A 982,369-nucleotide genomic window follows, 5' to 3' on the forward strand; every position below is an offset into this window, starting at 1 on the left:
ATAAATAATCTGCCTAATTTCACAGTTAAAAAGTGGTGGAATCAGAATTTAAGTCAGGCAGTCTAGCCCCAATTCCATAATATAAATGTTGGGGAAATATCGAATATTATGAGAATGAAAATAAAATTTATATGAAATACTGAGGCAGAAACAAAGTAAATTTCTCAAGCCCTTTGTGAATAAAATTGGCATTAAATTTCTACCTCAGTTTTTAAATGCCCAAAAGGGCTATTTAAGCACATAAAATAATAATCATTGATCTACCAATGCTTCAAGTGCAAGGGCACTTGAGCAACTTTGCTTGCAGAGTTTGATCAACCACAGACCATCTTAATCAGGACATTCAAATGACTTGTATTGTTTTGATGTTTGGCTCTGAGCAAAAAGGAAAAAAAATAGAAAAAAAAGGACAGAATTTATTAAAACACCATCTTTCTAGCAAATGCTCCTTCATTACTATGAAATAATCAGTAATTCTTAGTATAATATGAGAAGATCAACAATATTTGTTTATCCAAAAAAGTTTACTTAGGTTCACTTTTCTTTGCTGATACATTAAAGCAAGTGAGCAAATACAATCAAACACTTTTGTTTGAATTTTGAAGAAAATATCTAATGTGTATTTTATTTGGGGTTCTTTTTTATTACTTTGGTTGTGGTTGCTTAACTCTTAGTTACCCAGAAAATTCATTAGATAGGGCAACTTACTTATGGGGCATCTCAGTTAATTTAGGCTTTGCTGTGTTACTCAGTGACAGAGAACGGGATAGTAAGCTATCAATCTCAGAATAGAATTTTAAAGTATACTCTTTTCTGACAAGGGGCTGGTTAGGGGAGAGGTTTTGTTGAATGAATGAGTTTTTTGTTATTGTTGTGAAAGATTTTATTTATTTATTCATGAGAGACACAGAGAGGCCGAGACATAGGCAGAGGGAGAAGCAGGCTCCATGCAGGGAGCCTGATATGGGACAGGATTCTGGAACTCCAGGATCATGCCCTGAGCCGAAGGCAGACGCTCAACCGCTGAGCCACCCAGGCATCCCAATTAGGTTTCTTTTATCTTCTATGTTAAGTATGAAAAAACTTCTTATAAAGGTTTTCAATTATTCTAGAGTAGCTTTCCTATATTGTAAGGTACAAAATTTGGAGTACATCAGAATCACCAAAAGGTTTGTTAAAACAGATTGGTGGGCCCCATCCCCAGAATTTCTGATCACTACTTATAAAGTGAGATCAAGGATTTGTATGTCTGACATGTTCCTCGGTGGTGCTAATGCTTATGGTCTATAGACTATACTCTGTGAAATACTAACATACTATCCTTTGCCAGGCTCACACCTTTGAGATTAGTAGACACTTTTTTTTTTCCCTCCTTACTACCACTTCTCCCATTGTGCCACACTTTCCAGAAACTCCAACCATGCAGCCTCCACAGTATTGGTATGATACTATAGACCATCATCATAGGTGGCTTGTGTAAAAACTATACAACTGTTTTTTTTTTTAACTCTTTGTTTTTTGTTTTGTTTTGTTTTTGGTTTTTTGTTTTTTTGTTTTTAATTTTTTATTGGTGTTCAATTTACTAACATACAGAATAACCCCCAGTGCCCGTCACCCATTCACTCCCACCCCCCGCCCTCCTCCCCTTCTACCACCCCTAGTTCGTTTCCCAGAGTTAGCAGTCTTTACATTCTGTCTCCCTTTCTGATATTTCCCACACATTTCTTCTCCCTTCCCTTATATTCCCTTTCACTATTATTTATATTCCCCACATGAATGAGAACATATAATGTTTGTCCTTCTCCAACTGACTTACTTCACTCAGCATAATACCCTCCAGTTCCATCCATGTTGAAGCAAATGGTGGGTATTTGTCATTTCTAATGGCTGAGTAATATTCCATTGTATACATAAACCACATCTTCTTTATCCATTCATCTTTCGTTGGACACCGAGGCTCCTTCCACAGTTTGGCTATCGTGGCCATTGCTGCTATAAACATCGGGGTGCAGGTGTCCCGGCGTTTCACTGCATCTGTATCTTTGGGGTAAATCCCCAATAGTGCAATTGCTGGGTGGTAGGGCAGGTCTATTTTTAACTCTTTGAGGAACCTCCACACAGTTTTCCAGAGTGGCTACACCAGTTCACATTCCCACCAACAGTGTAAGAGGGTTCCCTTTTCTCCGCATCCCCTCCAACATTTGTTGTTTCCTGCCTTGTTAATTTGCCCCATTCTCACTGGTGTGAGGTGGTATCTCATTGTGGTTTTGATTTGTATTTCCCTGATGGCAAGTGATGCAGAGCATTTTCTCATATGCATGTTGGCCATATACAACTGTTTTAATGCTAAGCAAAGCATTTCCCTGGGATTTTTTTTTAACTTAAAACTGAACATTTCAGAATCTTTCTGCTGTATTAATCCCAAGATTTGAAATTTCTTTCATGTGGTGAAATGTAGACTGTAGGGCACAGGATGACATGGTGTGCATTGAACAGCAGACATGAGAGACCAAGGAAGAACCCTGGAAGGTTGAGTTCCAGCTGCTTGTGAAATATAATTGTACTTCTAGCTTTCCTGTTGTAGGGATAAACAAAATATCCTAGTGACCTGCCATATAAATTGTCTTTTTTCCTAGCCAGCCAGAATGGACTTTTTATCACTTACTATTGGAAAGGTAACAGCCCTTTCATCTGTACTTCTCATTGCATGCAAGTTTATTTCTCTTAAGGAGAAATAACGGAGTTATAAATCAAGTAGCAAATCACCTAGATTTTGTGTATAATTAAACTACTTATGGAAACACATCACAGATCATTTGACAAAGAAACCATGTTTCTATTTAAGGTCACCATTTCTATCTGAAAACTTATACCCAATGTCAGTCTCTAGCTGGCAGCCAGACCACCAGGAACCATAAGAACTATTTCAGAACAAGATGCCCATGTTCTTCAGCAGCCAAGTTCATATATATGGCTCCTAGAACTTAGCCTGTTTTTCACATTGAGGTTCTTCAGTGACCAATTCCTCCCAGCTTGACCAAGATTATCCTGGTTTTAAAAATGAAACTCCCATATCTCAGGAATCCTTTCACTCTTGAGCAAACCAAGACAGTTGGATAACACCGTTTACTGAAGCAGTGATTCTTTGTCCCTTTCTTTTGAGAAAACTGTGACTTTTCACAATGGAAGCTGAATAAGAAGACCTGATGGTTTGGTTTCAAGAAAACAGGATATGAATAATTATATCCTTCCATTGAAGAACCTCAGCAAATCTTTACCTACGTATCTACTCTCAGCACATTATTGATCACTGCTCATATTAAGTATTTTTTTCCATTGAAGACCAAACTTCACAAACTTAGTCTTTCCTTTTTCAACATTTATTTATCACAGTTGAAAAAGCATCTTCATCTAGACTGGTCAATGCTAAACTGTGTTGAAGCTGAGATGTTGATGTATTTCTTAGACTCTTACTCCTCTACTCCATTTTTATTAGCATATTCAACTTACCATATAAATGACTGATAATATGTTACTCTCTAAGGTCTTATTTGATTTTTAATAGAAGATTTTTCTGAATATATTACCTTAACCTCAGGAAACTTCTGTTACTGAAATGTATAAGTCATTAATCGACCCAAATTGAATTAGTGCTCATTTAGAACAATACTGTATTAGATTTGTTCCATTATATTCTAATCCATTTATCATTTAACCAGATGTATCAGGTCTTCTGAAAGATATCAAAGTACAGAGTTAGTTAGCATCCAACATATATATCTGCTGAAGAGATAAAAATATGCCAGTGTGACCACCTTGAATACAAAAGCTTTTGACAAATACATCAGGCTTGTATATTCCCAGTGACCTACAACCTTTGGGTTAATGTAAAGCAGGGACTTTATATTTCAACCAGAAACTCCTCTTTTTCTTCCTCTTTCTCCAATTTTTAATAGTGCCACTATTATTCTTCTACCTTCCTAGGCTTGAAAACTGGGAGTCTTTCACTCCCTATATCCACAAATCACCAGTCTTATAAGTGTCTTATGGTAATCTCTCTGGTGGTGCCATCATGGTTCAGGTCATATTCACTTCACACCAGAGTATTATAATACCTCCTCCCTTGAGATTCGCCTCTCTTTTTCTAGTCTTTAGTCTATTGTAACACTTCATAATAGTAATTTTCCTAAGGTGTCATTTGATCATACTAACAATGTGCTGAAAAACATTAGTGATTTGTAGCTAACAAGTTAATTTAAAAGATGTATATGAAACATTATTTGCAAGATATTTTCAAAAGTAATGAAAACTAAAACTATATTATTTGCAGAAATTTGAATCCAAATTGATCCTTAACGTTTGAATCTGAGGTATTCCAGTTTCCAGCATGGATTTTGTATCTCTGATGTAATATATTTGCTACTGAACTTCTGGGAATTACTAGAAGGAGTCAGTACCATGTGCTATTCTGATTTACAGAGAACAATAAACTGGTAGTAATGGAACCAAACTCCTAAGACCTTGTTCCTGTTTTTCATAAATACAAAACTCCACAGCTGCCAGTCTAATGAATTACCCCAGCATAGTCCTAGTTTTTTCATGTGTTTTCTTCTTTTGAAAAATGCTATTTATATTCATTTAAGAAATTACAAAGTAAAAAGGCAATGCCATATAAAATTAACTGTAATGAACCCTAACTATGAAAACAAATGTTTGTAAAAATTAATAAAGCTTCTGTATAATTTTAAACAAATGTGAATCTCAATAACAAAGAAAACCTGAGCTGTAGACCATAGCACTACGTTAGGCATTCCAAGGAATAGGAATAGTGAAGTTTCTCCATCAAAGGGAGCTTGCAATAGCCTGGCAAACAAAAATAAGAGGCAGAAAATAAAAGGCAATCCAAAGCCAAGTATACAAGTATATGGTGCAAATATAAGTGCCACAAGTCACCTGTGAAGGTGAGATAAGAGAGTCCATAGTAGGCTCAAAATTGGCTTTTTTGGAACAGCTATGCCTTGCTCTAAATCTTAATATATGGATAAAAAGAGGTTAGGTAGAGAATAGCAGAAGTGTTTTGGCTGAAGGAAGTAGAAGGAGGTAAGAAAGATGTGACTAGCCGATATTGTATAAAGGGAAGGGAGTATACCAAACTGAGATTTCAAAGATGGGTAGAGTCCATGCAAAAGGGTTTTACTTAGAGCATTGCCAAGTATATAGATGACTAAAGCCCATGAGGAAAAGAGAGATCTCACTTAAAAGTGAGATTTATTTGAAATGCACAACATGTATAATAGCCAGATTTATCAATAAAAATCATGACACCCAATTTATACCTTCATCTTGCTCAGTTACCATAGCTGTCCTAGGAAAGGCGTCACCAGGTAGTTTTCACCACTCGTAAAGTGCCAGACTGATGGAATAGCCCACTAAAGCACATCCAAAACATCAGCTCAGAGACACCACTCAGGAAGAATGGGGAGTCATTCTAGGAGGAAATATGTGCACTATATCAAAGACCTTTATATCATATGGTGTCCCCAGCAGGTAAACATAAATAGGTCCAAAACCCAAGGAGTGGCAGCAGGTATGTCCCACTTAAAGTTACTTACAATCACCCACTGAGGGACTTTATACTTTTCATCCTCATGCCTTAAAGGCTCTTGTTCTCAAATGGAGCATTGTTTTGCTTAATCACATATAGCAAACGTTCATAAAATGTTTGTCATTTTGTACCAAACAAGAAGTAATAATGCCTTTAACAAAAGAAATGGAATGGGAAAGGAATTGAGAGCTTGTTCTCTTCCCTTTTCCTTCTAGAGGTTACCTGGATCATGGCCCTTTCCTGCATTCCTTCAACCTCTACTTCCATAATCACCTCTTCTACTCTGTGCCTCTTGACTCTACAGCTTCCCTCTTATAAAGACCTTTGTGATTACATCAAGCACACCTGGATAAAGCCAGATACTCTCTCCATCTGAAGATCCTTAGCTTAAGTACATTTGCAAATTCCCTTTTGCTGTGTAAGGTAACATACTCATAGGTTTCAAAGACCAGGACACTGATAATTTTGGATTCTATCTACTACACTAAACCTCTGTTTTCTCATATGCAAAGCAGAAATAATGAGAGTAACTGCCCCCCAGAATTGTTACAGGGGGAGGAAGTGTACATAGAGCTCTTAGCAGAGCACCTGACACATCATAACTGTGGCTAACATTATTGTGTCCTTACAAATGTTATTTTTTTTATTTTTTAATTTTATTTATGATAGTCACACAGAGACAGAGAGAGAGAGGCAGAGACACAGGCAGAGGGAGAAGCAGGCTCCATGCAGGGAGCCTGACGTGGGACTCGACCCCGGGTCTCCAGGATCACGCCCCGGACTGCAGGCGGAGCTAAACCGCTGCGCCACCGGGGCTGCCCCTACAAATGTTATTTATCTAAGGAGATGATATAAAGTGGGCCCACTATATAGTCAGACAAACTATATAATAGCATTTTTAGCATGGACCTCCAGACTTTATCAATGGTGACATGACACAGAATGTGCTTCCATATTTCCAGGGTACTTCTAGCATGCCTCTGGTTTTGGCAGAGTGAAAGATTTCAACTGGTACATCTTATTACATGGGTGGTCGAGTTATTGAACTCTATTGACAAAGGGCTGGATTTTCCAGCAAGATGGAGCTTCATTAAAATTCTGCAGGGACTGAAAATTCAATAATCTTTCTCACAAAGCACTGCATGAGCAGGGCTGATTAGGCAATTTCTTTCCCATTCCATTTCTTTTGCTAAAAGCATTGTTACTTCTTGTTTGGTACAAAAAGACAATCATTAAATGAGCATTCGCTATAGGTGATTAAACGGAAAGTTTTAAAGGTGTGCTGACTCCTTTCTCAAGGCCTAATTGAGGGCTTGAAAGGGGAGAGAAGGAAAAAAAGAAAACAAAACATCATTACCATAGTCTGGCCTGAAATATAGAAAGCACCATGACGCTAATAAATTACTTTGCAGGTTTTTCTTTTAGACTCTAGATCATGTTTCTCAAACTTGTTTCTTTCCCACCAATTCCCTACCTTTCACTTTCCCTGCCCAACCCTTTTTCACTCCCCCTCCTTTTTCCGGAAGAATTAACTCATGATGGAAATAATACACAATTGTGCCCAATGAACCTCACATTTTCCTGATTAAAGCCACTGTAATTATTGGATTTGAGAGCAGATAACACACAAGTACCTATCTTTCTATCCCCACTTAATATCTAATATCTGATTGCATCAATGGAGTAGTGTTAGAAGCTGGGCTGCCACATGTAAGTAAGACTAAGGAATTGTCCCCTTTCATTTTTATATGATCTCTCTCTCTCTCTCTCTCTCTCTTTGGTTTTCTATCCTGGCAGAAACAGGCTTTGTCACACTATCCTTCTCTATAGAATATAACTAACCTGACTCTGCCATGAGGGCAGGGGTTTTTTAAAATACGTTTTGTTCACTGATACATATCAAATACTTAGAAAAGTTGTAACATGTAGTTGTTAAATATTTGCTGAATAAATGACTTAATTAATTAATTAACCTTGAGGGCAATAACAGGTGAGATCTTCCCTGTGCATGTCCTATCTATAATAATAACTTGATAGAGTTATTTAATCTGAATCTTTCTAAAGATAGGAAAAGTATTAATTAAAAATACCAATCTATGCTATGAGAAAACAAGGCTAAATCTCTGTAATTAGCTATTATTTTATGCTTAATTCTATTTAAGAAAAATATAAAATGGTATCCACTGGAGTTCTGATAGAAAATTTCCATTTCTCTTAGTTAGGGGGCCCTTGAACACTTCCTAGGTATTCCTAAGAATATCATTTCTAGTCTAGTCTAAATTTCTCATTGTGCACCACCCAAGTCCTGTTGATCCTTATAGTCCCTGTCTCACAACAACTTGTTCTAGGATGTCACTTTTTTACATCAGGACTTTTATCCTTAATATCCTTAATATGAACTAGTCTAAGATCAAATTTCAAGTAGCAGGGCTTTATCCACTCTTTTGAAAGGAATATTTTAATTCCAGCCAATACCTTTATAAAATAACTGCTATAAATTACTCATCTGACTAGTTTCCAGAAGGCCCCAGGTGTACTTGAGCACTGTTGATGTCCTGTGTCTTGCCTGTGCCGCCACAGTGGGAAGGGTATTTCATTCTGCTCCCTTTGGCAGAAAGAGAAACAGGTATGCTCCATATAATTTCCTTTATATCAAACTCCATGGGCCTCATAAAGTATTTTGTTGTATGGGAATCATAACATAAAAAATCAGGAGAAGCCTTATCTGTAGCCTCCAGAGCTTGGTCTCCCTGTGTCTTGGGTTTGCAAATGAAGAGGAGTATCCTGAAGGCAGCATGGGAGACTGAAGAGGGGAGGCAAAACCCCATCCCACTCCTTTCCTGCTCCAGAGCTGTTGGATGATTCTTTGTGAGTTGTTACTGGTCTCTGTGTGGTCTGAGGAGTTGGATGGGATGGAGAGCATGAAATGACAAGTAGAAAGGGCAGCGTCTTCCTTGTGGCAGGCTGGAGGGGAGCTCTTTGCAGGACAGCTGCGCTGTGAGCCAAGATATGGAAACTGCAGGCAGGGCAAACAGAGGCTACACTTGAGGATTCACAGAGACTACCTCCCTCGATGAGATGAAGTGGTGCCTGAGGCCACCAGGAAACTCCCACAGCCAGCAGACCCTGGCAGGCCAGACCAGTATGCTGGGGGCTGGACTCCTGTCTCTGTGTAAGGGCTTCTAGCCAATAACCACAGACAGCAATGAAGAAACAGTAACATACACTGTGGGCATCAGCAGAGCCAGGCACAAAAGATAACTAATATTTACATAGTTTTAGGTCAGCCAGCTAAAAAAGCAGCAGGATTAGGAAGTCTTACGACTCTAAAGAACCCACGTTCCATGCTCCTTGCTCGAGCCTGCTCTCCATTCCACAAAGCTGTGATCTCTACACAATATCATAAAATAGGCAATCATTATATTTAGCTCACAAGCTTGGCTCTTTTATTTTCTTGGCCCATCTTCCTTTCCCACCCTAATCCCATATCCTCATTAGAATTCCTTCCTCCTCTTCCCTTAAAGACCCTGCTCTCAGACTGCTTATGGGAAAGAACTAGTGTTCTGGGTGAGCATTTGAAACGGTAGACTGAGTAAAAGTAGATTGTCCTCGGTGTGGTTGGGCATCATCCAACCCACTGAAGGCCTGGATAGAATACAATTGCAGAAGGACAAATTTCCACTCTGCTTGACTGTTTAAGCTGAACATGTCTTCTCTTGCCCTCCAACTCAGACCCCATCAGCTCTCCTTGTTCTTGGGCTTGGAGGCTGAACTAGATCCCCAGCTTTCAGGCAGCTATCATGGGACTTGTCAGTTTCCATAATTAAGTGACCCAATTCCTCCCATTCCTCATATTAAATCTCTATTTCTATTTCTATTTCTGTATCTATACATACATATACATGTATGTATGTATCTTACCATGTTTCTCTGGACAACCCTGAAAAATACCAAATGTGATCACATATTTATTTCTGTTTCTTTCTTAAATATAAAATACTGATTTGAACACTTTTCCTTTACTACATAGAGATGCTATTGTGAGCATTCATTTTCAACACAGTGTTCTGTAGCTATTTCTGAGATTTTTCTGCCTTTCTGCTCAGGCTCATAGTCATCATCTCTTACTGATATCAGGATGCCTATCTCCAGTGGAAATAGAACTAACAAGACTACAAAGACATGAAGCAGTGCTTACAGATATACTTAAACTATCTGAAACCCAATTCCTCATTCATAAAATTAAAAAAAAATCATTTCTGGGGAATTAGGAAAAAATGCACATAATTGTAGCACATAGTAGGTGCTCAAATGGTAAATATTAGCATTATGATAAGCAGTGAATTGAAATGATAGTGCAAAAAAGAGGAAGTAGGGACATGCTGGATATTTGAAGGAGTGGAGCAATAATACTGGAGTTCAGAGTATAAGAATTTCCATGTCTTTCCACCCAGTAGCCTTGACTTACTTGTTATATCCCAATCATTGTTCAAGATATAGCTCAAAATCTCCACTGCCAAAAATCCAGAATTAACCCCTGTATCTCTCATGGTCCAAATAATAACAGATATATAGATATAGATATATAGATTATGAGATTTATTGCAAGGAATTGGCTTATTCAATTTTTGGTGATTTCTAGGCAAGTCAGAAGTTTAGGGATAAGCCATCAGGACCAGAAGACAGAAGCCCTCCAGTATGAACTGAAGCTGCAGTCCACAGGCAGTATTTCTCTTCCTGGAAACCACAGCTCTTCTCTTACAGTCTTCACTGACTGAATCAGGTTCACTTAGATTATCTAGAATAGGGACACCTGGGTAGCTCAGTGGTTTAGTGCCTGCCTTCTTCCCAGGGCATGATCCTGAAGTCCCAGAACTGAGTCCCACATCGGGCTCCCCGCATGGAGCCTGCTTCTACCTCTGCCTGTTTCTCTGCCTCTCTCTCTCTCATAAATAAATAAAATCTTTAAAAAAAAAAGATTATCTAGAATAGATAGGTAATAGACTCTACCTGACGTCAACTGATTGTGAACGTTAATTATATATACAAAATTAACTTCACCCCAACATGTGGATTAGTGTTTAATGAATAACAGGTTGATAGACCAGCCAGGTTGACACATAAGCTGACCATCGCAGTCTATCACTCCATAACCCTTATATCTCCACTCAAGTATTAACCATGGTGGGTCTCATTTTAGAATTAGGTACACAAGCATATGCTTTTCTCCCAATAAATTCTTGAGGGCAAAACCGTGAATTAAGCTTTTGCACAGCAAAGGTAACCATAAACAAAACAAAAGGAAAATCTACTAAATAAGAGTAGATACTTGGAAGTGATATATCCAATAAGTGGTTAATATCCAAAATATATAAAGAACTTACACTACTTAATACCAAAAAGCCCCAAACAATCTGATTAAAAGAATGGGAAGACGACCTGAATAGACATTTTTTCCAAAGAAGACATACAGATGGCTAACAGATACATGAAAAGATGCTTAACATCACTAATCATCAGAGAAATGCAAATCAAAACTATGATATGGTATCACCTAACACCTGTAAGAATGGCTAAAATCAAGAAGACAAGAAACAACAAGTGTTCGTGAGGATGTAGAAAAAAGCAATCCTCCTGCACTGTTGGTGGGAATGCAAACTGGTGCACCCACTTGAAGACAGTGTTGAGGTTCCTCAAAAAGTTAAAAACAATTACCATATGATTCAGTAATTCCTATACTGGGCATTTACCCAAAGAATATGAAAACACTAATTCAAAAAGATATATGCACCCCTATATTTATAGCATATAACAAATGGGATAAGGAAAACGTGTTTATATATATATGTAAATGAGATATAGATACAGATAGATAGATGATAGATAGATATAACAATGTGGATGGACCTAGAGGGTATTATGCTAAGTGAAATAAGTCAGACTGAGAAAGACAAATACCATATGATTCCACTCCTAAATGGAATCTAATAATAAATAAACAGGCAAACAAAGAGCAGAATCAGCACTATAAATACAGAGGACAAATTGATGGTTCCCAGAGGAGTGGGGCATGGGGGGGGGGTGTGTGAACAAAATGGGTGAGGAAGAAAAGGAGATACAGGCCTCCAGTTATGAATGAATAAGTCATGGGAATAAAAGGCACAGCATAAGGAATATAGTCAATGATATAATAGTACTGTAATGAGACAGATGATAGCTACATTTATGGTGAGCATAGCATAATGCGTAAACTTGTCAAATCACTAAATTGGACACCTGAAACTAATGTAATATTGGATGTCAACTCTAATCAAAACAAATATAAAAATTTAAAAATAAAAAAAGTCACATGAATTAGCATTATTGTCTCCCAAAGACACGAAATTGAGACCTTCTATATATTTGACTAATTAAGCTCCTCCACAATTCACTTTAATAAAGAATTCTATTTTCTGGTGACTGGATTTACTAGAAGTTTGATTTCTGCAATACAGTGGCTAAAGGAAATGGTTAGCATTCGTTCCTCCAGCCTGCTGGCAGAGGACAGGCAGGAGTAAGGAGAAGGGAGCCTTACAAGATCTGAGGCGCCTGTGGGTCCTGCTCATCCCTCAGATTCTCAGGGCAGAACTAGATGTGCGGCCCAGGCACAGCTGCTGAGGCTGAGCCTGGGTCTGTCAGCCATTTGGCTTTATTTCCCTGTCCCTCTGTCTGTTTGCTTGTCTGCCTTTGTCTATTCCTGGGAAGTTCATCACTATGGGCTCTGGTACCTTCCCAGTCTATCCCATACTGTTATTCAAAAACTGACCTCTTATTTTAAAAAATAAAATAAAATAATAAAATAAAGAGGCCAACAGACCCTATAGTATGAAAATAATGTATTTGTAAAATTAGGATCTTTAGAATAAATACAGAGTGTGCATGTATGCATGTCTGTGTGTATGTGTGTGTGAGAGAGACAGAGAGAGACAAAATAAATGAGAGACATCTTCATTTTATTTTAGTTTCCTCAGTGCATTATCTGTGGGCTTTGCTGTCTATGTAGATTGTATATTTTAGAAGTGCTTTTCATTATTTCTGAACTGATTAATCCCTCACAGAAGGAAAAAGGGATGTATATATGTATTTATTTTAGTACAGGTTAATGGTCACATCAAGGAGTCACCAGTCCTGGAACAACTTGAGTTAATCCTTCTATCTGGCTATTATCCCTGCACTCCACCAAATAAATGAATACAATACAAATAACAACGTGGAAATAATTTTATTCTTTGGAAAATGCAGAAATAATCACGTGGTTTCTTGCAATATGTTTAAGGACAGAAAGAGGGAATGGTGAGTGATATTCTAATAAAGGGAGCTAAATAAGCATATAATTGGGAGGTGACTGAAAAAAAAAAAGATACCTGTTTAGAAAGACAAGCAAGTAGATTCTATTGTTATCTATGAGTATGCCTCATCTCAGAGAGAGAGGTGGGAAGAGAGGTGGAGGGAGGAGGGAGAAAGGGGGAAGGAAGGAGCAAAAAAGCAGAACTGTTCTTCTGAATTTAATTCTGAACAAAGAGAGAAATCTAAAGAGATCAAGGTGGCTGAGAAACAGGCCTGCTGGTGGTCAGCTCAGTATCAAAGGATTGAAGGAATGTCACATAACCAAGTGGTAAAGTCCCTAATGGAATGCCTCAAGAGAGGGTGCTCTTAAAAGTGTCCAGCTGCTTACATGCCCACATGTGGACACAACAACTCACTTATAAGCATATTGATGATGACAATCACAGTGAAAGAAAATACTCAAGGGGGTCACACTAGGCTATCTATGTAAATGCAAGGCCAAGAGGTACCTACTGTCCTAAAGGAAAAGGATCACAAAGGATTTTTGTGGCTTGATAAAGATGAATTCAGTTTCCTCCTGGAAGGAAGAGCTCAGGATAGGGTGTAATAATATATATAAATAGACCAGGACTTTCTGGAAGGAAAGGTAGAGCCAAAACTTGTGTGTGTGTGTGTGTGTGTGTGTGTGTGTGTGTTTAGTGAAGGAGGATTGTAGACTAGCATGAACCTAAAGAATGACTCCAGGCAAGAAAGGATACCATGTGAGAGGGAGAGGAATTCTAGACTAAGCAGCTGAGTTTAGCAGTGACCCATAGGGTCATAAGGCTCGTTCCAGTAAAATCAAAGACCCTCTGTTCACAATTGCCCTGGGATGACAGTGACTTAGAGAACCATGGCTCTCTAAGGTACTCAAGCCAATGGTAATTTCCCTTACACTGTAAAAAAGCCTAAATCAGGACAGGAAATGTAAGAAATAACTAGCTTCACTCAATGAGTTTAAATCTCCTGACCAAAATAAATGATTTTTCCTGATGACTGAGAGTCCCTTATTTATGACTAGTGCTAAACCTTTCACACTAGTTTCTGAAGAACCATGATTAAAAGGATAGTGTGGGAGAGAAGAGGAGCAAATGTGGTGCTGTGAATGATTGTCTCGTGAGATTATTGTCAATTTGGGACAATTTATTCACTTAAAAGGTGGTTTATGAGCACTCTGCTCAGAGTGATCATTGCTCCATTTTTAAACATAAATTCACAGTGAAAAACTCATACCAGATTTACTTCATTTCATTTTTTGGATATTTTCTATCCTGGTAAACTAGTGCAGAGCCTTGTCTAGAAGTAATGTTTCTGTATTTTAGCACAGCATCGACAAGATACCTCCCATGAAATGCTTGTGGACAAGATGGAGAAAATATGACTGGATAAAAGTTCAATCAGGTGGCTCAGTAATCTATTTAATAAACGCACTTGCTAAATGACAACAGATTGATATAAATGCAGAAAGGGTCTCTTATGTAATGTAATTTTCAGATCCGTTTTGTTTAATGTCTTGTAATAAGTGATCACTCTAATAACAATAGTAACACCTAACTTTTACTGAGTTCTTACATTGGTCCAGATGACACCAGGTTATGTGTGCTTTCTTATTCAACCTCCTCAAAACTTTGAAGATAGACGTTAATATTACCCCCATTTTAATTAGCAATAATCGTGCCTCAGATAAACCTCATTGGCTACAATACTGCCACTGCACAAAGCTATTACCCCCATTGTAAATGAGGAAAAGAGACTTAGTGATTTTTGATTATAGTTAAACAGCAAAATAGCCATGATGGCTTACTCCAACTGCTCTTTTTTAAATGTTGGAGAAATCTTAGAAATAAAAGGAAGACATGGATTCCAGCAACTGACTACAATAATAGAGATATCAAAAACCTTTGGAAAACTCCAGGGCTATTTTTGGCTAGCAAATCTAGAAAATAAAGACTGGGACAGAGATGGATGTTTCATGCTGTTTGCTTGTGGTGCCTTAAGATGATCAGTGGTTGCCAACATAGTGGAAGAAACCTACAGAAGTGAATCAGATGCTGATTCAGAGGGCTAACAGTAGGATTATTCCAAAGCCCTGAATGAATAAGGAATTGATTAAAATAGGTACAGCTAACCACTTCTCAAGTATCCACTTCTCATTCTCTTCAAATCAAAACCTTCAAGGGTGTTAAACTATAAGGAAACTGCCTCCTTTTACTCGTTGTCCAAGATTTAGAAGATGAAACCATGACCAGAAGAATTGCATGGTAGAGTGACAGCAAATGAAAGCAGTAAACAAGGGATCTCTACTATAAGGCATTTTCAAGTCCTTACACTCATTAGGCTGTAACACAGATTATTTTTTATTTATTCATTCATGAGAGACACAGAGAGAGAGGCAGAGACACAGGAAGAGGGAGAAGCAGGATCCCCGCAAGGAGCCTGATGTGGAACTCCATCCTAGAACCCCAGGATCACGCCCTGAGCTGAAGGGAGACACTCAACCAGTGAGCCACCCAGGAGTCCCTAATACAGATGAAAGTTTGCCCTAAGTTCTTCTCCAACTCACACTAGCAATCAGAGTAGCTCATGCGCCAAAGGAACATAAATTCCCAGGATAAAATAAACACAGAGCAATACGACTACCTCCAAAAGCACGCAAGGAATTGGATTATGTGTATACCATCTCAAGTAAAAGTATTAGAAGAAAAATGAACCTGAATTTTATGATAGGAGATAAGGGAAAATATAATCATTATAAACCAAGAAAACAAAATCATTGAAGAAAAGCCTACTGGGAGTATTAGGCTAAAAAAATAATAAATTGATGTCTCTATCTGGGCATGATGTAATAAATGGAATTAATTTTTCCTTTTAATGGCGAACAATTAGAAAACTCAAATGAAAGTCATACTTACACTCTTATTAGACATTTGGCAACAGGCAGCGAAGAACTATGACATCTGAGAGAGGGGAAACAAATGATATGAGCTTGATGATTTCCTCAGATTTCTTCCATAAGGCAGTTTTCAGACCATGGCAGGAAGAGCAAAATTGAATTGAGTTGAAAAGCAGAGGACAGTTAGAATTTGTGTGCCAAATGGCTAGATATGAGGAATAGTTCCAGAAAATACAGAGGAGTCTACTTGACTCCTATTCTTTGCTGAATACTGAATTGAAGGTAAAACTCCATGAGTCCAGTCAAAGAACCACCATGATCAAAACAATTCCCAGAGCCCACATAAGGTATGAGACTTCTTAAATTTTGGCCCACTAAAGTGAAAAAAAACCTCACTGAAGATTCAGGTTATTTAGTATAGATTTCAAAATGGCATACTGTATTTGGAGGGCTAAACTAAACACGAGCAATAGCTCTCAAAGTATGATCTGTAGAACCCTGGGGAAACCTGAGACCCTTTCAAGGGGGCTGTGACATCAAAATCATTTTTATAATAATATTTATTTTGTAATAATATTTATTTTTAAATAAACATTTAAATTTTAAATATTAATATTTTACACAAATACATATTTATTATTATTTTATTGTAATAATAAGACATTAATTTTCACTATATTGACATTTACACTAAAAGTACAAAAGCAATTGTTGGTAAAGTTACTGATAATCATCAGCAGTAGCACAAAGTTGTATTAATTAGTAATTATATTCTTCACCTCAATGCATGTGTAGTTAAAAAAAGGCAAGTTTCAATTATGCATGTTCTTGATGAAGCTGTTGAAGTAATTAATTTTGTTTAACCTCAACTCTTGTTTACAGATATTTTTCTTATGCTAGGTGACAAAATAAGATGTGCTCACATAGCACTTCTGTCGTATACTCAAGTGTGGTGATTGCCTTAAGGAAGGCACTTGTGTAATTGTTTGAGTTACCAGGTGAACAAGCCACTTTTTTCATGGGACACAAAGTGGCAATGTGGAGTCTGAAGCCATATCAATGAACTTTTGTACTCTAAGAATAGCAGAGAACTTTTTCAAGCTATAGAGAGTACAAAAACCTACAGCCAAAATCAACATCACACTGAATGGTAAAACATTGAATGTTTCCCCTCGAGAGCAGAAACAAGGTAAGAGAGCTCACTTTCTTCAGTTCTGCTCAACATTATAATGGAGGGCCTAGCCACTGCAATAAGGTTAAAAAAAGAGGCAAAAATATAAAAAAAAAAAAAACGGAATTGTTTCTATTTACAAAATAAATGATTATTCACATAGAAAATCACAGGAAATGTCCTAAATCTTTGCTAGAATAAATGTAGCAATGTCATAGGATACAAGTTTAATGTACAAAAATCAATTATGTTTTTAAAAATAATAAAAATTAAATATGAAATATTAAAAATTATATTTTGTAGTGCCATAAAACATGACACAAATAAATTTGAAAACGGTACTTAAGACCTCTACACTGAATGCTATATAACACTATTGAAAAAAATAAAGATGACCTAAATAAATAAAGAGATATGTCATCTTCATGGATTATAAGACTCAATATCAAGGTTACAATTTGCCCCCAAATGACCTATTGATTTAATTCATTACCAATAAAAATTCCAACAGCCATTTTTATAGAAACAGCCAAACTGATTCTAAACCTTGGTGGAAATTTAAAGAACACAGAATAACCAAAGCGTTTGTTTGTTTTTTTTTTTTTAAAGAACACAGTTTGAGAACTTAAAGTATCTAATTCTAAGACTTAAATACATAATTACTAATCAACACCATTAAGCATTGGTTTAAAAAAAAAGGCAGAGAAATGCATAGATGTGTAAAACATAAAAAAAATAGAATGCTCACAAATGGGAACAATTGAGTTTCAACAAGAGTTTCAAGGCAATCTATGAGGAAAGGAAATTTCAACAAATAATTCTGGATAAACTATATATTTAAATAATAAAAAAAGGGGCACCTGGGAAGCTCACTGGGTTAAGCATATGATTCTTGGTTTCAGCTCAGGTCATGATTTCAGGGTCTTGAGATCGAGCGCCACACCTACTTCCTGCTCAGTAGTGAGTCTTCTTGAGATTCTCTTTCCCTCTCCCTCTGCCCTTCCTCTGCTCACACATGCTCTCTCTCTCTCTCAAATAAATAAATAATAAAAAGTAGATATTGACTCTTATTTTACATGATTCACAAAAATTAATTTGAAATTGATTATAGATCTAGCTGCAAAAATCTAAAACTACAAAATTTCTATAAAAAAGCATAAAAGATTTTTACAACCTTGTGGTATGCAAAATATTCTTAGATTAAAAATCAAAACCACAAACCATAAAAGAGTACTCTAAGCTTAATTCATCAAGATTTAAAACATTTGCAAAAATTTTTTAAAAATATTTGCTCTTCTAAAATACCAAGCCACAGAAAGAAAATACTTATAACACAAATATCAAAGTATTTGTAGTGGGATGCCTGGGTGGCTCAGCAGTTGAGCGGCTGCCTTTGGCTCAGGGTGTGATCCTGGGATCCGAGATTGAGTCCCACATCAGGCTCCCTACATGGACCCTGCTTCTCCCTCTGCATGCGTCTCTGCCTCTGTCTCTCTCTCTCTATCATAAATAAATAAATAAATAAATAAATAAATAAATAAATAAATAAATAAATAAAATCTTAAAAAAAAAGAATTCCCATAACTAAATAATTAGTCAAAAAATGTAATAGGAATATAAGCAAAATATATAAACATACTTCACAATATAAGATAGCTACATAGCCAAAAGTATGCATGGAAGAGACTTAACATCATTAGTAATCAGAGTAACCCAAGTTAAACCACAGTATAAACTAGAACCAAAACTGTTAGAGGATATGTAAAATGGTATAAAATATAAAATGGTATAACAGGTTGGTAGTTTCTTAAGAATTTAAACATAATTGTCATATGATCAAGGCATTCCACTCCCAAGAATTTACCCAACATAAATAAAAAATATATTCACCAAAGAACTATTACACAAATATTTATAGATCTTTAATAGTCCCAAATTGGAACTACCCATATGTCCATCAATGGGTGGATGAATTAACCAAATGTGGCAATGGAATATTACCCACCAATAGAACGAAACTATTGATATACACAAGAACATGGATAAATCTCAAAATAATTATGCTAAGTGAAAGACATTCGACAAAAGAGTATGTTAGATATTATTTCATTCATATAAAATTCTAGAAAATGCAGACTAATTAATAGTGATGGTAAGCAGGTCAGTGGTTGCTTGAAGAGTTAAGAGGAAGGAAGGATAGATTACAAACAGGCAGGAGGAAACCTATGGGAGTGATAAAAAATCTATTACACTTTTGCAGGTGTTTCCACATGTCAAAACTGATCAAAGTGTACTTCCTAAAGATTTGGAATTTATTGTCTTTTAATTGTAAATTAATAAAGTTGTAACAAAAATTCAAAACATATTTTTCTCTCTTTCTACTGTAGTAGCCTAAAAACAATGACAAGTGCAGTAGTGCTGAGCATCCCTAGCAGCCACAAAAGGAAATCAAAGTTTCTAGGGAAAATGATAGTTTCCAGGTCTGGAGCAGGAACGGCAAAAGTCAGGCATGGAACTGACTTCATCTTCATCATCTCAAAGACAGGATGTTATCCAAGCCTATGAGGCTTTCTTTTGAAAGGAATCATGAATTTTGAATTCATAATTACTCTAAAGAAAAACAAAAACCCTCAAGACTTTCTGTTTACTACCAATCTTTAGGAAATGAAGGGGGCTGCCACCACAGGGATACAATCAGCCAAACTCAGGCTCTTGGAAACAACCCAGTTTGCTCTACACAACAATAACACTTAAATAGTTAATTCATTCATTCATTTAATCAGGAGGAGGTGAAACAGCAATGATATATTCATTCCTATATTTTTATGTCATGAACATGGTTCTGCATTATTCTTTTTTTCACAAATGAAATTGTAATATATTTAAAATGTACACCATGGTGGTTTGATTTATGTATGTTCTGTGAAAAGATCCCAACCATTGAGTTAATTAACACATCCATTACTTCAGTATTTATTTATTTATTTATTTATTTATTTATTTATTTATTTATTTATTTAATTATTTTGGTGAGAACACTTAAGTTCTACTCTCTTAGCAAATTAATTTCAATTATATAACATAGTACTGTCAAATACAGCTATTGTGTTATATATCAGATCCTCAGGCCTTATTCATCTTATACTGGAAAGCTTATACCCTTTACCATCTTCTATTTTCCACATACTCACTTTTTTGTTCTGACAACCACTTTTTTGCTCTCTGTTTATTTGAGTTTGACTTTTTTTCTTTTTTAGATTTCACAGAAGTGATATCATGAAGTACCTATCTTTCTCCTTATGATTTATTTCACTTAGTATAATACTCTACAGATTTATCCATGTTGTTGCAAATGGCAGATTTCCTTCTGTTTTGAGTCTGAATAACATTCCATTGTGTACATGTATATATATGCAGAGAAACACCACATTTCCTTTATATATTCATCCACAAATGAGCATTTAAGTTGTTTCCAAGTCCTGGTTACTGTAAATAAAGCTACATAAAACTTGGGAGTACAGATAACCCTTCTTAGTAATGATTTTGTTTCCTTTGGATTTACACCCAGGAGCAGGATTGCTAGACCCCGTGGTAGTTCTATTTTCAATTTCTTGAGGAACCTTCATATTGTTTTCTATAGTGGCTATACCAGTTTACACTCCCATCAACAATCCACATGTGTTCCCTTTCCTCTACATCCTTGACAGCATTTACTTTTTTCATAATGGATATCCTAACAGGTGTGATGTGAAATCTTATTGTTTTGATTTGCATTTCCCTGATGATACTGAATATTTTTTCATGTGTCTGTTGGCCTTTTGTAATTTGTATGTTTTCTTTTGAAACATTTCTATTCAAGTCCTTTGCCTATTTTAAATTATTTTAATTAATCGATTCATTGATTGAGTTTTTGCTATTGAGTAGATGAGTTCCTTGTGTATTTCAGATATTAACCTTTTATTGGAGATGTGGTTTGCAGATATATTTTCCCATTCCATACATTGCCTTTTTGTTTTACTAATTTTAATATGAATATTTTCTCAGTTACCTGATGTGTAGAAATCACTCAACTAGGTTCCAGATTTCTTTCAGAGACAATTGTTTCATATGTAGCTGTATATTCATTGTGTCCATGGGAAGAGGGAAATTCAGGAGCCTCCTATGCCACCATCTTGGTTCTGTCTCTACCTCACAGTCTGTAACTATATATTTAAAGAAACTTATCAACTAATCACAATGTATAGGGTGAGCCTTATTGGGATTCTGATTCAATAACAAAGTGACCAAAAAAATTATATTTGGGGAAATGTAAACACTGGGTATTTGACAATATTGAGGAATTTCTGGGTTTTTTTGTTGTATGATAGTGCCAATTTAAATATGCAGAAAAAAAATTTGTACTCTGAAAAAAAAAGCAAAGTACAAATCATTTATTATATCAACCTACTAAAACATTTAAATATAAAATGCTATACTTATCAAGAATTTACCTTAGTAGTCCAGGAGAAGGATAAGTGTATGAAGGTATGTTTGAACAAAATTGATCACAAATTAGTCACAATTCTATCTTAATCATGGATACATAGGACTCGTTATTCAATTATCTCTACTTTTGCATAAGTTTGAAATTTTCCTTATTATTAAAAAAGAAAAAAAACTTTTCCAAGTGTTATATAAAAAAATAAAATCAACAAAAATGCTGTTACCAAATATGCTTAGGAAATACTGTGCTAAACAAATTTGATTTTTTTTTAACTGCAGAGTTTCTCAGTCTTTAAAATACTCTTGTACATGGGTAATCTCCAACAGTAGAAGGCCAGTGCAGTGTTTCCTAAGCCCATGTAAACACAGAATCCATTTCTCACACAATTCACAAGATGGGTATTGCACTGCAGTCCCTTTTTGGGAAACTCATGGAATCTTGGGTCATATCAGCTCCAGCCAAATGCAAATGATGACCAGTGTGAGTGTTCTGGTATTTGCATTGACTACATAATACCAAGAAGCTTATGTTCAGTTTGGGGCTCTGAACTTCAAGAGATCAATCGGAGTAATGAGGATAGCTGAGTCAAATCATCTTAGTAATCAGGAATAATTAAACTGGGGAGTAACATTAGGGACAATAGAATGAGTGTCTCTAAGGATTTGAGAGACATGGGAAAAGTTTAGATTGGTTTGGTAACCAATAAAATAAAATAAAAATAATGGTCAGAAGTTAAATGATTTAGTTAAGCAGAAAGATTTTACTAGTCAAGAAGAAGAGCTTTATGTAAGCAGAGTTGCCCAAAGATGGAATGAATTATCTTGACAGGTAATAAGCTTTTCATCACAGGTGGGATAATTTATCAGGAATTGGAGAACACTTTGCACAGAATATTAGTTAAGGTCTTCCGGAAGAAATTGCAGTGTTAAATAATCTCTAAGGTTCTTCTCCCTCCTCAAATTCTATGATTCTAAATGTATTTTGTTGGTGTACCAATAATCTTAAAACTAAGAATCATTCCTCGATGATTTGAGTTCCCAGGGCTCCAAATTACCTTTCCTATCTTTGACCTCTCTTATATGTTTCAGAGTACTTCATATAGTGAAGAAGTTATTCTCTAAAAAGTTCTTTCTCCCTTAGGATCTCCTCTTTCTCTGCAATGTCATTGTGATCGATCACTGTATCATGACAAAAGAAAAGAAGTTTGAAAACAAAAGTCTGGATCCTGTACTGTGGACCTAACTGAAATGAACTGTCTGCATGACTTTCAGTAGGCCATGATGTATCTGTTAGTCTCAATATTTTCATCTACAAAATAGGATAGCCAAGATTATTTCTAAAGTGTCTTTCTACAATTAACTGAAATGCTATACAGAAAAATCTCCAAATTTCATCTACTAAAAGCCAAGGCAGGTAAGTTTTAATGAAAAGATAAGGGAAGTAATATTTACAAAGGACCAGACCAATTTTAGATATTGTACTCACATTGTGTGCTCATTTGAACCTCAGGAAAATAGAGAATTCCATGGCCTGTCAAAAGGTACCAACACAAAGACATGGTGAGGTTAAGTAAATTGGTCAGGGTCACACAGCTAATAAAAAAAAAAATGCTCTTTACATTATATCATATTGTGAAATTCTTCCAGCCTTGTTTGACAACACTGGCCTCCTGGATTCTAATGTTGACTGATTATAGAACATGCAGGCCACTCGTGTTCTGTCTTATTTGATTTTCCTCATTTTTATTGTTATTATTCTATTTATCATTAATTTATTATTATTATTACCTTTACTGTCATTATTAAGTATCTCTTGACAGAACTGGCTAGAAAGGGAGCCATGGTTTAAACAAAAATAAATGATATTTTGTCCATTTTGTGTTTACTATTTGAACTATTTGAAAGAAGAATGTTCTTTCAGGACATAACACAACTTTCAGAAAGAGAGTTCTGTGGTATCTTTTTTTTAAAGGACATTTACTATCTTCACAGCTATATAGGCTTTTTTTTTTTTTCTTTTTTTAAAAGTAAGTGTGAGCTGTTTAGAAGTACTTTATATAAGCCAATTCCCTTAATAATCTTAGGTGCCTGTCTAGCTGATTTATAAATGTGCAAATTTTCCAAGTTCTGTATTCCCTCACCTGATTGTTGCCAATAGCTATTTGGCAAGGTTTTCATTATATCCTAATAGTCCAAATTTGTTTGCTTCATTTTTCCTGTTAAAACTAGATTCAAAGAATGAGTTTGCTCTCTCAGCCATTTTAGAATCATCATCAATTTCATACCCATCCTCTCTGATTAGCAGCCTTAATTTCCCTCATCTCTCTATTTCCCTGGGCATATTTATACAAGCCTTCTTTTGCACTCCACAACCCATTTTACCACTAGTCATTTCACTACCTTTATCTTTTTCTATCAGGTTTTAACTGACTGGGGAATAATTTTACTCCACGCTCTTGTTTTCAGTCATGTCAAGCAAGAATTTTGTTCTCTTGTCTCTCCTCTGTGATACAACATTGAATGTGTCATGCAATTAGCATTGCTGTTTTTCAGAACTGAAGCACTATCCTGATAATTTGGGCTCAAGCTCCACTTCTGCCTGAAATGTCTAGATAATTGCAGCCTATGTGGGTGTTGTGGACTTTCTTTCTGCTTGAATTATCCAAATAATTGCTTTAATTCTTCACTTGGCTTTACATTTAGAGATACAAACACAAAGAAAGCAGATCTAGAAAATGGAATAACCAAAGGGCTTTCTGTGAAGGACCCTTATTCTGCTCAGGGCTACAATCTTATTGCTACTCTTCTGAAAGTACTTGTCTTCAGGTCACCACTATGCACTTGCCTAGTATCCTTCTGTGCTGAGTATTCCTCCCTCTATGAACCACTGCTCAGCTGGCTGTGACTCCCATGGTTTCCCACAAAACCCAAGACACTTTCTTAGTTATCTTCAACAGATATCTTTGACTATTTATAATATTCAGAGAATATCAGAGATAAAAGGAGCCTAGAATATCAACCAACCTCCCTCCACTGCCACTACCATTTTACAGGATGTAGTAACTGAGACCTGAAGGAATTAAGTGAGCACAGAAATGTTCATAGAAAATCAGTGCAGGGGCAGAACCAGATGCAAGTTAGAAGTTAACCATGGACCAAACAAAGCAGAATAAAACAAAACCCCAAACCGGTTTACTTAATTGTATTTTCTCTAAGTGCTTATGAAACAAAATAGCAGTTTAGTTGTCTATAAAATTGGATAAAGGGGAAAATGGGTGAGTGGCACCAGAGGTCCACTACCTCCTGTCATATCTCCACTTTTGCTGGGTAATACAGAGTAGAACAAAGAATAGGAGTCTATGTATTTCCTCCTCAATGAGGGTAAAAACAGGTGGCAAGAGCTATGTTTTTCATTCTTTCCACCTTCTCTGGAGGGCTCTTCAAGAAGCCAGCTCTTAAGTATCAGCTAAAATTCTGGAGCCAACACATGCCAATTGGGGAAAATACCAGGATCTAAATTCGGATTGGACATCAGTGATGAAGCGGAGTCCTTTTATAGCTGCTTCCCATAGTTATGCAAAGAGGAAAGTGGGCACAGTGGTCATAAGTTTAAGACTGTGAACACAGAATTTGTTTCTCCTCCTCACATTTCTTTAGCTTCAGCAGAAGACTCCATCTTCTTGTCTCCTTTCTCATTTCCCACTCAGAGAAAGCTACCTTCATACCTTCTCCCCGAGGACTGTTAGACATTCACAGGCATATGCATGGGTGTGCATGGGTGTGTCTGCACACTGTAAGTGTCAGAGCAAATGCTTGGATCTTTCCATCTTGCCCTTCAACTTGGAATCCCTATAGAAAGAATTGCTGACAGTGTACACTGCCCACCACTAGAGAGCAGCCAAAGCCAACATTTTCCTGGGCAAAAAAAAACTCTTTTAACAAGTTCTTTTCAAAGGAGTTAGCCTCTGTTGGTCTTCTCTTCTTCCCTTTCACCTTCTATCTTTCTTTGAGCAAAGCACCTCACCTCTTTCACAAGAGAACACTTCTATGTGTCTATTCATGTATTGTGGGAACAGGGAAAACTAATTCGGCCAGAGAAGCCTTTGTCAAAAACATTTCTTCTTGAAATCTCATGCTTTTACCCCATCAGGTTAACCTAAGTGAATCATAAAATATTGAACGTGAGGTAATTTTGCAGTAAAAAATCAGCTATCCTCATAAATCCATGAGGAAACAAAATCTGTTCTTGGTTGATTCTTTCCTAAGCCTCTCTAGAAGGATGGATAACACACCATCCTAAGTAAGGTCCTAAGCACACCTTTAGATGTCATTTATTGCTATGGAGAACATGATTTTTCCAACATAAGTGAAAATAGCAATTGTGCCTCACGTAGTGTATCTTTCAAATTTCAGTAGGTCTGTGTCTACTGCATTTGGTTTACTTTAATGAACAATAAAAGAAAATAATTATTATTGGTTAGAAAATAATTATTGTCATTGCAGGAAGAATGCTCTAGTCCTCTACATTAGAAGGGAAAGAAGGTGAGAATGGACTTTTGGAACATAATATGGCTGAAGATTCAGGATCATGGATCCTCAATTGAGTTTTAGATTTACACTTGAAACCTATCTCTTCCACTTGCCAGAGACTGATCTCAAACAAGTTACCTAAGCTCTTTCTTACCCTCAGTTGCTTTCTCTGTAAGGTAGGAGTCATAGCTGTTTTTATCAAGTAGGACTGGATTAAAGGACACAATGTAAGTAATGCCTTTAATAAAAGATTAGCTATGATTGTTCAAAGTGCTTACCATGTGCCAGGTTCCCCGCTGATTTCTTTCTGCCTTCTTCTGCTACCACTTGATTTCAATATATCCTCTTTCAATTTTAATTTTGTTAAATATTCATTAAACATGTGTTACATTCCAGGTATAATTCTGATCCTCAAGAGGTTACAATGTAGTTTTAAAAAGAGATAAAGAAATATGAAGGAAGGAAATAACAAAGAAGACATGTCTTACAACATTTGATTCTAAAGGGAACACACAAGACAGAAGTTGTGTACTGTCAAAATTACCCTCAGGACTTTCAAGTGCCCATAAACTCTAGTTCTGTATATGTAAGATCTTTTTTAACCATTTATTATCTAGTGTTTCTTTATGGCCTAAATTAATTCTCAATATTGGTATCACCAACAACTTGCTGGACCACTTAAACAAGTGGAACACATCTCAGTTATGGCAGAGAACTCTTAGTTCTATTCGTACATTCTTTCCAGGGGATTCACTGACAGACATTGACTCTTTGGGGTTTGACTGCATTAATTACCTATTCATATAGATGATGCAATAGCATCACTGCCAAATGCCTTGAGTTGGATATTGTAACTGATGTCTTGAGCAATGTGACTTCACTATAAATGCTAAATGGAAGTTTTCAGTCCACAAGTTGCTGGAGCACAAAATACAGTTTAAATAATTGTCACTGATGGCATTTAAAAAGGGACATATAAAAAAAATAAAAAAATAAAAAAAATAAAAAGGGACATATAGAAGATACTATTGGTCTTGAATGATGAATTGGATTTTTGTAAATAGAGAAAGAGGTTAGGGAAGAATAGGAGGGCATACAAGACTGAGGGAAGAGCTTGACAAGGGCAGTGAGAGAAAGAACAGTGGCCCTTATGGGTTAAGTCCTATGTGAACTAGTTAAGATACATTGACTCCTTTAACCTGTTTCATTGTCTCCACAAACCTGAAAGGTTTACAGAAATAGCTCAATTTTTTGCAAATTGGGGAAATGTGACACTGAAGATACAGCTAGTATGCAGCAAACTAAGGATTTGTATCCAAATTAGCAGAATTCCAATGCACGTGTCCATTATGCTACATTGCCATAGCATACGGAGTGTAATTACAGAGGAGGAGATGCTGAAATAAACACAAACTATTGCATTGTCTCCTTGAGCGCAATAAACATTTTTAAAGGGTTTTCTTTTTTTTTTTTTATTATTAGAAAGGGCTAACTAAACATTTAAAATGATCACCAAAACTTGTTGTTTTTTTTACCTCTTGTGACTGAGATTTGCTTGTAGCAGATCCTTAACCCTTTAACAACCATGGCTATGCAAGGGGCTGGCAAAAGAAAATCTAATAGATTCTTAAAAACCACAAGCTAGTTAGAAGATAATAGATGATGAGGGGGGAAAAATGGGTGGAAAACTTAGCCATCATGAGCATGTGAAATGGTCAAAGATCACTATAATTCACCTGTCTGCAATAAAAATACTTCCTTCCTAATGCTGCCCTACCATTAAGGAAAACTGCCTGTCCCAAGCCTAAACTTTAACCTGTTCCATAAGTTACAAAAATCCTATTTTTTTAAGACATGGCCCAAAAGCCTTCTTGGTAGACTTTTTTTTAATCTCTTAGAGCTAGAATTCATTTCTTATTTCTTTGAACTCGTAAGAGCCTTTTCGTTTATGTCTATCTTGGTCATTTATTGATAGCTTATCTTTCTATCAGAATAAAAGGTCCTGGGAGCTATAGTAACTGTGATTTATTATTGCACATAGTAAGCACTCAAAATATTTGTTGGGTGAATCCTGCATGTGTGTTTCAAATGGGTTAGCATCAGATTTGAAAATCAAACATCATACGTGCACGAATTATTTTCAGCTTGTTTGGGTTTTTGTTAGTTGTTCATAGGCACTGCAGTCATCACAGACACTGTAACTTCCCAGTGGATTATACTGCTGAACCAATAAATTCACTGAATCTGGATTTTCAAAAAAAAGATGTATTCCAATGATCAGAATTCTGAATATCCTTAGTTATATGTAAAATATCTGTTGCTAATTGTCCAACAGTGATTGTAGCTTTTGTTAAAGCCACCTAATGAAACTTTTGGTCAAAACGGTTCCATAATTTCAAGCTTCAATACTTAGCAGTGACATTTAAAACATAAAAAGAGACAAGTAAACTCATAAGTGAGGGAGAACTCAAGACTCCTGGGGTTTATGGCCAAAAGCAGACTGAGCCAGAGATCTGGATCCTACAGATTACTACTGATGGAGAGTAGCCTATAAGAGTCAGGAGATGGGTCAAGATCAATGTTTGAAGCCAGGGGAGGGTGCCTTTCTTCATCTGGGAAAAGCATAGTTGTGCATGGAGTGGGAACAGGGAGGCAATGGCTGCGTTGCTGCATTGGCTTTTTTGTGAGGAGGCAGGTAACTTTATTTTGAGATAGTTTCAGTTTACAGGAAAATTACAAAAGAAGTAGAAAGAATGCTTATATACACCTCATTTAGATGCCTGAATTCTTAACATTTTTACTACATTTGATTTGTATATGTATTCATAATCTGTATGTAACTGTATGTAAAGGTATATATATAAATATAATATATATGTATAGATATATCTGTAATCATATGTATGTCAATAAATATATATGTATGTATGTAAATATGATCACTATTTTTAACCATTTCCGAGAAAGTTGCAGAATTTATCTTTCTACCCTTAAGTCCTTACATTTCCATAACCATGGTACAATGATAAAAATCAGAAAAATAGCATTGATTCAATGCTATTTTATATCTACAAAACTTATGCAAACTTTAATTATTGTCTCAGTACTATCCTTTATAGCAAATAAGAAAGAAATAAGCTTCAGGATCAACATTTTATTTAGTTTCCATGTCATTTTCATTCCTTGAATTAATCTTTCTTTTTTAATTTGAACTTAATGACATCAAGATTCCTGAAGAACACAGACCAGGTATTTTGCATATATCTCTCAGTTTATGAATGAATGATGTTTCCTCATAATTAGATTTGGATTATGCCCTCTGGCAGGAACATTACAGAAACTATACTCCATCATCTTCTGACTTTAGGTGTTTAGGGTTCTAGGTAGAGAGTATTAAAGAATGCCAAATCTGTATACATGGATAGGTGTAAGGAAGTGGTAAACATGAGAAAGCCAACAAAATTAGTAATCAATACACAAATTCTCTTCCCCTCACAAAAATAATTTCTGGGGTAGATTGAGAAAGGCTACCTGTTTTAGGGTGCTTAAAGTAATAAAAGGAAAAATAATTTACATTAAACTTGTAAGAAATATGAAACAAAAATAGGAAAAATGTAACAAGAGACCAAAAAAAGAATTAGAAATTTTGGAGATAAAAACATATCCATAGAAATCTACACTGGATGCTTTGAAACCTACCATCCAAAGACTATCAGCAAATCAGTAACATACCTATAGTCAAGTAATCAGAAACACACATATAGGCAAAGTTTGATTTATTTAGCTTGCTCTGTGCACTCCGTGCACTCTGTGGACAAAGGAGAATGCACCCTATAAGAATCTCAGTAAGGGGAATTGAAAATATGTTTGGGTATTCCCTGGATTATTCCAAAAAGGGTTAGGAAAGTGGGGAAGACCTCTGAGTTGAATACTGTTAAAAAGGAGGATGAGCTAGCAATTCAGCATTTGAGTCAATCAGTAATATATTTGTTCACAAGGTGGGAGAAACTAAGCACCACTGGGCTATCACTGGTAAGAAAAGAACAATAACAGAAGAAATAATTGTCACCCATTATTACAGCTATAGAGTGACTTTGTATAGAAAGGGCTTATTTGCTCTTGCTTACTTAGGAATGAAAATATTATCCATCTGTAATACATTGCTGACTTTCATTGTCTCTGAGAAAGGATAAATTAGAATATACTTTAAAGGAATTCACTGAGAACTTAACATGAAGAGTCAAAGGTATATACATAAAAGTAAAAGAAGGAGGCAAGAAAGCTTGATCAAGAATCTCTAAAGAAATGACTGGAAAGTGATATTTGTAGAGATCGGAACTTTTTCCAGAATTTTTTCTGAAATTGAGTAAAACATTATTCCTCAGATGAAAATTTACTCCAGTACTTAGTAGTAAATGACAACAACACTCTAGATATTAATAACAATATGAGAAAATGATAATCTATGTAATTTTAAAGAGTTTTAAGTTCCTTGTCAAGGAGTAGAATGGAAATATGTGGGTATCTTTAGATGTAAGACAAATTATATAAATATGTGTAAAAAATAAGACAACCATTAATAGAGTAGAAACATTACAACTCCTATGCAAAGAAAATATGCAGAGGAAATTAAGAGAATTTTTGTAAATTATTATTCCAAGAGAAACAAGGACAGAAAAAAGTAAAGGTAAAGAAAAGGATGAATAGGGATGCCTGGATGGCTCTGCGGCTGGGCACCTGCCTTCGGCTCAGGTCGTGATCCCAGGATCCAGGATCGAGTCTCACATCAGGCTCCCTGTGAGGAGCCTGCTTCTCCCTCTGCCTATGTCTTTGCCTCTCTCTCTCAGTCTGTGTCTCTCATGAATAAATAAATAAATCTTTAAAAAAAGGATGAATAAAGAGTAAGCTTGAGTTAAGGGAGTAGGTAACTGAAAACACATTAGTGATTATAATACATTAATCTGTAGGTCAGAAAACAGAATAATAAAATAAACTTTTATTTTTTTTATTTAAAAAAACACACAGACAAGTTAAAATCATAAGGATATTAAAAGTTATATCAGGCAAGTTCTAATCGAAATAAAGTTGATGTGGCTGTGATAATAGCAAAAAAACGTTGGAATTTAAGGTATAAATCAATAATAGTGATGGAAGAAAAATCCAAGAAGGTTTAATTATCACAGATTTTTATGCACTAATTTAAGATCAAAATATGTAAAGCAAAAATTGACATAATTACATAGAGAAATTGACAAACCCACAACCAAGTGGGGAGGAGGTTGGGATTATACTACTTCTCTCAGAAACCAGCACATTAAACCAACAAAAATTAGTATAGCAAATTAGAATAATAAAATTAATAGACTGATCTAAAAGATTTTTTTTTCTAAAAAGATTTTTAATAGAGCTTTAAATCTATAAACAAAATATACATTATTTTCAGGTACTTGTGTAATATTTACAAAAATTACTGCCAATGGGATTTAATAAATTCCAAGGAAAAACATAATAAATCATATTCTCTAGCTAAACTTGATTAAAGTAAATCAATAATAAAAATAACACCTGAATTAAAATAAACAAGCAAACATTCAAAATGTTTGGGAACTTTATAATGTATTCACATCAGTGACCTAGTTCAAAAATAACTGCAAACTAAGCTCAAGTCAGTCCCCACCCACTTCAATTCTATCAATACATGCAGTTAGTTGGACAGTCATGAGACCAGTTCTGCCATTTCATATTGCAACATGAGTTGCAGAAATCAAAGTGCTATTTTATAACATGAAGAAACAAGATACTTGTTAATTTGTAGAATCAAAGAATTTTTGAAAGAACTAAGATTACTTTTGAGAATGTGGTGAGAATTAAAAGACTCAACACTTCAGCAAATGAGTGCTTTAAAGTACATACTATGGTATCTTTTAATATTAAGTACTGAAATAATAGTGTATGATATTGAGTTATCTGGATCATTTCCATCTCTTCTCACTTCAATAACTGTATTTTCCCATTATACCTTTAACGTACAAGATACTATAATTTTCCTAACTCCTCATCAAACTGTTATTGCAACTTTGGATTTGCATTAATCATTTACTGTTTTATTAATAAATTATTATTTTATTAATAATTCCAATGACTATTGTCTTTGTTGAAGTTATTGTGTTCCTAAGTTTTTTATTTTTTAAGAAGCTCTTTCTTCATTTACCATGTTGAGATTTTAGGGGATTTCACTGGGATTTTTCACTGATTTTAGAAACAAGTTATCAATAAGGGCATGAATCAGTAGATAGAGGTCAAGACATCCCCTCTGTTGCTGATAAAACAATTGGAGAACATAGTTCCAATGTGGATCAATGAGAGGTTTCCTGATACATCTTCTCAGAATTATCCAAACTTTCTCAATCAAAGCCACTGGCAGCAGTGAGCAGAGATGGGCCTCTCTCATAATAAAAGAGTAAGACAGAACGCAGGCATCCTACAAGTAGACAGACTCCTGGGTGAGAGGGTAGGGAGATTAAGGAGCATGGTAATATTTTTATCTCATTCTAAACTGGTCAATCAGGAAAGAGTCTCTTTGTCTATGAGCAGAAATGAAGAAAGGAGGAGAAAATTAAGAGTTGTATCTATAGAAGATTTTCAGGTTAGAATCTGAAGCAAAACATCAAAGATGGAAAAAAAGAGACATTTTACTTTTTTATTTCCTTAGATAATCAAGAAATATGAACTAAGTAAGGTTCTTATTTAGGGGCTAAGGCACTGGGGCTACCTAGAGTTTCAGAAGGCAAAGCTAGGCGTGGTGTGGAGAGGGGCTGGATGGCATTAAGTGCAACATCCCAGCTGAGAGTGGACTCAGGAATCAAAGCAGTTGAAAACCCAATAGGTTAGCAAGAGACTCAGTGCAAAATATAAAGAGAAAATTTTATAGTAGACAAAATAGTTTCTAAAGCATGATTACATAAAGAGAGTGTCTTTTGTGCAACTTCACCTTAAATTGAGAATATTTATGGCACAAAGTCAATTGGGAAAATATGGAAGATAAACCAGATAAAGAGTTCAGAGTCTGGGATTCTAATTACAATTAGTTAAGGAGCTTTGGGAAACCGTTTCTTCTCAAGATAATTTCTCAAGGAAATTATTTCCTTTTCAGTTTCCTTATTTATTCATTAAAAAATTCATTATAGATTGGCTTCCAGTTATAGAATTTCCATGGACTAATCCATTATGCAAAGACCACAATGAAAACTAAAGACAGAATTTTGAACTTTTACCAGAAAGATTATTGAAATATGTTTGCAGAAAGGATTCTATTTTTAAAATATTATTTCATTTAGTGCTTTCTATAGCTATGTATTCCTCAAGGTCAACAATTTGCCAGAAAACATGAAAGTATTTTTCTTGTGCTCTGGGACAATGTTTTCAGAAAGGTATAAATTTGATCATATAGATTGCTAAACCTTAACCAGGGAGAAGACATTTTCTTGAAGAGAATATCAGCATTCCTAAGGTGCCTTTATAACTTGAAAAATCTTTTAGATACTATAATTTTCATAGTATAATTTGATTTACATTTTGAAAGCAAAAATAAACTCTTTGGTTTTCATAACACAAGATGTTGCCAGTTGAACATCAACAAAATTTTGGTAGGTAAAATAGACTGAATAGACTTTGACTCTTAAATAAGGTATTTATCTCAAGTGAGAGCACAAAACAGATTTTGGGAGGTGCAGACTGTGGTTTAAAAAAAAAAAAAGGTAAAATATATGTGTGCTTCTGTTTGGATTTCCCTGAAAGTAGAACCTGAGATAGTATACACTTAGTTTAATTAGGAATAATCCTAGAAATTATGAAATTATGACAAATCCTAGGAGTTATGAGAGTGTTTCAGAGAAAGAATGAGAAAAGGAAGGAAGAAAGGCCTATATGGGGATGCTTTCTACACCTGGGGACCAATTCTGTTGTACATCCTGATTATCTTATGAAATATCTTCTCAAGTATGGGAGGCTGAAACATTTATCCATGGACTCTTATCCCCATTGGTTGAGGATTGTCCCATCAGCAATAACTCCCCTTACTTCTGGGGTGTGTTCCCATGATGTTGTAAAAGGCTCTCAAAGAGAAACAGAAAGGCACGTGATATACACTTGAGGTAAGCTAAGTAAGCAGGGAACTGCACTACAGCAGCAACACGACGAGCCCTTACTGCAACTGATACTGGCCAATATTTAGAACTTATCCTTGTTAAATGAAATTATTTATTATAAAGTCTGATTAATTGGATAGATGCCTTAATTCTCTCCAGGGGCAAACATCCAATATGCTTTCTTTTACAACTAAGCCCTCATTCACTCTCCCAGTTGGTTTCCCAATCCCTTCCCAAGTCTAAATTGTATACTCTCCCAACAATTTAAAATACTCACTTGCATATTTCTAAGATTCTTTTCCATTTCATATCTCTTCACTCAATCAACAAATATTTTTGTACTTCCTATTCTATGCCAGGAGGTGTGAGGCTTCATCTGAGGCACAACACTAAGTGCTTCACCTGGATAATCACCTGGAAATCACATGGAAATCACCTGGATAATCACCTGAAAAACTTAGATATAAAGTTGAAAAGTAACTTGCCCAAGGGCACATGGCTACAAATGCCTAAGCCAACTCTATAACCTAGGCACAGAGCATGGTTTCTGTGCTCAGGCTGATTTGAGGGAAACTGGAAGTTTATGCTATTGTTCCTACTACTTTACCACTTCTGTATCTATACCCTCAGTCATGTAACTTTGCTAATCCTCAGAGATTAGCAAAAGATTGCTAAAGTAGAGAGTCTGGCCATGTTATTTGCTTTGGCCAGTGAAATAGTTGCAGATATGATATCAGCAAAAGTTTGGAATTGATTGGACAATTGAGCTAATGCTCTTATATTTTTTTCCAACACCATGAGAAGAACATACGCAAGTAGTCCACTGGCCCCAGATCTGAATGTAACTTAGGACCTGAAGTCAAGCCTTGTGAACCCAGTCTAAATTAACTGAACTCCAGTTAACCATCAGACACTTAGGTGAGAAATAAAGGCTTGATTTTGTATGTATGGTTTTGTTTGTGGTTGTTTGTTATGTAATAGCTTGCCAGCAAATAGCTAGCTGAGACAACTGGAAAGCAAGAAAAAAAATACTGATACAATTTGGTTAGTACTCTTGTAAAAGAATATTCTGGACTCTGAGTGATTAGCTCTTCCAATGTGTCTGGAACTGAGGGATTTCCTAAGAAGTAGAAATTTTAGCGTACTTTTATTTCTGTGCAAACCATTAAGATTGGTCACACTAGATTGAAAAAAGTATTTTAAAGGACAATGTTTTTTCACCTCTTTACTTACTTAATTTCTTTACCATTCTATATATATTTTGAAAATATAAAGGAGAAATTAGTAGAATCTAGGTGGTAAGGAGGGTATAGAAGAAAGTACATTCATGTGTGTATATTTGTGCTATCCAGATCCATGCAAGGATTTTCCCTCCTAAAAATGTCTCTTCTAAGGCTATAACTCCACACATATGATTACGTATTTTGCTCACTTGAACCAAATTTTAAGGATAAGGAACATCTCAGTCAGCAAGAATTGCTCATACTAGCAATGGTTCAAAATAGAGAAGAGAGGCATATAAAAATCTAGAGGCTAGACTCTGGTACAGGAGAATAAAATTCTCAGTAAATTTTATTCCAACCAAAAAAAATTATAAAACTGGAAAAAAATTTCGGGTTATGGAAATTGACCAAAATAATACACCAAACTGAGAAGTGGATATTCTTTTTAAAAAGAAAAAAGTGAACTTTGTATAATGACAGTGGGGATCTGTGACATTCTCCCTGGGACTACTTCCATCTCTTTTCCCAGCTCAATCTGCAGAGTGAGTCTACCAATGCAAAGCCATGTATAATATAAGCAACTTTGTTGCTGGAGAGGAATGCCTTCATTTGGATCAGAATACAGAAAGATCCCAAAGCCAATGGGTTTATAACAGTTGTGAATTGGGAAGCAAATAAATTTCAGTGGCAAACGAATTGGGAAGACTTGAGGCTCAGTTCACCTGAGGCTGCATTCCTCTCTGGGACAAACAGCAAACTAGCCAGAAATTTTACAGGGAGATACTGGAAATAAGGCATCCATAGTGTCTTGATAACCTCTCCACATATTTGCACAGGAGAGAGTAGAGAGCCTAAGTTACCCACACATCTTTGGGTGATCTTAATAGTACATCAAACTATACAGGATACATTAGAAAGCTCAGGGAAAAGTGAAATATGGGCAAATTTTAAAATTGCTTGAACTTTGAATGCACTTACTAACACAAACATATCCACTAACACAAGACGGAAACTGTCTTGAGATGTTTGAGCATGACCTCCTACCAATCATAGGCTGACTACTAAGATATGCAGAAATATAAACATGCCCCCTAATAAGTTAGACTTAAAATTAAAAAAAATAAGAATCAAAAAAGAAAACTGAGCAGAGATACCAATAGCCACACAACATGGAAAAACAAATCCCACAGTATAGTCCAGGCAAGTTACTAAACAAATAAGCAACAGCAGCAACAACTTTTGGGTGGAATTATAATCCAGAGATTCTACAATATGTTATGTAAAGTATTAGATTTTTTAAATGCTCAATTTTCAACAACAACAAAAAATACAAAACATGGAAAGAACCAAAAAGTATTTGTCATTTTCAGAAAAAAAAAAGAGAGAGAGAGAGAAAGAAAAGAAACTGTCTGAGGAGGCCCACATTTTGGACTCAGATAAAGACTTCCAAGGAGTTGTTTTATATATCTGTGTTCAAAGAACTAATGAAATTCTGTTTAAATAATTAAAAGAAGGGAGCCTGGGTGACTCAGTGAGTTAAGTGTCTGCCTTTGGCTCAGGTCATGATCTCAGGATCCTGAGGTAGAGACCTATGTTGGACTCCCTGCTCAGCAGGGAGTTTGCTTCTCTCCCTCTCTCTCTCCCTCTGCCCCCTCCCTGCTCTCTTTCTCTGTCTCTCTCATTCTCTCTCAAATAAATGATAAAATCTTTTAAACAAAAGTTTAAGTAATACATAGACAATCTAAAGCAAACAAAGAATGAAGGAAATTTTTGTTAGGAGCTTTGCCTTACAAGAAACACTAAAAAAATTTTTTTTCAGGCTGAATAAAAGGAAATATTTCCATGAGGTATCTACTCCAAGACATACAAAGCAGTGGAAAAGGTAATATAGGCATAAATATTAAAGACTATGTAAAGGCATAAATATTAAAGACTGTTTAACTGTGTGAAAAACAGTGTTAAAATTTCATAAAACAATAATTTTAACACTATACCTGTACTGTTGTCTTTATAACATTTATGTAACAATAATAGCTGAAAGAAGTAGGGATGAAGTGGGTTGTATCAGACAAAAATATCTGTATTTTACTAGGATTACATTCATATTAATCTGAAGTAGACTTTGATAAATTAACACGAACATTGTAATCTCTAAAGATATCATCAAAAAAAGAATTTAAAAATTTAGTGATAAAATCAATGAAATAATTATAATATACATGGGAAAAATGTCTATCTAACAAAAAAGAAAACATAAAGAAGGAGCAAAGAAATAGGAGACAAGGCATAAGGCATATTAAAGGCAAATGGCAAAATGCCATATGTAAATATGATTCTGTCAATAATTACATTAAATGTTAGTAGGTTAAACATACAAACTAAAAGGTAGAAGTCATCAGAACAGATTAACCAAAACAAACAAACAAACAAAACGAAAAAAACAAACTCCACAATTATTTGCTGCCTATAAGAGATACACTTTAGGTTCCAAGATACAAATAGTTTGAAAGTAAAAAGACAAAAAAATAAAAAAAAAAAAAGACCATGAAACAGTAATTATAAGAGAGCTGGAGTGGCTATATAACAAAATTTAACTCACTCAAAATGTCCCTACAATGACAGACATGTAATAATGATATAAATGATTTATCATCAGAAAAGTAAACAATTATAAATGTAAATACACCTAAAACACAGCTCTAAAATATATAGATGTACTTAGAGATATTGTGGGTTTGTTTTCAGACCACTGTAATAGAGTATACTGCAACATAGTAAATCAAATGAAGTTTTTGGTTTCCCAGTGCATATAAAAGTTACAATAGTAATATCAAAAAGCACTGTCACTGATCACCATATAAATATAACAACAACAGTAATAATAAAATTTAATAAAATAATAAAAGTATTGCAAGAATTAACCAGAATGTGAACCAAAACATGCAGTGAGAAAATACTGTTGGAAAAATGGCACAATTGACTTGTTTAATGCAGTGTTGCTACAAATCTTCCACTTATAAAAAATGTAATATCTGCAAAGCACAATAAAGCAAAGTGCAATTAAATGACCTATGTCTGTACATGAAATAACAATTGATAGAAATGAAAGAAGAAATAGACTACTCCACAAAAACTTTAGGGACAAATAGACCATTTTCCATATTTGATAGAATAATAAGTTGGAAAATTAGCAAGGACAGAGAAGACTTGAGCAATATTATCAAATAGATTAACAACTGAGATTTATAAAAAATTCCACCAAAAAACAGCAGAATAGATATTTTTTCGTGAACACATGGAACATTCTCTGAGATTTCTCAGATAAATCATATTGTTGGCTATACAAGTCTCAATAAATTTTAAAGAACTAGGGTCACTGGATAATGCAGACAGTTAAGTGTCCAACTCTTGGACAGGTCATGATCTCATGGGTCAGGAGATTGAGCCCTGCATCAGGCTCTGCACTCTATAAATGAAATAAGTCTTTAAAATTTTTTAAAAATTTTTTTAAAAAATTAAAATTACACAAAGTATGTTATCCAATGACAATAAAAAGTAAATTAGAAATAAATAATCCAAATGTTGGAAATCCCCAAACATATAGAAATTAAGCATAATATTCCTAAATAATACAAGGATCAAAGAAAAAAATTATTAAGGGAAAATAGAATTATTTTGAATAGCTAAAAATGAAAACACAGTATACTAATTTTTTTTGGATGAAGCTGAAGCACTTCTTAGAGGCTATTTGTAGTTTTAAACACCTATATTGGAAAGAATAAATGTATTAAGCCAATAACTTAAGATTGCATCTTAGAAAATTAGAAAAGGAAGAGTAAACTCTACCCAAAGCAAGAAGAAAGAAGCAAATAAGGGTAAAATCAGAAATCAAGGTAGATAAACAATACAGTTGTGGAGAAAATAAATGAAACCAAAGATGTTTTTAAAAAAATTAACAAAGTCTACAAACCTTCTTTTGACAAGAAAAAAAAAAAGAGAGAGAGAGAGAGAGAGAGAGAGAGAGAGAGACAGACCTTAACAAAATCAGGAAAGCCTCTTTTTTTTTTTTTTTTTTTTTTAGGAAAGCCTTTGGAGGAGGCATCACTACCAATCCTACAGATACTAAGATTAAAAGGAAATACTATGAACAACTTTATAATAACACATTTTCAACTTAGATGAAAAGGAAAGATTTATAAAAAGATACAAATAACCACAACTTAATTAGAATTATAAAATAAATGGGCATGTAACAATAACAAAGAAGAAACACAATTAATAATGAAAAATCTCAGAACAGCTGCCATCTGAAGTATTGCCAATTACTGAGGCAGAGAGAGACAACTATCCATGGAAATGGCAAAGCCACTTAGAAACAACAATGGAGCACAGGGAAGAGAGAGAGAAGCAACCAAGAAACAGACTCTTAACTATAGAGAACAAATTGATGGTTACTAGAGGTAACCATAGGTGATGGAGATTAAGAAGTGTTAGGATGATCACGGGGTGTTGTCTATAATCACTATTGAATTGAATCACTAAATTGTATACCTGAAACTAATATTACACTGTATGTTAACTGGAATTTAAATAAAAATTTAAACAAACTTCCCTAAAAGAAAAGCCCAAGCCCAGATGGCTTTCACTGGTGATTTCCAATGAATATTTTAAGAATAAATAATACTAAAAAAAAAAGAAGAAAGAAAGAAAATAATAAATAATACCAAACATTTACAAATGCCTTCTGAATGTAGGAGGAAGGTACAATTTCCAACTCATTCTGTGAAGCCAACATCCTTCTTACACAGAGATGCAAAAATTCTTTTAAAAAAATAGTAATGTATTGAAAAAGAATTATCCATTAAGACTAAATGGGATTTATGTCAGTACTGTAAATTTGGTTTAACTTTCTAAAAACCAGTTGTTGTAGTAAATAATAACTAATAAAATGAAGGAAAAAATGATCATCCCAATAGATATATAAAAATTCATTTGGCAAAATTAAACTGTCATCCATGATAAGACTTACAACAAAGTAGTAACAGAAAGGGAGCCTGATAAAGGGAGTGGCAGCAGGAATTGATTACATTCAGACAAGAGAGAACTTGTTTGGGTGATAGAAATGTTCTAAAACTATATTCTGGTGATGGCTGCATAATTTTAAATATTTACAAAAACTCATTGAGTTATACACTTAAAATGTATGCATTTATGTTATGTAAATTTTGCATCAGTAAAGCTATAAAAATTAATAAACAGCAAGAGTAGATAGTAGGGAGATATAGATGAATCAAGTTAACAATATACTGATAATTGATAAAGCTAAATTATAGGTAATGGGAAGTTATTACAGTATTACTTCTGCTTTTATATATATTTGAAATCTATCATAAAAGATTTTTAGGGACCCCTGAGTGGCTCAGTGGTTGAGCATCTGTCTTTGGCTCAGGTCATGAGGTCGTGGGATCGAGTCTTACATCAGGCTCCCCAAAGGGAGCCTGCTTCTCCCTCTGCCTATATCTCTGCCTCTCTCTGTGTGCTCTCATGAATAAATAAAATCTTAAATAAATACATAAATACTTTTAAAAATTAAAAATAGATAAAGAAACTTAAAAAAAAATCAAAGTGTTGGGGGGGGAAGATTTGGGTCTTGGTCATGTGAAAACACCCTTTGGGCAGCCCTGACATTTTTTCTTCCTCTCCTTTAGGAAGCACCTTCTTAAATTTCTAGATGTTTTACATAGTTTTTTCTTTGCTTAGTGCATTTGATCCTAACATTTGGAGAGGAAGATAGACATTATTATCTCTGTTATGTAGATGAAGAAACCATAATCCAAGGTGACAAAAACAGAAAGGGGTGAAGCTAAGGACAAAGTCTGAGTGCCCAGTGCTCTGTCCATTCCACTATGAAGCTCCTTGCACTCCAGGCCTAGGACAAGGCTGGAACCAAACTAATTTGTGAGTAGGTGAGAATTATCTTCAGTGTCACCACTATTTCCCACCCATTTGAGAACTCTTCTCCTCATTTGGACTCACTGACATCTCTTAGCCTAGCCCTGTATTCTCCCACTTCCCTCCCTCCCCCCAACATACACACACACACACACACACACACATACACATACACACTTTATTTTGATATTCCTTGAAATGTAGTCATTTTCAATTAGGACTCCTTACTCTACCTCTCTTCCATCTCATCTTCCTTACTCCACCAGTACCTTCTCTCTCAATTTGTGATTGAAAAGACTTAATAAAATATTCCCTCCAAAAAATTAGTAAATTCATACTACTCTTACCAGAGTATTTACATTTAAACAGAGGCCAAAAAAAAAAAAAAAAACTTGTTCTACTAATAATACTTTAAGGTTCTATATAATGTAGATAAGGAGAATATTGGAAAGTAAGGAAGCAAATTACTGGGTCCTATGTATTACCTTCCAGTCCATACATTAGGCCAGCTCTAACCTAAGTCATAACTAATATACACTGAGGATGATGAACAAATAATCATCAGTACAGTAAGCCAAATTTCTGTTTATTCCCAATGGAAAATAAGCCTCCATTGTTTAGAGAACATGAAAGAACTGTGGAGTTGGTGTGCACATAGAAGAACAGCAGGTAGTGAACAGTGTTGGAATTTGTCTAGTCTAAGGGGCCTTCTCCTCTCTTCGATGTGGGAATATTCAACAACCTTAAAGATCACTCTTACCTTCGGATGCATCTCAGTGAATCAGAGTATTGGATATTTGGTTTAACATGGGTATTTTTCTCAGAATTCTCTCCACAATTCTTTCCAGTTGAGTCTCTGTTCTTTGATCTATTCTCATGAACAGTTTGTTCCTTGACGTCACCATGTGGCATTGAAAATGTGCATATTTATTTATTCATCCAATCTGCTAAGTGTCAATACTCTTCTGGATGCTGAAAAATCAGCCGCAAACAAAACAGAGGAAGACCTTGACCTTGTGGAGGGATGCATAGGTGAGGGAGACAGACTATGTATTATAAAAAGTAAATTATGTAGGATGTTAGGAGTTGGTAGATGCTAGGAAACATTAGTAGTGCAAATGCCCTAAGATGAGAACATGCATGGGATGTTTGAGGGGTAATAAAGAGGTCCCTATGGCTGGAGCAGAGTGAATGGGATGGGTATGTGGGGGCAAAGCAGTAGGCGATAAGGCCCATGATTACATGGGGCCTGGTAGGCCTCTTTAAGGTCTACTTCTTTGTTTTTGTTTTTGTTTTTTTGCTGACTACTTCTTTGAATGTAATGGGTAGCCAATGCAAGTTTCGAACAGAGTAGTACATGATCTTACATTTTATGAGTCATCTTGGTTGCTATGTTGAGAATAGGGGAGAAATGTAAAAGCAGAAAGATTAATAGTAAGGCTACTAGGAGAAACCAAGTGAGAAGAGATGGTCAGAGTGGTAGTAAGTGGAGAGGGGGAGAAGTTTCTTATTGTAGGTACAGTGAATATAGATTCAAGAGAATTTCCTTCATCAGTGAATAGGTCTATTTCCCTCTTTACACCATGAGCTTAGCATTCCTGAACACACAGGGTGCTCAATGAATGTATGATTAGTGAATTAAGAAATGAATGAATAAATGTTGAGCAGTTGTAATCAGTCTGGAGCAGGGAATACAAAGCCCTTTCAAGACAGCAAGGATATAGTTAACATAATCTGTGGCCACAAGTTGATAATTGTTATAAAGAATAGCTATAATCATCTTTGGGTACAGAGGCTACTGGTAATTTTCATTTGAAAATATCTGAAATAGATGTTTCCAGAATAGAATTGGAGAGTTTTCTGCCTGAGTGTTGTCCTCAATAAATGCATAAAATGAACCTTCCTTCATCCAGCAGCTGTTATTAGGGAAATGTGTGCAAACAACATACAATTTTGAACTGCTATTAAGTTCCTAAAATATGGTGAGTGGTTGACAGGCCATGGCAATAGCCTTCTAACTCTTCTATCCCCAGTCTCCCTTGCTTTTGTTGACCTGCCCTACTACTCTCAGGGCATTCTTTCTAAGGCCCATTTCTGTTTAAAACTTTCAACAACTATCCATTGTCTTCTGACTTAAGAACAATTTTCTCAAACTGGTATCCAAGGCACTTCAGAACTTCTGTCTTTACACTATCTAACCATTACCTAAACTTGGGACAAGTATGCTTATTACTGACAGGAATTTAATGTTGTGTTCAGGAGAAAAATTCTGAAGATGAGCTACTTGGGTTCAAATCTCAGGTAAACACTGTAATTAATTTCTCTAACCCCAGTGTCAGCCTTGGGGAAAATGGAATTTATTAGTTTCTATGTTGTGTCTTTTGAGGACTTATTTAGATAAGCAGTGTAAATCCCACTAGAGTATAAGCTCCATGAGGGCAGAAACCAAATTTGTTTTATTCCACACTGAAACTCAAAACTATGTACATGGTAGACATGAAATTTATATCCACTAGATAATTATATTATTTAGTGTCTACTCTATGCCTGGTACTTTTCTAAACTCTGAGGATACTGTGATTGTTCTTCTCATGAAATTTACCTTCTGGTCAAGGAAGACAGATGATAAACAAAAGTACAATTAAATTAAACATTTGAATTTCATATATTATTAAATGCAATTTTAAAAATTAAAATGGGGTAATATACAGAAGCATCTGATTTTGTGGCCATGGAGAACTTTCTAAAGGAGTCACATATGAACTAAAATCTAAATATTGGAAAAAATAAAATAAAATAAAATCTAAATATTGGAAAATAAAAATCATATAAAACTAGGAATGTGGAAATATTACAGATTGAAGGATCTTATGTGAAGAGCCCCTGAGGCAAATGTGTTCTGTGAGCAGAGAAAAGGCCAGTGCAGCTAGGTCACCATGACAGTGATCATGGTGAAGATAATACAGATTGAGTTCAAACAGATAGCCAAGGACCTTTGGCTAAGATATAAAGATGAAGTTGTATTTTATGTGTAATATGAAGCCCTGGAACTTTTTAAGCAGAGGAATGACCACAGCTTCCCAGGAAGCTGTGTAGAAAGTAGGTTTTATAAGAGAAGAGTAAAAGCAAAGAACTGGTTAGGAGCTCATATTGTAATCCTTACAAGAGGTTTTATACGGGTTTGTCTTTGACTGAAACAATGGAAATGAAGAAAAAGGAAAGATTTGGAAGTAGTTTGGAAGTCTTAACAAATGAAAGGCATCTAGGATAGTTCCATTCAATACCACATTATGTCTGTTGTGGGCTCTTCCACCATGAAAATAATATTAAAAAATTATACTTTATGACTGCATTGGTATAAAGACAAATATAACCCAGGATGGATTATATTATTTTTCCTTCTAATTGTGAAAAAGAAATTAAAACATTTTCATGGGCCACTAAAAGTACTGTGGGCCCTACACACTGTACTTATTGGATAAATTGAACCTTGTTCCATTTTTAACATAAAAAATATAAAGTTTAGAAATTATACTTAAAAACTGTAAGATCTTAATGCATATTAACTATCACATTATTATTACTATTATTATATTATTATTATTACTATTATTATTTTATTATTACATGCTGGACATGTCCTATGCCTCCTAATCTTTATAGATTTGCTCATCATGCGTCTTGAATTTCTCTTTACCTATCAAAAACTCATCCATCCTTCAATGCCCAGATCAAAGGCCAGTTCTTTCTTTGTGTTTCCTAATTCCTCAACTGGTCTTGATCTTTCTCCTTCCTGTTCTCACAAGTCCATACTCATACCTCTAATTACAGTCTGCCTTTGATTCATACTAATTTATGTACTTCTCTCCCTTTCAAGCTTTTGAGTTCCATTTAACGCTTGGCGATATATCTTATACCATGGCCCTATCTCTTACTGTGCCTAGCCAAGTGCCTTACACAGAGTATAGCCTCAATAAATATTTATTGACTTGAATATCAAGGAAACAGACAGTCAGCCAAGTAGTCTCACCAAAGCCTGTTGGGGCAAGGCTGGTCTCCATTATTGCTGCTCAGACCCTGGCACATAATTAATTTGAGACCATCTATTAGGCAACAAAATGCTAAAAAGAGGAATGCCAACTGTGACTCCCCACTTTGCAAAGGATGCTGCCAGGCTACTAAATAACAACTTCATGGAGTATCCATCCAAAACCCCATCTGGAGTGCAGACAGAAACTTGTACCTTGTTGACTCCCAGAACCATAAATCTAGAGCCTTGGCTAATCTCCATCATGGTTAATGATGACTGTGATCTATGGCAGCTGAAAGATAAGGATTCTGATTAGACATACAAAGGAAACTAGATCCTGAGTGAATAGAAATATTATTCATTTAAATCACATTTGTTCTACCACTCATTTAAACATTTCATACTCATTCTCCAGTGCTTGGCACCATGGAAGATCCACGTGGATGTGGGATCCAGTCCTTGTTCTCAGTAGGACTTTTCTATGGCAGGAAATATAGCTGTGGGGAAAAGATACTGGTGAAACGATAAATGTGAAGATCTCTCTACCTGTGTCCTCACTGAGAAAGTTTTATTTAGTTCCAGCATGGAAGTTGTGTGATCATATTTTTGAACTTCAGCTTTTCTTTCTGGAAAAAACCCATTTATTTGTCTACCAGGAATGCTGGATGATTTCACCACTTACTAATTTCTGTGCTTTTCAATAATTTGAGGGTTTTTTTTATTGCTCAGTTTTCATCTAAATAGACAAATTGCATTTCAATTTGTAAGCTACTATTTTAGGGAAAAGGAAGGAACTAATATCTCAATGAAATCATAATTGAAGGACCCTTGTGTGGCTCAGTGATTGGGCGTCTGCCTTTGGCTCAGGGTGTGATCCTGGGGTCTGGGATCAGGTTCCACATTGGGCTCCTTGAGGAAAGCCTGCTTCTCCCTCTGCCTATGTCTCTGCCTCTCTCTCTGTGTCTCTCATGAATAAATAAATAATCTTTTTAAAAAATCATAATTGAAATAATTCATACATTTAGCAATAATTATTCAGTAAATGCCAACTAAGATCAAGGCATTTTGATCAATATAAACCAATAGTTCTTAGCTGGTAGCTATTTTATCCTTTAAGCACATTTGACAATGTCTGGAGATATGTTTAGTTGTTTATTATATATCTTATGCTTTCTGACAAACAGGCGTTTTTTGTTTTGTTTTGTTTTGTTTTGTTTTGTTTTGTTTTTTCATACAGCTCCCTTCTCTTGGAAAATCTTTCTTGGCATTTATTTTCAACCAGGCTTTTCCTGAAGTAATACTGAAATAATCAAGACAATTAATTTTAAACTGGAGGTATGAAGAAAGGAGTCATGACATTTTAGGCCAGATAATTCCTTGTTGTGGAGAGCACAACTGTAGGATATTTAGCCCCAGTAGCACTTTCCTTGTTGTGTAAAATAAAGTGTCTCCAAATTTGTCAAACGTCTCCTATGGGAAGGGGCAGTAATCATATCCACTTGAAAACTATTGGTTTGGGGAAATTAGAAAAAACTAAGAGGTATGGTGAGGTTTTGTAGAAACAGACACTTGTACACACTACTTTGGGGAGTGAAGCCACTTGACAATCTTTATCAAAAGCCTTAACAAATGTTCATAACTTTGAGCTATTAATCAAACTTCTAGGGAATCTATCATAAGGAAATAATCAGAAAAAGTTCTATTTTTTAACTACCTAAATGTCTAAATTTCCCTGAAGAAACAGGTAAGTAAATTTGAGCATAGTTACATTATGGAATATTATGCAAATATTATAAAAGATATTGTTAAGAAGAGATTTCTCTGATATTGAGTATAAAAAAAAAAAGCTGGTTGCTAAACCCAACAATGTATATTAAAAAAAAAAAAAAGCTGCTTGCTAAACCCAACAATGTATATTAAAAAAAAAAAAAAAGCTGCTTGCTAAACCCAACAATGTATATTAAAAAAAAAAAAAAAGCTGCTTGCTAAACCCAACAATGTAAACAATACTCAGTAAAAAATAAAATACAATAACAAAAAACCTAGAAGGAAATACATTAAAAAATTTAATAGTATTATTTTTAGATACAAGTTATTTTATCCTTTTTATTGTAGATTTTAATTTTTATAATATGTGAATATTGTGAATTTTTTATCCTTAATTGTGTAAGTTTGAATCACTGAGCAATACCAATAGGGGTATCATTGGTAATGTCTTTCTATAAAGGTAGATTAGGCATTACAAGGTTCTCTGCAAGTCTCCCTATAACATTGGTTTGAAAAAAGAGTATTAGTTCTGTTGTTGGCATCCTGTTGATTGGTAGAAAAGAGCAAATGATCAGTAGTTAGTTCTTTTGACCCAAAATTTGGCAACCAAAGCAAACCACTGATGAAATGCATTTGCATTTGAATTATGTCCACTCCAGAGCCAATCCCAGGTCTCTTCCAAAAGCTTTTTATGGTGATGTGAGTTCTTGTTCAGTTTGTTCCAATAGTGGGACTCTCTTCAGAAAAATGACTTCCAGTTCAGCTGAGTGGGGAAAAGGCCTGCCAGAAGAAAGTCATCCCTTTATGAATATGAAATGTTCATAAAAGAGACAGCTTCAGTAAGTCATTCCTCAAAAGAGATGTTGATACTGTGAGGTTCCAGAAATTAGAGTACAAAGTTTTAGCTTCTAATGCCCGTTGCAGACACTATTTTATGAAGCATGTAAATGTATGTATTTATTATGATCAGATATTCTGTTTTCTAGATGCTCATTTATGAACAACTTGGAATCAAGCAATAAGATATTTAAAAACATAGTATTAACATGTGGAAGTTGTTTTTGTAAACCATCAAACTACTTCAATATTAAATTGAGTGGTAGGCAAAAGTGCTTGAAAAAGACGTACAGAAACACACACATACATACACCCAGCAGATGTGACCTGTTTCACTTGAAAACATAATGTATTACTTTCTTTGTAGTCATACCTCACTTACTCAATGCAGTAGCACTTTGAAATCTGATCTTTTCCTTAGCTATGCTGAGTTTGCATGTAATGACACATCAAAACATCCATGTTTTTCTTACATGCCACGGGGAAGTGACAACATCCTTTCTTTGTGGTTTTGGTTAACATCTACACATCCTTCCCAAAACACCACCAGGGAATGTTATTTCACTGATGGGAATGAGATGATATGCTTCACATATGACATGGTCTACTAAGGATGCTGCCCAAGAAAATCACAAAGCCCACTGTGAGACCTAAGTAAGTCATTTTCAATATGAAATTTCAGCCACTGTCTGTATTTATCCCCCCTCTGACACAGTGTGCAATGATTCATCTTTTTCCACTTCTAGTGGGGCTCTGTCAGATGTGCAACTGGCTGAGCAGTAAGAAGGAATGATATGAAGATGCATAATTATCCAGTTAGTACATGTCTCCATCCTCCTTGCTTCCAAACATTTCAGATTCATGTAACTATCTCTTCTTTTTCACGTGTGCCTTCTTTTGAGTCCCATCCTTTTATCCAGAGACATTTGGAAGGAAGTGTGTGTCAGAGAACTTGGCACAAGAATGAAGTTCAGAGATTCATTATTTTGGAGTATTCACTATAAGCATTATACACTCACCATTCATAGAGCTCTTGCATATAAAATGTTAAGCATATAGCTAATCTGATGTTATGCTATTGAATCCTTGAAACAACCTTATAAAATTAACTCTATTATCCTCATTTCATATATTTAGAAACTGTGGCACAGAGACAAGTCAAATTCTCATAGCTATGATAAATGAGATAAGCTGGGATTTTTAAGAAGAGTTTGTTGAGTCTCTAAGGAAACTGAATAATTTTTTTGTGCTTCAGTAACAAAATTCTGGAATAATCTAGAGTTTATAGCTATTTTGTCTCTCCAAAGCTCGACTTCTTTCAGGTCAATTGAGCAAGGTCATTACTGCACTTGGTTTCATATTCAAATGCTCTGTAGCTTTCTGTAAGTGACCAACAATGAGCCTCCAAAGATGTGGCTATATATCAAAGTGGTAGTGTATATATAACATACTAAGGATGTGCCTTCAAGGGGTATTTCAGAAAAAAACGAGCCAGAGATGTAGCTGAGTTTATACTGAAAAAAACCCACATCATAAGATAAAAATACGCAAGTTTGAAATAGTGACTGAAATCCCAGACATTGTAGATTTCCATGAAAGGACCTTTGACTCTGAGGTGTAGTGCCAAGATTTATTCACAGAGCAAACTTTACCAAAATATGAAAAAGAGGTATAATTGCAGCCATCCACTCATGTCTCACTTTCTTTTATAGTATTTTCCTCCTTCCAAAACAATTTTTATTAAGACATGAGGGATTTCAAAGGTGTATCATTTATACAATTATTTGCATTTAAAAAATGGATCATATGAAAGACATTTTGAAACAAAGGAGTACATTTTTAGCAGTGAGACTTTAGGCATCTGGATTGTATATTGGTGGCAAAAAATATCAGAGGGCCCTACAAGTTACTACCTCCTCACACAATGCAGGAGAACAGAAATGACTAGAGACTTTCTATGTTCTTTCTTCCAAAACTGTCCTTAAGGAAGTTCTTGGCACATGAAAATTAATCATATCTTCTTCCCTAGCCTTCCAACTACCCTAAGATCCTGACTTACATAATTAACTAATCACTACAAATCTTCACTTCAGGGATCTCTGAGTGGTTTGGCAGTTTAGTGCCTGCTTTCGGCCCAGGGCATGATCCTGGAGTCCTGGGATCGAGTCCCACATCGGGCTCCCCACATGGAGTCTGCTTCTCCCTCTGCCTGTGTCTCTGCCCCTCTCTCTCTTTAAAATCTTAAAAAAACAAAAAAACAAATCTTCACTTCAGTATTTATTACAAAGGCACCTCAAATCCATGTACAAACTGAATCCAATGTTTCTGTCCCTACACCTGACCCTTTTCTTGTTTCTCATCTTCTGGCCATGCCATGATAAATAACTTCTACCCTACTGTTCCATCCTCATTGTCAAGGCTCTGATTTAAACCTTCATCATCACTTGCTTGGATTTCTATAAAACTTCTGTATGATGTGCTATAAACGTCATTCTTCTTCAATTCATACCTCATATTCCTACTGGAGAATATTTTTTTTTACTGTATCATTATTTTTAATGTCCAATGTTTATAATATGAGGGCTAGGGCTTTCTCCTCAACTCAAGTTTATAAATTTTCAATTGGATTGTGAGGCCAATAGGGATACTTCTTCATGTCTAATTTGGTTTCTGGGAAGACTTCATTCAGGTCCTCAATGGTCATCTGATCAAATGGAATTATGTTCTTCATCTTCTCCAGCTCTTTTTCATATTCTTCAATCCTGGCCTTTGAGAGGGACAAAAACTCAGCACAGCTTTTCACATCTTCTTTTTCCTCAGCATCCACCTGGACAGTGTATTTATCCTCTGGCACAGGAACCTTCAGGGCATTAAACTTCTTCTCAAAGTCATCTACCAAGCCAGCCTTTGCCACATTGGCCTTGTAGTAAGCCCAGTCGATAGCAGGTGGTTTCTCAGGAAGAGTAGCCAACCTGGAGGTAAGCATCTTATTCCAGGATTTCAGGGAGTTGGCAATGGCCTTTTGGTTTCGGGGTATGATCTCCCCAAAAGCTACCCAGTCAATGGTTTTTAGAGCAAGTTTTCGCCCAGCCATCTTGAGATCCTTCACCAACCCCGGCAGCCCACAGTCCACAGCTTACTGGAGAATATTTATAAAATAGAGCTGACCCTGTTACTCCTCTGCTTGAAAATATTTATTCTATAGATCACATCAAAATCCAAACTCCTTTCTGTGAGGCTAAGCTGTTTATTTTTTTAAGACTTTATTTATTTATTCATGAGATACGCATAGAGAGAGGCAGAGACACAGGCAGAGGGAGAAGCAAGCTCTATGCAGCGAGCCTGATGTGGGACTCGATCCCGGAGCCCTGGGATCATGCCCTAAGTCAAAACGCAGATGCTCAACCTCTGAGCAACCTAGGCATCCCAAGGCAAAGCTGTTGAAAAGCTGAGCTTGTTGACTTCTCTATCTCAAATGGGCACACTATTGACTGTCTCTACTGCCCACAAAACACAAGTATAGAAAACTTAAAGTTTTCTTTTTGTCCTGTAATTGAATTGAACTTAGTTCCTGAGTGACCACTTGCATTCTGTCTAAGCCTTGAAGTTTCAAAGTAAATTCAATCACCTCTGTGTTTTTCTCTATTCCAGTCCAGTAATTACTTAGTCATTCTCAGCTGAAACTGAATATAATTTAGGATTTTCTGCCTCCTCAGTCCCTTCAAAGTATTCTGTTTCCCTCCCCTCTTGGTCTTGGTTCTAAAACTCTGGGTGATTCAACAATTCCCTTTACACTATGGCACAGTAAGCAACATACTTTTTGGCCTCTGTGGTCATGCTGGCATCTGTAGTTAAAGTCCTCATCCTGTTTCCCAGCTTAGGTGATACCCAGTGCTTGTTTGGCAGGTGGCAACTGGTCCATCTGGAACTTCTCCATTGGCTCCTATGCAGCTTTTTGGCATCTAAATTCCAATAAATGCAAGTATATCCTCATCTACTCCATGTAGATGACACAGGCCCCAACTCTGCACTGTGATCTTCTGGATGAGATATTAGTTTTCCCTCTTATCTAATATTTAGGTTTTACTCATAGCTTCAGAAAACATAAAATATTCTCAAAGTCACTTGGGGACTACGGGAAATTGAGAAAGAGATCTACCAGGTAGATACTCATACCACTAAGGTTTGGATTCATCAGTGGAGCTGCTGTATTCAAAAACTTCCAGACAACATTGCAAATCTTCCCAAATCTTGGATTTCAACCTTATAGGCAAATTCACTCCCTGGAAGGACATTGAACACAAGGTGGCCCCTCCATGGTTTAATGATCTCTGCAAACTCTCTTCCCTTCAAAATAGAGTCCTTTTATCTAGTTGAATAAGAACATGAGAAAGACAAAAAAACCCACAAAACTATTTTCATCTTCTTACAAATCTATTGGTTGTATGCCACATTGAGGAAATAGAAGTAAGGAATCTAGCATCTTTATTTAAGGGATATATATTAAAATTAAAATGAACAAAAAAACTCCTAAATCAAAAATCCTATTAAAAGAAGATTTAAATAAATACTAGGAAATACCATGTTCTTGGTTGGAAAATATCTGGTAGTATAATTCAACTGTGTTCTACTTCGAGATTGTTTTTCTCTCTTAGCTGACTTTCTTACAAACATTATAATTAGTTGATTAATTTATAAAAAGGAATCCTATTATTTTGATTAGTATTGCATTAATTTTAAGTCAAAGTAGGGAAAATGGACATATTCATAATATTTCATCTTCCCTAATGTTTGGTGAAAAAAGCCAGATCAGAGAACATAATTTATGACCCATTAATATAAAGTAAAACAAGCAAAAAAAGCATTCTTGTTTATTCTTCATTTCCTAACACCATCAAGTGTTTTCATGTTTCTAAGGCTATCTCACTCCTCCACTGCATGACAGTCTACTTATTGTTCAAGGCTCATTATAAATGTCACTTCCTTTGTGGAGTAAAGAACCAGAAAGCTATAAAAACCTTTGGAATTGATTGGTTGCATCAATGGCCCTAAAACCTCATCCCTTCCTGGGTGCTCATTCTTTGCTATGTAACCTTATAGTGTGTTTCTGTTCTGACTGTAGAGCTTACCATGATATTTGCCTTAGTCAATGAAATGCTAGCATACTGATGTTAAGAGAGACTTGAAAAGCACTTGCTTAATTGGCTTTCTCCCCCCTTTATCCTTACTATTGTTATAAGAAGATGTCTGGTTAATCAGCTGAAAGGTAAAAGACATTTGGATCAGAGCCAAATAGCCTAGTTGTCCCAGACTAAGCCTGCTTAAATTGGCCGTCTGCCAGCAGCCTTCAGACGACATGAGTAAGCCCAACCAAGATCAGCAGAACCACCTAGAACACCTGCAGCTAACTGCAGATACATGAACCAGTCCAGTTAAGATTATCAGTTTACTAACATCAGCAGAACCCCACAAACTGATGAATTAAATGATTGTTTATTATTGTATATTAATAAACTTCTATGGCATTAGATCACTGATATAACTTAGAGCTCTTTCTCTTTAGCCAATACTAAAATTCCATAAATAAAGTTTGGTTTCCTGGGACTTCATATATTGCCCCTTTAAAGTCTACATGACACCATTGGTTCTATCACATGGAAAAATGAAAATATAGGAAAGAAAATATGGCACAATAGAATTAAAATAACTTCATTAGACTTTAGTAAAGGCATTAATTTGTAAGAGTGGACAGAGTACACACACACACACACACACACACACACACACAAGATAACACAGTACCCCAAGATGATTACTATTCCAAAGCCCAAAGGATTTAGGAGAGAGAGCAGTTATCAGACCCTAGAAGGTAAAAATTGTGGGAAAAGGACCACCTTGAAAGGAGACGTGACTTTCATTGAAAGGAGACAGCAAGCCTGAGGTGTCCTGCAGGGAACTATCATGGGATTAAATAACTCTGTTTCATTCTCTTCCCTTCCTCTAGTCTTTTGCCAGGAGCCTCCATTAGCCAAACCAAACCAAGATTCAGAGGAGTAAAGAGTTCTTTGGTATAATTCACACATGTGATTGTCTGGGGCAGAGTGAATGGTAAAAAAGGAATAAAGAGAGAATCTGAAGGAGCAAGCAGACTATCTAGCAAAAATGGCCATGGATTTATATGGCTATATGTATGAACCTGTCAAATTCTTTCTTGGGACCATATTTTCACATTGGGGTGGAGGGGATATAGCCAGAATTAGGCACCTTAAAATTGGAAAAGTAGAGAGAAGATGCAGAAATAGAAGCAAAGGAGAATATATTTAAAGTTTTTCTCATGTTAAAATTTGATTAATAAAGGCCCTTCCCAGAATATGCTAACCACTCAGTGAGGATCCAATAAGTAACTGCTAAATTTAGTTTATCTGAACTAACAAGGAAAACATAATATATGAATATACTATTGGTCTCTTGGCACTAATGCTATAGATAACCTTCCATGAGTCTACTTAGCTTTGCTAGGGAAAATGATATTAAGGATACAATGAAATATTATCCTGTGTTATATTTTTAGCTTCTTTCTGTAGTGTAATTTTCCTGTTTCCCTACCAACTTTGAGGCAAGGGTTATAAGAAGATTAATATTTCTTTCTTGATGCATAGTTCTGTTTATTAAATAGGGATGTTTGGATGGCAGAGTTGTGTTCTATAGAGTCAATAAGCAAGCAAGGGAAGAGGAAACTTTCATTAGTAGACCTTCTAGAGAGCAATCATTATGATTGAGATTGATCTCAACAAAGACTAACTGTTGCATATTGAGTTGCTTCTGGAATATATTTTTATTTTACCTTTAGTCCTCAGCTAAATTGAAAAAGACAATTGAGGCAAGTTAATTTAGCAGGAAAGGGTATGAAAGTATAGAAGTGGGTGATCTTAGAAAAGAAGACCTGGGTTCAAATCCTGCTACTGTAGACTGGTGGCTGAATGAAGATAAAATTAAGACAGTTCTACCAACATCACAAGGATATTGTCAGCATTAGGTGAGAGTCACAGATGTATCCAAGGAGCTTACATATCCCTGTGGTCACATATCCAAAACAGACTGCTTGACAGTCTGTCTATTGAAAGGCAATACAAAAAGAATAGAATCCAGCTACAAACCATCAGGCTGGACACTTTATGAACAGGTTATCCCTGGCCTGTCTCAGATACTAGCTCAAAACTTTGAATTACCAGTTAGCCTATCATAGTCTGTTTGGATTGCTACAGTAGCATTCCATAAACTGGGTGGTTTGTAAACAACAAACATTTCTTTCTCACAGTTCTGGAGGCTGAAAAGTCCACAATCTATATGCCAACAGGTTTGGCATCTGGTGAGAATCCACTTTCTGGTTCCAAGTTTATAGATGGCTGTCTTTTCACTACAACCTCACATGGCATAAAGTGGGGAGGGATCTCTCTTGTTTCTCTTTTAGAAGGCTCCCATTTATGGGAGGTCCTACCCTTATCACCTAATCACTTCCAGAAGTTTCCACCTCCAAATACCATCACAATGGGATTGATTTCAACACATGAATTTGAGAGGGGACACAAAAATTCAGTTTATAAGAGTACCTTTTATCAAGGTCCGGCCAAGAATCAGAAGTACGGCCCAGGCACCTCTGAGAGAATTTTTGCACAGGGTTGCAACAGAACAGCTAAGATTGATTCTCTACCTATGTAATTTAATATCTGAACCTTAGCTAAGCTCTCTTAATTACAAATCTCTCATCCTCATTCTTATTTCTGCATCCTTTACGGTGTTTATAAGCAAATATGTCAGACCCATAATTGTTGAATAATTATCATTTGAATGCCATTGAAAGACATGTTCAATGAGAAATTTAGCTAGTAGATTGGTTCATTTCTTTCTACAACTTGCTTTGAGTCACCCTTGGTTTACTGTCCCGTTTTTTTTGTGTGTTTTTTTTTTTTGGAGTGATCATTTATTTGATGATGATATAATGGCTAATGAAACAGAGGTGACAATTAAGAAGCTTGTCCATAATTTCTTCTTAATTTGAAGATCTAATTGGCTTTATTCAATAATTCCTGAATCATGTAGCATCCCAACTAGCAGATAAAAAGGAGCTCCCAAGAAGCTTGTCTACAAATTTTTTTATCCTCATTTGAGGTCAGAAACAGTAATAAGTGGCAGCCAGCATGTTTCCTGTCACATGCAAAGGCCTATGACTCATGGCAGTAAACCCCGAGGTGAACTTTTGAGTACACCGAGCCATTTGCGGAAAGAGTCTAGTACAACTAGGAAGTTTTTCTTCTGACATGATTCTGCAAAATTAAAAAATTCTTTATAATGGTGTATGTAAGTGTATGTGCGTGTGTGTATGTACATGTTGTGTCTTGACTCCTTCTAATAGAAAACAGGTCCTCATCACACAGATCCTGGCCTTCCCACACTCATCTATAGAATTTTTTCTATTAGAAATAATTCCAGAAATTTTCAATAAAAATAAAGCCAGAAATTAATTTGAACAAATGCTTCACTCAAGAAAAGATGCTATAGTTGGCAAATTGAACTCCAATTAAAAAATAAATAAAAATAAAGATACTATACAAATCTGTGGCTCTTCACAGTATCTATTCCACCATAAACAAATAACGTGGAGGGCAGGAGATGACAACCCATTTTGATGCTTCATACTTAATGTCAGATCTTTGTTCCTTGTAACTTGTCATCAGTTTTAAAGCATATGATTGATAAAATTGAAAGTTTGGGGGAGAAAGGGTAGATAATTTTAATTTTTATTAATGAAGATCTTAAAGTTAACCCTGTCTTGGAAACATAGAAATGTGGGGAAATATGGGTTCTAAATTTGTGCTAATGTATTGTCCTTCAGCAGTAGATTGCATTGTCATTAAGAACTAAGTCAATGGGACCTTGGTATCATGTGGCATTTTGTCCCAACACACATCTCAAATGTTCCAAGAGATGAGTCAGTGGTAAGAAATAATGGTATATGTTCATTGTAAAGTGCTAAAACAGACTCAGAATTCAATAATTGCTTTTCATTCCTGAGAATGCCCAAATACTTTAAAGTCATGAGTCAATGCCACCAAATGTCTATTTCTATTAGGTGATGAAGAGGCTCACCAGTGGAGCCTTTTGTGGAAGTACAGCATGGCAGAAATTGAGTAGCCCCAGGAAGGCTTCAAGCAATTGCTTTTATTTTTTTTTGGAATGGGTGCCTCATGGAATGCACATATTTTATCTTGAATGTGATAAATACCAGCAGCACTCAGCAGTAAACTAAGAAAACGACAGAAGCTTCTGAATTCATCTGTTTTTTTTCCCCCTTCTTTGCTTCACCTGGATACTTGAAGCATTGAAATGGTACAGGAGTTCTTGAAATTTTTCAACAAGTTTATAATGTTGATCTTAGAACAAACTTGGAATACAGTGTCACACCTGAAACCTAGGAATCAGAATTTTCATTAGTCCTGGAGAACCTCAGTAGCATCAGGAATGCTGAACAGAAACTGCTTAAATCAGTATTCTCTTTAATGGATGACATTTGTTTACTTGTCTATAGTAGGATCCACACTGATGATCAGACATTGGTAGTTTGGGCAAAATAAAATTCTGGTAAGATTTTCTATCCACTAAGGATAGTAAGGAGCTAGAGGAGGTGAGTGTGGAATGCAAGCTTTAGCCACAGTGCACGTCTAATTCAGCTCAGACCGCCATAACAAAGTACCATAGACTAGGTGGTTTATACAGCAGACATTTATTTTCTCACAGTTCTGGAGGCAAGAATTCCAAAATCAAGGTACCAGCATGGAAGGGATCTGGTGAGAGTCCTTTTTCTAGCATTCAGGTAGTCATCTTCTAGTATGTCCTTATATAGGAAGGAGAGAGAGAGAGAGAGAGAGACAGCAAGTGAAAGAAAGCAATGAGCCCAAACTCTGGTCTCTTCCTCTCCACTAATCCCATCATGGGAGCCCTACTCTCATGACCTCATTTAAACCCACTTACCATCACTTTGGGAGTTTGGGCTTCACACAGGAATGGGGAGGATCATATATATTCAGTTCATGACAGCATTGTATCTGAGGTGTCATCTGAATTACAGTTTATAAGATGAGTAGTAAAAGTACAGGGGATAAGAAAAAAAGAATATTCTAGGCAAGTGAGTCAACTGAAGAATAGCATGATCTGAGGGTACATATTGGTGGCTCAGAGAAAGAAGAGGAATTGGAAAGACAACTGTGGTGCTTGTTCACACATATACATCTCCACCTGCCCCTTGAGTCTTGCCTTTCTCAGTAAAGAGTTTGGGCCAGATATGTGGGTTGGAAATAGCACCTCTAAGAGGGCATTCGCTGGTATTTTTTTTCCTGCCAAGTATCTATTCTCCCTTCTGTAAAACAGCACCCTAACTTTCCTTTGAGAAACCACTATTCCTCCATTCTGGATTTATGTTGTTAGAGCTGCTCTATTCCTGTCTTGATGGAAGGCCCATGAACCAGGACTGCCCTAGCAGACATCACATTTCCTGGCACATGACCCAAACCAGACCAATAAAAACCAATCTTAGGATTTTGTCTGTAACCATTGAAAAGAAGAGGACCTGCTTTCATTGATACTGCTTAACTGGAAGATTATACTGCTGAGAGCTGCTACTGTCTATCTTTATATTACAAAGGGAGAGCTTGCCTAAGAATTAAACACACATAGGAGAAAAGAATGTCCAGTTCTTTACTCAAACCAGAATATTATGATATGACATAATATATTTCAGACAAGATATCTGAGGATTTGGATACAGCTATGTCAACCAGTCCCCTCAGACTCCTTAGTTATGTGAACAAAGGAATTCCTCCTCTTCCCTTTAAAGGACTTGAGCTGGGTTTTCTGTTATATGGAACCTGGAGAAGCCTGTGTAATACAGCTCCCTGAAGGACCTGGATATTTCCCCAACTTACATACTATTGCCCCTAAGAACTATAGGAAGTCATTGGACTAGGGATCAAGAAACCTGGAGTCTGGGTCTGACTCTGCTATTCCCCATCTGCAATATATTTGGCAAGTCAATTAACTTCCAGATATTTCAATCTCCTTCCCTAAAAAAAAAAAAAAAAAAATCTAATGAAATATTCAGTGTCTATTTCAAAAGGTTGTTATGAGGCTCAAAATAAGTGGCGAATAAGAAAGCCCTTAACAAATTGAAAACCTGTACTCACACAAGTTATTAATTATCATTGCCATTGTAGCAGGCATTGAGGTGCATGAAAATTCTCCAAGTGGTCAAGGGACATTAAGAGTCAGAACGTGACAGTGTGTGTATTTGTGGCTGGAGTGGATTAATGATTTACTTATGAGCACCTTTCTTGGGGTCACAGCCAAAATAAAGTCCACACTTCCCATGAATTGTGGCCAAGTTTTTCTTTTTTTTAAATCCAATTTTCAGGGGCAAAGAGCAGAAGAAAGCGAGGTGGTCGATAGCCTCTGATACACGTGATCCCCTTTGACCATTTTTGTCATCATCTTGTGATTCTGCTCTTGTTCAGGTCACAGATCTAGTTGCTCAAACATCCTAGGATGTTGAGTTCTATCAATTCCGCTTAGCATAAGACTGATCTCATTACCCAGAAGTTATTTGGGAAAGCCACAGATTAAACAAGCTTCTCTGTGTATTTCTCCGGATATTTTTGGACTTCTTATAAAGGTATTTATTTATTTCAATGTTATCTGTCATCTCCAGGATCTAAAATCATAAATCTATGGCCTTGACATAGATAGCTGAGAGAAAGAAGAGCTCTTTCCATTTTCAAAATCCTTTCCTTTATGAGGAATCCACTTGGACAGGGAAATACAGAAAATATTAAATCAAGAATAGCCAAATTGTCCTACACGAAGTTTTCAGGAAGGCCTTTCCCTAAGACACTATTCTCTTTTATGTACATAATATTGAGTATTGGGAGGCTTAGGTTTCCTTATTAAGTCAGGAGTCTGTCAAATTTAGCTCCCAGGGGACTAGAATAAACTTATTTTCTTTCTTTCTCCTCAACCAAATTCCATAGTTCTTCTCCTCCCATATTTCTCTGTTTGCCTGAGGAAGTGACTTTTCGCCCACAGTCCCCACTTCCCAAAGCAGTGACTTTTTTTTTTTTTTTTTTTTAATTAGCTGACACCCACTGCTGTAACAGAGACAGAAAGCAAGAATGTGGAGAGAGCAACTAGGCACTCCAAAGGCCACAATGAAGACAGTCAAAAATATGACCAGGGCTGGAACTGTGCAAATAGTGGGTCACCACTACTCTCAGGATGGGTAACATTAGAGTCCCAAGGGAGTGTTTGGTGATGCAAAAGCCAATTCTTGAGCTCATGATTCTTGGCCCAATTGCAGCATTCCCCTTCAAAGTCTTCTTATTTTTAGACTGCACCTCATCCAGTGGCCTGGAAACGTCCACCTTATTCCTTAACCAGAGACAGAGGACTAGATTTTACTATTCTATATGTGCTCTGAGCACAATAATATGCCCTCTTCTTACTTGGAGTTTGATTTTGCTTCCTATACACATATCCCAACAGATAATCACTGAGCCAGTCTCCTTGAAAACTAACTTTGTGTTTGTGGAAATAAGGGGAAATAAGCAATGAATAAGCTTTCTAAACATAGCACAGATACCTTTCCCACTGGTTTGCTAATATATCAAAGACATGTGAACTGTAAGTGAACATCACCAACAGAGACCTGCTCCACCCCCTCCCAGTGTGGCAAACTTACTTGATCTCTTTGAATTTCCAGTTTGGAGCTATGTGGGTTCCCCTACCCCCCAACTTTAATTCTCCACTAAGGAAGAGCAAACTTCTTAGGAAATAAGTCACCATGTCATTCACCCTTGATTTCAATGCCCGTTCCCAAATCAGGAACATAAAATGTAAAGTTCAAGGCAAACTAAACCTGAAGGTAAATGTCAAGTTCACTCAGCTACCTATTGGCAAAAGAGTAATTCTCAACCAATTGACCTGCCTTATGGAGCTTGCATCAATGTTAGTCAGGCTAAAAGTTCATTCCACAGCAGGAGGTAAAAACCATATGACTAAGTTACCCACTGAAAAGTGGGATTCAGGGTGTTGAAATTACATGCACAAACTGCCTATGAACAACAGCCAGAAAAAAAAAAAACAGTAAGTATCTGATGAATATAAATCCTTTTGCTGTGAACTTAAAACGTTATATAGGGATGCCTGGGTGGCTCAGTGGTTGAGCGTCTGCCTTCAGCTCAGGGTGTGATCCTGGGATCCTGGGATCCAGTCCCTCATCAGACTCCCCATAGGGAGCCTGCTTCTTCCTCTGCCAATGTCTCTGCCTCTCTCATAACTCATAACCCTAAATTATTTTTGTTTTGTTTTGTTTATAAAAGGAGTTTCACAGTTTCCAAAAAGAAAAGAGCCATACCCCAGTACATTAAAAAGCTCTGGAAACATCTGGCTGGTGTGGATGTTCCCTCTACAGGTGGCAATAAGAGTCCTTTTGCCTCCACTTTGCTTCTGCCTGGGAATATACAAGAGTGGAGATGGGTACCGTCCTTTCAGAAGGCCTTAGGAGTTGTACTTTACACAAACAACTAACTACTCAGGGAGCTGATGGGGAGATTTGGTCATACAATGCATATGACCAGTAATTGGAACAATTGTTTGAAATTTCATTTCCCCCCCTCAGGTTCAAGGATTGAGGCTCAGTGGTGAATCTTGGCTGGGATCACGCAGCTCTCATTCTAGTATCTCAGGGGTCACCTGAGAATGTGTACATAGCAAGGATATGGATTCTAGGACACACTCAAAGGAAATTTGTCCTGTTGCTATTTTAACCATGCCACAGCTGCACAGAAGAGAAAAATCTGAGACTATTATTAAGGAAGTTTTGCTAGTAGTTAATTAATCTATTAACGTGTACATTTTCCTCTCTTATTTGAGCAAATTACCAGTATAGGGACACAGAGAATACTATCTGCAGAAGACAGTGGATATTTTGAATTATGAAGAAATATGTTGGCTAACAATGAGAAATCCATGGGCTAGTGTGAGAGAACAGTTCCCTTGTCGCAGATGGGGCAGGCAGCAGCTGCTTGCACTGGGACTTATGTAAGGCACTGCTCTCAGCCCTGGGGCCCCGGTGCCCAGTTTCCAGCCAGGATCCAAGGGGTCAGCGTGCCAGGTGAATGAAATCCTGCCTTTGTTTGACTGCCCCAGAGTCTCTTGCTCTGGGACGTTCCGTGCAACAGAAACCCAGACACACTTATTATACAGAAACCCAGGAGGGGAAGAGGAAGGAGGCTTGTAGGTGCCAAAGGCAGTGGCAAAAACTGAATAGGCAAGAACTTTCTCCCGGCCAAGTCCGCAGAGTGTCCCAAAGTCTCAGAGATTCCAGTCTATGAGGATGGGAGAGAGTGTTCTATAAAAGCAATCCAACTACTATAACACAGCACACACATCAGAAAATAATGCTGTTTTCAAACAGGAAGTTACATACAGAGGATTTTTTAAGTGTTTTGAAAACATACTTTAATATAGATGTTTAGTTGTATGTGTTAACTGGATTGAAGCTTGTGGGTCTCTACTAAACAGACACAGACCATGTAACACAATAATGACCCTATGGATCCATCTAATGAAGACATAACTAAACTTGCAGGTGATGTCATATAAATGTGGTAATTATTTTTATTTCAAAAGTAGTAAAGAAATAGAAAATAAGGGAAAATATTATTTGCAATATCCCTAATGTAGCCCAGTCACCATTATATACAAAATATTTTAAGTTTTGATCATCTCTTTTCAATTAAATCATCTGTTTTCAGTCCTGACTTCAAGAAGGCAATGACAGAGAAGAAATGCTTTACTGGATATTTACAAACACTCACACGAATATAGATATATATGCGAGGAGGCACAGTAAAAATTTAAATCCATAAAAACATTATTTATTGGAACCCTACTGCAATACCTGACACTGTGTTACTATTGCATATCAAATAATCTGTAGCTCCCACCTTCAAATATAAACAACATGATAAGTTCATGTTTCTAAGACCTCCCCATTATAGTTGTTTCTTTGTTATATGGTGGAATGCCTGAAGATGTGCATCCTTGGATCAAGGTTGTAGTTTCACAGGATGTGGGAGAGCCTTAACCTGAGATGTAAAAGAATAATTAGCTTCAAAAGTCAGGCAGGCAGTCAATAATATTTACCCAGTACCTACCCCGTGCACAGCAGGGGCCTGTAAGAAAGCTGGTTAACAAGCAGTTTCTGACCATCCACTCAGTATGCAGTAGATGAAGTGCTACGAGAAATAAAAGAGGACATTGAAAGTCCATGCTCTTGAAGGAGTTTCTTCTAAACACAAAATCCACACGTGGGAATTGACTTGGGGGCACTGACAAAGAAACATGCGAAATTACTATACTTCAGACTGAGTATAGAAAATACATACAGAATATACAATATAAGAGTCAGGAAAGTTGGGCAGAGTCTGTCCCATATGTCAGAGAGAAAGGAGAGGTGTAGGGGCTTGCTCATTGCACTTGGGAGTCACATGCTTTACTCTGCACTTTATTTCTGTATTTCAAAGGTTTTATTTCTCTTTAATTGTGAAATTAAAAATTTAATCTGCGACCACTATTCTCTGACACACTGTTGGAGACCAAGCTATGCATAAACACCTGAAGAGAAATCTTAAATAACTTAGCACTGCCGTCAAGGGATAATCACTCCTCCTACAAAGTTCTAGTGACTCTTTAGGAGACTTGGCTAGCCATGATTGGCGGCACAGGAAAGGAATGATGGGGTTTGAAAGTGCTAAAAAGTCTTTTATTTTCTTCTGGAATAGCTACAGTAAAATACAAATTTGCCGGTGGTTTTGGATTTAATTTGATTCTGCAAATATATACTGAATTGGAACTGTGGCCCCTGGAGGAGATGGTTAGTGATCCATCTCCAAGAGATAGAAGAAGAATCTTTGGTAAGCAATATTGGTAGTATCACAGAGGTGGGTATTACCTAGGTCTTCCTGGAGCAGAGAAGCTCTACAGAGAAGCTGTCCCTTCCTTTGCAAAACAAGAGAGCTAGAACAAAATAAAGCCATTCCCAGATAGCTGAGAGGAGAGACCAGACAGAGGCAGGAGAGATTGCTGGAAGCCAAGGGTGAAAACAGACTGGCTGGGGTGAGAACTGGAAAGCAGTCCTAGAGTTTTGCAACCAAGTATCAAAGTCCTTACACTACAGATCCTCAGCAGGTTTTTCTTTTGTTTGCTTTGTATAAGACACATGCTAAAATAATATATTTCTATGAGTATATTCGTGGTATGCACATTTCATGTGTAACTCCATGTATTTCTCTGTCATTCAAAAGAATATTCTAGAAAATGAGTGAGAATCATTTTTATATGGCTATCTTTGAATCTACTTTGATTTAATATTTTCATTGAAATTAGTCTTCGGAGACATAAATCAAACTACATCATCACACATAAGTTTATTCACAATGATTATGTTCATAGAATGTAAAATATGATGCAGTTTTGAAGTTATTTTACACTTTTTAAGGAGGTAGACAATTATACAGAAAAAAATCACCGTTATATAACAAAATTCAGTTATGCAAAAATAAACTTGGAAAAAATTTAAGAATTCATTTATATTTATTAAAATATCAAGACTATTATCTTCATCACTTCTGAAAAGTATAATTTTTTTAAACAGTAAAGGCTAGTAATTGTTGAAGTCAAAAGAGAAAAACACTGAAAGATTATACACATTTTCTTCTTCCTAAACCTCTAAAACATCACATGTACATTGTTCCATCTTAACTTGGATAATTTTAAAATTCTGATTTCTCTTTACTGTTGTGAAATAATTCCATTAAGGATTGAATTGGTGAACTACAAATTCTATTTCTTCTTTGATAAGAAATTCAGTTCTCCTCTCCGTACCTAATTCCACATTCCATTTTAGACTTCTCTCATTAGTATTTTTTAAAGGGAATTATTTTCAATTCTTCGTACTTTATCCATTAGCAAGTACAGTTGCTAATAGCTCATAAATAACAGCAGTACACTGAGAACCACTGTTCAGGAGGACTGGGCTCTTCAGTCCTGTCGTGAAGGGCAGAAAGCCAAAGAGAGAGCAGCCTTGAGAAGCAGTGCTAGAGAGTTTAGGCGAGACTGTCTCAGAAGTTAGGAAAACATAGATCAGCCCAATGCCCTGAAAGGGCAGCAGGAAATACATGAAAATATCATAGGTTTTTACTATTAGAAAATTCATGCAATGCCTGGCATGTGTATGCACAGAGATAGAAACCAATGTAAAGCAACAGAGTAGTGACCATGATTAAGGCAGAAAGTTGTACATATGAAACTGAACATGAATTAGTGTTACCTAGTGACTTCCAAACCAATACTTAGAGATATGAGCCCAACAGAAGAAGACTACAAATACAGAGAGTGTCAGCATGTAACAAAAGTAACCAGATTGGTACTGAAAACCTGTTCCTGAGTGAAGAATCTGTGATTAAATTAAATCACACTTCTATTATTCCAATTACAATTAGTTACATAGGAGTTTGCATCAAATGTTGTTTTCAAAAATCCAATATATGACTTTTTAACTTCCTTAAACCATCTGAATTAAGTAACTGATCTCCAAAGTTTTAATATGTAAGGACTGTAAAAATGGAAATTCTTGAATTTAGGTGAGCCTTAACTAATAAATGAGTCATGATTTTGGCGCTCAAACAAAATCTCCATTGAGTTCTTTATAATGTGTATATATATATATTTATTTACTTACTAACTCATTTCACAGCTATTTGGGGGCACTTACAATGTTGTAAGACAGTATTCTAGGCTCTAGGAATATAGCCGTGAACAAGGCAGGCGAGTTGTGGCCTTATCTGAAACTTCAATAGAAACATCCATCCATATGGTTTTGCCAAGAGGGGTTGCACTTGCTGCATCTCACAACCCTCTGCAGTCTCCTCAAGTTGCAACTATCTTAGAAACATATCCCCATATGTTAAACCAGATTCTCAATACAGACTTTGAGCCAGGTGCAGTGATTTTCTTCATTCCATGGTTTGAGAAGAGAGCTATATGGATGTATGAACAAAGATTCTCTACCCTTCATGAATACAGAATTACCCAACACCCAAAAAATAATTAGGCTGATTGATTTCTTCTGCTCTGGTTGCATAATTTGTGTGTGTATGTGTGTGTGTGTGTGTGTGTGTGTGTGTGTACACAGAGTGAAAACTAGGAAGCCAGAAGAAAAGGAGAAATGCTTATTAGACATTCCCAAGCCAATCTCCCTAATGTCCTTGTTTTGTTTTGTTTTGTTTTGTTTCTACTGAGTTTTAAACTTAAATCAGCAAAGGCAAACACGCAAGCAAGTAATGTCCAAAAAAGAAAAAAAAATTGGCTGATAAAAAACTCCAGATTTTTATAATAAAATAGTTTTCCAGTTATTAACCCATCCACAGTTTCCTCAAATGAAATATTCCCATCATTGCACGATAGTCCAGATTCTGCTCTAAATTGTGGACAAATGACCTTTTAAGGAATAAATCTTAGTGACGCATAATTTGGGTGGCATTTGCTTCAACACACAATTGGGATGGGAATTGTCTTCATGCGTTTTGTTTTCTCTGGCAACTGGATTTCTTTGTTTTTTATAGGTCTCAAACTTAGGGCCACACAAAAGGTAATTGCATGTTTGCAATTTTTGTTCAAAAAATATGTGTGTTGAGTATGGCTTTGGAATGATATGAGGGTAAATTTCTAGAAAGGAAAGCACTGGGATAAAAATATGTATTTTAGAGTTGTTACTGAATCATAAGAAGTAATTCCTTACAGACATTGTATAAGAAACAGATTTCATGACACACATATAATCTAGAAACAAATAAGCAAATGTAAAGTGAAATGTTTTTCCTGGTATTGTTTTAATAAATAACTGAACATCAACAACTTCAGTTGCTCTAATCTTTGTACTACTTATCAAATATGTCCACAGCGTATATTAAAGTGTCCTTATGCTGAAATCTAACCGCCTTCCTCTTACAGAGATTATTTTCTCTTCCTATTACCACACTAAGGTCAGCAAATTCAGTACTGGCTTGCCTCTACATTCTCATACCACACCCGGAGAGCAAGAAAGAACTCTGTCATTGATTAGAGATGTGTAAGCCATAACACTTTGAAGACATAGCCCTCTAGGCAGCCACGACAAATCCATTGAAGTGGCCCAGAAATGAAATCCTTTGCCATCAAACAAACAACAAACCAAATTGAGATGAGTTTAATGAATGAGGTTAGCAAATGCTTCTGCCAGGAACATCAGATAATTATAAAGTTCAGTTAGTTATTTGCTGAACATTTAGAATATCCTTAGACTTTGTTAGAAAAGGCAAGAAGTTTTAAAAAAAAATTTCATGTCATAGTGTAAGTCAAGAGTATTGCAACCTAGGTCAGGAGGCAAGATCAACATATAAAGATGAAAAATGTGTTATCCATTGCATAGGTCCAGAGAAGGACTAAAAAATTTTAAAACAGACTGAAATTAGCAAGGTCTGGAGTTATGAGTAAAATTTTCATGGATGAAACTTGAAATGGAATTTAAGCTGAATAAGTTTTAACTAGAAAAAGGGAAGTTAGAAGAACATTCCAAGCTAGAGGGGAAAAAAATCAAATAAAAAGCAAGGATGTGGGACTAGGTATGGAATAGTCATCAGAAAACAAAAAGACTAGAATCATCAGGAAGGAAGGAGCATGTCAAGAAACCAAACAGTAAGTGGGCAATAAGATAAAGTGGGTCTTACGATGTAGGACCAGACACCCAGACAGGCATATTTCAAGTTGATACAGGAAGTAAGGAGCCCCTGAAAATGTTTTCAACTTCAAATCAATTCAATAAGTTTTTATAGATAAGCCTTGGTGTATATGAATTTGAACCTGCCCTCCCCTACAGCCCACTCAGTAGCTCCAACATTAACCTCTGTGCCTCAACTTCCTTATTTACAAAACAAGGATCAGCAATTCCATTATTTCTTGAATCAAGGGTCATATTACCACCAGAGAGTTGAGAAGAGGAACAAATGATTTAATATTTATAAACTTCTTAAAACAATGCCAGACACATTGTATGCACTCTATGAAGGTGTTAAAATACTAAGTAGAAAGTACAACTTAGTTTACAGAAATAAGAATAGATCTGAGATATATACATGGCAGAAACTTACCTATCCATCATTTTTTCCTTGATTTTTTTTTTTTTACTCCACTTAAAAGTAGTGTCTAGGAGTGTCCTCTGGTTGAGAGTGACTCCTGGTTTTTGATGGCACCACAAATCAGGCTTTCATAGGCAATTTGTGAGGGCTGAGGAACTGAACATAACCTTACAATATTTTCAAAAGACATTCTATTCCATGTTCCTAGAGCTGAAGAGGAGGCTTGAGCAAACAATCAAAATAACCTTGGGTTTCACTGAACATAGAAGTGAATCCTCACATGTTTTCTCAGTTTCACAATATGAGATATACCACCACACCAACAACAGAGGCTCAAAAGGTCAGAAATTCCCTATTTTAATATGGAATCTTACAGTTTAGATAGCAAGTTTGCATGAATCTACTTTCAGGATAATCCCTGCGTCCCTAGGAGGTGATTGAGAGGGGTCCTCTTATTCCATTTTACAGATAAAATACTGAAAGTCCAGTCATAGGTAAAGGGTCAAATCTGCCATTTCCTACTCCAAAATTCCTTTCTTAAAGATTTTATTTATTTATTTGAGAAAAAGAGAGAGAGAGTGAGCATGAGCAAACTAAAAAGTGAGAGAGCATGAGCAAGGTAGAGGGGTAGAAGCAGAGGGAGAAGCAGACTCCCCACTGAGCAGGAAGCCTGACATGGTGCTTTATCCCAGGACCCCAGAATCATGACCTGAGCTGAAGGCAGACACTTACTTGACTGAGCCACCCAGGTGCCCCTAAAGTTCTTATTCTTAGCCATTCTAACCCTTAGACCTTGTCCTTCCCAGTGTCTTAAATGTTTTCTATTCTCTGCCACTTCCAAAGAAATTGTGTTGAGAATATCACAGATGACCTCCAATTTTGTCATATACCTGAAGGGAGCAGTCTAACCTTGCAATAAGTATTTCCATTTTGGCAACATCCAGTTGGAAACTACTTTAGAACCGTTCACCAGACATCTGAATCAAATTGATATACCTAGTCATTAGGGTGGGTGAGCTTTGTGACTAGCTGTCATAAAACTTGTCTGGGCCAGGTATGGGCCTACCTTGGGAAGCTGAAGACAAGGTAATATAGAGGCAAAAGCATGGGCTTTGGCTTCAAATAGATGTGAGTTTGAATTCAGTCTGCAACCATATCATTTAGCTCTTTATTAGTTGTGCGACCTTGATATGTGTGTGTTTATTGTGTAAATATTTATATATATATTTACAGATATATGGTATGTGCTCAATACATCGCTATAACTATTTTTATTACTCTAAACCTCATTTTTTAAACAAACAAAATGAAAGCTATTAGCCTTCTGCAGAAGGTCCCTAGAATCTATTCCAACCTCATCTCTATGGCTCAGTCACTGGATCTGGGGCCAGAGTGACTCTGTGGTCAAAATTCAAGTTTCCTCTATTCTCCAGCTCACATTATATATATATGAACAGAAATCCTGAGCCTGAGACTCCTCTGACATTTGCTATGAGATTTTGGGGAAATCCTTAAGTGCCTCTAAAGTTTAAAAGCAAGTTTAAAGTTTAAAAAGCAAGCAAACAAGGCAGTCAGTGGGGAGTGGAGGAGAGGTATTGGAGTTGGAGACAGTGTATTCAGTGCCTTCCCAGTCTACTTCCAAGGTTCTGTGAAAGATGAAATGTGCTAATACACACAAAACTGCCAGACTAATTTCAAGGGGCCATGTGAATGCCTGAGACTATTATAGGGAGTCCTGAATGTCTTCTACTGGTTTCTTGTTGCATGCACTTTTTACAAGGTTGTGTTTCCCTTTAAAATGTGTAGCAAACATTTGATCAAATAAAATTTTACAAACACCTCTGCCAGTGACTTGCCTTCTTGCACATGCTCATTTTCCTCCCCATCAGCGTTCACCTGCCATTTGTGGAAGTGGCCAACTGACTTGCTTAAGAAACTGGTTCCTTTGTTCAACTCTCAAACTGACGTAAAGGAAACTCTTCCACTACTTAATATTTTGCTGACCATTAAAGCAATACTTCAAATGACATCAAAGTGATCTCATCTCCATATTCACTTCAAGCTGTTAAAGACTGGGGCAAAGTACCCAGAAGTGGATGAAGAACTCCATATCCATCTAGAACTTTGACAACTTGCTTAATCATGGAAGATCTCATGCAGAGAAAATAGACTCATTCTGTCCAGACTTGGTGAGATCAATTAGACTCAGAAAGGCAATTTAAAATTTTACCAGAAATGGCTCTTTCTGGTGGTGAAACCAACTTGAGAATCCCAAATTCAATAGATACTTATTGAGTACCTAATATGTACAAAGAACTATGAATACTACAAAGACTTCATCTCTACTTTTAAGAAAATTGCAACCACATATAGTGTAAAAAAAAAAAAACACATACATCATAAACTAGGTCTTGCTGAAATGTAGGACTCTTATGGAAAAGTAATGGGGAGGGGCACCTGGATGGCTCAGTTGGTTAAGCATCCAATTCCCCAGTTTCAGCTCAGGTCATGATCTTATGCATCTTGGGATCAAGCCCTGAGTCAGGCTCTGTGCTCAGCAGGGAATCTACTTGAAGATACTCTCCCTCTGCCCCTCCCCCCCAATCATGTGCTCATTTTCTCTCTCTCAATTAAATAAATAAGTCTTTAAATAAATAAATAAAAATAGAAAAGAAAAGTAATGAAGAATAAGTTCAGAGGCATACTGTATGTAGGAGGCTCAGCATACAGAGAGCTACTATTTTTTGCATACTCATTACCTAGTGTCCAGTACTTCATTCACTCTTCCCAAGAGTCCTAAGAAGTAATTCTTATCACCTCTGTGCCGTAGATGAGCTGGGTTTTAGAAATATGAGATAACTTTCCCAAAATCTTTCAACTAGAAATATGCTGAGCTGGGATTTGAACCCAAGGCCCTTTGATATCAATGCTCATGGAATTTCCATGATGCTTCACTTCCTCCCCAAATGTCTGCATAAGAAATTCTTATAAAAACCTAGGCAATTAGGAGTCATTGAAAATTATTGAGCAGGAGAGTAAAAGAATAGACTTGGGTTTTGAAAAATCAATTTGACATTAATTAGTAAAATGGATTAGAAACAGGGGAGAGATAATAAGGGAGACATTTAAAAAGCTATTTTAATTGTCTGGCTAAAGGAAATGAACATCTGATCCAGATCAGTGGCAACAAGATGGGGAAAAAAGGCAGAGACAAGAGACACTGCAAAGTTTAATTTATTAGATATGGTAAACGTCTAGCTGTGAGGAAACTAGCTGTGGAGGAAACTAAACAGAAATGAGAGAGATCCACAGCTGGATGAAGTGAATATCTCTGTGATAGATGTCTTTGAAGGGTACACTGACCTTGTGCTTGACCTATCAGGGAGATAAGTTCCTTTCTAACTGCAAAGTTCCATATTTTTAAGGAAGATCTAAATAGGGTCTATTTTCTGAAAAAGTGTAGATATGGGCACCAGAGTCATCTCACCCTTGGCCTGAATAATGGTTTAGCTCTTCAAAAAGTTATTCAAAAAATAACACTTAGTCCCAGGGCAGCCTGAGTGGCTCAGCGGTTTAGCGCCCACCTTCAGCCCAGGGCGTGATCCTGGAGACCCGGGATAGAGTCCCACATCCGGCTCCCTGCATGGAGCCTGCTTCTCCTTCTGCCTGTGTCTCTGCCTCTCTCTCTCTGTGTGTCTCATGAATAAATAAATTTTTAAAAATCTTTAAAAAAATAACACTTAGTCCCAAATGTCCATTGACCCCAAATTAAGATATGTAGTTAATGGTTGTCTTGTCACAAAAAGGTCTATCTGGTTGGGTGACAGGCATTCTGGTCTATTATCAATTGAAGTTCAGTCCCTACCTTGTAAGAAGACTTTCAAGCATTTTAAAATACTTAACTTTCATTAAAAACAAAACAAAACAGAAACAGAAAAAGGGAAAGGAGAGGCAAGAAAAGGAGCTGAGTTTCAAAAGATGTTTTTCAAGATGCTGTGCAATTGAAAAGCCTTATATAGACAGTCATTTTAGGTGGTACTTATCTTAAATTAATGGAACTTGCTAGCTCCAAGAATCTCTCTGGTCACCTAGGATTTATTCCACATGTTGTTAGCAAGTGGCAATGCATAAAACACAAGATCTAATATTCAGAATGCTTGTAATAGCAAAGTCCTTCCTGCCAATTTTAATAGCATTAAAATGTCTACACACATCTAGCAAATCTGCTGGCTTCCAATGGCTGGAATTAGACCAGATTCACCTTCTGTCTGCTACATGAAGCCAGAACTTGAAGACAGGAAAAAAAATTAGTGCTAGTATTAACTATGAGCTCCTGATCTTCTATTACCCACATTAGACTCAACTCATGAAGTCCACCTTTTCCATCATTCTAAGAAGCGACAGCTGGACAGCAGAACACAAGGATACCTTGGGCCTTGTAAAATCACTGAGATGAAATTGCAGGGAAGCCTAAATGAAAGAGATACTATCTTTTTATATATGTGGAGAAGAGATCAGACTTTATCGAAAGTAGTATGTACAAAACTGAGAAGAATGTAGGAAAGGCCTTCTAGAATGCTGGAATGGAAACCAAAATTATCTAGAATGGACCAGAATTGTGGTAAAGATAAAGGATTAGAATGAAAGTGGGTACCAAACAGAGAGAATGGGCAAAAAAGAGAGAACCATTTCTTCTTTTTTTTTTTTCTCCAAGGAACCATTTCTAGGAAGAGCATGGTCATGTCAGAGTAGGCTATTTAGTTACATATCCGTGTTAAGTATGCATTGGGGAAATCAAGGAAAACAGAGATCTCATTGGAACTACAGGAAACTGTGTGATGAGGCATATGGGTGCTCATCTTAACCAAGCTAGTAATTAATTTAAGCAGGTTATTAAAATTTTCCAGTCCTGGGGCACCTGGGTGGCTCAGTGGTTGTCTGCCTTTGTCTCAGGTTGTGATCCCGGAATCCTGGGATCAAGTTCCACTAAGGCTCTCTGCATGGACCCTGCTTCTCCCTCTGCCTATGTCTCTGCCTCTCTCTGTGTGTCTCTCATGAATAAATAAATAAAATCTTAAAAAAATAAAATTTTCTAGTCCTTGGTTTTCAGCTATAAAGATAGTCCCTTTCCACTCTAGGGCTCTATATGCTTAAGATTTAACATCTATGATTTTCTAATATAATCTCTAGAAGTTGAAAAATTGGAAGGGTCCTTGAAATTATTGAGTCCAACTCTTATTTCTGGGACCTGAAAAGGACAAAAAGGGGGCACGGAATTTTGAGATTCTGTGGTTCTCATTACTTAATCCTAAACTTAGAACATCTTGAAAATGTAAATTAACAAGAAATTTATCAACTTATATGTAAATTGCCTTTAGAGTTTCTTTGAACACTTCTTAAGACCTGAATAAGAGGTATATATGCAACTAACTTTAGGACAACTTGATGTGGAAAGTCCAAACTTATAAAACCAATGAGTTAAAGGGCAATTGCTTTACAGAGCAATTTACCTTAGCAATATTTTGTGTGGAAATTTTCTCTTCCTGGAGGATTTAAAACATTTAAAAACTGAATTTTGTGAAGCAAAAACAAATTCCAATAGGAAATTTTTGTATAAAGCTAAATGTCCCAGCAAAATATATTCAGAAAACCGTTCTAGAGTTTAAAATGTTTTGTATTGGGATCCCTGGGTGGTGCAGCGGTTTGGCGCCTGCCTTTGGCCCAGGGCGTGATCCTGGAGACCCGGGATCGAATCCCACGTTGGGCTCCCGGCATGGAGCCTGCTTCTCCCTCTGCCTGTGTCTCTGCCTCTCTCTCTCTGTGTGACTATCATAAATAAATAAAAATTAAAAAAAATAAAAATAAAAAAATAAATAAAATGTTTTGTATCAAGGTCGAGTTCTGAAATTACAAAAACATATCTGCATTTTGTTATAAATATTTTACTAAAGATCTAATCTCACTGAGAGTAAAAGTCAAATTCCATAAAATGGCTTAATGCCCCATGAGACGTCTTCTCCTCTTGCTCTATTAGGTAACATATACCTTCATGTCCTACTGGCTTCTCCCATCCACTGAACTATCCTGTGTTTCCCTCCAACCATGCTGATCTTTTCACTGTTTTGTAATGTGCTGGCATGCTCCCAATGCAGAGCCTTTATACTTGCTATTCCCTCTGATTAGAATGTTCTTCCCCCTTGATAGCCAAATGAGTTGTTCTTGCCCTCTTAGTGGAGTTGTCCCTGAAGAACCTATTTAAAATTGCAAAATGCTTTTACAGTTTTATTTTCTTCCCTTACAACATATCACTAACACACTAGAATTTTCCTTATATGTTGTTTATTGTTAGCTCCAGAAGGTTAGGTGTTTTATCTATGTTGCTCTATCCTTGGTGCCTTCAGCAGTAGTTGACACAGAGAAAGTAAGTGCCTAATAAATATTTGCTGAGTTGATGAATAGCCAAAAATTATGGCCTATGGATCATGGCTCTTCATTTCTAATTCTTAAAAAAGGATAAAATTTGGGTAAAATGACATTTCCCCATTTATTTTGCAAACTACCAACAATGAGAGATAGGTCAAGATATCCTTATTTGAGGGGACTGTGTGAACTACATGATTCGAAAAGCATATTTTTGAAGTCCTCTAATTTTTTTATGAATTATATATCTTTAGTCTTAATCCAAGAGAGTTCAAAACAGATTTTATCAATTTTATCCAGATGAATTATACTTTTATAGCCTAGTTGTAACTATGGATAAACTTTTATTAGTCAGTATGAATATTAGTATTTAATAAGTTGAGTTGTTCTCAAGAATTCTGGGGGTTGTTTCAAGTGGAGAAACATCTCAATTTGAGCCAGAAATTTCAAGAGTTTTGGGCTTTATATTTGGTCCTATAAAATTCCAGAACATTGTGGCTTAGTAAGCCTGGTTTGCTTTCTCTTCAATCATTTCCTCTGTTAAAATTTATCTACATAGTTACTACATCTTTCAATGATCAATGTACATCTAGAAATTTGCTCTTATCAATGGCAGCTGCAAAAACTTAATGTTTAACTCAAGTTCATCAAAGTTTGTGAATCTCTTCTGAAAGTGTGGCTTCGTTTCCACTACATAGAAGTGATTCTGTTGAACTCATTGCTTTAACAATGGAAAACAAGGGAGTAGGAAAACATCAACTTCCTTGACCTGGTTTGAAAATAGATACACATACTTCCTTGAATAAATCCATAATGCTCTAATCTCACTTTCCTCAGTGTTTTAAGTTGTTTTGTGTTCAGTTACCTCGAATGTCAATCACAATGTGTCCACTGGAGAACAACAATTCTAAAGACCTCTTTATTTTAATGTGCATCGTAGATAATAGAAATAGGTATTTGTCAAGCTTTTCTTCATATAAAGTAAAAGTTTTTATTTTATTTTGGCATCTTCCAACTATTCCACAACTTAGTGATTGTTAAGGATGTGGATATCAAGGAAACTCACCATTTTGATTTCTCCCTTCACCTCATGTTGTAATTAAACTAACTTAACAGTATTTGGGACACCCTTCTATAGAGTGATAGAGAATTAGTAAACCAACTTTCTTTTTAACATAAACACAGAACTTTCCTTTTTCATCTTTCATTGGTAAGCAGAATCAATTTTTCCATGCTTAGGCTGAACATCTCAAATTCCTTATTAGCAGGGGTTTAGACCACACTGGTTCATGTATACCAGCTAGTCTGATAAAATCTCTTTTGCTGAATTCTCAAGCATGAAGCACCCTGGGGAAAGGTAAGTTGGATTGGACCTGTGGAATGAATTTTGGAATACGCCCTGGACTATGAGTCAGATGACCTGAGTTCCTGTCTCATACTGCCAGCTACTAATTCTGAGAGTATGGGTAAGTCATTTAACCTCCCTGAGCCTCAATTTCTTCTTCTATATAGTAGAGGGGGAAAATATTGTGGCTTTTAATTTTACCATCAGAGGGATATATGGGGATTAAATAAAACAATGTTGTTGTAGTGCTTTATGAGCTGGATGATATTACATAAAAATGTGATAAATTTTTAAAATTGTTCCAACTATTGCCAGCTGATTTGGTTCATGCCTCATTTCTGGCTGGGCTAAGTTCTCTTTTGTATCCTTTGGCTATTACCTTACACAATCCAGAAACTGCACAAATTATTTTGCTGCCCTGGACATTTGTGATGTTTAATATTGTTGAAAATAAATAGCTTTGAGAATATTTTCTACTCTGAGACTTCCTTGGATTTCTTTTCCAATTAGATCAATCCTGAGCAAAATTATGCAACAGTATTTTCAGCACCCCCCATTATTGCTCTGGCAACACCATCTCAATCTTCTTAATGCTCTTCTTTTTTCCAGGAAGTCTAATGTTTCATCTGGCTCTGATGCCAAAAGAAAACCTTAATCCAGTAACTGTGGTGCTCCATCCTTGATTGTCTGTGTAGGTAGCACCCTCACTGGCCTTCCATGCTCTAATACAGACCTCCAAATTGATCTGGCTAGAGCTCTATTCTTAGTAAATGGAGCCAATCTGATTAACTAATTAGCACAGAGTTGATAATGGAAATAATGGCCTAATATATTTTCTGCATCCAAGTTTAAAATTTACATTTTAATATGTTTTTCAGGCCTTAGCTCAAAGGTCATAGGATGTTTCTAGGATTCTGTTCTCTAAGAGGAATCTTCCTTACCTCTTCCTTTCCTCTATCTACTCATGCTTAGTCTGCCTTCACTAAGGGAGACTATTTCTCTGATCTTCCTTATTAACTTAATTCCTTCTGATGTAATTTCTTACAGTATCATGTTTTTTTCTTCATATCATTTATGATAGTTGTAGTTTTACATTTATTCACAGATTTTTTAATGAATTTCTCCCCAACTCCATGCTAAGCTCCAAGAGAGTATAATCTTAATTTTACTTTTCATCTTCATGCCCCAGGTCTAGAAAATAGCAGGCACTCAATAAATATTAAATAAATGAACAGACTTATATATATGAAAAATTCATTTTTTTTTTATCAGGGAGATTTTACTTTTGAATCATCTCCTGAGGGTGATGAAAGAGGGTCAGTGGGAGTTCTTACCTGTAAGCAAAACTTAACCCTCAGTCTGGGCATTTCGAGTGAGGGTAGATTTATTTGAAGAACTTTGAGGGTAGATGGCAGGAAGCAGTCACCAACAAGTAGCTGTGTGCTGGGAGATCAGGTTTGGAAATAGTAGAAAATAAAAGAAGTCTAAATATCTGAACCCAGAAAAGCAAAACACAGCAATCTCATGAGCATGAAAAGTTGGTCCAAATGTCCTTTCTGTTGCCACCTGCACTATTGTTTTTCCTTACATTGTAACTACCACCCCCGTCCCTATGTTAAAATGAATCTGGCCTCTAAATACTACCATCTTTGGGCAGCCCTGGTGGCAGTGGTTTAGCGCCGCCTGCAGCCCGGGGTGTGATCCTGGAGACCGGGGTCGAGTCCCCCGTCGGGCTTCTTGCATGGAGCCTGCTTCTCTCTCTGCCTGTGTCTCTGCCCCTCTCTCTCTCTCTGAATAAATAAATAATTCTTTTTTAAATAAATACTACCATCTTCTTTTATCACCAAGAGTCAATGTGTGCCCAGCCTCTTTAGATTTCATAAAAGCTTAGAGGGAACAGAAGGAAATACTTCTGCCATATTCTATTTCACTCAGCTTATATGAGTGCCAAACATGGCTAGAAGTACCTTTAGTGGGAAGAGACCATTTATGGCAGGACCAGGAATTATAATCTAACCCAGATTGTTTCCATTTAAAAGAAAGAATTCCATGGGGAAACCAAGGGGATGGATGATGAACATCAGAAAATCTCATCAACATCAAGTAAGCAGTAATTAGTATAATTCCTGCTCTCTTTATTAAGAAGAAATTTGAAAAAATGGCAGAAAAAGTAAAACATTCAGAATCCTTTCCATTGGTCCAAAAAATAAGTATGAAAGACAGAGATGGGAAAGTCCCTACTGATTCAGATATTAAGCTTAATATGGACACTGCCAGTCTTTCCATAACAAAAGATTCACTTAGGAATTAGAAATCCAATGAGGCTTTCCATCTATTCAGTGACTAATCATCTACAGCAAGCCAAGATGGAACAATATCTTCCCCAAATAAACCTATGCCAAAAGTCAAAAGCAAAGTTAGAGCAACAAACAAAATCCCTAGCTTTCCTCATTTTATTCCTCTTAATGCATTCAGATTCTAGTAAATTACTAGGACAATAATTGGACGTTATATCTAATGCTCAATACATTGCTCAAGAGAAACATTTCTTTCTGTCAGATGCTGCTCTACAGAAACTTCCATAATTCCTGGATCCTTCCACTTAACTGCTCACCACACCCATATTCTGTGTGCTGATTTTTTTTATAAACATCTCTATTTTCTGTTTTCCTTTTATTACTCATCTCTTTTAGTCTACAATGTCCTTCCTATTCATTGATGTAGCGATCTGAAAGCTAAAACCTGTCAAAGAGCAAATTCAAATGTAGAGAACAATCCTTTGTCCTAACTCCTAACTTTTCTGTGGGAAGATTCAACTTACTGTAACACTTGACCCTCTACTGCTGGACTCTCTGGCCCCAGACGTGTGGATGTCTCTGAAGAATAAACCTGGCCAGTGTGACCCAGTCTCATACTCATCTTCTTCTGAGTTCTCATGCTACTACTCTTCACTCCCCCTCAGTATATGCCTTTTGCTGTTCTTGCGAGACAGGATCTTGCCTATGTTCAGTGTTGTAAGAGACTCAGGGATAAAGTCTGCCATATTCTAGGGATCTGAGCTTTCATACTAGGCTCCACTGTGAACACAGATTGATTTTATAAGGGGATGTGCTGTCCTACATTTGCCACTTTAATTATTTCTAATTGTTCAAAACCTCAGTGAGAAGATTGATGCTATTAGAGGGACCTTCAGAAACCAAAACACCAAACACTTTTCACCTAATTTTAACCCAACAATATTCTTATCTCCATATTTCCCTCTCTCTGTGAAGTGAGTAAAATCTAGGGGAAACTGAGGAGGGGAAACAAAGTATCCAGGGCTCCTGTCTAAGCTGGCAGATAAGGTACATTCCTCTGGTCTAGAAATTTTTCACATAGGATCAGTCCTGATAAAATCATAAGAGTTTAAAATGAGAACATCTGGCTGGTAAAATCCACAGAGGTTAAAGAACTTGTGCTCATCCCAAATGTGCCATCACCAATGTTATGAGGAATTTTTATTGTCTTGTATTCTCTAGCATGCATTGCAAACAGGCACCAGGTGCTCCAGTCCTCTTCTGTCGCACAATTAGTAGCAAACCATGCATAGAGTACAATTGCTTGGCCCCTTAGTGATTTGGCTCTCCAGACTGAAGAGGCCAAGAGCAAGCTGGCACTTCCCCCACCACTCAACTCACAGCTGGCTACTCTATTCACAGGACTCCATCCCAGTCTCATCAATGTGTGTCCAGTCTGTCGGGGCTTATAGAAGCTTGGAGGGGACAAAGAGGAACGTTTTAGATTGATTGTTTTCAGGCACAATTCACCACACTGATTGTTTGTGTATAAAGGGAAGTGACAATGGGTCCTAGATTTTATTTGCAGAGGGCTTTTGTACCAATAAAGTCAATTATTCAAGATAGTTCTGCAAAAGATGATTCATTTATTTCAGATTTTTTATGGCAAAAAATAAACAGGAAAAATTGCTTATGTTGAAAACATGAATCAGGTCATTGGGTTCAGAATGGCTTTGGTCATTCATCTGCATGATCTTTCAAAAAATATAAATCAGGTATGTCTTTTACCTACTTAAAATTCCCAGTGGCTTCCCTTGCACTTAGAATAATCCAGAGGCTACCTGCCATGTGCATTCCTGCCTTAGGACCATTGCACAGGGTCTTCCTTCTGCTTTAGACACTTGCTTTTCTCTCTCCCAACATCCTGGACCTGATTGGCTCATTCTTATTATTTGGTTCTCAACCCACATATGACCTCCTCAGAGAGATCTTTTCTAACTATTTTGTTTAAAAAGGTACACTCCTACAAATTAAAACCACAGTGAGATATCATCTCACACCTGTCAGATGACTAAAATAAAAAATACAAGAAACAACACAAGTGTTGGTGAGAAAGTGGAGAGAATGAAACCCTTGTGCACTATTGGTGGTAATGCAAACTGGTGAAGCCACTGTGGAAAACAGTATGGAGGTTCCTCAAAAATTAAAAAATAGAAATATATTATCCAGTGATTCCACTACTGCATATTTACTCAATGAATTTAAAAACATTAATTTAAAAAGATAATATGCACCCCTATGGTTTTTTTTTAAGATTTTTATGTTTTTATTCATGAGAGACACACAGAGAGAGGTAGACACAAACATAGGGAGAAGCAGGCTCCTCACAGGAAGCCTGATGTGGGACTCGATCCCAGGACCCTGGGATCATGCCCTAAGCTGAAGGCAGATGCTTGATTTAAGAAACAAAACAAAGAAAAAAAAGACAAATAAAAAAAAAAAAAAAAAAACAGGCTCTTAACCACAGAGAACAAATCTATGATTACCAGAGGGAAAGTAGGTGGGAATATGGGGGAAATATGTGAAGGAGATTAAGAGTACACTTATGATGAGCACTGAGTAATGTATAGAATTGTTGAATCACTATATTGTGTATCTGAAATTAATATAACACTGTATGTTAACTGTACTAGAATTAAAATTTTTAGAAGTTATAAAAAATAAAAAGGTACACTCAGCCCTAGTCATTCTGAAGCTTGTTTTATTTTTGTTTTTGTTTCCATTTATTGCCTATCTTCCTCACTGGGGTATAAACTGCATGTGGTCAAGTAGCTTGACTGTCATATTCATCACTGTAGCCACACATTCTGGAATAGTGCTGGCTGTAACATTATAGGCACTCAGATTAATTTGTTGAAACATAGAAACTTAAGCACTTTCAATGAAAATTTGAAATATATATACAATAACTAAAACAATATGTAGTGAGTGAATCTTTCTATATCTGGTAATTGTATCAGTTAACATCATTTTGTTGCATAGCTTAGTAAGCTCAAGATTAATCACCAGTTGCTTTCCATAAATCTCTACATATTACTACAGATCCAGTATCCCAAAGGAAGGAAATCTGAACAAAAATTTTATGTGTCCATTACATAGCCCTTTGAACAAAATATCCCAGTGTGCTTGCTAATATTATTCAATCACTCCCTGTTTTTAGTAACAAGGTGAAAGACAAAGGAGCCTAGATAGAAGAAAAAATGCAGATAAAATTTTGGTCATATCTAAATTTCCATAAATTATAAGCAGTAGATTTTATCAATGCAGAATGTAAGCTTTGAGGGATATCTGAATCCATACTAATACATAAACTTTACTATTTATTTTGTTATTTCCAACATCCTGTGTTACCACATCTTAAAATGATAACCATGACAAACATTGATAATGGCTACAAAATAAATAATGTTTTGATTTATTTTTGCAGTGTCATTGAAGTTTTGTGCAATCTACTTTTTAGAAAATATTCAGAAAAACAATTCTCATGATGTAGATTTTCAATGTTTAAATTTTCCATTTTTTAATTTAATGTTGGTTTCTTCAGATTCAATCTTAAGCTGTTCTGCATTAGAATTGATACAGGACACATATTAAACTTCAAGTAATTTTTAGCAACTAGATTACATCTGTGTGTGTATGTGTGTTCATTACATATGGTTATAGACCATTCTCATGGATCCTTGAAAAAGTTTCGGGAAAGTAAGGAAGTATTCTTATATCTGAAGCTCCCAAATAGAATTAAGGCTCTTTTAGCTACAAGTGACAGAAAACCAAGTAAAACTAGATTAAGTTCATACTTAATGAAATTTGTTGGTGCGTATCACCAACAAGTAAACCAAAATACTTCAGGGATCAGGGAAAGTGCTCCTGAAACAAGGGTTTTCGGTTCTGGAAGTAGAACCTGGGATCACAATACTGTCAGGTCTTTCTTACTTTCTATCCATCTTATCTCTGCCTCACTTTGTTTCTCTTTATATGTTGGTTGAATGATTTCCTACTATAGAAAAGCTTTCTCCATGTGACATTGAATGTATCACCTGTCAGCTGAAACTTAGCACAGAAAAAGAAATCTTTTCTTTTTTCCAGTATCCTTGTATCAATCTAAGGGAAAGATCCCAATTGCTCCTGCTTTAATTAAATGCTGACCGTTGTGACCAAGGTTGGCAGAGTCCATTGGCAAGATCTCATTGGGTAGGAAAAAAGAATGCTATAACAGTACATTTCAAAGGCTAGGAATCAAACTTTATTTCCTGCTATGATTTACTGAGTACCTCTTTTCTATTAGGCATTGGACTATGCACTGTCAACACAGATAAAATGCACAATTCCTAGCACATTAATTTACACACATGCCTAATATTATTTTTGTATTGAGCTAGGAACTCAAGATACAAAGATTAACTGGTTTTTCCCCCTCAGTGGACTCAAAATATAGTTTGGGAACTAGGCTATGGACATTAATAGAGTCATATATGACAACTTATAAATACTAAATGAGATATGATTAATGCCATAGAAGTTTTTAAGGGTGTCAACATTACTGGAGCTAAAATAATCTGGAATATGTTCATGAAAGAAAAAGAGCCTGAGTTACTGGAAGATCTCAAAAAACAGCACCTCAATAAGCAGAGTCACCAACTCTTCTGGAGCTAACATTTCCATGTTGTTTAAATATGCCAGCTATGTCTGAGGTACATGAAGGATGCAGAATTCTATAGCCCTTCTCCAGCATCTCCCTCCAGAAATGTAGAGGGAGCATTGAACCCCCAATCTACTCAAATCTCTGGCTTCAGCATCTTGGGTAGTAAGAGATGTACATAAAGACAAATAGCCAAATAAGGATCTGAGTATCAGCTTCATAATGGATATCAAGTCAGGGCTCTTTCATCACTGCTAAACTGAAACAGGACAGAGTTTTGTTTTTGTTTTTAATTATTTTCCATGTTTATAGTTTCCTGGATGGCTGTAACAAATTACTATGAAACTGGGGACTAAGATCACTTATAAATATATTCTTACACAGTCCTGAAAACCAGAGTCCAAAATCAAGGTGTTAAGACAGAAAGGCACTTCTTTAAAAATATATATATATATATATTTATTTATTTATTTATTTATTCATTCATTCATTTATTCCTTCAAGACATAGGGAAAGGCAGAGACATAGGCAGAGGGAGAAGTAGGCTTCTCACAGGGAGCCTGATGTGGGACTCAATCCCCGGACCCCAGGGTCATGATCTGAGCTGAAGGCAGATGCTCAACCACTGAGCCACCCAGGTGTTCCCAGAAAGACACTTCTATTCATGAGTAGTACCCTCACTTGTGAAATAAGACCTCCTGGAAGTAGTGTTTTCACCCTTCAGACTCATGAATAAATCATGATTCTTCATCCTTAAGGGATAGTCATAAACATATGGAAGGTGAGCCTGGATGTTCATTCCAAGCCATTTCCCACCCTCTGAGGAGGAAAGAAGCAGTCGCCTCCTCTCCAGAAATTTATGAAAGAATGTGGGCTTTTGAACATGTCTCCTACATGCCTTAAAAAAAAAAAAAAAAAAAAAAAAAAAGCATTTGCGTGAAGAGCTAATAATACAAGACATCTAGAACATTTGGAAAATTAGCTCCGGGCTGATACATAGATATATTTAGTTATTCATTTAGTCATTTATTCAGCAACGTGTGCTAGGCACCACCTACATTCTGCAAATACAGTGGTCATGGTCCCTGTCCAAATGGGATGTAAAGTGTAGGTAGTGGAACAACATACTATGCTATAATGACATCTTTCATTGTCTAAGTGTTGCAACATGGGAGCATCGACCAGGAGCATATAACTTAGCTTTGAAAGGGTTAGGAGAAGTGGTGACATTAAGACTTAAATCAAAGAGAAAGTGCCTGGTAAGGGAAGCAAGGTGGGGCAGATGGCAGGTGAGAGAGAACCTGCAACTGCAGCAGCTGGTGAGATAAACAGACATTAGAACAAAAGGGCCTTGTAAACATGTTAAGGTGTTTGGACTTGTCCTGCAAGCTTTAAGGAGTCACCTAAGAGTTAGTGACCTAATTAGATTTGCATATTGAAATGCTCACTCTGACTGTAGCATAAAGAATTGATTAGAGGATACCAGAGGTGCAGGGCCAATTAAGAAGCTCTTGTGATACAATGTGGGTGTTTATTGGCATGTTAGATGCCAAAATAAATCAAAATCCTCTGTGACCCTCCCATATATTTACCTGTATCTCAAATTTTTCAGTATGTGGGCCACAGTGGTCAGTTCAGTATATGAAAAAGTTAAGAGAGTGCTACTTGAACTTCACAGAGATGCATCTTGAGGTTTAAAATTGGTGGAAAAGGGGTCCTGGGTGGCTCAGCGGTTAAGCATCTGCCTTTCACTCAGGGCATGATCCCAGAGTTCGGGATCAAGTTCTGCATCAGACTCTCTGCAAGGAGCCTGCTTCTCCTTCTGCCTGTGTCTAGGTCTCTCTCTCTGTGTATCTCTCGTGAATAAATAAATAAATAAATATTTATTTATTTTTATATTTAAAACTAAATAAAATAAAATAAAATAGGTGAAAAAAACTCAAAGAAAGAAATTATTGGCCTTTGTAAATAAAAGCTAGCTTCAGACACATTTGAATTTGGGAACTCAAACAACGTCATCAGGAATAGGTCTTTCACCTTCCATTTCTTAATTCTTCTCTCCCTGGTATTAGCATGGCCCTTGGTCAGGTCTTCTCCAAGTGTTATTCCCCTATATTAGCCCAAGGGATGCATATTCCTAGTTCCATAATCAGCAGAAAGAGCACATTTTTTTCTTCAAAGAATTGTGACAAAAGTCATTAGTACAAATTAGATAATATGTACAACTCTGAACTAATTAGTATGTCAAGAAAAAAATATACTCATAAAGTTGGGTCTGGTTAAGGTACTCACTCCTAGAATGGGGCATGGATCCATCTTATATCACACAGTCTGAGTGAAAAACAACTAATTTCCAAAAGTAAATTTTAAGTGTTGTTATCAGAAGTAAAAGATGTGGATTCTGGATAAGCAAAACAAAAGATGTCCACAATACATTCTCATTCTTCCAACCCACCACATATGGATTTACATAACCAATATAGGAAAAGTAATATTCCTGTTAAATAATTTCAGACCATAGATAGGAATCCTGGACCTTGGGAAAAGAAGGTTACAAAGCTTGGGCCCTTTTCTAAGCAAACCCAACGTCTCAGCTCAACCAGGCTATGGCATTATTTGTTGTGTGGCAGCCAAACGGCCTGCATTCTAGGGCAAAGAAGACTGCCAACTGGGTATTCCATGCCCCATCCCAAGTTAGGTCTTAAAGAAAAGAGATAGCATCTTGAGTGAAGCCAGCTTGGAATCGGGAGGTGAGACCAAGAGAATTGGGATAGTACAAACCCCAAGGCTTTGTCTTTGTCACTGGACAACTGTTGCACACCACAAAGAGCAAGATTCCATTCAAATCCCAGCCCCAGAAAGTGCAACTTACTTATTCAAAGCATCTGTGGGGGACACATAAAACAAATGTGGCTAAACCAATGTCTCAGAGACAAGGACCCTGGCCAAAGAGGGAAGGCGGCCCTTTTGCTTGCAGAAGAAGTCACCTGGGAATCCAAAAGCAGCTTGATGGTTAACACCCCTGAATAGCATTACATGAGATTTCAATGTATCTTCCCTCTGACTACTCCTTTTCAGTCAAAGAATCATGAAGTTACAGTGCAAAGGATGATTTTCTTTAGGATATCCTTTCAGAGGAATTTTGGACAATGAACCACAACTTGGCATCTTGGGGTTTTTGTGTTGTTGTTTCATTGTCGTTGTCTTCTGCAGCAGACACACATCTTTTCCGCCTGCTTAATGTCCATTTCCTTTTTGTAGTATTACCCCCATCGCAGTGGTGAAAGTGTTGTTCCAGGGGTGAATATGTTACCTAGGCTGGAAAAACACGTTAGCCTCAGTGACTGGTTCACTGAGGAAAATGGGACCTAATTAAAGTCAATGAGAGTCTGACCTGGGAAGACCTGCTTGGGTACCCTTCAGAAAAAAGCAATTTCATGTACTTCTACAAAGGCCTAACATCATTTTAGAACTCTAAGAACAATGGCTTTATTTCAATTATCCACTCTTAACTGACAAACCATCCCCTAAAACTTAGTGGCTTAACAAAGGAATCATTTTATTTGCTCATGATTCTCTGCATCAGGAATTCTGTCAGACACAGTGGAGATGGGTAATCTCTGCTCACTAACGTCTAGAGCTCTCAACTAGAGGGCTCAAATATGAGCCATGTTTGAACAGAGGCCATGTGTTGGGAACCTTGGTTCCAGCTATTGCTGAATTTTCTCAGTTCACTTTCAAGTGGCCTGTGTATATAGCTAACTTGGGCTTCCTCACACTATGGTGTACACTCAAGGTAATACAATTTCTTTCATGGCAACTGGGTTGCCAAAGAGAATAGTCCAATAGAACAAGACATGGAACATTCAACATTGGTACAAATGGCTATTAACTCCCTGAATTATGTTTTCTGATATTCTTCTGACCAAAGCAATACACACAGTCAAGCCCAGAGTCAATATGGAAGGGGACAAAGCAAGAGCTTGAATACTGGGAAATGAGATTCAATTATGAGGAGGGGCACTAATATATCAAATCTACTACAGGCTTAAACATTGAATTTCTCAGAAAGATGATGAGCCTTCTTCAAGCTCCTTCTTAGAGACTATAAGTAAGTAGTAGTTACTAGACCAGGAAAGAAAAAGCATAGCAGCCACCAAAACTTTGCTGCAGCTAAAAGATTGCCTTGTAGACACAAGGAAAGCACTCCTTTGGGAACTCTGAGAAATAACTAGAAGATACCATGAAGGGTACTAATTTCTTACTTGAATCTGGTGTCATTATAATGTGGGTGTAAATAGTAATATGACTTTCTACTCTGGTTAAGTTCTGGCAAGGTCTGGACTTAGGAATTACAGAAAATAATGAAAACAATAAATACGTGGTATTTTAAAGCCCACACTATTTCCCTAGCTTTCATCCAGTTTCACCATATGACATTTGAATCATAGTCAACTAGTGGTTCTTATAATATTTTAGAGCAAACTAACCAAAAAGAATATAGATTCCTTCATGAGAGAGCATAAAATTTAAACTGTGACTTAAAAAAATTCTAATAACAACCTCCACCAGAGGGACTCAGTTATGCTAAAGCTTAGCAAATAAAATATCTTCTCTTTGCCACAAGTCCAATGCTGGTTGTCAAGATTCTCCAGAGAAACAGAACGAATAAGATATATATATACACACAAAGAAGTTTATTATAAGGCATTGGCCTACACAGTTATAGAGTCTGAGAAGTTCTACACACTGCCATTTGCTTGGTGGAGGCCCATGAAAGCTGGTGGTATAGTTCCAGTTAAAAGCTGAAGGCCTGGGATCCCTGGGTGGCGCAGCGGTTTGGCGCCTGCCTTTGGCCCAGGGCATGATCCTGGAGACCCGGGATCGAATCCCACATCAGGCTCCTGGTGCATGGAGCCTGCTTCTCCCTCTGCCTGTGTCTCTGCCTCTCTCTCTCTGTGACTATCATAAATAAATAAAAATTTAAAAAAAAAAAAAAAAAAAAAAAAAGCTGAAGGCCTGAGAACCAGGGGAACCAATGGTGTAAAGTCTCAGTCCAAGTCTAAAAGCCCAGGAAGCAGAAGCACAATAACTGGGGCCGGAGAAGATGAATATCCAGACTCAAGCAGACCGAATACATTCACTTTTCCCTGACTTTTTGTTCTATTTAGACCTTCAGTGGATTAGATAAAACCCATCTGCATTGGTGCAGATGATCTGCTTACTTAGTCTACTGATTCAAACATTCATCTCTTTCAGAAACACACCCAGACATGGACACACTCAGACACATCCAGAAACACTCAGAGACACACTCAGAAATAATGTTTTACCAGCTATCTGAGCATCTCCTAGCCCAGTCTAGTTGACAAATAAAATTAACTGTCTCATCAGTCAATGCTTCAAAACCACTTTTCTAAGAAGAATCTGTCCTTTGCCTTTAACTACACTCACCAATAAAACAAAACTCAAAATTAATTTCTTCTACTAGTTGCTGATGACAATGGTCAATCTCTTTAAGAAAACAAGACTCATTAATTAACAGCTCAGATGGGAAGGGAAGCTGAAAGTCATTTGATGTTACCACATGTTTCAAAGACATCCCTCAGAGAAAAGTTGTATGCTTGATACCAAGAATTTCTCATCAGGGGCAAATATCAAGAAATAAGTGTGCCCATCTCCACATGGGAAAAGAGAAGATTGGCATTTTCTGTAGAAGATAGGGTAATTCCTTTTTTTTTAATTTTTATTTATTTATGATAGTCATACAGAGAGAGAGAGGCAGAGACATAGGCAGAAGGAGAGGGAGAAGCAGGCTCCATGCACCGGGAGCCCGACGTGGGATTCGATCCCGGGTCTCCAGGATTGCGCCCTGGGCCAAAGGCAGGCGCTAAACCGCTGCGCCACCCAGGGTTCCCGCTAATTCCTATTCTAGCTTTGCTTTCTTAGTGTTTGCATCTGGAAAATTCTTCTACAACTTAACAAGGCTCACTTTTAACCACTTGATCTGTTTTAACTCAGGTTGGACCACAGTGAAGAAGTACAAGGCCACTCTAATAAAAGTGAATATCAAACTTCCTCCTATTATTATCTATCCTCTTTAGCATTAAAAAACGGCTTTGATTTTAGTCAACCCACAAATTTTTATTGTACATCTATCCCATACTAGGTGCTAGGATTATAAGTGTAAATAAGACAAAATCCTTGCTTAAGGATTTACATTTATGGATACAGGAATTGCAAGGAGGAAGGGGGAAAATGGTGAACACATGTGCAAATAATCATATTTCATGTACTAATTAGTGCTGTGAAGAAGATAAAGTGATAATATGATGGCAAGCAACTAAGGGAAGAAAGATGAAATGAAATAAGATAATGACCAGTTCTCAGATAAATGAAGGGGAGGCTGCTTCAGCTGAAATGATGGGACTTACCACTCTGAGATCAGAGAGTTGGTAAATAGCTAATCTGAGGTAACAGATGCGCAGGTTGGGACTACCATCTACGTCTTTGGCTCTACGAGATTTATAGTGACTGTATAATTTATTGTTGTTATGACTTTGTTGAACTAACATTTGTTAAGTGGAGCACAGTGTGTCAGGTCATGAGTCATGATTCAATGACAGACCCCAAGAGAAACTGAAATAAAGAAGTTTTATCACTCACAGGTCCTGGAGTAAGTACCTAGGTTGCCACAAGGAGCCACATGAGGAGGTAAAGGGAAAGTATAGACAGAGAGACAGGACCTGGAGCTCGTGCCTTTAATAGGATCTGTGGATGGGGTGCTTTGAGGTTTCTAGACTGGAATCAGACTTGTCAGTTCAAGCCAAAAGAGCAGGGTTTTGGGCAGCTCCAAGGTGATCTTATCTAAATGATGAAAAAGCCATAGAAGTGCTCTAGCAAGGGAGACTATGGATCATAAGATCTGTCAGGGAAGTCCTAGCAGGAACTCGTGTAGGCTTGGGACTCCGCAGCTACTATCAAAGTCGTTCGCTAACATGAGGGACTGGTGTCAATTTAAGTTCCCTGGAGGAAGGATGCCTGGCCAAACAAAATAGATGCCAAGTCAGCAATACCATGGAGTAGCTGAACTAAACTCTCAACAATTGTCCAAACTTGGACACTTCTGAGAGTGCAAGAGCGATCTATTAATAGTTACTTCAGAACAACAGGTATAGATGGGACCATCTTCGGTGAACCAAGACATGTAGTCAAACTACATGTAGTGAAGCAAAATACTATGTTATTCTTTATAAAATAATAAAGTGACAATAGCTTAAAGATGGCATTTATCTCTGGAGGTATTCAGATACTTTCACATATATTATTTAATTAGGTTTCTTGAGGAGAAGAGAATTCCTCACAAATAACAGACCTGTTCCAAGTAAAAAGGCAAAATAATTCACAAGGATTTCAGAAAACACTCATATATTTTAGACATCCAGTATGAAAACTTTAGAGGCCCTATTTATATGAAATACAAAGAATTTAAAAGAAAATAAATATAAACATAAAATTAGCAAATATTTACTGAATACATAATAAACACCAAGTACAGTATTGGGTTCTGGGAGACAAAGATGAATAGAAGCTCATTGCCCTAGAGAAGCCCGATGCAGCCAGCTAAAGAATACTGCCTAAAACACTAATTCTGAGGCAAAAATAAATAAAGAGCATGGGTTGTTTCTGCCTGTTGCATCCTCTGTTGCATAATCTCAAAGTGGGAAGATTCCGCTGATTGGCCACTTGTGCTACTATTCCCATAATGTCCATGTGTTACTGCAAAAGGAAAATGATTCCTATTACTTCCATTTTCACAGCAATGTTTTGAAGACAGAGAGCATGCAGGAGTGAACACTATTTTGAGAAAGCTCTCTGCAGGCAAACCTTGAGGATAAAACTTCTCTGGGTGCCTCCAGCCTCAGGCTTTATCCCTTTCTTCTCTGCTGGAGAGAATAACCAGTACCTACTTCTAGATTCCGTGTCTACTATGAAACCGTATCCTCCGGGACAAAGCTGATATATATCCAATTGAATCAATTGGCTTCCTGTCCCTGAGTATTTTCATTGTGAAACTTAACTGCTAATTTCTAAAGGAAGGCTTTGTCTTGGTTGGAGAATTTTCAGAAATCTTGGAGAGACAATGAATGAGGAGTTCTGAGAGGCAAGGTGCCTACTAGTCTGATGAAGTGTAAAGCCTAGCAGAAGGGAAGATTCAATTCAAGATATTTCAGGGAAAAGAGCAGTTTAATATCTTAAAAGCCCTCGAGAGACAGCCGAGTCTGCTGGGAGATTGGCATGGAGATGGTGGTGGAGAAAAAGTAAAGGAAAATCAAGGTTGACATTGTGAATAATTCCCCTTTTCCTGCTTATGACCACTAATGCAGCAGTTGGTTCTAGAAGTTTTATAAGTCACTCAATAAACTGGCTTGGCTGATAAATCAGAAGTTATAAAGAGTTGGTGTTTATTTTCCAAGAAAGCAATGAGAACCCAGACTTTGGAGACATGTTACCCCATTCATTCCTTATTGACAGGAGATAATGAACCGAGACCTTTAAGGCAACCAGAGAAACAGGAACCTGCCACAGCCTGTAAACCCAGAGGCTTCTAGTTCAAAAACAATCTGTGTCACCAGCCTGGCCTGACCTCCTGAACATTATATAACTCAATTCCCTCACGTGTAAGTTGGGGAAACAGTAGAAATCCAATCAGAGTGTGGTTGTAAAGATTTTTTTTTTTTTTTAACCAAGTGCAGCAGTGAACATGCACTGAGAAAAGTCAATATGCATTTGTCAATTGGCTTGAAATGAAAGAGAGTCACAGTGGGAAGACTGTGGTGAGTTGTAACCTGCCCATTCTTCCACTTCTGTGAAGTAACAGCCAGAGCAGTGGGAGAGGATGGTCCAATAAACACCCTGATGATCACATCTCTTCCTTGCAAATCACTCAAATGAAACCTCCCACGTGGATGCAGATGAGAGAAACCTCATTGCCAAAAGATGAAGGCAAATTTGGGGGATGGGAAAAGGAACTGAAAGCACAGCAAAACAATTGCATCCATGACACCCACCTTTTTTCATTCACTTTTTCAGACTTTATTCGTTAAAAACAGCAAATATTTATTGACTTTCCACTCTGATCAGGCATTGTGTTGGGAATGTGAACTTGGCCTGTCCTCAAGTTTACAATGCATCAGGAGGGGAAGACAAGCAACTCAGCAATCTAAGTGTCTTTACAAGAAAGATCATGGATGTTGTGGGAGTCCAGTAGAGAACACCCAGCCAAAACATTAGGAGGGAGGATCAGGTGAGGTTTCCAGAAGAGGTGATGACTAACCTAAGACTGAAAGATGAATATGAGTTATTCAACAAAAATTTCAGGAGTAAGTGAGCAGTGGTACTGAAAGGAGTTTTCAGGAAAGGGAACAGTTTGCCCAGAGGCCAGAGACCTTTTTTCCAACATTTGCAGATTGTTCCCCACAAGGTAAGCAATGTACTAGATGTAGTGTGATATGTTAAGATGAACAAGAAACGTTTCCAGGAAACAAAGAACTTAAAACCTAACAAATAAGATGGTTTCAACAATAGTTATAAAATAAAGCATGATTTATAAGCTAAAGACCTCTTAGTTTTGGTCAGTTGATTTGGATCATTCCTCCAGCCCATTTTCTCCAACTCCCATACCCAAGAAACTAGTTAATTCTTAGGATTTGTGTTACCCAAATAATCATTTAATAGATGGTTTTCTTCTTCCAGTTCTTATGATATCACAAGAAGGGGGAAGAATGTAAGTCATTCTGCATTTGTATACTCATTTGAAAAATGATCAGTTCAATGGTTAAAAGAAAGCCCTATTGCATCTCAAGAAATCAACATTGATTTACTTTAATCAGTCCAGTAAGCTGAGCTCCCATAACTATGACCACCCTATCCTCTTTTTTGGTCCTTATTCTCAACTACTTTATGTTGTAAAGGTTGGGGGCAACACAGTGACTAATACCAACCAGAACACATTGAAAAGATTTTTTGTGGAGAGAGCTTCTGCCGCCTAATTTCTTGGTTTCCTGCCCAGTATCTAACACAGTGACATACATTTCAGAAAACATTTGTTCACTCATTATTGGCTTGACCCAGGTCATGAGAGTATCTGAAAGTAAAAAGAGTAAATATTTGAAAGGTACAAATACCTAAAAGGAAGAGCAAGCCATTTGTCATGATTTAAGAACACAGAAGTAAAGAGGTACAACTGACCTTGGAAATTGGCTCCTGAATGTCAAGTAATGCTTTCAGTCTGGTGGGCTAGGACTATCCCCTCCAAGGATTACTGAAACTCCTTTCGGGCCCTCTAGAAGCCATCTGGCCTTGAGTAATGCTGGAAAGGAAATCTCAGGGAATACTGTAGCCTTTCTCTGGCCCCCGATAAATGAGCAGCTGACCTGGTTTTGTCTTTTCCATCTCAGATTTCAGTATGACTCAATTGGCCTGGAGCTCCAGTGAAATGCAGTCCGCCCTGAACTCTGGTGTCCTGCCTCATGGCCTGAGGTCTAGCTGCCAAGTCACCATGGCAGCTCAGATTCCTGGCCTTCCAACTTTTCCTTGTCAGAATCTGGTCATGTAATGAAGTACAGCCTCTGCTCTCCTGGCAGTTTCCAGTGTCTGCTCCATTTCACTTGCATTTACTCCACTGGCTTTTGACAGGTCACTCTCTACGTGAAACCACAGTCAAAACTCAAATCAGTTGAGGTTCCGAAGGGCTCTCTCTGGGAATGAAAGAGAAGCCAACAACAAACAAACAAACCATTGAAGTAGAGAAGTGAGGGGCATGTTCCTGGTTGGGATGTCCTCTCTATGCCATGACACTTCCCTTGCTCTGCTCATCTGGTCTTCTTCCCAAGAAGATGCTAACCAAGCACTAAAAAGCAACATAAGGAAGGGAGTACTAGAGACCTTGGAGAATTTGCAACCTGACTTATGGGTTTTGAATATATGAGAGGTAGCTTTATAGCTACATGTTGGTATTACCTTGTGGATCCAATATCTCCTTTAAAATGTTGTGGAAAGGCTATGGGCTTTTAGCTTTACTAACTAGTTGTTAGAAAGCCATATTGTGTCTCTACTTACAGTCAGAGTTTATAGTCTTTATTTCAGAACCAGAATGCCAGCACTGCATTTCAGACCACTCTTCAACCGGGGAAAGCCACTCCCTTCTCTATGCCCCAGTGTCCCATCCTTATTATGGTTCTTAGCATTAATCACCCTCTCTTGTCACCCCAGAAGTTAAAAAAAAAACAACTAAATAAAAGCATATCTTAGGAGAACAGAGAATATCCTAGGCTAGTCTCAGAGCATACTATTGAGATAAAGGATTCAGGCGTTGCAAGAACAAGTCATAAACAAAAAACAAAAAACTTTCCCTGTGATCATGAATTAGTTTTCCTAAGCCAAAATTATACTTTGAAATACGAATATCCAAAATATAAATGATTCTCTTGAGGCCAGGTTGTGGGGGGAAGGTAGTTAAGTTCAGCATTAGTACTCTCCTTGGGGTTATTGTTTTTTATCACTAGGGATGGCTGAGTTGCTAAGCTCACCCGAGATTAGAAGTGTTTTCAAACTGCCTCAGTGTGCACACAGGTCAGAATTTGTCCCCATGGGACAGCTGGCTCTTAACTGCAATTCTTAATCAGGCTCCTCTGGGGCACTGCCATGTCACAGTTTCATGTACATCATTATCAAGCCTGATTTTTGTCCTGTGGCTACAACAACTGACTTTTGACCTACTACATTTTAACTTTCAGAAACAAGTCATGTTTTTTTCCCAGGTAAGATTTTTGGGAATATGGGCACAGAATTTTGGTAAAATATTACCTTGACCTTTATCTTTCCTGAACCCTTAGAAAATATGCCCTTCTTCTCATGAGATGACCACCAGATTCCCTGGCAAAAAGAAACTTTGAGGGTAAACTAGAAGTTTAGGGGTTGGTGCTTACAAATTACAGGGCTATCCAAATTCAAATCTTAGGGAGAAGTGGGCAGAGTAAAGAGGCTTCTCTTCTCTGTCACCTTCTGTCTTAAACAGATTCTCACTTTTCAGCAGCACCACATCTGACTCAAAGTATGAATCCCATTTTTTCAAGGAGTATAGCCACAATATCCAGATCTTCTTCAGTGTCTCCTGCTAATAAAGGCTACCTCATATACTTTAGGCACCTTTTTAATTTCACTTTTTCAAAGAAAACAAGGAAGCTGGTCATCAGGGTGTCTGCAAGCAATAAGTGATTGAGCTGACATTCAAATGCTGACACCTCTACCATAAGGCACTGGAGTGAAGAGGGCTGGGGGCTGGAGTTTTCAGTGCTCTGAAGCTTCTGCTCCAGCCAAGCTTCTGCTTCTGCCTCTATACTTACCTGGAAAAATAATCCAATTCTAGTTTGAATGAAGCCTGGAGTGTTATATTGTTGGGATTTACCTGTTCAGGAGAGGGAGAGGGTAAGGAGGATGGCATGTGTGTTTTGGACCAGTCCCATTCTGGAAGTATTTAAGAAGACCTGATGATTCGTACTATCCTCTTCATCCCACCTTGGCTAAATAATTGCTGGCAAGACATGGGAATGAAACCAAAACTGATTTTAAGAAAATGTAACTTAATTCATAAAAGGAAGGCTGGACTTTTCAAGTAGAAAGAACAAAGTAATAAGGGAAAGTGGCTCTGCTAAGAAGTCAACAAGTGTGATAAAGTCTCCCAGACAGACATGGACAGTTAGTTGCTTAAAGAGCTCTCTCTTTCCCAGGAGAGGATTAGCACAAAGGTGAAATCAGAGAGGAGAAAAGCTGATGGGGATGCTGGAAATTTTCTCAAATACACAGTCACCATGGGACCAATTTAATTTTTTTTTTCACTGTATCACAAAATTTCTTCTTCTCTGTTGAATTACCCCTACTCAGAAAATACACAAACATACCCTAATAGGATCTCACTTCACAATAAAAATCTCTGTCTGGTTATTTCTCTATTTACTGCTCCCCCCGCCCCAACCCATAAGAGAAAACTCCAGAAAATTGTGTGCTATCCCTATTTCCTCACTTATAGTCACCCATCAGCTCTCCCCAGTAGCTCATCAGTGCAGCCCAGCTTCAGCCCCATCACTCCGCTGAAACTGCTCTTGTGAAAGTCATCAATGACCTCCACATTTCCAAATACAAAGAGCATATGCCGTCTTCTCTCTTTGAGGAAACTATCTTATTTCTTGACTTCTGTGACATTATCCTTTTCTGGATATTTCTCTCTGTTACTGGTCATTCATTCTAACACTTTTGCTTGCTTTTCTTCCATTATCTAAACTTAAGTACTAGCATTCCCTACAGTTTTGCCTTGGACTCTTTTCATCTTTCTTCATAAAGCAGCTTCTGAGTGATTTCATTCATTCTCACTGCTTTATTATCTCTATTCTAAACATTCCCTCTTTTATATTATTGGCCCACATCTCTTCTCTGAGCTCTAGACCTCTTCACGCAACTGCTTACAGCTTTGCAACCCCATGGGTATCTGAGGATTAAGGTTCTCAAAGCACAGCTCTTATTTCCTTCTGCATCTCACTTCCCCATGTCAGAAAATAACACCACCCCTATTTATTTTTTTTAAAGATTTTATTTATTCATGAGAGACACAGAGAGAAAGAGAGGCAGAGACACAGGCAGAGGGAGAAGCAGGCTCTATTCAGGGAGCCCGATGTGGGACTCGATCCCAGGCCCCCAGGATCATGCCCTGGGCTGAAGGCAGGTGCTAAACCACTGAGCCACCCAGGGATTCCCCACCACCCCTATTTAATTGCTAAAGTTAGAAATCTAAGTGCTATCTCTTTTTCCTCTTTGTCCCTCTTACCCTCCACATCTAATCTATCTCAATTCTGATTATTTTATCTCTAACATGAATCTTAGCTCTGTCCACGATGCTCTTTCTCCACTGAACCACTCTGTTCCAACCATCATTCTCTTTTGCCTCTTGGCATGTCACCCTGCTTCCATTGTCATCCATCTTCTACCAATTTTCTTTACAGCAGCCAAAATTATCTTTCTAAACGTGTAAGTCAAATCATATTACCTTTCTAATTCAATTCCTTGGATGAATTCCCAATGCATTTAGAATAAAATCTGGACACCTGCAAGGCCCTAAATGACAAGACCTCAGTTTATCTCTTTGTCATACCTCATTCCAGTTTTCCTCATCCTTACTTTCTAGCCATAATATAAATACTCATCATTATTCTTCATCATAGTCTCCTGTTTATTTCCTTCATAGGGTGTGTGGTAAGCTGAAAAGTAGCTCCCCCACCATCCACCAAGATATGCATGCTCTAACCATTGGAACCTGTGAATGTTGCCTGTATGTGTCAAAAGGGCCTTTGCAAATGAAATTAAATTAAAGATCTTGAGATAGGGAGATTATCCTGAGTTCTCTATCCTATATGGCATTACAAGTAACCTTATGAGAGGGAGGCTGAGGAAGATTTTGCAACAGAAAAGGAGGAGACAGTGTGACCATGGAAGCAGTAATCAGAGTGATTTGGCCACAAACCACATCGTGAATGTCTGCAGCCTTAGAAGCTGCAAGAAGCAAACACTGCATTCTCTCCTACAGATTTCAAAGGGAGTACAGCCCTGTTGATACCTTGATTCCAGCCCAGGTAAACTAATTTAACTTCAGAAGTGTGTGAGATAAATTATTGTTTTTTTAAGGCACCAAGTTTGTGGTAATCTGTTATGGTAGCCACAGGAAAATGATTCAGACATCACAATTTGTGATGATCTTATTCATTTATTTGTTTAGTTATGCCCTTCCCCTTTTTGGTCTGCAAGCACTATGAGAAGAGGGATTAAATCTGTCTATACTGTTTGCCATTATATGACCCATATTTGCCATTAGTAGCAGTTCAATAAATATGTCTTGAATGGATGGATTAATTTCTTTCAATAAGGTGTTACACTTTAAAAGATCATCCAAAGGCTTAAAATTCAGTCTTTTATATAAAGACTGAGATCTTTAATATCAGTCAATGAGGCAGGCAAATTTTCTTCCTATCTCATCTCCCCCCAACCCATATGCAATCAATCACCTATTCTTCAATCCTCTCCAACATCACCCCACCTCCACTCTATTCCAAACTAGGAAAATCTCTTCTTGGACTGATGAAAGCCATTCTTAAACTCCCTTCTTTCTCATTTCCAATATGATCACTACACAGCCTTTAGAATGACCTTGTACAACAGATTGGTCACATACATTTCTGCTTAAAATCGTTCAGTGACTTCATTGACCAAAATTCTTAATATGATCTACAAAGTCCTTTATTATCTCTCCACTTGTACATCTTCAACATTTCACACAACATCCACTTCCCACTTCCTTACTGTAGCATGGAGGCTTCTCTATGTCCTCATTATTCACCTTACCCTTTCCTATTATATAGCCTTGGCACATATTTTTTCTCTCTCTCTCTCTCCATTCTCTTTCATGCAATGAATGTATCTCCATAAAATTCATACATAAAGGCTTAACCTCCAAGTGTGATGGTATTTGGAGGTAGGGCTTTTGGGAGGTAATTAGATTAAGTCATAAGAATGGGGCCCTCATGATAGGATTAGAGCTTTTATATAAGAGACCAGATCTCTCTTTCTTTACACCATGTGAAGTGATAGCAAGAAACAATGATTTGCAAGCCAGGAGGAAGACTTTCACCAGGAACTGAATGTGCCAATGATCTTAGACTTCCCAGCCTCCTGAACTATGAAAAATACATGTGTATTGTTTTAGCTACCCAGTCTATGGTATTTTGTTATAGTAGCCGAAGCTGACTATAAAACCTGGTTTCTTTCACTAGACTGTACAAAAGAGCATGAGGCCGGAAAACATATATGTATCATATATGTTTATGATATATATGATATATATGATACATATATTTTATCGGCATATATAAAATATATATATATATTTTAAGATTTTATTTATTTATTCATGAGAGACACAGAGAGAGAGAGGCAGAGACATAGGCAGAGAGAGAAGCAGGCTCTATGCAGGGAGTTCGATGAGGGACTTGATCCTGGCACTCCAGGATCATACCCTGGGCAGAAGGTGGACGCTTAACCACTGAGCCACCAAAACGTCCTGAAAACATATTTTTAAAAATATATTTCTATATTCACAGAACCCAGCAAAGTGTCTAGTATAACAGATTTTTAATATTCTCAATTGTTGAATGAGTGAATGGTGACAAAAAGTGTTTTAATTTTTCTAGAAGGCTGACTTTATGATGACTTTAAATATTTCAGTGTTTTTACACATTATTGCATACTCCTAGAGATCATGTGATAAAGACAAGATAAGTAATCTAATTTTTTGCATTTTAGAAGTTGAGGAATTAGTCTCTCAGAAGGTTTAAGTGACTTGCCTATGATCGTATAGCTAATAAGTTTTAAAAGGCATAATTATACTATACACAAGTACACAAAATGACCTGCGCTTTATGTATAAGCATATAACTACTATGGGTTGAGTGCATCATGTCAGGCAGTGTGCTAAACATTGTAAATGCATTGATTCATTTAATCCAGAAAACAATCTTTTTAATCCAGAAAACAATCTTATAAAATGAGTATTATTTTATTCCCATTTCAAAGATGAATAAATTGATCTTTGGTTGAGTAACTTTCTCAAACAAATAAACAAACAAAAACAAACAGCTCTTACGTAGGAGAACCAAGACTTAAAAATAGGTCTGTGTGATTCCAAAGTCCCAAACTCTTAACCACTCACCTGGGAGATTCTTTTGTAATGCTAAGATGTTTCAAATGTACAAAAAAGTATAAAAATGATAGAATCCATTAAGTCATCACTTGCATAGGAAATAAAACATCACAAATAAAAGTGAGGTCTCTTAAGTCTTTTATCATATTCCCTTCTCTCACTAGTAGAGCTATTTACCTGAATTTGTTTTATCATTTTCATATGCGTGTTTTTACTTTTACTACATATGTACGCATTCCTAAATAATGTATTGCATTGCTAGCATATTACATAAATGTTATTGAGTATCTCCTTCTGCAACACCCTTTAATTGTTCATGACATACATCTTTGTGGATATATGTGGCTCTCCTTCACTTATGTTAAGAGTTAATTTCAGTATAAATTTAGGTTTATAACAAGAAAACCAATTAACTTTTTGAGAGAGGAGGATTTCTCTACAGTTCTAATCTATGCATTGGGGAAGAAATGTGAAGGGAAGAGTAGTTTATGTAGCTCCAATCTCTCAACTTCATCACACCAGTGTAACATATAGATTAAAAAATTGGTAATTGCTCTGTTCATCTTCAAGCCTGACCCATTGCTCTTGGTCAATGAGAAGATGCCTATAAGCAGCCCTTTGGAAAATGCCCTACTTATCTGGATTAGTATTATCACAAGCCTCCTCTGATGTAACACTAGATCACTCCTGGGAATAGGAAAAGTATTTCTGGCACATCTTAATCCCGTAGAGGGTTAACTCAAATTTGGTAATATTTTGGATGCAGTGTTTTTCAGAAACCAAATCTTTGAGGGAGTTTAGGCTTGTCAATTAACTGGTTGTTAGAGAATCAATTAGGTAGAAATATCACAATTTTTTTTTTTTTTTTTACCAACTAGTGGGATTTTGATGCAAAGACATGGTTATAGGATCCATGGAACACTCCTTGGGCATTGCCTTATTTAACTTGGAGAGAATCTGCTTGCAGGAAAAAAAAAAAAAAAGGTAGAGCAGATGATTGTTTTCCATGACACAAATGTATAAAACATTTGGTCTTAAATTCTCTTTCAACAGCTGGTATTTTGAATTTGAGCTGTGTCATTAATTCAAAAAGCTTGTGATATTGTTCAATGCATGTGTCCATTGGCTATAATACTTACCCTATTTGTGCCTATTGGTTAATGCAACTTCTTCACAATGTTTTCCATACCGTAAAAAATATATATACTGTCCCTATTAAGTGAAGCAAGAGCCTATTTAACTGAATGATTATTGCATGTCATCCTGTCAGTTAATTGAAATACGGAGTCACTCTCTAATCAGGATAGGTCTCTATATAGTTGCATATTTGTAAAAACATGAAGAAAATTGGATTGTGAAAGAAATAATTAGCAGTTACTTTTAACTACAGGCTTGAACTTAACCTTGTTTGGTTATTCTTCAAGTAAAATTTTCCTTTCCTTTGCATAACAGCATTAAGTTTAGGTTGAGGACTGGCTCAAAAGAAAAACAAACAAAGAAAAAGAGGGAAATTTCCACTGTCCTCAGTAAATTAATACCAGTAAAAGAAGAGTCCAGTATGGATACTCCTCTAAGGAAAACTGCAAAAATTTCTTTTTTAGTCCATGTCTCTGGAAAGGCCTTTTAAGAAGCTCAGAGACAGACTGACCATAGGAATGAACACAAGACAACCCATTCTGTACAAGTCAGTGAACCTTACTGAATATCTCCAATCAAATGATGAGAGTGCTTTGTTCCAGGCACCTGCAAGTGGAAATCTATCCTGACTTTGGCACTATTGTTTGCTCTGTCTGGGATGTTTCATACTTAATTCCGTACCTTCATCCTCCCTCCCCTCCTTCTATTCCTTGCAGTCAAAAAAAAAAAAAAAAAAAGATTCATAATGGAATGTTGACTTGGTGATCTCATCTCAAGGCCCTGTCTATTTAGACACAATAATTTGAAGAGGAAATAAAACTGGTCATATTGGGAAAGGAAAACTAATAAAAAGGTTTTAGTCAGTCGCTTAAAAGGAATAAACTAAATTCAATCTCTGTTTCATTTCCAAGCTGGTTTGTGCATATAGGCCAAGCCTGGGTAATAACACAAACCCAACAAATTAGGATTCTATTCCTGATTCAACATGTAGATGAAAGGCCCTCTTACTGGGGTCCTTTGCTGCAGTCATTTCTGGGGTGGAATGTGGCAGCTGTCTCACAGCTGGCTAACATCATGGATTGGTGGTGACACTGGGAAGTGACAAATAGCCTTTTAAATTTCAACTGTCAGGTTGATGAAGGAAGAAGAATGCAGTCCAAAAGAATTTCAGGTTGGAATCTGACTAAAATTTTGTATTCAACATTCCTAATATTAATCAAAAGGGGTCAAAGACACTAATTAACCTCAGAAATTCAAATTTATATATTTACCCCTTCAGGAAACTGAAATTGCTTGCCCAATACATAATGAGACAATATACCCAAAACTTAGGAATGATAACTTCTGACAAAGAACATATTTTTCAAGGAAAGTTAGTTTTTACATGTATTTCCTGGTGGTTAATTTAAAAAGAGAGAGAGAAAAGTAACAGTTGCTTAACATCTACCTTGTGTCAAACATTGTATTGGGAGACTGACATATATAATCCGATTAAATTACCACAACAGTTCCATGGGCTCCTGCAAAGAGAAATAAAAATCCTTAGCAAGGTTTCATTTTAGAGTTCTAAAAGACCTCTGTTACCTTCTAACACCAAATGAGATTAACCTTTCTGATAAAATGTAGTAAAGAACAGGCAATGCTACCATATAGGTACCCTAGACAGGGATGAGCTTTTGAACTAAAACAGGACTTGACAAGTCTCCTAGCTGCCAATTCTTCTAGAGAGGTAGATACCAGGTAGTCTTGGAGGGACAAAAGGATTCTCCATACACAATACTAAGGAAGAGATTGTTTTAGTGGGAAAACTGAATAAATTAAGCAGTCAACCCCCTTAACAGGATTCAAAAAGATTTGTTTTGAACTAAACTACTAGATCATTCTAAGACTCCCAAAGATAATTTTCCCTTTGATCCTCAATCTGGATAAAAGATAGCTCCATTCAATTAACACTTATTGAAAAGTCTTCACTATATGATACAGTGGAACCTATAATAATCACCAAAATGTGGTCTTTTCTTTCCGATAGCTTACTATGTAGCTATTATTTATGGTATGTGTGGCGAGAGGATAACACAGGAGGAACTTGAGGGAAGAACTAGAAGATCTTCTTGAGCACCATAGCTAATGTTAAAACCAGTTTAAAAAGCTTCAAATAAGTAACTTTTAGTCATCCCAGTAAGTTTTTCCAATGAACTTTTCTAATTAAACAAATCATCCAGTAACAATTTCAATAGATAAGAAACCTGAGACTCAGAACAGTGAAGTGACTTGCCCATTCACATGGCTTGTCAGAACCAGGCTCCTCTTTCTTGCATCCAACGTGGTTTCTCCTATGACACTTGGCCTCACTGTGCCAAATTATTTCTCAACCCACTCTGAACCATAATCATTACTTAAAACTATGGTTTATTGTATTTATTTACTTGTGATTTTAATGGGTTGGTCAATTGTTTCAGTGACTGTCCAATTCAGTCCAAATGGTCAATCCTATAGCCTCAGGTAGACTCAGCTTCCAAAACTTATCTCTTCCTGGTATTTGGAATGATGTCAGTGTGCAAAGCTGTTTGTCAAAGGACAACATGAACTCACAATCAACTGTTTGGAAAGATTCTAGTGACTAAATCTGATGATGGTGTCAGTGCTTTGGCAGCATGGTCATGAAAAGTTATCCAACGGCTTAAATCCAGTGCTTATTACTCCATCTGGAGCTCCCGGATGAGAGAGGGCATGTTGTGTTGCCATGCCTATATAAGATTAAGATAATCATTTTAACAGTAAAGACCAAAGACATTGGGAAATATTTGTTAGTAGCTATTAAGCAATCGCTACCTTGGATTGTGCCCTAAGCATTGCATTGTCATTACAGTATACCTAAAATGATATGGCTTGGATATTTTTATATAATCAAGAAAGTAATATGTCCTGCATATTGTGGTGGAATAACCACCCATGATCTACGTATGGTCAGCTCTCTAAACATAGGGAGTGATACGCATTTAAAGACAGAGAATTCTGATAGATTTAGAAGACAAAAACATTTGAAACTCCACTGAAACTCTGTCATATCCTTGAAACTTTTCACTGACTCATGGTTTTGGAATATAAACCAGGCAATCATGTTTAAGAAGTTAATGACTTCTGATTGAATTGGACAGTAATTGTTTATCTTGGTGGTTCTCCCAAATAAGTACCTTAGACAAAAAAAGAGCAACATCACAACAGTTAGCAGTCTTTGATACCACTGAAGCACAATGTCTAACTAAGATGACTATGATCTTTGGAAGAAATGAATAGATTTCATTGCAGTGGTTCCTTTCAAATTTCTTGGCAAATATATAAAATAAGGTGCTGGAAGATTGGTTATCTAGTTAAAAGATTAGTTATGTCTCTTCTAATCATCACAAGCATGAAGCTATTAGGAAAGAAAATGAATGTATACATTAGATGGTAATCTTACCATTGTCTCAATGGGGAGCAGCCACAAAACTAATATTGCTACATATGACTTCCTACCTTACATTCTTCCCTTCTACCAGTATACTGTTTTCTTTCAAAACTACTGTGTATACATACCATTTTCCAAGGATACTAGAAACTTCATGTTTTCCATAAATTGTAAGTAAAAGTGCAGTGTTCTGATTAGGTAATCTCCTTGGCTAGAGCATGAAAGTGAGCAAAGTCCTTTTGATTCTCTTGTAATAGACTTCTCAAAAAATATATTGTAAAAATATATAATTAAACATATCTTAGTTAAGTATATTTTACTAAATGTAAAAATGTATTAAAACGAAAAACAAAAAAAGTTCTAAAATATCTTTAAAAATATTAAGAAAACATGGTGATTCCCTACTTTAAAATCCATGGTTTCCCAAATTTTCCTGCAATGAGGTGAATAGAGCTCTTAAAATCATTTTTATAAATTTAGCTCTATAGCTAAATAAAATGGCAATGTGTTTATAATCCATACTGTCATTTAGGGAAACAAGGTGGCCTCTTGAGGTTTCTTTAAGACATTTGTGTCTATGGGCCAGTTAATCATGTTTATCATGGATCAATCAGATATTCAAGTCATAGTCTTAATACAACTGTGGTTTAGTGATTTAGCACTTGGCTTCTGGAACCATACTGCGAAGATTTGAAGTCTGTTTTCTTCACTTTGTAGGTAACAGGTCTTAGGCAAGCAAACTAACATCTCTGCCTAGTTTTCCTCATCTGCAAAATGAGAATAATAGCAATGTCTACCTCACTGAATTACTATAAAATATATCACTATAAATTATTATTATATACTATATAAATAGTAATATATATTATTACATCAATACAAGTGGACTGCTTTGAATAGTGCCTGGCACAAAGTAAAAACAAGAGCTGTTACTGTTTTCTTGGAACTAGTTCACTGTCCTTCTCACCTCAGATCAGGACTTTCCCTTCCCATCTACCTCAACTTGCTGCTAGATTCCTCTTCTGATTAATCCAGATCAACACCTCACCCTGACTCATAGTACCACAGAAACTCCTTAAAGACTACATCCTTTACCTCTTTGTGTTTCCCACATGACCTAGCATTATAGTTTGCATAGGGTGGGTAAAACTTAAGTATTTATCAAAACTAACTGCCCTGGTTACCCCCAGGCAAGAAATTGTCAGCCAGGCACACACTTTCCTCTCTGCTGTCTTTGTGAGATGTTACAGTGCCACTCTTGAGAATTATTAAAGAGTGTTATAAGCAACATGAGTATAATTGAGCCATTAAATCTTATAAGGTGTGATCTGCAATATCTTCACTCTTTTGTACTCAGTAAATTATTGGGCAAAAGGACAAAGATCAAGAACACATGTGAAGTTAGATGCCAGCTAATAGACTGTGATATTCAGATTATGAACGATGATGGTCAAATTATTTCTGAAAGAATAACTTCACTATTAATAAGAAATAGGCTGAAGAGATATCAAATTACAAATTGTACTTATATAACGCCAAAAATCCGGTCTACCAAAACACTCTCTACCTTACCTACTTACCTACCTACTTACCTACTGTAATCTGAGATGATAGACAAGACTAAACCAGACTAAAATATGTGGACAATTCTATCAATGCAGAAAAAATGAATTAGTAAAAAATGTTGTTTAACGAAAGTCATACCACTTTTCCACTCCTAACTTTTTCCCTTTCATCATCTATATAGAAGCAAAAGAAAGTTAGACTACTACATGATAGATAGGATGTTCCTTCCCATTTAAGCATTCTATGATTCTGACCTTGACCAGGCAACCAGAAGCACACTATGTATTATCCTTTGCAACGCTTGTGCTAACATAGTCCATAGACATAGGAAAATAAAATGGGACCAAGTAAGTAAAAATGACTATTGCAGGAGAACTCAAGGTCACTCATTTAATGTAGACCCAGCAAATGACTTTAACAATCTACAAAAACAAGAATAAAAGAGAAATCCTCTTACTGGTTAATCTTATTTCTCATAGGTTTAGCCAGGCATCTTTAGGTTTAGTGATGTCAACAGACAAATAAATGTGAGAAGCACAAGGTGTATATTTTTTTATTTAAAAATGATATACTTGAAAGCTTCTATCTAAATTGAGGTTTTATAAATCCAATCACAACTAAAATGTATTAGAAAAGTTTGGTATTGAAGTGCCTGGAGCTCAGTCAATTAAGCCTCTGTCTTCAACTAGGGTCGTGATCCCAGGGTCCTGGGATTGAGCCCCACTCAGTGGGGATCCTGCTTCTCCCTCTTCTTCTGCCTGCTGCTCCCCCTACTTGTGCTCTTGTTCTCTCTCTCTCTCTCTCTCTGTCATATAAATAAATAAAATCTTTTTTAAAAGCTTGATATTAAAAGTAACTCTGTAACAATTCTGCAAAATAAATGATTGACAACTCATGTATATGGTTGATATACTCAACCTTTTTCATTAAGTAGAGTTCATCTTTACCAGAAAAAAAAAAATAGTGCCATAATGCCAGGGTTTCTCATCAGGTTTATTCTGGCCTTTGTTTTGTGAAGATTAAGCAAGTTAACGTATACAAAGCCCTTCAAGCAGTGATATAGCATTCAAGAAATGCCAACTATTATTATTCTTGTTGCTTTTTCTTTCTATGATAAAGAGTATGTCCATACATTCCCAAATATTCAGTGCGGTGGGCTGGAGAAATCTCTTTCTTATCTACTCCATTTCTATGACCCTCCCCTCACTACCAAATTCTCCCTGAAGCAAGTAAAAGCTCTAACTGGAAAAACAGGATTCAAGTAAATTCTTTAGAGGATTTCACAATCAGATGTAGCTCAAGTAATGCATAATTCATCATACTGAGTTCATATTTTGGCTAAGACAGAAAGTTAGCTATTAGCCTTAATAATATTAACAAGTAGTAAAAATCACACTTTTATTTCTATTTACCCCTTTATTGTCACATCTGATTGCTTATTTAAGTTCAACTGCCTTATCACCTACAAAAATTATTTTATGATTTTTCCTTTGTTTTAAATTTCACAAATGTTTTTGAATTTTTTTGAACCTAAACCCATGAATATATTTTTTTATATGCTATCAATTCTGATAAAAAATGTAAAAAGAAGCAGTATAGAATTAAAAGATGTGTTTTGGAATCAGACAAAATTTAGTCTTTCCATTAATCATGAAAGTTTAAGCACATTACTACTTATTCTCTTCCAGCTTCATTTTTTTTTTTTTGTTTCTAATATAGAGACAATAGTTCAGAGTTCATAGAGTTATTGTAAGGAATTAAATAATTTAAAATAAATGCCAAGGACCTTGTATATGGTATGTACTCGATGCTTGTAATTCTACAAAAATTGCTGAGATGGGCAGAACCTCAGAGGTCATTAGAGTTGCCTTAAACAGGGAATTATTAGTCTCAGCAGCTACTCTTTTAATAAAAGAACAAATGAAAATATAATACATATACTATTCTTTAAGTACAGATATTTACTTGGCTCTTGTCCACTGATAATTAGATCTAAGTACATACACATACACACATTTAAGTAGCTACGTATATATTTATATGTGCATTTATATGTACAACAGATATATTTCTGGCCTGTAACTTCCTTTGAACACATTTAATGATATATTGAGTCTCTCCTGAACTTAAGAGTAGCCAAGTATGTTCTCAGTGAAATTCAAATTTTCTATGATCTGTTTTCCTACAGCTTTTGAAATATTTATCAATGTATGTTTTTAATCCATTACCTGTTTGAAATTTATAGTACTTTATATTTAAATTTGGACCTCCTATCAAAGCTTTTGAAAGAGCATTCCCTTCCCATAACCATCTCCAAGTCATCAATTTCTAAATGCATTAATCATGTTTCAAGGCACATCCAAGCCCTGCAGTGTTTGGATAGTACCAAAACCTCTCTTGGTAAAAGCATATGAAAATCACCTAAGAATAGGAAAGCATCCAATTACTTCCATATTGGTAAACATTGGTTTTTGATTTTACAGAGTATAAGATTGAGTGATCCACTTATGTTTAGCAAATAATAATATGTTGTCCTTTGTAATAAAGATGATGCTATTGATTCATCTACACAATTCAGGTGTTTGAATTGTTTATCTAGTATAGTAATGGATTACATAAACCATGGATATGTTTTTTTTTAAGTAAATTCTGCCTTGATGGCTCCCCTACCCCTGCCATCTCCCCTACCCTACACCTTTGCCATATATGCCCAAATAAATTTATGACAGGGGAAATTGGGGTTTAGAATACACCACATAGGGCAGCCTGGATAGCTCAGCGGTTTAGCGCCACCTTCAGCTCAGGTAGTGATCCTGGAGACCCAGGATGGAGTCCCACATCGGGCTCCTGCTTAGAGCCTGCTTCTCCTTCTGCCTGTGTCTCTGCCTCTCTCTCTCTCTCTCTCTCTCTGTCTCTCATGAATAAATAAATAAAATCTTTTAAAAAAATTGTTAAAAAAAAGAATACACCACATATTCTCTAATAGGTAAAATTAGAGCTCATGACCCTGGCCCATATTGAACTCATGACCTTGACTTCATTAGGAGTTATACTCATTAATGGAACTAACTGGCCTAACCTTAATTGATATTAATTAGGTTATTAAATAAATTGAATTATCCCTAGTACGGTTTCAGTGACCTGATGGTCTCAGGAAAAGTGCTGGCTATCAAGTGAAGTTGTACTACTCACATTCCATTCCTCTCTATTCTTAATAACTGAGTTCGGAGACTGAACCAAGACAGGCTTTGAGTCTTCAGGCTTCTATTTTGTCTTTAATTGGCGCTCTTTTACATTGCATGTGTGTGTTAGCTGTTACTGCAGTTTGAATTATTCTAAACTTAAATCTCATATTTTCAGGGGCACCTGGATAGATAGTTCAATCGGTTAAGCATCTGCTTCAGTTCAGGTCATGATCCTGGGATGGAGCCCAGTGGGGAGCCTGCTTCTCTCTCTCCTTCTGCCAGCTGCTCTGCCTGATTGTTTTTTTTCTCTCTCTCTCTGTCAAATAAATAAGTGAAATCTTAAAAGAAAAACTCATTGTTTCTTCTTTTCTATTTTTCTCATCACTCATACTGAATATTTTTTATATGAATTGCATTTCTGGGTTTTCCATGAAATTGGTTGTCTCTAACATTTTCTTGCCTCCTTTTGTTTTTTTAACTTACCATCTGTTTTCCCTTTAAACACACTCTCCACTTGTTTCTGAACTTTTGCTTAAGGCAAAAGCTATTAGAATGAAATAAACACAAAGGACAGGGAGATATGCACTTAGCCAACTCATCAGAAAAAAAAAAAAAAATTAATGCAGCCTAAGGTTTGTTTTGGGGATATCCTAATTTCAACCCAGAGATCCACAGATGAACTTGTTTTTTCAAGTCAGCATATAGTCTTCATATTAAATAATACCATAATTATAATAATAATGAATTTTTACTACTATAATATCAGAAAAACCATGTAATATAAATAGTTCAAATATTATAGTATGCATTCAAGTATATAATCATATACTTGTAATATATAATAATATAAACACTATGGTAATATTGATTTACATAATAGAATGGAAATCATTACTATGATAAAATAGTACAATAATAGTTTCATAGTATTTGTTATTAAATATATTATTTTAATACGATTAATTCCCTGATGTGATAAATCAATTCCAGTCACAATGCTTTTTTTATATTATTTTCAATTTAATTGTGATACCTGGCAAATCTGATTCAGGCAGTAGCTAGTATTCCATTAATTGATTAATTTATTTATTTATTCACCTGATTAATAGGCATTGGATAGTCTTCTGTATGCCCTATCCTTAGCCAAAAACTGAGAACACAACTTAGAAAAAGGCAGAAATGCACTTGCCCTTATATAACTTGCATTCTCATGTAGTAAGGGCATTGTTAGAGTAAAATTCCTTCTACTACCTGACTCTTTCCTCCCCTGAGGAAGTGGAGTAACTTATCTGATTGGTGAGTCTGGAAGCAGGTCCTCAGCATGCATATCTCAACCCTTCCATTCTTCCTTCTCCTGAGGCACCGGCTTCCCTCTGAAAGCCCCTCCCAAAAGGAGCCAGCCCAAAAGTGGCATTAGATATCTGGAAGTTCTCTGTTGCTACACATCTAAGCCATTTCCTCCCATTCAGTAATAAAGCTAACATTTCTATCTCCAGGATTATCTTTGAATTGTCTTATCTCTTAAGTGATTTGAAACTCAGCTGGTAAAGAGAATTGCTCTTCCTTGGGTTTCCTCAAACCCAACACTGACCTAGGGAAGAGAAAAGGGACTGATTCTACATAAGGTGAGTGGCAGACATGAGTGCTGCCTACCATGTTTCTGGATCTTTTCTCTTCCAAATATGAGGATCAGTCGCACATTTTAGTCCCTTAATATTAGGTCTGGCCATAGAGTAGAGGACATGTGTGTCACTTCCACATGGAAGTATTCAAGAGCTTGTGTTCCACGCCATTCTCTACTTTCCCTATTCTGTTCTACACAAATATTTCAGACACGCAGTAAAATGTGGCATCCTATGAGCAGAGAGCACCTATCACTCCCTAAATGTCTATAATGAGCAGCACTGTCCTCCTGACCTGCTTTGGATCTGAATTATGAATGAGAAATTGACCTTTGTTGTTTTTGTTTTGTTTTGTTACATTTTTATTCAGTAGAATGCATTCTTTTTTTTCTTTTTTCTTAGCATAGTTGTGTGTTCATTATCAGACAAGGATATCTAAAAATTACATCAGAAGTTTGGCTTAGGGGATCCCTGGGTGGCACAGCGGTTTGGTGCCTGCCTTTGGCCCAGGGCGCGATCCTGGAGACCCGGGATCGAATCCCACATCGGGCTCCCGGTGCATGGAGCCTGCTTCTCTCTCTGCCTGTGTCTCTGCCTCTCTCTCTCTCTCTCTGACTATCATAAATAAATAAAAATTTAAAAAAAAAAAAAAAAGAAGTTTGGCTTAGGATATATGATGTATACATGTAGAATATGACTTCTTAAAAAATTTTTAATTTGAGCACAGTTGATGCACAATGTTACATTAATTTCAAGTGTACAACATAGTGAATTAACATCTCTATGTGTCAGGCTCACAAGTGTCACTCTACAATACTACTACAATATCTTTAATATTCCCTATAGTCCCTATGCTGTAACTTTTATTCCTATAACATATTCATTTCATAACTGGAAGTCTGTATCTCCTCTCTCCTTCACCTATTTTACCTACACCCTTTCTTCTGTTACCTCTGGCAACCATCAATTCATTCTCTGTATTTGTGGCTCTCTTTCTGCTTTTTGTTTGTTTATTCATTTGTTTTGTTCATTTTAGATTCCACATGAGTGAAATCGTATAGTATTTAAGCTTTGTTGTTTCAAGCCATTGAGATTTTATAAGGTTATAAAAGGTTGTGTCATGGGTGCAAATGGTCAGATTAAGATATGTCTTTCTGAGGAACTGTAGTGACATTGAACCTGATGCTAAGGATAAGAAAGACCAGGCCCCACACAGATAAAGATTCTAAACATGAATTGTAATTTTAAACATAAACTAAAGAAACAGCTGGCACAAAGGAGCTGAGGAGGGTAAGAGTCTGGAATATTTAAGGAAATTATGGCTAGAACAGAGTCTGATAGTAGAAGACAGTGGCCCAGGTGTTGCCCATGCCACTCATTCTGTCTTCTGCCTACTGCAAAAGGCAAGGAAGAGAATTTCAGCCCCAGAAAGTCATATCTGTGATCATTATTGACCTGGGATATTACTCCTTGCTTTTGGTTTTCCTAGTCACTAAGATTGAAACCATGTTTAGGAGAAAGGCAGAGAAAGATAACAAATAATTTCCTCAATAAAGGATCACCGTTCTCTGAATCCATTATAAGCAGGATATCCTACAGAGAACAGATATGGTCAATAAGAGCATAATCAAGCTTTGTGGAGTCAGAAGCATATACAATATTCCAGAAGAGTCATTTTTTGGGCCCTGAAAGTGAAATGTCATTGCCTTCCCAATTAACTCATCTTTACGTGTTTTTCTGGTTTTAAATCAATGGTGGCTTCTCAGTGCCTCCTATATAGAATAGTAGAGTAGAATATGAGAATATAGTAGAATTTTTAATACAGATTGTTTAAAGGAAAAAAAAATCACCTGCAATCCCCTTAATATTGCTCATTCATAGTATCTCTTTGGTCTTTTGCCTTTCCTATACTTTGAGTATTCCTTCCTGTGTAAAATGTGAAAAAAAGTTTTTGTTATTTTTTTGGAGAGTTGTGTTTACTCAAAAAAGTAGAACAAAAAGTGCAAAATATATTCCACATCCTCTCATGATTTGACTTTAAATTGCGACTATACTTTCTGGCGGAAAAATATATAAAAATGATGAACATATTCTATGTTCACTCCAAAATTCCACAAACTTAGCTAGCTTAACTAGAGAATGAACTTATGATATATTGTAGTATTTTTAGTCATTGTTTTATAATTAATTATCTAATAATAGAATTATGCTTTATAATGAAATGGAAGACTTAGCAAAATAGGTTGGCAACCTTTTTTAAAAAGGAAAGGCAATTTTTATTTTCTAAAGTTAATTTTTAAAGTAATAAATATATTCATGATTAAAATTCAAACAGAGAGCTATAAAGTGGATTCCATTAGCTAAAATATAATGAATATAAAGTGTCTTGATATCCTTCCAGAATTTTGTATTCATATATAAGCCTTTTAAATCAGAAAGTTCCATGCTATTATAAATTTTCTGCAACTTTCCCTTTTCAGATTTTTCAGAGCATTTTAGCTATATATAAATTAGTGTATATATCTGTAGATCTATATATCTAAAATGGATAAATGGACAGATGGATGGGTTAATAAGTATCTCAGTCTTTCTTTTAATCTCTGTATTAAAAGGTATTACTGTGGTATTACTAGGCTAAAATATGTGTAACCATCCTCCAACTGACAATATGGGTTATTTATTTGTTTTATTGTAGTTTAAGTCCAACTTGAAAATCTTTTTTTCTTTTAAAAGATAAGTTAATAATAGCCATGATAGGTAAGTCAGGTCTTAAAACCATTTGTGTATCATATGTATTTTGTAAATTTCTTCGTTTTCTATCTATTGTCATATGGTGCTTTATCTATTTTGTTTTTGTTTTCATCCTTCCTTATGAGAGTTTTCTTCATAATTATACTTTTAATTTAATGTAGAACACTGAAGCTCTATTTCTGAATTTTTTTCAACCTTGGGCAGTATTTATGCTATGTAATATTTCCACTTATGAAATGTGACAATATTTCCTCATCTACATTTCTTTCTTCCACTCCTTTCCTACACTGCCAGATATTTATGCATCATATTTTAACTTCATCTTGCCAAGGTTTTTAATATTTACTCTGTCATTGTAATCCCAAATGTTGTTCAATCTGAGGCCCATATTTACATTGCTTCTATGTTTCTTAACAATTCTTATAAGACATCACTTTTCTTTTTCCGATTTTTTTTTTTTGATTCATTTCTCAGGAGGCTGACTTTTATCAAAAGTCTCTCATTTTTGTTTTCAATTTTTTTTTCTTAATCTAACAAGGGATATATTTCAGAATCCTTGCTTGCTTGAAAATATCATTGCTTGGCATTTATACAAAACCAACATCTTGGCTTAGGACTTTTTTCATTATATATGTATAGTTTCAGAATTCTGTGATGGCTGTAAGGAAGCTCTGACACCAGATCACACTTAAAGATAAATTGATCTTCCAGAAAATTCTTATCTTCCTTTATTTGTGGAGATTTTTCTTCTATTTCATCTTTGAATATTATTCCATTTTAGCATGTTCTATATATACCTCAGGCACACTAATTATATTATTGTTTGATCTCTTTTATCTTCCATATCTAGCAGCTCTCTAATTATTTTTTCCTTGCTGACATCCTCAAACCAGAATACCATGTCACTGACATGATACTTTCAACGTCTGAAATGTTTTGAGTAATAACCATTCTATTTTTTTACCACTTCTTCTATGTAGTTCCTATTTATGCAACAGTGTTTTTTCTTAATCTCTTTCTCGAGTTTTGCCAGTATCCCTTGTGTCTTCTAATATTGTCTTATCAATTTTCAATTAAAAATTTTTAACTAAGATTAATTAATTAAAAATTAAATGAAACATTTAATCAGATAAAAATGATTAAAAGAGCTTTGTCTTTTAAATGTCATTATTTCTTTTAAAATATCCCCTTTTCTTATAATTCTCTGAGGATATAAAGAAGTATTTGGCTGAAATTTTCTTTCATTTAGTAGAAAGTTCATGCTTTTCTAAAGTGTACTTTCAACTGCCCTTTAATGTAAATTATGTATCTTTTTGTTTTTGTAACATCTGTGCCAAAATCCTACTTCAGATCTCTTTGGCTTATCATTCATCTTTGAACCAGCAGTTCTAACTGGGTCTACTCTTTTTCTAAAGAACAATATGGGAATGGGCACGTATCTGATCTATATCACCTTGCTTATCTTTTCTGAGCTCCTTCTCACCAAGTCTGCTGTCTCCTCTTCTGGGGATATCTTTCTGCAGCAGATCAACGTAACTGCAGTCTACGTGACTTGCAGTGAAGCGTTCTATCAGCAAATGTCTTTTATTTGGAGATTTAATGTTTAGCTTTGGTCAACAGTACATGTCCAACCATCATTTTCATCACTTTTTTCACTCCTTATTGTTCTAAGTAAAAAAAGAAAAAAAAAATCATCAGATGGACCTATTAGGATCCTCGCTTACTTTGAGAGGAACCTATAGTCTGCCTAAGCTTGAGAGGTATATATTGGTTTTCAATATCTTCTTTCCATTTGATTCAAGTCCCACTATATTTGATGGATGGCTGCAATTCATAGACTGTGCTTGGAGATTTTAACCAAGTTTCAATTCAGGTAAGATTTTACATTTCCAAATGTAAATTGTTATGTTCATCAGGTTTCTGGCATGAAAAGTGGTAGGAATTAAAATAAATATGCCTTTATCCCATCGTGTTTTAGAGGAAATTCCCTTTCCCTTTTAAACTGAGTGACAACACAGTTTGTTTCAGGGAATTTATGTCAATCATATACATGTCAATCATAAAGCTGAATTCAATTTATTTATTTTTTTTTTTAAGATTTTATTTATTTATTCATGATAGTCACAGAGAGAGAGAGAGAGGCTCAGAGACACAGGCAGAGGGAGAAGCAGGCTCCGTGCACCGGGAGCCCGACGTGGGATTCGATCCCGGGTCTCCAGGATCGCGCCCTGGGCCAAAGGCAGGCGCCAAACCGCTGCGCCACCCAGGGATCCCATCAATTTAAAAACAGTAGTATAAGTTACTGATGTCAACTATCTGTATTCTATATATTTATTCCTAGTTATGGGGATGCTCTGAATTTTTCTAACATTTAAACAATCAACTTTTTAAGAATCAAAGTAATATATATCAATTGCTGAACATTTAGAAACATGTATGTATTATAAGAGAATTTAAACCATGTATAATTTCACTACTCTATAATCAGTATATTTAATTTATTATAAGATGGATGTTTTCTTACATTTTAACATCTCCAAAATGAGGTTATGCCTTACAGTTGGTAGCACAACCTAATTTAATCAATGGGTTTTTTTTTTTTCTTATTGGTATATGAAATAATTGTACATCATATAGCTGACACTGTCCTAGATTTGATCCAATCTGATATATTTTCTTCTGGATATATATACTATTTTAAACTGAAATTGGGATCATATTTATACACTTTAGGGCCAACTATTTTTTTTTTAAAGACTTTCTTCATTTTTTTAAACAGAGAAAGAGATAGAAAGGGTAGGGAGAGGCAGAGTGAGAGGGAGAGAGAGAATTCTGAGCAGACTCTACTGAGCACAAAGTCCAGCATAGGCTCAATCCCAGGACTCTGAGATTGATGTAACTTTTTAATATATAGAAGAGGTTTGTGGGCACTGGAGCCAGTCGCCAAAAATAGAGTTCTTGAGATGTCTTCAGTGTAAAATGGTGCTCTTATTAAAGCATGGGGACAGGGGATGCCTGGGTGGCTCAGCAGTTGAACATTTGCCTTCAGCTCGGGGCACGATCCCAGAGTCCTGGAATCGAGTCCCTGTGTGGAGCTTGCTTCTCCCTCTGCCTGTGTCTCTGCCCCTCCCTCTCTCTCTGTGTCTCTCATGAATAAATAAATAAAATCTTTCAAAAATAAACAATAAATCACAAGGACAAGATCCATCGGCAGAAGGAGCTACTGCTGCCTATTGCTCCCTGCTGATCCTGCTGCCTCAGGATTATTAGGAGCAAATGATTACATACTTTGGGGTTGGGGAAGTAAAGATAAATGAAGTTCCAAAAGGATCTTCTTGTGCTAAAGAAGACCCAGGATACCAGAGGCCTTACTATTATCAAACCAAGGTTGTTTTTCTCTCTAGCAAGGCATTAACATTAAGACAGTTAGGAGCTTTGTGGAAGAATATTATTTTTTTGCGTGTATAGGAATATTATATTCTGCCTGCCTCAAGTATTTGTCAATGGGCTGCAGGTATATGGACATTTAATTTTATCTACATTTCCTTATGCCTTAGTTTCCCACATAAAGATCACAATCCAAGCTGAAACCAAGAGTCAGAAGCTTAACTGAGGCACTCGGGTTTCCCCTCTTTTTTTTTTTTTTTTTAATAGAGAGAAAGAGAGAGAGACCACAGGATGGGGGGGAAGGGCAGAAGGGGCGGGAGGGAGAGAGAATCTTAAGCAGGCTCCACGCCCAGTGGAGAGCCTGATGCAGGGCTTGATCCCACAACCGAGATCACAATCTGAGCTGAAATCAAAAGTCAGAAGCTTAATCAACTAAGCACTCAGGTGCCACCCTCCTCACTTTTTTTTTATTTTCCAGAGAGAGAATCTTAAGTAAGCTCCTCACCTAGTGAGGAGCCTAATGCAAGACTTGATTTCAAGACCCTGAAATCATGGTCTGAGCTGAAATTGAGAGTTGGATGCTTAATGGACCACTTGACCAACTAAGCCACCCAGGCACCCTTTTGTGGCCAACTTTAAATGAAATGCAACAATTGAGCTTTTTGTAGAATAAAATAAAGCAGTATCACAATGTCATCATCCTTTAAACATGGTTTACAATTCTATAAATGGGTGATCTAAATGCTTACATAATGTAAAAGAAAGATAAGTACTTGTCTCAAAATCTGCAGGCCACTTAACTTCTCTAAGCCTCAGTTTTATTTATCTATAAAATGAATTTACTAACAATACCTTCCATCTAGGAAGCCAGGATAATTCAATGAAGTACTTACCTTAATGCAACACATGTTAAATACTCAATAAATGTGAGTCATCAGCATTATTGTTACTAGTTGCAGTGTCATTAGTAATGATCCTTCAGGGAATGGCCTCTTTGCACTTATTTCAAAAGACAGATGGCTGATTCCATTCTATTAAATTGACCTGCTTACCCCATGCCAAACACTAGCTGGACACTAAGAATACAAAGACAACCACAACTCTTACCAGAACCCTCTGTGAATCAGTTTCCTGTCAGTATCTTGTTCATGTATTTTGGGTAAATAGATTTATTTTTTCTGAATACTCACTGCTCTGACCACAGGCAAATCTCTTCCATGCACTCTACACTTACATACAATACTTGCCCTTCTCCTCGCATGCCCTTTGTCACCCTATTTCTGCAACTATATTATAGTTCCTTCTTCATCTGTAATGCTTTTTCTTTTTCCCATCTCCAGAGGTCCAAATCTCTCATAACCCAAAGAATATTTTAAAGTGAAGAAAGAAGTTCCTTATTATTTACATTCAGTTCAAACAAAAGAGCAGCCAGAATGAGAAAACAAACCAGTTCACACAGGGTAATGCCACTCACATGCAACTCTCCTTGCATCCTTCTCAAAGCCAACTGCTTTGATGCCATTGCCTCTTCCTCCATACTCCCAGAGCATTATTTGCAATATTCCTTATCACATTCTGCATCACGGGATGCAGAATGTGATAAGGCATGCATGTCTTATCTGGCCTAGATTATGAGGTCCTCAAGAGCAGAAATATTATGTTGTCTTTGTCTCCATAGCATCTGTCACGTAATGCATGCTTAATAAGGTTTTGAATTGAATTAATTTAGTCACCTGACTCTTACAACCATTACTAGGGTTATTTATCCCTTGAAGTAAGTCACTCCATCTACTTATTTGAAAAAACAACAGCAACGTCTATGTATATGTACTATATACATGAAAACATCAGTTAGTTTTCTAAGTCTTCCAACAAAATCAATGATCTCTTTGTGCTTCTTTCCCAGTCTTATCCTGAGGTAAACACTTGCACCTTCTTCAGCTATTCCTTCCCACGATTTGCTTCTCCATGTTTAAACAGCATGAGACATGTGCTGTCCTCTTTCTTAACCTTTCCCATGTTATGATGTGGAAGATGAGCTTTGATCTTTTTACATGACTTGCTGTCCCCCATACATATTTCACCTCCCTGCAAACTCCCAACATACTACAACTTAATTTCTTTTCAGGTTTTCGTGTTCCAACCCTCTTGTTCCAATCTGGAATTGTCATTCTTGAAGTCCTGGGATGTCCCTTTATCACATGTTGGCTGTTCCTTTTGGTCCTCTCCTGTGTTGGTTTCCACGTTTCTTAGGTTCCAGATATTTGTATTTCTGGTTTATTCCTTACTTTGGTGCATCACAGCTTCAGCAGTTTTTCAAGAAATGCTCTATCAGAAATAATATTTACCTTTTTGAGAAGAGTGATCGGAAGTTTCACTTAGAATAGAATTCCAGGTTAGATGTGACTATCCTTCAGAATCTGGAAGGTATTACCTGCCATAAGAGGTACTAATAAAGTACAGGTAAAGGGTTTCTTGGATTATGTGAAAGTGAAATACTGCTTATCTGTGGGTTGCAAGATACAAAGTCAGGTAGGGTAACTGGAGAAGCAACATTTTAGGGAAGGGGACAGGGCTGAAATGAAAGCCAGGCAGGTTTTCCAAATCAGCATTGAATCAAACATGATAGAACGTGGTAGGAAAGCCCACTGAGACCAAAAGGATTGAAGTGAAGACTGTTAATATGGAGCTAGAAAAAGAAATATCCTGGGACTAAATAAATAAATAAATAAATAAATAAATAAATAAATAAAATTATCTCCAGTCACTTTCAGCTTGGTGCCAACACCTGGCTCTGAGGGAGCCTCTCAGTGATTGACCACAATCTTAACACCTGTACACTCTCCCATCCAAATTTCATTTTCTTCGATGAGGTTAGCGCGGTCTCACAAAATGAGAGACCCAAAAACATAAAATGCAACTACACCACAAAGCAAAGCCATTCACGTTTTCTTAGAATTCAGGATCTCTTCAGTCCAGAAAATATGGCCAAGAGTAAAATGGCTCAAATGCTCTTTCAGATCATCCTGCTGAAGAAGGCCCTTTAGTTCTACATCATTAGGCAGCTGCTATCTCAGAAACGGGAAGATTAGGCATGTTGGCCAGGTCAGCAGCAACCTCACTGTCTATTGAGAGGCCTGAACATTTATCAATTGCAGAATTCTACAAGGATACAAAATTCCTTTGGAATCAACACCGGCAAATGAGTGAGCAGTGATACCACGTCTTCTATTATGCACTGCTCCATGCTGCTGAAAAATTTCTTGTCAGCCTTGATATTAATGCACTCCTTGGACTTTTGTAGTAGTTGTGAACCTTCAGGATCTTCCCTAAATGGTGCATTAAATGTGTAATGGTGTAATAAAGTTTTCTTCTCATGGATACCAGATGGTATTAATAGGCCAAGACTATTAACCATTGCTTGTTAAGTAAAATATCCCTACTACCTCTCTGGCCCTTTCCAAAACAAATGCGCTGCATATCTGCTCCGGGAAAGGAAAACTCCTGTCACATGCAAATTCCTCACTTAAAGCCTTTTGTCTAGAAATAATACTCATTTGAGCTTTGGGTGTTTTCATTTGATGAAAAAAAAAACAACAACAACAAACCACTGGGGAAAGAAGTACATCCCTTTGTATCTCAAGTAAGATAAAGGAAAGTCTGGAGGATGGTTACAAAGGATGAGAACACTCTCTTGCTACCTGACACCCCTGTTGCTGAAAAGGTTACAGGTTTTTTCTACAGGCCACGATTCACAAAGTGTGGTCTACTTACAGCATCAGATCACCAGGGATTCTACTAGAAATTCAGAATCTCAGGCCCCATCCCTCCTCAATTAGAATTTGCATGTTTAACAAGATCCTTCAGTGATTTGTATAAATATTAAAACTTGAGAAGTGCTACCTATAGATGCTGCATCATATTTGGAAGCACAGGATGTCAATACATTTCTTTACTGGTGTTACCTTTGATCATTTGAATGAGGTGGTATCCACCAGGTTTCTCCACTATAAACCATTATTTTCCCTTTGTAACTAGTAAGCATTTTATGCTGGGATACATTGAGACTACACAAACATCCTATTTCTCTTCACATTTGTGCTCAATAATTTTAAGATCCATTGATAATACGTGACTGCCACAATCATTACTATGGTAGTGACCAAGTGGTGATTTTTTTTTCAAATTCTCTGGGTTTTTTTAAAGATCTTATTTATTTATTCACGAGAGACACACACAGAGAGGCAGACACATAGACAGAGGGTGAAGCAGGCTTCCTTCCCTGTGGGGAGTTTGATGCAGGACTCGATCCCAGGACTCTGGGATCACGCAGTGAGCAGAAGGCAGACTTTCAACCACTGAGCCACCCAGGCATCCCTCAAATTCTAATAGACTATTTTTAAACAGTTTTAGAATACACATTTCCCCCACACCTAGTTTCCCCTATTACTAATATCTTGCATTACTCTACTTGTTAGGAGTGCCTGGCTAGCTAAGTCGGTTAAGTGCCTGACTTGTGATTTTGGCTCAGGTTTTGATCTCAGGGTTGTGAAATGGAGCCCTATGCCCAGTTCTGTGCTCACTGGGGGAGTCTGGAGTTTCTCCTCTCTCTGTCCCCCCCCCCCCCACTCGCTTATGCAGGCTCTCTCTCAAATAAATAAATATATCTTTTAAAAATATATACTTGTTATAATTAATGAGGCAACACTGATTCTATTTTTAACTAAAGCACAGTTCATTTAGATTTACTTAGCTTTAACACTTGTCCCTTTCTATTCAGAATCCCATCCAGGTTGCCACATTACAGTTAGTTATATCTCCTGTGATCCCTCTTGGTTTGACAGTTTTTAAGACATTTATTCCCACCACACATTTCCTTATTTATTAACTGGAATTCAACTTAAAGGAATTCACTTATTTAATTACTTAGGTCTATATGGACCCATGGACATTTATTTTATTCTACATATTTTAAGCTATTGCCATTATTATCTGTTGTATTAAACACACTGTCTCCAATGTGTCATTTGGAATACAAGGTCCAAGTTGACTCTTCAAGATGCTCCCATTAGTTTTTGAGCACTTCCATACTTTCCAACATCCAAAATATTCCAAGTCTTATCATGCATTTTCCTGATCCCAGACTTTAATTGGGTATTTCTTTGAGAAGTCTGGACCTTTAATTGTGAGTACTATTTAGAAACTAAGGACAGGGGGATAGTGTTCTTTTTTGCTGCTGGGATGTCATTACTTCTAGGTTTTCTCAGTGCCAGGGCCAGAAAATATGGATGCATTCTGACCCATACATACATGTCCTTTATCCATTCCATGTATATTAAGAACCATGATTTTATATTAACACCTCTAACTCCAATCCAATAGTATAGGGTTCCCTTTTATCTTTTCTCTGACAATGAGAGACCTAGCTTTCATTACCATATTATTATATTCACTTATTAATTCAATCTCAGAATATAAACAAATAAATTGCAGAATTGCTAATCCAGATCTCTGAGAACAACAAATTTACTAACTAGAGCACAAGATTTGTGTACAGTTCTATCTTTAGCCTTACAGTACCCAGTTGAAATATTTTTTCCAAGATCACTTAGCAATTTTCCTTCCCACCCTCTTTATTGTGATTATGTGATTCACTTGTAATATTGTTAGGTTTTTTTGTTACTGCTTATATTCCACCTTGGGTTCCAGGTAAGAAGAATGTTTTGACTATGGAAGGATCTCACCTTCAAAAAAGAGCTAAGATCAGCCGAGATAATATTCCAGTATTCCTTGATATTGTAAAGTATTTAATAAAGAACAAGGGATATTTAAACCTCTTTGATCAGCATATGATTGTCCATATTTTAAAATTCCCATCTCAGTACATTCCAAAGAGGCAAAGTAGGAGCTAGCCCAGAAAAGAGAAGCATTCTTAATTAAGGCTTCCTTCAAAACAATGGTATGACTTCTCTCAGTAACTTGTAATGGCATTTCTATTTTGAATTTATACATCCAAATAAAACTTAGGGCTAAAGGAAGGAGGAAGTGGCAAATCCATAAGCCATCAGTGAGAAAACATATTAGGCACTTAGTGAAATAAGACTGAGGAGTCAAAATAAGCATTATAGAAAATCCACATGGCATTTAATTTTCTCTATGACAGACAAGGCACAAATAAGTAAAAATAAATAAATAAATAAATAAATAAATAAATAAATAAATAAATAATTTATAAGAGTAAAACACACATCCCTTAGGTCTGGCTAAAAGACAATGCAACAGTTTGCATTTTTTGTAGACTCAAGTAAGAATTTCAGGGTCCTGAGCCCTATCGAAATATTAATAGAGAGTTATCTCCCTTTCCCCTCAAGAGAAGTTTCCTTAATCTGGGTCCCTACAGGTAGTACACCAATCCTCACTATGACCGCCATGAGTCTTACCAATGCCTCTAGAGTGCCTCTGCTTTGTTGTTTCTAAATTCCAATAAATCTCTCTCCTATTAATAAAAATTATGTAGTAGTTTAATCTCTCACTCTCCCTACCAAATGGGAGGAGTTGGTTTAATAGCTCTCTAGAAACAAATAAACACGGCTTTGTAAGTAGTTAAATGTTGGTTCTAGTTGCTTCTGAAGGAGCCAATTACATAGCAGTCCTTCTCACGATTTAGTAGCTTTTTTCCTTATTATGTGACATATCTCAGTATATTCAATAGTTAATACCATTCCAAAATTTGAGTAGCTTAACACAATATATATTTTTTATCTCACTCACACAGTCCATATTCGATGTATAGCTCCATTAAGTGGCTTCTCTCTGAGCAGTGACAGGGATTCAGATGTCTTCTATCTTATGTGCCACTTCTTTACACAGGGACCAGATAAGAAAAGCAAATGAAGTGCTGAAGAGGGGAGGGATTCATGGGTCAGGTCTGTAAGTGGTACCTATCACCTCTGCCCACATTCCACTGGCAGAACCCAGTTAAATGGGCATGCTAAACTGCAGGGAGGGTGGCAACTGAATGCCCACAGGAGATAAGCAATGGTTTGGTAATCTGCCAACTTTTCTCTATTGTAGGTAGTAAACTCCCATCTAAAAGATTCTTATTTTTGCTTAAACTCATTTGGTTTGGTATTTTTCAACCAAAGGTACAGACTAACATAGGTCTTAGGTATAGTAATAGTAATAAAGTTTGGATAAGGACAAGTCCTAAATCTCTCAGGTAAGCATTCAGGTAATTGCAGTATAGATTTCATTATTCATTTTTGTCATAAGAATATAAGAACAAAGACCCAGAACATAAAGTAAGAGATGAAAGACGTAGTAAACATATACCAAAAAGGTCATAATATCCAGTAAAATATTAGGGCGCTGTCATTTTGTTAAGAATTAAACTTTTTCTCTAACCACTGACATGTAGCACTGTCTTACAGAGTTTCTGATTTCCTTATCACTTTCTAGCAAGATCTAAACTTAAGCATTCAGATGTTTTATAAACTCTTCTGAGTTATTCTTCATAAGTCTTTTCATAGATCAAAAGTTCTTGGATTTGGCCATGTATCAAAATAACAAGGATATCCAGGCCAAAACTCATATATCATCAAACATTAATCTAGGTTAGGACCTGTATATCTGTATTTATTTAATGCCACAGGTAATTCTGATGCATAACTAATTTGGAGAACCTCTGTCATAGGGTGTAGGAATAGATGTGAATCTTATCTCAGGAACTACCATATATTTCCTATCATTCCCCAAGTTAAACTTGAAATGTAAATAATTACAATATTGAGTTATAAAGACCATGTGGAAGATATTAAAAAATACCTATTAAAATAATTTCTGTAGGATAGATGGTAGGCACCATGAAGTTAGAGATGTCCCTGGCTGACCTGGGTTGTGCAGCCTTCACAGGGCCAAGTTATTTGACCTGGACCCTGATAAAAAGATAGAATCTGATAAAAAGAGGGCAGGAGAGGCCATCCCAGATAAACTTAAGCAGCAAGAACAAAGTCACAGTTGGGAAAACACCAGAGAGAGTCAAAGGATACACAGGCCCACTGTGGTTGGAGCAGAAATAATGAAGGAAAAATACAAAGTAACATAACTAAATGTTAAACTATGCTCTGTGAGCTTAAAATGCTATGGAATTTCCAAAAAGAGAGTCATTTGGTTAGAACAGCCAAGAAGACTTCATGAAGAAAGCAGAACTTGAGCTAGGTCATGAAAGACAAGTAGGATTCTGTCAACAAAGAGAAAAGGGGGAAAAATTATTTTTATTGTGATATTTCTAAAACCTAGCAGGCAAAATGAAATACTATATGACTGGCTATTTTCTTTTTTTGTATAGATGTTCTAGGGTCTTATGTATACAGCTTAATACTATTATAAATGTTTACTAATCGTTTATTTGTTTAAATGTTGGTATGCCACAGAGGCCTTGAGTTGGCTTTTAAGAAATTCATGTTATAAAAAAGTATAATATGGAAGGATCTTGGAAGCCATTCGGGGCCTGAACTGGGCTACGTGGGATGGGAGACAGCTGGGAATCTATTTTCATAAACTAAAATCAGTAAAAAAAAATACAAATAAAAAGAGACATTAAAGAAAGGAGAGATTGAACACAAATGTATAAGCATGTAAGCATACATATATTTAACATAATTGATTTATGTCAGCCAAAATTTTGTCTCAAAACTTTCTGGAAATTAAAACAAAAATAGAAACACAATCATTTACACAATTCTCAGTATCCATGAAAACATTCAAAAAGTTATGCTAATTCTTCATGGGAAGGAAAATTTTCTCCTGCAAGAAGAACTATGTCAACTTCATATTAAATCATGAACAATGTACACACCAATGGAGTTTCAGTGGAACCACAAAAGATAAGTGAATCTTAGGAGTTGCCCAATGGGTAGAACCATTTTAGCCTCCTTGGTGAACTTCATGACACATCAATTGCTCACTCATACATAGCAAAAGCAAACTTGACTTTCATAAGATTTTCCCTACTGCAGGCCCTAAAACTCTGGAAGAACCAGCATCATCAGAAAGGAATGTTTCTGATGTGTCTATACAAAGTTGGTACAGCTGCTTTGATTTAATTAACAACCAGTCAACTCAATCAATTAATAATTTGATTCCATGAAAAACATTCCATCAAAATTCGGTAATATGAAAATGAAAGAGCCCACTAATATCCTAGATTTTCTCTATTCAGATGGCTATGTAGACCATGCAAAGACACAGTTTTTCTCTTTTCCTGTTTTTTTCAGATACAGTTCTGAGTATCCCTGGGCAGTGGCTGATTACCTGATGATAATGGTTAACATCTGTATTATGTCTTCAGAACTTCTTCACAAGTACAACCATCATGTGAGGTTGTGTTTTCACCTATGAAATAGGAGGTTCAATAACATGACCTAACATCTAGTTATTAATAGAAGAGGAGGAAGTATGGTGTAATACAAAGAACTTTGGAGTCATGGTAAACAAGGGCTTGTTGTCCAAATTCTGCATTTACTAGTTGGGTAGTTTGATGTCACCCATCTAGTTCCAAATTCTTGATGCTACACTTTCAACTTTGGTCTCTAACTTTGACCCCTCCAGAATTAATGTTTATTTTCATTCTCACTTGAAATTTAGTCCTTGGCTTTGTTCTTACTGTTTTTGAGTAAGCTAACTCCTGTGGTCTCAGCATCTTTTGTTGTCTTGGATCAGAACACTTTTCTAGCTCCAGCAATACAGAACACAGCCCTCAGGTTTGCCCTTGACTGGACCAGCCCTAACTATTCCCAAGGCACCCACACACAACTCCGGCAACTCTCACAGAAAATGAGGACTAGTACAGGACAGATATACAAATGGTAGGACACAGGGGGAAGGCTTGGTCAGCAAAGAGAATTAAGCTTCACATATATAATATACATTGATATATAACAAAGACAATATAGGTGTTTTACTCTGGACCAAAGTATGTTCAGGCAGATTCTGACTGAGATTCTGTGATTAACATATCAAAAGCAAATATAAACGCAAAATTCTCTGGATTTCCGTTTACTTCCTCAAATTATTAACAAACAAATCATTTTCCACCACAGGGAAGTACATATTTAAAATCATGCTATGAATTGCTCTATATAAATAAAACCATATGGGATTCAGCCTCTCATTCCAGCCTTGCAGTCCTACCCCCCACCATTGACAAGATCAGATTTAGAATATCTTTAATTAAAGTGCCATCAATAAATAAATAGACTGAGTGACACTGGATGGTAGCAGAGACAATTAAAACAAAGTTACTTGGTGTCCTATTTATCTGTCATATGGGCTGATTTATAAGCTTCCTACAAGAAGTAATTTAAAGGCTCTTTAATAGAAGGAGGCTTGATAAAATACCAGCAGATGGTATTGTGGGTAATGACCCAGGCTATAATGATTTTAGTAATGACTTGTCTTATCTATTTACCTGTACTCAAACAAAGGCTGAACTATATATACACACATGCACACACATTGTCTTCTGGTGGATTAGGCTCCCTAAAAGCCTTTTAGCAAAGAGAATGTAAATATAATTAAGTAATTAAAGTACATAAAACTCAAGAAAGGTATAAACCTAGAGAAAGTAATAGTAGTAGTAGTAGTGGTAGTAGTAATTAATAATAATAATAATAATAATAATAATAATAATAATTGATGTGATGATGATGATACAATCCAAACAAAAGCTATTTAGTACTTCTATTCTCACTTGCCTTGGCTTTCCATCAAAAGATATAAGGCATCTTCCTAGAGTATAAGCCTTTTAACCACTCCCAGCAAGTTTCACAGGGATCCTGAGTTATCTACTGCCGAAGGATGAATAGAAATGGCTTATTTATGCCAAATAGCCCTTTGGCATCCATATACAACACAGGCAACTCTCACAAGCAGTAAGGACTAGCACAGGACTCATACCAAATGATATCTCTTCTACTGATTAATTTCTCTTGGTCCCTTCTGTCTCAATTACAAACCCAGCAGCTACAGACACATTCTGAAGGGCTTCCCCTGACCTTGTAGGAGCAAATGTATAATTGGGAACTTTTCTTAGAGGAAACATCCAGGTCAAGTGCAATAGCATCCTATCTACTGTTTCATTTTAAGTATGGTAGTGTATGAGGCCCAGAAGTCTAGGTGTAAGCCATGGGATCAGTCAGGAGCAGGAGGCTGGGCATAAGAAAGAAAGTCTACAATGACCGGCTTCCTTGGCAGTCCTAGACAATGGGATTAAGGAGTTTCAAGGACCTGTTCTCTTTTATGCCTTGGCCAGAGCTAAGTCTTGGGCACCATCGATGTCTGGTCTCTATGGGTGGAAATAGCAGTGCATTATTTCAGGGAAGTTGAGCTCTCCTCTGACCTCTGCTCTGGGTGCCCCAGACAGTACTACTTGCCTCTGGCCATAATGAGAAGGTCTGTGAGCTCATTTCTGGGCAAGTTGTCTATGGAACAGAGACAGAGTCCACTGGGGCTAATATGTGAGGGAAATTTTAGGTCCCTGTTTCCTAAGTGAGCTGGAAAAGACATTACTAGGTACTGAGAAGAATAGTCTGTGGGCTTTTCAAATAAAATTAAAAAGGGAAGGCAAAATGAGAATTTTCCCAGGAAAACTTGACTTGGCATATTTTCTATGGGTGGAGCAGCAGACACCAGCACTGACCTTGCTCGCCCGCCTTTGGATAAAGTCAGCAAATAAGCAGAGCTAAACATCTGGGCTCTTGCTAAAGCACCCTCCATCTCTGCACTCCCCTGGCTTCCCCCAGGGCTCACTCTAGCTTTGCCCTCCCTGGAAGGTACACTATCCTGCAAAATTTACAAGCTGGTTTTTCTAAGCTGTCCAAACGGTAGCCATTAGCTACCCATGTCTATTGAGCATTTGAAATGTAGTTTGTTTGAGTTGAAATATTCTGTGAAATGTAAAATATGTAACAGATTTCAAAGACTCACTACAAAACAAGAATATAAAATACCACCTAAATGTTTTTATATTGATTACAAGTTGAAATGAAAATACTTTGGATATATTAGGTTAAATAAAATATATTATTAAAATTAAACTGTTTCTCTTTACTCTTTTTTTTTTTTTAATGTGGTTACTATAAATTTTAAAATTACATTTGTGGCTTGCATTTGCGGCTCACATTATATTTCCTTGTGACCACAGTGTTTTCTATCCTCAGGGCTTTTATGTTTAATATGGTAAATTGATCCTTGACAATGACAAAGGTGAGCTTTCTCAAATAATATGCTTGATTTTAAAAGAGTTAATGGAGATAGATATGTAGGGGAACAGGTAATTCCTTTGTCCTGGAATGTGCTGCCTTCTTTATTCTGGAAACTCTTATTCATCTATTATGATTCAGATCAAATGCCTCCTCCACCAGGAAGCTTTCCCTAACTCTCCCAGGCAGAGAGAGCTAGTCCCTTCTGTTCTGTCTCAACATTCCATGCAAATCTTTACCAGAGCACTCTAAATCATAGCATGATATACCTTAATTTATATGTCTCCTTTTCTAAGCTGTGAACTCCTGCAAAGTAAGGATTTTAATAATAATAATGCCATAGTCGTCATAGTGTGTTTTCTGATACCTTAATTAATTCATTTATAAATGTATTAATTCATGCTGAAATCAAGCTGTCCTGAGCCATTCAATCAGCAACAGGGATCTGCCCATACCCCTTATTCTTCAAATAACCTATAATTATAGACCTCAAAGTGAGTTTTCTCCTGAGTTGCCAACCCAGCTACTTCTAATGAATTCATCTAGAAATGACTATATTCATAACTGAACGCAGAGTTTTAGTCATGTCCCTTGATTCCCTATGTAGGTGTCCTGGGTTTATCTCTTTGTATGTGTTACACATAATCCCACATAAGCCAGAGGTGTCCCTTGTTCCTGCACTGTTTTCTGCTCTCTCTCTTTCTCTCTCTCTTTTTTTTTAGTGCTGTTCTCAAGGTTCTGTTGTAAACTATCTCCTTACCTCACCCCTGCGAAAACTCTCCTGCTTCCAAATGTATTACTTATTACATTGCTTGGGTGTTGACTCACCTCGAATCTAGTGAAATATGGGATTTATTAGGAAGATGATGAAACTACGTTCCAAAGACTCAATGATAAGTCAGCCTTCTAACACATCCCAACCAGGCTGTCCGTTTTGTCTTGCCCACAGCTTTATTAGTCCTTGTCATGTAGAGTTATCCTGTATGTTGTAAAAGGAGTCAAGACTTTGCTTAACTGGGGAGATGTTTCCCCTTCTGCGTAAACATGCCATGGAGTACCAAGGAACAAATCTTGCTTCTACAGCCAGCATCCATTTTCTTAAAGGTTGGCTTTGGAAAAATAAGTTTCAGTCTTTGTAAAGGGTTGCCTTAAAAAAAGGAAGCAGCCTCGGAGTTCTTGTGAAAGGTGCACAATCAAAACTCTATCTTCAATCACTATCGAGGTAGTAAAAAGAAATTCATTGCGAAACAATTGTCATTAAGTGAGTAAAAACAAACCAAAGGCCATTTTGAAGTGTTACACTCTCTTTGGTCTTGAGAAGGTAGTGACAAGACACTTAATTTGACTCTCAAAGGAAAAAGAAAATCTAATTGACGCATGTCTTCATGTTTTAAATATGAGATTGCACAACTGTGGAACTCTAGTTCCTAACTTCCTTGCCTAATTTCTATTTCTCAGGTCCACTGGGATAGTTTAGAGATAAAAAGATTTGGTCTGCCTGGAAGGCTCCCAGCCCTCCCACTTTGCCTGAAGAACATCTACCACTTCTTCCTTTCTCAGCTTGGACACCACTCCTACTGAAAAGCCTTCTCTGATCTCCCAAGATAGAGAAGTGGAGCCAGTTTTGAGCACAATGCCACATAGGCATTCAAGAAATATTTGTTGAGTGAAGGAATGAGTGGTAGCAGGATGTAGACAAAAAATACTTGACTTGGAGATAAGCATTAGCTCTGCAATTTATCAACATCATTAACTCTACTGCTGCTGTGTGCTCCTCTATAAAACAAAGGAGATAATAGTACCTATTTCATTTCATTTCTCTAGTTTCTGAGAGCAAGTAAGGTTATGCGTGTGAAAGCATTTTGTAAACAGAAATGTTTTATAAAATTTGAAGCTATAACTTCCTTTTCTTTTTTACCTACATATTTGCTGTAACAATTTAAATATAATGCAACATCTTGGCATATGAGCCGAAACTATCTGGGAAGTAGGTTGGAGAGAGCCTGCCAACCATATCATGTGCTAAATGCAGTTTCATAGTGGACTGCATGTAATCCGTAGCTAATATGTAAAGAATTCCTTCGGGATAATCCAAGGCAGCCCAGCCCAGGGGTCTTAGAAATCAGAGCAACAGTGGAGTAGGTATTGGATAAAGAAGATGGTTTTATCACCTGTGACTCTGTCCACAGTCAGTATTAGGTTTTAAGACCTGTGTTCAGTGGGGGGCCCCAAATACTGTTCAAATGTCCAGTGTTTTAATAGTTTTGCCACATGGTTGGGTAGAGTACGAAGTTCAGTGTATCATCTTGCCTGCCTAGGCAGGAGTTTCTAACAAAGTCAGAAGAATGAAAGATGCATATGGAAACTTTGCTCACTAGCCTCTTAATTCAGCATAGCATTTAGAAGAAGTTAAGAAAGAGGACAGACTGTTGAATAAAAAGAGAGGAAAAATGAGTTAACCAGGAAAAACTAGTTTGCACATTGCACCAAGGAGTTTATGGATACTTTTTAGATGTTGTTGACCATATTTCAATTATCAGTAGTTATAAAATAACTGAGTTGTAGAACAGAGCTTAGTAGGACAGCTATAGAAAGAAAGGAAAGCCAAGATTCCTCACCCAAATCTACTTAGTTATGTGAGTGACCCTGGCAAGCTTTTTAATCTCTGGTGCCACAGCATCCATATACAGGAGATGAAAAGTCAACTTAAACAAATCCAAGAGTCAACTATTGAATCTGAAGGATAAGGGATTAAGTTCTCCCAAGTTAATATAGTTGATTTAAGTGTCTTTGTGATTATCTGTTACAGGAATGGATACTTAGCTTAAACAAAAGATTTATACTATAAAGAGGCACAAGATACTTAACAGACAGCTGAGAAAAGAAAGAAAAGGAAAAGCAGAGCGACACAAGGATAAGAACTGGACTTGAGAAGGCCAGGAGTGGAGCAAGGGTTCTTTTGTTTCTCTTGGGCAGTAGGGGAATCTGTACTTTGGCTGTTCTTTAATCTTCTTTATCTTAATTGTTCCCTTTTGGTTGCACCTGATCCAACATGGCATTTTAGTTAATCCACCATCATTACTTTCTAACACCCAAGAACATTGGCCTAGATGCCTCCTCTTTGATCCAATCAGTTATGGCCATTAAATACTTGGCCACATGATAAAAGAAGGCACTAGGGTTTCATGTAGAGGCAGAGTTTTTAAAAAGAGGTTGGAAGCAGAAGTACAAGTCCTGTAAGTTGCCTAATCTTTAAGAGCAGTTTTGGGCTTATGAATGGTGCTGAGAATGTGGAAGGAGGTGTGGACTGAGGAAGAACATGAGGAAAATGGTTTTCTTTATTTAGGAACCAGTCCAATAAAGCAGAAAACCCGGGTTGACCAAAGTGTGATGTATCTCCTCCCTTTTCTTGTTTCCCCTCAGTAGGAAATGGTGATTCAGTCTTCTGTGGATCATAAAAGGAAAGGAAACTCTTCAAGTAGGCCTGTAATTGTGGTTTAGGAAAAACACCTTGTAAAAAATCTGTACCTGATTTTCACCTTACCTGCTGGTGTACTCAGCTGTACTCAGTACTTAGCACCAGTAACAAAAATATTCATCTACTTTTAGATTTTAAGTGCCCTTTAATCGTCCTATGCATTGCTTCTACTTGCCTTCTGCCAAGTTCAAATGGTCCTACCCCATACTGTACTCCATTCACCTTTTCTCACACCTACCTCCATCTTTCACCACAAAGAGCCTTAGCCACATGGAGTATACACCCACCTCAATCTATATTTCTTTCCAAAAAATTCACCCTTTGGCTACCGTGTGGATCAAGAGAAACAGAGCTACAGGGTAGCTCACTCTCTGGAGGATAGATTAGGAAAGAGGGCTGAGCAAGCATTGAGAACTGGCTTTAGCATCTCAGGTTCCAGAGGACTATAGAAATGAGGGAGGTCTGGTGTGAGGGAGCTGCCACCCTGGGCTCCACAGACTTTTCATGGGGCTCTAACCCAGGTGGGGTCTTTGGCTTTGGGGTTAGTATTATGCTTCAATTGGCCATACAGGGCTGGGAGTCTCTGGATTTCTACCCATGTGCTATCAAGAAAGAAAAGGATCATTCTGCGAGACCATTATAGCTCCAAGACAGTATTTTCTAGATGGATTGCAGCCATTATCCCGTAATACCCCAAAAGATGTAATGGCCCTTCAACACCAGAAATTTAACATATTTGAAATCAAATTCATCATCCTTTTTCTTAAACCTTTTCCTTTTCCTGTTTCCCTTCACTATCTTATCCCTGCTAAGAGTATTATTTTTCTCCCAATAACTTTGACTCCATATCACTTAGGTTTCTCTCTTTCCCCAACTTTCTGACATTGAATGCTGTCACCAAGTCCTCATGAGTGTTCCTCTCTGTTACATCAAATGCCTCTCCCTTTCCTATCCTTGCATCTGAGATGTAGTCCTGGCCCTTATTACTTCCTGTCTAGACCATTACAATAAATTCCAGTCAATTTTCCACTTGAATCCAACCTAAACAATAACAATAATTTTGTCTTAATCTCAGGATACAAATCTGTTCACATCACTTCCCTTCTTAAAAAGCTTCAGTGGCTTCCCATTGACCAAGAATGCATCTAAACCCCTTAACCTGTTATTCAAGTCCTCCACAACCCAGCCCCAGCCAAGCTCTAGATAACATTTGTTTTGGTTCTTTAAGTTTTTAAATTATTATTATAAAAATAACTCTAGGTAATTGTAAACATTTGTGCAAAATATATGGAAATGATATAAATCTTAATATTACCATTCAAAAATATTTTGGTCTATTTACTTATGTCCTTTTTGTTTTTACAAAAGTGGAAACATCCCTCTTTTTTTTTTCATTGCTAAATCTATCTTGGTAGCATTTTTTCATACTTGAAAATAATTTTTAATTGTTTTAATACCATTTGCTACACTGACTCAAATATAAGTGATCTGTTTTTATTATGTAATGAATCTGTGCTTATGTAAAAGTGTATAAAATTTAGATCAGCATAAATAATTAAACAAGTAAGTTTATTCCATATTAGGTAACATAGAACTAATAATCATTAGCATTTCAGCGTATACAGTTACTGCTTATTTTATTTACATAATGTGCCATGACATTTACTGGGATTATCGTTTCTTTCTTTTTCTCTAGTGCTCTGGAAGGTTTACATCATGTTTTCTTTCTAGCAGTGATAAAAATATTAAATTCTATTTTAAAAATACATTAGACTCTAGTTTCCCTAGTTATTAGTATCATGAATGAAAAATATACATTTATTTTCCAAGTAGAAGACATGATACTACTTTATCACTCTTTATTTTTTCTTATCAGTTTCCAGTTATTGATTTAATTTGAATTTTTAGACTGAACTATAATTAGGTTATTCTTTGCTTGTCTTGCATCTTTTGTTTTAAAGATTATTTTTGATGTTCAAAATATTTCATCACCCAAGAAATAATTATTGATATTCAAATGGTTTAATTGCTCAAAATTATTTTTTTAACTATGACTTTCTTATCCTTGAGTTTATTATTTTGTCTTAACAGTCAATTTCAATTCTCTTCCCAGGATGTGTGTTCAACTAATTTCTTCTTTTCAGGAAAGGTACGCTGATGACTTTCTTAGCCTCTAAAGATAGGAAATAACTCTCCTTTGCCCAAACACATTCCATTTGCCAAACATATTGTGAGTATAGAATTCTGTGTAACAATATTTTAAAATCCAAAACCCTTTTGTCATTCTCCATTCTTTTTCTCTTCAGTATTTGGTAAAAGTATGTATGGTGCCAACCCCATATTAGCTCTTTATTTATTTTTTTTTTTGAGCCAACTTGTTGCAATTAGCTTCTATGCTTTTATTTTTTTATTTGATTTTTAAGAATTGCAGCAACCTATTTCTAGGTGTTGGTATATTTCCATTAAATTTGCCTGATAATTGGTGAATTGTCTCAGTCAAAAATGGGTTTTTCTTTAGTTCAGAACAATTTCTTCTTTTATTTCTTTACTTATTCTTTTTTCTGTTCCTTACTAACTTTCATTCTACTATATTTAGATTTTTTTTTTCCTAATCTGTGTTCAATTTTCTATTGTTCTCTCTCTCAAAAATTCCATTTTTTTATCCTGTAGGTTCTTGGAGAAAGTTTCAAACATCATTATTCAGTTTTCAAAGTATTCAATCAACTTTTTCATGCTTCCTTTTAGTTAAGCATTTTTAAAAATTCCCATGAACTCTTTCATGAGTTCAGAATATTTCCTTTACACAACTGCTTGCTCAATTTTTTTTTTTGCTCAATTTTTATATCTGTGACAACTTCTTGAATTATGTTAGTAACAGGAATGAGAACATTGCTAAAATTTTCTTCATACACTTACGGAAAGGTGGTCTTATCCTTTTGAATAAAATATCATTTTGATGTATTCGGTGATACTCCCTATTTACCTGCCTTCATAGATGAATTAAAAAATTCAATTTTACCTGCCTTTGCTGGAAGAGAAGAAGCCCAAGGAGGTAGAACTTCCTTCATTTGTCCAGGATAAAACTTTTGGGTTTCTGGTTTTTGCTTCTTGTGACTTCTTACCCCATGCTTGCCATTCTGCTGAGTTAGCAGCCCATCAATATGCTCTACCAGTGTCTGCGAATCTCTACTTTTCCAAACAGAGAGCACTTGCTCTTTATAGGAGGGGAAGCTTTAGGTCATTCTTCCATGCTTTATTTAATCTGTCATTGTTAGACTTTATGTAGCTGAAATTTTTGACATTTTTAAAAGGCAAATTTTACAGTTTCTAGTTTTCACAGATTTTTGCATGACCTTGGCCATTTCTATTAGAATCTGGTGATGAAGAATTGAATACCTCTACTAATGCTACCATCTTTCTGAAACCTTTCTTTCTAATATTTTTTTCATTTCTCTTCCCATTATATTTTCCATCAACATCTTAATGATATTGCCTATGATTTCTGGAAAACATGCATTTTCTTATCCTGTAAGCTTCTCCTGGAAGCTCTTTCTTGGTGTCTTTTCTCAATTCATCTCTTCCTACTAAAATAACCAAAACTCAAGAACTTTTCAATGAGGAGCATAATGAAAGTCTACATAAAGTAGATAATACAGAACTCTCTCTTCTCTGTGCTCTTGTGCTATTTGTCAATATACATTAGAGTGCACCATGAAAGATAGCTATCTGTGGTTATACCTTAATCCTAATTACAGCACTCACTCAATCTTTAAGAGTAGGATTAATGCTGTGTTCATGTTATTTTCTCTGTAGGACACAAAGAGAAACTATCAGCTAGAAGAGGTTCCATAAAGTATGTTCAATTCAGTTTAAGCTCAGCTATTATTTATTATACATTCCATATCAGTGCATGTGTTATTTCTGTTCCCTACAATGAGTATCAGAGGTAAGTACCATTGTCCCTTTTTGTAGAAGAGGTATCTGAGGCACATGCAAGATTAACAACTTTCAGGTTATACAGTTAGTGACTGAAATTAGATTCACACCCAAGTCTGACTCCAGTGGCCATGTGATCTTCTGCCACACCATTCTGATTCAATTAAATCTTAATTAAGTTTAGATTACCTCACCAGGCATAAGACTTACAGGAGTATAATTGAGTTAGATATGTAACAACATTCTTCCCTTACTATCCTCATTCTTTGATCAAAAATGAGAAATACACATCAAAGTTTCTACTGAATTGCTGCCTATTGAATTTCTGAAACCCTTTGTAGATCTCTCTTTTCTTCTCCCAAATAATGTGGCAATTCTCAGATTAGGATCTATGTAAAGTAAGTAGCCATAGTATACCTTGGAAATCTGAAGTAAGATTTATAGAATATAGTTTTTCCTCATGTCATAATTACAATGTCATCTTGGAACACTAAACCTACACATATAATGATCTAACTCTACTCAGCTAGATCTATCCTCTGTGGAAGTAGTAGAAAAATAATATGTAGCAGCTGTTGTTCACTGACCAGAAAAGTAGTAATTGAAAATGGTAAGAGCAGAAAAAAAAAAAAATTCCTTAAAGCATAAACTGGCAGCCCATAGGCCAAACCCAATCCACTGTTATATTTTGTTTGGATTAAACAGTGTTTTAAAGCTATTTGACTTGGTGACTAATATTTAAAAGTTTGAAATTTTACATAAAAATCCAGATTTCTGGTTTCTTTTTTAAAAAATATGAAGATCTAATCACACCAGGCTTGCATTCCTGCATGAAAACCACACACTCAGTTGGGTAGCAGCAGAGACGGCTGGTGCAGTGCCTCCAACTGTGGATCAGTGAATTTGCAGTATGTAACACATGTGGAATAAATATAAAATATAGGAAGTTAGAGCTGGAAGGAATCTTCACAAAATTAAGAGTTTTTCATTTTAAATAAGGAAACTGGACCAGGATGGTGATACCACCCAGGGTCTCATAACTGACTACCAATAAGCTACAATTAGAATTGCATATTCTGACCACTCAGGCCACCGATCTGTTAATTGACAAGCTTCATAAGGAAATAAGGACCTCCCATTAAATTACATTATTTGATACTTTAAAAGTGAGATGTATTTTAAAACACCTATCCGTTATTCCTCTGTTCCCTTGATGCCTCTTCCTTCTCCTTTTGCATTAGCTAGCACATTGACTTTTACTGAATGACAAATAAATCCTTTGAGATAGGGATGCCAAATTATTTGAGTGACCATCTATCAACATAGTTCTGAAAATAGGATACTGAACAAGATTAAGATTGTATAAATAAAAGTGTAAGGTCCATATAAATCTTATTATAAATATACAATATTTTTCTCATTTATTTAACAAATATTTATCTACCAGGTGCAAGGAACTGTATTGGGCACTCACTAGGGACAAAAAGAGTGAATAATACAAATAAGATCTCTGCCTTTATAGTCATAAATTAGCAGTACCATCTGTAACAGAATCCCCAACAGTGAATTATCTAAATATGTGTTCCTGTAGATCCAAACGTCTTTATAGATCAGAGTATAGCAGATATAACAAACATAATTCATGACGAGTTTTTAAAAACTCATTATTATTAGTGGCAAATAGAATCAGAGTCTCAAAAAAGGCAGCAAATTAATGAATCAAGTGATAGGACAAATTCTCTGGAACTAGGTAAAAATACTAACATACAATAATCCACATTTTGAGCCAATAATTTGATTTTTAGAAGCTAAATTTTAAGGCATTCCTAAAATGCAAGAATATTTATATTGGAATAAAGGGTTCTTGGCCCCTCATCTAGTCACAGAATAATTACCTTCTAAATATGCATGTGGAATCAGAGACCTGACTATGGTTTCTGGCAGGTGTAAAAGGAATAAACATTTTTTCTTTCATATCTCATGGAACAGTCCTCTCTCCACAAGATAAAGACTAATAAACATGTATTGAGCACTAACTTTGAATCAGTTATTTTGTTTATCACCAGAAAGATAAAAGATGACTAAAATATTTACCTTCTTATATTAAACATATGTTAGAGAAAGAGATTAAGGAAGATAGAAAATAGTCAATGCTTAGTTACATGCTGTTTTATATTTTTTTCAAAAAAATTGAAAATAAATACAATAAATATCCCAAAATAGGAGAAAACAATGAGTTAGGGGATCCAGGGCATGCTTCAAGGGGGTAATGAGTCTTGAAGAATGAGCAGTAACTATAATGAAGGAAAAGGAGGGAATCTTGGGGAACTAAAAGATCAAAACCTCACTTAGGATGGATAACCAGGATTAAATTTATTAGAGATTTATTAGCAATTTATTAGAGAAATTTAGTCCCAACTAGATCCCTAAAGAGGAATGGAATATGGAAAAAAAAAAAAGATTGGTTTTTAAAGAATGAAAAAAAAGTTTAGTAAGAGGAAGCTAAAGAAAAATAAGGAAAAGAAGGATGGAGATTTATTGACTTATTTAGCTAATATTTGACTGGACGCAGGTACTGAAATGATGCCATCAGTCATTGGTAAAGCATCTCTTTCAGCTTTTCTTTCCTTCACATTGTCTTCAGTGTCATTCCTTAACTCCAGTGAACATTGGAATCTCTTCTTTCTTGTCCCCACCCATACATGTGTTACCTGAAACAGACATTCAGGCAGTTGATACTTAGTCAATATTTAATTGAAAAATTATATATATGAATTTAGTAAATAAACTTTCTTTTTAGCCATTTGAAACCAAAAATCTTGAGTAAAGAGACAAATACATGTCTTTTGTATCAACTGTAGCAGCTTGCATGTTATCTGTCACAAAGGTGATCAATATATACTAGATACACGGAAATTATATCAAATTATTCTTTAGGTGATTAGGATCTTGTATTCTGAGTAGGGATTAAGAATGACAATTTATAGGGGTGCCTGAGTGACATAGTCAGTTAAGCAGTTGACTAGTTTGGGGCTCAGGTGGTGATCTCAGGGTCTTGAGATGAGCCCCATATCCAGCTCTGTGCTCAGCATGGAGTCTGCTTAAGATTCTCTTCTCCTTCTGTCCCTCCCTTCTGTATGCACATGTTCTCTCTTTCTCTCTCTCTCTCTCTCTCTCTCTGTCAAAGAAATAAATAAATCTTTTAAAAAAGTGATAATATGCAATACAGATGTTGGGGTAAAGAGAGGAGACAGTGACAGATTGCATAAAGAATATAAAGGCACTATAATCATTTCTAGTAGTTTCAAGGCTTACAGGCTAAAAACTAGCAATAATGTAGATTTGTTAAATAACAAAATAGCAACAATGGATGAGAATCAATTCCTGGAAGAAGATAAATTCCACTTTGGACACCTTGAGCTTTAACAGCTGATGAAATATTCAAGTTGCTAGTTCATATTAACAAGTGCCTATGGGAGGGGCACCTGGGTGGCTCAGTCAGTTAAGATCCATTTTGGTTCAGGTCATGATCTCAGGATCATGAGATAGAGCCCCAAGTCAGGATCTGCACTGGGTTGTGGGGCCTGCTTAAGATTCTCTCTCTCCCTCTTCTACTGCCCCTCCCACCCTCTCTAAAATAAATTTAAAAATAAATCTTTAAAAACAAAAACAACAAAACACTTATGGGAAATAGAAAGCAGATGACCATTTAGATCTGAAAATCTAGATTTGGGATTCACTGTCATTAGCATAGAATTGATGATAATAATGACTAGAATGGATAACATTCCATAAGAATGAATAGCAGCAAGTTTTGCTTTCAGTAATAGGATTGGCTATATATTCCAGAATAAAACATCTACCACAAACCCTGAGAAATTCTGGATAAAATAAAATAAATAAATAAAACAGATAGACTTTAAAATATATAGATAAATAACAAAAAAGTAAGAAAATTTCACAGATTAAAATAAGAAAAGCCTAAAAGTACATGAAACTGAGTGTAAGCAAGTGCTAAAGTCACAAACTGCTCAGGGGCATCTCCTGACAGTAGGAATCTAGATGCTCAGGTTTTAACACTCAAGATCTGGAAGGGTGAGAAAGACCTCAGTCTGAATCACACTAATAAGTCAAATCTGAGACTCCTACAGAAAATTGGGTTACTTGAAGGGACATTCCCTCCATAAAAATGTGAGCCAGAAAAAATTTCATCCACTGGAAAAGGGAGCAACAGAGGAACCAGTTTGCCGTAGGTCGTTGTGGAAAGGAAAAATGAATCTCCCCTGGAAATTCATAATGACAAGCCTGCCCTCTCAAAGGTTAGGGATTTGAACATTTGGTATCTTTGCATTCTAGTAAACTGCAAGCAAAATTAATTTTTAAGAGCTTCCAGGTTATTAGTGGCCCAGGACACCTGGCAGAAGGAAACACGGATCTTGTCTAGAAAAACATTTCCCTTAAACTAGATTCCTCAGAATCTCCATAAATTAATATCAGCCAAGAGGAAAAATAAAATATAAAATGATCAAAAACACAAGTAAACAATACACTAATAAGAGTCAGAGCAAAACAGCCCAAGGTCTTCAGATGTTAGAATAATCAGATACAGATTATCTTAAAATATGCTTTAAAAGTTTGGGGGAATAAGAAAGAATTAAAAGTAAGAAATAGAACATGGTATTTTCAAGAAATAACAAAGAACATTTGAAAAAGAACTCAAAGGAATTTTCACAAATTAATCATATAAATTTTGAACTTCAAAAATCAGTGGATTGGTTAAACAGATTGGATACAGCTGAGGAGAAAAATCAGAGCACTCACAAGAGAGATATGAGAAAAACAAAAGCAATGCAGAACCTTTGAAATAAAAAAGTAGGAGAAAAAAATAAAAAAGTAGGAGATCTGGAGAATGGAATATTGACATATATACATCTACTTGGAAATAACATAGGAAAAACATAAAGAAATCGAGGAGAATTGACATTAAAAGAATTAATGGCTTTGGATTTTTCAGATCCCCAAAAGTCATATATCTTCAATTCCAGAAGCACAGCAATACCAATAAGAGTAAATAAAAGGATATCCTAATTTCATTACATGACAGTGAAGTTTAAAACACCAATGACAAAAGGAAAATCTAAAAATGCAGCCAGAGAGATAAAAAACAAATGGATAATAGGCTGCCAGCAGATTCTCACAGCAATATGGGAAACACCAACAAAATAACATCCCCAAAAGGTGATCTATAATTATTTTCCTGCCTAAACTTTAATTCAAAAGTAAGAGTGAGAAAGGATATCCATAGGGAAAAAAAATAAAACATTTACCACCAGCACACCTTCACTAAAAGAAGATCTAAAAAACGTACTTTAGGAAAAAGAAACTCATCTCATGAGGTAGTCCTTCAAGAAGGATTAATAAACAAATAAATTGATAAATATGTAAGTAAATATAAATGAACAATGTATATGAAATTATAGTAAGTTTTAAAAAACTAAATTAAAAATTTTTAATTAAAAAAAACTAAATTATTACACCAAAATAACATGTCAGAATGTGTGAGAAATTCATTGAGAAAATTACAAATCTGAGCTGCAAAATATTAAAGAATATCTAAATAAATGGAAAGATATATCATGTTCATAGAAAGGTGTGATACTATGCAGATGCCAACTATCTCATAAAATAATCTATAAAGTAAAAAAACTTCAGCTAAGGTGCTAAAAATGTTCTTTCTTGGAACTTGGAAAACTGATTCTAAAATGTATATGAAAGAATAAAGTGCCAAAAATAATCAAGATATTCCTTAGAAAGAAAAGTATATGTGGGAAAAGTAGGGAGAGGACCTTGTAATAACAAAGCTTATTATGAAACTTTAGGGTTAGTTTTAATTCATAAGAAACTGACATTTTTATAGGTCAAAACCAAATATTGGTAACTTCTCAGCCTAGAAAGAACGATGTAGCTTACCGAAAGACAAATAGACAAGGCCAATCCAGAACACAAAGCATAGGGACAGACCCATGCATGCATAGAAACTTGTCAGAACTGGCATCATAGATCATTGGGAGAAAAGGAATAAAAGATGCTGTAATAATTAGTTACCTGATAGGAAGGTAAGGTCAAATTATATTTCTTACCTAATGCCATAAACAAAATTAGCTTCAGGTGGATAAAACACATACTTGTGAAAGGCAAATATTAAAACTGCTAGAAGAAAATATAGTAGAATGACTTTACAAATATGTTTTCCCCCTTCTACAATCTAGAATTTTCAGATGGGCACATAGCTATCCAGAATAAAGACTGTATTTTCCAGCCTTCCTTGCAGGTCAGACTGTCTGGCCGAAGGGATATAAGTGGAAATGCCCATAAAGCAGTTTCTTAAGAATCTCCTTTTAAAAAGCAGGTAGATGCCTGCTTTGCCTTTGTTTCTCTTTTTTCTACTCTCCTGCCTGGGAGAGGGGTATATAATAAGGACTAAAAGGCATCACAAGAGTGGAGCAGAAAGTGAGAAAGAGCCTAGATCCCTAAGGACTTCATGGAACAGAGCTTCCTTACCTGTTGCAGATTGCCTACCTCAGAACTTTCACATAAGAGAGAAAGATAAACTTTCTGTCATAAGTAACTATTATTTTAGGTCTCTGCTCCTCACAGGCAGACCTAAGGCTAACTAGTGCAATTTGTGATGACATTTCCTCCCTCCTTATTACAGAAAGACTACAAGAGGGAGAAACAGAATGTATAGGAATAATTACATGGGAACATCCACTTTTAATGGACTAAATAAGACTATGAGACAGTAAAACAAACAAACAAACAAACAAAGACTATGTATGAGACAGTAAAAGAGAGAGAAGGTATAAAAGTTCCAAGTGCTAACTGCTGTGAAATACAGAAAGTGAGGACTGAAAAAAATTACCTCTGGACTTGTCTAGATTAGAAGGAGGTCACTGGTGACTTTAGAGGACTATTTCCAAAGAGTAAGAAGCCAGTGAAGCAACACAGCACTCAAAGGATTATTGCCACTCGCACGTTATTTGGAGGCCTTCCAACTCCAAACAAAACCAGCATACAAACACGTTTAGCGTTTCTGGGTGACTGGTGTAACTAGATGTACCTGAATCATCAAGAAACAGAAATAGCCTTTACCCTGAATAATGTTTTGACGTCCCTTCCACAACCATGGCACATCAATTAGGAATATGGTTGGTCCACACCATCTGGTCACTAGGACTGACATTTCAACTGGGATTCAACCTTTCTCCTTCAGTATGTGAGAGAATTCATTTTTATCGAGGGTTTAAAAAAATAACTGTTTTTTTTTTATCTTTTTGGCATAGAGTAAAACACGTTACTATTAATGATATATTTATAGATGTGCGCATGTGTTTACCTATAATATAAAATGACAAAGCTTCTAAAGATTAAACTAAAATATTGGCCCGATATCCTTCACCAATCTCTGTGTAGAAGCCCTGAGCACTAAAACAGGGGAAAGAGTGAATGTAGGCCAGAACTTTGAACTTTGCAAAATAGAAGTGGGCATTCCTTGATGTACCCAAAGGAGGTACTTTTTGAAAGTCTGTGCAAATTAAGAGCACATACATCAAAAGAAAATTTTCCATAAGAAATAATTGTAAAGAATGAATTCAGGGGATTTCAGTCATTACAACATATGAAGAGGGGATGTTTGTCTCCCCTGATGATGACTGTAGGAAATGAAGGACTAGATTTGTCTAGTACCAACAAACTATAAGAATTCCTAAAATTCCCCTTAGGGTGTTTTTTTTTTCAATTTGAAGAAACTTTTCTTGTCAAACATTTACCAGGCAGTCCTTCTCCCATTAGAACTGGTAAAGCACATAAACTTTAAACACTTAAGGTAACAAAGGTCACCAAGGTGTCAACGCATAGAAACACAAAAGGTGATAAAAATGTGGTGGCTGAAGTGGGGTCACCTGATGAGTAACTATCCTGCAACATTAAGTGCACCTGCCATGTCCCATGGGAGTGGCCTATGAGGATACAGGCCTGTGGTCTGTGCACATGTCAATAAATTGCTTCAGTTGCCTCCTATGTGCTACAGTTTACAACTCAAGATTTTTGCCTGAATTACAAGGGACTACACCAGTTATACAATCTACTCCATCCTAGCCCATCTCCATACTCACTGTAGTCAGGCTACACTGTAGTGAGGCTAAGGACTGTAGTCCTTATTGTTTTCTGAGGGAAAGGGAAAATATAAAAGAGGTAGCAAAGCCAGGGAGGAAACAGAAGTTAAACTCCCTTTTCTGAAGCAGGAGTGGGAATGGATGGGTTCCTGGATCCCTAGCATTCTCTCCCATCCAATCTCCCTGGTTTGGACCAGTTAAAATGTCCTCGGTTTATCATTAGATACCTGGAATCTTTGCCACTGCTCTAATAGATAGCTACAAGACCCAGAATTATCACCCCCTGGATACCTAATCTACAAGTATCAGTATCCTCATGTGTTCCATGAGGAGCAAAACTCCAACAGGGCTCTAGCCAATCTTGGCTCCTGTAGGTAGATCCCTTGAATGTGTGTGCAAACTCACCCAGGACATTGCATTAACTTAGCAACAATAAACCTTGCACTTCCCTAATTAAAAGTTGCCAAGTTTTTGCACTGGCATATGTTGGGCGTTTATTCTATGCATCTTTCTCCTATATACCTTTTGTCTCTTATACAAATCTAATCCATAGCAGTTGACTAACATGACTAAGCCACAGTGAATCCTCACCCATGTGAAAATTGGAAAAGAATTGTGAATACCTTTGCAGAATGCCCCAATAAAAGGCATTACACTAAGGAATTTTATTACAAATTTTCCTGGAATGTCTTTAAGAGCTCAATGCTGGGTAAAAGATTCCTTTATTTTTTAAGTGCCCTTTTTCTTCCCCCCTCCAATTACTTCTGAAGGTCCTTCTTGATGGAGTTAAATGGCAATACTTCAAAATTTTAAAGCTCGGTACATTTGGAGGCTGTATCTGGTACATTAGATTTCATGTTTAGATTTTTCATTTACTAACAAGACTGTAAACACTTAGTGTGGGAAACCATATTTCATACCATTTGTATATATACCCACCAAATGTAGTGTTTTGATGGATAGTGCTTTATTTACGACTTTTTAGGTGCTTAAAACATCCATTGGTGGTTGCATTTTAGATATTTAAATGTCTAATCATCCAAGAAAGGGAGAAATACAAATAAATAAATAACAAAGCTTCTATCCTCAGGTCTCTGAAGTGGATTGAATTTTTCCTTCTGAGGATGATGGTCATTTTAATGTCTTATTTTTTTGACTATTTGGCTTTCTTAGTCAATTTAATGGGCACTTTGTAAATACAGATTGACTTACTATTTTTTTTTAATTTTTTAAAGACTTTATTTATTTGACAGAGAGATATTGAGCACAATCAAGAGGAGCAGCAAGCAGAGGGAGAGGGAGAAACAGGCTCTCCCTGAGCAGAGAGCCCAATGTGGGGCTCAATCCTGGGATCATGACCTGAGCTGAAAGCACTTAACCAGCTGAGCTACCCAGGCAACCCCCAGACTGACTTACTAAATGAAAGATAATCTATCTTCCTCTTTCTAAATTTTACCCATTCTCTGAGGTCAACTCCTATTTAAACTCCACAAAGCCTCTGAGAGCTCTACCCAGAGTCCCATCCTTCCTTCCTCTGAACTTACTTATTCTTATTGATTGTATATATCCGATCATTTATGTAACCCTCATTATTAGGGAAATTAAAGAAATGGCCACTTCTGATACCTTCTGACAGAGTTAACTTCTGATACCTTTGGACATTCCCAGAACTTCTTGCTCTCCTTTTGGTAGTGACCCTGCTACCATTGCAACACAGCTGGCATGTAACACAAGCTCATCTAATTCAAGTCCTTCTCTGGGGATAGAGTCAAATTCTATCTGAAGCATCTTATAGTTAGAACATAAGTAATGTACAGCACAGTAACAGTAATACTGTGTTACATATTGGAAAGTTGCTAAGATAGTAAATCATAAAGTCCTCATAAAAGCTTTTTGTAACTATTTATCAACCTAAATAAAGTCAAAATTATCCAAAAGATGCCTTTATTCAGGAATAGCAGAGGAATTGTAATTAGGGACAAGCCAACTGCAGCAAGCTACAGGCAAGTCCTTTGAAGGTTTGGGGTAGCTGTGTTTATGGTAAGGAAGGGAGAGCTCAGTTCAGTCTGTTGAAATAAAAAACAAATGAAGACCAATTCTGAAAATTCCCTAAGCATACAAAACCAGTTCAGTCATACAAACAAAGCTCAATTCAGCTCATCTTGTGAGAATAACCTGATCTGGGTCATTTCTTGTTTATGCATCTAGAAACCATAATCAAAACTTCCCAACGTTGATTTGAGGCAACCTCTGACCAATTCCCTATCATTTAAGAAAATTCCAATATTATCAGTTTTCTGTAAATCACGCCTTTATGGGAAATTGTCTCTCATTCCTTGAGTTTTTGTTTTTCTGAAGGCACATGTCTGAATTTTCCCATTTTATATTTTCCAGTTCCATTTTAGGTTGAAGTTCTTTCATACTACACACAGTAACAGAGTGTTAACTAGACTTATTGTGGTGATCATTACACAATATATACAAAATCAAATTGCTATGCTGTACACCTGAAACTAATATGATATTACAGGTCAATTATATCTCAATAAAAGAAAAAAGAAGAATATAAGTAAGGAATTCCCCCCAACCAGATCACCCAACATGAGAAGCTGATCTAAGAGAAAAAGGTAACACCCAAAACGAGCAGAAACCAAAGACTTAGCAAGCACTGGAAGTTTCTAAAGCCCCTGGATCCATTCAAGTATCCCTGAGGTAAATTTCGTCCCAATCATTTCTAGGGTTTGTTATATTGGCCAATAAATTCCATAAATTCTAAATTTTTGTAGACTAGTTTGAATTTGTCATTTGCAGAGCCTTGCCAAATCCATGATGGAACCCTGGAGGGAGTCATATCTTTGTGAATTTCATTTCATGACTTTTACACATCCCATTGCACCCAGTACAGGTCATGCCCTGTAAAGAATAGAATCTCAATCAATAGTTGTCAAAGTCAGGGCACCTGGATGGCTCAGTGGTTGAGTATCTGCCTTCAGTTCAGGTTGTGATCCTGGGGTCCTGGGATCAAGTCCCACATCAGGGTCCCCACTGGGAGCCTGCTTCTCCCTCGGCCTATGTCTCTGCCTCTCTCTGTGTCTCTCAAGAATAAATAAAATCTTTAAAAAAATAGTTGTCAAAGTCATGAGTCCTCAACTTTCCAATAAGATTCTGGCATATTACATAAGACACTATAAATATTAATGAAATTATTGTATGCAGGAAATCATAAGCAATTTCAGAGTCTCAACATATATTAATACATTGGTTGAGTCACCTGTTTTGGGGAACACAAAGCACATATTTAACCATGTTGCAAATATATCTCGTCATTAACACACCACTGCCTACAGAAACCATTCATAGCCTTTACACCTTTTCACAAGGCAAAGTACCTGATATAAATGTGTTCAAAATTTTTTCATTCCACATTAACACTGTAAAGCATATTTTGTATAATATATGTATCTGTAAGTATATGTACACACAGATTTATAGATAGATGATAGATAGATAGATAGATAGATAGATAGATAGATAGATAGATAGATAGCTTTAACCAACTCCTGGAAAGTTTATTTATTGCACTTAAAAAACCTAGGGTGCAAATATAACAAAGTGAAACTATGCTCCACAGGCTCAATTAGGGCCCTTTCCATGAATTCTGTGTGTGACTTGTTCATGAATATGGAAAGTATCTGAAGATTTTCTTCTAACTTGTCTTGATTTCCTTGAAGACTCTGGCACACAGCATGAGATTAAAATAACCTGGCATTGCTGGCGTCTTTACCCACAAATACCAAGGAATAAATATTAGAATGATGGATTCTCTTTCCCTTGTCAACCATAAATGTGTTCCAGCCAGGGGCAAGGTCTAGAGAGTAATTTAAAAATAAACAAACAGAACCAAAGAGTAACTTTATTCTTTTATCCAAAGTTTATTAAAATACAAGAACAAATTTTAAAAGCACACGTACCACTCAGCACCAATATAATAACACTCTTTCTACTGATAATCTCCAAAGCATTTGTTTCTGCAACTGAGCAGCAGAGAAATACACACGTACATTCTCACCACATTTACCCAGTACCCATAGCATCGTGCCCCAAATATTCTCCTTGCCAGGGAGACAAAGATGGACAGAGGAAAACTAATGTGACTGTATCCAACCACTAACTGAGTCAGTGACTCTTTCATCAGTAGTTATCATTCGCACACTGGTCACCTCTGCACATCCCAGTCTCCCTCTCTGGGTGCCCGATTACTTGGGTTAGTGATAGAGTCTGGTGATAATGTGATGCAAAACTAAGTAAAACTGGCCAACATTCCCTACCCAAAATCTTTTAATTGCTTTGGTTATAAAGTACCGGATACTTATGTCTTCATACTCTTTCATCCTAATACACATAAAAAGTACATGGGCCAGTGATGTAGTCTGGAGAAGTCTTGAGAGAATTTTTATTTATTCCCCACCCCCTTCTTTCATTTATGTGTTTACCTGTTTGCTTTTGGGGAAAAGGGGGAGTTTTGAGCTCAAATAATGACTTCATTCAATATCTCTTGGGTCCTTGAGATCTCCTCAGTAAATATTAAATAAACTCCCTAGAGCTCTGGTGCTACTGCCCAAGATGGGCAGCAAGCCCTGACTTGCATGAGCAGTCTTATTTGGATATTTGTACATGTTTGCTTTCTATTGGTTCAGACTCACCTTAGAACACAGCTGGGTCTCTTAGGTCTGAGACATTGCCTCTGCTGCTATCCAGAATATAAGGCATTAAGAAGTGGCCCAATATTGGTCTCATCCTAAAGTCATTTATTGACACCTAGGAGCCCTCTTCCACTGGTGAGAAGTTTCTTTTCAAATTCTCCCTAATCGGTAGACCAAATTCCCAGGGCCTAGTTCTTCCCAGTTAGCAACTTTCTGACTCTCCCAGGCCCTACTCCCTTCTTTCATGGAGGACCTCAAGATACTACTAAAAGAATGCTGATCAACAAGCAGGGACTGATACTCATCATGCCCCATTCTGGATGTACATATGAAGACTAAATTTGGAATCTATTTTTAAGGTAAAGAAGAAAGTAAGGAGAAAACTGCAATATAAAAACATTTTTGTTCTGATTTTTGGCAATATCATTTTAAGTTTTTGGAATTGGAATTCTTAATGTTAATCTCCACTGCTGAGAGACATGGCATTGGACATGTCCTGAAAAGCTCTAAGTGCTGGAGAGGTTTTCATTAACCCTTCAATGGGACGGAAATTGGTGTCTACATTTTCCCCTTTGCAATGGCCATTGTGATTCTAATTAAGCTTATTTTGCAAACCATCAATCTGATTTACAGAATGGAAAGTCCTGTACATCAATGCGTTCCTTTTGCTGTGGATATAACCCACAGGGCATGCTAAGAGCACCTTGTATCCAGCTGGGAATTCTCCCAAAGGCACAGATATTGTCTTTAACATGCCCCTCTGGTATTTTATGCAGCAAGGCGTACCCACACATGACCTCACCATATTTCATATTTTTTATTCACGAGCCCAAATAGTGACATATACTTCAGGCAAAATAAAAGACAGCAGGCTTTTCTTCTTTCCTTGGTCATAGAATAGGCATTTTCTGCTTAATGGCAGGAGAATTTAAATCAATAAGCCATTTAGAATTTGATATTACCAAAAATCAAGGGTACATTCTAAAACAAGGTGAAGACATAGTACCAGAGATCCAAAATATGAATATAAAAACTCATATAAGTTAAATGAATGTCAATTTAGTTATACAATGAAGAGTTACTAGTCTGCCTCTAAGGAGGTCAGTTACATTTTAATATTTATATCATACATTTCTACATTATTGTTCAGGCATTTCATTCATGCCCATTCAAGAAAGTCATTGTTGATTCACTAATATTTCCTCTAAGCAATAAAATAACATAAGTTTGAATAGTTCCAAGACATAAGTCTTTCAAACACTAAATGTTTGAGTAAATCCAGATGCTATGATAAGATCTAAAATCCCTTGGAAACTATTTCAATAATAGACAAGCTAATTCAGTTTAAAAGGCTAAACTGATAGCTCCATGTAAACATAGCCTATGGAGGGGAGATATTTAGGTCTCAAAGTTTTATATATATATATATACATATATATATATATATATATATACACACACACACACACACACACACATACACACACACACACACACTACAATTGTTCAAAGGAACATATTTTACAAAGACAAAATAGGTGGGGTTGGTATTGACAATCTAATAATTTCTCTGAGAATACTAGCTAAGCATTGATTCTCCTCTACTTCAAATAATGAGTTCTTGTGATGTTCATAAAAGATACATCATAAGAAATCATAAAAAAATCATGTTGAGATAAATAGGTTACATAATTACAGGCCTATCATAACTCTGGTAACACCAAGACATTCTACATACTGTAGGATTCCTGAGCTTCGTCAATTCACTTTCTTCATTGGCCCCTAACTGCCTTTCTTCCAGAAAGTCTTCTATGTTCTATTGAACATATCTTTTTCCCTGATAGTCAGCCTATGCCTTTGTATATTTACTTCCACTGCTTCATTTTTCCATTGGAGTATCCTCGTGGAGAGGAATTGCACACACACGACCTTCTCTTTTCCTTAAACATATATCACAACTGGGTGCTTTTTCCATCATTCTTTTTCCCAGACAACTAGCACTGCCTTAGCCAAATCTCATCCCCCCACCAACTTCTCTAACATCCTGTTCCATTATTGTACATGTAGAACAAAGGGGAAGTTTAAGGTTAACCGGGGGAGTGAGCTGCAACAAAGTTTTCATTTGATTTTTCCAGGGTATCACATAATTTTGACACCACTTTAAAGGTAAAATTCAACAGGGACCACTGAACAATCTGGAATATAGAGTTTAACAAATGAGAACTCTGAAATAATCTATTTTCCATGGGGTTTTCCATAATGTTAGATGATGCCATATTTTCAAAATTTGCTTGGTTTCTTTGTGGATGTGTATTATAGAATTTAAGACACTGGGAAGCTTAAATGTTGCTGTAAAGAAAATTACCAGTTAAAATAGTGCATTAATGTCTAAATAATAAACTAGTAATATGACTGATATATTGCTCCAGTTTTGTTTTTTTTAATATACTTTTGGTTCTTACACAATCAGTTCCCACCTTTTTCTTATGTCAGGCAACTAGTTCCGGAAGATATTTTCAACTTGAGATATTTTTTTTCTATGACTTTTATTTTATAATTCAATTCTTAATGGAATGGTCATAAGAACCTTTGATTGTACATATCAATACAACCATATACTGTGATTTGACAGCATCCTCAAATTTACAATAAAGATTTATAATACAAAATTAACTGGTCTATTCCTTGGGGGTTATGCTATTTAGATATTATATTACAGGTAACACTATAGTACCTTTATTTTAAAGAGAAATATGGTGTGCTATATATATGTATATATATATATACATATATATAGCATTATAAAAATGTACTATAGAGGTCTTAGATTATTAGACCTCAGCTAATTGGAACAAAGGAAGACTCCAGTCCAAATTCAAATGTAAATGGGAATTCCATTTCACCAAATTCCATGCCACTGAGGGTTGCCTTATATTAAAGCCTCCAAAATTATTAATTAGAATTGTCTCTAACTTTTTCTTCCTCTGTTTTGTAACTCAAGAAAACTTGTTTATTTGCACCTATTATTCATTATAGTTCACCTACTTTGGGAGGAGAACAGTGCTATAGCTAAATGACCAGTTCACCTACCTCCCATAGCAGCTGAGAATATATTATATTAATTATATTATATATATTATATTATATTATATTATATTATATTATATTATATTATATTATATTATATATCTGAGCTGAAGAATGTACTTCCCAGCTCAGCATTCAAAGAACATGTTATGGAGACTGAGACCAAGAATGTCTGGAGCCACAGCATAATTGTAGGAATGGAGAGGGACAGATAAGCACCACTGGAACTACTGGTTTTTACATTAAATCAGTATCACAGGATATAATTCATCCATTGAAAATATACATACCACAAACCTGCCTCAAAAAGTAATTATTTCTACTAAAGAATCTTCATAATTACAGATAATGAAGTTTTTTTTTCTCCTTTCCATCCCCTTCCTCCCTCAATCTAGGAGTATATGATAAATATATTGATTTCATGTGTATATTCTCAATGCTAACTTTAGTTGAGCTGCTTCTTTTTCCAGCCCATGTATGTTTTTTGTTTCCATATTTCTGTGGCTAACAAATTAATTCCACTCTCTGTAGCTTCAAGGTGAAACTCTGTGAAGCCTCCTTGTCTTTCTGCCTCTTTTCCCTAGCTTGTCAGTTTGATTTTCTTCTAGGGCTTTCCCCACCTGCCTAGAAAGGATCCTTCAGATTTCAGATAATCATCCTAATCCTCCGGGTAGGGATCATTCTCAGTATCTACAAACATACCTGTGAGTTCTGGGATATTTAGACTGGCATAGAGCACCACATGGCTAGAAACTAGAACAGCAGAAACTACTTGAACATTGTTAAACACAAAGTCCTAACCAAAGAACCAGGCTCAAGGACTCTTTATAAGTTAATATTTGGGAATTTTCCAGTTGGGCTCTATCCGTGCTGAACAAAGCCTAGGCAATACCCCTTATATTAATAAGGACGATAATTCCCTAACATAGTAGTTATTCAGGTAAGTCCTTTCTTCAAGTCCCAAAGCATGCATCAGCTGTATTACTTCTTTCCCAAGGCAGAATGAACATATGTTGGAATAGGGTTTCATCCTCTCCATCTTGGGATCTTTTCACTAGGAAGAGATGTGCTGGGGCTACTATTTAGCCAAATGCCATTTGAGTGGTAAAAGGGGTATAGAGATGTTAGAGATGTTTATGTTCTTCTGACATGTAAATTCCTGTCTTTCAGCAAGGCAATGGGACTCAGTTGAAATAGTGGATTCAGTTCTTAGTTTCCTTTCCTTTACATAATTTAAAAAAAAAACAAAAAAACTCTTTTACAATCATACCTTTAACCAGCTAATCTAGATTTCATCTTTTGCTGAAATTCTTCTCCAGCCAACGCCGGACTTCTTGAAGGTTGTAGTAGAAGGGGCCCTTTCCTCCCAGATAAGCAATTTTCTGTCTCTGCACAATACACACACGTTCAAAGGCTACCCCATAAGCTACATTGGCATTATTGTCCATGCGGTCAGCCACAACTCGGCACTGGGGCGGCAAGGAGAAACGCTCCAGAAGCTGGTGGGCTGCTGCACATCGGTCTTCCTGGTTCCGGTGTTTCTTCACTTCAAAAGACAAAGAAGAATCACCAGGCACTGCCCAACCATCTGAAGGATGAGCCTCATCAATGTAAACCAACAGGAAGTCAGCCACTGATGAGAACTCTTCCACCAGTTTGCTGAAGGCTGGCAGCTGGCTAGTAAAAGGAGGTCAAGTGGCTGAGCCAAAGTTGACCACCAGTGGGCGCTCAGGGCTGGCAAAGTCAAGAAGGTGGCACTCGGCTCCATCAACTATCTTCACCTGGGCACCATTTCTACTGTTGTCACCTCCTTCAGAATTGGAGACATGCACCACACTGGAATTGGGGGCATCTTCACCCAGTTTCACCTGGTGGTGAGAAAAAGAAAAAGGGGAGAGAATACCATATGAAATGCATTGTCGCTCAATTTCACTCTATACAAAAACAACTGGCTCTAATCAAATGTGGTATTTCCTTCTTAGGATGTGCTAAACACATATTGATTTAAGGAAAGAGGCATCATGGCAGGTAATGTAAGAAATGGTCCTAAAAAGAGTAAAAATCTTTTTCATTCTATATATCACTGAGGATAATTGTTTTCATCACTAAAGTCATATTAGTTAGCTCTCTTCGTAATTATGTTGAGGCTGGTATTCTTTACTACCCTTACTATGCTGTTAATGGTTAGCACACATTACATAACAAATGATTAATTGACTTCATTTTAAAATGAACGACCATCTCAACCAATGGACAATGATCCCAATGAGATATTTCTGGCCAGAGCTAGAAAACCTGGGGTCTGCCATTTACCAGAAGGGCTACTCCCACTTCACCTCTTCACTGCCTCAGCTTTTCCATCTGTAAAATGGTGAGAATAGTACCTACCTTCCTTGGGCAGTTATAGGGCAATAACATCAGAAAATGAGCGCTTGTGTACTACAAATCATTGTGTGGGTATAGGTTCCATTATTAAATGCCACCCAAGCAGCATACCATTTCTCTAGGAAATTCTATGTTTTAAAAAAAAGATTATCCTTAGAAGTGATCTGAGCTCTTATCAATGATATCTTTCCTGGAGGTTTCTCGAGCTGCTGCTTTCTTTCCAGTTCCTATAACTAGGACCTCACCAATTTCATAAAACAAATGAAATAACAAAAACATACATTTATTCCAGAATTCTTTTAATTCCTCATTTATCAGGTAACTTTTGGTTTTGTTTTGTTTTTATTTAGGAAATCACAAACCATTAACCTGTCTATCATATATTCTGTTAACAAGCTCCTCTGAACTATAAAATATTCAGGTAGGTAGAGAAGAAGGTATGCAAGAAAATTGTTCCACGTGCCCCTTTGCAAATGGTTTAAATAGCTGAACACAGACTGTAGGAAAATTTGCTGGCCTTCGGATCTGTAAATTGATAATAAAAAGCTGGCAACATAAAAGAACCAATTACTTCAGTTTGAATTAACACAGTCGGATCTTCCCCTAGAATGGTTTAATCAAAGCCAATAACATCGGGGACAACTTACAACAGCCCAATTGATTTTTATACACTATACTTAATATTATAAAACACTTCCAACTGGATCGACTCATTCCCTTCATATAAATACAGCCACATATAACACCGCTAGTAATTGAAGTCACTTAGAAGTAAATTGTTAAAGACTCAACAATCCAAACTGATGTAAAATACTCAAGGGCTTTTATTCAGACGCTTCTACCTAATATGGATGCATAACTCATTTTAACCATAGAGAAAGAAGTTCTTTCTCTTCCTTCTGAAAAATCCTAGCAATGAAGATTTGTAACAATACTATTAGTTTTCTTTAAAAAAGAAAATCTTGGAATAATAACCTTCTTTCTTAGTAAAGGAAGCTATTGGTATGATTTAAATAAGTACATTTGTTTTCAGTTACTATCAGGGAGAAAGTCACTTTATTTATATTAATTTTCTTGATTAATTTGCAAGTTACACTAGATAGAAAAATATAATAATCCACTTTCAGCTGGGTTATTTTATAAGAGGTAAAATAATACCTCACTTGTCTCGGAGGTATTGAAATACACTTAAAATTTAAAGATACACATTTTGAAGGTACTATAAACTTTTTAATCTATAGGTACTTCTTGCATTTTTTTTTTTTTTAGATGGAGGTGGTGGGTAGCATTACCATTATCTTCTCGTTAGATTTTTCCCACTTAAAATATTGTAACAATCCTAAGAGGGCTGCTTTTAACGATATTGTGCTGTGTTGCTCAATTTACTGTGATATGAAGATCTGAATGCATTCAGACCAGTCTAAATCCATTAGCTGTTGTAGTGACTTCTTGTCAAGTGAGCAACCCATATACAGAAGAAAAATCATCTCTGGACTATAGACTTGTAGGTTCTTAGTAGGTGAAAACAACCATCTGCTTTTTGGAGTCAATTTAAAGACCTCTGATGCCCCTGACTCTCACCCAAGCAGAACTGCTGATACTTGCATTATTCTTGATTATTCAACTGAATAATCTAATCTGATCCTTCATTCTCTTATTACCTGTAGTTAATTTTCTTGGAAAGTTAAAGCACCTTCTCCTTCTTCTCAGTGACATAGTTCAGCCACATAATCCTTTTCAAAATACAGACTAGCCTACCTCAGAAAATTTCAAACAAGTATAATACATTCACTCTAGAATTAAAAATTAGAAAGGTTACCAAATACAAAATGCTTGTGTGTGTGTGGTGCTGGGGGCAGGGTTGGCATTTTGTTAAGCTGGGAATTTTGTTGAATGAATTACTGAATGAATGATAGCTGTTATAATACTGAGAGTAGGGGCCAATGAAGAATTTTATATTTAATAATAATCTTGATCTACAACGAACATAACTTTGTTTTGGCGATGGATATGCTCACTGAGTCAGATAATTTAGAAATGTGAATCCTGGAACCCGATTGTAGAGTTCTGCCATAACCAACACCAAATATCTGTTGGTGATTATCTGTTTTTGATTATCTCAGCTGGTCAGTGTATGAAATGAAAGTAGCCAATCCTTGTTATTTTGCTGAACAGCCATGGGGCCCTATTACAGATTGGAATGTCATAAACAGATATCCTGTTCATGAGGGTGACTATGTTAGAGAAGATGTGTAGGTTAAGACCAATGACATTAATAAACTTATGAAGGGAAAAAAAAATACAGCCATTATTGTTAAGTCCCAACGTGAGTAGACCAGTAGTCTGCTTTTGTAAACATCATCTACTAATTGTAAAATTTGTCCATTTTTGCTAAAACATGCTGATGATAATTTAGCAATGATAAAATAAAGCTTTAGAAATTTTTTAAAAATGAAAGTCCTCTTTTAAAAAAGAACCTTTTAAAAGGACATTATTGTCCTTTCTCAATTGATATTTGAGACCAGTGTCATTTCTCATCTTCACATTTGATCTCCATGACAATTAAATTCCTAGTATGACCAGAGTTTCAAATGGAGAATTTCTTGGTTTGCTCAGTTATATGCCCTGCTGAGACAGAATGGGAGAATCACCATTGTCTTCAATGATGGAAGAGTCTTTGCTTTCCCCAGGAGCAAAGCATTCCTTGACAAAGAGCCAAAATGATGAAGAAAATAAAGTTCGTCCCATAATAACATTTAGGCTGCAGGAAAGAAGCTCAACAAAAACAAGTTATCCCCTGGTACTCCCAAACTTTGTTTTAATTTCCCACAGTGGCACAGAAAGTCTCCTGGCCACAAGTTACCTATCATCTTAATTTCTCCTTCTTAGAGGGTTTGTGTTTGGTTTTTGTCCTTAATGAGACATATTTGCCAAAGAGGCATTCAAAAGGCATTTTTTACTCTTGCGGAAGAGTAATTAGGTCGGTACCTCTTTCCCTGCCAGCATTAGCTGCTCTAAAGAGAACCCTGCCCAGTATTTAATGCCCAAACACAAGAAGCATCATTTCCACTAATTGGTCTTGAAGTTCCGATGTTCCCAAAGGGTCCCTTTATTTTGCAAGGATCAGAAAGGACATACGTAAAATGTAATATCGTCATCACTGACTTTATCTCTCTCATCTGCGCTATTACAGTTGTCCTTTCTTATGTTTGTGTAATCAACATCAACACAACACCAACAAGGGAGGTAAATAAAGGGTTGCATTTTTACAACACAGGGCATTACTAGGCAGAGCAGAGCACAAATGTTGTGATAGCCATATTTATAAATATGAACAAGAGTGTAAATATATGGCATATAAATTTGAATCCCTCGATGATGGTATCCCTTTTTCTGACAGTGTTCAGTGCATGGGGAAAAAGGATAATACTGCTTTAGCATGTGGACTGTGAAATGCAGGGCAAGGGAAAAAAAGAACCATTCATCAAGCAGAAGCTGGAAATAGAGCATATACTACTAACCTTGTTTTTTCTTTTTTTTTTTTTTTCTTTTTTTTTTTTTTCTTTTTCTTTTCCACAGCCTGAGAAAGGCTTCTGGACAAAATATCACCTAATCTCATGATAAGAAGTAAGGCAAATGATAAAAATGGGGTGGTGGGTATGTCACAGAACAATATTTACACATCCTTCCTGCTCCCCAAAGCCCTGCAAGGCTTTATTAACCATCAAGAAATTTCAAATTCTTTGACTTAACGACCAGGCTACATCAGTGTCCTTACAATAGTGTCCAAACAATTATTAAGCAGCGATTTACCCATTTATATTCATATTGGCCAAATCCACCAGAGTTGAAGAATCAGCTACCTACTCTTTCCTCTGAGTTCGATTTCCTTTTGGCCATTCTCTTTTTGATTTGTACGTTGAAAATGTAGCTCTAAGATCTATCATTTTCTAGTGTTTTATCCAAGCGATGGACTAGCTCTCGCTATGGCCTCCTTTGTGTTCTTTTGGGACTATTTCTCTCTTAAAAAGGCTATTTTCTATTGTAGAAATTAGTGTCAAAAGGTTTGAGGTGAATGAAGAAGAGGAGGTGGATGTTAGAGACACTTTAAAAACCAAAATTATATGTTCAAATGAATATGTTTTCTGTGCTACTGCAACGTTAACCGTGCAGAAGCTAAACTGCTTGTCAGCATCTATACTGTGTGTTTACTTTTACACTTCATTTAGGTAGGAGCCAGGCTCCCAGACAGGGTAGTTTGCTTATTGGTTGCATTTTTGAGTCTTGGAGTGCCAGCACAAGGATGCAGTGTTAGATGCAATGACACAGATTAGGAAAACTTAAATAACAAACATCTGTTATTCACTTCTGTTACAAGTTTTCGTAGACTTCCTTTTTCATCAAAAACATGCATGGAACTCCATCTAACCAAGGGCAAGTTGTCTTTAAAGGTTTCCCTCTGAAGTTAATTTCAAATCCCATTCAATGTTTTAATATAGAAGCGTTGTTTTATTTTGTTCTGTTAATTTCCTTGTCACCTCCTATAGGAGCCAAATAGGGATAGCACTTTTACTGCACTTTCTCTAAATATCTTCCCAAATATCTGACCTTCAACAAGGGGAATTAGAAAGGACGTGCCTAATGTATCACAGGTGCATAAACCCCTTATCCTGGAAAACTCTGCTTCTGTGAGTGGCAGCCTCAAAATAATGCAAATCAGGATTGGGAAATACTGTGGTGCCGTCTCACACAGAACCTCCTCCAGTGTGGCTCTAGAACTGGCTACACCCAGAGACAGTGTCACAGATGACAACAGCCTTCAGGGAAGTGATTCAACCTGTTTCAGAGATTCTGAATGACCCTTAAATGTCACCCGAGCCACTACCACCCTTGTCATACTTGGGAGACAGAAGGAAACCTAAAATCAAAGCAAGCTATGTTCACAATTTTTTATTCATTATACACTCAGTTCAGTCTTGTCTCTAGATATATGGGCTCTTGGTGGCTTCTTCTCATGGTATCTATTACATAAATCATAAAAAACAAACATAATAACGTCAGTTGTGAACTTGGTCACTAATCAAATCTATAGGAACAGGAGAAGAATACGTAAGCCATATGCAAAAAGAAACAAACAAAAAAAAAAAAACAAAAAACAAAAAAAGAAAGAAAGAAAAGAAAAGAAAAATTACTTGTCCCTGTCAATTTTCTGGAATACAAGTCACAAAATATTGCAACAGAATGGAACACTATATATTACTGAAAAAAAAAATCACGAAGTTTATTGAAGAGGCATTTGTTTGCTTTCCCCTCTTTATTCCAATAAGATGCTTAAGAGGAGAAACACTCTCACTTAATATTTGTAGGTAACAGCACAGCCCCCATATTTTATGTGAAATATCTATGCAAGCATATATGCATATAAGTAAAATTCTCCCAAGTAGTGACTTTCTTTTTATAGCAGAAGTCAATTATCTTTCAAAAGAGTAAGAGTTCAATATGCTGAGTTCAAGCCACTGGCATTGCCATGTTATCTTCCTAACACCAACAAAATACAGATGTAGACAAGGGAACTTGCTAATTAATACTGTGCCTGACACACTTGTGCATTCTCCACCCTCTTCCAAATTCTTAAGTCCCAAATCAAAGCATAAAAATTTCACATTCAATGATAGATTTGATGGGAATGAAATGGTCATCTCAATATTTCCCTCCCTCAACTTCCCTTCACCCCACATATATAGTATAAAGGAAATTATATGGTTAGAACTTTAAGCATTGTTTCATATTATTATAAAGGAGCTTTCACTTTCTAACAAGAGCTCTTACTATTCTCTGGCCTTTAGGACAACACATGCAGACCTTCTGCAGGTTACTTTCAATAATAAAGACATGCGTTGTAATAAAACATCCCTAAGTCACAATGAATATTTCCTTCTTGGACACTTGTTTAATTTTCAGAGAAACAAGCCTCCTCTGGATTCTTTGTGACTAGAAGTTACTTGTTTTCCTAGTGCATAGATTTATTTTTCTAGAGTTTATGTATGGGGGACTCATTCCCTTTCCTCTCTTTGATTCTTAGTTTTCATCCTGTTTCTGAAGTACTGATTATCCATAACGTACCACTTCATTGGCTTCCATATTCTTCTCAAAGTCCTTTCCCTGGCATCTCAGACAAGGTCCCCCAATACAGTTAGGGAAAACCAAGACTGTCTACTTTGACCGCAACTTTTAGCCAAGTGAGTCCATTCTTCTCAAGCCCAGAGATCTTTAGGAGTCATGTGATTATGGGCAAAGGGGACAACCAACAAAGGACCAGTTCTCCTTTGCCCCTTGAGATCTGAGTTGGGAATGTCCTACCAACATCTCCAAGCAGCCAAAAGGCTGGAATGTCAGTAAGTCTTAGAGAAAAAAAAAGATCAACTCTGGTTTTGAGAAGCAGTCCTGAGTTCTACAGCTAAGCGAGGCCACTGATCCAGTGCTCAACACACGTGTTCTAACAATTCTGAGACTGTAAGGAACCATAGACTTCTCTGCTCTTTCTAGGACAACTCATTTTACTTTTGAGAAAGCAAATGTGGTTTCCTCTACAAAGTCTGGATTTCTGACAGCTAGTTCTCAGCTTTTTTTTTTTTTTTTTTTTTTTTTACAAATTGATATCTAGTAACCCAGGACTCAGTGACTGATAACCACTTCAAAAGGGTTCAAATCAAATAAGTCATGGGGATGAAAAGTGTAGCATAGGGAATATAGTCAATAATTCTGTAATAACTGTATGGTGACAGATGGTAACCACACATATCATGGTGAACATTTCTTAATGTATATAATTTTCAAATCCCCATGTTGTACACCTGTTCAATGTATGTCAACTATCCTTCAATTAAAAAAATATCCATGAGGACACTGCACACAGGGCTGCTTTCATTAACTCTTACCCCTACCAGAAATGAGGGGGCTATTATGCCAAAGCATACCGTATGTGATCATTTTGTTACACCTTGCCAGCTCTGAGGGTTCTGAGTAGCATTTTCTTTTTTTCCCTCGCTTCTCAGTGCCCACCATTGAACTACCTTTCCTAACGTACCTCTGCCTCTCATCAGGCAAATCATCAAAACCCCAGTTTGTGACAAGAGCAGGTTAAATAAATGCAGCAGTCTCCCCTCCCCCAATATTTTCTGACTTTTCCTAAAGTTATTCAACCAGCACAAATAGCCTCTACTCCAAAACTGCAGCAAGATATTAATGACCCTTATTAGAAAGCCTCCTTACTCGGTCACCCAGAGTCATTAGGGCTTAATACCTGTCACCCCCAAATCCAACCTGTGTGACAGGTGTGGAAGGTGCAGGAAGGAGCTCCCTTGATCCTCACCACCAGGGCCCCCCAAATAGAGCTCCGCGATCCCAGCCCAGGGCTCCCCACGGCCTGCTGTCCCTGCCTTGCCAGCCCCTGTCCCTGCTGACCACGGGAGAAAAACCCCTGTCAGGGCAGCTCACCTGCTTGTAGGCATCGAGGAGGAAGCTCTTCCAGATGCAGCGCATTCCCTCTGAGGTCAGCATGCGCCTCCACTCCCCGCGAGTGGACTTGGAGCGGCTCAGCAGCAGCACCACGTGCTTGAGGAGAATGACCGAGTCATAGAGTGCCAGGAAGAGGCAGTTGGAGAAAAAAACTGGCAGAATTTGCAGTGTGATCAGCAAGTCTACGCTGAGGATGCCCATCTTCTCTGCCTCCCAGTCAGTTCCCTTGTGCGCTCTGGTTCCCCTTCACCCTCTTATTTAAAAGGGGGGTGGTGATAGAGGGGGTGGGGGAGATAAAGGGGAAGGCCGGGGGTGGGGGGAGAAGGAGAAAAACTAAATTAAAAGGAAGCCCAAGTTGTCTCCTCTTTCAAAGAAGCAGAAATGGCAAGACCAAGTCCAGTCTCTCCAGCCCAGCAGTTGGAGTGTGCCCATCAATTCATTCAATTCGGAGCTGCTGCTTTTTTTTTTTTTTTTTTCAGGATTTAAGATGTTAAAAAAAAAAAAAAAAAAAAAAAAAACCCACACACACAAACTGGCGTACCCGTCCCTAATCCAGTTACCCCTCTCAGAGTCGGTTCAAGACAGGCAGTTCTACTTTCATTTCTAAGCACCTATGAGACTGTGGCAGAGATTGCAAAATTTCCTTTAGCTTTTCATTGTCTCTATGTTCAGAAACGTAGCCTGTTTCTTTCTTGAATTGCCAGAGTTTTAAAAATGTGCTTAAAGGGTAGTTTTCCCCCTTCTTTACTCCGTTTTACACACACTTTCTGTTCTCCTCCCAGGCTGTCTCTCTCTCTCCCTTCCCCAGGAGCGACTGACTCCTCTCTTCCTCACTGCCTCTGGCTTTCCCTTCGTGCTATCTGTCTGTGGTGCAAAGTGCCTCTCTCTCTGCAGCCCAGTGAGTCTCCCTGAAGCCTTTTATACATTCCCTGGCTAATTGCTGCAATAGAGAAATGAAAGCCTAATCTTGGTAAAGATCTTGACGTCATTGAGAAAGAGGGCTTTACTTTGGCCAGAACTGCAGTGAATAGAAAAGCAAAACTCGAACTTTTTTTTTTTTTTTAGAAGGGGGGGCGGGTAGAAGGACAGTGGAATTTTGCTTTGTGATTTAAAAAGAGGAAGAGAGCGAGAAAAAATTAATACCTTTGACAGTTTTCAGGAAATGCTTCCAGACTTTGGGAAAAGTAATTTAATGTAACGTCTAAATTGAATTGATAGGGAAACACTCTCTCTGATGATTATTATTGTTATCCTTCATTTATGAGGGGGTTTTGGAAAGAAAGGATTCTGGAAGGCAGGTAGAAAAGAGGAAGAGTACTCAGGGATGGCCTCTGTTTTATTTCTTGGAAGATGTGGATGCTTACATCTGGTCTTTATACCTTTATACTGTGACAGTCTCTCATCAGGTTTGTGACCTAGGTTCTTTAAATATTTTTGAGTCATGTTCTTATTTAAGAAAATTCAAAATGAGTTGTGAGGTGGAAAACTTTTAAACTCTTTGAATACCATTCACAGCATTTCTCTAAAGCTTCTTGCAGAAAATTAATACAAGTTTTCTTTTCAGTGTTATTGAAATTTCCAATGCAAAAAAGAAAAGAAAAAAAAAATCCTCCAAAATAGGAAAATAGCTAGGTGACCAGACCTTCTTTTAGTTCCATTTTGCTTATATATAGATTAAATTAAAACTTTCTATCAAATGGCATTAAGATGCCCTAAGACTGAGAAATAAATTCTTTATAAGTGAGCTCTCTAAATTCTGCACTTTCCCTGCTTCTGTTAACATAACCCTTAAGAGACTTGAAGCTTTAGGGAATCTTCCTTTTTCTTTGAAAAAAAAATTTAATTAAATTGGTAGGTGGTAAGGAGCAGACTTTGAATTGGTTCAAGAGCCACACTGAACTTTGCTCAATGGCTCCCCTCTGCCATTAGTCTCCAAGACCAATGGCTATTTAGGCAGACAATGCTCTGGCACAATGCCATAGCCCCCACCTCATTCTAGTTTTCCTTCCTCACTTACCTAACCGATCACTTCTAGGAATTATATTTTCTTGGAAGAAGGAGCAGTAAGTACAGACACTGAGGTAGGGACATAGAATTTAAATTGAAAATTAATTAGCCAACTTTCCTATATACACAGTACTCTCATTAAGCATGAGCTAAGCAGGAGATAGAAACTTGCAGCCAATACATTTCTGTGTTTTGTCCCTATGGCTATAACCTGCAAGATTACAGAAATAATTTAAAAGCCTAGAGCAGGGGTCATTAATTGATGGGCTAATGGGCCAAATTCTGCATATATATGCATTTTATTTGGTTGGCCTAGTGCTTTAAAAAATATTAATAATACAATGAGAATGCTTTTAGCTTTCATGAAATCAGGGATTCCTATCTGCTTTCTCTATTGCTATCTTCCACCAGTAAGAACCATCCCTGGCATACAGTAAATCAAGGATACATTGAATGGATCAATGGGCAGGGTATGCAGTGCTCCACACTAGGGGGCATCATTCACATACAATATGAAATGGCTAGAGTGCCCCAGAATTATACACCTGGCTGGTCTTGAATGAGGCCCTCCCCCATTGACACAACCCTGACCATTCCCTATTGTCTTAAAAACCTGATTCCTTCATCTTTCTCATGAGTTTAGCCCATTATGAATCTTGGATTTATATTCCATGGACTAAATTTTGAGAGATTTCAGAGCTTAGAAAAATGAATTTAAACTACATAGAAAAATATTTTTCCTATGACTATACATTGTTGGCTAAAGAACTATTCATATACATGATATACATTTACTCCATTCATTCAATATTCTCAATGTCCCTACTGAAGAAAAAAGACAAAGAGAGGGAAGTGACAACATGGCATTTTAACTAGTGTAGATGGAAAAGCTAAAGTGACAGATGAAGTCCCACTCCACAGTGACAGAAGGTCTAGAGTCAGGAAATGATGTTTCCCCTCACTCTTCAAGCCTTAAAATCTTGCCCCTTCTCAGACATTCATTTTGACCTGTTTGAATGAAAGCAGTGCTTATTTAAGGCAGAGACTTTAGCAGCTATAACCAATTCTTCCTCACTTGTCATTTGCTTTCAAGGAGAAAGATATGATTAGAAATGGCAAGCTAAGGAGGAGAATTGGTAGAAAATCAGAAAAAATGTTTTCTTCTTAAATGCAAAGTTCAAGGCATATCGAAACTACAAATGATTGTAAATCAGAATGGCTTTTTTTTTGGTCTTTTTATTTTCCTTTCTTTGGAAGTCAGATGTGTTTGAGGGTTTTTTTTTTTTTTAATAGAAAAACAAATAGACACATAACCAAACTGTTCCTATCATTTCTCAGATTTCTTCCACCATTTTTTAAATGAGTAAATAAATGAATCACAAAACTGAGAGCCATTCTTTTACCTGTTGGACAATCTGTCCCTTCTAGAAGTTACAGTTCTCCAAAGCTATTTCTTACACAGTTTGCTTGCTCTAATTATTAACAGTATTCAGCACTTTAACTTTCAAGTAACTTTGTACCCATGAAGTAAAAAAAATAATGTATACAGTGATAGAGAATGATTTGTCCCATCATATAGGTGAAAGAAAGTGGATCATGAAGGCTATAGAGTCAGAGCTCATGCTGATATTTTCTCTAAAACTGAACCTCACTTTTTTCTTACGTAACTGTTTTGTGGGTCCTGGTCATACTCTGAAAATTGATCCCCTTGCCAAAAGTGGTTGTGCTAAATTATTTTACCTTCTAAATTGCAAAGGATATCTGGGATTTCACATCTGTTTAATATTGTCCTAATTCAAGCTCCTGGTTTAGATTTCATATGGTCATTTCAAAGGCTTGGATATCTTCTTGGCCGTATTAGTGTTCTTAGCAATCAGCATTGTAATCAGCTCATTGCAAACCAATGTGTGGCGTGTTGGTTGAATTTCTCCATATAACACTGTACACAGGTTTTAAATTCTAAACAAAGGCAGCTTAGGGCAAAATGCTTTGAGTTTTTCAGTAAGTGCAGAACTGCTGTAAAATTGTTTAATTTTTTTTTCTCTTTCTACAGTAAGAGAGCATCATGTCCACCATTGCAGTCCCTCTGGTTGGAAAAATAAGAATATGAGTGATAAGTCTTCCCTTAATTTGCTCTTTGACTCAAATTGAGACTGAGAACATGAAGCTGGATAACCTGAAAGCAGATTTGGAAATTCCAAGGATAGAAGCTATCGCTGTTATCTCGTTATTGTTCTATGAAGGAGCCAAAGAGCATCCAAAGAATTCTGTGGATTTTTAAGAAGTCTTATTTCACATAATTTTATTCCTTGTAATTCAAGCAATTTGTTAAATATAGTTTAAAATGGAGATTAATTCTTCCTTTATTAAAAACTTGTCAAGTAAATAGATTATAAATCAAAAAATGTCTGGTCAGGACAGGTGTGTTGATTTGGCGTTTGGGAATATGATTGCCAAACACACCACCCCCCAAATAGCGCAGCTCTTATCAGAGAAGGGAATAAAACACTGCATGACCTTCTGTCTCTGCAAACTCCTACTTGTGCCCAGGAGGGAGTTATAATGAAGGGTTTGTACCACCACTACTGAGTCATTCAGAATTCCCTGTGGGCGCATCCATTTTACAAACACAGCCGTGTTCCCTTGTGATGAAAGAAGCTCAATGGATAAAATAGACAACCCCAGAGTAAACTCTGACACACCTTGAGCAAAGCAACTTCGGGCTGGGGCAGAGAAGGCAGACACTGTGGGAGGTAGGAGCATTCTATCCCAACAGCTGGTCTTAGGTTCCTTTGCAAGCCTTGGCAGAAAACACAGGCTGAGGTATTAATGCATTTTTCCCTCAGGAACTGCTGCTACTCTTTTGTTTCCAGGCCACCTACTGGTAAGACAGAGAAGGAAAGGAAAAGGGAAAAGACAAGGGGAAAAGGAACGCAGAAATGAAGAGAAAGAAGATGAGGGGGTAGAGAGAAGAGACGAAAGGAGAAAAGAGTAGTTTCAATAGCTGCCTGCAGGAGGCTGTGAGCAAGAGAGCCTTAATGCCAATTGTGGCAATGCTTTCTGTGAGGAAGACAGCTGTCCAGAAACTGGATGGAAGCCACCACCTCATTTCACAGAGGCCACTGAACAGCTGTTTCGAGACAACAGCCTTCATTTGCTATTGACCTGGTCTAGATCTCAATTGATGGCCAATACCCGCCCCCAGCTGCCCAAACCTCTCCGGTGCTATGAGGCTTTCTGAGTGTTATTTACTTTTGAGAATAGTTTATTAACCTCTAGAGACACCCAAGGTTGGTGGTGGGGAAGACAAGAGAATAGAAAAGAACACAGTAATGTTATACAAGATGAATTCCTTCAGGACAAGAAGCCCTCAGAATGGATACACTGAACTCATCCTCTTTTCCTAAAATTTGACTCAGTGTCTTCATTCTCTCTAAATCCTTGACACAATGCAACAGACAGAAAGAAACAGAGGAAAACAGTAAAAAAAATCATCATCTTTGGAACACCTTTTCTTCTACTTTGTTCTACTCTATAGCTCATAGGAAACCACCAGCTGACATTAAGTTTTAAAATAAAATAGGCCATTCTTTATAAACAGTTTTATAGTTGCCTTTTAAAAAATCATTTATACAGTTGCCTCACTCATATACTGAGTACATGAACAGAGCATAACAAAATATATTAAGATTCATGCTGGTTCATGCAATTCCAGAGGCAATAGTAACTTGTTCCCACTGAGAGCAAAGGATGCCACACCTCCTCTCTCAAGAACTGGTAGCCACTAATGCACAGAGAAAATAAGCTAGGTATTCTATTCTAATCTCACCATCTCAGTGGAGATGATAAAACTAATAGAATTACTATAGCATCAAAAAAATCCACACTTGACATGGGAATAAAATACCTGCAATGAGAATGACTATACAATGAGATATGTTACCAAGGGAGGTTATGAAAATGTTATCAGTGGACTTGTTTTCAAGATAGGGAGGGATGCTAATAAGACAATCTCTCAAAACCTTTTTAAACCCATGGTAATCTGAAAATAATAGTTTAGAATAGTTGAAAATGTAACAAATACATAAAACCATACAACTGGGTGAGTAGCAGAATACCATAATCATATTGTTCTGTTTCCATGTAAATTTTGAAAATAATTTTTTTCTAATTAAGTAAAACCTTTTGTTTTTCTAAGAGGTAGTAAACAGGAAAGCATTTGTTCATCGTCTAAGGACAAAATATAGGGCTTAAAATCAAATCTATTTTTAAAATCCAACCTTATTTATTAGATGGATGCTAGTGGTCTTTTATCAAGACACAACCACTTAGATAAATGATAACTTAAAAAAGAGATGTGTACTAATTCCTGAATACTCTTATTTTGTTTTCTCAGGAACATCTTCTATCACTCAGAATCTGCTTTCCCAAAATAAAACCAATACACTTTATGATTTTTGTATCAGGAATGAACTAAGTGATACACAAATCTAAGATGCTGAACTCCTCAGCCCCAGTATCTCTATTTCTTCTTGATAAATGTTAAATAATACCAGATCACTCAGCAAATTGGCATTCACCTCTTGTCAAGAAATGTCTCATTCTAGCAGACTTTAATCATCAGACACAGAATCTATTTTTGGGGCCATACAGGCCCATAGGATCAGAAACAAACCTCTGAATTGATTTCCCACCTATAAAATAGAGCTAAAAATGTCTTCCTGTACTGACCTCATGTTTGTGGCTAACGTATCCATGTTTTTAAGAAAGTCTCATTCTAAGAATATTCAAAATAAAAAGCAATCTTGGTTGGAAAGTTTATTTGGACCTATCTATATCAACAGATTTCTTCTAATAAAAACTCCTGGAAAAAATATTCCTAGCAGGCCAGATCTGATTTTAGTATGAATTACCAATCTGTTCTAAATGACTTTAAGGAAACTCTGGTTACTTAGTGGAAAACAGGAATGATTACCTGTATTGGTGGATATTAGGGATGCACAAACTTTGCCTAAAGGATAATAATAATCAACCTGAATCTTTAACCAAAATCAACCCCGAACTGAATGGTTTGAGAGCCCTCTAGAGAGGCATGTTCCTTAACTCTAAATTATTCATCATGTAACTACTCCTGCATCTTCCATAATTCTAGGGAGCCTAGAAAGAAAATCTACCCAAATGTCCCTGGTCCTAGAAAACAATTGTTCTCCTAAGCTTTCTTGGGCCAGAATGGACAAAGGAGGAAAACCACTGATATTTTAATGGATAATATTTATCAAACTGAAGCTTCAACAAAATCCATGTCTGCCACTATCTGTGGCATTACTTTGTATCTTTAAGAGACCATTTACTCATCCTACACAGAAATATTTCTCTTCTACCATGGGACCTCAGAACTACTGGTCTTAAAAGAGCTATCAAAGCTATTTGTTTTTGTTTTTGTTTTTGTTTTTTTTAACAAAATTACTCTTCTATAAGGGGCTAGCAGGCAATGGGAGAAGGGAGACAAGAGATAAGGCAGAAAAATAGAAGACAAGGCTGGATTTAGAAGGATGAATATAATAAGGGTTAGGGGGTCGTGCACATCCAGTAATATTTGATTCCTTGATCACAGATTTTGGATCTGCTAATATATTAAATATTGGATAAACAGAGAAACATAAAAATGTAGAGGTTAGTTCAGTGAAACGATAGGAAATTGGAAGTCAGAGTGTAAGATATTTTCCTCTTCTGTGTGTAGCCCCAGTAAAAGGATATGGGAAATGTGAAAAAAGGGATAGGAAAAAGTCAAAGGCATCTGCTTACATAGTAAAATAAGCTCAGATACACTCAAAAGATCATCCACCAGAAGACATTTATTCAATTTGCCAATTTATTTTCAACAAGCATTTATTAAAACCTACAAAGTGCTTGTCATTTTGCCGGTCATTGAAAAGGATTACTGGTCTCAAACAAATTTGGAGTCCAGTAGGGGGAGACAAACATGTAAACTAAAGAAGGCAACTCATGGTATAGGTGCTATAATAAATAAAACTGCAACATACAGTATGGTATTAAAGAAGAATTAGCCAATTCTATGTGGGATAAGAGTCAAGAAAGTATTTTTTAATGAAGAAAATACACCATCTCCACTAAATATAGTACTGCAAAATCAAATTTAGAAATGTGGTATTTGATAATAGAACAAGTTCAAAACAATGTTTATGTATTACTTTATCAATAATCAAAAGATTACTTTATCAATTATCTCAATTAGAGTTATAAATGCATAGTATTTTTTGACCTTGGAACTAAATTATATAAGTATATATAACCTTCTCTTGATAAACAGTGTGTAGCTTGTTATAGCTACACAAAATGAAAAAAAAGATTATTAAAGCTTTGTTCTGACAGATTCTACCAGTAATAGCAAGGAACAGGGACCTAAATATATTTTTTCTCTCATTTTATAATTGAAAGTTAGTATGTACAAGTTCAATCTGAATGTTATGGATGTATTATGGAAGATTAGAAGTACTTCTTGATAATGCTGTTCACATCCAGTTAAAGAATAATCAGTGATGGGAAGAACAGTGACCAGGTCAATTCTAGTCTTCCACTACCACACTTGTATGATTTCAAGCCATTCATTTCATTTTTAGCTTCTTCAGGTATGTCATAAAGGCAAGCTCAAAAAGCACACTGAGATTCCAAATTAGTGAGTATCTAATATTGTAGCTTTTGGAATCTTATGCTGCTACAGGGGAAAAAATGGGTTGAGTAACTCAGAATCCAAATTTTCATTCTTCTAATTCTGTTCAGTCCATAGCGTAGGGTATCCCTCTTGCTTCTTTATTTGTAATTTTTATTACTTTTGTCTTCTCATGACAAATCCCCCAGATAATGAATAGGATGCAGGGTCAGAAACATTGACGATGTTTACTTGTTGGAATCATCTAAGCTAGTGCAAGAAAGATGTGGAAATCAAGATTTTATGGAAGTAGGATATATTTATGAAATATAGAGCCTGTAGTATATATGCACGAATGAACATTCTTGTTTCCACATTTGGAGTATAAACTCCTGCTGGGAAATAGTTAAACCTTGGGATTTTAGAAAAACTTATTATGGAAAAACTCAAAGACATGGAAAAGTAGAGTGATGAGAATAAAGAATCCCATGTATCCATCAACCAGCTTCAAAAGATATAAACTCATGACCAATCTTGTTTGATCTCTACCACTCTCACCTAGTTCCTGGCTTTCAATGTAATTTTGAAGATAGTTCAGGTCAAGTTTTTTATTTTCCCAAAATATCTATGATGTTTCTTTGCCTACAGAAAGCATCATATAAATTAGCTAGCTAATTGATTTATTCTCTTATGTCTACCTTTTAACTCACTGTGACATTTATCTGTCGAGCTCCTAAGAAAGAAATGGAAAACAGATATTCCTCCCCATCATTTTTGAGCTTGAATCCAATTTTTCATCTGAGTGCCCTGGTGCTACAGTGATGGCTATTGTAAAAAAAAATGTATAAACAATAAAACTGTAACATTTTTCATAAATTATTGAATGAGTCATTTCCTTTTTTCCCCCATTTTTAATGGTAGGCAGTACACATGTTGACTCAGAGTAAGATTGCTTTTTAAATTATGAGGTGGTCTCAGTTTACTCATTTACATTCATCCCAAAATGCAATGTACTATAAGGTACAACATGAAATTGCCAACTATGTCATAAGAATCAGATTGTGATAGAACAAAAGCTGATAAGAACTCATGGAAGTGATCAATGACAATCTGATGTGCTTCTTAATGTGAAATTTCTCATGGGGAAACTTCATTAATACAAGAAAATCATGATATTTACTATAAAAAAAATCATATGAATGTAAAACTTAACTTCTTAGTGAAACCCATAATAATAGGTCTGTGTGCCTGTTCCCTAAAGTCATTCTCCTTTCCTGAGTCATCAAACACTCCCCCAGGGTAATGATCTTTTCCATTAGAGATTATTCCATCTTCCCAACTACTTACCATTCCAGAACAACTCTCAGCCTAGAAAGTGATGAAGAGATGTTTGGAGGGTTTTATGGAAAATATAATACTTTTCCCCATATCACTGATCACTAAGGGAGAGTGTAGAGGATGGGAGGGCAGCAGCATGTGCATTTATTTGGGTGTTTGCATCTTCTCCAACAGAAAGTATAAATTTTTAGCTGATACTATGCCAGAATAGTGTACTTGCATATGCATGTACATTAAATTTTGTAGGTGTGCTTTGCTATATTGGAAAACATATTCAAATAATAAATCTCAATAAATGAAAATGACTTTCTTTTCCTACAGTATATAAAAATGCCAGGGCAATCTGCTTTCCATGTTCAGACACCAAAGAGCTAAACATTGAGTGATACCCAAGTTTATGAGACACATAAAAATGAAATAAAAATGGGTAAGAAGATAAACATTTAAAGAGATAAACATTGTCAAACAGAAATGATTACAAAGTTTGTAACAATCTGCAGTTTTCATTGTTTTCTGTTTACCTAGCTTTCCCTACTATGAATTTCTTTTGCTCATTTCCCTTCTTTTAATAATGTATGTTCCCATAATCATTGACATTAAAGTAAAGGATGTGAAAAAGGACCCAGTTTATATTTATTGGGAGAAACATCAGTAACCTGAAAATGCAAAAATTTCCTTATATACTTGAATATTTCATCTAGCTACTTTCTTTTAATAGCTCTGGAAAATTGAGCTCCTTCTTCACAGGGGTACTGTCTGTTTACTTTGTACTATATGAAACCACCATATGCAACCTTTTTTGACCTACTAAAACAGCAATTTCATGTTATTTAACCTAATATATTTAAAATGTCAAAAGGTCTACAGATTGCTGTTACACGTGAGCTTACATACTGTTATTTCTTGGTGAAATGCACAGAGAAAAATGGAAGTATTTCCAGTGGTGCACCCTTGACATTATTTGAAATTTTATTTTTAAAAAATCATATAAACAATGGAAAATAAATTATTTTTTAGTCTGGCTTGTCATTGTCTCTCTCAGTGGCCTAATGTAGCCCCTGGAATAAGTTACATCCCCTATCCATTAGTGCAATATACCCAATGGTTCCTTCTTCAAAACGATGACATCTAATGTGTGTAAGAACACAGAATGTTTCTAGAAGATCCAGTAATACCTTTGGCTAGAAAACATGTTGTAGACAACATGTTGCTTTATTACTAACAAATTAGACGTTCTTATATTGCAATAATGATGTGGGGGCAGAGGAAGGACAATCTAATGTGTTAGAAGTAGAAAGGCCACCTTGAATGTGAGACTGATATTCAACAAGCCAAGTTCTATAAGGATGGGACTCAGATTTATAAAGGATTTTTATTATAATATAAAAATTTGAGATTTTACTTATGTGCATAAAAAGTTGAAAGAATGACTCAGACATTTTAAGATTATAGAATAATTTCATCTCTGAAAGAATCCTACATCTCTGCTATTCCTAAAGCTATCATTCTTAATGGGAACCTCAGTAAGACTTGGTTTTTAAGTCGCCTTCTCAATTTGGGGGTTAACTTAGTCTGTCCCTATTGTAGAAAAAGTTAAATGAACTCCATAAAGCAGTGTTCTGTAGACACTAAGTCACCACTTTACTTCTGTGACTCACCTTCATTAAATATGTCAAAGCAAAATAAAGTAACAGTAAAGAAATGTTGATTATATCATAGGCCACCAAGCAAGTACCCAATTATCTTCTCACATAGTCTTCTTTTTCTAATATTAATATCAACACAAACAGCACCAACAAGTAATGATAGCTGACACTTAGTGAGAACTTCTTAAATAACAGTAACTCTTCTAAGCATTTTAATTGCACTGAGTCATTTAATATTTGTAACAATCTTATTGGCCTAAATACCAGTATTAGGCTCATTTCATAAGTGAGAAAACCAAGGCTCAGGGAGGGATGAAATAAATTGCCAAAAGTCACAATCTTCGGGGCACAAAATCCTAATGCTGGAAGGTGTCCATGAAGCAGGCAACCAGTTTATCCCTCAATTTTGTGTGATTGTCTAAAAAAAAGAAAAAGAAAAAGAAAAAATCCTCCCCTTCTGAAAAAAGAATTTTAAATCCTAATCCCTAGAACCCATAATTGTTACCCTTATTTGGAAAAACGGTCTTTGCAGATGTGATTATGTCAAGGCTCTTGAGATGGGGAAATTATCCTGAATTATTCAGGTGGGCCCTAAATACCATCTTATATTCTTGTAAAAGAAAGGCCGAGGGAGATTTCATACAGGAGCTTGTACACATGCACACACACAAAAGGCAATGAGAAGACCACAAAGGAGATTTGAAGATGTTGGCCTTAAAGACTGAAGTGATGAGGTCACAAACCAAGGAATGTTGGCTGAAAGAGGCAAAGTAAAAATTCTTCCTCACCACCTCTGATCTGACCAACACCTTGATTTGTGGCCCAAAGATACTGATTCCAGACTTCTGGACTCCACTTCTGGACTCTGGAACTGTGAGAAAATTATTTCTATCAGCTAGAGCCAACCAATTGGCTCTATTGTGTTTATCTGTTACAGCAGCCATTGGAAACTGACATAGGCCACAATAAAAAGAATATCTAAACTGTTGAACATAACTTAAATGTTCTGGTTTTTAAGAACTTTAAAAGAGCATTATTCATCTTATGGAATGTAACAGTGATATGAAGTTACTTACAGTATGGAAGGATGTCATAAAGGACAGAAATAAACTAATATCTGTTCCTTTAGAAGGCAGAGGAATAGTAAGTGAATGATTTACAAATTATTTTTTTTTAAATTTTTTTAATTTTTATTTATTTGTGATAGTCACAGAGAGAGAAAGAGAATGAGGCAGAGACACAGGCAGAGGGAGAAGCAGGCTCCATGCACCGGGAGCCCGACGTGGGATTCGATCCCAGGTCTCCAGGATCGCGCCCTGGGCCAAAGGCAGGCGCCAAACCGCTGCGCCACCTAGGGATCCCCGATTTACAAATTAGAAGGGATTATTTCCTGAGAGTGGGATGATCAACTGTGTAACATGCTAACTGAAGGAAGAATTGTAAGTCTCTTTTTTTATTTAGTCTCTTTATTACAGGACTAATTTCTGGTGTTACAATTATCTGTCTAGTTTTCCTCTGATATCCCACTGCAGTTGTGAAATTCACAATGGTCCCAGAATTCAAATAAACTAGATTTTCTTCAAGGACTAAGCATAATGCAGAGACATGGAATGGGATGAGTATGGTTGTAAGATTTTCCAAATCAATCATGGATCTTTAACTCAAAAACACTTAGAATAATTCAGTCAAAATCCCTCCAACATTAACAGTGATTATTTATTCTATAAACATTCCTATCAATCCACAAAGTTGTTTTTAGTCATCCATATAAATTGAAAAAAACTGTTGAATATCTGTTATTTCTATATTAGGAGTTTAATCTGTAAGGTAGTATTACCAATTGAAACAACCAATATTTACTTAATCGTATTAGATAAGAATTTTTGTATAATAACAAATTCAGGGGACATGAGACCTCTAGTTTACTTATGGAAATTATAAAAATTACAGATACACTTACTTGCCCCAAGCTCTAGCAGATTTTACATCTATTTGACTCCTCTAAAACAGCAACTAGACTATGCCATCATAGAATAGCAAGCAGAGGTCAAGATGTCCACCCCAACCCATTTCTCTTTCCCCATGAAAATAAAAATTGGGTTCAGCAAACAGAACCTGTTTTACTTGAGCAAGCTGATGTAGCCATAATTAACAATGACACAAAAGACTTAGGAGCTCATGGTGGAAGGGATGCATTTTCGGGTTGCCTGTAAAACTTTTTCAACACATAGTCATCAAAAAGATTTCACATGGGACACCTAGGTGGCTCAGTGGTTGAGCATCTGCCTTTGGCTCAGGTCGTGATCCCCGGGCCTGGGATTGAGTCCCACATCAGACTCTCTGCAGGGAGCCTGCTTCTCTCCTCTGCCTATGTCTCTGCCTCTCTCTGTGTGTCTCTCATGAATAGATAAATAAAATCTTTTTTTAAAAAAAAGATTTCAGTTTTTTCTACTTTATGTGTACTGTTTTAGACAATTTGAGCCAGATAATTTGTTTTGGTGGCAGTCCTATGGATTGTAAGATACTCAGCAGCATCCCTGGTCTTTACACCTTACCTGATCCTCCCATCAAAAATGTCTCCAGATATTGTCAAATACCCCCAAGGAACAAAATTACCTTCAACTGAAAACAACTGTTGTAGAGCAAGCATAAACACTAATGAATATAACTAATTGGCTGAAATGAAATAGGAAACAAAGAATGGAACTACTATGCCTCTTTTACATTGGTCTTGCTTTAAAAGAAACCATAAAGCGATAATGCAGGCCAACAAGGAACAGTAAAGATAAATTTCTTTAAGAGAACAATTGAGAGTTTATTTTTAATCAGACAATTTTGTACCTGATCTTGAGTCCAAAGCACAGCTTGTTCATGTTTGATATCTCTTCAATACTTCTTAATTCGGATTTCTGGGAATGAGGATTTTAAAGCCAATCCTTGATTTACATGGATTATGCTGACATTCAGGGCAGGTGTGCATCTATTCATATATGTATCTAGAGCATATGGAGGTGATGTTCCTGCATCAGACATTAGCAGTTTCATTAATTTAAGTGGCCAGCAGGCATATTTTTAATTCTCTCAGATATTTTTAATTCTCTCAGTGATTTAGAAGTGGAAGTAAGGAGAAAAGGGCTTAGGAGAAGGTCAACTGAGATTCTTTTTCCTTGTTTCACCCCAAAACGGGATTTTTGATCTTTCTACAGCAAATAAAAATAAAACTAAGGCACATGGGTGATAGGGCTTCCAATAGTGATAATCTATCATGAACTTTAAGAGAAATAGAAACTTGTGAAACAGATTTTCAACTCTTTGTTTTTTAAAGATTTATTTCTTTATCAGAGAGAGAACAAGCAAGTGAGCACAGGGGAAAGGGCAGAGGGAGAAGGAGATAAATTCTCAAGCAGACTCCCCTCTGAGTATGGAGCCCAATGCAGGGCTCAATCTCACAACCCAGAGATCATGACCTGAGCCAAAATCAAAAGTTGACACTTAAGCAACTAAGCCACCCAGGAATCCCCAGCTTTTTATTTTCAAAATAATAAAATAAATGTATAAGCACCAAAATATTTTAAATCTACCAACAAAGTGAATTTTTGTGAATGTTTATGGAAATACCATCTGAGCTACCAGTTTCAACTTCCACTGTGATTTCTGTTCAAATCATGTAAATATGTGATATTTTTAATAATACCAGAGGTTATATGATACTCTCTAGACTTTTATTTATTAGGGTCAACAAATTAAAAATCTGACCTCAGATCTAAATAATCCTCACAACCCCAAAAGATAGTCCATTACAGTCATTACCAAGTGAGGGCAAAGCTTAAAGCTGGCTTTCATTTCTAATACCCTCAGCCAGCCATTCATTTCTGCTCATTCTGCAAAGATAATGCATGTATAAACAAATATGGGCAAGTGTTTATTGTTGTTATTTTTAATCAGACATCATTTGTGAGAGTATATGGGCAAAGTTGTTGTAACGCTCCCATTCCTGGCATCACAACCACTCCCTCCCAAGGCAGAGGACACAAGCCCTGCCCTAGCTCTTGTACCAGCAAGTCAAGGACTTCTGCTGAGGATCACTTTCACAGTCATGAAAAAATTAGTATAAGAAGCTCTGTAGACTGAAAGTGGATGGGGCCAGTTCTGTTGCCAGAGATATGTATTCCTGCCCCTCCTTCTTTTTTTTTTTTTTTTTTTAGTTTATGATAGTCACACAGAGAGAGAGAGAGAGAGAGAGAGAGAGAGAGTGCCCCTCCTTCTGATTAAGTGTTTGCTCTTTTGACTGAGGGAGTTTCAGCTGGTGAGGAAAGCTACCCTTGAACTGTCATCTCTTAAGAGGAAACTGACAGTGCTAATAGTTCAAGCACAGGTTGATTGATGAGACTGTCCCAGCCTGAGAGGCTAGCAATCTTTGTCAGTGTAAGGATCAGGTAAGCAGTTTCACCTGCCAAAATTCTGGTCTCTCTCTACCTTATCCTGCCTACCCTAAAATAGAGGGAAGCAGTTCTGTTACTGAAAATAGAAGTTTCATGTGATTTGAGCTTTGTTGACTTTACAAATCCAACGGCTTTGGGTTGCAGGTTCGAGAGTACTCTACTAGTTCTTTGTAGTGAACAAGATAGCATAAGAGAACACAGAATAAATGCAGATTTTATGAGGCCTGAAGTTTCTATAGTTTGGGAAGGCTCTCTTTAAGAAAAAGAACATGTAGTTATAAATATAAAAATTGGGTACAAAAGTGAATCACTATTCAGAATATTTTAAAAAATCACAAAAAATTACAATTTTAAAAGACTGAGAAAAACCACAAACATCACAAAATCCAGAAACATAGCAGAGGGTTTTTTTTTTATTAATTAGCTATAGGATACATTTCTTAAATTTTATGACTGTATATCATCTCTTCATAATACAATAAATAATTTTATATAGAATAAAAAGATAATAGTCTTTTACATAAAATTGCAAACAGGAATAAAATTTCTTCTTATTTATCATTTTCTTTCAACTTTATAATTCATTAAAGTCAATATAAAATTTTAGGAGGGATGTCCAATGTTCTTTCATATGAGAGTTGTAAGGCTGGGCATTCCAGCAATAAGCTTCTTTTTTGTATATTTCCAACCTTATTTTTTCTTCCACAATCATATCTTTAGTCCTTTGATCCTGTACTTTGCTGTCACAATGCCGTTGATTTGTTATGGAGAGTAACATTCCTAGAAACAATTCCACACCAGGACAGCTAGCAATAGCTTAATTATGCACAAGTGACTGAAAATAACATAAATACATCCCATTAAACCTGAACTAAATCCATTTCTACTAAACATATCTGCCTGCTCTCCAACACCACTGAACACAAAAGTATGAAAGAATAAAAGCCAGGTTGTAAAGAGACAGTTGATTTAACTAATTGTGATTAAAATACCTCACTTGTGTAAAACTTTGAAAAAAATACATGACTATCTGAACACATTGCAAGTGAAGGGCCTGAGGCTTAGCTTCATTTAACAAACCATAAAATTGCCTTGTGGGGAACTGTGAAGGTTGTACCCTCTGTCCACACATTCCTATCCCTCTCTTATTTTCCCCCAGATACTTCACAACTCTTCGTACTTCAAAGTGACTGGCAAAAAACTTAGGTATGTAGTTTTCATTAGGAAATTTTCTAATACTAGAATGACTATGTTAATTGTAAAAAAGAAGGTGTCATGAGGATTTAAAAACAAAGGATCTCAGGAACAGGGTAAAGACATAGAGATGGTGTAGTTGAAGAAATACATACACGAAGACAATTTCATTTGGTACACCTTCATTAAACTACAAATATGATGTACCTGTTGGTCCAAGTACTGTACTTCGTGTAAGAGACAAAAATAGAACTACAATCTGGACCTTACCTTCTGAGGGGTCCTCATTTTAAAAATAACATGTGTAATCAAATTCACATTGTGAAATTTGTCTCTATAAAAAATGTATAAAATCACCATAAAAACTATGAGAAAAGATAGGTAATATTTAATTCATCTCTTTTAGAGGATCAATAATTAAATCATATAATGGAAGAAATCACAAAGGAAAACCTGTAGATATTATATTGAAACACTGTTCTACTTACAAACTATTATCTACCAAGTTAAAAGGTAAAGGATAAGTTGGAAAAAGGGTCCAACATTTATTGCAAATGGAGGGTAAATATAATTTCTCTATAAAGAGTTATTTAAATTAGTTGAAAAAGATCAACCCAATAGAAAAATAAGAGACATAATAGGCAATATAAGAAAAAAATATAGCCAAAACAAATATTTGAATATATATTTAAACAAATAGTAATCAAAGAAATAGAAATTAAATCGATACTATTTTTTCACTTATAAAATTACAAATATTCTTTGTTTTAAAGACAAAATTAACCCTGATGAGGATATATTGAGGTGACAACTCTAATATATTATTAATAGGAGTGTCAATTAGTATAAATATTGTAGCAGAATGAATAATGGTCCCCAAAGATGATGAGGTAAAAAAATGAACAAAGACTTCTACTAAAGGTAGAAATAAGTATCCTAAGAATTAATCAAAGATGTTTTTTTAAAAACTGGAGAAATGCTGTTCATAACAGCATTACTTCCAATGGTAGAGAAAATAGTAGAGAAAAACTACATGCCCAGTAACAGGGTATAATACAGTAAATTATTATGTATGGATATAAACAAATATTTTGCAATCGTGGATTTTTTTGAGGATTATTCAATATTAAAACTATGCCAAAGGTATAATATGAAAATATTTTAAAGTAGGTCATAAGAATATGTATGTATGAAAAATTTTACAGTTCAGGTTCATCACAGCAGGCCTATCATAAGGGAAAAGGTGGGAAAAATATGAATGTGCAACAATAAATAAATTATAGCCCACCACATGATAGGATATTATGGAGCTATCCCAGGGACTGTAAGTTACTTGCCTAATTTTTATTTCTTAATATCATAACTCTATTCTATTTGAAACTACTTACTAGATAAAATTCTGCATTTACCATTTTATAGCCAGGTGATAATGACACGACAGCCTAGCCACTGAGATGAAAGCAAAATTTGTTAAGAACTTCTGAGAATATTCCCTTTAGGGTCAAATAACTGGTAGGTTTTCTTTTTCCCATTCTTCCATTTATGCTTCTAAAAAGGACATTGTGGCTAGAGTTCTGGCAGCCATCTCAGACTCTGTGACAAACTTGAGGATGGAAACTACATGCTAAGTCTAGTAGAACAGAAATATAAAAACATCCTGGGTCCCTAATGACCACAGAAATGCCAAACAAGCACTAGATGGATTTTTTCTGGTCTTCTTTAATATAAGAGAGATATAAACCTCTCTAGTGTTTAAGCCACTGGTGTTTGCTGTTACAAGCATCCAAACTTAACTAACACACTAATTTTTTTTTTAATTTTTATTTATTTATGATAGTCACACAGAGAGAGACAGAGAGGCAGAGACACAGGCAGAGGGAGAAGCAGGCAGGCTCCATGCACCGGGAGCCCGATGTGGGACCCGATCCCGGCTCTCCAGGATCGCGCCCTGGGCCAAAGGCAGGCGCTAAACCGCTGCGCCACCCAGGGATCCCAACTAACACACTAATTATTTTTAAATTGTGTTTGGCAATTACTGCCAAAATGGGTAATTCAAACAAAAGCTCCCACTGAAAACAAATAGAAAATTTAGACAAATTTTTTTAAAGATTTCTTGAAGCTATGAGACCTAAGGAGACAGTAAAAAATTATAAGTCAAAGATTTAAGAGAAAAGGTCCCAGAGAGGTGTGTCTGACATTTGGGGCCACTTTAATTATAAGAGTGTTTTGTAGATTCTAGAGAGATAGCACATGCTGGGGAGAGGGACAGATAGAGAAGGAGAAGTAGACTCCCCACTGATCAGGGAGCCCAATGTGGGGCTCAATCTCAGAACTCTGAGATTATGAACTGAACCGAAGACAGACACTTAGCCAACTGAGTCACCCAGGTGCCCTCAGTAGATAAACTTAAGAAGAGCTTAAATTGCAGGTGAAGAGAGGATTAGGGAATTCAAATACAGTTTAGTGGAAGGAAAGGGTTCAGAATAAAGCACTATAATAAGCATCTAAGGAGATTAAGGTCTAATGTACCTTCAGGACTTCTAAAAGAAGAGAAAAAAAAGAGCTGAGAGCATTCCAAAAATGATGAAAATGCCATAGTTTAAGTTCATAATTTTTCTCATATTATCTTGACTGGAGCATGCTGAACTTCTTAAATCTCTGGAGTGCTATCTTTTATCTGTTTTGGAAAATTCTTGCCAATTGTATCTTCAAATATTGCTTAAATCTCATTCTTTTATTTTTTTGAGACTCTCCTTCTATGTTTGATTGTGTCCTCCAAGTCTCCTAACTCTTTTTATTCATTCAATTTCTATTGACTTGCTTTTGAATCCACTAATTGTATCTAGCATGTACAATCTAATACTAAGCCATTCCCGTGAAATCTTAATTTCAGATATTGTTTTTGTTTTCAGATCCATAGTATCTGCTTGGAAAAATTTTTTTAATTATATTTCTCTCTCAAAATTCTCCATCTCTCTATCAAATTTGTCCATTTTTTTTGTATTTTTCATACAAATTGTAATAGTCATCTCAAAGTCCTTGTCTACTAATTCCAATATCTAGGTCATCTGGGGGTCTGAGACATGTATTTCTCTTTGATTATGGGCCACATTTTCCTCCTTCATGTGCTGCATAATTGTTTTGTGTATGCCGAAAAGGACAATAGAAACTGGAGTCAATATTATTTTCCCTCAGAGAGCGCATGCCTTTTATTTGTCATGCAGACAAGGAGTGTGACTGGCTCTTTTGAACTAATTAGGAATTGAGCTGGATAAACATTATGTTGCCACTTTAATTAGACTAAGTCACAAAGGTGTGAGCTGTTCTGTGTTTATTATAAACTTTAACAGCTCACAGAACTTTGGCTTCTAAGTATTGAAAATAGAAATAGTTTTTATTGAGTATTTCAGCCCAGTGTCCCTCCCCCGCCCTGCAGAACCCTAGACAAGAGTCTTGTGAAGAAATACAGTGGGGGAAAATAGCTATGCATTTAGGACTTATCTAGTTTCCAAGTGGCTATACCATCACTCCATTAAAAGTTCCTCTGATTTATCTTTCCCTCGGCAATTTCTGCCTCTCTGTATAGGAACCTCAACCTATGACTGGACTTGGTAAAAGTTCCCAAAGGAACATGGATGCCAAACTTTGTCCACGTTGAAGGTATCTTCAATCTCTGAAATTAATTCCTCTAGATCTCTACACAATTTTCTGATGACTTTGTAGACATAGATACAGAGATAGGGATAGAAGTAATAGGTATAAATAGTTTTTAAATCCATCCAGGTTTTTCTAGTTGTTACAGAAAAAATAATGTTCTGCCTCTATATCTTAAAGGAGTGTAGAAGTTCCTATAATTATAAAATAATCTAATTCAATTAAATTTTTTTTGATTCAGAAAACTCCATGCCTACATGACTTAGTAGATAAATTATACCAAATATTTAAGGAAGCACTACTACTGATCTTAAATAAATCTTCAAGAGAACAGAAAAATAGAAATACTCTCCAACTCATTTTTTTAAGCTGCACCACCTTGATATCAGACTTATAAGAAAAATTATAGCCAAATATCTCTCATGATTATAACTGCAAAAGCAAAAAAACAAAAATTGTAAAATTTAACTCTAATCTCAATTTGTTTGCAAACACCAAAATAATACATCACAACTAGTTGAGTTTACTTCAGTAATGTGAGGCTTATTATTTGAAAATGCCATGTAACTTCCCACGTTAACAGAGAAAGAAGTAAAATCATATTGAATATCTCCATATATGCAGAGAAAATAGTTAATAAAACTCAACAATTCATAATAGATGTTCAACGCAAACCAGGAGTAGAAGAAAACTTCTTTAATCTGATGAAAGTTATTTCAACAAAATTACAGCAAATGCCCTACAAAATAGTGATTGATATCTTGAAAGCTCTCCCTCTACTATCAGTAACAAAACAAGGATTCTCATTATTACCAATTTAATAAACATATATGAGTAGTAGCAAAGAAGAAATAAAAGCTGATAATATCTTATACATAGAAAAGTGAAAAGATTTGGTACAAAGTCAGTATATAAAATCAATAGTATTTTTTAAACATCAATGAACAGAAAATGAAAATTTAAACCATATCATGTATAACAACATCCAAATATATTACATATTGAGAAACTAAAGAAAAATGTAAGGAGTCCCACACAGAAAAATATAAAATATTATGAAAAGAAATAAGCAATATTCAAATAAGAGGAAAGCAAATATTTTCTGTAAAGGGTCAGATAATAAATATTTTCCCCTTTGCAGGCTAGATAGTTTCTGCCACAACCACCCAACTCTGCACTGTAATGCCAATGGAGAAATAGACAATATATAAACAAATGGGTGTGGCTGTCCTCCAGCAAAACTTTATTTTCAAAAACAGGCAGAGGATCATAATTAGCCAATGGGCTGTCATTTGCCAGCCCCTGGTTTAAATAATCAGAGGAATAAAATATATTAAGATATAATGAAGACATAAATAAACATATCTGTTCTCCCCAAATTGACCTTTCCATTCAAATTTCTTGCAGTCAAAAATCAGGAAGTGGGTTTTGGTTGCTGTTTGGTAGACATTGACAAGCTAATTATAAAATGAAGTAAATGTACAAAGGGCAAAATTTGTCAAACTTGAAGAACAAGAATTAAAGGACTTTGGGATGCCTGAGTGGCTCATCAGTTGAGCGTCTGCCTTCATGTTCAGGGTGTGACCCCAGAGTCTCAGGATCAAGTCCCACATCAGGCTCCCTGTTTGGAGCCTGCTTCTCCCTCTGCCTGTGTGTCTGCCTCCCTCCCTTTCTCTCTCTGTCTCTCTCTCTCTCTCTCTGTGTCTCTCATGAATAAATATATAAAATCTTAAAAAAAAAAAGAATCAAAGGACTTTAACAGATGCTGAGGCTTATTTTAAAGCTTCAGTAATTAAGAGAGCATGTTATTGCCAACAGAACGGATGCTTTGATCAGCAGAACATAACAAACAGTCCATTAATACCCTTACATACCCAACAGGTTCATGACAAAGGTCGTACTCTAAAGCAGCGGAGAAAGAATGGTCATCCCAAAAAATTATTCTAGGTCATCTAGATAGGTGTATTATAAAAGAAAATATTTCTTATATTATGCAGAGAGATCAACTAAAGGTATATGGTAGAGCTAAATGTGAAAAATAAAACAGTGAAGCCCCTCAGAAGAAACTATGGAAGAATATCCTCAGTACTTTGAGGTAAGCCAAAATGCCTTGATCAGAACACATAAAACACCAATGCTAAAGGAAAAGACATTAAAGTTAAAAACTTTTTGGGCAGCCCTGGTGGCTCAGTGGTTGAGCGCCGCCTATAGCCCAGGGCCTGATCCTGGAGACCCGGGATCGAATCCCATGTCAGGCTCCCTGCATGGAGCCTGCTTCTCCCTCTGCCTGTGTCTCTGCCTCTCTCTCTCTCCTCTCTGTGTATTCTCATGAATAAATAAATAAAATCTTTAAAAAAAAGTTTAAAACTTTTCTATTTATCAAAAGATATTTTAAGAGAGCAAAAAGGTAAGGCACTGATTGGGAGATTATTTATAGAGACTTGGCACACAAAAGAAGGCATCAAATGAAAAGACATTCAACATTATGACACTTTAGGAAAATGTAAACCAAAACCACAAGAACATATCAATACACACCACGTTGGAATGGCTAAAATAAAACTGGTAATCCTAAGTGTTGGTGAGAATATGGGACATCCAAAATTCTCAGAGAGCTGGTTCTACTAAGTAGAACCCCTGTGGAAACATACATTCTATGCTAATGTAGAATATATATAAATATATATATATTCAATTAACGATTCCATTTCAGATGTATTTCAAAGAGAAATACATGTATGCACACATAAGAATATTCATTGCAGTACTACTCATGATAACCTCACACTGGAAACCACCCAGATGTTAATCAATAGTAGAGTGAATATTTTGTGGTACAGTTATTCAATGGAATATTACACAATAATAAAGATGAATAAACTACTGTCCCACATACAAGGTAGATAGAGCTCACCAACATAATATAGGAAATAATTTGCTAGACACAAAAAGAATGTATATTACTTCACTTAAATAGATGTTTAAAAGACAAGTAAAATGAACCATTATATTAGTCACAATAGAAATGTTTGGAGAAAGGGAGAAAATAGTCATAGAGAAAGCATATGAGGATTATCTGTGTATTTGCCATACCTAGTTTTTTGACAGGGGTGATAATTACATAGATACATTCTTTTTATTATTATTTCAGTTATATACATTCATATTATACTAAAATTTTTGCTTATTCAGGTAAGTGAATAATGATTGTGTTTCTCTAATGCATGAAACAATGACCAGAAGGATAAGTAGCAATATAAAATTCTCATTTCTAGATGGAGGTTATGAGTATTTATTTTAATTTTTTTTTGTATCATTATACTACTCATTTTCTTCTTTTTAAAAATAATAGGATCCTACATTCTTCTACACTAAGAAAAAAATCAGTATGATTTTTTAAATTAAGAAACAACTACTTCAAGTTTGTCAGGATTGAGTGTCTGAGAGAATGTTAAAGTCATTAATCAGTATGGATAATAATAAAGGGAAAAGGACAGGTTTTGACAAAAAGCAAATCCTGCAAATAGCTTAGTTTTGTGGAGGGTGAAGTAGCAAAATGGAGGAGTCAATCACAGACAAAAATTCAGTCAAGGCTGAAGATATAGATTTTAGGTCTTGCCAACAAAGATGTGACAATTCACTGTGAGAATGGGGAAATTTTTTTAAGATTTTATTTATTTATAAGAGACACAGAGAGAGAAGCAGAGACCTAGGCAGAGGGAGAAGAAGTCTCCCTGTGGGGAAGCCCAATGCGGGACTCGATCCCAGGACCCCAGGATCACGACCTGACCCAAAGGCAGATGCACAACTATTGAGCCACCCAGGGGCCCTGAGAACGGGGAAGTTTTTAAAGGGAAATGTACATTGTAAATCTGTGTGCCAATTTTTATCAAATATCAAAAGTTTTTTATTATGAATGGATTATCTACTCAAAAGTCTTTACTCTGGAGTATCTCCACTTTAATGTTTTTATTTACTCCTGGGGTGAATATTGCATTATCTAGCACATTACCTTATACATGGTAGGTTTTTTTTTTTTTTAATTTTTTTTTTTCATTTATTTATGATAGTCACACAGAGAGAGAGAGAGGGGCAGAGACACAGGCAGAGGGAGAAGCAGGCTCCATGCACCGGGAGCCCGACGTGGGATTCGATCCCGGGTCTCCAGGATCGCGCCCTGGGCCAAAGGCAGGCGCTAAACCGCTGCGCCACCCAGGGATCCCACATGGTAGGTTTTAAATAAAGACTTGATTAATGAAATAAGTGATAATGCTGATAATGCAATAAAAAGAGAAAGTTTAAAGAAAGTAAACACACAGATGTCAGAATCGGGACTGAGAAGATCTCAGTAGGCTAGAACAATGTAAGCAAATTTCCAAGATAAAACAATAGAAATAAATGTGAAGTCCCAAATACAGTTTTAAAAAAAACTAACCTCACAGGTATAGGATGAGAAAGAAAATCTTATGACATAGACCTTTATGTGCAAAGACTTCAGGTTTGAAATGATGCAGAGTCCAAGATAAATTCATGAGGTGTACAAGGCTACAAAAACCTAGGTCAGTTTTAGGCTATATCAATAAATGTAGTGTCCCAAACAAGAAAGTTAATAGTCCCATCAGACATTTTGCTGGCCAGAACAAACTGGAATGTTGCACTCGGTTCTGGCTGCATGTCCAGAGGAAGGTAGCCAAAACGGTGAGGTATCTGGAAACCTGATTTAAGGACGGTTGATTTTTGGAAAAAAAAGAAGCGTAAAAGGGGACAAGGCAACTCTCTTTGAGTACTTAAAAATCTGTCATGCATAAGTGGGATTTGATTCTCTGTGAAACTTTATAGACCAAATAAAGAGTAAGTGCTGAATGCTCCAGCTTAATATAAGGAAAGAGATTATAAGGTAGACATGTCCAAAACCAGAATGGGTTATTCATGAGATTGATCTGTCACTGAAACTTTTTTTTTATTATGTTGAGACATTTCATAAAGTGGTACATTAAATAAATTTCGATAGTTTAAACAATAATAATATTTGAAAACCCATGTATTTAGCACCAAGATTAGAGAAAAAAATATCAGCAATATTTAGAAGCCCCTGTGGGATAGAAATATCTTGAATGCATATTTACCATATCTCTGTTTTTCTTAGTTTTACCACCTATGTAGGTTTCCTTAAATAATATATTATTAGTATTAAACTTTGTAGGAAATAATAATGCTGAGGAATTTACCTCAGGGTTTTTTTCCCCTTAACTTAAAGTTTTGAATCCATGCTGCTGCTGATTCATAGTGATGGTTTGTTTTTGCTACTGAATAGTACTCCATTTGTAGGAATATCTCACAATGTATTAATCTACTGATATGCATTTCAGTTGTTCCCAGCTGCTCTTAGACAAGACCCTACTGGAACGTGTTTATTTTGTATATGTTTCCTGGTGCACAATAAAGAGTTTCTTTGGATTACAGAGCAAGGAACAAACACACAAGTTCAAAGTTCAGCTTCACTTGGTAACCCCAGATAGTTTCTTTTTTTTTTTATTTTTTTTTTATTTTTTATTTTTTTCCCAGATAGTTTCAAAGCAGTTGTGCCAATTGACCATCCTGCAGTATCTGAGGAGTCTCCATTGTTTCAAGTTATCACTGGTCCCTTGGTATTTTCAGACTTTTAAAGTGGCCCATCTGGTGTGTGAAATGTATAATTGTGATTTTAATCTGTTATTCCCTTAATACAAATGAGGTAGAGCAGCTCTCATATGTTTACGAAGCATTTGTGTTTCATAGTCGGTGTAAGCCTCTTTACACTTTTTGGTTTGCTTGTTGGTTGGTTTCCTATTTCTCTACTGAGTTCTTATCTTTCTTTCTGATACTTAGCTACTAATCCCTTTTTGGTTGTTTGTTTAATCTTCTCCTAGAATGCGTCTTGCTGCTTTGCATTTGTTATGGAATTTTTAAATATTAATTTAACATTTAAATGTTAATTAGTACCATTTTACAGTCTTTTCCTTTATGGTTTACCTTTATTTAATTTTTAAAGAATTCTCTCTCTGCCCTGAATTAATAATATATTTTTCATTATGGAAGCCTAAAGTATGGCTTTTTTGGCTTTGCCACTTAAAAGTCTTTATTCAATCTAGAATTGATAGTTGATTATGGTATATGGTAGGGATTCAAATAATTATTTTTATATGATAACCACTGATATAAAAGGTCACTATTTGCCATGTTCCATTTGCCAATGAGTCTTTCCCTGCATATATATCACATATGTGGCAGGGGAAAATATACACATACATACACATATACACACACATGCTGGCTTTCCTCATGGGGAGCATGGGGCCTTAGTTTCTTGGACATCTGCTCTACAATACCTATTTTAAAACTAGCTTATCCAATACCATAAAAATAGAACAATACAATACAAGAAATCTTACTGAGGTTTTGTAGAGAATTCCTTTTAACCTATAAATCAACGTGGAGATATCTGACAGTTTATACCATTGAGTCTTCCTATTCGAGAACATTATTTAGGTTGGTTTATTTGCTTTACTGTTTTCCAATAACTTAAAAAAATTGTATCATAGAAATTTTAAACACCTTTTGTTAGATTTATTCACTTCCACACGTTTTGTTGTTAGGTTTCATAGAACATTTGTATCAAACACCTCTTGTGCATCATTTCATGACCCCATGACAATGTAATCTCTAATCAAAGTTGGCAGCTTAATTACATGCAACCTTATACATAGTACAGTACCTTTGTTGATATTTCACATGGGCTAACATCTGCCCTGAGTCTTTCTGACATACAGTGGAAGATACTCATGGAAACTCATCGCACTCATCTGTAGGCAATTTGAAAGTGCAAGGGACTTAGCCCTCATTGGCTCATCCTTGAGCACTGGTTGACAGGAGCATATGGATAAATGCTTCCCCCTTTCACACCAAAGGAGGCCATTTCTGAGATGTGTTGCATAAGATCTTCAGAAGTTCTTGTGGCCAGATCACTAACACAGACTTATCTTGGCTTTCTTTTCTTTCTTATTTATTCTCCCGTCTCTCACAACTGCTACATGGCATCACATTTTCCACTTCTCTAATTGCACAAAAACCTTTGTTTCAGACTCTACTTCTAAAGAAACCTAGGCTTAGACAGTAATTTCAAATTACATTATCTAGTTACCGATGTACAGGGAAGCAATTGACTTTCACAACAATAACAATTCTACCAATTCTACCATTGGAGTTTCACGTGATAAGTACTTCATGTACATTACCCACATTAATTCTCATGGACTCTATTATGCAGTTATGTTATCATACCCAACAATAAACTTTAGTATATGACTTTTGTATCTAACAATGTTGCTAAATTCATATTAACAATAAAATTCCCATAGAATTCTTATAATTTTCCATCTAAACAATTTTTTACTTCATTCTGAAATAAAAAGGGATGCTTTCAACATTTCATGGTTAAAAATTATGCTTACTACGGGATTTTTGAAGATCCTTAGATTAGATTGCGGAAAGTTTCTCTTATCAGTTTGCAAGGAGTTTTTATTTAAAACGGATAGTCAGCCCACCAAATGTTTTTCTTTTAACCTATTTAGTACCTTGACATTTGGTTTTCACTACTCTGTTAATGTGATAATTTATTTAATTGATCTTAGACTATCATTGAGATAAACCTATCTTAGTCATGATTATCTCTTTTACATACATCACTTGATTTTGTTATTATTATTGTGTCCATGCTTAATAATAAAATTGACCTCGTATTTTTTAATAGTCTTGCCTGATATTCCATATCAAGGTAATATTAGCCTTATTAGATACATTGGGGAGTAATCTTTTTTGTCTTCTTCAAGAGTTTGTGTGAGTTTAGAATTATCTTATCATTGACAAGTTAGTATAACTTGGCCATAAAGCCATCTGAGCATGGTGCTTTCTTTATGGAAATGTTTTTAAACTCTAATTCAACTTCCTTAATGATTATAAATTAGTCATATATTTCTTCTTGGGTCAGTTTCAAAAACTGTATTTTTCTACAATTTATTGACTTTACCTAGGTTTCCAGATATTTTGGCATAGGTTATTTATTATTTGCATAACATCTGTCCCTTTTTTCTTTTTTTTAAGATTTATTTATTCATGAGAGAGAGAGAAAGAGAGAGAGAGAGAGAGAGAGAGAGGCAGAGACACAGGCAGAGGGAGAAGCAGGCTCCATGCAGGGAGCCCAACGTGGGACTCCATCCAGGGTCTCCAGGATCACGCCCTGGGCTGAAGATGGTGCTAAACCACTGAGCCACCCAAGCTGCCCCCCTTTTTCATTTCTAATATTGCTTATTTGTGATTTCCACCAAATTTTTCTTGATTAATCTCATCAGTGTTTGATTTATTAGTATTTTTCAAAGAACTAACTTCTAGTTTTACAGATTTTCATTGTATTTCCTCATTTTCTATTTTATTACTTTCTGTTCTTATTTTCTTCCTTCTACTTTTTAAGGATTATTTTGCTATTCTAACTTTTTTAAGTTCAATGCTTAAGATACTTGACTTACTAACTTTGAGCCCTTCTTTCAAACTAATAATTGCTTTCTAATACCACCTCAAATACATAACAGGGTTTGAGAGTAGGAGTTTCATTATTATTAAATTCTAATTATATTCCAAATTTACGATTTGTTCTTTGACCCATGAGTATATTTAATAATATGTATTTTAAATTTCATTTTTTTTTCTATTTTGGGGGAATTACTGACCTCTGACTTAATAACATTGCAATTAGATGATGTGGTATTTATGTTATCAACCTTTGAAATTAACTGTGGTTAACTTTATGACAATAGCACATGATCAGTTTTCATAAATGTTTTATATGTGCTTAAAAAGAGTGATTGTTATCTAATTGTTGGATGCAATGCTCCATATAGGTGAATTAGACCAATTTTGTTGATTTTGCGGTTCAAATCTTCTATACACATAGATATAAAGTTATTTTAGTTGGCCTGTGCTATCAAAGACTCAGAGATATAGTGCCAATGCTGATGGTTTTGTGTGCATTTCTCCCTGCAATTCTCAGTTTTCAAATCAAATTTTTGAAGTAACTGTGTACATAAAATTTGAGAATGTTTTAACTTCTTTCTAAACTTATCCTTTCATCATTTTTTGTATTTCTCAAAATCACAAGTAATTATTTTGCTTCGTGTTTCCTTGGGATGACACTGATACTGATATTGATATTGATATGGCAACTTCTTTTGGTTAGTATTCAACTTGAAGTCTAGAGGAGTTGAATGACAGGTTCAAGTTGACACAAATAATTCACAGAAGTAGAACTAAGACCCACACTTCTTGACTTTCAGTCCAGTACTCTTGCTAAGTGTCCCAACAAAATGAACATGATGTGGTACAGAGAGCAGAAGAGAGTCAGAAGAGAATGAATGATATGTGCCAAGGAGCAATGGGAATAGCAGGCAAAGCTATAGAAAAACAATGGGGAACAACTAAAGCTGGCACAAAGTTTGAATTTTATGACAGGTGTTATGACAAAATAGGATTTAAAGATACCTGTAATTTTAGCAATATTCAGGAGAAAGAGAAGGAAATGAGATGGTTTAGGAAGGACCTTGCCCTCTAAATCCCATATAATGTAATAAGAGCTCTAATCAAGGCAGTAGGAATGAAGAGGAAAAGGTAGACTCAAGAGCCACCTGATGGAGAAAATGACACATCAAAATGACTTCGTGGATTTTAGAAACGTAGAAAATCGTAGAGTCAAAGATACTACCTCATTTATGTCAGTTGTACCTTGACAGCTTCATTATTTCTTAGGCTAGAAACCTGAGTTAGAAAACAGTAGTTGGCCTAGAGGAAGAGAGAAAATAATGAGTTTTCTCTCCATGCAATGAACCTGGTATTTCGACAAGTGAAAATATAGAACTAAGAACAGATCCAGATCCAGATCTGTAAGGTTTTTTGTTTTCTTTTGTTGCTAATGATGAAGGGGGCTATTTGCATGGAAAAGATAGTTTGTTGTTTGTATTAGGCTCTATATTTCTTAAACATTCCTGTTTTTTAAACACCAAGTATCATTTTTTGCCAAAATTTTTCAATTAAATGTATCTGTAATTTATTACTGCTATCTTTTAAAATGGCTGCATGAATAAACGTCTGGACAACCCAGAGAGCTTTCTTGGACAACCACTATACTCCAGGTTACTCTTGAGCACCACTGTATTAAAAAGTAAGGTTTATTGCTACAGACCTTTAAAATTCCTTGTAGACCTCCCCTTAAAGTACTGACAAGGCTCAACCCTATTTAATTCACAACCATTAAGATCAAAGCTTTACATGGTACATCTGCTTGTGTAATTATCACTAATGCCAGAACACAGCTTTGTGAATTTGGTCACAATGAACTCTGAGGGAATAAGCAGCTGGAAAGGCTCTAAGAGCTTTCTCCCCAGAAGTTTAAAAAACTGTACGCAACCCAGTGAATTTTTTTTTCAGTGAGTTTGGTTTTGTTTTTTGTTTTTCCAACTGGATATAATAAAAATGTCTGAGATTTTGCTACATAATATGATCTTTTTGGAAGGGTCAACACTAATGTTTTAGGCCAGTTAAGCAGGCTTGAGTTCAACTCTGGAAGTGTATAAGTTTCAACAGGATTCTAACAAATCAACCCAAAAGAGCCGGCATTTGTCCATGGATTATTTATGTTGACCTCCTCCACTGGTAGAGTAGGCAAGTCCTAGGGGAATCATTTAGTTGTCTGAGTATCAACTGTAAAATACTTAGAAGCTCTGAAATCACAAATTCAAATCCCCACAAGGCCCACTCAGCCCTCGCTACAAGGTATATTCATGGAGTATAATGCTCTCTGCTAAAGAAGGCTTCAGGACAAAACTTTTATGTTAATACAGAGCACATGGAACTCTGGTTTTAAAGATCCCAAGCCATTTTTGATATCAGGGGAGGCTTGTCTTAGTGCTCTCAGCCAAAATTTCTGGGACTCAGCCAAACTTTTGAAGCCATTGAAAACTTGGCACTATATATATGTAATCTCAGATTAATAATAAAAGACATATTTCCTTATTTAAATATCAAAATGTATTGGATATCTAAAGTAAATAAAATGCTTTGAGAATGTCTCCCTACAACAGAATTCTAAGGCTCTATATTGGCCAAGTTTTCACCTCTGAACTTTATATAGAACCATGAAGTGTTTCCAAAAATTTCAGCAAATAAAAAGTTCTTTAAAGTTTTTCCTAAAAAGAGATTTTCTTCTGTTCACTGAAAAATCTGCTAGCTGTCCATGTTTATCTTAATGCACCATCTCTTGCTACTCTCATCCCTCTTCCATGTAAGAATGAATGGGAGGGACATGAATGAGACTAACTGTAGTTCTTGTAAAGTCTGTCTGTCTGTCTGTCTCTCTCTCTCTCTCTCTGCATTTTCATATGTGATTCCTCCTGTTGCCTAGGTTGATCTATCCTACACTCTCTTTTAGTTAAGTCCTAAGGATCCTTTAGCACCCAGCTGAGCTTTCCCTTCTTCTAGAAATCTCTAGAAACCCTAATTGTCTTTCCTCTCCCTTGACCAGGTTAGGAACCTTCCCCCATCTTCCTCAGTCACTTTTCCTTATTTCTATCATTCATAACACTGTTTATGTCACCCTCCAGGGAGAATTCCTCAAATATAAACTGCCTTATTTGTACCTGTAGTCCCAGCATCTAGTTTAATAGATATTTGTTAATAAGTACATAATGAAGCTCTGATAAATTACTTTTCCACTTATTTAGCAGAAGTACAAAACAAATGTGGATCTTTTAAAGTGGCTAACAGATTGCCTTCATTCATTAATCCATTAGAGATATTTACTGAGAAACTGTTATGCGTCTGACACTTTAGACACAGAAGGCAGAGTGATGAACAAACCAAAAATGTCCCTCTTCTCATAAGTTTGTATTCTAGTGGGGGAGACATACATTCAAGCTAACCAAAGCAAAACAAACAAACAAACAAACAAAACAAGTAAATCCACAATATGGTATCAATCAGTGTTAAGTGCTATGAAGAAAAAGCATTCAGAGCCAGGGATAGAAAGTGAATGTGTGGGGTGGGGTAGGGTGTCATGGGGATGGGGAGCTTGGGGAAGCCCTTTCTGACCTGAACAATGTAAGTGAATAAGAGCTAGCCATGGAAAGAAGAGCATTCCAGTTAGGGGAACAGCAAGTGCAAGGATCCTGAAATGTAAGCACATTTGATGTGCTCTTGTAGAGAACAAGGAGACAGTATGGCTAGAGCAGAGAATGAGGGCAGAGCGGTAGGAGGTGGATATAAAGGTGATTATAAAGAGATAGATACAAAGAGCTCAGACCATTCCTCTTAGGCACTTTGCATGGGATGCCTATAATGCAAATGTGAAGGGACCCTTTGAAGGCTTTGATAGGGGACATGATATGGTCTGATATATACCTTAGAGGGAGCACACTGGCTGCTAGGTAGAATCAGAATGTAGGAGCACACAGAAAATTGTAAGAAAATTCTTAGTGTAATCTGAGCAAGTATTGATGGTCACTTTAGCTAAGGTGACCATGGTGGAGGTGGTGGGAATTAGATTTCAGATCAATTTTGAAGGCAAAGAGAATAGAATTTGGAACTTAGTGTTGTGAAGTTATGTTTTAAGTTTATTACAAAGTAAACTAGGATCAGGTTAATCCTATGATTAGCTGTAATACTTACAACACACACATACACAGACACACATGCATAAGTACAACACACATCAGATAGATACAGCTAATGACACAGAATACAGGAAGCCCTTGGTTTGGTCTGATCCAAGGCTTTAGGTACCATTTTCAGATGCTATGAGTAACTTAGGACAACTGCTGAACAATTGCTCCAAATGAGCCACCTCTGGACGCTCTTCCCACCTGATTTTCTACAACCATAGTTTGCCAGGATTCACTCCACACATGCATTGCCCTATGTGAGCCTGTATGTTTGTGTGCCTATGGGAGTTACTTCTACCCCTCCACTCTCACAAAAACCTGGTTTTGTATCAACCAGGGAGGCTGGGCTACCCCGAGCTCCACTTCAGAGATATAATGGAAGGAGGAGAGGCTTGAAATTTAAATCTTGACTCTGAGACTTAACTGTCTGAGTAACCTTGGATTACTTACTTAACCTCTCTAAACCTTAGTTTATTCATTTGTGAAAGGCAGATGTTTAACAAACTTGAGATGCAAAGATATTCTTCCCCATTCTGTCTCCTGCGCTTCTGGTCCTCATTCCAAGTTTTTCCCAGAAAAGTATGGCATCAAGGTAACACTGGTAAAACCATGAATAGGGACCGCGGTGGCATATTCAACAATCACAGCCATGTTCAAGATCAGAATCTGTCTCTGCTTTGAAGACCTTAGTTTGGAACAATTCCCGTCTACAGTGACATCACTGGGACCGCTTGCTGTCTCTGTAACAGAATCCAAAGACAGCTTCCAGTCTCAAGTTTCCATTAAAATCTTTGGTGCTCTTAAGGGTAATAATACTGTCAGCATGGCAATCCACACACACAGAGGAAAATGATGTCTCAGAAAGGAGCCATCAAACTGAGATATTTTCAAGATTTGGCAAGTCAGTCTCTTTATCCTGCCCTTTTGGTCACTGAAGGGCTAAGGCTACTTTAGTTTCATTAATTTTAAAGTAGCCTTTTAGGATAAAGGCTAAAATTGCTCCAGTGGGAGGGAGAGAGAGAGGGAGTAGACAAGAGCCAAGGGTTGAATGTTGAGCAATGTGTCAATACAAACAATGGAAATCATCAGCAGACACTGAGGGCAAATTGCTTTCACATATAGAAATTATACCACAATAAAAGACTGATAAATGGTTACACAGCTGTGGTTATTAGGGCGACATAATAGCGTTTGTTCAAAGCAAATAATGGAGTAGCAGCAGGCTCAATATGACAGGCTTTCAGACCTTACCAACAATAAAGAAGGGACAAGTACCAGATAAAGCAATAAAATAATCAGGGAAAAAGAATAAAGATTGAGCCCTTGGTTGATGTGATAGAGTGGGAGTGATTTGAGAAGGGTTTTTAACAAGGCTACTTTTCTAGTGTATGAGGTTAATTCTAAATATCTAACAAGTTAACAATTTTCAGACAATTTTACAACCTGTGCAATTGAAGTGGTGTTTGTGAGTTATTTGTTTTGTTTCTAATTGAAATTTGGGATTTGGACTGTGTAATGATTGGTGTCAGAAGAGAGATGGCACACATAAAGAGCTGACAACTTGTACTTTTTAGAAGGATATTCCTATAAGCCCAACAGATAATGTAACCTAAAAAAAATTAAAAACTCTCTCCTGGCAGTACCTTACAATGTAAAATTTGGATAAAATGTATTATTGGAAATGGTGGTAAAGAATGAACTAAAATAAGTTTGTGTCTCTTCTGTTGACATCATCTTTTAATACACCCCCTCAAGTAAAAGTAGGCTTTCTCTTCCCAAGAAATGATACGTGTTATTCCATTCCTTGGACAATTTTACCTGAGGAATAGCACTTGGTTTTTATAAATATACCCTCTGATGCCATAAGAAAGGCAATCACTACATTTACTACATGTCTCAACCTGATATGTGGCTCTGGAATGCTACTCACTCAAGGTGCCAAGAAGATGAACAACTTTACCTGTTATATAAAGTTGAATATTGTCATATAGTCATTATCACATAGTCATTTTAACAAATCTGTAGCAAAAAGGAGAATCCATAGTTATTGTTAAAAGTTATTTGCATTATCAACCAACTAACATTAATTCAACTAACCCTCTGACTATAATCCTCTGAATATATTTTCTGCAAGCCCTATTTCAGGCCCTATGACACACTTAAAAATGTCTTATTTCTTTGGAGCCTGAGGGTCCACTGGCAATGGAAGAGTTAATCATGAGTTTGTAAAGCTTAAAGGCTCACAGTTTCATTTCTTTTTGTTCAACAGAAAGAGGCCTTGAGAAAGTTTGACTGACATTTATGATAATTACATTTGAAGATTAAAATAATTTAGGGTTTCGAAAGGTTTAAAAATTATACACCATATTGGGCCTCACATGATTATGGCTTCCTCCATATCATTTTAGTCGGGTGTTGAAATCCATTTGATGTGAATGTAATAGTCATTTTAATGGATATTGTTAATTCCTTGTTTTCAGCATAATAGATAAAGGGGATTTTAATTAAATTCATTGTGTGAGCACTTATCGGGGGTAAGAAGGTTCACAGAATTATTATTTTTCTGGCATGACACGTAAAGAACATTGTAAAAGGGAAGAGAGAAATATCAAAGTGTGGCTGGCATGAGAAGTCAGGCTAGTTTCATCTCCTGTGTAGATGATGTGACGAGTCTTCAGACACTGAAAAGTAGAGCCTTGAAACTGTACTTTCCGTAAAGGACCAGCATGATGTAACAACATTGTTTTCTTTCTTCTTCAAACTTAATGGAAGTCTTCAGGTCAGAGTTCCAGTGTCCCCAAAAGTCTCAATAGAGGGCCAGATCCTAAATCCCTTAGCAGTCAGCTAGAAAAATGGTAAGAAATGGCAAGAACTTTTGTCCCAGTGGCTCTACTTCCTGTGCTAGTTTAGAAAACCAGAAGACAGCCTTTCCCCCTTTCCCCGCAGGGTTTTTAGGACACTCCTGGCTAGAATCACTAGATGACTGAAGGTCTCTAAAAGTCATTGGCCTGGTTACAAAGGAGCTATGACATCATGGAGGGTAGCATTCAGGGAGTCAAAGGCCCAACAAGAACTGCTGAGATGGTGACTTTATTTTGGTAGAAGAGGAAAGCCTGAATTATTTATTCCATAGAATTTTTACAACATATTAATCGACTGACCATATCTCTTTGGGTCATTAAGCTCAGAAACACTGCCCTTAGTTTGCTACTCACAAACCTCTGTCATAAATTCTTCAGTGTTGTTAGGCTATGTTCAAACAGTATAATTATTAAATGTAAAAATATACTAGGAGCTTCCACTGGAAAAAGATAATTATAAGGAACCCAACCAGCAACCATAGCAAATGAACTCTACAGTAAACAAACCCACTACTCTCCTAACCTTTAAAATTTTGAGCTAGGATACTAAAATTAGGTCACGAATAGGTGTACACAAACACACACACACACATAATACGGATATGCTAATAGTTTTCTGTAGAAAGAGGAATTCCATGTGATTTTCTTTTCTTTTCATATGACTATATTAAATAATAATGAATATATATTACTTTTTAAATCTGTACAAATGCCTTGACAAGTTGAAAAAGTAACTAACTTATATACAAAGGTCTCCCTCTCTCTCTCTCTCTCCAACACTTGGGTGTGTGTGTGTGTGTGTAAAACACTTGTATATATGTATATATACACATATGTATATGTATCGCTTTTCCCAAACCAAATCCAACTCCTTACACATTCGATTTATCCTAGCAATCTCTTCATGATTCAGAAGTAGCACAGAAAGACCTAAAACATAACTCCATCACATTTTTTAACTTTCTCAAATTAAGTGGAAGGTGTGGTTTTAATACATATTTTGAGGGGAGACTTTCAACTTCTAACATGAACTCCATGATATCACTCTTTCTTTCTTGATTAAAATTCTCAGGGGCACTTTTTGTTAGTCTCCTTGCCACCCATTTCTCAGTGTTTACCATAAGGCTTCTACCTCCCACTCACAAACCCCTTAAAACTCTTCTCCCAAACCTCACCAGTGACTTCCTAATTACACAATTATTATATCTTTGCTCACTCTCTCTTTTTCTTGATCCTTCTGCTATATTTGGTACTTTTGTACTTCCCCCTCCTCTTTAGAAACCAAAGGTAAACTTATTTTATTATTAAACACCTTGGTCATTCTTTTCTAATTCCAAGAACTATTCTTATCTTCTCTAATTTTGGTGGCTATTCTTTCCTTCTTTGTTTCACCCATTCTCACTCTTTTCCCGGCTCTGCTTTCTCATTCTACTCCCCATGTGAAAGCTGTTTCCAAGTCTGTTTCCAGTCTTCATGCCATTTTATTTCAGCAAACATCAATTTAAAGACTTGCTATATATTTACCACTGTGGCAGGCATTGGTTGTGGACTGAAAACAGAGTGATATGCATACAAAGGAGAAGGTGGCAGATTCTGCTTGCAGAGGTGTGTGGAATGACCTCTGCTAGGAAGGGACAAATCCCCTAGGTGATAATGAAGAGATTAAACTTCTTAGACTTCATCCCATGGATGAAGAGAAACTGAGGATTTTTAAGCCAGGAAGTAACACCAATTAGCATTTTAGAAAAATTGTTGAAAGGAGTGAAAGCAATGGAAGAAAATAGCTAGAGATGAGGAGACTTATTGGAACTGTTGGCTGGGTGAGAACTGATGCAGGCATTACCTAATATAGCATCACTGAGGACAGAAAAGGGGAGATGGACAGGCATGAAGGAAGTGGTGAAGAGTCAGGATCAAAGAGGTAAAATCCATAGGATTTGACCCTCGTTCCATATAAAAAGGAGGAAGAGAGAAAAAGGAAACAAAGATGACTCCCAGGATTCTGAATGGATGCCGCTGGTGCCTTATCTTACAGATAGGCAATATAGGAAGATGTCTGTGTTGATGGGAGAAATGGTGGGTTAAGTTTTAGAAACATGAGCTTGAGATATTTCAGGGAAATCTGGGGAGTGTTGGCTAAAGGGTCTGGATTTTGTGCTTTGAATTTGAATATAATTTGTTACTCATAAGTATAAGAGAGTCCAATCATGTTATCATAACAGGAAAATATATGAGAGAGTCAGGGATGAAGAACAGAATAAGGAGAAAACAATACCAAACCAGAATCCAGGAAGTATCAGCATTTAATTGGTAAGCAGAAGAAAAATCAGCAAAGGGAAAAGAAATGATTGCCAATTCTATAAACCTATCTACACTGGCAGTCATATTTCCTGTTTTCCTTCTTGCTAGAAGTATCCCACTAATATTTCCTACCCTCTCAAGCAACCTTTCAAATAACTCCAAAATCTATATCAACAAGTCAACCTCTCTTCTAAACTCCTTAATAAGACTCTCCAAATCTGAATCAAGTCTATTTTCTCCAGACTTTCCTACCATAACTCTCTCACATAAGCCCTTATTTTTAGCCAATCAAAATTACCCCTTTTCTTCACTATTCTGCCATTCTGCTTTTATTCAGGCTGTCCTCTCTTCTTAGAATTCCCACATACCCTACACCCAGCAACTCCACCAGCCATCACTCATCATCCTTACCGATGGCTTAAAAGAAGCTAAAAAGAGCCCAACTGTCACCAACATCAAAAGATAAAGGAGGAAGAGCACTAATATTTATTCAGGATTTACTCATATGCTAGAACTGTGCTAGGCTGTGGACGTTTGAGTGCTTGTGAATAAATATCATTTAATCTTCACAGAAACCCTAGAAAATTCCTTTTACATATGAAAATACTGAAGCTCCTTAATGACTTAATAAGCATTTATCAAACAAACACCTATGATATGTTAGGCACTGTGCTAGGTGCCAATAAGCAATCATGAACCAAAGAGAGCCTCCAGGTTGCCCCTACAAGGGCTAACAATTATGTAAGAGACAAATATTAAAAATATAATTTTGCAAATAATGTATAACAGAAACTTGGAGCAAGAGCCATTATGTAGGATTGGGAAGATAACTTGGGAAAGCAGGTCTCTTTTCTAAGATAGGAACACTTTAGCTAAGATTTCAACAATGAGTATCCAGGTGAAAGGAGAAACAATGATGTGTCAGGCTAAGGAAAGAATCTGTTGGAAATGTAAGGAACTAATGAAAGGACAATGAGGTTGGCGGGGTTGGTGCTCCTTGAGACTGGAAAAGTAGGCAAAGACAAGATTTTGCATGTCCTTGTAGGCTGTGTTCAGTAGTTTAGATTTCAGGGGCACCAGGGTAGCGCAGTCAGTTAAGCATCTGCCTTTGGCTAGGGTCATGATCACCAGGTCCTGGGATCCAGCCCCACATCAGGCTCCCTGCTCCGTGAGGAACCTGCTTCTCTCTCTCTCCCTCCGCCTGCTACTCCCCCTGCTTGTGCTCTCTCTTTTGTTCAAAGAAATAAAGAAAATCTTTTTAAAAAAGTTTAGATCTTACTCACCAGGCAATTAGAAGAGATTGGGGGATTTTAAGCAGCACAGTTATATAAGGCTAACATTTAAAACAACTCAGAAAAGCTAAATAAATAAAGTCATCCAGTTAACAAATGGTAGAGTCAAAGATTAAATGCTGGGTCTGGTGCCTACCATTTGCAGGAAGCTTGTAATCTCAGTCCAAACCTAATCTAAAAGGCATAGCCACCCCCTGTTTGGCATGGGTGGTCTCAATTCAGATTCTGATGCTTCTTGCTCAAACACAAAATTTTGGTGACAATCTGAATTACAGAAACTTTTTCTTTGCCATAGGGAACTAGAACCCTAAGGCTATCCTCAAGTGATGGGTGCCTTAAAAGGGCATTAGCCTTTAGTAAAGGCAAACCTGTGTGTCTTTCAACTCAGCATCATCCCCTAGAATGACATTTGTGGTTCAACAAGCTGTTTGGGATGGTGCTGCTGCTGTTACCATCAGGCTTGTCATTATCATGGCTTAGGAGAAATAGAGCTAGCTAACCAAAGGCAGCATAGGGTGATGGAGCCTGATTGCCTAGGCTCCAAATCTGGCTTCACAACTTATTAGCTGTGTAACCCTAGGTTAAGCACTAGAACTAAGAGAAAAAAGTGTAGCCTTTTTCTCATCTATAAAATGGGGATGGTGATAATAATTAATAATAATAATAATAATATTACTTAACTATTAGAATTGTGAGGATTAAATGAACACACATATATAAAGCACTTGCAGTAGTACCTAGCACAGAAAAAGTGCTGCCTAAGTGACAGCAGCTAAATCCCAAGACCTGAGCTTTACTATCCACCTACTAGTACTCACAAACCTTTGCCCCACATTTTTCCTGAAGCTCTTTTTATCCAGCTTATCTCTTAGCTCAGGCAAATGGAAACTGAAGCCACTCCTCAAGATATAGTTACTGCCCTGACAAGACCTCCAGCCAGCTCAGACTACCCAGACCAGTTAGAGTGTAGTCCCCTGCCTTGTGCATGCAGATGGACCACTGGAGTGATATCTAGAATGACTGATGACTATCTTTACCTCACTACAATAGAAAATCTCTACCCAGGGAGGAGTACAAGCCTCATTTACATAACATATATGTATGTAAAGGTATATTTCCTTAAGGCACATGCATGGCCTTATGCCCACCTCTACATAGATGACAAGGCTTTCCTATCTAAAAATTCATCCTAACCCTAAACAAAAGGAACCCATTCACTCTTGTTTGGGGAGTCATGGCTTTAAAACTTCTTCCCCATGATCTTATTTGCAGCAAATGATGTTTACCTTGTGAAACAACTCCACCTAGGTATATCTGTGACTCACCAAGGAATGAATGAACTCATCTTGGTTGGGTTATATTATTACCAATAGTTATGAAGGCATTCATACATTAAGATGTTTCTTAGGAAAAATGCATATATTCATTTGTAACCATTGTTTATAAATAGACTGGACTTTTAAGGTGGGGAATCTAAAACAAAGAGACATGTTCTTTCATTTCCCTACTATAATATGTAATGCTTGTGCTTGCCAGATGCTTCATGATCACTTTTGTGCTTCTGTCCCTACATGAGAAGTAAGAAAGCCCAAGTGAGTGAGCTCTGTTCCATCCAGAGTCTGGTGGAAGGTATACCCTCACAGCACCACTTCTGATAACCCAGTGGCTAACAGGATCTGAAAGCTACCCAGAAACCTTCTGAGATGGTTTCTGGTGCTTATCAAATCAACAGCCACCAAAAAGGAACAGAAATAAATCTTAGAGGCCATATCAAGTTGAATAATTCACTAAGGTGACAACTCCATAAAAGATTCTAACTAGACCCTAGACAAATTACAGGAATAATATTACAAGTGACTTCCATATCTAATCCCTGCAAGAGAGAATGCACAACTGAGGGAGGAGGGCTTCCCTGACCCTACTACCACACAGAAGAAATGCAAAGGCTTTGAATCCATTGGTTATTTAAATGGCATGAGTTATTCTGGTTTATGTTTTGCCAAATGTTGAATCTAACCCTAAATTGATGTAGGGAGAGAAAAGAAAGGGAGGCCTCCAGAATATTTCTAAAACTAAGAGAAAAAAAGTAGAGCAGAGGGGGGAAGGTAGATCAAATCAAGGTAATCTCAGTTGGGAGGGGTGAGGGGCTGTGGTAAGGAAGGAAGAGAAACTAAGCACAAACACAATTTTCACAATTCACATTTGAAAACTGATTTAAAGAACAACAAGGAGGGAAGGATGCTGGAGAAAAAGAGAGTGACAAAACCCTCTCCAGCCAGATACCATACATGAGGTGAGGGGGAGATCAGAGACTGACTGACGTGAAGGCAAGATTGAGACTTAAATGCATACTTTGGAAGTCTGACGTCCAATTCTACAAATTCAACTTCCTATTTGGAATGTTGACATTGCAGCCAGAATGACACCTTTGCTGGGATTCTATGTGTATATTTCTAGTTGATGGTATATGAATAGAGTAGGTGGTAGGTACATATTTTTGCATATTTAAATTTTTTTCTAATAAGAGAAGTGTTTTAGAAGGACTGAAATACTATCACATGAAGTGTACCCATCAATTAGAAGATCCTTCACAATTCCAAGAATAAAAATACATGGATTGGGACCAGCAGGAAGGGGATGGACTGATGTACTGTCAAGAAGCAAGTGTTTGCAGACTTCCTCAAACAGCATCAACCATGAACAGACCAGAACCTACAATTTTTCTTTTTTTAAAGCTTTTTCAAAATCTGACTTGGAATTTTCTTAAAGACAGGTACCCTTGGCTCATTTCTCCTGCTGCCTTTATGTCAAGCAGCTTCCTTCAAACATGTCTAAAAAATGAATGAGTTCCTTTCATGGTTTACTTGGAAATCTGATACAAGTTATGGACAAAACAATTGAGGCAAAAAAAATCATGAGAATATATATATATTACAATATCTAGTCCAAACTAAAATTAGGTTGGAAAAGATAAGCTGAAAAATGCCCAAGAATTCAATTCCTTGTGTGACTCATTTGTAGATTTTAAATTAGAAAACATTTCTTCAAAAATCTGCAATGTTAACATTTTATGTTACTTATTTAGACCAAAAAGGAACATGAATTTCTAAACTTTGGTAAACTTATATAAGTTTATAAGTTATATCATAAACTTAGGGACTACAGACAAAATTAAGGAAAAAATTTAAGTCTTCCATAATATGGCTACCTGGATAATTGTTAGCCTTTTGACATGTATCCTTATATTTTTCATAGATATATTTATATATACTTAAATAAAATTAGACTTATCTACATATTGTTTTATAAGCCTTCATTAATGCTTAAATTATTAAATTATCATTTTTAATAACTACAAAGAATCTCCTTATATGGCTATACTCTAAGTTATATAATCAATAACCCCTTTTTGGTCATCTTAATTGTTTACAATTGTCATAATATTGCAATAAGCATTCTTGACATAATTTTGGGAATATATCAGATTATTTCTTTATACTAAATACATGGAAGAATTGTTAGGTTGAAGAATATAAACATTTTTAAAACATGATATGTATTGTAACTTGTGCCATTAAAGTGTACCAATTTGCCTTTCCACTAACAGTATAATCTATATTGAATAAAAAACAAACTACAAACCCTGAAGTTAAAGCTACATAACAATTTCTGCTTCTAGCTAGAATCAAACAAGAAGATGGCAAAAACAAAAAGTTATAAGTAAAAGTAGTAAGCATAGCTTTTCTTAAATCAGTGAGTACAGAACATTGATACACTTATTTATGCACTCATCCTAATGCTCTCTAAACTTTTTAAAATCTCATTTAGTCTTTAAAAACATGGTAGAGAATGACTCGGAAAGGCTTTGGAGAAAGAAGTAGGTTCAAGTCCTAGTTCTCCATTTGAAAAGTGTAGGTTAAAGGAACTCTGTGAAGTTAAATTCTTTCCTATGTAAAATGAGTGAAAAACAAACTTCTCAGCGTTTTAGGGAAGACTGCAGGACAAGATGAATGGAAGTTGCCTAGCATGGTGCTTGCCTTAGTAGGTCTTCACTCCTAGAGAATCTTCCAACTCTTTTTAAACATATTCCATTCATGGTATTTTTAAATACTATGGGAATATGATGGGAAGTTGTTGAAAGGGATCTAAAAACTTTCGTGCCCAATTCGTTTGTTAATTGGCTTTCAGCAGGCAATATTAAGAAAAAGGCCATAAATCCTGACATAAATATTTAAGAGAAAGTTTTATTCATTTGATGTTTGAAAAATTAAAATTACCAATTCAAAGTGGAAAAATGCAGGCTCTATTCAGCAAAAATCAACTGTGTTATCTAAACTCTTTCTCCATTACATCTCTGTGGTTGTGAATGCCTTTTCCTTGGGGACTCTGCCTACCAAAACAGCCATTTTTGTCTCTTTGTCCTCATTGTTTTCATATATTTTTCACATCTTCTCTAATGATTAATCTTTCCCATAAAGCCTGTGCATTCTGATTTCTTCCTTTCTGCTCCATTTTGTGATTTAAATTCTATCAGGCAGGAGGGGTGGGGGGCCAAAAAGCTTATAATGAGAGACACTGAAGAATAAAGTGGTAGAGACTTGTCGAATACACTGATGAATAGCTAACATAATTGACTCAAACATATGAACAAAAGAAAGTCATGAGAACTAAAAATGTGTGGGCATTGAAATATGTCATAAACAGAAGATTAGCCCAATGAGTCACAGAACAATGCTGTCTGAAAATGAGAATATGGATCAAGAGAGGAAAATAGATGAATTTCCACCTTTTGCTACAGAAATTTTATTTTTTTCATTGTGAATAAATTGAGCTTTAACATTTTTAAAATTCTAATACTGAGTGTGAGTGTATGTGTTGACTTATGCCATCTTGACAGCATTTAATGTTCACTGCAAAGTTACCCATGGGAATCAGCATCTTACTCAAGAAAGCTACGACTGACCAAATGTCCAAATTGGCCTCTGTAATGGCATAACAATGAGTGTATTTCAAAGGAGGATGCTTGTCCTTTGGGTTTATATGAAATAAGGGATTTTTAAAAAGAAATTATTAAATTGTTGCTATAAACTGAATGTTTTTGCTCCTTCCTTTAATTTATACCTTGAAGCCTAATCCCTGATATGCTGGTATTGGGAATAGGGCCTTTAGGAAATAATTAGGTGTAGATAAGGTCATGAGGGTTCAACCCTCATGATGGGATTGGTGTCCTATGAGTACATAAAGAGTGCAGAGTAAGAAAACAACTGTCTATGCACCAGGAAATGGGTCCTCACCAGACATTGAATTGATTAGTGTCTTGATCTTAGACTTGCCAGCCTCCAGAACTGTGAGAAGCATCCATTGTTTAAGCCACCCAGTCTATGATATTTTTGTGGTAACAGACTCAACTAATCAAGGCATCTCTCAATATTGATGAAGTTTACCATTGTACCTCAATAAAGAAAAGAAAAAATAATAGGGTAAGGGATTTATTCTATGTGGTTATTAGAAAATGGAAATAGGTAACCTAACATTTTCTCAATGAAGTCTATTTTAGTCTATTATATAAGCCAGATCACACAATTGCCAAACCTCACAGAGGTTTTGAAGGTAAAAATGCAGACCACACTGTAGCCCTAGACCAAATACTGTATTTCTGTTACCAACATATCCAAATAGCCTACTAAAAAAAATCTATTGGCCCCATACTTGAGTGTCCACGTTTTTCAATTCTCAACTATAAGTTAGTGCCAGAAGTTACCCGAACATGCAATTTATATAAATGATTAAAATCAAGATGATCTTCACTGAGATGGTCACCCATCCCACATGTTTAATCTTGAATATAAAACACAAATCTTGCATCTATGCAGATAGACACTACTGGTGTTACCCTCTTTTTTGCTAAGAGAACCCTGATTTTATTTTTGTCTAGGAAAAGAAATATGTTCAGAGAACCTTCTCAGACATTATTGTTCTAAATTAAGCATAGCAATTCTACTTCTTACCAGTAATTATTTAGAAGTAGATATCTGAACTAGTTCTAGCTCACGAGATAAAAGGAGTGACCTAAAAAACAAAACCATCACACCAAGCAGGCAGGATGGATAAGTAAAGCTCTAGGCCAGTATGCACATCCTTCTAATACTGAAGGAATCCTAAAATTCACCACCTTAAGACTTCTTGTGTAATGATATAATGCATGTTTTTATTTTCTTCTTTAAGCTTCTTTTAATTATTTTGTTAATTGCAGCTGAAGTTATCATAAATTATAACTAGTTAGACATTAGACATTAATTTCAGAAATGGTCATAAACTGCACCCTTACTTAGCCTCTAGTCTAATCCTTTTCTGTATCATTGTGTCTTTGTCTATTATGTTCTTTCTATCTAGAGTGCCCTTCCTCTCTTTCTTCCCTGAGCAAATGGCCCCAAAGTCCCCTTTGTAATGTTGTCTACATCCCCCTGCAAGAATAAAATTACTCCATTACCTCTGTTTCTACATAATTTAGCCATTGTCATTATTATTGCTATTATCATACAATTACCAAACAATATATTTGTACTCTGTGCCAACTTGTGTTAAATGCTTTATATGTTACATCTTGTAGCACAATATTCTATTTGTTCACAAATATTTATCTGCTTCTCACCTGTGCCACGCTCCTAGAAGGCAAAGTACTCTTCCTTATCTATTGACTTTGGGCTTGGCCATGTGCCTTGATTTGTAATTGGATCCAGGTGGAGAAGGAAGGATTAAGGGGAACACATACAGTATATATTAGGATTATCCAGAGAAACAAACAGGATGAATGGGATGGGTGAATGGATGATGGATTGAGAGATATTGTAGGGAATTAAGTCATGCGATTATGGAGACTAAGAACTCCTGAGTTTTGCAATTGGCAAGCTAGAGGTCCTGGAAAGCCAATACATGACTCTAGCCTGAGTCCAAAGGCCTGAGAATTAAGAGAGCCAATGGTGTAAGCCCCAGTCCAAATGTTGGCAGGCTGGAACCCCAAGAAGAGCTGATATTTCAGGTCGGAAAAGAACCATGTCCAGCTCAAGCAGCCAGGAGGAGTTCCCTCTTACTCAGCCTTTTTGCTCTAGTCAAGTCTTCAAATGATTGGATTAGGTCCTCCCACATTAGGGATAGCAGTCTGCTTTACTCAGTCTACCAATTCAAATGTTAATCTTATCCAGAGAAACCCTCACAGACACACTCAGAATAATATCTGGCCAAATAGGCACTCTTTGGCCCAGTACAATTGACACATTAAAACTACCCAACACACAGTATTCCCTCATGTAATGAGTATACACTCAATGTGTTAAATGACTATTCTATGTACTTGAAATAAATCTTCACATCAACATCCTTGTAGTAACTGAACTTTCATCTTTCATCAAACAATTTTAAAAGTAAAGTCATCTTAGAAACTATGTCGTCCAGCTGAATCATTTATACAGGTAAGAAAAATAAGTTCAGAGATACTAAGTGACTTGCTCCAAGCAACATAATTTTACTGGTAAAGACAGAGGTAAGACTAGAGCCAAGATCAAGAGCAAATGTTCTTTCCATTATACTGTACAGTTCCACTTCTCCTTCTCAGTATTTGATTGTGAATCCCAATCCCAGAACAAAAAAGAAATTAACAGACATACACATAGAAGTCTTGTGAAGTGTTTATCTTGCTGCAGACTTATACACACAAGCATTTGTGACACAGGGAGAGATAAAAGCTTTATTATATCTTCCAAGCAATAGTAAAACACATTTTAGGTATAAAAGACAAGATTCTCATAGATAAAAATGCATCTTTTGTAGTTTTTCATCCATTAGAGAAAGATATAATAAAACATCCAATTTCTATTCCTGAATGGAATATTTCAGAAGTTTAATTTTTCTCAGTAACATGCAAGTAACCCAATGATGTTCATCTAAAAATGAGGGCAAAAGGTTTTAAATTCATCAGCATATAAATAACTTTTCTAGAATGTAAAGATGGATCACAGTGAAAGACATCCATGATTACAAATATTATTACTTACCAAGGAAAAATAAAATCGAGTTTTTCATGCTATCATATACAAATTATTTCACTGAACTGTTCTTATATTATCACTTTATGTTTTATTATTTTCCCTCAGAGAAATTAACTACAAAATAATATGTATGACTCAATATTCTTCAAATCTTAACACATTTCTTCTCCCATTGTTTCCCTAAATGATCCTGTTAGTAAAAAAATAATAGGTAATTGACCCACACCAACTGAATATAAGTGGCACCACTCAGAGTGAATTTCAAAATGGCTATTATCTTGTTTCCATGCCACAGAAAACATGATGTAACCATGAAGAAAAGATGAGAATAAATGCCAGTAAATGCTTAAATACTCTAGTGTAATTTTAGTACATAAATAGTTGAAGACTATTATTTTATGATCTCTTCTGAACTGTTTTTTTCTTTTTCTAGATTTTTATTTATGAGAGACAGAGAGAGAGAGAGAGAGGCAGAGACACAGGCAGAGGGAGAAGCAGGCTCTACACAGCCTGACATGGGACTCGAACCCGGGTCTCCAGGATCACGCCCTGGGCTGAAGGCGGCGCTAAACCCCTGAGCCACCCGGGCTGCCCTTTTCTGAACTGTTAATAAAAATATATGTCCAATCAAAAATCTCTCATAAACTGACTAAAGTTCAATTGTGTATTTATCCATTCATCCATTTACTCAACAAATATGTCTTGTTAGGCTAATAAAATTCATATGCTAAGTCTGGTACTATCAAATATTTTAGAGGCTGAATTCATAAATATAATAACTAATTGGATAGGAGTAGAAAAAGAAGAATTAGGGGATCCCTGGGTGGCTCGGCAGTTCAGCGCCTACCTTTGGCCCAACGCTTGATCCTGGAGTCCCGGGGTCAAGTCCCATGGCCGGCTCCCTGCATGGAGCCTGCTTCTCTCTCTGCCTGTGTCTCTGCCTCTCTCTCTATCTCTCTCTCTATCATGAATAAATAATAAAATAAATATCTTAAAAAAAAAGAAAAGAAAAAGAAGAATTATATGAATACAATATGGTTCCTACCTTTAAGGAGGGCAGAGTGTTTGGGGAATGCTAAGTCAATAATGGAGTCCAGGTATATTACAATATTCTATGGATGCAGAGTAAGAGGACAACTACCTCCTGATAAAGTTTTAGGTGGCTACTCAGAGATGATATCTGAGACCTATCTTTATCCAACAATGAAAAAGGATGAGATTATTACTGAGAGTGCGAAGAACATCAAAAGTCCTAGAAGTATAAAACAGCAATATATTTTTTGTTGAACACAAAATAGTTCAAAAAGAAAGTAGTATGTGCTGGTATGAAAGATGGAACTGGAGAAGCAGGTTGGGGCTAATCTACATGCTATGCTAATATATTTAAATATATCCCTTCATGATTGGGGTTAACACTGAAAGTTTTTACACTGAAATGTGACCAGATTAATGATGAGTTTTAAAAAAACAGTGGGCAGAGGAAATAGAGACCTGAGTCCATGATAATAGTTGGGCAAATATAAACCAGGAAAGAAAAGGTAAGCACCTGAAGCAAACAATGAAGGAGGTGTATTCAAATGTTCAAGTTGATCCTAAGGACCTGCAAGGTCTGTATTTACAAATATTCCTACTTGCTAAAATTTTTTGTAACCCTAAATCCCCTTTCATAGTCATTTGCAGGCACACACAGGTCAGAGAAAATTTTGAATTGCCCAATGTGCATATTCTCAGCTGAGATCAAACAAGGTGATGCTTTGCTTTCCTTTTTCAGTTTTGATATTGAAAACACACGTCCTTTTCAGAGTCTATGTAGTGCCATGTTTTCACATCTTTGTACTTTTTGTTGGTTATTTCACTGCTTAGAATGGTTCCCTAGCACAATGCTGTCTAGAGTACTTAAGTGCAAGATGACTGTGATGTGCCTTAAGGAGAAAATACATGTGTTAGATAATTTCATTCAGGCATGAGTTATAATGCTATTTGCTGGCCATGAGTTCAACGTCAACAAATCAACAATATATCATAGTAAAGTTGTCTGTAAATAAAAACTCATGAATAAGGTTATCCATTATTTAGTGGACAAAAATGTTGTTACCGGAGGCTCACAGAAAACTAACTTTGTGTTTCCTCTAGGAGCAATGGTTCAGTATTCACTAATTCATTGTTCAAAGTGACTTTACAGAACATAACTACTTTGAATAATAAAAATAAATTTTATTTTAGAATTTATAAGATTCAGCTGTTGGCTAGATATGGAGGAGAAAGGAGAAGTCAAAAATATTACTTATCTTGCTTGAGTATCTGAGAAGATGGTAATGCTGTAACCTGCAACAGGCAGACAGGAGATGGTACAAATTTTAAGAACTGGCGTTGGCTTAAATTTTGAATAGGCTGGATTTGAGTATGTTCAATATAAAGGACATATAGGCAGAGAAATTTAGAAAGGTTGGGTGTGTAAAAGTGTGAGACTTAGAGGTAGTGATATAGACTAGAAAGTCAACAGCATGGAGTTAAGGGAATAAACGGGGTCATAGTAGGAAAGATGTATAATAAGAGAAATGAGGCTGAAGAAGACCAATTTTCTTTGCAACAGTAAACAGAAAGAAGTCCAAAAAGGAGCTAATAAATATGCAATAACTTAGAAAGAGAGGCAGGGCATAGGGAAAAACAATAACCAAGGAAAAGGAGACAGGCTAAGAAGACTAATCCTCCAAGAGTCAAGTGAGAGAGAGACTAGAAGAGATGATTCAAACTTAAAATTGGGAGACTTTTGGTGACATTAGTAAGAGGAACTTTAGGAAAATGGTAGAAGAGAAGCCAGATTGAAATGGGAGGAGGAGGTAAAGAGGCTGACCTATCAGCAAAGGAGCAGAAACACTTGCTCCTGCAAAGACTTTGGCAGTAAAGGAGACATGAAAGGTAGGCACTCAGCTTGACGATAAGGCAACTTATTTGGGGGGGGGGGGGGGGGGGGGTGGGGGCAAGAGGAGTTCATGAAGTTTGCCTTCTGGAAATCTTAAATAAGATAAATATACTCCTTTACCAATGGTATCTGGAAAACTGGATTTAAATTACTCTTTCAAGTCCAATTTTTTAAATTGCAACAATTTACCTGAAGCCTAAATTGTCATTTATCATTCATTCACTCAATTAATGTTATGGGAACCTACCTTGTGCCCAGCATTATTCTAGACTGAGAATACAGTAGTGAATAAAATAGACAAAAGGCTTTGTCCCTACGAAGATTATATTCCAACATACCATGTCTTCTAGGAAGAGAAATGGCGTTCTCCAAGTATAACATAAGCCAATGGATCATATATGAAAATCAGAATATTACAGAGAATGAAATAAAAAATTAAGAGCATGTCTCCTAGAATCGTGTTAAGGATAGGAAGGAGTTTCCAAAAAATCATAGTAAAGAATGACAAGAGTGGCCTGACCAATAAATATAGCAACTGAAGATCACTTCTGGCAGTTTTGTGGTGAATGGAATGGCAGGGAACATTGGAACTCTACTTGCTTATTTAAAAACCATAAAGTATAATTTTTCAACTGGCACACAAGCTTTTTGAAGTACCAACTAAGTATTATATTCCTTTCGCAAACCCCCAATAACCCTAGCATAGGGATGAATCCATCTAATTCAATACCTCAAGGGCATCCTTAGATGCCCCTCAAGGATAGCTAAATAAGAAGATTCGTGATGGTTCTTGTTTCAAAATCAGAGAGATTCAGCCATCCTAGAGTGGTACGGCCCTGGGGTTGAATTCTAGTGTGAACATGAAAATGCATCTTCAACCTTTAAACTGCATGTCCTGTTAAGTGACAGCTGAAGATAAATAGATACAATAAAACTGACAGACCTGATGGATTTCATAACATGCTTGAGTATCTAGAAATATATTATTAATAGTATAATACTTTTTTGTAGTTATAGCAATGCATAATGATGGTTAACTGACTTTTAGAAACTTATATGCACATCTTATCAAATTATATAAATAATTTGATATATAAATAATTGTTTTATTTGAATATAATTTTAATCCCAGGAATCCCTGAAGATCAAAGTATTACAAAAACATTTTATTGATTAATTCTTAATTTACTCATTTTGAAGTTATGATAGATCAGAAAAAGGCTAAAAGAAAAATGGCGTATTATTGGAATAACAAATATATATGGTAATGCAGAGTTTATGTTTAACTCACTAGAAAAAATTTTGAATGCCTAATTTTTTATCAATTAAGTAATATGCAAAAAAATCAAGTAATATGTTATGAATTCTTTTTCTTCACTTTTTAGGAACTTAGCAAATTTCTCAATGGCCTCTGACAAACACTTCAGTTACCAATTGAGGGGATTAAGTAGTGAAAACTTCCAATTATAAAATAAGTAAGTCGGGGATCCCTGGGTGGCTCAGCGGTTTAGCACCTGCCTTTGGCCCAGGGCGCGATCCTGGAGTCCCGGGATCGAGACCCACGTCAGGCTCCCAGCATGGAGCCTGCTTCTCCCTCTGCCTGTGTCTCTGCATCTCTCTTTCTCTCTACGTCAATCATGAATAAATAAATAAATATAATCTTTTAAAATAAATAAAATAAGTAAGTCATGGAGATTAAAAGTACAGCTTAGGAGATATAATCAATGATACTGTAATATCTTTGGATGGTAACAGATTATGACTACAATTATGATGGTGAGCATTTCATAATGCTCATAATTGTTGAATCATTATGTTGCACACCTGAAATTAATATTTTATATCAATATACTTCAATTAAATATATATAATTCAAATTTAATATCTCTATGACTAGGTCTCAATTAATCTGAGTTAGTAAGATCTAATGCCATTCCTATTCAGCTGCTAGGTAAAAGGCCCAATTTTTCTATATCCTGGATGCTCATAAATAATTAACTTTTATTAGTTAATACCAGTAATTGTATGCATTTGAGATCTCAAACTATTTTGATTTCTCTTCTCCATAAAAGCAGGCTGCCCAAATTACCTACATCAGTAAAACAGTTGTCAAAATATTTCAAAAGCATTAAGCCAGATTTTTAACTCTGCAGAGACAACTATTAATTTATTCATACCAGGACATTGGAATTTTGATGCTACCAGTTGCCTTTTGAAGTGTTTGCCAAGAAAACAAAAGTGGAACCCAGACAAAAAAACCCACTGTTTTATTTATGAGTAGATGATGTGAAATAAGAATTTAGATGTAAGGTAAAAGAATAAAGGGAGTATGTTGTTTTTTTTAACCAGACATCAACTTAACATAAAGCAGAGACATCTAGGTATGTATAATAGAGGCAATTCAGAAGTCATTTTAAAAGTAATATGAATTTATATGGCTACCCTTCAGAAGTACTAAAATAAAAAGATAGAAAAAAACAAAATTGGCGAGGCAAGTAAGGATGCAGAGCAAATCAGAACTCACATGTACTGCTTGCGTTGTGTAAATGGATACAACCACTTTGGAAGATTGCTTGGCAATATCTATATACCCTATAGCTTATCAATTCTAGTCCCAGGTGTATACACTCAGCAGAAATGTACCATATGTGCACCAAAAATACACTACAATATTCATAGAAGCACACTTCATAATTGCCCAAAACAAGATACTCTTCAAATATCCATCAATTGTGAAGTGAATCAATAAATTACAGAATATTTTCACGATGAAATACTATGTGACAATGAATATAAACAATCTACAATTACAGGCCACAATATGGATGGACTTTTACAAACAAAACAGGTTAGTGAAAGAAATCAGATACAAGAGCATATACCATACTATTCCATCTGTATCCAGTACCAAAAAAGGTGGGGGGAGGGGATCTATATTGTTAGAAGTTGATAGTGGCTAGTCATGGCAGGTGGGGCAAGTGGGTAGTGGTTAGAGAGAGCTACGTGGGAGTTCCTAGTATGCAAATATTGTTCTATTTATTTATTTGATTGTTGGTTACAAAAGTTAGGTTCACGTTTATTAAAATCCACCAAGCTATATAATTATGCTCTGTGCAATTTTTTAAAATAGATATTTTTTAGAGCTTTAGTTTCACAGCAAAATTGAGAGGGGAGGTACAGAGATGTACCATACAATTCATGACCCCTCATGACCCCTCTGCATAGCCTCCCCTATTAACTTCCCTCACCACAGGGTAAATTTGTTATAATTGATGAACCTCCAGTGACATATCATTATTACTCAAGTCCACAGTTTACATCAGGGTTCATTTTGGGCACATTCTATGAGGTTTGACAAATATCTGATGACAGTATCCACCATTATAATATCATACAGAGTAGTTTCACTGCCTTAAAAATCCTCTGCTCCACCTGTTCATCTCTTTCTGTCCCCAACCCTCAGCAACCAAACCACTGATTCTTTTACTATATCCACAGTTTTGCTTTTTCTAAAATGTCATATAGTTATGATTCTTCTGAAAAGAAGGCTTTTCAGATTGGCTTCTTTCACTTAGTAATTTTTAGTTAAAGTTTCTCTGACTTTTCATGGCTTGACAGTTCATTTCTTTTCAGCACTGAATAATACTCTATTGTCTAGGTGTCGTAGTTTATCCATTCACCTACTGAAGGACATCTCGGTTTCTTCTAAGTCTTGGCAATTATGAATACAGATACCCCATGCATCCATCAATTGGCCTTTACGTGAATATAGGTTTTCCACAGCTTTAAGTAAATACCAAAAAGCATATTTCCTGGATCATATGGTAAGAGTATGAGTAGTTTTATAAGAAATGGTCAAATTGTCTTTCATAGTGGCTGTACCATTTTGCATAACCACCAGCAACGAATAAGAGCTCTATTGCTCCATATCCTTGCTAACATCTAATGTCAGAGTTCTGGATTTTGACCATTCTAATAGGTGTATGGTGATATCTCATTTTTGTTTTAATTTGCATGCCACTAATGACATATGATGTGGAGCATCTTTTCATATGCTATTTGTCATCTTTATATCTTCTTTGGTGAGATGTCTTTTAAAATCTCTGGCCCATTTTTTAATTGAGTTGTTCATTCTCTTATTGTTGACTTTTAAGAGTTCTTTGTAGGGGCACCTGGGTGGCTCAGTTGGTAAAGTGTCTGCCTTTGGCTCAGGTCGTGATCTCAGGGTCCTGGGATTGAGCCCCTTGTTAGGCTCCCTGTTTAGGAGGGAGCCTGCTTCTTCCTCTCCTTCTGCTCCCCCGCCCCCCGCTAATGCTCTTTCTCTCTCTAATAAATAAAACAAATTTTTTATTTTAAAAAAAGCTCTTTGAATATTGTGTTAACAGTCCTTTTCATGTCTTTTGCAAATATTTTTCCCAGTTTATAACTTGTTTTTGAATCTGTGTACTTTTCACCTTTACATTTTATCATTATTTTGTATTAAGCAGTTTACCTTTGTTATTGTATATGTACATAATGCAAAATTAACTGAATTTAATCATTTTTAAGTGTACAGTTCAGTGGCATTAAGTACATTTATGCTGTTAAGCAATCATCACCACTACCTATCTCCAGAACTTTTCCACTATCTCATACTTAAACTCTGTCCATTAAACAGTAACTCTCCATCACCCTTTTTCCCCAGACCCTTAAAACTACCATTCTTTCTTCTATGGATTTGACTGTTCTAGGTATCTCATATAATTGCAATCATACCAAATTTGTCCTTTTGTGTCTTATTCCACTTAGCATAGTGATTTCAAGGTTTATCCATTATGCAGCATGTGTTAGACTTTCATTCCTTTTTAAGTACTGAATAACATTTCACAGCATGTCATCATTTAAAATGTCATATAAATGGTCATTACATCAAAGTCATGAAGCCAAACGTCCTTAGCCAACTAGCTGATATTTGTATAATACCATGAGAAAGTTGGCCAGAATCATATGTAAATGATGTACGTGATCACTTCCATAGTATTATTTAAGGAAACTCAGAGTGCCCTTGTGCCCTCAAATGTTTCCCTTCCTCACCTCTGATACATTATTTAAAATTCTACACAGGGCATTTCTAAACTCAAATATTCCTGAAAAAGAGTAACTTATTAAACAATAACATCTTAGGATGGTTTAAATATACTGCTTTCTTTTATGACAGGAGAGATCTTAAGAGGGAAAGAAAGAAAACATTTCTTCTGTTTCAAGTACTCTGTGAAGTGCCATGTAATGCTCATATCAGCTCCATAAAGCAGGACTGATAATCCTCCTCTTGGAAACGAGGAAATAGAGACTCAGGTTCAACAACTGGGACCAGATGAACAACTGGCATATGGGAGACTAGATTTAATTTTCAGGTCCAATAATTTTCTACTATGCCAATGCTGCCTACCAGGAAGAGATAGGATTTATGAAAGAAAAAGAAGTAAAAGAAAGAAAATACCAAGAATAACTTTATCAGCTTCCTAATTTTGTCTAAAGCTAGCATAAATTGTTAATTCAACTGATCTATTTCACTAGAAGTTGCTTCTTATCATGAAATGATAAGAACTTAAATAATAAACTAACTTAAAATTTAGTCCATACCAAACTTTCTCAGTCCCCTCCCAAAAAAATGAGCAAGAGATGAAGAGGGAGAGAGAGGGAGGGAGATTGATTGATTGATTTACTGAGGGGAAAAAAGTGTCTGGTTCACTGGATTCCAGGGAAGTCCTCTGCCTCTAACCATTATGTCCACAGTGGCTCCCATTGATTGCTTTTTTTCCTATGGATAAGAGAAAAAAAAATGCCAGGCTTATGTTTGGCAAGTCATGTCAGTATTTGAAATCATTATTCTTAGGAATCTCTTCCTTAGACATTAACAAAAATCTTCTTGTTTTAAAACTATTTCTCAGGGTAGATGGAGACTAACTGGTCACTATTTTTTAAGATTCTATCCTAGAAGATTCTCAATGAGCTTCCTTTCCCTAGGTGAAATAATTTTAATGTTTTTCATCCTATCTCCTAAAATAATCAGAATTTTCTTAGACTTTAACAAGGGTGAAGACCGAGAAAGCAACAGTTCATCCATGGGTTTTCAGCATCAGCCATGGTCCATAAATGCCAAGTGCATCTGCTAACAGCAAGCATAAACATGAAAGTGGTTTTATTAGTTTAGGCATTTTAAACTGAAATAACCTAAACTGATATTTATTAAAACATGGGAAGATGTAGCTATATCACCCAGATTTTAAAATGTATCTTACTATAGTGTTGTAATTTTATAGACTGAGTTATATCAAGAGAGATACAAATATAGAGATAAAACGAGGTAGGGGTACAAGTAGAGATAGAAACAGAGATGAAGATTATGAAATTAGATTGCTTTAGATAAGACCTGAAAAAAAAAATCACAAAATCTTTTGTACTAAAAATCTTTATAAAGCCCTAAAATCAATGGTAGAGGAATCACAAACATTCTCAACTCTGCAGAATAAAATAAAGTCTTTAATGTGTTTCTTTGAAATGTAAACAAATCACATGGTATCTTTGTTATGATCTGTTACCCTACAGTATAGAAGTCAAGTAATATTAGATCATATAATAATCCAAGAAAAACCACTTCTCCCTTTGACCTAGTTCCAAAGCACTTTCCTCTGGCTTTGAAAATGAGTGAATATGCTTGTTAAAGTACTAGATCAGGCCATCCACTTTTAGTAATAGATTCTATTAATTATCAACTAGTCCCTATTAACGTGACTTTAAAATTGATTTGGAAACAAGTCTTTATTGTATAAGTCTTCTAATTTCTCTTTTATTTACTAAATGTCTGCATATTAGTTGCTCAAGAGATTTCTAGCTATGCTTAGCCTTTGATTATCCCTTTTAATAGAAACAAACTTGAATGATATTCCCAATGCCATATAAGTATCATGATTAAGAAACTTAAAAGTAACCTTTCCTCTTAACCCCCTTAGTTATTCCATAAGTGTTTAAATACTGGATCTACCATTTTCTTTAATAAAGACATTTCTACAAAAAAAAAAAAAAAACCAACTCATTACTATCATCATATTTCTTAAGCACCACTATGCTTGTTATATAAGCAAGATTTATAGAAGGTAAATTTTTGCCCAGAACAGCTAAAAGAAAAACATTAGCCCTAGCTTTTAGTTCTATTAAGATAGAAAATATTGGCAAAGAGATTGTGATTATTTCCCTTTCAAATTGGTTGACATTTCCTAGTTCCAGATGCACTGTAAATTTGAAACTGACTTTGGAAAATAAGTAATTTCATACTTTTTGTCTAACAAATGGTTTAGTAGTTGTCCCCTTTAGTATACGTTAAGTTCATGTGCTAATTGAATAATACAAATTTTAAGATAAGAATACATTTACAAATATTGCTATCCCCATTGGTATTTGGCAATATATATAATTGGTTTTGGAAATGTTTAATTTACCAGTATCTATAAGGTTTTGCCTAAAGAAATCATCAAGTTTTTTATCCTCTCAGTAGTTTAATAATGATAATTTTTAAAAATTAAGTTTACACTTAAGCAGTCAATACTTATTATTACTATGAATCTGAATGTTTGGAAACTTATCAGATTATTTACAATTAAAATAAAAATTAGAATACCTGAAGATTTGGTTGACTATTATAATTGGTTTCTTATGAAAGAGTAAACATTTATCACAGAGCATCTTTCTTTTGGTATATCATAGAACTAGTGTTCTACAAAATATCTAGCAAAAAGGAATATTAAAACCAAGAAAAAATTATCTTTCACTTTAATAAACAATGATGATTTCTACTAGACTCTTTCAACCTATTGCCATTCTCCTACTATTATGTGTCTTTGTGGGTCATAAATTTGCAACTCCATAAAGAAAGGGTTTATAGAATAGAAGACCTAAATTTTAGAGAAGTTACAGAGGAAGTTGATTGAGGTCACATTGCGAACAATGACAGAAGCTTGATTCAAGTTCAGGTGGATCTAACTCAAAAATTACATGGACCTTTTTTCATCCATTACATTACGCTTTTCTCTACAGTCAGCAGCAACCAATGCTATTCTCACCACCATTGCCATGATCCTGCCTCCTAATCCTTTGAACTGTATACATCTAAACCATCACAACAAAGTAGTATGCATGTTGTATGGCAATTTAAGGTAGAATTGGGGGTTTGAGGGAACAGAGTCTATCTTGAGGGTGACTTCAAATTTGGATATTAAAAAATGCTGCAAACAAAGAAGCCTGATCTGCATAATAGAAGCCTCCAAGAACAATAGATGTCAGGGTAAAAGGGACAGAGAAAAATACCGTAGTCCAGATATTCTCAAATGCACCAGCTTTGTGCTATCTCTGTGTCAGGTGTAGTTCTGTTATCTCACAGTTCTTCTAAAGAAGCCATCTACACCAAAGAACTTAGGAGCAGTGTAGATTTTACCGAAGATTTTATAGGGGAGATGGAGGAGGAGATTTATTTATTTATTTACTTACTTACTTACTTATTTATTTATTTTTATGGAGGAGAAGATTTAAATTGCACACCTCTCCAAAACCTTTAAAGTCTTCCATTAGATGTTACATTTCTTTTCGAAATCACTACCAAGACTTTTTTTTTTTTTTTTGCCTCTTCTCTTTCTCAACATACTGGCCAACTTGTTTACTCTTCTCTTTCCTTCCCCCAATTCTCAGGACCTTCAAACACATCTCCCCTCAGGATGCTGAAAATTTCAGCTCTGCAGAGGGACTACCTCCAAAGTACACTCAATTCCCTTGATATACACAAAAATAAAGGACTTCTGATTTACATCACTCATCCTCCATAAGAAGCAATGAGAAATTACAGCATTTCCTGAAGTAAACTTGGTTCTCTGAAATCAGTGTCCATAAAAATTTATCCAGAATAACTATCCATGAACATTATGTGGACTGATGCTATTCTCTACATAAACTCTGTCTCCGTGTTCATTCTAGATGTCCTCGCCTGAGTTTCATTCATCCTCACTTACTTCACATCCTGATCCTCAAGTCTGACTTTAGCCAAAAATCAGAATGGACCCTGCTTCCAAAAATGTTCACCAACAAAAATCATCAATACCCCATTTATTTAGCATTTCCTGTGCACTTGGAAGTGTGGTGAACACTTTAAAAATAAGCGAGTTAAACCTCCCAAGAAGTCTATGAAGTATATATCACTGTTCACATCTGTCCCTTGGCCTCTCCCTTGCATTGAAACAGGACTTTTATCTTGGTGCTCACAATTTAGTGACAGAGAGAGTTTGCGAAGTAAGCATCCAGGAACAGCACAGATAGTATAAAGTATTGATCTTGATCTCACATCTTAATGATTTAATGGTACAAAAAAGTTTGCCATTATTTAAATTTAATTCACTGAAGTTATGTAGTGCTTAATAATTTCTCAAATGGTGTTGCCTATATAATCTTCCCCAATCTTCACAGTAACATTGAAAAGCAAATATTGTTATGACCCCATTTTCACAGACCAGGGAAGGAGACTCATAGATGTTAAGCAACCTACACAAAAACCTATTAGCAAATGGCAGCTGTAAGAGGTGTCTTACAGGTGAAGGTGGTGTCCCTTCAGATCCATGCACTTTGAATAATATAGTGACTCTATATAACTATATATACTAACTGTATAGATAGTTACCTATGTAACTAGATTAACACACACACATGGTAGCATGTGTTGTAGTGGTCAAGGCCAAGACAAACCACTTTGGCATGAACACTATTTTTTGCTGAAGGCAATCAGGATCCTGCAGGCTCAAGAAAAACTTTTGCCCCTCCCTTAACTACTTAGAAGAATCTAAATTGAGCATCTTTCTCAGAATAAGAGTTATTAGCAAAGATAATTTTTATGTAAGTGACCCATTTGTATGGCAAGGTAACATCCAATTCCTGAACATATGCTTTTCTTATTGCCCTGTGAATTGCATTCGTTTCTTCTAAATTGCCTGACCCCACCCTCTTTTCCTTAATTCAGGATGATGTATATACCTCATTTTGCCTAACTAGCTTTGGAATTTTCATGTCTTTGTGGATTCCCCATGCATATGCTATTAAATTTGATTTTCTCCTATTAATTGATCCCATGTCAAATTGATTCTTAGTCCTGCTAAGAAGGACCTTTGAAAGGACAAGAATTCTTGCTCACTGACAGTGTGTGTACGTATGCAATTGTGTGTGCCAAAGAAATGGCAACTGGCTTAACACGGCTGACTTTTTAAATAGGGACTAATAGCTCAACATTTGCCCCTCTGAAAAAGTAAAAAGTTCAAGTACAGTGAATTGATTCAGAAATTTATAACCATAACATGAAAAATCTCCTTTAATCTCATTATTTAAATCTCATACTTTTCATCTGTAGACTAGAGATATTATTATAGGATTTTGTGTTATTTCAAAAAATACAACTTTAATTTATGTATGGATGGGTACTGGGGATGGGTGTACCACAGTGTTCTTAGAGCTGAGGTCTTCTAATATTCTGAACCCAGAGATGAGAATATAGAACATCCCTTCACACTATTCTACTGAGAGAAGAAAAAGAGGGTGGTAGCTAGAAGGAAAAATGTAGGTAAGGAGCAATCTGAATGAATAGGAAAACTGAAATCAAGACAACTTAACATATATTACATATATAACCAAGTGAATATGAACTGCAAAGCATAAATCAAGTTTTTTGTTTGTTTGTTTGTTTTGTTTTTTTTATAAATCAAGTTTTAAATACAAAACTTTGAGATAGGAGATAGGAACTTCTGAGATAGGAGATGATGACAATCATAAAAATTGTTAACATTTCTCTCACACATGACAATTTGCCAAGAATATTATATGCATCATTTGTTTAAACCTCACATTGTTTCCATGAGGTATTACTATTATCATCTGCATTCTGTAAACAAGAGAATAAGGCCTGAAAGGGTTCTGCAAGAGCTCTAAGTCACCCAGCTTGTGAATGGTATTAGCCACCATTTCCAAAGTGTGGCCACCTGCAGTGGCATTCTCTCAGGCAAAAGGGAAGGTGGTGTGGGAAATGTAAAAAGTGTAGCTGCCAATCCACAAAATTTACAAAACAAAGAAATTAGAGTAATTTCAAACTTAGAAGTTGAAAAAAAAAGTGGAGTAATTCATGGCAGCTTAAACATTAGAAACTGAGGAAGTTCTGTAGCAGCAGGGACCTAATAGAAAGAAAAAAAATAGACTATAATAGATAAAATGTATAAATTAACAAATGTATTCAAGCTGTCTCTTCCTGTGGAGCAGCTTTTAGGGGCAGAGAGGGAGGGCAGGGAAGAAGAGGGGAGATGGGGGGAAATCATGACTGAAAAAATACCAAAACATCAGAGACCCATCCTAAGAGTAATTCAAGGAATTCTCACTGAGAACAATGAAAAGAAAATAGAAAAAAAGTTTCAATATCATAAAACTCAAACATTTGGGCAAGTATTTGAGTTAATTGCTTGAAATAAGGTTTGGAAAATGATTCTCTAGCTAATGTCTTCTTAGAAAGAACAGAAGAACATTAAGTAATTTGATTACAATCATTACAAGGGAGGTTTATAGAAAATTCTCTGTTTCTCAGAGCCTTACCTTAACTCTTGCTATTCACATCACCATTTTGATTCCAGAATACTGGAAACCAAGACTATTACTTTCTATTCAATCATGAATAGAAAGTAAACATGCCCTGGTGGGTTTGTTTTCCCTTACTCGGGGGGTTTTCTGTGGGGTGTATATAGTAGGAGTTACATCATGCATAGCCAATTGTATTCAGTTCATCAGCTGATTATAGACATCCCTTCCAGGAAAGCTTCCATCCCTGATATGCTCAACTCTATTACCCGACTCTGAGGCACAATGAAAGATTCATGAGGACAATGACAGTACAGATGTGTGAAATGCAAGATACCCAGGAGAAGATGAAATTCATTGCTCAATCACAGTGTGTTTTATATAATACATTGTGGCAAGCCGCATACATGATCAAAAATGTATCTTTATAAACTATGGCACCTCATACTTTACTTATCATCTCTGCAGATATGCAAGTAATACCTCACACCTAGGCAGAATGCTAATGATGAGAAGATGGTCATACCTCGGAATAGCTAGTACACTTACTTCCAAAGCTCATACCTAAAACATCCATATTTCATTCAGTGAAAAGTTTATTGGACTCTCACTTAGAACCTTTTTACTTTTATTTTACACACAATTCTAAGAAATTTAGTATAGCATAGGATTAATCTAAATCAAAATCACAGGCTCTCCCATAAATTAGTTCCCATGTCTTAGTTGGTTAGGGACTTAAACTTTGCTAGCCCCCACTTACCTGGAAAATGAGTATTTCACAGAATAGGTATGAGATGTAATCATGCTGTGTACAAATCAGCACAAAAAGCAAGTGTCCTAGAATTTAAATGCAGATATTTTTTCATAGAACCTGGTTACCACATTGTGAACCAACTACTTTATCTGAGCTTCTATCAGGGTAAAAACAAGCCTTTCCAATGCCAAAGAAAAATGGGTTGTTCTGGAATTCTTGAGAGATTGATTATACATCCATCTCCACAGAGAAACTCCCTAGGAGATTTTCAAAGGTAACTATAATTTATAGGGTTGTCTTTTATTCCTAATGTTGATATTCCCCTAAGAATTCAAAATGCATAGCAATCTTAACTGGCACACAGGTAAACAGCTCTTCCTAACTTCATTGCACTGCCTTATATAGCACATTATAATAATCAATGCTCCTGATGATGAATAAAGTCATCAAGAAAGGGTTAAGTATATGTTTCCTAATGTTCTGACAAGGAAGACAAAGTGAAGAGAAATGTTAAGATCAACCATTTAAAAACTTCTAATTTAAACAACATTTTTTTCCCTAGGAAACTTAGAAATTTCAGTTGAGAAAACCCATTCATTCAAAACAAAGCTGATCACGATGCCAAAATATATAATCACTATCTTCCCACTCATGTATAAAGATGGTTTAATACTCTGTCTTCAGGACTTGGACTCAAGACTATCAAGGTAACTTTTTTTAGGTGGAAGAAAGCAGTTACCTAAACATATGCCCTTTCATGATCTTTGCTTACTGTACCAAGATGTTTATCTATTTTTATTGATTTGTAGGAGCTCTGTACAAAGGCCCTTCATGATATTAAGGATATGAGCCTCAGCTTCTAAATTGTAAATAAATTTCTACAGTTTATCCTTTGCTTTATGGTTACTTTTTTGACAGAGATCTTAAATTTTAGTGTAATGAAATGTGACATACTCTTCTCTTGGATCCCTGAATTGCTCTCATGGAAAGGGAAACTTTTTCCCACCCAAGATGGTTAAAATATCCTCCTATACTTTCTCCTATTCTCTATGTAGCTTTAGTTTCACATTCAAGTCATTAGTCCAATTGTAGCTTATGTTTGCATTAGGCAAGGCAAACAAATTCTCAATAAAACATCTTCTTTGAAAATATAATTCTTTGCCTCTTAATCCATGTAGATAAAAGCATGGATTTTTACATTATGCCTAAGAAAAATAAGTGGAATACATTTTTCATATTATTCTAAGTCATCAAACATTCATCTCTCTTAAGTAAATGTTTTGGTGTTATGATGAGAAGGAAAAGGGAACTAACACTTAGATAATGCCAAAAATGTGCCAAGCACTATCCTGGGTACACTATATCCACCATTTCATCTAATCCTAATGAAGCTGAGAATCAAAGGGGATAATAACTTACCTGCAGGTCATGTAGCTGGAAAACTGGAGAAATGGTTCAAAACCAGTTTGTTCTAACTTCAAAATGTATGTTCTTTCTGCACAACGACATAAAAATGTTACATACAACATGTCTAAGGGATGCATGATTATAATATTTAATGGTTAATGCTACTTTTCCCCAAATGCTATGCAGCCCATGTAATGCTTTGAATAACAGTTACTACCATCATGTTGCATCATAGTATATAAAGAGAAAAAATGATAATATAAATGGAACTCTATTCCTGGTCAGATGAGAGCTGGAAAATGGATTCTTACCTCTTTTTCTAATTCTGTGTGCTGAATTTCTAGCCTGGAACTTAGTACAGAGGTGACATGATATTCCACAAGAGTTCTAGGCAGTTGGGGAATTTTGTACTTCTAGGTATAGTCCCCAGCCTCTAACCACTCATCCAGAATGATTAAGGACCTAGGTATAAACTGTTTGTGAAGTGAAATCAAAATAAAGTAGATTCTGTTGTTTGTACACATAGCCCAAAAGAAATATTTATGTTAATGTTATGCACTCTAATTTTCCTATTAATATCATGTCAATACAAAAGTTTTATAGCACTTTATTACATGAAAAACATCACCATGTATTTTATCATAATTGATTTCCACCATTACCACATAAAAGGAAAGCAGAACAGGTGTTGTTTCCTCTGCTTTTATAAGGTGGTGTCTGGGCTACTTGCCTAGATCCCAAGGAAGGGAAAGGGATGAATGAAGGAGCAGGGGCTACACTCACTCCTGGGATGCCTAATTCAGTTCTTCCCACCTTGCAATACTCCTTTAAAAAGAAAAGAAAAGAAAAACCTAGCTTTAATTTTAAAAGTCCATGAAAGTCTAATAAAATAGTTTTTAAATGATTTATTTTATTAACATATATGCTCTGTAGCCCTATCCTTTTATAAAAAGAGATACTGTAATCTCTGTCCCTAGAGCTATTTGAGAAGTTAATAGAACAAGCATCTGTCCATGAGGATTAAAAAAAAAAAAAAAAAAAAAAAAAGGCAGGTAGACAAGAAAGTCCACTGGGTTTCATGCTGTGCCAATAATTAATATTCATAAGGGATTTACAACCACTTTCACATCTTTTTGGAAAAGTTCAATTCCTGACACACTGATAGACCTACTATGTACAGAGTTTCTGACGGGTACTAAGAAAATACAGTGGTAAATGAGATGCTTAAAACCAATATTTACTGTGGCTATCTCTGAGAGTGTGGGATTTCAGGGAATTCTTTGGCATAACTCCGTTTCCAAATTTTTACCTAATTTGTATGCATTTGTTTTGGAATAAGAAATAAATAGAAAATGTATGGAAAAGGGTATAGTGTAGTGAGATCTTATTTCTAATAGAATAGGCCTCCCATATTAAGCTCCTTTGAAAATGCTATCCTGCTGAGCTGAAAGAGAGAAAAGCCACACTGATTGCGAAATGACTATGTCCAGGCATTTTCTTGGATAGTTAGAAACATTAATCTTCCTTATTTCTCACCACAACTTCTCAAGGAAAATATTATCCTCGTTTCATAGATATATAAAATGGCTCTTACTGAGATTATATGACTTGCTTTTGGTCATGCAACAAGGTTTCTATATCCCCAGTACAGTACTCTTTTCACATTCCCATGATACCTTTCAATTGTGTAGACAATAGGTTTGTCTATTGCGGGGAATACAGGTCTGACTTATGACTAAAACAGAAAATCATGCGTGAGGTTCCTAGGAGCACCATATTCATTTTGGTTTGTAGTTCTTTAATACACCAAATATCAATTCTTAATGAATTATTCCTAGTTCCGATAAACTATTGCACTGAGTCTATTATATCCAACCAATGGGTCTGCTTGATCAAATTTTCCTGTTAGATAAAACGGAAAAAAAGTCAACTACTTCTTTTAAGCTAATATAGTTCAAACAATTACCTGAAGTGTTCCATAATTGATATTACCTACACGCTTATTACCACCTTGAAATTTTAATTTGTACATTCCAAGGTTAGAAACAAAACATGGAGCAAACAGAAATGTTTCAAGTTGAATGTAGGAATTGTCACTCTGTGAAAGAAAAATTCTAACATCATAAACTAGCAAAACAAGAGTTTTTTAAAAGTCAGCATGTAGTCAGGGATGTTCAGATTAGATTAGTAAGATGCTAAAGATCCCAATATGTACAGAAAGAGTAATATTTATTAAAAAAATAAATGATTAGATATTTTTGAGAAGTAAAATTACTTCTAGCCATCAGGAAAATGCTCTTTCTTGGAAAGTTTTAGTGACTGAAATTAGGGACAAACAGGATTTCTGGGGTATCAGTGAGGTTCTGTTGCTTATCTCAATACTGGTTAAATGTTACCCTCGGTTTGTATATTTTCTGGTTATATATCACACAGTTCAATAAACATTTCTAAGAAATGACTTCTAGGAGTGAGGACTAAAACCTTGACTGGTTTTTAATGATGCTTTTTGTATCTTCACACTATAGATTAAAAAAAAAAGTCATTAGAAGAGCTTAGGTACAGGGGATATCTATTCATTTGCAAAATAAAAAGACAAAAGAGGTGTGCTTGGATGGTTCAGTCAGTTGGGTGTCTGCCTTGGGGTCAGGTCATGATCCTGGGGGTCCTGGGATGGAGGACCCATGAATCAGAGACTGAAGCAGTTCCCTGCTTGGCAGGGAGTCTGCTTCTCCCTCTGCCTCTGCCCCTCCCTCTACTTGTATGCATGTTCACTCTCTCTCTCTCAAATAAATAAATGAAATCTTAAAAAAAAAAAAAGAAAAAGATAAGAGAAAATTTCTTAAAACCATTTCACAAAAGGAAAAAGATTAGTTCTTTTTAGTATTCCATAAGTATTTGATCTGGGATAAGACAGGGTAATCTAAAGTCCTCAGACACAACAGGCCCCGGTCCTACATATGCACATGTGCACAAGTACACTCATACACATACACACATATGCATGCATTCCAAACCATGTAAATCCATCCCTGAAAATAAGTCTTTGGTCTATAAAGAGTCACTATTGAGCAAGACTCAGACACTTATATTTCTAAGGATTAATTTTAGGACAATTTTTCCTTAGTATCAAATCTGACAAACCAGATTATTTCTAATCCTGACAAGTTCTGTGTTGTAGGACTATTGCTGATCCATGAACTCTTATTTTTAAAGTCAATTATTTGAACCCCCAATTCTACTGAAAGCCTTTTAGAAGATAATGGTAAAAGAGCACACTCAACTTCAACAGAAGCTTGTAGTTCTCTAACTTTAGAATTCATAAGAATCATCTGGAACATTTGTTGACAACATAGACTTTTAATCTGTATGTCAGAGACCTTGATTCAGTAGACCTGTAGGGGCAGTCCCAGAAATCTATGGTCTCCGGAAGCATGCCAGGTAATTCTGAAACAGACAACCAGCACACCACACCTTAAGAAACACTGCCACTATTAGATCCTCAAATATTTAGTTCCTACCAAACTCTGCATGGGATTTAGAGAGATCACAATACAAGCAGTGTGCATGGACCTGAATAACCAGATGGCTTTCATCCTGAAAATATAATAGTCCATGATTTAACACCATGCTAGAGTAAAACAAGGGAGAAGAGCACAACAGGACAGGTGACTTCACCATGTTCTCTTGGTGAGTTTGACAAGATGTACCCTGGCTGAAGTATTGTACATTTGTAAACTTTGTTCTAGTACTTTCACAAACCTTCATCCTATTAGACACAATAGCTTATGTGAGGGAAAAGGGTACAACTCAGTAAACTTTTATGACACCCTGACCCATGGTTGGCTAAGACCTAACAAAGATTTTGGCTAGCTAGCAGGCAAACTTTCCATTTGGAAACAAGTCCCATTCATGGAAGCTGTAACTCAACCTGTCACAGCAAGTATAAAAGCATTACATCTGGACTGTCCTGGGCTGTCAATCACAGGATGGCTCACTAATTTTCTCAACCCAGAACCTCATCATGCTAGAAGCAGCAGCTACCTTGTTTACCCTCATTCTTAGGCAATCTTTCTCTGCATTATCATTTTGATCATTAATGTGCTTATGTTGACAAGAGCCAAAGAAAATTCAAATGCAACCCAGAAACAACAGAAATGTGTCATCCTGGAATGGACATGTGGTCTGTCCAACCTAGGCACCTGCTTCTCATGATGAGTAATGCCAGATGTTTCAGGGAAAGATATAAGTCTCTATTACACATGTGCTTTATCCAATTGTGCAATGATACATCACAAGGGAGTTTTCTTTTTCTGACCCTGGGTTAACCATCAGTTGCAGCCTAATATTTCAAGACATCAGCCCTTGAACTCATTACCCCTACATCCTTTACAGTACTCTCCTAAGAAATAAAAAAAAAGAAAAAAGAATATTTGAATATTTGTTCAATATGTTTCCTCAAAAACTCTGGACCAAAGCAATTATACTTGTAGACAACATTTTCTGGTTTCCATTACAGAGATGGCTGGATATTTGATATAAGGATAATATTTATTCGATAGAGTAGATAAATGAGAACTAGCTCACATTTGCAAATAACTTGGAGACAAAAATTACTACTGATAATCTTTAAAGTTGGTATTAGGAAAACCTCCCAGAATCTGTATAACTAATAGCATAATTTAGGTAAAATGACAAAAAAAATTACTAGTAACAATTGCAAGAATTATAAACACTAACCATTTCTCTATGATTATATACTCTTGAAAAATTTCAGTAAGAAACATAACAATAGTATGATTTATTCATTTGAACAGATATTTATAGAGCACCTTCACTACTCACTGTGTTAAGGACTAGGGAAGTAGTCATGGGTTTTACCCTTATATGGTCCAAAAGGGGAAATGGACAGTTGTTAGAGAAATAAATAGATAATATAATGACAAACTGAGATATATGTTCTGAAGGAAACCAGCATGGTTATAATAGAGGAAAAACTGGAGGAACCACTATAGAATGGTCATATACATTTTCTTCAAGAGGTGACGTTTAAGCTGAAATGAAAGGTTAAGAAAATAAAGATCAAAAAAAAAATAAAATAAAATAAAAAAATAAAGATCATGCCAGAAGCAGAAGGGGAGCATTTAGAGTAAAGGAAGCAATGACGAAAGTCTTACAGGTAAAACCAAGCTTGGTGTGTTTTAAGAACTGAAAGGAAGGGGCAGTCAGTGTGCCTAGTAGTTGGTAAGAATCACATCTTTTGTAGGACGATGTAGGTTATTATAAAGAATTGGATCTTTACAATAAGTGAGATGGGAAGCCATTAAAGGACTTCAAGTAGTGAAATGGTGTGAATGTATTTACATTTTTTGAAGATCGCATTGGGTACAGGGGGAGAATTAATGGAGGAGGTTAAAGAGTGTGGTTTGTTTGTTAGAAAGTATATGGAAATACCTGTCAATCTGATTAAAATGCATATTCTGGTTCTCCAAATTCAGGGTGGGGCATGAGATTCTGCATTTCTAACAAGCTCCCAATTGATGCAGATGCTACTGGTCTATAGACCACACTCTGAATAGCAAAATATGAGAATACTTTTACCAAAGTCCAAACTTTTGTCTCTTTCAAGATGGTGGCTTGACTTAGGTTGGAAAATGTGGTAATGGAGGAAATTTGACAGATTTGAACTACCCGATTTGCTATAGCATGCTTCTTTACATTGTAGCAGTATAGTATTAAGAAAACCTCTGAAACCAAAATGTATGAAAGTAAAAGTTGATCCAGGAGTTTTTATCTCAACACTGGGTGTGGATGTAGATTACAGCTGAAGAATTAAAGGTAGAGGTGGAAACTTTCAATGAATAGGCCATAGCTTAGCTTTGGTGGGTAGCTTAGAGGGGGTTGAAGGAGGTGGTGAGTGGGATAGAGCTGTTGCTTGGGGCTCAGCCTGACAGCTAGGGAGTTATCATCAGTGCGTCAGTGAGAACAGAAGACTACAGACGGACAAGAAAGAACCTCAAATTCAGAAACTTTGTTCTGCCACATTTTAGCTCTGTGTCTCTGGAAAAAAATCACCTGTCTCATATCTATTTCTTCATTTAATAAAATATGATGCAATGAGATCATGCACATGGAAACATTTAGCATGGCACCTATCATAATAACAAGGTATTAATAAATATCAACCAAGTATGCTTATGCATTTCCATGGGGGACCACTTTTGGCTCTTCTGAACATATAAAAAAGAAAAGTGTTTACATAGCTATAGGAGGGTGTGATTTCATATCACGGAGTGTGTCCCTATGCAACCCATGTTGTTTCTGCTCTGGTAAAGATACTTTCTGACAACGAAGTTGGAAAGCCTTTTCTTAGTTAGAGGCAATAAATAAGTATCACCTTTAGATTAAAAAACAGTCCACACTTCTGCAAATGCTTCAAAGGTAATTTCCAATTAAATATAATGTTAATACAGAACGTAAAAACTTATCCAGTCCCTTCACCATACCTGAAAAGCATCCCTAAAAGGTAACGGACTCTTATGTTATCAATACTCTTAGGAAGATTGGCAAAATTGAGACTCTTTCAGGTCACCACCCTGCAGTGGCCATCAAGATTTTTTCTTGATTCGATCTCAGTCTTTTTTTTGTTATATTACCTGTACTAAGAACAAAGCTTGCTGACTTTATCTTTCCTAGTTCAATTTAAAGTCATTTGTCTTACCCACACTTGCAGAGGGAATAGAAAATAGCTGATCCCTTTTCTCTATTACTCAGGTCTGGTGTGAAGTTAGACTGACTTCAATTAAGCCTCTTTTGTAATTAACAGCAAATATTTGCCTACAAGCAAAGTGCCAGAAGTCCCCCCAAAGCTATTTGATCTCTAAGTGGGTAAAACATGACCCCTGTAAACATACTCTGCATCATTAATTCAGAGTGATTCTGGTTTTCCCGGTGATGCAAAGGCAAACTCACTCTTTTCAAATTATAAATACAAAACAATTAGCTTCTTTATAATCTTAAAAGTCATGGGCTTTATGGCTCTCTCAGGATAGGAAAGAATTTATAGAGTACAACTTGTATAGCCCTATGAGTTTATTTACCTGTTGAATACTAGGCCTGAAGTAAATGACCAGGGATCTTCTCCCCAGAACCACTCTATCTATCCCAGGCAACGCAGATGCAGCCTTGGTGCCCACACTCCTTTTATTTCCCTAGAATATTCTCAGACTCTGAAAAAGGGTCTCTGAAATTTCCATTGACAATCCACTCTGATAGAAAAGAAGTAAAAATTTTGGTCATTATCATTGTGCATGCTCCCTCAGGCAACAACTCTAGGCCTCTATAAGAACTTCTCACAAAACATTTCTAAATCAATTCCTCAATTGCACAGAACCTCTCCAACACGGGAAACAATCAGGCATTTCCCACATCTGTGAAACAATCACTGTCTATTTTCACTCACAGGCAGGGTAACATCAAGGAACTAAATATTCTAGCCACACAAACTACCTGAATCCTATAAACCAATCCTTCCCTTCACTTGGTCTCATAATAAATAATGCTAGGATGCCTGGGTGGTTCAGTGGTTGAGTGTCTGCCTTTGGCTCAGGTCATGATCCTGGGGTCCTGGGATTGAGTCCCACATTGGGCTCCCCATAGGGGCCCGGCTTCTCCCTCTACCTATGTCTCTGCCTCTCTCTGTGTCTCTCATTAATAAATAAATTAAAATATTATTTAATAAATAAATAAAGCCAAGTTTTTGGGTTTCAGAGATGAAAAAATCTTTCAAGAATTTATCTCACACCTATACCTCTGAAATGACCTTGATCGGGCTCTACTTCCAATTCACCTCATTTAAATCCATCCTACGCACTGACCCCAAAGAGAGAAATCTAAGAACAGATATGATCACGGTGCTCAGGCAATGGAAGAGCTTGTATTTAACACATCAAAACCATCAATATTCTTGTGACTCACTAAACTGTAAAACCTTTAAGGCAAGGAACAAATCACCTTCATCTCATTAATCCTACAAGCTAACACCAGGCATGGCACTCAATAGATACTTCATAAATGCTTACTGAATGAGTAAATGTTAGTTTTTAAAAATCACAGATTCCCAAAAATGGAGATCTCCAAAAAAGAAAGTGGGGGAATAAACATAGTAAATGACAAAGATGCCAAACTATAGACTTTCTGTCAATCTTTCTTTTGTTCCCCAGAGCAGTTAGAGTAATATCTGAAATAAATACTTTATATCACAACCTTCTGCTACATCCAAAGATTCTGAGATCACCATCACCTCCCAAGTGATATGCAGGGAAATCACATTTCACACCAACAAATTATTACTGAAACAAAGCAAAGCGGTTCTCTAGGTTTTAAGTAGAATGGAATGGAATGATGTTTTCTGAACCCAGTTTCACTAAAATGGATTTCAGTCCAAATCCTTCAATAATTGTAACTCAATACCATCTGCCTGTTTATGCCCACCACACACATACAGGTTTTTGATACAGTGAATCTTACTTAGATATATGGGGGGTGAAGTTTACTCACCCTTAACTACCATTCCTCCTCGGCTTCCCTAACTGCATTATAATCATAGTCATTACTGCCTTAATGATAGTAATAATGTTTTGTGCTTCTACAGCACTTTTCAGATGATCTCAAAGCATGACTGCATCGTGACTGTAAAAATTAAAAATGTGTGCCTCTTCTGGAATGGTGTTTATAATAAGGGCGGGAGCTCACAGACTTGTCTGACACCCACAAGTCAAAATTATGAGGAGGCTTGTACAGATTTGTTTCTTTTATTTAGCTAGGAAAGGGTGATTTTATGGACACAGGTCAAGACAAGTCTCCAGAGGAGCCCATCAAAGAAGAAAGACCTATTTCTTATCCAACACTCACTGACCTTATCAAACACATTTTATACTGACAAGGAGGAAGAAAAAATTTAATGCTTCCATAGTTTAAATCTGCAAAATGCCTTTCAAGTCATGACAACAAATTGACCAGATGCCCTGTGTAGTCTTGGTATCCAATCTCAAGTCAAACCTGTATGACTTAAACTTCTCATCCTCGTTTCATGTGATGCTTTCATAGCAACCCCCCCCCCAATCTATCACTGCAAGTTCTATATGGCCATTATTATAATTATCTTCCTATAATCTGAGGAAATCACTTAGAAAACACTAGAAAATATAGTGAATCCAATTTACCCTTCATGAGGACCAACCCATCGGTTAGAAGGGTCCTAAGTCATGAGAGGCTAAGACATTTCTGCCCCAGTCTAAGAAATTTCCCTCACCCACACTTACAGAATATACTTAGTAGTTACCAAGTACCCATGTAGTGCTGGGATAAGGCAAAGCAGTGGGAAGAATATGTAGAGATACAGTCTCTGCCTTTGAGGAGCTCATATTCTTTGTAGGCTAGATCCAATGAGAGGGGATAATTGGTCCTGCTTCCCCATGACTGCCCCAAGAAGTTTAGTCTCTACATGGCAACAGAAAGATGAATTTAAGATACAAATGAGATCATATTGCTCACCTGCTCAAAACCCTTTGTGTTGCTTAGCACAGTTAAAATGATATATAAATTCTAACCATGACCTACACAGAGATCCCTGGTTCTCTTGCTGCCTGCCTGTTTCTCCAGTCTCATTCTCTTCCCTGTGAACTTTCAAACTTAAGGCACCCTCACTTGCTTTCTGCTTCTCTAAAAATCTAAGCTTAATCACCTCCAGGATTCCACAGTTACTGCTCCATCCTCTTATAACACTAGTCTAGACCATCATATGACTTGTTCCCTCATTTCATTCAGCTCTCTCCACCAGCCTCAACTTCCCAGAGAAGCCTTCCTTAACCACTCCCTCTAACATGGCTATCCCAACTGTAATAGGTCCACTCTCTCTTTTTAGCCTACTTTATATTTCTTTATCATCCATATCCCTATATGGAATTATAATATATATGTTCATGTGATTGATGGTCACCATTGCTCCTTTCCACTAGAATGTAAATTTCACAGAGGCAGAGATTTTGTTGTGTTCATTACTGTAACCAAACCATCTAGAATAACACTCTTCACATAGTGCCTGCTCAATAAATATTGATAATAAATAAATTTGTCCATACCCACATTTCACCTAACAATACCACTGGATCATCTATTTTCTCCTAGTACCCTAGGGATTCTTTAAGGTCTTCAAGATGGGAAAAGAAAAGGAATGGATCTTTACCTTTTAAACCCAGACATACTCATGTGGGCTGCAAGTTATGTCTATGTTCCCGCAGTCATCCTTTACTGCCCATAATCCCAGTTCTCTCTTTCCTTTACACATTAGGCACTATAATTATGGTTTTATTATTGGGGACTGGCTGTCCAGTCATCAGGAAGCATCCTTCATTGGCATATATTGCCCCATTGACATAGATAGGCCTGATAATTGTGGCTTTTTGTCTATATCTACTCCTATTTATTTTGAGCAGGCTAAATTTTGATGCATTCACCTATCCCAAGGTTTCCCCATAAGAGCAATAACAGGAACTAGATTGTTTTCATAAAGCTTCATGTTTATCTTGTTAGCCCGAAGGGGTCAATTTTTTTAAAAAATCTTGCTTTCTTATAGGGTATTTCAAACTATCAAAGCAAGTTTGTTCTAAGAAAAAGCTACTTAGTTGGATTCACCAAGAGCCTAGCTGCCTACCTACAAACACATACAATTCTTTGTGCAAAATGTTAATGGACAAAATGCAAGGACACAAAAGCTCAAGTCTACCAAATGAACACACAAATCTTAAGATATACCGCATTGGTGCTTTTGAAATTCTGATGGGTTCAAATAAGTCTTGGAGCTTAGTGTAAATGTCTCATTCATAATTGCCCCAATTCTGTATAAAGCTGCCTCTCCAACAAAGAGTATTCCCTCCTTTCCACCCCAGTGCCCAATAAGGATATTGGTTTCCATTGCCAGCAGGCAGCACTCTGTGGCATGTGAGAAAACAGGCTGATAGCATTGTCTTTATACCTCTTTTCTGCTTTATTAATCACTTAGCAGTTGGCTTGATCTCATTGGCTGACAATAATACTAATTCAGAAAATGTTTCCTATCACAAAGAATAAGCCTTTTTTTCTCAGCAGTATTTCATGCCATCACCTGTCTTTCCAGAAAATGAGGTAAAACACTGCAGTATTACCAAAATATTAAGTAAAAGTCATGATGTTGATTTTCTTTTAAAACTGTATTGAGCTGAGCTAAAGAGAATATCAAAAACTGCTTTTCCATTTCTGAACCTAAAAGTGAACCAGAGCTATGTAGCCACCCACCCATCTGTTCATCCATTCACCCATCCCTTTTAACAAGCACTAAACATCTACTCCAGGGCAGACCCTGCTGGAACTGGAACTTTAAGTATTAACAAGATATAGTCCTTGCTCTAAATCAATTATCTACCTTCAACCAAAACTTTTGTCTTCAACAATAATAATAGCTTTTAGGTCCAAACATATGTAGTCTGTGTAGCTTTACACCTACTAATTTTCCTTTCATGACTCTCTACCAAAGCTTTAATTGAATCCACACTACATATCTGTGATGTTGGGATTCTCCTATCTCCTTGTTTAATTATTCATAGTACTTACAAAGTACTTGTTTCTTGGTTTGCCTATTTTTTCCCTTTGCTTTTCTGTTTTGTTTCTTAAATTCCACATATGTGAAATCATATGGTATTTGCCTTTCTCTGATTTATTTCACTTAGCATAATACTCTCTAGCTCCATCCATGTTGTTGCAAATGGTAAGATTTCATTTGATATGACTGAATAACTTTCCTTTATATAAATCATGAACCTCATTTAACAGAAGCAGCAGCAGAACCTCAGGAATGCTGTGTCAGTTGTCCAAGGTTACATATGGTCTTCAGGGTAGAAATGGACATTTCTGAATCCACATAATTGCACCATGGCTTTCAGTTACCAACTGTATTATCTCCTTTTAGTCTTCTTTGGTTGCATACTCTATTGGCAAATATTTGTTAAACATGATGAACTGACTACATGCAAAATATTTGTATTCAATCCTTGCCTGCTTGGTAAATTTCTTCAATTCTGAAGTTGACCAGGTTGTTTATCTCTGATCCCTGAATCTAGAACTAGTTTCCTCTACAGTTTCTAGATTAATACTATTAAATATCATGCAGAATCTGACTTAAATGTCTATTTCACCTCCATTTCAGAAAGGGTCAAAGCTTTTTTCCATTAGTCATATCATTTTTTAAGTTATTTTCTTATTTTGCATAGTAGTTTTTGGCTATAGCACGTTTTTTCCTTGTCCCACCTAGAGAAAAACATAAGTGGATTAGAGGAGAAAGGGCTAAGTCATGTTGCAATTCTTCGGCCGTACTTGAGAAACACAGGTGGATGAGCAGCTAGATGCACCAGGGCCCATGGCAAGTATAAATGGGAGCCATGAATATAGTCATCTATATTCAGGTTACATAGATAGTTTTGTAATTTCTGCCGCTTTTTAACCAGAACCACTTCCCTCATTACCTTCATCTCTCACTTGCTGCTTGTTGAGCTACTTTAAACCCTAGTTCAGAAAGATGGCCCTTGAGATAGAAATGAGATAGAGATGTGAAATCAAAAGCAGATGCTTTAATGTACTGGGGTCATGTCTGGGTCTGGAAATAGAAACAGGGACAGCAGGTTTTTATATTCTCTTGAGCAAATCCCAAGACATTCTTTAAAATGAAGCAGTCAAAAAATATAATTATTTCCATTAGTCAAAGGATACCAGGGCAAGATTTGTCAAATAAGGGACTGCAAGAATTTCTCCAAGTGGAAAGTACCGAGGCAATCATTGTTACCAAGGCATGAGTACCGAGGCAATCCTTGTTACCAAGAACTTTTGTGGGATGTATGCACCCTTCTCCCTCATTTCCAGATGTTATTGGATGAGATGTTAAAGAAAACAAGAATTAGGGACACCTGAGTGGCTCAGCGGTTGAGCGTCTGCCTTCGGCTCAGGGCATGATCCTGGGATCTGGGATCGAGTCCCACATCGGGTTCCTTGCAGGGAGCCTGCTTCTCCCTCTGTGTCTCTGCCTCTCTGTGTGTCTCTCATGTATAAATAAATAAAAGCTTTTAAAAAAGAAAGAAAACAAGAATTAAAAGACATAGACACTGAAAGGAAAAGGGTGGGATAGGTGAAAAGAGGGAGGATAGATGGCATAAAAAAGAACAAGTTTTTTTTAATAAAGATTTTATTTGTTTTTTTATTTATTTGTTTGTTTATTTATTAATTTATTTATTTATGTATGTATGTATGTATGTATGTATGTATGTATGTGAGAGAGAGAATGCACACATGTTTACACATGTTGGGGGGGAGAAGCAGGGGAGAGGGGAGGGAAGGGGAAAGCATCCCAAACAGACTTCATACTGAGCATGGAGCCTGACAAGGGGCTTTATCTCAGGGCCCTGAGATCATGACCTGAGCTAAAAACAAGAGTCAGATGCTTAATTAACTGAGCCACCAGGTGCCCCCAAAAGAAACGTCTTGAAATCAGATAGGCATTAATTTAAATTCTGGCTTTTGCTATGTGTCCTTGCCCAAACTGGCTCATCTCTATAGTGGACACAGTTATATACCATAGGCCAAATGTAAAGATTAAATGAGATGTTGAATGAAAAGAGCCAGCACGGTGTTTGACAGAGCAGACGCTCAATAAAGAGAGGTGGCAGTGACTGGTTTTGTTGTTGTTGTTTGTTTGTTTGTTTGTTTTTTAGAGGAAAAGATTGAAGAAAGTGAGAGAAGAAAAGATGTTCTCATTGAATAGCATGTCATTCTCAAACCAGATTTTTAAGAAATTTCTATTTCTAAAAGTCTACCTGGATAGGCTAGGATCTTTTAAATAAACTGTGATCTGAGCTATTCTGATAATTCTATAGTGTATAGATACAAAGGTAAAGCTACCCAAAATAAAAACTGAAAAAGTTTTTGAGTGTACTGTTCGTTTCAATCAGAATCACTTGTGGAGCTTCTGAAAGAAATCACATCCCCAGTTATGACCTCCATCTAATTTGTTTTCAGTAAGTCTTGGGCAGGGCCTAGGCGTTTGTACTTTTTAAAAAGTTCCACATGTATTCCACACCCAAACAATGTTGTTTTTTGCTGTATAAACACTACATAAAGTTGGGCATTTGAGCAATGTGAGGCTCCTCCTACCACTATCCTAAATCAATACAAAACATCAGCAATGAAATAGGCATTCAACATTGCAATTTTCCTTATCAGATTAAAACCTACAGTTACAAAATATTTTATTTCCTGCATCTATTGGCTCAAACTTCCTCTGTGTTTAAATCTATCTATAAAATCAAGATGTGACCTACAAGAAAGACTATGGAAACACAGTAAACTCTTCCTCTACAATGTACTCCAAGTTTTAACTACCTTCATGGGTCTATATAATGACATTAGTAACTTAATGACATCTACTTCAAATGTGTAGAGAAGCTCACCCTTGAAAATGGGGCAATGACTGTATGTAGCATGTCATGTTCTGAGGAGTAATCAGGATAACATTAAGTAATTTGATATTTTGCTTCAATTTTTTTGGATGCCTCCATCTGCACAAGTTATCGATTGGTGTATGGAAAATGAATTACTTCACTTCCGAATGGGTCACGAAGGAATTAAGGCTATCAAGACTAAATGGCTAATAATGTACCAAGTTTCAGTAGAAAACACTTCATTGTCCATTGATCTTGTGGAGTACACTTTTTATTCAAGATTACAGCTTTGATTGCTTAAAAAACCATTATTTCCACCATTCCAAAAGGAAAATAATTACAAGAACACAAAGTGTTTATTCTTATAAAGTTAACCATTTTGCAAAGCTTTGTTTGCAAAACCCAAATGAGCTTATAATGCATTTGTTTTTAAATAGGCAACAGAAAAATTGTTCCAAATAAATTTTAAAATGAAATGCCAGAAACTTGGGAAAATGTACTCAGTGGGCCAAGAAAACAAAAGAATGGATGGTGATGAGAATTTCCCTTCTCTTTCATCAGGTTCCACTTAGCTAAGGTCAGTCATGCAATTGCAGATAAACAAACAAAAGAATTTACATTTAAACATGGTACATTCCTAACAGGACTTCTCAGCACAGGGGAGAGAGGCCATCTTGTTGCTTTCCTACCTCATGTATGCACCAGCTGCTCCTCATCACTTGGGGAGCTAGTAGTGAAGAACACTAGTGACTTATAATTAAAGTGAAGAAATTCCATTCAGATGTAATCATAAAGGGAAATGACAGAGACACAAAAGAAATGCAGAAATTAAAAAAAAAATTTAAACCCACTAAAACCTTAAAGGCCTGAAGTGACCCCACATTATTAAAAAAGAAAAACAAAACAATATATTGGCCTTAAAAGAATTTTCCTTTTGATAGGAAAGCCACATCAATTGAGATGAATTCTGAGAAAAGGCAGCCTTGTTGGTATGAACGGATATCATTTTAATAGCTTAACAATGCAGATCAGATGGTGAAAAAGGAAGGGTGGCCACTCATCAATCCTCTAATTATTTACCTTTTTTTTTAGCATGCTGGAAGCTTTTACTGAACACTGAGTTTACTAGATATGCTTAGTCTTACCAAATAAGTTTAAGGAAAAATCACTTTGAGATACCCTGAATACCTTCTGTCTGTCATAAATGTTTAGACACAATGGAAATCTTTATTCAATAAGTTCATTTTATCCCATGGCTCATTTGTGCATTCTCTCTTTCTCTCCCCCAACATCTTCTGTCTTCTCTCTCTCTCCCTCTCTTCTTTGAATAAGGAGAAAAGGTCCAATGTCTTTTTCACTATGTTTCCAAGACACCTACGCAGAAACATACCTCTGTGGTGATGAAACAGATTAATCTTTCATTGAAATAGTCCCTCATATAATTTTTAATCTGAACAGAAATTACAGAAATAATCTAGCCTCATGGGCGTAGTAATGGAGGCAACAGCACCATTCAATATTTATGTGGGCCATCAGTTGAATTAGGACGGGATGGATATATGGCAAAAGAGTTGCCTAATATGGAAGAGTAGAAGAAAACAAAATGATGCATCAACAATATTTGCATGACTTGTTTGCCAAGTTACCAAAGTACTGATCTACTATAGGTATCAGAGCCAAATGCAACCCTTCAGCTCAATTTTTATATTCTCAGACCTGAGTCCCTGACCCTAAATTGACTTGTATCACTGAGGGTAACTTTACATTATAAACAGCTAGTTCTACTATTTGAATAATTTGGAACCTAAAACAATATATTCAATGCACAGAAGTTAATGAAAGTCTATTAAGACTTGCTTACCAGATTCCATCAGCTCTCTTTGTAACAGCACATTCAGAAGCTTTACTCTTCAGAAACAGTGTGAAATAGAGGAAATCACATGAACTGAAGAGCAATGGAGACCCCATTTTAGAAGCTCCACCACAGGCCATGTGATTTAGAAATAATAACATTTACGGAGAAATTAGTATTTGCCAGAAACTGTTTTTAACACTTGACATGTATTAAGTGTAGTCTATATAACAACTGTATGAATTAGATTATGTTATTTTACTGATGTTGAAACAAATACAGAGAGTTTCAAATAGCTGATTAGTGAGAAAGCCAATATTTGAACTCCTGGTGCTAGTTGGTTAAGAATCATGCTCTTATCTCCTCTATGTTATACCATTCTTTAGCATTATTTAATTTGTCTGACTCTAATTTAGGGGAAGGCAAGGATTGTGATGATTACATAATACATAAAATGTCCTTAATGTTTTATAGTTCTACCCTTAAGGAGACTTCTAATTCTAGTCATGAGGAGGTAACATAGACCCGATTTATTCTCCTGCCTTAACAAGAAAACTATCAGGGGGTGAAGGGATATGAAACAATGATATTCAAATATAAAACTGGTAGCATGGGCCCAGTGGTCCCTGAGAAAAATGAAACAAATAAAATGGCCTCTATGATTGCCCCCACCTCTATGATTGCCTTCAGAGTTTCCAGGCTGCAGTACAGAAAAGGAGATCCCAAATAGAACCAGAGGTCTTCCTGAATTGAGGGTACAAGATGTTGGAGTTCAAGGAGGCTAAAAGATCTAGAATTAGTGGGGCAGAGTATCAGAGAGAGTTATGCAGAGAGCAGCCCCCAGAAATCTGAAAAGGGATGCTCTTGAGTTTTTGGCTGAATACTCACATGCATGTGTATGAAAGGAAATTATCCAAAGGTAAGGAAGGAAGAGGTGAACAATTCCTGAAATTCATACAAGGCTGAGAATAGTTCTATTCCAACCACAGTGATTAGAAGGATCTCCTTGTACATGGGGAATTGAGTCCTCCATTGCCTTAGAAGTGGGGATGAATTAGTCTTAGACTACATTGTGTCTGTCCTAATGAAACTTAAAAAGCAAGGCTTAAAAGAATCAGACTGATTCCAAGAACTTTAACTGCAAACGAGAACAAAGCCAAACAAAAATCATCATTCAAGTACATATAGTTCACAATGTTGACATCCCATCAAAAATTACTAGGCATGTAAATAAGGGGAAAACTATGACCCATTTTTAGGAGAAAAATCAATCAATATAAATAGACTCAGAAATAAAAATATGACAAAATTAGTAGATAAGGGTATTAAAACAGCTATGATAAATAAGTTCAAGAAGGCAGAGGGAAAAAACATGAACATGATAAAGAAAAATGGAATATACAAAAAGAACCAAATCTGACATGAAAGAAATGCACTGAATGCAATTGAAAATAGATTAGACATTGCAGAAGAAAAGATCAGTAAACTTGGAAACAGAACAATAGAAAATCCCAAAATAAAGCAAAGACAGGGGAAAAGACTAAAATATGAACAGGCCATAAATGTGGAACAATATCAAATGATTTAACATGCAAATAGAGAGAAAATATTTGAAAAATATGACAAAAATTTTCTGAATTTAATAAAAACTATAAACTCACAGATCCTATAATCTCACCACACACCAAACTAGATAAACATTAAGAAAACCAATCTAATGCATATGATATTTAAATCGCTGAAACCAATAATCAAGAGAAAATCTTAAAAACCTTCAGTGAAAAATGCATTACATATAGAAAACTGGAGGTAATAATGACAGCAGACTTCTTTTGAGAAACTATGCAAGCAAGAAGACAATGTACTGACAGCTTTAAAATATTGAAACCAAAACTCTCAACCAAGAATTCTACAACCAGGAAAAATATATATCAAAAATGAAGGTGAATTTCAAACTTTGTCAAATAAAAGAATTTTATTTAAGAATTTATCACTAGAAATTCTTCAGAGGGAAAATAATACCAGATAAAAATTTGAATCTCCACAAAAACATGAAGAGCATTAGGAATAGTAATATATGAGTAAATTTAAAAAACATTTTTTGCATGTTAAATTTCTTTTTTTGAAAGATAATCACTGTTTAGAATAAAATTAATAATAATGTAGTATGGACTTTATAATATATATAAAAGTAAAATGTATGATACTAATGTAAATGATTTGGTTTGGCAGGAGTCACTTAATTTCAGTTTAATGATATGAAAATGAGAGTATTTGTATTAATTCAATCACTTCACTTAAAGCACTTAGCATAGGACCTAGCATATAGTCATTAAGGTTAACTATTGACGTTACATTTATTCCTGTATAATTTGGATTTTTACATGGAAGATAGGTGTATATTATTCAGTGCCATGAAAAGCCATATTGAGGTTGCAGGAAAAGGGAAAATCAGAAATGCTGATCCTTTTTTATTTAAAATTATGAAATTGTGTCCATCATGGTCTTTTTACGTTATTTTTTATTTTTTTAAATACTATATTAACATATTATTAATGGGAGAGGGGTTGATGCCTAAGTCTAGTGACTCAATCTTTCTCCTCCCAGCCTTGTACCACCATATAAATAAAAGAAGTGGGAGAGAGGCTTATTCCTTGACTACAGTGCCCACCAATCAAATATTGTAGAGTTATATAGGTATGGCCTCCTACTCTGAAAGAATGGGAGTTGTTAGTAACCCGAAGGTGAAGTGTTTTTTCACTATTAAGGCATTTCCTATGCCTTCTTTCAAACACCTAGTTCTCCTAAAAGTATTTTTACAAAGAATTCAGTTTACTGAAAAGTTGTTTGCACAACACTTCATAAAAATGTTTTGCTGGCAAAATGACCTCAAATAAGAAAAGTAATTTGGTAACACTCATGTTCAGTTTGTGTCAGGTATTGTCCTAAACATTTTACATACGTCAAATGATTTACTTCTCTCCATAGCCATATGAAATAGGGACCATTTTAATCTCTATAGATGAGGAAATTGAGATCCTTTAATGTTACATGACTTTCTCAATATCACACAACTGGTAGTGGCAGTCAGGATTTGAAACTAGGTTTCTTGATCTGGGGCCTCACTCTTAACCACCACACTACATGGCCTTTCACTCCCAAACTTAGGAGGCGGAGATCCAGAAAACCATAGGATTTCAGTAGGCAGCAAACACATCTAGGACCCTTTAATTCCTGCTTTTTATGTTCCCAGACACTGACAAGTATCATGGGTGGGTAATCATATCAACAGATGATTACACTGCCTAAATATTCAGGAATATAAAAGAATATTCTCTATGATTTATAGTTATATTGGCTGTTCATTGGCAGAAAGAAACACAGAACACACACACACACACGGGAATTCATTCCACTTGTCAAGTGTAGAAAGCAAGCACACTTGGATCACTTAGGCCTGTGCCCCCTTTTTCTCATTATGATATCTTTGCAGTCATGAATTCCTCTGACAGCATGTCAATTTGGAAAATGGTATCTCCGTTGAAAGCTTGATGAGTACATCTTATTTTTAATGCTAACTAATTCCTGCTTACAGATAATCCTCCTCGAGTGATGTTTACATAAGATACACAGAAATGACAGGATAAAAATAGTTACTATGAAATTCTCCACAGGCTATAAACAGTTTTAACTTTTGGCAAAAGGACTTTATTATTTACATACTCAGACAAATATAGGTCATACTCTTCTCAGATTATTAATGTTCTACTGCAAATAACTCAGTGTGTAAATATACCAATAGAACCCCTTACTGTGTCTTAATTAAATTCTAGCAATCTTGTTCAGAGTTTTGTATATTTGGTTTATCTTAGGATCATCATTAATATATATCAACAATATTGCAGTCGAGATCTTTTCTTGCCTTCTTTTTAAAAAAAAAAGAGTCAGAAGTAATTTATTTCCACTGATAGATAATGTCTAACTCCAAAATCTCAAGATTCCAATCCCCCACTGTCCAAATGTCCATAAACTTCAAATAACATCAACCCAAATGCCATGCTTCTAGTAGAGAATGAAGTGGCAGATTCTGTAACTGAAGTAAAGAGCACACTGGTTTACATTAAAACAGTTATTTCTCTGTCAAATCCTCACAGCAAGAACAGAATCTCAGTTCAACTTTTTTAGGCCAAATGAAGCATCATGTTTATAAATAAAGCTTTCAGTCCTTTTCCTCTCTAAGCAGTAAATTCTTTGCAACCTCTGGCATCTGCAGTATGAACATCTGTCTGATTTAATTGCAGGACAAAGTTACTCTGTTATGGAAAAAGCAAGCATTTCTCCACTCACCACCATACCCCAAAACATTCCTAAAATGTAGGTGTCCTATGGGGTCTGTGGTAGGTGGAATAATGATTCCCAAAGTATGTCCATATCCTCATCCCTGGAACCTGTGAATACTTAAATTATATGGCAAAAAGGGCTTTGCAGATATGATTAAAGTTAAGGACCTTAAGATGGTGCAATTATCCTAGATGATTCAGGTTAGCCCAATTGATTACATGGGCATTTAAGATAGAAAAACCTGAGGTGCTTGGGTGGCTCAGCCAATTAAGTGTCTGACTCTTGATATCAGCTCAAGTCATGATCTCAGGGTCAGGAGGTCAAGCCCCATGTCAGGCTCTGTGTTCAGCATGGTGTCTGCTTGGTATTCTCTCCCTCCCTCTTCCTCTGCCCCTCCCCCTGCTCCTGCAGGCAATCAATCAATCAAATCTTAAAATAAATAGGAAAATCTTTCTCAACTGGGTTTAGACTCAGAAAGAGAGATAGGAGAACAAATGGCCAGAGATGCAGTGTTGCTAGCTTTGAGATAAACAAGGGACTGGACTTGGGTCCCCTCAACTCTGACCATTAAATCCAGTATTCCTTGAGCTGAAACCCTATGACCATTGAGTGGCGTAACTTGCAGGAATGCAGAAGCAGGATGCTTACCAAAGGAGGGATTCAATTAGAAAGACTGGTGAAGATCCGACCTACCTAGTCTGCACCAAGGTGGACCCCCATGCTGATGTCTCACCCACTTTTTCTTTCATTTTAATGCTAAAAAAACCATGCCCAGGTGTGGGATTTAATATGCTAATGAGATAGGTACATGTTTATCCACTGTACCTATGGATCCAACTTACTGTATCTCTTCCTGCCTCTACATGCTTAGATGTCACTCCTTTCTTGGTATAGACTCTTTAAAAACGGCTTGAGGTCTTTGTTCTGAGAATTGGCCTGAAGGACTCTTTCCTTTGTGCTGCCTCCCTTGTGATCGAACCTAAGCCCCTATAAACATCTTGCCTGGAAGTTCTCATCAGGCCCTCGTTTGATTCCATTACTTGAGAGCCCAAGGACCTGAGTCAGTAATAGCTTTAAAGTTAGAGAAGGGACCACAAGCTAAGGAACATGGAACAGTCTCTAGAAGCTTAAATAGGCAAGAAAACAGACTGTCCCCTACAGCTTTCAGAAAGAAATACAGTCAACACCTTGATTTTAGCACAATCACAACTGTGTCACACTTCCAACCCGCAGAACAGAATGTGTGTGTTTTAAACCACTAAGTTTGTAGTAATTTGTTACAGCAGCGATAGGAGACTAATACAAAATATATTCAAGAGGCAACTCAACCAGCTCCACAAGGAATATCATTGCATCTTTAAAAAAGGTATTTTTAGAATCTACTCCTTAAAGGAAATACATTGTGAAAATTAATTTTATGTGTCAGATGGACTAGCCATGGGGTTCCCAGAATAAACATATTTCTGGGTGTGTCTGTGAGGGTGTTTCCTGATGAGATTAGCATTTGAATCATAGATTCAGTAAAGCAGATTACCCTCCCAAATGGGCATCATCCAAACCATTGAGAGCCTACAAGAACAAAAGGTGTAGGAAGAGGTAGTTTTCCCCTTTTGCTTCCTGTCTGCCTACATTGGGACATCTTGTCTCATCTTTTCTGGCTCTCAGACTGGAATTTATACCCTTAGCTTCCCCAGTTCTCAGGCCTCAGAATAAATTATACCAGAGACTGTCTTGTGTCACCAGCTTGTAGATGGTATATTATGGGACTTCTTTGCCTCCATAATCTTGTGAGCCAAGCCAGTTCCTCAAAACAAAAATATATATTAATTTATCTATATACATATAGATATCCATGTATCTTGCTGGCTGTTTCTCTAGAGAGCCCAAATACATGAACTTTCTCTTTTTTAAAAGATTTTATTATTTATTTATTTATTTGAGAGAAAGAGAGAGAGAGAGAGAGTATGAGCAGGGGGAGGAACAGAGGGACAACCAGACTCCCTGCTGAGCATGGGGCATAACTCAGGACTCAATCCAAGGACCTGAGGTCAGGACCTGAGCTTAACCAGCTGAGCCACTCAGCCACTCCTGAACTTTATTCTCTTCATGCAGAACCATGTATGCTATTAGGACATGAAAAATTTATTAATCTTCTATTCTTCAGGAAAAAAAAACTAATAGAATGTTCTTAGGTACTGAAACCAGAACTACAGAACTGTAAACCTCAAGCTTCAACAATTTCTCATCCTTCATTAAGATGCAACATCCCCAGAATTTCCTAACAGTTAGCAGCTCTTGATTATTCATATCTTGGGTTTGCCACCAGGTTGTAAGGATAAGAGGTGTGGTGGGGAAGGACAGATAAGTGACACAGCCCTGACTCCTAGGTGATTTCCTTAGAGAACCAGAGTTTCACACCCACCTGGGCTGTGATCAATTTATCATTTACTCATTCCTTAAGCAAATAGTGTTTATCAACAATTTCCAATCACTGTGGTAGGTGCTGGGGATACAGTGGTGAATGTGACAGGCAGTGCTTCAACCCAGAAGCTGGAATTTACTGAGTTTACAGAACAATGAGATCTAATAGAACAATAAGAACTTCTCCCCAGCTCATAAGCACCTGGTTGAGAATTTTGCTCTGCAAATAGGAATAGAAATGACTTAGTAACTGATGTAGTTTCACAACATAGGTGAGCTGATTATATACTTGGGAGTTGGGGGACGAAAGGAAAAAGTGAGGCTTTCAAAATAATTTTTATATGCTAAAGAGGACCTATAAGACACTGGAGACCTTGCCATTGTCAAGTGAAGGTTATTTTTTCCTTCTAGTAAAGCATTATTAACATTAAGACAGTTGGGAATTTCCTTCTGAAAGGTTATTGATACGGATGCTTTTTTTTTTTTTTTGAAATCACTAAGACAATTGTAAAATGTACAGTTTACACTTGTAAGCTGTAATCTCTGTAAATTAATCATTTGTTTTTCCTTCCTTTAGCTATAGGGAAGCCAAAAGTGACTGAGGAATGTCACACACATATTCCACCTGGAAGAGGAGGAAGGGGTGTTGCCCTGTGTCTGCGTGTGCTTTGTCCTTAGCTGGTCTTCTGCTCCTTCATCAGTAATTACTGAGACTTCACCCTCCAGGTGATTTCCAGCTTTACATCTAAACCCATTCCTGACCAGAAAGAACAGACTGCAGAGGTCCTACAACTTTATTCTATTCTCTGCTCTACAAATCACTTTTCCTGTGCACAAGCTGAGCAAGCCCTTTTAACCTGGTTGTTCTCAAATTCTAGTGTGCAAAGGAACCACCTAGAGTGCTTGTTTAAAATACGAGTTCCTGGGTGCTCATCAAACTAGCCTGATTAGGTGGGTGTAACATGAGAGTCAAGAGTCAGAATTTTAAACAAATATCCAGGTGAAATCTGTTCAGATAACTACAGATTGCACTATGACAAACATGGATTTAACTCCTACATTTTTTATATCCATAAGGCTATGATGTTATTACATTTATTAAAAAATAATTTTTGATTTATTCTGAATTTTAAAAGTTTATTCATGTTGAAGAAAAAAAATTATACAAACAAATCAGCCCACCTTCAATTATACAAAGATAATCACTTAACATTTGGTAGATTTTCTCCCATCTGTTTCCTAAGTGGATTAGAAAAATATTTGAAGTCAGGCTGTATATAAAGGTCTGGGTCTTGCCAATTTCAAGTAAATATTATAAACAATTACCTATATGATTAAATCCTTCAAAAATGAAATAGCTTTTGATTGGTCTTCTTTTAGGTTGCTTAGTAAAGCTTATAAACTTTCTGTCAATTTTACATACTTTGTGATAACCTTATTTAAATATTTTCAAATTTTGTGACTATTAAATTGTTTCTATTATACTTTCACATTTTAAAATAGTGTCAGATTCAAGAGTAAAATTATATAATTCCTGATTCCTAGTCCAAGTTTTGTCTTGGAATTTCTTCTTTGAGATGTCATTGTGGCTTGGTGTAAGGATGGAGTGGCTAGTCTGTGAGGAACACATTCAGGGAGCATTGTAACATGTAGGAAATCTACTAATTCTTATGTGTTTAAGTTTTAGAAGGAGACCATATTTCATTCTCTTGCTAGTTCTAATTAACACTAAAGTTGATAATAACTTTCTGTATGATTTGCAAATTAATAACTGTCTCCTTCCTAATATTTATATTCATCGATTTTTCTTATTCCATCCATTAAAAAGCAATGCTAAAAATTACTAATAACTCATATACTTACTTTATTCCTGGTTTTGACATTATTCTAGCCTTTCACCTTTAAATGTCATACTATCTATTTATTTCAGGCTGATCATTTTAGTATTTTAAGCAAGTTTTCCCCTGTCATAGTTTACTAAGACTCTTGATTTTAAGATCAAGAGATGTGGCATTTTGGGTGCTTGGATGTCTCTTTTGGTTAAGCCTCTGCCTTCAGCTCAGGTCATGATCCCAGTGTCCTGGAATAGAGCCCCCACATCAGGCTGTCTGCTCAGTGGGAAGTCTGCTTCTTCCTCTATCCCTCCTCCCTGCTCATGCCCTCTCTCTCTCTTATGCTCTAATAAATAAATAAAGTCTTCTTAAAAAAAAAAAAAAAGAGCTGTGGCATTTTGCCAAATAATTTTTAACATCTACTAAGAAAACAATATACATACATTTATTTTCTCTTCAGCTTAGTCTAGCTTAGTAAAACAAATTGAGAAGATGTCCATCTTATACTAAGCTTTGCTTCAGAGCATAGATTTATCTTTTCTTCAAAGATTTAAAAGAATTTGCATTTAAAAAACAAAATTGAATTTCTGAGAATTTCTTTTTGATGCCATGCATGTGAAAAATAGGTTGAGTATAAAATGCTTAAGTCATAGTTTTCCCTCAAAATCTAAAGACTATTGCATAGCATTTAATATTTTGAAAGAGATATAATTCATAAATAGCTTGTTTCTTCCCACCTGAATGTTTGCAGGAATTTTTCTCTTTTTCCACCTAAATTTAAAATATGTTAAGTGTAGGTGCAGTTTTTTTTTTTTATTTTGCTGAATTTGATAATTGCTTACAAGGTGAAAACTTAGATACTCGTGGCAAATTTTCTCCTCTTAATATTTTTTTATTATTTATCTGTCCTTTTTTTCCTCATATTCCTAGATTGAATAGCCTGGGACTACTCTTCATATTTCTTATATGTTATCTTATAATTATTGTTTAAATTTTTCCGCGAGTTTTGTGACAATTTCTCAAAACTGGTTGAAGATAGTCATAATAGATTCATCAATGTGTTTTCAAATTTGTCTTCCAGGTTTTTTACAGCAGCATGCCTATAAATTAACTAGGCATATGATATTGCTTCCTGAACTGAGTTACTGTCCTTATAAAGTACCAACTCCAGATAGGTCTCTACTTCATTCAATAAGCTGTTTCAATTAAGCACAAGCTATGAGCAGCACCATGGCAGTAACTCAAGGTCCACGAATCTCAGAGATTTTACTGAGATTGAGATGTGTGTGGCACTCCCTATATCTGCTAATTGCCTAATGATTAAACTGTCCCAAGTCTATGTCACTCTGAAGGAAGGACCAATCAGGCTGTGAGTCCCTACAAACAAAGAAAAGCCTGCTTGGCAAAATCCATTTAATATTTGCCACCTCAAACAAATAAAGTCTCTCCTTTATCAGATCCTAAAAAACAAAAATTAATTATTTAATAAGATTCTTGATGGTATTCAGACCTAGCTTTGAGTTATGATAAGGGGTTCCCTTCTTATTATGGCCCTTTGTCAAATGGGCATGTGGGAGGACAAAGTCTAAGGTGACAAACAGACTCAGACCATGTCATCATACAAGAACATCATCATTCTGATAAATACCTCAACATAAATACAAAAAAAAAAAAGAAAGAGTGGAGAGTTAAAATAAATCATTCAAAAACTATGTTGGACAATAGTAATGATCTAACATGAATATTACTAAACTCCAAGAAGAGAAAGAAAATAGAACATCAAAACATTTAGAGATAATGGCTAACAATTTTCTCAAACTGATGAAATACAGCACATCACAGATCTGATAAGCTCAGAGAATCCCATGCTGTATAACATGAAAAGACACACATAGACACATGACGGTCAAATTTATAAAAATCAAAGACAGAGAAAATCTTGAAGATAAATATAAGAAATATACATAAAGAGAAACAAAGATATGAAATACACTAGATATTTTGTCAGAGATTACACAAATCCAAAGATAATAGACTTAAGTATTTAAAGAATTGAAGGAATAAAACAGTAACAAAAGAAAAAACAAACAAAATCTGCTGGCTCAGAATTATATATTTAGCAAAAATATCTTTCAATAATGAAAGTCTTTTCATAAACCTAAAGCTGAAATAATTGATAGATGTGTACTCAAAAAAATGTAAAGGAAAATCTTCCAACAAAAGTATGGCACCATTTAAAAATATGGACCTTACACAGAAAAATTAAGAGCAAGAGAAATGACTTTTTAAAAGGATGCTCTATGAAAAAGATATTGTTCTTACTTTAACTCCTTTAACAATAATTAACTATCTATAGCAAAAACAATGTCTTTTTTTAAAGATTTTATTTATTTCCAAATAAATACACAGAGAGAGACACAGAGAGAGAAAGGCAGAGACCCAGGCAGAGGGAGAAGCAAGCTCCCTTCAGGGAGCCCCATGCAGGACTCGACCCTGGGACTGAGGATTCTGTCCTGAGCTGAAGACAGGCTCTCAATAGCTGAGCCACCCAGGTGCCCCTGCAAAAACAATGTCTTGCCAGATTTATAATATGTAAAAGTGAAAATATGAAGTAATATGAACTATGAGAGAAAGAAAATGAAAGAATATTGTTGAAAGCTTCTTACACTATGTGTGAAATAGTGTAATATAATTTCAATGTCAACTATTTTAAGTGATATATATTTCAACCTTAGAGCAATCTTGAAAAAATGTAAAAGAGGTATAGCTAATAATAAGCCCATAATGGAGAGAAAACAATCCAAAAAAGGGAAAAAGGAGGGGAAGGAGAAATCAGAACAGATAGGGCAAATAGAAGAGAAGCAACAATATGTTAAATGTAAACATGTCAGTTACATTAATATGAATAGTCTAATACCCCAATTAAAAGGCAAAGATTGTTAGATTGAATTTTTTTAAAAAGCAAGACACAACTATATTCTATCTTTAAGAATCCTCTTTACCTATAAAAGCATAGTAAATAGCATATAAATAGTAAAAGGTTGAGAAAAGCTATACCATGCAGACACAAATCAGAAGAAGGTTGGAGTGACTGTTATATCAGAAAGACCTCAGCACAAAGAATATTACCAGGAATATATAGGGACATTTCATAGTGAAATAACAACTGTAAATGTGATTGCACTCAAAAGCAGAACTTCAAAATACATGAAACAAAACTAAGAGAACTAAAAGAAAAAGTCAAATCCACAATTTTTGTTGGATATTTCCAACTATTCTTTTAGTAATTTGTAAAACAGCAGAAAATCAGTGAGGATCTAGAAGACCTGAACAACACTATCAACTAACTTCACCAAATTGCTATTTATTGGCTCTTCCATTCAATGACAGAATGGCATATTTTATTTTCTAGTGGTATGGAACATTCACCATGATAGGCTACACTCTGGGCCTGAAAATGAATCTCAACAAATTTTTAAAAAATTAAATAATGCAAAATACAAATACAACTTCTGACCACAATGAAATTAAACTATGTCAGTAACAGAAAGATACCTAGAAAATATGCCAATGTTTAGTAATTATTAAATTGGTTTCTCCTAAGTCTCTCAAATTTATCCTTTTTCTCCTTAAACCTAAGTCTGTTTGGGGGGTTTTGTCTCAGAGGGCATCCCCAGCTTCCCATGCTCTAAGACATTAAACATTCCTGCTTTTTTCTTTTTTAACACCCCAACCTCTCTAACACACACAGACTCATCTGTTGACAGAGTTGTGGTGCTACCTCTGAGAAGTCTCTATTTCACAATCCCCAGTTCAGGTTCTTATTACCTCCCCTGTGGCTATTCTATAGCTTTCCAAACAATCTTCTTTCATTTACTCCTTCAATCCAGTCTTACAACAAGTGTTATCTTCCTAAAACAGGATTTCCAATGAAGTGTGCACAATGATCTGTTAATCCTTTTAGATACACTATCACAAAAGTATTTCTGTGACCAAAAATATTAGGAAAACATAGCTTATTACATTTGTCTCTCTGAGCCTTACAACACCTCTTGGCACATTAATATTATTTGAAGTATTGCAGTAAAAAAAACTGTTTAACTTTGCTTAACCTAGCATGTCCCAAATTTGTTTGGAAATTAAGTTGTTGTTGGTTGGGTTTTCTTCATATAATACCTACCAATAATCTAAGGATAAATGTTTAAAAAGAACATCCTTCAGCAAATACTTTCCTAAATCACAACAAAACTTCACTTTTCCCTTCCTTTGAAAAGCTGATGTTTAGACCTGGTTATGAAATGACACCCAAGTTCTGTGGCCTAGCTGCAAGGTCTTTCATGGTCTGGCTTCAATGTTCCCTTTTGAGCCGGTCTTCCTTATGCTCCCCATGTTCAGTCCACCAAACCTGTTCATGACTCAGCTATTCTGGACTAGTGTCCATGACTCAAAAATACCTTGTACTTTCCTACTGCTCATCTTGTTCTTTCCCCGTGCTCACTATTTAAGTCTACCTGTACTTCCATACACAGCACAAATACAATGTCACCTGTGATGAGGTGTCATTTATTTATTCAGAAAACATTAATTAATATCTACTAAGTCGTAGGTACTGGGGTCTGTTCCAAGAGGGCTCCAGTTGGAAATAATCTCTTTCCACAATAATTTGACAGCGAGCTCTTCCTATGTTCTATCTCTGCTTATATTTTGTGTATATTAAAGCACTTATCAAAAGCTGATCCTCAAACACACTAGGCTCTCTTCTGCCAAAGGTTTACAATTGCTATTCCATCTCCTGGACTACTCTCCCAGGTATCTGTATGGCCACTTCCTTACTTCTTAAAGTCTTGATACAAATCGGATCTTCTCTATGAAACCTTCTCATTCTTTACAATTATAGTGTCCCTTCTCTCTTTTTTACCTTACTTTCCTCCGTAATATCTACCATGTGCTATAATTAACTTTTATATAGCTGTGTGTTGTAATCTCCACAATCACAGGGATCTTATCTATCTCATTCACTGCTCTATGCTTGTTACCAAGAACAATGCTCACTACTTAGTAGATGTGATGGCTTATTTTACATCTTGACTTGGCTAAACCACATAACTAGATATTCAGTCAAATACCAGTCTAAATGTCACTATAAAGGCATTTGTAGATGAGATTTTTATTTAAATCAATAGATTTTTGAGTAAAGTAGATGAGCCTTCATAATGTGGGTGAGCCTCATTCAATCAGCTGAAGGCCATAAGAGAAAAAAAACCTGAGCTCCCCCAAAAAAGAAGGAATTCTGCCTTTAGACTGCTTTCCAGTGGTAGTGTTCTGTTCACTCTTTTCTGGATCTCCAGCCTGCTATCCTATACTTCACTGACTTCAGGCTTGCCAGAACTCACAATCTTGTGAGCCAATTCCTTAAAATAAATCTATATATATATGGATATGGATATAGCTATGTATATCATCTGTGTCTCTATCATCTATCCTATCTATATATGGGTATAGATATTTATATCCGTGTATCTGTCTTTCTATCTCTCCATCTATCCATCTGTCTACTGAGACAGAAAAATTCTACTGATTCTCTTTTTCTGAGGAATTCTAATACAGTGGGCACTCAGTAAATATTTGAAGAATGAATAAATGACTTATCTGTAGTTATTAACAGCTTAGACTCTAAGCTTCTTGAAGGGAGTATAACTTACATACCCTTCTATTTGTTTGGTGCCTAACACCATTTTTCATTCATTCATTCATTCATTCATTCATTCAATATGTATTTTTTGATTACTGACCTAATACCAGGCATTAAACCCATGCCATGTACATTCCTATACTTCTCTACCTCTGGTTGTGTCCTCTCCCCGACCCCATTCATTTATTTAATTCAACCTATCTTTCAAAATCCAGTTCAAATACGTCTTCTATGAATAGGAAGCCATTCAACTATTCAGCAAACATTAATTAAATGTCTACTATGTACCAAGTACTGGGTTATGTTTGTTGAATAAACATATGAGCTTCTAAAAAGAAAGTGTTACATAAGGAGAAAGTGGGTATGATTAAGAAAAACAAAGTTGAACGTGTTAGAGAGTCTATACATTAATAAGATCACAAGCAGCAAAAATACATAGATCAATTGATTGGAATCACTTTAGTCGCCCATGAAATATAGTCACTGATTGGCCAAAGGACCACAGCCCTGAGCATTTAGTATAGGAAAGAAGCATATTCATATGAAATCAGAAAGTCAAGCAAATGTGAGAAGTAAGAAGTGGACAAGATTAAATAGTATAGCAGGTAGGGAGTAATAAAGAAGGAAAACAGTAAAGGGTTTTCAAAGGAACATCATTTTTGCACCTTATCCATATTTTTACCATCCATCAAAGGTGATCAGTCCAGGTTTAGCATCAGCACTAGCAAGCAAAAGCTTTATGTATGAGGTAAAGAGCAGTCTTCTTGGCTCCTGCCTTACACTGAAATGATATATTAGGATAACAGAGATTGACAGCTTGGAAAGGTCACTTCTCCAGTCAGCCCAGCACACCTTCTTATCTTGCCTCCATGTCATAATAAACTTCACTTGCAGACCCTGTCTGAAAGCACATCCATATGCCTTGGATGCTCTAGGAATGGAAAGGTCATGTTGGACCTGAGTGCCTCTTGGTCATGTGTGGGTGCTCGTGGTCTACCCTGACTTGCATATATTTGTATTTAAAGCCATAAGCAGGTAAGTTTCCATCTCCTGTTCAGCCTGTCAGCCTGAGTCTGAATCATAAATTATATATTTTTTTTTCTTTTTACAGTCAGAAAAATCTCCTCTTCAATGATAATAAAATCAGTGGACCAGCTTCTGCCCTTCGTTACTTATGTACTAATCCTGCTGAAGTCAGCAAAATTTAAGGGCATGCAACTTTGGGCAGAATGTATTCCAACTTTTTTTTTTCCCTTGCTGGATTTTTATTACCTGACATCTTTCTGATTCCTCTGGATTGCACAATAAGGGAAGGGTGGCCCAGTTTGGGTAAAATAAAAAATGACCCAAACCACTGACCTAAATCCTGTCTTTGAAATTTAAAATTACATTTACTAGGAAGGAAAATAGTTTTTTGAGTGTGGGTGGTTTTCTTTTTCAAAACCCATTTTCAAATGTTGACCTCCTGAATGTTATCATACCAGTTTGGATTGGAAAACAGAGGGGTAGGTAAACATTTTTTTAAGCTTGGTGGGGGGAGGTCATCCTTTCTGAATTCATTATCTGCAAAGAAGCAGGAAATACCAAGAACTTTTTTTTATTCCAAAAGATTTCCTGGTTGCCAGATTTGACTCCAAAAGTAAATTGTCCAATTTTGTGAAATATTGAGACTTTTTGTCTTTCCTTCTTTCAAAGGTGAATTCAGGTAGTGAAGAAGCAGAGGCAGGAAAGCTATGCTTGAGGAAAGTGATAAGGGATGGAGATGAGGAATTCTCCTTTGCACAAAAAAAGAGGCCACATGCATAGTTGCCACACAGATGACAGCCCGCATGATTTGATGTAATGACTCAAAGACTATACCACCATAAACTTCACAGCTTTTCCCTTGAGATGCTTACCGATGTTAGTCTTTTATAATAAGATCCCATCTCTAGAAGCACTCTGTAAGATATCTGGGCTATAGGACTCTTAACACATTATAACCGTATACTCAATTATTTACCAATTCCCTCTCTGAGATTAGAGCCCTGACTTAATGGAACATGACACAGGAAAATTTTGATAAGAAAGAAGAAGGTTAAATGTGATAATGGAGGAAGGAAAGATTGGAGCAAAGCTCTCTGTACATTACATTAACACTATGTTGTCATTCTTTGTATATAGAACTAGTCTCTGACCTAAATTGATCTCCTTAAAATTGGGGTCTCTGGCTCATTTATTTTTGTTTCACCAGGCACCTGGCATAGGGCCTGATAATATGGATGAAGTTTAACATAGAGCTTTGGTTTTACAGTCCTGGGCTTGAGTTCAAATTTTGACAATTACAAGTTATATGACTTCGGATAAGATATTGCACCTAGTTAAGCCTAAATCTATAAAACAGTCATAGTAATTCCTTCCTCATTCTTCTGAGGACAAAATAAGATATTCTTTTAATGCTTTTTACAATGCTTCACAGAGTTTTCACTTAATAAAAACTATAACTATTACCATACATTCAAAATGTTTCTTGAATGAATGAATGACTCAATCAATGGATCAGCCCCAAATTAAAATTAACAAGGGAGTAGTGGGAGTATATGAGTGCTTTGTCATAGGAAGACATTTAAAGGGTCAGAGTGGGGAGTACCTAAAGAATGCATGAAGCAATTAACTTCAATTTTTGTTCTCAGCACATTTTCAAAAACTTATCACATTTGGTGGGACATTTGAGTAGAATAAAAGTCCCTGAATAGCACTAAAGTAACAATAATTTAGAATACCAGTGTTTCACAATGTCAATACCATGTGCTGATAATCTTTCAGCCCTGGGCAGCTATTTAAGTAAACTATCTATGTGCTCTTTTAAATTCTTATACAGCAAAGTCACCATGTGTTTTGGAAAACATGTATTCTTTCTTTCCTGCTGACATGTTTATTGGGCCTCTGACCTCATTCCAGTCATGTTGTGCCTCCTGCTACATCATAAAAAGTTAACACAGAGAGCTTACTCTGCACTCAGCACTTTTCTAAGTACTTTACATGAATCAATGTCTTCAATTCTTACAACTTCATAATGTTAAGTACTACCTATGTGGAGGTTACCAGTATCAACTTTATTTTACAGATGAGGAAACTAAGGCCCATGGAATCAAATAATTTGGCAAAGGTCACAGAAGTAGCAAGAGCTGCAGTGTATATTTGAAGCCAGACAGGTAGACTCCAGAGTTCTTAACCACTGTGTCATATGCCCCACAAGACACACCAGCTCCAATCGCCTAATTCAGGCACCATCAGACCAGTGTTTATAAATTACATTGTAGCTAAATGAACTTTTTCCCATTGGTGGAAATACATCTGTATACCTGAGGAAGCTCTTTATACATGGTATAAGATCTGTTGGCAGAGGCACAGTGTCTTGGTGACAAATTCTGCTTAAATCACAAACATGCCAAGGGCCAACATGCCAAGCTGAGGAAGTGAGGCAAAAACTGACCATATTCTCAAGCATGTAATTCTTAGAGGAAACATGGCCCATCATGAGATCTCAGCAACAATCCCAGTTTCTACTGGAATGCTATTGAATGCCTGTTCAACCCACTTTCCAAATTTTCTGTCAATGGAGCAGACCTACAGATAGCAGCTGTGCAATTATGAGGCATAGCCAGAGCTGCTTAAGCCCTCCTAGCTTAACTTACAAATCATTAGCAATTCCTCGCTCATGATAATCTTGCTAAAAATAAACTTGAGCGTGACAATCACCAAAAGAAAGGACAACAATTACTGAAGACAGTAACCAGCATGGAAAATACAGAATCTTCCATTCAGTTTGTGTTTTAGGCCCAGGCCTGTGTGCCTGTATACTTGTAGGTCTTGGCAATGCTGCCATACACCAAATTACTGCCTTCAGAAACTCTGCTTGTGCATATTTTTATATCTGTGCATGAGCTGGTTAATAGAGCTCCCCACTTTGATTTGTTGCCCTTGGATTGATTGTATCTAGATACTAAGATTCAGCAATAGCATCCATTGTTAATTTTCTGTACAATAACAGGATTCAGTAACTTTGTCTAACTGAATATGTCAAAACCATCGCAATTGTACACTGTATTGCATCCAAATAAAATGTTAGTTCTGTCCTAGAACAGGCAGATTGGATTGCATATTTATTAAAATTGGGAAAACAGGCCAAGGACTTTAGGGAACTCAACTTTGTTACCCCTGGGATCTTTACCATTGCAAGCTACCTTTCTCCTCAGCTGGAACAGTCATGACCAGTAATGGAGAACTGGTAAACTCCTTTGAGAGTCTCAGTTGAAAGGTTCTTAAATAGCCCTTAGAACACTTTTAATTTTGCATATCGCCTTTCATCTCTAGAGCTGTCCCTGCTGACTTATCTTCTCTGTTTGTCTCTATCTCAAAAGAGAGATGGCCCTTGAAAACAAGGAGCATTCCCACTTGGCAGATGGAGAAAACAGACACCTGATTGGCTGTACTCTATTCACATAATCAATATTCCAGAAAATCACTCAGCACACATAGAATCCATGGAATGATAGGAGTGCCAATTCAAAAGTAATCTTCACCCTTAGATCCCACTGAGGTTACCAAATAAATTGAGAAGAGTATTTCCAATTAAGATCAACACTGTAGAACTCTTAATGTTTGTCGTTAAGCTTCAAATATCCTGCACCCAAAGAGTGGCAACTGGACAAGAGGAACATCCACAGTCTGCTTCCCCTATTTCGGCTATATGCCTGTAGCAGGAGCCAGCTAGGTAGTCGGCATTGGGTAAATAAAGCTAGGGGAGGATGACATTAAATTCAAGTTACCATCATACCTTACCTCAACAACTGTAATATCTTCTCTACCACCTTTCTTGCCCATCTCAACCTTTTCTTTTCATGTAGACTAGAATTATTTTCACAAATACTGTAGCAGGTCCTACCCTGCCCTAAAACTTTCAGTGGCTTCCCATTCCACAAAGATAAAGGGCAAATTTCTTAACATGGCCAACAAAGTGCTTTATAAGCCGGCCCCTGCCTACCTGTGCAACCTCATCTTAAACACTTTTTCCCTCATATCATTTATTTCATCAATACTCACCTCCTTTAACTTCCCAAACCATGCCAAACCCTTCCCCCAACCCACAGCATATACTTTTCCCTCTTTGTGTAGCACATCCCTCCCAATCTCTTCCCCTCTCACAGACAACCAACCTCCCTCTGACTTTTCTCATGATGGCTTCTTATTTTTCAGGTTTGCACTTTCCTGACTTTCCTGAGACCTTTCTTTATTAACCTAGATAGATCTCACTCACCTTCCCTATCATAATACCCTGTTCATTTTCTCATTCACCTAACAAATTTATTTGTGCACTTATTATGTGCCAATGACTGTTTTAAGTGCTATGGATTCAACAGTGAACAAAGCACACAAAAATTCATGCAGTCATGAAGACAACATTTTAGTCAGAAAACCATACAGTGAGCAAAATAAGTAAGTGAATGAGTATCAAAAACATTTAGATATTCAGTTATAGATACTGGAACTAGGGCATTTTTTTAAGATTTTATTTATTCATGAGAGACACAGAGAGAGAGAGAGACAGAGAGAGAGAGAGAGAGAGAGAGAGAGGCAGAGACACAGGCATAGAGAGAAGCAGGCTCCATGCAGGGAGCCTGATGTGGGACTCGATCCCAGGACCCCAGGATCAGGTCCTGGGCTGAAGGCAATGCTAAACCGCTGAGCCACCTGGGCTGCCCTAGGGCATGTTTCACTGAGAGGGTAACATGTGAGAAGATACTGCCAGAGGGGAGGGGCAAGTATCCTTATGACTCCCCAAAGAGAAGGTACTCCAGGCACAGGGAGTATCAAGTGCAAAAGCCCTGAGGCAGGAAAGTACCTGGAATGTTTGAGGAATGCAAGGAGTTACAATGGCTGAAATGGACTAAGATAGAAGTCAGTTGTAAGAGATGACGCTGGAGAAGAAATGGTAGGGTCAGATACAGCAGGACCTTGGACATCAGAACAGGCTCCTTGGCTTTTTCTCTGACTGAAATGGGAAGCCATTGAGTGAGGGCTGATATGACCTACCTTGCATTACAATAGGATCATCCCAGTTGCTCCTTGGGGGAATAATTCCAAGGTTTGTGTCCCTCCAAAACTCACGTGTTGAAGCCATACAACTCAGTGTATTTGTACTTGGAGACAAAGCCAGTGAGGAGGTGATAAAAGTTGAATGAGGTCATAAGAGTGAGACCCTAATCTGTTAAAGCTGGTATCCTTGTAAAATGAGGAAGAGTCACCAGAGCTTTCTCTCTTTGCATGCAGGCACCAAGGAAAGGCCATGTGAACACCTACTGAAAAGGAGGCCAGAACTGGACCAGGCTGGCACACTGATTTCAGACTTCTAGCTTCTAAAAATATAAGCAAATAGATTATTGCTTAAGCTAGAGCTGCAATATATTTTTATTATTTATTTTTACCAAAGACAATGAGCAAGAATGGAAGACTTTGTTTCCTTCCTATCATTTAAAAGAATTTGTAATTTTAAAAAATCTGCCAGTGTGAGGATGCCTGGGTGGCTCAGTCAGTTAAAGGTGCCTTTGGCTCAGATTATAATCTCGGAGGCCCAGGATTGAGCCCCACATCGGGCTCCTTGCTCAGTAGACAGTCTGCTTTGCCCTCTCCCTCTGTACCTGCCCCCACTCCTGCTCTCTCCTTGTCTCTTGCTCATTTTCTCTCAAATAAATTAATAAAATCTTTTTTAAAAAATCTGCCAATGTGTATTTGTTTCAAGCCTTCTTCAACTCAACTGCCAGCTTCAGGAGGCTTGGCTCTGAGTTTCTCTTATTCACCACTCTACCCTCACATCCCAGTACTGCACCTTGCAAGTCATGCAGCCAGAATAAATATTGGCAGAATGAGTGATTTGATGAACTTAGGACTTGTCCTAAGAAAGTCCCATGAATTTAAGATATTTGCTTTTGTATTACAAATCTTTTGTTTGTGTTTGTTTCTTTAGAGCCTTCTCTGATGTGATACTGTGATGTGATACATCACATCTCTGATGTGATGCTTTATTTTAATCAACTTTCCTTTTTTGCATTCTTTTATTCCACAACCATTTCTTGGGTACCTACTATAAACTGCCAGGGCTGGGGTACAAATATGAGCCCTAATTGCTTACTAGGCTTACTAAGCTGGAAACAGATTTTTATGTTTTTTGTATTCAATATTGTAGTATTAATAAGAGTTCAATATGTTAAAAAAAAAAGGATATATCTTTTTTTTTTTTTTTTTTTTTTTTTTTAACCAGAACCAGGTCTCTTTAATTTCTGAAATGTTTTTTACTGGACTGCTTAGCAATCATCTGTTAGAACTTAGAGGGCACCTATTCAAAGTGTAACATTTTTATACAATAAACTGTAAGTGGAAAATTTGGAGCACTTAAAAAAAAAAAACTCTTTTATTAGTTTCCTACGGCTTCCATAACTACATATCACGAACTGGGTGGCTTACATAACAGAAATTCATTGTCCCATAGTTGGGAGCTAGGAGTCCAAAATCAAGGTGTTAGCAAAGCTGGTTCCCTCTGAGTTCTGTGAGGGAGAATCTGTACCATGCCTCTCCCCTAGCTCCGAGAGGTTTGCTAATAACCTTTGTCATTCCTTGGCTTGTAAAGCATCACCCAAGTCTCTGCCTTCACCTTTACATGGCATTCTTCCTTTGTATGTCTGTGTCCTAATTTCCCCTATTTTATATATATAGGATAACCAGTCATGTTGGATTAGGAGTTTATCCCACTTCTGTAAGACCCCATTTTAACCATTACATCTACAATCTACATTTCTAAATAAAGTCACATTCTGCGTGGAATGTGGGGGTCACATTCTGAGTAGGGGAACACCATTCAGCTCATACCAACTCTTAACAAAGAAATAAATAAAATCTCTTCTCAAAGACTCCTCCGCCTTTCAGCCCTTAATAACTACTTGTCTTTGATCAGTGTGAGGGTTCAACGTTGAAAAAAAAAATGGAATTCAGCATTCTACAACTTTTGTCAGAAAAGCACCAAGGGATAACAAAGAAAACACTTTAGCAGAGGCCACAAAGCCCTATTCCAGTCTCACATATCTGATTCAACTAATCTTATTGAGGATATCAGTGAGGTTCCTCATATATAAAAGGCAGGGTCAACTTTCATCATTACTAATATTTCAATCTGTCCCAAGAAGAAGAAAGTAAATGTTATTATTAGTGATAAGCAAAATTCAAAAATGACCCCCGAAACCTGCACCTCCAGGCATTAGCCCTATGATTGCTACCTCAAGTGGTGAAAAGGATTTTGTGACTATAATTAAGGTTACCAATCAGTTAACTTATCTTGAGGAGATAAATCTATGTGGACCTACCCTAGACACAGGGGCCCTCTAAAAGCCATGTTTTCTCCAACTGATAGCAGGAGACAAAAAAGATTCAAAGTACAAGAAGGATTCTTCTAAGTGAGGTTCTTCATTGAAAAGATGGAGGGGTTGGAGACAAGGACCCAAGAGTGGCCTCTAAGAGCTGGAAGAGGTATTGGCTAGCAGCCAGTGCGAAAGTGGGGGCCTCAGAACCACAGGGCATAAAATTCTACCAACAACTTGAATGAGCTTAGAAGCAAATTCTTCTCTGGAAACTACATATTAACCAAACTTTTGAGACTCTAAGCAGAGGACCCAATCAAGTACAGCTGGACACTGACCTATAGAATTGGGAGCTGCAAATGGGTGTTGTTTTAAGACACTGACTTTGCAGTAATATGCTACACAGCAACAGAAAACAAATATATTACTACATTATAGCGAGACAAGGAAGAGAGAAACCAGGAGGAAAGAGAAGAAAGAATGGAATAGGGAAAGAAACCAAGTAAAAACTGAGTAGGATGGAACACCATCAAAGAAAAAAAGCGAGGGAAGACATAGAGATAGAAAGAGATAAGACAGATGAAGTTTGCCTTAAATATTTCTACTTAGAGCTAAAACACCCTTATATTTGTTTCTTTAACTGTTCCCCTGCTTGCATGAGTGGGGACAGTGGATCTAACACACACCACTTTGAACAATGAAACTGAAATCATCCATACTATCTAGGAAACAATAATCTAATAAGAAAAAAGACAAACTGTGCTCTTTGCACATGAGGAAAAGCATAGAGGAAAGGAAGAGACGAGAAGATGAAGAAAAGAGAAAGGATGGGGGAAGAAGAGAAAGAAACTGCAAAATAAATGGTTTTTAGAGGAATGTAAAATTCTGTATTGAAAATTGAATGAATGTGTATCAGAGACGAGCATGGTGGCATCAAACTTCTCTTGAAGTTCTCCAGGAGTAATAGAGAAATTGCCATTTCCATTCTGCCTTTCAGCCTTTTTGAGCTTCACTGAGTTGCCTGGCTGCTTAAACAGCCTTCAATGCCATCAAAGGAAGCAAAAACTCCACAGCCATGACATTAAAAAAAAAAAAAAAAAAAAAAATGCCTTTACCTCATGTAGGTATTTCTGAATCCAATAATTATGAAAACACAAAATCACATCTGTTTGAAAGAGACGAGTAAGCCAATAGCAATGTTAGACATTTCCAATAAAATTCAGTAATTGAAAATAAGTTTTATTAGGAAAACATCATTTCTGGACTTTTCCTCAGCAAGGCAGAGAAATTACTCTGACATGGTCAAATCCCAAGGAGAATTTTTTTTCCTGTGTCCTTAATGGTTCTATGGCTCCTTTACAGTATGTGGAGACATTTCATCCCATGTTCAATGCCCAGCGATACAGACCAACCTCAGCGCATTGAAACAAAAACACAAAGACCAAGTGGGTGTAGAATTTACAGTAAAGAGAATTACAGAGCCAAAGTGGCCAGGCAATTAAAACAACAAGCACCAAAAAGTGAGCAAACTCTGTGTAGAGACAGCTAGTTTCATGTAAGAATTCTTTTTTTTTTTTTTTAATCGATCTATTAAACACTAAAAAACAAGAGCTGAAAACACAGGACAAAATTCAGCTATACAAGCTGGCACCCAAATAAGGAATAAGAAAGCAGATATTCATCTAGCAACTTCTGTTCAGGGTTCTAAGGAAATACCAACTCTATTTTCTTTGTCTATGACTACCAATATTACTCGTAAAGCATTCTCAACAAGTTAGTTAAATCAGATCCTTTTTCCAGCAAGAACTAAAAGACCTCTAATGGAAGTATGCTTTCAATAGCTCCCCTTGCTGTGCTCAGGAAATTCTACATGATTATTGCCATTATTTCCTACATGGATGACTGTTATATAATTGTCTATTCTCTGTCTTGTGGCCTTGGGAGAACGATTAATGTGATGGTTGATGACCAGCCAAACCCCAAGATTGTCAAGTGACCCAAAGAGTTGTTTATGCCAATCTCAGGAAGGAAAAGTACTACATAATTACAAAATAACATATTTAGACCAAGGGTCAGCAAACTTCTTCTGTAAAGGCCCATAGAGTAAATATTTTAGAATTTGTGGACCATGTGATCTCTGTCACAACTACTCAACTCTGGCTGTAGTGTGAAAGCAGCCATAGATGATATATAAATGAATAAGTGTGGCTATGTTCCAATAAAACTTTATTTATGGACAAAAATTTTCTATTTCTTATGTCATAAAATACTATTCTTATTTAGATCTCCTTCAACCACTTAAAAATGTAAGAACTGTCTTAGTATACATTCATACAAAAACAGGTGAAAGACTAGAATTGTCAGGAGAGCCATTGTTGCCCACTCTATATTTATACTATTTTATGTGTTTCCAGAATCCACCACATGATTATACTTTTAGATTGAACACATTATTAAAACAATAAAAATTGGTTAAAGTTATATACAATGGGTACCAGGTGCACACTACTGAATTTTGTGAAATATTCATAGTTGTTCACCTTTTCTAATACATTGTAATTCCATTTACTTGGTGGTCTTAGAGCTTCTAGTCCATGAAGAAAACGCAATGCAGAAAATCTGAAAATCCCAACTAATTTGATTACCTAGCAACTGCAATTTTTTTTTTTGACACTGACATTCTATATAATGTCATAAAAACCCTGCGATTTGTTTTTCAGCAGACAGGAATTATCTCAGAATTATTTGATGTTATTTATTTGGTTGGGCGATTATCTCAGAATTATTTTGTGATTTACCATGTATGATAGCACAATTACAAATGACCTATGGTCAACATCTGCCCTGCCCTCAGTCCTCTGACATCAGCAATAGCATTAAACAGATACAATCAAAGAATCAAGTTAAGGTAGACTCTAATGGCAGATCTTGGGGCAGCTCTAGTGGGAGTTTCAATGTGGCTTTACTATTATCCACATGGAGTGATTCATAGTTCAAGGCAACACTAGCCGTTGCTGGTGTAGCACTGTTTGTTTGTATGTAAGTTGTCCAACACATATAGCAGAATATTCTTCATATTAATGCAAAATAAGGTGATGGCTAAAGAGTTCTCTAACTTAATTCTGTCAATAAATCAACCACCTTTTTACCAACTCTGTGACTTCTTCAAAGCTTCACAAAATTCCCTTTATGTCTGCTTCCCTTCCACATACCAATGCAAGTTACCTTTTACAGTTCAGTAGATCTGGCAATTACTTTTCCCAAATTGTCATTTTTTTCCCCTCACAATTGAATTTAAGTTTTAGGGATGTAGTTAGGCTCCACTACCAAGAGAAGATAAATCCTAGGTTTTTTTTTTTTTTTTTTTTTTTTTTAAGCCCTTCCATTCTCAATAGGAAAACATACTTTCTTCTTGGCCACACAGGAAAAAAATGCCACATCTTTTGTCTCTTCTTTAATTTAGCTCTGATTTATTCTCCCCTTCAAGTCTTCTTTGCTGTCATTTACTGCCTTCCTCTTTCTTTTCTTCCCTTTTCCTAGTCCCAGGTTTTTCTGGTTTCCTTTCCTTTTTCCCAACCTTCCTTCCCACAAACACTGATTAGCTATCAGGATCTGTACTCAGCACCACGTGCACAAAGATCAATAAGACACAGATGTGGGAGGTAGAAGGAGGCATAAGAGGTATAAAGACTAGATGTGGCATGGATCTCAGAGTCGACTCCTCTCTGAGCCTGAGACCCTATGTGCTTAATTTTCAAAAGGCTCATGTTTTATCCCCAATCTTTTCAGTGTCTTAAAATTCTCCTTCTTTCTTAGCACTAACTTCAAATAGAATTATGTCTCTCCAAACTGAAAAACAATCTTGACTTTCATGTTTTAATAAAATATTTCACAAATAAAGTAAAATAAGAAGACACCCACAACCTAAATGAATTCATTAGAGTTTTGTCTTATTTCATTCAGACTTAAAATAAAAATAAATAAAACATTTCAAGTGCATTTGAAATTTTCTTTGTTGGGATGCCTGGGTGGCTCAGTGGTTGAGCATCTGCCTTCCATTCAGCCTGGGATCCCGGGATCAAGTCCCACATAGGGCTCCCTACAGGGAGCCTGTTTCTTCCTCTAACTATGTGTCAGCCTCTCTCTGTGTGTCTCTCATGAATAAGTAAGTAAAATCTTTAAAGAAAAAAAAAAAAAGAAATTTTCTTTGTAGCTCTGGCTGGCCTCTTCCCAACTAACACCTCCACCAGCACTTTACCCCATTAAGTAACTACCATGATGAATCCTTCCCATTTAGTATTTTATACTTTTGCTACATGTGCATGGGTCTATTTAGTTCTGTTATATGTATATGTAGTTTCTAAAATAGTGTTCCTTTGAGTGTTTTAAGTACATGGTATCATACTTCATGTTCCATTCTGAAGTTTGTTCATTAAATATATTTTGTATATTACTTATATACTTGAGATTTACCCATATTGATACATATCACTTCAATTTACTCATTTTACCTGATGAATAATATTCGTCATATAAATAAGGCACAAGCTATTTATCTTTTCCTTATGACAGATATTTACATTGCTTCCAGTTGTTCACTATCAAATATAATGTTGACATTTTAGTACAGGTCTTTTTGTGGGCATGGGTAAAAGTTTCTTTAAAGTAATTAGCCAGATATAGATCATCTGGACCTCAAGCCATGTGCATTTTCATCTTCACTAGATACTGTAGATAGAACCAATTTCCTCTCCAAAATAGTTGTTTCAATGTGCTCTCCCACTGTTAATGTTTGAGGCTTCCCCCCAGCCCTGCAGCAATGGGTGTTGTCAGATTTTTACATTTTATGCTGTCTGATGGGTTCAAATGTATCTTATCATTGCTTTCCAATCTGGTTTCCATCCTCATTTAGCTATAAAACTGTTCTTTCCATGGACATCTAATAATCACCTTCTTGCCAAATCACAAAGACTTCACTAGTACTCGTCATTCTGCTTGACCTCAATTGCATTTGGCATACTGGTCAACACCAAGTCCAAATTCTCTTCTCCCTTTGCTTACATATAACAGCATTCTGGAGAAGAGAAGGCAGAGAACAAGATGTCCCCTTAGAAGTTCAGGTGTAAATCTGGTAGATAAATCAGGGAATATTTTCTTCAAAGAAATATATTTAATAATAGAACTACAAACTTGAAAAATATTTTTAAAAATACAGGTAGCTTTCATAATACAAAATCCATAAAATTAATATCAAAACAAAGACTCCTAACTTTGGGTGTATAAAAAAACAACCTGAGAACACATTTATAATAAGTACTATCCTTAATGCAACATAACATAATTTCTTAATTATATTTAATATAATTTGTGTGATTTTTGATAAGCTTACTTCTTAATGGAATAGAATGCTTTATGTTTTAAGAATTAACATATTTGAATCTATTGTAATATCAAAAAAGGGGTAATTGGTGTCATGAAAGCTATTTATGATGATGCATCTTCCTTTTCCATGAGCTATGGTTCATTTGGACTAAGGAAGTTAGAACACAGATTTAAAAATAAGATTGGGGTGCCTAGGTGGCTCAGTCAGTTATGCATCTGACTCTTGTTTTTGCTCAGATGATCATTTCAAGGTCATGAGATGAAGTCCATCCTCAGACTTCTTGCTCAGCACAGAGTCTGCTGGAAATTCTCTCCCTTTCTTCCTTTCCCTCCCCTTCTATTCTTTTCCTTCTCCAACCCCCCTACTCAGGCTCTCTCTTTCTCTAAAATAAAGAAAATCTTTTTAAAAAAATTAAAACACACATGCATACATTAAAGATCATTTGAATCTGGCTCCAGGAACCTTTCAATGGGTCTAAATGAGTAGCTATACATGGAAAAATTACCTAAAATACTGCTTACTGGAGCTCTTATATATCTGAAACAGCCAGCCCCACCATCCATTGCCCACCCTTGATGTCACTGATAACATTAAACAAATATTCATTAAGAAATTTACTCGACAAAAAAAAAGAAAGAAAAAAGAAAAGAAATTTACTCGACAGATATTTTCTGAGTAATGACTCATCAACTCTTCTGGCCAAAGGTACTGAATAATGAATAAGAAAGCGTCTTCCCTCACACAACTTAGATTCTAGACTTCTGTTAAAGTAATACCAGTCTCTGATTAGCAACCCTTGTTTTTATAAGTTCTTCAAGTGATAGGGGATGAGGTGTTTCTGCTTTCGGGGGATAGTAGGGTAATTGTCAATGTTAGCAAAAATAAAACTCCAAAAATATTCTAAGACTGATACCAAGAGTCACAAACATTTTAAAAGGATGATGTCCAGATTTCTCACTACAGTCCAAATCTCAATATATGGAGCAATGTACCAAATGACCTTTTTGAATGGCATTGGAATAAAAATGTTTTAATAAAAATCACACAAGTCCTAAAAAAACCCTCCAAACTATTATTTGGCAATTACTGAAACCTATAACCAAGAATCCTCAAAGACTGTGAAAATTTTATGTGAAATAGCCATTTTAATTGCAAAAAGTAATTCTGTGGTGACTTGTATTAAGCCTTGTATTCTGAATGTTTCCAAAACTCTTATTAAACAAACGCTATGGTGTTTCTATGGAAGAAATAGTATTCTTTATTAAAGAACATTATGATATTTCTTTGTATAGTTTCTGCAGTCAATCTTCAAAAAGATAACTCAGCAGAAAATACCATAACTCAAATTTGACCAAAAAAAATCAGTTCTTATCTTTTATTTTCTTTGGTTCGCTTGGTATGGTTCTATCACTGGGAAAGTCTATTCAAATATTAGTTTATTCTGAATGCTTAAAGATTCTATGGAATAAAAATGCCTTTTTTTTTCACACCTTGGCAACTACCACACAGATCTATTATCTTCATGATTCTATCAATTTTTTTCTAAACAAAGGAGCAGAATTAGGGAGGAGAAAGATTATAATATATACTTTTCCTAATCTAGAAATATTGGGTTTGGTAATCTAGATTGCTAGAAAAAAAAATTAAAGAGGAAGAAAAATCATCAGTTTAGATGTCCTGTGCCATTTGTCCCCAAGCAATGAATTTCCAAATGCTGCCAAATTCTCTTAGAGAAGAACTCATCTCACTATCAAGATAATGGATATGAGAATAACAGTATATGAAACCAGTTTTTTTCCTTTGCTTTGTGAAGATATGTATGTGGATCAAAAAATACTTGTGTTCCATGTTGAGGTCCTTTGATTCTCAAAAGGAAATATGCTTGGCTAAATTTATGAGCTGAAAGACCAAGTGACCTATTTTTGGAACACCAGAGAAAAGACCAACTGTGTCAAACCTGAAAAAATTATAACTGTCAGTGGATCTTGGCTGTTTGGCAGATATACTTTAAGTATAGAGTATACTGCATCTGAAATTTCAAGAGAAAATTTCCAACCTTTCTCATTATAACAAATTTTAAGCATTTATAGCCAAAACCCATTATGGATACTACATATTAAAGCTAAAAAAAATCTAATTATTGTCTCAAGTTGGTGAAGATTTCAAGGACAATGTCTTAAAAATGATTTTAGGGAGGAAAAATTGAGTCTCATCTACTCCTACTGTAAGAAAAATATGGATGGTATTTTCTTGATGCTGTGGCTAAAAATCCCTTCTGGGGACTCACAAGAAATATTTTCTAGGATTGGACTATACACAACTCACTTGATGGAGCTTTTATAAAGCATGCTTAATTCAGCTTCCAAAGTTAATTTTTCTACAGTCATAAGTGGAGTAAAATATCACCCCAGAGGAAGTAAACAGGCTTTCCTTGTCACTGTTCAATGTTCATCAAATTATACAATGTGACACCTATTTTCTTCACTTTCAGCAAACAAGAAAAATAATGGTACAACACATTTGATACTGAAGCACACCATTATGCCTTCGTTTTCCACATAGCTTACCAGAGAAAATTTTATAGCAGCCAAGAATATTCAATTCTCACATAATTGACTCTTAAAAAAAAAAAATCAATGTAGGATTAAGGGTAGTTTTTTCTTTTAAAACTACTGCTGAAGTGCTGGTTTTTGCCCATGTCTTTTAAATTATAGAAAATTTATACATTGAAGCTATTGTCTTTCTTATCTATACCATTTCTTTTGTGAGGTCCTTGTCTTGTTATATTTCCTCACTAGAAAACTGTCCCAAGACTTGGCTCCTGGTCATTTTCTTCTTCCCCTGTCCTCCCTCCTACCTTCCCTTCCGTCTTCCTCCTTCCTTCATTTCCTTTCTTCTTCCCTTCCTTCCTTTTCTTCCTTCCCCCCTTCCTTTTTTTCCTCCTTCCCTCCCTCCCTCCCTTACACTCATTCAAAAACCTTATCATTTCTCACAATTTGAACCAGGATCTCTGTGCAGATGACTTCCAAATCTTTGTTCTTGACACTTAATCAAATCACCATTATTATATATTTACTTCCTTCAGTCATTCCCCTAATATGTATAGGACACTTACTCTATACAGAGCTTGCCACAAGCATCTGGTATACAGCAAACAGTACAACATCGCAAAAAGCAGTCACTGTAGGTGCCTTTGGATAACCTCCTTACATATGTGCTCAACACGTTGCATTCAACATTCACCACCTAAAACTCATCATCCTTTCCATTAGCTCTCCTTCTTGATTAATGTTTCTATTTTAATCAAAGCTACAGTCACTCTCCTATTAATCCAGATGTGTAATTGTGGGGGTAACTTGAATATTAGAATGAAAGTGAAGAGAGGACATTTTTTAGTTTCCACTCCACACCTACCTACTTTCATTCCATGGTGTTTTTAAGTTCATTTTCCTAATGAACCCCTCAGTCTTTCTCTTCCAGTCCCTTCTCTATAAAGGTGGCACATTATTTTTGTAGTATCATCTGCATAATGTCACATCTCTGTTCAAAACCATCCTTGGTTCACTACTACTAAGTAATAATATCTAAACCTGTCATTCTAGCATTCAAGACAATCCACAAAGTACAAGACACTTTCCAACTTTATCTCCCATGACTCCCCAATATATATTTTCTGCTACAGACAGACCCTTCTCCTCATTGTTCACAAAGCATATTTTATCATTTGTACCTCCATATTTCATACCTCCCGGAATGCTTTCCCCAACCCCCACCCCCATTTTCCTCCTTAGATGACCAGGTTTTACCCTATTTAAGAGAGATCTGTAGGGGTGCCTGGGTGGGTCAGTCAGTTAAGCATCTGCCTTTGACTCAGGTCATGATCCCAGGGTCCTGGGATCAAGCCCCACATCGGGGCCCCTGCTCAGCAGGAAACCTACTTCTCTCTCTCTCTCTCTGACTGCTGCTCCCCCCTGCTTATACTCTCTCTCTCTGTCAGAAAAGGAAGAGAAGAAGGGAAGAGAAGAGAAAGGAGAGGAGAGGAGAGGAGAGGAGAGGAGAGGAGAGGAGAGGAGAGGAGAGGAGAGGAGAGAAAAGAAAAGAAAAAAATCTTTTTAAAAGGGGTGGGGGGGAGGGAGAGAGGGAGGGAGAGAGGGAGAGAGAGAGGGAGAGAGAGAGAGAGAGAGAGAGAGACCTGTAGTACTATCTCCTCCTGAATTTTTTCTTTAACTTCTCCACTCAACATTCAAGTTTCTCAAAAAGCATAAATTATTTTATCTTATCACTCATGTTTTGGTGATTTAGTTTTAAAAAGTGAACCTTTTTTCTCTCTGATACCAAATTCAATTTCCTTAAGTTGGGGACTTCATTTTTCACATCTATAACCCCTAATATTGTGATTCTATTTGTCTAAAGGTTTACTTTATAAAATGACTTGGCCTTTTACAGGTTTAGATGTACTGCAATCTAATCACATCCTATAAAAACAGCACACATGTGAAATATCATGTAAGATAACTATTTATAAAGAGCCCAGTGGCATCCCCTTATAGCAATGTTTTCATGGGATCTCCTGCATGACAGTGTTCTTTCTGTTTGTATTAGGTCTCAAGTCAAAGAATAGCCCAGTGCCTTCACATGTACCATTCACTATGATCCAACTGGCAGGACTTTTGTGTCATTGTAGGAAATGAAACATTTCCCATCTTTTACGTGACTGCAGAACAAGCGGCAAGAATCGGGTTTTGATGTTATGTTCTCCATGTGAACTAAACTTAGGCATTGGATTCTATTAACTGAATTAGTAAGTGGAAACGCTCGTGAAAGACTGGCTATCCAGACAAGTTTATAAACATCATTTGCTCTCTGCACAAAGGAGTAATGGTGAGAGATTACAGAGAGAATATCAGATGCATTTCCTGTGACTAACAGTACTAACACGGCCCCGTTCTTGCTCCATTACGGTTTATTACCTGCTTTTCAACAGTGCTCTGCTTTTTCTCCAAAGATTCTGATGCGGTGATGAGCAGAGCATTCCTCAAGCGAGAACATGCTCAATGTGCAGTACATCGATAGCAAAGTGCTGACGGATATTATTCACGAATTGCGATATGTCAGGAACTGTACCCCTGTGGCTCATAATGGGAATCAAGCGCAGCTATTAGATTTATTGGCCAAGGTCACACCACTTGGCTGACAGTGCCAGAAAAGACAGAGGTCCTCACCCAGTGCCTCCCAATTAATGTATTTATAATTCCTGTCATTCTACTAAACAGCTTGTGCCTCAAAGTCACAGATAATTCTGTGGTCAGAGTAGCCCCATCTACCTCACTTCTTTCCAAGATAAATAAGTATGCAATTGGCCAGTAATGCTTCTGAATGGACTCCAAAGGATCTGTGAAAAATCATGGTGTTAAGATCAGTATAATCTAAAAGAAGAGAAATGTAGGCTGGACCAAAGCCAAGACAATTCCCAAAGATCGGAGTTTTCAACAGTTTTACAGGAAGAATAGGAAGCTTTATTAGCAGCTTTTTTTTTTTCAACAGCTTTATTGAAGTATAATTGATATAGCATAATTTCAGCCTTTGTAGGTGTATAATTCAATGCTTTTTAGAAGATTTATAGAGTTGTGCACCATCACAATACAGTTTTAGAGCATTTCCATCACCTCCAAAAGTTCCCTTGTGCCCCTTATTTCTAGTCAATCTTTATTCCATCCCAGCCCCCTGCAACCACTGAACTGCTTTGTGTGTCTACAAATTTGTCTCTTCTCAGTGTTTTTATATACATGAAATTATAGAATACATAGTCCTATGCTTTGGGATTTTTTTCACTAAGTAAAATGTTTTTGAGGTAAAATTACATTGTAGCTTATATCAGAAATACACTCCTTCTATATTCCTTCTAGTATCCTACTATATGTTTGTCCATTCACCAACTGATGGTCATTTGGATTATTTCCAGTTCGGGGCTATGATGAATAACATTGCTATGAATATTCATGCACATGTCTTGTCTCTAAGTGGATGTAAGTTTCCACTAAAAATCGAAGTAATCCTGTATTCTTCAAAATTAGTTGTTTTTCCTCCCTGCCAAAATTCTAAACTCCATTGAAATGGTGAAACTCCACAGAAAATACCAATACCAGCAAGATTTTAAAAGAATGAAAAGCCAGACCTGATTCATTTCAGTGTACTGAATGACTGACCCTTTCTCAATTTTATTCTGTGTCCAGGTAAGTGTATAGGGAGAAATGACACAAGGTCAACTCAAAAGGCTAGAAAAGGTAGCCTTTATCAGGGGTTATAGACTTTTTCTTCCAGGTGTACAATAGTCTAAAGAATATGATAAAACTTATTGGCACCAACTTATTGCCACAGATTTCTTGAGACAAACAGAATAATAATCTATTAAGACATAATTCTCAGTTTAATTAATGTTAATCCTAATATATATTCAGCTATATACTCTATCTCAAAACAGAAAAATTTGCTACCAATTTAGATATGCACAGTACTTTCCTGGCAGGTAGACCATCCCTCTTACATTCTGAAATGTGTCCCTCTAAAATTCATATGCTGAAATCCTAGCCCCCAAGTGTGATGGTAGTAGGAGATGGAGCTCTAGGGAGGTAATCAGTTTTAGATGAGGTCATGAGGGTGGGATCCCCATGATGGGATTAGTGCCCATATAATAATAGTGCCATATGAGTCATACAGAAAAAGACAGACATCTACAAGCTTGGAAGAGGACCCTCACTAGAACTCAACCACGCTGACATCCTGATTTCAGACTTTCAAACCCCAAAACTGTAAGAAATAAATATCTTTTATTTAAGCCACCCAGTCTAAGATATTTTGTTATTACAGCCTGATCAGACTAAGACAATCCTTTTTTATGACCTTCATTCCACCCTAAGAAAACCTCTTCCTTTCTCAAAATTAAATACAAAAAAACCCTGTGGGAATTAAAATATTATTTTGTTGCTTATTTCTAGTGTAACATCTTATTTTAGAATTTTGTGAAATTAAGATCCAACAAGTCCATTTCACTTATTTCTGATATCTTGTGGATAATTTTTCAGAAGTTATTCTTTCTAAATAAATATGTTACAGCAGAGCTTTTTATATTAAAGAATGATTTTAATTTACCTTAGTACCAGTATTTTTAATGGGGGCACACATCCCTGAAGTTATAATGTAAATCACTACAAAATGTGCTTTTCTTTACAAAATGTGTTCAGAATAATTCTTGAGAAGCATAATCCTTGGTAAATTGAACTATGGCCAAAATATGCATAATCACTCCAGTGCATGTAGCTTTAACTGAGGTCTCTAACAAATGTCCTTGTTTAGCTGGCAGAGTGTATGAGGGAAGAATGTACCATCACCAAATGCTTTTTGGGACACTCTGCCTCATGAGCCCAGACTATATTAAGCATTGATAACACAGTAACCACAGCAATGACTTTGTGTGTAACAAAATAGATAAGCGTATACAAAATTCTGCACAATCAAAAAAGCATATAGAATATTATCAGAAGGATGTGTCTCTGGTACAATCAATAAATAAGTAGAGACTATGGGATTATAAAGGCACATGGCCAGACAAAAAAGATACTCTATAACTTCAGCCATAATCAGCATACTTACCTTTCAAAAACAAATCATTATATTTGTAGAAGGCTACTGTCTGCACTCAGGAAACATTTATCTGAGTAATAGGAGATTAAATAGGAGTTAAGGGGCACCTGGGGGGTTCAGTCAGTTGAGTGTCCAACTCTTGGTTTTAACTCAGGTCATGAAGTTAAATCCTGATCTCGTGGTCATGAGATTGAGCCCACATCAGGCTCTGCACTTAGCTCAGAGTCTGCTTGAAGATTCTCTTATCTTCTACCTCTGCCCATCCCAGTTGTGTTCTCTCTATCTCTCTAAAATGGACAAATCTTAAAAAAAAAAGAAAGAAAGAAAGAAAGAAAAAAGAAAAAGAAAGAAAGAAAAAAGCAAAGAATAAATCAGGAGTTAAATCTTGCTTCCTTTACCATCTTCTTTGTTGTCAGAAAAAAATAGAGGACATTCTTTTTATACTCTGCTGGTAGAGGAGCAACAGATGCTTAGGCCATACTGAAAGTAAAGTGGCCAAAGGATATCAACTCCAAGTATTCCATAGGTGGAAATACCAGCATGGGGCTCAGAAGAGAAATCTGGCTGGAGATTTATAATTGTACTTCATCAACATAAGGACTCCAATTGAAGCCATGGAAATGCATAAGTCAGTGAAAGGACAATTTGCAAACTGAGCAGAGAGCCGGGAAAAAATCCCGCTAAGTGTCCACATATAAAGAACATGCAGAGGAGGAGGAGTCTGCAAACACTGGTAGGCTGTCTGAAAGCCAAAGGAAACGAATGTATAGAGTGCTTACGTGAGGAGAGGTGCATCAGCCCTGCCAGAGCAGTTTGGGTAAGAAAGTCAGAGCTGTATCTTCTTCACCTTGCCTCAGAGGACTGCCTAGAGGTCAGCAACTCCTGGCACTCACAGTTGCTGACCCAACATGATGGCTTAAATAATAAAAACAATGAAATAAGGGCTTAGTTCATTTATGCAACCCTGCCCTGATCTGTTAACCCAAGTATATACTAAGTGCATATGGGAAAGAATGGTAGAAGTTCATGGTGTTTAGTCTGTAAAAAAAACCAAAAACACATTTTGCCCCAAGCATTTTTCCCCTTCATTTAAAAGTTAAATTGTGTATTTCAAAGATAAATCTAAGCCATGTGTCTCACTTCTTCCCTTTAACAGCAAACTGTTCTGAAAGAGCTCACTGTCATATCAAGGACTTCCAGAATGTCATTTTTATTCCAAATGAGAAAAATCACATTTTCCCTAAACATACAGCATTCAATCTCAAAAATACATATTGTCTTAACTCATGTCTCATAAAATACAATAATAATCTATTTTCACCTGATCAACCTATATCATTTCTGCCAATATTTGCCATCTGATCAATGCCATCAGCAGTTTAACATTAATTAAGAGCCTACTAGACACCAGACCACATACTTTGCAAATATTAGTTTAACCTCAATCACCCTGGTAGGAAGGTATTATTAATTAATTGAATAAAAATATTAAAGTTTCAAGAGGTTATATAACTTGTGAAGCAAATAAAAGGCTAACACAACTCCTGCCTAACACATAAGCCCACAGTCTTTCCATTTTTCCAGATGGCAATATGTTCCCTCACAGATAAGAAAAGCTAAATCATCCCTATTTTCTGTAAGTTGATAGTCTTAATAAAACACATAGACAAAAGCATATTGACACAGAGTTGACTAACCCATATTAGAGAACAATGCACTAAAATGGCACGTGCTTGGATCTAAAAAATCCATCTTTTATAAGAAATTAAGTTGCAGAATTCACCCCAAAAAAATCAGACTTCTTTTTAAGATGATGTATAATGTATCCTATCTCCAGTAGTCACAGCTTTTTTTGGAGGGTTGTTAATTATATAGAGATTGTATTTTTCTGTATTATGAGGGTGGAAGAAAAGAGAAAGAACATTTTCAAAGTGTATGCATTAGAGAGCCATTCTGGATTCTGATGCTCTTGGGTTCCAAACCAAGTTCTGCAGCTTACTTGCCAATTATATGATTAGAGGCTCTTTGCTTAACTACTCTGTACCAGATTGTCCTCATCTATAAAATGGACATAATAATACCAATCTTAATGGGGATGATATAATAAATAAATATTTGGACAATAGTTGTCCTAGTGCCTGGGACAAAATAAACATCCTGAGAATGGTGGTTGGGTTATAGCTAAACCATCAAGCAGAAAACTTTGGCAGTCACAGTAAAGTCATGGATGCCAGTGAGGCACTTTCAAACAATTATAGCCCATGCATAGAAAGGAGAAATCTAGCTATGTGATAGACAGCACTGGGAAGAAGAGAGGGGAAAGGTGACTGTCAGAACTGGCATATGCATGGATAAATCAGAAAAGATAAAGAAAGAAAAAGAAAAGGAAAAAGAAAAGGAAAAAGGAAAAGGAAAAGGAAAGAAAAGAAAAGAAAAGAAAAGAAAAGAAAAGAAAAGAAAAGAAAAGAAAAGAAAAGAAAAGAAAAGAAAAAAAGAAAAGAAAAGAAAAAAAGAAAAGAAAAGAAAAGAAAAGAAAAGAAAAGAAAAGAAAAGAAAAGAAGAAAACAGGAGTTAAATCTTGCTTCCTGTACCATCTTCTTTGTTGTCAAAGACACCAAAGGGTTTGGCAACAAGCATAGTAAATATAACAAAAACACGCTACTTATATTTTTAGCCATAAATTATCTCCCATTTGAATGTTTCACATGGCAAAAAAATAAGACATTAAGAGATTATTTTCATTGGATTAGGAGAAATAAAAAATGAAGGAAATTCAGAATTTCTATGGTTTAGCCTTAGAAGTAAGCATTAGCCCATGTGCTGCTTGCCTAAAAGTAACTCTACTATTACTAATGAGAATCATACATTGGGACTTGCAAAAGTGGAAGAGGCAATTTATTATCATCATTTTGTGTTTAATTAGTAATAGTGAAAATCTGCCTTTGAGAAAAAAACTGGATATATCTGTTTTGTTTTTTTGATGTTTTCATAGAGCAAGGGCCAGCAAACTACAGGCTGCGGCCAAACTGCCCCATTGCCTATTTTTATAAATAAGGTTTTATGAGACCACAGCCTCATTTGCTTTTTTACATATTGCTTATAGCTGCTTCTGTGCTACAATGGTAGAGTTGAGTAGTTGCAAAAGATTCTAGGACCTGAAAAGCCTAAAATATTTACTATATAGCCCCTTACAGCCACAGTGTGCTAACCTCTTTCTTAGAGCTAGAGGTATTTCATTTTAGTCATCTTGGACTGCCATAATAAAATACCCCACACCAGGCAGCTTAAACAATAGACATTTATCTTCTCACAGTTCTGAAGGTTGTAAGTCAGGGTGCCAGCAGGGTTTTAGTGAGAGCTTTCTTCCTGGCTCATAAGTGGCCACCATCTCACCATGACCACATGGTTGGAGGAGAGGAGGAAGAGCAAGCAGTAGCTCTCTGTTGACTCTTCTTAAGGACACTAATCCTATCCTATCAGGGCCTCTCCTCATTATTTCATTTAACCTTCATTACCTCCTTACAGGCCCTATCTTCAAGCACAGCCTCCTAAGTGAGGGTTAGGGCTTCAATACATATGAATTTCAGTGAAACACAATTCAGTCTATAACATGTTTCAAACCTATAAAAATCTGATTTTGCCTTACATATCCATCTTTCATTTCCAATATACCTTCCAATGTGTCTTTCTAAACACATCTGGAAAACAGGTTGAAAACAAAGTACAGTGGAAACTTCTCCTGCTGACTAAGAATAAAGAGCCCATCCTGAAACCTTATCCCAAGTGTTACCCTTAGCAAAGCATTTGAGCTTGGAGAAAAATGGAGATGAAATGACTTCTGGAGGGCAGAACAAATTCCTCCATTGAGAGACTGAAGGGCACCTGTTAATCCATCCCCCAAATGGTAGTTTCCATCATGTGGATGCTCTTTTTTATCTTATTGAGAAAAAGAGCAGCAAAAGAACTTGGGGATAATCTGTGACCAAGTGCGGTCAAAAGATTCAAATAAGCATTGATGGGTCAAAGTCAAGTTGTAGGCTTCATCATTCTTGCACTATTTGCAAAGAGGATATAACTTTATTTCTCTAACAACCACAGAGTATTTTAAGAGACACTACCTCATTCATCTCCTGAGTGCCCTTTGAAGTAAGTGTCCCATATTTTATTTCTATTTTATAAATGGAAAAACTAGGGCAGTGAGCAGTTGTGTGCTTCTCCCCAGAGTAAATCAATCACTAGAGATAGAAGAATTTTAAGTCTTTTGTTTTCTATGCATTCAACCACAGATTGATGTATTGAAGACCTCTCTATAAATAAAAAGTGTCTTATGCTTATTGAATACAGTATTACTCATACCACAATCATGGTGTGTATTTCCCGCCATGCCAATATGGTGGACGACTCTCTCATTTTGGAACTTTTAAGGACTTCATTATCAATTATAAGATAATTGAAACATGAACAACAATAGGAAAGAAATGTTAAACCAAAAATAGGTTACTGCCAAAGCACCAGAAGTAGTACTAGATTGAGATCCCCAGACCACATGCCTCATGGACATAGAAACAGGCTCTAGCACCATCTAGTGGGAGACCAAAATAACTCATGGATTATTAAGAGGGTTGTCATCCTGGGGGCTCCTTTTATCAAGAGGTTTGGATTTTTTCCAGTTTAAAGCTTCCTTGGGTTTACTCCTAAATAAGCAAGTATATCTTTTTTTGAAATAATTTTAGAAGTACACCAAGGGTTGGGCTTGGGTTACCTACTGTAGTTTATTTCCCAATGACACAAAGTAAAACGGGCAAAGACTAGAAGTAGATACACAAATTTAGGTATACTCCACCAGCAGCAATTTGGTTTTACACAAATTACCCTATCTCTCCCAGGGCCCATTTCTTCACCAATATAATGAAGTTGATGCCCATTTAAAGGGTAGTTGTGATGATTAAGAGAGACCTTTAGTTTATTCCTATTTGTTTATACAATGACTGTCAACAAATAATTAGTTTCCTCTTTCCCCAAAAAGATTTCTGTGATATTTCCACGTAGCATACATTGGTTTCTTAGGGATACTCTAACAAAGCATCAGACTGGCTTAAACGACTGAAATTTATTTTCTCACAGTTCTGGAGGCTGGCGAGTCTGACATTAAGGTGTAGCAGGGTTGGTTCCTTCTGAGGACATCAGAGAAAGATCTGTCCCAGGCCTCTCTCTGCTTATAGACAGCTATCTTCTCCCTGTGTATTTTCCCCACTATCTTCCCTCTGTACATGTCTATGTCCAAATTTCCTCTTCTTATAAGGACAGCAGTCACATTGGATTAGGGCCCATCCTAATGACATCATTTTAATTTAACTAGTTCTTTAAAGATTCTATCTCCAAATACAGTTGCATTCAGAGGCACTAGGAGCTAGGACATCAACATATGAATTTGTGGAAGGAGCACAACATAGCCCATAACAAGTACAATGAGCAGACAGCTACACAGCAAGTAAATAGTTGAGGCAGGATAAATCCCAGCCCTAGACCAATGTGACATAGGCATGCTGCCTCCCTAGAGAGGGAAGTAGGAAAATACAATTTTATAGACCAAATGAAAGATCCCATTTACTTTTGTTTAAGGCAAACCATAAGCTCTTCTTCCCCCAGGATCACAGATTTCTGAGATAAAAGGGACTCTATGAGTGCAACGATGTATTGTTAATTATAGCAGCCCCCTCAGGTACACTGGGCAAATAAGAAGGCAAAATCAAAACATTCGTTCTAGCCCCTAAATGGATTGAATCAATGGTTCCTGAGTTATTATGCTCCCCACCAGTGCTAAACCAACTTTGGAAAACTTCATTTCACTATTTAGCTGACTCAGGAAAGGCTTATTGTAACTTCTAGCTAATCTATAGTACAATTCAAAATCTTCAGCTGCTAAAAAAAACTGCACTTTCCAGTTTCTATTCTAAAAAAAAAAAAGTGTCTGCCAGCATTTTCAAAATGTATTTTGTGAGGTGCACATATGTTAATATAAGTATAGCAAAGATTGTCCACCTCGTTGCTCTCCTATTAAGCAGATTTCCTTTTACAATCTCCAACATAGCCAGCCTCTGCACTTCAGGTTTAGAGAGAACAGAATTGCAATGCTTTCCTTGCCTGCTGTACCGTGACTTTTACACTGTTTTTCCCTTCCAATCTCTCCACCACAGCTATTTGCATGTCTGGTATCCAGTCTTTCTCTGCCTGGGACAAAATAAAAAGTCATAATAATAAAACACAAACAGGAGCTTCAGAATCCCAAACAACTGTACTCTCTAGTTATCATTATCATACCATTTATATTTTAAGTGACTATTTGAGTTTACCTCATAAAAAGAGAGAAAACACAGTGCAAAGAGAGCAATATCAAGCAGTACTTGGTTTTGAGAACCCAAATGAAGCTGGGTTTGAGAGATCAGCTATGAATTTTTCTTCTACAATTGCATATTCTACTCAATTTCAAAGATGGCTTGTCATATATTTACTTCATAGTCCCATCATCAATTTAAAATGCCTGGGTAGAGGCGCCATGCATCTTAATGTACAGTGTTTCAGGTGAGTAACCAATGGGCACCATGATTTACCTCCAGCTTCAAAACATCATTCAATCCTCAGCTATCATCCAACCCACTCCCTTCATTCTTAGTTTTTTTCTCTTCTTTCTTCCCCTGGACAGATGATCCCTTCCTTTCCCTCAAGTTGACATTTTCCAGTATACAAACATACTGCCTTTACACCCAGCACCTAGATCTTGGTTTCTACTACATTCTCCAATAAAGAAAATGGAACTGGTTCTAGGTCTGCCATACCTAAGGGATATACAAAATGGGCCTGGAGTGTTTGTCAGAAAGTAAAGTGCTCAATGAAAAAAAAAAAAAAGGATTTTTAAAAAGGATGGAGCACGTCAAAGAAACAAAGGAACCTACTTGAAAGAGCTCTAATGGCCAAAGCTGGGACAATTTGAACAACAAAATAAATAACACAGAATTGGATTATAACACAAATATAAAATAAATTTACATGCATCCATATTGATATAAATGATTGAATAAATACATGGACAAGAAGAGACAAATCTTTGATACAGAAAAGTTACGAGTAATTTATGTAGATACTTCCCCACATTATGGACTGAGTATCTGTGTCCCTGCCAAAACTCATGCTGAAATCTCAGACCCCAGTGTGATGGTATCAGGAGATGGGCCATTAGCAGGTCATCAGATGGAACTCTCATGAATGGGATAGTGCTGTTATAAAAGAGATTGAGAGACCTCTCTCTGTTCTCCACCATGTGAGGATGCAACATGAAAATAGCTGCCTATGACATAGTCTATGAAAAAGGAAGTGAGCTCTCACTAGACACCCAATCTGCTGGCATCTTGAACTTGGATTTAGCAACCTCCAGAACTGTGAGAAATAAATTTCTGTTGTTTCTAAGTCAGTCATCCAGTCTATAGTATTCTGTTACAGTTGCCTGAACAGACTAAGACACCCTTCCAGAAGGTAGGGCTTAATCTCCCCACACCCTGCTCTGCATATGAGCTGGATTTATGGTTCACTTCCAAAAAATACAGTATGAAAAGGAAAAATCATAACTTATAGCTGATAAACCTAGTAAACATTAATTTAAGGAAGTAATTAAGCTTAATATCTCTAGTGCTAAGTCCTGTTGATACCATGTACTCACTCATATGATGTAATGAGAGGTATATTTGTAATATTTCTCCCCAAAAACCATAAGCCCAATCTAATCATGAGAAAAACATCACACATACCTAAACTGAGGAGCATTTTATAAAATACCTGAACAATTCTCTTCAACACTGTCAAGGTCAAAAAAAGAGAGGAGAAGAGAGGAGAGGGAGACGAGAGGGAGACGAGAGGGAGAGGAGAGGGAGAGGAGAGGGAGAGGAGAGGGAGAGGAGAGGGAGAGGAGAGGGAGAGGAGAGGGAGAGGAGAGGGGAGGAGGGGAGAGGAGAGGGGAGAGAAGAAAGAAAGAAAAAAAGAATGAGACAGTCACAGATCAGAGGAGGCTAAAGAGACGTGACAACTAAATGCAAAGTGGTGTCCTGGATGGGATCCTGGTACAGAAAAAGGACATTAGTGGAAAAACTGGTAAAATCTGAATAGAGTTGGAATTTATTTAACAGTAACGTATCAATGTTAACTTTCTTAGTTTTTAGTCTTGGTCCAGCAGTTGTATAAGCTGCTAACCTTAGGGGAAACTGAGTGAAGGACATAAAGGATTTCTCTGGGTAAAGGACATATAGGATATCTCTGTATCATCTTTACAACTTTTCCGTAAATCTAAATCACTCTAAACTGAAAATCGTTTTAAAAATTAAAAAGCAAAAATAATTCTTCTCTTTAACATGTTGTTCATCTACAAATTTAGTTTACCACTACAGATTCTTCCTTTAGGAAAAGGTAGTACAAAGTTAGACAAAGGAAGAAAATAACTAAAATGAAGATGGCAGTAAGTCTGGGGGATAGAAGCATGCTCACCTCTATCTATTTGAAACATAACTCATATGCCATAAAATTGACACTTTTAACATGGACAATGCATTGGTTTCTAGTGTATTAACAAAGTTGTACAACTATTACCACTATCCAATTCCAGAACATTCTTTATCACCTCAAAGGAAACTTTATATACTCATTAGTAGTCATTCCCATTCCCCTCTCTCCATAGCCCCTGGCAACCACTAACTAATCTGTTTTGTTTATATAGAGATTTGCCTATTCTGGACATTTCATATAACTGAAATCATATACTATTTGGTCTTTTGTGTCCACCTTCTTTCACTTAATATAATCTTTTCAAGATTCAGGTCGTAGTATAGTATAAATCACTACTTCATTCCTTTGTATGGCTGAATAATATTTCATTGTACTAATAGGTTACATTTTGTTTATCCATTCATCAGTTGATGACATTTGGCTTTCCATTTTTGGTTACTATGAATAGCCTTGCTATGAATATTCTTGTACAAATCTTTTTTGTGTGAACATATGCATTCTTTTCTCTCATATAGCTAGGGGTGGAGTTGAAGTGGGTTTTTTAAAAGATTTTATTTATTTATTTATTTATTTGACAGTGAGAGAACAAGCAGGGGGAGTGGCAGGCAGAGGGGAAGGGAGAAGCAAGCTTCCCACTGTGGAGGGAGCCTGATGCTGTACATGGGCCCAGGACCCTGATCATGACCTGAGCTGAAGGCAGATGTTCAACCAACTGAGCCACCCAGACACCCCAGGAATTGATATTTTATATGATAACTTTATACTGAACCTTATGAGGAACTGCAATTTTTTTTCAAAGTGGCTGCACCATTTACATTCACACACCAGCCAAGCATGAGAACTCCAATTTTTTTTTTTACAATCCTAACCAATACTTGTTATTATTTGTCTTTTATATTATAACTACCCTAATGAATATGAAGTATCTCACTGGGGCTTTGATTTGCATTTCTTTGATGGCTAATAATGTTCAATAACTTTTTATGTGTTTATTGATCATTTCGAGATTTTCTTTGGAGACATGTCTGTTCAAATCCTTTGCCCATTTTAATCAAGGTGTCTCTTTTCCTGCTAAGTTGTAATTATTGTTTATATATTCTGGACACTAGACCCTTATCAGATATATGATTTGCAAATATTTTTCCCATTCTGTGGGTCATCTTTTCATCTGCTTGATAGTGTCCTTTGATGCCCCAAAGTTTTTAATTTTGATGAAGTTCATTTTATTTATTTATTCTTTGATTGTTGGTACTTTAGGTGCTATATCTAGGAAATTATTGCCTATTCCAAGGTCATGAATATTTACACCCATGTTTTCTAAGACTTCTATAGTTGGAGCTCTTACATTTAGGTCTCTTTATGTATATGATGGGAAGTAGGAGCCCTCTATATTTTTCTTTATGTCACATCATGAATAATTGTTGATCTTAGAATCAACAAAACTGAAATATTAGTTCCACCAGTTACTAGTGTAAAGATGTTTACCTTTTCTGAGGTCCATTTTTTCACTAGAATTGGAGGGAATTAAATATCTTCTCTGGAACTTGTTTTGATTCTATTTGGGATTTTACTTACAATCACTAAAATTTCAGGGTACATTTAAGGAATTCATCCTTACTTTCTACAATTAAATGCTGAAATACTTATGTATCAAATATAAGATGGATTTCTTAAAAACAGAAAGAAGGAAGGAAAGAGACAAAAAGAAAAAAAGAAAAGAGGTGGATGAGCAGTGATATAGTCAGACAAAATAGAATGGACCATGACTTGTGCATTGTAGAATACACATGGGTTTGTTATACTTTTTATAAATGTGTGTGTGTGAATTTTAAATTTAATGAAAGAAACAGGACTGCTAATATTTTAGGTAGCCAAGCAAAAATATTTTTAAAAATCTGTTATAATTATAAAACTATTATCATCAGAGTCGTAATGAAAGAATGTTCTATGCCAAATAATAGGAGCAATACTATCTCTACATAAAGCGGATTTCTTTAATTTGGGGGTGGAGGAAGCTTCATGAAAATTAGTTGCCTTGCCCTTTTGTTTTTCATTTGGCCATAGACTAGGATTGATCCCTAGTTTGATGCTTGAGAAGCACTGAATCTGATTATAGTTCTGAGGAGTTAACCATAAAAGCTCAGGTTTATGATTCTGTCTACTTTTTGATAAACATAAAGAATAGCATGGTGGTAGGAACTAGACATTGTCAAGTAGAATCGTGTTGATACCAAGCTTTCAATAAACCAGAGAGTGTTGAACTATAGGACACCAAGTGAAGCTCCATCTTTATTTACAATACAGTATATTTTTCATGAAGTGCTCATGACTACAGACTAAATCAACATAACTGTGAGACAAGTGGAAAGTGAGAAGGGAAACTGTCGTATCCTTTCTTGGAGTTTGTTAATTTTTTTAATTATTGAAATTATGGATGAGTTCAAATACATTGCAGTAAGTTTTAAGTGTGTGGCTTTATTTAAAAATTAATAAAATTCTAAGTAACATACAAAGGCTAAAATCTCACAGTGGACATCACTCATTCATAAGATTCAATGTACTGGAAGTGTTTGTATTAGAAACCTCATTGATATGATAATGTTGCTTTCATAAATATTTTTAGGAAAAAACTATAATTTACAAATCAAAGAATAAAAAAGAAAAAATTGGACTTTCCTTCGGCCTCCAAATGCTCTCTAGACAAAAAGAAATTAGTGCATCCACTGACTCAATAAATTTTAGAGCCTTTATCCAAGCAAAGTCATGATAAGAGTTAACAATTCTGTAAAAATACAGGTGGGCATTTTCTGTTGTATATATCATTTGTACTCTGAAATGGCCATTAAAGCTTTGAATTTACCTTAAATTTCTTTACATTAAAAACAAAAAAAAGGTGGGGGAATGCCTGGGTGGCTCAGTGGTTAAGCATTTGCCTTTGGCTCAGGTCATGAGCCCAGGGTCCTGGGATCAAGTCCCGCATAGGGCTCCCCACAAGGAGTCTGCTTCTCCCTCTGCCTATGTCTCTGCCTTCCTTTGTGCCTCTCATGAATAAATAAATAAAACTGCTTTAAAATTTTATATATTTAGCATTTATTGTCAGCTATATATTTTTGGGTGATACTCTGAGCTTTGAAATTATCTCCTCCATCACCTTTTTGGATATCAGGTATTACAATCTTTACAAAGGAATTTTGAATTTACAAAGTACTTATTTTTGAATAAGTGATTCCTCAGTATAGGCTTGTAAAATGGATTAGTCCTAACATGTATTTTATAGTCAAGAATTCTAGAATGTTGAAAATTTCAATGAGCTGCTTTCCCCAACTTCCTTCCTTTTCCAATCCCCGTGCACCACTTCCAGACAATTCTCCTTTACTAGGATTTGGATCTCTTTCAATTAGTCATTTAGCATTTATTGGGTACCTACCAAGTGCTAGACATTGTTTGCGTTAAATGGATATAGCAGTGAACGGCAGCAACAAAACAAAAAATGAAAACGGCACCTGCACACATGGAGCTTCCCCTATCTTTAAGGAGGGGAATATAAGTTAATTAATTCTAATTAATTAAGAAATTAATTAAGAAAGAAAGAGAATATAAGGAATTTTATTTCAGCAACTCTGCTCTAATTTAGCCTTCTAGTTAGCCCAAATGTGGCCTTCTAGCTTATATTTGTTTCATGAGCTTCTCTCTTATACCCTAATACAGGCTCATATCTTGTATCCTGACAAACTAGTTTGTCTCTTCATGACTTGATATTCCAAAAGTGTGATGGAGGGGATAATAGGAAAGTTCAAAGACTCACTCAGAAAATATATAACTAATATTAAATGCCAATGGTATAAATAAATTTAAGATAAGTTCAAAGTTATACTGATTTAATGCCCATTCCATTCTTGAGTGCAAAGTGATATATATAGAGCAGAAAATGTTTAACCTTACTTTTGTAGAATTTATGAATCTTACCATTACCTTGCTTGGAAAAAGGGTCTAAAATTTATTGAGTCAGTGGAGATACTAATTTGCTATTTGTCTAGAAATCATTAGGCAGCCAAGGAAAGATATGATTCTCAGATCCTGCAGGCAATACTTTTAAATATTGCATCCTTCCTTAATTTTTCTAGCCCATTCAAGGCTGCAGTCATGCTAACTAAATCCTCATCATTCAACTGGTGCCTGACACCTGTTGCAAGATCATGCCTCACTGGACCACTTTGACACTGACTAGCAGCTGAATTGTTAAATTCTATAAATAGCATGTTCCCTGCTTGTTTGGACTTCTTCCTCAACTATTTAGAATAGTTTTTAAAATACCACCTCTCCACCTCTCCATCCATTCACCTGAGTGGATGGACTTTAGAGGGTGGGATTTCAGAGGTAAGCCCATTTTCCTGCTGCATAACCTTCCTGGTCTAGCTGCCAGACTATCTCCTAAGCACAAAACTTCCTTCTCAAATACAACCAACACCTACAGGCATAGGCAGAAAATAATAAGGAATTAGAAATTTAACTCAAGAATTCCCTATATAAGTTCAATTACTGATCCTTTTCCAAAGTTTATAACATTTTACCCTGCAAATTCAGCATTATCTAAGTAGATGGTTATTAAACAGAAGGAAGCTCCAGACATGGAGCTGGTATTGGGAGGTCACTGACCTTGGCAAGGAGAGAGGATTCAGGAAGAATTTGATGTTTGAACAGAGAGGAAATACTAAGTCTGTATATCATCTTCAGTCATGAAAAGGAGTTTTTCCTCACACATGCTTCAGAGCCTGAAAAAATAACGTGTAAATTGCTAAAGACATCACCCTTGACTCTGAGCAAGACTCCTTAAGGTCAAAGTATCTAGAGGAGGATTGGTTACGAGAGGGCATGATGAGGTAGAAGGAAAGAAGAAAGGGGAAAGGGGATAGTCTGATAAAAAGTAAGATGCATTGCCTTTGTGGCCAATAAGTGAATATATAAAGAGTAGGGTATTATTATGTTTATGTGACACCACTACAAAAGCCATACAGAAAGAATTCTGCAATAAAGAAGAGCAAGCATTTAAAAAAAAAAAAGATACTCTGCTCTTAGTGAGGCAAAAAACAGGTAAAATAATTTTGTTTAGAGTAGTCGTACTAACTAAAATTTAAAAATCTCCTCTTTGTTTTGAAAGCAGAAACTATAGCAGAGGAGCACATTTCTATATAACAATGATATCGCCTATCATACAGACAAGGTGAATGTATATGAGGATTTTAATTTTTCAGTGTTTATTAATAATTAACCTGATCATTAGGTTTATTAGATAGAATTAATCCCTAATTGGAACAGAATAACCTCAAGGCAAATTATTAAAATAACTGATGGAACTTTCTTTCTTGACTTTAAAAGATAAAGTTTGGCAGCTCCAGATATTTATATGTCCAATATGAGAAAAGACAGAGTTTTTATTCTTCAAGAACTGTAAAGAACAGTGATATATTTAAGTACAAACTGGATTCTTTGAGACTAAAGTAGGGTTTAATACAGAAACTGTGAAAAGAGAAAATTTTAAACCTAGATATGCTTCTCTGGAAGGAAGGATAATGACAATGAAGGAGGTTATGCGTGTGTGTGCGCGCACGGGGATATATGGGAAGTCTTTGTACTTTCTTCCCAGTTTTGCTATGAACCTAAAACTGATCTAAAAATAAATAAAGCCTTAAAAAATAAATATGTTTCCATGTGTTGACATAGTGAGTCTTCTGCTCAGCACATAAGGCTGGTCACTCACTGTTGATGCCATGTTTGGTAAGAAGACCACAGCAGTGTATGAGTGTAGGAAAACATATATGCAAAATGATTTCTTAAAATTATATCTGACATAGCTTTGATCTCATAAGGTTTTCCAGGATTTAATAAATAAAGTTCTCTTCAAAAAACTCTGTACTTGAAATTTTATACTAGGAAACTCAGGAAGAATAAGGTCTGCCAAATATAAAAATAAGTGATAATAAAGATGACTGTATCTAATACTTTATCTTAATTTTTCACTCCTATCCCAAATATTACCAAATACTTTTAAAGACTTATGAACTATGTCTTTTTAGATTCTGGGATATCTTTGCTGATTTATGCCCTAGAATATTACAGATAAAAAAAAAATCAAAATACTCTTTGAAAAATGCCTGGCTCCATTGATTTTGTGGAGAGGCTCTTGCTTGGCTGAATTTAATTTAAATGTAGTCCTTTGTTATTGCTTCAAGAGGACGACAGTCATTTCTAACAAGCACAAATTATTCAGAGCATGACCCTAAATGCTGTATTTCAAATAGCAAAAGAAAACAAGCTATCCTCTAACCTACTTCACTTTGCAGGAAGAGAAGCTGTGTGAAAGAGAGCTGCAAAAGGGCAACCTGACCCAGAGAGATTTGCCCTCACCGGGGCCCTCCTCCCAGCTTTCGTGGGTCTCTGGATGGGCCAGTTGCACAAATACAAGAAGATCAGGCCAGCATCCTGGAAGGGGGGAGGGGGCTTGGTATCACCCTCCTTGGGTAGCTCTTTGCCAAGTTCTAGTTAACCCAGTTACAGTAAAGCCATTGTGGACTCTTTAGTGGAGCAAGCCTCAAATCTACATGGCAAACACGATTTTTTGATGGCCATGGCCACAGCCAGTAACTGCAATTTAGTGGCTTACACATTGTCATGAAAGGGGGCGGGCAAAGGCTCAAGAGCAGTGGATTTTACGGCAATAGGAAATAGGACACATTTTGTGCAGTAGCCAACTCCTTTGCATTTCTGAGGATGAAATGCCCCCTAGATCAAAGTGACAAAGTAGTTAGGATATTCACGGGACAGAAGACAAAAGGAGTTCATTCACTGCCAAAAAACAGCCTTCTGTTAAGTATTTAGAAGTTTAATAACAGTACTTACATGAGAAGCAGAATGCAGAAGGGTAACTTGAAAGTGTGCATAACTTAACAGAAACTGGTCATTCTTCAGGAGAGTAGACAACCAGTAATTCACTTATTCACTCATCACACATATATCAAGTACCTTCTATGTGGGGCACTGACCTAGGTATTATAAGGAATATAAATATACACAACAAAAGTCTCTACCTTTAAGGAGCTTGTAGACCTATATAATAATATGCTATTACATATTATAATATATTATTATACATATAATCAAATTAATCACAATAATAAATGAAATTAAACCACTATATGTAATACATTGTATGTTATATATTACATATATACAAATACATATATATTACTTATGATATTATATAGTTGGCATTTATATTTATATATATATATATATATATATATATATATATACATGCCCAACTCAAGGCGTCAGGCTATCTATACCACACTTGCAAAACAGATGTACAAAAAATTACCTTGCAGTTTTACCCCAACACCCCCTTCAAAAGGAAAAAGAATTGTGGTTGAAGAGGCAAGAAGAGAAAGTCTAGAGCGATTTGCTGGAATACTGTGCATTTCTCTCTCCACATGTCCCCACCCTATTAATGGAGAAGTTGAAGAGAACTTCCTTACTTGATGCCAAACGAAAGCCATGTCAAGAGAACCACTTGGTGGGGGGCGGGGGTTGGCTGTCTCTTTAGAGTTTGGGGAGTACAGGGTCTAATGTAAGACATATACTTGAAAGAAATCTCCAGGCAAGAAGCTGCCTGAGGCTGCCTATAGTATGTGATTTAAAAGTTGTACTGAGAACAAATTGTGCTTCCCCTAATGGCAGAGGCAAGGATGCATAAATGTCTTCCAAGTACTATATGTGGTCCACAGCACGTGGGGAAACAACTGTCCTAGAGCAGTTAAGGTCCTTTACCTAAGAAGGTACCTAGAGGGACAATGGGTTTAAAGAAATGAAGGAAGAGTAAGGGAATGGAAAATGAAGTTGCCTTCTGCCTGCATCTGATGGAGATCAGCACACTTCATTCAGCAGCTATATTACATTAAGGTAGAACGTCTAAATCTCATTAAGATACTTGAAGATACAGTGCTATGGAGGAAAAAAAAATTTAAGTCACCTAAAACTTTTTATACTGTTATGTCACTGATAGAAGGCTGGATCTAAAAAGTTCATATTGATAAACCAAAGTAGTCAAAAGTGAAATTTTAAGTTATTATCCAGATATTTGGCTTGCATTACTCTAAATTTTTAGAAATGTATAGTTTTGAAGTTTGGAAACTACAATCTCCATCTACATGTCTAACATATCAGATAGGACACAAATAATAAATGCAGACTCAGTATAAATGTATTTGGTCCTTTGGCATAAAAAGCCCTTAGAGCAATGCCTCTTAAGAGTGAATCAAATAGGTAATTATGGAAGGTTTGCATCCTCTTTCCTGGAGGAGTTGAGATGGGATAGAAATAAGAGAGAGACAAAGCCAATTTCTTCAGGCTTATCCCTGCTCATTAGTATGGGGAGGTTAAGTCATTCAGAAAGCAAAGGACAATCCCTGCTTCCATACTCCAGTTTCCCTCCTTTTTTTATCCTATTAGAAAGTCCCTCTCCCCACTGCCTTGCTTCTCAACCCCCTTGACTGCTTAGTCAAACAGGCCATGCCTAGGAGTCCTTTCAAGGCTGAAGACTATGGTTTGCTGCAGTCCACAGACAGCTAAAATATAATCCAGAAGTCATATGGTCTACACCCCTCTGGGATTTAGAAAAGTGTCCCACTTATTATAGTGTACAGGCTGATAGCAGTGACAGGAGAATCTTGATCTGCTGCTTCTGTAATAAGGCTCTTTAGACTACACTATACTAAAGGAAGGAGTGTGGTATCACATGCACAGACACATACTATTGCCTTGCCTAGCAGTTTGGGGCCATGATATCAAGAAATTTCATTTGGTATTAGGCAGCAACCAAATGAGAAAAAAAGGCAGGAAGCAAGAAGGAAAAGGGAGGGAGGGAGGGAAGAAGGAAAAGTAGCAGCAGCAGTGGAAGTGGTAGTCATAGTAGTAATTTGGAAAACTGAAACTTACAGAATCACTTTACATAATATGAAATTGTACCATGTGTTGTGAGTCAAACAACCAATTAAATAAACTGGGAATGTCATGAAAATTCCATTAACACTCATGTCATCTTTGCCTAGAAAAATCATGAAATTAAGTAAATTCTGAAAAAAAAAATCTCTAATCTCCAATAACCTGCAATTCTCAGTATACAGACATTTACATTTTATGGGGTTGTTGTCCAGTCTACACAGATGTTTCGGGCAAAGGGCCATGGGGTTGTCTGCAGAGCCTGCAACAGAATTAATTTTGTTCCCTGCAGGGTTCCTGTTCCTGTGATGGTGCATGGGCCCACATCTTTCTAGGAACCATTCCTAGATAAGAGTCAATTTCAGCCAAGTCCTCACTCTACAGTGTTCCGGCCTCATATCGGTGACTGCAGGCCTTCACAGAGGGTCCTTGCTGTAAAAAGCAAAAGGCTGAACAGCACTGGCTGTTAAGAGTCTCCTACATTTGGAGGTAAATTCCTTGATTTTATCATGGAGATAAAACCAAACAGCTCGAACAAAACACCTCAGTCTCATACACCAACTGTTCTTTCAATGGCAAAAAAGCAATTTTTTCCATAACATGAATAATAAAAAAGTATGTACTAATGAGATTTACGCAATATTGGAAAGAAGGATTATGAACGGGTAATGATACTTTTAGAAGATTTACAGATTTCAACCAGTTCAGTCCCATGGTATGATTATCTCATAGTCCTATGCACTCAGAATGAATATAGAATAGGCTGGGTGTGACCTGCGAACAACACTTTTTGCCAGAAACTAAAGAAGAAACTGTGGATTCAGTAGGATATGTACCAAGCATTACCTAAGTGGATTTCATGCTTATGAAAGGTGAGAAGCACCTGGCAGAGCAAGACCTCCACGGTCAGAGCCATTCACACCATCTGCCACATGGCCAGGATCCCAAATAAACTACATTATCTCAAAAACGTCCTGGGCCTCCCCTTCTCAGAGTACTCCATGTTCTTTCTATACCATACTCACTTCTCACCCATCCCTCCCTCAGGCCTTCTCTGTGGCTTGTTCTCCCAGCCCCGTCCCTGGAAATGAATTTATTTTCATCCACTCTTATTCCTAGGAGGCACATGTGAGTGCCTCTGGAGGTATGAACCTACTGCTTTGGCTTCAGTTAGATCCTACTCTAGAAGATTTCTCCTGAAGAGAGCAAGCTGGGAAGGGCACAGGTGTTCTGCTTGTGAGGAATGCTCATTACACAAAAAGAGAAGAAAAAGAAGTAGCAAATGGTTAGAAGAACAGTTTCATCAATGATGGCTAACATCAAATGAAACCCTACTATGTGTCAGGCACTATTCAAAGAGCTTTATCTGTGTCAACTCATCTAATTCTTTCAATAATTTCATGGGATAGGTGTTCGTAGAATCCCTAATTACAGAGTAGGAAATAGAAGTGCAGAGACATAAAAATTGATGAAGTTTAGAATATTGGAACCAGACAGACCTGCTCAATCATTATACAATTAATTGGACACTCAGTTGGTTTCATTAGTGTTAGTCATGTGCCAAGCACTGTGCTCTAGTTCTATGGATTATTATCTCATTGAATCCCTACAACAATCTTATGAAGGAGGTACTAACATGATGCTCATTTATACATTGGCCTTATTTTACATCCAAAGCTCAGAAATTTTAAGCAACAGATGGAAACCAAGGTTTGAATAAAGAAAGATTTGGGGTTTTTTCTCCTCACTATTGCCACTACAAAGTTATATCCAACTAATCCCTAGAGAAAGTGAGTGGGATGCTTAAGAAGACATGGACTGCCCTACTATTGGACATAGTCAAGGAGGGGGTTGACATTTACTCAAATGGGGTAAGCTTTTAAAGTTATTTCTATATTCCCCTGTACCTAGGGATGTATGTTTATATTCATTCACATTGTTTTCATGCCTTTCTTGTATTCTTTTCCTCTATTGTTTCTATTTACTTATCTTGAGGTTGCAAACTACCTTTTCTTTTTCATTTTCTCACAACATCCGGGCCCCATCTTCAATAATTCTTGCTTCTGCTGCAGCTAAGAAGTTTGAGGTTATGGAAGGCCCTGAAAAACAAGTCTGAATTGTCTTCTTACAAAACAGACATTTCCTTGCACAGCATTTGTGCCAAGAACAAGGATCACATTGTTCAGACTTGTAATGGACTGGGTGCTCTGAAGACGGCAGCACCACCACACCCAAGCATTACCTCAGGGGTGTTTTGTTTCTCTTCAGATCTGGGTCTACGAGGTAATGTTAGGTTCTGATACACTTGGAACTTTGTGATTAGTGACAGATTAAAAATCAAGTGATCCACATTGATGAAAAGTCCATAAGTTCTGAATCCATTATTGTAGTGGAGTCAGTTTCTCCAAGAAGGAGGAGATCATGGTTTCACTCATACTTGGAATAGAAGAAATGGTGAAAGGGATTATAAGGGAAATGAGGGGAACTGAGCAGGAAAAATTAGAGAGGGAGACCAACCATGAGAGATTCCTAACTCTGGGAAACAAACAAAGCATTGCAGAAGGGGAGGTGGCGGTGGGCCGGGGGGTCGAGTAACTGGGTAATGAGCACTGAGGAGGGCACTTGACGTTAGACTTTAGATGTTAGGTGTTAGACTATATGTTGGCAAATCGAACTTAAATAAAAACAAATGTAAAAATAATTAATTAATTAATTAATTAATTAAGCCAGCCAGCCATCCAGCCAGCCCTGGCTTCAAAGCTGGAAAAAAAGAGGATATCAGAAGTATAATAATTATTACTTAATATTTATTAATCATTTACTCTATGCCACTCTGCTGACCACTTTACATTTATAATTTCATTTATATCCTCACACATAAAAGAAAATTAAGATAAGTATTAAGATTCATCATCCAGTAACGTAAGAAAACTGAGGCATTTGAAAATGAAACAGCTAACCAAGGGTCACACAGTTGTGAGAAGTGAAAATAGTATTTTAAAACAACCACAGAGCTCTGGAAAGCCTGCATCTTTGACCAGTACCCAACATGGTCTCCCACCTTCCCAATATAATCTATCAACACAGCATCACAAAGGCCAAAATGAGAGCATTTATGGATGCTGCTTACTAGAGCTTCTGTGAGGGCCTTCTGTGTGGAGGTGAGTTCTCATAAATTCCTGCCACCTTGACTATCAGTTCAAAATGGCCTTCACTCAACTAGATACTTACTGAGTATATCCATTTACTATGGATTTAAATTCATAGTAAAGGGCTTAAAGCCTTTCTTCAGTAGGAACTTTGGCTCTCCTTGTATGCTTATTGGTGTACAACCATCCTAAGAAATATAGTTTGAAGAACTGGAGGCAGGATCGTGTATGTACTACTTTAAGGGCACCTGGGTAGCTAGTCAGCTAAGCACCCAGCTCTTGATTCTAGCTCAGGTCATGATCTCAGGCTCCTAAGATGGAACCCCATGTGGGGCTCTGTGCTTAGCAGGGAGTCTGGTTCTGTTTCCATCCTTCTGCCCTTCCCCACTGATTGTGCGTTGGTGCTCTCTCTCTCATACTCTCTATAAAATAAACAAATAAATCTTAAAGAAAAAAACACACCAAGGATCCCACTTTAGAACACACAGTTTTTCTTTGTTTCAGTTACTATTTGGTAGAGGGGATTTGATTTCACTTTTTGCCATTGAGGTTTATCTTTTTGAGGTACTTAGCTTTGAAAATGGCAATTTTTTTAAATTTTGGCCACTTGCTTATAAAATAGTTTTAGAGTATATTTTTTGGCACAGACACCCTAAAACCATGGACATAAAGGAAAATTATAAATAGTGTATATAAAAGAACATGAACCAATCAGATGGAAGTTTAAACTAACTATATAAAACTTTAAGATTATGGAGACACAGCATCATAGAAATACAAATCAAAACTACAATGAAATACCACTTCACACCAGTCAGATGGCTAATATTAATAAGTTAGGAAACAACAAATATTGGTGAGGATGTGGAGAAAGGAGAACCTTCTTACAATGTTGGTAGAAGTACAAGTTGATGCAGCCACTCTGGAAAACGGTAAGGAGGTTCCTCAAAAAGTTGAGAATTCCTACAACCCAGCAATGCACTACTAAATACTTATCCAAAGGTACAAACATAGTGATGCACATGTGGGCACATGCACCTCAACGTTTATAGCAGCAATGTCCACAATAACCAAACTATGGAAAGAGTCCAGATGTCTATCAACAAACAAATGGATATAGAAGATGTGACATACACACACACACACACACACACACACACACATATACTGGAATATTACTCAGCCATCAGAAAAAAAATGAAATCTGACCATTTGCAAAGATGTGGATGGAACTAGAGGGTATTATGTTAAGTGAGATAAGTCAATAGACAAAGACAACATTATCATATGATTTTACTCATATGTGGAATTTAAGAAACAAAACAGAGGATCATAGGGGAAGGGAGAGAAAAATAAGACAAAATCAGAGAGGGAGACAAACCATAAGAGACTCTTAACTCTAGGAAATAAACTAAGGGTCACTGGAGGAGAGTGGGCAGGCAGATGGGATAACTGGGTGATGGACATTAAGGAGGGCATGTGTTGTAATGAGCACTGGGTTTTATATAGAGCTGATGAAAATCATTGAACTCTACCTCTGAAATAATAATACACTATATGTTAATAAATTAAATTTTAATTTTAAATTAAAAAAGACTATAGAGACAGATGTAGCTAACTAAAGGTATAGGGAATTCAGATTCTAGATTGACTTGAAACAATATTATAGAAAGTTTACAGTAAAACTTCCTTAGAAACGAGATTTCCCAGTACCCTCACATTCAGATAAGGAAAGATAAGGCCTGTTTCATTGGGGTGCCTCATCTGAGATGACGTTAGGAGCTGAAGCAGGGCCACAGTGTGTAATCCTCTCTCGGAGTTGTCATTCATCCTTACCACTGCATTTTTTTTGCGTCTTATTTAGTTTTATCCCTTATCTTCTTTCCTCACTCTCTTCACCAGACGATATTTTTTATAAAGGAGCACTCTGTCCTATTCAGCAAGAGATCCATATTCAACTTCCACCTCTGCTACTAACTCACTGTGGACAAACCATTTACCATGGTGCTAGCCCCTTGCTGTAACTTTGCATCTCTCTCTCTCTTTCTCATTCTTTCCCTCTCTCCCCCTTTATTCTTCCCCCCACTCTCTCTCCCTCTTTATTTCTCACTGATCCCAAAACAAAATCAATGACTGTACCCTAGAGCCCAGGCAGCATCAACAAGGACAATGGACTCTGAATTTTACAAATTGGGAAGCCCTTTATCTCAACCAGTTACTTTTTTAAGGACCTGGAAGCTACAAGCAAGTGATGTAACATGTTCTCTTGATAATAAGCCAAAGACAAGATTACATATTGGTCTTTCTCATGGACATTGAGCCAGAAGTCAAACATTACCTTCCCCCTTTACTATGGTGAAGTAAAATATTTGTGTTGGATGGTTCCAAGATATTTCATCACCCTAGTTTTCCCTTGATAGGAACTCTTCTGTCAGAACAGATCAATGATGTTCATCAACCAATGGTAGGGTTCTGAGTAGCCAACACCACATACTATTCTAGAAACTTCTCTTGCCTTCTTCACACACTGGGTGGAGCAGAGGGGACTGCTATGCAAATGGCAGCAAGGAGGAATGGAGTGTTTGCCCCTCTGCAGACATCAGAAATCTTCTCATATTGTCTCACACAGTGTCCCTAACTGCCACTGGAGATGGCACACAGAGAAGTGCCAGCTGGCAACTCACCTGCTGGCTGGCTTTCTGAGACAGGTTCAACTCATTAAATTCAAGTTAATAGCCAAGCCAACATTATCCTGACCTGCATCAGAAAAGGCTGAAACCCTGCCACTGAAAGGAGGTGGCAGGAAACATGGGGAGGCAGTTCTGGGTGCAGAGATTCTGGTTCAGCAGTTGTATCTTTTCTTCAATAGCTACATCTTGGATCATGTTATGGTTGAATTCTGTCCATCTGAAAATCATATGTTGAAATCCTAACCTCAAATACCTCAGAAAGTGACCTTATTTGGAAATAGGGTTGTTGCAGATGTTATTAGTTCAGATGAGGTCATCCTGGAGTGGGGCAGCCCCAAGCCAACATGACTGGTGTCCTTATAAGAAGACACAGCTTCACAGAGAGAACACCATGTGAACATGAAGGCAGAGCTCAAGGAGATGCTTCTACAAGCCAAGGGATGCCAAAGATGACCAAGAACCACAAGAAGCTAGGAGAGAATCATGGAACAGATTCCCCTTCACAGTCCTCTGAAGTATCCAACCCTGCTAACACCTTGATCTCAGACTTCAAGTCTCCAAAACTGTGATACAATAAATTTTATCACACCCAGTCTGTGATAATTGTTACAATAAGCCTAGAAAAACTACTAAAAATCATACTTCCAAAGTTGTGAGAAACTTAATCTATAAAGCTCTAACAATCTATATATTTCAGTAATGATTTACTAGAATAGAAGAAGGTGGGTATAATTCATCATAGTTAGTGTTTCTTCTTACTGGGTGATACATTGTTCATCTGTTTCCACCCAACAAATACCATCATTTCAATGTCCCTCAAAATAAACTGAAACAACAAACAAACAAAAAACCTCAATGAAACTTAGATATTTCCACATAATCCTTTCCAAAGCAGATTAGCATTCCCAAACTGTATTTAAGATCAGCTAAGGACATCCCATGATTCAACTGATACACTTGAGATGTATATTCTTTTCTTCCCTACAAGTATCCTTTGGCTGCTCTGAGCCAGGCACTCTGATAGGCACTTGAGACCAAATAGTCTCAACAGCAAAATAGGTAGATGTTGTCTTCACAGTGGCCCATGTTCAGTAAGGAAGATAGATTTTGCTCAAATAGCCACTCAAATATATAGAACGGTTAACTGTGACAGGTGCAACAGGTGCAATGAAAGGGAAGTATCACTGCATTCTGCAGGCAGCTACTTTCCCTATTGACCTGTGGATAGGCAGGACGAGGCTTACTCTATTCTATGTGAAGGCTGAAATTTCTCCCATCAAAAGAGAATGCTGAATTTTACATTCAGGGGACCAAACCACCTGCCAAAAATAATCATCTTAATAAAATATAGGCCCAAAAAGAAGGTGGGGTTAGGTGCTGAAACTAGTAAAGAGGGAAGTGAGATCTGGAGAGAGTTCAATAAATAGGAAACTCAGGACAAGATGCTGACATTGAGTACCCCTCCCCCACCCAGGATTCAAGAATCAGAGAGTGAAGACATATGCCCAGCGCTGTGAGCACGGCAATGGTGGTCGGCATGTGGTCGGGCATGAGATTTTGTGCAGTTGAAAGGATGCTACCCCAAATAAAAGCCTACCTTTGTTTGCAGCTCTGTCCTTTTAAACTGGAACATCACTGTACAGCATGCTCCTTGCTCTGTGCAATTGTGAGCACTTTAGCCTGCTGCCAAACGACGTAGCTGGTCACCAAAGCTGCTGAATGCTGAAAACAGGGAAGAAAATCCATTGAACTAGTCCTGAACATTGCAAAAGCAACTGCCTCTCTCAATTACTTTGTCAAGTCCCATTATAATTGTAGCTCTGATCACATGCGAAGGTTCTCCCACGGGTAAGGATGGAGCCAGGATCCTCAAAGTACTGACATGTACCACCACCACCACCACCCCCGCCCCCACCATCAGGCCACTTTGGACAGATCTGCAGCTGCTGCATTGCTTGCCCTTGGGGGAATTTGACAAGACACACTGCTTCCTTGGCATTTATATTACACTTAGCAAGGGTTATTGCCAATTGGTAGTGTCCAACTTGAATGATCCACTTTGAGATCTCCTGAACAACTTATGCATAATTGATTTAAAAATACTTTGAAAATAAATGCATCACTGAATGAAAACATAGACCCCTCTGTTTTCCAAAATATTTATTTAGGGAATACCTGTACTGATAGCTGGGGCCTGGGTTGATGAGCAAACAATATCATTGGGGCAAAGAACTCCATCATTAAACAGAAATAAGCTTGCATCACAGCACAGAATTCTACTGTGACCCTTGCTTTGTCCTTGTCTGCTTGACTTACATAATTCAGGAGGTGGTCTGTGATAGTTGATGATGTCATATCATCCTTAGGTAACCAGTTGCAACACTAGAATGCCCAGATGAACAATGTGAGATGAAAACTACATATTTTGAGTGCTATTATATCAGATGGTAAGACCTAAGCAAGTTCGGCATATTTAGCATCATATTTGAAAACCAGTGGGGGGAGAAATGGTCTCAAAAGAGGAAAAAGAAAAATATATGACTTTCACACAACAGAAAAGTGGAATGTTCTGAGAATGGGTATTGATGGCTAGTTAGCACAATGGTTCTCCATGTGTGGTCCTGGGACCAGCAGCATCAGCCACACCTGGGAACTGTTGAGTACCCCAAATTCTCCGGAGTCAGAAACTCCAGAGTGGATGGGGATGTTGTGCTCAGCAAGTTGCCCAGTGGTTCAAATGTTCACATTTGAGAACCACTGGGTTAAGGCATGAAGACCAAAGCACAAGGAAGAGAAAATCAACATGGGGCAAATCATCTTCCCCAAAGGAGGATTATCAGGGCTGAATGTCAATGTCTCCAGGGAAAGACACTCTAATCCTGGAATCCTGGAAACTCACAGGGTCTAGGAATCAGAATAATGATGATAAAGAGAGGAAGAAAGTCATTAAAGAAGACTGACGAGCCATTTTTCAACCGAATAGTGACAGACCTGATCTCTGCCCTTGTGACATTTGCAGAATTCCTACCAGTTCCCTACAAACAGTATTTTCATCCCCAGATTCTTAAGTGACTAAAATCAGTCTTAAACCCAGGCTGCTGAAGTTTTTGTGGTCTGGCAAGTATTTGGTATGACCGCCTTCACCTGAATCTGAGCATTTTCCTTCTGAATCGTTCACTGAGTGAGAAGAATTTGAAAGGAATTAGTAGAACACATTCTTTGAGGTTGGAAAAATACAATCTGCCCTAATCATAGAATGGCTAGGTTGGTACAAGCAAATGACATACAGATAAGAAACACTATTTTTATTCTACATGGTATAGTCTTTCTAGTTATTATATATACACACCTAGGGAAATTCCAGGCAGTGGTCACTGGTCAAAGGTAATGTAGAAAGGATTGAAAATTCAGGAAAGGAAAAATGTGCTACAATAAAAGTAGAGCTAATGTGGTTGGTTCCACCTAAAGCTGAATACCAGAGATATTTCTCCACTTTCCTCACCCTCCCAAATGTTACAAGCAACTCTTAGCTCTGGAATATTAACAAGAAAAAGATTTGTGTGAATGGAAGTTTCTTTTTCTTTTAAACGCCTTCATTTCATATATACCAAAAAGATATTCGTGTACTTAGAAGTGCCATCCATTTGCTAGTTTCATTCCCCGAAGCTAGCAAAGTAAATGTATATTTTGGCAAAAGTCCTAACTAGCGCTCAAATTTGGGTACACCAGTCATGCTTGAGAAACATTTTATTTATTCAGTGTTTTTCTAGAATAGCAGGTGGTGCAAGATTAATTTTGAAAATACTGGGAATATTTTAATGAAATCTCTTTTATGCTATGCCTAACTTTTTTTTTCCCCACATAGGATTGTGAGCCTCCTATCTCTACCACAAATTGACATTTCAAAAGATTCTTTAAAGAGGACACCCAAATGTGTAAGCTTCAGAGCCATCAAATCAATTTAATTTCAGTTTATAGAAATTTTTTCACTGAAAAACTAACATTTGCTCATTCAAGTCCAACTCTATGAGTACAGATCATGAATTCAATTTTCTCTACTAAATTCTTCTCTTTTTTTTTGTACAGCCAGGGCAGCAGCCTATAGTCATATCTCTGCCAAAACTTTTGAGGGCACTAGGAAGTACAAAAATAGTAATTTAATATTTCCCACCTGTAGCTATAACTCTCCTTTAGTACTTACTGGTCTCATGCTGGCAAGACTCACATAATGCTTTTGACACACCTGAATTTTATAACTTTTCCTACTGTCTTTTACTCACCAATAAGAATAGTCTTGTTTATCTCTTGTTTTAGGACAATGCATTTTAGTTTGGGGTGCCTTACTGATCCTACAGATCATTAGCCCAAACCCTGATTTGTTCACCAGTGATCTTCAAAACTGAGATGGAGAGGGAACTAGTTCAAACCTCATGGCGACTACTAATGGGAAGAACCACTCTTAGAAGCACCAGCCCAGAGGGTTGTTCAAAGGATTTTAAAAGTTTGGCTGAAGCTAAATTTCCGTTGGGACCAAAAAAGCTGACCAGTTTTTTGAGCCGATACATGCCAGCTTTACTGTGATCTGTTCCTTACACTCCCTAAGCAAGTAGCTTTGTGTGAGGTTAAGGAAGCCAAATACCTCAAAGGACTCAGATATCCAATGAATCAAAATTCTCTCTCTCTGTCACACACACACACACACACACACACACACACACACACACACACGAGTCTAGGAACCCAAATTCCTGTAGTGGGGTGTTTCACAACCTCAGAAGCACAGTGCTCTCTTGTTTTGTTCCCCTTCTTTCCATGATCAACTAAATGGGGGTTGACACTAATTGAAGCCATGTGGATTGATGTGCTTCAGGTTTTGTTGATAGTGTAAAACTTACTTCCTATTCTTCACAGCTCCTAAACTTTCACTTATACCATGTACATAATATATGTCACACCTCATTACAATAGAAACCTTTGAAAGACATATTTCCAAACACCTTGGCCAAGATCATGTCTTTTTTTTTTTTTCAGACAATATGCAATACTATAGTTTTCCCTTATAACAAAATCTCATGGACAGTCTTGGAGTTAATCTAAAAGAAATTGATAATTATAAGTAAATATAAATAATCTCAAAAAATAAAAATAAATTTAAAAAGTAATCTCAGAAGAAACCAAATCTCACCATTGACATAGCACTAGCTTTCTTAATATCATTCCATAAAATCTGATTATGATTTACTGATTTACATGGAGACAGAGTATACAATAGTGTTTTCATGTATACCTCATTTGCCCTCCATACCATATCCTGGCTTCATCCCTGGTTTATAGAAGTTATTCAGTCTCCCTGGGGTAAAATGAGGCAGTTGGCCTATATAGTAACTAAATACCTTTCTAAGCCCTCAAAGCCTCTGACTATCCTCGAAGAGGCTCAAAGATTCATATTTTTTTTCAGTATATTTCATGGACTTTCCTTACCAAGTCCAAACCACCCTACTTAATTAAATTCAAGTCAACTCATTCATTTACTCATTTAACACATATATATTGAGTTTTGACTATGTTCTAGGCATTCTGCTAGACGCTGCCCTTAAGAACCTCGTAGTCTAGACTTATATTTTTCATACTTAGTAGGTATTTATTTTTAAAAGGGCTACATATGAGCACTGGGTGTTATGCTATATGTTGGCAAATTGAACTCTAATAAAAATTTTTAAATAAATAAAATATAAAAGGGCTACATATACTCTTATGTCATACATTATCCATCTTATGTGTATCAGTGCAGTCTAGTGCCCTTGAGACTATAGACATCTCCAAATTCAGGTGAATATTTTATCAACTTTGGCCCTGTAGACAAAGTAGTTAAGAGACAATCTACACATTTAGTATAAAAACAAAATAATAACAAATAGTTTATTCAAACAAATTAAGGAAATACTATGGATATTTTCCTTTAAATTTCCAGATAAGGTAGAAATCAATAATTCAAATCCCTGGTTGTGAAGACAATTAGGAGGAGATTCAAGTGAGATTTGAGGATTACATTTGCTAGTAAGTTCTTTTTCTCTAAGTCTTAACTATTACCAATTATTACTTAAACTTGTACATAAATCCAGTGTAAGGTTGTATCAGGCAAATAAATTCAAATTTTATTCTGATAACATTTTTATTACATTCTAGTAATCAAAGGCCATAAGTTAGATCTAGAATTTAATGCAAAGGCTGTGAAATCCTGCAAGTGAGCCTATGAGATAACTTATCAGCATTTGTAAGTATGCCAGAATATTATCTTTTCATTGTTCTTAATCCTAATGTCTTAGGAAACATAGAGCTGTTCATAAGCATAGGAATTTTAACTACACCAGATTTGAGAAACACTAGATAAATCACCATGCCTCTGAATATTTCCCTAACTAACAAAAAATTATCTGAATTTCTCCATTAAAGGTGCCTTCTTTTGGGTTCAGATACTGCATTATCAAGAGTGGTCTGGTTACAATAATGCCCATTTATTAGTGCCCAGTCTATTCCAGACACTGTGATAAGTGCTTTACATACTCATTCCTAAAAACATCCCTGTAAAATAAGTATTATCTCTCATTGTTCCCTACCCCCACAACCTGCCCAGGAATAAGTGAAGTTAGGGTGGTCACCTAACCAATAAGTAATGTAACTAGCATTCAGCTCCTACACTCTTCTACTGTGCCACCTTAGGACATTGTGTTAAGCCACCATCACTTTTGGTGGCCCATCATAAAGAATTTTATTATATTATTCTTCCAGATGGCCAAAAATAATGAGAGAAATGTTTTCAATAGCAGAGAAGAAAAACAAATGACACTTCTGAGGAATGGAGCATTTCTCAGGGTGACAGTCGAATTAGTCCCTTTAGTGAGGAGTGGTAGAAAAAGATACACAAGGCTGCAAAATTTGGAGGAAATAAACACGACATTAATTATTATAGCTAGCATTCACTAAGGACTTACTATGCACATTCCCTGTCTTAAGTGCCACACATATCTTACCTGATTTAAACTCCCAAGATCAGAGAAAGATCTCAATTTTGGAAAAATCTCAGAGGAACGCGCAGACAGGAAAAATAAAATATACAAACAAATTTTGTCTGCATTAAGGATATTCCTTTGCATAGATAGCTATTTTGAAAGCAACCTCGTGGTGGCTATCTGGACACATCACACTTTCCTAATCTAATATCTACAATCTTTTAAGAAGTATTTATTATAATGAAGGAGACAGATCGAGGTTTGTTAGCTTTAAAGTTTATGAAATTTGGGGGTCCTTCTTTAAGAAAAAGGACACAAAATTGATTGTGAAAGTACACAGGTGGTTATAACTGATTTTTTGCTAGATTATTTTATATTTTCAAATTTTACACAAATCTGATTGCATTACAAGAGCTCTTGCTAGAGACTTGGAAGGGGATCATGCAAGCAAGGGGTCTTAAAGCCTGAGCTTCATTTGATTCACGGTAAACCTGTCTCTGACAATGAACAAGAGTGAAGTGTATACATTAAGCAGGAGGTTAAAAAAGAAGTCATCAGTGAAGTCACAAATTGAAGTTATCTTTCAAATTAACCACCAACAGCTCAAATATTTAACTGAAAGAACTTTATAACCAACTGCAAAATCTCAGTAACTGAGATAAATGTTGCAACTGATCATCAAACTGGAGACTGAGGCACATATAATCAGGCTCAAAAGCGAGGCTAAAGGTACCTGCCTGGCAGAATGATAACAGTGGCATACTGTTACACTCCTTAAACCTCTTCTGGGAAGCAGCAACTACCTCTCCTCCTGAATGTGTCAAAACACATCAGAGCACTAGAAAACAACTGAGACATTTACCACATTTCCATTCTTGTATATTGACCCAAGAGATAGGGAGGGGCAAGTGAGGCAGTAAGCATCCTGTTACATATAATCCACCCAAGAGAACAGAATTCATTTCTTGAATCGCTATCACACCCTGGGCCCCTTTGTTTCAAAGTCCAAATAGATGGACTCATTTTTCCTTCCACCTTGTAAAATCCACTTAGAAGGAATTTAATGCAGTCAGAGAGCATTAAAAAAATTCCTTAGTGGGACCACCCATTAATAACCTTACCCTAGAAGAGATAAAAAATAATGAAGTATAGACACAAGGATCAAAGGGGCCAGGTGAACAGGATCCTAATGGCTCTCACAGAAGATGATCTAATAAGATGAACTGGATTGGTTTTCCTTTCAAAAGCAATCTTGAAATGAAAGAAAAATATCTTATGCAGAGTGAAACATACAGTTGTAGTTAATGGACACAGACTGACTTCCTTATTTGCACCCTTAGATTTTTCAGAAGGCTGAAGAGATTGAACCCTTCCCTGCTGTTTGTTTGATTTGGTCTGAGTTGAAGCCAAGAGATGTGGTGATGGAAGTTTGGAAAAACAATTAAAAAGAAATGTATGCGGTGGTTTTTCTGGGATCCTAATTAACTGACCCATTTCTAGGTAACATTAGGGAAGTTGTGGGCAGTGATTATTATCTCTTTAAAGTCCTAATTAAAATGTCAAACTGTAAGGTAGAATGTCTTCAAAGCTGCATGTAATTTGATTGTGTTGGCTTATTGGAAAAATGGCCTTGGAAATACAAATAAACCAGCCACTAAAAAGATCCCAGAAGTCCAGGCTTTATTCCAGAAGTATAATCTGTTGAACCAATAGCATTTTATAACTAACCACTCACCAAGTGGTAGACATCCAAATGTCAAAGCCAGTTTCATAACATGGTAACACATAACATGCTGCAAGAATGCCTTGCCATGGAATACTTAGGTTTGAAAAGGGTTTTGGCATTAGTTCACCTACAAAGGCTTATCACTCAGCTTTAAATGTTCTCATTTCATGAGCTTCAGAAATGGCTGGCATCCGACCCACTCTCTAAATTAGTCTGCTAGAGCTTTGGATTTCTAAAAAAATTCCTGCATCCTATGGCAGACTTCTGCTACTTACAAGTATCAAAATCTCAGGCAGAAAGGATCCTTATTAAATTTATCCAGGACCATTAGTAAAGCTGTCCTTTGCTTAAGAAGATGACGCATTTATGACACTTTGGGATGCAAGTGACAAAAAAAGCCAGTCAAAAAATGGCTTAAACAATAAAGGCATCTATTATACCACAAGTACAACATTTGATTAATACAGCATCACAATGATAACAACAATGGTACACTTTCTTTCCACGTTTTTCACAGTGCTACTCTCACTGTGCCAGCTGCTCCCCTCATTGTCACCCTTTCTTTGCATAAGCCCTAGGCATCACCTCCTCATATAATCACTTCCAAGGGAAAAGAACAGAAATGTTGCCTCACATGCATCTCTTTTTGTCTTCTTCTATACACTCTCAGATTTGCCATCTCATTTCACTGCCCATAATTGTATCATATGCCAAGCCCTAAACCAAACACTGTCGAAGGGAATTACTATAACTAGATTAGTCTAAACAAGACACATCCCTCATCCCCACACCTAATAGGAGACCCAGTCTCCCCTGACATACATATCATACTGATACTATAAAAAACAAATCACGATTCTATTTGCAAGGAAAAAACGGAACAGTGGTTTCTGGATAGGGAACCAACAGTGCCTACCCTAGTAAATAATCTGTCTACCACACCGCTGTCAGCTAGGTCTGAACACACAATTGCTTTTCTAATGGTGGGCAGATTTGTATGGATGCATAAGTCACACTCTCTCTTCTATCTCCTCTCATGGCAACATTTATATAAAATACCTTGCTGAGAATTTTGGTCATGAGTAAGAGAAAAAACTACTTCCACTTCAGAGTTCATCAATTTATTCAGTTGTTTATTCACAAATATAGATTGAGCATCAACTATGGAGTAGGTCCTAAGTTAGAGATATAGCAAGCCAGTCATGGTCTCTAATAACAGAGATCTTCTAGTCTGTTGGGGAGAATACATAAAGGTAAATAGGCATTATAGTACCATAGTCCTTTAAAAGGGAAAGCACAGTACAGGAAAGTACTTAAGTAGCATATTTTTTTATATTTTGATAGCAAGAGTCCAGGATACTATATGGATGCATATAGAAGATGCACCTTACCCATTCTCCTAGAGATTCCTGGGATAAGAAATGAAGAATGATATGAGGATAGGTTGTAAGTAGAAAAAGTTCAAAGTTTGACTTATCCAGCTAACTTCTCAAGAATACCTACATGACTAAAACAGAGATTCTTAGTTTGAGATACATGGATGTGATTCAGATTACTGAACTAAGAGAAGAAAAAATACATCTTTACTTTTATTAACCACTAAGTGAAACTTAGCATTTCCTTCAATAATATATATGGGAAAAAAAAAACATAGTAGTATTATCATTACCAATTACTTTGACAACAATAGAAATAATGGATATTTCATATTAGATTACAATTGATGCAGGTATCTCAAGAAAGTGTTCAAAATTACGGCATATATAAGACCTACTGCTAGGTTTTGTTCTTTAAAGCATTCATTTCTTAAAAATATGTGTTTTAACATTTTGATTACTGTATTCCAATATTAGATTTCTTCTGATTCACTATATTTTATTTTATGTATTAGGAGCAATAGTCCAAAAGGGGCTCAATGATATAGATTTCACCAGACTAATAGGAATGCATTTCTTCCCAAATCAGACTCAGTGCCTATACATGAGAGACCTGAAAAATTATGTATTTGACTTTTATTGTAATTGTGCATCCTGCCCAGTTGAAATTTTGCATCTGATGTTTTTCAGCAATGTTAGCTCTATGGCTACAAAAAAATAAAATATTCTTTTAGCACTGAAATAGAGTCTCTTTGAGCATCTGAATTTGTTATATTCTTTCTGTATGAGCAATCAGGAAATCCATCCCACATGAAGTCCTTGTCATCACCATTACTGTCATAAAGGTCAAGTTCAGTAGCTTCTTAGTCACTCACTTTATCACAATCAATCACAGATGATCATTTGATTAAACAAGATGCTACTGCATGACATGGATTACTAGCACCTAATTTCAGCATTGTGTTCAAGCCCAAGAACATGACCAAACCCCAAATCCCAATTTTCGGGTGTCCATTTCCTGGGACATTTGTGGAAGCATTTTTTTTTAATCGGTCAGGGTCCAAGCAGGAAACAGAACCATTTGAGTTATTTGAACAGAGTAAATTTAATATGAAATTTTTAGATTCTAGTGTAAATGTGTTAAGTCTTGCTGGGTGGCAAGACTAGAACACTGAGGCAGAGTTAAGTAAACTTCTTGTATAAAGGACAAGATGGCCAATATTTTTTTTTTGATGGCCAATATTTTAATACAATAATATGGTCTCCATCACAAGAACTCAAGTCTTCTGTTATAGAACAGAAGGAGCAATAGTCAATATGTATGTGTATTTGCCTACCACTGTACTAAAATATCATGGAAGTATCAACTGCAAGAGGCAAACCACACTCCTTGGCCTGGCAAAAAAAAAGGGGGGGGGGAGAGGAAGGAGGGGGGAAGATTGGCATTTTTAAACTTAGAGGAAAGAGCCTGTGGAGCTGAAATACAGACTCCTGAGAAGGGAGTGCTAGCTGAGGCTGAGGTCTCTGAGGTGGTGCCATAACCCAACTCTATAAGTGTTTGAAAAGCTACAGAATGAATCCAGCTGTCATTATGCAAGTTCACTGTTAATGCTAAGGGGAACAAGTGTAGCAGTGATAGGAACCAGGCAGGAAACAAACAGGAAACCCATATAAAACAAACAGGAAAGAGAAAATCCTCCTCGCTCTCCCCCAGTCTTGTCATCTATCTATAGTGCCCCCATTGGCATAGCCTCGCAGGAAGCTGGGTGGCCATGCTGAAATGTGGTTTACAGAAGTCTTATCCTCAGCGTCACAAAGAATTTAGAGGCGTGGGCTTGCAGCTAAGAAACAGTAGCTTTATAACTGGTACAGAGATGGTTCATAAGTTTCACCAGACTAGTAAAGGATAGACAGCACAGGAAAACAAGTAAAGAATGAACTGGCTTGTATTTGATGAACTCTGATTACTGAATAAGCTCATTAAGTAGTCTGCATGAACTGTTTACTTCAGCAAACATTCATTTTCACTATGCCCTAAAAGAGTATTGAGAAGTATGATCCCCCTTGTTATCAGTGTGAAAGATAGAGAACTATAACTGATCAGTAAAGGCAATGACCCCATTCAGGTCTCTTTAAAAAAAAAGAAAATACTACCAGGGCTGAGGCAGGTTCTCCTGCTATTATGATGACTGCTTCTGGGCATATGCAGATGGTTCCATAATCTCTTCAAAATCTACTGGGAAATTAAAGGGAATAATAAATCAATCTAACATTTTTAATAACATAGTCATGTGTTTTAATGGAGTCTTTCATTGCTATGGGTGGCAGAAATGGACTGGAGACAGAAGAGATGATAATTAGTAAGCTATTTTATTTATGGAAACTAGTTCCTGGTCAAAAGGACCACACATTCTTTGCCCTTGGATAATTTCCACTATTAAAAATCACAGGGATTCTGAGTAATAAAAAAATAATAAAGCACATTCCAGGTTGACATGTCATAATTGGAGGGTCCATCAAATATTCCAGGTTCCATTTTTTCCTAGGATGTTTATACCAAACAACACAGAGGACCATAGAATATTTGGAATTTTTTTTCTTTTTTATCCCCCATTCTAGGTCTTTGAAAAGAAACAAAACCCTTGCAAAATTATACTACCTTCTTTGGAAACTTTCTGACTAGTGATGTTGGATTCTCAATCACTTCCTTATGCTGTGCAACCTTCTGACATTTTTCAGCATGGCTTCCCCAGGCAACAAGCACACACTGTTAACTGCCTAATGCCCAACACTGCCTGAGGTACTACAGGATTTTTAGAACAACTTCCATGGTCAAAATGTTTACTATATGGTACGAAGAGTAGAATGGGACTATAGGAAACTCTTGGATTCACCAGAATGTGAAATGAGGCAATTTCTTTCCCAGCATCCTAGCTAGTTCATAGACTCATCCCTGGCAAAAAGAAAAGAAAACAAACATTTACGAGCTGACGTATGTAGCCTACAGTTGCAAGTTAAAAATAGGATTTAGACTGGGCCTTGGAGGGTCAGTAGAATCTAAACCAAGAAGACTAGGGCCAAGGAAATAGCTGAGCAAAAGTACAGAAGCAAAAATAAAAATTCTGACTTAGGAGAGGCAAGAGCTAAATATCTGGAGGGGGAAAAAAAACCTGTGAAATAAGTTCATAACAGTTTATGGAAGTACTTGAAAAATGATCAGTAAAGTGTGAACTTGAAGCAGAAACTTCAAGTTGGCAGGATCAGACATGCTGAAAGTGGGGGTTTGCAAAGATTGATCATTCGTATAAAGAATGGTTAGGCAAGAGGAGGGCAGGTCTTGAAAGGGTTGCCAAACAGGCATCTAGCACAGAGGCCCAGGCAGAGGTTGGTTAATAGTCCTACTAGAGAGCAGTAGCCATGAGAGGAAAGAGGAAGGCTCCCAGACTATAGATATTGAGGTCACACCAGTTGATCACTTTGACAGTGTCTTTTTCAGCACCCTGAATCCCCTTCTAGTCCATCAACCTTTAGTGTGTCCCCTCCCAGCCTCTGTATAGATTGCTCAAGGATCTAAACAAAGACAACATCATGCCTCCTGAAGATGGTGATTATTGCTTTTGGGAGCCATGCTGACCACGCTGACCCACAGCTATCTGTGGGTTTTTGTTTTTTTTTTTACTGCATTCCTCTGGTAGTTTTTAAGACCTCCTCTCATCTCCTGAAATCTTCTATTCTGTCCCCCTACACTGAAAGGATGAATGTGCTTCCTGCTCTGCAATTTGACTTTGGAATTAAGAATCATCAGAGATCCTATCTGACCACTTCATGTTATGATCTCAAGGCCCCATCTCATCCAGAACACTTGGCTCTTTGCACAGAGGATACATTCTTGCTTTATCTGACTTCTCCAGCCTCTACCCCCATGTCTCCCCTAAAGTATCGCCATATGTTATATAGGTCCTCAGTGTGTTGGTTCCATCCTGGTCTTAAGCAGTTCAGATATATAGGTCTGCACAGTAGAATTTTATACTATATCATCATCAGCTTGTTTTATTATATTTTTATCTCTATACTTGGAATCTACAATTTTCAACCACAGGAACTTTGTCCTACCTAGGTTTAGAATAGCACTGTCATTCTGTATCTCAATAAGTACTAGTAAATGAACTAATATTTTATTTTTAAAGATATATTTATTTATTTGAGAGAGCGCGCACACATGAGGTGGGGGGGGGGGGTAGACAGGGAGAGAATTTCGAGCAGACTCGGCACTGAGCTCCAAGCCAAAGTGGGGCTCAATGTCACAATGCTGAGATCATGACCTGAGCTGAAATCAAGAGCCGGATGCTGAACTGACTGAGCTACCTAGGTGCCCCAAATAGGCTATTTTAAATGTTTATAATCCTTGCCAAGGAGCCAGGGATACAGATGTAGATATTCTGACAAGCAAACCTAGAATTTCTAAACTTTAAAGGCACTATGCTAACATTTGAGTGAAATTTCATAAAAGCATCTTTCCCTTTAATGTATGCTAAGAGACAAATTGTATATAGGCAAGAACCCTGGGTTTTGAAATGTCACTTTTAGAAAGGGCTATAAAGTGTTCCTTGGAAAACAACTTTAAAACAGAGCCCAATATGAGGGCTGTTTCCCCCTTTTTAAACAAAATATCATTTGTTCTTTGGCACAATGATCTCAAAATAGTAATTTATATTATAGTAAATTCTAATAGCATGAAAGCTCAGACTATTCACAGTTAATGACCATTATCTTTTCCTGTTAGATTCACCAGGTACAGATTTTCATGCATTTTGTTTGCTCCTCACATTATTTCAGAGGACTCCTCCCTTCCCATTCTGTAAATCAGTTTCCATAGTCTCCCACCTTTGCAAAGTGTCTACTAAACATATCTAATTTCTCAGTCACTTCCTACCTAGCTGCAAACCATTATTGTCACTACTCTGATGACTATTTCCACAACCTAGGGATATCCATGCAATCCAGCTATAAACTTAAAAGAAAGTAAACTTTTTACTAACTATTTATGTATCAAACCCTGCATTATTTAAACAATGTATTCTTCAGGGCCAAGTTTCTGATGCTCCCTTCTCTGCTTGGAATAGAAAGGAAAAGAAAGAAAAAAACACCTAGAAATATCTTCAATAATCAGATACCCCAAAAGGCAAAAATACACAATATAGTTGAATAAAGAGCATATACAAAATTTTTTAACATTACCAAAAGTATGTGTCATATTTTAGAAGTAAAATATATAAAAGGAAAATAATTGAAACATCCTAGATATAATAAGGAAATATAAGAATAAATAATTTGTTACAAAGAGATATCCAGTCATTTAAATATTTTGCCCAAGCACTTTCAGACAAATGATCTTGTTTTAGGTCTCATGGAGCCTATACCAAAGTAAACATCAAACTCTGTTCTAAAAAATGACAATTCAGTTGGAGAGAAAACACAAATAGAATAAGTATTACATTGAATTAGAAAAACCTATCACGGGTACATGCCTTTGAACCAGATATGCTATTTCTCATATTTTAGCCTAAATAAACAATCTACATGGGTTCATGCTGGTTTGTAGAATAACCTTAGAGAAATGACAAAATAATTGGTTTTAAAGTTGTAACATAAAATAGACTAGCATGTAGCCATTATAGTCATGTATAAAAAACTATTTAATGATAGAAATGCTTATGGTATATTAAGTGAAAAATCAGGCTGATAATTACCAAACTTGGTATGATCCCCTTGGTGTTAAAAATATACACAGAAGCTTGTCTACAAAAAAAAAAAAAAAAAACTACAACTAACATGATTAATGGTGAAAATTAGAAATAGATAAGGATGTCCACTCTTGCTGTCTCTATGCAACATAATAGTAGAGGTCCTAGCCAGAGAAATTATATGAGAAAATTAAATAAAATCTCTAGATTAGAAAGGAATAATTAAATTATAATTATCTCCATTTGCCAATGATATAACCTTATACATAGAAAATCCAGGAATCCACTAAAAAACTATTAGTGATAATGAGTTCAGCAAGGTTGCAAGATATATCAAAATATGAGTATTAACTGTATTTCTTTATAGTAGCAATAGCCAAATCAAAAATGAAATCAAGAAAATCGTTCCATTTAAAATCGTATCAAAAATACTTGCGAATAAATTAACTAAAGAAATGTAAAACTTTTACTCTGAGAACTACAAAACATCACGGAAAGAAATTAAAGGCCTAAACCAACAGAAAAACACCATTGTTCATGCATCAGTATATTTAATGCTGTTACAACAGTAGAATTTTCCAAATTGATCTACAAATTCAAAGCAACCCCTACCAAACACCAGCTGTCTTTTTGCAGAAAAAAAAAAGAAAAGAAAAAAGAAAGCAAATGGGATCCTAAAATTCATATGGAAATGCAAGGGATGAAAACAGCCAAAACAAGTTTGAAAAAGCAAAACAAAATTGGAAGACTCACATTTCCCAATTTCAAGAGCTACTATAAACTACAGTAATCAAGAAATGTAGTACTAATAGAAGCATAGACATTTAGACAAATGGAATGGAATTAAGAATGCTGAAATCAAAACCCAACTGATTCTCAATAAGGATGCCAAAGGTTACACCCCTACCTCACATCATATACAAAAATTAACTCAAAATGGATCAGAGATCAAAGTGTAAAAGACTGAGGTATAAAATTCTTAGAAGAAGATATGTGTAAATCTGCATGAATTTAGATTAGGCAATCAATATGATTATATAATAATATATATAATTATAATCATATAAATAATATATAATATATAATTATATATGTATTATATATAACTATATACATATATAATTATATAATTATATAATAATCAATATACCAAAAGCACAAGCAACAACAAAAAATAAATTGGACACATGTCATTTTTTGTTTTCTGTTTGTTCCCTCTGCTTTTTGTTTGTCTTCTTTTTCTTGTCTTCCTGTGAGGTTTTTCATAACAGAATTCCATTTTAATTTATAACATTTTTTAGTTTCTCTCTTCGTTTAGCTTTTTAAATGGTTGTTGTAGTTATTACATTATGTATACACAGGGCTGCTGGTGCTGTCATTCTACCAGTTCAAGTAATGCGTAGAAACTTTACCTAGTTTATGTCCCTTTACCCTCCTGCACTTGTAATAGATACTTCCTCTAAATGTATTTAAAGCCATTGTAATATTTTTTTTTTAACCATCAAACATAACTTCTGTGTAAAGAACTTCCTTTAGTCACTCATTTATAGTAGATTTCCTGGCAACAAATTCCCTCAGTTTCCATTTATTTTTAAATGTCTTGGGGCATCTGGGTGGCTCAGTGGTTGAGCATCTGCCTTTGGCTCAGGGGGTGATCCTGGGGTCCGGGGATTGAGTTCCCCATCGGGCTCCCTGCAGGGAGTCTGCTTCTCCTTCTGCCTATGTCTCTGCCTCCCTCTGTGTCTCTAATGAATAAATAAATAAAATCTTTAAATAAAATAAAATGTCTTGATTTCTCCCTTCATTCTTGAACTATGTTTTCTCCAGGTATATAATTTTGGGTTGACAGTTCAGATTCCTGTGCCCCAAGAGTTACATGGGAAAGAGCAACAGCACTTCTGGATTTCAAAGGATCATGGACATTTCAGAAGTAACCAGAAAGAAGTCCAGGTCTCTGGAAAACATACATGGCCCAAGATTTCTTCCTTGTGTTACACTTATAAATAGGGAAGGAGTCCCAATAATAACCCAGAGTGAATTTACCACTATCTCTGTAGTATAGAGGCTCTGGACCAAATTTAAGTTGATTTAAAAAAATAAAGTAACATGTCTTGCACACTTAGCTTTGTAAAATACAGTCTAAACCTCTTACATGGTTTTCATTTTTATCTAATTCTGGCAGGGGAATGGGAAATCTTGACCTTAGAATAATTTTACTTACCTCTCTTTTATTTTTTTCTAATTTGCTCCTTTCTAGACGTAGTCTTCTATGACGTTATGCTCTGTTATTTTTTTTTAAGATTTTATTTGTTTGAGGGGGGGGGGAGGGGGGAGAGAGTGGGGAGAAAGGGGGAGGGAAAGAAGGGGAGAGAAAAGGAAGGGAGGGGAAGAGGGAGGGAAGGGGTAAGGGAGGAGGGGGTGGGAGGAGGAGAGAGACAGAAAGAGAGAGCAAGTGCACACAAGCTAGGGCAGGGGCAGAGAAAAAGCAGACTCCAGCCCCTGAGCAGGGAACCCCATGTGGGGCTCAATCCCTGGATCCCTGGGATCATGACCCAAGCTGAAGGCAAATGTGTAACTAACTGAAACACCCAGGTACCTCCTCAGTTCTGTTTCTTGTTTTTGGTGGTCTTTTCTTTTAAAAAAAAAAAAAAATCTGAAACCAGTCAGCTTGTCTTACAGAGCTAGCTTTACACACTGTAGAATGACTTTAGCTTGGGCCTCAGCGTTAAAAGAAAATCCATCAACGAGCACATGTAACGTTTTACTCACCTTGCACTGGAATGTCACCTGTAACTTTAAAGATAAAAATGCCTTCTTTTATACTCTCTATTCCTTCTGTGGTCTGGGAATTGCAGACATTGCCTAGACAATGTGAGTCTACTTTTGTAGTTTTACAGACCTAGTGGACATTACTGGTTCTATTTAAGACTTCTGATGTACCATGTATTCTTCCTAAGGCTGCTTTTTTTCTATTACTGTTTTTGCTGTGTCCTCAAACCTCCATCCTCATCTTCTGCTTAAAATCTTTTTAAAGCTATTCCTTACTCTCATTTTTTTCTAATTATTTTCTCAATTAGTAACTTAAAAACTAAATAGATAGAATAGTTGTAAATATACTCCTGACCACCAAATAGTTATCTCAAGGTTAAGTCTGTCCGTGTCTCTGATGTCACACTTGTGTAACCTCCACTACTGCATATAGGAACTTCCCATGGAGCAGAAAATGCATTTCAAACACAAAATATACAAAACTAAACTACAACTTCCCCATTAAAATCAGCATCTCCTTGGGGCATGCCGGTGACTCAATGGTTGAGCACCTGCTCAGGTCGTGATCCCAGGGTCCCTGTCTCCCAACAGGCTCCCCACAAGGAGCCTGCTTCTCCTTCTGCCTCTGCCTCTCTCTCCATGTCTGTCATGACTAAATAAATAAAATCTAAAAAAAAAGTCAGCATCTCCTCCTGTGAGCTCTATCTCAGAAAATGGCATCACTGCATATCTAGCCAGGAGCCCAAGTTATATTCTCACCCACTTCGAAGTCCAAATGTTATCAAGACTTCACACCTAAATATCACACAAAATTATTTCCCTCTCCATCCCCAATGCTACTTTCCTTGTTTAGCTTCCAATCCTTTCTCACCTAAACAGACTACTGCCATTACCACTGCTTTCTCTGTGCTACTTCTGCTGCTACTACTACTAACAATAGTAATAATAAAACAGGAATAATAACAGCCAACATTAAGCACTTTCTATGAGCCAGGTACTGTTCTAAGTACATAACAGTATTTGATTAATGACTTCTCACAAACTTAAGGAGTAAATTCTACCTTTAATCCCAATGTAAAGATAAGGAAACTGAGGGCACTGAGAAATTATATATTTTAACCAAAGTATTAAAGCTTGTAAGAGGAAGATCAAGGATCCAGACCCAGCAAGTGTGACTCCAGAGCCAAGACTGTTAAGTACTAACCTGGTACCTCCAAACTGAATTCCCCTCTCCCCCAATCCCTCCTTCAGGCCACAGTGATGATTTTAAAATGGAAATCTGACCATGTTACTCACCCATTTAAAATCCTGAAGATAGCATGAAATGGCCACCTGTGTCACTGAAAAACTTTCATCATCCATACCATCCAGGCTCATCTCCCAGAGCACACACCCAGTTCCAGTCACATTAGCCACATATGGGGTCGTTTGCACAGATTCTTCTGACTTCATTTCTTCCCCTATCTTCTTCCCTTGCTGAAGCCTATTCTTACTCCAAGAAGTAAATAGGTAGGTGGTAACCTCTCGGCAATCTCCAGGGCAGGTGGTTTTCATTAGCTAGGGGCCATGAGCCAAAACAGGTGGCAGAAATAAGGCATTAGCTTAGCATTGGCAGCAGCTGAGGAAAAGGTGTACCAGCCAGGGAGTGGACATGTGGTAATAGCATCGTCTACAGCCTCTCTCACATTTACTGCTGTGGCTTGTAGATGTCTATTTGTTATCTTCCCTGCTACACAGGGAATTTCCCGAGGATGAGGACTATGGCTTTTACTTTGGATCTTTTATGCAAGCACACTGTCTGGTAAACTAATGAAAGAGTGACTGAATGACAATACAGTCCCTCCCACCATAAGTGAGGAGATAGACAAATACTTACAAAGCAAAGTGAGTGGAGCATTAGAAACACAAAGGAGCGACTCACTGAGTCTTGGGTTCCAAAAGAACAGAAGCTCCACGAGAGCAGGGTTTTTGCCCACCTTATTCCCTACTGTATCCCCTGAACTTAATAGAGGACCCAGATGTTACTATGCACTCAACAAATACTTAACTAAATAAAAGAATTTGTGTGGACTAAATTCCTGAACTCAGGAATTGATTAGAAGTAGTTATACTTAATTTCTACTAGCTTGTATACATCAGAGGGTCAGCAACTCCTAAAATAGTTCTCAAAGTAAGACCCTGACATAAGCATTACCTGGAGGCATGTTAGAAATGCTCCAATTATGGAGCCCCACACCAAACCCACAGAGTCAGAAACTCTGGGGGTGGTGCCCATCAATACATTTATTAACAAGTTCTCTAGGTGTCTTGTGGGTTTTTTTAAGACTTTATTTATTTATTCATGAGAGACACATAGAGACAAAGAGAGGCAGAGACATAAGCAGGCTCCATGCAGGGAGCCTGATGTGGGACTCGATCCTGGGACTCCAGTATCACACCCTGGGCTGAAGGCAGGCACTTAACCGCTGAGCCACCCAGCCATCCCTCTCCAGATGGTTTTAATGCACACTTGACAGGCACTGTTCTAAAGCAATGGTTCACAACCTTGAAGGCACATTAGAATCACCTGGTGTGTGTGTGTGTGCACATGTGTGTACACTATGGACTGATTGTGTTTCCCCACAATTCATATGTTGAAGCCCTAACCCCCGCCATGTGATGATATTTGGAAGTGGGGTCATTGGGAGATAATTTGGTCTGGATGAATTGGTTTTTTTTTAAAGATTTTATTTATTTATTCATGATAGTCACAGAGAGAGAGAGAGAGAGAGGCAGAGACATAGGCAGAGGGAGAAGCAGGCTCCATGCACCGGGAGCCCGACGTGGGATTCGATCCCGGGTCTCCAGGATCACGCCCTGGGCCAAAGGCAGGCGCCAAACCACTGCGCCACCCAGGGATCCCGGTCTGGATGAATTCATAAGGGTGGAGCCCAACCTTTTGATGAGATCAGTGTCCTTATGAGTTAGGGACAGATGGGGCTAGGCAAGGAAAGATAAGGTAAAGGCCCAGAGTTAGGCTGTTAGGCTCCCATAAATCTCTGGGCTCTCATAAATCCCAAACACATCGAAAGGCCCAGAGTCAGGCTCCTACCAATCCCAAGGAAACAGAGATAAGTCACCAAACACAGAGAAAAAATAAAAAATAAATCTGGCTCCCTAGCTCCAAAATGTTAGAAAGTATCTCCCTTTGATGGCTACGAAGTAATCACAGAAACTCACCAGACCACAAGAAATAAGTCATTAAGGGTATTATCAATAGTCCTTTCACAAACCAAGACTGCATGAGAATCTCAAGGCCACCAGCTTCCCAGTCACTTCTCAATAAAAGACTGCCACTAAAAGCCCTCAGTGGTAACCCTACTGGTAGCCTCTCTTACTTCTGAGAGCTTTCTCTGTATCTTTGCTTAAAAAACTCCTAGCGCTTCACTTACACTGTCTTCATGAGATTCATTCTACAACTCCATGAGACAAGAACTTCTTTCTAGGAGACAGAAAGACCAGAGCTCACTCTCTCTCCACTATGTGAGGACACGAAGAAAAGACAGGTGTTGCAAGCCAGGAAGAGGGTTCTCACCAGAACCTGACCATGCTGGCACACTTATCTTTGACTTTCAGCCTCCAGAACTGTGAAAAATAAATGTCTCTTGTTCAAGCCACCCTGTGGATGGTATTTTATTATAACATCCTAAGCCGACTAACATGGTGTTTATGAGCCCATACATGCACAGTTACGTACGCAGATACATACATATGTACTATACATCAATCCTTGGTCTGTCCTCAAGGAGCCTGATTTAATTGGCACTGTACGGACGCTGGTGTTTCTCCAAATGCTTGAGACCAGGTCTCAGAACCCCTAGGTTTTCTCACTCTAAGGAGCAGACCTGTGTTCTGAATCTCACAGATGTTTACTATCCTCCAGAAGAGTACATCATTCTTCTCTCTCCTCTCACCCCGCCCTTATCCTTTGCTTTATTTTTGGAGGCAGTGTATGCTGAGATAAAAAGAACATGACCTTCGAATCCCAAGACACAGATCCTGCTTTTATCCCAATTCTGCCAGTAATGGCTTTGTAAGCTTGAGCAAGTCAACCTTTCTTAGCCTCAGTTTTTCATATTAAAAAAAAAAAAAGTAAGATATGCCTACTCTCTGAATAGTGTCAAGATTAAGTGACATTAAAATAATGTATATAAAATTCTAGCATAGTTCATAAAGCTAGGCAAATGCCACTCATCTTTTAAAATAGCATTCTTCTCAAAGTCATATGATAAATTTAAAGGCTTCCCCAAACTTCATAATCATAACAAAATTAACAAGATGTATTTTCTTTATTTCTGACATATGCATATTGAAGCAATAGAATGGAGCATATATTTTTAGGAGAATTCCTCAATGACAATACACAGAAAATCTGCATATTCACTAATAAATGATGTTCCAGTTACAAAACATCAAGTGAAAAGAAACCCAACAATAATATTTTTAATAAGAGGTTTTGTTGTTGTTGTTTTTTAATAAGAGGTTTTGATAGTCTGAGACATGTTCCAAAAGCACACACAAAAAAATCATGCTTGAAGATAGCCTTACTTCCTTGGAGAATGAACACAAGAAATTACAATTTCATGGTTATATTCCCCTAAGCTAAGGGGAAATGTGAGTTTCCTTGTCTTTCACCTTGCCTCCTAAGAAAGTAAGGATTGGTATGAAGTTGTATTCTTTTTTTTTTTAATTTTTATTTATTTATGATAGTCACAGAGAGAGAGAGAGAGGCAGAGACACAGGCAGAGGGAGAAGCAGGCTCCATGCACCGGGAGCCCGATGTGGGATTCGATCCCAGGTCTCCAGGATTGCGCCCTGGGCCAAAGGCAGGCAGGCACCAAACCGCTGCGCCACCCAGGGATCCCCTGAAGCTGTATTCTTGTGAAAGTGTAAATTACTCTCACTTTCTTGAAAGACAACTTAGTTTTCTTTTGAGAATTTTTAAAAATCATCTTTTTGAGGTGCAATTTACATATGATAACATTCACCAATCTTAAATAAGCAATCAGATGAGAATGGATAAATGCACACAGTTGTAACAATGCCACACATAATCATGATACAGAATATTTCCATCACAACAAAAGGTTCTCCTCTTACAGTTAATCCTCTCCCCCAAACTTTAGACCCTAAAAGCTACAGGTCTGCTTTCTATAGTTTTGACTTGTGTAGAATTTCATTTAAATGCACTCATACAAGCATTTCATAAATGCTTGGCTTCTTTTATGTAGCCTAATGCTTTTGGGGGCATTTGATTTTTTTTTAGTTCTTGGCTATTATGGACAAACTTTTTATGAATATTTCCATACAACTAATCGTGTGGACATAGATTTTCATTTCTTTGGATACCTGGGAGTGGGATTGGTGGGTTATATGGTGGGTGTATGTTTCATTTTATAGGAAACTGCGAAATTGTTTGCCAGAGTGGCTGTACCACTTTTCATTCTCATGAGCAATGTGTGAGGGTTTCAGGTGTTCCTCAATTTTATCAACACTTGGTATTATCAGTATTTTTTATTTTAGCCATTATTTTGTAACTGTATAGTATTTATTTGTGGTTTTATTTTACATCCCTCTGATAACAACTTTTTCATGAGACACAATATTTCCTATTAAAGAATATAATTTGTTATATTAAATATTAACATTATATTAATGTAAGTCTGATTAATTTAATAATATAAATAATTTAAAATTAACATTATATTTAATACTCAGCAAATATTGTAGCTTATATTGCATCACAGTTTAAAGTGTGTGTCTTGCACATATTTTATAAATTTATTTCTACGTATTTCAGACTTCCATTGCTATTACAAATGATACTTTTCACATATCAATTTCCAGTTGCTTATTGCTTATAAATAGAAATACAACTGATTTTTGTGCAATGGCCAAGCATTCTATGACATTGCTAAATTCACATTAGTAAACAATTTTATAGGATTTTCCTTAAGATTTTCAAGATAAAATAATTTGTGGCCTGAAAATAAGGCAGCTTTACTTTTTTCTTTCCAGGAGCCACAACTTAAATCTCAAGTGAAAACTTACCTTATATAATAACCATTCATTTAGCCACTCTTCACCATTATAGCTCTTGAAATGTCAAGCCACATTTTGAACAACTTCTTTGTTTTCAGAATAACATCTTTTTCACCCAAAAATATACTAAATAAATACACATAAAAGATGATATTTTTGACACTACATACTCACTAATTTTCTTCACAGTTTCTTCTTAAGAAAGAAATTATGGAAACAAATTTAAATTGTGTGACCATAAGGATGAATCCAAATGTTTCGCTTGTATACATATGCATACATACAAATGTTTTGCTCTTACACATGCACACAAAGTGAGAGGGATGGAAAGGTAACATCTCCTACCACTCTTTTGTCTATATTGGATATGTACTATTTTCTCTTGCTTTTGAGAATTTAGTCTTTAGAGGCCCTAAGAGTGGTTTTCTATACTATCGGTTTTCTAGGTGTAGTTTTATTGCAAGTTAAGAATGAACCTTGAATTATCTCAAATTATAGGATTTGTGTTTGCTTCCTGTGTGTTCTTACTTCCATGAGCATCCCCCTATCAATGCTTTCACCTTGGTAGCACCAGACCCAACCCGTCAGTTATAGCAGCTGAATCTAATTTTAATTATTCCAAGATTGGTAGAAATATCCTTATCACTCCTCCTCCCATTAAATATATCAGCACCAGCTAAGCAGAGTCATTTAGTCAGAATGCTGATTTCTAGCACCATAGGCCCTTCCTCCCAGCTCCCAGAGGTTAAAATTTCCAACCTCTCCCTCTTGCTCTCTCCTATCCCTAAAGGAATGGCTGCTTCCAACAACTGCTACCTCTGAGACACCCTAGTTTTCTCTCTCCCCCTCATTTACTCTCCCTCGTTGTGTCTCTATCATTCTCTCTCTTTTTCTCTTTTTTTCTTTTTCTGGTATATAGATACTAATTTTAGTCATATTGAATAATTCATTCAATCAATTCATTTATGTTCAAAACACCGCTATGCTTTGTTTTTGATGGACCCTGACATAAAGATATTATTAGCACCAGGAACAGTCCTGTGAAACAGACTATCAAACATAGTATATTGGGGTTAATTTGGTCATTTTGTGGGCTTGCATGAGTGTCGAGCTCCTTGTTAACGGGAAATGGATTGTTGGTGATCCATGACATGCACTGGCATATGATTAATTAAAGCATTACTTGTGATTGATTGTGGTAAGATGCCCACTGAAGTAAGTCCTTGGGAAACCAAATGGCTATGGCCCTTCAGCTACTGTGACCATTACAAGTAACAAAGACTGTGGTGAGATGGATTCTCTGAGTGCACTGGAACAATTACAGAAAGAAGATAGGAAATACTCCAAATGGATTCTAAAGATGTTAGATCAAGGAGGATGGAATAAAATTCTGGAAAGCACCAAATTTACTGATTTTGATGTATGTATCAGGGTTTATGGACATAATGCGTTGATTGGAAGTGGTTCTAATAGTTTATTCTGGTTGAGTGACCCTTGACTTTTTGATAGCTTACATTTAGTGACATCAAGATTCCAGAACATCCCTGGCAAAATGCAGAACAGATCCAAAAGCCTTGAGGAGATAAGAATGTTAGAGCAGATTTATTAGATGTGACCTGAACTACATTCCTACCCCTCTACCACCCTCAACCTGTACTATGTTCACTGAGAGAGTTTAAAGGACACTCACTTTACATTGGTGAGGGGAGAACCAGAATCTTGGGAAAGCCCTCTGGTTGCTGTTTTCTATAGGAGAGGTATGAAAAGGAAGATGCTGCTTTCAAGATGTTCTGATTTTCAGTGGGATCCTACAGTTGCAGAGGCCAAGTGTCAGTGCCTAACTGACAGAAGCAGTGTGAATACATTTACCATAATGGGGGGAAGGAATAAACTGGTAATCAGTATTTTTGTCTTGCAGGTATCTTTGGCAGTGGCAACTTAATAACCATGTTTCTAGGAATGAAATACATACATAGCTCACTAAAATGTTACTTGATCTATAAAATAATAATTTTCAGGCTGTTAGAAACCAGCCATGAGTTGACATAATTCCTCTTTCCCATTTTCCATACATAAGTCTAGAACTCCTACCTTAAAGGGAGACTTAAAGGGAGAGGCTAGTTTCATTTGAGGGTATAGCCTGCTCTACTGCTATCTATCTATCTATCTATCTATCTATCTATCTATCTATCTATCTACTATAAATCTTTCTTGAGCCTTTTACACTGTAGGCACTTATTAGTATGACTATACTATAGAAAAAAGAAATACCCAGATACTTCAGGAGTTGTTAGGCATGGGCTTTGAACTGGTTTTGGCTTCTAAAAACCCTAAATCCCACTATGTCCATCAGCCATATTGAAAGTTTATGGTGATCACATAGAAAGTGGAGTTAACAATGGTGTGCTGACAAACGATATAAGATGGAGATATAATTTTGGAGTCATTAGAATATAGATGATATTTTGAACCAAGATACTAGATGATATCACCAAAAAGTGCTATAGCAAAGGAAAGTGTGAAGTCCAAAGATTAAGCCATTTTAATCCAAGGGTTAAAATTTTAAACAGTGATGATATGAGAAGGAACTAGCAAAAGCGATTGAGAGGCAATAGCCAGAACTACAGTAGTGGTACCAGCTGAATGTGGTGTACTGGAAGCCAAGGGAAGAAAAGTGTTTCAAAGAAGAGAATAAGCTAGCTACATCAGATGCTAGTAATCAGGCAAGTAAAAAAAGGACCATGAGATGGCAAAAAGGTTTCAATGGTGTGGTGACCAGAAGAAAGGAGTCTCAGAGCAGTTATTGGTGTAGAAGTCTGATTTGACTGGGTTGAAGAAAAAAAAAAAAAAAAAGAGAAGACACATAGGAAAAAGCAAGCACTGACAGCTTTTTAAGAGTTTTGCTGCAGAAGAACTGAAATAGGGCAGAAGCTGGAAAAAAACAGTGCAATCAAGAGTATGCTATTTGTTGTTATTGTAGTTGTAAGATGAAAAAATAATGGCATATTTCACATTGATATCAATGTTTCAATAACAAGGGGGGAATATTATGATTCAGGAAAAGAAAGAAGAATTGTCAGGTCTTTGTCTTTGAGTAGGAGAAAGGAATACAATTTAATGCACAAATGAAGAAGTTACACTTAACTTTGAGCACAGTTTATCCATAATAATAGGAGAGAAGGCAAAAAATATTAGTACAGATTCAGAACATATATAAAATAGAAATAATATGCAAATAAAAAGTTACTTCTACAATTATAAAATTCTTATAAACTTAATTTTATGAATTCTTAAAAATTTATAAGACCAAAATAAGTTAAAAGTTTTTATAAATTTTTAAAATTGGTAAAACACTGTCAAGGTTTGTCAAGAATAAATATTTTCATATGCAAAATTAGGAATAAAATAGACATAATTTAAAATGCTGGCAGATATTTCAAAGATAGTAAAAGATTTTCATGACCAACTTTATGCCAACAAATTTTAAAATAAATGCTAGGAAAATGTAACTTAGTAAAACTGCCTAGCAAAGAAACAGAAAATTAATAGTCCTATAACTTGTTAAAAATTGAATCTGTGATTTAAAATCTTCTTACAAAATAAACTCATACTTAGTGATAAAGTGCTGAAATCATTTCCTTTAAGATAGGAATAAGAGTAAGAAGAAATTATCACCATTTATATTCATCATTGTATTAAAGAACAGCCCAAAATGTAAGGAAAGAAATAAAAGTCATGAGCATCAGCAAAAAATGTATAAATACTCTTGATATTCGCAAATGCTATCATTGGTACATAGATAACCTGAAAGAATCAACAGAACCCAACGGGATTAAGAAAAGATTACTAGATTAAAAATCAGTGTATAAAAAACCAATTGCATTTTTATAAACTTTCAACAGAAAATTTAAAAAAATAATATCCTTTCAATAGTAATATAATTATAAATATTTAGAAACATACAAGACCTATGGAGAAAATTGTAAAACTGATGAAGGACAGTTCAAAGAGACCTAAATAAATAGAGATATACCATATTCATGGTTCATGATACTCAATATCATAAAAATGTCTTTTCTTCCAAAATAATGTATACTTTCAGAGCAGTTTATCAAAATGTTAACAGGTTTGTGTGTTTATGTGTGTGGGGGTTGGAGGGTACAAATATGTGTATAAGTGAATAAGTGAAATCTGATAGCTAATTCTAACATCCATGCAGAAGTTTAAGGTTACCAAAAACCACAAAATTCTCCCAAAAAATCAACAACAGATCTAAAGGAAAAATACTTAAGTTACAATTGTAAATAAGAATCTTTTAAGGTATCCTGTGAAATTTTTTAAGCAGCTTTATTGAGGTTTACTTGAAGTATAATAAATGCATATTTAAAGTGTACAATTTGATAAGTTTTGGTAAGTTTTGATACACTTGTGAAACCATCACCCTCCAAAAATTTCTTTGTGCTTCTTTATAATGCTCCCCTTCACCCCACTCCGTATCAAGGCAACTACTGATCTACTTTGTGTCACTATAGATGAATTTTCATTTTTCTAGATTATATATATAAATGGAATCATACAGAATTTCCTATTTTTGTCTGACTTCTTACACTAGGCATAATTATTTTTAAATTCATCCATACTGTAGCATGCATCAATAGTTCCTTCCTCTTTGCTGGTGAGCAGTATTTCTAAGTAAAATTTGAAACCATAACTTCCTAAACACATGGGAAAGCAAAGACAAGGCAGATGACCTCATATCCTAGAAATCCTCATAAGATGCACGTTCACAGGTTTTCATATGTTGGTCCTGATTTTGCTAACCCACTTTAGAAAGCTGTGGCCAGATACTTCTCCAAGAGCCTGTTGCTGAACCCCATTCTTCTTACAGGCTTTTTTTTTTTTTTTTTTTTTTGGCTGAAAACAGTATATTGTTATAAAACTGCAGCTCTGTATGTGGTTCTCTTATGGGCCATTTAGGTTTTACTTTATTCTATTTTTATAACTGTAGCCCCACCCACCGGCTAGTTGACGTGAGCTTTTGATCCCAAAAAAGAGTTTGTGGTTAGGTAAGCCCTCTTACTGCAAGAAAAGCAGTTCAAAGTGCAAATTGGTGGATTATCAGGACAGACAACACAGCAGCAAAACTTCTAATAGATACATTATTTACAGTGCAGTTGTGCAACTAACGTTTACTTGAGTATTTTCTACGTACTTGGCACTGTTATCAGAATTTTACATGTATTGTCTCGTTGGATCCTTAAATCCCAGTGAGATTAATGTTACTAATTATTCTTGTTTTATACAGAGGAAACTGAGGCACAGAAACTCTAAGGTCACAGAGGAAATGATAGAATGTAGCAGAGCATAGACTCTAGAGACAAATAAACCCCGGTATGAATTCTAGCCCGACCTTTAGTAGTGCCCAGTTTTCTTGCTAGTTAAACAAGACTTCTGTAAAGTCATTACCATAAAATAACAGTACCAGCGTATAAGGCTGTTGTGTGGCTTAGATGATACAGTGTAGGCAAAGTGCTTGCCACAGTGCCTTGCACAAAGTAAGTAATAAATGGTAGCTGTAATAATTATTATCATTACCATTTTATTATTACCATGACCAAGTAGTAATGCTTTCAACCATTATTACCTTGAGTCAATTACCTGAAAGTAAAATGTTTCCAAACCTCCTAATCAAAAATGAGCTTGTGTCACTTCTAAATACTGGGCATTTAAGAAGCACAGGAGATTAATATTAATTAAAATACATTCTGATTTTCCACCACATGTGTTGATTTATACCCTGTCACTAAGCAAGCCTCTTTACAACATTTTAAGACAACTAATTTTCTTTAAAATGCATAGAGAGAAAAATACACCTAATATTTTAATCCAGTGACAAACACGTTCACCACATGGGTATTATCTTAGAGTTAGCAATTTGACTCCTTGATCAACAATCCCTGCTTTACTTTGTTCAGTTCAGCCAACTCCCATTTCTTTTACTTTTCTCAGCACATAATGTGATAAATGTTCCCACTGCAACGTGTCACAGGGTAACTGAGGTTGCCAAGGTACACACACACACAGTCTCACCAGGCGATGAGGAGGAGGGTAATTCAGCAAGGCTGCCATGGCATTCTGGAATTCTTTATGGCTAGGGAAACTTGAAGGCTTGCTCTTGAAGACAGTTAACTTCATGGTGATTTTTAGTGTGAGTGCTTCCTTCCCCATACATCTGATCATAACTAAGGATTATAGGCTCTTAGCCAAAATAAGGTGGGGACCACTGGCTTGCCACATGCCCTTGCATGCCACATGACAAAATTAGCCTTGCCAGTTGCATCTCTCCCTACCCCCATTCCAGTTTAGGATTAGTGCAATGACCTTTTCTAATTGGTTGGCACAAATTCCTGTCTGGAGTCTTACTCTGAATTGTAGTTACCAATCATATGACTGAAAGAAAATACTCCAAGCTGTTAGCACCAGGCAGCTGGAGGAGGAAACCAAGGTAGGAATTCTTGCTCGACAAAACTGCCCTTGGCTCTTTCTTTATAAAAGAACAGAACTGGAAATACTGTCTAGTCTTCTGTGAAAATAACAATGAACATTTGGCAGTTGTCACTCATAACCATCAAGTCCTTCTCAAATACCTCTATGGAAGGTGATTTTTCTAATTATAGCCTCTTCTTGGAAACAAAAAAGAGTTGGAAGGGACCTTAGTCTAAACCCACCACTTCTTCATGTTAGGTTTATTGCCCTAGTCATCTGCATTCAGGATCCATCACATCACTTGCTTGTCTCTCCCTCAATAATCCCTTCCTGCACACACAAACAGCAAGCCCTCAATACCATCCAGCAATACTGTGATGTCTTTTGTTGACTTCCTCTTCCATTCATCATAAGTAGTATACCCAACTCACTACTCTACCTAAATCCCCAGCTCCCCCTCACCTAACAACGTCTTTTCAATGTCCTCATCCTCCTGCTTCACAGAGAAAACCCAAGCCTTCACAAGTGACAAACCTAAAAGAATACATCAACACATGTTTTATCCTTCCACAATGAATGATCTCTTTATTTAAGAAAATAATTCTTTTACCTGTCCAACAGATCTTTTAAAAGTCATGCCTTCTTTTTTCCTTCTTTTAATTAGGGGGAGAGAGAAAGCACATGCAAGAGACAGTATGGCAGTAGGGAAGGGGCAGAGGGAGAAGGAAAGAGAAAATCTTAAGTAGGCTCCATGTTCAGTGAGGAGCCCAGCATGGCACTCGACATGGAGCTCAATCTCACAACTCAGGGATCATAACCTAGGCTGAAACCAAGAGTGAGATGGTTAACATACTGAGCCACCCAAGCACCCCAACATTCCTGCCTTCTTGAGAACCTAATCCTATAGATTGCCCCACATCATTAATTAATCATCCTTTTTCTCCCTGTGGCCTCTTTGCTATCAACATTTAAACATTCTCAACTCTCTCTTCTTTTAAAAAGAAAATATATCTTCGAAATGTATTTCCCCCACTAGCTACCTCTCTCTGTTTTTATTCACACTACTTCTAATTTAGTCTGGGCAGCCCCGGTGGCCCAGCGGGTTAGCGCCACCTTCAGTCCAGGGTGTGATCCTGGAGACCAGGGATCGAGTCCCATGTCGGGCTCCCTACTGCTTGTGTCTCCGCCTCTCTCTCTCTCTGTGTGTCTATCATGAGTGAATACTTCTAATTTAGTCCCTTTCTCTGTTTTATTAGTTCTTCAGAATATTGTCCTCTACCCTACCATAAATCCCCTGAAATGGTTCTTCCCAAGGTCACCAAAGACCTCAATGTCATCAAATTTAATTGATCTTGGTATTCAGTACAGTCCTTCCTGCTGGAAACATTCGCTACTCCTGATTTCAGGAGACTATAATCTCCCGTTTCCTCCTACCATAGACATCTCTATCTCTTCTCAACTTTCCCAACTCATCCTGTTCTACCTCTCCAGGAAATGATGGAATTCCCCAAAACTTAGTCTAGCCTCTCTTCTCACATAAAACTATAAATTGTCCCTAGATGATTGAGACTGCTCTGCACATTTTTCATTTACCATTAATATGTTAATTAAGCTAAAATAACTTTGCCACTAACCTTCCATGAGGCCCATACCTATATATTTACCAACATATTCAGTTTGTGTACATATTTCAAAGGCATTTTAAAACTAGCTTGCCCATGGGATCCCTGGGTGGCACAGAGGTTTGGCGCCTGCCTTTGGCCCAGGGCGCGATCCTGGAGACCCGGGATCGAATCCCACATCAGGCTCCCAGTGCATGGAGCCTGCTTCTCCCTCTGCCTATGTCTCTGCCTCTCTCTCTCTCTGTGACTATCATAAATAAATTAAATAAATAAATAAATAAATAAATAAATAAATAAAAATAAATAAATAAAAAAAATAAAACTAGCTTGCCCAAAACTAATCTCAACTTTCCCAGAAGTAGTTCTTCTGAATATTCCCCATCTAATAGTACTACTGTATATTCAAGCTCACATAAGAAACTGGGGAGTTATTCTTGACATATATTCTCTTTTAACTGTCACATCCAATCAATCATCAGGTTCTGTCTAATAAAGAGAATTCCTGTGTCCCTCTGGTCATGTTGCTTAAAAGGAATTTCTGGTTCTAGAGAACAACAATTGTATTGAAATAACACTTCTATTTCTCTTTCCATCCCTTCTTTCCGCATCCTTTTTCCTCCTCAGAGGAGATGACATGAATTGCCTTATTGGTGAATTTAAGACCATTTTGTATTTCCCTTTCGGCTGTTCATACTGTAACGGTGGGTGCATTCTAAAACATGTAGAAACAAACAACCCAAAAAGTACAAAACTTTTGTAATTTGTACATTGCAAACTATAATACATTATTGAAAGAAATTAAAGAAGATCTAAATAAACAGAAATATATCCCAAGTTCATGGATTGGAAGATTTAATATTATTAATATTTGTCCAAAAATGATCTACAGATTATCTGCCAACCCTATCAATATCCTGACTGGCTTCTTTGCAGAAATTGACAATTTGATACTAAAATTCATATGAAAATTTAAAAGAGACAGTATAGTCAAAGCAATATTGAGAAAGAACAAAGGTGGAAGACTCACACTTCTCAATTTCAAAACTTACTAAAAAGCTACTGTAATCAAGACACGATATTGCTGGCATAAGATACACAAATCAATGGAATCTATCCATTCTAGTTAAGAATCCAGAAATAAAATCTTATTATTATGGTCATTTGATTTTCAACAAAGATGTCAAACTTTCAATATAGGGAAGAATAGTCTTTCTAACAAATTGTTCTGGGACAACTGGATATCTGCATGCAAAATAATGAAGTTGAATATCTGCCTCATATCATACATAAAAATTAGCTCAAAGTGGACCAGAGATCAAAGTGGATCACATTACCTAAATGTAATAGACAACATAAAAATAGGTTTTGAAAATGATAAAACTCTTAGGGAAAAAAAAGGAATAAATTTCTATGACCTTGGGTTTGTGATAAGTAGATAGTACTTCACAAGCACAAGCAGCAAAAGAAAAAATGAATAAGTTGGATTTCATCACAATCAAAAACTTTAATAATTTTCAAAGGATACCATCAAGGAAGTGAAAAAGACAACTCACATAATGGGAGAAAATATTTGCAAAACATATATATTAAAAGAGATTCTTATCTAGAAGATATAAAAATGATCACTTACAATGAAACAACAAAAAGGTAAATAACCCAACTAACAAATAGCTAGGAATCTGAATAGTTCTTCAAACAAAGTACACAAGTAGCCAATAAACACGTGAAAAGATGCTAAACATCATTAGTTATCAAAAAGATGCAAATCAAAATCACAAAGAGATACTACTTCACAACCAGTAGGATGAATGTAATTAAAAAAGACAGACAACAAGTCATGATGAGGATGTGGAGAAATTGGAGCCCTTATACATTGCTGGTAGAAATGTAAAATAGTACAGTGGCTTTGGAAAACCACTTTGGTAGCTCCTAAAATGTTAAACACAGAGTTATCATATAATCCAGAAATCCCATTCCTTGTTATGTCTAAAAGAAACAAAAACCAATTTCCACACAAAAACTTGTACACAAATATTCATAGTAGTAGTATTGATAATAGCCTCAAAGTGGAAACAATCCCAAATGCTATCAACTGATGAATGGATAAACAAAATGTGGTATGTCTATCCAGTGGAATACTATTCAGCAATAAAAAGGAATGAAGTACTAATACAGGCTACAATATGGATGACCTTCAAAAAATTAGATTAATTGAAAGAAGCCACTCACAAAAACTACGTATGTATGACTTTGTTTATATTAAATGTCCAAAATAGGAAACACAATTATAGTATATGTAATTATGCTAAAAAGCACTGAATATTGAACTTTATACAGGGGAATTTTATGATAAATGAATTACTTTCCTACCACAATTATAAAGTTAGTAAAGTAATATCTCTCTGACTCTTAATACACTGTCAAATATTTCTTTCTAACCTCACCAGAAAAGGTTTTCCATTTGGAAATACTCGTCATAGGATTGAGCCCACCTGGATAACCCAGAATACTATCCCCATTTCAAGGTCCCTAAAAATCTGCAAAACTAATTTTATCATGAAAGGTAACAAATTCACAGGTTCCAGTGTTATGATATCTTTGGGAGTCCATTATTTTGCTTTTTACAGTAGGTAAATTATCTCTCTCTCTCTCTCTCTCTCTCCTTTTTTTTTTAAAAGTGGGTACATTCTGTTCTTCTGCCGCCAGGAGAATATCTACTAGATCAGATCCTAGGTTTGGCTTCCAGGGGCAGTTTGGAAGCCCTTCGTATCTCTGTCCCTGTGATAGGGCCTGTACGTATATAAGATAGAGATCCTGGGAAAGTGGATCTACAGGGTAATACACTCCCTTAGTGGGCCATTCACATTCTAGACTTGGGCAGAGGCATTTGGAAAGAACTGGTCACATACCTAAGTTTCCTTTGAATGATGCAATTGTCTCATGTGTCAACTGTCTTCAATTTATTCCAAACTCAGAGGTTAGAGAAAAAGAATTACTGTCTCCAGAAGCTCAAGCATTGAGCTTTTTTTGTCTTCTAGATAATGTTCATAAACATCAATTTAACTCTATCTTTACTGTTACCACCTTACTTTAAGTCCCTATCATGGCTCAAGAAGATTATTAAAATAACTGCTTTGCATATTTTCTTTTTTGTCTTCTAATCCAGTCTCCTAGATACAGCCAAAGTGACCTTATTAAAATGCAAATCTTATCATGTGATTCTGCTGATTAAGCCTTCACTTTGTTTCCCATGACTGTTGGGATAAAAATTTTAAATGTCTCACATGCTCTACATTCCAACCACAGTGCCAGTCTCCACTTGAACCATGCTTCCCTGGATCATGCCATCTCAGAACCCTAGTATGCTACTTTTTTTCTAGGTGGCCCCCTTTCCCCTCAATCTTCACCTGGATAACTCCAGCATGGTTTATGATCCTAGATTAAACTTCTCTTTCCAGAGCTCTACTCAAAGTTAAAAATCTTGAATTATGCCACTTTACCTTTAGCACCTGTTCTTTTCCTTTGAGGCACTTACCACAACTTTTATTTAATATCAGTATCAATGAATATTATCCACCCTTTCCAATCTCAACTGATACATTAACACACTATATTCAGTACATGAGAGACAGTAACTATGGGGTTTCTGCTCTTCCCAGGCAGCCCTATTCCCACCAGAGTGATATATAACTGAAAGAGAAATTCATCTTGGAGAAAATGGTACAATCCAATGACTTCTTATTCTAACATAATTTTATGTCATTTGTTGATGGTAGAATTAATGTGTGTAATAGGATTATGAACCCACACATAAAAATAAGTCTTTAATAAGCTCATGAAAAAAAAATAGCTATATCAGTAGTATACGTATAAATGGAATATTGCTCAGCTATGAAAAAAGAATGAAATCTTTCAAGTTATGACAACATAGGCAGATCTCAAGGGTATTAGGCTAAATGAAATAGTCAGAGAAAGACAAACACCATATGATTTCACTTATATAGAGGAATCTAACAAAACAAGCCAAACAAAACAAAACAGAAATACTTATAAGCATAGAGAAAAATGTGATAGTTGCCAGAGGGAAGGGGACGGGGAGATGGGTGAAATAGGGGAAGGGAATTAAAACATACAAACTTTCAGTTATAAGATAAAAAAGACATGGGGATGCAATATACAGTATAGGGAATATGGTCAATAATATATAACAACTTTGTGTGGTGACAGATCGTGGCTAGATCTATCATGGTGATCACTCTGTTATGTATATAAATGTTGAATCACTATGTTGTATATCTAAAATTAATATAACATATGTTGACCATACTTCAATAAAAATAATAGGTACATCATAAAAGTGAATATTTTAATGACATATATTTGTTTCTTCTACCACTTTCATTATCTAGTGATAATCCTTTTTTTTTTAATGATTGGAATTATGAGGTTGGAAGGGACTTCAAAATATTGCTAATTTTGTAAAAGTAATTTGTATGGCAGTATTCAAAAAAGAGGTAGAAAAAGTCTTTAAATTTTGAGTCTTGACTATTCCACCTACTAGCTGTGTGATTTCAGGTAAATTATTTGACCTCTTAGCCTCTGTTTCTTCATCTGTAAAAGAAAAAAGATAATAATACCTAACTCAAATGGCTGTGAATAGTAAACATCAATTACAGTGTTTGTGAAGTAACTAGCACAGATTGTCAATATTAAACAGAAATTCTTGGACTTGTAGATTTCATGGAAATTTTATATATATCACGTACATGCATGTATATTCATATACACATATATTTGATTTAGGTAAGACTCACGGGATGTGATGTTGCTTTTATTTAGTCAAATATCATTAAGGAAAAAATCCATAGGGATCCCTGGGTGGCTCAGAGGTTTAACGCCTGCCTTTGGCCCAGGGCCCAATTCTGGAGTCCCAGGATCGAGTCCCACGTCGGGCTCCCGGCATGGAGCCTGCTTCTCCTCTCCCTGTGTCTCTGTCTCTCTCTCTCTGTCCCTCTCTGTCTCTCTCTCTCTATATATATATATATATGTCTATCATAAATAAATAAATACATACATACATAAATATTTAAAAAAGAAAAAATCTATAGAACATTATTTTACTAAAAGACATTTTAAAACAAAATTGGAAACATTAGGCTCTATGTTATGCATTTCTCTATAGAAGGATGAAAACCTGATCTCAGACTATTACTAGCTTATGGGCTGGATTTGGAGACCCACAGTTACAGCAGATATTTCATAAATAGGACTTAAACCTAAATCTGGTCTTGACTATCATTTCAGACAACTCAGTGTCTAAACCATTCAAGACCAATTCTTGCCTAGGCTCTTTTAAGTTCTCAGGAACAGACTCTCCTGTGACTCATGGCATGTCCAAATCTATATATGCCACATAAGACTAATCTTTAAGGTACTTTCAAATAAACTCATGCCTATTTTTTTGATGGCAGAAAAGTATGATCCTAGTAGGAGTTTTTTTAATTAAAAAGTGTTTATCCAATTTTAAGTTGTTTGGGAAAATTTCAGCTAGGATATTTCAGTCCACTTGTCTCTAAAATAGGTTTAACTTTTAAAATATGGGACTAAGATCCTAAATAATGAAGCTACCGAGCTATCTAAAGAAGGGTTAAACTTCAGGACATTTGAAAAAGCCCTACTACTTAGGGCTCTTGTGAAATATAACTTGTACAGCTTTCTGGAAAACAAAGTGGCAACAATGTAATAAAAGTCTGAATTTATCTACACCCTCCAATTTGCATATAATCCATAATACGAATCTTTATGAACAAAGATGTTCATCTTAATCTTAAGGACTAAAGTTTGGAAAAATCCTTAAATATTCAAAAATAAAGAAAACCAACATACATACATGACACACACACTCACATAATGGAATATAATTATTGAAATGCTCATAAAGAGTTTTTAATTACATTGTATCATAGACATTTTCTCACCCATTAGTTTTAGACCAGTGGCCAGCAAATTATGATAGCCCATGAACTAAACATATTCTGCTGCTTAACTTTGTATGGCCCATGAGCTAAAAAGTGATTTTTTACATTTTATATGATTAAAAAGACCAAAGGAAAAATAACAAGCTGTGATACAAGAAAAATATATAAAATTCAAATTCCAATAGCCATAAATAAAGTTTTATTGGAACATAGCCAAGCTCATATGATTATGTATTGTTTATGGTTTATTCGGCACTACAACTACAGATTGGATAGTTGTGAAAGAAATTATATGGCTCACAGAGCATAAAATATGATGTGACCCTGTATAATAAAAATTTTGCTGAACCCTGTTCTAAGCAACAGTGCTATTTTAGGTTGGTTTGATTCCAAAGCTCCTTCCTCATGCCATGCTGCCTTCCCCCCACACACACACTCTCCTTCATTGCAAGTGAGATAGGGTGAAAGGCAACACAACAAAATGTTAAAAGTGGAAAATTATCTTTGAGAAAACAGCATCTGGCCCCTGACAGACACTCAATGTTTTCTGAGCGAATAAATGTGTACATGAATACCAATGCATAAAGAGGGATTCACGTGGAATCAGAGTTCTTTCAAAGTCCTATGTCAGTCTGTCTCTTGCCATTATCTACAGAGAAGCTGCCACTCAATGAAAAAGCCAACAGTTGCTAAAAGGAGCTTTTGGGTTTCTTATTATGAAAGAATGTCCTGGCTTTTGAACTTCTAAAGTCATGAAATAATGGGGAAAGAGTCTTCTCCAATTCAAGTCTGATTTCTGAGAAGGCTCTTCTGATGCTACTGAGTGTGACAAGCTAGCAGGGTCATTGGAATTGAACATGCTTACAACTGAGGCCATGATATAGGAACTTCTGGTACACTAACTTGTCTCTATAGACCTGTGTCACTAGCCACATGTGGCTCTATTCATATTCAAATGATATAAAGTTAAATAAGATTAATATTTCAGTTCTTTGGTCATACTCGCCTCATTTCAAGTGTTCAATAACCACACACAGCTAGTGGCTTCTGTTTTGGACAGCTCAGAACAGATCATGTCCATCATCATTAAAAGTTCTATTGAACAACGGGACGATTCTTTTAAGGTAATTGGTGATACGGTGTGGGATTGAACATTTTCGTCCTGAGTCCTCTGTGGGAATTGTTATGCTAAGCTTCTCATCCCATTATTTTCCATAACAACACATCTCTAAATTAAGAAATCATTGGGAGACATTTGTCTCCCAAACTCCTGCTTTCCAAATTTTAGGAACTGATGTATATCTCTCTTTATGCTTGAGATCCAAAAATTAAGCATGCCTCCTTGTCTCACAGTAGAAACACAACGACTGGTTTTTCATAGCATATAATTCTTATTATGTAATTAAGATAGATCAAGCTCTGTGGATGCACATTGGTAATCATTTCTTTCCCTTCTCTACTTCTCTGTGATGTGTTTAAAGCCTTGTGGGCTATAAATCAAGTAATTATTGAATGTGTACTGGCTTGCAACCTTACTTACAACACTGTTCTCTACTCCCAGGGCCTTTTATCCAAGCCTCTGAGAGTATTTTACATCTCTGTACTCAATAGAACATCTCATTCTCCTGGATGGGTGACAGGGATTAAATCTGCTCACAGATGGAGAGACCAAGGAAAAGAGAATTACAAGGTCACTATGTGACATTGACCATTCTAAGAACTGAATCCACTAAACCAACAATAACTGACCCAGTGCTAATAGTGATGATTTGACCTTTGAAGAACATTCCTCATCCAAAACTTCTTTACAGGCATTTTTATTTCTGGAACCATTTTCTGCATGTGGAAAAGAGCAACTTTTTTCCTTCTTTTAGTAACTGTAAAAGTAGTGAATGTTCTTTTTTTTTTTTTTTTTTTTTTTTTTAGTTAGCAAGTATAAAGGAGAAAGAGAAATCCAGAAGCCAATTGCTAATCAACTTTTTTCATTCAAGAAATATTTAGTAAATGCTTAGTACATGCCACATACCATTTTACTTGAAGACAACTTTCCACTTCATCTCTTGGTGCTTTATATAAATAAATAGAAGTCTGGGAGATAGCAGGGCATAGTAGAAAGAGCATGATCATTAGCATCAAACCGTCTGTGTCCAAATCCTGGCTTTGACACTGACTATGTGAAGTTGGGCAAGTCATTTAAACTCTCTGAGTTCCATTTTCTCATATGTAAAATCAGTATATTAATAGCAGCTCTGCAGTTTTTCTAAGAATTCTAATAATCTCTGCTCTGTTGGAGAGTATCTAGGTTGTTTGGGACACAAGCCCATGAGTCTCAACCAGGTTTTTGCTCTGCACCAATCAGAAGCAACAAATGAGCAGGAATATATATATATTTTTGAATCATAAAAAGAATGTTGGAGCAGGGAATAAGGGGATATGGGCCACTGGGATAGTGGCCAAGTTTTTCCAAGATTCAGGGAGGGAAGACAGATTTTTTCCCTGGGCCAAGCTTGCAAATCCCCAAGTGTGTCACCAACTACAAAGCGCTCCATGTTAACACACCATTCAGAGTGAGAATTGTTAGGTTCTCAAGCAAAGTTGTAGACTCAACACAGAAGGGGATGTATGCAGGGCAAGTAGGGCTGTGTAATCTTAAATTATAGTGAGTTAAATGGGAGCCTTTGAGAAATGATTAGGTTTATCCATAGTATTTGCAGGTCTCTCTTGCCAGCTCACATACTTCTGCCACAATGGGAATGAAGGAATCATGGAACCTTCCATACAGCCTTGCCAATTCTTTTTTTTAGTAGGAAGCTGATTATTCAGTTTGGAAATTAACCCAGATTCCTTGTTTCTCTTTCTGCCTACTTTCCTCCACTGTTTTCTGATCTGTTCACTTATTAGAAGCTCTGCCAGAGGGTAGAAAGGAACATGTTCAGGAAGCATTGAGTCAATGTTTCATTGTTTTCTGGTTATACAGATAAAAGTTATTTGGAAGACTATACTCTTAAGACTGTCCTTTACTCCTGATTATGCAAATGACAGATCAATCAAAGCCTTGGTAGAATTATCTTGTTTTCTATACCAATACTCCATTCTTTAGAACTGGGCACTCAAGAGCTACCATCTCCTTTTCCCCTCATTACCATGGACAAATTAAAATCTGGGTGTACCAAAAATCTCCCAGAGGTTTTATATTTATTTTTGGCTCCACACATTGATCCAAAACTAGTTTAGAAAAAAAAAAAGTGAATTTCATCTTTGAACTGATGAGAGCAATTTACCACATATTGAATAAGTTAGTTTCCAGTGTATAATAGCGTCAACAATTGATAGAGTTTAGTTTCCTGCCTTATAATCTGATTTTACGAAAAGTATAGTTGTTCAGAAAAATTTTAAGAACATAATTTTCTAACCATCTTGCCATCATGCAATATTTACTGTTACTGCAGAGAATTTTTTCCCCCTTAGCCCCAGCTTGAGATCATTTTATGCCCTAAAGCACATCACAGTATGCCCTGGAGCATATCTTGGGAATCAGAAGTGAATCTTTAAATCACCTAATTTCACATCTCAGCAGCTATGGTTTGGTCAATATCTGTGCAAAGTACACACTGAGGCAGAGGTTAAAAACACAAAGACAAAACCTCAAACTGAGTGGAATAAAAAAGAACTTGTCTTCAGGTAGAAACAGTGTATTTCTGTTGATTTTTATCTTTCATAATACCCCTTTTGAAAAAGATTAGCACCTCAACATCCACAAAACAACATCCTCCCCCCACCAAAGTATTTTTAAAATAATTAGGCACTGTCTTTATTACATGTGAGTTGTCAAATAGGAGAGATATGCCTCTGGAGTCTGCTTCTAGGTGATATATCACTTCTGATCTTTATTTGTTCAATTTGAAGATTATTGCTTTTCATATTGCCTGTGAGCCCTTGGAAGCTAAAAATGAGATCCAGCTATCAAGACCTAGGCAAGCTATCTATTCAGAATGCTTTAGAAAGGCCCAGGTATCCAGATCCAACTATGGCCATAAATATACTTTTATTTTATTTTCAAAATTATAAAAGACTATACATAGACATTGGAGCTTGGCAAAAACTGCTGTATGACCTTCATCAATTTAATTAGGCCCAGCTTTTTGTTCTGGAAAATGGATTTAAAAATATCTACTTCATAGGATGGTTGTAAAGTCCAATGCAGTTCTCATTTGTAAGCTTCCCAGAGTATTACCTGTCACAGAAGAGACATTCAAATAATCACTCTTTATAAGCAAACTTGAAGTTACTTGGATATCTTCTTATTATATTACAGAAAGGAAAAACCTGTTTGGAAACAGAAATGCCTCCTGAGGAATATTGGTTTTTCTGAAGTGTCCAAAGAAGTTTCGGGGGGAACACAGTTGCTTTGTTTCGTTTTGGTTTAGTTTCGTTTGCAGTCTTGCTGTATACCACACACGAGGATAGGCATTTGGTATTTATTTCTCTCTGGGCTACAGTAGTAGGGACTAACGCCCTATTATTCATACTATCCCCAAATCAATGGCCCAAGTAAATACTGACAATTTCACACCTGTCAGTAATAGGTTCAGGAGTACCCAATTCTGGTCAAAGAGAGCGGCACAAGACATTGTGACAGGACACTTGCTAACAAATTGCCCCACCATGTGCTAATTTCTCTCCTCCCTCAGACTTGGTCATCCTGGGACATAATGCTCAGAGCTACAGCAGCTATCTTAACCAGCATGAGGGAGAAATGAAAGCCAGGGATGGTAGAGGGCATCTCCTGACAACATCATGGAGTTGCTGAAATAACCAACCTTAGAGTCTACCTTGCTCATGGGTATCTTATATATGAAATAATCATGTCCTTGTATAAGCCAGTTTGGAGCACTTAGATTCAACAAAATAAAACACCATTCTAACTAAAAGGAGGAGCCACAAACTGGTCCTCTTGATTCTACTCTTCCCCTCATGTCTGTTCTCACACAGCAATCAGTGACCTTTTAACTCGTATCTTACTATCCTCTGCCTCAGAATTACCTGATGGCCTCCTATAACCCATGGAATAAAATCCAAAATCAGTACCAAGGCTTACACCCTTCATCTGTAGGAGCCTCCAGGACAATGGACAACAGCATCCTGTATGACCTGACTTCTTTCCACTTCTCCACTTTTACTATCCTTCTTACCCTCTCTAGCTCTGCTACAGACACAGTGGCCTTTTTTCTGTTCCTTTAGCAGCTCTTTCTCACCTCCAGGTCCACAATCTTACAGTTCTCTCAGCCCGGAATGCTCTTCTCCCGACCCTTATTTCATCCCATCCTCAGATCAAAGTTACCTTCTCAGAGAGGCCTTCATCATCCTATCAAAAAAACTGCTTGCATTCTTAACTAAACCTAGCTCTTCACTCCATCATAATACATTGTTTTCTTCATAAATTCTGTCACTATCTGAAATTATATTATTATAATATTATAATATTATTATATTATTTGTCTTCCACAATACAATGAAAAGTCCATGGGAACAGAGAGCCCATCTGCCTTGCCTTCTCTTGCATCTCTAAGGCCATGTATATGGTATCATATAGCAGACATTCAGTAAGTATCTGTTGAATGAATGAAAAGCAGAATTATTATTGTAGGGATGGGAGTAACTAAGCCTAGGATGAACAGACAATACAGAACGAAGAATTAAAGGAAAGAGGGAAAAATATTCAAAGGAAATCTTTATAGGGTCATTAAAATGAAAAAATACAAAAAGCAACATGTAATACAAAACAAATGGCTCTAAATACCAACAGCCAGAGGTCTAGCTCTGAGGAAGAAAATAATACATGGATGCTGCCTTAGTATGACAATAAATCTGAAATGAAGAGGAAGGCATGGAACCCAGATCCCAAGAAGAAGTAAGCCCCACTGACCCAGAAAGTCAAAAAGACCTGAGATCTAAATTGGAAGACCCCCTCAGAAGTAAATTTAGTTGTAGTTGTTTAAAACAAAAAGTTTGGAATTGCATATTCCCTCCCTTCTTTCTGGGGAAAAAATATGAAAAATTGGAAAGAGATATGAGCTCTGTCTCTAGGAAACTGCTAAAAATTTAGAGAAGTATGAAAACATAGGAGGGGCCCAACCTTTTAAAAGTACCTCTTTAAATAGTATTAGGATGACATGCTCTTTGGAATACACAAAGAAAAAGTTGGTGAATCAGGAAAATGAATGGATATACAAGGAAAGAGGTGGAGTTATGTGAAATTTAAAAAGCTTTCTTTTCTATTCACACAACCATGAGGTTGAAATCATGTCTCCCAAAGCTTAGAAATTAGTTTATAATAGTGGGAAAAAAAAGTATCAGCTACAACAACAAATTAAAAGATGCTTAAAGGGAAGAACAAGACATGAACACTTTGTAACATATATTTAAATATGTATAAAGAAGGTGTCAATGAAGAGGTAAATTTAAAAGCTTTAAAACAGAGATTTCCATCCACTTAAGCAATCAGAAAGAGAAAGGAAAAGAAGTAGAATTCTCATGGATTTCAAATAATATGAAAAAAGTAAAGTTGGTTTAAAGAAATTCATAATGGGGGCACCTGGGTGGCTCAGTAAGCTAAATGTCTGCCTTTGGCTCAGGCCGTTATCCCAGGGTTCTAGGATTGAGCCCTGCCTTGTTGGGTTCCCTGCTTAGCGAGGATTCTATCTTCCTCTCTCTGCCCCTCCCCCCTGTTTCTTCTCTCTCTGTCTCTCTCTCAAATAACTAAATTAAAAATTCAAAAGAAAAAGAAAAGAAATTCATAATAGTCTTTTTGAACAGTTGGGCCCTAACCAGAGCTTATGAGCTATGACTTTATTTTTACATAAAAGTCTACCATTAAGTCAAGGACAGCAGTGTGATTATAAAAAGATGAAGGAAAAAATATATTAACAGTAGTCTTCAAAACCAAACAAACAAAAACTTAGAAAAATAATGTTTACCTGGCAGACATATGAAGAGTGGAAAATAATAAAACCATTTGTACTGACCAAAGACCCTTAACTCAATCACTTGGAGCAGGACTCCTGGTTACCCTGGTTATCCATCGGACTGAGACTGAGTTATAAAAGAAGGGTAAGGAAAGCATTGCCGCAGGTTGTACAGTCTCGAAAATTCTAATCTCTTTCTATTACATAAAACGCTTGAAGTTATTTTCACTAAAATAGTAGTTAATAGCTAACATTTTTTTAGTAGTTACTGACTACCAGATATTGTTCTAAGCATTTTATACATGGGATCTTATCTCTCATAACAATCCTGCAAACTAGGCTCTCCTCCATTTTATGAGCATGAAATGTACTCATCTCTGACTTCTCAGCGTCTGGAAAATGATAGCCCCCAAAATACCTATTGAAAAGATAAACCGGGGAATGTGTGAAAAGGATCAGAAGGCAAAAAAGAAAGGAGGGAGAGAGAGTGACAAAGCAAAAGAGGGAAGAAAAAAAGAAGGGAGGGGAGAAGGAGAGGAATAATGGGTAATAGCAAAAATCAAACAACCTTAAGACAAACCAAAATACGACAAACAGTAGAGGAAGACAAAGGCCTGAGAAGATCTTCAGAAAAATAACAAAATGACACCACGAATAATTGCATAAAATGCACAGGAAATCTCAAGTGGCCATAAAAACATCTAGCAAGCCATACAGGATGTAAAAACAAGTCTAACCACTTGGTGCCATGCTGCATGCATCTTGAGCACAGTTAAACAAGAGAAGTAATTCAGCCTACCAGAGAAAATGGAAATTCTTCCCTTCGAGGTAAATAAAATGCAAAAGAGAGAGGGAGAGAGAGAGAGAGAGAGAAGGGAGAAAGGGAGAATAGGAAGAAGAGAAGGATAAGAGGAAGAAAGACAAACATCCTCATTATAGTTATACTGACTCCTGGGACCTGGATTTTCCACAGTATGAAATTCTGCTTTGAAGGAAGTGCCAAAAATAAAGGCACAATTCAACATCCTGAAGCATGCTTTTCTCTACTATAGAAACTTGTATGAAAATTAACAAGAAATATAGTCTACCGCACGATGCTTGTTCTGGAAGAAAAGATCATCATTTTTATCAGGACTTTAGTCTAATGAAACAACTCTTTATTGCAAGAGCAGGAAGGCTGAATTTCAGGGTCTGCCCCAGTGGTAAGTAGAAAGTACAGAGTTACATAAGCTCCCGATTTGTGCAAAAAGGTACAGAAGAGTAGCCTGGGAGAGACTAGAGAATCATACCTCTGACAACTTGGTAATGTGTTGAAAAAGACCATTTAGGTTTTTTTTTTAAATTGTTGTTGTTGTAGTTTTTAAGATTCTACTGATTCATTTTAGAGAAAGAGAGAGAGTGCAATCATGGGGAGAAGCAGAGGAAGAGAGAATCAGAATCAGACTCCGTGCTGGACATGGAGCCTGACATGGGGCTCAATCCCACGACCGTGAGATCACAACCTGAGCTGAAATTGAGAGTCAGATGTTTAACCGACTGAGCCACCCAGGCACCCAAAAAGACAGTTTTTAAGACCACAAGGAAAGAAAATATTTAGAGTAGTACAGAGACTACAAAATACACTCAGAAGGTTGTTAGGGCATAATGATGCTGACCATTCCATGCACTGGCTTGCAGCTAAAATTGGCCTTAGTACCATACAGTAGGGAAAAATATCACCTTACCTTTGAGATGTCTGTTGTCTAGTACCATTTCTGCCACCAACAAGTTGGGCAACTTACATAAGCTCTCTAGTATTCAGTTTTCTTTGTATGAGGCAAAAATTATATTGGTTGATCAGAGAGATTGCTTCCAATTCAGTAAGCAATTCTATGGGGGCCTCCAGTAAGAACTGAAACAGGAACCACTGCAAGGAAGAACATGAAGCAGCAAATATGGCAAGTCTTCATTAAATTTTTTTAAAAAGTCAACCACTGTTGGAAGAAGATGGACAACTTCAATCTAAGAATCTCTGCATTACATAGTAGTCTTTTGCAAAAGTGACAAGTGGTGAATTTCCCATGGTCGTTATTTTGAGGCCTGTGAATTTTAAGGTTTTTTTTTTTAAGATTTATTTATTTATTTATTCGGAGAGAGCGAGAGAGAGGCAGAGACACAGGCAGAGGGAGAAGCAGGCTCCATGCAGGAAGCTCCACGTGGGACTCGATCCCGGGTCTCCAGGATCACAACCCGGGCTGTAGGTGGCGCTAAACCGCTGTGCCACTGGGGCTGCCCGAATTTTAAGTTTTTAATGATTTTAAGAATTATTCTCCGACCCCTGGGATCATTCTCCCTCAACCTGCCTCTGTCTCGAATTGTTCTGAATCTTTTTTTCAGTGCCCGTAGTTCCACTTCATCTTCAAAATTACCCATAAAAGGTATGCTATTTACTTTGCATTTTAAAAATTGTCACTCTATTTATTTTTGAAAACTATGTATTCATCTTTCAACAAATATCTTTTGAACCCCTACCATGTGATCAACGAAAGGAGCTAGGAATACAATGATGAAAACAGAAGGCATAATAATTTTGGACATAGGGACTTTATGGTCTGATAGGAACAACACACTAACGACTAACACTAACAAGAGGGGCAGGCATGAATGCTCTCATTTTTAAAATATCAGTCATCGATACATAATTAAATTTTAAGTTAGAGCAAAGAGTTAAGGGCAAGGATTATTTTGTTCGTCCTTGATCCCATTAGAGTACCAAGCTACAGAGATTTTCTAGAGTAAGTGTTCAATAAACACTTTATTATTTTGTTGTTAAAGGCCACTGTGTCATAACTGCCTTTGTGCTAGGCGTAGCAGCTGAGTCTTTCACCCACTGTTCCCAATTAAACATTTGTTGAATGGCTATTATGTGCCAAGCATTGTGCAAGGTCCAGGTGGTCCTGGCTGTCAAGGAGAGCGGTCTGGATGAGACAGGCATGTATACACATAATTATTATCGCATTTAAGATACACCAGAGTACTATGGGAGCAAAGAAGCATGACCAACTTCATTTGGGGAAGTAACTATAATTTTATATTATAATAGGATCTTTAAAGTGTGAAAGTTTTGCAGGCAGAGAAAAGTGGGAAAGGCCACTCTAGGTCACAAGAACATCATGTACCAAAGTACAGAGGCATGAAAAAGCAGATGGGTTTGGAGATTAGCAAAGCATTAAGTATGGATAGAATTGAGGTTGGGTGGGAATTGAGTGATGAGAGATGAGGCCGCAGCTGAACCGAGAAGAGCTTTGTATGCCAAAGTAATGAACCGAGATATTATTCTATGGAGATCAGAGAACAAATGGAACATTTTAAGAATGGAAGAATTGTGATTGGGTGCTTTTATTTACTTGGGAGTGACAATGTGGAGACTGGTATATGTAAGGATAACTTGTAGAAAGATTGTAGAAAGGCTGTTGAGGAAGGGCGCCTGTGTGGCTCAGTGAGTTAAACATCCAACTCTTGATTTTGGCTCAGGTCATGATCTCAGGGCCGTGATATCAAACCCCCTTCAGGCTCCATGCTGGGCATGTAGCCTGCTTAAGATTCTTTCACTCCCTCTACCTCTGTCCCACCCCTCCCGCTCTCTCCCTCTCTTAAAAGAAAAAAAAAAAAATCTGGCTAGGAAACAGTTCCTGACCAAAAATTATAAAGGCCCAGCGAGGCTGGAGGGTGGATTGGAGATGTGTCTCCAACAGGTTTGACAGGATATGCCGAGTCAGTGGATGGGAAATACAGAGAGGGAGGTAAACAAGTCTGTATTGTGTCTAAGTTGGGAGACCCATGGGAGCAGTGACTTCATAAAATAGGAGGAAAGGCAAATTCTGAGTAAAAAGGCTACTACTGTAGATTTAAATCCTGCCTGGTGTACTCATTGTTCTGTAATTTGGGTAAGGTACTTCACTTTCCTGAGCCACACTGGTGTCATCTACAAAATGGAAAAATACTATCTACTTCATGGGATTTGTCATGAGGTGAAATGGGAGTAAAACATATGAAAACATCTACCTTACTGCCTAGACAGAGAAGATGCTTGATAAATATTTGTCAAATGAGGAAAACTGACAGAAATAGAATAAATAGCAGAGACTAGGATCTAAAACTAGGCTTTGTTGTGTGACTTTAAGCATGTTACCTAACCTCCTTGACTCACATGGGAAATAGGGAAAACTTATCCTATCTCCCTGGCTTGTTGGAAAGATTGAATTGGAAACTTTATGCAGAGCCTGACCTAGTAGTCACTGGAACATAATTGGTATTGAATAAATGTGCATTGAATAAAAATACAAATTAGCTCAACTGTTGTAGGTACATCTTTTTTAAGGAGGTAGAAAACTACTTCAGGTTCCTAAATACTATGTTCAGACACATACCCACAAAAGAGAACATTGACTCTATTTCACATTAGAATTTAAAATTGTAAGATACCATTGTTTGAAAAGTTAACTTGCTTAGAAAAGGTTATTTTTCAATAATGTCAACAAAAGACATGCCTCTCTAATCTATTTGTATTATATAAAAATTAGAAACTACCTTCATATCTTATTAAAAACAAACAAAAAAAACCCCAGCTAAATCTTTGTGCAGCGTGTAGATGACCTGCATAAATTTGCTCCACAGAAGTGATACTGAGAAAAATTGAAAATCATTATTTTTTAATTTTTAATTTTAAATTACCCAAGTATGACCAGCATTACTTCATTTTTTATTTGTTTGGATGCCTTTGATGGTTTGTTTGGATTTTGTTCCTGCTTGGATAAATGCAGTTCACTTTGTATATTGTGGCTGTGACAGCTAGATGATCCCCAATATACCTTCTTCTCCACTTTCTTTTAATAGATGAACTCACCTCTCCAACCTCCAACCTTCTTCCTCCACCCCAGTTTTTAGAAACATGGCCTCCCAATTACAGACTACATTTCCCAGCATATCCAGAAGTTAAATAAGTTCATGTGCTAAACTTCCGGGTAATGGAAGAGGAGTGAAATCGATATGTTTCATTTCTGGGTCATCTCCTTAAACACTTGCCCTGTACTTTCCCCTGTGCCTTCTCTGTGGGCTGTAGCACAGGTTCAGTAACACCGAAGAGCATGACATCAGGGAATGGTAACGCAGAAGAAAGGAAGGAACTTGCGTCCTTTTATGACCTAGAGGAGTTAATCTACTTCACCACCTGGACCGGCGGGACTGTAATGTGAGAAATACATTTCTATCTACGTAAGCCACGACATTGGTTTTTTTTTTTAAATTGTTATTATTATAGCATCTCAATCACTACTCCAGGTATTGCAGGGTTTTACCTTATTTTTCAAGAAAAAAAATGATTTCAACTGTGAAAATTGCCTGTAGGACTTCTGGAACAAACAGATTTTTAAAGACGAAAGTCTGATGTGTCATCAGGCTGAACTCTGAATATTCATTACCACTCCAAGGTTATTACCAAGGGCTTTCCATTGCTCCTTATTTGATAATGGTATTCTGAGTTCTAATGGAGAATGCTTAATTGTCACCTTGGTCGGTTTTGATCTTATGCTGTTGTTTGCAATGAAGTAACATTTTTCCATTTCTTTTACCACTCCTGCCAGTGAGTAGTATTTGAATAAACTAAAGACCTTTCAATTAGTCTTAACCACAAATTAGATTAAAAACGGGGGGTCTCAAAAGAGAATGTCTAAAAAAAATGGCTCACTAAGTTTTAACCTTGAAATAACAGGGTCATTTTGTATACCATAGCCACTGACTTCCATTAAGACTTTTTTTTTTTTTTTTTTTACTAATGGGTAGTCAATATTGGAAATACAATTCTATTATATTGTTTTGCCACTATTGTAGCAAATGAGGTAAAATATGATTCAAAATTCTAGTTTTGCATAACTTTAGCATAAGGTATTTGCATCAGTATTTCTATTACTAGTGTAATGAATAGCTACAAGATGTCTTGTTTGTCAGAAAAAAAAGTCAATTAAAAAGATAGGTAAGAAAAGAATTTTAGCATCGGGTGATGGTGGAATATAGCATAATATAAACAGAACATAACAAAGTTATCGTATATGGCCACCTACACAACTTAATTCCATCCCACATAGAATTGTCTTGGATCAACTGATTTGGAATACAATTGCACGACTGATATTTCAGTCACTTTCAATAATTCTGAACTTCAGAAAAGCCAAATCAGTTTCTTCCCCTCACCTTCCAAGTAACCAGTGACAGCTGTTGTAGCGGAAAGAACTCTTGGCTAAGAATCAGGAAACTTCATTGCTAGGCTTGGCTTTCCCACTTGGGAAGTGTGAATTTGGGCAGGTCATTTAACCTTTGTGCAGGGTGACTATGAATTTCAGAATAGGATCATCTATAAGAAGTATTTTGGAAAATAAAAAGCTTTATACAAATATGCAGTAGTGTATTTATGTGTTTAACATCATCAGTAGTAGAAAGCCACCTATTAATGTATTTGTCCATATGTATATATGAACACACATATATGGGTATATGCATGTGTATATATAAAGATACTCATACACATACACACATATTAACTAAATTAAAAACTTCCACTATTTAGGATTTATGTCCTGGCTGGTTCTAAAATAAATCAAGGCAGTTACAGATTAACACACAATGCCAAGGTGCAATAAAGAGCTTTAAAAAAAGACAAAGTCCATGTAGATGACATTTAAGATGTATTTTTTTGTGTGGAGCCCCTTTGTTCTTCATTGATGGTTAAAAGCAAAGCAGATAAGGGGACTTCTGTTTTAGAACAACAGGTTACCAATAATTTATTGAACACCTGTGAATTCCCCCACCCCAAATTAAAGTTAGAATCTTAAAAATGACCCACATCTAATCATTAGGTTTCACCCATATCCTATTCTTCTGTCTCCCCTCTCTGGGTGATGAAGTTAATAGGTCACCTCTGCCAGAGTTTTCAGGAAGTAACATCTGAGAAGTATCAAGTTCCCATAGTGAATACAAGGCACACATTAGCCTTGTACCCTAAAGTCAGTAGGACTATTATTATAACAGTCTTTTGAACTTTTCTCCTTCTGATCATCTAAGATTAAGGAACAGAATGACAATCATGAGAATAACTAATCTTCCTCTTGCCTGGTGACATACCACCTGATAGTTGTTGAGGACCCAATAATCTCTTCTCTTAAAATAATTTTAAGTGAGCTATATTCCTTTTACATAAACATAGATGAATTAGGAATGAATTTCATTGTGAGGCAGAGGGTAATACAAACACCTTTGATTTGTGAGCTCAGACAATGTCATTCTATTTTGAAACCATCCATTAATTCCCTTTGATCTTTATTTCAAAATGACCAAGAATAAAGCATTGAGTTTTATGGTCTCAGTCTTCAGTGTGAACAACAAATATATTAGACTGTATTTTTATTGGACAGGTTAGCATTGATGGTCTTCTCTCTCAAATTGAAACTCACAGATTAATCACTGGGTTAATAGGACTAACCAAAAAAAAATGGCATTTGAGGTTTTTCCCCATATCCCCTACTCCTAGTAAAATGTAACATGTAAAATAGTTTAGAAATCTCTGCATAGGTGGCATGGAGACAGAGAGCAAGGGCTGATCCTTGACTACCATTCTGTACTTTATTCTACTGCTGTGGTTTGTTTGCCTCATCACTTCGCCAAAGCAATCACTCCAGGAGCATCTCTAGGCATTAAAAAATGCTCACAACTAGGACATAAGTCTTTCAGAAGTTGGAATTTCTTCTCCAGACTAGTATTTCTATTTTCCGATTCTCATGAAAAACAGTTCCTAAGAAAGAATTTTGCAGCAATAGACTGGAAGCTTGCCACCTTAGAACCTTAATGCACCTTTCTTGTAAAGGAAACCTCCAAAAGCAGTGTCTCATGAAGTCTCATAGCGTACTTGCCAAAGAGGTGGCAAAAAGCACTGGTCGCATTTTATAAATGGAGGCCTGAGTGCCAACCCAGCCTCTCTCCGTGCAGAGAGAACAAGAGGAAGCAGTGACAGTCCCATATTCTACTCATTTCTTGAATGTGCATTTGTGAGCTCACATGTCCATGGCAGACTCCTTAAGCTGATGCAGAATAAACAAGTAGAATACATTGGGAATGCTGGTCCTCGTGATTAGAATTTAATCTGTTTCATGAAGCAACTGCAAAGACACAAAATATATGCAAGTAAACATAGTCTAATTGATTCAGGACTCACCTGACCCCTCTTGTCCTCTTGGAGCTGTAAATACCTGCCCAGATTGGCAAAAGTCCCCTAGAACAGAGACAGTGGAGAGAGATATAAAGCCCCAAACCTTTAGTCTTTATATGCACCCCCCTCTCTGTTCAAACATTCTCTTCCCTCTGATTGGCTTCTGGTTTTCTCACTGCTCCTTGCCTTTGAAAAAATGTTCTCCACTCAGCAGCATGCAGAGTTAATGTCTCCAACTCCCCCAAAGCATCTACGCACGTCCTGGGCATGTATGTGTGTTTCCAGTGACCCAAAGTGACAGTCAGCGGGAAGGAGCTTCTTGTGACTCCTTTTCCTGGAGACTTGTTTCTTCCTTGCATGGCTTGTCTTGGCTCTTCTAAAAGGCTAAGGGAGGTTATCTACTCTCTTCACCCACAGGTTACAAACCATAATGTGGCTCCGTTTTAGAAGGATGGCCTGCATGACTAGTACATCACTGCCAGAAAGAAAACTCAGGTTCTATATTTGAACCCCTACTCTGTCTTCCAAATCAAGCAAACCTCTAAAAATTAGATGAGCCCATTATTGCCTTTCTATTTGACATCTTCCTACCTAGGTTAAAGATATTTCTTTTCTTAATCTGATCCCCCCCCCCTTTTTTTTTTCTTGTTAAAGTTTTCTTTATAAAGTTTCTTCTGACACAGGTGAAGCTATAGGTTGTTTTCTGAAAAGAAGAAAAGAAAAATTCTTTAATCCCTAGCTTCCCATACCATATTACAGTATGAATGTATGTGATTTTCAAGGAATTATAACTAGAATAATTTTGCTTGTCATTTCATCTTCATTTCTTGATTTACAAATGGACATTCAGGTCAAATTTTGCCATAATTACACAAGGGAGTTTCCAAGCCTTTTGGGCTTTCACTATTCTGGGGTGAAATATTATTATACCTGTTATTGAGTTAAAGTGAAAGAGAAGCTTAAGAATCATTCATCTCAGGGCACCTGGGTGGCTTAGTTGGTTAAGCATCTGATTCTCAATTTCAGCTCAAGTCATGATGTCAGGGTTTTGAGAACAAGCAACCTGGGTTTGATTGGGCTCCACATTGAGCATGGAGCCTGCTGCTTAAGACTCTCTCTCTGCTCCTCCATTCTCTCTCTTTCTCTTAAAAAAAAAAAAAAATCATTCCGTTATGCATAGACTTTGCTATTATAATGATATTTGCTGAAATGGCAGATATCCAATATACCATTTTTGAATTTCATCATGACCAGTTTTGATAACCAGAATGTGATAGCATGATTACCTACATGTAACTTGAATTTTACAGCCCTGGCCTACACAGACACTGGAAGAATATCTTTTGAAAATCATGTTCAATTGAATTTAACTGGTTTCTACCAAATAGATAAATGTCAGCTTTCACTACAGTCTTTTTATTCCAGTGAAATTCAATTAGTAATGAGATTTAACATTTTCAACAATAAGTTTAATCTAAGTTTAATCTTTTGAAGTCTTGAAACAGACTAATGTACTCCTTCTTCCAAATTTCTCTGGGATGGAGGTGTACTGAATGTCCTCTCAGAATTCTCAATCATTGAGTTATTTTTGATTCAGAACATTTGCACTGGTTGCCCTTGGGAAGACATGCCATATTATCACATTACCTTTGGAATCTCTTTAAACTGTGACCCACATTCTTAGTAAGGCAACTAGATATGAACACCTTCTTTTCCACTGATTTTTTTTTTAAGGACATTTCCCTTGAGTAACTGGTCACCTTGCATGGTCTCAATTCATTGAGCTGAGTACATGTGATACATATTCCTATGAACTGCAGGGACTTTTTGTTTTGCTTAACTTGGAAGCACCAAGAACTTTAATATTGCCCCACATACTTGAGTTGTAACGTTCACAATATTGTCCTAGGGAATTTCATTCCTCAGTATTTCTCATACTTTCTTCATACCCTGCACACCAATTGCACATATGTGTGTGCAGTCATATATCCAGTTAAAAATTTAAGTTTTAGGTGAAGTCCCACCAATGTAACTCACAATTCAGGTCTTTTGATAAAATATATTTTTCATTACACTCTTAAAATTTATTATTGCTCTCTGTGGATACAGATCAGGGTATGCTATCTTTCACAATAATCTTTTTCACATGCCATCTGAAAAAATCTTGTGAAGTCATTCATTGTCTCCTTATCTTCATCTCCTCTCCCCAGGTGCCCAAGCCAGTCTTCAGAAGTATGTTTAACTAACACAGACTTCTCTGTCTTCTCCCCAGATATCTTCATTTTAATTAAGAATGAATCTTAATGAATTTCTAAGTGGCATGTTTCCAGATACCTTTAAAAGGGGGTGGGGGAAATTGGGGTGGAAATACAGTCAGTGCTTTGAAAGGAGGATAGAGAAAAGTGGCAAAATGCATACCTTGCAATTTTAATGAGCAAACTTGTACCAACTAATCACTGTATTTCCATATATTATTTCTGATATTTACCCTGAAGAGTGGGTATTATTATTATTAATCCCATGTTTACAAATAAGGAAGCTGAAGCTCCCAGTTGTTTTGTGATTTGCCCAGGGTTACATAGCACTGAAATGGCTGAGCCAGGATTCAAACCAGCTCTTTGGATGCCCATGCCCACCAGCCTGTGGCTGCACATTTTACTAGACTATCAGAAAGCTTTGAGAAAGGGTAAGTGAGAGCTCAAAATCTTCAAATATCAGCTCCAAGTAATTTGGAATTTATACATGAAAAGATGTTCAGACCAGAAGACACATATGGAGAATCTAAAAATGCACCTCCTCCCATCTCTTTAAACTGAAGATAGGTACAAAACAGAAAACATGGGCTTAAAGGGCATAAAGCACTGGGTCAAATTCTGTTTCTGCCTGTTTTTATACTGGTTCTTATCTTGGGTAAAATTAGTTGCTTGGAGCCAGGTTCTTCCATATGACAATGAACATGACAGTATCTACTCCATTGGTCTATTGTAAGGATGAAATAAAAATAACTTAGATGAAAGTCTCAGGGTTGAGTGTCTTGCTCCTAGTAGGACCTCAATAAATGGTCCTTCCCAAGAACCATTCTCTCATCCTTCCTTGAAAGGAAAGTATGGTCCTCTTTTCATCCATTGTCACAATTTATTTATAACCTTTAAATAGTTACAAAGGAAAATGTTTTTCAGGTCTATGGCAACATATTCTTAAATGATCACTGGACAGTAGCTACACTTCCATGGCTAAAAGTATAAACTCTAAATCCTGTCGGTTTAAATCCTGGGTCTATTCTTACAGTTGTATATCTTAGCATATCTGTGCAATACTTCTGGGCCTCAGTTTCCTTATCTGTAAAATAGGAATAATAATAGCACCTGGTGAGATTTCATAAGATTTAAATTCATTAATATGAGTAAAGTGATTAGTACAGTGACTGACAAGTAAGTGCTTTATAAATGCTGGCTATTATTATTAACCAAGCAAATAACAGAGCTCAAAAAAATAAATATAACGTGCTCAAAGTATCTCTTACTTGGAGGCTGAGGGTCTCAGGTGAATTTACCAGAATCTCGAGATAGGAGGACTCCTTATCAATCCTAAGACTTTCTTTAGATGTCCTCTAGCTTAGGTTGAAGAGAGCATGTTGGCAATCTAACCAGAACTAAGTAAGCCTAGGGGTTGGCCTTTTCTTAGGAATAGCCTTCACACTCTGAGGAGGAACATAGGAAGCTCTCCATCAGGAGCACACTAGATCCTGACTCCCATTATTTGGGATCTGATGGTTGGTACTCAAAAAACTAGAAAGGTACAATGAGGTCTCTTCTTCTTCAATTCCCAGGCAGGGAGATACTGCTCAAAGGCAAAACATTGTTCCAAGGAACAGAAGATATGTGAAGAGGTAGGACTCCTTTCTAATGCTTGTATGTGAGATCTACCAGAGGGGTTCATATCAGTATTGTCCACCATATAAAAGGAAGACTCTGTATCATTCTGATTGTAGGGGGCTGAATAATAGTGCATAACTATGTAAGTCCTAATGCCCAGAACCTGTGAATGTTACCTTATTTGGAAAAAAGCTTCTTGCAGATATGACCAAATTGTGGCTCTTGAGATGGGGAGATAGATTATCTGGCTCTTCTGGCTGGGCCTTAAAAGTAATCAGGAGGATCCTTAAGAGATATGAGAAGGAGGCAGAGGAAGATCTGACACACAGAGAAGAGGAGACTATGTGACCGAGGAGGCAGAGACTGAAGGGACACAGCCACCAGAAGTTGGAAGGGGCAAGGGATGGACTTTCCCCGAAAACCTCTGAAGGGCAGCTCTGCCAATACCTTGGTTTCTGTTCAGCAAAAATAATTTTGGACTTTTGGCCTCCAGAACTGTGAGAAAATACACTTCTACTGTTTTAAGCCACCAGGTTGTGGTGATTTGTTTTCAGCAGCCACAGGACACTAATACAGCGGTTATGACTATGGCTTCTCTTCTCACAGGCCTGCATTAGCCAAACCTAAGTGGGAAAAAGGAAGTGAAGGAAGAGGAAGAAGAATGAAAAAACAGAGGTAAACAGGAGATAAAAGGTTGAACAGGAGAAGGAAAAGGAGAAGAAAGAAGAATCAGAAAAAAAAAAAGTGTAAGAGAAATAATTCATTGAATGGCATTTGTCACGTGTGAACACTATTGGGGAGAAGTCCCTAAACTCCACTCTTACCTACGCGGTGGACATTAAGACTATGCCTTAGGCTTGAGCCACAAGAATTTTGTCTTTAAAACATCTTCATGATTCATCCAGTGGTTATATGCAGCTCACTAAAGTTTTTCTCATCAAGGTTACCAATGACATCCCTTCAGGCAAAAGAGAGTAACCTCTTAGTCATCAAGCTCTTTAACCTGACTTGCCAACATTAAACATCCATCAAGATCTTGCTCATAACCCACTTCTTCCATAAAATTTCCCTTGATCTTTGTTTTTATTTTCTGATTTCCTATTACACTCACAGGAAATATGGCTTTTATTTCTGCCTCTCTGCAAAAAGGCCAGGGAGGCTGCTAAGCATCCTACAATGCATGGCACAACTCCCTACAACAAAGAATTAGGATATTTTTATACCTCCTCCAGCACTTTGCACAGGACTGGTGTGGACTGGAGTCCCATGGTGACTACCTAGTATTCTGTTCAATAATACAGATGGTCTTATCTCCTTCATCTTCTACCTATTTATCATATTGTACAATGATGATTGATACTGAGAATCATGTCCCTGAGGCATGCTAGATCTAAATCATAAAAAATTAATTGACAAAATTCATTCGTTGTCTTGCTGGTTAAAAAAATCGACTCATACATTTTAGAAAGATCTCCAACTGGAAGAGTTGAGGCCAGAAAGCATTACTCATTCAACCTAATTTAACTCCAAAATGCAATTAACAACAACTCCTCAAGTCCCAAATACTCACAGTATCTGAAGATTTACTTATTACCGGGAGAGTTACAGGTTTATCCTAAAATAGACCTGAGGGTACCAGCTTTCTGATATTTATTTCCCAATAGATGGCAACTCTTAGTATAAAAGTAAGTTTATTTTAAAATTGATTATATGTCCTGGCTTAAAATTTCCCAAAGGAGAGTCTGTATTTGGGAGACTGTTTATATTTTTCATATTGCTTGTTTGCATCCAGTGTAACTGAAATTCAAGTTCAGTTCAGCAAATCATCCCACAGTAAGTGATCAGATAACTGTCCACGTGCAAACTATTATGTACACACATGGCTGAAGAATCCAGTCAAGGACATACAACTGTTTGTGAGTATCCCTCATGATTTCACATTTTAATGTTTATTATTTTTGTTTTTTTAAGCATAAAAAGACCTAAGACAGTGTAGCATTCCCATCATGTAAGAGCAGTTTATAAAAAACACATTACACAATTAAGAATCACGAACACACAGAGAATGGAAATAAATAAAACAAGTGAACTAATTAACAGACTTCTAAAACAGAAAACCAAAACTTAAAATATTGTACATCTTAGTGAAATAACAGCTGCTCTTATTAAAGACCATATTCCATTAGTACGGTATTTTGTAATTTATTGCCTTTCCCACCTTGGAAAAATTATGTTACAGTTATATGGCCCTGTATTAACATTTTTTTGGCCTTTTATAAGTAACTGCTTTGAAACTGGACATTTAGCTATCCATTAAGTCAGTTGCATGAGAAGAGCTTTCATTTTTTTTCCTCTGGCTCTTTAGAATGCTTCAAAAGAATGATTCAGGGAAATCATAAAAGGATGAATTCAAAATGATAAAATGATGAAATTATAAAATGTAAATGTACCCTTCCACACAGGGCCACTCTGCTACCTGTGTATCAATAGCATCATACAGTCACATTACCTGTATATAACACAGATTTCTATTTTTATGACATTCATTAGTCCAGAATAATGACCAAGGTCAAAAATCCCACACACAAGAAGCCAGGAGGCTTTTATGTAGAGAGAAGGGTCCTTGATGAGGCTGGTATTACCGCGCTTCTTTTCTCCACTTGCCAAAGAGAAATCCTATGGGTTGTCCTGTTTATGAATGGTAAAATGCCTAGTATATTACCAGCACTTTCTGAAACTCTTAAACTTCACTGTCTTCCTGAGAGAACTCTGCCCTGAAGGGAAAAATAGTTTTCTTCACCCAGAGCCTTTTTCCTTGTATTAGTATTAATATCCCATGAGAATATTAGCTCTGGAGGAAAGAATTTGGTGGCAAAATTCCATATTTACTCATGAAATCCACCCCCAACTTCCACTCACACATTTTAACAGGACAGTCAGAAGAAAAGCTCCCATTCCTACCGTCCTTTCTTCATGCTTCCCTTCCCTTCAGCTGCTGACACCCACTCAGGGTTTCTTTTCTGTTGATTTTCTTTTTTTGTTGTTCTTCCTGCTGAACCAAAAGCCACTTTTACTAGCAGAGGCTCGTTTTTAGAGTATACCTTGTGTTTATTAGGGTAGAAAAATATTTAAGTTAAAAAAAAAATGACTTCCTCGGCCCTGGCTAGAGTTTGAAGGGAGAACATGGTGTGTGTCCCATCCTAGCCAGGCTCTAACCCCTCTTGCCTGCCTCTCGTAGGTTGCAGGAAGTGTGCATCAAAGCCTTATGCATCAAATCTCAGTCAGATTTAAGCATTATACTGAGGCTCACAGCAGTTGCCTATCCTTCCTCTCCCACAAATGCTATTTAAAAGAATTGCTGAGGGATCCCTGGGTGGCGCAGTGGTCTAGCACCTGCCTTTGGCCCAGGGCGCGATCCTGGAGACCCGGGATCGAATCCCACGTGGGGCTCCCGGTGCATGGAGCCTGCTTTTCCCTCTGCCTATGTCTCTGCCTCTCTCTCTCTCTCTCTCTGTGACTACCATAAATAAATAAAAATTTAAAAAAATATTGCTGAAAGAAACTTCTTGGTGCTACCAAATCTTTAAAATGATTTTTAAATAGCTATTTGCATATATGGCTGAGTGACAAAGTGCATGAACTCTGGAGCCCCTCTCTGCACTCAAATGTGGGCTCCATACTTGACCTTAAGTAAGTTACTCTATCTCTCTGTGCCACAATTTTCTCATTCGAAATAGTCTCAAATGAAAATGGTAATATCAACCTTATAATGTTGTTGTGAGGCTTAAATAAGTTAAAATATGCAAAGTACTTCAGAATAGTGTTGGCATTTGGTACACAGTATGTGTTAGGGATAAAGCATCTATCTTTTTCTCAGACACATATGAAGATTTGAAGACATGCTTGTAGCAATATAGTATTTTGACCTTTGAACAACAGTTGACCTTTGAACAACATGGGGATTTGAGGCTCTGACCTCTCACTTAGTTGAAAATCTGCATGTAACTATTGACTTCCCCCCAATTTAACTACTAATAGTCTACTGTTAACTGTAAGCCTGGTAATATAAACAGTTGATTACATATATATAATGTAGGTGTACATTATATACATAAATGAACTGGCACTCAGCAAATAGTTAGGTGAATTAATACCATCTAACAGAATAAGTGTATTATCTAAAGCATAATTAGCTTTGTCATTGTTCTATATTTGGCGTGACCCATTGCTGTTAATAAATGGAGACAAGCATGGCAGGGTTCAGGGTAGACTTGTATGGATGAAGGAGCTCAGGCCTACATAATAAAGAAACATGCACAAAGAACCACTATGTGCCATGTTCTGAGCTTGGCATTTTTCATGTGCCATTATTTGTAACAGTTCTATTGTGTAGATGTGGCAAATGAGCTCAGAAATGCTAAGTAAATTACCCCAAATCATACAGCTAGTAAGTTAGTGGTAGAAGTAGGACTCTAATCCTACACCACTTTTAAGCAAAAAACAAACAAACAAACAAACAAAAACCCCCAAAAAACAAAAAAAAAAACATAACATGGGAAGAGGACAAAGATGGGTAATGCAAGGAAAGTGATTTTTTTTTTAGAATATATACAGATATTTTTATTTTCTTTCTTTTTTTAATAATAAATTTCTTTTTTATTGGTGTTCAATTTGCCAACATACAGAATAACACCCAGTGCTCATCCCATCAAGTGCCCCCCTCAGTGCCTATTGCCATTCACCCCCACCCCCCGCCCTCCTCCCCTAGTTCGTTTCTCAGAGTTAGGAGTCTTTGTGTTCTGTCAAGGAAAGTGATTTTATGAAAGGGTCATTATTGAATAGATCACCGATAAACAAGGTTTATAATTTAAATTCAGTTTGGTATACCTTAGACTCAGCTTTGAGGTAGATATTCAGACTCCATAGTATCCACTTCTAATCCCATGAAGAAGGTCATTGTACATTTCAATTGTAGACTCAACATAATTGGAGATGGAAAGTCACTTAGAAGACCTTTTAGTCCAACTTTCTCATTTAACAGCTAAGATACTTCAGAGGTGAAATGACAGGCTCAGTGTCATACAGGCAATCAGCAGCATAAGTAATCAGGATTCTTCTGGACTCAACACTCCTCCCCTCACAGCATGCAGAATATCCAACAGAGACACCAGTTTTAAATCCATCCATTTAGATGCATGTAAATTCTAGTGCATTTTAAATATTCCAATTCTTACTTTAGCATCTAATCTAAAAAGAATATTAAGGTGATTCTTAAAATTCTTTGGGAAGATACAATAAATACAAATATTCTCTAGTGGAAAATAGAGTTTGTCTCTAGAAGCTTCTATTTTTATTATTTTTTAAAAGTATTTATTTATTTATTTATTTATTTATTTATTTATTTATTTATGAAGCAGAGGGAGAAGCAGGCTCCATGCAGGGAGCCCAATGTGGGACTTGATCCTGGGACTCCAGGATAATGCCCTGGGCCAAAGGCAGATGCTCAACCGCTGAGCCACCCAGGCGTCCCAGAGCTTCTATTTTTAAAACAAAATTCTGGTACTGCTCTGTGCTGTCAAATGAAAACAAAATTTAAGCATTGTCTGCAGGGGCGGGGCGGGGGGGGGACAGCCTTTTAAAAAGAAGGTGTTGTTTTTCTTCTTGCAGAGAGGAATTAAAGGGATTTTTTTTTTTTACTTTCGTTGCTGTTGTTGTGTTATGCTGCATTCATTCAACAAATATTTAGAGTACCAGATGACAATAATTGTAGGAATCCTACCTTCCTTGCAATATTTTGTAGCTCTCATTACAGTGCTGGGTTTTTGATAGTCATTGATTGGTGGTACCTTTTGCTACATTCAGCGTATTACTGAGGTTACATCAGCTACTATGGAGGTAGAAGGAGATGTTCTAGTGGAGTGCAGTTTCTTTGGTATAATATCATTTGGTATAAGATGTTCTAGGGGTGCAGTTTCTTTGGTATAATATCATCAGTAATGTGAAGTCCAAAGGCTTACCGTTTCTTTCATTGTGCATGTACCAGAAAGTTTATTAGTAGCATTTATTATCTCTTATCATGTTGCCAAGTATGAGGCAGCATGATGGTATGTATACTAAACAAACTGTACCATCTAGCGATATCATAGTACAAACCTATATCATAGAACCTAGCAAGCTTTGTTAATGTGAATTATAAATTATAATTATAATGTGAAAAGCACCTTATCCACTACTTCAGAAGTATTGCATTATTTTTTTTTAAGATTTTATTAGAGAGAGGGGGAGAGAAGGAAGGAAGGAGGGAGAAAGCATGAGCAGGAGCAGGGGCAGAGGAAGAGGGAGAAGCAGACCTCCTTTGAACAGGAAGTCTGACACAGGGCTCAATCCCAAGATCCTGAGATCATGACCTGAGCCAAAGGCAGACACTTAAGCAACCATCCAGGTGCCCTGGGAATACTTCATTATAGCAAAGAGAACAGAACAGCTGAAGATGCCAGATCTTGGGAATCTCAAACTCTTCTACCTAAACTGCAAAATGTACCAAACACCATTTTGGTAGAAAGGATTGCAATGGTGATGTGGAAAGGAAGGAAACACTAAAGTAATGATATGGACAAAGAAGGATGGAAGTACACTATTCCAAGTGATTTTTATGGCAGACTCATAGCCCAAGTCAGCAAATAAACTGCCAACTGACAAGAAACGGGCATACGAACTAAGCAAGTTTTTCAGGCCAAATGTCCAGAAATAAAGGAATGCTAGTGGAACTGAATAGACAAGGAAACCACAACAAGCCACAAATTAGCTGGATATCGTCAGACCTATAAGGCCAAGCAAAGGTTTACTTGCCATATTGTATAGAGGGTGAAGCCCCACTTCCTAAAGACGAGACTGAAAAGTCAACAATAGTGGAGCAACTGGTGTTAATTCATCATATGGGTCTATTTCTGTAAAATTCTATGTTGCAAAATCCATTTGGGATTTAAGGGACCAACATCACAATCTCAGGGATTTTGTTCCATATAAACCATCTGGTGGAAAAGTCCTGGTGAACTATGTGGTGATGACAGGAATCTCTATAAAAATCCACAAATATGATGGCCAGCACATACTCAGGCCTCAATAGCACACTTACACAAACACAAGGGAGATGGTGCACACAATGATAACACAGATACTTTACTGATATCCATTATGGGAAAATCAGCACATTTCATGCTCAGTAAATTAGTCACTAATATTGGTGACATACGGATGTTATCTGATCATTGTGGTTTTCATGCCCTTCAAAGCACTGAAGGCATGATTTAAACCCTAAGGCAGAAATTCAAGAACAACACTGTGATTTGAATTTTCATGAATACAATCAGGCAACTGGTCTGTTAAGTGCTGAAAGCCGTTGCAGATTTGGCTATCAAGATTTTAATAAACACCTTTTGCTTAGTGTAGAGAAAGATGATTGAGAGTATTAGGGTGGTTGGTTCAGTTAGTGGATACATTTTGAACACTTACATTATGCCAGCTCCTGTGCTAGGCAAAACAGAGTGACTTTTTTCAGAGTCTAGTAAAGCATCTTGCAATTTAGAAATATAATTATATTGCTAGCATCTAAACATACTACAACAAATAAGGATGCTTTCTGGTACCCCTGGTTGATATGACAATTTTCTATATAGCTTTCAAAGATTCTGATTCTGGATCCATATTGATTTAAAGAATTAAGAAGATGTTCAATCTATGATGATATCAAAATAGCAACAAAAAACTAAATCTTGGTTCCAATCCATTTTTTTTGGATGCTAGACAGACCTTTGACTAATAATTAGAAGAATGAACTGCCAATATTAAAGTGGTGATTTACTTTGGTCTGACCTTCCCAGATCCTACCTGGATTCCAAACATTTCCAAACGGCTCTTCCTGCAAGTTATGGGTAAGTTGGGAATTCACTTTTCTGATGCTACCAGCAAAAGGTAAGTAATTACTCTGAAGTAACTTATGAATGTTGCTTCTGTAAAATTGATCAAACATTTGTATAAAAATTGTGGTGTTGAGATCAGTATCAAAATAAGCTTGGATTTCACTCAGGTAGTTGCCACTTTGATGAGCTTCAGTTACCCTAACATTAGGAAAAGTTGGTAAGTTTCAAATTGTTGATTGCACATGTGGAAGGACAAAATAAGATTCCTTTTGTATCCATGCTTTCAACCTATTACACGGGGGTGGGGGAGGGTAAAGGTTACAGACCCTGGAAAATACTCTTCTTTATATGCCTATTTTGTTTCCAGTTCACTCGTAATCACTCTCTGAGAACAATAAACACTAAATATTTAAGGGTAATGAAAATTTAGGCTGAACATCTACTTGTATGAACAATGCATGGGAAAGTTTCTCTCTAGCTGCTCTGTGGTACCAGTGTCTGCGACTGTAAATCCCACTGAGATATAAAGAGTCCCAAAGGGTAAAATTAAGGGTAGAGAACATCTGACCTCAATCATGGACGTCAGGATAAGAAATGCATAACACATGGTCACAACTCAAAAGCAGCGATCTCAAGGTTACTGCAGACAGAAGATGGCAACTGTTCAGTTGGACATCTGGATCTCCGTGGCTCCAGAACTGGATTGTTCTCACATGAGATCTATGAAAAGCTCCGCCCATCTTCGCTAGTGGTTCTGAGACTCTGACCTAATCTTCATGTAGCGCCCAACAAACGGTAAATTTTCATACCTACACAAGATCCTCATTTCTGGAAAGTAAAAGTTGTCCAAAAGCAAAATATTAAAACAAGAAGGATCATTGTGGGGTCGTATGGCTCTGTCCAAAACTGATCCTTCAAAGACCTTTAGTGTTTGTACTCAAAATAGCTGAAGGATAATATAAGGGTCTTGGCTGCCTTGCTGTATTATTTGATATCACCTAAATACCTATAACTTTTTACCTACTTTTTAAAAGTTCAATTTCATTCCCTCTTCTGAGAAGAGCAATAAATAGCAAAATGTAGGTGGGTAATGAAAGTTCAACATATGCAAGTTTGGGTTAGTAATAAGGTTTAGCTGTATCATTTTCAAATGGTGTATCATAAACTATGATAATTGGTAACCAGGAATTATGAAGTATTTGTATATTGAAACATATATGTCCAACTAATTAAATTTATCACTGTACCAAATAAAGGGGTTATATTTAAATTCTTAAAAATTACAAGGTTAAGACTGGCAATATATAGAGAAGACTTTTGGATAGACATCTGAATTAATGGAAAGAATTTCTTGGGTGGAAGGCCACCAGTGTGAAGTAACTTATGAATTTAAGTATGTTGTTGGCATAGTCCCTGTTCAACAGTGGAAAATTTTTCTAAACCAGATCACAAAAGGTGTAGTAAACTGTATTTGTATACTAATGTAGGCATTTTTGCTTGCTTTTGTTTTTAAATTATTTATATAACTAGTTGGTACAAATCCCAAACCATAAAATAGTTATTTTAAACACAGTTTGAAGGGTTAAGCTGTTTGCTTAATTTACTTGATATTGTTATTTATGTAAGAATTTTACATTTCAATTGCTGCAATTGACTGGAATGGGGGCTTAGGCAAGGTTCAGAAAGGTTCACATTGTAGTTGCTCAATAAATAAGCACTCTTCCAGAAAAACACTCTTCCCTTAAAGTATGGCATAGTGTAATATTTAAGTCAATTATTTAGAAAATGAGAGAAGCTCTTGAAAAGAGGTAGTTAAGATACTTTAAAATTGGAGAATTCTGTGTAGATTACAATTTAGACCTGTTCCTAAGCAAATGGGAAGGGGAAGCAACTTAATTTCAAACAAACACGTCAAATGATCAGTCATATATAATGGGGGTAGAGGTACAACATGTGAGACAAAGGGCCAAGACAAATTATATATGGCCATTAATCATCAGTTTTCCAAGGACAAAGAGATGCAATGATACAATAAATCCCCGATTGCTGTTGTAGACAGTGAGGCTTCATTGTTCAGTGGTCCTCCAACCACAATCTTTTTTAAGCTGACAATGTTAGTCTGGAAACGTTACTCTGAAACACAGCATGGGATGGTGAGCTGCTGGTATAGACAGAACAAAACAAAACTGCACGTGAAATGATAACACAGAACCAATGCCCCAAATCAGGTTGCTTCTAAGCAGGTGGGAGCAAGGAAAAAATGGGATCAGAACTCAGCCCTAAAGAAGTTCACAACCTTTTGATAATCAAATCCCAGTCCTACACTTCAAACCAGAGAGGAGTTTGCATGCATCCATGCATCCTGATGAACGGGTGGAGTCCTGGTTAATAGTGGTCAGCCAGGCAGAGCCGATGTGGAATATCCTCGAGTGGCAAATCAAGCATCTTTGGAAGCTGCTTTAAGTCCTCCACCTGGATGACCCTGGGGACTCGAGTCACAGCTTGGACACCTGGGAAATCAAATTTTAAAAGGGTAGCTTTGCACATCCCGTGGAAAAGAAACCGTGTTCTCATTTTGTTTTCGGGGAGTAGAAACTGAAGCTCAAAGGCGGCTATAATCAGATGATCCTTGAAGGCACGGCTCTTGAACTTGAGCATCATCAGAATCTCGTAGAGGACTTGTTACAACACCTTGCTGGTCCCATCCCCAGAGTTTCTGAATCACTAGGTCTAGGGGGTGACCTGAGAGAATTTGTAGTTAACTGGCTCTCAGGTGCTACTGCTGCTGCTGGGTTGGGAACCATGTTCCCAACAGAAGGGTAAGTATCTTACAGAAAACTATGATTTGTTCTCAATGGAATCTAATCAGTAGGTTTACACGCAGTTAAAATTTTGAAAATGAGCAATGACCACCACAGTTAATTTGCAACAGTCAAACTAACCTCACAAAAGACTTCTCCAATGGAAAAAATGGGAAACTCTTTCCACGGTACACATTGGCTTTATTGGCTGTGGTCTTAGAGCACAGAATGAACCTTGGCCAGCAGCATGAGGTCTCTCAAGCTTGCAGCTGTTGGGAGGAGGCTGCTCTGCCAGTGACTCTGGGCAGGAAGTGCCTCGTTAGAACCGATGCATCTATTTTATTCAGCTCAGAATTAAAAAAAAAAAAAAAAGGCATAACTCCCTAGGTTTCTTCAAACTTCTTTTAAAGTGCCCAGCCTCCCCAAAGCCACCATGTTAGATGGCTTTACTACCACGGAGGCCTGACTTCTGGTAACTGACAGCTTGAGGTTCAGAATGATGGGAAGTTTTGAAAATGCTAAGCCATAAATCACGCCTGTATCTTCACTCATGGTGGGCTTAATGATGGCATAAATAAAATAGAAATCCAAAATGACAGACAGAGCACAGGGCACTCAGACTGAAAAATATCTGAAAGGAGGCCACTTTCCACCCAGATCCAAACTGCCAGAAAGCAGTCCACAAAGAACATTAAAGATGAATGCAACTTGCATCAGAAGTGGGACTTAACAGTGCACAAGCTCACAGCACTTCTCGCAATGCGCCAGGACCCTGCATCAGATAAAGGATGCAGTGCTACCGCAGTTTTTTCTTTCAAGTAAACAGTTTAAAATGTGTGCTGTTGAAGGCAACCCAGCTTCCTCTGTGCTCATATCATTTTACAGAACTCCTGCCACCCTTCATTCCCTTATCCAGCTAAGTGCTCAGCAATAATGGACAAACAAAATCTAAAGTAGCATTACCACTACCCTAGGGATAACACTGAATACGAGTTATGCAGGATGATCTGATAATAGCTGGCTTCAAGAGCTGGGGGAGGGGGGAAACCTTGTATAGGGGATATATTAGAAACTTAGAGTTTAAATCCTATGTGTAACGTGACACACATTTTGGGAACTGCTCTTTCGGCTTTCAGATAAAAAAGGTGACATAAATAGGTTCTCCTGATATATGAAGTACATATAAATATTCCTCTAAAAAATAGCTGTGCATCACACACAATGGTGAAGAGAAACAATCTTGTTTTACCAAAAGGACTGTTTCACCCCTCGTTATCAGAGCAGCCTACATCACTAGAAAAAAAAATCAATTAATTACTAATTTCACCGACTCTTTATGGTGGTCATTATTCTGAGGCCTTGAAATGCAGGCACAGGACAAGCAAGCATGACTCTACTCTATAGGCTGGCCCAAGTAAAGGACGTAAAGCTGCGTCCAAAGATCCTTGAAGAAATGACTATGAATTCCAAAGAAAGAAATGAGAGAGACAGAGACTTGGAGGAAATTTTTCTAGTTGAAATAGAATATTTCAAGAACAAAGAGAGATACATTATCTCGAAGTACAGATTTTCACCTTGTCGACCCAGTGTTTTAAAAGCCATTTGAATTCCTGGGGGCTTCAAAAATACACCTGACTTTAAAATGAAAAATTTGTAAGAAAAAAAAAAAGGAAACTGTAACTTGATAGAAATCCTGGTACTATAAAATTAGAATTGTTTTTTTAAAAAAGTTAAAATATTAAATCAGAATTAAAAGAAGCCTGTCAAAAAATAAATAAATAAAAGAAGCCTGTCCATTAGTGACTAAAGAGCATATACTATCATCCTCTTTTCCCTCAGAATAAGATATTTTCTTACTTTTATAACATCTGAACTGTTGGTAGTTTAATATCCACTCATTTTGTTTAAAAAAATATTGCTTCAAGCCGGTATTCCAATCTTTTATTTCCTGTTAAGTATATAGCTAAGATGACACAGAGCTCCAATATTTAAGAATAAATTGTAACTTAAAAAAATTTTTAAATAATGCCAGTCAAAATGCTTTACTAAAGAATAAAAATATGAGAGGATGTCAAGTCTTGGGGATCTATGGACAGATGATGGGATACAGTCTGGGCATGAATGTCCAGCATCTGCCAGTTTGAGAAAGACAGGGCATTCATTCTGGAACAGCAATTGTGTGACTTCAATGCCTTAAAACATGGCAAACTATTATTAGAATTACAGGTGACTAGTTTGGTATGGCTCTTTTTTTGGGTATGGTGGCATTTTTTTTTCATGTCCCCACCTCTATGCCCAATGGTACAAGATTCTACATTTTGAAAGGTGGAGGTCATCGGATTATATATTGTTTTGACTGTCTTCCTGAAAGGGAACTAACATGCTGCTATGTTTAGAAATCCAGTATTTTCCTGCAGAGAGCAAGGCAACAAGTTCTCATCCACAACTGTCACATGGCTTTGTACCATGTCAGAGTCAAGCTGTGTTACAGAAGATACCCAGCCACAGAAATATTCCTAGGCTGTCAGCCATGAGGAGTCAAAGACATTTGCCATTTAAATCCTTTTTCAGTTGGCTGGCCCTGAAAGACACGCAGGTGCTACAAACCTCTGACAGTCTGCCCCTTCATTGTAGGTTGTAGTTATTAGATTTCAAAGGTCAACAGTTGGGGCTGACCTGGTGAAACACTACGAGTGACCTGAGTTGGGTTTGGATTTCGGTAAGATGTGGCCTGAGGTGTGGATAAAGCAGCAGAGGCTAAGCTGGGGGCAGATGAGGTTAGAATTTAAAAGTCTGCCTGGTTTCACCAGAGCAGAAAAATTGGTTTACTTTGTTACTAATCAAAAGCAAGGGAGACTTCTCTGAAATTTGTTTGGGGGCTTGGAATCTAACATTCTGTTTCTAGATGTAAGCATTTCTCCTAGCCTTAAATTAGATGTGTCGTGTTTTGTACGGAAATGAAACTAAATGGAATCTTTCATGGTTTAAATTTCTTTTCTCAAATAGGGATAAGCTGATGTTTTTATTGCTAAACATTTGAGAACTTAAAAGTTGAAAGATGTAACTATTTTTATATCATACTTTGGTGCATGAAATGCTTTTATATACAAACTTTCCCAAATTTACTTTCCAGCTTACAGTTCATGGTTTAGTTTTGATCCAAGAAAACCAGATGCCTTCGTGAGGACAACTTCCTCATTTGAAGGCCATGAAAATCACAAATTTTCTTTCTTTTTCAAATTAAATGGAGACAAAACAGAGGGATAGTTTGAGGGGCGGGGGGGTGTGAGAATCTTGGGAAAGGAGTAATTTACTCAATGATCATTCCTATTCTTGGCTATTATATGATGTGCAGTTGGGTTTATAGTACAAATTCTGAGTAGGAACAATCTGAGATTCTTAAATCCTTCCTAAAGAAGGGTTTGCTAAGTAAATATACCATCTAATTATATGTAAGAATTTGGTTCCATTTTTTTAAAAAAGTTTGCTATTTAACTGTAAGATTCAATCGAGATTAAAGAAAATACAATTACTGTGACTCTAAGTACACTTTACATACCATTGATCAGAGCCTCAAAAGGAAAATGCCTTTACCTTAGTTGAAGGGATAGAAAAAAAAAAAAAAAAAGGACTTCTCTTTTAGCTAAGGGGGTAGGCACTTTTAACCCATGTAACCTTTAAAACTAAATGCTTTTTTGTACAGTTTTGGTAAGCTGTAGATTTTATCTTTTATGAGTAAAAATATGTAAACTATAACAATAAGAAAAGCTGGTGATTCTGGGAAACTGGATGCATAAGATGTTATATAACCAACTGGTTTCCAACCTTTAAATCAGACACTAGTCAAGGAAATAATAATAAGCTTCGCCAATGGGAAAAACATCCAGCCAGATTTCTCCCAGCTGTGTTTCTCTCCTCTGTGGCCTTCAGTAACTTCAGTGGAAGTTTAGTGTGTTTAGGGAGAAAGATGGCCAGAAGAATCAAAATTATTAAACCAAAAAGGTCAATCTTCAAATTAAGTCTTGGACCAGGCTCACTGCAAGAATAAGGTTAATCCTTTCCAGTGTCCCAGCACGATAAGCAATATGGCTGCTCAGCCACAACTCAAATGGGGCTGATATCACGAGTTATCCTGCCAAAGGGGTGAGTGAAGGAAAAACAGTTGCTGGCTTTGAAATCTACAAATCAAGCTATTAGTGTTTCCTTAGCATTCCTTTTGATTTCCAGCTTGAGCTTACGGTGACTGCAAGAGATAGGAAAAATCCTCGGAGAAGACAGGTCCTTGGATTTAATTCCATATAAACAGAGGGCCAAGGAATTTTACAAAATCGTTGCTCACAAAAAGTTGACTTTGCCTTTGAAGTTCTTGTGTGTTCCATATTTAAAGTCAGACACCTTCATTCATCCAACAGTAGCACAGGGCCTTCAATAATATGATATAATGGCTTTATTTTTTTCGGATTAAAAAAGGTCTTTCATAAGATCCTTCTCCATTCTGTTATAAAATCATCAGCTAATATGTTTTCAAGGATTTGCCAGGTAAATAATCTGTGTTACCTTCAACTTTCAGGTCTAACTGGCCTGATGTAATTTTTTTTTTTTTTTTTTTAATGGCCACAGATGTGTGAATAGTGGTTTAAATCAGTTCCTACTAAAAAGAATGGACAGCATGGAGTTCCTACTGACGCATTAAGGGAAAAGCTGTTTAACTTTTATCCGTAGGACTTAAATGAAACATGTAAATATCCTCCCTTATTTTCTCCTCAGTTAGTCATTTAGATCCAAGGAGATAAAATATTATAGTGTTGGTCAAAACATCAATGAAAATACTGACATAATTTTGCAATAACCTCAATATTACTATAGCATGCTATAGGTTCTGAGAAGCATCAGGACTGTGAGCCATTCCTTCAGAAAGGGCTACCCCACTGAACCTCCTAGTGCTCATTAGCACATTAACGGCTTCAAGTCCTGAGGTGAGACAAAACCAACCCAAACCTGTTTAATGTCGTCTAATGCAGAATTTCTCCAGCTAGCCTGAACACATCACTCCTTTTTTCATGGAATTCCTAATATCAAAAAAACTGGGTCACGCACAGCTGGTAATGTGTCTCCTTTGTCCTCCTTAGCACAATGACTGGCCCATAGTAGGAACTCAGTAAAATATTTCTGTAATGGATAAATGATAAAATGCATGGTTGTACTCTCAGAGGTTATGTAGATTATGTAATTTTTTGAGATAAAAGATCTCTGTGTTCTGTAGTAACAATCCCAATCAAGTTCATAGACAAAGAGTGCCATTTCTTCTGGATATTCAAATAAAAAGTAAATTACCAAAACATATGGTAGTGGAAAGAGAAGCATCTTTACAAAATATGAGAAATCTAACAAGCAAGTATACTTTAACAAACACAACATGTAGTTAGGAAGGTATTGCTTTATTGTTCTTGTCCCTCTGAAGAATATTCCAACATGGCCCAGTGGGATTCAGTTCCTGGATGTTTTACTATTAGCATTTAATAGAAATCTTTCTCCATTGGTAGATTAGCAATGTAAAGAGCAGAAGTTCTTAAAAACACTTTGATATTGAGAAAGGCTGAGATGCTGAAAGTATGTAGTGCCAGATTATATGAGAACTCTTGCAGAGCAGATCTTATAACACATGAGTTTGGTAACTGTGCATTTGGTCAGAGTAAACCCAAAGACAGTCCAGAATATGACTGAAGTGATTGCAGTGAGATACTTGGCCACAGAAAGATAAATAAATAAATTGTGCTATGAATTCTTTACAGTGTTCTACAATTCAGGTATCACTTGTAAATTCTTTATTGCTATTAAAAATGGATGATTGGAAATAAAATTTTAAGATACTGCATGTAGTAACAGACTGCTGAGATGATGGATGTAACAATCCTGAGCATTTATAGAGTGGACGGCCTAATATTATATATGCATAACTCCATGACATGTTATAACATGTGAAAATTAGGGAGAAAGCATTTTTAAAAAATCAGTTGTATATAAACACTCTCTGAAACTAAAGTGCTGGCAACTTCGGCCTCAAGGAGAACTCATTTCTCTCCTTCTTAGCCAGTCATTTGTAAAAGATCCCAATTATAAATACAAATTATGGTTGGAAAAATGTTACTGATCACGCCTGAAAAAGGAAAATGCAAAGTGAAAAGTATCTCTCTTTCTCTGCTGGTATAAATTGTCAATAAGTTAGCTGTATGTCATTCATGAGTTGATCTTACTTGGATTGATTTAACTTCTATCATTCCCAAAGACCAATATATTGTTCTGTCAGTCAGTGTTTGGCAATGCTAAAGAGCAGAAGTTGCAGATCCGTCTGCTAAATAATCTGGGCCAAACTGCAACAAGGACAGAGACTCTGTTACTTGTAAAACACTCATGTGAAACAATGGATTACATTTTGCTTTTTTCATTTTCATATTCCTCCTTTTTAGACTGTGGACTCGTTCCATCCATTGGTAAACCTGTGGCATCTTCCTTGATTGAAGGTGAATCTGGAGCAACTGTTCTTTTGGCAAATGCTGGCAAGGTGAGAGAAAAGACAAAAATAAACCTAGATGAATAGAATCCTTGGACTCAAAATTGTAAGTAATCACAGTGTCTGATCCAGTTTTCTATAAACTTTATATGAAATGACAGACCTTCAGTATAGGAATAAACATACTAAGTTTACTATTTTTTGGAAAACATCTATTTACAGGATCTAATTTGGGAGGGATCTGAAGAGTATATGAGAGTGGAAGATGCGTGTTTGGTCAATACACAATGATACAAAGCACATGGACAATTCTGGAGGGAGAAATCTTCAGGGCTTTCTTTTTACAGAATCTTCTTCATTACACAAACAGACTAGATCTGGAATCTAGGTTTACTGTTTTTCTACAACCGCCTACCTCTCAACTGTGCTCCAGATGGGCACGTCCAACTACTTCCATGAAATCCGCCTGCCTGATTTCTAATCTCTGATGCTTGCCCATTCCTTACTTTTTCCATCTTAGAAAGTGACACACTTATCTCCTTCAGCCCGGGTTTCTCAAACTTTGGTTTCCTCCTTCCTTTGTCCTATCTGCTCCACCCATCCCTCTTAAGAGTCAATTCTGAAGACTTTACTCACCCCAGGCCTCCGGCTCCACACCATCTTCATTCTATCAACTCAGCCTAAGCCATCATGTTCTCTCTTCCTATTTTCACTGTGTCGCCTTCTCCACACCACAACCAGAATTATCTTTCTAAGAGGTAGATCCAATTATGTCACTCACTCTCCTACACAACCTCTCCCCCCATGCCCCAGTGGCCCCCCCCCCTAGGAAACCCAGAATAAAATTCAAACATCTGACTGGCTGAAAAGGCTCCCTTGGAACTTCACCTCTCTCCCTTTCTCTCCTCCTCTCTCTCTCCTTTTATCCTCGCCTCCCCCCTCCCTCAGAGCTCCATCTTTCTAGAAGGCCATACCCGTTCTTCTCTGCAACCTTTGTACTTCCTGCTCCCTCTATCAAGGAAACTATTCCCAACCAGTTTTAACTCTGCTGATTCTTGCCATCCAGGCTTCGGCTCAGTTGTAACCTCCTCAGAAAGGAATCTCCTGATCACTAATCTAAAGCAGTCTGTTCCAGGTATTTTGTCATTTTACCTTCATAGCACCAATCATCATTTAAAATCATCTGTTTACTTGCTTACTGCCTGTTTCTTCTCTGGGATAAGGTGACGTCTTCCATCTGGTTCACTTGCTATGCCCCTTTCCCCCACCTGGGTCTAACAGAGAGCCTCCTGTATAACCTCTTAGTAAATATTGTTTGAAGAAGTGAATATACTTATGGGATTCTTAAGAGATAGTCAACTGGGGACTTTCTACCTGCCTTCTCGAAAGTATCTACAGCATACCTTGCAAATCGAAATAATCAGAACTCAGTTATTTAAAAATTTCTGACATGTAATTGGTCAGTGAAAAGACTATTGTGCACACAAAAATCACTATCACATGAAATGAGCCTATAAAATGTTGTGCTTCTACGAAATAAATATATCCCTAAGGGATGAGAAACAATTTTTTTTTACCTTTATCAGTATCCCTACATTTTGACTGCCACAAATCTTTGGCATTTTATTCTGTGAGTCTGAGCAGACTACATATGAGGCAGTTCAGTGAGTCAGTGGATCCTGACATACAACATAGAAAAAAGTGTGTTGTTCTTGCTGTGGATAAATTATTTTTCACAGGACGGACTTAAACCTTCACAAAAGGCACCTCAAAACACAAACAGAATAGTAACTTTTCTTTTCATAGCAATGTAAACTGATGTCAGAAAGCAAAAGAAAGTTCCTTTTAGTAACTTTCATTGATTTACTTTTTTTTTTTTTTAAAGATTTTATTTATTTATTCATGAGAGAGAGAGAAAGAGAGGCAGAGACACAGGCAGAAGGAGAAGCAGGCTCCTCGCAGGGAGCCCAACATGGGACTCGATCCCGGGTCTCCAGGATCAGGCCCTGGGCTGAAGGCGGCCCTAAACTGCTAAGCTACCAGGGGGCTGCTCAATTTACTTTTTTAATAATATCAAGTTAAATGAATATGTATGCTTCACATTCCAATCCTACAATAATCTGAAGAGAACATTTCCCCCCACCCCTTGAAAAATCACAGTCCTTTCTTTTTGGGTTTATTTTAATAAACATTATTGACAACAGTTTTAGAATTACAGAAAATTTGAAATCTGCATTCATTTCTAAAATTCAGTTTAGAGATACCAACTCCATAAACATTAGGGATTTTAATCTCAAAGGATTTGAGATTTCAAGAAGTCATGAGATTACTACAGCCCTCCCTCAAATCCAGTCTGTTTCTGGCCCCAAGGGTGAGGGCCCTGTCTTGGGGGTTGTGTTCCTTTGGCCTAAAAGGAGCTATACATGGAGACTAGTGGTCAGTCACTACTTATAAAAAGTAAAAATGACAGTTTCAAAAGCTGGCATTATAAGTCTCTCTTTCTAAGCCCCCACTGTCTAGAGGCTGAAGGTAATGGAATCCAAGCCTTCTAAAAGAGTGTCCTGAATCACGGCCATCACTTCTAGCCAGCCAGGATAAATTTGGTAGTAATCATGGCTCTAAATAATGGATTTCTGTGTTCCTATTTCCAATGGTAATATAAACTTACAATTTATACATTTCTTCCCTTCTTCCTGGCAGAAGGAATCTACCTTTTCTTGAATTGACCTGAACTACACAAAGCTGACATAAATTACTACTTAAAACAAACTTTCATTAATGCTGGATCATTTCAGAGACCACAAATTATGCAGTATTTTCCCATTTCCTTTGTTTTTTCCATGGTCAGTGATTCTACGCTTTAGTTTGGTCACAGTTTGACAGGGCACCTAAGTCAGCAGAATGAATGCCTTAGCATCTATAGCACAGACAAAAGGGCCAGTACAAATGCCAACTTGAGTGAGAAGAAGCCTGTTCTGTGGGCTCATAAACTCATGTCTGCCTCAGCACCTATAGTTATGTACTCTTCATGTCTCTGTACAGGTCTAAACTGCTCTAAACTCCAACTCCCAGCTTTCATGTTCCATTGAGAAGGCAACAAGAAAATCGAACACTTGCTAGTCAGACATAAAAGCTGGGGTGTTCTTAGCAGCATTTTATTTTTATAAGATGCCTTTTCAGCCAAAGTGTACATACACCTATCAAATAGTACCAAGGAGATATACAGAAAGGTAGCAGCTTCTACCCTATCCCTCCCAGTACCCCAATTCTGCACCCCAGAGTTAATTACAATTAACCCTTTTAGCCTTTTCTGTATTTATTTCAATTTTTGTAAGAAAAAGAAGCTGATATTGCTATTTTCTGACTTATCATTTTTAGACGTATTCACACCCATCCACTTCCCCGCACTTCATCCTCCTTATATAGTTACATTTCAACTTCTAGTTGTGTCAATAATGAGTATTTATAATATTATGTAAATATGACTCACACAAACCTAAGAAGCATACTATGACAACGCTTCTTTTCTTGCCCATTTTTCCCCTAGAGTTATTAACTGACTGGTGTTTTTATTTTTGTTTTTTTGTTTGCTCTTTCTCTGTGACTATCCTTAATGATTTTTAATGACTCAGTGAGATCTGCCATATTCTAAGTGCTCAACTGAGTCAAATAACCTAACATCTTTATTTTCTAAAGATTTTCCTGATGAAATCTTTCCTTTCTTCTATCAATTTGAGAGAACTAAATATGAGTGTCCAGATTAAAGTGTTTACTCATCAAATAGCTGTTTGAAAAGCAAATAAAGTAAGATCCACAAGGAGGCAAATCATCACAAAACCCACTGGGGCTAAAGAGAAGATCCTCAAAGGTCCCAGGGCTAGGGGTAGGGGTAGTAGCGGTGGTGGAGAAGATTACTTCAAGGGAGTGGAGGTCAAAACAAAAAGACATAAACTTTTTCAATATTAGATTTTGGAAGAGAATAGTGCAATGACTTCAGAAGGACAGTTACTTTCAATCTAGATTTTTATAGTCAGCTGAAGTCTCATCCAGTGTGAGTAGTGGAAGAAATCTATTTGCAGAAATGCAAAGACTGGAAGCATTTACCTCTCTTTCTTTGGTGTGCTTACACAGAAGAAAGAACTAAGACAAACAAAGGAAGGCATGTGTTCTGAGAAACTTGGGCATCAACATGGGGCGGGGGGTGAAGAAAAATCTAAGGATGACAGCCATGCAACAGGTATGGGCTGGGTTAGCCTTTCTGACCTGCCGACTCCTGGCCTTTGTTTTCTTCTTTCACTAATCAGATACTGTTTCTCTTGAATGGATTTCCTAAGTATCTTTTCTCTCCTATTGCTCCATTCTTTTTCTTCTATTTTCTTTGTGGTTTTCTCAACTTTGTCTCCCACCTTTCTAGTTTTTCATATTTTAAATTTCTGAGACCTTTTATATTATGTTCCTTTCTCATAGCATCTTGCTCTTATTTTTAATGGATGTAATATTTTCTCTTCAATTTCTGAGGACATTAATGATATTTTAAAAAGATATATTCTATTCCCCATATAATCAATGTACTGTAGGTTCATTTTTCTCTGTTGGTTTTGACATTTCTCCTTCTTAATTTTGGAGGTTTAAAAGAAGGTTAAAGAAACATGATAGGATAATTTCTGTAACTAAGCTGGAATTGTTTGTGCTACAAAAATGGAGACATATTCAGGGTGATCCTGATCCACTTTTAAAATACCAAATTATGAAAAAACATATAAAAAGTTCAAGGTTCATCAGATGAGTAAATAAAAATAGCTATGATCTCTAGAAATAAGTTTTAATTCAATCACTTAAAATGATTAATAATAAGGTACCTATGATTACATTTTTAAAAGTAGCCTTGAAAGCATGGGGTTAGATATGGAGGAAAATCATAAGGCAGACTTGTCAAAAAGAGGAATAGTAAAAAATAAGCTATGGATTAATAAATTAAATAATTTAACAATAAGTTAATGAAGAGGTTTCATTTTTAAGCTGAATCTTTCAGTTAGATCTTACAATACAGACTATACTAAGTATTTTCATATCCAAGTTATGTTCTCAATGATATTTTTTCCTATTCTTATTTAACTTTGTTTCCTTTTGAGCAAGTATTTATAAAGAAACTATGAGGAATAGATCTTAGAGAAATGACCACAGCTGGTCATGAAATGCTACTGAGTGGAAAGCTGGATATAGTTTCTTTCACTGCCTGTCATAATAATAATAAAAATTCTAAAAATCTTGATGTTTTCCCTCTAATGTCTCCTAACCACTATTTCCTAGGTGCCTTTTTTGGGAGCCTTATGAAAGTCATAATGGGAGAATGAAATAGCAGTAGAACCATGGCCTCTGTGCTCATATCATGGGACTGTTTACCTCGAGGTCCCTGAATGTCTTAATGGGTGGGATACTATGAGGTCTGATGGTGTTTTGTCCCTACTCCCCACCTACATGTTTACATATGACCAACAGACCTGAGGAAGATTTTCCATTTCTTCATATGAAACACAAAACTTTTGTGTATGCATGTATCAGATTTTGAGGTACCATAATCAGCTTGAGATACAATCTACATTGAAGGGCAGCTGCCAGATTAGAATAGCAAGGGTTTTATGCAGAAGTATAAAATCACTTGGCAAAATGGTTAGGACAGGAAAGAGAAAATGCTCAGCCTTTGGAATAAAATAATCATGATATAATGAAAACCAAACCATTTATCAGAAACTGATAAATATTTATTCAATGAATCCATGAATATAAATCAGCAAAAATGAGAGTTATCACTTTTGGATCTGACCTATTTCTTTGTGGCTTATTTTGGTATTTTATTTTATAGCAACCTACATTTTTTAAATGACAGAATTGTCAGATTTAATATACAAACTCTATGCCCATGGTAAATTGAGCATCTAAATGATTATTTAAATAAGAAATTATTAAATAACATTTGAGATCCAATGGTTTGGATAAAAGTGGACTTAAAAAATTCATATACTCATTCTATTAATTGAGAATTTACTATATGTTCTAAGTAGGACATTGAGGAAACACTAGTGAACAAAACAGACACTGCTTTCATCATGGAATTCACTCTTTGGTGAAGAGAATAATCATTAAACAAAAAGTCACTCAAATAAAAAATAACTCCATCGTTATTCTAAGAAGATATTTAAAGGAAAAATGCATGATGGGCATTCATAACGGACACCAAACTTAAATTTAAACCAAATTTAAAACTGTAGGTTCCAAAGGCTTCTTTAAGGATACTACATACAAGTTGAGACTTTAAGAATAAGCATTACAGGAAAGAAGAGAGGTAAATGGTGGGGGATGGTGTATCACTTGGTCAAAAAATTCATACCTTGTTCACACTGATAACATTTTATCAACATTTAAAGTATATTCACAGAATGAAATCTAGCTAATAACAGTATTAGTATCCTTATTCTTTGCATAAGATGATCTATACTGCCGAACAGTTCTATGAAAATATTTTCTACTTTTTGATGATTTAAATTTTATCATATCATCATCTAACTGACTTTACCCACTCATCCACAGTTACCAGGAACTTCTGTACAAAAAATTTGCTTAATTAAGATGATTACCTTGGGTGATTCATTTTAAGTTTTTCTGAGAAGTGTAAGGTCTAAAAAGGGATTCCATACACTTTTTAGTAAATCGGGTAATATAAATGTATCTGGGGGGTGCTATAATTATGATTCATAATAACAATTTCTTCAAATTCCTAACATGAGTATTACTATTATGTACTTGCCTTACATTTTAATCTTTCCATGAGTTGTATTTCCTTAAATCCAATTTAAAGACTGGTATAGGACTTCATTACTTACAATTCAAGTGTGAAAATCGTGGACTAGACAGGAAGTGACTGTGATCATGCCAAGAGGATGAGTGCTCGAAACCATGAGTATGGGAACTTTCAGCAAAGAGTCCATCCTAAAACAAAGAACACAGCACTTTAGTTCACTGATTACAAAACATAAGGATCAGGATTCATTTAAATGTGCTGAAAATGAAATAAGCTATGTTATATAGCAATTTAATTGTAAAAAAAAATGTACATGCTAAAGAAAAATATTTTTTAAAAAAGGGGAGAGAGAGAAGGAAATCACCCGTGGTCATGGCAGTATGACATATTTCTTTCTAGTCTTTTTTTCTTATGGATAGGTTTTACAAATTTTGTTATAAAACTGTGTTCTTCACTTATTTACACTAATACTCTGAACACTTTTGAAGTCACTATATTATCTTAACCTTTAGCTTATGTGTTACTCATATACTATCTAGTGGATAAACTATTACTTTATTGGGCATTTAGGTGGTTTCCAATGTTTTACTCCTATAAATAACACTGTGAAAATATCTCTAAATACATACCCTTTTCTATATTTAGGACTATTCCTTATGACAAATTCTCAGGTGGAAATACTGGGTCAAAAAAAAAAACCAATTTGATGTTTTTAAATACACTTAGCTACACTGCATTCCATAACGATTATACCAATCCTCTTACTCATTCAACAAATATTTAATACATAAACAAAAATGAATACAGAAAAAGGCCCTCTCCTCATGGACTGTATGAATGAATGTGTTCTTATACCCAAATCTCAGTTGAAAACGGGGAATTCATTTTAACTACAAATAATTTATTAATTAGATTAAAACAAATGCTTTAATATATTTTTCTGTAATAAACAGTGAAATTGCTTTTTTTTTTCTCTTGGACATGTCCTAATTACTTACAGTACCCTTTATTTTTTCTTTTTTTCCCCTAGTTATTTATTCATGCAACAATAATTTATTGGGCACTTAGTGTGTGCTGGTCAAAGAGCAAACAAAACATTGAGGTATACAGTTATGAAACTTTCAGGTTTGCAGAAGAGAAAGGCACCAAATAACTAACTCTGCAAAATATAATAAAGTGAAAAATTATGATGAGTGCTATAAGAAGAACAGGAAATAATTAAATTTAGATTCAATGTCAAGAGAAGTCCCCTCTGGGATGTGATATTTAAAGTGAAATTTGAATGCTGAGTGTGAATAGGCTGGCAAAAGTTTACCGGGTGGAGGATGAGAAAGAGGGAGCCAAGGCGGAGTAGGAGATGGTGGTCGGTGGATTTGTGTGAACGTGCTGAGGTGAGGATTTGGTGTCTGAAGAACTGAAGGAACTGAACTGGCTTTGGCCGCTATACTGGGGGGAAAGTGGTTACAGTGAGATCCAGAAGTGAGATTTGGATTTGGATTTTTTTTTAAGTTACAATCAGAAGGCAATCAAAGGTTTTATGGAGATTTCTATTTAAATTTTAAGTAGATTTAGATTTAAATTTCTCAAAGATACTTTGGGTCACTATGTGGAAAAGAGACTGAAGTGGCTCAAGTGTTGAAGGAGGGGGGAACCAGTTTAAAAACTGTAATTGAGGGCACTTGGGTGGCTCAGTGCTTGACTGCCCAAATTTGGCTCAGGTCGTGATCCTGGGTCCTAGGTCGAGTCTTGCATCAGGCTCCTCATAGGGAGCTTGCTTCTCCCTCTGCCTGTGTCTCTGCCTCTCTCTCTGTGTGTCTCTCATGAATAAATAAGTAAAATCTTTAAAAAAAAAAAAAAAGAACTGTAATTGAGGATGACTAAGGAGTCAAGCGAGAGGAGGAGCTTGAGAATGCTATCAGAGTCCAGATAAGATATCTGTAGGTCAGGTGGCCCCCATGGATTCCTCCAAACATGGCTCCACAGTATAGGGCCTCGTGCCACAAGACCATTGGATGAATCAGCTGTCATTCTCTGTATCAAGTACCAAGTTTATATTTTATTTTTTGGTCACATATATATGCATGCAAGTATAAAAGAAAGGCCAAAGAGAACAAGTTTATGTATAATGATAAAAGGCCCATTTATTCTGAGGTAAAAGCATGAACATAATCCTCAGATTGTTCAAGATCATTAACCTTCATGTACCAAAAGGGAGTTTAGGTCTATTTAATATGAAGGCCCTGAGGTTTTTAACCAAGCAATTTATGGTTTTTACTAATTATGGGGATTTCATAAGAAATTAGAAGTCATTCACTGTAGGATCTCTGGAAAGAAAATGATATACTTTGTATCCCCAGTGCATTTCAATAACTACTTTAAACAAGCTGACTAGGAGCAACGAAAGACAGGGACAATAAAGCTAGCTTATCACAGTTCACACATGACATACTTTAGGCCTGGGTGGAGGTGGAAGATACACAAATGAAAAGATTTATGTTCTCACCAGTGCTAGAAATCTCCATTTAAGCACGGTTTCTATATAAAGCATGAAAGAGAAAAGCGTAATAAATGGCTTCCCACTAACAGATGCTTTGATCATTGTGGGTCAATAAGAAAAAGAAAAAATAAGGGAAGCAAACACACATTTTTTGCCCACCGACACCTGGACTGAAAAAGACGGTGAGAGTGGAGCTGTAGGACTGGGTGTCTTGCTCAATGAAACACAAGGCAAAGATGGCCTCAAAATGGGCCTCCCAGAGGAAAGATAAAGCACCCAAAAACATTCAGATCCCAATCATCCTTCCCAAAAGACATGGTTTTAAATTTCTAAAACAAATCAACTGGCATCTGTTGCATGTTTTCTGTTACAGAAAAAGAGTAATTTATATTTTCAATGACAAAGTCAGTTTATTGGCATATGATAATTAAAATATGGCACTGACATATTTCACTCTTAGCAAATTTGGAAAATACAGAAGAAACTAAGAATAATGCAATAAATTTTAAAATAGTTGATTAGCCTAATTTAAGGACATGTTTTCTGATTCTTCTTTATAAATATCTGTGAACAGAGATTACTATTTATTGACAATTTTATTTTCTACTTTTTCATGTAGTATTATATTTGGGAGTTTTTTCTACTACTATCATCATCATTATGGTTATTCCACAGTTTATTTGACTAATCTCCCATTGTTGGAAATGTTAAGGCTATTCTCAGTTCTTTTTTTTCCTATTATAATTTGATAAACATCTTGGTGTGCAAAGCTTGACCCACACTTTAAATTTGTCAATATAGATTTCTAGAAGTAGAAATATGAGGTAACACATTTTAACGGTGCTTTTTAATATACAATTCATCTAAATTGTCAAATTTATTGTCAGTATGCTGATACTCATAACATTTCCTAAATATCCTTTTATTGTCTATGAGAGTTTTAGTAATACCCCTCTTTTGTTCTTAAAGTAAGCAATTTGTACGTTCTCTCCTTTTTCCTAGTCAATTTGGGCAGAGTTTTTAAAATTTTACTGATGTTTTCAGAAAACTTGGTTTTGCTTTTATCCCCTTCCCCATTTTCCTGCTTTTTATTTCATTGATTTTTGTTATCTTTATTATTCTTTTCCTTTTACTTTAGGTTTGTTATTTTTTTAGTTTCAAACTTGGATTATTGATTATCAACTTTTCTTCTTTTATAATGCACACATTTAATAATTTTCTCTCCAAGCACTATCTTAACTGAGTCCTACAAATTCTGATAAATTGTACTTTTATTTTTATACACTTAAAAATATTTTCTAATTTTCCTTTTGAACCCCCAATGGGTTATTTAGAAATATGTTGTCTATTTTCCATCTAGGAATCTTCCAGATATCTGTTATTGATTTCTAAGCTTCATTCCATTGTGGTTAGACGACATACTTCACATAATTTCAATCATCTTAAATTTATTGAGATTTGTTTTATTTCCCAGAATATAATCTATTTTGGAGAATGTTAAATGTGCACTTGAAAATTATATATAATCAGCTGTTGTTAGGTGGAGTATCCTACAAATGTCGATTAGGTCTAGTTGGCTGATAGTGTTGCTCAAGTTTCCATATCTTTACTGACTTTCTGCCTACTGTTTTATCAATTACTGAGAGAGGGATATTGAAATCTTCAACTATAGTTACAGATTTGTCTATTTTTTCCTTATGATTCTATCAAGTTTTGCTTCATATATTTTGATACTCTGTTAACAGGTACATACCATTTAGGACTGTTAGTCTTCCCCTTTAAAAATGTTGACTTGTTTTCAAACCACTCACACTCCTTGTTTTCATGTATACAAGTGAGGAAGCTTACCTGTAATACATCTTAAAGTTGCAACAATTTATAGGTCTTCAAAAGACTGTTAGATTCCCTCATATTACCTTGAAATATAACTAATGAAATGAATCCTAAAAGAATACCCCCAAAGAAAAATATCTCACAGTCCCTTTGAACAATCAACATACCAGAATGTGGAAAAACCAACCAACCAACCAACCAACCAACCAACCAACCAACCAACCAACCCACCCTCCATTTTCTCCAATTTTATATTGATATTTAATTTGTGGAATTTCTATAACAACTAAGTTAAGTTTTACAAGGTAACCTTTAGATGAGTATTTCTAATTCTTACCCATCTTTCAATCAAATACTTAAATATTTAAATGGAAATACTGGTTAAAAAGGAAGATTCTTTGCAATTTTAGGAATCCTAGCTTTTGCTTTTTACCAATTCTTATATCCTTAGCACAAGGACCTATTTTTATTGCTGTCTTAAGTCTCAACAAGCTAGTTAGCCAGAATTCCCTGCAAAAATTCCACTGGGTGAAGGGACTTGCATTTTCTAATATTTTCCCTGGGTTTCTTCCACTTCTCTTTCATAACCCACATTGTAATTGGTTTCTTAAAAGCTGTTCCAACCTGACTAAATCTCTTTGCTAAACTGATCTCTAATGATTAATATTTAATGACGCCCACCAAGTATTTTTCTCTCAGGAATATTGTAAGTTCAAAGTTTAGAAGACAGATGATACATGTGATTTTTCTTTTTAATTTTAATTTATCCAACCCTTCCCCTGGAGAGAAGGAAAAAAACACTTATAGTGTTTCTGGATCTGTGGCAGCAATGTTTTCCTGAATTTGTCTCTTGCCTAACAACGTACTGTACCTCCATCTCTTCCCCACTCTTAATTCCCAATTCTCCATCAGTGCTTGAAAAAGCTAGAAAAAGCTTAGCCTCTTCTTCAGTAAATTTTATTCCTATTTGGAAGTTCGACCTGGCAGATAGTTTACTTAAAGCCTGTCTTCTGTATCTTGATCTGCATGGCTGCAATTTTAGCTTTTAACTTCAATGAGGGTTAAGCTTTCCTTGTTTCAATCCTTCCATCTACCCATCCCAATATCCCAGAATTTAGCACAGTGCCATTTGCATTAAGGAACTTAAAAATGGTCCTATATGCTCATTTCTTGGCCAAAGAACAGCAATTAAAAGTTTGCTATGGTTAAACCTGGGAAATAGAAGACTGCCAGTCTCACATTAAAAAATGAGGGCACTGGAGCAGATCATGTCTAAGTCCTTTGGGCACTAACATTTTATGATTTGAATCTATCTGAATAGAACCACTGAAGAAACAGTATTCTAACTATGCAAACTATCTTTACCACAGGAAATGCAAATTTATACAATACTATAAATTCAAAGCCACACTTGTCCACAGATGAAGAGACTCACGAAAATACTGTGCCAGATCAGGTCATGTGATTAATTTCACTTTATCCAATTGATATTTTATTATATATAATTTAATATTCCTAGTGACTTACTCATGAAAAAGACTGTACTTTTTTTTAAATATACTTTAGATTTGGACCCATATGACTTTCATCTATTTTCAGAAGCCAAATCTTCCTACAATGGATAAAAATTTGCCATAAATAAGGATATTCAACAGAATGTGCCACTGACTTATGAAACAAAGGAGGATATCAAAGATGTTTTAATAATGGTGTCTCATTGGAATCAGTGCTTATTCTCTTAAGGGACTACTGTAAAGGAAACAATGATTATTTGGATAAATATGTTATAACATTTAAAAAAAAGATTTTATTTATTTATTTATTCATGAGAGAGAGAGAGAGAGAGAGAGAGAGGCAGAGACACAGGCAGAGGGAGAAGCAGGCTCCATGCAGGGAGCCCAACGTGGGACTTGATCCCGGGTCTCCAGGATCAGGCCCTGGGCTGAAGGCGGTGCTAAACCCCTAAGCCACCCGGGCTGCCCAGTTATGACATTTTTTAAAATGAAGACTAAAAAGACATGTAATCAGTATTCTTTATGTTTTTTAGCATCTGGGATTTTGTATTTAAGGTGATTAAAAGTGTTATCTTTATAGGTGAATTTCTTCACAATCTTTCCTAATGTTCCTATTCAGTAAATTATTGGGAAAGGTGAAAGTATGGTGCTTATTAAAGGTAAAGTTTGGTAGAGGGGAGCTCAAATAGGTTAAAAAATTAATATGCTCATCTTAGTATCCATGTTGATTCCTAAATAAGCACCTTTGACTTACTGCAACAAAAAAGAACTCCAATTCATTTGGCAATCTTTCATTTTGCTTTAAAGAGGTAGATGAAATCAACTAAATATTATGGCTGGCAAGTTAGTATTGATCACTTCAAAAGAATAAAAATCTCTAGACTTCAGCATGATTTGATTGCTTAAAAAGTTTCAGATGTGTCATCTAAACATTACTAGAAAAACAGTATTTAAATTTTTGTTAGAATTCCAGAAAGGCTGAAGTTAGGGGAAAAAAAATTACCAGTTTAGCATGTATAGTATCCACTGTGTATTCTGGAGTTAAAGATAAGGCAGACAGTGTCCTCATAAGTCATATAATCCAGGAGGACAGTATTTCCCAAATTTCAGTCATCACCTATAGATATACTTACTATTTTTTTTTAACGTTAACTTCAAGATTAGCCTTGGACCCTAAATCGCTATATGGGAGAGGCTTCAAGGATGGGAGATTGGTTGGGGATGGGGGGAGCCTGGAGCTGTATCTGCATAGCAGTTTATATATGATTTCTTATCAAAACATGGAGAGGGGTAGTTATAAATGAGATACCCTGAGTATTATGGGGTTAAAGATCCTCAAATTTCCCATGGTTGCTACTATTGTTTCTAAGCAACATCTGTAAAATTATCCTCAATAATACACTGGTGATGCATTTTAATAGTTACTAAATAAAAATCACCTATAATTTGAATTGTGCCAGGAGTTATGTATAGTGCAGTAGCTACTATTGGAGAAGATTTAAGATATGTACAGAAATAGCTGACCTAAGAGAGGAAGTGTTAACAGCCTTTAATAACTATGAGCAAAGTATAAACAAATCATGGAGAGATTCAAGGAGGGAGAAACAGCTTCCAGGAGAAAAGCATGTACTTATATCATACACATGCTTACATTGAACAAATATGACAAAGGGCTTTGGCAGACTCTGCCTTCATAAACTGTGCTGAAAACCATTGTCAACACTTCCTCACCTACTTCATCTTATCCTGCAAAACATCTGCTTCTTTAAAAAGATGTTATGTACTAAGTCTTCAACTAGAAATTGAAAATCATGATTTTCCTTTCAGGAGGAAGGAAGGGGAAAAAAAAAACATGCCTTCTGTGATTTTACTATAAAATCCACTGCTAATTAAAACTATATATTTAGTATGGGTAGAGAGCAAAAAGGGAGGGCAGCATGGGGATTTTTTTTGGACAAAACCATGTTCCTCTTTGAATTCAGATTAGGAATGCTAGGTTGACTTTCGAACATTCTGTTCTATTTGAAACAGCTGGGATAGCAAGGAAGGGTGTATGTTCTACAGAAACCCAATTAGATGAAAAAGAGGCCATGAAATGCTTCTGTTGTCTACACACAGACAGGAAATGTTGTGTCAGGTTCAGCTTTGAATTGAATTCTAAGCATAAACTTTTAGATCAGGCTTTGTCCTATTAACTTGGTCAGTTTAGTATATTATATTATGCTTTCAGAAATTGTGGACATTGATCCTGCTGAAAATCTTGAAAGATTTGGGAAATATGATTTTTTTTTAGTTTTTATTTAAATTCCAGGTAGTTAATATACAGTATAACATTAGTTTTAGGAGTACAATATAGTGGCTCAACACTTTCGGACGTCACTAGGTACCCATCAGGATAAGTGCACTCCTTAATTGCCATCACCTATTTAACCCATCAGATTGCCACAGAAGTAAACAGCAGGAGGCTGCTGTAACCTAGACAGAAAGGGCACCTGATGTACACTTCCTGCTCACTGTTCTCTCCACCAGCAGTATGGTTACGCTGGACGTCTCGCTGCCTCCTTACAACAGCAACAAAATGAGAGAAGCCCGTTGCCAATATGGTTCAGCTATTCCAACAGTTATCTGTCAACAGGAATGCAGTCAGGATTCTACAACTGTAATGCTAATAGTGATCCACTTCCAAACAAATGTGCATGAAACACTTCTCTGCCCTGTCATGACAAACAGCTTTTCAAAAGCCTTGGAAGCATCTTTTTCTTTAAACACTCACAGCAATTTATTGAGGCCTCCTCCATTATAGTATTTATCCCTTTCTCTTTTGGACTCTACTTTGTGTGAAGGCTTTTGAATTCCTAAGGGTTGGTTATGATTTTTCTTTTTATGCCATTGTCTCCAGCCCCTAGCAGAATGCTTATATATAGTAGAAACTCAAATGTTTGTTGAATGTTGTATTGAAACAACAAACACAAATGTCCTATAATTAGAATGGAGGCCCCCGAAAGGCAGGAAGCTTCATCCGTTTTGTTCACTGATGTGGGTCACATGCAGCTAGTAAGTTCCTGGCACATAACTAACACTGAGTGAGTATTTGTTGAATGCATGGATAAGTATTATGACTTTTCTTTTTTTTTTTTAATATTTTATTTATTTATTCATGAGAGACACAGAGAGAGAGAGAGAGGCAGAGACACAGGCAGAGGGAGAAGCAGGTTCCATGCAGGGAGCCCGATATGGGACTCGATCCTGGGCCTCCAGGATCACACCCCGGGCTGCAGGCAGCGCTAAACCGCTGCGCCACTGGGGCTGCCCGTATTATGACTTTTCAAAGAGCCTGGCAAGTACTTGATTAGTAAATAAAGAAGAGGACATACTGTATATATGTGCAGAGGAAGAAAGGCAAGGTTGGTAATTCCTCCTTTCTTTAGGCCAGGGGTTGGCAAATGTTTTCTTTCGAGGACCAGATAGTAAATATAGTAGGTGTTTTGAGTCATTCACTCTCTGCTGTACCTACTTGACTCTGCTGCTGAGCATGAAGGCAGCCACAGACTATATGTGAATAAATGTGCGGCTGAACTTCAATAAAATTTTATTTACAAAAAAACAGTTGGCAGGTAAGATTTGCCTCATGGGAGGTAGTTTGTTGACTCCTGCTCTAGCACACGGTGCAGGAATTAACCTCTTCAGAGAGACAAATAGGTAACTATTCCCTCTATAAAGACCATGCCTTCTGCATCTTTATATGTCCTGTATCCTCACCTCAATTAGGTAGTACAGGGCTTTACAGTACGGTAGCTGTACGTTTGTCAAATTAAACTGAATCTTACAGTAAGTGATTTCCCAGAACCACAGTTATCAGGAGAACCAACAAATTCAAGTCACTGCATTGTGCCTTTTCTTTGAACTCTCCTACCAAAATACGAGGGAAGTTAATAGCTGTGGAAATAATATCATATAAAACTGGGACATCTTCTCTCTTGATAGTGGACCAATGCCTTTTACTTGAAGCATATCCTTCAGGGTGTCAATAATGAACCAGAGGTAGCTCTTCTGATTATCCATGAAGCCAAGAAATGATTAACAACTGTCTCATTGTCCATCTGAGCTCATGCTTCCTTTGAAACATTTTCAGTAAATTTTCATAAAAAGCATATAAGCAAATTGTTGTTGGTATCTACAATGGGCCAAAAGGTGCTCCCACATTTTCTTTTTCAATAACTACAAAAATATGATCTTGTGGGTGCTGAGTTAGATTACTGCATTATTTCAGGCCAGACATCTATTACAAATGGTGATAGTCTACATATTCATTACTGAAATGGATCAATTGTTTAAAATGTTTAAGTAGTATTAATGTGGAATGTCATCATAAAATGTGCTTTGCGGCCTTCTCTTGCACTACCTGTCTGCAAAATTTTCAACTTATTTCTCATTTTGCTAAGTGTTGTCCTCACTCACAAACCAGGCTTCAGCTGCAAATGTAATTTTAAAGAGAACTCCAACAAGATTACTTGCTGAACATGTTAAACATTCATAGCTTTGCCATATGCTGTTATGGAAATTACACTGATTTAAAGCAATCTGGGTGTCACTAGATAGTACTGAGTCACGTGGTATCAAATCTAACCATAGTGAAAACTAATGTTTTAAAGGTTTCATTTGCGTCTAGACTTCTGTTGAACTAAGAGGCATTGTTTACGTATTTTTGGAGACAACGGATTTTCAAGTGTTAAAAATACAGATTTGGTGATTTCTACATTTGGTGATTTCTAGAAAAATTAAGGTATATGAAAAATTTACACTATTGGAGCTTAGCAGTCAAGGACACAGATGACCGAAGTCAGGCAGATTTAGGCTGTAATCCTGGCTCAATCATTACTCTACAACCTTCAATATAAAAGAGGACAAATAATGGTGCCAATCTGACAGAGTTGCTGCAAGAATTAAATGACATAATGCATGTAAAACATGACACCTCCAAACAGCAACTTCATGTGGTCGGGTCAGCAATGAGTCGGTAGTACTATTTGCTATGACTGCCTGACCCTCGTACTTCTGTTGAAGGTTAGCAGCAGCCCCTGTAAGTGGTAGAGAAATGCTTGAATATACAGGACCTGATTTGGGAGGTCAGAAGATGACTTAGTGAAATTAGGATCTGCTATATAAGGCAACACAGTCATTGTTATAGTCAAGAATACGAAATGATAAAAAACAAAGGGAAAAAGGCACAAAGTCAGAGCATGCCCTTTGCACAATAAGAGCATCAATAATGTGGTATAACTGTTGTTTTTATTTGGGATGGGGAAAGGGGAGAGCTCATTTTAAGCATGCTAGGGAAAGCCTTATGGAAATGAACACTGTCTTTATATTCACTGAGCATTCCATCCAATTACATTCAGAGGAGGGAAAGAGCTTCTTAGAAATAATTACATTTGGCTGTAATAAGTGAATATATACAGTGTAAGTAATATTCATACATATTGAAGTCTGTGAGAATATAAAAAAGACAGAAGAACCTTCACCTTTTTTTCCCCTTGACTTAGGAGTGTACATTCAAATATATAGATGGATTCTTTCTAGATCAGCGTTCCGAATGGGGGTACAATTTTGTTTTCTAGGCAATGTTTGGCAGTGGCTGGAGACATGTTTTGATGTCATAACTTGCAATGCAGGACACCATTGGCATCTGGTGAGTAGAATCTAGGGATGCTGCTAAATGTTTGATAATGTGTAAGACAGCCTCCACAACAAAGAATTATCTGGTCCAAATGTTAATGCCAAGGTTGAGAAATGCTGCTCTAAGCTAATTAACTGTTCAGGGCCAAATGGGTTTAAAATCACCCACACCCCAGGTGGATCCTGGGGATGCTAGAGAATGGTAGGCTTTTTTGTTAACATGGACAAATTTTCTGAGTCTCTTGAGTTGATTCCACACTAATGAACCATAAGCTGGAGTAGTTGTATGGAGTTCATATCCCGAGGAAAAGAATGATTATGTATGCCAAGACTAGAGGTTACAAAGTATTATGTGTTACTTGACCTTCTGGAGCCTTTCCACGTTGAGTAGCTAGACTTACACACAGTGGAGGGCAACCACCTATGCCGAGTCCCTGACCAACCAAGAGACGAGGGGTCTCCTGGCACATGATTTCTTAAGTGACATCAATGCCAAGAGACAACATGTTCAGCAATAATGGTCTAAAATTAAAGAGAGTTTCCAAGTAAAAAGTTATAGGTACAATCTCTGGAAATTGCACTCTCTACTCCCACAGATCTGAAGATTAAGGAATATATTTTCTTTTATAAGCACCCTTCCATGAATCCTGCAGGGACAGCTTTGAAGGCTCTAGTCATAAACACAGATAATGCTCAAAGACTGAAAATGTATATATAAAGGGCATTACTTTGAAGCTTCTGACTCTGTACTTGATGTCATCTCGGTGCTGCTGTAGAGACTCTCTGTGAACTCTGTATTTAGAATATCTCCCATCAATTCTCTCTGCAGATGAACTGCGGAAATCCTGAAACAAACAAACAAACAAACAAACAAACAAACAAACAATGTCAAAACTGGTAGATGAAAGTAAACACAGTACCTGAAATGAAAATAAGAAAGTATTGATAATTACAGGTGTTTAGAGAGATCTGAGGGAACCATAGTCGCCAAGGAGACAGAAGAAATGCTCACTTTGCATGCTACCTTAAAAATAAAAACAGGGTCCCACTTTGGTTATTTGCCTTCTTTTCACAAACCCTTATGCTAGTCTGAAATGACTGACACTTTACTTGAAGAAGGGAAAAAGGTTAAAATAACAGTGGGTTGTCCTCAGATGGTCATTAATGACACCATGCCAGTTTTGAATCTTGTGCACTCTCTCTTGTAGTGCCTGACATCAAAATATTGTTTAAAAAAGAAAAAGTCACTGGGGCACCTGGGTGGCTCAGTTAAGCATCTGATTCTTGGTTTAAGCTGTGGTCATGATCTTGTGGTTGTGAGATTGGGACTCTGTGTCAGTGCAGAGTCTGCTCCAGGTTCTCTCTCCCTCTGTCCCTCCCCTCGCTTGCACATGTGTGTGCATGCACATGTGCTCTCTCTCTCTCTCTCTCTCAAATAAAATATTTTTAAATGTTACCTTTAAAACTAGAGTCCTCTTTTATCATTAATTCTTAAGCAACATTCTACCTGTTAACCAATATATCACGTAGATTTTTAAACTGAAGGATGCTTCATCTGCCCTCAAAAGTATAAAGAGCTTCAAGTTGTAAAGAAATTAAGAAAAATGCCATTCATTCATTCATTCATTCATTCATTCTTCTTTCCCCCCACCCTCCGCTTCCCTTCTTCCTTTCCTTCATTTTTTGGGGAGAGGATGGAACATAGCAATCATGATACTCAGTTATTTAGACATTTCTATTATGAATTAGGGAGAAATTAGAATAAAATGAGGGCAACTGATTTGCATATGTAAGAAAAATTATCTATGGGATTTAGTTCCCCAAATAGTCCTAAGGAACTTATTGAATGTTCAAGCTAGAAGAGGTATTAGAATTCTAAAGTTCTCATTTTTATATATAAAAAGTTATAGCCTGGGGAAGTTAAGAATGATTTGCCCAAGACTAGGCAATTTGTGACAGATTGGGCTTGAAGCCCAAAGCTATTTCCCTTCTACCATACCAAATATGTAAAGTTTAAATATGGAACTGTAGAGTTGAACCACTTCTTTCAAAATAAGGTTAAAAAAAACAAGAGGGCCTATGACATTTTTAAAGAAAAAAACCGACTATCTAAATAGGATGAGATTTGTATTTACTATAGCTTATATTTACTGAGTCATAGACATAGGACTATCAAGAAACTTACATGTGAAATATATCTTCACATAGATGCTAGTGATGCCAGTATGAATAGGAACCATAGAGATAATATTGTTCAAGCCCCTCATTTTAGGGATGAGGAAGTACCTAAGATATTAAGTAATTTTGCCTGGTACATAAGCTCAGATCAGAGCTTAGTCTTTGGGCTCTTGTTGACAGTATCTTGGTTTTTAGAAAGTTTAGAGGTTTGAGAAACAATCTACATCTCATAATCTAAAGGCTTTATGCATTTTTATTTAAGGCCATGTCTAGTTGTTTTCATTAAGTTGATGAAATAAGCTCTTTTTAATCATAGAGATGACTTCAGAGTATATGTAGAGTGGGTTTCAAGTTAGAGGCAGTTAAGGCAAAGAAAATGGGCTTTGTAGTTAATACAAGGAACTAGATCGCAGTTCCAACTAATTTTTATACTCCAAGCTTCAGTTTCTTCAGAGGCGGGGGGAATAATGTAGGGTGGGTAGGGTGTCTCTGAGGATTTGAAAATGTCATATAGGGTTAGAACATAGCTACTGCCTGCTCCATAATACTGCATAATACTGTGCAGAATACTCGCTATGAACTTGTTGCCATTTAAAGCTAAAGGTTTCAATTTTAATGATTAACATTGGAAAGTACAATTATGAACTTTGAAAAATACTCTCCCTAAAAACTTCACTATATAGGCATCTCCATATGTGTGTATATATATAAGCTAGACTTGTAGATAATCACTAGCTTATATGATGAAAAAATTATAAAACTTTTTGGTAATAGTAGAGAACTTTTTAATTGTACTTATGAATATTCTGTTCAGTGCAGGATCCTGGAGAAAAAGTGAGCTGTCACTGGAGGTTAAATTTTTTCTTTTTTATGCTGGCATAAGACAGACACCTGTTTTTCAGTGACAAATGCCACCTATTTCCAACACCTTCTCTTGTCTGCCCTTCCTTCCCTCAAGATGACTTCTGTTAGCTACAGAGAAAAAAGTGGAAGGGATATGGGCATAACATATTGCCTGCTATCCACATTGGGTAATAATGGGAGTCAAAATCACATCTCATTGGACATTGGTTTCGTAACCCTTTGGTAGGGATTTAGACTGCAAATAAATAATCAAATTGGAACTTTAGCAAAATGTACTAGAAACACTTGGTTTGTTCTATTTGTGAAAGCCTAGATTTCTGGATGTGTCAGCTTAACCTTGGATCCTGTTCAATAATGTTTAGTTACTGAACTATCAAAATATGCTTAATGAAAGGTGATTTTAAGATAGTGTAGATCTTGAGAGCCACATTATATCAGTGCCTCTGATAATCAATATGGCATGATCAGATTGTATTTCCTACTCATTAGATTCTCAAATAAGATTTAAATAAAACCTAACTGTAACATAAGTTATATTTTAAAGCCAATGTGAAATAAGAGGTTCATGGTTTTCAAAGAACACTCTCGCCATTGCTAGCTTTAGCCATATGGGGCCAAGATATCATAAATCACTACAGTTGTTCATTATTATGTGTCCCTAAAGGGATATGCAAGGTATTCTCCAGTCTGAACTTTGTCTGGCAGGACTGGTGGCAGAATTATTTGTTTTGCATGTCTCTTCTATGAGAACTTCAATAAGTTACAGTAGGTAAACCCACACATGTAATTAATTTCCTTGATAATGAAATGATTTGTGGTTAGAGTTCTATCAATAAACAGCATGGGATATAAAATCTATAACTCTGTGATCTGAATTCAAATACCATAGCATAGAGATAACCTGTGTACTATCATATCTCTAAAACAAACAGCACTCTGAAAATTTATAATGAAAAAAAGAAGATAGTCCATAAGTTTGCTTGTCAAAAACGTTATCTATTGTGAATGTAATGTGTAACTGGTTTTAAGTCTTATGTTTTCCTAAATTAAAGTTAAAGCTTTTGGAAGCCAAATGAGCTTCTTGTGTGAGGGTAAAAATCTTTATTTTCCTCCATTGTGGTAATATACAAGCTCCAATATTTTCGATACTGACTTAACGTCAATGAACTCTGATAAGGTGGAGTATTAAGAGTCCCCAATGCTTTTTTTTTTTTTTTGGTCTTTCTTCCCTCCCTACAATCTTCTTTGCACATCAGGAAGATGTCAAATGTTCTCACTCAAATAGGAATACTGAAAGAGACAAGCCAACTTTTTCTCACTCTGAAGTCTTTGAAATCTTCTAGTAAGCTCAGTTTCTCAGGCACAGACTCCAGATGGTCCAAGGCCAATCGGGTACTCTGAAAAAGAAAACATAAGGAAACCAAACATTATAAAAAATTGATCAATACTCTCAGAATCCAAGTACTAAAAATCACTTGTACTACGGTTAGAAGCAATTCAAGGCATAGATTTAGAGAGTCAAAAAAGAACAGATATAATAGTATTTCTAAGATAAACAGATCTTTCTAAGTCAGGAGAGTTATTTCCTTTCAATGAGATGCATCTGCCAAACTGACTTACATATAAAAACTCTCTCTTCCTGGATAATTACTTTCGATTGATATGCTATAAAACTTCCTATAGACCACTGCATATTAATATTAATTTACAAACCTGCTTCAGTGAACATCAGAAATAAAGCACAAAATAATACTGAGAAATAGATGAATTCACAGTTACTTTTCTATGGCACATATTATAGATCTTCACCTGTTGCCATTATAAAGAAGAAAAGAGTTTTCAACAATTGTTTTAGTTAAAAAAGAAGAAGGTCTCATAAAACTTGGGAGAAACATCTGAAATTAAATATTTGCAACAGGGACAAAAAATCCCACTGATTACAAAAAAGAATAGCCTTTGATTAGCTGGCCACTGGTTTATACTCACTAATATAAACATTAAGGGGGAAAGATCTGAAAATTAGTTTAAAGGCAATATGAACTAGAAGTGGTAGCATAGCAATGAGACTAGACAGTCCTGTCACAAGGCCAGCACATCTTTATATTCTTAGTCAACAAAGATATTAGTTTTTAAATTTCAAATGAATTATAATTATTCAATGAAGTAAACCACAAACCCTATGGCTGGTGCACAGGAAGAACATGGAGTGCCTTGTGAGAATAAGTTTGCACAGTGTTGTGGAAAAGTTAGTGGCCACCCAATACTCCATGTGTTGCTACCCTACGTCTCCCATGTGAATGGTCCTGAGTGCAAGTGACATGTCTCACTCATGAGCGGAGTCAGTTAAGAGCCTGTGTGTTTGTTCCTGCTTCCATTCCAGTCCTTGCTATGAGGACCCTGGAGACCACGTACTTCTGATGACATAGCTACAAGAGAGAGGAGAGCCACTGGCCATATTGGACTTCATTTGAGTGAGACATCAACCTCTATTATGTTAAGCCATGAGAGTTCAGGATTTGTTAGTTATTACATAGCACAAATGCCTTAATTATTGAAAACAATGCCTGAGAAATACATAATTAAATCATAAGCTAATCAATTGGTCAATTGGCTTTTTTTTTTTTTTTTTGTTTGTTTGTTTGTTTTTGTAGGAGGCAGCTCCAAGTTATGAGGCTATGAGGATTTTTTCCCCCAGAGGGAGTTCAGTTTTTCTGGAACCAGACACGGTTAGGAACTGGTTTTACCATCATTTGGTATACCCACTTACACTTAATTTTCCCATTTTAAATCCTCTATGTCACCCTACTGCTGTTGTCTGCCCTCAATCCAGAGCTTCTCCAGTACACATATATCCTCACAGGGTTTGTGTTGGGGTAGGGATGGAGACAGAGAGTTGAAGGTCTAACTTCTCCTTGCAGACACTTTTAATATACTCGTTTCCACCCTTTCCTTCTGTAGTAAATGGTACATCCAATTCAAAAGTTTCTCAAATTCTGCAGGGTGAATGACATTTCCTTTCCATGGGTATCCTTGTGACAGGCACCTGGGTTTTACCTTCTCTGTTTTGAATTCATTTTACCATTTTTCTTTCAGAGTTCTCCAACTTGGGAGTTGGACATGTCTTCTAGTTGTCAATGCATAAAATCAGTGTTTCTTTTTCTTCATATTCTTATTTTTCTAATGTGATTTTTGAGAGAGCAGAAACACCCTAACTTCACCTTTTTGAAACTGGGAGTTCTATGTGCAGTTTCTTCAAGTTCATAAAATCTTCCTTTCGAGTTCCATTTAAAGAATTTAGTATTTTCTTCCTTCTGCTTAACATTTATATGCTTGTTAGGTTTTGTTCTGTTTTTTTTTTTTTCTTTTTCCTTGCATGTGCTCACTTAAATGCCCATGCATTTTAAATAGCTTCATTTAATTTTTTCATGTGTAGGAAAGATTCACTAAAATGACATGTTTCTTAGTATAAGCCCCAACATGTAGGTTTAGGACAGCAAGTAGTTTTAGCCACCATATGTGCTATATTCATTTCAAAAGTAAAATTAATAGATTTCCTCAAGAATTGTACTGGCTTTTTAACAATGAAATACAAATCCATGCCATGGTGATTTTAAAACAAAATTTTTTGCATCAAAGAAAATCTTCATAAACAATGATTCCAATAGACTTGTAGTTTGGAAACTTTATTTCCCTTTCTTTAATCCCATAAATTTTCACATTCAGAAGTGACCCTCTGAACTGGGGAGAAGTATGTTAAAATCGTTTTGTTCTTAAAATAAGCAACTGATTTCTTTCCCTACTATAAAATTGGGCATGTTATGCAAATATTTTTGTTTAAAATTTTAAATCAACCAGGTGACTGCATGAAGACATTTTTTTCTTGCATATTTTCACATGCTAGTTTATTTTGACTATTTGATAGTTTTTGGATGCATATTCGAAATGGCTATATATATATTTTTGAGTGAATCTTAAAAAAGTCTTTGGCTCCTACTTTCTTAAGTACAGTTATTTTTCTACTCTCCTCCCCCTTCCCCTAGATCTTCATCAATATCTTTAAAGTTTTTCGTCATCCATTTTAGTTTGGCTTACTTTATACTTCTTTTATGTGTTGTTTTTAAGTATCTTCCTCAATATCAGAAATAGTTTTGGTACACAAGCCTTTCCCTTCATCCTTACAGCCTTGTCAACCAGGTAACATCAAATATATATCTACATATCACAGAAAACTCTGCAAGACAGAGATGGCACACTTCCTGTTCTTTAGGAACTTTTACTGGGAGGAGAAATTTGCATATGCAAAAGACGTAAGAATTATACAAAGAAAAAATTCATTGTACTTATTTTAAAGAAATTACATATACAGATGCTGAGATTTCTAAGGCATCTGCAACAATAAGATGAAATAAAGAAAATGAGTCCAGGACTGTAGGCATCTTATGTCTCATAATTTCATGATTAAGTGATATTTGAGGGAGTATATTTATTTTCTGTTGCTGTCTCTTTCTCTATGCATGTGAGTGTGCTTAAACCCACCACTTTAGCATATAGACTTAAGAGTATGCACATTCACACTTTTTTTTTTTTTTTATAACATGAGATTGTCTGAGGTTCTATGATTAGAATCTGGTCACATTACATGTCACTTCAAGTTCACTTTTCCCCAAAAAATGAAAGTGCTAGAAAAATGGAACCATTAGCAGATGAATAATCTAAATAAGGAACTTGTTTTTAAATGCCATAAGGACCAATATAACATGTTAGTTCCTAGGGCAAGATACCTCCTGCAGAGTCAGGGAAACTTTTTATTTTTTAAGTCGGTTAATTGTTTCTACCTTACACAGTTTAATGCTTTACAGGGCACAGACAAGTCCCCACTGTTAGAATCAAGGGAATCATTTCTCCAGTGCATTCAGTAATGGCACCAGCAAATGACAGGTGCTTAACCTGTCTTTAATTTCCTTAGGTCAATTTTGTAGAACTAAATGAGACATTCACAAAAGAGTTTAAACACGATTTCTCTTTTGAAAATATTACAAGATACTAAATTTTATATGAAAATTGAAAATAAAGAAAAATTCACAATTAAGAATCCCTTTAATAAAGAACCAATACATTGTGAATACCTAGTTTATCTCAGAGGCTTAAGGACTGAACCTCCACTGAACTAAGAGCAGTGGCAAAGCAAATGATCAATTACTTCTAATTCTGTTTAGCAGCACAATGAAAGACTGAACCACAAAAATTGTAACTCAATTTTGAATATACTTCTTAATCCTTATACCATCATATGATATAGATAGATCTGTTATTCCCATTATACAGATGAAGTAAATGAGAATCAAAGTGTAAATAAATCTCGTCAGTCATGTGGTAGCAAAACTGGGATACGAATCCAAGCAGTTAAGATGCAGAAATGTCAGTGTTCTTTTTTAATTATTATTAAAGATTTCATTTATTTGAGAGAGAGAGAGAGAGAGAGAAAGGATGAGCAGGGGGTGTTGAGGGAGAAGCAGATCCCCACTGAGCAGGGAGCTTGATGTGGGGCTCGATCCGAGGACCCCGAGATCATGACTTGAGCTGAAGGCAGACGCTTAACCAACTGAGCCACCCAGAGCCCCAACAGTTTTTATTATATAAATACTTTAATGGTAAATCACCAGAGTTGTTTTATGTAAATTCCTAATCCCTCTCTAGCTATCAACTTTTGGCACCTAGAACTTTGGGGATATGTCCCCAATGGGCTTATTTACGGAAGAGAAGTTTCAAGATGAATGCAAGAAGAATTTCACTTTGCCAGTGCTGAAGGGTCTGTGCATCCAAGCACACACGAGCACAAAAGGGCTCAGGATTTTCCTTCTTTTGATTTGAGGAAGTTAAGTATGAGATTCAGTCTTAGGATACTAACATACGCTTTTCTTTTTTGTAACATTCTGTGATAGTATAGCTATCTGGCCACAAGAGGTGCTTTGATAAATGTTGGCTGAGGAAAGACAAAGGCAGAGTTACCACTCTCTGACTGACCCAGCGAATCTTGGCTCAAAAAAATGAGAAGTGAAAGTTTGAGGTTTCATTTATTTTCTCTAGACTAAGGCAAGATCGAGCAGTAGAAACAACAGTGAAATTCAGAAATCCTGTCCATTAGGCTCTATGTATGGCTTTTGCACCTACAGGCAGGTTTGGCTGTCAATCTGTTGAAGAAAGCAAAGAATTAAGCTGGCAATTTTACTATTCCAAAATCTTCAACACACACCAAACTGCCATGTAGTTGAGCAGTTTGTACTGGTCAACAGTATATTTTTCCTTGGTTGTTACTCTGTTTCAGACTATAGGGAAACTGAATAATGAATGTAGTATGACAACATAAGTAGCAGCAATTAGGAACTAGAAAGGGACTTCACTGCAGTTGTTAGTTTCCAGTCTCCTGTAGAGAAAGCTTAAAGGAACAGATTTAACCGTGGGTTAAAATTTGGTAGATATACTTCTCTTTGTAAAAATGCACGTGTTTATTTTATTCTGAGCATATAACAACTACCATTTTCTTAGAGTGCTATTGAAATCATATGTTTTCAGGTTTAGATGATAAATAAAGGAGATGCTATATTTTTATTTTAAAAATAAGTGTGTGCATTTTTGGCACTATACAGATGTTAAATAAACAAGGTTATGAAGCAGTTTATTTGGGTTCAAAAATGCAATTCTATTTCATTTGGAAAGAGATCCACTGCAAAACTTTCTTGACAAATGGCTGAAAGGTGGTAAGAGGACCTGAGTAAACAAATTTCAAGGGGAGGAAGGGTGAAATCATAAAAAGGATAGACTGTCTGCCTTTTTACGTGTGGGGACTCTATCCAGCACAGCTGTATCGGCTTCATAGGGCCCTCTTTTCATCCAAACTGTATCAGGCACTTATTGAAACCAAACGGAACAGAAGCAGAGAATAGGCCAGCAAGTAATATTGTTCATGTACATCCTTCAAAGGGTCTCAGTGCTCAGAGGTGTGTGGATTTCTCAGAATATCAGAGGAGTCCTCCATTTCTAAATTGTGTACGTTAAGAGAGTTCTACAAATCAGATACCCACTTAGGTAAATGTATCTATGTGTCTCTTGAAGTATGAAGGTAAATAAGGCTTGTTACATAAAACTACCAGTTCACATGGCCAGATGACATCAGTGACTATATCTGAGCTAAAATCCAGAAGAACTGTCAACAACAAATTCTGTCTTCATATAACACCATTCTACTCAAATTAGATTTCCTTTAAAAAAGCATGCATCTATAAAATTTGAGAACAGGTGGCGCATCTTCATTGAAAAACTTGAATAAAGAAAGCTTTCTAGACCTTTACCAATTCTCATTCACAATAATTTTTAAGTGAAGAACTTTATGAAACATACAGAATTTGCCATTCCAGATTACCGCTTTCTTTTTTTAGACCTAACCAAATCATAAGTCATAGTCAATTCATGATCTTATTTTTAGATTAATTGGAGGACTTTTTCAATAATACCAAGAATGAGTTGAAGGGGAAAGGAAGATAGAAGGAATAAGCAAAGATAACTCTTCCTCTTGAGATTCCCTTTACATTTTTTTCTTGCTGCTCCCTGATGTGAGGGGAAAAAAAAAAAAAAAAACATGAAAAAAAGTGAGGCCTAGTTTACTGTTCTCTGTATGCCCTTACAACTAACTGGTCTACAGGCAGGTGGGTCTTGACATCCACATCTAATTTCTGTGAAATCACTTTATTTCTTAAAATTGAAAAGAAAATTGAGTACCAAGGCAAAGAATTTTAAGAACGTTTGCTTCCAAGATGTGACTGCATGTTAACAAGGGACAAACAAAATATGCAAAGACTTCCTGGAAGAGATGGAGTTTAGCAATTTCTGCTATTGTGGCAGGTAAAGAAACCATACTTTTGATTTACTGGTCCCAGACGTGTATTTTATCCTGGCAGATGAACAGTGGGGAGGTGTAAGGCATGCTGAACCAGAAATCAGCATACCTGACTTGTGGATATGCACAGTTCCAGCAACGTTACTTGTATTTTGTGGTTTGGGGAATATTATTTTTCCCTGCCCTTCCAAGCTTTAGTCTTTTATTTTGCAAAATGGGGATAAATAGTGATGGTCTTTATTGTCTCATACCCACAGGGTAGCTGTTATTATCAAGTAAGAGAGTGAATGTGAAAGTGCACTGAAGGTGGTCAGATACTTTCCAAACAGCAGGTATTTAAAAAAGGCGGGTTCTGTGAGGTACTGTCAACTCTGGTAATTCTCAAATGCAGAAGATGAGGTCAGTGACGACAGTCTAAACTTATAACTGATAAAATTAGTTACAGAGTTTGATGCAGAAACAAGGCAAAATTAATTAAAACTATATCCAATATTTAGAAATACATTTACTGTTCTACACACATTATCTGACAAACAAAAGAAATTGGAGTTTAATGGCACATAAATTACTTTTATACATACTGTGCCCTCAGTGGAGAATGTTCCCTCCAGTTTCCTTATCTGGTTAAAATTTTTCCCCCCAACATTACGAGCATTTTCGAGCATACTGGAAATCTGAAAGAAATTTACAGAGATCACCTACATACTCACCATCTAGATTCTGCTATTAACATGTCATTACATTTGCTTTATGATGTTAATCCATCTATCTATCCCTATGTATGTCCAAAAACCCAACTCATTTTTTGGATGCCTTACAAAGTAAATTATATATATTAGTACACTTTCCCCTAAAGACTTCAGCAGGCATATCATTAGCTCCACTTGGATTTTTAATTTTAAAATGTAAAATTTATGCCCAATGAAATGTACAAATCTTAAGTAAACTGGTTAAATTTTGTTATCTTTTATCATTTCCTTAGGGAAGACTCCCCTGCCTTTACTGATTCCATCAAACAAGCTCTCCACTGCACCCTGAGCCCTTCCTTTACAACACTCACCAGAATATTGTGTGATTATTTATTGACACTGGGAAATAAGTATCACAAGGGTAGGGCACATTTATCTTCCCTCACCACCATACCCCCAGCACTCCACCCAGTGCTTCTATACAAGTGGTATTTAATAACTACTTCTTGAATGAATGTATGAATAAACAAATGAATGAATGAGTCTTATTCAGTGATGAAAAGGTTTTCATCCATTTATTCAACCTGCAAACATTTAGTGAGTGCCTCCTCTATATTGGGCACTGTTCTTTCGGAGTAAGCTGAGGAAGCACACAACAAGATGAAGCCAAAGATGCCTTTGGGGCAAGATCTTAAGAGGGCCTTTTTTGCCACAGTAAAGTTTTTATATTTAATTTGGAGTGAGATCGAAGGTCTTCTGAAGACTTTGAGCAGAAAAGTGATATGCTCTTATTTACAGCTCAAAGTAAAACCCTTTGATGATGTTTTCAGATTGCTAGTCCCTCACCCATGCAGGAGAACTCCTAGAGCATGGGGAGAACTGTGAGAAGGCGAATTGGGCATCTCATTCCCAGGCTAGGGTCCTGCTGAGCAGCAGAAACTCTGAGACCCACTTAATGGCACCATCTAGGTAGAGCTCCATAAGAAATTTGCTGAGAGAATATACCATATGCCTAGAAAGTGACCGGTGTCATATCAAAAGCCCTTGATTTACCCCAAAACATACTTTCTGACTGTAAGCATCTGAAAATGTCCTAAAATGTTGGAAAAAAGATTTCTCTAAAATCTTATATTATTTAGAAGCATCAGATAACATTTTTATCATTGTAGTCTTCTGTCTGAAGTGAGGCAGCAAAATAGAGTTAAAAAAAAAACACTGATTAGAAACCAGGAGATACAAAGTTCTATCTCAGCTTTGTCATAACCAGTTGCATGACCTGGGAAAATCATTTAACCAGTGGGGCTTTGGCTTCCCAATCAGGAAAATGGGAATGTAGGATCTAAAAATCTCTAAAGGGACTTTCTGGTTGTAGCTTTAGTCACTGTACCTTTAACTTCTTTTCCAGATTAGGGTGGGATCTGGTTTTTAAGCTTAAGATGTTGGAAAGAGTATATAAAATGGTTTTATAAAGATAAAATAAGGAGAAAATCATATATGGAATTTTCGGAGTTAATCCATACCCAGGAATACCTGTGGGATGGGAAAACCTTCACTCCTTTATAGCAGAAAGCAAGGCTAATGATTACATAAGAAAAACAGGAAGAAAGACATTTTTGTGTTTGCCTCATCAAAAAACCCAGATATTTATCATTTTTTATTTTTAGAACAGATACTTCCAAAAGCAAAGAATTGCTTTCAATTCTTTTTAACTTTATAACTGCTCTTAGAAATACATAGATACTTCCCTCATCTAAATAGTGCTAATTAGCTTCCAGTTCTATTACTCCATATTTTTGCTTCTCTCCAAAAAGCTTCTGTGCAATCATGACTTTGCACATGAAGCCCATCTGTCTGAATGTTCTCTACACACTGCTTAAATTAGCACACTGATTCTCCTTCTGCAAGACTTGGCATGGTCACTACCTTCCCTAACATGGTAGTTAAACGTATGGGCTCTTGAGCTGGTCTGCCTGACTTGAAATCCTAGTTTAGTCACCTGTAGCTATGTGTCTCTAGGGAAGTTCCCAGATTTCTCTGCACTGGGACTCAGTTTCCTCATTTATAAATAGGAATGATAACACTACTCATAGTGGAGAATTATTGTCACATGTTACCAAATATATTAGCACATGTAAGGTACTTAGAGCATGGAGGGACACTAGTGAGCACTCAGGAAGCTCTAGCTATTGTTACAATGGTGATCCTAGCTATTATTCTGGGAAAGGGTCCCCTAAAGTCTGGATTAGGTGCCCATCCTCAGTGCTTCCTATGCACACACGTCTCCTGTCTTGTGTCTAATCATTTTCTACCTCTGTGCTTGTCTCTTTTAGTAGACAGCAAATGCCTTAAAGGCAAGACTGTGTTTTTTCCCTATATTTCTAGTGGTAAGTACTTAGCATCACACACAATAGACTTTAGTTTTATGAAGAACAACAAAAAAAAGCACTCTCCTCAGCACAAAAATTATGAAAGGCAAAATTACAACTCAGAAATGTGGGGAAGAAAAAACCACTAGAGATTTTTTAAAGGTGGAATTTGAAAAGCAATTGTTTTTGAGGTGCAGAGAATATTTCTAAACAGACCCCAAATTAAAGAAATAACAAAAAACAGAACTGGAAGAAAAATGAGGGACTCTAAGTTGAGTTAAAAGGTGTAGACAAGAGTTAGAGACAAGAAGATGAGAAATAAGATGTTCTTCAGGACCTAATAAGCTGAAGCAGGAAGCCTGTGATACAGAGAACACCCTGCTTCCTGGGGATGAACTAGCAGGGGGTTAGCCATGCTAGGCCATGACGGGGACACCTGACACAGGGCAGATACTGAGAAATGCTAATCATTTCCCTGAATACTGCAAAGCCCTCATCCCAAGGCCTCAAGACACACTAACGCAGGCAATCACAGTTGCCTCTTTCGTATTTAACATGGAACAGAGGGTCCTGACGTGAACACTGATAAGGAATGATAATTGTTCTGGTTGAGGCAGGGTCCAGGCTAATTTACTTAAAAGCGCCTCAGTGAGGTGAGTATAATTAATCTTCTCTGTTCTCAAAATAAAGGGTTATTTTCTTTTTAAGAGATGTCCTGTGTTCTCAAAGAGAATGACAAAACAAATTAATCATTTTCCATTACTCCACACATAGCACTTGGATTTTGAAAGAGCATGTGAACAGTTAATCCCCTATATGGATGAGTTTCTGGTGACAGGCAGATCAGATCTAAATAGAAATCAGGCAAGGTATTTTATTTTTATCATTGTGGCTTTGAGACTTAATTCAAAAATAACTGAGATCAACCTTGCCTATACTTTTAAAGTTTGCTTTCATAATTAATCCTTTTTTGAACACTTAGAAACACTCTTTTGGATCTTGTACAAAGCATTACCCTGGCTGACTGTTGCCAAAGCAGACAGAAGCAGAAACTATCTAGAATATTTTAAAACCATTGAAAATTCAACTGAACTATCTCTTAAGGCACCCCAACTGCCAGGCCATACTTAGTTCAAAATACCAATAATCTGATGTTAGAGCAATACATTTTGGCAGACAGCTCACGTAAGCAACTAAAGTTAAAGGTGAACACTAAGTATGTTTATGATACTCCGTTAAAGCTATGTCCTGAATGGTGAACAGAAGGGCAAGAGGGCACAGATGGAGCATATGTGAGCAAAAGTATTTATTTTTTAACTAAAGCCAGCCAGTTTCTGCATTTTCTGTCATGGGCTGAGAGAGATGGGCTATGAAAGCCAGTGGGCATAAAACAGCTGACAATATGATTTGGTGAGCAAATTCATCTGACATTTGCCACAACCAATTGTTTTCCTGAAATTTAAATTGCTAGAAAGTTTTTTTTTTTTCCTTTTCCCAAATGAAAGCCATGCATTCATTTAACTGGACAACAATGAAGCTTTGTGGCCTCGTGGTTAGTATGAAAAGGAGTTGGTCTTGCCAAAACAATTTGAAATTTTGAACTTACTCTCCCTCCCCCCACTTCATTTTAATATGCTCAACTAAAAAGAACAAGTTCTGCAGCCTCTACTGGACACATTTAAAAAAACAAAAATCAAAAGTAGCCAAAACCACATGACTTTGGACATTTAAAGTATGTTACAAAAATTTTAGAGAACATGCGATACTCTGGAAATTAGGCAAGATTTCACAGCATTTACCATACAGAAACTAGATGAAACATCAGTCTTCCCTTTATGCAATAAGAATTACTAAGCACTTACTATGTGCAAATCAAATTATAACATTAGTACATCAGACTTCACTCTATTAAAGCTGCCCAGATTTATTTCAAGTATATTCTTTGGTTCCTGAGTAAAAATAAATTATTAGGGCAATAGAAATATATATACATATATGTATATATGATATACATATATAATATATATATTAACTTAATTTTTCACCATTAAACTGGGAAATTTTAAGTATGGTGACAAAGCTTACTATTCTTTGGATCTATGGTGTTAATATAGGATAGCTACTCAATAAATACTTATTAAAATTGGTGCTATAGTTGCTTCTCAGCCATCCAGTTAACTGTATACATGCAATGGTATTTTTAAAATATGATAACGTGAAAGATAATTTATTTTCGGTTTAGGATCTAATATGCTCTCCAGTGAATATGGGTATGCCAGGAGCTCTGGGTTACACTCTGAAATAAGGAAGTTGCCACAATAAATCAAATTATGTGAGAAAAGTATTCAACTTTTTCTTTGAGGATTCCTCCTCCTACATTTTCTTGGGATATATTAGGACAGGATACCCTTGAGAAGTACCAGTCAGAGAGCAAATTTGAAGTACCTTATATTGCTTTATACTGCCTTTATATACCCACCCCCCCATCATCAGATTTAGCTGGAGGCCAAAGGTGAGAGGTTTGTTCTATATTATTTCTAAAAGGTGCAGACATAGATACATATTACAAAGTCATGTGGAGCATTTAAATATAAATATGCTGTTTCTCTCGTTCTCTTAGAGAGAATCCAATGATTTAAAGGAAGTTTCTGGAGATGTAAACATCTGGGTCTATCAAATTTACTATAATGTCATTTGAAGTCAGATGCAATTTGCATGGGAACCATAGGAGATTGATTTGTAACAAAAACAACTAACCAAACAAAAAGGAAGCAATGGCACTTTGCTCCCAGATCCTGAACACAACAATGTATTTCTGCTTAATCTTTAGTATATCAGAAAAATTAGTCATCACTATTTACTCTGGTCCAGTGGGTGAAGTAAAAAAAAATTAGTTTTATGATAATTTAGAGAATGACAGTAAAGAATAACTTTATTAGATACTTAGTAAGAATTTAAGCATCTTATATATTCCCTAGTTTTAAAGGTATGAATGCAACTGACTACTGATGAACTATCATTCACAATTCTGGAAAATACCCATCTTATAAATATTGATTTCAGATTTCAAATGTATTTCTAATGAGTCCTAGTTTATCATTACTTCTGGTTCATTATTGCACTTGCATCTTCAAAACCCAATACTTCTAAAAATATGATAGCTCTTAACTTTTTTAAATTGATAAAGCTATCTTTTCACTATATAACTGTAATTTTCTTCATTTTCTAGATTTATAAGCATCAATTAGAATGGTCATTTTCCTTTGTCATCTTCTCCTTCTAATCACATTTCTGTACAACCTGCATTCAGCATTTGCCCACTTATGAGCCATATGAAATAAATTTTGGTGAATTAACATAATAGAAGTTGAAAGAGTACTGACTACATTTCTTTAGCAAAATGGGCTGGTCTAGGTTCTTGCTGCAAATTACTGCAAGGAGAACTCCTTCTTGTTGAATAACTAACTTGATGAGAGTATCCTATTTCCTTTTACTCCTTAGAGATTTATTGTTCATTCATATATTCTTCAGTTTGCAAAAATCATCTAGGATAGTATCATTTGAAGACTCATAAGCTGACTCTGCTTATACAATCAATTTCACCATCATCATTAGTTTCTAGAGTGCTGCTGTCTATCTCTTTATATTTGCCTTCTGATATATCATAACTGTGAAACGTCTTCCTCTGTCAGTTTCCTTCTCTTTGTCGTTATGGGAGAAAATGAGAAATTCAGAATTCTCAACCACTGTTCAATAAAAGTAATAATAATAATAATGAAAAACACTACAGGGCAGCCTGGGTGGCTCAGCGGTTTAGCGCTGCCTTCAGCCCAGGGCCTGATCCTGGAGACCTGGGATGGAGTCCTGTGTTGGGCTCCCTGCGTGGAGCCTGCTTCTCCCTCTGCCTGTGTCTCTGCCTCTCTCTCTCTCTCTCTCTCTCTCTGTCTCTATGAATGAATAAATAAATAAATCTTAAAAAAAAAAAAAAGGAAAACACTACAAAGCTTCTTCTAATACAACAACTTGGGAGGTACTTCTCCACGGCACTGCTAACATGGCTTGTGATAGCTTTTATCTCAGAATAGCTTTTCAAGGATGTTTGTATAGCAAATAGAGATAGTATCTCCCCCTGGTACAAAGGTAAGAGTTCTTGTAGCTCTCTTTATAAGACTGGGGTTGCACAACCTCAGGGTTCCTCACTATAACACAAATTCACTTTGTGTGCAACAATCATCTACACCCATGTCCACTGCCCCTATGAGACTTGAGAAGCAAAGGGAAGATGCTCATGGCCTGCTGTGCTGTGAGTAATAGTCTTTTGTCTTGTGTCTTCTTCCAGCATCCATCAAAGTGTGTCAGGATAACCTGGTAAAGTGCAGGTAAGGTAAAATCTCTTCATTTCTTGATAGACTTTGGAAAACACAGTAAGAAAACTGAAATATTATGTAATAGTAATGATTTAGTCCACTTATTGCAAATCCTTCTGTATGATTTCATTATTCTTCCCCTTTCATACTATTTTAGTTTTTTCTAGCATAGTTGGGAACAATTGATGAATAACAATAAAATAATTCCTAGGATGGTGAAACAGGAAAATGTTTTGAGAAAATAAGCTCACCAAGATCCATTATGTATCTTAGATTTATAACATGGTACAATAGACCCATGTGGTATTTGCAAGACAGAATCAATTTTTTCTCTTTGAAATATGAGGAAAAATTCTCTTTATTCTTCAGAAGATATTTGAAAAAGAATAAAAGTAAAAACAACAACAAAAATCAATACTTACCAAAAGGAATGGAAAAACCAAGACTGGGTCCAATTGGTACAGTAAAGATTAAATCACCCTTTTAAAGCTCTCCATCTTTTATCATCTCAGAATCCTCTTTATCTGTTTAGTGCCAAATTTCTCTTCCCCTGGAGCCTTCCTGGGGGGCTGGGGCGGGGGGAGTCTGATGATGACAGTTCACGACACATGTACAGCACTGCCTGTGAGAAGACTTGCTTCCCACTCGGCCCACACTTTGAATGGGGAGGTGACTGAATGGTAAAGAGCATGATGCTACAAAGGGGATTAACTCAAAAGTAGTACACGGAGAAACAAGAAATGAGGAAGACAGGTAATCGACATAACCTTAGTCACTTTGCCAAAAGTAACTTGATTAAATAGCCAATTTTCCCAACATATTGATGTACAAAACAACTTGTTTTGTAACTGTTCATATAGTTTCCAAAAGTGTTGTTTTAATAAACTGGCCAGTTTGTTAAAATTTGTTAAAATCAGAGAATTAGCCATTTGGCAAATTCGTGACTGGGTAAATTTGCCCTTGAAGTTAAGTCCAGCAAATTTAAATTTTAGAAAGATTCTTGAAAAATTAAGGAAAACAGTGTCTGAGAAAGAATCTTATAACTGGTTTAGTAAACTAGAAAGAAGAAATACTGGAGACAGAATACATAATACTTTCGGTCAAAAAGGCATGAATTTAAGTCAGTGGAAATGAATAGGACTAAATCCAATAGGCATGAAGACAAAGTAGCACCAGGCTCTAAGAGATGGACCATAACGCATGTGGACAATGGCCAAAATCTGTGATTTCTCAATCACAACTGCACATTAGACTTATCTGGGGGAGCTTTAAAAAAAACTGAGTCCTACACCACAGGTCAACCAAATCTGGGGGTTGAACTAAAATTACTAGGATTATTAAGTAAGATCTGTAAATCTGTATGTCTCAGAGCTACCATCTGAAACAAGTGAATTAAATTTTGTAGGTAAACTTCACATAACATAGAGTGTCTAGACACATAACTTTTGTGGTGAAACTCACACCAAAATTCAAATGTCCTGATTAATGAGCCTGAACTTTCTAGTCTATACACTGCTTCTGTGACTGCTGAAGGTAACATACACATAAAGGAGGAATATTTTTAAAAATTAGAAAAGGACTTTCCCTTCCATTATCTCATTTGTTCTTCTCCACAAAACTGTGAGATAAGCAGGAAAAGTATTGAGCTCATTTTATCGATAACAGAAAAATTAGGCTCAGAGAAGTTAAATGAGTTGCCACCGTAAAAGAGCCAGGGCTCACAACCAAATCTTCTAACTCCCAGTCCATCAAATTCTAATCATTCTCTCAGAAATTCAGAGGTCACCTGCCTTTTGCCTTTCCCTCTCACTCAACTGTGAACAAATACACTCTTCTCCAAGACTAAACCCATGTCTAATGAGGAGCCTTGAGGTATCATAGAGCAAAACAAGTTTTGAGTTAGAAATGATAGAGAAATACAAATGATGAAAATAGGAAGTTTTCTGAAAAAATGTAAAGGGAGTAGTTCAGAGACTCAAGATGTTTTGTCAGTGAATCTATACTTAATATGTTTTAGACAGTCTGGTTAACATCTGATGACAATGAAACAAGTCAAGGATGTGTTTCAATGGCCTTTGCTGTGGATAGGTAAATAGTGAGATGACAGTGAAAACATTTAAAAAGCTCCAGAAAACCATTTATGTAATACAGCTATGCAAAATAATTAGGAACAGAGCCTGAAGAGAATAATGAGGGAAGGGCTATTTTGATGGTTTGGCCTTTTACTGTTTGATGTTCAAATATAATGTAATTGGGGGCAATGATAGGTTGAAATCGTTCACTAATGTTAAATAATTAATGTAAGACCACTTTGGATATTTATATTAATAGTGCTAATAGTGACAATTTATGCTCTCTCCAGCCTTTCATCTGAGATCAAAGTTTATTAAAAGCCCTAAACAAACTTTATAAACACTTGTGTAAGTAGAATTAGGTTGGTATGCAGATGCAGAAAGTAAAACAGACCAACTGAGGCATTTAATATCACTGAGCAAGCTCAAGACAGAACTAGTAATGCAACCTAGGAGCACGGCAACTCTTTTCTTCAAAATTCAAAAAGAAGAAAATTATTTCAAAGTTGCTTTATAAAACCTTACCAATATATTGAGGGCATATTTTGACAATCCTACATATGGCCCATTAATGTCAATGTCCTTTTTATAAGTCCACCCTTCTTGCCCTACTCAAGGTAAATACAGGATCTGGCTGTTGATTTCCTTCCTCTTCATTGTGCACATTCACCAGACACTTATAAAGTGTTCTTTACTCATGTCTTCATTACTCTCACCAATCACAAGAGTATGTGGAATGGAAAGAACACGGTGTCACTAATCGGGACACTTGAATTCTAGCCCTGGTTTTATCACACTTGGCAATTCATAAACTTCTTTGGTCTCCTGACTGCTTGTCTGTAGGGAAAAGGTTTTGAAAAGGATCTTTAAGACTCCTTCCAGTTGTAATGTTACCTAAAATGTGGGATTCAGGACAGTTGGGACCTAACCTGCTGCACACTGAGAGGTATAAACATGGTAGAGATTAAACAAGTATCTGTTATATAATATTGTGTGAGTAAATCAGGTACATTATTTGATAGCAACTATTGGTAAGTTAGAAATTTTGAAGACCAGATTTTTAATTCCTCCTAGACTAGACTAGAGCCTACTAAGGAGGGGACCTTTCGCATATCACCTAGCCCAGCCCAATCATTAAAAAAATAAGAAAACTGAAATTTATTTATTTATTTATTTTTAGGAAACTGAAATTTAGAGAGATGAAACAACTTGTTCAGAATCATGTGTCTGGCCATGGTAGATATATGACCAGAACCTAGCTTTTCTCTGAATCAGATGCTATTTTTACCATATCACCATCATTTAAACCAGGCATGTAATAATTTTCAGCTGAAACTTAAAACTGGTTAAAACTAGATACACAAAATGAAAATACCCCAAATCAGCTAGCTTTCTATTTAAAGGCTACTTCAAAAATGTATCACACTATTCCCACCAAGCATATATTAAGGGTATAATACCAATATTTTGTTTTATGGTTAAGTTAGGATCTTAAAAAAAGACTTAATACACTATTGTTCTGAGATTTCACCCCCATATGTTCTCTTCTAGAAAACAGGAAGTATTCCTTCTATGTATTATATTTTTTCAGAAAGATACTTCTATTGAGTTTTGTAATATACTCTCGTATTATCTTCACAGTATAAAGCAAGAGTTTCTTATGGAGAGAATGCACTATGTTATTGATAGTAGTTAGAGCAGGGCTATGAAACACCCTGTCTAGCAAGGCAGTGAGATGGGCGGTATGACTACCTATCAGCATCAAATATGAAGCCATCAGTCTGGCCTCCAAACACTGAGCAATTCGATAATATCAAATCCATCTGCTGGTGAAGCTGTATTCATTATATAATTTCTCAATGACACTTTCCCTATGTCACCGTATTTATGAGAAACCTGACAGGGCTGTAAGAAACCATTTTTGCAGGCTGAAGGAAGTCTTACATTTTTAAATTGGTCATCACCTTTTGCCACAAGGTTGCAACTCTGAACACACAGCTTATTTGTCTGAATAGCATTTTCTTTGCTTGACCTTAAATACAGTCATGTTTTAGAAATTTAACCCTTTGAAGATGCCCCATTATTGGAAAACATACATATTTCAATACTGACGAATGTAGAAAACAGGCTCTGTGTTTCAGGACAAGGTGGTGAAAGGAGAATGTCTAGATTGTTTCAACCAAGATCCCTCATGAGAGATTCATGAGGATATTTCCGTTTGCCCTCAATGCGAATATACAGAAGGTAGACTAACATTAGAGCAGTGGGAAACTTGGCAGAACGGGCTAGGACAGGGTTTGTGCAAAAACTTTTTCCGGTTTCAGTTTGAATGGGTTCCCAGGAAGTGTCAAGTTCGAACAAATCCAAAATTTTACAATGTAGCTCAGCCAAAACTGCTGAGATTCACCTGATTCTGGGTCAAAACTGTACAGAGCACACTGCGTTTTATTTGGTGTAAAGCCAATTTGACTGAACCTTTCAGGCAACTTCAATGAGAGGCTCATAGCCTTGGCAAAACCAAAAATGAACCTAGCCTGATCTTTGGTTTTGAAACAGCAAGTTCTGGCTTTACAAAGAGATAAAGGCAAGTTTTACTTAGCTTTAAGATTCTTACAAATACTTAGAAGAAGCACTGCAAATAATTAACAGTTATTTGGCCAGATTTACATACTTGAGTCAGTTATTTCCTGAGCTTAACCAGGACACTTCGGGAAGTACATTAACTCTATTGGCACCATATACTCCTAAGTGCCATAAAGGAGAATTTGGTGTTCTCACAAAGAATGGTGGTCCTTCTTCAACAACGTATGTGCTTGAAGAGTGGATCACACATGTAGGAGGATGAAGCACATTAGTGCTGGCTCAAGTGGGAAGGAAATAATTAAAAATAAAAACTCCAACAGCAATTGTCTACTGTAATGGCAGACATGTAAAGGAAGGATATATAGCGTGACTTGGTGATTTCCACAGAGACACACTGGCATTCTCTTGTACTCTTGGACACCAAGGTCTTGAAGATCTACTGGTGTGCATAGTTCAAATTTGTAGTATTAGCTGAATGAATCCTTTGGAGGTGTGCTAAAGGCCCCAACAGTTAAAAAAAAAAAAAAAAAAACCAAACCATATTTCCAAGAGTTTTCCAGTGTTGTGCAATTTTTTTCTCAATATAGGTAAATTTATGTATATATTTCTCCATATTGCTACAGGTTAGATTTATCCTATCAGTTATACCATCTCTTTTAGTACACACTGAAAACAAGGGAGATTGGATTGTTTTAGGTCACTTGGCTTTGAGAAGCGCATTAAATAATGACAAATTACAGCTATATTATTATACATTTGCTCTAAGTCAATGATTTTCAAAATTTTGAGTAGATACTCCCTAAAATATTTTTAAAGCTATGTATATCCCTTACCTTCCACCCCCACACATACATTTTTAAGTTTTCTAAACGTTTTTTATCATAAATTTAGGTAGCTGCAAAGGATGAAATTTCTGGAATATTGTAAATACTGACATTTTCAAATAAAACTCTTATATTACTCGTATAAACTTACCCAGGAAACTTTAAGTACCTCAATAATTTGTTACCACCATTTATCCACTGACAAAATAACTAAATAAGATCCTCCTTAAAAGACAGAAATTTTATATTGTTCTTTTGCCCTTTGAATTTATTTCCCATCTATTTTTCCCAGCAGACTTTTAACCTAATATAAAAAATATTTATGCTTGAAAGTCATTTTTATTGGCTATCCTATCATACTTCATCTTCTCTGTAACAAAAATGTATATATACAGAGAGAAAAATTAATTTCTAAAACGCCCCGTGACCATAATGCTCTGTTACATATTTTTATAGCTTGAATTATCATTACAATATTAGGTCTATTAATATTTTTGAGAAAAATTATTAAATGTAAACTATATAAAGACCTCAAAGCTTCTAAAAGTATTTCCCTTAATGGGATGGATACTGCTTTCTCTTCTCCTGTACTCAATTAGCTCATGTACCCAAGGGTAAGTGCTAACTTTTAAAAATAAGACAGGGTTATATTTCATTTCTATTTCTGGGTGGGTTTTTTTTTTGTTTGTTTCTATAGATTTAATCACTGAGAAATCTTGTTCACATAAAAAAGTACATGAGAATGAAAGTAGTTTGGTTATAACAATGTCACTCAATTTCTTGAATGCCTTCCTAGTTTTATGGCAAAGATTACATAGTGATCTGTCATCAAAAATTAATTTTAATGATCAGCTCGATTAGGTCCTCTTTCAATTTTGTTGAAAGCAAAGAATTAGAAACCACTTGACTCGCCAAAGGACTGTAATGTGGTTATTAAAGTCATCCACTTTCTGTTTTGGAAGGTATATGAAAGAGGCTTTATTTACTACCATGACTTGTCAAATGATTACAAGTGTTCTTTTGCTTAGAGGAATTTCATTGAATTCTACATATGCAAAAAGTATTGAGAAAAGTAAAAATCTTGCTACTGTTAATACCATTCTAACAGCCTAAATTTTTAATACTTTCATTTTATATTAACATTAAATATATTTTCATCAAAACCTTAAGGGTTGCAGATTGGCAAAGCTAGTCCTTATTGTCAAACCAATCAGCCAGATCAGGCTTGCTTTTTGGCAGAAAAAAAAGTCTGACTTCATTTCTCAATTCTATAAAATGTGTAAATGTGCCCTCTGTTGACTCCCTTTTGAATTATAATTCTAAGACAGATAAATAAATAAGACATGGAGCCAGGCCAAAGTTTGTCACCTGGATGAAATAAGACACTTTCAAGTATTTCTTTCCAACAATCAGTTTTGTTTTCTAGGGCTATACATTCTCTGATCATAGTAGGGTGGTAAAAGAGGTAAGGTCATATAATTGTCATTACTCTCCCTCAACATCAATCAACAATTTATGTTGATTTCAGAACACCCTCTTCTAATACCTCATATATCGAATAAAACTCTTTATCTTATCAAAAATATATGTATGACTAAGAGGAGCAAGGAGTGTTACCTTAGTGACTTGATTAAAGACGACATGAAGTGTCCCTCAAGTGTCCCTCCTTTGGCACCCTGAAATGCCTCGGGGAATCTCCCATCATGGAACCCAGGAGAGGTGAAAGGTAGGCCATTCTTTTGTAAAGTGGAAAGAGATTGAATAGGAAAACTTGGCTTCTTCAAGCAGTCATTTTAGGACTCTGCTCCAAATGCCTATAGAAGCTAAGGACTTAAAGATGAATTCTCTTAAAGCTATTGGCATCTCAAGATCCCTTGGAAAATATTTGCATACTCTTAGGAGTGTACTGCTCCAGTTTGAAGACTAACTCACCAGCTATCTTTGAACATTACCCTCAGGGACAGCATGAATTATTTCATCATAAAATTAGGGGAAAAAAAAGTTCTGCTAACACATTTCCATTCCCTCTGTTTTGGCAAAACGTGTCACAGGCACAAAAGACTATGTAAAATATATACATGAAGTTTGAAGAAAATGACAATTCTTTGTCATTTTAATTAGCATTTCCCTGTTTATTAATGAACCTGAATATGTTCACATATTTCTTTTTCAACTGAAATTCTTGCTCATATATTTTAACCTCTGCTTTTTTTTGAAATCTGGGTTGTTTCTCTTTTTCTAATTGCTTTGTTGGCAATAAAATTTGGATGGATATAAATTGATTTGGATACAAATTGCTACTCAGCTATATATTTTGCCACAAATATAGTCTAAGTATGCTTTTCTTTTCCCTCTTTTTATGTTGCCTTTTGACTTACAGAAGTTCTTAATTTCAATGTGGTCACATCAGCTAAATCCTTTTGGATCTTTTTAGAGCTTTTTATATAGACAGTAACACTATTTAGAAAATAATGATAGTTTCACTGCTCTGGCATGCATAGTATCTAATAGAAGCTGTGGAATGGGGCATCCTTTTCTTGTTCCGGTCTCAAAGGAGGACTTTCAAAATGCTAAGGTAAGGTTTGCCATTGGGTTTTTTTCATATGATTTAAATTAGTAAATTCTCTTTTATTCTTAGTTTGCTAAAAGGTTTTTGAGGATGATAATGATATCATGAGAGTAAATGCTTCTTATTCATCTACTGAGATGACCATATTAAATTTATTTCTCCTTAATCTGTCACATGGTAAATTACATTGATTGATTTTCTAATATTAAACCAACTCTGAATTCCTGGAATAAACTCAGTTTATTCATGATGAATTATCCTTTTAATACATCCCGGATTTATTTTGCTAATATTTTGTGTATAATATTTTTGCATCCATGTTAATGCATGAAAAGTCCCTTAATTTCCCTTATTTATACTTTCTATGTCTGGTTTTGTCTCGAAGGTTATGCCAACTCATAATGAGTTTGGCATATTCCCTCTTTTTCTAGTTTCTGGAAGAGTTTTTATAAAATTAAAATCATCTGTTCCCATAACATTTGGTAGAACTTATCTAAAAATTTATTTAGGCTTGGTGGCCCTTCTGGAGAAAATTGTAATTGATTAAAAAATGTTGATGATACTTATTATTTTTAAAAATTTACTTATGCTATATTATTTCTTCTTAGTTCTGGAAAATTGTATTTTTCTAGGAATTTAGTTATTTCTCTTAATTTGCAAATGTATAATTGCAAACTAATTCACAATACCCTTGTATGTGGTTAAATTTTCAATAGCTATAGTTACATCCACTTTTTCATTCTTGTAGTATTCATTTTCTTTTTAAAGATTTTATTTATTGATTCATGAGACACACACAGAAGCAGAGATGTAGGCAGAGGGAGAAGCAGGTTCCCCACACAGAGCCTGATGTGGGACTCGATCCCAGGACTCTGGGATCACCGGGATCACGACCTGAGCCAAAGGCAGATGTTCAACCACTGAGCCACCCAGGCGCGCCCCGTATTATTCATTTGTATCTTTTTTTTTTCTTCATCAGTCATGCTGGATATTGGTCGTTTTTGTTCTTTTTAAAAAACCAGCTTTGCTTTATTAGCCCTGCATGTTGCATGTTTGTTTTCTATTCATTATAATCCTTTCTCTATCTTTTCCTGTCTTTTGCTCTTTTTTTTTTAAGGTGTTTGTGTCATGCTTTAATTTCTTATGTTGGGTGATAAGCTCATTTTTTATCTTTCTTTTCTTATAAAAGCATATAAATCATTAAGTTTCCCCATAAATACTACTTTTGCTGTAGCATTCATATTTTATAACACAGTGTTGCTATTATTCAGTTCTATGTATTTCAGAATTTCTACTATAATTTATTTTCTGACTTTGAGTTGTTTAAAAATTTACTTTGAAATTTCCAAAAGTTGGGCAGCTTGGGTGGCTCAGCGGTTTAGCACTGCCTTCAGCCCAGGGCGTGATCCTGAGGACTCAGGATCAAGTCCCATGTCAGGCTCCCTACATGGAGCCTGCTTCTCCCTCTGCCTGTGTCTCTGCCTCTCTCTCTCTGTCTCTCTTCTCTGTGTTTCTCATGAATAAATAAAAATAAAATCCTTTTTTTAAATAAAATCTTAAAAAAAAAAAAGAAATTTCCAAAAGTCTATGGCTTATCTGATTCTCTTTTTTTGAATCCCAGAGCTAGTTACATAATTCTTATCACTGAATTCTGGCCCGGAAATGGATAGACATAAAATATGCAAATTCTAATTTCTACTAAAGGGAAGTTATGTGCTCTCCCTTTCTTTCTTTTGTTCTGTTACAATGCAAATATAAGGGCTGGAGGTGGTATAGGTGTCTTAGATCACAATGGGAAGCAGTATTTTGAGGAGAGACAGAGGAGCAAAAAGACAAAAGTAGCCTGGGTTTCTGACACCATGTCTGTCATAGAAACCATATATTTGGATTGTTAGACAAGAGAGAAATAAATTTCTATCTTGCTTAATCCACTATTACTTTTGGAGTTCTCTATTAACTAAAGTCACACCTAACTCTAATATGAAGGTGTGTGATTATCATAGTATTAATGAAAATGAAATTAAAGACAGATTGGAGAGTCGACATGAAAAACTCCATCTGTATCTCCAGTCTGAATTGTCTTATATTCCTTTTGAGCTTCCTCAAATGACTTACTGCACTGTCTCTATCTCCTCTTCACCCTTGACCTCCTACTTAGCAAGTTCACTAGTTCCCTTCTCTAAACAAGGGCATCCATTTAACCCTGCCTTTTTGGCACCAAGTGCCCAATCCCTAATTTTTGGAGCACATTTCTAAAGTTGCAATATCTCCAACATGCACTTTCCTCTATTCCTACCCGCAGACTTTCTCCACTGCACTCTGCCCTGCACGGAACTACAACATTTGCATTCCTACACACCACATTTACTGCTCCACAAGCCCTGATAAGAAACCATTAGTGGCTCCCTATTGTCTAAATGGCATGCTACCACTTTAACTCTTGTAGTAGTAGGTAACTGACAGAATGCAAATAGTTTTTGTTCACAGACATGCAAAACAATGTTGTCTGGGAGGTTCAATTGATTTTCTTCATTTGGAAGAAGCCAGTTTTGCATCAATTTTAAATTCACTTCAGCACTATAGTACCTACATCTGTGTGGCTCTTTGCTCCTTTAAGTCACTTGTAACATATTTCTCATTCTCTCATTAATTAATGAGTTAAACACATTTGTCATGATTTCAGTTCGTATTTGTGTAAGAGCCATGATTTCATAATTTTACTTTTTTTTTGAAAAATATTCTTTTAACAAACTGTTTATTCCTTACTATCTTCAAAGTTTGATTGCAGCCCCAACATGGGATGCTTTCTCTAGCTCTTTCTGCCTGCAACGACTAATTCTTCACATTTCAGCGATGAATCTAATCTCCTCCATCATGTCCTCGTTCCTACAAAATGCATCGTGTTTTATTCAGGTGGTGTAGACACTGTATTTTTATCTTATATAATTAATTTATTTACATGTAAGTAACTTCTCTCCTCAATGAAAGTACAGGTTCCTTGAGAGAACTGATCACAGATTTTTCTTTTCTTCCCTTCAGCGTCAACACAGTGCCTTATATAATATCAAATAAATATCCACTGCTATGTCTTATCCACGGCTCATCAACTGGGGCTATCAGTCGAGATTTTTTTTTTCCAGGTTTTTTTTTTTTTGGGAATCAACCTGCTTTATTTTGGCTGAAAGCTGGTTCCTTCCTAAAACTTCACATTAAACTTTAATGAGGATCATAAGAGCTTTTGTGAAACATCAAATAAAGTATAATACTAATAGGAAAGGCTAGGGAAAGAAAATAAATTGATGTGCTTCTGGGGAATTTTTCCCTCAACTACTGAACTGGTTTCTGTATCTACCTCTATTCACAAAAAGTCTTATGTGAGGGTCATATATGCACAGTTTGGCCTTCATTCTCTCCTTCTACAAAAGCTTATACATTGTCCAATGTATATAAGGAGTTTTTGATAGCCTCTGGGATGTTTTTGCAAATAAAATGGAATTTCTAATCCAAGAAGCTTACCTGCTAGTGAAGGAGAGGGAAAAGTTGAGGAAGAGGAGAAAAGTGGACACATGAACGTGACATAAGCATTTGGATCACTGGTGACAAGCCAAAAAATCAAGGTGTTCATATTGAGGAAAAGACCATCTTATTTTCATGTATTGTAAGTACTGAACCTTTCAAATCTCCTAATGAAACAATGAAATTTCAAACTTTTACAAATTTCTAACACCATAACATACATCCTGCATTCAACACTTTTTATGTTAATACCAACCCAACCAAATGTAGACCACCAACACTTTTATATGGTTTAAGTGTTGAGTGGTGAGAGACAAATAAATGATCTTGAGATTACGTTCAGCATATTTGATTTTATGAACTATAAAACACTCTACCAGTTGAATAGTCTACCAAGTGTATTAAATCTGCTGCTTATAGTGCCATATGAAGTCAAAGAACTTCATAATATTTGAACATTAACATTATTACTAAGCATTTTCATTTTTATGGTTTTACTTATGATAATTATTTCAAATTAAAACCATCTTGAGAAAACTGCTACTTTAAAAAACCTCGTCCATTTAATCAATTTTATTTTACTCATGATGATTTTTTATTTTTACCTTAATTCCTAAAGGAACCCTCAGAATAAGGCACTTAAAATCATACTCCATAGTACTTTTAGTAAAGAGATTATATAAATACAAGACTAACAAATGCTACTAAAATTTATAGGCTTCTGGTTGTTGTTTGTATAATTTTCAGTTTTGCATGGCATACTGGTATAATTAAAATGATTAAATAAGAAATAATAAGCAATCACATAATGATAACCTAACATTTGTTTGGCCCTAATTATTTTCACATATATTTTGCCTTTTAATTCTCACAACAACCTGACAAAGTAAGTTTAATTATTATTATCATTTTTACAGATGAAGGAATCAAGAAAGAAATGACTTGCTAAATGTTGTATAAGTGGCATTTTGTATGCTGAACCCAAGTCCTCAGTCTCAAAATTTCTGTTTTTGTTCATACTTTTAAAAAGACCATTTAATTCACAAGCCAAATTCTGTTGGCAAGACACCTCCTAAGGGTAAGTAAAATATATGTGGAAGAACACTAAACATTTTATTCACCTACAATGTCATCATACTGAAACTGAGAAGGTCAGTGTAATTTCCAAATGGCCCAGTTAAATCTAAGGAATAGATTATTTATCCACTAGAGTCTGGACACTGTCAATCAAAATCACTTGCTTACACAGGACTAAAATGTGCTCCATTAGCATCTTTCCATTTCTTACATTCACAAAATAAATATTTTATTCTTTATTAGCCACATTGTTTAAAGGTTTCTTATTTTTTTCCTGTTCATTAAAAACATACAAAGAAAAAAGAAAAATCACCACTAGTCCCAAGTCATTCTTAATATTTTGTGTGCTTGCTTTCTGAAAGTCTTTTTTAACACAAAATATTCAATATTTGTATCATACTGTTTATATACCTGTAGATTCTACTGCCCTCTCCCCCCATATAACAGCATGACAATATTTACTTTTGAAAAATATGACTTTTTATGGCCGAATAATCTTTCATCGTAAGGTGGTATCATAATTTATTTTACAATTCTTCCAATTCACGTGGTTTTTATTACAAAAAGGTTTATTTATAAAAGTAATATAGTATTTTATAAAACTTGAGAAAATAGAGAAAGGAATGAAATCACAGTCCTAACTTTGGTCTAACAAGTCACTTGCATGAGTTTTGCTCAGTCTCTTCTATTCTTTCATTTATTTACTTATTTATTTGAGAGAGAGCATGCTAGGGAGCATGAGTGAGGAACAGAGGGAGAGGGAGAAACAGATTCCCCACTGAGCAGGCAGCCTGATGAGGGGCTCAATCCCAGGACCCTGATATCATGACCCAAGTGGAAGGCAAATGCTTAACCAACTAAGCCACCCAGGTACCCCAGTCTCTTCTACTCTTTATTCATATGCCTATCACTGAAATACACATGATTTTTTTTTCCAATTTGTTTTCTATTATAAGCCTTTTCTATAATCATAGTGGCATGTTGGGTGGAAAGTCCACACTTTATCTAACCATTCATTACTATATTGTCAAACAATAAGCTGCCCCCATTTTTTCCTAAAATCATTTAAAATAAATAATTTCACAATAAATATTGCAAGTGCATAGTCTTCACATTCATGCATCTTAACAAATTTATTCTCTAATGCTAGACTCCTACAAATAAGGTTATTGAGAAAAGGCTGACCAGCTTTTAACATTATTTTGGTTATTTGGGTATTGGTGAAAACAATACACAAAAATACTGAGGTTGAATATCTGCACTTCAAAGTATAAACAGCATCCCAATCTCAGCTTTTGATCAACCAGTCCTTTTAGTGATTGGGAAATACAGATGCAAATATATAGTATATTGATTACATTTAAACTGATTACATTTTCCATAGATTAGTACATTTTAGGATCATCAGTCTTGAAAGAGCAGTGAACACTTAAATATGTACATTTTTGTTTTTTTCTCTTTTTTCACTTCAAAAATCTGTATCCACATACCTTTCAGGTATAGTTTAGTTTATTTTCCCCTTTGAATCCTAGATGTAGTTTTAGAAATGCTTTCTGGAACTGCTTCTTTTGGGGAGTGATCTGAAATCCCCTCAGGACACAGCAGTAATTCTGACAGAAGGAGAAAAAAAATGCCCCAACTTACCGTTTCTAATGCATTTACACGGTCCTGCAAATAAAGCATAATGCAGAATTATTAAAACAAAGCTATTAAAAATCACTTCAAGTTTACTCAACTTTCAGATTGTCTACTTATCCTCTATTAATAATGATGTTTTTGAAAATCTTAAAAAATGAAAACTCCTACTCAGGATGATTTCTACATTAGAGTCATGAAAGGATCACTGTATCACTGTACTTATCTCAGTTAGCATTAGGACTGCAAGGTTTAATGGTAAATATCATAAACTCAAGTACAGTGAATCACTTTTGCATTGGCAAAATTATCTACTTAAGGACTTATAAGTATTACATACGTTTGAATATATGAACAACTAGATGATAGTAGTGACATAAAAAAAGACTGTAGCACACATACCAGCTCTCAGATACACACCACAAAGCGTGATTTGGAAAGTAAAGTTCAGACATGAAGAATAACTCAATCAATTAAAATTAAGAAGTAATTTGTTAAGTGAAACAAGGCAGGAAAAATAAACAAGAAAGATGTTACATGAAGCCAATCTTGAAGCCAGATGGACCTTCTTCATCTATAGTATCTTTGAAGGTTTCACAGAAATCTGGGTTTTAAAAAGGGTAACTGACAATATGGCTAAAAAGCTGAACGATTAAGTAATGGTTGCATTCTCAAAACGATCGCTGGATTCTCAACTCCTTTCAGAGCTGACAGCTACATACAGGAAGTCTTTACCAATTAAAAGAGGCTGAATTTGACAGAGGTGAGTCTAAAGATTTAAGAAAATAGAAAGCCATCTTTTTTGAGAAGATCAAAGCCACTTTTCCTTCTCTTCTTTCATTTTAAGAAATGGGAGGAGATGTGTGAAATCTGGATTTGCTTTTTGTTTAATCAAGATAATCATTTGTCCTAAGAGGCAAACGGGGAAACTGCTAGAGAGAGCTATACTCAGCTCGGCTCTCTTGGAGTCTTACAGGGACTGAAGTGGACTCAGGACACTTAGGAGCAGCAAGAACTTGGCAATCACTGCCATACTCCCAGTCTTACCTAACATAGAGAGGCCTTGCCTTTGAGGACTTCCACAATCTGACCTCATACCCTCAGACTGGGAAACTGAGTTGAACATTTCTACCTTTTAAACATTTTGCTATCTGGGTACACGTTAAATGAATATATTATGCAAAATCAGCCCAAAGCAGACTGTTCTTAGCAATATAATCTGTTTAATTGCATACTCCCAGTCTTACCTAACACAGAGAGGCCTTGCCTTTGAGGACTTTCACAATCCAACCTCCTATCCTCAAACTGGGAAACTGAGTTGAACATTTCTACCCTTTAAACATTTTGCTATGTGGGTACAAGTTAAATGAATATATTATGCAAAATCAGCCCAAAGCAGACTGTTCCTAGCAATATAATCTGTTTTTTAATTGCATTTTGTTGGCATACTTGAGAGAACTTCACCCGTGCCCCCATAATTTTCATGAAATAACTGCTGTTTTGTTGGTGACTTGTGTACTGTCACTTTTGAATGCTTCATAATAAATGCATATGATAATGCCTCAAGGGGGCTTTGATCTATTGTTACCAGGCATCTAATTCACAGTCCATCTGGGACAAAACCATTCAGCAATGCTTTATCATCCTTTGCAGATTGAACAGAAGAACCTCATTAGATACCTTACAGAGACAGAAATAGCCTTTGGGCAGTATCACATTTATGTGAACCATCTTGGAAGGCTTAAAATATTTACAGCCACTATTTGGGCCTTAAGTTTCCCCCATACTATATATTTATGGGCTCATATTATTTAGGATTAGCACATTCTCAAAGCAAACATACTAGTTTTAAAAGCACACATAAACTAGCTTGAAATCAGAGATTTCATATGATGTCAAAACAGCAGAATTAAATTTTGTCTGTCTTAATTCAGATCTCAGTGTTTGGCAAAGATAAACTGATATAATTTATGTATCAAGGTCTTCATTTTACTTGAATATTTGTTACAAGATTTTAAAAGAAATACACACCATTGCAGACTGCATCTTCGTATCCTCACAGAATTTATGTAATGAAACCCTAATCCCCAATGTGAGGGCATTTTAGAGATCGGACCTTTGGGAGATAATTAGTTCATGAGGAGCCCTCATGATGGGATAAGTGCCCTTATAAGAAGTGACACAGAATGTCTGTTTCTCTTCTGCTCTCTGCCACGTAAGGATATGATGAAAAAAGATGGCCATCCACAGCCAGGAAGAAGGCCCTCACCAAGGACTGAATCTGCCAGCATCTTGATCTTGGACTCCTTCCTCAGCCTCCGCAACTGTGAGAAATGTTCGTTGTTTAAACTACCCAGTCCATGGTAATTTGTTGTAGCAATCCATGCTGACTAAGACATGTGCCTAGTCTTTAAGACTATGAACACAAATGATCAGAGAAAACTCCATTTTGTTAAAATATAAAGATGAAGAAATGATTTACTCCAATACAATTTACTTACATCGTTTCATCTATAACCTACTTCATTCCAAATTGGTACTGAGATAGCTTTCTATGAAAAATGTAATATGTTATCAAAATGAGAACATTAGGGCAGTAGGCAATTCAGTTCATTAACCTGAATTTCAATAATTCAATTTGCCAATCAACAGCAGCTAATAGAATACCAGCCATCACTGCAAATTAGGGAGCTTCATCTAACTTGTACAGTTCTTTGGTATTAATACATAGGCTATCGATACAAAGAAACTACTCCTAGTCTTTAGGAACTTAACTTGCTAACTTGCTTTTAAAAGTTAAGAAATGCTTTGAAAATTTAAATGGATGACTTCCTTTTTGGCAGATAAGGTTATTATAATTCTCTATATAAAAGAATTAGGCTACTGCAAATATTTATTCTCAAACAAAATATCTCCACACTTCCTTTCTTGTTCTTCTTATTAAAATAAAGGTAACTTAAGCCAATACCGTGGCACTCATACAGCCCATGAAACAAATGCCAGTATATGCCTTAGAATGAACATATAAGTACATCACAGTAAATTATATTCTTCTTTACCTCTTCCACTCTCACCAGAAGTGCAGTGTTTTGTTGTTGTTGTTTAATCTCCAATTTTCATTTCAACAGATTTTATCTTCAAACTCAATCCAAAAGTTCAACACTCACCCACACCTCCTACTGTGAACACACACTCCCATGGAAAATAAGAAGACTGCATCAGACATTCTCTGAGGCTATTTTCAAATATTATTATCTACAAATTTTCTTTATTTTCCTTTTTAATTTTACTTCTGCTCTTGTTTTTGTTTTTGTTTTGTTTTTTAGCCCAAACTGTCTTCTGCCAGAACCCTCCTGATTACTTTCAAGTTTATCTCAACTCCTCTAATCTCCCCAGATCACCAAGCATACAGTAAGAGCCCTGATTTGCAGTGGTAGGAACTCATGCTCTGTGGTCAGTTTGGGTTCCCCTTATTGTGTGGTGACCTGTAGCAGAGGAAAAGAAGTGGAGTGAGAAGCCAAATTGAAGTCAATGCTTATGTGGTTGGAGTGGGAACTGAAGCATAAACTTTCAGATGAAAAAGAAGGTGTGCAAAATACATCCATACTTGGATCCTGAACAGCACTGGGACATTAAAAGGGGGGTGGGAAGGTAGGAGGAACCAAGAGGGCAGAGAGCCTCCAAAAATAGTGAAGATGCTCTCACTAAAGTCACGATATTTCAGGTGGTTTTAATACCAGTCATTCTTATTTTTGTAGTCAAGGACTTTGAGAGTCTGATGAGACTTGATCTTCTCCCCAGGAAAATGTACATTATCCACAATATACACATAATTCTGCAAACACTTTGAGGACAACTGCAGACTCTCAGAGGCCTTCGAGTCCTTTTACCACAAACAAAAACACTTGAAATAAGATGTTAGAATATTAAATAAATTATTTTGTTAAGCTGAATCTATTGATTTCTCCTATATGAAGTATTTCTGGATAAACAACACCTATAAGAAAGAAATAATTGGGAGTGGAAGGCTAAACAAAAATCAAAGGAAATGTAGCTTCAATGTTTTGGAGAAAAAAGTTCTTAGGGGGGAAAAACCTATTTTGTTGCTATTGACTTTTTATGACTGTTCTTTCATTTCATCTAAGGAGGGGAATGGTCTAAGAAACAGCTAAAATGGAAACAATTATTTAATGTTTACTCTAAAAATTATATACATACTCACTGTACAGCCACTGAGTTCCAATGTAGAGTGTTAGCTATTCTTTACAATGTGAATATTACACACAATTTTTGAGTATCAATAATGCTGCTAAACAACACACTGTAATTCATTCTGCGCTTGGCAGATCAGGAAGGGAGAGGAATATTTTGGAAGAGGTCTACAACATATGTACTATAAAAAGATGTATTTTAAATTTTATGATGAGGTTAGTAACCTGCCTTGAGCTGTATATGTACCCCTCTTCTACTTGGTCACAAGGTTGTACATTGGAATTTATAACCGAACCGAGACAAATATATTAGCATCATTGGAGATGGGCAAATATTTGCAGGCTAAGTTAGGAAACGAGTGCTATATGGATTGCTGGTATCTGAATCCCTGATCATTAATGGTTTGATTCAGCCAAGCCAATCAATGAGACACATTGATTCATCCATCCCATCTAAGAGATGAATCAGAGGCCTTATAGGTCTAAATAATCAGTTTTGCCTCTGGTAAGTACAGCTGAACAGGCCTGATGACTTCATCACAATAATGCAGCATTTTCCACTGACCTATGAAAATATACAGTACTGGTATGAGGATATAACAAGAGTCACTCTTCCAAGTCTAAGTATCTTTAAGAGTACAGAATAATTCTGGAAACTTCACTGGGACTGAAGATCAATGATAGACAAATGATTTTCAAATTATTGGGACTCCCTCCATTACTGTTCCAAAAACAAAAAACCTTTCTGGTGAAAGAAAAATCCACTTGGCTTCACCCAGAGATACCACTGTGTGGCATTTTGCCTGTCAAATGTTAACTCTGTTTAATCAATGCTCACACTTTATCTGCTACTTCCTATATAAAGGATATAAAATGAAATACAAGTATGTGCAGTTTTTTCTCTATGAATTTCCACATGGCAATATTGTCAACCATTTTTTTAATAATTAAAAGAGCTGGAAATAATTCCAAATATATTCTTTTCTAAAATTCAAGATATTAAAGTGAAAGAAAGAGAAAAGGCCTTTATTAGTCATCACAAAAAAATGAATGTTTCACATAGTGATTTAAAATAAATTAAAACAACTGCAAACAACCTTAACATTGCAACACCAAGAAAAGTTTTAAAATATAGCATAAGTTGACTTTGAATACACCAAATTAATCAATAATCTATATGTAAAATTGTGTTATCTATTAAAAGGTAAAATTACACTTAAGACAAAATTTAGAACAAGTGGCATGAGAGCAGCATGTAGTGTTTTCCCAACCATCCAGAGTTCATTTTACCCATCAGTGGATACCTGTAGTCTATCCTTATTAATTTATTTCACTAGCTGCTTAAGTGTCCTTTTTAAATAATCCACTACAGGATTTGAAACAACACAGAAATACTGAAAACTACAGCAACACATCAAGATTTTGTCTAGAAAGTTGTCAATGACCAACCTCCCCTATCCCCACACTCCCCAGCATTTTGACTTATCAAGAAAAGCCAGTTTAAAGGGAGGTATCATTTCTTAGCCTAGAGGGAGTACCCAGTAACATTCCTTGTTGCACCTGCTTTTTACTTAGGGTATGGCAAATCCCTAATAGAATCAGAAGCAGGATTTATGAATAGAGTCAAAATATGTGCTCCATACTTCTGATCTGTTCTTTCATCCACTACCACTGTCATGATAGAGACTTAAGACAGCCACGCCTCTGTAGAGTTCCTCAGCAACACTCTCAGGTTGCATTTTTGCTTTGCAGTCTTGCTAGGAGGCAATCATCAACCCTTCTACTTTGACATTGTTTGTGTTATGGTTTGACCCTGTTCAGAGAATCTGAGATTGCACTTGCACCGAAGGGGGATGTGTGCATGTGTCTGTTGGGGCATTTAGTGGTGCAGGGAAAACGAAGAGAAAGACAGAGAAATGGGGCTCTGTTGTTTTTGTTTCAACAGATTTCCCACTGGAAAATGGATCCTGAGAGGCAAAGTAGGGTTTTGCTTTAAATCCCTGTAAACTCTTCCAGTCAACTGTATAAAACTAAAACCAAAAAAATCTCAGATTTATCCTTTATGTTTCAGTTCACGGAGAAAAGCCATGAGGCTTCTTTCCTTTTTTTTTTTTTTTCCTTTAAAATGAAGAATCGCATTAAGACTCTTCTTTCATGCACAATGTTATGTGGTGCACAGGTGCCTAGATGGTAAGACTACAAACAAAACGAAGGGCAAAATATACAGAATCTTCCTCCTCCCAGAACTGTGCAATTCCACAGTGAACCTGTTGGTAACAGGTAACAAGAGTTCCGTGAATGACATCTAAACCAGCGAACAACCAAAAATTATTTGCAAATAACACGAAGGCTATGATGGTGGTTAGGGGCAATGCAAATTACAACCAGTGTAATTTCAAAGATTGACTGTCCCCCAAAAGAGAGGTAGGCACAGAGTTGAATAGTAGGGGGAAAAAGGCAACAACCCAGAAACCAAAACACCATATTTTTCCCCCAAAGATTTACATTTTCAAAAATAAAGTACATGTCTCCAGGGGTGAGGTTAGTCATATATCAGCTGAATATGCTCTGAACTCATATGCAAATCTTAGTGCAGCAGTGATTATGGCATAATTTATGAGTAGGTTTGTGTCATGAACAAATTGTGGAAAACAACAGGGTATCCTTTTTTTTTTTCCTCAGGGTATGTATCGAACTGTCACCAAACATAGCTGGCCTAATGAGACTCCCTAAGGATGGCATCTCCTTTGAATCCCTCAAGGGCACACATTTTCCAGACCTCTAGGAGAAGATTATTCACAGAGAAACCCACATAACCATGGAACCCACTATTCCAATCACCTTCTTCCTGAATATTTCAATCACAGCACTTGGTTGGTGACCATCGTGCATGTCACAAGCTGAGTGGTTAAATGGTACAAGCAAACAGTCCACTTTGGGAATTCAACTGCTAACCTTTGAGCAGTTCCAATAATTCACATCTTAAATTACATGTAGTCATTTACTCGGGTGTTTTCAGGAATTAAAGCACAAGGAACAAGTCTTAGAGGCTCTCTTACCCTTATTCCCATATTCCTCTGTGAGCTCCTATATAGTTACCTCTCACTGTTCTATATTAAAGACTATTAAAAAAAATAAAGACTATTGATAAGGATAATCAGACATAAGCAGACTATTGAAAAGGATAATCATACATAAGCAGATGGTTTTAAAATAATGTGGTTGGCTGACATGAGTTAGGTTTTTCTTGCCTCCTACTCAGTTTGACTGAGATTAAATTATTATTAATCCCCATTTCCTGACATACAAGCACAGGTGGGAAGGGAAAGATAGTTAAAGGACTTAAAACTAACCTCAATTTATCTGTACTCTGGCCATCAATGGTGCACTATTCTTAGTATCCAAGAAAACTGAGGAAAAACCCCAACAACCTAGTTTCTAGTTACACTTAGGAGATGCATACCTGAAGGCTGACTTACCCTGCATGTCCTAGAATAAGGTAGATATATTTTGACTTTCAGTTCTAAATACCCTAAATATTCCTACCTATGAAATACTTAACTGCTTTTTCTTCAATTTGAGCTTCATTCTGATTTTTCATTGCAGTCTGACTAGCATCTTCCCATGGTGGAATTTTAAACAGTTGCTTTGGCTGTTTAAAAGAGATGTGAGTAAAGAAAAAGTTGGAAAGCTCTATTGTCTTAAAATATTCAAAAGCACTATAGTCATAGCGATAAAAATAACACCAATTAGACTATAATAATTTCTACTTAATTTTTAATTTCTGTATTTAGAAAATGATATCACACTGTATTCTTAAAATGTTTTCCCCAAATAATCCCTTACCCAACTTAAACACACAAATTTTAGGGAAATCATTACTTGAAATATAAAGGATTTTATTCTTCTATATTCTTAAAGGATTATAGAGCTACAATTCATTAGGATTTTAGAGCTCAAGTATCCTCAAACTGTCATGCTTTCTTTCACACATCCCTAGAAGTAACTAATCCTAAATTTCAAACAAAGTCTATACATATAATAAATAAGGTGGGAGCTCACTAATGGACATACCTAGACAGTTTTAACTGGTCATGAAATCTAATTTTAGCCCTCACAACCTTACCTGTGGATAATGCAGTGCTGATGTAATATAATTTTAGGAGTTCAGGAAGGTCTGCTTACTCAAAATTATGCTTTCCTTCCATTTGCAAAATTATTAAAAATTCTACCAATAGAAATTTATTCTTTGCCTCTCCCTATTCCAGTTCATCTTTCAAAAGGCAAACAATCTTGGGATAGAAAGCCATTAAACTAGTTCATTCTAAGGTAGGGATCAGCAAAGTAGACCACTGTAACCTGTCACTTGTTTTTATAGGCCCACGAACTAAAAATGGTTTTTACACTTTTATTTGGCTAAAGAAAAATCAAAGTAAGAATAATATTTTATAACATGTGAAAATTACGTGGAATTCAAATTTTAGTTTCCCTAAATAATTTTTATTGGAACACAGCCCATTCATTTCTTTACATATTGTCTATAGCTGCTTTCATTCTGAATGGCAGAGGTGAGTGGTTGGGAGACAGCAGATAGCCTGTAAAATTGAAAATATTTAGAATCTGGCCCTTTACAAGAAGTTTGGCAACCCTTTGTTCTAAGGTGTCAGTATCCTATAAGAATTACTTCCTGCCTCACAGAGGGAGGTCATCCTATAGCAAAATAACCTCTGTCAGTTTCCAGAAGGAGAAGATAAGGTGAAACACACAGACAAGGGGCAAGAAAAGACAACAGGAACCAGAAAACTTTTACCCAATTTTTAAACTTAAAAATAACATTGCAAAGTTGTATATGTATAAATGCATATATCCAGAATATAAATCATTTCTCAGGCCATAAAGGTATCTTCTCTTTGTCCTTTATTCCTTTTATCTATCATTTTTTTCCTTCCTTCCTCCCTCTCTCTCTCTATCCCTCCCTCCCACTTATTTAATCCATCCACATTCATTCACATTTATTGAGGCAGACAGTTTGTTGAACATTGGTACATAGTTATCAACAAGAAAGATAAGGTCTCTCTGCCTTCATGGAGTTTCCTTTCCATAGAAGACAAAGACATAAAAAGATATTCCAAAACCATGATGGGGGGGTCAGGGCAGAGATTTACTTTAGACAGGTTAGTCAGATATCCATGAAGAGGTGACATTTCAGCTGAAGCTCAAAGGATGAAAATGAACCATCACTGAAAGAGCTAAGGGAAAAGCATTAGAGAGAGAGGAAGTAGCAAATGCAAAGGTCCTGGGACAGGAAAAGGGTTTGCTTAATTTCAGGAATAAAAGGGACACTAGTGTATGTGTTGTGACTGTTTACAAACAGTCCTTTTAAAGTACCAGTATCATAAAACCCAATACTATTTGTTAAAAGTTTATTATTCGCTGAAAATATGTTTCATTTAATGCTTCCCCAAACTCTCAATAGGTGAATATTATTAATTTCATTCATTTTAAAGTCAGAGAAATAGACTCAAAGATATTAAATGTATTGAATTCCACACTGGGATTGAGTTTAGACTGTAATCCAGGTCCACGTGACTCAAAGGAGTCCATACCAAATCTCAAAAACAAATTAAAATCCACATTTAAAAAACTATGTATATATTTGTCTATATAGATGATGCCTTTTTTTTTTTTATTACCACTAGGGCTGTATTTTGTGTGTGGTGGAGGTTAGGGTGTACACTGGAAAACTGTTTTAGAGCCTCTTTCTTGAAATTACACATGCCAGAACCTTATGTTTAACAGGTATCAGGTGATGGTATAACAAAACATACTACATGACAATACAATTTAATGTTTATATAAAAACCATTATTTCTATACATTCTTATAGCAGTTTCCTATAATCAGAGGGATTATACTTTTGCCATACACCGTTTTCTTTTTAAAGGTTTTATTTATTTATTCATGAGAGACACACAGAGAGAGGCAGAGACACAGGCAGAAGGAGAAGCAGGCTCCCTCCAGGGTGCCTGATGCAGGACTCAATCTGGAAACCCTGGGATCATGACCTGAGCCAAAGGCAGACACTCAACCACTGAGCAACCCAGGTGCCCCCATACACCTTTCTTAAGTAAGTTGCAACTGCTTCTGACTTCGTAGTCTGACATTAGGCCAGCTGAAGCACACACAGCCAATACCACTGGGGAAATATCAGAAAAAAAGATAAAGAAAAGCAAAGATCTAAACTTAATTAGCTGTAATGCTATACAGCTAACTGGCACCTCTATTGTACTGGTCTCCCAATTCTTTCAGGTCTGGGCTGCACAAGTTAGATTCATTACTAAGCTCATAAATGGCCTCTCCCCCCCTACCCCTGTTTTACTGGTGACAAATTTATTAGTTCTTTTCTAACAGAGAAATGAGAACTAGGGATTTCAATTACTCCCAGAATGTAGTAAAGGCATGGAACCTCTTGTAGGTAATATTTTTCTATTCCATTTTATGAGCAAATATGGAAGTACTGTTAATAGACATTAAATGTTATTTATTAGCATGCAAATAAGACTTCACACTTTTAAAAGTAAACATTAAACTTCTAGCAAACTACATTTAGAAGAATAAATAGAATGCAGATACTCTGGAAAAGGAATGCACTTCAGAATCAATTTTTAAAAGCCCATATCATCACTGATTATGATAAAAAGACAATGATATGAGGAGATGCTTATTACTCATTCTTTCAGCTCATTTTAGTTTTATCACTTTTTGCACAATTTAAAATTTATGCAAACGTTTTCAATGTTGCCTTTAATTTTTGCCAGAATATTTTGAACCTGGTTTAAAACTGAAATTGAAGAAGCCCACGGAGGGCTTTAATAACAACTTTCTTTGGTCTGTTTATTTAAAACATGATGAATAAGCAAAAAGAAAAGGTGCAGAATGGAAAAAGAAAAATGATCCCTTCTCCTTCCTAGAAGTGTTTGAGATTACTGGATTGTTCATAATCTTGCACCAGAATTAAAATCTTCCCCCCACATGCGAAACAAATACACATACACACGCACACACACACACACACACACACACACACACGACACTGCCCAATTACCATATGTGTAAGCTAAGAACCTAAGAGTTTGTAAATAGTTTTAAAGTTAATAGAAAGAAAAGCAGTAAGGAGTTTCACTAACATTAGTCTTAGTATTGCCTGATTTATTTAATGTACTTTCAACAAATCATTTAGCTTCTTATAGTCTGTTTCTTGAGAAGGTAAAGGGGTTAGTATTTTACCACATGAAATACTTAGTATGTTTTTTTTTTTTAGGATTTTTTTTAAATTTTTATTTATTTATGATAGTTACACACAGAGAGAGAGAGAGAGGCAGAGACACAGGCAGAGGGAGAAGCAGGCTCCATGCACCGGGAGCCCGACGTGGGATTCGATCCCGGGTCTCCAGGATCGCGCCCTGGGCCAAAGGCAGGCGCTAAACCACTGCGCCACCCAGGGATCCCAATACTTAGTATGTTTTTTAATGAATTATTCTCCTAGAAGAAAAAGATGGAAGAAATTCAAAGAAGGAAAGGCCAAGAAGCTAAACAAACAAACAAAAGGTATGGAAACTACTTTCTCTATAAGCTCTGGAGGCATGTAAGTACAGTAGTACAGAAGACAGGCAGATTCAGGTGTAAGTACTAGCCCTGCCAACTGCTGGCTGAACAAGCTATGAATCTCTTTTATTTGTAAAATGAAAATAGCAGTATTTATCTTATAGAAATGTTGCAAGGAATCAATAATATATATTTAGAAGTTTCAGCACAGTGTATGTCACAAAAGCATAGTCTGGCACCATGGGAGTGATCTTTTTTCTCTTTTGATACACAGACATCACCCTTTGGGATTGAGTTAGCAAAATCTTGACAGGAACTAACAAGTACTAGATCAGTATTTTGTAATTACTGAAACATACTATTAGAGAGTTTTTAAGAACCCAGTTTGGGGAAATCTTCTCTAGTGTTTCTTAACATTCTGGAAAATGTGCCAAATGGGCATGGGAGATAGCCCTAGAAGTGAGAACTCTAGTTTCTTTCAATGATGTTCTATGCTTCTATATAATGATCTATACAATGATCTAATACTTAGAACCTCAGAGATTTGGTTTACAATCAATGGAAATGGTTTCAACCAGCAATGTATTATTGCTGAGCAATATACAATATACAATATATTGTATACAATTATTGTTCTCAAATCTGTGGCACACTACAGTCATCCCTTAGAATATTCTTTTCACAACTGTCATTGTCATCAAGAGACAGAAGACAAAATGGAGAATGAGGTGTTAAGGCCTGAATGTTTGTGTCCCTCCCTCACAAAATTTACAGATTGAAATCCTAATCCCCAATTGTGGTATCTGGAGATGGGGCCTTTAGCACATGACTGGTCATGAGGGTAGATCCATCATGAACAGGATGGTGCCCTTAGAAAAGATTCAAGAGTGTTCCTTCTCCTCTTCTTCTCCTGCTGTGATCAAGGAAGTGGGCCAGATACTGCATCTAAATCTAACATAACTACTGAAAGCAGGTACTGAATCTTCCTTGATCTTAAGACCTCCTAGCCTCCAGAACTGTCAGAAATAAATATTTCTAGTTTAAGCCACTCAGTCTATGGTAGTTTTGTTATAGCAGCCCCAATGGAAGACACACGATGATTTATCCAAAGTTTAAGGCCTATCTAGGGGTGTGATCAAGAAGAATAAGCAGATACACATAATGGAGAATGGGTTTGAAGTGATTACTTAAATAGAAACCCAAATGAAACTGCCCCAAATTGTAAAGTGACAGTTGACTCTGGAAACATGGCAAAAACTCCCAGACAAGTTCAACACTGCAAAACATCATAATATGCTGAGATAGTTTTCATTTTTCATAAGAAAACATAAGCCGTTGTTTCATCAGCCCCAGTGCTCATGGAGCCCAGAATTCAGACTCTGACAAAGGCACTCAGGGATATTTTCTGGAAGTGTTGCTTTACATGGAGTCAACTGCAAAGGGGTTGGTATATGGAGACACATAAAATAAATTCCCCCCGTGTGGGAACAATTTATAAAATTTATAACACACACTTGGCTCATTTACTCTACCAAGTTTTTAGAAAACTTTGTCAAAGTAAAATTTGGGCACTTGAATGAAAAAATTACACTTTATATTTGCATTTTTAAAATGTTTCCAAATGGCGTCTATTTCTTTAGAGGTTTTTGTAGAAGCTTGACTCAAAGGAGACTGCTAAATCCTGTAGACTTGTGCTTTGCATCTCTCTGGATAAACAGAACCAGTCACATTATCATATTTCTTTTATTCTCCAAAGAAAATGATCTAGCCAATCAACCTCCATATCTTTGGACAAAGACTACTTCACTTTCAGGGTATTCAACTTTCCAGTTTTATTGCCATAATTTTGGAATTAAAGTTAAGTTGCTAATTTTAGGTAAAATAGAGCAATAAAATTTAATGGCCATTAAATTTTCAAGTGGAATTGATTTTACTGAGCTTGGTTCCCTTTTCCTGAGGCTTCTTGACATAGTAAATGGAAGTGTGCAAATCTAACGGGCTGAGACCCTGTTTGGCCCTAATACAGACTGCTAACATTTCATCTCTGTTGAGACCCCATACCAAATTTAAGCTTGGTAACCTTCTTCACCTTTTGAGAAAATAGAGATTTTAATAGGCCATTAAATCAGCTAGTCCCGAGAGTGGCAAGTGTTGCCCAATCCTCCAACCCCCACAATTGCCCACATTTTGCTTGTTTATGTCATCGCTTACAACACTTGTTATTTTTCTTTAAACATATATCAGAAAAAGAAATAGACATATAGTAATTTGCCTACATTTTTGCATCTTGGGAAGAGTATGTAGGTATGCATTATGTTTGATTTCTAGAATTATGGGAAGTTGCATTTTAAGTCTCGTGGGTCATCCTACGGAGGAGCAGAATACTGCATGTACCTTCTAGTTTAATAAACATCAATCATAATTTGTCAATTTATTCAAATTGGGACTTCTATAAATGTACCTTAGTATCTCCCAAGCAAATTAGAATTTCTGGGACAACTGAAGAATTGCTTTAAGGAATCCTTCAGTTCTAGAGAACCAGTGTTAGAGCACAGCATTAGACTTTACCCTTACTTCCCCTTCTAACTCAGGGACTGTTAGTAGCCCCTTTCTCCACTTTTTTACCCATAATTCCTAAAATCCTCAAATCACTATGTGGTTTGAAAATACAGGCTATGGACATTCTATAGTCAGAAGAAGATGAAATGATTGACAGCAAAATTACAGAAATTATCCAGTTGGTTTGTTACTAGCCCAGTTTATCATATAGTTGTTTACCAGGATGATTGGCCATCAATGGGTACTACTGAGATGTTAATGTACAATCCTCCACCAGGGCAATTTATTTATCCAGGTCAGATTTTTGTCTTTGGTGTGTTTCTTGCCTAGTTTATTCCCAAGGATGGTATCTGCTAACTCCATCCTGGAATTCTTTTTCACATAATAATACCCCTATATTAATATTAATTACACTTTCAAAAAAACTAAGAAATTCGAGTTTTATTTTTCCCTCAAACACTATGCTGTCATAGGTTACTCCATAAGTAGCTGAAATGAAGTAATGGCTGAGGAAAACATTATCTTCTCTTTCCACTCATTTCATATGCTTTTGTCTGAACACTATTGAGGTGACAAAAACCAAAATCAAACACCTGTCCTTCCACTCTAAAAACATTTCTAAAAAATCAAGTCCTTCAAATGGAAGGTTCCAGGCTATTTTTAAAGCTACTTGGGAGAAGAATTAAATATAATTATGGGTCATCTGAAAAAGAGCATGTCAGTAATGCCACTTTAATATTCTTCAAGGGCATACATAGCTTCTGGAATGTCCCAGAAAAAAAAAATATATAATTAAACAAAAAAAACCAAACTATAAACCCGATGTTTTTAATTAAATTAAGGATTCAGTTCATTTCTAATGAAAATACTGATACTGAACAAAGTGTCCAGGAATACTTGTGACATTTCCAGATTCTACAACTGTTTCTTTTTTCCTCTTAAATAATAAGATTGATATTCAAATTCTTCCCATATAATCAATTTCATTATTGCCACATTGTAATTTTTTTCACTGTTTCATTATAGTTAGTAGCTAACCCAAGATGTAACACTTCTTTTAGCATAATCTGACCAAAATCTGAATTTAAAATCATGGTTGCCCAGGTAAGGAGCAAGGAGGGTCAGATAGAGGGAGAGGGTGACTGTCGGAGGGCACAGGGACATTTACCACTTTATCCCAGTATGAAGCAGTCTAGTACCCAGTAAGTGTAGCCAGTGTGTGAAATTAATATTTATGGAATACCTGCCAGGTATCAAGGTTTGTTTCTGCGTTTCTTATCCCAATTAATCCTCTTAATAGTACTATAAAGTATTATTACCATCCCCAATTTATAGATATGGATATTACCTCAAAATGACCTGAATGGCTTAGTAAAAGAGGAAAGTGAATACGAAAAATCATGTTCATAATCATCTAGTTTTATCTTGAGATAAAATGAAAAGTGAGATGACTGTAAGTCAGGAGAAGGCAGGGGGCATATGCATTTTCCAGATACTCTGTTCAGTGATGGTCGTACATAGCAGTTTGAAGCTTTTCATGACTAAGCATCATACTCTTTTGGTGTAATTTTCACTCTGGGGTTCACAAAGCAAGGAATTGATGAAAGGTGAACCAGATAGGTTGGTACTTTAAAAAATGAAAACAAACAAACAAAAAACAGCAGCACCTACTATTACCAGTCATTACAAGTAAGGTTACAGTCACTGAATATTTCTCAACCAAATCAAGGAGAATGGGATCACCTTTTGTGTCTATTTAAAACGTTCCAGCTGATCTCAGAGTGGATTAAAGAAGGGATTTGCTTGTTTCAATGTACCTCAAACCCATATGCAAATAGGACTCTATCATGTATGTACTGTATATATGTACTATATCATACATTTAGAGTCAAAGACAATACTTTGTTTTTAAGAACAGCATACAATGTAACTGCAAATGAATGTCACACACACACACACACACACACACACACACACACACACACAACTGAGCCAGACAATATGAAGCTCCAGTGAAGAATTTTGGCAATTACCAACTGTTATAGAAATCAAGGTCAAATATGTTTGTCTTCATTTTTGTGATTCCTCTTAAGATTGAAAATACTCTTCTCACTGCTGCTTGCCTCCCTCACCACTACATTCTTTTCCTTTCCCACTGATTACTACAACTCATGCCAATTACGCACTTATTTACCTTTTGGTTCAATACTACATCCGAAGAAGTAGGGAGAAGAGAGAAGGATAAAGAGAGGGGGTGAAAGCAGATGTGTGTGGTATATACACAGGAATGCCAGAAATTAGGAGCCTTTCCCTCCTCCAAAATTTTTAAACAGAAAATGAACTCTAGGACAGGGATGGTAGTTGTTTTTTAATGGGTAGTGCTAAATAAGAGTCCAGGGTGATACTTATTACTTTATTTGGTCAACAGAATAGTTATTGAATACCTACTGTGGTGAGGCACTGTGCTAAACAGATATTTGGGAACATGAAAGAGAAAAGTAGCTGCATAGGTATGATAGGAAATTATCACTTATTGTATGGTAAATTTTAATTTTAAAACATAAGCTCCTTAGCTTAGGGGATTCAATGATTTAACAAATATTTACTGTTTTATTATTTTTCCCTTGAAATATGCTTTGCCACATTTCATATTATTCCCTCCTGAAATTATTTTCTCTATGTCTGAGACCGCTTTGCAAGATTTCCATCCTTAGCTTGAAATTTAAGTGTGAGTGTTACCTATGCTTCCAGCCTAAATTTTCATCTTTTTATTCCACATACTTTCCCTGGGGGATCCTCATTGCTCCTATGATATTTTTTTTTTTAAGTAAGGTTTACACCCAATATGGGGCTCAAACTTACAACCTTGAGATCAAGAGTTGTACCCTCAACCTCCTGAGTCAGCCAGGCATTCTAATCCTATGACTTTTAGTATCATCTACATGGTATGGAGACTAATTGGATGACAACAAAATCTTCAAGTCCAGTTCACAGGTTTTCTAAGCTCTAGACTCATGTACCGATCCTCTCTTGACACTGCCATCTGGATGTTTCAATGCACCCAAACAGAAAATATCAAAAACTGAACTAATCAGCTTCCCTTTCTCTTACTGACTAGAATGACCATCCATGAAGTGGCCCAATCAAGAAACCTAGGAGTCATTCTTAACCCTTCTCTTTTACTTCTTAACAACCAATCTCACAGTTCCATGGAATTTTAGATCTTAAAATGTACTAAGAAACCACTCTTTGGGCAACCCTGGTGGGGCAGCGGTTTGAAGCCGCCTGCAGCCTGGGGTGTGATCCTGGAGACCTGGGATCGAGTCCCACATCAGGTTCCCTGCATGGAGCCTGCTTTTCCCTCTGCCTGTGTCTCTGGCTCTCTCTCTGTCTATGAATAAATAAATAAAATCTTAAAAAAAAAGAAAAAAGGAAACCACTCTTCATGCTCTCCACTACCACTCAATCCCCCACTCACTATCATCCCTGGCCAAGATTCCCACAAATGTCTGCTTAATTGGTATCCGTGGTTTCAATCTTACCTGCCCCCAATTATTTTGGACTTTACAGCCAGTTAGTTACCCATTAAAAATGAAGACTTGAGGGGTGCCTGGATGGTTCAGTCCATTAAGCTGCTGTGTGAGGCTTCCTGCTCAGTGGGGAGTCTGCTTCTCCATCTCCCTCTACCTTTCCCACTGCTTGTACATGTTCTTTCTCTCTCTCAAATAAATAAATAAAATCTTTCTAAAAAATTAAGATTTGATCATATTGTTCTCATGCTTCAAACTCTTAACTGGTTTCCCATATACTAAAGGTAAAATCCTAACTGCTTTATGAGGTTCTTTAAACCTCTGTCTACCTTACAAACTCCTGTCTTGCCTCTCCTCTCTCAATGCTACATTCCAACATACCAAAAATGAAACTGATATTCTTTTACTTCAGGTCTTCCCATCTCCTTCACACTGCCTAAAACTTATCTTTACTCCAAACTTGCCAGGGCTAACTCCTGGTTATCATTTAAATATTAGCTTTTTGGGACACCTAGGTGGCTCAGATGGTTAAGTGTCTGCCTTTCGGCTCAGGTCATGATCCTGGGCTCTTGGGATCGAGCCCTGCATCATTTCTCTGTTGTTCACTCTCTCCTAAATAAATAAATAAAATCTAAATAAGGAAAGAAAGAAAGAAAGAAAGAAAGAAAGAAAGAAAGAAAGAAAGAAAAAGAAAGAAAGCAAGAAAGCAAGAAAGCAAGAAAGCAAGAAAGAAAGAAAGAAAGAAAAAAGAAAGAACGAACTTCCTTTGGGAAGTCTACTTGGTTTGCCACTCTAACCTAGCTCCACCAAATGAAGGCAAGTGTTCTTATTATATGTTCCCAGAGTGACTTGTACATCCCTTCTAATATCATTTTTAAGTATTTCATTATAAATAGTTTATTATTATGTAACAGACACTTTCCCAGTGCAGGAAGGCATCCAGTAGAAGCAGCTTGCCTTTGGATCCCTAGCAGTCAGAACAGTGAGTGCCTTGCACAGAACCAGTGCTCAACAAGTATTTTTCAATGAGATATGAAACATCTTTTACTTGTAGAAAACTGGAAAGGGTATGGAAATATATAGCCCCTTATCCTTAAGGTGGATGACATTAAATGCAGAATGTCTGTTATACATAATTATATGATGGTAACGAGTAAATAAAACTGACTCCAATTTGGATACATGGGGATTTGTTAACACTGTAAATTGGAATTAAATATTTAGCTCTCCCTTCTAGGATAATCTAATCCACACTAAACACTTCTAGAAGACAGTTTTATGATTTTATATTATAGATGAGAAAATGGGCATGGCAAAGTTAATTGAGTACTCAAAGTTGCCCAGAAGTCGAGCCAGTATTGAAATTCAAAGTCATCAATTTCCAATCTTTTGCTTTAAAAAAACAAAAAACAAAAAACAAAACTGTTTTGTCTTTGACTTCTCAAGGTTCTGTGTGATTATAGGACTTCAATCTAAATACTTTAGTAGTCTTCTCAAAACTATCAGCTGTGATATTTATAATTTGAATACAGAAATTCAGGAATATAGGTCTTTTCAGTGAATTTTCCTCTAGTGTTAAAATGAAAGGTTTTCTGTGATGTGTCTCTGTACTCTTATGCACTCTAAGAGGTGTCAGTTTCTTTGTTCTTAAGAAGATGTTACTTCTAGGCACTAATTGCCACTACACAGTGCCAGCATTGAACTTTCCTGCTGCTGGACATCATACTGGATACTCTAAATCTATAAATGTCCATAGTTAGTTGGCTGGTACACTCTATTGCACTTGCTGGACATTTTGGTAGAAAATGCTGCCAGTTCTTAATAAATATTTGAGAGGCAACAGAGGCTATTAAATTTAACAGGGTTAGTGGTTCCAACATTTGTATTTGAGAAAAATAAACTCAAAAAGGTTTGTACTATCATTTCAAAAGGCCATATATGTACTATCTACTCAATAAATGTGTTTATGTGTTATTCTGGCAAACATACAACGTATAACCAAAGTGCCTCAAAAAAGACGTTACTTTTTCAATATATATATTTAGTATACATGGAAGCTTTGCTCTTCATAACTCTGATATTAATTTCTCAGACATAGACAGGGTGAGTATACATTTGAGATTTTTCCTAGCCCCAGACAGGACCAACCAGGCTGTTTCTTTTTAACTTGACTCTGACTCAAGATGTTAAAAGCATTTAATCTGTACAGAATTATGGCCAATACATGCCATTTTTATTAGGGATATAGAGCTATCTTCTTCTTCATTTTTAGATCAATAATATAATTTTCTTTTAACAAAGACACCATTAAATAGAAGAAACCCCAATTATAGAACATTTTCCTTGCTCTTTGGGCTTCGCTTGACCCATCCTTCATTTGCCAGAAGCAAACATCTTTACCTCTAAAGCATTCAAGCCAGCTCATTAGATCACTCTTCAGTCCTGCCTTGCAGCTTCCAGGCCCAGAGAGAACTCTAAATGTCCAAAGTATTTACTGTTCTTTATCCCCAGCATGATGTTAAGTGAATTGGTTCTGTCATGTGAGTATAACTGATTATGTTTCCCCTAATAAAGACAGACACTTGAGTTACCCATCTGCAAGTTAGCCCAATGTAAAAGGAAGAGAGAACTACCACTGTCAGATGCCAAGTTAACATCAATTGCTCATACTATGGAACTGTCAATTAAAATTCTAGAGTAATCTTTCAAACACGATTTTCCAGTCCAAGAGCCATGTATAAATCCATAGTGAATTAAGAGATATACAAGGTATAAGTCTTAAGCTCCATATATGAGTTAATATTCTTGGTTGGTCATTGGGGGATGACATTCATGGACTCAGAATCTTCTGGACTTTCACTCCAAATGTAGATTCCATGAATTCATCATCATTCATCAGACCTGTTTTGGGGGGAAATGACTGTGCAAAGGTATTGCTTTCATTTCAGTTCCTATTAAGCTATACCAAAGAATAAAGGTTCCTTTCAAGAATAGCACCGGGACTAGGAGATTATAAATATTCTCAAACACTTCTAAGAGGAAGCAAATTCTAACTTGGGCTTTAAAATTCTGACATATTTTTCACTCTATTTGTCAGTGGTCTGAATGTGATAACAATAAAGTCTATCAGCGTAAAAACACATGTTTTTATCCCAAGGATACCTGCTGTATTGGAGAATTTACTTTACCTGCAGAGACTCCATTTCTTCATCTTTTCTGTGGGTCTCCTCCAGGAGATCTATAACAAGAAAGCAAAATACCCATTAAGATAATGTGAAAACGAGTTGCCTCTTATTATCAAACCCAATTCAGTAAGGAGCTTATAAAAACTGTTGCCTGGAAAGAGAACTTGATGTTTAAGTGTGAAAAAGGAATGTAAAAGAAATGCCCTCTGATCCTAGCTGATGAGATGGGACAGAACTCTGGACTCTGCCCATCCTGAGCTAGCTGAGAAGCCCTGGGAGGTCTTGACTCTGGTGAAGGTACCAGAGAATAAGGCCAACTAATTTACAAATCCAAAATCATATCAATATTTTAGGAATTTGGTCAACTGTTTATATAACTCTAAAGTAACACAAAATTTTCTTTAAAAAAAAACTTTTTTCTTTTTAACAAAAAATTAGAAACAAACCATTTGCTCTTAACATAAGCTCCCAAGCCAAGTTCCACCTCCAGAGTCAATTTTTATGATCAAATTAAAACATCCTGGAATAATGGGTGTTATTAATGGAAGTAGAACACCACCTTAACTATAAAGTCATATTAATTATCATTTCACACTAAGAAGGTGGGAAGCATTGAAGCTACATCTGACCAAGAGCTTGGCATCATCTCAGAGAAATTAGTGGCTGGAAGGGAAGGTAGTCAACTGAAAACAGTTCTGTCTAAATTCATGCATATAACCAGGGTATCTCAGCACCCTACATTAATTTACAAACTTGCTATAAAGGAAAATATATTTGGCAAGCAGAATTTTCTGCCTGCAGCTATACCACCCTGTGCTATGATCTTATTAGATCTCACAAACCTAAAGAGGGCTGGGCTGAGTCAGAAGTTGGATGAAAACAGGCAAGAAACACCTACAGCAGTGCACATTAATATTAGCATTTGCCTTGCTCTGTGATTGATATAGCTTACCAAGAGGCTGTGCTGCATAAAAGGAGAATATAACTCACAGAAATTCAATATATATCCTAGAAAGGCAAATGCAAATGTTTTTAGCAAGTGCTATACTACATACAGCAGGAAGCAAAACTATAGTGAGTAGCCGAGTCATACTCGTATATGTCATAACTGAACAAGCAATACGCTGCAACTTCAGGAGACCTGGCAGACGATATAACTGAGGGTGAGACTACATGGCTAATTCAGCTACAGAGGAGTTGCAAACAATCCCCTCAAGATACAATGTACTGGGGGATCCCTGGGTGGCTCAGCGGTTAAGCATCTGCCTTCCGCCCAGGGCATGATCCCAGAGTCCTGGGATCGAGTCCCACATTGGGCTCTACATGGAGCCTGCTTCTCCCTCTGCCTGTCTCTCTGCTTCTCTCTCTCTGTGTGTCTCTCATGAATAAATAAAATCTTTTTTTTTTTTTTAAAGATACAATGTACTGGAATTCAGAAGAATAGGTAATTTTTGCTCTGTATCCCATTGAGGAGCTGACTTTGGCTCTCACACCTTCCATAATCAGAGTTATGTCAATAAAGTGAGAGGAGAAAGTCAATGCATTCGGTTGTATTTTTAGAGGGGTTTCTTGTTAGCACATCAGGTTCTTTAGCTATACAGAGATGAACTTGGAGGTGGCAGATTGTTTAAGTGTCTTCAAAAATTTCTCATCCTGAATCCTTATTCATTTGCATTGTGACACTGCAGCTGCTACTATCGGGAGGGAGGCCACACGCATCTACTTTCTACATCTCACATCTGTGCTGTCCTCTTGACTTGACTTGCTAAATAGAATACAACAGAATCTGTGCCAATCTGCACTGAGAGTTCTCACACATTTTCTTTTTTTTTTTTTTAAAGATTTTATTTATTTATTCGAGAGAGAGAGAGAGAGAGAGAGAGAGAGAGAGACAGGCGGAGGGAGAAGCAGGCTCCAGACAGGAAGCCTGATGTGGGACTTGATCCCCTCCCCGGTCTCCAGGATCACGCCCCTGGCCGAAGGCAGGCGCCAAACCACTGAGCCACCCAGGGATCCCCTCACACATTTTCACTTTTCCACATGGAACTCTCACCACCGTATGAACAAGCCCAGGACAACCTGCTGGATGACAAGGGTCCAGGACACTTCTCACCTAAGATACCCTGCAGGTTGCCTTAACTGGCATCCAACAAATGCCCAAGAGCATAGCTGTCCACTGGCCTGAAGATGACTACAGACGATTCAGAAGAGAAGCCCAACTGAGACCAAACTGCCTAGTGAGCCAGGGCCTACTCCAACTCACAGAATTGTGACCTACATCAATGGAATTGGGGGGTGGTTTGGTACACAACATTTGCTAACATACAGCAACCATTTGTTAACTATAAAAGAAACATTCAGAATTTATTAGAAGAATATCCAGACTCTATAGAGAATAACAGCTGGTCTGGGATGGTAGGGATATAAGCAGTATGAGCTAATGGGCATTTTATCCTGGGTGTCTCTAGTCTTTGTGCCACTCCACTCCAGATGAAATTCTATAACGAGTAAAGCTAATGAGCCTCACTCAGATCTCCTGCCTACTGCTTGGCTAGGGAAAAGGATAGAGCACCTCCACTGATAATCCCAAAAGGATTAGATGAAGAACAAAAAGGACAGTTTCTAAAAGAAAGATCAGGGTTCTGTTAAGAGAAGGAAGAATGGGTTATCAAGCTAAAAACAATAGTTTCAGTAAATTGTGTCTTCAGCACGACTCTTTTGAACAGTCACAATATATAAGTTCATACTGTGTTCCTATGTGAACCTGGCCATTTTGATACACAACTTCTGGATATTAGAAGGTTCTCTGAGCTAGACCCCTTGTAGTGAATTACACTGTTTAATGGTACATTGGACCCGGAGTGATGGATAGTGCGGGTCCATCAACCATTAAAGAAAACTGATCATGTTCCTCCAAAGTCAACTTGGTACAGCAAACACCAAACACCTTAGCTAAAACATAGCTGATAACTAATTGCTATTGGATCTGGTTATTTTTAAATTTCCAGGTGTTAAGTGCCATCAATTGTAAGAACTCCTGAAATTGTATGCCTCTTTTCAAAGTCAAAAGTCCAGGAGTTCTATATTTTAAATGCTCATTGTAGGAATCTTCTTGTAGTTTGTTGTTGTTGTTCAGCTGTCCAAACTCAAGCATTCTAATTGGTATCAGCTTTGTTGGAAAAGCAGCATAACCTCTATGTATTGAAAACAGAGAACATAATTTTTAAATTGAAATAGTTCTATGAAGTTCTAAGAGTGACTGAACATCTTTAAATTTATAATTTTATCAGATTTGTGAGTTGAGTTTGATTATACAGGAGATCCAATACCTGCTTCTTTCCCCTCTCTGTGCCCATGGTGTCCCTCCCTGTTTACAGATGTTTAGCTCCCAACAGCATCTAAGTTCTTCTCATCCTCTTCCACATGGCCTCTTCTCTACATTTAACTGTGAAATGTCTGTTCTGCCAGTCTTTGAATCATGTTCTGGGTTATTTACACTGATAAGGGTATTATCTGGTTGTATCCATTGGATGAGGGGAGCTCAGGGAAAAAGATCCTCACCCCAGGCACCTTAGGCATAGGGAACCGGAACAGGAAAGATGAAAGAGGAATCCCTCTAACATTTGACTTTGAAAACAAGAGGCACACAATTTCAGGACTTCTTACAGTCAGTGGCACTTAACACATGGAAACTTAAAAATAACCAGGCTGGGCTCTAGGAGAACCAGGAGAGTCGGAGGAAACTGAATTCCGATCCTTAGAGAGACAGCACAACAAAGAGCCTTGTGGAGATACAGCATAGAAGCAACAGTCTGCAAAATGCCTGGGGCATATGGGAAGAAATTTGTTTACTAATCAAGAGTATGTTCTGGAGGGGCAGGGATCATTCGGCGACTTCTCTAAGAATAAAACAGCTGGCCAGCACCACTTCCCTCCCCCCCCTACTCCCAGCCTAGACACGTGGACACCTGTGAGAACCAGCGAGGTGTTGATGCCTGCTACCCGACTTGCTAACAGCATGCCCTGCCAGTGTTCTCTGGCCCCTCCAGCTAGGCCTCAACTCAAGCCCAGAGTGGCTCCAGACGGGCCCACTAACAACACAGGGACCACACACTATCCACAACAGGCAAAAATTAGTAGAATTTCTCTCTGTCTAAAGCCACAATCTTATATTGGCCTGGTGCTTTCAAGGCTGTATCTTCCACTACGCCAAAGCAACTTGTACAACAGCAAAGCTGGTAAAGAAGAAAGCAGAACCAAGAGACAGAAATAATAGGCTGAGGACAAGATCACCCTTGTCTGAAGCCCACATAATCTTGAACTTCGAACTCTCCTCACTCCCTCCTATCATCTCTTTCTCTTCTCCACTTCCTTCCTTCTTTCTCTTCCTTCCCTTCTTGTTTGTACTTAAATTAGGTTTAGCTGGATTACTGTCAGTTTTAAAAGTCTCTGGTTGTATGGCTATACTGAACCTTCTTATCTTTATTCAGAAAGTTGGGAGAACTAAGATTTGGCAAGAATGTTCTATTCTGCAGTAAGCACTTCATTTTACAATAAATAAAGACATGAGGCTCAAAGAAGGCAAATGATTTGCTTAAGATTACCTAGTTAGTCTAAAGCCACAGCTAAAGCTTTGCTTTCCTTGCATTCCTAGAGCAATCTTCTGCGGTATATATCATACTTTCACTTGTACCACTCAGTACTTAATTGTATCTTTCTTAATACTGTTATTTTTAAAGATGCACATGTTTTGTATTCCTTTGATTTCCTTTAGGAGTTCTCTGATGTCAACAATCAAGGCTCCAATGTCTTCATATTCATATCCTAACTACTTCCTTTTTACCTTTGTTGCTTAACTTGAATCCCCAAAATTGTCTTCTCCACCTACATCACTGCTCTGTGCAATTGCTCACTTGTTAGGTTCTTTGTTCAAGTACGTGCATTTGGGATGATGAATAGGATTATTAACCTGTGCTGATAAAATATGGTCACTGGGCTTTGCTGAGAAGCAACTACTCTGCTGTGACCACAAGATGAGAGAATACAGGTGAGACCTTTGGACAGCTGACGTGACATATGCTGTGAAAACAGAGTGTGATTAGTGCGCCTTGTTATAATGAGCAATCTTGTCATTGTCTGGTCTTAGCAGCTTTAGAACGAATGATCATCATGGAAAAAGTTGAAGGGCTGCCCTGCTCCCTTGCTCACCACTGGCATGTTCATGTTTTGCTTTATTATTCTCTGGTTTGCTGTTCAATACAAATAGCAATTCAACTGCCATGCAAATTGCTGTGGCTAAATGTGCTTCCATCAACATTAGTTAATGAAAGTTTTTTTTTCTGTTGTTGTTGTTTTTGGGTTTTTTTGTTTTTTTGTTTGTGTGTGTGTGTGTGTGTGTGTGTGTGTGAGAGAGAGAGAGAGAGAGAGAAAAGGGCAGCAGTCCTGTGTATTTTCCTTGGACTGGCTTCAACTCTTTAAATGAGCTGATACTAACTCATTATGACATACAGTCATTAGAGGGGGCAAAATCCTATTTTAAAAAGCAGGCCATCATGGATAAAATTTGGAGAATCTGGCTGTGTTTTGTTTTGTTCCACTTTGCATTTCTCTGACCCATCCAGGGTAATATATCATGACCGAGTTTTTGGCTAAGACAGCCTTGTACTACTTCCTTCACAGTTTTCCCAACTAGTGGTCTGGCTGTTTAAGGAGGTTTGACACTTTTTTATGTTGATTCTGGTTCCTGGTAGCTGAAGGATCAGATAGGTTGTTTGTTTGTTTATTTGCTTTTAAAAGGAGAATCATGTTCAGCTGTACATAAGCAATCCATCTATCTAGCAAGTTGACCCTTCACAGAAAAGTTAGAGATCAAGTTTAGAAAGGAGTAGATTTTTCCCCTTAACCTTTACTATAAGATATCCATATTATAACTCTACTCAGCTGGTAATGGACAGAAGGTTATAGAAGCAAGGGCTTCAGACACAGCAACATTTATAACAGCAACACTGGACAGAGGAGCACTGACAGCAGAATTTAGCAAATTAATGGTTGCAGAGAAAAGCATCTAGCTTCTGGCCTCTATACCTCACTTAGTAATCTATGCTCCTGTTCAGTATTACTCTATGTGCTGACATTTACCTAAAACAATAGATAAGTAAATTCTCAAAAGAATGTAAGCCTTTTAAAAAATAAATTTGTGTCATTTGTCTTTGTGGGTGGCAGTTGTGGTCTAATAAAATTAAATAAAAGAGCACCTTACAACCCTTCAGAGGTCATAAATGAAGGACAGAGCCTCCCACAGTTGTATACTAGATATTTGAGACACTAGCTACATGCTAAAGACAATGGCCAATTTCTGTTTTTCTTTTTGGCTCCCCAGTTATTAGAATCACTAATATTTTAGGGACAGAAGGGACCATTGGAATAGCCTAATCCCAGGGTTTTCACTCTTTTTTAAAAACAAGTAGAATTGTCTTATGAATGAAATCATGTACTTTCAAATGTATATTATAAATAAATACAGTAATTTAAAAAGCTGAAACGAGGCTTCTTAGGTAAAAGCAGAAGGGAGGACCTGGGGGCCGGCCTACTGGGGCTTCATTCCAATCCTGGGCTTAACCTCTGTGGTGCTATGGTGGAGCTACAAAGCTCCAAACTACGTCATTTAAAAACCAATGATCTAATCCAACTTCCTCACATTTTGTGGATGAGGACTGAGTTCCCAAGGAGCAAAAGCCTTTGTCAATGTAACACAGCTAGTTACAAAAGTAACACTTTTGTGCAGGAACCTGAGCCCAGGGCTTCTAAACTGGATGTGGGTCCAGTACTTTTTCCCCGCAAAAAAACGACTATTCTCCTTTGCCTTTCAAGATGTATTGAAATGACAAACTATTCTAAACTCTATCACACATGCTTATCTATCATCCAGTGCCTCCCCAAACTGAAAGGAAACTCTGCTAAAGCAAATTGCAGAACAACGGTTTATGAGAAGACCTATATAATTAATATAGTTAATTGCTGTCCAAAATGAAATCCCTCAACCCTGGGAGAGGACATCAAAAGATATGGCTTTGATGGAAAGCAAACACTTAAAACATTTGAAAAGGCAGCTGTTTTTGGCAAGGTGTGCTCCACACAATGTGCAGAATATCTCACAAAATAAAACCACCACCAAAAATCGGGTTAAATGAATGGCTGACAGCTGAATAGTTCCTCTGCTTAACATAATATGTATCAGCAAATGCTTTTTCTGTTCTACTAGTATAGTTAAACAGGATAAATGAATAATAATACAAATTTACAGTCGCCAAAATACCTTGAAAACAACCAAATGTGTGTTGCATGTGTGTGTTTAATTAATATATGTAAAACACTTAAAATTGTGCCTGGTACTATATATGTTAGCTATTATTATTTTTTTAAAGATTACCATTCAGTATGCCTGCCAAAGTCAGGAAAATGTGTGAAAAATAATCAGCTGCATTTTAAAACAAATAAGCAAAAAAAGCCCTCAAGTATACTGCTTTTAGACTCTATCTATGATGGGTAGCTATTATTACTTAGCACTCTGACATATCTACTGCCACCCACTGGTACATATCTGGATATACCACAACAAGTTAAGAGTTTTCTCATCAGGACTGACCACAGAAAACACACAGATTAAAATGAAGAACAACATTCAAAAAGTATGGCTATCCTCTGTGGTTTGTCTCAGACGCTGAAACAACATACTGGTCTACAGATGGAGCCCAAATAGTCCAATAAATGAAAGGTTTATAATCCACTGTCTGTCTTGGGTATGTGGTGAAACATCCAAATACAGGTACTCATGTTTTATTTGATGTCAATTCATTTCTGGTGAAACTTTCCATCTTGACAACTTTAGAGATTTAAAACCTCTTCTCCACAAAACTGCTACCCTACAGAAAACAACACAGTAATCTACCCCATTCCATCTCATTCTTGGCTCTGGCTTTGGAGAAACACCAAAATGTAGAACAAAACATTGAGACTCAGGCAACTGTTAAGATTTTTTGTCATTTATTAGCAACACAAGCATAGAAAGTAAGAACATATTCATTAGCAAGTAAGTCACTGTTCTATATTGGTCTGAGGGCTGCTTTGGTCAATGAGACTACATGTGACAATTAGCAAAACGAGCAAGAGAAGTTTATTATAATCTGTTGTAAACACCACTCTACGAATAAGTTTCATATGCTCACATCTAGCCATAAAACCATGCTTCTTCCTGCATATATTACCTCTAAAATTGGGTTCACCTAATAGGAAGTTTGGCTTTTATTTAAATTCCTTAAGTTGGAAGGCAGTTTATTTTAGATTGTGTTCTGGCTCTAGACTCATAAGATGTAATTGAGTATGTATTTTTGGGCTCATAGAAATTCTAGGTATACGACTTGTTCTTCAATCATACCCTGTTTACGGAAGTTACAAAAAGTTTGTGGTGGTTTCTTGATGCACCTACCACTAAACTGGGCATTTCAGATTTCTGGGTCTACCCTACACCTACTCTAAATATCACAAAGTTCTAAAAACCAAATACTCTTGAAAGCAGTGAGAGAGAAATAATACTTTAGTTAAAGGGGGAAAACAATTAGAATGCTGGTGAATTTCTCATTAGAAGCCATAGAGGTTATAATACATTTTTTAAATGCTGAAACAAAAGAACAGATAACTCAGTATCCTGCAAGCACTAAAAATATCCTTTAAGAATTCAGGAGAAGTTGAGACATTCCCAGGAAGAAAAATTAAAGTACTTTGTTCTCAGCAGATCTACACTAAAACAGTGACTATGGAAAGTTATCTAAAAAGAGAAGAAATGATTAAAAAAAAAAAAAAAGAAACTTAGAAGATGAGGAAGAGAGAACACAGTAATAAAAAATATAGAAAAATCCAATAAATTTCCCTTTTCCTATTGAGTTTTAAAATTATGTTTGATGTTGAGACAAAAAATTGAAACACTATCTGACAAGGTTCTAAAGGCATATAGAGGAAATAGTTCGATTACAAATATTTTTTAAAATTTATTCTTTTTTTAAGAGGCTGCATATCCAATGTGGAGCTTGAGCTCACAACGCTGAGATCAATAGCTGCATGCTATACTGACTGAGCCAACCAGGGCAAAAAAACATAAAGAAAGAAATTTGCTACACTTTAGTTAGATGACAATACCAGTAGACTGTGACAGCTGTGTATGCACAATGCAACGCTCACAACAAGCACTTAAAAAGCTACACAAACAGATAAGCTAAAAAATATAACTGATAAAATGAGATTCTAGAAAAGTTCTGCTCGAATAACCAACAATAATGGTGGGGGAGGGATGCCTGGGTGGCTCAGTGGTTTAGCGCCACCTTTGGCCCAGGGCATGATCTCAGAGTTCCAGGATCCAGTCCCACATCGGGCTCCCTGCATGGAGCCTGCTTCTCCCTCTGCCTATATCTCTGCCTCTCTCTTTGTGTGTCTCTCATGAATAAATAAATAAAATCTTAAAAAAAAATAACGGTGAGGGAAAAAAACTACAGAGAAATAAAAAACACAGAAAACAAAAAAAAAATGGCAGACTTAAGTCCTAACATTTCAATAATTATCTTATATGAAAATGGTCTAAATATACCAACTAAAAGACAGAAATTACTAGATTTGATTATGACTTCTCTGCCATTAATCTATGACATGATCCAGGGACTCACCTATATGCTGTCTATAAGAAACTCACTTCAAATATAATGATTTGGCAGGATGAGAGTAAAAACTAAAAAAGGTTATATCATGTAATCACTAATGAAAAAAATTAGGAATGATATATCAATATGAGACAAAGCAGATTTCAGAGCAAAGAAAATCAATGGAAACAAGAAAAGGACATTATATAATAAGAGCTAATCTACTCAGAAGACAGAACAGTTCTATATGTGTACATACTAAATAACAAATCTGCAAAAAAAATGATGTAAAAACTGATATAACTAAAAGAAAAAAGAAAAAATTCAAAATTAGAGTTAGAGATTTCAACATTCTTCTCTCAATAAGTGATTGTACAACTAGACAAAATTATCAAGAATATATAAAAGCACAGAGGATATATTTAAGCATAAATATAACAGGAAAATCTCTAAACATTGGAAATTAAACAATATTAAATAATCAACAGGACAAAGAGAATGTCTTAAGGGAGATTAAAAAAAAAATCATGACGAATAAAAAAATTGTGAGACACAGCCAAAGCAGTACTGAGAGGTATACCTATGGTATTAAATGCATGCATCAGAAAAGAGAAAAGGTCTTAAATGAATACTCTATACCTCAAGAACTGAAGAAGAGAACATAATAAATTCCAAGCAGCAGAAGAAAGGAAATAAGAAATAACAGAAATCAATGAAATTAAGAATAGGAAAACAAAAGAAAAAAATTAATGAAGCAAAGAGCTGCTTCCATACACAGCTCAAAAAAATTGACAAACTTTTAGCAAGACTGACCAAAGAAAGAAGGACTGTGACAGAAAGAAAGGGGTGGGGGAAAATGACCAATATGAGGAATGAAACATGGGATATCACTACAAATCCTGCAGATATCAAAAGGATATTAAGGAAAGACTATGAGCAACTCTCCATATATAAATGTGGAACATGGATGAAATGAATCACTTGTTTAAAAAGCACAAAGTACCATAACTTACCCATACAAAATACATAATCTGAATAGCCTGTAAGTATTAAGGAAATTGGATTTGTAAGTGTAAAAAAAAAAAAAAAACTCCCAGAAGAAAAATATTCAAGGCCGAAGGTTTCACTGGTGAATTCTACCAAATATTTAAAAAAGAATTAGCACCAAATTTATAAAATCTGTTCAGAAAACAAACAAACAAAAAAGGGGAATATTTCCCAATTCATTCTATCAAGCTAGTATTACCTCACTACCAAAAATGCACTGTTAAAAAAAAAAGGTAAAGTAAAAAACTGCAGCTCTCTCCTAAAATACAAGATGCAGAAATCCACAACAAATATTAGCAAATAGAATTTAACAACATATAAAAAGAATTATATATCATGACTAACATTTATTCTAAGGGTGCAAGATTGTCTCAATAGTTAAAAATCAGTCAATATAATCCATCATCTTAACAGAAGAATTACATAATCATATATATATGTATAAAAACCACTTGGCAAAATTCATAACACATTCAAAATTTTTTAAAAATCAGAAAAAAAATACAAGGGAATTTTCTCAACCCGATTAAGATTGCCTACAAAAAAGCCTACAATGAGCGTTATACTTATGGTGAAGGATGGAAAGTTTTCCCCTCAAGATCAGAAATAAGGCAAGAATGCTCTTTCTCATAATTCTTATTCATCATGGTTTGAGAAGATCTTTCTAATGCAATAAAGCAAAGAAATAAAAGGTATACGAATCAGAAGTGCTAAAATAAAAGTGCCTCTATTTGCAGATGATATGATAGTTTTCATAGAAAATCCCAAAGAATTTATCTAAACAAAAACAAAAACAAAACCATCTTTTTGAGTCAATAAGTTGAGTTTAGTGGAGTCACAAGATTCAAGATAAACATATACAAATTGATTATATTTCAACATATTAGGAATGAACATGTGAAGAACAAAATTAAAAATTACAATACCAGTTGAAAAGACCTCCCCCCAATGAAATACTTAAGTGTAAACTTAGCAGTATATGTAAAGGACTACTTACACATGCTGAATATTACAAAACAATGGTAAGACATCTTGTGTTCATGGACTGGAAGACTCACATCATAAATATATCAATTCTCTCTAAATTGATATAAAAGTTCAATACAGTTTCTATAAAAATTCCAGCAATATGTTTTACAGCTAAAAACAAAATTCTAAAACCTTTATGGAAAAAAATGGACCTAGAATAACTGCAACAGTTTTTAAAAAGAAGATAAATTGGGAGGAATCAGTATTCAATTTCTAGGTTTATTATACAGCTACAGTAATCAAGACTGTGGTCTTTGTGGAAGTAAATACACACAGATTAATGGAACAGATAGAGAACTCAATTAAAGAAACAGAGAACAGATCAGTGGTTGCCAGGAATTAAGTGGTTGCCAGTGAGGGTGGAAGGGAAGTCAGTGTGGCTATAAGAGGCAACAAGAGGGATCTTCACATGGTTGGATATGTTCTGTATCTTGACTGTATCAATGTCAATATCCTGGTTGAGCTATTATACAACCGTTTTGCAAGTTATATTTTTAGGGGGAAAAATGGGTAAGGAGATCTTTATATATTATAGGATCTCTTGAGACTCTCACAACTTTATGTGAATGGAAAATTATCCTCAAAATAAAAAATTCATTGAAACTACTGTTATTTAACATAGTACTGGAAGTCCTAGCCACAGCAATGAGACAACAAAAAGAAATAAAAGGCATCCAAATCAGCAAGGAAGTAGAACTTTCACTCTCTGCAGATGATATAATAACATATGTAGAAAGCTCAAAAGACTCCACCATGTAACTGCTAAAACAGATAAATGAATTCAGTAAAGTCACAGGATAAAAAAATCAATGTACAGAAATCTGTTGCATTTCTATACACCAATGATGAAACAGTAGAAAGAGAAATTAGGGAATCAATCCCATTCTCAATTGCACCAAACACAGTAAGATACCTAGGAATAAACCTACCCAAATTGGGGAAAGACTTGTACTCTGAAAACCTATAAAACAATGATGAAAGAAATGGTATATGACATAAAGAAATGGAAAAACATCCCATGTTCACGGACTGGAAGAACAAATATTGTTAAAATGTCTATATTACCCAAAACAGTCTACACATTTAATGCAATCTCTATCAAAATACCAACAGTATTTTTCACAGAGCTAAAACAAACAATCCTAAAACTAGTATGGAACCACAAAAGACCCCAAATAGCCAAAGCAACCTTGCAAAAGTAAAGTAAAGCTGAAGGCATAACAATTCCAGAATTTAAGTTATATTACAAAGTTGTAGTGATCAAAACAATAGAGTACTGGCACAGAAATAGACATACAGATCAAGGGAGCAGAACAGAAAACCCAGAAATGAGCTCACAGTTATACGGTCAACTAATCTTCGACAAAGCAGGTAAGAATACTCAATGGGGAAAAAGGCAGTCCCTTCAACAAATGATGTTGAGAAAACTGGACAGCAAAAGAATGAAACTGGACCATTTTCTTATACCACACACAAAAATAAATTCAAAATGGATTGAAGATCTAGCTGTGAGACTTGACACCATAAGAATTCTAAAATAGCACAAGCAATAACCTCTTCAACATGTGCTATAGCACCTTCTTTCTAGATATGTCTCTGGAGGCAAGGGAAACAAAAGCAAAAGAAACTGTTGGGACTTCATCAAAATTAAAAGCTTCTGTGCAATGAAGGAAACAATCAACAAAACTAAAAAAGAATGTAGAGAATGGGAGAAGATATTTGCAAATGACATATCTTATAAAGGATTAGTATCCAAAATACATAAAGAACTTATGAGACCCAACATCTAAAACAAACAATCCAATTAAAAAATGGACAGAAGATATGAATAGGCACTTTCCCAAAGAAGACATCCAGATGGTCAACAGACACATGAAAAGATATTCAACATCACAGATCATCAGGGAGAAACAAATCAAAACCACAATGAGATCATATCACACCTGTTAGAATGACTAAAATGAAAAACACAAGAAACAAGTATTGATGAAGATGTGGAGAAAAAGGAACCCCTGCACACTGCTGGTGGGAATACAAACTGGTGCGGCCATGGTGGGAAGTAGTATGGAGGCCCCTTAAAAAATTAAAAATAGAACTAGCATATGATTCAATAATTCTATTATTGGGTATTTACTCAATGAATATGAAAACACTAACTCAAAAAGATAATATACATCCCTATGTTTACTATAGCATTATTATTATTTATAATAGCCAAATTATGGAAGCAGCCCAAGTGTCCATCAATAAATGAATGGATAAAGAAGTAGTTATATAGGGGCACTTGGGTGACTCAGTGGTTGAGTATCTGCCTTTGGATCAGGTTGTGATCCTGGGCTCCTGGGATTGAGTACTGCAAGCAGGCTCATCAGGCCTGCTTCTCCCTATGCCTATGTCTCTGACTCTGTGTGTCTCTCATAAATAAATAAAACCTTAAAAAAAAAAAAAGAGGGGTAGTTATATATACTATGGAATATTATTCAGCCTTAGAAAAAAAAATCTAATTTTGTCATTTGCAGTGACATGGATAGAGCTAGAGAGTATAATGCTAAGTGAAATAAGTCAGTCATAGAAAGACAAATACCACATGATTTCACTCCTATGTGAAATGTAAGAAACAACATAAATGAGCAAAGGGGAGAAAAGAGAGAGAGAGAAGTAAACCAAGAAACAGACTCTTAACTATAGAGAACAAACTAATGGGTCCCTAAAGGAAGGAGGGTGGGGGATGGGTGAAATAGGTGATGGAGATTACAGAGTGCACTTGTGATGAGCACCAGGTGATGTATGGAAGTGCTGAATATTTATACTGCCCACTTGAAACTAATATTACACTGTCTGTTAACTAACTGAGATTTAAATAAAAACTTATATTAAGTTCAGAATGGCTTTAGACAGAATAACAGATAATGGGTATTAAAGATAATTGATTAATTAATTATTTCTTGAGGTCAGTACCTCAACATCTGCCCTTTCCTGTCCATCCTCACTGCAACTGCCTTAGTCCACATAGCCATCTTCTCTTTTCTAGACATCTATGATGACACATATTTCTAAAGCAAAGTATATGGGCTCGATATTGTTCTACCACTAAAATAAAAGAAACAAAAAATAAGAATAAAACTCTGAAAGTGCGGGGGAATACAGAGCATGAGCTTTGGGGTCAGCATCACTTGGATATATAATCTTATCCACCTACTCCTCTTTCCTTCACTCTAAAACGGGGACAAAAATACAACATTATGTAACTGCCAAATAATTATATGAAATAAGGTACATAACTTTTCCAATTAATAGTAATTATCATCATTATTTCATCACATCTGTATAAAGATATCACAATTATTAATTATGAATATAAACTGTGTTTATTATTAGATAGCCCTGCTTTTGCAAGAGAGAAAATAATTAGGTAAAACTGCACATTGATAAAGATCTTCAGTATTTTCTTGGATACTGTATTCTGTTCTGAAGAGACACTATACAATATTATTCCCTCCCCTTCTCATATCTTATAAATTAGAAATTAAGTCCTTTGTTGATCTGAATTTATTCCCATAAATCTATATAGTAGAATGCTATGAAATAGACTATGTAGTTTTTATTAAATCCAAAATGGATGCTATGGAGGGAAAGCTTTACTAAAACTTTGAGAAGAGCAGTGATACCTTCAAGTTCCATAAATTTCATGTCAAAAGCGTGTTCTGAAATTCTCATTTGAATTACTACAATAGTGTTTTGGCTATGTTCTCTACCCTCGGTGTCTTATCACTCAATCTTTCTCCTAGACTGCCCTGAATGATGAATCTAAAACAGATATGCTTATGTCACTCTTTGTTCAGACATACTGGGGGCTCTGAACTCCTTACACTGTTGGATTCTATCTGTGCTGCCATGAGTGATTGATTGGACATGACTTCCTAGAGTGTATATGGTCAACTATTCTAAGGTTATGCCTGAGCTCAGTGGAAAGAAGGTCTTAAATTCAGTTTTGATGTCTTCCATGAATATACAGGTAGGGGAGAATAGTAAAATGTAGATGTCTAGTATTTCCCATGCAGAGATAAAGTCCAAACTCCTTAGTACATTTTTTAAATAAAGGATCCCTCCACAGTTTACTTCTAAGACCATTATCTTTTGTCATCACTTCAATATCTCCCTTATATTATCTATAATGCCCTTCCTGAACTTCACTAATTAGAAAATATCTAACCATTCTTCAAATCCCAGCTTAACAAATATCCTCTGCTTGACTTTCACAAACCATCCCATGTCCAAACACAACTCATATTCCTGGAAATACTGCTTTGGCTCGTGTGTTTCCAGAGTACTATTTTTAAAATTATTTATTCTATTATAGTTAATTGTTACACACTTGGATCTGTTACCAAATTCAAACTCTTTAAGTACCATTCATTATCAGGAGCTTTAGCTCAGAATAGAGTATATGCTACAGAAATATTTGCTGAGTAAATGGATTTTTAAGAAAACAATAAAAGTTGAATTTCTTACGAACATTCATAGAGTAAGTAGAGAAGACAGAAGAAATATTTAATCCTACTTTGCTGTATTCTGGTCTTCACATTTATACACGATGATATCTGGAAAGCTGGAGAGGTCAAGGGTTCACTATCTTGGGCTAATATAAAAACATAACAGACTTGATATATGTTCCTCAAGATAGGAATATCAGATGACAAACCAGATGATACAAAATAGGGAAATACTATTGGCATTTCAAAATAATTATTCTGAAGTTATAACTAGAATTTACTTCATTAAATTTTATATTATTCTTCTATATTTTATCTTTTTCTACTATCCCTAAGACAAAAGGGATTTCCTATTCCTGGCAAATCTAGTCATCTCTGCAATTGGGATAACTTGACAATTAAGATAATAATGGTAAAACCCATGATAAGCCAATCAGCAATGTTCAAGTTCATGGCCAAGTTTCTAATAAGCCCATTCAAAGAAGGTATGGTTTAGTCAATATGGTGGAAAATACCAGAATGACAATCAGGAGATCTGGGTTCTAGTTCTTCCCCTGCTGTTAGTTAATAGATTTATTAGAATGACCACTTAATCTTTCTTGGCCACAGTGATTACATCAATAAAATAAATAGAGTAACCTAGATTATTGCAAAGATCCCTCCAGTAATTAAACTTTAAGCCCTGTACTTAGGTAAATTGCTTCATGATCTCCACATATTAGTTGTTGTCTCTTAGTTGAGTAACGATTATTCAGAATTAATATAGATGACAATCATCTCACCAAAACTTTTTAGAAACCCAAACAGATTCTTCACTTAGTTAAGTAACTATTCATATTGTTAGGACTGTTTATATATAATGAACATGTGACAAATTCATTTTCATTTACCTCTATTATCTACCTGTTTTCTTTTATACCAAGGTAAATACACTTCAGATAATTACAAATCTTCCATTTTTGTTCTTCAAATCCTCACAATTATAATAATTCTTCTATATCTTCTTATTCAGAGTCCTTTATACAATTCCAATAAACAAATTAAATCAACCATTTTATCTGGAAGTAGAAAAACATCACAAAGTGGATTTTGAGACAAATGAAGATTTGTAACACAAATATTTTCATTTGCCAGATCGGTTTCTTTCCTTGTCAGTGTCAAGGCAAAAAAGCAAAAAACCAAAAACCAAAAAACCCCAAAAAGACCAAGAATGTCTTCAAAAGCATCTGACAGGCATTAGACCTTCTAGAGGGCATTTGAGCATACCAAACCTGGTTCATGAATTGGTAGGATTGGGATTTTAGTGGTTCTAATCCTTTATTATTAATGAGAATTTAAAATGTGTTTCATTTAAATAGAAGGGATTAAGAAATACTCAACTGCTAACAGAAAAAAATGAAGAGTAAACTAAAACAGTCTCCAATGTAAGATTATACCATAAGAAAAATCTTAAATAAGTGTTTTCTTTGGTGTTATATTCAGATGGCAAATAATTTTCATGGATAATCTTACATACAGGTCATTGCTTCCTTTAATTAGTAACTTTTGTTAAACATAAAGAAAGCTTTAAGTTATTTTTAAAACCGATTACAATTGCCTAGTCCATTAACAAATTGTCATATTAATTTTGGCCACATTGTACTGCCTATCCTTAAAGGTTACTCAATTCATTTTCATAGATTTTAATTAACTTTTCTTTTCCAATTAGGGTTGATCATGAAACAGTGACAGAGGCATTCTGTCTTTTTTGCTTCTGTCATTTTGACGGAAAAACAGGACCAGAAAATGCAAAAGATGTGGATCCCAAATTAGACGGTGATGACTTGTAGATATATTCAAAGAATCCAGGCTCTGTGAACTCCACCAGCAAACTGAATCAATTTCACATTGCCACCATACTTCTGGAAGTCTCTTTAAAATTCCTATTTCCGTCAGCAGCTTCTCTTACTTGCATTAGCTGGGAACTGTACATATAATCATAACTGACAGGCTAGAGGGAGTTTAGGCTTATAAAACAGAGAAAGGAAAGGAAAATGCTCATTGTTTAGATTCCCTAAAGTAGAAACTGTTATCTTTGTTTCGGAAATAGAATGTACTATACTTGCAGTCCAATCCATAAGGTTTAGGCAAGTCTACAAAGCTTGTAACAGACTCAAGGGTTCTACTCTCAAACAATGACCTCTTTTCCTAGCACTTTCATATGTTTAGGGACCACATATATATGTAGAGACCAGAAGAACCTGGCTCTTGAACACTGTTATTATGTATATATTTGTAACACACACACAAACACACCTGTCAAAATATACATATATACATTCATTCATTGTCAATATACATATACATATGTGTATACATGTACATATACATATACACATGAATACGTGTAGGGATGTGTGCATGTGTATGATCTCTGTTCAAATGCCATCTTGTCAGAGAGGACTCTCCTGATCTAAAAAGATTTAAAACAGCACTTATATTCTTCTCTGCTTTCATTACTCCCTATACTCTTACCTGGCTTTGATACTGATATATGTATATATATTCATTAATATGAAAGGCTGTATCTAAATACAAACACATGTAGCTCATTTTAAAAATAAATAGGTGCTATAAAGAAAATAACTATATACTAAGAAAAGACTGAAATTGCATAATAAATATGACCAGTTACAGGGTAACCAAAATAACACAAAATTAGAGAAAGAGGAGGAGGAAGGAGACAGAATGAGAGACAACAGCAAAAGATAGATGGGAAGGACTGCTATTCCTAAGCATTTCCCCCTTTTCCCAAAGTAGATCTCATTTTTAAGTCTTGTCCTCACATATGCAACCATTTAACATGTCCACTGGCTCTCTCTCTCTTCTGTTACAGCTCTCCTCCCTGCAGTCTCAGCTTCAGTCCTACGTGCTTCTCTGCTCTTGTATATGCCATTTACTCTGCCTCAGGGTCTTTGCCAAAACCGATTCTTCTGCCTAGAACAAATTTTCCATTCAATCCTTCATTTCATTTAGATTCCTGCTCCTATTGGAAAGGACTTCCCTGATCTAAAAAGATCTGAAACAGTACACACATTTATCTCTTCCAACTTTTCCTGCTTTGATTTCTCCTTAGTCCTTTTTGACATACAGAATATTATCTGTATATCCTTTAACTGTTTATTGTCTTTATCTCTCCACCTTCCAATAGGATATAAGTACTGTTAATAAAATGGATTTTGTCCGTTTGTGTCACTATCTTAGTGCAGTCTAGAGCAGTGCCAGACACAAAGAGGGCACTCAGCAAATACTGGTTGAATTAATGACACTAATTCTAGCTTTCCTACTATTGTAAAATTGGATTTTATATAACACAAATTACATCTCATTTCACATCTTCATTTTCCTCCAACACCAACCTAACATTGCTTAAAATACTTTAATCAGATCCCTATGCTTTCAGACTATCATCCACATCCCCCTTATGAATTGAACTCCATTTAATTTTCCAGTCTTATTTTTCACCATCCCTTTTCACATTCTAAATTCTACTCATACTAAACTCTTTACAGATCTAAAATGTAGTATGCTCCCTTCAATTTCTAAGTCCAAGTTTGTTTTTTTCTGCCTAGAGTACCCTATCTACCCCATTTACCCTGGCTGGCTCTTAATTGTCCATTTAGGGTTAGATACCCTTCATAATTGCTCTCACAGTCACTCTTCTGTGCTTTGCTTTCACATACCATTTTCACACTATTTTTAAAAATAATAATGGTCTCCTGATTTATCTGCTTAACCTCCCTCATCATGTAAATCTCTATAGGGACTGCAAAATGTCTCTTTGCACTTATTCAACATAGTACCTGGACTCAGTCAACACTTAATAAATATTGGCTAATAGAAATATATCATAAATTTGTATTTAAAACTAAAGTATTCTGGGACACCTGGGTTGCTCAGTGGTTGGGCGTCTGCCTTGGGCTCAGGGTGTGATCCCAGAGTCGTGGAATTGAGCTCCGCATCAGGCTCCATGCATGGAGCCTGCTTCTCCCCCTGCCTGTGTCTCTGCCTCTTTCTCTCTGTGTCTCTCGTGAATAAATAAATAAAAATCTTAAAAAAAAAAAGTATTCTGGTTTTTGAGATTTGAGAACTTGCTGAAGCATAACCTGAGAATACTGGAGACATACTATGATACTGCATAGACTTACTAAGATCACAAATCTCTACATTAGAACCTTTATTTACAATAAACTACATAAACAAATATTTGTTATATGTAATTTCAAATATACAGCTGAGATATTTTAAACTTGGTAAAGCACTCGGATAAGTAAATATTATGTAATTGGGAAGGGCTAGGCATGACTCATTTTTTTTTTTTCAAAATGCAATCTTGGTTAATACTTCAAGATTTGCCTATAAACTGAACTTCCTTGTCTGTAACTGACTTTGAACCTTTAAAAACCAAAATATTAAATCACATATCTTGAACTTTATAGCATAAATAATACAAATTTAAGATGTGAACTTAGAGATTCCACTACAACAATACCCCTCAATCAGCCCCCCTCTCTCCATCAGCTGGGTGAGCATTTGGGTGTCCATTTTCCCACATGGTGATGGATTTGCACTTTGCTTCATCAGGTCTCCCTTGGGCCAAGAACACATTTTAGACATAATTATGGGAGCAGTCTGTGGCAGTGGAAAACCAAAGTTAACTGAACCACATGGAAATAAAACCCATGTCACTGGTGTCATTACCAGTACACTCTAACCAACAGAGTTAACCTCAATGTAAATACCAGGCAAAAATAGCACAACACTCTGTCCTCTGGAGAAATCAGTCCCTTTGGAAAGAATGCAATAAGGAGGAAACACCTGGACTCATATTTTTTGGACCAAAAGAGGACACAAGTAGTGATTTTTTGGAAGATTTAATTTATTTATTTGAGAGAGTGAGAGAAAGAGCACATGCACGAACAGTGGGGAGCAGTGGGGCAGAGGGAGAAGTAGACTCCTCACTGAGCAGGGAGCCCAATGTGGGGCTCAATCCCAGGACCCCAGGATCATTACCTGAGCCGAAGGCAGATGATTAACTAACTAAGCCACCCAGGAGCCCCTTGATTTTTTTTGTTTGTTTGTTTAAGTTAACATGTAAAAAAAAAAAAAAAAAAAAGCAAAACAGCTGAAAAAAAGTTTATAGTGAAAAGTTTCATGATCTATGCAAAGAAAGAAAAAGGACCGAAGAAGGTATAAGTGAAGGTAAAATAAAAACTTTTATTTTTTCACTCTTAACCTACCAGATAACAGTCTGTTCAAAATGATAATAGCAACAAATATTAAATTATGTATGCTTATGTATGTATCTTATATACACATGTATGTGTATATACATGTACATATATCTCCATTTACATAGGCTTATATATAACTGAAATAAGTAATAATAATGATATAAAAGATGAGAAGGAGAAAAATTAGGATTATTTTGTAATTATAAGGTACTTAGACTACCAGTGAGGTGGTATAGTGTTATCTGAAAGTGGACTTGTTGGTACACCTGGGTGGCTCAGTGGTTGAGTGTCTGCCTTTGGCTCAGGGCATGATCCTGGAGTCCCAGGATCAAGTCCCACATCGGGCTCCCTGCATGGAGCCTGCTTCTCCCTCTGCTTATGTCTCCTGCCCCCCTCTCTCTGTGTCTCTCATGAATAAATAAATAAAATCTTTTTTAAAAAACATGAAAGTGGACTTGTATTAGTTGTAAATATATATTATAAACTCTAGGGCAAACACTACAAAAAGAAAAGAAGAAAAAGTGTAACTAATATACTAAGAAAGAAAAAATGGAATCATATAAAATATTAACAACCACAAAGGCAGAAAACTAGGAACAAAGAACAGGAGCAACAAATAGAAAACAGTAACAAATACGGTAGGTATTAATCCAATTATATCAAAATCACTTTGAATGTCAATTGTCTAAATGTATGCAGAGGTTTTTAGAGCACATCAAAAACATTGTGACTCCCAACTATGTTATTTACAAGGAATCTAAGTATAAAGACGTATATAGATTCCAAGTAAATGGATGGACAAAAATAAACCATTCTAATAGTAATCAAAGATACAGGAATAGCTATATTAATTTCAAACAGAGCAGACTTCAAAGCAAGGAAAGTTATTAGGAATAAAGAAAGGCATTATATAATGATGAAGGGATCAATTTTCCAAGAAGATATAACAATCATTAACATGTATATACCTAACAACAAAGCATCAGCCTATATGAGGCAAAACTGATAGACCTACAAAGATAAATAGATGATGCATCCACTATAATAGGTGGAGACTTCAAAAAACCTCTATCAAAAATAGATCCAGCAGGTAGAAAATCAGTAAGGATGTAGTTGAACTCAACACCATCAATGAACTAGATATAACTGACATCTATTGACTACATCTAACAACAGCAGAACACATAATCTTCTCAAGCTAACACAGAACATGCACCAAGATGGACCACATTCTAGGCCATAAAAGATACCTTAACAAGTTTAAAAGAATGGAACATACAGTATCTGCTCTCAGACCACAATGGAATTAAACTAGAAATAGATAATGGAAAGATAAGTTGAAAATACCCTATATGTAGGTATAAAACAACACACTTATAAATAACACACAGGTCAAAGGAAAAGTATCAAGAGAAATTAAGAAATATTTTGAACCAAGTGAAAAAAGAAACACCACTTATCAAAATTTCTGGGATGCTGTGAAAGCATTGCTTACAGGAAAATTTACAGTATTGAATGCCTGTATTAGGAAAGAAGAAATATAAAAAAAATCAATAATCTAACTTTCCACCTTAGAAATCTAGAAGAAAAAAAGGCAAATTAAATCCAAAGTAAACCTAAGAAAAGAAATAATAAGAAACAGAGCAGATATCAATGAAATTGAAAACAGGGAATCAATAGAGAAAATCAATGAAACCAAAAGCTGGTTCTCAATAAAGTTTAATAAAACTGATAAATCTGTAGCCAGGAAAAGAAAAAAAGGGAGGGCACAAATTATTAATATGAAACTGAAAGAAGGGGTATCACTACAGATCCCATGGAAATAAAAATAATAATAAAGAAATACCATGAATAGCTCCATGCCCACAAATTTGAGAACCTAGATGAAATAGACCAATTCCTTAAAAGATACAATCTTCCCAAACTCACACAAGAGTGAACAGACAATATGAATAAGTCTACATCTATTAAAGAAATTGAATCAATAATGAATACCCTCTTCTCCTGGCAAAAACAAAACAACAACAACAAAAAAAAAACCAGAAAGTATCAGGCCCAGATGAGTTCACAAGTGAACTTAATTCTAAGAAAGAAATTATACCAACATTCTAAAACCATCTTCAGTGGATAAAACAAAGGGAGTACTTTCTAGCTCATAATATGAGACCAGAATTAACATAATGTGCAGGATAGGCAAATATAGTACAAGAAAACTACAGACCAATATTTCATATGAACATAGATGCAAAAACTCCCAACAAAATATTCAGAAAATGAATCCAACAATATCTAAAACTAATTATATGTCACAACCAAGTGGGATTCATACCAGGTATGTGTGACTAGTGTAGCATTTAAAAATCAACTATTGTGGGATACCTGGGTGGCTCAGTGGTTGAGTGTCTGCCTTTGACTCAGGGCATAATCCCAGAGTCCTGGGAACAAGTCCCACATCAGGCTCCCCAAAGGGAGCCTGCTTCTCCCTCTGCCTATGTCTCTGCCTCTCTGTGTCTCTCATGAATAAATAAAATCTTTAAAAAAATAAAAATAAAAATCAACTAATGTAAGCTATTCCATCAACAGATTAAAAAGAATCACATGATTACACCAATAGATTAAAAAAGCACGTGACAAAATCCAATACCTCTTCATGATAAAACTCTCAGTAAACTAGGAATAGAGGGGAACTTTCTCAATTTGACACACAAAAAAATTATAGCTAATATCATACTTAAAGGCGAGAAACATGAAGCTTCCTTCCTATTCAGGATGTCCCTTCTCACCATTCCTTTTCAACATCATTCTGGATCCTTGCTAATGCAAAAATGCTAGAAAAAGAAATAAAAGGTATGCAGATTGAGAAAGAAGGAACAAAACTATCTGTTCACAGATGACATGATTGTATACATAGAAAATCTGAAAGAACAGACAAGAAAAACAAAAACAAAAACTACTTTCTGGAACAAGTAACTATAGGTAAGGTTGCAGGATACAAGGTTATTACACAGAAGTCAGTGACTTTCTATATACTAGTAATGAATAAGTAGAATTTGAAATTTAAAACATAATACTATTTACATTAGCATCCTTAAAATGAAATACTTAGGTATAAATCTAATGAAAGATGTACAAAATCTATTTGAAGAAAATGACAAAACCCTGATGAACAAAATCAAAGAAAAACTAGATAAATGGAGAAATATTCCATGTTCACAGATAGGAAGACTCAAATTATCAAGATGTCAGTTCTTCCCAACTTGATCTGTAGATTCAGTGAAATCCCAATCAAAATCACAGCATTAAGATTTATTTTACGGATTTTGACAAACTTATTCTAAAGTTTCTATGAAGAAGCAAAAGGTCCAGAATAGCCAACACAATAATAAAGTAGAAGTACAAAGTAGGAAGACTGATGCTACCTGACTTTGAGACTCAACTACAGAGCTACCACACTGTAATCAGTGTGGTATTGGTACAAGAACAGATCAATAAAATATTAAATTGAGAAATAACCCACATAAATATAGTCAATTTATCTTTGACAAAGGAGCAAAGACAATAAAATGGAACAAAGATAGTCTCCTCAGCAATAGTGCTAAAATAACTGGGTTTCCATATGCAAAAAAAAAAAAAAAAAGTGAATCTAGACACAGACCTTACATCCTTCACAAAAGTTAACTCAAAATGGATCACAGCCCTATATGCAAAATGCAAAACTATGAAATCCCTAGAAGATTACATAGGAGAAAATCTAGATGGCTCTTGGTCTGGTGATGGTTTTTTAGATACAACACCAAAGACAGGACCCATGAAATAAGTAATTGATAAGATGGACTTCATTAAAGTTAAAAACTACTTCTCTGTGACAGACAACATCAAGATTATGAGAAGACAAGCGACAGATTGGGAGAAAATATCTGCAAAAGACACATCTGATAGATGACAGCTACCCAAATTATACAAAGAACTCTTAAAACTCATTATGAGAAAACAAACATGATTCAGAAATGGGCCAATGACCTTAACAGATAGCTCACCACAGAAGATATAGAGCATATGGACAGATGATTCATATAATATACCATCAAGGAAATACAAATTAAAACAATAATGATATTCCACTACGTACATATTGGAACGACCAAGGTCTGGAACACTGGACAGAAAATGCTGGACAGGATGTAGAGCAATAGGAATGGTAGTGAAGTGCTGGTGGGAATGCAAAATGGTACTGCAACTTTTGACGACAGTTTGGCAGTTTCTTACAAAACTAAACATACTCTTGCCATACAATTCAGTAATAGCACTCCTTGGTATTGACCCAAAGGAGCTGAGAACTTATGCCCACACGAAAGTATGTACATGGATGTTTACAGTAGCTCTATTCATTACTGCCAAAACTTCGAAGCAACCAAGATTCCCTTCAGCAAGGTGAAATGGATAAACCATGGTACTGTCCAGACAATAGAATATTACTCTGCATTAAAAAGAAATGAGGTATGAAGCCACAGAAACACACGAGAGAATCCTAGATGCATTCACAAAAGTGAAAAAGTGCCAATCTGGAAAGCTTCCTTACCATATCATTCCAACTATATGAACAACATTCTGGAAAAGGCAAAACTATGGAGACAGTAAAAAGATCTGTGGCGCCAGCAGACTGGGGGTGGGGATGAAAAAAAAGGGGATGAAAAAAAAGGGCAGAACACAGAGGACTTTTAGCACAGTGAAAACACTCTGTATGGTATTACAGTTGATACCTGTTATTATTATACGTTTGTCCAAATTTACAGAATGTGCACTTCATAGACAGAACCCTAACATAAACTATGGACTTTGGGTGATTATGTGTGTCAATGTAGGCTCATCAAATATAACAAACATAGGACTTTGGTAGAGGAGGTTGATAATGCAGGAGGCTTGGGTGGGGATAGATGGGATACTGGAAATCCCTGTAGCTTCCCATCACTTTTGCTGTGAATCTAAAACTACCCTAATTTTTTCTTTCAAAAGTAACCTTCATTCCCCAATACTCAAATATTGATTCTTCATCTCTTAGGTAACCACATATCAACTTCTATTACTGCTTTCTAAATTTCATCTCCAGCTCATTGTATTGGCATGTGCATATGTGATGTGGTGTGTGTAATGGGCACAGTCCTCTTCCTTTTTTTTTTTTTTTTTAAACAATGTTGCAAGTTATATACCTGTTGGTTTGGTTTTTTTTAACGCTTAAATCGTTTTGATCCATCTGGCATTATCTCTTTTCTTTTTTTTTTTGACATAAATGGCTAGTTGACTTAAGACCATTTATAAAATCACCAAAATTTTACCCACTTGTTTGAAATGCAAATGTATTGGGAACTAAATTCTGTATGTATTTGAGCATATGTCCAGGAATAATACTGTTCTTAATATCTGTTTGCATTAGTTATTTGCAACTACCATTAATTTAATGTTGCTTTATGTCTTAATAACTCAGAAGAGGTGTAAGAATCTAACAACATAGAATGGTAGATGTGGCATTATGATATGAATGCTCGAAACTATAATTTATGGGGTACTTTCATCAATTCTGAATCTCAAATATTTACATAAAATAGGGATAAAATCTTTGGTTTAACAATCAAGTAAAAAGTATGAACACATTATTGTTACATGAATGAGGAAACACATATTTTTACTCATTCCTAGGGGAGTGGAAATTGGTATAACCCTGCAGAAAGAAATTATACAAACACTACCAGAATGATCAATCCACATACTCTTTGACTTAACAATTCTATTTCTGGGAATTTATTCCACAGCCATACTTTTACTTGTGCAAATGACATATATATGTTTTTATTCACTGCAGCATTGCAGCAAAAACTGAGAATATATTAAATTCATATCGGCAGGGAAACTTGTTAAATAAAGTATGGTATATTCACCCAATGGAATTTCTACACAGTTGTTACAAAGAATGGAGTTCATCATACATTAGTATGGAAAGATCTCAAAAGCATATTAAGTGAAAAGCATGATGTGGAACAGTCTATAGGATGTTGCCAATTGGGTAAAAATTAATAGAAAAATATGATGTATTTTATTTGCTCTTATTTGCAATAATTATTCCTGGCAGAATATATAACAAAATAGGGGTGTGAAAATGTGTGGCAAAGGAACAGAACTAACAGTAAGATTTTTAAATAAATCTTCTAATGTACCATTTTAGTTTTAAACCTTGGAATCAATGGTAAACAAAGTATTTAATGAAAATCTATTTTGTTACAAGAATCACAAGAAATTCTCCCTTTCGTTATTAAATCTATTCAATGCATGTTTATTAAATATTAAAAGCCTAAAGAGAAAATATTAATAGAACTTTACACTGCCATGCATTATTGAGGAAAAAAAAAGAGAATTAGATACTGGTATTAAGTAACAAACAAGCAAAAAAAAGTAATTAATTTTTATCTAAAGTAAATTTTAGGAATGAGAAAGTTGTTTATGAATTATGGCCATGTAAATCAACAGAGAAATCTAGTGAAAAGTGTCTCAATAAAATATGTGGATAATTCAATTTAACACTAATGTCATAGAATCTTAGATTATGGTTCTTTTAAAATATAAACATTTTGACAAAATTAAAGCTTAAATTTCAAGTATTCCTCAAAGTTAAAAGATAAAATATGAAGCATTTTAAATATAATAAAAATCAGTAAATAATGCTCTTAAAAACTCAGGTATAAGAGTACCTGCTAACCTAATGGCTACAATCTTGCTGTTTTATGTGGTATAAGCCTATACCACAAAAACAGAGTCTCACTTTTAACTATTCTTTAAATAATGATAAGCATTTCTTGTCCAATATACTTGATTTCAGGGTTGTTTTACTGGCTTCTATGAAATTATATTATGTTAAATAAATAAATTATGTTAAATAATCTAAAATATCTCAAAATGACTTGGTGAAAGAAGTCAAAGAGTAAACAAAGAAAATATAGAGCTATGTACACATATACACTGAAAGAATGAAAAGGAATGCTAAATCTAAGATTAGGAAGAGCATGGACAAAGAGAATAATCATTAATTTGATCAATGTGCTTCTCGTGTTATATATAGTGGCCTTGGTTATTACCACATTAGATCATACTAGATTAGGACATCATGATTCTTATCTACTTAAAAAAGTACCAAGAATTTTCATTTGAGATTTACTCAGAATTCAAATTTCAAAAATATCAAAGGATAATCATATTCTTTGAGAGTCTGTGAATTGTTTAATAATGCTGTATCTTGGAAACTGAAAGCAAAATGGTGTATCAAAATACTAGTAATCAAAACTAGCCTGAAGAGGAAAAATGGACCTAGTAAAATGTAGATACCTTCATAATAGTGAAGGTATAGTGAAAATTAAAGTAGCACATCCAGAGTTACGGTTGACAACACTGAATTCAACTGAAATTAGGAAAGCTTAATAGATCCAATTACATTTTGAAAGTAATTTCTAAAATTCTTAAACATCAGACAAACCAGAAATGCTGTCTTAAAGGCTTAGAAGTAAAAATAACTGCTAGGTAATGATGGCTATGATCTTACAGTTATATGTAACACAAACTACGTACAAAAACTGCCATTTGCTTCAAAACTATTCTGAAACAATAAAAAGGCACCTTTAAAAATATTTTCCAAAATTGTTATCCAAATGACCCTTTATAAGAGATGATCTGTCTCACTTTCTATGTATGTATGTGTGTATATGCATGTATGTAATATGTAACATATTTCTAAATACAAATTCTAAATGACCTCATTATATTTTGATTAAAAACCACTGTTTACATAAATTGTTTACATAAAAAGCTAATCTCATTTAATAAAGAAAAATTGATTATAGAAAATATTTTATACATAAATTTCCATAATAAAATAATCTCTTTCATATTTAACAAGATAAAGTTTCTAAATAATAGTGGGAAGGAGTTATAAAGAGAAAGAGATATAAGAATGAGTAAGATATATAAAATACAAATAAAATGGGAAGGAAAAAATTGATGTGGTTAAAAAAAGGATAAGAAAAAAGGGCAGGGGATCCCTGGGTGGCTCAGCGGTTTAGCGCCTGCCTTTGGCCCAGGGTGAAATCCTGGAGTCCCAGGATCGAGTCCTACGCTGGGCTCCTTGCATGGAGCCTGCTTCTCTTTCTGCCTGTGTCTCTGCCTCTCTCTCTCTCTCTCTCTCACATGAATAAATAAAATCTTTAAAAAAAAAAAAAGAGGACAAGTAACAAAATGACTTACTCGGAAATAATATAGTTTATTCTATATAATTATAGTACCATTACATCACCTCCTATATTTGCTGAAGCCAATGGATACCTTTCTATTTCTACCTTATTTAGGATCTTTGCAACATCTGACACTACTGATCACATGCCCATCCTGGCTGATATAACACTGCTCTCCAGGAGTCTCTCCTATCCTTTTGTCACACACTCTCAGTATCTTTTGAGAATTCCCTTTGCCATGGTTAAGCCTTATTATTACTATTTAATCGTTCTGTCTTTAAGCTCTTCAGGGTAACATCCAGGGTCCCTGCAGATTGTGTTCAATATAAGTAGCCTAATTTCAGCTCTCATGACCCACCTCCAACCATACAAGCACCCCATCCCATTCAGGTAGGCTGCTCCATGAGATACTGTTTTCATAATGCTGCTCCTTCTCTTCTGAATGCCTTTCTTTGCATGAATAACTACTACCTAACCTTTAAAACTTTGGTATAGTGTCATCTCTTCTAAGAATTTTCTCATAAATTCCTAGTATAGGTGACTTTTCTCTGTGCTTTCACAGAAATCTGCTCATGTAATAGCGTTAATCACTGCTTAAAAATCACTAATTTACATGTCTGCTTTCCTACTAGACTATAAAATACCTTGAGGTCAGACCACATCTTTTTTTAACTTTTTTACTAAGAAGTATAAAGTACACAAAGAAAAGGTTATCAAATGGACAGTTCAATGAATTATCACCAAGTGTGCACCTGTGTAACTAATCCCAAAAAGATCAAAAGATCATATATCTTACTTGAATTTGCATCCTCAGTGAGTAGTGAATAATAAACAATAAATATATGATAAGTAGTAATAAATGACATTAATTAGTTTTGGAGTAAATTTGCATAAAATTTGCAAGAAATCGTCCCAGTACTATGATCCAAAAATCAGATTTTAGATACAAAGATTAAATACCACTTATAATGCGGAACGTCTATAGTCACATAAACTAGCAATAGCATAGAACTACAATTTGCAATTCAACAATATGAGGTCAAATAATAACCTTGCCAGGAAACTAAAAATGTAGAAAGCTTGGCATCAAAATCCAAGGGATAATCAGGGTCCAAGGGATGATCAGGATCCATCAAATACTGTTCTTTTTCAGCATTCGCTATTCTGGGTTAACCAGTTATAGGGCATAGCCTTAGAAGATCTCTACTAGTAAAACCCAGAGATATGCAATCAGCCAACAGCTAAACAACCTGGCTTCTTAGCAGTGAACATGTGAAAAGGACTGATGAAAATGGAATAGCTAGCCATTGGCCTCATGGTGAGTAGATGTGGGAAACTGTGAGAAAAGTGGCCAGGAGAAATGTTTTTGGGACATGAAAGCACAACTCCAAGCGTCAGTTGCTTAGAAATGACAGCAGCAGACAGGCCCATTGGTGTACAGGACTGAGACAGATTATCTCAATGTATATAAGAACACTCTGCAGCACAAGCTTAGATACAGAAAACCTACATAGTTGACCTCTGAATGACAAGAGGGTTAGGGGCACTGATCCCTGAACAGTCAAAAATCCACGTATAAGTGGACCCACGTTGTTCAAGGGTCACTGACTGTGTAAGCACCAGCAGCAACTGCTAACCAATGGGTCTGACTACAAATGAACTTCACTTAGAGTGGGTCTCCTGTGGCCTGCTAAACTTTACTCTTGCTGATGAGAACAGCATAGGAGCTAGACTCCAATAATTCTTAACGCAACTAAAAAATTCACATCAATTTCCGTATTCCATTTTTACTTCCCTGATAGTTCATCCAGTGAGAGCTATAATATAAAGGAAAGATGCTTAATAGGAATCATCATGGTGACAATGACAATAAGAATAGCTGAAATTTATGAATGCTTATTCATGCTCCAGACATTGCACTAAAGGTATCCTTGCATTTTCTCATTTAATCCTCACCTAATTGTGTAAAGACTGTTATTTTCCCTATTTTATAGAGGATAAAACAGGATGGGAGATAAACTCACCTTCATGACTGGGAATTAGCAAAGCTGGACGTCTAATCCAAGATGGACTTAGAATTTGTACATTTGTCTCTTATGCTAAATTACCCAAGTTCAATGATCCGTTTCTGTGATATAATAAGTATTTTAACAATCAAGTGCTTACATTTCCAGTCATGATGACCAATGCTAACGAGATTCTTAAGAAGCAAAGAGCAGGAAAATCATGTAAGATGACCAAGTTTACTTTAGTTCTCCTGACATCAGTCATGAATGTTTCAAATTCGTATCATTATATGTCACAAAATACTAGATGGAGTCTCACTGAGGAAAGAGCACAAAGTAAGATTGAATCATTAAGAGTTAACTGTCTATAGTTTGAAAAACTAAATTATTATGTATTACTTGTATTGAATTAGAATATCAGAGCTACAAAAACATTTAAACATGGTGTAGTTTAAAAACAAACAAGAGTAAACTGAAAGTCAGGAAGAATGGGTGACATAATAAATGGCCCTATTTCCCTAGTCAATAAAACAAAGATTATTTTGTTTCAGACTTCTTAGTTCCATGATTCTGTTAATCACAGGGCTGGATATTACTCTGTCCCCTAAACAAAAACTTCCAATCGTTGGGCTGGTAATTTTCCAATAAAAAACCTATATTATAACCACAGTAGAATAAATTTTGAGCTAAGTAAGCCTACCTACTTATCATGGATGCTTTGGTAGAAAGTAGACTTAGGTTCAAATTCAACTCTAATTCAGTCAGGCAAAATATTTATTTATGTGAGCACCATGTCTTAAAAACCACAAAAAGGTGGGGTGACTGGTAGGAATGACTTGTAGGATTGTTATAAGCATTAAATAGGAAATCGGTGAAAGGGTTTAGCATGACACACACAAACTATATTTGTTCAAAATGCTGTTTTTCCTTCTTTAGAGCAAGTGTGGTGTATAGGTTAGAGCATCAGGTCTCTATTTGGGCTGCATGGGTTCAGATCCCACTTCAGCTAATAGCCAGGTGATTTGGGCCAGATACCTACACTCCTCATGCTTTCACTTTCTCATCTGTAAAATGGGAATGGACTATTTCTAAGGATTTAATTAGATGATACATATAAAGCATTTAACTTACAACTAAGACATATTAAGTGTTTTTGAGAGCAATTATCTTGATTCCATTTTGTAAAATGCAAGACCTTTAAGTATTCAACACTCCTATTTTTATTATTTATTCCCATATCTTTTGTGTGCATGTGAAGATTTAAAGAAGCTGTGATCATCAGGTAATTGTATAAAGAAAATTAGGGCCACACATCTATTCTCAGTATCCAAATTTCAAACAATCACTATATGTATCTACTATTCAAGATAATATCAGTAATAAACATGAACAATTTAGCTAAGTCTTCTAGCAATAAGATGACTTGAGTTATGCTACAAGTCTTCTTGCTGCACATATCTTGAAATTCTACATAAAACACAGTTGAGTTCATAAGAAAAAAGAGATGTCCCTGAATGCACAAAGAGTAAAATGACAACCTGTGATGGACAAATTGTTGTTGCAGCAGACCTTGCAGTGGATTGGGGATTGGTCTACAAACCTGAGGAGAGGCTCTAACAGCTTGAGTTTCAGATTGTAATGCCCATTGACTGACAGGAAATAAGGTCTTGAGGCCTGCGTAAATGAGAAAGCAAGCTGGAACCTAGATTCTTACATGAAGTTGGAATCCTCTTTAAGGTTGTACTTCCCAAACTTTAGCATTCATAAGAATCACCTAGAGGGCTGATTAAACCTAGACTGCTCAATCTGCTTCCAGAGTGTCTGACTCAGCAGGTCTGGGAATCTGCATCTCTAACAAGCTCCCAGGTAATGTTGATGCTGCTGGTCCTTCACAGACCAAACTGAATAACTCTGTTCTATGGGCTGTACCATTAGGAAAAGGATCCTTAATATGATCTTTCCTGGGGCACCAGGGTGGCTCAATTGGTTAAGTGTGGGACTCTTGACTTGGGCTCAGGACAGTCTCAGGGTCGTGAGACCAGGCTGTGTGACCAGCTCCATGCTAGGTGTGGAGTCTGTTTAAGATTTTCTTTCACCCACCCTCACCCTCTACCCCACTCCCACCCACCCACCATGACCTCCTCTGTTGGTGTATGCTCTCTTATTAAAAAGATAGGGATGCCTGGGTGGCTCAGCAGCTGGGTGCCTGCCTTCAGCTTAGGTTGTGTTCCTGGGATCTGGGATCAAGTCCTGCATCAGGCTCCCTGTGAGGAGCCCTCTGCCTGTGTCTCTCTCTTTCTTTCTCAATCTGTATCTCTCATGAATAATAAATCTTAAAAAAAAAAAAAAGATAAAAAAAAAAAAAAGGATCTTTCCTGACTCAGATGATAATAAAGCCTATCTCTGACCTGACCAAGGCTCCTTTGTTTTATACTGGTTTGGAGTAAAAACATATACTGCCTGCACAGTATGAGTGCTACATGTAAGAAATTAACATTTTAAAATTGGTCTTGGGTTGAGGACTCTCCTGAGGCCTATAAAGAAGTAAACATAAGACTGCTTTATAGGAAAACTTTCACAAGCCAGATTACGTAAAATTCCCATTTAAATAAGTCACAAGCAGTAACTACAAAACACACAAGGAATCGTTCACCATGAGTAAGAGTCTACCAAAAAAAAAAAACCAAAAAAAAAAAAAAAAAAAAAAAAAACAAACCCAGATGATTGGCACACCCACAATTTAAAGTAATAGAATAACTGAAAGAAAAAAATAAAAGACATTTCCAAGACAGAATCTACCACTCACTGAAAGAGCTATTAAATAATACTTTTCAGTAAGAAAAAAACTGAGCCCAGGGGGGAGAAAAAACAAAACAAAACTGGGCGACAGGGACAATGATGAGCAATGAAAACGGTAAATATGTGGGTAACACTAAATAAGCATCACGATTAACAACAATAATTAGCTTAAGAATGTTTGAGAACAATATGTAACTAAACCTAGATAAATTCTAACAGGCAAAGCGGGGTGAGTCAAGACAGATTTTAATGTCTGAAGAGACAGATACTAGTACTATATGCTTTAAATAGACATTATTGTTTCTAAATATGTACCCAAATAACAGAAATAGGATACACATTTCCAAATATATAGAGATGAAAAATGTAAAAGACAACTGAAGCAAGTTATAAATACATACATAAATACTGAAAGTATAAACATACCCACAAGAATGATGCAGGATAGTGGTCACAACTAAAGACTGTGAGAAGAAAAGGGGTATGCTTAGGATTCTAACAATATGCAACAATTTCATAAAAATGAAATGGCAAAATGCTACCATCTGCTAAATTTAGGTTGTGGGTACAGGAATGTCCATTTTAATTTCTATATACTATGTTTTGAAATATCTTGTCATGAACTTTTTAATTGAAGAAAGCAAGTAAGTTCAGCAAAACCAACACAGTAAGAAAGGCTTAGTTACCTGAAAAGTAACCTGGCATGGATTTATTTTCCAAAAGAAGTCAGAATGGGCTAAATTAATTAGGTAGCTGGCCCACGGAAATCAGGTTTAATACATATTCTTTTTCCTTAGGAATTTCTTCCTCTTTGGTTTGTATAAGACTCTCTGATTATAGAGTGAAATGAAAAAAATGAAATGAAAATGAAAAATGAATAATGAAATATATACCAATGAAATGAAAAATGAAAAAAATCTATACCAAAAGAAATGAAAAAAATCTATACCAAAATGTGGTGTTCTTCTTTTTTTTTAAAGATTTTATTTATGTATTCATGAGAGACAGAGAGAGAGAGAGAGAGAGAGAGAGAGAGAGGCAGAGACACAGGCAGAGGAAGAAGCAGGCTCCATGCAGGGAGCCCGACGTGGGACTCAATCCTGGGACTCCAGGATCACGCCCTGGGCCAAAGGCAGGCGCTAAACCATTGAGCCACCCAGGCACCCCCAAAAGGTGGTGTTCTTATTCTACTGATGGTCACATCAGTGGCTAGCAGTAGAGATGAATGGATAAGAGATGCCATCAAATGGGATTTGAAGCAAATTCTATAGATTAAGCAAAATCTTGTAAAACTACTTGAAGGGTGATAGTGCTATGTTAAGCAGTTTAAAACACACATAAGAAAATCAGAAAGACTAAAAACAGACTGCATTCTAGGTTAGTCTTTGAGATTCATTTGTTTTATTATTTCTCAAAAGTCAAGTTCCATATCTGCTATCATGTATTTTTTTACTTTGGCTTCAAAAGACTCTAACCTCAGCATTTTTCACTGATAACTCAATCCTTCTGTTATTTCCACTCAACATCATATGAAAATCATGTTTCCTTTTTTTAATGACTCATATCTTACAGTTTGTTGTTTATTAATTCCAAGACAATTCCTGTTAGTGACTGTTAGGTTATTCCCAAGAGAATAAAGGCTAAAATTAGACCTTGTGGTTTCCACTTTGTTCTTGGGCAGGTATGTGCATGTTTTGACCTTTCCCCTCTCCAGCTGCTCATTTCTTATAAGGCAGCAGCATAAGGGCAGAAGTCATATAAATGGAATTGCTTGCCTTACTTTTAAAATTAAAGCTGACAGGTACAATGGGGTAAAAGAAAAACATGTCCACACAGATGTGGTCAAAGACTTCAGAGAGCTGTTTATGGCATTATTTATGCAGCTAAAATTAGGTATATGTAATGGAATGATTTTTTGTTTTATCTTTAGACAAAGATAGTATCTTTTCAAAATACTTATTTTTCATTGAAATGGACCTCTAAGCTGCCCCACCCCTTGCCAATATCATTTATTAAGATTTAAAGCATTGCCTGTTTCAGATCTCATCAGCTCTGATGAGAAATATAAAATGCTACAAATGACATTCATATTTCATATATAAAAAAAAAAACATTTGCCAATATCATGAAGACAAACAGAAGACTAGAATGTCATAGACTCAGTACATGAAGGCACTCAATAAACATTTGGTGAATTCAATGAACTAGAGCAGAGGTCAACAAACTTTTTTATAAATGACCAGATAAATACTTTAGGTTTGCAGGCTATAGGTCTCTTTTTCACATGCTCAACTCTGCCATTGTAGCGTACGAAAGTAGCTTTAGAGGATACATAAATAAATCAATGTGGCTGTATTCCAGTAAAACTTCATGAACACTGAAATCTGAATTTCATATAATTTTCATGTGCCACAATATATTATGCTTCTTTTGACTTTTTTTTTTTGACCTTTAAAAATGTAAAACCTACTCTTACTCACCATCCACATGAAAACAGGCAGAGAGCCAGAGGTGGCCTGTGGGTCACAGTTTGCCAACCCCTAAAAGAGATGTTACTGATTTCATAAGCCATCTGATCTTATTCTTCAAAATTACATGTGGAATGTAAAGGATTAGATTGTAGAGCGCAGTATGAAATGTGGATATAACAATTGAAAGCATGAGCGAGGTACTTTAAGGCGTACATACAATTACGTATGTCTTTTTCTTTTTGAGTAGCTTCACAAAAGACTAGCAACCTTTGATTCATGTACGTGTAAGGTGAAAACAACACATATCTTATAAATGCAGATGCATTGCTTTGAGTTGAATTTTATAACAATACAAACCTAAGGATACATCTAAGGCAGGAATTCTTAATCTGGGATCTATATATCTATACTTAGTTAATGGCTAGTTTTCACGGATTCCTTGAAATTTTTTTTTTAATTTTTGAAGTTGTAAATATTTGTTATATGCGCATTTTTACTTATTTAATTTTTTTAAGATTTTATTTATTTATTCGAGAGAGAGAGAGAGAGAGAGAGAGAGAGAGAGGCAGAGACACAGGCAGAGGGAGAAGCAGGCCTGATGTGGGACTTAATCCCAGGACTCCAGGACCATGCCCTGGGCTGAAGGCAGGCAATAAACTGCTGAGCCACTCAGGGATCCCTGGTATATGTGCATTTTTTTTTTAATGTGGAGTCAGTGAAGCTTTCATCAGTTTTGAAGGGGTCAGTGGTTCAAACACCAATGATCTAGCAGATTGGAAGTGATTAGCTAATAGGCTCAATTATTATTAACTTTGAATCTTCAGTATCTAAAAGCAGTATCATTAAAAAAGCAAATACCTAAAAGCTTGATATTCAAACTAGTATTAAATGGAACACATACTTTTAAAAAATCATTTCTTTCTAGAATGACTTTTTAAGGTATGAAATTACTTTTCTCATTTGTGCCAAAATCAAGTGGGCCTGTATTATACTTAAAAGCCACAAAATACTAAACAGGAACTGTGGTAGGATGAATTAATAACCCCCAAAGATACCTAGGTTCTATTTTCTAGAAGCTGTATGTTACTTTATGTGGTTTAAAAAAACAAAAACAAAAAACTGTAGATTTTAAGGATCTTGAGGTGAAGATTCTATCCTGGATTATCCAGCTGCGCCCTAAATGTAGTCATAATTGTCCTTATGAAGGAGGCAGAAGAAGATTTGACTGCAGGAGAGAAGAAGGCTTTGTGACAATGGAGCAGGAGTCAGAGGGTCATACTCTGACAGTGGAGGAAGGGGCCACAAACCAAGCTACCAGCAACTATGAGAAGCTGAAAAAGGCAAGAAAATGGATTTTATTCTCAGAGCTTTCAGAGGGAACCAGCCCTGTGGACACCTTAACATTAACACTGCAAATGGGTTTCAGACTTCTGACTTCTAAAACTCTAAGAGGATAGAGTTGTGTTGTTTTAAGACACCAGGTTTGTAGTAATTTGTTATAGCAGCAGTAAAGGAACTAATACAGGAACTCTTTATATTCCTGCTTCCACCAGGTAATATCTGGTCCTGTGCCTTTTTACCTTAATTTTTATTGAGTTTCATCTCTGGTTCCTAGGAAACAAGGATATGAACAATTTGATTTTGCATTTTATGTTTATGTGTTTCACAACTAGGGAAATACAAAAACACAACCAAAATGAAAAGGTATAAATCCAGCCAATTTTTCTCTCCCTAAAGCAAATCCTAGAGGAGTTTGTTGAACAACTGAGAGCTTTCATATAATTTATGTCCCAATTTTATACTGAAAATACCTAAAAACAAAATAATTTTAGAAATTATCAGAATACAGGGCGCCTGGGTTGCTCAGTGGGTTGTGTCTGCCTTTGGTTCAGGTCGTGATCCTGGGGTCCTGGGATCGAGCACTGTGTTGGGCTCCCTACTCAATGTGGAGTGTCTCTCTCTTTCTCTCTTTCACTCTCTCTTTCTCTCTTTCTCTCTCTCTCATTCTCTCTCTCGCTCAAATAATAAAATCTTTTTAAAAAGAAAAATTATCAGAGTAATAAAGTAATTTTAGAAATTATCTGAATAGCACATGCCTTCTCTAAATACCTAGTGATCTCAATTTTTAGAATGCAGTCCGGAAAACAGTATCCTCTCTCCAAAGACATATCATTTTACCCTTTCCCCAATTCATATATGCATGAAAGTTTGAGGTACAGGGGAAATGATACTGAAAAGTCAGAAGAGATGCTCCAGAATCCATGCATCCAAAACATTATACATTTTATTCACAGGTAAAACTCTCAATGCTTTCCTCAGAGTGTAAGGACTTTTATATTCCATAAAATCGTGACTGGGTATTTTTTAGGCAACTGATATTTAAATAAGACAATCATACTTGGGCATGTGGAGATTCTAGAAAACTGACAGAAGAATGCACTCTTGATAGCTAGAAGAAGCAATCTCGCAGAATATGGAAGGAAAGAGACATAGGAATGTTTGAGCATGATGCAAGAAGACCAAGTAGTGCTGTATCTTCAGTTGATGCTGCGGATAATGATTTCATTAGAGTACAATCATTAAGTTGGGAACAACTGCCCCGAGTCATTAAATAAATGCATGGCATATTCTGCTTAAGGAGGTAAGGGAAAACAAAGAGCTGTAAAGCCCTTATTGAAAGCCTCAGATACAATTAAAACAAATATTCATGCTTACAAGTAAGCATCAATCACCTGAAACATTTATCTATTTATAGTGCTAATGCTGCTGTCAGAACTTAATGGATGTTCAACTACCACTTGATGGGTAAATTCATGAACAAATAGTGAATTAAATGATTATCATTTATTGTAGATATGCTGATAAGTGTAATAAATTATAAATTTATTTAGGTCTTATTTAAGAGAAATATTTAGAAATTACCTAGTTCAGGAGTAGCTTTAGAAAAAGAAGAAGAGAAATAAAGATACTTAGAAAAATAATTTGAAGTTTATTTTTTGAGCTTAATAAAGTCAATCCCAGTGCCTGCTCACTCAGATTTTTGGTGTTAGACATAAAAGAACTAGAGCAAAAAAAAAAAAAAAAAAAAAAGAACTAGAGCAATAACCCCACCAGGCTATAAAATGAAAGTTCCATATCAGAGATTGCATTCGATTTCCCTTAAGAGTTTTTCGAGTAACCTAACACATTTACCTCACTCAGGCTGTGTGTGTGTTTAAGTCATGTTCAAAATCTCCTCAGCAGTGCTTTTTTGGAGGCAGTTTATTCTCAGGAGTAAGTATACCAGTGAAAAGGCTTAGGTTGCAAGGACAGAAAATTCAGAGCTTTTTACTGCTACAGACCCACATGGTAGTTTGACAGCTCAAACTAACCTCCAACAGGAACTTTCCATCTGAATAGTAAGTAGATGATTATAGACATGTGCTTGAGATTTTATTTAGAAACATAGATTAATGCATCTGCTATCCTAAATAGTGAATGCTGGCAGTAAAGATTTTCCTTTCTTACCCTTGGGATCACTATAGATATCTGCTTATTGGTATTTGCTTGCATTTTCAACAAATAATGTACATTTTCTTTATCTTGACTGAATGTCTTTAGACATAGTATCAAGTATCAAATTAGGAAAAGCACTTTGCACAATTGGTTACATGTAGTAGAAGCTAGAGAAAAGAGGGTATTTCAACCAATTTCAAAATATGAACTGACATGGCTTTAACAGGCTCAATCTATCGATTTTGCCTGTCCAGTCTCCATTTTTCCCTTTTGCCCAGATTTTGCTTTGGCAACCACCCTCTCCCATATTCATCCTATAAAGTTCTTGTAGGGCTAAATCCATTATCCAGTTTTAGCTTTGAACAAGTGACTGAAATCTGGTCAATTAGAGTACCATAACTGGGGACGGGTTTAAAAGCAGCATATACACAGTTAGATAAATCAAAGTTAAGGAGTACCAGTCCCAAGACTTTTACTGGAACTACTGAAAATTAAGTCTTTGCTTGCTATCACTTACTAATAAGTAAGATGATAGGATTTCTGCCTACAGCTAACAAGGACCATACTGTCACTGCTTACGAGCCCTAAAAGTTAACAAATAAGGAAGCTTTAAACGTAAAAGAGTTGATTGGTTAATAGAGTAACATTTTTGGATGACAGAAATGAATTTTCTCGTGCCACAGTTAGACTACATTTGTATTTTTAGTTCCTAACTCAAGAAATAACCTAAATAATTCCCAGCTCCATTTTTTTAAGCCAGTTTTTTTTTTCCTTAAACTAGGTTTAATGTCATTTTAATCAAGATTACTTATAGCTCCTACCATTCACTACTTTCTTTCCAAATGACTGGCATTTTGATATTTACCAATAATCAAGGGGCAGCCCGGGTGGCTCAGTGGTTAAATGCTGCCTTCAGCCCAGGTCATGATCCTGGAGTCCTGGGATGGAGTCCCATGTTGGGCTCCCTGCATGGAGCCTGCTTCTCCCTCTGCCTGTGTCTCTGTCTCTCTTTCTGTGTCTCTCATGAATAAATAAATAACTAAAATCTTAAAAAAAAATAACCAAAAAAATTGGTCTTTGACTTCCCAGTGAGGCTAGGGTTCTAAACCTGGGATCAGTAATGCTCACTGTATAGTCTTTGACAAGCTATGTCCTCTGAGGCTGGTTTCTTTATTCATTTATATGTATCTAGTTATATGTACCCTACAAGGTCGTGTTGAAGATTAAATGCACAGTGTGTTAAATGTCCAGCAGAACGGACACATGGTAATTGCATTTCCTTTTCCTCTTTTGAGAAATGATAGGGTTTTATATCTTTATTTTTCTATTTTTTACATTTTGTGGTGAAATGACAAGGTTCCTCTGAGATAGGGTTCTGTAATTCAAAAGAGAAAGGTAATCCTTAACACATATATTAGAAGTGTATGTGTGTGTTTAAGGTAGGGACAATTCTATTTTGGAGAACTAAGAAACAAAAGTCTAGATACAGGTTAAAAAAAGAAGGGTTCTACTAAATTTTTTTTCACACAAGCAAAAGCCTTATTAATGTACATCAACATGAGGCATTTAGTCTAGACAGACCTACAGTTTACGCAAAAGTGGTTTTATTATTTGTTGATTTTAATTGGTTTGAGGGTTTTTTTTGGCTTATTTTTCTTTTCTTTTCCATCAGTGACTTACTCACTCCTAGTGTGACTTTGAGTCACATATTCCTGAGATACTATAGTTATGGAACAACATGGGAATTAGGTAACCTGATAAAATATATTTTGAATTGGTTTCAGACAAATCTATTTAAGAGTGAATTTAATGTGTTTTAATCATGGGGTTTGCTATCATTGACCCTAGCATGAAACTCTATAATGAATTCAACGAATTTGTAAATTTCTAAACCACATCACCTAGCATAAAAGTTTAGGATACTTTAATATTTCATTTATCCTTGAAACCTTACGTAGATGATATGTTCATACAACTATTACCCTCAAAAGAAAAAGCAATCTGTAGTATTGGACACAGATTAACCCCATCTGCTTTGTTCAACACTGCTCTAGCAGTGATCAATATAAATATACCAGTATATCAGTGGTTTAAAAGCTGATAAAAATTGTCAATTATTACTCTTAAATAATCACATATTTTTATAGACTATAGTGGACATTTCTCTTACATTGCATTAAATTATAAACAAAAATTGAATTCTATTAAACACAGAACAATACGCTATAATTATCTAACCTGTGATTTTGGAGAAATCAAAGAATTCTGTAAGCAAATAGAATTGAACATTTATAATTACCACTATGACAATGTAACATGATATTTAACATTTAAATTTTCTATAGGCTTTCGAGTTTAAACTTAGATGTACGATGAATTCATTAGGATAGTAGTTTATAGGTAGTTAATTTAATATTTAACATTACGAAAGACTCTTTAGCATATGAAAATGAAACTCTTAAGAAACACTCCAAAATCTACCTCTGTAAAAAAAAAAAAAAAAAAAAAAAAAAAAAAATTGAGTCATATGGCAAAAAAAACAAGTTACAATAGATGTTGGCTTCTTACAATAATACATACATTGCCTCTGAATTATATAGATAAGGAAAACTTTAGTATACTAAGCCGAAATACTTGGAGGAATCCAAGATGGTGGAGGAGTCCAAGAAGGCAGAGGAGTAGGAGACCATAGTTTTGTCTGGTCCCAGGAATTCAGCTAGATAGCTATCAAATCATTCTGAACACCTGCAAACTCAACTGGAGATCTAAGACAAGAATAGCTGCAACTCTACAAATAAAAAAGCCACCACTTTATGCAAGAATGACAAGATGCAAAAACTCACCTCAAAAAAGAGAGCAAGAGGCACTACTGCCAGGGACCTAATCAGTATGGGCCTAAGTAAGATGTCAGAACTAGAGTTCACAATAACAATTATAAAGATACTAGCTGGGCTAGAAAAAAAGCATAGATGACACTAGAGAATCCCTTTTTGGAGAAATAAAAGAACTAAAATCTAATCAAGTTGAAATAAAAAAGGCTATTAATGACATGCAATAAAAAATGGAAGCTCTAAGTGCTAGGATAAATGAGACAAAAGAGGGAATTACTAATACAGAAGACAAAATGGTGGAGAATAGAGAAGCTGAGAAAAGGAGAGATAACTACTGGATCATGAGGAAGAATTTGAGAGATAAGTGATACTATAAAGTGAAACAATATTAGAATAATTGGAATCCCATTAGAAGAAGAGAGAGTGTCAGACGGTATAGTGGAGCATACTCTAATGAAAAACTTCCCTAATCTGGGGAAGGAAACAGGCATTCAAGTCCAGGAGGCACAGAGAACCTCAAAATCAATAAAAATAGGTCAACACCCCAACATATAATAGTGAAACTTACAAGTCTCAGAGACAAAGAGAAAAATCCTGAAAGCACCTTGGGGATAAGAAGTCCATAGTTTACAAGGGTAGAGATATTAGACGGGTGCAGACCTATCCATAGAGACCTAGAAGGCCAGAAAGGACTGACATCATAAATTCAGGATGCTAAGTGAGAAAAATATGCAGCCAAGAATGCTTTATCCAGCTAGTGGTTCATTCAAATTAGGAGAGATAAAAAGCTTCTAGGACAAACAGAAACTAAAAGAATTTGTGTTCACTAAAACAGCCCTGCAAGGAATACTAAACGGGATCCTTTAAGTGAAGAGAGAACCCAAAAGTAACATAAACCAGAAAGGAACAGAGACAATATACAGAAACAGTGGCTTTACTGGTAATACAATGGCACTAAATTCATATCTTTCAATAACTACTCTGTATGCAAATGGGCTAACTTCCCCAATCAAAAGAGACAGGGTATCAGATTGGATAAAAAAGCAAGAACCATCAATATGCTGCCTGCAAGAAACTCATTTTAGACTGAAAGTCACCTCCAGATTTAAAGTTAAGAGGTGGAAAAGCATTTATCATGCTAATAGACATCAAAAGAAAGCTGGGGTAGCAATCCTTGTATCAGACAAATTAGATTTTAAACCAAGGACTATAATAAGAGATGAGGGAGGACACCATATCATAATTAAAGGGTCTATCCAATAAGAAGATCTAACAATTATAAATATTTATGCACCTAACATGGGAACAGCCAATTATATAACCCAATTAATAACAAAATTAAAGAAAAACATTGATAATAATATAATAGTAGAGGACTTTAACACCCGACTCAGTGCAATGGACAGGTTATCTAAGCAGATTAACAAGAAAACAAGGACTCTGAATGATACATTGGACCAGATGGACTTCACAGATATTTTCAGAAGCATTCCATTCTAAAGCAACAGAATACATATTCCTCTTGAATGTACAAGGAACATTCCTCAGAACAGATTACATACCGGGTCACAAATCAGGTCTCAACTGGTACCAAAAGATTCTGATAATTCCTTGCATATTTTCAGACCACAATGTTTTGAAACTCAAACTCAATCACAAGAGGAAATTTGGAAAGAACTCAAATACACGGAGGATAAAGAGCATCTTACTGAAGAATGAATGGGTCAACCAGGAAATTAAAGAAGAATTTTTAAAAAATCATGGAAACAAATGAAAAATAAAACACAACTGTTAAAAGAAAGAAAGAAAGAAAGAAAGAAAGAAAGAAAGAAAGAAAGAAAGAAAGAAAAAAGAAAAGAAAACTGTTCAAAACCTTTGGAATGCAGCAAAGGCAGTCCCAAGAGGGAAGTATATAGCAATACAAGCCTTTCTCAAGAAATAAGAAAGGTCTCAAATACATAACCTAAACTTACACCTAAAGGATCTGGAGAAGGTACAGCAAATAAAGCCTAAACCCAGCAGGAGAAGAGAAATAATAAAGATTAGAGCAGAAATCAATGAAGTAGAAACCAGAAGAAGGTAGAACAGATCACTAAAACTAGGAGCTCATTCTTTGAAGAATTAATAAGATTGATAAACCCCTAGGTAAACTTAACAAAAAGAAAAGAGAAAGGACCCAAATAAATAAAATCATGAATGAAAAAGGAGAGACCACAACCAACAATGAAGAAATACAATTATAAAAACATAGTATGAGCAACTTTATACCAACAAATTAGGCAATCTGGAAGAAATGGATGCATTCCTAGAGACTATATAAGCTACCAAAACTGAAACAGGAAGAAATAAAAAAAACCTGAACAGACCCATAACCAGCAAGGACATTGAAGCAGTAACCAAAAATCTCCCAACAAATAAGAATCCAGGGCTGGATGGCTTCCCAGGGGAATTCTACAAAACACTTAAAGAAAAATTAATACCTATTCTTCTGAAGCTGCTTCAAAAAATAAAAATGGGAGGAAAACCTCCAAACTCTTTCTATAAGGCCAGCATTACCTTGATCCCTAAACCAAAGACCCCACCAAAAAGGAGAATTACAGACCAATATCCCTGATGAACATGGATGCCAAAATTCTCACCAAAATACTAGCCAAGAGGATCCAACAGTACATTCAAAGTATTATTCACCACGACCAATGGGATAAGAAATAAAAGGCACCTGAATTGGCAAATAAGTCAAACTCTCACTGTTCACAGATGACATGATTTTCCATGTGGCAAACCCAAAAGATTCCACCCCAAAATTGTAAGAACTCATACAGGAATTCAGCAAAGTAGCAGGATATAAAATTAATGCACAGAAATCAGTTGCATTTCTATACACTAACAATGAGAGAGAAGAAAGAGTCAATCTCATTTATAGTTGTACCCAAAACCATAATATATGTAGGAATAAACCTAACCAAAGAGGTAAATGATCTGTACTCAGAAAACTACAGAACACTGATGAAAGAAATTGAGTAAGATACAAAGAAAAATGTTCCATGCTCATGGATTGGAAGAACACATACTGTTAAAATGTCTATGCTACAAAGAGCAATCTATACATTCAACATAATCCCTATCAAAATATCAACTTTTTTCACAGAGCTCGAACAAATAATCCTAAAATTTGTATGGATCCAGCAAAGATCTAAATAACCAAAGGAATGTTAAAAAGAAAATGAAAACTAGTGGCATCACAGTTCCAGACTTCAAGCTCTATTACAAAGTTGTGATCAAGACAGTATGGTACCGGCACAAAAACAGACACATAGATCAATGGAACAGAACAGAGAACCCAAAAATGGACTCTCAACTCTATGGTCAACTAATCTTCAACAAAGCAGGAAAGAATATCCAATGGAAAAAAGTCTCTTCAACAAATGGTGTTGGGATAATTGGACAGCCACATGCAGAAGAATGAAACTGATCATTTCCTTACACCATACACAAAAATAAATTCAAAATGGATGAAAGGCCTAAATGTAAGACAGGAATCCATCAAAATCCTAGAGATGAACACAGGCAGCAACTTATATACATACCACATCTTCTTTATCCATTCATCTGTCAATGGATATCTGGGCTCTTTCCATAGTTTGGCTATAGTGGACATTGCTGCTATAAACATTGGGGTGAAGGTGCCCTTTCAGATCACTATATTTGCATCTTTGGGGTGAATACCTAGTAAAGCAATTGCTGGGTCATAGGGTAACTCTATTTTCAACTTTTTGAGGAACCTCCTTACTATCTTATCAGATAAAGGGCTAGTATTCAAAATCTATAAAAAATACCTATCAAACTCAACATCTAAAGAATAAATAATCCAATCAATGAATAGGCATGTTTCCAAAGAAGACATACAAATGGCCAATAGACACTTGAAAAAAATGCTCAACATCACCCGGCATCAGGGAAATACAAATCAAATCAATACAAATACAAAGCAAAACCACAATGAGATACTACCTCACACCAGTCAGAATGGCTAAAATTAACAATTCAGGAAACCACAGATGTTGGCGAAGGTATGGAGAAAGGGGAACCCTCTTACACTGTTGGTGGGAATGCAAGCTGCAGACACTCTGGAAAACAGGAAGGAGGTTCCTCAAAAAGTTGAAAATAGACCTACTCTATGACCCAGCAATTGCTTTACTAGGTATTTACCCCAAAGACACAAATGTAATGATCTGAAAGGGCACCTGCACCCCAATGTTTATAGTGACAATGTCCACAATATCCAAACTATGGAAAGAGCCCAGATGTACATTGACAGATGAATACTCAGCCATCAGAAAAAATGGAATTTTTTGATTTGCAATGATGTGGATGGAACTAGAGGGTATTATGCTAAGTGAAATAAGCCAATCAGAGAAAGACAGTTATCATATGATCTCACTCATATATAGAATTTAAGAAACAAAACAGAGGATCATAGGGGAAGAGATGAAAAATGAAACAAGACAAAATGGGAGACAAACCGTAAGAGACTCTTAATCACAGGAAACAAACAGGGTCACTGGAGGGGAGAGGGATAAGGGGATGCGGTGACTGGGTGATGGGCATTAAGGAGAGTACATATGTAATGAACACTAGGTATGAATCACTAACCACTAACCTCTACTTCTTAAACTAATAATGTATTAATTAAATGAATTTAAAATTAAAAAATTCACGATTTATTTTCATGGCAGAATGTAATCACATCTTTATTTTGTAAAGACTGATCAATATAATAAAAATAACTTATTCAATCTAGATGCAAAAAGACAAAGAAATAAATCTGTAATATCTAGAATCATAAAAATTTACAGTGAGGGCACAATCTAATACATTGTGAACAGAGAGTAATATTAAGATTACAAGATTGTATTAAGATTGTAATCTTACAATGTCAAACAATTTTCCCTAAGATGTTTTTTTTTAATAACATTTTTTTTAAGGTTTTATTTATTTACTCATGAGAGACACACAGAGAGAGAGGCAGAGACACAGGCAGAGGGAGACGCGGGGTCCACGCAGGGAGCCCGATGTGGGACTCCATCTCGGGTCTCCAGGATCACCCCTGGGCTGAAGGCAGCGCTAAACCGCTGAGCCATTGGGGCTGCCTTCCCTAAGATGTTTTATTTGGGCTTCTATTTTTTGTTGAATGGCCAATGTAAAAGAAAATCTGCAATGCCAATTTACTAGATGGTAATTTTTATTTTTGTACTAAGAGACTTAATATTCAAACTTTTTTGACCCAGCAATTTCACTTAAAAGAATAACCAGAAATGTACAGACTACATATATGTAATGGTCATCATTCTCTTTTTTATTTATAATAACCCCATTTTCTAGAGAACCTAATATCTGGCTACAGATTAGTTATTACCTGCTTTGAGAATCTGATGAATACTAAGGATTCTTTACTTGAGAAATATAAACATTTGCTTTATTTCTATAACACCCACAGAGGCATGCACTTGTGCACACACACACAGGACATAATATAAAAACTGCACTGCCATCTAACTTTGAAACTAAAGGAGTCAGTAACAGTTTTCTAGTATACAGGAATAAGTTTAGGATTGCAGAGGGAAGAGAATGCAGTTTTCTAAGAAGTGAAAAATGCAGTTCACTTGGCACTGAAATGTAAATAAATGACTGGCCTAAAGAACTAGATAGTAGATAAAATTCAAATTAGAGACTACAAAGGTGTTCATATATTATTAGGTTTACTCATCTCTGTTTTTCATATTTAAAGAAAATACTACCGATATTCTATATATTATTCAGAGACTTTTAAGATCAATGAGTGAAGCTCTAGGAAGCTGATCTTTGATTTGAGGTTGCAACTGTGATTGACAAAGCTTAGAACAATTTGTATTTTTCTTGTTCCATAGAAGTACAAAGTACAATGTTCACTTTTTTACACAATTCAGTTTAATTCTATAAACATAGTCATAGATTCAATTCTATTAACATACCTACTATGTGCCAGATTTAGATGCCAGACATACTTAGATAAATAAAGCACTGAGCCTGTATTCCAGGGAGCTCACTATTTTGAGAATTCATAAACATTTATTTCTAACTGCAAGAGGATAACCTGCATGAGGATAGGGAATTTTGCTTCTTTTACTCAGTGGTATATTCTGAATACTTAGACAAACTTCACAATTACAAAATGAGAGAGGCAGAATTTGGAACACTGTTTGCCTGACTCTAAAGTTCATATTCTTAGCCAATATGTTATTCAGCTTTCCAGTATCCTGACTCCTTACCAAACTATAGATTGATAATTGGCTTATTCTAAAACACATAAAAACATATATCTGAAACACAACAGCAAGGATATTACATAATAATAAACACAGAAAATTCAGAAAAATAGGCAGAATATATACTATGACTATTATTCAGAATTGTTCTTTATCGTTTTCTATTTGTACATATCTGTAAACGTTTCATTTTGCTGTCTTTTGACATTATATAATTATACTGCATGTGTTCTTTTGTGACTTGCTGTTCTCAACTTTATAATTGTGAGATGGCCATGGTGATGAGTTGATACACATAATACATTTGTTTAAACTGTTTTTTAGCATCCTGTTGAATAAATATGCCACAAGTTTTTTTATTCTTCTACGGGTGGGCATGCAGTATGTTTTCAATTTTATGCAGTTACTAATGGCGCATAATCTGGTTCAGGTGTGCAAAGAGTTTCTTTTGGGTGTATGCCTAGCAATGGAATTGCTGACTCAGCTAGCAAGCATACATTCAGCTTTATAAATTAATGCTGAGCTATTTTCCATGTTCTTATACCACTTTAGAAGTATGCCCTAAGAATGAATGAAAGTACTATTGTGTTAGTCTGTACTACATTTGTTACTATTTTTTCAAGTTTGCTAATCTAAAGAGAAAAAGCAAAGTCTTCCTTTTATGACTTTGCTCCAGAGGGATAATGCATGTTGGCACAAGAGGTCTGCTTGTTGGTAGTAACACTTTTCTCATTATAGAAGTTTCACCATAAAGTCTTATATGGGTATTATGATACAGTTCTACTTATATCACTCTCCTGCTTAAAGCATCCCTGCTCCTATACATTGGACAAGCAGGACTTCCTACTATGTGCTTCCATCCACCAGTTGGACCACAGGTTTTGTGAGGTTGGGGATGAGCTCTACCCCATTCCCTATTATATGTTCTTTGCTTAGTTCCCTGGTTCAAATAAGTCCTCAGTAATATTAAAATGGACGATTATATGTTCCTAGTTAAAATAAATCTGCTCCTTTAAAACTCTTCATCTGTAAGTCTAGTCTAAGTAACAGACCCTAGACCATGACGAATTTATCAAGGTTAAGAGCTACTTCATGGACTGGTAAGATTGTGAAACCACACTTTCTTGGGTGTGCATGTCTAGAGCAGCAAGTACCTGTGCTACATGTGTCTTCATTAATATTTGAAATATCAACAACTTCTGTGGCTGGAGATATACAGGCGTCAGGAGATGAGGCTGGAGCTGTGGGTCACTAAGGATCCTGAATGCTACATTACTGAGTTCAGATTCTGTCCTACAAGGTTTAAACTTAGGCAAGTTATAATTAACTTAGTTTTTCAGATAAATTTATTAGAATGCTTTGTGGAGAGAAAAAAAACTGTTGAGAAATAAGGCTTCTTGCTGGAAACCCATTGATACCAACTTTCCCTCTACATTGACTACTTTCTCTCTCCCTCTCTCTCTCTTTTTTTTTTTTTTTGTCAAGATTTTATTTATTCATGAGAGACAGAGAGAGACAGAGAGAGGCAGAAACACAGGCAGAGGGAGAAGCAGGCTTCATACAGGGAGCCTGACGTGGGACTCCATCTCTGGTCTCCAGGATCATGCCCTGGGCTGAAGGCGGCGCTAAACCACTGAGCCATCCAGGCTGCCCCATTGACTACATTCTCATAGATGAATGAATCCTTAATATTTTCCTCCTGGGAACACTTTTTGGATTTTGATACCAAAGATTCCTGAAGGGCATTTCTGTGTGGAAATTTTTAAAACAATGAAAATGATCTCTAAGGACATTTATTATTATTTTAAAAATCTGAAAGTGGCACGCACTAAATCAATATAGAATTTCCATGAAGACACAAATAGAAAAAAAAAGGAAAGTAGTAATTTGTACAACTTTTCAATATTTTATATTTTCTCAATTGGTGAGTTAAGTTTGGTACATATTTTCTTCAGATTGTATCGAGCAGAAGATAGAACTAATGTTGTTATTCTCCCTTTACCCTAGCCATCATTTATTCTTAACTTCTGGTTCAGAGAAAACAATCTCATACTCTCAGTGGTCTCTTATTTCTTTCTCTTTTCTCCCTTCCTTCTTCTACGAAGTCACTCACATGTCTTTTTTTTTTTCTTCCCCATTTCCACAGCTACCACTCTGGCTCATCTCCTGATGCTTGGATTGTAACTAAAGTCTTCAAACAGTTTATCTACATTTTCTCTCTACTACAGTATATCCTCAACACAGTCAAGATGACAATCTCCAATTTTCAAAAGATCAAAATTTCACAACCTTCATAAGATTTTCCTTCTTATATAAGAACCACCAGTCACTTCCTACAACCTGGTCTACCAGTCTGCATTTGCCTTAATATTTTTGGTGAGCCATTAACATATTACCCTGCTCCAAAGCACCAGCCCCTCAGATTCATAACTCAGTGTGTTCTAAATATGTTCTCTCCTCCTAGAAGCTGATTCCCTCTGATCAATCCCATTATTTGGCTTGCTCATTCCAACTACCTCTAATGCCTACCTTAAATAGCCTTAAAGAACTATTCCTAGCTTTATTTCCTACAACTCTGATCACTTACTGAGTCTGTCAATGAAAATTCATTACAATATTCTCCTTGGACCGCATACTCAATTATAGATGAGACATTTGCTAATTGAATTTCTCTTTGATTTGGACCTAGAAGAGATATGACACACTGAATACAATACACAATACATTATAGGAAGATTTGACATCATCCCTGCCTCTCTGCATTCTCTCTTCCCTCTTCAGAATTTCAGCTCCAAATTAGGCCCTTCCACCATCATTCACGACAGCCAAACATGACTCTGTTATTGCACTATTGTATTATATTGTTAGCTCCTAAGACTAAAATTTTCAATTTGGAAGGCAAGAACAACACCCAGTCATTACATTAAGAGAATATAATGTTATACAACAACGACTAATATTAGGTTTTCAATAAATTAATCAATCTATCCATTTATGGAGAGTAGCCACTATGTGTCAGACAATGGTTCATTTAATACAGATTTTTCAGTGAGCAAATGAACATAATCCTAAGTGAATAAATAAAAGTGCATCTTCATATTCCTATTATGTATTGCTACTTATTTGTCCTCTTGTTTTCTGAAATATTATTTGTCTGTGAGTATCTGTGTCTTCTACCTTTATGTTACTCCACAGTGTGGAAGCTGTATGTATGTATGGTAATCAGGGACTGCTTGCTAGATGCATGCATGGAACATTAGAAATTTAGTGAGTTACTAATACTCAAATAAATAAAAATGCTACCTCCCAATTCAATATCCATCTCCACCCCCACTGCCTACCATTATGGCTTTCCAATAATACAGGAAACACTTTATGTTTTATAGTATAAAGCTATAGCTCCTCTCTTTTCTAGTTTTCATATGCAATTCTCAACCCATGCCAATCCTCACTCCAAAAAGTCTCTATTTTCATGCTTCCCCCCTCCTACTATTGTTGCCTCCAGGGTATGCAGAAAAACAACATGTTATTCTTTTCCTGAAAACTATTCCTCTTCTAGTGTTCTCTCTTCCAGGGAATAGTACCATACAGTCTTTAGGTTCTGCACCCCTCTCTCTGATCTCTCATAGAATCTGATAATAATTTCTCAAGGCCAGCTGGTTCTCATCATCTCCATTACCACTACTCCAAGCTAATTATATTTTTTCTGGGACTGGAATAGCTTCTTAAGTGGCCTCTCCAGCTCTTCTCCCCTCTTAGTCAGAATTACCTTTTTAAAACACAAATCTGACCATATGTCCCCAGCCTGCTTAAAACCCAGCAATAGACTCTCAGTGTTCTTAGGCTAAAACTAAAATGCTTAAAATGGTCTGTCCTACCTGTGGTAGACAAAATAATAGCCTCAAAAATGTCCCCATCCCAATCCCAGGAACCTAGGAATACATTAGATTACATAGCAAAGGAGAATCAGCTTTGGAGATGGAATTACGTTGTTAATCAGATGATAATAAAATACATAGAATATCCTAGAATGCCAAAAGGATCCTTAAACATAAAAGAGGGAGGCAGAAGAGTGAGAGGATGAGATGTGAAGACAGAAGCAAGGTTGTCAGAGTGACATGATACAAGGAGGACTCAGTCTCCTCCTATGGCTATGAGCCAAGGACTGTGGGAAGCTTCAGATTCTCCCTAGAGCATCCAGAAAGCCCTGGTGACACCTTGATTTTAGCCCATTTTGGAGTTCTGACTCCAGAACTGAAATTGATAGAAATAAATTTGTATTATTTGAGCATCTAAGTTTGTGTTAATTTGGGTTAGTATCAGTAGGAAACTACTAGACCACCTAACACTCCTCTTAGGCCCTCCTTACAGGTGCCTCTCTGCTCTCTGCTGCCAAGGGCCTTAAAGTATTTGTTATACCTATTTGTATAATCTCTGGATTAGTAATACCATGTCCCTAACTAGATGGAAAACTCCATGTAAGTGGGTACAATGTCTTCTTTTTGTTCACATTCTGTCTCAAGCTCCCAACCCAGAACCTACGTAAAGTAAATCAAATAAATATTTGTTGAATGAATGCAGCCAAGCATGTATGTACCATCAAACCTTTGACTACTGCCCTCTAGTGGACCATCAGTGGACTACTGATCCAGTGTTACTAACATATTCTATACACAAATCGTAGATACAGACTCCTAAACTACCAAGCACATGATTCCTCAATTTAAGAGCTTATCATATCTCAGGAACTGATCATGGATCAAGGTCAGTTATTGAGATGTACAATAGTGAGGCAAATTGTACTTCCCCTTTCACCACTTTGCTGAGTTAAGTATATTTAGACAATTTAGTTAACTCCTCTGGGTTTCAAGTTCTTCACTCTTAAGTCACAATATTCTTCACAGAAGTTAAGGATCTGGACAAGAGATCTATAACTCTATAATTCCTAATCCTCGTACTAAAGGCTCTCTGCCTTATGTCTCTACCCTCACTTTTACCTCTATAAGGTATAAATTCTATAAGGTCTGTAAATTCTACGAATTCTAAAAGGTCAGGGTCTGTGTTTACTTCCATGGCTACCACTGTGTCCTATAGACATTTGATAAATAGTTTCTACATGCATGAAGACAAGCATTAAATGTTTGCTAAACACATGAAGGAAATATTCGTGATAGAAATTCTTATATTTTTGTTTGATCGGGCTCTGTACTGTTAAACATGCCTATCTTCCCTACAGTGGAAGTGGCCCTCCAAAAATATCAAGACCTAATCTCTGGAATCTGTGAATGTTACATTATAAAGTAACATTTTTTACAGATGTAATAAGTTAAAGATATTGAGATGAGGATATTATACTAGACTATCCAGATATGATTGAATTAAGGATCTGGAGATGAGATAATCTAGGATTAGATTATCCAGGTGGGCCCTAAATGTTATCATAAGTGTCTTTATAAAGGAAAAGCAGAGAAAGAGGAGACATACAGAAGAGGAAGAGACAAAGTAACAATAGAATAAAGACTGTAGGGATGCAGCCACAAGTCAAGTAATGCCAGCAGCCACTAGAAGCTGAAAAGGCAAGGAATGGATTCTCCCTTAGAGCCACCAGAGGGGCTGAGGCTCTGCTAATACCTTGGTTTTGGGTCAGTAAAACTAGATTTAGATTTCTGGCCTTCAGAATTGTGAAAGAATACATTTCTGTTGTTTTAAGCCAAGTTTGTAGTAATTTGTTACAGTTCTTTGTTAGAAGAACTAGTATACTCTCTTTTAAACTTCTGATCATAATCCTCTATTTTCTGAAATACCCTTCTTATTTTCATATTAATAAATGTTCAGCAAATAAGTAACAATGAATAGTTAAATCCTACAGTTACTTCAAGTGTTACTTCTTCCGTAAAGTGGTCTCTGAATATTTAAGGGCATGTAACTCTCACCCATCTGTGTATAGAGATGATAAATTGTATGGAATTCTGCAATCTGGGACTCGTATACCCACTGATATATTTTTCTAATTAACCCACAGAAGTAATTCGATGTTTAATTTTTCCTGGTGTCCCTCAGGCTTTGCACAAAGCCCAACTTATGGGCATGCAAGCCTGAAATGTTTTCTTCCCAGCTGTCCACAGGGTTTCATTCTTCTCTTCATTCAGATGCTCCACTCTCTCCTGATCAGAGAGGCCTTACCTGGCTACTCAATCTAGAAATAGCACATCTCCTCCTTCTACTTTCTTACTCTATTTTTCTTTATAACACTTTTCATATACTCTGACATGTTTTTTTGTTTATGATGGCTCTTCCCCTTCCACACTGAGACAGTGAGCCCCAAGAGCATAGGGACAGTGACTAGCAAATAGTAGGAACTCAATAAATATTAACTGAATGAATGAATGAATGAATGAATGAAAAGAAATGCCTAATATTAATCTTATTAGCCTTATAAAACTAATCTGGAAATAGGTGACTGAAGTAGTAGCTCCTAATATTTGAAGTACTATCTCTGAATTCAACCAAGACCTAAATTTCAACTCCAATAACCCTTTTATTCAGATTCTTCTGAATGTCTGAGAGTCAATGACCCACTGCAAAACCACTTTTTCTATTCTTTTTGTTCCATTATATGGAACCTCTGAAAGTTGAGATGTGAAGAAAAATTATGGAATGCAGTCTCCCAACTCTCTAATATGTGGATGGTTGGTTATATTTCACATGCGATGTCCAGCTGATGTGGGAAACAAAGACAAAAGAAAAATTAAATTTCCTTACTACCTAGAGCTTGCAACAGGCAGAGTGACATTTCTCTAAGAACTTAGCTGCCTTGATGTTAGTAAGGGCAAAAGGCAATCTTAGCCTGATCCCCAGAACCCTGTAAGTCTATTACAAACATATAAAAATTCCTTTCGAAACTTCCTTTATCTCTACCCCCAAGATATATGATGGCAATGATCCCCCAAGCCTATGGTCCATTGATATACATCTGAAGGGTCTCATGACTCAGGTTTTATTTGATAGTAATAAATGACCTTTTCCCGACAATAGCTAACCCCTCACAGTTCTGGAAATAATGCTTCCAAAACTCCTGAGAGACTTATGCTATCCCTAACTCCTTCCCAACTTGAAAGTCTATAATGGGCCACTCCTCATGAACCCAGTGCCGCTCGTTCTGCCCACAGTGCTTTAATAAAACACCTTTTTGAACCAGACATCTCAAGAATTCTTTCTTGGTCATTGGCTTCAAACCCTACCATCTTTTCAAAATCAAAGCAATAACAAATTGATCATTTCTCAGTGAACTGTTAGAAAATGGTACTAAACAAAAACCAAACCAATATTAAAATTAAACTCTTTTATCTATTTCCACAAATGAGATTTAAACCCATTTTTACCTTCAAATAACTGAAATGTTTCTGATTATAAAGTTAACTGTATAAAAATAACTCAAATAATCCTCATTCTGGCAGCCACATACAAGATATGGTTCAGAAGCTGAGTTCAGACAAAATAGTTTTATGCAAAGGCTAACAAACATATGGGATAAGTTACCAAAAAAGAGTTGCTGAAGCAAAAAACACCAATATGTTCCCACTAAGAGCAAGAAGGATATTTACATACAATTCAAATGAAGAATGTGGGAGTAGAGTAAAATACAAGGGAACTGTAATTGCCCCCAGAAATGTGTGCCTGAAGTAAACTCATTGTATTATTATAATTGAAAGACAATAAAGTATTGTATGTCCTTCTTAAATATGTTTATTGATATTTGTTAAGTCTCTTATAATGAAAATCTGTGGACCACCCAAATCGTTTTATTCTACTATAATTTGTCTAAAATTAACACATTACTGGAAATAATGTTCTTTGTATGTCTTAGAAACAACTGACTGCCATCTTTCAATAATGACTAGTCTACCTGTGGAGTAAAATGGAAGAGTTGAAGAGATAATGCAAACTTCCCTTCTCCTCTGAGTAGAATTAAAATCTCATAGCGAGCCATGGTTTGTTTTGATGGAGGTCTGTGTTCATACATTGGAATAGGTAAGAAGAGCTGACAGCGATCATTGCATGCTGTCAGGACCAAAGAATAACCAACAAAGTTTAACTCAGCCTCTCTGCCTTTGTACAAAAGCAAGTAACACATAATCAAATTCCTTCTGATAGAAAGTGACTTTTCCATGGATCAAGACCAACAAAAAGACTCGCTGTATGACATTTACAGTAACCTCAATAACAACGCATCATTTCTAACCACCATTCTTTGGAATACAGAAACATCTTTGTTATTTTACCTTGAAAGAGTATTTACCGTAACAGATTTTTATTTCAAATAGGATAAGTCTCTCTGTTATTAGTCAGTTCAATGGCTAGCTCATAGTACAAATAAATCTAAGTCTAATTCAGGTACACAGGCGGCACCCTTTTCTTTCTTTTCCAGAACATAAAGTATGTCTTGAGCAATAGGTGGGATCAAATCAGAGATGGAGGATAAACTTTCTTTTTAATCCACTATCCTTACTGCTAAAAAACAAATTTCATGGGGTACCTGGGTGGCTCAGTCAGTTGAGCGTCCAACTATTGATTTGAGCCCCGAGGAGATTTGGATGCAGTGACATAGGGAAGAAGGCCATGAGCTGTGGAGGCAGACAGCGCAGTGCTTACTTTATAAGCCAAGGAACACCAAAGGGTGTCCATCACCACCTCAGGGTCCTGGGATTGGGGCTCGCACTGGGCGCCACACTCAGCCGGATTCTCTCCCTCTTCTTCCATCCTTCAAGCTTTCCCCCTCTCCCCCTCACACTTTCTCCCTCTCTAAAATAAACAAATAAATCTTAAAAAAATTTTTTTCATGACTTATTCAATTCTTTCCTAATGTTTAAATGACTAATCTAACTTGACCTACCTGTTGCCCTGGATACTATGGATGTTTCCTCAAATTTCTCTTTTTTTCCATAATGTTCTTCTTCTTTTAACTCTCTGATCCCCTCTTCTCTGTATGCTTCCCTGGTTCTGCTTCTATTACCACCTCCTTAAATGTTGATGCTTCCCAAGGTTCATCTAAAGCTCTCTTCTTACTCCTGACTCTGCCTCTGGACAATCACAAATAAGTATGTGGCTTTGAAAGTACCCATTATTTAAACAACTCTCAATTTGGTCCTCCTAAAAGACCCATCATTTTTCTGAGCTTAAGTTCCAAATTCTAACAAGTCTCTTAGATCTGACCTAGATATTTTAAGGGTACCTCAAACACAACGTCTAAATCTATGCTTGTTACGCCCTACCTGTCCTCCTAAAAATTTAAGAGCATGACTTTTGCAGTTAGAGAAAATGACCAGCTGTGTCACTGCCTAAGTTAAACTTACTTGTATTAGCTTCTTAACACTCCTTGAGAACTGATTCCTAGCTACTTGGAAGGGCTATTATTATAAGAATTAAATTATATTACATAATGGCCCTTCATAAACGTAAGTTTCCAAGGTTACTTCTATTTCCTTATAACCTGTACCTCAGTTGAAGGTAATCTGAAGGCATCTCAGTCACCTAAACAGTCAAGGTAGAAACCTGAGAATCATTCTAGACCTCTCCCCTTCTCCCTACATCCATAACCAATTAGTTATGGACCATGAACTGTCTACCATCTGCAAATCTCCAGCGTTTGTCCCCTTCTATATAACTATTCTCATTTTAGATTAAATCCTCATAATTCCATATTGCAACTGTCTATGGACATCCATGCTTCTAATTGAACCTTTATACTACTCCTCTAAAAATAAAATATACCATGGGATCCCTGTTGTACAAAAGCTGATGTTTTATATTCTTAGCATGGAGTCCAAGTGCCTTTTCTACTTGGCTTCCACCTGCCTTTCAGTTTTGTCAAGTGCCAATTTCCCCAGTACCTTAAGCTTCAATCACAAACTACAGATGTTATGTTGTCATTATTTATCCAGATTTGGATTGTGAGCTTGTCTACCTTTTTTCCTAGAGTCTGGTACAATACTGGTGTGAAGTGTGCACAGATAAAATATTCATTGAGTTTAAAACCAAATTTTAAAGTATTCATGGCTGTTGAAGAGTGCTTTCTGGGTCTAATGTTAATGGTTGTTAAAAGTTCAAAAAAGGATATTTTCTTCCTCCTCAACTGTATTTATCTTAATAGCGAAAGAAAGCTCTTCTGTAAATAATTAAAATAGCCATGTCAGAACAATCTGGCAAGTTAATTCAATTCAATTCAGTACTACATGTGTGGGATGGGAGAAACACAAAAAAAATTGGGAGCTGGCCCTACCTTGAACTTAAGCTACAAGCTGCTAGTATTCATATCAGCCCAGAGATATTTGAACAGTAGGTAAAGAGAAGCCTGACAGGGACCAGTTTGCTTGAAAAAGGGAAGACTCTCCTGGAAAGATCTCATCTTAAAAAAGAAGAGGTGAAGTTCTATGCAGTAATAAAGCTTTAGCATTAATGAAAACAAGTAGTTCTTAAACCATGGGATGTGTAACTAGTATTTATTGCTTTAGAACCTACTTTATATAAACTCAAAAGAATGTTGCGAGGTTCCACAAGTTTCTCATGCACCAACAGTGGTGCCACAGGCAAGTACAGGGCCCAGTGGGAGATGGCAGTCATGCCCATCAGTAATGGAGGCCAGAGGCATCACAACAAGTAGCAAGGGAGGCTTCACGAACAGGGCACATACCCTAGCTCAGGCAACGGGGCTTAATGATTGTGGTATGTGGAATACCCAGCAATATGCAGCCAAAGGAGCATTGGAATTTAACAAAGACAGCAAAGCCTGGCAGAAACAACAGCATGTGGCAGAAATAAACATATTCCCAGCTAAAGGGGCAGAGTACTTGGCTCATACCAAGTATAGTGGGCTAAAGAGTGACCTCCCCAAAATTCATGTCCCCTGCAGCAACCTCAGAATGTGACCTTATTTGGAAATGAGGTTTGTAAAGGATCTCAAGAAGAAATCATCCTAGATTTAAAGTGGGTCCTAAATCCAGTGACCAGTGTCTTTGTAAGAGAAAAGAGAAGAGATATGGATGCAATGACATAGGAAAGAAGGCCACGAGCTGTGGAGGCAGAAAGCAGAGTGCTCACTCTGTAAGCCAAGAAACACCAAAGGCTGTCAGTCACCACCTGAAGCTGCAAGGGGCAAGGAAAGATTCTTTCCTAGAGATCCTGCACAGTGAGCAGAGCCCTGCTGTCATCAAGATTTCTGACTTCTAGCCTCCAAGAACACTGAGAGAACAGATTCCTGTTGTTTTAAGCTGCCTGGTTTGTGGTACTTGTTATTGCAGCCCTGGGAAACAAACATAAGACAGGTTACTAATTAGACAGGGATATATATCACATCAGAGACAATCACTTAGGACTCTAAAATACTTGTAGCAATAGGAGAGAAGACTTTACTGAGGGAGTGGGATCTGCAAAAGCACGTATGGACAAAAGCTAGTAAAGCAGGTGTGTTAAACTGTCAAGAGAAATACATTCTACTTTGTTGTCTGCATTTTCCTATCACTACTTGTTTCTGTTGTTTCAAAAAGAAGACGTTGTTTACTTTCTCAGAAATCTCACTGGAGCAAAATAACAAGAATCAAAACTCAAAAATCAAAGCAGCAATTAAGTAATGACCATTTTTTAACATTAGCCTCATTTGTAAATATTCAAATCAATGAAACTGCACATTACAGTACTAACATAAAACCCTTTTTTTTAAGGTAATAATTTAAACACTATTAATATGAAATTAAGCTCATCAGAAAAGTGAAAGGATGTGAGTCATGACAACTCATTGTTATTTTAATGAAACTGGACATTTTCAATATGTTCTTAAATTACACATTTGCATTTTCTGGGAATAGAATCCATTTCCACAGAACAAAACTAATCCTATTGGACTCAGTAAAAATAGGAAAGCAGTAACAAAGTTTTGAGGAAAGACTACAAAGGGTAACAAACGAGATACATCACACTTCTACCTCTATGACACGGAGAGGGTTATCACAACACTGCATCTCAGATGCCTCACAAATAAGTTAAAAAGTTAACTGGGCTAGGGGCGTCTGGTGGGCTCAGTCAGTTAGGTGTCCGACTCTTGATTCCTGCTCAAGTCATGAGCTCTTGGCTTGTGAGATCAAGCCTGTGTTGGGCTCCATGCTCAATGCAGAGTCTGCTCGAGTTTCTCTCTCTCTCTCTCCCTATGCTGCTTTCTCTCTCTCTCTCTCTCTCAAATAAATAAATCTTAAAGAAAAAGTTAACTAGGTTACTTTCCACTGTAATGAGCTATGACTGTATGAACTACATATAAACCTAACACTATTTTACCCACTTCTCAACAAAATTGAAGCAATTGAGATACGCTATGGGTATATTTCTAAATGGTTTTAATTTTTTAATGGTTTTCATCTGAAAAACATAACCCCAATTCTTCTATTCAAGAAATGTTAATATGTATATTTTATAAAAATGTATTAATTACTGCATTTTGTGTAAAAAATGGTTGCTCTCGGGGATCCCTGGGTGGCGCAGCGGTTTGGCGCCTGCCTTTGGCCCAGGGCGCGATCCTGGAGACCCGGGATCGAATCCCACATCGGGCTCCCGGTGCATGGAGCCTGCTTCTCCCTCTGCCTATGTCTCTGCCTCTCTCTCTCTCTCTGTGTGACTATCATAAATAAATGAAAAAAAATTTAAAAAAAAATGCTTGCTCTCATCAAAAAGTTAATATTCTAATAGGAGAAATGAGAGAAGAGATGACTGGCATGCACTGAGTCTAAATGAGAAGTAAAAATGAAGATAATTATAGTATGGAGTGGGGAGGTACTTAATGGGTTGGTTAAAACAATATTATGGAAGTTGTAGCATTGGAATGCTCTAAAAAATAAAGCATTTTATTTATTTATTTTTAAATATTTATTTATTGGAGAGAGAGCAAACAGGAAAGCATGAGTGGTGGGGAGGGGCAGAGAGATAGGAAGAAGTAGATTCCCCACTAAGCAGGGAGCCCGACATGGTGTTCGATTCCAGGGCCTCAGGATCATGACCTGAGCTGAAGGCAGATGCTTAACCACCTGAGCCACCCAGGCACCCCTAAAAAATAAAAGTCCATTTTTTAAAAAAAGCAAAAATTGGTATAAAGACTTGGAATATAATATATTCTAAGCAAACACAAAAATATGAACAACAGAATGGACTGAGAAAACCACAGTGGCGGGACACCTGGCTGGCTCAGTGGTGGAACTTCTGCCTTTGGCTCAGGGCGTGATCCTGGAATCCCGGGATCAAGTCCTACATTAGACTCCCTGCACGGAGCCTGCTTCTCCCTCTGCCTGTGTCTCTGCCTCTCTCTCTCTCTCTCTCTCTCTCTCTCTCATGAATAGATAAATAAAATCTTAAAAAAAAAAAAAAAAAAAGGGAAAAGAAAACCACAGTGGTTATTAAGGGTTCAGGTGATATTCGGAATGTTCAAAGCATACAATTCTTCTGAATCAGAAACAGAATTGATTGTTAACAAAATGAATAATTGCTTCTTAATGAATACATATAAACCCACATATACACTGAGGAAAACATATGTCATTATACATATATACATATGATATCACTTATGATATTGATATACAGACATATATATCAATGTCATCATTGAAAATGCTGTATAATATTCCATTAAACACATTCATGAATGCAATCAGCAAATATTACTGAGTGCCCACTGTGTCCAGTCACTATTTAGATATACTAAAATTTAATTTTTTTTTTATTTATGATAGTCACAGAGAGAGGGAGAAAGAGAGAGAGAAAGAGAGAGAGAGGCAGAGACACAGGCAGAAGGAGAAGCAGGCTCCATGCACCGGGAGTCCGATGTGGGACTCGATCCCCGGTCTCCAGGATCGCGCCCTGGGCCAAAGGCAGGCGCCAAACCACTGCACCACCCAGGGATCCCCTAGATATACTAAAATTTGCCAATTATTTTGATTTCACTTATTCTTATAACACTGAGATGAACATATATATACATAAATCTTGCACATTTTTTAAAGAGCAATTTCTTAGAAGTAGAATATTGGGCCAAAGAACACTTAGATTATAAGGCTTTAGACATATAGACATATATATATATATGTAAATAAAAGAAGAGGTTATTATTTATTATATTCTTATATATATTATTATTAATTATAAGGTTAACATGAACTTGTGGAAAAAGAGGCCTGATAAACAGATAAGATGCTGCAGTTGTCTCCCGAAAATGTACAAGTATAGGGCAATGAAAATGGGTTAGGTGAGGGAAGTGGGTGGGCTCCAAATACAACCCCAATTTCCTACCCTCCTCCCTCACCCCCCTTCCCCTGCAACTAACAGGTTCACAAAGGACAGGTATTACCTCTATATTCTAAGGTCACCCATAATCTGACTTGTTCTACTTGACACTAGTCTGTCTGATAGAGGTAAAAAAGCAGGGTGGGAGGTAGGGAGGCCTGAAGAGCATGTCTCTAATTTCGGGATTATAACAAAGGATGTCATATATAGAAAGCATAAAGAATGATATAATGAAAAAATGAAATGTAAATGAAATAAAGATGCTAGTGCAGTGGAGAAAATGTGAGCCTGGCAAAAAGAATGGACCAGATGAATGAGATAAAGAGATGAAGGGGAAGCAACCAGACTTCTGAGTCTCTGCAACCTCAGATTCTAAAGCCTTTCAAAGTGTAGTCTCCAGGTCACTTGTATGGAGCTTATTTGGGGACACTATTAAACAGCCAATTGAAGGGCCCTTTGCAATTGCAAAATCAGAAACCTGCAGTTTAAAAAAGCCTCTCCAAGTATTTATGCACATTAACTCTTGAGAACCATTGAAATAGAGTGTAAATCTAATACTGCTTTAAAAACAATCTTCCAAATCTCATCTGAAATTTTTCACATTGTAAGATATGAGCCATTAGTGGATTATATCAATCTAAGTTTCTTCACTCTGTAATGACACAGAATGACCAGCACAATATTAAAAATAAGATCACAATCAGATATAAGGACAGTACTGTTTCATGAAACTTGTGTTTCATTCATAAATATGTGTATAGGGCAGCCCGGCTGACTCAGCAGTTTAGCGCCACCTTCAGCCCAGGGCCTGATCCTGGAGACCAGGGATCGAATCCCACGTCAGGCTTCCAGCATGGAGCCTGCTTCTCCCTCTGCCTCTCTCTGTTTCTCGAAAAAATAAATAAAAAAAAAAATCTTTAAAAATTATTTATTTATTTATAAGTAAGTAAATAAATAAATATGTGTGTGTGTCTCCACTGCTACTCATAGGTAGTCGGTAGTGACACTGAATGCATCTTATGGGGGATCATGGTCAAAGAAAGACACTATGTTACAGAACAATAAGGAACATTCATAGGAAATAGCTAGAATTCAGTTCTTGACTTCAGGAAGAGAGATGAGCATTTGTGGGGTGATTTTCTGCTGTATGCTATATGGGCCTGACATGACAAATTATAAAGTGTGCTGTTTTCCTATAGTAAATATCAGATATCTGACCTGACAAGGCTTATCAAATCCACTAGCTGATATTTATTATTTCTGATTCACCTGGCCATGAATAATATAGGCGGAAAAAAATGGAGTGTATATATATATACACACATATACACACACATATATATATATATAAAATAGTGACTCTGAAGCTCTGAAGCCCAAGATAGGAAGCTGAAAGGTTCAGGAGACATAGTTTCCATTTCTTCTTTTATTTGAAGGTCAGGGCATTTAAGTAGAAATGGGAATATCAGAAGCAAAGAACTAACTGTATAGATAATATAGGACAAAATGAAGTTAGTTTTTTGAACCAAAATGAGCTTCTGGCAGGGAAAGAAATTTATCACAACGTTACAATTAAAAAAAAAAAAAGATAGGATTTTTATCAGAATGCCAAAGAGGATTTTGACACGAAAACATGGACAAGGGGGTAAAAAATTGAAAACCAGATACTATGTGAATCACTGTTCAAGGTGAGCTACATATTTTCTAGGAGACAGTAATACAGGGAAAGGTGAAGGACTGTACAAACAGTCATGGATACCTCCATATCATTATGGAGAACATGGGTGACAGTCACTGTGAACTTACAGTTGAACACATGGAGAGAAATTCAACGTTATAAATATCAAGGTGGCCCACTTATTCAAGAGATACTCACTCAGTCTCTTTCCTTATTTAGGTAAGAAAGAAACATGTATCGCCACTGAGGAAGTCCTACTTTATGAAAAGACGTAACTTGCATGTAAAATCATGTTAACTAGAACATGATTGGTATCAGAAAAGATGCAGATAAACTGCAGTGCAGATAAAATTCAAAGGAAGGAGAAAAGACTTGGCATGAAAATTAGGGAAAGAAAGAGGTAGCCTGCTTATTTATTTAATGAAAAATAAATGAAACATTTATTTTTGGTTGTATATTTCTATCCAATCTATAACAATGATAATTTTATAAAGAAGCAGATAGATCAAATAAAAATTTCTCTCCATCAATAGTTCAATTGCCTTCATCTCACAGAATATGAAAAGACAATTTTGATGTGGACAAAATAAAAAATAATTATCTGTGATTCTTATGTCATTTTTATAATAGAGGTAGATTGTTTTGAGGTAAGTCTCACAAGAGTAGTCACACTCATATATATATGTGTGTGTGTGTGCGTGTGTGTGTGTGTGTGTAGAATGGAATAATGGAATACTATAAATTAATTGTTTTAGAAACCCAATCCAATGATTAGAAATGATTTAGAAATTTAGAAATCCAATGATTTAGAAACCCAGTCTAACACTAATGAGATCTCCCATTATATTTATATACTTGTATTTTCAGATCTGGGTATTTACCATACATGCATACATATAAATAAAATAGGAAGTATAGTGAACAGTTTTTTTTTTGGGGGGGGGGGTAAATAAAGGAAAGAGAAATAAATTGTTATTTCTGGGAAGGAAAGTATATCCTGATCTGTTAAACTGAAAAACAAACAAACAAAAACAAAACAAAACAAAACAAAACAAAACAAAAAACCCAGAAGATGGCTTCACAAAACTTACCAGAGAGCCAGACCACAGAGCAAGATGTAGTAGTGAAGGAAGAACACAAATGTTAACACAAGGTCTCACCTGGTCAGCGACTGTGTTTTATTTATCTTTGCATTTCCTATATACCACTCATTCATTTATTCCTTTCTCCTACCTTGAAAGGTGTTCCTTTAATATTGAAGTATTTGTTGTGCAAATGACCGAGAGAATTAAAAAAATGAGTGACTGTTTCTAAGAAGAAAATACTTGATAATTCTAGAGTAGCTGGATCGGAATGCACAGGACATGATCAGGAAACAGCATGAATTTTAGTTTGGCTGGAATACTGGGAACATGTAAAAAATATGTTTACCCATGGGATCAGTGAAACACTATCATTTGAAAGTTAGGTTGGCTCTTATAGGGTGACTTGAATCCAGGCTTTAGCACTCAGACTTTGTACATTAGTAATGGGGAGCCAGAGAGGATTCCTGAGAAAAGTGATGTGATCTAAAAGAACTCTAAGAATATTAATTTAGTAATAGGTAATAGGTTGGATTTAGATAGACTGTGTTATAGTGAAGTGTTTGAAAATCATCACAGTGGTAGAGAAGATCCCCTGGGAGAAGTCTAATGAAACAGCTTTAGAGATTACCTCTCACTAGAAAACCTGCCTCCTGAAAGAATAGACAGTACCCAAATGTTTCCACTTTCTTAACACCTATTTAACTCTTGCAATTTGGCTTGAAATGGTCTCTCGAAAATCAATAGTGACCTAACTGCCAAAGGCAATGTTCTTTCTTTTTTCTCAATCTTTAATTTTCTTGAGGCATTCTATGTAACTAACTATTCTCTTTCCTTCTTGAAACATCTTCCATGGACTTTTTTACTCTCCTGGCTCACCCATCAATCTGATCAATCTTTTCCTGTCTCTTTCTGCCTCCCCCCCGCCCCCCGCATTTCAGGCCACCTTGATTGTTTTTCAAGGTCTTATTCTTGACCTTTTTTTACTCTTTTCATATTTTTCCCCCTTTTTCTTTCAGCCTTTCTCATTGTGTGAACTAAATCTCTATATGCACTATCAAAATCCTCACGGGCTTTAACATCACAGCTATTGGCAGCAACTGTTCCTCCAAAGTTTCGTTTCATAGTTTTAGCTGTGGTTCTAATTGTGCTGAGAATGTAGTTTGTGTAAATAATCATATATCTGACACCATAATCATTTTCTCTCTAAATGTCACCACAATTCTCATAGTCTCAGTCTAAATAAATGTCCCTTTCCTCTCTTACCCTCTTCAGTGAATTGGCAATTCCTATTGGTTCTTTGTTCACATTTACTCACATTGAATACCTTAACCTTTATGTATTGTTTCTACCCCTGTTTAAGACCTTATCATTTCATATTTCATAGCTAGACCATAATTGCCAAATCTGGTGGACAGGGGTGAGATATACAATATTGTATTTTGGAATAAAATATAACTTCTATATCTCTATCCCTATCTATCTATCCATCCATCCATTCATCCTATTCACATTATCACCAGAGTGATCTTACTAAAGTATAAATCTGGTAATATCGTATATCTTGTACAACCTTCAATTAGAGCTCTTAACAATGATGTGTTCATAATGTGTTTACTGTTTCCACTCTAGCCTAGTCACACACCATATGCCTTTCTCTATACTCATACCAATCTTTTATAATTCTCCTATTCTCTCCCTCCTACCCCCCTTGCTTATCTGCATAGCATCCCCTTAAGGGGCTCTAACACACAGCCCAGGCCTACCATTCAGGGAACAACTTCCTGGCCACATTGATTACCTCTCAGGAAGACAAGATTGTTGACTGAAGCTGAGCTAAGGAGGTATCTGGAGGAGATTTCCGTTAAAACTTTCAGGAAAGAGGTACCTAACAACCATGGTCACTTGGGTGGTAGAAAGACAGATGGGGGACGCTGGTGGTCATCTTTGTACCACTTGGGAGAATCGCAGAGGACAATGGAAAAGAGATGAAGGCAGATTTCTAACTACAGACCTATGCTAGGCTTTTGGGTCACCATGAACTAATGAAAGTCCTTATATTTTATATTTTATTTTTTGGTTTAAGCCAGTTTGAGTCTTCGTTTTGTTGCAGCTGAAAGTATAATATTCATAATAGCTACTTTAAGGAACGTTTAATAATCTAGTTTGTTTTATTCATCCTTCTCTGTCCTAGGCTGCTGTCTCTCCACTCCAAGTATCATGCATCTGGTCAAAGAATTAGACAAAAACTGGAGCCTATCAAAAACTTCAAAAGAATTTTTAGATCTTTGGCCAAGTCCAAAGTTAACTTTCTATAACAAAGATCTCCATTGAGATTTAGGAGTGGAGTGGCAGGCGGGGGTGGGAGGGGGTGGGGTAGGGAGTGGGGGCAGGGAGTCAATATTAATGTGAAGGATCTTCAAATATTTCTTGAATAATCCAAGTTTATAAAAAGAAACTCATTCAGGACAACAGCTCTTCTGCTTTCAAAATTCTCCTTCCTAGAGCTGAAGCTATAGACTGCACTTAGTCAATTTCATGGACAGTAAGGGAAAGCCACAAGATAGAATATTAGAGTACTGACTAAAAATAAATAGGACTGAAAAGAGGAGATTCCTTTCTTACCTTCTTAATAATGGAATTATTCAGAAATTAAATGTGACAAGTTCTAATTGCCTCAGGCGACTCTTAAATTTACCTCTATTCTACTTAAATCTAATGAGAAATTTGTGAATAAGCATTCTTAAAATCAAAAGAAAACCAAATCTATATTTAATTTTTGGTGACCAAGAAAGAGACCAGACTGATATTTATAATGTGTTACTAAATTCCCCTCCTTTGGTCATCACCTAATATCCAGGTTCCCATTTCTTTTTACTGGTCCTAGGTACACCTAAGTTCACTCACTCTTATAGACTTTTCCTGTTCCAAGCTGTCCTGGCCTAACCCTAACATGGTATAAATAGAACTTAACCAGATAGACAAACAGAACACCCTGTCAGGTTTGACTAGTTATAAATCCATTCATTTTCTAAGAATACACTGAACTATTTTTTTTTAAATGGTGGCATCTCATTTTTTCTCAAAAGGAAGACATCTATTTTGGCCTTATATTTATGGCCATTAAATGGATATTTAGATTCTTCGAGAGAAATGACATAAAGTAGTAGCTCTACTTACTATGTATTTTATGCATGTAATCTTCATTAACACTAGAGAAAAACATGTAAAAATTTATGGAAGGCAGGGAGGGGAAGAGGGAAATTTGAAACCCCTTCTAGTAAGGCAGACAAGAGTCAGTTCAGAGCAAGAAATCTTTTGTAACCCAAAACACTAATAGGTGATGTGTACTGATGTTAAGCAGGACAATAAAATGTATCTCAAAAAACTTTTTGAAATTACGAACTCTTGAGTAAACCAAGTTTAAGTTGAATGATCCACTGAACTCCCTATCTCCTGTTATTGTGTGTATTTTAAGTTTTTAAAAGCTATCACCAAAGCAGAGTACTTTAGATTGATAATTTAGACCTTCCAAGAACATGGAAAAAAATTAAGTTAATTGGTTTTTAATTCACCTAGTACAAGTTTTAAAAAGGTAATTTGTCATTTTTGATTTGACATTGCTTATGGGCATGGCAACTATAGAAGAATTATGGCAAGGGATATAGAAAATGATAGAGAGGAAATTGGTTTTGAGTCTTCTTAGGTTTTGCATCAACATTCTTTTGTTGTTGTTGTTGTTTGCAAGCTTTATTGCCCCATTCATATCTATGCCTGTCAGCAAATTTCCCTTGGCTACATTCAAAAGGCAGCTGTTCCTCCATAGTCCCCAGTGAATAAAGGATATATCAAAGCCAATTCTGGGCCCAGTGACATGATCTGATTTTTAGAAGAGTTGCCAGCTTCCTCCTTTTAAGGTACTTACAGTGTATCCTGTGGACCCAGACAGCCTACATATTTATTTATTTAGTTTTAAGTAACTATTACCGTATTACAACAACACTGTAAAAGTAGGATAATCACTGTTGAAATCTGAAGGCTCAAAGCAAGGAGTAATTTCATTTGTTAAACATCTCTATGGATGTAGAATGCCTATGACATCTTAAAAAAAGAATGATGCAGATTCCTCTTTAAAAGACTGTAACAGAAAAGATATGGTATCCTTGTGAGAAAGAGGTCTAGTTGATCAAGAATTAAAACAGGCACAAGCAACTGACAGAACCTGGTATATCAAGAGCTATTTTGATTTGGGAACATCATGGGCAAAATCATATTCACTATAAAGATTTTGTACCACCCTAGATGAGGCCTCAGCTCCCAAAGTAATGCTTACAGTTACATAATGAGACTGCTGACAGGGGACAGGAACAACCAGGCTACACAACAAAACTTTTGTTTCCATGTTAACTGACCTACATGAACATCAAGTGTAAATGTGGCCTGTGAATACTTGAGGAAATGAATTTAGAGACATTTTTAGAAAGACAGTGTACAAGCATTGTGACTAGTATGGAAATGATCTCAAAGGACAAAGTTACTGAAGAATTCTGTTCTCTTCAAGGAAATGGCAGATCTCTTCAATGGAAATAAGCTTTGCTAATAAAGACAAAAGGCATAAAGTACAAATAGGGCATAGTCAGGTTTCTTGGAGAAGACATTTTAGAGAGAAAGTGGCAAGATTTGGTAATAATTTTACCTCAAACAGCAGAAATGGAGTCAAGACATATATAGAGCCACAAATGCCCTTCTCTGAATCAAAATAATGTATCTTAACATGAGTTACAATTAATTATTATTACCTGCCTCTTGGTCAGTCTGCTCCATTGGACAGTATGCTTTCTGAGGTCATGACACATAATAAGGGAACCATGAATATTTGTTCAGTGAATGTGGATACACACGCATTCATGTGCAAGTAGAAAGTCACAGCAGTACTGTCATCACTTGCAGCTTTCCTGCATGTCATGAACCTCAGTGATATCTACAATTCCCCACTTTACTCAGTAGAGTTCTACCACTTTAAAATTTTGAAATTATTAAACTATGTATAATAAATCCACTTGCTGATTTAAATAATTATGGTTTACTACTAAAACATGATGGTGACATTTCTATTTTAACTAACAGAACAGGCCAGTAATAACTGGAAATGACTGAATCAGGTATGAGCTTCATTACTGGCACTTGCTTTTTAAAAATTCCTGTGAAAGTATTATAAATAATGATGACACCCATTTTTCGAAGTCAGATGTGCAATTACATGACAAATCAGCAGTACTTACGATTCCTCAATTATAATGATGGATTCTGAGTAGCCTTGTACTGAAGTACAACCCTAAACTTTCCTAGAATCAACCCTTTTAGCTCCAATGATCTCAGGGCCAGACAGTGTGTGCTAAAGTTTGTGTTTATCAGAGACAGCAGATGTGAAGTAGGTGGCAGCTTATAGATGAATGGGTGGGTCTTTTAAGCACGCTAAAGATACTGTGAATTAACAAGATTATAAGATTTTCAATCTCTTCTTTACCCACCTACTCTAAATCCACAAAGACAGAATAGGATCTGGCTTTGAGATATGGGAGAGGTTTAAATAACAGGATGAGGCTCAGAGCACTTCAGATCATCATCTGTATTTTGTCTTCATAAAATTAAAAGTCTTCAGTTTGGACATATTACCTGAATTAACATGTCATCTTATTGTATTTAAAATTTTCTTTGCTTATTGACCATATCAATGAGTTCAGAGATACAAATGCAGTAACTGACACCCACACAATAACTGTTACACCTCAGTGAGTTTATGTGCCATTTTCTACATTAGACACGCTTGCCAATTACACAGAACATAAAATTAGTTCTTCATCAGATCTTATGATTGTAGTGATAAATCTGGAAGAGTCTGTAACTCATATAAATTTAGCCTGCATCACATGCATGCTATACAGCAACTTAAAAGCATTTACAGATCGTTGTCATGTTGACTAGAGTGTTCAATAACATTTACTGAATGTTTGGTATTTCTTAGGTACTATGTTAATATATATAGTTACCTTTACAATAACCTTATGAAGTATTCAGTATTACTTTTATCCATGTTTTATGCATGAGAAGAAATGGGGAGTCAGAAATGCTATATAACATTCCCAATGTCTCATGGAAAGGAATAAAGCTGAGCCTGTATTTTTATAGCCATTTGGCTCTTATTCTGTGTTCCTAGCACATTTTCCTTATACATGCACCCTGAAACATACAGAGATGTTCTATATAAGTTATTACCTAAAAAAAGTCCTATCCGACATCTGTAACAGAGTTATTACATCATTGCTTAGAAAAAATAAAATCTATATACTTACCCTACTGACTTATTCATGTCCTTCGATAGACCCTTTAACATGTGTACTAGGAATCCTGTAAAAACCAGGATTAGAACCTTGTTTGCTGAACACCAGGCAAGGTTCAATGAAGGCTTAATTGCTGAATTAAAGTTCATTTGCCTGAATGCAGTCTCAGCCACCAGTGAAATAAAAAATGTAAGGTTAAGAAATGAAACTAGTAAGTACTATAAAAAAAAAAAGTATTAAAAAATATTCCCCTACAGACACACACAAAGCAATGGCATCAGTCTTTCCTCCTTTTCTGCTTCATTATTAATGTGCATTAATGTGCATTATTTCCATGTGTTTAAAACTGAAGTCTACTGGCCTGTTATGCTAATATGTGTTATTCCCAGGACCACCCCAAGATCTTAGAGTCACCATCAATATGCTTCAAAGATATGACAGGCCTTGGACAAGCACAGAAGCAGGAAGCTGTTCTGCCTAATGGTCTGAAGTCATGAGTCTTTTTTTTTTTTTTTTTAAGTCATGAGTCTTTTTAATTGGACATAGGTCTCTGCTTCTGATAGGGGCTAAAATGAAGTCTCTCTCTTTAGAACAACAAAAATAGCGTAAATTGTTGTCAAGGGGAATATTTATATAATTGAGAGACCAAAGTGTTTGCAAGAATTTCAGATGCACTTGTTACCTAGATACATATAAATAAACTGTAAATACAGGCAAACATTGTTCCTTAAAAAGATATTGTGAAATTATCATTGTTATCTTTTCATTAAAGAAGGTTTTTGCTGGGTGATTTGACTTCAAATAATTATATATATTGAGGAATTAAAGTAACTTTTTTATAGAATGCTTTAAGCTTTATAATTCAAATTTGTTGCTAATGTTGCTTCTCAAATCTAATTAATGAGATTTAAAAATGATCAGAATAACTAACAAAAATGAGTTCAAAGTACTTTTGGGAAGGGCAGACGAAATTGCTTAATGGACTAAAGAACATCAATTGCTTAATTATACAGAATACATTGGGCTGAAACAATATCACTCAGTTTCTATCAAATCTTCCATCAGCAGAGACAGAAGTTTTCTGGCTGCTTAGACAAATGCTCTTTCCAGCTTGGGTAGAACTACAAGATATTTAGATACGGGCAACTTGATCTGAGTTGAATGCATGAGAAACAGCAGTGACAATATTTCAAGTGACCCCAATACCACAGGGCAACATTTGCTGAAATATCCCATAACTAATTAATGAAGAATGGGTATGTGCATCATCTGTGGGTCCTAAAATGTTTAGAAAGTTAGTCTAAACCGTTCATGCCATGGACAGTGGCTGACTTATTTGTGCCACAGTGGTGACTCTGATTATTTCTTTTTTAGAATAGAGAATATTAAGCATACTTTCAAACATTAAATCTTAAACTCTAAATTTATACTTATGTAATATATAACACTGCTGTCTCTAGATAGTTATTTTGCCACATTTTTAACTAGTGACTAATTATAAAAAAAATTTAAATCAATTATCTTTATGGAATTATTATTCATTTTGACCTTAGTCTTTGGAAGAATCCAGATGGACTATCAAAGAAAATTTCTAACTTGTCCACCCACCACTATAGTCATTCATCCTGCCTTTAATTTGACAGCATGCAGTTAAACAGAGGATTTGCAACATTGCAAAAAAAGAAAAATGGAAAACCAAAAGGGTAGCCTGTGTAATGATATTCTGTAACTTATAATATACCTGTTATTTTCCCATATGTAAATAACTAGATGACAGGTAATGGGATAATATATTTTAAAAAACTGAGAGAGGAAAATTAAACATTAGACATGTCCCTTGAGCTAATTTCAGATAGACCTTAGGGATCACATTGGTATTTATTAGACTATTGTTCAACAGAACTTTCTGTGGTGTACGTTCCACTAGCTACTAGCTGAGCACTGCAAATGTGGTCAGTGCAATTAAGAAACTAAAATTTTTAAGTTATTTAATTTTACATAGCCTCATGTGGCTAGTGGCTTCTCTACCGGACCACATAGTGCTACATGACTCTTTGTTACCATCCTTGGCCATCACACCCTCATGTGTGAAATACAAAACATGAGAACTCTGTCACTATTATCAGGCTTTGTTGCAGAAACAAAAAACTCTACACTATAAGTGACTAAAGATTAGTTTTTGTCATGTTCCATGCTATCTTCACTATATGCTCCCAGCTGAGGGGCCAGCCTTATGTCAGAAGGTAAGAAAAGGGAAACTGCTGAGTACAATCTGGCTTCTAAAGCGTCTGTTTAAAAGTAATTCATGTCACTTCCACCCACATTATTGGCCAAAACTAGCAATGGCCTCTCCTGATTTCAATAGGATGGAGCCTGGTGTCACATGGCAAAGCTAACGTCAAGGGGACCAGGCAACATAATCCTCCTCCAGGGAACAATAGCAAACATCTTCAACAATATTATAATCTACCACAATAATAAAATTCTTATTTCAGTTGGTGAACATATACACAGGTTATAGAATATTTTGGTTTACATCATTTGTCAGTCAAGATATAAAATGCCTCTAGATCTTGTAAAGGGCTCTTCTCCAGCCACCTTCCAATAACAATGACAACAAAAGCCACAACAAAAAAGCAGCAACACAAATTAGAGCAGCAATAATACCAGCACTTCATGAGCCCCTCTCTGTGCTAGTGTGTACTGTCACATATGATTTACATACATGATTTCACTGTATTCTCTCACCAGCCCCAGGATGTTGGTATCAATTCCATCAGCCCCCTTATAATAGAGGAGGCTGAGGCTCAGGCCCAAAGCCAGAGATCCAGGAGACTGTATCATTCAATTACATCATAGATGCCTTAGACAGAACTGACTTCCAATCTTATTCTTGTGCTACTCCATTTCTTGGTGTCAAAGTTAATCTTTTTTAACTGTAATGTCCCTATTTAGAGGTAGATCCAGTGCAAAATTTACCTGGAAATTCCTTACTCTGCACTCCTCATCCACATCTCTTTACAATTCCAGGATTCTAAGCAGTCACCAATTGCCTCTAGCTGTCCCTGGCAAGAAGATACTAGATTAATCTTCCCATCATTTTTCTTGGAAAATTTCTAGGGCCTATTTAATGTCTTTTATTAACTGTTCAACTTAGACTATGGGGGGACAGTTTCACATACAGACAGCAACCTATACAGTACCTAACATTTGGAAATTGGAGATGCCCTCCAGTCTAGATAGTCTGGAAAAATGGTAAAGGGATGGCCCCAAGACCTCATAACAGAAGGGAAAGACAGTTCAAAATCACCCTCCACAGTGCTTGCAAATATCTGAACTAAGATTCTGAAAAAATAAGAGTATCAGAAAATTCTTCAAGTTAGGCAATTAAACAATCAGCAAGCTGAGAAACAGCAATCAGAGGCTTGCTTATAGCCAGTAAGCTGATGCTCTGTCTATATGACGAGTTAGAAAGCAGAATAAGGAGATGAGGCAGTGACAATAGTACATTTTTGTAGTATTGATCCCCTCAGACAATGTGCTAAACAACTGTTTACAGCAGCTCTTGGATATAGGCATTATTTACCTTCATTTTTCAAATGAGGAAACCGAGGCCACAAGAGAATAAATTCATTGCCCCTGTCATGAGTGGAAGTGATGCAATTCAAACTTAGATCTGACTTTGAGGAGAGATTCTTTTTTTTTTTTTTAAGATTTTATTTATTTATTCATGAGAAACACACAGAGAGGCAGAGACACAGGCAGAGGGAGAAGCAGGCTCCATGCAGGGAGCCCGACATAGGACTTGATCCCGGGTCTCCAGGATCACGGCCTGGGCTGAAGGCGGCGCTGAAGGTGGCGCTAAACCGCTGAGCCACCGGGGCTGGCCCTTGAGGAGAGATTCTTAACTTCTAATGTCAGTATAATTTTTAGAAAGAAAAAATAAATAACTGCCAATTTAGGCATGCCTAAAAATCAGGACCATAGATCTGGTTGGCGGATTTGATGCTAAGAAATTGTTTTCTAGGGCAAATTTCCTTTCTCAGATGTTAGAATTGACTGGAAAGATGAATACATCATCTGCATTTTCAACTTTCCCTCCATGAGCACAGGTGATGGAGATCTGACTGCAGTGTGATTACAGTGTATTTCATTAATCAATGACTTACTTAGCTGACCCTTAAAGCAGTCTAACAACTGGGAACCAAGGAGCTAATGCCTCTGCCAGCAATAAAGGCTCAAAACCAGAGAAATGGTGTAATAATCTACAGTCTTAGAATGGATTTGCTATAATTGCACATAAGAAAGTCAACCCCAAGTGTTAATCAAATATACCTGCATTGTGCAGCTAGGTTAGGGGCAGTCAGCTTTAATTAGTTGGATGTCAGCTGGGTATTTGGTACAGCCTTGAAACCTTACCATATTTTAAAACAAATAAATGAGCATTTCCAAGTAGCACCAACAGCCAAAACTAACAAGAGAAGACTTAGAATTGGAAAGGGAGATCTAGTTAACTGGTGATGGCCAGGAGACATGGAAGTTAATTAACTTGGGAGAGAGGCAAAAGGTGGAAATAGAAAGCGGAAAAGAGGGTAGCCCGGGTGGCTCAGCAGTTTAGCGCCGCCTTCAGCCCAGGGTGTGATCCTGGAGACCTGGAATTGAGTCCCACATCAGGCTCTCTGCATGGAGCCTGTTTTCTCCCTCTGCCTGTGTCTCTGCCTCTCTCTATCAATCTCTCTCTCTCTGTCTCTCATGAATAAATAAATAAAATCTTTTTAAAATATATTTTAAAAAAAAAAGGAAAGGGGAAAAGAGAGGAATCCAGATACAATGGACTCTGGGCTTGAGCTTTCACCCCTTTATTGTAAGATACTATCATCAGCTTGTGATAGGGGTAAAATCAAACTCATGCTATCATTTTAAACTGTATGTAACAAAAAAAATAAAAATAAAAAAAATAAACTGTATGTAACAAATGGAAAAGCAAAAGTTTCAAACCCCAGGGGCACCTGGGTGGCTCAGCTGGTTAAGCATCTGGGTCTTGGTTTTGGCTCGGGTCATGAATCTTAGGGTTGTGAGACTAAGCCCCAAGTTGAGCTCTGCACTCAGCAGGGGTCTGCTTGAGATTCTTTTCCCCTCCCTCTTCCTTCCTTTCTGCTTCCCACCCCCCCACCTCTCAAATAAATAAAATCTTTAAAAGTTTCAATCTCCATAAAAAGGAGATCATCCACAGTTTAAGCATAAAGAAAACATGAGAGACTATAAGCAATTCCCCTTTCCAATAACCAGAGTCACTATCTAAATGATTACTCTTTGTTCCCTAATTTCTCCTCAGAAAAAAATTAACAAATGCAGATAACTTATACCAGATACAGAAAGATCCTTTTCTTAAACAAATGAAAACAAGAAGTACGGAAATTGAATCAATAAATGAGAAAATGCACATTTCTCCAATCCAGGCCCCAAATCCTGAGTTATGAATTTAAATAAAAGATACAATCAATACCAGTACCAGAAAGCAGAAAGTATGCCACAGACTGGCCAGAACATGAGAAATTATTGCAACATTTTAAAGTAGGTGGAATTGGAATAACAGAGAAATAAAAGAGTAGGAAATATTATTATCCAAAAAAGGACAGAAGGAAATCACCTTTGATATATAAACAGTTCCAGGGCTTTTCCAACATCAGAGTAAAACCTATTAAAGAATCAAGAGATGGGGGTGCCTGGGTGTCTCAGTTGGTTAAGTGCCTACCTTTGGCTCAGGTCATGATTCTAAGAGTCCTGGGATTGAGCCCCAAGAAGGGCTCCATGCTCAGCATGGAACCTGCTTCTCTCTCTGCCTCTGCTGCTCTGCTCACCTTGCTTATGCTCTTACTCTTGCACACTGCCAAATAAATAAAATCCTTAAAAAAAAAAAAAAAAAGAATCAAGAGAGGACTGCTAGGTTAGTTAATTTTACAACTCCATTAGACTGATACTGTCAAGTTTGTTTATAATGAGCAGCAGAAGGAAGGGATATGTGCCCCAAGAAGAAAACCCTAAATAATCCTCTTAAATAGATCAATTACAATTCTCAGAAAGGAAAAGCTGAAATAATCAAGCTCCCTGCTTTTAGACTCTATTATAAAGCTCTAGTAATTAAAACTGTATGATACTGGCATAAAAATAGGTACATAGATCAATAGAACAGAATAGAAAGCCCAGAAATAAATTCACACATATATGGTCAATTAATTTGTGACAAAGAAGCCAAGAATATACAATAGGAAAAGGACAGTTTCTTCAATGAACAACATTTGGAAGAGGACAACTATATGCAACAGAATGAAATTCAGCCATTATCTTATACCGTATACAAAAATGAACTCAAAATGGACTGAAGACTGGAATGTAAGACCCGAAACCATAAAAATCCTAAAAGAAACCATAGGGGGCAAGCTCCTTGACACTGATCTTAGCAATAACTTTTTGAGTCTAATACCTAAAGCAAAAGCAACAAAAGCAAAAATAAATGAGGACTACATTAAACTAAAAAGCTTTGCACAATAAAATGAAAAGGCAACCTATCAAATGGGAGAAATTACCTGCAAATTATATATCTGATAAGGAACTACTATTCAAAATACATAATGAACTCATATAACTTAATAGCATAAAAGAAGAACCAACCCAATTAAAAACTGGGCAGATGATCTGAATAGACATTTTTTCAAAGAAGACATACAGATGGCCAATAGGTACATGAAAAGATGCTCAACATCATTAATCATTAGGTAAATTAAAATCAAAACCACAATGAGATATCACTTTACACCTGTTGGCTACTACCAAAAAGATAAGAAATAACAAGTGTTGGCCAGGATGTGGAGAAAGGGAACATATTTGTGCACTGTTGGTGGGAATGTAAATTGGCGTAGCCACTATGGAAAACATCGTGTGGGTTCCTCAAAAAATTAGAAATAGAACTATGAACTACCATATGATCCAGCAAATCCACTTGTGGGTACTTTTCTAAAGTAAATAAAAACACTAATTCAGAAAAATATATATGCACCTCCCTGTTCAATGCAGCATTATTTACAATAGCCAATATATGAAAACAATCTAAGTCTCCATCGATATATACATACACGTATACACACATATATATATACACATATACATATATATGTATATATATCCATAATTTATTTGTGTATATAAAATAGAATATTACTCAGCCATAAAAAATGAAATTGTATCATTTGCTATAGCATAGATGGACCTAGAGGGCAGTATGCTAAGTGAAATAAGTCAGACAAAGAAGGACAAATACCCTATGATCTCTCTTGTATATGGAGCCTAAAAAAGAAACTAAAAAAAAAAAAAGTTGAGAGATACAGAGAACAGTTTGGTGGTTGTCAGGGGTGGAGTGTGAGGGGCAGGAAAAATGGGTGAACTGTGTTGTAGGGTTTATTTTGGTTTAAAATACATTGTTTTAATTTAAAAAATAAAATTAAGGGGATCCCTGGGTGGCGCAGCGGTTTGGCGCCTGCCTTTGGCCCAGGGCGCGATCCTGGAGACCCGGGATCGAATCCCACATCAGGCTCCCGGTGCATGGAGCCTGCTTCTCCCTCTGCCTATGTCTCTGCCTCTCTCTCTCTCTGTCTCTCTGTGACTATCATAAATAAATAAAAATTAAAAAAAAAAAAAAAAAAAAATAAAATAAAATTAAGTGAAACAACAGTATGACAAGGAAGAAAAAGAACAAGTGCAGATTAAAGTTTCAAGTTCTGCTACACTAAAGGAAGAGACAAATGAAGAGAAATACCTGACTCAGGCTAATGGGCTGAGTTTCCTTATCAGAAATGTAGTTCTGAGATGAGTCTCACAGATCTGACTGTGGGGCAGGATCATTAAGACAAGTCTTGGCAATTTATGTCCCCCAAGAAGCAGGAAAGACTTAATTCCCACGAAACCAACAATACTCACAATCCTGTGGTCAGATGGCCTGTCTCTCTCCCAATTAGAATCACTACTCTCTGAGAAGTCAAGAGAGTTACAATGTACATTAAACAGAAATCTATTAATGCTGAAATGTTCGGAAAAAAAAAAACACCGATTTTTACTCATTGAGTCTACAAATGTTTAAGTACCTACTGCATAAGTAATGGGAACTTTTTTAAGATCTTGGAAATATAGTAGGGAACAAAACAAAGCACTATCATCATGGAACATATATTCTGGGGGGGGGGGGATAAAAATATCCAAATAAACATATAAATGCAATATAGTCCCAAGAGAATTAAAGCAGGGTAGAGAAACAGGAAATAACAAGTGACTAATAGCAAAATTAATCTCATGAAAGACAGAAGAAATAATATAAATAAAAGTAGCATTAAAAAGCTTCCAATCAGGATGTCACAGTAAGTTCTGCTCCCCTTTGCTCCAAAATTGCACCAGTGATGGATAATATATAAAAACAAGAAATCAGTAAGCTATTTCCAAGACCCAAAACAAGGCAACTATCTCCATGAACATAAGGCCCCACAGGTCAGTAATGAGCACGGCTGAAGCTGCATACCTGGTTTGGCTCCAGTTCAAGAACCAGGTGGTAGATAGGGAGTTCAGCTCCTATAGGATAAGGGTAACCCAAAGTGTTCATTCAAGGAATGGGCCCAGGATCTCTGCTTGAAGCCAAGAGCTTGGGGTAGGGCTACAGACACTAGAAAGGAGGCTGATGAAAAATGCCATCTGATGCTCCCTGAAGCTGTCATGGCTACTGAAGCAAAGACACAGATACCCCTTGCAAATGGGAAAAATGGAGTGGCTGAGTTGCTCAACAAATGGATGGAGATCCAGCCCATAAGTTCTTAGCACAAGATCTAAGAAGCAATTATTGGACAGGATTTTGAAGTGTGGAATAGAGGTAACTATAAAACTGTTAGGGAGAGGGGAACCTAGAGGAGGAGACACAATAGTAGTGATAATCAACCAGTCAACATGAGTTTTCAAACACAATTTGTAAATCACCTTTAAAAAACCTACAGCTATAATTCTGGCCAACAAAATCAAGACACAGAAAATGAATTTCTCAGATTAAATGAATTTTATAGTACATTGTGACAAAGACTTTAAAGTAAAGACATTTATCATGCTCAAAAAACTAATGATACTCATCATGATAACAATGCTGATGATGAGGATTATTATGATGGTGGCAGTGATGATAATGTCACTACCAGTAATGAGCTAACAGTGAAAATTTAATATTTGCTAGGAATTGTTCTAAAACATCTGATGTGGGATCCCTGGGTGGCGCAGCAGTTTGGCGCCTGCCTTTGGCCCAGGGCGCGATCCTGGAGACCCGGGATCGAATCCCACGTCGGGCTCCCGGTGCATGGAGCCTGCTTCTCTCTCTGCCTGTGTCTCTGCCTCCCTCTCTCTCTCTCTCTCTCTGTGTGACTATCATAAATAAATAAAAAAATAAAAAATAAAATAAAACATCTGATGTAAAGTAACTCTTAAACTCTATAAACCCTCAAAATAACTCAATATATATTTATATTATCCTGATTTTGCTGATTGGGAAATTGAGGCATGATCCAATTAAGGGACTAATTTGCCTAAAGAAACACAGCTGTTATGTGAAGAGCTGGAATTCAAACCCAAGCAGGCTGCCTCCAGAACCTATGAATGTAACTATACCAGTTTTCCTGAAGGAATAAAAAGCATTGAAATATTTTTTTTAAAAGAACAACAGATTATGAAACACAACGATGCAGAAATTAAACAAGAATTTTTGGATATAAAGAATTAGCAAAGTGAAATATTAGAAATAACACATAGTCATTCAAATAAAAATTAAATACATGTGATGAATTCTGGAGTGCACAAAGAGTTGAAAAATGAAAACTGAGGGGGAATTCATTCAGAATATAAGCCAGAAAGAAGAATGCAGACAAGAGACCATTAAAAATAATATGAAAAAGCAATTATGTCTCATGAAGGATAGATTGAGTGGTGCCAATGATTGGTTATTAGGCATTCCTGAGGGAGATAAAAGGGATGTTAGAAAGAGATAATGTGGAAAAAAATACTGGCTGACAATCCTAAGAACTGATGGAAGATGTGAGTTCTCAGAAATACAAGGTGGGGTTATCATAGTGAAATCATGAAACTTTAAGAAAAAGTGACAATGTAAAAGGCGGCAAAGAAGAGAAAGATGATGTAAAGACGAAAAAAAGAAGACAATTAGATTGATAGGCTATTTCTCTGTGGCAACAATAACCCAAGAGAAAATGATGTAATCTTTAAAAGAATTAAGAGAAAAATTAATTTCGAATTTTGTATTCAACTGTGTTTTTATCATTGATTCATATTATATATTATCCTTTCTCATAGGAGAATTATACACATTCACCCCATTGACACAAGGTCATAAGATTTACTTTGGGCAATGAAATGGGAGGGAAACTGACATGTGCCCATCTGTGCAAAAGCTTTAAGAAACATAGTTTGGAATTGTCTTAGTCTTTTCTCCTTGTTACAGAAATGACATATTCCAAACCGAGGCTGCTCTAGCCTAATTCCCAAAATGAGTCAACAATAGCAGATGACCTATATACAGATGTCTCAGTAAGAAGGTGGCCATCTATAAACCAGGAAGAGAGGACTCATTGGAAACCAAATTGTCCAGAACTATGATCTTGGATTTCTAGTCTCCAGAACTGTGAGAAAAAAAGAATGTCTGTTGTTTAAGCCCCCCAGACTATGGCCTCTTGTTATGGCAAATAACACTTTTGCTGCTAAAAAGTACAACAAAAAGGAAAAATGAAGATATACACAGACTAAGATTCTTATTGTAAAGAGAAAAGAATTATTAAAGTATCTATTTCAGCACGTAGAAAAAAAAAAGTAAGGGAAAAGTGATATAGAGATAGATGTAGCTTAAAATTGAAAAAGAAGTGAAATTAACCATTAAGTCCTAAAAAAGCCCTTTTGTGTGATTCTTCTTCAAAGATAAAACTAAAATAAAATCTATACCTTGGAACACATCAAAGAGGGGAAAGGGTAAATACAGAAAATGTTACCAGTTCAATTCAGGTCAATAACAAAAGACAGAAAAAGAAGAATAAACAAACATCACACCCAAAGAAGATGTGAGGACAGAAGTCCCAATATATTATTAAGCACAATACGTACAGATGGAATCAACTTATTAAAGATGTATTATTTAAAAACAAAAAACTGCTGCTTACAAAATTCTCTCCTAAGGCAACACAGAGGAGTGAAATTAAGTTCGTAAGAAAAATATATAACAGACAAAATGAACAAAAATGAACCACAAAAAAAAAAAAAAAAAACCACTGCGGCATTTTTATATCAAACTAAATTATACAGGGGGCCCTGCATGGCTCAGTCAAATAAATATTGGTTTCAGCTCAGGCCATGATCTCAGGGTCCAAAACTCTAGCCCTGTGGCAGGCTCTGTGCTCAGTAGGGAGCCTGCTTGAGATTCTCTTCCTCCCTCTGCCCTTCCCCTTATGCTCACATGATCTGTCTCTCAAATAAATAAATAAATCTTTAAAAAACAAAAACCAAAACCAAACTGTACTAAACTCTAGCATGGATAAAGAGATAACACTTTTAAAAGTATAAGCCATAGGTGCACTTGGGTGGCTCAGTCACTTAAGCATCTGACTTAGCTCAGGTCATGATAGAGCTCCATGTAGGGCTCTGCGCTGGACATGCAGCCTGCTTAAGATTCTCTCTCTCCCTCTCCCTTTGCCCCCTGCCACTCCCCTTTGTTCATACGCACTCTCTCCCTCTCTCTCAAAAAAATATATATAATATATAAACCACAAAGAAGATATAACATTAATGACCTTCTATGCACCTAGCAGCAAAAGTTTAAAATATTAAAAACAAAATTGTTAGAACTACAATAAGAAGCACACTCATCCACAGTCTTACTGAATGTTTTAACATATCTCTATCATAGAGTGAGCAAATAAAAACAGAAAAGATTAACAAAACTAATAAGCTAAATCTACTGGATATACAAAACCCTTAATACTACAGAAATAATACGTGCATATATATTTTTAAATATACATGAAATATTTACAAAAGTAAATTTTAAAGATCATCAAAAAAAATTATTTGGCCAACATTTACTTCACAACATATAAATATACAATCCTGAAGAAATAAAAATAATGTGAGAAGCAAAAATTTTAAATTGTTATTAGAATATATAGAAGACTATCATTGTGAACTCAGAGCAAAATAAAACACACAAAAATCTTCTGTTAAATAACTGAAGCCATAATCAAAATTAAATACTGTGTGTGTCCCTATATGTTAAATAATCAAAAAAGATAATTTTTTTAATGGGCAAAATAAAGAAAAATGGCCCATACACATGAAAATGTGGTTTCACAGGTAATCAGTAAAATACAAGGTAAAGCAATAATTAGATATCATTACCCAGCCATCTGATTTCCTGAAAGTAAAAAGTCTGCAAATGCCATTATTGTATAAAAATATAAATCAGGCAGCCCGGTGACTCAGTGGTTTAGCGCTGCCTTCAGCCTGGCGCTTTATATCTTTAAAATATATATATATAAACCAAGAGAATGATGAAAATATATATAAACATCCACTCTGGACAGCAATTTAATAAGTTGGATTATGCCTACAGCTTGGCTTTGATTCAAAAACTCCAACTCCTAGGTATTGATCTTGAAGAAATGATTTCACAAGTGTACAAGGAGATATATGCAAGCGTGCTCAGTACAGAAACTACTTTAAAAGTAAGAAACTGGAAGGAACCTAAATGTTCATGAATGAAAGTGGAAAAACTAATTATAGTATAGCTACAATTAAAATGAATAAAACTGTACTGATCAACAGTAAAAATTAAAAATCAAATTACTATAAGGAAAAAAGTCATCTGTATAAAACTTTAGAAACCTACAATCAGTAGTATATATATTTTGTTGATAAATAACATGTAGTAATAAAAGTACATAATATGTTTAGTAATGATAAACACCAAATCAAGATAGTGCCTACCTCTGGGCTTCTCTCTTCTCAAGAAAAATAATGGAATTGGGAAGGAGTAATAATTAGTTAGAGGCATCAACTGCCTTCTTTAGAAATAATAGTAGAGCAAATCAGTAAAACCCAAAGCTGTTTTACTTTTCTAAAGACTGACAGAAAGATATTTGCCAAATCTAATTTTTTTAAAGATTTCATTTATTTATTCATGAGAGAGACACAAAGAGAGAGGCAGAGACATAGGCAGAGGGAGAAGCAGGCTCCACGCAGGGAGCTGGATGTGGGACTGGATCCTGGGACTCCGGAATCACGTGCTGAGCCACCCAGGCATCCCGCCAAATCTAATTAAAGAAACAAATAGGACAAATTGGACAGTATGAAAGATAGAAGGCCTACATATATGTGTAAGTCCTATACCTTCTGTTATCGGCTAAATTGTATTCCTTCAAAATTTATATGATGAAGTCTCTACCCCAGTATCTCAGAGTACAAGTACATTTGGAGTCAAGTCCTGCAAAGAAGTAATTAAGGTAAAATGAGGTCACTAGGTTGAACCCTAATCCAATGACCAGTGTCCTTAAAAGAAGAGATTAGGAGGGACACTTACATGCATGCACGCACACACGCAAGCACACACACACAGAGAACCATGTGAAGGCAAAGGAAGAACATACACACTACAAGCCAAGGTGAGAGGATATAACCAACCCTGTTGATGCCTTACTAGCCTCCAGAATTATGATCAAATAAATCCCTGTTGTTTAAGCCAGCCAAGTTATGGTACTTTGTTGTGGCAACCCGAGAAAACTAACACACACAGGTTAAGGAAGTCCTTTGTTAAAAGACACAGTGTGCATTATTAGGTTTTCTGTTACTTCACTAAAAAATCCTAATACATTCAGTCATTTTATCTGGGTGCACTTTCTTTTTGAAATGTCTTGAAAGAGCATTTATTGTAAATACATTTTAATTTGTAAAATTTATAGTACTTGAGAAAAGTACTGGAAAAACTTTCTCAGAGGCTCAAGATTTCTTTACATATGAAGAAATTGCCAAAGTTCACATAATTACTTCAAACCTCTCCTTCTCTAAAGAATTGCAACCGTGGCTTGACCGACATCTTTGGTGGGATAATATTTATTGATAATTTAAATGCTGGTGCTTTTTGAAGATTTATTTTGTGAAGACTGAGTTGATGAACTGAATTCAATTATTGATTTGTTCCAACTTTATTATAATACAAATCTAAGCATTAAAGCTTTAATAGCACCAACATAAATCATCCAAATCCAGAAAAAAAAAAATTCAGCTGCTCTGTGTACCTTAAATATAATGAAAAGAAATTACCACAACCAACTATTATTATTTTTAAGAATTACAAGTTGCAAATAGTTAAAACAGAAAAAAAAAACTTATCTTCAAAATGGCAACTAAGAGTTTAAGAGAAGATGCACATCCACTTTCTAGTTAACTGTTCAAAGTCTGAGGGTTGCTGGAGGGGAGGAGGTGGGAAGATGGGCTAACTGGGTGATAGACATTAAGCAGGGCACCTGATGTACTGAGCACTGGGTTACATACAACTGATAAAACACTGATCTCTACCTCTGAAACATACACTGTATGTTAATTAACTGATTTAAATTAAATTAAAATTTAAAGTCTGAGGGATTCAGGAAAATTTAATAGAAAAGAATTTAGAAATCACCAAATGGAAATGAATGTCTATCTAATTAATGTGGTCAATACCATTATATTTATATAAAGTCTTGCTCACTCTAGCAAAATTGGAAGCTATTATGCTATTTTGTGCTACCACATTGTTACTGTATCCTATTGTTGGAGGTTTTGCTTTTTGAGAAAAAAAAACAAAAAACAAAAAACAAAAAACTTGGACACCTGAGTGGCTCAGTGGTTGAGCATCTGCCTTTAGCTCAAGTCATGATCCCGAGGTCCTGGGATCGAGTGCTGCATCAGCTTCCCTGCAGGGAGCCTGCTTCTCCCTCTGCCTGTCTCGTCTCTGCCTCTCTGTGTCTCTCATGAATAAATAAATAAAAATCGTAAAAAAAAAAAAAAATCTTGATGCAGCTCTTAAATACTTAACATTGATCAACTCTCTCCCCACAGTCTTCCTGCTTTGATAGCTTTCTGGTACTCAGATTTTTATCAATATTAAAGTATTTTAAAATAGAAAATTTGGAAGAACATTGCTATAGCACATGATTATCCAATTTCACCAAGAAGTTAATAAAAGGGCACAGGACTAAATGTTTCAGTGTGTCTAACCTACATATGTGAGAGGAAACCAAAATCCCAGATATTCAGTAGTATTATAACAGACCAATATTTGAACCCTAAACCCTAAAGCCATCACACTTCATTCATCAGCTACTGGCACGTATACTCACCTCCAACTTTCAGTTTATTTTTATAAAAACCCATTACCATTTGTAAAAATAATATAAACTTGAAAATTGTTATTGAAAAAGATTTTTATTAATGAGAAAGATTCCACTTGACTTTTTAATATACATTTGACTCAATGACAGCCACCTTGAGCCCTTATAAGAAAACTATCACATTCAGCTGCTTGCTTTTGTTTTGTTTTGTTTTACCTTTAACTTCTACTAAATCAGAGAATCCATATTTATATCAACAGATCATCAGATGAATGACTCAAAGCAGAAGGTAGGTTTTCAGGATGTTTTAGATAATTACTGAGAAAGAGTATAACAGCTTGTCAATAGACAACTTCCAGCATTTTATCAAATAGTAAGCTATCAAATATAATACACTGAAAAGTTCGAAGGCTAAATATTTCCACTAGGGGTATAAAAGCAAATAGATTCATGAAAGGTAATCCATTAAAGTGACTGTCTTCTTGAATTAAAAATAAGGAATGAGAACTGCAAACCACAGCTCTATAGTTAAATGGCCTTGGATTATAGGTAAGGTACTGATGTGTCAGACAATGTTTAACAAATGCCAAGTTCTTTGACATTTTTCTCCATTTGTTAGTAGCATATGGTTCGGCTCATCAATAATAAAAATATCACAAGACAGACTTCTGCAGAAGAGTATCAAAACTAAATCTAAGATCAATTCAGTCATTCTCAAACCTTGTGTCATGTCAAACCAGCACACAACACAATCATTGTGTCTACCATGAAAATAGGACCTGTGGAACTTTACTATACCTTACAAATAATTAAAAAATTAAGAAACCCCTTTCTGTGCCAAAGACAAGCTATGGGAAATGAACAGAACTAAGCAGGCAACTGACTGATAAAAGACCAACAGTCTGGGTATGTGAACAGTATGAACTGAAATTCACCACTCCTTTTGCAAACTGGGCAAGTTGGATGCTTTATTTTAATGAGCCATGGAGAAGCACTGATTGATTATAGAGGATGTTGCTTTATGGTTTACTGTTCACAAATCACTGATCTCCTTATTGTATTGTCTATATATAGTAATCTGTTTTCTCCTTCTTGCTTTTTGTGGAAAGAACAAAGGGGACAGGTTGGGGGAATTTTACATCTTCAAAATTATCCTCACATATCAAAACTGACAAGCCCTTGAAGTTTAAAAGCACCTTTCACAATTTCAATTTAGTAAAAGCAAAAACAAGAGATTTACACCAAGCAGATGACACATATAAATTGACCTTGAATACCAGTGGCCTGCCAATTAATAAGTTTCTTATATTTCTAAGTTTATTTTTCTGGCAATAGCAATAGAATACTTAAGCTAGCTTCTGACTCTAAAATAAACAAGTCTATGCCATTTATTATAAATTTAAAAATTCAAACTAGGAAGAAATATTGTTTAAAATAATCTTCACAAAAAGGACAAAATCTTCTCTTGTTCTTCTCTGAAATTAACTCGACATTAGCATTAAACAAATTTTGAGATACTTTTAGGCAACAAAGAAAGTGTACTGAAAATAAACAAAAATGTTTTTAAAACAATATCACAGAATTGATAAAACTATAGTCAATATATCAAAATACCTGTGAACTTAAGTTCTATGAAAAGGAATTACAAAGATAACCAACAATTCAAATTAACAGACCCAACATGGCTAAGATTTTTAGGTAAAATATTCACCTACAAAACATAGGGGTGAGGAATGGGGGGGAACCATAACAATTATGAACTAAATTCCAGTGTTTTTAAGCACTTTACTTGGACCCTTGGTTTTCACTGCCAATTATAGATATTTGTGCCCATTAAAGGCACATCCGTAGTGATTTATTTTCACATTTCTTCTAAAATTTCATTGACCTCTAAATCAGTTGATTAGTTTCATTTCACAAGAATAGCCTATGCTTTCTAGTACAAAAATACATTTTCTTCCAATTTAAAAGTACTATAGCATCTGGAGAAAATATACATCCCATGAAAATTAAGCAAAATCAAAAGATAATACGTTTCTCTATAATAATTCTACAGAAGTTTGTAAAATTAGTGAAGTGAAAACTATCAGTGGCAATTTAATTCTCCTCTCCAAATAATCTATTCTCTACTCAAAGTTCCAAACTTTGCTCTAAAATATTTGAGGTTTTTTTTTTTTTTTTTTTTAAGTGGAATGGTTAGAATTTTTTTAAGAAAAGAGAAGTAAACATCTCTGTGTAATATGACCTATATAACAGCACTTCCTATATTTCGGGTGTGTTTTCCCATGAAATCTATCTTAGGGCCAGGATTAATAATAAAAGGGAAATTTACAGTCTGAACAAAAATTTAAATTGCAATTCTACTAGAAGATTTACATAATTATAAACCATTTTATAACAACTCCATCCTAAAATCATAAAGGAACTCTTTGTGGTATTTGTTTGCACAATTAAAGGAAGCCAAAATATTCATTAAAAGAAATATATTATCATTTCTTGCTTCACTAAAACCATTGTTTCATTAATGAGCTGATAAGCATTTTTTAAATGCATTACAGCAAAGGAATATCACACTCAGAAATGTAAAATTGCTCACATCCTATAATCCTGGCCTACTTTTGGTTTTCCTGACAGAGATATATACGCCTTTACTTTCCTTTTAAGCATCAGAACTCTAGAAAAGATAAGCTTCCATAAACTGCTGGATATTAATTAATAAATCCAAGAATGTACTATCTTCACAGCAAAAACAATATAGGATTTTGAATCACTGGTCCTTTATAGGAAATTGACAGTGCTTCTGATTGGCAAATTTTGAAACAATTCAGCAGAAAAAAATAAATAATTGCATTAAATAGGATTATGAAAATTAGGTCCATTTACTTTTCCTATGCAAAAGAATCTTTTAAAAAGTTTCTTGGATACTCATTCTATTTTTTTTCACTTTGAAAAATGTACACATTTTTGATGTAGAGAATTGGTAAAGAGCTAAAGGACTTTAATCCAAGTATCTGGTTCCCAAGCCTAGCTTTATACGTATCAACTGTGTGATCTCTAAACCCAAGAGGATAGCAATATCTAAATCAAAGGACAATTGAAATGATTATTAAAAGCAATTAATAAAATCTTTTAAAAAGGGGGGGAGGGGGACGTGTGGGTGGCTCAGCGGTTGGATGTCTGCCTTCGGCTTAGGGCATGATCCCAGAGTACCGGGATCGAGTTCCGCATCGAGCTCCCTGCATGGAGCCTCCTTCTCCCTCTGCCTGTTTCTCAGCCTCTCTCTTTGTGTCTCTAATGAATAAATAAATAAAATCTCTAAAAAAAATAAATAAAATAAAAGCCATTAATGCCATGTTTAGTGTTCAATAAATAGCCCATAAATGAAATTATTATAATAGCTCTTCCTGCAATTATTCACTATCATCATCATCCTTACAGAGATTCTAGAAATCACATCATTATAGAAATTTTTCTACCAACAAGTGATCCTACAATTTTCAAAGTCTGTGACATATCCCATGATTTCCATAAAATGGACTGTTAAATTCTTTAAATATTCAAAGTTAAATGCAAAATATATCTTAAAACAAGAAAAAGAAAATGTTAAAGTGCTTATTTTTCTCCTTATAAGAAATTTCATGGAGTTTTAGAAAAGCTCTATAGTCTTAAAAGGAGAAAAAAATGCCTCAAAACTATGTGTATGTATATATACATATGCATACATGTGCAAATGAAATAGAAAAGAGAGCTACGTTTCATACCAACTTGCTTTATTTTATTCCACCATATATTCTGCCTCTGACCGAGCTCTATTTCAGAGAATCTATGATATAACAGTCACAACTGGCTTAACCACCAGAAAACTTATTTCATATTTTCCCCTGTAAAGTGACCCAAACACCTACTCCACTGCATGAGATTAATATACAGATACAATTCCCTACTAAACCGTAAGTATACTACTCATGCAGCACATCATTTACTTATTGTTTAAAGAATAGAGCTGCTATAAAGCTCAAATGGAAATCCCGTTTGACTTTAATGAAACCATTAATTACTGCCATTTTGCCTTAATCTCATAATTACTCCCACTCGTTTTCACACTCTCTCCTGCTTCTTTACATGATCTTTTTTATTTAAATCATTCATTCATTAATTCCCATTTATGGAAAATTTCAAACATACACAAAAGTAGAGAGTATATTTATTATGCCTTGCTATTTAAGGTATGATGATGACATTTGAGTTCTTTCTGCTCTTTTATTTTCTTTTTAAAAGATTTTATTTATTTATTCAGACAGACACAGAGAGAGAGAGGCAGAGACATAGGCAGAGGGAAAAGCAGGCTCCATGCAGGGAGCTTGACATGGGGCTTGATCACCATACACGGAGATCACGCCCTGAGATGAAGGCAGATGCTCAAACACTAAGCCACCCAAGTGTCCCTCTTTTTGTTCTTTTAAACAATGATTCTGTGAACTGATTTTTCTATTCTAAACAGTCATTATTCTATGAACATTCTTGAACATACCACCTGTTAGACACAGGCAAGAGATTGTCTTGGGTAAACTCTTATGAATAACATTATTGGAACAAATGGCATTTGACTATTTAACTTTAAAGTATAAGTTTTTTTCAAGAGAGCTTATACCAATTTATACAACACCAACATGGACCCTGGTGATTCACATCTCTTCTAACACTTTAAGTTGCTAGACTTAAATTTATGCTAAATGAGTGAAAGTGGAATTTTATTGAATTAGCAACCTGCAATTATCTCATTTCTTCATGGTTACTGGACCCATAATACTTTCTTCTATTAAGTATTTGTTCATGTCTTTTGCCTATTTTTGATTGAGATGTTGCCTTTTCTTATTGATTTCTAGGAGTTCATTTATTCTTGACATTAATCCTGGTTATGTTGTATTTTACAACATCTATCTTTTATTAGAAGTTTGTTTCATTATTTTATAAGTATCTTTTAATGATAATTACTTAATTTTAAGATAGTCAAAACTATCAATGAATAAAAAATTCTATTTTTTCTATATAGCTTTAGCATTTTCTCCTAACACATTTACTAAATGATCTCCATTTTCCCCTAATGTGCCATGTAAACTGTGTCATATTGCAAAACTTTTATATAGACTATATATTAAATTAGAATTGTATTATAACTAGTTCTAATTAAATTGGCATTAATATCAATGAATCCATAGGTTAATTTGGAAAGGATTGAACATTTTTATATATAAAGTTTTCCTTTTCATTAATACGAGCTAGTTCATCATTTATTATTGTGTTTCAAAGTTTTACAATGTGTATGTGTACATTTTATACATCTTTTCACAGATCTATTCCAAAGTATATTACTATATTATTTTTATAAATGGAATCTTAAAAACAATATTTTCTAATTGTATTTTGTTAATAGAAATTATTGATTATACATATGGAGTTTTATATCCGATTTTTAACTTCTTATATCATTTCTAATAACTTGTCTATAGATTTTTTAATAATCACATTTATCTATAAATCAAACAATTTTACTTTCTCCTTTCCCATCTTTATACCATAAATTTATTTTTCTTATTTTATTACATTGGCTAGCATCCTGTCCTACAATACAGTTGAATAAAAGTGGTAAAAATGAGTATAGTTTCTTATACCTGTTGGGTTTTTTTAAATAGTATCTTTCTGTTTAAGATGTTTTTAAAGGATTATTTTGGTAACTATTTTGTTTTAAATCAGATTTATAAATGCCCTTAATTTACTAAGAAAGTTTTGTAATATATATTTGTGTAGAAATTATGTAAATACATTTTTCTGCAACTATTGATACGATGGGTTTTTTTCCATCTAATCCCTTAATTTGGTAAATAATATTTACAGATTTTCTAATATTAAACTATGTTCACAATACTGAGACAGAGTCAACTTGACCATTATATATTATCTTTTTTACACAATAGTAGATATTTGCATTTAAATGAGTGAAGTGCCTAAAACATTCTTTTCTTATAATGCTTTTTCTGAATTTAATATCAAAATGAATACATCTAAAATATGGAATTTAGATGTAACGTTTTATCATTAAATTATCTCTGAAGAGTTCATTTTAATGTTTCTTCAAACTTTGGAGTATGCATACGTTTGTGTGTGTATGCTTCTGTCTAAATTGGCATTAATATCTATTAATATTATGTTTCTATTGATAACCTATTCCTTATCTATAGATACATTAGCTTTAACAAGGGATACCAATTCTCCAACCCCAGTGTTTTTAATACAATGAAGGCACATTTAACCAAAAATACTCAATGAAGAGTAAAATAAATTAATGTTATTTAGGTCAAGAAAATAACAATTTAAAGAAGATGTTTTAGTTATACAAAAACTAGCATCTATTGGCCGTCTAGGGATCCCTGGGTGGCGCAGTGGTTTGGCGCCTGCCTTTGGCCCAGGGCGCGATCCTGGATATCCGGGATCGGATCCCGCGTCGGGCTCCCAGTGCATGGAGCCTGCTTCTCCCTCTGCCTCTCTCTCTCTCTCTCTCTCTCTCTCTGTGTGACTATCATAAATAAATAAAAATTTAAAAAAAAACTAGCATCTTTTGCATATTTAAAAGAAAGTATTCTTCCCCAAGTAACACTCTAGAGTTTAAACACCTAACTTGCACAAGTGTGTTGAGCTCAATTGAAAGATAAAAGACAAAGATATTAAAAGATATATATCTGGGGGCACCTAACTGGTTCAGTCGGTAGACCATGAGACTCTTGATCTCAAGGTTGTGTGTTCAAGCCCTACACTGGGTACAAAGATTATTTAAAAATACAATCTTAAAAGAATAAAATAAAAGATATATATCTAAAGAAAAACAGCAATATTATTTATCTCACAATACATTAAAACCACAAAACCTTCACTTAGGGTTTTAAATTGGTATTAAAACAACAAATAATTTAGAAGGTTTCTTTACAGCAATAAAAATGTCTAGATGCTCAAAAGCGTTTGAGACATCTTTCATATGTTTTAGAATTACATACTAGAGTCCTTAATACAAAAAGTTAGGATAAACTAATCTATGTTTTTCAGATTTTCTTGGCTTAAGGGCTGTTTGTCGATTGCTATCCACCCTCTATTTTCAACATGGACAGTTACTGTTTAAGAGATATATACACTCAAGGGAAAATTACATAGCAATTGAAGTCATGAAGAACTGCCCATCAGTGAAGCACAGATTCCCACAGGTGATCTGAGAGCCCCAATTCAATTAAAATGAAATGGAACAGCATGTGTACAGTAGATCGAGATTTTCCATCAGTTTTGTCTTATATACAATCAATGGAGATAATCTGTAATCCTGCTGTGAAAGAAAATAAACACAAATGCTACTTTCACATAGAAGATCATCTATCAAAAATATCAAAGACACTTTTACATTGCTATTCCAAAATGTTCTAACTCCATTCCTTAAAGAAAAGGAAAAAGCGAACTCTAAATATGTATGAAGCTAACCAGTTAGAAGCTGTAAAGGTAAGAGTGTATTCTTCCCACAAATGAGATTCTACTCATGCTTGGAAATAAACATTTGACCACTGGACACTTGTTATTACTTGATGACATGACGTATTCTTTAAAAAACAAATACATAGATTTTTTCCCATGTGACAGGTAAAATTTATACATAATCTAGAAATTTATCTCCTTTTCTTCTTCCTAGTTGCTTTATCTTACTCTAGCTTCCCTTTTAATAGACTAAGTCTCTATCTGATTATCTACGTCTGGTTCTTCAATCAACTCTTTCATAAAATTTAAACTTGCTATAGTTTCAATTTAACCTTGAGGTTAACCTTGCCAACAGGTATGAAGAATGCATAAATTCAATTATTCACTAGCCTGTTGTATAATCATATAATAAAAATAAATGAAATCAACATTTTTTATTGACTTAATAGCATCAACTTTAGCAAGATACTCTTTGCAAGAGTTCTTAAACCTATGGTAACAAATGTTTTTATACTAAGCAAACTTTCATATTTGTTTCATGTTGTTTCCCCAATTGTAAGATTAGAATAAGATATCACATAAGAAGCTCCTGGGAGCCCTCCATTTTTATGAGTTGATGACAGGAAATAGAAAGGATTAAAATACAGGAAATAACTCCCAAAGGTGGTTAATAATCGTAACAAAATGATCATCTGTCTCTATTTGCAAATGAATAAATAAATACATGCATACATACATAAATACATAAATACCTTGTTTTATAAAGCTTTGGAATAACTAAATCAGATAGCTTTAGTAAATTTCTTAGAACTCTCTGAAACATATTACTTTATTATAATTTCATCCATATATCTCCTCACCATCAGGGCTGAATTACATCAAATTCTTTTGAGGGCACACATTAGATGGGTCCAAGGAAAAAAGACCATGAGTTAAAGACTAAGGAATCATAAGGTAGAAGTTTTCTCAGCAAACATAATTATCCCAAAACATTCATCAAGAAACTGCTATGAAACTGCACGATACACCAAGCACTAGAGATACAATGATGGATAAGGAAGGCTTCAAGTTGTTCACAGTTCAAGCAGGAGGAGACCAAACTACATTAAGTTACCAGTTCATTTCACTGAAATGAAATGAACAAGTCAATTTATAGTGATCTTAGGTAGGAAAGAGCAGAGCTGGAGTTAAAGAGGCCAGGACAGTGGCAAGATTTTTAGGTTATTCAAACTGCTACATATTTGAAGCATTATTCCCAAATTCTATTCATCTACATAGACACATTGCTCAAAAAAACATGCTGAATATATGCTAGATTCTTAGAATACATACAATGAAAATTTCAGGTTTTGAGAAGCTTTAACAATACTAGGGTACTTTGGGGGTTGTGTGTAATATATATATATCTTATGTATATCATAACAGACATATTAGAGGCCAAGGAATTTCTTTTCTAAAATGGATAATATAATATTTTAAAGTGAAAGCATTCTTAACTTTGACATTCATAATTAAAATTTATATAATGACAGAGTCAAAAGATCATAGATTGATTTTAGTGACTTCCTCAACTATATTCCTTGTAAAAAATCATATAACTTGAGGAAAAGGACAAAAGGAACAAACACACCAAAGTAATAAAGCAAGTCTGTGATACTGAATACAAGGCATGGCAATCCTGAAAATATCAACCATCTATTCTGTTCTAAACCCTCCCACCTGCTGTTGCATTAGCAAATTAGGTTTTATACTGTTTTATATTTATGATTGTTAGAAAACACAGTTTGGCAGACATTCTCAGTTAAGTTACTCAGGAAGAGAACTGGATGCTAAGTAGCTTCAATCTTCAGGAAATTAAATTTCTCACATTGGTTGGCTCAAGAATAGATAAAATTATTGCAAACACATCTTGTCTAAGATATTTAAAGATGAGTATAACAAAAAGCTCTACATCATAACTTACACCTAGGTGACAAAAGAAAAATCAAACATATTTCTTTTTATGTGTAATTCCAAAATAGTACAATTCTAAAACCCAACTATCAGTATCACATTTAATACTTTATTATATAACTACGTTTTATGACTTTCCTGCACCCCTTTACTGTACTGATGTCTCTTTACACTGAATACACTTTAATGCTCAAAATAATTTTGTGATCTAGTATCCTGAAATACTGCATTCTGATTAAGTAAAAGATATTTAATATGATGAATTAGTGGGTCAGAAACTTTTTCTTGCAGTTTGTATTCATTAAAAATAAATGTTAGGAATATTACTTTAAATATTTGCCACAGAATTTTATTTTTAAAGATTTTATTTATTTGAGAGAGAGAGAAAGCATGAGTGGGGTGAGGGGTAGAGGGAGAAGCAGACCCCCTGCTGTCCAGGGAGCCCAATGCAGGGCTCCATCCCAAGATTCCACAGAAAGCAAATGCTTAAACAACTGAGCTACTCAGGTGCCCCTGCACAGATTTTTATTTTCTTTATTTTATTTTTATTTTTTTCCTACACAGATTTTTAAAACACATATTTTTATTAGATGTGAAATATATTATTTCTGTTAAAATATTGTGAAAAAATGATACTGTAATGTCTTTCCTATTTGTCCATAACAATATAAATCTGCTCTAACAGAAGAGTAATAAATAATCCCCTAACTTTTGTATGTTCTATTAGAACTAGACTATGACCTATAATTTTATGTAGTATCATCTCATTTTGAAACCATTAACACAGAAATTTTGTAATAAACTCCACAGACCAATAAACAGAGATGCAAACTCATCTTAAACTCCTGGCGTTTCCAAATACCTTTTCCTTCTACCTTAAATGGGGCAAAATTTACTTTAAAACTTACTACAAGCTGACAAGGACAAATGATATTACTCAGCGCTGTCAATTCTTTCTGGTTAGTGAAAAATAACAGCAATCAAGCAGGTGCCCAGAGAGAAGAGAATGTCACATAGGTAATCCCAAATCACCATTTAACCACAATCTTCTGCTCCTTATCTGGGGTCAGACTCGCAGGAGAGGATTAACCATGTCCAAAGTGACAGAAGGACCTAGAACACGCTCAGCTTATCCATAGGCCTCGGCATCTAAACAGCTGAGCAGGGCTGACTGCCTGGCAAGAAGAGAGGAGAGCAAGCTGTTTAATTCTCTCACAATCTAGGCCTTCTTAGATTTATAAAATTTCAACTTAAAAAATATCAAAAAAAAAGGAACAAAAAATAAGTTACTAAATCTTCACAAATAAAGGGCCAATGGGCGAACTGCATACCTCTAGTGCTGAACCAAATGAAATTGCAGTTTTAGGTCAAAACAGCTCAATCAAAGTTCCAAGAACATTCAAAATTAGGACATAATAATTATAACTAAATGGAAGTTTTAATATTTTTCATTTATTGCCAAGATATCATAATCCAACAATATTCCACACCCAGAAACATTTAATAAAGTTTCATAACTGTATTGAATAAAGGAGAGCCATTAAAATAAATAGTGTCATCCCCTCATGTGACACAGAGTAGATGCAAAAGGATTCCCAAAATGATAAACTGTTATAACTGATCACCCACATAGAGAGATTTTTGGAGAGAAGGTGAGAATTGAACTTGGGGGTTTGACAGTTTGCTGAACTAGAGAAATTGTAACTAGATATCAGGAAAGGTCAGGATTCAGGACCCAGCAAGGAGCAGGCATCAGCTTGTCAGGAAATGCAAAGGAATAATACAATACCTGTCTGAGGTGATAGAGGGAGCTAAGCAGTAGATAGACAAATTTGGTCAGCTAAGAAATTGTGAAAGAGTTAAAGATCATGGTTCTGAATCATATCCAAAAATCGATTTTCCATCAGTCATCTTTATATTAACAAATGTCAGGAAAACTCTGCCTAAAATGTGAAATTAATCTACTGAGCTCAATGATTCAAAGCACTGGCTCTCATGTTGATAACCAAGAAAAGATGTGTACTCTGAATGTTAAAAATATAAACAGGTACAATTCACATGAAAACTGGCATGAAAATAGATTTCAGAGAATGTGTCCATGACAGGCTGAAGAGTTCACTAAATTTGGGGGAAAGAAACTTCATGGGTAAAATTAAAAGCACAAACTGTGGAATGTCTTTCTCCTCTATATCTAGTGACTCATTAAGTGGTATAAATTATTCTAGACTATACTAAGTGGACTGTGATCTCAGGCAACAGTAAATTTTATTCGATAAATATTTAACTTTTTCTTTTGGGAGAATTCGATTTCTAATTATAAAGAGATAGGATGGGACTAGATCATTCTTAAGAATCCTTCCAGATTTAAAACAACATAATACTGGGGTACCTAGATGGCTCAATGGTTGAGCATCTGCCTTTGGCTCAGGTCATAATCCTGGGGTCGAGTCCTGCATTGAGCTCCCCACAGGAAGCCTGCTTCTCCCTCTACCTATGTCTCTGCCTCTCTCTCTGTGTCTCTTGTGAATAAATAAATAAAATCTTAAAAAAAAAAAAAAACATAATACTGAGTGGGCCTCCAGTCTTCTACACATCAACTCGTTAATACTTTGGTTTTACATCAGGAAGTTTTTTCATGTGGTGCTGTGAAACTCCCCAAACCATTTTTACAAGGAGGCCTCCCTTCTTCTTCCAGTGAGGGAACATAATATTCCACTGGTCTAAGGCAGTGCTTCTCATATTTTAACGTGCATGTGAATCACTTAGAGATCTTAAGATGCTCCTGAATTCAGGAGACCTAGGATGGGGAATGAGCTCCTACAGTTCTAACAAAATCTCAAAGTAATATAAATGTTGCTGGTCCATGAACCATGCTGTGAGTAACAAAGGTCTGAGATACTCTGGAGATATCAATGGTTTTGGGGAAAAAAAAAAAAAAAAAGCAGCAGTAGCAGCTTATACCAGATTTCTTAAAGTCTGCAGAACAATAGCTCAACAAGATATGTATAATCTAGATCAAATCTAAGACCTATTTACCAATTCGATTTATTCTCAAGTCCCCTATTATCAAAGACACAATTTCCATTCCACTGCTAATATTTAATTTTAGGTCCATAATTTAATGGTGTAGGTTAGAAAATGTCAGAAAATACAAGTTATAAACAGCTTATAAGTTTACAAACAGCTATGTTCTATGTCAGAAGAAACAGTATTGACTTCAGGGTTCATTCACAAAAATTCACTTTATCCCATTAGAAAGACATAAAGTACTCTCAAAACAACTGAAATCCAATTTCTTCTATCTGGAATTTATTTTTGATCATTGAAAATCAACTGGTATAATTACTTCTGTTTGGGGGGAAAAACTATCATCAAATATTTCAAAGATGATCGACAAAACAAAACAAAAAGGTCATACTCGTTTTAAAAAAGAACCTCCAATAGTAAGCTATGAGATCTAAAAATCAAAAATATTACTAAAGGATAGCTCCATACTTACCAACATGTTTAGCTGTATCTATAAGTCAGCTGTTTGAATTTAAACCATAATTTCCCACTTAAAAAACAGTGTTGTCCCTAGGATAGATAACAATTCATACTTAAAGTAATCATTTGGCTGAAATATTGGGTTTGCATTGGCAAAGTAAACATACATTTGAAAAACTTAATAAAAGAAAAATACTGCAATTGAAGAAGAAAGCATTTTCAAAGTACCTTAGATACTAATGTTTCAGAAAGGATGTTTAATTTGAGGATGAGGATGGGTATAGCAGAGACTCCTATGTTTCTTCCACAAATGCTTTAGACTCTTCCTGATATGACTTTAGTTCAAGACTAGATTTTTTTTCTTTAAGACAGAAGAGTTCACTCGCATAGTTTCACAACTATCACAACTAAGTATTTTCACAAGTATCACAACTAAGGACTGTTTGTTTTTGAAACTGTTAAGCTAATAATATTATTTGCAGTTTATGAATGAGGAGGTAAAAAGGAAAAAAATAGAGATGTTTCTGAGGGAAAAGCTTGGAATAAAAAGAAGAAAACTTTTTGCAGGGGTTACATATGTGCCTATGAGAGGGAAATGTGAGGTGCAAGACACGAGAAGTGGAAAGCACACAAATACACGACCTCAAAGGAGAAAACAGGGTTTGGGAAAATAATGGGTCAGAATCATCTTCACTAATCTTGAGAGAAGTTGGGAAAAGACCAGGCAATGTTTCAGAGAGCAGGTGACACGTCAAGCTGAGCTTTGAGAAATAATTAGTTTAATAGTAGTTGAAAATGGAGGGGGAGGAGCAAGATGGCGGAGGAGTAGGGTCTCCAAATCACCTGTCTCCACCAAACTACCTAGAAAACCTTCAAATTATCCTGAAAATCTATGAATTCGGCCTGAGATTCAAAGAGAGACCAGCTGGAATGCTACAGTGAGAAGAGTTCGCGCATCTATCAAGGTAGGAAGACGGGGAAAAAGAAATAAAGGAACAAAGGCCTCCAAGGGGGAGGGGCCCGCGAGGAGCCGGGCTGAGGCCGGGGCGAGTGTCCCCAGGACAGGAGAGCCCCGTCCCGGAGACGCAGGAGCTGCACCGACCTTCCCGGGCGGAAAGGGGCTCGCAGGGAGGTGGAGCAGGACCCAGGAGGGCGGGGATGCCCTCGGGCTCCCGGGGACAGTAACAGCAACTGCGCGCCCAGGAGAGTGCGCCGAGCTCCCTAAGGGCTGCAGCGCGCACGGCGGGACCCGGCGGGACCCGGAGCAGCTGAAGGGGCTCGGGCGGCGGCTCCGCGGAGGGGGCTGCGCGGCCCGGGAGCGCGAATCCACCAGCGCAGGCTCCGGAGCACAGGGCGCCGGGACACAGCCCAGGATCCCGCCTCCCCCGGGACAGGCAGAGGCCGGGAGGGCCCAGGACAGCGAGGACGCTCCTGCCCCAGCTGAGCACATCAGCGGCCCCGCCCCGGAGCCTCCAGGCCCTGCAGACGGAGTTCCTGCCGGAGCTGAATCCAGGTTTCCAGAGCTGCCCCGCCACTGGGGCTGTTCCTCCTGCGGCCTCACGGGGTAAACAACCCCCACCGAGCCCTGCACCAGGCAGGGGCACAGCAGCTCCCCCAACTGCTAACACCTGGAAATCAGCACAACAGGCCCCTCCCCCAGAACACCAGCTAGACTGACAACTTCCAGGAGAAGCCAAGGGACTTAAAGAACACAGAATCAGAAGATACTCCCCGGTGGTTCTTTTTTTGTTTGTTTGTTTTTGTTTTTGTTTTTGTTTTTGTTTTGTTTTGCTTTTTGATTTGTTTCCTTCCCCCACCCCCTTTTTTTCTCCTTTCTTTTTCTTTCTCTTTTTCTTCTTTTTTTTTTTTTTTTTTTCGTTTTTTTTTTTCTTTTTCTTCCCTTTTTTTTTTCTCTTTCTCTTTTCTTTCCTTCTTTCTCTCCTCTCTTTTTCTCTTTTTCCCAATACAACTTGCTTTTGGCCACTCTGCACTGAGCAAAATGACTAGAAGGAAAACCTCACCTCAAAAGAAAGAATCAGAAACAGTCCTCTCTCCCACAGAGTTACAAAATCTGGATTACAATTCAATGTCAGAAAGCCAATTCAGAAGCACTATTATACAGCTACTGGTGGCTCTAGAAAAAAGTATAAAGGACTCAAGAGACTTCATGACTGCAGAATTTAGAGCTAATCAGGCAGAAATTAAAAACCAATTGAATGAGATGCAATCCAAACTAGAAGTCCTAACGACGAGGGTTAACGAGGTGGAAGAACGAGTGAGTGACCTAGAAGACAAGTTGACAGCAAAGAGGGAAACTGAGGAAAAAAGAGACAAACAATTAAAAGACCATGAAGATAGATTAAGGGAAATAAACGACAGCCTGAGGAAGAAAAACCTACGTTTAATTGGGGTTCCCGAGGGCGCCGAAAGGGACAGAGGGCCAGAATATGTATTTGAACAAATTCTAGCTGAAAACTTTCCTAATCTGGGAAGGGAAACAGGCATTCAGATCCAGGAAATAGAGAGATCCCCCCCTAAAATCAATAAAAACCGTTCAACACCTCGACATTTAATTGTGAAGCTTGCAAATTCCAAAGATAAGGAGAAGATCCTTAAAGCAGCAAGAGACAAGAAATCCCTGACTTTTATGGGGAGGAGTATTAGGGTAACAGCAGACCTCTCCACAGAGACCTGGCAGGCCAGAAAGGGCTGGCAGGATATATTCAGGGTCCTAAATGAAAAGAACATGCAACCAAGAATACTTTATCCAGCAAGGCTCTCATTCAAAATGGAAGGAGAGATAAAGAGCTTCCAAGACAGGCAGCAACTAAAAGAATATGTGACCTCCAAACCAGCTCTGCAAGAAATTTTAAGGGGGCCTCTTAAAATTCCCCTTTAAGAAGAAGTTCAGTGGAACAGTCCACAAAAACAAAGACTGAATAGATATCATGATGACACTAAACTCATATCTCTCAATAGTAACTCTGAATGTGAACGGGCTTAATGACCCCATCAAAAGGCGCAGGGTTTCAGACTGGATAAAAAAGCAGGACCCATCTATTTGCTGTCTACAAGAGACTCATTTTAGACAGAAGGACACCTACAGCCTGAAAATAAAAGGTTGGAGAACCATTTACCATTCAAATGGTCCTCAAAAGAAAGCAGGGGTAGCCATCCTTATATCAGATAAACTAAAATTTACCCCAAAGACTGTAGTGAGAGATGAAGAGGGACACTATATCATACTTAAAGGATCTATTCAACAAGAGGACTTAACAATCCTCAATATATATGCTCCGAATGTGGGAGCTGCCAAATATATAAATCAATTATTAACCAAAGTGAAGAAATACTTAGATAATAATACACTTATACTTGGTGACTTCAATCTAGCTCTTTCTATACTTGATAGGTCTTCTAAGCAAAACATCTCCAAAGAAACGAGAGCTTTAAATGATACACTGGACCAGATGGATTTCACAGATATCTACAGAACTTTACATCCAAACTCAACTGAATACACATTCTTCTCAAGCGCACATGGAACTTTCTCCAGAATAGACCACATATTGGGTCACAAATCGGGTCTGAACCGATACCAAAAGATTGGGATTGTCCCCTGCATATTCTCGGACCATAATGCCTTGAAATTAGAACTAAATCACAACAAGAAGTTTGGAAGGACCTCAAACACATGGAGGTTAAGGACCATCCTGCTAAAAGATAAAAGGGTCAACCAGGAAATTAAGGAAGAATTAAAAAGATTCATGGAAACTAATGAGAATGAAGATACAACCGTTCAAAATCTTTGGGATGCAGCAAAAGCAGTCCTAAGGGGGAAATACATCGCAATACAAGCATCCATTCAAAAACTGGAAAGAACTCAAATACAAAAGCTAACCTTACACATAAAGGAGCTAGAGAAAAAACAGCAAATAGATCCTACACCCAAGAGAAGAAGGGAGCTAATAAAGATTCGAGCAGAACTCAACGAAATCGAGACCAGAAGAACTGTGGAACAGATCAACAGAACCAGGAGTTGGTTCTTTGAAAGAATTAATAAGATAGATAAACCATTAGCCAGCCTTATTAAAAAGAAGAGAGAGAAGACTCAAATTAATAAAATCATGAATGAGAAAGGAGAGATCACTACCAACACCAAGGAAATACAAACGATTTTAAAAACATATTATGAACAGCTATACGCCAATAAATTAGGCAATCTAGAAGAAATGGACGCATTCCTGGAAAGCCACAAACTACCAAAACTGGAACAGGAAGAAATAGAAAACCTGAACAGGCCAATAACCAGGGAGGAAATTGAAGCAGTCATCAAAAACCTCCCAAGACACAAGAGTCCAGGGCCAGATGGCTTCCCAGGAGAATTTTATCAAACGTTTAAAGAAGAAATCATACCTATTCTCCTAAAGCTGTTTGGAAAGATAGAAAGAGATGGAGTACTTCCAAATTCGTTCTATGAAGCCAGCATCACCTTAATTCCAAAGCCAGACAAAGACCCCGCCAAAAAGGAGAATTACAGACCAATATCCCTGATGAACATGGATGCAAAAATTCTCAACAAGATACTGGCCAATAGGATCCAACAGTACATTAAGAAAATTATTCACCATGACCAAGTAGGATTTATCCCTGGGACACAAGGCTGGTTCAACACCCGTAAAACAATCAATGTGATTCATCATATCAGCAAGAGAAAAACCAAGAACCATATGATCCTCTCATTGGATGCAGAGAAAGCATTTGACAAAATACAGCATCCATTCCTGATCAAAACTCTTCAGAGTGTAGGGATAGAGGGAACATTCCTCGACATCTTAAAAGCCATCTATGAAAAGCCCACAGCAAATATCATTCTCAATGGGGAAGCACTGGGAGCCTTTCCCCTAAGATCAGGAACAAGACAGGGATGTCCACTCTCACCACTGCTATTCAACATAGTACTGGAAGTCCTAGCCTCAGCAATCAGACAACAAAAAGACATTAAAGGCATTCAAATTGGCAAAGAAGAAGTCAAACTCTCCCTCTTCGCCGATGACATGATACTCTACATAGAAAACCCAAAAGTCTCCACCCCAAGATTGCTAGAACTCATACAGCAATTCGGTAGCGTGGCAGGATACAAAATCAATGCCCAGAAGTCAGTGGCATTTCTATACACTAACAATGAGACTGAAGAAAGAGAAATTAAGGAGTCAATCCCATTTACAATTGCACCCAAAAGCATAAGATACCTAGGAATAAACCTCACCAAAGATGTAAAGGATCTATACCCTCAAAACTATAGAACACTTCTGAAAGAAATTGAGGAAGACACAAAGAGATGGAAAAATATTCCATGCTCATGGATTGGCAGAATTAATATTGTGAAAATGTCAATGTTACCCAGGGCAATATACACGTTTAATGCAATCCCTATCAAAATACCATGGACTTTCTTCAGAGAGTTAGAACAAATTATTTTAAGATTTGTGTGGAATCAGAAAAGACCCCGAATAGCCAGGGGAATTTTAAAAAAGAAAACCATATCTGGGGGCATCACAATGCCAGATTTCAGGTTGTACTACAAAGCTGTGGTCATCAAGACAGTGTGGTACTGGCACAAAAACAGACGCATAGATCAGTGGAACAGAATAGAGAATCCAGAAGTGGACCCTGAACTTTATGGGCAACTAATATTCGATAAAGGAGGAAAGACTATCCATTGGAAGAAAGACAGTCTCTTCAATAAATGGTGCTGGGAAAATTGGACATCCACATGCAGAAGAATGAAACTAGACCACTCTCTTTCACCATACACAAAGATAAACTCAAAATGGATGAAAGATCTAAATGTGAGACAAGATTCCATCAAAATCCTAGAGAAGAACACAGGCAACACCCTTTTTGAACTCGGCCATAGTAACTTCTTGCAAGATACATCCACGAAGGCAAAAGAAACAAAAGCAAAAATGAACTATTGGGACTTCATCAAGATAAGAAGCTTTTGCACAGCAAAGGATACAGTCAACAAAACTCAAAGACAACCTACAGAATGGGAGAAGATATTTGCAAATGACATATCAGATAAAGGGCTAGTTTCCAAGATCTATAAAGAACTTTTTAAACTCAACACCAAAGAAACAAACAATCCAATCATGAAATGGGCAAAAGACATGAACAGAAATCTCACAGAAGAAGACATAGACATGGCCAACATGCACATGAGAAAATGCTCTGCATCACTTGCCATCAGGGAAATACAAATCAAAACCACAATGAGATACCACCTCACACCAGTGAGAATGGGAAAAATTAACAAGGCAGGAAACAACAAATGTTGGAGAGGATGTGGAGAAAAGGGAACCCTCCTACACTGTTGGTGGGAATGTGAACTGGTGCAGCCACTGTGGAAAACTGTGTGGAGGTTCCTCAAACAGTTAAAAATATACCTGCCCTACGACCCAGCAATTGCACTGTTGGGGATTTACCCCAAAGATACAAATGCAATGAAACGCTGGGACACCTGCACCCCGATGTTTCTAGCAGCAATGGCCACGATAGCCAAACTGTGGAAGGAGCCTCGGTGTCCAACGAAAGATGAATGGATAAAGAAGATGTGGTTTATGTATACAATGGAATATTACTCAGCTATTAGAAATGACAAATACCCACCATTTGCTTCAACGTGGATGGAACTGGAGGGTATTATGCTGAGTGAAGTAAGTCAGTCAGAGAAGGACAAACATTATATGTTCTCATTCATTTGGGGAATATAAATAATAGTGAAAGGGAAAATAAGGGAAGGGAGAAGAAATGTGTGGGAAATATCAGAAAGGGAGACAGAACATAAAGACTGCTAACTCTGGGAAACGAACTAGGGGTGGTAGAAGGGGAGGAGGGCGGGGGGTGGGAGTGAATGGGTGACGGGCACTGGGTGTTATTCTGTATGTTAGTAAATTGAACACCAATAAAAAAAAAAAAAATAAAAAAAAAATAAAAAAAAAAAAAAAAAAAAAAAAAAGAAGACTCACAAAAAAAAGAGAAAAGACACAAATTATTATCAAAAATGAAAGAGGGGGCAGTCCTGGTGGCACAGCGGTTTAGCACTGCCTGCAGCCCAGGGTGTGATCCTGGAGACCCGGGATCAAGTCCCAGGTGGGGCTCCCCGCATGGAGCCTGCTTCTCCCTCTGCCTGTGTCTCTGCCTCTCTCTCTCTCTCTCTCTCTCTGTGTATATCTCTCATGAATAAATAAATAAATAAAATATTTTTAAAAAATGAAAAAAAAAAAAAAAAAAAAAAAAAAAAATAGTAGTTGAAAATGGAATTCTAAACAGAAAAAAAAAAAAAAAAAAAAAAAGCATTTCCAAAGAGTCAAGTTATGAAATGGCAGGATGTGCTCAAATAATGTCAAAAGGTGTCACTGGAGGGCAAAGTGTTTAGGAGAGTAAAAGTAGTAATAGACTTAAAGGGTCTCTAAAGATTTAAGGTTCATATGACGTACCCCTTATACAACAAAATACTATCAAAGGATTAGGCAGGAGTAAACATCTTCAGATTTCTTTATGGATCAAATACTCTGGTATTACAGAGAACAGACTGGATGGTAGAAAGACTCAGAGACAGGGAATATTCCATGCATAGAACATAGAAAGTCTGAACCACAGTTCAGTGGTAACTGGGAAAACATAACCACAACAAAAAGTAGTGGTAGAGGAGGTTCATGGATTTTCAAGCTATGAGAAAAGTAAATACGAACCAATTAGTGAAACCTTAGTTACTGGGATGGGAGGAGTATTGGGAGGGTACTACAAAGACCTGGAGATTTCTAAGACTGGCTGAGTGGGTAGAGAGGGAAAACAGGAAGACAAGCAGTGTAGAAAGGAACACAGTAGGTTAATACTCAGACACAATGAGGATGTCCTGTAGGACATCCAAACAAATATATATTTGAAAGATAATAAGATACACAAGTCTGAATACCAAGAGAACAGGTTGTGGCTAGAAGTCATCAGCATTTGGATATTTAAACCATAAGAGTGGGCTAAATCTTCTCGAGAGCACATAGGGTATGAAAAGGTAAGAGGGTCTGGAATATTTAGGAAAAAACAAAATTTAAGGAATGGATAGAGTAAAAGGAGCTGATAGAAGAGCTTGGAAAATGTTTAGAAATGCACTTAGTTGGGGCACCTGTATGGCTCAGTTGGTTAAATGTCCAACTCTTGATTTCAGCTCAGGTCATGATATCAGAGTCATGGGATCAAGCCCCAAGTTGGGTTCTGTGCTCAGTTCAGAGCCTGTTTCTCCTTCTCCTCTGCTTCTCCTCCTGCTCATGTACACACACACTCTCAAATAAACAAAAGCCTAGGGGGAAGAAAGGTAATGCACTTAGTAAGCAGAGAAGAATGGTGTCAAGAATTCACTTAGAAGAGAGCAGCCATCAATCAAGTGCTACACAGAAATGAAATGCCAAGTCCACTGAAAAGGGGCCTTTGGATTTTACAATTAGGATATCGCCAGTGATCTTACTGAAAATGGTTTCATAAAATCAGTAGGATGAGCAATCAGATTTGACAGCTTGATGAAAGAATGTGGGAGCTGAAACAAGCATGAACAAGATGGCTCCTCATAGACCTTCGAACAAGAGTAAAATTAAGTTGGGGCATAAAATTCAGAGAGGGTTGTTTGTTTGGACAGAGCAGACCTTAGCACATCAATATATTGGAGGAAAGGAAACATTACAGAAAATGAGTACAAAATACAGAAAAGAGTGAAGATAACAGACATAGCAGATAATGATTCAGGACAGAGATAGGTGGTTGGTTTTCAAGTGGAACCCTGTCAGAAGACTGTATATATTACACCTGGATTAAACCTAAAATACCACTCCTTGAAATTAGCTGTTTATTTGAATCATGTCAAATTACCAAATACCAGTGACTAAAATTTAAGAAATAAAAAAGTTTTCTAAACATCAAAAGTAAGAAACTCTATAAATCAATTTGACCTTTCAGAGATACAAGATTTCCTTCTCTATTTTTAGCTTTACTATAAAACGGATCTTATTGATGAACCAGAAGTATAATGGTTGTCCTCCTTACACAATAAAAATAATTTAGAGGTACTAAAGGGTAGGTAATGGATTTTCTATTTTCATGCCATAATTATAGCTCCCAAAATGTATCTAACAGTCATTCAATTGAATGTCTTCAAGCACATCTTTTGAAACATCTTAGATTAGGGATTTTTTTAATGAAATACTCTCTAAATTATCTATTTTTCTCTCTCTAAACTTATTACTATTAAAATCACATTTGAAAAACCTTATTTAATTGATTTTATTCTTAAAATAAGACAGCACAGCCATTTTCTTTTTTGTCTGTGCTTGCATTTTGTTTTTAATAACTTGGGCTAACTTGGAAAATGCTGAATAGAAAATAGGCTAACATTTTTAAATAGAAATATAGAGGAAGTCACTGTAACATCTGTTCTATCTGCTTACCTCAAAATGTGAAGATATGTTAAAGCAGATTTTGAATGTGCTTTGTTTTATTTTATTAAACAAGAGTTTACGGAATATCACAAGAAGATTCAGTGAAAAAAGAGTAGTTAAGGCAAAAGATGAAAATTAGACACACATCAACATTTGGGGAAATATCATTTTGTCATCAGACATAACCAAAGCTATTTCACAGGACTGTGTACTTGTCTTTACAAAAAGAAAATAAATATATTTCAGAGACCATATACATTCTAGCTATAGATTTTATAAATTATTAGTTTTTAGGGGTGCCTAAGTGGCTCAATCAGCTAAGCATCTGCCTTCAGCTCAGGCCAGGATCCCTGAGTCCTGGGAAGAACCAGTGTTCAGTGGGGAGTGTGCTTCTCCCTCTTCTTCTTCCCCTCCCCAACTCGTGTACACACTCTCTTTCTCTCAAATAAATAAATAGAATCTTTAAAAACTATATTAGTTTTTAACTTGTCTTTCTGAGTAATATGGGCTTTGTCTGGGTCATTCCAAAGCATCTATCTGAGTGGAGGTTACAACTAGTAACTAAGGGTTTTGTTTTGAATTAGTAATTTAGGATTTTGTGGCATGAGGGATTCAAAGAGAAAGAACAATGTAATATTAATATTCATCTCCTTTCATGCAAAATAGGATTTCTGGGGCCAGTTACAACTTGAGAGAAAATACTGCCTCCCAGTTTAGCAAACCAAGAGACAAGTTTGTTTAGCTGACCATATAGCTTTAATGTAAGGGATATCCAAAAGGAATAAGATATGATACATAAGAGAGTCTGTCCCTTTTGTGTCTCAAAGGGAGCAGGGAAGAAAGAAGGAAAACAAACACTGTCTCACATACTAATTGATTCTCCCTTCTCTCTTCTCTGTCTAGAGAGGAAGAAGCTCATTAGATGAACAAGGATAAAACTGAGGGGAAGGCAGGGCTCTAGTTTCTTGGTTCTTGTTCAAGAATGTGAAAAGTAACTGCCTCTCAGGCTGCCCCAGACAGTAAAGCCACATGGCCTTGGCAGGAGAGCACAGTCAGGTAGAAGGGGGACCCCAATGTTTAATCTGCTGATTAGCCTTTGGCTCTTGTGCTGTCTAGAAGAAAGTAGAAGGCCCTGACAGTCTGGCTGAGGCACCTACCTGAGAGGCTGCCATAATGTAGGGAGGTTGCAAGGCAGAGGGTTCTGTGGAATCAAAGTAGAGACATATCCAGGTCTCAGAGGAACTGAGGGCAACAGTGAGATAAGAGCAGAGAGATCAGGCTGGCAAGCGCTACAGGAAACACTGCCTGAGATGAAATGCAGCGGATGACAAGTTACACCAGCTACAGACTCCAGCCATCAAATAAATGCCAGCAGGGAAGCAACCACCAAATGGATGAGGAACTTCACTCAGGGACAGAGGAGCCAGAGCGATGGAGTCTTCTCTTCTGCTGCAAAGACACATAAACTGACCTCTCCCAGGATGTTGAGGAAGTTATCTGAGAGACTTAGCTTTCCTGGCCTCAGACGGACTGAAAAGGACTGTTTAAATTTTAAACTACATTTAGTTCACTTTTTCCCCACTAATTTTGTTTATTGCTCCACCATCAGTCTTCCCACCTCAGAGTTGGAGGGCCCAATGTTTTAGCTATTCAGGCTAAAATCTTCATTATCATTTTTGACTCCTTCATTTTTCTCATATTCCCCAACTATATTCACAGCCCCCCCATCTTTGCCCACTCTACTTCAGCCATACTGGCTTCTCTGTGATCCCCGAAATAAGCTGGATATAACTGCTGCCTCTGGGCCTTTGCACTACTGCTTCCCTCTGCCTGGGATGCTCTTCTCCCAGATATGCACATGAATTTTCTTTCATTTTTTTTGTCTTAACAACATTTTTCAGTGAAGCTTACCCTGATAATCTTATTTAAAATTACACTTTGCATTCAGTAGCATTCCTTAGCCCTCTAAGCCTCCTTTCTGTGCCTTCTCCCATGCTAATTATTATCTTCTATGGTATTCCATAATTTACTTGTTTTTGTCTACTGTCTGTCTCCTGCCAAAAAAAATATAACCAATACAGCCGCAGGGATTTTTGTGTATTTTATTTACTGCTCTATCTCTAGTTTCAAGAACAGTGACTGACATTACAAGGAGGCACTCAATAGGTATTTGTTGAATGGATGATGAATTAAGGAAATCACATTTTCCTTACACATCCATTTGCCTTTGATATCACAGGTGCTCAAAGGTCATTTATTGATTCCTCCTGTATACACTCCTGATCATATTTTTACTCTCATCTTTCCCCCATTCCCCAATGCAGCTCCTGGACTAAGTGGTGTCTAATAAGAGTAAAATCAAAACTATGAGCCATGTTTAAAAATAGCTAACACGAAAAACTTCCTAGCTACTAGTACTGTTTCACTCTTTCCTATATCAGCATATTTGATACAACAGTACTACCTAGTAGACAATAATATTAATGCAACTTAACAAAATGAGGCAATTGAAGAATAGAGAGGTTGGGAAAGTTTCCCAAGGTCACAATGTAGCAGAGCATTAAGACTTCAGAGCCCATGCTCTTAACTTCACCCTATGGGTCATGCACATCCATAGGTTGCTTAGATACACTGCAGCAACCACCTGCTTATTTTTTTGCACTATACTATATTAAGAGCTACTTCTCTAAAATCAAGCAAAAAAAAATGTCTAAGAGAGGTACAGTAATACAAATACATAAAGTAAAACACTAACCAAAATATCCACACACAGTAGGGTTTTTTCATCGCAGAAATGTCATCGCCTAAAAATGTACACTCTAAAAATATTATTTGTTCATTTGTCTTTACTATTCTTATGATAGCTTAGAGAGAACAGAACTAAAGGAAAATTTCTTAAAATAGAAGATACAAATATACAGATTGACAAATGCAGCAAGAAAAAAAAAAAGATCAGAGATAAAAAGGTAGGCAAAATTGGGGATCCCTGGGTGGCTCAGCGGTTTAGCGCCTGCCTTGGGCACAGGGCGTGATCCTGGAGTCCTGGGATTGAGTCCCGCATCAGGCTCCCTGCACAGAGCCTGCCTCTCTCTCTTTCTCTCTGCCTCTCTCTCTCTCTGTCTGTATCTCTCATGAATGAATGAATGAATGAATGAATGAATAATGTTTTTTTAAAAAAAGTGGACAAAATCAATCACTCACTACTGTATGAAAACAGCAGAACCTTGGAAAAATCACCTAACTTTTTTGGGTGCATTCTTTCATTTGTAATAAAGACAGTTACAAACAATAAGATATAAAGGGACCTTCCCAGTTCTCAAAATTATGATTATCTCTAAGTCCAAATTAAATTATGTACATAAGTTCTCTAGTATCTACCATGAGACTACATTCTCTGTAGTATCTTTTTTTTTTTTTAAGATTTTATTTATTTATTCATGTGAAACAGAGAGACTGGCAGAAAGAGGGGCAGAGAGAGGAGAAGCAGGCTCCATGCAAGGAGACCGATATGGGACTTGATCCCGGAACCCCAGGATCACACCCCAAGCCAAAGGCAGATGCTCAACCACTGAGCCACCCAGGCGGCCCTCACTGTAGTATCTTAACTATAGACATGCCATCAGTTTTTGAAGGCTTCCAGAGAACTTTGTGTTTGTCATGGCATATTTAAAAATGGGGTTTTTTTGAGGAACAATATCAGTTTTTAAGAATTTATTCAGATCCCTCCCTAATTTAAAATTTTAAAAATCAAAAGCTAAAAAAAATCAAAAACTAAATTAGAAAAACCTGTGTTTGCTATTTTAACTAGACTTGATGTCTGATTTTCTTAGAATAGTAATTTCCCATTCAAAAAAATAAAAATCAATGTAAATTTTCAGCTTCTGTTGTGAAATAATTATAGACTCACACACAGTTGTAAGAAATTATAGAGAGTGATGGCATATACTCTTCACCCAGTTTCCTCCAATGGTATGGACTTCCATGCAATTTTATCACTTTATCACATGTGCTGATTTGTGTGAACACCAAAAAAGTCACCACACAGGGCAGCTTCTGCACAAAGATCCTTCATCCTCCCCTTTTATAGACACAGATACCACTCTATTTTCTTTTAAAATAAAAGAAACCTAAAAAAAATTGTTTGGGCAACAGCATCTTAATTTAGATTCAACCCACAAAATGATTACTGATAAAACTTTAAACTACAGAATTAAGAAACTATTTATATTACCAAGACAGAGGCCTCTGTAATGGGAAAAACACACTAAAAATAACACCTTTATTTCTTACCACACAATTAAATTTAGAATGACAGTATCTCTGGGAAATAATTTCAATACATAGTCCTGGATCATTAGAAGATTTCACAAAGATTAAATTGGGATTTAAGAAGCCAGTATTCATTTGGGGAATGAAGAAAAGCCATAGGACAAACATCCCAGCCAAAAAGTTAACATGTCAGCCAAAAGAATATTCAAACTAGATTTTTAAGAGGTAACACAATCTAAATAATATTTAACATTTAGTTACTTGAAAATAAAATTATTCTGAACTTTTAAAGATACTGGCACACTCTTATAACACCTAAAAATTAATATTTAATAGTATATTCAAATATTATTAGGCAGTTTGGTGTTCATATTTCCCTTTTTATGTTTGTTTGAATTGGGATCATGTAATGCAATTTCACTCACTGCACTGACAGAGGGGCCTCTTCAGTCTCTTTTAATCTATAGATTCTCCCTCCAGCTCTTTTACTCTCCTTGTAATTTCTTTGAGTAAAACAGATCTTGGGTCCTGTAAAGTTCCCATAGTCTGAATTCTGCTGATTGAAATGATTCCCATGTATTTATTATATATCGGTAATTAGATCTAGATCCTTGATCAGATTTGGTTCTGTATGTGTGTGTGTGGGGGGGGGGGGGCACGATTACTTCCTAAAGAGTAAAGAGCATGGTGGTTCTAAAAACATCTGAAAATCTTGAACACTTCTCCCACTGAGAATGGGAGGAGGGGGGGTGGAGTGAGGAGTCCCCCTCCCTGAATATGGAAAGGCTTGTGACTAGCTTGTAACCAGCAGAATGCAGGGAAGTAATGCCGTGTCACTTCCAAGGCTAGGTTAAATGCAGCTTCTGCACTGTTCCCTGGGACTCAATCTAGGAGCCCCCAGGCAGCCCTGCTGTGAGGAAATGGAGCCTGTGGAGAGCCATATGGAGATTCTCTCACAGGCAATTACAGTCTTCAAATCAGCCCAGCCCACACAGCAGACAATGAAGAGACATTTCTCTTCACTGCTGCATTTTACCAACCTTCTAAATGCACCACTCTTTCTTCAACTAGACCCCTCCCGATGGACATAGAATGATTTCCAGCCTTTTGCTATTAAAAGTAATACTGCAATAAGTAGTGTTAAGCAATGGGCCTTTTGAATTGTTGCTACTGTATCTTTAGAATAGACTCCTAGAAGAAGGACTGACAGTCAAAAGCAAATACATGCTTACAAAAATTAACTCCATTCAAAGTCACTTCAAAGGAATCGTAATGTTTTCATTTCCACAAGCCATGTATAAAAATGCCTGTTGCCTCACAGTTCCCAGATTCTCATTCTCACACATTTGGACTTTTTAATAGGTTGTTTATATATTAGGGATATCACCTCTTGTCTATTATAAGATTTGGAAAAATACTGTCTTTTTCTTTTGCTTATTGTGGGGGTTTTCTGCACAACCAAATTTATGAATTGTTTTATTCCTTATTGCTTCTGCATTTTAGCTAGAAGTTAGGTAACCTTTGCCTACTGCCAGACTATAGAGGCATTTGCCCATGCTTTTTCTAGTATTTGCATAATTTCATTGTTTACATTGAAATCTCTAGTGCATTTTAAATGTATATTGGCAAATGATGTCAGGAATGGATCTATCTTTTTCCATATAGATATCCAGTTATTCCAGCACACTTCTTAAAAAGTCTATCCATTCCACAGATTTAAAATTCCAGTTTTAGGGATCCCTGGGTGGCGCAGCGGTTTGGTGCCTGCCTTTGGCCCAGGGCGCGATCCTGGAGACCCAAGATCGAATCCCACATCGGGCTCCCGGTGCATGGAGCCTGCTTCTCCCTCTGCCTGTGTCTCTGCCTCTCTCTCTCTCTCTCTCTCTCTCTCTCTGTGACTATCATAAAATAAAATAAATAAAATAAATGAAATAATAAAATAAAATAAAATAAAATAAAATAAAATAAAATTCCAGTTTTATTGCAGACTAAACTTATTCAAGCTTTTGGGTCTAATCCTGAGTTTTCTATTCTGTTCCACTGGGCTCTCTAGCCAAAAGAAAAAAAAAATATTATAAAGGTTTAGAATTACTTTTTTACCATGCTCTTCTTTTTAGAACTTTGCTAGATACTCTGTTTTCCTTATTCTTCCAAATGAATTTTATAATCAGCTTTCCAAAATTTTTGTTTTGTTCCAAAACAAGAAACAAAAAGATGAGAGTGTATGTACATGGGATTGCATAAATTCATAAATTTAATTTAATTTTAAGAGAAAACAATGAAATTGTAGTACTAGTATATTTGGCAGTTATTTTAGTGGAGTGAAAATAATTCCACAGGCCTAGTTGCATTTACTTATTTAAGCACTTTCATACCAATTCACTTTCGATTATCTTGTTTTACTACAAACCTAAGTACATGAAATGAACTTATTCATTCTATTCTAAGTCCAGCGATTATACTTGGTCATCCTAAGGAATTAGTGCATAAGAGCATAATTCAATAATCCTCTTTTGAAGGAAATTTTTTAATTTGCAACTTAAAAAAATTAAATATAAGAGGGTAGAAAAGTTTGAAACTTTTTAGTGTTTGAAACAAACACTAATGTTAAGATCTGTCTCCAACATAATGAAGAGTTTGAGACAGATAATGTTTAAGAGCAGTGTACATCTTCTCTAAGGAGTTCAGTTGACGTGTCTCAATTCTACACTGGAGCCTCCTGATAATTTTAACTTCTGCATTCCCAACTGATTCTATCATATCCAAGTAGGCTGTCTTTAACATTTTCAGGGTCTGTGGTCTTCCTTCTTGTTCCACCCCAGGCTCCATCTAGCACAGAGGAGACGAGCATGAAGAGGGAAACCACGGCACACACCTAGCCGTTGTGCTCAGACAGCTACTTTTCAACCACCTCTTGGGCCTAGAGTTATTCACACTGTCCTTGAGAAGATATACCCAGGAAAGGGGCCTGAGTTGCTCCTCTATAAAGGCTCTGACAGTTTGAACAGGGAATTCTGGAGCCTAGTAGCCAAAGCATGGTCTAGAAAAGGGAGGTGCTGTGGCTATAAGTGACAAATCATGTTTCCATGGCTCCCTATACTCATCCCATAGAAGGGTGCTCTAAAGCACAAGGCCCAAGGCAGGTACTTAGATGCATCCTCAAAGGGCTGCTAAAGAACACAACAATCACCAAGACTTATGTACTTGTTCAATTAGAGATCTTAAAGTTCTCCCAATCAACCTATCTCAGCTGAACACATCAGCTATCTCACCATTAATATCCTAAAACAACAACCAAGTCAGTGGCCAGGCTGTACTTTCCTTGAGCCTTGCATTCCCCCTTAGGCCTAGCTCCAGATGGACCAGCAGATGACTTCCAAATGCCACATAACTTACAAAGTATAAACTGAAAACAGTAGGTTGATCTAACTCCATTTTTTGCCAGATACTGCCCTGACCTATCTGGAAAGAATATAAAAGTTAAACTTAACCATATCAAAGGGCAGTTGAGACAGACACAGGCATACTAGCAAGTTGAATAATACCATAGTTCCTTGTTAGTACTAAGAATAGAACAGCTATCAAGAAAAGCATTTTATGTGGGAGGCAATATAGGTAAAAAGCAGCTTCCCCATTGCTCCAAGCATTAGCCTACAAAAAAGTAAAAGGAATCATCACACTCATTCACTAGAAAACATCTGGTCAGTGATAGAAAACATTCTTCATAATCTAATATCAAACATATTTCATCTTATTTTATTCTTCCTGTCCACTATGCATCTACTGAAATTTTCTCCTGCTTCTAAGGAAGTTGCCTTAGAAATAGTTGTTGTTCTATTTGTGCCTTCCTGAATTTCATCCTATTTCCTGGGCAAACATGGCCTTTTCAGAATTCTAAGACTTTGTGTAGGCTGTTTCCTTTGGCTACTTCTTCACCCGGCAAATTCCTATTTAACCTTCAGAGTCCCCAACTGAAATACTTCTCATTTCCCTGACCCATCCAGGTAGAGCTACTGCTCAGACATGTATACAGCACATTATTAGTATCTACAGCAATATATATGATGGTGCATTGAAGTGAATCTTTACTACTGGGCCATAACCTCCTCTACTGGAGGGACAGGGTCTTACTATTCTTTGAATCTTCTCAGTCATGCACATAGTAGGTTTACTTTTGTGTATGTATTAAAAGCATAAAATGTTTTTAAATACAGTAACTTTGTTTAGTATTGCTTATAAGTACTAGATAAAAGAGACAGTGGAAAATAATGTTAGTGATTTTGTTTCTAATTTTATGTAGATTGCATTCATCCTCCTACAAGTAGCCTATTTGCACAAAGAATCAAGAGTCAGCTGTGTGGAAAATCTTGGTTATTAGAAACATTGTAAAAGCAACTGGAGCCTGGCCATTCAATGCTGCAGTTTCCTATTTTGTTTTTCAGCACCTAGTGTTTACCTCTCTTGCTCTGCCGAGTGGTGAAAAAATAGAGAATTCAATTCAATGAATATTATTTATGCACATAGGATCCAATTTTAATATTCTGAAAAAATAAAGCTACTTGTAACAACACTGAATGTCATATTCTTTCTCAATACAGCAGAGGCCAGCAAAACAACATCATGTAAATCTTGGACATTAATTGCACAATACACTCCTTCCTAAACAAGACCATGTTTTCTACAGGATATATATACAAAACTAGAATTTTAAAACTTCCTCATGAATGTACATGGATTACATCACCCATTTCTCTCTCTCTCTTTCTCTCTCTCTCTCTCTCTCTCTCTCTCACACACACACACACACACAGAGCTATTTCTCTCATTGGGAATATAAACACTATCATTCTGAGAATGAAAAGTCAACAGAAAAATAAGAGAAGGAGGCCTATTGCCTAAAGGCCATTACGTAAATGCAGCATTGGCGTGTGTTTCTGTGCATATGTGTATGCACACATGAGTACATGTATGTGTGTCGGTCCAACTAAAGGATAGAAGGTTATGGGTAATACAGCAGGTTTTCTCAGTGGTAACTTAGAATAACCTAACACTAGCAAGAACAGATCTAGAAAATTACCCAAGCTTTTTCATATTTTCTCCATGCTGACCATAGCTATATCACTTCAAGGACCCCATAAAACCAACAGCCAAGAGCTGCTCTCCCCACTCTTCACACTCTCTACACGCGCCCCATACCTGAGAATAATAAAACCACAATGTAGAAGCAGCAAATCAACACCCTAAAAAACATGGAACATTTTAAGAACAGTAATATTGTCCAATCAGTCAAATATATTATCAAAAGGCCAGTTCTCACCTTAAAACATGAGTCATTAGAGCATAAAAATAGTCTTCCCACATGCACTTTATCCTTTGAAGAATGGCTTCAACTATAATTTGAAAAATATATAAAATCCTACCCTCCCAAAGTCAGTAAGTCAGTAAGTCAGAAAACAAACAAACAAACAAAAAAAATTGAGCTTTTATTATTTGGCAGGGGCAAGGCATATTACATTAAAAAATAAGTTAATTTCAAAAACTGATAAAGGCAATGAAGAAAACATATGAAAATTTAAGAGCAAGTTGGAATTACTGAAGATGGTTTCTCTGTGGAGGTGACACTGAAGTCAAGAATAATGAGAAGGAAAAAGACTCTAGGGGAAGTACACTCCAAAAACATGGACCAAGCACAAATGGACCAAGGCAAGAATGAGTCTGGTAGAGTAGAAATTAGCAAAAAAGAGGTGCAAAGAGGTCAGACTATGTCACTCGAGAATGTTAAGTCAAGGGATTCTTTGATCTACTTTACATAACAGCCATTTACTTGCTGTATTATCCCTGGGCAAGTTATTTCTCTGCACCTGAGTTTTCTCCTCTATAAAATGGGAACAGTAACAGCATCTACCACATAGAGTCGTGATAAAGATAAAATGAGTTAGTATTTCACTACTTAGAATAGTGCTTGTCACGGTAAATTGTAAAATGAGTTAAGCATTATTTCATTAGCATTAATGTTACCTATATTATCAATAATTTAAAAATAATCACTCTGGCTGATAGATGAAACAAATATCTGCATGAACAAAAGAGGGCAGGCAGGCAGGCACACCAGCTAGGAGATCATTGCAGTAATGTCCAGGCAAGAGTTGATTTTGAGCCAAAATTACAGAGTGGGACAGATTTGGAGGGTAGTCTAAAAATAACGCTGATAAGACTATTTAATGAACTGACTATGCAAAGTGAAGGGAAGAATAGAAATAAGACTCCGAAGTTATTAAAAGTTTGAAATATAACTCATACACCATTTAATTAATGTATTCATATGTACAGTTTAATGGCTTTAGGGATATTCACAGAGTCGTATGACCATCACCAATTCTAGAACATTTATTACCCCCAGAAGAAACCCTGGACCCCTTAGCTGTCACCTCCCAATCTACCCATCCTGTCCAGCTCTAGGTAACCATTAAACTACTTTTTGTTTCTATACATTTGTCTATTGGAGACATCTGATACAAATGGAATGATATATGCTTCCCTTCACTTAGCATAATGTTTTCAAGGTTCATCCATGTTTTAAAATTTATCGGTACTACATTTCTTCCTATTGCTAAATAATATTCCATTGTATAGCTATCCCACACTTTATTTATCCAATCGGCAGTAGAGGGACGTTGGACTGTTTCACTTTTTGGCTGTTATGAACATCTGGCTACTATGAATATTCATCTACAAGTTTTTGCATGAACATGTTTTCTTTTCCCTTAGGTTTATACCTAGGAGTAAAACTACTGGGTATTATGGTTTAATCTTTAAGTAACTGCCAGACTATTTTCCAAATTGGCTGTACTATTTTAGATTCTTATCAGCAGTATATAAGAGTTCTGATATCTCCACATCCTCTCCAACAGTTATCATCTGTCCTTTTGATTAAAGCTGTCCTGGTGGGTGTGAAACGGTATCACATTGTGGTTTTGATTTGCATTTCCCTGATGGCTAATGATGTTCAGCATCTTTTCATGTGCTCATTAACCATTTTTATATCTTCTTTGGAGAATTGTCTATTAAGACCTTTGCCCATTTTTTAATTGAGTTATTAGTCATTTCATTATTGAGTTGTAGGAGCAAAGCAAAATACTTTAAGCAAAGCAAAGGTTAATTGAGAAAGAAATAATGGTCAAATCTAGTATGTCATGTTAGTTCACAAAATTTGTAAGCTTACAGGCAAAGACCCTGCCATAACTCACTTTGAAGGATACTTGTCCCTTATAGAGTGACTAGCAGAATCAGAAGTAAATTATTTTAAAGAATAAATGAAAATATTGGAAATAGAGCCCCTGAAACATGAAGGAAGTGCCATTATCTTCAGTTTATTTATTTTTTATTTATTCATGATAGACAGAGAGAGAGAGAGAGAGAGAGAGAGAGAGAGAGAGAGAGAGAGGCAGAGACACAGGCAGAGGGAGAAGCAGGCTCCATGCTGGATGCCCAACGTGGGACTCGATCCCAACACTCCAGGATCGTGCCCTGGGCCAAAGGCAAGCACTAAACTGCTGAGCCACCCAGGGATTCCCCATTATCTTCAGTTTAGATAGAAGATGGTAATATGGTAATATTTAGAACTCATTTCCTATAGATATTAACAACTACCTTTCACTCCATGGATCAATTTAAATAAGCTGGCAGTGGCTACCTACAGCAGTGTTGTAGTTATTAAGTTATTAAGTTATAGGAAACTAAGTTTACTAAGGTCTGTCATGTGCACCAGAAAATGAGAGTGGTGGCAGTGTGTTGTAGGGCAGTGTCCCTAAGAAAGTTTATATATCTTGAAAATACAAAAGCAATTCAAGAAGTCTTTTAAGGCATAAAGATGAATTTTTACTTATAGTATACTCTTAATATTTTAAAATGACCAAATAAAAGGATTGAGCCTCTAGCAAAATATCACTTGGTATCATTGTCAGAACCAGAATATTGAGTCAAATGGATCATTGATCTAAATTACAATGTCATTTCACATGCATCTTCTCAGAGCCTGAGTCACCTAATCCTCATTTTCACATGACTTAATCAAACTCAATGGTGAGCTTGTTATTTTCCCATGTAGCTGAACATGTGAATCCGACTAGAAAGATATCTACAAGTCTTACACAATTCAGTAGAAATGATCTTACTGACCTAAAAGATAGTCTGTACAGATTATTGATAATTCATTAATTTTAGTATGGGATAATTTCACATTAGTATTTATATTGCTTCCATCTTTTCAGCAAAGTCTTACAGTCCTTACTTCTAAATCCTAGTTTAAATAAATGATGACTTAAAAAAAATTAAACTAGGTTCAACAGATCCAAAATTTATATGGCATAAAAATATAAGAATTTTAGCAATAAAATGATATAGTCTACAAGTTACAATCATTGTGTATGTATGTGTGATATGATATATATGTATGATATATCATATCATACAGATACTTTACCTCTCTAAGCTTTCAGAAATTGAAGGAAAATTGGTAAGAATATAATTCTGGACAGAAAATATACAGTAGCAGAAAAAGTGGACCACCATTTACAAACTAAATAAAGTTAGTTTAACATGATCTTATTGTGATATTGAGAAGTATTACTTAATTTAACATAAGAAAACAAAGTGGATCCTGACAGCCCCTGCTATATGTGGTTTGGAATATGATTGGGGACATTAATATGTCAAGACTCTGTAAGAAGGGGAGAGACAAGGTTAACTAGTTTAAGTCAAAGAGGAAAGAATGAAATACAGCATCTGATCAAGAAGGGCACAGCCATAAATGAGGGCAAATGAGTATAAAGACTTGACACCAGTAAGCCTATCATTTGCCCTACATCTTTGGTTCTTTTCTGAGTGTTAACTTATTTGTCTGCTATTTTTTTTTTTTACTCCTTGCATGAGATATGATCTCTGACAGAGGTCTATAAACTTTCAATATCGTGTACAAAGTATAAAAAGAGGTTCTCTCTCCTATTTTGAGTTTGAAATTTTCAATCAAGGAAGGACTCAAAAAGGCCTGTGCTGGATCACATCTCTTGCAAAAATCCCTGTGGTGAGGGGCCAGTGAGCTACCAGGCCAGATCAGCTTGGTTATATCACTATCCATGTGTGTCAGGAAATATGGTCAATTAGAACAAAGAGGGGGATATGAGGCTAGAAGTCAGCCAATTAGTATTTATTACAATTTGGCAACATTAGCGTATGAAACAGAAAAGTGAGAAAATGAACTCAGAACAATTTAGGAGGCTATTAAGGCAAGCCAGGTACCAAAAAGCAAATATTTATTCCCAACAAATACTAACTGTGCACCCATCAGAACAAGGGCAACGGATTTGGTCATTGGCCTTATGATGTTTACCATATATATACATATATATATATATACATATATATATACACACATATATATATAGTGGACAGACGACATATAAATACATGAGCATATCCAAATAAAATTAGAGTTTTACACGCTCTTAAAAGTAAATGAACAGGCTGCAATGACAGAAATAAAGAAAGGGACCTACTCAGACTGGGCAGAGGAGTAAGGTCCGCCTGAATAAAGAACATTGAAGCAAGCTTAGACTAACGCAGCAAGAGAGCAAAGCCATATGTGCAGGGGAAGGAGGAAAACAGGAGTATGACATGGGAGGGGAAACAACAGGTGTGAATATTGTGAGGCTGAAATGGGCTTGGCATATAATAAGGAACAAAAATAGGATAAAACGTGTCTAGAACTTCATGCTCAAAGTTGAGACAGGAAATGGATGAAGTTGGAGCACAAGGAGGAGCCAAATCAGGAGGGATATTGCAAATCATGGTAAAGAACTTTGGTTGTTCCCCTGCCCCACCCCCACTCTCCCAGCCCCCTACCCTCCACCCTCCACATGCACAGGTCACTAAAAGGTGGAGGTAGGATATAAGGTGATATAATTTATGTTACAAAGCAATTATTCTAGGCTGTTGAGTGGTGAATGACAGAGATAGGCAATAGTTTAATGGGAATAAGAAGAAATAGAGTCATTTCCTGCACTTTCAGTCAAGCCACATTTTACAAAGGAATCTACTCTACATTATCCGTGGATCCAAAGACTTCTCACTTAACTGCTCATAGTTTTAATTTTCTCATCAACAATCAGGAATAAAAATACCTACCTTAAATAAAAGATTACCTTTCAAGTTATATAACATATCTAACACAGTTTGGCATGTGGTAGGTACTCAGAAAACATTAGGTCCCTTTTCACTTATTTCCTATGTAGCTAATAAAAACCTTTCCAAATTCATTAGCAGGTGCTCAATTTTGAAAAAACAAAATGCTAGAGCCAAACAACTTGGTCTAGACAGTCGAAACAGTGCCTAAGCAATTTAGACGCCATAGTCTGAATGGAAAAAACCTTGACTGAAGCAAAATATTTACTAAGCACTACATGCTTAGTCTAAACCAAAGACAACATGACCCATGTGTTCTAAAGAACAAACTGTTTTTAATAAATATCCAAATTATTTACTGCAAACTATACAATGTAGAAAAATGTAGGTAAAGAGGGCAAATAGATCCTAAAATGTCCTTCCTCCTAATTTGTTCAAATGATCTTTACTCCTCAGCTGCATAAATAACTGTGCTATTCTCTACCATCTGTTTTTAAATAGAAGCAGAGAAAATTGAAAAATTCAAGGAATCTAGCCTATTCAAATCATTTCTACATATCTTTAATTTCCCTTCTGATATTTTGGCATTGTGGCTATAGTATTTATTATAAGATACTTTAAATCATTTTTTAGATAGAAAGTAAATATTTATTTCACAAATAGAATATTAGAGTATATAAGCTATTTATAGTCATCATCTTCTGCTTCCTAGAGTTCTCAACAATCTTGGCAATCCTACTACAGATGAATGTCTCATCACAGGAATGATGAAATGAAATAACAGACAATACAGAAGGTCTTCTAGGGCTGTGCTATGCAATACATTAGCCATGAACCACACATATGCTATGGTGCGTATAAAATGTAGCTGGCTGGAACTAAGATGAGCAATATGGGTGAAATACCTGCCAGACTTCAAAAGTTCAATATGAAAAATAAATCAGTGATTTTTCATATTGATTACATGCTGAAATAATCATATTTAAGATATGATGGGTTATATAAATTACATTGTTAAAATTAACTTCACATTTTCTTTTTTGCCTTTCTCAATGTGGTTATAAGATAATTTTAAATTACATATGTAACTAACCTTTGTGTCTCATTTCTTTTGGACATCACTGCTCTATAATGAAGTACATTTTTAAGCTAACAGCTCTGTATATATTTGTTACATAAGTCAAGATATAAACAAATGAAAAGATGAATAATTAAACAGATAAAGCTCTTGATATGGTATCTCTGGTTAATTTCACAATATGGCTTAATAATTGAGGGAAATGCTAAGTTTAAGTAAATATTATAGTATTACATTTTATCTGATAAATAAACATGAATTAAATGCTAATGGGTTACATACTGTGATAGGTCATGGAACCCTAATATATTTAAAATAAGGTCTAAGTTCTTATGTGGTTCATAGTTTATGGAAGGATATAAATAAGAAAATAAGTAAATACAATAAAACATTTTTGGTGCTATGAGAAAGGAATCTAATAGTTCTCTAAAAGAATTTGGTGGCGCGTGGGGAAGAACACTTTTCTTATTTCAGAGACTGGAGATTGCTACTGGTATTTAGTGTTTGGAGACCAGGATAAGCAAATGCCCTTCAATGTGTGAGAGCATCCTGAACTACAAAGAACTATCCAGTTCAAAATATTCATAGTGCCCTTACTGAGAAATAGCCAGTGTTATCTCACACTGTGGACACGATCCCAAGTGCAAAACACAACACAGACATGGTAAGTAATTTCTGAGGCTGGTTCCTGGACACTCAGAGACTCCATTTTAACAGTGTAATCTACATAAGATTACACAAAAATCTTCTCTGTTCATTGGTATATAAATATATATATGTACACACACATACACAAATAAACATAACATATACACTTATAGATATGGTGTGTGTCTATAATAACATATTTTGCCATTCTCAATCTAAGAAAAAAATAAGTTACTTGAAGCAATTAATGGCTATAAAACAGAATTTCCATATATGAGCAAATAACTTCTTTTAAAAAATTTTTACCATTTACAAATATTTTTGTTACTGAAACAGGAACACCAACCTTGCCATTCGTATCAACTGAAAAATAAGCAGAGAGAGAGAAACCTTCTTTCATTTGTCAATGGAGAGATCACTCTTTATTCCTTCTAACCGTTAGAAAGGATACTGCCAATCTAGAATGATTATAAGCAAAAGATAGTCACCATTCAATACAAAATCCTAGAATCTTTAAAGGAAAAATTAGTCAAGCTACCATAATTAGAAATTAAAACATTCATTATCTGAAAATAACATAAGTATATATGAACTCCATTTAAAAAAGTCGTAGCTCAATGTCAGGCATGCTCATCTCTCCCACCCAAAGGAAAGAAAGATCCTTTGAAGAACTTACATTCTAGAATCTTATTCAGTCTTGAAGCAACAGGAACATTTTAATCCATGCTTAAATCTAGGGTAGCAAAGCTATTTGCCTCAAAAATAAGGGTGTAGTACTCTTTTCAAAATGCCTTACTACATAACTTAATTATCTCTATAAGAAGCGTAAAACTTTGAACCATAAATTATGGAGGGAAATCTAGCATAATGGTGGAATAGTGTCCAAAAACTGATACCCTTTTTGCATTAAAATATTCAGGGCTAATTGTGATTTTAGCACTTGTTTTTATCCTTGCTTTGTTCATTGGCCAAACTTAAACACTTCTCATCTCCTTCAATGAAAAGTGGTGCTATTATGTTCCTGGAAGCATGAGCACGGTTCCTCAAAGCCTAATTTTAAGGTCTTAATTGGCTGAGGCAATGGGAGACCATACAAAGCCCACTTCAGAGAGAAGGGCAAGATTGCCAGGTCACTTGAGAACAGATGAAGAGCTAACTAGAAGCTATTGCTGAAATCTTACAGTGTTCTGGGAAGTTTTACCAAATAGTATCTTACATAGAGTAGAACGTAAACATCCATCATAACACAGAACCCAGAAAAGTTGAAGATGGCTTATAGAAAACAAAACAATTAAAACAGAGTTTCACTTAATAAGAGGACAACAGCGTACTGTGATTGGTTCTGTCGTGTGTTGTGGATATCAAATAATTGGCTGTATCTTCTCATAACCTCTAAGTCTAAAGAACTATGTGCTTATAATTCAAGAGAGTACTACTTAGTAATACTTTTGCTCACTTGGTACTACTGGACCTATAGTCTACTTTTACCCAACATTTGTTGTGTGTTACATGATAAAAGACATGATATGGAATAAAATTATCTTGTCTCTCAAAGAGTACATTATCATTTAAAAAATAATTATCAACATACATATATTATAGAAACCCCCAATTTAGAATAATTTTAAGCCAATGAGTTCATTTAGCATCAACTCTAACCACTGATAAATTATCAAAATAAACCCAGAGAAGATTATTTTTTTGTGAAATTCAAGATTATGAAAAAAGAAAAGTTAAAAGTCCAGAATTAACCTATACAAGTCTTTAAAATGATTTTATTTTCACATTAACAATAAAGAAGCATAATAAAAAAAGATACCAAATGATATACACTTTTAGGTTTGAGTACAGTGAGAACTAACTACTCATCTCCATATATCATCAGACACTCCTGAAATCTCAATAAAATGCTCGTAAATTTGTTCCAATACTTTACTGTTAGAAAAAGATCGAATGAGAGGCTTATTTTTTAATCCCCATGCAATTAATACTTTCTCATTATTTACTATAGACTACATACCCTAGTTGTTTGCTCCATTGTTCATTCACTCATTACTTGACTCAACAAATATTTACCATATGTTGCTATGAAGAACAAGAAAAACCAAGTTGCCTATTGTCATTAAGTTCTATCTCCAACTGTCTCTCTTAAGATACCAACGGTGTTTTGTTTATTTTGTTTTGTTTTGTTTTCTATCAATCACTGGAATTCAATTCTTAAGTTCAGGTATACTCTACCTCATTCTAATTTTCCCAAGGCCTTTTACTGAAGAAAATTTGCTCCTTTATTTCTATTACCTCTTCCAGAACACAGGGTCCTTCTTATTCAAATTATCTCCAATAGAAATGACCCACAACTGATGAAAGCTGAATATACAAGCAGGAAATTTCTATAAATCCAAGAATTGTAATATGCTAAATTTTTAAAAAGATTTTATTTATTTATTTGGGGGGCAGGGTGCAGGGCAGAGGGAAAGGGAGAAGCAGGCTCCCACTGAGCAGGGAGTCCAACACAGGGCTCAATCCCAGGATTTTGGGATTATGACTTTAGCAGAAAGCAGATGCTTAATTGACTGAGCCACCTGGGTACCCCAATATGCTGGAATTTTGTATGAGAGAAACATGATCATGTTGATCAGAAGATATTGTAATTCACAATTAAAATATAAGAGGAAAACTTCCCTTTGGAAAAAATATGCATCACTTAAAAAAATGGAAATCTTAAATGTATTAATTCCAATTAACTCACATGGGATAATCAGACACTGGTATTTTTCAGCTACATTTACAGATCTTTAAAAATTACACATGAGGGAAATGAGATCTAAAAAACTGTTGTCCCCCAAATAACTCTTCCCCAATAATGCTCTAATCATTCACTTATTCTATTCCTTCACCAGGAATAAGAAAAGGGAAGAAGTAGTGTAAGGTACTATGCATAAAAATAAAAACCCTGTAAAATCCTTTTTATAGGCAATTGGCACATGTCTCTCCTCTTCCTTATCAATCTCCAAATCTCCCAAAACATAAGTGTTTCTTTCCTTACTGTAGCAAAGAAACCAATAGACCTATCCTATCTCTACTACCATAACAGCTATGGTATGTCTGATTTAACCAAGCAACAGGTGCTAATAATATCTGACTAGTACAGAAACTTCCTAGTTATAAAAATCACAAAGACAAACTTTTCTTTATGACTGTTACAGAAATCTACAGTTTATCTATAGTAATCTGCAGTTCATATTTCCTCAAGGCATTTATAGCATTTCACAATCAGAGAAGACAGAAAGAATCATCCCTTCAGTGACTTTAAGCAACAAATCTACGTGGAAACAACAACAACAACAACAACAACTTTAGAACCAACCAGAGCCACTCCATCAACAACTTTTCCATTCTGTAGAATATATACCCACAACAATATAACTCTTTTCATAGCTTTATATATAAATATTTGTGTAAATCCTTAACTGAATCAGAATTTTAAATTCTGTGAAATTTAAAATGTTTCATGTTATGTTTGCATCATATATGTTTGCATATATGTTTGCATCATATATGGAACATAATGGAACCATACACACTCTAAAGACACTAATAGGTAGTCACTGAAGCTGAAGTACTTTTTCTTATGGCTTGCCTAAGCAAGACAGGTACTTTCATTAGCATGAATTAAACTGAAGGACAAAAATATAAACTATATAGCCAAATGTGCATTAAATAGCAATGGATCTTATTTAATACTTCTACCCAGGTAATAATAAGAATAAATGGATATTTCAAAGAGGAGTGTAAAAAAAAATTTTTTTTAAAAAAGCAAGCATAGTTAGTGACTAAATCCCAATTCTTACAAAATGGACTTTGGATTTGAGATGCCAAAAGGTGAGTAAAATATTTGAGAACCAGAAATATAAAGGGAGGGAGGTCTTTCAAGGTGCTCCTGGAGGAAAACTGATCTGAAGAAAGACTGAAAAAATATTACAAATGAAAAGTAAACTAGAAATTTAGATGGAGCTAGAACTGTGGAAAAGTAATAAGATGCTTAGTCACCTGGACACGGTTACGGAGGCATGGAGATTGAAGGACAGCTACAATACCAATGTGCCAGAGTGCAGATTGGTTTACACGGAGTTGTACAGCTTAGGCCAAACAACATTTAAGTCTTGTCTCATGCTGACCTTACAGCAAGATCTACACAAAAATAAGGTTATCATGTGATGTGGGGTTGGTGAATTGTTAAGAACTTAAATAGAAGAGTATATAAGTTTAACATGCTATAATAAAGGCCAATTTCTAGTAAAGTAAAAAAATAATAAAATCAACCGATAAAAAAGCTCTGTGTACTGAAGCCTCATGAGGAAATACATATCTCCATGTCAGCTCACTGCAGATGTCTGAGCCAGCAACACAAAAGCAGAGAGGGCAAATCCTAAAGTAACTCTCTGCCAGAAAGTATGTTTTAAATGTTTGCTCCATAAATTAAAAAAGAAAAAGAGGAAAAAAGAATACAGATACACATCTTTTTTAAAGATTTATTTATTTATTTGTTTGTTTATTTATTTATGATATATATATATATAGAGAGAGAGAGAGAGAGAGAGGCAGAGACGCAGGAGGAGGGAGAAGCAGGCTACATGCCGGGAGCCTGATGCGGGACTCGATCCCGGGACTCCAGGGTGGAGCCCCGGGCCAAAGGCAGGCGCCAAACCGCTGAGCCACCCAGGGATCCCCAGATACACATGTCTTAAACTTTGCTTTAGAACTGAATTCAAACCCAAAGGGTAGAAAGACACTTCAAATTCTTATACTCTTATTCTTAAGGTATTTAAATCAAAAATTTTTATTCTTTCTTAATAGCTGATTAGATTATTTCTCTGCCTGGCCAAAAAAAAAAAAAAAAAAAAAAAAACATGATAACTCTTAGATTTAAGCAGAAAACTAGAATAAACGTATATGCAGATATGAATACTGTCAAGTGGTATGACTACAATAGGCCAGAGTTTTTACTTTGATTTCTAATTGGAATGTAATGAAATATTAACTAGTTATATTTTTCCTCTTATAACAGTTTATTTTTTCAGAACTTATACATGAAGAATGTTTGTTTGGAAATGAGGCATTTCATTGAAATTGCATTCACCTCTTTTCCCTTAACGAACCCCGTTATTATAAACATATTTAATAAATTATTCTAAGAATTTATGTGTTGGGGCACATGGGTGGCTCAGTTTGAGTGTCTTCCTTTGGCTTAGGGTATGATACCAGGGTTTTGGGATTGATTCATCCATTGGGCTTCCCGCAGGGAGCCTGGTTCTCCCTCTGCGAGTCTATCATGAATAAATAAATATGTATATCAAAGTCTTTCCAAATACTATCAGGGATATCGGAGATGGATTCTCTTATTACCAATTATCCTAGATTCAAAAGATTTAATGAACACAGCTAAGCTAATAGAGGACATCATTAGAATAGTTTGGGGGTAAATCTGAGTTGTTATCTAATACCTCATGTTTGTTCCTGTGTCCTGAAGCAGAAGTAAGAATAAATCAAGATAGATTTGGTTTTTTTTTCCTTTTTGGTTGGTAAAACAAACCTAATGTCTAGAGTGTATATATAGGAAGGGGGTATGATTTCTGATGATAATGCCATAATAAATGGGATAAAGAAGTAGGAGGCAAAATTTGCACTCCATTCATCCATCCATCCATCCATCCATCTGCACACCTACTCAAATGTCCAATAATTATGTTTATTTCTCTTTTAAATATAAAAACTGGTACAAGATGCAATGGAAAGACAAGAGTCTATAAATGAGATTAAAATTTAATATAAAAAAAATACATGTGGATACCCAGAATGAAAAGTCATAAATGGCAAATGTCATGTAATTACATCTAGAAGTTTTAATAGTAATGGGGTAGTAAAAAGAAAAAATTCTACTAGCAAGGGTAAATAACAGGGAAGAGTTTTCATACGAAGAGGGGAAAATGGTAGACTCCTGTAAGTTTGAACTTTACTTGCTCAGCAATGAGAAAGCCACTGAAGGTCTTTCTTTTTTTTTGAAGGTCTTTTCTTTTTTTCTTTCTTTCTTTTTCTTTCTTTCTTTCTCTCTTTCTTTTTCTCTCTCTCTGAGAGACAGAGAGGGACAGAGGCAGAGACATGGGCAGAGGGAGAAGCAGGCTCCAAGCAGGGAGCCCAACATGGGAATTGATCCCTGGTCTCCAGGATCATGCCCTGAGCTGAAGGCAGGTGCTAAACTGCTGAGCCACCCAGGCTGCCCTGAAAGTTTCTGAGCTAAGGATCTCCTGCTCAAAGCTGTGTTTAATGAAGATTCATTTGGCAGAACTGATTAGAACAGCAGTTACATGTGCATGCACATGTGTGTTTTCTCCAGTAAAACACTACTGAGTGGAGGTCAATTGTGGGGTGTGTTGCAAGTAATTTATTATAAAAACACAAAACCAAAGTTTGAGAACGATTTACCTTTTTTGTATTACTCTGAGCATATTCAAGGTTATTTCTAAAAGATGTCACCCTTACCAAATGTTTTATTAAATAGCAGAGAAATGGATGAAGGATGGCTTGGGCCCAGGGAATGGTGTGAACTTGAACACATCCACTGGAGTGTGTCTGCTTGGGAAAATCATCTGTCTCGGAAGTTCTGGCAGGCTCATAGGTGAAGACCAGTGAAGTAGACTAAAGGTTAAGAAGATCTTGCAAATAAGAAGCTTCTGCAATCCTTGAAGATGAAGTAATACAGAGCTAAATAAGATAGAGGTCAACTAAATGGAGGGAGGAATAGATTCACAGAAACAACCAAACAAAACTGTAAAGCCACTCATTGCAGAGTACAAGTAAATGGGAGAAAGTCATCTTTTTTTTAAATGATAAGTGTAAGAATAGGTTTTAAATGCTCTCAGGAAATCTTTCAAATTAATAAAATAAAACTTTCCTTGGAGTTTCAAATTAAAATTTCATACCTATAAGACAATACAGGCTTTATATACAGTATATTGGCAGCCTCCATTTAAAAATACCTCCATATTAAATTTCATGACATGCATATGTTTATTCTCCACAACCACATCTGGTATTTAAAGCATTCGGGATCCCAACTTATTCAACAATAAAGAATAACCAAACTTCAAACACTTAGTCAAGAATTCAAGGATAAATTGAACTTTTATTGTCCACTCTAAGGGCAGTGGTAATTTCATTAATTCTACTATCTGTAAGGCATTAGGTCAATCACAATCTTTGTGCTTGCACTTCAATCAGACTTAAGATCCCATCAGTGTCACTGTCTAAGGAAATCTTGTCCTCACCACCTACTCCATAAAGTCAGATCCCCCATATGGTATTACAGCACAGCCTGTATTCTTATATCTGAGGCCAACTTCTCCAATAGGCATACTAGGCAGTGTCTGGCCAATGAAAATATATTCGTTTTATTACAAAACTAGAAGAAAAAATGAAAATAATGAATAGATAATAATAAATCCAGTCTGAATTATATTAATCTTTGTATCACCATAGCCAAAAATTTCATTATTTCATGGAGGAAGGGGCCCAAAGGCAAAAGTGCCTGGGGACTATAAAAGTCATAATGTGTCTCTAGTTGTTTTGTAGAATTTCTACAAAGAAATGAATCCCCAATCGTTGTATTTTGAAATCTGAATAATAATACCTGCTTGGGGATTAATGAAATAATAAATTGCTTATAGCACTTAGAATCTGACACAGCAATAAATGTCAGCTCTTATTACTCTCTAAACAATAACTAGAGATGGTTACAATGCTTATAGAAATATGAATATAATATATTCCTATTGAATTCAGTTTCCAGAATAATTTTGTTTCTCATAGGAACTTCCATGCTCCCTTTAACTAAGATGATAGTTAGGACACTATTAGTAGATAGTGTTCTAGATAGTCACTATCTAGATAGTGACTAACACTAGATAGTACACTCAGAACTACAGTGATAAACTACAATAACTCCCTTCAGGTACCGGGGACACTCTTTTTCTGCTCCCTATTTTTGTCTTGTGATTTTATTTTTTAATTTCCTTCTATGTACGTGTTAAACTATAACTTTAAGCCAAAGTGGAAGAACAATAAAATGTAAAGGTAAGAAGGACTATAAATGAACAAAGGCCTTCCAGCAACCAAAGCCAAGAAGCACTATTTATATTTCAGGTTCATTCATGACTCAATATAATGTCTTTCAATTTCCTAGCTATATTTAAGTGGAAAGGACCAAATATGTATAGACAGGTATAAGGATACTATATTCATTTTGGAAGTACTACATTTGACACGTTTTAAGACCTGCCTCAGTGCATTTCAAAGTTAATTTTAGTAGATTGAAAGTAATATATGTATATTCCTAACTTTCTGACAAACATCCAAAGATGGACACATGTACCCAAAGAGGTTCAAGCAGACTTGAGAATCACTTGATATGCCATGAATTAAGTGTCAGAGAAACTACCACAAATCTCTAATTTCATGATTTTATTGGTGCATTCGTTTATCATGTATCCTATAACAAATTACCATAAATTTAGTGTCTTAAAACAATGCAAATTCATTATGTTACAATTCTGTAGGTTAGAAGTCTGATATGGGTTGCACTGGGGTAAAATCATGTCAGCAAAGGTGCATTCCTTTGTAGAGGCTCCAGGGAAGAATCCATTTCCTTGCCTTTTCCGCTTCTTAGAGGCCACCCATATTCCTTGGCTTATAGCCTTTCTCCATCATCTTCAAGGCCATCAGCAGTAAATTGAGTCTTTCTAACACTGAATCACTCTGACTTCCTTTTCTGCTTCTTTCACTTTCAAGAACTCTTATGATTACACTGGGCCCAAACAAATAATCTGGGATAATTTCCCCTTCTCAAAACCATTAATTTAACCACAACTGCAAAACCTCTTTTGTGGGGCACCTGGGTGACTCAGTCAGTTAAGCATCTGCCTTTGGCTCAGGTCATGATCCCAGAGTCCTGGGATAGAGCCCTGCGTCAGGCTCTCTGCTCAGTGGGAGTCTGCTTCTCCCTCTGCCCCTCATCTGGCTCATGCTCTCTCTCGCTCGCTCTCTCTCAAATTAATAATAATAATAATAATAAAAATCTTTAAAAAGTATCTTTTGCAATGGAATGTAAGATATTAATAGGTTCTGGGAATTAGGATGTAGGTATCTTTGAGAGAGGTGGGCTTTTACAATTCTGCCTGCCAGAATTGGTAACTATTATGTATGCAACAAAGTAGAAAAGATACAATACTTAAAAGATATAGTGCTTGGGGAAGCCTGGGTGGCTCAGCAGTTTAGCGGCTGCCTTCAGCCCAGGGTGTGGTCCTGGAGTCCCAGGATCGAGTCCCTCATCAGGCTTCCTGCATGGAGCCTGCTTCTCCCTCCGCCTGTGTCTTTGCCTCTTTCTCTCCCTCTCTCTCATGAATAAATGAATAAAATCTTAAAAAAAAAAAAAGATATAATGCTTAAAAGAACTCAAACACAGTAAGGATGTGCTTTGAATTTAATAAAGCTATTTACTGACCTAAGAACTCATTCAAGTCTATTTTAGCACATGTATCTCTATCTTATTCTTCTCCCTGAGTATCCTCATGATCCAAAGTCAAGTAGGCCAGCTTTGCTGTACTATGAAACAGCAGAAAATAATGTAGATAATCAGAGGATGAAACAAGAAAATCTAAGAATTCATTCATATCATATATTTAACATGTGTGGATTTTTCTAAAATATTGTCCAGAATGCACACACATATCCAATAATTTAGAAGGGGAAAAATGTAAATTTTAAATATGTGAACTCTTTATCCAGTCAATACTTAACTATTATCAATTTAAGCATATTACTGGAGATATTAAAAATGTATGTCTCTAAAATTAAGTTTAGCCAACAGTAGTATAAGCTTGAGGCTCCTTACATAAAAGTGTGAGTGGGCAGAGATACAGCCAACTAAAGAAAAATAAGCCATACACTATTGTCAATTTACTCACTAACAATGTAAATGTTGATTTCATATCCAATTGAAGTTGACACTTGCACAGATCCGTGGATCAGGAACTCTAGGCATATCATTAATTTATTTAATTCTGGTCCTAATGATGCCCAACAAATGGGGTTTAATTTCAATCCCCATTGACCTATCTGGATTTCAAATCATAACATAAAACATTTACATAAAAAAGATTATTTAAAAACCGAAATAAAAGATCATAAACATATATAAGCAAAAACACAAATGGAGATTAAAACAAATTCTACTTTGACTCAACTAGTGGACATAATTTTTTTTTTAGTGGACATAATTTAAAAAAAAGAACTATTTCTCAATTGGTTTTGAAAATAATTATGAAAAAGTTGAAAATAAAAGGGAGGAGACATAATTTCATATCAAACAAAAATAACAGTTTAATGAGTTTAAATAATTTCCTCAATCTATAAATCAAAATAGCAATTCATTATCTCTAATGATTAACATCACTAAACTTCTGAACTGGTGACAAAGTAAAATGAAGTTCTAAATAGATTTTTTTTTAATTAACCAAAATCCAAGTAAATAAATTATATTATACTTAGAGATCATCCCCTAAATTAATTCAGAATGTCTAATTATGCTTCATTATGCAATAGAAAAAAAAACTGGTTCTCCTTCCTATTAGACTAGATGACAATGACTCGTATTTATATAAATGTCATGACTGTCAAATACTCTTTCAAATAAACAACAACAACAACAAAAAAAAAAAAACGCTTGAAGTGATGTGGGAATAAGTAATAAGATGAATGCATGAGTGGTGGGAAAACTAAAACAATACGTAAAAAATGTCACACACAAAACACAAACCATGCAATTCTATGTCTAGCCTAGGAAAGATGCCTTCAGTTTGCAAGTTCCTCCCTTATTTCTGTACCACAAGTGACTTCTGAGAAATTATCCTCTGTTCAGCCATCCACCAACTGCAGAACTGGTACAGAGATTCAGATGAAGAGCAAGGAAAACCGGAGAAATCAGCTGAAAGGATTTTTCTTAGAATTCTAGAACAGTGAAACCAAAGGAAAAGTGCTTTAAAAGTTGAGACAAACTAGGTAAATGAGAACCTATGAGAAAACAGTGTTTTTCGAGTCAGTACCTTGAACAGCACAGCAATTTCAGAACACTGAAAAAAAACTTGGCTCATCTCTATTATATAGTAAAAATACTCATCTTCAGAGACATTCTATAAAGCCAGAATGATGAGAGTATAGTATACAAGCTTCATCACTAAGCTGGCTCTGTCTTAGTTATCCGTCACATGACAAGAGTTAACCTTTGAAGGCAGCTTGCAAAAAATATACTTGTGAGAAACACTCTACAATCAGGCTTAAAATGCACAAGGCTCCTACTAACACAGGTCTCTCAGATTTACATGGCAAATTCAGTAACTACCTCTCCTTCCTCCCATTCTTTTCTCCAAACAGGTATTGAGCATATACAAGGCAAAGATGAAGTAAAGCAAATCACAGACATTGTAGAACAGTCAAAATAAGAAAAACACTACATAAATTGTTGTGATAAGTGAAACTGCCAAAAGAGTAGTGTATTCAAAGAGCTAAAAAGGAGGAAAAGCCAAGATGCTTTATCCTGTTCTTTCCAAGATTGATTTTTCCACTGTTACTTTTGACCCCATCCATTCTCATATCTTCTAGGATCCTGCTATACCAATTAATCCTTCTTTCTCCTGTTCAACCTCTCCCATTCTTGGATCCTTCTACTTAACATTTATAGTCATGCTTAAGCTTGTTTATCATCAATAGCAAGTAGAAAATTATAATCTAAAAGCCATATGCATTTTATACTATTAAGAACTGAAACTATTTTAAATATACACATTATTTTAATACTGTTTACTTTTTTGGTATTCATGTATTTTTAAAATTTTTTTCAGATGTTATACTAGAGAGCTAACTCAAATCATAGTACAAAATGGAGCTAGAATTTGTACTAACAATGTTATACCACCTCTAATGAAATATATAAAAGCATAAATTATTTAAATACTTCTACTATAAAATGTAATACATAACTGAAATATTAGGAAAGACAAATATTATTATCTAATCCCAGACTGTCATAAACAAAATGTAAACCATTCTGATTAAATTACTTATCTTCTGCCAAATGTGTGCTGATTTGCCTTTTGGTTATGTAGAGCTTATTCTGGTTACATTGGTTTTGCTTGTTTTTATTGTTTGTTTGATGCACCTTTTCTCTACTGCTTACTTCTTCGCTAAGGCATAGATGCTAACCAAAAACAATCAATATGAGCAACTAGTCTTCTGCTGCAAAAAATATTATTTTCTGAAGTGGTTAAAGAACTATTTCCCTTCTTCCACATCCTATTAATATTTTCCCTTTTACTCAGAAAAGGTAACTCCCTAACAAAGAGGTCTTGACAAAGGTCTATTCATCCTTGCATGTACATTCCTAATAAATAAAATATGATGGAAAGAGATAGATTAGAGAAGCCTGAATCTACAGTGCTGAGAATTACTATTTTTCTAGGCATTGTACCTATCATAGTATCAGAGTAGTAGGGCTTGGTGAAAATCCCACCTAATCCAACAAAGCCAAATGAATATAACACCTACTCAAATCTAGAAACTGGATACGATCAAATTTCACTTTTAAGGGAAAAGAATTTCAGAGGCTATGTCAATTTCTAATTACCCCAAGAAGAAAAACTATGCACACTAAATAGTCACAGTCACAACCACAGAGTGCCTAGAAAGTAGGACAGGTCCCTTGTTTATTTTATTTTTTTTTTTATTTTTATTTTTTTATGATAGTCATACAGAGAGAGAGGCAGAGACATAGGCAGAGGGAGAAGCAGGCTCCATGCACCGGGAGCCCGACGTGGGATTCGATCCTGGGTCTCCAGGATCGTGCCCTGGGCCAAAGGCAGGCGCCAAACCGCTGCGCCACCCAGGGATCCCCAGGTCCCTTGTTTAACCAAAACTTCCTAACTTCAGTTTAAGGAAAAAGATGTAAAGTAAATTGTCTGCTATATTTGTTCATCATCATTAGCATATCATATAGCAAGACTGAATCTAAATTGTCCTATATAAATGCCCCTCCTTCTGAAGCTCTTTGAAAAGGGGAATCCTTTCAACTTCCACATAAATGTTAGTTTTTAGTAAACCATTGTTTCAAAGTATTTTTTACAGAGAAATACTGACACATACAGGAGCAGTAGCTTATCAGAATATTAAGAAGGTAGACAGAAACTGGTTTATAAAGAAATTAGTAAAATAGCTACCTACACCAGTGAAAATACACCTAACAACTTCCAGCTGCAGTTTACATCTCTTTATTCTTGTCTTTGTTGCCATTCATAACAATGATATTTAGTCAATAATTCCTAAACTTCTAAGAGGGTCATGATATTAACTTCTCATTAGAGTTCCTCTCCTTTTTGCACACTCCAACCCAAACCTATAGGCCACAAATAGCCCAGGAAACATAGACAATTCAGATCTACAAATGTGGCAGCACTCATTGATAAACTCCTTGTACATGGGTTTCGCTTAACAGGGCACATATCAGTTAATATGACATTGAATCAAACTAAATATATGAGTGCAGAGAATGGCAATTGCAATGAATAGAAAGTTTCTCTGTCATGTTTCACTTATAAATAGGTTAACCTTATTCTAACAGGTAAGTTTCTAAGATGGTGAATGGAATCAAACATAAATTTCTACGACAATTCATTTTGAAGTTTCAGAAATATCTAAATGTAACCATCAGTCTTGCAGCCCTTCACCTCTCCTATGTGTATACCAATGTAAACAGATGCAAAAATACCCAAGAAGAGATCACTATGCAGACAAATCCTGCATAGAATCTTTCTTCCTCTTCTCCCTCCTTATGGAAATCCTGCTACATTCTTCAACATCAAAATCAAAGAACATATCCTCCAAAAAAACCTCCCCATATGGGTCTCTACAATAGTAATCAATAGTAATCAATAGTCCCATTTTCACCAGAACATTTTACTCGTATTTCTAATACTCGTACTAGTTCACCCTACTTCCTAATAAATATGTTTATATGTCTCCAACTGTAACAGCCTTTGCTTGGTCTTCATTATTCATATATTAAGAGTACACTATTTCTGAATCACAGACAGCACCTAATACATCTTACACACATTAAGGCAAGAGATTAATTACCATATCATTTCTCATAACAAAAGTTTGGTCCTTCCCAAAACTTTTTTTTCATTAACGACTTTAAGGAATAGGTTAAAAATAGGATCCCTCTTTCTCTGCCACCAAATCATCCCCTACTTCCCAACTTTCTTATTTCTCCCAATGGCAAAACCAGAGATCTTAGAGTCTCCTGTATGTGTTCTATCATCTACACTGCCTGCCTCTTGCATTAATTCCTCCACAATACCTTTTGCATTTGTTGCCAGTACCAATATTGTTCTTCTTTTGTGGAGGCCAAGAAAAATTAAGGCAATTCCACCTAAAGTTTAGCATTAGCACAAGTACAGCCATCTTAGGCCCCTGTGAATAAGAGCTGAACTTTATGGGAAAAACTGCAGAATGTCCTCAATGTCCTCGGCAGGGAATCCCATATCAGAAAGACAACAGAGCTCAGAATTGCCCTCCACAGAGAATCCCATATCAGAAAGACAACAGAGCCCACACCCATGGTAGAAAGTCCCATATTAGAATGAGAACAGAGCTCAATGCCCTTGAAAGCCCCATATCAGAATGTAAACAGAACTTGAGAAATTCCTCCACCCCTTCTGAAAATCCCCTAGACCAGCCTATAAAAAACCCAGCTGTAACCCACTTCGGGGTCCAAGTCCCTGCTCCACTGTGTCAGGTATACTTGGACCCAAGCTCAAGTTTACTAATAAACCCTCATGCGCTTGCATTGGTTGTTGGCTCCTTGGTGGTTTCTCGGATTTGCAATCTTGGGCACAACACAACAATTTGTAGGTGACATGATTATGTACAAAGAAAATCCTACCTAAGTGCTAAGAAATCAAAAACAATGATAATATCAAAAAATAATAAAAAGCTACTACAACTAATAAATAAGCTTAACACAGTTAAGGAATACAAGGTTAATAAACATTAAAAATTCAATTGTATTTCTATATACTAGAAAAGAGTCATGGAAATGTCAGAAATTCAAGTTTTAAAATGTCACTTAATGTAATCATACATCAGAAAAAATCAGGAATAAACTGAAAAGAATGTTCAAGACCTGTCTGCTGAAAAGTACAAAATATCCACGAGAAAAGTTAAAACCTAAATAAATGTATAGATATACCATGTCCATGGATGGATACTCAATATCAAGATGTCCATTCTTAAATGTGTACATTTAAACAGTCCTATTAAAACACTAGTAGGTTCTTTAAAAAAACAAAATTATAAGCTGATTCTAAGATGCATAAAGGAATTCAAGTGCTCTATGGATACAAGACAAGTAATAAATTTTTATTAAATTTGCATAGTAGAAATCAAACAATCACCTTGAGAAATTTAAACTTTATAACTTATCTTCTGAAGCTTTTATGAAAAAAGCTAGGCATTTAAACATACTTATTTTAGTGCACAAATATTTGGTTCTTTCCTTTTGGATTTGTCTCCCTAAGAGTTATAGGTATTTATAATATACTACTACATAAATCTTTACACAGAAAATAATTTACTAGGTGATAATATTGATAATATTTACTAAGAGAAAAACTACATTGTGAATAGTCTAAAACATAATATAGAGATCATACAATGTTTTATCTATAAAGTCCATAATTAGATTCTATTCTATAAAGTCCATAATTAGATTCTATTGTACTGTCATTAGAAAAAAAAAATATATATATATGAATCCTCTGACTTTTACTACTAGCAGTTTATATTTTTCAATTGCACTAGAGCCGCAGTTCTCAATGGATGTTTGGGGACCATCCAAGACCCCTTATTAATAATACTAAGATATTACTTGCCTTTTTCAGACTCAGTTTCTCATAAATGCAAAGTTCAGTTTTTCCAGAGGTTACATGACATGGAATATAACAACAGAATACAGAAGCAAACACAAAAATGTAGCTATCTTCTTTTAAAACAGCAATGAAAGAGATTTACAAAAGTGCAGAACAATGCCCTCTGTAATTTTTTTTGTATTGGAAATAGTTAAATATCATTAATTTTTATGTTAATAATATAATGGGTTTATAATTATTATTTTAAAGGAATTAATATTTTTAAATGCTCAGTTTTAATTCTTAGTATGGAAGATATCAATGCATATAACATACATTGATTAAAGTTCTTTGAGTTCTCAAAAATGTTAAGAATGTAAAGTGGTCCTGATACCAAAAAAGAACTGAGAATCACACAAGATAGCAATTAATAATTTCTAACTGGTACCTGTAGAAAGAATAATCCTGATAACTAAAATGAAAAACCAAGACATTTTTTAGGGGATTATCATATGTTAATGTTATTTCTTAGTAGGACATTATATTAAATCGCTCTCTGGTTCTTAATAAAGTTCACCAACAACTAAAGACCTAAGGCCAACACAACATAAGATACACATAGGATTCCCATACATAATGCTGTTTTTCTTTTTCTCATCATTATGCATCCCTATTAGCACCAAACAGAAAAGCCATTTTCAAAAGTTCTTGTCTAACTTTTAAAGTTACGTATTGCCTACATATTAAGCACATTAGGCTCTGCCCCCTGTTCTCCCAAACTCTTCTTTCCTTATTGTTTGAACCATTGTGCTGAGATCTTCTCATATATTAAACAATTTACCCATACATTACATTTACTTTCTGTCACTCCACTCAATACAATGTAAACTAAAGAAAAGGATTTTTTTTTTTTTTTGCTTTATTCATGATGTATGAATCACCACTTACAGTAGTGTCCATAACAAAATAGGCACGGAGTAAAAATATTTATTTGTTGAATAAATTAATGAATATTCTACTGAAGTAAGATAAAAACATTAGCATTTTATCAGGGAGGAACAAATGTCTGACCAAATTAATACTTGCAAATGGCAACAGACACAGTGCTACATACACAAGAAAGATGCATCTAGCTGAAGGAAAAAGTCTCAGGTGAACAATTTTCTCTTCTGGACCCAGAAATGAAGAAAGAGAGGGAGATTAGAGACAAGGAAAGGAGAGGGATTTGGAAATATTCCAAAGAAGAGACGAGAAATATTTTTTCTTTCAATCCTAGGATTATACAAATACAAACAAAGAAAAATAAGAGTAAGAATAGCTAACACACCTCTCTTCTCCTGGTGTATTTCTTCCAGAAGCTGCTCTTGTCTTTCTATCTGTTCAAAAAGACACTGGAGCTCAGATTCCTTGTTTTCCGTCATATTCCTCAGCTGCTGTCTGCATAGCATCAGCTGGTGCCGCAGATTTTTTTCTCGGTTTTCTCTCTCTTTCAGTTCCTCACAGAGCCACTGAAGTTTAGTCTTTAAAAAAAAAAAAAAAAAAAAATTGTATAGATCATTTTTTATAAATCTAGAAAACAGTAACATTCCAAAACATGAGGGAAAAGTCATGATAATCTGAACAAATACAGACAATAACAAATTTAAACACAACAAAAAGGTACCCATAATGTTTTAATTTGATAATGGCTTATATTAGTTAAAAGTTGGTATAGAAATCAAGCCATGATTTTCATGGATTTTTATAAAATACCTGATATCTTTATCATCTTGGAAAGGCAATACTATGGAAAAGTTTGGTCTACTGAACTTGCAATCATAATACAATTAGCTCCCTAATATAGTATATAAAGCAGTTAAGCATTTTTAAACTAAAAAATACCCTGTAACAAAACTACAGACTTGTCACAAAACGGAGCTTGAATTCGGAGGACCTTTTTTTTTTTTTTCAAAAACATCAAAAAGCATGAACTCTTGCCATTTGCAATACTGTGGATGGAAATAAAGGGTATTATGCTAAGCGAAGTAAGTCAGAGAAAGACAAATACCATATGATTTCACTCATATGTGGAATTTAAGAAGCAAAACAGATGAACATAAAGAAAGGGAAGGAAAAATAAAATAAGATGAAAATAGAGAGAGAAGCAAACCATAAAAGATGCTGAACTCTAGGGAAAAAAATGGAGGGTTGCTGGAGGGGAGGTGGGTAGGGGGATGGGGTAACTGGGTGATGGGTATTAAGGAGGGCACTTAATGTAATAAGCACTACATGTTATATGCAACTGAGGAATCACTGAATTCTACCCCTGAAACTAATAATACAGTATATAACTACATTGAATTTAAATAGACTTATAAAACAAGAAATAATAATAAAAACTTTAAAAAAAAGATAAAATTCTTAGTTTTGGTTCCTAAAAATTCATATCCCCAATCATGTAGAAATATTCTATACAGCATGAGGGAGATAAAGTCAGTATTTGCCCACATTTTAAAGACTAGGAAATTTAATAGAAGGAACTCTTTCACAGACTCTAACCTCACCATCTTTATTATTTAAATATTTAAATCAGAGATGGGGAGGAAAAATCTTTTCTTTCATCTTCACTAGAACAGGATGTCTGTCAGTTCTTAGGACTTTCCCAAGTGAGGCTACCCTTCAAATTCTAGTTGATTTTAAATTATCTAAAACAGTCTTTATTTCAGTAAGAAGGAAAATAAAAGAAGCAGTGGACCAAACAGGAAAATTAGGTTAAGATAAAGGATAATTTCCCTGAATATTATTCATTAGTAAGCAAGAAAGTTGCAGGCCTCCAAAATCTACAAGTTTCTCAGGATATGCCACAGTGTATTAAAATGAGCCATGATAGAAAAGTTTGTCCTATGATAAAGTGGGACTGGGAAATGGCCCCTAAACTGAGGGCTCCCCACATATATTACCTTTCAAACACCCCCAGAACTGACCTCTGGTCAGAAGGTCTAACAGACTGTTTCTCTGAGACATAAAAAAAAATATCATCAGTAGTCATATTGTGGAAAAATTATACACTAATATTGTAAGAACAATTTTTGTATGTGAATGTATTAAGTGAAGGGAAATCATGCTTATAAAAGGCAAAATCTAAGCACATTTATTATAAAAGCTCATCAAAACAAAGGGAGAACTTCAGAGAAGTTCCACTTCCAGAATGAGGGCATGAAGGAGTTCTGTGAGGCTGCTCTTAAATGAAAGCGTTAAAGAAGCTAGGTATCAGCAGTGGAAAGAACCACCCTGTGTGACAAAAGCTCTACTCTGTACTGCCAATAGGACTCCCTCTTCCCCCAGTTCACAGTCAAGTTACATGGTATTGTGGCATAATAAGAAAGATATTTGGTCTTTGTTCTTAAATCTTGGCACAGAGCTCCTAAAGTCCTCAGAACTTCCAGAGTCTTAATGTCCTGTGTTATTCATAGCAAGCTTGGATCACATCAGAGTTCGTGCTATTTAGGTGGTTTAGGGTAGGGTCACTGGATAGCCTCAGGATGGGACTGGTGATTAGAGACTTGGAACTTTCAGCCCTACCCATAAACCCCTAGGAAGTGGGGAATCAGGGGGCCACTGGAGATTAACTTCTATAAAAATTCTTTTTTAAAAAAGGATTTTATTATTTATTCATGAGAGACACACAGAGAGAGGCCAAGATAAGGGCAGAGAGAGAAGCAGGAACCCTGCTGGGAGCCTGATGCGGTACTTGATCCCAAAACCCTGGGATAACGCCCTGAGCCAAAGGCAGATGCTCAACCACTGAGCCAAAGGTAGATAGATACTCAACCACTGAGCCATCCAGGTGCCCCAAGTTCTATAAAAACTCTTGAACAATGAGATTTGATTAGCTTCCAGGTCAATGAACACATCACGTGCCAAGAATGTGAAATACCCCCAAACTCTATGCAGATCTTACCCCATATAAACTCTTCATCTGGCTACCTATTTGTGTCCTTCATAAGTAAAGTGTTAACAGTAAGTAACGTATTTCCCTTAGATCTATGATCCATTACAGCAAATGACTAAACTTGAGGAGAGAGCAATAGGAATCCCTAATTTGTTGCCAGGTCAGATGGAAGTGTAGGTAACCTGGGTACCCACTACTTGTGACTGGCATCTGAATTGGGTGCAATTGGGAATGAGCCCGTAACCTATGGTATCTGTACTAACTCTGGGTAGTTCCTGTTAAGAGCTGAATTAAACTGCAGGACACCCAATTGGTATCTGTAGAGAACTAGAGAATTATCCCCTGTGGAAAACTCAAAATAGCTGGAGTCAGAAGTGCTATGAGTAGAAACAGATCATAACAGTAGGTATTGCACTAGAAGGGCAAACCACTAGGATTCTTCATTTTCACAGCTCTGATTTGCATAGGCTAATGTCCTGGCTAGGGCAGTGTAGATACTAGGGAGTCCGTCCTCCACCAACCCCTCACTGGTAGAGTAGCCACTCTACCTCAGCCACAGCAGCCTGAGAAAACTGGGGTCCAAAGTGCCACTGCCACAGACATCTTGTAAGAATTAGGGACAAAAGTCACGTGATCATATCAAAAGGTTCAGAAAAGGTGTATGACTAAATTCAACACCTATTCACAATAATATCACTCAGCAAACTAGGAACAGAAGAGAACCTTCTCAACCTGAAAAAATATATCTATGAAAAACCCATAACTATTATCATACGTAACAGAGACCGAAAGATTTCTCCCTAAGATCATAAACAAGAAAAGGATGTCTGCTCTCACCACTTCTAACATTGTATTAGGAGGTTACGGCAGGGCAATTATATAGAAAAATATCAATATACATAAATTATATGTATTTCTATACATTTGCATGATCAACCCAAAAATAAAGTTAAAAAGATAAACATGTTTATTAATAACATCAAAAGAATACTTAATAACATACTTACATACTTTGTAAAACTTACACTCTGAAAACTATAAAGCACTGTCGAAGAAAATTTAAGAAGACCTAAAGAGTAATATTCCATTGTATACATAAACCATTCATTTTTCGCTATTAGAAATGACAAATACCCACCATTTGCTTCAACATGGATGGAACTGGAGGGTATTATGCTGAGTGAAGTAAGTCAGTCGGAGAAGGACAAACATTATATGTTCTCATTCATTTGGGGAATATAAATAATAGTGAAAGGGAAAACAAGGGAAGGGAGAAGAAATGTGTGGGAAATATCAGAAAGGGAGACAGAACGTAAAGACTGCTAACTCTGGGAAACGAACTAGGGGTGGTAGAAGGGGAGGAGGGCGGGGGGTGGGAGTGAATGGGTGACGGGCACTGGGTGTTATTCTGTATGTTAGTAAATTGAACACCAATAAAAAAAAAAAAAAAAAAAAAAAAAAACAAAAAAAAAAAAAGAAGACCTAAAGAAATGAGAAGATGCTCCATATGTACATGGATGTACATACATCACAAAATTAATATCTTTAAGATAGAAAGAGTCCCCAAACTGATCTACAAATTGAAACACCTACCAAAATCCTCGCTAGCATCTTTGGGGAAATTGACAAGGTGATCTTAAATTTCATATGGATATTCGAGGGATCCAGAATAGCCAAAAACAGGTGTTGAAAACATAAACAAAGGAGTCACACTTAACTGATTTCAAAGGTATCTAGAAAGCTGTAGTAATCAAGACATGTGGTACTGGCATTTAGGATAGACATAGATCAATGGAATTAAATTGAGAGTCCAGAAATAAACCCATACATATATGGTAAACTGATTTTCAACAGGGCTTCCAAAACAGTTTGTTGAGGAAAGATTAGTCTTTTAACCCAACAGTTCTGGGACTACTGAATGTCCACATACAAAAGAATGAAATTGGACCCATACTTCATACCATATACAAAAATTAAATCAAAATGGATCAAAGACCTAAATGTAAAAACTAAAAGTAGCAGATTCCCAAAAGAAAGCACAGGCATAAGTCTTTGTAATCTTGGTTTGGCAATGATTTCTTAGATATGACACCAAAAGCACAAGCAATCAATGAAAGAAGCTGATAAACTGTACTTCACCAAAATTAAAAACATGTGCTTCAAAGATCACCATCAACACAGTGAAAAGACAACCCACTGAATAAAAGAAAATATTTGTAAATCATATATCTGTGAAAGAACTATTTAACATTCATAAAAAACTCAGTAATAAAAAGACAAGTTGAACAAGAGACATCTCTTCAAAGAGATACAAATAGCTAATAATCACATGAAAGATGCTCAATATCAGTAACCATCACAGAAATGCAAATCAAAACCACGATGAGATTCCATTTCACACTCAGCAGGATAGCTAGAATGAAAAAGACAGTTGATAACAACTGTTGGTGTGTGTAGAGAAATTAGAATTCTTATATAATGGTGATTAAAGTGTACCGATGTAGCCACTTTGGAAAACAGTCTGGCCATTCTTCAAAAGGTTAAATATGGTTACCATATAACCCAGCAATTCTAATTTAAGAGAAATGAAAACATTTGATCCAAAAAAACTTGAACCGGAATGTTCACAGCAGCATTATTCATGAGAGCGAAGAAATGGAAATAACCCCAGAAACATCAACTGATAAATGGATGAATAAAATGTGGTATATCCATATGATGGACTATTATTTAACAAGGAAATGAAATACTGATACATGCTACAATATAGATGAACCTTGAAAACATTTTGCTAAATGAAAGAAGACATTCATAAAGGACCACATGTTGTATGATTCCATTTATAGCAATTGTCCAGAACTGGCAAATCTACAGAGATAGAAAGCAGATTACTTGTTGACCAGGGTTGTGGAGGGGATGAATAGGATGCACAGATCTGGGAGGTGATGGCTAAAGGGTCCATGTTTTCTTTTTGGAGTGATAAAATGTTCTAAAATTCATTGTGGGTATGGCCTCACACTTCTGTGAATATACTAAAAACTACTGAATGGTACATTCTAAAGAGGTAAATTGTATGGTATGTGAATTATACTCAATGCAGCTGTTATTTAACAACAACAAAAAAAGAACAAAAACAAAAGGGAGAGGAGAAATAAGAAGGGTCAGAAAATAAAGCTAAAATTAAACCTCCCTGCAGAGATGAGACTTGGCTCTACTACCTGCTACATAATTTATAGGGCTCTGTCTTATCTGAATGCCACTGGGTAAATACAGGAAGTCCTCAACTGAAACTGAGCTGTGGACTTCCAATTATGATTGCAAAACTTTAATTAAGACTGCTTCATTTTGGGGGCACCTGGGTGGCTTAGTCAGTTAAGTGTCTGCTCAGGTCATGATCCCAGGGTCCTCGGATTGAGCCCCACATTGGGCTCTCTACTCAGCAGAGTCTGCTTCTCCCTCTGCCTCTCTACCCACCCTACCTCCCAGCTCGTGCTCTCTCTCAAATAATTTTTTTTAATGGGGTGCTTGGGTGGATCAGTTGGTTAAGTGTCTGCCTTTGGCTCAGGTTACAATCCCAGGGTCCTGGGATCCAACCAAGTGTCAGGCTCCCTGCTCAGCAGGGAGTCTGCTTCTCCCTCTGCCACTGCTGCTCCCCCTACTCATGTGCACTCTCTTTTTCTCTAATTAATACAATCTTTAAAAAAAAAAAAAAAAAGATTGCTTCACTTCCCAATATCCATTTTAAAATATCAATGCAAATACAAAGAGATAAAAAGCTTCCTTAGGACAGGAAACCAGAAAACATAATTAACTCTTTGCCAGATAAAAGAAGCAAATTCTACTACAATTCTTCTCTAAATAAAGCACTGAGGTAGAATATAGGGTCAAAGGTGAGGGCAGCCCGGGTGGCTCAGTGGTTTAGTGCCTGCCCTGGGCCCAGGGCCTGATCCTGGAGACCCGGGATCGAGTCCCACGTCAGGCTCCCTGCAGGGAGCCTGCTTCTCCCTCTGCCTGTGTCTCTGCTTCTCCCTCTCTCTCTGTCTCTCATGAATGAATAAATAAAATCTTAAAAAAAAAACAAAAAACAAAGGTGAAGGTGAGTGAGATAGCACCAACTCCATCTAACCACAATATGAGACACAAGGATGTGAACTGGACTGTTTAGAAAGCATGCTCTATGTATATAGAGTGGAGCCCATATTGGAGGCTAGAACTCAAGAAACTGTTACTAACATTTAAACAAGAGAAAATGGTAAGGAATGGGCCCAAGTGTGTGCATGTATACTTGAGATTTAAGTGTTGGGGTAAAGGAGAGAAAGGCATCAGTATTGATGTTCAAGTTTCCAGCTTAAGAAACCGTGAAAGAAGAATCCTAGAAGCAAAGATTTAGAGGTTAAAAAGTTAACATGAAATTGGAATAAGCTGAAGTTGTTAGGACTAAGACACAGAAGTGTGAATGACGGATTGGCTGTGCAGATCTAAAGCTGAAGAGATATGGACAAGAGATAGAGACTGAAGAATCAACAGTATAGAGGACACTCAAGGCATAGGAACAGATCAAACAGCTTAGAGTGTTTATAGAAGAGAGAGGAGAGTTTCAAAGAGATGAACAGAAGAGAACCCTAAAAATAAACTGAGAAGAAGAAATTGGAGAGGCGCAAGGAAAATCCAAGACTCTGGGGTGACAGAACCCCAAAGAAAAAAATAAAAATACCACAAGAAGATGGATATGCTTAGTGTCAAAGACTGCCAAGAGGAAGGGACTGATATATTTGACAATTAAAAAAATACACATCTATGTCAAAAACAACTGCAGCTCAGCCCACCAAACCAAAACATGACTGAAAATATGAACACCAAGGTGATTATGCCTACTAACGAAAGAGGAACAAACAGGGAAATGAGGGTAGATATTCTAAATTTATTCTATGTACACCTCTATTGTTAAAATCTTGAAAATGAGAACATGTTCAATGTACTATGTAATAAAAATTACTCTAGACAATTCACTCAATAATTTTTGATACAGATCAGTAGGAAAATGATTCTAAAACATTACTACTTAAGTGATCCATTAATTGATAGTAACTAAGCAACAGAAAGGGAAGTCTATGCAATAGCTGCCGCTTCCATGTTAAAACAACAATCTGAATCTACAGATCATACCTTTTGTTCACTTCATCAAACTTTACCAGTTACTCAAGAAAAATAAATAAGCTGAAAAGCCCTAGTAGTATCATATTATTATTGGCATGATGCAAGGGAAAAGGGAAAGGTCAGAAGTACAGTTTCTGGAAAAGATATATTTTCAATCAAGTCTTTTTGCTGCTTATTTGGCACCTAAAACACGCACATATTTATCCTTATATATTAAAGAATTTGATATACTAAATCCTCAAGAATTTTAAAATACTTCAATTTAAAGCATCTTGGGAATGGATGTGTGTTCATGTTTGGGCACATACAAACTAAAATTAATACAGTGTTCTGCACATAATGAGGACAGGACACATGCAATTAAATGAATTATTAGATGCTGTTAAGTTCCTGTAAAGAGGTTGCACCTTTCATTTAAGCAATAATACAGAAAAATAAAGTATCTTAAAAATATCCAAGATTTTTTTAGTATCACTATGTTAAGAAACTTAAATGAACATTCAAAAGCAACACATTTAGGATCAGAACACTACTGGTTTGGATTATAAAAATACAACCATGGATGGAAGGATACACCTTCTAATGTGACTGTGTCCATGGTTCTCAGCTCCAAATCTCCTATCACAAAAGAATGAAACCCTATGTTATCAGATCTTCTTGTGCTACCTCAAAAGGAAAACAAATTCCATGCTGTAATTATGTAATTGGATGATTTTTTTAAATGTTCACTACCAATTCTATTTTTTTTTAAATCAATGTGGTTCAATGTGATCCCTGGGGACCCATCAGTTTCAAATCACTCAGTTTAATCTGTTCTTGCCCAGTGATTTAAATGCAAATTTAGAAAATAACTGCACATTTCCCTTTTCTCAAGGATTTCCTGCTTATTCCATCACAATCAGTGGCCTGGGCTCAGTACCATTGTTAAGGGTTGATAATGAAGAAACAACAAATCTGTTATGTCACAACAATAATCCTACTGGTTCTGGTAAAAGCAAAACAACACCACAAAAAAATCTTGGAAAGAAAGCATTAATCAGGTCAGATATGTGTTATGGACTAATTGTGTCCCCCTCAAGTTCATATGTTGAAATTGTAATCCTCAGTGTGACTGTATTTGAAGATAGGGCCTCTAGGGAGGTAGTCAATAAAAGTTAAGTAGGATTACTACTAAGAAGGGCCCTAATCCTATAGGAATGGTGTCCTTATAGAAAGAGGAAGAGACACTGTCTCCTGACACTTCCAATTCTTCCAGTAATACTCCCAACCCCCAAATGCCCCTCCCCCTACATGGAAAGTGGCCATCTACAAGAGGCTTCACCAAAAACTGACCCTGGCACCTTGATCTTGGACATCCAGACTCCAGAACTGTGAAAAAATAAATGATTGTTGTTTAAGTCACTCGGTCTGTGGTATCTTATTATGGCGGCCCGAGCAGACTAATATAACATGACCTATGGCTTCAGTTTATTCCTAAAAAGGCTTTATTCCATTGACATACAAAATTTAAAAATAGGTTATAGATACGATACTTGTTATGAATTGAATATGTAAGCAGAATATATTATTAATCCTACAAATCAAAATATCAACTTATGGAAATTTAATCAACCAATAGTCAATTATGAGAATCAGTATTTGTTAGAGAAACACTCAACGTCTTTCATTAAGTGTCTTACAGAAACAGTATAGGAATAACTTCACCAATTCCAAATAATAATTAGCTGACAAGGCTATTAATCACAGTGCAAACATCATTCTATTAACCACTCACAAGAGCATCTTAAAGATTACATAATAGGCTCATTTATTTAACTACATCAAGTACTGCTAAATAAACTAAAATAGAGAAAGAATTTCTAAATAAGGCAGTTTTTTTTTTAACCTTCATAGTTGACAACTTGCAATTAGGTGGGTATAAGTATCTAGTAAAACAATCAAAATGATCTTTTCAATCTGTAAGAATCCTCTAGTGAGATTTAGTGTAATAATATACTAAAGTCATTAAGAAATGACTCAAAGCTAAAACCAAGGGAAACAGAAAATTCAAATAAAAAAATTATAGTTGATAGAGTTAGCAATTATATTAAGGCCCATAATTTTGCTGCTTTTAACTACTATACTTCTTTTGCCAAAACTCAAAAAAGAATTTTGAGAGGCAATGTTTATAGAAGAACCAAAGGTAAAGGAAGAGGATAGCAATTCTTGAGAATGTGCCAAGCCACTAAAACAAGAATTAAACCCAAAGGGCAAAATTCAAACCCAAATCAAACTCAAAATACAATTCTTTTACTAATATTTTCTCCACTTTTTTATATAGCTATGAGTACAATTCAAGAAGAAAGAAAAAATATCTCCATCATAAGAGTACATATTTAAAAATACAAAATACTTTTCTTCAATTAAACTGAATATGTTCCATGGACACAATCTAAAATTATCTTTCCAACAAATGAATCAAGGTACTGAGTTTTGTATCTCATTTTGAGGTCTATACTGGAAGGATAAAATATTAGATGATTATTCACATCCTTCAACAAGAATTAAATACACTGAGTCTAATACTTCTCACACGATGACTGCTACAAAAAATTTGAATCACTACAAAGACAGTATGCAGAAATGTAAGATTTATATTCAAATGTAGGTTATACAACCAATGGAAGGAAACACTGGCACAGAATTCAGAGATCAAGGTTCTAAACCCTTCTCAGTAACAATTCCCAGGGCCTTCTCGAAATTAAACTACATGATCTCCAAAGCTACTACAGTTATAATATTCCAAAAATGGCAAGAAAAGGCAACACCTAGAACACATCATACAATTAAAAGTATGACTCTTTGAAATGATACTAAACAGAGTAATAAGGAAAATCCCCATATAATTTGGAAGTGTATTTCTTATCTATATAATCTTAAAAGCTTATAATTCTGATCAAATGAAACAATATTTGAGAGTTAATAAATTTACTGAATCTAATCTGCTTGCTATTTATTCTTTTGTAATATTTAAGCTGAAGAAGTAACCTGAGTAGGAAAATGTAGCATTCCTAAGATAATTACTCTTTTTCAAAAAATGTTTATTGAGCATTTAGGTAGGTACTGTGGTTAAGTGCTTAAGATGCAATGAGGAACAGGCTGGATGGACATAGACCTTCCCTCATGAAGCTTACAGACTAACGGAAGAGGAGAATAAATGGGATAATGGTGAAGAAGGAAGATCTCTTTACAGCTGAAGAAGCATATAAATTTACCTTTTTGTATCTTAAGGAAATTAGTATTAGACTCTCAAAACTAAATGTGCTCTTCTGTAAACAACAGAGCACTCAGGATCCTGCCTTGTGCTAAAGAGCAGTTGACACCAGTTTTTCTTTTATTTGCTATCATAAAATGATACCTTAAGATCTGAGATCAAGTGATAATCTGTAGCATCATTGTTCCATCCTGAGAGTGCCTGCCTGCTCTAACTTTGATAATATGTCTGCATTTTCTGTCAATGTCTGCTACTTCCCGTTTCTTTCTATGGTTTGAAACTAAACTCTGGTCTTTGCCTTTCTTCCTGCTTCCTGTCCAAATAGGACTTTCTGGATATCAACCCCAGGGCTAGAAACTCTTTCAATACTTCTGCTAGCTTGCCCATCTAGGACACCATATGCCCATCTATTCAGAAACCAAACTGAGAGAGTATCTTCTAATTTGTCTTAAAAATCCTAGACATCTCCTTCTCTATCACTCCATCTGATATGATATTAAATATCTCTTGTGTATTATCACCAAAACATTACTCCAGTCTGTCCTTTCCTCTGAATCTCTACAATTTCCTTAGTTTGTGGACTTTCACCCCAGAGACATTGGTCTCACCCAAAGACCTCTTAACTGGTCTTCCTGCCTTTGATCTTCCCAGCTCTAATCCATCTTTTACATCACTAACAGAGCAATGTTTCTGAAATAGGAATATATCACGATCTGGTTCAAATATCCATTGTAGTTAGTTCCCCCTCTAAATGTAGAACTGAAGTCAATCTTTTAAAATGGCATATAATGCTCTTCTTGGACCTATTCTCCACCTCTTTCTAGAGTCTCATCCCTGCCATTCTCTGCCTCATGCTCTCATATTGTAGTACTGCCAAACCACTTGGGATTTGCAAAGAATTGCATTTACTATGCTGTTTCTCTTTCCATACCATTCCTACAATTGCTTACTCTGCATGCATGGTCTGTCTTCTTTTTCTGGCCAGCTTTAAGATTCATCTGAGGGATCAGAATCCATATCAGCTTCTGCACACCTGTATCACAGCTCTTACAGATAATTTTGAAATTATCAACGTAAGTGTCAGCTTTTCTAGAGAAAAATGTTCCTCAAGGGGAAGGATCATGCCAAATTCATTATTATGCCCACAGCATGTAATATAGCATCTGGGACATACTAGCTATTCAGTAAATTCTCTGTTAAACTGAATAAAATTTGGCCTCTAAATGCCTTGTTGGGATTTATGACAAAAACAAATCCCTGATCTATGGGAACTGCTTGCCTGGTATTCCCTAATGACTATCTCAATCCTCTTCCTCCCTGTAATGTATTGTTCTTAACCATTCTGTGGTTATCTTATCTGTAAGCCTGGCCTAACTCTTAGTTGGGCTTCATATTTATATTACACAACCAATGCCAGCAAAGCAACAGTGACACTATCCTCACCCAATCCTCTACTTCTTCCAGGATTAACACTAACAGAAGAAATTCATTTGGCAGATTTATGAAAACAATTACCAAATGCCCTGAGAGGTCCTTCTAACACTGCAAAAAGTCAGCATGGACTAGCTGAACAGCAATTCTACTTTCCATATAGTTTTGTCCTCTGATTTCAGATCTTATCTTCAATACTTATAGAGCTGTCCAGTCATAGTTCATGGGAATTACAGTATTGTAGCCCATCAATAACCTAAACCATCTTTCTAGTAAATAGATTCAATTCCTCCTTAGTCAGTTGGTCAGCGTGGTATTGCTTATCATGACCCTCTTACACTGTAGAGGAACACTTGTCTCATGCAGTATTAAAACTCGTCTGATCAGAAGTTCAATCCCATTAAATGATAAGGGAAAACTGCTCACTAGCTCCCAAATTAAAGAGCTATGATTAAGAGTCATCTCTGGCTCTCATAATTTAACTGAACAACAGCAGTGAAAGCTTTCTATTCAGAAATGATAAAGATTTTAACTTGAAAGAAAATTCCAAGTACATTGCTCTTGTTGTCAGAATTGAGTCGGGAAAAAGAGAAAAGAGAAATGCTTTACTAATGCACAATACAAGTTTCTAGCCCAAAATTTCTGAGACAGAAAAACATGTATATTCTGAATTTCCTATGCAGGTGGCATAAATACAAGTTTGCATTTGGTTTTATCAAAAACAGTCAGGAATGAACAGCATCACTATACTTAAAGTAGGAGGAAAATTTTACAAGGTTGGGTAAATTTCAATGGTCAATCATAATACTGTTAGTTTGTTATTTAGAATGGTGTGTGTGTGTATATGTGTGTTTTAAAGAGGTTTCTTTTATGTGCAGCTGGTCTTCAAAGGTGAAGGCCCTGTCTTTCCCCCACCTCCCACCTGTACTTTACTCACCAAGCTCAGGTCATTATCTGTGTTCACTGAGACATCCTCAACTTCTTCCTATTATTATACCTCTAATCAGCCAACTGAAGAACTTCTGCATGTTTTTTTGTATGATCAAGTTTAAATACTTCATTTTGCACTATAAATTTATAGAAACCTTCTGTAACATGACCGTAGGATCATATCCTCCTATTCTCCTAGGACAAATGTCAGAGTCAATTCTTCCTCCTCTTGTGTTTCCTTGTCAATGTTTACATACTTCTATAATAATATAATACATATTAAGGATTTTTAAAAATTTGTATACATTTTCATTTTCCTTAATTTTCATGGCTTACTTATACCTCTCATGTCTATACACAAAAGAAGTATACAATCAATAAATCGTAGTTGAATGAAAACTTTACACAGTAATACACACAATGGTAAAAACATTAATTGTGAGTCTAACATGCAATCTATTTTCCCATTTTATTTATTTTTTCCCATTTTATATATGGCACTGGAAAAGTCACATTCCTTTTCTAAAACCTCACTTTTCTCATATTTTTAAATTAGAATATGACATGAACTTGTAAGTTCTTTCTTACAATAAAATCCTAAGACTTGGACCACAACTGTTCATGTTTATAGTACAGCTGGTTTTCTTATTTAAATGGGATGGAAGATTTTTTACTTTAGCATCTTAAAACTAAAAACACTAGTCCAGGAAGGAACACAAGTGCTTAGGTGACAATATTTGGATAAACAGACATCTACATTGTACGTGGTCACAATTTTCCACATATTTTAATTAAGGAATTTCCAAGTTGATCTGACATATGAGAAGAGCTGGTAATTATCTCATAGAGAGGAATTTTTTGCTAAAATTAGCAAATTCTTCAATTTTATTTAGATTTGCTTACATGCCCTTTAAATTTAAGTCATCATGCCAAAGAACCATGAAGCAAGAAAGTTATCATCAGAAATAAAGTTTACCCTTCCTATTTTGTAACTGAAGAAACAAGATATCCAGAGCAATGAAGAGATCTGATTGAGCCACAAGGAGATTTCATAGGCTTTGAGCTTACCTTCAGGAACTAAAATATATTAAGCATCTATGTGTAAATAAAGGTTGGTTATGCCTGCCCTGACCTTTGTTCACTTCCCCAGATATTGCCTATCCCAAGGAAAAAGCAGAAGAATTTGTCTGATAATCTAGTTTTAATAATTCAACAGTTTTACCTTCCTTTATTCTCTCATTCTGTAAATTATCTTCCTATATAGTTAAGCTACTTTTTAAATGTTAAAATAAAGGAACATGGAAGTTTCTTAAATGCATGACAATGATAACTTTCCCAGAACAGCTTTGTATGTCCTGTTATATGACAAAATGTATGGCTAGCCCAAATAAGACACCTTGAAGGTCATAAATATTATAGTAACTTTAGGATTTAAAGATAAATTACCTTGCTTTCTGCTAACCAGCGATGTGGGTCATAGTTAATGTCAGGACCAGATGAAAAAACCTACAAAAAAAGGAAACAGTCTATTAAGTAGAATTTTCTCTGAAATGAACCTACATAAGTGAAATTCTTCATCATAACATCTAAAAGTTTAGTCTCTAAATTTAAAAGTTTAAAAAGAAAACAGTTCATATCAAGTACGCAACCAATTCCAAACCACCATTTATCTAATATGTCTATTTACATACACATGTATGCATATATGTATGTATGTATGCGTTGACAGTAAATATTTAGCTCAAATACAGCAACATGAATCAAGTCTCAAGTGTTGGCATTGCTAGAACCTCCAGAGGCTGATTCCACAGAGTTCTGGCAAGCAGCCTCAATTAAACCACTACACTTCATTTTTGTTTCTTTCTTTCCCTCAGTCTTGTTCCACGTAATATATTTCACAGTGGGTTAGATGTAATTACACGGAAATTTAATTCTTTGTCTCATTTATCCTTCTTTAATTTCATACTATGAGGGCCATTTTGTCTCATTAATGTTTCTGTAGAACTGACAGAAACTAATCAACATGACTTTGTGCAAACATTGCTTTATATTTCATGATGGTAACAAAATCCTACAATAAGTAGGTTGTCTATATCAGCTACCTTGATTTCCTTCACACCAACTCATTTATAAAATCCTTCTCCATCTGGTTCTGCCGTATTACTAATAAAATGGTGCTCAAAGTTTGTCAGGGATTTAATGATTGTAACACAAAATTTTTTCTGTGTTCCTACCTTCTTTGAAACAAGGGCTACCTGTGATATTTTCAAAGGACCCCTCTCTAGAAATTTTCTGCTTAAAAAAGCCTATTACTTTGCAAGAGACATCTATTCCTATTCTCAAGTATTTCCATATTTCCTGATCTGTGTGCACATCACTCCCCTAAGGAATATCATTAGGTAATGCATTTAGACACATTATGAACGTATAATAATGCTGACCATATGCCATAAACAAGAGTGCTGTGCTGTAATCTTATATCCAACTTTTCTCTCCTCCATTTTTCTCACCATCCAAATTTCATGCCTCCCTGCCTTCAGTGAAATCCTGCCTAAACACTTTAGCTCAGTGTTTTTTTTTCCTCTTTGAACTCTGTTATTTGTAAGCATCCCATCTGTCATTGATTGTCACTGATTATGATATGTTTTTATTATTCTTTCCCATTCATCTGTGTTGTAGTTTCAATAAAACTTCAGTGACTAAAGATCTAGTGCTCAAGTCTAAAATAATTTGATATGAGTATAAGGAATGTTCATATTTTATGATTTTTTTTCACAAATTTATATATAGTTTGTGCTTAAGAGAACAGCCTCATACACTTACAAGTGGTGTGACTTAATTTCTCTAAGCTGCAGATTATCATCTGTAAAGTAGGCAAATGACCTCATAAGGCCAAAGTATAAATTAAATAAAACAAGGGTTAGCACAGTGTCTGACACATAGAACATTATTAATACTACTAACTGCAATATAAAGATGTCATCATCAGGAAATAGACTTCAAGGTCTATTATGACAAGAACACTATAACAACAATTTGTCATAAAAAGTTAAAAGAAAGAGGGATGCCTAGGTGGTTCAGTCAGTTAGACACCTACCTTTGGTTCAGGTCATGATCCCAGGGTCCTGTGATGGAACTCCTACATCAGGCTCCCTGCTCAGCAGGCAGTCTGCTTCTCTCTCTGCCCCCCTTTCCCTAGTGCTCATTCTCTCTCTCTCTCTCTCTCTCTCTCAAATAAAATCTTTTAAAATAAGTTAAAATAAAAGCTGTATATACATGAATATATAAATATATATATGAATATATGACCAAAAAAGGCACTACATAATAATGATAGCTAGAATTAGTTGAGTATTCAATAAGTGCAAAATATTTCATTCCATAATATGCACCTTATATATCTTATTTTACTTCATCCTCAAAATAAGCCAACTTATAAATGGGACATGAATTCTTACAGAAGAAAAAAATGCATAAATTGTCCAAGGTCAGACATTAGCAATTTGGAGAGATACAATTTGAGCTTCCATCTGTCTTATCCTATCCTTTTATGCGCTACAAATGAGTGAGTACTCAGATCAAGTGTTAGGAGTAAAGCTCTTCAATCACCAAAGATTGGTCTGCAAAAATGATGTAACTTTAATTCAGACACTTTCCTAATTGTTTTATAATAGTGATGGCTTATTAAGTGTCCTTTAGTTTTCAAACACTACATGCATTTACTAAAGTGGAATAAGTAATAAATATGGTGGCTGGAGAAAGAAAATGGTAATTAGAAATAATATCAATACTCCCAAGGACTTTTCTCAGGCTCATTTGGTACATATCTATTATCCAATTCATTTCATAGCTGTCACTCTCTACATAAAGTGGCTAAAAATTTCATGAGCAATATTTCAAAATTAACAAATGACAAAGAATAATTGGAATTATTTCATTTTTTAAAACATTTTATAAGGACCACCACTCTCCCTTAGATCTCTGAACTATAAAGCATAGAACTAATTTTATTTTAACAACACCTTGAGGGATCCCTGGGTGGCGCAGCGGTTTGGCGCCTGCCTTTGGCCCAGGGCGCGATCCTGGAGACCCAGGATCGAATCCCACGTCGGGCTCCCGGTGCATGGAGCCTGCTTCTCCCTCTGCCTGTGTCTCTGCCTCTCTCTCTCTCTCTCTCTCCCCGTGTGACTATCATAAATAATAAAAAAATAAAATAAATAAAAAAAATAAAAAAACAACACCTTGAGTGGTTTATTTGAAGTGAATGCAAATGTTATATTCTTGGGTATTCATTTTTCTCCCAAGTTTGTAGGAAGGTAACAACAGAAGTTACTAACAGAAAGAGACCCACAACAAAAACCAGTGTACTCTTAAAAAAAAAAAAAAAAAACTTAATAGAATTTCTTATTTTTTTAGATTTACTTTCCACTCATCACTTGGATGGAATTAGTCTTTCCCTAGGGAAAGAAGTGTAAAGACCCATTACCAAAATCAGTGCTTTCCTGAAAGCCTATTAAAAAATAGGGTGTTTTTTGGAATATGTTGGAGGGATAATTTGTTCCTCAAAAAGAAATAAAATATTTAAGCAATCTGCTATCTACTCACTATGTTTCAGCCTGTAATTGCCCATAGCAAGGCTTATATATCTTATACCATGATCCAAATGATTCCATTTCTACATCTCTAACTGAAAATAAGCCATCCTGACACAAATACTTAAATATAGAATAAATATTTCATTGTTAATATGTGCTTTTTTAGATGAAATTAGGATCTTAAGGCCACACATCCTTTAAATATAGGTAAACATGACAAGTCTTAAATAAAAAAAAGCAGCAGCAGACAGGAAAACGAATAAACCATCATTATAACAGGCCCTATAACAAAACTGAAAGAGTTTTTCCTCTAAAGCCAATTACTTCTCATATTTGCCTCACAGTCCTCTCAAAATGACATCTAGGCCTTTTTAAAAATGTAGAACTTCCATCAACTCCACCAAATTCTATCCACTGAAATATTTCTGTTAAAGATGAATCCTAAGGTACCTCGCATTGCAAGAGTAGAATTATAGTTTTATTTTCTTTAAAACACCATATGGGGGTGGGGGAGCGAGGATAAGGGAGAATAGGAAAAAAGAAGAGAAAGTAGCAGGAAAAACAAAAAGGGAAGATCATTTTTTATGAGGAAAAAGATAAATGACAAAATAAATAGAAGAAACACCTGGAAAGTATTAAAAACTAAAAAGGCCTTAGGCATAACACTATAATTTGAGTCCTGCCATCTCATTGCATAAATACAGGGTAATTGATGGCTAAATGATAACAAGTTATGATCCCACTATATCAAAGCCACACAATGCAACATAGTGGTACTATGACCTAGAACAAAGGAGATGCTTGCCTTTATGGAATTAGGAATATATATGATCAATTCTTTTTATTTATCATTCTATTAGAACTGTAAATTGAATAGCAATATTCCATTTTAAAGATAGAAAAAAACAAGTATAATTGCTCTGATAAGGGAAGGCAAATAGCATAGGGGTCATGTGCTTAACCTCCAGAGTTAGAGTCCCAAAGTTTAAAGTCCTGGTTCTAACCTTTAAGAAGACACATGGCCAGAGGCAAGTTGCTTAACCTCCCTAAGCCTTACTTTCTCTTGTCTAAAATGGATTTAATCAGAGTACTTAAAGGACATGGTGGTTTTAGGGGTTAAGGGAAAGAATCATACACTGTAGCTACCACAGTATCTGTACTATAACTAGCACTCAATAGATATTGGCCAGTCATACACTAACGACAACAAAAATGGCCTGTGATAATGAAAACCTTTAGATTCCAAGGATATTTTTCTAGTCAGAACTGTTGCCTCTCTCATAAGACATCTTCTCAGAGTGATAGAGGCAATTCAATGAATTAATGGAACACTTTCTCTTCCAGGACTGTGCAATAGATATAGTATCACATTCTAAAAAAGCACAAGGTGTTACTTTGTTTCATAAAACTTTTCATAATAAAAATGTGAATACCATGTAACTATGCATTAAAATCTTATTATAATTATGTACTAGGAAACTAACTGAAAGGCACAATGAGAACTCATAATTACTTTCAATTTCTCCATTGAGTCCCTGGAGAAGGTTTTACAAGCTGCATCAATTTCCTTTCCTATGACACCAAGAATGGATTCCTGTTCAGTCTCCAGGCAAAGAAGTTGATCCTTGAGCTGCAATCTGGCCTCTTCCATCCTCCTTAACTGCTCTTCTTCATTGCTTATGTGTTTTTCCTAAAACATCAATAAGCAAAAAAAGAGTTAATTATTAAGGCAAAAAACGCTTGTAATATCTGTACAACCAACTCAAAAGACTACAGTAGTAAACAGATCTGACTCTGTCTCTTTACTTCATTAAAATAAAATGTGCTGCCTACTCATCAATTGAGGTCAAATCACAGAGAATTCAGAAAAAGGGCACTGAGGAACTGGGAGAGTGGATGCTTGGCAAAGAAAATTAAAGTAATTCTGTTACCAAAAAAAAAAAAAAATGAAGTTTAAAAAAAATCCTTTACATTTTAATAATATAATATCATTAATGGGTCGGAGAGTAAAAGCTGATGCCATGAACAGACTTTAAGCTTTCAATAAATATCAGCGAAACACTGGAAAAAGTAAAATAAAAATAAGATTGTGAGTTTCCTTTCAGAAATAAATGCCTATTACTATCTTATCTCATCAAAATATAGGCTTTAGAAAGCCTAAGTTTGCAAATGTGTCATACTGCATAAATGCTTTGAGTCATGTAAATTTGATAAAGGCAAGATAGAGGTACTGTTCAAGTAAGCAAATATATTTAATGAAAAGAGGTTTCTAAGAACACTTTAAGAGATTACAAAGACTTGGGGGCCTGCTCTAGGTAAAGGAAGTCTCCGTCATGATTGCCCAATTTCATTACGAGAGAAATTCAAGTGGTATAGCACAGACCTGGAGGAAAATAACAGAAACACTAGATTCATAAGTACAAAGAATGGCCCCCAAAGACATGGCTAGCTAGCTTTGCTTTCATTCATTACACAGTAACCTGATCATTCTTTACCTACCCTAGTAAATATAACACAAGCAAGAAGATTATGAGGAAAAAAACCCAGCTTGAAATTAAGAGATCCATTTACTCAGTTAATCAGGAAAGGAACATGCTAGTGTTTTAGCAGAATCAAAAGATATTTCCTTTCCACTTAAATTACTTTAAAAAATGAATGAAAAACCTTCTGCCCAAGACTGTCCTTTCATAAACTGTCTTCTGCCCTTCCCTCCAGCCTCACACCTCCCTCCTTCCCACTCTCATATTTCAACTACTTGCGGCTACTCAAATATGCCTTCATATGTCTCTCCAACCACATGTGATGTGTACAACACTGCCTGAAGCTGCACTATTTGAAAATGGGGCTGGTAGCTAAGAGATAGTATTTATCTTGATGACTACATCCTCCCGGCTTGTATCTCAGCTTTATAAACTTAGAAACTGGATCTGGTACCCTGAGTGGAATCATCTTTCAGCAAAAGAGTAACAGTAAGCTCACAAGAGACTAATGCACAAACTAGAATGCCACTCAATTAACTACATCAGTTTACAATGAGGAGCATAACTGCCATATGGATCAGAACGTTCGTGTCAGCATAACCTGTATATATTCTCCCTGCAGACCAATCTGGATGGGAAGGCAAATTATAATCAGAATGTTGCTTAATGAATGGGAAACTGGAGCGAGGAGAGGTTTTTTTAATGAAACAATGTGTAAATGGCATTACGCTAATGGCAGCCTGGCGTGTCCATCTACACATCAGGGATCTACAAACCACAATAACAAGTGTTCCATCCTCCTGGGTAGTGTGTAGATGGAGACTGCTGAAGTGCATCTCCCTAACTTTCTCCTTCGTTCACATTCAGTTTCTGCCGAAACTCTCCCTCTCCTGATTGAATTGGCATCTCTTTAGATACATTGATAACTTCACAAAGTCTCACTCTTTTCTAGGAGCCTTTCTGAAAAATTAACATCCTGGTTCGGAACAACATTTGACTTTTAAAGTTTACTAGAAAGCAACCTTACTGTCAAGTCCCTAGGTAAGTATACTTGCCTCTACTATTGGCTACGTACCTACCACCTATATTTCCTATCCCTCAAAATTTATCCTTCAGGACCTACTCTCCTTTCTTTAATGACTTCCCAAAGCATAATGTTCCCTGAGCATATTATGTATATCACAGTTTTTAAAAAAAATGTATCAAGTTGTAATATAATTGTTTTTATACCTCCCTCAATAAACTGCTAATTTCAGGAGACTGCAAAACATGCTTATAATCATCTTTAAACTCCCTAACTTTATTGAATAGGTGATCTATAATTTTTCAAGGACTCAAATTCAACAATAGAAAGATCATTTCATCAATGACCATGAGACTTGTATACACTCAGAAGCTACTGAGGTGTGCTTGGAGGTTCCTCCTATGCATAAATAGACTTTCAGACTGCTGCTGTATTCTCACTGGTGTGTATTAATAAATAAAATATTGTATCAGGGATTACTGAAGTATTTAGAGGACAACTGCTTGATATTCTAACCCCAGGCAATTCATAATGATGTTCTAACTGTTCTTTCTTTTCTCATTTCCCTCAGAGCCAGTTTTCTTCTATCCACTACCACTTTTCTGTGCTGTCACTTGACTCAATAAGACAAAACTATTCTATATTTAGCTATTCCTAAATACGTTGACATTGTCAGAAAAGGCTGTATAAATTCAATCTCTTTAGCAGAGACTGAAAACTTCATTATCCACTTCACTATCTTCTATGAGATAGTCTACATGCCATGTCCAACCAACCTTCCTTTGAAGTAGAATTCACAGCACATTTCTGACAAATGGTCATCCAACCCCTACATGACCAGCATTAGTTTCAAGGAATAGAACCCTGGACAAAACTATAACATCTTTCCATTAGTCTAAGTGCTATACTGCAAAATTAAAGTAAATAAATGAATCTCCTACCCTTACTAAATCACATTCCAGGTAAATCCATGTTCTTTTATTTACCTAGATTTCAGACACTACACCATACCGGTTCTCCATCTGCATGTGCTCCAAGACCTTAAATCTAGGAGTTAAGTAAGCTCTTCCATTCTATATTTCTGTACTATTCTGTATTGATTTATTCATTCATTCAACAATTTTTTATACAAAGCCTACTATGCTAAGACATTCTCCTGAGTATTAGGAACAGAGTGAATAAAATAAGGCTCCTGTTCTTATATAGCCAAAAATGTCTCCATGTAATGCCATCTCTTTTGTTTTGCCTCTTTATTCTGGCTTGAGAATACTTAATTGAACGCCAATTGTGGCATCCAATGAATTCGCTTTCTCTCCCAGCTTCATGTTTCAGAAACAGCTCTATAAATGGAACAAGCACAGCTAATTCTGAGGAAGAAGTAGGAAACTGGCTGACATTAATCCAATCATCCTGTCTGAGTTGAGGGTATATGGATTAGGGGAGATGATAATATTTAGGCACTACTATGACTATTCCCTGGTTCTTTACTGAATTTAGAAGGAGCAATAATTCTACAATAAGATTAACCAAAAGCCACCATATTTCTATATAACCAGAGGTAACTCAAGATGTTTTAGAGACTATTTAGAAATATGCAAGAAAAAGTAGCTTTGTGGCATGCTGGACTTCTAGAAATATGGAAGACATACTCAGTCCAACTTCAATGTTTCAGCATGAATGGATACAAATGGGTCTTGGGAACATAAAAGGAGCTTCTCTGTGTTGGGGTGGGAGAAGTTGGGATTAAAGAGATAGATACAGATGAAGCTGCCTATAGCAGTCTATGTAAGTCTATACAATCCAAAAAAGAAAGATATCCTAGACCATGACTGAGTTTGAGAATCTTAGTAAGAACAAACTCAACCCTAAAGTACACAAATGAGGAAGCCAAAGTTCAGACAGACTAAATAACCGGACTAAAGCTGAAGGGGCCATAACCCATAACCTGAGTCCCCTGCTCCTAAGTGCTCTCTATTAAAATGCCAGAGAAGTTGAGTTCTTAAAATTGGAATTTAGAAAGCCAATGTGAAAAACTCAGGAAATTCATCAGCAAGTTAGGTGAGGACTAATACAGCCTTAATGTAGAAAGAACAACAAAAAAATACTTCTATACTTCTGAATGAACATTACAAATGAAACACATGACATATTGGGAAATTCAGAATAGACCACAAAAAAAAATAAAAGAGAGAGAGAGAAAAAAAAAAAAAAAACATCAAGCATGCACAACATGACTAAACTCTTAGGGGCTACCCATCTAAAGTGGAGATGTACCGGATGTAAATGGAAAATCTGCACCTGGCAGATTTTGGCCAAAAAATATACTAATCACACAGTAAGCAAGGTACAGTTCCATTGTCAAGACAGCACAAATTTTATGAAGCTTCCATTTCAGGACAGCTTTCCATTTAAACTGCTGACATTTGTGTCTAAAGTAAATAAAAATAAAATCCTGCTCACAATCTCATCAAACACACATATGTGCACATATTCAATGCTGACTGGATTCATCAATGGACCTGTAATTCCAAGGATGAGAAATGTTCCTCTAATTATATATTTATGTTACAGCACACTTTTTACAAATCAGAACATTCACTTTCCCAAAGGCTGTAAAGATTATAAGGAGACACAATCTTCTCAGAAATAGAACCTCAATAAAACTAGAGCCTGCCCAAAATATTATCTCCTTGGCAAAAGTTTACGAGATTCCTTCGATGTCTTAAGAGTTCCAGAAAAGCCATTTTATCTCCAATATGGCTGTTACAAGAATTGAAAACAGCTCTTCACATATCTTAAAAGAGTTTAGCAAATAAAGCAGACTCATGTGACTAAATGAATCATTAATTACAAAACTGATATTCCTTTACTGAAAACTAACTTGAATAAGCAACTATGACAATATTTCAGCCCCAAGGCCATCTTTAATACATCTGCGGGGTGGGGGGGGGCAGGATGAGAGGCAGAGAGAGATCAAATTACATTAAAGGCTGGAATTAAAACAAACATAATGTAATTCAAAGTGATTAGAAGCATGCTGAAATTATAGATCAATACATATCACCTAAAAAGTTTTGAGAAAGAATATTTCTGTAACTCAAGATAACTGTTATGCCTAAGCCTTAAATCCAGGACACTAGCATTTCAAGGCAAATTATGAAACTATCCTGAACAAAAATTGGATCTGTCCGGAAGCCATTTATCTAATTCTCTAAAGAAAGCTCATATTACTTATGCCAACAGAGTTGACTCAGCTACAAGAAAGTTAAGTTACAATGAAATGCCAACCAAGGCAGAAACTGCAGCACAACTAAAAGAGAAACATCTACTGTGGATATAACAGTGTATCTGAAAAGAGTTTAATCTAGAAAATTACCCCACTACAATTGAAACTGTCTTGAAAAACAGAAAGTAAATAATAAACAAAGAAAATGTTAAGTCTTGGCTACACCATAACTACTTTTTTGCAAACTTATTTCTTAAAAATAAAAGATTTATATGATGGTGCATTTTTTAAATTCAAAATATGGCTATATGTTAAATGTTTAGATTGGTATCAAAAAATAAACAAAAAACAAAACAAAGCAACACCTCCAGAATCAACAGTTCAGATCAGTTTAAAAAGTCTCCATGAGGGATGCCTGGTTGGTTCAATGGTTGAACAGTTGCCTTCATCTCAGGACATGATCCCGGGGTCCAGGATCAAGTCCCACATTGGGCTCCTTGCAGGGAGCCTACTTCTCCTTCTGCCTATGTCTCTGCCTCTCTCTGTCTCTCATGAATAAATAAAATCTTTAAAAAAGAAATCAAATTTTAATAAGTCTCCATGAATCCAACTTATGTATATCTTACGTATATCAACTTATGTATATCTTTTGCCCTCAGTGAACCCAAAACTACTCAGGAATAAAGCGGATAAGGGAAAGTCATAAATTAAATATCTTGTTATAAAAGTGCAGTAATATGCACTTCCTTCCTCACCTATATGGATATTATAACAGATAATTTGAGCTTTTAAGAAAAATAGGATTATCTGCCTCTTTTCTTGCCCCCAAGGTACTTCACCTAGGGTTCCTACTACTTTGTTCTTTATGTCTGTTTCCTCACCAGGCGGTGAGTTCCTACTGGGTAGAGATCTTATTCTTTATTTAAACATCCCAGTATGGGGTGCCTGAGTGGCTCAGTCAGTTAAGCGTCTGCCTTCAGCTCAGGTCATGATCCCAGGATCCTGAGATCAAGCCCTACATCAGGTTTCCAGCTCAGCGGGGAGTCTGCTTCTCCCTCTGCTCTTCACCTCCCTCGTGCTCTCTCTGTCTCACTCTCTCTCTAATAAATAAAATATTTTTAAAAAATAAGAAATAAATAAACATCACAGTACCTAGTAGAGTCTCACATAGTAGTCAATCAATAAATCTTTCTGAAATATATAAAACCTTTTATGTTCCATTCAATGAGCATGTGTGTGTATGCATACTCTGTATACTCTGTATGTGCCAAGCAGAATAGACCCCAACTATACAACAATGAATAAAAAAACAGAATCTCTCAACTCAAATTATTTCTTGTGTTTCTCTAAGTTTGCTTTTGCAATAAATTAATCAGCAAACTCACTGAGGGCAATCATCTTGCCAGTAACAAGTTATTGCAACCAGCAAGCAAGTTGATGTCACAAAAGTAAGAGAACTGCCAGTAGTAAGAAGTAAACAGATGCAGACCAAGTTTTAAGGATAGAATCAGTAAGATCTGCTAATGAATTAAGTAAGGATTCATGTGTGAGAGAATGAGATGGTTCTTTATATGTATTTAATAAGCAAAAGAACATCATAATTCCTACTAGAAGATTGGCTCCCCAAAATAAAAGTGCTACTATTTCTTGGGCTGAATATATTCTTTTTTTCTCCTCTGAAAGTAGATGCTTTATACTATTCCCTTCAAAGGAGGGGAAGAACTTAGAATTAATAGTATGCTAAGCATAAGAACTGAGAGCATCAGTAAAACAGCAGAGCTAACAGAAAAAAAGTAAGGCATAATTAGAACACTGGATATATGATTCAATACTTACTGAAATGTGGGTATAAAAGACTTTCCAATTCGTAACAGTCTTAGGCAGTCATAGGAAAGTTATCCATAAAACAGAAACCAAAAAGACACAAATTCAAATTTAAACTTCTAACCTCACTTAAGGAAATTATTCTTGCCTCAGGCTTTTTAGTATCTTTTTCTAGAATATTGAGCAATACAAAGATCATTGGCAGCATAATCCGAAAGGTGTCAGGATATGAATTGGATACATTCCTAGAAATTAATATTCAAAGTTGGAAACAAAAATACCTCTAAAGGATGTTTTATGCATTCATTAAGTTTTAGACCATTTTGCAATTATTACATATTTCTCTTAAGTCGAATGCTAGGAAACAGAAATAACGTTAGTTATTTAAAATCAGCCACTTTTGATGCATTTCTATTTCGGCAACAAAATATGGACAAGGAAACAAACAACTAGAGTTTCAAATTATGCATTTGGAACGAACACTGTTTAATTTTCAAAAGAAAAAATGTATCATTCATCACCAGAGAAATGTTTGTAAGCTCATAGTGTCTTTAAAAACCATGAGGATTTTTTTTTTCCTTAAAAAGATACTTAAGCATGCATTTATTCCTCTGAAGAATATGGGAAATAAAATTTAAGCACAAATTTCCAAATAATATAACTTATGTTTTTTTTTTTTTTTTTTTTTTTTTTTTTTTTTTTTTTTAACTTATGTAAACAATGAGCACCTCCTGGTTGTTGTTGTTTTTCCCTAAAATTTACAGAATATTGCTTGTTCAACATTAAATGACAAAATGGGTAGAGTCACATTAAGCTGTGATGAAAAAAAAATTCACTTAAAACAAACCTGGAGATCTATTTTATGTTCCTTTTTAGGATCTACAAAAGCAAGCAACCTAGGACTGCTTAACTTCCAACAAAGCACAGATATAATATAGAACTCTTCACGCAGCCTATTCCCCTTGGCTTCCCACACTACAACGAACTGTATATATCATTATTTAACCTAATGCCTACATTATGGGTATCACTCACAACCTCAAATGAAAACAAGCGTACAGGATTTTAAACGAAGGTGTCCAACAAGACTACTTTCCTCTCAGGCCTTTGTACTTTTCAACCACTCAGCAAATTAAGGATTAAATGGCAGGCCTCTCAATCAAGTCCAAATCAGGGATGATAAAGATGCAAATTTTGACTTCACTCATTATATTCATTTAAATCAACCTGATTGGGATCCCTGGGTGGCGCAACGGTTTGGCGCCTGCCTTTGGCCCAGGGCGCGATCCTGGAGACCCGGGATCGAATCCCACGTGGGGCTCCCGGTGCATGGAGCCTGCTTCTCCCTCTGCCTGTGTCTCTGCCTCTCACTCTCTCTGTGTGACTATCATAAATAAATAAAAATTTAAAAAATATATAAATAAATAAATAAATAAATAAATAAATAAATAAATAAATAAATAAATAAAATCAACCTGATTGTAAATGGTTGATAGAAAAGTCACTGCCCAACAAAAAGACATTAAAGGCATTCAAATTGGCAAAGAAGAAGTCAAACTCTCCCTCTTCACCGATGACATGATACTCTACATAGAAAACCCAAAGCCTCCACCCCAAGATTGCTAGAACTCATACAGCAATTTGGTAGCATGGCAGGATACAAAATCAATGCCCAGAAATCAGTGGCATTTCTATACACTAACAAGGAGACTGAAGAAAGAGAAATTAAGGAGTCAATCCCATTTACAATTGCACCCAAAAGCATAAGATACCTAGGAATAAACCTCACCAAAGATGTAAAGGATCTATACCCTAAAAACTATAGAACACTTCTGAAAGAAATTGAGGAAGACACAAAGAGATGGAAAAATATTCCATGCTCATGGATTGGCAGAATTAATATTGTGAAAATGTCAATGTTACCCAGGGCAATATACACGTTTAATGCAATCCCTATCTAAATACCATGGACTTTCTTCAGAGAGTTAGAACAAATTATTTTAAGATTTGTGTGGAATCAGAAAAGACCCCGAATAGCCAGGGGAATTTTAAAAAAGAAAACCATATCTGGGGGCATCACAATGCCAAACTTCAGATTGTACTACAAAGCTGTGGTCATCAAGACAGTGTGGTACTGGCACAAAAACAGACACATAGATCAATGGAACACAATAGAGAACCCAAAAGTGGACCCTGAACTTTATGGTCAACTAATATTCGATAAAGGAGGAAAGACTATCCATTGGAAGAAAGACAGTCTCTTCAATAAATGGTGCTGGGAAAATTGGACCTCCACATGCAGAAGAATGAAGCTAGACCACTCTCTTTCATCATACACAAAGATAAACTCAAAATGGATGAAAGATCTAAATGTGAGACAAGATTCCATCAAAATCCTAGAGGAAAATACAGGCAACACCCTTTTTGAACTTGGCCACAGTAACTTCTTGCAAGATACATCCACGAAGGCAAAAGAAACAAAAGCAAAAATGAACTATTGGGACTTCATCAAAATAAGAAGCTTTTGCACAACAAAGGATACAGTCAACAAAACTAAAAGACAACCTACAGAATGGGAGAAGATATTTGCAAACAACATATCAGATAAAGGGCTAGTTTCCAAGATCTATAAAGAACTTCTTAAACTCAACACCAAAGAAACAAACAATCCAATCATGAAATGGGCAAAAGACATGAACAGAAATCTCACAGAGGAAGACATAGACATGGCCAACATGCACATGAGAAAATGCTCCGCATCACTTGCCATCAGGGAAACACAAATCAAAACCACAATGAGATACCACCTCACACCAGTGAGAATGGGGAAAATTAACAAGGCAAGAAACCACAAATGTTGGAGAGGATGCGGAGGAAAGGGAACCCTCTTACACTGTTGGTGGGAATGTGAACTGGTGCAGCCACTCTGGAAAACTGTGTGGAGGTTCCTCAAAGAGTTAAAAATAGACCTGCCTACGACCCAGCAATTGCACTGCTGGGGATTTACCCCAAAGATTCAGATGCAATGAAACACCAGGACACCTGCACCCCGATGTTTCTAGCAGCAATGTCCACAATAGCCAAACTGTGGAAGGAGGCTCGGTGTCCATCGAAAGATGAATGGATAAAGAAGATGTGGTTTATGTATACAATGGAATATTACTCAGCCATTAGAAACGACAAATACCCACCATTTGCTTCAACGTGGATGGAACTGGAGGGTATTAGGCTGAGTGAAGTAAGTCAATCAGAGAAGGACAAACATTATATGTTCTCATTCATTTGGGGAATATAAATAATAGTGAAAGGGAATATAAGGGAAGGGAGACGGGGTGTGTGGGAAGTGTCGGAGGGGGAGACAGAACGTGAGGACTCCTAACTCTGGGAGGCGAACTGGGGGTGGTGGAGGGGGAAGAGGGCGGGGGGTGGGAGTGGGTGGGTGGCGGGCACTGAGGGGGGTGCTTGACAGGATGAGCACTGGGTGTTGTTCTGTATGTTGGTAAATTGAACACCAATAAAAAATAAATTTATTAAAAAAATAAAAATAAATAAAATTTGCAAAACAATGTATGAAGTGATGAATCACTAAATTCTACTCCTGAAACAAATTACACTGTGTTAACCAACTAGAATTTAAATAAAAATTTGGAAAAAAAAATAAATTAATTAAAACAAAAAAATAAATAAAAAGAAGAAGAAAGAAGAAAGAAAGAAAGAAAGAAAGAAGAAAGAAAGAAAGAAAGAAAGAAAGAAAGAAAGAAAGAGAAAGAAAGAGAGAGAAAGAAAGAAAGAAAGAAAGAAGAAAGAAAGAAAGAAAGAAAGAAAGAAAGAAAGAAAGAAAGAAAGAAAGAAAGAAAGAAGAAGAAAAAGAAAAGTTACTGCCAATGGAACAGTGTTTGAAGATGGCTTCTGCACACTTAGGTTCCACTTTGGAAAATATAGACCACATGTACTCCTATACTTTTATTTTTTGCCCTGTCCTTTGCCACAGCTGTATGTATAACTGTCCTCCCCCCACCCCCACAACACCGCCCCGCCATCAATGCATAGTCATTTCACTTTTACATTTGAAACCTGTTTCTTAAAATCTGGCATAGTGTTTCATACATGGTAAAGGCCTCTGATATTTCAGTCAATTCTCTGTAAAAGTCAAAACCCTAGACTTAATGACTACAAGTGGTTCAATTAAAAGCATTTTATAAATAACAAATAGAAAATTTAAAATTTTACCTTTAATTTGACCATCTTATTACTTTCATTGTTGGTTTTTTTTTTTTAAGATGACAGCAATCTCACAGGAAATTACTCATAATATCTTAGTATTTATTTAGAGTATCTGGTTTAAATTTGCCTCCAAATTAATACATGGTAGCTACAGTTTTATTTTCTTTATTCTACTCACACAATTTAAAATAGATGAAGCACCAAAGAAAGAGTAAATCCTGCCTAAAAATGACCTAAAGTATAAACACTAAAGTAAAGAAGTCAACAGCTCATTTGCTTCTATTTCTTTCTTGCTGTTCTGAAAAAATAAAATAAAATCAGTGAATTCTGTTACAATCAAAGAGTTCTTAGTAAAAAAAAAACTTACAGAACTGAGATTTTGCAAACTAGGAATACTTTATAGAATAGACAGCTGACAATCATACATATTTTTTCATATCATGAGAAGTAGCAATCCTAAACAGATGGTAAATTAGAACCAAAACACAAAATTAAACAACACTGATTCATTTTTTCCTGCCACAGATAAATTTTATGTGGCAATATCAGGTTTTAATTAGATTTTTCTAACAAAATCTCTGATGACTCCTTTTCCAAAACTGGTGTCAAGCTAAAAAAATAAGAGAGTATATGGTAATCTGTTGAATATAATAACCTTAAATTTAAATTCGACACTGTGAGTTCAATGAAAAGATACAAATGTGAGTCATTTTACTGGCAGTAAATAAAGGGAAAAAACAAGAGGAATTTGTGCTCATATCCTGTTTCCACCACAAGCTATGCAATGTTGGGCAAGTCACTATGTTATATTCTCAACCTCAGTTTCCACCATCTGTAAAAATGGGCATCATAATCACTTTGCAAAAAAGAAATATAATTATCATTTTTCAAAGATCCATATCTTGTATGAGAAAACTATCTCCTAACTGTTTTTATCCAATATAATTGTTGTTTTAAAATATGTTGCTAGGTGTCACATAGGCTGCAAATAATCTGAAAAAAGTATTTCATGGGAAGGAGAAAAAAAAAGCATTTCTCTGAATCCTGATCTACTCAACACTTAGGTTTCCATGAACTGCTATAGCCTTGGATGGCACATAATCTGTGGCCTTAATGTGTCTAATTGTGTCACCATGGTTTCTCTTCTCCTGAAGGAATAAGAGAAAAACGGTCTTCTTGAGAGAATTCAGTACAGTGCATATATTTGCAAGAATTATATGAGATAACTAAGAATCACAGATAACCTATATTGTCTACATACTGGTTCTTACAGATTCTGGTACAAGAGAAAAAAACAGAATTGGTAAACCTGATTCCTATTTCCAGTTCTACCAATGACAGTGGGGAGCACTTGAGCAAATGAGTTAACTCTTTGGACTAGAACTGCCTCATTAATAAAAGAAGGTGGCAGAGGGTTAATATTATTGAAGGTTCTTTCATAGTTCAGAATTACACTGAGGCCAAATGTTTTGGGAAACACCACCTTTGCACAATATTCCAGTGTGATCTTGTAAACACTAAGACACTGCTTATTAAAAACAAAAACTAGCACATAGATTTTTTTTTTTTTTTTTTGTAGGGCAGAAAAACAGAAACTACTGAAGAATCTTCTAACATTACCATGGCTAGCTATAACCACAAGGTATGTGTACCCATGTGACAACATCTCCTGTAACGGGGGAAGTTCTACATATGGTTGTGATTATGGGTAGATTAAAGGAGAAAAGCAAAATGAGGAGAGTGGATACCTCTGTCTTTCTCTAGGTTAGGGTAGCAAGAAGCCTATTTGCAGAATTCTGCTTAGAATTAAATCAGTAACAAATACAAATGAAATTTTCAGGTATGGAAAGTACTGGGTCATGTAGGAGAGAAATTACTTGATCTATAATTTTAAAATAGAAAAGACACAGTAATGTAATCAACAAGAGAATGCCATATCCACCACACCAGATAGAATATTAGGTATCAAATAAACTTGATTTTGAAAAATGTTCAAGGACACAGGCAAATTTAGAACACAAAGCTGTGCATGGCAAATAATCTCATATGGGATTGGTGTATGTGTGTATAAAAAAGAAATCTGAAAAGAAATTCATGAAAACTTGAATGCAAGAAAGTTAGGTGGTAGGATCACAGATAGGTTTTTAAACCTTCCCTATAAAGTATCCTACATTTTCCAAATGAAAATCTGGTTTATCTATTTTATAATTCTTAATTCTCCCTTTTAAAGAACAAAATTATCTTAACATAATTTCAGAATTTATAAAAATGAATATAATCAATAAAATTATTCTCTCAATATCTGAAAATTAATGTCTTTATTATGTCTACATTAGACAAAGGAAAACAATCTCAGAACATTACTATCATTTTTTATACCATTTTTCTCATTGCTTATAAAGATACCTGCACAAAATATTACACATATTTTTTCACAAAACAGTCATACTTCTAAAACATAAGGTCCAAGAGAATAAACCTAGTATAAACAAAGTAATCTACAAAATCATATTCTCTTAATTTTAGACATCATATTTATGTCTAAAATATTAAGTAAACATGTTCAAAATTAAAAACAATGTTTAATACTTATACTACAAAATTACTTGGACAGCTCCACAAAGATGGACAGTATCATTAGTAAACGCATACCTACTTTAATACAACTTTTTAAAGTTGGATCAGAGACAGGTCTGTTTAAATAAAGCATTTAAAATCTTCACTATGAAATCTCTGATGTTGACTTGCCGAGAAAAAATGGTTTAATTAACACACTAACTCTTTTGATGATTCAGATTCCAGTGAAGCCAACAAAAATAATTTCCTTTATTTTCCCCAGATTTTATTTATGTATTCATGAGAGACACAGAGAGAGAGGCAGAGACATAGGCAGAGCAAGAAGCAGGTTCCCTGTAGGGAGCCTAATGTGGGACTCGATCCCAGGACTCTGGGATCACGACTTGAGCCAAAGGCAGACGCTCAACCACTGAGCCACCCAGGTGACCGCTAAAAATATATTTCTGATAAAACAAACAGCATTGAGTTCCAGGTAAATGCCAGAAGAATAAAAAAAATTAATGTTAATAAGATCCTTTTAGAACAAAAGAAGAATCAAATATTTTCCTTTAAAATTCTAAGCAAAAGGAATATTAAATTTCAATGATATTACATACAGAGAGGAGAAGAGTTCTATCTAACATTTCATGAGAGCTTTTTTTCCCCCAGTAAGAAGTTCATAATAAAGTTTTCAACGCATATGTAAAAATTCTGTGGGTTGCACAATACTTGTTCTCTTTGTCATGTAAAATTGAAAAATAACATTTGATGTTAAAGCAAAATCAGATGTTGGAAAAAATGTATTTTATTACCACATATCACCGCTGACTACACAAGGAAAATGTGCTTAAGTTAGTTATTCTGTACATATATACTAACAGCTATCTTCTACTGCTGATTCAGGCTGCTGCTGTTAATGACTTTATATGAACTTTGATGCAATTTTCATATTTTTAGTAATAATATGACAAGAAACAAAGAGCTAAAGTATGCAGTCAAAATAGTAGCAAGACATTTAGAAAAGAGGGGAAGTGTGTATTAGTGGCATAAGAGGGGCATACAAGAATAATGCTATGTTAACAAGAAAGGCTACCCTTTTGATTGCAGCAGAATCATATTTGAAACCCCTTCAATCCATAAGGCCTCATTTACCAAGTTCACTGTACCTCTTATATAGTAATCTCTGGACTACAAGTCATGGAGCTTTATTTTTTTTTTTCACTGAAAATGTATTTTTGTCTTGTTTTCTTATTTTCTGCAGTCTTCCCTCCCACACACACAGAATAAATGTACATATATGCATAGGTTATACATATTTTTATCTACATACTACATATGTGTAAGCATGTATATGTGTATCTACAGATACCTCTTTATCAAAAATTTACTTACAAATTACCTACTGTAAAAAAAAAAAAAAAATTTACCTACTGTGTATCTGGTTCTGTGCCTGATTTTGGAGATGGAAAAACTATCAGGATTTGGTTCCTGTACTCAAATAGAAGACATAATTATAAAACTCCCCACTTACTTAGTTTACTTAACACACATGCCTTCAATATCACTTGCTAATGAAAATGCCAACTCTTTTCACAAGGGAGCCTCCTTTGTGGGCCATCTGTCTCAAGTGACTCAACACAGTCTAGTTCTAAACTTCCAATCTGCAGAGTTCTGCAATAATTCTGACTCCCAGTTCCCTGGTCCTGCACTACCTAACTTTACTGGAAGACCACAGTCAGTCAATACTTGCTGATTGGGTGATTGCTTAGTGGTCGAACCACTAATCAGCATTTATCTGAAAGTATGACAATCACAAAATAATGCCATTTACTAACTGATAGATTATTAGATATGGGTTACTCTGACAGGCACTTTATTCATTTTTTCACAATTAATTCTATAAAGAGGTATCATCATACGTTTTTAAAGATGATAAAAGTGAGGCTTTGAGTTTTAAGCAACTTGCTTAAAGCCATACAGTTGCTAGAAAATGATTTACGTTCAACGTTCTGACCACAGCCACTAATGCTATACCATCTCCCAGAGAGAAGAGCCCTGTTTATAGATGGCTGGACCCAAAAATTTTGATTCCTATGTAACCGTATACTAAGGCACAGGTCAACATAAACAGCTAAGTGAATTGAAAGTAAGTAATAATCATGTACACAAAAAAACAGATCTTAAAGGCAAACATATAAGCCATACATATTTACGTATGTGTGTTTAAGATAATTGCATCTTTGAGATTATACACCAGTTTAGACTCCAGAGACCTCTTTTCTCTGTATTAGCACACACTGTCAAGATTCGACTATACAGTTTTGTTTTGTTTTGTTTTGTTTTTCGACTATACAGTTTTAACAACTGAAAGTGATTTTGTTTTTCATGATCTGGCTAGGAACATTCAGTTGCAGACCTTTGTCTCACCTATATCCAACCCTCAGCACCCAGCATTAAGGCCTGCCACATACTGGATGCTTAATACATAGCAATGGAATACTATCATTAACTCTTGAAACTTTGTCCTAAGGTGAATGTCCCATCTATGTGAATATGTGATAACACATATTTATCTTGAACATCACAAATAGAATCAGTGAAGAAATGTTTTAAGCAGAACAAGGTAAACTTATATTCCAACATAAGAAATTTTCAGTATTTCTTAAGTGAAAATACGTGAATATAAAACCTGTTACCACAATCTTCTGGCTAGAATTTTAATTATGGAAAAGTTGGAAAAATTAGCATTATCTCCACAGCAACTACACCCTGGCAACAGATAGAGTAAATACGTGTGAACTGGTCATACTCAAAAGAAAGCATGAGGGATCCCTGGGTGGCGCAGCAGTTTAGCGCCTGCCTTTGGCCCAGGGCGCGATCCTGGAAACCCAGGATCGAATCCCACATCGGGCTCCCGGTGCATGGAGCCTGCTTTTCCCTCTGCCTGTGTCTCTGCCTCTCTCTCTTCCTGTGTGTGTGACTATCATAAATAAATAAAAATTTTTAAAAAAAAGCATGACATAAGAACTAAATTGCAGCGGTTGTCAAGATTGTAGGCCTAAAATTTAGCAACTTAATTTAGCACATTTAATCATAAACACAAAACTAACTTATATCTTATTTCCTTGATTTTACCAATTACTAGAAAGGTGTGTGTGTGTGTGTGTGTGTGTGTGTGTGTGTGTGTGTATATATATATATTCACTATATATATTCACTATATATATTCACACACACACACACATATATATATATATATATATATATATATATATGTAGTGAATTTTGCAAAAAACATAAAGAAGAAAAGATCACTTAAGTGTTAAGAAAGTTTCTTCCTAGAGATTTATGAAGCATTTTATGATACCCCACCCAGTGGTGGCAGCTTCCTCATAGATGTTTTAGTACCCTTATCAAGTACAGGATTCATTTGACCTAGTCTATGCCACCTTATCCTACTATCAGTACTTCAGCGGTCTTTTGACATTTGACTTCTATCATACAATTGCAGATCCCTTTTGGAAGTTAGTGGAAGAAAAATATTCTGTCTTCTATTCCTACTTGACTTTTGCCACGAAAGTGGAGACTCAAAGTCCCTATATTCTACCCAATGCCTGATATATAGCACATACTCAAAATAGGAAAGCAGTAAGCCTGCTAGGGATGTCCCAAGGTTACCAACCTTCTTAAGCTTCAGTCTCTGCAACTGCAAAAATGAGCGTAAGTATCAATTTCATAAAATTACTATGAGCATTGAGAGCGTCTAGCACATAGTGAGTACTTAACTATTATGTGTTTTGAGTCTCAGTTTCCTCATTGGTTGAAAGGGATCAATAAAACCTAACCCAAAGAGTTGTGAGAACTGAATAAGCACACATATATAAATCAGTTGGCATAAATGGCTGACATATAGTAGGTTCTCAATAAACTGGAATTCCTTTGTTACTTTTCCCCTAAACTCCTATTTCAAGACCCAGAAGAAATTTAAAAATCAAATGTAGTAGAAGATTAATAGTTGGTTGAAAGAACAAAAATCCAGTATTCTAATAAACTATCATTTTTTTGTGTTGCCAATAAAACTTTCCTATGAAAGACTATAATGAGCATTTATTAATACATATAATACAGGCACCTCGGTGGCTCAGTCAGTTACACATCCAACTCTTGATTTCAGTTCAAGTCATGATCTCAGGGCAATGGGATGGAGCCCTACAATGGGCTCTATGATGAGCATGGAGCCTGCTTGAGGGTCTCTTCCTTTCCCTCTGCCCCTCACTACCCCCATTTGTGGGTGCACACTATCTCTCAAAAAAAAGGAATAAAATATATTTTAGAATACTAGAAAAATTTAAATAAGTCATTTTTAATATTAAAAATTCATTCATATTTTTACCTTTTCTTCTAGCTGGTCCTTCAAAGCCTGATATTTTAGCTTCAGTTTTCGGTTCTCATTTTCATTCTGGGTTAATTCCTCTGTCAGCCTGTCACACTGTGATTTCACCTTCTCTAGCTGACAACGATGGACTTTAGCTGTATTCTTATCTTCTATGCTTTCTGCCTGAGAAAAAGAGGAGAAAAGAAAAAGTCCACTGGCCATAGCCAAACTGTACACCAAACAAATTACACATTGTATCCGTGGGAAAAAACTTCAAGATTTTGCTCTAAGCATCTGTACATACATACACACAAAGGAATTGCTGCTTGCATTTACTCAATTACTCCTTGGTGCTCACCGAACATTTACTCAGTGAAAGGTACTGTACTAGGTGCTAAGATAGCAAATATGAAGAGTAAATGTGCCGGATACAACTATCAGTTAATTCTACAGCAATGAATGAGAAGGGCTTAACAAAGGCAGAGGCAGATACTATGCCAACCTAAAGCGGGCACCTCAACTCTGCTGAGAGGGAAAGGGGTTGTGAGAGAAGTGTTCCAAAAGGGAAATACTGTGACACAGTACTGACTGATCAGTTTCCTCCTCTATACGAGGAGCTTTACAACATTCCTGTTCATCAACCCATCTCCTGGGTCTTGTGAAATAAATGGGTACTTCCAGTACAACAAAATTACTGATCCCACCCTGTGAGGCTGAAAGGATTATGAATTGTAGCAGCCAAGAAACTACAAGTAACTTAACATGAAAAGGAGCATACTGGTGATTATTTCAGTACCAACAGTGTAATAAAGTACCGGGTTTTTAAATTTCTTTTTGGAATATAACCAGAATCAACTTTGAGAAAAAATTAGGAATAATCTATTCTGTATATGGGATTCTATAAAGATTTGCCAGGTATGTGAATTTTAAAACTTTTTAAATAACAACTATGTAAACACTTACTATATGTCAGGCACTGATCTCAAACTTCTTGCATAGTTTTTCTTCATTGTGTCCTCACAACAACCCATCCAAGGGAGGTACTATTACTACTGCCCCCTTTTCTGAAGCTGAAGCCCAGAGACACTAATAACTTGGCCCAGGATATGCAACGAGTAACTGCAGAGCCAGAATTTGAACCCAGAAATTCCCTCTAATGTCCATGCTTTCAACTAGTCTGCCATGCTGCCTTTAGCAAAGTACATTTATCATTTTTAAAAACCAGCTGGGTACAATTTGGCAATGTTCACTAGTCACACCTACAAGTTACTAATAGCTTGTTACTAATAGCTTATAAGCAACTACCTATGATCTGTTTAAAATACATGTTTTAATTTCCAAAATATATGTTTTTTTTTCTTTTTACAAGTGTATTGTATATGTGTAATCAGGTATGTAGGAATTCAATCACTGGAATCAATTTCCTGAGAGGAAGTTTTGTCAGCTTTAGACAAAATCTGTATTACATTCACCTCACAAAATTCACCTAAGACTGGATGCAATTTTAAATTAACAAAAGAATTGATTTTTAATGAGGAATCCTGTTTTCACGACCCAAAAACAAAATTATAAAATAAAGTCTCTCATCAGGAAAATTGCTCAATTATGATTTTAAGTTCCAACAGAATGCTTTGCCTTTTCCTTACGGCTAATGAAACTCTTGGATATAGAAGTTTCCCCTAAGGCCAGTGGCAAACTGAAGCTGGTTCAGGGAGCCTTAAAGAACCAGCTGTGCCCATCTCTTCCCAACACTGTCCCTCTCCAGGGATGTCTTCTTTGATAGCCTGAAATCAAATGAGGTATTCACATAACACTAAAATAGACAAATGCTACAAATCAGGGTTTACCCCTCTAACCCCAGGGAACCTAGTTTAAACCTAGTTTAACCCTGGTTAAAAGTAAACTTAGTTTACTTTTTGTGGTTTTACTATTACGTTTACATTTCATTCTAAAGTTTACAAAGTGATGTTTTACTCACAAAAGCCCTGTGATAAAGATATTACTAGTCCCATGTTATTGATGAGGTACAAAAAGGTTAAATAACTTGACCAATATCATACAGCCAGCAAGAAGTGAAAGTATAGAGCTCAAATCCTTGGTCTTTTGATTCAAAAAAAAAAAAAAAAGTGGGGGAGCTCTACCAAATGATTTCTGTTGAAATCATAATGAGGTGATAACCCAATGTCCTTCAAATATTAATAAAGTACTTCATTAAAATATTTTACATTTAAATTTAAAAAGAGGCATAAGAAAAGTAGTTCTAGATGGGGAAAACATGTAATTCATGCAAAGAAAAAATATGGGTAATGCATTAGCATTAGTAATAATGGATTACACATTGAGGAAGAAAGTAAGACCCAGGAAAAGTAATAAAGATGAAGCCAAAAGACAAAGAAATAGAACATGTATAGAGCCACTTGTCCAAAGTCCTATTGTACATAATTCAGTACACTAAGTCATCTGTGATAACCATTATTATCAACTCCTTTTAATTAATATAAATAAGTAAAAAGTATAGAATTATGTTAATGAAATAGCATGAGGCAGGAGTTGTTCTTTATGGGCAACTCATTCAGTTTACAATGAAAGTGCTCACAATCTCTGGTTCTCTTTTTTAGCTCTTATGCAGCTTTTATACCATAGTAAAGGGTGGCTATAAACACTCCTCCTCTATCTCTGTCTTCCTAATTAAAAATGCCTAAAAATTTGAGAATATCGACAGAGTCCTTCTAAGTTATATATTATTTTCATACAGGTACTTTCTCAAAGCTTTATTGTCATCTCATTACATATGCATAGAAAGACTTCCTAAAGAAAGAATGGGGAAAACTACCCTGTCTCCTATTGAATACCATCCACTCTGTTTTGATCTAACACTCTCATACTTTCTCATGGATCTTCTCCACCCATCTATGACTATGACAAATGGAATGAACATGTTTTCAGTTCTTCTTTCATCCTGTCACATTTGATACTCTTGACTGTACCTTTCTTGAAATGCCCTGCCCAGGTTTCCAAGATACCATTCTTTTCTGGTTCCCTCCTGTCTCTCATATAGTCCTTTATTCTTCTTTGCTAGAACCTCTTTCTCAGTACTTTCTTAAACCCTGGGGTTATAGAGTTTCATCCTCTACTTTCTCCCTATATGGTCTCATTAAAATCTCAGGATTTCAACTACTACCAATGGGTTACTGGATTCCAAATATTCAACTTTAATCTTACTTTCTTCCTCAATGTGTAATCCATTATTACTAAAAACTATTCTGCTTAGACTTTCATGGTCAGGCTTCAGTTCCTTTCCACCTCAATGTGCTAAAAAAAACTGGATTTTCCACTCTTCTCTCCGAATCTGCTCTTCTGACTGCATTATCTACCTTGACAAATAGCCTCATTAACCACCTTAGTCACCCAAGTCTATACTCAGTCATCCTCAATACTAATCCTTTTCACCTATAAGCAGTGTAGTTAAGAACACAGGCTCTGGACTACCTAGGTTCAAACCCTCGTCTCCACTACTTTTCAGATGTAAGACCTCGGGCAGTTAACTTTCTGCGTCTGTTTCCTCATTAATGAAAAGATACCATATGATCTGCAAGGATGATGTGAGGATTAAATGGTTAATGCATATAAAGTTCTTATAGTAATGACTGGCATGAGCTAAGTGCTGGGAAAAAATGTTTGCTAGTATTATTGTCACAGCCAATCAATCAACATATGACATATATTTTATTTTCTTTAAGATTAAGTCCTCTCCTATCTCTGATTCTATTTTTATGTCCTCATCAATTCTGACAGATTGTTATGCCATATTTCATCAATATTAAGACATATTTTTACACATTTTACCACTTCTGTCTTGGGATGTTGTCTTGCAGTTGACAGTATGTTTTCAGAAGGAAGTATTTTTTTTTCTTAGTAGCACATAATGATGCACCTTATAATTCATGGCATCTTAGGTTGAATGATATGTAGTAAGGCTTCTTAAGTATTCTCTCAGCCTCCATTCTGCTCTGCCCACTACAATTAATAACCCCAAATCCACTACTGCTGGTAGGCTATATGGAACTGGGAAGAACTCCTAAAATAGCTGAAAGCTTTCTACAAATGTCAGCTATTTCATTATAATTTCATCTTTCATCATAAGCATTTTTATGGCAGTTGTATTTCAAGGAATTTTGAAAAAAAGTTATAATTAACCTTTAAAGACTTACCTATTTACCTATGCAACAGATATCTACAATGTTCCAGAAACTGTTCTAGGCATTGGAGATATAGCTGTAAACAAGAGACTCAAAACCCAGTCCTCATGGAGTTTTCATTCTAGTACAGGGAGACTTAAAAATAAATAATATGGAATCTATGTCATATGATGATAAGTACTATAGAAAAAAACAAAAGCAGGAAGGAGGGACAGATTTATTACACTCCTGACGATCATGTATAAAATAATTCCCCTGCATGGGGATAATGCTAATACCATTAGAACCTAGAAACATTTCTCCAAATGCAAGATTCTCAATTATGCATTTACCCAGGCCAACTTTGATTTGGAAAAGGAGGAGTAAATCTCAAAAGCATTGGGTTTACACAGCTCATAAGCTGATCCACTTTAGTTACCATACTAATAAGGACTGTAGTTATAACTCCTATGGCCTTGACAAGTCTTTGCCTTTTATATTTTAAGAGGTCACAAATGTTGAATGAGGGCACGTTTCGGGTCCATGACTTACTGCCACCTCTGCCTTTCCTGAACTCCCAAAATAGCTAAACGTTCTTTTTAAAGGGCTTCAGTGCTCTGAAATAGGCGCTCCCAGGTGGCTGCTATAACTCATTTCAACCTGGCTGAACAGGCATGAATAAGCCTCTTTAGTGTTAGTTTTATCTTTCCTTCAGTGCTTAGGAATACAGAATGATCCCTACAAGTTTATGCTTTATTAACTTCATGAGCCACCAGGAAAAAATCCTTCAGTATCATCAGGATAATTCAGCGCAGGTACCTTCAGCGTCCTAATATGATTCTCAGCCTCACTCTTTTCTTTCTTGAAGTGCTTCATCAGCTCCTGGATGTTCTGTTCATGTTTAGTTTTCACACTCTGCAGTGATGATGTGAGATCTTCCAGCTCCCTCTGGTGAACGTCTCGTTCCAGCTTTAACTGCGTAATGATTGTAGCTGTTTCTTCCTCTCTGGATTTCGCCTGTGTCTTGAGGTCAGCAAGGTTCTTAAGTACCTCCTTCCTGGCTCTCTGTTCCTCAGCCAATTTATTAGCGAGATCCGCCCGGATGGCACTCAGGTTCTTGACAGCCTCTTGCATCTCAAGAAGTTGAGCTTTGTCCCTGGCCTGGCTTTTCTTTAGCTCAGTGATTTCTTCTTCTAGGTGAGCTTTCTCCACTTTCATCTGGCTTTGAATCTTTCTCTGCTGCTTCAATTCACTTTCTAGCCTATGGATAGTGTCCAGGGAATCCTTGACTTCTAGTTCAAGGACAGTTTGACGAGACTCAATGTCACTTAGTTTCTGCTCCTTACAGTGAAGCTCCTCCTCTTGAAGGGCACGCTTGGTTAAGACATCGTTCAATTCCTTTCGAAGATTATCTATCTGTTGTAATGCTGTATAAAGCTGGCTTTTCAATTCGTCCTTTTCTTTTAGAATCTATCAGGTTAAAAAAAAAAATCACTGTAAAATTCGTCATAGAAACATCACCAACATCTATCAATCCTGGATTATAAATAATTATTTAAATGTTGGATAAAATTTAGCAAAAGAATGAGGAAAGAAAAAGACTACTATAATTTACCACAGGTTGCAATAATACAATGTTACTTAAAGTAACAGTTCTTTACATTTCAATTGCACACTTTTAAAAAGGAGAAACCTCAAAATAGATAAGGAAGATAATATAGGGAAGCATGCAGATATAATCTAAGAAAGATTATGATACAATCAATCCTTATTAATAAATAAAGTCAGTAGGGGCAGGAAATACACCAGTATGTAACTGGGAGTCTCAAAGCCCCAAAAAGATAGAAATAATATTAAGATTAGGAGAAGTTGGGGAGGGATGCAAAGAGCAAAGTCAAGGGACCAGATGTCCATCCCCCTCTGCCAGCCTCTATGTAGGGTGAGGGTTGACACTGCAGGATGAATGGGGCCAAGATATCTCTCTCATCTCATCACCTACCAATGTAATAGAAAAGCCAGCAGCTAAGGAAGCTAGAATTATTCCCCCTCTCCCTAACACTGGCACCAAGAACAGTCTCCATCTCTGCTTATAGATGCCTGCCATGGCTTGAACCCAGAAAAAAGAAAAGTAAGATTCTCACTTCAGAATGAGAAATAATGAATAAAAATGCAAATACTTACAAGGCAGTTTTAAAGTTTGTATTTTATACTTTAGTATGAAACAATTCAAGATAAACTACAATGAGTCAATCACTCCAAAGAAACAGATTCCTCAAAGCCCTGTCAGTTTCAGCATGGAAAAACAGCATGAAGCTAGCATGAGAAATAATAAAAGGAGGTGGTAAAGTAATTGAGCTCTGACCAGAGAAAACTGAATGTGATTCTCAGTCCAGTCATAAGTCATCCCAGAGCCTCAAGGAATTTATTTATCTTTATAAAGGTAATAATAGCACCTATATTATAGGGTTGTGATGAAGACTAGTGGGAAAAAGAAAAAAAAAAAAATGGGCAAAGGATTCAAGTTCAAGGAGAAGCCAGGATCCCAGGGAGGTATTCATGCAAGACAGTAATCAGATCTGTGAAGAACAGGTATAACTGATAAAGCAATGTACCTCGACTAAAAATACCCAGGACCATAGAGGAAAGACTTTACTTTGAAAGGCAGGAAAAAATGGCTAGAAATACAGGGAATTCTAAGGGTAGATGGTTTTTTGTTTTTCCTATTGCAGTGTACCCAATTCCAACAAACTTAATGGCTTAAAACAATACCATTTATTATTTCCCTGTTTCCACAGATCCCAAGTCCAGGAAAGGTATTGTGCTTTCTCAGGCTTTCCTAAGGTGTTTCCAGGGCTTCCTAAGGCTAAAATCAAGGTATCAGCTGGCCTGGATTCTTGGAGGCACTGGGGGAGAATCCACTTCCAAGTTCATCCATGTTGTTGGCAAAATTTAGTTCCATGCCCTTAACACTCTGGTCCCTATTTCCTTACTAGCTTTGAGCGAGGGGTTGCTCTGAGCTTCTGAGCCACCCACACTCCTTGGCTCATGGACTCCTCAGACTCTGAACCCAGTAACACCACAATGAATCTTTCTTGTGTTTTGAATCCTCCAACTTCCCCTTCTCTAAATAGCCAGAAAATTTTCTATGTTTTTAATGACCCCTCTGATTAGATTAGGCCCATCAGACAATCTCCTTATCTTAAGGTCAACTCTGCCATATAACATAACCATGAGTGATATATCATCATGTTCACAGGCTCCAGGAATTAGGATGAGTCATCTCTGGGAGGTCACTCTACTTACCATACCAGAGAAGACAGAAACTGACAGAATCAAGTCTTGGCTGTATGGATAATGCAAGAGGGGCCTGACAATGAGGAGAGGTGGCTTCAAGACAATGATTAATGTTTGAAACAGATAATATAGGCCCCTGGCCAGCAGTTAAGAGACTTCCATGCAGCCCTGTAGATAATTCAAGATGCTCTAGCAAATAAAACATCTTTGGTTGCAAAATAATATGCTCCTAAAGTTGGTTTAAACAGCAAAGATATTTATTTTTCTCACATAACAGGAACACCAAAGATGGAGCTCTTCAAGAAGAGTCTGTCAAAATCCAGGCACTGCTACTCTACAATTCTCTAGGTTTGCCCTCTGTTTCAGTATTCCAAGAATCACATCAATTTATGACAAAGGTGGCAGCTTTAGAGTGGACAGCTACAGACTACGTTAGTCAAGTTTGTAATTTCTTTGGCAATACAGATACTAAAAACTAAGTAAGTTCTATTTGCTTTTTGTTAATTGCTTGGCTAGTAGCCACAGCCCAAGATTTTGTCTAGACATTGTCTCTGAGTCTGAAAATGACAGTGTCTTAACTGCCACTTCAACATCCTGGACACTCCCAAGGACTCTCAGTTGTATAGGCTTTATCTTGAGGAAACTCAAACTTAGATCCCCTTTATCTGGCCAGGAATACTTAAGCAGAAGCACTTGAAGGGGTCTGAGAAATCAGGCTTGTTTTTCATCTCATTTTTATTTCTGCTAAGTTTCCTACTTCCCTCTCTTGCTTGGACTAACTGCAGCAGGGATACATCATTTGACTATTCCAATGCTAAAAAAACTCCAAATTACCAGACTCTGTATATTTGGATTGTAGATTGCAGATTTTCAGTCTCCCCCCACCCTCCAAATCTTGCTCTCTGCTTTTATTATTTATACTTGTCTTTCTCTCGGGGACTTTTCTGAAGGCTGTAGTAAGTTCATAACACATGCCAACATCATGAAGTTTTCATATCAGTCACTTAATAAGCATCACTGCCCCAGGTAGGATTTCTGATGGTTCAACTAAATACTATCAATAGCACAGTTTGCCAGCTTTTCCTTAGAAAGATATGACCCTCCTCCTATCCCCACTTCATTTCTCCGCTTAGTCAATCCTCCATTTTAGGCTCTTACTTAAGCTCCTTACTCCTAGAACTGGTGTTTCATAATGGCTTGAATATCTTCTGATGAGAGTAAAAGAAAACTCCAATTCAAAGTAATTTAAACTACAAGGTAACTTAATCTCACTCCAGGAAGAACCGTTCCAGACAGGGTATCAAAGCTCTAGGTCCATCTCTCCGCATTTCTCTTGGCAGTACCTTCTTGTGTGTGAGACTTGATTCTCAAGACCATAACAAGACTGCCAACTTCAGCCACTGCAAACATCACAGCTGAGTACAACAAAACCAGAGAAGTAAAAAAACTCTCTTGTGTATCTTCTTCAGGAGTAAGTAAATGTTTATCAAAAGCTCTCCCAACAGACTTCATAACTCATTCTTCATTAATCAGAACAGAGTCAGGTGCTTGATAACTGGCCTATATTAATTTTTGAACAGGATGGAATGGGTTGGGGCCAGGGGTAGATGGGGAAAATCAAGACCACTATAGAAGCCAAATGATGTTTCTATATAAGTTTTGCTGGTACTATTCAGGAGCAGAAATGGGAAAAATAAGAGTTTGGTTGATTACAGATTGAAAATCAGTAAGATGTGTGAGATGGAAGAAAAAAATCAAAGATGCTGGTGAGCATGTTATCAGAGTAGCTTTTCACAAAGTCCAAGCTGACAGGAAAAAACGGATTCCAGGAAATGGCTGGTCAACCAGAGGAATGTGGAAAGATCAAAATCAGATGGTAATTGTTAAAAAAGGAAAAGGAAATAAAAGAAATGTGTAAGTTCAGAGAATGAAATTTTGGAACTAAAGATTTGAACATAGAGAAATAATAGATGAGGACAAATTTTAGCCACAGAAATTAGCTGCTGAGTGACTTGAAGGTCACAGTAAAATGGGAAATTAGTGAAGTTTAAGGATGTGGAGTTCAATGCTGACTTGAACTATATGTAATCACCAAAGATGATGACAAGAATTATAGGTAATGAAACAGGTTGAGGGGAAGCCAGATACAATAATCCTTGAGAAATGTGGAGGCATAATGTAAAAGTATGTAGCAGTCAGGAACAATGAGAAGAGAACATTCTAACCAAGCAAACCTAGCAAACCTAGTTTCCAAAGAAGAAAAGCTGAGAGAAGATTATGAAGGGGGCATTGAAAATGGCTGTGTGAAGCCAGAAGAACAATACTGTCTAAAACCATAAGAACAGGAACCAACTCTCCAAAAGCCTAACCACAAAGTACACTTAGGTTTTTATTTTGTTTTAAATTAACTAAGAGGTAGACAGAAATTTTAAAAAGAAAAAAAATCGAGTATTTTTCTGCATGCGAGGGTACATGCAAACAAAATGCTGGATTATTCTAATATATCAGTACTTTAGCCTTTCTAAAATTGCATATCATAGAACCTTACATACATTTAAAATGTACTTCAGCACTGATCCTTCTTATTTTACAATCTTTAAATCAAAAAAAAAAAATTCAGCTTTTAAAAGACAGTATATATTACATATACTCTTCTCTTCCTCAGCATGAAGGAAAATATGGCAATTTAAGATTCTTGAAGTCAAATGTTATCAAGCGAAAGCTCAATACAGAGGCAAACCAATTATTCTGCTAACTCAGCAAGAAAAACAAGCAACCTAAGCAGCATTCCCATTATCCATATTAAAATATATATATTGGGCAGCCCTGGGTGGCTCAGCGGTTTAGCGCTGCCTTCAGCCCTGGGCGTGATCCTGGAGACCCGGGATCGAGTCCCGTGTCGGGCTCCCTGCGTGGAGCCTGCTTCTCCCTCTGCCTGTGTCTCTGCCTCTCTCTCTCTCTCTCTCTATGAATAAATAAAATCTTTAAAAAAAATAAAATATATATCTATGAATTTGGAGATATTCAGAAAAGCATACGTTGTGATAGGATTCAAGTTCAAAATTTTTTCCTTTATCATTTGCAAAGCAGGTATCAGAATCAATAACTTCAAACAGCACTTTAAAAGACAAAGACAAAAATAGAAAAAATAGAAAAAATAAAGACAAAAATATAATTGATGATTAGATTTTTTATCTACATACTCCTAATGACCATCATATCATGATTCCCTGATGTAAACATCCATGCCATTTTCTTTCAAGGAAAGTATACAATCTGATATTTCTGTTTTTTTTCTGCAATGGTATGCTATTTGTTTGATATTCTATATCATTTGATAACAAAGTAGTTTTGTAATAAAATATATATCTAATAATCTCACCAAACTTCCAAAAATGTAGAAAAATAGGAAAAATAAATAAATCAGAGCAACTTTTAAGAGAATAAAACTCTTCAGCCTTCTGCTACATTTTTAAGTGGCAAATCTTAAAGCAGAAAATAAATTATGCTGGAAAAAGAGAAATGGAAGTAGTCATTGAAGTACTTAGAAAACACAAAAACCGTATCGTTTCAGTATAGAAAATGGCTCAACAAGGCTACTTACTAAACAATTTTCTCTGTATGACATAATGGGTTTTAATTGTAATTACATATTTTTTAATATATACTTCCAAATATACCCTAGAGTCATTGTTTGAAAATAATTAGTCCAAAAAAATGAAAAACAAAAACAAAAACAAAACAAAAAAGGAGTTGACTGTATTCCTAATGCCTTAGGGAGGCTTTGTGATTTTTTTAAGAATTAAATACTCCTTAGAGATATTATTCAGTAAGACATAAATATATGGATGGTTTTTTTCCGAAATTATTTACAACGTATTTCCACATCACAGATGTACTGGACACTTGCATGTGCAGTGAAATAGCTGTTACCCTTCTTCCTTGATTAACCGCTACTCTAACTGCAACAAGCTGCATTCATTTTTAAGGCTTTTAAAGTGGAAATTACAATGCCTGCTGTGATAATTGTGATACTACCCTAACTGTGGCAATCACTTTAAAACTACTTCTTTGCTTATCATTAGCAATGCTAAGTGATAAAAATAATTACATCAGAAGCATTCTGGGAAATAATTGTTTAACAGTTTTGAATATTGTGAAAAAACTCCATCTAGAAAACTCCGCACCGTGGATTAGGAAACAGTCTGATGACATGGTCCCTTCTAAATTTCCTCTAATTAAGTAAAATCCACAGATGATTTTCAATCACTCTCACCCCCCTTCTTTCTAGCTACCTCCCCTACAGTCATGCTCACTGAACCAGTGGCCAGACCAGGCTGACAACAGAATAATCAAGGTAGAGCAATTTGCTGGGATCAGATCAGTTCAGATTCAAGTCTGAAAGCTTTACAACTCCTGTACCTCAGGGCAACGAGTCACCCAGTATGTGTCAGATGTGTTAAACTGCAAAGCACTCCACAATGAGTGCAAGGTGATCATTTATTCAATCTTCCATATATCCATGAAATTCATATGTAAATGGGAAAGCATCTTTTCCATGACAGCTCATCTGAAATAAGCATCTGTCACTCTTAAACAACTGATTTTATAAATATAATTGCCCTACATCTTGTCTTCTTTGGAAAGAAAGTCAAGTTATCCAAGTAATTATTCTTCTGGATGTTCAGAATTCTTGACAAGTGACAAATGACAAAGCAGAAATGATACACTAAGACTAAACATGGATAAAAATCAACCTTGACTTTTCTGCTTATTATCTTATAAGCGTCTAAGTTTAATTCAACCCAAAGATACAGTTGAGAATCAACACAGGAGCATAAAATCCATTTAAAGTAACTGATTATACAAGAGAAAAGATGATGTGAAATGCATACGTAGATCAGTAAAACGCTTCTTGTTGCGATCAAAAAGGCATAAAAAGAGGAGTCTTAAAGAGCCTTGTGACCCGGTAATACTGCTCAGTCAGTGAGATTGTGAACATCACTCATGTAACTAAACCCATTATAGTTGCTGCCAGAAAATGGTCCAGTAATAACTACCACATTTTTAAATGCTCCTTTTCCAACCAATACTTAAGTTGAAATATACTAAAAAAAATGAGATTTTTAAGATACATGCACTGGGGGAAAAGTCAGGTGATATTAGAGAAGGCTTCGTGATTTTTTTTTTCCTTTTTTTTTTTTAATTTTTTTCCATTTGAACATTAAAGAACAATTTCAACTTAGGAAACTAAAAGCTAAACTGAGGGACAGGGTGAATCTCTTTTAAGGGCCAACTCTAAAACCTCACAGAATGTTAAACTATTAAAAAAAAACTTAAAAGATAAAAAACTAAGTTACTTTTACCTTGAAATAGCCAAGATAGAAAGACTCTTCTATCAAGGACATCATGATAGGTTACATGCACAGCTTGGCACTCAAGTGTTTATTCAAAGGAAGAATGAATGAATGGTTGGTCACAGCAAAAATCATTCCTTAGGAATTTGCCTTTTTATACCTGATTATTCTTGTCTGTCAGTTGATCAAGAGTTTCAGATTGTTTCTCCAATGCTCGCTCTAACTTCTTATGCTTAAGCTTCCACTGCCTGATGGACTCCTGAGCTTTCAGTTTCAGCCCTTCTCTCTTCTTCTCTGCCTCCTGTCTCAGAGCCTCTGACTGTTGGAACTCTAGAAGGTACTGCTCGGCCTGCTTGGTTGCATCCTCAGCATGGTGAGTCAGCTCTGAGATCTGAAGGTCAGCACGCTTATGTTTGGCCTCACAAGTCTCAAAGTGATTCTGGATCTCTTTAAGTTGATCCAACATCTGTAGTTGTTGCTTTTCCTTCTGTTCCAATTGCTGTGTTAAATTCTGGGAATAAAGCATGAGAAATATTAGGAACACGTTCTTGTCAAAACTGGATGCCTAACATAGTGTCAAACAAGAATCTCTAATGTCACCAAAATGGGAATCATCTGCACCAAATTCCCTTACTGGTCAGTCTAGAAAATGAGTCTCTTTCTGGGTATTTTATAAGCACATTAGCTGGTAATAATTTTTTATAGAATAGTTTCTCATTTTTAGGCTACTTCACTTTCCAAAAAGGGAAAATATGTATTTTCCAATTGACTGTCACCAAAATAGAAGGCCTTTTGATGAGAAAAACAATATGCATTACTTTAGTAAAAATGTAGTGCTTTGTCCAACTGAAAAAAAAGTCAATGCTTTTAAAAGTGTCAGGTTATCACAGTAGTGATACGTGATATTTCACTTTCTGGCAGCACATAAAACTTTGTGACAATAAAATAAAAATATCTAATAAAAATGCACACTGAGGGATCTCTGGGTGGCGCAGCGGTTTAGCACCTGCCTTTGACCCAGGGCGCGATCCTGGAGTATATTCGATCCCGGGATCGAATCCCACGTCGGGCTCCCGGTGCATGGAGCCTGCTTCTCCCTCTGCCTATGTCTCTGTCTCTGTCTCTGTCTCTCTCTCTCTCTCTGTGTGACTATCATAAATAAATAAAAATTTAAAAAAAAATGCACATTGATGATGGAAACATTAGTATAGATAATATTATATTTGAAAGTCCATTTAAAAGACTCAGCACGTGATGTGATGAGCACTGGGTGTTACACACAACTGATGAATTACTGAACACTGCATCTGAAACTAATGATGTACTATACATCGGCTAATTGATTTTAAATTTTTTTTAAAAGACTCTCAATAAAGAGTTTATAGATAGGTTATTTCCAGCTAAATCTAATGTTACAAGTTGATGAATTTAGCTCAAGCTTATATGAATCAGTGTAGGATAGATTTTTAAACAAACTTCAATTTATTTGGAATATAGTATAATTAAGAAAATCAAACTTGAACACTTAAAATCTAGTTTCCCAGAATGAGTCAACAATACATTTGGAAATTGCACTAAATCATCATGATTCATACTTACTTTAATTTGAGAAGAACTGGTAAAGATCTAATTTTAACTTCAAAAATGAGGACACTGCTTTTAGATAACATTTCATATGAATAAAAGAATGATGGGATCATTAACATTAAGCCACCATTGTAGAGCTTTGGAAGGGAGTAACAAATTCAGAAATAATGGATTCCATAAGCTGCCCTTCCTAAGCCTTACTTTCCAAATACTTGAGGGGCAAAGGTAACATGAAGAGGCCATGTCAGGACACTGAGATGATACTGGAGCTGGACAAACAATAAATATCATCTATATTGTAAGGCTCTTGCAAATGAAAACTGAAAACATTTACCGACTTCTGCTGACCCTCACAGCAGAAAGCCCAGTTCCAAGTTCCATTATCCCTGCATCATAACTCAAAAGTAAATACACTTTCTTTCATGATCATGGTTTGACATTGTGGCAAAAAAAATATATATATATATATATAAATAATAATAATAATTAATAATAATAATAATGCCTTGAAAACAAGATTTTCAGAGCAACAGGTTTGCATTTGCTCAGTTTGCTAAATTCAATGCAGCCTGGAAGAGATGAGTCACTCCTTTATCTACCCAAACAAAACAGTAAATTGAGAACTGTGCACTTGTTTGTATGGAAAATTCTAAAATGAAATCAGAAAACCATAGCCGTAGTGGTTTACCAGTTTGCCCTTATCAAAGTTTTACCACAAAACTAGAAATCAGCTTTATTAGCTAGTAGTATTCATGTGATTTCTCTATCAGCAGAGAGATACCAATATTTTTTTTCTCAACAAACACTTGGAGAGTGGGTACCCTTCTTATGTGTTAGATACATAGCTTACAGAACAGTTAACGGGGCCCAGCTTTGAACCAAAAAAGTAAATAACATGTATTGGGGAGATATTCATGATACCAGCTAGATTACAACAGCAGATAATGCTAGATGCTAAAACGATGGACAGTTACCTGAAGGGGCCTGTATTCTACAGTGCAGCTGGGGAAGATCTCTCTTGGGAGGTGACATATGAGCTGAGATCTAAATGAGAAGGAGCTAGCAATAATAATTATTATTACTACTGAGGTTTATTGAGCACTTGAGTTGTGCAAAGGATTGAGCAAATGCTTTATAGGAATGACCTCATTCGATCCCAATATTACTATCTTGATTTTAGTGATGTGTAACCAACTCTCGGAACTTGCCCAAGATCACATATCTAATATGTGAGGGAATGGGATTCAGACCCAGACTGTCTGGCTTCAGAGCCCATGTTTTCAACTTTTTGCTAAGCGGCCAGACTCTCAAATGACCCTAACTCCATGCCTCTTCGTCATCTACTACCACAGACCTATCTTAGTGGCTTTTTCCAGATCTGCCACCTCTGAAGCAAGAGTTATGTCCCAGTACTCCCTTCCTCCAATAATCCCTCCTCTCACTCCTCCCCACTCCTCAGGACTTTTGCTTTATCTACCAATTTTCCTGGTTCCCTCAGTCCTTTCCTTCTGATACATCTGCTCTTCATTGTCAGGAAGATGACCACGCCTTGACATTTCTTTTGCTGGCTTTAAATCCAAGTTCTTTGACCTAACTTCCTTAATTTTCACTTTAACCACTTTCTTGTTCATATCTCAAACTCCTTTTTAAAACTGAACTTAGGGCAGCCCGCGTGGCTCAGCGGTTTAGCACCGCCTTCAGCCCAGGGCGTGATCCAGGAGACCAGGGATTGAGTCCCATGTCGGGCTCCTTCCATGGAACCTGCTTCTCCCTCTGCCTGTGTCTCTGCCTCTCTCTCTCTCTCTCTCTCTCTCTCTCTCTCTCTCTCTTTCTGTGTGTGTCTCATGAATAAATAAATAAAATCTTAAAAAAAAAAAAAGACAACTGAACTTAAATGTCAAAAAACACCAGCTCTGGGGGAATTAACAAACTTCCTGTTTCCTTTATCAGATTACTAAATCTTCTAAGGAAAATCACAGAGGGGTATCAGTTGATGTGATGGCACATGAAGAGGCAACTCCTCAGTACCCAGAAATTCTACTGCATGCCTCTTCCCAGTCCACACAGTGGCCCTTCCAAAATGTCCTGTCTTGGACCTACCATCTTTTCACTCACTTCTAGTATGTAACATAGCTCCTTCTTAAGAAATAAAATTACCCAAAGCAATCTACAGTTTTAATGCAACCCCTATCAAAATACCAAAAGCATTTTCACAGAACTAGAACAAATAATCCTAAAATGTGTATGGAACTGCAAAAGACCCCAAGTAGTAAAGCAATCTGAAAAAAGAAGAACAAAGCTAGAAGTATCACAATCTCAGATTTCAAGATATACTACAAAACTATAATAATCATAACAGTATGATACTGGCACACAAATAAGTACATAGATCAACAGCACAGATTATCGAGTCCAGCAATAAACCCATGCTTTTATGGTCAATTAATCAATGAAAAAGGAGGCACAAATATACAACAAGAAAAGACAATCTCTTTAGTGATATTGGAAAAACTGCATAGCTACATGCAAAGGAATGAAACTGGACCATTTTCTTTAAAAATGCAAAAAAGAAACTCAAAACGGATTAAACACCTAAGTATGATATCTAAAACCATAAAATTTCTAAAAGAAAATATAGGCAGTAATTTCTTTGACATCAGCCATAGAAACAATTTCTCCAAATACGTCTCCTTTACAAGGAAAACAAAAGCAAAATTAAACCACTGGGTTTACACCAAAATAAAAAGCTTTTGTACTGTAAAGGAAACCATCAACAAAACAAAATGGCAACCTACCGAGTAGTAGAATATATTTGCAAATAAGATACCTGATAAGGAGTTAATATCCAAAATATATGAAGAACTTATACAACTCAATACCAAAAAGCAATAATCCAATTAAAAAATGGACAGATGACCTAAACAGACCTTTTTCTAAAGAAGACATACAGATGGCCAACAGACCCATGAAAAAAATGCTCAACATCATTAATCAGCAAGGAAATGCAAATTAAAACCACAATGAGATATCACTTTATACCTGTCAGAATGGCTAAAATAAAAAACACAAGAAATTACAATGTGTTGGTACAGATGTGGGAAAAAAGGAACCTTATGCACTATTGGAGGGAATGTAAATTGACATAGCCACTGTGGGAAACAGTATGAAGGTTCCTCAAAAAATTACAACTAGAATTACCGTATGATTCAGTAATTCCACTAACGGGGATTTACTCAAAGAAGATGAAAATACTAATTCAAAAGGATACACGCATTCCTATGTTTATTGCAGCATTATTTACAATAGCCAAGATACAACCCAAATGTCAACCCAAATGCCCATTCATAGATGAATAAAGATGTGATACACACACACACACACACACACACACACACACTGGAGTATTATTATTCATCTATAAGAAAGAATGAAATCTTGCTGTTTGCAACAGTATGGATAAACCTAGAGGATATAATGCTAACTGAAATAAGTCAATCAGAGAAACACAAATACCATATGATTTCACTCATTTGTGGTATTTAAAAAAAAAACAGAACAAATGAATGAACAAAGAAACAGACAAAAAAAACAGACTTACACACAGAGAATGAAATAGCTATTGTCAGAAAAGAAGGGGATAGAGTTATGGTGGGGAAATAGATAAAGGGGATTAAGGTACACTTATCTTGATGAGCACTGAGAAATGTGCAAAATTGTTGAGTCATTGTGTTGTACACATGAAACTAATGTAGCAAAGTGTGTTAATTATACTTAAGCAAAAAAATAAAATCATAGAAATAATTTTTTTAATGAAACAAACAAAAACCTTTATTAATCCAATGAGATCTAACCAGCACCCTATACTCTTCTTCCTACTAAGCCAAATTCCTGGAAAGAGCAGTCCATACCTGGTACCCCACAATTTTATTCCTAATTCATTTCCTCATTTATTGGATTTGTTTTCCATCCCTATCATACAATTAAAAAAGCTCTCACCCAGAGATCATATACAGCCAAATATAATGGACTCTAAAACTCTACCCTAGTTTCCTTGTAGCATGTGACACGGTCATTTGCCCTTTGTGACTTTTAAGTCTCTCTTCTTCCCTGACTTTCATAATTCCCCTCTTTGCTAGTTCTCCTTTTTCTTCCTGTTCTTTAATAATCTCATTTCCTAGGTCTCTTCTACCATTTAGCTTTTAAATACAGATAACAGTACAAGGTTCTAGTATTAAGCACCGTTCTACCAGAAAATATCTGCAGTAAGTAAATATGTAGCTAGATAAAGATATTTAATAAAGGTGTTCTAATTCAGAAGTCAAACTGATTTTCTAAACTCCAGGCCTTTAAATATTGAATTATACAATGATTTCCTACATTTGGGAATCCCACAGGCATCTTAATTTTAGCATGTCAAAAAACTGAATAAATCTGATGCCCAACTCATAACAATTAAGGTAGTCCTACTTACAAAATGGTGGTAAAGGCTCTCTCTGCTAAGACTATATAGAAATGGGAGTGGAATTGTATATCTAAATAGTGAGAAAGTCTGAAATAACTGCTATGGGAAAAGAGAAAATGAACAAGAGATAAATGTTTAAAAGCTAACAAACAAATAATGTCATAGTCAGATAGTCTCAAATTTATAATGGATTCAAATATACAAAATTCTTCAACTTTCTCCAGCAAGCTTTTGAACCTAAAAGGAAAATAAGTTCAGAACTATTTATTTTTTCTGTAATTGTAGAACAATAAGAATAGGCACATGATTAACATCTGTAAGCCCAGAGCTTAAGCACATAAAGTTCTTTATTCTCACATTTTAAAAATTACAGACTTTCATATTAACATATTACACACAATAACTTGCTTAGAAGAATATTTGAAAATACTATGGCATTAATTGGGTATATAAGTATAAATGAATAGAAAAGGATGTGGTTCTGGGATGCCTGGGTGGCTCAGCGGTTGAGCATCTGCCTTTGGCTCAGGTTGTGATCCCGGGGCCCTAGGATCAAGTCCCGCATCGGGCTCTCCTCGAGGAGCCTGCTTCTCCCACTGCCTATGTCTCTACCTCTCTCTCTGTGTCTCTCATTAATAAATAAATTAAATCTTAAAAAAGAAAAGAAAAGGATATTCTAATTGTAAATAACTGTGGTTCTTACTATTGATGGGAAAGTAGGTTTGAATTTGAACTCAAAGAATACTGCCTCTAACTGTCCCTAGTCTAGAAACTGTTGCTACTGATTTGCTCCCATCAGTCTATTTATATTATGCTTCAGGTAAAACCTGTCATAGAATTCCTTCCTATATTCACTCCTTGGTAGGTTCTATTCAGTCACTGTTTTGACACTATCTTTAATCCATCTTCCACAAATAGCCAATCAGAATAATCTAACTGTAATAAACATTTCTCCCCCATCTATCAAGAGATTATATTACAGAACCTGCATAAAAACCCTTCACATAAGCACACACCTATGGAGAGCACACAGGTAAACAAACACATCATTATTCCACAGATAAATGCTTTCAGGGTAGGCAAGTATTCTAAATATTAGTATCTTCCTATGTACTACATGAAATGCTAAATGAAAAGCAATTTTCATATTTATTCCATTAGGATGATTTTCAATTCTATTACTATGATCATTCCATTCCTGGAAGCCTCTTCTATCCTAAAGAACATTTTATAGTTAAACTGTGTGAAATTATCTCAGCTACTAGAACAGGGTGGTTAAAAATCATATCACTTAATCAAGTCTATTATTTATTTCTCACTATATAAGTACTGTCAAAGACAGGAATCATCCAAAAACACAGAATGTCCTTTTTTCCCCCAAGAATTCCATCCAGTTACATGGGAGAAAAACCTCTGAGGTTCTGTAGCCAGGCCTGAGAATTAAACCAACGTAAAATAGATTAACAGGAGAAAAGAACACAAATTGTATTTAATATTTTTACTTCTACATAGGAGCCTTTGTTGAAAAAATGAAGATCCAAAGAAGGGTTCTATTTAGAGCCAAGAGTTCCTAAGCCTTTTTGACAGAGAAATTATGGAAAGTTGACATGAAAAAGGAAAAGGGATCTAATAAGCTCAAGGCGTAGTTAACTGTGGGAAAATGACTAGGAAATATATGGAGGAAACTAACTGGAGATCAGGATGATTTTAGGTTTGTTTGTCCAAGTCTGTTTTAGAATCAACTCCCAATCTGCACTGATAAAAAAATGTTCTCTTCCTGGTAGATGGAGGGCACTTTCCTCATGGAAAATATTATGACTTCCTTTAGGTAGAAAAAGAGGGGTCAGAGTACCCTTCCTACATATACTGTTTCTCAAGGGCCCTCAACTCAATATATGCCAAAGTGACACTTTTGGGGTGGTCTGTTCAGATCCCCTTCACAGCACCTTACCAAAGGTTTATAAAAGCTCCAACTCAATATAAAACTTTACACATTTGATTTCTCTTTTATCTCTTTCTTCAGGTGGGAAAAAAAAAAAGTTAATAAGGAATTGTGTTGAAGGACTCAGGTTTGCTGATAACTAGAAGGATTCACTGGATTCAGCATACAGTCATACTTATGCTAAGATTTATGAGAGTGAAAAAAAAAAAGATTTATGAGAGTGAAACGATACAAGGCAAAATCAGCAAAGGGAAGAGAACATGGGATATAGTCCAGAGGAACCCAGGCACAAGTTTCCAGGAGTCCTCTCCCTGTAGTCACACTGGATCTGTTCAATTCTTTCAGCAGTGAATTCTGACAACATGTGTAAAGTACTGTCTACCAGGGAAACTCATTAGACACTAAGTGCCCCAAGTTTTAATTAGAAGCCAGTCACTGAGCTACTATCTGCCTAATATGTACCAAAATTCCAGACTCTGAGGAGCAAAGCAGGTGTTCAACATAAACCACATTCTTTGTACAAAAGGTTAGGCACCATGAGCTACATCTTATCATTTATGGAAAGTTTCTTACTTGATTATCATTAAAGTTCCCAGATGTCAAACAGGACCTATTTTGGAAGCAGACCTAAGGAAGTGGTCTCTTGTCTACTATGTTAACTCCTTTCTTCTCAGTAGTAAAATGGCAAAAAAAGAAAAAAAAAAAAAGAATGCATTATAACAATGCATTTAGAAGATAGCAGAAAAGAACTCTCTCCTTTTAAAACTGATTGGCTTTGGCTACCAATGTCTCCCTTTTTAATTGCTACAGTGATTGCATTCAAATTATACCTACAAACAGCCTACTCATAAGAATAAGGCAGATGAATAAGACATCAAAATGGAAACAGAAGATGAAAAAGAGATATTCTATTTTTAAAAAGCAGTTGTGGATAGAACCACCATAAATTTTAGCTTTAACTGTTCACACGTCTAAGATCGTAATTTTACATATGTGGGTTACAAAAAATATTTACCAACATAAAATTACAAAAGTGGAAAAAGTGGACTAGGTAGGGGGAAAATGGAGTAAATTTACAGAATAAAGGAACCAGTTCTGTCTAGTATACGAGATTCTTTCAATCTGCCTTCTTCCTATTTCTCATACTCATGAAAAAAATGCTAAGCCTACATTGGAACACTTTCCATTAAAGGACAATAAATAGACTATTATGTAGGTGACAACAATAATTATTTGCTCACTGGTATCATTACAATATAATACAATTTCTCCTCTACTCTTATTTAATAGTGATTACACAAAAATAAATATTGATTCCATATCACTGTATTATTGACTTGGATACCAGCCAAAAAAATCTCTTAAATAATTAAATAAGTTACCACGTTATCTCCTGAGATAGGAGGAAATCCTACACAGGAATTACACAATCTTTGAGGTAGAGGTGTTTCTGGAACATTTTTTAAAATGAGAGGGGGGAAAAAAATCACAGAATAAAGTTGACTTGACTAAAACAAAATCAGAGGTAGACTAGTTATCCCCTTCTATGTTCAAGACACTGGCCAGGCACAGAGGAAAGTAATATATGAGAAACACTAATTGGGACAAATATGATCAAGCAGGAACGAAGTAACATCATTGTTAGCTAGTAGAAATAGGATTTAAGTTAGTAAATTAAAGAGAAACTACTGTGATCAACAAGAAATCATAAAGAAAGACCCATAAAATAAGGAGACAATGGGCAAACTCAAGTGTGAAGAAGGGAAAAGATTGGGTCACTGATAAAGGACAGGCATTTAAGAGCAAGGGTAGCATGAGCAAGAGCCACAGATGGGGCCATCAGGGCTATTCATGAAGAGTGAAAGTTCAAGAGGGCTAAAAACAGATTAAAAAGTAAGGTCAGAAACCAGGCTAGGGGAATGCTGAACTCCAGTTTAAGCTTTCAAAAGTTTCTTAGCAGGGGAATAATATGATCAGATATGTGCTTGAGAAAGATTAATCACCAAAGGACATCATACTAACACCAGGATATTAAAATATTATAGCAACATTAAAAATAATTGAAGATCATCCTTTTAAAGCAGGAATGGACTTTTAGAACCAATTTTTTTTTCTCATCTGAATTCAATTTCAGCAATCAAATTCAATAGAGTTGGCTTATAGTAGATACGAATGCCATCTATGGCCTTCAGGAGACTAGGAAAAAGAAGAAACCACTTGTCAGTCTTTTTGAATAAAATACAGGTATGTTTCCATTCAATCCAATAAACATTGCACTCAGAACAACCAAGCTACTGAGACACAAAGGTGAATAAGATGGCACAGTTCTACATTCTACTGCTACAGAAAACCATACAGTATAGTTAGGGAAATAGACACATAACAGTTATTTTTAATAAAAGTGTTAGATATGAGCAATTTTTCTCCTGTATTTCAAATTCTGTCTCTCTTTCCAATTTATGCTTCCTAATCTATACTTACATTTCATTCTTCAGTGTCTTCATCTGTCCTTATCTTTATATGATGTTTTCTAACAATGATTCTTTGTCAAAAAGAAAAGAGCCCTGAGCTAACACCATTAAGTGGTGGCTAAGGGAACAAAAAGAAGATAATTTGCACTTGCTAGTAAAAGTAATAAAGACAAAGAGAAAGCAAAAAAAAGGTAGAAGGCAAGAAAAAGTAAGAGGTAGAAACACAGCTAAAGAGAAAACAAATGCCCATGCCAGCCAGTCAATGTCAGAACCCAAACAACAGCCAACACCACTATGGCAAGATTGTGCATGGCACTCCTGTCCTTTTTTCCCTTCCATGCCTTTCGCGATGAAAGGGCTCATAACATTGGTGTTGGCAGGGGAAATGGGAAATGGGTTTGAGAGGAGAATGGGAAAGAAGGAACAGATTAACAAGAGAATCTAATCAACTAGACACCTCCCAAAAAGTCTTTTGTAAGAATTCAAAACAACTTGATTCTGTAATGTTTGAAAAAGAATGATCCCAAATTAGGGGCAAGCCAAATGGAAATACAGTCATCTGTAAAGGCTCTATTTAGTAATGAAAAATTAGTGGAGAGAAAAAGCCACTTGTTCAATTTGTTCAGTTTTCCCAAACAGTTTGATAAAAGCCTCTTCTAAATTCTGTACAAAAAATTACCTATAAATTTTTCTTTTAATTTTTATAATTGCTAGCCTTTGAGTTTTAGATACATGAAATATATAGCACAACAGTTATACACATGCACACATAACATACTTTTTAGTACACGAGGGTAAACATGTACACTGTAAAATGATGTGTTTATATTATACTCACTTTATTGAAAGTTAAAAAACAAGTTTAAATTTTAACTATTATAAAGATTAAGAGTTTTTATATCTTGTAATTGATGACAAGTTATTTTAAGCACAAATGTTTTGGTTCCCAAGTCTCCTTGGTTGGAAACATCATTCTAATTATAAGATTTCTCATATAAAAACACACAAACCACAAAAGATTGATCTGTTTTGCAATACAGTTTCTAGAAACCCAGCACAGTGAAAAGCAGCAACTGCCTGTTATCAAAATGGTAAACTGAAACAAAATGATATCTAAAGTATAGGCAAATATAAAGTTCAATTCTTCATAAAGACAAAAATGGTAACACTAAAGTTAATAAGTAAGAAGCCTCAAGTAGAACACGGTTTGAGACAGAATTCAATTAATTATCTTTTTTTTTTTTTTTTTTTTTTTTTTTTTTATTGGTGTTCAATTTACTAACATACAGAATAACACCCAGTGCCTGTCACCCATTCACTCCCACCCCCCGCCCTCCTCCCCTTCCACCACCCCTAGTTCGTTTCCCAGAGTTAGCAGTCTTTACGTTCTGTCTCCCTTTCTGATATTTCCCACACATTTCTTCCCCCTTCCCTTATATTCCCTTTCACTATTATTTATATTCCCCAAATGAATGAGAACATATAATGTTTGTCCTTCTCCGACTGACTTACTTCACTCAGCATAATACCCTCCAGTTCCATCCTGACTCTGTGAACAAAGATAAGGCTAATTCCAGCCCAAACTATGACTGCCTTAAAGCAGACATAAGATGAAAACACAGGCTGACCAGGGATATTCAAAATGAGATGCAAATATCTCAGTGAGAACAAGAGGACTGATTCAAGTATAGGAAAAAAATTAAAATTTTATTTATATTTACTGTATTTATTGAAATTAAACTCTTTTCCAGAGTTAGGTTAGTTAAGTAACCTAAAATGGACAGGAAGCTTTAATTTTTTTTTTTTTTTTTTTTTTTATTTATGATAGGCACACAGTGAGAGAGAGAGAGAGGCAGAGACACAGGCAGAGGGAGAAGCAGGCTCCATGCACCGGAAGCCCGACGTGGGATTCGATCCCGGGTCTCCAGGATCGCGCCCTGGGCCAAAGGCAGGCGCCAAACCGCTGCGCCACCCAGGGATCCCAAGACAGGAAGCTTTAAAAACAAAAATCATCAAAGAAACTATACACTGAGGGGTGCCTGGGTAGCACAGTAGTCTAAGTGCCTGACTCTTGTATTCTGCTCAGGTTGAGATCTCAGGGTCATGAGATGGAGCCTCATGTCTGGCTCTGTGCTCAGTGCAGAGTCTCTTAAGACTCTCTCTCTCTCTTTCTCTCTCTCTCTCTCCCCTCCCTTCCCCATGCTTGCTCTCTCAAATAAATTAAAAAAGAAAGAACGAATGAACAACACATTGAATATAACATTACAATATATGGATAGGTATTTGTAAATGTGACATTAGGATTAACATGAATTCAACCAGCATTTGCAGAGTGCCAATCATGGGCACAAGGCTAGGCTCAAGGGCTATGAAAATATAAGGCAAGGTCATGTTTCTCAGCTAAAAGAAAACCTGATTACTGGCACTTGGTTTATGACCTGACCAACAGCAGTTGGCCCCCATCTCCACCTCCTTCTATTATATACTCTCTTATCCCATAGAGGCTACAAAACTGAATGTTAAGCACTTCCTTGAGCTAGGTTTGGGGGCAAATTAGACTCAATAGAGAGAGAATTAGAATGTGGAAACTGCATAGAGACAATATACTTGCTAATTTGGCTTTTTGCTACTGGCCAGCCAGGTCTTAGAGATGTAATTTATTTTGTTCTGTAGTGAATATGCCCCTTTGTGCTTTCCCTTCTTAGAAGCCTAGGCAAGGCATGTATGCAAACAACTATTGCATAAAATACCTAGAGCAGTTCTATTTTGCACACTAACCCTTAATTGATGTTATAAAGTTTTGCCTTTACCATGTAAACAAAAGAACCGATTTAATAGGATTTCACCTCAAATTCTCAGATTCTCAATTAAGCCATGCCCCACTCACCTCTATTGGGAAATTAGCCTGACATATTCTCGCATGTCTTGATAAGCTCATTCATTTCAGTATAATTTAGGTGTTCCATGAACTGATAGTGAGAGGACAACTAATCAATTTTCCACAGTCAGGTGAACTAAGGGAAATATCTGAATAAAAGAACTCAAACCAATCAAAACAAGCATTGTAGCCCTGAAATACAGCTACAGGCAGCTAACTTAGACCATCACTTGTTGGGATCATATTATTAAAAATTTCTGAAGTCATGATTGGTTGAAAGTAGAATATATACTTAAAATTTATGAGTCAATTACTCTTAACAAGCAAAATACATATTAATAATATTTAATAACTGATTCAAATCCTTTTATGAGTTAAGGATCAACTACATAAAATATTAGGGGCCAATGCAGTAACCATTTCACAAATAATTCTTCCTTTACAAATAGAACCTTCTGTCTTTTCTAACCTTCTAATTTGGCTACATATACTATTATCATTTTCTTTTTGCCAAATGAAGCAGACACATGTAAAAGGACATTAATCCCAAATAACAGGTTCCTCAGTCTTTCTCAGTGATTAAAAATAATTATTTCTCCACAAATCCTATGAGAATGTATCTGCTTCATACAACTAGTTTCCTTGTACTTTTTAATGAAACATGATACTAAGCTCAAGCAAAGTACAGAAAATAATGTTCAATTAATTAAATACATTCATTTCTTTGTGAAGAAATAAAATATTAACTTCTGTTTCATTAGCCATGATGTTCACTACACAGAACATTTTATATGCACATTTCTTCAGAGTGTTCAACTTAAAAACACAAGGGGATATATAATTAATACTGAGGTCCCAGCAACACACTGGGGAAATTCTGACCTGGGCACACATATCTGAAGTACATTTCTGTTTTCTTAGTTCTTCTCACACTCTTATTAGACTGATAATTTTAACTCTGCAACTCTGATATTTAACTAAAATAGGTACTTTGGGGGAAGAAAATTTGAATATAGATAGTATAAGACCATTCTGCTTTAAGCAGATTGGTATTTGGGACTGCTTTTGATCAGAGGTGGAAGGACCTCTGATCATACATCTGCTATGAAATGCAAGAGGACAAAGCAGGTATCAATAAAAGACGTACACTTTTGTCTTACCAATATTGAGGTAGGCAGCTGAGAGGACCAAGATAAAGTACATAGTTAAACTAAGGAAATATTTTATCTCTAATTATATGTATGTATGTATTGTAATTATATGTAATTCATTATATGTAATGAAGAGGAGAAATTAGATGTAGCCTAACACTTAATATTATAGCTCTACATTATCATAGAGTATTATGGATTATTGGAAACAGATCAGACACATTATCCTACATGATACAATAATACTGCACTTGAGAGTTTTGAGTTGAGTTTTGTACTTGAGTTTTCTTCATTTCTCAATTTTGATTTCTTGAGAGAAGCTAAGGAAGGCTAAATGAGATAAAAGAATCCTATTTTCTTTTTTTTAAATAAGTACTGTCTCAAACAAAATTAATGATCCCTTGAGATATTGACTCAATCCATTAGAATGGCTACTATTAAAAACAAAAAAACAACAACAAAACCCAAAAAAATAACAAGGGTTGATAAGGATGTGGAGAAACTGGAACTCTTGTGCACCGCTGAGAGGAATGTAAAATGGTAAGCCACTGTGGAAAAAGGTATGGGGGTTCCTCAAAAGATTAAACGCAGAATTACCTCATGATCTAGTAATTCTACTTTTGAATATATATCCAAAAGAACTGGAAGCAGTGTCTCGAAGAGATTTATACACTCATGTTTATAACAGCATTATTTGCAACAGCTAAATTGTAGAAGCAATCTTAAAAAGGAAGGAAATCCTACAATATGCTACAATATAGATGAAACCTGAGGACATTATGTTAAACGAAATAAGCCAGACACAAAAGAACAAACACCGTATGATTCTACTTATATGAGGTATGCAAAATGATCAAACTCATAAAGTGTAATAGTTATAATGCTGGTTACCGGAAACTGTGAGGGCAGGGGTGGTTAGGATGAGGAGTCGGAGTTATTATTTAATAGATACAGAGTTTCAGTGGGGATGAGGAAGAATGGTTGTACATTGAATGTATGTATTCAATAAATGTGAATTTATTTAAAACCACTGAATTGTGTGTTTAAAAGTGGTTAAGATGACAATTTTATGTTTTGCATTTTTTACCACAATTAAAAAAAAAGAAAAATAATAATCCTTTTCTTGACTCCAGTAGATTTTGTAGGAAGGGCTAACTATAAGGGATGTTACTTTAATCAGCTCTCAATAAAATCCAAGACTACCACCTTCCCACCATACAGCCATGTCATATGTAGGCAAAGTAAAATCAGTGTGCTTTCTATACCAATGGGAATTCAAGACATGGCTCCTAACCCAATTTCATGCCAACTAGTCACATTCCCATCTGTTAAGTTCCACCTATGTTTAAACTAAGTAAATTAAAAACTCAGTCACACAACCTCATTCAAGTGCCCTAAGAGTACATATGGTTAATATACTGAACAGCACACATATAAAACATCTCCATCATTGTTTAAAGTGCTACTAGACAATGTTAATCTAAAGCAAGCATCGATTCATATCAATATAATGACTTTTCTTTATAATCTTTCTTCTTGTTATGTATAGGTAGAGCTCCTTTCTTGTTCTTAATATTGATTACATATATCTCTTTTAAAAAAAATAAATTGCATACATTTTATCTAAGAGTAAAGAAAATTCTATTTGTTTTCAAAAATCAATACTTAGGATAATACTTTTGTGAAAACAATGTGACTGACCATGATTCAGTGTCTTGTTTTTAGTTTAGAGCTGATCAAAGTTTATTTTATTGTGATATTTGGTTTTACTCATTGTCTTAGCTGACAATACATACCTGACTTGTTAATGTTAATTCACCTGTGAGTCTATGTGTTTTTTTTTAAAATATCAATTGGAAATAAAGAGAGCATTACTAATTCCTTTCCACCCAGATACTTTTCTTTTTCTTTTAATTACTGCCTGGACTATTAGTCCTATTACATCGCTGAATAGAAGGGAAGTGTTTGTTTCATTTCCCCTCAGTATTTCACTATTAAGAACGGTGTGCCATAGGTTTTTAGTAGATACTCTTCAGTATCAGAAAGTTTCTTTCTCTTCCATTTTACTAAAAGTTTCCCTAATTAATGGATGTTGAACTTTTCATAAATGCTTTATCTTTATCTGTTATGACATTAATGATTTTCTCTTACACTCATTATAAGCATTAAAAAAATGGCACTGCTATAATGAACCAAATATATAGGTATAATAAATAAACATGATACCAATATTTTGTTCCATATATGTTCCATGAATATCTTCCCCCAATGTGGCTTGTTCTTTTCATTTTCCTAATGCAGCCAAGTGTAAGGCAGAAATTTTTTTACTTTGTTCAAGTCTGATTTATAATTAGTTTCATTTATGATTCATGCCTTTGGTGTCCTAGTAAGAAATCTCTGTTTACCCAATGTTGTTAGTCATAGTATAGTCATAATAAGTACATAGTAAATACACAGTAAGTCAAGTAAGACTTATTTTGGAAATCTTTTTTTTTTTTTTTAAGTAAATTCTATGCCAAATGTGGAGCCTGAACTCACAACCCTGAGATCAAGCATCATATGCTCTACTGACTGAGTCAGCCAGGTGCCCAGTTCCACACAAAAGGGGCCAGCTGAGGTAGATCAGGGACTACCAATCCCACTTAGAATCACACCTGAAGAGCTGAGGTATCACCCCAGAAAGAAGCAGCCTAAAGTCCCTGATGCAGAGGTTCTATTGAGAGGAAGAGGGAAATGATATAAACAGAGAACTCAGCAGTTCTAAGGGGACTGACTTTATTTGTAACAGAACATAAAGAAATAAACATCTAAGGATGAAAACAACAAAGACAGCTAAGAAGAGTGCTCTTAGAATCAGAAAATGCTCCCAGAGACTGGCAACACCAGTCTCTGCAAAGAGAACCAACTTTAATGGAATCTGACTGTGGTACAATTTATATCCCAGGGCACTGAGAGATAGAGAAGAAAGAAAGAAAGAAAAGAAAAGAAAAGAAAGAAAAGAAAGAAAGGAAGAAAGGAAGAAGAAAGAAAAGAAAAGAAAAGAAAAGAAGAAAAAGAAAAAGAAAAAGAAAAAGAAAAAGAAAAAAGGAAGAAGAGAAGAAAAGAAAGAAGGGAAAGGGAAAGAGAAAGGGAAAGGGAAAGGGAAAAAAAAGAAGAAAAAAAGAAAGAAAAGAAAAGAAAAGAAAAGAAAAGAAAAGAAAAGAAAAGAAAAGAAAAGAAAAGAAAAGAAAGAGAGAGGGAAAGGGAAAGGAAGGCTGAAAAGAGAAAAAAGCAAAAGCAATCAGCTAGCAATTAATAGGATAAAAGCTAGGTAGGATATCAAGTCAGATTAGACAGACATATAATGGGGAGATCAAAGGACTAGAGAATCAAACAAAGCCCAGCTAAAACCACAATCATCCCTGGTGGTCATGGAGACTTGGCACATATTCAAGGCTGCATCCTCTGAGAAGTAACATCAGAAACTGCACACTGCAGAGAAAAAAAGTTTCACTGAACTATTTCAACCAATTCGCTAAACTAATCTAAAAGCAAATAATAACAGCAAACCCCAGAAGGTGGGAAGTTAGTATTCAGACTAAATACATTATAAAAAATGTCCAATTTCAACAAAAAAATAGTCGACACGAAAAGAAATTTTAAGTGTGACCTATTAAAAAAAAAAAAAAGATAATCAAAACTACCTTTGAGGGGACCAGATTTTGAACTTAACAAAGATTTTTTTGAAAGCTATTATAAGTGTGTTCAAGAGCTAAAGGAAACCATTTTTTTTTAGAAAACCATCTTTTAAAAGTAGTATATGGTGATAATGTCATAGAGAACAGCAGTAAAAAGACAGAAATTATTTTTTAAAATGGAAATTCTGAAATTGGCAAGTCCAGTAAGTATAATGAAAAATTCACTTGAAAGGCTCAATAGATTTGATCTGTCCAAAGAATAAATAAATATAATTTTTTAAAAATCCAAAACCTTTTTTTTAAAGATTTATTATTGAGAGAGTGTGTGTGCATATGCACATGCAAGGAGGAGAGGCAGAAGGAGAGGGAGAAAGAGAATCTCAAACAGACTCTCTGCTGAGCATAGAGCACTACACAGGACTCCACCTCACAACCTTGAGATCATGACCAGAGCCTAAATCAAGAGTCGAATGCTTAACTGCCTGAGTCACCCAGCTGCCCCTAAAATCCAAAAACTTAAAGCCTCAAAGAAATGTGGAATATTAACATATATGCAATAGAAATACCAGATGGAATAGAGAAAGAAACACAAAAAATTTAAGAAAAAATAATGCCTTAAAGTTCCCAAATGTGAAGAAAAACATTAAGCTATATATCCGAAAAATTTGATAAAGTGAAAGTAGGATAAATACAAAGAACCTTCATCCAAACATATCACAGGCAAAAACAATGGGAAAATGTGGAAAGCAGCAAGAGAAAAATGACTCATCATGAATGAGGAATGCAACAGGATCGGAAGTTGACTTTTCATGATAAATAAAGAAGAACAAAAACCAGTGGGATGGTATAGTCAAAGTGCTGAAAGAAAGTCAACTAAAATCTAATATACCCAGCAAAATTATCTTTTTTAAATGAGGCGGAATAAAGACTTTTTTTTTTTTTTTTTTGAATAAAGACATTCTTGAGGAAGTTTTTCAGGTTGAAATCATCTGATACTATAAGAGCAATTCAAATCCACGCATTAAAAAAAAAAAAAAAGGAGGGCCAGCAGAGTCAGGTGACTCTACCACCATATTCACAAATGAGTGTACCAACGAATTAATGCTGAACCAACATAGCGATGGCTCAAGGTTTCTTATCTTTGCAATAGAAAGAGTCTCAATGACAGCATCAGTGTGGTAACATGTATAAAGTTAGTTTTCTCCATGAAGCCCCAGTAGGGCAGCTGTCAAGATAGTTTCATGCTTCCCTATTAAACCCCCATTTGAGTGTGTCCCAATTTCTCGTAACCTAGAAAGAACAAATATAATTGGGCAATGTGATATATAGTAAGCTTGTAAAATTATAAAACCTTTGTTCAGATTTTCAATCACCAAATACCAATTCCTATTGAAGATATTTCTGCTATTTTTTGTCTTCTGATGATTCTTTGCTTTTACATTTATGGCTCTGTCTTGGAGGACAGAAGCCATCTTGGTACTGGATGGATGCTCCTCATGCCCAGTTCCTATGGTTCAGACCCCCCATATACTTGCTCCCCATTTTAAGTCTCACTATGATTCTTCCCAACCATGTTGAAGGGTGCCTGGCTTTTCTAGTGAAGTGAAACTCCAGTGCTAAATGTGAGTTTAATGATTGTGAATTCACTGAGGGCAATGAATGTTATCTCATTTGTGTACCCCCAGATTCAAGGGGGTACAAGATATAATATGTAAGACATAATAGACTCTTAATCAAAATTTATTGAATCAAAGACTGAATAAATTGAGGTTTGTTTTTTTGCCAATTAGTAGAAAAACCAGATAATAAAACCATAAACTAAACCATAAATTATATAACTTAAGAATATATAGAAGAGAGATAGAAGCCTGATAAAATTTTTCAGAGGAATAAAACAAAATGTATCTAATTTTTGGTTAAACACTACCTACCTATCCAGCTCTTAATTTCAGTTACTATATATTTTGGTTCTCAGATTTCTATTCTTTTTATAATGTTCTGTTCTTGCTAGAATTAACTATCATATGATCTAATTTCTTAACCTATTAATAACCAATGGCTTAAATTTCATTTCTGTCAACTCCACTATCAGAACAGTCTCTATGCCTATTCCTATTTCTTGCTAATATCTTGTTTTCTAGTAGTTTTTTTCTTGATATGATTGCTAAGTTTTGATCAAATGCTAAACACTGTATGACAAATTATAGAAATAATATGAGGGCTCTGGTTGATAATACCTTCCTCCTCAAAAGATGTACTTCTGTTTAGATGGGCAGTTAGCATAGGGACAGATAATGTCACAAGGAGATTCAAAGTTATGTTAGTCTTCATGACTGTTAGTACACTTCCAGCTTACCCAGACTCCTAGGGTTTAGCTCTTTGGGTATCCCAACTGGAAGTGTGGCTGTTTAGCAGGGCCCTTCTCCTTAAAGGACCTAAGCTCTATTGTAAGCTCAGTTTGTGATTAACACTTCTCAGGGTAAAGGTGGTGCCAAGTGTCAGACCTAAAGCTCTGCACTCCACTCCTCAACAGAATACATGATTCCTCCTGTTATTATACCCAGATAGCTCTCTGATAGCTTCAAACAATTTTTAAAAATACGGGTCTTACCCAGTTTTTCTAGTTTTTTTCAGTAGGAAGTTTGGTCTGCAACAAGCTAACCTACCATTAACAAAGGCAGAAACTGTTCTTTAATCAAAATTGCCAGTTGTTTACCTAATCTATTAATCCATAGCAAACTATAGCCTAACACAATCACAGGTTCCTCTCAAATAAGTACTGCCTCACATAAACTCATACTTCATGCAAGTTCAGTACTAGAAATTAAATGTTTATTAATACATTTGAAAAAACCTGCTAACACTGACCTTTGCTTATGTTATCCATGTGTTACTAAAAGTTTTTTTTGGCAAAGATAATTTATAACCATTCAAACATTTTCAAGAGTATAACAGTCCCATTGACTTTTTCATTGCTTAAGGCTAAGTATAATCTCATTTCTCCTTGTAGAAAGCTGCCTGAAAAATAAACATCTAAAACACAATTTAGATCTCCACTTAAAATGATATGCTATCAAAAATCACTCTAAAGGTAACTATAAAGAATACAGGAATAATTAATGAACAGTTAAAATATGCTTATTATAAAGTCTACTTTATATCCCTTTAGTGGCATTGGTGGTGGTCAAGAAATGAACAACTATCAATTACTAAGATTCTGTGAAAAATATTACCTTGTTACATATCACCTATTTTTCCATAGCAAGTCCTTCAATAATTATTCCCAAAGGTGTATGATACCTTTATAATTGCTTTTAACATCAAATCTATCTATAATTAACGTAAGTTACCAATATTTCATTATTCTGTGAGGAATGTAAGTTTCTTCCTCTCCTCCACCCTGACTCCATGCCTGTGTCCATGCACATCACAGAGACATATATAAAGGCCTATGTATTTAATTTATACATAAAACACATGAGACAGAAATTATCATGACTTCAGAAAATAAAGAACTTTAAAATAGACACTTTTATTCCTAAATTATTTCTTTACTAGTCATATTAAATAGTCAATATTAGTGATGTCTTAAAGGAAAGTTTAAAATATTTGGTCCACTTCTACTTTCTGGCCTTATGGAAATATTCATGCAACTCTTGAGTTACAGAAAACAGAAAAGCTGCCTTTCTTCACAACTCCTATATTTTCATATAGATGAAAGATTTGAGAATTACACTAATTTATCTTCCTCAAGGTACAAAAGTTTATTTAGTTTTGGAGTTTTTACTTGTAGGAGATCTCTGCCAGTAGTCATCTTTATGAAGAACTCAGAGTATAGAGCATTTGTGGACTTAGAAATCTGCTTCAATGCAGGTTAATCTGGCTAATAACAGAGGCAGACCTCATCTCCACTAGGTTCAACAATTTTAGCCTGTCTGTAAAGTTTTGCTGCCAATATTTGTTGTCTTTATAATCTGTGTATTAAAAATTACTTAGTACTCAGTACTTTATTTTACAACAAGCACTTGGATAAGGAAAAAATTATTAAGATAAAAAAAGAACCAAAAATTATAGACAGGGCATTAAAGTCTCTAAGAAGGGTTTAAAAGTAGTATTGAAGGGGGCACTATTACATAGCAAAATAGCCAGCTTTATATAAAAAGTGCAAGAATCAAGAGTTTATCTTAAAAGCATGTTAAATGGAGCAACATTTCTTCTGTTCCTCATGTACTAATCATCAAAAAGAAAAGTTATTATTGATTATCATTTCTGTTTTCCACTACTCTCCTTTTAAAAGTAAATTATGGCATTACAGTCCCAAGTTTCTGCTAATGAATAATCATGTCAGTTGTCACTCAATTATCACTTTCAACATTTAATCTAAATTATGTACAGCACCTTGTTTTTTTTTTCTTTCTTTGAAGTTCCCCCATTGAATTTAAAAGTCAAATTTTTTCTTCAAGAAAAGTAAGTTGATGGAAGATGGAGGCTGAGATTAAATCAGGGGGAATCATTGATCAAGGATACTTGGAATTCTTATGAATACAAATAGCCTATCAAGGTTAATGAGGTTCAACTCAAGTTTAGAAGAAGAAAAAAATGTACTTGGTATTTTCTATGCATATACAGATTTAAGGTTTTAGGTACAATTTGAAAGGTAAATTATGCAAACCCAAAAAAGCTTTCATTCCGGTTTTTTACAAGCTTAAAACACAGTTTTTCTCCAGTACAAAACAACTGCTTAAAATATATACTCTGGACGCACAAAAAGTAATGAGATTAATAAGAGCAAAGGTCCCCTTGAATACTGACAGACAACTCTTCCAGAAATTAATGTGCTTTTAAAGAATGACCAAACAACAAATGTTAGCTTTAAAATTAACCATAAAAGTGTTCTACGATTTATACTTCAGTCAACAAATACTAACTGAGTCCTAATATGGATAAGACACTGTCAAGGGACACAAAGAAATAGAGATAAGACCTGGTTCTTTCCCGATACTCATCTATGATTTGAAAAAGGACATAAGTATTTTATTCATAAGTGGCTTCCAGAATGCCAGAAGTTTGAATTACAACATCAATACATACTGGAAAAAGGCCCAGAGCAAAATCTGTGCACAGCAACATATCAAAAGAAAATGTAAACAGAAGGCTGCGCATCAGAGTGGAAGGAGAGAAAACTGTGAGAAAGACAAAAGTAGTCAGTTCAACACACTCCAGGAACAAAAACAGAATCTGGTGAAGTAAATAGATCTCTGGTTATAAGGACTCTGTTAAAGACACGTAGTGGGTAGCCTTACCATAGGGAGGAAACAAACAGTCCTTTAGATATCATTATTCTCTGATTCTGTTCACCAAGCAGCTCTTTGGTTATTAATTCACCTTGCTAAAACCAAGGTATAGAAAATTGGGACACTGGTGCTCTGCATAGAATAGTGTTTAAATATCCGTACAGAGCCCCCACAGGGTACATTAGTGAACTGGTACTCTTTTATACAATGCTCTCTGATGAGTTTCATGATTAGTATGAACCAGTCTCCTGGGTCACATTAAATCTAGGACATAGAAAATTCAAGTTTCCAGATGTGAGGACAAGACCTTGAAACCTGAAGTCTTCACCAAAACAAGGACATCGAAGTCTTATTTGTCTTAGTGACAGGGCAGCTTTCTTCTGCATTCCCCTATCTCACTCATTTTGAAATTTTAAAGACATTTACCCATATACTTTAAGGCAGTGTGAGAAGATTAGTGATGTGAATAAAAGGACAGGATGTAGAAGGAAGGATCATCACTTGTAGCTGATATAATCAAAGGAGGCTTCAGGAAGGAAAAGACTTAGGATTTCCACAAAAAGAAGACATTATAGAAACAGTGAACAACTAGATAAAAGACCCCGCCCCCCCCAAAAAAATGGAAATGAATAGGAAAGTTTAAGAAAAAATGAGTTTTCAAGACTGTGTATAAAGTTTTGTAGGAAAGGTATTAGGAAGTTGATATTAAAGACAAAGAGACTAGTGATTGAACAAACTGAACAAACCATAAGAAAAAGTATTATGGCACATGTTTGGGGGCTTGACCAATAGTCACATTTTGTGCATGTCTTCTAATTTATATGTGGTTTCTAAAAAGCAACTAAAGAAGATTAATCTTCATTCTTTATAGAATATATAAGGCAACATCAAAGTTTTTTTAAAAGAGAGACAGCAAGCACAGTAGGGCAGAGGGAGAGAGAGAATCTCAAGCAGGCTCCATGCCCAGCACAGAGCCCAACATATATGGCTTAATCTCACGACCTTGAGATCATGACTGAACCAAAACCAAAAGTTGGACACCTAACCAACTGAGCCATCCACGTGCCCTCAACACCAAGTATTTTTGAAAAATAAATATTACTGAATATTTTTGAAAAATAAAGCAGAAACTAAATGCTTTTCAGTTAAATGTCAAGCAAATACCCAACAGAAGTTACACTGAGTGATCCATGACTGATTCCCTCACAAAGTCTACACTAGATGTCATTTTGAGAATAGCTTGGAGATATTCAAAAATAAGCCATAATCAGAAGTGTCACAAAAATCTAAAATAATGACTATAAATTTAATTATTTTATTGTTAAAAATAAAGTTGGGGGGGGGGGGGAACTGGCTAATGGGAATTTCTTCCAGAATAAACAATGTCTTTTTGTAATTAAGATGATGGGAAAAAAAATCTTTCATCTTCCAAAAGGAATTTGAATTAGACGAAAGATAAACTCAAAGAACTTTCTGCATCAATTTTAGAATGTTACCTGCACACAGAAAAATCTGCCTAGCTTTTGTTCTTTGCTGTGTCACCACCACCTAGAACAGTGCCTGACATGTAATAGACAGTCATTAAGTATTTGATATGTGAGTAAATGTTTAACCTCTCTGTCCAATTGTCTTTCACATCCAAACCCATGCAATCAATCCAAACTAGCCCCAGAGAACACCAACTCTTTCCCTAACCCAGGTAAAAATGTAAAAGAACTATTGTTAGGACAAGGGGAAAGACAGGCTCTTTGAAGGAGAGCACTTTTAAGGCATTATAATTTTTCTTAATGCTTGTGTATATGAGACTTTTTCAATTGATTCTGCAAGTGGTAAATGAAACAATACAAAGGAAGGAAGGGAAGAAGGACAGACCAGTATGTGGTTATAAACAGCTTAGCAAAGTGATTTTTCTACCTTTGATATTTATTAGCATAGGGGTTTTTGTTTTATTTTTAATACTTAACTTTAGCAAAATAATATTATAGCACTTTTGTCAGTAGGATCAAGGGCTAAAATAATACCCATGAAGCAAACCCTAGAAGTCCTACAATGACAATTGCTCTGATAATATTTCAGTTAAGTATTTATTATACATATAGAGGGCTTTTTAAAAAGTATGTCAATATTTCATTATCTTTACAATCTGCATCTTGATCCAAATCTAAAATACATTTTCCATTGATTCAGACAAGATGAAAGAGAAACTCAAACTGCAGTAACATTAAATATTTCCTTTAGATTATATAAAGTTAGACATATTTAGGACCAATTTTCTACCTTCCATTATAATTTAGAAAATTCTTCAAATGTGGCACCTTATTACAATCAGACTACAACTCCACTAATAAAAACAGATATAGAAAAGGCATGGTACATATCTATTTCCAAATGTGTCATCTGTGTTTGATCTAATTTACATTAATTATAATTGGAATTAAGACATTTCCTTTTTAGGAAGTTCTTTTTTTTATTATTTTTAGTATTTTCTGATACCTCAATTCTGCCTCATGCAGAGCAGTGAAAGATTTAAAAACCTTTATGGTTCCAAAGAAGAAATATCAGTAATACCTGTTTTGCTGTGCCTTCTGTCCATATCACCCCCAAAATAAATGATAATTCACCATTCCTTCAAAGAAAGGCCCCCTCTATCTGAAGGAAGGGCTCAATTGCCACTACAACAAAAATATTTTCAAGTTTAATCGGTTCCTGGCTTTAAGGTATAAATGAAAGAGAAATGAATCCATAGGTATTTCTATATATAATTAAAGAAGTTATCTATATAACTTTACATTATGTATACTGAAACTAGAGTTCATAAAATATCACAAACTTTATATTAAAACTTTACTAAATAATTCTATGGGGGAAAAAACTGAAATCCTTTGAATACAATTTAAAAATAGCAAAGTCACCTCAACTTGTGCTGCAAAATGTGCTTTCTCCTTGTCTTTTCGCTCCATGCACCGCTTCGCTTCCTCTAACTCAGATGTCATCGCACTGAAGTTCAGCTGCACCCTCAAATCTGACATCTGCTTCTCCAGATTCTCCTTTTCCTGCTCAACCCCTTAAAAGAGAAAGCGTAAAGCTTGATGGTTGTTCTTTATTCACAGGAGAATGTACTTTCAAATGTTACAAAGCCTTGATGTTCTAATATTCCAGCTAACATAATCCACTTATTAACACTGTCACTAACAGACTTTTCAGAATTTGCCAGCCTATTGTAACAAGACTCACTCAGTATTTGAAAATATATACATTGATGTGCTATCCAATACTATTCCATTTTGATACTAAAACTTGAAATGTTTCTAGTACAATTGAGTTCAAGAAAATCCTACATATTTTTCTTTAATTTTCTTACATTCCTACCTCCAAAGTCTAACACAGAAATACTGAAAGAATTTTCAAGTCATACATTAGCTGAAAGTTACTGAAGTTGACACAAAATAGTTACTTCTTGCAAAATAAACAAATGATACTGTTAAATCTCTGATTGTGTATGCCCACTAATTTACTTACTAATCCTGGAGACTGCTACCTGAAATTGTATCACCCAACAATACAGACTTAGTATTTGATTCAACATACTTGGTCTATGATGCACAGAACACTGTAATACAATCTTCTTCATACATATATAACACAAAAACCCTTTCTCAATGACCTTATACCTCAAGGACAGAATACAAGACATATAAATAAAGTACTTCCTTGAGTCTAAGATGCCAAAAATTGGAATATCTATTACCAATTTATCTGTTTTTCTAGTAGTTTCCTTTCCAGGAAGGGAAAGGAAGGAAACACTACCAAATTAAATTTACACATCATTCATAAGACACACCTGAACTTAAGAGATATCAAAGTGTTCAAAATTGTGCATCTTGGATACCCATGGATGGAAGAACATACACAGGCATTTTAATAGCATGACAAAACCAATGACAGATACTATACAGGTATTTTACAGATACAGTTATCATACAGAAATAGTACAAAGGATAGAGTGATTAACTCTATCTTGATGAAAAACTAAGCTAGGAAGAATTAGAAACTAAGTTAGATTTAAAGAATGAATACAGAATCTCACCCAGCAAAGGACATGGGAGTTGTGATAATTCAGGGAAAGGAAGCAGCATAAAGCACAGAGGTACAATACTGGATTTAATATTTAGGTAGCTGCACACAATACTTCACATACCTACCACAAACGACGGAGGAAGAAGGAGAATCAGTAGGGTGTTTATACATTGTTAGGGAGCTTAGAAATTATCCTATAGACCAGGAGTTAATAAACGTTTTCTGTAAAGGGTCAGATAGTAAATATTTTAGCCTTATGATCTCTGTCACAACTACTCAACTCTGCCATTGTATGGCAAAAGTAACCCAGACAGTGAATAAATGAATGGGAATAGCTATATTTTAATAAAGTTTATTTACAAAACTCTGGATTGGCCCATGGGCCATACTTTACATAGCTCTGCTAGGTTTCCAACTTGAAAAATATGTATATCTGTCTATATGTAAAAGTATTCATTATTAAATATATATTTTAAATTTTATATTTAGATAGGTATATATGCATGTGTACATGTAATATGTATCTCTATAGTGTCTATCAATGTATGGACATACATATCAGGACATAGATTAGTGTATATACATATATAAAATAACAGGAATATATATTGTATAAAATATGGAGATATTAACACATATGAATACATGTATAAATACATATAATTTATGAAACATTTAATGCAGACATAATAATTTGATAAGTTTCATAATCTAGACACACATAAAATAGTATGGATATATATAAATATATACCTATGCACAATACTTACCTATGAAATATTTAGCAAAGTTAAAATACTTAAAACATAAGGTGTAAAACATAAACAGTGTTGCAAACACTCTCCTCCCACACCCAGGGGATTATCTCATATGCTCTACTTTGAAGAACACTTGTTATAAACATGATGGATCAGTATAGCATAGCAATTAAGAGTTCAGGTTTGGGGAGAAAAAGATTTGGGTCTGTTACTTACCACAAATATGGCCTTAGGCAATCTCTTTATTCTTCAGTCTTCCTTTTTCTTAATCATTAAAATGTAAACAAAACTAGTACCCTTCTTATAGTGTAAAAACTAAAGGAGACAAAATGAGTAGCAAAATGCCTTGCATGTACTAAGAACTCAGTAACATGTAACAAAAGGTTAGCAAGAGTAACATGAATGCTTTGTGGCTTAGGAAGCATCCCTTCAGTAGCAGCAGTATAGAAAACTGATTACAGAGGGACTGGAGTAAGTTAAAAGGGTAATACAAATGAGACAAAGCATGCCTAAACTGAGGTAGTGGGAATAAAAAAGAAGATAGGCCAAATTCAAGAAATACCAAGATCTATAAATAGATAGAGATGAATTTGACGGAGGAGAGAAGGAATAATTTCAGATGTTCTTTGTATTTTAGCCTTGGCTATACACATAAAGGATGCTGTCATCAATTGAAAGAGGAAATAAAAACAAGTTTTAAGGAAAGGATGAACTCAGTTGTCAATCTGTTGACTGGGCATTCTGTGGAACAGCACACGCAGATGTCCAATGAAAGACTCCAACTAGGGGGCTGAAGATTAGTGAACTTAGATTTAGGAATCATCATTACAGGTGATAGCTAAAGCATAAGATCAAATAACAACATCTAGGGAGAAATATTAAGTAAGAAACCCCTGAAAGAGGATCCTAGACAACACTCAGCATTTTAAAAAGATAAGCTGTGAACAAAGAGAAAAGATTCAAATGAAGATAATAAAAACAACAAATGCAGAAGAATCAGGAAAGAGCACAAACATAAAAGTCAGTGAAGAGTTCCAAGAAGGAAGAAGAAAAAACAGTCGTCAAGTAAGAAAAGTAACAGCATGATTCCTGTGAATTATTTTTTTTAAGATTTTATTTATTCATGGGAGACAGAGAGGGCCAGAGACATAGGCAGAGGGAAAAGCAGGCTCCCTGCGGGGAGCCTGATACAGACTGGATCCCAAGACTCCAGGATCATGACCTGAGTAAAAGGCAGATAGATGCTCAACCACTAAGCCAACCAGGTGCCCCAATTCCTTTGAATTCGACTGAGGAGATCACCAGTAAAGTAAAGCAAAGTCGATTTTAAAAGCAGACATGGAAGCTATTTTGCAATGGGTGGAGGAACAAACAGCAACCAGAGTGTGACATGTGACAATGAGTGTCGTTTCTTATGCAGATTTAAAAAAAATAAATAATGCAAGTGTTCCATAAAGATGAAAACTCTAGAACCATTAAAAGAAAGTGAAGAAGTTCATTATCAAATTGATAAGAAAACTTTCAGATTTTTTTAAAACCTGATAAGTAGTTAAGAAAAGTGACATTCTTCTAGTCCACAAAGACTTACACTAGGAATAACTAGATTTTAATAAAGTGAGAAAACATATGACAATGTACCACAGTCTTATTCCAAACAAAATAAAAGTTCCTATGTGAATCTTTATGCAAATTTGATGAATAATTAAAAACCTTAGGATTTTACTCTTAAAAATAAATTTTAAAATATTTGACGTCAAAATATATTTCAATAACAACATCACATGAAACTTAAGTGAACTTAATGACATGCAATTATGTTAGGATAGGTATGTCAGAATTTGCCATCTAATGAAGATTTTCTGGCAATGTGAGAATTCTGACTTAGGCAACATACTGAGTTATGTGTCGAGAATCTGGAAAAATATTTATCCTCCCTGAATTTGATAGTACACTAAATGCTTACAAGTGTTTCTCCAACAATTTAGGCATTTGAGTAGGCAGCCTTATTACTGAAATAATTTACAAGCTGAACAATCTGGACTAGTCTATTAGACCATTATAAAATTTCAATATTACCATTTCTGTTACAAGTAAATTTCCAAAAAAGAAACACATCCAGACTCATTAAATTCCACAACCTAAATCAACACCACCACTAAAAAGGTATCCTAACATTTCTCAAACACGAAGTATTCCTAATCTACATAAGAAAAAGCCATCATATGACTCATAACCACTTCTGCCAGATGATTAATTTTTGTCAGGGATCTTTAGATCACAAAAAAGATAGGATCTGAATTTTAATCGTTAGTACATATTTTTAAATTGAGATAAAAGAAAATCAAAACATTTTGGTATTTCCACCTTAAGTAAAAGGACAAGTGTACACACACACACACACACACACACACAGAGACACACACTTGGGCATGGAAATAAGAAGCTGGAAAAAATTCCACTACTAGCTTTGCTGGGTTTTTCTTGGAGAAAGCCTCACAAGATAAATACATCTGAAATGGATTTAAAATTAGAGGAGATATTAAAATTGGATGCTAATATCAGCAACAAACAAGTGAAATTTGAAATTAACAGCACAATTTACATTCACATCCAAAGAAAACGAAATACTGAAATACAAATCTAACAAAATCTATATGAGGAAAACTACAAAAGTCTGATGAAATAAATCACAGTTGAATGAAATACATGGAGAGACAATTCATGTTCATGGCAGGAAGCCACAATATTGCCCAATGTGAGTTCTTCCCAACCTGATCTACAGATTTATTGAAATCTCTATCAAAATCCCAGCAAATTATTTTGTAAATATCAACAAACTAATCCTAAAGATGTGTGGAGAAGCAAAGAAAGGATCCAGGACAGGCAATGCATTATTGAAGGAGAAGAACAAAGCTGGAAGACTAACATCATCCAACTTCAAGTCTCACCATGAAGCTACAATAATCAAAACAGTGTGATACTAGCAAAAAAAAAAAAAAAAAAAAAAAAAAAAAAGATAAATATATCAATGAAACAGAATAGTGGCCCCAAAATAGACCCACATAAAATCAGTCAACTTATCTTGATCTTTCAAAAGAAGCAAAGACAATACAATGGAGAAATGTTTGTTTTCAACAAGTAGTGCAGTGCTGGAACAACTCAATACCCACATGCAGAAGAAATGAATCTAGACACAGACTTCTAGGCATGGAAATAAGAATTCCTTTTACAAGAGTTAATTCAAAATGGATCACAGACCCAAATATAAAACTCAAAATTACAGAACCTTTAGAAGACAGGAGAAATTGTGGATGACCTTGGATTTGATGATGACTTTTTAGGTAGAAGAGCAGAATCATCATCCATGAAAGAAATAACTGATAAGCTGGACTTCATTAAAATTAAAATTAAAATTTTTCAACTCTGCAAAAGATACTGTCAAGAGAATGAAAAGACAAGCTACAGACTGAGAAATTATTTGCGAAGACACAGGTGATAAAGGACTGTTACCTAAAATATCAAGAGGACTCTTAAAATTCAACAAGAAGCTAAACAACCTGCCTGAAAAATAGGTCAAAGACCTTAATGAAGAGCTCCTCAAAGGAGATATATAGGTGGAAAATATATATAATAAAAGATGCTCCACATCTTACATCATCAGGGAAATGGATATTAAAACAACAAGATGCCATTACAAACCTAATAGAATAGTCAAAATCCAGGACACTGACAACTGCAAATCCTGACAAGAATCTGGAACAATAGGAATCCTCATTCATTATGGGTGGGAATGAAGAAATGATACAGCCACTTTGAAAGACAGTCTTACCATACAATCCAGCAATCATATTCTTTGGTATTCACCCGAAGTAAATGAAAACTTATGCCCATACAAAAACCTATAGTCAGATGTTTGGTTTATAGCAGCTTTACTCATAATTGCCAAAATATGGAAGCAACTCAATGGCCTTCAGTATGTGAATGGATATAAAACTCTGACAATGCTTTAAAAAAAAAAAAAAAAAGAAAAAGAGAGAAAGAGAGAGAGAGTGAGAACACTATCAAGCCATGAAGAGACATGGAAGAAACTTAAAGGTGTATTACTAAATTTAAGAATGATTGCATGATTCAACTATATTAGATTCTGGAAAAGGTAAAACTATGGGGACAGTAAAAAGATCTGTGGTTGCCAGTGGTTAGAGGGAGGGGGGGATGAACAGGTGAAGGACAAGGGATTTTTAAGACAGGGAAATTACTCTATGATATTATAATGGTGCCTAAATGTCATTTATGTATTGTCCAATCCTAGAATACACAACACCAAGAATGAATCCTCATGCAAACTATAGATTTTAAATGATAACAATGCATCAAGGTAGGTACATCAGTTATAACAAACATACTCCCAGTGAGGGGAACTTGATCATGGGGGAGGCTATGCATTTGTGGGAGTAGGGGGCATACAGAATAATCTCTGTACCTTCTGCTCAATATTGCTGTAAATATAAAACTAAAAAGTATAGTCTCTTAAAAAAATTGATGCTAAATTATGATTAGCTTATTGAAAAACCTGTAGCAGATCAAGAAATAAGATGACAAGAGCACAATGTAAAAAAATGCAACTCTGAAAATGGGAAGTATTTAAGAAAAATTTTTTTAAAAAAACACACATTTCCAAATCAGAATTATACCTCTCCTAAACCTCCAGTCATCTTGTTCATCCTGATGGTTTAACAGTTGCTTGGAAATCTGAGATACTTGATGCTGTAAACCCTTTCGGTCACCTTCTGCTTTCATAAGTTGCATACGGAGCTCTTCTACCTAAATACATAGAGTCAAAAATGAAACTTCTTTCACAAAAAGAATAACTGAACTTACGAATTATTTCAAATTATTTTTCTAGGGAGAAATATTACTTCTAACAGACTACTGTCAGCACAAGTTGAAGCCAAGTTAACCTCCTTGTTATGCCAAGCACAGTGGAATAGTCTCTTGCTCTATTTCTTTACTTCTCCCATTCCTTCCACAAAGAATGAATGTCTTTTCCCCTTCTCTGTGTCTACCAGGACAAAGAATTTGACACACACACACACACACACACACAAAAATTCCTTTATTGTGAACTCAGTCCACTCAACTACTATTAACCAAAGCACCTCCATAATTGTTTTTAGATTTTTTTTTTACTCCATCTCTTTCGTATGAATATGACCTACTGATTGATAAACTCAAGTGAAAAGATCACATTTCAGCATATTTTAATATCAAAGTACTGTTCAAAATAAGAAAGAAATCAATGCTGTTGAACAAACTATGAACTCCTTGAGGTCAGGGACTATGTTATTCATCAGTATTTCTAAAGACTAGCAAATTACCTACCACACATCAGGTATGTCCCCAGTGGCCATTAAACAAATTTGGAGTCTCAAAAAGACTCAGCTAAAGTCACAATGACAACCTGAACACAATAATCTCTTACTTCAAAAGATTAGAAATCACAAGTCAGAGTTCAAAACCAAAAAAAAATTAGAGTGGAAAGGACTACAAATATAAACTTTCAACAAAGGAAGTCTGAACTCTGCCAACATTAATTCCATTTGTAACCCTGGTTGCAGAACAAAGCAGTGACCATTTTTCAAGGTTTTGTAAAATAGCTGTTATAGTGTATTTTCAGCACTAATGGTCAAAATATAATATTCCTTCTGAGCATCTACGATGCTTGACATCTTTGCCTACATAGCACACAACATTGTGAGTTAGGTAAGCCATAAGCCACAATTCAAAACAGACAAAGGTACAAGTACAGTTTATATTAAACACAGGCAGAGAGGCAGTTAGAAACCTATATGCCCTTATCCAATGTATATAAGATTACTATTTCAAGTTACTGAACTTTAAATAGCAGAAGCAAACTCTCATTACAAGCTATGAGTTGCAAATGTTATGCTTTAAAATTAAGCTTTATCTTTGGTTAAAAGGGGCAGGCAGCATCTTGAAAGAGTAAATATAAGACAATGCAAAGTAACTCAAATTCTGTATTTCATGTATTTTATTTCTTCCTGTTTCATGTATTTTACATTTTCCTTCACTGTTTCATGTATTTTACTTCTTCCTTTACTCTCCAATGCCTCTTTGAATATAATTAAGCCCCTGGGAAAGTTTAATCTTACACATCCAGTCTCATTTTTACACTGGTTATACTAAGAGAGATAAATCCCAAATTGAAGCAGCAATCAGCAAAATACACTATCACAGCAGGAACTTGGTCCAGTGTTTTGTACCAGCTTTCTCTGACTCTTCCTGAAAGGATTTCATCTTTTGCTTATGTGTTTTAACATACATTCCTTAGGGGGAAAAGAATTTCTAGACCTTGGTGGATTTTTTTCTTCCTCTCACAAAGACATTCAATATAAAAGGAGACTCAATCCAGATTTAATTTAAAAGAAGATATAGCTTGCATAGACTTACCTGATGCAGAAGTGTTTCTCTGCTGCCTTCTGACTGATTCAATAACCTTCGGGATACCTCTAATTCCTGTTCAAGCTAAAGTTTCAACAAAGGATAAAGAAAAATGTCCAGTGGGGCAGAAAATAAGTAAATTATAATGGGCATAATTTAAGAGGAGAAAATTGGAGAACTTTTCAGAAGATATCTACAGCTAATATGAAAAAAAATACCTTGCTATCAAAACATACCAATGTTTCCATGAAAATAATGGGTTTTGGGGGAGGAGGGGGTTTCCATGAAAATAATGTTAATTGCATAACAAAAAGTGAACCAAACCAGACCTCAGGGGGTCCAAGTTCTTAGTCAGTTCGATCACAACTATGACACTCTTCCTTAGTCTCCTTTCTATCATCTGTAAAATAAGGACTTTATATTAGACAATCCCCAAGATTCCTTCCAGTTCTAAATCACTGTAATCTAACCTCCAAAGCAATTTTTTTCTTCAGTACATTTAACGTCATACAAAACTGAATTAGAGGGACGCCCGGGTGGCTCAGGGCTTGAGCGCCTGCCTTCTGCCCAGGCAGTGATCCCAGAGTCCAGGGATCCAGTCCCGCATCAGGCTCCCTGCATGGAGCCTGCTTCTCTCTCTGCCTCTCTCTCTCTCTTTCTCTCTCTCATGAATAAACAAATAAAATCTTTAAAACAAAATTGAATTAGAATAAAAACGTGAAGGACCCAATGACTAAAGTATATTTCATCTAATTGGTGATTCTGTGTATTCTTAATATTCTACCATTCCTAATATTTCCGATATTCATAACATCCCTAAAATTTAAGAACATCTAATTTCAGAATAAGACATTTAAAATTTCCTTAATAATATAGCCATAAGATATATATTCACAGAAAATGAGCTAATTAGATGACCAAATACCTAAAAAGTTTGAATGTGCCTAGCTTACAAGTCGAAAAATATAATAGGATCTGAAGGGGAAGAGGAATATGCTGCTTCCCCACCCCCGCCCAAAATATGCCTTTTTGGCATAAGTATTTCTTGAGCTGAAGGAAATCAAGACCCAACAGACTCAGGAAAAGCTTTTTACCTCTCTGTTAACTGCATTAAAGAGCGTGGAAAAAAAAAAAAAAAAGATCGTGGAGAGGGAGTCTGTGTACCAGGAAGAGAGCTATGACCACAGCTAACTTTTTATATCTAGAAGACTTCTCCACAATACAAGGCAAACATTTGTTTACCAAATATTTGCTCTTCTCATCTTCCTGTGAATTGTCTTTCTCCCCTTTGAGGCTCAAGACCTCTATCCCATTTCCTTAGCTGAAGATGGTATATAATAAGCCTCAACAGCTTGGCTCCCTTTGAGCTCATATTTTTATGCAGCTCCTATAAATACAAAATCAGATTTCTTTTCTCCCGTTAATCTATTTTATGTCAGTTTAATTATTAGGTCAACCAAAGAACCTAGATGAATAAAGGGAAGATTACTTTTTCACCTCTACATATGGAACAAGTGTTTGTTAAAATGCCTGCGATTACATATGCTAGACATGTTTGCATTTTGTCACAGTAAGGCTGTTTTATGAAACCACAAATTTATAAGATGTTATTAAGTGCTTAGATTTGTGATAGTTATCCGAAGTTATTATTTCACTTGACCAAACAACTCTCTATACATTATATTAGTCCTTTAAATATTGTCCATGTGGTAGTTACGACTATCATAAAGGAACAAACACTATAGTTCTGTATCTTCACTGTGGTGACAGTAACATGAATCTATACATGATTCAACTTCACAGAACATGAATAAGTACACACAAGTTGGTCAAATCTGCGATTTCACGATAACTTATGTGATTGTACCAAAGTCAATTTCTCAGTTTGCATATGGAATGACAATTATGCAAAATGTTACCACTGAGGGAAACTGTGTGAAGGGCACATGTGACCTCTCTCAACATTTTGTCTTGTAACACCCTATTGAAATTGTAACTATTTCAAAATACTTTTTAAATTTGGTTATATAAGTTTTTTTAAAAACTTATACATATGGCAAATAAAACATCATATTCTAAAAAAAAGTAAAGTATATATAAAATCACAGAATCCACACAAAATATTATCTGACTTGCCCTCCAGTTTCTTTGGAGAAATAAAGAGGGAAGGAATCACATTTCCGTTAAAATGTTTTCAAAATCCGCAAAGACCCATACTGGTTAGGTTCCCTGGATAATAACATCAGCAGCCTCAACTCCCTAAGGGCAAGCATGATGGCCTGACACAACTTGCTTACCGTAAAGGTATCATAAATGCATCATTTAACTTGACATAGGTTGGTGAAATAAAAATCAAGGAGGTAATGGTAGATTTGAAAAGAGAGAAAGTGCAAAGAACATTACATCATTTGCAAATTTTCATTTTATCATTCATTACCTTGGGCTTGTCCTTAAATCTATTCATTTGCAAATTGAGGACCTTTGTCTCTAAATGCCTCTCCAATTCTAACATGCTAGACTCTATAGGTCCATAGACATGAATATATGTCAAAAATCCTTGTTATTTAATGCACCTACACTGTTTTCAATGATGAAAATAAATATATTCAAAATCTCCACCCTTTAAAGAACAAATCTTTCCTAAACAGCCCTGCAGTAAAGTCAAGGTCATTACATGTTCCCCACAAAGGACTGATACAATTCAATTTGCCTGTAGGAAGGGAGTGGCCACATGACAAGGTAGCAAATGACCTATACCTGTTTCCCAAAGCAAGCAACAGAGGATGGCAGAGCCATCAAACCAAGGGACTACACATCAAAACAGATGTGTTTCAACAAATGATCTCAGGGACAATTTCCCAGGCACTCAACAATTATCACTGGCCCCATTGCAAAGAGCATTACTCTTTGATGAAAGAGAACTTTCAAAATCTTACTTGACTCTTCTCAGTTTCAGTCTGTCTTAGCTTATTTTTCATGACTCCCTCATCTTCATCTACTTTAGCTTCTTGTTTCTTCAATGCCTAGAATGAAAGATACCAGAAAATTGTAGCATTGTAAAATACACATAGAACTGAAAGTCACTATTAGGATTTATTAAGGAAAGGGGGGGAAGATGATTATGAGTTGTACAACATATACAAAGGAATTATAACCCTCTCATTCACTGAAGTCCTAAGAACACCTCGATGGTAATACATATTTTTATATACCAAATATAAACAACTTCTTGATGTTCTTAACCATTTTCACTTAATTTCACTTTTTCCCCACCTTTGAGTATTTTGTTACACATTTAGGGAGTGTAGACCGCTAAAGCACTCTTGGAAACAAAACATACTGCCAGGTGAAATAATAGTATAAAAATCATATTATCTGTTCAGCTATTTAGACATAATAATCAAACTAGGCTCACTAGTTTTTCAAATTCTGAAAAAAAATATCTTAAGGTAGAAACATGCTTATGGCAACATTATTACATGTATGATATTTTATCACTACATATAACTGGCTCTTCAAAGCAGTCTTCACAAAGAGAAAAGCATTCTTTTCTACATTTGTCTCTAATAAAATGGAAAAAGAATTTCAAGAAAATTCAAATTTCAAAAGGTAGCCAGAAAAGTATGTTTTGATTTGCTCTATGGTAAAATTAAACTTAAGGAAAAAATATATATATTTGGAGTAATCTTTCATGATATTTAAAAAGCATTCTATTTGTTTAAGAAAATTTTTTTATCATTCTAGCATTTAGACTTAGCAAGCTATATGTGCAGAAGCCACCCAAATTGAGAAAAGCCAAATGCCAGAGGTTTTCCTTTTTTTTTTTTTTTTTCAAATGCCAGACGTTTTCCAACAAAATCTATGGCACTCAATGAGTTTTAGACAAACAGCAAAACATTTTAAAAACTGTTTTGAGGGGATCCCTGGGTGGCGCAGCGGTTTGGCGCCTGCCTTTGGCCCAGGGTGCGATCCTGGAGACCCGGGATCGAATCCCACATCAGGCTCCCGGTGCATGGAGCCTGCTTCTCTCTCTGCCTGTCTCTGCCTCTCTCTCTCTCTCTGTGACTATCATACATAAAAAAAAAAAAAAAAAACTGTTTTGAAAAAAAAAGAAAAAAAAACTGTTTTGATGCAAGGGTGCCTGGATGGCTCAGTCAGTTAAGCCTGTAAATCTTGATTTTGGCTCAAGTCATAACCTCAAGGTAGTGAGATCCAGTTGTGCCTTGGGCTCAGGGTTCAGGGAAGAGTCTGCTAGAGATTCTCTCTCTTCCCACTCCTCGTTCCCTCCCCCTACATGTTCTCTAAATAAATCTTTCAAAAAAAGAAAAAACTGTTTTGGTGCAAATATAATCAATCACATTCAACCTTCCTTAACTTACATATCCAATAAATAAATCCTAAGTGTACTTACTATGTGTCAGGCACTGTGCTGGGGCTACTAATATACATATATATAAAATAACCATGGCCCACTGTCCAGGAAATTACAGCTCCCTCTGCCATGGCTCTGTCTCTAATAAAAAGCAACTGAGTAAAAAGTCAGAGAAGCATTATCAAAATGAAAAAGAATTCTGGTTTCAGTATGGTAATAATATTACAACACTTATTAGCATTCACTACATCCAGGTGTTCTTCTTACATATTAAATACATTATATATAGTGAACATAAACATTTAATCCTCATGATGTGGGAAACAAAGGCAAAAGAAAAAAATTAGATTTCCTTACTACTTAGAGCCCACTGACAAGTCCTTGCAACAGGCAGAGTGACATTCCTTTAGGAACTCTGCTGCCTCAATGTTAATGCTTTGCTAAAGGCAAAATGCAATCCTAGCTTAACATTATCCTCAGCTCCAGGATCCTGTAAATCTATTTTAACATATAAAAATTCCTTTGAAAATTTCCTTTATCTCTAGCCCCCCAGATAGATGTTAACAATCATCCTCCAAGCATATGACCCCCAATATACACCTGAAGGGTCTCATGACTAGTTTTTACTAAACCCTAATAAATGACCTTTTCCTAACAACAGCTACTCACTCTTTCCCCTACCTCCAGGCCCAGAGGTCCTGGAAACCTTGCCTCCAAAACACCTTGGAGAAAAAACAAACAAACACCTTGGAGGCTTGTGCCACCAGTAACTCCCTCTCAAGGTGAAAGTTATAATGGGCCACTCCTCATGACCCCGTTCAGCTCTTTCTGCCCACGGATCCTGCCCCCATGCTTTAATAAAACCACTTTTTTGCACTGAAGACATCTCAAGAATTATTGGCTGCCAGTTCTGAACCCCAACATTTCAAATCACATGTATAAATCCACAAGTTATTATTAAGCCAATTTTATTAAGAAGGAAAGAGGGGTATAAGAAGTTGAGAGTCATAATGTTTTTCAGGTAGTTATCAAATGATTTTAATGTTTGATATTCGTCCTTTTGTCCTTTATTGTAGGGTAAATGGAATTTATAATAATATTTAATTCTATACGCATAATCTATTCAAGGTGGGATATGTTTATAAATTTTGCTTGCAAAATTATAATTATCCTAGAAGCCTGACACTGACTGCTAACATCTTTATTCTTTCAATGACTCCTTCTCCAGACCAGGAGTGTGTGTTTGTGTGTGTGTGTGTGTGTGTGTGTAAGAAAAGGAAGAGATAACAAAGACATAGTTGTTACATTTTTTAATCATTCCTTAAAGTTTTGAACTATTTCCCTCCTCAACATCATCATTTCAACCTAGCCCCATTTTATTTTAAATGAGTTAATTAATTGGTTATCTTTTTGATATTTTTTTATTGAGCTAAAAACCAGCCTGGGCTTTTCCATGGTCAGGGTAGGAGGTTGTTACAAGGAAGATTCCTCAGGCAGTTGATAAGTTTCATCAAACTATGAATAGCCTCTGATTCTGGTTTCAAACTCCTGAGCAGAAACCACTCCAACTCAAAAGGATAATTAAGCTCCACTACCCAGAGGGAAAGTATCAAAAACTGTGTGGTTCTATGTTAAAAACCACTAAAGTAATTTACACATATTTTGGTAGCTACTTTGAGAATATACAAATATCCTTAAAGTTTCACCCACTGATTAGCTCAAAGCCAGAGCAAAGATAACACTATTGGTTCTTTTTTTAGCATACAAAATTTGCCTCCATCAAACTTAATATTCTAATGCCACTCAGATTCCTAGTAAATTAACTCACAGGTCAGTGTTCACCAGACACAGAATGCCAAAACTCTTTGCACTGACCCTGAGATAACTTACTTACTGCCAAAACACTAATAAGTGATATGGAATTTACTTAAAACTATTATAGATCAATGGAGTATACTTATCAAAGCTCCACCAAACACTGGCTGTTCTCTTAATTCTTAGGCTACCTCCTTGTTCCCTTACATCTTGTTCATTCTCATTGTTCATTTTCTTTGCACCTTTTGGACCTTCCTACAGGCTTCTAAATCTCCCTCTCTAGGTTATGCAGATCAGTTTGCCTCTATTCCAAATCTCAATTTTGAATATTTATACTTGTAACCACACCCAACACCCCTACATACCCAACCCTGTAAAGACTTATCAGTTACCAGAATTCATTCACCCGAAAGTGCAATGTGAGAAATAATTATTTTCATGCTCATGCTAATAGTTATTTAATCTTCATTTCTTACAATTAGTATACATATTAATAATTTTACTTGATGTTGAGGAAACAGAAATCAATAACCTGAACTTTGAGTTTAAAAAATTGTTTTTAATTTTTTTTAATAAATTTATTTTTTTATTGGTGTTCAATTTGTCAACATACAGAATAACACCCAGTGTTCATCCCGTCAAGTGCCCACCTCAGTGCCCGCCACCCAGTCACCCCCACTCCCGCCCACCTCCCCTTCCACCACCCCTAGTTCGTTTCCCAGTTAGGAGTCTTTCGTGTTCTGTCTCCCTTTCTGATATTTCCCACTTATTAAAAAAATTGTGTTTTATAATATGGAATTATACCTTATAAAAAACATAATTCTTCTGAAAGTCAACCTTTTTTTTTTAATCTAAATTTCCATATATGAACTAGTTGAATAAAAGAACCTCTATTTTGGCTACCTAGGAATCTGCAATAAAATTTCATTTCCTCCTCACCTTCTATCTTCAACATCTGACCATTTATTTATATCTCTTTTCCAAATAATATACTTTTCTATTATAGTTCTACTTGATGCCCAAAATGTTATTTAATACCTCCCTTTTTTATTTCTCCTTTTATTCTAAGGATATATAAGTCTCAGAAAAATTCAGTCAATGAGAACTTAAATTCTATTCTTTTCAGTAGAGGAGCAAGAATGATGTCTTAAGGAGTAAACCAAACAAATTACTATATTTCCACTATATCATCTAGAAATATCATTAGGTTGGAACATTATTGCTGCTTCCTATAGACCATCAGCCGGTAAACAAGTAAACACATATACAGTATTCTAGCCCAGAATACGAACCTATTTTCTACATTACCTAGTTTAAAATGAAAGACAAAGAAAATCTAACTCTTAAGACCTAGTAAATACATATTAGGCACTTTAAACTTCTGAAAACACAAATAACATTCAAGGAGAAAGACTTTAAAAGCTAACTGAATCAAAATTACAGCTATTTCTTTAAAGCTTAATAATAAACTTTAACTATTTATTATCTTTTTAAGTATATAAGGCTGTACTAGATTTCTTTTCCATTTGACTTAGATCAAGCAACTGAGAAGCATATTAAAACTGACCCAGTAAAAGCAGTTATAAAAAGAGGAAAAAAAAATCACATGCCAATAAATTTCTATTACTATGTTATTTTGCCTCTTAAAGCTTGTTTTTTTTTTTTTTCTTAAAAGCAGTTTAGCTATAAAGCTATCATGTGCTCTGTTCCAGGATTCAGATTGTCTTTTACATGTTTAAGATTACAGCAACAGCACTGAGCCTTAATAGAGCGTCCCTGGAGCACATTTAAATCTTTAATAACAACAATTTTTCTTCTTTTCCTTAAGTGTGCCTATTTCCATTAAAAAGGACTAACATATTGAGTATTATACTACTGTAGTTCTTTAGAGGTAGAGGATTCTGAATTCTCATGGTTATATATATTAAAAAAAAAAAAAGCAGCCTCTTCTTTTAGAAAGTAAAGGAGAAAAGGAAGATGTTTGTAGACATCTCATCTGACCATAAACACTCCCACAATTTTGACAATAGCCATGTTTATCAAGAGGCTCTAAAAAATAACACACACAAAAATAAAGAATAAATAGGGAATTAAAGGTCCTTTGTCTACTGTAAAAGGACCAGATAGCTTGGGTAAGAATGATGGAGCTGGAATGAAATACAGGTAGGTCCTATGTTAACTCTCACACAGGCCACTGAAATAAAAAGAAAAAAGGAAAAAAAAGAAAGAAAGAAAAGAAAAGATGAACATAAACTATCCTGTCTCATTCTAATCATTTAGCAGTGCTCCAAGTGCATGCCTTTGGCCACAAGAGCAAGAACATGTAGATGACTCACTAGTAAACTAACAAGACTATAGAAAAACAACTCTGTGCTCACATGGAACAATAGGTCAGTAACATTGCCCTTTAAAAGGTACAAACTTCCAAGTCAGATTTTTTCCAGTAACAAAGAATGAAGTCATGTCACTGAAAATTAAAAAACTACTGCTAAAAAAAAAAAAAAAAAAAAAAAAAAAAAAAAAACTACTGCTTTTACTATATATTTTTTAAAACTTTGTTTTTTAGCAGTTTAGGTTCACAGCAAAATTGAGAGGGAAATGGAGTTCCCATATGCACAAGTGCCCTCATACATGCATAACTTCCCCATTATCAACATCCTTCAACAAAGTAGTACATTTGTTACAACCGATGGACCTACTGTGACACATTGTAATCACCCACAATTTATATTAGGGTTCATTTTTGGTGCTGTACACTCTATGGGTTTGAATAAATACATAATGACACGTATCCATCATTACAATATCAGTGTATAGTTGCTACCCTAAAATTCCTCTGTGCACTACCTACTCATCCCTTATCTGCCAAATCCTGGCAACCATGGGCCTCTTTACTGTCTCCGTGGATTTTCTTCCTCAGAAAGTCACACAGTTGGAATCATACAGCATGTTGTCTTTTCAGATTATTCTTTCACTTAATAATATGCCTTTAAAGTTCCTCTATGTCTTATCACTGCTTCATAGCTCATCTCACTATATTTTTATATTTACATTCTTCATGTAGGTACAAAATAAAAGCCAGTAAATATTTTAAGCTTCACAATATAATGCTATTCTGATCCAAATTAGACATATGAAATATGAAGTTAAAAGTTTATATTTATGTATAGTAAACATTTTAAATAGCTTTAAGGACATTTGTTATATTTCAAATAAAGAAAAAAATTATTAAGTACTTAATATGTATAAAATACTGTAATAAGAAACTTAAGAGTTTTTTTTTTTTTTTTAAGATGGAAATCTGGTGTCTATTTCCAAAATTCTCTTTTGAAAACCTAAATCACAGCTCTAAAACCATCAAATATCAATAGAATACATATTTTGAAAAGGAATATATATGCAAAATACAGCAGGATTGTATTGCTCAGAACTAATACTACTGATTCAAATTAACATAGGTTTTATTTCTGTCAAGCTCTATGAATTTCTAAATTTTGTTTTTTTCCTAAATCAAGTTAGAGATTCCTCCCACATGAGAACTAGCTAAAGTCATGGAAAATTTTAGCCTTTAAGTTCATCCAGTTGGGGATTATCTGTGCCAACAAAAACCAAACAAAACAAAACAAAAAAAAAATGAAGTTTCTTTTCAAGGCAGAAAACAATGCATTCATATTCTAAATCCCTGAACCAATATCGAACTCAAAATAGCTAGATTTTACTTAAATTGTTTAAAGAAATTTATTTTTCAGCCATACCGAAGGAACAAAAATTCAATATGAACTACCACTTTAAAAAAAAAAAAGTTTAACAAGTTAAAGTAGAATTGCATGATAAAGTCCAAAGAGAATCCAATTGTGATCATTACTGTTATAACACCATATAGATTTGGGGGATATCAAAATATGGAAGAAATTCTAAAAATCTGCTACCAGCTGAATTATGTGTATTTTCCATATGGATATGGTAAGCACATAGTGCATGGAGTCACAAGATACAATCATTCTTGTTTTTCAAAAGGCAGAGTAGTATCAAGTATCATAGAGTTAAGTAAGATTTATCAGTAGTTAAATATATTAGTATTACTTCTGATGGTAATTGTAATCATTAATGATGTTCTTTAAAGATACCTGAGGTTTTGAAACCTAAAACTCAAAGCTTCTCTTTGAGAATGGCCCAGATGTCAATTTTTTTTATTTTTTATCTTCTTATGATAAGGTGTTTATTTTTTCAGGAATCTGAAGAGCTTTTATGGAAATTATTGTGGTAGGATAGATGGTTACTTCTTACTGACCTATTTTCCACAATGAATAAGGAAACTTTCTGTTTCTACTATGTCCGTATTTATGGAGTCTATAACTGGCTGGGGCACTCTGTGCCAATGAAGCCAACAAAGGTCATAGGTTCAATCACCGTAAGAGCCAATTCCCTTTGCTCAGTTCTATAGTCATAGTCTTTACCCTAAACCTTAGCCAAAGGCCACATGGAAGACTGACTAGGCCAGAGACCCTGGATGAATCAGCAAGATACACTACCAGGACTATAAAAAAAAACTCAAAAGCAAAACCCCAATTGACTACTGTCAGGATTTCATTCTCTAAATGTTATTAAATTTGCCAATCTGCAAAACAAAACCTTAATTACTGCCTACAAAGTTGGTCTGCTAAAAAGACATACAAGTCTTTTGCCTTCTTTAATTCAAAAGCAACAAGGGTAATGAGTATTATTCCCTAAAATGCCATTGCTTTTACTGGAACGGATTTTATTTTTATGCAATCTTTTACTGAAGAAAAATCTTGCAAGTAAAGTTAAATGTGAGCCCAACAAGTGCACTTTCCAGGATTTCCTTCAAAATCAAAAAGCAAAGGCTCTTAGTGGAGGGTCTGTTTTTATCTGAGTAGTTTCCTTTTTGAAAAAGGAGACTCATAGTTTTATTAGAAACCCCAGAGCAATATGATACTTCATTTGACTTTCTAAATACAGGACCACTGAGTTAGAATTGTTGACAAACAGAAGATCACAGAAAATTACAAAAATTTAATTTAAAATTTCTCAAGTTTAAAAAAAAATTTAAATTAAATTAAATTTCTCAAGTTTTATATGTACTTGAGCAGAATTCCCTGTAAATATACAACACCTTTCATTGTTTACAGTTAAAGGATGTTATTTTATGCCTTTGGTTTTTGTTTTTGTTTTCCTATTTTCTAATCAAAATAAAACAATGAATAAATCTATCTGTAGCAGGGTCTTTGTTTACAGAATATTACTATGCACTAGGTAGCTGCCCAGTAAATATTAAATGATAATGATAGGAAAAGGCTTTATAAACAGATGATCTAGGATAAATTCACTGAAAATGTAGATAGAAACATTACACTCTTCAAGAAAAGCACAAAGTAGAAATTAAACAAGTCCTGCACTCAGAAAATCTCAGGCTATTGTCAGGCAGCTGTTCAGTCAATAAGAACACAGATATTTTTCACTATCATCATAGCATTAGCAGCATTAAATGTCTATTTGCATATGGTGCTACACAAAGGGACTCACACAGATTCATGCTAGCCTTATTTATTATAGTTTACAGTGACAATATTGGCAAGAACAAATAAGTACACACAGCAAAATTAGTATGATTAAACAACACTTTAAGAACTAGTCATATATGGTATGAACATGAAATGTGTCAGACTTAAATGCAACTCAGAGCAGCAATAAAAGTATTTATTCAGGAGCCCCTGGGTGGCTCAGTCTGTTAAACATCTGTCTTGCATTAGGTCATGATCTTGGAGACTGGGATCAAGACCTGCATCGGGCTCCCTGCTTGATGGGTTCTGTTTCTACGTCTGCCTCTCCTCCTCGTTCATTCTCTCCCTCTCTCTCTCAAATAGATAAAATTTTTAAAAGTCTTTTTTAAAAAAAGTATTTATTAATAATGCAAACATCAACTATTTCCAAATTCTGAGGTGCTTTATAAGAATATCTAGATATAGACTTAAAGAATAGGTGAAACAAAGAAAGGAGTAAAGGCCATAATGGCCATTTTGGAGATAATAAGAAATGACTCTTCAATAATCTAGAAAGCAAATGATCAGGGAAAAAAAGTGAATAAAACAATCATAGAAGGACTAACTTCAATGAGGATAGGAACAAGGAAGCTACAAGCAAACTGATCAACCCAGGAAGATACCCTGAAAACCAGACCTTATTCAAAAACATTTGAATAATAAAAGCTGTTATATACAATGAAATATTTTGGAGAAAGGTCTTTGAAATGGAGAGGTAAAAGGGAATAGAAAAAATATTGCAAACGTTTAATAATTACTATCCTAAGGTAATATTTTCTTAATAAAGTAAAAAGCCTAAGAAGAAATGGCATAAGTGTTAATTTACAGAAATGAGATTTTAAGAATCTCAGGACAACTGACATCTACCTATCATCTCATATAAGTACACCCTTCAAAGGAATCCAAAGACCTTCACCAACATGCTAACACTTGGCATGTTACTTCTCCTGTGATGTAGGATACAGTTCTACACTTTAAACTTTTATTTTAGCAATATTAAATAGCAGTCTCCTGAAATATATGATCAAAACTGGAATATTCTTTAATCCAGCCAGCTATTACTATCCTTATTTCCCATTAAAAGGGAATATGGCGGGGGATCCCTGAATGGCTCAGCGGTTTAGTGCCTGCCTTCAGCCCAGAGCATGATCTTGGAGACCGGGATCAAGTCCCACATCAGGCTCCCTGCATGGAGCCTGCTTCTTCCTCTGCCTGTGTCTCTGCCTCTCTCTCTGTCTCTCTCTCTCTCTCTGTCTCTCATGAATAAACAATATCTTAAAAAAAAAAAAAAGGAATATGGCTTGTGGAAACTATAATATACATGAACTACACAGGAAGTTTGCTCTGTGAATGGAAATTCAAGTACTGAGTGAGTACGAGGTTGAAAGACAACATAATGATCTCTTCCAGTTTCTGTTCTACAAGGAGTTTTGGGAAAAAATATTTTCCACAGAAAAAAATATTAAAAGTGTTTTAGTGTTAACTGAAATGATCAAAGCCTAATAAAACAGACTTATAGGTCAAATCAGCAAGGGTAGGGTGCAGGAGGCAAAGAGGTAAATCAAGAAAAAGACTAAGGAAGAAGACAGGAGAACACGATATGTCTTGGACCTGCACATTTCAAGCTGTGCCAAATAGTGTTCAACCAGCTTTGAAAGACAAATCCCATAATAGACAATCATTCTTTTCCATCCATTTCCTTTTTATCTGCATGGTAACATTAATGGTTCTTTCACAACCTTACAGAAAAGTGTTGACTTTATCCTTGCAATAAAATAAGTAATCCACAGGGAACATAAAGGAGAGAAAAAAATAATTAACATGATACAAAATAGTACAACAGAGAACAATATTATAAATCAGAACTATAGTGAATCAGAATTTTAAAAAGTATTTCAGTGAGGTATAGATTGGTAAAGTGCTTATCAGGTAGCAATAAGCAACAGGGAGAATCACATTCATAAAAGAAATGCCTAAAATGATTTGAAAACACAAAGTCTTAGCAAAATGCCACTTCTCCCACCCAAATTTTCCCCAAAGGTCAAGAAGAGGTAACTATTGCCCTTGGGCTACTCTGAAGCCTATTTCAAAACTGAAATAACACCCTTAGTGAATTACAGAGATTGTTAACATTTCTCAGCTAAACTGGGAGCCCCTTGGAGTCAAGACAACGTTTTAAGTACCATTAAATCCCTAGGCCTCAGCACAGAACCTGGCATTACTAAGTATATGAAGGTATAGGCTATCTTACTATGTATAGTTCTGACTACATAGCAGACAATAATCATTCATCCTTTCCTTCAAAAAACACTTATTGGGCCCTTACTCCATGCCAGCCACAGCTCTAGATACCCTATGTACAGCAATGAGCAACGTGCCTGCCTTCATAAAGCCTGCGTTCTGGTCAGGGGACAGACAGACAACAGGTAGTGAAAATGCTAATAAAGAAAAAATATGGCAATAGAAGGGGCTCAGGAAAGAAGAAAGGGTTTATCTAGGATAGTTAATAAGGCCTTGCTGAAGCAGGTCTCCAAAAGAGATGAGGGTAAACAGTAATGCAACTGTTTCCAGAGCTGAAAATTCCTGGATCTGGAAATGGAAAGTGCAAATGTCCAAAAGCAGGAGGATGCCTCGATGTCTGTGGAAAAGCAAGAAGGTGAGTGTAGTTGGCCTGGAGAGGACAAGAAGAACAACGAAGAATTAGGCATGCAGGAACTGTCACAGCAGAAGGGTCTTGTAGGCTGAGGACGTTACATTTCATTCTGAATATGATACAGAAATCACTGAAAGGTTCTGAAGAATGATGTAGCACTATCAGATTCTGTGGGGAAGACTGCAGGAAGGTAAGAATGGGAGCAAGGGGGCTACTGCATCAGCTCAAGCAGGAGAAAATAGGGACAAGAGGATAGACGGGAGAAGTAGTGATAGAGGGAGTGAAGAGTCATCAATTCAGAGAATATTTTTTAAGTAGAATTGATGGAGCACCCAGGTGGCTCAGTCAGTTAGGCATCTGACTCTTGATTTTGGCTCAGGTCATGATCTCAGGGTCATAGGATCGAGCCCCATGTCAGGCTCTGCGCTCACCATGGAGTCTGCTTGTCCCTCTCCCTCTACCCCTCCCCATGCTTGTTATCTCTCTCTCTTCCCTCTCCCCCCCCCCATCTATCTCTAAAGCGAATAAATAAAATCTTTAAAAATAAATAAAATAGAGCTTACAGAATTTAATGATGATAGGATGTGAAGGATGAGAGAAATGGTGAAGGCAAGAACATAAAGGAACCACATAAAATTTTTTCAATATAAGTTTTAATATTGAAAAAATAAAAAAATAAAGTTAACACTGTTTTTGTCATCACAAATGAAGAAGTAAATCACAGGAGCTACTTACTAGACCAAACCACACAAAAAGATACAATTTAGCACCTTCTATACAACTGCCCAGGTCAGGAGGGGAAAGAACAGGAAATGGAGCTCCAGCACCCCAACTCCACCCAGGCTTTGTGGTTTTTAAATCACAGCACCACTCTCTAACTTGATTCCTATCCAAGTCCAAGTCCGATACTGGCTACAATGCTTCAGGATCTCAATCTCAGATGAAAAATAGGAAACTGAACAACTTTTTCTCACTGCTAAATAAGGCCCATGGAATGACGACATAAGGTTATAGGTGTAAATAGTGTTCTAACTTGACCATAATATGGACAAAGAGATGTTAAAAAAAAAAAACCAAGCAATTTCTCACTTCTTGGGTAATAAATAATACCACAGCTTCAGTATTTATAAAAAAAAAAAAATTTAAAAATCCAGGGTACTTAATACAAATGAAAATTAACTTAACAGGTATAAAAACTGCCTTTCTGTCAGATAAAAGAAACACAAACAAGATTACACAAAAGAAAATCAAACCGCATTAGAACACCAGTAGAAAATGTAACTGGGTTGGGGGGACAGCAGGTACAAAGGCAGTGTATTAAGGAAAAGAAAATGATAATTAGGAGACAGAGTTTGGATCTATAGGAGATAAAAATTTAGAGAAAGTATCTTTGGGATATTCCTGTATAGATCAGACACGTGAACCATGGAAAAGGCATGGAAATTCATGATTCCAGTGAAAAAAACTCTCATTATCAAATTACAGTCACTAACTGTTTTACTATATGTAAAAAGATTTTTTTCCACAAAGGGAGGGAGGAAGAGAGGAAGGAACTGTAACCCTAAATAGGAAGCATGAAACAGACTACAACAAAAAGGCACAAAAATGATAGTTTTAGTGTTAAATATAACAGATGTCTTAATACATAATACTGAATGGGTCATGTTTTATTTTTCAACAGTAGAAAGCAACACTGTTTCAAATTTAAATTTTCAAACAGCAATAGTTAAGTAACTATATTCTTTTTCAGTTGCACTGTTGGTGCCAAGTTACACTTTCAGGGAACCCTAAGAGTTGAGATACAAATATTATAAACACTTTCCAAGACAGTGTAGCAACTTTAATGAAGGATGCCTGCTGGATCACAATCAATGGTTTAATACTGACGACTAGTGGTCAAAAATATGTAGTAATTCCCTATTTTTGAGTATTCTAAGATTTTTTATCATCTAAATTTGAAAAGTGCAGTGTAAATTATGTGGAAAAACCTATATTAAAAAAACTTACAAACATTCTGAAAACTATAAAGGAAAAACTGTATCTCTTAGGTCTTGTTTGTCCATTATTTGCCATGTCCTCAAACCAAAGTCAATCATCCTTTGATACGGACCCATAATAAAACAACCCCATGATGTGTCGGTTCATTCACAACTACACAGTTGAATTAACATTGTTTCAGAAATCCATAATTAATATTTTAAAGAGATCTTCCTTTCAGAATTCATATATCTGAGCAGTTCTAGTCTAAATTTGTATTTTTGTAACTTCGTCTGTTAGGCACTAAGAAATCAGAAATTTAGCTGCCCTAAATTCCCAACATAATGTGAAAAACGGTAAACTACCATATCAAAATATTCGTTTTAGAAAGTTAAAATTTAATTGTGATTGTCTTAATTCTTGAAGAATTCAAGAATTCTTCAGTTAAATCATTTAAACTATATATTCAACATCAAAGAATTCATTATTTGTTAATATTCACTAACTTGTCTACAGTAATAAGAGCAGTAGGATAATATACAACAATGCAGACACCTGAGAGAGAGAAGTTTATTTTCTTAACAAGAAAACTGCATAACTGCTGTTATATGCAGCCCAATGGTCACTTACATGTGAAAACAATGGTCATTCCTTCAACTATTCACAGAATGTCTGCTGTGGGATAAACACTGCACTATATGCCCCAGAAAACAGGTATGATGTACAAAGTTCCTGCCAACAGAGTTCCCATTTTAGTGGGGAAGACATACAATAAGATAAACAAATACAATTATAGGTGATGTTTAGTGCAATTAATATGATATGATAGAAAACAATGGGGCAGTTTTATTTATTTAAAGATTTATTTATTTATTTGGTGGAAGGGCAGAGAGAGAGAATCTCAAACAGACTCCCTACTGAGCATGGAAGTCAACTCCAAATTTGATCTCAAGACCGTCAGATCATGATCTGAGCCAAAATCAAAAGTCAACGGTCAACCAAATGAGCCACCTCAGCACCTCAGAAAAGAGCTGTTTTAGAAAAGGGAAGGGCAGTTCTCCCTGAAGAGTACCTCTGAAGGTAACAAACCTGAAGGATGAGAAGATGTAAGTTTGCTGTGAGTCAGAAGACAAATGTTCTGATAAGACACTGAGAGGAAATCACTGTGCTTAGAGCACAGATTTCTTAGAAAAATTTGTAGTTACAGATGTAATGTTTAAAATTTAAGAATAACCATTCAAAAAAAGCAAATATACTCTAATTAAAGCCAGAAATATAAAAACGAATATATAACACATCTCAATCCAATACAAAACAAAAAAGAGGGGGAAAAAAACACAAAAATAAGATATGTTAAAAAACAAATAAGAGGTTAAAAACATTTCCAAATGCATCAACAAGTATAAACCAGTTGGTTTAACCCACCATTAGAGACATAATTTACTAAATGAGATTTTCAAAATCCAGCTATAACATGTTTATAAGAAACATACAAAATTAAACTACAAAGGAAGGATTAAAATATAGCAAAAACTCATATGCCAAGAAAAGAGTAACTCAAAGAATACCAGTATCAAGAGGAACACTATAGTTTAAAAATTAATTGGCCAAAGAGTAATTAATTCATATCCATAAAACCAGTCACAAAATAAAGCAAAACTAAAACTAAAGAAAACTAGAGTTAAAAAAAAAAAAAAAAACTCACCAAGAAATTGACCATCCTTATCATAGTGAGAGGCTTCAGAAGAACATATTTATAAGAATACAAAAGGAGAGGAGGGTCCCCAAGTCACCTGTCCCCACCAAATTATCTAGATAACCTTCAAATCATCCTGAAAATCTATGAATTCGGCCTGAGATTTAAAGAGAGAACAGCTGGAATGCTACAGTGAGAAGAGTTCCTGCTTCTATCAAGGTAGGAAGACGGGAAAAAGAAATAAAGGAACAAAGGCCTCCAAGGGGGAGGGGCCCCGCGAGGAGCCGGGCTGAGGCCGGGGCGAGTGTCCCCAGGACAGGAGAGCCCCGTCCCGGAGACGCAGGAGCTGCACCGACCTTCCCGGGCGGAAAGGGGCTCCAGGGAGTTGTAGCAGGACCCCAGGAGGGAGGGGATGCCCTCGGGCTCCTGGGGACACTAACAGACACCTGCGCCCCGGGAGAGTGCGCCGAGCTCCCTAAGGGCTGCAGCGCGCACGGCGGGGCCCGGAGCAGATCGGAGGGGCTCGGGGGCGGCTCCGCGGAGGGGGCTGCGGGGCGGGAGCAGCTCGGGGGGGGGGGGGGCTCGGGCAGAGGAAGAGGCTCCGTGCGGAGGGGGCTGCGGGGCTGGGAGCGGGAATCCAACAGCGCAGGCCCTGGAGCACTGGGTGCCGGGGACACAGCCCAGGATCCGGCCTCCCCCAGGCAGAGGCAGGGAGGGCCCAGGACAGCAAGGACGCTCCTGCCCCGAGCTGAGCAAATCAGGGGCCCCGCCTGCAGACGGAGACCTCTGGAGTTACTGCGGGAGCTGACTTCAGGGTTGGGGAGCTGGCCACCGCCACTCCGGTTGTTCCTCCCGGGGCCTCACGGGGTAAACAACCCCCACTGAGCCCTGCACCAGGCAGGGGGCAGAGCAGCTCCCCCAAGTGCTAACACCTGAAAATCAGCACAACAGGCCCCTCCCCCAGAAGACCAGCTAGACGGACAAGTTCCAGCAGAAGTCAAGGGACTTAAAGTATACAGAATCAGAAGATACTCCCCCGTGTTGTTTCGTTTTGTTTTGGTTTTTTTTTTTTTTTTGCTTTTTGATTTCTGTTTGCTTCCCCCACCCTTTTTTTTCTTTCCTTTTTCTTCTCTCTTTTTTCTTTTTTCTTCTTTTCCTTTTCTCTTTTCTTTCCTTCTTTCTCTTCTCTCTTTTTCTCCTTTTCCCAATACAACTTGCTTTTTGCCACTCTGCACTGAGCAAAATGACTAGAAGGAAAACCTCACCTCAAAAGAAAGAATCAGAAACAGTCCTCTCTCCCATACAGTTACAAAATCTGGATTACAATTCAATGTCAGAAAGCCAATTCAGAAGCACTATCATACAGCTACTGGTGGCTCTAGAAAAAAGCATAAAAGACTCAAGAGACTTCATGACTGCAGAATTTAGATCCATCAGGCAGAAATTAAAAATCAATTGAATGAGATGCAATCCAAACTAGAAGTCCTAACGACGAGGGTTAACGAGGTGGAAGAAAGAGTGAGTGACATAGAAGACAAGTTGATGGCAAAGAGGGAAACTGAGGAAAAAAGAGACAATTAAAAGACCATGAGGTTAGATTAAGGAAAATAAACGACAGCCTGAGGAAGAAAAACCTACGTTTAATTGGGGTTCCCGAGGGCGACGAAAGGGACAGAGGGCCAGAATATGTATTTGAACAAATCATAGCTGAAAACTTTCCTAATCTGAGAAGGGAAACAGGCATTCAGATCCAGGAAATAGAGAGATCGCCCCCTAAAATCAATAAAAACCGTTCAACACCTCGACATCTAATAGTGAAGCTTGCAAATTCCAAAGATAAAGAGAAGATCCTTAAAGCAGCAAGAGACAAGAAATCCCTGACTTTTATGGGGAGGAGTATTAGGGTAACAGCAGACCTCTCCACAGAGACCTGGCAGGCCAGAAAGGGCTGGCAGGATATATTCAAGGTCCTAAATGAGAAGAACATGCAACCAAGAATACTTTATCCAGCAAGGGTCTCATTCAAAATGGAAGGAGAGATAAAGAGCTTCCAAGACAGGCAGCAACTAAAAGAATATGTGACCTCCAAATCAGCTCTACAAGAAATTTTAAGGGGGACTCTTAAAATTCCCCTTTAAGAAGAAGTTCAGTGGAACAATCCACAAAAACAAGGACTGAATAGATATCATGATGACACTAAACTCATATCTGTCAATAGTAACTCTGAACGTGAACGGACTTAATGACCCCATCAAAAGGCGCAGGGTTTCAGACTGGATAAAAAAGCAGGACCCATCTATTTGCTGTCTACAAGAGACTCATTTTAGACAGAAGGACACCTACAGCCTGAAAATAAAACGTTGGAGAACCATTTACCATTCAAATGGTCCTCAAAATAAAGCAGGGGTAGCCATCCTTATATCAGATAAACTAAAATTTACCCCGAAGACTGTAGTGAGAGATGAAGAGGGACACTATCTCATACTTAAAGGATCTATCCAACAAGAGGACTTAACAATCCTGAATATATATGCCACGAATGTGGGAGCTGCCAAATATTTAAACAAATTAATAACCAAAGTGAAGAAACACTTAGATAATAATACACTTATACTTGGTGACTTCAATCTAGCTCTTTCTACCCTCGATAGGTCTTCTAAGCACAACATCTCCAAAGAAACGAGAGCTTTAAATGATACACTGGACCAGATGGATTTCACAGATATCTACAGAACTTTACATCCAAACTCAACTGAATACACATTCTTCTCAAGTGCACATGGAACTTTCTCCAGAATAGACCACATACTGGGTCACAAATCGGGTCTAAACCGATACCAAAAGATTGGGATCGTCCCCTGCATATTCTCAGACCATAATGCCTTGAAATTAGAACTAAATCACAACAAGAAGTTTGGAAGGACCTCAAACACGTGGAGGTTAAGGACCATCCAGCTAAAAGATGAAAGGGTCAACCAGGAAATTAAGGAAGAATTAAAAAGATTCATGGACACTAATGAGAATGGAGATACAACCGTTCAAAATCTTTGGGATGCAGCAAAAGCAGTCCTAAAGGGGAAATACATCGCAATACAAGCATCCATTCAAAAACTGGAAAGAACTCAAATACAAAAGCTAACCTTACACATAAAGGAGCTAGAAAAAAACAGCAGATTGACCCCACGCCCAGCAGAAGAAGAGAGTTAATTAATTCGACGAAATAGAGACCAGAAGAACTGTGGAACAGATCAACAGAACCAGGAGTTGGTTCTTTGAAAGAATTAATAAGATAGATAAACCGTTAGCCAGCCTTATTAAAAAGAAGAAAGAGAAGACTCAAATTAATAAAATCATGAATGAGAAAGGAGAGATCACTACCAACACCAAGGAAATACAAGCGATTTTAAAAACATATTATGAACAGCTATACACCAATAAATTAGGCAATCTAGAAGAAATGGACGCATTCCTGGAAAGCCACAAACTACCAAAACTGGAACAGGAAGAAATAGAAAACCTGAACAGGCCAATAACCAGGGAGGAAATTGAAGCAGTCATCAAAAACCTCCCAAGACACAAGAGTCCAGGGCCAGATGGCTTCCCAGGGGAATTCTATCAAACGTTTAAAGAAGAAATCATACCTATTCTACTAAAGCTGTTTGGAAACATAGAAAGAGATGGAGACTTCCAAATTTGTTCTATGAGGCCAGCATCACCTTAATTCCAAAACCAGACAAAGACCCCACCAAAATGGAGAATTACAGACCAATATCCCTGATGAACATGGATGCAAAAATTCTCAACAACATACTAGCCAATAGGATCCAACAGCACATTAAGAAAATTATTCACCACGACCAAGTAGGATTTATCCCCAGGACACATAGCTGGTTCAACACTCGTAAAACAATCAATGCAATTCGGGATCCCTGGGTGGCGCAGCGGTTTGGCGCCTGCCTTTGGCCCAGGGCGCGATCCTGGAGATCCGGGATCGAATCCCACGTCGGGCTCCCGGTGCATGGAGCCCGCTTCTCCCTCTGCCTGTGTCTCTGCCTCTCTCTCTCTCTCTCTCTCTCTGACTATCATAAATAAATAAATTAAAAAAAAAAACAATCAATGCAATTCATCATATCAGCAAGAGAAAAACCAAGAACCATATGATCCTCTCATTAGATGCAGAGAAAGCATTTGACAAAATACAGCATCCATTCCTGATCAAAACTCTTCAGAGTGTAGGGATAGAGGGAACTTTCCTCGGCATCTTAAAAGCCATCTACGAAAAGCCCACAGCAAATATCATTCTCAATGGGGAAGCACTGGGAGCCTTTCTCCTAAGATCAGGAACAAGACAGGGATGTCCACTCTCACCACTGCTATTCAACATAGTATTGGAAGTCCTAGCCTCAGCAATCAGACAACAAAAAGACATTAAAGGCATTCAAATTGGCAAAGAAGAAGTCAAACTCTCCCTCTTCGCCGATGACATGATACTCTACATAGAAAACCCAAAAGCCTCCACCCCAAGATTGCTAGAACTCATACAGCAATTTGGTAGCATGGCAGGATACAAAATCAATGCCCAGAAATCAATGGCATTTCCATACACTAACAATGAGACTGAAGAAAGAGAAATTAAGGAGTCAATCCCATTTACAATTGCATCCAAAAGCATAAGATTCCTAGGAATAAACCTAACCAAAGAGGTAAAGGATCTATACCCTAAAAACTATAGAACACTTCTGAAAGAAATTGAGGAAGACACAAAGAGATGGAAAAATATGCCATGCTCATGGATTGGCAGAATTAATATTGTGAAAATATCAATGTTACCCAGGGCAATTTACACGTTTAATGCAATCCCTATCAAAATACCATGGACTTTCTTCAGAGAGTTAGAACAAATTATTTTAAGATTTGTGTAGAATCAGAAAAGACCGCAAATAGCCAGGGAATATTAAAAAAGAAAACCATATCTGGGGGCATCACAATGCCAGATTTCAGGTTGTACTACAAAGCTGTGGTCATTAAGACAGTGTGGTACTGGCACAAAAACAGACACATAGATCAATGGAACAGAATAGAGAACCCAGAAGTGGACCCTGAACTTTATGGTCAACTAATATTCGATAAAGGAGGAAAGACTGTCTATTGGAAGAAAGACAGTCTCTTCAATAAATGGTGCTGGTAAAATTGGACATCCACATGCAGAAGAATGAAACTAGACCACTCTCTTGCACCATACACAAAGATAAACTCAAAATGGATGAACGATCTAAAGGTGAGACAAGATTCCATCAAAATCCTAGAGAAGAACACAGGCAACACCCTTTTTGAACTCAGCCACTGTAACTTCTTGCAAGATACATCCATGAAGGCAAAAGAAACAAAAGCAAAAATGAATTATTGGGACTTCATCAAGATAAGAAGCTTTTGCACAGCAAAGGATACAGTCAACAAAACTCAAAGACAACCTACAGAATGGGAGAAGATATTTACAAATGACATATCAGATAAAGGGCTAGTTTCCAAGATCTATAAAGAACTTATTAAACTCAACACCAAAGAAACAAACAATCCAATCATGAAATAGGCAAAAGACATGAACAGAAATCTCACAGAGGAAGACATAGACATGGGCAACACGTACATGAGAAAATGCTCTGCATCACTTGCCATCAGAGAAATACAAATCAAAACCACAATGAGATACCACCTCACACCAGTGAGAATGGGGAAAATTAACAAGGCAGGAAACCACAAATGTTGGAGAGGATACGGAGAGAAGGGAACCCTCTTACACTGTTGGTGGGAATGTGAACTGGAACAGCCACTTTAGAAAACTGTGTGGAGGTTCCTCAAAGAGTTAAAAATAGACCTGCCCTATGACCCACCAATTGCACTGTTGAGGATTTACCCCAAAGATACAGATGCAATGAAACGCCGGGACACCTGCAACCCAATGTTTATAGCAGCAATGTCCACAATAGCCAAACTGTGGAAGGAGCCTTGGTGTCCATCGAAAGATGAACGGATAAAGAAGATGTGGTTTATGTATACAATGGAATATTACTCAGCCATTAGAAATGACAAATATCCACCATTTGCTTCAATGTGGATGGAACTGGAGGGTATTATGCTGAATGAAGTAAGTCAGTCGGAGAAGGACAAACATTATGTGTTCTCATTCATTTGGGGAATATAAATAATAGTGAAAGGGAATATAAGGGAAGGGAGAAGAAATGTGTGGGAAATATCAGAAAGGGAGACAGAACATAAAGACTCCTCACTCTGGGAAACAAACTAGGGGTAGTGGAAGGGGAGGACGGCGAGGGGTGGGGGTGAATGGGTGACGGGCACTGAGGGGGGCACTTGACGGGATGAGCACTGGGTGTTATTCTGTATGTTGGTAAATTGAACACCAATAAAAAATAAATTTATTTTAAAATAATACAAAAGAACGGAACAATAAATTTACAAACTTGACCTACTAACCTTATAGGAGTGTGTATGTATGCATATCATATGTTAAATTGAAAATATGTTCAATTCTTATACTCACAGAATATTTACCCAAAAAATTGATCCTGGTATCAACTGTCAAAAGTTTCAACGAATTTCAAAGGAAGTAAAAATTAATAATAAAAAGAGTTAAGCAAGCATATACACATTTGGGTTTTTCAAAAGGCATTCCTGGGGATCCCTGGGTGGCGCAGCGGTTTGGCGCCTGCCTTTGGCCCAGAGCGCGATCCTGGAGACCCGGGATCGAATCCCACGTCGGGCTCCCGGTGCATGGAGCCTGCTTCTCCCTCTGCCTGTGTCTCTGCCTCTCTTTCTGTGTGACTATCATAAATAAATAAAAATTAAAAAAAAATAGGCATTCCTAAGTAAGTTTTAAGTTACAGAGAAAATCATGAAAGAAATAATAAAAGATTTAGAACTATGCCACCATAAGAGAATAGCTTATCAAAATATATGGTCATTTATTGATGAATTTGCAATAATTTTTAAAATCAGTTAATGTTACAACTTGCAAGCCAAAAAACTGAAACAGAGTAATCCTACAAACAAAAAAGGAAGAAAAAATAGAGTTCAAAACAAAAGTTTATGGAGTAATAAAGCTGGTCAAAATGAAAACTAATAATCATATATCTAGCAAGACTAATAAGAAAAAAGGAATAGGGATCCCTGGGTGGCGCAGCGGTTTGGCGCCTGCCTTTGGCCCAGGGCGCGATCCTGGAGACCCGGGATCGAATCCCACGTCAGGCTCCCGGTGCATGGAGCCTGCTTCTCCCTCTGTCTATGTCTCTGCCTCTCTCTCTCTCTCTATGTGACTATCATAAATAAATAAAATAAAATAAATTTAAAAAAAAAAAAAAAAAAGAAAAAAGGAATAACAAGTAATATTAAAGTGAAAAAGTATATAGCTTCGAAGAAAGATTTATAAATAAATCAGGGCTATGACTGCTTTTTAAAATTACCTTCAAACTAAAGGCTAAATGGATAACATAAAATCATGAATTACCAAACTGACTTTAAAAATAAAAAAACTATATAACCAAAAAAAAAAAAAAAAAAAACAACAACAAAAACAAAGAAATTGAAAACCTCAACCACCAAAAAGATAATAGGCACAAATCGTTTTATGGGTGAGTTTTAACAAACATTCAAGAAAAAAAAAATCCCTCTCCTAAACAGAATCAGAAAACAGAAAGGGGTGGAATCTACCTAATTCATTTTATGAAGTATGTAATATTGTAATGTAATGTAATGTAATCTTGCTCCCAAAACCAAAGCCAGCAGTACAAGAAAATTATAAGCCCTCAAGCATAAATATAAAAATCCTAAGAAAACACTGGCAAATTAACTCAACAATGTATAAAAAAACCAATACATTATGATCAAATAAATAAATGCTAGGAGGGGTCAATATCTATTGATAAAGTCAACCATATTTCAATATCAAAAGAGAAATATAGCAAACAAGAGTATTTGATAAATTCCACAACATATTATGATTTTTTAAAAAGAAACAAACAAAAAACAACTCTTGTAAACCTAGGAATAGAAGGCGATGTTCTTAATCTGATAAAGGACACCACTGAAAAAACCAGGAGCAAACAACATGCACCAAGATTAACATTTTAGAAGCATCCCTATAAAAAATAGGAATAAAGTAAAAATTCTTGTTATCTTTGTTTCTATTCCAACATCGCACTTGAGTTTCTAGCCAGTGCAATAAAGCAACATAAAAGAATTATATAGTTAGAGACCAAATTGGCTTTCATTTCATATATGATTATCTTCTACACAGTATATAGTACATGATAGTAATACATGAAAGCTGCTAACAAATTATAAAATAAGATCAGTAAGCAAAATTGTTGCATACATATAAAACCAACTGCACTCCTATATACTAGAGATAACCAATCAGAGATGTAATAAAAGAAAATATTCCATTCACAATAGAAAGAAAAACTGTAGATACCTAGGAATAAGTCTAACAAAAGATGCATAAGACCTTATTACAAAACATTACTGAAGAACATTAGAAAACACCCCTCTTCAAATTCATCTATGTAGTCAGTACAATTACAATCAAAATGCCAGCAAGATTTTTCATGGAACATGACAAGAGATTTTCATTATCACTTACCAAAATATAATGAAAGCTATGATAATGGAGATAAAGTGATTTCAGTTCAGGGGCAAACAGATCAGTAGAAAAGCGTATAGAACCAGAGAGATTCCATGGGAAACTAGATATATAACAAAAGTTGCATTTAAATCAGAGGGGAAAGAACAAATTATTCAAAAATGATGCTGAGGCAATTCATTAGTCACATAAAAAATAACAGATTCCTCCCTCATGCCATTAAAAAGTAAAATTCCTGAGGGAAAACACAAGTAATCCAATATTTTCAAATAAGTGATAAACAAGCTATCTGTACAGGCACAAATGCAAACTGCCAACAAATATATGAAAAGATGTTCAAAGTCACTAACAGAGAAATGCAAATAAGCATAAAAATGAGTTAATACTTTATACACATGAGCCCAGCAAAAATTAAAGAGAATGTAAGGAAAGGTCCATTCTCAACCATTTTACTAACAGAAATACAAAAGGTTAGAACCATTTGGAAAAATAATCTGATAGCCTCTATTATAATAAAAATCCATCTGTAGTAATAAAAGATAATGTTTGAACCACATGAGCTAGTTGAAGGAATTTCCAGAAAGTACTGGTGAGAGAAAAAAAGCAAAAGGTGGAACGTGTGTGTTTATGTATATAATGTGATCCCATTTTATTAAAATGAAACATACCCAAAAAATCCTATACATGCAAAGTACATATGGTCCATATACATCTGTCTAGGATAATTAAAACCAATAATTAAAGAAAATATAAAGGGATCACCTCCCAGGCTGTTTACGCTGGTTCCTTTTTTTTAGGGAATGAGGTTAATGGTTGATATCAAAGAATGAACACATAAGAGATGGGGGGAAAATGAGCCAAGCCAATAAATAAAGCTGGACTAAAAAGAAAATGTATGACCGATTTATGATATGATCACATTTAGTTATACATTTATTTAAATTACATGATTAAATACATTCCATACTAAATATTTAATAAAAATGTTAAATAAAAGAATTATGTGAGACATAATACAGCAACATCTGCTTTCAGGCTGCTAGTAATCTGAGGCTCCTGAATATCACCCTTACTGTGTTATTTGGGGTTTACTACATCCCTCGTGGTCACCAGGGCCCAAAAAGGACTACATACTAGAGCTAATTTACCAAGGAATGGGAAAATAAGGTGCATCTTCTAAGCTTTCCTCATGCTTTACATGGAGCTTATATTTTAAACTCCTATTTACTTGTATATTCTATTGGCCTTTTTCAAAGCCCAGGGAGGCTATTGGACTGGTCAATGTCAGGGTGATTTAGTGGGTATTTATATAAAAAAGTATCTAGTAATATCAGTGGGGAAGGGGAAGCTTATACTATGAAATAAATATGAAAATGTCAGAGCACTGACTATGGAAACATGAGGGTAAAGTGCCAAAAAAAGTAAGACAATTCAGTCTGGAAAAGATAAGTAAGCAACAGAGAGTCCAAAATCTACCAGCCTCAGAAAGGCCTCCATGTTTCCAAACCAAGAAGAAGAGTCTCAAGAGGAAGGGGTTAATGAGGCCACATTAGAACATTTGCTGGACTAGGTTCTCCTCTGAATTGACACAAAAGTCTCAAGGGAAATGCTAAAGCTATTAAGAGGACATTAGGAAAACATTCTTGGCTTCCTTAGAAGCTTCTCCCTTAATGAGTCCAAACTAAATACATTTATAAGCTGTACCCAAGGCTTTTCTTAGGTGAAGTATCCATATTACTCAGCATCTCTGGAGCCATAATGACGTTTCCGGGAAGGAACAAATAGCTATTTCTTCATTAGGCTTTTCACAATTGGTACAGATGCCAAAAGTTGAAGAAAATTATTGGGAAAAAAATCTATCAATCACTTAAACTTTTCTGTACAAGGCTTTAATGTTACTGATGAGGCTCACATAATCTGGTTTCTCATAGGTGTACAGACTGAAAACCACCGTGCTCAGCTCCCATTTTACACTTAACAATTTCCCACAAATCTTCAACATCTTCAATTAAGATTCCATACTTCACCTTCCCCACAGACTTCTCCATGAAGAACCTTTAAGCCTTGAGGCAACTGATTCACCCTAGATCACTGGCAAGCATGGAATATTATTGGTGAGAGTAAGTGGGAGAACTAGCATTTTAATATACTATAAAATATTCTGAAAGGCATATACAAATATGAACCCAGCACTTATCTCATGTATTTCATTTTAAATAATTCAAATGAAGACAAAGATATAACATTCCATTTACTAGAAACAGCTAGTAAAAAACAAGTCAGAAATTCCCAAGATGCCATAGCCAAGAATTTATTGGGATTTTATGTTATTTGGGGGCTTACCAAAAGAAAAGTCTTAACTTGGGTTTATTTCTAAATACTTTGTGTCCCTAGCACCCACCATGCCTCCCCTGCTCCACTAAATTTAACTAATCAAAGTTATTATCAAGCATCTGATCAAAAGGAGTTTGTAATATGATAAATGTTAAACAAGTATTTTATTGTTTGTACATCAGTTTAATAACAAGGAAAGATTGATGGTTATAGGATTAACAATATTTAAATTTTATTATTTAAATTTCAGAATATTAGAATAACCATTCAAAATTTAAGAGATGCATAAAAAGAATATTTATTATATAATATGAAATAATCACCTAAGAAGGCCTCTACTGAGGTATGAAAACAACATTGTTTAAAATATGATATATGAAGTCTGAAGGCCAGTGAATGTCCTTATCAAGTTAAAGAAAATCTGACATTCATGTGACACCAATAGCACATGAATAGTTGCGACTCAAAAAAGGAAGCAGATTCCAGTGTCCATAGCCCTCCTGCTTAGACCAGGAGGGAGAAAAAAAACACACACATACACATTAAAGAGAGAACAAAAAAAAAAAAGTGAATAATTCCTTAAGACCTCTAAACAAGAAGAGCAGAGTAGCTGTTTCTCAACCAATTTCCAATGATTAATAACTGTATTTTTCATTAAATGGGAACAAATAAAACTCCAAGGAATAAGAACCTCATTAAGATCACTAAAAAGAAGGTTTTAGCCAAAACTACATATTGCCTCCCCATAATATGGCATTATACCTAGAAATCTCTGATATCCTGGAATTTTTAATGAATACTCCTATTATCTTAACAATTTTTAAATGTCATAATTTCACTAATATTGAATTACACATTTTAGGGAGGCAGAAGAGTACAGTGGCTAAAAGTCCAGACCTCCTTACTCACCTATAGATTCATTTTCTCACCATAGCCAGAAACAAAATATATCAATTACTATCATCATACAGCATAGGTATTTGCAAAAATACCTTTTGCAATATTGAAAAGAAAGCAAAGTGTTTCCTTTCCTTAAACATGACCTTTCCAGAACAGCCTAAGCCACTTAACTTGGGAGTAGGAAACATATCAGCCTAAATTAATCCTTCCAGCTTCCACTGCACTGTTTAATCCAAAACCACCTTTTAAAGGTGTATAGGTCACCACTTATATTAAAGTGACAAAATATGAAATTAAACATTTCTTATCAATAGTGATCCTCTACTGTATTGTCAGAGATGGAATTCCAAATCACAGCTCAAGCTTTTAGTCAAATTGACAATTACAATGCAAATATTCAGGCTCTGGTTTCTCAAGAATAGGGGTGGGAAGCAATCTTCCTTTCCCTCTTTCTTTGTAATTTTGTGCATTCTGCAAAGAAAGAAGAAAATAAGTATGGAAAATTTCTCTAATTTTCTCTTGCAAAAAAGAACAATTGTCTCTTCAGTACTATTCTTATGCTCACCAGATGCAATTTGCTTTGAGAACAAATGTATAAAAATCAAACTTAAAAAAAAAAAAAGGCTACCCACATCTAATTATTCAACAAAGTATCCTCTTCAAAGTAATTACCAACTAACAGGGGTATGCCTCCTTTTGTAAAATGAAAGAAAATGGAATTTTAGAAAACAAAGGTAGATTTTTCTATTGCTTACATTATAATTTCAGGGTTGCCATTTTTGCTCCTAATTTTCAATTGGCAGTATATCCTAATAATTTAAAAAAAATTAATCCATCAATTTATAAGGGTCAATGATCTTCAAGCACACATAGAGTTTAACTTTTATACTCTATGTATAGATACATATTTAAAGGGAAATTCAACAAATTTTCTTTTTTTTAAAAAAAGATTTTATTTATTTATTTATGAGAAACACAGAGAGAGAGAGGCAGAGACACACACAGGCAGAAGAAGAAGCAGGCTCCATGCAGGGAGCCCGACGTGGGACTCGATCCCGGGTCCGCAGGATCACACCCTAGGCTGAAAGAGGCGCTAAACCGCTGAGCCACCCAGGCTGCCCAAATTTTCTACAATGAGAATTCACAAATCTATACCAACATTAATTAATTAGTTAATTAATTAATGGGAAAAAGCAAAGCCTTTCCTCAGAATAGAAATCCAATTAATAAATGTAGAAAAAATGATGGAATATGTACCAAAAAATATTACTATTTAGCATCACTTGTAGTAACAAGTGCTTCATGAATGTTACCAAATGTTCAGTTTTCACCAGTAATAGAATAAATGGACATTACATGCCTCTTAATAAGGTGTCCCGTTAAAAATGCAACACCAAGTTTCTGAGTTTCCTGCCAAAAGTCCATAATCTAATTCAGTCATGAGACAATATCAATAAACCAAACTGCAAGACATTCTACAAAATAACTGGCCAGCACTCTGCAAAGTTGTCAAAGTCATGAACAATAAAGAAAAAATGAAAAAACTGTTCTAGATCAAAAGAGACTGAAGAGACAAATGCAGTATGTGACCCTGTACTGTATTCTGGACCATAAAAGGATGTTAGTGGCAAAATTTGAATAAAAAGTATAGATTAAAAAAAAAAGTATAGATATCATAGTATTGATCCAATGTTAATTTCCTATGATTATGGAAGAGAATATACACACTATATTATTTAGGTTTAAAAGTATTTACATCACTTCTGCAACTAGCTCAAAAAATTATATATCTGTAATGTATAATTGTTTTAATTATCATAAGTACATAAAATGATAGAGCAAGTGGGGTAAAATGTGAATACTGGGGGAAATCTACATAAAGGGTATACAGAAGAAATTCTTTGTTCTAATTTTTCAACTCTCTCCTAAGTCTGAAATTTCAAAATAAAAAAGGTACCTAAAAGGTAAGTGATCTCAGTTTTGGAATGGTTTGACTATAGTGTAGTCCAGGGGTTGGCAAACTTTCTATAAAAGGGCCAGACAGTCAATACTTTAGGTTTTGTGGGTCATATGGTCTTTTTTACAACTCCTCAGTGCTGCCACAGCGTCAAGAAACCACCCACAAATAGTAAATGAATGGAATTGCTGTGTTCCAATAAAACTGTATTTACAAAAATAGGCAATAGGCCACATTTGGCCCATTGGCCATAGCTTGCTGACTGACCTCTGTCTAGGTCATCCCAAGAAAAACTGATCAGAGTAATCATACTTTCAGTTAATATTTTTTAGTACATGCCAGACACTATATTAAATGCTTTATAAGTGTTCATTCATTTATCCTCACACCAACATGATTAGGTAAGTACTATTATTATTTCCATTTTTCACAGAGGATATGGGCCTAGATAAGGAACTTGCCCCAGGCCACACAGCCAGCAAGCAGTAGACTTTGAGTTTGAACTAGGTAGGGCTGTGTTCACACACTAAACCAGATAACCCATATGCTATACTTCTCATATGCACCAAAATATACATGTAATGACCAAGGAACTCTAACCATTTTAACAATGGCTAAATAACTATCCAAACTCAAGATTTATATTCTGAGAAGGTATTTTTCACAAACCTCCTGCAGCTGCAAAGAAATAATTCCCAGTTGATCCTGACGTCTTTCCACCAGCTCTCTTTCTGTGCGCATCTCTCTTTCTATTTCCTGAAGCCGTCGTTCCACTCGATCTGAAACCTTAACATGGACAGAAATAGTGACATTACAGAGCTGTTAGGCAAAAAAAGGAAGATATTGAAGAGATATTTTATGCCAGATACACTACTACCTATAACATTTAAGATTGGCTTTTTATAGCATCCTTTTTAATGCTAATATTTAAAAATCACAAAAAAATGGACTGAAAGTTACAAAATAAAATCATTAGTCTCCAATAATAATATTGGATCCCAATAAAGGATTTAAATCTTTCAAAGTATAATAATTCAATAGATCAGAGTTAAAATAGACTAGAAAAGAGTGCCCTCTGGTGAAGTAAAAGGAAAATACCATGCCAATGACTGCATTTATTACTCTATTAATGATAAACTGTTCTATTAAGTTCTTTCTCATTTTAATAATCTATAAACATGACCTGCCTAGGAAGGTTTTGATGTTTATGAGCAGCAGATAATTAAAAGCGTTTTTCATTAGCTTGTCAATCTTTTCTACTGTGATCTACTGAAAATAAACCAGATGTAAAAGATCTAAAACTAAAGTCAAATAGAAAAATGTTTAATTGAAACCTTAAAATAAACATGAAAGGTTTTTTTTTCTCTGATGCAAGATTTTCCTTGCTAAAAATTTTACAAATTCAAACACATTTCATGTGTATCATTATATATCCTCTAAATAAAATTTACCTATTTAATGATGTATATATTTCATGCAGGAGGCTACAGGAGATAAAAGACATTTGGATTCATTTAAGAGAAGCAATAAATACAGTCCAGTTATAAGAAATATTTTGTCAACAATTCTATATAGCCAGAAAGTTCCTGGTCACAGGAATCTTATTGGGGAGATAGAAATTGGATAGAAACTGGATTATGGTGATGGTTGCACACTCAGTACATTTACTAAAAATCATTGTACACATAAAGTAGATTAATTTTATGATAAATTATAGCTCAAATAAAGTTGTTTTTTTAAAATGGCATTGATAAATATGTTTAATTAGTCAATAAAAGCTGAGCAAAAATATTCCATCAAAAAAATTAGCAGTTAATATTTACTAAGAATGAAAATTCTTGAGTTTCCACCTTTTACTGCTTAAAACAATTAAGATATTTACTATGATACAGTGCTTTACTAAAAACTCAAAACACCCTTCAGCATCCAGCTTCTAATTTATCATAGTAATCAACCCTAATTTCCCAATAAACAATTTACTACTACATCTGAAATAAATGTAGTACCTGCTGTAATGATAGAAAATAATATTGGATCAATACTAAAAAAGTTGTTAACTAATGAATTTTTACAAAATGGAAATTTCCTTATAGTTCACTCTGAATGTAAAAATAATAGCAACACTCTTTAGAAAACAAATAATATAGAATCATCTCAAACTCATTAGAGTAGCTACTATCAAAAACAAACAAAACCAAAAAAAAAAAAAAAAACAAACAGAAAATAACAAATGTTGAAGAGTAACTAACACTGTTAGTGGCATATAAAATCATATAGATACTATGGAAAACAGAATGTTCATTCCTTAAAATATTAAAAATAAAGTTACCAGCAGTTCTATTCTAGGTGTATACCCAGAAGAATTAATAGCAGGGTCTTAAAGAGACCCACGTTAATAGCGGTACTATTCACAATAATCAAAAGATGGAAGCAACTAAAGTGTTCACCAACAGATAAATGTATCAACCAAATGTGGTTCACACATACAATGGAAAATCATCCAGTCTTAAAACGGAAGAAAATTCTTATCATGCTACAACATGGATAAACTATGAAGACATGATGCTAAATGAAATAAGCTAGTCACAATATCATTCCACTTATATGAGGTACCTGGAGTAGTCAAACTCAATATGGACAAAAAAGAGGAAAGGTGACATCCATGGACTAGGAAAAGGGTAGTATGGGGAGTTGTTGCTTAATGGGTATAGTTCCAGTTTTGCAAGATAAAACAGAGTTCAAAAACGGTGAATGTGCTTAACACTACTCAACATTTAAAAGTGGTAGGGTCCCCAAGGTGGTGCAGTCCTGTAAGCATTGGACTCTTGGTCTCAGCTCAGGGCTTGATCTCATGGGCTGAGAGAGACCCGCATTGAGCTTTGTGTTTAGTCTGAGATCTAAGACTCTCTCTCCTTCTCTATCTGCCCTCCTCCCTCACATGTATGTGGTCTCTCTCCCAACTTTAACTTAAATGAAATAAATCTTAAAAAAGTGAGGAGTGCCTGGGTGGCTCAGTCAGTTAAGCATCTGTGTTTGGTTTAGGTCATGATCCCAGGGTCCTAGGATCAGCCCCAGGGTCAGGCTCCCTGCTCAGTGGAGCATATGCTCCTCCTTTTTTTCTGCCCCTTCCCCTTCCATGCTCTCTCATTCTCTCAAATAAATCAATAAAATCTTTAAAAACTGATATTATGGTAAATTTTATATTTTACCACAATTAAAAATAAATAAATAAAAAAGGAATGATAAAAAGAAATAAATATAATCTGCTAATACATTGCATCCATAAAGAGAAAAACACTGATTAGTATATTGTTGAATACTTCCAGAAATTTTTCTGTATGTACATGAAACATATATCCGTTTCACTTCTTTAAATAAAAATGAGGTATTATACACAGTATTTTTTTTTTAATTTTTTTATTTATTTATGATAGAGAGAGAGAGAGAGAGGCAGAGACACAGGCAGAGGGAGAAGCAGGCTCCATGCACCGGGAGCCCGACGTGGGATTCAATCCCGGGTCTCCAGGATCGCACCCTGGGCCAAAGGCAGGCGCCAAACCGCTGCGCCACCCAGGGATCCCCTATACACAGTATTTTATAAATTTTTTGCAGTTGACATATCATGGGCAACCTTCCCATGAAATAAATATTTCCCAACAAATAAATCTACATCCTTTTTCTTAACAAATGCATAGTTCTGCACAATTAAAATAATTCCCTACTGATAATGAGATAACAATTATTCATTTTTACTAGTAGATGCTCTGGCAAATATTCCTATATAATTTTTGCAAATTCAAGATGCAATCTTTAATTGCATTTAGATATCATGATGACACTAAAATCATATCTTTCAATAGTAACTCTGAACATGAATAGGCTTAATGACCCCATCAAAAGGCGCAGGGTTTCAGACTGGATAAAAAAGCAGGACCCATCTATTTGCTGTCTACAAGAGACTCATTTTAGACATAAGGACACCTACAGCCTGAAAATAAAAGGTTGGAAGACCATTTACCATTCAAATGGTCCTCAAAAGAAAGCAGGAGTAGCCATCCTTATATCAGATAAATTAAAGTTTATCCCAAAGACTGTAGTAAGAGAGGAAGATGGACACTATATCATACTTAGAGGATCTACCCAACAAGAGGACATAACAATCATGAATACTTATGCCCCGAATGTGGGAGCTGCCAAGTATATCAATCAAGTAATAACGAAAGTTAAGACATACTTAGATGATACACTTATACTTGGTGACTTCAATCTAGTGCTTTCTACAATTGACAGATCTTCTAAGCACAATATCTCCAAAGAAACAAGAGCTTTAAATGATACACTGGACCAGATGGATTTCACAGATATTTACAGAACTTTACATCCAAACTCAACTGAATACACATTCTCCTCAGTGCACATGGAACCTTCTCCAGAATAGACCACATACTGGGTCACAAATCAGGTCTTAACAGATACCAAAAGATGGGGATCGTCCCCTGCCTATTTTCAGACCATAATGCTTTGAAATTAGAACCAAATCACAAGAAGTTTGGAAGGAGATCAAACACGTGGAGGTTAAGGACCATCCTGCTAAAAGATGAAAGGGTCAACCAGGAAATTACAGAAGAATTAAAAAGATTCATGGAAACTAATGAGAATGGAGATACAACCGTTCAAAATCTTTGGGATGCAGCAATAGCAGTCCTAAGGGGGAAATACATCGCAATACAAGCATCCATTCAAAAACTGGAAAGAACTCAAATACAAAAGCTAACCTTGCACCTAAAGGAGCTGGAGAAAAAACAGCAAATAGATCCTACACCCAGCAGAAGAAGAGAGGTAATAAAGACTTGAGCAGAACTCAATGAAATAGAGACCAGAAGAACTGTGGAACAGATTAACAAAACCAGGAGTTGGTTCTATGAAAGAATAAATAAGATAGATAAACCATTACCCAGACTTATTAAAAAGAAGAGAGAAAAGACTCAAGTTAATAAAATCATGAATGACAAAGGAGAGATCACTACCAACACCAAGGAAATACAAATGACTTTAAAACCTTATTATGAGTAGCTTTACGCCAATAAATTAGGCAATCTAGAAGAAATGGACACATTTCTGGAAAACCACAAACTACCACAACTGGAACAGGAAGAAATAGAAAACCTGAACATGCCAATCACCAAGGAGGAAATTGAAGCAGTCATCAAAAACTTCCCAAGACACAAAAGTCCAGGGCCAGATGGCTTCCCAGGGGAATTCTATCAAACGTTTAAAGAAGAAACCATACCTATTCTACTAAAGCTGTTTGGAAAGATAGAAAGAGATGGAGTACTTCTATGAGTACTCTGAGGTAGTACTCGTTCTATGAGGCCAGCATCACCTTAATTCCAAAACCAGACAAAGACCCCACCAAAAAGGAGAATTATAGACCAATATCCCAAATGAACATAGATGTAAAAATTTTCAACAAGATACTAGCCAATAGGATCCAACAATACATTAAGAAGATTATTCACCATGACCAAGTGAGATTTATCCCCAGGATGCAAGACTGGTTCAACACTCATAAAGCAATCAATGTGATTGATCATATTAGCAAGAGAAAAAACAAGAACCATATGATCCTCTCAATAGATGCAGAGAAAGCATTTGACAAAATACAGCATCCATTCCTGATCAAAAGTCTTCAGAGTGTACGGATAGAGGGAACATTCCTCAGCATCTTAAAAGCTGTCTACGAAAAGCCCACAGCAAATATCATTCTCAATGGGGAAACAATGGGAGCCTTTCCCCTAAGATCAGGAACAAGACAGGGATGTCCACTCTCACCACTGCTATTCAACATAGTACTAGAAGTCCTAGCCTCAGCAATCAGGCAACAAAAAGAAATAAAAGGCATTCAAATTGGCAAAGAAGAAGTCAAACTCTCCCTCTTCGCCAATGACATGATACTCTACATAGAAAACCCAAAAGCCTCCACCCCAAGATTGCTAGAATCATACAGCAATTTGGCAGTGTGGCAGGATACAAAATCAATGCCCAGAAGTCAGTGGCATTTCTATACACTAACAAGGAGACTGAAGAAAGAGAAATTAAGGAGTCAATCCCATTTACAATGGCACCCAAAAGCATAAGATACCTAGGAATAAACCTAACCAAAGAGGTAAAGGATCTAAACCCTCAAAACTACAGAACACTTCTGAAAGAAATTGAGGGAGACACAAAGAGATGGAAAAATATTCCATGCTCATGGATTGGCAGAATTAATATTGTGAAAATGTCAATGTTACCCAGGGCAATTTACACGTTTAATGCAATCCCTATCTAAATACCATGGACTTTCTTTAGAGAGTTGGAACAAATCATCTTAAGATTTGTGTGGAATCAGAAAAGACCCTGAATAGCCAGGGGAATATTAAAAAAGAAAACCATATCTGGGGGCATCACAATGCCAGATTTCAGGTTGTACTACAAAGCTGTGGTCATTAAGACAGTGTGGTACTGGCACAAAAACAGACACATAGATCAATGGAACAGAATAAAGAATCCAGAAGTAGACCCTTAACTCTATGGTCAAGTAATATTCGATAAAGCAGTAAAGAGTATCCACTGGAAAAAAGACAGTCTATTCAATAAATGATTCTAGGAAAATTGGACATCCACATGAAGAAGAATGAAACTGACCCATTCTCTTACACCATACACAAAGATAAACTCAAAATGGATGAAAGATCTAAATGTGAGACAAGATTCCATCAAAATCCTAGAGGAAAACACAGGCAACACTCTTTTTGAACTTGGCCACAGTATTTCTTGCAAGATACATCCATGAAGCCAAGGGAAACAAAAGCAAAAATGAATTATTGGGACTTCATCAAGATAAGAAGCTTTTGCACAGCAAAAGAAACAGTCAACGTAACTAAAAGACAACCTACAGAATGGGAGAAGATATTTGCAAATGACCTTTCGGATAAAAGGCTAGTATCCAAGATCTATAAAGAACTTATTAAACTCAACAGCAAAGAAACAATCCAATCATGAAATGGGCAAAAGACATGAACAGAAATCTCACAGAGGAAGACACAGACACAGCCAACAAGCACATGAGAAAATGCTCTGCATCACTTGCCATCAGGGAAATACAAATCAAAACCACAATGAGATACCACCTCACACCAGTGAGAATGGGGAAAATTAACAAGGCAGGAAATCACAAATGTTGGAGTGGATGTGGAGAAAGGGGAACCCTCTTGCATTGTTGGTGGGAATGTGAACTGGAACAGCCACTCTAGAAAACTGTGTGGAGGTTCCTCAAAGAGTTATAAATAGATCTGCCCTACAACCCAGCAATTGCACTGCTGGGGATTTACCCCAAAGATACAGATGCAGTGAAATGCCAGGACACCTGCACCCCGATGTTTATAGCAGCAATGGCCACAATAGCCAAACTGTGGAAGGAGCCTCGGTGTCCATCGAAAGATGAATGGATAAAGAAGATGTGGTTTATGTATACAATGGAATATTACTCAGCCATTAGAAATGACCTATACCCACCATATGCTTCAACGTGGATGGAACTGGAAGGTATTATGCTGAGTGAAATAAGTTAATCAGAGAAGGACAAACATTATATGGTCTCATTCATTTGGGGAATATAAAAAATAGTGAAAGGGAATAAAGGGGAAAGGAGAGAAAATGAGTGGGAAATATCAGAGAGGGAAACAGAACATGAGAGACTCCTAACTCTGGGAAACGAATAAGGGGTGGTGGAAAGGGATGTGGGCGGGGGGTGGGGATGACTGGGTGACGGGCACTGAGGGGGGCACACTTGATGGGCTGAGCACTGGGTGTTATGCTATATGTTGGCAAATTGAACTCTAATTAAAAAAAAAAGAACTCACATGATTCAATATTTTAAAAAATCCAATTTAAAAATGGGCAAAGGAACTAAATAGACATGTCTCCAAAGAAGACATAAAATTGCCAACAGACACAAGAAAAGACACTCTAATCAACAGGGAAATGCAAACCACAATGAGATATCACCTCACACCTATTTTAATAGGTGTGCTCAAAGGATGATAACAAGTGTTGGCAAGCATATGGAGAAAAGGGAACCCTCATGCACTGTTGGTGAAATCACTCTGGAAAACAGTATGAAGGTTCCTCAAAAAATTAAAACTAGAACTACCATAAGATACAGGAATTCCACTTCTGGGTATTTATCCAAAGAAAATGAAACCACCAATTCAAAAAGATACATACAAAAAAAAAAAAAAAAAACAGATATATACATGCCTAAGACCATTGTAGTATTATTTATAATAGTCAAGACATGGAAGATACTTACATCCAACAATCAATGAATGGATAAAGATATACATATACACACATACCAAAAATGGAATCTTGCCATTTGTGACAACATGGATGGTTCTAGAGGATGTTATGCTAAGCAAAATAAGTCAGATAGATAAATACTGTGGTTTCTCTGATATATGTAACCTAAAAAACAAAACAAAACAGACTCAAAGATACAGAGAACAATGTGGTGGTTGCCAGAGGAGGGGGGGGGGTATTCAAGAGTACAAACTTCCAGTTATTAAAAATAAAAAAAAAATTATTTAGACATTAGCTACTTCACCTCCATAGCTAGTACATACGATAATATCAAGTTGCCATATTCGGAAGACTCTCAGTTTTGAAATTAATATTTGTGTTAAGTAGCTTCTAACGTGGTTTCGACAGCTTCTGCTTCTGGTATTCATCTACTTGTGTAATTTCCTCCCCTTGAGTGTGGGCTGGTCCTAGTAACTTCCTTCTAATGAAAAGAATATGGCAAAAGTTATGAGATGTCACTTCCATAATTAGGTTACAAAAATTGTGACTTCTATTCTTGCTAGCACATTCTCTTTTGCTAGCCCTCTCTCTTGGTCTGATGAAGTAAGCTGCCATGTTGTAGATGCTCTGTGGAGAGGCCACGTGTCAAGTATACCAAAGAGTCCTCTGACAAATAGATCATGATGAACACTTCAATCCAATAACCTACAAGGAACTGAAGGAGGTAGGAAGCAGATCTATCAGTCAAACCTTGAGGTGACTGTAACGTGTGAGAGATCCAAAGCCAAAGGACCCATCTGACTCACACCTGGATTTCTAACCCAGAGAAACTGTCAGATAATAAATGTTTTATGCCAGTAAGTATAGGCATAATTGTTACACAGCCGTAGATAACTAATGCATTTTTTAATCTGTTTTCAAATAAATCCTCAACCAGGGTATAAGCTAGAGTCTAATGAACAAAAGTAAATGTATATTCCCGACTCCATCCACAAAATTTCTATTTCATAGAATTCTGTTCTCATTTTCAAAATATTATGATTTTTCACCAGTATTATCCTTCTCTGTAATACATTGATAAAGGAGCACCTCTTTAGTCCTAGCTGTGCCACATACTGTCTGGTAATTAGCCTTCGAAATGAAGCCAATACTAACTGAGCTGTTTAAGTAATTTTATCTCTCAAAAAAATCAGTATCATCTTCCATAAAATGAAAACAATGACTTGCTCTGCTTGCCACATAAAGTAGTGTGGACCAAAAAGTACAGAAATAATGGGTGGGATAAAAATATAAATGATGTGGTAGAAATTAATAGTTGTTTTCCAATATTTATTCCCCTATCCCATTACTTTTATAGTAAAGAAATTTTTAATTAGGTGGCTGCCAAATATAAACATTTTCTGGTTTTGTGACTTAAATTCTGGCAAATGGGATACAGAGATGGAATAAGTGTCAAGTGACAACTTCCAGAAACTATCCATAAGAGGTAGTACATGAGCACCTTTTGTTCTCATTCTCATTCCTTCCTCCATTTTGCTGCCTAGTACGCACATACTGCCACCTTCGATCATTAATTTGAGGCCATAACACCAGAAAACAAAAAAACAAGAGCATGGCAGAAAGAGCCCAAATCCCTACATACTGTAAGGAGCACCACATGGAACCCTGAACTCTCTACTTAAGACTTTCCCACAAGAAATAACTTTCGTCTTGTCTTTTCCCTGTTTGAGGCTTTCTGTTTTTTATGACTGAAACTGATCTTAACAGATAGAAGCACTTAATGAACTGCAAAACGCTAAGCAAGTACAACCTTATACTGCCTTATACAACCATCAGAACATGGGCAAAGCATAATATGCATGCTCTATTTTAGTCAAGTCTGAAGACCACAATAAGTAATAAAATGAGCAGACATTACTAGTCAGTGTTCAGAAAAATAAAACATGCAAAACTCGCATGACTGAAAATGAATAAACACAGAAAGTATTTTGTGAGTTCCAACCAACAGTGGTAGAATTATAATCATTCTATAAGGCCACTTAAGTGACTCCATAGACCCAAACATCCAAACAGATCAATATGCTCAAAATACACGTTTTTCTATTATTAATACCATGAGTCACAAAATTCCACCTAAGGCAACAATAACCAAGGACCTAAAATATACATTTAGATAGTTCTTGTTCTCTTTTTGTCTATTCTTTCTCATCAATTTCTATTTACATTTCTGTATTAGGGTACAGTCTTTCAAAAGATCTTTCAAAAAGATCAAATATACAGGAGCTTAAATAAGGTAACAGTTTGTTTCTATCTCATATTACAGTCCAAAAGAAAGCAGTGTAGGTAGAGGCTACTCTGTTTCCTAAGACCATTCAAAGATCCAGATTCCTCCCATGTATTGCTCTACCTTACCCTAAGTTATTATCCTCACCTGCAAGGTTCGAGCTGGGTAAGTGCTACATCCCCATTTTCAACTCACATAACAAGCAGGAGGGAGACAAATAACTGGCCAAATGGCTTTATTTTCAAGCTCCAAGGTTGCATGCATCAGTTTTACTCACATTTAGTTTCATGGTCATCTCTACCTGAGTATCCATGTGCCTAGATATAACTGCTAGGGTCAGGTGGTGATGAGGGTAAGAGTACAGGGATGTGATACCAAAGGGAAGAAGAAACCCAGTATTAGGGCCACTTAGAATTAATAGAACACATTATAATTTTAAGGTAAGCCATTTTTCATCTTTCTGGTAAAGGGGAAGATAAATGCTAATGCTCAAGTGAAAGTATTAAAAAAAGGCATTTAAAATACCGATTTTAAAATTGAGCTATATGTAACAAATTACAAATGCATATACTTTAATTGCTCTAAGTCCACTACTAGAATTTATTCTACCAATTTACTTTTTCATGTGAAGATAACATATATACAAGATCATTAATTGCAGTAGTGTGTATAAAAGAAAAAAAAAAAGACTTAAATAACCTAAATGTCCATCAATAGGAAACTGATTAAATTATAGGGAGAGAAAACTAATTCATTCAATGGAATGCTGCAAACATTAAAAGGAACTAGAAAGCTCATTGGACGCTAATATGGAAAAATCTAAAATCTCAAAAATGCAGTAAGTGAAAAAGGCAATATAGAGAACAGTGTGTTTAGTATACTACCTGCTACCAATTCTGTAACAAAAAGGAGAGGAGGGCAAGACCTCTCTCAAAGTGGTGACATTTCACTGAAGACCTGAATGATAAGAGGGAGCCAGCCATGCAAAAACTGTGGGAAAGGAAAGAAAGGTCAAGGCAAGGACCCCAATGTAGGAATAAGTTTGACAAATTCAAGGTACATAAGGAAGCCCAGATTATATAGGTACTATACACCATCATAAGGAATTTGGAACAGAAGCAGCTTAGGTAGAAATTTAAAAAGCAGAGATATAATTCACTGTGATGATGATTTTTTAAAAATCATTTGTTTAACTGGGGAAAACAGTATGGAGTTTCCTTGAAAAGTTAAAAATAGAACTACCATATGATCCAGTAATTCCACTATTGGGTATTTACCCAAATAATATAAAAAGAGTAATTCAAAAAGGATATGTATACCCCTATGTTTATTGCAGCATTATTTACAACAGCCAAATTATAGATGCAACCCAAGTGTCCATCGATAGATGAATGGTAAAGAAGATGTGGTATAAATACACAATGGAGTATTACTCAGCCATAAAAAAAAAGAATGGAATATTGCCATTTGCAACAACATGGATGGATCTAGAGGATACAATGCTAAGTGAAATAAGCTAGACAAAGAAAGACAAATATCATATGATTTCACTGATGTAGAACTTAAGAAACAAAACAAATAAGCAAAGGGAAAAAAAGACAGAAACCAAGAAACAGACTCTTAACTATAGAAAAAAAAAATGATTAGCAGAGGGAGGTGGGTAGGGGATGGGTGAGATAGGTGATGGAGATTAAGAGTACACTTAATGTGATAAGCACTGAGTAATGCATAGAATTGTTGAATCACTATATTGTACACCTGAAACTAATATAACACTGCATTTTAACTCTATTGGAATTTTAAAATAAATGAATGAATAAATATCATTTGGCTATTGTGGGGATCATGGAAAGGGCAAGCATTAAAAAGAGAGAGAACAAATTCAATGCAGGCCACCACAGTAAATTCAACATAAATGACAGTGGCCTGGACAGAAATATTAGACAGAGGTAGATGAAACTAAGCAGGACTTCAGTAATAAAAAAGAGTAGAAAAAAAAAAAATAAAAAAGAGTAGATTTTTATAATGGGTTGGGAATATAGTATGAATAAAAAGAGCAAGAGTGAATATTGGATGACCTCTGGATGGCTATGATGCCATTTGGAAGCAATGGGGAAGACCAAAGGAAGAGCAAGTAAAGATATTTCTAAATGGAAGGGCATGGACTCTGTACCTACTGACAAAATGCATACTGATAACTTCTGAATAAGATAATTCTCAATAAGAATTAAAGACTACAATTATTACTGTGTCCTCACTTTTCCATTTCTGAGACCTAAGGGAAAAATACTAACAATGTTACTTAATGCTAAAATGTTCATCTTTAGCAGAATTGATATGAATCAATTATATTTACTACTAAGATAGGAAAAAGTCCTAAATCTCTATAGTTATAAAAATAGCAAAATAACAAAATAAAAATCAGAATAGCTTTTAATGTTAGCATTTAATGAAAGAAGGCAAAATAAGAACAAAAGCATTCTACGTAAAGAGTTATATTCTGTTTTTTCAATATGTTGATTCCTCCTACCTTGAACAATATCTGTTGTTTTAAAATCCATTTCAGTAAATATTTGTTATATATCCTGTTGCTGTAATCTATGTAATAACCATATTATCCTAATGGCAGTGTTGACAGAATTCGCAGAGTTCAATTAATGACCAGAAACAGCTGGATCCATGTTTATATTTTTAATTTAAACAGTGACCCTCCTATAGAAAACTAAAGTAAATTGACTTTTTCTCCATAAATAATCAAGCTTAGTAAGTACTCATATCACACTCCAATGGGTAGAATCTAGACAACAAATGAATTGAAATTTCTCCTGTCATATGAAGCCCATGCCATATTGATTATTACCAAAACCAAGTCTTAACAGAAAATATTTTCCATAACATCATGTTATAAATAATAACTATGTCCTTCCAATGGGAAGTATGAAAGAAAGACACTAAATAAACAAAAGTCTATGAATCACAAAGAATTAACAAATCAAATCTTCGCATGTCTGACCAACACTTTTTGCCTCTCAAAGAAAATTGTGTCCTATAAACTTTCAAGATATATTTTAGTTACTGAGAAAATGCATGATAAACAACTGTAGCCTCAGAATAATGCGCAATAAATGTGATTAACAATGGGTACCAATAGAAAATGAAATGGGTGGGAGATAGTGGCAGTCATTCATTTTTCTTTATACATTTGTACAATATCTTAAATTTTCCACAGTGAATACATCACTTTGGTAATCTTATTTCGAACTTAAGTCTGGAGGGGGGGAAACAGCTGCAGCCTCTGAGAAGTGTTAACATCCAAATAACAAAACTGCATGTTCTATGACAGCATGCTATCATGAATTCACAAATACATCAAAGTTATAAAATGTAAATGTTGACTTCAATTGGAATGAGTCAGAAAATCTATATTAAGCTTTGCGTAAATTGGAAGCAAACATCATGTGACCTTCAGAAGACCCCCTAAAATTCAACAATAGTGGGGCACCTCGGTGGCTCAGTCACTTAAGCATTTGCCTTGGGTTCAGGTCATGATTCTAGGGTCCTGGGATTGAGCCCTACATCGGGCTCCCTGCTCAGTGGGAAGTCTGCTTCTCTCTCCCTCTGCCCATTGCCCTGCTTGTGCTCTCTCTTGCTCTTGCTCTCTCTCTCTCTCTCTCTCTCTCAAATAAATAAAACCTTAATGAATAAATAAAATTCAACAATATTATTTTTAAGTTTTGCATTAGACAACTGTTTCTCAATCAGGACTACATACACCCACATGAGGTATGAGATGCCCTCAATTAGGAGACACCCTTAACTTTGAAAGCAAATTACAGAAAACACTAAACAAGCTATAGCAATACAACTTGATGGGAGGAACTGACAGCTGAACAATTCAACCAAGAGTGCAATTAAGTGTGTATAATCTTCCAGGTTTAGACAATATAAGAGGATATGTCCTGATAAGCTGGGCACACTGGACAGCTGGGTAAACTAGTGAACTGTATATACCAACTACACTAATTAACACTCTTGACTATGTAGATAGTACTTACTAGTTTTATCTGCTATATGAAAGAAATAAAAATGAAATGGCAACTCTTTACTATGGGTTCTCTGTAAGCAGTGAAAGGTAATGTGCACTATGCAAATTAGTTTTTCAAACCCTAAACTCAAACTATCCCAACCAGCTATGTCAAAAAAAAAAAACAAAAACAGCATGATGGTACAAATGTCCACAGCTTACTCTGAACTAGAAAAATCTCAGCACAACAGTGAGGATATTTGAGTTTGGAGCAAAGCCTTTGTTATAGGCATGCTCACAAGTTATATACCTATGTACCAAGTTAAAAGAGAGTCATATAATAGCTGCAAAACAGCAAAACCCTCTTAGAAATATCATTAGAAATATCAAATACAGTAACAGAATCAGATATATACAAAAACATTCAGGGAGTTTCATTTCCAAAAATAAGAGACTAGATAATTCAGACCAAAAAACTAGAAATACTATTTTAAACAAAAAACAGTTTTAAGGCACTGGAAAGCTAGAAAGAAATAAAGATATATGAGACAAGATGAAAGAAAAGAAACTCAAAGAGGTTAGTCGATCTTTTCTCCCTGAAATATCAGCCCACTTCAGAAAAAGCAGTTGTGATACTGAGAAGCTAAACAGAGTTGTTTGTTTTTTTGTTTTTTTTTTTTTAACAGACATGCAGTGTTACAGTAGAAAAACTGGAGTTGACAGCCTTTCCAAGAAAGAGGGTATCTGGTTAAACTTCCCCAACCCCATTCCTAGCCTTTGGGCTAGAATCCTGAAGGGTTATCCACTAACAATAAGGGGAACTAGAAATAGTTGAAACTCAGCACTTTATTTTCAACACTGAAATGGCTCAACAAAAATAATAAGGTAATCCATGATTGCTATGGCCTTAATCTATAATAATAAGTAAATATATCGTCTCATACATAGTAATTATCAAATTTGTATCCTTATCAAGTAAGAATGAAATATTATTCTCTGTCAGACAAAAGTAACCAGATAATCAAAAATAAATAGTAGGCAAAAACAATGTGATCAAAATCCAAGATAAACAGATAACAGAAATAGAAACAGCCCTTAAGAAGATCTAGACAATGGAGTTATGAGGCACAGATACACAGATTGAGGATATGGGCAAAGAACTACAAACTTAAAAACAATGACATGAGATCTAGAAGTGAAATATGTGATAACTGAGAATAAAAAATCAGTAGGTGGATAAATACAGTTGATTTGGTTTAAGAAAGAATAAGTAATTAAAAAAAGGTTAGAAGAAAATATTTAAAGAATGAAAAAAATGAGTAAGAATTTATAAAATGAACCTAAGAGACAAAGGGAATGGCACAATTCAAAAAAGAACACAACTAAGCTCATCACAGTAAAACTGTAGAAAACCAAAGAGTAAGAGGAAAAACTCAAAAGCAATTTGGAGAAAACTATGTATTACCAGCAAAAGAGCACCAACAAGACTAACTGCTGACTTCTCAACAGAAACAATGGAACTGAGAAAATGATGAAAAATACCTACGAAATACAAACTCAAAAAAAAAAAAAAAAGACTATCCAGATTTTTATATCCAGTGAAAATATCTTCCATCAAAGAAAGTGAAATAAAGATATTTTCAGACAGAGAGGATGTGTCACCAAAGAACCCACTCCAAATGAAATTCTAAATAGGATTCTTAAAAAAAATTTTTTTAAATAAAATATGATTCTTTCAGGCAAATATGCTCATTCACTCTTAAGAAAATGTCAAAGTATGTCATTAAGGCAGGTTAGGAATCTCAGGATGCAAAAAGGAATGAGACACAGGAAGAAATGAAGAATGCTGAGAATAAATACAAGGGGTAAAAATGAACAATTACAGTATAAAACATTAACAGTAATGTTTGTGTGGCTCAATTATATATAATATTAAAATTAATGATAATAAGAACATGAAAGCATTTTTTATTAACAGAGGTTATTGGTGTTAAGGATGTTCTTAGACCCCTGTACTTTCTGGGAAGAGCTTAAAGTGCTAATTTATATTAATATTTGATAAACCAAGGGTGTATGTTCTAATCCCTATGTTAACCATGGAAAGAACAAAAGAAGGTACAATGAGCAAGCTAATAAATATTATAAATTTTAAAAATTAAAACTAATAAATCCAAAAGATATAAGAAAAATAGAAGTGAAACCAATTGAAATGCAAATAATAAGATGGTAGATTTAAACAAATTAAATAGATATTTACTTTAACTGAAAGAGGGTAAATCCTACAAGTAAAAGACAAAGATTGTTGGGGTGCTTGGGTGGCCCAGTCATTTAAGTGTCCAACTCTTGATTTTGGCTCAGGTCACAATCTCAGGGTCATAGGATCAAACTCCACATTAGGAGCCACACTCAGCCTAAGATTCTCTCTCTCCCTCCTCCTCCGCTCCTCCCATCCCTCTAAAAACAAATAATAAAAATTTTTAAGAGACAGTACTATATTGTTAATTTTTTTTATGTTAAATGATACTCTAAAAAATGGTTTAAAAATATAAAAGTCTAAAAATAAACCTTAAAACCTTAAAAACGATGTATAACACATAAGATCTCTAGATAAAAAAATTATAGGGTGCCTGGGTGGCTCAGTTGGTTAAGTGTCTGCCTTCTGCTAAGGTCATGACCTCAGGGTCCTGGGATCAAGCCCACGTCAGGCTTCCTGCTCAACAGGGAGCCTGCTTTTCCCTCTTCCTCTGCCTCTCCCCCCCTGCTCATGCTCTCTCTTGCTCTCTCTCTCAAATAAAAAAATAAAATCTTTTAAGAAGGATATTAAATATATAAGTAAATAAATAAAAGCTATAAATATTAATGGAAAACTTTGCTAGGTTCATGAATTGGAAAACTCAACATTGTAAAAATGTCAATTCTCTCCATGTTGGCCTATAGATACAGTGTAATCTAATCAAAATCCCAGGTTTTTAATAATTTCATATGCTGATTCTAAAATATATGCAGAGGGGCAGCCCAGGTGGCTTAGTAGTTTAGCGCCACCTTCAGCCTGGGGTGTGATCCTGGAGACCAGGGATCAAGTCCTGCATTGGGCTCCCTGCGTGGAGCCTGCTTCTACCTCTGCCTGTGTCTCTGCCTCTCTCCCTCTCTCTCTCTCTCTCTCATGAATAAATAAATAAAATATTTAAAAAATAAAATAAATGCAGAAATGCAGAGTAAAGAATACATGGGATAAACTTGAAGAACAAAGTAGAAGGACTTTACCATATCACAACTTATCATAAAAGCAACAGTAATCAAGATAGTGTGATATGAACACTGGAATAGACAAATGAACCAGAGGATTGAATAAGTCCAGAAACAGATACCTGCACGTGTGGACATTTGATTTATGACCAAGATGGGACTGTAAAGTAATAACAAAGGGGTGGCTCTTTCAATAGATGAAACTGAATCAATTAGATATTCATTTAAATATATGATCCCTACTTCATACCTTAAATATCAATTCTAAGTAGCTATTAGAATCTTAATATAAAAGATTAGAAGCTTAATATAAAAGGTAAAACAATAAGCTTCTAAAATATTACATAAGAAAATATTTTCATGATCTGAGGATAGAGAACAATTTCTTAAACAGGTCAAAAAGGCATCAACCACAAAAGAAAACATGGAAAACTGAACTAGATTAAATTTCAACAGAAAATCCCAATAAGAGAATTTCAAGAGTGAGAAGAAACAGCTCTAGACAATTGAAGACAACATTGTAATACAAATAACTGATAGAGTGCTCATATACAAAATATATAAAGACCTCTCACAAATCAATAAAAAAAAGATAAGAAATCCAATTATTTAAAAAATGGGCAAAAGAAGCAAACTGGAATCTCAAAAAAGAAATTAGCCAAAAGCCAAAAAGAATGGAGTAGATTCCTGAGACAATTCAGTAAGGAATTGGAGAAAAATATCAACGATGTAATAAATAAGGCCCATATTAGGCCAAAGATGAGAAACTCTAGAAAAGACAAATGAAAATGCAAATTACAACAATGATAAGACACTATAAACACCTAACATACTGGCTATAATTAAAAGGCTAATAATGCCAAGTACTGGAAAAGATGAAAAAAGCAAAATGAACTCTCCTACATTGTCAATGAAAGTGTAAGTTAATGCAACCACTTTGGAAACTTAGTTATCAATATCTGCTAAATTTGAAGACATGTTGCAATTGTACTCCATGTTATGTACCAAAAGAAATACATGTACATGTGCCCTAAAATCATGAATAAGAAAAATAATAAAATAAAATAAAATAAAATAAAATAAATAAAATAAAATAAAATAAAATAAAATAAAATAAAATCATGAGTAAGATTACTAACCGCAACCTTATTTGTAATAGCCCAAAATTTAAATAATTCAAATATCATGTTAAAATACACTGCAGCAAATCCATACAATGGAAAACCAAAGAGCAATAAAAATGAACAAACTGCAAGTACTTGACACAATATCCAGAAATATCATAACCTTAAGGATTAGCAAAAAACAGACACAAAAAAAAATGTCCTATTGGATTCCACTTATATTAAAAAATTCAAAACAGTCAAATTAGCATGGGCTAGAAAGTCAAAATAGCCCTCTTGGAAACAGGAGGAGAAATTATTGATTGTGGGAATGAGGCGGCTTCCATGTACTGGTAATGCTCTATTTCTAGATCTGGGTGGTGGTTACATGGGCCTGTTCACTTGTAATAATTCACTGAGTTATACACTAATACTTGTACTTTTCTATAAGTAAATTATACCTCCAAATTTAGAAAATTAAAAATTAAGAGACAAAGCTTTAGCAGGTTCTGCTGTTAGGTGGCAGACTCCACTCTAGAATATATGAGAGAGCCAGAGATAGTTTAGTAAGTTACAGAGGATCTCGGAGCTACATTCTTAAAAGTGTGTGTTCAGTTCCTGTTTAGATAATATGTAAATCAGACAGTGGCAGAACTTCTTGCTGTGTGAACCACTGCAATTAACTAAGAAATGAACCAATCTGTTAATCTCAGAAAATACGTTTTTTGAAGTATGATAGTTAAAAGTATTTTAGATTGGCATGACTTAAACTGAAGGTCTTGGTATGCCTCAAAAAATGTAGGACTTTATGTAAAAAAAAAAAAAAAAAAGTACTCCATACCTGATCACACATCAGCTGCCAACTACAAAGATTTTGTCTATTCAACAGAAGACAGACAGTGTATCTTCATCTCTCTGAGGCAAAAAAATCAGCACCAAAAGCACAAGACGAATGTGCTTACATGTGGCCGGATGTTTTTCAAATTTTTGAAATGGGGGCAGCCCGGGTGGCTCAGCAGTTTAGTGCTGCCTTCAGCCCAGGGTGTGATCCTGGAGACCCGGGATCAAGTCCCACATCAGGCTCCCTGCATGGAGCCTGCTTCTCCCTCTGCCTGTGTCTCTGCCTCTCTCTCTCTCTCTCTCGCTCTCTCATGAATAAATAAATAAAATCTTTAAAAAAAATAAATAAATTTTTGAAATGGGCAAATTTCACTGCAAGAAGAGTAACTAAGTTGATCTCTCTGGAAATAGAACAAGCATATCCATCTCTTAGCATACGTGGCCAATAAATTCAAGCTCCACAATAAACTCAACATACGTTAGTAAGGAACTGTCAACATAATAAAAACTGCAGAAAAAAATATCTGCCCTTATTAGGAAAATTTCAGTTTTAATAAAACATGTTAAGAAAAAAATTCTGTCCGCTATCATTCCCATAGGACAAAAGGTACTATGGGATATGAATAAATACACATTGCTCTTGAAGTTGGTAAATTTCCAAGTTTAGTTGACAATTTCTATTAATTTTTTTCTCCTAAAAAAAAAAAAAAAAAGAAAAAGAAAGAAACAAATTATGATGGAAAGAAACACACACTGTATGTACTCCATTTTTTGCTTTAATTCAACCAAGGACTGTGATTTGATAAAAAGAAACCACTGAATAATGACTATCAACAATCTGAGTTTGAGATAATAAAACAAATTAGGGGTATTTTCAGTTAGCACCATGTCAAACAACAGACTGCAAGGTCTCTGCAGCAACTGTGATTATACACACAGGTAAACTGAAAATACTTAACGAGGAGTGCTACGAAGTCACTATCAAAAAGTTCCGTATCTCTCAAATATCATTTAACAAAAGCCATGGAATCACTGGGTCCCTTCTGAATATTCATAAGGAAACTCTAAAAGTTAAATAAATTCTTTTTTTTTTTTAAGATTGTATTGATTTGAGAGAAAGAGAGCGCATGAGCAGGGGGAGGGGCAGAGGGAGAAGAAGCAGAGTCTCCGCTGAGCAGGGATTCTGATCTGGGGCTTGATTCCAGGACCCAACTGAGCCACCCAGGTGCCCCAAAATAAGTGAATTCTACCTCTAATATATCATCATGGTAAATATTTAAACTTCAATACCCAAAATTCATGAACATTTATAAGAAGTGTAAGAACAAAGTTTAGACAAAATGACATATACTACTCAAAAAGTTAAAATCCACTAAACTTCGCTATGATTACAACCAGCCCAGCCACTCTATCATCTGCATAGGGAATTTTTTATTTATTTTTTTAACAAAGAGTTCTCACCACATCTTGTTTTTGGGCTTCATTAAGTTTTTCAGTCAATTCTTCCAAAGCTCTTTTTGTTTCAGCATCCGACCTAGGCAAAGAAAAATATTTCAAGTTGGCTGCTTAAGAAAATATAATTTGTGACATTTACAACATAATAATGTTATTACATAATACTCTAATGCAGTGGTCCTTAAACATCAGCCAACATATGAAACACCTGGAAGACTTAAAAAGATGGGCTGCTGAATCAGCAGATCTGCAATGGTGCCCAAGAACGTGCATTTCTACAAATCCCCAGTTGATGCGGATGGTGCTGATTTGGGAATTACACTCTGAGACGTATACTGGAATATCATCTTCAATAAACAGCCTGCAATATGTTTCATTTTATATTAAAAACAAAGGGTGGAGGGGGTTGGAGGATAAAACTTGATCTCACACCCCCACTAGTAATCTGTAATCAAATTACATCCATGTGGGCTATCCAAACTCTGTCATCACCAACTTACCTCTCAGTACCTTTATAATACCTCTCAGTATTATTTATAACAAATTAGTAACACACATGATAAATAATCAAATAATACAGAAGAACTTACAAATAAATGCAAAGCCCTTCCTCTCTCACACCTCTTACCCCTGGTTCCACATAGCACCCATGCTCAACCATTTCCATTCTTTCGCTGATTACTTCCATCATTTTCATCTCTAGATACTGTCAATTGACTGTTTTGAAATATTTAGCTGATACCCCTCTCCAATTTCAGATACATTCATTACCATTTTTAAAGTTTTTCTACTGGCTGCCTATGCAATTTACACAATAAATTTATACCTCTTATGAATTATTCCATCATAGAGAATTGATGCTCTTTGTTTACATTCTATCATGTCTCCATTTCAGTCAGCTTCATACTTGGATCATTAACTTTCTTGTGCTTTTGTTTTTTTCTAGTTTCTCATCCTTTGACCTTATATGGGTTTTATTTATCACATTATTGATATTTTTCTCTTTCTACAGAATCATCTATTAAGAATCTACTCCAGGGCAGCCCGGGTGGCTCAGCAGTTTAGTGCCTCATTCAGCCCAGGTCCTGATCCTAGAGACCTGGGATCAAGTCCCACGTCGGGCTCCCTGCATGGAGCCTGCTTCTCCCTCTGCCTGTGTCTCTGCCTCTCTCTTTCTCTTTCTCTCTCTCTCTCTCTCTCTCTGTGTGTGTGTGTGTGTCTCATGAATAAATAAAATCTTTAAAAAAAAAAAAGAATCTACTCCATTCTTGTTGACTACATTCTTCTCAAAGGACATCTACTTCTTGCTCTAATTTAGAGTGAATATTTCCTATATGGCTATCATTCCAGGGATTGGAATGATAACCAAGTTTCTGGGTTAGTTTATTTCTCATAGCCTGCATCTCCTTTTTTCTTGTTTATCCTCTTATTTTACTTATATGTTCTTAGGTAATGTACTCAGGAAGAATTTACCTTTTAGGGTAAATTTTACTCTAAAAGATAAATTTTCTAAGTCTTTAAATCTCTAAAAATGTCTTTACTTGTATCTTTTTCTTAACTTTTGTAGTTCTATATACTGCTGAATTTCTCACATCTCACTGGCCCCTCCTCTATGTATATAAGACTTCTAATATTGGAAGTTTTTGGAACTCAACCCTGTCCTTGATGTTCTCCTTTCTAGATCTCACCCATTTCTAAATACTACCTCTATGTGCTCATCACTCTTAAATTCACATCTCTAACAGACTTTTCCTTTGAACTCCCGAGTAAATATCTAGCTTCACATTTTACATCTGGACATCTCCCAGGCATCCCAAACCTCACATATCCAATGCCAAACCCTTAATTTCTATACCTGACCTATCCTTTCCAGCCTTCCATATTTCAGGAAGTGGAATTACCATCTACCCAGCTACTCAAGTCAGACATCTGGCAGTCATCCTTGATTTATTCTCCTTTACCCCTCATATTCAATCCAATGCCAAATCCTATCTCTTCAATCTCAAAAAAATATCTTGAAACATAGCCCAGTCCATCTCTTTCCTGCCATAATCCTGGTCAAGCCATCATCTCTAATGCAATAGTTTTCTAACTTGCCCTTCCCAAATCAATTTTCCATATGGCATCCAAAGTGAGTTCTAAGTTAAACTTTATTTAATCCTTTCTAAAAGCTTGCTTTCCGGTGTACTTTTACTTCAAGGTACCTTTTGTAATGTCAAAAAATGAAAAGTTAGTAATTAAATGAAAATATCAATCTTTCTGAATCACACAGAAAGTTAAACTAGCAATTTCCTACCTGGTACTTTTATAAACATAAATTAAGAATTTGTGGTATAAGTAAAGCAGAATGGGATCCTAAAATCTTCCTCATTCACAAAGCTAAGTCACCAGGTTCCAGAAGAAACTTGACTCCTAATTTAACTTAAGTTTCTCTGCTTCACACATGCCTCTGAGTATATAGACTATTATCAGATGGCACCAGGCCATGGATTAGAAGATTCCCAGTCCACCACTGCAGAGCCACATGATCTCTTAAACTAAATAAGTAAATCATCCCTATAACTTCCCCTTTCCTTTGTCTTCTTATAGGACAAATTCCTAAAATTCATTTTCCTAATGCTTAATTTGTACCCTTTCTTCAAAGTATAAAAGCTACATATAAAGCAATCCAAGAACATAAAATATTGACACCATTCTGCTGATTTTATCAACTTGTCAAAAACAAATACCTAGGTTTTAAAATTAACTAACCTTTACCAGTTTAAAAGACTGGCAATAAATATAGACCAACAATATTAGCTCACAATTCAAGAACTTAATTTCTTTATTCATACCAGCTATAAATGAAAATGGCCTTGAATCACAGGGTACTATAAGTGGTAAAGAGCAAATACTCTGGGGCCACACTGCCTACACCTGAAAGCTGATTTCACCACAACTCTCATTTGAACTCCAGCAAGCTGAGTTACTTCATCTCTCTGTGCCCCTTTCCACATCCAAAAACTGGAAAAAATAATGATGACTAACTCACTAGGGTTATTATTAAAATTAAACCTAAATCTATCTGGCATGTAGTAAGTGTTCAATAATATTAACTATTAGTAGTAGAAGTAATAGTAACATATTTCTTATTACTAAATTTCCTGCCTTCCCCATTTAAAAGCAAGTACATTATACAGACTACAGTTGATAATCACATATTTTTAACATTTATAGCTTTGACTCTTTTTGCTATAGTAACAAAAAACTGGTGTGTGGAATGATTTTGTTAGCTGGAATGGTAGTTGGCAAGGAAACTTGGTAAACAAACTTCTATTCAGGTTTGTTGTTCTCCCATCACTGCTGTATATAGACTGTGATTCTTGAGAAGGAATAAAAATGTTTAGTTTCTTGCAAAAATATGGCCTCTGAATGAAAGCCAACTGTCACTGTTGATGATAAAAATGAAAAGACAGTGAAGAAATTTTAAATAAAGTGATTATTTGTTGGGGACTACCCAGAATTGATAAAACTGCAAAGACTTGTCAGATATAAAACACTCACTTTTGAAGGTTTCAACTGAAAGCTAAAATATCAGATCGGTCTCTGCCTCCGTCTCTCATCCTTTCTAATGTATTTGCAAATTGACCTCTTTGCTAAGGTCTCACAATGTATCTCTCTGTAACAGCAGTGCTTCAGTGTAGTAAATTAAAATGTTTTTAAAAATATGAAATTAAAGGGCGCCTGGGTGGCTCAGTTGATTAAATATCTGACTTCAGCTCAGGTCATGACCTCAGGGTCCCGGGATCAGAGGCCCACATTGGGCTCCCTGCTCGGTAGGGAATCTGTCCCTTTTGCTCTGCTCCTCCCTCTGCTCATGTGTGTGCGCACGCTCTCTCTCTCTCTCTCTCTCAAATAAATAAAATCTTTTTAAAAATATGAAATTAATTTGTCTAACATGTAGTCATGATACATTCTAAATTCTAAGAATTTTAAACTGTTCTATTAATAAATTTTAAAATACTGGTATAAAACAGCACTGTTTTTTAAATTCAAGTAAACATGTCAATTACAGAATTTATTGTTTTCCTCTAATAACTCATGCCTCCAACAAAAACCATATTCTGCTTTTACCGGCTTCTTCTGGCAAGTTCCCGGTTGAAATCATCTCCAAGCCGAACTTGTTCACTGCTGAGGTCTCGGAGGGACTGATGAAAGGAATGAAGCTGGTAAAGGCAAAAGATAATTATCTATTTAGGAATCTGTTTAATTCTTCCATTAAGATTTACTGAGGTTAGTAAGAACTTACTTTTTGGACTAATGCCCAAATTTTATAATGTTAAGACATAATAAATGTCGGGACGCCTGGGTGGCTCAGTGGTTGAGCATCTGCCTTCGGCTCGGGTCGTGATCACGCGGTCCCAGGATCGAGTCCCACATCGGGCTCCCTGCATGGAGCCAGCTTCTCCCTCTGCCTCTGTCTCTGCCTCTCTCTCTGTGTCTCTCATAAATAAATAATAAAATTGTTTTTTAAAAAAGACATAATAAATGTCTATTCTGAAAGAAATATTTTTCCAAAGAAAATCAATTTTTAGAAGGTTATATAAAACATTAACCATCACATCCTTTATAGTACAGTAATTCCAGTCCTTTTAGAAACCCCCTCACCCCCCAAAAAAAAGAGGTCAGCAAACTTTTTCTGTAAAGGGTACAATAGCAAATATTTCAGGCTTTCAGTCCATATGACTTCTGTTAAAATTACTCAATGCTGCCATTTTAGCACAGAAGTAGCCATAAACAAATGAGCATGGCTGTGCTACAAAAGAACTCTATTCAACTAGACCACATGCCATAGTATGCCAATCCATGCTGCAGAGAAACTCTTGCCCACACCACCAGGAACTACATACAAGAATGTTTGAAGCAGCGCTGTTCATAACAAAAACACTGAAAATAAACCAAAAGCCCATTAAGAACAGGATGGAGGGGAATCCCTGGGTGGCTCGGCGGTTTGGCGCCTGCCTTTGGCCCAAGGCGTGATCCTGGAGTCCCGGGATCGAGTCCCGCGTCGGGCTCCCGCCATGGAGCCTGCTTCTCCCTCTGCCTGTGTCTTTGCCTCTCTCTCTCTCTCTCTCTCTATCATGAATAAATAAATAAATCTTAAAAAAAAAAAAGAACAGGATGGATATAAATAAATTGTGATATATTCTCCCAGTGGAATATAACAGTAAAAATGAAGTGATCAAACCTACCTACACATTAGTAAGGCTAAATGTCAAAAACATCAATTGAAAGAAAGCACAAAACAATATACAGTGTTATTCCATTTATTTAAAGTTTAAATGTAAGCAATACTAGACAAGATCTAAGTAGTACAGATGTTTTGTTTTGTATGAAAGCAAGAAAATGATTATTATAAAAGTCAAGATAGTTGATAGCTCTTGGAGACAGGGGGAGCATAAAAGTTTTAGGGACACAATAATGCTCTGATTCTTTGCCTGGGTGGTGGTTACATGGATTTTCATTTACATTACTGTACTTTTAGTTGTTAGTATGTAGTACACTATATATGTATATGTATACTATAATTTAGAATGAAAAAAACTTAAGTCATATACATATGCAGAAAAAACAAATTGATTCAATTCAACAAATGCACATTGAACTAATCAGTGCCAGCAATTATGGTAGAAAACAACGGGCTCAGAATTTAATACAGGGGACAGATCTGTAAACAAAATGACAAATGATATGTAGGGCATTAATAAAGTACACAATCAATGTGGAACCAAAGGTCATCTTAAGAAAAGAGACTTAAAATCAGGAATAACAGTTAAAAAGAGAGAGTAGAGGTAATATAGTAGATGAAGAGCAGACCATTCACTTGGATTTTGCCATGATTTTCCAGTTTTGCAAATAAGAATCCTAGGACTCAACCTTGATAACCTCCTTTTCGATCATTCTCACCCTCCACAAAGAGTCATCTGATCTTCTACGCCTTTCATTTTACCTACCAAATAGCTTTTCAATCTATCTCCCTTTTCTTCAACTCCATTTATCCTAATCCAACTAACTAGTGTTTCACACCCACAACACAGCAATATCCTCTTAATTGGGTTGCCCACATTGATTCCATTTTCCTACACTAGAGGAATTTTTCTCAAAGTAACTATTGCTCTCTTACAAGACTGTGCACAGTCTCACCTCTTCATATGTCTTTAATTACATGGACTTCTTCAAGTTGCTAATAGATGTTGGCTTCCTTCCTGCCAAGAGACTTGTTCTACCTAAAATGACTCACTCAACTTTCAGGTCTCAGCTCATCAGCGTTTCTTCAGAAAACCTTCCCTGACTGGGGTAAGTCCCTCTACCACTTACTCCCATGGCCCTATACTTTCTGTTGTAGCATGCATCTCAGTTCACAATCATGGGGTTTATTTATGCACTTATTTGATTAATAACCAGACTTTTCCACTTCTAGATTACAAGCTACACAAAAAGGCAAGGTTTTTGTTTAACACAAGCACTGTCCCAGAATACTGGTGGTAAATAAACAGAATAAAAGAGTAAATGAATCATGTTAGGATATTCTCTATTCTAGGCTTCGTCATCATATAATCCATTCTAGCAAGCTGCACCTACCAAAAAAAACAAAAAACAAAAAACAAAAAACACAAAACAAAAAAACACCACAGTAGAGGAAAGGTTTCTTTTTTTTTTTTTTAAGATTTTATTTATTTATTCATGAGAGACACAGAGAGAGAGGCAGAGACACAGGCAGAGGGAGAAGCAGGCCCCATGCAAGAGCCTGATGTGGGACTTGATCCTGGGACTTCAGGATCATGCCCTAGGCCATAGGCAGGTATTAAACCGCTGAGCCACCCAGGAGTCCTCGAGGAAAAGTTTCTATAAGGTGCCTTCTCATGCACCTGGTTCTGTTACTCCTATCTTATACTATAACCAGCAAAAGCTACAGGTGAGTATCCTGACAAACTCTGAGCCTACAATCCTAAAACCACCAAAACAAAGATGTCAAAATCACCAACATCCTCTAGCCCTTATCTAATTAATTTAGCTACTCAAGGCAACAAGAAAAATTTTTTCCAGCTCTTATAGGGAACTTTAAAGAAGTAGAAAAAGAAGTATGTCTACAGAAACCAACACTTCCAAAATCTTCAGTGAATACGTGAAATACATGAAAAAAGTAGAAAAGTTCTTGCTTATATTAAGTAGTTCCATCGGGGATTCAACAATCAGAAAAACACTAATGAAAAAAAACCGATAGGTTAATCACACATGGACTAACTTGTTTATATTAAACCAAAGTTAGCAAAATAATAAGTAGCTGACTTTAGCAGGTGACTTTGACTCTTCTTACAGAAGAGTAAGTCACCTGAACAAGGAAACAAAACATGTCCAGCTAAATTCACCTTTAAATATTCCACAAAACATATTCCTCCATTATAAAATTCAAAATAAATGATAATAATACTGATTAAAAATGATAATAATAATTAATATTGAAAATAAAATAGCTTACTTGGTTTAAAAAAAAAAAAAAGATCAAATACAGATTACAGAATGGTACAAAGTACCTGGCCCACGTCGTCAGGATCCCGAACAAATCGGACACCAGTTCTGGACCTAATTCGTTTACTGCCCTGTTGGTCCCCATAGTTCTTGAGAGGTGAGGTAGGTGGAAATCGGTAGCTCTCTTCAGAGATGAAAGAAAAGAAAGAATAAAAACATGTAGGAGAAGAAACAACCTAAAATTTTGCTCAGAAAATATATAGCAGACATGGATATATACATAGGCCCTAACCCAGACTATTTCCTGAGTATCTTGCTAGGGTCACTAAATCGGCACTAATTTTGTTCTTTAAGCATACAGCATAAGCAACAGAAATAACCTGGAAATAGAAAATATCAAAAGTTCTAATTTGCTATACTTTTCAAAGATGTAATATAGTATTTCCCTTATTTAAGAATAATAAATTGGTAAATAAAAATAACTTTTATGTCTTTCTAAAATAGAACAATACCAATAAAACAGAATTTTTAAAAAAAAGTAATCTAATATTTGAACCTTGTTTAAAAATCAATAAAATCTACACAGAAAATAGCTGATTGTGTCCAATTTTTAATCTGTATTATGATCAATAGCAATATTAACAAAGCTGGCTACTAATGTTTACTTCTATGTAAATCACCTCTCTTCACTCCAGACTTTCTAAGTCTTTTCCATTCAAATGTGATCTCAGGGTTGAAGTAGTTGATTTACTACAGGCAAACCAAGTGTTATATCTGTAATGTAGCTGTTGAAATCTAGCTGCGCACCAAAGATAAAATTCACCTGTTCTTAACAAGTGTTATAGGATATTTCTAATCAGACTATGAAAACTGGGAAGCTGGGACAAGACTTCTCATCTAAAAAGTATACCACACAGTAAATCCTATTTGTGTATTCCTTTTAATTAGAGGCAGATGATTAAATCCAAGTTTTGTCATGTAGTCTATGGAGTCTGAGAACAAAAGTATTAGAATAACAAAGTCCCACTGAACATATTTCAAAATAGGTACCATAAAAATCAGTGACAACTGCATCTTAACCTTATTTGTATGATTTCATGTATGGGTCCGAGTACTCCAAGAAGTAAGTGTATTCAACATATGTTTCAGAAATATTTGTAAAGCAAAAAAAAGGTTTCAAAACATGTGAAGAGCTTACCTGTCACAGTGCCACCATCAAGGTCACTTGCACTCAGACTCGTAACAGAAATACTCCTCCCTCCTGAGTGTCTCAATAAACGTTGACTCCGCAGTTGGCCTATTGATTGTTCCAAACTTTCTTTTAACTAAAGAATATAATGAAGGAGAAGTTATGCTCCCTAAACAATTCCAAATACAAACAGACAAGAGATTTTTAAAGCTACTTCTGAAATAATCTGAGCTCCCTAAATGAATTTATATCAGAAAAAAATTGAAGTAAGGTATGTTAGGAAACATAAATACAGTAAACATAAATATTCTCAGAACCAATTCTAGCATCTGGTTTTAAATAGCATCTGTTGCTACCCATTCCATCTATTAGCAGAATGTGAAAGACAGGACTACTACCTACGGGCTTACAAAAGCAGATTAAATATCTAATTGACGTGCCATCCATGTTTAGAAATTTAATAAGGCCATATATCTGAGTCTTGCTCCCTTCAAAATACTCCTTCAGAAGCCTCAGGTCTATAACAAACAGAAAACTGACCAGCTCTCACAGTGACTGCTGCTATTAAAATAATATGCATTGCCCAACTGTATATCAGAACGTCTTTTCATTCATTCAAAGACTTCAAATTCCAGAAAACTATGTGGTCAGAGGTCAGATTGTTAATACACAGAAGAGAATACAGTAGTCTGAATGCTCTCTTCAGATTATAAGAGAGTCAGTCAGCAGGAATGATATAAGACATCTTTTAGACCTTAAGAGCTACAAAAGACACTAAATACATAGAATAACGTTCAGAGCTATACACAACTACAGACCTGAAAAGAGGATTCAAATGAAGCCCAAAAGAAGAGAGAGTAAAGCTGAGAAAAATCCAAATACCCTGAATTGCTGGGCAGCTTCAGGCCTAGATATCTTATCCAAGGATAAATAAAAAACAGTATTAATAAAAATAATATACAGATCCATAGAACAAGTCACCCATAACTCTTTAAAGAGAACGTCAAAACAAATGATTGAGAAAACAAAGTTTCTTAAATTCAGCCAGAAGTAAAGAGTAGAGGACCACTTATGGAGAGAGCAATTTGGTTTCCTTGGGGAACTGTGCAGAAAAAAAATAGCCTCAGTTGAAAGGAAAGCACAGATGAAACAATATAAATAACAAATGAGCAAACCCTTCTTCATTTTGGTTATTTGGATTTAGCTCTCCTGAAGAACCTAGGATAAAACAGTCCAGATTAAAAGAAATAAAATTTCAGGAATGCAATTCTAATGCTGCTCTCATTTCTACACTCTGTCCCCTGCTTTCCTAACTTGGGATATACAAAATGCCATCCTCCCTAAGCATTCACTAGCTATATGACCCAGCCTATTAATCCAGAGAAATACACGAAGTAGGCCCAGGAAAACAAGGTTTACCTTGAGAATAATTTATACATAAGTAAAATAAAACTAAATCTAACATGTAAATAGACCAAAGACTATGAAATGGTGTATCAGTAACCTATGATAAGCTCTGAATAAAATTAAACCATGTTAAGAAGCTCAAATCTGAACTGTAACACAAAAAAAAGGACTAGAAATGTACAATGACTTTAGATCACACAAGTTAGTGACAGAACCAGCTCTATTAACTTTTTGTTTATCTTTATTATTCACATCTTTCACGTAAAGCCTGATGTCACTAACCTTTTAGAAGCAAAGTCAGCTGTCATTTCTTATTATCGTTTTGTGAGTATTGTGACCTTTTTAGCTCTAGTTATTAAGACTTCTTTTGACTTGGATTGTCAATGGTTTTACTATGATATAACAGTGTGAGGCTTTATTTGTAGTTATCCCATTTTTGACCCATAGAGATCATGGAATCTATACTTTGATATCTTTCATTTTATAAATTCTATCTTATGCTGGCCCACCTACTTCATTAATTATCTCTTCAATGTAATACTAACTGCTATTTAATCCCTACTATAAATCCCCTATTTAACAGGATTGGTTTTATCTATCTATCTATTTATATATATATACATATATATATATATATATATATGTTATATTTTTCAGTTTCTTTTGGTTTTCTTTTCAGTTTTTGGTTTTCTTTTCAGTTTCATTTGGTTCTTTCTTGGAGTTTCCAATTCTTTGTCAAAATTCTCAATCGTGTCTTTTAATTTCTTGAACAGATTAATCAGAATTTTTTCATATTCTCATGTATGTTTCTACTGTCTGGTTTTTTTCCTTGCTGTTCAGTCACTTCTTAAATTTTCTTATGCCTAATTACTTATCATATGATAGACATCAGATATGAAAAACTGTGGAGATTATTTAAAACTTTGGATGACATCTTCCTCCAGAAAGGATTTGGTTTCGCTTCTAGCAGGAAGTCAGGCTAGGGTCACTAGGAAATCCAAATAACTTAATCTAGTTAGGAACCATGATGATTCAAAGCTGGGCTTCTGCCTTCATCAGGATAAGTCTATTTTTAGTTCACCACTTCTCTCATTTTCAGCTCAACATTCTTTCTAGGTTATCATCCACTAGGGTCTCCAGTAAAAGCTGGAAGATTCCTGAAGTCCAGTTTTGGTTTCCCTGGCCCATCCAGTCTATTGATAGCTTTGATCCTATTCTCTCTACTTCTAAGCCATCTTTTTTTAAATCAGCAACTGCCTTAAAGGAAGAAGAGTCACAAATGTACAACTCATCCTTCTGAACTTTCATTTTTGACAGATCTTTACCAGTTCTAGACTAGGTGCAAAAGCAAATCAAACTTGAAATTAAGTGAAAACAAAACATTAATAAAATTCAATTTAAGATTAATTTACTATGATGGATGATGTTATTTTGCTGAACACTAAATCAATGCTCCACACTAGACTGTGGTATTAACTCCAATGGTACAGGTTCTAAGAGTTTAGCATGGCTATCTCTGCAGGTACCAGGTGATGATTCTTTTTTCTGCCAATTTCCCCTATCTGAAATACTGCAAAACCAGCATCACAGAACATGTTATGCCATATTTTCACCTCAAGTTGATGTAAATGTGTTATTTACATATTAGGTCTATTCATTTACCTCTGTTCACTTGATTTTAGACTAAAATAATTGAAGCATTACTACTATGTACTGGTATGAATACAAATAAAAATTGGGCACTGTAACTGAATGGCAATTATAAAGTAGTTTATCCAAATTGTCAAGACAGACTTTTTAAACTTAGAAGTCAAGAAGTCTCCCTCTAGGCAATAATGAAATAATTTGAGCATCAATACAAATACTAACTACAATGGATTTATATATGGATAAGTTTGTGAGTTAACGATCCTCAACTACTAGAGCATGCTAGCAAACCAACTCATTATTTTGGAAACTAGTAGATAAATGAAATTCTCTACAACTACATAAGCTTTTATATTAATATTAAAATTATCAAACTTCAAAATTTTTTTTAATTTATTTTTTATTGGTGTTCAATTTACTAACATACAGAATAACCCCCAGTGCCCGTCACCCATTCACTCCCACCCCCCGCCCTCCTCCCCTTCTACCACCCCTAGTTCGTTTCCCAGAGTTAGCAGTCTTTACGTTCTGTCTCCCTTTCTGATATTTCCCACACATTTCTTCTCCCTTCCCTTATATTCCCTTTCACTATTATTTATATTCCCCAAAAGAATGAGAACATATAATGTTTGTCCTTCTCCGACTGACTTACTTCACTCAGCATAATACCCTCCAGTTCCATCCACGTTGAAGCAAATGGTGGGTATTTGTCATTTCTAAAAGAAATTGAGGAAGACACAAAGAGATGGAAAAATATTCCATGCTCATGGATTGGCAGAATTAATATTGTGAAAATGTCAATGTTACCCAGGGCAATATACACGTTTAATGCAATCCCTATCAAAATACCATGGACTTTCTTCAGAGAGTTAGAACAATTTATTTTAAGATTTGTGTGGAATCAGAAAAGACCCCGAATAGCCAGGGGAATTTTAAAAAAGAAAACCATATCTGGGGGCATCACAATGCCAGATTTCAGGTTGTACTACAAAGCTGTGGTCATCAAGACAGTGTGGTACTGGCACAAAAACAGACACATAGATCAGTGGAACAGAATAGAGAATCCAGAAGTGGACCCTGAACTTTATGGGCAACTAATATTCGATAAAGGAGGAAAGACTATCCATTGGAAGAAAGACAGTCTCTTCAATAAATGGTGCTGGGAAAATTGGACATCCACATACAGAAGAATGAAACTAGACCACTCTCTTTCACCATACACAAAGATAAACTCAAAATGGATGAAAGATCTAAATGTGAGACAAGATTCCATCAAAATCCTAGAGAAAAACACAGGCAACACCCTTTTTGAACTCGGCCATAGTAACTTCTTGCAAGATACATCCACGAAGGCAAAAGAAACAAAAGCAAAAATGAACTATTGGGATTCATCAAGATAAGAAGCTTTTGCACAGCAAAGGATACAGTCAACAAAACTCAAAGACAACCTACAGAATGGGAGAAGATATTTTGCAAATGACATATCAGATAAAGGGCTAGTTTCCAAGATCTATAAAGAACTTATTAAACTCAACACCAAACTTCAAAATTTTCATAGAGCTCTGAAAGTCCTGTGATGGCTCTATGTGAAAGATTCTAATTAGAGACAAAACAGAAGTTTAATGAACCTGAAAAAGAGTATAAAACTCAAAAGGACAGACTACATTGCAAAGCAACTCTCTGAAAAGAAATCATCCAGGTGGCAATGGGTACTCTAAATAAAAGATGTGATCATTGAAAACATCATGATTCAGAAACACTAAGACCGAAGCCTGGTAGTGATTTCCTCAGCTGTGCTGCTTTTGCTTCTGCTTCTGTTCCTATCCGTATATTTCACACTGTATCAGTCAATAACTCTCACAAAATTTTTTTGAGGACACAATAAGACAGTGTATGTAAAATAATTAGAACAACACCTAGGGAAGATCAGTTTGCTCAATATATAGTTTTTGTTATGATGACTGTAGGCAATGAATGGAAGAACAAAAAATAAATAGAATGAAAAAAATGGGATGTTTTAATCTGGAAAAAGTCCTTAGAAGAATTTGTCATTCCCTAAACATGATGTCACTAAACTCCTCTGGATGTATATCTAGGGACTCTTGAATAGCGGCAGTGTCAATATTCCTACTATCAGCAGTTATTTCTTTATAACGCCACATACAACTCCTCCAAAATAGACTCACACTTCACTTCCAGCATTATCACTTTTCATTTTATTGTTGTACTGTTAGCCGATCCCTTTATTATTATTTATTTTTGTAAAACAGCACACCACAGGTTTATTATTAGAAGACAAGGAAGTAATACAACTATGTCTTACTATCTGTGACCAATCAGCAACTTCAAAAGCAGTGATCTGTTATTTACATAGTAATGTGTGAACTGAAGAGCTAGCAGTAAAGTGTGTACTTTTTGCAGTACTTCTAGCTAATAAACTTTGTTAACTGAAATACGAATTGTGTTATTTGGGGACTGGTGTTACTTGGCCAAACTGGGGAATCAAACTCATGCACATCAAAACCATGCAACAAGGCAAGGACTGCCTGTATTTACTTTTCAGAGTCCTCAAATAGCTGCTCTGTGCATTCAGTAATGGTTTTATAGAGTACTCAGTGAACAATAAGCTAACTCTATCTACCTGGGACTGGAACTCTGATTTGTTTTTTTAAGCTAAAAATATTGACTTTCCAAAATTCATAATAGCAAACTTCTTGACCAGTCCCTAGGAAGATTTCCAAGCAATAGTAAACAGTAGGAAACTAGGCATCAACTCCACAAACAGTATCAGATATGCCTAAGAAATAAATCATTCAATAAAATTTGGTTCCAATAAGAGAAAATGAGAAATGACAAAGAACCATATGCATAAACTTTCTTGGTAAATGTTTAGCAACAATAACTGCTTCACTAAAAATCACTGTATCTCATAAATTCACATTCTCAACAAAACTAATTCCATTCTTGCTATGCTCATTGTGAGAGAGAAGAAAATCACACAAAATATAGTCACTGGAAAATTCTTAAAAGATATTTACCATTATTCCACAGAGAACAATGGAAATAAACTAGGAATAGTCATTAATCACACATAAATATAGTAGCTACCAAATAGTCATCAAATAATTAGCTTCCATATAAATGAAAAAACACAACTTTAAAAAAAAAGCTAGCAATAACTTTGGTAAAAATTATAAATGCTGCACTTTAAAGTAGGCTTGGGGTTGTCTGGATGGCTAAGTTAGTTAAACGGCTGACTCTTGGTTTTGGCTCAGGTCATGATCTCAGGGTCCTAGAACTGAGCTACATGTTGAGCTCCATGCTCAGTGCAGTCTACTGGAGGATTCTCTCTCTCCTTCTCCCTCTGTACCACCCACTACCTCTCCCTCTGTCCCTCCCCCCACATGCATGCATGTGTTCTTTCTCTCCCTCTCTCTCTAAAATAAATAAATCTTAAAGTAGGTGTGAATTTTGAACATGTAAAGATCCCATTTAGTTTCTTCAGACACTTTTCTTACTCTAAATTGTCTCTTATTTTCATACTAAGAAAAAACATCCACTAGCATAATATAGATTATACAGAAATGCAAGCAAACTTGTCCTTGTAAGATAACTATATTCACTTAACTGCATAGTTAAGGAGAAATCAGAAAATATTCTGCCTAAAGATTCGCTTTGTTTTCACCTTATTTAGCAAACATTCAAAATATATATAGCACTAGTGACCATAGAAAGGTTGTGTTATAAGTTTAGATGTATCTACACTACTAATGACATTTTTAAAAATTAAAGTATTTTAATCTACAAATGTCAGAGGTCACCCTGACAAAATCCAGGGCAAAACTGGAGGCAGAAAAGAGGTCATTTTTAAAATTCTGTCCAGGATAATGATGTCATCCATAAGCACTTTGATTAAGTGCTTTTATGCCTGGCTTTCCTTCACTGCCTATTTCTCTACAGAATGCCAAAGTTTATCTGACAACAGACTGCAAAATACATTGGTTGTAGAGTTAACTGTATCAACTCTATTTTGGTTCCTTATAGTCTATTTGTCTTCTATTATTAATATAAGAAGGAAGAGGAGGAGAAGATGGGGGGGAGGAGAAGAATTTTAAAAAATTAAACAAGAGTGCAAATTTATGGTTTGCATATTTTTCTGGTCCCACCATCTGCTGCTGAAATGTATTTTTTAAATAGTTGCTACTATTTTATTTTTTATTTACCAAAAGATCATTAGCTCCAGCTGCTTTGCCTAATCTCTCTCCATATGCTGATTTATGGAAATATAAGCCCATAATAGCATTCCTAAAATTGAAAAATTCCCTTTCAAATGATACATAACTTTTACATAAAAGTTACATATAACTATTTTGTTTTTAAATGAAATCCTGTATATTCAAAGCCCATATATCACATTCTAATCATAATTTTGAAAGTATTTTTTAAATATTTGTATATTTTAAGTATCAATAAATGAGCACTGATGGAAAATGGAATGTGCATAGTAATGTATTCTGAGTTGACAGACGTTATATTCATGAACAGAAGACAGACAAAAAGCAGTATTACATGTGTTGTCTAATTTAGCATATAATCAAAATAATCAGACATACAATATCCCTGTGAATGCTGTAATACATTATATTGTTTATAGTCATAATGATACACAAATGAAACCGAGTTTAAGTCCCATGAAGTCAAAGAAGAATAAAGTAACCTCTTCTGAGTGCCAATATACCAAGTACTATTAAGAACATAGCAAATGCTTGAAGGTAGGGATTACTGGATGAATTAAAGAAACAACAAAAATGTGAATGTTTAGCAAGCATCTAAACATTAGTGAGACCACATTAATAAATGTTAGTTATAACGAGGGATATAGGACTATGCTCATTTTTCAGATGATAAAACTTAAGTTCAGAAAGGTGTAATAACTTGTCCAAAGTCACTAAAATGGTTTGTAGTGGAAAAAAATCAGGATTAAATTTCAACTCTGACTCCAGAGTCTACATTTTTCCATTAGCCTCAAAGCAAAGTTCTATAAAAATTATTCTGCTGTCCAGCTGTTTCATGAAGGACTTGTAAATATAATTTTAAGTATAAGACTCTAAGAATCTAATTCCTAAGATCCAAAATATGTTTACAAAAGGAAGGTCATAACAGAATTTAACTGCTTGGTTTAATTTCTTACCTATAGACTCTTACTACTTAACAATAAACTGAACAATTCTCACCTTCAGGACAATTAATAAAACTCAGCAAGAAAAAAAAGGGCACATACCTTCAGCTTTAAGATATTATAATGGTTTGTGCCTGGCCCTAAACCATTACCATTATCCTTCTGGGATGCCACTAATTATATTTGAGAACTGAAACCCACTGAATACAAGAAAAAACCTGCACTTTATTATTTAACACTCCAATTCTTTCAAAGTCCATATGCCAGATGGTAACATCCTTTACTCCCAAAGGGAAATTTTAATCAGAGTACTTAATTAGAAGAAAAATTACCTATTAATGCAAGTCTCTAAGTTCTAATTTGACATTACTATATTTTCACCAATCTTTACCTTAAAAATGAACTTAATCAGTCCACTGATTTGAATCAAGACAACTGTATTTTTCTTGTATAACCAATATTAACTAATGTAGCCTCAGATGCAGTCCAAATTTCCACTGCAGAAGGTATTAACTTTTTATGTTGAATATTCTTTTTTTTTAATATTCTTCCTTGAGGGCATTTTATTTTTATAATATTAACACAAAAACAGACCCCGCTCTCTCATAAATAAGGAACACACAGTTCCAGAAATATTTAAACACTAAGTTTATCGATTGCACCGTTTAATACAGAATACAATATGTTCCAAATCTTCACAGTAAGCTTTCAAATAAAACCTTCCCCACAGGTCCTCTTTTGCCCAAATGTTCGCAGACCTCCCAAGAAATTTACAGCACGAGAAATAATGCAAGATGACACTTTCATAAAGTCATGAAGTTCATTGGCCCCAAAGACTCTAAGACATACTATCCAACTAAATATGGTTCATTGGCTGGAACAGCTGCAAACAAGACTAGTGAAAAATCAATGACTGTTATATAAGAGGAAAGGAAAAATTGATGCTGATGTAGGCAACTTGCAGAACCTTCCACGTTGCCTAAGTGGCAGCCAAAACTGCCAACTTTGACAATCTGTCAATGCAAATCCTAGCTCAGTGCCATATTTCTTACCAATTCTGTTTCTGGATTTTTTTTTCCATCTAACTCTCATTCTGGACATTAGTTGTAACATTAATGACTTGTGTGACAGCGGGCTTCCGTTTTTCAACCAATTAAGATAATCTCCAAAATCTAGTTTATCCATATAAGCCTTCAAACTCTGAATCCAAAATCCCAATTTTCTGAAATACGAACTCACAGCATCACAAAAATGTGAGCAACCATGACTCAGGGAAGTAAATGAATCCTGATGCTGGGCTTTAGGATAACATCCTATCCACAGCTCTATCTCTAATTAGCTGTGAGTCCATGGGCAAGTTAGCAACCATTCTGTGCCCCAATTTTTTAATCATATAAATGAGGATAATAATAGTATCTACCTAATAGGATTGTTGAGAGAACTAAATGAGTTAATATAAAGAGGTACCTGGGCAGGGAGGTGGTGGCTCAGTTAGTTAAGCATAGGCCTCAGCTCAGGTCATGATCCCAGGGTCGTGAGAGTGAGCCCTGGATCAGGCTCTGTGCTCAGCGGAGAGTATGCTTCTCCCTCTCCCTGCCTACTTATGCTCGTTCTCTCTCAAAATAAATAAGTAAAATCTTTAAAATAATAAATAAGTAAGTAAGTGCCTGGGATATACTAAGCATATAGAAACATTCCCAAAGAGACTATAAAAAGGGAGGTGCTGCTTCTCTAGGAGACATCATGCACCACATCACTGATGCTTTAACACTGCTCGGCTCCTCATAGAGAGGCCTTTATACATAATAAGTAAAGAAATAAATTTAGGATGGGTGGTTATAATGATTTAAAGTTACAAAGGGAAATTATGTATATTACAAGGAAAAGTCATCAAAAAATGACCCAACATGACTCTTGACCTTTAGGTCTTATAAACCAACAAAAGTAATTCTCACAGTTCTCTTATCCCAGGAGGGAAATGCTACATCAAACATTTGTATTTCCCCTCACCCACTGCAAATTATGTTGACAAAGTTATATCTCAATAAAGCAAATATTAAATATGCATATATATGCACACATACCTCACTTATCCATTTCCTGAGGTTTAGCAACAGAATCATTTACAAAATCTAAGTTAATAATAAAAATTCTTGTCTTAAAAAAAAAGAAAATTCTTGTCTTCCTTAGACGGAAAAAAATTGGTCTTTCTAGGAAATCTATTTTAAAAAAGAAATAATAATTTCAAGAAGGCAATGTAGATTTAGAATGGAGAAATTTTTTAATAGTTGAACACTGGTTAAACACTGGATTAACCTGTTTCAGAATGTTTAGAAGAAGAAAAAACAAAAACAAAAAACAGCCAGTTCCATAGCAAGACTTCTATGAGTTGCAGCATATCCACCGAAAGAAGAAAAAAAAAATCACTCTTCAGGGTAACCCCCCAAAGAGAACACACATTAATTTAAAAAAACAAAAAGAATAAGAAAAAACTCATTTTTAGGTATGATATATCCTGTAGCAGTTTAATGCTAAAAAGGGAATTTTCATTGAAAAGCCCATCAGAATCGCATGTGAGAAATATTCTTTCCAATTTACACATATTCCCACAGATCATGGCAGATATTCCCCCAGGTGACTTACAGGTGGCAGGGTAAAAAGCATTGCTCTAATGAATAAGTATAACATAAGGCAATGAATGGTGTACTCCACTGGTATGCTGCAGGGAAAAAAAAAAAAAATCACTGAGAACCAACAGTTTTAACAGAACAAGAATTTGGAGAAATGAAGAAAGAGACTGTAGGCCAGACTATGGAATAGCCTAAAACAAAAGGAAAGACTCTTGCTTCCTGTGTCTTATTTTTTATGAGTAGATTTGCATTCTATATACTTATAACTCAGATAGAAATGAAACACCTGTTGAGTTTTACTTTTCATGTATGTCCATTCCACACTCCAGAGTTCAGCATTATTTGACTCCAGGCCTACCACAGAAGCTAATGCCACATAATACATTTTGTGTTTTAAATGTTTATCTATACAGAAATTTACATAATAAAAAATTTCAGGGGATCTCTGGGTGGCGCAGCGGTTTGGCGCCTGCCTTTGGCCCAGGGCGCGATCCTAGAGACCCGGGATCGAATCCCACGTCGGGCTCTCGGTGCATGGAGCCTGCTTCTCCCTCTGCCTGTGTCTCTGCCTCTCTCTCTCTCTGTCTCTCTCTGTATGACTATCATAAATAAATAAATAAATTTTTTTAATTTAAAAAAAAAATTTCATTTCCCAATTCCCCAATTCAAAGGAAATCTTCTATCATAATGAAGCATCTAATATTCAACATGACAAAGTAGGTTTGTTCCTGCTTCTAGTTAATACTGTTTAAGTTTTCACTAATAAATTAAAAAGGAAAGAATTAACTCTCATTATTAAGGTAGTTATGTATATACACACACAGAAAATACTTGGAAAGATATACAAGAAGCTGTCAAATTGTTACTTCTTTGGAGTGGAACTAAGAGGGCTAAGAGAGATTTTATAATTTATTTAAAGAATGAGCTTATATTACTTTAAAATAAACCATCCATAAAATTCTTAACTCCCGTAAGGGGTAGCTGGCCCAAATTTAGTTAAGTCTTAGTTTAACTATTGTCCTGAATTCTTCCTCTCCTGACTTTAAACTTTCAAATTCAATAGAATCTAATCTATATAAGCTAGCCAGCAATCCATGTTACAAGCTAACCCACTAAAAAATAGTAAAATAATCTGAAAGCTAAAGCTGTTCACAATGGTTCTACCTTTTTTCTCACATCCCTACTTCTCAAAAACCGATTTCCAAAAAGGTGGGTAAGAAAAAATGCAAACATATGTAAATTTCCTCACATGTTCTACAGCACCCGCCTGTCCATTACTGTAGTCTCGATACTGTCCAAGCATCTGGTCTACTTGTCGCAGGTTCCGACTGGTGTCCTTAAAAAAAAATGGATTTTATTAATTGTTCCAATATTTTTCTGTCTTGGCAGTATGTCAAACAGCTAAGTCAACCACCTATAAAAGGTACAATTTATATCATACTTAAGTTGGATATTAATATACTTCATAAATATCAAACAAATATTAAAACCACTGAGAAGGAAACCTAAATCCATCCACAATTTACTGAAGCACACAATTTAAATCCTTCCCAAGGTTCTTTAATCAGTCAGCAACAAAAGCACTCCTCATTTTTAATTTGTGCACCTCAACTAATTCACACCTTTTTTTTATAGAGAAGGAATCCTGAGAGAACAAAACCAGTAGACTGTGTACAAGAGAAGCAAATCATTAGGATCAGTGTTATTTCAATTATTACTTCACCTCAGAACTTGATTAGGAAAAAAAGAAAAAAAAGTATTCTTTAATCTTTAGCTATAAACAACAAATTTAGTTCTAAATACAACAAAAATGGCTTCTACCCAAATGTGCCAAGTTTTACCTGAAAGATGAAAGCATTTATTTCAAAAATATATATTCAGTAATGTGTCTCATTGTAAGAAAGTATAAGGATTTGTACTTCAAAAATCCAATGATACGCTAGTTTACAAAAGTACAAAAAAGAAAAACTTTCTGAGTTTTAAATAAAATTATGGCCTCTCCACCAGAAATTAGCCTCTTGTTATTTATGCATACTAACTCAAAGCAATTAAAAGCCAAAATCCTTATTTATCCAGGCAAAGCAAAAATAAGAGATTAAAATAGGAATAGGAAAAAATAGGGAAAAAAAAGTTTTCTTTTGCCCAGCTTGGTTGTGTTACCCTTCCCCCACCTCTTTTCCCAAGTCCTTTCTACACAGAGAATATAAACTGCTTCCACTCAAACTTCCAAAAACTGTCAAAGTTAGCCTCTGAATAAAAATGTCATCTCACTATTGTTCATCCATGAATAACTTCCCTAGCCAAAATATGAGCAAGTTCTCTAAAGGTACATATCCACAAGAAGCTAAACTGGTAATTCCTACCCACTTCACTCCCACACATTTTATTTGGACATACTCCCTTATTCCAAAACACTTTCACAATCTATTATATATATATATTTTTTTTTTTAAGCTTTCATTTATTTATTCATGAGAGACAGAGTGAGAGAGGCAGAGACATAGGTAGAGGGGCTCCTCTACCTAAGCAGGCTCCTCGCAGGGAGCCCGATGCGAGACTTAATCCCTGGACCCCGGGATCATGTCCTAATCCGAAGGCATCAACTGCTGATCTACCCAGGCGTCCCAATCTATGATATATTTCAAATATCTTTGTTTCAAATATCTTGATTGTGTTAGGCAGAATAATGGCCCCAAAAAATGCCCATGTCCTAATTCTTGGAACTTGTGTATATGTAACCTTATACAGCAAAAGAGATTTTGTGGATACAATATATATCCCAAATTAAGGACCTTGAGACAGGGAGATTATCCTGGATCATTGGGTGAACCCAAGGTAATTACAAGTGTCCTTAAAAGTAGAAGAGGGAAGTAGAAGAGTCGTCAGAGTGATATGATGTGAAAAGGACTCAACCCACCCTTGCTGGTTTTGAAGAAGGAAGAGGGCCTCAAGAAATATGGGCAGTCTCTGAAAGCTGGAAAAGGCAAAGGAAGAGATTATTTCCCCAGGGTCTCCAGAAATGAATGCAGGCCTACTGAGCCCTAAGATTTTGGTCTAGTAAGACCAGTGTCAGATTTTGATGTATATAACTATACAAAAATAACTTTGTCATTTTAATTATTAATTAATTATAAATAATTATGAGTTATAAATAATTATTTAAGTATGTAATTAGTTTTGTGGTAACTTGTTATGGCAACAAAAAAAGCTAATAGCTGACCAAAACTATTTCTCAGCCTAAACTATTTAAAATCCATTCAATGCAACCATTGTTTAACTAACCTGTAAAGTATTTGTTATAGTGTTGACCTTCTTGGTGACGCCTACTGTAGGACAACTTAGATTTCCCCTGTATGTTGACCTGGCAGCCCATCGACTCAATCGATCATGAGAGCGGAAGTGGTCTGAGTCGCTGGAGGATTCTTCCATTGATGTACACAATCCTTAAAAGAAATCCAGGTCAAGGTCAATCAAATATTAAAGAGCAGGGAAATATGAGTTTTAATTACCCATTTGCATGTTGATCCTTTTCAGATTTTCATTAGTCCTTTGGCATATTATAATTCCTAAACACGTAGCTTGAAAACACAGGTCACTTACCCACGTAATTCTCTCTCCTTTGTCTTTTCTGCTTTAAGAGAGCAATTCCTCAGATCTGATTTTAGTCATGCTTACAAATAATAATTCCTTAGTTTTGTGCACTGCTCCTAAATTTGAAAAGCACTTTCACATATAGTATCTCATCTAATCTTACTAAGAAAACTGCAAAGTAAAAGGGCCTGGCAGATTGGCATCTCTACAATTGAAAAAAAAAAAAAGGTATTCTCCAAGCTAGGACCTGAAGGTCTCAATAGTAGTCTGAAGTCCTCTCTACCAAGCTTTTAATAATATATGTATCTTTATTTTCTTAAGATTTTATTTATTTGAGAGAGAGTCAGAGAGAGAATGAGCAGAGGGAGGGGCAGAGGGAAAGGGAAAAGCAGACTCCCCACTGAGCAGGGAGTCCAACTCAGGGCTCAATTCCAGGACCCTGAGATCATGACCTGATCCAGAGGCAGATGCCTAACCTAGACTGAGCCACCCAGGTGCCCCAAATATGTGTATCTTTAAATAAAAATATAACACAAACAGAATGACTTAAAATAAAAGAATTCCATTCAGTGAATAGTGAACACTTTCATGCACCTTTTTTTTTAAGATTTTATTTTTAAGTAATCTCTACACCCAGCATGGGGCTTGAACTCACAACCCTGAGATCAAGAGTTGCATGCTCTACCGAGTCAGCCAGGTACCCCTATGCCCCTAATTTAAAATACAGAATTAAACAAATGCTATAATGGAGGTACAAATTCCTTAATAACAAGTATGTGAGAAAACAGCATCTTCAACCTCTCCACCAAAATTGAAAGCCAAACATCCTAAATAGTTTCATCAGTAGAAAATCCTCTAAACGTGCTTTCTTCCCATTCTTACCCCAATTTTTTACTTAATGCAAAAGAAAATTATTTCATGCAAGACAATCTCAAAAATTTCAGAAAATCTTCTATGAAATTTGAATAAATAATACATTTGGAACAGAAAAGCAGAACACTTGTTGATTTTCCTAAAATCTATATGGCCATTTTTTTCTGGCTTATTATATACAGTGTGATGAAAACTTTGATAAATGATCCAGAATATTCTGGACTTTTGGATTTTTATTCAGAATGCATCTGGGAAGTACATGACCATACATCTAAAGCAAAGATAAAGGGAATCTGCTAAATATAAATAGATCCTCGAGCATTTCATGAAAGCAGTTATGTTTTTAAAATGTTAGATAAAATAAAAAGATAAGCAACTACCTTTGCTGTAAGTTTAGGGTTTTGTTTTTTCTTAAGTGAAATACAGTCTGTCTTTGTAGCATCAGAAAAAGAATCACTAAACACCCAATTTCTGACAACAGAGAGAGGGCCAGAGAATACAGTCAGATTCCTGCCTATCTCCTGTCCAGGCCTCTCAACCTCCTGCCACACCTATCTCCTCTGCTTCTTGCTTCCCATATCCTATCTACAAGTACAAAGGTACAGTGCCCACATCAGTGCCCACAAAGGTATAGCTCCCTCCCACATCAGGAAATATGAACCAGAAAACAGAGGTCAAAGCAATTATTTGGCTCTGCTTTTCCTGGATCACAACTATTTAAGCCAAAAGAATATATTTGAGAAGAAATATTAAATATGAAGTTCACCTTTTTTTTTTTTTAAAGATTTTATTTATTCGTGAGAGAGAGAGAGAGGCCAGAGACACAGGCAGAGGGAGAAGCAGGCTCCCTGCAGGGAGCCCAATGCATTGGGACTCGATACTGGACTGGGATCATGCCCTGAGCCGAAGGCAGATGCTCAACCACCAAGCCACCCAGGCATCCCTAAAGTTCCCCTTTTAAACTTAGGAAATCACTTCTTGTGTGTGTGTCTCATAAATTTATACCACATGACCTAAAATCGTTTACTCAAAGTTAAAATACTTTCTAGCATTCTCGATTAGTGAAAGTGGGAAGAATCACAACAATCAACCTGCTATTGTGCTAGATGCTCACACAGACAATCCAATTTAATTCTACCAACAACTGATTAAAATGAACATCTTTAACCCTTAATCTACAGAGGATGCTGAGGCTAAGAGATGCCAAGTAACATGTCCAAATCTACATGGTGATTATTAAGTAGCAGACCCAGGATACCGACCCAGGGTTCAGCTGGGATTCTCTACCCGCAATATGCTGTTCATTCCCCTGTGCTCTGCTGACCTTTAAACCCCAAGAGTGAACACTCAACATTCAGTAAAAATTGTTAAGGGCAACAGCAGACCATGGCTCACATGTATCTCTAGACTCCCCGACACCTTCTCATTTCACTTACACATAAAAATGCCAAGAAAAGAGGAAAAATCAATTAAAGACAAAAATTTTTATTGGGCAGCAGCAAAAAAAAACTAAGTGACATATCTATGCTACATTTAATAAAGAGCCCTGAAAACAAATCAAACCACTGGCCTTGAAGTCAAGTGGTTTCTATTTCCTTATTCTTTCTATCTCTTGTAAAATGGAAAATAATCATCATGCCTGGATCTGTCAAAATTCTATCCTGAAAAGTATAATAATTTTCATTTTAACAAATCATAATTCTGGAACCTAAATTAAAGTTAAGAAATCATCAGGAATAAAAAGGTGACATAAAAAAGCCCAATGTCTCCTAAAATGGTTGCTGGTGAAAACAAGAAACAACCATCTTTGGGACAAATTGACTTTTCTAAGAGTACAAAATTTTAATAATAATTAGTTATCTATATAAATTCAGTGGATATAAATGGTATGCCAGACTCTTCTAATGAGAAATCTGAGCTTCAACTTGATGACAAATAGTGATAACTATATGTTATGTTATGGTTATTTGTAATAACCTGGAAAAATGTTTAAAATATGAAATAGTACAGAGACTAATATAATAAGCATGCATGTATGTATCTACCACCTAGAACCAATAAATATTCTCATTTGTTTCTATTTCTATTATTCTTACTCTATTATCTTGTGATTCCTATTTTATAAGAATAAGCCATAAGTCTGCAAGGGTGGTTCAACATCCACAAATCAATCACTGTGATATATCACATTAATAAAAGAAAGGACAAGAACCACATGATTGTCTCAATAGATGCAGAAAAAGCATTTGACAAAATGCAGCATCCCTACTTGATTAAAACCCTCTGCACTGTAGGGATAGAAGGAACATACCTCAGTATCATAAAAGTCATACACACACACACAAAAAAAAAAAAAAAAAAAAAAAAAAACTCACAGTGAATATCATCCTCAACAGGAAAAAACCGAAAGCTTTTCCCCCAAGGTCAAACAACACGACACGGATGTCCACTCTCACCACTGTTGTTCAAAATAGTAATAGAAGTTCTAGCCTCAGCAATCAAACAACAAAAAGAAGTAAAAGGCATCCAAACTATCAAAGAAGAAGTCAAACTCTCCCTCTTCACAGATGACATGATATTCTATGCAGAAAACCCAAGACTCCATCCAAAAATTGCTAGAACTGATACAGGAATTCAGCAAAGTCGGATGTAAAAATCAATGCACAGAAGTCAGTGGCATTTCTATACCCTAACAATGAGGCAGAAGAAAGAGAAATCAGGGAATAAATCCCATTTACAATTGCACCAAAAACCATAAGATACCTAGAAATAAAGATCTATACTCTGAAACTACAGAACGCTTATGAAAGAAATTGAGGAAGACACAAAGAAATGGAAAAATATTCCATGCCCGTGGACTGGAAGAACAAATATTGTTAAAATGTCTATGCTACGCAAAGTGATCTACACATTCAATGCAATCCCTATCAAAACAGCATCAGCATTTTTCATGGAGCTGGAACAAACAATCCTAAAATTTGTATGGAACCAGAAAAGACCACAAATAGCCAAAGTAATGTTGAAAAACAAAAACAAAACTGGAGGCATCACAATTCCAGCTTTCTATCACAAAGCTACAATCACCAAGACAATATGGTACCAGCACAAAAACAGACATACAGATCGATGGAACGGAACAGAGACCCCTGATATGGACTGTCAACGCTATGGTCAACTAATCTTTGACAAAGCAGGAAAGAATATCCTTTGGGAAAAAAAAGTCTCTTCAATAAATGGTGTGGGGAAATTGGACAGCCACATGCAAAGGAATGAAACCTGACCTTACACCATACACAAAAGTAGACTCAAATGGATGAAAGACCTACATGTAAGACAGGAATCCATCAAAATCCTAGAAGAGAACACAGGCAGCAATCTCTTTGACCTTGGCCACAATAACTTATTGCTAGACACGACTCCAAAGGCAAAGGAAATAAAGGCAAAAATGAACTACTGAGACTTCATCCAGATAAAAAACTTTTGCACACCAAAGGAAACAGTCGACAAAACCAAAAGAAAACCAACAGAATGGGAGATATTTGCAAATGTCTTATCAGATAAAGGGCTAGTATCCAAAATCTATAAAAAACTTATTAAACTCAACAACCAAAGAACAAATAAACCAATCAAAGAATAGGCATGTCTCCAAATAAGACATACAAATGGCCAACAGACACATGAAAAAATGTTTAACATCATTCAGCATCAGGGAAATACAAATAAAAAACCACAATGCAATACTACTTCACACCGGTCAGAATGGCTAAAAGCAACAAGTCAGATAACGACAGATGTTGGCGAGGATGTGGAGAAAGGAGAACCCTCTTGCACTGTTGGTGGAAATGCAAGCTAGTGCAGCCTCTCTAGAAAACAGTAAGAGGTTCCTCAAGAAGTTGAAAACAGAGCTACCCTACGACCCAGCATTGCACTACTAGGTATTTACCCCAAAGATACAAAGTGATCCAAAGGAGCACCTGCACCCCAATGTTTATAGCAGCAATGTCCACAACAGCCAAACTCTGGAAAGAGCACAGATGTCCATCAACAGATGAATGGATAAAGATGTGGGTGTGGAATACTACTCAGCCATCAAAAATGAAATCTTACCATTTGCAATAATGTGGATGGAACTAGAGGGTATTATGCTAAGCAAAATAAGTCAAAGACAATTACCATATGATTTCACTGATACGTAAAATTTAAGAAAATAGATGAACATAGGGGAAGGGAAGGAAAAATAAAATAAGATGAAAATTAAGAGGGAGGCAAAGCATCAGAGATGCTGAATTCTAGGAAACAAACTGGGGGTTGCTGGAGGGGAGGTGGGTGGAGGGAATGGGTAATTGCATAATGGGCATTAAGGAGGGCACTTGATGTAATGAGCACTGGGTATTATATGCAACCAGTGAATCATTAAATTCTACCTCTGGAACTAATTTATTTTATTTTTTTTTTTGAAACTAATTTAAAAAGAAGAAGAAGAAGAAGCCATAAGCGACTCTTAATGACAGAGAACATACTGAGGATAGATGGAGGGAAGGGCCTGGGGGAAGGGCTAGATGGGGGATAGGTATTAAAGAAGGCACTTGTTGTGATGAGCAATGGTGTCATATATAACTGATGAATCACTGAACTCTACTCCAGAAGCCAGTATTACGTTGTATGTTAACCAACAAAATTTAAAATATATTATTAACATTGTTATTATTTCTGATTCTGACATGTATCCTTCTAATTTTTTTGTTGTTGTTGTTAAGATTTTATCAGAGAGAGAGAGAGAGAGAGGGCATGCATGAGAGAAAGCACAAGTGGTGAAGAGCAAGAAGCAGGCTGCCTGCCCATCAAGCAGGCAGCCCAATGTAGGACTCAATCCAGGACCCTGGGATCATGACCTGAGCTGAAGGCAGACACTTAACCAACTGAGCCCACCTATACACCCCTGTATCCTTCTAATATTTTTAATACAATATTCAGAACATTATAAATCAAGTCTTAGTACCTTCCCACCCCACTTTCCACCCAGTACTGCCTCATGTCAGGGATAACCACAAGCATGATTTTGTGTTTAACTCTCCAGCCACATTTTTATACTTTTACCACAGTCTTTCTTAAGGAACACACATTATAATCACTTGATAAATATTAATAAGTAAAAACATGAGGTATCTGAATTTAACTTTAAGACAGGAAATCTTACCATTAAATAAAATTAAGGACTGAACTAAATTATGTATAACTGTCATGTAATGCCAAAAAAAAAAAAAAACCTCTCACTTACCCCTACTAGGGATTACATATTTTTTTTTGGGGGGGGGGGGGATTACATATTTTTAACAAGAGAAAAATCACACTTTCCAGCATGAATTTCACTGGTACACAAACACAAAGTCTTCAGCTATTAATTTCAATTACCTTGAGCAATAAAAGATGTTAAAACTCCTGCATCTGATGGAACTCCTGTAAAGATATCAAGATGTAAGATGAAATTGATCTGAGAATTCTCCATGGCTTTTTTTTAATAAAATACAAAACATTCAGCAACCATCTAATAAGCATTTTAATTATACATAAGTGTCACAAATGTTGAACTAAGATACATTAAAAGTCCATAATAAAAACAGAAATTAGATCATTTTCATCGCTGATAATAACTGAGCACTTTTGCAACTATTACTGACAACTCACAAGGTCAAATGTGACCCTCAAAACTAACTGAGGGAGTGCTTAAGTGTCACAACACAAATGGTTGTTGTGGTGGCAGAGATCCAACCTTATCAAAAGATGCCCGTGTCTCATCAGCCAACACCACCACTCCCCAGACACAGAGCTGATGGAGGGAGGGAGAAAAAAAGAGAAAAGAGCAGCTACTAGAACTGGCAAGAGGCTCACGTCAGCCGCATAATCAGAACCTGGAGTGAATATATGAAGAGCCATGAAAATAGTTCCCAGGAGCCCCTTAATATAACTGACTAAAGAAGAAAAGCACAAAGCAGTAAGTGCCAATTACACACACTCTATTCCATTAAGACTGTTATTTTATATTATAATTAAAAATTAATTTAAAAAAATATCACATATCCATCCTACTATCAGTGGCATTAATGAAAATTGACCAGGCCTCTGAAAACCTTCTTATCCCCAATGAAACTCTACCCAGAGCATTAAATTTATCCCATGTTGATAAAAGTATATTGAGAGTGGTCACATAAGTAAACAATATGCAAGGCCATTAAAAAAACTGTTCTAATTAATCTAAAATGTAAATTAAATAAGACACTTTTCTAGCCTATTAAGTTGTTCCCTGTTAAATAATAATGTCTATGGTTCACCAGGTTGTAAAGGAAAGAACATTCCTCTACCGTCCTAATGGGGATGTGTAAATTGATATGAACTTATCTGGATATCAGCAGGCAGTATGTATCAAGGGCAATTTGTACCTACTTCCAAAAATGTCCCCTAATAAAATTATCTGACTACATACAGAATTTATATGTAAGGATATTTACTGAGAAGTTATAATGGAGGGAAAATAAAAACTTAAATTTCAGATTATTAAAGAACGCTTAAGATACAGTAAGTATCTCTCATGCAATGACATTTGTTGACAGAAAAGAGTTGCTAAAATTGAAGAATGACTGAAGAACTCTTTCAAGAACTATTTATTTATTTAAGAACAATTTAAAGAAGCTAAATCACCTAAATCCTAATTAAAGGTGAGAAAGGCATTTCCTTCAACTGAAGGCAAAGCAGTGAATGTTCTCTGCTGCTTACTACCACCTACTGGTACAACAAAATTTCTCACTGATGAAAAAATGATAATATTCATGTTGTCTGCTTTTCAGATGCTAAGCTTCTTCCAAAACTCTAGAAAGGACTAGGATGGGTGACCTTGGGTGAAAGTCTCCAGAGTCTTAGAGAAAGCTCTTGGTCTGAAACCAGATGGTACATTTCTTAGAGTAGTTTATTTAGCCATTCCCAGCACATCAGTATTTAAAGGCATAAATATTGTTGCTTCTGTCTTAATGAACCTTATAAAGAAGACAGACAGCCACCAGAGCAAGTAACGAACCCTCATCAATTCAGTCCCACTGAGGATCTATCAAAAACAAATGTCCATACACAAACCTGAACACCAACCAGAGAGTAAACTGCATTCAACACTGTAAGAGGACTGGCAGGGAGTCTTTACAAACTTAAGTCCACCTCTTTTGTTATTTGACCTAAAGAGCCATCAGATTGTCTTCATTATAATGATGCACATTTGTATGTATGAGAGCTGTAATTTATTGATTTTCAAGTCTCTTTTCCTCAGAGCCAGTTTAAAACAATTAGAATTTGCAAGCTGTTCCATAAAAGATAAGCACTCAGCATCAGGGGTGATATTTCACAAAAGCTGACTAGTGCATGTTAACTAGGTGATTGCTTCTGTGGCCTTCAAGTGCCTCTGCTGTCCCTGTCCAAGGCAACTGTCCTCAATGCTCAAGGTAATGATGTTGGTATTTAAGGATGTTGGGGGGAAGTGGGAAGTGTATTTTAAGCTTAATCACTAACCAAGTTCAAATTTTAGAAAGCATGTCTCACTGTTTCAATAGCTATAAGATTTGAGAACTTTATTCCCTCCAAGAGAAAAAATTAGCAAGCCAGCAGAGGTTACCATGTACAATTATCAATTGTACCTTTTTTCTTTATTCCAGTGCTCCTCTGTAACTTCAAACTCCCAAAAGCTTTTGGTAAGTTAATATAAGATCAAAATTAACTGTCCACTCCATCAGCCAGCTCTCTATTAAATCAGTAGATAATGTAAGACATAGGAAACACAATCAAAGAGATGCAATAGATTCACGCATTCATCATTTACTGAATTGTCACTAAGTTAGAAATGGAAGATGAAAGTAAATAAAAATTACAGTCTTTGATGGGAGAAAAAGGCTTATGAAAGTACTATGCATGGTAAGCTAAGTAGTACAACAAAATGCCAGGGGAGTCCGGTCAGGATCCTTCCACTTATCTGGAAGGATGAACAGAAGTTTGACAGAAGGATGAGAAGGAAACAGAATCCGGTTAAAAACCATCTATCTCAAAGGAACTAAAGTACAAATAAGCGAAGTTCTCACACCCTTTCACCAGGGCGTAAATTTAAAACTGTCTCCAGATATTGGTAAATGTCTGTGGGGCAGGGGCAGGGTGGGGGTAGATTGGTTAAATCATCCCCAGTTAAGAACTTCTTAGAGAATTAACACTTACTTACACACACATATGATGTGATTTTTTTTTAATTGTATATACCACTTATTCCTGCTGCCCCATGCATTTCCTCTCTCTCCCACACCCACTCTCATATTCCTCTATTCCATGGGTGAAGCCAGCCAGGCTTAGCCCTTCTACATTTTGCTCCTTTTAGTCCAATACCTCTGAGTTCAAGGACTGAGTCATAGGGACCACCCAGCAGAGAGCACGGATGTTGCTGGAAAATGCCATGCAGCGTACAAAATGACAGCTTACTGAGCCATAGAGAAAAAACTAGTAGCTGCTTAAATACATATGTGCCAGTTGGTAAAAATCAGTGCCGTTTTAAAAGAAAATAAAGTTACTTAAATTCCCCCTCCCTGTCTCACAATCAGAATGCTACAGATATTTTAGATTTATACACCCACACACTTCTAAAAAAAACAAGGCAGTTTACAAAATTAAATAAAAACTAAAACATATCAAGATAAAAAACAACGAATAAAAACTCAAGAAAAAAAACTGACAGAAAAATAGATGCTAACAAACCCAAGGTGGATTACTTATAATTAAACCTTAGATTTGCACTCTTGCATTTATTTGCCAACCAAAAATATATGTATTACAATATTCCCAAAATAGCTGATAATAATGAAGTTCCCTAAGGGTACAGATGACTTCTACTATTGTCCAAACTGCTTCAGACTGGGCCAGATATCCCCATGGACAAAGACGGCACTAGCATCCCCAAGTTTCTGACACCATTCTGTTTAAATTGGAGGATGAAAACTAGAAGACTACAGACTAAATCCAGGCAAACAAGATGTACTTAAAAATAATGCTATGTCATTTTAAAGCTTTTTTTTTTTTTTAAAGATTTTATTTATTCATGAGACACACAGAGAGAGGCAGAGACACAGGCAGAAAGAGAAGCAGGCTCCATGCAGGGAGCCTGATGCGGGACTCGATCCTAGAACCTCAGGATCAGGGGATCCCTGGGTGGCGCAGCGGTTTGGCGCCTGCCTTTGGCCCAGGGCGCGATCCTGGAGACCCGGGATCGAATCCCACATCAGGCTCCCGGTGCATGGAGCCTGCTTCTCCCTCCGCCTGTGTCTCTGCCTCTCTCTCTCTCTCTGTGACTATCATAAATAAATAAAAATTAAAAAAAAAAAAAAAAGAACCTCAGGATCATGCCCTGGACCCAAGGTAGGCACTAAACTGCTGAGCCATCCACAGATCCCTCATTTTAAAGCTTTAATTCAAAAACAAACAGATTTCACACAAAAATTCCAATTTCCAGCTTCTCAAAAAATCCAGAGATCCAGACGCCTGGGTGGCTCAGAGGCATGATCACAGAGTCCCGGTATCAAGTCCCACATCAGGCTTCCTGCATGGGGCCTGCTTCTCCCTCTGCCTATGTCTCTGCCTCTCTCTGGGTCTCTCATGAATAAATAAATGAAATCTTTAAAAGAAAAAAAATTCAGAGACCTGGCAACACTGGGGGTGAATTTTTCCAGGGGCAACATGGATGTAGCACCTGCCCTAGAGTCAGACGCCCACCTTCCTGTTTTCCCCAATCCCCAGTGGGCCTGCTTCACACAATGAATTATCTGACTGACCCCACTCAGCAGTTGAGCTTGAAATTTTATTTTAGATAAAGAACCAAGACAAAGGAAGTTTGCCAGTCTCATTCCCCAGTTTAAAATGAGCAGTTCGGGCAGCCCCGGTGGCACAGCGGTTTAGCGCCACCTGCAGCCTGGGGTGTGGTCCTGGAGACCCGGGATCGAGTCCCACATCGGGCTCCCTGCATGGAGCCTGCTTCTCCCTCTGCCTGTGCCTCTGCCTCTGCCTCTCTGCCTGCCTCTCTCTCTCTCTCTGCCTCTGAATAAATTAAAAAAAAAAAAAAAATGAGCAGTTCAATCATGAAGAATGAATCAAGGTTAAATGCTCAAAAGTTAATGCTTTCCTTTACAGACAAGAAGGAAAATTGGATAATACACCTTTGATATTAGCCATCTCTGTAGACTATAAAACCAGAAGGATATACTACTACTGAGCAGAAGGACTAAAACTACTTAGAATGTTTTCCCACTTAGAATGTTTCCCTACTGTATATATCAGACAGCACTTTCAGAATAGAAGTGTAATAAAATGCATAATTTGGCTCTAATTCTTCACCCCTCCCTTCACTGCCTTCCTACCACAAATGGAGTTACCAGCCCAGGTCCCGGCAACTGGCTTCAGCTGGCACTAGCAGAGGTTTGAAAAGAGATTACACGTGGAACTTGCTCTCCTGCAACTCTCCCATCACCATGAGGATGTGCCCAGGCTATACCGATGGAAGCTATGGGATCCATGGTTGCCCAGTGGCTTCCAGCTTAGATCAGTAGATCAGCCAGCTGAATGCAGACAAATCAGTAAGTCTAGGGATGATAAGCAAATGGCTTAGCTAACCCATCACACAAGCAATAAATGCTTGGATGCCTCCAAGGTTTGATCTGTTACGCAGTAAAAGCTAACTGAAAAATTTATTTACTAATAAATCATTTGATTTGGTTCAGAAGATGGTTATTTCCGGAAGTTTCCTCTCAAGCCTACTCTCCATGAGGAAACAGGCTTGTGTCAGGCTGCCTTCTAATGGTGGAAATGGGACAGATTCAAATTAGGATGCACAAACTAAGCATAAGCAGTTGATAAAACAAGTGAAAGGCTAGCAATTTTTTAGAAAAAAATTCTAAACAATCATAAATGGCAGTTGGGGATATTCTCAGTGTAATATTGTTTTGTTTTTTTTTTTCAAGAAACAAGCAATTTCTTAAGTATAAGGTACACTTGATCTCTTCCTGTTTTTAAAGTATAAAAAGGAACTCTTCACTTTCCTAGTGAACAAAACAACACTAAAAATTTTAAGAAAATAAAATATTTTATTGCTATTTATACCTTAAATTTGCATATTGCTTTATGGCTTACAAAGCATTTGCATTAGCCTTTTCTCTTTGATCTCCATTTCAATTCAGTAAAGTTGGTATAATTATGACCCTTTGCTTTTGCTGTTAAAGAAAAACAAAGCTTTGAGTAAAATACTTGTCTGTGATGGTTTTGCTAAAAAGTTGCAATAACAGAACTGGAACCCACCGGCCTCTAAGCTAGTGCTTTTTCCACTGCATTCTATACATAAAAGAATTATGTAAATTCTAAATACATTGCCCCATCACTGAAACGTTTTCTTTGTCCTCCCCTACCATATTCTTATGATCCATCCATCCTCTCCATCCAGAAATGCATTTAAGGCCAGAATATTCCATATGTACTTGTTTCCTTAGAATTAAAAACTTATATGATGAATATAATAAAGCATTAAATACTTAAATGTGCTATATATCCAACTTACTATAGCTATTTTAAGATGTCTTTTAAATAATCCTTTCTCTTGTTAAGAATATTTAGAACCCATTTCAGGGAGAAAAGCATCTATTTTTTTCAGATACCATATTCTAAAACCTTAAGCTTTAAAAAAAAGGTATTCTCTTCATGGTGTATATGTATTTTCTATTTCTCTTTTTCCACTACTCTCCATACCCATATTTCTTTCTTGCCCCATTTTTCTTTTACTTTGCATCTTTAGATCTTTCCTTTAATTCTTCTATAATAAAAAACTGGAATATATTTTTATTGCACTTATTGATATGATTATCATGAGTCTGGCATTTATTCTTATTGTTAAAAGCATATAAATTGAATGATTTGTATATTTTTTCTAAGATATAAAAACATTAAATTTATTTTAAAAATGTCATAGGAGTTCTTAAGCTTGACTTACACCATGCACTGTTTCTGGGAATGTGTTTAAATGGATGAATAAAAATTTTAAAACCCATAGTGTTAGAAAGGAATCCAATTATAATGAAATGCACTACAATATCATTTAAGAACAATTACATTTAAAAATTAAATTGCTGGGTGTACATGGAAGCAGACCCTGGTTAAAAACCTCAATCTTGGGACTCCTGGGTGGCTCAGCGGTTTAGTGCCTGCCTTCGGCTAGGGCGTGATCCTGGAGTCCCAGGATTGAGTCCCACATCAGGCTCCCTGCATGGAGCCTGACTTCTCCCTCTGCCTGTGTCTCTGCCTCTCTCCCTGTGTCTCTCATGAATAAATAAAATCTTAAAAAAAAATAAAACCTCAATCTTAAAAACCTTCAAAAAACAAAAGTTGAAATGATATTAATGCTGAATAACATAACAGATTGTTGTATGACAATAATCCTACAAAGTACTACTGTCATTACAATGTATACATAAAAAGCTTTAAAGAAGCTAAGTATAAGTATTCAAGGCTACACAGCTACTGAGCTGCAAGGGAGAGTCTTGAACCTTTCTCCAAAGCCCACGTTACTATTTATCACTTTTCAACACCACTGGCACCACTTATAATCCAGGAATTTTCTCAACTCATTCCTTGCCACCAAAATGGTTTCTCTAACTGTTGAGTCTTTTCCAACCTTCACAGACACTCCGCTGCTCATGTAAGACTGAGTCTAGGTTCTCGAATCAGGAACTCAAGACCCTCAGCTAGCCACCCTCCTCTCCAACAAAAGAACCACGGAAAACATAAGGCCTGCATTCAGCTGTTATTACTCCAGCGGTTCTCCCACCACTTCCATCTCTCACTAATATCATTAGTTCTGTCTAGAATACCTTCTGCTCTCTACTGTTGCCACTTGTTGAAATTCCACTCATCTTTTCAAATAATACAATCTCAGTGAAGCTTTCCATCTCCAGCCGGAAGTGATCTTTCCTCTTTCTGCATTCTTAGAGCTCTGTCATAGCAAGACATTTATTAAACTTGTCCTTAAACTGTAATTATTTGTGCCACAGAATTCTTTTTCAATTCCTCGAATATGGCATACTCATTTCCCTGCTGGATTCATAAGCCGGAACATACTTTTCACTCTTTTTCCCTTAGTTAACTCTTAGGTTTTCCTTCAAGTCTCAGTTCACAGGAAACCTCCCTTAAAAAACTGGACTTCACAGCCCCCAGCCAACTCTGGGCCAAGTGCCCATGGTGGATACTACCCTGTCACAGCCGAGAGACTGCTAACTGGCTATTGACTTGTCTGCTCCCTCAGTAGACTCTAACTTTTATCAGAGATGCCCATTTATTTTGTTCATGGTTGTATTTCAATACCTTGCATAGTGCTGGGCATGTATTTGGAACATTTTTGAATGAATTTACAATTAAATTTTCTTTATTATCCTGTCTGATTAATCCAGAGACAAATTTCAAAGTACAGGACTTTGCAAACAGCATGTACTAATTAAATAACTGCTGCATGAAATAATTTTATGGTAATTGGCCTAGACTGATTATCTTAAGCCTTCAAAAAATATGAATTAAACTGAAAAACAGTGTAAATATGAATACTTGATAATATGTCTATGTAAACAAGGATAAACATTTCAAATTGACTTGAACATGTGATAAAATTTATAACTGAATCAAACCTAGAGAGTTTCCTTGACTTACTGCAAATCACTTTAATTTGCAGCTACCTGCATTTCTCAATTATTATTTATCTGTACTACAGAGCTCTAAACTCCAAATTACCTAGGTTCTTTATCACCTGGTTCCATCCTCAGTACTGTTTCAATGTACCAACTGTTGCTCACAGGTAAACACATTTTGCAATTTTAAAGCCTTCATTTTCCCACCATCAAGCTTTTTCCTTCTTTCTATGATCTATAAGATTTGCCTTTATCTTCTTCCTTTAAAATACTATCATAGCACTTTTGGTGTTTGGCTGTGAGGAGGCCGAGGTTCAATGGTCTTTGTGATTCCAAATCTGAGTTTATCCAACACCAGCCATTTCTACCATGTCACCTAAGTTCAACCCCAAATAGATCAATGTTGTATACTTGATGTGCACCAGGGGGAATGTTGGTGTGATGTCTGCCCTGGTCCCTAACATCAGCCCCCTGGGTCTGAGTGAAATGATACCTTCTGCCTCTGCCCTGATTATCAAAGCCCTCAAGAAACCACCAAGAGACAGAAAGAAACAGAAAAACATTAAACACAGTGGAAATAATACTTTTGATAAGACTGTCAACATTGCCCAACAGAGGTGTCACAGATCTTAAGCCAAAAAACTCTCTGGAACCATTAAAGAGATCCTGGGGATTGTCCAATCTGTGAACTGCCATGTTGATGGCTAGTACCCTCATCACATCATAGATAACACCAATAGTAGTACAGTGGAATTCCCAGCTAGTTGAGAACTACAAAGAAAAATATTTCAATAAAGGATCATTTGACAACCAAATAAATAAATAAATAAAAACTAGTCTTAGGTCACTTCTTCACTGACACCTCTCTTCATTCACAAAAGCCTACTTTAGGCTTACTTTAATTCACTCCTCCATTCATCCCTGAGTTCATTCATCCATGAGCACTCATTCATTCATTCATTCATTCATGAGCACTTACATGGCAAATCCTATGCTATGTGGGGTAGACTAATTGTTCATCAGCTAACTGGATTCATTTGACCACAAATACTCCCATCTCCAAAACACTCCAAGTACCAGCATTGTACAGATCTACATGAAGAGTTATAAGAATTTCAAGGAAGTGCGCATATCTGAGAAAGACCTGATCAATCTCTTAGGATCTTTTATAACTATTAATAACAAGACACCAGAAACAATGTTAAAAATCTAAAGGACAGGGGACACCTGGATGGCTCAGCGGTTTAGCACCTGCCTTTGGCCCAGGACATGATCCCAGAGTCCCCAGATCAAGTCCCACACTGGGCTCCCTGCATGGAGCCTGCTTCTTCCTCTGCCTATGTCTCTGCCTCCTTCTCTCCCTCTCTCTCTCTCTCATGAATTAATAATATCTTTAAAAAAATCTAAAGGACAAATTCAGAAACATATTTGCAATATATGAGAATGAAGGGATTAATCATCTCTTTAAAAAAAAAGTAGAAAAAAGAATAGTGCAGTAGTAAAGGATGCAAAAGAATATGTAAACAGGCAATTCACAGAACACATATAGCTCTAGCAAACATATACTTTATTTCACTAATAATTGCAAATTAAAAGATAAAATCATATTCTTGTTTCTCTGTTCTGTACAGAGAAAAAAAGTTTTGGCATGGACACACCTTGCTATAAGAGTATTATATAGAATAACTTTTCAGGGTGTCTGCTCAGTTGGTTAAGAGTCTGCCTTCAGCAGACATCATGATCTCAAGGTCCTGGGATCCAGCCCCACGACCATCTGGCTCCCTGCTCAGCAGAGAGTCTGCTTCTCCCTCTCCCTTTGCCTCGCCCCCATGCATATGCATATGTGCACTCTCTTTCTTTCTCAAATAAATAAATAAAACCTTTCTAAAAATAAGATAAAACAGAATAACTTCTCTGGAAAACAACTGGCAAGACAAGTAAAAATAAATAATATGCATGTTTTAACTCAAAGATTCTATGTCTATAAATATTATTCCAGGAAAACAAAAGAAGATGAATGTACACATCTCACATGTAGGTGTATGTATAATTTCACTGCAGAATTATTTATATCAGCCAAAAAAAAAGAAAAAAAACACATAACACATTAAATGGATCTATTCACTGAGATAACTGGTAGCAGTTAAAACAAAGTAGAACTTCATGTATTGACAATAAAGAAAAACACACTATAAAATGGTATGAACAGGATGAAAATATTACATAATAGAATCAACCCAGTGACAATATTATATGGATAACAATGAACTCTAGATTATTTTCATTATTACTCTCAGATGTATCAAGACTGCAGTTGAGATTTTCTGGGCTAGATTATCCTATCAGGCCCCTCCAGCTCTAAAATTCTTTAATTCTAAGAATTTTGTACAACACAGATCTTGGACATGGTGTATCGCAAGGTCTCATTGGGTCTCCCCTCTATGTTTAAGGGCCCTTTATAAAAATACAACATGCAAATACTGGGATGCCTGGGTGGCTCAGTTGATTGAGCATCCCACTCCTGGTTTCAGCACAGGTCATGATCCCACGGTCATGGGACCAAGCTTCACATAAGGCTCCACACTTAACAGGGAGTCTCCCAAGCTTCACATAAGGCTCCACACTTAACAGGGAGTCTCCCGTCCTCTTCCTCTGCCTTCCCCCACCTCTATGATAATAAATAAATCTTAAAAAAAAAAAAAAAAAAAAGCTACTAGAACCCATACAAAGAGATAAATGGTATATATGGTACATATAATCTAAAAATGCTACTGTAAACCAAATCCAATTAGAGAGAAATCATAAACAGCATTGGGGCCTCTTTGTAGTTTGTAGGACTGGGATTTGTCAAAAGATATGGGGACAAAAACCACTGTTCTGGCTCCTGGTACCAAGCAAGTCAAAAAAATCTATATGAACCTCAATTGCCTCAATTGTAAAATGGAAATAAGCATAATAACATTATATATGTCTTCTTTGGTGAAATTTCTGTTCATGTCTTTTGCCCACCAAAGAAGACATACACATGGCCAACAAGCACATGAGAAAATGCTCCGCATCACTTGCCATCAGGGAAATACAAATCAAAACCACAATGAGATACCACCTCACACCAGTGAGAATGGCTAAAATCAACAAGACAGGAAACAATGAATGTTAGAGAATATGTGGAGAAAGGGGAATCCTTTTGCACTGTTGGTGGGAATGTGGTACAGCCACTCTGGAAAACTGTGTGGAGGTTCCTCAAAGAGTTAAAATAGAACTACCCTACAACCCAGAAATTGCTGGGTTTACTGGGGATTTACCCCAAAGGTCCAGACGCAGTGAAAATCCAAGACACCTGTACCTCAATGGTTATAGCAGCAATGTCCACAATAGCCAAACTGTGGAAGGAGCCTCGGTGTCTGTCAAAAGATGAATGGATAAAGAAGATGTGGTTTATGTATACAATGGAATATTACTCAGCCATTAGAAACAACAAATACCCACCATTTGCTTCAACGTGGATGGAAGTAGAGGGTATTATGCTATTGAAGTAAAAAAAAAAAAAAAAAAATGAAGCAAGTCAATCGGAGGAGGACAAACATTATATGGTTTCATTCATTCGGAGAATATAAGAAATAGTGAAAGGAATTATAGGGGGAAGGAGGGAAAATGAGTGGGAAATATCAGAGAGGGAGACAGAATATGAGAGACTCCTAACTCTGGGAAACCAACAAGGGGTAGTGGAAGGGGAGGTGGGCGGAGGGTGGGGGTGACTGGGTGACGGGCACTGAGGGGGGCACTTGACTGGATGAGCACTGGGTGTTATACCATATGTTGGCAAATCGAACTCCAATAAAAAAATATACCAAAAAAAGGTATTATATAGATACCATATAAAAGGTGCCTAATACAATGTTTGGGACAAAATAGGTTCTCAAATACTTGACTAACAGATACATTTGCATCATTGTTGCTCTTGCTAAGGTATCTAGTTTGTTGCCCTAAATTTGGTAACATCGAATCTATTTTGTTCATCTGAATTTTTGTAACACCCCCTTTCACAACCATCTATTTTATCTCTATACTACCTGTTAGAAAGGAGATTCTTGCCCCTCAGAAGTCTATCTGTTAAGATATTCTTACCCACCATATGCGAAAATCTGTTAACTCAGAAACTTAGGGAGAAAGCATACTTACAAAGCACACCCCCAAAACTCCGTGTTGTTCTCCTCTGTGTTCTCCTCAGTGCTCTTCTTAGGCACATATGTCTGCCTCCTATCATTTCTTCATGAGGTTCAGGGCAAAAGGCCTAGTCACGTAGATGATCTTTGGTTGCCCCCACACTTTCCCTAAACCGCCTACAGATAAATGAAACAAGGGGGTAAAACACACCTATAATTTTACATTTTTTTATATAATAAAAGATCAAAATAAGTTCACCCTCACCCTGCACAATTTACAGCACAGCACACAACAGAGAAAGTGTCCTTGGATCATGCAAAAGCCCCAGTGAACTCACAGGAATTCCTCACATCTAAGTACTCAGCCACTATACCTGGTCACCCCTTGGGCTGGGAAATTACAGACCAAATGTGGCTCAAAATACTGTCCCTAAAGTTAACATGTTACTTCTGAATTTAATGGCCTGACTTATTTCTAAGCCAGGAGTGAACTATCTGCTACCATTCCTAAAGGAAATATTTTATAAGCTGCCCAATGTTTCCCACATTTAATACTGCAAATTAATAAGTGAAAGTAAAATGTCTTTGGTTGTGGGAGAGAGCTATGGACAGAAATATTTTCAACACTCGGTGCCTGCTTTCAAAGCAGTCTGTAAGAATCCACGGAAAGTTATTCTGGGAATTGGTCATTGTCTACATGAAAAGTTGTTCTGAGAATACATCTATAAACAACTTCAAGGAAAGAAAAAAAAAAAGGACTCTGGAAAAGTGAAATCAAAATAAACTGTTAGAGAGTGTTCAAAGTGACCCAGATCACCCAGTGACAGGACATAGGTAGGATGCACAATTCACTCATCTAACAAAGAGGCAAATTTCCCAAAGGCGAGTTCTACAAACAACCCCATTTTTCTGTTAATGTGAAATGGCTTTAGTTTTCATCTTCTGCGCTGCCAATACAGGAGCCGCCAGCCACGTGAGCTACTGAGCTCCTAAAACCTGGCCAGTTTGAAAGGACAGGTTACTAGAAGTGTAAAATATATGAGGGAATGTGAAGACTTGGTGCCTTTAAACACAATGGCTTTGAGAATGTAAAGTATCTCAGGGATCCCCAGTGGCTCAGCGGTTTAGCGCCCCCTTCAGCCCAGGGCGTGATCCTGGAGACCCGAGATCGAGTCCACGTCGGGCTCCCTGCATGGAGCCTGCTTCTCCCTCTGCCTGTGTCTCTCTGCCTCTCTGTGTGTGTGTGTGTGTGCCTCTCATAATTAATTAATTAAAAATAAATAAATAAATAAATAAATATTTTTTAAAAAGTTAGGTGGAGGGCAGCCCAGGTGGCTCAGTGGCTCAGTGGTTTAGTGCGCGCGGGCTTCGGCCCAGGGCGTGATCCTGGAGACCCAAGATCAAGTCCCACGTCGGGCTCCCTGCATGGGGCCTGCTTCTCCCTCTGCCTGTGTCTGTCTGTCTGTCTCTCTCTCTCTCTCATAAATAAAATATTTTTAAAAAAGAATGTAAAAATATCTCCATAAATTTCATACTCACTACATGTTGAAAGTGTTCTGGATACACTGCGCTAAATAAGAAGTTCTTAAAATCAATTTATCTGTTCAATGTGGGCACTCGAAAAATCTAAAACTTGCCTGTGTGGCTCATATTATATTTCTATTGCACAGCACGGTTCTGCATGACGAATGAAATAAGTAACAAGACGGCGTCCCGCCCTGCGCGCTAGGTACTCTACACCCGGGCAGCTGGGTGGCTCAGCGGTTAGCGCCGCCTGCAGCCCGGGGTGTGATGCTGGAGACCCGGGATCGAGTCCCACGTCGGGCTCCCTGCGTGGAGCCTGCTTCTCCCTCTGCCTGCGTCTCTGCCTCTGTGTGTGTGTGTGTGTGTGTGTGTGTGTGTGTGTGTGTCTCATTAATAAATAAAATCTTTAAAAAGAAAAAAAAAAAGAATCTAGGTACTCTGCACCGTACTTGGAGCAACACGGCTGCAAAGCGGTCCCACGAGACGTCCGCCTGACGGACTGAGCCTCCTCAAACCCACCAAGGACGCCGCTGAATTCAAGGTCAGGCGTTCCCACCAAACAACTTCAGGGAAGGGGCTCCTGGCAGCCAAGGCTGGGGCCGCTCCCCGACGGCCTCGGAAAGCCAGGCAACCGACGCAGCGCGCCCGGGAGGAGCAAACTCTTGTAACCGCTCAACAGGTACAAAACGTCAAGTTAGCGCCGGAGCGACACCAACATCCGTGACAGCTCAGGCTGCGCAGCTGCGAGCTGCCAGTTTGTACCTGCGGAGTTCAAATTCCCGGGATAACTTGGCCGCGGCTCGTGCGGAGGGAGGAGGCGTCGGGATGCCGGGACCCGGGACCCGGGACCGCCCCCCCGCGCCCCCCCCCCCCCCCGCCGCCGCCGCCGCCGCACCCACCTACACTCCACCGGCCACGGCCACACCCCAGATGTCCGCGCAGCTCCGGCGTCCCCACCCCTCGTCTCGGACCAGGGCAAGCGGGACCGAAAACCTCTCCGATGGGATAGGGAAGCAGTCAAGAAAGGGCGAGGAGCCCGCAGGGGACAGATACCTGAGGCAGAAGAGGACCCCTGGTCCTTAAAGCCGGATCATCGCCGAGGCCCCTCCCGGCTCCCACGGCCGCCGGCGACCCAGAAGGTGCAACTGACCTGACGCTGCGGCGCAACCGACTGTGCTCTCCCCAGAGTCGCAGCTATGGCAACTTGAACTAGCCGCCCAGCCACAGCGAGAGAACAGGACCCCGCTGCTGCCGCTTGGCCCTCTGGGAGTTGTAGTCCATCTTCCCCTCAAAAACAACGAGTCGTCAAGGGAGAGCGGCCCTAAGAGAAACTTCAAATCCCAGGATGCCATACGACAGGCTTCAGGGCGACTTTCCAGGAAGAAGCCGGATTAGCTGCCACCTGAGTCCCTAGGCCGCGCCCTCTGGCCCTGTTCTTTTTTTGTTGTTGTTAAAGGGCCAGTATCTTATTTAGGAAGGAAACACCTGATTGGGAATTAGCTGCCTCCCCACCCACCACCACCGTAATTTATTCAGAAAAGTCTACAATATTTACTTTTTAAGCAAATAAGAAAGATTCAAGGTAGTTGCAATAATAACAGACTCTGTTGCTTTTACTCCTTTCAGATTAATTTCCAGAAATGAAATGTACAAATCCCCATAATACCAGAGCCAATGTTTTTTTCCAAAGGCCCACAAAGTCTTAGAACTGGAAGGGGACATAAATTGTCTAATCAAACCCTTTAAGCCTGAAAAGAGTGACTTACCCAAGATCTCAGAGCTCATTAACACCAAACCAAAAGTCTATAAGGCTGTCACTTCATGATTGCTGCTACATTCAGTCTAGGGTATCATCTCCTCAGTCATTTTGGAAGAAGAGAGATGTATTCCACTCAGAGAGGTTGGTTTCAGTGGCAAAAAAAAAAAAAAAAAAGAAAAAGAAAAAAAGAAAAAAGAAAAAAAAGGCGATAAAAAAAAAAAACAAAAAACCTCTACGAAGAATTCAACTTTGGAAAAGCTAAGAAGAAGTGAAAATCAATTAGTCATGTAGAGCCTCATTTCCTGTGCTCTGCCAAAAAGACCATTGATCCTTCCCTCCTCAAGGCTAAAATCAAAATTTCCATTATCTATGAAAGCTTTCCTGGCTACATCAAGAAGAGCTAGATCGCCCTGAATGAACAGTTTCCCTATTCTAATAATTGTGTGCTGTAATTATCCACTTCCCCATTGGTAACTTCCATCAGACTCAGCCCTTCAAAGGCAGGGCCAAAACATTTTTTTAAATATTTTATTTTAATTCAATTTGCCAACATTCAGTATAACACCCAGAGCTCATCTGGGGCCAAATATTTCAAAATCAGTATCTTTCTTTGCAGCTTTGCCTCACTTTCCACTCTCCCTTCATCTCTCTCTCTCTCTCACACACACACACAAACATATACACACAGACAAAATCATAAATAATTAGCACACAAATTTGATATATTAAAATAATCCAACTCTCTCTCTCTCTGTCATACACACACAAAATCGTAAATAATTAGCACACAAATTTGATATATCCAATTATTTTCTCTGGTGACATTGAGGGGTAAAGTTTATTTCATAACATGTTTGAACATAAAATAATTCTTCTAAAAATTACCTATGTATTTTCATCTATCTTCAAGCTGCTTGCTCATAGTTGTATTCAAAAATATACTCTACCTGATGCAGGGATTAAGATAATTCAGAACAGCCATAAAGTTTCCCTATATACATGCAGGAGCATAATAATAACTCCATTAACATTTTAATTTTTCAAAACAATTACATTCATTCATTTAATTCAGGAAATGTATGCCATATGCTTCTAGCAACCACACACTGTATTAGACACTAAAGATGCAGTAAACGTGAGGAGATATACAACAGTTTCTGTCTTCATTTGTTCAGAGACAAGCGAAGAAAAATACTGTTAAATTTTTACAAATCTGGGTGAGAGATTACTGTGCAGATTTCTGTGAGAGACACGAAAGAGAAACTTTTTTGAGGAAGTGATATTTGATCAAATGCAGGAAGAATGACTACCAAAAAATATAATGTCAACTTGGACTGCATTAATAAAAATTGTCCACAACCTCTCTTTACTGGTCCAACCATAGAGATTAGATTAAATTCTGGAACCCCCATTTTTAAAGTGCTAAAACAAAGCAAAAACAGAGGACACAGTTGGGACAAAGGGATGCAGAATCAGATTTGAGTTCATTATGACCAAGATATTTTAAAATACACTATTAAATTACAGCAGCTTTTTGTCATATTATGCTTTCAATCCATAGATGTGACATACAAAAAATATCTAGTGAGATCAGATCATAGAATCTTTCTCTTCTTCTTTTTAAGATTTTATTTATTTATTCATGAGAGACACAGAGTGAGAGAGAGAGAGAGAGAGAGAGAGGCAGAAGGAGAAGCAGGCTCCATGCAGGGAGCCCAACATGGGACTTGATCCTGGGTCTCCAGGATCACACCTTGGGCCGAAGGCGGCGCTAAACCGCTGAGCCCCCCAGGTTGCCCAATCTTTCTCCTTCTTAACAAAATAAAGTAAGAGTGCCAACAAAAAATATTTACACAAAATGTGTCTTATAACTTGCAAACCCATGTATTGCATTTAATCAGTGTAACAAACCCACATTATCCAACTTCAAAACCACACTCAAGTTGAATCAGAGTTGGAAAAACCCATAAAGATTATCACCTGCAGAACCCTTCTTTTGCAAATAATGTAAATAGAAGCATAGAGAGATTCCATGATGTACTGGTTGCTAGTACTGCTAAAAGTTGCCACAGAATAGGTGGCTTGAAAAAACAGAGATTTATTTCTCCCAGTTCTGGAAGCTGTAAGTCCAAGAGCAAGGTATCAGTAGGTTTAGGTTCTCCTGAGGACTCTTTCATTGGCTCATAGGTAAGATATTCTCTCTCTCTAGTTATAGACTTTTCCCTTTGCAGACAGGTACATCATGTCTCCCTCTCTTCCTATGAAGAAAACCAGTTATTTAGGATTAGGGCCCACCCTTAAAACCTCATTAAACTTTAATCACTTGCTTAAAGGCATTGCCTTCGAATATGGTAATATTGATGGTTAGGACTTCAACATATGAGACTGGGGAGGAAGGAGGACCCAATTTAGCCTATTACACACAATTTCCTCAAAATTGTACCTTTTTACAATTAGTGTCATCAATGATCTTCCCACAACACAATACCTTGATAATTGTATGTGGCAAATATTTTTAATATACCTCACCCATATCACCCCTTAACTTGGAATGATTCTACCCATAGCGTTGGGCCCCAAAATCTTGTTTATATTATATAAAGCCCTTTCTCTGACCATGGCTGATTGGTCAATGATGAAACAATTTGGGCCAATCAGGATCTTTATCCTTTGAGAGTTTAAAATTGGGACTCAAGCATTCAATTGGTTGCCTGAATAGTCTTGATGTAAAGGTACAAGCTGAGGCTGTCATGGTCATGTGACCATCTTCATCGACGGTCAAGGAGAAATTGAAAAATCTGATCTGCAGAGAAAGAGAAAGAAAAATGAGTAAATCAGCAAAAGTGCAGCCCCAGAGGAAATAAGCCTAAAGGGACAGAACCTTGGATCCTGACAATTTCCAAGTTATGGCTTTAATCTCTTGTTATTTCCACTATATTTCACATATTTGTGTTCTGGGATACATTAGAGGCAGCCGGAGATGGTTAAATGCACAGATTCTTGACCCAGAGCACTTGGGTTCAAATCTTAGCTATAATACCTCTCAGCTACATCACCTCAAGTACCTAGTCACTCTGTGCCTTCATTTCTTCTCCTGCCAAATGGAGTTGATAAGACTAGTATCTAATATGTAAAATTGTTTTGAGGATAAAAGAAAGAATGTATATGAAGTATTTCACCCGGTGCCTAATCTATAGTAAGCACTCAGTATACATTGGCTAATATATAACATGATATCCCAGAATGTTAGTTTCATGAACATCAAGACTTTATTATTTTGTTCAAGGCTCTTAGATCAAAAAACATACCTTGTTGCCTTCTGAAGATTTCCATTTGAAGCTTAAGTTCTCTGTTGATTGAAATCCAAAGACCCTTGACTAAGATTACATTGATGAACCCTAATTGTCCAGCCTATAAAATCTGAGTTCCTAACATTACATAAAATTTTTTAGGCAGCTTCATTAGAAACAATTTTGAACTATACCAAACATTAAACATATAATGGATTAATCAGTAGGAGGTTCTGGGATGGGGCTAGTCTGAAAACATTGACATGATCATCATATCCTAACTCATCAAGAATATATAGCATAGAGCAGGATAGACAGCTACTACGTAAGAAGCTGTTGGGTAGCAGACATAAGCAGTGCTATTTCAAGTAAAAGGGCCAAAAGTTGTGTTTCACCAATACCTTGCAAACAACAAACTGTGAAACAGCAGCAACAAATTGATTATCTCCATGTGACAGAAAAATATAATTGAAATACTACCCAAAAATTTCCTCAAGTATTTTCTTTTCTCACTTGGTTCTCCTCCCATCACCATTTAAGCCAGGTAAGTTGTTCTGTGCTTATAGCCTCAGAGAAAGTATGTGACCACAGAAAGCAGAAAGGGAGAAGAATAAGAAGAGAAAAAATAGAGGAAAAAGTGTTCTCACCCTGGCTTTTGAACATTAAGCATCTAGATTCTCACATAAGACTGACCGCACAACTTGTGGGGTTCAATGCAAAATGAAAATGTCAAGCCCTGTTCAAAACTGATCCAGATTGTCAAAATGGTGTCAGCAGAGCCTTAACCAAGAACAGAGCCCATGAAATCACACAGATCACCAATGGAACAGAATAGAGAGCCCAGAAATGAACCCACAATTATGGTAAATTAATCCATGCCAAAGGAGGCAAGAGTATACAACTGGGAAAAGACAGCTGGGAAAACTGGATAGCTACATGCCAAAGAATGAAAGGACCACTTTCTACCACCACACCAAAAATAACTCAAAATAGATTAAAGACCCAAATGTGAGAGCTGAAACCATACACATCCTGCAAGAGAACACAGGCATTTCCCTGACATTAGCCATTGCAATGTTTTTCTAGATATGTTTTGTAGGACAAGGGAAACAAAAGCAAAAATAAACTACTCAGGCTACATCAAAATAAAAAGCTGTTTCACAATGAAGGAAACCATCAACAAAACATAAAGGCAACCTACTGAATGGGAGAAGATTTGCAAATTACATATCTGACAAGGAGTTAATAAACAAAATATATTAAAAAACATACAACTCAATACCAACACCCCCCCCAAACAATCCAATTAAAAAATAAGCAGAGAACCTGACTAGACATTTTTCCAAAGAATATATACAGATGGCCAAAACATACATGAGAAGATGCTCAAAATCCCCATCAGGGAAATGTAAATCAAAATCACAATGAGATATCACCTTACACCTGTCAGAATGGCTAAAGGAAAAAAAAAAGACAAGAAATAGTAAGTGTTGGTGAGGATGTGAAAAAAAGCAACCTTCTTGCACTGTTGGTGGGAATGTAAATTGATACAGTCACTATGGAAACAGTATGGAGTTTCTTCCAAAAATTAAAAATAGAAATTCCATGTGATCCAATAATTCTACTACTGGATATTTTACACAAAGAAAATGAAAATACTAATTCAAAAAGATATATTCACTCCTATGTTTATTGCAGCATTATTTACAATAGCCAAGACAGAGAAGCAACCTGAATGTCCATCAATAGATGAATGGATAAGGAAGATTATATATGCAATCATGCTATTTGTGACAGCATGGAGGGACCTATAGGGTATCATTCTGAGTGAAATAAGTCAGATTGAGGGAAAAATACCATATGATTTCACTGATGGTTGCCAGAGAGGAGGGAGATAGAGGATAAGCAAAAGGGATGAAAGGGAGTAGGAGATACAGGCTTCCAGTGATGGATGAATAAGTCACAAAAATAAAAGGCACAGCATAAAGAATATAGTTAATGACACTGTAATAATGTTAGAGGGTGATAAGTGGTAGCTACAGTTGTGAATATAGCATAATATATAAACTTCTTGAATCACTATGTTATACACTTGAAACTAATGTAACATTGTCAACTACATGCAAATTAAAAAGAAAGAAATTGCACATCACAAACCCATGAAGCCAATCTTGCTTTCAGAAAGGAGTTATGGTATAAGCAAAGAATTTGGAAGAAAATACCATGAACAAAAGCAGTCCCTCAAAATAAAAGTGATTCCTTTTTTTTTTTTTTTATAAAAGTGATTCCTGATGGAAAACTGTGAGAAGACACAGAAAAAAGAGTCCTAGAATGGGAGTTCGGGAAACAGATGTGAAGATGATGAAGAAAAGCTCATGCCCATAGAGTACCCAGCCTCCTCAAGCAAGTGCTATTCATAGCCTGAACCTAGCCATCCTGCCCATTAGTGTTAAAAGAGAATGTCCCTTTAAAAGCAGCCTGCATTTTGTCCAATGGTTGTCCAGCACAAGTAATGATCATCATCATCACCATTAGACTTTGTTTGGTTCCATCTAGCCACCGCAGATGGTCAAGTTCCTGTATAATATCATGGGACAATTATAAATCTTAAGAAGGAAGATAGAATGCTAGAATAAGGTAAAGGAGAAATATCCCACATCCTGATTTGTTAGGACTGAATGGAACTATTTGAAATTCTCTTTGAACAAAGACATCGATGAAATTCACTCTCTTTATGCCAGCACAAAGTGATCATAAATGGTTCTTGACTTTTCCTGCAATCAAGTTTTCAAGATAACTGCAAGCCTAAGAAGAGTCAAAATAATACAAGATATTCCAAAGATGGTAATGCACACTTTTGAAAGAATCATCATCAACCATTCATTGTGTAGAAGCGCTGTTGATCCCATGATATCCTTTTCAATTACGCACTTAGTAATTATAGACATTTGTCACAGTCAGGAGGATCGCATATAAAAAAAATCACAGCAGTTTGTATGCATTTCAGTCAAAATAAGTAGCTATTAATGTACAAACCCCAATTATTAAACATTGTCATTATAGCCAAGTAATACAGCCGATGCTCTACTTTAATAGACATCTTCAGAAAAAAAAAAAAGAAGTGTTCTATAGTTTTTAGGGTATAGATCCTTTACCTCTTTGGTTAGGTTTATTCCTAGGTATCTTATGCTTTTGGGTGCAATTGTAAATGGGATTGACTCCTTAATTTCTCTTTCTTCAGTCTCATTGTTAGTGTATAGAAATGCCATTGATTTCTGGGCACTGATTTTGTATCCTGCCACGCTACCGAATTGCTGTATGAGTTCTAGCAATCTTGGGGTGGAGGCTTTTGGGTTTTCTATGTACAGTATCATGTCATCTGCAAAGAGGGAGAGTTTGACTTCTTCTTTGCCAATTTGAATGCCTTTAATGTCTTTTTGTTGTCTGATTGCTGAGGCTAGGACTTCCAGTACTATGTTGAATAGCAGTGGTGAGAGTGGACATCCCTGTCGTGTTCCTGATCTTAGGGGAAAGACTCCCAGTGCTTCCCCATTGAGAATGATATTTGCTGTGGCTTTTCATAGAATGAAACTAGACCACTCTCTTTCACCATACACAAAGATAAACTCAAAATGGATGAAAGATCTAAATATGAGACAAGATTCCATCAAAATCCTAGAGGAGAACACAGGCAACACCCTTTTTGAACTCGGCCACAGTAACTTCTTGCAAGATACATCCATGAAGGCAAAAGAAACAAAAGCAAAAATGAACTATTGGGATTCATCAAGATAAGAAGCTTTTGCACAGCAAAGGATACAGTCAACAAAACTAAAAGACAACCTACAGAATGGGAGAAGATATTTGCAAATGATGTATCAGATAAAGGGCTAGTTTCCAAGATCTATAAAGAACTTCTTAAACTCAACACCAAAGAAACAAACAATCCAATCATGAAATGTGCAAAAGACATGAACAGAAATCTCACAGAGGAAGACATAGACATGGCCAACCTGCACATGAGAAAATGCTCTGCATCACTTGCCATCAGGGAAATACAAATCAAAACCACAATGAGATACCACCTCACACCAGTGAGAATGGGGAAAATTAACAAGGCAGGAAACCACAAATGTTGGAGAGGATGCGGAGAAAGGGGAACCCTCCTACACTGTTGGTGGGAATGTGAACTGGTGCAGCCACTCTGGAAAACTGTGTGGAGGTTCCTCAAAGAGTTAAAAATAGACCTGCCCTATGACCCAGCAATTGCACTGTTGGGGATTTACCCCAAAGATACAGATGTAATGAAACGCCGGGACACCTGCACCCCGATGTTTATAACAATAGCCACACTGTGGAAGGAGCCTCCGTGTCCATCGAAAGATGAATGAATAAAGAAGATGTGGTTTATGTATACAATGGAATATTACTCACCCATTAGAAATGACAAATACCCACCATTTGCTTCAACATGGATGGAACTGGAGGGTATTATGCTGAGTGAAATAAGTCAATCGGAGAAGGACAAACATTATATGTTCTCATTCATTTGGGGAATATAAATAATAGTGAAAGGGAATATAAGGGAAGGGAGAAGAAATGGGTAGGAAATATCAGAAAGGGAGACAGAACATAAAGACTCCTAACTCTGGGAAACGAACTAGGGGTGATGGAAGGGGAGGAGGGCAGGGGGTGGGGGTGAATGGGTGACGGGCACTGAGGGGGGCACTTGACGGTATGAGCACGGGGTATTTTTCTGTATGTTGGCAAATTGAACACCAATAAAAAATAAATTTATTATTAAAAAATAAATAAATAAAGTCAGCAATAGGCTGGAAGTAAAAGGTTGGAAAAAGAAAAAAAAAATGAAAAAAGAAAAAAAGAAAAAGCATTTACACCAAACACTCCTTTCTGATATCTGGACCATGTTAATGGTTCTTCTATCAAAAAAAAAAATGCGTTATGTTCTATAGTTATTCATCTGCTATATCTAAAAGGATTCTTTGTGTGTTTTTAATGGATCTGAATGCTAACAACTTTTCTCTTAAAGTGATTCATCTTCTCATTTCATGTGTTCATTTGCCCTAGCATAAAAGTTATGCTAAAGCAAGAAAATTGCTTCATTGATTATCATAGCAATTTGTTGAGCAGGCTATTAGAACATGTTTATCCTGAAGGCTTGTTCCTATTTACTGGATTGAAACCAGTAGGCATAGGAAATTTTACTTCCATTATAATTGCCACCAAGCCAATTTCATGCAGTCTAAATCCTGATTAAAATTTTACAGATCAAAAAAAAAAAAAGTTACAAATCTCAGCATACCACTTCTATTCCTAGCAAAGATGGAGTAGCAGAAACCAGATATACCCTCCCACCAGAATCAAACAAACAAAAAAAAAAGCAGGTAAAATATATGAAGTGATGCTTTTTAAAACAGTAAACGTCAGACAAAAAAGGATAATGATCCCTGAGAGACAGGAAACAAATAAGATTAGCCTTAGAATTGACAGAACTTACTGCCTTGAATTTCCAGGCTATGGCGTCAGGAAAAGGAAGCCAGGCAGAGTCCAGTGCATGCTCGGAATGAAGGAAATAGAGCTGAGAATCTGGAAAGCCCAATGTACCTGGAGTCTGCACGACAGAAACTGGAGAGAAGAGAGCTACATAGAGAGAAAACTCCAGAGAACTACGAAGGATCTCCATGGAGTATTCTGCAAGGTAAACATCTTCATATGCATGTGAAGAAACTGAAGCTAGAGAAAGAAGCATCTAACAGGATTGGAGGGGAAAGTACCTGTCTGTCACACAGGAGCAGGAATAGTGACTATTCCCAACAGCTGGACTGACACGGTTCACTATTCATGGACCATTAGACAGAAAAGTCTTGGCTAAGGAATGGGGAATATCTAGCGATAGATCAAATGCTACTCTGGTCCCACCTAAAAAAATCAAACTGTTTCCAAGTAATATAACCACATCTGGTAACAAATATTAAGAATATTTATATGTGGGCAAATAATCCAGCACCAAAAGGAGTAAAATTTACAATACCTACCATCCAAACAAAGATTATCAGGCACGCCAAAAAGGAAAATGCAACTCTTTTTAAGAAGAAAGATAAACCAATCTAAACTGACCCAGAACTAACAAAAATGTTAAAATTACCAAACAAGAACATTTTTGTGGGTGGAATTGTCTCCCCTAGAAAGATGTCTTGAAGTTTTATTACCTGGTACTTGTGAATGTGACCTTATTTAGAAATAGAGTCTTTGTAGACAATCAAGTTGAATTGGGTAAAAATCAATTGAGGTTCACCCTAATCCAATGACTGATGTCCTTATATGAAGAAGGAATTTTGGCCATAGAGACATGCAGAGAGAGCATCTTGTGATGACAGAGAAGAGATTGGAGTGATGGAAGCCAAGAGACATCAAGGATTGTTGGCAACCATCAGAAGCTGGAAGAGGTAAGGAAGGATCCTCCCCTAGAGCCTTCACATAGAGCATTTACCAGACCACATCTTGATTTTGGACTCCTACCCTCCAAAACTAGTAGGGAATTATTTTTCTGCTGTTTTAAGCCATCAAGCTTGTGATACTTTGTTACAACATAAACAAATACAGACACCAAAATAGTGTTTTATATGTTCAAGAAGTTACATAGACACAGGGAAAACATGAAAAAGGCTTAACTTGAAATTATAGATATGAAAATGTTACCTAAGATGAAGTTTATACTGATTGGATTAGTGGCATGTCAAATATTTCAGGGAAAAAAAAAGATTTTGAAGATATAGGAAAAGAAACTATGGAAAGTGAAAAACAGAAAAAGAAATTTTCTTTTGAAAAAAATGAAAAAATATCAATGAGCTCTTTGTAAAACAACTGTAAGCAACCCAATATAAGTGTAATAATCAATACTCAAAAGAGTGGAGAGAGATAAGGGGATAGAAGAAATAGAAATAATGGCTAAAAAATTTCCAAGTTTTGTGAAAACTTTAAATACACAAATCCAAGAACCTCAAAATACTGCACAAGAAATATGAAGAAAAATACACCAAGGTACATGGTAATCAACCAGCGGTAAAGTAAGTCTTAAAAGCAGGCTGAGGGAGAAGAAAAAAATTGTGTTACAAAAGAACAAAGAAACTTATGACAAAAATTCATCATTGGAAACAATGCAAGAAACTAAACAATGGAACAATATTTTTTAGATTCTGAAAATGAAATCTTTGTTTCTTTAAGTAGCAATGATATGCTTTTAAAAAGAAGGCAAGATTAATACTTTTTCAGACACACAAAAGCTGAAATCATTCATAACCAGCAGATCTGTACTGAAAGAAATGTTAATGAAAGTCTTTTAGTATTTAAATTCCTTGAAAAGGTAATTGGCTATCTTAACAAATAATAATGTATTATGGGGCTCATAATTTATGTGTAGGTAAAATGCAGGGCAGAAGCATAAATGGAAGTCAAGTTCTTAGATCATACAAAAAGTGGTGTAATATCAACTGAAGGTAGACTATAATAACTTAAAATGTATACTATAAACCCTAAAACAGCTGCTATGATAACCAAAGAGTTATAGCTAAGTCAATAAAGATAAAGTAGAATGATGAAAGTTTTTGAACTAATCCAAAAGGAGATTTTAAAAGGAGAAAAAGATTCAAACAAACAAACAAGTGGGACAAATAGAAAACTAATAGCAAGAATATGGACCTAAACTTATTATCAGTTATGATATCATATGGAAATGATCTATACAAAATAAAAGGTAGAGATTGTCAGATTGAAAGCAAACCTAACTCTATGGTATATATAAGAAATGCATTTCAAATATAAAGACGTAGAGAGGTTAAAATAGGGATGCCTGCACGGCTTAGTTGGTTAAGTAGCTGCCTTTGGCTCAGGTCATGACCCCAAGGTCCTGGGATGGAGCTCTGCTCAGGGCTTCCTGCTCAGTGGGGAGTCTGCTTCTCTTTCTCCCTCTGCCCATCCTCCTCTTTCTCCTCCTTGTCCTCCCCCTTCCCTTGCTTGTGCCAATGCTCTCAAATAAATAAGTAAAATCTTTTTAAAAAAGAAGTTAAAATAAGAATATAGAAAAACAATAGCATGGTAATGATAAGCAAAAGAAAGGTGGATTGACTCTATCAATAAGTAGATTAAAGAACAAAGGATATCACAAAAAATAAAGAAGTCCATAATCTTAACAATGTTAATAATGACAAGGCATCAATATACCAAGAAAATAACAGAGTTCTAAACATCTATATACATGTAAACAAAATGTGAAAATACATGAAGCAAGAACTGACAAATGCAATGGAAAAAAAGAAAAATCCTCAATATAGTAAAAAAAATTTCAGTACCCACATTTCATAATTGACATAATAAGTAGATAAACCATAAAAAATAAGTAAGACTTGAACATTATCAACAATTTGACCTATTGACATTTACAGAATGTATGCTTTGACAACAGCAGGATACATTTTTTTCTAAATGTATATTGATCACTTGATCAAAATAGACCACATTCTGAGTCACAAGTGTCACTAAATTTAAACGTTTTCAAGTCATAAAAACTGTATTTTTCCTCTAAGTGGAACATTTTTAGAAATCAATAACAGAACAACATCTGGAAAATCCCCAAATATTTGGAAACTCACACACTTCTAAATAACCCATGAATCAAAGAAGAGATTTTTAAAAATTAGAAAGTGTATTAAGCTGAAGGAAAATAAATTTACAAGATATCAAAATTTATGAGATATCGCTAAAGTAGTACTTATAGGGAAAATATATAGCACAATATATCCTTAATATTATCAAAGAAAAAAGACTCAAATCAATACCTTCAGCTTTCAAATTAAGAAGGACAGGGGCACCTAAGTGTCTCAGTCTATTAAGCATCTGGCTCTTGATCTCAGCTCAGGTCTTGATCTCAGGGTCATGAGTTCAAACCCTGTTTGGATTTCAGCTGGGTGTGGAGCCTACTTAAAGAAAAGAAAAGAGAAAAGAAGCTAGGACAAATCCAACCTAATGGATGCCCCCCCCCAAAAAAATAGCAAAAGAAAAAAGGGAAAGAAAGAAAAGAAAACCAATAAAGATCAGAGCATGTATCAATGAAATAGAGCATGGAAAAGCAATATAGAATCTATGGACAAAAAGCTGCTTCTTTGAGAACATTAATAAGTTTTAAATTATTGGCATAAATATGTCCATAATATTCTCTCGTCATCCTCTTCATAGCTGTATACTATGTTCTAATGTCAACTCTCTCATACCTGAAATGGGTCCTGTGTGTCTTTTTTTCTTTCATTTCTGATTAGCACACCTAGAGCTTCTATTTGGATGAGGATGGGACATCAGAAAGAGACAGGCAATAAATGAGTAAACTAAGCAATAACAATAACCAGTGATAAGTGGTTTGGTGACAATGAAATGAGGTGATATGACGGGGGGAGTCACTAGACAGGATTTTCAGAAGACACCTTTCTGAGGCAGGGATATTTAAAGCAAGATTTGAATAATGTGAAGATCTAAGGGCAGATTGTTCCAGCATAGATTTCCAGACACAACAAATCCTAGAGGTTAAAATATATATATAATATATATAATAAACTCATCTTGTTCCAGGTCCAGCAACGTGATGGTAGGGACTGGCTGGACCTTGAATGGTTGAAATCCGCAAACTTTAGCCTCCAGGTCAAATTCTGCCCCGTGCCTGTTTTGGTACAGCCTATATAAGCTAAGAATGGCTTTTATATTTGTAGAGGGTTGTGCAAAAAAATAAAAATAAAAAAGAGAGAGAGAGAAGGAGGAGGAGACAACGTGACAAAGATCCTCTGTGGCCCACAAAGCCTGAAAATATTTACTATATGGTTCTTTACAGAAAAAGTTTACCAGCCTCGACAGTAGGACCTTACTAGTTAGGTTAAAGAGTTTACATACATTTTCTCTTAAAAAAAAAAATTATTTCCCTTTTTTTTTTTTAGAAGAGTGTTCCATTGTATGGGTGTATCACTGTCATCCATTACATAGCCAATGGAATTTGGGCTTGTTTCCATTTGGGGGTGATCATTAATAAAAGCCTATATACATTTTACACACATATACAATATGTGTATATATCCCCTTAACCTATAATCTAAGATCTAGAGCATAATCCCTACGAGTTCTTTCCTGTCTTTTTTCTGATCAAGGTCTAATCGTTGTTCGGATTTCCATCTCTTGTCCCTGTCCCAGAAGAACATATAAACGGAATCACGCAGTATGTGAGGAGCTGAGCCTCTCTTTACTCCAAGGAGAATTAGTAAGCAACCAAAGACCTCGAAGAGGAAAATTGGGACAATCTAATTTACTCTTTTAAAGATTGATTGATTGATTGATTGATTGATTGATTTACTCATTCATGAAAGACAGAGGGTGGGGCGGGGGCAGAGACACCGGCAGAGGGAGAAGCAGGCCCCATGCAGGGAGCCCGACCTGGGACTCGACCCTGGGTCTCCAGGATCACGCCCTGGGCTGAACCGCTGAGCCACCCCGGGATCCCCCCCGGTTTATTCTTTTAAGTCATCTTTTTGGCTACTGCGCGAAGATTGATAAGTGGATGATAGTGTGCCATCTTCGGGATGGAGGGACGAGGTGGGGGCAGAATGTGGCTCAGTAAAACTCCCGGGCCGACCAGAATCGACGTGGGACCAGTCCCGACGTGGGACTCGATCCCGGATCCCCAGGATCAGGCCCTGGGCTGAAGGCGGCGCTAAGCGGCTGAGCCACCCGGGCTGCGGGACAAGCCGGGTTGGGCGTCGCGGTCCAGCGCCGAGGCGTCCTGCAGTTCGCGGCTCGGCCCAGCAGGTGGCCCCAGAGCGCAGCTCCCGAGTCCGAGGCTGCCCCGCGAGCCCCGCGCCGCCCGGCGTCCCCGCGCCACGGTCTCTGTGCAGGCGGCGGGCGCCCCGCGCCCCAGGTGCACGCTGAGGTCCGCGGGCGACGAGGAGCGGCCCGGGTGCACGCTGAGGCCCGCGGCCGCACTCCGGCTGGCCCGCCTGCCGCCTCCCGCCCCCCTTCTGAGGCTTCTGAGGCCGGGAGGAGCTGCAGTTCTGCAGGACCCCCGCCCCCCGCCCCCCGTCCGCCCCGGGACAGCCCAGCCGCGGGGACTTGCTCCGTCTGCGGTGCGTGCAGGTGGTCCGGGCAGGCGCTGCCACGGGAGGCTCCCCACGGGAGGAGGCGGGGCGCTGGGTCCGAACTAGGCTCTGCGGAGAAGTCCTGGCAGGAGCGCGCGGGGCAGGTTGCAAAGCAGAAGGGACAGCCCGGACTGGCGTTGAGGCTCAGGGAACCGACGGAGCGGGCTGCGTGGCTCGGGGCCCGGAGCGTGAAGCAATTAGGCTTGTTTGGGCGGAGAGTTGCCCAGGGAAACCGAACACTTAAGAGCCACTTCTTTGCGCTCTCCAGCCTGCTCTTGGGTGCTGGAGTCAGAGCCCCGGCGAGCGCGCTCCCTCCTCCCTCCCACGCTCCCTCTGCCCTTCAGTCTGCGGGAACCAGGCGCAGAGGGGCCCAGACGACCGTGGAGGATGAAGAAATAGCCTTGGGACCCTTGGAAAATGAGGCCGCCGCCCCTGCTGCACCTGGCGCTGCTTCTCGCCCTGCCCAGGAGCCTGGGGGGGAAGGGGTGTCCTTCTCCCCCCTGTGAGTGCCACCAGGAGGATGACTTCAGAGTCACCTGCAAGGATATCCACCGCATCCCCACCCTACCACCCAGCACGCAGACTCTGTGAGTACCTGGGGGAGGAGAGGGTAGGATCCAGAGGCAAGGGCAGCCGCAAAGGTGGACAGAAGTGCACCAGACGAGCTTGAGAGTAGGCCAAAGGCGTGTGTGTGTGTGTGTGTGTGTGTGTGTGTGTGTGTGTGTAATGAGTAAAAACTCAATTTCCCAAATTTGGGATTGCTGACACCCCAGTTACTCCTAACACAAGAAAAGGTAACAAAACTTTGGTACAAGTTGAAAGTGAGAGTTGTCCTTCCTCAAGAGCTGCTGTTCTTCACGTTGCCTAGGCCCAGCTGAATCTGGCCTTCACTTCAGGTATTAATCACATTAATAGCAACTCAAGAATTGACCTCTAAGGCAGAGGCCCTGCCTTTTTTTTTTTTTTTAAGATTTTGTTTATTATTTATTTATTCATGGGAGACGGAGACAGAGAGACAGAGACAGAGACACAGGCAGAAGGAGAAGAAGGCTCCATGCAGGGAGCCCCCAACGTGGGACTCCATCCCGGGGCCCCAAGATCAGGCCCTGGGCTGAAGGCGGTGCTAAACCGCTGAGCCACCCAGGCTGCCTGGGCCCTGCCTTTCAACTCTGAATTCCTCACACCCAGCACAAGACCTGGAATAGGTTAGTGCTCAAGCCGAAGCCTGTTGAATGAATAAATGAACACATGAATATGCTAGTCTCAGATTGTCCATTGTGTGACAAGGAGAAAAAAAAACCAGAGACATCACTTCTTCAAAGGCTGCTTGAAAGGGGACAAAACTTCAAGTCATGGAAGGAAGATGTGGCTCTGACCGTGGAAGGGAACGTGGAGTCATCCTGTGTATGGTTCCACCAAATGTTGAGGAGAAAGGATAATATTGGAGGCAGAGCAATGAGGGCAATGAATGAGGAGGGAGGAAACCTGCATTGTCTTCATCCCTCTCTCATCAACTGTGAAATCAGGTGAGATCATTTATTTGGGAGGACCCAGGATTCCTTCTGGGTAAAAGAGAGGATTCAAACAGGTGCATTCTGATGTCTGTGATGCAAGTCAGGGGATCCACTGAATCACAAAGAGGAAGAACTGGATAAAGACAGTAGTGGGGAGAATGTGACCCTGAAATTAATGGGGGGCCAGAGGAGGGATGGTGTTCTGAGGAATGAACTTATTCTGAGATATGGAAGAGAAATTGATGAAAAGCATGAGTGAAATGGCATGCTAATTTAGACAGTGGCCACAGACACCTGCAATAGTGGCAAAGTGACTTTCAAATCTTTGCCGGAGGGTGGGGGGTGAGTGCAGTGGAACTCTTTTGACAAAGGAAAGCTTATGAGAGAAGTCAAGTATGTAAAGCTAGCAATTATGTTGTGCTTATTGCTGTCCCCAGCACCTTACACGAACTCACCCACTGACTCCTCACAAAATCCAGCTGAGTAGATAATTTTACGATTCCCATTCTATAGGTGGGGAAACTGAGGCACAAAAAGTGAGGCAATTTGTTCAATGTCATGCAGTTTGTAAGTTGTGGTGCCAAGATTTGAAATAGCACAGAGCTGCATTCTGAAACACTCTGTTCCAGATGAAAGCAAATCTCACCCAGCATTTCCCCAGTATGGTCAGAAGAAAGAAAGTAAGAAAAGAAAAGCAAGAGAAGGAAGAGAGAAAATATGTAGAAACTAAGAAAAGGAGGTTGGGGGAGGAAGGAGAAAACCAGAAAGGCGGAGGGAAGGAAAAAAGAGGATGGGAGGAAGGGAGGGAGGACAAAAAGACTATATCTAGGGTATAGGGGGCATTTCCTGCTGAAATAAACCAGATCTTTGTCATTAAAAACCTGTTCTGAGTAGTAACCACTTTCTGAAACTCGATGCTGTGTAACCACTGCCTAGCTGTTTTACAAATTATTATGGTGCTGAGAGCATTTTTTCCTAAGCCTTATCTTCTATCCATGTATTATGGTGCTGAAAGGTAAACATATTATCCCTTTCTGCATTACTCATACACTTGCCTCGTGGTCTGGTAGATGGATGGGAGAGAGCTACACTGTTTGTGGTTCTCACTGAAACAGTGGTTCTGAATCTTCTTCTCCACTCTCCCCCACCAAGGGAGTATGATTCACTCTCATTACAACAGTGGTTCTGAATGTAGGAAGTAAGGGAGAACTGCTATACCTATTCTCCAGTGGAACATTCTAGAATCTTTGATATGTGGTTAGTTTAAAAAAAAAAATTCCTCCTGAGAATTACTGATTTAAAGGAAATTAAATGAAGCCAGTAGAATAAAACTAAAAATTTAAATGTTGGCATATAATTGTAGATCATATTACCTCAATACCAAGGGTAGCAAGATGGACCCATTACTCTCATTCAGAGAATTGCCATTTGTTACCTGTGTGCACAAGAGGACCATCCCTTCTCTGAATGAGGAGGATGGGGTTTGACAGTCTTTCTGGATTTATGTGGATTCTTCTTCAAGAACGTGCTGCCTTGTTTTGTCTTGTCCTTTGACCTACCTGCTTTCAGGTTCATGATGGTGACAATCACTACTTCCACCCCCTCCAACTCCTTCCAACTCCCGTGGAATGGTGGTTTGTCCATCACACACTTTTGTTCCTTCAGAAATGTTTCTAAAGGAGATGTTGAGGCTATTCTTGTTTTCAGGTTCTGAATTTTGCTTCCACTGTTTGTGTTCTGCATCCGTGGTTCTAACTGATGGACCAGCCCAGTGTTTTCTAAACTGAAGGTATCCACTCACCATCTTCAGCATTTTTGCCCTATCTGTGCTCCACCTGTGCTATTACTCACTCGGTATCTTTAAGCAACTCACTTCTTTAATGGAAATAAACTTATTTAGAAAGCTTATATCATGACTATAAATGGGAAATTAGCATGACTTGCTATAAAAAGGAGGTAATCCAGAAAGCTAAATACATTGGAAACACAAATGTAATTATATTCTAGCTCAAGACTATTGCCTGTGAATGCTCTAAGCCTGAGGCTGACTTTCTTTTGTTAAAAGGAAAGAAAGATAAGTGTTAGAGAAATATTAAAGAGATACCAACTCAACATGCTGTCCTTGATGGTATCAGAAAAATTGAAAACCATAGAAAAGGGAATCACTTGTTCATTGTGATTCAATATTATTTAATGCCATGTGGGTATTCCACCTAAAGCAATCTCATGCCATACCTGTTTTCCATGCTTAGGGAAATGTGGATTTATCCCATATTTCACAACTGTTTTAGTCACAATCAGGTTCATGACCTGAATAACATTTGATTTCCAACCTAAAGCTTTAGCACCCACATGCTTGCCAAACACACCCCAATATATTGTGCCTTACGAGGATGGCATCACTTCATGCTTCTAGACTCCATGATTTATTCTCTTTTTATTCTCTGTGTGTATGACTCAAGGTTTTTGATGGAAAGTAACAGGAAACCCAGTCTGTCTAGCTTAAGGAGGGAATAAATGTTCTGAAACAATAACATGTAATTTACAGAATCATTGTAGATTCAGGCTTTCAAAGTAAGCCAAGGCCCAGGGCAGGCAGGGAGTTGGAGCCATAGCCAACCATCTGGTTGGAACAACTCCATAGACAACATCACAACCACAGCCACTGGACATCTGTGGTGATGGGCACCTCGTTCTGTAGCTGCTGTCTGTGTGCAGCCATCAGTAATTTCTCAACTGTTCCTGCCACTTTTTTTTTAATTGGTGTTCAAATGCCAACATATAGAATAACACCCAGTGCTCATCCCATCAAGTGCCCCCCCTCAGTGCCCATCACCCATCACGCAGTCACCCCCATCCCCTGCTCACCTCCCTTTCTACCACCCCTTGTTTGTTTCCCAGAGTTTGTTCCTGCCACTTTGAATCACCAGCCAGAAAGTGATATCCATGATGGGAACATCTGTCTGCCATAGGTTACTTGCTGTGTCCTAGCTGCTAGGGTGGAGTAGGAGGAGGAAGGTTCCTTTTCTTTTACTTTTGGTGTCGATAGTGAAATCAGTAAAGAACTGGGTCTTTCTATGATAGCACACACATAATGGGGAATTTCCCACAAAAGAGGGGCTATATCCCCTCAACATTGCTTATCACTTCCTTCATCCTGCAAATATTTACAAGTATTGGCTATGTTCCAGGCACTGTGCTGATGCTCTAGATTTGGTGGGGAATGACATCAACATGTCCCTGTCCTCAGAGATCTTACCATCTAGTGTGGAAGCTGACTATTAATCAAATAATCACATAAATATATCATTCTGTAAATATGTTGAGATTATACTTGGTAGGGATGGGGGTGGGGACTGACTTAAACTTGGGCTCAGGGTAGGTTTTGAGCTACATTCTGAAGCAGTAGAATTTGGGCAGAAGGAGTTTCAGGTGTGGAGGTGGAGGGCAAGAAAATGGTGCTCCAGAGGATGGAACTGCTCATTTGAAGAGTGTTGAAGAATTCTAACCTGAATAGTGAAAGAGTTCTATTTATTCACTTAGAAAAAAGGTACTGATGATCAACAAAATATGTTACTACTTTCTTTGTAAAGCAATACAGGTCAAGGTGAATTCTTATGTCAGTGGAGGCAGCCTTTAAGCCAAAAAAAAAAAAAAAAAAAAAGACTTATTGAGTAATGACTGGTTTTAAAGACAAATATTTGATTCATTAAAGTAATAAATGTAACGACTAGTTCTTTTTTGAGTTTTCCATGCGTTTACTATTTTATTTAGGAATTTAAAATTAATTATAATAATTACTTCAAGGAAGATTTTACAATTTAATATTTTAATAAATTAGTTACTAAAAAATAGCACAAGTACAAATTTAATATATTTTCTTTTAAAGCCTTTGAATGTGCTTTCCAAGTACTCAGAAAGTTCTAGAAAATCTATTAAATTAAGCATTATAAGTGCCAGGAATCCTAAGTATTTTAGAATCCCAGGGCTATTTATAGGGGCAGGAGAGTAAAGTGTACTCTTTCTGAAGTGAGATCATCTTGGTTGAATGCCTTGCTCTACCATTTCCTAGGCATGCTTTTGGGAATATAGAACAGGGAAAATATTTTTCCTTTTATTCTTCTAAATCCTGGTAACAACAACAACAACAAAAAGATTAACAGCAGAAAATCATACAATTTATTTAACATAAGTTTTGTGCGACATGGAATGAGGACCCAAAGGTCCTTCTAAGGAAATGAAGACCCAAGGAAGTGATTAAACTTGAATTTTTTTTTAAGATTTTATTTATTTATTCATGAGGGACATACAGAGAGAGGCAGAGACATAGAGGGAAAAGCAGGCTGCCTGCGGGGAGTCTGATGCGGGACTGGGTCCCAGGACCCCAGGATCATGACTTGAGCCAAAAGCAGATGCTCAACTGCTGAGCCACCCAGGCATCCCTCAACCTGAATGTTTTTACATTAGGTTTGATAAAGATTCGGAAGTCATGGAACAATGTGATAGGACAAGAAGAGGGGATGAGCTAAGTGTAGAAAAGTGGGAGACACAATAAGTTCAGACCCTTCAAATTCCTATTATCCTCCTTTTGTCTTTGAGATAAAGATGCTCCTTTCCTCTGGGTATAGGGAAGACACCCCTCATGTGAGGACCTTGTCCTCTAGAGCAAGGTCCTGTCTGCACCTGCTAGTTCCCAGTTCCCCCAGCTTGAAATATTCAGTATGCCAAGGTGTCCTGTTTTGAAGCAGTATGTTCTGAACCCCATCAGGAATATTACCTACTTGCTCTGTACTTCAGTTTCTTCATCTGTAAAATAAGGATAATTATAATACCTGCCTCATTCAATCGCTAGGAGGTATAAATGAGTTAATGGTGTTAAAAGATAATTTTCAAAGAAAAGTAAAATCATGATTCTCCTACAGCGATAAATTGAACACATCAAAGATTTTATTTAACTTTATATACTTATTTAACTCTAAAATATTTATTTAATTCTAAACCCTACAGTGTTTTAATTTCCTAAGGCTGCCATAACAGAGTACCACAACAGAGTGGCTTAAAACACCAGAATTTTATTCTCTCACAGTTTTGGAAGCTTAAAGTCTGAAATCAAGATGCTGACAAGGCTATGCTACCCTGACATGTTTGAGGAAAGAATCCTTCTTTGTCACTTCTTAGCTTCCAATGACTGATTGCCATCCTTGGTTTTCCTTGGATTGTAGTGGCAGGATTCCAGTCTCTTGTCTCTTTATTTGCATGGCCTTCTCTGTGTGTCTGTCTCTGTGTGTCCTCCCCTCTCCTTACAAGGATACCAGTCATTGGGTATAGGGCACACCCTAATGGAGGATGGCTTCTACATAACTAATTATACCTACAAAGACCCTATTTCCAAATAAGGTCATATTCTGAGGTCCAGGTGGATGTGAATGGGGGGGGCACTATTCAACCCACTACAGCGAAGAAATTGTAAAATGTTGCAATTATGTCTAAAAAGAATCTACAAAATTAAAAATTATAGATGAGGAATATTGAAGTGAATGTGCTAATGGAGGCAAAAGTGACTTCTTTTATAGCCAGGGGATGGGGTAGAGTCACTTGAAGCTCTACCAGACAGGACAGAATTTGCCATGTCTACAGACAAAATTCTTTTGCATTGCTATCAATTATCTGCAATCTATAGAACTGTAAAAGAACTCCCATAGAATCAGATTCAGAATCTTGAAAGAATGCGCTCTAGTCAATGGAGAATTTTTCACTGAAGCATAATTTTTTCCCCTAGGTTACATACAAAATGCCTAAAATGGTTACCAGCTTCCAGTAAACACTTTACAAATAAATTCAGTAAAACATAATTTCCTTTTCAACTTAAATCACAGGTTGAAATAAATTACTCAATTATACATTTTAAATTGAAATTGCATGGCCAATCTATTAGATATTCCAGTAGGCTAAGTTTAAATAACACAAATACTGAAAATATCAAATATATATTGACTGTTCTGAGGGTTTTTTTTTAAAGATTTATTTATTTTAGAGAGAGGGAGGGGCAGAGAGAGAATCTCCAGCAGACTCCCTGCTGAGCACGGAGCCTAACTCAGAGCAACATCTCACCATCTTGAGATCATGAGCTGAGCTGAAATCAAGAGAGATGCTTAATAGACTGAGCTACCCAGCACCCTACTGACTATTCCTAAACTCAATGCAAATTAATACTATGGGTCCGATTTAGATTTTCATTTCCATTTTTAATTCTAAATTTTTCCAACCTAAAAGATATTTATTCATTGAGCAAGCTGGGCTCTCCCCCACCACTTATGAACTGCAGTTCTTGACGGTACCATCCACTGGCTTCCTAGGTTCCTTATAGTTAGGGTTTCCCTATCTAAAAGGAGCTTCCTCTTATACCTATTATCCAGGTGTAATTAATAGCTTTTTTCATTCCCAAAGCTGTCTCAAATTGGAGAATAAATTACTAATACGTCTTACTAATAGACCACTGAGTCCAGAGGCCCATGGGACATGTTGGAACATTCTGGGCTTTATTTGGTGTCCTCATAACCGAGAGTCAATAACTTAAGCAGGGGTTGGTCTTTTGGTATCACCTCAAAATCTGCAATCCCCGCATAGACGGTAGTGAATGTCCTTCGTAGTGTCAACCACATTTTGTATTTGTTTGGCTCTCTTACAATACTTGTGTCTTCCCTTCTGGTTTATTCCAGGAGCAACCTAACAGGACTCCTGCTTCTACCTTTGCCCTCCACAGACTAGTCTTCACACAGCAACTGGAGAAATATTTTTAAATGTATGTCAGGTCATGTCGCTCCTTTGCTCAGAACCTTCCAGCAGGCTTCCTAGTTATCTCAAGTCAAAAACCAAAGCACTTACAGTGGTCCCAAAGGCCCTATATGGTTCAGGCCTTCTTTATTTTTCTTTTTATTTCTTACTACTCTCACTCATAATTCAGCTTTTAGTCCATTGGCCTCCTTGCTGTTCCTCACACTCATCAGGCTTTCCACATTAGGTTCCTCCCCGTACCTCAAACCTTATTTTCCCAGATGTCCCCATGGCTAATCCTCTCACCTCCTTCAGGTTTTTGTTCAAATGTTACCTTCTCAATAAGGCTTTAATAATAATTCTATTTAAAATATAGCACTCCTGGGGCACCTGGATGGCTCAGTCTGCCTTTGGCTCAGGTCATGATCTTGGAGTCCCACGATGAGCACTGTGTCGGGCTCCCTGCTCAGCAAGGAGTCTGCTTCCCTCTGCCTCTACACCTCCCCCCAGCTCATTCTCTCTCTCTCTTTCTGACAACAGTGTCTTTCAAATAAATAAATGAAATCTTAAACAAATAAAAGAAAAATAATATTTAGCATTCCTGCTTTAAAAAACAAATCTGTAGTACTTGGCACCTTCTTATATATGACATAATTTGTTTGTTCTTATGTTTCATATTTGTGTCTTTCCCCAAAGGGCAAGGATTTTGTTTTGGTTTGATATTGTTGTTTGCATTGTTCAATTATGTATCCCAAGTGCCCAGAAGGAGCCTGGCATATGACTGGTAGCCAATAAATATTTGTTCAATAAATGAATGCATGGATTAGGGTCTCCAGAGCAATGTTATATCATTCCATTGGGTTCTTCATACTCTTTCATTCTTTTTCAAAGTCCTTGAGTTTTATTGCCCTGTTAAGGTGGATGAAATTCTGCCTTTGTTTAATATTTTTCCTGGCCCCATTAGATTTTTAGACACTATAATGACATCTAATGGGGTTCCACATCTCTCACTACCTATCTGACCCTACATTTACACTACTAAAACCATGTTCAAGATGCTCCTTTGTACAGCCACCTCCAAGAAATTAATTCCACCAGTGCTTCCTAAACTTTCCAAGTGTAGTGTCTTTAAGGAAGAGGAAAATGGAAGAGGGCCCCCAGAATATCTGAGACAAAGCAATCCAGAGCAAGCAGGACATTCCTTTGAAGTCTCTCATTTTATTTTTTTTAAATTTAACTTCAAAAAATTAGTGAGAATTTTGAACTCTTTTCCACTATGTAGCTTTTTCAGGTGGCTTCATATATAACGTTCCAGAATATTTGCTCATGCCTGTAAGATAATGCAGCTCCATTTGAATATCCTGGTAATTTAACTCAAGTGACAGTGTAGAGAATGGCAGCCACAGAAAGAGGCCAGTAAGGTGCTTTTAGAGGCAGTGCTATGTGTGCTTAGGAACTCAGATTCAACAATCAGACCTGCTCGGCAGAGTCCAAGCCCACTCTGTCCTAATCTCAGACACTTGGATCCAGAATATCTAGTTATTTCACCTGTATGAACAAGCCCTGGCTGTCCTGGAGTATGAGTCTGTTTTCTTATATCATCTCTGATGAAGTACTAGACAGAGAAAACTAATTCATAATACTTAAAACATACTGTTAAATGAGTGAATTTTATTTGGATTTATCAATTGAAATAGTTTTTTCCCTCCAGAGCTAAGAAATTGTTAACTTTCAACTGATCTATTTGATTATTTTAATATTTCCTTTTTTTTTAAGATTTTGTTTATTTATTCATGATAGAGAGAGAGAGAGAGAGGCAGAGACACAGGCAGAGGGAGAAGCAGGCTCCATGCCGGGAGCCCGACGTGGGACTTGATCCCAGGACTCCAGGATCACGCCAAACTGCTGAGCCACCCAGGGATCCCCTAATATTTCCTTATTATACAAAGTATGTTAATTACTAACCCTTCAGATTAAGATTTGTTAACTGGAAGTTCATGGCCTTTCTTGGGGGTCCATGGTTGTCTTCCTGGAAATCTGCAGTTAAATGAAAATTTGTATACAAGTACATCAGGGCACTGCTGAGAGATTGTGTAACTTTCCTCAGATTATTAAAGGTATCCTTGACCACCCCCAAAATTAAGAAATTATGTTTTGGAATAATTTGACTTTTTTTGTGTGACAAGGGTACATTGGTATTAACTATAACTTAATCTTTTTATTTTATTACAAATAACACTAAAATAAATCAAAACTTCCTGACCTTTGATATTTTTTCTCCTGAATACATTACTATGATTACTTTTTCATACTTAGCACTTGTCTATCCTATGAATAGGCTCTTCATACAGAAACTCACTAAATGTGTCTATTCTTCAAGTCAGTAATTTAAAAGCAGATTTTTACAAGTGTCTAATGCTTTATATCTGACATTCTACCAACACTATTTCTATTCTCCCTGACTTGGTTTGGTATGCTTAATTATTCTTTTGCCTTTTATTACTGCAATTAAATAATTGAAGGAAGTTTTAAGTATGGGAAAAATGGTTCCATTTGTTCAGAGCTACAAATTAGATTTTAAAGTGTTCCATTTTGATGTCAGACTCTACTTACTTTGCTTTATCTAGTATGAATCCTAAAGAATATGTAGGGTGTTCCAAAGCAGGCACTTGTGATTTTTAGGCATCTTATAAATGTTCTCTTACATAGAGTGACATGTTAATCTGCCCTGGATTTTTCTAGTACAGCTCTATTTAAAATATTTTGCCATCAGAACATTCCAGAAATTCAAATATTTTATCATCATCATTTTCACTAAACTTCCCACACCCCTTTTGCACCTGGAAAGAGCTCCCTGCATCCCAGTTTTTCTTTCAAAAACACGATCTCTGTATTTATATGATACATGAAGCTTTTGGCTGACATTTTTGCAGGCATTAGCTTAATTTTACCCACACCCGAGTATTATCGTAATTACTCAACTCCAGAGAGGGATTGAAATTGTCTTTTCTTATTGCCAGCTACTGTCACTTTATATTTTGTTATTTCAATCCTCTTATGAGCTGGGAAACTAGAAGGCTAACTTTAGGGAAAGGATCTGTACATGACAATAAATAAAGGATCTAAAGGGAGGGCACAAATGAGGGGCTCTCCTGTGACGAGGTCTTTAGTGGGCTTTGTGGTTGCTCTATTTCCCTCTTAATACCCTTTCCAATTATTTCTGAGTATGTGGCCATGATTCAAAGATTTGTAATGACAGGAAATCTTACTCTAGACAGGTGGTGTTTTGCTGTGGTTACTGTTTGTTCTTTTCTTCATTTTTTAACCAATATTTACTGATCACCTAATATATGCAAGAACTATTCTAGGTATTGGAAAGATATAATAAATGAATAATAAATGACCTCCTTGATCTTACATTCTAGCAGGGGGAAATAGCTAAAAAAATTAATAATGAAACATAGAATATCAGATGATGATAAATATAATGGAGAAAAATAAAGGAAGGGACAGGGAGAAGGAAGGCTGGAGTTGCATTTTAGATGGTCAGAGAAGACCTTGCTGAGAAAGTGACATTTGACTAAAGACCCAAAGAAGTCAAAAACACTAAGCCAGACTGACATCTGTGGGTAGGGAGAAAAAATTCTGAATAAATTCAAAAACCTAGAGTCAGGGGGGACATGGGAGCAACATGCTCCCATGTTTAAGTGACAAGGAGAAAAATGTGCCTGAAGCAAAGAAGGTTGTAGGAAATGAGATCACAGTAGTTATGGGAGACAGAGCATCTTGTACTTTGTAGATAATTATAAGGCATTAACACATGTAAATATATGTGTTATATAATAAATATAAAATACTATAAATATATAAATGTAAAAGGATATGTTATATATATATATATATTTAAGGATTTTATTTATTTAGTCATAGAGACAGAGAGAGGCAGAGACACAGGCCCCATGCAGAGAGCCTGACATGGGACTCGATCCAGGGTCTCCAGGATCACGCCCTGGGCTGCAGGCGGCGCTAAACCGCTGCGCCACGGGGGGCTACCCTATATATTTTTTTTCTGATGAGGTAAGAAGCTATTAAGGATTTTGAGCCCCACCCAGTTGCATGAACTGACCTACATTTTACTAGGAGCACTCAGGCTCCTATATTTGTTAATGAGGTGAAAAATGACAAGAGCTCCAACAAGCTTACTACCAGGGAAGGTGGTGAGAAGTGCTAGAGTCTTGGATTTATGATAAAAGCAAACCTGACAGGATTTTCTCACAGAGTATGTGGAGTCTGAGTGAAAGAAGGGTAGAAGCAGTCCAGTGTAATCAAACTGTCATCAATTAACTGGCTGTTCTTTTTAAGGAAATTTACCTTATCAATGGTATAGTATAGGGTTCCCCTGCTGGTAGTTTGGTCATTCACAAAGGCCCTGATGAAATTTGATGAAAAGGAACCTATCTTGGGCTTCCATCCCTGTCACCCATGGCCATTTTATTCATGCCCGTTGCACCAGCACTGGGTGACATCTACAGAATAAGTCATCCTGTACCCATGGTTGTTGAAAATCATCTTTGTGGTAACACTGAAAAAAATCTCCTTAGAAGAATCCAACATCCCTTTCAATCAGTGGATTTCTGGTTTCAGAACTACGAAGTTCTTTCAGAAATCTGCATCTTAAGTTGATGAAATAGTTACTTTTGATGTAATTGAAACACAGTCCCAGAGTTAAGAATTTGCCATAACCTTAATTTTTAGGTTGAATTAATGCCTCGATACCAGAAAAATAAACTATAAACTATAATTACAAAAACATCTAGTTCCTTAGAGTATTTTGGATTTCTGAAAATTGCCATGATTATCTCTTAAGAATTATTCATCTGTTATTTCTATTACATAATAACAGTTTGAGCTATAATATGAATTAAATGGGTTTTTGTACTGCCTTAAAAATCTGTCACTGTTGGTTTCTTGTTGTTGATGTTGTTGTTTAGCTTAATTATGTACTGCATCAACTCTGTGTCCAGCCCCATGCAATATGTTTTCATATATGGTATCTCACTTGGGACTCATACATCTCTGTTTGACTCTACTTGAGATGAGGAATCTGAGACACAGAAATGTCATCTCTCTTATCTTTTATGTCACAGCTAGTAAATGAGAGTATTCAAACTCAGGTCCCCTAGCTCCAAATCCAAGGCTCTCTCTTCTATTCTATAGTAGCTGTCTTCCTAAATCTGGTCTCTTCCCCTCCTGTTTCTTCCTTCCCTCCCATCCTCTTCCTCAATTGATATGAAATTCATACAGGGTACCATTCAGTGGTATTTAGTACATTCACAGTGTTGTACAACCATCACCTCTAGTTCCAAACCATCAGGAGATTGTACTGATCACCCAGTCACTCCCCATTCTCTCTCCTCCCATGCCCCCTGGAAATCACTAATCTGCTTGCTGCTCTGTCTCCATGGATATACCTATTCTGTATATTTTATATAAATGTAATCATACATGTGACCTGTGTGCCTGGCTCCTTTCACTTAGCATAATGATTTCATGTTTCATCCACATTGCCTGAATAAAAGGAATGTGGGCTGTCAGACAAGTGCCCTGCTGGGAAAATATATGTAAACAGGCCAAGCTTTATGTACTTTCAGGATTTTTCAAGCAGGTTCATTTCCAGCATCTTGGTGTAGAGAGTAGTCCCACTCCATGTCTAAATGCCTTACACTTAGATATAACTATTGGAAAGCCAAAAATGTCCATAGTTATTCCCAGAAGCTTAGAGCTACAAAACTCTTTCCCATGTCAAAAGGTTTTGAGAGTACCCATCTTATGAAGGAGAATGTTTCAGCCAGCTGGCTGAGCAACACCGTGCACTTATCCCTTGTGGATCCCATGGCAATCTTAGTCAACACTTCTAGAAAGAAGTGACTAAAAGCAATGCATTAGCCATTATCCAGAACTCTTTTACCCTTTTACGAGCCAATACTAATGCAAAGGCTTTTCTCCGTTATAGGCAAGCTACAAAACTCAAACAATATCCCATTTGTAATGGCATTTATTATAATAATATTGGCTTCTATATATCTTCACTTAACAATTTAACCAATATGCCAATAAAGAAAATTTGCTGAGAACAAATAAAAGGTCAAATGAAAAAAAAAAAGATTATTCTTCACCCGAGGTTTACTAGAGCTCACTTCTCAGCTATTTCTTCCCAAACCATTCTGGAACTTGGAGATAGAAGATGTGTGGCCAAATTCTAGCTCTCCACCAACTCACTGTGTGGGAGAATCTGTTTCCTCAATTCACAGGATGAACAAACTAGTAAGATCTATTATGCCCACATATGGAGTAGTTAGTTATGAGGATTATGTGAGGTAAAGCTACTATCGGTCTGTGAAATAGCTGGTTACCAGAATGAAGCCTGATCAAAGCTGACCAGTATCACAAATGCAGTAGTGAGTCTGAGAGCCTGTGAGACCTGGTCTGATTTAACTGTTCGTGTGGGGATTATATTGATTTGGAGAGGACATGCTTCCATCAGAGACCATTCAGCAGCTGTTTGGCTTGAGGATTATGCAGCTTTATTAAGACCAAACACTTGTCCACTGTGTAAAATGCACATTTTAAATATTTGTAAGATTGCTTATCTTCTTCCGGAGATATTCATCCCTGGGGAGTTATTGTCAGTAGGGTAAAGTGACCGAAATTCTAGCTGGGGATGTTGCGGGGGGGTCGGTTTCCATCCCAATAGGGACCATAAATCTGTAAGGATCTATCTGTTCTGTGTCAGAGTTTGGCTGAAAAGCCTGTTAGGATTTCCAAACTCTCCAGATGCCCCTATTTAATGCTTGGCTGGCCTTCTTATGTAGCATAACCAAGTTGCCATTTCACAATCATCCTCAATCCCTGGAATCTAAAACAACAAAGCCAGAAGCTCTGAAATGTGCTCTACGAAGCATGAAAGAATCTATTAAGGTTCTGTCTGATTCAGTTCTGTATGACAAGAGAAGTTTTAATGTATTTATGAAGAATTCATTTTACTCATAAGAAACTTGGCACTTTATAGAAAGTATATATCTCATGACCAAAAAGACCCAGGGTAGCATGAAGAGGCTATGGTTTCATATTATATACAGTATCTTCATTTTCAATAGCAATAGAGGGAGGGGAAATACCTTGAATGAAGCTAAGTCAGCTAAAGTCATGGTAAAAAGTAGAAGATGGGGGGTAGGAGTGGGAGCACCTGGGTGGCTTAGTCAATTAAGCATCCAACTCTTGATTTCAGCTCAGGTCGTGATCTCAGCGTTGTGAGATCGAGCCTGGTGTCACACGCTGCATTGGGCATGGAACCTGCTTAAGGTTCCCTCTCTCCTTCTCCCTCTGCCCCTCCCCTGCAAAAATAAAAAAAATTAATAAGAAGGAAATTTCCCACTTAATAAGGAAGTTATTGATGAACACTTTAGCAAGGCACTTAATCTTTTTGTGTCCCATCTTTTCTGTGTAATGAAACCATAGGACGGCTCTCTCCTACTTTGGAGAACTATTTTGAAGATCAAAGAATTAATTGTTCAAATGTACAAAGTGATCTTGGTTATTCAGAGACAGTCTTTCTCATTCAGCAGACTAAGAATATAGGGCATTATGTTTTATCAAATATTTGGGGGAACACAGGTTTATCACATAGAGATTTTGAGAGATTCAGATTGTAAAAACAAAGCAACAAAAAAAATTTAAAACCATCTCCACCCATCCTTTCATCCTCTACTCTTCCAACAAGGCAAGAGAACTGTCCTCCAACTGTATCTGTGCTCCCTGGCTCCTCACCCCCTACTTTGACTTTTTCCTTCTCTTTCCTCTCCCATTGTCTTTCCACTCTTGTCTAAACACACTCAAGTCTCTTTCTGCTAAAACAAAATTCCTCCATTGTTCCCACATCTTAGTCCATTCACCACTGCTGCTTCCCTACCTGTCTCCTTTTCTTTGCACCTGAACTTTCGTGAAGACTTTTCTCAAGTTGTTCTCTTGATGTCTTTATTTCCATTCAGTCTTTAACTCACTGTAATTTGGCTTCTGCTCCCATTACTCAATTGGAAAGGCTCTTGCCAAAGTCACTAACAACCTTTGTTGCAAAATCCAGCGGACATTTTTAGATCCTTTCCTGGATTGAACCCATGGTGGCTTTTGTAGTCATGACCAGTTCTGATTCCCCCACTCACACTCCTTGATTGCCTGCTGCCTCAAAGTGCATCTCTGATCAGCATGGGAGGTTGAGCTGCTGTTGTACAATGAGGGCAGATGTTGATGAGCCAGTTAGGAGTACTGGCTGTACCCCCTTGCATCCTAAAATTAAATGCATTCTTTTTAAAAAAATATTTTTTGAGTATAGTTCTTGAATTCAGTAAAGTTGCAGGATACAAAGTCAATACCTAGAAATTGGTAGCATTTCTATGCACTAAAAATGAAGTGGCAGAAAGATAAATTAAGAAAACAATTCCATTCACGATTGCACTAAAAAGAATAAAATACCTAGGAATAAACTTAACCAAGGAGATGAAGGACTCACACTCTGAAAACTATAAAACATTGATGAAATCAAAGAGGACACAAACAAATGGAAAAACATTCCATGTTCATGGACTAGAATAATAAATATTGTGAAAATGTCCATACTACCCAAAGCAAGCTACAGTCAATGGAAGTGTGTTCTTGAATAGAGCACTCACCTCCATGGCTGTCGCAGCCCACCCCTTGTGCTATGATCTACTTCCCCATACACATTTGGAAAGCAGATCATCCAGGATTCCAGTGGGTCTGTCTACTGGCAGGAATTTAGAAGAGAGATTAGGAGGATGAACTTCAGCCCCTGCTGCTACAATTGATGTCAGGGCCACAACTGGTGCTTGCATTTCTCTCCATTGTCCATTCTAGATTCCCTTATACTCAGCTTTCACCTCTGCTGGCCTTGATGAGTTATCTGTTGGTACAATCCAAGCTCTTATTCCTGAGGGGTCTGAACCCATGGTAACTATACTCTTTTCAGGCAGGGGTTGCTGGGATTGTTTATTTTAGTCTAATTGAGCAAGTGTTATGGCATGCCCAAGTGGATTCCATGATTTCCACATATATTCCTCCCTACTCTCACTGGGTCACCGCAGACCTATCTCTTCCCTTTGATCAGGATCATTTATTCCTACCAAGATAGTAACTCCTCCTTTAGTCTACTGGTCCTTGGGTCCAAAATTCCCAGGTGGCAGTCATCACCTTTAGTTCCCTGCAGAGCCTGGAATTGTAGGGATTAGAAACACAAAATCCCTCAGTGGATAATTGGATATAAAGGCAACTGGGGCCACTCCTGATTTTGCCCTTTGATTTCCAGACCTGCATACTCTTTCTAATGGGACACAATATCCAAATAGAGATTTGTGATTTAATGTGTAATCTGCATGATGATGATACCCCACCAGGAGTATTGCCTACAAGTTGTGCCTTTGGCAAATTATTCCACAGTTCTGTAAAACCAATTACTTCTGGATTATGTGGTACCTCATATGACCAGTGAACTAACCCCCGCCCCCATCTCCTTCTCTGTGAAAAAGGTATCATGAAAAAAAAAAAAAAAAGGAAAAGTTCTCATGGTTAGATGCTATGTTGTATGAGATTATATACCTGGATCACATACTTTGAAATCTCCCAGATAGTGGTGATAGGCTGAGGCTGTAGAGACAGGAAAGTTGAACAGTTACCAAGAGTAAGTGTCTACTACTATGACAAATAAACCACTGGCCCTTCCAGGAAGAAAAGGCTCAATGTGGTCAATTTTCCACAATACGGTACCCTAAAATAATAGTGCCACATTGAAGTCTGTTGGTAACTGGTTGGACTTTCAATGGTGGTAGTAGACAGATCAGCCTTGGTTAATGGGGTCCATGCTATTGACATGTAGTTTCCACTCTGTTAATGGGCTTTCTGGTGGTCATTAAGATTTTCAAATTTCATGCCCACTCCTATATATCTAGTCCAGACTTTTTTTTTTCTATACTCTTCTAGCCTTTTTCTTCCCAAGCTCTGACCAACTCACCAATCCATTTGCTCATGAGTTCATATATATTCTTATCTTAGGCTATTTTTCCATGAAATCCACCCATTGGGAAGATAGTCCCTTGCTGCTGTTTTTCAAGGCCTGCTCTCCATGTGTAGCTCATGTCTATTTTGGGTGGACATACTTAACAAACATCTATATGCCAAACCAAATGCTCTACTAACCAAGCTCTGGCTTTTGTCTGTTTCCTTTAGTTGCTCATATGGGACACTTAATACAGCCATAGCTGTAAGCCAACAAAGGGACAGTAATGTAATCTTAGTTGTTGACTTGGAGGTTTAGAACACCAGCTCATACAGCTTATTCATGGTTTGTAGTCCTGCTCACAATTGATCTTTGATATACTACTTTCCATCTGATTAATTGCTGCTGAGTCTGCTTGATGTTATAATTTAGTGGGTCCTCGAGAACTCAGCTCATGATAGGCAATTTAGGATGCATGGTCACTTGGTTTCCATAGTCAAATATTCTATCTCATTTGACTGAGGGCCCAGTAGCATACCAAGAGCTGTTTTTCTGCACTGTGGATGTGTGAACTTGCTCCAGAATGCAGGAATTGCACTAGAGTCTCTTATGAAGGCTTACCTTAAACTCTGCACCACACTCTCTTTTTCCTCGTTGACATCTCCAACACGATAGAGTGTACCATATCATATGACCCAAGCTGCATGCAGAGTCCTGCTTAGCCCCTACTCCAAGCTGGCAGACTTCCATGTCAACTAAAATATGCCCAGAGCCATCCTTGTACAGTATTCCACTGAATGAATAAACCATAATTTATTTGACTATTCCTACTGGGGAATAAGTAAAAGCTTAACTGTTAGTCCTGAGTTTGGTCTTAGGTTTTTCTGATTTCTCATTGACTAAATAAGGGCTTTCACATTTAGTTTTCAATAGTTTGTTAATTGTCTCAGCTTTCATTATCTGTCTGTAGTAGCCTCAATACAACTTAATCAAAATCAGCTTATTGCATGGATGCATTGCTTTTCTTCACTTCCTCATTCCTACCCCAGCCTACCACCTACATACTTTTCAAGGCCACGAATCATTGCACAGGCTACATTTTATCTAATTTCAGTAGCTTTATCTTCCAGTTCACTATTCTTCAGCTGACAACCCTTCTGTTTAATCCATCCAGTATAACTATATGCATTCTTTATTTCTGTTATATTTCACTATCTGTTATTTTTTCATATTGTCCTACTCATTTTGTTTTTATTTTTCATTTTTGGGGTTCTAGTTATGTCTTTATGTCCTGGATTAACTTAAACCCAGTAGTCACTATAAAATTATTCTGTTTTCTGAAATTCTTGGGGACTTCATTTTTTTCTTTTTTTTTTTTTTTCTTCTTTTTTTCCCTCTTTTTCTTTTTCCTTGAGGACTTCAATTTGCTGATTGTTGGGTCTACAGGTCTTTCATGGTGAATTGTTAGTGTATTATTTTATAATTTTGTGTTATTCATTTTCAGCATGACTATATCATTGAGAATATTGTACAGCCTGTGCTGAGAGCAGGAGTCATCGGGAACAACATTAAGGATTTCAATATTAGAGATTTCACCACTCAGGCCATATTCTATGTTACTATCTCAGCCTGGGAGATGCCTCAAGCAGGGAGTAGTTTAAATTCTCTCCCAAACACCCAAGTCCATGGGTAGGAGTGTGATTCCAGACTCTCAAGAATATTTTTTTAAATACAGAACATATACAAGGGATATACAGATATACAAACTGGTCATTGGGCAGATCTTTTGTGTCTCATATTTTCACTAAGTATGTTACCTTTTTACATTTCCAAGTTTATAGCAGTATCTTAGTTCCAACTCTGCCTTTCACATGTGCCAAGGTCTGCTCTTCTGACCTGGTGTCAGCATTAAAAGACAAGCTTCCCGGCTACTAAGTTTGGGAATAACTTCCCCACTATAACCTTCCCCACTATAACCTAGAGCACTTACACAGCTTACTATTCTGTTTGCAGTTCTTTCTGGGTACCTGGGGAGTTCTCTTTCTTCCAGGGAGTTCAGTGTTCATTGAAAGAATTATTATGTTTTATCCGTTTATAGGTGGCCACAGTGAGGCTTTTGGATTAGATAGACTCCAGGAAGTCATTTTAGATTATTCATTCTAGATTATTCATTCTAGATTATTCATTCTACAGATATTGATTTTTTTCAATGGCTATAGTGGGTGCTGAAGCCTTTGCTTGCTCATTTCTATGTGGGTACCTCAACCTTGGTTCAATCTTCTTATATTAATTTTGTTTTAAAATTTTCCCACACTCTTTAATTGACAGCACAGCTCACCTGGGACTCTTCCACCAGGTCATGTAGCTGGGAGCTCTCTAATTGTCTCCTCCTGGTAGCTGGCAGACTGGCACTTCAATTAGCTTATATTACCAATGCTAACCTTTTTCCTTGATGCAGTTATCCCTTAAGTTCTAATATCTTCCTTTCACTCTTATATTCCTCACTGCTACTGTTTGTTCATTCCTTATCCCTCTTCAGATTGACTTCTGACCCCATCCTTCTGCCAAAACTTGTTATTCCATGAATACAAGGGTGTCTTTTCAATCTTCATCTTCTGGATGGTTTCTAATATTTGAAAATAGTGACTTTTCCTTTCCTATATACCCATGAGACACTTATTCTAAGAACTGGAAGTTCAATTTGAAGTTAGCTACTTTAAGGGTTTTCAAATCTGACTGCAGATTAAGATCACCAGAAGAACTTATTAAAAATATTGGCTCCTGAGCAATCCATGAAAACCCTTGCATAGTAGAGGTAAGAGGTAGAAGTAGAGGTTGGAAATCTGCATTTCAATTTATCTGTTCAGTTAGGTAAAACATCACATGGTAGACATGTAAACCATATGTACTGGTGGGTAAATGCTAAACCGTAAGTCACTCTTCCCCTTTCCCCCTTAGTCTCCCTTCCCTAAGGCAACTACTGTTAGTGGTTTCTCGAAGATCCATTAAGACACAAATTCCACGTTTTTAATACGTTTCAGCTGATTTTAATGCAGCTGGTCCATCAAGTTTGGGGAGCCTTTGATCTTGTCCAACCTCTCATCTTTCTTGGAATTCTTTCTTCCCTTGATATCCTTTATGCTAGTTGTCCAACACTTTTGATAGTTTTAACTTTTCTTGGTTCATGCCTCTTACTTCTTCTGACTCCTCCTAAACATGGGCATTCCTTCAAGTGTTCCCTTTGGTCTTCTTTTCTGTCTATATATTCTTCCTTGACAGTCCCTCCCAGGCCCACAGTTTACTTAGAAAATACACTCATACCTCAATCTCTTGCTCCAACATTTCAAGCTAGTCACAGTCCGATATTTCTTCTACTTTTGGACATTTCTGCCTGGCTTTCTTGAAGGGCCTCAAATTCAACATCAAAACACACTTATTTTCTTATCAACAAACTGCTCATCCTTCTCTCTTTTCTATTATCCTTACAGTCTCCTATTATCCTTGATTCCTCCTCTGCCCCTCTGTTGTTATCTTACCTCCAAGATGTTCCACACTTGCATGCTGTGCTCTTCAGTTTTATTTATGTTACAGAATTTTGCATACTAGTTTCACTTCTAACTGTTTCTCAGTCCTTGGCCCATTGCTCACAGGTCTGTTGAGGATAGCATATCTTATTTATTTCTGTGTTTTCTGTACTTCACTCACTGCCTGGAACATAGTAAGTGTTCTATAAATAATGTTGAGTCAAAGAAAACATGATAAAGCTCAAACTTAATGTGCAGTTGGGATCTTCCTTCCTCTAGTCTTTCTTTACTAGCCTCTTAAATTTAGATCCCTTACTTCAACCAGACTGAACTATCTGCTGCTCTTCCTGAATGTGCATTATACTTTTCCTTTTGTATTCCTTTGTATCTACTTTTCCTCATGTTTAACATGTCCATCTGCCTCCTGCCTTCCCATAAAATCCTACAAATCCTTCAAGCCCATGTACCTCCTTCTTCATAAAAGCTTCCCAAGTCTTTAAAGCCCCAGTTCCCACAGCACTTGGATTCAGAGAATGCACTCATCATACAGAACTAGTTAGAGTCTTCCTTTTCTTAAATTAAATTTATAAAATCATGTAATTTTAGATGTGGAAGGGACTTTCAACTTTATCTAACACAACCTTGCATTTTACAGCTAAGAGAACTGAGGCCCAGAGAGAATAAATATCTCACTAAGAAGTAAATGTCAGCTGGTGGCTAGATGAGCCAGACCTGGAAACTAACTCTTGTGAATCCATAAAAGCTATGCTTCCTATGCAAATACTCTGTCTTCTCTTCTAGACTATTAGTGCCTAAGTAGAGCTTGAACTCTGTTTAGCTTTGTTTCCCTTATAGTTCCTAATCTAGTGCTTTGCATACAGGAGGTTCACAAAATTATCCTGGATTGCTATGAACCCTTAATGTGCTGATTAATAGGTATTTTTAACCAACAGCCCTCCTATCCTGGTTCCTCCAGATAACAGAGTCTAGAGTGGAGGCTCTTGCTGATGTGAGAATGAGGAAAAGGAGAAGTAAGCAGGGAGGACTGGTTGCTGCTTCCTTCCCAATGAGCCACAAAGAACCCAGAAGGTTATGTGGGAAATGCATCTGCACAGCCATGTTGGGTATCTATGGAAGGCTATTGGGGGAAACCAAGCTTTAGGGTAGTTCATAAGAAAGAGCTTATCCGCTGCCTCCCACTTCCTGTTTCCCATTGATCAGAGTTGCCCTTATCCCAAACTCCCACCCCACACTTACAGCTGTGACCTCTGGCCCTTAGATGGTTCCTTGGAAAGCTGGATCCCATGCCCCACTGAAAAACTTCTCATTAGTGTCAGACTAGAAGGCATACATGATATGAGTCTGACAAATATTCCGAAACCTCAGCCTGTTACAGCAGTTACTTTGATAGTTTTTGAAGTACATTGATGCTAGAAACACAAAATTAGTGACAATTTTCTTTAGACAGAGGCCTGAAACGGGAATCATTTTAAAATGTTTTATACAAGGAAACAGTGATGATTGTGAATAAGAAGATTTACATGCAGATTGAACAAGTCCTGATTTTTCTCTCTTAATCAAGGATAATTGGCAAATGCATACATAGCTCTTAAAAATTAGTATTTTCTCATATGATATTATGATTCAAAATTTAAAGACCTATACACTCATCTTCCCATAAAATTACTCAGTATAGTGCAAAACAGTCCATCCTTTTAACCTGTCACTCGATCCTCCTCTGTAAATCATACTTTTAATGAAAGTTGCTCACCAGTGCACATGATAAAAGAGACTTGAGTGCGGAGAGTTCTTTTTTTTTCAAACAAGTGGTTATACCTACTTACGAAAAAGACTTGAGAGCTTGGACATATTCCAAGAGCCTCTGAATATTTTTCTTCAACAGAAATTCCAGTCCAGAAGTTCAACAACCCAGGTTTGTTTTCAAAGAAGGAATAAAGAAACATATTCCATAAAGATGGGCCAAAATTTGAAAGCAATTAATGGTGACAGGTCCAAGGATTTTACTTCATTTTATTATTAACACTACCATTCTTTCCAGATTTTATTGTCAAATATTGGAGAAGAGGAGGGAAAAGGAGTCTAGCAATTGAAGAGAAAATTCAATAGAAAGGGGCATATAAGAGCCATGCTCAGAGTAGAGAAAGAGTAACAAAAGACTCAGCTGACTGCAGCCAAGGGATACTGGAAAGTTAGCAAATAACAACAGGTGACAAACAGGAACCCAAAGAAAGTCTATTCATGGATTTCAAACTTTGAAAAGAATATTACAGACTAGATCAGCTGACAGTTTAGGTGGAGAAGTTGCTTTAAGTGAATTTATACATCAATGAACTTAGAGATTACATCCCTAGGTGCTAAAGTGATTCGGTCATACATCTCTGAGGGCACTATGTAGAATTACTGGGGAATCTTGGAAAATATGTGTTGAACCAGAAAAATAGGATCACTTTGCCCTGGTTTTCTAAAAAAAAAAAGGGGGGGGAAGATACTTCCTATTTGCTGGGTCACTTAACTACTCTGAGCCTCTGGCTTTTCTGTAAATTGATGACTATTTACTAGCCGTATTATCCATCAGAATTGTTTTGAGAATTAAATAAAATAAGATATGCAAATTAATCCTACATTGTAAATCAATATAAAATATTACCAATTATTGAACTGTCTTCCTTCTTTGCATGTTCATTGCACTTTACACATGACTCTGTTACAGAACTTAATATGCTGCATGATGGAAAAGTTTATGTCCAGTTTTCTAACTGGAATGTGAGATACTCAAGAAAAGAGACTGTGAGTTATTTTTTTTATGACCTTGCAACCCCAAACACTGATTAGCATTTAATGGGGGCTTAGTATATTTTTGACAAATGAGGCAAGATTAAGAAATAATCTCAGTAAGCTGTGCTGTAAGTCAAAATGCACAGGATGATATTTAACTGAGATAAATGTAAACCCTACATTTAGGTCTAAATAATACTGGCACAATTACAAGGGTAACTGTAAAAGTAAACTGGTGAAGCTCAAGCCCAAAGGTCACAGTAAAAACCTCTGGGAGCTGTAGTCAACTATAAAAAGAGCCAAGAGAAAGATGAAATTTCCAATAATATTAATATTAATTTTGTCAATAGTACATGGCATCCAAATCAAGAGAAATGTTAATCTCATGCATTCAGTGCAAGTTGAATCACATTTTAAAAGGGAATTGACAAACTAGAGTAAATCCAGGTGGCTGACATTTAAAAGGATATATTATAGAGTTGGAAAAGCCCCAATAGGTCCCAAGGGAAGAGAAAAAGAAGAGATTGAGCTGTCTTCAGATATTTAATGCTATCCAATGTTGCCCCGTAGGTAAAACTTAGACCAAAAGAAATTATAATTCCAAACTGTGTTGTCGCATCTCAAATTCAGATGCAATATAAGAAGGAATGTACTAACAATAAAGCTCTTCAACAATAGAATGGACTCTCCTACAAGATGGAGAGACTGTCAGGGAGGTATTCAGGCACAAGCCGAATGCCCACGGTTTAGATATTTCTTATACTCTTATCCATGCCTAGCATAGCAGTGAACACACAATCCATATCCCCCAAATATTTTTCATAGATCAATGCCAAGGGAAATAATCATATTTAACTATGAGTATATGCCTACTCTGCCCAGTAGAGTTTAGAACTGTGCCAATCATTTAGAGTAGTCATCTCCAGATGTAATTCATTGTGTATTCCTATCAGTAAAATTTTTGAATATGTACTCCTTATATACATTCATTTCTAAATTCCATGCTATGCAACTATACTAATCAGCACATCTTGTACATGTTTACAAGATAGATATAATATAAAGGTGAAGGTGTGAAATAAGAAAAAGAAACGCTAATATGTTTTCTTTCTGTATGAAATAGCTCCATTCAGCCAACCCACTTTGCCAAGCACTGGTGGACAATTACCTTAATTCTCACAAATGCTTGGATATTTTGGACAATTCCTGCTGTTAATTATCTAAAAATTAATCTTAAAGTTTTCCATTCCTCTTTTCTCATGTAGACAAAACTAGTCAGGTGGGATTTTTTTGCTTTTGTTTTTTGAAGAAGTTTAAGTGCTTTTTCTGGAATTTCTGTATATGTTTTTTATAAGCCTTTAAAAAAATAATTGTAGGGCAGCCTGGGTGGCTTAGCGGTTTAGCGCTGCCTTCAGCCCAGGGCGTGATCCTGGAGACTCGGGATCGAGTCCCATGTCGGGCTCTCTGCATGGAGCCTGCTTCTCCCTCTGCCTGTGTCTCTGCCTTTCTCTCTCTCTCTTTCTCTCTCTCTCTCTGTCTCTCATGAATAAATAAATAAAATCTTAAAAAATTTAAAAAAATTAAAAATAATTGTAAAAGTCAGTTTCCTGTTTTTAATCCATTATTTTGATCCAGTTTTTCTATCTTGTTTCTCAAAAAAGGTGTGTTCCCTTATAAATATAATACATTTTTCAAAATTGCAACTGCATGGTATTCTGTTGAGATGAGAAATTCAAATTAATTGCATCAACAGGAACTGAATTGCGAATTTTTCCTCCTTTCTGACAAACTTTAAATTGAATCCCTAAGTCCCAACATAAACCCAGCAACTTGTGTGAATTTTTAGATGCCCTCTGCTTCACAAATATCTTCTCCCTTTCCTGGAAGATTTGAACTATTTAAAATGAATTGTTATGCAATATGATGCTACATATTCCCATGATTCTTCTTTATTCTTGGAAACTTTCTTCTATGTCCTAGTGAGTGACTATAATGTTTATTCTAAAATTTGTGAATTGTTGTTCTGTCGTGAACCAGCAGAGGAAGTGCCAAGAGACAAACAAGTTTCATCAGAGAAGTTTATTTCCAGTTACCTAAGGGGCCCAGAAAACTCCTTCATTGGGAAGAAGTATTGTCCTAATAATTGGGAAAACCCAAGTGCTAAGTAATGATACTGCCAAGAATCAATCTCTTGCCTAAGGTTTTTTGGGATTCCTGTAGCAACAGAGGAAGGAAATTATTTTGTATTAGTCCCTCCTTGGGCCTCCAGGGGCTCCTGTTTTCTCAAATCCTAAAGAGATAGACTCTATGGACTGAGGTGGGTGGGGTGGTAGGAAAAGAAAAGAAAAATGTTTCTTCTTGTCTAGCTTCCACTCACCAGATATATTTTTTCTATAGCCAATACAAGCCAAAACATGGGTTTACCAAGTCTCTCATTGCTCTCCTCTCTGGGTGCCCTGACACCAAATCAGTAGGCTCCTGAACATCAATTTCTTCCATTGTAAAGGAGACACAATATTATAACGATGGTGCTACTATTACCACCCATTTGGTAATTCTGTCTCCTGTACTGTCTTCTGTACTCTCATTTAATCCTCACATCAGTTCTATGAGGTAGGTTTTATTGTTCCCATTTTACAGATGAGGAAACTGAAGTTTAGTGAGATTCAGGAAGGCAGACAAGGCCATATCATGAGAAAGGAGTGGCGGTGGGCCTTGAATGAAACCTGTCTGCCTCCAGAGCCCCATGCTCTGTACCCTACTGGGAATAAGAGTAATACCGTCTCTTTGGGTAAATACCCACTAGTGCAATTGCTGGATTGTGGGTAGTTCTATTTTTAACTTATTGAGGAAACTGCATACTGGTTTCCCCAGTGGCTGCACCAGTTGTCATTCCCACTGATAGTGTATGAGGGTTCCTTTTTCTCCACATCATTACCAATACCTGTTGTTTCTTGTGTTGTTGATTTTAGCCATTCTGACAGGTGTTAAGTGATATCTCATTGTAGTTTTGATTTGCATTTCCCTAATGGTAAGTGATGATGAGCATCTTTTCATGTGTCTATTGGCCACCTGTATGTCTTCTTTGGAGAAATGTCTGTTCATGTCTTCTGCCAATTTTTAACTGAATTATTTACTATGTTGTACACCTGAAACAATTATAATACTGTAAGTTATCTAACTGGAATTAAGATTAAAATTTAAAAAGAAAAAGTAATATCACCTCATAGATATACCTTACAAAGTACTTTCATCTTTATTATCCCTACCAGAATAATTCCATGAAGTAAATAGGACAAATATTATTAACATCTGCTCTTTCCTACTCCTCTAAAATTCTTTTGCCCCCATTTTTAAAAAAATTCAGGAAACCAAAGCTCAGAAAATGCAAAGAATTTTTCTACGGTCACATAGATAGTAAATGGAGTTGGGATTGAACGGGTTTTAATCCTGTGAGTGCTACACCATGTTTCTTCGTCACTTAGAGATAGAGATCCAGCTTTGCCTCTAATGAGCACTTTACCCCTGAAATGGTCATCTAACCTCTGCAGTTTTTGCATATGCAAAATAGATGGCAATAACAACAAAAACAATCAGTACATAAGTATCTGATAGTGCTATTGAAAAGATAGAATGAAATAATATATATAGGTGTTTATGGGACGAGTAGATAATATCCAAACCAAGATAATTTTATTATTAGGACTATCCCAGGTAGAAACTAGATTGTCCAGCTTCTGCCAAATTGTAAGACAGGGCAAGTGTTTAGAATTGGGAGTGTTTCCCTACCTCCCAATTCCCAGGTAGCACACACTTTCCTGCTGCCTTTGTTCTGCCTCTCAGAAAGGAATTTTGCCTGAAAAGACATCCAAAGGTATGTAAGAGGCAGGAGATCTTCCCTATTTGTCTACATTTTATGATGAGGCTGCTTGTCTCCACTGTCCTGTACACAAGGTGGTATTTACCTACTTGGGAAGCCATCCACAGCTTGTTCTCCCTTGTATGGGACATGGAAGTAGTTTTGTTGTACTTTAGAGGGAAATCTTTAAAGCTAGATAAGCTGTCCTAACACCACTATGAACTGTCCCTGTGCCCATTTGACATAGGTGAAAACAAAGATCAATGAAGTAATTTAAAAGGAAGTTATAGAATCTTTGCACTGATCCAGGACATGGGGACAAGAAGGTGCTGCTTTCTTCCTGCAATTTATGAAACAAAAAGGTAGACTGTTTCTATTAAGAAATTGCTCAAAGTGTGTGTGTGTGTGTGTGTGTGTGTGTGTGTGTGTGTGTGTGTAAGATATAAACAGCATTGGAGAGAGCAGGTAATCATTTAATTGTTAAGTTTATTTATTTAATACTTCTTAGGTGCTGACACTGCTAGGTCATGGAAGTGAAATGCTGAATAAGACAAATAGCTTGTCCATACTCTCATGGAATTTGCATTCCAGATGGATGACCAACATTGATCAAACAATCACAAGTTCAGTGGGTATTATAAAAGAGAAAACCAAACTTCCATTATGACTTTATTTGGGAGCACATTGCAATGTCTTAAAGTTCTTACTTATAAAGATCAAGTAGAAGCTACTGCCACATACTAGAGAATTCTAAATGATTTCCAACAATGAAAAAACTTGAACTTCTTTAATAGGAACTATTCTAAAAGGAAACTAGAAGGGCTAATCTTGGCTCTCAGTCTCTATAAAGCCAATGTAAAGGAAACAAGAGATACACAACATTATCTTGACCTCACTGACCACTAGATAGCCCAAGAAACAGTGCACACAATATGGTAGAAGGAAGGATCAAAGAATGTATTTTATAAGGATAATGAATTCTGCTGACTTCTTCCCTTCTGGGTTATAATAATTTCAGCCTTTTTTTGTAATCATACCCTGTTGGAAAGCCACATAGCTTGGACTGATTTTTGCCTACTACAGATTTTGGTTTCCAAAAGTACATCTCCATGACTAAGGAAATGGGCAGTCTCAGGTTGGCTGGCTCCATCAAGAACACTTAAAACTTGATTACACAATTGTATGACCAACTGGGGTCTTAGCATCAACTAGAATTTTCTCATTGGCATCTAATTTTGAAGATATCATATTGCTTGGGGAAAAAAGAGAGGGTACTTATGATTTTTATGGACTTACAGAGTTTTAATACAGAAAAGAGGAACTTGGAGACCATCTACTTTAACCTTCTACCCAATGTAAGACTCTCTTGAGCTTGATTCATGATATTTATCCTTTGAATACACATGAGAAAGGGAACTTACTATTTCATTTTTGAAGAATTCTGTTATTCCTTCCTACACTGGAAAAAAATCTCCCACCATTGGTCTTAGTTACATCTACTAGAGCCCCACAAAACAAATCAGAAAGAATCTCACTTCTATTTTAATGATTTTACTCCCTCCCATAAGTCTTTTCTAGGCTAAACACACCAGTTTTTTTCTCCATTCTAAATGCAGTGTGACCCTCTAAACCGCTACCATTTTGGATCATGGAGATTGAGAGGATGGGAGAGGAGGAAAATGTTTGTGTCTCTTATGAAACATACCTGCTATTTCTCTCAGTTTTATAACACCAACAGGTCTGATTAGCACACAGCCTATACCCTCATTTACACTAATAACTATTCTTCATGGAGCCACTTTAATTGTAAAGGTAAAGGAAGAATTTCTCCATTAATACTGCCAGATGTGGTGACTTCCCACTTCATTCTCTTTGGTTCTAGAAAATGCCCAATAAAATAATATTGACTCTAAAAATTATGCTCTGGGTTTGAAGATGCTGCTGTGCTGTTGAGTCACAAGAATACATTATTTTTTCATTTCTATTTTGCTACAAATTTTAGTAACTTTGGCAAAAGGAATATAAAAACAGGCGGTCCCCAACTTATAGGGTTATTTTCCAAAAGTCAGTTGTTTGGAATGTATTTTACATGCATGTTAAATTTTCTGGCTAGCCTACCAAAGACATTTTAACCCCTATGATGCCTGACCTTGTAATACCATACCAGAAATCAACTGCAAACCAGAGTGCAGACTCAGATTTTTGGTTTAGCATGTGTTTTAGGGACTGGACCACTGGAAAAACTTTTGTAGCCAACATTATATTTAACAACGTTTTTCTGGATTAACATGTCCAAGTGACTACTGAGAATACAGGAATGTTTTCCTGCTTCCCCTCTCCTATATAATTGAGTTAAGGATTCCCTGCTCCAGCCAGCCAAACACATAACCCTACCAGGTACAGGCAGTGGCTGGAAAGGTGACACACAGTGATAGATACTACAGAACTTCTGGGGAAAAATCATACCGTTCAGGTATATTTCTCAGTCTTAATTAGTTCTATTCAGGCTCTCATTCTTTTCATCCATGTCAGCCTGATACAGCCTCTTACTCATTCTCAATGTCTCTCTCTCTCTCTCTCTCTTTCTCTCTCTCTTCTTGGGCATCATGATGAAGTCTCTCGGTTTTGTTTCCCTTGTCCCTGAAGTACTCTGCAAGGTGTTAGCAGTTTTCTAAAGATTTTTCCCCAGTGGTAGCAAAATGAATAAGTGAATGAATGAATAAATGAATGAATATTGCTAGTTGCAAAGGGAAAACAGGAACTATAAAAAAATCTCTTATAGCATCCTCTGTCCCTCAATCTCTCTCCCCCTTTTCAGTCTCACCTGTACCTTGATCCCTCTGGTGGGTCAGGTAAAATATAGGAAAAACAAGGACAGGCCATTTTAGACTTTAAAGGGAAAAATAGTGACATCCATCTGGCATCTAACCTTTGCTAAGAAAACAGAACAGAGCTTTTGTGGGAGTTGTGAAAAAGAAGCTAGGGCCTAACCTTGTTGGTCTTCCCTTTACCCTGCTTTTCTTTTCACAAAGGAGCGGGTGTTCCTAACCTTCTCTAAGACCCCACTACCAGCTTATCCTCTTCCTCTCCCTCTGAGACATGCTTGACTGTTACAGGAGCACAGTGGATAATCTGCAAGTCCAAAATTCAAACAGCTCTGACCCTTGACAGTTTTCTGGTAACTCATGGCAGCAGAACTTGGCCCAAACTAATGTGAGGTTATTTAGTCTTTATTTATTGATAATATTTACCATAAAAATATCAATTATCAATCCACTCTGTTTAACAGCTCCAGCTCCTGCTTAGCTCTAATAAAACATGTATATATTACCTTTCTAAAAGCTGAAAATTTCTGAGTTCTAAAATCATCTGGCCCCATAAGTTTCTGGGTAAGGGATTATGGCCCATTATTTTCCCTTTTTCCTTCACCTTCCTCTCTCTAGCAAAGTGTAGAAGTTAAAAAAGAGTACAGACTCTGGTGCCCCAGGCTGGATTCGAATCCTGACTCCTAGAGTTATGTGTGAACTTGCTCATTTTGTTTAACCTCGCTGTGCCTGTTGCCTCATTTAAATACGAAAAATAATAGTGCCTACCTCGATGAAGATTAAAATGAGCTGATCTAGGTAAAGTGCTTATATTAATTCCTGGTACATAATAAGTACCTTACACTTACTATTACCATCATCCTTTGTCTTTTACCACTACCTACAAATATTCAATTTCTGCACATCAAATTCCTATCATATTCCACCTCCTTGTAGTTAACTCTTTCCCTTTCCTTCTATTCTCTGTCATAAAGTTAAAACTTTCTTTGTCTTTAAAGATCATATCTTCAGGTTCCCATTTACTCTTTGACCTACTAACATCTCTTTAGTTTTCCTATTATTTACCTCTCTTAGAGATCCCTAATGATTCAACTGCCTATTTAAAAGGTTGTGGTTCAGTTTTTATTCTGCTTGGTATTTCTGTAACATGTGATATTTCTGTAATCAATAGATTCCTCTCCTACCTTGTCTCTAACTCTCCTGAGACCTGCTCAGCAAAGGTTGACCTTCCCGAGGATTCCGTTCTTTGTCCATTTCGAACAGGCTCCTTAGAAAATCTCACCCAGTGTTTGCCTTTCTGTGTCTGGCTTATTTTGGTAAGCATAATGTCCTCAAGATTTTGCATGACTTCACTTATATGAGATATTTAAAACTCAAATTCATAGAATCAAAGGGCAGAATGAGGGTTGCCGAGGGCTAGTGGGGTGGGAAATGGGGAATTCTAATCAATGAGCATAAAGTGTCATTTAAGCAAGATGAGTAAGCTTTAGAGATCTGCTGCATATTGCTTACTAATAGTCAACAATACTGTGTTGTACATTTAATGTGTCATACAGTTAAAATTTTAAGAGAAAAGGGTAGCCCAGGTGGCTCAGCGGTTTAGCACCACCTTCAGCCCAGGACCTGATCCTGGAGACCCAGGATCCAGTTTCACATCGGGCTCCCTCCAGGGAGCCTGCTTCTCCCTCTGCCTTGTCTCTGCCTCTCTCTGTGTGTCTCTCATGAATAAATAAAATAAAATCTTTAAAATTTTTTTAAGAGAATAGATCTCTAATGTTCTTATCACAACAAACTAAAATTTAAAAAATAAAAATAAGGGTCCCTGGGTGGCTCAGTCAGTTAAGCATCTGACTCTTGACTCCAAGTCAGATCATGATCTCAGGGTCCAGAGAGCAAGCCCTGAGTCAGGCTCCCAGCTTGGCAAGGAGTCTGCTTGGGGATTTCCTCCATCTCCCCTCCCCCTGCTCGCTCTTTCTTTCTCTCTAAAAATAAATAAATCTTTAATAAATAAATAAATAAATAAATAAATAAAAATTAATACCTAGTAATTAAAAGAAAGAATAAAAACTAGCATTTATGTAATGGAAAACTAGATGTGATAAGTTTTTCTTAGCATTTTCTATAAGAAAAAGCAGTTTTTGGGAAAAACATCTAATTTTCATATTTGAAAATGAAAATAAACAGCATATTATGGTTATTATGCAAGATATATACATTCTTTTGAATAATATTAGAACAAATTATTGTTCAGTTCAATAATATAATGAGCACATAATGGAGTAAATCTTTTAAAGTCAACTCTGGCACAATCAAAATATAGTATAGACAATAGAGACAATAGCTTATTTATCTTGCCACCTTATCAAATTACCTGTTCATTTAATATTGTTCTTTTAATGTTCTTCAGTGAATTTTATATGCATTTTATAAAAATTTCAAATTCTCATCATAAAATGTACCTATATTGATTGATTTAGTTACATTCTTTTTACTCTTAATCATATCATAAATGAATCACATATTTTTTAAGATTTTATTTATTTATTCATGAGACACAGAGAGAGAGAGAGGCAGAAACATAGGCAGAGGGAGAAGCAGGCTCCATGAAGGGAGTACTCCATGCAGTAACTTGACCTCTGCCTAAAATGGCCATGGGGTTTGGGTGAAACATTTAATGATGTGGGACTCAATCCCGGGACTCCAGGATCACACCCTGAGCCAAAGGCAGTCGCTCTACCACTGAGCCACCAAAGTGTCCCAATGAATCATATTTAAAAGACATTTTAAAATGTTCTATGATAAACTAATCTTTCCTAACAGAATCATAAGAAAATGTTTAAAGTACTAAAATGTAAATGAATTGAATTTCTTTATATAAATTCTTTTTGGTAAATAAACCAAAAAGAAAAATGAAAAAGAAAGAAAATCTCATCCAATTTAACATGTCACCTATCCCTTGGATAATAATGACTGCAGGCTTTATCATTAACCCTGAACTCTTCCTAATGCTTCAGACTGCACTTCCTATTGCTTCATAGGCATGCCCACTTGGATGACTTATGAGAATCTCCACTAAACTCATTATCTTCTCTCTGACATCCTGCCTCCAGTCTCCACTCCCAACTCCCAAAGAATCCCACAACATTTTACTTCCACATTCTTTTTTTTTTAAATATTTATTTATGGGGATGCCTGGGTAGCTCAGTGGTGGAGCCACACACAGCATCTCTGTCTCTCATGAGTAAATAAATAAATATTTTAAAATAAATAAATAAAATTACAAGTCAAAGTTTTAATACTTTTTTCTTACTACAAGGTACTGCCTTAGACACTGCAATGCACTTTGGAGACCACCTGTAAGGCATCATACTTAATAGAAAAACATGTCTTCCTTAATATTCAGAAATAATATAGATCTGCAATCAGTATTTGTTCATAGAGTTGCTTGTCAATGTGTAGTGTTGTCACTTTCCCCAGGGCACTGTGAAAGATAAGCATTTGTACTTTGGGATGCCAAAGTGGATTATAACATGCCACAGATTATGACCTAACGTGCCTTGGAACTGCTGGGCTACAGAAGTTTTTCTATGGGGTAGTTAAGAGTGATAGAAGGAGGACTGGATTAATAGCTGACAAGAGCTCTAAGTAACTTGACCTCTGCCTAAAATAGCCATGGGGCTTGGGTGAAACATTTAGTAACAAGTCTTTTAATGACATAGCATTACCATGTATTAAACCCATTGGTGTCATAATAATGCTGTGAAATAAGTAGGACAGCTTCATTGGATAAATGAGCAAAGGCTTAAAGAGGGTAAATAACCTCTCCACATTGTATGAGGTATAACAATGGGGGGCTTCACTGTGGCATTTTTCACTACTACTGCCTTGCTGAATCTCTTTGGGCTTCACTTCCTAAGAACAAAATACCAATATTTAAAATGGTTTTACATTTAACAAAAAAATTGTGACAATAGTACTGGTCATTCGTATACACCCCACACCCAGTTTCCCCTATTTTAGTTTGCTAGAGCAGCTGTGAGAAAGCACCATGGACAGGGAAGCTTACACAGCACATTTATTTTCTCATAGTTCCTGAGGCTAGACGTCCTAGGTCAAAATACAGGCAAGGCTGGCTTCCCCTGTGGCCTTTCTCCTTGGCTTTTAGATGGTCCTCTTTTCTCCCAATCTCCTCTTGTGGTTGTCCCTTGGTCTGTGTATCATCTGTGTCCTTAATCAACTCTCACAAGGGCACCAGTTGTACTGGGTTAGGGCCAACCCTAATGACCTCATTTTTAATTTAATTACCTCTTTAAAGTCTTTCTCTCCTAATAGTCATATTCTGAGATACTGAGAGTTAGGACTTCAACATATGAATTTGAGAGGCAAGCAGCTCAGTCTGTAGCACCCTATTATTAATGCCCTATATTAGTATGATACATTTGTCATAATCAATAAATGAATATGGAAACATTATTACCTAATGTCTATACTTCATTTCTATTTCCTTAATTCTTACCTAATGACATTTTACCCAATGACCATCCAGGATACCACACTACATTCTCTTATTGTTATAGATTGAACTGTACTCACCCCACCACAAATTCTTATGTCAAAATTTGGAGGAGGGGCCCTTGTGAAGTAATTAGGTTTAGAGGAGGTGATAAAGGTAGGGGCCCCACTTAGTGGGATGAATGCCCTTATAAGAAGAGATAGAGAGACCAGAGTATTCCCTCTTTCTCCACCATGTGACGATACAGTGAGAAGACTGCCATCTGCAAGACAAGAAGGGAATGCTCACCAGGGACAAATCTGCCAGCACCTAACCTTAGATTTTCCAGCCTCCGCAGCTCTGAGAAATAAATGTCTGCATAAGCCACTCAGTCTTACTTTGTTTCTTGGTGAGAGTGGTCCCAGCAACCACTTTTTAAATGACAATAAAAGTACATCTGTCCATGATATACAGCAGTGTACCCATGCAGTATGAGATTGTATTTTCCCATAAACAGTGCTCAGAGGAAACATAACTTTTGTCATTTTCAGATGAATTAAAATCAAATTTAAGCCCCCTTAAATATGATTACATGTTCAAAATACCCACATTTTTTAAAGTAGAGCTCTATGATCTTAATTTAGAAGAGTAATTATAATTAATAGCTTCCACATTCTCAGATTTTTAAAATGATATCAACATAATAATATTTCCTTATAATTTATGATCCTGTTTTGGATATGCAAAAATTCTTTTAAATGATGAAGTTTCTGAGATGCCAGATGCTTTCTAATAGCATTATTTGGCTTATAGATCACATTTATTTATATACTGGCTATGCTCTACATATTAATTATATGTTCTTTAATATGGAATATTTTAAATGCATAAAGATACACAATGCCTATAACAAATACCCACCTCGAAGGAATGTCATTAACAATTGTGTTTAAAAATTAAAAAGTTAGGGTGGCTCAGTTCGTTAAGTGTCTGACTCTTGATCTCAGCTTAAGTCTTGATCTCAGGGTTGTGAGTTCAAGCCCCGTGTTGGGCTCTATGCTGGATATGGAGCCTACTTAAAAGAAAAAAATTGAAACATCACAGTTGAGTTCCTGTTTGTTCCATTTCCATTCCCTCCTTCCTTCTCTAGGTCTCAATTTGCTGCAGTTGACATGCATCATCTCTGTTTTGTAGTTTCATCATATATGTCATATCCACAGATATTGTAAGACTGGTTTTGTAATTAAGAAAAATATTTTATTTATTTATTTGAGAAAGAGAGAACAGAGGGGAAGGTAGAGAGAGAAAGAATTCCAGGCTGACTTTGAGCTGAGTGCAGAGCCGATGCAGAGCGCAGTCTTACAATCCTGAGATCATGACCTGAGTCATATGCTTAACCAACTGAGCCACTCAGGTGCCCCTCTGGTTTTATAATTTAAGATTTTGTTTACATAATATCATACTTGTGTACCATTCTGAAGCTTATTTTCTTGACCCTATCCATGAGTTCAAGAGCAATTAATATTAATGAATATAATCTAGTTTATTATAATGGTTGCTGCCTAGTACTTTATCATATGACTACACCAGAATTTATCTGGTATAATAGGGAAACTACATCAGAATTTCCCTACTAATGGACTTAAAAGTTGCTCCTAACTCTGGTAAAGAATGCTGAAATTAATGTCCTTGTGCATTTTTGTTTGTGTCCCCTTGTATCTTTGGAGTATATACCTAGAAAATATGATTTGTTTGGTTCTAAGTTATAGTTAACTTCAATTTTGACAGACATTGTCCAATTACTTTTTAGAATGATTGCAGCCAAATTCACTACAAAAGTGTAGTGCATGAAAATTCCTATTTCTATATGTCCTAACCATACCCTCAGATAATAAATATTTACCAATCTGATAAATAGAATTCTTACTCTCATTTTCCTGATGACTACTGAGGTTAAATATTTTCCATGTTTATTCATCATTTTAACTTCTGTGAATATTTATTACCTTATCTTTTTATTGCTTCAAGAAGTTCTTTATATATCCTGGGCAATTATGCTTTGATATACTATTAGTAAATATCTTTTCCTAGCTATCACTTGCCCTTTAACTTTAAATATATGTATTGACTAGGAAGTTATATTCTGGTCATTTAACTTTAATTACACAATCTTTTATTAGAGAATTTAAATTATAGTACAGTTGAATGTACTCTAATTTCCTTTTTTTATCAAATCTAATAATTTTCTCCATTGAGGTCTTATATATCTTTTATTTTTTTTTAACTAATTTGTACTTTTGTTTTTATTCTTTATGAGACTTTTTAAAAATTGTATTTCTTGGGATCCCTGGGTGGCGCAGCGGTTTAGCGCCTGCCTTTGGCCCAGGGCACGATCCTGGAGACCCGGGATCGAATCCCACGTCGGGCTCCCGGTGCATGGAGCCTGCTTCTCCCTCTGCCTATGTCTCTGCCTCTCTCTCTCTCTCTCTCTCTCTCTCTCTGTGTGTGTGTGTGTGTGTGTGTGTCTCATGAATAAATAAATAAAATCTTTAAAAAAAATAAAAAAATAAAAAATAAAAAAATAAAAATTGTATTTCTTAAATGATTTTTTTGTGGGTAAAAATACTAGTGATGACTGTTTATTATCTTGTTTGTACCAATTTTGCTGAACTTAAATTTTCCCTACAGAAATATATATAAATATAATAATTTTATTTCTTTTTTCCAGTATTAATTACTAAATTGTTCTTGTCTTAGTGCATTGATTAGGAACTTGAGTCCAGTGTCAAATAGTAGCACTTTCTCTTCCTGACCTTAAAGACAGTGCTATTAAAGTTTCCCTATTAAGTATGAAATTTGCTATATTTTTTGGTAGACTCCTGTCATAAGGTATATCAGTCAGGATTTGGGGTTAGAAGTCACAGAAGCTCACTTCGACTAACTTATTTTTTTTTTAATTTTATTTATTTATGATAGTCACAGAGAGAGAGAGAGAGAGAGAGAGAGGCAGAGACACAGGCAGAGGGAGAAGCAGGCTCCATGCACCGGGAGCCTGACGTGGGATTCGATCCCGGGTCTCCAGGATCGCGCCCTGGGCCAAAGGCAGGCGCCAAACCGCTGCGCCACCCAGGGATCCCTCACTTCGACTAACTTAATCTGAAGTTGGACAAATCCATTTCCAAGGGTGCTGCCAAGAGCACCATTACAGCCATTGCTGCCTCTTGGCACTGAGTGCTGGTTCCATCATGGTCACTGCCATGGCTACCAGAACAAAACTTCCCAACTGTTCCTACATCTTGTAGTCACTCTCTCAAGGTTCAAAGGCCCAAATGGAGCATCCAATTAGCTAAAGTTAGAAACTAAGCATGATTGGATTGGGTTTCTTCTTGAATACTCAGTTCTACTTTTAGTGTCAAGATTGTATGAGCTTCATAAAATGAGTCAAGACACCTTCCTTTCTTTCTCTCTTTATCTTATTCTCATTTCCTCTCTATGTTCCTCTTTCCTTCTCTCCTCCCTTCTGTTCCTCCTTCCTTTTCTTCTGCAAGGATTTATACAAGTAGGAAAGTATCAGTTTCTTGAAGATTTCAAGAATTGTAAATCCATTCAGGCTCGTGCCTTTTTGGGGGATGGAGGCAGATGGATAGATACAGTTTATTTATCTTTTTATTTTATATATATATAAAATATTATATATTATAAAATTTTATTTTATACATATATATTTTTTGAAGTTCGATTTGCCAGCATGTAGTATAACACCCAGTGCTCATCCTGTCAAGTGCCCCCCTCAGTGCCCGTCACCCAGTCACCCCGTCCCCCACCCGCCTCCCTTTCCACTCCCCCTTGTTTGTTTTCCAGAGTTAGGAGTCTCTCATGTTTTGTCACCCTCACTGATATTTCCCACTCATTTTCCCTCCTTTCCCCTATAATCCCTTCCACTATTTCTTATATTCCCTGTATGAGTGAAACCATATATAATCTTCTCCGATTGACTTACAAATCAAAACTACAATGAAATACCACCTCACACCAGTGAGAATGGTGAAAATTAACAAGACAGAAAATGACAAATGTTGGAGAGGATGTGGGGAAAGGGTAACCCTCTTGCACTGTTGGTGGCAATGTGAACTGGTGCAGCCACTCTGGAAAACTATGGAGGTTCCTCAAAGAGTTAAAAATAGAGCTACCCTATGACCCAGCAATTGCACTGCTGGGGATTTACCCCAAAGATACAGATGCAGTGAAAAACTGGACACCTGCACCCCAATGTTTATAGCAGTTATGTCCACAATAGCCAAACTGTGGAAGGAGCCTCGGTGTCCCTCAATGGATGAATGAATAAAGAAGAAGTAGTCTATATATACAATGGAATACTACTCAGCCATTAGAAAGGATGGATACCCACCATTTGCTTTGACATGGATGGAACTGGATTGACACAGTTTAATCATTATTTGTCTATTCAGGTTTTTTCTATTTCTATTTTTGGTCATTTTTTCTAAAGACATCAATTTTCATTTAATTTTTAAAATTTACAAAGATAAAACTACTTTTTTATTTTTATTTTATTTTTTAAGATTTTATTTATTCATGAGAATACACAGAGAAGAGAGAGAAAGAGAGAGGCAGAGACACAGGCAGATGGAGAAGCAGGCTCCATGCAGGGAACCTGACATGGAACTTGATCCTGGGTCTCCAGGATCACACCCTGGGCTGTAGGCAGTGCTAAACCACCGAGCCACAGGCTGCCCTACTTTTTTATTCTTAAAATTTTTTTAGTATTTGTAGTTGTAATCCCCTTTTCATTCTATTACAATTACATATTATGCTTTCTCCTTTTTCATAACCTTGCTAGATGTATGTCTATTTCATTAGATTTTTTTCAAAGAACCAACCAGCTTATATTATTTTATCAAGCTGTAAAAATTGTGGTACAATACGTATGGCCTAAAAGAAATAGTAATTAGACTTTTTAGTCATAAGTAGTAACTTCTAGGAAGAAGTTAATTTGTTTCAATGACACTAAAAAGTCCCTGGAAAATATGAATTAAGTTTTTTTCCTATGTGGTTTTTGCGAGGAAAATCTTAACAGATGTACATGACTGTAAAGACATTTAGGCATTTTTTTATGAACATATGTTTATATAGGAATTATTAAATAACCACTATTATGATAAACATTGTTGCAACAAAGATAAACAAACCACCCTGTCATTTAGAAGTTTTCAAGCCAATGAAAATTTATAGCCATTCTTTATTGTCCACTATACTCTGTTATGAGTTAAGGCCTTTATTAACCAAGTTCTCATAACACTGGGCACTGGTTTTTTGGGAGAGTAAGTGATTGGCCTGGACCTCACAGCTTACTCTTCATACCAGACCACACATAGGGACATAGGGCCCAAAGAGTGATATTTACTCTGCCCTTTTAGAGTCCGAGAAAACATTGTTTAGTGGTCTGGCATCATCTATATTTACTTGGCTTGATTTTGGATGAGTATAATCCTAGTTCTTGATGAAAGGATTTTCATGTATTAACCTTTTGGGTCATGATGTTGGTGGGATTATTTCCACTCATAGAGTGATTTGTGGAAAAAATATGTACTAATCCTTAATTTAGGATTAAAAGGGATATGCCCATGAGAAATGGGTCTATAAAATTCATCTTAATTTGAGAAATGAAATAAACACTTCTAAAATAACATGTTGGCTCAGCTATTTCAGCCGAAAAGCCAATTGGAGATCTGTTCTATATCAAGGTTTTTCAGTCCCTTTGTGAGAAAGAACTGTTTTATCATTTGCTTGCAGCATTGAAGAGGAGTCAAATCAACATCAGGGATGTTCCTCCTCAGAGCTTTTAGAAGGTCTGCCTTTATGCAAGTGTTTGTCTCCCCAAGAGGAAACCAGATGAGCTGAGTTTAAGGGTTAGACCAAAGAAAGTGGCTGGGTGTCAACAGCTAATCCATGACTTTGGAGGTCCACTGGTTGATTTGTAAGATGCCAAATAATAAATATCTTTCTGTTGAATGTCAGAGTCTAGGAAGTGGGGAGTTTTTGTCTGGTATATAAAGGAGAACAAATGAGGGCAGTCCGTGTGGCTCAGTGGTTTAGCACCACCTTCAGCCCAGGGCCTGATCCTGGAGTCCCAGGACAGAGTCCCACGTCAGGCTCCCTGCATGGAGCCTGCTTCTCCCTCTACCTGTGTCTCTGCCTCTCTCTCCTCTGTGTCTCTTATTAATAAATAAATAGAATCTTTAAATAAATAAATAAATAAATAAATAAATAAGAAAGATAATGTATATGAAATGCAGGTAGAATCCTTGAAAAAGTGTCTTCAGGGAGCCTGGGTGGCTCAGCGGTTGAGCGTCTGCCTTTGGCTCCGGGCAGTGATCCCGGGGGTCCAGGATCGAGTCTCGTGTCGGGGCCCTGCATGGAGCCTGCTTCTCCCTCTGTCTGTGTCTCTGCTTCTCTCTCTCTCTCTCTCTCTCTCTGTCTCTCGTGAATAAAATCTTAAAAAAAAAAAAAAAAAGAGTCTTCAGTAGATTCCTTCTCCACTTTCCTCCTTCTCCTCTTGATCTCATCCTCAGCACTCCCTGGACTTGTCTATGCAAGTTCTAAAGGTTTGTTTGAACAATGGCACTATGCAGTTAATGCTACTGGACTCTTTAATGTGTTCTGATTTCCACAAGTTCATTGGATGGAAGCATTTTGGTTGGCAACCAAAATAAGGCTAACAGACTTTGTCATAGAATTCCCACACCAAGTAGTACACATAAAATGACTTGGAGACCTGGTCGTCATTCCTACAGCAATTAGTCATGGTGTGCTAGTGGAACACAATCTCAAAAAGTTATTTCCTAAATGCTTTCCAAAGGCCTGGTTCTTCATACAGATAGTTTTAGCCAACTGTAATGACGGGGAGAAACTAGAGTGTCAGGAACAACAGAATTTATGTTTTAAGTTTAACTTTGTTTTGGATCAAATGTTCCTTAAAAATAAACCTTCACCTGATCCTAATTTTCATTTCAATTTCCTAGACTGGTGATTTGAGTACTGGAGTTAAGAGTTCTTAACATTTGTTTATGTGATATGAATACAGAAATGGTCTGGTTCTGACTATTAGGATCATGATCACATGTGTTTTGATATAAACTCAAAACCTCTCTAAGTCACATGTTATTTTTTGAAGCACAGAAATTGGACTTTGCAAACAACGTAAATCCCTTTGTTTGAAAACTTTAAATAAGCAATGAGTTTTCTTGCCATAAAGTTCTGTACTGCATCTAAAAGGCTTCTTTAAAAAATAGCTCTGAAAACCTGAGGCTGGCAAAGAAGTTGGATAGTTGAATGGGAAAATGATAGAGAGTTCTGTTTTGTGGTAAAGGAGAACAAAAAGAGGGGGGAAAGTAATTATTGTCAATTTAAAATTTTATATTAAATTTCGAGTGTACAGTTTTTAGGACTTCCAAACACTTCAGTTTGTTTTATCCCAACACAGTTATATGGTTAGATATGTGCTAGAAATCTAGCATGTGAGTGTCATCTCCTTAAATTTTAATAGAGATAGAAACATCAAGAGAATAAGGCTTAAGCATAGGCTCTCATAGTTTGTGGACTGTCAAGGGCCCTTGGGGATTACAAAGGTAAACTAAGAAGGGAAATGAATTTGGGCAATGCCTTGCTTTCACCTATTACAAGTATCAGCCAATTCTAATGTTCTGCTAATATTCTGTGATTTTCTAGGATGATAAATCTGGATGATGGAGGAACAGACTGGACATCAGGGTAATGGCTGGTTGAACCCTGGTAGAGTTCTGAGTAATCCAAGGGCATCTTGAGGGCATCAGGTATACATAAGGAGGGAAGGGAGTACACAAAGGAACACCTGTCCCACTTTATAGTTTAAGCTAAAAGCCCTGCCTGACTCCACTGTTATTTCTCAAAAGGTAGCCCCAGGACACCTTGGATCCACATTACCTGTGGGCCTGTTAAAAATCTTAAGTTTCCAAATGACACTTCAAATCAGTGGAACCAGAACACTGGGAATGGGACCTGAGAATATGAGTTTCAAACAAATAACCTAGGTAATTCTTAGGCATGTTCATGTTTGATCTCTACACCAAAGAGTAAGTGTGAAGAGTATGAAAGTGTTACATTAGAAAAGAACTTATATACACCATATATAAAAATAGCTGTGCTCAGGCCTTCATAGCCCTTAGGTCCAAGATCCCCTCTGCAACAGTCCTGGAGGAAATTTCAAATGGAGATTTTTGGAGAAGCTCTCATGTAGAAGTAAAAGAAGAAAGGAATTGCAAAATGCCAAATGAGGAGTAAAGGGCCACTTATTAGAAAAGAAAAGAATGGTCAAGCAGTTCCATGTCTGTTTCCCTTCCTTAAACTCATAGTCTGTCCATACTGAGCTGACTGCATTTCCCCAAATGGACCATGCTTTCTTTTGTCTCCATGCCTTTGCATTGGTTGTTCCTCTGCCTAGAATGTCCAACTCTGAAAGCAGATTTCTATTTGTCATCTACATCTTAGGTCAGTGTTACTTCTTCTGGGAAGCCTGAGAACTCCAAATTTCATATTTTACAGTTTTCTATAATAATAATTAATACACTACTGAATTACTTGTCCTTCCCATTAACCCATATATTCTTCAGGGTCATCTCTTAAAATTTAACATAGAGCTTAGTTCATGAAAACTGCTCAATAAATGCCCTTTAAATTGGTAAATGACAAATGTCTTGATGTCCCAAAATGTATTCCTTAGCCAGCTTGAATATTTTCATTGCCTAAGATTCTGTTTGGGATAACTGAGAATTTTGGTTCAATTAATGAAATCTGTCAGTTATCCAGTAGTGAATTAATTCCACCTGTGATTTTCCAAAGATGGAAGAGGAACTACACATAGAGAATGAGGATGAGGGGACATGGTAATTTTGACACAGGATTTTGAGGGCTAAGTTGGTTCTGGGTATAGCTCTACAATGAATGAGTGAAGCCTGAGGGGTTGGAGAGAAGGCCACAGAGAAGTGAGAAAGGACTATGCTTGGGGTGGGGAGGAGCAAGCTGCTTGTTACCTAGAAACAACCCTGCACTCCTTATGGAGAGAGAAAACCCTCCTCCTGTGATGGCTATGGCCTCCTCACCATTCAAGCCAAAACTCAGCCTGGTCCTAGTTCCACTATATGAATAGATGAAATAGGCTTTTGGAGCCATGGCCTCAGAATTTGATCACCCTATGAAAAGGTGCATTCAAAATCCCAGAAAACAGATTTACAAAAAAACTTTTTGAATCTAACCAATTCAGAAATTGAACAAGGCCTAGATTACATTTCTCTTGCAAATCAACTTGGTAATAAAGGCATGTTATTTTTGTGAAGACAAAGGTCAGGACTCTAGAGACACAAGAGACATTTTATGGGATGGAATCTAGATGTGGTCTGAGGGGCAGGAGAAACTTCAAAACTATATTCCATAAACAAATAGTAACAAAAGGACATATTTTCTTTTTTTTTTAAGATTTTATTTATTTGAGAAAGAGAGAGAGCAAGAGAGAGATCATGAAGGGGAAAGGGCAGAGGGAGAGGGAGAAGCAGACTCCCTGCCAAGCAGGAAGCCCAACTTGGGGCTCAATCCCAGGACCCCGAGATCATGACCTGAACCAAAGTCAGATGCCTGTTCAAAGAAGGTTAAGGATTTGGGACTTTTTATTCTAAGAGAAAGGGAATCCACTTACAGTTTTGACATATATGTTTTGAAAAGATAGTCATTACCCCTGGTTGAAGGGTGAAGAGTGTTTTGGAGAGTGGCAAGAGTGAAAAGTAGGCTAGGCCACAGTGATGGGAGAAACAGCTCAGCATATGGGATATGGTCAAAAGATGGGCCAGTTGGTTTTGTTTGGGGGTAAGAAAAAGAGTCAAGTATGTGTAATATATATGAAATTAAAAGAAAAGGAGAAAAATCCCTAGATGTGCAAAAAGATTTTCTCTTTAAATTAATTTAAATTATATATATCACCCAGTACTCATCATAAGTGTGTTCCTTGGGCAGTCCAGGTGGCTCAGTGGTTTAGCGCCACCTTCAGCCCATGGTGCAATCCTGGAGACCCGGGATTGAGTCCCACGTCAGGCTCTCTGCATGGAACCTGCTTCTCCCTCTGCCTGTGTCTCTGCCTCTCTCTCTCTCTCTCTCTCTGTTTCTCATGAATAAATAAATAAAATCTTTTTTAGAAAGTGTATTTCTTAATATCCCTATCATTGATTTTACATCCCTCCACCCACCTCTCCTCTGGTAACCATCAGTTTGTTTTCTATAATGATGTGTGGAATTATTGAATCACTAGATTGTATACCTGAAACTAATATAACACCATATGTTAACTATTCTGGAATTAAAATTTTAAAAGAAAATTACAGTTTTCAATAGAAAAAAATTTAATTGAACTCTGAACCTCTCTTCTGCTCCTTTGTGGCTCCCTTTCCATAAGTTTATAACTAGAGAATGAATAGAGAGACCCAGCATGTACCCAAAGCAAAACACTCTAGGAGACTCCTCTAATCTCCAGTCTATATCATTAAATACCTGTTGTCCAAGCCATGGCAAATGGGCCACAGAGGTGTTTGACTAAACCTGGGAGCCCCAGTGCTTAGGATGGAACCTCTTAGATATTCCAAGTAACTACTCCTTCCCAGGTATTAGCCCCTACCCAAGACACTAAAAGATGAGAAGTTGAAGATTCTACTCTAGGAACCAAGAACTTTCAACCTTTCTCTTGCATGAGGGAGTCCTCTTCTCCCTTCCTGCACCTGAAATTACCTGCTCTATACCTTTCTCCTGTGGGACTCTAGATCCCTATATATAAATTTTTAGGATTTCATAACTGGGGTCCATGAACTTGGATGGGAAAAATTTACATCTTTATTTTCAGATTTCTAACTATAACTCAGCACTCCCTTCGATTATGAATGTAACCAGCAAATGACAGCAAGTCACTTCTTGATGATAAGCTTGTAAATACTCCTACATTTTGCCAAGATTCTGGCTTGAACGATTCTCAGGGATATTTATTTATTTTATTTTTATTATTTTTTAATTTAAATTCAATTTACCAACATATAGTACATCATTAGTTTCAGATGTAGTTTGATAATTCATCAGTTATGTATTATACCCAGTGTTCATAATATCACATGCCCCCTTAATTCTTGGGGATATTTATTGAGATGAAGAAAACTGGAGATAATGCAAGTTTGGAACTGGGGTGGTAGATAGAGATGATATCATAACTTTAGAACATAGTGAGATACAGTTAAGCTCAATTCACCTATGAACTCAATTTGTTATATTGAAACTCATAAAACTTCTGTCATCTATAGTCTAAAACTAAACCAAAGCTAGAATTCTACTAAAAATTGCAGCATTAGCCATGAAAGTCTTAGGGCAGTGTTTATTTTTTAAAATCCATTTATGAAGTAAAAGTAAATCTGTTCTTTGAAATGGAAGTGATTGCCTACCAAAGCTGTTTTCTTCCTGTCAGCTTTATGCTAATTAAAAGGGCTCAAGAGTGTGTATATTACTTCAGGTAAGTAGCCATTATGTTTCAGAGGAGGCTTGTATAATAATTCAGCTGAGTATTCTTAACTGATCATTGTAATTATGTAAATTCTTTTGAAAATCTGCTTAAGATCAAAACAACTTCTTTTATTCTACAGAGGTACACACATATACATACCTTTCCAATCTTTTTATTGGTCAAAACATATGGAATTGTCATTTTTGGGTCAAAAATGGTTCAATATCAGCTGTTTCTTATGGGTTTAATATGGTTTTCCCTAAAATTTTGGAACAGTACCATGAGATCTCTGATATAAGTAAAAGGAATCTCAGAGCCCCCTGGCTGGCTGTCAGAAGAGCATGCAAGTCTTGATCTCAGAATAATTAGTTCAAGCCCCATACTGGGTACAGAGGTAACTTTTAAAAAGCCACCAGAAAAGGACTCTCTGATATGTAGTGGAATAACTTTAGATCAATTCTGACTAGATAGATGGATGGATGGATGGATGGATGGATGGATGGATGGATGGGTATTTTCCTGCTGAATCTGAAGGAAATATATATTTATTTCTATTTTTAGCCATTTCAAATTTCTTAGAAACACAGACTGTTAGACCTGGAAACAACTGCAGGTATTCACTCAGTAAGTTTAGGTAGTTGGTCAAGTCAATAAGTGTTTCAATTTATTGATGGTGACATGGACTTTGAAGTCAAAGAGATCTTGATTTATCGATTTACTTGACAAATTATTTTTCAAATTTCACCATTAAGCCATATATTAATAGAAGCCAACTTAAAATAGTGAGCAAAATTTATCGCTAGCCCACATGGGATTATTCTTATGGAACTCAGTTTTCTCAGTGATGGAGGTTGAAAAAAGGATAAAAACATATACATCATAGAGTTACTATGTATATTAAATGAAATTAATGCATAGAAAGTATCAAAATGCCTAACATATAGTAAGATTTTAATATATGGTACTACTGGCAGTACTGTGGACCAATCCCTCATTTTAAAGCTGATGAAATAGTATCACCCAGGTCTTTTCATTCTCCTTATAGCCCCACCTATCTGTTACCTCTGCGTTGGTTTTATTCTCAGGCAGCCTTGCCAGTATGGTGGCAAAAATGGGCATCAGTAGCTCTAGGCTTAGAGCTAAATTGCTAATGATCCCAGTGAGAAGACCATTTCTTTGCCTAGAGAATGGTGGCTGGTGAGCAGAGGATAGGGATCAGCCCCACTTGAACCACATACAATGGATTTATGAAAAAGAGAGCTTCTATAACTAGTAAACAAGATGAAGGAAAGTCAGGCTAAGCAAACAAGAACCATAGCTACCACATTTCACTTTAGGGAGATAAAGGGGAAAAAAAAGATGTGTATGTGTGGTTGTGGTGGTGGTGGTATTGGTGGTATGTGTATGTGTGTGCAAATGCATGTATGAATGTGTTTGTGAACTGTGATTACGACTCAGGTGAGATATTAATGGACTAGAAACCACAAAAATGGTCAGTTCCTAAAGAATAAAATGAGCAGAGTGAGCTCTCAAAAAAAAAAGTATCATATTTGCATTCAAATTCCTTAATTTTACAGTATTTTGCACAATTTCCTGTTATTTAACATGGAGAAATCAACAACAACATTATGGATTAGAGCAATCGAAGTCCAATTCTTTTGGTTTCAATTACCAGGTATCTATCTCAAACTACTGTCTCCTGAAGACAAAGATTGAAATTGAAGGTAGGCATGGACCTATCTGGAGATCACAAGGCCAAACTAGATTCTTGTACCAGTAGATGCAAGTGATTAACCTGTTTGTTCGCAAAGACAAGATCAGACTCAGGAGATTTAGCTCCTATAATATAAAAGAACAGGAAAGGTAGAACTTCTTGAAGATTCCGTAGTAATCTAAAGCTGATATCATTAAAACATATGGGCAACAACAAATCTTTCTAAATGAATATAACCACTGAATGAGTTTATGTAATCAGCAGAATCATCTAGAATTTGATGTTTTGTTATGTTAATGATAATTTCCATCAACCCAACATCCTTGATCTCAGAGTAATGCTCAGAAATAGTAACAAACACATCCCAAAGTCACACAACTTATAAGTAAGAAAGCTAAGTTGGGAACCCAGGTTCCTTGATTTTTACCTACAGCTCTTGGTCTATCGTTGTCAAACTTGAACATGCATTGGAATCACCTAAAGGGCTTGTTAAAATACATATTGGACTCCCAAGCCCAGAGTAAGGGCCCAAGAATTTCAAGTTCCCAGGTAATTCTGATACTTCTGGTTCAGAAACCACACTTTAAAAATAGCAGGTTTACAAAAATCTACTACTTTTAATGTTTCCTCAATAATAAATATGGGATACAATTAACTGCCAACCCTCACTGAGAACTTACTATGTGCTAAGCACTGTTCTAGGTACCTTATGTATATTAACTCCCATGAGACAGGTATGAGGCAAGTAACTTGCCCAAGGTTATACAGCTAATATGTGGCAAGACTGAGGTTGCAAAATCAGGCAATCTGGCTCCAAAGACCAGTATCTAATTTGCACATTATAGTCTACCTGGAGTATTTCAGTAGTACCTGTGCCAACAAGTCTACTCTTGTCACATACCTGGTTATAATGTCAGTAGACCCACAGTCAATAGAGACATGCTGGCATACAGAAACAGACATAATGAATGAGAACGATTTTTTTCTAATAATATTCACAATCTCTCCTTTGCCAATAACTCTACAAATAGTAATTGTGATCAGTCATAGTGTTAAAATTATCTAACTGCTAATATTTCCCAAACAAAAAATATAAAACATGAAATTATGTAAGTACTAATCTGAATATTGACAAATATTCAATTTGGTTGCTACTTTTTTGGTTAACAAGAATATGCAAGCAGAGAGTCAAGTAAATATAATGGGAAGTGAGGACAAGAAGCCTGAGAAGAGCTATCCAAACAAGTTGTTAGAATAATAAGGGTTGCAAAAGCTATTGGAAGCTGGAGTCTGAATCCATGGAAACAAAGAACGAGACTGAGAGAGCAGGAAATGGAGGATGTCATAATTTGAGTAATTTGCTTGCCAGTCACAGAAAGCAAGCTTGAATGCCTTAAGAAAAAATGTACTAAAAGACTGAAGTTACTCATATCATTTAATTAATAATTCCCTCTAGAATGTATCTCTTTGCTCTTGAATTTCTGAAAACCAGATGAAGTGTCTCCTGCCCCGTAAAGTCCACAAATAGCATAATTAGTCACTATTGCACTGAAGACCTCATGCTGTCGACCTAGATTAGTTGTTCTACCTGCATGTCTTTCTCACTAGGAAAAGAGCAAAAAGATTCTTTTTTTTTTTTTTCCATCTTTTTTTCCTCCAAATCTACGGATTGTAGTAGGGGAAAGGAGAAAAGGAAGAAAAAAAAATAAAGAACAGGAGAGAAGACAGTACGGGGGAGAAAGCAGGGAAAACAGTGAAATAAATCATGTTCCTCTTCATCTAAGGAAATTATGGTGGATGAGAGATCTAGTAGCCTGGTTGTGATAATGAAAACCTCAATTCTACCTTATACTCAGTAAACAGTGTTGAATAACATTAATTACTCTATTACTCTGAGAATAAATCTGTAATTTGAAACTTTGGATCAAGTCTTTATTTTTATCATTTTTTTGCAGCCTTTTGAAACTAGTACAATTTAAGTATGTGAAATATATAATAGGACTCATGAAAAAGAAATTTTCTAGATAACAATATCAGTAAATATATGGCTGCAAATATATGTAAACAATATCAGTAAATATACGGCTAAAAATCCAGTTATGCTCTACTTTTATTTTTTTTTCTTAGCACAGAACCTCACTTTATCAATGATTGATGCTACTCGAGAGCTAGTACATTGCATTTTGATTTAAAACTGGATTTTTGGGCAGCCCCGGTGGCTCAGCAGTTTAGCGCCGCATTCAGCCCAGGGCGTGATCCTGGGGACCCAGGATTGAGTCCCACGTAGGGCTCCCTGCATGGAGCCTGCTTCTCCCTCTGCCTGTGTCTCTGCCTCTCTCTCTCTCTCTCTCTCTCTCTCATAAATAAGTAAATAAATAAATAAATAAATAAATAAATAAATAAATAAACAAACAAAATCTTAAAAAAATAAAGTAAAATAAAACTGAAATTTTAAATGGCAGTTACTAGTATGGGTGTGATGGTGAATTTTATGTGTTGACTGGGCCACAGACTGCCCAGATAATTGATCAAACATGATTCTGGCTCTTTTGGGATGAGATTACCACTTGAACAAGTAGACTAAGTGAAGCAGATTGCTCTCTCTGGTGTAGGTGGGCCTCATCCAATCCTCTGAAGGTCTGAATAGAAAAAAAAAAAAAAAAAGGCTGACCTGACTCTTTCAGGAAAAGAAAATTCCTACTGCCTACTTGCTGAGCTGGGATGTTAGTCTTTTCCTGTTTTTGGACTTGAACTAAGACATTGGCTCTTTTTGGGTCTTGAGCTACAATTTGGACTAGAACTTACAGCATCACCTTTTCTGGTTCTCAGGCCTGGTCTCAAACTAGAACTATGCCATCAACTTTCCTAGGGCTTCAGCTTGCCCACTGCAGATCTTAGGACTTCCCGGCCACTGCAATTACACAAGCCAATTCATTATAATCTCTCTCTCTCTCCTAAGGTCAGGAACAAGACGCAGATGCCTACTCTTATTACTTCATTCAAAATAGTACTCATAGGGATACCTGAGTGGCTCAGTGGTTGAGCGTCTGCCTTCGGCTCAGGTCGTGATCCCAGGGTCCTGGGATCGAATTCCGCATCAGGCTCCCTGCAGAGGGCCTGCTTCTCCCTCTGCCTATGTCTCTGCCTCTCTCTGTGTGTCTCTCATGAATAAATAAATAAAATATTTTAAAAAATAAGATCAGGTACATAACAAAACAGTGTAGTAGAAAAGCAAGGAAATGAAAGAAACAAATTATTCTAAAATACTATAATTTAGAGTTAGGGGATTAATAGATTGGTTAAAGAAAGAGAACTTACTATATGATATAAAGTCATATTTTAAGCAACAAGCAAATTACTTGAAGAATTAAAATTGGACCGTAAATCCTCCACATTATGAATAAGATATTATGAACACAAAACTAACAAAACTAACCTAAGAAATCACAGATCAACCAAATATTAAAAACAAAGTATAAAGGTCTTCTGCTTCCAAGAATATACACAATAACTTGCACAAAACATGCATGTAACTCCTACTGAGTTACTCCTACTGAATTTAATTTCACAAATCAAGGTAGCAAAGAATTATGAAACAAAAAGGAGGAACATGAAACACAGAGTGGTGGCTCCTAGGAGCAGATGATTCTGGAAGAGGTTAAAGGAAGAATTGAGTAGAGGTTTTAGCAGCCCCATAGGCCTAAATGGTTAAAAAAATAAAATAAAATCCAAGTTCTGTCAAGAAGAGATCTCTGCTAAACCCATTGAGTTGGGATCTCAAAGGGCTCCACCAAAGAGTAGGGAGTATTGAGAAAACCTGGGACGAAGTAGTTAAAATTATCAGTCCCTATAATTGGATTAATCTAAGATTGCTAGTGCCCCTGACCACCCACCAAAGGCAAATGTAAATCATCTTTGAAAATAATTCTAGGACTCAGATTATGTCAACATTTTTTTCATGTACTACATCATGTCTTACACACAATAAAACATAACCAATGAATAGGGAGAAGAGAATGTAGCTTAAAAATCAAGGGAAATAACAGCAATAGAAAAGGATGAACAAGAGTTTAGACAATGAATTATCAGATACAACTTTAAAATTTTTAATAGAAAAAAATTTTTTAAATATCAAAATTGGGAGACGCCTGTGTGGCTCAGTGGTTGAGCATCTGCCTTTGGCTTAGGGCATGATCCCAGGATCCAGAATCGAGTCCCACATCGGGCTCTTTCCATAGATCCTGCTTCTTCCTCTGCCTGGGTCTCTGCCTCTCCCTCTCTCTCTCTCTCTTTCTGTGTCTCTCATAAATAAATAAATAAATAAATAAATAAATAAATCTTTAAAAATAAAAAAAGCCCAAAATTGATTCTTTGAAGAGACTAATAAAATTGATAAACCTCTGATGAGGCTCATCAAGAAAAAATAATCACAAATGAAAAGGTATATAACACTACAAAGCCTACAGATATTTTTTAAACTATCATAATGTCATTTATAAATATTAACAGTGCTCTGGTCCTAATTTGAAAATTTAAATAAAATGGACAAGTTTTTAGAAAAAAAATACCACTTCCAAAACTGACACAAGAAGAAATAAAAAATTTGAATCATCTAATTAAAAGAATTAAAAACTGTAACAAAGGCACATTGTGATATCCTCAGAGTTAACACACTCATCTGTTTCTATTTAAAATTATATTTTCATCTTTTTGGGAAAGCATTCCTTACTTTGGCTATAGTGATGTTCGAGGAATTTAAAACATTATTAATTCCTGTTTCCATCTTATTTTACTCAATGCTATCAAAACTCTTCTATGATTTATTTCTGAGGATTACATGTATTAGCTGCTCAATTATATTGCAAACTATAGGGCAGGAGAGCATGGGGCATAAGAGTGAAGGAAGAAAGGGAGAGAGACATGAAAGGAGGAAGAAAGATAAAACTGTTCTTGTTGAATTATAATTCTACATCTACTTCCTCTTCAGTCTGTTTATAGCCTTCTGACATATAAAAGTCATAGTCACCGATATTTTTAAATAAAACATATTCAGGGAAGAAATATAACAAAGTGATTAAGATTTGTGAATGTTTGCATGTGGGTGTGTAGCTGTGCAGCCCTTGAGCAGAGTCCTTGGGCCAATAATCACTCTAATTTTCAATTTTCTAACCTATAAGATAAATATCATCATGGTACATCTCCCCCATCATTGTAAGGATTAAGTGAGAAAATACATGGAACAATATTAGCACAAAGCCCAGAAGAATGCTATGAATGGTAGCTATTATTTATTATTATGATAGAAAGACCATAAAAATATGTGTGACTTGATTTTAGGTTTTAAAATGTGTTGATGGGGGACCTGGGTGGCTCAGTCAGTTAAGTGTCTGCTTCAGCTCAGGTCGTAATCTTGAGGTCCTTGGATCAAGCCCCTGCTCATCAGGCTCCCTGCTCAATGGGGAGTTTTCTTCTCTCTCTCTCTCTCTCTCTCTCCCTCTGCCCCTTACCCCCACTCATGTTCTCTCTCTTCTCTCTCTCTCTCTCTCTCTTAAGTAAATGAATACAATCTTTTAAAAAATAAAGTAAAATAAAATAAAATAATAAAATAAAATGTTTTGATGAGGAAAACCCCAAATCAATCAATCTCATTATGCTTACATCATGGAAATAAAAATTTTCTGTACTACATGGTAGAAATGAATAAGGCAACTCCAGGAAACTCTTTTAAGTTGGGATACCTGGAAGCCTATAAATTGATCAAAATATTTGATATTTTTCTAAAGAAAAGAGGGTAAAATAATAACTTAGTCATCTTTAAAAAAATATACCAGGGACTCTGCAATCCTGCCAGTTGTCTGTCACATGGTTTGTTGAGACTGTTCAACATTGCCTGGAATTTCCAAACCTCAGCACTATGAAAATAATTCACTAGAACTGCCTCCAAATAATTTTATATTGTGTAATTACTTAACACTGTACTTCAGACTACCATATGGGGTGGATGTGCTAGGATTTATGTTCGTTTCAGTGAGAATCTTGCAGAGAGCCTTTCTTATCATAAAGAACAACCCCTTGATATTTAAAGAATGCTGTTGATAGCTTCTAGAAACTTGGTACATACAACTACTGGAGTGTATTTATCACAGCAAAGAAGGCAGTTGAGAATGGCTGGTACAAATTCTGAAAAAACAAGGTCACTAATGTTCCAGTGTGAACCCTCAAGAGCCCTTGAAGAAAAAAATCACTGTCACAGGGAACTTTCAATTGCCTGCTCTCTGATGTTTAAACAAAATAGGCCGGATTCATTTTTTTTCTTTGTATGTTGGCTAAAAGACCACAGAAAATAGTCTTTCACTTAATTTCCAGAAAAAAAAATTGTACTGCTTTTGGTTAAATTCATTTTCAATCTCAAAGATTAAGCTCCAGGTTATCACATCAAAATATATTTTCTTTGAAAATCTAAAATTTTTGTGGATTTCATTGCAAATTCTATTTTAATTATGACATGGGATGAAATATTTTGGTATTAGTCTTTTTCTGTCTCAATGAATTCAGATACATAAGAAGCACTATTTTTTAAGAAGCACTATTTAAAAATCATGCTGAGATAAATGTTACATTATTTTTACCAGTGATGGTTTTGTGAAGCCAGGTTTGCTATTTACAATAGCATCACTCAAGAAAGGATTTACTGAAAAGTGTTTCTAATCATTCTGAATGGAATTATCTGAATATGGCCTCCCAGATACAGATGCATTTGCATTTCCCCATCCACGTAGGCTGTTTCATTCAAAACAGAAAATCATCTGGTTTCATTTTTATTTATTTTAAATTGAGAGGGTTGTCAGGAAAAAAAAATGTGTGCGTGGCATCATTATTTTTTGTTTGTTTTTGATCAAGTAGATTATCAATAGGAAATGGTTCCTGTAAACAATACACATAGGGCAAACATGCCTTTTTGGTCATATTTTTACATCATGACACTGGAGGTTTTTCAGGGGTACATACCATGTTTTGCTTCCTTTTCATATAAAATTATACCATCATCAAACTTAAGACCTATCTATGAAAGCTATAGTGGGAACCAGAAAGTTCTGACTCATTGCCTTGTTAAAACAACAACAACCAGGAAACAGGAAATCTCTAGGTTTTCCTTCCATAGATTTGAGTATCTAGGTACGTCCTGCATAAGCTCTGGATCTTACAAATTTGTCCATACCCTTGCATGTGGAGACAAGGGAGATAGAAAGCTGACCTGTCAGTGACATACACAATTTTATATTTGGAAGAGCATGGGTTCCCTCCACCCTGCCCCTCTGCTCTAGGCATCAAATCACCAACTGGTTTATATCCCTACAGTCAAACCTCTGGAGGAAATCCGTATATAAGAGGCAAAGTGGGCATGGGCTCTGAGTTATCTTCAATAACATTTTGATGGAGGTGTTTATTTAAAAAAACTTATTTTAATAAAATAGTAATTTGCATTATACTAAAAATATCAAATGTGTGGTGTAGGAAAAACATTGAGCTTCAATTTTGAGAAATGTATATATATATTAATATTTTATTTATTAAATTATTTGAGAGAGGGAGCAGGAGTGGTGGGGAGGGGCAACAGCAGAGGGAAAAGCAGACTCTCCACTGAGCTGGGAGTCTGACGTGGGGCGCAATCCCAGGACCCTAAGATCACAACTTGAGCTGAAGGAAGATGCTTACCCAACTAAGCCACCCAGACACCCCTTGAGAGGTATATTTTAAGGACAATTCTATCTACATTGTTTCTCACTTATTTATACTTTCCTACTATAGAATACCAATAGAGTGTTTTGTTTCAGATCTTAAAAGGCTTTTTTAAAATCTGCAATTGCCTCATTCTCTTTCAATTCTGTTTTAGTACCTTGTGTATTTGGAACAACTTCCTAAAACAATCTTTCATGATTCAGAAAGAGACATAGAATGTTAAGGCTGAGCTTAGTCTTCACTCCAGTGCTGTCCAAGAGAAATGCAATGCAAGCTACATATGTAAGTCATAATTTTCTGGTTGCCACATTAAATGAAGTAAAAGGAAACAGGTGAAATTAATGTTAATAATGTATGTAATTAAACTGAAGTATCCAAAATCCTAATTTTAACATGTAATCAAAATAAAATATCATTAATGAGATATTTTACTTGTTTTTTAAGTTTTCAAAATCTAGTACAGTATTTTTATACTTGCAGTACATCTCAATTCAGATTAGCTGCAGTTCAAGGGCTCAGAAGCAGCCACATGTGGCTATGATTATTGAATTGGACCGTGCAGCTCTACTCTATGGAGGGAGCTCATGACTACTGTATTGGGTTGAAAGAACCAGTACTTCCCTCTTTCCCCTATTCTCTAACCCCCAATTTTCAACCCCCAGGCTTTTGACCTTTTAATGAAGGAATGACTCTTCTAGAACTATCAAGCATGTGTATAGTTATGAATAATACTGATACAACCCTGTTCCACTTGTTCACACTTTTTTAAATGGTTAATTTTCATTATAAATGAAATAGAATTTTTTGTAGACAAATTAGAAACTATAGATTACAAAAGAAAAATTTTAAGTATCTCCATTCCCACTCCCTGAGAACTTCTACTAATATCCTTTTGTACATTTATTTAGAATTTTCTTGTGCAACATAATGTAAAACAGTTTTATAATGCACATGCTCTTTTGTAACTGGTTCATTTTTACCTAATATTACATTTTAAACATCTTTTCATGTTCTTTTCATACAACTTCTGGATAAATTTCAATGGCAGAATAATATTTCATGTAGTGGATGTACCATAATAATTTATTTAACCAATCTGTTGACTTTGAACATTGCAATTATCTATCTTATCTGTCTGTCTGTATTTTTTGTTGTCACAAATGAGCCTATTCTTTATGTTTGTTTTGTTCATATTTGGAGTGAGGCAGCAGAGGATGGTTTTATAGGTAATCCAAAGAATTGGGAGTTAGTTGCAAATTGTAGCTAACTCAATAATAGTTTTTTGATTTGTCCAGATATTGAAATGTTCACTTCAGTATGCATAAAACAGCACATGCAACAATCAGAAAAACCATACATGTGTTTAAAGATTGAATACATTTTGAATGCTTTTAGGCTAATGAAAGAAAACAGTATAATAATTAGTCTCTCCCTTTTCTCCAAGTAGATAGTCTGAAAGAAAATCAAACAGGTAAACACAATCTCTTTTATGTTATAATTTGTTTTTTGAGTCACAACCACTACTGTTTGAATGAAAACATGAATCCAAACTCATTTCATTTTTTGAATAGTTAGGGAAGGCAGAAATCTAAAGGGTAATTTCATGAATGCAAAACATCTACAGCAACTGTTTCATTTCTAGGGTGTTGGAAAGAGGAAAGACAATCGATTTAGTCCTCTATCTTGCCCCCCAGTTATTTAAAATCCACAGATACTGACTTTTTTTTTTCACAAAGTCAGTTTGCTCCCTAAGAGCAGGTAGAAATAGCCCACTGCTGCAACAAACCCACGACCCTTCCAGATCCCTGCATGGGATGAAGTGGGTCTTCAAAGAAAGGAAATCTTACACTCAGCCAAGCAAGATCTATGTTTGGATGCCTCAAATTATAACGTCTTAGTTTATATTCTCATGACAAGTAATTATTTCCATAATGATGAGATTAAAAGGGATGACCCAGCCACAGATCCACCCTGCACAGAACTCCTATGAGCACCATAACTGTTTAAACGCATGCAGAGTCTAGGTCAGAAGTCTACATTGCCCTGTCATTCAGAGTTCCATCAAGGGAACCCCTACGTGTCTTTCATTTTGTAGATCCACTGAAAACCATCTCTGTCCTTTAGAAAGGTTCCAGTAATATCTCAGCTCAGGAGGGAAGGGGCAAAAACTTCCTTTCTCAGGAGACCTTGATCTTTGTGTAAATTGTCTCACATCTTCTGCAGTAATCAACATTTCGAACAAAAAGGTAATAGAATAGATAGTTTCATCGAGAAGCCCACAAAAGGGCTTCTCTTACCTTTTTCCAGGACAGCTTCAGGGGGCCTAGCTTCAAATCTATGCCAATTCATTTGCTGTGTGACCTTGAGAAAGTCAATTAATCTTACTGAACCTCAGTTTCCCTAGCTGTGAAATGGGAATACTCTGTTATACGGGTATTGTGAGGTTACATAAAATAATGAATGTAAAGCACTTAGCCCAGCAGCAGGCACCTAGTGAGCTGCCAACATCTGTTCCTATGTTACTTACCTGCACATAACTAACAAGGGAATAGCAGACACTGTGGTCCTCCATCCATATCAGTTTAGGTCCTTCTACTGTTTCTATGAATCTCTTCCCAACTTCAGTGTGCTTTTGCTTCTAGTAGATCATGCCGGCTCCCTTAGAGGAATCGCTGGAGCTGATTTGAGGAGTTTACAGAGGACTTAAGTAGGACTATAAAAGTCCACACTCTGAGTTAGGACCAACTCTAAGGCATGATCCATACTCCAGAGTTCCTCTGTAGATCCCCACTGAGGCTGAAACTTGGCCTTCTCTTTCCTGCACTGCTTCCCTCTGTCCCTCCACAGTTTCTCCTGGGAACTCTTTCTTAGTAAATCACTTATGCACAAATCCTTGTCTCAGGGCCTGCTTATGAGCAACATGGACTAAGATGGGGAAATCTGGTGAGACTCTTTTTGACAAGGAAGATCTCATCCAAGGTGTATTGATGTCTTGACACTTTCTCTTGTTTACACACAAACTCAAGTCAGTTTAATTGGATACTGGCTACAATAATAGTACTAATAAAGGTTGTCCGTAAGGTTGAAGTAACAATAAAACCTTTCAAATAATCTCATGGGTGAATAAAAAAGGTTTTGGTCATTTTTAGGTGACTCATTTTGTCCTCCAGCTGAAATGATTTCAGAAAATGACCCTTAAAAATCTTACCCCCCTTAGAGGGTCTCATTTAAGACTCTCGAGAGCTGAATGTTTGCAGCTTTATAAAAAGCAGTTGATTTTTAAACTGTTGTAAGAAAGCATCTTAAACATCTTAACGTTATTTTTTAAATAAAATTCTTTGGGCAGCCCCAGTGGCCCAGCGGTTTAGCACCACCTTCAGCCCAGGGCCTGATTCTGGAGTCCCTGGATGGAGTCCCACATCGGGCTCCCTGCATGAAGCCTGCTTCTCCCTCTGCCTTTGTCTCTGCCTCTCTCTCTCTGTATATGTCTCTCATGAATAAATAAATTAAATATTTAATATAAATAAGTAAATAATAAAATTCTTTGCTGCACGGACAATATTTATTAGCTTGTACCTCCCTCCTTACCCTCAAGGAAGTCTCTCTGTAAGCCATTTTCTTGTGTGATTTCTGTACAGAACCAGGAAAATGGGTAGAATAAGAGAGCATCTAAAAAGGAAGCAGAGAGATGCCGGGTGACTCAGTCAGTAAAGCTCTAACTCTTGATTTCTGCTCAGATCATGATCTCAGGGTCATGAGATCCATCCTCCATGGGCATGGAGCTTGCTTAAGATTCTCTCTTTCTACCCCTCCTTCTCTCCTTCCCACTTAAAAAAAATCAATAAAAATCAATAAAAAATAAATATATAAAAAAGGAGGCAGAATTAACCAACAGTCTAGGTCATTTTGCATAACACAAGGTTTTTAAGAAAGAAAGAAGTAGAAAGAGAAAGGAAGGAAGAAATTTGACAGAGTTTTGGAGGTTTATGAGTGGCTTTGAAAGAAGGAGAAGTGGAGGAAGAACTTTGTGTCACAGGGCTTATTTAATGGTACTCCTTTAATGTTCTTTAAGTCCCACAAGACAGGAATTTCATTTATTGACTTAACAGTATTTTTCTTAAATGACATCACAGTTAGCCTAGATCACATGGGGCCTTGAGTTATCTTTTGAACTTATTTCAACCTCTACCTTTCACTATTTCCTAAATTAGAATCAAGTTCAACTTGAAAATGAGAGGCCTCTGTTCTCTCTAAACCACTTCTTTATCCCTATGATAAGGAAGGGGCAAATACTGTAAATAAGTAGTTAAATGCTTGTTAATTATAATAATTATTAATACTATTATAATAATCACAATAGTAAAATTTTCTATCTAATTTTAATTAAGTCATTTTACTTAATTCTTATTACAACCCTGTGGATTAATTAAAAAAAAATGTTCTTCTCCACACACGAACAAAACACTAAGGCTCAAAGAGTTTATAATTTACCTAAAGTCACAGTGACAGTTATTGGCAGAGTTGAGACAGGCTACTCTAGTCAAAAGGCAGTGGAGTCTCTTCTCCATTGTACTGATGGAACATAGCTGGTAAAATAAACATGCTACATGGAGAAGACTTGTTCCTAGACTGTATTACAAGTTATTAAACCTCATCTTTATCCAAGTTTTCAAGTAATATTACAACCAGAATAAAAATAATAAAGGAAAAGAGAACAGCAGACCTGAAGGCTAACTTCTATCATTCCATAGATGCTTATTATATCAATTCTACTAATTTTATCTCAACTTGGGGAGGTTTTTTACATTAAGATGTAGTTGCTCTGCTGTTCTTAGCAATATGTGATATATATAAAATTCCTAGCGCAATATCTGACATATAGTAGGTATTTTGGTTATCTATTATTGTATAAAAAGTAGTTGTTTAAAACAACCATTTTATGGTAAAAATGAGTGAAAAGAAATGGGAGGTACAAGCTTCCAGTTATGGAATAAGTAAGTCATAAGCATAAAAGGTACAGGACTAGGAATATAGCCAATGGTATTGTAATGTGCTGTATGGTAACACATGGTAGTTACATTTTTTTTAAAGATTTTATTTATTTATTTATTTATTTATTTATTTATTTATTTATGAGAGAGAGAGTGCATGAGCAGGGGGAGGAGCAGAGGGAAAGGGACAAGCAGACTCCATGCTGAGTGTGAAGCCCGATGCAGGGCTCAATTCCAGGACCCAAGATCATGACCTGAGCTGAAATCAGGAGTCAGATGCATAACTGACTGAGCCACCCAGGTGCCCCAGATGTAGCTACATTTGTGTTGAGCATTAAGTATAAAGTTGTTGAATCTTTATGTTGTACACCTAAAACTAATATAACATTGTGTGTCAACTACACTTCAATTTTAAAAAAACATATTATTATATCTAACAATATTGTATTCGGGAATTGGGATAAAATACAGCTGAATCATCATAAGAGTTCATTTAATGGTATTCAGATGACAAACGGGTGTGGTTGGAGATCCTAAGGTGGCTCCATGCACATATCTGTTACCTTGGTGGAGATGGCTGACTGCTAGTCTCAGGTGAGACTTTGACTTCAACTTCTACATGTGGCTTCTCTAAGTGAGAATGTCAGGATAGTCAGACTGCTTTTATGAAAATTTAGGGCTCTCAAGGAAAATATTCCAAGAGACCCATGCAAAAGTTATAAGACTGTTTTTTAAAGATTTTATTTATTTGAGAGAGAGAGAGAGAGAGAACACGAGTGGTGAAGGGGCAAAGAAAGAAGGAGAAACCTCATTGAGCAAGGAACCAGACACAGGGCTCAATCCCAGAAACCTGAGATCATGACCTGAGTGGAAGGCAGACACTTAACCAACTGAGTCACCTAGGTGCCCTATAAGACTTCTAATATAACCTCAAAATCCAACAATGTTACTTCTACCACATTCTTTAGTCAAGCACCCAAGGCCAGCTGAAATTCAAAGAGAGGGAAATTTGTCGCCATCTTTTACTACCACAGTGGACCTCAGTAAATCTTTTTTTCCTTCAGTAGTAGTTTTCCACACTATTGTACCTCTTTGTGCAACAAGAATGAAAATTTTAAAAGGAAAGGAAATATGATCCATAATAAAGAGTAAAATTAGTTAATAGCAGCAGACCCAGAATGACAGAGGTGATGGAATTAATAGGCTATAAGAATTCCAAACAAACTCAAGAAAATAAAAGAAGACATGACCATAATGAAGAGAGAAATGGAAGATATAAGAAGATCCAAGTGAGACTTCTATGGCTAAAAATATATAAAAAGAAAAATTAAATGGATGGGCTTAATAACATTAAACACTACAGAAGTAAAAAATTAAGAACTCAAAGATTTAGCAATGGAAACTATCCAAAATTGAGTACAGAGAAAAAAAAGATATAAAAAAAGAAGAATGTATCACTTGCTTGTATGGAAATACTGAGTCATTTAACCTACATGTAATTGGAGTTCCAAAAGATGAGAGAGAAAGGAAACAGAAAAAAAAGATATTTGAAGCAGTAATGACCAAAAGCTTTCCAAATTTAATAAAAACTCTAAATCCACAATTCCAGGAAGCTCTAATGAACCCCAAGAAGAACAAACATAAAGAAAACTGTATCAGGGCACAATATAATCAAATTGATGAAAATCAGTGATAGAGAATATTTTAAAATGAGAAACTGCACAGTTTCTAATGCAACAGAATAACATCTTTAATTACTGAAAGAAAAAAAAACTGTCAACCTGTAATTTTATGCCCCGTTAAAGTATCTTTCCCTACTGAAGGCAAAATAAAGACTTTTCCAGATAAACAAAAGTTAGGTGAAGTCATTGCCAGCAGATCTGCCTTAAAAGCAATACCATTAAAGGAAGTTCTTCAGGTAGAATGATAACAATACCAAATGGAAATCTGGATCTATATAAGCAAAGAACAGTAGAGATGGAGAACAGGAAGAAGGTGATTTTTAAATCAATATGGAATAGTTGTTTTTTTTTTAATTTTTATTTATTATGATAGTCTCACAGAGAGAGAGAGAGAGAGGCAGAGACACAGGCAGAGGGAGAAGCAGGCTCCATGCACCGGGAGCCCGACGTGGGATTCGATCCCGGATCTCCAGGATCGCGCCCTGGGCCAAAGGCAGGCGCCAAACCGCTGCGCCACCCAGGGATCCCTCAATATGGAATAGTTAAAACACAAACACAAAAAGGAAAATTAACTCGTACAAAAATGTTGACACCTGAAATGCAAATTAGGAATGGAAAGAACTTGCATTTTGGTCATTTTTCAAATAAAATTATTTTTCTTCTCCATAACAACAAAAGCATGCATAAACACATATATGTGTACACACACATGCTGCTCCTTCACATATATTTGACCTTAGTATTCAACATTCTGAATAGCATACATAGATATTGAATATATATGCATATTGTCTCTTGAATGTCTAGCTCATTGTCCTCATTTGAAATTGGGAACTGATTTGAAAGTTTCCAAAGCCAACAAATTCTTTTCTCTCTAGATAAAATTCATGTACAATACTTTGAAGTTTTAATGAGACAGTGAACATAAGAACTTCCAATTGGCATATGAGAATCAGAAAAAAAAAGTCACCCTCTGCCAAAGCCTGCATTGCCACTTGTAAAACAAAACAAGAAAACAAAAACAAAGAACTACTTTTAGAACACTGGACAGATGACAAGTGTTCACCATGTTGCTTTTATCTGGAAGTACATACTGAATGCCAGCTATGTTTACAGCATCATTTTACATAGGCCTCAAACATTATAATTCCTGACATTCATTCAGTAGTTTGCAATATATAATTCACTTTCCTATCTACTTCACCTTCGTATTGCCCTTTTTTGGTTGAGGTTTAAAAAAATCCAATCCATCACCCTGTTTCCTTACTGACACTTCCAATCTTTCAGACTCTGTTATCAACTGCAACCTTAGGTCATAGCTTAAATGAGTTCCTTGGAAAGGACTTGTCATATACTTGCATAGATCTATACTCTTCCTTCATAGCACTAACACAATGATGATAATATAGTCCTTTACGTGGGTTTTTAAAAATGTCTTGTCCCCCACTGGCCTCAGCTTCATGAAGGTAGGATCTTCATCTGAGTTGTTTACCATAGCATTCCTCATACTGTGCATGATGCCTGGAACATGGTAGGCACTCAACATATATGTAGTACTAAATATATGTTGATTCCTGAAATGCATCTGGGTCACAACTTCATAGCAAAGGAAAAAATCTGTCTGTAGCTATGTAGCTTCAGAATACTGTATCTTATATATACTTTATAATGAAAAGCTTGCAGGAAACTGGGCTATTACTTTATTGTATGAACTTAAGTTACTCAACCTTTCTTCAGATTATTCATCCATAAAATAACAAGATTTGAACAAACACATAGCTTTTAAACTGTTTTTCAAAGCCTGAGGGTTCCTCATGGGTTGAAGAAGGGTATTAAAGGAAATCATTTCCATTTTTTCTTCATTTTAAAAGAAACACAACACAAATTGAATGACAGTACATGGAGAGGTCAATAATAAAATATTTTCCAATCATATGAGGCTGTACTCTAATGCTCACTAGAAAATTAGAAACAAATGAAATAGAGTGAATTCATTAATTCATTAATTCATATAATGAACCATAACAGAGATATATAAAATCTCATAAAAGAAATAGAATGACCCTATGCAATGTGGTTGAAGAAAACATCCATGAGGCAGAGGATTGATCAGCTGAAGGCAAAGAAAAGGTGGAATCACAGATGAGATTGTAGAAATTCTCATCTAGTCGCTGTCCAGAACAAGGGAAACTTAAATCAATGGATGCTTAAATCAGTCAATGTCAAACCCCATAGGCAAGGTCATTCCTTGTAAGAAATGGTGATGTTAGGCTCTTCTAGCCTGAGAACATGAAAAAGCCATTTCATCTCCTTGTTTTGACTGATTTCATGCCCTTCAAGCAGTCTTCTGAATCTGTCTTGGTTCCTTTCAGTAGTCTGCCCACAAGAAAAAAAAATGGACATCATGAATATTCTGGTCCAAATGAGGTTGCATTTGTCATCATCAATTAATAATTGGCCAACTGATTTGTATGTTTTTGTTTCTTTAACAAAAACATGTATCTAGTGTCTCCTATGGGCCAACATTGTTCTAAGTGCTTCCAGTAATACTTTATTAAATCTTCATAACAAGCCTGTGTGGTGGGTATTATTATCCACATTTTGCACTTTGCAGAACAGCAGTAGGCTATGCTAAAGAATCTGAGGTGTTTTTCCCCTGTTATTGAAGCCCTGCTCTCATACCACTATGTGGTTTTCACCAAGTTATTTAACCTTCTGTATCTCAGATCATCATCTGTAAAATGGGAATAACATTATCTAACTCACAGGGCTGTCATGAAGATGTAATGTAATGCGTTTTTATAGTGCTGGCATAGTTAGTGCTGTGTAGGTGCTTATTATTTAAATTAGGCACTTGTTTTATTAGTCTGGGATCTCCAGGGAAACAGAATCAAGAGTATGTATATACATATATAATGAGACTAGAGACAGAGAGATTGATTTTACTATAAGGAATTGGCTCATGTTTTAATGGAGGCTGAGAAGTCTAAGATCTGAAGTCAGAAAGCTGGAAACATAGGAGAGCTGATGGTATGGTTCCAGTCTGAGTCCAAAGGCCTGAGAATCAGGAGCCCCACTGTGTAAATTCCAGTTTGGGTGAGAGTCCAAAGGCAGGAGAAGACCAGTGTCCCAGCTTGAAGATGGGCAGAGAGAAAGAATTCTTTCTTGTGCAGCCTTTGATTCTATTCAGACCTTCAACAAATTGGATGAGGTCCATCCATGTTAGGTAGGCCTATCTACTTTGCTCAGTCTATGATTCACAGACACATTCAGAATAATGCTTAACATTCGGGCACTCTGTGGCCCAGACAACACATAAAATTAACCTTCACACGTGGGTATACAAATATACTTTTTTTTATTTGACTGTCCCTTTCTTCAAATCCATTAGCAATTAAAAATATCAATCAAGAATTTTATATATACATATCTACCAATATGGCTAAAATTTAGAAGACTGATAATACCAGATGCTGGTGGGGATGTAGAGTTAACTGGAACTCCCATCCATTACTGATAAGAGTGAACATGGCACAGTCACATTGGAAACTGGCAGTTTCTGTTCTAGTTAAGTTTGTATTTATAATCCACAAATCCCAACCCTAGGTATTTACCCAAGAGCAATGATTGTATATGCCCATAAAAAGATTTGTATGTGGATGTTCATAGAAACTTTCATCTTGATGGCCCAAACTTGGAAAAATATCAACTGGAGAATGATTTAAACAAAGTGCACATATTCATAATTAGCAATAAAAGAAACTACTGACACATGCAACAACATAGAAAAATCTCAAAAATATTATGTTGAACAAAAGAAACCAGACAGAAAAGGGTGGCTGATGTATGATTACTACATGTATGTGTAGTTAACAAGGAAGCACTCTGTAGTAGCAGAACTCGGAGGGGTGGGGTTAATGATTGGAAAGAGGCACAGGGGAACTTTCTGGGAGGATGGAAATAATCTATATTTTTTTCTGAAAGTTTTTTGAAAAAACAGTTACACTTTAAGTTTTTATTTATGGGGTGCCTGAGTGGCTCAGTCGATTAAGTGTCTGCCTTAGGCTCGGGTCAGGATCCCAGGATCCTGGGATCAAGTCCCACATCTGGTTCCTTGCTCAATGGCGAACCTGCTTCTCCTCTGCCTGCTGCTCTCCTGCTAGTTCGCTCGCTTGCTCTCTGTCAAATAAATAAATAAAATCATTAAAAAATAAAGTTTTTATTTAAATTCCAGTTAACATACAGATAAAATTAGTTTCAGGTGTACAATATAATGATTTAACACTTCCAACACCCCCCAATGCTGATTACAAGTTCACTCCTAAATCTCCATCATCTACTAATGCATCCCACTGCCCCACCTCTCCTCTGATAACCATCAGTTTGTTCTCTATAGTTAAGAGTCTATTTCTTAGTTTGCCTGCCTCTCTCTCTCTCTCCTTTTAATCCTCTCTGCTTGTTTGTTTTGTTTCTTAAATTCCACATATGAATGAAATCATATGGTATTTGTCTTTCTCTGACTTATTTCATTTAGTAAAATGTTCTCTAGCTCCACCCATGTTGTTGCAAAGAACAAGATTTCGTTCTTTTATGACTAATATTCCATTGTGTGTGTGTGTGTGTGTTACATCTTTTTTATCCATTCATCAAGCCATGGACACTTGGGCTGTTTCCATAATTTGGCTATTGTAGATACTGCTGATAAACATCGGGGCGGGGGGGGGGCATGTATCCCTTTGAATTACTATTTTTGTATTCTTTTGTGATTACCAAGTAGTGCAATTGCTGGATCCTAGGGTAGTTCTATTTCTAATTTGTTGAGGAAGCTCCATACTGTCTTCAAGAGTGGAAGATAGTTTCCATTCCCACCAACAGTGTAAGATCAACATCCTCACCAACACCAGTTGTTTCTTGTGTTGTTGATTTTAGCCATTCTGACAGGTGTGAAGTGATATCTCATTGTAACTTTGATTTGCGTTTCCCTGATGATCAGTGATGTTGAACGTCTTTTCATGTGTCTGTTGGCCATCTGATTGTCTTTGGAAAATGTCTATTCATGTGTTCTACCCATTTTTTAACTGAATTATTCATTTCTTGGATGTTGAGTTTTATAAGCTTTTTATATTTTTTGAATACTAATTCTTTATCAGGTATGTCATTTGCACACATCTTTTCCCACTCAGTAGGGTGCCTTTTAGTTTTGTTGATTGTTTCCTTCACTGTACAGAAAACTATAAAAGCACTTCACTACTTTTTATTTTGATGTAGAACCAATAGTTTATTTTTTATTTTCTTTTGTTTGCTTCAGAAGACATAAATAAAAAGAATTTGCTACAGATGATGTCAGAGAAGTTCCTGCCTGTATTATCTTCTAGGATTTTTTTGGTGTTAGGTCTCACCTTTAGGTCTGTAATCCATTTTTAATTTATTTTTGTGTATGGTGTAAGGAAGTGGTCCAGTTTCATTCTTTTACATGTTGCTGTCCAGGTTTCCCAACACCATTTGTTGAAGAAACATTCATTTTCTCACTGAATAGTCTTTCCTGCCTTGTCAAATGAAGGCGGACACTTAAACAGCTGAGCTACCCAGGCACCCCTGTGGTCTTATATTAAACTTGAAGTCCAGAATTGTGATGCCCCCAGCTTTTCTTTTCTTTCACAAGGTTGCTTTGGCTGTTCAGGATCTTTTGTGGTTACATACAGATTTTAGAATTATATGTTCTAGCTGTGTAAAAAATGCTATTCGTACTTTTTAATGGATTGCATTGAATATGTAGTTTTATTTGAGTAGTGTAGACATTTTAACAAAATTGGCTCTTCCCATCCATGAACATGAAATACCTTTCCATTTTTTTGTGTGTCAGCTTCAATTTCTTTCATCCATTTTATAGTTTCAGAGTACAAGTCTTTCACATCTTTAGTTAAGTTTATTCCTAGATATCTTACTGTTTTTGGTGCAATTGTAAATGGGACTGATACCTTCGTTTCTCTTTCCACTGCTTTATTATTTATGTATAGAAATGCAACAGATTTCTGTACATTGATTTTTGTACCCTGCAACTTTACTGAATTCATTTATCAGTTCTAGCAGGGTTTTTTTGTTGTTGCTGTTGGTTTTTGTTGTTGCTGTTGTTTTTTGGTGTTGTTTTTTCCTATATGTAGCATCATGTCATGTACAAATAGTGAAAATTTTACTTCTTCCTTGCTGATTTGGATGCCTTTCTTTCTTTCTTCCTTTCTTCCTGTCTTTCTTTCTTTCTTTCCTTCTTTCTTCCTTTGTCTGATTGCTATGAGTAGGATTTGCAGTTCTATGTTGAATAAATGTAGTGAGAATGGACATCCTTGTATTGTTCCTGACCATAAAGAAAAAGCTCTCAATTTTTCCAATTGAGGATATTAGCTCTAGGTTTTCATAGATGGTCTTTATTATGTTGAGGCATGTTCACTCTAAACCTACTTTGTTGAGGATTTTTATCATGAATGGATGTTGTACTCTTTCAAATGCTTTTTCTGCATCTATTGAAAGGATCATAAGGTTCTTATCCTCTCTTTTATTAATGTCATTAATCAATCAACTTTATTGATTGATCTGCAAATACTGAACCACCCTTGCAACACAGGAATAAATCCCACTTGATTGTGGTGAATGATTTTTTTAAATGTATTGTTGGATTTGGTCTGCAAACATTTTATTGTGAATTTTTGCATCTATGTTCAGCAGGGATATTGGCCTGTAGTTCTCTTTTTTAGTGGTGTCTTTATCTGTTTTTGGTATCAGAGTAATGCTGGCCTCATAGAATGGATTTTGCAATTTTCTTTCCTTTTCTATTTTTTGGAATAGTTTAAGAAGAATAGGTATTAACTCTTCTTTAAATGTATTTAGTAGAATTCTCCCATGAAGCTGTTGGATACTGGATTGTTGTTTGTTGTGAGTGTTTTGATTACTGATTCAATTTCTGTGCTGCTTATCTGTCTGTTCAAGTTTTCTATTTCTTCCTGTTTCCGTTTTGGTAGTTTATATATTTTTAGGAGTTTATCCATTTCTTCTAGGTTGTCTAATTTGTTGGCATATAGTTTTTCATAATACTCTCATAATTATTTTTATTTCTTTGGTGTTGATTGTTATTTCTCCTCACTTGTGATTCTGAGTTCTTTCTCTTTTTGATAAGTCTGGCTAGAGGTTTATCAATTTTATTAATTATTTTCAAAGAACCAGGTCCTGGTTTCATTGACCTATTCTCTTGGATTTTTTAAGTTTCTACATCTGTATTATTTATTATCTGTATTATTTCCTTCTTTATGCTAGTTTTAGGCTTCATTTGTTCTTTTTCTAGCTCCTTTACATGGTAAGATTAGGGTGTTTATTTGAGATTTTCTTTGCTTCTTGAAATAGGCCTGTGCTGGTATAAACTTCCCTCTTAGAACCTTAGTCCCAAAGGTTTTGGACTGTTGTATTTTTATTCTCATTTGTTTCTATGTAGTTTCCATTTTCTTTTTTGATTTCTTGGTTAACCCATTCCTTGTTTAGTAGCATGTTGTTTAACCTCCATGTATTTATGTTCTTTCTATATTTTTTTATGGTTGACTTCTAGAATCATAGCGTTGTGGTCAGTAAAGGTGCATGCTATGAGGATATATTTTGATCCAAGTCCTGGTCATGAGGATATAGGTGTACATATATACTTGTATACACTTAAGTATATAAGTATACATTTAAAGATTTATGCATCTTACTAGATGTAAATTATACTTTAAATTTATATTAAAAAGTTTGAATACAAAAAGTATCCCAAATACAAATATATATATATATATATAGTATAGAGAACTAAACTATATATAGCTTATTTATATATATTAAATTATGTATAATTAATAATAAAACATAATTGCTATTATAATTATAATTATATTTAATTATAACAATAATTATATTATTATAATTGCTATATAATAGCATATATATATATATATAGTTTAGAGAACTAAACCAAGTGTTATGTACAGAACATTCTATCCCAGATGACTTAAGCTGGATAATTTCCATACAGCCAAATCTGTCAAACCATTGCTTGGGTTTCTAAGTCTAAAATCACAAAACATAAAGCACAAATGGAAATTAACTGTCCCAAAATGATGATTCACAGCTGCCTTTGGAATCTGGTAATATGTTGCAATATTGTACCTTGAATTGTAGGTATCACCTGGTATTTCCATATTATTTATAAATAATTCAGCAAGAATTAATAAGTCAGCAGGCATTATAACTAAAATGCCATTCTGTTACTGAAACCAAAACACACATAACACAGATTAAAATTTTTTCAAATTTAAAAATATAGTCTATAAATTACATAAAGAGTCCTGGGCAGCCCGGGTGGCGAGGCGGTTTAGTGCCTGCCTTCAGCCCAAGGTGTGATCCTGGAGACCTGGGATCAAGTCCCACATTGGGTTCCTTGCATGGAGTCTGCTTCTCCCTCTCCTGTGTCTCTGCCTGTTTCTCTCTCTCTCTTTCTCTCTCTCTCCCTCTCTCTGGTCTCTCATGAATAAATAAATAAAATCTTTATAAAAGTCCCAATGTTTCACTGCATGATCCGTCTGCCTGACTTCATTTCCTGTGCTTGCTACATTCCTTGTAATTCATCATAGCATATAAAAACAATGCACAATGGTAAAACAAATTCTTGTTTTTAATTCATTTTTTATTGGTGTTCAATTTACCAACATACAGAATAACCCCCAGTGCCCGTCACCCATTCACTCCCCCCCCCCCCCCGCCCTCCTCCCCTTCTACCACCCCTAGTTCGTTTCCCAGAGTTAGCAGTCTTTACGTTCTGTCTCCCTTTCTGGTATTTCCCACACCTTTCTTCTTCCTTCCCTTATATTCCCTTTCACTATTATTTATATTCCCCACATGAATGAGAACATATAATGTTTGTCCTTCTTCGACTGACTTACTTCACTCAGCATAATACCCTCCAGTTCCATCCACGTTGAAGCAAATGGTGGGTATTTGTCATTTCTAATAGCTGAGTAATATTCCATTGTATACATAAACCACATCTTCTTTATCCATTCATCTTTTGTTGGACACCGAGGCTCCTTCCACAGTTTGGCTATTGTGGACATTGCTGCTATAAACATCGGGGTGCAGGTGTCCCGGCGTTTCACTGCATCTGTATCTTCGGGGTAAATCCCCAGCAGTGCAATTGCTGGGTTGTAGGGCAGGTCTATTTTTAACTCTTTGAGGAACCTCCACACAGTTTTCCAGAGTGGCTGCACCAGTTCACATTCCCACCAACAGTGTAAGAAGGTTCCCTTTTCTCCGCATCCTCTCCAACATTTGTGGTTTCCTGTCTTGTTAATTTTCCCCATTCTCACTGGTGTGAGGTGGTATCTCATTGTGGTTTTGATTTGTATTTCCCTGGTGGCAAGTGATGCAGAGCATTTTCTCATATACATGTTGGCCATGTCTATGTCTTCCTCTGTGAGATTTCTGTTCATGTCTTTTGCCCATTTCATGATTGGATTGTTTGTTTCTTTGGTGTTGAGTTTAATAAGTTCTTTATAGATCTTGGATACTAGCCCTTTATCTGATATGTCATTTGCAAATATCTTCTCCTATTCTGTAGGTTGTCTTTTAGTTTTGTTGACTGTATCCTTTGCTGTGCAAAAGCTTCTTATCTTGATGAATCCCAATAGTTCATTTTTGCTTTTGTTTCTTTTGCCTTCGTGGATGTATCTTGCAAGAAGTTACTGTGGCCGAGTTCAAAAAGGGTGTTGCCTGTGTTCTTCTCTAGGATTTTGATGGAATCTTGTCTCACATTTAGATCTTTCATCCATTTTGAGTTTATCTTTGTGTATGGTGAAAGAGAGTGGTCTAGTTTCATTCTTCTGCATGTGGATGTCCAATTTTCCCAGCACCATTTATTGAAGAGACTGTCTTTCTTCCAATGAATAGTCTTTCCTCCTTTATCGAATATTAGTTGACCATAAAGTTCAGGGTCCACTTCTGGGTTCTCTATTGTGTTCCATTGATCTATGTGTCTGTTTTTGTGCCAGTACCACACTGTCTTGATGACCACAGCTTTGTAGTACAACCTGAAATCTGGCATTGTGATGCCCCCAGATATGGTTTTCTTTTTTAAAATTCCCCTGGCTATTCGGGGTCTTTTCTGATTCCATACAAATCTTAAAATAAATTGTTCTAACTCTCTGAAGAAAGTCCATGGTATTTTGATAGGGATTGCATTAAACGTGTACATTGCCCTGGGTAACATTGACATTTTCACAATATTAATTCTGCCAATCCATGAGCATGGAATATTTTTCCATCTCTTTGTGTCTTCCTCAATTTCTTTCAGAAGTGTTCTAAGTTTTTAGGGTATAGATCCTTTACATCTTTGGTTAGGTTTATTCCTAGGTATCTTATGCTTTTGGGTGCAATCGTAAATGGGATTGACTCCTTAATTTCTCTTTCTTCAGTCTCATTGTTAGTGTATAGAAATGCCACTGATTTCTGGGCATTGATTTTGTATCCTGCCATGCTACCGAATTGCTGTATGAGTTCTAGCCATCTTGGGGTGGAGTCTTTTGGGTTTTCTATGTAGAGTATCATGTCATCAGCGAAGAGGGAGAGTTTGACTTCTTCTTTGCCAATTTGAATGCCTTTAATGTCTTTTTGTTGTCTGATTGCTGAGGCTAGGACTTCCAGTACTATGTTGAATAGCAGTGGTGAGAGTGGACATCCCTGTCGTGTTCCTGATCTTAGGGGAAAGACTCCCAGTGCTCCCCCATTGAGAATGATATTTGCTGTGGGCTTTTTGTAGATGGCTTTTAAGATGTTGAGGAAAGTTCCCTCTATCCCTACACTCTGAAGAGTTTTGATCAGAAATGGATGCTGTATTTTGTCAAATGCTTTCTCTTCATCTAATGAGAGGATCATATGGTTCTTGGTTTTTCTCTTGCTGATATGATGAATCACATTGATTGTTTTACGGGTGTTGAACCAGCCTTGTGTCCCAGGGATAAATCCTACTTGGTCATGGTGAATAATTTTCTTAATGTACTGTTGGATCCTATTGGCCAGTATCTTGTTGAGAATTTTTGCATCCAGGTAAAACAAATTCATAGCAAAGTAAAAACAGTAGGAAAATTACAAAAGCCATATTAATATTGTCCATTTTATAATCCACAATTTCACAATATTTAAGTATTTGGATTATTTGAACCAATTTCCTCTTTTTCTACTACCAGTACTTTCTGTGGTCATGTTGACTAGTTCAGTGTTATATACTTGACATAATCTCAGCGAAACATTGGTTAATTGATTGAACACAGGTATTTAATATAAAAGGAGACTTTTGAAAAGCAAATGATGATGTTAAACAAACAAGCTTGATGCTAAATCACAAAATATTCTCAGCCTGATTGCCAAGAGACCAAAAATATGACACACAAATGGGAAATTGGTGTTTCTAGCCCACACAAGCTTAGCCATGGCAAAGATCAATCATCCTTCTCAACCCAGTAAAATTCAGTCATGCTTATTCATTCGTGCTTTACATTCTTTAATAAATGAGGGCTGTAGTGGGAAACATGCAGCCATTGATCAACTAAAACTCATACCCACATGTGCACACATACATACAAACTACGTATTTATGATTCCAGAGAACTGGTACAAAACAAAATGTTGGAATGTTGATTAGATTTACACGTTGCTAAAGTTTTAGTGAAATGAGCCTATAATCATGTGAAAAATATAATAGCAAAATTGCTCATATTGGAACATAGAGAACTGTCTGTTCTCTTTGCTAGAATTAACCAGGTTTCCCTCCCCCTTTGCTACTGCAAGAACAGAAAGAGACAGTCCTTAAAGTTGGATCCTATTCTGCAAATCAGTGGCACTTAACATACATTTCTAGTTCTGCTTTCTATCTTCTTTTTTTTTAAGATTTTATTTATTTATCCATAAGAGACATAGAGAGAGAGGGAGACATAAGAGACATAAGCAGAGGGAGAAGCAGCCTCCCCTGGGGAGCCTGATATGGGACTCGATCCCAGGGCTCCAGGATCACACCCTGAGCCAGAGGCACTCAACCATTGAGTCACCCAAAGGTCCCTGCATTCTGTCTTCTAAATGCAGATATTTGGCAAGGCCCAAAGGAAGCATTTGATTCTAAGTCATATCCTCATTGATCATTTGTAGTTAAATAACTCAAAGAAAAAATAAATTGCATCATCAGCTTAAATATTGATTCTCTTTTGAATATTTATTATAAAATACATTTATGGGGCACCTGGGTGGCTCAGTGGTTGAGCATCTGCCTTTGGCTCAGATCCCAGGGCCCCAGGAATAGAATCCTATATTAGGCTCCTTGCAGGGAGCCTGCTTCTCTCTCTGCCTATGTCTCTGCCTCTCTGTGTCACTCATGAATAAATAAATAAATAATCTTTTAAATAAATAAAATACATTTATCATTATAAATATTTATTCTTTCCATATGTTAAAGCCAACTTGTGTAACTATTACATGTACATACTTCACTTAGGATATAAAACTATAAACTTTTTTCCCCCAATGAATTGTATGTGATGACTTCAACATTATTAGTATACTGGTACTATTTGTATGAGGTACGTTTTCTGAGTTTTCATTATATTTTAGAGAACATAATCACTATATTCTCATTTTGCACATCAAAAGCAAATAAGAAACAGTCTCTTCAGTGCCTAGTATATTTTCATATGAAATAAATATCTTGATGCTAATTCTTTGGACAATAATGTAATACCTTGAAGCTTTTCTGATGTTTTTGTCAATGGGATATATACTTAGATATGTATTTTTCCTTTTCCACAAATACTCAAAATTTTTCTGAAAGCAAAATAAAATATTCTAGCCAAATAATCACAATCATTTGCTTTTTTCCTCTACCCATCTGCTTTTAAAGCAGCAATCACAATGTTAGAAGATTCTATGAATAAAGGTTTTGCTTTTGAAAATGCAGACAATGAAAGAACATCCAGCTGCTTGCTCCTATGGGAAGGGACAGAGAAACAGGTTGATAATAACCACTTATGAGTTAGCTTTAGCTACAAAATTACTGCCCAACAAAACAACCTTGATACCTCCATAAGTTTTAAGGTTTATACACCTGGGGTCAGCTAGTGTCAACAAGGCAAACATGTTACAATAATTTATTCCCCATGATGCTCTGCTTATAATTAAACTATTGAGGAAAATGGAAACAGAGGCTCTGTAAATAAACATGCTGTCGTTATTATTTAATTAGCTAGATGCCACATTCCAGCCAATTATTTTTGCTCTTTGAAGAGAAATAGGTACTTTGGAAGAAAACTCCTCCTACACATTTTCATAATGTTAATCAGGCTAATAGCACTTTAAAAGTTAGGGAAGAAAGTGAAGGAAAGCTTAAGCTAATATGCGGTGAATTTTATAACTAAGACAACTTATACCAAATTATGTTTTTTAACTCATTAATGGTTTTATTTTTTCAGATTGTATATACATTACTATGAATATATCCAGGTAAATGGTTCAAGCTGCTAAACTGAATTTGGCAACTTACACAATCAATTGCTATTCTGATAATTCATTCATTTAACATTATTGAAATCAGTCTTCTGTCTCAGGCTACATTATAATCACCATGATATTAACTGAGTTCATCCAATTGTTGATAATTCATTTTTATCTTAGGCTTAGATGGCTAGCATTTCCCCCATTCACTTTGTTTAGGATTTATTGTGCATATTATATCATTAGTAAAACTGCAGTTTTGAGATCCATAATTCTTATTGGTCTATTTGTGTTGGTGGGCTTTCTTTGGTGAGAAATCTGGCTGAAAAGAATGAGAAAAATGTTAGCATTCAAAAATTTTTGTCTTTGAAAATGTGCTGTGTAGAGGATGAAATACATCTTTTCCTACCCTTCTAGCTTCTCGGCTATGGCTCAATTACCAAAGAGAGTTAACAAGAGAAGAGCATACAAACTTATTTAATGTAAGTTTTACATGATAGGGGAGCCTTTATGAAGAACTGCAGACATGTAGAAATTATTAAACCTGTGCCATTTTTATGCTAGGTTGGATAAAGAATGGAAAGTGGTGGTAAAATGTCATAGGACAAAGAAGTATGAGCTAAGGATAGTAAACTGGGGGAAATTTAGCAAGTCCTATTTATTCAGATTCCCCTTGGCATCTGTCTTCAGAAATAAGGTGGTTCCTTTCCTCTGGGTATAGGGAGGGCACCTCTCATTTAAGAGTCTTATGACCTGCGTCAGTGAGGGGGGAGGGGTCAGAGAGTTCTTCCTGAACCTGCTGTTTAAAATCCCTCCAGCTTGGGCAGCTTAGGTGGCTCAGCGGTTTGGCGCTGCCTTCAGCCCAGGGCCTGATCCTGGAGACCTGGGATTGAGTCCCATGTCGGGCTCCCTGTATGGAGCTTGCTTGTGTCTCTGCCTCTCTGTGTCTCTCATGAATAAATAAATAAAATCTTTATAAAAAATCCCTCCAGCTTAAAATATTCTATATGACAAGGTGTCATATTTTGGGGTAGCATGTTCTGAACCCCATTATTCTCCCATCTGATATTTTCCCAAACAAGTTTGACAGTCCAGAAATATAGTTAGTTGATCATCCCATATCCTAGTGAACCAGTCTCTCAATCCTAGTAATAGGTCAGTACTAAAGAATTGTTTCGTTTCAGGAAGTGGTAATATGGGTGGGAGTAAAGCCACCCACATAGTTAGGCCTCTAATGGTGTTAATAATCAGGCAATTAATAAAGGACATTTTTACAGAAATAAAATAAAAGTTAATGGTTCCAATAAACTACAAATTCAGTTTTTGAATCCAGAGGGCAGTTAGTCAAGATTCCTAGATGTTGGGCTCAAAATATCTTTAGGTAGGATAGTAAGAGCAGGCAGTAATGATTGATAAAATTTTTGGTTTGCAGTTTGAGTATCTTTGGTGATAGCTTTGGATGTTGCAGTGAAATTTTTGAGTGACCTACACAGCTAGAGGTACAAAGAGTGCTCATGCATGATCTGTTATGGTGATTCCTTAAAAGTTTATATCATCCAACTTCAGCTTATAGGGCTTTGGGAAATGGGTAGTTTTTGTTTCTGGTGATGCCAAGTCAGGAAGGTCAGGAAGGTTATATATATATCCAATATATAAACACTGGATATATTAACAACCAACAAAATGCACAAAATGGCTGGATCTAATTTACAAGATGAAAAATAGCTCAAATGGTGGGCAATACTTTTTCACTGAAACAAAATTTTTCTCTACAGTCACCTCCATATCACCAAAGATAATCCAAGACTATTTTTTTATTTTTTTAAAGATTTTATTTATTTATTTATTCATGAGAGAGAGAGAGAGAGAGAGGCAGAGACACAGGCAGAGGGAGAAGCAGGCTCCATGCAGGAAGCCCAACGTGGGACTCAATCCCGGGTCTCCAGGGTCATACCCTGGGCCGAATGTGGCACTAAATCGCTGGGCCACCCGGGCTGCCCAAGGCTATTTTTATTTGCAAAAATAAATCCAGTCTTATTAAACTTTGCCTAATTATTTATACAAGTGCAACAAGAATAGGTGATGGATTATACAGGTGCTTTTTAAGTCTGTTTTGCAGAGATCCTCTGGAAGAGCTCAAAGTTAGGTCAAAGTCGGAAAGATTCTCTTTAGAATTCAATTTTAGGAAATATGTCAGAACTGTCAAAAGATTTAAACACTTAACTAATTAAGATCTTGGCCAACTATTTAACCAAAGTGACAATGAAAAATTTTAAAGGCAATACAGAAGTTTACATAGTTGTGAACAAAACCTCCACTCTTTTAATATTAAGGCCAGGTTTTCTTAAGTAATCAAAAGACCTTAGGAAATTATTTTGATAAAACTCAGAATCTTTGTTTCCTAGGCAAATTTCTTAGAAGGTAACCAAGGACCTGCATACCCTGACAGGTGGAAAGTCAAACAAGGCTCTCAGGACACAAAACAAAACAAAACAAAAAAACAGAAAAGCAAAGGCTGTCCCTGGAAGGAAAGGATCAATAAACAATGGATACTCAAAGCTAAACTCATAGGATCACAATCCATAGAACTAATTCTTACAAATATATTTCCCCTGCTAAACTGAATTTGGAAAGTTAAGGGCAAGAAGAAATGTTTTTGTTCCTCTCTCTCAACTAAGCACTAAGACAAAGATCGAGGAAACTGACTGTTAAGCATTCTTACCCATACTGGCTTTCTGTCCATTGTCCAGATCTCAGCTGTAGTCTCCAACATGAGTGGAATATCCCAGCCTTTTATTATCCAATTTCCATCACCAGAAACTGCAGAGGGGGAAAATAGTATGTTTTACCTTATACTCTTTTAGTTTTTCAGCTGGGACTTTGTAACAAAAGATTGATTAACAAGAGAAAAACATAAAAATTTACTTAACATAATTTTTATGTGTCGTGGAAGCCTTCATAAAGAGAAATGAAGACTCAAAGAAATGATTAAACATAAGTGTCTTGGGCAGCCTGGGTGGCTCAGCAGCTTAGCACTGCCTTCAGCCCAGGGCATGATCCTGGAGTCCCGGGATCGAGTCCCACATTGGGCTCCCTGCATGGAGCCTGCTTCTCCCTCCGCCTGTGTCTCTGCCTCTCTCTCTCTCTCTCTTTCTTTCTGTGTCTCTCATGAATAAATAAATAAAACTTAAAAAAAAACTGATGTCTTTATGCTAGTTTGATGAAAGATGGAAAATCATGGAAAAACGTGGTAGAACCAAAGGTTATGAACTAAGGGTAATAAACTGAAGGAAGCTTAGCAAGTTTTGTTCATTCAGACTCCTTTGGTGTTTTCAGAGATAAGGCTATAGGCAGGACACCTCTCACATGAGCATCTCATGACTTGCTCCTGAGAAGAAGGGGGATCAGAGAGTCCTACATACACCTGCTGCTTCTCAAATTCCTCCAGTTAAAATATTCAATATGCTAAGTTACCATGTTTGGAATAGTGTGCCCTGAACTCCATCAACTGCAACTAAATAAGTAATAGGGAAGAGATCTTTATTCAAACTTAAAGTATATATGTGTTTATGTGTGTGAAAAGGAGAGAACCCAAGAAACATGAATTATATATTTCAGAAATTCATACATTGGGAAAGGATATAAATATTATTTGAATCTTCTACTCAAAGTCTATTAAATTGCATTTAGATGGTATTTCTATTCCAAGTCAGACGTAGACATTGTAAACTTACTCTAATTTTCTTCTTAACTAAATGTGTCATTTACTTTTGAACACAGAATAAAGTCCCCAATTTTTAGCCAATGAAGTTAAAATTAGGTATACATTACCTACAAACAGTATGTGCAGTTTTTTAAGTATGCCCTCAAGATCTATGCCTTAGGACATGCACTATACATAGGACTATCTTTGAGCTGGAGAAACTCAATCTCTCTGGGTGATACCCAACAGGTGTGTATCTTATCTTTTGTTTTCCTTTGGCATGGCCCAATTTTCCTAGGAGATTTTAATTGAATGACTTGTTATTCTCATTTTTTTTTAACTTCAGAATCTTGGATCAGGACCAACAGCTTTAAATCAATCCAATTAAAGTGATGTAAGTGGGAGGCCTATGAGAAAAAGTGGGTAACTTATAGGACCTCAATATTTGAAATCATATTAAGGCAACATTGGGCTTCATGCTAAAACATCAAGAACTGACCAATTTACCCTTCTGTCATTCACATCACCTCCTCTCCCCCTCCCAAGTTAACAGATCAATTTATAAACTAATTTGATCCTGCAGATGCGTCTATTAGACAAATTACAGATGTATTTCTTGATAGACATGAGGTACTAGGTAAAAGGAACTCCTATAAATAGGCCATTAATAATGTGATGGTGAGTTGTTGGGGGTCGAGAAGTGTTCTGTAATTCTGTGATTAAGTCTCAGCCTTTTAGTGAGCCTGTGCCTTCTGACTCTGAACTTTACAAGTGTTTCTCAGTTTTTTTTTCTCTCCCCTTAGATAGCACAGGACTGCTAGAGGGACCTGGAGTGGGAAATTTTCCCTTGCCCAGGTCAGTTAGGCTCTGGTTAATAGTTTCCTCTGAGGGCAGGACTTGGTAAGAATGGAGTACTCTGGTATACTTCTGAATGATACCTTCCCCCCCCCCCCCTTTGCCAGAAGCACAAGGGGATATTTTTTCTAAAGGTTACTATAGAACCTGTTTGAGCTCCTGGAGGTAAATCTCACAAAATTATGGAGGTCTCCCTATGACTGGGTTCTCTTGGAAATTTATCAGCACTGTTCCTCCAGCAATTCATCAATCCCAATATAGATTTCCTACCCTGACACTGGTTCTCCCTGTGGTTTCTATACCTCAGTCTCTGCTCTGGGAGTCTGAGACTCCTTTTATCTGCCTGTCTCTCTCTGTCCAATCTTAGGGACAGCAGTTTGCCCTACTTCTCCCTTCTCATACAAATCCAAGAGTTGCTGAGTTTTCAGTCTGTTCAGATTTTCACTTAATGTTAAGAGTGAGAGGTGACTTCCAGGCTCCTGACATGCAGAACCAGAAACGAGAAGTTCCAAATGAATTTCAATCACTGCAAAAATTAGTAGTTCAAAGAATGCAGAGATCTAGGAAATAGATGGTTGAGAAAAAAAAAAAACCTGCAGCCTGGAAGAAAAACACAATTTTCTTTAAATAAGGTAGTAAATGGATGATGTGTGATTACCAATATTTATATGGCAAAAACAGACCCATGGAGAAGATGGTAAGTGTGGTGAGTCATTGTCTTTTTGCAAAGTGAGTTAGGACACCTTCTTCCACACAGGATTCTATCAAGCAGTTGTGAGCAACAAAAGAAAGTAAAAAATGGAACACCTCAGTAGATAGACATCCTGAAATGCAAGAAGATGTCCTATTGCCTATAAAGAAAATAATCTTGGCCTTCTGAAAAGTGTCCAAAAAAGCAGAGTGGAAGTAAAGCCACAATCTTTCAGTTGCATATGCAATAAATTTGCCACAGAGAAGTAGCTCCTTGCCAGTCAGTTATTTCCAAACTGCAGCCCATAGATAATAAGATCAAGATGATGGTTGAAGAGACCTTTGGTTGGGCAAAAAGATCATAACCATACCACTATTTTTAATCTTTAAGATATATCACATGCATTTAATGCTCTTAATATATCCTTCATATATATTCCAATGGTGTTCCAAGACATTTCCATTGACATGTGCATAACATGAATCCAGTAGTCCTAATAAACTTATGAATATGTTATATTGCCCTCCAGTTAATACTTTGAATACAATGTCAGACAAAGCATATGAGTTTACTGCAAATTCAAAGATCCTGTTTGAAGTTTCGTTTTCTGCATTTTGAATCTCAATTATTCTTTAGTTGTGGAAAAACTGTATGTTTGTTTTTCCTTGCGTATTAATTTTGTTGATTATGTAAAATGAAATATATATCATAAAGACCAGCATGCTTCTAATAATGTATTATTCATAATTAAGGTGACTTATTATAAAAGTTTAATGATTAAAACTCTAATTGTGTAACTATTGTTTTCATAGGAAGTTTATAGAGACTCAGCTGAAAACCATTCCCAGTCGTGCATTTTCAAATCTGCCCAATATTTCCAGGATGTAAGTCATTTTTTTTAATAAAGAAAAGTTTGCAACTGTGCCATGTTATTTTCTAAATGTGTTCTATCAAGACAAATACTTATGCTAAGTCAATATCTACATTGATATTATCTACATCTACAATATCTACATTTTCATATCCAATGTATATGAAAAGTTTATGTACAAGCTGTTTATTTGATTTTACTACATCTTTAATTCCAAATTCCTACATGATTTCTTAAACCTAATGCAAAATTTAAATTTATTTGGTCTTGAGAATTTAATAATTCTCAATGTATTTTAATGTATCTTGGGATGTGGCAACACCTTAGCCAGGAATCTCTCCTATAACCAGATTTATATATCTGTCTCTAGTCCATCTCTCCTAGTTACCAATTCTTGATTCAAATTTTTTTTGCCACTAAGACAAATTACATTTTATCAGAAATACAATTTCAGACTTCTCTTGCTTAAAAAAACACACAAAAATAATTCTAAACTTTGGAAAACTGAATTGCTATGCACTCAAGAGCAAGGATAAAAAGGACTTTCCTATTGAGTTGACAAAAGTATAAGTGCATATGAAATGAACAAGGACCTTATTTCATTTAATGGATTCTGACAAGCAAGGAAGATAATTCAGGCATACTAAATGACAAAACAATCAGAAGCAACCTGTATGATTTTGGCTAAATTAATTCATTTCATGACCATTTATTGAGTGTCTATTATGTCATTTCAGGGGCATTTAACATGTTTAGTTGTTACTGGAGAGGAGGGTGGTACCAGCATCATATGGGGAGAGGGAGAAACACCCTCCAGGGCATGGAATATCCTTCCACCACAAAGGATTTCTAGCCCAAAATGTCGGAGGGCTGAGGCTAAGGAAACCATTCCAGCCAAACATCTCTGCAGTCTTTGATTTTTCTGACCAGCCTCTCCTTTTTCAAATTCTTGTCTCTTCTGGTTTCCTGGATATTGCTTCCATCCTTCTTTTAACATCTTGCCTTAGCTACTCTTCCTCATTCTCCTTTCCTAGCTTCCTATTTCATTTCATTCAATTCCTTAAATATCAGTTCATTCTTTATTTTGTCCCAGTTCCTTTATACCCTCCTCTCCTTGACTGAACAAGCCCAAAGGTGGTTTCATTATTTTGTAATACAAATAATTCCTAAATGAGTTTCTCCAGCCCTGAATTGTTCCTACAAGTCAGGTCTGCATTAGAAGCTTCCTTTCAAGTATCATCATCTTGATGTCCCTCGGTCACTTCAAACAGCATATCCAAAATAAAGCCATTTTCTTCCTGATAAATTGTTCCTTCTCCTTCTCCCTTTAATGCCATCACCATTTAGTGACGTATAAACTAAATATCTCAAATTTCCCTTTGGTCTTCTTTTCCCTCTACTAAGGAATTGCCTATTTGGTGTCTCTACTTGGATGTCCCAATAGCTTGACTATTACTTCATTCATTCAACAAATATTTATTTAGCCCTACTTTGTGTCTGGTACTTTGCTAGATGCTTCACATACAAAGTTGACAATACTCATGGAGATTCCACTTTCCTAAGAGAGTGATGGTGTCAGTCATAGAGTGCTATAGAACTCATATAAGAAACATATCACCTGGATATAGAATATGGTCAGGGAAGGCTTCCTGAAGGAAATGACACCTTGTGATCTGTATTATCAGGAAGGGAGATGTGGAAAGACAGTTCTAAGCAGATGGGAAAAGCTGGGCTGCTGTTTAAATTAAAATAAATTTGTTGAGTCTGGAGCTTAAGCTGGGATAAGGGCAGTAAAGAAAAATGAAACTGGGAAATGAGCAAGTTCAGAGCCTTGCAACCATGTAAAGCAGTTTGAAATCTTCCCTTTGAGCCAAACCACTGAGTGGTTACAAGCAGGGAAATGACAGATCAGAAACATTCCCTTGTGCTGTGGAAAGGGAGTCAAATGGACTAAGACTGGAGACAGGAAGCTAGTGAGGAAGAGGGGATGGTGAACTGAGCGATGATAGTCGAGGGAAAATAAGAAGTGGTCATGTGTGCTGGAAGGTTGATTGATTTGGAGGTGGGGGGAGATGGAAGAGAATTTCATCCAAGTGTCTGACCAGGACATCTGTGTGGGTAATGACCATATTCACCGCATTAGAGAGGTTTTCTGTGGATTTGCTGTTCCCTGACCCTCTCAGGGAACAAGTTAGGAATTCAATCTGGAGCATATGGCATTTGAGGTTCCTTTGAGGCATCAAGCAAGTTATGTCCAGCAGACATCAGGACACAGACATAATTGTTCATTCATTCATTTGATAAATATTTATTCAGACCCTACTATGTGCCCGTGACTGTTCCAAGACATGAACATATGTCAGGGAACAAACAGACAAAAACTGATGTTCCTACGAAGTTTATATTCAAATGGAAGGAAATAGACAATAAACCAAAATCATAATAAATATATAGGAGTTTAGAAGGGAATAATGGATATGGTAAGAAGAAAAGAGCAAAGTAGAGTAAGGATGACTGGAAGTGCTGGGTGTGGGAGATGCTCAGGGAAAGATTCAGGTAGGGATTTTTTTGAGATTTGAGAGTCATAAAGGGACAGATGTGACTGGGACCAGAGAAGGGCATCAATAGAGAGGGAGAGGCTAAGGAGAGTAAAGAACAAACAGCTTTAATAGCATGAGGTCCCTGAGAAAGCCAGAAGGGATAGGATCCAAACAGACTTGCTATAGGAAGATTGTCATCTTTTACACTATCACAAGAAAGCAGCAGTAAGAGATGAGGCAGGTGCAGGTAAATTAATAGGTTCATTGGTGGAGAATTCAAGGAATTCTCATCTCAAGGTTTAAGTCTTTCCTACAAATTATTAAAAGATAATCTGCTAATATTGAGGGTGTAGAGTCAGAAATTTGAGGTTTGAAATAAAAGTGATGTGCAATAAAAGAGAGAGGGTTAGCTAAGATATACAGGACACCTAGGCAGATTTGTAGGTCTTGTTGAGACTTCCTCCATGGAGACCATGCTGGATTCTCCAGTCTGTTTAAATGTTCCCTGAACCACATCAGTGTGCTTATCACTCTATATGTTAATCCCATTTGCCTACCTATGTTACTCACTACTGTGAATTCCTTGAAGCTAGGGAATAGATCTATTTTGTCGATGCCCACTTACTGACATAGAGTAAATATTCAACAGATATTTGTTGAATCAAAGCACACAGCAACACATGAGTAATTGTTAAAGATCTGGTATGTCTAGGGGGCAAGAGAGAAACCATTTAGGTAATCCTAGATAGGTTTGCCTGGGACAGTACAAATTTCCACCTATTATTTAGGTGTAATTGTTAATAGCAGTCTCTGTAACTCACAAAAATATCCTAGTCTGAATGGTAAATGATATGTTCACCCTAGTAGTGATTACATAAGACTTATAGACTAAGAAGAAATTTGAGGAAGAGATAGGATCTGATTTTCTCTGTTTATAAAAATGGGTAATCAAGAAGGAAATCACTTGTTTTGTCCCACTGAATAAATGGTTCCTATATGTTGTCTTCACAATGGAACTCTAAGAGCTCTTTAAGGATGTATAATTCAGTTGGAGAACTAGAAATTCAGTTATTATGACATGGGCAGAATGACTATCCCAGTAACTCATTGAGAAAGCTTTATACTTCTAAACCAAGAAATTCAGGAGAAAATTTAGAGCAATAGATTTATCGTGAGTTAGGAAAATAATTTTGCAGCCTTCAAAATTAATCTTGTCCTTCAGATGGCTCAGCTTCATCCATCATAAATCTCTGCAATCTCTATACCATAAATTAATCTTTTCAATGTCTTCCATTGTTTCCTCTATGTTAAAGATATATTTGGATCAAAACAATTTATGTAATGGTATCCACAAGTGGTAATGGCTTGGGAGACCTGATAAGTCAAAGGATAATTATTTAGAGATAGATAAATCAAAACAGAAAGTACAGGACCATTAGAATATTCACAATGTCCATGGTAAAAGCTCAAATGGAACTGTCATAACTCCTCTCATAAACATTGTATTAATGAAAATATTTTAGTGATAGACTTAATTCAAACTATAGACGAGTGGTTCTCACCCTGCCTGCACATTAGAACCATCTGGGAAGCTTTTAAAAATAAAAATATTTGCACATCATCCCTCATAAACTCTGACTTAATTATCCTGGATCATGTCTTGGACATATGTAAATTTTAAAGGCCTCCTGGGTAGTTCAACTGTATGGCCAAGGTTGAGAATCTATGCTGTGACAAGTGGATACCATCTATTAATTCTTAATTTTCCCAAATATCATAGAGATGCCTCTCAATAGAAAGCAGTCATTGAATTTGGCTGCATTAGTCATTCTCATTACAAGAATAGAATTTGTGGAGAGTATTTGAAACAATATTCCCTATGCATTCTTGACAAGTTGTACTTAGAAGTTTCTCTTTTCTCTCTTTTAATACTTAAAACTTTTATTTGAATTATCTTTTGCTTGCAAAGTTCAAGACAAATCTTGAATTTTCTACTTCATCAAAATAAAGAAGTCTTGAGTGGATATGTAATCACTACCCTATGGAATGTTCCATTAGAGAATTATAGATTTCTCATCTTCTTTGAAACTATATTTCTAATCCTATGATTTCACATACTCCATTAAAAATGCCTTTTTTAATTATTGTGTTCTTGTCTAATGTCTTTCATTTTCTGCTATTTTTAGTAACTCACCTATTCACTCATTTATTATTACCTTAACACATATTTATTGAGAGTCCACTACCTGCCATGCACTATGAAAGGCACTCAAAATTCAAAGGCCATCCAAAACACAGTTCTCCACTTCAGAGAATGTATAGCCTAATCAGACAACATAAATCAAATATTATCCAAACAACAAGAAAGTTGCCCTGTGATAATTAGTGAAAGAAGTTCTTGGTACAATGAAATAAATATACTAAAGGGAACTTTGACCTAACCAGGAAATTCAGGAAAAACTTCTGAAGGAAGTATCAGTTCAATGGAAACTTAGGGATGAATAGGACCTATTGAATTGGGAAGCTTTGAGGTATCACAGGATCTGAAAAAAGTATAACCAATTTTAACAGATTAGAGTGAAATCCTGTTGCCTGATCTAGGAAGCCCCTGACAAAGAAGTTTCATCAAAATTAATATGTTTGGGGTATGTATGATATTCACAATCCTACTAACTTCCTACTCTGCATTATATTTTTGTGCCATTCAGCTACTTGTCAATAGATGCAACTCTGCAGCGGCTGGAATCACATTCCTTCTACAATTTAAGTAAAATGACTCACATGTAAGTACAATGAAAAGAGCAGCATAGACCTCACCCAAGCCAATCTTGATTGATAATTCTGGGGCTTCAAATGGTTGAAACAGCTGGGTTTTTGACCATGGGTCAGAACTTCCATTTGTGATTAAATTCTTAACCGGTTCTCACAGTTTGTTAATCTGTCCAAAATCCCACTTCCCTGTTTGACAGGTAAAGACAAAACTAGAGTTCTCCTCTTAAATTGTCATTTCATTCTACTACTACTGTGTCAGCAGATTTCATTGGTGTGGATGTCAATGAGTCAATAAATATTTACTGACTACTGACTTGATTCCAGGCCTTTGCAAGATTCTGCAAATCTAACATTTTTCCTCAGAGAATTGTAGCTTCATGAGATTAGAACAGGAGTAGTATTAAGAACTCTGGCCTTGGAGTTGGTTAGAATCAGGCTTGAACCCTGGCTTCCCCTGCCCACTCACCATCTAACCTTGCACAATCATGTAATCTTTCCTAGTCTCACATACCTTATTTGTAAAATAAGGGTAATTAGAGTGTTGCAACTTCATATGGTTAGTATAAATATTGAATGATATAAGCATCCAAGCCCATGCCTAGCACATTAAAACTAGGCAGTGTACTTCATAATTATTCAGGTTTTTTCTCTAATACATTACAATCAATTAAAAGTTGCACATAATCACATTGCATTCTCCTAAGCAGCCATCTAATTTTATGAAATTCTATGAAATATTAACTATTTTCTTGAAAAAACAAAAATACCTATTACTGTATACTTATATGTTCTAGGGGTGCCTGTGTGGCTCAATCAGTTAAGTGTCTGAATCTTTCAGCTCAGGTCATGATCTCATGGCTCATGGGGGTCTTCACTCAGTGAGGAGTCTGCTTGAAAGAGTCTGTCCCTCTACCCTTCCCCCTACTCTCTCTCTCTCTCTCTCTCTCAGATAAATAAATATTTTAAAAGAAATACTATGTTCTAGACATCATGCTAAACATTTTATATTCTGTGCATAACCCTCATTTAAGCCTCAAATCAACCCTATCAAGTAGAGATTATTTTTTCCATTATTTATACAAGAAAAATGTAAACTCATAGAGGATAAATATGTTTTCCTTAGTCACATGCTTACTAAGAGGGAAGAGCAGAATTTTTACACTATAAATGTCTTACTGGAAAATTCTTATCCTATGCACTATATTATACTGCTTTCAAGACCACTAAGGTTCAGAATGTTACTTCTAGCTATTGTAGGCAAACTTACATCAGATCAATCATTATTCTGAAAGCACCTAGAGAAGCTAGATAGAAAAAAATCTTTAAGGAGTTTTAAGGGGATTTAAGGGGACAGAAGCAAATCCCAAAAACATTTGATTGTTTTCCTCTTAAGGTATTCTGTGAACTGTAAGCCACAACTGAGAGGCTCAGGTGGAATAGAAGTTTAGGCAATCTCATAGGACTAGCAAACCAAAAATTGGATTTCAGGGCTTGTAAAGGAGGATAATGCCTTAGTAAACAAACCCCCAAGATTTTAGCTGGAATCCCTACAGAGCTTCATCCCAGAAGTATGGAATAATGGGAAACAGATCAGCCCTCATGAAGACTAAAGCCTCACTTTGGATCAATAAAAAATAACCACGCATAAAAAAAACAAAACAAAACAAGAATATATGGGAAAAAATCAAGAGAAGAAAACCAACAACAGAAAATGATCACAGGAGATTCAAATATTAGGATACTGGAGTGCTGGGATTATTAGGCACAAACTTTAAAATAACTATAATTACTTTATTCAAAACTTGAAAGAGAAGATAGAGAATTTCAAAATAGAATTGGAAACTGTAAAAAAAGAACTTAAGAATTCAGTAACTGAAATAAAGTCTAAACACATGAGTTTAACAACAGATTAGATACAGCTCAAAAGAGAATTAGTAATCTGGAAGATAAGTCAGAAGAATATATCCAGCCTGCAGCATGGAGAAAAAAAGAAAATTTAAAAATAGGCACAGTAGGGATTCTAGGGTTGCTTAGTCGGTTGAGTGTCTGACTCCTGGTTTCAGCTCTGGTCATGACTTCATGGGTCATGAGATTGAGCTCCACATTGGGCACCATGCTTAGCAGGGATTTTGCTTAAGATTCTCTCCCTCTGCCCCCATGCTTGCATACCAGCATGTTTGCATGCTCTTGCTCTCTCTCAAATAAATAAATAAATCTTTAAAATATATGGCACAGTAAAAAGTCTAGCATCTCTATCATTGGGTCTCAAAAGAAGGAGAGAGAAAGAGTGATAGAAGCAGTATTTGAAGATAATTTACTAAAACTCATAAGGGAATCAAATCGCATATATAAGAAATACTACAAACTCCAATAGGATAAATACAAAGAACTCCATCAAGGGACATCATGGGAAAAGTATTAAAAACCAAAGATAAGGGGTGCCTGGGTGGCATAGTCAGTTAAGGATCCAACTCTTGGTTTAGGCTCAGATCATGATCTCAGGACCCTAAAATCGAGCCCCACATTGGGCTCCTGCTAAGTGAGGAGTCTGCTTCCTCTAACTCTCTCCCACTGCCCCTCTCCACACTCATGCACTCTCTCTCTCTCTCTCTCTCAAATCAATCAATCAATCTTTTTTTTTTTTAAAAAGACAAAGTGAAACTTATTAAAAGCAGCCAAAGGAGGGAAATACATACAAACTTTCAAAGAAGTAGCAACAAGAGTGATAGCTGATTGTTTATCCAGCAGAAAATATATTTCTTTTGGGACATCTTCATTCTTTTATTTGCCACCACTTTTCTCATTGATGTCAATAATTTGCTTTCATTAAGTTCCTTTGACTGAATATCTAGTGTCTCTCAAATGGTGGCAGTATCAACACTCACATGGTCAGCTATTTCTCCTATGACTCCATTTACATTTAAGTCAAATTTCACTTCCAGCATTATCACGTTTTGTTTCTTTGCTGCCCTTTCATTTCTGCTGGCCAGTTCCCACTTTTAATTATCCACTTTTATAAAATGTCATATGGGTTTATCACTGGAAGCCACGGAAACAATACAGCTGCACAAACAGCTTTTACGGTTTGTGCATGAACTGAATAACAGATGCTCAGTGACCAATCACCAATGACTTTGAAAGATGTGGTGTAATTGGTCACCTATCATGATATGCATCTGTTATTTACATAGTGATGCACACATTGAAGAGCTAGCAGCAAAGTTTATACTTTGTGCAATTATTCACAGTTAATATATTACAGTAGCCACATTTGAACCATGTTGTCTGGACCAGCTATTATTTCAATTGAACTAAATAATGTTAACGAATATTATGCATATTGGAACCATGCAAAGCAAGGACTACATATATCTGCAGAATTAAGATACACGATGCTAAATAAACAAAGGATGGGAGGGTTATAAATAGTGTTAGAGTGTTCTGAAGTTCTTGCATTGTCTGAGAAATGGTAACAGTATTAATAAATAATGAATACATGTTTTAATCCATAAAGCAACAACTAAAATAATTGCAAAAGAATAGATAACAAGCTACTAGTAACGAGGAATAGAATAAAAATTAAATAATACAAGGTGCACCTGGGTGGCTCAGTGGGTTAAGCGTCTGACATTGGCCCAGGTCATGATCTCAGGGTGTCAGGCTCCATGCTCAGTGGGGAGTCTGCTTTCCCTCTGCTTCTCCCCTGCTTATTCTCTCTCTCTCTCTCTCTCTCTCTGTCTCATAAAAAAAAATTAATACCAAAGGAGCAAGAAATTAGAATAAAGAAATTATGAAACAAATAGATTTAACCCCAAATAATAAGTATTCAATAAGTATTTACATTAACTGCATTAAATGTAAAAGGACTTAATATTCAGATTACAATACAAAGATTTCCAGATAGGTTAATAAAAATAAAATTAAACTGTATGTTGCTAATAAGGGATATACTTTATGCACAACAATATTGAAAGACTGAAAGTGTATGGATAAAAATATTAACATGCAAACAATAACCAAGAGAAAATGGATATAAGTATACCACTGTATATTAACCATGAAGTCTTACTATATATATAAAAGGGGAAATTTTATTATGATAAAAAGAATTACTACAGAAAGATACAATGATTCTAAATTTTATCTGTAGAAGTATAGCTTCAAACCATGTAAAGCAGAAATTAACAGAACTGAAAAAATAGATAATCCACCATCATAGTGGGGATTTGTTTCAACACAGCTTTATCTGATAGAACATGCATACCAAAAAAGTAAATAATGCTGATAAGAAATTAATAAGGTTTGAAGAACATAATTTGCAAACTTATCCTTATTGACTTGTATAAAATATTGTATCCAACAATTGCAAAGTACGTATTCTTTTCAAGGACACATGGAACAGTTATCAAAAGTGAACATAGGTAAGGCTACAAAAGCAAGTCTCAATAGTTTTCAAAAATCAAAATCAAGTATGTTCTCTGACTAGTAAACAGTCACTTCTAAATAATGATAAGTCAAAGAAGAAATCACAATAGATGATAGAAAACAATTTTAACTAAATGACAATAAAAATATAACAAATCAAAATCATGAGATGTAGTTAAAGTCATAGGTAGAAGAAAATGTGTATAGCTTTAAAAAGACATAGGTTAGAAATGAAGGCTAAAAATAAATTATTTATATAGCTTTCACAAGAAATTTATAAAGGAGCTGTAAGTTGAAACCAAAGAAAGTACAACCAATATCTAAGAGAATTGAGAATCTAGGTCAGTAAGGTCAATAGTTTAAATTCAAAACCAAATCTTCAGACTCCAAATATAATGTTCATTTATTATATCATCTTGATTCTCTGCCCCTTTCTCCAAAAAAATCAAAGAAACTAACTTGTAACAAAGCTCTATATACACCCTGCAGCTCTTAAAATCAACTGTTTTGTTATCATTATGGCCTTTTCCTCATAAAGATTCTAGTTGTTAACATTTCTCTTAGATATACCAATTTTCTCCCTCTGAGCAAAAGAGTTTATTTCGTAGGTCAAAGAAAACTATTAAATACTAAAAAGAGGATGAATTTGGAAGTGGATTTTTAAAAGGATATTTCTCTTATGTGTGTATGAGGTATTCAGTCTGCTATCTCAGAAAATGGGAAAATAATGCATTTCTTAGGACCCCTGGGTGGGTCAGCAGTTAAGCCTCTGCCTTTGGCCAGGGTACGACCCTGGAGTGCAGTGATCCAGTCCCACATCGGGCTCCCTGTATGGAGGCTGCTTCTCTCTGCCTGTGTCTCTGCCTCTCTCTCTCTCTCTCTCTCTCTCTTTCTCTCATGAATAAATAAATAAAATCTTTACAAAAAAAGAGAAAAGAATGCATCTTGCATTCTCAGATTTGCCTAATATATATTCTACATTATTACCTATAAATAGTTTTAGTTGGCACAAAGGTAAGTAAAAACTTTTGGATTCCTACCACACAAATGCTTAACATCTTTATTCTGTAATCATTTGTTAAGCAATGGCTAGAAACAAAGCATTACGCTATTTGCATGAGAGAAACAGAGCTAAAAAATCCTCTCCTCTCCTTCCCTCAAAGAATTGAAATAGATAGAAAGCATGAAACCCAATGTTAATATAGAATGATTTGTCTCATCTACTCATCTTCAGCCCAACTTCCCTGGCACTCCCCAGCAGAGAACTAAAGCCCTCTGATTTATTTATGAAGCAGAGTCCCTTACCAGGTTGGATTTGCTGCAAGAATAGATACTGAACTAAGGCGTGCTGAGGGTCAATGTCATTGCATATTGCTAGCACTTACTGAAAAGCCTCAGTGCTAACATTAGTAGTTCAAAACATAATGTTACTCTGTTGCATGGATGGCCTTCCTCAGCTGCCCTCCTTCTCCCTGTCCCTTTTTCAGTGACATGATTTGGTAAATAGGCTGAGTTAGAGCCACAGGAGGAGTCGTAGCTCATCATCCCCACTTCTCACCATCCCTTCACTGCTTTTTCAACCTTCTCCTGCTAATGCACTGTACTTCTCCTATTAGCTGGCTTCCCAGTTCTTGCTTAGATTGTGCTCTCTGATAGGAATTGAGATGGTAGAAAATATGCGCTAAAATCATTGGTGACCTAGAGCTGGCTTTCCAAAGATAAAGAGCTATGTATTCATTTAGTTAAGTACAGTTATGTTTAACATTGTGCTAAAACTGTGGTCATTCCTGTACACATACACATACACATTCCTGTACACATACATGACCATTCCTGTGGTCATACCGCTGTACACGGGATTCAAAATACTGGATCATTTCATTCTTGCCTGAACCTTCTTCCTTTGGCCTCTGATTCCACACTCCTGGTCATCCTCTATCATATTGGTCTTTCACTGGCTCATTCTCCTTCCTCACTTTTAAACATTGGGGTTCCATATGGCCCAAGGCTGTATCTTCTCTTCTTACTCTATGATTCTTCCCCATGTGACCTTATCCAACTATTCTCAAGTTTATATACCTAGTGTAGTCATCTCTTTTTTGCATTAGGCCATTTACCTATCAGTCTCCTTAATGTCTCCTCTGAGATGTCTCCCACGTATCTCACTACTTAAATGCTCCAAAAGGAAATCCACCACTCCTCCACTATTTGCTGAGCTGGTACATGGCACATCCATTTATCTTACTGCAAATTCCAGATACCTAAGAGTATCACTGTACCTTCTTTCCTTATCACCCCCTACTAATCCTTCACCATTTCCTGTTGATTCTACTACTCGAATATACAAAAAACTTTGTATTTGCACAACCCCTGCACAAGCCATCATAATTTCTTGAAGTACAGTAATTTCATAGCTTAACTCATCTTTCCAGTTTAGACTTCCTCTAATCCATTTCTGCACAATAGCCAGTGATTTTGCTCTTAGGATAAATCCAAGGGTTTCAGTGAAAACTTCCATGCCCTAGACTACATCTGCCCCCCACCCCACCCCGCCCACCTCTGCTTCTTCATCTTGCTCCATTCTTGCACACCTGTATTCTTTAATTCCTTGAACAATCCAAGATCTTCCCCACCTGACGGCCTTCAAATGCTTTTGCCTATGTCTGCAAAGTTTTTTCATTTCTCTCTTTGCCTACTAACTATAATAATTATTTATCTTTCTTCCTGAATATTACTTATACATACCCTTGATTCCACCCCCATCTACATTAGATTCTTCACCTGAATCTATCATTGAATCACTTATTTTTGCTCTATAAAACTTAAAATTTGTGATAACAATACAAATGTGTAATGATAATAGTCTCCACAAGGCAGTATGCTAAATGTACCAATCACCCACACCTAATTGCAAAGAAACTATCAAATCAAAGCCCCAAAATGGAACAATTAGGTATATTCTCAAAGTGCTCCTTTAAAATAATGAATTGAACTAGAAGGCCAGTCTGAATTAATGAGAAATCTGAGTGATAGAACATTTGGTATATGTGTGTACGGACTCACATATGTTCAGCTATCCTTAATTGAGAACCTATTGTGTCCCAACACTATGCTAAACATTCAACACATATTTACTCAATCTGCACCAATTCTCTGAAGTAGCTACTGTAAGTTTACAGTAAAAGTAAAAAAACGGGTTCCATAACTCTATGGTCTTTATATATATTTTATGTAATTGGACCTTGCTTTTATATCCAATCTGATGATCTCTACCTTTCAATTGGAGTAAGTCCATTGCATTTACTACAATTATTGATACAATTGGATCGAAATCTGTCATCTTCTAATTTGTTTTCTATTTGTCTTCTTTGTTCTCTTTTGCTTCCTTTGTCTTCTTTTGGATTAATCAGTTTGGTTTTGCTTATGTTTTTTAGTATTTTATTCAACTTTATCTTCTAACTTTTTCACTCTTTGTAATATTTTTTGTGGTTATTCAAGGGATTATAAAATGTATCCTTCATTTATCATAGTCTACCAAGAAGGCTTATTATACCAATACCCATGTTTTAAATTATTATAGCATTTACCTCCTCCCAAATTTTGTGGTATTTTTTATCATACATTAAATTTCTATATAGGTTATAAATACCAGAGTACATTACTAAAATTTTTAAGTTCTGACTTTCAAAGAATTTGAGTAAAGAGAAACTTGTCTCTTATATATACACACATATTTAAAGTTTCCAGTTTTAATTCCTGCCATAGATCCAATCATTTCCTTTAACTTGAAGGACTTCTTTTAGCATGTTAGTGTGGTTCTGCTGGCAACAGATTTTCTCAGCTTTCTTTATTTGAAGATAATTTTATTTTACCTTAATATTTGAAAATTATTTTAGCTGGGTATGGAATTCTGGCAAGGCAGTTTGTTTCAGCCCTTTGAAGATACCTTTCGATGTCATCTGGCCTCCATTGTTTCTGATGAGTCATTCCTGTTCTTATCATTGTTCTCCCACAGAAACATGTCCTTTTTCTCTGGCTGCTTTTAAGACTTTATGACTTTGGTTTTCAAAATAATATACCTAGTTGACATTTTCTTTCCTACTTTTTTTTTTTAGATTTTATTTATTTATTCATGAAAGATACAGAAAGAGAGGCAGAGACACAGGCAGAGAGAGAAGCAGAGAGAGAGAAGCAGGCTCCATGCAGGGAGCCCAACATGGGACTCAATCCTGGGTCTCCAGGATCACGCCCTGGGCTGAAGGCAGGCACCAAACCGCTGAGCCACCCAGGTGTCCCGACATTTTCTTTCTATTTAATCTACTTGGGGCTTTCTGGACTTCCTGAGCCTATCAATTTCTGGTTTTGTCAAATTTTGAAATGTTTGTCCAGTATTTTAATGGACTACAGTGGAAGTGATATGCATTTTTAGGCCCTGTTTCTAAGAGAACTGGCAGCTTTTGCTTTAGATGCTTGGAGTTTTAAGTCACTGTGTAAGAATTCTGCTGAAGGGGAGACCACATGGGAAAGCCCTGAATTATTATAAGGAGATAGAGAAGGGCCTACCTGAGCTTAGCTTTTTCTTTTTTAAAGATAGAAACTTAAGCAGACTCTGCACTGAGCATAGAGCCCTATATGGGGCTCAATCTCATGACCCTGATATCAGACCTGAGACAAAACCAAGAGGTCATCACTTAACCAGCTGTACCATGCAGGTGTCCCCAAGCCTAGCTTTCTAACAATCACCTTCAAAGGGCCAGGCATAGAAGCACAGCTATCTTAGACTGTCTATATTGACCCCGATAACAGCTAAAAAACAACCAATGATCCCAGTGGATGCCACATGAAGCAGGAAAAAAGCCCAGTTTACCACTCCCTAAAATCCTAATCCACAAAATTGTGAGCTATATAATAAAATGGTTACTTTAGCCACTTAGTTTGGGGTAATTTATTATACAGCAACAGATATCCAGAAGAGGTAGCAATTATATCTCAGTTAACAATGAATAAAAGGCATTGAGGATTTGTAAGAGAAAGTTCCAAGAGTGGCAGGTTTCTTTACAAAGTATTGAGAGTCTTAAGTGGACACAAATCAGTCCTCCTGGGTTTTAAACTTCAGCTGGGATATAGTGTGGCCCTCAAAATATACTTTGTTTTTCAAAGATTCATTTATTCATTTGAGAGAGAGAAAAAGGGAGAGAACATGAGCAGGATGGGCAGAGGGAGCAGGAATGAGAATCTCAAGCAGACTCCACACTAAACATGAATAACCATTCAGGACTGCACCTCACAACCCTGTCACAACCTGAGCTGAAACCAAGAGTCAGACACTCAACCAACTTCGCCATCCAGGTGCCCCCCTAAATATATATTTGGTAAAGACTTACACCAGTAAAATGATGAAACACTGGCCACTTCCATCTTCTATTTTATCTTTTCTATAAAGAAGCCAATAGCACATGGATTGTTGCCTTTGTTACTCCTAACAGCAGCTACCAATTACTAAATACTTTTTATGGGCAAGAACTCTGCTAAAAGTGCTTCACATATCTTAGCCTACTTAATCTCACTCTCAGTTTCCACTATATAAAATAAAGATGGTAACACATACCTTACAGGGTTCTTGCCCAAATTTACTCTGCTAAGAATTTTCTGAGTCAGAATTTGACAGTAAGAGTGTCTGCCTTCAAAACTAACACAAAACCACAGTATCTCTTCAATTAAAAACAGAAATAAAGAAAATGCTACCATCAGAAAGATGTTTTTACTTTCATGTGGACGTTTTAAAAATCACAAGTAAAAAAAATTCTATAACTAGGTAAATAAAAAGTGTGATTTATGGCAGTGTAATAAGATTTACTATTCACTGCTTCATTAAATTGAGTCAAGTGGATTTATTGGGGGTTTCAAGAGTACCGGTCTTAGTCTGATCATTAGATAATCATGCAATTAGCTGTATGCATCTTCCAGGCAATTTGGAAAATCACTTTTTTAATGTCCTATTTCAAGTAGAAAATCTGGTAGTAAACCTACATTTTCTTCAATCTGCTTTAAAACTCTAAAGATACAAACTCTCTTTAATTAACTTCTATTATTTAATTCTGCAATAAATTAAAAGATGCATTAATATCATGAATATCACCTTTCAGTTATAGATTATTTTTCCCTTAATTACAGAGTGCTAGTGGTGAAATACTTCACTGATAATTACCAAAGTAGAATAAAGATTTCTCTCATTGAAAAGTCTTGATAATTTGGAAATAACTTTTTCTCTGAATTTATAGACTATTACTGAAAAGTTACTGTTAGTCTAAAAATCAGGACTTTAGAAGCTAAGGATCTAGTATACACCAAGAGCTTTGACAGACTTTATACTTTTTAACTAATTCCAATTCTATACATTTTCCCTAAGAAAATAGACAGAGTGAGATGGAATTTACATAAAAGCCATTTGTCTCAGAGTTAATTTATAACAGCAAAAATTTGGAAACTACTCAAATGCTTAGCTAGGAGAAGGGTTTAATATGAAATACTGAGCAACCATTAGAAATCTGTTGTAATTGACTGTTTAATCCCAGAGGAATTACTTTTGACATAATGCTGTTTTAAAAACATAAAACATACTTAAAGACAGAAAAAAAAAACTGATTTTCTTTGTATCCCAAAATGATGAGAGGTTTTAAATCTTTTTGTTGTGAATGTGTTTAAAACTTTTTACAATGTATATGTATTATCTTTAGAGTCAAATGAAATAAACTTTTTAAAAATTAAGGGTTCCTTCAATATACACAATCTTAAAATTAAATCTTGATGTAAAAATACTACATGATGACTTTATGTGATAAGAGCCAATCAGAAAATGTTACCTTAAAATTAATTTACCTAATTCTTAGTGCCAGTTTTCACCTCAGTACTGTGTAGCATTTAAGGTATTTAAGGTAACAAAATTACGGCTTTGCTAACACATAGCTGTACCTTTTTTTAAAAGTCATTAAATAGGGCAGCCCGGGTGGCTCAGCGGTTTAGTGCCACCTTCAGCCCAGGGCTTGATCCTGGGGACCCTGGATCGAGTCCCATGTTGGGCTCCCTGCATGGAGCCTGCTTCTCTCTCTGCCTCTGTGTGTCTCTCATGAATAAATAAAATCTTAAAAAAAAAATAAAGTCCTTAAATAATTAGTTGCTACTTCTACCTCCCAGAACACACAGTAATGTTGCACATAATAAATGTCTAATAAGTATTCCTTTAGTTTTAATGAATCTCTCCTCACTCTCCCCACTAGAGCTAGCAGACCTAGTCTGTCTTTGACTAGACAGAGTGGCCTACCTTCCCCCCCCCCCCTTTTTTGGAACTATTGGCACTTAAAAGCAGACTAGAAAAAAATTGAAAATCAAATTGAAGTAAGAGTTGAAAAGAAGCTGGGGGCTGGCCAAGAGCTAGGTTTTTGGCTGTTATTCACATTCGGTTTCTTGTTTTACACAACATAGTCTTACCCATTATTGTATTTGTATTTCTTAAAATTCCAACTATGACAGCTGGGGCAGCTTCTCTTCTCTTCAGATGTCTCATTCCAATTTGGTATCCTTGCAATTAGGAGTCCTTGCCCATGCAAGCTGCAGCCTTCTCATCTCCTGTGGCCCCATCTTTGCAGGTGAAAAACCAAGTCAGCTTCATTTTTGCCCTCAATTTGTTTCCCAGCTTGGCTTGCTTTCTCCTAATGAACTGGGGGTGTTGAGGGTATAGGCAAATATCTTGAAGGCTGTGAGGATCATAGTGCCACAATCTAGTGCCAGTTGAATGGTTGAGGGGGAAGGGGGCCCCGAGATAATGGAAGGAAATAAGTTGGAAAATTCTTTATAGCCAAAGGATTTAAGCCTTCATTTCTCTTCCTTTTGCCTCTCTCCCCAACCTGGGGACTCTTGTGTCACTTTGATGATTTCCCATACTCTTTGGGGTACAAGTTAGTGTGCTAAGTGTCTACCACAAGGTGAACTGCTTTGAACAAGACAATTTCTCTGTTCTTTGCTTTTATCAAGAATTAACAAATGTTTCTCAGAAGAAGAAAAAGACCAGAATCTAGTCATATGATTAAATGAACGTAATGTGTGCTAAATTAGTGATCTGCTAGTTTGTGAAATCATTGCACTTAGAGTCACTGTTACTCCTGTCATTTAAATATTCATTTTATTTGAAATCCAAAGAAGGGAAATTAACCAATAATGACTATTTAAATTTCCCTTTAGTTCTGGTGGATGATCTCCTTTAAACATCACTTAAAAAAAAAGATAATAAAAAAGACAGCATTTGGAGTTAGAAGTCCTAGGTTAAGGCCCAGGATTGCTTCTATGTAATAGAAGATGAGTCATTTACCCTTGCTAAATGTGTCCTCGTTGTTTTGTCTGCAAAATGAGGATGATTATTCCCCATTTCACTTAAGTCAGTTCTCCTACCTCCTTGCTGGTAGAACCATCCTGAGTGATAAGTATACCCAGTCCCTGGTTATACCCTTTCATCTCCAAGGCTGGGCTTCTCTAATCAATAAGCTTGAAGATCCTCAAATATTTCTCTGACACAGCTAGGTCTCTCTACTCCAGAAAAGATCATATTTGAAGATTTAAGCAGACTATCTGGTGCTGCATTATTATAATTATATATATATTATTATATAGAATATATATTCCTTTGGTTTTTTTTTGAGGAATTTTTGTATGCCTTTTATTTCTTTTTTTTTTTTTATTTTCAACAAGATAAAATAGGGGTGCCTGGGTTGGTCAGTTGGTTGAGCCTCTGACCTTTGACTCTTGGTTTCCCCTCAGAGTAGGGATCTCAGGCTCCAACCTCAGCGGGAAGTCAGACCCCCTCTTCTCTCTGTCTCTCTCCCTCGCTCTTCTATTGCCCCTCCCCTCATACTCTTCTTTCTAATAAATAATCTTTTTAAAATATATATATAAAATAAAAATGAAAATTATACATTCCTAGCTCCCAAACCCAGAGATGACCACAACTCACACTGTGCTCTATATTTTAAGAACTTTATTGTTGTTATGTATTAGTTTGGGTAGTTTAACAACCGTAAGAAATAGACAAAAATAAAAATCTGTAACAGCCCTAAGGTAACTGAAAGTTATTTCTTGCTCATGGGACAGTACTGGTGGAGTGACAGGTGCGCAGGTCAGTGCTTCTCCATGCAGTCACTCGGGCACCCAGGCTGCTGATCCAGGGGCACTGCCATCCTCAGCTCTTGTCCAGACTCACTCTGGGGGGATGGCTTTATTCCAACCTGCCGTGCTGGAATTATAGAGGTGTTTTCTTTCTCCTGGTGTTCCTAGCTTCCTGGCAACATAGCTAGCCTCCTGCACTCTTGGGCTGCAATTGCTTCCCATCTTTGAAAAGGTTATACCAACTGCCTTCACTTCTGACATCTGTCTCCATTTAGCTAAGCTGGCAGTTCATGCCTCTCCCTCACCCCCCCACCCCACCCCCGCCGCCCTTCTGTGCTTCGGCAGAGATTATATTTTTCTAGTTTTAAGATCTAATTGACACATAACACTGGGTAAAGTTAAGGTGTACATGTGCTGATTTGATACACTTATATTACTGCAAAATGATTACCACTGTAACATTAACTAACACTTCCATCCTGTCACATAATTACATTTCTTTTTTTTTTTTTTTTTGTGGTGAGGACACTGAAGATCTCTCTTAGCAACTTTCAAGTGTGTAACACAGTATCATTATTATATTAGTAGCTATAATCACCATGCTGTGTATTAGATCCCCAGAATTTGTAAATCTTATAAATAGATGTACCCTTTGATCGGTACCTTCCCATCCACCACCACCACCACCCTCCTCCAGCCCCTGGTAACCATCACAATACTCTCTATTTCTCTGAGTTTGGCTTTTTTAGATTCCACATATAAGTGAGGTCATCAGTATTTATCTTTATCTCAGCACAGATTTTTTTTTTAAGTCACTTGGGAGCATGAGCAGCTGACTGTCTTCTTAACTCAGAAAGCAGCTTCTTTTCCTTGATATTTTCTTGTGGTAACTCTTGTCTATGTTATATTTCCCCTAAGAAACCACTTCTTTTGCGTCTCCCCTCTCCTCACAGCCTCCTCTTTCTGCTCTGAGAGCCACCCGTAGGTTGCAGCCTAGTTGAACTAGCTGGAACCCACAGCAGTTGCTCACTTCTCTCTTTCGCTACCTCTAAAGCTGCTTCAGCTGGCTGCCTTTCACTGTGACAGTCTCTTGAGCCACTCACTCAAGTCTGGCTCGTTCAACAATAGTCTCTCATGGAGCAGTTTCCCAGACCACAAACCACACTCAGTTTCCAAACTCTCCTAACTAGTTTATATTTGATTGACAGCAGCCCAAACCCTTCTCCCCACATGGATAGCTCTGGTGATGAGATTATTGCTCACCATGCAGAGAGAGAAGACCTCAACTCAGCAGCATCTAAAAGTATCTTAGCAGGACAAAGCCAGAACAGCTATGGGATTGTGCAATAAAGTAGCCAACAATCCCAGTTTACCCAGGACACACAGAGCTCCCAAAAAACAGGGTTTTTCATTTCAAACCAGGACAGAATTTTATTTATTTATTTATTTATTTATTTATTTATTTATTTATTTATTTTAGGACAGAATTTTAAATCTACTTTAAAGTGGTTCTTTCCATGTACGATCTTGATTTTGAGGGATTCTATGAAGGTGTATGAACTACACAGACATCACACTAAGTGAAAGAAGTCAGATAAAGAAGATGCCGTTTCAGTTATATGAAATGTCCAGATAGGGCAAATTCAGAGGTAGAAAGCAGATCCATGGTTCCTAGGCATGGGGGAGGGGTGGGAATTAACTGCAAATGGGTTACTTTTGTCATTTGATAGAAATGTTCTAAGACTGGGTTGTGATGATGGCTGCACAGTTCTATAAATTTGCTAGAAATTACCTAATTCTATACCTGCAATACATGAATTTTATGAAAGTTCTCCTCCAGTAAAACCGTTTTTAAAAGTCCAGGGCCAGAGGTGTCTGGGTGGCTTCGCTGGTTTTAAGCATCTGCCTTTGGCTCAGGTCATGATCCAAGGGTCCTGGGATTGAGCCCAGCCTGAGGCTCCCTGCTTAGAGGGAAATCTGCTTCTCCCTCTCCCTCTGCTACTCCCCCTGTTCGTGCGCACTCTCCATCTCTCTCTCTCTCTCAAATAAATAAATCTGTTTAAAAAAAAAACCTCCAGCCAGATCCTAAGCCTTTTAGTTGTTACTATCAGTGAGTAGATGCAGATTCCTTTAGCCTTAGGTGCCATCCATAAGGGGAAAGGATCCAAGTCTTACTGGGTTCTTCTGTCCTCCTTATATAAGCATAGGGAGTGCCTTTAAATTCTTTCAACCAATCTACATAGTGTTGAATACATTCAATTTTACCAATAAGAACCTATTTCTAACAGTCATGAACTTCACTAATGCTAACTATGCATTTTGATTGGGATGTATATAAATCTAGGTATGTAAGTTGCAGACATACATGATGTCACATCACATGTGCTAAAGTCTTAAGTTACTGGTATAGAAAATAAACTCAAGTGAACTGTTAAGACTCACTACATCCACTACCTCCAAAATAGCAAGCGACAGAGGAAGCTTACCACTCTACTGCCTTGCTATCATCCATCATTTAGTCTGCTCAGCTTCCCACTCCAGGGGAGGATCCATCCTATTAATAATAAAGATATTTGTTCTTAACAAACCATTGGAGGGTTTTTTTTTTCTGTTTAAATATAAAAAGTTGGTCGGAGGGAAGGTTGTGAGACTACAATTAAGAGAAAGATCACCCATAATTCAAATGGACTGGAACTAGGTCAGTGATGGGGAGAGCTGATTAGCCAATGTGTCCCTGGAAGGAGCCAGGAAGAGCTTGCTGATGGGACTGATTCCCAGTAGAAACACTCCCTAGGGCACCACATAAATGTGACTTCTTCTCATGAACATTTGTTAAACCTGATTCATATTTTTACTTTGAGAAGAACAGAAATGGATGTATTATGGTGAATACATCCATGGTGTATGGTGTTTCCTGTAACTCTTGCAGAGAGATTCGGAATACCAGAAGCTTAACATCCATAGACCCTGACGCCCTAAAAGAGCTCCCACTCCTGAAGTTCCTGTAAGTATCCTATCCCATCCTACCTTGTTGGGTTGTTTGGTTTTTTTTAAGAGAATTATAATGCTGTTGCTTGCCAGGAGTCACCCTAGGATGATGTGGGCCAGGATCATTTTAGTGGTATATGGTATAGGATGTGATTTATCCTGTGACTTACTCCCCACACTTACCCATCAGACAAGGTATAGAGTGAAATGATCCATATTTGTAAAACGTATTTAAAAGTCAGCACATAATGCTAGGACCAAAGGCTTGATCCAAGGGAAACAAGGGAGAAAATACCATGATACGTACAGTCTTTAAATGGAATGTAACAGAACAAAATAAAACAAAAAACTCTTGAAGCTCCATTGCTCAATTTAATTAGGAAATAGGTATCACAGCAATATTAAAGTGACCATTACACAGAAAAAAGGCCACAAAGGGCAAAATTCAAATTCTTGGAGGTTTGAGGGACAAAAATTGAAGGGACAACACTATTATTGCTTTGCTTTGGGCAACTTAAGAGCTAACTACAAACTCCCTGAGAGCAGAGACCACAGCACTTTTGCTTTCTATTGTGCCTTTACTGCCTGGCACAGAGTAGGTGCTCAGTAAAAATGTGTCCAATGAATGTGTATGTATGGCCTTAGGTCCTCTAGACACCAACTGGAAGAATCTGTCCCTTCTTCCCTTCTTTCTTGCTCACATGCCTTGTAAAAGATTAGAACACAAAAACATTATGAGAGGAAAAAATTTAAATCAACCTTAATCCCAATACCCAGAAATAATCATTATTAAGATATTTGTTTCCATCTAGGGCTTTTAAATAAAAGTGTATATCCATATATATCTTATGAATTAAGTCTTTAAGGATGAATAGAAGTTATCCAGGGAAAGACAGGGGCAGGGGAGAAGAAAAATACAGGTGTATGGAATAGCAAAATAAAGACACAAAGGTGTAGAACCATAAAGCTCATTTGGAGCCCTAAAAATAGTCCAGTATTGAAGAAGTGGGAGTGGGAGATGCAGGGAGCATAGAAGAGGATAATGATGGGAAATGTGGCTGGAGGGGTATCTAGGAAATAAAAAAAACTTATGAGACAAGGCAATCACTCTTGTGTGGACTTTGAGTTTCAATCAATCAATAATTAGTTGATATGATGTTCCTTTAATGTCTGCAGGGCTCTGTAGGGAACCTGTAAGATAATAAAACATTGTTCTTACCTTCAAGAAGCTTAAAATCTAGTTCAGAAGATACTGTATATAAAATCAAAAATTTCCTTTTCTACTGGAGAATAATGGTAAGTGATAAATAAGAGGTACATACCTTATTTGAGGTAGAGTTAATTAGAGTACACACATCAGAAAGGAGATGGACTTTTTTGGGGTTTTGAAGAAAAGAGAGGTCCTGGTCCCTAATCTGGCATTTTCAGCCCCAGTATATGGTCCCCACTTAACCCCAAGGCTTCTACCCTGGGCACATACACACATTTCCACATGAACCTCTCTTACAGTTGACTAGTTTGTTCACTGTTTACTGTTCTTCAGATACTCTTCATGGAATCTCAACTCTTTCCTTTGCTATCTGGAATATCCCATTTGCTTTTTGTGACAGATCTCTGGCTCCTGTTTTCTCTTTAAATCGTATACCTTCCCCCACTAAAAGGAGTCAGGTCAGAATTTGCCTAAGAAGGTCTATCAATGGAACTAGCTGGGAGACTTTCTTTAAAGCTTTACTGCTATTGGCTAAATCTCATCCTATGCCATGCCATGCCATGCCTCTAAAAAAAAAAAAAAAAAAAAAAAAAAAAAAAAAAGCATCTCCACTTCCACTACCTATGTTCTAGTAGCTGCAACAAATGTTAAATTAACCAGGAGCCTGAGAGTCGCTGTATTCATACTGTTTTATGTACTTTTAGTCTTGACATTTTTGCCCTGATGACACAAACTTTGGAAAGTGAATACATTGTCTTTGATTGATTTTATTCCTTGTCTAGACTTATTTCCTAAATGGCACTGCTGCCATCCTACTCCCAGGTGACTGCCATGGGAAAATAATTCTTGGCAAAATAATGAACACAATATAATGTGAAGTTTGAAAGAGGAAGCCTGGCTTGGAGTTGGGTATTATATTGTCTTTCTGGCCTATCCTCTCTTTATTCCACTGCAGCCTGGAATGCCCTCCAGTTAAAACAGGGAAATACCACACACACACACATGCACACATGGAAAGAAACCTGAATTCCTATTTATAGGATGCCTGCTTGGTTGAAACAATCCTCATTTTTTTCTAAAAAGAAAAAAATGTATTGACACTGGTGGATGGAATCAGATTGTTGTATCTTCAGGGAGTAACATTTCATCCAAGGGTTGGAACTTGCCCATGGTCACTCAAATGAAGGAGTTAGGATTTGACTCTAGGGTGACTTCAGAACCAATGCTTTCAGCTATTAACTTATTTTACTTCCTATGTGTTGATTTTCTTACCTTATTTCTGTTCTCTCTTCTTTTTCATGCATTTTAGTGGCATTTTCAACACTGGACTTGGAGTATTCCCTGATGTGACCAAAGTTTATTCCACTGATGTATTCTTTATACTGTAAGTATGCGCACATGCAATATTTGGCAGTATTTTGTCACTGACAAGAAGAAGGGTGCAGCCATGGGGGTTGGTTGAAACCAAGTGAAGCAACTGTCTCTAGGGGAAGCAGTGATCAGCTGTGACAAATTCACTGGTGGATGAAGTAAGGCAGAGACTGGGAAATGACCATTAGTAATATGGAGCTCTGGTGTTTCTGACAAGAGCAGTTCCAATGGAGCTCTAGGGTGAGGTCTGGTTGGAGTTGGCTCAAGAAGAATCAGAAGGGAAGACCTCGAGAGAGTGACCATTACAAACTCTTTTAAAAGGTTTTACTATTTAAATAGAGCAGACAATATCTCAGTAGTTCAGGATACTAGATCAGGAGCAAAGGTTTCTTGTTTGTTGTTGTTGTTGTCTGATGGGACAAATTATGGCATGTTTGTTTGCTAATGGGAGTGATTGAATAGAAGGAAAATTTGATGATAATGATGATACTTTATTTTCCACATAAGGTTTAATAGCTTTTCAAACACTTTCCCATAGCATTATCATGTTTGCTACTCTTCAGCCACCTTTAAGGCATAAAAGGAAGTTATAAGTTTTTTCCATTCTACAAATGAAGAAATGGAGGAATAGGAAATTAAAGTGATTTTGTGAGCAGAGTCTCATGGAGCAGTGACTAGTGGTGTTCAAACTACTTCCTGTGGCTTCTGATTGGTGGCCATGTGCCCTTTTCCAAAACCTGTGGCACAGTCAAGTGTCTTACCTAATTGTATAAAGATAAAAGGACTTATACATAGTTAAGTCTTTAAGTCTGCACTACAAAGTCAACAAAAATGTGGAGTGATAGGATCTGAACTCTCAGAATTTTGCCAGAAAAAAAATTGACCATGCTTCTTTGCTGCAGAAGGCAGATTTCTAGCAACTAGATTGGCACAGAAATGTTTTCCAGGAGCATCTGCCTGGCAGTGTTTTGCAAGTAGAGGACACTTCAGTAACACTCGTAGAAAGAAATCCACTGATCCCACTCTACCAACCCTTTTTAGAGGTTTCAAACACTTAGAAAATCCTAGTTGCTAAGGACAAAGTATCTGTCACAGACTTACAAGAAGTCTTCAAGGCCCATCTTCTCCCCTTGCAAAGAGGATTTAGTTAGGGACTTCAGCCCATATCAAAAGCCCAATTACTTACTGCACATTTGTGGAGCTGTGAGTGCGTGTCCCTCTGGGACAGCTCTCACTAGCTCACTGAACCCTCTGAGCCACCAGCAGCTAAGAAGGGTCAGCGAAACTTAAAAATGAACAAGATTAAACGAAATCGCATCAAGTTCTTTATTTGAGTGCATAGGTGGAGCAAGAGTCAGCCCAGCACCAAAAGGAAAGCATTTTTTTCACCAAGTGTTTTTGTCCCTCTCTTGTAGTGAAATCACAGACAACCCTTACATGGCTTCCATCCCTGCCAATGCTTTCCAGGGGCTGTGCAATGAAACCCTGACACTGTGAGTATTGCCACTCCCACTCCGGCTAACAACTGAATTGATATTTGGACCATTGTCATATCTTACAGCCCCTCCAAGAAACATCAAGCATGTGCTTAATGATCTAACTAAAGGTTTCACATAGCTAAATAAGAGCATTGCCTTATGGTATGATACTCAAATAAATGATAAAATGGTTTAAGTAATAAGACAGGTATTCCCTTATATAAGTGGTAGGGTAGGCACACTTTATCTAGAGAAGACTGTTAGGTCTTACCGACCACATGGCCTTTGTGGCAACTGGTTACCTCTCCCATAGTGGGGAAAGGGCAGCCATACACAGTACATATACTAGTGAGCCTGTCTTTCCAATAGAATTTAATTTATAAAAACAAGTAGTGGACCAGATTTGACCTGCAGACCTTGTAAAATACAGTATTCTAGTATATCTCCATTGTATAGGGGAAGAACCGGGGGTTAGAACACATTAAAGTGACTTATCCAAGGTCACTGAATAAGAAAGTGGTGCAACCAAGAGCTTCGCATGCTCTTTGCACTCACACTCAACTCAGTCATCACAATTATTATGAAGTTCCTACAAAGTCATATTGAATAGAAAAGAGTGTTTCTCTACATTATTATTTTTCAGAGTTTGAGTGGGTCTCGCTCTTTAGATGTTCAAAAGGTGGTGTTTATCAGAGAAAATTACAAAATGTTCTAATAAAGAAGTCTAGTAGAGGTATAAAAGATAAGTTAATTCCCCAAACTGATAGAGAACTCCCCTCTCTCACCAAATTAGCCACAAACTAGAGTTGTCCAAAGGATCCTTTCTCTCTAGCTTCAGTACCGCAGCCCAAGCTCAGGCCTGGTAGCTTCTTTGCCTTGATTGTTACCCAGTTCCCTTGATCTGGTCACACTACAGTCCAGGGGTTCTTTATCATATACAAACTTGATTGGATTATCCCCCAGGAAAATTGATCCAAGCATCCCCACAACTCTTAGTGTGGGGCTACTTCCAAGCCATTCTATATCAATCTAAGCCCAATGAAGCTGCCTCAACCTCTGAGCCTCTACCAGCAGTGGAGCATTTCAGTTCATCTCTCTCCTTGAAACATGAGGAGAGGTCTTTTGAAAAGATGAGAGATTTTTTTCAGCCACCATTTCATTTGACAACACCCCAAAAACCTGGAGTCTTAGTGTGCTCAGTCCCAAACCTGAAGGCTATTTGCCTCCTTTGTAAAGGTTTCCATTGTGCCACTTAACCATTTATTGTGTGTCAACTCCTTTCTCAATTTTTTACCAAAGGTTACCTTCACATTTCAGCTTTTTTTTTTTTTTAAAAAAAACCCATATCCTCAGCAGCCCTCTCAAGTGAAAGCAGCAACTTGTCCCACCGAGCACGAGGCACACTAGGCATTTTTAAAAAACATCTGAATGAGGGAATCCTATGCTTTCTGAAATCGAGAGTTGCGGATGGCATTGGTTGCCCATTATCTTTTCAGATGATTATTTTTACATTTCTGAAAGTCCTTGCTTCTTTGAAGTTCATGCTCAAAAAAAAAACTGCATGAGAGGCTATGCATCCAACAGCAAATTTGTATACACATTCCTGGTAGGATAAAGTTCCAATCAAAGTTTGCAATCCTTTTTTTCCTTCTTCTTCACTATTTTTTCTTCCTTCCTTATTTTCCCTTTCCAAGGCCAATTTTCCCAAAAAGAGTTTTATTTAATCTCTGAAATGTAATTCCAACAAATAATATTTTCATTGTCTAGGACTCTTAACAAAGTTTAGAAAAATAGGAATCCCAAGTATATAATTCTCACACATACATAAAAGAACTCTAGTTCAGAAAAAGAATAACTTATCTCTCAGAATTCTCTTCAGCCTCTGTGCCTAGCTCCCCTGTGTCCTGCAGTCCTAACCCGGGACATATTAGTAGCTGGAATTAAACTCGTTGTGTGATTATTATTTAAAACAAATCAAAAATAACAACAAAGATTACTCCCAATTCTTTACAACAGTGGAGGATAAATCCAATTTTTCAGGGTATTCCTTTAATGTGGTCCTCTTGTAAGTGCCCCACACTCATAAATATACAGCTATTTGATCCTCCCAGCAACTTTTTGATTAGGTATTATTATCAATCCTTACAGATAAGAAAACCAAGAACAATAGAGGTTAGGAAATTCTCAGGATCCATATACTGTGAAGCAACAGAGCCATGTCTAATTCCAAATTTAGAGTCTCTTGTAAGCTTCCTAATATGTCACCAGAGTTGATAGGTGGTGGACAGAGTCATTTTCAGAGTTCCCCTACAATTGCTACTAGTTGTACTTGACTGGGGTCATGGCTGCCTTCTCTTATCACATGCCAATAACTCCCATGCATCCTTGTGGAGACAGAGCTTCCATGGCTAGAGCTCCTTCTCCTCTAGGTGGGTGGGGAGAATCACTTTTGAGGTCACAAATCCTGAGTCCCAACAGTGCTATATCAGTGTGTCTTTCTTTGGCAAGTCCCCTTCACCTCTTAGTAGACCGACTAGGAGACAGAGGAAAGGGCACTTCAGTCCAGCCCATGGAATCACTGCATTAATGAACTAGTTGCAGAACATAGCAACAATTTAAAACATCAAAATTTCCACAAAAGGACATGGTCTATCTACATTCTTAGATTTGTCTTTGAAGTTTAACTCAATTCAGCCCGCAATCATTAAGCATTTAATCTATGATAAGCCCTGAGGATAAAAATATGGATAAAATACAAATCTGAAACAACAATTTAAGCAGAAAAATATAAAACCAATGTATGTGTTCAGATGAGCAGTGTCTTTGAAAATGTTCGTCTTAAGAAACTGAAGTTATTCCTCCATTATTGACATTGGGTTAACTATTACCTGAAACTCTTCTTTTTTGGGTATAGGTAGATTATTTTTTAAAAATTCTTACCAGTGGCATGTCATTGCTTTTCTGAGAAACAGCTTGAAGTTACTAGGAGCTGTCTGGAAAATGGGGATTCAAACTGGGAAATATTCTATGTCTGAAGCAAAACATACTGTAAAGTTTTCTTATGGGACCTGAGAACCTTCATGCACATTTCTGATTCTGCAGAAATGAAGACCAACCCTCACTTCTTATAGGTCACTGATTCCTCCTCTCTCTGTTGATTGTAGGAAACTATACAACAATGGCTTTACTTCAATCCAAGGACATGCTTTCAATGGGACAAAACTGGATGCTGTGTAAGTCAAGGGTAGCCATGGAAACCACTATCTTCCTCCACATTCCCAACCCCATCCAATGGGGGAGCATCCAATGGGTCAGAATTCTGTTAGAGAAAGGTGCGTCCAGAGCATTCCTCAACCCCAGAGTGAGTATGATCAAAACTTGGGGATGATGTTAAGGAACTTGACAAGAGCCAGCTTTAGCAAACACTTACAATGACTCCAATTCTAAATCCCAAAGCTTTTATCCTTGATAAAATGGAGAACCAGGGTGTCACCTTCAATTTCCTTGTAGGAGTGTGTGTGTGTGTGTGTGTGTGTGTGTGTGTAAATGTTCATGAGGGTACATTGTATAGGTACAGGAAGTAAAGCATGTCTTTAATTAAGTCCAAATCTGTTCAGAAAGGTTTTTCTTTTTTGTTTTTTTCTGGCACATTTTCAGAAAGATTTAGTTTATATCTTATCTGACTCCTTCAGAAATAGCTAAAAAGCCATACCCAACTTTTGCCTGCCCCCCAAAAAATAAATAATGCCTAAATTGTTGGCAAAAAGAATGTCACTTATATACGGTTCTGTGTTTGCTGTACTTTCCTGTCAGGTCTTTGTGGCCCCCAGTATCTACACCAGGGCATGCTTTGTGTCTAAGAGCTTGTGGACTGGTTCAGCCATACTAATTTGTGTTTTAACCTAATATCTAATAAGTGAAAAAACAACTTTAGTAGAGTCTGCTTCCCATATTGTGGTGGACTAATTTGTAGAGTCTTCCTACTATAAAGCAACTAGATCATACATTTAAAAAAATTATATTCTGTCATAGCATCAAGAAAGGGAAATAAACTAGCAAACCAGGAGCTGAAACCAAAGTGCTGGATGCTTAAAGAAGGTTGAGTTTGTTAGGGGCAGCAACCAACATCAATGGTGCCAAGAGGCAAGGCTGTATGCAGTGCAGTGAGAAGACAGGGAAGTAATATAAACCTGAAACTCCTGGATTAAGCCAGCAAACCTGGATAAGAGCTGGACTGGTACCACCCTTGCAGTATCTTCTGATTCCTGGCAGAAATAAATGAAAACCTTTGCAGAGGGGAAAAAAAAACAATGAAGGCCCCCAGCTTTTTTAAAGATCTATACCCATCAAAATCACAGTCAAACTTCACACATAGGAGAAGAAAAAACACCATGGTAAGAGTCAACTAGAACAACAAACCACAGATTTTTGTGTTTATCTTATAAAACATCACTGAGTGTTTTTTTTCAGTTCCAGAATTGCTATTTGCTTTTTCAAAACATTTGCATGCTCATTTTTGACAGTCTTATTGCTTACTCTTTTGTGACTCCACCTTTTTTCCCCCTTTAAATATTTCATACATAGTTATTTTATATTCTGGAAGTGGTCATCACAAATCTGAAGGCTTATTGTCCTGGATCCATTGTGTTGTACACTGCTTCTCAAACTTTATTGAACATATAATTCATCTGGGATCTTATTTAAATGCAGAATCTGATTAAACAGATATTAAGTGGCCCAGAATTTTGCATTTCTAACAAGCTCCCAGGTGATGATGATGATGATGCTCCATGGACCACACTTAAGCTGGGTGAAGTGAATATCCTACACAATCATATGCAGTGACCTTGGGTGCAAACAAACAAAATACATGTAAATGAAGTGGTCTTGTTCTTTTTTTTTTTTTTTTAAGATTGATTCATTGGTTGGTTGATTGAGAGAAAGGGAGAGTGCACATAGAGGAAGAGGGAGAAGCAAGCTCCTGTCTGAGCAGGGAGCCCTAAGCGGGGGCTTAATCCCAGAATCCCCCCCACCAAGCTCATGACCTGAGCTGAGCTGAAGGTGATCCTTAACTGACTGAGCCACCCAAGCACCCCAAAGCAGTCTTGTTCTGATTTGGGAGTTAGATGGTGGGTTCTGATAAAATTCCACTTTTAAAGAATAAATGCTAAGAAGTTTGGAAATCATTATACCTCAGCATGGCTTTCTGAGTTTGTTTGAAGTGTATTCTCACTTTTTGCCAGGCTTTTGGTTTTCCTCATTATTAAATCTTTATTAAATAGATATTATAAAAAAATAAATAGTCTTTATTAAATAGCTATTATGAATACTTTCTCTAAATTATCTCAGTCAGGTTATTAGTCATTTTTTAAAATGCACAATTACCGAGGAAGTCTGAAAAGACTCAATAGAGTGATAACATGAATACTTACACATCAGTTTTATTTATAGTATTGGAAAGACATTACTTCCATCTTAACTTTATCATACAAATATCATATAACCCTTCATCCATTTTTCAATATTTTTATTGAACATCTACAATGAGCCAGGTACTGTGCTATTTACTGGTGATGCAAAGATGAACAAGATCAACGTGCTCCCTGCCTACACTGAGCATTCATTCTAGTGGTGTCATCTTGAGGGCAGCAATATTAGGGCCAAAGTACACTAGGGAGAAATGAACCAAATCCAAAATGTGTATTTGAGATTGAAAGTGACTACTAAATATCCAAAAGTGTTTACTAAATATCCAATAATACTGACCTCCTTAGTTGGAGATATAAGCATGATTTCCCCTAGATTTATTGCATTTTAAAAAATTACTAAGCATTCAACCTTAATACTACATGAATCTAACCAAATATTTTCCTCTTTGATTCAACTATCCCTAGAAAGCCATGGCCTTAAGGGTAATAATCATCCAAGTTCAGATCTTCTGTGAAGAAAGTGGAGAATTGGAACTTCTTAAAATACAATTGGCAGATAGTGATGGTATAAAGATTTCAGAAAACTATCACACCATTCTAGATAGCAGGTGCATCAAGATGTTAGCATTAAGGCAACAGAGAACCACACTAGCAAGGGCAGGGGTAGGGAGGGTGAAGAAACCTTCAACCAGGGAGACCAGATCTGATAATAAGGCTCCTGAATTCAATGTGTCCAGCTGACTCTTTCCTGAACCACAACTGTCTTTCCAAAATGCTGGATCAGATAAAGAACCAGAAACAAACCTTGGATATAGGGTCATTTATTAGTAAAAGTTTTATTATTCACAAGCAAAAGATGTTAAAGCCCATGATTAGGAGCTAGGTTTTAAATTATTTGCCTCTTTATCCTGCTATTTGCCTCTTTATCCTTCCTGTCTTTGGAAGGTCTTACCTTCAATCACTCTCAGTTATCATTTTTTAAAGAACAGCAATATGGGGTACAAAATTCAGCCTTTAAGGTCTAAATAGCATAGTTCTTACTACTGGCTGAATATTGAAATTACCTGGCAGATTTGAGAGCACTGATGTCCAGATTTTACCACCAAACATTCTGGTATGATTGGTTTGGGTGTAGCCAAGGCATGAGGATTTAAAAAATCTCCCTAGGTGCAGCCAATGTAAAGTAAAAGTCAAGAACCAACCATCCCCTATGACTCAGCAATTCCACTACCACCTATTTATCCAAAGATACAAACATAGTAATTCAAAGAGGCACCTGCACCCCCATGTTTATAGCAGCAATGTCTCCAATAGCCAAACTATGGAAAGAGTCTAGATGTCCATCAACAGATGATTGGATAAAGAAGATGTGGCAGATATATAAAATGGAATATTACTCAGCCATCACAAAGAATGAAATCTTGACATTTGCAATAATCTGGATGGAACTGGAGGGTAAGCCAGTCAGAGAAAGAGAAATACCGTATGATTTCACTAATCTGTGGAACTTAAGAAGCAAATCAGATGATCATAGGGGAAGGGAAAAAAAACTAAGATAAAAATTGGGAGGAAGGCAAACATCAGAGATGTTGAACTCTAGGAAACAAACTGAGAGTTGCTGGAAGGGAGATAGGTGGGGGGATGGGATAACTGGGTGATAAGCAGTAAGGAGAGTACGTGACGTAATGAGCACTGGATGTTATATGCAACTGATGAATCACTAAATTCTACCTCTGAAACTAATAAAAACAAAACACGAACAAAACAGAAAGTTAAGAACCACTGCTGTGGATTATGTTATCGTTCTTCTTGTACAATAGTCACATTTTGCACACAAAGGGAATGAAGCCAAGAGTGAACACATGGCTTTTTAAACTTGTCCTTAACATGGGTTTTTAATTTGATAGAACTAGCTAGTGGCCAAGCCAAAACCAGGACCCGGATTCCCCGGTTCCGAGACTCTTCACTGAACCCTGCTGGGATTCGTCATTGTTGACTTAGCAGCCACCACCTAGGCTTGGACATCCAACTCCTCTGCCTACTACTTCTTGTTACTTAGCTCAAGAGAATGGGCCAAGAACACTAAACTAAGAACACTTCTTAGCTCAGTCTGTTACAGGCATGAAATACAGAAGCTAAGATATCATATAGCTGAGAAGAGTCCACTCTTGAGAGAAAAGAGTCCACTCAAAACTCAAGGTATAACCAGTAGAAATTTCAGAAAGACTCACACCAAGCAACAGTGTCATTCATCAATAAGAACCTGACATTATCAATGCAGCAAGGTCACCAACTTAGCGAACTTTCAAATGAGGTCTGAGTAGGAGACACCTTAATGAAAGGGCTGGTGTAAAAATTTTATTGAATTCAAAGAACTGGGGTTAAAGTTAGGCTATGTACATTGACTATTTTACTTCAAAACATCTCATGCTTAGTCATAAATTGGCCTTTTGTTATGTTTAAAGGACTCCACAAAAACTTCAAGAGATTTTTAAAGTAAATCTTCTGTATTCAGGAGACTATTGTGCTCTGTGTTTCTCAGTGTAAGTCTAGCAACATATTATTTTATGGCTCCGGTCATAAAATCAGCTGTAGAATGTCATAGGAGTTTAGAGACACTTTCTAATGAAAAGATGGAAACACTAACAAGAGAACAATAACTTCTATTTTATTTTTTCTTTATTTTTAATAACTTCTATTTTTGATTCTCCCCAAGTCTTATGGCATTTTCCAAATTATGTTACTTGAATTCTCTTTCCATGGTAAATTAATGTATGTTATTTTTAGAAAGCTATCCATAGCCTTATAAAGTGCAACAAAGTATAAAAGTGGACTTATTGGGTCTTTTTAATAGGACAATCTGAATTACTAGTGTCCAAGACAGGGATACAATATGCAGAGCTTCCCAGGGAGCTCTTGGTTGCAGGAGAATCTCTCTGGATTGGTGTGCCACGGAACACTTTTCAGGATATGCTACTCAAGAAAGAATCTTTTGACATGCCACCTTGTTGGGTGACAGATAAGTTTAATGAGGTTTATGTTCAAGGCAGCCTGTGGAGAATCTAAGAGCCGGTAGTGTTTCAGATCTTCCAGCGATCTTCTGAAATTAAACCCATGAAGAGGTTATGTATGAAGACTCTACCTTCTCACCATTTTTCTCCTCTGACCTTCTCATGGGCCCCATGAGAGGCTTGGCTAATGGCGGAGAATTATTCTATTGGAGACAGTGGATTTTAAATCACTGGTTCCCTGAATTACAGCCTTTCGTAGTTACTGAAACTATCCCTTTAAAGATAGGAAATCATTGCACCATTTTCACTATACTTTCTTGACATTTTGATGTGGAATATTAAAGTTTTAGAAGGATTTAACTAATGTAGGAAATATTTAAGTGAGAATCATTTGTTTCTTGATTTTTAGAATTTTTAGAAGTCTATATCAGAGATCAGCAAACATTTTTGGAAAGATGAATATTTTAGGCTTTGTGGGCCATAAGATCTCTGTCATGCCTACTCAACTCTGCCGTTATAATGTGGCAGCAGCCACAGACAATGTGTAACTAAATGACTGTGACTGTATTTCAACAAAACTTTATTTACAAAAGCAGGTGGGAGACAGAATTTGACCAGATGGTCATAGTTTGTGGACTTCTGGTCTAGATGGGGGTATTCAGTGAGGATGACCATTGTATGATAAAATATGTAGTGTATTTCTCCCAATTCCTGATAAAGATCAAAGGCAAGTATGGGCTAAAGATAAGTATCTGGAAAAAAAATATTTCAGGGTTTGAAAGTTCAGATTCAATCATAATAGAAAACAAAGATCTTTTTTTCCAATTAGTATTTTGAATTCAAACTTGAAACTCGGTCCTAAAACAATGTTCTTTCATTCTGCCCTCAGTTTGATTCCTGGTTGATGGAAACTTATTTTTTCTTAGAGTTAAGCATTTCAGTAAAAAGTATTGCGTAAATCCAAGGTAAAATCAAAGTGGTGATGGTGCTAAGGAGGTTTGGGACTACAGGAAGATAAGGGTTGAGTAGCAGATGGAGAAAACAATGGTCAAGTTTCCACAGTCATAATGAAGTAGTAGTCACTTTGTGATTTTAACACAGGCCTGATGCCTCTGGTCTCAATGCTAATTGTGATCTTAAACTAACGTGAGCACATCAGTATCCTATAAGGATCCTATTTGTGTTCAAAGATTACACATAGCATGTGAGCAACTTGGTAAATTCTCCAAAAGTTTGTTCAAATATCTTTAGGTTCTAATTTAAATAATGTGTCATCTTCCAAAAGTAATGATTTTGGAGTAATGATTCCCCATCATTCACCTCATGTCAATTTACTAAAATTATCAAATTTAGCCTCATTTAGACTTTTTTTTAAAATGTAACTAAAGTGTAAACTTGCAGCCAACTTGGTCAAGTTCCACACTGAGAATAAGCACTGATGCCTCAGCAGCAGTTGGGTAATTAGTCACAAGTTCATGAACATTATGGCAGATGTGTAAAAGCACATGGCCCTGTGATTTCATGTGGAACCAAGCACACTGTCATCACTCAGATGTGAAATTAACAAAAATACAAGCATTTCTTGCTCAGCAGAAGTTGAACTGCTCCCAGTCATAAGCAAAGTCACAAATTCATTCCTTGGAACCTCTTTTCCATCCTCTTTCCACACGATCTGGCATGGGGATATGTTGCTTATCTCAGAATGTCTGATTCCCTGTATTGTATTTTCTATTGTCAAACTCTAGTAACTAGCTACTATCTGACAGTAAACATTTGGGCAGGAAAAAAAATACCATTTGATCTGCTAAGAACACACGGAAACACTAATCACTATGAACCAAGAAGTCAACAAAAGTTATGTGTGCTAATTAGCATCACACATTAGCTGATTAGAAGCAAAACACCAAAGCTTGAAGCACTGGGACAAGATGATGATAGAGAAGATTAAGGGATGAAGCAGGCTATTACTTCTCGTAGAGTATTTGAACAGCTTGTCAGATATGCTCCAAAGCTGGCTTTTACCTCCTTTTACCTCTGTTGAAACCTTGAGCATTTTCCTACCTGTTAATGTTTACAGGTCTCCTGACTTCTGCAATCGAAAAGGTTTCCATGGAGCAGAGGGCTGGGCACAGGTTCCCTTTAATTCTTCCAAATAATCAATACTATGAGGGGGAACACTGTTTCTTACAGAAGTGTTCCCCTGAGTCTCACAATGTAAACAGGTGCCAGCCCAGGTTTACCCAAAAGGGATTATGGAAATTCAGGCTGAAATTCCATCTTGGAGCTGAAATGTATCGCAAAATTCCTGAGAGAGCAAAGCTCAGCAGCAACTACAACCCACCGTGTCATACTCCTCCCTCTGACACAGGTCACTTCTTCACCTAAACGTAATATAGAGGGTGCCTCTAGCTAACAGTTACCCAACAACTGGACTTTCATTTTTTTCATCTAGCAGGTTTTTATTGAATGGCTGCTATGTGCCAAAAATGAGTACAATGAAGAAGCATGTGGGCTATAATATTGTATCCATCATACTTAGTTCATCAGATGACATTCTTCCCCAACTCATTTCTGACCATCCTCATTTTTCAGACCACATTGTTCTTCTGTACATCTGTGAAATGTACAGCGCAAACAGTATAAAGGCATTGAACGCACATGTACCAGTGTCTATGTTATTTTAAAAGGAAATGCTTGTTCTTTTCCTATAAGCCTTCACAGTATTTGTATTTAGAAATCCTGGCTTTCAAGAAGCTTCTCCTTTCAACTCTGACTCCAAGACTTTATACTGACTATTAATTTCATTTATGTTCACCATGTCCTTGCAAAAGGACTTGAGTTCTCTTAAATGATCACGAACCCCAACCCTATAAAATAACGATTGTCTGGTGTAGCTTACCCAGAGACCCTACCAAGATTTGTGATTGATTTACCCAAGCTAGTTTATAGAATGTAGATTCTAGGGCAATCAGCCTAGATCATGATGAACAAACCAGTTTAAATAGACTGACATTTCCAGGTAACACTATATGATAAATAGGGATGATCGAAGCACTTTCTTCCTGGATATTAAGGGTTTTATGGCTATATGGCCCCATCTCATTCTCTTAGCTTCAAATGGAAAGTATCATCAGCAATCTGAATCCAAGGTAAAAAGCTTCATGGAATTATCACAATCTATGATAATAAGGAAGTCCTCCAAACTGCTAAACATGGCGTGATAGTTTCATTTTTGAACACCTAATTATCTCTAAAAGATAAAGTGCCCAACAACCCTGCTGGTTTTAGAGAACACAGCTTGGGATCTCCCCCAAGAGCCAGTTCATCTCCGTTCAAGCTGGCTGCACCCTCTCTCCATCCTCCTTCTCCCCTCTGGACTCTGGCTGGCTTTCCCAGTTTGAAATCTTCTGCAGTGTTTCTGGTAAACTACAATGCTTATCAACCATTCTCCTTATCCTTGGGGGCGTATTGAATATCAGATGAAAACACTACAGAATTGGACAAGCAATTATTTAGTTTTATAATAATTTTTAATGATTAGAGTAAGCCGATTTTCTCTTGCAGCAGTCTGAGATGAAGAGGAAAAACTGAGATGAGCTCACTGATCTTCACTTGATTTTCAGCAGTCCGGGAACAGAATGTGATCTGCAAGTTGCATGGTCCAAAGAATACAAAAAGAGATGCAAGCCAGTGCCACACTTATGCTTAGCTTAGTTGCCTTTTTACAAAATCATGCTGTTCAAGATCTTCTCTCCTGTTGTTTCTCCAAGGTGGCTCTTGCCCACTCTAGCTATCACTGACCAAAGGAATTCCATGGACATTGTGAGTTGAGGGACAAACAGTGACCAAGGAAGCATGTGATTAACAGCCTTACACGATAGCCATTCAACCCCAAGGCACGGATGAGCTCCTGTAGCATTAATTGGGTTTTTGTATATATATGAGATTAATGAAACCCCTCCATTTAAAACTTAACAATGTCCTAGAAAGCTTAGTGTCCAGCCACTGCCTGAAAAAGCCATGTCTGGGCCATACCCTATGGGATTTGTAAATCAGCTGCCTTGTCATTGCCATCAAGAAAGTCAATGGGCCATCATATCATATCCTGAGTCTTCTCTTCTCTCACTCTCTATTACTTTTTCCTTAAAGCAATCACATGTGTAACCCACCTCACTATTTTGGAAGAGATGTGCATTAACTTTTTTATTCACTCATTTACACATTCATTCTCTGTAATCTTATCTGTATAACCTGCTCTCCCTCTAAAATAGGATGGTCAGAGTAAATACAGGCCATCCAATTAAATTTGAATTTCAGATAAACAACTCTTTAGTACAAAAATGTTTCAAAACTTACAATGGGGAATACTTATGCTAAAAATTATTCATTGTTTTTCTGGGCATCTTGTATTTTTATTTGCTAAATCTGGCAACCCTGTCCCAAAGAAAAAATCTGAATCTCTGACAGTCTTTATTACAAATATTGCACTTAAGAAATTGAAGGTTTGTGGCAACCCTGCATCAAGCAACTCTACTGGTGCCATTTTTCCAACAACATTTGCTCACTTCATGTCTCTGTGTCACATTTTGGTAGTTCTCACAATATTTCAAACTTTTTCATTATTATTTTGTTTAAATTGCTGCAATCTCATGGTAAAACTTGAATGGATGAGGAGTGGCTTCTTATGGATGAGGAGTAGTTTCTTTCGATGGAATCTATACCTGGAGAAGATGCTGTGAAGATTGTTGAAATGACAACAAAGAATTTAGAATATAACATAAATTTGGCTGATAAACCAGAAGCAGGTTTTGAGAGGACTGACCTCATCTTTGAAAGTTCTATAGGTAAAATGCTATCAAACAGCATCACATGTTACAGAGAAATCATTCTTGAAAAGAAAAGTCAATCAATGCAGCAAATTTCACAGCTGTCTTATTTTAAGAAATTGCCACATTCACCCTGACCTGACCTTCAGCAGCCACCACTCTGATCGGTCAGCAGCCATCAACACTGAGGCAAGATCCTCCACCAGCAAAGAGATTGTGACTTCCTATAAGTTCAGATGATGGTTAGCATTTTTTTAAAATTAAAGTACGTATATTAGTTTTTTAAACATAATGCTATTGTACACTTATAAGACAGTAATATAGTGTAAACATAACTTTTATATGCACTGGGAAACCAAAAAATCCATTCTTATGGCGGTCTGGAACCAAACCTGCAGTATCTTTGAGGTATGCCTACAAATAGGGAATTAGGCAACTTTTATAAAATCTAGATATGCAAACTATATCATAAATGTGCTCACTTCCAAAGACATCTGCCATAATATGTGTAAACTTTGTACAACTAAAACCTAGGATGTTTTGAGTGCTTAAGCCAGAAGAAGGTAGGTGTTTTCCAAATTCTTAAAAACCAGTTAATAGGAGCACCTGGTGGCTCAGTCAGTTAAGCATCTGACTCTTGATTTTGGCTCAGGTCACGATCTCATGGTCATAGGATGGAGGCCTGCATCAGACTCCAAGCTCAACAGAGAGTCTGCTGGAGAGAATCAAGCTGAATACTCTCCCTCCTCTCCCCTCCGCCCCTGCCCCTGCTTGTGCGTGTGCTCTCTCTCTTGCTCTCTCTCTCAAATCAATCAATCTTTAAAAAAAAAAAAGAAACAAAAACAAAACAAAACAACAACAACAACAAAAAAAAACAATAGCTAGGGAGACTGTGCTCACATTTCATTTTGGTATTTATATTAATTTGCTTAACCTCACCTTATTCATTTTTTTCTCTCTCTCTAGTTACCTGAACAAGAATAAATACCTGTCAGCTATCGACAAAGATGCATTTGGAGGAGTGTACAGTGGACCAACCTTGCTGTGAGTAAGGCATACAAAAGACTATGTCAGTCCTTATTTTATTTTATTTTATTTGGAATGAAGGGGTCACTAAGAGGAGTAGATGATGCTTATGGGTAGGGAATGTTGATATCTTGGCTAAAGACTTTCACCAGTACTCTCCTGCCCAGCGGTTTAGGCTACTGCTTGGAAGAAAGTCCTTGTTCTTTGAGACTCAGAAGGCCTTACACTCCACCATGCCATCCTGATGCCTCATCAGGAAGTCACCTTGGTGTGGACATTCATAGAGGCCCTCTTGTGGAAAAAAAACAGACAGCTTTGAGCTGCTGCTACTTGCAAAAATTCTGAGATATAGATCTACAAATAGGTAGAAGGCACTCTATGCAGAGATGTGTGTGAATGTGCTCTGCACAATGCGTGGCATGAAGAAGGAAGAGTATAGTTTGGTTCGTTTCTGGTAAAATTTACAATCACTGGAAAAGATGGGACATACTTATTTTTAAAACAGCAGAAAAAATATCTATTTGTGCATTTCTTCGATTCCTATCGCCATATCTAATAGGTGATCAAGTTCTGACAATTTTTGTCTCCCTGAAGTATGTTTATCAGTACCATCTCTCCTCTTCTCTGGTTTTGCCTTTGTTCAGAATCTCACCATTGAGCATCTGGTCAAGTCCTTGCCAAAGAAGAACATAGCACCCCAGGAGAGATACAAGCTAATCCATTAGAGGCAAGAAGAAATATTAGAAGTTCTATTTATACTTAAGTTTTTAAAAATGAGAGCAAATCAAGTTTTGCTACTATTTTATCCACAAATGACTACGGTCCCTCAGGTGTCAGGTAGGGAATGGATGCATCCCCAGGGAATAATGGGTGATCCACAGTTCAAAGACTTAACATCTATACTCTCACTTTTAACAATTGTGCTTCCCTTTCAGATTAAATACACCTAGTTAAGTGAATTCGTAACCTTATTTTCTCAACAGATAGGTTCCATCTGAGAAAGCAAAGTGACCCTGAAAAATCTACTGTACCACATGGGGGTTCTTTGTTAACTCATGGCAAAGTACTTAGAATGTTTTTCTTTCTATAAAAACACAAGTGAAAGAAAATGTGTTGACCTTTTCTGTGTTTTTTTTAAACACAGAAGATACTTTTAAAAGACAACTTTAACTGCCCCTTCAAGATAAAGGTGATATTTCACTAATGAATATTGTTTTTCTGAAGAAATTTGTGCTTTGGAAAGGGCCTTTAGAAACAAGTATTTAAAAACATTTCCATGTTATGTGATTTTCCTGATGAGAATGGTGAATGCCACTTATGAAAATTATGTTTTTTTAAAGCCAGAAATTGAATTTTACCCTGTTGAAATATATTTCAAATTAATAATTACAGTGTATTTAAAATCCATTTGTATAAAATATGAAAATGAAACACCTTTAGGTTAGTGTGCAAAGACAACTGATTGACATCTGAGAATATGAATTTCAATAAAAACATGTGTTTAATTCCTGAATTGGATTGAGAGATGAGAATCTTAACTTCGTAAGTACTGCCAAGCTGGCCTTATTCCATGTGGAACCATCTATCTTTGTGAAGTAACTTTTTCATTGACAGCCCTTTAAACCAAAACCAAAATAAACTGAACCAGAAGCAGACCTTTGGAATACCTACATCAGAAAGGGTTAAACAGCAATTTTTGAAATTAGTGAAGTATATTTAATTACACTGCTTTCACTTTAGTGAAATTTTAAGAAAATGTTACTTATTTATTTTCATCTTATCCTTTTTAAATTTATGTTTAGAGTTTTTTATAATCTGTATTATGTATATTACAGTAATATGTATGTAAAGCTCATAAATGTGTATATGTTAAAGGCATGTACTCAAACATTTTTTGCTTGTGAATATGTGACATTGGAAGAATTTAAAGACCAATAATAAAGACCACATACACTCAAATTGGGGGTCTTCTACAAGATGAATGGCTGGCTCAGGAATCAAAATACAGCTTCCTTTATGGAGAAAATCTTCCCATGAGAGCACAGTTGCCCCACTGAACAGTGTGCTTGCATTATACCATAAGCTTCTTATGTTTGTCAAGGACTCATAAAAATAAGTTAGCCAATGGGCACCATCCTTTGATAGCACTAGTCTAGATGACAAGAGCCTCCAAATTTCCCTTTGCCTTCTATAGTGGTCCCTCTCAATTCCATCCTCCCCAAACCTCTGTGTGTTAAAATGCAAGTAGGATTTTAACATGTAATGCTGGTCTCCTATACCCCTCAGGGTAAAGACCTTGGTGTGGCATGCAAGGCTCTGTTATAATCTTCAGCTTTGTCTCTCCTACCACTATACACCCCAGACCAACGATCCAGGCATATTAGCTCCCCTAATGCTCCGTACATGGCAACGTTAAGTTCTTGTTTTCTTGTTTTTCATACTGCTTGGAAAATCCTACCACAACCTTATCCATCTGATGAACACTTATTACCACTTTGACATTCGAGTAAAAATCACCTTCTTTCTGAAGTTATTCTTAACCCTTCCTCCCTAGGTAAAGATATACATTTTTTCTTCTATATTCCAGTACCTCTATGTATGTATGTATGTATCTCAAAGCACCAGGAACATGTTTCTGTCTATCTCTCCAGAAGCTTCTACAGGTCAGGATTTGTGTTTTATTTCTACAGTTCTACTTCATCTTACAATGGCTGAGACACAGTGCTATCTTACTAAATGTTAGCAAAATTAGCCTGGTACACAATAAATATTTGAATCACACTTCTGTAAATGCTATAGCCTTTAAATAGAAATCACATTATGAGGCACCTGTGACACATCCAAGCAGTGATACCTACAGATGTGAAAGCAATAGGAGAGATCAGGGCTAGAGATGTATTTGAGATGCTTTGGGATGTAGGTGGTAATGGGAGGTGTAAGTATGGAGTAAATCTCAATAAATAGAAGGGAGATTTCTGATAATCCTCCCCCCCAAAGTAATTTTCACTGATCCTTCCTTAGACAACATTAAAATGGGAATACTTTATTAAAAAAAGAGCATAAATTAAAAAGCATAAATTTTCAATGACAAAGTGAGGGGAAGAGGTGACATATGAGTAAGTGGTAAGTGTCTTGAAAAACCAAGAGAGAACTGCATGCTAACTATGCTGATTCAAAATCACAAAATCTAGGAACTGTTTCATCAGTTAAGTCTTAATTATTCTGCAGGTGAGGTATAGGTGACACTGAAGTCAGAAGTCTTTAAAATGTTCACCTGTTCCCCCAGGTCTCCTCTCCCAACCTGCACAGGTGAACAACTACTCTTTATTGACCCCAGAAGAAGATTAGAGTTTACTTTCTGTTCAAGTGACATCACCACTGTTGAAGGATAATAGGCACCATTGAGGGTAGAAATGAAACACTATTATCTGCAAACAGGATTATGTAAAAGTTTACATACTAAAATATAAGACCAACAAGTTTCTTATCCACTCAACTCACAGAGTATTGTCACCAAAGTTAATGCCTTCCAGGCGGGAGATTACAGTTCTGGGGAGGCTGACAATCCTAACGAAAGAAAAAACCTACAAAAAATGCTCATTGATATTTCCCCAAAGATACTGAAGTAAAGCCCATCAGGCAACAAACCAACACACATAGAGCTTTCCATAAGCCTCCTCCACAAACATGAACAGGCATCCAAGGGTCCCCAAATCTTAGGGGAAAGCTGTTGTCATGAAAAACAGAGACTAGAACAGAGAAGGGAACTTTAAAGGAATAGAGGTAAAGCAAGAAACAGAAAACTTTAATAAGGGCAGCCCTGGTGGTGCAGCAGTTTAGCGCCGCCTGCAGTCCAGGGTGTGATCCTGGAGACCCGGGATTGAGTCCCACATCGGGCTCCCTGCATGGAGCCTGCTTCTCCTTCTGCCTCAATCTCTCTCTCTCTCTCTGTCTCTCATGAATAAATAAATAAATTTAAAAAAAGAAAACTTTAATAAAATTATAACAAATATCCTCAGAGAGATAGCTTTTCATCCATAACTTAACTACTTATATAGTAATATTCTGAAAACAAGAAAAAGCTTTTGACTCCTAGAATAAAACAACAGGAAAACTTTCTTGACATAGGTCTTAGCTATGAATTTTTTAGATATGACACCAAAAGCACAAAGCAACAAGAGCAAAAATAATCTAGTGGGACTACATTAAACCAAAAAACTTCTGCACAGCAAAGGAGACATTCAGAAAAATGAAGAGGCAACCTACAGAATAGGAAAATATTTGCAAATCTGATATATCTGATAATAGACTCAGGATTTGTGTTGTGTATATATATATATATATGATCTGATAATATATCTGATAATAGACTCAGATATATCTGATAATAGACTCAGAACAAAGATAAATAAGGAACTCCTACAGCTCAATAATAAAAACAATAACAACAAATATTCTAATTAAAAAAATGGGCAAAGAGGCAATCTAGAAGAAATGGATGCATTTCTGGAAAACCACAAACTATCAAAACTGGAACAGAAATAAACAGAAAACCTGAACAGGCTGATAACCAGAAGGAAATTGAAGCAGTCATCAAAAAGCTCACAAGACACAAAAGTCCAGGGCCAGATGGCTTTCCAGGGTAATTCTATCAAACATTTAAAGAAGAAACAATACCTATTCTAACTAAAGCTGTTCTGAAAGATAGAAAGGGACGGAATACTTCCAAACTCGTTTTGAGGCCAGTTTTAATTCTAAAACCAGACAAAGGCCCCACCAAAAAGGAGAATTATAGACCAATATCCCTGATGAACACAGAGGCAAAAATTCTCAACAAGATACTAGCCAATAGGATCCAACAGTACATTAAAAAGATTATTCACCATGACCAAGTGGGATTTATCCCCGGGATGCAAGACTGGTTCAACTCTCGTAAAGCAATCAACATGATAGATCATATCAACAAGAAAAAAACAAGAACCATATGATCCTCTCAATAGATGCAGAGAAAGCATTTGACAAAATACAGCATCCATTCCTAAACAAAACTCTTCAGAGTGTAGGGATAGAGGGAACATTTCTTAGCATCTTAAAAGCTGTCTACGAAAAGCCCACAGCCAATATCATTCTCAATGGGGGAACACTGGGAGCCTTACCCCTAAGATCAGGAACACAACAGGGATGTCCACTCTCACCACTGCTATTTAACATAGTACTGGAAGTCCTAGCCTCAGCAATCAGACAGCAAAAAAAAATAAAAGGCATTCAAATTGGCAAATAAGAAGTCAAACTCTCCCTCTTCGCAGATGACATGATACTGTACATAGAAAACCCAAAAGACTCCACCCCAAGATTGCTAGAACTCATACAGCAATTTGGCAGTGTGGCAGGATACAAAATCAATGCCCAGAAGTCAGTGGCATTTCTATACACTAACAATGAGACTGAAGAAAGAGAAATTAAGGAATCAATCCCAATTACAATTGCACCCAAAAGCATAAGATACCTAGGAACAAACCTAACCAAAGAGGTAAAGAATCTAAACCCTCAAAACTACAGAACACTTCTGAAAGAAATTGAGGAAGACACAAAGAGATGGAAAAATATTCCATGCTCATGGATTGGAAGAATTAATATTGTGAAAATGTCAATGCTACCCAGGGCAATGTACACGTTTAATGCAATCCCTATCAAAATACCATGGACTTTCTTCAGAGAGTTGGAACAAATCATCTTAAGATTTGTGTGGAATCAGAAAAGACCCCGAATAGCCAGGAGAATATTGAAAAAAGAAAACCATATCTGGGGGCATCACAATGCCGGATTTCAGGTTGTACTACAAAGCTGTGGTCATCAAGACAGTGTGATACTGGCACAAAAACAGGCACATAGATCAATGGAACAGAATAGAGAACCCAGAAGTGGACCCTGAACTTTATGGTCAACTAATATTCGATAAAGGAGGAAAGACTATTCATTGGAAGAAAGACAGTCTCTTCAATAGATGGTGCTGGGAAAATTGGACAGCCACATATAGAAGAATGAAACTAGACCACTCTCTTACACCATACACAGAGATAAACTCAAAATTGATGAAATATCTAAATGAGAGACAAGAATCCATCAAAATCCTGGAGGAGAACACAGGCAACACCCTTTTTTAACTTGGCCGCAGCAACTTCTTGCAAGACGCTTCCATGAAGGCAAGGGAAACAAAAGCAAAAATGAATATTTGGGACTTCATCAAGACAAAAAGCTTCTGCACAGCAAAAGAAACAGTCAACAAAACTAAAAGACAACCTACAGAATGAGAGAAGATATTTGCAAATGACATATCAGATAAAGGGCTAGTATCCAAGATCTATAAAGAACTTATTAAACTCAACAGCAAAGAAACAAACAATCCAATCATGAAATGGGCAAAAGACATGAACAGAAATTTCACCAAAGAAGACATATACATGGCCAACAAGCACATGAGAAAATGTTCTGCATCACTCACCATCAGGGAAATACAAATCAAAACCACAATGAGATACCACCTCACACCAGTGAGAATGGGGGAAATTAACAAGACAGGAAACCACAAATGTTGGAAAGGATGTGGAGAAAGGGGAACCCTCTTGCACTGTTGGTGGGAATGTGAACTGGTGCAGCCACTCTGGAAAACTGTGTGGAGGTTCCTCAAAAAGTTAAAAATAGAGCTACCCTATGACCCAGCAATTGCACTGCTGGGGATTTACCCCGAAGATACAGATGCTGTGAAACGCCGGGACACCTGCACCCCGATGTTTATAGCAGCAATGTCCACAATAGCCAAACTGTGGAAGGAGCCTCGGTGTCCATCGAAAGATGAATGGATAAAGAAGATGTGGTTTATGTATACAATGGAATATTACTCAGCCATTAGAAACGACAAATACCCACCATTTGCTTCAACGTGGATGGAACTGGAAGGTATTATGCCGAGTGAAGTCAGTCAATTGGAGAAGGACAATCATTATATGGTTTGACTCATACAAGGAATATACAAAATAGTGAAAGGGATTAAAGGGGAAAGGAGAGAAAATGAGTGAAAATATCAGTGAGGGTGACAGCACACTAGAGACTCCTAACTCTGGGAAACGAACAAGGAGTAGTGGATGGGGAGGTGGGTGGGGGGAGGGGGTGACTGGGTGAGGGCACTGAGGGGGACACTTGACAGGATGAGCACTGGGTGTTATATGTTGGCAAATCGAATTCCAATAAAAAACATACCAAAAAATGGGCAAAGAACATAAACAGGGATATATCCAAAGCTACAAGTAAGAGGCAATTTCCAGTTACAAATTGAATAAAGTCTGGGGACATACAAATGGCCAATATGTACAGGAGAAGGTGTTCAAGGTCACTGTCAGAAAAATGCAAATAAAAACCATGAGATTTCATCCCACACATATTAGAATGGCTATTACAAAAGAAAAGAGAAAACAAGTTTTGACAAGGCTATGAAGAAAAAGGAACACTTGTGTGCTCTTGGTAGGAATGTAAACTGGTACAGGCAGTATGAAGAACAGTACAGAAGTTCCTCAAAAAAAACTAAAATTAGAATTATCATATGATCCAGCAATCCTACTTGGCTGTATATCCAAAGGAAATAAAATTACTACATCAAAGAGATATCTGCAATGCCATGTTCACTGCACCATATTACAATAATGAAAACATGGAAACAAACTAAGTGTTCACCAATGAATGGATAGATAAAACATGGTGTGTGTGTAGTGGAATATATATATTATATAGTGGAGTATTACTCAGTTGTGAGAAATCCTACCATTTGCAACAACATGGATGAACCTTAAAGCCATTATGTTAAGTGAAATAAGTCAGACAGGGAACAACAAATACTACAGGATCTCACTTACATGTGGAATTTATAAAAGCCAAAATCATAGAAACAGAGAATAGACTGGCCAGGGGCAGAGGGCAGTGATGGTGGGGGATAGGGAAATGTTGGTTAAAGGGTATACAATTTCCAATTAGAAGTTGAATAAATTTTGGGGATCTAATGTACAGCACGATGACTGTACCTGAATAATACCATACTGTATATTTAAAAGTTGCTAAGAGATTTTAAAAGTTCTCACCACACTACATACAAAAAGAAGTGTTGACTATGTGAGTTACTGGATGTGTTAACTAATCTTAATGTATGTTTAGCAAATCATCACATTGTGTACTTTAAACTTACATAGTGCTATATGTCAATTATATCTCAATAAGCCTGGGGAGAAAAGAAAGAGTTCTTGGAAATGAAAAATATGGTAGCCAAGGTAAATGTATATATAACTTTAGTATATTTTGGCAGCCCATTCCACCAAAGGGTTTTACCAGTCTGAGTTCCACCAACCCATTATTAGAATGCCTGTTTCTTCACAGCCTTGCCAAAATATACTGTGTTCACTTTATTTTTTTTAAGATTTTATTTATTTATTCATGAGAGACACAGAAAGAGAGAGAGAGGCAGAGACACAGGCAGAGGGAGAAGCAGGCTCCATGCAGGGAGCCTGACGTGGGACTTGATCCCGGGTCTCCGGGATCAGGCCCTGGGTTGAAGGCAGGCGCCAAACCACTGAGCCACCCAGGCTGCCCCTGTGTACACTTTAATGTCAAACATTCTTGTTGGTATTAGAGAAGAAATGATATCTCCATGTAGTTTTACTTTGTATTCCTCTAGTTATGAGTGAGGTGGGGGACATCCTGCTATCTCTTTGTCTGTTTAAGTATTTATTTTCTTATTTTTTCTGCATTTTTCCTAATAAGGTTTTATGCTTCCTTGCCCTACAATTTTTATAGTTATTTACAGACCATAGTTATTACATCTTTATATATGGTATCATTCATAAGTACCCTTTCCCATTTTGGTTTTTTGTCAATTGATTTTGTTTATAGTGGGGAAAAAAAATATGGCAGCTAACACATACACAAAATTAAACAGTTTTCAAAAATAGAGTGGAAAACGTCTCCCAGAAAAGAGAACATACAAAAAATAAGATATGGAATAGAGGAGAGAAAAGATAAGAAAATTGTAAGTTCAAACTACATAGTCCAACCCCAATTAACAAAAGTTTTAGGAGGGGGAAATAAAAAAAAAAATTAAAAAAAAAGGAAATTGTGGGAGATATTTTCCCATAAATGAATGAATGAGTTTTCAGAATAAAAAGACCCATAAAGAATTCTCATGAATGAAAAAGAGCTCATGGAAGTACATCATAAGATATGAAACTGCTGTGATAAAGAGAATATCTTAGTAGCTCCTAAAGAGAAAAACCATGTTACCTGTAAAGACTGGAGAATTAGAATGCCATCAGTCTTCTTAGCAGGAACACTGAAAGCTAGAAAGTGATAGGGTACATCCCTCAAATTCTGAGGGAAAGTGATTTCCAAACTATCAAGGATAAAGGTAAAATAAAGACATTTTCAGATAAGAAAAGTCTCAAAACCTTGATTTCCAATTCACCGTTTTTTGGAAAGAAAAGAAAGAGAAATCTGAGGTATTCAGAAACAGTGATCAACACAGGAAAGAAACAAATGGAATTCCCAGGATGACCAGAGATCCTGGGAATCTTAAGACTAAGATGACTATTCTAGAGCAGAAGGAGAGCTCTTGGGGAAAGTTTCAGAAATAAAATAGATTGCTATGTTATCTGACAGGATTGACTGTATTAAACTGTTTTGGTAGATGTTTTAGAGAACTTTAGAGCATATGCAAGGTTTAGCAAGAGGTCCACTCAAACCAAGGAAGGTAAATAAAACACACAGAGAGAGATTACATAAAGAAAGAAAGCTACATAAGAAAGAAAATGAAATCAAGATATGCAGAGTTGTAATAAGCAAAATACTAAATATAGGTTTAACCAAATATGTCCTAAACTATTTGGGGGAGATGAGAGAGTGTGTCAGGAGAATATGTATATAGGGTAATGGAAGAGAACTAAATCCTCATCTTCCATAGAAGGAAGTCAATAGGTGAACCAAAAACCAATAAATCAAGAAATATTTACAATTATGGAAAGAAATATCTATTAAAAGTTAAAAGTAATTGTTTCTGGGGCAACAGAAAACAAGACTGTGGGGAGGAATTACTCAGGGGACTCCTGTTTATATTACCAAGCTCCCAATGTAGTTTGCTTTTTAAATCCATGTAGCTTGCATTATTTCAATGAAAATTAAAATTTAATTTAAAAAGAAAACTACAAAGCACAGGAAGGGAGACAATGGAGATGGCAGCATTTGCAAAGCCAGTAGCAGGAAAATGTGAACAAATAATTCTATCTCACTCTTCAAATTTCAGGCACAGTTGTCTTAAAATACATGTCTTAAAATACATGTAACCATGCATGGCTTTGTGACATCACCTTGATTCTTCTCTTGAACTTTTGTTAAAATCTTTGTTACTGTATTTCCCACAGATCTTCTTCCCATTAGCTAGATTTTAATTCCTCCACTTCAAAAGACAAGACAGCAATATTTACTCAATAAATATTGAATCAGTTGTAACTGCATAACAAATAGCTATGATTTGGCTGTAATTTGGTATAGAAGCCAGACGTAGAAAACCTGAAACTCCAACTAAAGAGAAGAGAAATGGATGATATACATATTTCTGCCTCATTAAGATACTTGAGAAAGAGCACAGTCATTTCTAATAGTCAACACAAACAGTCAAACTTGCACTCAGTTTATCATCTTTTTTTCAAGGTCACTTCTCAAAAAAAAGAATCTAATTCAAAACAAGTACAACATCTAAAGTGAGAACTATTCTCCAATCATTGCTATCATTTTAAAGCCTTTTAAATTTAGCTCAGGAGTTTAATAACATTTTTTACTTATTGATTTTTTTCAATCAAGATATGCAATCTCATTTTCCATTTTTATGCTTTCTATTTTTGATTATCTTGTTTTCTTTTAATCTTATTTTGAAAGAAAAGCTCTTGATGTTTATAATCCCAAAGGAAAGAGCACACTGAAATGCAATGCCTTCCATAATAACCAGAGTTCTCTAAGGTCTAAATTATGTAACCCACAATAATAAGCACTTAACTTACTGTTGAAAATGACTATAATAGTCCCACTTACTATTACAATTATCTCCTAAGAAGAAGACATCTCTGTGACAATATCCTTGAGTTTGTAGAACATGTCTCAACAAAAATAAGCTTTTGTTGCCATTAGCTGATCAAATTAATCATTTAAAATCTAAAGGTCATGGCACTGCCATCTTGGTTTACAGAAGAATAAGCTTTTTGTGTTCTTTTACTCAATGATCTTCATAAAATCATACAATTAGATGGCTGAAAAATTGTGGTAGAGTTCTTTTTGGCATGTCTGAGGTCCACAGGTGTGCTGAATACATGATTTTCTAAGTTGATGCTAGACAAAATTATTTTTTTACTGAGGTATAATTTATATACAATAAATATCATGCAGTGTATGGTTTGATTAGTTTGGGCAAAATTCTGTTTCTCTATCCTACTCCAGGCTTAGAACATTTTCATCACTCAGAAAGTTCCCTCATGCCCCGGCTTCCACAGACAACCACAGATCTATTTATTTTTCTAGTGTAAAACTCTAGGAGTAGAGTTGTTAGGTTACAGGATAGATGTACATTTAACTTCATAGGAAATATTGCCCCCTAAATCACATTTTCTATTCAAACCAGAGAGGTTTAGCAGTTTCACACTCACCCACTGGATTATCAATCTTCTTGATTCAGCCATTCTAGTTGCTATAAAGTGGTATCTCTTTGTGTCTTACTCTGTCTTTCCCTGATTGTTAATGATGTTGAGAATCTTTTCATGTACCTAATAACCATTTGTATATTTTCTTTTGTCAAGTGTCTGTTCAATTATTTAATTGGGCTGTTAGTCTTTTTATTTTTGAGTTGTGATTCCATATGAATCTTAAGCCTAAATGAAATCAACTTTAGTCCTAACCCCCAGGCCTTTACAATCCATAGTGTATCCTTTTCTAAGGAGAAATAGCTAATCTTAAGCAAACTCGTACAAAGTGTTCATTTACTCACTTATTCTGCAGACATTTTACTGAGCACCTACTGAACTGAGCACCTATTGAATGTTATAAGGATAAGACACAACTTCTGTTTTTAAAGAAGTTACAGTCAAATTTAGGAGAAATGTAAGTAACTATAAGTTTAATGTAAAAAGATCCATGAGTGATATTTAGAGAATCAAGATACCATTTCTAGCTGGGTGACCAGCAAAGGTCTCATTAAAATGGTGGCATTCGAGATGGGCTTCAGATGAGGGATAGAATTGCAACAGACAGAGAGGGTGTTTTGAGAGAAAGAACAAGGGCGAGGCTACAGAAAAACACAGGATGTGTTCAAAGAATAGTAACAACAACAACAACAAAACATAATTTGGGCCAAAGGATAGCATTGGAGAAGTGTGTTGTGTTGAAATCATATTGTGGAAAACATGACCTGACTCAGAAGTTTAAGGATGGCTCACTGAAGAATTACCATGGAAATATTAGTAACAGTTATATAACCCATCACAGTTTGTTGCCTCTTCAACTCACCTCTATGCTTTTTTTACTTCACCTTTGCCCACCCTTGGCCCTATTTTAGTCCTGGATACCCATGTCTCAGCCACTGTGCCATGACTGCTCATCTGCATCTACTATTTGGCAGGCACTGGACCTCTTCAGAGAGCAGCGAGATTGAGATTGAACCCAAAGACCTAATCAACCTGGCATGCTTTATCTTCCGTTCTGGGCTTGCCAAGCAGAGCCTTTAGAGCAGCTCTCTTGGAGGGGAAGGGAGCCTCCTAAGGTAGAGAACCAGAGGAGGTTTGTCTGCTAGGCTGCTCTGCTCACAGAGTGAGAAATGACTTGCAAAGATACACATACTCTTAGAGTTCCTGGCTTGGGCGTCAAACCAGACCCATGCCAAGGCAGCCAACTGGTTGCTGGGGAAGCAACCGAAGCAGGTCATCCCTCCCTCCTAAGACACACACCTGTGTCTCCACAGCTTAGGAAGTGGCTTGTGACCATTTTGTGGGGTCCTTGAGAGCTGTGAGGAAGGTCACAGAAGGATTTGAAGAGAAAGAGTAGAGAGCAACTTTTCCAGAATTGTGTGCATGCTGGCTTCTTGCCGATCACAAGAGGATAGTCTACTTCAGTGCTAGGAATCTGCAGACTGAAAGAGTGTGTCAACAACTCAGGATAGTTGGAGAGCACAAAAAATCCAAATTTACTGACCAGTAGCATCTCTTACTACCAGAGCCACTGATAGGAAAAAAACAGGCTAATACTTAAGTCACAGCAAAGTATAATGGTAGGGTTACTTTTTATAACAATTGAGAAATCATTTGCAGAGCAGTCCCAAACTGACTCTTGGTAGGAGAGAGATGGTAGCGTTATTGCAAAGGTCCTCAACATCATACAAATGTTTGTATTTCTTCAACTGACTAAAAGTGTAACTAGGATGATCCTCAAGAGTGAGTTTTTTACTTTAGCTAAAAGAGAAGTTCCCCAAAGCACTGAAAGTCACTCTCCTAGAGCAATGGCCTCAAATGATCATGCATTTTACACCAGAGGATTTAGTCTGAATAAATGTTTTCATATCTATGCCAAGCTGAAAAGTAAACCAGAATGACTTTTCATCTCTAAGAAAGAATAATTCACGAATCCGTTAACCATTTCTTGTAACATAATTTGCAAAAGTTAATTCTTTAAGTAAGGGCTTTTCACCTTGATCAAAATTGATAGAACATAAAAGAATATTTGCTGAGTCTGAGTTCTAGGGAAAAAATGCTTACAAAATATTCTAAATCATGTAAGTTCTGAACAGTTTTATGAACTAATCACTGCTATTTAGCCAAGATTCCTCAACAGTGATGAATCTGAAGAACAAAAAATAGGTAGGAGCACTTTTTCTTTGCAACTGTTAAGTGTAAATAATCTACATTTTAGTGAGTGCCTACTAGGCTCTTATGCTAAACATTTTTATATAAATTACTTTATTTCATCCAATCAACGCCAATGGATTCTGACCTCTCCAATACTACTTCTCTCATATTTTTTTGGTGATTTCACCCATATCAAGTCTCAATTACTCTTGGGGCAAGGAGGAAGAGAAATAAGGTTCCAACTCTATCCTTCTAGTTGCAGACCAGAAATCTTAGAGTTGTTCTTGACTCCTGTTTTTTGTTTTTTGTTTTGTTTTGTTTTGTTTTGTTTTTACCCATATCCAATTCATGAGAAATCTCCATTCGCTGTACCTTTTAAATCTATACAAACTCCAACCATTCTTAGCATCTCCAGGGCTCCTCCTCTTGTCCAAAGCACCATCCTCTCTATTGTTGGTCTCCTCGTTTCCATCCTTTGCTCTCTTTGGTTTACTTTCAAAGCAGTAGCCAGATTAATTCTTTTATTGTTTTTAATTTTTTAAATTTAAATTCAATTAGCCAACTTATAGTACATCATTAGTTTCAGGTGTAGAGTTCAATACTTCATCAGTTGCACTTTTAAAATAAGTTGGATTATACCATTCCTCTCAAGATTCTTTTTTTTTAAATTTTTTTATTTATTTATGATAGTCACATAGAGAGAGAGAGAGAGAGAGAGAGAGAGAGAGGCAGAGACATAGGCAGAGGGAGAAGCAGGCTCCATGCACCGGGAGCCCGACGTGGGATTCAATCCCGGGTCTCCAGGATCACGCCCTGGGCCAAAGGCAGGCGCTAAACCGCTGCGCCACCCAGGGATCCCTCCTCTCAAGATTCTTGATCTCATTCTGATAAAAATAAAAAGATGAAGTCTTTCTGATGATTTATTAGACACATATGATCTGGCTCCCCACTAGGTCTCTGACTTCTCCCACATTTCCTACTCCCCCACTGTCTCAACTCCAGCCACACAGCCTCCTTTCTTTCTTCAAACATTGCAGGTATATATAGAAAAAAAAAGAAAAAAAGAAAAGAAAAGAAAAGAAAAGAAAAAAAGAAAGAAAAGAAAAGAAAAAGAAACATAGCAGGTATACTCTCACCTCAGGGCCTTTGCATTAGCTGGTCTCTCAGCCTGCACTGTTCTTGCCTCAGATAGCAACAGGTTTCTCTCCCTCACCTTCTTCACACCTCTGCTCAACTGTCTCCTCCATGAGACCTTCTCTGATACCCTCCACCATTCCGTCTCCACTTTTGAGTTCTTTCTTTTCTTGGCATTCCTTTTCCCCATAGCATTTACTATTATTATCAAATATACTCTGTGTTTTACTAATTTTTTTAATTGTCCCTCTCTCCCCACTAGAATATAAGCATGAAAAGAGCAGAAATTTCTGCCTATTTAGTTTATGGCTATAGCCCTAGCTCCTAGAATCATAGATCAATACACAGAAAGCAATCAATAAATATTTGTTGAATAAATGCATATCATGTTTTTAAATTCTTATAATCAGTCAAACAGGCTCACTCTCTTGAATGTATAACTTTTAAGCCCTTAAGTTATTCGAGTCAGTATTAATAAATTAATTAAACTGCCTTTTAAGCAGTAAATTAATCTTTCTGTTTTAGATGCATTTCATCCACCAGTTTGCAGATGTGACTACACATTTTTAATGGGTCAGCTTCTGCCTATTGACCTTTAGAAAAAAACCCACATTTATTACAAGCAAACATAAAAGAGACCTGCAACTGCTGCTGAAACACTGGCAAGCTAATTAGTGCTTATTTAATTTGCAATTGAATTCATCAAAGGTTCATCTTAAATAATAATGACAATACATCTCACAAAAATGGAAATTGTTCCAGTGTTTGGGGATGTTAGAGTACATAATTGCTTGAGGAGCAATTTGTTCTTCCTATGACATCGAATATCAATTGGCTCTTTTTTGTTTTTCTGGCATCATTAAAATTCAGTGATATTCTTGCCCTGTATATAACCCTGACACTCTCACTCTCTCCAAATTCATGTCCTGTTACTTTCATTAGACACTTAACTTGAGATGGTTCCCATGACCTAGACAATTAGACTTCCAACTGTCTGCCAGGCTTAGCTCAGCTGCCTTCTGTTTTGTGAGTAAATACTTGCTAGAGACAAATTCTCAGGAAACTCAGTGCCCATCACTTGATGAGCTCTTTGTGGAAAGTGCTCAAATCACTAAGAGAGGGTAGACCTCCGGCTTGTAGGTTTCCCTCCATGTGGCTGCACTCACAAATCATTTCTGATCCCTTTGTTGCTGATAGCTACTCTCCATTTTCTCTCACTCTGAAAACAAAATTGTTAATTCTACTACCCCTCCTAAGTTTTATTTTAGAAAAGAAGGTGCACTATTAATAAAATCCCAGATTCAAAGTGGTCAAATAAAAATTTAGGTGAATGAGGAAAGATATGCTTCAAATACTTAAAGTGATCCCTGCCTTGTTGAGTTTGCGGCTTTCACCAGACTCTTTCTCTCCATCAGAGATGGGAAACTATTTGTTGTCTGGCTGACTCAGCACTCAACGAGTATTTGTTCTAAGCTCTTGCACAGATATACATGCTAAATGGAGCAATGATTAAGAATGATACATTGAACCTAAGTTTTATTTCCTCTCCCTTCTAAGGGACCCCTAAAAGATGGGAAAGGAATTTTTGATATACATAAATCCACAAGGACAGAGAGGATAGATGAGGATACAGGGGTGGTCTGGTGAGTTACGGAATTCTGAGAAGGAAAAAGACAAAGGAGAAGGAAGGCAAATGTGAGAGTACTTACAGGAAGCATATATCTGAAGATAGCTTCCTTGCCCTGTAGAACATCTGAAGGGCATGGGATTGTCATGGGAAGTGATGGATGTGGCAAGAATGAAACATGAGGCTAAAAACAGAAGGATTTATTGGAGATCTACACCTAGAAATGTTAATCCACTGCCCTATTCATGCATAATGTCAGCAGCCAAGGTCCCACCTAACCTATTTAAAGACTCTTCTTTGAAAAAGCTAAAAAACTCTAAAACAAGAAAGACCTCCATAATCTTTATGGCGTTTTATGGCCCAACAGCAAAATGGACAGCTCTCCCACACAATTGCCCTAAAGCAGAGTCTGCCAGAGGGCAGGCTCCCAATCAGATTTTCAGTCTCGCTTTTAAGCATAAACATGCAACCTAGAATTACTGGCAAAAGAATGCTTATAACGTGAAAGATGGAAACCGAGATTAATAAATGGGGTAGAAATGAGCCTGGAGGAGCCAAACACTTCACAGAGAACAGAAGAGAACTTTTTAACCAAGCCACCATTAGTGACCTGAGACAAATCTGAGAAGACATTTCTCACAGCAGTAAAAACAATGGTGACAATAGATATTTATTGAGAACACGCTGTCAGCTATAGTTCAACAAACTCAAGATGAAGAAACTAAGGCACAAAAGGCTTACATGACTGATAGTAAGTGCAGAAGCCAGGATTCAAATCCCAATCATCAGAATTTAAAAGTCATGTTTCTTAACATTATGTGTGCTTCCTCAAATACACTATTAAAAAAAAGGAGAGAAGTGGTGCCTTGGTGGCCTGGGTAGGTTAAGTGTCCCACTTTTGGTTTCAGCTCAGGTCCTGAGCTCGGGGATCTCAGAGCTCAAGTCCCAGGAGGGCTCTGCTCTCAGCAGAGTCTGCTTGAGATTCTCTTTCTCCCTCTGCCCCTCCCTCTGCTCATGTGGTCTCTCTCTCTCTCTCTCTTTCTCGTCTCTCTCTCAAATAAACAAAATCTTTTTTAAAAGAAAAAAATATGAAACCTCTTCTTAAAGCGTTATCTGTGCATTTGACAATTATGTTTTCGGAACCTTCTGTCTTTTAAGCACCAGTCTAAAGTGCCAAAAATATGGCAGTGAACAGAATAGGCAGTCCCAACTTTGATCAAACTGAAACTAAAAAATCCAAAGCCAGGCACAGAAAGACAAATACTGCATGGTCCCACTTAAATGCAGAATCTAGGGATCCCTGGGTGGCGCAGCGGTTTGGCGCCTGCCTTTGGCCCAGGGCGCGATCCTGGAGACCCGGGATCGGATCCCACGTCGGGCTCCCGGTGCATGGAGCCTGCTTCTCCCTCTGCCTGTGTCTCTGCCTCTCTCTCTCTCTCTCTCTGTGACTATCATGAATAAATAAATAAAATCTTTAAAAAAAAAAAAATAAATGCAGAATCTAAAATAATTGAACTCATCATAAAGAGAGTAGGCTGGTGGTTGTCAGGGCTTGGGGAATGAGGACACAGAGAGATTTTGGGCAAAGGGTACAAAGTTTCAGTTACACAGGATGAATAAGGTCTGAGGGTCTAATGTATAGCATAGTTACTATAGTTAATAATACTATTTTGTATACTTGAAATTTGCTAAGAGAGTAGATCTTCAGTGTACCCACCATAAGGGAAAAAAAAAAAAACCAACTTTGTGAGGTGACAGATATGTTCATCAGTTTAATTGTGGTAATCATTTTAAAATGTACACATCTATCAAAACACCATATTGTAACCATAAGTCTATATAATTTTTATTTGTTCATTATACCTCAATAAAGCTACAAACAACATTTTTAATTATTTTTTTAAAGATTTTATTTATTTATTCATGAGAGACAGAGAGAGAGAGAGAGACCCAGGCAGAGGGAGAAGCAGGCTCCATGCAGGGAGCCCGACGTGGGACTCAATCCCAGGTCTCCAGAATCACACCCCGGGCTGAAGGCAGCGCTAAACTGCTGAGTCACCGGGGTTGCCCAATTAATTTTTTAACTCAGTAGAAGGGATGGAAGATACAATAAAATAATTCTGCCATTAGACTCAATAAAAATAATAGGGAAGGGGTACCTGGCTGGCTCAGTCAGTAGAGCGTGAGACTCTTTACCTCAGGGTTGTGAGTTTGAGCCCCTCATTGGGTATAGAAATTACTTAAAAACAAAATCATAAAAAATTACCAGAAAAATTACAAGAAAAAATAGAGATAAGAATATATAGGAAGTTCCTTTTTTACTTACGAGGAGTTACAGTGAGGGAATAAAGAAAATGAGAGGCGTAAGTTATCCTGGAAACAATTCCAAAAATTGTCTTAAAGTTAAAGAGCACAGCCTTCCAGACTGAAGGCTCCACCCCCACCCCCAGGGACCAGAGTAATAAGTGCAAAAAGATCCTTACCAAGGCGTATCTTCCTGAAATCTCACACTGGGAACAAAGACAGTGGCATAGCATCATTTCACAAAATATACATGTAGCAAATCATCATGTTGTACACCTTAAACTTACATGTTATACATCAATTATATCTCAGTAAAGCTAGAAATTAAAGAGAGAGAGAGAGAGAGATGGTGAGAGGGAGAAAGCCATAAAAGCTGCCAGAGGGTAAAAAACAAGTCAATGACCACAGAACAAGAACCTGAATTGTATCAGTCTTACCAAAAGCAACAATGTGTGCTAGAATTCAGTAGAGTAAAACCTTTAGAATTCTAAAGGAAAACTATCTGCAACCCAAAATTGTAGAGCCAGGTAAAATATCAGCTGAATAGAAGGGTAGAAAAAAAGTCATTTTCAGACATGCAAGGATGCAGATAATATCTCCCTCATCTATAGCTTTTCTAAGAAATTACTCAAAAAGGTGCTCCAATGAAACAGGGAAAAAATCAAGAACATTACACAGGATTCAGGAAGAAATTCCCATCGGGGACAAGGAATACTCTTCTAAGAAGCTCGAACTTCATTGTGTAGACATTGGAGGAACCATGGCTTCAAGCTGGAAAGCAATACAATGAGGTCCAAGTTCTAGAAAGAACATTCTATCTTAAGTCTGAAGGTGGGATTAGTAGAAATTTTCTAAGACCAGTCAGGAAGTCGTTGCACACCTCAGGTGAAATGTAATTCAGACCTAAACTAAGGTAGTACTAATGAGAACCATGAGACAGCTACAGACATATAAACAGCTAAGCTAAAATCTGATTAGAGAGCGTAGTTCAATTGCATCTTTCTGTGGACATTCATGGCACAAATGTAGGGCAAGGGCAAGAGAGACTCCATGAGAACACAAGTCCTCAAAGATGGTGGAGACAACTAGGAAATAAATACCAGTAGGCTTGGAGGGAAGAATCATTGCATTTGGGATTTTTTTTTAGTGGAAAGGGAGTGCTTACGACTATTTTCAAGTATACAGGAACTCCTCCCTTCCTTTCTGATAGCAGCCAGACTGATTAAAATTGTAGATCTCTGCAAGAGAGGTTAAATACCAAAAAGGAGGAAAAGCAATTGTTCCCCTTGCTTGACTCTATAAAGCACCAAAGTAGCATGAGTGGAGTGGCTTGCATCAGGAAAGGGCAGTAGCTTAGGAACACTTTAGGTTAACAGCAGGCCTAATGGATAGTCTGAGAGCTACATCAAGTGGCTTATGCCAGCGGGGAGTGAGATGGCTCGAGATAGATTCCAACTTGGGCTGTAAGTGGCGGTAGGCCCCTAAGATGAGCTTGGAGGTATAAGCAAGGGCCAGATTTGTAGGACATTATAGGGCATGGTAGGATGAGTAGATGCTATTCATGGTACATTGGGAAGTCACTGAAAGGTTTTAAGAAGAAAAGTGACCTTATTCAACTCTTATGTTATGTCTGACTACTCTGGCTGCCGTGTGGAAGATACACTGGAAGAAGGAAGGATAGACAAGAAAGCTATTGCACCAAAAGATGATGTCAACTTGGACTAGAAAGCCTACGCTGGAGATGCAAATACATGGATTTGGGATTTTGTGGGGAGAGAGGGGTTTTTTTTCCTCGATTAAATGGATTTTTCTTTCCTAGATTAAATTGGGTGGGGATAGGAGATCAAAAGCTCATTTGGGGATGGACCTGTTGAATTGGAGTTGCCTATGAGGCATCCGGGATGAGATGTCAAATAAGCAGTTGGATATACAAATCAAGATCTGGCCTGGAACTGTATTTGCCGGGTTCCTTGCTTCTGACTTGTGCTGAGATAAACCCCAAATTGGGCAACCCCAATGAAGGGAATTGCCATTCATTGAACATGCCCTACAGGCCAAGTTCTCATTATGTTACAGATGTCTCTATCATAAGTTGTACACACATTTTCCTACACCTGCTTTTCTCCATCCTTGTCCAAGCACTCTCCCAACTCAGCCCCACTGGGACCCAACTGGAGGCTACCTGAGATACGCTTTGTCACAGACACTCAGACAAAACCATGGACTCAGTTCCTTCCTCCCAGAATCCTAATGAGTCCCTGGAGGATGGCTGCACCTGGCTCTGTGTTCAAAAAAGACTCCAGAGGACTGACGATAAGGGGTAGAAGAAAGTTTCTACAGCAGCGAACCTAAACTTGATATCCAAATTATAGTTATGGCTCCACCCTTGGTTTACTGAGTCTCTTTGGATACAACATGCCTGTTTTTCTTTGTCTTAGCTTTAATATGGATGTGCTTCACAAAAATGTTTTGAGAATTGAAGTAAGATTCTAAATTACCTAGAGAGCATCTTAAATAATGCAGATTCCTGGGCCCCACCAGCAGAGATTCTAATCCAGTTGGTTTAAGGTGTGGCTCAGGAGTCTCTGTTGCGGGTTATTCTGATGCTGGTCCCGGCTAGTGCCTGGACAAGAAACACTGATCTGCAGAGTGGTAAATTGCCAGTTTTCACTAAATATCTACCTTAATGCTATCCCCACTACTTGGATCACTATAGCAGTTTTAAAATAAAACACAAAATTATTTGACACTCCTCCCATTGTGAAATGAGTTCTATGTTCCCTGCCTTTAGATCTATTAGTTCTCCTGGGACACTATAGATGCTTCCTCTCAAAATGCTCCCTCTCAGAATCTGACTGCCATGATATGGGAAGCCGAAGCCCTGGGACACTTGGGTGGCTCTGCAGTTGGAGTGTCCGCCTTTGGCTCAGGGCGTGATCCTGGAGTCTCATGATCAAGTTCCACATCGGGCTCCCTGCATGGAGCCTGCTTCTCCCTCTGCCTGTGTCTCTGCTTCTCTCTGTGTGTGTCTCTCATGAATAAATAAATAAAATCTTAAAAAAAAAGAAAAGAAAAGAAAAGAAAAAGCCCAAGCCCCACGGGGAAGCCACATTAACAGTCCCAACTGAGCTGAGGTTTGAGTCATCTCAGCTCTGGCCCAGACATGCAAGTGAAGGAGTCTGCAGATAATACCAGCCCCAGGCACTGACTTGCCCCAGCCTTCAAGTCTTCCCAGCTTCCCAGATACAACAGAACAACGATAAGCCATCCCTGCCATGCCTTGTTCAGATTCCTGATCCTCAAAAGCTATGCTAATGATAAAAAGATTGTCGTTTGTTGCCACGTAGTTTTGGGTGTTTTTGCCACTCAGTAACTGAGATGGTTCCTAAAGTGTTCTCTCAAGAAATATGTATTGAAGTGTAAACACAGTACTTGGAAGGATAAAGTCAGATGAACACAGGCAATCAGTGTATCCAACAGACAGCAAAGCAGGGAAAATGAGCCAAGAGATGCTCTCTTGTTTCATTGACATGAAAGCATCACTGACTGGGTAAAGAGACACACAAGTTGCTTACAGAAAGCTGAAGGCAGAAAGATGGTAACCCCCTGAAGACAGCATGGCTAAAAGAGAAAATGCTGCATCAAAAGGACAGATGAGGCAGGAGAGCAACGCTAGCTTCATTTACTTCACAAATGCATTTATGGCTAGCTCCCAAATCCCTCAACTCTCTTTCTAACAGCAAAGTTGTTCATTTATGCTAGTTTCCCAAACATACTTGCTTAATGTTAAAAATCACCTGAGAACACATAGGAATAAGTGCCAAGGGTAATTCTTACCATCAGGCAAGTTTGGGAAACGCTCAATTATAGAATTTAAAGTACATACAAAACAGAAGAGCAAATGTGACACCCTTCTCTGAGAATCACAGTTCTGTACTAATAATGGGCTTAATGTGAGAGCTTCATATTTGTAAAAAATGACTAGCAAATTCTAGAAACCTTGAACTCTGAGAATGTAAATTCCAGGTAAGTCAAATTAGAATAACATAGGGGAAGAAGCTGTAAATTTTGGGATTTTCTTGCTAATAAGATACTACTAATTATATTAAACACTTTTTAAACTAATTATATTAAACACTTTTAATAAGATACTACTAATTATATTAAACACTTTTTAAAAGACTTTATTTATTTATTCATGAGAGACACAGAGAGAGAGACAAAGACATAGGCAGAGGGAGAAGCAGGCTCCATGCAGGGAGTCCGATGTGGAACTCGATCCCGGGACCCCAGAATCATGCTCTGAGCCAAAGGTAGACGCTTAATCCCTGAGCCACCCCGGCATCCCTATATTAAACATTCTTAAATGTAATCATGAAAAAATTGTAAAACAGGGGCGCCTGGGTGGCTCAGTCAGTTAAGTGTCAGACTCTTGATTTCAGCTCAGGTCATGGTCTCAGGGTCATGAGATGGAGCCCTGCACACTCAGCCAGGATTATGCTTCTTTCCTTCTCCTTCTGGTGCCTACCCCCATCTCTAAAATAAGTTAATAAGTCTTTTTAAAAATTGTAAAATTTATTGTAAAATTTAATTGATAAAAATATAAAATAAGAGGTACTAGGTTAAATATTCATGGTTTTATTTAAGCTATTATTCAATGCCAAAAATGATGGGGCAAGATATATAACCTGGACTGGACTCTCTGGGACTGAGAAAAGAAAAAGAAACATCACACTGCAATGTGAATTAATTCTACTTTAATAGCTAATACTAATGTCTGTGTTGACTCCAGCCATACCACCTTCCCCACTGTTTTTGGAAGTGACTTGAATCTCATTTCAGATTATTACTATAAATACTGGAGTTTTCTTTCCATGAAATACATTTACAGCCCTCTAAAGAAACTCGGGGGTGTTTGTTATCAGTCATGGATTCACCAGGTTACTGGCACTACTCCCAAGTTCTGCATCATTAGAAGATTTCCATGATACCAGTTTAGGTCCATTTCAGTGAGCAGTTTATTAATCCCAAATCCCTAGTCCCCATAGACCCTGAGAGCAATTCAGTCCCCTTTAAGACTATTCAAATATATTTCTCTTGCCTCTAGAGACCTTTTAGTAGCTATGTGGTATAATTTTCTGGAGTAAAATTGATAATCTGCCTCTGATTCCTCTGATTGCATTTATGGCAACGAATAAAATAAAATGTCTGCTAAACTGTTATTTGTATTGATGCATACTGGAATTCCAAGTAATAAAAATGGGGAGTACCTTGTAACATATCAACTTGGAAGCCAAATATTCCTCCTTAGACCAGTGGCAGTATGTAAAGAACTCAGTTCACATTCAAGCCGAGAAAGGAGCATACCCCTACTAATCTCTGGCCTGCTGGACCTTCCAGTCAAGAAGTAGAAGGCTCTTGGGCAGCCTGGGTGACTCAGCAGTTTAGCACCTGCCTTCGGCCCAGGGTGTGATCCTGGGGACCCAGGATCAAGTCCCACGTCGGGCTCCCTGCATGGAGCCTGCTTCTCCCTCTGCCTGTGTCTCTCATGAATAAATAAAGTTTTAAAAATATTTTTTAAAAAAAAGAAGTAGAAGGCTCTGGATATTCACCAACTCTCTGTTTTCTCCTTCCCAGGGATGTCTCTTACACCAGTGTTACTGCCCTGCCATCCAAAGGCCTGGAGCATCTAAAGGAGCTGATAGCAAGAAACACTTGGACTCTAAAGAAACTCCCACTTTCCTTGAGTTTCCTTCACCTTACACGGGCTGACCTTTCTTATCCAAGCCACTGCTGTGCTTTTAAGAATCAGAAGAAAATCAGAGGGTAAATGGCGGTGTCTGGAATAAGCGACAAAGGGTCTTGGTAGAAGTTGCATTAATTTCTGGGTTTGGAGAAGGTTTGTGGTTTGAAAGCCAGGTGGAAAGAGTTGAAGCATCCATGAGAAACATGAAATCCATAGGGCACAATGCCCTCACTGACTCAAAGCGATTGCAGATGAGAAATAAAACCAATGTCACTGGTTCACAGCAGGGAGGTGTGGGGATCGTGTAGAATCTTGTAGAGATTATACTACATGATTCCCAGTCTCCAGATTCAACACACATTAAGTACGGCAACACATAGTAGATGCCACCACTATGAGGACAAACTTAGGAACACAAGCAATTAAGATTTTGCAGATGTCACAGCTTACTGGCTATGTGTGTGTGGAGGGGGCTTTGGACTCAGCTGGCTTTGTACCCTACCGTGCCATTTTCTAAATGTGTTATTCCAGCCTACTTACCTAACTTCCCTGAGCCTCTCTGAATGCGGACTGTAATGTTATCCTTACAAACGGAGGTTTTGAGAAGATTAAATGAGAGACTGAATAGAAAACACCTATCGCAATGACCTGGAATATTTTAAATTCTCAATAAATATTAGCCATGTTATGAATTATTTTATTATCAGGCCACTTGCGAGCTGCAAAGGAGGGACAGCCTTCTCCTCCCCATGCTGCCTTCACCTACACTTATACTCTGCTTTATTCCCTGCTTGTATCTCCTGTAATCCCGGTGTCCTAACACCACTCTCATTCTTCATTTATTCACTTCTCAGTTTCTCTACAGTATCTACTGGTGGACTTTCTGACTCATATTTGCAACCAGAAATAAACTAGGATCTCATTGTGGGGGCAGAAGCAAAAGGGAAACTTGAATGGCTATGCAAAGAAGGCCAGTATGGGCCCAACACCTGCAGAAAGCCAGAAGTGAGGCCCAGGGATGGTGATAGCAGACTTGATATGGACGCTGTGTGGCTCTGGCTAGGAAAGGACCAGAGATGGGCGGGAGGCTATAGTGGACCTCAGGATCAGGGTCCAGATTTCTCATTAACCTCCAAACAGGTTGGAACAGGTGGTCCATTGGGCATTTTAACCAGAGCACCATAGGTGAATCAACATCTGCTCAGCAGCTGAAGCAGTTAAAGAATCTCTCATGATGTCAGTATGGCGGGCTAGTGAAAAACCAAATCTCACTTCCATGAGCATGCCTACAAGACAGAATCAATTTATTCATTTGTTTGATAAATATTTATGGAGCACCTACCATGTGCTCGGCACTGTCCTATCCCATAGCAATAGGTCAGATAAGAGCCATCTTGCATTTTGTTTACGTACTACTAGGGGAAGTCAGAAAGTAAGCAAGCAAATAAGAAGATATCAGATATTACTATAAAAGAAATAAGCATAACATAGGACAATTTATTTAGAGAGATCAGGGAAGGCCTCTCTGAGAAAGGAACACTTTCTCAAAGAGGGCTGAAGCTGAGGTGGGTAATAGGAAATGATGTAGGAGAAACAGGCCTGACTAGATCATGTACAATGTTGTGGAGTCATGTAGATCATAGTAAGTATTCTGCATATTTTGCTAAGTGTTATGGGGACCGTTAGGGGTTTTCAGCAAACAGTGACTTTTTTCTGATGCCTTGCAGAATCCTTGAGTCCTTAATGTGTAATGAAAGCAGTATTCGGAGCCTGCGCCAGAGAAAATCTGTGAATACTTTGAATGGCCCCTTTGACCAGGAATATGAAGAGTATCTGGGTGACAGCCATGCTGGGTACAAGGACAACTCTCAGTTCCAGGATACCGATAGCAATTCTCATTATTATGTCTTCTTCGAAGAACAAGAAGATGAGATCCTCGGTTTTGGGCAGGAGCTTAAAAACCCACAGGAAGAGACCCTCCAGGCCTTTGATAGCCATTATGACTACACTGTGTGTGGTGGCAATGAAGACATGGTGTGTACTCCTAAGTCAGATGAGTTCAACCCCTGTGAAGACATAATGGGCTACAAGTTCCTGAGGATTGTGGTGTGGTTTGTTAGTCTGCTGGCTCTCCTGGGCAATGTCTTTGTCCTGATCGTCCTCCTTACCAGTCACTACAAATTGACTGTCCCACGCTTTCTCATGTGCAACTTGGCCTTTGCAGATTTCTGCATGGGGATGTATCTGCTCCTCATCGCCTCCGTAGACCTCTACACTCATTCTGAGTACTACAACCATGCCATCGACTGGCAGACAGGCCCTGGGTGTAACACAGCTGGTTTCTTCACTGTCTTTGCCAGTGAATTATCAGTGTATACACTGACAGTCATCACCCTGGAGCGCTGGTATGCCATTACCTTCGCCATGCGCCTGGACAGGAAGATCCGCCTCAGGCATGCATATGCCATCATGGTTGGGGGCTGGGTTTGCTGCTTCCTGCTCGCCCTGCTCCCTCTGGTGGGAATAAGCAGCTATGCCAAGGTCAGCATCTGCCTGCCCATGGACACTGAGACACCTCTTGCCCTGGCATATATTATCCTTGTTCTGTTGCTCAACATAGTTGCCTTTATCATTGTCTGCTCCTGTTATGTGAAGATCTACATCACAGTCCGAAATCCCCAGTACAACCCGGGGGACAAAGACACCAAAATTGCCAAAAGGATGGCTGTATTGATCTTCACTGACTTCATGTGCATGGCCCCAATCTCATTCTACGCTCTGTCAGCACTTATGAACAAGCCTCTCATCACTGTTACCAACTCCAAAATCTTGCTGGTTCTCTTCTATCCACTTAACTCCTGTGCCAATCCATTTCTCTATGCTATTTTCACGAAAGCCTTCCAGAGGGATGTATTTATCCTGCTCAGCAAGTTTGGCATCTGTAAACGCCAGGCTCAGGCATACCGGGGCCAGAGGGTTTCTCCAAAGAATAGTGCTGGTATTCAGATCCAAAAGGTTACCCGGGACATGAGGCAAAGTCTCCCCAACATGCAGGATGAGTATGAACTGCTTGAAAACTCCCATCTAACCCCAAATAAGCAGGGCCAAATCTCAAAAGAGTATAACCAAACAGTTCTGTAAGCAGACCCTATACTACTCGCAGTGGCAGGTGGACTTCTAAAAATCTAGTTTCTTGAACACGTATTCCAAATTCATTATATACACAAGACAGCTGACCTAACCCTTTGCAGGTGATGTTTCATGGGGCAAATTTCATCTCCAAAAAGGGGGTAGCACTACCACCTAATCATTACCTCCCAGAAGGAAGAGAGGCTACCAGCACTTCTGAACCCTGGTGATATCAAGATAACTGACACTTTCTAGAAAACTTGTTTGATGCTAACTGCTTTAACAACATTGTATAAGATGTCCAACAGATATTAACTGAACCAGGTCAACATTGAGCTTCTCACTTTCAAATAGCATTTCATAGTAAAGATTCAGCAAATGGCAAATGCTATTAACTGAGTTGGTGACCACAAGATAGAATTAGCCCCATGTTGGCTTGGTCCACCTTCATGTTCTTGGATACAACCAAAGAGAATGTGAATTCCTCGAAACTGAAAAGTCCAGCAGGATACATGCATGAAGCAGCTATTATGAGGTGGAAGGAGGGGAAAGGCTTAGCTTAGTTGTTATTTCAGCCTCTGAAACTATATCATCTCTTCACAAGGACCTACCTGATGTGACCCAACTGTTAGGTGTTGCCCAGGGGGGGGAAAAAAAAACTGGCAAGATTTCAGCTTATGTGGCTGAGCAAAGTAAGAATTGTTCTTCTTGGCTAGTCTTATAGCATAAAATACGTGAACCCTAGAAATATTTCTAAGTAGCAGCAAGTGGGAATTATGAGCAGGGCACACTAAATCACACACTTATTAATAAAGCAGGGCCACAAGGTAACTGTTGGAGCTTGGGCAAATCACTGGGCCACTTCTAAGTCTAGAAATGAGAGAGCCTGATTGCTTCTTCAGTTTCAAAACTCTATGTATATCCCTTCCCCTTAAAATATGTTTCCATGATAAAAAAGAAAAGCACTAAAAAAGAAAAGAAAAGAAAAGCACTAAGAAAGAAAAATTTATTTTTCCTATCTTGTAGTGCAGCCACCTCTTTCTCTTTGGAGGCTGGATATATGACCCAGGACATTTCTTTCTTTTTTTTTTTTTTTTTTTTCATTTTTGATTATAATGTCTGATCCATGTTGGGCTGGATCTAAATCACTCAACTAATTACTAGATTTCTACAGCTACAATTATCAGGCCAAAAACAGACTCATATTCACGTAACAGAATAAAAGGTGGTTTTGCAAATTTTGGTTATTCAGAGTTACTACTTCACTGTATAGATTAACTTGAAAACATTTAACTTGTCCAGGGATTGGAAGCTATCAAACACTCAGGCAAAGCAACACTAAAGCTATCAAGAGAAGTTTCTTCTCTCCAAAACTGCTAGCCTTTTCCAACCTGTTGATCATTGGACATAATCTCTATTGCCCAATAGTGTTCTCTTACTTAAAATGGTTAGGATCAATCTTTTAATATAGACGTACTCTTCAGATTACCTGTCAAAATAGTCCCTTAATTTCCTCCCAAGCAGAGATGGCATTTGCTTCTCAATGTTCATGAAGCACACCAAGGAATTAGAAGCATTTGTTGTTTCAAGTCTGTGGAGTAGGGTTACTGGGCCCAATGCCCCCCCCCCCACAGAGATGGTCCCCCAACCCACCTAGGATATCCCAATAGCAATACCCATTTCTGATTATCATTGAGATTGGACATCTTAGTAGAAATATTATACACACTCGAAATCATGACTTATCCACCAGTTCACTTGTAACTAATAACTAAACAGTTGTGTTATCGTTTGGCATGTGTTTCTCACCTGTGACATTTTGAAATAGTACATCCTGATAATGTATTTTATCTTAAGTAGTTGAAATAACACTTTGGAAACCGTCCTAGAAAAGTAACTTCAACACAATTGTTACTAAAATTTGCATTCACAACATGAAATAAATTTTCTTCCTATGAAATGATTGTGCTGAGTCCTACAGTATGGCATTTTGTAATTTGTGAGCTTCTTTTAATGTTACCATTATATGTGTTACAACTGAAGACAGGGAAAAAAAAAACAACTGGCAAATTTGCTAAGGAATTCATAAATAAACTGATGATCAATAACAGAAGCAATAAATTGTATCTTGATTATAAATGGTCTTTATGTGAAAAACTTACTCATGATGACTTGAATTATGGTCCACTGACAGATAGTGATGGCTAAGAGTGAAAATATGACTAGTTTTGACATTAGGAATTTAAATAGTGCCCTAATGAAGATAAGAAATCTATAATACTTGGTCAGAGTTTAATTAATCTATCAACTATCTGAAGATAGACCCAAATTACTAAAGATGAATCTATTATGACATCACAATAGATGTCACAAAATTCATGCCCTAAAGTTTATACATGTTGCCCAAAGGAGTATGTTTCAAAACACCCTAGGGGCACCTTGGTCACTCAGTGGTTGAGCATCTGCCTTTGGCTCAAGTCTTGATCCCAGGGTCCTGGGATCAAGTCCCACATCAGGCTCCCCACGGTGAGCCTGCTGCTCCCTCTAGCTATGTCTCTGCCTCTCTCTGTGTGTCTCTCATGAATAAATAAAAAAATCTTTGTAAAAAACCCTCAAAGTTTACTGATTCTTCCTTTATGGATAATCTACTTTATATCAGAAGCAGCCACTTAGAAGAAAAGAGCATAATTCAGAGCATCACCATGAAAGTGGCAATAAGGCAAAAGTAAGAGCAAAAAATGAAAACTCTAGTCACAAAAACTCAAAACAATTACAGTTTGAGAAGAAATACTCTTAACTGCTTGGAGTCTTTGGGGGAGAATGTATTATGACACATCAGAGTGATTCTTATCCTGAAAACTAAGGGGACAAGGAAAACTTGGTAGCAATAAATTCTGTTTTAAAAGATATAAAAGTTCCAGCTCAAAGGGGTGAACTGAGTCCTGGCACCTACCAACCTTCTTCTTTCAAATTCCACTGAAATGACAGTTATAAAGTATAAAATGGGACCAAGCCAAAGCCATATTGTGAACAGAAGTGACACCAACAACAGACCAAAGTCTCTGGTGGCTTTCTGAAAGATGGAAAGTCTGTGGCCTTGAGTTGATGGATAACAGAGTAGAGAAGGCTGCAGCCCAGAACACAGTAACCAGATGAGGCTTCAGTTGTAGAGGGGTATTCCTCTACAACTTCCCTGCAGGGTCCCAAAGAGACCCCAAAGCCTGAAAGTCACAGGACTGAGGGACTAATAAGAGTAATTAGTTGCAAGTCTGTCTCACTTGTGCCCCCATCATCTCTCACTACATCAGTTAGAACAACTGGCACGTTCAGTGTTTCCCCCAGGCTGAAATCAAGAAAGTGATCTTAAAGGAAATGAGTGATCAGTGTAGACGGGGCCAAGCTCCTAGTCTGGGGCAGGGGCAGACCCAGCCCACTTGCCTACTTCTTCCTTCACATCATAAAATTAAGCCTGGACATTGACATGGGCATCACCATGAGCCCCCCAGCCAGGGAAAGCCATCTTGGGAAAATATATATACACCATTAACCTAACATTCACGATCCTTATCTTTCATTCAAAAATATAAGTGAACCACAAGAATTACTAGACAATTGAGGAAAATGAACTGCACATCAATAGCACACAAAAAAGACCAAATTGAACAAATAGGACATTTCTCTCTCCCTCTCCCACTACCCCTCCTTCTATGTGCACTCTCTCAAATAAATAAATAAATCTTAAAAAATAAAGAAAGAAACAGTCTGTTTTCTAAAGTTATAAATTTAACCAATTGAAAAAGTTAAAATTAATACCAGCAAAAAAAATTTTTTAAACCTCAGAGTTAGCAGATAGTCAACTAATTTCCTATTTTTCATTATATTCAGCCATCAGTTTTATTGTCTAAATATATATACTATCTATACACTAAAAAAACAAGCACTTAAGTATGTAACAGAATTATGAAAATAACCACCAGAAGAACTAATATCAGAAATTGACTGAAAGTGGTTTTCTCTGGAGATTGAGACTCAGGATTGAATGGAGTTATAGACTGGATTTTGTCTACTGCCCTAATTCCCAGAGTGACTGTATTTGGATACAGGGACTGTATAGACATAATTAAGATTAAATGAGGTCATAAGGGTGGGACCCAGTCCTTATGAGAAAAGGAAGAGCCACCAGAGATCTCTTTCATTCTCATGCACTCACAGAGAAAAGATCACAAGAGGTCACAAAGTCACACAGCCAGAGGGTGGCCATGGAAGAGAGTCCACACCAAAAACTAAATCTGCAGGCACTTCAATCTTGGATTTATAGATTCAGAACTTTGAGAAAGTAAATTTCTGTTATTTGGGCCACCAGTATGGTATTTTGTTACAGCAGCCCAAGCAGACTAATACAGTTGGAAAATTTTCAGTTGGTACTCTTCTGTACTGCTGATTTTCTCATATGCATACTTTTTTAAGACAGTGGAATGGAAATTATTATAATACTATCATGCTTTAAGATAATTAACATCATAAATGTGGTATTTTTAAAAAGGTACAGAATGGGCAATTTTTCAGATAGTTGAGTTACTTCTTTAGAATTAAAAGAGAAGCAGACAGATATCACATTGGAAGTGATTTGAACAATAATCTAGCTACTACAAAATATATATTAGGGTGTGATAAATCTAAGCCAGTGAGTCTTAAAGTGCCTATTTGGTAGCTATATCAAGCAAGATAAATACTAAGAAAGTAAAACCCCTTTATAATTTATTCCATTGGACAACCTAATAATATTAAGTCAAAATTTTCCTTTCCTATAAATGCATCACTGTTAAGCTGCAGCAGGAAAATTAAGCAACTAATTGTTATCTCTCATACCAATTTAGTAAGAACAAGTAAAGCTTTAAACAGAGTAATCAAGATAGTGTAAACAACTTTTATTCTAACACCCACTTAGTATAATTTGGGGATTTATTTTAGGAATTTGGAAATATTTAAGAATATTTTATTTCATTTATTAAAGTATTTTAGATGGGGGGCATTAGGAAGTTGATGGCAATTGCTGTTTGACAGCACACAATCAAAACGTTTAATTGTATATCAGTCATGTGCCTCTCAGTCTTAAAGGACAACAACATGGTTCCTTGTAGCCCATTTGGGGGTAATAGAGTCACAACACACTATAGAAATAGCTCAGGCATACGGAAACCACGTAATGATGTTTTAATAATTCACCATAATAGGATTTAAACAAAGGATTCTAAACATTAGGAAATTTACAATCAAAAACAGCACTAGAGATCTGCCCCTCAGGCAGGAAGTATTTTGACAAAAGCCTATTTATAACTTATTCCCATGACTCTGTTTTCTTTCACATCTGAATGTGAAGGACTAACCCCAGAAAGCATTGCAAAAAAAGTCTGAAAGAGCCTCAGTTCTCTATGAGGCTTTTCAAGTTTCTCAGCAAGGGCCATATTAAGTGGATGAGGTAAAAGTTTGAGAAAAACAAAACTAGGGACATCTGGGTGGTTCAGCAGTTTAGCACCTGCCTTTAGCCCAGAACATGCTCCCGGAGTCCTGGGATCGAGTCCCACGTCAGGCTCCCTGCTTGGCGCCTGCTTCTCCCTCTGCCTATGTCTCTGCCTCTCTCTGTGTGTGTCTCTCATGAATAAATAAATAAAATATTTTTAAAAACCTATATCATCCCTGTTTCTTTTTAGCAAGTCCCAGGTCTAAATTTTGTTACATTCCACCTCAATTCTCTGGACATCGTGTGAAAGAGCCTTCTGGTAGGAGAGTAGACAGATTTAGATACTGTCAGACTAAACCCTGGTAAATGATTTGTGCATTTGTGGGAATATGGATCTTCTAGAATTTGTTATTAATAACAAATAGAACCACTTCACTCTATTTGCTCTCAGATATTTCTCTGATTTCTCCAAGTGCTCCTTAAGCATTCTGACAGAAAAAGAACTAGGGGGAAGTATTAATCGCTTCACCAAATGTCAGAGAAATGAGATACCTTGCTCAATCGATGCCATGGTCCAGATGAAAAAGGAGATGCCTGACATCACACCTGTTTTCACCATCTGTAGGCCAACTCTGGAGAAAGGGAAAAAGTGAGCACACACCTCTGGCACTCTCAGGTCTTCCCAGACATCTAAGTTGCTACTCCATTCCATTTCAATTGGTGCAGTTGAGACACTAGTGGGGGCACTAACTGAAGGAAGTTGAAGTACTCTCTTCTGCTTCTTTAACTGACCATCCAAGCTGGTCATGAGTGATACTCATGAGTCCTGTCTAAGCCCACTCACCCTGCAGCCATACTCGTCTACCACTTGGAAGACCTTCAACACTCACCAACTCTTCCATTCCATACCCTCTCTCCAACCACTCATTCTAGTCTGTCTCTGAGACCTAAAAATACCACTTCTAGACCCCTCATGCCATGAATAAAAGGGAGAAAGGGGCCCTTGGTGGTTGATCCATCATCTGGGATATATTTAGAAACCTTTCAAGAATCATATCATAAGCTGGTAATGGGAACAGTACAGAGTATAGGAGTAGCAATGGTTGAGTGGTTCAGGATTAAAGATGGTAATTACAGAGAATGAAAATGAAACCTGAAGCTGGTGCTTCTTATTGTTGGTTTCCGTTAGCTGAAAAATGCAGGGGCTAGTAATTGCATACTCACATGGCTGCCTCAGAAATCGTGTAGTACTTTCCACCATGTTCGGAGAAAGATTCTTTAACCTTTATGATATACTAACAACCATCAGAAAAAATCAATGTTTGGAAGAAATGTCCAGAAGTATCTAATCCACCTATTTGCCTTAAGGTTTTATTTAATAAACCTTCTCAAATGTGCCTAAGACAATCCTCAATTTTGTCTTATGTATTAAGAGATGTCTTAATGTAAATGATAATTAATTGAAAGACAAAACTCAATTTGTTTATTTCATGTCTGAGTTTAGGGAGACACCAGCAGGCTGGAAAATCAGTAGATTATCTAATGTTGGTCTTCATTCCACAGAGAGATTTGGAAAGTAGTTTTGAAAAATCTCTGCTAAAACCTTATAACTATTTCTATGACTTTGGCTTTCCAATTACAAAGCCTTCTGAGAGTTGCCAACTAAGTGTTAAATGGGAATGTGGAAGTTAACAACAACTGATTTATTTCCTAGCCCCCTGTATTTCCTCTGATTGTGCCTGCTCCAAATTAACTAAGAAGGGGAGGGCAAAGTTACACATTGGCATTAGCCTTAATGTACAGAAATATTTTTCAAGGGAAAAATCATCATTGACTTTGTTGATAATAAAATTACTGGTAAATAAGGCTGATGATGATAGCTCTAAGGTCAGTGGAACAATATCAAAGGCTTCTACTATAGGAAAATTTAATATAGAGGAAAATTAAGGCATCAGCTAAGCTTCTTTAACAGAATTAGGTCATACAATTTATCTCATAAGAAAAAGTACTTCTAAATACTAAGTTGGCAAACAAAATTGTCAATTAAACATCAAAACCTTTTTATAGCTAGTTATTCTAACTAAATTATTTTTGTTATCTCTGTATATTATTTACCTTGCACAATTATGGACAAAGATGCCCATGTTCTAGTAAATGGAGTATAGTTTTCCTCTTTGAGTTATTGTAAAATAATAAAATTATCATACTTTGGGTGCTCCTCTATTGTTGCCCCCATAAGAATATAAAGATGGCATTGTTTTTCTCATGTAAAAAAAAAATCTCTTCTTGACTCTACTTCTCTCCCATCATTTCTTTGGCTCCTCTGTAACAAAACTAGAAAAAAAGAGTTACCTTTACTCACTGCTGCAAGTTGCTTTCCTACTATTCCCTGTTAAACCCACTCTAACTAGGTTTTCAATCCCACAGCTGCATGGAAACTGATCTTAAGGTCATCCATGAATCCAAGTTGCTAAATCCAATGGTCAATTTTCAGCCTTCATCCTAATTGATCTATTCGCAGTATATTGTCATAGCAGTATCTGGTATATTGTTCACTTTCTCCTCACTGATTCTCTTTCTTCCCTTTGCTTCCAGGACACCACACCATTCTGGTTTTTCACTTAACTCACTGACTGCTTCTTTCTCTTTGCATCAATTTCTTAATATTGTGATAACCTGGGGTTCAGTCTTTGGTTCTTTTGTCTTTTCTATCAACGCTTATTCCATGGCTGATCTCTCACAATCACAAGACTTTCATATTATCTATTTGTGATGATTCCCCAAAGAATATCTCCATGCCATACCTTTCTCCAAACTCCAAACTTTTACATCCATCTGCCTCCTCACCATCTCCACTTTGATGTCTATTAGGCATCTCAAAGTCAACATGTCCAAATGAAACTTCTGATCTTCTCCCTAAAACCCACTTCACCTACAACTTTCACTATCTTAGTTGATGGCAATACATCCTTCAAGGTGCTCAAATGAAAATCCTGAGATTTTCTTTGATTCTTTCCTGTCTCTCATACCCCACATCCAAATCATCAGCAAGTCTTTTGGCTTAACTTTCAAGATGCATTTAGAATAGGACAATTTCTTACACCTTAACTGCTGTCGCCTTGGTCTAGATTATCATCTCTCTTCCCTGGATTACTAAATGGTCTCCACTGTTCTTTTATCCCCTTACAGTCTATTTAAAAGGTTGACAAACTACTACCTACTGGCCAAATTGGCCCAACTTCCTGGTTTCCTGATAGTAAAATTGGTTAAAGAAATCAAAAGGAGAAGAATATTTTGAGGCAACATGAAAATTATATACAACTCAAATTTTGGTCTCTATAAATAAAGTTTTAATGGAACACAGCCATGCTCTTTCATGTGTATGGGTAGACATATGCTACAACAGCAGAGTTGAATAGTTGTGAGAGACATTGTACAGCTCACATAGCCTAAAATATTTATTCCCTGGCTCTTTACAAAACGATTTGCAAAACTTTGGTATTTTCTCAACAGATCAGCTACAGTGGTCCTTTTAAAACTTCGGTCAGATCGGGTCATTCTTCTGCACAGTCTCTTAAGTGGCTCTCCAGTTCTCTCAGAGCAAAAGCCAAAGTCCATATGATTTGGCCCAAATTGTCTCACAGCTTTCATTTCCTACAATCCTCCTTCTTGACTTTGTTCCAGTTGCTCTGCCTTCCTGCTATCCCTTGATCACACCAACAGACTCCCTACCCAGATCCTTGGCATTGACTTATCATGGTCTGGAATACTTTTGCCTGAGATAGCTCTATGGATAAATCTCTTGCCTCCATCAAGCCTTTGCCTAAATGGCATCTTTTTTGTGAGTCCTGTCTGAACTATTTTACTTAAAATTGTAACTAGTTCCATGTTGCTCTATTTTTCTTCTGTTGCACTTATAAGCTCCTAGCATACTATATAATTTACTTATTTTTCATGTTATAATAAACATAATAGGACATAAACTCCACAAGGATAGACATTCCTTGTCAGTTTCTATCCACTGATATATCCCGAGGACCTAGAACAATACCCAGAACATCGTAGATATTCAATAAATATTGGATGGTTTGAGTTGAATTTCTGATATATGACTGTTGATGTCTGACATATTTAATTGATCCTGAGCCCTTAAATATATATCCTCCCCAATATAATATCATATATCTGGTATAGCTCAACTATTTGGAAGTTATCTACTTTGTGATATAGTTAAGCATCCTCTGTGTTAAAAATTAGAGGTGATCTTATATGAAGTCTTTTAAAAATATGAGAAAGAAATTCTACCATATGCCTTTTCCTCTGCAAGTAATCCCATATATTGAGGCATCAATCTTACAGAATAAAGATGCACATGCAATTACTAACCTAAAAGTCCTAAAATTGCTGAATTTTAAAACTTCCCTTTTAAAGACCTAGAGACCTGGCTATCCTCACCCAAGAAAAAGCATTTGAATGGGACATTTTTTGGTTTAACTCATATGTGTTTATTAAGTACTTATTACATGTAAGACATGTAAGTCAAATACTTTTTAAAAACTATATCCAAGTCTTTAAAAGTTTATAATCTAGAAAAAAGACAGGTATATTCACTGTAGTATAAAAAAAAGATTACATAGAGTTTCTAGATGTTAGTATAGAGCAATGCTGTCCAATAGAAATATAATGCAAGCCAGTACACCATTGCAAATTTTCTAGTAGCCGCATTAAATAAAGGTGAAAAGGAACAAGTAGGGGAGGGGAAGGAACAGGTAAAATTAATTTTAATAATATACTTTATTGGGGCACCTGGGTGGTTCAGTTGGTCAAGCATTTGCCTTTGGCTCGGGTTATGATCCCAGTATCCTGGGATGGAGCCCCACATCAGGCTCCCTGCTCAGTGGGGAGCCTTCTTCTCCCTCTCCCACTCTGCCTGCTTGTGCTCGCTCTCTCTCTATGTCAAATAAATAAATAAAATCTTTTACATATATACGTGTGTGTATATACATATATATACACACACACACTTTATTTAACCCAATATATGCATAAGATCATTTTGACATATAACCAATATAAAAACTATTGAGATGCTTTTTTTTTTTTTTTTTTTTTTTTTTTTTTTACATTCCACTTCTTACTAAGTCTTCAAAAGCCTTGGAGGCTAAACTACATATTCCTAAGCAATCAATGTATCAACCAAGAAATCAAAGAAGAAATTTAAAAAATACATGGGGATCAATAAATTTAAAACACAATGGTCCAAAATCTTTGGGACTCAGCAAAAGCAATTCTAAGAGGAAAGTTTATGGTGATATGGGCCTATCTCAAGAAACAAAAAAAAAAATCTCAAACAAAAAAACCTAATCTTACTCTTAACAGCACTAGAAAAAAAGAACAAACACAGCTCAGAGCTAGTAGAAAAAAAGGAAATAATAAATATTAGAATAGAAATAAATGAACTAAAAATAAAATAATAGAAAAGATCAATGAAACCAAGGGCTGGTCATCTGAAAATATAAACAAATTTGATAAATCTTTAGCAGAAATTATCAAAATATAAGAGAAAGGACTCAAACAAATAAAGTCAGAAATGAAGGAGGAGAAATAACAACTGACACTATAGAAATACAAAAAATTATGAGAGAATGCTATGAAAATTGTATGCCAACAAACAAGACAATCTAGACAATGGACAAATTCCTAGAAATATACAGTCTTCCAATAATGAATCAGGAAGAAATAGAAAATTTGAACAGATCAATTACTAATAACAAAATTGAACTGGTAATCAAAAAACTCCCAACAAACAAAAAGTACAGGACCCAATAGCTCCACAGGTGAATTCTACCAAACATTTAAAGAAGCTTTAATGCCTATTCTCAAACTATTCCAAAAAAATAGAACAGGAAGGGAAACTTTCCGATTCATTCTATGAGGCCAGCATTACCCTGATAGCAAAACCAGATAAAGATACCACAAAAAAAATAAAACTACAAGCCAACATCTCTGAAGAACACAGATGGAAAAATTAATTATGAGAAAATTTATTCAATAATACATAATAAAGATCTTTTACTATGATCAAGTGGGATTTATTCCTGGGATGCAAGGGTAGTTCAATACTTGCAAATCAATCAATGTGATATATCACATTAACAAGAGAAAGGATAAATATCACATGATCATCTCAAAAGATTCAGAAAGAGTATTTGACAAAACACAACATCCATTCATGACAAAAACTCTCAATAAAGTGGGATTGGAGAAAACATACTTCCACATAAAAAAAGGCCATACATGAAAAACCCTCAGCTAACATCATAGTCAATGGTGAAAAACTGAAAGTATTTCTTCTAAGATCAGGAACAAGGCAAGGATGTCCATTCTCCATTCTCACCACTTTTATTCAATATAGTACTAGAAGTCCTAGCTGCAGCAATCAGACAAGAAAAAGAAATAAAAGGCATCAAAACTGGAAAGAAAGAAGTAAAACTGTCACTGTTTGAAAATGACATTATACTGCATATAGAAAACCTTAAAGACTCTACTAAAAAATTATAAGAATTAGTAAATGAATTCAGTTGCAAGACACAAAATTATATACAAAAATCTGTTGCATTTCTATACACAAATAAGGACATAGCAGAAAGAGAAATTATGAAAACAATCCCATTTACAATTATCCTCAAAAGAATAAGATACCTAGGAATAAATTTAACCAAGGAAGTAAAAGACCTATACCCTGAAAACTCTAAGACACTGATGAAAGAAACTGAATATGGCACAGAGATACAACATGCACACAAAATGAAAGAATTAACATTGTTAAAATATCCGTGGTGCCAAAGCAATCTACAGATTCAATGCAATCCCTATCAAAATACCAAAAGCATTTTCCATAAAGCTAGAACGAATAATCCTAAAACTTGTGTGGAACCATGAAAGACTTCAAATAGCCAAAGCAATCTTTAGAAAGAAAAAATCTGGAGGTATCTCAATCCCAGATTTCAAGATGTACTACAAAGCTGTAGGAATCAAAACAGATGATATTGGCAGAAAGACAGACACATACATCAGTGGAACAGAATAGAGAGCCCAGAAATAAATCTATGCCTGTATGGGAAAAAGACGGTCTTTTCAACAAATAGTGATGGGAAAACTAGATGGCTACATACAAAGGAATGAAACTGGACCACTTTCTTATAAAATACACTAAAATAAACTCAAAATGGACTAAGCATCTAAATGTGAGACCTGAAACCACAAAACTAAAAAGAAAACAAAGGCAGTAATTTCTTAAACTTTAGCCTTAGCAACATATTTATGGATACGTCTCCTCAGGCAAGGGAAATAAAGCAAATATAAACTATTGGGACTATGCCAAAATAAAGCGCTTTTGAACAGCAAAGGAATCCATCAACAAAACAAAAAAGCAACCTGGTGAATGAAAGAAGATATTTGCAAATAATGTATCCAAAATATATAAAGAACTTAAAAAGTCAACACCAAAAAAATCCCACACAATCCAACTTAAAAATGGGGAAAAAACCTAGATGTAAGACATAAAATGGCCAACAGACACGAAAAAATGCTCAACAACACTATCATCAGGGAAATGCAAATAAAAACTATAATGAGAGTGGAGCAGCCTGGATGACTCAGTCGGTTAAGCATGTAATCAGCTCAGGTCTTGATCTCAAGGTTGTAAGTTCAAGCCCCATGTTGGGCTCCACACTGGGTGTGGAACCTACTTAAAAAAACTACAATGAAATATCATCTTACACATGTCAGAATGGTTAAAATCAACAGCACAAGAAATAACCAGTGTTGGCAAGGATGTGAAGAAAGGGAAACTCTCTTGCACCATTGGTGGGAATGCAAACTGATGCAGCCACTCTAAAAAACAGTATGGAGGTTCCTCAAAAGGTTAAAAACAGAACTGCCTGACGATCCAGTAATTGTACTAGTAGGTATTTACCCAAAGAATATGAAAATACTAATTCAAGAAGTTACATTCACCCCATTGTGTATAGCAGCAGTATATACAATAGCCAAATTATGGAAAAAGGCCAAGCATCCATCAATTGATGAATGAGTAATGAAGTAAGATACATAGATAATAGATAGATAGATAGATAGATAGATAGATAGATAGATAGATGATAGATAGAGATGATGGATAGATGATAGATATAATGGAATTCTACTCAGCCATAAAAAAGAATGAAATCTTGCCTTTTGCAATGACATAGCTGGAGCTAGAGAGTATTATGCTAAGTGAAATAAGTCAGTCAAAGAAAAATACCATATGATTTCACTCATATATGGAATTTATGAAACAAAACAAATGAGCAATGGGGAAAAAAATAAAGAGAGAGAGAGAGGCAAATCAAGAAACAGACTCTCAACTATACAGAACAAACTATAAAAATTTAGGGCAGAGGACCTTCTTTTTCCAAAGAAGATATATAGGATATATAGCTGGCCAATAGACCATGGAAAGAAGCTCAACATCACTAATCATCAGGGAAATGTAAATCAAAACTACAATGTCCTATTGCCTTATACTAGTTACAATGGCTAGTATCAAAAAGATAAAAAATAGTTAAGTATTGACAAGGATGTGGAAAAAAGGGAAGACTTGCATACTATTAGTGGAAATGTAAATTCATGCAGCCACTATAGAAAACAGTATGGAGAATCTCAAAAAAAATTTTAAAAAAGAAACACCATATGATCCAGTAATTCTACTAGTAAGTATTTTCCTAAATAAAATGAATACACTAATTTGAAAATATATGAGCACACCTGTGTTTATTGCAAGATTATTTATAATAGCCAAAATATGGAAGCAACCCAAGTGTCAATCAATAAATGAATGGATAAAGAGAATGTGGAATATTACTCAGCCATAAAAAAAGAAAGAAATCTTGCCATTTGTGACAATATGGGTGGACCTAGAATGTATTATGCTAAGCAAAATAAGTATTATGCTAAGTAAAATAAGTCAGAGAAAGAAAAACACTATACAATTTCACTTATCTATGGAATCTAATAAAGCAAAACCAAATTAACAGACTCTTAAATACAGAGAATAAACTGGTGATTGTCAGAGGGGAGGTAGGTGGGGGGACAAGTGGAATAGATGAAGGGTACAAACTTTCAGTTATAAAATAAATAAGTGACAGAGATGAAAAGTATAGCATAGAAAATATAGTCAGTAATAGTATAATAACATTGTATGGTGACTACACTGATTATGTTAAGCAGTGAGTAATGCATAGAATTGCCAAATCAATTTTGTTGCACACCTGAAACTAGTATAACATTGTATATTAATCATACTTCAAAAAGAAAAAGCCAGTGTATCCTTATGGCACACTGCAATTTGAAAACAAATTTTCTTCAGAAATACGTGATCCATATTTAAAGGTTTATGAAATTTATAAAGTTCAGTTACCCACAGTCAACTGCAATCCAGAAACACAGTCCTTCCTCTGATGTATTGTCAGAAGGTCTTTTAATCATCTCACATTAACCCAGGAAGAAGGGTAAGTACAGTATAATAAGGTATTTTGAGAGAGAGAGACCACATTCACATACTTTTTATTACAGTATATTGTTATATTTTTTCTATCTCATTATTATTGTTGTTAACCCCTTACTGTGTCTAATTTATAAATTAAACTTTATCATAGGTATGTATGTGTAGGAAAAAAAACACCATATACATAGGGTTTGGAACTATCTATGGTTTCAGGCATCCATTAGAGGTCTTGGAATGCATCCTCTATGAATGAGGGAAGATTATTCTAATTAAAACTTAAAATTCCAGGGATGCCTGGGTGGCTCAGCAGTTGAGCACCTGCCTTTGGCCCAGGGTGTGATCCTGGAGTCCCGGGATCGAGTCCTGCATCGGGCTGCCTGCTTCTCTCTCTGCCTATGTCTCTGCCTCTCTCTCTCTCTCTCTCTCTCTCATAAATAAAACATTTAAAAAATACCAAAAAACTTAAAATTCCATTTTTTAGTCATGTTAGCTACATTTCAATTGTGCAATGGCCTTGTGTGGCTAATGGCCACTATATTGGACAGCACAGGTTTAGAGCAGGGATTGTCACACTTTTTCTGTAAAGGGCCAGAGGGTAAATATTCTAGGCATTGCAAATCATACATACTTCTAGCCTAGAAGAGTTTGCTTAAGGGATCAGAGAAGTCTTTAAGAAGGTCATCTTTAAGCTGAGATTTAAAGGATGAGTAAGATTTCAAATGTATTTATATAGGAGGGTAGTGAGAAGGGAATTCCGGGCATAAGCATGAGCAAAATCAGAGAAGTGTGAACTACCAGGGTACCATGAAGAAGAGGAACCAGCATGCCTAATGCATAGGAGTAAACGACTGGAAGGAGGCAAGGAACAGGCTGCTTATTCTGCCAGAGTCATTCTCCAACATTTTCTGCCCTGCAGAGGGCAACCCCTATGGACTGCATCACCCACGCTCCACGGCCCTCTTGATTCCAGTTGGTTTGGCAATGGGGACACTGGCTAGGGATCAGAGTGCAGGAAGAACAACAGTTTGGGTATTTACCACCAGATGCCTTCCTGCCTCTCGGTTGTTCTAGCAGTGGGAGCTCTATGGTCACAGATCCCATCTGGGATGTCTCTGTTCTTTGGCTCCCTGTTCTCTCCTGGGTCTAGTATCACACCTGCTTTCCCTGTCCATTTAGCCCTGGGGTGGTAATCCCTTTACCATGGCTAACTGTGGCTAACTCCTGGGTGTTTCATCATCCCTGACTGGTTCTCTCAAACTTAGCATCTACTCTGTAGATAGTCTGTTTGTCAAATTGCCCTTTAAGCTCTTTGAGTGGGTCATTTGTCTCCTGCCATTACCTTCACTGACTCAGGTAGATCAAAACCAGATCATGGAGGGCCTTGTGTGCTAGACTGTAAAGTTTTACCTCTACTCAGTGGGCAGCGGAGAATACCAAGGCTCTTAGCACAGAGTTGTGTGGGTTGTGCACTGCACAATTATATGTGGAAGGGCCTCCCTCTTAAGAAAGGGATGATATGATTAAGGAGAATATAAAGGAAGAGGCTTGCCTGGGTACACTTCAAAGAGAAAATGGACATGACAATGTCATCAGTAGCTCAAATTATCATAGGTACACACTATTAACACTGGAAAGAGTAAGAATGCTTTGTCAGCTTTAAATAGAGGTTGTCCTAGTGACTTCACTCTGAGTTAAATAGCTCAGAATCTCTCCAATGTTCCAGAGTTCATCCTTTGCCGCAACCTATGCACATTCCCTGTGGGATCCTCCAGCATTTCTGTCTGAGAAACTAGTTGGAGCTCAAGGTTCTTTGGCAGACATTTTCCTTCATCATTTTCTAATGTTTGTCTGTGGTGGTTCTGAGATACAAATAACCAAGTATAAGGAAGACTAGGTATTTCCCTTTTTTAAAGATTTTTTTAAAATTTATTTATTCATGAGAGACAGACAGAGAGAGAGAGAGGCAGAGACATAGGCAGAGGGAGAAGCAGACTCTCTGGGGGAAACCTGATGTGGGTCTCGATCCCAGAACCCCAGGATCATGACCTGAGATGAAAGCAGACGCTCAACCACTAAGCCACCCAGACATCCCAAGACTATTTCTTTCAAGATATAAAACCCATATTCTCTGACAAGTGATAACTTACCACAATACTCCCTGAACTTGTTCACATCATGGCACACTCAGAACATAATGGGATTACATGAATATTAGGTAAGTGGATGAAGCTACTCTCAACCAGAGGCGATTACTATATAGGTACTGGCTGTCCCCAAACCTTGGCCAGCTTCCCTAAGGATTAAGTGGTTCAATACGAAGGCATATTTGGAACACATTTCAGACATACTAGTTATGCAGTTCTGCCTCAGGACTGCCAACTCCATCTGCAGAAGATTCTCTTCCTCTCGGGGCTCTCTCAGGAATTATCACTGACCTCAGGCAGGGCCTGGTCTTCCTGAAGCATTCAATCTGGTCATAGTCCTTTCACTCCTGCCCTGTTACTCCATAGCACAACCAGGGCAACAGCTAGCCCACATTGGTCATTTCTACAAATCAGAAAAAGGTACCCTTGATCTAGATGGACTTTGCCCAGTAGCAGGGTATAACGGCAGCCAGCTGAGATCAAGGATAGTAAATTGAGGTTTTATTAAAAACTCATGAGATTATAGAAATAAAGAAGTAACATGACTTTATAATCAACCTGCTTACTTGTACTTAATTTGGGGACCATGAGAAGGAGGCTGCCTGCCTCCTTGCCTTAGTAGACACCTTTCTAGCTCTCCCATCAGTCACTCCATTCTTGTGACTCTTTTTAATTTTTAAGATTATGTATTTATCTGAGAGAGAGAGAGACAGAGAGAGACAGAGTGAGAGAGAGATGATCAGGAAGGAAGGGAGGAGGAGGGAGAGAGACAAGCAGGGAACCCAATGCAGGGTTCAATCACAGCACCCTGGGGCCATGACCTGAGTTGAAGGCAGACACTTAACCAACTGAGCCATCCAGGAGTCCCTCTTGCAACCCTTTTAGCTGGGAAAATGACTGTCTGGTCCTATTGGCTGGCTCTTCTGTAGGTAGCCTGACCTTCTATGAAAGCCATGCTTCCATATCAAATACTATATTTCCATCCTTCCATCTTATGCTGAGCTTTAGGATCTATCTTGATAACATCCAAGATTTCTGGAAGTTGGGCCATATCTATGTCTTCTTTCTTGAAGCTTCTATTCCTACTTCTGCATCTGAGCTACCCAGTGGCTAGGCTTATCCCATTAATGCAGCACTATAATCCAGAGTATCAATGCTCTTATCAAAACCAATCCTTTGCCTGCCAAGGTTGGCAATAGAGAAGGCAAAGAGAGGAAAAATAGAAGTTGAAGTTTTAAAGTTCAGGTACCTTCTCTTTGTGGAAGGTCTTACTCATTGGCCAACTTAAATCTAGGCTTAATTTTATTAGGGAATTGACATAGAATTTTAGTTTTTACTTTATATAAAATAAGTATAGGAAGTTCTCCCGTGAGTCAAATGAGCATGTTCTCACACTGGGATTAATGGGCCTCTCAATTAGTGACATGCCTTATTTATATACATCTACATTCTCACCTGTGTCCTGGGTAAGACCAGCTGCTGGACAGGTGTGCTCTTTAACAGCAGCCCAAAATGAATCTGACAGACCCAGCCTCAGAGTTAAAATGTGGCAAGGGATGAAGTTTTTTCCAAATGTGGGTTAAGGTTAACATGACCTAAAACCAAAGCTCCTCTGTTCCTTGCCAAATATGAATGAGCTTTTTGTGAGTAATAAAAAAGAGAACCTTGATGAGACATACCTGTGTCACTAGGTGTGCTTTCTACAGACACTACTCAGCTAGTCTGTCAGGTCACTGGTGAGGTCAAGAACTTGCCACGCTGAAGGGTCATCATCAACCAATGGAACAAAAAGAGACAGAGAAGAAGGAGGAAGAAAGTGAATTAGCTTTGAGCTGAGACATGAGGCACAGTCTCCTACTTTGAGTTACTTGAAAATATGTTTCTCCCTTTTGGTCTTGCCAGAGAATCAGGGCCCATCGAGGTATTCACAGTTGACTGGAATCACACACCAAATCCTCACTTGAAGAGCACTCTCTCCCTCTGAAGGCTGCACAGCTAGAACACGAGCAAAGCATGTTCCCTCAGCTGTCCCCAGGTGTGACCCACAGACATGTCTCTTGTCTTTAGATGTCATTCTCAGCCAGCATATTCTGATAATGACTAATGGCTCTGCTGCTTCTTCACAGACCAAGGAATCAAAACCATGGCCAGACAGTTATGTGGGCCTGAAACTCAGTTCTACTTCTTGATCTTTTCACCTTCGTCTGTAATATAGGCCATGAGTTAGATACAAACATGCTAGCATGGCCCAATTGGTACCAGAAAATGCCAAATTAATCTTTCCCACATTCCATGAGACCTTGCAGCCCCTTCTTGTTTTAGTTAAAACTCTCCAAGATTGTTTGTCCCATTTGCTAAGGGTGTTTGAAAGGGGAAATGATAGATTGCATCACTCTCCCTTGGCCTCCTCCTGCTGCTGCGAACTACTCAGGTGGTTTGAAAACAATTTCCTTTCTCAAAACGGTGGGGCACGGGTATCCAAGCAATCTGACCCCCAGTTACCTTGTGACCCATCAAGAGGCAAGTTGTTTGTCTTTCTTTCTTCCTTCCTTTCTTTCACTGAAAGGAACAGAGAGAGCACAAGCAGGGGAAATGGAAGGAGGGAGAGGGAGAAGCAGGCCCCCCATGAGCAGGGAGCCTGATGGGGGACTCAACCCCAAAACCTTGGGATCATGACCCCAGCCAAAGGCAGATGCTCAACCAACTAAGCCACCCAGGCACCCAGGAGGCAAGTTGTTCTAAGGAAAGAATCACACAGCATAGGTATGTTTCTTGCAACCTAATAATTCACATCTTGCATGCTGAGCATTAGGCTTTCACAGTACTGCCTCTCCCCAAATTTCCCACAAGAATCAGACTGTATTCCTTGGGTGAAGCCAAACCCCTTTATGCACCCCTCTTTTCCCCTATATGTGTACTGCACTCCTGTGCCCAACTGTTGCCAAATCCACAATATTATTCTGGAAAGTGCGATCAAAAGGAGTGGGTAGACTTGAAGAGGTGCTTTACCTCTGCTTTGCTGGATAGCTTTCCTATCCAGCAAATTTCCTACAAATCCCGAAATTTATAAGCAAAAGTGCTTAGCACTGCCTAACATTGAAGTGTACTCCTCAAGCCACAGGGAGGCCTTTGGCAACAAACATTGCAAAGCGTCAATGATTAAACTTCTGTTGAAGAATGTGAAGGGTTTTTGTTGTTGCTGTTTTTAAATTTTATTTCTTCATTAGAGAGAGAAAGAGCATTAGCAGAGGGAGCAGAGAGAGAGGGAGAAGCAGATTCCCTGCTGAGCAAGGATCCCGACAAAGGGCCCGATCCTAGGATCCGAGATCATGACCTGAGCCAAAGGTAGATGCTTAACTGACTAAGCCACCCAGGTGCCCCCAAAGAATGTGATGTTGCTAAATAGAGAGTTGAAGATGGTGCATATTTATGAGTAAATTTAATTTATAAGACAAAATGTTGGCAAACTTCTTCAATTAAAGTAATGTAACATTTATACTCCTTCATCACATAAAATAAGAAGTAAGCTGCATATTGAAACAATGAGTTGCTCAAACACATAAATGAAATAGTATTTAAGCTATACGTCATATGCCGATGGCTATTAGGAAATAATAGAATATAATTAACTTGAAAAACCCATCAGTGATAACTATAAATATGATCACTACATATTTTAATTATCCCCATTATCTCTTTCATACTTGCACACATGATTAGCTATCTAATGGCAAATACCAGGACATATACTCACCATTTTCCCTACATCCTGGGTGCACACTTTACATACATATCTCCCAGCCCTCCTTTCAGTGACTGAAATCTGGCCAATGGAATAGAGACAGGGCAAGGAGTGACCCATCCAGGTATATAAAACCTCCCATACAATCCACCTTCCTTCTCTGTTAGACCAGTGCAAAGGATCCTGAGAAGGGGGAGAGAGTGAAGTCCCAGGAAAAGACAAAACCACTTCATGGAGGAGCTTATGTTCCTGAATTCCTGCATGGAGCAGAGCCACCCCTTCCAACAGTCCTGGGACATGCAGAAACAAACCTTTACTGAGTTTTGCCCCTGAAATCTTGGAGTTTAAGTAACATTATATAAATTCACCTTCCCTGATTCGTTCACATTCTTACACTGTATTCTTATCCCTTTACTTCAGAAACTGAGCAACTAGGAACAACATATTTTTTTTTCCATAGTCAGAAAGTATTTGAACTCTATCAATGTTACTAGAATTCCCTCCATGTCAAAACAATTTGAGGGCAGATAAATAATACAGAATTATGCGATCATCTTTTAGGCAGCCCTTTAGACAATCATATTGACTCATGATGCTAAATTTAGAATAAAAATTCATAGAATCCAAATATAAGGAATTGGAAAATTTTCTTAAATAGTGTTAAATTCCTCTCAATAATCCTATAAGTTTCATTTCATGGAAAAGTAAATTTTTTCCTTAATATACACTACTGCCAACAAATGCCTACAAACTACACAGGAAATGAATCACTGCTATTGCCCAATGTCTAAGACAAGGAACTTTCAAAGAATGTTTTCCTAAAAGGAGTAACTTTGACATTCTTGGGACATGTGTGGTAATGCTATATGACCAATAAAACCATGTGATATCGCTGGGCTACATCAAGGATCAGTATGTGTCCAGAGTGAACACAAGTGAAAACACGAGGGAGGAACGCAATCTTCATCGCCACTACATCTCCACCCATCCAAGATAAAACATCAAAAATGGAATAACCAACATGGGCATTTTCCCAGTGGAATCAACTTAGGGGACTAATCCACAAAAAATAATATTCTGGACACCGTTGTTTTATCTTTGAAGTTTTGTTCCATATTTATACAGAAGAAAGGTTTCTTGGGCTATCACCTCTGCGAAGAGATAACTAACCTGAGATTAAAGCTTAAAATTTGTCCTCATTTATACAGAGGAACTCCACGGTTGACAGTTCACAGAGTAATTGAATTTTGGTCTAATTGTACTTGTTTCATTTTCTTCTAGAAGTTCCCACACAAATGTTTTTCTCATGGTTAATATTTAGATTCATCCATCTGCACCAATTTCCTCGTTCTCCATCCTTCTTTCCCTATCCCCCTGTCATAATCCTCCCATGATCTTTTTTCCTGAAATTCATTATTTAGTAATTTTTTTCAGCCCGGGTCTTAATAAGTAGTAATCGCTTTCCATTTTTAACTAAGCTTATTTTTATTTCTCTCACATTCAGAATAATAGTTTAAGCTGGATAGAGGCTTCTAGGTTGTATTATCCTCTCTGAGCACTCTGAGTACTAACTAGGTCATTGGTCTTGTTTTTGAGGATGAATCTACTTTTAATGAGTAAGTAGTCAGTCTCTAAGGTCAGTCTGGTTTCAATCTTGGCTTTCCTTGCTGTGTGGCTTTGGGCAAGGTATACAATCTTTCTGACCCCGTTTCTCTATCTGTAAAATGGGGGGCAAGGGCTGGAATTAAAAGCATTGCATTGAATCCATGAAGATTCATATATGACCAGTGTCTAAAACATAAAAAGCATTTGGTACCGTATTTATTTATCTTGCCTAGAATTGGATGTCTTCTTGAACCTGTGAATTGTTCTTACATTGTTTCTAGTAAAGTCTTGGTGAATAGCTCTTCAAATATTGCCTTTCCTCCACCTTTCCCTACGAGAATTCCTGATAAATGTATGCTAGGCTTTCTGGCTTTCTCATTACCATCTCCATATCTAACAACCTCTCCTGCTTTTGACTGATTGATTGATTGATTGATTGATTGAGGGAGGGAGGAGGGACAGACAGAGAGGGAAAGAAAATCTTAAGTAGGCTCCATGCCCAGTGCAGTGTCTGTCATGGGGGGTCGATCTCATGACCCCGAGATTATGACCTGAGCTGAAATCAACTCATAATCTCATACTTAACCGACTGAGCCACTCAGGTATCTCTCCTGCTTTTAATATCTTTACTTCTGGGTGCCGATGTTTAGGTAATTTCCTATGACTGCTTTCTCAGTTCACTAATACTCTTTTCAGTGAGGACTAATCCTCTGCTTAACTTTTTTTGTTGTTACTTTTAAAGACATGAATTTTCAGGTGAATGAATTCTAGTTGTTTTATTTTTCAAATATGCCTGCTCTTTTTTCATCATGTTCAGTTATTTCCTTGTGAGTATAAAACTTCATTTACCTATTTAGTCATTTTATACATATTTATAGTCTTTTTGATATTATTTTTATCTTGAATTCTAGAGTACTATCCTCTTGTTTGGAATATCTTCTGATTCTTTCTCAATAGTGAACTGGTTCCTCATATAATTTTTTATTCTTTCCTGTGTGCAACTCTTTCACCAGGTTCAGCTTTTTCTATGGGAGTTCCATGTACCCCACAGGGTGGCAATGCTATAGACAGAAATTATGCATTGCTTCTGCTGTGTACTCCATATATTTCTGGGATCAATTTTTTTTATATCTTTTCATTTCAAGATTCTTGAGTCAATGCTCATTGTAAATTTAGATTTTATGCATATGTTTAGAATGTTGTGTTTTCATAGGCAGCTCTTTGTCTCACCAGAGCCCTGGGCAAAAAAGACGCACTCTTCCTTGGAAGGTAATACAGGATGCAGACTCAAAGTACCACCCCTAAATACTGCCTGGGTTTCAATCTTTACTTGACTTTGAAAGAGCACTGAACATTAGACATGTTCTTAAAAAAAAAAAAAAGACAAAAAGTCCTGTAACAATTTCCCGGTCTAGACCCTTCCGATGAAAGGGAATTAGAAAAAACTCCACATACCTAAGTGTCCAACTCTTGATTTTGGCTCAGGTCATGGTCTCTGGGTGGTGAGATCTAGTCCCACATTGGGCTTCACACTGAGCATGGAGCCTGCTTAAGATTCTCTATCCCTTTCCCTCTGTACCTCCCTCCTCCCAAAAAACACTCCACATACCAGCACAGTATGGCAATCACAGTTAATACACAGCACATAGTACATGCCCTTCACTGTTCTAAATGTTTTACCTACATTAACTCATTTAATCCTTATCGCAACCTTACCAGGTAGGCAATATCATTAATTTCATTTAACAGGTAAGAAAATTAAGTCACAGGGAGACTCTGTTTTACAATATGAACTATGCCCAGCATATTATTCACACTCAGTTCTGTACATGATGTTTTTTCCTCTTTTGTACCAGAAAAGGCTTAGTGGAATGGCTGGGGTAAGGGATGAGGCATGGGGAGTGGGGAAAGCAGGTCACATTAGCACAGTCAGCAATGCTGCCAGAATCCAAAGTCTGCTATCAAATTCTTAACATTCTTTCCATTCAAAGCCATTGCTAGAAAAGGCCCATGTTCCAATACCGAAAGTTCTTTCTGAAGTCATTTCTTCCCTAATGCCATCTGAGAGAGTGCTTTAATTTTCTAAAAGCTCACAGACAACCTATAGCCATTTCCAGAGCACATTACTCCTTTGAGCTGAAAGTGCTTCTAATCTGTAGGACAAGCGCAAAGCAAACAAAACATGCAAGGCTACCCAAAGTCACCCCTGAAATCCCTAGCCTCCTCCAAAATCACTGATCTTGATTATTAAACAAAAATAATCTTCCTGGATTCACTAGAATCACTTCATATAATGGAAGAAAAAATACTACAACATATTCGTCAAAAATATTTTGTTTAGAAGTTCAAAGATATGAGTCAAGTCAGAGACTTTTTCTGATAGAACCAACATTTTACTGTCTATTGTGGATAGGAAGAAGTAAAGAAGACTACTGAGAAGAAAATAATAAAATTTAACCATCTAGAATTTAAACTGGTGAGATTTCAATACTGCTCATAAAACCTGCTATGATTTTCTAAATCATTTCTCTGGCAGCTGCAAAACTATAGTGGGTAGAACCATCTGTGAAACTAATCCATGGTGCCTCTCCATTTTCCCATCCCAAGCTCCTGGTGACAGGAGTTCATGGCAGCAGAAATGGGGTGGGATGGAATCTCACAGTTGGCCCTCCACTGAGAATCACTGACCCATTCTGGGCTCAAACCTGGGACCTGCTGCATTCAGGTCACTCAAACCCTCTTCGTTTGTAAAATGGGGGACAACCTAAACCTAAGTGTTAGCCAGCCACCTGATTACACCCCAACCCTCCAGTATAGAGGTCAGAGGTCACCATTTCTTTAATATTTCAAGTAAAATGGTGTAAGCTCCCATTCAAACACAGAGGAGAAAGCAGTATGCAACCTCCTACCCTGAATGGTTCTGGAGATATCCAAGAGTGTATATGTCTCCTGGTGAGATTCTGCTCAGATTTCCTTGGGCTCCTGAATCTTCAACTCCACTCATATCTTATGTCCTGCAGTTTAATCTTCCCTTCACTCTCAGTAGCCCAACACATAAAGCAACCCCTTTTTCCTTTGATTCCCCAAAGCCACCATGTTGACAAGCCTTTTGAATGTATTAAACCATTTTTTGAAGGCTTAAGAGTAAATGGGATGTAGTGACAGGGGTAGGTGAATGCCTCAAATTACAGAATCATACCCTCATACACCTTACATTTGAACTATTGACACTGCTGCTCTCAAAAGTCCCTCAACCATCCTCGATTATGGAAACTTGTCCCTTGGTGTTTTTCTCCTCAGGAATCTCCATGTAGCTCAGGACTAGCCCTCTCTACTTCTCTTCCTTCTCCAACCAACCTTCAGGTTCCCACAATGTCTACACATTTTTCAGACAGCATTTGTTTACTCCTTACCCTAAAGTTTCTTCAGCCTACTTGTTAACATGGGAAATTCATTAAGGTGCTTCAAAAATAAATTAACAACAATAATAATAATAATAGGCCATCAGGACACCTGGGTGGCCCAGTGGTTAAGTCTGCCTTCAGCTCAGGTCATGATCCCAGGGTCCTGGCAGCAAGCCCCACATCAGGCTCCCCGCAGGGAGCCTGCTTCTCCCTCTGCCAACGTCTCTGCCTCTCATGAACAAATAAATAAAATGTTAAAAAAAAAAAAAGAGCCATCTATATCTTCCTTATTCCCTAGTCCAATCCCAAACACATTCCCAGAAGCAGTGAAATTTGTACATCGATGTCTTTAAGGAGAAGGTAGCAGTATAAAATATAAAATACTCATTCCTCTTAAATGAATTATACCACTTTCTCCTGTTCTCTCCCATGAAGAACCAGACAGTTCATTTTTTTATTCTAAATAGCAATGTTTCCCTTCCCACTGCAGGGTATAATACCTATTCCTCAATGGACATGTGGATGACACATGTGGACAAACATATGCAAACTGCCAGGCCTGAGTGTGAGGGCATTGTGGTTGTTATGATTTTGACTGGTATTATTGTCAATCTTCTCCTTTTGGAAATACATAGTGATCTTTAAAAGAATGAATGAATGAATGAATGAATGAATGAATGAATGAATGAATGAATAAATAAATAAATAAATAAATAAATAAATAAATCATATTGTCCTTTGCTTTCAACTCTTCTAAAGACTCCCACTGCACTCAGAATATAGTGTCTTTATCACCAGGGCCTACTGTCTCTACTTTCTAGCCCTTCCTTACTCTTCTACCTCATGTCCTTCTTCCTCTGGTTTACAACACTCTAGGTATACAGCTTTCCTTCAACGCGTTCATTCCAGACACCTGTATCTACTGTGCCCCAGGTAATGTTTTAGATACTTGAGGTATATCAATGAACAAAATAGAAAACACCTTCTTACCCAGAAGATATTGTAGCTGCTATTTCCTCTTTCTAGAACAAGTTAACCCCTGAGCTTAGCAAGGTTTAGCTCCTCCTCATCCTTTGAGTCTCAGCTCAAATGTTACCTCCTCTGAGGAGACTTCTCCAACCATACTTTGGAGCAGTGCCCACTCCCCTGATCACTGTATATTTCATCATCCCTCTTTGAGTTTGATTGCATTTATTATTTTCCAGTATTATCTTGTTCATTTATTTATCTATTTAATTTTTACATTTTACTTATTAGTCATCTGTCTTTCCCAGGTAGAAGGTAAGCTCCATGAGAGCAGGGACTTGGTCTGTTACCCTCCCCATGTAATCCTAATACCTAAAACAGTGTCCGTCACACCATAGGTACTCAATAAATTGTATGGGCAATGTATGGAAAATGTTTCATATTTTATAATACTAATGGCTAGCTGTAGCAGGTTGGCTGGAGGCCCCCAAAAGGTAGAGTCATGTCCTGGAACTTATAAATATGACCTTATTTGGAAAAAAGATCTTTGCAGATGTAACTTAATTTAATGATCTTGAGATGAGATTACCTGGAATACCGAAGCAGGCCCTAAATTCAGTGACAAACGTCTTTATAAGAATGAGACAGAGGGGTGCCTGGGTGGTTCAGGCACCTTTAAAGAAGGGCTGGATCTTGATTTTGGCTCAGGCCGTGATCTCAGCTCAGGTCATGATCTCAGCTCAGGTTATGATCTCAGGGTCCCGGGATCAGGCTCTGCACTCAGTGGGGAGTTTGCTTGAGAATTCTTTCCCCCTCTCCCTCTCTTTCTGCCCCTCCCCCTCCTCTCTCTCTCTCTTTCTCTAAAATTAATTAATTAATTTTAAAAAAAGTGAGGCAGAGATTGGAGTTATGAAGCTACACATCAAGAAATACCCATGCCATCAGAGCTGAGGAGGCAAGGAAGGATTCCCTCTGTGGAGCTTTCAGAGGGGATATAGCGCTGTGATCCCTTGACTTCGATCTGCCAACTTCTAGAATTATGAGAATAAATTTTGGTTATTTTAAGCCACCTGGATGGTGGAAAATCATTTTGACAGCCCAAGGAAACTAAGGCATAGCCCATATCATGCTTAATCGGTCCGATACCTGTGCTAGGTGCTTTGTAGTCACTTTCTCCTTTATTCATGGCAAAACATCCTTACGAGGGAGGTAATTTATCCCCCTTAAGCAGACAAAGGGTTTTAAGGCCTTGCCCAAAGTCTGCTGAAGAAAGGTGGCATCTGAATTCAAATTCAAATCCATCTAACCCTGAAGCCCAAGCTCTTTGCACCATGCCACTGTTTCTGTAGGTAACATAAGCATTTGTTTTCAAATCATTAAAGAATTGGGTCTGATCTTGATGCCAGTTTCTAGGATATTTGACACCCAGAACATTTCATTTTTTAACATCTCCTCCTCCCTGATAGGACACAATTATTTTCAGCAATAGTCATGACATGAAACAAATATATTTGTTTATAGACTAAAATTTGCATTTACCAAACAAAATTATTGTAATTCAGTTTGTACTGTTGCATTGTTTTATATTTAAACACACAAAAATTCCCAGTGGTCACATTGAAGAACATAACTTAATAACTAAATTCTGTTTCTGTTCTTAAAATTGTGCTCCAACTGTTTCTTTCTAATCTGTCTAAACACAAATATATATATAATACCACAAGAGTTGGATGCAATGGTTGAGCCCTAAATGGGAACAATTCTGAACCCATGGGAATTTACTCTTGAAATAAATGAGCATGGCTGTGCCCTGAGTGCTGGGGTCTAATGCATCATCCAGAGTTGTCCAATTAATTTCTATACTGAATACAATGTTTATTAAAAGATACATAGGCTTTTTTTTTTCACTGTGGTAAAAACATATTACAAAATTTACCATCTTAACCATTTTTAACTATACATCTTAGTAGTGTTAAGCATTCATATTGTTGTGCAACCAACCTCCAGAACTTTTTCATCTTGCAAAAACAAAACTCTCTATCCATTAAACAACTCCTCATTTCTCCCTCCCTTTGGCCTGTAGCAACCACCTTTTGAATGTCTGTTTCTATGTATCTGATACCTTTAGATACTTCATATCAGAGGAATCATACAGTTTTTGTATTTTTGTGATTGCCTTACTTAATTTATGTGAAATGTAGAAAATGTAAAAATGTTTTCAAAAAAATATGTAATACAAAGGAAGCTAACAAAAATATTATTACTAAAGCTCACCACTAACTGTGGTATTTAGACCAATTAGAGCTTACACCAAAAAACTGCTTCTTTTAGGAAGTGTTTATCATTAACATTGCTGAGGATTGCTTCTATACGGAATATAATGAAAACATTCAATTTAATCAGCTTCGTTATCATGCTTAAACTCTGTGCCAACAGTTCACCCCCTTCTTGCCTGGTCTCAGGACGGCTGCCTCCCTCGGGCATGCCACTGCTGCAAAATATGCCAAGGAGGGGCATGTGAAGTTCCAGGCAATGAGGGCTACCATGCTCACCTATCTAAATTAAAAAGTGAAAGTGGGCTTTTTAAATGAGGAATACAGGTTTCTATATTCCTGCTGCAGCCTGCTCTGAGACCCTCAGAAGCCAGTGACATTTCGATTGCATGAGGGAGCTCTCATGGGAATGAACTTCCAGAAAAGAAGTGGTATGAGCTGAAGGTAGACATTACTCCCTCAGGCAAACAAAAATACTGATTCTTTTTTTTTTTGACACACTCCTTTCCTTTCCTTTCATTTAACATTATTAGCAGAGGGGAAAAGCCAGGATTCACCACTTTGCTGATCCCAGCTCAGCACAGAAGCACTTGCCAGAGTGACTTCACCATCATGGTCGAGGCCCTTGCACTTGTTTCTCTGTCTTTTCAGAATGGTAAGTATGGGCAGTAAAGACTGCAGGAGTCCTCCCAGAACAAAAGTACACCTTTTGAACAGAAACAGACCAGGCTTCTACAAGAGACACAGACTCTTGTTAGCAGGTTTAGTTGAAATGGACACCATGTGTTCCTACAAACTGAGGGATGGAGAGATCTATCTAGTCCTACGTATGATCTTGACCTTACTCCACCCACGAGTTCCAGCCTCACTATTGTTTTGCCATGTGATCTGAGGCAAATTACTTAATCTCACTAAAGCTCAGTCAACTACCTGTAGAAGAAAGATAAAAATAATCATCCCAAAGGCTATTGTGAGAATTAAGAGACTTGGCAAAGCATTTGACACTCAAGAGATAGTCATTCTTAGTCCTTTTCCCTTCATCAAAACCTATATTAGCAAACTTTTCTTTCTGCCCCACTAAGAGCTCCATCTATAAAATCTTTCAGTGACTTTCTCCTTTCATCTTTAATGCCCTCCTTATTTGAGAACAAGAACTCCTAATAAAAGGTTCCTTGATTGTGAAAGTAGAATTCTATGGGAAGGCTCTAGAATATGTGAAATATGTCAAAAAGGGGATTTTAAGAACACAAAAATAACATTACATACATATCATACATATGCCCCGTATAACATAGGACATATAAACTAAATGCCATCTCAGGATAGGGCCTGGGGTCTTGATACATGCTCCCACCAAGAAAAGAGAGAAAGTTGGAGAGCAAGAGACACAATGCAGGCAGACTTGGGCTAGAATAGGTTTAGACTCAACACCCAACAAACAAACAATCTAATCATGAAATGGGCAAAAGACATTGAACAGAAATTTCACCAAAGAAGACATACACATGGCCAATAAGCACATGAGAAAATGCTCCGCATCACTGGCCATCAGGGCAATACAAATCAAAACCACTGTGAGATACCACCTCACACCAGTGAGAATGATGAAAATTAACAAGACAGGCAACAACAAATGTTGGAGAGGATGTGGAGAAAGGGGAACCCTCTTGAATTGTTGGTGGGAATGTGAACTGGTGCAGCCACTCTAGAAAACTGTGTGGAGGTTCCTCAAGAGTTAAAAATAGACCTGCCCTACGACCCAGCAATTGCACTACTGGGGATTTACCCCAAAGATACAGATGCTGTGAAACAGCAGGACACCTGCACCCCGATGTTTATAGCAGCAATGTCCACAATAGCCAAACTGTGGAAGGAGCCTCGGTGTCCATCAACAGATGAATGGATAAAGAAGATGTAGTCTATATACACAATGGAATATTACTCAGCCATTAGAAATGATGAATACCCACCATTTGCCTCCACGTGGATGGAACTAGAGGGTATTATGCTAAGTAAGTCAATTGGAGAAGGACAAACATTATATGGCTTCATTCATTCGGGGAATATAAGAAATAATGAAAGGGATTATAGGGGAAAGGAAGGGAAATGAGTGGGAAAAATTAGAGAGGGTGACAGAACATGAGAGACTCCTAATTCTGGGAAATGAACAAGAGTAGTGGAAGGTGAGTCAGGTGGGGGGATGGGGTGACTGGGTGATGGGCAATAAGAGGGGCACTTTATGGGATGAGCACTGGGTGTTATACTATATGTTGGCAAATCAAACTTCAATAAAAAATTTTTTTAATATTTATATAATAGGTTTAGAGAGATGTCAATGACTATGGAAAGTCCATGCTCCTTCATCCCCTACAAATGGGCCTCAGTGGCCTCATCCAGACAAGCCCCAGCTTGACCTCTGGAGAGCAGCTATGTGAAGAATAAAGCATCTTGACCTGACCCTGCCAAACCTCCCAAACCAGTCTTTCCACCAAGACTGTATTGGGTTGGTTGGATTGGGGTCTAGTTCTCACTGCGCACATATTAGGTACTCAATACATGAATAATACAACAATAAGTAAAGGGCTAAAATGTAACTGAAACTCTTATGCTCAAGGATACTCAGCCAACCACAATTGTAACTGATACTGATAAATGATAAATAATATTAACAATAATAACGTCCATACATTGCTGTTCTGTGTATCCTGTGAACATTATAGGATAGTGAAGGCTTAATAGGAAGAAAAGGTTAATATAAAGGTAGAAGCCTCTTTGCAAGGAAAGGAAGGTGATTCTTAAAGACAGGCTTCATTATTTCCAAGTTTTGCTGAATCAAACATTGTTTACTCCAGCTTACCAAAAGATACATGTGGGGAAGTGTGTGAATACTGTATAGATGCATAAATGAGCATGAAACTTGCCATTGAGCCGTGCCACATATACTGCTTTGGTCTGAGAAAGCTTTTAAGCCAACTAAATGCTTAAGGTGGTGCATTCCCACATGAACTGAGCTATGCCATCAGGGTTCTTGGTTGCAGATAAGAGAAATAGACTAACTTAGGCGGAAAAAGGAATTGATTTGAAGGGTAGAGTCATCTGCTGAATCAACAAGAAGCCAACAAAAACCAGTCTCGGGAAGGAATCAAGCAAGGGGAGGCAAACCCACAGCCTTCTCCTTGTAAAAATTTGCTTAGAGGGCTGCTACTTTACCCTTGCCCCAGACAGTCACTGTCAAACCACTGGACCTGAATCAGACTGCTCCTATTAGCCTCATTTCTTGCCCTCAAGATTCAAAATCCTCCAATTTTAAAACTTATTACAAAACAGCAGTAATTAAAACAGTGTGGCACTGGTATAAATACAAAATACAGACCATGGAATAGAGATTCCAGAAATAAACCATTACATACATGGGAAAAAGATAGTCTTTTCAACAAATGGTGCTGAGAAAACTTGGTATCTATATACAAAAGAATGAAATTGGACCTTTACCTAATACCACATAGAAAAATTAACTTAAAGTGAATCATATACCTAAATGCAAGACCTTAAAAAAAAAAAACTCATGGCAAAAACTTCGTGACATTGGATTTGGCAATGAATTTTTGAATATGATACCAAAGGCACAGACAACAAAAGAAAAAAATTGGCAAACAAGACTTCATGAAAATTACAAAATTTTGTACATCAAAAGACAGTATCAACAAAGTAAAAGGGCAAACCACAGAATGGAAGAAAATATTTGCAAATCATAGGAATTATATCCAGAATTCTTAGAGAACCCCTAAAACTCAACAACAACAAATAAATCCCCAAACAATCCGACTCAGAAATAGGCAAAGGACTTTAGACATTTCTCCAAAGAAGACATGCAGATGGTCAATAAGCACATGAAAAGATGCTCAACATCCCTAATCATTAAAGAACTGCAAATCAGGGATCCCTGGGTGGCGCAGCGGTTTGGCACCTGTCTTTGGCCCAGGGTGCGATCCTGGAGATCCGGGATCGAATCCCACGTCGGGCTCCCGGTGCATGGAGCCTGCTTCTCCCTCTGCCTGTGTCTCTGCCTCTAAATAAATAAATAAATAAATAAATAAATAAATAAATAAATAAATAAATATTTAAAAAAATTAAAAAAAAACCCTGCAAATCAAAACCACAATGAGATACAGCCTCACACCCATTAGGATGGCTACAATCAATCAAACAAACAAAAACAGAAAACAAGTGTTGATGAGGATGTGGAGAAATTGGAACCATTGTGTCCTGTTGGTAGGAATATAGAATAGTACAGCTGTTGGAAAGCAGTATGGCAGTTCCTCAAAAAATTAAACCTAGGGGCACCTCGGTGGCTCAGTGGCTGAGCATCTGTCTTCATCTCAGGCTCAGGTTGTGATCCCGGGGTCCTGGGATTGAGTCTTGCATTGGGCTCCCCACAGGGAGCCTACTTCTCCCTCTGCCTATGTCTCTGGCTCTCTCTCTCTCTCTCTCTCTCTCTGTCTCTCAGGAATAAATAAAATATCTTTTAAAAAATGAAGGAGATGGATCTCTGACTTCCTTCTAATTAACCAGAGCATCACTTGTATTTATTATCACTCATTTAGTCAATACATGTATACTCTATATGCCTGGCACAGAGTCCAGTCCTAGAAGTAGTTATGAAGTCGAAAGACAGTCACAACCTTAATGGAATTTATGGTCCAGTGACCTAATATTCACCCCCAAGGAACCCTATAGAATATTCTTTCCTGGAGGCTTTTAATAATTGCCTAAATTCTTATCAGTTTCATGGCCTCCAAGCAGCTATCCCTAAAAAAACAAAAATGACCCCGATGACCACTGAACTTTCCCTTAACCTATGGGATATGTAAAGTTTTCAGATGTTGAGCTTTTTCACATTTTAGAACACTTATAAACAGATGATTATTAAGGAATGGAAATGATTCCCTTAAACTGAGTTCCCCTCAGATTTAAAACAACAAAGCAGCCAGCTGGGCCCTGTTTCTCTAATTACAGCTAGGTGTATTTCACACAAGGAGGTGCAAGGCTAGACACAGCAAACACAGGCATTCTGGTCATCCCCAGGTATCCCCCTCTGGCCCCCATAGCTTGCCCTGTGGCAAAATACAATTTACTTTTATTTTGGAAAGCAAAAAAGCTTTAACAGCTTCTCACTGATAGGCCCTGGAGAAAACAGAAAGAAAGGTCTAGGAAGGTAACTAATTGACTTTAAATGGGATATATATATATATATTTTTAAATGGGATATGTATTTTTTAATGGGATATTTATATAAATCATTTTGCATCTGCTCTTAAAACCAACAGGAGGGGCTGACAAGTTATCACATGGGACCACAGAGAGGTGCAGATGGTATAAATACATAAGGTAGGCTGGGTATAGGAAAACAAGTCCTATCCCTGTATTATAGCTAAGCATAAATAACCACAATTGTGCACCATTAAAAGGAGTTCAACAAAACATGGCTGTGTAACATCACTCTCTATAGGTTGCCTGCCTCAGGAAATGGAAAGGGAACCGACCTATGTATCCAACCTTCTGGCTATCACTTTTGTCAGTTGCACAACATAGGCCAATTTGTATCCCTTTTTAGAGTTTTAAAGTATCAACTGTAGAATATGAAGCTCAAACCAGAAGAACCTTAAAGCCTTGTTTGTTAACATAATAATAAAATATTTTCAGAGTTTAATATGTGCCCTACACTTCACACACACTGTACTTTACATTAAGGATACAAGATAACCATTATTATGTCCATTTTTCAGATGAGGAATCAAGGCTCAGAGAGTGTAAGTACAGCTGGCACTTGCCTTCAGATCAATCTGGTTCCAAAGCCTGTGTCATTCCACTCTATAGAATTTCCCAGTATGTGTCTAGGGCTATGCTTAGGCCCTTGCAACTTTAGGGAAGCAAGAGAGTAAAGACATGGTCTCATAACCTAGGCCTAAACCAAGCCAGCCAATCAAGAGAGGAAAATGCAGAAAAATGTATACAGCTAAAGGAAGGCAAGGGCTGGGGGAGGGAGGGATAGAAATAAAGAAAAGGAATGGTAGACAGAAAACATAAAATCAGAATCTACGATAACTAGAAATAGAATAAATTATCTACTTAGCTGTATCATCAAGGACTCTTTCTTTCCATCTTCTGCTTTGCCTCCCTCCCTATGTCATGTTAGAGGTCTCTCAAGCTTGGTTCTCCTCAAGGTCATGGGATAGCTGCTGATACAACTGGAGCTACGTCTTCTCATTCAAATCTACCAAGAGAAAGAGATTTTGTGTGAGCATTTCAAGCAAGAGTCCTGAAGTTCACAGAATGACATCTTAGGTCACACTCCCACCCCTGAATCAATGACTACGGCCAGGGAAGTAGGATGGCTTAAGCACCCAGCTCCCACTAAAAGACTGTCATTAGTGACAGCTTCTCCCCTTTCTTCCTATTTCACTGGGTCTTATATCCTCATTCACCCTACTGATTCTCAGGGACAGCTTCAAGGATGTGTGATATGTACAGTCACACAAGGCCCCCACTCTTGGCTTAATGCTCTGTGGTCACCATCTTGAAATTCTTAGTAAGGTTTAAACAATGGGCCCCACACTGCCATTTGCTTTAGGGTCTGTACATTATGTAGCCAGTCCTGTTAACTACTCCTCTTCCCAAAATGCCCTGGGACAGCCTTTAGGATTGATTGGTCTTGGACACTTTTCCTTTCTCTATTATCTTAGTGTTCTGACTGAGGTGAATCATTTCTATGGCTTTAAATGCTCTCCATATGATAATTACCAAAGACATTAGCTTAGACATTCCTGCTTAGCCCGTCTACTTCTACCCAACTTGCCAGAGTGATACCTCAACCTGGATGTCTTAATGGGCACTACACACTTAAAAACATATTAAATATGAATCTTTTTATTTCCTCCCCCAAATATCTGTCCTCTCCCATGCTCACTACAGAATCAAGCCTCTTTGGTAAACTTCTGTATCTTTACACATTATCTCCCTTTCCTGAATCAAAGCATTTGTGTCTTTCTTGTTCTCTGTCCACCAGAATGTTTGTATCAATTTATGCTTCCACAAGCCATCTAGCTTTAATAAAGCCCATTTAACCACACCCTGACCGTGATGGGTTATTTTTTCTACTAGTCATTTGATATGTAGAAAATGGTTTCTTATTGTCTTATTTTCTATTCTTTCAATTATGAAAAAGGTCAGTTAATTGACATTTGCCTCTCTTATTTGAAGAACTGATTTCTTTGTTCCATATGTCCACTTCCCCTGGTGGAATATCTTATTAATTTATATGAGTCCATTATATATGGAAAATATCAGTGGTTTGTCTTAATTAAAGTGAGTTAGAACAAATCTAAAAAAAGAAAGACAAATCATTAACAGGTCTCAATGTAAGATAAAGCATGGTAGGGACACCTGGGTGGCTCAGCGGTTGAGCATCTGCCTTGGCTCAGGACGTGATCCTGGGGTCCCGGGATCGAGTCCCACATTGGGCTCCCTGCATGGAGCCTGCGTCTCCCTCTGCCTGTGTCTCTGCCTCTCTCTGTGTGTGTCTCTCATGAATAAATAAAATATTTTTAAAAAGAAAGCATGGTAAAAGCAATAGGAATGTTCTTGACTCCGGGACCATAACGGAGAGTGTTGGGGCATCTGGTGGCTCAGTCAGTTAAAGCATCTGCCTTCAGCTCGGGTCATGGTCCCAGGGTCCTGGGATCCACATGGTGGGCTCCCTGCTCAGTAGGGAGTCTGCTTCTCCTTCTTCCTCTTTCCCTTCTCATGCTATCTTTCTCATACATAAATAAAATTTTAAAAAAATAAAGGGAGAGTATTGCAGGCAAAGGACAAAATCAAGTGCAAATGCCTTGTTTAGGAATTGAATTTTGTATGCTTGTGTTGCCAGATGGGTCCCTATGTGGTTGCCGCTTGTGCATCAGGACTTCAAATGAATTCCAGACGGACATGAGCTAATGGGCTTTAGTGAAACATAGCTACTAAAGTCAAGGTCAGCAAGAGAATAACAGGTCACAGTGGGGCCCTCCTCCAATGGACACATTGAGATTTAGTTGAGGGCGCCTGACCCACTGTGTTTCTCCCTTCATATGAAGATCAAGTACAACAAAGAAGCTTTGTCAGACTGGTTTAGGGGTGACTTAGATTAGGTATCAGTGAAAATAGAAGTTATCAATATATGTATTGACAGTAGACCCAGGAAAACTTGCTGATAGATGGATGTGGTAAAGTGAGGGGGATAAAGGGGCTTCAGGGTTTTGCTTTGAGCATCTGTTAGACAGATAGCAGACTCATTTACTAAAATTGGATTAAGACCAGGGAAGAAAAAAACAGGTTCAGATGACATTAAGCTTCAAATCATAATAAGTGGGAAAATAGTATTTACTGATACAAGAGCTTTGGATAGGATAAAGAAATGGGAATGAATTGTTTCTGTAACATTGTGTTTGAGGAAGAGGGCTATTCTAGAAGTGCTCAGGAAGCAACCAGTATCATTTCAATTCCACAACCTTCGGAAAGGTGAAATTTGAAGGTAAGTGAAGACTCGGAACATTCTTGATTCAAGAATGCAAAATCCAGGGGCACTTGGGGGTCTCAGCGGTTGAGTGTCTGCCTTTTTGGCTTAGGCTGAGATCTCGGGGCCCAGGATAGAGTCCTGCATTGGGCTCCCTGCGGGGTGTCTGCTTCTCCCTCTGCCTGTCTCTGCCTCTCTCTGTCTGTCATGAATAAATAAAATCTTAAAAAAAGAAAATGCAAAATTCATCTTCAGTGTGAAGATCACAACTACAATTAAGTTTCTAGAATTGTCTATTTCTATTGACAAACTTAGTCAATTATATTGACAACATAATTATTGTCTCCTGAATCCAATTCAATTGCAGAGGCATCATCACAGGCTGTTAACCTGTTTCTATAAGGTAGGAAGACAAGGAAAACTCACATAAGTAACCTAGCCAAACTAAGACCTTCTCTGGGATCATTATTCCTTACCAAAGTATATGGGTGTACACACCTTTATCAGCAGTCACGTGCCAAGGATTGTGTTAAATGCAATGTATGTGTATTTTTGTCTTCACAATCCTGAAGCAGTCAGGTTTGGTAACACACCCAAATTTACATTGCAATTAATCCAATCTACATTAGAATTAGAAACCACACAATTCAACGTCACTGCTTTGAAAAGGTGGCAACTGTCTTCTTCATCTTGGGGTCCTCCAGTACTACTGATCACA

The 982,369-nt window shown here is 36.4% G+C and overlaps 3 protein-coding genes, 6 long non-coding RNA genes, 1 other non-coding gene and 1 pseudogene across 39 annotated transcripts; 6 read left to right on the forward strand and 5 right to left on the reverse strand.

Annotated features, from left to right (window-relative positions):
* Positions 1-14,561: 14,561 nt before the first annotated feature.
* On the reverse strand, positions 14,562-14,693 carry LOC112658225 (U4 spliceosomal RNA; annotated as a pseudogene).
* A 133,987-nt stretch (positions 14,694-148,680) lies between these two features.
* On the reverse strand, positions 148,681-163,392 carry DIO2 (iodothyronine deiodinase 2). The gene is given in 3 exon segments (XM_049113363.1): positions 148,681-153,857; positions 153,860-154,430; positions 162,445-163,392. Coding segments are annotated over 3 exon segments (816 nt in total). The 5' UTR covers positions 162,667-163,392; the 3' UTR covers positions 148,681-153,834.
* Positions 162,529-166,821, forward strand: LOC118355507 (uncharacterized). The gene is made up of 2 exons (XR_004818082.2): positions 162,529-162,681; positions 166,526-166,821. It is a non-coding gene; the product is annotated as an uncharacterized LOC118355507 (long non-coding RNA).
* An 8,062-nt stretch (positions 166,822-174,883) lies between these two features.
* On the forward strand, positions 174,884-192,462 carry LOC112657514 (uncharacterized). The gene is made up of 4 exons (XR_007412228.1): positions 174,884-174,999; positions 175,334-175,565; positions 179,728-179,774; positions 191,556-192,462. It is a non-coding gene; the product is annotated as an uncharacterized LOC112657514 (long non-coding RNA).
* Positions 192,463-225,966: 33,504 nt separating this feature from the next.
* On the reverse strand, positions 225,967-356,911 carry LOC112657383 (uncharacterized). The gene is made up of 4 exons (XR_007412451.1): positions 356,821-356,911; positions 304,419-304,543; positions 227,380-227,455; positions 225,967-226,043 (listed from the first exon to the last, which is right to left on the reverse strand). It is a non-coding gene; the product is annotated as an uncharacterized LOC112657383 (transcript).
* LOC125755600 (uncharacterized) lies at positions 353,463-368,620 on the forward strand. Of its 2 annotated transcripts, none has more exons than XR_007412450.1 (3): positions 353,463-353,831; positions 361,296-361,435; positions 368,570-368,620. It is a non-coding gene; the product is annotated as an uncharacterized LOC125755600 (long non-coding RNA). The 2 variants fall into 2 exon arrangements; XR_007412449.1 differs by having other exon boundaries at positions 353,464-353,808.
* An 8,208-nt stretch (positions 368,621-376,828) lies between these two features.
* Positions 376,829-777,711, reverse strand: CEP128 (centrosomal protein 128). Of its 22 annotated transcripts, none has more exons than XM_025442564.3 (28): positions 777,466-777,630; positions 774,905-775,065; positions 762,405-762,449; positions 755,811-755,971; positions 753,778-753,864; positions 741,675-741,801; positions 740,542-740,660; positions 737,081-737,172; positions 732,974-733,046; positions 712,342-712,458; positions 682,688-682,774; positions 679,761-679,835; positions 677,984-678,113; positions 671,370-671,521; positions 645,156-645,506; positions 637,164-637,814; positions 632,185-632,349; positions 613,971-614,147; positions 609,309-609,368; positions 594,488-594,680; positions 449,967-450,016; positions 436,647-436,736; positions 428,883-428,906; positions 407,757-407,849; positions 400,601-400,678; positions 396,968-397,084; positions 384,802-384,907; positions 376,829-377,963 (listed from the first exon to the last, which is right to left on the reverse strand). In XM_025442564.3, the coding sequence occupies exons 4-28, from the start codon at positions 755,955-755,957 to the stop codon at positions 377,836-377,838; spliced, it is 3,489 nt and encodes a 1,162-aa protein (XP_025298349.3). In that variant the 5' UTR covers positions 755,958-755,971; positions 762,405-762,449; positions 774,905-775,065; positions 777,466-777,630; the 3' UTR covers positions 376,829-377,835. The 22 variants fall into 22 exon arrangements, 18 of the variants coding, with proteins under 18 accessions (XP_025298349.3, XP_025298344.3, XP_025298347.3 ...); XM_025442559.3 differs by having other exon boundaries at positions 407,745-407,849; XM_025442562.3 differs by lacking the exon at positions 777,466-777,630 and adding an exon at positions 777,312-777,462 and having other exon boundaries at positions 407,745-407,849.
* LOC112656967 (uncharacterized) lies at positions 377,872-436,690 on the forward strand. 6 transcript variants are annotated; one of them, XR_003134764.3, is made up of 9 exons: positions 377,872-377,971; positions 396,182-396,252; positions 414,570-414,609; positions 422,578-422,651; positions 425,423-425,558; positions 425,685-426,303; positions 427,079-427,239; positions 431,094-431,199; positions 432,200-434,278. It is a non-coding gene; the product is annotated as an uncharacterized LOC112656967 (long non-coding RNA). The 6 variants fall into 6 exon arrangements; XR_004818087.2 differs by lacking the exon at positions 396,182-396,252 and adding an exon at positions 435,767-436,690 and having other exon boundaries at positions 377,876-377,971; positions 432,200-432,459; XR_007412455.1 differs by lacking the exon at positions 425,423-425,558 and having other exon boundaries at positions 432,200-434,281.
* On the forward strand, positions 488,297-502,771 carry LOC112656966 (uncharacterized). The gene is made up of 2 exons (XR_003134763.3): positions 488,297-488,518; positions 501,815-502,771. It is a non-coding gene; the product is annotated as an uncharacterized LOC112656966 (long non-coding RNA).
* Positions 777,712-792,731: 15,020 nt separating the features above from the next.
* Positions 792,732-945,918, forward strand: TSHR (thyroid stimulating hormone receptor). 3 transcript variants are annotated; one of them, XM_025443529.3, is made up of 10 exons: positions 792,734-793,234; positions 875,812-875,883; positions 881,119-881,193; positions 897,693-897,767; positions 900,271-900,345; positions 901,748-901,825; positions 904,975-905,043; positions 916,043-916,120; positions 940,721-940,909; positions 942,557-945,918. In XM_025443529.3, exons 1-10 carry the CDS (start codon positions 793,065-793,067, stop codon positions 943,968-943,970), a joined length of 2,295 nt encoding a protein of 764 aa, XP_025299314.1. In that variant the 5' UTR covers positions 792,734-793,064; the 3' UTR covers positions 943,971-945,918. The 3 variants fall into 3 exon arrangements, with proteins under 3 accessions (XP_035575911.1, XP_048969325.1, XP_025299314.1); XM_035720018.2 differs by lacking the exon at positions 897,693-897,767 and having other exon boundaries at positions 792,732-793,234; XM_049113368.1 differs by lacking the exons at positions 875,812-875,883; positions 881,119-881,193 and having other exon boundaries at positions 792,733-793,234.
* Positions 894,665-905,082, reverse strand: LOC112657490 (uncharacterized). The gene is made up of 3 exons (XR_003135057.2): positions 904,751-905,082; positions 897,250-897,317; positions 894,665-894,890 (listed from the first exon to the last, which is right to left on the reverse strand). It is a non-coding gene; the product is annotated as an uncharacterized LOC112657490 (long non-coding RNA).
* Positions 945,919-982,369: the final 36,451 nt, after the last annotated feature.

Source organism: Canis lupus, chromosome 8 (assembly GCF_003254725.2).
Source record: "Canis lupus dingo isolate Sandy chromosome 8, ASM325472v2, whole genome shotgun sequence".
NCBI lineage: Eukaryota > Metazoa > Chordata > Mammalia > Carnivora > Canidae > Canis > Canis lupus.

Coding starts and splice junctions, on each gene's coding strand:
- CEP128 (XM_049113364.1), bottom strand. CDS start 755,957: ATGGAAGAATCCTCCAGCGACTCAGACCACTTCCGCTCTCATGATCGA. Junction 733,047..737,080: donor GAACTTGCCAGAAGAAGCCG/GTAAAAGCAGAA, acceptor TTCTTTGCCTAG/GTCGGATGCTGAAACAAAAA. Junction 428,907..436,646: donor CTCAAATTGAAGAAAAAGCA/GTTAAGTATTTC, acceptor CTTTATTTGCAG/GACCGTGTAAATGCATTAGA.
- TSHR (XM_025443529.3), top strand. CDS start 793,065: ATGAGGCCGCCGCCCCTGCTGCACCTGGCGCTGCTTCTCGCCCTGCCC. Junction 897,768..900,270: donor CTCCCACTCCTGAAGTTCCT/GTAAGTATCCTA, acceptor CATGCATTTTAG/TGGCATTTTCAACACTGGAC. Junction 916,121..940,720: donor TACAGTGGACCAACCTTGCT/GTGAGTAAGGCA, acceptor TCTCCTTCCCAG/GGATGTCTCTTACACCAGTG.